Source organism: Aptenodytes patagonicus, chromosome 5 (assembly GCF_965638725.1).
Source record: "Aptenodytes patagonicus chromosome 5, bAptPat1.pri.cur, whole genome shotgun sequence".
In the NCBI taxonomy this organism is placed as follows: Eukaryota; Metazoa; Chordata; class Aves; order Sphenisciformes; family Spheniscidae; genus Aptenodytes; species Aptenodytes patagonicus.
Genome location: NC_134953.1, coordinates 36,582,962 through 37,615,292, shown reverse-complemented (window position 1 = coordinate 37,615,292; position 1,032,331 = coordinate 36,582,962). Strand labels below are relative to the sequence as shown.

Genomic DNA, 1,032,331 nt, shown 5'->3' with positions numbered 1-1,032,331 from the left:
TGACTAAGAAGTTTACATGCTCAGGTTCTATTTTTTGTAAAGATGATAACATATGTACAATACAAAATATCCTTTACTTGACAGATCTGTTTTAGTTTCTTTATACTACCTCATACTCTAGACTATTACTGAGAAGTTTCTTTCCAAGACCGCTGGTGGAAACATCAAATTTTTTTGATTCTTCAAAATCATTAGTATTTGTTTTCTCTTGGATCAATGTCAAGTAGTTGTGTGCGTATAGTTGCAGACAAACTTCTAGATGTTAATTGTGGGCATTTTTACTCTTTTTTTTTAAACTGCTCCCTAACTTTTGTGATGTTTGAAATAATAAAAATTTGATGTTGGTTTTGTTATAGTTGTTTATACTTTTTTAATACTTTATATAATACAAATATTTTGAACAGTACAAAAATAATTTGAATAGTTGACAGGATACCCTCTTTTTCAGGTGAAAATACACACTTCATCAACTGTGTACGTGCTCTGGGTCTTTCAAAAGATAAAAATATGGTGAAACATACTCTTACTACAGTAGTGATTTCAGAATAACATATCCTTGTATAGAAAAGTTTTTTTCTTTCTGTGTTTAGGATCTATGTGTACAAAAGTCTTAAGATTTAGCTTATCTGTTTTCTTACACCAAATTGTGCTTATCCAGGAAATGATCTGCATGCTATTAAAAAGTTAATAAATAAATAAATTAGAAGTATTGCCATCCCTCCACAAAGTTGCATGAGAAACAGGCACAAGAGCAATCCCCTATTACCTTTTCTACTTCTCAAATGCGCCCTTTCTTCTTGTTGCATGGTAAAAACTGGATTGAGCAGAGACCTATGGATTAAACAATGTTTTGATCTGGTAGTCTCAAACAAAATTGAGATGTGATTCTCTAAAACAGTCTTGCATTCTAATGAATATATATATATCTCGAAAGAATATCTTGTAAAAGTAAAAAGAATCACTTTAAACCAGCTTTCTAGTGTAGAAATAGTCATTGATACTGCTGGAAAACATACAGACACAGGTTGAGCACTGCCTTAGTGCATTATGTGTTGCTGGGATTCTTAAAAAAACAAACAAAAACAAAACCAAAAAGGAAGTTGTTTTATGCCAGACTAGTAGGATCAGAGCCTGACTATTAGGACTGTTCAATGTTTAAAAGTATAGGTTCCTTTTTTCTTTTAAGAGGTGGGAATCACGGATGTAAGAAGCGGTCCTCTCACCATGGGCTGTGTTCTGTCCCTGTGCTGCCCCTGTCCTTTGGTCCTCCCTCCTTGCAGGCCCAGGCAGTGATACCCTTTTTCTCCATGTTGTTTTGTGTGTAGTCTCTGAAACTGGTGAAGCACATGTTTTTGTTCTACAGCTTGCTCATTAGCCTTTCTTAAGAAGGGAAGGGGAAGGAGGATGGTTTGGAATAATGACTAAAGCAAAGCACATTGTAGCACTTAAGGTGCAGTAAGCATAAACTGAGATCCTATCTCTGTATGACAAAAATGCTTGGTATTAAACACCTCAGACTTCTCGGGCTACAGTGGTTTCTGGTTTTCTGGTGAGATTCAAAATTTTTTTTTTAAATTAAAAATCAAAAACTTGTAAGTAATTGACATATCTGTGTCTTTTGAAAATGCGAACTTTTATTCCTAGCACACTGTTTCTTAAGGTACTGAATTCAGAGCTTTTTCTAGGTGTTTGAATTTAAGAATAATAGTTTTTGTTCTGATACAGGTTATCCAGCTTCAGAGACTTATGATTTGGAATAAAAGTCGGGGGTTGAAGCTTTTAATCACAAGACAGAAGGAGAGAAGTCTCAAGTTTATGCTGCTTGCTTGTGCTTATATTAAAGGCTTCACGTGCCTATGACAGCAGAACTGTTACAACTGCCCTGACACTCTTGGCCATCTCTTTTTGGCAATACGGCTACCATCTTTGCTACCCCCCTCCGAGGCGGGAAGCTTGATGCCCTCTGTGCTCAGGGCAAGGGATATATGAACAGTGCAATAGTAGCAGCCCTGTAGGTAAACCCCGGCTGTCGGGCTGTAGGTTATCGCGACAGGAAGGAAACCGCGGCGCTGCCACCGCCCGCCCTGGAGGGGCCGCAGCCGCCGGGCCGGGGGCGGGTCCTCCCGCCGCCGGGGGCGCCGTTGGGTGCAGGCGAAGGGGCCGGGCCCACGCAGCGGCGGGACGGGAGGAGCTGCAGGGCCCGCAGGGAGCGGCTGAGACCGCGGCTCCTCCTCTCCGGCCATGGGTGAGCGGCGGCTGCGGCGCCCGGGGAGCGGGACCGGGCTGGACGGGGGGCGCCGGGTCCAGGGCGGGGAGAAGGGGGCCTGCGGCGGCCGCCGCCCCCAGCTGCCGGCGGTACGGCTGCGAGCTGCGTTGCGGCGGCGCCCGCACAGGCAGAAAATGTCCGCTGCGGCGGGAGCGGGGCTGAGTATGGCCCGCGGCCTCGTCGGGCGGTGGCGGTGCCGGCCTGGCGTCGGGGGCGGCCTCCGGCCCCGCGGTCTGTCAGCCAGTGCGGGAGCCCGGGCGCTGTCAGGTCTCCCTCCTCCCCAGTCGCTGGGAGGCGGCCGGCGCTCATCGAAACGGCTGGTGCGTCGGGGGACCGTGCTTTGGGAAGGCGGAGGGGTTCGTGCCGCCGAGCACGCTTTAGCGGAGAAAAATACTTGTTTCCTGCTAGCTGTCGGGTGGCGCAAGGAGACCTTATTCAGCCTGTAGCCGTAGCGACTACACGCTTGGGGGTGTTTTTGCAGTTTGCAGTAAGGGTTTGCCTGCTTATCCAAGCTGGGAGAGGAATATTGTCTGTTAGGCCAAGCCTTGCTAGTCAGACTCTGGTGAAGCTGGCGACATCAGTGCCACCTGCAAATAGTCCCTTCTGGGGCTGCTGCTTTGGGGTGAGAAGAACACTTCAGGGCCCTTCACAGCTCATTTTGCACCATGTATGTACAGTCTACCCCATACAATCCCTGACCAGCAGTTACTAGAAAACATTCTGTATGAAATTCTAAATCTTGATCTTTTTTTAAGAAGTAGGTGAAGAAAAAAAGCTATATGCAGGAGGACCATGCTTTAAAACAGACCTAAATTTGTTTCTGCCTCAGAAAGACCAGGCAAGAGGGCTGACAGTTAAAAAGACAGTAGACGTGGAAGTCTGTCTGTGGGGAGGATCAGCTCCAAAAGTCAAAATGAGGTCACCTGAAGGAATTTGTAAGATGCCTTTGGGGAAATAGACTTGAATATGTAGTGAGGGAGAGCTATCCACCTGAAGTTTGAATCGAACAAGGCTTTTTCTATGATAACATTCAGATTTAGTACTGTTGATAGCAAACCTAATAAAAAAGCAGGAAGTCTGACATGAGCTTTACCAACAGAAACGCTCCTATTGTTGCATGCCTCTATCTGTTCCAGACAGGGGTATTGATGCTGCTTTTGGTAGGGTTGGTTCAGTCCCCGGCAGGAAGTCAAGAGACAAACTAGGGAGCCATGACTGCTAACTGGGTAAATTTTTGCCAGGGCACTGTTGCTGATTGTCTGCTGTGTCTTCTAACATCTTTTAGTGTTTTCTGTTGAAGTACTGGTAAATTGAGAGACTCTAGAAGTAGTTTTTAAGGTTATCTCAGGTACATCATCTCAGTGGTTTCTTTTTCCTAGAAAACTGAGATAGATTAGGTTGTATGGTAATATGGTAATTTGATATTTGACAGGCAGTTAGGAATACGGAAAATTAGAAAGTAATTTTCTAAGTTTCTAATATATAACACCTAAATAACTAAAGCTGTGGTATGTAAGAAATGAGACAAGGCATTTCATTGCTGTTTGAGGAACCGAGAAAGTATCCATTTGTTTCAATGATTTTTTTTTTTTGGTTTTGGCTTTGATGTATACAGTTCTTTATGCTTTCTGATGTGCAAAGACATAAGGTCATATACCAATACGCAAATTTACAGTGGAAGAGGCTCGCATTTTTTCTTAGACACAAATCTGTATAGATACTTTGGCATCTGTGTCTCAGTGTCTTAAAAAAAGATGATCTGTGTTCTTCATTTGTTTTTTACTCCATTTGTTAGATTTAATTGCAGAAAACAGTAAATCATCAACTTTTTTTGCTTCTTTCCAAGTTACTTTGATCATGGTAATAAACAGAGGGCTGTTTTGTCTCTGTTTCAGTTTGGCAAAATAGAGGGTGGCCTGAATGTTTGAACTGCTTCATTACAAATGAAAATAAACTAAGAATCTCCTGAACACTGGTGTCAGTAGCAGGAACTCTAAGAAGGGGAACCTTGTCCATTCTGTCAGATTAAGATGATTTTAAAAAGCTATGGGGTTTTTACTGACTAGATTTAATCCCCAAATGTATTTTTGTGTTGTACATTTTGTAAAGTTTACCAAAAATACTTTTAAGTTAAAGCAAAACCTTTCGTTCTTAAACTTCCCTGTGTAGAAAATATTTTTTAGCTTTAGCTATATGAGAAGCTGAAATTTCAGTATATAATATGTAATATTTTCCTGAAACTGCTCCAGGTTTACTGGCTGAGACTATGTACAGCCTAAGAAGAAAAGCATGTGTTTATGTCACTGTGAAATTAAGACTACAGTGGAAAGTGATTATATATAAGAAGTATGATGTCTGTTTCTGTAGGTGGACTATAATACACCAAATAGATACTTACATTAATAGGAATGCTGCTTTGATATCATGTTAAGGGCACTGATTGCTGTTATGCAGCAGAACTTTTGAGTACACACATTGATGCCTGTGTTAATTTGCAGTTACTGACTGCGTCCGAGATGTACTGAGACAACACAGTACCTGAGAACTGACATTTCCGGCCTTGTTTTTTCATTCACCTATTAAAACAATGTAAGGTCTGTAAGGGTGTTTGTAGGAGTGGATGCTTTTCTATAACATGGTGGTTTATAGCACTTACTAAATTATTCCTTAGAGTTTATCTAGGTTAAGGTAAGTTTTTCTTTGAACAAGGTGGCCATGAAGCATTTTATTATTTTGCATCTCTTCTAAAACTTGAACCATAACTTTTTTCTCTCTTTATTGTCTTAGCTGTAAAGGACCCTACAGCCGTAGAAAGAGCAAATTTACTCAATATGGCTAAATTGAGTATCAAAGGACTCATTGAATCAGCTTTGAGCTTTGGCCGCACTCTGGATTCTGACTATCCACCTTTGCAGCAGTTCTTTGTAGTCATGGAGCACTGCCTGAAGCATGGCCTTAAAGGTGTGGTAATTGCTCTAGCTGCATATTTCTCATCCCAAACATGCCATTTTTCTTCCTTTCTTTCTTGAATGAGATAAAATCAGAGTGTGTTATGTTGCTTTAAGAAGTGAAGAAAATACATAAATTGTCACCTTTTGTGATTAACAGTGTCATTATTAATACTTCACAACATATATTTCCACATTTACCAACTTTTTCTTTTGTATACCATTTGTTGTAAATGGTCCAGGGATTACCACAACTGCATGTATGTATGTAGCTTATATTTTTAGCCAGTCATCCTTTTCATATTATTTTGTTCTAGCACAGCAATTTTATGTTCACAGCAAAGTAATTTGGAAGATGGCTTTGGATACTGGTGGCCTAACCAGTGTTGCAGTTATCTGTTATCTGGAAGTCTAGGCTCAGCAGTTAACCCTTTCACCACACCAGCTATTTGAAGGAAGCTACTCCAGTCATTTAAATTAATTCAGTTACTTAATTTTTCTTTCCCTAGTAAGAAAATCCTTTCTAAGTTACAATAAAACCATCTGGGGTCCTCTGGAACTTGTGGAGAAATTATATCCAGAAGCTGAGGAAATAGCAGCAAGTGTCAGAGATTTGCCTGGTCTTAAGTAAGTAGTATTGGTAAAATACAGCAAGAAAATAAAGGACCTGGTCGAGAATCTACAGATGTCTCATGATTTCATTTGGCATTAATCAAGCCTTTGAACAGCTAGCACATTATACTGGGGGAGAGCACAGGTGAATGAATCCTGCTAGCTTTTCATGTTCTGCACAAAACAGCTAAAAAAGTAGTATTTTTATGTTCTTTTCTGATGTTTCTGGGAGAAAAGGTTTCTGAATGGTGGACAAAAATGGTGCAAAAAGGAACAGGTTGTGTATCAAAAAGTCTGCAGTCTAGAACTGCAGCAAACGCATGAGGTCTAGTCAGCAAAGGCTGTATAAAAACAAAAGGTAACATACTGAAGAGGAAAGTATTAGGCAGCTTTTCAGATTCTTGTGTGTAGGATCCTTCTCAAATGTAAATTTATGCTGTGAACTACAATCTCCTCCCATTCCTCTGCACTCTGCTTTGGTATTTAGCTTCATAATTGGCCATACATTAAATTCCAAAAGGGTTTGGTTACACTGTGATTGGTATATGGCAGCATAAGGATTATAATTTATAGCTTTAGACCTTATTTAAAGCACATAGGTATATAAATTGTTATTTACTCTCGTATCAGGCCAGATGAAATAATACCCTTTGCCAAATGTGTTACATTCTTCCTGTCCTGATACAGCATGCAGGTTTTTTGGGGTTTTTTTTTGCATTTACGTGCTTACTGCTTCTAAGTGTGCAAGCACTAGAAGAGGAGGATCCAAAGGTTTAGGTTTAATTTGATGGTTATTAATGTTTGCTAGTTGCATACATTTTCTTCTTTTTTGAATTGTCTTTCTAAGATACCCCTGAGTTTGTAAACAAGTATGAGTTAAAGCTAGAATTCAGTACGTGTTGTGTAGACCCAGAGAATAGGATTGGGAAGGCAAGCTTGTGTGATGAGTTGTAATGGACATTCAGTTACTTTTCTCACAATTCCTCTGAAGACTTTATAAGCAAGTTGCAGAAAGGAGTCTGAATTGTGGCAGACGTTTTGCTTCAGCTAGAAACAGGACTTTCAAGATTATCTTTACAGGCGCTGTCAGGTTAAGAGGAAGGTACTTACAGGAAAACAGCACCACTCTTAAAAATTCTTTCCATACTGCTAGCCCTGTACTGTGTGAGAACAAAGCACATTGAAATACAACAGTGTGTAGAAAGTTGCATGTTTTCACTCTCTGAACAAAACAGTTAATTTTACTGTCAGGCTCTTGTGCCTTCTCTATTCCTGTTCTTTCCAGGGTCTGCTCCCAAGCCCAGCTGAGTTGATGAAAATTTTTCTGATACTATCCCAAAGCTTGGAGTCAAAGCCTAGACATTATGGCTTCCCAGACTGCATTGCTCAACTAGTAGTTTAAAATACCTTTTCAGAAATACCAATTGCTGTACCAATAGACTGATAAGATATTTAAGACAGTGAATTAATTGATATATTGTTGATTTCAGACTGTTTGTCTTCATGCCCTTTTTTTCAGAACACCACTGGGCCGTGCTCGGGCCTGGTTACGGTTAGCACTAATGCAGAAGAAAATGGCTGACTATCTTCGCTGTTTAATCATTCAGAGAGATCTTCTCAGGTAAACAATTAAGTAGATTTTGTTTATAGTCTATTTTTAGAGGTTTAGTATCCTGAAAAAAAAAAATATTATTTTCTGTTTGCTACTTTTTAATGTGCCCTTAGTGTAGCAAGGTGTAGCTACTCGCTTGTGGGCTGATTTTTTCCAGTCCTCAGGGTAGAGGGACCAAACACCGCTGCCTCATCAAGACTGAGGGCCAGCAGACAGGTGAAGAGATTTTTCCTCCCCATCATGTAGGGGGGCCTTCTGCAACGTGCCTGACTATTCTTTCATACATGAGGGTGATGGGGAAGGGCTCCCGCTGCATTCCTCCACCGTGCAGAGTATGGACTAGAAGCCTCTGGAGAGGAAATGAATTCACCCCTACCATATGCATGGTTTCCTACTGAGCTACCATTGCATGGAGGACGATTGCCTTCAACTTTCCTTTCACAGTTCTAAAACTGGCATTGCTCTCTTCTAGTGTAACTTCTCCTTTCTGATGGGGTAGTTGAAGCACAAAGGGAAAAAAAAACTTGTCATCTTAATTTCAGTTCTATAACCTATACGTATTTTTAAGACTTTTCTTGTATGCCTAGATAATACTGGTATGTCAGGATGACATTGGTGTTCAACAGCTATGGACTTTTCCATTGAAAGCACAGTTTATTTCATGGAGTCTAAAAGTTTATTTAAAAAATGCAAGGAGGAGGAAGTCAATGTTGGTATTCTGTTGTTTAGTGGGGTGTTTTTCTTTTAAAAGCCATTTCAGCCCTTTCCGTTTCTCTTCTCTTACCCATTTAATCTCTTACTTGGCTTCTTTAATTTCGAGCATGTGTTCATTGAAGTCAAGACCTTTTTTCACACAAGGTAAATTTTTTACCATTCTTCTTTTGCGTTCTCTAGTGTTTTTTAGCAACATAGGAATTGTCTGACTCAACATGGCCAAACATCCATCTGTTGCAGTATTCTATTCAAAAGTGGCTAATAGCAAGCGAAGAGCCTTTTTTTTTTTCCTTCTCAAAAGGCAAAATAAGTCTTGCCCTGCAGATTTCCCAGCCCTCCAGCAGCTTGTGGCTCAGATTTCTGGAGCCAAAGGTAGTATCTCTAATAGCCTCTGAGACAAACCATGCACTTTCAATTTTTAAATATTTGTGAGGTGAAAGTATGGGCAGACCCAGTTCATCTTTAAGGATGTTGGAGTAAGGCTAAAATAAGAGAAACAATTCGGATTTAGATGTCACTTATTATTAATTTATTGCGTGTAAATATACTGAATAGACCAATAAGATGCAATTTTCTTCTTTAACAGTGAATTTTATGAGTATCATGCACTAATGATGGAGGAAGAAGGAGCAGTTATTGTTGGGCTATTAGTTGGGTTAAATGTGATAGATGCTAACCTGTGTGTGAAGGGAGAAGACCTAGATTCACAAGTAAGTCAATACAGGTAAAGTAATGTACATGCAATCCGTAAGATTTTTATGTACAGTGAATTTTGTTACTATGGAGTTGTGACTTATCAGAAATCTTACTAGAGACTGTTCAGGGCGTGATCCCGCTCCTGGATCAGTGGGGGCTGTTGCATCAGCCTCAGTATCAGTTGGGTCAGACCTTTAGATGGTGATAATTGTCAGAGTGCAAGGATAAAGTTTTATGCTTTGTCATCAAATGGATGCAATAGTAGCAATGCAGAGTTCTTTCCATCTTAATTGCATAACATCCTTTTCCTTTGCGGGAGAGGTATAGGTCCGTGATCAGTTTATCCCATTCATTCATAATAAGAATGTTTCAAGAACCTGAAACAACAACTCACTTCGCATAGTGTAATAAAAGACCTTATAAGAGGGTGACTGCTTTCAGTCTGCAAAACAAGACTTAGAATTCTTCCTCCTTTGCAAAGTGCTTTGACTTTGGACTCTGATCTTTTCCGAGAAAATCTTGACAGATTATTTTTAAAGGCAGATGCACAAGTATTTATAAATAAATGTAGGCTGTGTTCAGTCCTGATTGTTTTTGTCCAGCTTCTTTGTGGAAAAAAATCATAATGGTTTAAGTGATTATTTACTGTATTTCAGCATATATTTGATGAAAAAGCAATTTCTATGGCAAAGAATGTGAATCATAGGGTTAACTTGTCTTAGATTGTTCATTCTAGTTACTATCTAATGTTCTAGGCACTGATCTTGCGTACCAGAAGACATAATATTGAAAAGCTTGTAATTATATAAAACTTACCGATGTGGTCTTGAGAATTATATGTGTGTATTATAAATCACAAAATCTGTTGCTAGCTACACATTTGTTATCTAGGTCACTTGGTGGCTTTGCTATATGATGGGACATAAAACTTGATTTGAGAAGGTAGTAGTGGCTGTCCAGATGAGATTTTAGAGCAATTCTTTTTGTGAAGAGTGTAAATAAGGCACCTTCTCAGAAAAGCCAGAAGAAGCAAGTTGTACTGAGCAGAAAGAGAAACTTCTGAAGGATGATGGAAGTTGCATCTGGGAGCATAGTTTTGGTATGTTAGAAAAATGCCATTCAATGGTGAAATGTGTCTCTGCACCCAGGGAGAATTAAAACAAAGTAACCTCTATAGAGATAACATTTTACTTTTTTAGAGAGAGTATTTTGCTTTAATAGGCAAAATATGTTTTTTAAAAAGCTTTTGGGGGAGAGACTTTTTAGAAAAGATATGGAAAGAACAAGTAGAAGACCATCATAGGAAACTTGACAGGAGAGCATTGTACAAACCAAGGAAATGTTAGACTTAAGCAAGTTACTTGTATTCAAAAGCTAAAGGGAGCTCAGGAAGGAAGCAGTAGATCAGAGAAATTGAAATACTTTTGTAAAGAGGCTGCTAGAGACCAAAAAGGAAGGGTTTTGGTAAAGCAAATGTGGTTAAATACTTTTGTTAGAGGTTCATGAATAGAGTTGGAAGCAGAACTCATGGTAATGTTATTTATAGTATATATGATTAAATTACAATTGAATAGAAAATAAATTAATTAGATTCAGATTTAGAAGGTTTAAAAAAATGAATGCAGTTGAGCTGGCACACCTGGGAATCAGCAGCTGTGGAGAGGTAGCATTATTTGGCAAAGAGTATTGAAAAGCTAAACATGGGGGAAACATCAGTTTGGGAGATGTGCTGTGATAGGAAATCATGTGAAACACTATAGACAAATTATCACAAGTCTGCTCAATCAGTGATAGGGTCGAGTAGTATCTGATAATTCCCCAAATGAAAGTCTTCCAGTAAGTTCTTGGCTAAGCTTAGTCAGAGGTAAGAAGTCATCTTTTCTTTTGGATTTGGTACCTGGCACATTGTTAATTTTGGTCAAAGGTAACATAATTCTTGACAAATACGTGAGACTACGCTTTAAAAAAAAAAAAAAATCTTGTTTAAAATGTTACGGTTCAGTTTTTTGAGCTTCTGGCTGAAACTGGACCAATCTTAAAAAAGCTGATGTAACTGAGGTTTTAGTAATTATGTAGATACAAGACCATGAATATCAACAGCAGTTACTTGTATGATATGAAACTCTGTACATTTGCTTTCCCCTAGGTTGGGGTGATCGATTTCTCTATGTATTTAAAGAGTGATGATGACGTTGGGGGTAAGGAAAGGTATGTCCCCACCAAATACCTCAGATTTTGCATCTTAACAAATGATTTCTTGACTGGTGTCCTGTTCTTTGTAGAAATAAGTCAGGTTCCCTAAAGATGAAGTTTTCTGATCTCGCAGTGTTGAGAAAAATTGTACGCTACATTGTTCTGTATTACTAGTTTGCTGGACCAATAGTTGCACTCTGAAGCAAGCCTCAGCAACGTTACCTACTTCCTTTACCTGATGGACAGTATTGGAGGATTGCAAGGCGGCAGTGAAAAAGAACCTGCTAACCTTTAAGCCCTCACCTTGGGATTTAGTCAGTATATCAAAGAACCAGAGTTACAGCAGAGTAAATAAACATTCTTTTTCTTTTGAGACTGTATATGTTCTTATGTTTGAAGTAGAGAAATTGTTTGCAATTAAAGCATTGGGTTTTTTTGTCTCTCACTGATGTAACAACATGTAAGTTATTGACTTCATGACTGTGAGATGAAGTTCTTCCTTTCTTTTTAAAAAGCACAATTAAGATGGACATTTACATATGATAGAGATGTATGTTTTCAGTACATAGTTCACTACATCATTTTCTTAAAGCTAATTTTATTATGTGCTTGCTTTAGAAATGTACAGATCGCTGCAATTTTGGACCAAAAGAATTATGTTGAAGAACTAAACAGACAACTGAAGTAAGTATTACTTTGAAGTATGCATGTCAGTCCAGGCTTACAGGTAAAACACCTCTAATTCCTTTTGTACCACAGCTTTGTGAGAGAGAACTTCAGAGAAAGGGATGCAAATTCTTCATGTTTAGACTGAGGACGTAATGAAGTTAGAAAGGATATGCTCTTCTGGAGAGACTCAGGAAGTCTCAGTTTTCATGCTTTTTTTTTTGACAGTCAGAACCTTTATTCTTCAAAGAAATGAAAAACAGCAGGCCAAAACTGATCAAGGTCCTCACGATGCATAACTTCACAGGAATGCAAAGCTTGATCTGGATTTTAACTGCATTCTCTTTAACGGTTTTCAAAAAGTATTATTGAGTGTTCTGGGTGAATCCACATGTTTTTGTTTCTTTGTCTTTCATAATATTTAGTTTGTAGCTTTAATGCCTAGGACCAAAACTGAATAGGTTCATTGCTTGCTGGAAACTACTTATACATTGTAGGTTGTGGTTCCTGTAAAAACAGTTTTCAGGAAAGCAGCCTTTCCCCGTTACTTGGCTGGATGGAGCAAACCTAGTCCACCACTGTGTTTGTTACTGTACAAATAGAGGAACAGTGATTGTAATTCTCTGAGGAGTATTGTACAAAATTAAACAGTGCGAGGAGCTAAAAAAGAGAAAAAAAACCACCCCCAAAACCAAACAACAAACCCACAAAGAACTTCTGTAGAATCTGTAGTATAGCTGATCTTCTTGATCCCTTTTTGAAATGTAATTGTATTTTTTCATTTTTAATGCTGGTAATCTTGATCGTTAGTTACTATATGGCTACAGTTGGGGTAAAGGTATGCTGATCTGAAATTGTGTCAGTCACTGAGCAGAAACCTTCAACAGGACAGAATAACTGAGTGCGTCAAGTATGAGCAGAATGAAAGTTAAGCAGGAGAAAGGAACTATCACAATTAAGAATAGTGGTGTTTCTGTGATGGTAGCTGTCATTATTCAGGTGAGCCTCTGTGCATTGAGTATGTTCTTGTACACTGGTTTATGCATAGAATTACTTGCAAACCAGTGGTTCACCAACTCTCCTGTTTTATTTCAGGTCAGCTGTTCCTTTCCAGACATCCTAAAATGCATTAATCTCCTCTACCTTGCCATTCTTAAAGAACTGGTAACTTCTGAGTAACACCACAATAGAAATACGTGGAAAAGTAAACGGTGTTACAGAATAGGGTTTTTTTTTCTGCGTGTGAAGTGCAGCCTAAAAAAGTGTGCTTACAGCAGAAATAGGAGAAGGCCTGTATGTAGTTTGATACGATAAAAAACCACAGAGTAATAAAAGTCTGATGAGACTTCTAAATGAAGTCAAGAAGCATCAAGAAAGAGATAGCCTGAGGATAAATCTCAAAAAATGTGGAGAAGCAAATAATTTTGTAAAAGAAATGGGTTTTGGAGGAAGAGAACCTGGAGAATGGTTTCGTTATACGGGGGGAAAAACCCAAGAAGATTGTAAACTGTCTTTTAAGGGAACTCATTAAACGTTTGGATACAATATAGTTGTGAGGATAAAGGAAGGGGAGAATACATGTATACTCACACGCAACCAGGAGTTTAAGTGACAGGGATGACATTGGGAGTTGGAAAGAAGTATATAAATGTTCAACAAGGGAGACTAATTTTCTTATATTTAGGAAAACCTCAAATAATGGGAGCAGACCTTTTAGCACTTAGCCATTAATCACTGTACCTCGCATTAAAGCCTTTGAGCTTGGTTGAATGAGTTTTGATGTAATTTTGAATAAGTTTTTTCTTTTTCTCTTTCAGTAGCACAGTTAGCAGTCTACATGCAAGAGTTGATTCACTAGAGAAATCAAACACTAAACTGATCGAAGAGGTATTATTTTCTTTTAGTAATGTGTAATAGATATTATTTACTCTCAAACACTATTTTTCTAAATATACTTAAATTATTTTAATCTATGTAAGTTCTGTATAATATGTTCAAATACCTTTATTTTGGCTTGAGGAAAAGGTGCAGTAGATGCAGGCATTTGAAGTCAGCTTGCCTAGGTAGCCTGCAGCATCAGTAAATTAATTCTGTAGAACATCTCAATTTCCCGCTTTGGACAAAACCAGAAGAGAAGCCTTTCTTAATGCCAGCTGTCAGTCTGATTTTGTGCAGATGACTAGTCCATAATGGATGACACCAGTTGCTACAAAGAGACAGAAAGTAGTTCACCAAGCAATTTCTGTTACTGTTCTCAGCTTTAGCCAAAGGATTGTTTCTTGCTTATTTACCATATGCTTATATACAGTTTTTAGACTTGTCTAGCTCTGGTTTTGTATTTATATCCTATATTTCGGGTTATCTTTGCTGCTTGACTAGATTCCAATATTTTTAGCTTTATAAGAGAAAGTACAGGTTTTTTTAATGCGAGCTGCTTGAGAAATAGTTAATGAAGTGGAAAATTGGAATGTCTAAATTCAGCTGTTGAAGGGATAGCTAGCTCACTCTGGGTATTAATGTATCCAGATAGAGGGAAAACATTTTTTCTGAGTGTTAATTCTCAGAGTATTCTGGTTCCTTTACAAGCCTTCAGCTCAATTGTCTACCTATTTTGATCAGCTGGTTTATAATTCTGACATTAAGGTATATACTGTAGGGCCCCGTTATAATGTTTCCTTTTTTGTAAATATGTTTTCTTTTCATCAGGGAGAGGTTTTCTTAGGTAAATTGCTCCATATGATATATTAAGATGTCCAAAAAAGAACAAAACTGGATATATTTGAATCCAAATAGAAAGAAAAAAATTAGGATGAGGAAAGGGAATTGAGGGTCTTTAAGTCATAATGAAGCAATGAAAAGAAAGCATATTCTTTACCAGACATGAAATAATGAAGTATCTTTAATACGCATGCTGTTGTGTAATGAAAGTGACTCGTTACTAAAACCAGGAGCTTTATGTTTTCTTTAAAAACAATTAAACCTCTGTTTGGTAGACTATGAGAATAGAGCAGAGAATGTCTTGGTCTTGCATTCATCAGAACATTTTTTTCTTTATTTCCACTCACAAAAGAGATCACGCTGCTTTTCCTTCCCCCCCCCCCCCCTTTTTTTTTTTCTTTTCAGTTAGCTATAGCCAAAAATAATATAATTAAACTTCAGGAAGAAAACCATCAATTAAGGAGTGAAAATACTCTTATTTTAATGAAAACACAGCATCATCTAGAGGTATGTCAGTTTTACCACATTTAACGTAGTAACATCATGTGGTTCATTGTCATTCAAATGTTCTTACATTGCAACTTGAAGTAATCAGTAGCTGGGCCAAATCTAAAACAACTTTTATTAGGGAAAGGACCTATTAAATCTGTGAAGCTTTATAATGGCATAAATATATCAAAATTATAGGACACTAGATTGTTTTATAACCATGTGCAAATTTTGTAGCATTTTTCCTTGTATTCTTTCTGTTTTTCTTCCCTTCTTCCTGTTTTCTGTAGACTGTAAGCTATATCTAAGAGCATTTAAGGCAATATTATCTGAAAATCTTGTCAAAATAGTGTGTGTTTTAGTTGGCAAACTGTCTATTCTGACCTGTCTCATTATATAGAATGTCATTTGGAGTAATCGTGTATCCAATTGCTGAACTTTTTTTTTAAGCTGTGATTTGTAGCTCCATATGTAACTTCTTGTATGTGTTTTACAGGATAATTGGTAAAAGCACAGGTTAAGCAGGTGTTTGGATTGCTCAGTACTGAAACAGTTGTGTATTAGAGTGACTTACTGAAGGACTGTACTGCAGTACAGATGTTTGTTTTGCTAGATTTACTCAATTCTCATTATAAAACTGATGACCGCATAGCAGAAACAGCTCTTTCCATGTTTGTACTGTGCTTAGAGAATGTATTTTTAAGCTTTTTTCTTTTCCCACAAGTGATAGATTTATGCTATTAATTGCTAAACTTGTGGTGAAGAAAGATAGATTCTCTCTATCTTTGTAGGCAACTAAGGTGGATGTTGAAGCAGAACTTCAAACATACAAACACTCCAGGCAGGGTTTAGATGAAATGTACAATGAAGCACGTCGACAGCTTCGAGAAGAATCACAACTTCGACAAGTAAGTGTTCTTTTCTAGGATTACACAGCACTTCTAGAAAATATTATGCTTGAGAAGAGTCAGTATATAAATATTTCTATTTTGCTTTTGCTGAGCTTAGATGCTGCCTTTAATCAACTTTAATGACCTTTTCTCTGACTGTAATAAAAAGGTTTTTTTAACGAAGCAATCAATACATCAATATTTCTGTAACAATGTTGCTAAAGCATAGTAAAGAAAATACATTTTCTTTGAGAAATTTTTAGGCAAATTGTTAGCAATACTGTATGCTCTGTATGTATGCTAAATCTTGTGAAAATAGAAATCCTTTAGTTCTATTTTTGTAATTAATACTTAGGCAACTCTATGCAACACTGGCAGACTAATTTCTTATTATGTGAGTTGTCTTCTCCTAGAGTTAAAAAAACAACATCGGTCACTAAGTACATGAGAGCGTAATGTTTGTGTAGTGGATAATTTGCAAAGTTAAAGAGGGGCAGAATTTCTGAAGTGGTGAAATAGGTGGTGCTGCAGCTCTGTTAGAATTAACTTTTGTCTTTTTCAAAACAGTGATAAAATGTTGCATAATTATTTAAATATTCTCTGTTGCATTGTGTTTGTGTTTTATAGGATATGGAGAATGAGTTAGTGGTTCAAGTTAGTATGAAACATGAGATAGAACTTGCAATGAAGTTGCTGGAGAAGGACATCCACGAGAAGCAGGATACCCTCATAGGCCTTCGACAGCAGCTTGATGAAGTTAAAGCAATTAACATGGAAATGTACCAAAAGCTGCAGGTAAAGGAACAATCTGCTGTTAAACTGATGAAACGACTTTGACTGGAGTGAGAGAGATGCATTACCATTTTGTTTAGTTAACTACTGCTGTTTCCGTAATTTTTGGTTTCCTTCCGCTTCTTAGGTCAGCTTGTCATTTTGGAACATTACTGATGCAAGCATGATTTCACACAAAGCAGTTCTTAAGGCAGTCACTTAATGTTAGTGGGTTTATAGAAGAAAAGAGCATGAGAATAAGATCATGGCCTAATAACGTGCTGTGTGGAATAGAGAGAGTAATAGTATATCTAGTGATAATGACACTTTTTGGCCTGCGTTGTATAAAAAAAACGAGAATGTAGGCACGTGGTGAGGAGTTAAAGAGGAGATCTGAACTTTCAAAGTAAGGAAAGGCATTTGGAAAACAAGGTTGTGTTAAATGGAAAAAGCTAATTACAGGTTGGTTTTTTTTTAATCTGTTAACAAATTAAGAAAATCTGTAACAATGCAATGCTTCTTTGGGAGAATATGGATCTCAGAGACCCAACATGCAGTTAACAAGTGACCAAACACCAGGGAAGTTTAGCAGTGAATTATTTATGCAGAACATAAATTTGATTTATGGAATAAATTATCAAAAACAGCACAAGAAACCAGTCAAATCTGGCAGAATGAGAGGAAAAAAATTAAGATGTTGCAGAGACGTAATTGAGATGGTGGACAAAGCATGCTACTTTTCCACCTGCAACTGTGAGGAAACTGGACTAGAGGAAGAGAAATAAAAATAGAGCTGGAAAGAAAAATAAGAAGAGAATGTCCTTCAGTATGTTAGGATCTGTAGGGGTTTGTTTTTCTTTTAAAGCTGTACTTCTGGGGACTGTGGGTAACACTGATTTCGCTTAATGACATTCAGATACTCTTCCTGGGCAGAGTAAAACGGTTTAGTCATGCCCAACCTCTGCTGTTTAGGGACCAGTTGATAGTGTTGATCTGTATAGCAAGGATAATGCTCTACCTTTTATTTAGATCTTCAAGCTGTGGTTGTAACAGCTCTGCAAGCAATCAAAATTGTGAAATGTGTTAGTAAAATTCTTAAAAGATTTTTAGGTGCATATGGTAGTTTGATAAGAGTTGGAGAACCTTAGGATTTCCAGGACTAAGCATCTTAGCTTGTTATTGGTACGGTTCTGATGAGCTACTTAAAACGATGATCAGTGAATTTAAGTTGACTTGCAAAATGATTAACTAAGAAAGGAAACCAAAATGAAAAATGTATACTTATTAAATAGCATCTACACTTGCAAAGTACAAAACTACAAATTTGCTAGGCATAAAATTTTAAATACTGTCAGCTACATTTTTTAGATTGGAATGGTTAAAAAGAATCAAAACCTGAAGCCATTTTAATATTTTTCCCTTTAGATATTGAAGAAAAAAAAACCCATGAAGTAACAGTGTAATGTATACCTACTTCAGTTTTAACCTTTTTTGTAACACAGGTTTCTGAAGATGCTATGAAAGAAAAGAATGAAATAATTGGTCGATTAGAGGATAAGACCAATCAAATTAATGCAACTATGAAACAACTAGAACAAAGGTACAGGTCCATCTTTGTTTTTCTTCATTCATTTCTCCATCCCCTTACATTTTACTTCATTCCTACACAGTTGCCACTGAAATGTAACTTTCAACTAGAAAATTTAAAAACAACCTTTCTGAAACTTTAACTAGTGCTTTACTGTTTGGTTTTTTTTTTTCTTTTTAACAAATACACTTATTTTAAATACAAACTTAATCTTTCATTTTTCTTCCTCCACCATTTTTCTTCCAGTCCTAGGTTTTTGTGCTGATATCAAAAGTTGTTCTTTCAGCTGCTTCAAAATTCTGATTCATTATTACCTCTTTTTTTTTTCCCCCCACCTGAATGAAATGCAATAGAAACCAAAGCATTAATCTTGCTTATACTTAAGCATGTGCTTAATATAAACATTTAATGCCTTAATGGATCATTGCTGTATTTGCTGAAGCTCTTGAAATTGTTGTCCGTTGCTTTGGAAGTACCATTATTTTCAATGACGTAATGAGTTTTTACACTGAAAGGTTGAAAAGTGAAAGACTAAAATTCCGGTACATGAATTTACATTATGGTTAGACTGCATGTATTACATAATATTAAAATGTGATTCATATGTTTTAATTTAGTGGCCTATATGCAACATTGATCTTTTTAATTGTAAAATATAACATATCCATAAGCCCTGTCATGTTGGTGTTTGACATGTCTTTTTTTTTCATTTAAATCTGATTATGAAAAACATGGTTATGTATTTAAAAAAAAAAAGTGACATGAATATTCTTTTATTGACATCCTTTTTTCCTCTTTTTTCTTTTTCTTTTTACCCCAATTTTTGTTTTTACTATTTTGCTGCCTTCATCTGTCTTTGATTTTTGTCCACTGCATTCATGAAGTGACAAAGATCTGTTAACTCAAACTAGGACTATTGCAATGTCATTCGTCAAATGTGCCAGCAATGAAGCTCAGCACCAGTATAAACTTGTCAAAGATATATCATTCTGAAAGCTCCTCCAGATCTGTTGTGTTTAAATAATTACTGATAAAATACACCTTAAGAATTCTAAAATTACAATTTTAAATATAAAGTGGTATTAGAAATCCTGCACTGTAACTGATCGTAGCTGGGTTCTATTTTGTTTTCTGAAAGAACATCATCTCCGATCTCATTTTACCCCTCCTAAAAAAAAAAAAAAAAAAAAAAAGATTGCACTATTATTAAGCAAATCTAAGCTAGTTTTATAATGCTATTTAATCACTTCTTAATTGCCAGACAAAGTTTATTTTAAAAGGTTAGCTATCTTTACTTTGACTGTACATTTTTATGACATTTGTTTCTAATCTAGTGATTTTTTCCTATTCTTTACGGTACTAATAGATTTTAAAAGTAGCCCTTCTGACTAGTATTTCCCTTCTCCCCTGCTTATTTCTTTCACTTTTAGGCTGTATTTATCCCAAAAGCATGCTCTCTGTTGGGTTTTTTGGTTGTAACTAGCACTGTTTTCTTAAACAGCGTGACGGAGTTTGGGGGAAGGGGGTTTGAGTGCTATATCAGAACAATATATTTAAAAAAAGAGGGTGGTGTCAACATATATGTTCAGTATGTACAGTGGAAGAATTACAGGGTTTGGGGATAAAACAGCTAAAGCACAATTCCATTTTGCTGACGTGATGTGGGGTAAAATATTTTCACAGAGTTAAAATGTGTTTGGAGCCTGGACTTGGATGGGGCTCCAGACAGGGAGGGCAGCGTGCTCTAGCAAATTTTGTAGCTGTGACTCCTGCCTAGAACAGCTGCACCATGATAGCTGCAGTGGAAGCTGTAGTAATAAATAGGGTTTACATTCAGGGCCCAGATCCTGAACTTGTCGAACTTGTTTGTCAGCTAAGGATCTTGCCTGTCTGTGCTTTGTCTACACTGTAATCATAACCTGTGGTTTTGCCCAACCCCTTTTCCGTCCCTCCACCCATCATTAGGCATATTTCTGCTTTGAGTTGCTGCTTGCCTGCACTGCAGAAATAAGAGTTTTAGCTGCTGACTGCCCTTGATGCGCTTCCCGCTGTTTGCTCTGAAGTGTCGAGGGGAAGTTGACTGGGAAAGGAATCTTAGGGTCTTTCAGCAGAAGGGGATGTGTTTGCAAAAGTGGGGGCAGGATGCAATAATACAGAATGGGTTTCTACTCCATGATTGTATATTACCTTATTCCTTGGTTTGGAATCAGAAAGAGCCTTTAACATGGGTTGGCTGCTAAAAAAGAAGAATAAATATCTCCCATCCTCAAAGAAAACCCAAACCAGAAACACTGAATAAAACAAGTAGACCATAGCGGAAATGGGAGCGTTAACCATCTCACGGTCATCTATGCAAACAAGTATCTGCCTCAGTGTCATCTGAATCGCAGATCCTGCTGCGAACTCAGTCCAGCTCAGCATTTGTCTGAATTACAGTGGTGCAGTTAGCCTTGGTGCTAGTCTAGAGGATGGTGCTGTAGCCTGGGTTGGCTAGTGTGTTTCTTGGGTAGCAAGCTCCCTTTCTACCTTGGTTGTGGAAACTACACTGCAGTTTAATTTGTGATTCAGGGAGAGTTTTAACTTGCTTTTGGTGTTACTGTCTTGTGTAGCTTCATTCAGCTTCTTTTGCCCAGTGAATTGACCCTGCTTTTTCCCAGTATTCTCCTTTCTGTATGTGTTTTGGCCCTCTGTGCACTACCATTGCAAATGTGACTGGGAACATTCTTAAAACAACTGGTTTAGTTGAATGAGATAGTACACACTTTATAAGGTAGTTTAATTCCAGTCTTTTTTCATTTGTTTACTGGCAGCTTTTGGAAACTCCTGCTGGTGCAACTTCATCAGTAGAAGCACAAATGTAGACATATTGCTGACTTACATTTCTTTGTAACTGACATTGGGAGTTGTGAGTTACTCTGCATTCAGCTAGCTGCTGGGAAGTGAAAAATCAAGCACGAGAGTATCACAGATTTCTCCCATCACTTACCGGGGAGGCCCTTGAAACAGTTTTGTTACACAAGGCACAGCAGGTGGGGACATTCAGTGGTATTTTACAGGCTCTTTTACTCTCCTGCTTTTTCATCAAGACAGGTGTAGCCACGTCCAGCAAAAGTTCCATTTTAGTACCTTTACTTTTGTTATGTTACATCCATCTTTTTTTGGACTGAAGAGGTGACCAAGCAGAGAGGAACCACAGTGAACTAATGGATTCCGAGGGGAGTGCTAACTGAAGCAGAAACAAACCCCTGGAATTCGGAAAGGAAAGATTAAATAAACAAAAAAAATCTCTCACTTCTTGATTAATTAGTTTAATTTATTTTGTCTATAGTATGGAGCTATTTTAACCAGTGTAAGAATGCATTATTTTTAATACAGATCATTTAAATTAATTTCATGATATGATGTAGTTGAGGTAGTTCTATAAATGTAGTGGGACCTGTCAGGGTGTGTCTTGTTGTATTAGGCTAGTTAAGTTTTTTTGCTGTCTTGATTGCAGTGCTCTGTATTCAGCCTTATGCCTGAATTGTTTTGAGCTGCTTTTGCACAACACATGCTCTGCCCTGTCTTAATGGGTGATTAGTACAAGCCAAGTACTTTTACAGGATTTATTTAAAAAAAAAAAAGCTTCCAAAAATAACACATGAACATATGCTAAAGGAAAAAAAAAAGCATTAAGGTATATGCTTCAATTCTAAAATATGTATCATCATGCTTTGGCATCTGTTATTCATGAGCATAAAATAAAACAGTGATTACTTACAGTGATTACTCTCTTACTGTATGGAAAAATAGGAGCTAGTTCTCTAGGCATTGTATGGATTTCTCGTTTGAGTTTGTGAGTTTCCCCCAAACTTTGTTTTTATTTAGAAATGTTTCTATTTCCCCATTTTTCTTTTATTTGTCTTCTTCACCCTCTACACCCTAGTTCTAGCTTCAGTTTTACCCAAAGTTGATTTGAATTACACCAGATTGCAGCAAGCAGAGAAGGCTCAAATGGAGGCTGAGGCCGAGGATGAGAAACTTAAACAGGAATATGTGACTAAATCTGAAAGTCTGCAGAAAGAGTTTTCCCAGAAGGAGAAACAGCTGTAAGTATATCTTTCCTGCTTGGAAAAATACACAGCAGTAAACATTCTACATTGCAATATGTCCCGTGTCTTAATACAGGCTGGTTGTTGATAAATGGTTTTGAACAGAATGTAAATACTAAAGATCTTCATGTTAGGTACTGGCAAGGTGAAAGAAAATATGCCGTTCCAAGAAAGTCAAGCTACCTTTGGGCGCCTCTAAAATGGTGTGCAGCTTGAAAGGAGGGGGAAGAACAGCATTATTTTTTGTCTAAAAATGCCACCTTAATTCACAAGGAAATTATCACAAGTGGGGGAAAATACGTAGTGTAGTAGTAGTAATACACACTTAACAAAACCCACAAGTATGTAGTAGTATAAACTTAAACAGAAATGGCATAAGAATAGTTTAATTGATCAGGCTTATGGATAAGGTAGAAGTGGTTTAACTTATCACTGTGCAGGAAATAAAAAATAAAAATCCACTGGAATCATAAGTATTAAAAAGTAATATAAAAGCCAACCCTCTACCCTTTCTCCTGTTAAATCCTTCAGTACTGATTTAAATAAATATGTAATGTAGAAAGCTCCCCGTAAGGGCAGGTGTTTTCCCTGTTTGGAAAGATAACAAGTAAATTATTTAAGGCAGTGCAAATCTGTGGCACAACAAGGATTGGGACTTAAAAATTAGTGATTTCCAATCCAATTATTAGCCCACCCTGCCTCTCTTACAACTCTGCATGTTAATAAACTTGTTTAACTGTCATGACAAATGTTCACTTTACTACCACAGTCATCTTTGCAGATTTTGGCAAAAGAACAGTTCAGACCCCAGCCTTAGAATTCTGCAATTCTGAAACCTCAAGGTCATGTTCACTTCTGATCTTTTCCAGCCAGATGCAGAGGTAGTGTCCCAAAATGTAAGTCTTTCCTTTAAAAATGGTTTTGGTTTTAAAACAGGAAAATTAATGTGGATACAGGTTTTACATCAAAAAACCTTGCATGACTACTCTCAGATTTTTTCCTCTTTTATTGTGTTGGCACAATTTAGATCTAGAAAGTTGAGCAGTGTGCTTCCATCCTTTGGTTTCTCCGTAACATTCTAAACACCAACTCTTCCATGAAACTGATAGTGAAATTCCAGCTAGAGTGGCTCTTCCATCAGAGTAGCCCTAATTCCTTTAACTGGACTCCAGTTAAACTAATAGAATTTAGATCCTTCTTTATGTTGAACCTCAGTTATGTAGGAAGCTCAATAAAAATAGTAATTTAAAGTCCTTCCTCCTTTATTTTCAATTCTGTTCAAAATGCCATAAGCCTTAGTCTAAAATAAAAGATTCACATCTAAGGGTGTAATATTAAATAACTTTTATGAGCACCAGAGATACATACAGTCGTCGTCTGCATCACCAATGGCAGTGTGGTTGGTTGGTTTGTTTTATTTTAGAAACAAGCTATGTAAGGTTAAGGGGGCTTTCCCTTATGCATGTTTTAAAAATACTTTAGAATTTTGTGGTTAATCTTCTCTTGCTCATTTATTACAAAGGTCAGCTCTTCAAAATGATGCCATATTCTTGGTCCTTCAAATACATTTCTTTTTAAAAGCATTTTCTAAGTGACAGTGTTTTGTTTTATTTATTTATTACACTGATGTCTAAAATATTATGATATTGATAAGTTATTTCTGTTTTAGAAAAGGTGTAAGTTGATCATTTGTTTATTATGATAATAGTATATTGCACCCAGAAATAAACTCGGTTTTATTTTTTAAAAACGATACTGTTGTGCACAGTGATAGGTTTTTTTGTTTTGCATATTCTAGGCTTCAGCTGGAAACAGATTTGAAGATAGAAAAAGAGTGGCGGCAAACCTTAGAGGGTGATCTTCAAAAGGAGAAGGAAACTGTATCTCATCTGAGAATAGAGACCCAAGAAATAATTAACCTTAAAAAAGTAAATTCTGCAATAAAACTTGACTAGTAATTTAGAAATTGACTGCAAAGTTAATTATGGACTTAGATATGGTATTTTTAAGAATTTCTGCAAGTAGATAAGAAAGATTAGATTAACGTAGTCTTACAAATAGATTAAGAAAAAAAAAGTTTTTTTTTTACTCCCCATTTAGTCCTCAGATCAGCCTTCAGTGCTTTGAATAAGAAATGAAATCCTCATTTTCCTTTCTCAGTTGTACTGAAAACTCTGTCTTCTCATCGTAGGCCAGAAAGTGCTTCAACTTCTCTCTGGCTTGGTATATACGGCTATATAGTGTGGTTGATCTCTGCAATCAATTGTTTTTATTTTCTTCGTGGAGAGGACCGCAGAAGCAAAAATGCTTCATCTCTTGGGGTCTAAGAGTGTTTAATCCCAAGTTGTTGCTGTTCGAGTTGGATTTGGGAATCTTAATAGTGTGATGGATCATTCATTCACTTGGCTTTCTCAGTAAGATCAGCTTTGGGTAGTAGCAATATTCTAGGCAGTAGACAAATACAATTTTGAGAATAATTGGGGTTTTTTTGTTGTTTGTTTGTTTTGTTTTTTGTTTTAAGGAGTTCCTTAAACTTCAGGAAAAGAACAAGCAACTGAAAAGGATATGTCAAGACCAAGAAGCTGCTCTCCAAGAACTGGCATCCAAGCTGAGCGAGTAATTTTGTTATTCATGATAATGATTATTTTTGTCATATGAACTTGAGTTAAGAAAAATAATAGGATGGTGATCATGTGAATTGGACTGTATACAACAATATTACCTAGCCAATTATCAAAAAGAAATATGTCTAGTTAGGTCAGGGCTGTTATTTTTATTTTTGGCTGGTGGGCTAGCTGTGAACTCATGGGTAATTATAGTGCTCTGAACAGAAAATCCTAGTTTAAAAGGGCTTGGGGGCATTAGGAGTTGTTTTGCATTGAAAACGGTTGGCTAGTTTGCATGTTGTGGCGTTCCCAAAGAAGAACCCAAGTAGAAGATAACAGCTTTGGCTCCAGCAGGACAGTGCTTATTGTTTTGTGAGGATGCATGCTCATGGATTCCTTTTGTTGAAGAGATGAAGATTCTCTGTATGACAATCATAGGGCATTGTTGCTAAGTCTAGAGGATGTAAGGCATTACCTTATCAAAACCCCTTCAGACTACAGTGAGCAATAAGCTCTGAGCACAGCTCTCGTTATTGTTACGTGTCGTTGAAGTTTCATTTAATGGTCTGGTACGGTCTTCTGATTACTGCCCGCTGCTGGTTATGGACAGGCTGGCAGTGATGAGGTTGCAGAGAGAAGTCCTGCAGTGATCAAAAGGGACTTCAGGGCACTGGGGCGACTGGTTGAAAGATTGGGAGCACAGGTAGTGTTTTCCTCTATCCCTACAGTGGCAGGGAAGGATACCGAAAGGAGCAGGAAAACACACCTGATCAACACGTGGCTCAGGGGCTGGTGCCATCGCAGGAATTTTGGCTTTTTTGATCACGGGGAGGTTTACACGGCACCGGGCCTGCTGGCGGCAGATGGAGTCCAGCTGTCTCACAGGGGGAAAAGGATCATGGCTCATGAATTGGCGGGGCTCACTGAGAGGGCTTTAAACTAGGTTCGAAGGGGGAAGGGGATAAAACCAGGCTCACTAGAGATGAGCCTAGGGGTGGCGTGCCGATGCCGGGGGTGAAATCGATAGCCCAGCTCAAGTGCATCTACACCAATGCACGCAGCATGGGCGGCAAACAGGAGGAGCTGGAAGCCATTGTGCAGCGGGAGAGATATGACTTAGTCGCCATCACAGAAACATGGTGGGGCGACTCTCATGATTGGAGTGCTGCAATGGATGGCTATAGACTCTTCAGAAGGGACAGGCGAGGAAGGAGAGGTGGTGGGGTGGCTCTGTATGTTAGGGAGTGTTTCGATTGTCTAGAGCTCAACGATTGTGATGATGATAAGGTCGAGTGTTTATGGGTAAGGATGAGGGGGAAGGCCACCGAGGCAGATATCCTGCTGGGAGTCTGTTATAGACCACCCAGCCAGGATGAAGGGGCAGATGAAGCGTTCTACAAGCGGCTGGCAGAAGTCTCTCAATCGCTAGCCCTTGTTCTCGTGGGGGACTTCAACTTTCCGGATGTCTGCTGGAAATACAACACGGCAGAGAGGAAGCAGTCTAGGAGGTTCCTGGAGTGTGTGGAAGACAACTTCCTGACAAAGCTGGTAAGCGAGCCTACCAGGGGAGGTGCCTCGCTTGACCTGCTATTTACAAACAGAGAAGGACTGGTGGAGATGTGGTGGTCGGAGGCCATCTTGGGCTTAGCGACCATGAAATGGTAGAATTCTCGATTCTTGGTGAAGTAAGGAGGGGGGCCAGCAAAACCGCAACCATGGACTTCCGGAGGGCGGACTTTGGCCTGTTCAGGACGCTGGTTGAGAGAGTCCCTTGGGAGACGGTCCTGAAGGGCAAAGGGGTCCAGGAAGGCTGGACGATCTTCAAGAAGGAAGTCTTAAAGGTGCAGGAGCAGGCTGTCCCTGTACGCCGTAAGAAGAACGGGCGGGGAAGATGACCGGCCTGGCTGAACGGGGAGCTCTTGCTTGGGACTCAGGAAAAAAAGGAGAGTTTACCACTTGTGGAAGAAGGGGCAGGTGACTCAAGAAGAGTACAGGGATCTCGTTAGGTCATGCAGAGAGGAAATGAGAAAGGCAAAAGCCCAGCTAGAACGCAGTCTGGCCGCTGTCGTTAGAGACAACAAAAAATGTTTTTACGAATATATTAATGACAAGAAGAGAGCCAAGGAGAATCTCCATCCCTTATTGGATGTGGGGGGGAAACATTGTCACCGAGGATGAGGAAAAGGCGGAGGTACTCAATGCCTTCTTTGCCTTAGTCTTTAACAGGCAGACCAGTTATCCTTAGGATACTCGGCCCCCCGAGGTGGAAGACAGGGATGACGAGCAGGATGAACCCCCCGTAATCCAAGAGGAAGCAGTCAATGACCTGCTACGCCACCTGGACGCTCACAAGTCTATGGGGCCGGAGGGGATCCACCCGAGAGTGCTGAGGGAGCTGGCGGGGGTGCTCGCCAAGCCACTCTCCATCATTTATCAGCAGTCCTGGTTAACGGGGGAGGTCCCGGACGACTGGAGGCTTGCCAATGTGACACCCATCCACAAGAAGGGCCGGAAGGAGGATCCGGGGAACTACAGGCCTGTCAGCCTGACCTCGGTGCCGGGGAAGATTATGGAGCGGTTCACCTTGAGGGCGCTCACAAGGCATGTGCGGGACAACCAGGGGATCTGGCCCAGCCAGCACGGATTCATGAAAGGCAGGTCCTGCTTGACCAACCTGATCTCCTTCTATGACCAGGTGACCCGCCTAGTGGATGAGGGAAAGGCTGTGGATGTGGTCTACCTGGACTTCAGGAAGGCCTTTGACACCGTCTCCCACAGCATGCTCCTAGAGAAGCTGGCGGCTCCCGGCTTAGACAGGTGTACTCTGCGCTGGGTCAAAAACTGGCTGGACGGCCGGGCCCAGAGAGTTGTGGTGAATGGAGTTCAATCCAGTTGGCGGCCGGTCACGAGCGGTGTTCCCCAGGGCTCAGTTTTGGGGCCGGTCTTGTTCAATATCAATGATCTGGATGAGGGGATCGAGTGCTCCGTCAGTAAGTTTGGAGATGACACCAAGTTGGGTGGGAGTGTTGATCTGCTCGAGGGTAGGAAGGCTCTGCAGAGGGACCTGGACAGGCTGGATCGATGGGCCGAGGCCAACTGTATGAGGTTCAACAAGGCCAAGTGCTGGGTCCTGCACTTTGGCCACAACAAGCCCATGCAGCGCTACAGGCTTGGGGAAGAGTGGCTGGAACGGTGCCTGTCAGAAAAGGACCTGGGGGTGTTGGTCGACAGCCGGCTGAACATGAGCCGGCAGTGTGCCCAGGCGGCCAAGAAGGCCAATGGCATCCTGGCCTGTACCAGAAATAGTGTGGCCAGCAGGAGTAGGGAAGTGATCGTGCCCCTGTACTCGGCCCTGGTGAGGCCGCACCTCGAATACTGTGTTCAGTTTTGGGCCCCTCACTACAAGAAGGACGTTGAGGTGCTGGAGCGTGTCCAGAGCAGGGCAACGAGGCTGGTGAGGGGTCTGGAGAACAAGTCTTATGAGGAGTGGCTGAGGGATCTGGGGTTGTTTAGCCTGGAGAAAAGGAGGCTGAGGGGAGACCTCATCGCTCTCTACACCTACCTGAAAGGAGGTTGTAGCGAGGTGGGTGTTGGTCTCTTCTCCCAAGGAACTAGCGATAGGACGAGAGGAAATGGCCTCAAGTTGCACCAGGGGAGGTTTAGATTGGATGTGAGGAAAAATTTCTTTCCTGAAAGAGTGGTTAAACATTGGAAGAGGCTGCCCAGGGAAGTGGTGGAGTCCCCATCCCTGGAGGTATTTAAAAGACGAGTAGATGAGGCACTTAGGGACATGGTTTAGTGGGTGGTGGTGTTGGGTTGACGGTTGGACTCGATGATCTTAGAGGTCTTTTCCAACCTCAATGATTCTATGATTCTATGATCTCTGTCTTCTAAGTACTTTTGCAGTGACTCGTGTGGACTTTCATGCTCTATAGAGTAACTTAGTATATATTCTGTGACTCAGTCTTCTGAGTGGGTTGGCACTGGATGGCTGTGGGGAGGCTGGTTTCTCCATAATGACATGATGTGGTCTTGTACAAGACCAGAAGTTTAAATTCTGGTTTTGTACCGAGGCTGTGTGCTAGCTTTAGGTATTTGCACAGAGCTATGCTGGTACAAATTTCTCTTATCCACATAACCCCAAGCAAATTTACAGCCATTCAAAGGATTCTGAGCTCTTTGGAGAGAGCTTGTCTTTGTGTAGTGCTTAGTACAGCAGGGCGTGATACTGATTGCATCTCCTGGATGCTGCCGTAATATAAAATACTAACTAAAAGTTCAGAGTACTTTGCTTATAAGTTTTTAAGTACCTACAACTTTTAAAGTTGTTAGACCGTAACTGACAATATAGAAGTTTGAAATAGCTTTATCTTATTCTTTAGATCAAAGCTGAAAATAGAAGATATAAAAGAAGCGAACAAAGCGTTGCAGGTTAGTAGTATTTGGAGGAGAGAGGAACTTTTTTTTTGACTGTTCCCTTTGAAATATTTTGTAAGCATGAGAAGACTTCTCTCCAACAGCAACTGTTCAGAAGATACTCATTGTATGACTTCCTCCAGTGGGAGAGAACCACAGACTCCCTGTGACCTCACAGGGAAAAAAGATACTCAGTTGCTTTTGATTTTTCTTGTTTGATGTGCAACTATGCATTTTGACACTTTTCTTGCTATGGTACACCCTTCTATATTTTACAAAGTGTATCTGGGACAGAATATGTAGCCAACTGAGCTTAAATTATGTACTACTTCTCAGTGATCAATAAATATTTGATCGTTCTAGGAATTAAGTAAACTTGTAGCACCAAGGCTGATAAAATATGATCTGTAATGTCAAGAGGTTTGGAACTTTCTTAAAGATATGCAGGGAGCACTTGAGAGCAGAGATTTTGTCTGCACATGTTTGATCACGTGGTATGTCACCTTGTGTATTATTTCAGTCCAAGTAAAGGTGTCTGAAATGGTTTTATTGAGCAGATTCCTGGTTTTATTAATTAGTTTAGACAGAAGGGAATTAACAGTTCTTGACGCTGTCCTGTTTGTTTTGCTTCCCTGCATCTTGGGGACTGTTCCTATGTGATGGGTGGGGAAATGGGCTTCAGCTCCGAGACTTGGATACCTTTCTGCTTTTCTGAGCTCAGCCATTGACCAGCTTTACTACCTCGAGCACGTTCTCTTTGCACCTATTCCTGCTTTGTCTTGTCTCATAAGGTTTTGCAGGGTTTTGGAGCAGTCTTGTACTGCTTTAGAGTGTCTTTGTGACATTATACTGGTCTCGGGGCATTAAGGAATTCAGGCAGTAAATGTACTGCTATTGATTTGTCTTGTCCCCTGGAACCCAAAGTTTAACTTTATCAGATACATACAGTTATGATCATTTTTTCTCCAGGGCCAGGTTTGGTTGAAGGACAAAGAGGCTACTCATTGCAAGTTATGTGAAAAGGAATTTTCTCTTTCCAAAAGGAAGGTAAAACTTTAACGAAATTTCTTCCAACTTGTTTACATGTATGATGAGAAAAACATTAATTATCTTAGAGGTGTGGCATGAAATGTCAACACTCAGATGAATGCATAGTTATTTTTGAGATCTTTCTAGTTCTTTGATATGTACAATGCAGCTGAGCCCTAATTTCAAAAGAAACACTGCCTTTTGGTGAACTGCCACAAAGGAACATACTTAAAAATTATTCAACCTACTTTGTGGAATCATCGTCTCAAACGCTTGTCAGCTCTGGCACCGTTAGAATTTGACACGTGTGGAAGTCTTTTTATGGCATTTTTTTATACAATAGACTAAGAAATTATGAGTTTATTGTCATTTTAGAGTAAAATGTGATGTTAATTTCCATGCTTTATTAATGTGTGCAGGAATTTTTATTATACCTTTTTATGTTAAATCTCAGTTAGCTACCTGACAGAATCATTCACTGTCTTGAATATCATTGCTGATATTATATTTTTATATAGCATGAGTATGTTCTTAATCCAGGGATTGAACGAAATCTGCAAAGCATATATATAAATAAATAAAAAAATATATAAGAAAATAAAAATATATACGGTCCTAGACAGTCCATCTGTCTGTCTATCTATCTATCTACCTACCTACCTACCGTGGTCTGTCTAGGATTGCATCATAGATTGGGATTTAGATGAATTATCTTTTGAAAACTGATTCCATGCTTGGACCAAAGAAGTGGAAGGAATCACATTTCGGATTGCTCTGTGCATATTGTTTATTGGTATCCAATTACCAAGTATATTTCCATTGTAAATTTTAATTTTTAATCTTCTCCCCATTATTTAGCATCATTGTAGAAACTGTGGTGAGATCTTCTGTAATGCCTGTTCTGATAATGAACTGCCTCTGCCTTCTTCACCAAAGCCTGTTCGGGTCTGCGATTCCTGCCATGCAATGCTTATACAGAGGTGCTCTTCTAATGTGCCATAAGATTATTTTACAAGATATTTATTACCTTTTGGTATTTAGCTAATCCTGTAAAAACAAAACAAAACAAACCCCAACCCAACTAAAGAATGTACAGCAGTATTTCCAGAATTTCAGGTAAGCAGTTTAGAGTTGCATTTTCAAGGTATCATGGAGGAGTTACTTGTCTGCTTCCTGTTGAAACAAATAGAGAAAATGGCACCCAAGTGTAGAAAATGCACGTGTTACATTGTCATCTGTATTTTTTAGTCTTAACAAATAGCTCAGAAGCTCTTTTGGAGGAAGCAGGGCAGTTTATAGAGGAGACTCAGTGTTAACATGTATTTGATGAGTATCTTAGTCGTTATGATGATCTTGAAAAAGGTGATACACTTACCTGCTTTTACAGGCTAGTCTGCAACAAGTCCAACCTAATTCTGCTGCCGAATGGGCCTGTGATATGCTGTTGTGAAGCAAAACTGCAGTAGCTAGTTTTAAATTGTATTTAAAAAAAGTAATGCAATTAATGCAGTGGTCCGGTAAGTTATTGCCAAATACCGTATTTGTTTATTTCCCCTCAATTATCAAGATTTGATACATCCAAGAATATTGCACTGACAACTCTGTAGTCACAGGTATAAGGGGAGATTTTGTCAGACAGGTAACAAACAGTGCCTCTAGGCACTTGATGAAGGAAGGTGCATTTTGCTGAATTATTTTTTAAAATTAACTATTAATTTGACCTATCCGTGTTTCCATTAAAAGAGAGATGTCCATCACAAAATTTTGCCTGACATTTTCTGTAACCTTGAACAAATACCTTTGCATTATTTTCATATAAGTCATGCTTTCAAGCTTGTACATGGAGTCACTGTATAGCTCTAGAAGCAGAGTGAATCTGCCACCAAGAAAGACGAGGATTAAATACTGGGGACTGCGTCCTTTCTGCGTTGGACAGGAAGGTTCTTCCTTATTTTGTCATCATCTTTCTCAAACTCTGAGAGTTTGCTCCTGAACTTCATTTTTTTCCAGAGTACTTTTGAGTATGTCTAGGTCTGACCACTCTTGACACTGATAGTAACTTCTGCTGGAATGTAAATCCGTATTCTTCCCGTAGGCAAATACAAATACATCCTTCGATAAACTGTCCTCACTTCCACGTCACTGCACTAGAACCAATCTACCCTCTTCCCTTTAGCCACTTATGCGATGGGGCCCAGCCGTGGAATCTCCACGCTTTGGTCAGCACTGACGAGCCATCAGCAGAGTTGCCAGCCCACTAGTTCCTTCAGCTATGGGCTTGGAATATTCTTACTGACAGGAAAAGGGAGGCTTTGAAACAGGTCTTTTAATTGTTCTTGCACTTCGTTTAGCTTAGCTTTGTCTTTTGAGGATAGGTATTTACTTAGTATTCTAAAAGCTAATGCAGCTGTTCTTTTTAACACCTCAGTGTAGTTGCTTATGTAGCTTTTGTAAAGAAAAATGTTTTTAAAATTACCTGATGTAACTTTTTGTAAAATACAAAACAAACACTTGTAAATCTGTAAATAGCTTTTGGAAAAAAATAAATTTAGTTGATCTGCAACTTAACTATGGGAACAATGTCACTTTATTTAAATTTGTCATTCAGAGTATTTTTGAGTATTTTATTATGACTTGTTCAGGTTGCTTAGAAAGTCTTTGCATACGTTGGGGAGTGGGGACCTACCCTGCTAATGATGTAACAAACCAAGCGCTTGCTCACGTGCCTCCTGAAAGTATTCCGAGAGTGTTTTCCGGTGGGCTTTATGTGGGGCAGGCACGGAGGCAGCAGGGTTTGGATTTAGGATATAGATGATGCTAATCTGTACTGCTTTAATAAGTAACTTTTCAAAAAGTATGCAACTAAACAAAATTAATTTTAAAACAGGCAATCTTTTAAAATAAGAATATAGTGCATTTCCGTAACATGCAATAAATTAAATTTCTATTACTTAACGGCAATCTTTTCCTCTCCTCTGTGCTGCCCTATTTGCATGGGAAAATGTCACTGAGGTAGTGTATAATTATTCAGATTGCCTTTACTTACTTTAAAACTTCTGCCTTGAGCAAAATGGTGAATACTGTATGTCCTATGTTTTATTTCCCTTAGCATCAAACTACGTACCTGGCCTGCTTTTAGCAGTTTTTTGGACCACACTATTAATCCTGTGTCTTTGTCTTTCTAGAAAACCCTGTTCTTTGACAGATTGTGATTCTAAATCCTCCTCACACTGAGCAGGAGATCTGTCGGGTACCTACTCCAGTCATCAAAAGAAACTGTAACTGTTCACACAGTATCTGAGCAGCCTAGTTTGTATTCTTCTTGGGAAATTACTTCTGACTTAATGAACTGGGGGCATTAGCAAGTAAAAAGAGAAAAACACGATGCTCCTCCTCTTCCTGGCCAGGCAGGGATCGTGAGAGCTGTGCCCACCTTCTCGCAAAGGTGGTTCACTTACCGTATTTGCACCTGCTTCCCTGAAAGCAAGGGGAAAACTCGGCTGATTCCTAGCATTCATCACACAACCGCTTGCATCAGCGGGTCTCAGTAGGCACTTCAACTCCTTGTCCTCTTCACAGCAAGGGCTAAAATATAACTTTGTATACAGCAATTAAATCCTCCTCACTGACTGAGCAGTCCGTGTTCATAGGTTTTCTTCTCAAAAACCAATTCCTCTGCAATTTAAACGCTGCTTAAGTGACTTGCAAGGTTCAACGCTTAATGCTGCTCTTGTTACAGGGTGAAGTGTCACTATGGAAGGGACAGGACAGGCTGAAGGGATTCGCTGTCCAGTACAGTGGGATTTCATTCGTCAAGACTCAAGTTCAGTGTACTTTTTGCAGATTGCTTGGTTATACAAAATAGCTCGAAGCATAACTCCCAACCTGCTCTCAAAAGGTAAGTCTTAAGCAGGTGTTAGCATTCCTTCTCCTAAAATGGAACGCAAAGTATACCTGAGTGACGAAATGGTACAGAGCCGACGACAGTATTTTACAGGTATCTGCTATGCTGACAGAAAAAAACATGCTTGCACTAAGTGCAGATGTCCTCTACCTTACTGCAACATATTTTTTTCCTGCAACTGGATTAACTCTTGTCCTGACCTTTGCCATCTTAGTTTTATGAAACACACAAGCTTTTGTTCAGTGACAAGACCAAGAACCCACTAGTTTTTAAGAGCATCGCATTAAAACAAAGCTCTGTAAGATCACTGGTGTCAAGATCTCATCTTCCCTCCCCTTCCTATCCAAAAATACTCCAGTACTTGGAAAGCCTCCTATGCCAATTACCCTTTCAGCTATGATTTCCAGTCACTTTGACACAAGAACACACTCTCTAGCGAAATAAACTCCATTCTCCTCTCTCCCACAATAAGACATTTATTACATAGGTAACACAGTACTAGCAAAACAGGTGACAGACTTTTAATACCCAAGATCACATTTGACATTTTAAGGGAGGCATTGAGGACAAAGCAGTTAAATTTGGGAGATCACACTGGCTCAAAAGAATAAATATCTTTTTTCATTACACATCAGGTATGTTAAGTGTCTTCAAACAATAGTTTCTTACATATCTTACATGTCACAAATGCACAAAAAGTTTTATCAACGTGTTTGGGTTGTGTGTTATTTAACAAGTACTGGGCTTATAGTTATTTTAGAGATACTTTGCTTCTAACGAGCTCATCCATAGAATGGCTTGTCAAGTTTTGAACAAATACAGACAAATCAGCTCTGTGCAGCAAAAAAAGACCGAATCATGTTTCAATACAATTTCATGAAGGAAAAAAGTCTAACTTGCTTCCAGATCCCCCGCTCTTCCCAAAAGCAGCATTTGTGAAAAAAAAAATACTACATAGATCACTTCAAATTAACTAGTATTTGACCCATTTCATGTTAGCTTAAAGCTGTGCTAGTGTTTTAGTTTGCTTTGCAAGTTACACGTGTGAAATGCAGTAGTATCTAGGGTGCTACAGCAAAGCATGGAAATAAACATCGTTGCTTGGTTTTGGGGAGGCACAAACCTTGGGCACTACTCGTTTATGCAGTTGTGCATTTGAAGATGATGGCAGATTCTGGTAGTACAAGGAAGAAAGCCAGAACGATGACTTAGCCTCCACAGCTTTACGCTGTGTTGAGATTATTACATACAACTTATCAAAAGGGTTTAGGAAAGACTGTTACCAAATAAACCAATCTATTCATCTACCCTTTCCCCCTTAAACAAGTGAATTTTCCAAACTCATTCACTACACCAAGATTACATAGAACTGAATCAGTGTTCATAGGAGTTACAGTACAACCACCTTTATTGAACCATAGTACAACATCTTAAACCGACTGTAGTCTTGAATATGTAATACATCCTTAGGAGTAACTAGTATAAAAAGTATCAACATCAGTGGTTTGAATATAAAAATTTATTTAAAGTCAGAGTATGCAACAAATAAAACCTACAGAAAACAGATTTTCCCATCACAATCTGTTGCTTACCAAATAATATTGTGAAAACACATTCCTTCAGTCATTATAAAGTTCTTAAAATACAAAAGAAATTAAATTTTGTAAGAAAGTCTAGTAGACCAGAGACTGTTTCTTCCAGGATGTTTTGTAGAAGCAAGGCTACCCTTCAATACATTCCACGCCATCCTCCTCCACCCATACTGCCTTGCCCATAGTATCCTCCACTATTTCCACTGCCACGACCTGCAAACAATTGACACAAGGTCACGCATACATACCTTAAAAAAAGAAAAAACGTGATGGGTAATACGGAATAGTTGGTTGAAGATGACTTAACTTCTACTAAAATAACAATACTTCAGCAGTATTTTTCTAAGCAAGCATTTGCTGCAGTAGCAAAATGCATGAAAAACCCAAGTGATTTACAGTTTAAATTAAGCCGCCACCCTCCTTCCCTTTCTCCCAGCACAAATACTCCACAGCACACAAAGCCCACCACCACCCTTCCCGATCATCCATCAGAAGACAGATGTAGCAACACTTTCACAAAATGCATTTAAAACAGAACTTTTACTTACTATATCCGCCCAAGCCATCAGGAGTTCCATATCCGCCACTGTAATTGCTACCCATTCCCATTCTACCAACAGAGCCATAACCTTGATCTGAAACGCAGAAAGTGCATCGTTACAGGCTTGGAACTGATTAGACTGTGCAAAATGTCAGCTAAATCTGGGATTGATGCGTACCCATTCCATCTCTGCCATAGCCTCCCATTCCAGAACCACCTCCAGCAGTTGAATTCAGGAATAGTTCAATATATCGATGCTCTGTAGGAAACAAAAAAGCCTTACTTCGTATTTTTTTCAGAAACCAGAAGCACAGAGATACAAAGCAAAAAACCCCCCTCACCTTACAAGTAACAGTTAGAAGCCAACAGAAAGTGAGTTTGAAGTGTGATAAATGGTAAAAAGGCTTATGATTTGTCTATTTACTGCACAGCAGCTTAAGTTAAATGCAGTTTAAACCCTTATATACCCCGCTAAAGCCTGGTCAATGAAAGCTTCAGGTGAACGCAACACTCACGCATATGATTTTTATCCTTGGACATGGCAGCTACTGCATCCTCATGTGTTACAAATTCCACATCTGCCTCTCCTGTGGCTCTTCCATCTGCCCCAATATCAATGTGAACTCTTATAGGATTCAATGGTGAGAAAAACTAAGAATAAAAACAAACACACACACACACACACACAAAAAAAAAAAAAAAAAAAAAATCACACTGATGCAGAAGTCAAGCCAGGTACTTTTTTTTTTCATCCCACAGTGGTTAGTGGAGCACTGCATTAATTTAATCTCATCCTATCACATAAATTTAACTGCTAATTTCCAAAGTATTACTTAGTGATAGTTGACCTTCAACATCAGGTCAATCTACACTTACAATTTATTATTATTACACAACTTGAAGAGCTCCAGCTACAGAGCTTGAGAAGCTTTCTTTAAAAGTAAAGATACAAACAAAAATTCCTGCTCCCACACATTGCTTTAAGCAACAAGTTTAATATGGTGCCATCCTGGAAAAGGAAAATGAATACTTCGTTTCTGAAGAAGCAGAGCCAGATACATTTCTCAAAGCAAGGACATATTTATGGAATTCAAAAAAAGCTGACTGTCAATCAGACCGCTCTTCCTTGCTACAGACCTCAAAGAAATACAGTGGTATTTCTGACTAACAGCCTTTTTACCAAACAGTATGTGCAAACGAACCTTTGGTATACTACTGAAGTACTACTCATCAACTTGCAGTAACATGCTCTGAATCAAAGCCTGAAGTTTGGCCCTCGTTCTCCGAGAGTCTTTAGACTAAAGAGAACAATCAAACTGATAGAAGAAAATCTAGCTCAATTAAAAAAACCCCAAACAAACAACACCCTCCCCCCCCCCCCAAGAAAACAAGCACAAGCTTAAGAATGGAGTTCTGCCTATATAATATAATATACAGACGCAACTAATAAGGATGGAGCCCCCCTGTACAGGCTATATTTAAACCAGGCCTTATATCCCAGGAAAACTTTTTCCCCTACAAACAACACATCTATACTGACACAAGAACGTACTCCCAAAATCTTGCAGACATGCTTTTATCTGCCACCCTGATCTCTTACGAGTAACGGGATACTGTCCCCTCCAGCTGGACACAGCTCCCTACAGTCTTCCCACCCTGTCCCTCCTAAAGTAAGTCTCAGGTCAACAAACAAATATACAAACTACAATCAAAGTTTCATATCTGCTATCGCTCTTTTACAAAATTATAAATCTTCAGTTAAGCTTAAACAAACTTCTGAAAGCCTTAAAATGAGGGTGCTGATTGCAACAACTGTTCTCTCTCCGATACACTTTTTATGGAAATGAAAGAGCAGAGTAGAGAGACTAATATTAAATATAGTTTGGCTGACTTCTTCAGTAATCTTACCTCAGACATTACCTTTATAAAAGCTCATTTACTACTAAGCTTTGTAAAACTCACATAAAGGGCTGTGACTTTAGTTAGCAGCTGTATTAGAGCTATCAATCACTTGCTTGAGAACTTTAACTGAGTTTGGAATAGGGAAGACAAGAACATGCAAACTCTTGGCATTAGAAAGCCCTTTTTCCCCACTGTACTTACATTAGCAATATCATTTTCTGTTGCTCGAAAAGGCAGTCCTCTCATGTGAACAAAATGACCGCCACCATGGAAACCTGACCCTGCATCTCCAGCTCCACCATAGCCATGTCCTCCCATGCCTATTAAAAAACCCAAACCAAACAAAACCACACACCTGTAAGATCATCATGAAAAGCCAGAAAAGTCATTACTACTGTTTTTCTGAAAGCACTCACTTTATGCCACTGAATGTAAGATGTTTACACTTCCTGTCTATCAACCCAAACACTTAACCAGAAGATATCCTAAGCAATATATTTACATTTTCCCCGAGATTCCCCAATTCCCCCCCTTTTTTTAAACAACCTCCTTTCTTTACAAAATAATCTAGTGAAGAAAGTGATTATTTCTGTCTTCGAAATACTAAGTCTTACAACTCAAGTAATATAAAAATCTTTCTAAACAAACAAAATTTTTTTTTTTTTACCTCTCCCATCTCTCATTCTGTCATCATAGCCATCATTTCCATAGCCGTAGTTGTTATAACCACCATAATCATCAAAGCCACCATATCCTGTGCAATGGAGAGAAAGAAAGGAATGATTACGTTATTACTGAAAGTTCACCAAGCGATGCACAAGAGCCAATTTTCCAATCTTTGGGCACCCAGAAGTTTGCTAACAGCCTCTACAGTCTGTTAAGCCTGGATTTCTGAACAGAGTGCAAATGTAAAATTCCTTTGATATAGTAAAAAGACTGAAACATGCAAGTGAGAGATCAAATTCTGCTGAAAATACAGTTTCCTTATTACTTCCCTTTATCTTAAACACTAAGCCACATTTTTTGATACATTACAAGTAAAAATTTTTTGAGAGAAGTGTGTCAAACCTAATGGGTACTGCAGCTACTGCCATTTCTTTATTTCTTGACAAAGATGTCAGAAACATGAAACTGACAACAGAACCTCCATTCATTAGATAAACATACCACCGTCATATCCACCACCTCCTCGACGCATTCTGTCATACATACTTCCACGCCCAGCTCCATAATAACCCCCTCTTCCTCCTAATGGTCTATCATATGGTCCAGGTCGTTGTTGTCCCATCATCCGTCTTGGCATGTCACAGAATCCTCTGATTTCGCTCTTACTACTTTTGAAGATTTCAATGTATCTAATAAAAGAGGATTTTCAAGGTACCAATAAGAATACACGCATGAGCTGTCTGAATAGTATAAAAGGCCATACTACGTTTTCTAGAACTAAACGTACAATCCAATAGAAGTGACTAGAGATACCATACAACTTAAGTTTCTCCTCAAAACCGTAAGAATCTTAAGTGTATAAAACCAAAACAAAACACTTTACAGTGGCAAAAATTACTATGTGAAAATTCTAGCTGTACAAATTAAGCATAAAACATGTCTTTCCAGTATGAAAAACATACTGTTGAAAAACAATGTCTAGCTATAGTAGCATTTATCACAAATTACCCTATGCAAGAACGATTGAAACAATTTTCTGAGTTTAGCAAACTACCCAGAGCAATACTGTCTCCCCCACCCCCCAAATCTACTGTAGTTCCCAAGTTAACTTAGGATCAGTTATATAAAAATTCTTAAAAACAGCCAGTTCCATAAAATGGTCCCCAACCCCCCCAAAAGCATTACTGACCCACAACCCCCAAAAATAAAGATTTAACACCATCCCAAACTCTCCATCCCCACCTGTGCCCTATTCTTTCCTTGTGTTTCCCCAGAGCATTTTCTGCTATCTCCTTTGAAGCAAACTGCACGAAGGCCTCCCCTGTGCTTCTCCCCTGGTAGTCCAGCGTCAATGTTATCCCATTTGGCACGATTTCCAACCCTTTAACCCAAGGACAAATAACCCCATCAAGGGGAACAGTGTTAAAGGCTGAAACATTCCCATCTGTAGCAAATACTTAAAGCATATCTAAACAACAACAACGAAAAAGAAAACCACCTTGTTTCCCCCATCACCCAACAATACAAGCCAATGATCTTTCATTAAACATTTATGGATTTAGCCATACTTCTTTTCTGTTTAAACTATGCAAAAATACAACCACCTAAGTTACATGAAGAAAATATAGCTACCAATCAAGCAATTTAACCGATCCAAATGCTAACATTGAGGTTATCCCAATATGCATAATATGTTTACCACCTCAACAAAATTAGATACATACTGTGTTTTACTACATCTATGGTTATTTGTACTTCATTTACAGGGCACAATTCTTACTTAAGATAAACTAATTTAACACAATCCCTCCCATCCACCCCATTAACAGCTATTACAAATTAAAATGTGCAAAACATTGCATAAAAGATACAAGAAAACTCAGTCACTATACTTTGACTACACTAGAGGTACCTTGGAAAAACTGAACAATCTCTTCTTTGCTGCAACCAAATGGCAGGCCTCGAAGTCGTACCACTGTTCCATCATTAGTTGTATCGTTTGGCCCATTATGTTTTCCACTCCAGTCCATCTTTTACTTAAACCAAACCCCTACAAAAAAAAAAAAAAAAAAAAGGAAAATTTTTGAGATTCCCTATATGCCTAAGTCCCTCCCCTCAAAAGAAATCTGGTAGTTTTTCTTCAGATAACTAGTATTATGGATAACGAGCTTTATTTCTGTTACGTATTTAAAATTGTACTTTATCACAGCTACAGCACACACACACCTAAAACGACCCCAAACTCTGCCAGGGAACACATCGTGTAGGGAAGGCAGCACGTGGGTAGGCACCGCACATAAAGCTCATTATTTGCTCAGAGTACATTGAACATCCATCCTGTAAGGTTTTTTAGGAGTTTTTTTTGTTATTTTTTTTTTCTTTTTTTTTTTTTTTTTTTTTTTTTTTTTTAAGCATGACAGTTGAAGAAGGGGTAGGAACCACGCAACGGTTCCTGCATGGAAACACAAGGCCTTCCTTTGTCTGCAAACAAAGCGCCACGGGCCACGCTCCCAGTTGTTTTTTGTTTTTTTTTTTTTTCCGGAAGCACCGGCGATGCGTTACCTCGAATTACAAGGGCCGGGGACAAGACAGGGAACCGCAGGATCACCTTGAGGGGCAGCGGCGGCGGGGTCGGTGCCGCCCGGGCAGCAAGGAGGGCGCCGCGCACCGAGACCCCAGCGGGGAAGGGGAAGTCGGACCCGCGCGGCGGGGACGGCTCCCGCGCGGCGGCAGGTGCGCGCGCGCGCCGCCCTCAGCCGGGATGTGTGTGTGTGTGTGTGTGTGTGTGCGCGCGCGCGCGCGCGGGGGGGGGGGGTGGGGTGGGGTGGGGTACCGTGAACGCCCCACAATGGGCCGCGCGGCTGCCGAACCGCAACAGCGAGGGAACCGCGACCACCGCCCTCATCAGGCGCGGAGCGACCCCCCCGCCGCCGTCCTTCGACCCGCGACGCCGACTACCGCCGAAATCGCGGCCCTGACCCACCGCCCGCTTCCCGGCGCCATTTACGGCGCCTCCTTAGGGCCGCCCCCCTCCCGCCTCCCCCGCTCCCGCTCAGCTGCCCGCCGTGCCCCGCTGCCACCTCTCCGCCTCGGAAGAGCTGCCCGGCCTCCGCCCGCGCAACCTCAGCTCCCCGGGAGCCTCTCGCCGCCGCACGCAGCTCTCCTGGGGCCGTCGCCGCCCTCAGCTCCACCACTCAAAATGGCGGCCGCGCTCGGGAACGAGGCTCCGCGGAAAGGCGCCGCACCGCCCCCTCCCCGGCGCCCTCCTCCGGGAGCGCCGCTGCCCACGGCTCCCCCAGGCGGGCGCCGGCTCCGACACCGCGCCGAGGGGCGGAAAGGCCCGCCCGCCTCAGGGCCCGAGCTCCCACCGCTATCGCCACCCTGCCTGCAGGCACCCCGGGCGGGCCTAGCCAGGGATCGCTCAGCCCGCTCTTCCTCTCCACTCACCAGGAGACCCTCGCACACCCCTCGACGTGCCCCGGCAGGAGCTTCTGCCAAGAAGGAAGCTCCTCCTCACTTCCAACCGGCCGGCGGGCTCGAAACCTACGCAACGAAGATGGGCAGGATGGCGTCCCGACCGCGCAAGTATCGCGATAGCCACGCCGCGCTCCTCAGCCCCGGCTGGGCGGCACCGGCACATGCGCGCCTCCGGGGAGAAGCAGTGACGGCGCATGCGCGGCGGATGGGGAGTTCCCGCCTATTCCTCTCCTAACTCCGCTTGAGAGGCGTCGGGGCGCATGCGCCCTAGGCCTGCGGTCACGCGGACCCTGTGTTCGCATGGCGCCAAGCGGGCTCTGAGCTGGGAGCTCTTTGGCGGGCGCTGGCCGCGGCGCGTGCCCGTAGCGGCTGCGCGGGGATCGCCTCACGCAGGTGTCGGCGGCCGGTCGTGCCCTCGAGTGTCTGTCGCTCGGGGTGTCCGGCTCCCTCAGCGTAGGCTTGGGAGGGAGGATGGGGAAGGTGGTCCGGCATGGGCGCACGCGATGGCTGCCCGCGTCTCCTCGGCTTTGCAGCTGCGGTAAACCCGGACCCAAGGGGAACCTGGCACAGCTCCTGCCTTCGTAAATGCCTTACCGCGGGACAGGCTGGGTCGGGCGCTGTGGTGGAAGGTCCCGTTAAAGCGTTCTGGAGCTGGTAGCAGGCGATGCAAGAGGGAGGTTAAAATCTGTTTTAAAGAATTGAAAACAATCGGTGCTGAGCGCTGGGGGTATGGAAGGAGGCTTGAGTCCATGTGCGTGCTCGGAAGTGACGGGGTGGGGGGCCTCTGGCTCCTCCTGCCATTAGGGAAATATTAACTTAGAGTTCTGCTACCATTTGGGGGTAAAACAGGTTAGAAAGTACCTTGCAGAAAACAGCTTAAGACTGAATAGGCACAAACGACAATGCAAATTCCTATTTTTACGGTTGATGCATTTACAAACCGGCCATTTGCTGGAAATCCTGCGGCAGTTTGTCTGCTTGAAAATGTAAGTTAAAAAAAATAACTTTTATGAGGCACTGCAGTGGCATTTAACACTCTACTTGACCTGAGCACTCAGCACTGCATTAGACTTTGCTTCCTTTACTCAGGAGTTATGCTTGCAAGCATTGTTTGCTGTTGCTCCAGAATACAGATAAATTAGCACAAGGGTACTCTTTTTCCATCAGAACGATTTCATACAAGACATACTTTGTATTTTTTGTGGATTTTTAATTTTATTTTTTTAAGGAATATACTGGTTTTATTCTTACTGAGTTAAGTCAAAAAGAAATGGCTTAATCTATTAAGCCAATGGATTCAGAATGAAATCTCTGAAAGGAAATGCAGTAACAGAATCAGTACTCTAGTTTTTGAATGAAGTGTTAAAGGGTGGGTTTTCATTTTGGTGTGGTTTTTTTGGGGTTTTTTTCCCCTTTTTAATTTTTTTTCGTTCAATTTTTTCTCTTTCTATGGAAGGAAAGAGGGGGAGTATAGACCTGGATCTGAGTCTTTCACCAGTAGCGTGTCAGGTTCAGCTTTAGCCAAGTTTAAGCAGCCAGTTTTTATTGCTTTGAAGTTGCATGGTAGTTTTAGTGCAATTGACAGTAGTCATCCTCCTCATCAAGGTGTTCTGAACAGTTGGTACTAATTGATACACTGTTGACAATTTCTACTAAAAACTAATTATTAAACTGGGTTAGAAATCTATAGGCCTTATATTATTTGTGTAGTAACAACTGATGAAAATTGTAAGTATGAAAATATATGTAGAGCAGTCAATGGCAATAGCTTGTACTGATAATATGAGTCCTTTCTAGATGTTCCTAAGCCTATCTAGATCTCATACAATATAGTCTACTTACCAGACCAGCTGAAGTTATGGTATAGCCTGCTTACCAAACCAGCTGAGAACGTCTTACTTCAGAGGTATTTTTGCCCCCTTAAAATCTAAATAATCCCTCTCAGAATGAACTTACTTTAAAACTATAAGCTTCTAATTGCATTTTTATATTAATTTTACTTCATTACATTAGTATACTGTGAGGGCAACTTATTTGCATGTTGCCTTTGGAATGTAGAGACTTTAAAGTTTTTTCTACAGTACCTGGGGCTAGAGGATTTAGTGTCAAAGTTAAAGCTGAGATTCAGTTAAAGCTGAGATTCTAATTCATAATTTTATCCTAAGCTCCAAGAAAGTATGGTGCAGCTAGCAGCAATATTTCTGTTCTCTGTTCCCTTCAGAGTCTCAGCAGATGCTTTATGAAAACCGTTGGGAGTAATGCAAGAATGGCAAAACAAGCCCTTTCTGTGTTTCAGAAGTGCCACAGGATGGCAGTGTTTCAATAAAGTTATATTATTTTTAATAACGCTTTGGTTGGTCTTTGTTCTGGTTTAGTGTCTTTAGAGTAATTGACAGTCAGAACTATTTTCCTGGAATAAAGGAGAGGCAGTTGTTGCCGTAAAAAGTTAGAATGTTGTTTCATTGTATAGAATTCACTCTGCGAATAGAGGTCTATGATACACATCAGAGATTGTTTCATATCTGTAGTATGGGATCATTGGCTGAAAAGGATTAAAGTTATTAAGGGAAATAAGTAAAGTTTGCAGAGCAAATTTTTATCTGTCAGAGGTTGAACCTGACCAGGTCCACTCTGTTTCATTTGTATTTTAAAGACCAGATTCTCAAACCTGGCCAGTCAGCATAATTGTGAGGAAAGAGCAATGGAACAAGGGTGAAGTAGAATTTCATAAAATCACTACAGCTCAGGTATCCTGGGATCAATGTTCACTGGTTTAAATCTGCAGGCAGTTAGAGCAGAATGTAGTGAGAGCTCCAGCATTTTTGTTTTTCGGTTTATCTCCTCTCAGCTTCTACTGACTTAGCATATTGTTCCTGTTGTTCAAAGAGTAGTATCGAGGGTACAGCTGTAAGTGCTGATCAGCCATCTTGGCCATTGCCCTAGCCTTTACTAGATACCTCTTACTGGCATGGATTTTTCAGAGTTATAAAAAGAGAGTTGTAGTTATTTTTAGATTATGTTAATAATGACTTCTCAGTGTGACTTTAATCACGACTTTAAAAAAATATTTGTGTTCATGGAAAGATTGAGTTTAGTTTTTTTGGTAATTTTATTTTCCATGTATTCCAAGAATTTGTAAACTAATAGGACAGATATTAGAAATACCCCATGTATCACAATGATTGAACTAGTCATCCCATTTTATGCTTAAAGTTTGTTTTTAGTCCCAGAAACTATTTTGAAATAAAAATGAATCTATGTTTTATTATAAATACAGTCATTTAATTTTCTTTTATTTGACAGAAAGTTTGATTCTGCATTTTTTTTGGCCTGCTTTTAATTAGATTTGTTGTTTCATCATTAGGACTTGGATGAAGATTTGCACCAAAAAATTGCAACAGAAATGAACCTTTCAGAAACTGCTTTCATCAGAAAACTGCACCCTGGAGATGACTTTACCAAAAGTGAGTGGTTCTGTTTACCCACCAAAATCTCTTACAAGGGAATAGGAAGACACTGTGGGTATATTTATAAGGAATGGTGCTAATTTGTAAGGCAGCCAAAGCCAAATCTTGGAATTGTGATGTATCTTACTTAATAATAATAAGCCTTTTGCACATGATTCTTTAAAGTATTTGTGCTGCATATCAAATTCATTTTGCAATATAGAAACATTTATTATTCATAAATTAGACCATTTGTTTTAGTGTCTTGTACTAAATAAGCAAGTTGTATATAGAAAATCTCCTAAAAATGCTATGCAAAGATCCTTCAGTTAATACTTCCATTACTACTAATAATATCCTGAGATAATTTCTTATTATACAAGCAGAAGAATACAGACAGGACGTGCTTATTCCATATGCACAAGACTGCAAAATGAGTAGACTCTGGCTTGGCTGTTCAGGAAATCATCAATAGGGTAACTGTAAGCTATTATTTGAGTTTGTCATAAAATCTCATAAGCTGTCTGTGGAGCCAATACTGGAAAATTCAGGTTTCCAACAAAACTGGGAAATCTGAAGTTGCCCAAATCAAACACATTAGGCTGCTCATTTGATTGGTTTGAGTGGAGGGACTTCACTGGTGTTCTTTGGTAGGGCATGTATATATGACGGGAGAGGAAATGGAGGGACACTAGACAAGGTAGAAAATATCAGACAAATACAAAGTCCAGTCAAAATCGCTTTGTGGATTAGTTTTCAGCTGAATCAGTTTGCTGAATCTGCTCTCTTTGCAGTTGTGTGGTGGCATGAGCCAAGGGGCTGGAACCCCCCTAGCCCAGAGTTAGATTCCAGGTTAAGGTATCATGTTGGCATGCCCTTGCTTTGATACGACATAGTGGCAGAGAGAGATAAACAGCTTCGGGGTTATCGTCTGTCTGAAAGAGGCCCTAGAACAGTATGCAAAGAAACTGTTCTTTGTCATTTGATTGGTTGTTCAGGGAATGGGATTTTGTACAGTCTCTGTAATGAAAGAGGATTTTCTTAAAGTAATAACTATCGTCACTTACTCCTATTGTTAATAAATTGGAATTTGTTTTAGGGTTAGACTAATTGCTTGAATCAAGAAGTGATAATACTTTTCATTTTTCATGTTAATGTTTTTCATGTTAACACCTTGCCAATACGTTTAATACATTTATTTATTTTCAAGTCATCCATATCCAACAGCATGTAAAATGCCAGCTTCTTTCTCATTAAAGTGCTTTTGATATTAATGGGAGTAGAGTTTGTGACATCAGACCCACACAGCTGCTGAAGAGGTGCACAGTTTTTTCTGAAGGAATTTAGTCACTGAGCTGCACCTGAGAATGTGTGTATTGGGGGGTGGTGGGAGCGAGATGAGACCAGGAACATTAGAATGTCATTTATGAGACTATCATCTGCTTCTGGAACATTAATTGGTGTAGTAAGGGCTCCTGGACAAAGAGAATTTTTTTGCAGGAGTATGAGTTTGTGATCAGTGCATTTAATTTAATTTTAATTTTAAAAAATCTACCTTATTTTAGGGATACATTAATTTTTGAGAGTACAAAATGTCTTCTCAGTCTGAGTACAGCTGTATGTCTCAAGCATCCAGGCAGGTGTTCTGGGTCACAGAGCTGGTCTGTCTCTGGTCAGTCCTGGCTGACTCCATTTCCTCCTGCTTTCAGCCACAATTGCCACTTGGGGGAGTGCATTAACACTACAGGGCAGGCTCATAGCTGGGTTCTGCGTCTGCCCTGTCTCGGAGCACTTCTCTGCCATGTCCATTAGTTTCATCCACTAGGTTTTGTTGGGATTTTATTTGTTTTCATTAGATAGGGAACTGACTTTAATGCACTAATTTTTCACAGGGGCAATGACAAGACTTGTTTGTTGTTTTTTTTAAAATATTGTTTGTTTCTTTTGCACATTTTAGTTGTGTTTGTATGGTAATTATTCACTTGAAATATATTTTCATAAGCATTATCTTAAATGCCATGGTGCAAGAACTCTGCAAAAGCTACAGGAAACCAAGTATGGTGCACTTGGGTTCCAATTTTTTCAAACAACAAATAGAAATATGATTCTAGTGAAATGAGGGGTTAGTATACATTAGAGGCTTTTACCAGACTTGACTGGTGGTTTAAGCAAAATAATTCATAACTGACCTAGCTCCGATACAGGTTCCATTATACCAACAAAACTATCTTTAACCCCTAAAGGGTAACCCAGCCTGCAGGTGAATAGAGATCGCGACTGTGACTTCGTAGAATTCCATAATACACAAGGACATGGAGGTTTCATCTTCTAAATTCTCTACTTTATTACAGATTACCACAAAAATCACCACTAGCAAGTATACCTATGATTAATAAAGTGAAAAAAAAAATATGTATCAAGCTATTACAAATTATTATCAGTGATCAATAGTATAGCAGGAATCAGTAATAGCAGCAAGAAGTATATATATAATATTACAGGTTACTACAAACTTACTGCTAGTCAATAATATGACAGTAGAGATGATAGATTACTTATGTGTGTATATATATGGTACCAAACACATTAAATAGATTCCAGAGGGGAGGACAAACGGATTCCAGAGGGGGACGCAGCCATCCCAGAAGTGGGAAGACAAACAAAACTGAGCCCAGAAGTGGGCCCAGAGGGGGACCAGTAAAATAACAGTCTTACTTCAAAGGTGATCTGTGTCATGGAGTTTGGAGTCAGCCATGTGTCCCCAGCAAGGGTCCATGATCTTGTAGAAAGTTTGTGCAGACCTGTTTAGGAAAGGGAAAAATATATGCAGCACAGAAAGTTCTCGGAGAGAGAAGCTCCATTTTGGGTAAAAATTAAGTAATTTTTATATCATAGAGACATAAGAGAACATACGACACCACCACTTCAAGAGGCCAGTAGATGCTGTTAATTTATATTTTTCATCTGGAACAGCCAATAGATGATGATGTTTTCTATTCTCTCAGAGCAGTTTTTGTTTTTGCAGACTGTTTTCCTGTTCTTTCAGTTAGAACAGCCAGTGGCAGTTACTGATTCTTGCTTTCTCAGGATGTTTTCCCCTTTTTCCAGACTATTTTTCACCTTTTCAAGGTGATAAGTTGCTGTTACAGTTTGTTGGTTTTATGCTTAGCAATTAAATCTCAGCATGTCTCCACTTTCTAGCTACCCAGCAGCACTTCAAAGGTGCCAACTGCACTTCTCAAGGATGCTTCTGGTTCCCAGGCCTAGTTCCCAGGCCGGCTGGCATTTTTATTCTGCAGCTTCTTTGCTCTTCTAACAAAGTAGCTTTCCTCCATTAGTAGTAGACTCCTTTTGTTGACCTGACTCAAAAGCAATAGCTATTCCAAAAATCAGTACAAAATAGGTTCCTAAAAGTGTGTTTAAGACCAAGACTGATTATAACATGCATTTTGATTAACTGAAATGTCATCGCTCTGTGTAAAGTTTTGAGATAAATGGAAGAAATAGACTTCTTCTACTTAATAACGCTAAATAAACTTATATTTTCAAGGTTCCTGCTTTGGACTCAGATGGTTCACCCCAGCCAATGAAGTTCCTCTCTGTGGTCATGGTACACTTGCAGCAGCTGCTGTGTTGTTTCACATACAAAGTATGTTTACAAGCTATTTATTACTATAACTACTTAGAAAATTTACTTCTAATTAAGAAGATCTCTATTTTCTACAACAGAGGCAATTAAATATTCAGAACATTTAGAGAACACATATGGAGATACCTTAGGTATTGTCTTCTACAACTGTAATTATAAGGTTGTAGTCTGATGCCCACACTTGGATTCCGATGCCCTACTATTACTCCTGTTTAAGAAAAGTGCTAAACATGCAAATGTTATCTGGGAGAGATACAGTAGAATTTGATGAATAGGGAATATTGCTCTTTCTGTTAAAAGGAAATTCCCATTCATTCTAGGAATGTGCAGGAAAGATTCACTGGCAATTGCTGTTTATTAGCCTCAGCAGTTTATCGAGTTAGTTGGGAATTTTTTCTCAGAATACAGGTTTACTGTAGTTATTATATTGTAGCTGCATAACTAACTTTTTCTGAATATACTGAACTACTCTAAGAGCTATAATAATTTAGATTCAAATTCTTATGTTTAATAATGTTGCAGTGTTCTCTCTCTAGAAAACACAAATTCAGTTCTCACATTTGTGACGCTGAGTGGGGAATTAAAAGCCAGACAAGTGGAAGATCATATTGTCCTGGACTTACCACTTTACTTAACCTACCCACAGGTCAGTCAAAATTTTATTCATTAAAGGCTTTCAAGGAAAGTATGTGTTTATGTTTGTATGTGTATGTAAGTATATCTGTCTGTCTGTAATTGGATGGATACATACATATATATGTTCTATTTTTTACAGTGTGGGTTTTTTTTTTTTTTTGCTTCAGGTACTTCAGGAAGTACAAGAGTTAATAAAGGTAAAAAAAGAATCTATATGTGGTCTTAGAAGCACATTTATAATAGCTATACTTATTTTTGTATATTAAAATGGCTGAAAAGTGGCAACAGGGCATTGCTTGATGTACTCCTGAACTTGAAACAGTAAACTTTAAAGATCTGAGTCATGCAGCTCAGGAAATGGAATTCTCCAAAAGGCTGCAGTTGAACTTTTGTCTCCCGCTACCATTGACTGGAGTGTCAGTATTTATTTCAGTGGCATTTTCAGCCTATTGTATGCACGTGAGGGCAATCTAGTGTCCTTGCCCTCTTCTAGGTCCGTGAATTTCTTTCCAAGCTGACATATACAGAGCTCTTAGCACCTACCCCTAACCATTCATGCACTTAGTGCATTTACGTTTCTTGCTTGCGTGTACTTGAGGGCTGCATGAAACACTTTGCATAAGCCCTGTTCCAGCAGGGAATTTCTTCTATGAAAATGTTAAGGAAATAATATTTCATATTCAAATGACGACATTTTTCTTTGTCTCCTTTGACTTTTCCACCAGGCAGCCGTTGGTGACATGATTGTTCAAGATCTCCGTTATTCTCCTGACACAAAGAAACTCTTAGTCCGCCTCAGTGATGCTTATGAAAGGTGTCTTATACTTTTTTTTTTTAAATCAAGTGTGCAGAAATTGAGTCTGCTTGTTTAACCTCTATTCCTTGTATACTAGGCTCTTTTGTCTAGTTTTAAAACAGGTGGAGATTAAAAACTCTAATTTAAACTCCTGTGTTAAATAGTTATTTTATCTTCTAATGTGAGCTTGTTGAGCCTGCAAAGCTGAATAAGATCAATCTGAAATCTGTCTCCAAGAAAAGGAGGTGTAGGAAACAGTTTTAATGATGGTGTATTTCCCCCATCCATCTGAATAAAAAAAATGATCCAGTAACCTAGCAGGAAATTAGGAGTCTTGCTTCTCAAATGAAGAAGTAATAGTTGCATAGCTATAGAGGTCCGCTTAGTGAGACAGCGCACGTTGACAGAATGCCATGGATTCTTATTCCCATTTGACTGTAATCTGCTTACGCATACTTAACAACATCATAAGTAGCTTTATAGAGGAAATTCCAATTCAAATTATTCCAAAGCATATGTTGATCTCAGAGAGCTGAATTTCATTGTTAAGTCAAGTATAATTTGGATATATATTGCCGAAACACAACTTCTTTAATCAGGCCAAATTACTATTATTTTCACTTGAAATTTGGCCTAACTAATGTTTAAAGATTGGGCTAGTGGGGAGATAGAAATATCCTCAGCTGAGTATTTATTATTTTTACTGTTTCAGACTGTATTTTGTAGGGAGGTATCTGCAACTTCACAGACCTGAGACTGTTGTAGAATCCCATGAAGATCTGAATGGTGTTAGTTATTTGCTTGCTCTGAAGGGAGGTGGAGTGCTTACTCTTTGCCTTCTGTAGTGATGAAATATTTCTTTCAATGATTAAAATGTTGAAACAAAAGTGTGCTCTTTTGTAGCTAATATCCCAGGATGCTCTGTTTTCAGAAATAAATAGGAAATGCGTGGCTTGAACTTTTTTCTCTGCTCACTCGGAGTGTATTATATTCAGGGTAGTCTTCTGTCAAATGACATTGGGAGGACAATGCTAGGAATCTTGTCTCCTCTAACATTTTACTGTGGCTGTTTTGGGATCGTAGAGAAGATGATTTTGTAGTTTTATGTTTCTTTTCAATACTTAAATTCATGTAAAATGAAGAATATGGGCTATTAAAATTCTATAATTATATTCAAGGTCTGTGTTGGAAGAACTGCAAGTGAGCGCACAACGCTTTTTGTCAGCTGAAAAGACAGGAAAGGTGAAAGGACTCATACTCACTCTTAAGGGAAATTCCAGTGGAAAACATAAAGGCCATGATTTTTACTCCAGGTATTTTGCACCTTGGTATGGACTTCTGGAAGATCCTGTTACAGGTATGCGTTTGTGTGATAAACAACTACTACTTTTGTTTCAGTTCAATTAAAAGGTTCTTACTAAACTTCATGAATCTGGTTTTGTACTTGGGAGTTTCTCTTATAAATTACTGTTTTATGTGGATAGCAGGAGTGTGCTCATTAAACTGAAAACTTCATGGCTGATGCCAACTCATTCAGAAAAAATCAGCTTCTTGCTGTCATCAGGCCAGATATTGCTGTGTCTTTTTCAGATCTTTTCCCTGAAGTATTCCAATTAGTGAAAAGCAAGAGACTAGTTTGGTATTGAATGAGTATTGCAGTAGAAGTTCATATCCACTTCTGTTGGTGTTCTGCAATTTTTTTTTTTTTTTTGCACTTCAACTGAGATCTCCTCTGGTTTCATGATACTTATTGTGGATATTCTCAGGCCTATGAATAATATGAACTCAGCTAATTGTATATTTAGGGGCAGGAAGACTAGTTCTCTGCCTGTTCCTTTGATGTTCCACTCAGTAGGTGTGATGTTGATTGCTGCAGAATGATGTTATTTGCTTAGGTACCAGTTAATCACAGGTTAGTTATTAGTCAGCTGAGAACTTGGTCAAAAATGCTCATTAAATGTTTTGCTAAATAAAGATAAAACTTTCTTTGTTGGAATAATGCTAGTATTCAACACAGAAAGAAAGGTTTACAAAGAAATATAAGCTATGTATTTCAGTTATTTCTTAAGCTTTCAGTCCTGCGTTCTTGATAAAGCCAGGGTCAGAGTCTAGAAGGTTCCTGAATATCTGAGATTTTTCTAGGCTTGTCATAGAGCACTGTTGCTTGTCTTCCATCTTTAAGTGTCCTTTCTTTTATAGAAACAAATCTTTTTATTATATTGCTGAAGTATACTTTTAACAGTGTTATGGCTTTGTATTATATTTCTTTTCTAATGATTTCTTAATAATGCTACATGTCCTGGTGTCCTTGAGCCCTGATAATTATAGTTACTTCACAGTAGGGTTTCCAGTGGATTGTCTTTGCCCCTAGCTGCTTATGTAGACTGAAGCAGCATTTCTAGCTATGAACCTGAGAAGTCATCCTAAGTTTTTAAGCCATCTGCTGGTCAGGAAACAAGAAATTGGTCTTTTTGTTTTCAGAAGCTGTGGTGAGACCTTAAAGATCTCATTGAGTAACATCCTGATACTTACCAGCATTCAAAACTGAAAAAAAAACCTGAGGTTTTTTTGTGAAAACTGTTAGGAGAGGAAATACTTTTGTTTTACACAGTGACTTCTATCCACCTGTTCCTATTCTTAAAAAATACTCAAAAGCCTATTCAGATTTTTGATGGGTAGCTGTTCATGTTTCATTGAATAACCTCATGTTTAGATGAATATTATTTTGTTATTAATATTTTGAGATTTTGTTATTAGGAAACTTCACTTTTGGTAAACAAATGAGTACTTTTGCTCAAGTATTGTAATCAGTACTATGTGTTATTCCTACCAATTGTGGCTAATCATGAAGCCCTCATCTAGGCAAAATTTCCATTGAAGCCAGAGGATGAGGAAGTAATACTGCTTTATCATAAATAAATGAAATGATAAAGCCTTAAGTTCTGTCTGCTGTGCAAACTCTTAGGTGTTTTTGCTGTAAACACACATATGGCACTTGATTTGTTCATGACATTTACATTTTGAATGTGCTTGCTCTATAAAGTAGTGATTCTAATTTAATTATGTACTTTGTTTTCCAATTTCTTTTAAGGATCTGCCCATGCTGTTTTAAGCAGCTACTGGTCAGAGCAGCTGGGGAAGAAAGAAATGCTTGGTAAGAGAAACTGTTTTCTTGCAAAGCTGCCTGTTTATGTAAAAGCTACTCACTAGAAAAGAAAAAGTTATGTTATTACTACAATCTAAACTGTAGCAATAACTCCCTATCCATTTTCTCAATATGAATAGAATATTATGTAGTATTTTGTGTGTGAGGTAGCTTTAAGAAATTGCTTTCTTTTCTACCCACCAGCAAGACACATCATGCCCACAGGGAGTTCGAAGTGTCAGTTTCTGGATCATAATTCTCTGCAGTTAGTTTTTGATTTTAGCTTTTGGATTTTAGTTCTCATAAACTTTCATCATAACTGAAGCTTGGTGAACTTCAGATGATGTTGTTTATGTGTTTTGATTGAATTTTACTTTACTACTTGGTCTTTATGGCTTGCATTTCGGGTATTGGGAACATGTATTGGTATTTTCATTAACGATGTGTACTTTTCAGTACAATTTGGACAGTGTTTCCCTTTCCCTTCATGTATATTAAGATGAGACTGAAAAAAGTCATATGGTTTCTGCCTGATTTTGGAATTTTCTTGAGAATTACTCCAGATTAATCCCTTCAGTGACTTCTTTAGGAAACTTCGGGTTTAGAATAGCTAGTGTTATTATGGCTAGATAAGAAGAGATGATGTATTTTTAACATTCAGATTCTACTTACAGAATGTGCTTTATGGTACAGGATTTTTTCTAGTTTCTGATACATCTGTGCATTTAGGTATGAAGATCAGTTTTCCTCAGGATGATGATCTTTTACATGGTAGCAAGGAAGGATATAAGAAAGAATAGTCACTTATGTTACAAGAACAGAAAGAACGTGACTGACCTTAAATGTGTAAGAATGGGGACAAGATAAATGGGCATTGGCAAATTTTATTTGTTTGTGATTTTATTTGCAGTCTTACTTTTAAATGATTAAGCCTTAAAGGAATCTGAGATGACTAGACCTCTGAAGTCACAGAAGAGATTTATTGGTATTCTTTCAATCAATGAGATATGCTTATTAGATCACGTATTTGTTGTTAAGCAAGAAACTGAAGAACTAGGTGGAAAAAAAACAGAGAAACTATTAATACATGAAAACACTAGATAAAGAGGCATTGAGTGTCTTTGCTTCTCATGTTTCTAGTGCTTTGCCAGAGAATGGGAGAACAGAAGCAATACAAAATACCCTAGTCCCTATCTGGTTCCCTAAGAGCGGGCAGGGGATTACAATTCTTTCGTGCACCTGACAACAATTAAGTCTTTGGTAACATTTAGTTTAGAACAGAGATTGGATCCATGAACTGATAAGGTTCCTTGTCCATAAAAGTGAACGCTTAGCCAAACAGCTACCTTAAACATAAGCCTTCCTATATTTGGTCAAATGAATCTCAAAATGGATTTTCTTGAGAATAAGGTCTTTAAAGGATCTGTTTGCGCTCCATAGCTCAGTATGGTAATCCACAATGACTGAGACCTTCTCCATTGTGGATTGAAGGAAAGGTTTAACATTCTGTTCTGAAGATCTCGTATTTGCATTGACATCACCCAAATCTGTGATAGTTTCCATAATATTGGGGGGAAAAATCCCAACATATTTTCTGAAGAGGAGAAACGGTCTTTGGTAATGCATCCTTATGGACTGGCTGTTTCTCAGAAGATTTTGACATTTTTGGATGTTAATGTGGAATTTGAAACTCTTATGTGCCATCTATAGACACTGCTTCTTTAAGTAATGAAATAGACAGGAATTCTGTCTGTATTTTTAAATGATACTTTCTACCTGTTTTGCTTTTTTATGTATTTTGTATGTACTGTGCCATTTCCTCTTTTAGAGAAACTATATCAAGCAGCAAAGGCAGTTGATACTGTAATCAGCTTCTCTAATGTGTTTAGCACAAAAAAAAGTCCTATCTTCCCACCAGATAGATTTTTTTTTTTTTTTTCTTTTTTTCATATTTCATGCATATGTGTCCTCAAACTTCTTTTGGGGTAGAAATCATACAAAACGGATTTAAAGAGAACAAGTTAATTTGAGGTCTGATCAACGTGTGGTCTCTACATGTGTTTACGAGAAGTAACTTTTCCTTACATGCACGTGACTGAAGGGTATCAGGTAGTACTGGGGTGAATTCTATTACTAATGAGATTATTTGCAAAAGATGGCTGGCAATCAAGAAGATTCCATATCACCGAAGATTAATAAATAAGAGCATCTTTTGACTTTTTAGAAACCTTTGTGGTAGCTTCTGTAATATCTGTAATATCCAATAGCTTCCTTTTATTGCAAGAATAAAGGAAGATTTTCTTCCATAAAATGAAAGATCTGTTAGTTCCAAAGTAGATCACATATGAAATAATGTAAAAATGAGGAACATTAAATCTATTGTCAGATCTCTCTGGGTTTTGTGACCTCAGAGGAGGTCAGCTGCATCTCTGCTGAAGTATCAGACATAATTTCCTGTGTTTGGGTTCCCTTCCTACTTTATTAGACCAAATTGTCAAACAACAAACACCCCCATCAACTACAAAGAGAATTTTCCAGTCTTTTTACAAGGTGAAATCCTTTATGATCTTTCTTGAAACTATGTACATGTCCTTGAATTTAAGCTGAGTATTAAATCAGAGTTCAGTATCAGTCTTTGCCTTTTTTTCATTTGAAGTCTCTGCAATATTTCAAAAATTATAATCTCTCATATCAGATGTATAGTTTCATAATTGCTAATGAACGCAACATGTAGCAACTGTCTCTGTATCCAGCCTTTCACATAGTTTTCACATTTCTAAGATAACATTTATAAACATGCATAAGGAATTCGATATAACCAGATTACAGAAGACTTTCCAAATTATTGTGAAGAAAAAGGGCTTTATCCAGGACAGATTTTAATCTCAGGTGAAGCTAGAGGAATCTTTCTGTACCTGTTTACTTCAGACAACTGTATTAATTTGTGGGGAAATTTTGGTTCTTGTTACTGCCTTTAAGTTCTCTGATTCCTTCCCAGTACAGAACAGGTTTATAGCTTTTTTTTGGGAAAAACAAAACAAAACAAAACCCAAAAACCAAACCTTACTTTGATAACTATAAGATCATACTTTCACAAATTTTGCCAGGATTTCTTTCAACACAAAGTCTGTCCCATCTTCTAACTTTTCAGTATCCTCACTTTTTTTTTTTGTGAAGAAGTTGCTTTATTAAGGTAGAATAAATCTACCTGTATTTAAGTTTTTGCTAATTTGAATTCTCAAGAAGTGAAGAGTTTTGCAGAGTTAATTCCAGCTTCCATCTTTCTCAGGTAATCTCAACATATAGATTGACCACATCAGATTTATACACAAGTGTAACATTTCTGCTAAAGGAGAGGTGTTTCCCTCCATCTATCACCAGATTTATCTACCTTCTTTCTTAGAATAAAAAAAAAAAGTCTTGGAGTTCTTAACATCACTTAAGTTAAAGGGACAAGTGCTTCTTTCATCAGTCCTTTTATAGGGTTTAGAAATTCAACCAAAATAATGGTGATTTCTAAAAATAGATATTTTTACAAGAGTGGCACTTGTTCCTGAGTTGATGTCATTGTGATGATGTCATGAAGAAAATCCATTACTTCTCAAATTCTGAAATAGTCATTTAGATACATCTAGGCTGATAAGCTCCTCAAAACAACAGGATAATATTAGTACAAGGCCACTGGCTGCCTTGTGAATGCAGTGGTGCATGATTCTATCTATGTTTCTGTGATATCAGCATGCTCAATCTCACAGTCCTTGTACCTACTCTTAAACTTTCCTCTGTCTCAGCTTGATCACAGAGGAATTCAGGGCACTGTGAATTCAGCTGTTATGTATTATTTCTACAGATCAGAATGTACATACTTGTTTTCATACAAAACGTATAAAATGTATATGTAGTATGAGATATTCCTAGTCAGTATAGACATGGGTGGACGTGCAACAACTTTGTGATCCAAAAGGCAAGTGCACATCAGAGATGCTTGAATGTCTCTGGAGACACTGCTATTAAATGAAATCCTCTAGTTACTGAAATGTTCCATGCAGGTCTGTTTACTTTCAGACATAGTGTGAAATATCAATGCTTCTGTGTGAGAGAAAGAAAAGATCAAGTATTATTTTCATATAAGCTTGGGTGAAGTTTTCTTTTGTGTTTTTTTTTTTTTCTTCTACTTTGAAGGTTTCTTTAAAAAAAAAAAAAGAAATGGACCAGTATCAAAACAGTCTCAGTAATCCTGCCATGAAACAGACAGCACTGGTTCCACATTTAAAGAAAGAAAAAAACCCCACCCAACCAACCTCTGAAGATTTAAAATAATTAATCTCTCTTATTTAAATCTGCTATCATGAGGGAGTGGGAGAGTTTAGCTGCGTATCGCCACTTGGCAATAATAATTGATCTAATTTAGCATGGTCTGGATCTCTAAGTGTGCAAAATATTCCAATTGAAGTCATTGCTCCATACGTAGATGTTGTTCTGACAAGTTAAAAACATTAACCGGTAGTTCTGTAAATGGAAAAGAACAGAAAGTATCAATCTTTCTATAGCTTCTGTTTCCACTGTTTTGGAGTGTTTGCTTTGTCTGAGAATCTAATATCCTGTTATAAGGAAGAGCTGTCTTGTCAGCTGTGGCTGAGAAATTGTTTTAAAGCGTACAGTATATATGCTATCTGTTGAAGATCCTATGCTCTGTTGGGATCTGAATACAATCTCTACCCAATTGACAAATTGTGCGTTTGTGAGGAAAAACATGCCCTTTGGCTTTGAACAACTTTTGTAGTAGTTGGAAATTCATTGAGTAAGGAGACTGTGAAGATTAATGACTCATCATCCATTTACAGCCTTTTACAAAAACACCACTGTATGAAACTCAAACCTTTGTTAAATGCCATCTGAACCAGACTGTTTTCTGATCAAGTAATTGTGCAGCTAAAATTGGACTACTGAACAAGTCTACAGACTCAACGTGCTGAGTGAGCGTTATTGTCCCACCTGTGTATGACTAAACAGTTTAGGCAAAAGTTCGGTTTTGTAATTACTTACAAGTGGAAGGCTATTTCTATTTAAACTTTATCCAGATGTATTAAATGATATATTCAGGATTATATAAATCAATATCTGTTCCTGTCTATGTAGGAATTCGATCTCAGTTTGTGGCAGCTGAAACAGCATCTATGTTTCTTTGTAGACTTTTTCCACTGGCTGGTTGAGTTTTATTTACCCATTAGCTAAACACGTTCTTTGAACCTAGTATCTACTTCATATGTTCAATACTGGTGAAGTGGTTCTTCATTCTTGTGCAGATAATACTTGGTGTTCTTCCTTCTTACCTACAGAAACTGTCTATCTCATGAATGGGAGAATTCAAGACTTCTTTAGATATACAAAGGAAACTTGGTTGGCTACGTCACAGCAAACTATCATTCACTACTTGTATTAACTGGCATCTGTCAGACTCAGTAGACCAGTTCTAGTCTGAGATACACCCTCAGCTAATCTTCATCCGTAAAGACAATTCATCCAGGGTGTCCCTGGTGCAGTGCTTGCCCTGGTGCTGCTTTCTTTCTGGAGACAGAGGCCTCATTTCCCTGAGTTTTCATGGATTTTTGAATAATTTGTTATAGATACTAGTTTTTTAACTGTGGATTCTTGTTTCTGTTTAGCTTTTCAATGTTCCCGCCGTGGAGGAGAGTTGAAGATCTCACTGCGTAATGATGGAAGAGTTGACATTGCGGGGCAAATTGCTGTTGTATTAAAAGGAAACCTGACTTTCTGAAGATATTGACACTAACAATTTCATCTCCCGCACTTTCACATTATTCATATTATGCTGATTATATCTTAGCTCTAGGCAGTGAATCACCACTGTGCTCAAAAGTCTTTGATTACTTATTGTCCATCTTTAAAAATTGCTTGAAAATGCTCACTTCTAATCTTCAAGATCCTTGGTATTGTTTTCTTCACTTTCATCTTGCCACTTCATATGTACACTGATCTCGGAAAATGTCCAAGGACAGCTACCTTGTTTTTCTGCTTTTAAATGATTCTTTTCTTTATTTCCAATTTTCACGTTAAAGGCCATTCCTGCTTCCTGTATTGAATTGTAAACTTTTCTGATTGATAAAATAATCAAACTTTTTCCATATTCAGTCATTCTCCATGAAATCTGACTACAGTCCTTTAAAAAAAAAAAAAAATCTCTCTGCCATATATTGAAATGATGCTCATATGTTCATTAATTTACTTGAATTAAAATATGAAAAAAAATGGTTTAGAAATGTGCTTTATGGTTCCCTTTTTATGAACAGTATTTTTCAAAGATGAATGGTATTGCAGTGGCTTGTAGTACTGCTGCTTAGTCAATATTTTAATTAAAGTTTTAGCAGAAAGATTTAAGAGATTGACATAGTGATGCACATAAAACTGGTTAAAATCTGAAAGAAAACCTTACTGGTTACAGCAGTATCATTTACCTTTCAAAGACTGAAGATTTGCTCCTAAATTAACAGTTTCTTCTGTAATTTTCTTCATGAAATGTACTGCTTCAGATTTTGTCGCTTTCTCCTTTAGTGTTCTTGTCTTTCTCTGAATTTATTAGGAATATCGAACTGTTTCAGTTACTCTAGCTAAAACTCTGTTTTCCCTTTCAAATCACTTTTGTCCTAAGCTTTGCTTTAGTTCTTTTCCTTTGCAATATTTCAGGCTGAAGTATTTTGAACTCAAAGGCATTTTCATACTTTGGGAATAGCTGCATGTCAGCCCTTTATAAATGATGAGGAACTTAGTTGTGCCAAGTTGCCCTATTTCCAGTTATTTTGAATTTTATCATAACTTGTAACTTACATCTTACTTAAGCCTGAGTAGCTGGAGGCAAGTAGCAGTGTGAGAATCCAAGGATATTTGGATTGTTTTGCTGCATTTGCTACTTCCTGCTGGCTTATGCAAAGAGTGAATCTGGCCCATAATCCGAGACGCTTTGGAAAAAAAAAAAAAGCCCTCCTTTAAGAATATAAATGAACTAAAGAAGCAATTATTGTTCTCCCGTCCACATTTAACAAATAGTACAATTATTTTTTTTACTCAAGGGGACTAATAATGAACAAAGCCCAGTAAATTTTAAATATACTTGCTATCTAAATTTCCTGACCAAACCAATATCTTTGCTGCTTAATGCATTTTTTTTTTTTAATAGTTTACTACTACTTTGCTTCTATTTCTGTTCAGGATACAAAAATCACCAGAGCTCAGGTGGGAGACCATGCAGTAATGTGTTTGTAATCAACAGCTTAGTTAATCAGCCATGATTTATTAATGATGAATTAATTATACCTGATTGTGCAGTTCTGCTGCCTAAATGGAGCTTTAAAGGAGTTATTTTATTAATCATCACTGTGCTAATTGCAGACACTTACAGAAGGATTGCTAATTAAACATGCAACCATATGCAAAACAAGCAAGGCTGCTGAGAGTGGCAAGAAAAAGAGCACTCATTTTCTGAGTAGCAACTTTATTTTCATGAAATATTGCGTAGTTCACCTGGTGATTCTAATTACTCACTAAGACTTATTTTAATACATTGCATATTTTCAGTCAACAGTAAAGGAAATTACTTGTTGTGACAAATTCTGTCCATCTTTCCTAGTGCAAAAAATAGGTTGTGTGAACTTCAAATAAAATTATTTAGAATTTGTGTGGCCTTGTTTCACGTTTTCATGTGAAGGATTTACCTGTTGGTTTTATTAGCTGTATATAGTTAATCTACCTTAACTGTCTTAACTTTGAGCAAGATCCTGAATGCTAAGTTACCTTAGCATCAAATGAAACGTCTGATTATACTTGAAATGAGAATTCAGACTCAAAATCGCATGAGTTTCACATCAAGAAGAGGAACACAGTGGTGTTTAACTATGTTAATTTCCAAAAGCCAAAGTCAGCACGGAAAATGAAGAAAGGAAACAGTACTTAGAGGTAGATTTCTGTGAAGAGGCTACTATAATTTAAACAAACATTAGTGCCATGTGATCTTCAACCTATGCAGCACAAATGTTAGGTCCTTATAATGCTAAATACAATCTCTTTAATAGAGCTATAGAATTTAATTCAGACTTTATCATCATGGACTTTCCATGAACTCTCTTTTTAATGCAAGTTGCTAGGCCTTCCTCATTAATTAAATAAAACTTTGTTTAAGAGAGAATTTTCTGGAACTGCCTGTATAATATTACAATTATTAACATAGAAGTTTGGAATTTAACGTTTCTCTAAGAAAATAGTTAACTTGCATTGTTTTGATTAAGGTGTCAAATCAAAAGTTAAATTAAGTGAAGATACTAAGTGGAAGGTTGGAAAAATGCAATGTCTCTTTGTTTAGTGTTTCTGGTGCAGAGGATTTGCAGAACTGTTTTGTGCTGCACTCTTAATTAAGACTGTAACATAGGGATGTGTTGAACCAAGAGCAAATTATGTGAAGGGAAAATACAATTCCAAAAATTCCTGTGCGCTTGAGTGTTTATCATGAGTGTCCAACAGAAGGTCATTAAGTTACAGGCCACCATCAGTTTTGAGTAAATCCCTGGCTAGATCCATCACCCAAAACATGAACATTTAAATGCATGTTTGCTCATTGTACTTCTTTGGTGTGTGCCTCTGCAGAGGCATAGCTCATGTAGGGGCCAGGAAGAAAGCACGTAACCACGAGGAAGGAAGCAATACAAGAAAAAAAAATACTGAGCAACAGAAACCATATAAGTTTGTTGCTATGGAAATGAACGTACAGCTAAAAGGGATTAAAAGAAAATGGGAAGCCTTTTTTTTATTCAATAAGCCATTTAACGGGTTTGCTTAAAGGATTCATGAAAATACTTTGCATTTCTTTTGTGTTATCTAGATGAGGATAGACAGAAAACATATATTGAAAAGTTGTTACCAAAACTGGAAAATTTTGCAAAAGGTGGGAATAAAAGATCTCACAAATGCGTACACAGCAAGAGGTCATAGAAGGGAGCCATGTGTTCCATCAGGGATAGGAAGGGAAATTAGCAACAGATGAGGCAGTTATTTCTGGGAAAGGAAAGATTTCTTTGTCTCAGTATTCATCAGAGTGACAGGGAAACATGCCAGGAACAGAGGGAACCTTCCCAGAAGTAAAAAAAGGAAACTAAATGAAAATTAAGGGTGATGCCAGATCAGGTAAAAATTAAATTAGTTCAATTAAAAACTGAAAAATCTGCCAATTAAGCAGTTTGATTCCGACTTCTAATTTTTTTTTTCCCCAAGAGGAGTAGATCTGTCTTTAAAGTAATTACCAGACTTAAACAAAAAGACAGAACAAGGGATTTTTCTCAATTGCTGAGTCACTGTCCTTTTATTTCCTAAAATTTACTACAAAAATTAAACATTTTCAAAAGAATGGGAAAGTAGAATAACAAAACCCAATATTACCAGATAGTCGAAAAGTGTGAAAATTTTTTTACTACAGGTCAGTTTTAGACTAAGACTTTTAGTTTAGACTTAACGTCTAAAGCAGAATTTGAAAAAATAAACCTTTCTAACTGTTGGTTTCTTTAGTGAGAGGTTCCCTTTGACTTGTGTTTTTGCCTCACTGATTGGCAAAGGAGGACATTCCCTGGTTTTTAATGTCATGAATCATATAAGCCTAAGTTTATCCACTTACCAGTGTTCCGTGACTTTTTTTGGTGATACACCCAAACCAAGAAACCACTTTCCCACATGTAATTTTTGCCCTGTTAATAATTACAGGGTAGATAAAATACATTAAGCAAACTCAAGAAAAATTCTCAAGAATGTTTCTAGAATTGTGAAGAGGAAGGAGTTTGAAGGAGAGGAAGTAGGTTTGTGAGGAGAAGGAGGTGTAATGCCTGTGTAGAGACTGTAATATGTGATCATAATTAAAACACTTAAGGGCATGCCCTCAGTTTTTGCCACTAGTTGAAGTTAATGATGCAAAGACAGTTTGTATGATCTGGGAGTCGGGCTGAGAGATGGTAGGCTAGAGAAGAGATTATGTAGAGTATAGTAGAGCTGGAGCAGAGTATGAGGTGCAGCAAAGCCAGGAACCTGAATTTGAATTCAAAGGTATTCCCTACTGATCGTTTGCTATGCTTTGGACCCAAACCAAAGGGGTCTTACCAGGGTGCCCATCCCACCAAGCTCAATTCAGGTGGGAAATGACAGCTGGAATTCTTGAGTTTTTCTTTTGTTTCAGAAAGCCTCCTTTCTCCATAAATGTTTACAGTTGTAAACAGAAATAAATTATAATCTTAATGACTATGATAATTTCAGTCCCCCATATTCAGAAAGAAATGGCTCCTTTCTGAACAAAATCTGTTCTAAAAACAGCCTTTTGGACTTCAATATGTTTATGCGTAGCAGCTTTCTGAAGATGTGTCTGATTGACTTACATATTTAACATGGCAGCCTGTGTTTTTAAGGAGTATGGTTACTGCAACTTTCAGAAACCTTTTGGCAGTTAATAGGAACAATAAACAAAGTACCCTCTTAATAGCAAACTGCAGGCACTTTCTCAATAAAGTTACAGTTTCAGCAGAAAAAAAATGTAGATTAAAAGGAAACACCTGCTCCTGTAAATTACTATGCTGCAGGTAGCAACCCAGGAGACTCTGCAGATGGTTCTGTATTTGCAAACCTGACCTCACCACCCCTTCATCAATCTCTGACTGATTGATTCTCTCCAAAGTAGAACCCACCATATCCCAAGGTACTAGAAGACACCTTTGAATTAGTCCCAGTCAGAATACCAATTAAGTGCTACTTTTGTTTCAGTTTGGAAGTTCTTAAAGGATTCAATTGTCTCATCGAGCACTAGCACTGACTAAAAGGTGGTACAGTCAGACAGTTCCAGGAAGAGCTCCAGAGGGAATTGTACTTCAAGAGGTGTAATCTCTGCTAGATTTCCCTGCTGACTGGGAGTGTGGATTAAGTTGTGCTATGCCCTAGGATTTTGCGACGGACAAAAAGAAGGTGGAATCTTGATCCTTAAAATGGTACAATATGAATTCATCACTTCAGTTAGCCTTCCCTGCCAGCCAAGAAAAAGTAGAAGAGAGATCATAAGTTCTGTATGTTGATTTTCCCTCCTCAACTGTTTTCAGGCATCTTACTTCTGTTATTGAGATCTGAGACTGATTATGCTGCTCTTTTCTTAACTAGGACAAATTTTCTCACGTGCTTCTTCCAATGTGTACCTATGCAAAGGCCTTGTACAATGTATTGAGACCAGTCTAATCAATACATCCTTTTTCTTTGTGGAAGAATACATTAACACCCTTGCTAGAAAACAACCCTTCTGAAAACAAGCTTGTGTTCCTTGTCCAGTCTTACATTTTCCTATTTTGTCACCCATACTGCTCAAAATTCAGAGGAAGACAGAGTGATATGGTGATACTTTCTGGGCTTCAGTGATACCAGTAAAATATTTGGGTTTGTTTCCTCTTCATTGAGCACTTTGAATTTTACAGCTTCTTTATTCTCTGAATGCCTGAGATACATTAAATGGCTTCCACTCACGTTAAAGAAGATACATGCTTTCCCTAAAGAAAAAGATTTAGAGAGTAAGGGAAATTAATCTGACTGCAGTTTGCCAGAATTTTTTGTAGTTTCAGACTCTTACTGCATCGCTGTCTTGGATTATTAGGTAACTTTGGTAGTCTTTTCTGCATTTCATAGATGCATATATATAAGGCCATCATCTAATCTGATGACCTGAACCCGTATCGCAGACAGTAATAGTCCACAAAGCAATCTGTGCACTGAAGCCAATGCTTTGTGATGAGGTATAGTAGAAAGACATCCAAATTTAACGTAAAAATGTAAGCTTATAAAGAATCTGTCATATTCCTTGGTAAAATATCTAGGAATTTTCTGCTGAAAAGATATTCTGTTTCCAGTTCATGGTTTTCAAACTTTGTCCTCCAGCTATTGGATCTTTTTATGGGTTTGTCTGTTAGATTAAATAGCCCTTGCTGTAAAGCTTGCGTTCTTGACTTTTTGATGCTGTAGAACTTGGGCGGGAAATTTTCCTGGTGTTTGACTCTAAAAGCATCCATAATTCTTTAAACTGATAGCACTTTTATTCAATGCACATTTTTCAGCCAGTCTGAATTACAAAAATATAGTTATTACTATGCTGAGACACTTTTTTTGAAGCTGTAAGGAAAAACAAATACATACCTTTTTGCTTCTCAATTGTATATGAAGAAGACCAGCTGCAACAGAAATATAGCTGCCTTACTGCATATTTTGCATTAGGAATTAAGGTCCGTGAGTAGTTGATGACGTAAACCACAAAGTATGCAATTAAGTAAGCAAGATTGTGTCATTTATTTTGTGTATCTAAAAGGAAACCTGTTTAACAGAAGTGGCTGAATATATTGCTGTAAAAAGCTTTTAATTTGAAATTTCCACTGTGATATTAATTAAGTCTGAGAAAACTTCCCCATCCTCGAGTTTGGATAATTCAAGAGAAAACTCCACTAAAATCTGATAGAATGCTGTCATTTGAGATTCTTGAAATCTCTGAAATAATAAGGAATGAAAAGAAACAACTAGCTTCATGGGAGAAAAACAACAAGCTTTTTATACCAAATATTCAGTCTTTTTTCTATATACATTGGATGAAGTGAGTTTTTTGCTCTTCTAGTCATGGTTTATCACTTTTTATTCTCATGTACCTAATGGGAAACATTGTCCTTTGTGCATTCTAAATCCAGCATTATTTATTAGCAATCACTACATTAAGTGTTTCTTTACTTACAACCAGCTTTACTAGTAGCTTTTAGAATATACCCATCACATCTAATTCATTATAGTTTGGAAATGTGGCACTTGGGAGATTTGAAAATCTGAAACATCAAATGTTACCATGTGCCTAACTAGAACATCTTAATCTTTTAGAATTGCATTTCTTTTGATGGAAAAAACTGTGGCGTCCTGCTGTCCATTTGGACAAAAGAGCAGATGTGTTATATGCATGTGTGCATGTGCGCTCATCTGTCTATGGCAGGATGCAAACCAATATAGCTACAAAAGTTCCTAGTTAATTTGGAAAGCATTAAATACAACATCAGCCCTTAGAGTTAGTAGTGTAAACTTTTACTTAAACTGAGTGTGGATTACTTAGTTTGCATAACAGTTTAATTATAAAGTAAAAATCTAATGCTAAAGTACTATAAAAAATGAAGCGAGATGTATATATATTTTTTGTATATGTATGTATATATATGTATCTATCAATTTGTTTTAAGGTTTCCTTTTCTTTTACCCATATATTTGATCCTTGCTATTTTTCAGTAAGTTTCAAATTTCAGCACGTAAAGATAACCTTATTGTAAAGGTTTTTTTAAAAAGTAAGTAAAAATGTGTGTATGGAAAACAGAGAAACAAAGTGGAAAACAGAGAAAAAAAAAATCTTAAAAAAGATTTAGCACATGCCCTCCCAGAAAAGGTGAATGCTATGCTTTCATTAAGCAAGTCACTTTCTAGTTCACACTAACAGCATTATGAACTGAGGTCCTGGATGACCAAAACTTACAGCTATTTTTAGCTTTGGACACTTGATTAGTCCCGTTAACTGCAGTAGGATTACATAAACATGTGAAGTTAAGCATGTATGTAAAATTGGTATATAGAACATCTAATTAGAATTCTCATTTTCTTTACTAACAGGATTTTTGTGGGACTTTTCTTCACTTAACATTCTAAAACTTATTCATGGCATATTTACATGATAACTATTATACATTACTAAAAGAAAAGAAGTTAAGTCTGCAGTAGTGTATTTTAAAATATAGTATACCCTTGTGGACATACAATTTTTAAAATGCAATGAGAGAGGATTTTTAATTTACAAAACTGACTACATTAAATCTGAATGATAGATATCAAAAGCATTTGATTCATTGTTTAAATAATTTAGCTGATTTCTTTAAATATATATTATTCTGTATTTAAATAATTTAACTGATTTCTTTATATTTATTCTTCTATATCTATTCTATATATATTTCTTTAAATAGAAGTGCCTTGAAAAAGGCACTTAGATAACAATTTAAAAAAAAATTTTACTAAATATGTTATTAAATAAGAGAATTCTTCTATCTCATTTTTCTGAAGCACCATTTGACAATTCAGATCCTTGAAAATGTTACTGAAAATACTGTCACTTCTTATTTATACATATTTCTTTGGGTGGTCATATTTATTTTCTGTATTTTTTCAGTGCAAAAGTGAAAGTTAAGAATGCTTCCAAATAAATACCTGGACTGCATGGCTCTTACCCCAGAAATGCTGTTGCGAAATACTCTGAAAACTGATAGTAAGTACATTTATGTAACAGTTTTGCAAGTATATAAAGTGAAGGATAATCAACAAAAGTCTCATTTGTATAACAGCTTTGACCCATTAGGGGCTTTTAAATCATGCATCACTGACTTCAGGGTTGCCGTTGTCAAGCTACTTACAGATCCTAGTTCAATCAGGCATTTCATATTTTTGCCCTCATTCGCTTTTGTTTACCAGCGGGAGACAAAGCATTTAATTAGTTTTGGGGCATTTATAATCTCCTCTGGGCCAGCTCCAGCCACAATGCTGGACGCCACTTCTGAGTTAATTCCAGTCAGGCTGGCCCCTCCAGTACAACATATGGGTAACCTATAAGCCTTTAGCAAAAGTTGCAACTGAACTATTAGAGGAGTGGGACCTCCCTGCTGGGAAAATACTGCGCAACAAAGCAAAAAGGGGCCAGCGTCACCAGTGGAGGTCAAGGCAACACTTAGACCAAACAGCATCTGGCAAACTGTGCCAAGTAGAAATCAATGAGAGGCAGGGCAGTGGGTAGTAATTTTATGCCTGTTTGCACAAGAAAATAACTCCTTCTGAACTGAAAAATTATTTTATAAAAAGCTTACAGCATCCTTTGGCATCTCCCTCTCCATTGTTGCTTCATATATTTTTATTTCAGTAAATAAACTATATGGCACAGCCTATACACGATTTTGTTTTGGGCAAGCAATATTAATTGTAGCATTATTTATGTTTCAGGAGATGAGGAGTTTTGAGAGTATTCTTTCTAATTGGTTAGGAACCAGATGTATAACTGTAATTCATTTCCAAAGTGCATTACATTCTCTTCTTCATGTTACAACGAGTTAAAGGGTTTGAGAAGGAAAAAAAAAAAGACAGTTCGTAATATTGTAGACTCTAGGCTCCAGACACTGTAAACTGTTGCAGCTCAGCCCACTTGAAACCTTCCCTTGTTTTTCATCTTCCTTCTATTCTCACTTTCTGTTCCTGCCTGTATCTCTGCTTATCTCTCATCTTGTAGCCCTTGTTTTTCCCCATTGTCTTTCTTTGCTTTTTCTCTTTTCCCTGAAATTCCAAGTGCTGGTGTTTATCTTAAATATTGTAAGCAGGCTGCCATTGAATTCAGTGGGATTACTCAGGGCTTAATATTAAACACACTCAAGTCTTTAGAGGTTCATGGCATTAGACACCATATTTTATCCCTTACAGAGCTGCTTTCTTGTGCACTTTTCTGCTTCTCAAAACAGGGGCTATTCTCTATGGCTTTTGGGTTTTGTCTGCTTGTCAAGAAGTATTTCTATTTCCAACAATTTCAACACTCATTTTCATACTGAAACTACCTTGTGTTTTCCTGCACATTAATTCTTTTTGTACTTTGAGTGAAGCAGGTTGCAGGCTGCAGATTGAAAAGGCTTTATGGTATAGAAATTATACACGAGTAATAATGTTTCATAAATAGATTGACTATCTTGAAGCACCCGCTTACATGTTTCCTTAGTTTTCTGTGGTGCTGGGAAGATGTCAGCTTCAGCCTGACAGTCTTCCTGCCTCTTGATAGAGAAAAGAATAGACTATAGACAGTGACTTTTCACTGCAGGAAAAAATGGAGAAAATGAATGTTCCAGCACTTTGGTGGAAGGAGTAGAAACCTGAATGTTCGTAGAGTCCATTATTGGTCCTGTCCCATGGAAAGTTACCATATGAGGAAAAAGAACTCAGTAGAAGTGAAGTGGACTAGCTATTGGTATCTGGGGAGAGAAACAGTGCTTCTACTCAGAGAGTGCAATTTTTTGACAGTTATAATTATACAGAAAAGTTTTAATACAATAGGTAAAATGCTGCAATTTTTTTTTTGTTCTGCTTTTGAAGTTTGTCAAGCTACTTGCTTGACCAAAATCTGCAAGTGCAAGCAGATTGTTTGTTTGTTTGTTTGTTCATTTTTAAATAAGATTTTTTCTGCTGATGTATCTGGGAAACTCAGTGAGAGCACATTCTTACATTCATCTCCTTTGATACCATGAAGCACCTTTTATATCTCCCTTTCCCTACTCCTCTTTCTCCCCTCAATAGTAAACAGAAAACTCCACTAGTGTAACAGCTGTCTCTTCCTTAGGCTGTGATAAAATAAGTTCATTGCCAATACAAAGAGTCTCTACTACTGTATGAACAGCTTTAGTTTTCTCCCGTGTATCAGCAAGACAATCCCCACATATTAAGAGAAAAAGGTTTATGAGAAGATAAAAAGGAGTTGTCTTTTCACACATTGATAATTAATGATTTTCAACAGCTAGCTGGGGAGAGCCCTAACACCCCACAGCTGTAAGAACCTGCTACGAGGTCTGCAACATATAGTTAGCATTGTTGCCCATGGTCTTGTGAAAGCTGGAAACCACTGTTCTCAACAAAGCCCAAGTAAAATACATAGTTACTGTTTAGCAAGTAGGTTGGATACAGGCATAATTGAATTGGAAATTATAGTATTTGCCATTTGAGGTATAGGATTAGATATATTCATAGGAGGAATTTTGGTAAATGTAGTACTTGCGCTGGGAAAAAAGGTATAGATACTTCTAGGGAAGTAATTTCATTCCAGGACGACATTCTGAACTATCACCATAGTTACCTGTTCAGTTTCTATGTTTAGGAATTTTTGTGGGTTTTGTTCTGAATTCCAAAGAAAAAATCAATTTTAAAGGCTAACTTGTGAATGATCTTGGTATTTTTGTCTAATTAAAAAAAAAAAGTTTTTTTGAATGTAGGACAACTAAAATTATGGGTTTTCTTTAAACAGTGATTATTTGCAATAGCATTAATGTGTTTCTTATGCTTCAGATGGCATAACAAATAGGTAATTTAAGAGTTACTTACTACAATATAAGAAAGAATGTTTTTTCACAAAGTCAGCTTGGGGAACTGACTCACCCTATGGCTGCATTATTGCCTACCTTGCCAGTGTTTGGGAAGAAGCAAGCACCTAGGGATGGGAAAGGAGTCAGACCACCTGTTTCAGCAAAAGCCTGAAGTTTCAGCCGATAAGATGTAATAACAAATCACACCCTCTGCTAAGATGAGATGACATCCTAAACTGCATTACCTTTGTTGCTTGAGATTGTCTGACCGTATCTTTTGATTAAGGAGGAACACTGTGCTGATCTTCCTGTTAAGAAGTTTTAGTTCATCCATTCTTTGTAACAAGCTTAGGATGTTTTTGTTTGGTTTTGTTTGTAGCACTGGTGTTGCTTCAGTGTCAGGGATCTCATTAAATTTACTTATATTTATAAACTTCTAAAAATAAGCGCGGGAATCCTAGTTCACATATGCTGGTTCACAAATTGTTGGGCTTTGGCTGTTACCATCTCTGCAGAATCCATTTGGAACAAACATCTCTGGTATGAGGTTAAAAGGACGATCTCATTGTATTTGGAGGGCAGTGGGCACAGGAGGTGAACCATGGGAGTTTATCTCCCTGTAATCTCAAAGATCCCCTTATATTTACAGAGGTGATTGTGATGCACAGGAGTGAGGAATGGGCAGGATGACAACTGGATGAGAGACATCTGAAAAAGTTAGAGAGAGTGTAGGGGCCACAACTGAGGGAAGACAGAACCAAGAGATAAATAACCCCCGGAGTACTGCTCCCTCCTGAATCTGGAGTTCAACCCAAGAGTCCTGAGTTTATACTTCCTTCTGCTGTGAGGAAATGTGGTCAAATCAGCTGACGAAATATGTCCCAACCACCTACTTCATCTTTCTAATCCTGAGGTACCTGGTATATTAAAAGATAATAATTTATTACTTGTGCTGCTAGTTACCCTGTTAGAGGTTTTTCAGAACAGGTTAGAAAAACATCTATCAGAGATCATAAAAACAGTAAGTCCTGTCTGGAGGGTAAACTAGATCCCTTCCCTCATCTGTTTCTCGGTGCATAGCATAGATAGTACTTTTAGTAAGTCTCAAGCTATATAGTAAAGGAAGGTCTCTGGAAGACTCTTGCCTCATTGAAATTGGGTATATAGGAAAATAAAAGATGGTTAATGAAACTGAATTACGTCTTAAATAGATGGATTCTGCTCTTGCCTGTGCCAGAATGCCTACGTAATGGCTAACAAGTAATTTTAATTTTTTTGAAGTGGTTGCTGTAGGCATATTTGTACTGCCCAGTGCTACTGAAGCTAGTGCCAAACAAGTTAATTCATGTTTGAAAGAAGAACAGAGGATCAGTGTTTTGCCCAGGCTAGTTAGTTCAGCTGTAGAGCAAAACTTATGCAGCTGTACTACTTCAGTATCCAAGCTTCCTTGCACAATGCTAGTTGAACGGTGAACAGTGAACATTGTGCCAGGTAACTGTGTGTCCCCTATTGTGTGTTGCCTATAGGTCCCTTTGTGAAAAACTTCAGGCCAGCTTTTGCAGATCGCTGAGCATGCACAGGTGGAATTGACCTTGATAGATAACTATATTTTTAAGCACATGAGAACCTATATGATGTCAAGTACTCAGAAAATTTGCTAGCTTTGTAATGATACGTCAAAGCTTTTTTTGCTGCTTTAGTGGTGCAATGGGTTGCAGTATCATTCTAAGTGGAAACTTCTTTCTTTTCATGAGCTGTCTTGTGTATATGTATGTGTGTGTACATACGAATGTAATAGTAATCATATTCAATACGTAATTGGGAAGACGACCAGCCTGGCTGAAAGGGGAGCTTTTGCTGGGACTCAGGAGAAAAAGGAGAGTTTACCACTTGTGGAAGAAGGGGCAGGCGACTCAAGAAGAGTACAGGGATCTCATTAGGTCATGCAGAGAGGAAATGAGAAAGGCAAAAGCCCAGCTAGAACGCAGTCTGGCCGCTGTCGTTAAAGACAACAAAAAATGTTTTTACGAATATATTAATGACAAGAAGAGAGCCAAGGAGAATCTCCATCCTTTATTGGATGTGGGGGGGGAACATTGTCACCAAGGATGAGGAAAAGGCGGAGGTACTCAATGCCTTCTTTGCCTCAGTCTTTAACAGGCAGACCAGTTATCCTCAGGGTACTTGGCCCCCCGAGCTGGAAGACAGGGACGGCGAGCAGGATTAACCCCCCATAATCCAAGAGGAAGCAGTCAATGACCTGCTACGCCACCTGGATGCTCACAAGTGTATGGGGCCGGATGGGATCCATCCAAGAGTGCTGAGGGAGCTGGCGGAGGAGCTCACCAAGCCGCTCTCCATCATCTATCAGCAGTCCTGGTTAACGGGGGAGGTCCCGGATGACTGGAGGCTTGCCAGTGTGATGCCCATCCACAAGAAGGGCCGGAAGGAGGATCTGGGGAACTACAGGCCTGTCAGCCTGACCTCGGTGCCGGGGAAGATGATGGAGCGGTTCACCTTGAGGGCGCTCACAAGGCATGTGCGGGACAACCAGGGGATCCGGCCCAGCCAGCACGGATTCATGAGAGGCAGGTCCTGCTTGACCAACCTGATCTCCTTCTATGACCAGGTGACCCGCCTAGTGGATGAGGGAAAGGCTGTGGATGTGGTCTACCTGGACTTCAGGAAGGCCTTTGACACCGTCTCCCACAGCATTCTCCTAGAGAAGCTGGCGGCTCCCGGCTTAGCCAGGTGTACTCTTTGCTGGGTCAAAAACTGGCTGGACGGCCGGGCCCAGAGAGTTGTGGTGAATGGAGTTAAATCCAGTTGGCGGCCGGTCACAAGCGGTGTTCCCCAGGGCTCAGTTTTGGGGCCGGTCTTGTTCAATATCAATGATCTGGATGAGGGGATCGAGTGCTCCGTCAGTAAGTTTGGAGATGACACCAAGTTGGGCGGGAGCGTTGATCTGCTCGAGGGTAGGAAGGCTCTGCAGAGGGACCTGGACAGGCTGGATCGATGGGCCGAGGCCAACTGTATGAGGTTCAACAAGGCCAAGTGCTGGGTCCTGCACTTTGGCCACAACAAGCCCATGCAGCGCTACAGGCTTGGGGAAGAGTGGCTGGAACGGTGCCTGTCAGAAAAGGACCTGGGGGTGTTGGTCGACAGCCGGCTGAATATGAGCTGGCAGTGTGCCCAGGCGGCCAAGGCGGCCAATGGCATCCTGGCCTGTATCAGAAATAGTGTGGCCAGCAGGAGTGGTGTTGTGGTTTAACCTCAGCCGGTAACTAAGCACCACACAGCCACTCACTTACTCCCCCCCACTGGGATGGGGAAGAGAATCAGAAGAGTAAAAGTGAGAAAACTCTTGGGTTGAGATAAATACAGTTTAATAGGTAAAGCAAAAGCTGCACACGCAAGGAAAGCAAAACAAGGAATTCATTCACTCCTTCCCATCGGCAGGCAGGTGTTCAGCCATCTCCAGGAAAGCAGGGCTCCATCACATGTAACGGTTACTTGGGAAGACAAATGCCATCACTCCAAACGTCCCCCCCTTCCTTCTTCTTCCTCCAGCTTTATATGCTGAGCATGACGTCACATGGTATGGAATGTCCCTTTGGCCAGTTTGGGTCAGCTGTCCTGGCTGTGCCCCCTCCCAGCTTCTTGTGCACCTCCAGCCTTCTCAGTCGGTAGAGCATGGGAAGCTGAAAAGTCCTTGACTAGTATAAACACTACCTAGCAACAACTAAAACATGGGTGTGTTATCAACATTGTTCTCACCCTAAATCCAAAACACAGCACTGTACCAGCTACTAGGAAGGAAATTAACCCTGTCCCTGCTGAAACCAGGACAAGTGGGGAAGGGATCGTGCCCCTGTACTCGGCACTGGTGAGGCCGCACCTTGAATACTGTGTTCAGTTTTGGGCCCCTCACTACAGGAAGGACGTTGAGGTGTTGGAGCGCATCCAGAGAAGGGCAACAAAGCTGGTGAAGGGTCTGGAGAACAAGTCTTATGAGGAGCGGCTGAGGGAACTGGGGTTGTTTAGCCTGCAGAAAAGGAGGCTGAGGGGAGACCTCATTACTCTCTACAACTACCTGAAAGGAGGTTGTAGCGAGGTGGGTGTCGGTCTCTTCTCCCAAGTAACAAGCGATAGGACGAGAGGAAATGGCCTCAAGTTGCACCAGGGGAGGTTTAGATTGGACGTGAGGAAAAATTTATTTCCTGAAAGAGTGGTTAAACATTGGAAGAGGCTGCCCAGGGAAGTGGTTGAGTCCCCATCCCTGGAGGTATTTAAAAGACGTGTAGATGAGGCGCTTAGGGACATGGTTTAGTGGGCATGGTGGTGTTGGGTTGACGGTTGGACTCGATGATCTTAGAGGTCTTTTCCAACCTTAGTGATTCTATGATTCTATGATAATATAGGTGAGAAACATTTTAGACAGTTAAAGGTTCAAAACATGTTCCTCTAGTACCATGATAAAATGAACCCTTTCTCATTTTTTTTTTTTTAGGAGATTTTAGACCTCCTGTTGTAGAAGCATGCTTTAAAACAAAGTTACTTTGAAAGGATGTTCTGTGCAGGATCACTGGGGGAAGCTATGCTTTTTGAGCCTCATCTGAGGGAAAGCTACTTAAGAAAGATAACGTGGAACAGAAAAGGATGACTGGCAAGGAGAAGTGGGTAAACTGAGAAGAAGGGATAGCTGGAGGGTAGTATGGCAAGTAGAGCCTTAAGTGTGGCTGGGAGACTTACTTGTTGAACTATTAGAAAGAAAAGCTCACCCCAGAGAGACTTAAGAGGAAAATGAAATGTTCTAAGCACTCTGTAGAAAAGGGTGTCCAGTATGAGGTTGGGAAGTCCTAGGTGAAATGACTGTAAATTCATCTTACTGCTGTAGATTGCTATTCAACTTCCCAGTATGAGTCAGTGTCTAAATTCCCCTTCAGTTCAGGATACAACATCCACTTGTGAATTATTCTGTTTTCTGATTGTCCTATAGCCGTGATAGAGAAAACAATGTAATTAACCAAGGAAGGAAACTACATTATTCTGCACACCATGGATTTCTAGCCTGTCTTGTGAGTCAAATATTACTGGAAATTGCGCCCTTAAGGATGGTCATATTTTGGTAGTTACCCACCTGCTCTTAATTAGGCAGCATACGGCATGCCAGTCTTTCAGCTTTGCTCAGTATAAACTACAGTGGTAAGAAGTCTTGATGAGGCTTTTAGAAAGGATCTACCTGAGATGAAATAGAGAGTTCTGGCTAGAAGGAAGAGGTAAGATTCTTACTGTGATATATTGCTTGTATATGTTATTTTTAGTACGACTAGAGAAGAGAAGGTATTGAGGAGTTAGACTTCAACCAGAAATGTTACTTTCACTGCCTTTTAAAATTAGTGTTTGGCCACAGTCATTCCACAACAAAAGTAATTAGATTGTGTTTTCCATAGTAGTACAGGTGGAAGATATCCAGCTCTTCTTAGTGGGCGCTGTGATAATCGCATCTGAGTTATTAACTTGGATATCTAGCAGACAATTTTTAATGTATTTCTGTATGTAGTCATAAATCCTGAAATTAGTTAATTTCTTTAACTGACTGAAACAACCCCTTGTTTTCCTAATATCACTGGTGACTTAAAGATGCTAAAATAATTTGGTTTATGACTGAAATAGCATTCTTACCTGTCTCTCTTGTTTTTCTCTGGGAAAAACATAATATTTTGATTAAAGACACTGTTTTAGAATTAAAATGTGAATCAAGAATAATGCTGCTAGGGTCATGGAGTAGGACTAAATTTGTACCTGCATAGTTAGAGATTCAAAGATTGAAATCTGAGTAATTGGGTAGACACAGAACTTCTTTCTGGTGATTCTAATGTTCTTCGGGCTCGAGATTATGTTATGACAATAAAATAAGAAAAAGGCAAATTCTTGAGAAATGATTGATATACAATAAAGATGGGACTAATGTAAGTTGGTATCTAGAAAAGTTTTTAGCATCACAGCAGTATCTCACATCAGAATATATTAGTAGCTTTTTGAAAACTTGTATCATAAAAATCTTGAGAATAATTTGAAAAATTATTTCAAAGAATAAGATCTCTGAGAAATGATTAAAAATAAATGGAGGAGGGAATAGAATTACATAAGCAATAACTGAGACAAGCTGAAATACAGAGGAAGTCAAACCAGGTGAAGGAAACCTGGGAAAATTTCACTGATACCCTTTCTATTATTGACTGAATAGGCTGAATAAAGCAGTTTATTTTCTAGCTTGAGATAACGTATTTTCACATGGCTGGTGGGCTATGCAGATGAACTAAATTAATTGGTGTGGATAAGACCTTAATACTTACTGTTCTCATTTCTCTTTCATAAAGCAGAAACTTAAAATAATTGTAAGTAATCAAAAGCAGGCATTTTGATCTGCCACGGAACAATTTTTACCCTTGCCTATAAACTATAAAATCCTGTTAGGGGTTCGTTATTAATCCAGATGGATTTGGGCCCTTGTCCAGTGATTTCATAATAAATCATTTAAGGTAAAGTTACAATTTGTTCAGTAAGAGAGATAAATCACAGCTTCTCTCTTGAGATTATATCAGTGTGTTAGTCAAAGCATGATAATGGTGGTGAATCAATTAGGAAGGGGAAAATTAACAGCACTGTCATGTGCTATGTTACTATGCATTAGTGGAGTAAAATACCAAGTTTTTAAAAACTGTGATTTTCATTATATTTGAAGTCTTCATTGTAATTCATATTGGCAGGACATACTAAGTTAAAAATAGGAAAACTGCTGACAAATGAAAAAATACGGTATACCATATGATATTTTAAAGGAGTGCTTTTCATATTTCTGGTATGAAGTTAACAGCACTCTTAACACTAAGAGTGATTAATTATCTGAATTGAGTAATAGCTATCTCATGAGAATGCACAATATTTATTAACTTACAAAACACCTTAATTTTATTGTGTTCTTTTACATTAAAAATCCCTTGAGATTTGTTTTAAGAGACAAAGGATTTAACTAACAAATTATTTGGGCATAGAAGGCTGTAGCACTAAAATATGCTCTAGCAATAGCATGGAGATCAGAGGTGTATTTTTTTTTCTACTGCACATGCAATACTTCCCATGAAGCGTCTTCAGAAAAAGAAATATCTCACAAATTCTAATTGCTGATCCTTCTGTGAAAGACATATGGTTATGTGGTTTTTCTGAAAGGTGCTGTTCTCAACTCTCTCTCACACACAAATAATCAGAAGTTGTCATTCAGAAAGTAGCATTTTAATGTGTGGTAGTAGTTCTTTATGTTTGGGAGAATAGGTCAATGCACACAGATAGGAATTTTGAACATTTATAATGAAACGTGATTCAGTTGTACTTCTTTAAAAATTGAAGATGTGGCATACATTTTGATAATGGAATAATGGAGGCTCCCTACCCCAACTATCATGTCTGTTCAAGACCATTAGGATTCAGAATATTAAGAGCAGAGCAACTGGGCATAACAGCCTACGTTCAACATCTGTCGTGCTGGGGTCCATTAGTGTTCAATTGCATCCTATTGTTTTTGGATTATTCAACCTCATTTCATTGTCATTGCTTCTGCTAGGGATTAATCAGCTGTTTACAAGTGCACCAAGTTTTGGAGTCATAATGCAAACAATTGAGCTATAGTTCTAAATACATTTACAGTATTCAGACTCTAATGAAAAAAGTTACTAATTTATGAATGCTGGTAGCAATTTAATTAAGTTTGAAATCAATACAGATAATAAATCATTGTGTTGCAGGTTTTTTTTTTTTACCTTTTGTGTATATCATAAAATGATTGTATGATATTTCCTTGTAAGTTTATGTAGATAATGGTTTTAATAATACAAGTACAGTAAAACAAAGATGTTTTGATTATGGGATGTGGGTGTGTGTATGGTGGCTTCTCTATCATTACAATTGGTAGCAGAAATGATCCCTTACTGCCAGCAAGCAGATATCTTTTTTTCACATCCTGTTTTATTCTCTTTACCTATTTAGGGATATTACTAAAAAGACACTTTTTTTTTTAAATTCACATAAAATACACGTATATACTTTAATATGGTGTATTAAAAAGGGCAGTTTTCAGACTATTTGTATACTTACATGTTTTTATGTAACATTTTTATGTAAAAAAAAATTTTTACAATCTTTATTAGATAAATCCATAGCTACATTTTAACTGTTTAAATATATTTTAAATTATTTTAATGACATTGGGTTTGCTGACATGCGAATACATAATCCCCATTTTTCTCAAGGTACTTAGTCTCTCTGCAATGTTGTGTACTTTACAATATTAAAATTGTGAGTCCTGAAGGATTTCTAATAATTTGAGTCTACTTATTTTGGTACTGTATAGTGCAAAACAGTAGTATTCTCGGCTATATACCATCAAGCTAATTCTTCTCTGTTTCATTAGAACAGTTATTTCTTCTACCCTTAATACTATCTAACCAGAATTTTCACATGTTTTAATGCACAAATACTACAATGCACAGAGATTTTTTTTTCCCTGAGTTGCAACAGATTATCCATTGAAAGGATCTTTTGCTTAACTGCCCAGAGTCTTGTGGGGCCAGCCAGACACTACTCCAGATGGCAAGTTGTTAGGGCTGGACAGAATGGCTTTGGAAGACTTCTCAACAGATGAAGGCTGTAATGTTCGTATTTTAATGTTTTGGGTTTTTTTCCCCCTGTAGTTCCCAGGGTGGGAAGGTACTGGGATGGAAGCAGAGTGCCGCCCGCCCACCTGCTACCACCTGTTTAGCTTTTGCAGTTTCTATAAAGCCTCATCTTGTCTGTAAGACACAATCACTGCTTGCCGGCTAGAGTCAAGAAAGGAGAGATTTCTGTTATGAAGTTATGTCTTCAGATTGCAACAGTTCATCATTTCAAAATACGCTCCTAAACTGAATCAGAACTTCTTTCATCTGAAATGGTCATTTGGAATTGATGTGGTTTTAATCCATTAAGATCCTTTCTGGATTAAATGGACCATTTTCTTCAGTAACACGTTTTGAGAATGGAGATTTCATTGTTTTCTATCTCTTTGAGTTTAAAGAAGTTAAAAGAATGAAAGCATAAGACATTAAAACCTCTTCATTGCTTCTTATTGTTTAAAGAAAGAATTTTCAGACATTTCCAGAAGAACCAGAAGACCTTTTATTTTATTATTGTATTTGTTTTAGATGCTAAGATAAATAACCCATCGATATCTGGAAACAGATTCAAGAGGCACACAGGCACCCACACATGGGTGCTTTCCCTGCCACTTTTTAGATACCTGATTTTTAAAAAGTAATCTTTGTGTGTGTGAAACTGAACCTACATTGAATATGAAAACCTGTAAATCCAGTCATTTGGATTCAGGTGTAGAATCAGACATCCAGTGCAGAAGTGGACCAGGCTGTGTTGTGAAGTGCAGTTCGGAAAGGATGGAGAATGCTGCAAAGAGAAGACTTGCTGCCAATGCCAGGGAGAGAAGACGGATGCAAGGACTGAACACAGCCTTTGATCGTTTGAGAAAGGTGGTTCCACAGTGGGGTCAAGATAAGAAGCTGTCCAAGTATGAGACCCTTCAGATGGCTTTGAGTTATATCATGGCTCTCACTAGAATACTTGCCGAAGCAGAAAGATACAGTACTGAAAGAGAATGGATTAGCCTTCACTGTGAACACTTTCATCCGGAGAACTACTACCATTACACGGGACAAAAAATGGCAACGGACAGTGATCCGTACGCACAGCGAATACTCAGCTATCACCCTGAACACTTTCAAATAACTAATTAGAACTTTTTACGAACTAAGAATATGCAGCAGGCCAGTTGTGTAATTTAATAATTAGCAAGAGTTAATCTGCTTGAATAAGGTAATATTGGCATTATAATAATTCATTCTTGTTTGCATCTTATACTAATTTGACAAAATAAATTTGCTTTGAGAACTTTAAATCAATATGCATTTAAGAAGATTGAATTTATTTAACGCTGGTGGAAAGCATACTTTTAATTTGAAATCTTTCTGACAGTTGCTTCCTAGTTCATCTAGTTCATTTGATTCTTTTATTAAATAAGTTTTTGGTGTTTTTTTTTACTGTGATGAATCATGACAGTATTTTCTACAGATCACGGGGAAAATTGACCCATGGTGTAACTGAATGGAATAACACCAGAAATGAACTTCACTCCATGTTTTTATTTTTATGTCAGCTTTCAAGTTATTCTTTGGTTTGTTTTCACATAAATGGCTCCCATGAAAAAAGTTTTATAATGTATTGGAGTTCTAGTCCTCAGAGAACTAACTTTCTTAAACTTTGTAAGTTTGACGTATGGGTTCCAAGGTTGTGTAGGTTTGCTTTAATCCAATTTATGGTGTCTCTTGTATGCTCGAAAAAGAGCTAGTTTCAAGTCATGGAAGGAATGTTTTTATTTTCAATGGCTGTAAAAGCACATGTGATTATATACCGTAAATGAGAATGCTCACATGAAAATAATCTAAACTTCTAGATTTTTGTAGACTTTAAATGTTTGGACTTTATTTTTTAATTTTAGGTTATCTGGAAATAATAACAGATTTTGTAAATCATAAATAAAGTGTTTTCTATGATATGTCCTCACCAACTACCTGAAATTCCTACTCTAGGAACTACTTACTAGTAGCTTTCCCGCCCCAAATGTTACACTACTTCCATCACAGTCCTGGCAGTTTAATGTGCAGAAGAATTAACTAGCAAATGATGCTTGCTTCCCAGTTAGAGTAAGAAGTGTGTTTTATGTACTCTCTGAAAAACCGCCTTTAAAGATAAGAGTTTGGTAAAACGTTATAGAGCATTCTTGCAAAGCAGTTGAATTCATTTCAGCCCTGGTGATGCCCTGAATTGCCTTTTGTTTGTTCGCTTCTTTCGCTTGTGGAGGATAGAGGGATCTGGGTAGAAAAGGCAGAAGAGGAAAGGAGGTTGGGAAGGTCGAAAAGTGAGTAAGAGCAGGACAGCTGGAGAAGCAGATGTTTTTGTAGCAGGATGTAGGGTCCGCAAAAGTTTGACTGCCGATGTCTGTTGTGATGGCAGCAGACTATGAAGCTGAAGGGTACTTCTGCTGATGCTTGTTTCCAGAAACAAGCCCTTGCTAGTGTTAGCCATGAGGGAGAAGGAGAAAAGGAGCTGCTGTCCCAGAACAGCTGTTGGTGGGTTTCCAGCAGGGAAGGCTGACGTGTTCCCTGCTGGCTGCTGCCATATCTTATGTTTTAGAATTCTTTCAAATGACAAATGAATAGCTTTGATAGGAGTTATTTTCAACAATTAAGCAGCTTTCAGTGAAAAGCAAAAGCATCAATAGGAACTAAGCCCTGTTTTGGAGGAGAGGGACTCTGCTGCAGGAACAGTTACATACAAAGAACTGACCTTACTGTCTGTCTTCTCTCAGAACCCTCATTGATGTTTTGCCCTGCACCGTCATGCAGGCTAGTACATTTCCTGAGGTGGGAGTTGGACTGTTCCTGGAGTGAAAGCTGCTGGGACAGACTTTCAGGCTAGGTTAAACACATATAGAAGAGGCACTGTATATTCTGAGCAACTCTCTCCTTTAAATGCTAGCATTCAAGAATGGTTTTTAATGTATATTTTAGCCTCTCTAAAGGTAATGAATAGTGTTAATTATTAAAATGTGGGCTTTTGCTTCTTATGAATTACATTAGATCTTTATCGGCAAACAGAAAGTGGATTCAGCCTTCTGGGAATATGAAGTCATGTTATTCACTAATTTCTTTGCAGAAGTTTATATAGAGAGAATAGGATTAATTGTTGTCCATCATATAGCCAAGCTAATACTGTTTCAATATTACTCATTATTAAGTGACAAGATTATGTATGTAATAACAATCAATACAATACTTAAATAATTAAATGATGTGCCATCTTACACTAATTTATTAGCTGTAAACTTTGGGCAGACATTGTCTCACCTGCACTGCTAGCACAGTAGTGAGTTTTCCATCCTGAAATGGGAATATGATGCAAATAAATTGTGCAATTATATGACATTAAAAACTTGGCTTAGTGAAAGATAGCCTTCTAAACCTTAGGTGGGAAGGGTAATACAATACAAAAGTATAAATACCAGAGTAGTGTACAAGAACAGTACTGATGTGTTTCTGCATTACTGGCATGTAATTTGGTTTTGTGGGACATGACATTGCAGTTTATATGTAATTTATGTAAAAGTACTTAACATCCATTTCTCTTCTGATTTTGTTTCTTCCATGCAGTGTTGTAATTTATCGTCTACTGCATATGATGATAGATATAGTTATAAAAATAATGGATTAGTATGCAGTGAATGATTAAATGATAGTAAGCTCACATAAAGAGGAACAAACAACACAAAACATAAAATATCTGTGATCATGTTACCAAAATTATTAAGAATTGAAACTGAAGTCCTAAAAAGCACTTTAATGCAGTAGATAGCTTGTGAACACTTTGTAAATCAGATCATTGCATCAATCTCTGCTGTTGAACAGTATGGTAAGATTATAATCCCCATTCTCTTAGAATTGGTTTTGCTAGTGGGAGGTGAATGTTTTATTGATGTCTTTATCTATTGATAATAATTAGTAATATTAATAGTGGAAACATTGTGATTTTATATAATACTGTAGTATTTTTGTTTCTTCGGAGGGTGCCGTGTTGATCTGGAAGCTGGGATTTCCAATTTACTATAGCACTGAAGGCAGCAGAGTAAGTTCTTTGTAGTGTATAGACAGATGTCTGTCTATTGATGATCTGTCAAAGCTTTTTGGGGAGTAAATTGGTGCGAGGGGGAAGTTTAATCATTAAAAATTCTTTCTGAAGGCAGTCTGAAAAGCAGATATTATCCATGCTGGTTTGGACTTAAACTCAGCAACTATTCAGGAATTCATTGATTTCTTTTCATAGCTTTCCTTTACAAATACTTTAGTGACACTTTGTGAAATGTAAACTTGACTGTTTAACTTGGGTTTGATTATTGCTCCCAGATATTTGTTCCCCACTGGCTGTTTGATGCTTGTCAGATAATGGCTGTGACCCTTCTTCTGTACCGGACTTTACTGGTATGGGCATTTGAAGCCCTCTCCCCTTAAATAATTATTGTTTCCAGTGGGCCTCCAAATGAAGCAAAAGCTTAGATGCTCAGAGCTTGGTGTGTTCTTAGTGACTGAGTTTTGTCTGCTCATAAATTTTTGTCCCACGGAACAGCAGTTCAAACCTGAAATACTTCTATTTGTAGTATCAGTACATTGTAATTCTAGAACCACATTATCGTGAAAACATTGGGGATGAGAAATGCTTGCTTCATTAAATATTTGTCACATGCTACACACACACTATTGAAATTCGGTGTGAAATTCTAATGAATTAGTTGTGGGAAATTAACCTTTATTCTTCTAAAAGGTTCAGACTGCAGGGTTTTCTATTTGAAGTAGCTATAGATACTCTGCTTCTATGATTCTTTGCATCATATCACCCTGTTTTGACAAGGTGAACAGAATTATTTTTGAACTTGGAACTGTAGTGCCATTTTTAACTGCGGTGACTTTTCAGTGGCTGAAAGCTGAACTAGAGTAGCAAGTTCCCAAAATGTATGTTAGTAATGAAAAGTCAGTGCTTTCTTCCTGTCTAAGTATTGAGGTCATCAGTGGATATGTATTAGCATGTCTTACAACTTTAATTCATTCCAATTTTTTAGGCTTCTATTTTCCATCTCACCATTTATAAGATATTTAGGGCACAGTCCATCTTGTACTATACACACATACAGGGCAAAGCTCAGTTCTTGACTGGAATTCCTAAATGGTGCTGTAGGACAAATTCTGAAAAGTAGAAGTGTTGCTAACCTTAGTTATAGTCTTGTAAAGTCAATAACATTACAACTTCTTCACGTGAGGAAGCATGAGTATCATTAGATTTTTTTAGTATTTAGCTAAGTTTCCTATACCTTGTTAAGTAGAACTTCCCTGGTGAAATCTTTGTGGAAGCCCCTATTGTGATGTGATTCACTAGGCACAAATTTAAAAAAATACGATTTCCAGTAAAATTTTTGATTTTCCAAAATAAGCTTTTGCCTTAAGATGGGTACCCTTACACTTAGGTTTCCAGATATTTGAGCTAAGCAATATGGATGCAGTTTTCTGTAATTTAGGAGTGAAATTTACCTAGATTTTTAAAATTGAATAAGAATTTACAAAACGGCTTCTTTTTGCTCTAAATATGTTCAGCTGTTCTATCTCTACAAAATATCCAGGAAAAAAAACAAATGCACTGGGAATAAAGACATGTTTATTCATTGAAGAAGCAGTCCAGTGTTTCCTCTACACAGATACCTTGTAACAAACATTGATTTCACCTGGTACTTGGGCGCTTTTTAAAAAATGCTTTATGTTTTTAACTTTAATTACATTTCAAGAAAATGTGGCTTTAAAAAACCCAAAGCAACCCCATGTATAATATTTAAATATATTTTCTACCAAAGAGTACATTTTAATATTGTCCACTGATTTTTTTTTCTAATTTGTAATTCAGTTTTCATTTGTACAGAAATTAGCATGCAAAATACATCTTACACAGAATTTCCTTAAAATGTCTGCATATGTACCTCCAAGGAAAAAGAAGTTCATTTTTGAATGGCTTCCTGCAGCCTGGGGTGCATAGTCATTTTTTTTCCAACATTTCAGAATGTCTTCAGTATTTTTCCATTTCTTTACAAAACTGTGTTGCCTGCTCCTAACGGATTGTATGATCCTAAATGATGGTCAGTTTCTCAACAGAATTTCCCACCGATATAAATGGAGAACTCCACTTACATTCACAGCACGTATGGCCCAAGATTTCTTTGTATTGTGCAATAAATGGTTCTTTATATCTATAATGGACTTGAAATACGAAGGCATTAATAAAAGCAGCTTGTGTTGCTCAGAGGAAATCATAAAATGTGTAGGAGCTGCTTTGGCTCATGGAACTGTAGCTGAGCTAAAATGGTCTTAAGAACATTGTCTCTGACCTAGCAGGCACAGAAGTATATAAAAATCAAGACAGGTAGAAATGGAGAAACATGGTTATGGTTACACAGGAAAGCAAAATCGGTACCAGCAAATGTAATGGGGCGCATCCTTTTTTTGCCCTGTTCTCTTCTGTATCTGAGCTCTAAGATCCACCTTCCTTCAAGTGTTGGTTTTGCATCTGCTGCTCATTTAAAATCCCTTCCAAAGTCTACTAATGGACCCTTATACAAAGAATATGCTAAATCATTCGAGTTGAAGACCTGTATAGGGAAGAGTGAAATTCAGTGTGGTTTGTGTGTTTGATTGGCCCTCATTCAATTTTCACTTGTTCAAGTGCTGGATACGCAGCTACGGGTTGAAAAAATAAGTCCTCTGTAACCGGTCTCCAGTGCCCTACTGCACAGAGAGACTTCTAGGAGCATTGGTCTAGACCCAGTAAACAGGTATTTCAGGGGGAGTGTGTGGGCTAGGCAACCAATGTAGTAGACAGATTCTGCCTGAATTTTTGAGACATGATGGAGTTCTGCTATGACAGTCTGTAGGTAGAAGTATATGCTCAAGCATAGGCTTTGGAGACTAAGTCTCCAAGATGCTGAGGATTTGGCAGTCTATGGAACTTTAAAACATGCAAATTGCCCTAAAGACTCCTTGGCTTCTGCTCTGGTACCCCTGAGAAAACTTGTTCTTTCATGATGAAGGGGCTGAGGTTATCAGAAGAAGAAGAAAGCATAATTTAAAACCAAAGCAAATTGATATTAAGAATTGTGTAAAAAAGCAACAACTATATTTCACAACTAACTGCTAGAAGCATGGCTAGTACATAACTTGACAGTATTTTATGATTTTCTTCTAAATAATGTAAGGTCTGATTCCATTAATCAGCTGTCACAGCAAAGTTCTGAGGAAACCTCTGGTCTTGCTGCACACTTTCACAATTATTTGAACACGTGAAGGACACACTCTTGTATGCAACTCTGAAGCATTTATTTAAGTTTAGGTGAGGCGAAGGGAAATACATTATTGAACAGGCAGGTGTTTGGTTTTTCTTTTCATATGCACTTAAAATATACTTTAAAACTGACATTAACATTTTTCTTCCCAGTGAGAATGACTTTGGATCAAAAAATAAAAAATATCAACTTTAATCAAGAAAAAATTATAAAATAGAATTTTAAGGCTCAAAGTGAACATCTTTGTATTGGAGATAGTAAGGCAATTAACAATGAATCACAGTTAAAATATTTCATGAGGTCTTGCTAATCATTTTGTATGAAGACATTTTCCAGAAACTAATGCTTTTGAACCTGGTAACATTAACAGTTCTTAAAGGAATTCTTATTCCACATTTGTTGCTTTGAAGTACCTATGATTACTGTAAACAGTTGGAATTGGCGATTGTTTACATATTAAGATAAAGACTGCAGACTTGGCTTTTCATATTTTGAAGTGTGTGCTCTCATCTTCTCATGTTAGCAGACACGAGGCATTCAGAAGGTATGCTCCACCTTTGATATGGAAGCAAAGGAACTCAATCCAGCTGTTTTAAGGCAAGAAGTCCAACAGTATCAATGCAAACTGCTATGTGATGCTGCTGAGGACTGGGTTTGCACCAAGCTGGACCAAAATTTTAAAGCAAAGATAATACTTTTGCTTCCTAGAATTGCAATACAAAAGTTGTTATTTCTGCTCTTCTTTGAAATATACTGTGCCTCTGATTGTATACAAAACCAGGACTAGAAGGAAACAGGAAACTAAATAAACCTACAAGATCTGAATCAGAAAACATTGAGAGGTTACGAAACTGAGCATTTCTGTATCTCACTGATACAATGTTATGCTCCACATTGTGGTGTTTTAATGGACTTTTGGAAGATAATAGCTAACACTGACTTCAGTGGAAGTTCTAACATTGATTTTTATTGTTGCAGTAGCCTGCCCTGAATAAGAGAATGAAATACCATGTTAGTGTGAAGTCAAATTGGTTATTCAATTAAACAAAAACAATGAACAGCCAAGCTGTTCAGGAAGGGAGCACAGTTGCATAGTCTCTAGTGCATCTTGACACAGTATGATTAGATAGTGCCATTCTTCACAGGACATGAACTCAAATAACATCGCATGTTTTGTGACAACTCAGTGTTGTCTCTGCTGCTTACACAAGCCTTTTTCCCTTGGCTTTTCCATCAGTTAACAACACAAACATAATTTTTGTGTCTTCTTCTAGCAAGTCTTCTTTGTGATGAGCAGGTCAATACTACTAATTAACAGCATTTACATCCATTCACATAAGCTTCCTTTACATACTCATTTTACAGGCTCAGTATATGCAGAGGAGAAATGTTCTGTAGCAGTTAACAAGCAAAATTTAATGACTACAGACCATTTGGGATCAGATTCTGATTTTGTTTCTATCAGATGCACTGAAAGTAATTGAAATTCCTGTCTTCCGCGGTATGTAGGGAGATGTGATGGGTAAAGTTTTGATCCTTTTGCTAGTGAATACTGTCAAGGAGAGAATGTTATAGTTCAGCTGACAGATTTTGGTGATCCACTCTCTGTAGCCTACCTCTCAGTGAGACTTCTGGGACCTCTTCTTGAATGACTAAGGATTAATCCTTCTTACACAGATTTTTGGGATAAATCTTTCAGCAGTAGCTTCTTGTCTTCCCACTTCCAAAGAATTGAATATACGTTTTAAAAAACATTGTATCACTTAACCCTCAGCTTGTCAGTTCAGGTTATAATGGTGTTAGTTTGGAGACATTCCACTGAAATCCCTGAGAAAAGGTTGAAGAGATATGGTTAACATATTTTCTCTGTGCACTTTGTCTTTTAATTTGTACTGAGTTTTTGGGTGTGTTGTCTGATGTTGTAAAATGTGAAAACCACTACTACTGTCAGTAATATTAACTAAGTATGATTCCAGCACTGGTAACCAGATATTTGCTAATAGTAAGTACTAGTATTCTTTTCTTCTAAACTATGTAAAGAACTGTGATCAAAGTGATCAGTCTTGTAGTTAGAATTGCCTAATAGGATATATCCCAGTCAAAAAGGAAAAGTTTGTGCTTGCTTGAATTCTTAGTTTCTACTCAGTCAATAAGTAACTTAATCCACATAGGGTATTCAGACAGGCAGTGGAAAGTAAAATAATTTAGGAAGTATAGAGTGATTTAGGTCTGAAGGAACCTCAGGAGGTCATCTGATCCAACCCCTCACTCAAAGGCAGGGAAGGGGGCCACAGGGGAGTTCTAAGCAGACAATTGCTTGACTAAGCCTATGCTAGGTATAAAGCCTGATGGCCGATATACAACTTGGAATACTTTGGATCAAAATCCACTCTTCATTTCTGGCATGAAATAATGGGAAGACCAGGGCTGTAGAAGGGTGTAGAATTTCATCTTTTGTGTCTTAATTTCCTTTCTTCCCACTTCCCAACAGCACTGGATTAAATAAGCAAAATCCAGTAACTTTCCTTGGATTATTTTCCCAAGAGTAGTAACTAATATGGGAAACTTTAAATTTTGGGTTGCCCAACTCTGAGTCAGTCTAGGTTTAGTTTTGGAATCCCTAAGCCATCCTAAAAACAAGTGAAGATAAGAGGAGCAGTAGGTTCTCTATCCTGGAAAATCAGACCCACAATGTGTCTTAAGTTGGGCACCCCATAACTGAAGTCACTTGAATCAATGCATCACTTTTAATAGCTATTAGTTTTATTTTGTTTGCCAGGGAGGAGGGCAACAACGGCTACTTCTGCTTTCCCACTGAAATACCTGCACCTTCTTTTGTCTCTCAGGATAAAAATGTGTTTTAGCTTCCTGGTCTGGGGTGAATCGCCTGAGATTTCTAACAAAAGCATGAAAGTTATAATGATGGTTTTGTTTTGTGGTCTTCACTCAGGTGGGAAGTGGAATAATACAATTCACTTCCTCTAAACCCTTAGGGAACCAACAGTTAGAGACAACATAAGCTGTATTTGTAGGAAACTCAATGAAAGGCTATCTCTTTCTCAGTGTCTGGCTATATCCAGTATCCTTTTGCTCTTAAGATAACTCCTCATTGTTTTCTTTGCATATGTAATTTTTTTAAGTTACATTTTTAACTTTGAAAAAATCCAAATAAGGTCTAAAATGAAAGTATCTGTTAATTTTTCTTTTCATCTCTGTGACTTTGATCAGCACTTTGTTGCATTCTCCAGCCATGTTGAAAGCAGTAAGAAAGAACTGCTTGAAAACAATGTCCAAAGAAGAGGGATAGCAATAATTTAAAGATGCAGGAAAACATCTTAGATAGCCACAGATTCTAAGTGCTGGGAGGTATTAATACAACTGTATAGATGCTAAATATATTTAAATCAATCCTTAAATGTCACTTAACACCTTCTGTTGCACTTTCATTAAATTGCCTTATTTATTTCTACTATTAGTTATAGTAGGTTTTTTAGCTCTTTGCACCTAACTGTTGCTTAACTTCATAACTTTTGTATATTAACAGAATTTTCTCTGTCTTTATAGTAGACACCACACTTGTGATTATTTCCTAAATGATGGTGAAAATTTAAATTCCACCAAATCATAATTCCTTTTCAGTTAGTTAAAAAATGAGCTAGATGGTAGATGCACTTTTCTTTTAGTCACGTTAAAAATTAGGAAAAAGAGACTGATACTTAAAAATGGTGAAGTTACAAGCTTGATATCATCCGTGCTTAAAGGCAGAGAATCACTATCATTGTAAAGAAAAAAATAGGAAGCACATCCGGAAAATAGTTTCAGCTATGGGCTCTAGAGAACATGCTTCAGACAACGGGAATTTTGGTTTCCTATGTTAGCGTCCTATGCACGTGCCCTGTACCTTACTTTATGAATCCTTACACCATGAGTGCACAGCTCATGGAGTACACACACACACAAATATAAATATATAGGGTGTACAGCTGTGCCTACATGAAACGCTATATTTATCTAGTTTTGAGTTCAAAAATTCTAAGATTATCTGGCATAATAATATATAAAAATGAGTTACATCTCTTCCCTTTAACTTGTGCTTTGTGATTATCTGGCATGTTTTTTTAGAATTACATTCAAAGTCATGTTGTTTACCCTCATTCAGGATTGTTGTTATTGTAATGTCAATGTTTTCTCTGGCAGTATTCCAGCTAAACATCATCAATCCTTAACATGGCTTGCTACAGTACAGTAGCTTTAATTCAAGCAGTAAAAGTGGTATTGGCTTTTAAGTGCTGAAAACTATGTTTACTATGTAATTATTAGCAAACTACACAGTACTGAATTTATTGCACAACACTCCATACCACAATTATTCTGCAGTAAAATAATATGCAAAAGTCTTGTATGATATGTTACTTGCAACATTTGCAGCAGCAGTACACTTAATTACAAACAAGTTGCTTGTAAACCTTGAGCATCTTGACTTGTACCTCTTTTTCCCCCCCCCCCCCCCCACAGTTCTAGTATCTCTGCAGGTGTAACTGGAACAATTGTTTGTTTGTTTTTCAAAGTTCTTCACTCTCCACCACCTTTTGGGTTGGGGATGAAAACAGCATAGGGCTTTCAGTAGTTGGGAAGGCAGAAAAAATGTCGAGTCCTTGACCGGTAAGGTTTGCATACCGGCTGCCACCAGGTCGAAGCTTGATTGGTTGTGGAATTTGACGGTGCCACTGAGCTGAAGCAACAGAAACAGAATAGGCTGTATAAACCTCTAATTTCAAATATTATCATTTATGTAGTTTATATGTTGAGTATCTTTACTGAAGCTTACAGATGGAATTCCATCCCTGTTCAATTCAATGGCAACGCTTACATGGATTTCACAAGTCCAAAATTTAATAATTTAATCTTTGGAGCCTTCTCCAAAGCTCTTGCAATCAAAACTAAAAACATACCATAGCATGAACAGAGATAAGCAAACTGGACATGGCTCTGCTTTTGTACTACTCCATCCTCTGAGGGACTTTTCTTCCTGATATTTTTTTTTGGTGGTATTTAATTTCAAAGTAGTAATACAGGGAATTTTTTTAAAGAAGTGATCACAATTTTTATTTCCTTCTACTACTTACAACTAGTAACACATGTTTCCTTGATTTTTTTAAAGACACTGAAAGAAGTGTAATCCAAAGACACATATTCAGGAATTTAAAAGTAACATTCAATGTGTTCCCATATGAACAAATACTGTTACAGTTTTGTAAGAATATTTAGCTATTATATAATACTTAACAGCTGTCATTCTTAAAACACTTCAGAAAGGGGAAATTGATATTATCTTTGCTGGTATTTATCTATACAAAACTTCCAGGTCTGCACCCAAACTGGACAAACATATCTGTCAGCAATTAAAATGAAAGGGTAGAAGTTCAGCCTACAATACTCTGAGAATAGCTTAGTGTGGGAGACCTACAATCTACATGTTAAGCATTGATAGGAAATGTTCATTATCTTTCCATGCTGAATTTTGACCCTGTCTATCTGGAAGTATTTGAAAAAGAGCCTCCTTTTTTTGTGCAGCCCCCAATTTGTTTCAATTTGAACAATACACTAATTATTTACTGTACTTCTTTCTTTGCACATGGAATTGCAAATATCAGACCACACTTCCAATCCTCCAATCCCATCCATTCAAAATAGCACAAAGAAAAATGATTTCTGACACTCCCTTTGGTAAGACTTGTAGAGTCTTTAGAAAACATGGTTGGAATCAGGAGGCATTTCTTACTTTCCATCTTTTTCCTGTTTATACCTTGAATCCTTTATATGAAAATTTAATTTATGTCTTGCAACATTTAGATACCTAAGGAATTATTTTTTATTTTATGTGACCTTTTTTGAATCAGACTCTCACCAGCCCTCTCTTGAACATTACATTACTATTGCCCATGTCACCACAAGGTGGCGGAAAACTGACAGAGACGCACTGGTGACTTGTGGTTATCCCTGATAATTAAGTGAGTTTTTTTAAAAAATGAGAAATACAAGGTTGAAAACGTGTTTATTTTCCCTTCGAGGGTACGGCTATAATCCAGTAGTTTGTGGAATGTGTTTTCTGTTTTATTATGCTGCTTAAGTGATCGAAGTACTCTCTTGCTCTAGATAAATTGTCTTAACTATTACATCTTGCATAGATACAGAGTAATTAAATGATGTGCTGTAGTTCTTGAACTGGACTGAGACCTTCCAAGTCCTAGGCAAACAGATGCAAACTAGCCTCCATTAATTAGGCATAGTTTGCATCATACGTGCTCCACAGAAGAAGGGGTCTGCTTTCTCGTGTGCAATTTATTGTTCCATCTCAGGTCAGGGCTGTAGCACAGGCATGTGTCAGAGGGAACAGAGTTAAGGTTCAACTTGAATACATGTTTATTATATGCTTATGTGTTTAGGGAATTTGGAAGGTGGAAAATGGGAGTAGAGAATACTGTGCAAAACTACTCCTCTGTTTTTTCTCTTTACCTGCCTTTAAACTGATGCAGGAGAGCTAATTTGGCCATTTAGCTGTATCATTATACCTCCTCCTGGTGGCCATATTAAGCTGTGGCCATGCTGTGACACTGATTTCTAGTCCACGTCAAAACCAGCAATTTATGGACTAAGAACTAGGTGAGGGCTGGGACCAGTCAAAGAAAATAAATTCTGATTTGTTTTATTTACTAGCCAATACCTACCGTATATGTCAAGTCTAGCAGTACAAGAGACAATACCAACTTCGTTTTTTGCAGACAAGGTATACCAGCCAGCATCTGCTTTCTTGGCAGGTTGAATCAGGAGGCAGACGTACCCTGTTGTATCTTGATGCATGCTGGGAAAACAAGTGTTTTGGAATTAGTATTTCTCAAAAGCATATCAACTTTGAGATTTTACAGTATGTACATTAAATATTAAATAGATACGTTGTAACTTCTATTCTCAAAGAGGTAGCAGTCCAAGACATTTATAGTCAATAGATTTGCTTTCAGTATGGCCTCAACCAATAATCAGAATAGCTGAAATCTGTTCTTGCTCCTCTCAGCTGTGCAAAGCCATGGTGTGACTGTGAGCTGAATAGTATTGTGTTAGTATTGGAATTGTTTATTGAATTCCAATGAACTAAACCCATGCAAAGCTGCTGCACGGTCATATTGTGTTTTTTTCCTAGTTCAGAAGCTGGAAGAATAACATAACAAAATACCAAGAACTTTTGTACAAAGTTGTGATATTTTTCACAACAGTAACCAGACCGAGTCAGAAACTTTCTTATGGCACCCTTTTCCATGAGAAAATGCCTGAGTAGCAAAATCTTAACAATTCGTTTGGTCAATGCTCTAAAAGAAACCTGCTTCATTATTCCCTCCTCTTCCTTTGCTCTTCAGTGATCCAAGACTTTCTGGCTGCAACTTCTGGGAAAAACTGTTCAATAGTGTATAAGAGAACTGAGGCTCCTCTGCTCTCTAGGCTGTGGTTGGTCCTTTCTATCAACCCAACTGTTTCCTGCATTATAAAGGAAGAGGTGGGAGACGAGCACATCAGAATACTTGAAGTTGCAGGAAGTTCTGAAATTTGAGATTTTGTTTCCTTATGAACTGGAAGGAAACATCAAACCACAGAATTTCAGGTCAAGAGGACATTTTGTGCTTCTGACAGCTCTAATAAAAAAGGGAACATTCACCCTTTGCTCCCTGCACTACATAATTTGCCTTATGCTGGGGGTGCAGTAGTATAGAAGCTCATGCATGTCCATATCATGATATGAAAAAGGTCTTGGCTTCAGGCAGGAAGATAATAGTGAGGCAAGATAGGGACAAACAAGGACAATGCTGCCCATCGCTCACGTGGATCTGTGCAGAACCACTTGAAGCCTTGGGGGCAGACAGTCTGGTCATGACTGGCTGAAATAGCAGAGGTGTTACAAGCCTGACGTTAGCTCCTGGCATTGTGAAGCGTGGGAGGTTTCCCTTAGTCATTCCTCTGCTGAGCTGAAGCAAAAACTTGTTTTCTAAGCTTCTGTGAAACGACTGGAAATGAGGCATTTTAGGACAGTTGTTCATTTTACATTAATTACAGTGTTTGCATGTATATAACCATAATTCCTGTGAAAGTACCAGTACTTGAAATAAATCCTTGAATAATCTGCCTAGAGGCAGAGGAATAAAGACTACAGGCTATAGAAGATCAGAGTCAGGTGGGCTTTTTGGAGAGGGACAGCAGTCTCTCAGTGGGGACAGGGAGACCACTGAAGGATTTTTTCCAAGTAAGCTTTCCCTCATGATAGGTGTGCATTCATAACAAGTGCTGCTGCAGAGCGCGGGGTATGCATGTGAAAATGTAGTACTTCTTGAAGTTGATCTCAGAGATCCAACGACTGCATCAGATCATTAGTTGGAGCCAAGTGAAATAAAATATTAAAAATCAGGTTTATGCTGAAGTAGAAATCTTTACAAAATAAATGAAAGCAATTAATTTCTCATTAATTACAGCCAGGCACATTATTTCATCAGCTTTTCTTTTGCAAAACCTAAAAAATAGTGATGCATTTGAATGCAAGAGCTGAACCCGAACATTGTTGTATTTTGTAAGCATGGATCAAAGTCTTTGCCTATGTTTGTGACCAAACTTTGTTATCAGCCTCTGTATCTGATATGCTAAACTCTCTATTATCCCATACTCTGGGGCATTCAAAACCATGTTCTAACTGTTCTGAGTTTGAATTCATCCATAGTTAGAACTAAACTGAGGAAAAAACGGTTTAGAGAGAGAATAAGGTGCTAAAATGCATTAAAATACCATATCATAGTATCTTTGATAAGAAGATGCATATGCTGTATCAGGCCTATGACCCGAAAGGTCTATCTATCACTATTCTCTGAAGCAGTGGCATATTATGCTCCATGCCTTTATTCTGAACCAAGGAAACAGCTATTGTTCACCTCACAGTGAAGCCAGCTTTTTAAAACTTTATGTGGGTGAAAGAAGTTGTTGTAAGAAGAACGCCACCTGTACTTATCACACAGGTTGTCATGGAAACAGTTGGTCCAGCCACAAGAAACTCCAAGCATGGGTACGATGGTACAGTACCTCATCCTCTCTCTGTTTGATGGGATGGTCTCATTATCCTTCTTCCAGTAAAATATGGGGGGTGGCATTCCCACAACTCTGCACTCTAATCTGACGGGGTACCCTTCAGGAACACCACAGTTCTGAAGCTTCTCCAAAAACATGGGGGCTTTTTTTACTTCCTTTGCTGGAAAAAGAAAAAGATTTATTGGACAACAGATATTTTATTCTTTGTTTCACTTTGAACAGTATGGAAGAACACAACCAAAATTATTCTTGTCATATTAAAATAGGTTGTGAATTTTTAATGGGATATTGGAAGGAAAGTGAAATGCCATGACATAGCCTCTGTAAGGGAACATAAAGAAAATAATAGGCAGAACTGATGTTCATAAAAGAATGTATGCATATCTAATGGTCTAAACATACTATCATTGCAGGAAATTAATGCCAGATCTATGAATTTCAATATCTCACATCTTTTAAGGCATTATAAAGAACAGTATTCAGATTTGTATTTTTCTATTTAAAAACATTTTTAAACTAATAAAATTGGGACTGAAATCTGGGAGACCTTAACATATACTATGAAGTCAAACCTGAAGCATTTTCTGGGGAGAAAATTAAGAATGTCATTTTGCCAAGACAAGAGAGGTAAAGTGATGATGAGACAGAATTCTTACAGCCCTCTGTTAATAACAGGAGCGTACCTATCGACTGAGCACGAGGTTCATTTCCCTCCATCAGATGAGTTCTATAGCTGTTGAACTCTCCTACTATGAACGGATTAACTATTTATTTATACTTGTCTATAGGGAAACTAAGTAAGGTAAGTTTGAAGAAGTGCGTACAAGTAACTTCATCATTGTGACTAGTTTTTCAGTGATTCTTACCTACAACAGTGAGCTCCAGACTAAATGAGTTTTGTCCTGTTTTATTAGTGGCAAGGCAAGTATAAGTTCCAGCATCGTTTTGTGAGAGAGGATCAATAAGGAGAGAGTGAACTCCAGTCTCTCTGACCAGCATCTTGTGGGTGCCATCTGGTAGGACGGGTTTGCCGTTCAGAAGCCATGTCAGGTCTGGAGTTGGTAACCCACTCACCTAACAGACAGTGAAACAGCTAGAGACAAATGTCAAACTGACAAATAGATTTTAGTAAATTCATAGATAAGCCTTTTTTTCAGATACCATCTGAATGATGTCAGAATCTAGAACAGAAAGATGTTTTTTTTATTTCTCAGCTTCTGTTTTTCTGCTGATTCGTTCCAAAAGGGAGAAAAATAGAAAACAAACAAGCAACAACATCCCAAGAGAAGCAAATGCATGAAATACCTACATTTTTCTTAGTCAGAAAGGAAGAAACTTGGTTATATATCAGATTCACAAAAGACTCCTAGTAATCTGCTAGTTTTCTTTGTTTTAAATGCTGAGTATAAATCAAAACCCTGGATCTAAACCACTACAGAGTTTAACAGAGATGAAAAAGAGTTCTATACAAATGACTTTGTATTTCGTAAATTTTGATGAAGAATGATACAGTTCTTTGTAGCTGTTAAACTTACATACTTTAGAGCACTATAGATTATTTTTAGAAAGATTTTTAGACTGTGTTATAGTCTTAAAGAACTTTCCAATAGATAGAAGTACTTACTCATGTCTAAAATATTGCTTTCCAAACAATATTCTACAAACCAGAGAAAGAGGGAAGTGGGACTTGCCTGAACGAGGACTGCTGTCTTCCAGGTTTGTGCAATACCAGACATGCTTTAAGGCTTCACAAGCTCTGCCAGGATAGCGAGCTAAGAATAACCAAATTCTTTGGCATGCTCCCTAGTAAACTTTACATCGTAAATTAAGTAGTAATGAATCTTGTTCATCTTCAGGGCATTAACTTCTGCTTCAGAGCTTCTACCCTCTTTAGGGTAGGAGACATTCTGGAGCGTGGAAGAGGTCGGTGTCAGCACTACCACCTTTGCTGTGCTACTGGGACATAGAGGGACTACCAAAATATGTTGGAGCAGATGAGTTTTTCTTAAAGCTGTTCAATAGCAGGATGTTCACTCCGTGTACTCTAATCTCTGACAACTCTCTCATGTGGGGATTTGAATCTGTAAATGGGGATGTTTCTGCATCTGTGCATGCTGGAGAAGCGTAAAATGAACTGGGCTCTGTTCCCTCTTTTCAGGGAGTATTAATCTTCAGTAATTCAGTCAATACAATGGGAACATTTGTTTGAACAGAATACAACATGCTGAATCCTCTCTTTCTTACGGTTTTGTGCTATTCTGGATTATGTTCAAGAATCTGATAATGGAGCAGAAGGACCTGTCATTCCCAGATGAACTTCTGGAGTTCGGACTGGTAAAGGACATGGTGAACATATCTAGTAATTTGAACAACCTTGTAAGTAAAGCCTTCTATTTCTGGGGTTGTGTTTTCTGTGTTTTTCATTCCATATAGTGTGTGTTGAAAAGAAATCCCCTGAATCAGCTCAGAGGCAATGGCAATAAGAAATAATTTTTTAAAATGAAGCATTAAAACTTTAACAGAAAGTGTTCATACATGCAATAAGGAACACGAAAACACCTAGCAATACATGTACAGAGGTAGGGAAAGTGAGAATGAACAGAGCAAACAGTTAATACCTTACAATCCAACCTACAAAGTCGCCCTTCGTGTGCTACCATGTCACCTGGAGCCTGTAGAAAGTATGGCCTGAAAAAGCGTTCTTGAACTGCCTCTTTGTCTCCTTCTGGTACCCGGGCTCGTGTTCTGCAACACAAAAATTGCATGTATGGTTGGAAGTCAAACTTTTTTTCCCTAATGCTTAAAAAAAGGAAGAAATTGTGGAAAAGAATGAACAGATAGCTTGAGTTAAATAAAAGGGCAGAAAGAAATGGACTGATTGTAATTTAATACTTGCATATTTTCCATTTAGAAAGATTATCAAATTAACTATATGGTGTAGTATTGTAGGATTCCCAGGCTGTCCTTTACTTCTTTTTGCTTTTTTGGCTGAATTTCATCTTGCTAATCCATCCCTTGCCTTTAACTCCACTGCAACAGGTAAATGAAATAATGCTCTACACTTAAACTTCCCTGTATTTGAAGATGACCTTCAAAAATGTTACATTCTAGAAGTGACCTGCTGGGAGGGAACTGCTGCTGTTATTTCCATTTTATGGTTGAGAACTGAAGTACAGAGTGCATTGAAGTACAGTAGCTAGTTACTTTGAATGCCTTCAGTAAGAAGCATAAAGAGGGTCTGAAGGACTTGTCTTTCCTTTTACCTGTGAGGCTGAATTGCTGGTATTCGGCCCCGAACAGGGATACTCTGAACCATCAGGTGGCCTGAACAACTGATTCTCCCCTGCAAATCACAATGGAAACAGAATTAATAGTTGGTTAATAGCTCATTTCATTTTAAAGTACAAATATTTAACATTTACAATGCATTAGGATTTATTTTTATAAAGTAACTGAACTATAGTGTAAATATTACTTTTTCAAAGCAAATGCTATTAGCATGCAGTGGAGTGCAGTTGAGGCAGGGTTTTCTTTGTGTCTAGAGCAGTGTGTTTCTCAGACTCTTCAAGGCTGTGGCAATGCATTTAGCATTGGTGCTATGTAAACCAGTCTATCCCTGCTTGTTAATTCCTGCCACTGTGTCTCCACAGGTACTGTCTGCTAGTATCTTTGTACTAGCATACTTGTTTATGCAGCCACACAGAAACTGAAAAGTAGTTGGGCTGAAATATAATTCTGAAAAAAGGAAAAATTTAAACTGGAAAAAGTTGCCTGATACACTTGAGTGTACTGCTAAATAAACAGCTAAGCTAGCACATAGGGTGAAGGAGAATGGTATTAGGGGATGAGACTATTTGCAGATCCACATCTTTGCATCCTAAATAAAGAATAATTGTGTTTGGTAACACTTCCAAATTTGGTGTAAATTTTTTTTCCCCTTGCTCTATTCTTTCTGCCTGAAATACCATGTCTGTCTTACCACCTCATCTCAAAAGGTATCTATCAGCATTGGGGCGGGGTGTCAGAAGATGGAGCAGGAGTTATTAAGGTAAAAAAATGTCTTTAGTGATTGTGACTGGGATGCGTAAGAGTAGGGGAATAGTTTCGTCATTCTTCATTACATGGTTTCCTCTCCTATCCTCTGAAGCATCTGAAATTTGATACAGTCACCACTCGATGTCAGACTAGGTGGCCCAATCTGTGTTCCTATTAACATATATTAGGAAAAGATGAAAGAAGCATTTTTGTAGAGGAAAATAAAACACCTTACTTGTGGGTTTGCAGCCATAATCGTATAGTTGCCATCATCATCATTAGTAGAAGCTTCAATATGTAAAGAACATGTTCCATCTTCTTCTCTGTTCATTTTGAAATGCGTATTTTTCTTCGAAATCTGCTTGCCATCCTTGAACCAGTATACCTGTAGTGATCAGACCCCCCCAGTGACTTAACACTTGCTCTGTAGTGGAATAGCAACTAGAAAAAATGTAGATAAGAACATGACATAAGTTGACCGATTGCTAGTAAAAATTTTAGAATATTATAAAATTTGCAGATCAGTTACAATGTGAAATAGAATGATTCCAGGTTGAACTCAGAAAGCTGCGTATCTCCTTCACATAGCTGGGCCTGTCAGGTTCTCTTTTCTTGGCTATAGACACATTACTGGTTATCTCAGATCAGTTCTCATCTTTCTAAGAAGTTAATTTTTGGGGGTTTATGAAGTTCTGTTTCTCTTGGAGTCAGGTGGTTGTGAGGCAGTGCATACAGTACATCAAAGCCTGATACATGCTCAGGAGCAGATATTGTTATTTTAGAAAGCTGGGGGGGAATAATTTGTTTTAGAGCTCTCTCCACAGAGCCATGTTCTTAGGAGTGAGACTTTCCAGAGGGATGTATAGAAAATAGCGTGTAGTTGATTTTTATTCCTTTACCGCTAACAGTGAGAATGACCTACCTTGGGAACAGGTATTCCAACTATTTTGCAAGTGAATGTAATAGGAGATCCTTCCATTACCCGAAAATGCTTGAGTCTCTTATCAAAGATTGGTGCTATGTATTTGCCTGTAGGGATTTCCTCGTGTTGGACTTCATCGTCTGATTCATCCACTGGGGTACGTTCAAGGCGAAATTCTATTTCATTCATCAGCCTCTGCTCAAAGCTTGATATCCTGTATTCCTGCAGAGTGAGAGAGGCATGGTTCTGAACAAGACGAGTCGTGTTCTGTGGTATTTGCAGTCGTTTGCATCTAGTCGTTAGACTAATTCTAAAATGAGTGAAAATAAAAAAACCTACGTAGACTAGGACATATTGAAACAGTCTGAATTTAGTCTGCAGACACAGATTCTCACTGCATCTTAAGTTTGCAGAATGTAACTAATGAAACTGAGGTTTTTCAAAGGCAGCTAAACAATCAAACATGTAATTCTGCTAAGTCCCTATGAAAAAACTATACTCTTGCACACTGTTCATCAAAAAAGATCATTAAAATATACCACATTTTTGAGGATTTTGTGTTCAAATATTACTCACCTGCTAATTATAGAAATGAATACTGCTATATATTTCAATTCAGAATTAAATAAGGAAAACTATACCTACTAAAAGAGAAAGCTAGGAAGAAAGTGAAATATTTTCAGAGTAATTTACCTTCAGGTTAAAACTTGACCAGATTTCTAGCTGGTGTAACTGAGAAAGCAAAACATATCACATTTAAATCTTTAGAAGATTAAACAGATGATGCAAGAAAAACAGTATATTCCTACATAAATGACCATTTCCAGATAGTTTGATGTGATTATGAGCCTCCTCCTAATCCACTGAATTCAATTAGAAACCTCTCATTACTACTCTGTTTTGCATGAGGATGTCTCTTGTCTAGACCGAGAGGCATTTGACCAAATGTCTCTTGCTGTGACATGTGAAGCTTCAGACCAACAGCCAGCTTCAGTTTTTGAGACCAAACCAATGTTTATCCTGGGCATGGTGACCACTACAGTTACACCTGAATGGATTTTTCTGGTAGCAGACGCTGCCTAGCTACACTAACATAGACAGCTGCAAGAATATCTTGCTTAAGTCATTATAAACTGTCTTGTGGGGAAATTTGTATTACCATATATAGGCCTGTAGCAGTAACGAAATGAGTTTGCTCAGACCTGGATTTATGCAGTTTGTAAGTCCAGAGCTTGCATTCCTGCTTCTATTGAAGGGCACTGACATCTCTGAGAACAGGCTTATGTTTTATTCTACTTCTGTGGCAAGCTTGGATCTTCAGAATCCCACTTTAATCTGTCAGATAGTGCTATTACGATGGGTTTTGTTGCTTTGTTATAGGAAGGAAATGGTCTGTGGTTTGGAAGAGAAATACTTGAGCAATTCCAAAAGTGCAATTCTTATTTTTTAAATAGAATTTCAGAAACTGGTGAATAGTAAATAAGGACATAGCCTATCCTTAGATATATTCCATTTGCTGAAGAAACAAGGTTCAGAAAATGTGTCGTCTGAAATCTTATAGAAAGTTAATTAAAGAACCAGCAAAGATCCCAAATCACGGGGACTTGCATCCCTGATCATTTAGCCATTCCATCATACTGCTGATTATGCTCTTGACCAGTAGTTCCCAAATAGTAAGGAGCAAAGATGGAGAGGCAGCACAGAATTTTAGCTGCAAAGTCTTCTGATTTCTTCAGGAGACCAAGGAGGTGGAACTGGCCAAAGTTTGAGAGGTTACAGGGGAGTTTTGAGGAAACAGGGGTCTGTAAGACTTGGGGGTGAGAGGAGGAAAACATGGCAGCCATGAAGTAAAAAAAGTTGGAAATTGCCATGGTGGAATAAACACCCTGGTAATACCTGATTTTGTTACTGTAATGGTAGATGTTGTGTATCAGTCTCTTAATCTAAAATCTTTTTTTTGGGGGGTTGCTGTACAGTCAGGTCTAGTAAAGATTAGCTATGGTAGGAAAAGGCGGAGAGCTCAGAGTAGGGAGGAAAGGACTTTGATGAATGAACTCTCTTTACTGGAAACTGAGTCCTCCTTCCACTCCTTCCTTCTTCTCTGATGCTGCAGGGCTGTTCCTTCCACACAGCTTTGGAGCCGTGCCGATAATTACAAGGTAACAAGAGCGTTCACAGGGAGCTTAGATTGCTGGGTCCCCTCTTCAAGATACCTGCCTTACCTTTAACACTTTCCCTCCACTCTGACAGGGACAGTCTGCTCTGATACTTTCTTCAAATGTACCACTAGGAGTACAGCTTTGCCAAGCGGGAGTTTTTGAGGTTGCAGGTCTGTAGAAGTGTGCGAGACATGCGCCAAAGGGTGGGAGCCAGCCACTAGATGGTATCATCCACTTTCTTAGCTGGCTTTGTTTCCTCTGTGGGCTGGCCAACAGCTGGTGATCAGCAAACAGCCTTATAAAGTTTCATCTTGTTGAGCTTTTTTTCTTTCACACAGCATGTCTCAACAAATCACTTCAATAGATCAAATTCTAATTTCAGTTAAGCCAGTGTAAAACCGGAGATTCTCCGATTTCTGACCAACCAAAGCGATCATTTTTCCCTTTAGGTGGTGAGAGCTGATTATAGTGTTCTAAGGGAAAGTTAAGCCATCAGTCTTTTACCCTTGATACTGACAAAAAGCCTGTGTGTTTTTAGGAATGAAGAAGCAAGTAAAAATCAGGGAGTGACTACTATGTTTTAAGCAGCAGCCATGTCACCAAAATGGACTGCAGTCATATTTTGGTTCTAGAGTCTCCCGTAAATTAAGGAATTCAGACCTAAATACTTCATTGCCAGCAATGTACTGAAGAACATATTTGAAGTTTTGTTTTCCTTCCATTTCTTTGAGAGATTTGATAATTTCCTTCATGTTGTTTAGGTAGTTCTTGACAGGAGAGAGCAAAATCTGTGGCAAAAAAATTGTACCTACTGAGAAAGGATTACCTTGAGTCTCTGAATTTTCCAGTAGGACCTGAAGATACTATATGTAATTCTTCTAAGAATGAAATTGTTTTCAGGGATTTCACATGCTGTGTGGCCTTTGGAAATGTGGAGGCTAATTAAGGATTAATTAAGCTAGGGGTAATCTCTTTCCCTCCTTCCCTTTCCATCATCTAATTATTTGTCACATGAATAAAGGCCAGGGCAATATAACAAGTATCATAAAGAGAGTCTAATTTCTGCCTGTTTAAACATGTTACTGTTTATTGTGTGATGACCCTCTCAAAAATTATGTAATTATTTCTGGATATTGCTTATATGACAGCATAATTATAAAGCTAAATACACCGTTTTGCATACATGTTTCTCATTTACCATATTTGAGCACTTTTGAGCACTGTTACTCCCTTTGTAAAGATAAGCCATTTTTCAAGTGTTATGTATGTTTAGAGGGCAACAGGGCTGATGGACAGAGTAGGTGAAGTGACTCACAAATTGGTTATCTCAGAAGCTAGACACAGTAAGTTCGTGAAGAATTTTTACTCTGAGAGGGCAACTCTGAGCTCAGATTAGAATAAAATGAGCGGGGATGAAAAGTGTTAAGACTTCTCAGAGTCAGATAGCAACTGAAAGCAGTAGTCTAGAAGACTAAAAATTGGAAGAGGGCTTTTGGAAGAGCCAACACCTTTTATTTGTTAAGTGCAACATAATAAAGAACAAGGGAAGAAAGTAAGGGGCCTGCATCTGCTCCCACATACAAAACTGTTCAATCTCCATAATCTGGAAGTCAGCAGACAAGTTATTTACTGCCCTGTGAAGCTTACCAACACATTCTTTTATGACAGTACATAAATCTGCCACTGGACTATGTTAGTTGTACAGAGTCTTCAACTTTATTGAGCTACATGCATGTTTCATTAGACCTACAAAGCGTGAACGTGATGACTTTTTTCAGAATGATGTAACTAATCTCTAGATCAAATTTTTCTTTAGTTCAGTTTTCTGGTGGCTGTGTCAAAAGCAGGTTTTGGAAATGAAAATTGCTAATGACAAGAATACTGTTTCAAATTAAAAAGGCAGTATTGTACTTTTATACTTTTAATACATCCTCAACTGTATCGTTAAAGATTGGGGAATCATTGCTTGGTCCCTGAAGTGAGTTTTTCATCATATGGTGCTCTCTGGCAGAGGGAAGTAATGGGGCTAGGAAGGCATTACCATTACACTTTCAAGGCATGACATTAATGAGTAAGGTATTGACTCCAGAACAAAATGATACAGAGTGGAGTTAAGAGGCAATGAAATACTGCAAGCTAATGGAAGAGTCCAGTATTGTTTATAGATAGTTGAGTTTAGTCAGCAATTTTTGATACTGATTTTTTTTTTCAGATTCATTGCTGTCCAAAAGAATCATAGAATCATAGAATCATAGAAGTTGTGGTATGTAATAAGAAATTAATAGTATAGGGTTGCTGTAGCCATGATGGCCTACAGATGAAACCAAACAATGCTGATAGAGATAGTTAACATCTTTTATTAACTCTACTCCAAGGTACAGGTTTGTCTTAAGTTGTCTAACCAACTAACATAAATTAAACTTAGAGCAATTATTTTCAAACTGTAATTAACCTAATGTTTCTTGCTTCTGTTTTAGATCTGAAAAAGTTTTCTGTGATCACAGTGTATAATTTTTTTCCTGACTGATGTGCTGAAGATACTAACTTCTTACAAACTTTACTTCATTAAGAAATATGAGCAGTTCTTCCTTTTCATACATCTGCTTGCAGTAGAAAATATGATAGAGGAAGGAATGTATTTCATGGGGCTACTTTTAAGTTAATCACGGACAGGTTTTCTTTGACATTTCTTGAGTGCATGTAACTCTGGATGTATGTGCACACACAGAAAAAGGTATAAAATAAAAGTAGCAGTTTGTCAGAACAAATGCATATAGCTGCACTATCAACACTGGGCTGTCATTACTGATGGCTGCTTCTTTGTCCACGGAAGCCACAAGAGTCATTAGTGTTTCCATGCTAACGCAACAGTCTCTGGCTAGGAACTGTGCAGGCTGACTGCATGCGTTTGGACTGGTCATTTTAAGGAGTTATATTCAAAAATACATTTTAAATTAGAAAATACGGAAGTTAGGGTTCCCACAGCCCCAAAGTGTTTTCTGTGTGTTGTGCTCATACTTCAGTCTTTGTCTTTCTAAATGTGTTGTTTAGTGTGCATATATATGCTTATATAAATTTACACACAAACCAACAAGACTAAGTTAACATTGCTGTGAAAATTTTAACACCATCATACATAGACTGAAGGTGTTATACCAAACTTCTTAGAAAGAACAGGAATCTCTGACATAAGTGGAAATACACAGTTGTATAGAGAATATAATCTTGGAGTTTTTTGCTTGTTTGGTAGATTTTCTTCTAGGATTAGCAAGAACAGAAAATAGTTATTAATATAGCTTTCTGAAGAGCTGTTTTTATCACATAAGCCATAAAGCTATTTCTGAATGTGGTTACATAAGTGGAGTAGGGCAAAGTGTGGTTCAGACAAGTATTTCGTAAAGCATCACACAAAGAACAAGTCCATGTGATCACTGGGTACAATGTTAAAACTAGGCTGCAGTTCAGCATACTGGGGAGACTTAAGAGAAAGAGTACAAAAGTTCAAGCTCTGTTTTGGGGTCAAAAATGTAGGGTTTCAGCTGCTTTTTGGCAACTTTCCTGGAATATGAAATTTTACAGACAGGAATTCAGACACTTGTTTAATATAGTAGCCAGATGTTTAAAATTGTGCTATCTCCCAGTTAGAAAACTAAAATTCAAGCTCCTATCTAGAGGTGTAAATATTCTGTACAAATTAGAATATATATAATACATATAATTGTATAAAATTATCTATATATGCTGAGTAGACTGTAACTTTTGAAACCTGGATATTTCACTTACATGCATTAGCAACAGGGGAGTAGGCAGTGATGGCGGCATTGATATTGGCAGGTTATAAGTAGAAGGGTAAAAGACTGTTAAAACCAGCCAGAGCAAAGCCAGGAAATGCACTGGTGAATATGTGTCTTAAGCAGATCTGTACCATTTTTCTCTAGTCATTAGTAGCACCTTGTAAGTGAGCTGTGCAGCATTATTGACACAGAGATGTATAGCGTATTCAGTATATGATTTGACAATGTAGCTGAACCAGTTTAGTTGCCAGCTTGTGCTAGCAGCAGCATTCCCTTGCTTCCCTCCCTGCTCATATTCATATGCTCCCACATGTCCCTCCCGCCATCACTGGCGGTCATCCGATCCCACAGTGACCTGTTCTGCAGGAGTGAGCTAGAAGAAAGTTAACTCAAAAGGAAGAAAAAGAAAAAAAGAGAAGTGCTAGTGGGAATTTGGGGCAGGTGGAGAAGTGAAATGCAGATTTTCTTCTGGGGAGCCGCTAGCCTTTGCACTGCCTTGGCAATATTGTTGTAGGGTGCTGCTGGATGGTTGTAATTTGACCAGTATGGCAAACAAAACCTTCTCTCAATGCAAGTCTCGTTGAAGGTACAGATTCACCTCATTTTGTCTCCGTGATTGATCTATTTGGCCCCATCACCATAATTTTAGGAGCACCTGACAGCAAGGCACCCTTCAGGGCAGGGCTGTTACCTGCATTTTACATATGAGAAATTGAGGCCTAAAGAAGCTAAGTGACCTGTTAAGATAACATAGAAAGTCTGTGACAGAGCAGGTAGTTGGATCATGTTCTCCTAGATCTTGAGTCAAGTAATCTAGCTCCTGGATCCTTCTGCTACCTGTGAACCTTTTTGGCAAAAAGGGGAATTGCACAGACTGTAGTAATTCCTGTAAGTTTTTAAGCACCTTTGTGTGTGAATACAAGTTCTAAAATCCTGGATCTGTTGAAGTTAAAACCCATCTTGCTGTTGACTTTAGCAGGATTCAGATCTTAGTGAAAATACATGCTTACAGTTAGTAGAAGCTTGTAGCATCAAAATATTCTGACATTAGCATAGTAACCCATGGAAATTACCACAAATAGAAAGGCTAGAAGAACTTTATTTGAATGTTGATTCTCATATACTGTATAAAAACATAATTCTGTTTGCCACTCATTGCCAACTCCACACAAATTTCCCAATTTAATCCCAGTTTTGTAACTTTTATTAGATTGGCTTTTTGGCAGAGTTACTCTAAATCCAGTTAGCAGTTTATCTAAGAAACTGGCATATATTGCATCTCAGTGTCTGTTTCCAAGCTATAACACTCCTTGGCTTCAACGTCTAATGTAGGCTACTCTGACTGAAATCTTCTGTTTATTTTGGATTCTCACTCTCCCCCCCTCCCTCTCTCTTTCAGCAGTGAGAATCAAAAACCAACAGATCTAATATGCATGCTTTTCTTCACTTATCATGTCCCATGGAGAGGTATCACTGAAGCGACTTATTTCTTGCAGTTGGGCCCTCTTACATGGCACAAGGCATGAATATCATGCTATCCAAATGTAAGCACAAACCTTTGAAGAGTCTGGCAAGTCATCTGTGGTACACAGCTAGACAATATTCAAAATACAGTTCAGCTCAAAGTGATAGAGCAAGAGGAAAACAGAAGAGAAAGCAAATGAGGTTTGCATCTCCAACTCCCACAGACTTATCAGCTGGAGCGAGCAGCTTAGGTGTGTGTGTGAAAACATGAGGAGCTCAGGTTCCCTTTCCTAGGTGATGGGTTCCCTTTCCTAGGTGATGAGTTCTGCAAGCCAGGATCCCTACCAGGAAAACCCGTCTGTACTTTGTTGCTGATTAGATCTAGTTCTTGAGAAGACAGCTACAAGTGGTTGTTCAACTATTCATTCCCACGATTATTGGGAGTTTATACCTATTAATGTCAAGATCTGGTAATTTGTCTTGGACAGGTTCTTAAATCTCTTCTCATTTCTAGTACAGAGCAAACAAGCTTCTGTGAGGACTCCTTGGGGTTTAATTCCCATCCTTAGTCCAAAATTGCCTACGTTTGCTGACCTTTGGGAGATAATGTGAAGCTTGTTTTTGAGCAAGATTTTTGGAGTGATTGAATTAAGTGTAATTCTTGTGCTCTGGGGAACAGAGCTCTTGGTGATTCTTGCGACCCTTCTGAGGCTGACTGCTTAGTATGCGAACTGCAAGGAGATGATTCTGTTTGATCAGTGTTGAGGTGTTAGTGGTGATGTGGCCTGTGTGATGAGTTGTGTTCTGCATATGGCTTTACAGGCCGTGGTTTTTAATGATCTAAAAGCTTTTGGACAAACCCTGCATCTCTTCTGCTCTGAAATCTGTTATAAAGCATTCCCTAGCAAAAGTAAAGAATATTCATGTGAGGGCTGTGCATAATTGTCTAAACAGCTGTAGCTTTACTCTTTGTCCTAAAAATAAGGCAGTGACCACGCTGTTATCTGGGTCTTACATAAGACGCAACCAACCAGCATTGCCACATGATATTCTTCATAGTAAATGACAGAGATATGTGAGCACAGTTTGTAGTTCTTATAACCAAAAGGTATAAACCAGGCCCAGGTACTTAACTCTCCTTTATTATTGCACAGTTAATTCCTTTATTTTTATTAGTGTCTAGGATTTTGAGGTTTAATTACCTCATTTTTCTATTTTATATTATTTGTACAGTAAAGTTTTGAGGAGATAATATCATTAATTTCTAAGTTTTGCCTGTAAAGCTGAATTTCCTCTATGTATAGTCCCATTGGTGAAGTCTGTAAATGTTTTCAAATACCAGGGTAAAAGAATCAGTTTGCATTACACATTTATATTTTTTTCCATTTACCAAAATCCCCGCAAATTCTCTGCTTGCCCTTTTCTCCCCACACACCTTTTTATTTCTACATGATGTATTCTAACTGAACATTACCAAGATATTTTACTTGTAAGGAAGATAAAAGGCCCAATGGACTAGACTGACAGATTTTGGGAAGTGGAGATAACACTGGCAGTGCTCTCCTTTCATCAAATGGTGCAGTAGCCCAGACAGTCACTGAGGTTATGAGACTTGGATGCTTTGTCTCAGAGGATTTCAACCTCAGTCTCCAAGAGGAAGCTCTGAGCTCCATGCTAAGAAAACATTATGGGGGCAGAGACGAGTGGACAGGGAAGTTCTTTGTCCTTCTTGTCCTCTTTGACTTTGCAGAAATACTGAAACATCCATTACAGCAAGGACAAGAATCCAGGTGTTTATCCTCGTTCCTAGGCAGGAGAGTGAGTCTCTTTTTCTTTCTCTCTCTCTCTCTCTCTCTCAGTCTGTCTCTGTTTCTTTTCTCCACACAACTGGAAGAAAGGATTCTAGCAGCTTCCTCAAACAACCCTAACCATTAAGCTGAAATGCTCTCTGAAATGTCCTGCTAAAGGAGGTCCTGTTCCACACTGCCTGGAAGTCTTAAGTTTTATTCATTGAGCTGGAGAAGGTGAGAGAAAGGCTCAGGTCTCCTGTTAAGGGAGCTATTCTGAAAGGTGGAATTTCCAGATTTTTATCCTGCTGATAAAGAATGCTTAATTATTTGTGCAACCTGGGACAGCACCAACAGTACACATACCCACTGGCAAGGAGTTAGGCTGTCCTTACGGGAGTTAAGAGTTATGAATTCAACTGGCCAAGGAAGAAACTGAGTTAAGTCTCCTATATCCTGGGATTTGTCCTAACCTCTTCCTGCAATTGCCTAAAGCTAATCCTCATTTAGTCTTTCTTCTGTTTGAAAGAACTGAGCAAATCTGACTGAAGACGTTTGGTATAACTGAACCTCTTTTTTTCAACGCTCCTAATTGTGATGAAATTTCACCTGGCAATATAGCATACTACCATCTGCATAAATGACAGGTATGGTGTTTTTTTCTGGTAAAAATGACAGCTTGTTAGTGCATGTACTTGATCAAAGTTGCAGCTAGAATCTTAGCAAAATCATATTTGTATTTCTGTCAGCACTGCATGATTATCATAGCTGTAGAAGACCAGAGACTAATCTGTTCTGTCTCATGCAACATCAGCAAAACTACCAACTATGTTCTGATTCTGGATTTTTTTATGGTTGGTGATGAATGATGTACTGGATGAAACAGAAGGAGTACATCTGGATTATAAGATATCATGCTGAGTGCATAATGCTGACACTTTAGGAAAATCTTGACTTGTAAGCTAAACACTTTTCATATGGAAGTCAATGATAGATAATAAATAGAGCACCAGGATGTAAATCACTCATGTCATTGTTGCACTTTATGTAGTAATATAAGACAATACCAGTATTTTAAGACACAGACTTGTCATCTGCAGCTTTCATTCTAGATGATCCCTACGTGCTCTGTAGATACTGTAAATGGGACCAAATGCTGCTATTGAAATACGGGGTTACAATACAATTCTCTAAATAAAAATATGCTATAGGACACATTTTATGAGAAGGAATTCTTAAAATACCATGTAGAAAATACAAAGAAGCCAACACTTTGAGATTCTTATTGGATGCTGTACTCCATTCAGTATGCAGTGATCTCTCATACAGAGGAGAGTTACATTTGTATTTATGAGAAAGTGAGTAAGAAGCCCTTCCCTACCATTATAATAATCAATTTAATGCAGATATGCTATATATAGGATGAAAATGTCTCCTTTTAAATTCTGTGGTAACTACAAGAGGAAAAAACAGGACAAAATCTATGGGTGTGAATCCAGTACTCCAACATATTATTCACACGATGTTGATTGTTCTATAAATGGCAAAGTGATAGGAATTTTGGAAAATACTATGCATCCTTTCATCTCTTTAAATAATCACTGCTTTCACTGAGGAGAAAACTCAGACTTGAATTTGCTGGGGTCAGTCTGAGCAGTGGTTTTCCTGGATGTGGAAGAATAAAATCAGAAGTGATTAAAGATGGGAACTGAGGGGAAAATGAGGGAACTTATATTGAGCAATCCTAAAATTGTTTTCTAGTTCATTACCATTGGCATTCTAACTACCATAACAATTAGAAAAGTGCCAGCTTTGAAGTTTTTCAGTGTTTGGGGGATTTGGGAATCAAGATTTTGGTTTAGTCTCATGCAGAATAGCAAATAAGTGTATAAATAACTTCTGCTGTCAGCAGATAACTTTGACACTAGTAGGATCATTGTTTCTAAAGGGGTTATCATGCAGTTAACTCGAAAGACTGATTGGTATTTCACAGTAGCTCTCTAAATAATTTGTCTTACTACCATAGCAAGTACAAATTGTAACACTTGTGATTCATCTGTGAAACATACTGCTTGCCAGTTGTTTTACTCAAAGTGCTTTGGCAGCATGATCTGTCAGAAAGAAAGGTCAACAGCAAAATTAAAAAAACAGGGATTACACTGCAGTTGTCCACAGAGGGTAATTTACTCCAGAGACTCCATGGCTTTTTGCTTATCTTTGCATGTTCTCTGTCAGAAGGGCTAATAGACCTTGTGAAAAGTTCCCTTGTTGATGACAGATCAGGGTAAACCATTATTTGCTGCGTTAAGCCTGAGCTGGTGGGACAGCTGTGCGGGGCTCCATGGCCAAGGTGAGAGTAGCATAACCACCTACAGACAGAAAGCTATCTAGCAGTCCTTAGTGTGTCCTACTGTTATTTGAGGGTGGTTGAACCTGATTTACAGTGATTTCAACCTCAAAATATTATTTCATTTTTTATTTCTTCTTTAATTTCATAGACACTGCCCAGATCCGGTGAATTGATTGATTCCAGTTAAGAATGAACTGATACTTAGTTCCTTGAACTGTGTAAAAGGCTTGTTATTTTGCTAAACTCTAGTAATGCTAGGCCTAAAGTTCGGTGTATGCCAGTAACAGCTACCAAAAACTTTATTAAGTTCCTACCAAGTCCCTGTCAATTCATATAAGTTGGGAGATTTGGAAAAATAGGTTTAATGCTAAAAATTGAATACTGCATTTTAGTTCAACCAAAGCAAAACCAGAAACCATTTCTTAAACAGTTTGATTACTTTACTCCTTAATTTGTCTTAAAAATATACAGTGTATGAATGTGTATCTGTGCAATGAGTTGAGCAACTTGTAAAGTGAAAAAATGAGATCCAATGTGTAGAAGCTTCCATGAAAAGAAAAAAGTTTTACATTCCCACCGGTCTCTAATAGAGATGATCAGAAATTAAAAATGCTACTCAGTCACAAAGTAAACCCTCTACAACTGCATCCCCTCATACTTCCTATTTAAAGCTCCAGTTAGCTATTCCAAACCAGTACTTACCACAAAACTTTACTCTGCAAAGTAGTGTCGCAGCTCAACCACACAAACACCTTTTGTTTCACAAGTCATAATACATATCTTGTTCATGAGTGAAATTTATTCTAATAACACTCGATTTTCTTACCTGCTGACTACTTTGTTGATTAACATCCTCTCTGAAATGCAGTTTTCTTTCTAGGTCCTTTACAAGTGCAGCTTTATTTTCCCGAATAGAATCATCTGTTGCTAATGGCAGAGGCTTCAGATTTTTCTTTGTTAATCCCTGGGTTGGGCTATTAAAAGAAAATTCTGATACTAATATGCAGCAACCAGTATATATATTTTTTTTTCACCTGTGTGATATGATATGTTACGCTTCAGTTGTCTGGAGGAACCTATTATTTATTTATGTAGAAGCCAAAGCACAATATGGGATTTGATTTTTTTTGGTACTGTTTTAATGGTGCGTCCTATTCCCATGCCAGTAGGAATTAAGGACACACGTCTTAAAGAGAATAAGCATTATAATACTATAATAAGCAGCTAAGTTCCATTTATATTTATCCTGGAATAATGATGTCACAATGAATGCTAAAGAAATGTGTATAGGTGTTACCATAGGTATACAATTTGTACATTTTACTGTATCAGGCAATAATTTAAAAGTTAATACAATTTCTCATTGATCTTTATCTCACATCTTCATTGATCATTTACTCTTTCCATGAACTTTTACTGCTTTCATTTCTCTCACCCTTTTATGACACCTAACATCAACAGTTGTTTTTTTTTTTTTTTTTTTAAATTTTATTTTATAGATGTCTGCTTTATTTTAGTAAGGTTTGAAAATAGTTAAATTCTTAAATAAGACTGTTGGGAGACTGTGAGAGTGCACTGCTGAAGCACAGCAGCCACACACTACTAGAGAGGGTGCAATGTTCCAGTAGTTTACCAGGAGTTGGCATCTTAATAACAAGGGGTCTAGGTAAAAGGCATAACTAATGATTGCTGTGCAAGATATCTTCCTTTTGTTGTTCTGCAGACATAGTGATCTCTCACTGCTTTTGTAACCAGAATTATTATAATTGATAATGCCAAAAAAGGAAGCTGAAACTTCAGTAGATATTCACAGATTAGCACAGACATTGTTCAGGTTCCTTCCTGATTTTTTGTGCCCTCACTTTGACTGTCTCCCATGTGGAGATCTAGATTTGAATCTTAGCACAATGAGCTCTAGTTATGGGGGAATTCAGCTCTGGGCTGGGACCCAGGAAAGGTGAAATGAAGAAAACAATATTTAACTACTCTACCTGGTAGGCATATTGTAAGGATTTATTTGGTAATGCGTGTACAACAGTTAGAAAAAGTAAAGCACTTTGCAAGGGTTAAGTGTCATTAATGCAGAGAGAATAGTGCTTGAGCACTTGTGCACCAGCTCGGAAGGGGAGGGAGTGGATGAGTAGCTGCAGTTGATTTTTGCTTGCTGTTGCAGTGTTGTGAAAGCAGGCCGAAGGCTTGAGTGGGGTATAGTTAAAACCTTCACTGTGAACGTTATAACTTTATTATGTATGCCTGCCTGTGATGCCAGGGCCGTGAAGGACTCCAGGCATGTGCCACAGGGTGATGGCGATTATGTGGCTGTGCTGGGGAACTAGGAAGTCTGGGAGTAGGAGTGCAATAATGGTTTGAAGGCAGGATTTCTTGGCACACAGAATGGTGAATGTTATGCATACAGGGACACTTTTTTCCTGTTATAATTACAGATTGGTTGATGTAGTATCAGCAAAATAGTTAGGAGATTGTGACTTACTGATGGCTATCACTACCTTGAAGCGTACCATTGGTAAAAGGGGGAAATATTCCTTACTTTGTGCGGGATTTGGAATTCTGTGGATGAAAAGTTGTATCAATCTACTGGTGCTAGCCGTGCTAACATGGGGTTCATGCAGTACACAAAAGGGATATTAATTTCAACTCTACTAGGAAGGAAGGAACTCTTAAGGCCACAACCTTTCCAGTACATCATCATCCTTATTTGCTTGTATGGTGGTAGCCATTTTGTCACAGAAATCATGCTGGCTTTCAATTAAAATATTTATGTGCAAAACATTAACTCTCCTGAGATTTTTCTGGGGGACTTTAAATATAGAAAGTATTGCAACCAGAAAAAAAAAAACCTTTACATAAGTTATTTCTTAGATTTACCTGGACTAAGAAATAACTTACATTATGAGGTACCTTTTAAAACTTTAGTCGTTGCTTACAATAGGTAAGAATGTTTTTATAGCTCATATAGACACATGATCTTGGAGTGACTTATCCTGCAAGCTCATGAAATCTCCTATCTCACACTAGTACAGTGTTATGAATCTGTGAGCCCCCAAATTCTTGTATATATCTGTTCATAAACTCCCATTTCTCTATCTTGAATTTATCTTACCTTTGATGCATCTTACTATAGAAGCTACTATCTCTTCCTTTCTTAACTGAATGTAAAGGTTAGATGAAATGACCAGAATATATGAATAACTCGCTTTTCTATTTTACGAATGACTTGCATTTCAACAAGCTCCCCACTGAACCCTTGAGCAGAAATACATCTTAGTTTCCTTTATGAGTATTTCTTGCCCCTGCTTCTGCACATACTGTTTATGCTACTTACGTGGCTGGTGTACTTCTGGGCAGTCCCATAGCATTGGTTGATGGCACAGTAGGAAGTGAAGGAAGAACAGCACTAAGGAAAGCTACTGGATTCTGAATCCGGCCAGTTGGGGAGAGAGGAGCAGGAGTCACACTCTGCGGCTGAAACTGTTTTACACTAGATGTAGAAAGTGTTAATGGAGGCACCATAGATTCTTTAGGGCTTGGTAGAGACTGTTCACTTTTGCTTGTAAACCCTCCTGAAGACCTTGATTGGGCAGGTGAAGGATTTCCTGTGAAATTTTCCTTGTTATTTGTTCTTTGAGTTCCTTGAGGGACATTGCTGAATGTTGTAACTGAGGAGCTAGAAGAGGAGCTGGTGGGCGGTGTGGTTTGTGATGGTAGGAACTGCTTAGGTCGGGTATAGCTGAAAGCTTGTGAAGCAGAGGCTTTGCTTTGTTTGTACATAGTTGAGGTGGACTGTTGATGGAGTGAAGTAGCAGAATTCAGTAAAGCTGTATTGAATGACAACTCTCTTGTAGATGTCTGATGCACCTGCTGTTGTTCAAGCAAGACCTGGTTGTGGAGCTGTTTTAACTGGGTCTGATCACTGCATGTAAAACAAAGATGAACAAAATTGGTCATGAGCCCTGAACATGCTGGCTGACTACAATTCCATATGTGAATTGCGAGAAAAAAATTCTATGTCCTGTGATACAGTAAGAGGTAGGGGAAACTGCTGACATATACATGACATATTCTTTAACAGTATGAGAAGAGCATAATGTTAGTTTGCTACTAAAATAAACTTTTCCTTCCTCTCCCCTTCTTTGCCAGGGGCACAAAAGCTTTTTGTCTGAAAATTGTTTGACTGAAGATGATTCTTACATTTTAACACATGAAATATAAATATAAACTTTACTTGATGAAAGATATTTAATGGAAAGCATTGTCAAATTCTGCTGTATGTCACCTTTGTACCTCTCTGCTTGTGTAACTAAGAGTAGGATTTGGTTTATCGGATTTTAAATGAGCGTTTGTAAGCCAGGTTGCAGTTATTTAGCTCCTGTTAAAGTGGGTTCTGAAACCAACATTTTGGCTAATAAAGCTTTGTAATAATCCACCAAAAGAGATACTACCAATGTAGTTTAGGTGGTGTTGACATTCAGTGACAGGCAGCAGTGCATCATTCAGAGAGGACTTGCATTTCATGCAATTGTTGTTTCCTAGATGCTCTCTACTCTGTATGTCTTCAGGGCTTTTTTACTTCGCAATTAAGGAAAATTATTTTGCCTTGTCAAGCGGTTTATTTAGTTATTATGTATATGGAAATACAGCATATGGAAAACTGGCTAACTTTTCCCCTTCCAAAACCAAAAAGGACATAGAGGATATGGAAAATGATCATGTAATAAATTACCGAGTATTAAATAACTATGTTAAAAAGTGAAAAATGTAGAAGTAGAGACCAACCACAACTAGTACTGACAAACCAAATACATGAAGTCAACAGCACTTCTTTTTATTTAAAAGAATTATTGTTTCTATAATGTACTAAACAAAAATCACATTAAAGGTAGATAACAATAGCAATTTCAGGCTATCAAAAAGTAGAATGTTAGAGAGTGAGAAGTTGTGCAATCCTGATTTTGTGTCCTTCATATATATATCTGCATAATAATGCACTCCTTTTTTACAGGTTTTTTTTGGGGAAGGAGGTTGAGAGAAATTCTGCTTTATCCAAGCATTGGGCAACTTAAATACTGCTTCTGCTCCCCCCTTAAACACACTATAGCTGTGAAAGTAAATAGGACTGTGAATATAGGCTTAACAAATTAAAAAAGCCCGACTGCTCCAAGTTCTTTCTCTGCTACATGGTATGTAAGTTCTGTCTTCTCACTTGTAATGTTTATGCTATGAAATTACATCCCTGCTTAAGAGTACCAATTAATTACTTTATAAAAAGTCCTTCCTGAACCTTTAGTTCAAGCTTCTGCCTATTTAAGAAATGAAATGAAGGACTCTGCATGCTTTTTGTTAAACTAGCTTTGGGAGGTTTCAAAAATGCTGAAAAGGTATTTCTTATGAATGCAGTATGAATTCTATAAATTGTCCTCTAAGAAAACTACACTACTTCTTAAAATTTCCCCTTGAGCTCACAGTGCACTAATCATGCAGGTGCTTTTTAGTTCAAGTGGTTTCACATTATCAAACACTTCAAAGTATTTTATCTGTTTTAGGAGGAGATGACGTTTGTGAGACATGAAAGTCATGAGGCATGGCCTTTGAGACTACAGTTGCTAGCTGGTTGCTAGCCCATACTATGTATAAGACTGAATATGTCTGGTTTTGGCAAAATTGCATACTCAGAATTGAGTAAGATATATTTGAAGAACCTGCTTTTATTTTGCCTGTGTAAAAGCAGTGTTGTTCATCTTTTGTTTGCAGCAGAAAACATTGTGGGATTAAATAAAATTTCAAAGGGAAAACATTTTCCTTTTAAATTTGGAGAATACTTTTCCCAAGAGGGACGTACAGAAAAAAATATCTAGCTCTGTAGAATATGTTTTCTAAGAGTATGGTTAATTAGGCCAGCACCATGTGATACTGACTGTCTTTTTGTTGTGAGTTTTTTGCTCTAGTGCAATAGTGTCCTGGTCTATGAATACTAAATAATATCAGTGATGCTCCTGAGACTTAGGATCCCTTTTACTTACAGCTTTGGTTTAGCCAGTACTGGGGGGGGTTCCTTGGATGGCGATGTTGGCTCTGGTATTTTCATTGGCTGTCCATTCATTCTCTCTTGGAAATAGTTGGGTCTGATTTGGTTTGTAGCGCCAGGTCCATCCTCTGATGATGATTCATTTCCTTTATCATCTTCAGGCAGCTTGAAGTGCACACGGAGACCTATCTTGGAACTTGATCTGGGTTCATTGTGGTTCACAAGAACACCTTCAAGTTTAGGTTTGGGTGTTTGATTTACTACACGATGGGAAGGAGTATGTGGGGGAGGTTGATGTTCAGCAGCAATTAAGTTGATTGAGCTCATTGTGTGAAGGGTAGCAGCATTACTACTGTCTTCAGATGCTGAAATAGCAAATATCAAACTTTTGGTGATACGCAAATACCATAAATTATAGTGAAATGAAATCACAAAAGTTACAGTTGGAAAAACTCACTCTGATGTCCTTCCAGCTGTTGGACCGAGTTGTTTGACATCATTTGTTTAAAAACAAATTCCCTTAACAAAGGAATATTGTAAAGGCAGGGGAAAAAGTGACACAGTTCTAGTTTGGAAGATCCAGCAGTGGTCTTCAGCCACGTACGTCCCCTGTGAATTCCACCAGCATCTTTGAAATACAAACTTTCTTTTCAGAGAATTCTCTAACTTTTTAGTTATGAAGAACGCTGCCAGAACTTGAGCTGAATTGAAGTCAACAGTGCACTATACTTTTATGTACTGTACTTTGCTCACCTAACTGCTTAGTGCCTTGGCAGCATAAATCATGTAGGCAATATGAAAGAATCTGTTTTGAGGTTTCCTCCTTTGGGCTCTGCACCAAAGGGTTATTGAAACAGCAAACTAGACAGTCCATAGAGATTCCAAAAATGGCTGTTGCCCAAATCTTGAGGTCAGTAAGAGTTGTGTTTTTGGAAGGACTGTGTGGGATTCATTCCCTAATGTTCCTTGTCCCTTCACATTTCTAATTGGGGAAGGACACTTTGAAAAGACATAGCAATCTGTATGTTCGATAAGCAGCTTGGACTGTACAGTGCAACAGCCTGCTCTGCTTGTATTTACTAGCAAGCAAAGAACTAAAACAAACTCTTACCTTTGACAGTTAAATGAGCTATACTAGATACTGTGCCATATTTATTGCTTGCAGTACAGGTGAAACTGCCCGAATCTTCTGAAAATACTTCAGCAATAACGAGAGTACAAATTTCCTCTGCAAAGCATCAGAGCAGTATTATTACTTGAAGTGAACATGCATTGAACAAACACACAAAGCTTTGACTACCCTCAGGGACATTTCCTTAAGGTTTTCTACCTTGCTCCGTTTGATTTTAGTTTCATCAGTATTATCAATTTTGGCAGCCTTTGTGTGCAGCAGCTGTTATCAGCATTGTCTGCAGCAACTGGTACCTTCTGTGCTCCAGCATGCCCAACGAAAGTGAAGAACAGGTGTCAGCAGTGTTTGGAAAACATTACAAAATGTTTTCCTAATCACATGAAGTACAGACTTTCTCTCTGAAGAACTTAAAATTTAATTTGGAGAAATATAGTGTACTCTATACTCACAACTCACTAAAATATATGTATTTTTATCTCCTTACAGATTGAAAGATTAGTTATAATTAACTGGGAACAATTCAAGTGGAGTCACTCTGTAAGGTGAAGAAATACAAAACACATACATATAGGCTGGTATTTTCCAAAAGTACCAGTGCAGATTTGCAGATAGAGGGGATTGTGCTAATTGTGCTTATAGAAAGTTGTCTTTTCACTTCTTTGTGAAGAAGACTAATGGGCACCAAACGTGCTAGAAAAATTGTACTAGCAAAAATTAAATTCCATCTTGAAAAGTCAGTCTGGGGTTATGACATTCCTGTCTGACCACTATCTGACATGTCCAGGCAGCAGTACCAGCTAATAAATACCTATTGTGATGGGATTTTAAATCTTTCATTTGACCGGGGAGCTGGGATGGGGAGGGAAAGTAACATCTAAAGTGTATTGAAATGTGGGCTGATAGCATTTCTTCAACTAGTCAGTGACTATTTTGCTACCATTTTGCAAGAAACTTTCCTGAATCCCTACAGGATTAGTATTTTACGAGTATTTCTGTAGAAGACCATACCACACTTGAACTTGATTGTTTCATGTCATCACTGAGGAAAATCTAGTAGCAACAAAGAGATTATTTGCTAACAACTATAGGAGAATAATAGTTTATTATAGTACTAGGATTATAGAACTAGTTTAAGGCATTATAGTATCTAGTTTATAGTACTTGGATTTGCCAACCACTGCATGCATGGAAATCCAGATTCCTTCTGAATGAGCAGCAGGTGATGAGGCAGTGACAACTGCACCCAACTGATTACCCTCTAAAAACTGCTTCACATTACTCAGCAGTGATGCCACTGGACAGTAAAGGAACAGCATCGGTGGGTTCTGGTAGAAACTCCATTTATTCATTCCTAAGTCTCAGCGAGAGACATTGCAGAGAGAGGGAGTTTCTTTCAAGATATTTTTTGGGGTAAAAAACTTTTAATAGGGCAAGGAGAAGAATTACAGAAGCTTATATTCCATAAGAATTAATACTCCTTTGGTAATTTTCTGTCTTAAGAGGGGCAGTTTTATATTTTTAATAGTGAAAAGCATAACAGGGAGAGTGATCGTGTTATGGAGAAGTAACCAAAATCTATAAGGCTCCTTTGCTCAAATCATGCAGAGTAGCCTACGTTCTGCTCTGACCCTTGAAATTAGCAAATCCAGCCGCTTTATAGGATTTGCTGGTATCAGGGGTGGAACACCTGATGTGATACTCTCATATTACGCTGGTAGGGAGCAAAGGGAATGGCTGACATGGCTAAACATCTGATGCAATGTTCCTTAACTGGTAAACTAGATAAAAATAGCTCAGTCCTACATCATCTGGTGTACTTCTGAACCTCAGATATACAGGGGACCCTCATACATTAATTTTGTTAATCTTTAGCTCCTAAGGTGGTAACATTTAGGTCCTAAGTTAGAACTGGGTCAAAGCAGAATGGAAACATTATTTTCTTCAAAAGCAATGGAATTAATTAAATTCTATGTTTATGGAACAGTCTACAGTGAAATGCATCTCACTAGTAGCTATAGAACATGGGGAAAAGAAGAAATTATGTTAATTAAATTATGAAGTTTAAATAATTAATATTTTGTGAGGTTAAATCACCACATTTGTATAATTAAAAAAAAAAAGAGCATTTTGATGATCCTCACCTGGTTCAGCCATAGATCGTGGTTCTAAAGGGAAAAAGAGCAGAATTAGTAGATTGAATATACTTACTTTTGCCAATTTTTTTTTTTTTTCTTAAGCACTAACTATGAAGCTTGATCTTCTCTATATGACAGAATACTCCTTTTGATCCAATTTTCTATTTAAGGGGTGGTGGAGACAGCCAGGCCTTGTATTCAATGGTATGTCAAATCCTCTGAACAATAGGAACACTTACAAATACTTCTGAGAACTTATGAATAGGAAATAAATTCTGCAAGAAGTATTTTTTTGCAATCTTAGTACTACTTTAGTGTGTCTTGAAGACAATTTCTGAAACTATTACACACGTGAAATCAAGTTATGATAAAACATTGTTTCATTTAGGTTTGGCTTAGCGTGGTGTTTAAGGAATTTCTATTGAGTTTTAGCAATTTTAGGATTCCAGTGACTTATGTGAAAACTGCAGATGTTTTGACTACATTTGAAAATTAAAGTGGAAGTATATATTTACAACCTATCATGTATCATGTGCACACACATGTATGTGTGAGCATGCTAACATGTACATCAGGGTACTTTTGTGAATAAATAAGCAATCCACTGCCCATAAGCACTATTGTAATAGCACTTAACTAAAAGATGAGGGACTTTACGGGCAATGGAACTCTACATAAATGGTGCAAACCCAAAAACAAACAGCAAAAGTAAGGCTGAATTAGAAAAGGACATTGAAGTGGCAAAGGGATCAAAGCAGAAGGCAAAACAATTCAATAGTTTGGGGAATCTCAGACAAATACTACCTGTGAGTATGCTGTTCAATTCATCCACAGTTTTGGCTTCTGGAACCCGGATTTATTGCCATAAATACAGCTTATATAGTTCTTAGCATTGTAATAAGAAATTCAAAGTGTTGCTATGTTAGCAATTTTGTTGCTTGCCTATATTTTATTAGACACAATATTTCTACAGAAGAAACATACTTTTCTGTAGTATCCTAAAATCTGGAGAATCTTCTATCAATGTTCCTTCTCTATACCATTCAACCTTTGGGGAAGGAGCTCCTTTCACCCGACATTCAAAGACAACAAGCTGCCCCTCAGAAGCTGAAATATCCTGTAACATCTAATAGAGAAAATGAATAGACAGTCAGTAAATGTCTTATTGGTCTGGAAGTAATACTGATTTCAGTAAGATTTCATAAAGCCACTTAAATCCTTGAATGGCTTAATAAATGCATAATTCCTTTTTTTATCTTTGATAGCTAAAAAATTTAATTCTCTCTCCATACAATTAATTGACCTCTTTAGTTTCAAACATGTCACAGAACGAATTACCTTTGTAAATACAGGAGCAGCAATTATAGGTCTTCCATCCAGTCCTTGCAAATAGTTAGTGGGGCTTTGAGCCTGTAGAGAGCAAAACATCACATGATGATGTTTAGGTGTACAGAGGATATTTTTCCATATACAGGAGAAACATGCTCTTGGAGTGACACAAAAGAGGTTTTGGTAGGTGAAGTCCAAAGCAAAATATTTAACGCAGTGAATAAAAGTTGCTCTGTTGTAGACAACTGGTAGTGATCTTCCTGAATGGGTTACCGCCTGAGTAACAAAAATGCTGTTACTGCCTTATTGCCTTATTGAGTTAATCATGGCAAGGAAAACTTCACTGCGGTGTATTATAACATCTGTCATTAATACTTCACTAAGGCAAATCTACGTAGGCTGCTTGGTGGTAGTGTCCTTTTAAAAATTCTTAGGTACAAAGTATTTATGGATGTTAATAAGGAAAAGTTAAGTCAAGTCATGTGTGTGACTGCTACCGTAATTCTCCTCTTTTGCCAAAACCGAAAAATTTACAGAGGTGGAATATCACCCTATTGATCCTACTGAGTGAAATCAGAATGAAATTATTCTTCTCCTGGAAAACTTCCTTATATAACTTGATTAATAGAGCTTTTCATTTTAGTGAAATAGAAGCTGCCCCAGAACAGCAGAATTAGTGATTCGGTATCTCAGGAAACAGCCAAATTTTATAGATGGTGTCTTATATGCCAACAAGATTAAAAGTGGTAATTTTTGAGATAACTATCACTCTTGACTTAGGCAACCTCTGTCAAAATGGCAAAATGTCGCAAAGGCTTAGTTCCGTTCTCATTGTAGTCAAAAGTAAATATGCATTATTTCACCTATTCAGTATCTGTTTGTTGGTTACCACCTAATTCTAGGCTGTAAACATTGAAAAGGCAGTGTAAAGCGAATTTCTCATTAACTTTTCAGTTTTATTTTTAAGTAAATACGGCTCTTCTTTCCTATTAGGTAAGAATTCACAGTTACGAATATTCTGATAGTTTGCAACAAAAAGGACTCGAAATGCATGCTAACTTTAATTAGAAACTCTTTGATATGAATATTAAAATGTTATGTGGTAAATAAGCATATCTAGGTACAAAGTAAACATAGTAGTGAAATGATTTAGCTTAAAATAAGTTTCACTGAAAGAAAATGATTTCAGGTGAGTTCTGTAGAAAGGGAGAGGAAAAAGTTACAGGCTGCCGCTATTGAAAGTGAATGAGTCAGTCTGCAATGTGAAGAGGCCAGTGAGTTGACTTACACATCCAAGTGCCCTTCATGGCATGCAGTCTCTGACCTGCTGGAGCGCAGACAGATTCCTGCCGCTGGTTGAGCTAGCAGCAGCTGCTCCTTCTGCTCAGTGCCGCAGAGATGCCTGTAACCTGGGGATGAAAGGTTCCCTTCCCTTTGCCAGGTGCTAAAGGTTAGCTAGTAGGCAGGACATCCCTTCTGTGTATGCAACTACTGTATGGCTGTAAGGTTCAAAGCTGGAGTTCAACAGCAAAGCAAAAACTAGAAAATTTGGGGGTTCTGAGTCACAAACTGTAGAAGAAACACGTTTTTAAGAGCTTGCTTTTGGTCCTTGAAATTCACCATATCATCTCCCCTACCTGATTAACTGGTGTTGACACAGGCTGGACAGGTACAGACACAGGCTGAACCATGGCAGATGGTGCCTTGGAGGTTTCTTGATGCTTGGTTGCAGTTCTGACAGCAGGAGATGCTGCATTCAAGGAGGTGTCAGCTGGCTTTGGTTTGCTGTGAAATATTAACCAAAAACAAGTTCTCTAATTGGAAGCTAGAGCTATGTGTGTGTGCCTTAGTTATGTCTGTCCCAGTTACATGTCAACCCCAGTCTCACTTCTGGGATTGAATTCCAATTGATCTAAACTGATACATACTCCTAGGTAAACTGCATTTTATAAGAATCAGGCTGCATATCTTGCCACTCTAATCTCTCATACTTAGTTCAGTTACATCAAATGTAATAAATGGCCTGCATTAACCCAACTGTGGCTTGAAAGCTGCTGTTACCAGCTCTGAGCAGCATGAGAGAGCAATGCTAGTTTCCAGAGGACAATGCTAGTTTCTCTTGCACTGCTCCCTGAGCTTGTATGAAGATTTGGGCCTATAAGATCATGAAAATACCATGGTCTGCTTGGATACAGATTCAATAATTTACTGCTGAAAAATAAAAAAAGAGGTATGCTTTCTGACCAACATATCATGCAATTTTGGTAGTGTACAGGTTGGCATCTCTTCACTTCTTCTAGGTTGTTTCTATATGGAAGTAAAAAAGTTGACCCTGTTTATTTTTATTGCTAAGTAAAATAATGCAGACAATGAAGAGGTGGTCTTTTTATTCAGTTTGAGGCATGCACTGGCTGCTCAGGAATGTACCACAAGTCCCCCCAGGAAAGCCAGCCTTTAGACCAGAGGAAGCCTTACTTAGAATGAACGTGCAGTTGTTGTGATCACTGATTTCTCTTTTGAAATTGTGAACTTTTTTTTGCACCTTTTCTCACATTAATTCCCTTTAATTACAGGTGTTCAGACTCATGTGATGACAGCTGGAAGCTAAGCAAAAATAAAGACACTCTGATTATACCCAAACCTGATTTTTCATAATTCTGTCATTTGAGGACATCCCGCTACGATGTCAGAGCAGCATTCTTTTTTTCCTAAGAAATACAGAATGCAATACATTACTTCACAATTTAATGAGGTAAGCAATTTAGAGATGCCAACAAGTGATCAGGATCGTGGTCAACCCTACGTTAACACCTAATGAGATGAATAAGAAAAAATGTTATCCCTGAGACATTTGGAAAAATCTGAGCTACAACTATGAAAAACTTAGCAATTCGTCCCCAAACCTTTGAGATCTTCTTGATCTTAAGTTTTATATTAAATCCTTACATTTATCAAAGTCCATAAACCAGTCCAATCTGGAGTATTTTATGACTTTGAAGTAAAAATCACCTAAGACAGGATTTGCTGTCAGCCTGAGGTCTTCAGTCAAACACACTGCAGTGTTTCGTATTTGCATTTCAAAGAAAATGACATTTGTAATGAGTATAACCCTCCTTGATAAATAATGGAAAAAACCCAAGGTGCGTAAGTCTATCTGATTAAAATTTCCTCTTTATAAAGCACTGGTTCCTTTTGGGGTTGAATTAATTTTGAACAAAGGAGTTCAAAATAAAAGACTGATTATTTTAGTTTTCAACCAGTCTGACTCCCTTTCCAGTTAACAGAAGGACTTTGATTCTGAAAGACTATAGATTTTAACAGCATTGGATCAGGTTCTAAATGCACAGGGAATGGGTTTCATTTAGGAAAAATAAAATTATTTCCCAGGTTTTAGATTACATCTGACACCTTTTCTTTCTTTTTATAATTAAGTAGTCTTTTATACCCATCATTACAGTTTACTCTAGTTGTTATTTATTAATTTCCTTCTTATATATATATAATCCACGTATAGCCATCTTCTGCCAAAAACTTCATGACATACCATATTTTCATGTGAGAAATTTTACTACACTGTTTTTCCAAGTCAGATGCTTAAACCAGCATTTAAATTTGGTCTAGTCAAATGGCATCTGTTTTAGTAAATTAATTTTAGTAGTTTAATCTTTAAGGTAACATATTTCTTCTTATGTTTATATTTAATATTAAAGTTTCAATTCTTAAGCTAAAGTTGAAGACACACAAGCAAAGGTGTATTTGTTCCATACTATTTGTAAAGCAAACAAACAAACACGCAAACAACACCCAAACAATCCAAACAAATCCCAAACAAAAGCCTAATGTATTGGAAGTTGCAAAATATTAATGGAAACCGAAATGTCTACACTTGGGGTTTTTTTTAACTGTAAGAAATATGGAAGGTGAAATTGATTTTAAACTTACTGATCCATTTCGTCTTTGACGATTTCACCTTCAGAGTCAGAAGAAGAGACTCCTATGAAAAAGAAAAAAACCAATCACTTAGCGAGGGGTTTTTGGAGAAGTTTATCTATGAATGATACAACCCTTTATTCAGATTTCCTCTTGAGCATTCTAAGGATATATATTATAAAGCTATGCCAAAACAAAAGATCACATTGCAGTGGAAATGAACCAACGTTGCATACTGTGTAAGATGCGGAACTGCTATTGACATAAGGCAGATTTGGGATGAGGTGCAACTGAAATGAGGAGAACAGGATCCAAGAGTGACTGTATACCTGGGTCTTCCTCAGGTTCTCTTTAAAATGCCACTAAGATGATTTAGTGTGTAATTGCTGTTGTGAATTAAGTAAGAGCTTTTTTTCCTCAGACATCTGATACTACCAGTTAAAAAAAAAAAAAAAGGGAAAAAAAAGAGAGAGACCTGGAATCATAGCTATTATTCTTAAACTGGTGCCTTGTAGCACAGTTTGGCGAAGACTCTAGCTCAGTTTACTAACAGCTGTCTTACTGAGACATTTTACACTTCTGATTCAGCCTTCACTGCATTTGGAATTTGCATTTTCTCTTCAGTTCCTGCCAGCGAGCATCTCCATCAGCCATGGCTTCCATCCAACATCCACTGAGTTAGGTAAAAGCAGGCCTTGGCCCCAGTCTTGAGAACTAGTAAATCCCTGCCAAGCACAGACATCTCCCATTAATGTCAGGGGCAGTGCAGATACTAAAAAAGGATTTGTCCTTTCACTGTCAGATTAGAGATGTGAAAGAAGAATAACAGTAGAGCAAAATTAACTTTGTATTAAATAGGGTAGGTGCTTTGATTTGTGAATGGTCCCACTGTTGTCAGTGATGGTACTCACAGTATATTTCTCTGCCTGAGAAATGGAAAAAATACAAAAGGAAAAAAAAGGAATCTGTGTGTTTATTTTAAATTTGTAATCCTGCTAGCACAATGATGGATGCAATCTAAAACCTTACACAAAAAAGTGTTAAAAAGAAATATAATAAATAGACCTCTCTTAAGCCAAGTAGGATATATTAAAAAGCATAAGGAGAAAGAAGAGACACCTAAATCTACAGATATATATTCTGTTTTATTTACAGCATCTATTGTGCAAGTAAAATATCAAATTGCTGGCATATTTATTTTGGTTATAAGGTCCCAATAACGGGTTAGGATGAAGCTATCCTATATTCAATTTGTAATAATGACTGTAGGGAAGAGGGATTAATAATAATTAAACACAAAGTTTAGGTTCTTATATTTCTGTAGAGTAACCACAGACAAAAAATACAAGGTGGCATCAGAATCTGAATATTTCTAGACTTCTATCTTGCAGTGAGATATATAAAATCTCTGGGAAGCAACACAATAAAATTATATGTAAAGGGCAGTCACTTGTCTGAAGGGTATTTTACAGAGAGATAATAAATATGTTAATAATGACGACAAGTGTTGACTCCCTGCTATGTATTTTTTGTGACAAATCTATTACACAGTTAACATACAAAATACATAATTGTATCTTAATGCTGTATGACCAATTTCAATAACCAATTTCTGCAACAGTTCTAACATTACCTTCTATGTAAATCTCTGCAGAAGTGGAGTCTGTTCCATAGATGTTTGAAGCAAAGCACGAGTAACGTCCTGTATCCTCCTCAAAAGCTTCAACAATAACCAATGAGTGTTGATCACCTGTCTGGATAATTTGAATGTCTGGTGAGTTTTCAAGCTCCTTCCCTTCACAGTACCACCTGCAAGGCAAAAAATATTCTTTATCAATGCAAACAACTTGACAACTAGAATGACAATGTTGGAAGTCTTTCTGCTGATAAAATGGGTGGGTTTTAGCCTGAAGATTCTGACAGAGTACTGCAGACAAGTGTTGAATCAACAGTCATAGGAATAAAATATTTATGATTTTCATAATATTCAATTACAGCAAATAATAGAGCTCCTTTCTTTGCAGTGTTTAAACTTACTAACAAACTAGTTTATGTAAGTGACTCTAGCACATATTTGTCTTGATATACAGATTTCAACAGTAGAGTAGAAGAGCTCTGAATTTGGAATGCTATCAATCCAGCTCTGAATTTCTCTTGAGGTACATTCAGGTCGGTGTTGTGGCTTAAACTGTAGCAAAAAAACCCCAAACCCTAAGTAAACAAATTTCCCTCAAACTTGTGATTCCAAAGTTCATGTTGATTCAGAATGTGACTGAAATTTACTATAATGTTACTCTTTGTTTTGTCACATATTTAAGACAATCTGCTTTTTATAAAAGATGGCAGAAGTGTACCACAAGGAAAGAGAAGTGACCTATTACAATATAGAGGCACTTCCTTACAGGGACATGGCCAGTGAGACAGCTGGACCTTGAATTCTTTTCCGCATCATATTGCTGGGTTTCTCTTTTAAACCCAGCTACACATCCAAGAATATATTGGGCCCTTTAAAGACTTCACATTCTCATCTAAGGCATTCCTAAGTCCCTCAGTGTTCAGAAGGGTTGTTGCAGTAGAAAATGCAGGAATCCACATTAATGGCAGTAACCATCAGCTTAACCTGAGAGCTAGTAGGAGGGGAGAGCAGGCCTGATTGCTATTGCTTGTTAATTGGGAAAAGACAGAACAGAAAGAAAAAGCAGGTGTGTTTGCAGAGCCAGATTCAAATTTAATAAGACAACCTAGGTTTTACAGAGAAGGTGTAGTACTATATATAGGATCCAGAGTTAAATGTTTGGGATAATACTCAGAAATACCTGTATTTTTAGATAACTAGCTAAATTTGAAAAGCCAAACTAAGGTGTATTCATCTTCACTGCAACTTTTCTCATAAATATAGATAGATATAAAACTCCACAGAAATATTTGTATTTTCTGTTTACTGGTGCTTTCTTAACTAGGTATGGTTGATTAATGTGTCTTGTGCATGTGTGGGTGGGGGCTGTCATATTGATAACATTTTTTATTCAATTGATTTTTTTTAAATGAATAATTGTTTCATCCATCTTTATATGGTAACTTGGTAAAAGTACCTGCTAACTTCATACATACATATGCTATGTATACATACATATATGTATGTATACAAATGCTATGAAAGCAATGGCAAATGTATTTACTATTATATATTACAGCATAAGATTAGTTGTGGGAAAGATAAGGATAGGTTTTTGAGTAATTGTAATAATTCATATTTCCTGGCTCATACTATAAGGTACTTTGAGACATTTCCATCTCAGATAATTTAGAAAAACATTAATCAATAAATTTGTTTACCCATTCCATTGTATTCACCTCTTGGAAGCACAACTTTTTACAAGTTTGTGCTACAAATTGAGCATAAAGAAAACCCCAAATTAATACCTTGAAAAAAACCCAAAACCTATAAGACAGTCCATACTGTACATGGAAAACCAGAATTTAATAGAAGTATAATGTAGAATTGAAAAAGGAGCCTCAAAGGGACTATGAGGTATGAAGGAGGACAGATCTGGAACTTAAATGCTGATTACATAGCTAAGAAGTAAACCATGCACTATTTGTGCACCATCAGTCCTAGCCATCCAACATGGCTTTCTTAAAGTAGACAGGGTATTCCCCAGTCCACTTCGAGCTGCACATTAGTGTAATCTGTAGCTGTACAGTTAACTGACTTGAATGTACAGCTTGGAAAGCGTACAGGTCTGCCTTTTATGGAGGGAAGCTCCTTCACTGTGGAATGAATCATACCGCTTAACACAATTTCCCCTTTTGGAAAGGCAAACCTTTGTAGCTAGGGAGCTAGAACTTAAAAGTCTTGGTTCGTGTCTACATCTGCTTGCTTGTCCTCTTTTACAAGCCCCCATTCTAACAAGAATTGAAAATGGGTCTAAGAAAATTAGTTATGAATTTAACATTTCCAATTGCAATGGACAGTCATGTAGTAAATATCATCATGTTAAAAGAGGATGCCAGTAGAGTGTAAAATGTCCCAGCTCTCTTCCTTGACATTTCACAGCTGAAGTACAGCTTTGCTTCACTAAAGTACATCCACATCCTTCGTGCAGGGTTTTACCAAGGAGAAATTGGCACTGCTTTATGCAGAGAACTTTAACCAAGTTACTCATTTCTCTTACATTTGAGCCTTAGGGCTCTGCTAGACAAACTCCTGCAGATCTGGCAGCAGTACTTTAAGATGTTAGAATCCTGATGCAGACTTCTTTGCTGGAGGTTTCTCGCTCTGAAGCAAGGGTGGCAGGTTCAAATGTGTTCCCAGGCCCAGATGCCCCAGTTCTGGTCTAATGAAAATGGGTTTGTGCCAGGACACTACACATGTGAATCTAGGATAACTGAACCATACAAATTCTCCTATATATCACTTTTGGTAAATGTTAATAACCATAAAAGAAGGGACTGGGCTGTCAGGAGGCTACAGCTGTATCTTAAATTGCCACAGGTGTTTGCTTGAACTCAATGTAAGCCACAATGTTAAGGGAGTATTCCTCTGTCCCTCTGAAGTTCGACATAGTTCATTTGCTAGGTTTTCTACCGATCTGGTGGGCAAAATGAGATGCTCCAAGGTACTTCCTGTCAGTGGACAATCTGCCTAGGACACCACTTTACCCCAGGATAGCTTTCAGCAGCCATTCATGCTACTTCTCAAACCTCAGTGGAACTTGTTTAAGGTGCTTCACAATACAGTGTAAACAGTGTTGTGGATATTAACCAAACCCATACAATGTGGAGCACCTTTGAAAATTTAAGAGACAGCTGTCATCATACAAAAGGGAGTAATAACATCAGCACATATCCTAGGTTGCCAGGTAAAAAGATAAATAACTTATTGGGTGTTCTGGCTCAGACTACAAGTCCACCTAACCCAGCATGCTGTCTTGACAGTGGCCAAAAGCAGACACTTACGAAGAGTATAAGAACAGAGCGAGTATATACATATATATGTATGTATGTTCATATATTTCTCCAGAGTATCTAACCATTCTCTTTATCTTTTTTATCTTTTTATCTTTATCTTTTATCTTTATCGTTTATCTACCATTCTCTTCATCTTTTTTAGAAGGCGTGAAACAGCACTTAAAAATAGTTTTAAAAAGGCAAAATCACTGGTCTTAAAATGATTATTTACAAACTACCTCTCTTAAAGGATTTCACTATCACAGTACCATTATCATTATTTTTTAGTAGTTAGATTGCATGGTTCTTTACTAACATTTAGTTTGCAAATCCTGCTTTTTATTTGTGTCATCTTTATTTTGAGAGAATTGGTTTACACTTCCATTCAAAATACATTTCCTTTAAAAATAATGATATTTCTAGCTTCTTCTGATTGAGCTGTAGTGTTCACATTCCACCATAGTCCTTCAGATCCTCTATTACAAACCTCTTCAAACAGAAGGAAAAACTACATCTATTTTAGACTTTGCCCATAACGACTTGCCCAAATCTGGTATTTTCCCCAGTAATAATTACATACAGTGGGGTTTTTTTGACTGGCTCCCCAGAAGTGCATGTTACATTTGCTTTTCTGTTCAGTGATGTCCTTATAAACATGTAGATACAGACACCGTAGCTAGTAGTGGGGTCCTTGGTATCCAGAACACAAACATCTAGTGCCTGGGATAAAGGAACAACTCTACCACGAGTAAGTAGAGGAAACATTTAGCAGTCCCAAGGGAAAAAAGTATGGTAATGTGCATTACAGGGTTGATTGAAAAGGTTCTTTGAAATTGATTAGTGCTGTTTTTAAGTTCCAGACCAGGAAATTATACAGGATTCCTCTGATCCTGAATGGGGAATTTTTTTTATTCTCTCTACAATATGGTTTATTCCTCTGTTGTTTTCAAGATTTGCAATTGGTGATAATTGACAATGGTCACATTTTCAGGAGAGAAGACCTAAGGTTCATGCACAGTTGTATGACTACAAGCACAAATTGGGTATATGAATGCGTAAGTTGCCTTTTAGGTGTGTAATTCATGTAGGCAACTGTGTACTTTGGGAGCTGACTCATGGCACTTACTCATGTCTTTTTATATACCTACCTCATGCCTCTTCCTTATAATGTAGTCTTGTTTTAGCATGTTAGCTTTAGCAGATATGAAAAACTATTAAAGAGAATACCCATGTTCTAGAATTTGATTTCATTTTCAGCAGCATCTTTTCAGAACATTAAAATAATTTATGTAGTACAGTGATACTATATTTTTGTGCCCACTCAAATGTGGCTCCTCACTGCTTTATGTGACACATAAAGCAAAACACATTACACAGAATGCTGCGATATAATCACCCGTAAGATATAAGAACTCTTTGTGTTCCTACTGATCAGCTTTTCCAATTAACCTGTTGTGTTTCTGTAGAGATAAGTCTGTATTGCATGCCTTTGTGAGGCACAATTCTAATTGCCTATAAGCAAAATTAAATACACCATGTAAGCTATTTCTTCCGGTTATTGTAGTAGTATGTGAGTAGTATATTCCTTTAGTAAACTCAAGCAGACAATGGAGCAGGATTGAGTTAATTTTTTCTTTGCAGTTATTTTTCCTTTGACTAGTCCAAAATTTGCAGCATAAGTGATTTAAAACTTCAGGAATAAACTTCTGTTTCAAACCTGTGTTTAGTTCTCCTATGTGGTGTGTTCTTTAGTCACTATTTCCACCATAATGTTAAAGTATTTTGAGATTAATCCAAGAAAAAGAGCGTGCTACATATATGTTATCTCTTCGCAGTGCTTATAAATGAAAAACAATTCTCTCTTGTGAAATTAAGCTTTACGTAAATCTTTGGTATGGCCATATCTACTCCTTGCTTATTAACATTTTATTTTATTCTTACCACCAAAATGTTGTACGTGGTAGCAATGAAATGTCAGTTCCAAGGGGAGTTCTGACATTGAGATACGTGGCATGACTGAAGTGGCAATACCCTCTGTCACTGACATTTCATTCCTGCCATGAATTGTAATGATAGCTTCATCATACAAGGCAGGTTCACATTAAGCACAAGCAGTGTTATCCGCTGTGCCAAACTCATCCTAGGTCTTAATCCATTGACTTGATTGGAGTTGCATGTAAGAGAAGTTTGGCTCTCTGGGCTTTGAGCACCAAAACAGATAAATGTTTTCATTTGGCAGCCAGGAAAAAAAAATCTTAATCAATCTTAAGTGACTTCAGTCTCTAAAAATCTGTGATTAGTTGCAGATCTAGTCTCCTTAAATGAAGCAGCACTAAAATGTACTTTTTAAGCTTTGTATGCCTATGTTAAAGAATGTTTTCACGGAAACCTAATGACATACAGCCTGTTTTTAGAACATCAAATCCTCATGACAGTTCCAGGATAGCTGTGTATGCCAAACCATGCAATGTGATTCATAAGTAAAATTAACCTAGGAGTGATGTGCCAAACAGTTTGGAAAAATGTAGGCACCTCTGAACTTGAGGGAGTAAGGAGTGCTCTCCTCACGGAGAGGAGTGAATGTCACACCTATCATTACTCATACAGAAACAGAGCTGTAGAAGGAAGCATGAGAAGGAGGTCATCAAAACCTTTAACGCTTTGCAAATACACTACACAATTCTCTTAAATGCTTATTTCTGACCTGCAGTATAGTCAGAGTAAAGTAATCAATCAATAATTGTAGTAGTGCTCTTTAATTGTGAACTAATGTTTGAGCTAGCTAGAGGCCCATATACTATAGTATCAATCTTTGTTCGTCTCTTCTATGTCACTGCATTCAGCTGATGATACTGAAAAATGGGTAACGTTTCACTGAAACTTCTTTCTAGATAGGTAGGCTTAACGAGCTTCCTCTAACATGTGGGCTTGTTACATTAAGGCTGAGTTATCTTAAAAAGCGGTTGGACAGGTCTATCTGTATTCAGCCAAGCAGGATTTAGCTTTCCATATACTGATACTTCAAACCAGTTCCCAGTTTCTTCTCTTGCTCCACCATCCAATTTTCTGTCCCTCAGTGAGCCCTCATATACACCAGATAGTTACCTACCAAGCCTGCAAATTATACTGCTTTATCACTGCCAATGATATTTTGACCCTGATCCATCATGAATGTCATTTACACCATTTTTCACATCATCAGTTTTGTTTTGTACTGTCTTGCTTTCAAACGTGGTATCTGTCCATCATATTTTCCAGTCCTTTCCATTCCTGTGATCAGCTTCTTTCTAAATCTCCTGTCTCTAATTTCTCTCTTATAATCCCCATTACATCAGTTTAACCATCTGATTGCTCCTAGTGTTGACTGAGAAACTACATTACAGAGCTTGTTGAATCTTGTTCTTGTTTCACAATGCTCTGGGTTCCCACAGTACCACTTCTACATTGTAAGTGTATATATTATAAGCATTATAAGTAACTTGGGATTCCTTTCTGTGGTTAGGAAGTGCATTTTAAGTCAAAGGACACAGGCAAGCATGCATTAGCACACGTGTGTCTAAAGGATGCTTGTTTACTGAGCGTGGTCATTCAGCTAAGTTGAAGGAAGAAGAAATCATGCCTTAAAGTGAGTCAGCATTAAGCTTTCTTTCATCAGTCGCTACCTTGCCAGTTAGTCCTTTCCTGGGACTACTGATTTTGTATCTCTCTTGCTTATCTATTAGAATTCTTCTCTCCTTGCCCAGCTCCACAGATACTGAACTAACTCACCACAAACCGCGGAAAACTGTTACCCTCAAAGCAAGACAGTTGCCAGTTCTAAGCCCAGTTCTGGACACAGTTCCACAACTATGGCCGACAAGATGCTTCCTTCACTATTTTGGAAGCTTTGCACAGCAGATCAAAGACAAACACTATTTTTAGTGAAAAAACCTGCATTCTCATGGTCCCCATGGTTAATGGAACACGTACCCCAAAGTACATTATGTTTTCTGTTTTCCTTTTGCTGTAGCAGTGACTAAAAAGGCCATGATTACTGGAAGCATATGAATATTTATCACTCAGGCAAGTGAATTTTTTTATACCCTTTCTTAGTGTTACTCCTACACATTGGTGGAGTTGAAAGAATCTTGGATGAACAGGACAAAATGTTTGTTAACAAACAATTATGATCAGGAAACTCTGTTCAAGCAGCTAACATTCCCAGGTTTCTCCTTAATACAGCACGTACATACACACACACACACACACAAAAACACAGGGGGAGAGAGAGTTAAAACTTACCCCTTGTGATTTATCTTTCATTAGCTTAAATTGTGAAACTGAAAGCTGAGCCTGATCTTTTTCTTGAGCTTGACTGCTTGGGACTGATTTTCCCTGTGGGACTTCTTTCTCCCTGTCCCTACTTCCCTTGGCCTTGGGGCATTGGCGTGTGAGTTTTGGACTTCTGTGTTAGCTCCTCTAAGACTCTGATCTGGCTACAAGCATGAGTCAGTAAACCAAGTGTGCATTTCTGTTTGGAGCAGTGTATTACCATTGGAAAAGTCTGATGGATGCTTATTCTCTAACACTGTAATAGCTCCTCTATTGACTGTCATTCATATAAGTAACTTATTTTATTATTTACAGTAAACAAAATCAAATGTTGAGACAGAAATTTCAATGGAAAAGCTTCAGTTTTGTTGGGACAAAAATAGACCCAACTTACAAAGATACCCATCATCCAGTTCTGTGGAATTAAGCAGTCCCTGAATTGGGTGCATAGGCATCCTGGCCATCCCTGGATACTCCATGGGATGAGTCATTGTTCCTGGGTACTCCGATCTGCCCTTGCGAGGCTTCAGTGACTTTATAGTGTCAGCTTCTAATTCAGATAGTTATTAAACGCCTAAACTTAGATGGCATGAATACCTTGTCAGTTTTATGTATGTGTCAATGGCATGGGCATGATGTGCTGTTATAAGGACGGTGGTGTGGCCTTCTGGAGAAATACATAAAATTAACATTGTGCGCCGGAGTATATGTCTATAAACAAGCAATTCAGTGTTCACCTTTTCGAATACAAAGAAAGACAGATTGAGTTTGTGTACAGGTCTATATACATAAGAGAAGACTATTTCAGTTTTCTTTGTGTTATAAATTATGAATGATGAGAGAAGAAAAAAATTACTTCTCATGTCCAGGGATCCTACTGACATTTTTAATATCAAAAAGGATTATCAAGGCAAGTGCCTGGAGAAATAAGTCTCAAAGTCTTTATAAGCAGGAGAAGTCTTCAGAGAGTGGTGCTAATATCTAGGGGATGATGATATTTCCTGTCTGTTTTCTTTCAAAAAGCCCAAATTTCTGGCACTGTTTTCTCTTTTGATCGGACTCCTCTATGAATTTAAGGGCTGAACACAATACAATATTTATAATGGCATAATCTCCATCAAGGGAATGCCTCAAAATTGTTAAAGCAGTGAGTTTAGACATGAAGCATAGTAGAAAGCATATACTTCCCAAACAAGGTATTTCCCCCAGCTTTAGAGCAGATTCCTCTTCTATAAACAAACCATTTAGTCCTTTGGCAGTTCACATTCCTGTCATGGACAAGAGACCCTGCATGGCACCATGGATCAAGGTCTTGTTAGGGACTGAGAACCTACGTGTTACTACCAAAGGCATTAGTGGGGCAAAATGGTCTGGCAGTCACAGTTCAGGGATCCTACGAACTGGGTAACTTCTTGTCTTCCTGACAAGGCTGTCCATAACTGCAGACAGGCCAAAACAAGAGGATTCATTTGTAGATCCTTGTTCCTATGTACTTCATATTGTGTTGTAAAAGCTTCTTCCTTCTGAAAAATTAGCAGCTGGTGTGCCAGAAATCCAAGGGAGTGGAAGACAAAGATTCTTTACCATAAAAATCTTTGGAGCTTCTGTCTTTGGATGTTGAGAAGTTTTCATTTGATGATAGTGCCTGTTAGTTCAGTGAGAAAGATGATAAAAGGTATTGACTGCAGTAGAAGTTGTAGTAGTGCTGTACCCAGCATTGTCTAAGTATATAAGGAAGACAATGAGCTGACAATTGGAAAAAGTGGACCACCTGTGAAGCTCGGAGTCCTTTAATTAGATGCTGAGGATGCAAACAGTTCTTTTCATTATTTGGAAAAGCAACACAGATTTCTAAAATGCCTATAAAAGGATGGGCAACCATCTAGACTAAGGGTATCTCTTTATGATACTGCAGATATTAGTATGCAAATATGTACAGTACATCTCTAAAAGATGGATAGAATTTTCCTTTCTATTGGATTGGTACAGTCCCAGCAAAGGAAATATAATTCCACCACTGTAATTGAGAAGTAAATTGGGCTAATGAGCTCTTTATGAACAAATTTAGATTTAGAAGTGCTGATGAGATCTAAGAATTTTCAAGATAAATTTAAGTTACAATAATCTGTTTCTCATTCCACTGATGTTGACCAATAAAGTGTAGCTTTTTCACATTTCCTTTCATCTCCAGTGATCTTTGCAAATGTTACTTATTTAAGTTTCAAAATCCTCATAGATATCCATAGGTGAAGACTGAAGCATCAGAATTAGCTTGCTAGTCACACAACATGAATAAGTATCAATTAATAAGGGTGTCTTATACTGATAAAATGGAAGTGTTTTTTCTAAGGTCACAGCAGAATTGTTGTCAGAATCTGAATTAGAACTGAGCTGCTCCTGGTTATTTGTATAATAACTTAAATGCACTCCTTTCCTCTCTGTTCGTGTATGGATGTTTTTGTTTTATAGGAACCTATGTTTACTCATCTCAAATACCTTCAGACATCAACCTGAGGTCTCACGGCTATTGGTGTTCATGTATAGATGGTTTTGGTTTATAGCAACCTATATGTTCACTCATCTCAAATACCTTCAGACATCAGCCTGAGATCTCACAGCCATTGGTGTTTTTAGCCAGTTTACACAATCAGTCTTGATTTCCATAAAGATAACTAACATTTCTCGCTAAGGAATTAGCACTTTCTTTTAATTATGTAATTTCAGTATTTAAAAACAGTTCTCTAAAATTCAAAGAAAATAATGTGTTCCAAAATATGTTGTGTTAAAATATGAGCAACCTTTTGTATGACTTAAAGAAAGCAATTTTTTTTTCTTAATAAGTTTTAATAACCAAGATTAAGGGACTTCTGCTACAGATTACTGAAACATACGCATCAAAGTATCTGGAAAGAGTAAGGCATACACCTACTGTTACAGAAATACAAAATGGCAAGTGCAGAATATGTTTACCTGACTTCAGGTGCTGGGATTCCTACCACAATGCAGTCCAATTGCACTTTAGTTCCTTCAGGAACTTCCCTGCTCTTCAGTTTTTGAGTAAAGCGTGGTGGTTGTCCAATAGGCTCATCAGAATATACAGATGCAGATTCTGACTCTGTTTTTAGCTCTGCACTTGTTAATTGATTGATAGATTCCAAGTTTGCCGCCTGTTGATCATCTGTTTGTTCAAATGTTTTCTCTGCTTTGTTTTCCAAGTCTTGAGGTACTGGAATGGAAAGCCTTTCTCTGCTTTCCGACGTGCTAGATAGGCTAGAGCTACCTTTTTGAGCAGACTTATTCTTAGAATCCATTTTGCTCCTGTAGTTTTTGCATGTTCGGGGTCTTATTCTTTCAGAATTGTGAGCTTTGAAAAGTGATGAGAGCTCCTCAATAAAATCTGCTGCCTTGTTTAGGAACTCCTTTTTTGATTCTGATTCAGAAGGAAGGTGTTGGTTTTTTAGGTCTTGAGAGCTCCCTTTGGAGCCCTTTGTATTTCTGACATGGTCCTGACAAAAGTTTGAGTGCAGGTCATTGTCTGATGTTTTCAAAGCTGTAGACTGGGCCATTTGTTTGTGTTTTTCTGTGTTTTTCAGCTGGTCTGGGGGATGCTGTGAATGTGCCTGAAGCTCATCCTCTTTAATTTCCAGTGGATTCTGATCAATAGCTTGTCTTGCCAGGTTTACACTTTCATCTAACTCTTCTTGGCTCAAAAAGGCAGAGAGATCTGGAAGGTCATCTTGGGCAGCTACCTCATCTGAATCACCAGAAGCGTTGCCATAATGGAAATTATGAGAAGCTGGTTCTGATCTGCTTCTTTCACTCTTCCCTTGATGTTTAGTTTCAGCTAAATAACTTTCTCTCAGAAGTTGAGATATTGAAGTTGAGGATTCTAAACTGTCGTCTTGCATGCTGCCAACAAAAAGGACAAATAGGACCACACCTTATCAATAGCAAATTTTTTGATTGCACACAATTACAGGCTTCTGAAAAGCAGAACACAACATTTTCAAAGTACATCTGTGTGCTGAATATTAACTTTTAAGTATAGCCTTGTTTTAAAGGCCTGCTTCTGTACATACTGCCAAATACTATTGCCTTTACCCAGTAAAATCCAACTTCTATCACTTTCTACCGTTGGTAGCCTTACATAGCTAAAGCAACTGCAGGTGTGGTAATTTATACTTTGTTCCAGGCAAAACTTCAACTACAGAGCTATTAACTGAGTTTCAATGTCAAATTTTTATCATTGCTGATGTGTGTTTTTTAGCTAAGAAACAACCTCATCAGATAGATTAAATGCTGGATATTTCAAGGACTGAAAGTTGTGAGAGAATAACAGTACTTTTAAATGAAGTAAATTTAGCTTGAAAGACACTGAAGTAGTAAGTAGATGAACCCTCAAAAAGCATTTGAGGGATGAGAGGAGGAAGGAGAAGGGGAGAGAAGAACAAAAATATTCTATAATGACAATTTTTCATTTAAAATTCTTAAAGATACTTCATTATAGGAAACAATAATGGTGCTAAATGTACTATACCTTCTTAAATTAAGCATTATTTCTAATAAACTATTTAAAGTAAGTAGAGAATTATGTCATTATTTGATACGAACATCATTTGTACTACAGGCCTTTCAAAATCATTATCTTAGGTCATCCTGATTCTGAAAAAACGTACCACAGATTAGGAGACAGTATCAGAAAGCCCATATTTAACCTGCATGCCTGATAAGCAAAGCTAAAGTATCCTTTTTGATACTTAAGTAAGTACTTCTGCATAATATTCTCAGTTTTCTTTACACAAGAGCCATTATGAATGTAGAGGGATTCAGACATCCTATTAACACACTCATCTTAAGGTGGCTTAAATATGAAGACAAATAAGACAAATACTCTTCACAACCTTTCAGAGAGCTGGTACCTCACAGATACTGAAACAGGTGCATGCCTATTTACTGGATCTGTCTCTCAGAATATGCAGTGCACAGTACCTCCCTCCTACTTTGTTTATGGCCTGGCAAGTCTTGCTGTGTTGGTTGCAAATATTCCTATCCCAAGGTGTCTGATTTGTCGCACTGCAGAAGGTTCTGTTCCTGTCGTGGCATCAAGAGAAGGGAACATGCATGCCCTTGCCTCAGTTTTTTCCATTCATAGCCTTATGTAACACCTTAAGTTGCCAGAGAAAGAGAAGTAAAAAAGGTATCTCTGCTGTGAAAGGCTTTCTGCTCTGCTAGTGGGACAGTTGTCCCTTGAAAAGGGCTGGTAAAAAGCAAATGAGGTGGTAATATCTTGTACTGCTGCAGTATTTCTTCCTGGAATGTGAGTGACAGCCCTTCTTTCTTACTTACAAAAAGGAAAGCTTCAAACTGTTTATATTCTTCTTCAATGAATGAACATAAAGCTATCATATTCTGATGTGCATTTTGAGACCTTAATCCCTCTGCCTGAGGCACAATTTGTTACATTGACGTTCTTTTTCTCACATAAATATTTGGCATTGTAGATTTGTTGATTTTGTTGTTTTATTTTGGTAATATGAAACAAGCAAAATCAGTAAGACAACAAAGGCACCCAACCAAAATATTGGTAAGTTTATGCCTGTACGAAAAATAACAAATAAAATACCATATAAGTTATATGCTTCTAAGCACCCAATCTAGTCCCTGCAACTGAGCCAGGGTCTGCAATACTAATTGAACACTTGGCATTAAATTATCTGGCACAGTGTTTCAGTGAAGCTGTAGCACATAAGAGAACATTGATTTGGGAAGCCCACGAGATAATGTTGTAAGCTGTTTCATGACTGGACAGAGTATGTAATTTAACCTCTTAAGAGAACAAAGAGGTCTCCGTGAGGCTTAAAGTTCCCGCTCTATGGGTACTACTTTTGCTTGCTCAGCTTTTACTTCTTAAACAGCTGTGCAACCTTACTGAAGCTGAACGTGTTTAAGGGGTTATATTATCTTGTTTATGTGCTGATAGCATACTATGGGCTGTAAAGGTCACAGCTAAAGCTACAGTTTCAACTCTGCAGAGTTTAAGTACATTCTAACATAAGGAGTTTACAGCCTGGAAGAGAAACCTCGCACGTGAATGAACTGCAGACCTAGAATATAGCTGTAACATAAGGGCAAGTTTGCTTTAGACCTCCTCCCCATGTGCCACCTTGTATCTACTTAATAACAGAAGGGAAGAAGCAGAGCCATAGCCAGCTCTTTTTTCTGCACCGTGCAGCTGGCTTAGCCTGCAAAAAGCGAGCAGTGTGTGCTTTTAGTGGGATGTCATAGAAGGTACAGTCTCTCAGAATATCTCTGGAGGGATGCAGCTCCACGCTAACCTCTCTGCATGTGGCTATGGCTAAATTATAACATCCAGCTGTATGTATCTTTGTGTAGCTTTAGATGCTACAGCAGAAGGCTGTATTTTACATGGTTGGAGAGATACGTATTTTACATGGTTGCAAAATTTAGCTTGCTACTTTTCTTGGCCACTCTTTCTGAAACATTTCAGAATGGTGCATCTTCATTTCATCTCAATGTCTGTAAATGTCATCAGAGCTTAAAAAAGACGATGCAGTTCTTTAGAGAACACTGGAGACTCTAAGGAGGAAATGCAAGTAGGGAAATAATACTGTGTGATCAAAACCTGCCGAAGTCAAACGATGTTAAAGAACTCCTGCAATAATTTTGTTGAGAGGGTATATGAAAATCATCTGCCTGTGACTATTCAGGGTTTCATTTTCCTCTGTTGTATACCTATTGCTTGATTTTCTCATTTAAGTGCTATGCCTATTTCAACAGAGGTTGTTAATCACGGTGCAGCTTTCCTGCAGATAACCATAGTAAAGCAACTGTTTGTTCAGTATGGTTATTTGAGACTTTGTTCTGGGTCTTGCATATCTTCTGTTCATCTTTTGAAAAATGCATTGAAACATGAAAGAAATAATTTCTGCTAATGTGAGAAATAAGTTCTGCTAATTTCCGTAAGGAGTGTTACTGCAATATGAGGAGATGCTCTCAAAGAAGATGTGTTTAGATTGGCAAAACAGTTTTATAATTCAGTTTGCAAAAAAGTATAATGAAGAAGCCACTGTCTGATAGCAAGAGGAGGAAAATTACATGCAAATTACTGCAAAATAACAAAACCAGGGGTTCCTATACCTGGTGAAAATGTAAAATGATAGAGGAAATTAAAGTAGTCAAATCAAAACTTCCTTGTACTGATGGTTCATTTTGGCTAGCTGTATTGCAGTTGTAGAAAGCATCTTCCATTTGGATGACCAGGCTAGACAGCACAGCCATACATGGAAGAGCAAATCCCACTTGTCTGTCACAGTCCTGAGTGAACATGTAGGAAGCAAATGGACAAATCACTGGTTCACCCCTGTCTCTGCCCCTCTGAGGGCAGTTGAGCAGGTGTGAATGAGAGAAAACAAACAGTTCCCCAGCAAAGGAGCTGGAACAACTTCCTTCCTTCCTTCTGCCCATTTGGAGCAGAAGGGGTAGAAGGGAGCAGAGTACTTCTTCTGGTGTTGGAAAGCAAGATATTGATGAGAAAGAATCTGATGCCAAATTCTTAATCCTTAGAGAGCCGTCACTTTTTTTTAGAGCTTACCCAGGGTCAGAATATTATATCTAACTCTTCTCTATTTTCAGCTTGTGCAGAAGATAGATAACTTTTTATTCTATTTTTAGTAAGGAAGAAGTTGGGTACTAGTCAAATGTAGCACTTTGAGGCAGTGCTTGGCTACTGAAGTTTTAAGATATTTTGAATTATGTGATATTTCTAATTAAATGGAAAATGCTGAGCTTCAGCAAATGTTGCTGGGAGGCTACCAGACAATCCAGTTACAATTATTAATTATGCCTTGCTTATGCCTTGAGAGTTGTCCAGTTTCTTTTTTTTTTTCCCTACAAGGAGTTATACTCTCCAAGGACTACAGAGGGCTGATGATTGAGGGAAGCACTGGGTAGTAGGCTGAGCCATTCAGATTTCACAGACAGGGGAGAACAGCTTTGGTTCAAATGAGACCAAGCATACAGCCTGACAAGGTCTCTGGGCTAGACAGCAATAAGGCTGAATTCAATATATTTTCTAAAATATCTATTAAACCATCTTTCTAGTGAGCAAAAAGATAACACCAGAGGAACAACTGTGCTATTACAGGTTTGATTAATGATAATTAATAGTTTAGCCTTTCTATAGCCAAAATTGGAATCTAAGCTCCAAAATTAAGATCTGGTCTTGAATTCAGTCTTTCTCTTTGTCTGACTTTCTGGATTGTTTAGACTGAGATGTGGAATTGGCCTTGATATGCCTTGAGCCTTCCCTTTAATTTTTCTTGATTGGGACTTTGGAACAAAAGTGTCTTTGTGGCTGCACAGAAACCATCCCACAGTCCCCCAGTGTGCAGCGGCACAGAACGCTGGCACTGAGTGACAGTGCATGGCACACCGCTGCCATATCATGGGGCTAGCAAAATGTATACAGTAATTGCAGATATCTCTGTTGAACAGATAACTGCAGATAGCTTTGCAGATAACTCTGTTAAGTAAGCAGTAAGAAGGACAAACTCTAGTAAAAACACAGTAGACAGCAATCTGTGGTGTCAATGAAAGCATCAATAATTTTGCAGACTCTAAAAATCTGTCTTATAATGAACCAGTACCAAGTGGAGGAATTGCAATGCTAGTTACAAATAATAGCTCTAAACTGGTGTTATTTAGGATTGAAAATGGGATGCCTGACTCTAGCAGTCAGCAGTTCTCTACTCTTGACTGATTCATTACCAAACAAGTGCATTGAGGGCAACATTTTTTGCTTTCCTGGGACACTAACAGCAGTGACCTTGGGCACCTATTATCTTGAGAGGCATCAGAGGATGTCATGAACAAAACCGACTGCATTAACTTCTTCAGTCTACTAATTCAGTTTCCACTAGCCAACTAATTGCACAAGCTTTCTGAGTTTCCAAGAACATGCCATATTTATGGCAATGTTCTCTTATTAACCAAGTAATCTGTAGGATAAAATATTCACAAAGCTAGAATTAGTTTCCATAGTTTGTTCTGGCAGTGACTTGACCTGAAAATCCTTACATGGAAGGCAGGAAAATTGCACCACAGGAAGCTTGCGCAGTGTGACACCAAACCCTTTCATTTCCTCTTGTTTGAGGCTTGTTAGACTCATTGCTGAGTCATCACTGAAAGAATCTGAGCTCTTCCTAAGAAAACAGTAGTGAAATCTCAGCGAAACTGAAGGGAACCCCAGATATATCTGAGCGCAGATCCTCTGTTTTATTTGGTGAGAGACAGCTTTGAATGCTTGATGCCCTAAAGAAGTTTTTTTTCAAATACTCCTTCTCTTTATCATAATAAAGAGGTTATCTGCAAATAGCAGATTTAATGCAAAAAGCATTTGAACATCTTCTTTGGCCTTCAGCTATAGTTAAAAATGAGTAATTTTAGTCAGTACGTGTTGTTCCTGGCTGGCTTTTCAAGCTACTATTACTTTGATTGAGACTGCTGTTGTATGAAACCTCAGTATCAGGACAGCTAGCAAACTGCTGCTTCTTTCTCTGCATGGTGGCACCTTTGTGGCCTTTACACAGCAAGGCTTTGGACCTGTATGCCCAGCACCTCTGTTTGGAAACTGGAAAGTTTAGCAGATATTAGAGGCTATATCCTTTTCCATTTAATTTAATTGCACATAAATTGCATTTACCCGTACACTGTTGAACACTAACAGTTATATGGGTGTTTCAAGTGTATGATTACAGCTATGAAAAACAAGCTAAGAGAGATGACACAAGTGATCTGTCTTGCAGATATTTAACGATCACAATCACATTCTTATGTCCTTGCAGGAATTCTCACTTAGCAGTTGCCATTGTCACCGTTTCCGTTGCTGCCTGTTGAGAAGCTGTAGCTGCTGCAAGACAGACTTTGAGACTCCAGGCATAGGAAAGGTTGGGCTGGAGCAGAGGACCAAGGCTAGCGGTCTTGTGTGTGTTTGGGGGTGTGAATGTAAGATATTTTTAATAATTGTATTTAGAAAGCTATGTACAAGAAGGTGGATTACTTCTCCGTTTTAGACACAGTAGTAGCTTTGAATTCTATTCCTTGTAATGAATCAAGAAATTCAGATAACTAAAGTCCCATTTCCAAGTAATGTAATTAAATAATGGAAAATAAGGAGAGAGCCTCCAAGCCCAGGAGCATAACAGCTTCTGATGGAAACAAAATCCCTCTAAGAACAAGTAGGCTAAAGGTTATGTCCATGTTTAGGAAACATCCTAGTTCTTTATGTATATTTTTCAATATAATCTTTTTAATCTTCTAAGCATATTTTGCATTTTCTTCTGTCTCTAATCCATTTTATAAATTCTAGACCTTAAAACTCTCATTTGATTGCAAGTCTAAAAGAGGCTGGTAGGTGTTTCTTACTTGCTGTTACATAATTTTGTAAATAGTGAAAAGACTGATGGTGTTGGTGTTTTAAGTATCTTCACATAACTGCTGCTCTTTGCTTTAATGTAAATGTCTGCCGTTCAAGGGATTTTTTTAATTGCTGCTACAACTGATGTATGGCTACTACTGCTTCTGTTCAGAAAAATAAGTAGAATCAGGCCCTCTTCTGTAAATAAAACCTCTAATAGTCCAGCTTCTGCCCTTAGGTACATTGCAGTATAGATCTGGAGCAACTTCACTTAAACTGCCCAGAATTTACTTGAAGTAGCTGTGAACAGAATTACTAACTCCCACCTCACAGCCCATCTATTTGTAAGTGCCACCCAGTTACATTTTTTAAGTAGTTTTCAGGTAAAATGCAAAGTTTTTCTCTACAAACTTGAATCTTAAACCTTGAAAAGTGTTACCTGTGTACAATTTTCTAAAAGGAAGGGAAAAGAGAGAAAGGAAGAGAAGAAAGGGAAGGAAAAGGGAAGAAAGAAGGAAAAAAAGGTAAATATAGAACATCCAATATTTAGAATTTCGGGGAAATTTCATTATTTTTAATATATCTTTAATGGCTTGGGAGTTGAACAAAGCCTCATCTTTTGAATACTTGTGATAGTGGATTGGGGCCTTAACTGGTAAAACTAATTCTTAACTCCTTTTAAACTGAAATTGCTATCTGGATTTTCATTAGAAAGGGAATATAGAATTGAATTATCTATATATAGTTATATATAATCTATATTTAGTTAAAAATATTATGCTGCAGTAATAAATAATTTGAATTTACAGAGATATAATTTAACATGTGAATATTTTATGAACCTTAGGTAAATAATATCAAACCACAAGCAAGTGATTTGAAGCTGGGAATATTTAAGAGTATAGATTTCTGTAGCAGAGGATCTGCTTAGACTGCTTTTCGTAGTGACATTGTTCTCCTCTAACACAGCTCTTTTCCTCTTGTCTGGAGGTGTTCACCATTTCACCCACAGGCATTTGAATGCAACTCAAACTGTACAAATGTTAAAGCTTTAAAAGCACCTATTTGCTTTAAGAAACTTTTAACGAGCCTTAAGAGCACCTATTTTGCAAGCAAATAATGGTATTTGTCCTTCTGGTGCTAGAAATGTGAGAGGTGAAATGTGTTCTTCATTACCACTGTATTTTGTCCCTAATGCCTCTTCCCTTTCCTGCTGACAGCATAATCACACTCACACAGCCCCCAAAAGAAAAAAAGAAGTTGGAATTCATCATCTCAGGAATGGGATGGGGTAAATCCTCTCTCCAAGTCATTCTGCAGAAGACACTCAAGAGGCCTATGTGCACTTGGAGTCATGCCCTGGCCTGTGACCTCAGTGTTACAAGGAAAAAGCACATTCAGAGCTCTTTAACTTTGTCAACATTTCCTTCATACTATCATATAATAAAAAGATCTTTTTTTTACTCTGATCACAAAAAGTCTTCATTTTTTCATAATTAATATTGTCCCTTAGTAGTTCTTAAAATGAGAACTGAGACTCTTTCTTATCCGTGTCTCAAGTTCTCTTTGCTTCCCCCGTGAATCTCCTTGAACTGCAAGGTAAACAATATCTTGAAGAAACTCCATATTAAGTCAAATTGAAACTGAAATAAATTTAATCTGATGTTTAAATTAGAAGGTCAAAAAGGAAAACAGGTGACGGCTGTCTTTGAGGCCTGCCTGGGATGCTTCTCCATCCTCCTCTCCCATTGACCTGTGAAGGCTGGGCCTCAGATGTCAGGGCAAGTTCTGAGTGTAGTACTTCATGTGCTCGTAATCTACATAGGACAAGTTTTTATTGACTCAAGTAATGTATGCAGTCCAGTTTCCTTCAAGGATTGCCCACATGAGAAAGAGTTTATAGGAGAGGTCCAAAAAGATACAGCAGAGATCCACAATTTGGTACTGAATGTACATACAAAAGTCCTCAGTGGAAAAAATAACTAACAGGCAACAATATTCATTTATCCTGGTCCAAACACAGGCACACCACTCTGCAAGCCTTTCATGGCTAAAACTGCAAATCCACTTTCATGGACTGTGACCCAAATGATTTAAACTAAGTAATTTCTATTATTGCTGCTAACAGTATGCATGAGCAGTGTAGAAATCCACAAATGCATACGGTTGAGGACTACTGTAAAGTTTTAGTTCGGGACTGAAGCTACAGCTTAGCTCTCAGTGTTAAAAAGTGATTTATGTATTGCATGGGCTCAGTCTAGACTGACAAATTACAGCACTGTATAAGGTACTGTAATGAGAATTTGCACAACTTAAAATGCTGAGCAAATGTCTCTATTCTACCCGTGTATGTAAGTGGCACTGATGTCAAGGGAATTGTGCACGTGTATCTGAAGACCGGACAACCGACTGCTTGTGTAGCCAGACTGAACAAGCACAAACTGGACAAAGAAAAGCCCTGCAAAGCAGGGGTATGCAAACTAGATGGCATTTGCACATCTTTTTGCCTGGTAATTTCAAATCTATGGGCTGTTTTGTTTGTAAAATGCGATTCAGTTTTCATACAAATACTGGTTCCTAGAGAAAAAGGAAACTCAAGCCCTAAATTAGACACAAAAGAAATCTGGCTTGCATTTTTTCCCCCAAGGTTTTTCCAATTGTGCCGTTCTTTTTTCACACTCTCACTGTATTTGTTTATTTTTGTCTGCTGTTCTTTTTTATGCTTTTTCATCAGTCTTCCCTAAGAACATTGTAACATAAAAACCTTCACATTTGAATCACATTTTCAAACTATGATGTTTAAATGAGATTTATATTAGGTGGAATTAATTTGCCTGTCCCTGTAGACTATTACTGTTTATGAAAACAAGTACTAAACCAGTTAAGTTTTATACAGAAAAGTAAATGTTGTTTTATTTTTTTGCCAGTGATTTAGATTACCATTTAGATTGCATTGTCCAATTGCTGTTATGGTATTGTGGAAATTTTTAACAAACCGTCTTAATGTTGTGTTTATGTGCAAATACACCTAGACTGCTAATTCTTAGCAGCTGTTGTTAAGAAACATTCCTTCAGTACCACAGCAAGACCTGCTGTAAAATCTCTAAAGAATGCACAGGAATAGCAAACCAGCACAGAGCACACAGTTCTCCTTTGTCTTTGATAGTCTATCACATACAAAACCTAGCTCACTCCTGAATGGACTATAAATGATTTCTGATATGTAAATATTCTGCTCAGCTACAGGAACTAACACGCTTCCTATTGTTGTTTAGTTTTGTTAGCCCTTTCTGAAAAAAAAAGACAGACAGACAGACAGAAAGAGATATCCTGACCTTAGGAACCTTCAGGAGGTGTAGGAGAGAGAGAAGAGCAGTGTTGAAGTTTATGAAATTGTTCCATTAACATTTGCTGATTTTGTTTCCACTCTTAAACTCTAGAGCATCTTCACAAATGTAAACCTCATGACCAAAACAAAACTACTGATAAAGCAATCTGTGTCTTTAGCATGATTAGTATAATGTTCTATTGACGTAAACTCAAGAGCTACTCTGTTCTCTTGTCAATTGTTGACATATTATTTTGTAAAACTTAAGACGGGCTTCTGATTACTGCTTAATGTTGCAATATATTGGGCCAAACATTTGCTACTGACAGTCAAATACTTTTCTGAGAGAGAGAAAGAGAGCAAGGGAGATACTGAGAGCTCAAGGGGGAGAGCTATGCCCTTCTAGCAGGACTGTTTCTGCAGCTGTTGTGTACATTAATCCAGAGAGCAGATCTCCCAGCACTAAATATAGCCAGTGGGGTCATTTTACATGACTAAATAAATAAATAAATAAATAGAAAGTATTTAACTATGGGATCACGTTAAATTAGGTTTGATTTTGCTTAAGAAGGAAATCCAAATTATGGCATCTTGGTTTAAGGGCGAATACCAGAATGTATATTTCAGAACATGGAGGGAAAATAAGCGGGAAGAAGAGTACAGTCCCAGCAAGGAACTTTTCAGGTCATTACAATCTTCTGTTGACTCTTTGGAGGAGTCAGACTGGCTCCGAGGGATTTTGAGAAGCCCACCAATGCTATTCAAGCCCTTTATAATGCTGCAGAACATTGTTTCTCTTTCACTGCAATACACGTGCCTCAGCATAATTTAAGTGAGTCAGTTTAAAAATTATTTGTTCCCTGTATATGTCTTATCAGGAATAATTAGCATTCAAATACACATGCTCATCAAACCCTTCTGCACCTATGCTGCAAAATCAAAATGTAGACTGATCTAAAGTTGAGGGATTACCTTTTTAAATTCCTCCAGATGTTGCTGCCCAACCCTGGCAGTTAGTAGCGATGACAATTATCCAGAAGTGTGAGATTAAAGTTAAGGAAGCGAGGGAATTCTTCGAGTCCTCAGGAACAGCAACAGCTAGGAGTCCACACAGTGAAGGAAGTTAACCTTCGTTATTATGAGGATGGCTGTAAGAAGCTGGACAACCTGTCACCACCGGAGCAATAGCATTTGTCAGTTTGCAGGTCCCAAGTTATTTTGAGCAGCGTAAACCATGTGCCCGCGGAGCATTCCACCTCATTGGACAGGGAATCCACTGCTCTGACAGCACCTATGGGCACCGAGTGCCTTCTCCTCACTCATGAAATGTCCCCTATAGATGCTTATGCGGGTTTTGCTGATTCATCCAAGAGGCACTGTAGTGGGATTGTATTACTCTTGTCAGACGGTTTAGACTTCAGCCTTTTAAAATTGCTAGTTATTGCTCGTCTTTATGTTTTGATCAGAACTCGATGATTACAGTCACTGGGAAACCCATCAGCCGGTAACAATGTAAAAGTTTTGCAACTCCAAAGGCAAACTCGGCAAACGTGTGTGATTTAATAGTAAAATATTCCTGACTTCTTTGAAGTGTTTGATTTAATAAACACAGTGCAACAATGCAGAAATCCTTAAGGATGGCCTGTAACTACAAATCCTCAAAAAGCTAGAACTTCTAAACATGTTATTGAATGCACAGAAATAAACTGTTGGGGGAAAAGTAATTAAAAGAGGCAAGTGAAACTTAGCTGTAAATAAAACTGAGATATAAACATAGGTGGAATAATTTCAAAATATTTTAAGCAGTACACAGAGAAACGCTGTTACTATGTAGAATTTCATTTTATAAAACTGAGCTACTGGTTAAAACCTTGAGTGACTAAAACCTACCACATCACTTGGAAAATGCAGAGACTAGATTTTCTTTTCTACTCATACTAGACACCAGCAACAGAAAAAAATCTGTAATTCTAAACAGTTCAGCTTACCAAAAATGCTGCTTGATTATTGATATTTTATTAAAAATGCTTATCACAATTCCATTTTTAAAAGATTATTAAAATGTTACGCATTTATTACAAGGAATTGATATATAGCCCTTTCTACAGATAATGATGTAATTAGCTGGCCTTTTGACCTTCTCCCAGTTCTCTCAAAATGTTATTAAGTGAGCGCCTTTGCTAGAAAAGAGGTTGTACTGTGGGATGTAGTTCTTCAGACAGATGTTTTGTGAGGCATAACAGTATGAAAAATCAGAGGTAAAGGCAATTCTTTTATGAAAAATTTCCTGATGTATTGGAGGTAATTTTCTTTTGTTTCTCTCTCTTTTTGTAAAATATCATTGTCAGAATAAGCTTGTGAATCAGCCTGTCCTATGTTTCAGATAAGCATCTATCATCTGAAAGGGTCTGGATATATTTGGGTATCTTTGCCTACAAGAGTAGTTTGCGATACTTCCTCACATGGCAGCGGCTCTGGTAATGAAAGCTCATTCTAATGTCCTCTTGCCTTTGTTCTGTCATTATTTCAGAAGAACATAACAGTGCTCAGTGTGTTTATTCCGGGATGTTAGAAAGTGCCACCAGTGTCTACAGGAGAAAGACTTTTCTGTTTTACAGCTGATCAATCTCTTGGCTTAATTTTTAAACCAATAGAAGGAGTTTGCAGTATGATTAAAGATATGGGCAATGATGTGCATGTTGCAGGTTGTGATTCTGTACTAAAAGTGTTGGCTGATGGGCAAATACAGATTGCTGTTGCCATGTCTGCTTCTGCAAGGGACAGGCAAGAGTGCTGAGGCAGATCCAGAGCGAGTTGATATATTCTATATATCACATTGGCAAAAAAATAACAAACAAAAAAAGAAAATGATGGTCCAGCACTGCTTCTATATTGCAAAAAGCAAGTAGACTGTCATTCACGCAATAGCGGGCAATTTCCTTGCTCTAAAAGGACACCGAGGTACAACTAGACTATATATTATTGTGAAGAAGATCTGCATATTCTGAGAATTACAGTTGGGAATGTACAAATGAAGATCCTCCAGGAGCTTTGTGTGGAGACCAGGAACTGATACACAAATGGTAAAAATGACAAATCAGTGTTTGGATTCCCAGCAAACTCATGTCCCACTGTCCCTCTGAGGCTGACAAAGGGGTTCACATCCAAAGGGCTCCAACTGATAGCAAGAAAAGCTGGTGTCAGGTATGTTGTAATAACTTCTTACCATGCTGTCACAAATGGGTTCGCGAAAGCATATGGAATCCTTGTCATTAAGCCAATGAAGGTACTGTACAACGCGATAGAAATTTGCTCTTGATTTAGAGTAACACAGTACATGCTTTTGAAAATCAAATACTTACTGCCTATAAGATACAATTACAGGTTTCATATGGACTTTATTAAAGCCCAGTCTACAAAAGAAAAGACATTCAAAAGAAACAGTGATATCATACTAATAATTACACTTGTGTCTTCAATTTTCATATATAAGAAAAAGTTTCGAGAAAAGACACAAAAACCACCTTTTGCATACCAGTTTTATTGCATTTTTTCTGAGTGATGATTGGGAAACACCCAATATACAATACAACAGCAGACTCTGTTACTGCCCATAAATATGCACAATAGCAGCAATAATCATTGTGTTCCTGTGACTACCACATGTGACCTTCAGTTATACAGAGCAGGAGGATGGTGTTTATACAGCTGTCTCACAAACAGAAAATGTGGAGAGATGGGGAAAACTGGAAAAGGAGGAAAAAATCTCACCATGTCTAAGCAAGATTTTCTACAAGACCAGGTTTTTGCCCGTGATTGTAACCCGATTCCAAATTACTGTCAAAAATATTAATATTGTCTTTGTAATTGGTCCTAGATTTCTGATAGGGTTTTAGGTTGTGTTTTTTTAAAATTCCCATTGGAGATTCTGGAACCAAAATACTAAATGTTCCATTTCTTTGAAAGCTTCCTTAAAGTTCTTTGCAGTCAAGTTCTAGTGAGGTAATGATTTTGCAGATCTCTCCGGAGCCCTGTGGAGCACAGGGTTACTACCCACTTTTAGTTTGCATCCCACCAACCACTGGTCTGGCTCATACTAAGGCTGAACTCATTTCTTTCTAACGTGGAGTATGAAATAGACAGTGAGTTAGACAAGTTTGCTCTAATGGGCTGAAGGAGTAACTTCAGAAGAGAGGCTTAGCAGCCCTGTAACCGTGTTGCTGGTCGAATATGAATGTTTACTCATAGGGTAACCACTTTGTCTTTCATTATACTAGCCTAGTTATACTAACTTATGCCAAGGGCAGTGAATTGCTCCCTACCTGTGCAGCTTTGGACAATAGCAATGATGTCTTTTCTTGAAGCATCAGTAACTAGTTGCTGCTTGTGGTATTACATTTAAAGGTCCAGTAATTTGAACAGCAGTGGCAAACCCTATTTCTCTTTTAGATTATAGACTTTAATGAATTATCTTAAGGCCATAATTCCTTTGGTAAGAAAAGTGTTAATAGCAATTTTCTGGATGTTTCTGGTAAAGCTAGTTCAATAGTGATTTGCAAACCTTGTGTAAGATAATATGAGTTGGGTATTTTCTGTTCGTATCATTATGCAGTGCATCTCTTAGCATGAGCCTGCCAGGTATTGTGTGATTCTAACTCAGATTCTAATTTTAGAAGTGGAGACATATCAGAAGGATGAAAGAAATGGTAGCTCTTTTCTGTAGAAGGCACAAATAATAATGCTGAAACATTCCTTCAGTGCCTATTTCTTTTTCACCCAGCCCAAAACAGGCTTTATCATTTAGCAGGGCAGCACGCATGTGAGTATTGCCTGAGTGTTACTACAGGATTTTTCAGTCTCCTTAATTACTTAGATGAAATGTACTAGTAATTTATGGGGCCTGATGCTATTTCCAATTAAATCAGTGATTGTTCCATCACTAGCATCAATAGGAGAGTAGTCAGACGTTTCCAAAAAGTTAGTTATAACCACAGTAATGAAAGCAGTCTTTCAGTCATCCACACAGAGCCACAATCTCTTGTACTATCCTCATCCAGTTTCATCCAATGTTCCATCTATTTGCTTTTCAAAATGAATCAATAGGTAAAAATATACCATTATTTTGCTTTGTTGCAGTAGAAATGGTACAGCTGAAAAATGTTATAAAGATTTCTATAAAACACAGAGATAATCCCCAGAACATGAAATAATTGATGTTATGGGTGGCAATTGTAAAAGGGGATTTGTAAAATCCCTTTTTTGTAAAAAACTTTTGCTCAACTGTAGAAGTGTCAGGTTCTTTAAGGTGGATTCCCTGCCTAAAAAACATAGAGGACACTGTGTCCTTATTTTAAATTATGATTTTTTTTTTCTTGTGCAGTATTATCCATTGTACAATACTATCTTGTATAATATTAGCCTTTCAAAGAACTTGGTCAACTTGCAAAGATGCCTGTCATACAAAAGAGTTAGCAAAAAGTGTCTGTTCACAACCATTTTACTGTTCCCTGTATAGTTAATATTTTATTAGGTTCTCCTACATTCTTCCTTTTATAAGGGAAATTATTTTTTTAAGTTGGGATATCTAAACAACATTCTACAAGCAGCTAGGTTGTTTAATTTGCTAGCATTCAAATTTTAAGGTGGATAGTTTCCCTTTATGGTTCAAATATAAAGTGCATGAGCTCTACCTGGAAGTGCTTACATGGCTGAGTAGGATCTCCTTGAAGTTACTACCATCTCTGGGTGCAGAGTTTGGCTCACATCAGCCTTCTTTCTGGGGTCAGCGCTACCAGACTTCAATGATTTGTAGAGCACACAGCAAATACTGACATATAGAGACTGACAGTTGCCCAAAGCAGCAAAAGTTTGATGCAACTTGTTATATAAGATTGTTTTCAAAAATCATTAAAAAAATCAAATACAGAACAAGTTGAGATAATACTAACGAGGACTCCTATCTATAAAATCCAATGACTTGGTGGAGACTATGTCTGGTAATCAACAGAAACACAAGATCAGAAATCAATGGATTAAAATTAATAACCCAGAAACTGGGTTTGATTGATGAACAAAATATCAAGGGGATGTGCTGTTCAATTAATGATTTTCTTTGGGCAAGTGAAGCAGGAGGAAGCTTGAATTGACATTGATCCAAAAAACCAGCTTGACTGAAACGTGTGAGATTTACAGTCAGGGTTACTACTCATCAGCATCATCAGAGACTACAGGATCTATTCTGATACTATAGGATTTCACTGTCCTGATTGCGAGGCATGACTAGTCCAAAACCGACCATAAAAGGGGATCTGATAATGCCAGTTCTACTGTCTTCACCTAATTTGGGACACTCTGCGATATGTGAGATTTGCATTCCTACTATGACCCTCTCCTTCCCTGTATTCTTTTATTTCCTCACTTTATTTCTTGTCTTTCATGTCTTTCCTTCTCTTGTTTTTAACAAGAACCTGCCTTAGCAGACAAGACTAATTTTGCTATGTTGTTTCAAGTCTCCAACTAAGAGAGCACCAGTTGGCACCGATTCAGTCTGATACTGGTACAGGTTTGCCAGATCTTGCTGTAGCTGATACAACGATGGACTTGTTTTCCTCAGATTATATGTAAGAGAGGGCACTAAGCCAAACACTGTGTTTGTACTTTTGCTGTTCTTTTCTGGGTTTTGCTCTCCCCTTTTTCGTGGCTTGTCTAATTTGTTCTTCAGATAAAACAGGGTTAGACCCTAGCAGCTACAGATCTATCCATTTCAATTGGCTTCTTCACCTTTCTTCAGAACATATATCTCCAAAACATCTAAAAAGGATGTTTATGGCCACGATTAATACCAACTGAACAGATTGTCAGAGGGACTGGTACAAAGAGTGGAGATAGATACCTTGTTACCTAAATCTAAAGGAAAAGGAAATACAGGAACGTTACTAAAGTGAAAGCCATATTACATACTTTATATTTTGATTATTTGAATTTTTTCTCCTTTTATTTGTATTGTAATAAAAGTTTAATTTGTTTTTCTCATGGTAGCTATTTCTATGGTTGATATTAAGCAGACCTGACATCTACGCTGCCTGCCTTTGTTAACCGCTTACTGTTGTCCAGAGACAGGGTCATATACATGAATGCTTTTGACTTGGGGTTGAGATTAACACAACAACACATTATGGATTGTACTTTTAAAAGTGGATTAAGAGTCAGTCTAGGGAGGCGTATTTTGTAACCACACAGTCTCTATTTCCAATTACACATTCATCAAACAGAGATTTACAGTGCAGTCCTTATTCTTATCACTTAAATGGCACTACACATCTAGAACAGAGAGCAGAATTTCATCCAGGCTACTTACAAATAAATTCCAAAATCCTTAAAGAACTGAGAGACTTCACTGAGAGTCCATCTCTAAGTGCTTTTAACATAAAAGAACAAAATAAGTGTGGCTATTATTTGTGGAAACCTGATTAATGTGAGTTGCACAGTAATGAGGAAAATATACTCAGAGGTTCTTGCCTTCTGTCTGAACTAAGAACATATATACCATTTATATAAAATATAGGTATCTTCAGTATCTTTTTTCTAATTAGGTAGAGCGGCTTTCCAGTGTATTTCTTTGTTTTATATTAGAGGCCCTGAGGCCTACAGCAAATTAAACACAAAGGACTAGGCAGCTTGCAGGAGCCTGAGGCAACTCAGCCTCAGGTAGTGTAGATCAGGACCTTTAGGATTTTAGAGTAACCAGAACCAGAATGAATGGCTGGTGTTTTGAGCATCAGAGGCTTTAGCGCCTGTTATAGACAACTAGACCTGTAGGGAAAATCAGCTCTAGTCAGATGTTTAATAGGACAAAACATTCAATAACTTAGTTGCCAAAATTATACTTCATGAGATACTCCCCTAATTAGAATGTCTTAAAGGATTGTTGCTGGAAGAGAATAAGGAGAGGGCATTCATGGATAGTCTACATTTTTAAAATAATATCTTGAGACCTCTTGCTTTCCAAGCACACTCAGATAAGAGTTTCAGTGGTTTATCAGCAATGTGCATGGCAGTCAGCTCATCTCAGAACTTGGATTGGATCACCTCAGCTAGGTAGGCCTGGGATAAACAGTTTGGAGGACAGCAACATTATTGCTCAGTGAGGTGACTAGAGGAACTAACTAAAGACGAGAGCCTGACATGCATAGATTAGGTAGCAGGAGAGCATAGTTTGGTAACAGTTTGCTAAAATATGACAGAAGCAACCTCCATGGAAAGGAGAGACTGTATATAGTGTATTACAATGGCGCAACAGGATGAACTGAAGGGCCGGTTTGAAGGGCCACAGCTGGGGAAGAGAGATTATATCCATACTTACATGAAACCTCTGATCTCGACACATGGTGGCAGCAGAAAAGCATGGCAGCCTTTGTGCCAACAAATAAAATGCAGTAATGGCGTGTGGGGTTAGGGGGATCGTGTTGTCTGGTTATAGCTAGGAGAATGAGTGCTAGCTGCTATTATTTGTTCCCTTGTGCATAGCATTCAGAAAGCATTGACTCTGCCCAGCTCTCTGATTGTACAGACAAGGGAAAAAAACAACTTCTGCGGAAGTTCTACGGCTTTTAAAATTTTCCTCCTTTGTATTAAAACAGTGCCATTTTGTAATGAAAACATAACTAGGATATCATTCCCAAACTCTGAATCTCATAAAATGACTGATTTGAGAAATAGTTACTGTTTTACCAGCACTTTAGTGTGACACCTTATTATGCACACTTGAGATCAGTTTACCAGCCCCTCCCTATGATTCTGGCACTCTTTCCCTTATGCTGCCTCATCTGTCTGGAACGCCTTCCCTCAGGCCACTGAGTCACCTTCCCACTTTAAATGTTGCTTTTTTCATTGTAATTTTAAACTGACTTGCATTATAACATAGTTTGTAAAAATTTATATGAAGATGCACTGCAAAAATTGTATCTATAGATACTGATGAAGCTTCAAAAAACCTGGGTTTTTTTAGGATACAACTTTACTGACAGAATTAATTTTAAAATAAGGGTCTTTTTTGTCAAAACACAAGCAAACTTCCAGAAGGGACAGAGATGAGAATGAGAGTAATTTGATAGTGCCAGCTTATTAAACACCAGAAGTGTCAGAATCACTCTGTCTTGCTAAAGAACAAGTGATATTCAGGTGATGTAAGCTCGCTTACCAAAGTAAGGATCATGACCCAGAAAATTACCTCAGAGCAACAATAGCAGGAGGTACTGGCCATTCTGACTAGCTATGCAAATTGTTAACTATGCCAAACGTGACTTTTTCATAAGTATATAAGACAGAGAGAGAGAGAGAGAGAGAGAGAGAAAGAGAGGAGGATATACCATTTCTAATAGGAAATTAAATAAGACTAAATAAGATGTCTAATTCATTTCAAATAAATTACCTAGTAATCAAAAATGTTTATGACTACTTTCCCAGACCACATTTAAGCCAGTCATTCTGCTTATGCAGTTGTCAGTCTCCAGAACCATCTAATTTGCAAGCAGTCAAAATACCAATTTACTCAATGGAAGGAGTCAAAAGATATATCACAGGATTTAAAAATATATTCTGATCTGATAAACCACACATATTAAAAGCCAAGTTTAGACCAACTGGTACATCGGTGACATATAGTAATGCCATGTGCTATCACACAAGTTATAAAAAGGAATTTTCTTTCTGCCTAGGGTGCCTTTGAAAATGCTTTTTTAAATGTCTCACTTCTTTTTGCTTTAGAAAAGGAAGAATATTCAAGACTCCATACTGTGACACTTAGAAAGAAAATGCAAATATGGTAAGTATTTTTCACTTAATCTAATCAGTAAAGGCCTCTTAAAGCACAACAAAATCTTTTTGGCATGCTTAATTGGTGGTGTGCGGCTGTGGAAACTCGATATTTGAACTAAATTTTAGACATAATGCAATGTAAAAAGCTAAAGTATATGCTTAATGTTAAATCAGGACAACATAGTAATCAAGAAAACATCTATTTTATAAAGAAATATTTACTAGTTTGGAAATTCAAAGACAGGGTATAAAGACCAAGCCTATGTTTTCATTAAATAGTTAAAAAGATATACTTTCAATTTTCTTACATATTTATTGAAAAGCTAAGGGATTACCTGTGTAGATCCAGTTGTATATTCTCATTTGGGGTGTTTATGTAACTTCATATTGACCAAGATTTTGCCATTTGAGTGACTAGAGGCAGTCACCTAAATCTTTACTCACCATTTTTTGAAAATCAAAATACATATTTTGAAAAGACATACTTTAGAATGTCTCAACCATAGTGTTTATAAACCATGGGTATCGTGTATGAAAACTATTCCAACTGTATAGAGCAGATTTGTTTTGTTGTGTATTGAGCTGTTGAATAGGATTTAAGGTGTTTGAGTGAATAGAGAAGTTTAAGTGGGGGCTGGAGCAGTAAGAGGAGCCAGAACTGCTGGTATCATGCTGTGATGGATAGAGTTTACGTGAAATGCATTTCAGTTTGCTGACTGCACTGCATGAAAGGAGTATAAACATGTATTTTTTCATACTTGACATACTCAGTTGTGGGTTTTTGAGCTGTGATATAAACCCAAGACTCAGCTAGTTTAAATTGGCATTAGTTCCATTGACTTGCATTGAGAAACAATTTACCCATCTGAGCGTTTGACCTAGAGGAAAGGGAAGCAGGGAAAACGACGGCTTTGACTTATTGGCCAGGGAGGGCCAAGAGAAAGAACTCAGTGGGAAGAACTTCCAGCGTTTTCCCAGCTTTAGTCAAGATAATAAAGTTTAAAACCCAAGAACCAATGAATAATTTGATTCCCAAGAATGAGGCCTTTTATAACAGTCTCCACCTTGCAGATATAGCTACTTTCTGTGCCCTCCCATGGGCTCCTTTTGATTGTGTTACTGAAACTCTTAAGGCGGGATAACAGTGCTCCGAGCAGTATTGTTTCCTTTCCTGGTTTTGAAAAACTTAGGAATGAAACTTTTTACATACTGTATGCTTCCTAATCCTGAAACACTTGCTCTCTATTTATGTGGAGCAAGAGAAAACCTTTGGTTTTTTTGCAGAGATGTGAAGATCTCTCTGGTCTAGATACTGAGATGCAGGATTTGATGCAGCCAAATGTTTACATCAGAAAATATGTGACGATGAATATATTATTAGTTTCCGGTTTTATTCTTTTTATGTTGATCACTATATGTCCAAAGAAATTATGGCAGAGGCAAGGATGGTATTTGAATCTTTAATTTCTCAAATATTTTAAAAAATATAACTTTCCTGAAATACAGCTATAAATTTATTTGGTAATTCTTGAGCTTTTTAATCTCACTTCAAAATATGTAAATTTAAATTATATTTTAAAGAACATTTTAATTCTACTTGTCCAATGGTATTTCTTTTAACTTCCTGTGGTAATAACACTATCTGTTTTGTTGTTACTTGTGCAAATAGTGAGTTCTGTATCCAGTCAAAATTAGCTGTAAAACTAATGGTGTAGGAACTTTTAAAGTGAAGACTTCAAAATTTTATGCATTGCCATTAACTATTCTAAACTAAATCTTAGCCAAAAGATAACAATTTTCATAAATTTGACTTGAAAATGTGCAGACACTGTAATCCCAAATACTAGATTCTTAAGAGATCATTGCTGATATAACTCGCTGGAAATTACAACTATTTGTAATGGTTATAAACAAAAAGCTTCTAGGTTCATGTCTATTATAATTCTGCAGGGAAGCCAGTAGGGATTATTATAGTTATAAACAGACTATTTTAATGCTTATGGTTATTCTAAACTCAGAAGATAACCCAAACAGGTTTATAATGGTGATGAGCTATTTAGAGGCTCAAACTTGTACAAGAGGTCAGGAGAAATTATAAAGATCACTTGTCATTTGCCTCTCAGGAAAAGTGATTTTTAATCCTAATGCTGCTTATTACAAAGCAAACACTTGGCCATAAAGCCAAATAAGCATTATTTTCATTCATTTTATTAAAAAAAAAAAAAAAGTTGTACTCAAAAGAATTTAAATTGTAATTTTTATATTGTCTATTAAAGAGCCAGTTTGCCTTGGCTGGGTTTGTTGCAAGTTTAGAAGCATACAATATTGTTTGTATTGGATTGTTTGTATTTGCAAAAGTTTTATCATATTGGGCACAATATTTTTGTCTATTGGCTAAAAAATGTTGTGGAAGTGTTTTCTGATGAAATTGGAGTTTCAAGCTGACTTTCCTGCTAGTAATGTGTCTGGTTTTGGATGTCTCCACTGGCTCATGGGGTGAACAGAAGCTGCTATGTCTCAGCTGGATACTGTGGAAATGCTGTGTCTTTTCCTGAGACAGTCTTGGGAACGATCTCTCTTGAATCTCCAGGGATCCAAGCCCTAGGACTACTCTCAAATTTATGTCTATGTATGTTTAAGAGTAATTTTGCTGCTCTAGAACCCTGCCCAGAAGCTGGAAATAGCCCTTTATTGTTCTTTTATGAAAGTAAATATATGTGTGTTGTGGGGACTATCCAGTGCCCCTCAAATGATCATTTCTGATTGGGACCAGTGATCATATTTAGTGGCGTCCTAGTGGCTTGCTGACATTAATGACAAGAAAGCTTTCATCAGTCAGGCATGGGAGATGAATCACTGCTACCTCCCTCCCTATCCAAGAAAAAAAAGCCTGCTAAATGCAATGGAGGTTTGGCACAGGTGCCTGTTCTACTGTTTCTGCTTCCAAATTATATATAGTTGCTTTGGCCTCCCCTTTACAAGCTTGAAGTTTTAAATTGAAACAGGTTTTTTGTATGCTGATAGACTAAATAAACAAAGAAACATTATCCCAAAAACATTGTCCCAAGATTTTCTGGAGAGAAATAAGAGCCTCTAAATCACTCATTAAAAAATCAACAAGATTGTCAGCATTTTGCACAACTCCAGTGTCAGTAAACAGAAACGAAAGATTACTAGTTTGTGGTAGTTTTTCTTTCCTAAATGGGAGCTTAGTAAGTATTGGCATAGGAGATCTCTGGGAACATGAGGAGTCAATAGGTTTCTCTACATACTAATTGTGCAGTGGGTAGCAGCAGTGACTCAATTTTTCACACAGTTATGAGGATTTGATTGCTCATCTCATACAGCTTACGTTCCCCTTCTGTCTCCAGAATCAAATAAAATTTTTTTGAAATCTTTTATTCTAATGCTAAGGTTGAGACTTATATCATAGGAAATTCAGAGTTACAGTGCTCCAAGGACTCCATGCTCTGACTGCTCACATATAATTTCTGTGGAGCCCCTTAACAACCTCTACAAGAGAAATCTAATTTTCCATCTGTCCAAGAGTCTTCATCCACTGTGAATATTTAATCCACTTTTTGAACAGAGATGTCCTGTACTGTAGTTGATACAAATGGCACAGATTCATTACCACTTTGACACCACATTTCAGTCCATGCTATACCAAATATCTATCAGTTGCTAACTGCACTAAAATAGATCTCACAGTATCATGCCCCTCTGGGTTTCAGTAATACATGTGAAATCATGAGTCTTTTCCTGAATTAAAACACAAAAGCTGCAGAGTACTGTCCAACCATCTTTACTAAACAAAAATATCTTTGTTGCGAAATAGTCCCATATTTCTGAGCGATAACTAATAGCAGAAACAGCTGGATGTAGCTTGAACATACTGGTCACAGTTTATGCCTCAGAGTTATTATTTTCTTCCCAGCTATTCTTCGCACATTCCTACCATAGGAATAGAGAAAACAGCATGTCCTGACAATTGTTTAGGCACAGGGCCACAGGCTATTACACCTAGCTGATGGCGGAGTCCTCTGCTTCCTAGAGATGCATGCCGTGTCATCTTCTCTCCTAGCAATCAGTCCTAACATCCATTTCATGTCATGCCTATTGTGCCCTCTGATATTCAAATCTTTCCTCACAGTTTCCTTTTTCTCCTCATCTGCAAGTGTTATTCTGGTCTAGGACCTTTTCCCTTCTGTTCCCTTACCCAAACACATCCATGCCTATCTTCCTACTGCCTGGAAGTTTTTTTCTCTCAAACCTTACTCCTCGTAAAGCCAAGGACTTTATCATCCAACAAATGGGGCAGAGCGCGAGCTGCATATCAGGAAAAATTCAGTCTGGCTCAACAGAGAGGGGGCTTTGTCATGCTATTTCTGGTTGCCATACCAGCACTATTTTTTCTTCCATTCCCAGTTCTGTTTCATTAACAACAAACTTAATTCTGTGAATTAAATGCCAGCTCCCACCACACCTCTAAGAAAAGAGACGGTCTGTGTCATTTTCACAGTTAGTTTTCCCCTGTGCTGCCTCCCAAACCCCGTGAGAGAACAGATGCCTCCACCCCACCTCTGTTCACACGAGCACCTTTCTTCTTTCACAGTCAGGTCACTCTGTGCTTGGGATAAGAAATGACACTAAACAATCCAACATGGAAATTTGCAAAGAAGCCAAGAGTGCTTACCATGAAGTGTTGTGACCAGCCTGTGTGTGAGCCTCAGTTCTGGTCCTCTCCTGTGCCTCTTTGTTCTCCTCAGTGCAGTCAGCTACCTTTCTGCCTGCTCTTTACGAAATAGTAAGGTGGCTAATTTTAGGGTGCTTCATCATCCTGCCATGCAAAGACACAGTGTCATGTCAGAATCAGCAGCATGTGGCACCACTTGGAGCTGCTATTTTATAAGCTGAGGTTCAGCGTGTTCTCAAATTGGTCTCTGCAGGGCAGAACTGGCTCAATTATTGATCTTGCATTCCTGTAGGATTGCACCTTAAAAATCAAAGATCAGTTTTGGCCTGACCAAAAGCCCAGTTCAATGACACGGGGACTGGTGTCTCAGCATCCAACACTTAAGCCAAAAAACCAAAAAGATTACATGGGGATTTCCTGGTGTTCAGTTAGCACCGGGCCTGCTGATCTATTTATAACAGAAAAATTCATGTAATAATAGTGCAAAACATCATTGCAACAGGAAGAGAACGTGCCACATGTGGGAAGGGGCTGAACTCCCAGCCCTGTGTGTGGGATGCTCGAAAATGTTCAGCATCTTCAGCCCCAACCTGAAGGTGCCTGGGCACTTAATGTGGCTTCTGCCATACTGCCAGGGTATAGGGTAGTTGCTCCGAGTGACAGCTGCAATTTGCGTGGGCTTAGGGATATTGGATCCACACAGGAGTTTGTGAGGACAAGAGCTCCATACCTAATGCAAAGATCAGCTTGTTTCCTTCATTGTAGTCTTCCTGTCCAGGATTCATCATTGTCCTTTGTTGCTTTTCCATTTTCTTTAAAGCTGTCATCCTATGAATTGCATTCTTTTGGCTATTTCAGCTATATTTTGTGTCCTGAGAGGATGAGGGGAATGGGGTGCTGCAGGGTTTTGTTCTTGCTTATCTTATTTGAAGGTATGACTCCTCATCTTATCCTTAAACAGCTCCCTTAATTAGGTGCCTCGAGTTAGGCACAGAACTTGCCTTCTAGATTTAGTATTTAAACAGTGATTTACCTGCACAAACAGGTCAAAAACTGTTCATTTTTTTTTACCATGTCACCATCAGTTAATTGGTCTTACTGGTAAGCACGTTTGCATTTGAGCTAACCAGAATCATTACAGCGAGCAGGGTGGGCAGACAGAGAGCTAAAACATGCTCAGCTATGAAGTAGCAGAGCATATGAAACGTATTCTGTGTGTATGTGCAAGTTATGTCTGTCTGTCTACATAGGCACTTTCATTAATTACTTACATCCAAATATTGATACTGTGAAGAATATAAGGATAAAATGTAAAACTGAAATGGCATAAAAGGGTCTGACCGTACCTTGTTTGTAAGGCTATTTGCATTCTAAAGCCTTTCCTTTGTCTTAATCAAGAATATTCTACACAAAGGCTTCACACAAAGGTTAGTAATTTCTCACAGCAAAATGCTGACATCTCTAATTTCATGTTATCAGCTGTTCTGGACACCCATTTCTATTTTCCGTAGTCTGTGACACATCAAAGTATAAAACAAAGGGGTTTGAAATGAGGAATTAATGTTTATAAAGTATGTACTGACTGTTGCCAGGAGAAAATGGAGGCAGAGAGCAGAGTCCATCCCTGTTATTAGCTATACAGAAAGTTTTGTGCCATAACACTGTAGCCTTCAAAAACATGTATATTAACTGAAAAATGTTTTCCAGTAATAAAGCATAAAGTATATGTTAGTTAACACTATATATGATTTTTTCAGTTTTGTATTATCTGAATGGGTGATTAACTGGGATACAATTTAAAAACCACAATTGTGCTGACAGCAATCACCAGGCAGTAGCCAAGCATTGCTATTTTAATAATGGCAGAGCAACTGAAAATAGTTTTCTGCTTGTTGTGACCATCAATAAGAAGGCTGTGCAATTGTAATAGGAAACCCTCTGTGCTAAGGCACTTAGAAGGAATAAATCCCTCCCTGAAGTTAACCACATTTACATTTCTTGTTTTCACTGGATTTTGCATCACTGCAAAATACTGGGTTTTTTTGCAAGCACTAGGATGGACACTGGGAATTTTGAGGTGCAAGCATGCTCACCTGTGGTTCTCTTGACCACTGCAACTACAGAACCACATTTTGGCAGACTTGATGACAGTGGATGCAGAATTGGTTGTACCGAGTGGCCGGGAGTCCAAGCAGTGGTGTGGCATCAGAGTAGGTACTCCCTTTCCGCCACTGCCTGTGTATCTTTAGCCCCGTGAAGGAAGGAGCTTTCTCAAGGCATTAAGACAGGCAGGATATGGCTTCTTTGGCACAGAAAATTTGCTAAGATAGGTAGTAAGTGGAATAAAAATATGGGTTATACTTTATTTGAAGACACATTTGAATTATTTAACTTACTGTAATCTGATTTTAGGACTAAATTATTTTAAATAAAATAGCTCTGTCTATTACACAAGGAAGTTGAGATCTGTGCAACATTGTATGTTGTTTCATGCTTTATATATTTCTTGTTTAATGCGTTAGGCCAGTTATACCAAAATACTTTCCTATGTAAAAATTGTACTGGGCATATAATGTTCTCTTCCAGTACATGGACATATCCCCACATGCTGGTCAGAGGACACATTGCACAATGAATGACGGTATTTAAAATCTACTTCACACTGTATTTATTCGCAGTTACTACTCTGGTGGTCTCATAAATAAAAGAAAGTTTAGAAGCTAATGAATGAAATGTTTTCCTCCATTTGCTACGTGTACCAGCTACTGCTAACCTTCCATTCTTACATGCCGAATGGAAAAAGGCAAATCACTCGCATCTCTCCTTTAAGTAACAAACCTGTGTATTAGCTACCCTGAAAAGTGCTGCATCATTTAGCCCTTGTCAGCTATGCAGCTGTCTCATTTTCTCTGTGTATGAATTTAGTATTTCTGGTTTGGATCTTTACTGATAAATTTACAACCGCAAATCCTGAGAAATCCTGTAGGATCTTACCTATTTAGATACACAAAGGAGTGTTCAGTGGCTGGACCAAGACATCCCATTTGTTGGGTTTTTTTAAAATGCCTTCCATTACAGGGCAAAATGAAACCAAACACAGAACCTTTCTTACCCATAGTTTGCAAAATCACTTGCTGTGAAGTATACCTGGTCCTGGCCTTTTTTACTTCCCGACCTCCATAAAGGTGGATCGCAGAACGACTATAGAGAGGCTGCTAAATAAGGAAACCGTGTTTGGATTCCCATCCCAGTCCACTTAAATAAATTGCAATGGATTTTCCTCCCAGTACTAAGCAAAAGCCTAAAAAAAAAAGCTAAAAACCGTGTCTAGCATGTAAACTTATCTTTAGTTGCCCCACTAGTGAAAAAAACGTTTTAACGTGCCCACCTTGTGTATGATCTGGCACTGAGAAAAGCTCGTAACCGGAATGCAGAACTCGGAAAACTGCGTTCATTTCTGCCGGAGGAGTCCAGCGAACACCCTCAACCCACCCCTCTCCCTGAACCAGGAGGGCCGGCGGCAGGCCTGGCGTTTACACTGCTGCCTCACGCTGCACCACCACCACCTGGATCACCCTCGGGGAAGAAGTCCGTTGTGTCAGAAGTTAATGACAGGTAATTGGAGTATGAAGAACAGTTTGTTCCTGCTTCTCCCTGGCAGATCCAGCTCCCTCCCGCTCACTGATCTCATTCTTTTCCTGCCCTCAGAGATCAAGCAGAGGCTTCTGCAGATCTCTGTAGATCACGGATAAGGGATAGCAACACACAGCCAAGTCTCTTAACCACTCTGCAAGGAAGGAGAAATATGCCATCACGAAGACCTCTTCTCAGCAGACGTTGAGGGAGTTATTTGCCCCAGAACATACTCCTTTTTTTTTATTCTTGATTTTAAAACAGTGTTCTAAAGCTGCTGTATTTTTTTGCGCTCACTTGTTCCCAAGCCAAGAATACGTACAGCTGCAGTCACTACCCCGGAGCGAGCACCTGAGCTAACGGCACCCTCCCGCACCCAGCTCTGCTCTTCTCCAGTGCCGTCCTCCAGGCGCCCTGGGAGGACGAAGGCATCACTCCAGCATTTGTCATTTCAGGGTCATTCTCCTAAATTTCTTTTTTGTTGTCAACTTCTCGCTCAGCCTCTTCACAGCCCAACAGCGGGAACCGAAGCCACGCGGTGACTCCGACCGTAACCTCCCTCCGAGCCTTGCTCGGGGGCCGGCTAGCACCCCCGCCGCGGAGCCCCCCCGACCGCCGCACCCGCCCCGGCACGGCTCCAACTCGGCGCCCGACGGCACAGCCTCCGCGCCGCCAGCACCGCCCCGGGGCACACACCGCCACCACGGGCCTGTCGCCCCGCCGGGCGGGCGGTGCCTCCCGCTGCCGCGCCCCGTCGAGGTCCGGGCTGACGTCACACCTCGCCGCCGCTGCGTCACCGCCCCTGACCACGAGGCCGGGGAGGGAGGCAGGCGCTGAAGCGGGAGCGTTGCGGCCCCGCCCGCTGAGCTCGCGCCTGCGCAGCAGCGGCGGCCGGGCCCTGTCACCGCTCCGTGTTGGGGCCGCGCACGCCCTCGCGGTGGCCGGTGGGTGCCTGCGGCGGGCGGGCCGGGCTTGGGCGCGGCCTCGCGGCGCCGGGGCGTGCGGAGCGGACCGGAGCGCCTCGCCGCCGCCGGTGAGTTCCGCCGGGCCGTGACGCGCCGCTGGACCTCTGCGGAGCCGGGCGCTGCCGCCTTTCGGCCCCGCGGGGCGGACGGGAAAGTGGACGGGGCCGCGCTCGGCCCGCGGGGCCGGTGGGACGGCGGCTGTGGGACCAGAGCGGGGCGGGACGAGCGGCAGTGCCCGCGGCGCGGGGCGGCCGGTGGGCCGGGGCGGTTAGGACCGTTAGGGGCGACGCCGCTTAGCAGCTCCGGGGCGCGCTGAGGGGACCTCGGCGCTTGGCGCCGCCCCCTCGGAACGGGCGGAGGCCCCGCTCCGGCCGCCGACCTGCGCTCCTCCGCCGGTGCCGCCCCGGCCCCGCCCGCGGCGCGGTCGCTCTGTCCGGACCCCCGCGCGGCGGCGGCGCCCGGCGGAACTGTGCCCCGGGGAGGGGAACCGTTAAGCCCGTGCCGCAGGCTGACTGCATTTGGCAGTGTGTCGGCGAACGCGGGCGGTGTCCCGCTTCAGGGGGCAGCCGGAGCGGACAGGAGCGTGTGGTACAGCCCTTGGGATCGCCGGGCGCGCAGCCCGCGGCTGGGGCGCTTTAAGAGCGCGTCAGTGCCCGTGCACAGTGAGATTACACAGCCCGCTCCTGCCTGCGGGAAACATCCAGACTCTTCCTGTAGCACCGCTACTCTGCTAGTAGAAAACGAGTTGGGTGGTTTCCTTCGCGTTCTGTATGTGGTGTCGGCATTGGACTGCTTTTGACGTCACGCACGGTAGTATCCAGCAGCTGACAACGTGAGTTGGCTTTCATGACTACATACAGGGATAAAGTAGTGCCGTGATTTGAGATCAAAGTACAAAACGTCTTTGGCTACTGACTCTTAAAAGAAAAAAACTAAACAAACCCCCCCACCTTCTGTGGAAATACATATCTGTTTTAATAGAAAGGAGAACTTGCTTTCTTTTTGCCCCACTGGAGATGGAGATAAATCTTGACTACAGAAATCTTGAAGCACTATAATCATACATGTTTTCTAACTTCTTGTGTTGCAGGTTGAAGCTTGTGTTGCAGTCACTGCTACAGATGTGTGAAATTTGCTATGGCATAGCTATGTCTTAACTGAAGACGTCCTCAATTTGATGTCCCCTTCTGAATGTGGTAGGATATAGCTAGTGATAGCTAGGGAAATATTTGATCATGCGTCATCTCCTGAGATAGGTAAACAGAATGCAATATATTTTAAGCTGTTTGGCTGTTTTGGGCTTTTTCTGGTTTGGTTTGGTTTTGGTGTTTGCTTTTTTTTTTTTTTAATGAGATCACAAAAATAAGCATCTTGTTTACTGCATTTTGACTTTTGCAGAGAAAAATAGTTCATCCTGTTGTGCTGGCAAGAATTCTGCCCTTTGGTTTATGTAATGCTTAGGTGCTAGCTGATGGCTTGCTTCTCTGAGCAGTTTTATATTTAGGCGGTTTATATGTGTTATGACCCTGCAGAATGTAAGACTGAATGCATTTGTAGTGCATTGTATTCCACATTCCATAATTCATGCCGTCTTCCAAATAATGGTCACAGATGAAAATTTATAGCAATTTTACACTGTATTCCATTGATTTTTAAATTGCTCTGAAAATATGGGGAAACTAACTGTCATGGAAGTGTAATGTAAGTAATAGCGAAAACATTGTCATAAATTCTTCATCATCTGCAATACTGAAAATGAAAGAGAAGTGTAGCTTTGTATCCTTTCCAAATAGGTACAGAGTCTGTCAGCAGGTATGCTGGTAATTGCAGTTAGGCATTAGGGATGGGGGTTTGCATGGGGGAGTTTGTATGTGTGGTCTCCTGTTAACTGCAGAGTAACTGTGAAGCTGTAGCCTTTGTTGATTGCAGTGCAAGACTGGGGACTTGAGTTTCAGCTATTTATTTTCTTCTAAATTTTAAGTTCAGTTGACTCATAGTTGTTTAAATATAATGATTGACACATCATATTATTCTTTGTGTTGCATAACTGGATTGATCAGAGCTGACCAATTTTTTCCAAGCTATGAGTCAAGTGTTGTCTTTGGGGATGATCTTGAGGCAGCACACAGGAGTCATGCAGCTTCTTGGGTAAAGAAACTAGCTGGTACTGTCTCCTTACAAGATGTTTGAGGTCATTTGCACTGGCTAGAATTGGTTGTGACTGCCATTTGTATAGTTCTGGATTAGGGATTAGAGAAGTTTTACAAAGAATGATATTTTAAGTTTTTGAAACAAAGTTTTATAAAACCGAGGACCTGCACATCTTAAAAGTTGTATCTGAAATGGCAAGGAAAGCATTTTACTGCAGAGTTAATGTAAATACTGTCCCAAGAAAGTAAATCACACTCTTAAAAACTGTTCAATGTTTCAATATATTGGTATATAGAAAGTGAACTTGTGGATTACGTGTTATATAGAAGATAACATAAATGTTAGAAGATAACATAAACGTTAGGGACGATACTGAAAAACTGTACTTTTTTTTTAACAGCTACGCAGAAGGGATATTCTAGAAAAGTGAAGTTGGAAGATCTCTGTGATCAAGAGAAGGAGAAACATGTTGTGCTGGGGAAACGCATCTTTTGGACAGCTTGGATTGGGTGGAATTGATGAAGAGATTGTTTTAGAACCCAGAAAAAGTGACTTTTTCTTAAATAAAAGGGTCAGAGATGTAGGATGTGGACTGAGACATACTGTTTTTGTCCTGGATGATGGGACTGTTTATACATGTGGATGCAATGATCTAGGACAACTAGGGCATGAAAAAGCCAGGAAAAGACCCGGTAAGTTTAGAAGTAATGAATTGTGGAGAGTATGTGTGGTTGTGCATGTATGTTTTGTTTCATTATGCTACGTCAAAGCCAAGACTGCCAGTGTCTGTGCATGTGCTGAATTGTATGCACAGTAGTTCTTCCAAGAATGGGCATAGTTTTAACTTGAAAAGCATTCCTTTGCTTGGATTGCATCTTGTGACAGTTGGAAACAACCAACTGTGAAACATGGCTGTCCCCCCGTATTTTTGCCCGCCGTGCAGCTGGACAGTGCTACTATTTTTTATTTCCAGCGTGGAATCAGTTTACCTAAGGCCATGGGAGACTCAGTGGCTCTTTTTAATCTCAGGGGAGGTGACCTGCTTCAATACATGGATTAGCATTGTTGGCTACTGGAATATGGCAGAAATGAATATTTAGCATACCATAGTTGAGAAACATGCTGTGTGTGTTCAGTCATCTAATATGTGATGTAGAGCAGGTCTGATTAGAGCAATGTTCTTAATTTTCTTTTTTTTTAAGAACTAAAAATAAAACTTTTGATAAAAGACTTTTCAGCATATGCAGCGCTACAGGAAGAGGATTTGCAAAAGCCTAAAGGATGCAATGTAAAACTTCTTTGGGCTTTTTTCTTCCTGTCCATGTTATATGCGTGTTTCTGCTTCCTGCTAGTGCAGTTCTATAGCAGAAGTGGGTAAACATCTTGCAGGGACTGCAGAGGAGTGTGCACATGGGCTTCCTTCAGAGCTGTGCGTGAGTCATATCTGTGTGCTTCTGAGAGATATGGAACAGTGCTTCTGACAGTACTTACAGCATAACGTAAGCAAACTGAAAAGGCTTAGTAAGAGCTTATTCTAGTCACTGCTACAGCAGTTTTACAAGTTACTTGGCACAATAATTGATACAAATATTTCAAATGGAAATAAGGCATTATGCAGTATTTTAGTAGTTCTCCTTTATTCAGAGTTTCGGATTTGGTGCCAGGTAAAGATTTTTTTTGTGTAGTTGATATGTAACTTTTAAAACCAATTTGGACTTCTATTGGGAAACAGTAAATGGATATTAAAACTGGTGATCTTGAATCCTGTGCAAACATCTGCTTCATGAACATGGGTAGAAACTCAGCTTGCCAAACTTACTTTGAATACTTGTTACCCACTTTGAAAATGATGCTGAATTGTCTTTTAAATCTAAAAGTTACAATAAAAATATCTGACTTGAAATTTTTTTTTTTTAAACAGCCTTGTATGACCTTTCATATGTAATGGACAAACACCTACTATAAATCTTTTTTTTTTAACATGCTCAGACAGAGCAGTCATGAAGATTGTAACGTCCTCTTCCCTAAGTTTTCAAGGCTCAGTATCTTTACAAATGGGTGGATGTGCTCTTTTGAATGTGTTTCTGCTAACTGAAGATAATTTTGTCGCTGACTGCATGTCTTTGCCACCTCAGTGTCACCAGTGGCATTATTTAGCTGTGCCTTCCCTCTTTCCTCCCCACAAAGCTCTGCTTGCCATAGGGATTGTGTGAATGTTCCTTAATCCATATTAGGCAAAGTCAGCCTGCCTAGTTTAGCAGCTGGTGAAAATAGTCTGAGCTAATCTGCATGCTGTTGCCTGAACTGCAGAGCGCTTACATGACCTCTTCCACTGGCAGAGCTGTGGAGGCCGTAATGGGCTGAATTGGGGTGGTAACCTCTTTAATCAGACCAGCTGTTTAAAAAAATGAACTTATGTCTGCTGCCTGCGTTACTTTATTTTGGAAACTGAGTGCCTGTCATGTTGCAAATACTGTTGGCTACTGTTCTGAAATTGACTTAGGCTATGCTAGGCTGTGTTTACAGTGCATGTTACATTGATGATACACAGGCTTCTTCAGTGGTCTGCCGTTCTTAGGCAGGAATAGAATTTATGTGTTTGAAAACTGGGCGTAAAATGCCCAAGCAGGCTCTTATTTAAGGGGACTGTTGAAAATTCCAGCCTTAATGACAGGCCCTGATGATATTTCTGCACTTTACTGTTGCTGAAATGAAAATGTTAGACTTCTGATCACAAATCATAAGCACAAAAACAAACTCTGAGTTTTTCCAAATGTATTTAAAGGTATTGATGCAGGCTACTGGAAAAAAAATCAGATATTTTAGTGTTTGCTTTTCAGAGGCGTGCACTGTATATCTAGAAAAATTACTCTTCAGGATCTGTTTCTACAGTATTTTGCATTATAAAGAGGACATTGTGTAGCTCAATGCAAAATCAGTAGCTTCAGTCTTTAATTTGCCCTGCCTTGTTTTGCAGGCTTTTTTGTTAATAATGAATAGGTGAATTTAATTTGCTGTGGTGGAATGTTTTCCTCTTACATAATGTCTACACGTGTAGTCATTTGACAATAATCTATTTGACCTTAATGTTAATTGAGTTTCTGCGCTCATTTTCAGATGGCAAGATTAGAAGTAACCATTATGATCAAGCTGCAGTTTTTGTGCGCTTCTGCATATTGCTCCAGATACAGTTGTTGTTTGATTACTTTGGGGTGTCAAATTTAACTTACTTCTCCAAGAATTGCATGCTTATAATTTTAAATAAAGGATGTTTTGACAGACTTCTGGGCTTACTTCTGTGTCATTTCAATTGATACCTTAGTACTGAGTATAACTGTCTTGAACAACACTAGCTTGTTAGTAGCTTTTTTTTAAACAACTAACTTTTTTTTTTTTTTTTTTTTAGAGCATGTTGGTGCACTGGATGCCCAAAATATTGTAGCTGTATCATGTGGAGAAGCCCACACTCTTGCATTAAATGACAAGGGTCAGGTATATGCTTGGGGTCTGGCTACTGATGGACAGCTTGGCTTGCCAGGAACAGAGGAATGCATCAGAGTGCCCAGGTTAAAAATAATTAATATATAATGAGGGGTTTTTTTTTGAAAAAATGTGCTTAAATCACATTGGTTAAGCTATTTTGCTGTTATAATTAAAAACACATATTAGAAAGTGTATTTTAGCTATGGCACTTGCATACTGTAGACGATTTCCTTTGTCAAAAAGTCACCTTATGTGAGAAGTGTGTTACAGGTTTGCTTGGTTTGGTTTGTTGTTGGTTTTGTGGTTTGTTTTTTTTTTTTTTTGTTCATAGTCATCTACTAAGAATGAGAGTTATGTTGGAAAAGTAGGATGGGTATTTTAAGAATGTAAATGGGGATTAATAACTGCCATTTAAGAGAAGTTAAAGAGAGTAGAATGTTAAACTTTCAAAACCAGTTGTGGGAGTACATTTGAAGAAGGTACCTTTGCTATTTGATCTTCGTACTTCAGTTTTTACCCCAAGGTTTTTTAGCTGTGATCAAATAATACACCTTCTAGTTACAAAAATGAATGCTAGCCAGATTCACTTGCTTGTTTTCAGAATGCTGTAAGCATTCCAGCTAACTGAAGTCCACATTTTTACTGTGATGAATAGGTTCACTGAAATCGGTAGAACTGTCTGTAGCAGTAAGTTTGTATGTTTGCAAGCTGGACGTTTTCTTTTCTAATTTTCTTTAATACATAGTATTAAAGAAAAAGTAACAATTCCTTGGAACATTAGTAATTTATAATTTTATCTTTCATATTATACATGTCACATATAGCCATGATATAAATAACTAATATAAAGGTTACTTATTTCTGTATCAAATTTAAAAGCCCACAGGCCTTCTAGAAACTCCTGTTTTTCTCATCAAAAGTTGAAAGCATACTAGATTTAATGCACATTCGTATGTATTTGCAACTTCTGTATAATATTGTGCAATACTTAATAGCTCTGTAAACTGAAGTTTTGATTGAAGTTAATGTTGGTAGAGATGAAAAATTGAGTGTTCAGATTTTAACAGAAAGTAATTAAATCTTTAATATTGATATGAAGAAGATTGTAAAACCTTTTTTCTTTTGGAAACTAGAAAGTAAGAATCATTTTCTTCTTGCATCTGGTATTAATTTCCTCCATTCAGCTGTGTGACATCTCCTTCCTAGCATGTGAATCTCCCTAATTCTTCATTATGGTCTTTTACTGACTTCATTAATTTGAAAATAAGACAGAACCTGTCCTCGAAGGTGTTAGAAAAGAAGCAGTTTTGACTTTAAGATTTTACTAAATAGCTTCTAATTAAAGTTAGGATATTTAAATTAGTTTCATATATACTTCAGTGAAAAGGATTCACTTTTTGTATATTACCCTTTGGAGTGACTTTATATTTCATACCATGACCTAGTAGCTTAGTTCTTTCTCTGTTTTCTTACCCCAATAGAAATATTAAAAGCTTATCAGAGATCCAAATTGTTCAAGTTGCTTGTGGTTATTATCACTCGTTAGCACTCTCAAAAGGTAAGCCAAATTCTTCTGAAGTTTTGTGTAATTCCTTACCAGGTAATTCTAAAGGTTTCAACATTTATTTTGTCTTTTTTAAAAAGGAAATGTGTTTTTTAAACATATTACCACTTAACGCAGATGGGATTTCAGATTGGTAGAAGTGTAATTTAATGATGGAAGCTTGAATTTAAAAAATAAATGTACAAGCAAATGTGTTGTTCTGCTCTTTTTCTTATGCTTTTTTGCTTTTTATCATCTAGCTTTTATGTAATTTCCTTTTTTAATTCATTTTTATTTCTCTCCTTTTTTTGGTCCCATTTCTTTTTCATCATTAGCATGCTGCTTTTTCACTAGTCTATTTTAACCTGTAACTTCAAGTTACTGAGGCTTGCAGGCAACGACTTCCTTGTCTGCTTTTCTATTGCAAAGCCTCTGTTTCGTTGGTGCTTCCATAGTTAAAACGTAATGTCATATTATAACACACCTTTTGAAAGGTTTAAACATCTGTCTTCAAAATTTTGCTTGGGCTAGTTAGTATAGCTATCCAGAAATGAATATGAATTTAAATTTGCTGCTTGTTTGTTTCACTGTGACAAAGGAGAGTTGTGGCCAAAACTTCCATTTGGAAGAAGTGGCTGCTGGGCGGGGTTAATGGAAACTTAGAAACTCAAAACAAAAATTCCAGTAAGATTGTAAAGTTTGACAGTGTTTCTGAACAATGTGTGGTTAAAATACAAACAAAAAAGTTGTGGGGAGGGAGGTGTTAATTGTATGCTGAATGTTTTTTTTTTTCCTTCTTCCTTTAAATATAATAGTTTATACTGACTATATGTGCCTTGATTCTGTACGTGACTTTTCATGGGCTCATATTGAGTGTTTTCTCTGCCATTATGTATTCCCGGGTGTCTTTACCACTATAACCTAGTGAGATTTCTTTGTTTTCAGGACAGGTAGACGGAGATTTACCAATAACCATTTGCCTGGATTAAGATCAGCAGTAGAATGTGAGGAGTATCAGAATTGCGCTATTAAGCATTCTATTGGTCAAAGATGCAAGAATATAATTAGGAGTTTGTAATTTAAAATTCACTCAGTGTTTTAAATAGATACAAGCTTCAATTACAGCATCGCTGTCCTATTGCCAATTCATGGATTTGCAGCTCTATGTTTCTGTTCTTCACATGCATTGTAGGGTGGTTTTTTTGTTTTCTTTTTTCTTTTCCTGGTTGTAAGAGAACTTGCAGAAATACCTGCAATGTAGCAAGGTTATGGCCTTAAAAATAGACCCACACAGGGAGGAAAATGGGATGAAGTTACTTGAATCAGGCATTTTGAGAGGAGACTTCATAGTATTTTTAGATTTATATATGGGATATTGATCAGGTGGATTAGTTTATGTGACTATGAATGATTGGCATAGGATTTCTTTGGTGTTAGGAAGATTGTTTTGTATAAAAGTGGTAGTTTGGTGTGGGTTTTTTTTTTTGTCTGGTTGGTTTTGGTTTGGTTTTTTGGTGGTTGTTGTTTAAATAAATAAATAAAGTCTTGAGAGACCTGTACCCCACGGGATGGGTTTCATTGTTTTCCATCTTGATAAAACTGTTATTGGAAAGGTGGAGCTAGGAGAGACGTAGGAAACATGACTGTTTGAAGGTAACATTACTGTTCGAAATGTATTGCACCAGCAAAAGCAAAGTATCTTTGTGATTAGGTGTTGATCTTCAGGATAGTAAATACTTTGGCAAAAAATTGGTTGTTCAGTAGAACATTTTCTTTTGGAGGCAATCAACATAAATAGCTCTGATTTGTGATTCTTCAAAGTGTTGTTTTCTTCATAAGGCATCAAATAACATTATAAACTTTGTGCTTCATTAGTCATATCATTGATACAATATTTTAAAATTTTAAATATATGTCACTTAAAATGTATGTAAAAATTAAGTATGTTACCGTATAAAAGCTTAAATGAGGCTTGTGATTGGAAATTGGAAATTTTTGCATGTCCAGTATGCAACCTCAGCAAGATCTCTGCATAAAAATATATACAGTAGTGGAACTCCCAATGGAGCAGCATCTTGCTTAGTAATAACCAAACTCAACTTATCTAACACTGTTGAAACAGGAGCGTTAAGAGCAGTTTTGAGGGTTTTAAGTGTGAGTTAAATACTTTCAGTCTGATTAAATATTTGAGTTGAATGTCTGCAAATTACATGAGAAATGCTTAGCTTCAAAAGTCACTGATTTGTATGCATTTTCAAACTCAAAAATATTTGAAGAGTAACTGTCTAACTTTTAGCTTTTCTTACAGTAAATAAACTTTATATAATTAAACTATATTGATTGTATTGTTTATTTTTTTTTCCTTTAAACAGGAAGTGAAGTGTTTTCCTGGGGACAAAATAAATACGGCCAGCTGGGCTTAGGTTACGAGTATAAAAAACAAAACTCACCACATGTGATTAAATCTCTGCTGGGAATCCCTTTTGCACAGATTGCAGCAGGAGGAGCTCATAGTTTTGTACTAACTCTTTCTGGAGCCATTTTTGGATGGGGACGCAACAAATTTGGGCAGCTGGGTCTTAATGATGATAATGGTAAGTAAACATTACTTGGGTAAAATTTCATGCTGAAGGTCTTGGTTTGTGACTCTAAAGACAGCGGTATTCCTAGAAAAGGAGCAGACAGAACAAACCTTTGTTGAATATTGTTGGAGAGTGCTGATGTTGTGTGGGATTGCATAAGGAAGACATAAGAGTTTTTTTCCTCAGCTGTTTTGTAGTGAAAATTCTGACAGCGTTATGTTGAAATTCTAGCCTGCTTGACTTGTTTTCTTTCCCTGTTCTAGATTTTTCTGTGACTTAAACTTTCTAAATGGGATTGAATTAAGATACTCTGTGGTAGTTACAGTTTGAACTGAATTTTAGGTAGATGAAATTGCTTGACAAAACCAGTAATCTGTCAAAACTATTTGGTTGTCCTTAGTAAACACATTTAAGGCATCTTCATTGTTTTACTGCCATGTGGGTATCTGCCTTTCTCGGGCCACTTTTGATAATCATTCACGATTTTCAGCTAACCATTTCCAAAATTTCCTCTACTAGGGTGTTGGTACTCATTAATGATTTTAAGCAAGTAGTTAGGTTAGACAAAAAATTGTTTCTTTGTTAGTTGTATTTCGTTACATGCACACGATCCACGCTCAGGGCTCCAAGATGGGAGTATATGCTATCAGGTTCCTGTAATACACAGTTTAGTGTAGAATAATCTATAGCTAGTTTCATGAATTCAAATTTTCTCACTGCTTCATTGTTCTCAACACCATTTAAAATAAGAAAAATGTGTTGTAGTTAAAATGTGTATCTGAATTAATGCTTCAAATCTGGTCACACTCAGGTAATAAGAAAATCGCACGTACTTTTCAGAAATCAAATTTTCATGGGAGACTTCAGTTGCTTCTACATATTCTTTGGAATATGAATGACCCCAGTTTCTTATATAGCATCACTTCTCAGTAAAATCCCTTTTTTATGTCTTGATAGGGCTTCTTCCAGGCATCTTAGCGTATCTGACAAATTTTAAGACTTTAGCATTAACATTTTAAAAAATTGCCTGTGTGCAACTGGATGACAAAGTTGATTTGTTCTGGTGGTGATGGAGGGAAGTTAGTTGTGCTTCCTAATTATTCAGCATTCCATTCTATTACACATTTAGTAATATTGAACTATGACCAACTGATACCAACTTACAGGAACACTTCAAAAACACGAAGCACATAAACAACTCAAAACAACTGTCATTTGTTTTCTTTTCTCATGGCCAATGGCAGGTCTAACGTACTGTTCCATATTTCATGATTTATGTATTGACATATGAACCTATGCTATTGAAAATGAGACTATTTGCTAGAAAGTATTTCAGTATAGTAGTCTCTCTTTTTCTGTAGTAACACTTCTGTCTCAGATACATAAACTCAGTCACAGTCATTGCATTATGCTAACAAATTTAAAGTGCTTGTTTGACTGGAACCAAATTAGAATAAATGAGCAAAACTATTTGTTTTCTGATTTTATTTTCAAAATAAGCGATCTGCTGCTGTATTAAACCTTTCAGACAGGTATGTTCCTACGCTGCTAAAGTCACTGAGAACTCAGAAGGTTGTTCATATATGTTGTGGAGAAGATCATACTGCTGCCCTTACAAAGGTACAATATTTAAAGATATGTTTAGGCTTTGATTTTTGGATGTTTTCAGGAGAAGACGCTACCTGAATAGGAAATAATAAACAAAATTCCACATGAAATTTCTTCAAAGTTTATTGGATGAAGTTGAGGAAATACTGGAAGAACGGTTAAATATTTGAAAAAACTTACCAAATACAAGAAATCTTTCTGTAGTTTTAAATTTTTGTCAGGTTTGGTAAAATTGAGCATACAAAATAGAGTATTTTTGATATGACAGTGCATGTTGTATTATTGAAATTGTGCAGATATTGAAATTTACATTAGTGTATCCTAAAGAGATTACCTGTTTTCTGACTGTAATGCCTCTGGTATTGCTGTTGTCACTGATCAGACCAAGTTAATTTTAAATGTAAATTAAATGCTGGGGGGGTTGGTGTGTGTGATTGTTTAAAGTTTTCTTAGGGAATTCTGTTTGCTATTGTGGTGGGTTGACCCTGGCTGGATGCCAGGTGCCCACCAAAGCCACTCTATCACTCCCCCTCCTCAACTGGACAGGGGAGAGAAAATACGACAAAAGGCTCGTGGGTCGAGATAAGGACAGGGAGAGATCACTCACCAATTACCGTCACGGGCAACAGAGACTCGACTTGGGGAAATTGGCAATAAATTACTTAATCGAATCAGAGTAGGGTAATGAGATATAAAACCAAATCTTAAAAACACCTTCCCCCCACCCCTCCCTTCTTCCCGGGCTCAACTTCCCTTGTGGCTTCTCTACCTCCTCCCCCCCAGCAGTGCAGGGCGACGGGGAATGGGGGCTGCAGTCAGTTCATCACATGTTGTCTCTGCTGCTCCTTCCTCCTCACGCTCTTCCCCTGCTCCAGCGTGGGTCCCTTCTACGGGGTGCAGTCCTTCAGGAATGGACTGCTCCAGCGTGGGTCCCCCATGGGGTCACAAGTCCTGCCAGAAAACCTGCTCCAGCATGGACTCTCCACGGGGTCACAGCCTCCTTCAGGCGCATCCACCTGCTCCAGCGTGGGGTCCTCCATGGGCTGCAGGTGGATATCTGCTCCACTGTGGTCTCTCCATGGGCTGCAGGGGGACAGCCTGCCTCACCATCGTCTTCAGCACGGGCTGCTGGGGAATCTCTGCTCCGGTACCTGGAGCACCTCCTCCCCCTCCTTCTTCACTGACCTTGGTGTCTGCAGAGTTGTTTCTCTCACATGTTTTCACTCCTCTCTTCTGGCTGCTGTTGTGCAGCAGCTATTTACATACTATTGGCAAACCAATAGAAGAAATTGAAAATTTACATAATCCACTATTAAGTATTATAGTGTGAGGTTCTCTGAAAAGTAGATCATTTCTTTCAAGGCCGATTTGGGAAAAAAGCATGTATTCTGTGTCAGTGTGGCATGTTTGTACAGAGATGTAGGAATTGATTAAAATAGAGAGCTGAAATGTGTCAAATTGCCTTATATGTAACTGTTGGCTAATTGCATCATTTTGAGTCTTTATTTTTAAACTTTTAGGAGCAACATAGAATGTATAATGCTAGTGCTCTTTCTTACACTACTTGTCACTAAAACGAGTGTATTTCAAACATCAAGTGATGATAAGTACCTTTATTTTGTGGTAGGTAAAACAATACATGCATGTCTTACTTTAAATGATTGACTCCTGTACTTTTCTTTCTATGTTTTGATAGTTGGATTAGACTTCAACATTTAGGTATAAATCAGTATGTATTAACATTTTGACGTTTCCTGTTGTTCATTACTCTCAATAAAATATATCAATTTGTAAAAAGAAAATTTTGAGCTTACTACTGATAGCAGTAGAAAACAATTCTAGCCGATCAAGATTTGGGCAAGTGACTAAATATCCTTTTCATGTCTGAATCTGTTGAATTCAGAATATTGTTGTAGAAGGCATTAGAATTTTGAAAGTAACTATTTTTAATGTTTTATTTCTGAAGGAAAAAAGATCTGTGTTTACTTTTGGAAAATGTATGGGGTTTTTTTAATGTGTTCGTTTGAACTTTTACACTGCAACAAGTGAAAAGTTGTTTTGAAGAATAGGATCTGCCTAAATATGGCCATACTTCTGTTGTTTATACACACTTAATTTTCTACAGTGAAAGGAAAAGACTGTTCACAAACAATTGCTTTTTGTTCTAAAATATTCTTTTGATTTGACTGAAAAAGATATGACAACTTTGCAATCCTGAAATTGATATTGGTGTATTGTGTGAAGTTAGGGAAATACAGAATGTAAAGAAAACAGCAATTTGTAACTTGGATTCTAGATGTTTTTCCCTTTTTGATGTATAGAAGTTAACTTCAAACTTGCTTTAAAGCTGATGGACTCAGTTAAGATACTGAATCTACTGTAAATGTTTCTTGTCACCCATTTGTATAGCTACATTTTTCCTTGTATGATAGGCCTTGCAGAACGAGTGGTCTTGATGTATATCTTTTGTAGAGAGTACTACGCATATGTGCGAGCATTCTTCAAATCCTTCTGAAATTCAGAAAAACCTGTCACTGTTTGTTATCCTGATTCAGTGAATGAGGCTGTTGGTTTTTCTCAGCGGACGCTGCCATTTTAATGATGCTTTCCAGCAGAGGTCCAGTCTGATGCAGAGTAGAATTGAAAAAAAACAGCTTTACAATTTCAAAGCATTTGAAAATGAAAAGTTTCAAAGTTGTTGTAAGGTAAGTTGTATAATTTCTGAAAATGTTTCTGATTTAACATTCTTTCGTTAAAGTTTTTGGTTAATTTCTTGATTAAATTAGTCAAAAACACTTTTCAAAAATTACTTGCCTTACAACAATGTTGAAATTTTCTGGTTTCTTACGCTTTCAAATAATGGAGCTGACTATTTCAGTCATACTCTGCATCATCTGCCTGAGGAGGGTAGCTTCCTATTTGCTAATTGCTTTAAAATGTATATTCAGAATTTAAAAGCCAAAGTATACTTTTTTAAATCGTGTGAGTTTATATACTGTTGTAGTTCATCAAGAAAACTGGAAAAGAGGAAAAATGAGGATTAGTATCTATTAATGACATAAGTTAATGGCAGGACTATTGTATAATAATATGGAAATTACAAGAATGCGATTTAACACGAATAAGGTAATACTTGATAGCTTTTCCACATTTTCATAAGCACAATTAACTTGTGACCCTTCTGTGTCTCAGGGCCCTATTGTACATGTATATTTTTCTCTCCCTTCCCCATGATTCCAAAATCATCAGACAAGGAGATGTATTAAACCCCTATTTCTGTTAAGTTTCTTGTTCTGAGATATACTATCATTTTAATGCAAATAATTTATTTGTTTAGGAAGGTGGGGTTTTTACATTTGGAGCTGGAGGCTATGGTCAGTTGGGTCATAACTCTACCAGCCACGAGATAAACCCAAGGAAAGTTTTTGAACTTATGGGAAGCGTTGTGACGCAAATCACTTGTGGCAGGTAAGGCCTATTCTTTGCTAGCACTATGAATCTTATAACTAACTTGTTTTGTGTAAAACTTCATATATATTGCAATATGAAGTGGTTTTTTTCTTACCCTTTGTGGTTAAAGAAGACAAGATGGTCTCTAACAAAAGATATTTAGAGAACTTACTGGGATTTTAAAAACACTCAATAGAAGAACTAAAGGAAGCTATACTATTTGAGAGGCTCTGATTTTCTAAACTGAAAGTGTGAATAATCAGTGTGAAGGTGTTATATATTGCTGCCCCTTTATCATTTCCTATTAAAGAACAAGTGTGTTTGGGGAGGTACATGAGCATCACTGAGGATAAGTGTAAAATTTGGAAACATAACTTGTTTTGTGAAATACCCGTAATGCTGTACGGCACTTCAGTTCCTAATGGATTTTTATTGTGTATATTATAATAGCACCCAAGAAATTGGAAAAATTCCCAGCACACGTGAAAATGCTCTTATCCAAAGAATTGCATTCTAAGAAGATAAAATGAGGGAGGCAACACAATTTTTTAAGAGATGGGCACGCTTTGTTTTTTGGGTTAAAGAATATGTAAATGTAAACCTATCTTTCTAACAGTTTGGTTGACACTGAGTGGACCCATTCCTTTTTAACAGTTTACAGAAATTCAGTACTGATTCTTCCCAGGCTCATGATAGGAGAGAGGGCATCTAGAGTTGAGGGGATGGGAGAGGAAAGGAGATGCAGCCAATCTGGTAGAAACTTCAAATTTCTGAACGTCTAGAGATATGCTCCAAAGGTCAGACTGTGGCTAAGCAGGAGTTCAAGGCAGAACCTGGCATCTCTGTTCCGTGAACTTCTCCATGAAAATTGAATATTCCCTATTGGAGTATAAATGGAGTATTGCCAGTGGCAGTGCTTTGCCAATAGAGAAGTGGAGTGTTTGATACTACGGGACATTTAACATACTGTTTAACACAATTCTTAGGCTGGCCTGCACAGAGCATGTTATAATGCTTAGGTTTTTGTTACTGAATTTTGTTTGCCCTAGGCAGCACACTACTGCGTTTGTTCCTTCATCTGGAAGAATTTATTCTTTTGGACTCGGAGGTAATGGGCAATTAGGTACAGGAACAACCAGTAATAGGAAAAGTCCCTTCACAGTAAAAGGAAACTGGCTTCCTTATAGTACTCAATGCCCAATAATCACAGGTAAGCAACATCTGGCATATTTACTTCTTGGATTCCTGTTCTTTATAGTGTTTTACAAATCTTGAGATTTAAAGTCAATACGGACTATAATCACTTTCTTCCAAACAGTTCATTTTCACTGTGCTCTGTTTCCTAAAGTCCCTTTCTGCTGTAGGAAATACATGCTTACTTGTGCTGTTGGGATAGGTCCTTTGTTAGCACTAGAGCTAAAACTTAGAGCTGTTAGTGTTTACCTCAGTTAAAGGTAGTCTTAACTATTGTATTGCAAAGACCTGCTTCAGCGAGGTTACGTAACAGAGGAACCTTTATCTAATTGAATGTTGATTGCCGTGTCTCAAACATTTCTCAAATTCACATTTTCAGTTGCCTGTTTTTTATTCCTATTGCAGACAGTGAGGAGTGTTATTGTGTAAAGAGAATTTTCTCTGGTGGGGACCAAAGTTTTGCACACTACTTTTATCCACAGGTAACATTAAATGTACTTTGGTTCCAAAGTTTGTCAAAGTTAAATTTTGGTTTTTCTGATGCATTTTAAAAGATTTTCATATTGAAGGTGTATGACTACAGTGTAAAGTTCATTAGAGCAGTGTGGAAGCACAAGACACTAAGTCAATTTAGCAATTGCAGGACTTGGATCCAGTTATTGAGTGTTAGCTGTCAGTAAGCTCTTGAGGCTTTTTGGCATAAGCTTTTTCCTGAGCGATGGATTCATGCACTTCTTTTCCCTTCATAAAGGAAAAGGTGATTGAATATTTGAGCTCTTTACCCCTGCCCAGCCCTCCTCAGTAACTCCTGACTGCAGCTTTGCTGTCTTCTGCTCTGTAGCCATTTTGGCATACCACAATGATGAGGAAACAAATGGAGCTTTTTGCTAAAAATGATAGGTGGTGACATTGTTATGTGATAGAGTTTTATGCTAGTCTTAAAACTTAAGTTTTAAAAGGACAAGAATTGATCTGTTTAAATTCTAGTATGGAAAAAAAAAAAGTCCAGAAGGACTTTACGGTAAAAATGGCAATGTGGGAGTATGATGGAAAGGAAATGCTATTAGAGGACAAATTGGGAGGGAAAACCAAGATGAAGATACATGACGGGATTTGTATAGGGACTACTTCCAATATAGCCCAGCAGGTATTACACCATAGGGATTGATGAAGCATCAAGAGTTGAGTATGTGGGCTGAAAACTAATTTGGACAAGAAGAAAAACAGATTTTAGCGGGAAACGTGTTTGTTGTCAAGAAAAACTGAGTACAGGTCAGGCTTGCAGCAACCCCTTGCTCCCACAGCCTGTTCTGGTTCTACAGAATCAACAATTTTTCTAGGGTTTTTCTTTCTTAATTCTGATTGAGTTGTGGTAACTATTGCTGTATTTGAGAGAAGCTTGTTTAGCGGGTGTAGACTAGAAAAATTACTGATAATGTAGGTTCAAAACTTCTCTATTAAAATTCCCTTCTTAAAAGCTTTCTTGTGCAATTTTCTAATCACTGAAGTAGATTCTGACTGACTAATTGAGGTAAACTGGAGACTGCATGAATGCAGTTATTGTGACTTGTTCTGTACAAAAAGTATTAGCAATAGATGAACTGTGATGCTGCAAAAGTATCCCTTTTGGTACTCCTTAGTTTGGTAATTTGTATTGAATTCTTTCAAAGTTATGTGAGTATTGTATTCCTGGGACTTGTGTGTCCTTGCCAGTTAAGGGGTCTCAGCCAAAATCTGTTTTCTCAAGTTTAGTTTTTGGGCAGCTCAGTTCCCTAAGTTGTTTCATTGTGGGTTTAAATGACACTTCCGCTGGACACCAGGGAGACGGCAAGAGGGCTTCCTCATCCTGATTTTTGGCAACAGCTCGTCGTCATTATGCGGAGTCAGCTATGTTGTCAGACTGCACGCTCGGGAGAGATAATGTTTCCTTTTACTATTTTAACCTTATTTTTGGTGCTATTTGCCATTTCTTTTTGAACCAGTGCTGCTACTCAAAACAGTGGTCTTGGTTCTGCTCCTCTTTACTATTAGAAATCTTACTGGAATTCATTCGGTATAAGCAGCACATCAAAATGCAGCTCATCTGATGATGCAGTAAATGTTCAGAGAAACATGATTCATTCTCAGAGGAGTCTGATGGAAGTGGGGTGGGAGAGTAGCTGTCCAAAAAATTGAATGGCTCTTTTTCAAGAGCCTGGCAGTGAGCTAACTGGCTCATAGTGACTAGGGAGAAGAGAAGCTTGTTACTCTTGTGTAAAGCTTGTTTAGTGTTCATCTTCTAGAAAAGTACTTGTATGTTTAGGGAGTTTACCATGAAGTAAGCTGTGGTGTGAGTTAACACGCTAACCTAGATGTTTTTAGTGCATGCTCTGCTTTCATAATGAATGCAGAACTGCTAGAATATAGTAAATTTATCCTTGGGCTTATTTCACAGTAATAGTCTGGGTAGGCAAATTGTCAGTCAATGAAGAGATAAAGAACTCAACCACAGGATTGATTTTTCTGGAAAACAATTTTGTGTGCCTGATTCTTTATGCTTTCTTTAAAATACAGAACATGGTGCCACCAGATGATTTTAGGTATCCTGACTTTTTGAAGCAGATCTGGACTGTGAATGAAACGTTTATTCAAAGATTGCTGACTTTCCCATCTGGAAGACTTCCCGTGGAGATCGCTAAGTAAGTGATGTTGAGGAAAGAAGTTGTCTTTTATGATTTTACTTATGAATTGGGCATTAATGGGGTTTTGTACATACATAGCAAAGCTATTTTTAATTACTGATTTTATTATGCGCAGAGCTTTTGCTGTGCGTTCATTGTCATGCTTGTCAAGTAGTTTAGATCCTTTAGTCTGTGTCATCTCTGTCACAGTTTAGATGACTATACAAGATTAAATTAAGCATCTAGTTGCACATTGAAAAATAACAGTACATGTAAAGGAATGTGAGAACAACTCAAAGATTATTGCTTCTACTTTAATAAAGGAGGATGTAAAGAAATCAAAAACAAATGGCAAGACTTGCTTTGAATTGAGCTGTCTTAAGCATTGAGTCTTGAATGGAGGCTTTATCAAGTGTTGTTTAGTCATATTAAAGTCAGAGTTCCATCCTTTTTACAATGTAATTTATTAGGGATTAAATACAGGTTTTTTTATTGCAAATGCTAATTAGTAAAAAGAAAACAAAATAAATGTAACTTATTTCATATGAACAATTTCAGTGAAATTGATGGAACATTCTCCTCAGCTGGGTGCCTGAATGGGAGCTTTTTGGCTTTGAGGTAAGTGGTCAGGCTTTTAAACAAGTATTGTGAACAGAATTAATGGTGGCTGCCTTTCTAGTGTCTCATTTCAACTGTAATGCCTTCCCAGTATTTCCTTACCTTACTGTTACTTCGATAGCCGCAGTTTAAACTTCTAGCTCCTTTACTGCCATATGGTTTGTCAGCTGGCCGAAATGCAGCATGTCTTCTGCCAGTCTTTGGAAGTGTGTGCCACCTGGCTGCTACCATATAAGCCAGCAAATCTCATTACTTCTCAGCCACAGTTTATATATAATTGACAAGGGGAATATATCGCATAGGCTGGTTTAGATCCTAGTGTTTTTACACGATTGTCTTGCAGTTAGAGAAGATGGTTTTTTTCAGTTGCTTCAAAGGTCGTGTAAGAAATGGAGGTCTGATACTGTGATCTCTCATGTTTTAATTCCTTAGTAAGTAGGGCTAAAAATTCAAGGTGGAAGAAATTCTTGAGTTGCTGAGAATACAGGATTCAGTCTTTTTCTCTGTATTTTTTTTTTTTTTGCTGCAGCAATGATGATCACTACAAAACCAGCACTAGATTCTCAGGGGTTGATATGAATGCTGCTAGACTACTTTTTCACAAACTTATACAGCCTGACCACGCTCATATATCACAACAGGTTTGTGCTGCATATTTTCCTTATGTTTAGGATTATCTTTCTGTGTTACACCTATCCAGAAATACTATTGTTATGCTTGCTATGACCCTTATAATAACTTTCATTTACTCAATAATATACTAACTGCAAATATGTAAAATTGTGTTGTGCCAATTAGGTAACACATCAACATATTGTATGTGTCTGTATTTTAATATTTAATATACTGTCTTTTTTTCTAAATGTGTAACAGTCTAGTTTAAACTCTTGATGATTGTTTTCTAGATTATTTTTTATCTAGATGGGTATTTGTTTGAATTCACAATTGCATTAGAATAAACTGAATTTTATGATGTGCTGTAGGTGGCAGCTAGTTTGGAAAAGAACCTTATTCCCAAATTGACCAGCTCCTTACCAGATGTTGAAGCTTTGAGGCTGTATCTCACTCTACCAGAATGCCCACTGATGAGTGATGCAAACAATTTCACAACATTAGCTATTCCTTTTGGAACAGCTATTCTGAACCTAGAAAAAGCTCCTCTGAAAGTTCTTGGTAAGAAACTGAATTCTTTACTATTAAAACTAAGGATCTCCAGATGAAAATGTATAGAAATTCCATCAGTGAGGACACGGTCTCAGCAACACCTGCTGTGTATTTACAGTGCTGTAGAATTCCCCGCTGAGAAAGTTAAGGGTTAACATTGCTTGATGCATAAGAAAAGACCTATTCTGTTGCTTCTGGATGAGTTAACTGGCCATCCACATGAATTCATCTGGTATTGTAATTTTTGGACTGATTCCATTTGGGAGGAATTAAACTGTGTAGTTCAGCGTATTTGATATGTGTCTTCGCACTTTAAAGTGAAAATTATGTGGTCAGACAGCTAACAAGCTCTAAGCAATTTACAGAAGTGTTGCAGAGCAGATGTTAAATCGTCTTTATTTTGACTACAGCACCTGTTTTGTTTCTTCTGAGAGGTTCATGTTTTCTTACTGATCCTAAGTTGTGGTCTTCAAATATGCAGCTGAGAATAGCTCTATTTTTTAAATTCTGCTTCCTTACACCTTCTTACTGTGACTCCTGTCACCTGAAATTCAGCATAAAGAGTTCAGGTTTCAGAATATTTCCTTTTTAACTGGTATCTTTTTGAGAGGGTGCTTCATTCTTCCCCCAGTTATTTTTTGCCTTGTAAACCATCTCTTGTGTTTTTCAGTAGGTTTTGATGAGAGTAGAGAGCTTGTAAAGGCAAACTGATTATTTCTTTGAACTGTAGATCCTTTTTGTGTTGCTTCACTTTCCATTGCTCTCAGGATTGTTTGCTTAAGCCAGCGTGTCAGGATTTGAGCCATCTGTTTTTATGTCAAAAGTTACTTCGTGATACTGTTGTGTACTCTGGATGAACAGACTTAATTTAAAGAGTTGCTGTGTAACAATAGAGCATTTGAATAGAGGTTTCATTATTTATTTAGAGAGTAGTGTGTTGTTTAAAATTCTGCACCACTCTTGCTGTGTTAAACTTTTTTTTTTGAGAGTCTTTGGTAACTGACAAGTATACTTTCTAGTAAAACATGTTTTTTAGTTAAAAGGATAGTGTAACATAATGTTGTAGTGGCAAGTACTAAGTTTGTGTGTTTACCATTTGTTGACAGAAAATTGGTGGTCTGTACTTGAACCTCCATTGTTCCTCAAGATAGTGGAACTCTACAAGGATGTTGTAGTCCACCTCTTGAAGTTGTGCAAGATTGGCATTCCGGCTTCTGAAAGAAGAATACTTACCAATTTTCTACACACGGCTTTCAGAGTTCTGGAAATATTGCATAGAGTATGTTTACGTCAATTTTAACCAATTACTTAGCTGTTTGTTTTTGTCAGCATCTGTGTGCTGTGTAGTTGTTAAAAGAAGTTAAGTTACTAAAGAGTTTTAAATACTTAGACTTGCATCTGCAGAGATGTCTGTAGTTGTTCCATCTGGACCTGTGAACCATTGGAATTCTGCATTCCAATCTGACATGGTGATGGAATTACCTATTTTCTTGGGAACGCAGACTGACCCTGTCAATTGCATCTGTGAGGGTATGTTGGAAAGAATTGCCTCTTAAGCTTGAAATGATAGCAAGTAAGACCACAAATGGAAGATAAGAGCAAGCTGTATTTTGAACAAGAAAGATCTGCGCAGTGTTACCAAGACAAACATACATTTTCTGATTTGTTTATTCTATTTGTTAGTATTGTAACTTAATTCATGAAAACTTACGAATTTATGAACTTTGAACAAAAATAGCCTAAATCATTTGGAGTAACCAGACTGTGCACATCACAGTGTATTATCTAATTGCTGCTGAGATTTCCCCTCCCACCCCCTGTTTTTTTCCCTCTGTAGTTTATTCTGGTCCTATGGCATTTTGTGTTTATAAAAGAGCATTTTAGGCACTCCTTAAGGTGCTGGTCAAGTACTGTATTTGTACAATCTAGCAAAATGGGCATAGGTGCCTAAATTGGACCTTTGTGTGCTATACGTATCAGCCCTCCTCCCCAAGCTGTCAGAAAGAATGGAAGAGATTTCTGCCTTGGAAGTTGGAATTTGTATGCTATGGTTTGCTCAGCTTTTCTTTATTCTTTATGGAGACCATCAAATTAAGGCTGAGAGTAAGACTGATCAGTAACTGTCTTGTGTTAGAAGTGCAGGACGTCATTACAGATTCCCCTATGGAAAGCTGTTGGTGTATAATAAATGATTATTTTGCTGCCTTTAGAATTTCTGCCACTGCTCAGGCTTGCAGTAGCTGTAAATCTTAACAGCTGAAGTTGATCTTAAAATCTTAAAGCCTCGTGGGTAATTGTAGAATTGTAATGTGGCTCTCCTAAGTTCCTTTTTTTTTTTTTTTTTAAACCCAGCTTTGACTGATACGTAACTACATTGTAGAAATAGTTAAATTTGTACCTACCCTGCCGCCCGGCTATTTATATTGGTACAGTCTTAATAATTAGCTGGTATGGACTAAAGTAAGAGGAAAAAATGGGGCAACATATTTGGGGTATTTAAGTTTTAGTATCTAGTGGTTTGAGGGGGGTGGGGATGGTGGGGGAGATGGTTAAGAAAAGTAGGCTTAGATTATCTGGTTATAAAGACAGAATTGGGGATCTTGCTGTTTTGGCAGTTAATGATGCTTAACAGTCCTTGGGAAAAGAAGTGTGTGTTAGGAAAGTGTGGATGCTTCTGGATTAAAATTATACTGTAGAGACAAGCCTTTATATAAAGTTATTTTTCCATGTCTCTTTCTTTTTCTAAGCTTAATGTTTTTAAATAGAAACTGTTCCTCTGGTCATGGGTAATAGAGATAGTACTCATACTGTAAGTAAGAATAGAGTTCTTGAATCATAGTTCTTAAACTTGTGCAAATACAGGAACAAGTATTTATTCCATTGTATACATGAATATGTATATTCATCACTGTTCCTGTGAGATCATGTGATGTTTCAATGGACTCGATGATCTTATAGGTCTTTTCCAACCTCAATGATTCTATGATTCTATGATAATGTGGCAGCACTGTATTGTGCGATACTGTATGCTCAGTTAATCTTATTTTTCTTTGCGTCTTTGATGGGATTCTGAATAATCCATGTATCCATGTCTTTAACATTGTATTTTGCATTCTTGTAGGCACTGTTGTTTTTCTAGAATTTTTTTTTAGTAGCTGGGTATCTGTGGCTGACATCAAATGCTTGAAAAACATGAAAAATGTCCTTTTGAAAACTGTTACACAAAGTGCTAATAAATAAATTGCACTTCTTTAGGTAAATGAAAGAGGGCAAGTTGTACAGTATGACAGATTTTACATTCATGAGATACAAGATTTGATAGATATCAGAAATGACTATGTCAACTGGGTCCAGCAGCAGGTATTTGGGATGGTAAGTTGTGTTGGTTTTTATTTGGTTTTTTTGTGCTTTTTTTTTTTCCGCCCCCCATGTTTTGGTTTTGTCCCTGTAGAAGCCTGTAGATTCTCTAAATATGGGCACTTTCTTTTCATAAAAATATCTTCACAGGTCACTGATGCTGAACAGACTCCTCTTATGTCAGGTACTAGCTGAGGAAAACTTGTTAAGTAGGTGTACTTCTTGTAGGGTATCGTTCTTAGGACTGGCACTATTCAACACTTTAATCCATCAATTAAAAATTGGTTTAGAATGCTGTCACTTGAGACTTACCATGTCAAAAAAGTTAGGAAACTGATAACTCATGATAGGAAAACATCCAGAATAACCTGAATTGCTATATAAGATAGTCAATGAGAAAGCCGAAACTGTCTTGGAAAACTAAGTCTAAAAGCATAATAGGGAGTTACAGGGGACAGATAACTAACATAGTTTTCTACTTTGAGTATCGCAACAAGAACTGAGATAATTAATTCCTGGATCTGTAAACAGAAGAGTGGTAAGTGGGAGTAAATTAATGACTGTGCAGAGAATTAGTGGGTTGATAGGATTTTGCTGCACAGTTCTTTGACTTATGCTTTGAAAGAATATTGAGTTAAGTTAATATGCTTTCTCTAGCCACCTAAATTTAATTTTTTTGCAGCGGTACCTGGAAGGTCCTGAATGTGGGAGACCTACTTTTGCTGTATTTTAGGAATACAAAGCAAGTGATGCTGTCTACCAAAGAATTAAAATTGCAATGTAAAATAACAACAGCAGGGAGACTGGGGAGCGAGCGTAAAGAAATAATGAGTCAGTATTGGCAGTCACGACAGACATTTGTTTCAGCCAAGCTTGTCTGAAAAAATAATCAGTGTGTGATGTAGGCTGGTGTTGGTAGCTAAGAGGGGTGGTATACTAAATGAGATGTAAAAGCTAGGGATAAGCATTGCAGGGCCTTGGAATTAGAGACAGGTTGTGTATTTGGAACAGAGAAGGGTATGCCAGCGAAGGGTACAGAAGTGATGGAATTTAAAAGATTGACCTTTGCAACTTTGCTGTAAGTGGATGTAAACAAACCCAAATTACCTATGTCGTGATCAGAGAAGAAAATGCTGAACATGGGAAAATGAGAGCTGGAAAATTGCTTTGTAATGAAAGTCTTAAGCTCCATTTGTTAATTAATTTGGAAGATTGAGCAGTAGTTTGACATTACTGTGAAAATACTAGATACCGAGTTTCCCTTTAGTCATCATTATTTTGTCATGCATTTGTGCAGTTTCAAGTTCAGCAGAAAAAGTTATTTTGATTTATTATAGGACTGAAAGAAATTCCATGGCCTTAGTCAGATCTCCTTCATAAATGGTTTTGATGGCCTTTTCCTGTCTTCATGTCCACTAGTTTCTTGTGTTCTTGCTTTTAAAATAAGAAGCCCTACTTGCCTATTGAACCAGTAATAATAAATCAAAATTTCTTTTGCTAGTGTAATTTTTATTGTCAGAACTTGAGGCAAAACTGTTTGCTCAGTTCCTTAATTAAAACATGGAGGGGAAAATACAGAAGAAAAGAGAATCTCAGAAGTATACAGAGTATTCTCAGAGAGAAACTCAGAAGAAAAAACTTCTATTGTTTCAACAACAGAAAAATGAGTGGGGAAAAACTGAAGGTACTAAATAACCAACTATTGATTTGAAGAGGTGTTCTTGAGAATACAGCTTAAAGGAGTTGAGAAAAACCCTTTGAATTAGGAATTAATAATGATAGATACAGTAGGAGTACAAAATTGCATAAATCTGTCTGTGACCAATGGGGTACTCAAATCTGATGTTTCCTGTAGGAATTAGGGGTGGAGATAGAAAGCGAAGTATTCTGGCCATCACTTTGTGAGCCATGGATGTCTACATATTTGACTTCTGAGTCTCATATATATTCAAATTTAAAATTTGTTAGTTTGTCATTACCTTTTATTCATTTTCTGTTTTCTGCCTACTGGGTGGAAATGAACTTAGCTTTCAGTGCAGGATAAGGAGGGTAACATGGCACCAGATGGGTAACTTGGTTTCTTAGCACAGTTGATCGAGCTTGTGGAAGTCTCCACGCAGTCCCAGCCGTATGTATTGGTCTGTCTCAAATTTCAGGAGTCAATTGCTTTTCTCATATCTTAACTTATCATAGACCCAAATGATTTGTGAGACTTTATGATAAAGTGGTGGGGTTCTTTTGTATTTTTAATTTTTTACTCATTAAAAATGTTTTGCATTTAATTTGACATGCTACAGTCATTTGAGACTGAAAATACATAAGTAAAAGCAAATGTCATATATTAGTGTATGGAAATAAACATTTTAAATGTTTAATTTTTGCATCCAAGAAAACGTGATACTTTAATGGTCCTTTTTTTAAAGACTGATATATAGGGTGTTGAAAGGCATGGTTGTGTTTGGCAGATTAATTAGAATGTTTATGGTTGATACTTATTTCTCAGTAAACGTTCTCTTGGGGGGCGAAGCTGTAGATAAATATTTTTAATTCTACATCAGAGATAAGTAATTAATGCAGACACTAATGCTGCTTTTTCATCTTAATTATTGCTGCCTTTGTGCAAATGCTGTCATAGGATGTCAACCATGGATTAACTGAGGTAAGATTAGTTGCAGTCTGATTTCTTTTGCAGAATGTAAGGAAATCAGAAATATGAATGTCAAGGATTGTCTGATGTGTTCTATTGAGCATAAAGCTTAAAGTTCATATGGCTGTAATCTGAAAAGGTTTTTGTGGGGCAAAAATACATAATTCTTTGTAGTGCAAATTCAGAGCAGCATCTGAAAACAAGGACTACTTTGATGATATCTACTAGCCGTAATAAAAGTTCTGAAATTAAAATGTACAAAGTGAGAGTGGTGTTTGTGTGTGTTTTGGGTTTGTGTGGGGTTTTTTGTTTGTTTTTTTCTGAAGTACTAAACAATTGAAAATCTACTTAATTTTCCTAAGATGCTTTGGTCCTGCATTGACAATGAGTGAAGAATTCTTTCTCTTTTCAGTAAAATAGATGTATTAAATGAGTACTATTGCAATGGCTTCTTTAACCATGATTATGGTTTTTAAATAAGCAGAGATATGACATGGTTCTTTTCATTCTAGCTAACAGATATTCCTGTTACAATTTGCACATATCCATTTGTATTTGATGCCCAGGCAAAGACAACTCTCCTACAAACAGATGCAGTCATACAGATGCAGGTAAGAGTCTCATTTTTTTAATATTACGAATTTTCTTTTTTTCTTTAGTTGGGGGTCTTGGGGGGTTGCTGTTGGCATCTATCTTGTTAGAGGCAGCAGCCAGTTACTTTTAATTTCTTATTTTGATGGGACTTAGGAGCTGGTGCTGTTCTTAAGATTGGTAGTATCAGAGAGGCAACATGTTGGCACCACGTGAATATCTAGTGTACACCTAATTTCTCATTTCATCTGTTTTGCCACCTTCAAAATACTGCTAAACTCTGAAGTCTGATGGGTGTCTGCAAGGCAGTAGAAAAGAAGCTTATCTTGAAAATCTAGCATCTACTTGGGATAGTGGGAGTAGGTTTCCTGATCTTGCAGTTTGCAGAAGTTTTTGGCTCTCTTCCTGTTAAATGCAATTATATGTTACTCCTAATTTGTTCACTTACGTTTTAACTAGAGACTTTCCTAGAAATTAGATACTTGATACAAACAATTCTATATCTTGACCCATATCTCTTGTCTAGAGATAGGTACAGTAGACAACCCTAAAGTAAATGAGAGGATCTTACGTGTTTTCATGATTCTCTAGGTAGAACTGAAACCAGTGTGATGTGGTGAGCTATACTTTTGTTTAATGTCTGGATTTTTTTTTTTTTCATAAATATAATCTATACCTGTTCAGTTGCTGTAAGGGTATAATAAATCATATTCTTAAAAAAGTGAAGGAAGAATGGACACTACAGCAAAAGTAACAGCAGTAAGAGTACCAGCCCTCCCCCAAGTTTATAATGTTTAACATAATAAAAGTTACTGTTCCGAGTCTGAAATTAAACGGAAATGATAAGTCATGCTCAAGTAATGGGCTCATGTAGAAAAATACTAGCTTGCTTTTGTAGTTTGTAAGAAACAGTTTCTTACGCCTTTAAAAATGTATATACTCAGGCAATACCAACATTTGATATAAACTCAGGGAAATGTTCACATTGAATGTTTCTATTAACAATATTAAATAGTATTAAAACACTCAAACTTTCAAGAGTTCTATGCCATATTCAGAACACTTGCAACAGTATTTTGTTGTTGAACAACTGTAATACAAAAATTACAATACAAATGAAATAGATTAACAAATCACTTTTCATTCTGTGAATTAGTTTTTAATGGATGTTTTCATGCCAGATTTATATTAAATAGCTTGCTCTTCATTAGATAAAGTGCAGTATTTTTTTGCTTCCTTTTGTTATCCGAAGTATTTTGACTGGAATGTCAAAAACTCTTATTCTAAGACTTCCCTGAACATTAGCATTGATGAGGCTAATGGGTAAAGGAAAAATATTTCCTGAGATTAAATATTTCCTGAGATAAAAGGAATATGAAGAAAATTTGGGCAAATTCAGTAGCTCTCATAATAGCTATTCCCACTTATGTCTTCTGCGCTTTTTAAGACTGATGGACATTTAATGTTGACAGGAATCTTATGTTACCTACTGACACTTTCACTTTGTTTTTTTTTTTCCAGATGGCTGTTGATCAGGCTCACAGGCAGAATTTGTCTTCTCTCTTTCTGCCAGTATTTGAATCTGTCAACCCATGCCTGATATTAATGGTACGGAGAGACAATATTGTAGGAGATGCTGTGGAAGTCCTAAGGAAAACAAAGAATGTAGACTACAAGAAGCCACTCAAGGTATTATCAGTGCATATTGCTCAAAGTGTCTTTCACTGACGTGCAAGTAATTGAGAATATTTTTGGACAAATCTTGTTTCACAATCCGTTTTTAATTCAGTGCTAACTGAATTGTGTGTTTCAGGTTATTTTTGTAGGGGAAGAAGCTGTTGATGCTGGAGGTGTTCGCAAAGAATTTTTTTTGCTCATCATGAGGGAGTTGTTAGATCCCAAATATGGAATGTTCAGGTATTATGAAGAGTCCAGGCTGATCTGGTTCTCTGATAAGGTAGGGTGCGAACTATAGTAATTAATTTTCTTTTAACTTGCAATATTTATATTAATAATGTATGAACATAGTCGTTTGTAGTAGTTTTATTTCAAGAGGAGAAGCTGAAATAAGTATTCTCAAAAAATGTTTATTTTTGTCATTGTTAGATCAAAACTTTCCCCTTCTGTTTTTGCCCATTCCTTACTTACTCCTTACCTGTTGTCCCCAACCCAGACAAGTTTAGCAGGAAGAAGTGCCAGCCAGAGTAAACTGATTGCAAGAGCAGAATTGGTAAATCAATGTCGTAGAGAAAAATTCTTGAAGTGGCATGTTGAACAGGTCTTCCTGTGTTCAGTCACATTTATGGGTCTGTTTCGTTAGGTATTCATCTGGTCATACTTTCTCGAAAGTTTTGATCGCTGACTTTTTAGTCCTCTTTCAGAGAAAACACTGACTAGAGTGGCTATATCACAAATACCTGAATGTTAACATTCCCACAGTTGTGTTTTAAGCCTTGGCTATTAACTCCAAGGGAGTCAGTAGTGACCTCCTCCCTCATTCTCCCAAAAATACTATTTAAAAAAATTGACATATATTTAAGCACTCGATAGTGCAATAGTAAGTCACTGATAAAGACAGAATCTTATTGCAGTACTTTCAGCAGTATGCATCACTTGTAACACAAAATATGTTGTATCAACTTTTTTTTTAAAGTAGAAAGAGTTCTGTTTCCTTGGATTTCAGTCTGTCAGCTGGTTAAAATTTTATCCTGTTTTCCTCAGTACTTATAGATACATACATATTTAAAGAAAATATAAATGAAACTCAGATTATACTGCACTGTACGCTTTTTTCTGGACTCTGCAAGATTAAAATAACTTATTTATTTTAAACCATGTTGTCTGTTTTCTGTTCTTAGACCTTTGAAGACAGTGACTTGTTTCATTTGATTGGTGTTGTCTGTGGGCTAGCAATATATAATTTTACTATTGTAGACCTTCATTTCCCTTTGGCTTTGTACAAAAAGCTATTGAATAAGAAACCATCCCTGGATGACTTAAAAGAGTTGATGCCAGATGTTGGCAGGTAAGCAAGAAAGAAAAGTGAGCGTTACTAGGAATTAATTTTTAATTCCACATTTTCCTTTAAGAAAAAGAAAATGTGTTATTTTCACACTAACAGGATAAACAGCTCAGAGTAACTTGCAGCCATCATGTAATTTGAGAAAGGATATATGCTGTTGTTAAACACCTGCTTCTAAATGCTTGGGTTTAGTACTTGTCTTCTGTTTTATTACCCTACAAGAATTTTAGGGGAAAATAACATGTGAAACTCAAAACCTTTGAGTTTTAGCCATTAATTTTATAAGTCTAAGTGTGAACATAAGCTGTTCAGAACTAAAATTATTTAGTCCATCAAGGAAATGTTTTTGCTTATTTCAGACATAAGTACATGCTAAATATCTGCCCTTGAGTAGGGATGTGAATAGCACTAACACATAGGAGGTTCAAACGAGTGGAAGTGGATGTTTGATTGCCTCAGTGTTGGGAATGCTAAAGTTTTCATAGATTCAAGGAGAGATCAAAAAAGTTAATGGAAGAGCCCATCAATGGTTATGAAGTACTTACTGCCTCTGGTTTGGGAATCCCTTAGCTGAAGACTAGGATATGAATCTTCTGTCTTCACACCTGGAGATAATCAAAAGGAAATAACAGTACAAGTAATAGCAAAATGATTGCTTGAGATTTTCCAACACTGCACAAAGTGCAAGTCAATGAACTAATAAATGAAATAACAGTAGAAAGACTTTTTTGTTTAAACTGGAATTACCAAAGCATAAAGAATACTTCAGGAAAGTAAGTTCATCTTTCTTTCCACTGGTACAAGTACTTTGTAACTTATTTTGCAGGGGAATGCAACAGTTACTGGACTATCCAGAGGATGACATAGAAGCAGCATTTTGTCTTAATTTTACTGTAAGTTTTATATAGTGTTTATGTAAGTGTATATACTGTAAGTGTTTATATAGTATTTCTTATCAAGCTTATACCATCTGTTAGAACTGCCTCTGATGGAGTGCTTGAGCAAAAGCATCAACTGATGATTCCCATGAATTTTAGCATCTGTGTCTGCTGTTCATGTTGCTGTTAGCTAAGTGGTGGGAAGAAGTACTCTACGCAGTAAATAAGATTTATACTATTTCTGTTTGTTTTAAATAGATCACTGTGGAAAACTTTGGTACAACAGAAATTAAAGAGCTTGTTCCTAATGGTGCTGACATTCCTGTAGTGAAACAAAATAGGTGAGTTTTATGGGTCACAGGGTAGTTCAGTGTTGCTGTCTGCCTTGGGAATGTAACTGAGCTGCTACAAATATCCTTTGCCAAGCTGTTACACTAATGTTGGAGGCAAAACTACTTTGCTTGTTTTTCCAAGCTGTTCTTGTGTATTGTTAAAATAGCTATTGTATTTAAGGATTTGCCAGCTGTGGAGAAGCTATCTAATTTTACTCGGAATGTGTAATATTTCTTTTTCACTTTGAACTTAGAAGTATTTTGAAGCTCTTAGGGCCCATTTTGACTACATGGTCTTCATTTTAAAAGATTAAAAATGGTTGTGGTTCTGCAGGAAGTTATATATAATTGGAGTTTAGTGAGTAATGATGAAAACTTCAACCTAGATGCCATTATATGGCAACTGTTCATATATGAAATACTATTTCAGAGAAGTCTTCTCTTTGTAGAGTAGATAAATTAATCTAATGTTACCTAGTGTTACTGTCAGAAGAGTGTGTGAGGGGTGGGTTTTTTTTTCCTTGGTCAAGGATTCTGTTACTTTGATTTATAAAAGCAGCCTCTCCCAGCCTTTGTTACCTTTCTGCTCCTGTGGGATAGGCAGAATATATCTGGTGGTGCTTTTGTTCCTTTTTGCAGAATACTACCGTTTTCCTGTCTCTCTCTGTCCATTCCTCTCATGTATTCCTGTCTGTTCTTTAATCTTCGTGATTTCTCTGTGCTTTTACTTCTCCCAGAGTAACGGGAGAATCAAATGGAAAGAACATACTCTATGAGAACAGAATGCATCTAGGCCGTGCATGGTAGGAATGAGGGAGAAAATGCACCTCTAGGCGTCTTCCTAGAGGGCACATGTTTTGGGCAACATTTTCTGTAACTACCTAGGTCTGTTGTAGAGGAAAGAGTGATGATAGAAGATTCTGAGGGTATCATAAGCCTGCACATAACCATGTGCAGTGACGGTACCTCCCACAGTTGAGTGATTTTTTTTTTTTTTTTTTAAATCCTCCTGACTTATCCTACCATTAAGAACTGCAATCACTACCTATACCTGTCGCACTTTTTTTTTTTTTTTTTTTTTAAATCCTTGGCTTGTAGCTGAGGATTTGTGATACTTTATCTTAAACACGACAGCTTTGAAGTTCTGTGCTGGTGGTTTGGTGTTCTGTCACAAAGTGGAAGTAAAATTGGAGTTGTATTACAAGAAGAGTTTCAAGGTGCCTGTGGAATGTATGCTGCACTGTTGTCACCCGTTGTCTTGCAAAAATGAAGAATTCCTGTTTCTCAAGATCCAAATATTTCATGATGCTTTAATTCAGTTTTAAAAATATTAACATAGAGTACAACAATGCTAATTAATTACTATGAATTTTTTCTGGAGCAGCCTTTCCTTCCACTGTTAGTATTACACAAGTTACTTGCCTCTCTGGTAATTACATAGTGTGCATAAAATGGATATCTCATTGAGTGCTGGAAGAGGAGGAGCGTGATTCACCACTCTGCTCATCTCCAGTATTTTCAGTTCAACAACTTTAATAAATGTATCATCAAAATGTGTTTAGATAATTCTTTAAATTATTGGTGATGTTATTCAAATACTGTGGAAGTTGTTCAAATACTGTAGGTTTTCACAGAGAATGTATGTTGGTAGGATAACTGTAATCCATAACTGAAGTCACTCTGCCAGTGTAGAAATGATCTGTGTTAACTAGGATTGATTATGATTTTCTTTTTAGTTACCATTTTAATCATAAATACTGTATCACATCAAGGAATTTTGGTTCTCTCCCTGAATGCTGTGGAAGAAGCTATTTCCAACAAAATACGAGAACTGCTTGTACCAAAGCACAGATGACAGGCAGTCTGTTTTTCAGTATCCTAGCTCCTTTGCACTGATCTTTCTACTGTATAGGACTCAAATGTCCGTTTGAAGTTGATTTGCATTTTCAGTGCAGATATGGTAATCTTTTTAATTAAAAAAAAAATACAACAGTGAGTTTAACTATTCAGTTTCAGGACACCGCATGTAACTCAAGCCTTTAAGCTTGTTGCCATTCAGTCCAATTCACTGCAATGCATACAAATAAGAGCATTATTTATTTCAGGCACTATAAATGTTTCTAAATGTTACTGGTTTTCTGTTGCACGTTACAGACTGTCTTGGGGGGCATGGAGGGGAAATACGTTTATGTTCCATTTTCGTTGAGGTTATCTTCACTATGGTTGTAACACAAAGCAGAGAATATAATACATTAGGATCCTTTTTGCTTAACTTTCAATGCTGTGTTCTATACAGAAATGGCTACTGGTTTATTGCTAGATTGACATACTCCCCCCCCCTTCTTTTTTTCTTCTTTGTGCAGGCAAGATTTTGTAGATGCATATGTGGATTACATCTTCAATAAATCTGTGGCTTCCTTATTCAGTGCATTCCATGCAGGCTTCCACAAAGTATGTGGAGGTAAAGTTCTTCAGCTCTTCCAGCCCAGCGAGTTGCAGGCAATGGTGATTGGGAACACAAATTATGATTGGAAAGAACTGGAGAAGGTAAGAACCATAGTTAGCTATTTGTTTCATATATTCTTAATTTCAAGATGCAAAAGCAAGATCTTGAAGTGTCCTTTTGAGCTCTGTTTTAATTAATGTGACTTCTGTCCTTGATTGGATTGACCGCATGAGTGAGGAACTTTTTTTAAAATATCAGTGAATGAAGACACTAAAATATTATTTACCTTCCTGCTTAAAGATTTTCCATCTAATTTCTGAAGGAAATCAGACTTAGAAGGAGAGGAAGAAAAATCCAAAGAACCAAAAGGCAGCTGTATACAATGTACTATGTTAGAAGGGGAAAGTGAACAAAACGCACACAGTTAATAAAAGTAAATATTCTTGATTGCCAAAACTCGCTGTGAGACTTTGTCACTACTTTATCGGGATTGAAAATGCTTTGGAATGCATACATGTGTCCACATAGTTGAAGTCAGACTGAACAGCTGAAGAAAATTGACCAAGGAAAACAGTAATATGTCACTTGCAGTATCCCTTTACACAAACCGCATTCATTCTACTTCAATGTCAGATTATCCTACTAGTTCTGTGTGCAAACAATAACCTCATTTCCTGCTCATTTTAGAATACAGAATACAAAGGAGAATACTGGGCAGACCATCCTACAATTAAAATATTCTGGGAGGTTTTTCATGAGTTGTCTTTGGAGAAGAAAAAACAGTTTTTGCGTAAGTATTTGAAACTACTTTGCAGAAGTTGCTGACTGAACAGGATGACTGTGATTTCAGGCTCTTGCTATAAGAGAGCAGACGTAAGTATTTGTCTATAATGATGTGATTAACTTTATTTGGAAGAAAAAAAAATCATAGTAGAAGAAATTGATTATGAGCTTGTCTCTGATTTTGCTGGGATTGTCCTGAATAATTGTGGGTGGTGTGCAGTTACAAGATCACAGTAGACCAGAGCAGCATTAAAAAATAAAACAGGAAAAAAACAAACCCCCCAAAACCCCAACAACTTATACTGCTAGTGTCATTTATCTGATGACTAGGAATTTTTTTCTGTGTTTTGACATAAGGTTAACATCCTCCAGTTTTATTCATTGCACATAGGTGGAATTTTGGAGTTATAACTGATTGTAAATACCTCAAGGTACTGATATGAGTGGAAATGTACAGGAAAAAACCGAAGTCATGGAAGCTTCCTGTGAACAAGCTTTTTTTGAGAATAGATCATAGATTAGTTTCCAATTCTGATAAATTTCTTACTGAACAAATTCTCTGTATTTACAAGATGCTTGCAAATGCTCAGTAAAGGTATAGCCAATGGATTTTAAATAACAAATTCTGATACATTAAGAACATCCTACTCTTTTTTTTTTTTTTTTTTTTTTAGGACTGTTTGGTTTCATATGCTAAAATGAAATGTTTTCCTTTATATATCACTTGTTTTGTTACAGTTAAGAGTTCATATGTGGAAGCTGGAGATTGGGTTAAGTCATTATTCCCTGTTTTTTCAAACTTATCAGAACAACTTCAGTGTGAAAAGCTAACTACTGCTGGAATAATTAAAAAATGCAAATAACGATTAGAACTGCATATATGACATAGACAATGTTAGTCTTAAACTACTTTCAAGACTTTGTTTGTTTGTTTTTTCTTGGCAGTGTTTCTGACAGGCAGTGATCGTATTCCAATTCTTGGAATGAAGTGTCTTAAACTAGTCATCCAACCAACAGGAGGTGGAGAAGGTTATCTTCCAGTAGCTCACACTTGCTTTAATCTTCTTGATCTTCCAAAATACACAGATAAAGAAACCCTAAAATCTAAGTTGATCCAGGCTATAGATCACTACGAAGGTTTCAGTTTAGTATAACTCCAGAAATGAGAGTTCTGTGTAATGTGGGATCATTAAACTAACTTCTTGTGTCTTTCTTGTGGTGGTAAATTCAGTGGATTAAATGATGGAGTTGATAATATAACTGATTATTTGCAAAAACGTTCAGTGGTACGGATATTCATGGGAGCCAAAAAACATTTACAAAAATGAGGAACTGTCTTAAATACATACCTTCTTGTACAGAACCATGTGGATTTTGCCATCTTACAATAAAAATGAGAGTATTGTGAGTGGGAGTCAAGTTTCACTAACATGAATTAACATTTCGCCTTATGCAAACAATTTGGCGTGTGAGTGCATGAGACTTGCTTAAGTTTTTCAAATGACTTAGTAAGAACATTTAACTTTTTCCCTGATAAATTCACTTGGTAACTTTTCATTTTGTAAATAATAAATTTTTGTGATAAAATAATTATGTTCCAATAGCAGTATGGTTTCTATTGCTTGTAATTGAATATGAGCTTATTTTCTGGCTTTTAACAAAAAAGGGACTACTCTGATTTCTGAAGATATATTTTTCTGGTTTGTTTTAAGAACCTTAATAATGAAAGTGATTGTTTAAGAGATGTTAATCTTCACAGTGTACAATCCATGAAGCAGTCACTTAGTGCCGATACGAAACTGCATACGATGGCATTTTTAATATGTGGATGGACAAACTGACTTAATACACTGTTTTATTTTTAAGGACTGATTCTGTAATTAAGTGGACACAAGTATTAAAGAGGTTAACTTATCATTTGAAACCTCTGCAGCTGTGTGTCAAAAATACAGCTTAAAGAAAAAGATGCACCAGACAATTGTTGCTGTCAAGAGGTTAAACGTTTATTTTTAAATGCTGAAAGCATAGTTTATTGTTTCCAATAGAATTTTCACTTTTTCCAGATAAATGCATTTGAAATAACTCTTTAACACCCCTCTCCCCTTTTCTTAAGATTTTATTTTTAGTATAATTGCCCTGAGACAATTGTGCTTAGCTGGACACTTTTGGATTTGACTTTCCTTCTCTGGTTAAATTCCAGATTTTGTGGTGTTAATGCATATGTGACTTGCAGCTGTGAAACAAATATTTATTTTTTTTAGATTTTTAAATGCAGTGAAAAAATTCAAGCTATAATAAAAGACTTGAATGAAAACCTTTGTTGGTTGATGTGTATGGATGCTTGCATCATGCATATTTCTTCAGTTGGAGGGCAACTTTTGCGTGCATTAAATCAAAAGTACAGCTAGGATACTAGCTAGCTACTAGTACAGCTAGATTCAAGATCTCATTTGAAAAGCAGGGAAATTAATTCATTGTAATAAATTGTATAACATGCAGTTTCTGTGCTGGCAGTAGATGTGGATATAATACAAGCAGTCAGTACAGTTAAAATCATTCTTTTTTTCCTTAACACTGTGTTTTTACAGCTTTCTCATGCAGTGTAACCTCTAGTAATTTCTTTGTATGCAGCCCATATTCCATCTTTTCCAACATTTGTTACCTGGCTGGGAAATTCTCCCTCTTGTGAAAAACAAGAAACCAACAAATACTAAAGCAGCTTAATCTTACTGTACATGGAAGAAAGAAAAGGAGAAAAGAAAAAAAAAAAAAGTATTATGCCTTCATTTTACCAGGTAATAATAAACCACTGTTTTTAAATTATGAAACACCAAGATTGCAAAGGCAAATATTCAAAAATTAGGAAGTGGCTAATGTAAAGCTGTCTTCTTCCTTTTTCCCTTGTGTATTACTACATGATCAAGTGTTGGCTTCTTTTTCTATGGGACTCTTGCTTCATTCAGTGTTGATGGTGTTCACCGAAAAATAGGGGGTTTTTATGTTCAGTTGTGCAGGTCCAAATCTGATTTAGTGTGTTATCATCTAAACCCAGCACTATATATATGCATTTAATTTCTCTGTGGGACTTTCTCTGATTTTTGCTGTATTGCATTTTTCATCAATACCAATCTGAAAGATGAGTAATAGCCTTACTCTGTAGATGAGGGGGTCTGAGACAGAATCCGAGCCATAGTTACTGAACACTTGCCAATTTTTGGTGCCCAATTTAGGATGTGCTAGAGAACTTAGATGTCCTTTATCTTTGAAGTGCAGTTATTGTTGACTAAAACTGCTGTGGCGATTACTTCATGTTGCTGCAAAAGTTTCTTCAGCATCAGCAAGACATATTTCTTACTCTCTTGGAACATTAGTGGACATTAGTAAGCGTTGGGAGGGTGGGACGTGTGGGACGTGTTTGAATGGTTAAATGTCACATTAAGAACCCACTCGCAGAGCATGGCTAAAGTCACTTACCTCAGGACAGCATTCACCTGAGACTTCTTTTTGCAGTTCGGGCCTTGGTTTTATCCACCTCTGCAAGAAGTGGAGTTGGGTCCTGCAGAGCATGATTGTATGTACTAAATGCTCCTGATTATCTTACAGGTGTTAGCTCAGTCTGTGCAGTGAGACAGGTGCCCTGTTGCAAAACAGACATTATCTACATAAGAAGGTAAAAGACTTTTATGTAGTACTAGAACAATTAATAGTCATTATATTACTTCTGTCAAGCAGTTTAATACTTTCTGCAATACCGTGTTGCCATTAGTTCTGTTAACAATCATAACAGCCCTGTGAAGGATCTCCACAAAAGTTGTACACTGAAGTGTTCCCTCTGGCTGGAAAAAGGTGGGCAGCAGGAAGTGCTTTCTCTTTCTCAGATCAAGTATCATTTTGCATACAGTATTTGATGCTGTGCATCACATGAGAAAGGAGGAAAAAAAAAAATCCCGTGCTTTCTATGCTTAGCTAAAATAGCCATGGTGGTAATGAAGAAAGCCTAGAGCCTTCCTCCTTGTCAAATCTCCAATTAATCAGGAAAGCTTGCATACCACTTTTTTAAAAGGCTAATGCAAGCAACTGGGGGATAGTAGTAGTAGTTTGGGCTGCAGTGGGAGCAATTTACAATGATTAAAAATCTTTAAAGAAAATATTTTTGATAATTAGATTAGCATTTTGATAAAGATTCAGAATTACCACTGAAGAATGCTAGTTGCATGTCAAACTTGTATCCATCTCCATCATGGTTACTAAAGGAGGACTTGTCATAGCAGTGCAGTCGTGTACTAGATGTATTGCACCTGTCACGTGAGTACAAGGCTGAAGATTGAATTTGCATGACAGAACTACGCAGGCTATTTCAGCTACATGTATAGCAGAAGTTTGTCCCTCATTTTCCAGGGAAAACCTAAGAACGCTGTTGCCCTGCGCCAGTGTAGAACTATTAAAGCAGTGAGCCCTGCTTAAGCATAATGACTTGTCTCCTTTGGCACTTTATGGGAGTTATTACTACTAAGGTTATTAATGTAGAGCATCAAGCCGTGGTACCTTCAAGAAGGTTTATATGCTAGTTTAAAAAGGATTTTGATTCATTGCACTGCTCTGCTGCAATAAACTTGATTTATCAGGAATAAATGAAGTTTAACGTAATCAAATATAAACCACTATAAAAGAGGGCTCTTTAAATAAATGCATGTGAGGTTCTGCAGTTAAGATAAATACGGAATAAAAGCTTTCTTTTAATAATAGTTTTCAGCATGATAAACTGGTATATAGTGAGCACCATAAAAATGGCTGTTTTCTCCATTGTGTAACCAGAACTATGTACTTGTATGTACTATGTACAACTGTCTTACTCAGTTGTTGAGGGGGGGAAAAAAAGGAAGAACAAAGTTTGTTTCTCCTGATAAGTGACAGTTCCCATTGCTTACCAACTGGGTATTTCTTAATTGGTAGGTCAGTGTGGGGTTTGGGTGAACTAATCATCAAGCTACTATTTTTTTCTTTCAAGGTACTGTTCAGGTTTGTGTTGATCAGGTTTGGAGCAGTAACTTTAAAAACCTTACCTAGACCTCGAAAGGCTTAGAGCATCCTCTGTCACCTGCCATAGCCAGATTTAATACTACACCTTAGAGCCCCAAGAAATCCCCTTGACTGTTTTCCTGGAATATGTACACACTTAATAAAATAACACCACCAGCCATAGTTTTTATGTGCTTGAGTTCCCTAACCATTTGACTTGAGTCCTCAATTTTTTTGAGGAAAGGAGCCTGTTCATGCCTATACGTATTACTTAACTCTGTGCTACCTGTTACACTGACTTCCTTTCTGCAAGCAGAGTATGATAAAACTTAACTGCAAAACTTTGCCTCTCCATTTCTGCACTGATGCAGATCTGTTGAATGAAAAAGATGTCTTTTATCTTCTAACCATAAGACAACTGGGGGGGGGAATCACCTAAAATGAACTGTGGCAATACTATAGGTGCACTAGAACTGTGTAAAAGTGTCATATGTACAGGCCTACTGGCCTCTTATTACCAGTAGACTGAACAATCTGAGTTCCAGCATATCTCTTGGGTTTGAACATACTGTATTGATCTTTTACAAAACAACAAATAATGTGTTGCTGATGCCAGGAGCGTGAGCAAAGAACTTGCGTGGGCTAGGGTAGCAGTCAGCATTATTTTTTTTTTTTCTCCAGCCAAAGGCACATGCATCAGTCTCAGATTATTAGAAAGGAAAATGAGGTTTATGAATCTTGTTCCACATAGGAACTACAGAGCTATTATGTTCAGCATAGTTTGTGTGGTGCTGATGGGGATCTTTATCTCACCAAGGCTCCCGGCTAGTCTTATCAACGGGTCATTCCCAGAGCACATGAATCCTACACTGTGCCATGCCTGGGGGGCTGTGAATGTCTACAGGTATTCACTGCTTCCCCCCGCATGCCTGATTACTTGAGGAATTTCAGTGAGGAAACAAAAGATTGTTATATGAAGACTTAAGTTTGAGTAGAGTGCAAAACTTGTTTCCTTCCCTTTTTTGAGCAGATACACCAGCTTTTCCATTAGAAGGAACAGAGGTGGCAGACTGTAGCTAAAAACCAACTTCCTATAGAAATTGTATTTGCCATGTCTCTGAAAAATTTTAAAGGTGAAACTAATTTAATTATTTGTGGCTTAATTCTGCACAGAGGCTATGTGGGTGCACCTGCTAGCAGCAGTGCTTGAGTACTCTGGGAGCTACGTACAGCATCTCAACAAGCCTGAGGCTATCTACTGGCAAGGTATGAATGTCGTAATGCACTCTGAGGTGCCAAGACTAAATTGGCAATAAACAAAGGAGGAGGGTAACTGAGGAGATAAGGGAGATCAATACTATCTCTACATGAGGGAGTAGTTGGAATAGACCTACAGCAGTTCGGAGGAGTTCTCTGCTGCCCACACACTGGCCATGTTTTGGCTGCATCTGGCTGCATGGATCCAGATGCTCTGGAGCAGAGTCTGTTAATGCAGAGGTGAGCGTAGTCCAGTGCCATGTAGGGTATTAGAGATTCCTGTAGCCTCCTCTCTGTTGGTGTGGATGCCTAGAGAAGTTTTAAAGGTTGGGGTAAGAAGGTAGTGATACCCCACTGTAAGGACTAAGAGTAATCCTCTTTAGCGTACAGTGTTTCAGGGCTAGTTGCTGCATGGAGCCCAGCGCAGGGATGCGTAGCGGCTTCTGTAGAACAGCTGCAGAGCAAGAAGGGGCTGAGTTGGCATCAGTGCCTCTAAGGGCTGCTTTGCGTGGTGCTACTGGAGCCCCGAGCAGCAGGGGAGGGAGCTGAGCTGGGCTCCCGGCAGCTGCAGCTCACCTGTGTGCAGGTTAGCTTTTATTGCAATGTCCCATCTTAAAACTGACTGATCCTTGCAGCCGGCAGGAACCAGGGCCGTGCAGTCATTGCATGCTCACCCGAAGGGTGCAGTGCAGCCTTAAACCACTTCCCCTTGCTGGCGAAAGGCCTCTCCCTAAGTTCCCTCAATTCCCCGAGTTAATGGTCAGGAGAGCGCATTTAGAACCGGGCGAGGAGCTGGCCGCCGCACCAGCTGGCTAGTTTCGGGAGGGGCCGCCCAGCCCCTCCCCTGAAGCGCCCGCTCGTTCCCCGCGGGGGGGAGCGCCGGACCCCGGCCTGGACGGGCGCGGCGCGGGGCGCTCCCGGCCGGCGGCACCGCGGCGGGTGGCCTGGCCCGGCCCGGCCCGGCCCGGGGCGGGGGGTCCCGGCGCCGCGCAGGCCGTCCTCTCCCGCTGGTTCCTGACGCCGAGGCGGTCAGTGGGGCTGCCGGTGCGGTCGTCTGTCACGGTGTATGAGTGCTGGGCTCCAGCTCGGCGGCGCTGCAAGAGTGATCCAGTTTCCGAGACTCCCGGGGCTCCGCGTAAGCAGTCCACGTGCTGTTGGAAAGAGGTTTTCCTTCAGCTGAGGCTTGTGCTTGGAAGCAGCGCTTTGCTGTTTGACAGTATTAAGAATACTAGTTGTACAGAGTGAAAAAAAACACAACCAAATAACAAAACCCCACTGAAATGTGTGTGTATGTTGGTTTTAAGGACTTTGGAATTGTGTTTCTTTGTGACTTTCAAAAACTCACTTACTAGGAATATATAAAGCCTATAACTTAACTTGCTTGTAGTTGCTTTGTCAGCAGCTCCTTCACCGGTGATACTGGTGCAGGGGCTGTTCTGGGAGGGGCTGGGCTGTGGGGAAGTGGGGTTTGCAGGGATGGCAGTCTCTCTTGCTCTGTGAGAGTCACAACAACAGTCCCGTAGTCACAAAGCACTCGGGTTTGTGTCTCTTAAGAAACTTAGTCCTTTAAAGACCTGTGGTCATATATCTGCTTCCACCATCTCCAAGGCAGGATGAATATATACTTAGGGTGTGCCTTACAAGTGTTTGCTTGGTCTGTTGTTTAAAAGGTCCAGTATAAATAGTTGTAGCACAGCTCTTGGAGGCTCTCTGTTTCTGTATTTCACTTGAGAACTGCTGTACTGGGTTAATCTGAGGTACAAACTGTCTCCATCTGTAGCTAGTCCAGGTGCTTACAGGGGAGTGTAGGGAGAGGAAAATACTCTTTTCCTTGGAATCCTTCTCAAGGAGCTTTGGTAGTCCAGTCCCACCTGAATTTGCCCAATTCCTTTCTGAGGCCACTTTGAGCTCCCACAGCGTCCTACGCCAGCGAGTTCCACAGTTCGTGTGCGATGGTGTACTTCATTGCCTCTGCTTTTCTGCATCTGGAACTGAATGGTCCTTGGGCCTCAGGTTGGGAGAATAAATAGCAACTCTTTTCCCTTCATGCACCATTATTAATATTATTATTACTTTTCTTACTAAGTCCTGGTAGCCTGTGTGTCTTCTCAAAACTGCTGAGCAAAGAGTGACTATACTGAGGGTACTGTTAGGACTCCATGACTTTTCTTGATTAGTTATACCTAGTTTAGAACCCATAGTTACATAGACATGGCCAGTTGTTTTAGCCTGAAATTCTGCATTTTCAACTGGATTTTATTTTCCAGTCACTCTGTAGGTAAGTATATTATGCAAATAATTGCAACTGCCTTTAGATTTGACCATTCTGATTTGGTATTTAAGCATAGATACTGAACTTGAGGTACTGAACTGTGTCTTCATTTTTCTCAAACCTTTTTCAATTTTTCAGATTGATTCTGAATGCTGGTTTCATTCAAATTTTGTACTCTTATAGCCCCTCCCAGTTTGATGTTGTTCGACACTTTGCTGTCATGCATTTAAAAATATCATGTATTTTCCATAATCAAAAACACTAGTTAAAAATGTACTGGATTCAAGATAGACCCATAGAGAATACATGGCCATTAAGAAAAAATTATTACAAGATTTTTAAATCTGGACTTCTTTCACGTCACTTGAAATACTTTTGCAAGGTCATTATTCTGTCTAATGCATCAAAATAGGCTGAAAGGGGGCTGGGGAATGGCACCATCTTATTGAACAAATGCTTGTACTTTGCTTTTTTCAGTGCGTCTATTTAATATAAATACTAAGAGGGTTAAGAGGCTTTCATAGGGTAGTAATGCAAATTATGAGAAAAGTATGTAATCTCCCTTTTTGAGATTGTACAAATTACAGCTGGAACTGAACACGCTCTTCCAGACAAATTTCATGTAAGATGCTGAATACTTAGGGATAACAAAAAGCTGTGATAGCAAATGTTTCCTCATCCCCATCATTTGCCTTATGACTGTTTTAAGCAATATTTAAAAGACGACATGTTCACTACAGGGAAAGGATAGTGTGTGAAATGGAGGAATGAGGCGGCACGTTATAGTTTGGGGTTTTTCTTCTGTCCAAATAATATTGGCAAAGGTACAAGAAAGAACAAAAAGCAGAACTTCTTCATCTAGATGTAGAAAAAGGTGCAGCTGTCTTATTCTAGAGGAAAAATGTTTTCAAGTCCTTTCAGAGTAATAAGCAATTGATAGGGAAACATTATCTGTGTAAAAAATTCTTAGTATTTTTAATACTTCATTTCATGTCTCAAGTGTGTGAGTTTTATAAACAATTTTTTTTTGCCTAATACAAATGTAATTTATATTTGAGGGATGGTGGTTCAGAAGTACAGCGGAATCATCAAAACAGTAAGGTGTTACATAGTGGAAAACCAGTTTAAACAGGGCCCTGGCCCTTGAGGGCCAACAGGAGTGGATCTTTGCAGTGTGTGGGGGGTCAGTACAGCTGCAGCCCCCAGGGAGCCACAGGACAAACCAAGGACCAACCCACGCAGGGCTCTCTGCAGTTGGGCTTCATCTGCGGCTGTGCCGGGCGACTGAGACCACCACCCCAAGGGAAACAGAGGCTTTGCCTGTCTGCATTACCTGTGCGAAGACAAAACACAAGTGAAATACTTGCGTATGTGATGCCAAAACATGCCCCAAACTCCTGTGTGGTGCAGGTTCCTTACAAGGAAGCTTCTGGATGTGGCTGTCTAGGGTTGGGGTGGAAGCAGCAAGTGCCAAAGGTCAAAGGAGCTTTGGGCTGGGTAGAGAAAGGGTGGCAGAGCTGCGAGGTACTGAAACACCACCAGAAATAAACACTCTTGTTCAGCAAATACATCTAAAGTTAATGTAGGATTTGGAAGGAGAAGAGTAGTTTTCTGAAGGACAACATTGCATGGTGGTTCAGGAGGTCGTTTTACCAAAGGCAGTGCAGAGTAGCTTCATTCAGGCTTTATTTTTCCAAGGGAGCAGATGGAAAAAAGCAATTATTTACTATATAATGCTTTATATTAGCTGGGGTATACCTTGACTTTATAGGGCATCTTTTGTTAAGTTTTTAAGATCTAACTAGAAATTAACAGAAACCAGAAATCAAATGACAATTTTAATAGACTTTAGAACAGAGTGTACAAGTATAAAACACTGGTTTTGTATTTCAAAAGTTGCCGGAAGATAGCCAGTCATTTTAAACAGTCTTCTACAAAACATATGCCAGTAGATTACATAAAAGACACTATATACAATATAAAAGAGCAGAAAACAACCCTCACTGTAAAAATAATTTAAAACAAAGTATTTCAATTCAAAATATCTCCTATAGCACAAACTAATACATTGTGACATGCAAGTGAAAACTAAACATATTGCATTCTTTAGAGTAGCCAAATAAGAGCTGTATTAAATTTGGACAATGAGACAACATGCCAACATTTTCTGATGAATACAGGAGGCTGTTCTGAAATATTTATTAACTGATGTATCATGTTCAAAGAACAGCTACTATACATCTTCCAAAATGTAATAAATATTAAAGCAAAGTGTATGAATAATCTACATCGTAGAGTTCATTTGGGCCAATGCTGAAAAAGTGGTTTATAGAAAAATGCCGTTTCACTTACTACTGCACTGTGCAATTTTACAAAATAGTTCTAAAGGCTTGGAAACGATCCACACTTGAAGATTTGCAACATCCAGTTTTAAGGCAGCCTAGCACTTGAATATACAATGTCATAATTTGAGTAGCTGCTTTGCTTTTAATATGCAAGGTGGAGCTAGCAGGTGGACAGTTATTTTCCCAACCTGAGACATGGCCTCAAAACAGCGTGCTTCCAGGTTGGGTTACTAATCTGCCTTTTATCCACTCAGCAGTGCAAGCAGAGGCTCTCGGTATTTGAGTTAGTTTCCCCTGGTTTTGTTACCAATAAGGATAAAGGAAGAGCTTATCTTTTCGCGCCCTCTCACATGCTGGTAGAAACACTATTCTGAACTCAGCCTAGCTTCCGCATTAGAGCCTTGGCAATTTATCAAATGCTATTTTTAATGCGAGCTGCGCTATATTTGACTTTTGTATACAACGTGAAAAACTTCTACTGTGGGGGATCCATTTTGTTTAAAATGCCAGTATTGTAATTGCAAAGGAGCCAATGTCAACATCGCTTCATGTCCACAGGAAGTATTAAAACTCGGTAACCTAAGCATTTTCACAGCACTTCTTGATCAGTCTAAACCCCATAGGATTTCTCAAGTGCTCGCTGTCTTCTTTCCATTTAACTATCTACTCACATTTAAGTATGTCTCAAACATACAAAGTAACTGTTCAAGCAAAAAATTAGCTGCCACAGTAGGTCTTAGAAAATGCCAGTGTTTAATGACAGACTAGGCGAGAATAAAAGGTTTAGCAGAAGCATAAGAAGGTTTTAAATAAACCAAACTGTTACAAAGCAAGAGGTGTGAAAATACCATTCTTTGGTCTAAATTAGCTGTTCCCTTTATATTAGTTTAACATTCCGATGGCTTTTTCAAAACTGTTTAAAAATAACATAAGCTGAAATTTATTAAGCAAAAATATGTATTATATACATGGATGCCTGATCAGACAGATGAACTTAAAAGTGAACATCGTGACAATTGTTTAGATATTCCTAGTACCTTAAAAAAAAAAAAAAGATGAGTTAGTGTTGAGTGCACAGTAATAGAACTTTATTGAAAAAGGTAAAAAACTAAGCATGAAAATCTGTTTTAGTTGTTTATAAAGACTACATCCTTATGGTTTTGTTGCTCTAAATTCAGACGTAAACATTCATTCTGACATGCCAAAGCTCCTAATGCTGGTGGAAAGTTCCTGAAACCAGTCTGTGATCGCTTTACAACTTGTTGCTTGGATGATCAGTCCCTGCAGCTTCATTTGCATAAGCTGATTCATCAGCTGCCGATTCATCTTGTTCAACTCCATCTTCCCCGAATCCAGGTTCCTCTTCCCTTTCAGGAGCATCCTCATCCTCTATGCCATTGTAAAATTCTTCAATCTCACTCTCATCCTCCACATCTAAGCTCTGACTACGACATGAACCACTTTCACTACTACTCCCACAAGAGCTGGAAGATATGATATCGTCTTCAGAATCTGAGTAAACCTCAGCACCATGGAAAATATAGCGATTTGGTGGCAAAAATAGATACTGAGTACCTGAAACAGAATTTTTAAAGTCAATAAAAGGCTAAAATAAATTATTTCTACAAGGTCTTGCAGACTTCTGGTTAAAAGGTACCTACCTGCATATATGTATTTTCAACAGTGAAACTTACCTGACAAATCAGATTACATTAGAAACACATTTATTTCAATGTATGCGTGTTTATTATTAAGCATGTAACAAATGCTTCACTGGAAAGCTCAGCATTCCTTTCCCCCCTCCCTTTGACACAAAAGAGCATTTAAACTTTAATGTTTAGCAGCTTTTTTTCATTGGTATATGTATTCACAGGTAGATTTCTGTTACAAATAACAGAACCGGAGCCCACTGCAGAGAGTATTTGACAAAGTTTAAAACCAGCCTTTGCTTTGGAAAGCTGCAATTCAATCAATCAGCTTCATCCATGCTGATTTTCTAGTGTGATAACTCCTTACATCAGTTAAGAGACCGCATACTGGAAGGCTTCCTTGGGAAGCCTAAAGTTTCCTTCCAAACGTGCCTGGCTCCAGCTGTGAGATTTGCTTTTCAAGTCCTATCATGACTTCATCTTTCAGTTCCACTGCCATACCAAATTATGCCCTAGTGTGACCAGCTTCTGAACACCTGAGGATCAAACTAATTTTTCTGAAAATGCATTTGAAAATGTTAGAAACTGATTTATTTTTTGATACTTACCTTCAACCTCCTAAACTTTGATCTTTTTAGGGAGTATGTAATCACTGATTATAAAACCTATTATGAATTTAAAAAAAAGTCTTATTGGCTTCTCCAAAAGAAATAAATGATAGAATGATGAGTTATGTAGACACTTGTCTGAACAAAAATAACCACCAAACCCCACTGATTCCCCCAAGGGTAACTTATTTATTGCTTTAAAGTAAGTCTAGAATAAACATCTCGGCCAAAAAACGCAAGATACTGAAATGAGTTAACACTTACCATCCAGCCTTTTGCTAATCTGTTCTTTTGCAGATCTGTTTACCCAGCACTTCTTCAGTATTTCATTTTTTTCTTTATTTTCTCCGTTGTTAGATCCATTTTCCTTCATTGTTTCAGAGTTCATTAATTCATTAGTAGGATTTTCAGGGTTTTCTGACGATGTCTGTGTGTCCTGAAGCTTTTCCTCTGTGCAGGTCCCTTTAGTTTCTGAGGCAGGATCACAGTTTTCTAACTTATATTCAGCTGGGTGTTCTGAAGACACCACTGAAGTATCTGGTGGAGTCATCCTTTCTGGTGAACTAGAGTCTTCTGAAATGTTTAAAGGGGTAGGCGGTAGCTCGGCTGAGTGTATTTCAAGCTCCTTGTGCGTTCGTGGAGGCTTTTCTGTTATTTCTGAAAGTTTTACTGAGTTGTAGCAAAGTTTTGTATATTCACTACCTAGCCTTTGACATAATTCATTAATAATAACATCACAGTCTCCAAGAAGCTCCACGTCAAAGTGTAGATGAGGCAAAGGTTCCCTATTAATTAAGATCTGAGGCACTTCATGGGGGATGGAACCTATATATAGAGAAGAGGATTTAAAGGTAGTCACTTCAGTTTCACTTTCAGCAGAGATCTACTTAGAAAGTTTGATTCCTCAGACTTCTCTTCATACATTCACTTGCAACAAGACCAAAACAGATCAGGAAGAAGACAAGCAAACCTCAAATTTAACAACAGCAGTTTGAGGTGCTATACCTACTGTAGCTTGTCTAGATTCCCCCCCCGCCCTTTTTTCCAGTAGAAAGTGTTCCTCTATCACCTAGAAACACGTGCACAGAAATACTGACTACAGCAATATTTGGTCAACTGTTAAAAAGATTATTAAAATTAATACTATAATCTCTTAGAACTGTGTTGATTTTGCGCATTCATTGTATGTCCTTAAGTGCACATGAAGAATACACTGCTGGTAAATGACATCCCATTAATTAGGTCAAAATATTTCCAGGTACAGTCTACGCTGTACAGGGTTGCTCAACCCATTTCTGACATTTAGGCTTCCAAAACCCACCAGTTTGGTAACCTAGCATTGATTCCTCAGATAACCAGCTCATGAAATCCAGTTCTAGGACACAGAAAGAGCAGTGGTTTCTGTAGTGGATCCTAACTTTCCAGTCCTCATGCATTTCCCATCAGCCTAAACACTAGGCTCTGCCTCTTGTACAGCAAAGAGGATGTTATTACAAAGGCCATGGGTCTTGTATGTTTCCAGTTAATAGCAGATGTCCTTCTCAGGCTTACACGCCAAGAGAATTTCTTTAGTACCAGTAAGTCTTGCACTCAGTAGGCAAATAAATCACCTGTCGTGGTATTTTCTCAGCCTTCCTGAAGGGCATTTTTCTATAACGTATATTAACAGAGATGTTTTTCCTTATCGCTTTTAAAAGATAAGGATCCAAATGGTGACACACTATATAATGCCCACTGTGTATCATTTAGAATTAAGTACTGACTTTAAGATAAGCTACAGCTCAGACACCTGATATACTTGATCTGTTTTTTTGACACTACATTTATCTTTCTAAAGATGCTTCCTTTCTAAATCTTCCAAGTAACTCTCAAAGCATATCACAAGCAGGGAGAGAAATTAATTGAATCTCAGAACAAAGTCAAGTTTTCAGAGAGTAGTTTTTCAGATTATCATTTCACTACCTTGAGATCTGCCTGGAGTGTAGAAAAAGCACTTAGAATTTGTTACTTTCTCCATTTTGCATTTCAGCTTTACATAGGCAATCAGTTTTCATCTTAGAAAACTAGATGCTTAATCTAGTTTCTTCACTGAATCAAGCCAAAAGCATTTCTTAGAGCTCTTAACTGAGAATTGCACTTTTGATCCAAATTTTTGGAAGAAAATATTACCAGAGATAGTCACTTACTTGGAATCAATGCTACTGGTCTTACTTTCAGTGAAGACCCAATAACAATAAGGAGATCAACTTCATTTTTGTCGTACTTCATGGCGCGATGGAACTGCTCAGGTAAGTTCTCTCCAAAAAACACTATGTCTGGCTTCATGATAGCGAGCGGTTCATCAGGTGGACATCTGGGACATCTAGGTACAACCTGCATTAGAACAGCTTCTATTACTACAATTCAAGGCTGCGCCCTTGAAAACCTCACATTTTACCAATTCACAGTGACTTATTTCGGCAAAAGACAAGGAAGTTTCAGTGGTATTTTCTCATTTCATTTTTCTGTGGAGGTACAGACAAGTACATTTCTTACTCTGGGCTGCAGCAACTACACACAGAAATAAAACTGCAGCAGGAATAAAGGGGGAGTCCTCTTAAGTCAAAAGGGAGAAACCACGCAGATCTACACCACAGTTCTTATCCGACAACTAAGCCAAAGTCCAGAAGTCATGCTCAGCACCAATAAGTAATTACCTCCTATTTGATAGGAATGTATTTTTCTTGGTTTAATCAGAGCAAAAACTTAGATTTCGCTGTGAGTTTCCATTATAGGATCTGATATCAAACCCTTCCTAGTCAAAGAGTATACTGTAGAGCTTTACCTCTCTACTTTCTCCTCTCCTCCAAAAGGGTATGTGTGTTATACACATAAAGCACCATGACACTGTAGCAGGTGGGCTAGCAAAAAGCATATAGGACAAGAACGTAGGAAAGAACTTTTCGTTTGGTTTCCCTTTTAAAGTTTTCTAATTCCTCCAAAAATAGAGCAGAATCCTTGTTCACTAAAAAAAGTGAACAAGAGTTATGTTTGTGGAGAAGTAGGTTCCCTTTCCTCCTGAAACCAGAGGATTTTCTGATCTCTCAAATCCTTCCTGTCTTAAGACTTCTTCAGAGAAAGGAAAAACAAGAAGATGAGCAATGTGAGTACGTACAGACAATACTTCAATTACTACTGAGCAATGTTTCTTTCAAATAGTTCAAGTCTTCTCAGCTGTACTGTTAAAATACGATACCCCAGAATAAATCTAAGGAGCTAAATGTAGCTGCAATCTTATAGCAGTCATCACAAGCAAATTAGTGTTATGTAAAGGTGTAAAGAGATGTATATTGCCTATTGTAATAGGAAAACATATGAAAACTGACATGTAAATGCATAACAACTCCCTTTTGTACACAGAAGATATGCAGAAAAAATAATACAGAACTTAGAAAGTTTAAATCAAAGAACTAGATTATGGATGTCTGCAGTAGAACAAAAGACCATGCTTTCCATGTGAGAAAACATCACAAGTAAAAGGCCTTCCTCTAGTGTCAAAAGGACCTTTCCCAAAAATTTAAGTCTTCGAACAAAGAATCCAATCCTCCTTTGAAGAAGACCTTGTAGGAGGGATGCGTGAAGAGCAGTATGGCACAAGAACTAGGAACTGGTGTGGAGGAAACCTTCACCACATACATACCCAAGCTAAAGAGTCTAGTAACCCCACGCTAAAGGGAAACCAACTAAAGAGCAACCAGCCAAAAACAAGCAGATGGGTAGAATGGATCTTGAACTTTTTCCTTGGATCTTTACATACTAGAAAGAGAGCTCATGACATACAAACAGCTTAAACTTTTCTGAAGCTTTTTACCCTGCTGTCTCTTCTGCTGATGTTAGTGATGCCTTTGCACTTTCAGTTGGAAGCTTAAGGAGGGAAAATAATTTGCTCTGTATTAGGAGGAGGATGAAATGAAGACCTCTAACTTTTGATTTAAAGAGACCTAGTAATGTTAACTCTGTTGCCATCATTTCTCACAGAAGTCCAATTACTTGTGACTTATGGATCTCTGTGGAGCAACTGATGTCCCTATCCAAATCATCTGAGTAACTGTAATGGGCCCTTAAATGCGTTCCAGCACTACGCTACTCACCAGCTTCTCTGCTAATCCTCAGAAAGGTCGTCAATAAGGGGGAAGATCTATTTCAAGAGCTGAAATTGATACCAAGAAGTTAAAGCTAGATAATTGGCCACTCGATTGCCTAGGGTCCTTTTTCCCTCCAGAAGTAGCACTCCCCCAAAACCCCACGGCCTCTGCTGATGTATTTCTCTAATGAAAGAGAAGTGGAACTTCTCATTGACTACTGATGTTATCCATCTATCAAAAACAAGATTAGTAAAGACTACGTTGGTTTAAGAATATCCAAGAACTGGTGCACGTTTTCCATTTCTTGGGCCTTTTCTTCCTAAATCTGAGACCCTTTCACTATTTCTTGAAGCTGCCTAAAATAGTCAAAGCAAAGTAAAAGTGGTATTTTTGGAAGTGACTAAAAATTGTTTTACTCAGAAGTTCTATCTGTGTGATTTATAACTGCTGCTGCTTCTCATCCAGAAGGATGGTTGTGTACAGCAACCAGGAGAAAGAAACATGCTACAGGGAACTAGCACTTTATCTTGGAAGTGGCAAAAGAATGAAGAGCAGCAACAAGAAATGTGGTAGCTTTCTAAACAGACGATCTCAAACAATTCTCATTCTATGTTGAACGGAAATCCTGGCAGATTCCCAGGATGCTGGAAGCACTTACGACCATCAGAGGATGGACCAGAGCAAAGGAAAGGTAGTATTTTTAGGGAAAACTAAGGACCTGGGTCGATGTATAACTGAACTTTCACATAATGGAGGACAGCAGAGACTAGAAACTGCCTGTCTATTGGGACCCAGGTGCCAAAACCATTTTTGTGAAGGGGGACTTGCTAGAGAACAAAGCTGTTGAAATGGACAGTGTTTTATTTTCTAAGTACAGAAAAGGTTTCTTTTGATATCTAAGGAACCAAATTCTTATTCTAGAGAGGCAACAGAAAAAGAAACTGCATATTGCTGGTTTGGGAAATGCAGGCTACGGAATATAGATAATGATGGCAAACAGAACAATTTTTTTTCACGCATAAAGGAGGAAGAGTATGTTTTCTTTCAATAGCGCTATTTCTTGTTGTGTGAAATTATATTTGGCAAGAACCATATTTATTTTGCATTATGAAAATAATTCAGTATTACAGCTAGGGCCTGCCCTGGAAAGATATACCTGGCAACAGTACTGTAAGATTAGGGCTGAGAGATTGAGTGTAAAGAGCTCCTTCAGTCTCATCTTGGGAGTAAGACCCTCTTTGTTCTCATTATGCAGAAGTATTGCTACAGGCTGCTTCTCTCCACTTCCCCACGCTTCCATTACTAACCACCAGCAGGGATGGGCCATCAGGGCAGAAGTTTGGTTCAGCATATAAACGTACAATGATTAAAGCGTTGTTAGGAAAAGGAGTCCTGACCCCTAACAATCAGAACAGAAAATGACAGAATACTTAGGAATGGTTGTTAGAAGAAAAAAACCCCTAAACTCCAACCAGCTGGCTTTGAAGGTAAAGGAGCAGCAAACATCTGTAAGATAAAAAAGTTCTCAAAAATAATGTTCTTAATAGCAAAGTAAACCAGATTTCACATTCAATATTTCAGTGTTACAAAGCTTCAGGCTTATGACGTTCGCGTTTCTTAAAGCTTTAATTTGAACATCTCTTCTGAAAGGCTTTCATCGAGTCTCATTTCAAATGTAATACTTCAAAGATTTACATCCCTTCCATGTTTCTCATCTAAGGTTGCAACTGTGAACTCGTAAGCATTTATCAAAAACACATGAGCCTGCAGAGGAAGAGTCCCTTTCCATTTGTATAAACAATATCTTTTTGATCCGAGAATCATCATCTCTGTTCCTTCAAAAGAAGGGGAAGAATAGCAAAGAGGGTCTCGCCAAGCCAAAGGTTCACCTGCTCTGACGGAGCAGAACTAACTCCTGCCTTGGCCCTGGGGCACTTCAGACCCAGATGTGGGGAGTTCAGAATATGGAATAGTTCAGAAGTCCGAGTAAGCACATGTCAGACATCTCATCTCATCTGATCCTCTTCCTTGCTCAGAGGCTGCTCTGTAGTTAGCAGTTTGTCCACGCATCATCTGCTGTTTAAACGTATTTTTAACGTAGGTAAATGCTCAAATTGCAACTGATGTTATAAATAGCTAAGACTGCTTTCTCAGTGTGACTGAGTTCAGATTAAATTCAAACAGGTATAAACCCAACTTTCTACTTAGCATTTTAACCTCTGCTTTTCTTGGCAGTGCCATTAAAAATGGACTCTTACAGTTTTGTTCTGCTTTTTCCCATTACCTAATTTTTGCAGTATAGTATTTGAGTGTACTTTTAAATACTAGAGGAAATGCTCAAATACAGATAGGCACTTTTATGAAATACATGCAAAGATATGTAGCCTTTTAAAAGCAGATCTTTTAAGCAATCCAAGGGTGGTGTTTTGGGGGTTTTTTGAGAGTTACTTATTAGAAAGCTGCAGTGAGTTAAAGTAAATTTTTACCTGATTGAAAATATCTCCTCGAACAACTTCACAATCAACTTTGTATTTACAGATCAGGCAGGAAGCTGTTGCAAAGGAACCTGAGGGGAAAAACCCATACAGTAGAAATAAGGATCTTCAGTCATTCAGATTTGGTCTTTTTGCCCAAGCTGTTTTGACACAAAGGCTGTTATGTTGCAGTGCTATAAAATCAGTCATTAAAAAGTCATTTACAATTAAGATAAGATACTTGTAATACTAAAAGTAGTTCTTCTAGATGTTAGCAGAAATCGTGTTTTAGAAGCAGGATATACATACCGTATATGTGCCAACAAAAATTATATTGTATCCTCTTATTCCCCCAACCTGTGCAAGCATATACAAGGAGGGGAGAACAGAACCTTCCCTTTCCCTCTTTACACAATTAGCAGTAGTGCCGACAGCTCTGCAAACAGCAGCAGCAGGACATGAACCCACATGAACTGAAGAAACTCGTTATCAAAGGGCAAAATAACTAAGAAAATGCATTAGTACAGACTTCACTGTAGGCAACTAAATAGCAGTATTGTTCCTTTCAGCAGAAGTGAGAGGTTACAGCTGTATTATTCAAATTGAAATACTGCTCTGAACTTGGTATCCAGCTTAGCTACCACGTTTATTATTTGGCAAGACCGTGTTAAGTTGGTTGCTCCATCCAGCCACTTGGTAGCTCTAACTGGCCTGTTTCTGAAGCAGCTGAAGGTGATCCTGAGTATCTGGTAGAGCATTCGTGTCTCCATCTGTCTAAAGGGAAAGCTTATCAGGTGGCTGACAACACACATGAAAATACACAGTGTCAAGTCATTGTGGCAAACTAGAGTGGCTTTTTGGTACGCACATGTGCAGGAGACAGAGGCTTACAAGGCCTTTTATCTGCGGAAGGAATAACGCTGGAAGTCGACAGAATGCTGAAGAATGAAGTGAAAAATTGACAGGTTTTCTCCTAATCATGAAACAAGGCTTAAAAAAAAAAAAAAAAAATTGGAGATCTTTTTGACCCTGCACTGGAATGTGCCAGTCATACAGGAAAAGTCTGGAGCTCTCTAATCTCTAATGGTGATGCAAGGGCAGTAAGAAAGCCCTGCGACTGAGCAATGTACGGGGCGGTACAAAAGTCTCTCTTCAAAAGGAAACTTTTTGCAAGGTAACCATTAAGATGTTGAAAGCTTTGCAGAAGCAAGGAACAGCTAAAAACGTCTGGTACCAAAACTTTATCTGGAGTATTATTTTAAGCCACTCAAACCAAAGATATTTTCTGCTCATAACCTACGTACAGCAGCCAACCAACACACTGCTAAATGAAGGGATTCTGGGACTAAGTACAATATCAAAATATGCTTTGCTGATATTGTATCTGGGTAAAACAGAGTGAAAGCACAGAAAAACTTGGAGCAGATCGTTTATGAACAACTGGTGGTTCAGGTCTGCTAATCACTGCTGGCGTGGAAAGTGCACAGCTTCTGAAATGCTTGCTCAGCACTGCAACTCCAGAACTTGAGGGATTCCAAAGACTACAGGAAGTATGACAGTTATTATTCGCTCATTATAATTTGTTTATAGTAATAATTTAGTCCTTTATACAGTGTGTTAGGGACATGTCTGTCAGGCTAGGAGACCTAACCCTGTCTGAGGCATCTGTTGCTACCTACTTGCAACTCTTATTACATGAGTTATTTTTCACCGTCAAAAGGACTCGATCAAGAAGTTATGCTGCCCCATGCGCGAGTCGTGTAGCCAGCAGGCCGCTGCCTTTGATCACTCAGTTACAGCAATGGCAAGGAATACGATCTAATTCCAGACATGTTGGTTGAATGCAAAAGCCATTTTAAATTCAGAAAATGCCTCCAAGATACAGTAGTTTTCATAGTAGCAACTTTACTGTAGGTCTGCAGTGTGAAATGGGTTCAGAGGTTCATATATGAACTCCCCAAATCATTACAAGGTTCCTGGTCATTTGGCACACTCATGATTAGCTTGCCATTGCCACAGCTTGACAAAAAAGAGAGAATAAATATAGCAGTATGAACCCTTACATAACAGAGTTTCAGTTTCTCTTCAGCCACTACCAGTGTCAACTAGCATTTGTTAAGGAGCAGCATAACTATATGTCAGATAAAGCTCGATATGCTCAAAACAACCTTTGCTAATTTCCAAAGGCCTCAAAATCTCAAAGCCCATAGCATGTTTTTAAAGAATCTTTTTAATTTAAAACCAACTTACACAGGACATACATACACTACAGATGGTCTGAAATCTAATTACTGTAGTGTGCAGCTGAAAAAATGGGAAGCTTGAGTGTGGCAGTGATGTGCAAAACCACAACCATGTAAGAAGTTAATGATAAATACCTCATACGGAATGACAACCAAAAGAAAATGCATGACACACCAAGCACAAATGGAAACTAGCGCTAGATTCGGGTTATTCGACAGGTAGGATTCTACTGTGTGCTGTTTGGTCACCATGACAGAGTACCATGTTTGCTCTGTCTGAAAAAAGAAAATTGACGGATCTGGCACTGAGCTAAGCTTTGTAGATAAGGGAACCAAGTGAGTTTGGTCCCTGGAAAAGGTGGAATTAGACAGACAGGTCTTACAAATGCGCCAACACTGCTTTTAAACAATTTATTTGCCAGAAGTCTACTAAATGATTCAAACGTGCACTTTAAGAACTAATTTTCTGCATCCTTAAAAAGGAATCCTTGGACTTTTAGCTTGACATTTCCAAGTCCTTGGAAATGGAAAGCATATCAAGCAACTAATTAAGAGATTCCACTTAATTTGGTATCATAATTACAGAATGTGTATGACACTGAAAGTGTAACAAGATGATCTTCGGTTCAACTGAACTGAACTGGTGATTAATCCACAATATTTTATACATGAGGTAAAGTCACTGATGTGGCGGGATGTTTTAAGATTTCAATGGAATATAACCTAAATAAAGAATCAGATAACAGCCAAACTCCATTTCATTGATAGGCAGTGAGAGGGACCTATGACAAGACTGATTTCCACACTATGTTCTCATATATGAATATAAAGAAGCACCAAATACATTTTAAAAGTTAAGGTCTAAGCTTCTGCAAACAGGGTGTGGATCTTCAGTGATACACAAAGACCACCATTTATCGAGCATAATTTCTGAAAGAAGTATTTCCAGTTGAAACACTTCTGATTTAAATACTTAAGCTATGTAAAAAAAAAAATCAACATTTTAAAAGCAGAATATTTGCTGCCAATAGATACCAATTCAAGACGAAAAAAAATTAATTCCAATAGCGATTACCTTGTCACATGTACCAGTAAAAATCATTCCTACACATAAGAAAAGTGAAACTAAAACCACTAACCATGACACTGTATTATCCTTTGGATTCCTGCAACCTGTTCCAATGTATCTATGTTCTGAGTATAGTTGCGAAGTAGTTTTCCTTCTTTATCCATCAGAGCTATGAACTTGTGACAGAGAGATGGCTGGAATTGTCCTGGATAGATTTCCTAGGGAATTCAGAAGTAGGTTAGAAAGCATAAATGGATAGACAGTGTCTTTATTCCAACTGCAGCAATTCACACAGAGCTAAATATTATCAATAATAATTATGTCAGCAGTTAATGTTGTCACTCCCTTTGCATTTTGCCATTTCTCTCAGATCCAACTCTTCTTTCAACAGCTGAGCTTCTGATCACGTCAGGATGAATTGTGCCATGCAAGTTGGTATTTTGTTCTTCACACAGCCTAAAAGCAAGGTTTAGATCTTTTTTGGTTTTGAGAATTATGAAATAGGAAAGCTTTTTTCCTTTGTAAGTGTCAAGTAACCTCAATATTTGTTATTAGAAACATAGATGCTTTAACTGCAGTCTGACAAAAATTTCATGAGGAATTTGGATTCTGGTCTTTTGGTTTGGGATAAGCAGTTTTTACTCCTCAGCATTATCAGCAGCCGTTCCTAGAAGATGGAAGCCCAGAAAGCAGAATAGCATTGGATATAAAAAGGGAAGACAAGTGGTACTCAGACCAGCTTTGCCAATTTAGCCAGTTACAGTAGTCATCAAGTTAAAACCACATGGCTTAGCAGAGCAATTCCACTGTGCCTGACAGATGCTTAGCCCTTCCATTAAATCAAGGTAGAGGAGGTAGGTATATCTAAAGAGCATATGAAAAAAAATGTAGGCACTTTTGTAGAATGATCTGATGTTTGCTCACAGTGAACAAGGAGCCCGCCAAAAGGAAAAATTAAATGTGGGCACCCAGCTGAAAGCTTCACACTAGGAACCTCCGTCTAGAGTTGACCACCCCGGGTGGTACCTCTGGTTGCTGTGCGACAAGGAGGACATCGGCAGCACCACCACCACTGTGTTGCTCAGGAGCACTTATTTAGGGAGGAACTTGCATTCCAGACCCTCTGCCCTCCAGTCACTCTCTCTCTCACCACTGAACAGCAACTGGGCTGGAGTCTTACCTGGGAAAGTGAGGCCTTTTTACAGAGAAAACACAAGAGTCACTGGCCAAAAGAAAGTTAGCAAGAAGGAGGCTGCTGCCTGCCTTTACCAGTAGATACTTCAAGCTGAACCAAAAGTTCTAGCACAACAGCAAACTGTTAAATTTATCTTTGTGACAGCTTTGCCTTCAGCTACCATACAGCCTAACTATTAACAAACAAAAAAGACTTTTTGAAGGCATTTGTTTTTCCCCACAATATTTCAAGTTACTCATAATTCTGAAGCTACGTGGGTCTTTGGAGTTGAACTGCAGCAATGATCAATGATTGCTCATAGTGCTATTACCTAGATTATGACTAGGCTATTACACAATTATAATCAGATAATCATGTGGTCCTAACAGCTTTTATATCTTAGTCTGAAGAAGCAAGACGTGTTCTGCCACTGAGCTCTGCAAATTTATTTGGCTGTTCTTTGTCCCTAGAATTAAAGGTACTTAAGATTTCATGGAATAAGAAATTAATATTCTGACTGAGCTGATGGAGAGAAAAGGAGAAGGAGGAGAAATTATTTTAGTAAAAAAGTATCAGCCAAATTGGATTTGGACTATTCTTGTAAAACCTGTGTATAGGCAGGCTTCAGGTAAGTTGTTTTTTTTGTTTGCTGTGGGTTTTTTTGGGGGGGAGGGTTGTTGGGTTTTTTTAATTAAAAACCCAAGGAACTGAATATACTAATGAGCATCAAAATACGTATCTGGATAGGAGGCTTTCAGAGAAAGCCAAGCAGCTGAAGAATGCATTGATTTTTCTTTTCCAAGCTTTATAACGTAACAGAGCAGTAGTATAAATTGTGGGTAAAGGAAGGGAAGAAAGAGTGAGCACAACTAATAGTGATTGATTTTCACAAGTCCTTACTGGTTCTGTAGTAATTCTTAGAATATTTTGGTTTTGATTTTTTTGTCCTGAGGAAATTCCAGGCTAAATGCCTTTTTTTTTTGTTTGTTTCTACGTATGTCTACAGTTTCTACAATTCCTTCTTGTCTTGGAGATGTCCTCCCTGCTTTTTAAACTGTTTACTATCACTAATGTCTTTCCAAAAACTGCTGCATTCTCCCTTTTAAGCAAACACAGTCCCTGCAAAAAGGTTTTAATTCTCTAAGATGTACAGATCCTTGTGACAGCTATATCAAAACCTGAAACAAGAACAAACTTATTAGCGCATAAAACTGCTTTAGTCCTCTTTACTGTAAATACAGTGATAAAATGTGAATGTATTGTATGACATTGCTAAGCATGCCACAGCATATCAAATTCAAATGTAGCTTTCCACATTACTCATGTGCTGGCCAAAAGTTTCTCATATTCTTTCATTTTTCAGAGAAAGTAACAGCAGCTAAAATTACTGAGGTTTGATCAAATAACTACAAGTTTTAATTTATCCTCCCTGAGATTAGAGACACCGCCTAGAATGGTTGTATATATAATGAACTTGTAACAGGAACAGTAAAAATAAGCTTAAAAAAAAAGAATGTTGCTAAATATTTCTAATAAGGCTAATACAATGACTGAAGTAACACTGAGGATATAAAATCGATAAATTGCAAAGACCTGCCCAAGGAGAGAGTTATGCCACTGAATGAGGTCTCTCATTAAAGCAAATTCAATATATTAACATATTTTTCTATCTTGTTTATAAAAAAAGACAAAGATACCATTTTGTTAACAGAATAGTTTTATATCTGATTTGTGCATTTTAATATTGTTATCTGTCTTTACTGACCAAGATAAGAACTGTTGGAAAGCATACCTTTGCAAACTTAAAAAATGGCCTGGGATCCTTTCTGAAGTATTCTATATCAAACATTGCTTGAGGATCTGGAAGGTCTGGGAAGTCTACGGCAAGGCGTGCATAGATGCCATCTCTTGATCTAAAGTCAGGTATTCCACAAGACACGGACACCTGAAATATATTTTTGCAATCTGAAATAAGCAAAACTACATATTCGGCTATAAAGAGTTGCTATGGTACAAACTATTTGGGAAACCACGTTTCTGTATGCTCATGGTGCTCAGAGACATTAAGAACAAAACCAGTCTGGGTTCTCTGTATTTATTTTTCTTTTCTTTTTTTTTTCCTTTTTTTGGACCAATATAACAATTCCCAAATCACAAGCAGGAGAAACAGCGCAGAAACAAAGTTTGACAACCGGACAATAAAAACCCTTTAGTACAATCTGTACAGGCAGTAATAGGACATCAGAACTTACTTTTACTACTGGAAGTTTTGTAAGAAGCAAACAAAAATTTAAAATACCGTTGCATTAAGTTTGATTAGTAAGTGTTCATTGATCTGCCAACTTAGGCTTGGACACGGTGGTTGATTTTTTTTTTTTTAACATGCTAACACAGCAACAGAATAGATTCTTACTTTTGATGAATAAACCCCTTTTGATAAACAAACATTCTTTATCAAAGCATCGTAGTAGTCAATAAAGACTAAAATTTATTGTCTCCGACTACCCCAAAATACTGCGGGAAGAGGAGGAGAAGCAGGTGTACGATAGCAATTCTAGAAAGAACAAGATTGGGTAATAGAAGTAGCAGTGCTTTTCTAACAACCTGATTTGAATTACTCATCTCTTCTGAATGGTGTCACACCCTCTGTGTATGAACAACAGAAGCAAAAAATGATCGACTTTTATATCATGATCTGGTACATAGGTATAAAGCTGCAAAGGTACAACAGTTTAAAAATGTTCTTTAGTAAAACAGTGAGTAATCTTATTACCGTCATAGAGAGGCACATGGTAAAAGTAAAATTCAGCCTACTGAAATCTAATCAAACTCTCCTTATGATCCTCCCCCCCAACTCTTTTCTTTTTCGAGTCCTATTCGTCTAGTCCCTCTAGCTCCATCAGGTATTTTAAGAGACCCACTGACATTTTGTTTAAAAAAATCATTACCTTTGTTTCAAATGAAAAAATGACTAGGATAGAAAATGTTCTGGAACAGGTAGATGTGATCTTATTCCATAACTATTTCGCATGGAAGCAACTGTTTAAGAGTTTAAACGTTTAAGAATATTTTCTTATAAGAAGAGAGATCTTGTAACTTCCAACTTAAGCTCCAGTCTTGCAGTGTGCATCGTTCTAGTGGACAGCTGTGCCTCCTCTTCCCATCTAGCTCAATTATTTGATTATGAACGTTGCGAGGGTCACATCACCTGCATGCTGTAAAGCACTGGATAAGTATTTAACCAACTGTCTATATATTCTCTCACTGTCATTGCAGCAATACGTACCCCAGCTCCAGTCAAGACCATTATTTTTTTGCATTCCTGTAAAAGTTTCACAGCATCATCAATAGTATTAATATCTTTTCGTTTTTTTCTTTTTGGTGGTTCTGAAAGAATATTTATGACAATTTGCCACAGTGTCATATCATCCAGTTCAGGTGGAGGAATTGTTTCTGGTAGCAGGTCTTTCAGAATTGTCCGTGGGTCTGTACCTAACATGAGATGCTGCTGAACGAAAGTGTAGGGACCTAAGAAAATTAAAAAAATGTAAGTATTTAAAATCAAGTCAAGTACTTCAGATGATTATGATCATCGTCCCATTTATTAATGCTTGCCACTACGATTTTATTAGTCCAATTTAATGCTTTGTTCATCAAAACGCCTGTATGTTTTGGTCTAAATTCTGAAGTGATAGTATAGCTAGGGTTCTTACTTTATTTTATGTTAACCCATGAAGGATTTCATAGAACGTTACTTAAGGTAGAAATCCCAGTTCATAGCAAACTTGGTGGCTCTCAGAGGTGCACTTATTTAGCAATAAGATTTTCACGATGTATCTCCATTTTATGGCTTCATTTGTATTTTTCCAACATTTTGTAAGGTATTTACAGTAGTAAGTTGAAGAGACAACAAATATACATATACTTTCTAGTCATATTATAAAACATCACTCTAAAGAGACAAATAGGACCCATCAATCCATGGATTTTTGTTCTTGTAGTCATCTAACACTAATGACTTCAGACATGACCTCTTAAAGCCATCAAATCAATCTTTCCAGAAACACTTCAGATTAGAGCGGTAGAAGAAAAATAGGTAAATCTTAAGAAGCTGAACTAAGAGGACCCAAATAGCTATCACTAAGGCTAGTTACAATACATATAAGGAAAACAATTGTTATACATATTTACCCAAAAGGTAGCAACAGTGATCCTGTAACAAGGGATCAGCAAAGACAACATATGGGCAGATTTTAAGTGGAATATTGTGTTATCATAATGTGTTTTCTTGCCGCTATTCTTATCAATACTGGCAAAATGAATGCTGTGGTATTATCACGCCTGCGTAAGACAAAGACCTTAAGTCCCAACCCCACTGCACCCTGGAAGCCACTGTCCCACACAAATCACCAGTGACCTTAGCAGTTACCTTGCCTCTGTGCGAGACGAGAACTTTCTACCGAGTTCCTAACTGCCATGCTTAACTTATCTGTTGCTAATATGCAATATAGATGCAGACTAATAATTCCCAAACTGATGTAACACTTAGGACAGTGAGCCCTACAGATTGGCTAAAATTATACAAAAATCATCTTGTTTCTTAAAGAATTAATACTAAGTAAATAGGCTAGAAATATGCCATAAATCTGCTCAGTTTAGTGAGTCTGTGTGTATGCTTTTAACATGGATCACGGCAGGATTTCTACACAAAAAAGACATTGACAATTTTAATCATAATACAGCAAGTTTAAAGAGGTTCATTTTTAAACTCCTTAAATAACATACAGAATACAGTCAGCAACTCTAAGCTGCTCAAAAGCAGTAATTGCCAATTTTTTTGCAACAGAAGAAATAATTTGAAGGCTGGGAAGAATTAAGTAACTGTTCAAAGGCAAACAGCATCTAAGAACATTATATAGGCTTCTACCTATACGTGGTCTTGGAGTCCAGTCACTAGAACTTGCATGTGAGGCTCTGTCATCTTCATCACTATCACAGGAGTGAAAACCATTGGCTATGATTTCATCACTAAAAAGGAAGTTATCTGCAAGACAGCACAACAGTGATGGGTTACACTTGAGCCAAATGGCACAGATATATATTTAAATATATCACAAAACCTAAAATTGTATGCTTTTAAATTTGATTGCAATGAATTACAAATAGGAGTTTTGTCACACACAGAAAATTTCTACTTTTTTTGAGCTTACAGATACGCTTTCAAGCCTTCAGTAGATAGACTGCAGGATTTGCTATCTTAATACTGGGCTGGATGTTGACCTTAGTGAAATTTTCATTTTATAAAGTGTTGGGCATTAAGGATCTTAAATTTTAAAAAAACATCCAAATGTTTTAAAAGTACAATTAAAAATTGCTTTTTCTTACAATTCTCACTTCATTCAACTCGCTGAGAAATTGGATAAAATGAAAACATGTCACCATTTATAGACCAATCTTTGACTAGGTTTGAAGAGCACAGCGTTTTGAAGAAACCCACAAATACACATTTGGATACAACTAAGTTACAGAATTTTGTTAGGCTGTTATCTTGCAGCTGAGCTGCAATAAGTGACCACATACATACTTTCAGTGTGATATTTCAGTTATGACAGAAAATGTGCTACCTTGAACCACCTTCGCTAAGTTTATCTCATCCATTTTACCCCGCAGCTGGGTTTGGCTTAGAGTACCACACAGTTACTTCAGCTCAGCTCGCGGCCTTAAGCCAGAGAAACTCACTCTAACTTCATTGTGTATCTAGATGGAGGAGTCCAAAGAAGAATGAGATACTTGTCTTACAGCGTGCATTACTAAGCTAACATTTAAGGGGAAATCTAAATTTTAACCTGAGCAGCTTATTAGAATTTAGACTACTAAACTTTTTTTATTGGCTTTATTAGAAATAGCCATAGTAACTGTAGCTTAATTTGTTGAAAATCTAAGACTATGAACAAAGGAGAACAAGTTTCAGTCATGCTCTCTAAAGTAAAGAATCACTATAACAGTTTTCAATCTATGAATAAACCCCTTCAATGTTTTAGCTAGGTTACTTCACTTTACTCTTAAATAAAGACCACCACAAAACACCATCATTTTTTATTCAGAGGCTGTGTTGTCCTGTTCTTTCCCTTGTTGGCATAAATACTTTATTCTGATTAGAATGGAAAGAGGTAGAGGACAGAAACTTGCTTTTTGTACTTGCTGTCTTGTTCTTCTGAGACCACAGGTGCTCATTGACATTACTATTTCTTATTATTAATCCATATATTTACAGCATTTCACTTCCATCTCTTTATGCATGAAGTCAGTGAACATATTATCCAAAAAGCATTATGAAGAAGTAAAAAGTTGATTAGTACACATCAGTAAGTGCGAAGTGCGAGTTTTACTAAAACAACCTTTGTCTACTGTATAAAGAATCAACCCTTACGTTGTTGACAACTCATCAGATACAGGTCACACTGCCTTGTATTTAAGAAACACTGTGACAGATACAAGCAGGCTGAAGTAACAGTTTAAATTGTAATACTCCCTCTGTATTCATTTGATTCCCCCAAGGACTAAAGGGAATGCCTGCCAGAACTAAGTAATCCACAGCAAAACATGCCTGAGGATCTGAGTAACTTGAGCAAAAAGGCTTCGTATAAGGCACTGATAAGAGATCGTTAGCTTTACTCTTGTGCTGTTCCAATGACGTTTTTAAATGCCGAGGCTGTTCCAAGCTTATCATACAGCTCTGTTCCCTTTTGGATTGCTTTCGCACAGGCAGAAAATTTCTGTAGTTTTGCTATGGAGTTAAAGGTAAAATATCTTTGACCGCATACCAGGATAAAATGTGAAGATTTTACTGGCAGAATGCAGTATCGTATACCTTTTAAGAAGTCTTTCCAAAGCATTACCTTAAGAAACAAAACGAACAAAACCACCCTCAAAACCTGTTTCAATAATGCAATGCAAGGTACTTTCATACTGATACTGCCCAAACAGTATGCTTCAAACATGATCTGCAAAGAAACTTTTTAGAAGGTTATAGTTTAGTGTGTGCTGCAGTCACTGAAATCTTAACCAAGACTGTAACTTGAAGTTATTTAAAAAATTGTTCAAGACTGCTGCTCCTGTGCTTTCTGTGCAAGTTTCCAAGAAACAGAAATAAAATAATTATCACGGCAGAAACTGTGAAAAAGAAGCAGGGCTTATGATTTTTCATTTTTAATAACTTGTTGCCAGCAACACAGCAAAATAAATGCTTTCAGAAATGAGAGCCGAGTCAATCTTCTTCTACGAAGCCCAGCACAAGAAACAACAGGCTTATGCCAAGGACTGATTAGAATCAGAATTGATTAGGTTTAGAAAAACGGATGCAGCAGCTCGCTCGAGTTTGCATTCCACTATGGTTAAGGAGATGAAAGGCGCACAGCCTGTGTTCGGAGATCACCCCCGCGCGGAGCACCCGCTAGTTGCGGCGCGCTCTCTCCCCAGGACCGGCGCTGCCCCGGGCTGCGGCCGGCGAACACCGAGCCTCCCCGTGAGCGGCACGGCCCGCGGGGCTATCGCTAGGCGGGAGAGCCCGGGCGGCTGCCGCGGCGAGGCGCCCGCGGGGAGAGCCGGCGCGGAGCCGGAGCCTTCCCCCAGCGCCCTCGCAGGGGGGAGGGAGCCCGCCGCGGCCGCCGCCTCTCCCGACGCGGGCTGTGCGGCCGGGCCGCCCCCTCCCGGCTGCGAGGGGACGGCCCGCGGCCTGTCCCGCCGGGCCGAGCGGAGGAGGGGAGGGATGGGGTCCTCACCGGGATGCAGGGCCGGCGCCTCGGCCGCCCCGTTTGAACACTGCGCCCGCCTGCAGCCAATGGCCGCCTCCGCCGCGTCTTCGCCGGGCGCCGCCTCCGCCCCCTCCCCCCGGCCCCGCTGCCGCGGCTGCGGAGGCGGCTCCGCCCGGGGCAGGCCCCGCAGCCCGGCCCTATTGTACGCGCCGCTCCAGACCGCCGCCGCCGCCGCCTCTTCGTCCTCCTCCTCCTCCTCCGCACGGCCGCCGCCATCGGCGGTCACGGCCGCCGCCTCGCCCGGCAGCTCCGCCGCCACAGCGGCGGCGGGCGGCGGCCCCGCGACCCGGTCCGGGCGTTGAGCGGGCGCCGCGCCTCGCCCGCAGCCGCCGTCCTCCGAGTCCAGGCGCTGGCGCTTCAGAGCGGGCTCGGCGCTCTCGGCCGCGCCGCCGGGGCCGCCGTCGCGCGGGCGGAGGAGCGGAGCCTCCTCGTCCGCCATCTTGGAGTAGCAACCGCCGCCCCCCTCCCGCCCGGCGCAGCGCGCAGCAGCGCCGCCGCCACAGCCCCCTCCCCCACCCCCAGGGAGCGATTTAAACCCGGCACGTGACCGCGCCGCCGCCCACGCGGACACCCGCCCCGCGGAGGCCGCAACAACAACAAACCGGGTCACGTGAGGGGGGAGGCGGAGGGGGCGGGGGCGCTGCCGCCGTCACGTGACGCTCGTGCCGGCTCAACCCTCGCGCGGCGGGGCGGTTTTCCTCCCTGCCCCTCTCTCTCTACGCGCACGCCCCTCGCGCCATGGCGGTTTCTCGTCACGTGGCCGCATGTCTCCGCGCGAGCCTCGCCCAGGAGGGGGCAGGGAGCCGGGCGGCCGCTGAGGGGAGCGTTAAGGGCTGGGCCCGGCTACCCCCGCACGCCGCCGCGGCCTTTGCCTCATTGCGGTGTGTTCACAGAAGGGGCGGTTGCCGCCTGCCGCGGAGGGGTCACCGCCCACGGCGGGAAGGGGCAACCCCGTCCCTGTGGAGCTTGTCCGCCCGCTCCCTCCTCCTCCCTAGGCTCACCCCGCAGCGCGCTCCTCCGCCGGGACGCTCCTGGCAAATGGCGGCTCTGGTGTGGCTTCGCGGGTCTCGGTATTCCTCTCGTCACAAGCCGTTTGAGAAACCCTCGGGCTTCTCCGTAGCGGTATTCAGAATATCAGATAGAGAATGCATCTTTCCGAGGAACAAACGGCGTTTCCTGGCACAGGCTTCACGTTGCAAACGCACCTTGTTGGGCTGCCATGTAGCTGTACAGCACCTGGTGAGGCGAAACCCGCCAGAGAAAACTCGTACAAGTCTCCCTGTGAGCTCGTTTGCCAGTCAGGCAGCGTTACTGAGAGGTTCGTAGCGGCTCTCCGTTTTCTGTAAACACAGAACAGAGCTGAGGGTAAGAAGAGAAATATTTACAGGATTACAGCTTCTGCCAGGGACGTTGGCGTGCCTGCTGACTGCCTGGGAAATTTGTTTTGCACCTGCAGGTTGAGCTTTTGGTAGGGATGCTTAAATGTATTACCATGGTACTTGAACTCCTGAGCTACGGGAAGCTGTTTTTTTTTGGGGGGGTGGGTGTTCAGCACCCATCTGAACAACAGCTGTTTTAAGAATGGAGCCTGCGTAGTGTACAAGAAACCTGATGGTAAAGTGCAAGAGTTGGGATTTGCTCTAATGACATTCATGAATTCATTCTTTTTCACATCAGTGTTCGCTGGTGGGATGTGCACAGCTAGTAGCTGTGGTGACCTGTGGTTTTCCAGGGATCTCTTCCGTTACGTAAATTGTAGAGACAATCCTTAGTGGCCAACCTCGATGCTGAATTGTGGACCATCACTGTATACTAAATACGGAGGTAACCACGCATGGGCTTTCTTAGATGTAGTGTCTCTTTCTACCTGGAAGTCTTGTCTGCACAGAACTCGGCCACTTTCCCGGGACGTCTACCAACATAGAATTTTGATCTAAACTTCATGGATATAAATTTAAATACTGTTTTGTTTAATGTTACTGCTTAACATCATCACAAGGTATTTGCAGAATGGTTTTGGTGAATTTAATACAATTGAATCCCTAAGTTTAGTGGTAAGACCAAGACTAGACAGGTAGAATTTCTCTGTTGCAGGCCTTGTTAACCACAGTTTTTTAAAAAGTTCAAGTTAAAATTGTTGATGTGTGGTTTTTAGCTTAAAAGGGATTATTTTCTAGATAACTGACTTTATAGGTGGTATATGTAGCTGTAGAGGGGGAATTGGGTTTTTTTTTCTGGTTCTTTCGGGTATTAACAACCCCAAAAAAGATGTACATGCCATTTCTCACACTACCTATTTTTCAAAAACAAGCTACGAAGTAACCAGATGTGAATCAGAATGTTTTTATTATTCTGTACGAATTTGTATGCAAGCATTCTTTTTCCTTATTGCAGGTGAGGCAAGATTCAGATTTCTTAAAAAGCACGTGCAAGATGCTTTTGTCAGCATACAAAGGACGTGTGACTATTGTTGTTTTGGTGCTTATTTATGTGAAGACTGCGTTCAAGGAAGAAAATGTGTACGTGATATAGGTGTATGTTCTAAAGCTTTCTGCAAAGGTATTGGTGAGGAAATGATTCGAGGATCCTAAAACTGACTCTAATATTGCAAGCATTTATACATATTAATGATGTTGTTGCAGTAGTTACCCCTAAATCGGGAAGGAGTTTGGGAGTGCTTAGGTCCTCTTCTGTTTCTGCAACTCTGAGCATGTGTGGGGACAAGGATGGAGCATGAAAAGCAAAACTCATTCTAGTTATGTTGTGCCTTGAACTTCTTGAAAATGTGTACTCTGCCCTCAGGAAGCAAACCAACTGAAGTCAGTTGAGAAGAACTGGTACCGGAAGATTTGATGTATTTTATGGGAATAAATTCAAATAGAGATTTCCAGATCTTGCTTTATTTAAAGGGCCATTTATGACTTTTACAAGTTGATGGTAAACCTCCTGTTATACTGAACCAGAATTTAGTTTCACTCTTGGCTCTAAACAAGCAAAACTGGTGATAATGTGTTGGGAATGAATAGAAACGTTTTGTTCGTGGCTGGGTACAGAGAACATATAGGAGATTTCCTCACTTCAGTACTGTTTTTACGTTCTGAGCAACACTAACCAAAACATGTAGACACATAAGCTGCGCCATCTCCTGTGCTGTGATCCTCTTTCAAATAAAGTTTATGTCCTGAACGCAATCTTTATTTTTTTTTCTGCTTATTATATACAGGTTCTCTTGCTCTCCTTTTCTGATGATGCTTTGCTCTGTGAGTTGTCCCACTGAAGTCAGTAGAAGAGGTAAAAGACTGAGTTATTATTCAGTACCAGTATTTTGTGTCCTCCACACGCAAACCTTCAGACTGTGCTATGGGACTCTTTGTGCCCCAAGCACTGGAAATCTTGGGGGGGGGAGGGGGCACAAGTATGGTCGCTGCTGTGGTTTGGATCAAAGCCCCCGTTTGGTCTGAACAGACGAGTATAGACGGGACCAAGGCTTCAGCAAGCAAATTCCCTGTGAACAGGCAGCTTGCAAGTCGCAGGGTTTTGTTATCTGAATCCAGCTCTTGGACCTGCAGTTCACCGTGCAGCACAGAAATAGCCACTGAAAGCTGGAGGGAAAAAGGGTTAAAGAGCCTTCCCTTTCACCTTACGCAAATATGCAAGAAATAACTTGGACAAGAACAGTAAGTCAGGAGTGCTGTTGGGAAGAGGGACAGCTGTTTGTTTTTTGTCCTCCCCCAAAGTACAATCTATTTAAATATTTACATGATCTCTTGCTAAAAGGCTTTATTTTCTTTCCTATGCTTTTCTGGTTTATTATTAAGTTATAAATGAGGGAGAGGGAGAGATTTGTAACTGCTAATTCTTCCACTTTATTGAAAAAGTGTATCGGTTTATTTACTCAGAGAAATATGGTAGTAGTGTTTTCTAACAGATTTAAATGGTTTCACTGAGGCTTGTGCTTTGCTGTTTAATATTATCGCTTCTTTTCATGTATTCTATATATTTTATAATCTGAATAGGCTATCTGAACATACAGTAAAAATAGGAAATTTCAGACAATACAACCTTGAAGAGAAAGCAGTGGAAGACTAATATTATATGTAGATAATTTCAGAAGATTAATAATATAGATAATAAAATAAAGCACTTGTAAATGCGGGAATTATATATTCAGTATTTTATAAACAGTTCGGAATGGCCACTAGGTCCTTCACTGATGAACACACACCTCTTCTAGCTTTGGTCATACCCTGTGTATCTGTTCTGTGTAGACTCTCCTAGGTCACTGCATCTAAAATGGCATAACTATTCAAGGCATCTATTTGTAAGTGTTAGTTTAAAGAACCAGCAATATTTAAAGACATGAAACAGCTTGGATTACAAAGCTCTTGCAGGGATAGAAAAAGTAAAAATAGAGCTCCTTAGGCTCCAGAGGAAAGACTTCAGCAAGTGGTTAGTGTTACACCTAGGAAGTAATCTTTTTAAATCAATAGATCATAGGAGACACTACAGTTAAACGTGTCTGTAGTCTTTGTTGGACTGAGGCCTTGATCATTAACCACAGTTCAAAATTAAAGGTATTTCACTTCAATATAAAATGAGTTTTACAGGGAGCACGTTTTGCACACAATACAGACCTTCAAGACACAATTTGAAAGTAATTTAGCATGAGAAAGAGTCTCTATTTAATTTGAGACTAAGTATTTCATGTTGTCTTTTCATAGTCTTAATTTTGTCAGACATGCAACTGATGTACGAGAGGTGTTTGTTTTTGAACAGCAGTATGTATAGGTAGCCTTCAAAGAGTAAAGATTCACCCCTTTCTGTTGAAGTGACTGACAGAACTCTGAGAGGCTTTGGCAGGGTTGGTACTTCATTCTCGAAAGTTTGCAGCCCTGTAATCGTTATTTTGGAAGTAATCCTTACTCTCTTCTATAATTACCCATGTAACCCCCTTGCAAAGACTGTGGCAAAAGTTGCAATTAAAAATTAAGCAGAAAATATATTTTAGTATATGTAGGCTCAGATGCAGGAAAGCCTTTAAATACGTGCCTGATTTTAAGTGGCTTATACATGTGATGGCGTGATCTAAATCTCAAATTCAGCTAGATTTCAGTTAGTATCCAGAACTCTTTCCAGTCTGGATGAGACCCACAGTTTAATGTTGAAGTGACTTTGGCAACTACAAATCCCAGGGAGCATTGCCATTAGCAGGGTTGTTTAACCGGATTGGCATCCTGCAGGGACCAATGGCAGGCAGAGAGTTCAAGAAAATTCATGTGTGTCAGCTGCCAGTATTAAAAAGCACTGGAGAGAGCTGTAGACCGGAGTGGAAATTGCCTGTTTCCCTGGGCTACTTTTAAACCCTTGTGTGAGCTTTGCATTGATACTGTATTTTACATCCTCTGTGCCTTGGCTTGAAAAAGCCTGCTGGACTAGTCCAGATGGACGCAATTCTGAGCTGCAGACCGGATGACTTGGAAGATTACTACAAGTTGCTAGGATGCGATGAACTCTCTACGGTAAGAGCCTTCCCCACCTCCCCTCCAGGTTGATAACATTTTGAGTGTGCTTGTCTGTCTACAGGGGGGATTTGAAGTTGTTTACAGGCAGGACTATTTGAAATGCATTGTGAACCTTCTTTCTTGCCACTTTTATCTTTTAGTATCTCCCTTCGTAAAGCTCAGTTTTCTGATCTGTATACCAATGTTAAGATCCTAGAATAAGGCTTAGATTAAAAGTGTCTTATAAAACAGGATTATATTATAGATACAGCTGAAATAATGGTTTATTCATTGGTTTAGTTCAACATGATATGGTTATGAATCATGAGCCAACTGTATAAATTTGACAACATCCAAGTAATATTTTGGAATATATTTTCGGTTTTAAAAGATGAAAAAAGCTATTTATATGCAACTAATACAATGAATGTTCATAGCTGTAGGTCACTGATAATGCTATTGAGTTTCTCAGGTTTCATACATACTTTTAAAATTTTTCAAAAATTGTATTCATTGGTTGGGAGGAAAAACAAAAATCTCTTATTAATTCATCTTATTAATGAATTTTAAATACTAATTTTAATGACACTCAAATACTAGTTTTACTAATTTGTTTTGGTAGCAGGTACATACTTTTCAATGAGATCTAGCTAAGCAATTGTTGAACGATTTGTAGCTAAAACAAATGTTCTTCTTCCTAAAGGTGTCCATGTAACATTTTTTTTGATAGTCTGAGTTAGTGGTATGCCAATATTTTTTAATCTAGTTGTTATATTCACTGGAATTGTGTTTCGATTTTGGAAAAGGAGTTTTGATTACTCTGCTGTATTCAGTGAGGATAAAAGCTGTATTTTGCTCAGTAAATTTAATCAGATCATAATTTAATCTGTCCTAGTGGTCAATTACTGGGAAAACACCTCTGTCTTTTCTGTCACTGAAAGCATACTAGTAAGCATCTTCGATCTGTTACAGAAGGCAATTTCAAGCTTTTCCTGAGATAACTCCTAAAAAGTCATCCCAGCAGAGGGCGGTGTTAAAGTTTCTATCTAGGCTTGTTTCGCAGATGCTATTTCTCATTTTCTACCTCACACTAATTCCTTAAGGGCTTAGCAATTAATGAATAGTTCAAGTGCATATGATAATGATTTTTCAAATTGCTTAAAAATGAAATTAAAAAGATGGAATAAATGCTAATGGGTCCTGAAAAAAAATCTGTCAAGTATTATTTGTTGAGAGAAGCAGCAGATGTTACTGGATTATTTTTGACATGGGAGTAGGAACTGAGATCACAAGTTGACTGGGTACCATGATTGCCTTCCCTCCGGATGGTGCACGCTACTTCTAACATTTAACAGAAATTTGAAGCATTACAGGTGTTTTGCAATCACAGTACTTTGTATATGCAGTCAAGTATCCGTAGCAGCACAGTCTTCTTTACGCACATACAGCACGTTCCCAGCTGCAGTACTTTCATCTAAGCTGCTGAATATTCTGGTCTTGACCTGAACTGGTTAAATTTAAGCCCAAATAGTCTCAATTTCTACAGATTTTCCCTGTATTCAAGTAAACACCCATGTTCATTCTTGGCTTCTTGTAGAATTGAGCTCGTGGACACCTAGTTCATCTTCAGACTTGGGAGGAAGAGGGGAGATTTAATCTACTTCCTTCTTCCAAGAACAGTGTTATTCATATATAGTGGGTATTGGATACCTTTCTTGGTAAAACATCTCACTGAATATTTTATATAAATTTCATATATTTTGTATAAAATTCCTATAAACTTTTACTGATTTTTTTTAAACTGAAGATTTTCATGCTACCCCTCTGCTACTGCACATTTTTTAACTCTGAAGTTCCCCTTTATATAACTAAGTTTTAGAGATGGTAGCTAGCTATATAGTAACCGGTTTCAACAAGTTCTCTGTACAATGTATGTATTTTTAAGTGTCTTACTGACTGGAAATATACCGCCTTATATCTCCCTCTGGAAGAAGTTACTGAGAAGAGCAAAAAGTGTATAATTCTTGAAATACCACTGTAGACCACATTTTTCCCAGCATATGACAACAAAATTTGGCCAGCCAGTTGAGTGAACTGCAATTTTATTCTAAAGAAAAAATGTTATGAGCCTTAATTTTGAAATAAATCATTTAAATTGTAGATGGATATCAGGGTTTAAAGGATGAGGAATTTATATAAACAGCCTTTCTAGCATGGGAAAGAATAGTAGCTAATTGATACCTTAGGGCAAATTGTTGTGAAAGCTTAAGCTGTACTGGAATGATATAAAGAAGTTTTGGCTTCTGAATTATAATAAGAAGCAAGATACTTCGAAACATCTGAAAATTTGAAAATCTAAGCTGATGCCCCCTCCAGTGGTTTCCTGTATTTTTTAACTGTTAATACGTCTTTGTTTTTCCAGTGGTTGTAATACTTCATGGTACTGTAAACTGTGTGGGAACTTGTAATTAACTAATAAATGAATACATGCCAATATTCTAATATTGATAATGAATTTATTCTATTCCAAGCCAACCTTTTTGCACAGAAAATTAACTTGACAGGAAGAATGTGAACTGCTAGTTATCTAGCTTTGGGGTATCCCAAATGGAAAAGTCATGTGATACTGGCTGAATTTCCTGTGAAGAGAATATGGAGAAAGCCACCCAATCCCACAAATTGATCTTCAGCAATCAATACAGAAGGTCTTTGCTTCCTGCAATGAGGCTTTGTTAAAAGTTAGAGTTGATTAAACAAAGTGAAGAGCAACTGAAGTGATATATTTTGCCTACGTGGTCAAATGTGAGGAAGGGGTTTTGCACATATGATCTTTACACATTTTTCTTAAAGCCAACTTGCCATATTGGATGACTGAGCTTCACAAAAACAAGAATAAGGATGAGTGCATGGAAAATGAATTAAATAAGCAGTGTCACTGACAGATGGGTGTTGTTACCTATTTTGCTTGTAGTAAAGCTTGTAAAAACAAATAGGAAAAAATCTTTCAGATGTCTTTGTTGTTCCTCCCAACCCCTTTCAAAAAGCAAATTTGAAAATCTTTTCTGTGTGTATGTATTTACTCACTTTAAGTCTCGACATTCTGTTTAGGTTGAACAAATTCTTGCAGAATTTAAGATTAAAGCACTTGAATGTCATCCTGACAAACATCCTGGAAACCCCAAAGCAGGTATGTGTTCTTCCCTGTTTAAAAACAATCTATTTTTTTCTTATATTAACATGACTAAGATATTAAATTCAGCCTTAAAACTTCATATTTTCCCCCAATATATTTTAATTGTCATGTGTATTGAGCATATTGTCTTTAAATAGCAAGCTTTAATACTCTTTTCTAACACTTGCACACTCCTGGGTGATAGAGCGGGAAGACACTTTTTGGATTTTTTTTTTTTCCTAGGACTTTCAATTTTTTTTTCTTTCTGTGGTAGAACATCTTTTAATCCAGAAATTATTTATGGAGTGTATCCCTTTCTAGACCTATGAAGTTGGCTTGCTTCCATGGTCAGTGGCATTCAAGTGCCATACTCGCATTGACTAGTTAATTTGCTTCCACGAACAAGCCCATCAGGAACACATTAAATGTACTTTACTTTCTTTTAATGTAATTTAATGACTGGAAATAAAGAGAAGCCAGCACCACATGACTAGCCATCTGTTTGCAGAACAGCAGCTGACGTTTGCATTTATGAAAGCGTGCAGCTCATCATACCTGTGACAGCTAAGCAGCACCTGAGTTATCTGGAGACAATCTTAGCCATTCATAACCACAGGATAGCTCTAATCAGTGCTCACTGATGTCTGAATAGTTTATATTCTTACAATAAAGGTTGTTCTGATCATAATTATGGTCCCCACCAAAAATTTGTTCTAGAATAATTAAATATGCTTCTCATTTTGATTAATGCACAAAACTTTCCCTTTGGATTCTTCCTATTAGTTTAACTATTAAACTGAACAACATAAGCATAAACTGAACACCATAGCCTACCTACTTGTGTGAGTTTGACCCCATCCACACCCTCCCCTGAGATAGCAGAGCTGGGAGTACAGCAGATGTTAAATGAGACCACTGCCTGGAGCAGAGGTCTCAGCAGGGCTCGGCTTTCCTTACTGATGTGCCATCCTAGCCCAGAATCAGAGTTGACAAGGGAGGTGGTTAAAAGGGGAAATAGATGGGATTTTTCACTTTGAGATTCCCTAACAAGGAACCCCCTGAGATTTGGTGTTTGAGAGACAATCTACCACCTATCAACAATAACCTGATCACTAATACTTAATTTATTCTAAATGATAGCACAAGTACCAGTGAAACCAATGGAATCAACTTTGTCTGCAGAAAATTCTGGCTATTGCAGCAGGGAAGTGAGACTATTCCAGTGCATGGTCCTGTTCTGTCTGTACCACCCCCCAGTCCCCTGCCCTGTGTCGTCCCGTCCCCCCTTCCCCCCCAATTAATTGAAACTAAGTAACTCGAAAAGGGAGGCCAAGTGCCAAATGTTGGAGCAGCTTTGTTTGTCAAGAAGAAATATTTTATGCTCTATTTACCTGAACATGCTGTATTTACTTTGAATACCTTTTTACAGTACTGGTGAAAGTTTACTTTATATTTTTTATTTCATCATCTTAAAGCTCAATAAAGAATAATTAAAGTAGAGCTTTTATTTGTTGAAAACTAGTAACACTAGAAAAAGGAAACCTAATAGAACTGTCCCCTCAACCTGTTGTCTGTTGTTTGATTTATAGTTATCAATTTTGATCAGTGTTTGGTCTTAGGGTATTTAAAAATAAATCTCTCTAATTTGTAAACTGGAATAAATGAATAATAATAATAATAGATCACTGTAACATAGGTGACTCACAGATAAAATCTAAATCTTTATAACCCTTCTACAAGTAGTAACATGCAGGTGCATCCTTAGTAACCATTTAATGAAAAATTACTCTGTAGGGAAAAATAAGAGCTTTCATTCTGCAGTCTCGTATTCAAGGTAACATTTTAGCATATGTAGAAAACATACCTAATAAAATGCACAAGTTACTTAATTTGGACTATGTTTAGATTCCTCTTGCTTGTCAATTTTTGCGTGTCATTTCCCCCCCCCCCCCCCCCCCCCCGCTCATGTTTTCTTGGTCCTGTGCTTTGCTCTGACTTCCTTGCTGCTGTGGATGTTAAGTGTGTTCCTTCTAAGCATTATTACTCTAGTTTAATTTCCCTTTTTAAGGTTGTGTACAGGGGGCGACGTGTGCCTTTTGCCTGCCGTACTCTGTAAGTTTCTCTGAACTTAAATTTAGGAGATGTTGAAGCCGGTAGACAAATGAGCATTTTAGTCCTCATTTGAAAAGGATATCAGTTATCCACCAAAGGTGCTATGATCCTAAAGCCAGCTAAAACTTTGCAAAGCTGTAAGCAGAACAACCACATACCTTTGTCACACAGCTCTCCTTCTGTCTCCTCTACCCTGTTTGCTGTAAGCCATTGTTGGCAGCTCCCCTTTCACATCTGAATTAATTTCTTTGAAAACAAATACTGGCTTTAGTATCTTTTTGGTTTGTGTTCTAGTGGAGAATTTCCAGAAGCTGCAGCAAGCTAAGGAGATTCTTACTAATGAAGAGAGTCGAGCGCGTTATGATTACTGGCGACGAAGCAAAATTACCATTCCGTTCCAGCAGTGGGAGGCCCTGAGCAATTCTGTGAAAACGGTTGGTGTAGTCAAAGTTTGGGCCTTCAGGAGGAGGGGGAGGTAGGGCTGGTCCGGAGAAAATGTTGCAGTGAGTGTGGGGATAAGTTACAACACTTCTGCTGCAGTGGTGGGTTTTGGGGATGGGAATAGTGCAGAGTGATTCTTGCACTAAGGAAGTTAAGGAAATTCAGGAAAAATTGGAAGGCTATAGAAGCCCATTCACAGAAGGGTTTTAGGCTAGTAGTTTTAGAGTGAATTTATCAAGTTGCTGCTTTTATGTGTATTATATGAAGTTTAAGTAACTTAAGGGCTATTTTCAAATGCTTCAGCACACTTTGCTTTTGTAGGAACCTTTTATTTATTTTCAAAGCTAGGACCTTTGTATACTACATTCTCCTTTTGGTATATTGCTTATCAGATGGGTTTTCATGCTATCTGATTAAATGAAGAGCTAACTGAAAAATCTAGAAGGTAGGTTCCTTGGAACCCTGGGCTTTACACAGGTCTTTGGAGGGGCCCTGCTAGGCTAGTGGGGTGGTTTGTGACGGAGACAGATGTTCTGAAAGTTGTTTTCCCTCCTAATTTTGCTAGTGAGGTAATTTGATAGTGTGTTGCTAGTAGATCCTAATTCCATAATGTTTGATTTTTTTTTTCTGCTTTATTAGGGTGAATGATAGTTAAAAGTCTACATGGTCAGATTTTAAGGCAGGTAAATAAATGTTTCCCTTGCCAATTCTGCCTGCCTCAATTCTGCTTAGGAGAGAAGTCTGAGAGCCTCTTCAACTAAAGCGTTACGCCTGATCTTAAATGTTTGCTGGAAGTATCCCATCAAGCTTAGTTCAGTTCCAAACAGAAGTCATTCTACAGACTGTAATAGTAAAGCTTTCCAAATTATCTTGTTTTCAGAGGCACCTTGAAGTCAAAGACAGCTTTGAAAATGGACATTTTCTAAGTCACTCAAGCCCTTTTAAAAAAGTGTCAGAAGTCATGACGGAAGAAACTGGACAAAAGAGCCTTAGAATTATTTGATGCATTTGTACATTTTGTTCTCCATCCCCACTTGACATAAACTATCTTCTCAAATGCTATTTGCAATAAGTAACCCCTATCCTATTGACCTGCAAGCTCCTCTCTAATATATGCTTTGTTTACCATTTATTACAACAATATAAGAAAGAAAAGAGAAGTTCATTAAAAATCTTTTAAGGCATAGGAATTAGTTCTTTATTTGTTATTTTTGCATTTCTTTAGTCCATGCACTGGGCTGTCCAAAGCAAGAAGGACCAAATGCTGGAAGCTCCTGACTTGAATAACAGCAACAACATAACTAATGAGATTTGGACCCAACAGACTGAAAACAGTGAAGACGGATTGTCAGATGGGAACAGGGAGCAAGAAGATGTTGCAATTCCTGATGTGAAACCACAGTCTTCAAAGAATCCAGACTCCCCAAGTAAGTGAAACCAGCAGTTACAGAAAATTGCAGTATCCAAGGATTGGCCTGAAATGGAGGCTTTTAGTCATGAGAAATTCTTCTCCAGTATAATATGTTTAGCTGGTAGCTTTTTTAATGTGGTTTTAGGTTGGGGTTTTGTTTTGGGTTTTATGTTGTTTATTATTTATTTAATTTTGAAGCTTTCAGACCTTTCTTCCTTCCTACCCCATGTTTGCTTGCTTGTTTGCTAGTAAAACCAAAAACTGGAGAAGAAGAAAAAAAAGTTCTTCTAAAACCAAAATGGTTTGCTGCTATATCAAAATTTAAAAAAAAGGCAATTACTTTCAGTTATTTTTTTAAAAATAACTTTAAAAAATGTTAAATAAAACGTTTAGGTATTATATTTTTTCTTCTTATGCAGCATTCAGTCCTTATGCACAGTTTGCATCTGATGAGTTAATGAGGACTAAAAATTGAGACTTGAAGGATTCTTTTGTATTTGAACAGGTTTTTTAAAAAACAGAGCATGCACCAGAATAAATGTGTATTTCACAAGCTGTCATCGGGCCAGTTAGTATTTCCTGTCTGTTGTTTAGGTTAGTACACCTGAATCAAAGTTTACTTACCACAATGGCCACCCTCTGTTCTGCTTGATCCTTCAGGAGTTTCATAATCTTAGGCTTATGTTATCACAGAACTATTATTAAACCAAGTCCTGTCATTTCTTCCCAGCTTGATCAAACAGGAAATTAAGTTGAACTGTGAGGGTAGCAAAACCTAATTTAATCTCAAACATTTGTGGAATGTGGAAAATAGATAAGAAAATTCTACAAACAAATGATTGTGAGGCATAACTGAAAATTTTATATTTAAAAATTATGCTTTATAAAATTATACTATTTGCTATTTTTTGGTAATTAAATCATCACTGTATCCTTTGTAAAACAGTAAAATTTCACAGTAAAGAAAACATCATCTTGTTCCTTGTAATCACAGAATCATAGAATGGTTTGGGTTGGAAGGGACCTCTAAAGGCCATCTAGTCCAAGCCCCCTGCTGTGGGCAGGGACATCTTCAACTCGATCAGGTTGCTCGGAGCCCCGGCCAACCTGACCTTGAATGTTTCCAGGGATGGGGCATCCACCACCTCTCTGGGCAACCTGTGCCAGTGTTTCACCACCCTCAGTGTAAAAAATTTCTTCCTTATATCTAGTCTAAGGTCTAATGGTGAGCTTTCTTTGCAGGCATTTTCTTTCTCATATTTTTTTTAAGTTTTAATTTAATTTCCATAGATTTGAATGGAAAAAATATCAAACCCATCAGATGCCTACCTAATTTATCCAGTGGGAATATATTTATATTAATAAATGTTAATATTAGAATATATTTATTTGACAGGGCTGTATGCACTTCAGTGTTCATACTTGATGTTAGGATGTTGATAATGCTTTTGTTTTGGTCCAGGAAAATATATTATATTGGATTCCACTTTTAAACTGGGATATTTTGAGTTCCTGTCTGCTGGTCTGTAAGAATTATGGACTACAACTCCACATAGCTATTTCGGCCTGAATAAGAGTTTTTAACACTAAGTCTGGTAATAGGTTTCAGCTTCCTGATATAGGAAGATCACATTTTAGTGTTAACAGCCCATAGATCATAGAAACATAGAGCAGGGTCTGAAAAACTCCTTTACTCCCTTGTGTGTGGAAAGGGCCACCTGTACCTTCCCTCCACGCTACTGCCTTTCATGTACTTGAGTTTTATCATGTCACCTCCTATCTCTTCTTCTTTAGATTAAGCAAATGCAATTTCTTCAGTTTTTCTTTCTAAGTCCTCTTTTCTGGACTGCTGTCGTTCTTGCTGTTCTCCTTTGGACTCTTCCCAGCTGATATATATGTTGAAGTTTTTGGTGTTTGCTTGAGGTCTTGTTCAAACAGTGCCAAGAATACAGAGGTTGTCCTGGCTAGCAAGAGCACTGGAAGTGACCAATTTTTCACTTACTTTTTTGGGGGAAGATTATCAAGTATAATTTCAGACAACTTAGTTTTATACATGTTTATAATAATTTACTTGCCTCTCCTTTTTTTTCCCTCAGGATTTTCAGAGGCAAATTACTGGCACTTACGTTTCCGCTGGTCAGGGGATGCTCCATCAGAGCTTCTGAGGAAATTCAGAAACTATGAGATCTAAAATGCAAAATACACAGGAGCATGAGATCATCTGTTCAACAATTCAGTATTTTTTTTGTAAGCAGTTATAAGTTATTTGTATTTTGTATTCATTCATTGTGACGTGAACATCGTTCGAATAAATGTCTTAATACTGATTTGTTAACACACATGCTATGAGCATTACAGATGGAGGTCTTTTTGTTTAATAAGCAAACTTTAATAGGCAAAGCCCTTTTCAGTATTAACATAAAGTGATTTTGTGAAGTTATCTAACATCTTATATATTGTTTCTTGTATTCTTAAATATTGTGTAATATTGAATAATATTTTTCTCAATACTGTGATGTTATAAAGAATGTACTCTTGGTAGAACCAAAAGTCAATGTTAGACTCCAGCATATCATCCTATTCAGTGATGGTCTTCCAAAAGCTATATGACAATGAACTTTAAACAAACTGTGCTTATTTGTAATCTGTGTACTCCGGTTCACTTCTCCATTGCATTGTACTTACCGTAGTGATTTATAATGCATGCATGCACAATACTATTGCAAACTTAACTTGTTGGAGAATTGTGATCTTAGGATATAGATGAAATAAGAACCTTCTTATTATCCAAGAAGGTCACTGTGGTAGATCAAGCACTCTTAAAAGTCACTTGCTTTCTGTCTTAACAAGTACACTTTTTGCACCAGCTATTTATTTTGGAAGGCAGTTCCAGAACTTCACTTCTCCAGTTAGCAACTTTCTTCTTAAGATTTATTGGTGGACAGCTGATACCCCTTGTATGTGTGCCAGCATTGTCCTGTGGCTTAATAGTAATTTCCCTCCCTGCTCTGGCCTGGTAGACAGGGTCTTACCAGGGTTTTGTATGGTGAGGAATGAAGAATCAGGCCAGTCAGCATTAATGTGTACAAAATCTCACATGAAAGGTATTTGATATTTTGGGCAACTTTTCAAGTTCTACATTGTGTTTATTTATTTTGTATTAGCTTTCTTCTTTGTAAACCTGGCTAATGTGTCAGGTGTTGACATTGTGTTTTTGTGCAGGCAAGTAATTCCATCAGCAACAAATAAAACTGCATGTATACAGAAAGGGGTTGTTTTCATTTTTTTAATTGAAATCCTCTACCCACCACAGAGATCCCTTTTGAATTTCTTATTGTTTGTCCCTTCAGTGGGTAAAAGCTTAAGGGAGTCCAGTTATGAATCTTGGGCATCTCCATGGAAAGTCTAATCTGAAAACTACAGTCTTCTCCCAACATGAAAACAATATTATGATGTCTGTCTCTCCCTGGAGTGACATGTTTGGCTCCACCGTGCAAGGGTATGATGTGCTCACTGACCTACTATGCTTCTCCTGTTTGGTGCGTATTTGCTATAAATTGTAACGCAAGTGCCTGCCAATGGAATCCTGATAACATGTATATCCTATTAACCTCATTAGTATATTGAGCTGGTTGTGTTTGTCCCCGTTTATAAAACCTCAAAGTACTGGTGTTCTGCTGATGCAGCTACATTGATCCTAGATTTGATGGCATCAGTAGCAATAGCTATTTTTACAGCACATCATCCTGCTTATCCAAAAATCTTTTTTTTTTATTCTATGTGCTTTTCCCTTGCGTATTTTGCAGCTGAAAACATCATAGAGATGAGATTAATAATTCTCTGTGATATCTGCTAAATGTGATTATAAATTTTCTTCTGGTGCATATACTGCTTTCCTTTATATAAAGGTATTTGCTCAAGAAAGGCTTTCAATCCATTTTATAGGGAGGGACTGTAAAGAATGTCAAACAGTAGTAACAGAAGAAACTCTAGTTCATGCAAAGGATACAAAGTAATAGGGTACAATTTTTCTCTCTTTAACAAAAAGATGGAAATGCAACCAGCTGGAGTACTTTGAATCAGATGACAGCTCAGATTCTCCTCTCCCTATTTCACATGCTCATAAAGGTAAAAGGGGGGGTAGTTGGATGGATGAGTTGGCACCTAACCAGCTGGTTTCCCTTGAGAAGTGAGTATACAATAGACCTTTGAACAGCAAACTCATTTTTCATTTCATTAAAACTGGTGTCATTATTAGCCAATTATTACATGGTTTGTTTTGGGAAAGCACCTTCAGATACTTGTTCTGGATGAATAATTGCAGGTATTTGGAAGACTCTTAGCCCAGCAAAAGCTCATGGCAAAACTTGCATTTTGCAACATAGCTGCTAGAGATCAGTACTCTAATTTCTGTTTGCCCTAATGAAGGGGGTAGATTATTAACTGGCGCTCTAGTACACTGATACAGACTTTTTTTCTATTTATGTATATATTTAACTTGAAATTATCCAATTTTCTGTATTTCCAAAATGGAGTTGAATTAACCTATTCCTAGCAGAGCAAACCCAGAGGTACTGGAAAGCAAAAGGAAGCTGTGCAGCCTGTTTTGCTTTTGGGACAACATTGGTGGGACCTGACCTGTTGGCCAGTAAGAACAGTTAACTGGAATGAGTGGGCAGCCCAGTTCTCCCTCGTGTTAGAAAGAAAGAAGCACTTGACAAATTACTCAGTGTTAGATCATTAAGGGCCCACCCCCCAAGCATAAACCGATTATCTTTTTTTAAGAATATATATTATTTTTAGAAGTTTTTTTGCTAGTAGCATGAAAAGATCCAGCAAATATCCCACATGACATTATCCACAATAATGTGCTGCCTTGGCCTCTGCACTGGTAAGCACATAACATACTTATGTTTAAATATTAATTGGAGCAGGGGTTGTAAGGTGGATCTCTCAAGCTCTGCGAAGATGTGATTAAGAGGCAATAGAGTCAAGTATACACAGTTTTTCAGGGGCCAACAGAGAACTTTCTTTGCAAAATGGAAACAGCTGCAAAAGGACAGTTGTGGGGGTGCGGAACAGCAGCAACAAACCCAGATGCTATATATTAGAATTAGGGTCTGTGAATCTCAAGTTGGGGGAGAGGGCAGCTACCTGCAAGGGGTGGTGAAGTCCCATTTTCTTCTTCAGTATTTCTTGTGAGTTGTTTAGATAGGCAACAAAGGGTCCTGAACCTTCTGGGTACCTGAGGGGTCTGACTCGGTGTTGACTTCCACCACGCAGCGATTGAGCATTACCATGCTTGAGTGCTTTGTTAGCTATAGCTCTAAATGACTTAGCTTACCTTGGTATGAAAATAGACAGACCTGTGAAGTGAGCCTAGATCCTTTGGAGTCTAGTCAAAAGTATTGATTAAACTTGGCCATTACTGGACTTTTGAGGGCTGATGAAATTTCAGCTGGAAGTTACGAGATAGCGGATGGGGGTGGCAGGTGGTTGATTATGATAATAAAATACAGAGAATAGGGCATGTTGTTTAATACTGTGTTTCTAGGTCTCAAACTGTATCAAACAGTTTTGTAGTATCAGAAATTAAGCAACTATTTAGCCATCTGTTTACAATGAAACTGAACAGCTCTGGGGGGTTCTTGAATTATATAAAATTAATATATCTTTAATTACTGCTGTCATGCCTGTTCTTGTGCAAATGCTGAATATATAAGATTGAGAGTTTTCTAGTTCTTCACAAGCTTTTTGCTTTGCCAGTATTTGCCAAGTTGTTTTGCCAACATTTCCCAAGTGGCAACGTAAGAGTTAAAGTTTTGATGATGAATACAGATAGTATATGACTTAAAATCTCAGGCTGTGTAAAGCTGAATGATAGGTAAGGTTGTTTCCTGAATGCTTGTTTTCCTCTTTGAATGAGAGAGGAAAAAAAAAAACAACCCAGAAAGGCAGTTTATATGTTCTATAATATAAAGCAAGTATCCTGATGATTAAAACAGATACTGGGTAGCTTTAATTTCCTGAGCATGAACATTGCTATCTTACACTTTCATATCCTGAAATGAGCGACAAGACAGCTGGTAAGGTAAGCAGTGAAGCTGTTGTAAAGCTGATGAAATTACACAGCAAAAGATAAAGCAGCTCAGTAAGTTGTCGGCCTCTGTAACTGTCAGATGGGGTGATATTTATCAGTTAGTTTATGCTGGATATTTTTATTGCAGCCCAGTGTACATGCTCATCCTGCTGTTACAAGAGTTGCCAAGCCTCCCCGCAATGCTAGGCACTGCGTACGTTTGTTCTTTCACCTTCGCTATATTAGTCTCTTCTCCCTCCCATGTTAATGAAGGTGAGACTCTTCACGCGCTCTGTTTGTCCCAGCTTTGAAAGACTCATGTCTGAGTCATCACAGTGGTGCACAATATAGACTGGGAACTTTTACATGTTTTAGGTCTCTGATGGATATCTTAACCTGTCACAGGTGATGGATGCTGGAGAAAATGAATTTTCTTTCCTCTCTATTCCATCTTCACAGTGGTTTGCTCTTGCTCCCTTCTTCTGGTGGGGCAGTAAGGGAGAGGGGTTACTTCTAGAAAATGAAACTTGCTGCCAATGTTCGAAGGTTTCCAGTCTTGATGTGCGATGTGGTTCTCAGTGCTTTGGACAAAATTATTTGCTTGCTGCTTTGTCAAAACTGCTTCTCTGAAAATATTGAAGGACTCCTGGCACCAAAAGCAGACAGCTTTTCTAAGGAGATGCAGTTTGACTCTCAGGCATCAATCCTTACGGAAACTACATTTACTTTGTCAGGATTGTCAGAGCTGGTCCTTTACTAGCAGTTAATTTCCATGGAGCCCCCAAATTTATGCTGGGTAGAGGACTGTCAGCTCCTCCTCTTTCTAATAAACAACTTTGTGTCAATGATATCGATGGGATGGGGGAGGAAGGGCAGGAGAATGAGCAGAAAGGTCCAGAGGATTAAGACACTGTGCCAGCTGGTTGGGCCTGGGTGCCTTTGATGCTTTTTGCTACTTGCGGTCCTTGCTTTCAAAGGATCTGAGTCTTCCTCAGGATTCCCATGTCCATCCTTGGCCTGCCACTGCCAAAGGACTAGGCTGCTTGCTTCAGTGTGGATAGCTGATGATAAAAAGGAGCCTGGACATCTTAAGCATCTCTTTGCTTAGCTGGCTGGAGGCACCTTGATCCCTGAAGGTACTGTGCAGTGGGCCTGAGCCAGGTTTGGGGAGGAAAATTGCACCAAGTGGCAGAGATAGGGAGCAGTACTCTGTTGAGCCCATATGTACCTTTTGGGGTCTGGACTCCAGCACCAGATTCATTACTGCCTTGCTCTTTCTCACTCTTATAGCTGAGGTTTAAAAAGGGAAGCAGATCAGAACAGTAGCACTTTAACTGCTACAAAATGGAGATGAAAAGTGACAAGAGTCAAGAGAGCACTGAACCTGGAACACTAGTGCTGCTGATGTGTATGTAGCTTTAGTAGGCTGTTTGGCAGTCCTTACTTACTTTCTTCTGTAATTACCAAAAAAAAAGAAATTACAACCCCCCCCCCCCGCAATTAAAACCATATGGTTCTTCCCCTTTAGTGCCTTGGTGGGAACATTTTCATAAATCTTGCTGAAGGGTGAGGGTGGGAAATATCTTGGGTGTTCGCTGCTGCTCTTTTATTTTTCAACTGCAAATTTTAGGGAAAATTAGTTTCAAGAAGAAAAGGTTCACCAAATGCAAATACTTCCTTAGACAGAGGAGATTTTTGTTGCTTTTCTGACAGACTGGCCTCTTATTTTTCAATATAAAATTTAAAATAACCACATCTTTTGGTGTCGGTCATTTGATGTTTCCATCCCCAGCAAGGTCCCAGTGAAAAGGACATCTTGAAGTTGCAAACTTCCTAATAAATATTTATTGCATTGGTGCTTTGTCTTCAGATCTCTTAAAGCAATGAAACATGTCTTTTAGAAATAAGACACTTAGTGGTCAGTAAAAAAACCTGGCAACTTCTTCAGTGATGCAGTGGAAAAGAAGGACTTAGTGCAAAGCTTGCCCACTGTGTTTAGTATTTTGACTCTCTCAATACTGCCTTTTTATTAGTTTGGAATGCTGCCCAAAACTGCATTACACAAAATAGGGTTTCTCTCATCTGTTCCAGATTACAGGGGTGGGTGGGATCTTCAAGTTATAAAAAAACAAAAAAGAGTTTAAATTCCTGCCTGATTAAAAAATATCAAGCGTTATATGTCAAAAAGAAGTTATATATTTTTTTAATTTGTTATTGGAAATGTGCACACTCACTAAAAGTTGTGATATTTTGCAGAGTGACTAATGTTGTACTGCTCTACCCACACAATTTTAAGCTGCTGTTAGAATACAAACATCCTAAGGTGAAAGTAGCACAGGTACTGCACCTTAGCAAAGGATGCTTAAGTCGGTACTCTTGAATTTAAAAACTGCCTCTTCTGCAACATCTGAGATAAGATGTCTGATTCCAGTATGCCTTGGCACGTACCTTCACACGTGAGAACTTAAGGGAAATGCCTAATGTTATGGTCACGTATTACATGGTACCATTGTCAGTTATTTACTAGTTTAAGATTCCCTCTAAAGTGTAACCTCTAACACTTGCATATGCCCTACAGAAACAAACACCCAAACCTGAAATCCCTGGAAGCCTTGTTAGGGACCACTTTGAAATGTTCATTTTGTTGCCAGCTTGAACAATTGTTTGCAATTTCTTTTATTTTGTTCTGAGCAGGGATCTTTCAATGTTTCCTCTTCTTCCCCTCCCTCCATTTTCTGATTAAATTAAGTTGCACTAACAAAACGATGCTAGAAAGAATGGTTTTGCATGTGTGTTTGTGTTGGGTTTTTGCCTTGTCTTTAAAACAGATAGGAGTGAAAAGTGGTTGTTCCTACTCTAGCCTATTTTGGCCTCTGTGGAAATGGCCTTTTTCTTATTTCCAGCCTTCTCTAACCTGACTTCGCAAATTTTTCAGCTCTTTGCTAATGCTGGGGTCACACACAGGAGGAGATTTGACACATTTGAGTGGTGAAAAGGTCAGTTTAAGCCAGTCAGGAAGGGGGGGGGGAGGCGGGGAGGGGCGTGTGTGTGTGTGTGTAGGGGGAAGTGCCTTGTTCTTATGTTTTTCCTGGTTATTAGTTGCATAATAACTTATGTGTTTTTTTTTTTTTCCCCCTCACTGCCAGACTCTGTGTGTGTGTGCTTCATGCCTGTGCAGAAGACCAGAAAGGACAGGAAAAGATGATCTAGGACCCCCTCACTGGAGGTCTAGGAGTAATCACACCAGCTTCCTTCATGAAAGGGAAGGTTTGACAGAGCAAATGCATTCAATTTAGAGTAGTCTGCCGCTGACTTTTTTTTTTTTTTGTATCAGCTGTAGGACATGGGGGCAGGACAATAGCCCTTTGGGCAAGTAGAGACATTGTCTGTGTAACGCATTGGATTAACCCTGAGCTTTGCACTTGGGCAGTGCCTGCCCTGTCTACAGAGGACTTAGGTGGTGAGCTGTGGAAAGAACGCTGATCCCAACGTGCCCTTGTCCCACCTCCACTGAGCGCTGTTTATCACAAGTATTTTAGATGCAACGATGGAAACTTGCCCTGGCAGCTATTGCTGCTTTGGTACTGCTTTTATTTCTTGACAGAAGCAGCGGAGAAGTGTGTAGGCATGGCCTAACAAGTTGCAATAGGATAAATACTAGATAGTCCCTCTTGTTACTGCAGAGGCACACTTAACAGCGAGAGCAGACACAAGCACTAAAACCTTCACCTTATAAGCAGTAAGGGAGGACAGAAGGAAAAAGTAACCCCCCACGGGCCGCAGCGAGCAGGGTTCGAACCTGCGCGGGGAGACCCCATTGGATTTCAAGTCCAACGCCTTAACCACTCGGCCATCGCTGCTGCTGGTGACAATCTTGCCGGCCTGAAATCCTTATCGAGCGCTCCGGCGGCGGAAGTTCACGCCCTCAACCGTGCGAGGAGCCAATGGGCGCCGTCGCGTCTCACCGCCGCACACCGTCCTGCAGCCGGGCCGGGGAGAGACGCTGCGGCGCCCGTTGCTCGGCCCGCCGTAATGGCCGCCCCGCCGAGCGCGGCAGCCCGCCGCACCTCGGTCCTCCCCAGCACGCAGCACCGCCCTGCCCTGCCCTGCCCTGCCCTGCCCTGCCCTGCCCTGCCCTGCCCTGCCCTGCCCTGTCCGGCCCGGCCCGGCCGGAGGGAGGGTACCGCAGAATTGGGTGCTGGTGGATTTCTTTTTTAAAAATAATATTTGTGCGTGGGGAAGCAGACGTGCTCGTTACCACTATCACCTTTTTTATTTCCTTTTTTTCTTTCTCCCCAGTTAAAAGAATTCCGCTTTGCTCAGTAGGTCGAGTCAATGCAAAGGTGCTGAGTAGCGTGAGGCTTTCGGCAGTTGAAATAAGTGCCACCTTTCATACAGTGATTTTTTCGCTGCTATAAACATCCGTTCTCGCTGTTGAGAAGACAGCCGGTGCAGGTCACCCGACTTTCTAATGTAGGTAATAAGTTGAATAAATTTCCCGTGCAGCTATTCAGCTCAGGAAAAACAAATGTCAATTTATATGCATCTGGGTTTTTCAACCTGAAACATAAAGGCTGTCTACTCCTGTAAATTAAATGTGCCTGGGAGCGTTTGCAGGCACGCTTGAATTTGCTAGTGAAGATGCAGCCAGTAACTACTGCAAAATACACTAACTATTAGCCATTGCATTAATTTTTACAGTGGTGTTATCTTAATTTTTTTTCCTGTTTTTACTAGTTCTGTTCTCTCAACTATTACAAAAGTTCTGTACCATATGACTTTTATACGCAATTTCATTCACTGTAGTTTTTTTTTTTTTTTACCCTAGCAATAATTAATTGTGTCAGCAGTAGTAGAATGGAAATTAAATCTAACTTGACTTTATACGTATGCTGTAATGGATAAAAATAATAATTTTCCTTTTCATCCTTTTTGCAGGGTATGTTTATGCTAGGAATTTTACCCTATTTTCCCTCCTATAGTCACAGCTTTTGTTAACACTTTTTTTTTTTTTTTAAATAGCTGGAGTGATGTTGATGATTGTATTCCCCCCCCCGGTTTTTTTTGCATGAGTTACTGAACAAGAAGCACTCTTAACAATTCTTTAACTTTCCTCAGTGCCTAAAATACTGCTGGATTAATAAAGATCTTAAAATAGGCTTATGAAATTAGTCTTTTAGGACTTTTCTCTGGAACCTGACCTGGGGAATGTAGAGGACAGACAGACATTAGAAATCACAAGGTGTTTCTATAATTTTAAAATAACTCAGTTATTTTGTTGTACTTCAATGTTTATTAAACTCTCTTTACTGTTTAAGTTAATACAGCTTTTAAAAAGGTTTTGAATCCTTATCTTTAATTGCTCATTAGCATTTGGGAGTTAGGTTAGTTTGTGGTCGTTGTCAGACAGCTGTGACTCCTCAGTTCTGTGTTATGAAAACCAACAGAGAATTTATCAGTAGTTTCAATGGGAAACGATAAGGACAACAGTGTTTATGGACCACTTGTAGAAACAGGGGTGGTCCCTTAGCTGCATGCAGGCCTGTTGTGGTTAACAGACCTTTAATCATCCCTCTAAAGTAGACAGGAAAAGGCTGGATTGATAGAGAAAATTTGATACTATTAGTGATTGATTACTTTTTTTTCTTGCACTTAACTGCGTAGGGTTCAGTGCTACTGTTGCTGTTATCTATATATTTCTTGTTTCTCTCCTGTATGTCTTTTTGTGTTATTGTGGATATAAAAGCAAAAAAATAATATCAAACTTCATTTAGAGTTTATGCTTGTGCTGTTTGCTCTGTTTTAGATAATGAGGAACACTTTAAAAACATTAACAAGGTCCTTATTATCCTACTTCGTATCCCCCTATCCCACTCAGTAGTTTAGCATCATAATAATCTTTGTTTCAATTGTTGGTTGTTTAATGTGCTTATATCCAAAGTGATTTGGACTGTTTTTCTGATGTCCGTGTAGTTTTGTGTGTTTGGGTAAGGCTCTCATGAGCTGCATTATGCCTGATAAGATGCTGTCTTTATCCCATAGTGTACCTGGTTTCATGTACATGAAGACAAAAAGCATGAATATACCACATTTTTATGATTATGTAAATAGCAAATATGTGAAGAGCAGGGTGAGGAACAGTAGTGCCTTCAGTATACCACATTATAGCCAAGGGGAACTTCTTAAAAAAGAGACATAGAAGTGGAGACGGTCAGAGATCATGTTTGCTGGTGGAGAAACAAATATTTCTCAGGTGTAAATGCCAAAAAAGACTTGTTGGGGCTTTTAGTACAAAGTGCTTTTTTTTTTTTTTTTAAACTTGATTCGAGGACAAGGAGCAGAGCTGTTTACTTTTACGCTAATGGATCTGCTGCAGATTTATTTTCTTTATGGAAAACAGACTACTTGAAATCCATACAAGTAAATTGTTTTAGGAAGATCTTATGAAATGCAAGAACACTTTTATTATTCAAAGCCAAAGGAAACCAAGTTATAACAACACATCAAAGTTCAGATTTGGTAACACCCATTCAAGTAAGGGTATTTGTTCTAACTGTTCCTGAAGGGATTGAACCACAGCTGTTGGGTTTTTTTGGTTGTTTTTCCCCCACCTTGGACAGAAATAGATGCATATGTGCTATATATTGGTCTTCATGTGCTTCTTACACGTATTTGCCTCACAGCACATGCATGATGGATAGGACTGAGATTTCCAGTTATCCAGCAGGCAATTTGAAGCTTTGCGTGAACTGTTGGAGATTTATAAATCCTGGATGATTACACAAACTCTTCACCTTCTGAACAGATGACATTTCCAGGATGAGTAAAGGGCAGTAACTTAGACATACATCCTGGTCATGAATGAAGGCCTTTTGCCACTTAAGGTTGTTTAAAGACCTAGAGATCCATGCAATAAATGGCATGTTACCACCCGAGTCTTTTATGTTTGCACAAAGTTATTTTACTCAGAAAACATTAACAGAAAACTTTTAAATGCTCTACATTTTGAATTTTGCCCACTTATTAAGGACAGTTTGTAAGAGGGAAAAATTCCCCTTATCTATATGAAATATAAAATATGCCTTCCCTGCTTTTCCAGATGCCTTGTTCTGTTATTCTCACTGAAGAAATGTGAAAACAAAATTCCATTACATTACTGGGAGTCATACATATAAAATGTTCTTAAAGTCTAAATCAAAATGGTCTTGTTTTAGACTACAGAAACAGTTCTTGCGTTTAATTCTACCGAAGTAATACTTAGTACAGGGGTTTCTGAGAACTCTAGACAACTTTTTCCTGTACTGTATTGAAGAAGGGTCTTTTTTAAATATTCCTTTTCTTGACTGAAATGTTAAATACAATTCTTTAGTTAAGAATTTTTGATAGGTGATTTTTTTATTAGGATAATTCTTCTGTAAGCTGAGAAAATACGGAAATTGTTACTTATCTACAGAGAGGTTTTGAGCTGCATAAGGAAAATGTTCAAGAGAAAATGAAGAATTGGTATGTTTGTTACTATTTTACATGGGTTTGTTAGCAAGCAAAATCAATGTGAATGGTATCATTAATGTCTGTACTATGCAAATATTCACACCACCGGAGGTCTCATGCTATTTGACCTCTGTTCTAATAGCTGCCCCAAACCATAATAGCACAATTCCTGTGTCTCAGGAATGAAGTTAGTTGGCATCAATATTAAATTATGGAATTATGTTTTGGAGTTTGTATTTGATCTCCTTGTCAAGACATGTGTTTTAAATCTACTAAAAATTATACTGGAAAGACAATTACATTCTGAAACCATGCAAAATGCAGAAAACTCAAACAAGACACAGCAAAAATAAATTACAGTGTGGTCTCAGTAACAAAAGAACTTATTTACTTGAAAGAAAGAGAGGGGTGGTTATAGACATTTACTGAATACAGAGCTCAGACTATACCCAGCCTTTGTATTCAAATAGAAATGCCCCCACTACCTATTAGCAAATCCAAGCTGCTTCTTTAAACCCAACTTATTTGATGCCAAAAACAAGGTTACCAGTCTGGGCTCATGAATGGTAAGACCATGTCCTTTGGAGCACAGTATACTAGAGCAGAGTTTTGTGCGGTGACACAAAGATACATGGACTGCTTATGAATTGTCCACCTGGAAACCCTTGGGTGGCTGACAGCTATGTAGGAATAGCCAATGCATTTCTAAGACCACTGAGGTCTGAGGGTTTGGATCTGGAGCTTGAGGGAACACTTGAGTTCAGTTGTTCTCCATCAGCCCTTCCTTGGAAGGTGAAACCCTGTAGCCTAACCATTCTGGGCCTATAAGCTTTTGCCAGGTTGCAATGAACACAGATGTGTAAAGAGACATCTAAAACATGGCTCTAATTAATAGATACTGCATCTAATACATGCAGAATCCTGAGCCATTGAAACCTGGAAATAGACTCAGTGTTCCTTTTGTCTCACAATTGGCAATGTCTAACTTTTATATTTTGAATTTAGGAGCCTTTATTTCCTAGCAGGACTAAGAAGAAACTTATTTTTTACTTTAAATGATAGTTGCCTTTATTTTGTGTTCACATGAATCTAGGACTTGAGTTAAATGTGCAATTTCAGTAAAACATAATATATCATGAGAGTTGGCTGACGTGTAAATGACAGACAAAGTGTTACATTTAACCAACTACATTCTATTGAATCTTGAAAAACTCGGTGTCTGTCTCTCTTTAGAGAAAATTGTTGCTTGAGCAATGCTAGAGTGACCTCCAGTGTTCTTTGTGCAAGCTGCAAGTAAAAGAGCAGATAGGATGTGTTGCAGGTACCACATGCAGAAGGAGCAGGTTTAAGCACTTTCATATAATAATCTTTGAAGATGAGCAGTGATCAAAAAGGGGTTAGGGAAGAATGGTATCATTTGCAGAGTGCTATTTGAATTCTAGCACTTCACTATGAAGTTATTGTGTTCCCAAGACAGAAGAAGGTCTTATTACAACACAAATCACTAAATATATTCTGAAGAAAACCTCAACTAAACTAGCATTGCAGTGTTAAGTCCTAGATACTGATAGGGAACTCAACAATATCTGAAGTCATTAAAACCTTGAGACACAAGCCTGAAGTAAAACTCTGAATTTCCTGCACTGTAATAAGGTCTGTTGCCAAGTGCTGGAGAGCCTCTGCACGTAGAGGTGTTTAATTAATAAAGCATGCTACCTACTGTACATAATCTTGTTTTAAAGACCTTAAAGTCCGAGATATTTGGCTACCTTTAAGAGGCTGAGGCAATGTAAGGGGAGAGAGGTCAAGTGAAAACTGGTCTCGGGCAGTTTGCGTCGGATAGAGCTTCCCCAGCATTCAAGTAGGATCTTGGCTTTTAGATGCCTCAGCCAGCTGCTCAGGTCATCTTTTACAGACATCAAAGAGGGAGATCCTCGTCCCTGGTGGGCAAGTAAGCTTACCTATTTCAGAATGGTATGAGCAGTTCTTCAGAAATACTTTCCAGTAGCCACTGAGCAGCCCTGAAGATGACTAGATACGAGACTAAAAGCCTAACTAAAGCATTTGGTATGTCATAGGCTAAAGTTAGCAATGTTTATGCATATATATGGTTAATTTGCATAGAATGATATTGTCAAAGAATTAGTTCATTATCAGAATTCATGCATATAACATTGCTTTATGAATGTATTGTTCTATAATTTTAGAATTTTTGAACCTATGGCACCTGTTTTTAAATGGGAATAAAAATTACAGCTGACAGCCTTCTGGAAGGATTGTGGTATTTAGAAAGTTTTCATAAACTGAAAATGCAATTATAATATACTTGCTTTGGAAATGCAAACTGAATGAAAACCATCAGTGCTTAGAATTTTTCTTCACGGCGGTACTAAATGTGAAGTAAACACTAAAAAAACTTTAGTATACCTCATAGGCTTTTAATGAAGATTTAACTGGTCAAAAATGAACATAGGGTAACAGATAAAATTTCCCAATGGATAAGTGTAGTTTGGAAAGTAAATTTATCTCCCAAAGGAATCTTAAAAGTTTTATTTCTTAGTCATTTAAAACTAGCAAGAGCTGGACACTGGAATAGATAACGGAGAGAGACAAATCTGGTTTAGGACTGTTATATAAAATAATGGTACTAGGATAGGTTTACCCATATTTTTTTAATATGTCTTTAACTTCTGTAAGTAAAGAGAACAGATACTGCAAAATCTTTAATAGGAATATGGACATTTTAACCAATGAGTAGAAAAAATGCGCAAGTGATAATCAGCATGCAAATGTATTCTTCAGCATTAAATAATCTCTGTATTATCACTGTCGTCTTTAGAAATATAGGACTGAGCCCCAAGCACTTCAACGCTTCAGTTTTCTTGCTGCCTTTGACCTCAGGTGCAATGTTCATTTGGTAATGCCTATTCCATCCCTTCTCATGCATTTGCTCGGTGGCCTTTTACTTAATCGATCTCTATCAGCTTTACAAATGCAATAGTTCCAACATTTATTCCTGTTAGAAATCTATTAGTATGTTATGCCTGTGATGCTTGCAACAGAAAAATTAGGTTAGATTCTGCCTAAGTTAACAAGAAACTTTTACAGCAATATCAATGGAACAGTAACTTTGTGCTTATGTGTAACTTAGAATATTCAAGAGTAAATTTTACATCTCCCTTGAAAAATGTGAATGAATTAATGAACCCAACACAAATTGTATATTACAACAGATAATGCTAGCACCAGACTACATCATTTCATGTTTTCTTACTGAAGAAACTAATGAATAACAATAGCAAAATAATGCTGCATACTGAAGTATATTTCTTCCGCATTTCTCTCATTCTATCTATTAGCTTTGTAGATCATTTAACAAAGCTGAATGCCTAAATCATACAATCAATAAAAATAAGAATTTACTTCTGAAAACCCTATATGGCTAAAATTTTCCATTCTGTCTGCCTAAGAATGGATTTGGGCACCGGTTTCAGGTACAGAATCAAAAGTGGCTTCATTTTGGAGCTGCTATATAATCATGTTATAGCCTGCCCCTGTAGCCTATTGTTTCATAAACTCTCCCACATAGTAGTTTGTTCATGCTGTGCTGTACACCCTTACTCTCAGTCCACTTATTCAAATTCTTAAATATAGAATTAGTTTTTAACATTATTCCTCTGTATTAAAACATTCCGTATTTTATTTATCCTAAATTTTGGGAGTTCTTACGACATCCCTGATATCACTGAAAAGCCCTTTAGGGATCTTTTGCTGTTTCCATCTATCTTTCTTACGCATAATAGATATATTCATGGTGTAAGACTGGTGTTAAATGCATGTTATTTCTGGTCTGCTTTTTTTTTTTTTAATACAATATCCTTACAATAATTTGGGGAAGAGTGATTTATTTAGCTTTTCTCCAAGTTTTTGTTGCTAGTTCCATTAAGACATTTGGAGACTATTAGATATGAATGCTAAATAAAATGAAAAGCTATTATTCATCACTTACAATTCTAACCACTACAGCAAATCAACTTTCCTGTGAAACAGATACTAATTTAGTATGATTTTTTTTTTTTGCATGCTCTATGAGAATTCTCCCTAATTAAGTAGTCATTAGAGTTGTCAAGTTTCAAGGAGTTTCCATTTCATCATACTATGCTTTCTGGCACAATTTATTTAAAAAAGAACCTAGGTAATTCTTTCATGACATGGGTATGTTTCCTACTTCCTTTCCTAGTTCAGAACCCTGCACTGTGCTCCTCTTCACTGTTTGTTACCAAACATGGTCACTCCCTTCCCTTGACTTAGTCTTGTGCTTCCTTGTTTTGTGGCTCCTGTCTCTGTGTTGCAGCTAGTACAATGGGGCTCCACTTTCCTTCTGTTTGGTTGAAAACATTCTGACAGAAGTATACTAAAATTCTGTATTAAGGGATTGCTAGCTTGTGAAGTATTTTACCTGCTTCGCTTTATTTGCTTGACTCCACATTTACAGCACCAGGATCTATTGCTGACGACTGAAATGCTATTTCTGGTATGATAAAATGCAAGAGAACTTTCAGTGCTTAAGACTTGACACAATCATCTGATCTAGTAATCATGCATTAACATTAGAAATATTGAATGGAATCCTGCTATCTTAAACCAAAAGGCTATTTAATGGATATTGCAGATATTTATCTGGATAATGGAAAAGATTAAAGCCCTTCCCTTTATTGAGATTAAGACATTAATTACTGTTTGGGGGATGGTAACATTTTTAGAAACTTTTAGCACCTTTGTTACTTAAAGTCAGAGCTCTGCTCTGGCTTCCCCTCTTCTGATCTCCTTCAGATACGAACAGTGAGTACCAATATGGTCTCCGAGACACAACTCTAATAAAACCTTCTCTGTCCTGAAACAGAGAAAGGTTCTCATGGAATATATGTTATTTTGCCATTTTCTTTTTCTGCTGTGGATAGCTGTAATTTTTGTGAATATGGAATTTATTCTGGGACTGAATTGTAACTAGAGGATGCCAAGAACTGGAGGACGCAGATTGCTCAGGTCCCTGGTTATGACATGTGGAACTTTTCCTTGTTTGTCAATTTGTCAATGGTGACAAAACTTGTTGCAATATAATAGCTGCTGGGCAGCGTTCATGGAATTTAATAGCTATCACAAGGTGGTTTTTTATAGACATTATCTAGAAAAGCAACAAAAAAATCCTGATAGTTACGTAAACCAAACTGTTCTTCTACTGCTGGTCCTTTCTGGTCAAGGACTTAAGGCTGTTGGCAGGGTAGTGTTGAAAAAGTGCTGATGCTTTTGACTGACATGTTCACTGTATGCAAACATAGCTGCAGTTTCCTGTGCATCTGTCTGGCTCTGCTCACAGATGCTTAATCAACTTAGTTAAAGCAACACTTTAAAAGAAGGAAGTATGACATCTGTCAACACAAGTATGTGAATAAACGTGTACTGTTTGCTAATCCTGCTTATGCAGCTAAATATTAATTTAGGTGTCTAAACATCCATGCAGACGCAAAAAGAGGCACACAATTTTATGTTGAAGCTTTCATCTAACTCTTGAAAATGTCACTCAAAGTTAACAGACTGTATAGAGTCTGCTTTTCCCTTTAGTCTTCTCCTATGTTCAGTAATGGATCCTTTGTAGAAAGATGTTATTAGTTCTACTTAAATTTTAATGAAATTATAGGTTCAGTGTTACAAGATTATCAAATTATATCACTGAACATCGTTGTAGGTGTCAATGCAGCCAAATGTTTAGTTGCATTCTTATTTTTAAGTAAATAATCCTAGTAAATTTAGGCATGTGTGCAGTGCACTACTAGATCGGAGCCTTTTTCCTTAATGCATTTTTACCAGACTTACTGGGTTTTATACAAAAAGCATATTCCATGTTTCTACCTGCAACTGTTTTATACACACATTTACCACATTTTTATGAAAACAGAAACAAGGTAAGTTGGTAGGCAAGTACCTCTAATGTTGCAGATAAGTGGATATGCTTTCAAAATCTGAGTATGCTAAATATCATATGAAAATGCTACTCTATGTGCCAAAAATACCCTCATGGCAGGATTATTAATTAGACCTGTCTTTCACAGTGCATCGGCAACGCCGTAAATAAAGAGTAACATATTTACCACCTGTATGAAAATAAAATATGCTTCTGGCTCCCATTCTGTATTGCTTGACTTTTGTCCTCGTTCTGAGCACAAATCCCTATGTAGGTATGGAGACCCTGATTTACTTCAAAGAGTTGTTCCCTTTTGTATGATTCCTATCTTAAAATACAAGACTTTTTTTGCATTTTTCATTTCATCATATTTTTCCAGTTTGATAGCTTTTTCCCCCCATAAAAATAATGTATACAGAGTCTATTTAATAGTTGTAATTAAAAACTGTGATTTTGCTGAGTTTTACTGGCTATTTTTCTCATTGTCATTACACAGAGGAATGATGATATTAGGTAAAACCAGTAGATGCATCTAGTGTTAGTACTTCCGTATTAGCAGATGCTTTAGAGGAAAATTTAAATAAGATAGTGGGCAATTATGAAAAAATCCCTTCATCAGAGAATCTCCCTGTTGATCAGTGGTTGACTTAACCCTGAAACGCACATTTGTGCCTAAACATAAAATCTATTTGTAGTATTGACAGGTTGCAATTATCCTGGGTAAATGACCACTCTAATTCCTATTAAGCCTCAGTGATAGATTGTAGCAATAAACCTTTGCAATTCCTTGTACATGTAAAATCAAATGCTTTGTATATTTTGAATTGTAAGATCTTATAATAGAATAGATGCAACTTTAATTATCCCTTAAAGTCAATTTACCATGGGTCTTTCAGATAAATGTCCTCTTTGTTTCAAACTAAGCTTCTACATATACATTTTTACACAATATTAGAAGATATACTAATTATACATCTACTGTTAGCATTTTGCTTGTGCAGAAATCTATGGTATACAATATTAGCACTCATGGTTAAAAGTTTGAGTTTTATAGGTTGACAATTTCTGTCGCTGGTGGGCTGCATGTGGAGAAACACAGTGTTAAGGTGCTTTTGTTGAATTGTCTGAGAATCTTGTGATCGTCATGAATATTCTAATCTTTTTTGATCTTTGGTTATTCTCACCTTTATAGCTTACATTTCCCACTTAAGAAAAATATTCTTGGTGAAAATTCCAAAAGATAGTTTGAAGAAATAAACCTCAAGCAATGGCAGTCTTGAGATTTGTGTCTTCTCTTTGTTTGGATCCCGAGAAGACCTAAACATGGGTTCAGGAACAGCAGGCACTGCTGTTTCATTTCTGATGCTCATGGTGATATGATTAATTTTGCAATTTAAGCTTCCATACTGCTAATTTCATACTGCATGGCTTCTCAGTAGTAGTGGGAAGCAGTGCCTTGTAAGCAGGCTGTTTTTAAAGAGTTCTCTCTTTAAATAACATTATCTATTGTTTGTATAAAATTATAGCTTATGGATTCAATTACAGTTCTGACACGTTTGATTAAGTAATAATGTACAAATGTGAAATATATTAACTCTGCTCAGTACTTCCATTAGAAGTAAATAAACTAGTAAAGCAACTGAAAATAGAAAGAAATTACTAATTACTGAATTTACTTACAGATAATAGTTGAAGGCAAATAGTCAGAATATTGGAATGTGCTGTCTGTAAGCAAACAAACAAAAAATCTTTTATTTCCGAAGTGATTCAAGTGACAGCTAACATGAGAAGTTATTGCAGCAGTGTGAAATTTTGTTGAAGACTTTGATTTTAAAATTTCCTTTGGCCTAGCATAGCCTAAATTATTTAAGCAAACATGATAACACCTATACTGGTGTCAGGTCTAAGGTCCTGGGTCCGGTCATGCATTCTGTCAATGCCCTGATGCCATGTTCGGGTTAGATTCAGCCACTCACGAGTTACGAATTTTTGACTTGCCTTTGTGGGAATGAAATACAGGTTCATGAGATGCATGAATCCCTGATGTTAATCAGCCAGGTTCCTTCCCTGGATGATCACAGACCAAGACTGGGATGCACTACAGATTGTGTCTACCCAATGCAGATATAGATACCTTGTTTGATTTGAAATTTGATTTGTTAAAGTTCCAACATGCTTTGCCAGAAGTGCTGGGTCTGACTAGGTCTAGCTCTCATTCAAAGCTGTGAAATTCTATCCAGAGTCCTATAGCAGAACATAAAAAAGCAGAACCTTGCCTTGTGAACCAAAGGAAAAAATATCATGACAGACAGGAAAGCCTACTACCTGAAAAAATAGCATATGTCAGAAGGAGTGATACATGAACACTGACATAAAATGTTCTAACTTAAAAAAAACCCCAAACAACCCAAATAGGCTTAGTGCACATTTGTATGTTCAATTCTCACAACTACGACTAGGAAGTGGATCTGACAGGAACATTTGCCAATAGTGGGATCTGTTCGTCGAAATTTCATTTTCCACTCCCTGGGAGCCGAAGTGGCATTGTGGTGGCAGGCCTTCTCACAAGTTTGTTTAGGAAACAGCTTTCTTGGTAGGCACTGTTTGCAAACAAACTGCAGAAGAAGAACTGTTCGTCGCACAGTGTAAAAGAAGAAACTTTGTTGATAAAACAGCGTTTTGGCGGGCAGTGGGTGAATTAAAAGCGTGAGATTCCATCTATGAATTACCTGTCATAGCACAAACGGAGAGTGAAGAGAAGCATCTCCTCGGCATGCTACATGCCTGTCAGGGTGTCAGGGGCACGCAGGAAGGTGGCCATTGGGGTGGGGCCCCGGCCACTGGGGCTGCGGCACGCGCAGAGCCGTTGGGGTGGGGCCAGGGCCATTGGCTTGCGCAGAGCCGTTGAGCATCGTGCCAGGGTGAGGTGGCAGTGTAATCTCTCCACCTCTCCTGTCAGCAGTTAATACGGGCCGTGTTGTCGTTCTGCTCCCATTTGGGTGCGAGTCAGGGCCAGAGCAGGGTGAGGAGCAGAGGGCAGCAGGCAGTGGGCTCCCCCCACCTCAGATCCTCCCTCAGTCCAGGTGGGTTTTCCGTGCCTGCCTCAAGTAATGGGGCAAGAGCACCTGTGTCCTCCTGTGGAGGAGGAGAAGGGGCAGAGAGCGGGAGGGGAGAGAGGTGGAAACAGGGAGCTGGGCATGTTAGAATGCAGGTTGTAACAGGAGCATGTGTCTTCAACAGGCTGTTGAGACAGACGGCCCCCTTGACGTAGAAACTTGGAAGACTCTCAGGGGCAAAGAAGAGGTATATGAATGTCCCCTCTTACTGAAGAGAGAATGTGGTTCAGAGGGGCTTTTCTAGATACAGTGGTAATACTCTGGTGTATCATGGACCTGGTTGCTTTTTGTTCAGAGCTGTTTTGGGATTTTAAACTGACTTCTGTGACATGAATGGTATGAGCATGTAAATAGGCAAAAATATATTCAGTATAGGGGTTTTGACAGATGTCTTTTAGTATAGCGTCTTCTGCTTTCATCCATCTTGCCAGCCCACTTGCCGGGGAAATGCATGCACTCACCTCTGCCCTGTTTCTGGCATATTAGTGCAAACACTCCTCTCAACCTTTACCAGCAACTGCCTCCGGAAAATTTAAAAGTGCTTTCAAGGCCTTTTGTAACAAGGTGCTTATTTTTATTGCTTTGGGATGGCAAGACCCTTGTTCAAAACCTGCCAATTCTGACTGCAGCCCTGAAGTTACCAGAGCTTTTGAAGTAATCCCTCTGAACAAGCACCATGAATTGGAGAGAGAAATGGAGGGAAAGAAGTGTTGGGAGTAGGGTTTTGTGTCTTTTTGCTGTTGGCTTCTTTTTCTCTGTTGGGTTAAACCTTTTGATATTACTTAGTGGATATGCTGCTTGGTTGGTTCATTTTGTTTTAAAAACTGAAGAATAAACTCCCTTGGTATGAGAGAATGAAATGGCTCCAGCATATAGAGTTCTTGTAATTTGTCAGAGGAATTGCCAAACTGCTGGACTATAAGAAGCTAATGAATTCTGTAAGTACCTGAAGGAGTGATCACCTATTTTGTGAATTTATTAAATGTAACAGAAAATGACAGAGATCTTTGAACAAAGGAATAACTTAATCTATCTAAAAACACGCCTTTTTTTTTAATAAATATAGATATAGAACAAGGGAATTGAGGAAAAACTCCAACAAGTTTTATTTTGTGATTACTTTAATGTAGTTTTCACAGCAAAATGACTGGTATTTCTGTGGTGAGAACTCATTTTTCTGTGTGGATGCCATCGGGTTGGATTGACTAGCAAAACACTGCACAACAACCGATTAAAACTGCTCAGTGAAGTTAGTGAAAGATGGGTTAGGTATAGAAGTCAGAGGCTTAAATTTAGCAAGATGTAAAGTTATGAGATAAGGAGTTAATAAAGACCAAATGTTAAAGAGGCTTGGACAAGGTTACAAGAAGGCTGTTAAGGAAATCTGGAAGACAGCCAAGGTGGAAAAGTATAGTATATAGTAGTTTGCAGTAATCCATACCATTAACATTTTTAGATATTGTGTGTGGAACATTTTAACGGTACTTAAGAATTGGTGCTGCAGTGGCATTTGCAGTGGGTACTGCGTAACTTCAAAATTTGCAATGCTTACTTGTAATGACGTGGTTATCACTTGCTTTCACAGGTGACCTATCAAACCCAAGTTCAAGTGGAAAAGCTTTATAGCAACAAATTAATAGGAGGATTTGTTAAGATAAAGACAACTCGTGAATGATTCAGGTGCCTGAGCATAGCTGTCTAGAGCCATTTTAGACAATTTTGGCCTCATAAAGCATCCCCATATCCAGCCCTGGCATATGTGGTTGAAGTCTATGGGAGACCTGCAGTAGCCTAGAGGCTTTTATGATGGATACCCTACAGTATTTAAAATGGCACTAGCTGCTTAGCTTAAGCAACTGAATCCCATTCCTCATTTGATAACGCAGATGACAGGACAAAGAACTTTAAATAAAACTAGCATTTTCCACACCTCACCTTAGTGTACATATTAAAATAAGCAGGATCTCTGTTCTCCACTGTAGTAATTTGCTTCATAAATGAAGCACTGATGTAGTTACAAAGACCTAATGATTAAAAAAAGTGTAATAGGGATCATCTACATAACTCCACTTGTCTATACTGAATCTTGCAGTTAAGTGAATTGCATTTTTGTTTGTACTTAATTTTCAAATAACATTCATGAAGTAAATAAGAGAGCTAAGAAATACTGAGAAATACTAACTGCAGTTAGTAAGATTTAGACTTGGATTGCATCACATAGTTTTAATATAGTGCTCAGAAAGTTAAATATTTCTTAGTCCAGAAGCTTTCTTCTCTGACTATTGTCGTTCATGCCTTCTAAATTTATGAGTTGAAGGTGAGCAAAGAAAGGATTATCTTTCAAGGTTGAACCTTGAAAAAATTCTGAGAGGAATGAATTATGAATAAAATTGTAAGTTTAACATGGCAATACCATATACATTTCCCCATAATAAATTATTATATCATCTAGGAAAGTCTGCTTAGTTTCTATGAATAATGTTTGATGCTTTTGCAGGGGAACAAAATCTTCTGTAAGATGTTCTGTATAGACCTTTTATCTGACTTTCAAATCTTTTCTTTCTATGCAGCTTTAAGTGCAGAAGATGCTACTGAAATCAGTTGGCCATTGCACAACAGGGCCCAAATGTGATTCCCCCCCCCATTTCAGTACTGTCTCTTATGTCTGTCCAAGTCTTGGTTTTTTTTCCTCACCTGTGAGTAGTCACAATATGTAATCATTCCTCAGGTCTCTTTTTTTTTTTCTTCTAGTTGAGCCTCTCCAATGCTGTTAGCTGGTGTCAGATTACCTCAACCTTCAGGCCGTCAGTGCCCTTTTTACCTCTAAATCAACTAAAAATAGCCAAACTGCTGTGGTTGAAATTTTCCAAAAAGAAAATTCAGCCTGACACATGGACCTCATACAAATTTTCAGACTGAATCATTTAAGACCATTAAGATCTTATGCAGCAGAATAGAGTCTCTAGCTGAATAGATACAAGTATTGAGCAGCCTCTGCCTTTTTGGAGTTTCCAGAGTTTTTTTACATGAGCGCTACTGCATACTACACTTCAGGGTACTCAAATTTGCTATAATAGCAAATTAGCAAAACTTCACTCATGTCCATTTCTTAAATGGCTGCCTGGGTGGAAAAATCTTATAAATGTGAGATTATCAATCTGGAAATATGTTTTGAGTATTTTGTGAAGGTAAATGAAGAAGATTGTCATGTACAGCATGGTTTGTATGAACTTTTATGATATGTACATTGCAACTATATTTGACCTGGGTTTTACAATAATGGCCTTTGCTTTCCTTCTTCCTCTTTCCCCTCTCATGTTCAACCTAAACCTCACTGATTTCTGAGGGGGCTTTGCCATTGACTTCAATGGTGTCTGATTTACGGTCTGAAAGCTCAGTGCCAAACTATGTTTGCAAGACTAGGAATGAGCTTGGGGTTTCTTTAAGCGGTATTTTCAGTAGCAAGTTGTCAGTGGAAGTCAGGAACTAACAGTTTAGGAGGAGGTCCCAAATGGGTACTGCCCTCCCCATTTTGACTCTCTTCCCCTCCTATTTTGTTTCTCATAGACTAGGAATGACAGGTAACCATTTGCTGTCTCACTGTCAGTGCCCCTGGAGTCAAGCTGCATCAAGAGGAGTTCTTCACAGAGCTGTTTCTAGGTTCTCTTGTTAGAATCTTGATTCAAAAGGTAAGATTGAAGAGGAATGAAGGGAATTTTCCACTTAGTGAAAGTACATGAAGCTGTGAATGGAACTATAGTTGCTTAATCAAATAATTGCCTCAAAAGTTTGAGTTAAAAAGCTGGTTTTCTTAGCCAACTTGCTAGAAAAAGAACTTTTAAACATGATTTTTTAAATGTTCTGAGTATTTTTGAATCATCATGGTCTTGTCACTTGAAGCCAGTAGCCAAAGTTGTGCAATGTGTTTGTGTATTTTCCAAATATGAAAAAACATATTGGAGTATTGGAAAAGGAAGGATAAAATGTTGCATGGATGCTGTTATTTTAAAAAGTTTAACTCACCTCCTGGTACTTTGCTGGATTTTGCATCTAATGCAAGGAAGGTTTATGTAAATCTACATTTATCACCTCAGTGTTGAAAATATTGAATTACTGTACAAGGCAATTTTATACAATTATTTTTTATTTTAAACTATAAAAGGCACTTGTTTATAAGTGAGGGGTAATGGAGGGCTGTTGCATTCAATATAACACTCAGCATATTTCAAAAACTTTTTATGTACATTAAGACAATTTTCCATTACGTAAAATCCATTTGGATTCCTCTTATTAAAGATAAAAGCTATGTTCAGAGCTAGTGAAGCCCAAAAGACATCCAACAGCAAAGAATTAGGCTTGGTGACAGGCATTTAGAAAAAATGCATAATGAATTGTTGCTGTTCTCTCCTATTCCTAATCAGTTGGTTGATGTCAGGAAACTAATCCACCTTGGAACAAAGTTTGGTTGGTTTTGGTTTTGTTTTTTTTATGGTTGCTCTTTAGCGAAATCCTTTTGAGTTGGAATAAGAGTGGAGGTCAAAATGGCCAGGAATGTCTTTAGTCTTTTTTTCTGAAGCTGTTTCACCAGAAATGATGTATCAACTAAGTAGGGTTTTTCTTCTGAGCCACATTTTGATTTGAAACTGGTTGTCTGAGTTGATAGAGGAAATAAGGTGCTGTGCAGCACTAGGAAGCCCATTGGAAGAATTAACCTGCATGTCAGAGGTCTGTCCATGTATACAGGCATGGCGTGGTGGGATTATGGTTTTGCTTAAATACTGTTTTTCTGTCCTTTGTTTTTTAGATCATGCTTTTGTAGGTGATAGCTAACTAGCTGCTTGCCAGCATCCAAAATGATGCAATTTCTGAGAACCATCTCTCTTTTATTTTCATGCATATCTCAAAATTAATATATACTTAAGAAGTGTCAATCACATATGCTACCCTTAATTTTGGGGTTGTTTTGTGCATGTCTGTAGACAACAGGGAATTATACTATTTGGGTCACTGGACAAAAGAAATAATGCAAAACTTTGTATGAATTTGAAAATAATTGCATAAAATGGTACATGATGGTGAAGCATCCTGGGGCAATGCATGGGTATGAAACAACAAAATCAGTTGGCAAGAGTAGCAGCTCTACACAGAGAAGGGAAAACAATGTTTTTTCACCTCATTGCAACTGAGTAAGAGATAGACCTTTGTTAAGCCAAACAGTATAGTATAATGTTGCAGTAGATAACCCTCAGCAAATAAGAAAAAGGGGGAATGAGGGGATTGCATTTAACAAAAATAAAATTTAAAAACCTTTTAGTAGCACATGGAATTTTTTTGTTGTCTATTTTTTTTTCATGAGTTGAACAATATCCTATTTTTAGTGGAAGGTCAACTTGAACTTTATTTAAACAGAGTCTCTGGTTCTGAATAGAGATAGGAACACTTTAAAAGTGATAACAAAAGGGAGGGCTTGGAGCCAGACCTTCTTAACCTATCGTTACCAGCACAGGATAGCCATGCGTGTAGGAACTGTATGCCACTTAAATAGAGAGGGATCCTTGTTCCATGCTCAAAGTGCATGCAGTGAAAATAGCACAGAGACTCATGTGAAAGGATTTTTTTTTTTCTTTAAAAATTTGAAATGAGTCCAAAGAGTATTAATGAAAACCTGTTCTTTTTGACTGAAATGCTGCCATCTGATGTCACATCACCTTCTTTTTTTGTCTTTTTAAAGTAAATGCTTTTTCAATATCTTAAATATTACAACTGCAGTTCTGAGACCAAAATCTCCAATACCTGCAAAAATGTACCTGGAAGAAGTGTTATGAAGATAAGATTGGTAAAGCATTTCTAAACCAAGCAGGATTGTTTTGATTCTGCTGTCACCCATAATGGCGTACATCCACTAGAATTTCATTGATATCAGTGGAATTACTTAGTTTACTGCTAATATAGTGAGAGCATTGTCAGGTTCACAAGTGTCCATGTTTACACTTCAGTGGAGATTTTCCTTGCTGTGGCTGTAGGCTCGGGACCTTAACACACATTTTTGGATAGCTGTTGGTTGAAAAGTAGTGTCTGGCATGCTAGTGCAAAGCCAAAAGTTCTGTAGCTGGTCAGGCCGTAGGATGATTCACACCTCTGCTGGAACGTCTCCTAGAATTCATCAGTGTGTCACAACTGGCTGGAAGTGCTTGCATTCAACCAAGGCAGTAATTTTGATGATATGTTTAAGGAAGAACAACGTATTAGCTGACCTTACTAAGAATACTAGTATCTGGGTAACTTTGACATGAGTATGGAAGATGAGATTATATTCTTTAGATTTATAGTGCAAATGGTATTTGGAAACGTGTTACTCTTCTTAGCCTGTTTATTGGCCTCAGTTAAAGAAAGTGTGAGTGACTAGATGGTTGTATGCCAGCACTCCATCTCTGATTCTGCCACTGGCATTCTATGTGATCTTGAGTAAATAATTTTGAAATTTTTTGAAAAAGTGCTTTGGTGGAATGCACTGTAGAAAAAGTAGGCATGACTATTAAACAAGGAAAAGGGAGCATGTTTTAAATGTTATAACCCTGGGAAAAATCTTCATTTGTTATCTCACTAGACATCAGGAAATCTGCATGAGACAAGTTCATTGAGGTGTAATGCTTCCCCCCCATCTCAAACGTTTTTTTCCATGAACCTTAATAAAAGCTTTTCATGCTGTTAGGTCAGTCATAACCTGTTCCTTGCCATGTGGATTCTCTGGTATCCAGCAAGAACTAGGCTCATGCTGTGTTCTTTTCCTTGGTAGATTCATTATAAGGGATGATGTATGACACTGTTTATGCTGAGAACTATGTTGAAGAACTTGGTGGAAATCTTGTGTCCTTGGGAATTTCAACTGTTTTTCAGATGTGGTTGAAGTTGGCCAATGGATTAAAAAATTGCTCTAGGGAGAAAGTAGACACAGAGGGAAGTGAAAAGGAATGTAAAAAAAAGTGTTTTGTTTTGTTTTTTTCCATCTTCTCTCAGCATTAAAAATTATCTTCCAGTTATTTCACTGCAAATCTACACCTAAATGTAAAGCCTGTTTAAATAAAGTAGCCTTCAGTGAATACATGTTATTAACATCTGAATCTTGCCACCTTCTTCAATTCCCCAGCTCTTCTTTTCTTTGTGGTGTCTTTGCATTAACAGACATGTTTCCTGTTACTAGTGATAAGAAGTGATAAAATCTGAGGTGGTTAGAGTGTAACCTGACAGCTTTGCATGGAAGTTAAAATAATTTGGCAGGTGCATAATAGGTTTACCCTGGTGTTAAATGGGCCAGATCCTTCCCAGGTGTCAGAGGTATTGCTCCATTCCAGGGCATGGTCCGGCCCACGAAGTAGAGCAGATCTTCAAGCAAAGAAAGTCCATGCTGTTGTATTGCAAACAGAACTAGTACTTTTTAGCATTCTGAATATCTTATTTCATGTATCAGCTAGAGGATTAAAGAAAAACGCAGCGACTGTTTTTGTGGCTTCTGTAAAACCTGATTTGCACTTGCTGTACTGACTCTGTAGCAAAAGGACTAACAAATTTTATTCCCAGAGTGGTGTTGGCACCAGTTGATGAAGCTGTATAATAAATACTGAAACTAAGAACAAATAATAAAACATATTCAATTACATATCCTCAGCAATGTTTCACGTCTTGGAAGTCCTCAGCTGTCCTGTCCATGTGTATCTTGTTTAAAAATACGAATCCAGACTACTTTGCTTTAATATTTTCTTCTGGTCTTCCCTGTTTTTCAGAAGGCAATAGGCCTGTGCATTTTATGAAATGGATAGAATAATATATTGTATGTCAGTGTAGAGTAACATACAACAGAAAAAAAAACCCCAAACCAAAGAAAACAAATTTGGTGCCAAGTTACTGGGTGAGAGCCTTATGAATCCTTTTGCTGTCCAGCTCAAAAGTCTGAGACTGAGTCATTGCCTCGAGACAGAAGTTGGCATACAATCAGAATGTATGGGAAAACAGTAGCTGTGCTGAAAATTACGAGAATAAGCACCAGAAGTATCAGTAATGACATGTTTCATGTAATCTAATTGTTCAACAGCTTTTTAACTTCAAATTTTTTTGACATATTTGTGCTCTAGTATATAGCTTTAAGGATGCCCATCCCCCTGCCACCCCTCCAGCAGCCACTGTGTCCTGTCAGTCATCCTGAAATACACTGGAGAGCTTGTCAGGCAGTCCCTTGCAGATGCCTTAGAAGCCAAATAGTGAGCCATAGCAGTTGCACTGAAGTTCCTAACACAAGGAAATTACATAGACAGTTGCTTTAGTGCTGAATATGGACCATATATATTCTAGGATAGGTGAGTGATGTGCTATTGGCTTTCTAACGATCTAGCAGGAAATGGATCCTAAAGTTAACATTTTCTAATTTGTGCAGAATATCTTTGGCTCTGCTTTCTGACACTAATTAGTTTATCTATGTCTGTATACAGTGTACTTATAGATTGTTTAAAAGCTGCAGGTATTATGTTCACATTGTGTTGCAGATGGATACAGACTTTGTTTTTCCGGTGTCTTTTTTTTTCTTACACCAAAGGACTCAGCAGTTTCAGTTTGGACATGTCTGCTGAAAAGACAAAATTCTCATTATCTTAAAGTTTGGAGCACTTGGTAGGAGTGTGCAGGTGGTTGCTTTTCTGACTGTTCTGAGACACAACTGTGTCTTGTGACACATGCTTAACATACTTAAGTGTTGTAAGAGCTGCTGGTCTGCAGTGCTGAAATTGCCTACTGTAAAGGTTAATATAACCGAGTGTGAGGTTATAGCAGCCTTTTACCAAAATATCTCGCAATCAAGATCCCTACTGTAATTAGAGGGCATATTATACTGGAGTAGACATACGCATTTTAAAAAAATAGAAGATGGACTGTGATTCTCATTTTTTCCTGAGCCAACCACCAAAATTTGTCGTCCTAATGAATGTGATCTGGAAGGACAGAAGTTCACTTTCTAAGTGGAAATATTAGAGAAAACCCCAGAATGATCTTTACTGGCTGCATATTTTTCTTTCTATCACCTACTGCCCTTGCCTTGATTAAAAAAAAAAAAAAATTCTAATTAAATACTGATTAGCTAATATGGTAAATAAGAGTAAAGAGAGCCTGGTAAGTGAAAAATAAGTAGTCACGGTATCAAAATAATTTAAGATTTTGTAGTTTTCACTGCATTGGCTTGCAAGCTTGTTTTCATATTTGGGCTGCTTTAAGGAAGTTTCAGGAAGCATTAGAATTTTACTTTAAAAAAAAAAAAAAAAGACTAGAATCAGCAAGTGAGCCCTTAAGTAGGTTATTTATACCTTAGAATATAATTGAAATTTTCAGAAACAATAACTTTTGCAACTGACTTTCAGTTAATGATAAGTTAAGGGCCTGACCCAAGACTAAAAAGCTGTTGTGGAGTTCAAAAGCCAGTTGAGCCAGGGCTCAAGCAGAGAATAAAAATGCTTATGTTAGACAATATGCTAAGGTTAAAAAACCAAAAAAATGCCAAAACAACTAAAAAACCCAGAAAAGGGAAAGTCACAGCACATGGATTCACATTTTTCTGATCTGCAAAAATGGAATTGTATTTGTAACACTTCCCAAGTTTGAGACTGCTCAGTGGTAGGATTCTGGAGCACAGTGATCTCTAGTAAGAGGAAGTGACTATAATTACAACTACGTTTTTATCTGCCAAATTTTAGAAAAGATTTGATCATTGTACACGACCTGTAGTATAGGAGGTTGTGCTGCAGGAATGGAGAGCAGCTCTTGCTGCAAGCAGCAAAGGTTTTTTTTCTGAATTTTGAGTAAAGCAGTTGCTAACACCCTTCTATCAAGGAATTGAGGGGAAGCCACTGCGAAGTTAAAGCGTGAGTGTATCTGCAGAAAAAATAACCTGAAAATCATCTAGTGATTTCTTCAAATCTCAGTAGAAGTATGAAGTGCTATCTCCATCCAGTTCTTACCTGTTCCCTTGCAACTGATGTATGTCTTGACCAGAAAAAAATTCACAGCACAATCGATAACATCTATTTGCAACTGTTGTGATGGATTTCAAGAAGTACCTGTATACTGGGAGGCTTATGAAAATGTCAAAGATAAGGGTTGTGAACCAGCAATATCATAAAGATATATATATTTTTTTAATGTGAATAAAAGGCAGATTCATTGAAGTGTTGGCCAAAGATTTAGAGAACCAGTGAATTGCAGATGGTAAAAAAAAGTTTGTCTTTTCAAGAGTGTGAAATGATGTGGTTTGATACAATCCCAGTGAAGCTGGAGGAGAGTATCTTGTTGAATTAAAAGGCTTTTTGATTCAGGGGTGGACACAGCAGAAACAGCTTTTCAGCAGCGTGGATGCTTCTCTGCTGTATGTTCATGGGCTGCACCAACATGCTGACAGGTAGGCACAGACATGACAGACTATTTGCCAACACTGCAGAGTCAACCAAAGGTGCATGCACTACTGTTTTGTTATGGGAGAGGCAGTTTAAGAAGCTATTAAATTGCAATGCAGTTCGGAATTGAAGCTAACTGAGAAGAGCAGGGATGTGAATGACAGACATTTGTGGCTTTCAGAGCAAGTTATTAGAACTGTAGGAAAGCTTACTTTAACGGGTTAAAAAGGATCTCCCATTAGCATTTGATATCTTTAATTCAAGAGATTGTGTGGAGGTCTTAACATCGGTGGGAACCTGGCTTCCAGGTTACTGATAGCTCCCTCGCTAGTGTAGCAAATGTTGCTGGAAATAACTGTATAGCTGTAGCTATAAGAAAGCTTGAATTTTAATCTACTTCGCAGACACAGAACCTTTCTAAATATTCATTGTTCAATAAAATGATGCAGTTAATAGGTGTTGGCCCTTTGAGATTGCATTTTGTACTAGACCTCTCACTCTTGAGGCTTACAGACTTTACTTACATCATTATATATTTAGCGTATTTCCAAATAATTATATGGTTGAGAAATTGCTTTCACTTTTGTTTTTATTTTCCATACATAAAGAACCAATGGGTATTAACAGTAAGAATTGCTATAGATAAAATAAAAAGTAAAAAAAAGTGCTGCTTGTGTGAGTACAGAGTGGGCATGCTTTTGGCCTGAGCTGTAAGAATAAGCTTGTGTTGCAGAGCTCAGCTTACCAACGATGTTATGTGCACAATATAAAGAAACTAGGAGGTGTTGCACCTTCATGATGACCTAAGTTGTAGTTGTATGAAGCCCTCTGGGTGACTGTGAATTTGTCTCTTGGTGATTCCTCCACTAAACAGCAGATGGAAAGAGCCTGCCTTATTTCTTGCTTTGTTGCATATACAGCGTATTATCAAGAATTGATAACCTGACCACAACAAACATACTGGACTGTTGATCTGATTCAGTAGGACATTTATTATGTTGAACATGCTTGTAGATATTTTGAGTTTGTTGACTTTTGATGTCTTCTGTCTCTTGTGGTTCTCCTTGGTCTGAAATTCTGAAAACATTAGTTAAGCAACGTTTGGAAACAAAGTATTTTGCTTTCTGGGAGCATGCCCTAACCACCAGCCTCTACAGCTATGCTCTGTTTTCAGCCTGTTTTGTTCTGAGCTCAGTGAGTAAATAAGTATTTTACATTGAGTAGAACAGAACCAGCAGAAGATACTGAGTCATCCATCTCAAAGCACTTTGTAACAGCTGCAATGAGGCTTTGTGAGTAAGAGGTGTGGTCCGTACACTTGCATAGCTACAACTTCACATGAGGGAGGATACATAACAATTTAAGCTAGCAGAAGGGCTGCAGTGCTTTTTCTGACTAGGAGCCACCACTTGTTTCTGAAGCAGTGAACGATGAGGGGGTTCAGTTCCTTCAAACAGAGGGATAAATTAAACTGGAGTATTTCAAAACTGTGGGAGTATCCTACCTACAGATTCATTGGACAGAAGGAGAATCACTGACACTGGCGATTTTGGGAGTCTCAAATTTTATTTCCTTGGGGTTTGTTACAAGTATCTAAAAGTTAAATGTGTAAAATATGGCCAAATAGTTTGCATTGACATTTCTAGGGTTCTCTTTCTATTATTAATTTCCATGGAAGGAAAAGTGTAATTCTGGTCAGTCTGATCTCAGGTTTTTGTTCTCTTTATCTTTTTGACTGGGAATTAAAACTGAAAAATCTGTTCTTTACATATGCTATCACCTGACTGTATGCAGCTGAATCTGTGGGAACTTAGGGCTGCAACTAGTATAGCTTGTAATAAAAGAATAAACTTGGCACTTGTATAACCTTTACTAAGAATGGCAAAACCCTAAATTACCTTTAACCTTAATTCTTTAATTATCATTCATATTATCTTTGCTTGCAAGTGAAATGTGGATAACTATTCTGTGATAAACAATTTGGATCCATTGTTACACAACTTGCTATAGAAACCCTAAACCTACTGTGTTATATTAAATCAATGCTAGGTTCACCGGAAGGTGACAATATATCTCTTTAGTCTGCACAATTGTAGTACCTTATTACTTTATTATACAGCAGCAATGGTTTTAATAAGTCCTGCTTAAAAAGGACAGATATCCGTTATTTGTGTGTTTGAAGTCTGTACTGGCTAAAAAGGCTTTGCTGAGCTATGTTTTATGGGAAGCTAAGTTACTGGAAAATTTAAAATGTCTTTTATTTTGGGACAATAATCAGTTGCATTCCTACTAAAACACAGTTATAATTCTTTGTTGGCACACACACATTTCACTGCAGCTAAAGGCCTGAACCACGGCCCAGTGAACTCAGTGAAAACCCTTAAATTAACATCAGTGGACTTTGGATCAAGCTCCTAATGAATGATTTATTCACTTTAAAGACCTTGCTTAGCTTTACTTCCATCTTATTGACTTCAGTAATAGGCTTTCTTGACTTAATCTGTCTTGACACTTAGAAAATATTTGTTATTACAGGGTGTAAAATAACTAAATGTTTCACTTTCTCCTGCTATTAATTGCCAGGACTTTTAAGGGCTGCTGTATATATTTTTGTTCTTAAAATGTTTATTATTTGGCACATGGAATAAGATACAGGAATTGTGCACATAGCATTAATGTTTTTGTTTTGTGATAAATTCAATAATGTAATGTATAATTTTTGCTTTAAAGCTCCTTTTTATTGACTACTAGAGAACTTATATTCAAAGGTCTTCTAATGCAATTATCCTTGTGTATTTTTTAATATATGGTCAATTTAGAAATCTGGAAGAGAAGACAAGGAATTATATGTACTTTAAATCTATTATTTTACAGTTTATGCAAGTATCTGCATATTTTTTTCACAATTTAGAAACGAGGAATCAGAAAAATTAATTTTATCTCTTGAAATCCTAAGCCTGTTATGGAACCAAGTCTGTACTCCCATAGGCAGTCTCTGGTCTCTGACAGAGGGCAATGAGACTTGTGGTTGTGGCTAATAATTGCTTATTGTAATTTTTTTTGCTTTGTACCTAGGTGAAATGTCAACAAAAGCGCCAAGCATTAAACTGAAAATTGATCCTCGAGATCTGCAGATCCAGACGTTTACAGTGGAGAAATTATTGGAACCATTGATAATTCAGGTATTTTAGTATTGCAGAAAAAAAATTGGACAACCATAGAGGGAAGGGAATAAGGCTGAAGAACTTTGGCTAAGGACATTATTATGAAAGGCATACCCACAGCTCTTCTGTAGTTGTAGTTTACTCTGGCTCAGAAACTATCCAGGGGGATCTGTCTTATTCCAGATTTGGTTGTTCGTTTAGTCACTTCCATTTTCGCAAATGCCACACAGTATATCATAGCAAATGTTGCATGTTCTAGCTAGTCTCTTGTACTAGTGGATGTTTAAATGTAGAATACACTGCAAATGGATTTCCAACGCATGAAAAGTTTCATATTGTAAGTAGTGGACAGAGTGGAAAAGAAAAGCCTTGAAATCTGTAGGTGAGTTTCTTTATCTGAATTTTGAAAATAATTGCATTCTGTTGCATTTTAGAAGACATGCCCTAAGAACAGTGCAATTGTTGCATATTGTATAAACCTATTTTAGTAGTTTTCCTTCCAACTAAAGAAAACTTGGACTGAGGGATTTACAAAAATGCTTTTCAGGTTTGTTGATAAAACTTTCTTTTTAGGAGGAGCAATTTTACTATGTATTCCAGTTCTATTTCAAGTATTCACTGGTTAATTATGCAGTGCTTAGTGTGTTAAAGATTCTCTCATTATCTCTATATTTAGCATGGATTAGAAATGTCTTTTTTAATACGATGGAAAGGACCTACTTGAAGACCTGACCTCATTTTGCAAATAATTTGTATAACTAAGAACGTGTTAAAAGACCTCTGTAGCAATATGTTACAGGGTAAAGAACAGAAAGGACATCTTCTATTTTGAAACTCAAGCTATTTTGATTTTTCTCTTTATCGTACTTAGAACAAAGATGTTGGGGTGCCTGCATTTAATTAGTCAATTACACATAGCACAAGGATGCCAGCTTATCACTGTCCTTCAGCCTTGCCAAGATGATGTAGATCAAACTACTTGTCACAGCTGTACACTGCTTATTTAGTATTCTTTTCCTGGTGCCTGAAGGTATGTTTACATGGCAGTCACTGCTCTGGCTGTAGTTTGTGTAGGTACAGAAGGGTGTGACTTCATTCAGAATTTTCTTTCCCTTGCTAATGTACAAAGAATACTTTGCTGTTTTTCAGGTTGTGAAGATGGTCAGGTATAATGGCTATGAAGTAGTTTCAGTGGTTGGTTGATTAAGATCTTTCCAAGCTCTTTGAGTAATGCCTCTTACGAGACAATAACTTTTTGTTAAATAGGTTATGTTAACAATCAACAAGCAAAACTGATACTGGAAGGATGACCGTTGGTAAATAGAGCAAAGCCAGGTTAAATACTGTACTCTGGCTGTTATTCTGTTTATATACATGTAAGAATTGGGGGTGTACAGCTTATGTCCTTACCTTTTTTTAATATCTATCAAGTTTTCTATTATTTCCATTTTTTCAATTTGCAACTTTTCTGTTTTTAAAAAAGAGATAAATAAAATTGTTTTAATTAAGACTGAAACAATTATTATTGTTTTTGGACAGATATTAAAGGAAAAAATATTTTTTCTCGTATGACTCACGGGCTTCTTTTGACTGCACTCAGCCACTTAGGTACATGGTAAATTTTGTTATTCCAGGAATGCACTTCTTTTCACACACACTGCTCTGATGACATCTTTCCTTCTTTGTCCTGGGAGCCAGTCCTTTGCATGCTGTTTCCCTGGGCTTGCCAAAGGGTCGTGACCAGATACAGGGGAACAGTCAGATTATAATTAAAGAGGCAGCACATAATGATTGGAGGGAAGAAGAATACAGAGGTGAAAGATGAGGACAATAAAATGATGAGTATGTTTGGTATGATGGTTCTTATGTTTTTTTGGACTTTCACGTTGGAAAAGTCCTTTATTTATTCCAGAAGTGCTGTATGTGCTCTAAAAGCTAAGAAAAGCAAAGAGGTGCTGATCATGTTTTATAACAGTTCTAGGAAAAGTTGCTTTTAAAAATCAGTTAATTCATTGAAATAAGTTTCTCGTTAACAAATAAAGTTGTATTTTCCCCATTTGAAACTTTTGCCTCTCCCTAACTCATCCAGTTTCTTTTATTCATTTTTCATTATCATCTTTGAAATTTCTTCTCTTATTTTTGACTTGATCTTCTTTTCCTCCTTTACTCATTTGTCCCTTCTGGAAGATTCTTTTCTTCAGAACATAACCTTTTCTTTTTATCATTACTTCATTTCCAGCTGTTATTAACCGAGCTGCCTCTTACTCATTTTGTCTTCCTTTATTTATTTATTGTTGCCTGGGTGTGATTGATGGTATATAAAACCTCAGTTAACAGTTCAGTGGTTTGTGGGAAGTCATTAAGCTGGAGCATCATATGTGGATGGATTATAAAATTAGTTTCAGAGTAGTAGGAATAGATGTCTTGATAGACTGCATTTTAAAACCTTCTCTCGTATACCGGTAGGTCAGACTGTGCTCAGGCAGCTACAACGCTGTGGGTATTTTTAGAGGAGATGAAGAAATGTAAATTTTGGCCTGAGTTTTGTAGGATCAAAGAAACCTGACAAAACAAAGAAATACGGTTCCAGAACAACACAAAGAAACCATCTAATTATTATTATTATTATTTTTTTAAAGCTCTTCTCAAGCATCTTTAAAAAACTTGAGTCTGTTAAAAATGGAAATGCTTTAGTTCAAAGAGAATATGATTTTGGCTGTCTTTTCCCCCTCTCAATCTTAATGCTTTGTTTCATAACAGAACTGTGGAAGGGAAACTTGTATTTTGAGTGGGAAGGAGACAGAAAAAATGTTGAAAATGCAAAAGCAGGGATTAAAACTAATACTCAATGAAGGATGATTGAGATACTGGAAAGGCAATAAAGGAAAACTGATCTATGATTAGAAAGAGAATCAGACCAGTCACAGATAAAAATGAATAATATTATGCTCTGGCCTGATTCACTTAGCAGCTGCTGCTTTGAACACAGTTTAACTTTATTTTGGGATTTACTTATTTACTTATCTAATAAGTAGAATGTACTTATTTAATAGTCTTGTAATGCTCTGGTAGGAAAGAGGCAGTGGAAGTGTTTGAGCTTCTCTGAATTCTGTCCTAGCCAGTTATGCTAAGTGTTAGAGCAATCATTAGGTTAACAGCATCAATATGGGAGAAAATGAAGGCAAAACCAGCTGATGTGGAAGTAACTTTGCAAATTACTTTGCTAGATTTGCTCTCTTCCCTGCAATCTGCAATTGGCAGTGGTGATCACTTTGAAACTGTGAAAACAGTATGATACGTTATTTTGTATAAAACCCTCTCTGACTTGGCAACTTCTCCATCCTTGGAATAAAACAATGCCCCTAAATTACAATGTTTGGGGGATTGCAGGGGCAGCAGTCTCACTGCATTTCCCTCTTGGCATCCCAAACAGTGGCCTGACCCAGGGTGGTAAGTTCAAATAGCGCTGTGCAGGGCTCTGCAGAGATAGAAACTCATATGTTGGAAGTGGCATAACTGCATTAGTGTAATTCTGTGTCCAACATTATAAACTGTACTCTCATGGGGATGTACCACTAGCTGCACTCTGTTTTCTATGTATTGCAAAAAGTTTCTTTAATCCTGTCCAATTGCCCCCTCACCAGAAGGGATTCTCTCTGTCTGTGGCCTTTATTTTATTTTATTCCAGGTGCTTTGAGGACATTAGTTTTGAAAGGAAGGCTTTTAGGTAAAATTCTCTATCAATGCATCTGGCACTTTAAAAATGATAGTTGTCAAAATTGACATCATTCAGCTGACAGCTGCCTTGATGTAAATTGGGTACATGTTCAGATAAACAATCTTCCCTTAATTCTGGGCTTTTATTAGAGATGCTCTCTGTCATGGAGCAATTAGCGTGAAGCAATCAGTAGATCATAAAGCATTTTCATTTGCATAGCTGATGTCTAATATTTGTTATGCTTGTGCTAGATCTACTCACAAAATATAACAATTAATGTAATGGAAAATATCCTCTTGTTTTATCTCATCCTCAGAGACTGAAGTCTGTTTAATCTCTTTGCTATACTGTGTAATGATTGCAGTTATGGCTAGGTATAAATTTGCTTCTGTAGCAAACTATTATAAGACTTTTTTCCTTTTGAATTTACGTACAAGTAAAAGTTTTGAAAGATATGACTTGATGAAATTCATATAGCTTCATTAATTCATGCAGGAAACACTTCATAACTGCCTTTGGTCTGCAGTCTTTGCAAGTCTTATAAGCTGTAAATTTGGCAGTTATTTGGATGTTGTATCTAAAGCTCTCTCTATATATTTGTGTATACACACACACTTAATATATATGTGTGTGTAAGTATACATAACAAATATTTGTAAGAGCTTTTCCTTGCCAAACCTCATCTTCCATCTATTTATATTTTATACATACATACGAGCTAAGGAAAGTTTATGGCTGCAAGAGATAGGTAAGTTTTACAGAATACGTAGAAACATCCATGTATTTTTGAGTCCCTTGCATCACTGATGAAAAATAGGCAAGTTGAAAGGCATTTATTCTCACCTGTCGTCCACACCGACAAAAGATTGCTCACACAGAAAACATACACCGTTGGTTTTAGTTCTATGTATGGTGAGTTTACTTTATGCACACTGAAAGTGATTAACCAGTATTTATTTGTATGGGCAATACTTTGTTATCCTCAAACATCTGACTCGGATTTGAAACAGTGAGCAGAGGTTCTGCTGTTGTCATTAGATCACTGATTTAATGTCTTGTTTTTTCAAATGTCTAGGGATTGCAGTTATACTGAACTACATTTTAGACAAAAAAGAATGTTTTATGATTGATGCTTTAAAATACTTTTATATTAATATAAAAGGTGAACCAAATCTTCTGATACTCAAGGTACCGAGACATTGTTTCCTTAACTACTGCCATATTAAAAGATTGTCTGTAAAGGCTGGCAGGAACTGAATACAGCATTGGAAGAACTGCTGCACAGTTCCTTAGGAATTCAGTATTTGGGATAACTGTGGCAAAAAATCCCACCCTTCAGCCTAATAAATAATGGCAATAACAGACAACAACAACGTGATTCAGCTTTGCAGCTGTGATGACATATGGGCTTGAAAATCTCACTTAAAAAACCCTTGTGCCTCTAGCACAACCCTGTTGCTCCTCCCAGAGATACAAAATAACCTCTTGACAATGATTTCCATTGAATGCTGGGAGATATGCTGTATATCGGAATAAAAAGGTGTTAATAACTGGGAAAGGCAACCAGGCATGAGCAGGATTAATGGGGATATATTTTTCTTTTTTTCTTATAATGATATTATTTTGACTGTGTATTCTGCCACTACAGTACAAGCTGTGTTGACAATGGGTCAAAAGGGCACGCTGTATTAGCTACTGTGTAGTTCAATTATTTCTGTGCAGGATCTGCATAAACTTTTTGCATTCAGCATTGGGATTCTGTGTTAGAGACTTCAGAGTAGTTTTTCTGTATTCCTTAATCTCCATGAGCCAAGAACTACCTATCAACTTTTAACTTGTATTTGAGATCAGAAGCTGCCTCTGATATTTCCCGACAGTGATGCTGAAGATGAAGGGTCCTACATTCAAGAGTTTTCACTTGGAGGAATGATTATTTTTTCATATTTTTCCATTTGTTTTGTTTCCTTTCCTCCTCCTCCAAAACATGAATGAACAGTACGTAGAATAGTATTTTACATAAAAAGGAGACTACAGTAAAAGTCTGAGAAATAGACTATATTATTTTCTGGGAATGGTGATTAAATAGTTAAGACATATAAAAATATCTTTTACTTGATAGGTTTTTGGGGCAGCTTCTAATTTTTTTACAATGTTTTATGCCTTTCTTGTTGGAAGTATCAGCCTATAATCTCGTTAACTCGTTCTTAAAAATATGATCATTGAAACTGCATTAAATGCTCTAGAAATAATGTTATAAGGTTTGTAAAAATAAAATATATTAAGATCCTTATTCCCAGTGCATTCTCTATCAATGTGCATTCTTTATCAATGATCTGGATGAGGGGATTGAGTGCACCCTCAGCAAGTTTGCAGACGACACCAAGTTGGGCGGGAGTGTTGATCTGCTTGAGGGTAGGAAGGCTCTGCAGAGGGACCTGGACAGGCTGGATCGATGGGCCAAGGCCAACTGTATGAGGTTCAACAAGGCCAAGTGCCGGGTCCTGCACTTTGGCCACAACAACCCCATGCAGCGCTACAGGCTTGGGGAAGAGTGGCTGGAAAGCTGCCTGGTGGAAAAGGACCTGGGGGTGTTGGTCGACAGCTGGCTGAACATGAGCCGGCAGTGTGCCCAGGTGGCCAAGAAGGCCAATGGCATCCTGGCCTGTATCAGAAATAGTGTGGCCAGCAGGAGTAGGGAAGTGATCGTGCCCCTGTACTTGGCACTGGTGAGGCCGCACCTCGAATACTGTGTTCATTTTTGGGCCCCTCACTACAAGAAGGACATTGAGGTGCTGGAGCGTGTCCAGAGAAGGGCAACAAAGCTGGTGAAAGGTCTGGAGAACAAGTCTTATGAGGAGTGGCTGAGGGATCTGGGGTTGTTTAGCCTGGAGAAAAGGAGGCTGAGGGGAGACCTCATCGCTCTCTACACCTACCTGAAAGGAGGTTGTAGCGAGGTGGGTGTCGGTCTCTTTTCCCAAGCAACTAGTGCTGGGACGAGAGGAAATGGCCTCAAGTTGCACCAGGGGAGGTTTAGATTGGAAATGAGGAAAAATTTCTTTCCTGAAAGAGTGGTTAAACATTGGAAGAGGCTGCCCAGGGAAGTGGTTGAGTCCCCATCCCTGGAGGTATTTAAAAGACGTGTAGATGAGTTGCTTAGGGACATGGTTTAGTGGGCATGGTGGTGTTGGGTCGATGGTTGGACTCGATGATCTTAGAGGTCTTTTCCAACCTTAATGATTCTATGATTCTATGATTCTACCAGCTGGCTGGTTTATGTGCAATGGATAATTTCATTTACTTTCTTTGAGCCACAGTCAGAAAGATACCCCAGCCCTCTTTAATGATCTGAGCCAGAGTTATTTATGTTGCCGTCTCCCTTGTGACATGCCCAAGCAGTTGATGTCAAGTGGCTGGTCTTCCTTTTTCCCCCAAAATTCCACATGAATGATGTAGGGGTCAGGGCTTTTTTCTTTCAAAGATGTTTTTATAGAAATGCTTCCCAGGGGATGTTTCATGAAAAGCATGAAAGTGCATGAATTCATGAACAAGATCTAAATGTGAGCTAGGGCACAGCTAGCACACTTCTCGTTATATACATGTGAATGGAGCCCTTTTCCACAGACCAGATCAAACCACAAGCTGTGCCGCAGCCATTAGCTAAGTTTGCCTGCTGGACTGAGAAATTCATACACAGCTTTTGCTTTGCTTATACAATATTGTTGATGATTGGAATACCATTTAATAAAATGAAGCAATTATATACATATAAAATGTGTTCATTGAGCCCCAAGACTAGATCTGTACTTAATATTATATTGTCCGTGTTCTGGCACAGAGAACAGAATAGGAAGAGGATTAAAAAACATCAGTGAACTTAATGAAAATAAAGTATGTTTTAAAATATCTATATAACACTTTTCTTTTTTAAAATCTTTTAGGAGTCTTGCCTTAGTGTGACAGCTCAAGCAATGCCTTAGAGAATAGTCTCTTAGAAACATTCTGCTGGAGTGTGGAGGCTGTGCTCAGATGATGAGGAATGTGGAGTGGGATGCTATATAAATATAAGTTCTTTATGGATGTTGAAGTGCATTGTTAAAAAACGTAATTTGGACAAAGCTGCAGTAAACCTACCAGATAGCTTGGGAGATTTAAGCTGGAAGTATGGGAAGATTCAGCACTGATTATAATTCCTGCCTTGGCTGAAGCCTCCTTACATAGCATTAGTAATTTTTTTTTTATCATGAGGAAATTTTAAAATAAATAAGGCGTGTCAGGAGTTTGCATCAGGGTTAATATGACAGTGAGATTTCTATTGACTTTGCTTTGATCATACAGAAAGAAGAATGCAAAGATGAGGCAAATTAAGTAAAATTACCTGTCAAATTTGATTCAATAGTTTTGTCCTTTCTCAGTATGTACGCTGAGGTTGCCTGTTTCTCTCTAAAGCAGAGGGAATCTCATTGCTTATTCTCAACTATATTATTATTATTATTATTTTTTTTTTTTTTTTAATTTGAGAACAATATAAATTCACTTATTATAGAACTTACACCACTATTGTCTTTTTTGTTTCTTTTAAATGTAGGTTACAACACTAGTGAACTGTCCACAGAATCCTTCTAGTAAGAAAAAGGGCCGTTCCAAAAGAGCTCGTGTCTTGCTAGCTTCTGTGGAAGAAGCCACTTGGAATCTGTTGGACAAGGGGGAAAAAATTGCCAAGGAAGCAATTGTGTTTGAAGAGGAATTTCATGCAGCACTTGCTGATGTCCGGAAAGAGAGTAAGTGTATGACAAATAATTTAGGCACCACAAGGAATTAGTTTAACCATGTAACACTGGTATTAAAATGAAGCTAGGATATCCATGAGAAATATGTTTTGATGTGAAAATATCTGAACTTTGAGTTGTCCAATTGTATGTTCTCAGATACCACTTATAAGGAGATAAAGTGTGCAAGCTGGGCCCCATTGTGGAAAAACACTTGTGTCAGTGGAAGTTTTGGTGGATTATTTTTTTTCAATGAAGACAGGATGCCCCTTGTTAATTTTAGTGGCTGTTAAGCACAAGTTTAAGTTAATGCATGCTTTAATGCTCTTCTTGAAAAGAACTATTTACCTGAATCTGGGATTAAGGCATTTTAGTTAAAAATTTAAAACAGAAATCTTCCCTTTTTTGTGCAGTAGTAAGGACTTAATTTGGGAAGGTATAATAGTCCCGTTTGGAGGTATGTTTTGAGATTTCAGCAGGAGGCAAATGGATTCTTTAACCTACTGTAAGAGTCACCCCCTCATGATAGAGCAGCTCATCTTTGGTGAGTTTTGCCATATTCTATTTCTGCATGACCTATCTCCTTATTTCCAACCAGACTCCCAGAATAGGACTAGGTTTTATGGTCTGCTGAGAACACTGTATTAGCCACTTTTTTCAGGTGAGATTCAACAAGGCCAAGTGCCGGGTCCTGCACTTCGGCCTCAACAACCCCATGCAACGCTACAGGCTTGGGGAAGAGTGGCTGGAAAGCTGCCTGTTTGTTGCTTTGTTGATTTTTACTCTGCCCATGGGTAATTGGGGCCTATTGGGTGAATATGAAGGCCAGGCTCAAATAGTAGTAAGCCGGATGACAGACATCCAAAATGTGTTCCTGCAGAAATCATCCTTGAAAATTGATTCAGGAGAAGGTTTCAGAGGAAAAAGGGGACAGAAGAGTAATGCTTTTAGTGCTTAGCCATTTGAGAATTATGTCCTTTCATCCATGCTCGTGAATTTTGTAAACAAATGGTTCCCAAGGGTTGCCTGGAATCAGATTAAGAGAGGCTGATGAAAGCCTTCCCAAACAAGTGGGAGCAGACAAGCAAATAACAACGGTCTCTACCATAAAGTTATTGTCAGGCCATGTTATCGAATGAGCTAGCAACCAGGCTTGGTTTTATCAAGGGGCAAAGTGGGCTTCAGTTGCCTTTTCACTGCTGAGCAGTGTGCTGTATGTTCTTACGCCATGTGACAACTTGTGCCTGAAGGACTGTGTGTTAGCCATTTACATCAGGTCTTTATATCACCCTGCTCTTACTAAAGCTGCAACTTAATCAGGATTTTTTTGTTGTTTTTTTTCAATTTTGTTTTCCTCCATGTGCAGCTGGGACAGTTTCTGAGTCTCTGCTGTTGTTCAGGGTAGTGATTACTAGCTATTGGCTTCCTCTGGATCCAGAGATGGCTGCGTTTTAGAGTTTGATATATGCATATGGTGTCTGAGATACCTTAAGGTCCTTTGTGATTAAAAGCATTATGACCAGCAAATATCATTGTTATCTGTCACACTGATCGGCTGAGGCTTTAAAAAAAATCATTCATTTTGGAGTACTCTTAAAAATGTTAGCCCATCCATTCCAGGCCGATAACACAAGACAAGAATAAATTATATAGTTCTATATTGATTTTTATACATAGAGAATATAAAAATAATTCACATTTTCAATTTATTTATTGATTCTCAGCCAAGACCAGAGATAACTACAAAAATAAATAATACATAAAGTAGATTATATACACCTCATACATTTTAAAAGAAAGGTAAGTCCATGTTATCACCTATTGTTATGCAATGACAAATTGAGTGTTCACAGCCGATCTTCCTCCAAGGATTTGCCAAACTGCACAAGTTAATTTTAAGAAGTTGGTGAACAATTGTAAAATAAATAGCAGTTTGTTAATTTTGCAGATATTTTTAGTCCTTGAAGCTATGTATTATTTTTAATTTGCAGTATGCCACATCATATGTAACTTTATTGCCTGTTATTCAAGTCACATTCTGCTGCTGTTAAATGTCTCATTTATTTACTTCAAGTTCTTTGAAAGGATGTGGGCCATAAATTCTGGTAAACTGTGCTTGCATGCCATGCATGTCATAGCATATAGTATTTAATTTTCTGTGGGCATATTTTTCTGTGGTGACTGGCAGGTATTTTTATTAGTATGCTCTTAAATAAATTACGAATTTTTGCATGTGGCTGCAGCTTGTATTTACTGTATAGTGGAATTTTGAAACAATGCTCTAGATGATTTCACTCAGATGAGAACCAAACTGTCAGTCCCAGAGTTGCACACCAGCATCTGGAAAGAATAAATACTCTCTCACCTCTTCTCTCATTTTAGCTTATGTCACTCACTGAGCTTGTTGAGTTGAAGACCGTGACATGAGAATTAAACACTTATTTCTTTTGAATGTCAGTTGCCACTGTGAAAATGCTGCTTTGTTACTTTTGGATCTCATTAATAGGGGTTCCTTGTAGAGGAGTGATAGACTTTTTTCAAGCTGCTGCTGATAATCATGTTCATCATAATGTTTTGGGGAACATAGGGGTAAATTTGTAGGGTAAAAGGGAACAGTGGAGATAAGATAAATAGAAGATGTGTTGTATTTAATTCATGTGATGCATTAGTGACTCATCTAATGTCTTCAGGAATGGGGGCATGGGTATGGCTTCGCTGACTACAGTTCGGTCTTGACAAACACTGTCAGTAGATGAGATTTTGGTTTCTCAAATTCAGTTGAGTTCTGTTAGTGACATTTGAAAGAAAGTGTTGCTATAATGGATGGCAGGCACATTCCCTGGATAAATCTAGTTTCTGTATCCTTTAACATCTGTGAAGTTTTACTGAAGGTTTATAGTCTTGGAGCTGATCATTTTAATACAGAGGTCCTCTGCATTTTTCTTTTGAGTTTTCTCTCAAGAAAGTACTTTTTAAGGCCTATCGCTGTCCACATCTTGATTCACCTTCTTCTGGAACTCTACTAAATGAGTGACCAGGCAGGCCTGTGGGTGGTGGACTATATGCATCACTCAGAAATCCACTAGCCTAGTAATTGAAGAACTGCCGTGTTTTCCTGTTGATCTGGTTTGGTGAAGCTTTGTTAAAGGGCATTCATGTACACCTTTTTATTCTAAAATAGTGTAATAAACCCAAATAGAAGTATTTTGAAAAATTCTCACTGCCAGATTTCATGTATACAGCATTTAAAAAAATTGCCTTCTGACTCATAACATGCTGTGAATTAATGGTGAAATAACTGACCCGTATACAAAGGAATAAGAAGCAGTGTTCAACCATGAACACTTCTGACACTAAACATCAAACTATAATTAATGTCCTGATTCAGATCTTTAATCAATTTTAAGACAAGTGATGTATAATAATTTTAAAACAGTGACGTAGTTTATGTGGGGAAACATTACCTTAGGAATTTGCATTAAAGTCTACTGTTATACTTAGGATAATGACTTTTCGCATTTACGTCAAGGTATGATTGCGTATAGTTTTCAAACAGTTGTACAGGCATAGCTAAAATGTCAGTAAGCAATAGCTATAAATACCAAACTATATATGGTCAGAAACACAACAGTTGTTGTCTGTGTTGTTTCTATCTATTGCAGTGTCAGTGTTTCATGTGTTTAGCTGTTATCATGCTCAAGTGTGTTCCTAGATAAGCCTTTCATCACACATAATAGTGAATTGAAAGCAAGTTACTTACTGAAGATACATTTTGAGCCTTCAGTTACTCTTTAAAAGGAAATAAAAAAAAAATTGATATTCTGAATGTCCATATTTAATGTCTTTTGACATTAAACAGGGGAGGCAAGACTTTGATGGCATGGGTGAAACTACCATTCACTGGCAAGAAATGGGGAGTGTACTGTAAGGGTATTTACTAAGGGAAGGGGATAGTGATCTCTTGTATTATACTATGTTCTTATTTGTCCCCCCCCCCAAATCTTAAAAATGAGCTTAGCTTTCTCATTCTGCATTAAGGGGTACATGTGTATGCTCTGCGTCTAAAGGACTTTTATTCTGGGAGACAGAATTTAGATATCCAAGTGGCTTAAAATAATCTGTGCTGTACACCCTTTTCATCAAACCAAGAACAGATCCCTTGTAGAAAAGCTTCTGACATCACCGTCACTGGATCAGGTGTCCCTGAGTGGGAAAGGGGGAATGAAGAGATGGGTGTAAGGCACAAAGCGGGTGTGTGGTGGCTCTGATTACACATTAGGAAGAACTGTAAGAGATGTGGAAGTGGAACTTCCTGGTAGGCAGCAGTGAAATAATTGCAATGCAACAGAATACAGTGGTATCTGAGTGGGGTAAGAGACTGTGTGGCAGGAGAAAAATGTCCTGTAACATCTACAGAAAGCTATTGTGAGAATCTGAGTTATCATGGTGTTGAATATGAGGAACATGCAGGAGGTATCAATCTGCTTTGCCCTGACAGTGATAAGGTGTCACTTCCAGCTGGCTGGCTGAAGCAGAATCCTTTATTTGCTGTAGCAGATGGAGATGGTATTAGTGGGAGCAGAACAGGTGATTATCCTAGTGACTAGTGTTGTTTAATCTCTTGTTTTTAGAAAGGGTAGGTTGTTTTGTGCTCTGATGTGACATTGACTCCCAAACTTCTCTGGTACTGATTCTGCTTATGTGTTCATGCCTGCAGAACTTAAGGTTGCAAATACTAGTGTAAATCAGAGTTTATAAGTTTTCTATTATTGGTATAAACCGTTGATTTTTTTCTCTCAAGTTTGAGACTAGGACAATGGAAATCCTCTCTTTTTATTGACTCTGGTACCTCCCTCCCTCCCTTAGTCAATGGGCTCCCTTTGACAACTGTGTTTCTCTGGAACTGTAAATCCACCAGCCTCTAAGGGTGCAGTTCACAGGAGTGGGTGACAGGACTTTCTTGGCAACAATATCTCCTTATGGGAGGACACAACAATGGCATAAAATTCACTGCATTCCATGTGGATTTCACACTGCTGCAGTTAAAAATAAAAAACAAGCAGAGAAAGCCAGATGTAAAAACAAATAGAAGAGAGAGAAATGTGATGCTTAGATAGGATTTAGTAGGAGAAAGAAAATCTATTCAAAGAAATAAGAAAGCTTAATTCTGATGGTCTTGCCTAAAACAATAGAGAACATTTAGCTGTTGCCTGACTGTGATCTTGAACACTGTCTCTGAGGGGTGCTCGCTGACTGCAGTTAGTGGTATTACTGCAAGTATCTGTACAGACAGATTGCCTGCCATCGGCTAGCAGCCCAGCCGAAGTGTGTAACTTTTGTCAGCTATTTGCGAACAGCAAATTTGCCAACAGGCTTACAGTTGACTTGTTTTTAAAGTAATTTTCATGTAAGTTTTTGGATATTTTTGGTGCTGGATGAAGTACATGGATCCTCTAACTTTTTTAAAAATTACCTGTGGCTGAACTGTTTTTACCTTTCCTTGTGCCTGAGCATAGATTTTTGTAAGCACATGCATAAGTAGCAGTCATTTGACAGTAGCAGTCAGTAGCTGATCAGCTAATGGTAGTAACACCATTTACTTTGGGAGTCATCTATCTGTGTGTGCTGAATAGAGTCTTGGAAGTATCTGCCTTCCAATAATTATGTTGTTATGATATATCCTGACTTTGGTTCTTTGAATTGCTTCTCATTTGAATGTCTAAAATAATTGAAATACTATGAATACTCCCATCTTTCTGCTTCCCTATTTGTGCCACCAAAAGGGCAGTCTTTCATGTTTCATTGTTTGTAACAAATGTAATTATAGAAGAATATCCACTTGATGGGAATTACAATAAAATGGATGAAATTGCATTGAACTCTCATTCCGTCTACTGCATTTTAAGAAAGTTCTAACATCATGTTGTTGCTGGAGCTGTCATTTTCTGCTGCTTGTACTCATAGCTCCTATCTGCCTAGGCTGCATCTCATAGCTTTATTTTAGGGTCATGATTTTATACTTGTTCATCTGTCCATCCCAGCTTATGTCCAACTCATTTCTAAGGGGTTGGTCATATTTCAGACCCTTCTGGCTTGTCTTTGCTCACACACTCACTCACAGAATCACAGAATGGTTGAGATTGGAAGGGACCTCTGGAGGTCATCTGGTCCAATCCCCCAGCTCAGGCAGGTCCACCAGTCTGCCCAGGACCATGTCCAGTCAGTTTTTGAGTATTTCCAAGGATGGAGACTCCACAACCTTCTTGGTCAGCCTGTGCCACTGCTAAGTCACTCACAGTGAGAAAAAATGTTTTCTGATGTTTAGACTGAACGTCCTGTGTGTCAGTTTGTGCCCGTTGCCTCTGGGCCTGTCACTGGGCACCACTAAAAAGAGTCTGGCTCCGTCTTCTTTGCACCCTCCCATCAGGTGTTTATAAATACTGATAAGATCCCTCTGAGCTTTCTCTTTTCTAGCCTGAACAGTCCCAGCTCTCTTGGCCTTTCCTCATATGAGAGGTGCTGTAGTCCCTTACTCATCTTTGTGGCTCAAGTACCCAGAAGATATTAGTGTTGAAATGGTACTATTTTCAGATTTTAGGATTATTTGAGGTTTTGAAGTGTCTGAGGTGCTTGAAGGACACCCAAATCCATATGGCCATTCTCTTCTGGAAAACACAATAGCAGAGACCTGGGCAAATAATCACATGTGGGGCCTGTGAACATACAGTTCAGCCTTGTGTTTATGGATGGGGGAAGCATTACATTAGAGGTTTCTGAGGAGCCACTGTGCTGTCAGAAGATTATCTTTTTTGTTCCCAACTTTTATTAAATATTCCTGGTAATAGCACTGTCTCCTATCCTCAGCTAAGCTATATCTCTTCTCCCCTGATCCATTCAGTTACTAACTCATAGGCTCACCATTCACTCCTGTCTGGGCTTCTCACAACTGAGTACTTTCACTCTTTCCTAACCAACCAGTTCCTTTCTAATCTGTAGCTCTGCTTTCCTGGTCAGTTTTGTTTGGACAACTTTTGCTGTGCACAAAGAGACTCTACTAGCAGGATACACAGAACTTAAAAAATAAAAAGTAGTTGGTTAGTGGTTAACACATACAATAGATAGCTAAGGCTAATGACTGACTGAACAAAGTGTTAATGTATTTATTACCCTCAGTAATGCTGTCCAGACAGTTTGCCAGACAGGTGTCAGTCATGTGGGAAAATGTTGGCTTCTGTTGCTCCTTTGGAACTGTGGCTCAGTTTTGCAGTTGTTATCTTGGAAGTTCCTGGGTCTTTTTGCTTAAGGTTTATAACTTTTCATGTCAGTATTTTTTCCTCTTTGATTGCTAATTACTACTATCTCTACAACTCCACTTCTGTCTGTGTTTTTACTTATCTTGTGTGATGTTAGCTAACATACTTTCTTGCACCTTACCAAAAATTTTCTCAGCTAAGGTCACAGAGTTGTACTACACCAAACTAGGCCTTGGATCACAGAGAGGTGAACCACAGGACTGAGGATTCCACATAGTCTTCCTCTGGTTGGTTGATTCTCTGTGTCATGTCTGTCCCCCCCCCCCCTCAATTTTCCTCTCAAAGTAACCAGTTCTGTTTTCTTTTCTTATTGCCTTCCCTTCATTAATTCTCTTCTCAGCTTCTCCAGACTTAACTAGTTTTCAACAGAAGTTCTTCTGAACTGCAGCTGATTCTGTGCCTAAGAAGTTTTAAGTTCCCCAAAGGTCACCATGTTGACTTGCTACTTCTTTTATCCTGGGAAGCATGTGAAGTTGACAGACCACATTTATCTTGGACTACAAACCTATTTGCAAATCTGGCTTAAAGTGCTGAGTTAAAATAAGTTAATAGCTGCTTTGCCTTTGCTTGGGTGGCACAAGACACTGCAAAAATAGTAGTGAATCTGGTCTGTTTGCTTATCTTGTAAGTAAATGCTAATAAATAACAGGTAGTAGAACACTGCGTGCTGTTTTCTTTCCCTCCTTATAAACACTTCACATGTTCTGTATGTCTAAAAAAAAATGAGTCAGTCCATAAATAGTGGAACAAAGAGAGCCTGTCTTCCTTCAAATTTGCATCTCAACACTTCTGTAGATTTTTTGAAGCTTAGTGGTAGCTGAACTTTCACTGCCAGCCCCAGCTTGCCATCAGTGAGAACTTTAACTTGGTCTCTTTCTTCATTTCCTATTTTCATGGAAAAGTAGTTAGCTAACTTTGAATATCTTCCCCTGTGTAAAAATTTTATTGAATTTGGTCAGAAAGTTCAAAAGTTACCAGGTGGCCAGTCAAACAGTGATTAGATGTTAACTTTATTGTCTTGGGAAACAGCGTCTCCCTGATGCTTTAGTCAGTATTTGTTAAAATGAATCCTGAGGGACCAAGGTGGACAGCTCTACTCTCATACATCTTAGTTGCAGAAAAGATTTCCATTGTTTCATGCTTTCTTGTCTTATTAAGACATTGTATGTGTCAGCTTCCTGGTTTTGTGCAAATGTTCGTAAGAATCTGACAGTTATGATGGTCTGAATTAATACTACAGTGTACACATTCCAAATACATAAAAAACATGTGATGTTAACTTGTACTTATACAGCCTGAAAGGTAACTCGTCAAATTTAAGATACTCAAAACCAATAATTGGCAGGACAGACAGATGGTAATTAAATACTATGAAAATAAAATGGAGACAGTTTATCAGGTTATTCATTGACATTGCTTGTTCTCAGAAATTTGGAAAGTTTTCTATATATTTGAAGTCATAAGAGAAATGAAAGGGCAAGGATTTTAGTTTTATGATAGTGTGTATGCACTGTATTTCCCATGTCCTTATTAAGACACAATGAATTTCCAGAGTTAGTATCTTAAATTCCTATTAAAACTTCCCAGATTGCTATTAATTTATTAATGTTTGTAGTAGTCACCTTCAAAAATACATCTAAAGATATGTATGCATGTAAGTAGGATTTTCTCTCTCCATTTACTCCCTGTCCCGCCATCCAGGATTACTGGGCTCAAATCAGTGCTTTGAAACTTCTTCCAGTACTGAAAACAGTACTCAACTGGAGAGGTGTTTCTGTCCATTGCAGATGGGGAAATAAAAAACACCTTAAAAATCAGTGGTTCTGATTAATATTTGATTTTTATTTCCTATAGTTTTATTTGTTGTGATGTGCTCAGCTATGGTGCATTATCCCACCAACTACTAGAGAAACGTTCTATTTTGCTGTCCCGAGCACAAGAAACTGATATTTTTTTACTTTCACTGTTTTGTGATGTAGCAGGTGCTAGAAACAGATCTCAAATTAGTGTGATTTTTATTTATTTATGGAGTTTGCTAAGCATGTACTTAAGATACATGATTTGCACAAAGACTTTAACAAATCCAAGAGAAAACCAGAGAGCACTATTCAAGATGGGTGTTCCTGGAAAACTGATGAGTTTCAGCATGTTGGAAGTATTCAGTGTTCTGAGAATCAGGCCAGTACTACCTCAGGGGCTGATATGGGGGCTCTGTACTAATTGGTAGGTTTATTTCTGTAACCTTTGCTCAATATTTTTTCAAATGCAGTTTCTAGTAAGAGCAGTAAAACTTGTTTTTTCTCTGAATCTTGATAAATGAAGTCACGTATAGAACCACTCTGGCAAACTCTAGTGCATTTGAATAGTTCTCACTCAGTTTTGATTGAGGGAGCACATAAAAGTCTGTATCTATGTAATTACAGGAAATCCCTTATGTTTGTATGTATTTCTATGAATATGCATTAATTACTGATTGTATGTATTTTGTACAAATCTTGTTGCCTATTTTTTGATTTGAGGACTCTAAAGCTTATAAAAACACATACTTGGTTCAGGTAGCAAAACTCTTTGCATGACTTTTAGCTTTGACTTTACTACCAGATACTCTGAAGTAGACACGCCAATAGAGTTCCTGCATAAAGCCTGTCCAGACTTCTTGCCTTTGAGTGAAGCTATACAGTGCTAAGGGTACTGTGAATTTTATTTCAGAAGGCAACATTTTCTCCTTACTTTTGGTCAGAATTTGTAGAACAAAATTAAACAAAAATTACATGTTCCTGCACTCTCTATGTAGAAAACATCTGTGATACAAATGACTGCTTGGAGAAATGTACCCCATTCTTATACCAAGACTTAGGTAATTTAGATATAAGTAGAAAGAATATTGCATACTAAAAGATTATAACTCTGGAGCAATATCAAAATTTTCGAATGCCGTTTTTTTCTTTACTGTTACATCCAAAATCCAGGACATGCTTAAGGCAGTTGTCAACAACTACATGAATATTTAGTCTTTTAATAGCTACACTTACTAATGATGTTTCCTAGTTTTAGAACAGCCAAAACTATTCATTTTTGTGACTTTTGATCCATCTTTGGTTTCTGAGCTGATATAGAGAGTTTAATGGGTCAAATGTTTATTTTAGCAGTTTGTGCTTGTGTGACAAGAGTTTTCCAGTGCTGATCTGTGTAGAGTGAGTTCTCTCAAGGTTGTGCCATCACTAGCAAAGCTCCTCAGATAGACTTTGAAATGCTTTTAGAAATGAGTTTAATGGCATTTTTTTTCTCGGAGTAAGTCTAGGTAACAGACTGCTGAAAGTAAACTTGTGTGTTTGACATTGTTGCTCTTATTGTTAAATTTCATTTGCAAAACTTCATGTTGGAGAGCAGTATATTGTTGTCTACTGGCACAGTTACTAGCTCCATCGCATAGATTTCACATATTTTATGTCAGTCAGATGTTCGAGTGTATGAGATTTTCATTCCATGAACTTACATTTATAATGAGAAGAACAGTATTTGATTCCCTTCTGTGACCAGGAATTATTTAATAGCAAGGACAGCAAAGCAGACAGTAATATAAAAAGCAATGACTAGAAAAGTTTAACATAGAGCCCCTGGCCTCGTTGTGTACAGCTAAGAGTAATGGTGTGATTGCCAAGGGAATTATTTCAGAATTAAATGATTCAGAAGAACAGAAAGGGAACATCTTTCAAAATCTGGAACATCCTGCATGATCTGTAATAGTTGACCTTCATATCAAGGCATTTGGGCAACAAAGAGGTGCCAAATTTATTGGCAATACTTGTGACTTGCCAAATAACTGCTCGAGTTTTAACTTTTTTTTTTCCTGGGTGTTGCAATATAGCCTAAGGGAATTTATGTCTTCATTTTGCAGGTCAAGCCTTAAAGGTATCAGCAGAGGCATTTACCAGTGATCCCTGCTATCTACCTAAGAGGCAGGCTGTTGTCCAAGCAGCACGATCTCTGCTTACATCTGTCACAAGGCTTCTAATTCTGGCGGACATGGTTGATGTGGCATACTTACTGGAACATTTAACTGTGGTGAGTAGAATTTGACTTAACTAAGACTCCCTTTAGCCAGAGAAGTGTCTGCTGATGGTTCTTTCTGCCTTGAAAATTCTTTTTGTACTTGGAAATTGCAGATCTCATGCACAAAACACCTTGGCAATTGGTAAAAGTGTAGATTCTAGATGAGATTTGTAGAATGTACCAAAAAAAAGTCTTCTACTTCTAACTCAACATATTTGATCTGGGGAAGAAGATGGTTACCCGTACAATTATATTTTAACTTCCTTTTTATTTCTTATTTCCTATTTTCTTACTTGAATTGTATAGCTTTTTATGCATGAAACCTTCTTGATATTTGTGGCAGTAGTAGGAAATAATTTATTTGTAGAGAATCTTAAAGGTGGAATTTTATGTGGATATTTACAGAGGGAAAGAACAGAGTAGGTAAGAGTCTATCTCTGTATTCAAGTTGGTCTGTGAGAGAGATCAGCTAAACAGAGAGGGAGGAGATGTGTGAGAGAGGCCTCTGGCAATTCCCCAGCTTCAGCTATATATTCGTACACTGCAGACAGAAGACTAGAAAGTCCTAATGTTTGCAAAGCTTTAAAAATTGTGCAGTAGAAAATATTCTCTGAAAGCCACTTCATGTTTTCATTCAAGGGAATAATGTGTTTCGGAAGTGCGTATCACAATAGTGCTATGTTTTGGGTCATCTTTCTTTCCACTTGGCTGTCTTTATACAGAAGGGACAGCCTCATTCTTCTCTTCCCATATAAAACTAACCAGTGGTTGTGCCACTATTGCTGAATTAGGCAAAATGTCCACACTTCTGTTGCTCAACATCAAAATGCTTTCCTGTCTACATAAACTGGAGTTCCTTTAATGTCAACCATAGTGTCCCATGTGAGCAGGCTTCCTTCCTTTTTTGAACAGTGTGATTTTAATCTTCCCAGCATCATGTGTCTGACCACAAAAATGTGTTTACTGAGTTTCTTCTTTGGCTACTTACTCCATTCAATCTGGTGTGTGTCTTCGCTGGAAAGAGCAAGGAATTGTTCAATTTTTGTTTCCTTTTTTCACCTAATAACTTCAGTAATGTGTGACAGACTGGTAAAAATTCAAAGTTCTATTGACTTCTTAATGTTTCAGGGCAGGGGTGAATAATCAGTGCCACCTCTAATAATGCCTCATGCCACAAGAGGACCCACTGACTTAAAGGGGACCATTGTGAAGCAAGTTCAGTTTGGTGAGGACAGGGAAATGAAAATGTAGCTCCCAGTCGAAGTAGGAACAGTATTTCATAATAAAACAATGTTGTATGGGTTTCAATACTGTGTTTGAAACATCCAGCATTGACAATTGTTGAAGATGCAGTGCAGGCTAAATGAACATTGACTTGCAGAAGCTTCTATGTTGTTATACATGTATGAAATTTGTCAGCTGTAAGAGGAGTGGCCTATGTCTTTTTGTACTGTTTGTGGAAAATACTCTTAAATGATGAGAATTTTCATTGGTAGCCTATGACATTTTTACATATATATTTTCATAATCCTAGATGCAGCCTTCTAAAATGTTTTCAGTATGTTTTACATAAGAGAACTAAAACTGGGTAGTTTTCTTTCCTCCATTTTCAGTATTTCTAAACAACTGTATAATTCACTTCATGATTTCCATTTGAAAATGAAAACAAACAATAACGGAAAATCATAAAAGAATGTGAAGAATCATTCAGGAAAAACTCCGACACTGCAAAGAGTGCAATTCAGTTTTCTTCTTCTTCCATACTTTAATTTAGTTCACCTAATAGGAGTGAGAACTGAATTCTTCAATTAACTCTTAGAATAAATTAGCGTGGCATAACACTCTCCAAAATGCCTATGTAAAAAGACCCACCCTAGTTCTTAGAGGAAGGTGGTACATTTTCCATATTTATTTAGTTTTTGCCCTGGCTGTTGAACTTGCCAACAGTGGTATTAGCTGTAATGGTGTCTTTTTATATTGACATCCAATTAGGAAATCGACTTGGAAGATAGAGTAATTTCAGCATATGCTACTGAACAACCTTCAGATTGTAACAACTTCTGGTCATGACTAACTGACCCAGATTTAAATGCAATTAAATACTTTAATGAGTCTCAACTTTGCTCTTTTAAAAGTCTTTAACTTTTTATTATAATTTAAAACTCCCTTAGGAATTCAGTTTTTCTTCAATGTGGACTTGCTTCAACAAAAAGACATTGTATTCACACAGGGGCTGCAGCGTAGAAAGTAGACCATGTCTTTGCTGTATCAACTTTAATATTCTTGATGTTTGCATGTTCATATGACTTGAAAATCAACTCTCTTTAAAAGTCATTAGCAGTTTTTCTTTGAACTTGTTCTAAAATTTTAGTACTTCTACCATTTTATCCTCTTGTTCACAAAAACATGGATGTTACAGCTGTTATTAATCATTTAAGAGATGAGAAATTTCATTGCCCTTTATTTCCATAACTCTGAGCTCTAGAATTGTCATAGACTAAAATGAAGAAATTTAAAGGACTGAGTGAGCCAAAATTAATTTTAAAAATGACACCCCCCCCCCAAGTAATAGTAGAATAAATGAAATGAAAATTCTAACCAAGGAGGTTTCTTTTGTTTGTATGTATAAAATGAAAGTAAGTGGTCTAGCATCATCAAAGAGCTCAGTAGAGTATTAATCAGATCTTATTGAATATGGAAGTATTTAATGGGGAATTATCTATTTATGCATCTAATATTTTTCAAACCCATTTATCAAAGAGTGCTGAAAGTTTTTAGTCTTGCTCACTCAGTAAAGCTGGTTAATTCCAACACTGACATTCAAAACTTTTGAAACCATACTTCTACTGACAGAACGCAGTCTAGATCATTAAACTTTAATTTCCTCTGTAATCTGTGAATAAAAATAGAAAGGAAACAATGACAATGTGACTAGCTGTCATACAGAGCCTCGTCTAGTGTTACCTGTCACATCTGCCGTTCTAAGTATATCTAGCTACCTCCTTCCAGTTTATGTAGTCTATAAGAGTATTATTTTCTGTACATTTTACTTAGACTTCAGTCAGTTTTTGACTTCTATGTAATAAAATCTTTATATAAAATAGAGTATAATGCTGAAAATACCAAATATTTTTGTCATAAAAATATTGAAATGCAACATTTAAACTAGAAATAACAGGTCAGTCTATTTGGAAGAATTTGATAAACCTGGCAGGAATTTCACTCCAAATGTCCAAAAATATACCTTTGTGAACATGAGATTAGCTTTTCTGAAAATTCACTAATGAAGTGGAGGGAATTTTGGTTGTTTTATGGATTCTATAGAATCTTCACCCAGCAAAGTGTGTATCAAGTAATGCATATTAGAAGCCAGGACAAATTCTCAGTGACTGATCATATTCTGGCACAGTAACCTTCTAGCCATTTGTGGAATTTACAGCCTTATAAGAGTATGATGGTGCGGTGCAAATGGCAAGCTCATTTTAAAGGTGACTGAGAAAATAAAAGTACCTCACACTGGTAAGAAAGGTTTTGCTTCTTTAAACAACTTAAAATTTTTTAAACAGGGAAGGGTTTAAATAAATAGCTGTCCATATCTGAGTTTCTATACTTCTTTTAGAGTTTGAAGTCTCTAATCAAAAAACTGAGTTGTGAAAAGTGTAGTCAGATGAAGAGCTATATTTGCACTCTTTGTATTGCACTCTTGATTCAGAGCTGTATTACCAGCCTCATTCATTATGGTTAGTAATGCTCGATATTATTTAATTAAGTGAATTAACAGACTAATGGAATTGCTTGAATTTATTGATCAGAGGAGAACAGCAAGAAGGTAACAAGTTCTGAGAATTTCATTCAAAGCACATTGGCAGTCTGTCTTTCTCTAATCTATTTCAGATCATGCTGAGCCAACATGTTTTATCTGCCTTTTTTCCCTTCTTGTCATGCTTGTAGATTTACTGTTTAAGTCTTCGTATTTTTCATGAACGCCTCAGACAGCATGATCTTTATAAAATGCTTGCTTAGAGTTATTTAAAACTCTTGCCAGGAAAAAAAAAATGAGAATGGCTACAGATAAGAAGCAACTTGTGAACTTGGGCCCTGTGGGCATAGTGCTGTCTGTTCCTCCCTTCCCTGCAGAGTATTCATCAGCATTAAAAATGTTTTGAGCAGGAGAAAAACAGTGTGGTTACATAAAAGAAGAGAGGTAAGTCATCTCAGGCTTACCTATGCTTCAGATTTAGGTATTTGGTTTGACTTGTGTAACTCTGCTTAAACTAGAATTTGACTTGCTCCCTGCATTACCTTCTGACTGTTTTGGTATTGTGGTATCATTCAGTAAAACATTAAAAAATGGACAGAGGGCAAAAAAGAATGTAGGCTACCCTGGGGGGTACAGGGCCAGGTTGTGAAACTGAAAACAATCAGAATCTTCCCACCTTCCCTTTGGTGGGCATGGGTCACTCCCACGGCAAGAGAAATCTCTGAAAATAAGGGGTGTTAAGAAGATGACAGGAGTCTTTGGGAGAGGATTTGGCTTCCCCTTTGGTTCATACTCATATTTATTTTCTCATCAACCAGCAGAAATGGATTCTTGTTACCAATCTGAGGACAGTATATGCCACGTGGGATGCAGTTGTTTGTAATCAGGGCTACAGTGTTTATCATTGCACTCTGAAAATTCTGTGGCAGTCTGTAACATGCAATAAAATGACAAAGGAAAAGCAGCTCCTAAAGAATTACTTTTAAGAGTTGGGCTTTTCAAAGTGAACATCTTTTTGAGTGCAACAGGAACCTAGATCCACTTCTGTTCTTGGTATAGTGGCCTCTTGACTGCCACTTTGTAACTCCCTAATGACTTGTGGCTTTGTAACCCCCAGGGCTTCCCTTGAAACAGCCATATTCTTAATGACTTTCTTCTAACAAACCGTTGCTAAGGAACAGACTCCCCAGTCACTGCAGTGCTGTTTACAATAATACCTGTTTTTGGTCTTAGCATGGGAATCACTGAAAAAAAAAAAAGCATTATCCTTTTCTTGCCAGTCAGAAACATGGCTTTGAAGTGACCCTAACTGTCCAGCTTCAGGTGCTACTGGTCCAGAATTTCTTTGAAGCGAGCAAGCCCGAAGGCTCCTGAACCTGTTTTACCAGAGCACAAGAAAATGTAATGGAATATAGCGGCTGTATTTCCAAGAGAATACCACAATTGCTGGGTTAAAAACACACTTAAATGAAAAGGTTTGAAAACAAATCCAATCCTTGCTTCTTTGCAGTGTAGAGCCTTCCCTTCAGTCTTATTTCTAGTTCAGTACCTCTCAGCAGATTCGTGTCTGCAATAGACTCTTCAGTGTCATCTTTGTGTATTGAAAACTTTTCTTTGCTGTCACATCAAAGACTTAGGTGTGGGTCAGCTCCCTCAGGAATTTCTACTTCTCAGGAATTTCCTAGTTTTGCTTCTGCTGCAGGCACCCTGTCTGCTGTCTTCCACTGTTTCCTGTCCTACCTAGTATCCTAGAAGGGTCTCCATGGGCAAAGCATGCGTGGTAGATTTGAGAGAGGATCATTTCCATTTCTTCCAGGGTGTCTGCATGATTTAGAGTACAGTAGGAGCAGACCCTCACCCTTAGTGGTGGCAGAGCAGATAAATACACAGCCTTCCTCCCTACTGCTAAGCCACTGCCTTTTTAAGAGAGTCATGGGTCACAATAGCAGAGGAAAATCATGCCTATCTACTGCCTTCTAGCAAAAAAAAAAAAAAAAAAAAAAGCGAGAGAAAGCAACAGGAAGGAATAGGTTGCCCTCTTAAAACTCCTCCCTGTGAGGGAGCGAGTTTTGACATCTCTTGAAAACTGTGCATGTAGGGGTGGGTAGACAGACCTGGGAAGGGAGGATATAAACTTTTTTTATTATGAGTTAAGAAAAATAGTTAAGGAAAAGATTCCTAAAGCTGGGAAAAGCTGCCTTGGACAACGGTGGTACCTGTTTGTATCCCTGAGATGATGAGAGAGAATATAAGCAGCAACCTGTCAGTTACACAAACCAGGACAAAATAGTGAGGAAAGCAAATTTACCTGGACTCACTTGGTCCTAAGCTTTATACAAACTGTTCGCACAACCCAGGTATAAGGGGAGGGGGAGTGAAAGAAGTAGGGCTTATTTTGAATGGATAAGGCTTTCTTTAAGTAAGATGGAATTTTTCTGGTTTGGTTTAACATACATAGTATGAAAGATGTTTATATACTAATTTTTCATAAAAATAAATAATTGTAGTGTTGTGAGATAATTTCCAAATGAAGTAAGTTGTAAGCATAAAGCTTGGGGAGACTGATGATACAAAGCTGATTTGTAGCATAGATTAACATGGAATGCATGAAGTTGCCAGAAGTACAATTGAGTTTGAGAAATCTGTATTAAGTCTGGTATTGAAGTTTGAAAATTATTTTGGGAAAGTTGGAAGGTGGGATATTAGAAAAGCAGACACCTATTTTAAATTATTATTTGGACTATGTAAATGCCTGCATGCTCCAATCAGTGACTAGGACTCCATTGCAGTTGACTCTCTTTGAATCTATCAGGAAAAAAAGAGCATTGCTAAATTTTTTCCTTCTGAGTAGTTATTACTGTGTTTTGCTTCTACAGCAACACTTACTTAACACTGAAGTGCAGTGCTTATAAGAGAGTAATATGGAAGTGACACTCTGAAATTTCCTCCTATGAGTGCTAATCTTGGAAGGCAAATTCTAGGTTGGTAAAATAACCTTGCAAAATCAGGTTTTTTTGGCAGATTATTTATTGGTATAATAGTAATGAAGTCAGTGTAATGTAGAGTGGCTTGCCTGATCAACAATTATTTGTATATCTCAAGCATGCACAGATCATTCTGATCTAGAGAAATTTATTTTATAACTTGCTCTTGCTTTGGGAGGCAAAAATGAGGCAATGCATGCAAAACAAACAGTATCTACTTTATCATCAAAATGCATGTCTTCAGACCTTCTCAAAATGAGAGCAAAATCATCTGATATTTTCTGAACGGAAAAAGCTGGGTGACCTACTCTGCATAAACCTCTCCAAAGAGGCACGTTGCCCATTCCATTATAGCAAAATACCGGGAGAGCAACTATTTTCTCATAAGTATGTGTGTTCAGTAATTGGAATTTAAGAGAGGTTTTGAATTCCCCCCCGCCCCCCCCCCCATATGTCCTGGTGATTTAAAACAGTACATTTAGTATACTTCAGTCTTTTAAAGAAGCAGTATGTTATTAAAACAGGAAGGTATTTTTTAATGAATGGCTTCCTAATATCAGAATGGAAATAAAATTTGCTTCTCGTCCTTAATTCAGCTCCTACTAATCAATATGAAATTAAAGAGAAATATTTCACAAATAGATAAAATAGTTCAGTGCTATTTTGCTGCCCTGCACAGTGGAAAATGATAATACAGATATTCTGAAAGACAAATACTCTTTCACCTCTGCAGCTCTAGACAAACCAGAAAAGAGCCATTTCTCCTTATTTTTGAATAACAGACTGGCTTTTTGCAGCATTGGCCCTAAATCTGAACCAAGTACATAGAAGGAGACCGAGTAAAGGATGGGCAGCAGGCCATTTGATTACATCACCCTTATAACTTAGGTAGACTCCCAGGCAAATGACATTAAAGGTATGTGGTTTGTCAAATAGCATCATTCACAAACTGAAGAAGCAGTATCTGCTGCCTCCCATACCTCTTTCTGTTTATATGGAGATTGTAAGGTTATTATCAGGAATAAGACTTTGTACTCTATATTTAATGATGTCTCCTCCCACATCTCTGAATTGTAAGCAATGAAGTACTTTGCACTGCATGTTTATAATCTCATATTTTTGCGGCCTGGCCTCCTGTTTAGCTGACAAGCCATTAATTTTCATGGCCCATATTGAGGTTCCCAGACTTGTCAAGGGAATGCCATTAAACTTGGAGAGAATTTTGTCCATCTCAGACCAAACAAGCTCAAACTTGTCTAATGCAGAAGCTATTTCCTTGGGATTCCATAAAGGATGCTATGAAGTGCAGCTGCAAAGTTACGTTATCAAAATGTAATAATTAAACTAGACTTTAAAAATCAGACAGCAACTGCCTTTAATATCATTACTTATTCCACAAATACTTGTATTATGAATCAGTTTGCTTGCAACAGGTAAACATGGTAGCAACAGTGAACAGTGATCTTAACCTTTTACAGAAAGATGCAGAGCTAAGCTACACCATGAAGAGACTTTTAAGTCTTTATTAAATTGGATAAATTAATTTGAATGATCAAACATAGTAAATTTTAGCTTAAGTAGTATCAAAATTTTAGTATGATTTCCTGTTGAAACATTATGAAACCACTCTGTTTATGCCTCAGCCTCTTCCCTTTGAACTCACTGCATTTCCATTACATATGACAGAAGAGCAGAAGTTCCAAGGCTCCTGAAAATAGGTAGATGGATAGTGGGGAAAAAAAACAAAAGGGCTCCATCAAGAGCTTACAAAGACACCAGAGGATTCTCAGCCCTTATAAACAGCTTTACTGGAGGAGAAACTTCAGTCAGAGTTTGCATGTCTTCTTTGACATTACAGTGAATAAGCTGTGAGACTAGGAAATTTAGTCCTGATGCTTACAGTTATACTTACTAATTAGATAGAACCATGATCATTGTTGGCACCATCGGCAGTGGAGTGCTCTAGCGAGGTGCACAGAGGGGTTTCCCGAACTGGGGGAACCTCTGGGGGAGCCGAGAGCTGCCAGGAGCCTGCAGGTTGCACCACAGCGGCTGACAAGATCTGGGCAGGGCCAGAAGCAATGGTGGCCAAGCCCCCCTCCACATATAAAAGAAGCCCTTAGGGAGCACTAGTGACCAGGAGTACCGCCAACAGTGTGGGCAAACAGGTGTGGCAGTTTGTGCGGAAGAGCGTGCAGGAAGGGCGCTGAAGCTCTGCTGGCTTGACCAGGGAGCAATGGTATCCACCCGGCAGAAAGCCATGGCTAAGCTCTGCACCCACCATGACTGACGCAGCTTCCCAGACGGAGCTCCGGTGGGAACACGCTGCCACCCAGGTGTCAGGCTGCAGGGTGTGCCCTACACATGCCAGTACCAGACAGCAGCAGTGAGCACACCTGTGGGAAGTGTGCCCAGGTAGAGGAACTCCTCCGCTTAGTGACAGAGCTCCGGGAGGAGGTGAGTAGGTTGAGGAGTGTCAGGGAGAGCAAGAGAGAGAGACTACTGGAATTGCACCCTACCTTCCTTGAGACAGACCCCACAGGCAGACAGGACACATGATACGGAGGGTTCCCTATCCTCTCTCCGCCTGGCTGAACACAGTGACTTAAGGGATAGGGGGCAATGGCGACAAGTTCCTGCCTGGCACAGCAGGCACATCTCTTCTGTGACTACCCCACCTTCCCAGGTGCCCTTGCATAACAGGTGTGAAGCTCTGCAAGTGGAACTGAACAATAACGAGGACGATGGTTCATCTGGCTTGGAGGTGTCACCGAGGTTAAGTCAGCCTATGCTCTGCATCAAAACTGCTTCCATAAAGAAAAAAAGACGGGTCATTGTCATAGGAGACTCCCTTCTGAAGGGAAGAGAAGGCCCGATATGGAGACCAGACCCACTTCTTAGGGAAGTCTGCTGCCTCCCTGGGGCCTAGGTTAAAGATGTGAAGAGAAAGCTTCCTACCCTGGTGCGGCCCTCATATTACTATCCATTATTGATTTTTCAGGTAGGCAGCGATGAAGTTGCAACAAGAAGTCCGAGGGCAATCAAGAGAGACTTCAGGGCCTTGGGACGACTGGTTAAGGGATCAGGAGCACAAGTAATGTTCTCCACTATCCTTCCAGTTGCAGGGAATGATGAGGGAAGAAACAGGAAGATCCAGCAGATCAATATCTGGCCCTGAGCCGGTGTCAGTGGCAGAATTTTGGGTTTTTTGATCATGGGTCGGTCTACACGACACCAGGCCTGCTGGTGACAGATGGGGTACACCTGTCTCGAAGGGGGAAAAGGATCTTTGCACAGGAGTTAGCAGGGCTCACTGAAAGAGCTTTAAACTAGATTTGAAGGGGGAAAGGGATAAAACCAGGCTCGCTAAAGATAAGCCTGGGGGCAGCATGCCAATGTTTGAGGGACTGTGTGCTAGCGAGGTCCTTCGGTCTGCTGTCTCAGTGGAGGTATGGGATGGAGATCCATATGGTAGCAAAGACACAAGGGTTATGGATGTGTTAGAAACCACAGAAGCACCTGAGAATGGTCACATAGGAATTAGGGCTTCTCCCCCCAAAAAGGTGGAGGGACCAATAGCCCAACTGAAGTGCATCTACACCAGTGCACGCAGCATGGGCAACAAACAGGAGGAGCTGGAAGCCATTGTGCAGGAGGAAAACTATGATCTAGTTGCCATCATGGAAACATGGTGGGGTGACTCGCTCAACTGGAGTGCTGCAATGGATGGCTATAAACTCTTCAGAAAGGATAGGCAAGGAAGGAGAGGTGGTGGGGTAGCCCTGTATGTTAGGGAGTGTTTTGATTGTCTAGAGCTTAATGATGGTGACGATAGGGTTGAGTGTTTATGGGTAAGAATCAGGGGGAAGGCCAGTAAGGCAGATATCATGGTGGGAGTCTGTTATAGACCACCCAACCAGGATGAAGAGGCAGACAAAATATTCTATAAGCAGCTGGGAGAAGTCTCACAGTTGCAAGCCCTTGTTCTTGTGGGGGACTTAAACTTACCAGATGTCTGCTGGAAATACGATACAGCAGAGAGGAAACAGTCTGGAAGGTTCCTGGAGTGTGTGGAAGACAACTTCCTGACACAGCTGGTGAGTGACCAACTAGGGAAGGCTCCCTGCTGGACCTGTTGTTTGTGAACAGAAGGACTTGTGAGTGATGTGACGGTTGGAGGCTGTCTTGGGCATAGCGATCACGAAATGATAAGAGTTTTCGATTCTTGGAGTAGTAAGGAGGGAGGTCAGCAGAACTGCTACCTTGGACTTCCGGAGGGCAGACTTTGGCCTGTGTAGGAGACCGGTTGACAGAGTCCCTCCCAAGAGGCAGTCCTGAAGGGCAGAGGAGTCCAGGAAGGCTGGACATTCTTCAAGAAGGAAATCATAAAGGCGCAGAAGCAGGCTGTCCCCATGTGCTGAAAGATGAGCCGGCGGGGAAGGAGACTGGCCTGGCTGAGCAGAGAGCTTTGGCTGGAACTCAGGGAAAAAAGGAGAGTTTATGACCTTTGGAAGAAGGGGCAGGCAACTCAGGAGGACTACAAGGATGTCGTGAGATTATGCAGGGAGAAAATTAGAAGGGCCAAAGCCCAACTAGAAGTTAATCTGGCTACTGCTGTAAAAGACAATAAAAAATGTTTCTATAAATACATTAGCAACAAGAGGAGGGCTAAGGAGAATCTCCATCCTTTACTGGATGCGGGGGGAAACATAGTGACAAAGGATGAGGAAAAGGCTGATGTACTTAATACCTTCTTTGCCTCAGTCTTTAATAGTAAGACCAGTTGCTCTCTGGGTACCCAGCCCCCTGAGCTGGAAGACAGGGATGGGGAGCAGAATGAAGCCCCCTTAATCCAAGGGGAAATGGTTAGTGACCTGCTACACCACTTAGACACACAGAAGTCTATGGGGCCAGATGGCATCCACCCAAGGGTACTGAGGGAGCTGGTGGAAGTGCTCACCAAGCCACTTTCAATTCTTTATCAGCTGTCCTGGCTAACCAGGGAGGTGCCAGTTGACTGGAGGTTAGCAAATGTGACACACGTCTATAAGAAGGTTTGGAAAGAGGATCCGGGGAACTACAGGCCTGTCAGCCTGACCTCGGTGCCGGGGAAAGTTATGGAGCAGGTCATCTTGAGTGCCATCACATGGCACATACAGGACAACCAGGTGATCAGGCCCAGTCACCATGGGTTTATGAAAGGCAGGTCCTGCTTTACTAACCTGATCTCCTTCTATGACAAGGTGACCCGCTTAGTGGATGAGGGAAAGGCTGTGGATGTTGTCTACCTAGACTTCAGTAAAGCCTTTGACACCATTTCCCGCAGCATTCTCCTGGAGAAACTGGCTGCTTATGGCTTGGATGGGTATGCTCTTTGCTGGGTAAAAAAGTGGCTGGATGGCCGGGCCCAAAGAGTTGTGGTGAATGGAGTTAAATCCAATTGGCAGCCAGTCACAAGTGGTGTTCCCCGGGGCTCACTGTTGGCACCAGTTCTGTTTCATATCTTTATCAATGATCTGGATGAGGGGGGTGAGTGACCAACTAGGGAAGGCTCCCTGCTGGACCTGTTGTTTGTGAACAGAAGGACTTGTGAGTGATGTGACGGTTGGAGGCTGTCTTGGGCATAGCGATCACGAAATGATAAGAGTTTTCGATTCTTGGAGTAGTAAGGAGGGAGGTCAGCAGAACTGCTACCTTGGACTTCCGGAGGGCAGACTTTGGCCTGTGTAGGAGACCGGTTGACAGAGTCCCTCCCAAGAGGCAGTCCTGAAGGGCAGAGGAGTCCAGGAAGGCTGGACATTCTTCAAGAAGGAAATCATAAAGGCGCAGAAGCAGGCTGTCCCCATGTGCACCCTCAGCAAGTTTGTGGACGACACCAAGTTGGGCGGGAGCGTTGATCTGCTCGAGGGTAGGCAGGCTCTGCAGAGGGACCTGGACAGGCTGGATCAATGGACCGAGGCCAACTGGATGAGGTTCAACAAGGCCAAGTGCCGGGTCCTGTACTTCATCCACAACAACCCCATGCAGCACTACAGGCTTGGGGAAGAGTGGCTGGAAAGCTGCCTGGCGGAAAAGGACCTGAGGGTGTTGGTCGACAGCTGTCTGAATATGAGCTGACAGTGTGGCCAAGAAGGCCAATGGCATCCTGGCTTGTATCAGAAATAACATGGCCAGCAGGACTAGGGAAGTGATTGTGCCCCTGTACTCGGCACTGGTGAGGCCGCACCTCAAACATGAGGTTTTGGGCCCCTCACTACAAGAAGGATGTTGAGGTGCTGGAGCGTGTCCAGAGAAGGGCAATGAAGCCGGTGAAGGGTCTGGAGAACAAGTCTTATGAGGAGTGGCTGAGGGATCTGGGGTTGTTTAGCCTGGAGAAAAGGAGGCTCACGGGAGACCTTATTGCACTCTACACCTACCTGAAAGGAGGTTGTAGTGAGGTGGGTGTTGGTCTCTTCTCCGAAGTAACAAGCGATAGGATGAGAGGAAACAGCCTCAAGTTGTGCCAGGGGAGGTTTAGATTGGATATTAGGAAAAATTTCTTCACTGAAAGGGTTGTCAAGCATTGGAACAGGCTGCCCAGGGAAGTGTTTGAGTCCCCATCCCTGGAAGTATTTAAAAGACGTGTAGATGTGGTGCTTAGGGACGTGGTTTAGTGGTGGACTTGGCAGTGTTAGGTTAACAGTTGGACTTGATCTTAAAGGTCTTTTCCAACCTAAATAATTCTATGATTCTATTCTATGATTTCTTCTCTACTTGTGGTCCAGCTTTCCTCAAAGGAAAAATCAGTCCAGGTAGTTACCCAGTAATGCCACAGAGAGCAAAAGTAGTAAAGTAACGCTACTTCTCAATTTCCAGAAAGTATGTTCGAAGTACGTTGAAAAAGTGACAGGCAAAAAAGAGCTTCTGTGGATCTTTTATGATTATTTACATTTGGTTATTGGTGAGAGAGAGAAAAAAAAGTTCTGGAGTACTAGTATTTCTTTTCACCTCTAGGCAGTAAAAGTGTCAGTGAAAGAGGTTTTCTTGCCATTCACCCAAAAATGGTGGTTCACACTGATGACAGAATGAGACAGAAAGATCCAGATGTGGTTTTAAGTTCAAAACATGTTCTGATAACCTTCTGATAAAACATGACAGATAACAAATCTGTCCAGGGCAGATTTTTCTGATTTCCTGTTGATGGCACTGAAAAGAGCATATGTATGTTTTCTTGAAATTGCTTGTTTGTTTTTTATTTACTTTTGAGTTAAATTTTAAAAAAGTGTTTTTCCCTTGCATCTAAAGACAGACTTCTTCTAAGCAGATGTCCTGGCCATTACCCATCTATTTTATTGAAGTATTTTACCCTTATAGTTACACATTTGGTTTGTATTTACTCATCCTCACATGCTGGTTCTTACATCTCTTTCCAGAGAGCCAAAGGCATTATTAAAGTTTGGGTTGCTTCAGGACATAAGGAAGTGAGTGAGCTTGCTAGCAGAGTTCCTGCCAAAGGAAGAATTGAAGCTATGGGATTAAGTACATCCTTAAGAGGATGATGATTCCACAACTGTACAACTGTATTGTAGTCTAACATGCTGATAAAAACCAAAAAATGCTCAAAACCAGACTGTACCTTATGTCCACTTAGTGAGTTTGGAAATCATTAGAGACCTTTTCCCTGTATTACTCAACCCCATAACAGGGTGGAGCAGCTTTGGGGTAATTTCTGGAGAAGTGTGTCATGGTTTGGAGCTGAGGGTGTATGATGAACTTGTACAGATATATTATGAGCAGTTTCTTACACACTTATAAAGAGGGAGCATTATGGATAGCTTTTGGTCAGCTTAAACTGTACTCAGGTCTTGCTTGCAGATGTAATTAAATTGCTTCCACCTAACTTGGAGTGGGAATTGGTGAAAGCAAGCATTGCAAATTCAAGGCTTTCAGAGCAATTCTGGAGCAGAGATAAAATCTGAAAACAACAGATCCTACAAAAGGTGAAAGGTAATGAAGTCAAACAGAAAAGAATAGAGAGTCTTGCGGTTTTGTCTTAGCATTTATGTTCTGTCACCCATGTTGTTACAGAATTCAGTGAAGTATACTTTGGGTGAGAAAGCTTTCTTTTATTTTTTTGGTAGCAAATATTTCAAATGCAACTAGAAAGTCTCCAGTTAACCTCTAGTGGTGCTGAATGAGGTATAGTAAGATAAATTACAAATAGATATAAATCTACCTTAACTTGCTTCTTCATTATGAGAGCAGTGAGACTGAAATAAAGGCTGCAATGTGGGAAACAAGAAGTGTTAACTTGCCTGAAGATTCCAGGATCTATCTGTCTGTTGTAAATCATCAGCTGAAATCCACTGCAGCTGCTTACTATCCCCAAAGAGGAATTACCTGGTGGCCGTTCAACAGTGTATACAACTTGGGCTTGATCTCAGCCAAATGCCCACAGAAAGAGTCACACTGTGGAGCAGTCTATATCCATGGTCAGCACTAGCTGTCAATTCTGTTGTGAGCTTTTTAAAGAGGGACTGCAGATGAATGGAGGTTTTTTTTTCTTCTACTCCTATGGTTCATTTTTCCAATTCAATGACTGTAGTTTTAGCAAAGGTATAGAGAAATGTGCGCTGTAGTTACTACTGAAGTGCTTGGTTTTCCAGAAGTGACTGGAAAGCGGTCCATTTCTTTTGGTCTTTTGCTTCATTCCCTGGAGTACCACATTAGCACCACATGCAAGCTTACAACAGGTACTTCACCTACAGGGCCTGTAACTGTAGTAAGCTAAGTCAATATTTTGGATGGATTTAGAAGACATGTAGTTCTTCCTGATAATATCAGTGTAAATAAATGTTTATAGACTTGCTTCTGGTGGTAATCACTGTGATAACAAAATATTTCTAAACTACTTACAGCTTAACAGCTGTCACATGCTTGTGAGGTAAAGAACAAGATTTACAGATGGGGAAACAGAGAAAGTCAGAGGAGAAGGTTCATGATTTCCTGAAGGTAGCAAGGAAGCTGTAGCTCCCATTCTCCTTTTGCACAAATCTTAGCCTTTCTGTTACAGTCCCCTACAGCTGGGTTGGTATTGTTCATCTCTTTGAAAAATACCAGTACTATTTTTAATAATATTGTGTGCATGAAAGAAGTTTTAAATTTAAAAGTAAGATCTGTAACAAAGTATAATTAACATTGTCACAGCTTTCGTACAGAATGTGAGCACATTGCTCAAGGTGAGTATCCGGTCTTGCAAATTACTCTTAAGTACATAAACTTGATAAGGAGTACCCTGTTATATATAAGATTTACTGTTATGCTTGATAGAATGAGGAGTTCATGGCCTGTATAAAGTTGCATATGCTTATATTAGTTGAAAAAAACCCCCACAACCTATATGAATATATTCCACCCTGTAACATGGCATAGAAAAAGAACTAACCTTTAGAGATTGTATTGATTGCTAGCATTTTGTCTTATGCAAATCTGACCTATGAAGTTAGAGGATTTAATTTAATTAAACAGGGCATATGTACTATGCTTTGAACTCTGGGATTGATTTCAAAACAAAATTGTAGGAATATCTAGACGGTGGTATACTCAAGAGATGACACAGCTCCATAACATTAGTATTTAGTAGAATAAAATCCTAATACAGAGAAAAATACAGCAACTGTGTGAATGATGGTATTTGTTTTTTTTACCATCACAGTTTCAAAGAACATTTGAATCTTTAAGAAATGTATCCAGTAAATCTGATCTACTGAAAACCTACCAGAAGTTTCGAAAAGATCTGGAAAATCTTGATTATTTGGCATACAAACGTCAGCAGGTAAGAACATGGAAGCTCGGTAGGAAGACATAGAATACTGGGCATAAACATGGTGGGTGGTAAAACTGATGTGTTTGATAGAGTTACTGTTCTATCAGTATCTTTATGCTTTGTGTAATGTCATCATGTAAGCCATTAGGAGGGGTGACAATTCTATTTAATGCATATGATGTTGGACTGCATGGTTTTTGATTTCTCAACAGAGAGAAAGATAGGTAAAGCAAGTAAGTGAGACTTAGCAGACTATTAAACTTTGCATTAACGCATAATTTTTTTTTTTTTAAATTAAAGGGCATAAAAGTACTGTTTGGATTTTTTACTTGAAAAATGAAGTAAATCCACATAAGTTAATGGAATCAAATATTGACTGTGCATGCAAACCACTAATTTTTTCTTCTTTAGAGTTGAATTTACAAGGCTAGATTGCATAAAACTGAAGTGTACGCGGTTGTTGACTCGTGCTTGCAAGATTAAGGTTAAACCAAATTGTTAACATGTATTTAACATTGGACATACTTTCTGTCACTTATGCATGGCTTCTGTGAAAATGTCAGCTCTCATAATAGGTTTTCACTTCTTTTTTGTGTTCTTGGTAAAATAAGACTTTGCCTCTTTCAGAGCATACTGATGAAATGCTCTACCATTTCTATGTGGGGGTTGTTTTGGTTGATATTTTTCAGAATTCTGTCACTTGGTGTCAGTATTGTCAAACACTTCATTTGCTTGGGGGCAGATCACTTACAGTTGTTTATATCAGGTAATTGATTAGATGATAGTTAAAAATTAGGAAAGGGCTCAGGGACAGATAGTATCTGAACACGTGAATATTTGATTCTTGAGATAGGGAGGTCAGGGAGCAATCGGCTTGGGTGAGTTTCAGTGTGGTGGGAGCTGTTATTCTGGTAGCACTATAGCATAGTTATTTGTGCCCTTTGACATGGGCTGCCAGCAACCAAAAGACAATGTTTTAACTGGCAACTAATGTGGGTTTATGTTATCTGATCTCATAATTATGTCAAACATAATAAATGTCACATCTGCAAGAGCTTGGAGAGCATTTCTGAGCCAGGGAAGCATAAACTCTATAATTACTTCTCAGGCTATCATCACACTTTTATTGGGAGTAGCTTTCTCTAGTCTGAATTTTCACTCTCAACTTTGCAAAATTCCTTGTTGTTTCAAGTGATATATGTCTGGTTCTCTAGCAGACTCTGAATATGCTTCAATAACATACTTCATTTCATCTTGAGCAGGGCATCTTTCCTCCTGTTTTCAGATCTTCACTACCTTTCCCATCTCAATACTTTGCACTTTCAAGTCATTTGGAGAATCTCAGCATCCTTGTTTAATATCAGGCATGCATATATCTCCCCATGCTGTTTCTGCTCTGTATTTAACTGTGTTGGCAGAAGCTTTTGCATTTGGAGGTACACAAGCATACAGCTGTTCAGGTCTCTGGCTGCAGGGAGTGCCTGAGCCTGTCACTTGTACCAGAGGGCAGCAGAGACAACACCTGTGTGCAGTGTGACCAGGTGGATGATCTGCTCAGCCTGGTGGCAGAGCTGAAAGAGGAAGTGGAAAGGTTAAGGAGTACCAGGGGGTGTGAGAGGGAGATAGATTGGTGGAGCCACACCCTACCGTCCCTGAGGCAAAGGCAGCAGATGGAGGCTTCACAAGAAGCAGAGGATCCCCTGCCCTCTTGCCACCAGGCAGAAGGAGGGGACCTAAGTGACGGGGGGGGGGGGGGGAGGGGGGGGGGAGGGGAATGGAAACAGGTCCCTGCTCGGTGTGCGGGGTGAACCCCCGCCCGGCCTCCCTCACCTTCCCAGTTGCCTTTACACAACAGATATGGGGCCCTGGAACTTGAGGGCCAGGCAAATGAGGATATAGACGAAGGTCCATCCAGGGGGTTGCCTAGGGTGAGGCAGTCAGCCCCACGCATTATGACTGCCTCTGCTAAGAAAAAAAGGAGGGTAATTGTCATAGGCGATTCCCTTCTGAGGGGAACAGAGGGCTCAATACGCCGACCGGACCCATCCCGCAGGGAAGTCTGCTGCCTCCCTGAAGCCTGAGTCAGAGACATTACTAGGAAACTCCCTGGTCTGGTACAGCCTTCCGACTACTACCCGCTATTGGTTATACAGGCTGGCAGTGATGAGGTTGCAGAGAGAAGTCCAGAACTGATCAAAAGGGACTTCAGGGCACTGGGGCAATTGGTTGAAGGATCAGGAGCACAGGTAGTGTTTTCCTCAATTTGTACAGTAGCAGGGAAGAATACTGAAAGGAACAGGAAAACACATCTGATCAACACGTGGCTCAGGGGCTGGTGCCATCAGCGGAATTTTGGCTTTTTTGATCATGGGGAGGTTTACACGGCACCAGGCCTGCTGGCGACAGATGGAGTTCAGCTGTCTCACAGGGGGAAAAGGATTCTTGCTCATGAATTGGCGGGGCTCATCGAGAGGGCTTTAAACTAGGTTTGAAGGGGGAAGGGGATAAAACCAGGCTCACTAGAGATGAGCCTAGGGGTGGCATGCCAATGCTGGGGGTAAAATCGATAGCCCAGCTCAAGTGCATCTACACCAATGCACGCAGCATGGGCGGCAAACAGGAGGAGCTGGAAGCCATTGTGCAGCAGGATAGCTATGACTTAGTCGCCATCACAGAAACACAGTGGGGTGACTCTCATGATTGGAGTGCTGCAATGGATGGCTATAAACTCTTCAGAAGGGACAGGCGAGGAGGGAGAGGTGGTGGGGTGGCTCTGTATGTTAGGGAGTGTTTCGATTGTCTAGAGCTCAACGATTGTGATGATGGTACAGTTGAGTGTCTATGGGTAAGGATGAGGGGGAAGGCCAACGAGGCAGATATCCTGCTGGGAGTCTGTTATAGACCACCCAACCAGGATGAAGAGGCAGATGAAGCGTTCTACAAGCGGCTGGCAGAAGTCTCATAATCGCTAGCCGTTGTTCTCGTGGGGGACTTCAACTTCCCGGATGTCTGCTGGAAATACAACACGGCAGAGAGGAAGCAGTCTAGGAGGTTCCTGGAGTGTGTGGAAGACAACTTCCTGACACAGCTGGTAAGTGAGCCTACCAGGGGAGGTGCCTCTCTTGACCTGCTATTTACAAACAGAGAAGGACTGGTGGAGATGTGGTGGTCGGAGGCCGTCTCGGGCTTAGCGACCATGAAATGGTAGAATTCTCGATTCTTGGTGAAGTAAGGAGGGGGGCCAGCAAAACCGCAACCATGGACTTCCGGAGGGCGGACTTTGGCCTGTTCAGGACGGTGGTTGAGAGAGTCCCTTGGGAGACGGTCCTGAAGGGTAAAGGGGTCCAGGAAGGCTGGACGATCTTCAAGAAGGAAGTCTTAAAGGTGCAGGAGCAGGCTGTCCCTGTACGCCGTAAGAAGAACGGGCGGGGAAGGTGACCGGCTTGGCTGAATGGGGAGCTCTTGCTTGGGACTCAGGAAAAAAAGGAGACTTTACCGCTTGTGGAAGAAGGGGCAGGCAACTCAAGAAGAGTACAGGGATCTCGTTAGGTCATGCAGAGAGGAAATGAGAAAGGCAAAAGCCCAGCTAGAACGCAATCTGGCCGCTGTCGTTAAAGACAACAAAAAAAGTTTTTACGAATATATTAATGACAAAAAGAGGGCCAAGGAGAATCTCCATCCTTTATTGGATGCAGGGGGGAACATTGTCACTAAGGATGAGGAAAAGGCTGAGGTACTTAATGCCTTCTTTGCCTCAGTCTTTAATAGTCAGACCAGTTATCCTCAGGGTATTCAGCCCTCTGAGCTGGAAGACAGGGACGGCGAGCAGGATGAACCCCCCATAATCCAAGAGGAAGCAGTCAATGACCTGCTACGCCACCTGGATGCTCACAAGTCTATGGGGCCGGATGGGATCCACCCAAGAGTGCTGCGGGAGCTGGCGGAGGAGCTCGTCAAGCCACTCTCCATCGTTTATCAGCAGTCCTGGTTAATGGGGGAGGTCCCGGGCGACTGCAGGCTTGCCAATGTGACACCCATCTACAAGAAGGGCCGGAAGGAGGATCCGGGGAACTACAGGCCTGTCAGCCTGACCTCGGTGCCGGGGAAGATTATGGAGCAGTTCACCTTGAGGGCGCTCACAAGGCATGAGCGGGACAACCAGGGGATCTGGCCCAGCCTGCACGGGTTCATGAGAGGCAGGTCCTGCTTGACCAACCTGATCTCCTTCTATGACCAGGTGACCCGCCTAGTGGATGAGGGAAAGGCTGTGGATGTGGTCTACCTGGACTTCAGTAAGGCCTTTGACACCGTCTCCCACAGCATTCTCCTAGAGAAGCTGGCGGCTCCCGGCTTAGACAGGTGTACTCTTCGCTGGGTAAAAAACTGGCTGGACGGCCGGGCCCAGAGAGTTGTGGTGAATGGAGTTCAATCCAGTTGGCGGCCGGTCACGAGCGGTGTTCCCCAGGGCTCAGTTTTGGGGCCAGTCTTGTTTACATTAGCTACCATGTAGTTCAATTATTTCTGTGCAGGATCTGCATAAACTTTTTGCATTCAGCATTGGGATTCTGTGTTAGAGACTTCAGAGTAGTTTTTCTGTATTCCTTAATCTCCATGAGCCAAGAACTACCTATCAACTTTTAACTTGTATTTGAGATCAGAAGCTGCCTCTGATATTTCCCGACAGTGATGCTGAAGATGAAGGGTCCTACATTCAAGAGTTTTCACTTGGAGGAATGATTATTTTTTCATATTTTTCCATTTGTTTTGTTTCCTTTCCTCCTCCTCCAAAACATGAATGAACAGTACGTAGAATAGTATTTTACATAAAAAGGAGACTACAGTAAAAGTCTGAGAAATAGACTATATTATTTTCTGGGAATGGTGATTAAATAGTTAAGACATATAAAAATATCTTTTACTTGATAGGTTTTTGGGGCAGCTTCTAATTTTTTTACAATGTTTTATGCCTTTCTTGTTGGAAGTATCAGCCTATAATCTCGTTAACTCGTTCTTAAAAATATGATCATTGAAACTGCATTAAATGCTCTAGAAATAATGTTATAAGGTTTGTAAAAATAAAATATATTAAGATCCTTATTCCCAGTGCATTCTCTATCAATGTGCATTCTTTATCAATGATCTGGATGAGGGGATTGAGTGCACCCTCAGCAAGTTTGCAGACGACACCAAGTTGGGCGGGAGTGTTGATCTGCTTGAGGGTAGGAAGGCTCTGCAGAGGGACCTGGACAGGCTGGATCGATGGGCCCAGGCCAACTGTATGAGATTCAACAAGGCCAAGTGCCGGGTCCTGCACTTCGGCCACAACAACCCCATGCAGCGCTACAGGCTTGGGGAAGAGTGGCTGGAAAGCTGCCTGGTGGAAAAGGACCTGGGGGTGTTGGTCGACAGCTGGCTGAACATGAGCCGGCAGTGTGCCCAGGTGGCCAAGAAGGCCAATGGCATCCTGGCTTGTATCAGAAATAACATGGCCAGCAGGACTAGGGAAGTGATTGTGCCCCTGTACTCGGCACTGGTGAGGCCGCACCTCGAATACTGTGTTCAGTTTTGGGCCCCTCACTACAAGAAGGACATTGAGGTGCTGGAGCGTGTCCAGAGAAGGGCAACGAGGCTGGTGAGGGGTCTGGAGAACAAGTCTTATGAGGAGTGGCTGAGGGAACTGGGGTTGTTTAGCCTGGAGAAAAGGAGGCTGAGGGGAGACCTCATCGCTCTCTACACCTACCTGAAAGGAGGTTGTAGCGAGGTGGGTGTCGGTCTCTTTTCCCAAGTAACTAGTGCTAGGACGAGAGGAAAGGGCCTCAAGTTGCGCCAGGGGAGGTTTAGATTGGACGTGAGGAAAAATTTCTTTCCTGAAAGAGTGGTTAAACATTGGAAGAGGCTGCCCAGGGAAGTGGTTGAGTCCCCATCCCTGGAGGTATTTAAAAGACGTGTAGATGAGTTGCTTAGGGACATGGTTTAGTGGGCATGGTGGTGTTGGGTCGATGGTTGGACTCGATGATCTTAGAGGTCTTGTCCAACCTTAATGATTCTATGATTCTATAAAAGTGTATTAGGTGTAAAATCACTTCCTGCTTTCAGTCACAGAACAGAAGAAGATAAGTTGTTCTGTCTTCTGTTCTGTGATTGAATCTTTCTAAAATGTTATACAATCCTATTAAAATAAACTAGGCAAAGGCTGAAATTGTTAAAAAACCTCAAACAACCCCAAAACCAAAAACAAATGAGGTAGAATAGAAATGTTCTCTGTGTCTTAGTTAATTTGCATTGTATACCTGATCAGTAGTTTTATGGTTTTCTTGAGTAGTATTTACCTGGTTTTGATATTGAGATTTTCATCTCAATAGAACTTGCTGGAGAATCTGCAGTGAGGGATTTGAAAGGCTGCTGTATCTATTTATTATAGAAGATGCTTTGAATTGTGTCCTGCTTTGGAAAGAAAGTGATCTCTCTGTGAAAAGATTAAGAGTTGGTTTGATTACTGTGCAAAAAGCACAGACCTGGATTGGGACCGAAGCTATTCTGAGTTTGTGACATTTGTATCTGTGTTTGGGGAGTGCACGCATTTAATTGATAATGACTTATATGCTCTCTTCTTAGATTAAGGGTATATTCATAGCCCCACTGGCAAAATGTTGAGTCACTACCATCTGTTTGGAGACAAATAATCGTATACAATATGAATATGAATCCATTCATGGTAAAGTGAATTTTTTATGTAGTCGAAGTAATGAATATTGCTTTTGAATGAAATACGGTTATCTGCTTCTGTCCTTATTTTTTAGATATGAGACATAAAGTGCAATATAGCAGTGTATTCTTCAGTGTTGAAGTTTACAGGACAGATGGGAAATTAAAACTGTGCTTTTTAAAGGATGTTTAAAATGACCCACATTGACTCTGATTTATAAATATAGACCAAACTTCTATGAGTGGTAGAAGTATACAAGAGGCAAACATGTTTGGGATGGTGGTTTATATTAAGTTGTTTTTAACCGGCAATTTTCAGAATGGGGTAGAAGGTCTTCAGTTTTCAGATAGCCAGGATATTGCTGACAGAAATGCCTCTTTAAAATGGGCAGTGAGGTCAAGAATGCAGTTCTGGCTTTCTTTATACAAAACCCCCAAAGTTGTTAGCATATGTTGGTCAAACTTCTCAGAGCTTTCAGATTCTAATTTTGCAGATAGGCTGAGTATATGTATGAGCTGGCATGGAACCGGTCAGGGTGGCTAAATTCTTTGGTGATTACGGAGGAGGAAGATGGGAAGTTCTTGGAGTTGGAGGCTTTAATGTTGCAAAGCTGAACTGTGTGGATGACATCTAGTATTGTGGTCAAGAAGCCTGAATGATGCTCTTCACCATTCTTCTGTGTTCCAAACACAGTATGAAGTATTGAATCGCATCTATATGCTAAGTCTAGTTACTTTTGCTGTACTGTTGCTGTCTGTGATGAACTCCCACCGTATTCAAGTCTACTCCCAAATATATTGCTGCATGTCAGAGCTTTCCTTCTTACTGTTGGTTAGTGGAACACACATCTCCATCTCTACAGACTTGCCATACTTTTCTGAGAGAGATGGCTTATTAACCAAGTTAGTTGGAAATATATTTAACTCAGGCCAGATGAAGATAAAATACAAACAAAACACTTATACTCAACAGTGGAATGTAGGCAATGAGCCCCTTGCAAATGTCAATAAATGATGCAGGTGAAGAAATGCACAGGATCTGCTCACACTCAGGTTGTGTTTGCTTGGCTGTCCAAGTTAAGTGCTGGCTACTGCAGACCCACCCACATGGGCAAGGGCTTCATGTTCCCGTGCCTGCCTTTCTTCCCATTCTGGCATTTGTGTGACGCTACATAGAGATGCTTCAGTGTGCTAAACTGACTTAAAACTACTTGGGTTTTGGTGATCTCATCATTTTGTTACTCAGTTGCTCACTTAGTACTCTCTCTCCCCCATCCAGATGGATGTCCCTTCATCTGTCTAACTTGTGGTGACCTAATCTTTCCGCATGCTTCTCGGGCTGGGTTGCATCCACTAGAGAAATTTGTTTGGGTTGAGAATATCAGTTTATAGCCAGTCTGCCATTTTGAAGCCTTCCAGGAGATACCAGTGTCCAAGAAATGTAGTTTTTCTTTCTTGTCCAGGAGATAGTCTGGCAATTCCTTTGAATTAAAACAAGCTTTTAATTTCCTTGATACTGACTGTCATCTCTGAAATTTCACTAAAAAATAATAGCTCCATGCCACAATGAGTAGTAAAACTATTCTTTTGCTCTGTGACTTATTGGAATGTTTTCAATAAGAGTTAAGTAAGCTTTACATTGAGCATTGTTTTATATCAACCTAAATAGTAATATATCTGCAATATGAATATTTACAGGGGAAATGACATAGGACAAAATGGTAAAGCACTTTGGGATAAGACGGGACTTAGTGATAGATCCCAACACTTTTCTTGGGATACTGTAGTAGGTGCACGCTTCCTTTTTTCTTATATGGGACCTTGTTCCTATTGAAGGAAAGTTGTCCATGTATTGTTCAGCTGGAACAGTACTGCTTTAAGGCCATTCATTGTAATGATCTTACTATAAGGTCATTTCAGGAGTGTTGGGCAATAGCTACAATAAAAATGGAATTATAATCAAATTCAGCACCTGGTATTTAGCACCTGTCAAACTGAAAAATTATCGCTGCTGCTGTCCTTAGTGTTAACAGTGCCTTTAGGACGCCTGTAGCAGTGCTGGCTGTAATTCAAAGACACTTAGTTTTTGCCTAGAAGTCTCCAGCAATGTGGTAATCTGTTGACAACAGAACTTTAGTATGTGAACACACACAAGCGCAGTATCCTATTGTAAAGTTATACTAATTTAAGGTTTACTTACTTGATTTTGATTGTATGTCCTCAGGGTAATTGTGTGTTAAAGGACTGAATCTATGTGAAACCATTTTAATTATTCCATTTTAAAATCTTTTTAGGATTGGTTCCTGATGATTGTTGTATTTAGAAATGTTTTAAGAAGTTGCATTAGAAACTGAAGGAGTTAAGGGCTGTATCAGAGACATTTACACAATAGTTTACTTTGCTTATGGGAAATAATGCTTCCAGGAGATGGAGCAGAGCCCTTAACCTGTTTTACTTCAGAGCAGTCCATCGTTATCAGTCCTACAGTTGTCTTCATGATCATACAGGTCAAATTTACATTTTAAAATTCTTAATTTTGGAATGAAGACTTGTTCCTACAGTCAAATGGTATTTCTCTTTGTTAAAATGGAGTAAGTGCCCTTTTATTCTCTGTCTTTGATTGTTCACTTTGTTTTTTAAGATGGCATTGTGTTGAGCATGAGATTTATTCACCAAAGTGCTCTACCTCAGAAACTGGAGCCAAGTTTTCAAAAGAGATTATCACCTAACAACTGGCAGTTTTATTGTGTGACAAGCACTTTAAAAAGTATGCTGAAAATTGGAGGGAGTTCAGGGTAGATGTGAATTATTTGTTGTCAAGAAAACAAGCATTATGATGAAAAACTTAAGGAGCTCAGTCATTGTAGCTTATCTGGAAAAGGTTATGGCTTAGAAATATCACAAATAGAGGTACTTAACTAAATCTTTATTCTCGTACATAGAAGCATGACAAGATACAATGGATGGAAGTCAGAAAAGTTCAAACCAGAAAGCAAATGAATGTTTTTGACAATTAATTACTGAGATGGCTTAGTTAAGAGGTGCAGTACATTAATCACTGCTTGTAGCCTTTATATCCATAATCCATGCCTTTCTAAAAGATGTGCAGTAACTGAGATGCAACTCAAAGGGCAGGAATTATTATGGAAATTTTTAAGGCTTGTGCTGTTCAATGAATTTGAATGAGAATTCATAATTTTTTTTCCCAAGACTTAAGAATGACAGTACATTTGGTTGTGTATTTGAGGGTAAAGGCAGAATTATGTCTTTTGAATTGCCATCCTGGATTAACAAACGGGTGAGTTTGTTTACTTTTATATTTTACCACTTTGCCACTATCTATTCTTCTGCAGGGTTGGATGTGTTAAATGTTCTTGTTTAGGAATTTTCAAACAAGCCTAGCACTTCACTTTAGAGTAATTTTAAGGACATGTAGGCATTTGATTTCCATAGGCTTTTCTGAAAATGCCTTCTTTCCTTTCCTTCTTTAATATTTAGTCACACAATATAAATTATAAAATGGGAGTATAGGCTGTATTTCCAGTATTCTAGCTTATCTCCCCTTGACATAAGAACAACTATCTGTCATGCTGTTGTGTAATTAAAATAATTGATTTATGCATTTATTTAAAAAAAGCAAACAACAAATCAGTCTCAGTAGCTAAGAGAGTGTAAAATTATGACAATTCTGTTTTCAGCCACCTGACATTTCTTGGTTGTTCCATGATTATAGCTCTGTCATTTAACCATTGCTTCTGTCTGTCCTGTGTGTCTATATGGTTTGCTTAATGGGTGAGGAGGTTTTCCTTTCCCCTGCCCACCCAAAAGTGCTGGTATTCCCCTGTTTACAACTTTTTATTATGTATTCAGGGTGGTGGGGTGGAAGAGTTTTGTATCCCCCATCAACTTTGCCACTGCATGCACCATAGTTTTACAGCTCAGTTCTTCAATTGGATTTGTCTGTCTGTAGTGCTACTTTTGCATGATTTTAAGCTGCAAGCAGTTCGTATCTGTGTGTGTGCAATTTTTTCATCTGTGCATGGAAGCTAGACCTCTGAGAAAAAGTCATGCCTTTTCCATTTGAAGGAAGGAGGAATCAAATGACAAGGAAAAAAAAAAAAAGAGACATGGTAGAGAATTTCTTTTAAAAAGCCCTACTGTTTGGCAGCTTCTGGGGTTTTTTTTGTGTGTGGCTCATGATATGGAGATCTGGTGTGCTCACTGTGCAGCTGCACAAGGAGCAGGAGGAAGGTTTTGCTGGTCTTCTCATAGATACAGTTTTTACTTGTAGAAATCTGAGCGTCAAAATTAGGTAAAACAGACAAGAAACCTTAGGGGGGAAACCAGGAAGTATAGTTGCATAGTTGGTCACATTTGCGTCTAAGTGCCTGATACTTTTTCTGTGGTTAATGCCAAAGCTGCCTGATGCTGATGGCTTCAGAATCCAGCCTGATGTTAGTCAATGTGATGAGGGAATAACAAGAAGCTGATTTTCCATAAGTAATTAAAAGTTTCATTATAAAGGGGTACTCTAATTTTAAAAAGGTATTGAAATTTCTGCTGAAAGTATGAACACTGCCAAACTGAAGAGTGGGTGGGATTCCTCTTTTGGACCAATAAAGGTGTATCCAAAACTCAAAGAGGAACCATTTGCACTTAACTGCTTTTTCCACAGCTATGATAAGTGGATGAAATTTAAAGAAACAGGGAGGTATGTTTTTGTCTTCCAAATGTAAAAGGAGGGAAGTAGTCACTCAAATCCTGCTGAAAATCCAGTCATGAAGGTATAAGCATAACTGGCTGGCATGTCTTTGAAATATTCTCATGTGAGTTTGTGTGTTTTGGAATTTGGGGGAAATGGACAGAATTCTGGTTTATCTTGCATCCAGAATGAGAATTATGAGAAATAATCTTTCACCCTTTCATATAGTCTGTGGACGATATAAGTAATTAGTATGTAAAGCCTTCAGCCTCCAAGATATGAAGAGTCGAACTATTATCTGAGGTGCCCATGGCAAAAAGCCCTTTAAAACTTTGATATTAGAAGGGAAATAAAAAAAAAAAAAGGGATGTTCTGAAACAGTTATATATTTTTCAGGAATAAAAACAGTGGTGCTGTAAAGAGGTTGAGATAGATGTTTGGGGTTTATTTAAACCTGCTTCTCACTTTCTTGAGAAAACAGAAGGGGACCTGTAGGGAGCCTGGGACCTGAGCAGAGGGCTTCCCCCCCCTCCCCAGGTCTTTCCAAAGCTCAGTCTGTTGCTGTTTCTATGAAACTGAGTTACTGTTTACCTGCGCCCAAAATGTCCTCAGTTTGGGTAAAAGACTCCAGTCTAGTCTTGTCTCTGATAAATGTATCTAAAATGTCTTGGGAGCCAAGGATGGATGATGCTTGGAGTGCCCAAGCAAACAAACCATACAAAATTGAGTGTAACAGTGGGAAGGAAATGAGATCTTCAGCTAGGAATTAAATTACAGTAACAACTAAGTAAGTAGCACTAAAAGGGTTAAAAAGCTTTATCAACTTAAAAAGTTGATAAAGCGTTTTGAGTGCATGCCATGGGCGACTTGCAAACACCACTGATTTTGTGCCTGAACATTTGGTATGGTACCATATACCTGTCCTATATGAATTTTGATGTTTGGGTATTTTATTTCAGTGGTATCTTGTGGCTCAGATTAGAACCCTATTCTTTCAGTAGACTAGAAACTGATTTTTGTTTTTTCCCCAAATGAGATACACTGATACTTCAGATGATATGTTTATTCTAATGCAGGACAAAACCAGAATTTGTGGAATGTAAATGGGGTCAGAGTCTAAAGAGAATGGTACTTACTTATGCAACAATAACTGATAATATGAAAATTACTGTATTCTGTTAGGTAGCAATGTCCTCTTAAGGAGCTAACAAAACTGTGTTTTTATACAGCAGGAGTGAGGTGAGCCTTAAAAGGAATAAATCATTTGGGGTTAATAGTTTTTGATTTCTCAGGAGAGTTTATTAAAAAAAAAAAAAAGAGTGCAAAGTATTTGTCAAATGTATTTTAACAGTTGACATCACTGGTAAAGCAGAGTAAAGTAGTATAACTGTTTTGTGTTGATGCTAGATGAAGCTGTGCTACATGCTGAGCTCCCCCAGCCACTTTTAAAAAACAGTGACTGACTACCCTGACCTGATTTAATCAGCTGCTAATCACCCATGTCATCCTAATAAATTCCTGTCCCACAATCCCTCAATGCTATGGTTAGTGGAGACACTAGTCTCTCCTTGCTGCTTCCCATTTGCTTGCAAATGTTGACCAAAAGGATTGGCTATTCCCTAGCCAGGACTTTGTAGAGTGCAGTTTTAAGAGCGCAGTTCTACTGCTCTAATTGCAACCAAGGGAGTAAGGTGGAAGGAAGAAGTATGGTGAAAAAGGGAGAGGCAGATTGTCAGTGGTGAACCAGGCAAGGTTCCAGGTGATAGGTTAAAGTGGACACCTTTAATTTCACTCTTCTGCTCCTGCTCTCCAGCAACACTTCACTGGGCGGATAAGTACAAGTAGTGAAAAATGTCATTTTGCAGATAGTGTACTATCTTTTGAAGTAATAGTAGCTTTTGATTGGTCTTCAGGTATAATCCATAGCAGTGTACGTTTTAATTATTTAGCCCTAATCAAAGATGTGGGAAAGCAGAAGATCATTTCTTTCAGATACAATCTGCTCTACAAACAGGGGGGTTCCTTGCTAAACCTCTTTACTACTGCTTAATTTGTACCCACCAGTGGTTCAGGGTGTGGCTGTTGTAACTGCCTGCAATGTCAGTAAGCACATTGTGGATTAGGCAATGTGATGAATAAAGCAGGATGTTGTGTAGCAGAGTAGAATTTTAATGATGGAAAAATGGTCAGATGAGAGACTACTGGAGAACCACTCCCATACAGACTAGTATTTGGACTTACTTCTGTTTCATTTATATCAAGAAATACAGTGCAAATTTAGGATGATGCAGAGATTCAAAGTGGAAACATTCAGTGCTCGAAAGAGAAGCAAAGCGATTTAGAATTAATTTGATTAAGTCTGTGAGCCTTATTCCTTCAGCCTTTCCTAAGGCAAACCTATTGCTAACTTTAAAGTGGTATTGGATTTTCTTGAGCAGAGACTGTAAGATCAGGCTCTCTATCCTAATGATTAGGACTTTTAAAGTAAAAGGTATTCTCTGAGCTGCTGAAGATGCAGCGACATTAACTAGACTGAGTGGTTTGACAAAATGACTACTTGCTCTTGTTTCAATGATAATTTTTCTGGCCTAAATAATTAAAGTTCCTCACACTTCCAAGACAGACAGAAATAAAGAGCATCTGATATGGAGGAGTAACTGGGAGTGGGACAGATACAGCGCTCTAACATAGATGATATTATTTAGCCGAGAGTAAAGGTGAAATAATGAATCTGTGTATTAAAATGCACAAAGGAATAATTCTGTGCTACAGAGCCTAGACTCTCTGAAATGGCAGTCATTAGCCGTGACATTTCTGGTACAGATAGCTGCTGGAGTTGGTTGGATTTTTTTATTAAAAAGTTATGTTTGGGTATATTTTTTTTTAAGAGCATGAGATGGACAGACTGACTGACTTCTACCCAAAATAATATTTGCTCCAAATTCAGATTAAACCAACACGGTCTAGTGAGTTTGATATTTGTAATTCCGGGTAATGTGTCTTTTCTTTTGACAAAGGTTTTTCCAGAGTGCTTCATTTTCTGGTCCACAGCAAAATGGGAAAAATCTTGAAATCTCTGGGATGATTTTAGAATTACAAGTGGTCACCAGCACTTCTGATGAACAAATGCAGGAGAAATCGATGTGTTGCTGCATTAACATTACATCCAAAATATGTTAATTAGTTTAAATGGATGATTTTTTAAAATTGGATTGAAAACAACTAAAGACAAGGTCCTTGGTACACTGGCCTGTAAGTTGTAATACCTAAAATCCTAACAGCACTGAAGTAATCACCTTGGTAGAATTCAGCCAGCCACTGAGAGAAATTCTGTTCTTTGACCTTAAAGTTATAAAAGGCATACTTTCATTCTTCCAAATGCTGATATCAAACAGGCATCTTTTGCTATGGACTTTGAAAATCAACACATTTAAACTGTTTCAGCATGCTCTAATATTTTATAAGACCACAAAGAATTGCAAACCACTCCACTATCTTTTCTGAAAGTTGTCTGGATTTGCTTTCTTCTGATAATAGTCATGGCAGTCTGAGTTCACCTGCAAGTTCCTGGGCAGTCAGTGAGGGTCTGCATTTTGGGATATCGCATGGGGTTCCTAGGGAGTTTCTGTAGCTGAAGAGACACCACCTTTCCTGGAGAAAGATGACACAACACAGTGCAGTGGCTGCAGGCTCCTGCTTCGTTCAGAACACAGGGGTAATTGAAGTATTGTCTCCTTACAGATACAAAATTGTGCTGATCTTGTTGCAGTGAGAGGCAGCTTGCTTCTCTGGGCTTACAGTGCGTCAGATGGTTGATGGTGGTTTGCCTCTGGGCTGATTTGCTGGGCTCCTCTGAGCCCCTTATGCACGTCCAGGATACACACAGAATGAAACACAGAAGCTGTGTTTCTGTGTGTCTTGTCTTGTCCACTTTATAATCCACATCTGAACTGTAATCAATGCAAATTTTGTCATCATATTCATTTTGTACATGATCAGTTTCTTATTCATGAACTCTCTCCATAACAGAGAACAAGTCATAAATTTTAAGAAAAAAGCCTAGATGAGTTTACGGTGCCTAATAAAATAATCTCCATGTTAGCCAAATGGCTTTGAGGTATACAAAATTTTTGGGAATAATTGGAAATGGTAAGAGAGCAGTGGTTTGAGAAACTTATCTGAGCTGGGCATACCTCAAGTTTATATGACACATTTTCTGATTAATGGAAGCCTCTCTGAATAGAGGATTACTTTTTAGCAAACTTCTGTATTGAGGAAATAATCAAGGATCATAAATGATCCACTTTGCAGGGGACTTTTTTTATACTGTCCTGCCTGCTTCCAATTAATACTTTGTTTTGTCCAATGTCTCTGTTACAATCAGCATCAATAGATCTATATAACCCAGGTGGTCTATGGAGACTGTTTTGAAAATTACCATCTTGGGTCTTCTGCCTTCCATTTTATTTTATTGACTTCAATACTTAGTTTCTATATTCTGAGCTGACTTTATTTATACTGGTTTAAATCTGAAGTAGTTTCAGGAAGTCAATAGTGTTATAAACTTACACCAATATAGCTAAGGTCAGAATCTGTTCTAATTGGACAAGAGCAATTTCAGTAAATTAAATGTTTTAAAACTAAATTGCTTGCCTCTTACTTTGAGGCCTGGCTTTGTTCGCTACCAGCACACAATTCATGTGAATTGTACTCAGAATGATCATTAAGAAGACACAGCAATATTACTATTACTGTAAAATTAACTTTGAGATAATGGAAAAACTTTTAAAAATTGTCTTACTTTGGTGGCATGGGTAGACTTCTTCCACAGATATTTTCTATGCAGAGGGTACCAAGATGGGGTGTGTGTGTGTTTTGGTTTTTTTCAGAGCATCTGTAGTTGTAATTTTATTTCCTTCCTGAATAGTTTTGTGTTCAGGAGAGACACAGAGCATTCTACCTTTTAGAAGAGTCCAAAGAATAGTAGAATCAAGAGGGCTCTGTAACAATTCCCCGTGTTTCAACACTCCCAGTTAAAATAAAAATTCTTTGAAGTGTTCCAGGAGATATCAAGCAAACTTTTTTTTTCTTGTTTATTTTGTTTAGTTTTCCTTGTTCAGAAATAATGTTCCTCCTCACAATCCCTTGTGATGATTTCCATTAGTTATACTTAGTCCTATTGCTGGAGAAGAATTTATCAGCAGTAAGCTTTGCATGGACTAATGTAAATTCAATCAATACACAGCTGTGAGCACCACACATCTCTCTCCTTTGCAAATCAGTATGAACTTCATGAATTATATCCTGGACTTTTGGAACAGATAATAACGTAGTAGAGAAGTGAATAAAATACTCTGTGTTCAGGAGTGATTAAGAGTGGGCTTAGCAGCTGGGGAAAAAAATGGACTTGACAGGTGTCTTAGTTGTTGTGTTTGTTCTGTTGGTCTTTTCCTGTTTCCATAGACAGGCAAAGTAAATTTTTTGAAACCTGCAAGAATTTTACAACAGAAAGGCACTGATACAGATGTTAAAAGAAAAAAAAAATCTCTATATGGTCATAGAGGAAGAAATGTAGTACTTTGAATTGCTGTGAACTGCTCATAGATATAAGGGAACTGAATACTACCATCAGTGAATCCAAGAGATGTGGGAACAGAGAGTAAACAGAATTGAAAGTACAAAGAGAAGACAAAGCACAGCCTCAAACTTGATCACAATCCTTTTTCATGATTGTTTCTCCTTCTAATTATTCTGGCCAAGAAATTTGATCTAATCTTTAACAGGATCAGATAATACTTGTTTCATGTATGTGTGAAGCTACATGAAAATTAATGGGATTGCTTGTTGGAGACATTTGGATATATATCTTTCCTGTTTCGCAAAACTCCTGTTAGGATGGAGAACATTAGAAAGGGAAAAGAAGCAGCAGTAATATGGGGAGGGAAGATGGATGAGAGAGAATGAGAGGAATTCTCTCTTCTTCCTTTTAAGTGCTATTTTGGGGCAACTCAAAGTGTGCCTGTGGATATGGACGTTTGTATGGGTTTTCTTCGGTTGTCAGTAAGAGCCATTTGCATTAGAAAAGTCTAAAACATTAGAAAAGTCAAAAGATAAGTGTAAATGTCACCAGAGAACCTGTGAGCTTTCAAGCCTAGTGCTCAGTGAGGGACATCTTCTTGGAAACTAAGGCTGTGCCTGATGCCCTTGTGCCTCAGAACCATGTAAAGTGTGCGGTTATGGGCTATGCAGGTCTTAAGACCTCCTTCTGCTGTGCATAGGAAGGTCGGGAATATTTTCTTCTCCCTCTCATTTTCTTGAATGCCTTTCCCACTTCTATAAAAGAGTAAATTATACAGTGTTCATTATCTGTTAGAGTTTTTCCCTTTTTGCTAAACTGTGGCATTCTACCTGGAAAGCAAAATATATTCTCTTGGCTATCTTATTGGAGCAATAGAACTTCTAGTTGTGAATTGAGTGCTGTATAACTTGTCTCAGAACCAGGCACAGAAGGTCAAACCCTTCCACGTTCAAAAAGCCATCAGTCAGATTAAGAAAAATTAGGTTTCCTGTGGTTCAAACCACATCTCGGGAAGTTATCATTAACGTATCTTAGAATGGAGAGGGAAGTAGCTGAGAGGTATTTGAAGGAATCGTAGAATAATTTAGGTTGGAAAAGACACTTAAGATCATCGAGTCCAACTGTTAACCTAACACTACCAAGTCCACCACTAAACCATGTCCCTAAGTGCCGTGTCAAGGAGTGTGTCTTGGGGAGCATGTTCATCTTTCATGGCTCTGATTTTTGCCTGATAAAAAATATTTTATCAATGGAGATTTTACATGATATATATGAGAACCAACGTGTAGTCTGTTTTAAGCAGTCACCACACTTTGGAAGGAATGTCTTATTGTTCATGTCAAGATATAGCTAAACTATCCCAGGGCAATCTTAAAAATTAAATTAGGTTGAAAATAACAGGGTTAATTATTTGATAATGGAAGTTTCTGTGATTGTGGCAATCTATTCTGTGTACAGAAACAAAACCTGTTCTTTCCAGTTCTGATAAGTCTATTTTAAAAGAAAAAAAGAACAAGAGAAAGTACTAAAAAAAATTAAAGACATTAAGTATAGTTGAAGAATACATGATTAAATTAACAGAGAAACTACATGCAAAACTTTTGCAGGAAAGATGAGTGTTTTGACAGGTGTGGTACATTTATCACAACAGCAGTCTCTATCATTCAAATAGTATTTTTCTTTTCTGCTTTTGTTTGCTTTCTTTATTGTATCTGCTATTTTAGTTTTTAGAAAACAATGGTGTTGCATGCATCAATGGGATTGTGGTCTTCCTGACTTCCATTCTAGTCTGCCCCCCCAGCTGAAATGCTGTAGTGTTTGCAAGATTCTGAATACTGGAAATGGATCATGAACTCATCAGGAATCACTTCCAGCAAATAAAAGTGCTAAGCTCTTCTCCACAGACCCAGTCCTACTGTATTTATGCCAGACAATTTTGAACCTGGAGCTCTGCCAGTAGACAAGGTCCCTGCAGTCAGAAGCTTTCTGCCTTCTCTTTGGAAACTATATCCTCTTTTATCATATGTTTAGATAAGAACCTTGGGGTAAAGATCCTGACATACCATATGCATTGCACAATGCCAAAAACATCCAGTGCTTAAAATAATCTAAGTCTTCAAAAACTTCATCATAATGCTCTGGACTGTGAATGTCAAGAGGCTGTGGACCTGCCAATTGTCTGGGTTTTCCTGGGCTTGCCCTGGCCTTGGAGAATGGTTTTTCACACAGTGCTCTTTTTTTAAGGGAGAAAAGTCTTAGCTATCTTGATTTTGGGGTACTTCCTTCTGTTTCCCATTAAAAAGCAGATGATGATTATTTTTTCTTGAGGCACCCTTTTTCCCCCCCCCATGTTATCATCCTCCCAATTCTCCCTTACATCTTTATATTCCTAAGTGTTTGGTGTATAAGGAAGGAGAATATGAAAACAAAAATTATGTAAAAAAGAGTGTAGCTAAGCCACCACACATGGAGAACTCTGCTAACATGCTGCTAAACTTAGTTGCTGAGATCATAGATGGACATGAAGAGCAGCAGGATGTGTTACAGAATGTGGCTTGCTCAGGGACAGTATACACTGACTCCAAGCAAAGCACCAGTACTTTACCTTGCTTTGAATAGATTTTATTCAATTCTATCCTTAAATGTGCAGTTATAGCCCCTGGTATCTCCACTATTAGTTGACTAGGTTTTCAGAGCCAAGCTTACGCATAGGTCACCATAAGCAATTGCTGAGATTGGCTGAATGAAAGGTTGTAGTATTTGCATCCTGTCTGCCTGTGCTTCAGCTTGCATCAGGCGTAAGAGCAGAGCGCCTCTTGCATTCCCTGTGAGGCTGGGTTATTTCCATGTACCAGACTGCTTTTATTGAATCCCCCAAGACCCTGTGGAATGCTGCAGCATGCACTTGTGTCTTGGCCTTTCGCCTCCCTTTTCTCTCTGTTCTCACACAGCTCACCAAAAAGGGCTGCCACTGTACTTTTTTCTGCATCCTGATGCTGGGCCACTGTGCCGATCTGAGTGGATCTGTTTAATGTGGGGAAGTTCAGTGATGCTAAAGATGTATTGTGCACTCTAGTATTTTATGTAGCTGGGTATGAGGAATAGGGGTGGGGTAGCAGATATGCTCTATAACTTTCTGAGAGCTGTTGGAAGGGGGGTCCTTCAATGTTTTTTGTGACACAGAATGTGTCTACCTGCCCCTGGCCTCCCTGTCCTTGTACTGTTCTTAGGCCTTGGACAACACATCCAATACAGCCCTGTGAAATCTGAAAGAGGCAAGTGATAACTCTCTTTTGAGAATGGATTAAATATGCTTTGGGGAAACTTTTGCTCACAGGACCCCAATAATTGACTGATTACTTCCAGTGCCTTCATCCATTCACAACTGCCTGAAATGCTACGGCTCCCTGCCAGCTTAATTTCCTTAGGACCCACTGTGCTGAAGACCTGATCTTGGCTCTCCAACGAGAAGGACAATATAGGCTTACCAAAATTATTTGTCTGCACTGCTGAGAGCATTTAGGACTAATGATTTTCACCTGAAATGGGCCTATTAGGGGTTTTTTGTGTGTGACAGTTCTAGAGAGAAATGCAGAAGTCTGGCAGGAGAAAACTATGTGTTTGTAGGCTACAGAACACAAAATTTACTCATATAAAACAACAATGATCTCATGTGCTAGACAGCTGGTTGATAATTTTCTGTTAAATTCTAATTAATTGTCACCAAGAAAAAAGTAGTATTTCTAGTTTTCAAACTTGTTTCTTTTTCATGTCTTTTACTCCCTGTAGCAATGGTGGGAGTAAAATCCAAAATGCTACTTTTTGGCTGTTAGCAGTCAAGGGGGGTGAAGATAAATACATGAACAGAGTTAATTGAAAACTGCCTGAGAACAGGAGATCAGCAGCAACAAAGCACTGAAACAACAAACTTCATCAGTTACAAGACTTAAAAATCTTTGAAATCTGGCAGGTCAGTTCATAGCTTCAAAGTGATTTCCTGTTACTGGCACACACTGTATGTACTTGCAATGAAAATGGAGCACAAGGATGACTAACAAAGAACACTAGTTATTTTCTATAAGGTTTGTATATCATATGTGAAGTTTGTTACCATGACTTTTCCTCTGATTTTCACCACTTAAAAAATAATTTCCAGATTCTATCTGTGAACACAGTTTTGATGAATGCAACTTAGAGCTCAAGCACAGACAGACTGTTGGTGATACCATTTTTTTTTAAAACTTTTTCCTTCCATTTACCAGTCTGTTGCTGGGCAAGCTGCTTAGCCTTGCCAGTAACGTGTCAAAGCAAATCTGATTTTTGTTGCTGTTGAACTACCCATAACATACACGTCCAGGTGAGGGAGAGGAAAATATACAAACGAAAAAAGATACCAAACAGCATGAGTCTTCCTGCTGCCACTGTGAGAATCAGCTATTACATGTTACTCTCTCCTCTCAGTAAATCACCACAGTGAAGGCTGGAAGAAAATGAAATACATCAAGGTTCCATCTTATTTCTTGTGTGAATGTGGCTGTGCTAAAATGAATGTTCCTACTGCTGAATGAGAAAAACAATCACAAGCCTAGATGTCTCTGAAGATAAAATAGAAATACACTACATTGTGGAATGTACAACTGAAAAATCTGCCGTCTTCTGAGAATTAATACATGAACATACAAACTCCCTGGTGATCTAATAACCCCAAAATAAGCCAGCACTTTTTCCACTAATGAACTGAAAACACATTTTTCTTGTATCTATGCATTATTAGTTAGAGAGTTGGCCAGGTATTTCACATTGGAGTAGTCTGATAGGAGAAAAATGTTCCATGCTTAAATTAAGAGGTTCTTTTTCTTGCGGAATTGCATTTCAAGGGCATTGGATTGACTAAATTCAAGCTACTAAGATGCAGATACTTTATGTCTTAAACTGTGGCGTTCAGCTGAATTCAGTGCAGCTAAAGATGTAATATGAAAAGGGGAAAAAAGGAGTAGGCTATTCAGAACATGCAGAAAGTCAGAAATCGCGGGGCAATGAAGCATTTACTAAATCTTGCATTAGGCAAGTTAGATTTATATAAAATGTTAGGCTTTTCTTACTGATATCAACTAGTCTAAAGAAAGTAGTGGGCCCTGATAGCTTCTTAAATTCATAAGAACATTCAGTTTATAGTAGTACTACTGGAAAAATATTCATGACATGTACTGTTCCTTAGACTCCATCTCATTCCTACAGATGGCGAAGATCTGGTCCTTTGGAGTTCATGCAGATATATTGTCTTAAGGCAGGTTGCTCAATGCTCTAAATGTAGCTAAGTGCATTTGTTTGTGAGGAACTGCATTTTACCTTTATGTTGCATGCAGGTGTCATTCATGACTGAGTGTTGGTACATTAATATTAGACTACCGTTTTGCTTTAATGCAGATGAAGTGTATTTAATATCTTCTAGTTGGCGTCTTCCTCTCTGGAAGTGCTCCGAATACTTTGTAAGACTGTATATGAGACTTCTGTAAATGAACAGGCAAAGGAGTCAAAATATATATTATTCCCATAAATTCGTGTTGAGGAATGAGTGTTGTTTCAAGAAGAGGTGAATGCAAAATAAAAACAGGGAGGTTTTTTGTTTGTTTTTCCACATTATGGAGCATACAGTAATTAACACACTGAGTAGGGCAACAATCCACGTTACAATTAGACAAAAGAGAGAGGAAAGCAACAGTCTTAAGTTAGAAGACTAGAACAGCTAAAGAGAAAAAATCTAGAAGCGTATTGCGGATAGGAACATAATATATTTTGGATGAAGATTTTACTGTCACTGTCAAATTCCCCCCAGCTAACCCAGTTTAGACCAGTGCATTTACAGCATGAATTACAGACAGAGCTTGTAATGTACAAACTTGAAACTACTTCTTCAAATAAATGTTACAACAGAGTACTGAGATCCAAATGTTTTGCAGCATTTAGGATATAGTTGTTTGTTCACAACAATGCACTCTCTAAGTGTTTAATGACATTTATATAGCCTTTGGTTTGTAACCCTATGTTGTGGTTTAACCCGGCAGGCAGCTAAACACCACACAGCTGTTCGCTCACTCCCCCCGCCTCCCCAGTGGGATGGGGGAGAGAATCGGGAAAAAAAAAAGAAAGTAAAATTCGCAGGTTGAGATAAAGACAGTTTAATAGGACAGAAAAGGAAGGGAAAAATAATAATAATAATAATGATAAAAGAATATACAAAATAAGTGATGCACAATGCAATAGCTCACCACCCACTGACTGATGCCCAGCCAGTTCCCAAGCAGCGGTCACCCCTCCCCCGGCTAACTCCCCCCAGTTTATATACTGAGCATGATGTCACGTGGTATGGAATATCCCTTTGGCTGGTTTGGGTCAGCTGTCCTGGCTGTGCCCCCTCCCAGCTTCTCACTGGCAGGGCATGAGGAGCTGAAAAGTCCTTGACTAGTGTAAGCACTACTTAGCAACAGCTAAAACATTGGTGTGTTATCAACATTATCCTCATACTAAATCCAAAACACAGCACTGTACCAGCTACTAGGAAGAAAATTAACTCTATGCCAGCCGAAACCAGGACACCCTAATATATGTACAGGGGTAAAAAGAGGTGATAGCCTACTAGTATAGCAAACCAGAGATGTTTGCGCTCTGGAAACGCTTCCAGCTCCCTCTCTGGTTCCAGTTATTTCTTCTATAGTTTACCAACCTCAGCTTCACCCCTTAACAAGTATCTGACAGCCATTTGCACCACCCACTCCACTAGTGTGTGTTTGTTTTCCTGTGCTGGCATGTGGTAGTGCCATTCTGCCAGAAGGGTTGGGGAGTGCTTGTCCTGGTAATAGGATCAGTGCATTTGTGGTTTGTTTTTTTTATGGGACAAAGTAATTATTTTTGTACAGGCCTCTGACGTTTTCAGAATATGAATGCTACACAGCAGATCATTGTGATAAAGTAGTATGCGTGCTTGTTATGGTTTCTTCTATATGGATGTTGTGGGATCCTTTTTTAGGAGAATATAGAGAAAACCACCTTTCTTTTTCTATGCAACTTGCGTATTGTATTTAGTTATGTCCTGGTTTTGGCTGGGATAGAGTTACTTTTCTTCCTAGTAGTTGGTATAGTGCTGTGTTTTGGATTTAGGATGAAAATAACATTGATAACACACTGATGTTTTAGTTGTTGTTGAGCAGTGCTTACGCTAAGTCAAGGACTTTTCAGTTTCTCATACTGCCCTGCCAGCGAGGAGTCTGGAGGTGCACAAGATGCTGGGAGGGGACACAGCCAGGACAACTGACCCAAACTGGCCAAAGGGATATTCCATACCGTATGACGTCATACTGAACAAAAAACTGGGGAGGATGGCTGGGGCAGCGGGGGGGGGCACTGCTCGGGAACTGGCTGGGCATCAGTCGGCACATGGTGAGCAATTGCATTGTGCATCACTTGTTTTGTATATTCTTTTATCATTATTATTTTCCCTTCCTTTTCTGCCCTGTTAAATTGTTTTTATCTCAACCCATGAGTTTTACATTTTTTCCGATTCTTTCCCTCATCCCACTGAGGGGGGAGTGAGCAAATGGCTGCGTGGTGTTTAGCTGCCTGCCGGGTTAAACCACAACAAGTTATAAGGTTTTCGTTTGGTTTTCTCTCTGTGTTCCTGTCAAGTTAAAATGATTAAAAACATTCTTGGGTTTGCTTTCCCACTCTGTGATCTGCAGAAGTCTGTGTCCATGTAGACTTACTTCATAGCTAGCTGCAGTGAAACTTAAATTTATTGAATGAAGTTTTCTGGTTGCCCTTGATATAATGTAGAAAGTACTCTTGGATTTTTCCAAATTAATATTGCTATTTAAATGTGAGTGGTTTGTAACTGGGGGCAAAAGAAAGAGTTTATGCTTGTATGTTTTTAGACTGCATCGTTCATGCAGTGCAGATAGCAAAACAAGTAGATTTGTATGAATATAAAGTATCATCATAAGCAAGTGAGGTGTTTCGTGAGTGAAAGATTAATCTTTTACTAGAGTCATCTACTTGCTTGTAAGAAAGTGATTGTGTCTTCATTTTTATGAGAACTATGAGAAATTTGAAAGTTGTAGTGGTTCTGCTTCTTGATACTAAATTTGGTTGTCAGATGTTAAACCATTTGTGACTTTTATTTTTCCATATTTACCTCAAAGTTTGTTGAGACTGGAGTATGCCTATGTCCTGGAACTGAATGACTGAATATTTTCAGAAGTAATCTGCGTGTTCAGGTGTGGTATATTTGATTTCCTTACTCTGTGATTTGTGTATATGCATTTCTTTTTGTATTTGGCAATCATGAAATGTGTATATGGGGTTTTTATGAACATGGAGAAGATTGCAGCTATCCCTACTGAGGACAACCTAACTCTGTTATGTTTTTATATGTTGCAGTTATGTGCAAGCCCTGTGAGGCTTAAGAAAGCAGTAAGTTTATTGACTGATGGTCCTTGTTACCCTATCAATTAACCCAGCAGGATGTCTGCAAGCAACTTAGATTCCAGTGGGAGAGCCAGTGCTCAGAGATTAAACTAGCGTTTTGGGTTTGTTTGGGTTTTTTTTGAAAAAATAAAAAACAAAAAGAAAGGATTTTTGCAAGACTGGTTTGTCAATCTTCTGTTTAGTCTTGGTAAAGGAATATCTAGTTTGTTTTTGTTTTTGTTTTTTTTTTTTTAAAAGGTTTCTGCTCTTTCTAGACAGTGAATAAAAAATAACCCTTTTTTTTATGTGCCAGGGTAACAAGCATGTGGTTTCTCCCAAAAGTCAGTAATCTTTTTTCAGTCAGCTTTCAAGGGCTGAGGTAGCAGGGTTGACACTCAAGCGGTTGCTTTTTGAGTAAATTTTCCTTGTTTCTGCTATCTAGACTGTCTCACATGGAAGCATCTTCTCGTTTGCCAGGAAATAATAAATTTCATTCCAGGTAGATCTTCCCACAGCATAGCTAATCTCTCTGACAAGAAATAAGCTCATGCGTTAGATGGAATCATAGTGGGATAATGGCTCTATAAAGCTGTGATATATACAGAGTTGAAGTTTTATTGGTAACATCTTTAGCACAAAAACGTTGAGTCATGTTTCAGTTGCTCTGTGAAATTCAGAATTTTGAGAACTTGGGTTCGTTTTCTTACAATAAAAGGTTGCAACATGCAAGACAGTGAAAAGGCTGATGGTACATAATTTGCTTCATAAAATACTCTGAATTTCATGGAAAAAAGTATGGTGGTGTCTGAATTTGACTGCAGAATCTCCATATCACTGGGGACAGACCACTCCAAATTTTTCTTTCCCTCTCCTATTAAGAGCATTTAAAAAAAAAAAAAAAAATCATAATTTTCTAAACATAACCACACAAGCGAAGTTATCTAGGTACAGTTTATACTAAGAAGGATAGTTTATTTGGTGATATAAATGATACCTTTTCTGGACAGAGTTTTGTTGGTATGGATATATTGATAAAGCCTTTGTGTTGTGATAGTCTTTGGGAGTTACTACAAGCATGGAAAAAATCTAAAGAAAAAATACACTCAAATTGATTTGTGGTTTTGTTTTTTGGTTCTGTTTTTTTTTTTTTTAACATAAACTAAAAGGTACATCAAGAGAACATTATTCTAGTTTTCCACTAAGCGATATCAATAATGTCAGACTATGACCTACTCTGACAGTTGTCTTTATGTAAAATTTTGTTAAAACCTCCAGTGACAGATTCCACAACATCCCTTGGCTGTCCTTATGTTTCACTGAAAGTTCCTTTTCCTAATGTCTAATCTGAATCCTCCTTAATACATTTAAGATCATTGCATCTTGTACTTTCTACTATGGACATAAGAAGCAGATTATTCCTTTTCACTTTGCTGCGGTCTTGTGTACATTTTCATGCCTTCTCTCAGGCTTCTCTGCTTTAAAACAACTAGCCACAAATCATTTGGTCTTTCTTCCTAGGTCATGCTTTTGACACCTTCTGATATATCCTGGGACTCAAATAGTTCTACCCCTTTAATAAAGGATGCTGTTGATAAGTAGAACGGAAGGATTTCTTCTGGTGTCTTCTATTTACACATATGTGATTTGACTTTTGTAAGCACAATCATCTTTACGATCCTTGAACAATTTCCTGTGAAGTGTTGCCTAATCAGTTGTTTCTAATTGTACATTGTGCAGCTGACTATTCCTGCTTACATCTGATGACTTGTACTCATCCTTACTGAACTGTATCCTATCTGAGAGCATCACACCTATTTATAAACTTTTCTTTGAGTTCAAATCCTGCCCTCCAGTGCACTAAGGGTCCCTTGTCCTCCCCCCAACAAATCCCTTTCTGTTTTCTTATCCAAGTTATGTTGCATAGTGAGGCACCCAAAACAGATGCCTGCAGGAAATCATGTAATGTATTCTTCTTCAGTGGCAGTGAATCATTGGTAACTGCTCTTAAGAAATCTCCATTGATTCCAGAGTAATTTAATCTATTATTTTTTCCCATTTATTTATAAGAAAGTGACATGAGACTGTAGAAAATCTAGTCATATTATGAGACATTTACTACTAATCCTATGACTACAAGAACAGAGGAAGAAGGAAATTAGACTGATTTGGCAAGACTTGCTCTGGACAAACCTGTGGTGGCTATTACTCATTCCTGTGTTTATATCTAGATAACTAGTGTACTTCATTATTTGTTATAAATTTTTTCCCCAGGAATTTAAGTGTAACTGACTGGTCTAATTCCTTGGTTTCTTTCTTTGAAAAAGGACTAGTCAAGTTTGCTCCCTTTCAGTCTTCCATTGTCATGCAGGTCTCCATGCTCTCTCACAGGGGAATATTGGTAGCAAGGAGCATTGATAGCTTTGTCATCAATTGGTGAGTTCTCTGTTGTCATAGGATGACTTTCATTCAACCAAACTGCCTTAATGAAACACATTGCTGTTTATTTTGCAGGTTTTCATCATGCCTTTCCAAAAGTAAAGAGTGCCACCATTAAATTAAAGTAGCTTTCAGAACTTTGCATAGTTTCTCCACATTGGTTAAAATAAAATCTAAAAGACTTTCCTTCTCACCACTTGCTCCACCTTCCTTACCAAACACTAATGCATTTCAAGATCTTGCTGAACATTTTCTATGCTACTATATTCCCCTCCCTACTGGGTAGTTCAAAGCCTGTGTTGTAAATCCTGCACTTTGGATGCTTCTACCAGCTGTATACAGAAAAATTTCCCTTATGTTATGTTCTCAGTATGGTTTGCTGTACAGATCTTCCTCTCCCCTGCTGGTTCACTCTTGAGAACTCCTGTTTGCAGCAGCTTGCTTGCAGGTCTTGCTGGGACACGGGACTGCTGGGTTTTAATGTCCTCATTCACACACCTGTCAAGATTCCTGTATTATATAAGCCTTGTGTAAAAGCTTATGCAACATTATGTTCTGTAAAGTGTTGAACTTTGACAAAGTTTTTTATCAAAAATATTGTAAAACATAACACTTTCATATTTGTGCATAAGAGTCATTATTTATATTTGGACTAGGTCTAAGTGCTGACTTTATATCTCTGGAAATATTAAAAATTTGGCTTGAAAGCCGAAATGCTTAAGGGATGTTATTTTCAAAGACTGTGCCAAGTTCTTTGTCCCTGTCTTACAGATCTACCACTCAGTACGTTTTTATTGGTTGAAATCATCCTAGTAAAGTGATGCATGATTCTTAGTCATAATTGAAGGAGAAAATACATTTCCTAGTTTTCTGGGAAGTAACACATCTGAATATTCTACAGAAGAAGCAAGAATTATAGAGGATGCTTCATTTGTTGAACACTATCAAAGGTGATGTATGTGCTGTTTTGATTTGACCTTCTTTTCTTTTTTTAAGTAAACCAGTCTGGAGCAGTAGGAAGTGGTGGTTAGAATAAGATTTTCCTTACTGAAAAGTGAGGAAAAAGAAAGAGAAGAGGGAGATATGTATATAGATGTCTTGTAAACATTTTCAAATTTTCTTTCTCACAGCTTTCTTGTGTGACCTTGAGCAAGCCTTTTAGTACCAGACCTACTGGAGGACATCACTAAATGCCTCCATCCAAGAGTTAAAAATCTATAGGTGCATAAGGCCTTGCCAGTAAAATTCTGTGGATATTTGAAGTTCCTTTTGTCAGACTATGATAGATTTATGTCAGACTAGGTAAGTCCTGACAGCATAGGATGAGAAGACAGGAGGTTGGCCCCTGTACTAGGCCAGTCTGGCATGGGATCTTCACATTAAGAATTTGCTCTCACTTGTCTCACCTGAGTGAAGCGGTTCAGTGAAGTTTAGTCTGAGCTCAACTGACACACCTTTACAGGGTCAGGGGCAGAATGAAACATATGGTCTGAGCCACTATTTTTGTGGTGTGGTGTTTTTTTTTTTTTTTAAATATGAGAAAAACGTGTTGTTCAGATGCTGAAATAATGCAAGTTAGAAGTGGAATAATAGTTTGGAATGTAGAGCCCTGAGTAGGAAAGACTGTCTAATGAATGATGTTATGTCATGGTGAAAATGACAGTAAGAGCAGTTGGTAAAAGAGTATCTGAAGGGAATATTATATTGTATTGATCCAAGCCTGACAGACTTATACTAGTTTCTCACAGAAAAATAAATTCTCTTATAAAATGTTTCTCTACCTTGGCACTTCATAAAAGTCAGGTTAGATGAAATTCAAAGCTTTGCAACATGACTGAGCTGTGAGTGGAAAAATGGTTTGAGAACATAATGCTTGGGAACAATGGAGAAATCCTGCAGGAACACTGTTCCTGAAGTGCTTGCTCCAGGAACCCAACAACAAAAGCAGACTCTGCCAGGAGCAGCTGTGTCTCCTGGCTGTATTTTTCTAAGGCTGAGCTTGTGTTGCAGTTACTATGCCCATACTACTTGCCCATACTTCAGTGCTTTGGTAGATAGAACATTCACATAGGAAATAGCAAATTTGGATTTAGTGCACTCCTTGCACCTGAGAGAGTTAATGCAGGATGTAGATTTTTTTTTTTTTTTTTTCCTCATGTGGATACCCCTAACTGCCTGGCCACAGGTAGAGGTAGGGATCTCTGTGTCTCCTATGAAGTCTCAAGTGTCTCAAGTTCTGTAACCAGTTAGGATTATGTAACAGGTGAGCTTCATAGCTCACCCCTGGCTAACAACTTTGTTTTGAGGGAAGAACTCATAAGCCCTATTCATGAGGTTTCTGTCACCTGAATAGTAGGTACCCATACAGCCTTTGGATGCCAGCTGTTTGAGGATACTGCCAAGCTGGAAACAATGCTACACGGGGCTGAAACAAACCCCTAAAGATAGAAATCAATGTTGCATACACTAACAAATTACTTGTTAGTCTTGTCTTGAATCCAAGACAATATTCTTACTTTGTAGTTTGTGACCTTATCGAGTTGGGCTCTTAGTCCTTCTTTTTGTATTGTCTCCCCAACACACCCACCCACCCCTTCCCCAGTACATATTCTGCATTAAGTTGCATTCTATATTTTGCATTTGCATAATGTTATCCATGTGCAGTTTCCCTTTAAAACTCACTCTAGTCATTCAGCACTTAAATTTCTTACCCAGTCATTCTGCATCAATTTTTGTTCAATCTGTCACCTTCCTCCTCCAAGTCTTTCTGTCATCTGTCATCCATACCTAATTTCTATTTGTTCATTCTAAAGGTGTTTACTCATTCATTTTACTCACAGAAAGATGTTTATCGTATTAGATTCAAGCAAACATAGCAATTCTACCCACACATATACCATTTTCCTTTATTCTCTTCTGTCCATGCACAAAAGATACAGTACTGTTGGGTGTGTATGTTTTTACGTAGGGTCTGAAAGATTACCGTTAAGAGTTGGAGCATGTGTATGTGTGGACTGACAGGTCACAGTGATTTTATGCATGGAGGAAGGAGGGCAAAGGATGGGTGATGACAGAGGTCACTGTCCCAACCTAGTTTTGACCTTCATGATCTGAATTCATCCTTCCTGTCCCTCTAGAACTCCAGATCTTTGTCCCAACCCAGCCGAAATGCACCTGATTGTCTGCGATATATAGGCCTGTCATCACTGACTCTTTTTTTCTCTTCAAGGACTTGGGAAAGCACAGTTAGACCTTCCCCTTGCTTGATGTGGCTCACCAGGCTCTAATATTTTCCTTTATTTGTTATCTAGCTTTTGTTAAAACATGAGTCTGTATTGTATCATGGTTTAAGAGTGCTACAGCTGGTTCCTTTTCAGTATAGACCTTATTACTCAGTTGATCTACCTTGAAGTCTGCCTTCATGTCAGGTAGCGAAATTGTGGCTTTATAGATGGTCATTATGGAACATTTGTAGAAGTACAAATTATACTGCAGGGCAATTTTACGTTGTTCTTTATTTTAGCTAGATCACAGAGGGTTGCCAAAAAAAGAGGCACATTTTATTGTATAAACTTACCAAGTTATGTTATCTGCACTCAAGAAATTCAGCACTGGATTCACTAACGTGTAAAAGAGATTAACAGACCACATGGTCAGAGAGTACAGTTAAATATCCTTCGGGGAAAGGAGAACTGGAGGCTAAGATCTCCTAATGATGATTCCCTTTTTCATTTTTGGGACCTGGGAACGATGCCTCTGAGCAGTTCCTGCAGATGGTATGTCTGAAGTGCAGAGTTACTGTACTAAAGAGATACATTTAATTTGCACTTGGAACATGGCCCAGAAATGGAGAACGAGACCTAGAAGAATTGCTGTTATGGATTCAAAAGTTCTGATTAGCAGACCACTGGCGGTCTTACATGATCTTGACATGGTCTAGTAACGTGCAGTGATTATAGACTGAATATATAAAAAGTTACAATTCAAACATATTATCAGGAAAGTACTTCAGATTGCACTATAGTACAATCAGAAAGTACTTCAGATTGTACTATAGTACAATCAATACTAAATCTAGGTTGGAACAGTCAGTTTAGGCACAGTCAGTTCATAAAAGATTTGAGAATAAAGAAGCTATTGCAAGTGCTGGTTGAATGCGAGCTAAGAGCATGGAGAAATCAGGTCTTTGAGGCATATTCATGATTCAGTTTTAGTATATGATTTCTAATCAGGGACTGAAAAACCTTTAAAAAGCTAGGAGAAGGCAGAGCCTTGTTACTATCTTCCAGATCTTTCTGTATGCTGCTGTATTGAGGAAATGCTAACCATGAAAATATAGTGCTGAGAAAGAGAAAGCGATTCTATTTACACAACAGCCATTTTGCTGCCAGACTCCGTCCACAGTATATTCTCTGTACATGTATTTTAGTGATATTACAGCTGTATGGCATGGCTTAAATTAACTTTTATGATCATTAGAGATATAAATGAGTGTCATAGCTATGTTTGTTGGTGGATATCACTGATATTCTCCAGTCTCTTCTGTAACTAAGCAAGCCTGCTGCTGAATTTCTTGTATGCAGAAACCTAGTTGTGCTTCAGCCCAGTACCTAGTTGTACTCAGAAATACTAGTTGCGTTCTCTGAACTGTTCACATACTCACAAACCATTGCAGGAAGTGGCAAAGGAAAAGTATGAGGCAGAAGTCCTTGGAGCTGATGGTGTCAATAACTTTGATATACATTTCGAGTAATAGCTTGCTGTTTTGATTAGTTATTGATTCTCTTTACTGACTGATACAGATATTATACTATGCTTCTAGCAAGGACAGACACTAGACAGAAGTATTATATGTTTCTTCATACATTCAGATGAGTAAGCTAATGTTAAGTTAGTCTTTGCTTGAGCGTCTTGAGAAAATACTGCAGTATTTCTCCTCTTCTGCTAAGATAGCAGAGGCCAATAAATTGTTTCAGGATCTGAACAGAGTGTGCAGCATTACATTTAACTTCCTTACTGATTATTAGTTTATAGACAAATAACAGATGTACCAGAAATGAGCTGCTCACTGTATGTCTCTGGCTAAGATTCCTGGCAAAGGTTGTGTTTTCACTAATACTAATAGCCAGCATTCTTAGAGCAGTACTTTGTATGTCAAGGACCTGAACCTAAATGGAGGGGCTAAAGTCCATGGAACTAAAATTTGGTTGCAGACCAAAACTTTGGAGATGCTGAATGTATTTTATTGTTAAATTGATAGATAGAGAGGAGAGTATAGGTACAGAGACAATATAAGGAGTAATTTTATATCTTTATTTTCTTCTCTTTTTTTTCTTTTTTTTTTTCCCTTCTCATTTTACAGGTGGGTTATAATTTTTAAACACAAGTAAAATGGTAGCAAAGTGTCCGACACATTTGAGCCTATCATCTCCTCTGAACTCAATATGAAATGTCTGTTAGAGAAGTGGACTGCATTTTATCACAGGAAGGGTGGATAGATTCATTACTATGGTATGTATAGAATTGAACCTAGGAGGTCAGGGAAAAGAGTTAGTGAGAGAGATAATTGAAAGCTTGCTAAAGAATTCTTGATCCTGGCCTTGGCCACTTTCTTGGCTTATTGGAAATGAAATGGGAAGGTTTTTATGTTGCCCTGGAAAATGATTCATTAGTATTGCAAAGAGCTAGCTGAGAAGCTCTTAAGAATCTTGAAAAGGTTAGAACAAATGAAGATTAATTTAAAGAAGTGTGTGTATCTCTGCCTGCACACTGCATGAATCTTGCCTAATCTTTTTCCACCACTATTGTCAGCAGTAAGGATAGTCCAGAAAGGCAAGGTACTCCCTTTCCAAGTGACTTTAATAGTTTAGGGAAGAAATGACAGATGCTTCTGATGTAGTTGCAAAATCAAAATAGTTGTCAGGGGAGGGAGCAAATAAGGCAATTCTGAAAACAAAATATGAACAGAAATAATGTAAAAAGATTTGAGCACTATTGTAGTCCTCAAAAGAAGATGCAGAAGAGAAATATTTTAAGAAGATTCAAAATAATTTCAACACATTCTCTATCCTTTCTTCACTGCTTTTAGTAGCTCCTTTCTTCGCTGCTTTTAGTAGTCTCAGTAAGACAACTGTTAAAATCTTTGTCTTTCTCTGTAAGTAGAGATAAACCTTAACCCATCTTACAGGAGTCTTGCAAGGAGTGTTACTAGGAATGAGATTTTTAAAAATGTTATTAGAGATGGCACCTTCAAGTATTTATGCAGTCACCTATCCACTGAGTGCTGGTACCCTTCCCTCTAGGAACCAGTATCCATGGAGGAAGCAGAACTGAGGATACCGACCACCCACATATCTTAGCAGTTTGTGGGTTGCTGGTAAGTGAGTCTGCCATAGGTGCAATTGTACCAGTGACCTGCAAGGCTATTGTTCATACATCTGTTTCTGCTAGTCTATATTACTCTTATTCTCATGGTCCCACAGTTTATGGATCTTTGTCCAGGGCGAACTCCCCAGTGTGGGACGAGGGCTGTCAGTAGTATTCATGCTCGTCTGAGTGGCATGGGAACTAGACAAGAAAAAAGAAGTAGTGTTCATTTAGTCTCCAGCTAGTCAGCTGACTAGTATAGAGATCAACCTACCTATCTATTAAAAAAAAAAAAAGCTAGAAAGCAGTATTTTTTAGTTGGGCAACAACATAGTTGACAGCCAGGAAAGGAAAATGTGTTTAATTGGGTTAAGTACTTGTACTCTTTCCTGCCATTCATTTACAATCACCATTGTTCATGTGATTTGTGACAAAGGGCTCTTTGTGGTGCTCATTCCTAAACCAAATCAGAAGTTTATGAAGCTATGTGTGAGGCATGCTGTGAGCTGCACACACCAATATTTCTAATTTTCCAAGTTCTACTATAGCAAATACCCTAAAACCCCAACTAGAGAAGTCAGACAGTCTTTGAGGCAGCTGTGATTGACCTAGTCCTATTCAGATGTCAGAGACAGGGTGCTTGACTAAACATGCATTTAGTCTGATCCACGTAGGTTATTCTTTTTTTCCTTTATGGCTATTGCCTTGTGCATATGTCCTCTGAAAGTGAAGTGTTCTGCTGAGATCTTGTTTTTGCCAGCCTTCTCTGATACAGAGTTTGACAGATGTAGGAAATATATGTACAAACATGACTGCGTGCTCTTGAAAAGCTGCTTTGGGGATGGAACTGAACCATGTTTTGTGTAGTCAGGTATAGAAATATTAAGGCACATCTCACACTGTTTAAAAAAAAAAAATACCGCAACAAAACACCCCGCTTCTGGTGGGTTCGGGTAAATTGATGTTAGCCATAATGTAAACAAGGTTCCAGCTTATTGCAACATATTTGCTGTTCTGGTGGTTAATTTGGAAAGATAGACTTAGGGGACAAAATGAAAAAAGTGGTCCTAGTCAAAGAATCTATTTTGAATTAGAGCTTTGGTATTGTTAATGTGAGATCAGTAGAGGCAGCACTAGCACTGGTGGGAATTGTTCTGTAAAATTTTCTGGCACAGACAAGATTTATTTAGTTAGAAAATCAAAGTTAAAAGCTGAGGCATGTCCATTACTTAAATATTAAAACGCATACTTAATGCTCTTTTTTGGAAGGAAGTAATGCTAATAAAATGTAACTAGTTAAATCTTATAAAAGTTTTAAATTAGACATTTTACCATGCATATAAATTTTACTGTGTTCATATATACTGTGAGAATGGTTTGTGAACTTTTGTATAAAGACTTTATACTCTTGTATAATAATTTTTCTGCAATATTATTTTATATGTCACAAAAATGTCACAATGATTTATTTATGACTACCAGCTCCTCTAGTTTCTTCTTATAATTATAGAATCACAGAATAATTCAGAATGGAAGAGACCTCATGAGGGTCCTAGTACAACCTCCTGCTCAAAGCAGGGTCAGCTTGAGGGTCAGATGAGGTTGCTCAGGGCTTTATCCAGTTGCATCCTTGAAATCTCCGAGGACAGAGTCTGCACAACCTCTCTGGGCAACCTGCTCCACTGTTGGGGTGCCCTCCTGGGGAAAAAGATTTTGCTTAAATCTAGTCTGGACCTTTCTTTTTTCAACTTATGCCTGTTGTTTCTCATCCTTCTACCATGCCCCGCTGTGCATACCTTGAATCTGTCTTATTGATGACCTCCTTGTAGGTACTGGAGGGGCTGCTGTTAGGTGCACCCAAAGCTGTATCTTCCCTAGGCTGAGCAAGCCCCGTTCTCTCAGCCACTCCTTACAGGCAAGTGCTCCAGCCCCCTGGCAATTTGATGGCCCTCCACTTACATCACTGCAGCTTACCAATGTCTTTCCTCTATCAGAGGGCCCAAAACTAGACACAGTTTTCTAGATGTGGTCTAACAAGCCCCAAGTAAAGGGGAATACTTGCTTCCCTTGACCTCCTGGCTATGATTCTGTTCATACAGCCCAGGATACTTTTGATCCCTCAATTCCTTAAGCATCTTCCCAGAGAATCACTTTGGGACTATACCTGTAAGCTCATATCTTTGTTGGCATGAGTAGTGTCAGTGAAGTATGCGTTTGAAAGGTCGTGGCCTTATAACCATATTGTGTGTGTAAATTATACAGCAAATCCCTTTTCTGTGGAAGATGCATTTAAATAGAATATAATGCATAGACTTTATAAATTCTATTCTATAAATAGAATGGTGTATCTGTTTATGGTTCAGGTGTTGCTAAAGGCAGTATCATAATGCTGTTTTCTGTATTCCTTTACACATGAAGAAACTTTTTCCTACAACCTTGTACACTGCTTCCTTTTGTAACTTGCAGTAGTGGCAGACCAAATGACTTAAAATTCAGTAGGTTGGTAGAATCAGTGGTCAGTCCAATATATGGTTGTCTTGAGTGGGAGAGGCTTTAATCTTATTTAACAATTGTTTTGCAGTTGTCTTAGAAGATGAATTATCTTCCAATATGTCTAATCCATAGTTTTTTTGAGCATAGGAGAGTTGTCTCAAAACCAAAGGCAGCAAATACTTGCTTGGCTGGAAAGAAATGCCATCTCCTGGCTTATGTTTTGTAACTCATGAGAAGAATTCTAAATAAATAAATCAGTAGTGCTTGCTCTTCATTGCAATGGGACTGGAAACTGCTAGATAGGAATGCATGATACTGTTTCACAGTGGATGACTCCTCTATATTTGTTACTTCCATAACTCATTGTGATATCGTGACAAGTAGTGATTGTAATCAGGGTGGCACGAGAAGGGGGAAAGGCAGTCTACCTGATTATAGACTTGTTTTCATGTGTTGGTGCCCTCATCTTTCTGGAAACAGTTTGTTTCCCTGACAACATCTGATTCTTTGGGAACCTTTGAGGACTCCTGAGTACTACTGAGGGGCCATCTATTTTTATGCCCTTATATGAAAATTTAGTTTTAATACTTTCTCCTCACTCCTGTTCTTATTTTCATGGTAGCTCCTTGGAAGCATTATGCCTGCATCTCAGCAGAGGGGCAACCTAGGGACAGTTTGCACTTTCTATGGGTTCTGATAGGCATTCAAACATTGTGTCAGCCCCTTTATCCAGAAGAATTACTGCTAGTAAAATTTTTAGCAGGTGTCCTAGTTTGATACCTGTACTCCTTTGCTGCAAAAATTATCTGTGTAGATGTTTGCTTGGAAGAACTGTAGAACTCATAGCTAGGTGGTTGTAGACCTATTCATAGTGTACTAATAAATACCTTGTGAAAATAATGGAGTTTTCATAAGACAGAATTTCTGCCACCTCCACTGTTAAATCTTTCCATAGATATGGGGAGAGACTTGGAGAAGTTTGTGAATTGACAGGTTTTACCTGTACATTGTAATTCATTACGACATTGATGAGAATTTCTATGTGGCACAGAGGAAAAGTTATTTTCATAATAGAAAATATGAAATTGTATTTTCACATCATGTCCATGCAGTGTAATCCTGTCATGACAGGAGGAGACAAATGCGGCTACTGCACTAGTAACTGAAGAATGAATGGCATCTCTCTGCTACAGAGAATCATTTACTCTTCCTTTTTTCAATACCATTTTTAAAGAGGAACAAATCAGAAATTTTAGGTATAAATACTTTATGAACAGGACTTTGGGACAGCTCTAGTAGTCATCACACCTGTTTCCCATAAGCTTTTTACTCCATGAGCAGGACAGTGGCTTATTAAAATGATACTGTTGAGTACATTTTTATAATTATATCTTTCTGGGAATATATATAGCAGAGACAGACAGATGGTGTGTATATGCACATGCTATCAATTCTAAATTTAAACACAGAGACAATGCAAAGAGATGTGTACCTTTTCTGTTTAATGTCTGACACTACCTGTCATGTATATTATCTATTAGATTTATTTCTGTAGTATTAATTAATTCTGATCACGTAGTAAGGTCCCTTCCAACCCAAACTATTAAAAAAAAAAAAAAGACATATAACTGGACCAAATGAAGACTTTTGTCTTTAATTGTCTGTCATTTCTCTTTTATATGCTCTTAAAAGCAGTCTTTCAAATATTTTACTTAAGAAATTATTTTACTTTAGCCCATTAATCTTTGGCTGTGATTATAATTTAGGTTCTCCAGTCAAAACTAATAATTTTAGAGCAGATAATGTCTTACTAAACAGAATGTTCTTTCACAGATATATGTTTGTGTTTCCCTCATTGGACCTTTTATCTTCGCCTTCCCAATCATCTAGTTAAGTTGGCATTTCCTGAACATAAGCAATAATTTTCTATAATACCTAGATATAGATATATACATTAATATATATTAACTTCAGTTTGTTTTTGTACCTGTTAACTTCTCTTAACAGATGAAGTACTGAATACAAGGTGTATTCCTTGAAATGTTCTGGCATGTAAATCGGAATATGAGATTTATTTATTTATTTTTTAATGTTAGCTTCTGAAACTTGTAAGGTCTTCCTGCCTATTTGTCTTTTATAAAGGATTCTTCCAAAATACCAATTTGTGTGCCCAGGAGAACTTTTACCGTAAGCACTCTTGTTCTTTGGGTAAGTTAAACCTACATGAAGTACAAAACTTTGCAGCACAAAGTTATGTCCTAGCATGAAGGTTTAAAGCCAGTGATTGTGTTGTAGCTGTAGCAGTTTGAAGATAGAAACTGGTCCAGGTCGTAGGAGAGCTAATGCTTTTATTAGGCTAATAGACAATGCTTTTGAACAAAAGCATGCCTACTTTTTTTCTCCAGATCCATGAATTGTTGTAGTAAAATACATTATTGGCCCATAAAGAATCCCATGATTTATATGACTGCTTTTTTCTTTTCTTTTGCCGTCTGAGAAAAATCTAAAATAAATGTTTTCTCTAGTCCAAAGATGCTATTTTTTAAACAGAAACACAAATCTTATTTTTAAAAAATTCTAGTTTCTTTCTCATCTTCCTACCCTACTCTTTTCTTATTTTAAATTGGTACTTAAACATTCATGGGTCAGAATCGGATTGAGATCTAAGGATTCCAGTCTAGCATTGGCTTGCTTCTATGAGCAAAATACAAAAAACTGCTTCATACTTTCAATCAGACAGCTTATGGAAGTAATTACCTATCTTTGACAGTCCTCATTATTATGAAACTGTCATTTTTGTATTTGCTTCTCACATGTCTGATTCTGTTGATATGAATAGTCTTAATGATGAGGTGGGGGCTATACATGTATGTCCTGGTTTCGGTTGGGAAGTGAAGTCTTATGGTTTGATCTGAGTGGTAGTTTGTATGTGTAAATACTGATACGTCGTAGAATGACCTGTAGGCTCGCTTTTCCGAATAACTAGGGAAGCCTGCTAGACCAAGCTAGGAGCACTACCATTTTGCCATCACATGTGTTGATTTAGGAAACTTTCCTTGCTGTTGAATTTTAGTAGCCTCAGTCTGCTGTTAGCAATGTTACTGACATGCGTAAGGTCTGGATGTGCATTAGGGAACAGTGAGCCATTTTAAATTTCCTGGATAGCCTTGTCTTTGAAAGCTTGTATGATATATTGGGTGTCTCTGTTGAAAACCAACACCCACCTCCCCCCGCCCCCCAACCCTACAAAAACATTGTATGATGTTAACTTATTGTCAAATACTGCGCGACTTCAGTATTGGATTTAATTATATTGCATAAATGCTAAACAAATATACACCATTTCTTGATTTTTTCATATTATATTTGATCTATTGCATACAACTTTTTACCTTTATGGCTGTAGGGCTTTTTCCTTAAGATTACAGTATTTCTCCATTGTGAATGGTTAGAAAATACTTTATTTTCATAGCAAACCACTAAACCAGATGTTAGCTTTATCCTGTGATTGAAGATAGCATGCAGTTATAGAAGCATTTCTATCTGGGAAAACCATATTTTTTCATCTGGAATAATTTGAATAGGATAACCTTTGTTGAAGCGACCTTTTTATGAGTTGTATTTTTTTTGCAATACTGGTAAAAGTCAACAGAATTTAGTGCGAATATTTAGCACATTATAAATATCTTGTATTCCTACTTCTAATGGCTTATACATTCTTGGGAGTTTAACTATATGGATGGTGCTATTGTAAGAAATTCAGGAAGGAATTAAAAGACAGTGACAGAATAAAGCTTATATGACAAGCATCAGTATTTTCAGGTTATGTACTCTCTTCATCTGGGAAATAAGTTGTTTCAGTGGCCCCTAATTGCCTTAAGCACAGTATTAATAAACAAAAACCAGTGTTTCAAGGGGATGAAGTGGAGCAGTTTTTGAGGTACTACAAAATCTGCCACTGAAAAAAATGGAAAGTCACTTTGCTAGGCTTACAATTTCTCACCATTTGACACTACAAAGATTTTATTAAGGAGTTGTAGGGGAAATCAAAATGTGAAGAAGCAGTACATTTTGAAGGTAAAATATGAACAGATGCACTGGACAATAGGAGGGCTGCATAAGGTAATCTGCAGGTGTACAGAGCAGCAGGAGGTTTACACAAGTCAACATTCATCTTCATTCTGAAAAACTCTGTAATAAAAACTGAAAGAACTACATTAACATCTTTATAATAGGGATGTCATTAATTACCACTGAGATACAGTACATTGGGGAAGACTGGTATGGAAGTAAACTGTGGGGTTTTCTAATAAAGTTGAATATTTGTGGGGATATAAATGATATACACTTATTTATGACAGAAATAAGACCAACCATTTAGAAATATGGACTGTGATTTATTTTTCTCTATATCTGTGGAAGTCTGCAGGTTGTTAATGGTTTGTTCATTAAAGCATTACTCGCATGAGTAATTTTATTGGAGTCCTGTATTAGCCAACTTAGCATAATCGAACAGCTGACCTCTAAACTGGTTACTTTAAAAGATGAAATTCTTTTCATGTGTCTGTCTAAATTTTTTGGTGCGGAGGTAAAGAAAACAAAACAAACCAGCAAAAGTGCATTATATATTTGCATTGTAAATGTTTTAACAGTCACTGACCGAAGTCCAATGCTTTACTTCAAAAACATTTGTGAAAGAACAGGCTTTGTGATATTAAAGAGTCAGCTGTAGCTTTTGGGCACAAATATTTCCTTAGGGTACTGCATATTCCATGACTATGTTAATTCACCCTTAGGAGAGTAAAAAGTCAATATTCATATGATACTATAATCCAAGCCAAAAGGCCATATGGCATTGGTTCTGCCATTTTTTAGCGGATAAAAATCCTGTTGAGTTGAATGAGACTTCTGCGTACAGAGACTTAAAGCATCAGTCTTCATGGCCATAATCCAATAAAGCTGTTTAAATGTGTAAGTAGATTCACATGCATGGAGTGGTGGCATAAACATAAGCAAGAATACATTTATATATTGCAAAATTGCTTCCAGGAACCAGTCAGCTCTCTAAAAGTTTACAACTTGTGTTTACCTTGAAAAAATTGGAAAATAATTTTGTTTTTGAAAGTGCGTTTCCATTGAAACTAGCTTACACAAAATTATTTTAATGTTGTCAACATTTCATTTCTGAGAAACTTTTTTTAAAAGGAAAAAAAAGGAGGGGGCAGGGGGAAGAGTTTTGACCAGATAGAATTGCTGCATTTTGACATTTGTTGTCAAGGTAATGTTAATGAACTACAGCAAGTTTGGAAGTTCAGTTCAGCACAGCTCAGTCACTTACTGAACAAGACCACAGTCAACCGTTCAAAAAAATACATGGTACTAAGTCCTTCCTAGCATTCAAAGGGGTGCTGTAGTCTTAAAAAGATCAGCTTTCTATTTTTCATTCATGCTCTAAATTTTTCATTATGTCATGCATTGAACAGCAGATATGACCTTATGTGGACTTATGGATTATTTAGATCACTTCATGATCTTTCTTGATACATCTGCTTTTAAACAAAGGGTAACAGAAAGAATGTGGATTGCAGTACTTAAATATATGATAAATAATAAATTCACAGTAATAAAAAGCAAATGCTAACAAACATGTTGACTGATCAAAAATATTATTAGCCTGTCGATTAAAACAAGTCTAGCTAATTCTTCCATAGTTAGCAACATTTTATAGAAGTGAGGTTCAAAATGTAGCTTGAGATTGTAGACCTAATCCGTTAGAATATGGATTAAAGTCCATGTCAAAGCATTTTGGAAAGTAATATTTTGATCTTTCATTTTCAACAGAGTTTTTTTGTTTAAAGCTTCTTAATTCTTTATATAGACATTAACAATAGAAGAAAACAGAAGATTTTCAAAACTATTTCTACAGGGAAAGACAGGAAAGAGTTTCTTGAAATGCATCACAAAATGACATTTCATCGCCCATAGTACTTCTGCCAACAAGTAACAGTGACACGTAAGATATCCTTGCATGTCCTGGCTTGTATGTGCCACACTAAAAGTATTTTCCTCCTCTATTGGTGTCCGGCAAGTGAAAAAAACCCAACAAAATACTCTGCCTCTTATATGTTCCTGTATACCTATCGCCTTGATACTTGAACCTTGCTGCACAGTCTTTCCAGTGACCCTACCTCTAAAGACCTGTCGAAATATCTCGATTATATTGTCTTAAAGAACTTCTGTAAGATTAGTGAGGAGTTAAGTAGGAAATCAGTAATGTCAGTACACATGCAAGCAAAGAGTGACGACTCTGAGAAAATTCTTTGTTAACTAATAATCTTTAAACCGTAATTATTAGGAAACAGGGAAATATGCTATTCTGTATTTATTCAAACAAACAAAACCTTGGGTTGATAGTTGGTTAGATTGAGTAGATAGAGGTTATGACAGTCGTTAGATTTACTAGACTTGCTTCTAACAAGTGAAAGGATATAAGATCGTAAATGATAGAAATTCAGTGGTATTGTTAGCATTTTTTTATTGCTAAAATTAAAGCAATTTATTGTAGCACTGGTTTGTAGTGTGTAGTGCTTGTAGTTTTTAAAAAAAAAGAGTTCGTAAACTGTGACAAGTACCTGCTGTTGTTCTTTAGCATGTTTGTGGGGGTTTATCACAGGATGCTAGCTTCTTTGTTCTGAGCTGTAAAGCTACATTGGAAAGGAGCTAAATCATAGACTGTGTTTCTTCTGAAAAGCGATTTACTAACAATGGAACAGTACAGCTATACATTTGTCTCTGACTTCTGTATTGAATATCCTTACCACAAAAGTAGAAAATTGACCAAAATAATCTCCCCTCTTAAAACTGGCATTTGGTTGGAACTTGGTCCTTTAGATGTTACTACAGTAATAAAAATGCACCACAGTGCAACAGACGAGTTCTAATCTGCATGAATTATATATAATTATAAATACAATTAATAATGAGTGAATAAGTAAAAGAAACCCTACAAACTTGTATCCCAAAAATCAGATTGGTTTTGATTTGGTACCTGCAGCTAATCCCATTAGTATGCTATCCAAGTAGAACAACTTGCACAGAGTTGTGGTTCTTTGGCTTTTGTTTCCCACTCCCCTGCAAAGGGCTCTGAAAAGCCTTTTGGGACAGTGTTCATTGGGTTCAAAGTAATTCTGGAAGGCATAATTCTGGTGATTGGCAACAACTCCAGCTCTGTGAAATCCAGGACTGTCTCTGACAGAATGGCTTGCAAGAAGAGCAATCGGGGAAAGGTATTTTTTAGAAATACGGATGTTCCCCTCCAGCCAGGGCATGGTGGCTGCAACAAAGGCTGTGTTCAGCTCTATAGTGTGGTTTTCTTCTACTAAAAGAACTGGCAGGGCCTCAAGACTCGACCAAGGACACTGGGTGCACATTGTCAACAGCAGCTGCACCTTCCCTGTTCCTTGCTTTTAAACATGTTAACCATAATGCTGTATCCCATTATGCTACTGCCTTCAGCAGTGCTGGAGTTGGGTCTTTTTATTACGGTTTTTGAACTGATTACAACTCTGAATGTAATGCAGAGGCACCTTGTGCCCTCTCTTGCCAGGTAACAAACTGAAGCTTCACTAACTAACCTTCCTCCCTTTTAAATTCGAGAGTTTTAAACTTCAGCAATTGACAGTGAGATTTCTATACAAGGGGTTTGTATAGAAGGTTACTGTTTGAAGGGTTTGAAGGGTTACTGTACTGTGTGTAGACAGCAAAACACATTTTTAAGCTCAGACCACCAGTGTATCTCCCTTATCTGTCTCAGCAGTTACATCTTCAAAGAACTCCAGCAGATTCTTTTTCTCACACTCATCTTAGACTTACAGGTCTGTAATTTCCTTGTGCATCGAGTGCTTCCTTAAACAGTGTTGATGCTTAGTGTTCGTCTCTCATCCATGGTCAGTCTTCAGAGTATTTTATGTACGAATAAAAGAGATGGTTTATACAAAACCTAATCTCCCCAGTCTTGTTAAAACCAACCACAAATAAACAAACCAGCCAAATAAAAAAAAAAATTGCATGCAGAGGAGCTCTGGATTCCTTTTGAACATTCAGTAGCTCGGTATGGTTCTGGTTCTTTAGGCCCTTGATGGCAGGAACCATAAACAGCATAGTTTGTCCAGCAAGAGAGAACTGTTATAATTTTATTTTGGTTATTTTCTTACTGCAATAGCAGTGACTTTGGTTAGGTGAATCTCAAGGTTTTCAGTACTGTGCAGTTCACAGTTCTATTCTATGTCAGATTTATGGTGCTTCGTTTTTGTAAAACAGGGTCTTAACTTCATGCAGTGTAAACTGCAATTCTGCAGTTTTTCTCAAAGTCAGTTTATATTACAAGGCTTTATGGTGAAAAGAGTCTCTTCTTGCATGTGAAGTAGAGGGACTTCAGTAAATGGAGTACTTAATAAACCAGAGTACAGCCTGTATAGGTATGAATAAGCTAAGAATAATTGAGGTTACTGTGAAAGCATATTTACGGTTGTTCTTGTTGTTTTAGACATATATTTGACCTATATAATATACATGATACACTGTGACATATGAAATACAAAGACACTTTAGAAACTTCATTTCTAGATAGCTGTGTTGCAAGGCTGGAAAGGAAATTGAATTTCATGTGTATGCACACTCATTATAACTGTTAGTATGATCAGATCTATTTTTACCTGTTTTATTGGATATCTGAGTAGTTTGTTAACCATCTCCACAATGTCTACTGTTTTGGACACAAGCATCTATATTCTTTCCTTCCGTGAATTTCCATCAAAGCACTTTAATTGATCCACATCTCTTCATGGACTTCCATTAACACCATGCATGCAGCATATCGGAAGCAGGGTTAACTGATTTCTAAGTGATCAGAGACCACCTTCATTTACATGTTTGGTGAAGCCAGACCCCCAGGGCCTGTCATGTTGGGATGGCCCTGTAGCCGATCTAAAATTCTCTGATAGACTAAACTGCTTTTGCTTCTCTGTTCCTGCTATGATGACACGCACAGAACTGTGACCTTAGTAATAATATGCAGTATACGTGGAGACAAGAAAGATGTGTAGACCAAATATAGTCTCTGCCCTGCCAGTTTGCTATCCCTCTTCTAAAAAGCAATGTTGTAGCACTTTCAGTGCACAAACACACCACCCAGAAAAGGTGAAATCTAGACTCCCCAGTGGCAGGATCCTCTTGATTTCAGTGGAGTAAGGATTTCATGCCTGATCACAGCCTGTTGGCAGGCAGAAACAGTCCTAAACTTGAGGCATCTCTACTTTTGGGTCTCTTCAGCAGTCCTGTTTTGAGTAAAGTTTACCTTGATTTCACTGGGAATTATACTTGAGGAAGAAGAGCTGAGCAGCGGCTTCAATGCAGAGTATTGTATTGCACTACTTGTCTGTGCAGGAAAAGGTTTCTGTAAACTTGGAGAGTATTGTACTCAAGGTAGATTGATAGTAAAGCAATCTCATTTTGGTTGATCTCTTAATATGGAGCATGTTCAAATATTTCTAGTGGGGTCTTATGTGCTATACAAATAGCTAATTTTTTTTTACAGCGTGTGGAAATGCTTGGTTGAAAGACAGTGGACCTAAAAAATTTCCCACAGTGAAAGATAATTTGCTTTTCTAGCAAAATACATAACTGAGCTTTGGAAGATTAAATTGTAACATTTCACGATAGTCATAGGATCTTATAAGTCTGAAGGACTGCTATTAACAAGATGGGATCGTATTATTCCTGTGTTTACAATTTAGCAGTGGCTTATATGAAAAGATAATAACCCATCTTTCCTCCCATTGCTGTGCCTAGAAGGCCAAGAATTGTGGAATGTTGTGAATCCAAGAGATGTTTTTCAAGATCTGCTGTGAATGAATTGCATGGGCTAATGTCAGGTGTGGTCTTTCCCATTTTGCTACAATTTGCAGCTGAATTTTTGCAGTCTAAAGAATGTGCTAAGGATCTCAGTTTTTGCCTACTTCTTGAACCAGTATGAGGTAGCCAGTAGAACTTCTGTGTGTGTTCAAGTCTGTTAAAAATGCTGTCACCACAAAGCAGGGAGGAAACTCTCCTGGAGAGAGGAGGCAGCTCGTTCTTCTCAGAGGGCACAGACCATGCTGGGCTCTGCACATGACTTCTAGGGTTCAGGGTACAGCAGGACAGACAATGGCATACAGCAGGTGTGGCCTCAGTGTGGACTGAGTGGTACCTGAAAAGAACAGAGGTGAGGCGATGAGGGTACTTTCCTGAGGGACCAGTAATGATGGGAGGCAGGAAGCAATGACCTGAGCCTCAGGGACAGTGTGGCCAGAGAGCTGTCAGGTTCTCAGATCTCATATAGGAGTTCTCTCCTAGCACAGCTCTGGGTTTTGTTTGTTTTTTTCTTTTTCTTTTCCACCTCTTTTTGAAGATGTCTCCTTGTTCTAAGCTGCTGTTTTGCACAGTGTTAAATCACAGCTTTACCAAAGGGCTGCCACTCTCTCATCTTTTTGTATGCTCACCTGATGGAAAAGGTGCAAAACTCCTGTTATCTATCAGTGGCAAATATAATCGCCCATCTTCAACAAACACAGCAGATTAATTATTTAATTTGACCATTAATGGTTATGATTCTTTTGGTGGGAGTGGCTGCCTGCATGTTTCAGATGAATATCATCAAGCTGATCCAATGTGTATTTGTGGTAATCTCTTTGTTGGTGTCGTGGTTTAATCTCAGTCGGCAACTAAGCACCACGCAGCCGCTCGCTCACTCCCCCCCACCCGGTGGGATGGGGGAGAGAATTGGAAGAGCACAAGTGAGAAAAAGTCGTGGGTTGAGATAAACACAGTTTAATAATTGAAATAAAATGATAATAATAATATGATAATAATAATAATACACAAAGCAAGTGATGCACAGTACAATTGCTTACCACCCGCCGACCGATGCCCAGCCAGTCCCCGAGCAGCGGCCCCTCCCTGCCAGCTTTCCCCAGTTTATGTACTGAGCCTGACGTCACATGGTATGGAATGTCCCTTTGGCCAGTTTGGCTGTGCCCCCTCCCAGCTTCTTGTGCACCGCCAGCCTTCTCAGTCAGTAGAGCATGGGAAACTAAAAAGTCCTTGGCTAGTGTAAGCCTTACCTAGCAACAACTAAAACATCGGTGCGTTACCAACTTTGTTCTCATCCTAAATCCAAAACACTGTACCAGCTACTAGGAAGGAAATTAACTCTATCCCTGCCGAAACCAGGACAATATCCACCCCTTATTCTATACCATCTGCGTCATGCTCAAGTCTCATATTTTCCAGTACATTTTCATTAATCACCACCCCCCCCTTTTTTTTTTTAATATATATACACACACACACACACACACACACAGAGATATCATTCCCTTCGTCTGTGGGCCATCCCTCTAAAACGTTCGGTGAGTTCATTTAGTCCATGACTTCGGGCTCCATCTGTCATAATAATCTTCCAGGGCAGGAAAAATGGAGATGGTATGTGGTGTTGGATTGTTTCATGTTGAAGTCAGTTCTGGTACCATCATCACTGTGCTTTGCTTGGTGTCACTGAAGTTATTCTTCATTAGTCTGGGTGATTCTTATTGTAATAACATTAGTATGGCATATAATATTATTAGTATGATTAGTATATCTGTGTATTATTAGTATAACTATTATAACTATAATTAGTACTTAACATCACATAATTCAGATCATTGGCTATTCTCACCCAGAATCAAATCCCCTTGAGGTACACATCGGACTTCCCCATCCTTCCGCATTATCCACCAAGTGCACCCAGGTCCTTGAGCAAAAGCAATCCCACGGATGGGTTTGCCTCTGCCCGAGGCAGGAATAACCCAAACTGTCTTCCCCGGCATATTTTTTATGTGCACTACAGGGACTTTATCCCCTTCTACAGTACGTAAAAATTCTGACTGGGCAGGGCCAGCTCGATTGGCAGATCCCCTCGTGTTGACTAACGAGGTGGCCTTTGCTAAATGCGTATCCCAATGTTTGAATGTCCCGCCACCCATTGCTCTCAGTGTAGTCTTTAACAGTCCATTGTATCGTTCAATTTTCCCAGAGGCTGGTGCATGATAGGAGATGTGATACACCCACTCAATGCCGTGCTCTTTGGCCCAGGTGTCTATGAGGTTGTTTTGGAAATGAGTCCCGTTGTCTGACTCAATTCTTTCTGGGGTGCCGTGTCGCCATAGGACTTGCTTTTCAAGGCCCAGGATAGTGTTCCGGGCAGTGGCATGGGGCACGGGATATGTTTCCAGCCATCCGGTGGTTGCCTCCACCATTGTAAGCACGTGGCACTTGCCTTGGCGGGTTTGTGGGAGTGTGATATAATCGATCTGCCAGGCCTCCCCATATTTATATTTCAGCCATCGTCCTCCATACCAGAGAGGCTTTAACCGCTTGGCTTGCTTGATTGCAGCGCATGTTTCGCATTCATGGGTAACCTGCGCAATAGTGTCCATGGTTAAGTCCACCCCTCGATCACGAGCCCATCTGTATGTTGCATCTCTTCCTTGGTGACCTGAGGTGTCACGGGCCCACCGAGCTAGAAATAACTCGCCCTTATGTTGCCAGTCCAGATCCACCTGAGCCACTTCAATCTTTGCAGCCTGATCCACCTGCTGGTTGTTTTGATGTTCTTCAGTGGCCCGACTCTTGGGTATGTGAGCATCTACGTGACGGACTTTTACAACCAGGTTCTCCACCCGGGCAGCAATATCTTGCCACAATGCGGCAGCCCAGATGGGTTTGCCTCTGCGCTGCCAGTTGCTCTGCTTCCATTGCTGCAACCACCCCCACAGGGCATTTGCCACCATCCGTGAGTCAGTATAGAGATAGAGCACTGGCCACTTTTCTCGGTCAGCAATGTCCAAAGCCAGCTGGATGGCCTTTACTTCTGCAAATTGGCTCGATTCACCTTCTCCTTCAGCAGTTTCTACAACTTGTCGCATAGGACTCCGTACAGCAGCTTTCCACCTCTGATGCTTTCCCACAAGACGACAGGACCCATCAGTGAACAGGGCATATTGCTTCTCATTTTCTGGTAGTTCATTATACATTGGGGCCTCTTCAGCACGCGTTACCTCCTCCTCTGGCAATATTCCAAAATCTTTGCCCTCTGGTCAATCCATGATCACTTCCAGGATTCCTGGGTGACTGGGGTTTCCTATTCGAGCCCGTTGTGTGATCAGTGTGACCCACTTACTCCATGTAGCATCAGTTGCATGATGTGTACAGGGGACCCTCCCTCTGAACATCCAGCCTAGCACCGGCAGTCGGGGTGCCAGGAGGAGCTGTGCTTCAGTGCCGATCACTTCTGAAGCAGCTCGAACCCCTTCATATGCTGCTAATATCTCTTTTTCAGTTGGAGTATAGCGGGCCTCGGATCCTCTGTATCCCCGACTCCAAAACCCTAGGGGTCGACCTCGAGTCTCCCCTCCTGCTTTCTGCCAGAGGCTCCAGGTAGGGCCGTTCTCCCCGGCTGCGGTGTAGAGCACATTTTTTACATCTTGTCCTGCCTGGACTGGCCCCAGGGCTACTGCGTGAACTATCTCCTCTTTAATTTGTTCAAAAGCTTGTCGTTGCTCAGGGCCCCATTTGAAATTGTTCTTCTTTCGGGTCACTTGATAGAGAGGGTTTACAATCAGACTGTAATTTGGAATATGCATTCTCCAAAAACCCACGACGCCTAAGAAAGCTTGTTTTTCCTTTTTGCTAGTTGGTGGAGACATGGCTGTTATTTTGTTGATCACATCCATTGGGATCTGACAACGTCCATCTTGCCATTTTATTCCTAAAAACTGGATCTCCTGTGCAGGTCCCTTGACCTTACTTTGTTTTATGGCAAAACTGGCCTTCAGCAGGATTTGGACTATTTCCTTCCCTTTTTCAAAAACTTCTCCTGCTGTGTTGCCCCACACGATGATATCATCAATGTATTGCAGGTGTTCTGGAGCTCCACCCTGTTCTAGTGCAGTCTGGATCCGTCCATGGCAAATGGTGGGGCTGTGTTTCCACCCCTGGGGCAGTCGGTTCCAGGTGTACTGGATGCCCCTCCAAGTGAAAGCAAACTGTGGCCTGCACTCCGCTGCCAAAGGGATTGAGAAAAACGCATTAGCAATATCAACTGTGGCATACCACTTGGCTGCCTTTGACTCCAATTCGTACTGAAGTTCTAGCATGTCTGGCACAGCAGCACTCAGCGGTGGCGTGACTTCATTTAGGCCACGATAGTCTACTGTCAGTCTCCACTCTCCATTAGACTTCCGCACTGGCCATATGGGATGTTAAAGGGTGAGCGAGTCTTGCTGATCACTCCTTGGCTCTCCAGTCGACGAATCAGCTCATGAATGGGAATCAAGGAGTCTCGGTTGGTGCGATATTGCCGCCGGTGCACCGTGGTGGTAGCGATTGGCACTTGTTGGTCTTCGACCTTCAGCAACCCCACAACAGAGGGGTCCTCCTAGAGACCAGGCAAGGTGGACAGCTGTTTAATTTCCTCCATCTCCAAGGCAGCTATACCAAAAGCCCACCGGTACCCTTTTGGGTCCTTGAAATACCCTCTCCTGAGGTAGTCTATGCCAAGGATGCACGGAGCATCTGGGCCAGTCACAATGGGGTGCTTCTGCCACTCATTCCCAGTTAGACTCACTTCGGCTTCCAATACAGTTAGCTGTTGGGATCCCCCCCGTCACCCCAGAAATACAGATGGGTTCTGCCCCTATATAGCTTGATGGCATTAGGGTACACTGTGCACCGGTGTCTACTAGAGCCTTATACTTCTGTGGGTCTGATGTGCCAGGCCACCGAATCCACACAGTCCAGTAAACCCGGTTGTCCCTTTCCTCCCCCTGGCTGGAGGCAGGGCCCATCTAATCCTCATCACAGTACTCATTTCTCATTTCTTGTACGTACGAGTCAGAAGTTTCTTCATTAAGATCAAGAGTAAGATCAGCCCTTCTACTCTCTCTGGGGAACTGCCCGCTGGAAACTTCCGCCACATGGGTTGTGTGCACTTGACTTCATCTGGATCTTTGGATAGTTGTTCATTGTTCAGGTCATCATAAATCACCTCCAGCACAGCTAATTCTCTCAGAAACTGGATACCCTTCTCCATGGTGGTCCACTTGCTTGGGCGACATATGACATCTTCCTTAAAGGGATACCTTTCCTTCATGCTTGACAAGAGTCGCCTCCAAAGGCTGAGGATACGTGTCCCTTTTCCAATTGCTTTGTCAATGCCCCCTTCCCTAGAAAGGGATCCCAGCTGCTTGGCTTCCCTACCCTCTAATTCCAGGCTACTGGCTCCATTATCCCAGCATTGGAGCAGCCAGGTGACAATATGCTCACCTGGACGGCGGCTGAAATCTTTTCGTATATCTCGCAGCTCACTCAGGGATAGAGATCGGGTGGTCACTGCCTCGTTTATGAGTTCTTCCTCTTCCTCCTCCCCAGTCAGCGGCCGGCTCTCCTCCTCCCGTTCTCGTGATGGCCCTTCTCTTGGGTCATCTGTCTCGTACACTTCTTCCTCCAGCCCCCTTTTAGAAGAAGCTTCTTCCTCCCTTACTAAACGAGCCGACTTCCGCTTCCAAGATTTCTTCTTGTGTACAGGGGCAACTGATACCGGCACAGGCTGGTTCTTTGGTTCAGCCACAGGGCCTGTTGCCGGGGTCTGAGTGGCCGCAGTGCATGTCGCCGGGGTCGGAGTGGCTGCAGAGCATGTCGCTGGCGGCTGAGTGGCCGCAGGACCTGTCGCCGGGGTTGGAGTGGCCGCAGTGCATGTTGCTGGGGTCTGAGTGGCCGCAGTGCCTGTCACCGGGGTTGGAGTGGCCGCAGTGCGTGTTGCCCGGGTCTGAGTGGCTGCAGGGCCTGTTGCCGTTGTCTGAGTAGCTGCAGTGCATGTTGCTGGGGTCGGAGTGGCTGCAGGGCCTGTCGCCGGGGTCGGAGTGGCTGCAGTGCATGTTGCTGGGGTCGGAGTGGCCGCAGGACCTGTCGCCGGGGTTGGAGTGGCCGCAGAGCCTGTTGCCGGGGTCTGAGTAGCTGCAGTGCATGGTGCTGGGGTCGGAGTGGCTGCAGGGCGCGTTGCCCGGGTCTGAGTGGCCGCAGTGCATGTCATTTTACTGTCAGAGCCAGAGACCTTCTCTTCCCTTTGAGGGTACTGAATGGTGTTGAACAGGGCTCGGTAGGCATGGGCCAGGCCCCAGCACGTTGCAATGATCTGCATCTCTCTGGAGTTGCCAGGTGACAGCATACTTTTTCCAAATATTCTACTAACTCTTCAGGATTCCGCACTTGCTCAGGGGTGAAGTTCCAAAACACTGGGGGTGCCCATTGGCCTAGGTCTTGCCCATCTTGTCCCACACACCCTGCCACTCTATTCAGCCTTGGGGCAGATCTCTGGATGATATTCTTAAATTGCTTACCAACTTTAGACAAAACTGAAACAATATTCCCAAGAAGTATTAATAGAAGTATCTTAACTACCCAAGGCTGTTCAAAATACTGAAAAGTTACTGTAACGAAGGAGGAAACATCATAGAAGAAGGTAGTGACGCTGCCATTCTGTATTTCCTCCGTAAAAAAACTCTCAGAAAAGTTACTGCAATTGCTAGTTGTCTCCACGAAATGATCTCCGCGGTACAGTAACGGCTTCATTGCGAAGTTTACATACCACACTAACGTCAAGGTCAATGTTCTAAAAACAAACCTCACAAGCGAGACATTACTATTCACTGCAGACCACAGCAAACTGCAAAACCCAACACCAATCTTTAACATGTACAGCAGGAAAAAGAGCGCGATGCAGATTATACAAATCAATATCGAGAACAGAGAAACCAACATTGTGACCCACAACTATTAACAGATATAAGTTCCTTAATACACTCCGGTTAATCTGTTATTATCTCAAACCCTTCGAGCCCCACGTTGGGCGCCAAAAAGGACTGTCGTGGTTTAACCTCAGTCAGCAACTAAGCACCATGCAGCCGTTCGCTCACTCCCCCCCACCTGGTGGGATGGGGGAGAGAATTGGAAGAGCACAAGTGAGAAAAAGTCGTGGGTTGAGATAAACACAGTTTAATAATTGAAATAAAATGATAATAATAATAGTAATATGATAATAATAGTAATACACAAAGCAAGTGATGCACAGTACAATTGCTCACCACCCGCCGACTGATGCCCAGCCAGTCCCCGAGCAGCGGCCCCTCCCTGCCAGCTTTCCCCAGTTTATGTACTGAGCATGATGTCACATGGTATGGAATGTCCCTTTGGTCAGTTTGGCTGTGCCCCCTCCCAGCTTCTTGTGCACCGCCAGCCTTCTCAGTCAGTAGAGCATGGGAAACTAAAAAGTCCTTGGCTAGTGTAAGCATTACCTAGCAACAACTAAAACATCGGTGCGTTATCAACTTTGTTCTCATCCTAAATCCAAAACACTGTACCAGCTACTAGAAAGGAAATTAACTCTATCCCTGCCGAAACCAGGACAGTTGGCCAGTATTAGGGACTGAATCAGGGACTTCCAGCTTCAGGACCAAGTATATGAATTTATGCAACTTCACCAGAAGAAGCAGAATCTGTAGTTCAGAATGCTGCTTGTGAGGATCTCCTTTGGAGGAGCAGGTGTAATGTAGTGGCATTGCTGGCTTACACGTGTGTCCTGTCTTCTTCTATGCAACAAATGTTAATATTGCATATGAAAGCAACGTTAGCCTTGACTGCTGATAAATTTGGCCTTTGTGTATTTGGAGTGGTTTTCCTGTTCCTAATCAAAACGTGTGAATGTGAAACACTTTGGAGACAGTTTATCAAGGTGTATTCAAAATTAATTTGAGCCCCAGACACTTTTGAAGTCACCTTCTTTTTGTCATTCCTGCTTTTTTCTTTACTGTTGGTGGATTAAGAAAAAAAAAGATGCTGCTTCTCACAGTTCTTTTAACTTGCAGTTATTTATAGTCTTTCCAATAGACATTTACAATGTATAGTTTTATTTTGCTCTCCATTATAGTCCTGACTGAATCTTTAAATCTAAATGTTAGCAGAGCTGTATTTTAGAGTCTTCTGTGGTTTGGGTTGCCCAAAAGTCACTGAAATCACAAAGTCATGTCAAACATGGCCGAAATGTGAGATAGATAGGGGCTCATGTAAGTGTCTGAAACAATTCTTGAAGGTATAATATACAGTAAAGATCCATGTTTGGTAAACTGTATGCAGTGCATTTAATTATGTATAAATTTTCATGATAACAAAATGAGTTAGTACTTCTCAGTGCAAATAATGGAGCAAATGGATTATTTAAAGTGCACATTGAAATGGAAAATATTTGACCTTTTTTTGACCTGCTCTTCCTTCTACAGATTATCCCTGAAAATGCCTGGGCAGAAAGAGTTTTCAACCATGTTTCTGTTTTTAATGTATACAATGTACTTGTGGTTTATTTACCACCAGTAGTGAAATTGAAAATATATTTTATATATAATGAAAATACAGGAAAATGTACATACATATCTGTGTGTACTTACTGTTTAGTTGAGAAACTACAGCTTTAATTAGTCTAGGTTTGGAAGATTTTGTTTCATTTAATTGCAGCATTGGAAAGGGAGATAGTAAACCTGAAATGGTAAAAAAGGGTTTTAAGTAAATAGATAAATAAATAAAATCATACTCTATACAGGTTTTCCAGTATACTTTTTCATACAGAGTGAACTTTCAGCCTATAATCTTTGGAATGGAATAACTGAGAGAGAGACTTCCTGGTCTCTAGTGTGTGTTATTAAAAGAAACTGCAAAATAGACAAGGATGTAACTCATTAGAATTCTCGGGGGGGGGGGGGGGGGGGAAGTCTACCTACAGGCTATTAATATTAGTTCTAGAAATAAATCCAATCAGGTTGTTACCCACTATTGTAGTTTGTGCCTTATATTTGTGCATGAATTCCTTATTCTTATCAGTATTATAAATATAATTAAAAATGTGCTCTCCCATAACTTTGGATACGTTTTTCTGTTACATACAGTTTATCTCGAAGAAGAGAGTTAATATGTCTTCGATAAATTTATTTAAATAAAAAAAATTCATTTTCCAAAATGAGTGACTTCTCAAGGAAAATAAATTCCTTTGGTCACTATTTTTGGTGAGGAAATAAAAATTTGCAGTAGCAGTAGAATATATTTCTCCTTCAAAATTTGGTGGTTCAAAACACCAGTTTGTGGTTTGAGTTGCAATAATATTTTTATTTTGGCATTCTGTTTTATATGCTCAGAGCTTTCCAAATATTCATACTTAAGGCTGAAATTTTTCATGGATGACCTTTTCTCAGAGGTGAACTTATTTCTGAATACAGGCGAAAACACTATCTAGTCCCTTTACTCATAAAGTTATGGAGAAGACACAGAAATTTAATCTACTCTGGAAGGTTCTTAAAAGTTAGCTTTATGTTTAGTATGTCTCATGCTCAGTATAGAGTCATGATACGTACTTTGATGCTTTTAAGATTAAAATTTCCTTTTAAAATGGCAGACAATACATACCTTGAGATTCTGTATTAGTGTTTCTGATACAATTCTAAACAATCCCTGAATTCTTAAGGAACCACAACATCTACATTTGGACATAATTTTAAGATAACTTCTAAAGAATTGGCTGTTCCAGTTTTCCCTCCTGACTGACGCATGTTATACTAATGTTTTAATCACAACCGCTTCTGCAGGCAGGAAAATCTGGGTTCTCTTTTACATAAATTCCCCTAAAGCCAAAAAAGAAGTCATTATTTATCTATACACCCTGGAAAATGTGGAGACTGTTGTTAAGGTTTGTTTGTTCTTTGAAACTACTGGAGTCCTGAATCAGCCAAGCATCTGAGTACCTTTTTAACCACAAACAGGCAAGTATTCCAACTGATTCCTAAATCATGTCCTTCAAAGCTTTGCTGTTGTAGACCAATATTTGCAACATGTCTGTGCAAATCTAAGGAACAGAAGGCATAAAATGCAGAGAGAACATCAAACATTCTCTTTTTCCTTTTCTTTTTTCTTTTGTCTTTTTCTTTTTTCTCTTTTTTTCTCCTTTTTCTCTCCCCCCCCTTTCTCCTCCCCTCCCCCCCCCCTTTTTTTTTCCTTTCCACAGATCTGAAAGTGTGGGAAATGGTGATGAAGTAATGAGCAAAAAATAGTGGTAAAAGGAGAGCATTTGGTAGAAACATATTTGAGACTGAAATTTCCACAAGTAGAATGTGGTGCTTGGGTTATGCTGGCAAAACTTCATGCCCTAAATATTTTTTTCTCTGGAACGGTTAACTACCTATCTAAAGACAGCCGGAGCTGGCCTTCCACCTAGGTAATGAATTCCAGGAGGTATGTCGTGTGCATTTGAAGATGGGACTTTAGAACCTTTGTAGTAAGTTTCCTGGGGAGAAGAAACTCGGCATATTCTCAAAGCAGGTTGTTTTTTCTTGGTTCTCTTCTACAGATTTTTTTTCTTCTCTCTACCCCAACCTAGAAAATCTTCCTTTTCACTCGCTTTCTAACTTCTCTCTGCAAATATCTTCATACTGCACTTGATAAACTTGCTGAACAATTCAAGTTGCCTAGGTCTTGATGTGGGATTATGCATTTTCAGTTATGGTCCTTGTATCATGCAGACAGATCAGTGTTTTCAAATGCAGTAGCCTGCTAGCTACGCCTTTTTTCTCACTGAATGGTTGGTGTTACATGCCTAATGCTTCTTAAAAATATATCTCACTGACTTAAGACCTCAATGGCTAACTGGCTGACCACACTTGAAAAAAATAATGCCTGTTGAGAACATTGGCAGCATAAGAGTTCATAAAGTTGCTGCAAAAAACACTATGTATTTGTATGTTCAGGCAGCAGGTGCTGAAAATTCCAAACCAGCCATGTTACAGGAAGATGGGATTTTTTTTTAAAGTGGTTTTTAGTGGATTTTAAAAAGCAGTGGTGAGTGACATCTGCGTGGAGATAACTCTGTATTACAAGGAGTTTGTCTATACTGTGGTGCTAATGTTATAACGAGTTTGTCTATACCGTGGTGCTAATTGTAATGCTTTGCTGCACAAGTTTGCAATGATAAGATGATTTTTCTTACTCGTGGACCTGTTGTGCAACCCTTTCTTATGCTGAGCAGTAGTGCTGTATACTGACATGTACATGTCGTGTATATGGTCAGCATATCGGCTTTTGATGTGCTGGTCTATTTGCAATTATTAAAAAATTATGGCAAGACATCTGAAAGTTCCAATGTAGATGTAAATTTAAAACAGCCTGCAGCATAGCTTTGATTTTACATGGTTCTTTAGTTTCTGGCTTGTTAGTGAAATCAGCAGAAATTTTATTAGCAATGTTAAGCTGCAACAAAATGCAGTGTGTTTTGACTGATGGTGATATTTGTGAACTGAATTTGTATTTTGGATATAAGGCGTCATTTCCTGCTATAGAATAAAATCAAAGCATTGACCAAGACCTTTCTGGTTTAGGTAAAAGAGCATGATTCAAATTTTAACTTTAGCACCATGTGGCACTGAAAAGATAGTATTCTACAAGTCTATTGCCATGTAGCTTTGCCAAGTTGGGACTAGCAATGTGGAGAAGCAGTAAGTTGAGATACTTCCCCCCCTGCCCAGGTCCTACTTCTTCAGTTACCTGGGTATTTCCTGCCATCTGAGACTGCAGATATTGTAGCAATTCTTTTTAACACTGCATCATACACTATGCTGATGACTGTTGCTTAATTTTGACCTGTTACTCAAAGATCTGTTAATGCTTCTCACACGAAAATCACTTTTTGACTATGATCACGGAAGGGAAGACATTACTGAGTAGTTGTGCTATTGTCCATCTGCCAAAATTTGAAAGCAGCCACTTCTAAATCTGCACCGAAGGATCAAACATGAGCTTTTTCTTGTCACTGTTGCTTCTGGCTTGCACTGCTTCAGACCTTTCAGACATTGTGCTTTTCTCACAGGAGTGGTGTGGAGACAAAATGAGTGCTTGAATACAAATTAAAAGGAATTTTTGAATAATGTTCTGCAGAAGATCGTATACTATCTATATAGAGTCGCTTTGTGTCTGAAAATAGGTAACAAAAGACATGGTAGAGCAGGCAAACTGCTGCAGATTCAACATAATCACTCTCAATTAAAGAATAAACAATCAAGCAAAATTAATACTACTCTGTCTGTAAGTACTCACCTAGTACATTGCATCAACAAAATCAAACACAAGAATTCTTTCAGGTATTGTAACCCAAAGCTTTTGAAACAGCACATGGAATATAAGAAATCATCCAGAGATGTTATCTATAGGTGTATTTGAAACATATGCATAAATATTTTGTTTACTTTTTCAGTTTTACTTAGGTAAAAGTGAATGTGTTTGGTAACTTCTGTAATTATAATTCATTTATGATTCCTTGCCTAAATGGTCATTGTCTCTTATCACACACATATAAGCTGTCCTGCTTCTCTATGGATAGTTTCCTCAAACAGTAGCCAGAAAAGAATATATATGAAATTCACTGTGGTTTTTGTTAGTAGCCCTCCAGGGCTGTGATAAGTAATACTGGAACAAATTTTAGAGCTACTGCTTATGTGTGACCTTGAGACATCCAGGTCTTGTGCTTCCCTGCAGCAATTCTGGCTTTCTGGGTCCGTGTTTAAGGCAGAGATATTTTAGCCAACCCAGTAACTGTATTAAGTGTTTGCCTAATCTCTCACTGTTTTAAGAATTGGCATAGGGTTTTGCTCCAGCTCCACTGTGTTCTCAGTGCAGTGTATGTGCCTCTCACTGAAGCCTTAATTTTCGTCTTAGGTCAGTGATCTTGGTTGAAGGCATGAGGGCAGAAAGCTTTGGCTGGGTTTCCTCTAGATAAAATAGACAGGGGAGTTTAGGTAATAATACTTTCACTTTACTTTTGCACTCAAAGTATTTTGTTTAGGAAAGTAGTTTAGACCAAGAATCAGAACAACATTACTTTTTAGGAATATTTGATGTAAATATATGTCTAAATCTTCATAAATTCTATTCCTTGTTTTTGCAAAATTTCCCCAGGGATAGGTCCTCAGCTAATAATCCTTGGTACAAAGAAGTGATTGCTGGTGGGAAATATAATCTTTTGTGTATGTTTTCATCTTCATCTTGCATTTTTAATAAGCAAAAGAACTGGTAAGTGAAATACTATATCCATTTTGTAACAGTAATAAGAATATCAAGAAATGCAGTGTACCACAGGTGGTCAAAGTTCCTGGCCTTCTGACTGCATACCCTAATCTTTGTATGTCCAATAGCCACGAGAGACATAGCATAAAACCTTGGAAAGCCTAAGGGAGGGAGAGCTGACTTTAAGTTCACAAGCAGGGGTCCCTGTGATCACTCAGGATACAGCTGAACACTGGGGTGATTCGGTGATGGTGGTCTACTTCCTTGAAGAGCCAGGGCTTTTGATTATCTGATATCCTCCCTTGCATTCCTGCTCCCCTAGTTGGAGATTACTCATGTGATCAGCAACATGGGAGGAACATCTAAACTGCTTTTAAGTCATGTGTAGTTCAAGGGGCACAGACACCCCATTTGCATGTAGGGAGACACATCTGCATTTAAAATAGATGTGACAGCTGGGGTGAGACAGAAGTAAGATCCTAGGTATAGGAACACAAATTCTGTTTAGTATTAACACTGACTGTTTTGTTTGTTTGTGAGATGTGCTGGCTTGTCAGGAAATACTTGACAACAACTTTGAAAAAGAAATTGGAAACATTCTTTGTAATGAAAATATTTCAGACCTTCACAGGAGTTTACTCAGGAACTGCAATAGTGCCTAGAACCCATTAAAAAAGCTAAACCTATGTGGAATAACAGAGTATAGAAGAAATGCGGAAAAGAGCAGGCATCTGTGATGAAAAATTATAACCACACTTACTCTTTTTAAGAACTGCTTTTAAAGCCTATGGTACTCATGTGATAATGAAAAATGGAGGCAATGGCATGCAGCTTATCCTGGCAAGAATTTGGTAATCAGTGAAGACAGAGGTCAGTATGATACCAAATTACATTGTTTCTCTTCTACAAAGAGAAAAGATTTTGGAGATTTGTAAATATTAGAACCTTCGACCTTCTCTGAGAAACCTATTTACTGTTAAGTGACTGCAACATTAAGTGCTTGAAAAATATAAAAATAGGGACAGCTATATAACCATTGGACTAATGTAGAATCTGTTGTTATCAGAGAAGAGTCTGTCTGTTGGGCTTTGGATCAAACTGGATTTAACAGGAAGTTGCCAGCATTCCTGGCAGTACTGGCCTAAATCCTCATGGACAGCATTTCAGAAACTTGTGAAAAGAAGAGTTGGAACATAACCCATTCTTTCTAAAACATTCTCAAAAAATAAATGAGAGCCATTCAGTCAAATACATGATGTGCAGTGGGTATAAATCTTTCAGGGCTGCAGATGAAATCCAGTGTGAAAAAATCTTAGAGTTGAACCGCACAGTATCTGGTTCTACAGGAAGAGAACTCTAACTGTGTACTATGAAATATGGCTATCTTCCATTTTGTTAAGAGAAATTATTTTGGCTTCCACAGTCTTTAATTTTTTAATGAATAAATTTTATCAAAATGAAACTGCTTCAGTATTACTACAGTAATACAGAATTCAGTAGATTTCTGTTCATCCTAGAGTGTCAGAGAAAGTGTGAGGAGATTAACATTACAGAGCTCCCTGGTACATGAGAGGTGTTCGTTTCCCTTCTAGCTCATGACCTATTTAAAACTGAGCAGTGTGATGTGCTTTACATATACCTTCTAGTACAACCTGAATTAATCTTATTTTTTTCCAATTTCAACATTTCCTGCAATAATTTTCATGGTTGATCACAGCAACCATTAGGGACTTAAGGTTACAGGATTTTGGAACAAAAAGCTAGTGAGACAACATTATACCAAGTTGTTTTCAATGACAAACTGAAAATAAAAAGTATGATGAGCAGTGATATTCTGACTGTTAGCATCTTTGACCTGCAGGATCAAGAAAAATATAAATGTTGGAAGAAAAGAACATGATTAAAATTTTTGTTCTAACTTTATTATGTAACTTCGCATTTGTAGTGTTTAAGTATATTTATAGATCTCTTTTTGGGTCACATATTTTTGCAGTCTCAAAAGTATTTTCAATATCATAGATAGTTTTATGGGTCTAAGGGAAATGTATTTAAATTCTTGTGAATAACCTCTCAGGTTTTTCCTTGGCTTTGTGAAATAACTGAAGCTCTTTCTAATGTTTTGCTATATATGCTTCCAGTTTTCTTGTTAAATCGTTATGACCATAAAAGATGATACACATCATTGATAAAATCTTTTTTGTCCTTTTTGTATGCATAGCTTATTCAGAAAAAATGACGTAACTGTGCTTTTCCCTGAGCTTGTTTTATATAAATACATTTTAGTGTCTGAATCTTAAATATCTAATTATTTCTTCCAATTGGACAAGAGCCCTGGCTGTTTACACAGCTGCTCATACAGGCGTCCTCCCTGTTGTTTTGTCTTTTGGGTGGCGCAGTGATCTTAGGGGGTGTTACGTGGCCACAGAGTGCTGAAGCCACTGCCTCCTGCTGCTTTGCAGTCCCTTCATGGTGGTGTGCAGTATGCAGGCTGGGGAGTTGACTTCCTCCCTCCAGCAGAACAAGAGGAGATATGGAAAAACTTTTCTTCTTCCTATAGAAGTCTAAATAAGATAGAAATGGAAGATGGTTTGTCTCCCCTGTAACCCCCACCGCTTCTTTAATCCTTAGTGCAGTAGCTAGGAAATATTATAGGATACCCTTGGCAACCGTAGGGAAATAAAGCTCAGTTATCATTAATGTGTGGTTGCTAAGGAAACCCTGATAGTTTCCTAGCTGTCATGATTGGGACTACAGGGATTTTTCTTTGTCCCTGCAAGTGAATTTCCCCATCTGCTACTCAAAAAGAGAGCTACCTCCCTTTTCTTTTTTTCCCTCAGAGTTGCTGAATGGTCTGTTGATGTAGAGGAGCAGAGAATAGGGCTAGAAGAGAGATACCATGAAGAAACTGCTAGGTATGATAAGGACTGGCTTTCAGATCTGTGGGAGAATGGATTCCATGGAGAATTTTTACGTGGCTGAATTAAGGTGTTTGTAAATTGCAGAGTTTCAGTCTGTACTCCTTGTTCAACCTTTCAACAATTTATTAATGTATGTACATATTATACATTGACAGGGTGTGTTTCTGACATAGTACTTTAGGAAGAATGCCCTTATACAATGTTTATTACCTATCACTCATTGGATTTCATAAATATTTGGTTGTTTGCATATTCAATAATACATATTTTCAACACTAATAGTTTTAAAATGGTCAAAAATTGCTTAGCTTTACAGCTTGTCAAAGAACGTGCACTGATTAAATAGGCATTTTTGGTTACCTTACTGAATGTACATTTTTATCATATTTACCCTGTTTCCAAACAATCTGACATTCAGTAAACTAATCAGTAGAGATATTTTCCATTATTTACTGAAAAATTTCCAAAGAAATGTCAAAATTTTTCCATGTGTTTTCCTAAATCTTGATCCTTTTTAGTACTTGTGAAGGAATGTAACATTTAATTGATTCTGCTGCTGCTACATACTATTTTTAGCTTGAGCCAGTGGTACCTAAACTTTATTACCAAAGTAAGGCTTTCTGCGGGATTTAAAAACATGTGGTGTCAGTTTTTAAGGGTTGGACTGAAGTTGTGTGTGGGTTAATTGATCTATTAGAATCATTCTCTATTTTCTAGAGATTGAAATGCCTGCTCAATAGTGCTGCAGATATTACTGCTTTCTGTTTAAATGGACAGGCTGCTCAAATGTTAGAATTTCTTTTTTATGATCAGGTAGAACAAAGTAATCTTGGCCTTTTTCTTTTCTTGTGTAAAACGTCCTTGAGACCAGCAAGTATTTTGCTTTATAAATTACTTAAGACACTTAAAATATATTTTTCTTCCTTTTTTCTTTTTCTTTCCTTATTTTTTTTTCTTCTTTCTTTAGTAAAGTCAGTGCTAAAGGTCTGATGAGGCCAGGATGCCAGCCCAATATTTTAAAGGTGTTCCTTTAAAGATGTTCCTTAGCTCTGTGCCGAAGTGTTTGGGAAATTCATTGAGTGCAAAATGACCGACAGACTGCTGAGCAGTGACTGTTGTTTATGAAATGTATAGAGATGTGTCAAGGTAGCTTGTTCTTTCTAAGCTTGTGAGTTGTATCAGAATTTCCAGAGTTACAAAAGTAACTTCATTGAAGCTTTAATTTTAGGATTTTCAGTTCTCAATCTTGAGGTCACTAAGGACAGTGAATACAAAACACAAATGTAGGTGAAAATGTTTTTAACATTGCAGCCAGTCTCTGCCTTTTCAGAAAAGTTCTTTCCTACTTCTGGTAGGCTGTGACTTTCGTGTCAGAGTAAGGATAACTTCAGGGGGATTATGTGAACAGTAATTTCTGTGTGAAAGGCAGGGCTGGGGTATTGAAGATGTGTGTTCATCAAGGCTGGATTTGATGCTTTAATCTACACAACTGTCTCACCATATTTTGTAAGTGCTGAAGTGAAGCATATAAATTTGAACACTTGCAATGAAACATGACCAGTGTCTCACTAAGGTCAGCCACTGTTCACGTGTCATATATGAGCACATTATATATCTGTTGTGCTGGACTGGAAATAAACTGAGAAGACAGTCTTCAGATGAATAGATAGAGGCTATGTCATGAAAATCTGAGGTTAGAGAGTTGACTCCCAAACTGTGAAAAACTATTTGAAAATTAGTTCAGTTCAGGAATGTCTATGTTCAAATGAAAAAGATAGGTTTTCACATTTAGCATAGGATTCACAAAATCAATTGATATGCAACCAAATTAAGAGAAAAAGAGTATAACAACTGGTCAGATCTTAGTGCAAAAAAAAATGTCAAAAACTTCATGAATTTACTAATCTACCCAGAGTTTCCAAGAAATGAAAATGAAAGATGACTCATTCACTGTAAACATGGAATTGAAAACAATATGTATTAAATGCTATGAATCTTAGCCCTCTATCCATCCATATATACTTTTGAAAAAGCAATCATTTTTATATTATCATGCTGATTTATTCAAACACATAGTGAAGAAACATGTTAATTGATTTAACTTTCCTACCCTTTGTCTTCTTTCAAAATGTTGCAGTGGTGTAAAATGTGAGATAGGTGGCTTAATACAGCTTTATGGTGGATATGAAATTTGGAGAGCAGGAAGATACTTGAAAAATGTTCTTTCTGAGTGTTATAAAGTTTCATGAATTATGACTAGGGATACACAAAAAATGTTTTAAAATAGAGCTGGTGTAGACTAAGTTAAGTTGTTTTGTAAAACAAAGCATGATTCTCAATTGTCCTTGTGTGCTGGACTGTGAATAGAAAGCTGATCCAGTGCACTGCTTTTAGGGGAAGGAAGTTATAGGAAGCTCTTTCTGTTCCTTAGCCATGAGTACTTACTGCTGGACTTCTTTGTGGATGACTCCATCAAAGCCTATGACTGGCCTGAAAGGACAGACCTTCTGAGATCGCGTGCTTTTTCAAGGCAGGTCCTGGTCATCACTACTGATTACCAACTAGCTGATTTTTGAAGGCTCATCAGTTTCAGTAAAACAGTTCCTGACCCTACAACCCTATTGTATGACATTGCTTGTAAGAGAGTAATTGTGAGAGATCCCGCAATGACTAAATGCAAAACTGTCATGAGTATGATCTAAATGCACTGTGAGAGGAGATATTTCAGGATGATTACTGGTTTGGTGTAGTTAAAAAAGACCCAGGGTGGTCTAAACCAATAATAACAGACGTTTGTAAACATTATTTGTCACATGCTTGTGTGGAGAGAATAACAAGACTTTGAAACCTCCATTGCCCTTAGGACAGATTAATGCAGTGTCTATAATTTGCCTGCCTCACTCACAAGGCAATAAAGTGAGTAAACAAAGGACTCTTAGATGAGGAGATTGAAGAGGAGGGGAAGAACGTGGTGGCAGAGGCACATCAGAGGAACATAATTTTAATCATTGAGGGGGAAAAAACCACCACTTGACGGGATGCCTGTTAAATTCTACAAAACGTTTAACATTTATTAAATAAGTTCTCTGCTTATGTTTAGTCAGCGCTCTATGCTACTTTTCAGTCTACATAGCACTAATTACAGCACTCTTGTAATGTACAAAGATCCTCTAGATTAGTGGTCTGCAAAGCTGTGGTCTGCCAGGGTATGCAGCTGATTCATGGAACTGTTGTAAGCAGTGTTTTCCAAGAGATTTTTTCAGTTAAAAGTTTGAGATGTGTGCAAGAGTCTGTGAGAAGTTTTTAGGCCTGATCGTGTGTTTGGAGCTAAGCTTGAGAATTGTTGCAATAATACGGATTCCAGAATATAAGTAATAGCTTTCTAAAAAACTATGTGAAAGGTTGGAAGATACATCACTAAATTATTACTATTAATCGTTAAATGAGTATTACTATGATTCATGAATTATTTTCCACAGGTTCTATGAAAAAATTATATCTTTGAACAAACACTGCTGTATGTATGTTTGGTAAAATTTCTGAGGTTCATATAGCAGAGACACAAAGTGTATGGAATGGATTTCACGTGTAGCAAGGAAACAGAAGCAAAGGAATATGGTAGGCACACACACCTGAATGAGTGCTGATTCAAACTGTCATGTGTGTGTACAACTGTACAGAGATGGTCAAGAATCCCAAAGTTGTCCAGCTGCATCAGCACAACTTTGCACAAGGCTAATAAACTTGGATTTCCTTTCACCATGCCACACTGATCATTGTAAGACAGCCCCAAATATTAATCCTCTGTATCTGGAGGGGTTATTCTGGGACAGTAAAATTATGCTGTGGCATTGGCACAGCACAGCACTGTACTAACATATTGAAGTTTCTTCTGGATTGAGGCTGTTATTTCTCTGTGTCTCTGTGCTGTGGAGATGTATTACCCTGGGTCAGTGCTACTGCGCGGATCTCTGCACCATGCTTTGCTGCACAGGATTAGTGTACAGGCTTTTAAGTAACACTTTCAGGTGCAGTCTGATGCTCTCTGGCATAATTTCAAACCTACTTGATAAATAAATTTGAGATGCCAACACTACTGAGCTGATAATACTTAAAACCTGGGACCAAAACACAAGCATTACATTCCATGTTTGGTCTTTCTGTAATTTGCAAACTTGTTCAGACATAGTGAATGAGAAGAACTTATATGTGTAGTAAGTAGTTGTTTTTAATGTCTTCTGTTTAGATTTCTGTACTTCACACGCAGCTTACTCATTAGACCATAGTTATAATTGCTGTGTGTTTTGTAGCATTTAATTTAGTGGCTGTGCAAGCTGCTGCATTGAGCAAAATTCACATGCACGGGTCTGTTTAGCCACAAGGCCAGTAAAGCAGAAGCACGGACCTTGTGTATTTCTGGCTTGCTCTGACAACATGCCTGATATTTTTACATGAGTCTGTACAAGACAGTTATTTTGGTCATGACCAGAGAAACAGATCCAGTTTACTGAGCCATAATGAAAACCTCTTTATGCCTTTGTAAGTCTCTTCTGTTAGTCAGCCACATGTCCTTCTGTATTGGATGTGAAATCTCTCTTTGCATAGTCTGGTGGAGAGTTGTGATATTTGTTATCTGTTTGAAAATGTGCGTTCATAGAATCAGAAAAGTAGGCCTGAAACGAACGCAGGAAATCATCCAGTATCCATGCATCCCAAACCACAATTAAATTAAGTGAGCAATTCCAACAGATTTTTTTTCTTTAAAATATCTATCCCTCTCTGTGCTACAACCTCTCTGTACAATCTATACCAGTATTTCACTATCCTTACTGTTAAAATGTTTCCCCTTTTTTTAAGTTGTTTTCCTCGCTGTCATTTAAATGTTTTTTTTTTTTCCTTATCTATCGACCACAGTGATCATGGAGAACAGATGATTCATTTCCTTTTTATATATTTGAAAAAGATCCATAATTCCTGTAACTTTTTTCTTTGCAGCCTCAGTCTCCTCAGTTATTACTCTAAATTAAAGTGGTTTTTTTTAGGACTCTTGTGCATGCTCTGTGGTATCTTTTGCTTTAAAGAGAGGTTTTTGGAGGAGGGGCAGGGATTATAATGCCCACAACTATTAACAGCACTTCAGCTCTGGGTTTATCATTGTTAAAGATGCTGAAAGGTAACCAGATGTTTTTACAGGCTACGATCTATTAATTCACTTCACTTTGATATTTGCTGTTTTGGGCAGGACTGGAGAGGGATTTACAACAGGGCAGCATATTTCCCTTGCACTAAGCTTGTGAATTCACTATTGTGATTCTTTTTTGTAGGACTGTAATATAGCCAGCAGTTTATTTTTTCCAGTTTGAGTACAGACATTCGTGCATGTTGAAATGTGTGCTTTTAAAATTGTTTTTAGGTTTAGGTCTGTTTCTGCAAATTATCAAGACTATTTCTGTTTTAATCTTGCCCTTTGTCATCTTTGTGTTCTCTTTCAGCTTTCTCTCTTTTTTATAACCTTGGTTGAGAATATTTAGTTTTTCCAGATGCAGAAAAAATTTCTGAAGAGCCTTATTTGATACATATGTCCATTTGATAGCGGTCCATTGTTACCTATTCCAAGATGCTTCCACTGCCGATGTTTTTGTACAGTCCTTGCACTAGTTTCATTTAGAGCATGTTTTCTGAACCTGCTTTGAAGAACCTCGTTTGTGATGGGGTTAAAAACCATGCCAGAGAAATGGCATATGTTATTGTCTAATTCTTTAAGTCACACACCCATGGCCCTGTTATAGAAAGAAATGAGATTGTTTGATCCAACCCAAATTAGCTTAACTCACTTGTCACTTTTCTTTTTTGTGCTTACAAATAATCTGTGGGTTTTTTTGTTTGGTTTTTTTTTTTCAGAATTACAGTTAAATTTCTATTACTTACTTTCCCTTGTTTTCCTCTTTTTATAGAATCCCTGCTTTCAAGGATATTTTTTTTCCTAGTTCTCTAATTACCTCATCAGTACTCCAACAGGGTCTCAGTTTAATCACTTATGACTCTCAGGCTTGATCAGGGTATGATGGGATGAAACTAAACAGATTTAGGCAATTTGAGTACTGCCAGGTTATCCTAAGTATTCTTAATGTGTTCTTTTCCAATATTAATCTGAAATCTTACTTTTTTTTCCTGATTTTAATTAATGATTGCAACTGATCTTTCAAGTCAAGTCTGAAGAAAAAAAAAAAAGGAGTGAACATTTTGTCTTTCACAGTATAATCTGTCTCTGGAGATTTCCCTCTAGTGCTCCAGCACTTACTTCATCATCCTCCTACTACTTCAACATTTCCAGAACCTTTTCTTGCTGTGTTTGGTGTCCCTGGCTAATTCAAGCTCATTTTATGTCTTGCCAGTATTGATTTTTGTCCTTTATGTGTTTGTGTTATTCTTTTAAATTTGATTGTAGTAATCTGACCTAGTTTCTATTTTGGATAGGCTGCCTTCATCCTTCTCAGAAGGTAGAGAAATATTTGAGGATTAACCCATTTGGTCTTTTTCTCTCCATTTCCCACATTGTGACTGTTTGTCATAGGTCACTGTGTGTTTGTCAAAGGCATCTTTCTTGAAGTCCTTTCTTTTTATTTTGCGAAAGGAAAAAAGTAACCAAAACTATATCATGACAGAGTAAAATGCACGAGTCAAATGGCATCCTGCATGCATATGATGGTGTAACCTAGATGCAGAAACAGCAACAGGCTGCAACCTGTGGGCTTTTTGCTCTGTTGTGGCAATTACTAGAGTAGAATTAGGTTGCAGAAGAATCAGTGGCCATTAGTATGAGAAGGAAAGCTTGTAATCCTTGGGAATGCAGAGACTAGACCTATGACTTGCCTTGATCTGTTGGAGAAAGATGAGCGGTGCAGGAATAGGTTAAGAACTGTACTTGAATTCATTTGGAAAAAACATAAGGAAATCTGACCTATAAAACTTGTGCTGAAGTGCACTAGCCCTGAAGCATGTCTAGCAGGATTGGTTCGTGGAGATAAAATGACTCCAAGATGCAACACACTCAGCTCTTTCTTTGTCTAAATGGTAACAGGTGGCATGCATCCACTAGAGATTTATTTCATTGAGAACTCCAGCTCCTTGTTAGCAACTGTGGAAGAACGCCACAGATTACGCTGAAACAAACAGGACTTCGGTGCTTTTTTTGAAGGTTGGGTAGTGAGTGGTGCAGGTGTGGTATCTGTGCTCTAGCTGTGCTGCTCACCAAACAACTTCTGTTTTACCATGTAATCCCAATCATTGTACAGCAACAGCAGTATGGAAGAGTTGTATGTCTTTTTATAACCAAGTGTTGGTGTCTCCCGGATGTAGTAACTTCTGTATTTGAGCTTAGTAGCCTTATTTCTAATGGAACTCTTCCTCTGTGGACTTACTTGTTTAGTTGTTCATATACGTTTTTGCTTGGTACTGAAGCTGCTGCAACAAATGAAGTATTTTTGCTGACTGTCCTGAGAAAATACTTTTGATAATTAATCTGAGAAAACTTAACTGTTCAGAAATTTTCTGAATTAAAATGAAGTTAAAATGAGTTACTGGGATCTGTTTTTTCAAGTTGTTATCCATTGAAGTACTTCTGAGTATGGTATGTTTTTTTTTTTTCCTTTAATGATTTTAGGATTGTGAGTAGTGCATTGCAACATGACTGTGCATAAGGCTTCCTAATGAAGCAGTAGCATAAAGTAATTTAGTTGCTGTAGCTTATCCATTTGATCTTTAGTGTGATAGTAAACTGCAAATGCAAAAGTATAATCTTCAAAGCAAATCCACATGATTTAGAGAATTGCAGATGACGTATAAATAGAGAAGTAGTTGTCTGCAGCTATTGTTCTAATCACTTTTATCCTCCCTCAACTGAAAGTTTCACCAAGGAACTGCAAGCAAAGAGGTTTCAAAAAAGTTTGCAGCATTTAAGAGTGGAGTATTGAGTCCTACAGAAGTTAATCTATTTGTGCTAGTATATAGAACCATAATCCTGACAAGAAAGGTATCTATATCTGTAAAAAGTGGAGATCCTGTGCACTAATGTGGAAAGTGGAGAATATGGGAATTTTATGTTGAATATTTCTGGATTTTGATATACAAGACAGGCTGCCTTGATCTCTTGGCTATGTCAACTACACCATGTTGTGAGCATATGCTCTTGGCTTTCTCATAACTATCATCATGAATTGTCTATTCATGAAAAGCTGAATGCCTTCTATTGATTTCAGAGTGAAAATATCTGTTTTTCTTTCTTGACTGAACAACTGAAAGGTGATGAACTCATTACCTGTAGTTTTTCTAATGGGCAGTCTTGCTTTGTGGTTTGTACAAACTATCAATTTGAAACCTTAGATTCCTTTAAAAATCGAAATCTATAATATTTTCTAAAATAAAAGAATCTGGCAAATTCTGAGAAATGTATTCCATCTAAGTGACAGAATGATTTTTCTTTTAGGATTCATTACTGACTAGGAAGACTTGATTAGGGTCTTTGATTTTTGACATACAGTATTTGTTGAACTGTTTGGTCCAAGGATTTGATACCAGTATATGGGGCCTTCATTTGAAGACCAGAGGTTCAAATCTGAAAATTTTTCTGATCATTAGAGATGACATATAACAGCTGTTCTCTGTCTTACTGGCAATCATCTCTGTCCACTTATTAGTCTACCAATGCCCGCATCATAATTATTTTACATTAAGCAGAAAGTATGTCTCTAGTCCCATGGAGGTTGGTGATGTCACTCATGTTTTCAGTTAGTAGTTTTCATGTAGTCTTTTGCTGAATCAGAACCTGAGTAAGAGAATGAATTCAGTAGAGAGTAGGTGCTAAGTCTGTCATGAATCAGGTCCCTTTGTTACCTTAAAGTTATTTCTAAAAAATGTTCCTTGCAGAAAAAGAATGAGTTCTAATGACTTTGGAATGGTTTTTCCTGGTGTTAATGGATAGACAGATAGTCTGTTGGAAAATTCTGTCCCTTTCCCTGGAGAGAAACTGCAGAATAAATTATTACTTAACCTAACAATAAAGTTTGGGTCAATTCTTTGAAAATAAATTAGTCCTTATTTGAAGGTCATGCTGTGACTGGAACTGTTTCCAGCTCAATGATTAAAAGCTTAGTCATCCTCTTCAATTTCTCCTGGCTTGGTGCCCTGTGTGTAGGAACTGAGTCTGAGCTTGACAGGGACCAATAGGCCAGTACGTTAGTCTGTGTATTGATAAGGAGCCTTTTTAAAGAGGAAGATATTAGTAACATTCGTTTTTTGGTTTTGTTTTCTTTAAAAAGCAAACTGCTACATTTTTGAAGCAATTTTTCTTGCACATCAAAAGTAGCTAAAACTTGTTTGACTGATTTATCCTCTGAAGGTCTCCCCCCTCTCTCCCCTCTCTCTTTTTTTTTTTCTTTCTGTTTTATAACAGGAAAGAACAGACCTGTTTTCATTGGGAAGTGAAAGCTTAGGGAAACATGGAATCAGGTAGTCATTGTTTCTGTCTGGGTTTCTGGATGCACAGAAGGGTTCTGTATGGTTCCTTCACTCTAGACCCCTGTTCTAATCAGAGAAGAAATGTGTTCAGTTGTTGGAGGTCACAGCTTTCGCTGGTTCTCCAGCATTCTCTGTTAATCTCATCCATGTCCGACTCAGAGCAAGCTGGAGCTCAGTGAGGTTCCATTCCACATGTGATTTTTCATCAGAGGGGAGACAACAGAAAGGAGCACTTTGGACAGAATGTAAGGCTGCTTTGAGCTGCACCTTTGCAAAGCTTTCCAAAAGCTACTAATTAGTCCTGCAGGTTTCACTTAAGTGCTGATTAGTAATGTTAACAAGGTTTTGTACACTGCGGTACTCTTCAGGTACAAGGTCTCAAGGAAGGAGGAGGAAATCTACCATTTCTGTTGGAGGAGTTAAGCAGCCTCATTTGGAAGCAATGATAATTATCCCGTTATTTCCAGAGGGGAGTAGGGAGTGTTGCATTTCTTCCAAGTTGACAGCAAGCCTCAGATCCTAACCTCTCTTGTACAACCAGTTTGACCCAGAATTTTCACTTGTGGGGGTATCCTTTTATTCAGGCAGTCTGTGAAGCACCATACTCCTGCAGCAGTACTGGCCATGCAGCAACCAGTGGGGGAAAAGGTGCCTAGATACTTTAATTGCACAGATAATGAACTTTTGCTCCCCTTATCTTATAATATATGCTAGTTGGCTATGAGGTTTTCTCATGCTGATTGCTTTTTTTCTGGCATGTATATCCATTTATACCACTATTTTTGCCATTTACTGAAACTGCAAGTTTAGCCAGGTCAGATAAGATGTGTTTTTTGGTTTTGCTAGTTACTCTCTAAGTACTGTAAACTGTCATGATTATCATCACTGGAATTCTCAGTACGTAGTCTATGTACTTATCGGCAGTCAGCTACACATCTCATTCTCTTTTGAAGGATTCTCACTAATCGACATACAAACGTAAGTGTAAGTCCACAAGCAGTGCCTTGAAAGGAGAGTTGCCAGAATGTACCAAGTTGTCTGGTAACATATGTGGCACTGGTCCAGAGCCATCAGAAAGTTTCCTTGCAATGTAGCAGCTGTTGAATGCAACATACAAATGCTATGGAAAAATTTTGTTGTGATAGAAAAAAAAATACTCTTATAGAGATATTACTTTTTTTATTATCTGAAAAGACTGTAATTATCAAAATTGTTTTCCAGTGGGAATTGTTATTATGTGGTTGGAATTTTGGCAGCTTCCTATTCTTTCTGTGGCATTAACAGGCTGAATCAGCAGCGGACTTGAACATATTTCACTGACTTTCACAAACCCGAGTTTTTAATACAGTGCTCAAAAGAACTTCAAATATTTTGCATTTGGGACATTTTTCTGTGCTGAAGTGGTTGATGAGACTGATTTTAAATATGTAGATTTAAATCTTTAGAAATTGGTATTCTGTGACTGCTTAACAAGGACAAATTATTTTTGTCTAAGTTAGAAGAAGAGTGTCTAAAAAGCGGGAAAAATAGGTAATAACAGACATTCCACAGCTGCTGTGTGGGTGTTGTAAGTTGAGTAAGTATACAGAATGCAGGTGTAAGCATTTGTTAAATATCTTTTTCGGGTGGTTTTTTTTTTGTTGTTGTTGTTAGCGTATGAGTAGCACTTTAAAGGAAGAATATTTTCCATGCTACGATTTCCTAATACAGTTTCCAGTTTGGTCACAATTCTGTAGAGAAAATGTGGGATGAAGAACATTGACATTATGTTGGAGACTTGGGCAATTTTTAAACAGATTTCTTTGGTTTCAGTGGATAGTTCCTAAAAAAATAAACAAAAACACCCGAAAAGCAAAACAACAAAAAACCCCAAACAAAACAAAAACCCCACCAAAAATCCCACCCCAACACAAAGAGAACCCCTCAAATTGGGAAATATATGGCTTCTTGGACTGAGATAGGAGTAGTTTTTACTGATATTTGATTAGCATGAATAATGCTTGAAGTGGAGGATTATTTAGCCATGGAAGAATGTGGTTGCCAAGGTGCTGTGGACTCCATGTGCAGAACCTTCTTCTTTGCTTCATATCACAAGCTGTGGAGTGAGCACACAGTACAGCTGGCCTGTTCAGAGCCTCAAAACGGTCTGTAGTCTGGATGGATTTTGTTCCTTTTTGGGACCACTATTCTTTTGTTCTCCGTTAGATGACTCCTGTGTCAGGTGCTATTCTTTCCATTTCTGTAATCTTTAAAAGGACTGAGATTTCTTTTTTACTATTACTATTATTGAGATACTGAGAATGTCGCATACATTTAACAGGCTTTCCTAAGATTGCTACGGTCCCATATAATTACGAACGCTTCCTGCCTCCTCCTATTCCATTCCTTTCTCCCCCTTGCCTGATTGTGCTTAAGAGAACAAAAAGCAGAACGTGTGGCTAAAATGATGTATCCCTCTGCTCACATGTTTATTTTCTCCTTTCCGTGTAGTTTCCCTAATCTATTTATAGCATGACCTGTTTCTGTTATTTTGTGTCAGGAGCAGTCCCCTTCACGTTAGGTTTATGCAGTGTCTGTACGCTGAGGCTCTGATCCCAGCTGCTACTATGCAATCCTACAGCAAATTGTGCCAGTAGAGGAATGGAGCTCTTAGAGCTAATATTGCAGAATCAGAATATGGTTCACAAATTTAAAATCTATTGCGGGGGGGGGGGAGGGAACCTATGAAACTCACTTTTGAAATACACAAATACACAACTGCATCTCACATTTGTGCTGAAAGAAGTTTATATTAGAAATGTTGGAGCTTTTTTCATAAGCAAGAATAACTTTTCCAATATTGTGTAAAAATTGACTATTATAATAAAATACAAAAGATTTGTTCCCTTTCACAAGGCAGTTATGCTTCTGTCCTGGTTTCGGCAGGGATAGAGTTAATTTCCTTCCTAGTAGCTGGTACAGTGTTTTGGATTTAGGATGAGAACAAAGTTGATAACGCACCGATGTTTTAGTTGTTGCTAGGTAATGCTTACACTAGCCAAGGACTTTTTAGTTTCCCATGCTCTACTGACTGAGAAGGCTGGAGGTGCACAAGAAGCTGGGAGGGGGCACAGCCAAACTGGCCAAAGGGACATTCCATACCATGTGACGTCAGGCTCAGTACATAAACTGGGGAAAGCTGGCCGGGGGGGGCCGCTGCTCGGGGACTGGCTGGGCATCGGTCGGCGGGTGGTGAGCAATTGTACTGTGCATCACTTGCTTTGTGTATTATTATTATTATTATCATCTTATTATTATTATTATCATTTTATTTCAATTATTAAACTGTTTTTTATCTCAACCCACGAGTTTTTTCCTACTTGTGCTCTTCCAATTCTCTCCCCCATCCCACCGGGTGGGGGGGAGTGAGCGAGCGGCTGCGTGGTGCTTAGTTGCCGGCTGAGATTAAACCACGACAGCTTCTTAGTTTTGAAGATGATGTCTCTGAAGGATAATACTTTTTAAAATTCTGTTCACTTTTCAGAAATGATGTTATAATAATAATCTAAAAAGTAAATTGATTAGTTAGTCATTGAGTGTGATTTATCATTTTAACAGTGAGGTATTGTCTTATGAAAGAAGTTTTAATGCTGCATTAATATATCACAAGAATAATCTAGAAGAAAGGAAACATTTCAGAAAGGTTATTTTCATGTTAAATAAACTTTCCAAGAAAAAAGAACTCTACTGCAGTTTTTATATAAATGCAATTCTCAGTGCTGAACCTGTAAGATATTATGTTGATTGTAGTGTGGCTTGGGGTGGATACAGAGAAAATATAATTTACTGCATTCTAGTCTCAGCAACCCAGGAAGTTACACCACTCATCCAGAATTATAAGTGAAAAGCACTCTGGATACTTGTAAATCTTAGAATTTGTGAGTGTGCTGGAAATAAAAGACTTATACTGTAATGAGGTGAAAGTAATTAAATTTAAATTAATTGGGCAGAACTTAGCTAGTCAATGAAAGAAATGCCTAAGTCAACTTTTTAAAAACCAGATTATCCAGAAATATAAAAGACGACTGTTGTTGTTTACGTTATGGTATTTTATTCACAATGTTTTGCAAAGACTTACATAGCAGCTTCCCCTTGGCTTGAGGGGATTTTGGATCAAATCTGTGTTTAGTCAAACTGTAATTAATAATGGAAAATTATAGGCTCATTAGTAACATGGTATTCATCTCAGAGTGACTGCTAGCAAGAAGTATACAGTGGGACAAAGTCTTAATGCTTAAGTATTCAGCACTTGCTGAGCACACAAAACTACATTTCTGCATGAAATGTGGGAAAAATAAGTTTTTAAATGCTACATGTGTTGAGATTATTTCTGTTTGATAAATTATTTGGTCATGTGAAGTACAGTGCTACTTAGACTGCCTTAACTGGCCTCATTTTATTAATAAGGCCTTACAAAATGAAATCTAAAACACAAGGTTATGTCTATGGTAGTAGCTTCAATGATGGTTGCTGAGCCTCTATTCCCATCGACCATATATTATTTCTTTCCTTGACACACAGCTAGAGAGAAAAAAAGGAGTCTGTTGCAGAGGAAACCAGGGGACAGAGAAACTGAGTTAAAAAGTATTTTCAGTGTGACAAAACAAATAAGGAAAAGATAGAGATACTGTCTGTCTGCTCCTTTACCTTGTCTACCCTGGCACACTTTCACAATGTGGCTTCTTTGTCAGAGCAGTCTCCCAGAAAGATGGATTCTGAGTTTTCTTCTCTCTGAAAAGTGCCCTAACCATTATGCTGTAGAGTATTTTGTACTTGATCTTTATTGTTGCAACTGCAACTTTACATGATATTAAGGGAAGCAAATTTTAAGCCAGTTCTTCAGAAAATGGAAATACTGTATTTTCTCAAGAAAATACTGCTCAGACTATATTAACGTGGGGAGAATGCTTTCCTTAGCCTTTAAGCTGGAAGTGCCTGAACCCATCTTTTATGTAAACAAACAAAGCATCAAATGAAAAACAAACAACCCCTTCCAGATATCCGATGTGATCAGTTTTAGCCTAACCTATTCATTCGTCAAAATTATGAACAGCTGAAAGCAAGTTTTTTTGATAATGGAAAATGTTACACAAACCAATGCAAAGTAAGCCATTTTTTTTTCACACTTTATATCTCACCTGCAATTTGTGGTTTATTTTTTCTTCATTAAGTTTCTTCAAACTTAACTGGAATTTGAAGTTTTACATGGCGGGGAGAGAAATCTACTAAAATATTTCCTCCTCCCAGTGTATCAGATCTGTGGAGTATGGGGTAGTTAGCCTTTCACCATGACAAGTTTTGCATATCCTGAACAGTAGGAGCTTTCTGCATCAAAGATGCAGAACCAGGGCCTTGGAGTACTTTAAGGTTAAGTGATCTACATGTATGTGTTTTTGAATCTTCCATAACAATAAATCGCTTATCCTTTACCCTGATGGGGACCATTCAAGCAGGACTTGGTTATTATATAATTCCCTGAAAAGGAATATTCCTGACATTCCATATTCACTTTCAGCCCTTGAATAATGAAAGTTAGTATCATGTTTTAGCTGAAAGGGACCTCCGGAGATCTAGGCCAATGTTTTGCTCAAAGCAGGGCTAAGTTCTAAGTTAGATCAGGTTACTCAGGTCCTGTCTGGTCGACTTCTGAATATCTTTAAGAGTGGAAATTTCATAGCCTCTCTAGGTCCCTGCTGCAGTGCACTTGTGGTGAACTTTTTTCCTCCCTGTAAGTCTTGATGGCAATTTGCTTTCCTCTCATTCTTTAGCTGTCAATCTCTGAGAAGAGTCTGGCTCCATCTTCTCTACAACAGCCCCTTTTGTAACGAAAGTCTATAAATGGGATCCCTCACTTTGTGCAAGCTTCTCTTTTCAAACCTGAGTAAACTTAGTTCCTGCAGCCTCATGCTGTGTGCTCCAGCACAGCTAACAATCCTAGCTGCCTTCCACTGAACTCTAGAAAACTTGACAAACCTGAAAGTTTGTGATTTATTTTTAAGGAAGCATAAAATATACTGCCTTTCTAAAATTTTCTAAACTATCTGCACAGAATCATGTCATAACTTCTGGTTTTGCTCCTTTATTATGATCAAGGGAAGCAGAGAAAGATTGATGTTATTTTTAACCTCTTCAATTTTCTTTCTTAAATAAAAGAATTTGTTTTTTTCTATATTTTTACCATGAGTGCTTGAAGTATTTACTGAAGATTGTATCATTTATTTTACAATTTATAAGGTTCTGGGATTTAACTAATACTAATGAGGTGTATTTTGATTCAACAGGGGATAGAATGGCTTATTTAGAAACACTTAAGTCTGAGTATTGTAAATATTTCTCAACCAAGAAGGCTGTCCTAGACTCCCTAAATTGCCTGAGGTCCTTACAGTACTGTAGTTTCTAACCAGAAATGCTACTGATGAGGACATTTTCTTTGACAGTGACCTTTCCTCAATGGAAAAACTGACCTCATTATAATTTGTGCAAAACTGCTAGTCATAGAAATGAGTGTGTTCTATTAAGGCTTATGCTGAGGGGTTTATAAGAAAAATAATAAGTTGCTCCAAAGCAAGAATTTGATACTACAGAGAATAACTGTACTTAACAAAACCCTTGAACTCAAAAATTTCTCAAGCAGTTTAATTAGATGAATCTCTGGATGTTATAATTCCTCAGTGTTCTTCCACAGAGTTGATACTATCATTAAAAAAAAGAAGAAGAAAAAACCCCCAAAACAAAAAGGAAAACCAAACCCAACTAATCCTGATATAAATTTTTAGCCATTTACAGAAATTTTCCACTTTTAATGAAAAGATTGAATTAATAAGGAAAACTATGAATATAAGGAAAGGTACCTATAGGTTTCTACCTCTTAGATGAGTCAAAAAAATAGGGAAGTCAGCATATGAACAGGTGGAGGACATTTTGGCAAAATTCTGCCACTGCTGCGTGAAGCTGGAAGTTCTTACCGTTTCCTCTCTTCCAGGGAAAGACCACTATAGGTGTTGTGGTTTAACCTCAACCGGCAACTGAGCACCACACAGCCGCTCGCTCACTCTCTGCCCCCCCCCCCGCAGTGGGATGGGAAGAGTAAAAGTGAGAAAACTCGTGGGTTGAGATAAAGACAATTTAATAATTGAAATAAAATAATAATAATAATAATAGAATATACAAAGCAAGTGATGCACAATGCAATTGCTCACCACCTGCTGACCAATGCCCAGCCAGTCCCCGAGCAGCGGCCCCCCCGGCCAGCTTTCCCCAGTTTATATACTGAGCCTGGCGTCACATGGTATGGAATGTCCCTTTGGCCAGTTTGGGTCAGCTGTCCTGGCTGTGCCCCCTCCCAGCTTCCTGTGCACCTGCAGCCTTCTCAGTTGGTAGAGCATGGGAAGCTGAAAAGTCCTTGGCTAGTGTAAACGCTGCTTAGCAACAACTAAAACATCAGTGTGTTATCAACATTATTCTCATCCTAAATCCAAAACACAGCACTGTACCAGCTACTAGGAAGAAAATTAACTCTATCCAGCTGAAACCAGAATAACAGGCTATTTTGATCTCTCCTGAGGTAGGGAGATGATGATAAAAAGGTGAAGCAGATTTCTTTGTTTCTGATGATGACTGTGATCAGCTGTGGATTCATATTTTATTCTTTAGGAGATACAGTGGAACTCTGTAATTAGTATATTAAAGGACGATTTGGTGAAGCTAAAAATTTCACTGTTTCACAGTGTCCATAGGGTCCTCATCAAATTTTCCCTATTGAACTTTAAACCGTGACTGCTTTCCACTGCTTTTTCTTGTATTAATGAGGATCATTATATTTTGGATGATGTTGCTACTGAACACAGCTGTCTTGGAGCATGTTGCCTGTGGTACCCCTTGTATTAAGGTTAAGAATTGTGTTGAACTCACTGAATCATAACAGCTAGTGCCATATGAGATAATTCTTACAAACAGGCCTGCTGTTTTGTTTTGTAGTATTATGTGTCTGATACAGGGATAAAGCTGAATTCTGACCAGTTTGAAGGGCTTTCATATGACTGAACTTATAGAGCATTCAGTTTAGAAAAATGGAAATTATGTATTGGAACTTTTCTGATTTTCTGCAACAAAAATCATAATGAAATGTCTCATTTCAGATCAGCTTACCTCAGTTGGATTTTTTCACGAGACTTGAACACCTTATTTCTTATATATTTAGAGATCAAGAAAACTGCATTTACCAACCTTATTACTATATAAGAAATGCACTACGGGGTTAGCTGTCACTTGCTATGGACCAGGAAGACATTGTCTCCTACTGAGTCATTTCAACTATAAAAGTTGGGTCGTTTCAACTATAAAAGTTGGAAGCTGACATATAAATTAAAATGGGCGTTTAAACTACTGTTAACGGACAGTAGTCTCTTAAGGTAATAGACATACGAGGCAATGCAGTTCCACGTGGATCTCATTCTTGAAGGAATTATTTGTAATGCCTTCAACAAAACAAAAAAACTTTGGTTCCACAGATTTTGAAATTACTTCTGTTAATAAAGATGTTATTACAGAATGTTTTTTACAAATACAACTGTTAAAATGTCTGTTGTCTGAAAAAAAAAAAGTTCAGAAGTTTTTCTCGTGTTCTGAATCAAAACCACAGGCTGATAAGTCATACTTCCTTGTTAGTGAAAAATTCAGATCTTGTTCATCCCTTAAAAATCTGTTGCTTGGTGTTCACAAATAAGCAATCATGTATAACTGTTGAATGGTCATGTGACTTTGGGACCCAAAACTTTGGATTTTTTCCATAAAATTAATGAAATTCTGCAGTTTTTAGATATTGGTTACAGTATATAGCATTGTTATAGCTACTGTGTTATACTACATATTTTTATAGTATATTGGGTCATACTCTTGGGCTGATCACACTATACTGTGAAGGTGATGCAAAATTCTCTCAAGCATAAAGAAGAATAGGAGTGTGTGATGTGGTGGCTGTCAGTACTGTTGGTAAGGATACATCCTGAGAAAAATCCAACTGCTTAAACCTTTGCCCCTGACATTTGCTTCTTGTGGATTTGTATAGCATACGTCTGTTGTATAGTATAAATCATCTGATCAGAGTACTATACTTTTCTGATTTTCTCAAAGCATATTCCATGCAAAACATATCATGCTAATTGTTAGCTTTTTACACATTTCTTACATTTATTTTATAAAACTCTTTTGGTGTTATGCTTTTTGAATTTCGTTTAACACTGGTAAGAATTAAATGGCATTCTGCACTGAAGTACTATCAGGGAATATGAATAAAATTACTAATCTAAATAGAATCTATGTATGGGTAATTTCTAATTTTTATAGGAATGTTAAAGAAATCAAGTTCTGTATTTGCAGCATTTCTTGACAGATACTGATGCTATAAATTATACAGCTGTTTTTCCTCTGTATGGATTTTGTAGTACTCACAGCGATTTATAGGTCCAGAGTGCAGCTGCTGGAAGTCATTTATTCTCAGTTCTGTATTAAATCTATCACATACAAAGGCATTAACATTCAGTACAGAGCTCAAGGGCTTATGGCTTTTTCTTTCTTGCTCTGAGTTGCTGTCCTGTAAAGTATGCAGAAAACAACATTAAAAAACTTAAACTGATATACAAGGAAAAAAAGGGAAACAGTATTGTCCATGATAAATGCTTGAAACCAGCTCATTTTGCAGTTTAAGCTGAACAGCAAAACCAAAACCAACTGTTAACATTTCTGAAATTGGTAATGCTAATAAGCTTGTTTTGATGGATTAGCACTTCAGTCCCATTTGCTTGAGTGCCACTCTTCACGCCTGTCAATTGTACGTGTCTTCATGTTACAGAAACTTAATATTCCCTGCAGTGTTTGAATTGTGTGCATCTTAAGAGAGTGTGTGAGGCCATGCTATTGATTTACTTGATTCAGCTTGTTTTAGTTTTGGATTTTTTTAATTAGAGAAACAGGAAACTAGCTTATTTTAAATATTTGGGAAGTATTTGTGTCATGGTTTAACCTCAGCTGGCAACTAAGCACCACACAGCTGCTCGCTCCCCCCCCCCGCCCTGCGGTGGGATGGGGGGGGGAACCGGAAGGGTAAAAGGGAGAAAACTCATGGGTTGAGATAAAGACAGTTTAATAGGTAAAGCAAAAGCCGCGCATGCAAGCAAAGCCAAACCCGGAATTCATTCACTCCTTCCCATCGGCAGGCAGGTGTTCAGCCATCTCCAGGAAAGCAGGGCTCCATCATGCGTAATGGTTACTTGGGAAGACAAACGCCATCACTCTGAACGTCCCCCCTTTCCTTCTTCTTCCCCCAGCTTTATATACTGAGCATGACGTCACATGGTACGGCATATCCCTTCGCCAGTTTTGGTCAGCTGTCCTGGCTGTGCCCCCTCCCAGCTTCTTGTGCACCTCCAGCCTTCTCAGTCGGTAGAGCATGGGAAGCTGAAAAGTCCTTGACTAGTGTAAGCATTACCTAGCAACAACTAAAACATCGGTGTGTTACCAACTTAGTTCTTGTCCTAAATCCAAAACACAGCACTGTACCAGCTACTAGGAAGGAAATTAACTCTATCCCTGCTGAAACCAGGACAATTTGTAATGAATATTTAAAAATAGTTAAACTGTATGTCGTGGTTTAACCTCAGTCGGCAACTGAGCACCACACAGCCACTCGCTCACTCCCCCCACCCGGTGGGATGGGGGAGAGAATTGGAAGAGCACAAGTGAGAAAAAGTCGTGGGTTGAGATAAACACAGTTTAATAATTGAAATAAAATGATAATAATAGTAATATGATAATAATAGTAATACACAAAGCAAGTGATGCACAGTACAATTGCTCACCACCCGCCGACCGATGCCCAGCCAGTGCCCGAGCAGTGGCCCCCCCGGCCAGCTTTCCCCAGTTTATGTACTGAGCCTGACGTCACATGGTATGGAATGTCCCTTTGGCCAGTTTGGCTGTGCCCCCTCCCAGCTTCTTGTGCACCTCCAGCCTTCTCAGTCAGTAGAGCATGGGAAACTAAAAAGTCCTTGGCTAGTGTAAGCATTACCTAGCAACAACTAAAACATCGGTGCGTTATCAACTTTGTTCTCATCCTAAATCCAAAACACTGTACCAGCTACTAGGAAGGAAATTAACTCTATCCCTGCCGAAACCAGGACAATATCCACCCCTTATTCTATACCATCTGCGTCATGCTCAAGTCTCATATTTTCCAGTACATTTTCATTAATCACCACCCCCTTTTTTTATATATATATATATATATACACAGAGAGAGAGAGAGAGAGATCATTCCCTTCGTCTGTGGGCCATCCCTCTAAAACATTTGGTGAGTTCATTTAGTCCATGACTTCGGGCTCCATCTGTCATAATAATCTTCCAGGGCAGGAAAAATGGAGATGGTATGTGGTGTTGGATTGTTTCATGTTGAAGTCAGTTCTGGTACCATCATCACTGTGCTTTGCTTGGTGTCACTGAAGTTATTCTTCATTAGTCTGGGTGATTCTTATTGTAATAACATTAGTATGGCATATAATATTATTAGTATGATTAGTATATCTGTGTATTATTAGTATAACTATTATAACTATAATTAGTACTTAACATCACATAATTCAGATCATTGGCTATTCTCACCCAGAATCAAATCCCCTTGAGGTACACATCGGACTTCCCCATCCTTCCGCATTATCCACCAAGTGCACCCAGGTCCTTGAGCAAAAGCAATCCCACGGATGGGTCTGCCTCTGCCCGAGGCAGGAATAACCCAAACTGTCTTCCCCGGCATATTTTTTATGTGCACTACAGGGACTTTATCCCCTTCTACAGTACGTAAAAATTCTGACTGGGCAGGGCCAGCTCGATTGGCAGATCCCCTCGTGTTGACTAACGAGGTGGCCTTTGCTAAATGCGTATCCCAATGTTTGAATGTCCCGCCACCCATTGCTCTCAGTGTAGTCTTTAACAGTCCATTGTATCGTTCAATTTTTCCGGAGGCTGGTGCATGATAGGAGATGTGATACAGCCACTCAATGCCGTGCTCTTTGGCCCAGGTGTCTATGAGGTTGTTTTGGAAATGAGTCCCGTTGTCTGACTCAATTCTTTCTGGGGTGCCGTGTTGCCATAGGACTTGCTTTTCAAGGCCCAGGATAGTGTTCCGGGCAGTGGCATGGGGCACGGGATATGTTTCCAGCCATCCGGTGGTTGCCTCCACCATTGTAAGCACGTGGCACTTGCCTTGGCGGGTTTGTGGGAGTGTGATATAATCGATCTGCCAGGCCTCCCCATATTTATATTTCAGCCATCGTCCTCCATACCAGAGAGGCTTTAACCGCTTGGCTTGCTTGATTGCAGCGCATGTTTCGCATTCATGGGTAACCTGCGCAATAGTGTCCATGGTTAAGTCCACCCCTCGATCACGAGCCCATCTGTATGTTGCATCTCTTCCTTGGTGACCTGAGGTGTCACGGGCCCACCGAGCTAGAAATAACTCGCCCTTATGTTGCCAGTCCAGATCCACCTGAGCCACTTCAATCTTTGCAGCCTGATCCACCTGCTGGTTGTTTTGATGTTCTTCAGTGGCCCGACTCTTGGGTACGTGAGCATCTACGTGACGGACTTTTACAACCAGGTTCTCCACCCGGGCAGCAATATCTTGCCACAATGCGGCAGCCCAGATGGGTTTGCCTCTGCGCTGCCAGTTGCTCTGCTTCCATTGCTGCAACCACCCCCACAGGGCATTTGCCACCATCCATGAGTCAGTATAGAGATAGAGCACTGGCCACTTTTCTCGGTCAGCAATGTCCAAAGCCAGCTGGATGGCCTTTACTTCTGCAAATTGGCTCGATTCACCTTCTCCTTCAGCAGTTTCTACAACTTGTTGCATAGGACTCCGTACAGCAGCTTTCCACCTCCGATGCTTTCCCACAAGACGACAGGACCCATCAGCGAACAGGGCATATTGCTTCTCATTTTCTGGTAGTTCATTATACATTGGGGCCTCTTCAGCACGCGTTACCTCCTCCTCTGGCAATATTCCAAAATCTTTGCCCTCTGGTCAATCCATGATCACTTCCAGGATTCCTGGGTGACTGGGGTTTCCTATTCGAGCCCATTGTGTGATCAGTGTGACCCACTTACTCCATGTAGCATCAGTTGCATGATGTGTACAGGGGACCCTCCCTCTGAACATCCAGCCTAGCACCGGCAGTCGGGGTGCCAGGAGGAGCTGTGCTTCAGTGCCGATCACTTCTGAAGCAGCTCGAACCCCTTCATATGCTGCTAATATCTCTTTTTCAGTTGGAGTATAGCGGGCCTCGGATCCTCTGTATCCCCGACTCCAAAACCCTAGGGGTCGACCTCGAGTCTCCCCTCCTGCTTTCTGCCAGAGGCTCCAGGTAGGGCCGTTCTCCCCGGCTGCGGTGTAGAGCACATTTTTTACATCTTGTCCTGCCTGGACTGGCCCCAGGGCTACTGCGTGAACTATCTCCTCTTTAATTTGTTCAAAAGCTTGTCGTTGCTCAGGGCCCCATTTGAAATTGTTCTTCTTTCGGGTCACTTGATAGAGAGGGTTTACAATCAGACTGTAATTTGGAATATGCATTCTCCAAAAACCCACGACGCCTAAGAAAGCTTGTTTTTCCTTTTTGCTAGTTGGTGGAGACATGGCTGTTATTTTGTTGATCACATCCATTGGGATCTGACGACGTCCATCTTGCCATTTTATTCCTAAAAACTGGATCTCCTGTGCAGGTCCCTTGACCTTACTTTGTTTTATGGCAAACCCGGCCTTCAGCAGGATTTGGACTATTTCCTTCCCTTTTTCAAAAACTTCTCCTGCTGTGTTGCCCCACACGATGATATCATCAATGTATTGCAGGTGTTCTGGAGCTCCACCCTGTTCTAGTGCAGTCTGGATCCGTCCATGGCAAATGGTGGGGCTGTGTTTCCACCCCTGGGGCAGTCGGTTCCAGGTGTACTGGATGCCCCTCCAAGTGAAAGCAAACTGTGGCCTGCACTCCGCTGCCAAAGGGATTGAGAAAAACGCATTAGCAATATCAACTGTGGCATACCACTTGGCTGCCTTTGACTCCAATTCGTACTGAAGTTCTAGCATGTCTGGCACAGCAGCACTCAGCGGTGGCGTGACTTCATTTAGGCCACGATAGTCTACTGTCAGTCTCCACTCTCCATTAGACTTCCGCACTGGCCATATGGGACTGTTAAAGGGTGAGCGAGTCTTGCTGATCACTCCTTGGCTCTCCAGTCGACGAATCAGCTCATGAATGGGAATCAAGGAGTCTCGGTTGGTGCGATATTGCCGCCGGTGCACTGTGGTGGTAGCGATTGGCACTTGTTGGTCTTCGACCTTCAGCAACCCCACAACAGAGGGGTCCTCCTAGAGACCAGGCAAGGTGGACAGCTGTTTAATTTCCTCCATCTCCAAGGCAGCTATACCAAAAGCCCACCGGTACCCTTTTGGGTCCTTGAAATACCCTCTCCTGAGGTAGTCTATGCCAAGGATGCACGGAGCATCTGGGCCAGTCACAATGGGGTGCTTCTGCCACTCATTCCCAGTTAGACCCACTTCGGCTTCCAATACAGTTAGCTGTTGGGATCCCCCCCGTCACCCCAGAAATACAGATGGGTTTTGTCCCTATATAGCTTGATGGCATTAGGGTACACTGTGCACCGGTGTCTACCAGAGCCTTATACTTCTGTGGGTCTGATGTGCCAGGCCACCGAATCCACACAGTCCAGTAAACCTGGCTGTCCCTTTCCTCCCCCTGGCTGGAGGCAGGGCCCCTCTAATCCTCATCACAGTACTCATTTCTCACTTCTTGTACCTATGAATCAGAAGTTTCTTCATTGACATCAGGAGTAAGATCAGCCTTTCTACTCTGGGGAACTGCCCGCTGGAAACTGGAGCAGCAATTTTCCTGGAAGAACCTCTTTCTGTGATTGTTTTCCCTTGCAGTTCACGTACCCGTGCCCCTAGGGCTGCAGTAGGTTTCCCATCCCACTTCCTCATGTCCTCTCCGTGGTCACGCAGATAAAACCATAGGGTGCCCCATGATGTGTACCCTTTATATTCTCTCTCTCGAGCAAAAGAACGCTTACTTCTAATAGCCGAGATACTGGTCCGTACAGGTGAGGAGTAGGACCTATCCTCTCTGAGTTGCTGGATCTCCCGGGACAGTTTTTCGTACAGTTTCTCCACAGCCGAGATGAGGGAGGAAGAGAGACTTTCCTCATATTGCCGGAGTTGACTAGCCAATTCATCCACTGTTCCTCTCCATCTTTCCAGGTTATCACTGCCAATGAATTGGTGTATGACGATGGTGAGCTCCTTATAAACTTCCGCCACATGGGTCGTGTGCACTTGACTTCATCTGGATCTTTGGATAGTTGTTCATTGTTCAGGTCATCATAAATCACCTCCAGCACAGCTAATTCTCTCAGAAACTGGATACCCTTCTCCATGGTGGTCCACTTGCTTGGGCGACATATGACATATTCCTTAAAGGGATACCTTTCCTTCACGCTTGACAAGAGTTGCCTCCAAAGGCTGAGGATATGTGTCCCTTTTCCAATTGCTTTGTCAATGCCCCCTTCCCTAGAAAGGGATCCCAGCTGCTTGGCTTCCCTACCCTCTAATTCCAGGCTACTGGCCCCATTATCCCAGCATTGGAGCAGCCAGGTGACAATATGCTCACCTGGACGGCGGCTGAAATCTTTTCGTATATCTCGCAGCTCACTCAGGGATAGAGATCGGGTGGTCACTGCCTCGTTTATGAGTTCTTCCTCTTCCTCCTCCCCGGTCAGCAGCCGTCTCCTCCTTCCGTTCTCGTGATGGCCCTTCTCCAGGGCAGTCGTACAGTTCTTCCTCCATTTCCCTTTCAGAAGAAGCTTCTTCCTCCCTTACTAAACGAGCTGACTTTCGCTTCCAAGATTTCTTCTTGTGTATAGGGGCGACTGATACCGGCACAGGCTGGTTCTTTGGTTCAGCCATAGGGCCTGTTGCCCGGGTCTGAGTGGCTGCAGGGCCTGTCGTTTTACTGTCAGAGCCAGAGACCTTCTCTTCCCTTTGAGGGTACTGAATGGTGTTGAACAGGGCTCGGTAGGCATGGGCCAGGCCCCAGCACGTTGCAATGATCTGCATCTCTCTGGAGTTGCCAGGTGACAGCATACTTTTTCCAAATATTCTACTAACTCTTCAGGATTCCGCACTTGCTCAGGGGTGAAGTTCCAAAACACTAGGGGTGCCCATTGGCCTAGGTCTTGCCCATCTTGTCCCACACACCCTGCCACTCTATTCGGCTTTGGGGCAGATCTCTGGATGATATTCTTAAATTGCTTACCAACTTTAGACAAAACTGAAACAATATTCCCAAGAAGTATTAATAGAAGTATCTTAACTACCCAAGGCTGTTCAAAATACTGAAAAGTTACTGTAGCGAAGGAGGAAACATCATAGAAGAAGGTAGTGACGCTGCCATTCTGTATTTCCTCCGTAAAAAAACTCTCAGAAAAGTTACTGCAATTGCTAGTTGTCTCCACGAAATGGTCTCCGTGGTACAGTAACGGCTTCATTGCAAAGTTTACATACCACACTAACGTCAAGGTCAATGTTCTAAAAACAAACCTCACAAGCGAGACATTACTATTCACTGCAGACCACAGCAAACTGCAAAACCCAACACCAATCTTTAACATGTACAGCAGGAAAAAGAGTGCGATGCAGATTATACAAATCAATATCAAGAACAGAGGAACCAACATTGTGACCCACAACTATTAACAGATATAAGTTCCTTAATACACTCCGGTTAATCTGTTATTATCTCAAACCCTTCGAGCCCCACGTTGGGCGCCAAAAAGGACTGTCGTGGTTTAACCTCAGTCGGCAACTGAGCACCACGCAGCCGCTCGCTCACTCCCCCCCACCCGGTGGGATGGGGGAGAGAATTGGAAGAGCACTAGTGAGAAAAAGTCGTGGGTTGAGATAAACACAGTTTAATAATTGAAATAATATGATAATAATAGTAATATGATAATAATAGTAATACACAAAGCAAGTGATGCACAGTACAATTGTTCACCACCCGCCGACCGATGCCCAGCCAGTCCCCGAGCAGCGGCCCCCCCCGGCCAGCTTTCCCCAGTTTATGTACTGAGCCTGACGTCACATGGTATGGAATGTCCCTTTGGCCAGTTTGGCTGTGCCCCCTCCCAGCTTCTTGTGCACCGCCAGCCTTCTCAGTCAGTAGAGCATGGGAAACTAAAAAGTCCTTGGCTAGTGTAAGCATTACCTAGCAACAACTAAAACATCAGTGCATTATCATAGAATCATAGAATCATAGAATCATTGAGGTTGGAAAAGACCTCTAAGATCATCGAGTCCAACTGTCGACCCAACACCACCACCCACTAAACCATGTCCCTAAGTGCCTCATCTACTCATCTTTTAAATACCTCCAGGGATGGGGACTCAACCACTTCCCTGGGCAGCCTGTTCCAATGTTTAACCACTCTTTCAGTAAAGAAATTTTTCCTTACATCCAACTTTGTTCTCATCCTAAATCCAAAACAGCACTGTACCAGCTACTAGGAAGGAAATTAACTCTATCCCTGCCGAAACCAGGACACTGTAACTGGAGTTTGACAGAAGAATAGGGGCAAGGGCCATGCATATTTGTTGAGTATATTATCTGTGAGAAAATAGCAGTTGGAACAGGCTGCCTGATGTGTCGTGTACCTGTTTATTGTTGATGATTTCACATCTTTCATATTGAGATATTAAATCTAGGAAAATTGAACTGTGCTCTGTTCAAGATCAGGAGAAACTTGTACCTAGGGGAACTTGAGCTGATTTGTTGGCGAAAGAGATCCTGAACTCTTGTAGCAGATGGAATACATTTTGACATGATTATGTGTATAAAAAGAAGGCTAAACCAGAACAGGCTGAATGTGAAAGGTCTATTTGGTACCTGTTAAACTGTGTATCAGTGAAAATGCTAGTGGACCATGTATAACATGAGCTTCCACTACTAACAGTTTTACTTAAGTTGTTTCTAAGTAGCCTAGTACCACCAGGGCAGAGAATGAAACAAGTTTTCAATCTAGTAAATATCCCCAAATCCCTTCTAACTTTAAAATCTCAAAAAAGCAGCAAGTAAAAAATAATCACATATGGTATCATGAGAATTTAATAAAATTGCAGAAATAAGTGATTGTGGATAAATGTCCTTCTGCCACATTTTTCAATAAGTCATCTTCCATTGAAAAAATTCCAGGCTAAAATATTTCCTGAAAGCTTTGACAGCTGTATTCTGTGCACTGTACTGTATATGAATGTTTATATTTTCCATACCTTTGAAATAACTACAGTATGAAAGATCTTGTATTGAGTCTTGCTCAATGTGTTTTACTTTGATTTTTTTTTGTATGAATGTTTACAGAATAGTTTTAATCTGTCATTTCTCACAAATGCCAGTTTTTAGGTGTCTTTACTCCTATGAAAGAAGTTAGGTCTGGCTTTGGCATATCTTCTGAACTTCCTACTTCTGCAAGCTCCATGTTCTGCATTGTTTGCCTTGTATTACTTTACTTAGATGTGTATGCACAAATTCCTTGTCTATTGAAAACTGTGATAGGTTGCTTTAATACTAAGCTTTACATTATATTATAAATTATCTTGACTGCCAGAAATATGTGTCAATCTCTGAACTCTTTTCTCTCAAGGGTGGATGTTAACCAGCAGATTATTTAGCTGAAAGTGTAAGATGGAATTTTAAACAACATAGGTCAAACTAACACTAACTGATACAACACACTTCTGAAACAAGTGGTTACACCTACCAGCTCTTTAGTTTTCTGGAAAAAGATCTCCAAGTCACGTTAAGAACTAAGCACTGAAAACAAAGCAAGTTTAGATAGGAAAAGAAAATTATGCCATTAAAACACTGGACTTCTGAAAATTTTAAACTGTATTTGACAGCAGCATAAAGAGAAGATATTCCTTAGATAGAAATATTAACAAAGAAAAAATTTGCTGCTTTACTCATTTTTTTCTTTACAAAGAAAAGGTTACTGCTTTACTCATTAAATTACATAAGAGGAGTGTAGGCTGCTGCTGCCCTACTTTTGGGTGCTTCTACACTGGCTGTCCTATTTTCAGGTGCTTAGAATCAAGTGAGATTGGTATATCACTGACTCCTTCCCATCCATTATTTCTTCATCTTAATCTTCCTTATACTTTTTCACTCTCACTCTTTTGTGTTGTATCTCCCCCGTTTCCTGTTTTCCTCTCTTTAAATTAATCTATATTTCTGTTGTATTTCTTCCCTCTCTTTTTCCTTGCTTACTGTCCTTCACATCTTTGTTAGCCATCTCCTTCTCTTCAAGATGTGATAAGACCTTCCAGAGGTTCCGGACTTCAGAGCCCTCTCCCTGATGAATGTTTCCTGCTCTAGTTCTAGGCAGGCTCATTGATGACAAATGTGACCATAACTGGACTAGGAGAAAACCTTTGTGAGCTAATATATTAAGTGGTATATGTTTGCAGAAAAAGGATTGCTGGACTTAAAGAAAAATTTTGACATTAATTCTTACAGGGAAAAATTGCTTTGCTACCTTTCAAAATCAGCTACTTCATGTAGGAGACTGATAGTTAAAAGAGCAGGGTATTAGAAATGTGGGGATCAGATCCTGAAATAATAGATAGAGAAGTGACAGCAAGGTGTTGCTGTATCATCTGTAACTGGGCTAGAAGTTGCTGAAGCATATGAGACAGAATATTGTGCAGTAGTTGCAATTTGATGCAACAAAGTCAACAAAAGAAACTGTATCTTCCCTAGCTGAACAGCAAATTCCTGAAAAACATTAGTAAATTAAAAGAGCTGGGATATTAACCAGTTAAGGGCAGTTTTTGATACTTTATATAAGATAGCTTTGCTTTTCTGTGGTATTATATATCAGTTTGAGTATGATTAATAGTAAATAGGTATAGATACAGAGAGAAAGTTGCAAGGCTTCACTTCTAGTGGGAACCTCAGTCCTGTAAATTTGTTTCCTGCTTGCTCTAAGTTGACTGAAAGTTACGGTTTTTTGAAGACAGTGCAGTCATCTTAGAGCCAGAGGGTATTACTTAAGGCTTAGTCCTATGATGACATTGACATGGCTTTGTACTGTAACACTTCACATTTTGTATATTCATGTATAAGGCTGATGCAAACACACTCTGCCTACAGTTTATAGCCATACAGAGTATGTATATTTTGTGTGTGTATATATATATATGGTGTATATATACTCTGTATACACACTGTACTATGGTTTAGCACGAGACACTAAGAACTACTGATGACTTCTGAGGTCAGGAAAAGTAAATCTAGAGGCCGGTTAAGACTGTTTTAGTAGAAAGTTAGCTTGGAATTCCTGACAATCAAATACACACTGTGTTGCTGCTTTGTAAAGATAGGTTCCTATTTTTTTCTCCAGATCTAGTCAATCTAAAAGATACATCTTTTAAAATGGCTTACTTTTGTGGTGCCTGCAAACACGGTTGTTTTGGGGATTGTCAGTGTTTCAGCATTGTCTATCTATCAGAGAAGAGAAATGAGAAAGGAAAAATTTTTACGTTTCTGGAGTGTAACAGTGTTAATTTATTTCATCTACCTGTTTGGACTGGAGTAATCTCTGGAAACCTATGTATTTAAAAAAAAAAAAAAGTAAAATGTGAACAAACTGGCTTTGGGAATACATGCTTTCTCTATGAAGGAGCAGATGAGATATTTTTAAGAAGAGTTTCCAGTGAGTTTCCATCTCTATGACACTGGAAGATTTAATCATTTGCTTTCTAGAGTACTTAAATCTAACAGGGACTGGTGAAGGTAATGGCAGGATTTTGATTCAGTCAATAAAAAAATGCACAAAGGTGTATTTAAACAAATTCCTTTGATTCAGTGCTGTTCTGAATTTACTGGCATACCTTCTCAGTGGTGTTTAACTTGCTGTGAATGCATGTAAGGTGATCTTTTATGGTCAGTGTAGTACAGCTCTATGATCTAGTGATGTTTTGTTTGTGCTAACAAAGCCATTATCCTAAGTCAGGTGTTTTTCCCAATGTGTGTGTCTGTCTTTTGTACAGTTACAGTCATTTGTGTAGGTAGTCAGCTCAGAGGTATAGTTAAAAGCCTGATGTGGAGGAAAGGGGCCATTAGGTCATGCTGTTCAATTTCTGTAAACTTAGCATTTTGTAGAGTAGGCAGGGTCAGCTATATGATAGAGTTTATAACAGGTGATCCCTGCATTTATGGTAAATGCTTATCTGTTTAGGAAAAGGTATTATGGGGGTGCAGCGAGGGCTGGCTGCTCCCTGAGGCAGGGGCCTCACCAGCCAGGGCCCTGTCCCTCTGCCCTGCATCAAGGTGATCTGGGCATGCCAGGTGATGGTAACCATGTTCAACCAAGAGTCCAGACCATCAGGAAAGTTTGTGGTGATGAGGCAGGTCAGAGGACAACCTGGGAAGTCAGGCCATGGATCAGGTTGAGGGTCAGGCCTGGTGAGGGTGACCAGGTGAGAGACAGCCCAGTGATTGCTCAGAAGCACCATGGTGACAGGGCAAGACTGAGCTCAGGAGGTCTGTCTGTGGACTGAGGTTTGGATCGGGGGGCCCGTGGCCTGGTAGGGGGGCAGCTGTGGCTGAGCTGGAGACTGGCACTTCTACAGCATAGCTCAGATAGGGACTGAAGGTCCCAGAGTGAGCTGAACTGGAGCTCCAGGGCCCAAGCGTGAGGGGTGGATGGAGGCCTCAGCTGCGGCTGGGCAGGGCCTTTGAGGCCCAGTAGTGCTCTCAGGGCCCTGACAGGTATAAGCCTTTAAAACCTGTGTGAAAGTAGTATTATCATGGAAGAACTGACACAGCTGAAGAGCAGTGTGGCAGTCAGTATCAATGCCAGATCTTTTTCACTTTCTTGTCTGTGAGATATTTTCCTTCCACTGAATAAGACTACACAGAACTTATGAAGTATGTAAACTGGAGCCTTACCCAGATAAACAGTGCACGAGTCCCCTCGGAAGAGTTTGAGCTTTGTTATTGTCTTTGATTCACCAAATACACGCAATTTGGCAGTCACTTTTGAATGAAAGCTGAACACTAAAGCCCAAGTTTAAGCTGTGATAAAAAGCAATGCTTTTGTCCTCCAGCCCTATAGTAGGAGGAAGTTGTGGGGGTTTGTATGTCTGTGTTTTTCTTGGATATAGAACTCAGTTCAATGACATCTGTCTCTGCAAAGAGTGAGCTAGGGGACTGCAGCGCACTTTATTTGAAGCTGCCTTTGTGAACCTTGACTGCACACGGTGCAAAATACGGCAGTGTCGTTTATACCCACAGTGATGCCTGGATCCCATGAGTTGTGCTGATACAAATACTCAGTGAACAAAAGCTGGCTTCCTGGTGTGTTGTGCTGTCAAACCTTAAATGTATTAAGTGTGATAAAGGACAGGTGGTTTTTTTGGGTTTTTTTGGTTTGTTTTTTTCTGCTTATTGAAGTAGTGCAAACGAAGCTTAACTGTGAAGCTAGTTTTCAAGTTTTCCATTCAAAGTCTTCTTGTCCATTGACCATGTTTGGCTGGAGCAATCCACAGCTGGGAATCTGTGACTATCCATTCATTTTCCATTCTTATCAGGGACAACCAGGTATGAGGAAGACATAATAGTATGTCCTAGGGGGGCTGGGACAGCAGCCTGGGGAAGTATACTATACTGGGCCTATTAGATTGGCAGTGGCTGGAGACAGGATTATCTTTGATATAAACTGGTCTCATATAACATATCTAGAGCTCAGTTGTTGACTTAGTATGGAAGAACACATCCCAGACCAGTGGAAATAGTCCACTAGTCTAAAAAGAAGTTGAAATAAGAGGGAAGTGGTAAGCTGTGAAGAAAAAGAAAAATAGTATAAAGCTCAGTAATGTAGCTGGATGAACTGCAAATGTTCAGATATTATGGTATGAAGAGAGTAGTAGTAAGAACTGATTTGGAAAATTTCTTCTCTGTAGTTCTATTTGTCTTCTGCCTCTGTGCAGGTGGAAGATGATCCATCCATACTTACAACAATCTCTCTAACAAAAAATATGGCCGTATTATGTGTTCTCCTGTTCCTTTTGTTCTGGTGCCATGTTTTACAGATATTTCAATCCTATATGTACATACTTTTCCCTGTATGATTCTTTTGCACGCTTGAGTAACATGTTGTCTTGTTGCATTCTGTGCCAAAGTTAGTGTAGTATATTTAGGCAAGGGTCAGTACATACAGAGTACCTACTTGAGTCCAACTTTCAGTGCAGCCAGATTTGACACACTGAATGCTCAGACCTTTATAAGTCTATGGTCTCAGTTTGGAAACTTGTCAAAAAGTGGGCAAATCATTCAAATTTAGCACAGTGCCTATCAACTTGTTTTGAACTGTGATGGTTTGATAGTTCATAGGAGAATGTTAACACTCTGCTTGTAGTTCTGAAGTGATATGTTCTATCAAAGGATAAATTAAAAGAAACTATATACTTTCTCAGTGTTGCTTTCTCGTGTTTCCTAGTGGTATATTCTCTTTGGCAAGTAAAAAAGGAATCGGACAGTTTCTGTATTTTTCTCTCCAGTGGAAAAAGTTTACAGACTATGGGTTAACAAGCTGTTTGTAGAGACTAACTTCCCTCTCCAGAGAACTAGTTACATTGTTCTGATAATCCACACATGCAAAGATTGGATGGAGAAATCACTCAATTGCAGGGTTTTTTGGCCTGTTTGTGCGGAAGATCAAACTAAGATTATCAACTGTCTCTTCCTGTTCACATGAAAAATCTTGAGGAATTAATTCTTCATCAACGTGGAAAAGAACAATGGCCCTACAGCTTCTTTTGGGGCTGTCCAAGGCTCACAACTGAACAACAAAGTAGAGATGAATTTCATGGGTCTAAGCATTATTTTTTTAAAAAAAAATGTTATTGAATAAAACTGAGGCTCTTTATACGTGAATTTACCAATACCATGATTCTGAAACTGTATACAATATTGTGTGAAATGAAACATTGTGTTTTAAAAACATTAACACATTGAATTTTTTTGACTGTTTCTGGACATGTTTTCAGTTGCTGTGTTACTGACTTGCTGTTACTGGCTTTGTGCTACTGGCTTGCCAGTTTTGGATTTCTTATGAACCCCTCACTCCTGGTTAGACAGTACTGTTTTAGAGGGAAAAAGTAATTTGGAAGGACTTTTGAGTTTGATTGTTTGCACATGATGCAGCACAGTAAGACATGGTTAAGAATAGACGCTAGCTAGACTGAAGTATTGTATCGACTTACCATTGTAACTCTAGGTCTGTCGCTTCCTTGCAGCACAGGAGAAAAGAGGGCATTCTGTTGCCTTTTCATTTATTTGTAGGAAATGTAGATTCACTAATTAAAACAAGAGTCTGTGTTTAAAAATAAATAACACGTTTTTGCTGAGAGTGCGCTGGATAAATTGCAGATGCTTCACCAAGGTTGGAGGTGCAGTAGTATTTGGATTTGAGCAACTGGGCAATGAATTCATTCCTGCACAGTGTTGATTCATTTATATATTGGTTTATGGAAAATGTAAAAATATGTTAAATATTAATATGCTCAAGAAAATAACTCAGTTTTCTAATTCAGAGGATCAGCTGGTGAAACAACTCTCTGCTTCTGTTTAAGACTCTACCTCTCTCTCCCCCTCTCTCCCCGCCCCACGGTTTGTTTTGTTTTGTTTTGTTTTGTTTTTTACTGTATCCCTGAGATTTCCAAGTTAGCCTGAGGAAGTAAGATGCAATCCTATGTCCAATGCATATCTTGCAACATGTGAGATTTTAAAAGCATAGGACTGGTTCATTAATAATGAATGTTCTTTTCTTCAGCCATAAACTTATAAACTTTATGCAGTGAGAAGTGGATACTGTGATGCTTTTGTAAATAATCCATATAGAGTCTGATGCAATGCAAAGGAAAATAATTAGAAAGACTTCAGTTTGCTTTAGAGCAGGTTGTGAGCATCTTTGTATGCATTTTGTTGTTCATTCTTCATTGTGCCTCTTCTCATCATTTGAAACTGGTGCCACAGGCTTTTATTGTTCTGATGTACTATTTTCCCTTCCTTTTTTATTTTTCCCCTGAATTTAACTGTCTCCTTCACCCAAATGATTTTGCAAATATCTGCTAGGTTTTTTTCAAAGGGAGAAGATGCAGAAGGAGAGTGGGGAGAATGTCTAGAGTAAAATAGAATGAGACAGGAGGTTCCTTACAATCCTGATGTTGACTGTATGATTGCACCAAAGTCCATAACTTTCAGCTGTCCAAATAACAGCTCCTGTGCTTGATTCCTAGAAACAGTTAAATCTGACTTGGCAGCTCTGTCACGCTGTGTGTCCCTTGTTGTCTGGGCTGGCAGGAGGCAGTAGGGTTTCAGGAAGATCTGGGTGGAGAAGGGAGGAACAAGATGAGCGTCTTAAGATCCCTGAGCACTTTAGATGTGTACATAGCAGGGAGAGAGGAGAAACAGGCAGTGGAACCTCACAGAGATGGCTTCTCACAAGCACCTTTTTCATTTCCAAACCTTCCATGCTTCCCATTTCCCAGGAGTACAGGATTCTCATCCCTGACCTGCTGTTCCTTTCTGCAGTGTGCTCCGGACATATGCTGGTGGGGCAGGGAAGCGAACACAGGAAATTTGTTTAGATGCAACAATCACAGAATTCCGTGCTTAATCCTGTCTGCACCTCTGTCCTTCTCTATTGCTTATGAAGACAGACATGTCTGGGAGGAAAGACAGCTAATTTCCAGGCCAGTTTTCTCATAGGAAAACTGTGCTTAAAAACAAGCAAAATGTGGACAGTTCATGGTGCTGGTTATAAGACACAATAAAAATTGGGGTTGTTTTACACAGACTTTGTTCATTTCTCCTGAGATAAAGATGATTCAATTGTAAGTACTGTTGTAGTCTATTTTCACAATCTTTGATGAATTTAACTCAGTTTCCTTAAACAGAATAGAGATAGAAAAAAAGTTGTTTATACATTACTTGTCAGTTTTGAAGTTTTGAAGTGCTTTTGGAAATAAACAGCATGTTCTTTTGCTGACAGGATTTGAAATCTAGCAATCAGCGAGATGAAATTGCTGCAGCACGTGCGTCCCTGAAGGAAAATTCCTCTCTCCTACATTCAATATGTTCAGCTTGTTTGGAACATTCAGATGTTGCGTCCCTTACAGCCAGCAAGGATTCAATTTGCAATGAAATACAGAATGCTCTCAGTGTAATTTCTAATGCTTCCCAAGGAGTTGGAAATAAAATAGGACAACCTACATCTCACACAGCTACTCTTGGAAGTGCACTTGATGAGCTTGAGGTACGTAAACCTGTAAACCTGTGAGACTGCAACATTTTTTGAAAAATGGTTTATTTCATTTTTAAAAAAAAATTAACTATTGCTATCATAAGTGATGGACCTAAAGGCATTAGAAACCAATGCTCTGCTTAGTCCTAGTCTAAATAGTACCGATCTAAATTATTTCATTCAGAGGGATCACTTCCTTCAAAAGAGTTTGGAATTAAGTCTTCGTGTATGTTCAGTATTTGACTTCCTTTGAACAGCAGGCAAGAATTAGTTCCAAGTGTGTCACTAATGATGGAGACAGACACATCCTTGAGTAAGTGGGCAGAATCCATGACTTTAGTTTACAAATAACAGTGATTATCAGATGATGGTGATCACTGCTACCTTGACTGCATTTGAACTAGTACAACGCAAGCTGAAGTCCTTTACTCCAAAACTTGTCATTGGGATCATGATGTAATTTATATGATTGAAGGATTTAGAAACCTAATTATGTTTTCTGCTTATCATTAAATAAAGTGACATAACCAATATGTTTTCACAAATTGCGCATTTCTACTTCCATTATTTAACCAAATACTTGGAGAAAGTCAGTTTTTCTCTACTCCTGACCTGATCGTAAGCTTTTGTATGGAGCTTTCCCTTTTTTGCATGGCTGCTCTGGCTTTTACCAGTGTTATTTTCCATTGTCCTGCCAAAAATGGTAAAAGACCTCCTGTAGGTGAGATTACAGACCATGCTCCTCATCTGGTGTAACTGATGTAGGCCCAGATCTACAAAAGGAATGAGAGTTTCTAAACACATTTGCAAATATGTGTCTTTTTGTTTGTAAATTCTCAGACATCATTCAGCCTTGGAACTCTGATATTGTTGATACATTTTCAGGAGAATTGATGTTATGACTGATGGTAATAGATTTTGTCTAAAATTTTCCGTGAAAGGTTAGAGAAATACATTGAAATCCATATATGACACAAATCTTGTAGTGGCAGTTTATTGATCAAAACAGACCTCTCGGTCATGCTCAAAGTTGAGTCTGAGAGTTTTTTTCCCCTCAAAGGAACAGGCTACAATTGCACATTACATGTCATCTTCCTTGCTTCTTGCACTGGGTTTTAAAATTATAGTTTCTAATCTATTTTCTTAATAAATGGAAGAAAAAAGAAACATTTAAGAGTAATATATGATTTGTTACAATGAAACTCTGAATGACAAATGATATACTTTAAATGAGAGCTATTATTTACCCGTTTTACTTACAAATTTTTTAAACAAAATTTGGCAAAAGGATTGCATCTTCTGACTGTAGATGAATTAATCTTGACTGTATGTGAGCAGTACCATTTTAATGATTTATTTTTTAAAATGTAATTAAATTTGTTATTGTTTTAAAATTTAAGAATTGTGATAATCACAAAATGGAAAAAATTCTCTTTTGGATTGAATTTGTTTTTATTTGGAAACATAAGAACATAGAAGTCTGACTGTTGTAAAAAGCCATTTGTTTATGGAGTTTTAAATATAGTTTTACCTAGGTAACACAAATGGGAATTGAAGCTGTGTGAGTTAGATAAAGCACAATTTATAGAGCATTTAACTTCTTAAAATGATTTTATGAATTAGGTGGTTGCACTTTTCTTTCTTTACAGAAAGTTCTATTGGCTAAGGACCTGAAATAACCTTTGCTCTATCTTCGTGTTGCAAATACAGTGCCATGACATAGATTGATGTAGTAAATAGTCTATTGGGAACAAATCTTATTAAATGTTTCTAGTGTGGAAATGTATGACGGAGCTTACCCAACAATCTAGTATCTAGATGTTTTGCAACGTCTTTCTTCCTTTGCCAGTGCTGGCAGCGTGAAAGTTATTACAGATTTATAGGTGAGGAAACCACCAGTAAAATTAGAGCAGCTAACTCTTAAATCAGTAGATTCTCAAGAATTCCTCTTAAAGGCTCCATATAACTACCATGTCATTCATAAATAAATACAAAATTGTAATGTTACAAATTTAATCGCATATTAAGATCTATGTTAAAAGAGCATGTAGGTGCAGGTTGTCTAATGCCTTTCACTGGTCTTACATCTTCTGAATGTAAAGAGATTTCTCACAAAATGATACAGGTCTTGCATGCCTGACTCTCTGTCAGCATATTCATCTGACATGGTCTTTAATGACCATGGTTATCTAGCAGAGCAAGTACATATGAGATGTCAAAACACTGTAAATCAGTCCAAAATGTCAGGAAATATAACCAGATTTCTGGATACCCGTGATTCCTCTTTTTCACAGATCAGAAGACCAATGAGGGAGAAAATAATGATTTAATAATTCTGTTTTAAATGCTTGCTTATGTTTAAGAACTCAGGTAGCTAACCACAGCTCAGCCCTGTTAAAGAAAAACGGTGAAACTGCTTGTTGCATATCTGGTGTCTTCTGATTGGTTGGAAATTGGATCATCTTTTCTGCATAGATGTACTGATCATAAATATTTGATGAAGTTGCTTGAAGAATTTAATCTGTGGGCAGAATCTTAAGTCATATTTTCCTGATTATTATTGCCTAGAATTTCTTTTTTATTTAGAGCTGAACTGTAGTAGCTTTTTTGCCAGTGCTATTTGTCCATCTTTGCATGAACTTTCTACATACTGTCTCCTAAAGGAAGACATTGATACTCCTGTTTCATCTGAGATTTGAAGACAGTCATTTTGCTAGCAAAATGGCTAATTGGCTGTAGCCTTCAGGTGTGTCCTAGTCTTCCATAATCAATGAAGCTGTTTCTGTAGTAACACTTAAATATTCTACTTGGGAGGTGTGTTTTACATTATGATGGACATTGTATGTATAGCCTAGTGTTGAGGGTGCTTATTTGAGATATAGGAGCGCAACAGTGAAATTGCTGCTCCAGTGAATAGTGACCAAGTGGCACAACTCCAGCAGAGGTGAGGTACCACAGAACACTTTGGTGTTAAGGACTGTAATGTGAAGGAGGGAGACAGAGTTTCCAATCTCTTAACACAAATAAACCTGTCTTCCACATCAGAAATGAATGTCCTGACCTCTGGATACTGGCTATCTTAGAATGCCTTCCCTTGTCATTCTTAGAAAGTCATAGTGGACGAGTCTTTCATGTATAAGACTAGTTTGAAATTATCTATTGGGTGTAAGTTAATTATATATTTTTTAAAGGTAAATATTTAAACATTAATGAGTAGTTTTATGCAGTTTTCCAAATCTGTATTAATACGCTAGTTATTAAAATCAAAGCTTTTTCATTTTTAATTTTGCTGTATCTTTGGATATACCCAAAGTAATGAAGACCTAGTCATGAAACACTTGTTATGCAGGAAAACACAGTTCCTACTGCTGAGAACTGTTTTGGTTCTGCTTTTAAAGTTATGCTTTCTTACTTAGAGAGGTGACAGCTGAAAAGGGTTAATTTCCCCTACATTTCAGAGTCCTTAATGGCACTTCTTAACACTTACTTACAATTTCCTGTACTGCATTTCCCTAATTTCCTGCAGTGCATATTGTGTTTGAGACATGTAGTAGCTTAGCTTGCCTCTAGGTAAATTGGTGCAGTTTTCCTTTGCATTCAGCCATAATCTCACTATTGTAAGGAAACTCAGCAAAGAGAACAAATGAGGAAAAAATGGATGCCCTATATTAATACTCTTAATGTGTCTCTAAGTTATGCTTGTGAACAAGTGGTTTCTTACTGCCTTCACCCTTCCAGAAAAGTGTCTTCAGGTACATTTCCTTCCTTCTGTGGAAATAGCTATTATAGAAAAGGACACAGGAGTCTTAATGTTTTAATTGCAGTAGGAAGGCTCCTGATCATAAAATTAAGAGCTGGATTACTGCTCCTATCAGGCCTGGCTCTAGGCATTGGCAATTAAGAAGTTGCTTGCAAAAGCAAAATGACTTCCTATGCCCTCTTTCTTTTCTTTGGATTTTAGCCTTCATGGCAGGGTCTGCCAGGCCGTGGCAAAATTTCAGCTTTTCTTCTCTCTTTCTTGGAGAGGGCAAAAGTCGGAATTTTTCTAACTACCAAGTAGTCCTTAAGTGGCTCCAACTTCTCAACTTCTGCAAAAGAGGATGAAAGCAGTGGTCTGCCTGTTTCTTTTGCTCTGTCTTTGCTAGTGGGCAAATTATGGTTCCATCCCAGTTTGGCTTTGGTTCCAAAGTTTCATGTGAGATTAATGTTTCCATGATGAACCTATTTTTTACATCTTTCAATTAGGAAATAATTAAGAGATACAGATAGGGTTAATATGTTGCTTTTATGGATATACAGATAGCTATGTTTTTCATCTTCAAAATATTTAAGCTCTTTCCCTCCTGCTTGCACATAAACTCCTTTTCAGTATATTATGTGTATGGTAGGTGCATGTGTAGGTGAACATCGGTTTGAGAAAATCCAGGAGCTGGGAAATACATAGTTAATACTTTAACTTAATCTAAGGTTGCATCTGCTGGATGCACATAAACACCTGACATAGACTCATAAACCGTTTTAATGGTCTATCCTGTCATTTGCTGAAACGAGTCCATAAACTTAGTTTTAGACTTTTTATAGTCTCTCAGAATAGACGACTGCAAATTGCACTAGCAGTAGCACTGGCCTGATTTTTTGTGATACTCTGCAGTGGTATGAAAATCCCAAAATTCAACACAGAAAATGTGGAGACAGACAGAAATTCACTAGTACCTTTTCTTTCTAGTCATTGCCTGTGGAAATTTGAGGACTACAGTTCATGTAGTCCCAGCTTCTGGTACAAAGCATAACATAATCCTAGAACTTTAGGCCCCAGAAGGTCTTACAGAGGTTGTTTAAGAAGGTACACTGTCCACTGATTTTATGTATGTTAATAGGTAGTAAGCATGGGGCTGAAGTAAGGGTATTTACATAACTAGAATGCTTTTAAATGAGATGGAGGACTTCAGGGCAATGGAACAGTAGTGGAGGTGGAATGCTTAGAAACCTACACTGATTCTGCAAATTGGGAAATACAAGCTTCCATTTGAACGACACAGTAATGCAGAAAGATCCTGCACTGGTTTCCTTTGGAACTATTCAGATTATGAAGTCTGATTTTTTTCTAGTTTTGCTGGAGAATCTCCCAGCTGTCTCAAAACAATTCTTGTATATTTCAGAAAAGATGGGAGGATTGAACATGTAACAAAGTCTTCCTGTCCCTAAATCATACCTAACGTGTAAGAGAATGTTAATAATAACCAACAAGAAAATTTCAAGGTGACTGAAGTCCCCTTTCCTAGCTGTTTAAGCTTTTATCTTATGATGTTCTAAGAACACTTTCACTACTCTTAGAATTGCCTTAGCTAGACAGTACCTGAAATTGTGATATTAAATCTGAATTGAAAAATAATTAAAATTCTCCAGCTTAAAAGTAGTCCAGCACATACTGGATAAGCACAAATAAGTTATGATTTACCTGATCTAAATTCCACTTAAGGGTATATGGCATAGTTTTCTTGTTTAATATTTCTTCTGAAAGCTTGGAACCACATATGGATGTAACAGGTGAATGGATTTATGTGGAATATAGGCTTGGTGATCTGGACCATAATGACACCGTTTCAGGTGTTCAGTTAGATTAAAAATTACTAGTTTGTATTTCTTTAAATGCTGAAGCTCGAATATACTTACTTTCACACTTCATGAAAATATCACCTCTCCTTTTCTTTCTCTTTAGAATATTTGCTTGACACACAAATGTAATTAATTTTATTGTGCCAAAACGGTTGTCTGCTTTTGTTTACCCTAGCTAGTGAAAAGCAAGAGGACACTTATATTTATGTCATTTGAAAAAATTGTTGAACAAAAGCTACTGTTTTGATCTTTGCCTATATTCAGCCTGTTAAAGGTAGCAGCAGTGACTTTCTGCCACAGTGTGGGATTGCATTAGACTAAAAATCAGCAGAACTAGACTGCTCATGTAATCTGATTTAGCATTCACAGCTGTGAGCTAGCACTGCTGTTCTTGTGTTAAATCCTGAGGTACTCCTGATCTTTTAAAGTCTAAATTTCGGAGGTGTTGAACTCCTTTTTCAAACAAAGCTGAGACACTAGTCTGAGATACTTAGATAAAACATGGAATATTACTGAGTAGTAAACTCGTACACAGTGTCATAATTGTACATAGACATTACAAGCTTAGTATAAGATACATATCTTCTTTTTAAGAATTTACAAGGTAAATATACAAGACAGGCCCACTGTATGGGAGGATAAGGAAGACAGATGACCCTCAAGAAGTGTAGACACAGGAAAGAGTTTGAAAGAAGAAGTACTTTTTTTACAACTGCAGTGCTAAAACTCGAAGAGGAGAAACAGTGCTGGATGAGAACTTGGGAAGATGGCACGCAGTTGCCTGTTTTAAGACATACCTTCTGTATGGCTGTGAACCTCGCAGTCTGGGCCTCAGTTCTTTGCTTATAAAATGGGGTTAATAGCTTTTTGTTGTAGAGTAGGATATTGTGAAGACTGATAGACCAAATAGATACTGCAGTGATAAGAATGCATGCATAGTTATAAAGGTAGACAAATAACATTTCTGTTTCCAGAAGTGAAATGCCTTGTAGAAGAAAAAATGCCAGATACAGGTGTAGGAGAGACTGAAGCAGAGGATGAAATTCTTGAATCTCATGCAGCAAAAGTAGGAAACAGAGGAAGGACTCAGAAACAAGGCAGTTGTAGTCAGAAGATGTCAACATGGCCTGCAGGTAGATGTGATCTTGTTCTATGTGTTCTGTGAGCTGCTTAGAGGTGAACCAGCTCTGGCTGGAAAGCTCTGTTGCAGTCTTAGCACTGGGTCCAGGCCAGTAGGATTTGATAACATGGATATTGGCTTAGAACTAGTGAGATCTGAATGGCAGAGAGAACCTGGCTTTGTCTGCAAATAACCTATATGCATAGCCCCGGTAGGGAAAACAGAATCTGCCATGGTCAAAAGTATTTTGGGTACTTCAATGGGAAAGGGCTAGTTGCGAGTCTAGGAAGCATAATGTCACTGTAGTTCATGCAAGCAAAAAATAAAGCAGCAACTTAATTGGCCTGACTTTTCTTACTTGTACTCCTAATGTTTTCCAGAATTTAATCATCCTGGATCCTCTTGTAGTGAATGAAGAGAAAATAAGGCCATCACTAGAGAAACGTCTGGAAGCTATTATCAGTGGAGCGGCTTTGCTAGCTGATTCTTCTTGCACGCGTGATTTTCATCGAGAACGCATCATTGCTGAATGCAATGCTATCCGCCAAGCTCTCCAAGATCTGCTCTCTGAATACATAAACAATGTAGGTAACCAGACTTTTTTCCTTTTTTTTTATGTCTGTCTCAAGGCCTATTTTAGTATATATTAGAATTTAACCTATAATCAGTGTAAATTAGAGTTTAACCTATATTTCTCAACATGCTCTTTAAAAGGCTGAAAGGAACATTTTTCTACATAAATCTAAGCAAAAGCTAAATATGGATCTCCAGAAAGAGTAAGAATCATATTATATCATACAGTCTGTGGAAAATGCTATATTACAGCTACAATGTACATGTTTAGGTTATTTTATGCTTATTGTGAACTGTCACTAGTACAGAACAGACATAATTCTTTGTATGCTAGCAACAAGAGTTTCTTCGTAATTTCACTTCCTAGACTGGAGTTTTAAAATGTAATCTCTGTTCCTGTAGAATGTAACAATTTAAATAATAATTTGTTAAAATGTAAGTAATCTGTTAGTATCATTTTAAAGTAGAGTGCTCACACCACTACGTTTGATCTGTGTAAGAGCACCAAGTTAAAAGTGTACAAATGACTTAATCGCTAAATTAGAAAGCTAGGACTGTTCGGTAAATCCAGAAATCTGGTTGTCTGGCATGCTCATAGACTAATTCATCTGTGAATTTTTGAAAAGGAATACAGTTTGATTGTGTTTTGAAAATAACTATCAGATTTAAAGAATGGATTTGGCACGTCCTATGTCTGGCAGTTAAATGATAAAACAGTGGAGACATACTATTAATATGGGTACAGTGTTAATATTATGCTTTTCCTCTGGAAACATTTTCTGTAGGCATACTGTTCTTATCTAAAGATACTTCAAGATGATTCATCAAGCACACTGAGAGGATAATTGTATGATACAGCTATTTGGTTCTTTTTTTGGAAGCTGAAATTCCTTTCTATTCTGTAAGTCATACTAGTTAACTCAGTCCAAAGCTGTTCTAATGAGACTGTTTTCTTTGTCTTATCCTATTGTCATTAGGATAGTGAAGTGTAGGGACTAAGGTAATCTATGCATATCAGATGGTTTTTCATTTCACAGATATTATACTTGTTGATGTTTTCTTTTTATTTATGGGAGGGGGAGGGGCTGGTGGGATTTACAGCTGATTTATTTCATTTTCTGTGAATTCAAGTTGCTCTTTCAGTCCCTATACCAGACAAAGATGCTTTCATATTTTTTTTCAAAATTAGTTGCAGTTTCTGTTGAATGCAACGTAATTCTTGAACCTCTCTGGTGGTGCTTTACACGTGGGTTAGCTATGTGAGATTTCTTCAGCTCTGGTTAGCTTGGAATGTTAGTCTTTGATACTTTCTTGTCACAGATGTCTGTTGCAATATCTGTTCTAGGGTGGATCAGGTTTGCTGTTAAATGGCTGAAAGTTTAATAATGAAAGGCATCAACTTGTAGTAGCCAGAGCACGTGGGAGGATGCAGATGTGGTGTATAGCAACTCATACTAGTCCAAAAGATCACTGTGAGTTTGTCGCAAGAAAGTTTTAGGGGAATTCTATGTCTTGCAGGAGTAAAACTACATGATTGCAAGTCAAATGGTCTTAAATTCTTGGACTCTTGAAACAAAATTGTGATTATCTTTTCTGTTTCAGAAATAATCATAGTTTTAGGGTTACATAATGCAGACTAAGGGGAAAAGAAGAACACACAACCCACTCCACTGACTTGAGAAAGTCAGGAAGCTGCTATTTAAATATGGCAAAAAGGGAAAGTGTCATAAAGTGTCATATAATTTGCTGCAGAACACAGTGTCTGCACAAGGTGGCAAAGATGAGGAGGGAAGCAGAAAGGAAGAAATACAAAAGATTTAAAGGTATGAGGTGTTACACTAGGGTTAAATGACAGGAATGAATTTAAAGTTTTTAGTTTCTTTTAGTGCTCTCGATCTGCTTATACAATTAATATTGGTATCAATGGAAAAACTCTCACCGAGAATAGTCTATGGCTATTACTGAGACTGGATTAAATAAGTTTTTCAATGAGAAGCTTATCAGTTGTCAGTTACTTTATTTCACAACTCTAACTCACTGAAGAATAGATGATAGATCCAGGAGACAGCGCTGATTTATCACTGTCTTCTGGGCTCTTCTATTAATAATTTCAATAAGCTAGGACTGTAAATTGCATGAACTATAAAAATTTTGCCAGCCATTTGTTAACACAGTACAATTTAAGGACAAGGTTGTGATTCCCTTCCTTTCCTTGGGAACACTGTTGTACTCCACAAGCAATCGCACTGTCTACGTAATACTTCATGTGAGTCTATGGGTATGTTCTCATGGTGTATTTGTGCCTTGTGCCCAGAGTGAGGCACAGAGGCTCTGTACCACAGCTTGTATGTGAGAGTGGAAAGTCTTCCTTGCCCACTATCCACAAAGAGCATGCTTTTGCACCTGTCTTCGTCCTGATGGTGTACGGTTCACAAAACATAGCCTATTCACTGTCATTTCAGTTCTTTTCAATCACTCTCATGAGATGCAGTAGTGAGATGCTTGGAAGATTTTTTTTCTGGATAAGTGTCTGTCATTTCTTGGTAGTATGTTGGTTTGATTACTTTTCTTAAGGCTTCTTTCTGTCTGAGTGTTGTAAGTGGGAGCTGCATTGCTTCAGAGACACCACACGCAGTTAGTGCTACCTTTGCAAATCCTTCTCTAGCAGCTGGTTTGCCAGAAAGCTGTATGAGCTGCACTGACACTGGTAATATCCTGTGTATCTCTGTAAGCCCCTGGGTCTGGTGCTGATGGTGGATGTGGCCTGCCTGGTAAGTGTTAAGCTTTAACAGGATCATTGCCAAGAACCTGAGCGCCTAAATTCTAAGTTCTGCATCATCTGTTTTTTTGAAACTAGCCCTCAGTGCCTAAACAAATGTACAGGAACTTATGATTTAGCCCTAACTATTTGAAACAGTATAAGGAATATAGCTTTTGTGGTTCCTAAATTTGTTTGGTTGGGTTTTTTTTCCTCAATTATTCCAAGTCTCTAATAAGCCTTAAGGACATCAAGTGAAATCAAGGGCCTGTTGGTGCCAGTGATAAAATGTAGAGTTTTTACTGCAAGCTGGGAGAAACATCTTTTCAGCAGATACTGCCTTTTACATAAGTGGCTGTTTTTCACAGAGGCTGTATCACAGTGAGGCGATGCAATGTAAAGTTAAGCAAAATGTTCTCTACACTAATAAAGATCCACTCTGTCTCCAAGAAGCTTTTAAGTTTTTCTGTTCACAAAGTAATTCAGACATACAGTAAATTACAAATATATTTATAATTCTTCTGAAAGGCAACAATTTTTCTTCTGGTATTTTGGAATTATTTGTGTACTATTGTTATCCTCTTTGAATTTTACTCATAGACATATATTGTTAAGGGATATATTTGCATTTCAGGATATCAAACAGGAATTACTACTGTGAATTTGGATAGCTTATCAACGGCAGAATCCTACTATTGTGTGTGGATAATAATGTATCCATAGGAGCAATCATTTTGTTCTCCTAATAAGCACTTGCATTTTCCTAATGACATTTTCCTAAAGCTCTTGTCTTGTCTCTGCTCATCCTTTAAAATGAAAAGTTATTGAATACATTGGAGTGCAGCAATACTAACTCCATGTGTCTTTAACTCTCTGTCTGCTTTTACTCCCAGTCACAATAGGGATATGCACTTATCTGAGTGATCAAAAGGGATAGTAGAGTTGTGATTGAGTATGGGTTAAAGTGGCTGTTGTGAGCAGCAATTAGGATGATTGCAGGCACTGCTTTCTCTGCCTTCATGAATAGGGAGGGTGTGTCTGAATAATTATTCTGCACCCATGTGTGGGTTTGAATCAAGATCACTGGCTAGATTGTTCAGACAAGGCTGAAAAAAGGTTGGTAAAGAAAGGTCAGGTATACTGATGGTATGATAGTTGCTTTCTTGAATTAAAGTTTCCTTGCTTTTGGAATGTTGTTTCATGATATTTGAGCTTTAATAGTTTCTCAGATTATTCTGGATATTGGTTGGATGTGTATATATATACACACATGCTGTTATGCATGCTGGGCCAGTATACTTCATGCCTTTTCTGTTAGGTTGTGATTTCATTCTTTCTTGTTGTGTATTTAAAAAACTTCTGTTTCTTAACTGGGTTTTTATGTTAAAATTACCTAAGTTTTTGGTTCAAATAATATCAGTAAAATAGTTTGCATTTTCATTGTAATTTTCAAAGTTTTTGCATGTTTTCAAGACTTCTATCTTTAAAAATAGTTTCAAGGGAAGTCTGAAACATTGAGATCTGAAAATATATTTATAAAAACAATATTATTTTGTTCTTTTTAAATACATTAGCCAACTTCATGCAGATTTGAAAAATGCGTCACTGCCACAGAATAATTTCTCTTGTTAAAAATATTTCACGGAATATGTCACACACAATTCACAGAAATGTGTGACTGTGCAAACTAGCAGGAACTCAGTAGTTTAGTCTGCAGTTCTGGATGTCCCTGTGCTTCTTGTGCCACAGGTGGTGGTGGCTGCTGCTGCTTGCCTTACCACAGCTATACCATGTGTGTGGTGCTGCTGTACTGAGTGTGGCATGGAGCAGAGCCAAGCCATCCCTTCTCACACCAGCAGTGGTTTCAGTCTCTTAATGAGACATTTAAGAAAATGTGAAGAGACTAATGATATGTTTTTCCTTGAGACCAGATCAGGAAGTGGACTGAAGTTGACTACATTGTACATATTTATATTACGTATCTAGGGTACTGATAATCAAGCCCTGACCATCCATGTAGCCTAAGGGCAGGCCAAGCTGAGGCTGACTATAAATCTCATCTGCTTTGTGGCAGACAGCATCGGACCGCTCCAGGAATGATGCTGCAAGGTAGATGAAGTAGTTGGTGGCAGATAGTGAAGCACCTGTGTCGCTTGTAGGGCATACCTGAATCTCACTGAGAATGCAGCTGCTGGAGCTTTATCTCCTTGGGTTCACTGAAGGTTCTCTGAAGTCTGTTGCTTCACCACAGGTTTGTGTCCACAACTTCTGGATATGAGACACGTTTGGATTTGAGGCATATTTGGATCTGAGTGCATAAACTGAAATGCTGTGAGGATGGACTAGGAGCTAGGATCCCTGAAAGTAGGGGGACACCTGAGACAGGGAGTGAGCTGGACTTTCCCTCTGAGGAAAAGGTATACAGTACAGAACCCTCCGTAGCCATGTGGAAGGTCCAACTGCAGGGAAGATGATACAGTGGATGGTTCGGACTTGTGCAGTTGTGTCTGTCTAGATTTCAAATTGTAATTGTTGTTCACTTACTGGAACCTGAGCATTGGAAATTCAAAACCAGAAAATGGATGGAAAACCAGGAGTCTTTATTCATTGATAGCATGGTTCTGGGCCTCACCCTTTGTCTGAACTCATAAATTTCAGTGCTGTGGAGTGCTCATGCCTTGCCTTACCCCTGTAGTGAGTACTCTTCAACAACAGCTTAAGGTTTCACCCACTGTTTCTATGTAGAGACTACCTGTGATTGATAACGTTTTGTGTAGTATTTTATTGCCATTCTTACTCTTTTAGAGTGGAAGGACATATAGATACCTCAAGCATACAGATACCTCAAACTTCATGTTACTTGTTCCTTATGGTTTCCTGATGAAGACTTAATGTTTCCCTGGATAGAGGGAAGACAAGACACTTTGGTTTATCATCACAGTGGTGCAGTGTATCTTGCATTTAAGCTACTTAATCTTGCTCTGAGCAGTGGATTTTTCATTTCAGTGCTCAGGGGAAACATTTTTGGTAGTTCTGGAAATTGCAAGAATTCCTCCAAAAGAGTTATTTCAGATTGAAGAAAACATTTTGTTCAGCTTAAAAAGGGAATGTTTCATATTTTTAATTTAAAGAATTGCCTGGTCATCTTTGTTAGATATTTGCATCTCTTGGAGCTATTTTCCCTTAATTATCCATGTGCTATAGCTGCAGAAAAGTGGATTACTGATGGTTAATAATATGTATATGAAAAGACTGGTACTCCATAAATAAGAAATTAGGGCACAAAATGGTATCTCTTGCCAGAGAAAATTCACATTGCATGAATCAAATAACCGAACTTGTGAAAAAGCTCCAGACGCTTTTCATATCTGCTACAGCTCTTTATGGTAAAGCTTATGTGCTCCATTACGTAAGGGTTCACCTAATCTGTTTCTGTCAGACGGGCTTCAGAGAACACAGCCTATTTCAGAAAACATAGTGTTTACCACTTTTTAAGTTTCATTAATTTGGGGCTAATTTGCATTTATGTTTTGGAGTGGGGGTATAGTGAGCAGTCTAATATGAATATTTTTAATAGTATGCTGAAAATGTATTTGGAATGTATAATTTCCTTCATGAATACATTTTTCATGACTTAAGTTAAGCCTTCCCATCTCAGTACCTGCCAGCTACTGTTTGCTCTTCTATAGAAAACTGCTATGGTGATGTGTGTCAAAATTTTGTCATAAGATAACTTCTTGCCAGATATCAAAAATATTACAGCCAGTCCACAGATAGTATGTTGATACATGTCTAAATATGTGTATTTTACCATTTTCTCATTGTTCATTCTTTTTTGTTGTTGTTGTTGATGATGAAACTGCTGGAAGAACATTACCAGTTGTGCTAAGGCATGTACATCCTTTTACAGAGCTCCAAAACGTGGTTTGATTGTAGCTTCCAGTGAAATTGTCTGTGTGGCTACATGATATTGTGAATCTGTAAAATTGATAATTCAGCTCATTAATTAAAGAATCTAAGAGCTATGACTGAAGAAATGCATTTTCATATACAGCTTTGTACCTTTATGTATTTAGCTTGATGTTTCTCTTTCTCCACATAATGAAAATGATTCCAAACAATCATATATGACACAGCTGAAGATTACAGCAACTGTTTAGAGTTATGTTAAATATGTTATTTGTTCAATAATATACTTTAGCATAGGATGGTCCAAATTGTTGCCAGTGATGTCTAGGGAGCTAAGAATAGGGGGCTGTTTGACTTGTCCTTCTTGGTTCCACTTTCTTTCGCTAATATGCATCTTGAAAAGTTCTGTGTAATTGCGCTCTGGTTGAAGAACTGAGCCGAAACTTGGCAGACTAGACTAACCAGGGAGTTCGAAGAAATTCCTTGTTAAAGTCCTCAAGAACAGAATAGCTGTTGGTTATTCATGCAAGTGTTGAACTAACTGACTTCCTGAAATCCTTTTTTCTGTATTTCTATATAGGAACATGAACAAACAGAGCTTGTATTCATGTCTTTTTGTAAAAATAATGGATTCAAATGTTCTTACTTTAATGTCCTCTTCATAGTCAAACATTTTAAAAAACTGCTGTTCCAGAGAAGTTTGGAAGTCAGGTAAAATGTAAACTATAAAAATTTCAATGTGTGAGTGGGAAGTGTCACTCAGATTGTTCTTACTCAGGTTTTTTTTTTTTAATGACTTTATTGAGTATTATGTTTTCAGAAAACAGATTTATTCCAGTAAAATATGCCCATATGGCGTATTATGCTGGCATTTATGCAGGAAAACATGTAGTTTTCATAATTCTGTTGTTGACATTCGCCGAATACTTAGTTCAGTTGACTTTGAACGCTCCTACAGTGGGTTTTCTTACATTTTATATGCAGTATGTGTAATTGAAAATTATTTTTCTGAATGTTAACTTTTGTCAAACATTTAGTTTTATAGGGAAATCAGATATGAACTGTTCAGGAAGAAGATTTTTAGTGTGCTTAAAAGACAAAAGTAGTCTAGTGAATTCCCCAAGTAGATTTACAGTTGAAAAATAAGCTGCAGTTAAATTTACCTGATTATAGATGGTCTTACAGAATTTGCAATAAACTGGGATCTATGCACATGACCTAGAGAAAGATAATGAAAGGTTTTCTATTCTTAAGCCCTGTTTTTCATTTAACGGTTCTGAGCCAAGCTATTTCAGGATTAATCGGATCTTAACTTAAGGCTTGCATTGAAGTAATGTAGCATGATGAGCGACTCATGGCTCTGCAGAGGATGATTCAGAACAATAGTCAGTAATTGTATTTGGTATACCTGACAGGACTGGAAATATATTGGGTTGCTGAAGACTAATTTTTTTTCAGGGAACCTTCAATAAAGTAGCATTTTCTCTCTCCGAGATGAAATAAATCCTTGATTATTGTAATAAACAAGCATTACAAGTAAATGTTAAAGTATTTGTTAACTCAACATCTACCTAGCTGTTTAATTTACAAGATTTTTTTTTTTTTTACGGTTTATGGAAAATGGTTGTCATTATGTGAGGTTTTTCTTAACCAGTTTCCTATTTTCTGGAGGATGCTAAAGATTGATCATTTTTCTAAATGTTAGTATGCCATTTCTAGGAACACAACTGAAGTCTGGTCTTTCAGAATGCATTTATCTTGTTTTTTTTATCCTCTGTATAGGACAGCTGATTTTTGTTGTCCAAATACATTTCTAAATTGTATTCTGTTTCAGATTAAAAGGTATTTACTTGTTTATGTAACAATTCTTATTAAAAAGATCAGTCATTGATAGTTTAGGGAACTCTTAATAGAATATTGATATTGCAGACAAATGAAGACCAAATCCAACTTTTTAATGAATTATTTTTTCTAAACAAATCCAAAATGCCTTAAATTCTCTTAAAAAAACCCTTAATTGCTAAGTATGTAACCTACACTACCCCAAATATCTCTGTGCAATCTTCAAACACGTGTTCAGTGTGATAGCATGGTGGATGTTGTTTAACTTGACTTTAATCAGACTTCTGACAGTGTCTCCCATAACACAAACTGATGAAGTATGGACTAGATAAGTTAACAGTGAGGTGGGCTGAAAACTGGCTGAAGTGCTGTGCTCAAAGGGTTGGGATCAGCAGCACAGAGTCCAGGTGAAGGCCAGTAGCTAGTGGCATACCCCTGGGGTCAATACTGGGTCCAATGCTGTTTAACCCATTAATGCCCTGGATGATGGGAGAGTGCACTGTTGGCAAACTTGCAGATAATACAGAACTGGAGGAATGGCTGATGCACCAGCTGGTTGTGCTGCTCTTTAGAGGGACCTCAACAGGCAGGAGGAAAGGGCTGACAAGGAACCCCATGAAGTTCAACAAAGGGAAAGGCCAAGCCCTACACCAAGTTGGCCATGAGCCAGCAATGTGCACTTGCAGCAAAGGCCAACAGCCTCCTGGGCTCCGTTAGGAAGAGCATAGCCAGCAGGTCAAGGGGGTGATCCTTCGCCTTTACTGAGCTCTGGTGAGACACATCTGGAGTGTTGTGTCCAGTGCTGGGCTCTCCAGTACAAAGGAGACATGGCTATACTGGATAGAGTCCAGTGGAGAGCTGTGAAGCTGGTTAAGGATTTGGAGCGTTGACCATACAAGGAGAGGCTGCGAGAGCTGGGATTGTTCAGCCTGGAGAAGAGAAGGCTCTAGGGGGATCTTATCAGTGTGTACAAATATTTGATGGGAGGTAGCAAAGAACACGAAGCTAGGCACGTCTGAGGGGATCCTAGTGACAGGACAAGAGGCAATGGGCACAAACTGAAATACAGGAAATTGCATTTAAACAAGAAGAAACTTTTTTTTTTCTGTGAGAGTGGTTGGACACTGGAACAGGTTTCCCAGAGAGGTTGTAGAGTTCCCATCCAACACCCAAATGAACATGGCTGTAGTTGACCATGCTTTGAGCAGTGGGTTGGACTGGATGATCTCCAGACGTCCCTGCTGACTTCAATATGTGGAGTCTGTGATTGTAAACATTTGAATAAATTCCAAAATCTGTGCCACTTCCTGGATGTCCCTGCCAGCTTCTTTTAATATAAAGTAAATCCCATTATTTACTAATGGAAGATAAAAAGATACTCTGGTAATGAGGGTAGGAGAAGAAAATACAGAAAGTTAAGTAGTAAAAAGAAAGTTTATTTAATTTGAATTAACTGGCAATCCTGAGGTGGTGAAAGGGAGCATAGTTACTAAGTTAGGTTCTGTGCTAGTTAATCCTCTATATAAAACAAAGATTAGAATGACACCTTGAATTTCTTGTAGAAATCATTTGGGAAGTGGTTGATTAAAGGCTCTGCCTATGAATTTCATCAGCCAGAGTGTTGAGGTCTACTGCGTGGTTAAAAGCAAATGCTTTTTCTTGTAGTTACTCAGATTTAAGATATTTGTACGCCAGCAACCTATGAGATGCTGCAGTTCTTAATTTATAGAACCAGAGGTGACTTCTCTTTGATAGAAATGGAGATACCTGCGTAGTTCTCAACTGGCTTTTCAACTTAATTTCTTGCCTAACTTCTATTGATCTTTTTTCTGAGGAATGAACAATGGAGTTTTATGTGAAATAGCTTATGATCACTTTTGATTAAATCAGTACTGTATCATAAAACTATTGCATAAAAAATTCTAATGCTTTGTCTTTACTGTTCAGCCAGATCTTAATACAGTGATTTAAAAGAGATTGGGGACCTGAGGTTCTAAATCCAAATTCCACGTTTCCATTTTCTTTCTGAACAGAAAATCAAAACGTGGCTTAAAGAACAAAACCAGATCTTTGTCTGTGGTCATAAACAGCATTTATTGGCACTTCCTTTTTTTTCTGACTTTCATTTCAGTGGATTGATTTCCAGTTGTTTCTCTGTCTGATGTGCTACTCTTCTTTTTCTTAATTAACTAAAAATAAAAAGGAAGAATATTCTTTTGTATAATTGCATTTGTGACTGTCGTGGTTTAATCTCAGTCGGCAACTAAGCACCACGCAGCCGCTCGCTCACTCCTCCCACCTGGTGGGATGGGGGAGAGAATTGGAAGAGCACAAGTGAGAAAAACTTGTGGGTTGAGATAAAAACAGTTTAATAATTGAAATAATATGATAATAATAATAATAATAACAATAATAATAATAATACACAAAGCAAGTGATGCACAGTACAATTGCTCACCACCCGCCGACCGATGCCCAGCCAGTCCCCGAGCAGCGGCCCCCCCCGGCCAGCTTTCCCCAGTTTATGTACTGAGCCTGACGTCACATGGTATGGAATGTCCCTTTGGCCAGTTTGGCTGTGCCCCCTCCCAGCTTCTTGTGCACCTCCAGCCTTCTCAGTCAGTAGAGCATGGGAAACTAAAAAGTCCTTGGCTAGTGTAAGCATTACCTAGCAACAACTAAAACATCGGTGCGTTATCAACTTTGTTCTCATCCTAAATCCAAAACACTGTACCAGCTACTAGGAAGGAAATTAACTCTATCCCTGCCGAAACCAGGACAGTGACCAATATGTATGATCAGAAGGCTGGAAAAGTAAACAAACCAACACCCACCATTGTATTAATTTAAAAAAAAAAAAAAGTCCTTTCAAGATCAGCTTTCCTCAAGAACTGCTTCTTGAGGTTGTTTTCTAAGCCTGTGTTGCCAGTTGTCATGTTTTCTTTCTGTTTGTGTATGTGAAGAAAATAAATGTCTCAATTCAGACAGCTGCAATGCTTAGTAGAATGCATTAAATAAATTATTCTAATTAATTACTCTGTTTACTGGAAAATCCTTGCTATCTTAGGCTATTCTAATTATTTTTAACCATTGTTTCATTATCAGTAACAAAAATTAAAGAAAACTTATACGAAGACGGAAAGAAAGGATGAGCCAGCTACTTAACTAGGGGCTGTACTCAGGAATAATCTAGGATTATCTTTTCTATCAAGTAGTGATGTTTCTAATTTTTTCAAAACCTTAATATTGCGTAGGAGGAATTATCAATCTGTAAAAGGAGATAACTGGTAAAGGAATCCCTCCCTCCATTCTCTTACTGAACATATTTAGCTCTTTGCAGGAGAAATGAAGAATAATAATCAATTTGAATTCCACATAAATAGGAGAAAATAAGAAACACAATAATTACATACACCCTGGAAGCAGTTAATGCAAAACAAAACTGGAGCCCAAGGTAAATGTCTTCTCTGGAAACTTGATTTGTACTTTTTTTTCTTAATACAGCAAAAAAGCACTGTATTATTAACATGTCTTTACTAACTGTGCACATGCGCAAATGGACAATGTATACGTGAGAGAGCATAAGCACACAAGCAGGAACCTTTTTGGTTTGGTAATGATGTTTCCAGTCTACTGTTTGGAATAATAAGGAAGAGAAATAGATGAAAACTTTGCAAAGTTCCAGTGGAAAGTGTGCACTAAATGAAACCCAACAATGGCTAGGTAAAGGAATCATGAAATGCTATAGGACAACTTGTAGTCATTTTTTAAGGAGGCAAGTTCATAATGACATTTTTGATCCTTGCTACAATTGGCTAGGAAACAGAGTTTTTATTTGTTGGCTTTCAAGTTATTGGAAAACTTCTTGGTTCTAATTTGAAAAAAAGAGGCCAAATAATCTTCTGGATTCTGCCAGCCACCTCCTGTGTCCAACTGTGCGTACATTAAAGCAAGATTTCGAGATGAAATACACTGGGATGTCTTAGGTGATGCTGACTGATACTGCCAAGATTATTATTAGTTTTATACCTGTCCACTCCTGAACAGCTGTAGACCAATTGACCAGATTGTTGAGTTGAGAGATGAAGTATTATTCTAGATCCCAATGGGAAACCAGAGTGCTGTTGCATGTGAGTGAACATGCAAAATCTGAATAAACCCCAGGTAAGGCTGCCAGGTTCTTAGGCTGTTTGGCTCCTTAGTTGTTGTGATCCTCAGAACACCTGCCTCTCTGAGCTGTAAGAACAGAATTTTTGTAGAGCAAGACTACTCAGGGACTGGTACCTCCAAGTTCTTCCTAGAACAGACTGGGAGCAACAGATCTGAAACTTTCAGATTTTGGTTCCAAGGCCATCTTGCAGAGCTGGCAGGGCATATGCCTCTGTTTTGTCACAAGATCTGTTGTGCTTGCTCTATTTCCATGGAATATTCTGTTTTTGATAAACCGGCAAAATTCAATAGAAGAAAGATTCCTCTGGAGATTTTCCAGTTAGCTGTATTTCTGATGCTGTGCTTCGATTCTTGCTATGTTTGTTTTCTAGTTAGTCTGTAGCATTGTCAATGCCATTTTAAATGTTTGATAGAATTGTAAGCAAGTAGTAAGCCCTCTGACTACTTAATCTTGTCTCTGTAGCTTTCATCAATATCAACTTAATCATTGAAACTATTAGTTAAACTACAATCATATAATATTTTAGGTTATCGGAGACATCTGACATCTGGTGATACTCCCTGCTCAAAGAACAGCCCACTACCAAGTTAGATAAGGTTGCTCAGGGCCATGTTCGGTCAGGTCAGATTTCTAAGGATGCGCTCTCTGGGTGCCTATTCCAGTGTTCTATCATCCTCATTATGAAGCAGTTTTTTCCCCTCTATCTCATCAGAGTTTCCCTTTTCCCTTTCATTCTTAATGCATGTCTTAAGCCTCAGGTTGCACCCATAGAGATGTTCTCATCAGAGAACTTCCTTCCTAACACCTGTTAGTTCTTGCAGCTAATTTCTCGTTAGAAAGCTTAGAGGAGTTTTTCCTCCCTGAATTTTTTCTAGTTTTCACTTCCATAAAGAAATAATGCTTATTTTAATGAAGAAACATGAGCCTGTTTCACTTTCTTGCATATATCAACACCTCTTTTTAGATTAACAGCTCTTTCTCTCAGAAACAGCAGAGGCCTCCTGCCTCCTTTCACCTGTTTTTGTGCCTCACTGATTTGTTTCAGTATGAAATGTGTTTTATGCTAGTCTATATGTTCTGCATGTATCTGTAGATTGTAATTGGCTCTTGGTTGAGACAAAAAATAAAAATGCAATTAGCCAGGCTGGGGAAACTGGGTTTTCCAGAAACACACCGTAACTGAATGGCATGTGGGTTGTGTATGAGATACATGATGGCAGTTTCCAAGGATGAGGTTAAATAAGTAGGCAGATGACATTCCCTTGAACATACATTTAAAAAAAAGAAGAAAATAAAACGAAAGGTAAATTTTATTAGTAGGAATATAATTTGCAACATGGGGAGGAGGTGACCCTACTCTTAACACTGGTGAGAACAGAGGTGAATTGGGTGATGTAATTCAGGCTTCTGTATATTCATAGACATTGCCAAAGAGTTTGGCTCTTCCATGTCTGGAGCACAAGTGATGTTTGGCAAAGGTCAGATATTCAAGTTATTTGCCTGGCATTTATTTAGATACAGCTCTGGTGGAATATGACTACAAACCCAAATAGTTATTGCAACTTAAATAAGATAGGGAGGTTGAAAAAATAACCAGGAGGAGCATTTCTAGATTTTTGTTTTGACCACTAATTCAGGGTGGAAGTTTCAATTTTTTTATTCTCTAGTTTATTATTGTAGTGAAGAGTCTGTTTATATCTATGATATAGATTTATAGGCCAGCCTGTAAATCTGGAATAATGTATTGCTTGCAAACAGCCAGAATATGATCCTGTCCTTGGTATTCCCTCTGGCTGGTGGCAAGAGTGAATCTTCAGTGACAGGAGGAAGTAGATGAGGAGGAGTTTGGAAATAGTGTCATGGGATTGCTGTGAGATCTAGCTCCGTGCTTAGGACAACCTTATAACATAGTGCTCCTGTGGGAGTACTGGAAAACCATTTCCGCCATCTGTCTATGAAGGTCCTACCTTCCCCTCAGTTCTGTAAGGCCTGGCTGTTGGCTAGATGAAGATTTTTGTATGTGGTTTCTAGGTCAGAATGGCTGTTTGCTCCTTTGTCCAAATAACAAACATTCTATTGCAAAAATAATACAGCAAGGCACACTCCAACAAGTTTTTGTATAGAATCAAAGACTTTTTTTCTGTTAAAAGAAATAAGTAACTAATGAATTTTAATAGTGAAGAAGAGGGTGGGAATCTGAACATTGGAAGTAATTTAGTCAAAAATACTATGAGAAAATAAGAAACATGCTTCTAAAGATTACAAGTGAAACAGCAAAATCATTCATTAAAAAAGATTGCAATAAAGACAAGGGATTCAAAAGAAGGTAGAGGGTAGAAGCTATTTTAAAACGCAAGAGCAAACTTCCGGAAAAGTGGAAAGTGTAGAAAGAGACCAACTTGCCTGCATCAGGAGCTTCTTAGTGACTGGAAAATAAAATAGAGATGCAGTGTAAATAAAAAGACAAGCATTGATTGTGGACACAGCCAAAAAAGCTGTGGCACAGAATGTGTTAAAACCAGTAGAAGTTGCATAGGCAAGAAGAAAAGTTTCTACTAATCCACTATTAATAAGAGGAACTAAGAAGGAAAGTAAAGACCTTTCTAAATGGGGAACAGTAACTCAAAAATATTATGATTTTTCTGCCTGCTTCAGGCTTCATGTAAATAGTTAGCTGGGAATAAGTGCTTAATGCAGTTAACAAGACGAAGTGATATACGTGCCAGAAAGAGTTTAAAGAATATTTAAGAAAGGAGTTTCTGAACCATTGCCCTTGATTGTAAAAAACAGTGAGGAATGAGTATTTGCAAGTAATAGAAAAGCAAAACTTATCTTAAAACTAGGGAATTTATAGAACAGTCCCTGTAACTTGGATAACCAGGAAGAAGCTGCAGGAACTCCTTAAATGTTCATTTCCTAAAAATCTTCAGGATAAGAAGGTGGTGATAAACAACGAGCGTGAATTTTCAAAATACGTTTTGGCAAATGCATCTAGTTCTTTAACAGAAGAGCTGGCTAATTGTTAAAAGGAAAGTAGTAAACGTGATGTAACTTTGCACACGGCGTTTCACACTGAGAGGAGGACACTTTCATAAGCAAACTTGAGAAGCATAGTTAACTTAGTATTAAGGGAAAATACAGCTCACTGAAAAATAATGTTCCTAGTGAATTGTTATTTATACTATTGCAGGTCAACTTGGGATAGTTTAAAAAAGTTGATCCTGCAAGGACTGGCCTGGGTCCACATATATTACATGTTTTCATTAATAAGGTGGCTGAGGGAATGAAGAGTGGACTTATTGAGGGTTTGAATGATGCTACCCTGGTAAGAGTTCTAAGTATTTTATAGGACAGTAAAAGTATTCCCCCCCCCCCCTTTTTTTTTTTTAAATTTGGAGAAATGGCCTAAAATCTGCAAGTTGAAATGACAAGTGCAAATGATTACCCTTGGAAAGAAGTCAGCTGTATAAATAAAAATGCAGGATTGCTGGCTTTGCAGTGGTACTGTTCATAAGGCATTGGGAGCTGTAGAGAATTAGAGATGAAATAAACTGCCAGTAGGGCTCAGCTCAGTATGTACTTTTGGGCATCACAGTTTAAGAATAGCACGGACTGATAGGAACGAAATGAAGCAAGGATTTTAGAACATATAAGAAGTAAGAAGAAGCTGACTTAACTGAGTTGTGTAACTTAGAAAGGAAAAGATGGAGGAGAAGAGGAACACAACAGTGTTGTCAAATATGGAAGAGGTTTTCATAAGGTGTATGTCGTTAAGTTATTCTCCATATCTGTTAAAAGACAGACAAATGTAATTGGCAAAAGGCAAAATGTGTGCAATGTTAGGTTTAAACAATCAACCATATAGATGAGTAAACACTGGAACAGGTTACCTTGGGGGGCTGTAGAGATTCGCTTATGGACACAGTTAAAGACTGGTTAGACAAACATCTGTTTGGGCAGCTCTAGGAACATCTGTGCTGTTTCAGAGTGGTCAGAGTGGAAAAAGTGACCGTGAGGTTCCTTCTAGCCCCACTGATTATTGGCTTACATTTTTATTAAAGTAATATTCCCAGTCTTCACTGTGCATTTTCTTAGTACAAATTGTTTTTTTCCCAGATTAGTGTAGAATTGTAGTGGTGAATGCTTTTCATATGCAGTGATCAAAACTGGACTGAGATTTGGTGGGGCTTTTATACTTCTGGGTTATCTACAGATAATAATCTGTCCCTTCTACAATTTTGTCTTCAGTATCTGGGGAAGGCTGGATATACAAATGAAGCTATTAATAGTTGTATGCATACTAAGAGTCTTATTTCCTCATGAGCTGTTTGCATGAAAGTAGTACATTTAACAGTGATTCAGCTATCATATCAGCAGGATTTTTTTTTTTCCCCTGCCAAATTTATAGCTACATTAGAAAGATTTATCGAAATTTAGTATTTTAGAATCTACCTAACAATTTTACATCCTATAATCTGTTCATGAACTGGAACTCAAATACAAAAAATAGAAGATTGGAATTTTGCTGTACAATATTAAAACTTTAGTGACCAAATTGCATTTGTGTAATGTAATATGTGAGCTGTTCTCTCATATTAACTTTTTTCTCTGAAGAAAGTTGATATGCACTGTAAAAAAACAACCAAGCAAGCAAGCAAGCAACCAACCAAATCTTTCTAGAATTTGGTTGTATGGCAGAAATCCACAATAATTTCCCAGTGTTAATTTAAAATTTAATAAATAATATTTAATATTTAACATTACTCTTTGTACTTACTGTTACTTTTAATATTAATTATTTTAATAACTATTTAATAATTTAGGAAATGTCAATATCATTGTTCTTAGTGCTTTTATGTAAGAGGGAATATCACTTTGCTTTCTTTTGACTCTGGTTGGAGGAGTGATTTACCTAACATTTTGTTGGGCAGATGAAACTTTGCCTAACCTGTTAGCAGGGAAACCGCCAGCTTGACAGGCCAGGCATGATTGTGTTGTTAAATGTTTATGCTCTCAGTGTATTCTGTGTGCACTTCATACCGTGCTATTTTAAAAAACAGGATGCATTGACCTACCTGTTCTGGTTGCTGCACTTTGGATTCGAGGGAGCTCTGCAAGGTCCTGGAGGCTACTCCTGCCTTTGGAGTGTGCACAGGTGAGGAAACTTCCTGGAGCACGGAGTGGGCTGGGGTACACCTGGGAGGCAGGAGGCTGCCCCAGGCCTGCATGTCCACAGGGAGTGGACCTCCAGCCAAGCCTCACCTGAAATTTGGAGGGAGGAAATTTTCCCAAGGTCCTAGAGGAGGCTTTCTAAGATTGCTGCAAGCCAGGAAGCTGCTGCAAGGTGTTGGACGAGGAAGCAAGAAAGGAGTAAGCTACCCACTGTGTCAGGATACAGATGAGGGGGAGGTAACCATTTTCATATGTTTTGGGTCACTTGGCCATCTGAGCTTTCTTTCTCAGATAGTTACTGTCTTCAACTTTATAATCTTTCTGTTCTAATAAACAGAAAGCTATAGTAAACATAGCTTTAGAGATTGAGTGTGCTTCTGTTACAATCACGTGAAAGAAAAAGCTGGTCCTGTTCCACCCCAGGACCCTGTCACACTGTACCTTTTTCTGAAATCTGGTATGCCAAATGAGCAGAAAATTTGTGAGGGTGATGATGTGATTTTGTGTGACTAATTGCAGTGCTACCCTCTTCATGAACTTTTGACAAATGTCAGGTAGATTTCTTGTAGAAAAGCTGTTCGTGAAAGCATGTCTGCAAAAACAGCACCATGAAAACTGGAGCATGGCACTGTGTTGGGTATGTTGAAGATGTGACTTCTGTTGTCTGCTGAAAGGTCCTTTTATAGTAACTAGTTGATATTTCACTGACTGGAATATAAGAACAACCCAGAATATGTATTTGCTTTTTGTTGGGCAGAAATCATGTAAATATAAGACATGAGAGAGCTTTGCAATTTTTCCAGAATTTTTACTGGAGCTATAGGTACAAACTGATGGATTTATTCTGGAATAGATTGTAGTTTGTTCATCTGCTCTAGTTGAAGCAGCTTTTTTTTTTCTGTAATTGGGTTTGGTGGTTATAAAGGAAGAATGACTTATCTGGTGAACTGACTTTTTTACAATAAGCTTGAGAATCTAAAAACATACTATCAAATGTCACTATTTTATGTGATATGTTTCACAGTTTAAAACACAAATTTTTTCCAGAGTTGAAATTAGAATTGCTGACAGTAAGGAAGTAAAAATGATTGATGGACTGTTTACACTTGACCAGCTCCTAATGAATTCTCACTCAATATCTTGTTAGCTTGTGCTGAAGTAATATGTATGGCAACCTAGAAAATAGCCTGAAGTTCCTAAAACTACAAAGAAGAAAAATTTAAGTTATTCTGACACTTTTGATCTATGAGCTGTGATATAAGTTGTGACTTTTGATGTTCTGAGATAATGTGATTGATAAGTATAACATTTGTTATTCGATTGTTTGCTCTTTACTGAATGTTACTGTATGTTATATTTTGGCTCAGAGGGAGGGAGAAAGGTCGCGTATTTTCCTTGTTGGCCCCTGTAGCCTTTGTTCTGGTGGAGCTTTCCAGAAGGGAGGGAGAATGCACTTCCTTTGAGAACAGCTGAGTGTGCTCAGCTGAGAGAAATTTCTGGAGCTTCCTAAGCTAGGGACTGGTATCTCTTAGAGGAGACTTTAGAGAAAGAAGGTAATATTTCTGTGGATCCTAAGGGAGTTTTGTAAAGTTATTGCATCTCAAACCCCCCCCCACCGAGAATGCTTAGCCTGAGAACAAGCTTGTAGGAAAGGAAGGGTACATGATGAGCAAGGGAGGGATTGGCTGACTAAAACTTCGATTTTTAGTTTCTTTTATCCAGCAGGACAGCTTTTTCGCTCTTTCGGAATTGTGTTGCAGTAAAGCATAGCTTTGATTCAGTGTCTTTTTGATTCTCTTAAAGAGAAGGTGGAGGAGGTTCTGGTCAAGAGGGGGGCAGTCTCTGGGAGGTTCCTAATAGCCACTTCTCAGTGACACATAAAATTTAAATTCTTAAGTCACTATATGGATGTGTTGGTTTTTTCAGTGTGAGAAGGATGGAGTTACCCTCTCATCAAATATTCTTTCAAGTATAGGAAATATCTCAGGAGGTTGCAGGTGAGTATTTAATTATGAGATTAGCTAGTGTGTTGTGGCTATTGCCTATGTCAAACTGTGCTACATAAAACACTCATTCTTATCTCCATTGCTGACTCCTGACTGTCATCTGTAGAAGTGCAAAAATCCCACTACTTTAAAAGGTCAAATCCTCTAAAACCAATGGTGGAACTTCAACTGACTTTAATGGAGCAAGAATATCATCTTGTTTCAAGGAGTTAAGCTCAGCTCTGTGGATATAAAGGAAAACTGTGTAGCATCTGGTAAAAATAAGAGGGTGTGAGGGGGAGAAGGGGGTCTTATTAATTTTTAAAAAAGTGTTGTCTGTGTTGAATGTTTCATGCTGTGCTTTGTGTTGTTGCCTATATTGCCAGACACCCATGTTTATTGTAGTGTCTTACAACCATTCCTTGAAAAATATACTTAGTATTTTTGTTAAAATACAGTCCTGGTTATATCTCTTTTTTTATTGGAATTGTGCTGTGTTTTTGATGTTTTGACTTTCTGTCTATTGCAGTTTGGCTATTACTTTCTTTTTTTATTGACGTTCATGGTGCAAGATAGAAGAATTTCTGCAAAGCAGAAGAAAGAAATTGCAGTTTGACCTACTCTTTAAGCTAAGCAAATTAGTAAAAGAAAAAATGTTGAAAAATAGTGTGAATTCATCCTGTTTTCCTCACGCATCTTTTATCGGTATTTTGTGGCAGCCGAAATTTCTGACCAGGACTAGATTCTGTATGTCTCTTTTGGCCTCAGACTGCATGTTATTATTCAGAGTATGCCATTCCTCCTTGTAGGAAGCCTTATTACCCACAGGCAAATGTAATCTATCATCTTTTCCTTCAACAATTCCCCTTTTCCCTCTACCCCAAAAGAAATCAGAAAAGATTTATAAGGTTCTGCAGCCCACAAAGCTAATAATAAAAAATAAATAAAAAATTATCCTTAAATCAAGTTTATTTGATTGCAAAGCTCTTATTTTTATAAGAATTATGGGAGCAGAGTATTTTACGGTTTTTGGTGTGCTTTTACTAAAGGTGAAAAATGCATTTTTTTAAAACTAATTCTTTTGAGATTTATTGCTGCAAAGTAAAAGCCCTTTTTGTCAGAAGAAAAATAATGGATCTACCTTGAGATGTCCAAACAGAATGAAGTATTCAAGCTGAAAATATAACATCAGTTCAGATAGTATTGTCTTAATATAGATATTGTGTTACTATCCTATCCTTCTGACGTAACATAACATCTTATTCACCTATTTTTACTGCCATGGCAGGTGAGGTAGACAGCTTGTTGAATCTAGGTGTCGTCATGTTCACTCCCCTTCCCCAGAGGATTAAATCTGATTTGGGACCAGCTTGATTTGTGCCTTCCCATTTTCATTACTTCCTGTTTACTTGCTTATCTTAATCTGTTACTGTAATGACCAGTTACACAGTTTTGTCAAGTCCTTCATAGTTGAACCGTTTTAGTCTTCCTGTTACGTCTGCTTCTCTTACTGTTTTCTCTCCTTTCTTTCTCCATTTTACACATCTACCCCTTTTTCTGTATAGACAGAATTAATTTTTTTCCTAGTAGGATGTATTTCCTGAAGTTTGTCGTATAGGAGAAGATGTTTTTCATTGAAATGCTGATTAATTTTTGGACAACTTTAATGGAGATACTGGCTTTGTGTGAGAAATAACTGTAAGGATCTCAAGAGCTGTTATTGGTAGTTAGCACATTCCACCCTCATTCTTAATTGCTGGTTTGCTTATTTATCTCTTCAGCCAGACAGTAAACTTATAAAGCAACTCATACTATTTCAGCTTAGTTGACCTGTTGATACTACAATAGATATGTTAAAGATTTTCCTTTTACAATGCTTGCTTAGTTTTTTTAATTATTTTCCAATGTTACCTTTATAACTGAGAGTCTTGAAAACTGTGGTGTTAATGGAAAAATATAAAGCATAGCAGACCTCTGCTTTTGATATGCAGCATCATGTCCTCATTGCCCCATGTAATTGAATTAATTTTCATATAAGCAATATTTTGGTGTCCTTACGTATATTATTATTTGTTTATATATTTTTAAATTATTCTGTCTTTGATTTACTTTTCCACTTCCCTTGGTTTCCCTAAAGTCCTCTTAGGTGAAACAGGTCGTTAGCAGTAAGTTATTTTTAACATAAAAGCACTTGATTGAGGCTCTAATGTAGAGTTATTTATTTGCCTCCCAGAGCAGTTAGAGAATAGAGATTTAAATGTTTGCATATGTGGGCCTTGTCTTCTTTTTCTCTGTGGTCAGTTACTCCTTTTAGTTCATGCATATAAGGCCAGCTTTTTTATCCCTCTTAATGATTTACATTTGGATACTGTCTTACTGATTACTCATATATACAGAAGATATTTAGTGCTAGAGAAAATGGAAATAAAACATTTTTCATCTGGGAGGAAGCCAGAAGCCTTTTTTGTTATCGGTGTGTATTCAGTCCAGACAAATTTAATCCTTCTCATCTCCTATTTTATTTAGTGCCTTATTAGCTTGTACCTCCTTTTAAAAACCAGCCTTAAATATCTTCTATTCTAGCTCCATATAATTTTTAAGAATACATTTTTTTGTTCCTGCAGCATAACTGAGTTGCATCTGTGATGTTTATATCCCCTTTCTTTACCTCGTCTGAGGAGTAACACTGAATTATCTCTGTATTTAAATTACTTCAAGTTTTAGCTAGCAATGTGAGTGTTTTATTTCAGTATCTATTGTATTTTTGTGGTATTAGCAATGCCCCTGCATAAATTTCCCCCCCTCTGAATTTTGTAAAAGAAAAACTTAAACACAAAGTCTTACAATAAGCCATTAACACTTATTTCTGGAAGCACAAATTACTTCATTCTTTTTCTAAGAATAATTTTGGGTTTTAGTAAGATACTTGCATATTAAATGAAGGAATCTTAGAATATAATTTAGCAGTATAAATGATCTGAAATCAGTTCTTAATTTCAGTGGGTTTCTTAATTTCTTTGCTAAAGAAAAGGTGGAACTTCAAAAATCCTGAGGCAAAATGCATGCAGGTAGGGAAGAAAAGAATGAGCAAGTGCCAAAGCTTGTGAATATGGGAGAAGAGACTGGCAGTGATTTACATTTGAGTTGTCATTTTAAATTTAAACCATGTGACTGATCCTGTAGTGCGGAACAGAGGCAGATCTTTATGCCTGTTTGGGATCCAGGTATCCTAAGTGAGATTCTTTGTAGATTCAAGGAGTTATTCAAAGAAATAAATGGAAGAAAGCTTCAGGGGAAAAGTAGCATAGAAATAGCTATATTTAAGCCAGACAGTAGACAGGATTATGAATCCCATTTTACCAATCTTACAAATCATAACGTCTTAAAAATGGAAATAGAAATTTAATCAATAATGCTTATTCCGAATCAGGTTCACTAACTCCATTCCTATTTAAGTATTTAATTTTAAAAGATTTAAAAAAAAAAAAAAATGTACCGGTCATCTTCACAAGCAGTGCATCTGTCTTTCTGAAAGCTCACATTTTGGAAAATATCTTACTTTCTTCTCTTAAAACATCATGAGACTTCCAGTCAGTAGTAACCTGTATGGCATTTTTCAAGGTGGCTGTGGCATGTATTGGTGTAGACCTCCAACAGCTACAAGTAGCAATTAGGTTAGGCATAAGGAAAAATATTCTAATAGCAAGAGTAGTTAAGCATGGATACTGATTGATGTAGATACTGTGTTCCCCAGAGACTGAAGGTTTTTTAAGAAGTTAGAGAAGCATCTATCATAGTAAAGTTGATTTTGCTTTTAGATGGGGAGGACATCATGTTCACCCCTTCCAGTTCCACTTTTAAAGTTTGTGTTGTAATCACTTGATGAAAGTGGAATTAGGACAACTTATACCAACCTCTATTAATCATACGTATTCAAGGCTTTAGGGTGCAAAGAGACAAAAAAAACCCCAAAACAAAGACCAGCAACACCTTGTGTAGTGGTAGAACGAAAAAAAAGGTTGATTTTTATTAGCATGTTATAGCATTAGCATATTTATATTTGCAAGATCTAGTGGTGAAGTAAAAGGCACTTGAGTCAGACAAGCTTTAGCGTGTGCTCAGTAGGCAGCAAACCTGTTCAGCTCTGGAGATGGATACCTGAAAGGCATTTAACACTGTTTTTTTTTCCCTCCAGTAGCGCAGCCTGAATATTTTTTTTTTTTTTGCTTCTGGCATTCTCAATTGTGACAGTTAGAACTTGGAGAAAGGCAAGTTGCAGAAGTATAAGGAAAAGAAATATGAACTCTCTAGATAATGCTAAAACAGAAGACAAGAAAAAAAAAATCTTCTTCACGAATCTTATTTGCATATTCAGGTATACCATTGATAGGTGTATTTTTTCCTTTCCTGAAAATGAGAATAAGGCTTTTGGATAGTGAAGTCTAGCCTAATTGTGTGAGTTTACAAGTTATTTAAAAATAAAGTTACCAACAGCAAGACGTAGAAGGGAGGTGCATCATCATTACTAGAAAAATAAATCAGTTTCATTATTTCTTTTGAAAGAATAAATGACAACAAAATGTATTCAATATGAATGGTTCAGTTAATGGCTTTCCATGCCTCATTTATGACACACTCTTGTATAAAACTACTGAAATTATTGAAGAGCAGAGTGCTGGAGGGACACATTGTTTTCTTTTAATGAGTATTCTCATCCCTAGTTGATGAGTTTTTGTTCTCTAAGCAGCACAAAATTAGTATATACGATGTTTAAATTATTTGGCTTTGAATTATGTTTCATTGGTGCAATCACTTTATGATTAGATTGTAGATAGAACTATTGCTGAATTGCATCCACCTTAAAAGCCTATTTCTTATGGAATACAAAGTGGAAGGTACTCCCTATGACAGTTGGAAAAAACCATATTCTTATATAACTGAACACTTTTAATTCCTTTAGTGTTTATTACAATAACATCCATCCTGTTTATGTCAGTTGACCTAAGGCAATTAATAAGGCAATCATCAAACATTAATGTTAATCCAAAGAAATTCCATACTAATGCAACATTAATTAATGCTCGCTTGTTACATGTGTCATGTCTATAGTGGTGACACTATTATGAATGTATTACAGCTTTAATGTAACAGGACTGGGTGTAATGAATTCCATGTTGCAGGCTCATTTGCTATTACATAGCAGGTGCTCCTTTGTAGTTAACCATCTAAAGAGACAGTTTTAAGAATGAGTTATTTACATGCAAAATTGATCTTGATAAAGTAGAATATAAGCTCCATGCCATGGGGGATTTTCACAGTTGTACACGCTGCACTTCAGCTTACATAAAAATTCTTGGCAAGGTTCTAGTGGCAAAATGTTAATTCCTTAGGTGTTCATTAAAGTAACGTTAATCATGAACTCTGATGATGTTCACGTTGATTTATTCTGAAACTTTATAATTAAAATTAATCAGATTCTATAATTAGGTAGAGCAGGAAAATGGCATTTGGCCTTGTTACTTTATAATAGAACTATTAATTCACTTAAATGTTAGAATTTTTTGAGGAATTTAATGAACATCTGCTTTTAAATATGGATCATACAGTGAAACTTGTATCTAATAAGAGGGTCGTGTGTGTCTTTCTGTGTTGAAAAGTGTTTTGCAATACTTTGTGAGAAACAGGCTTATTTTTTGTTTACCACTGTGGTGGACTTGAGAAAGCTGAAAAGACATTCTGCTTTCTGGTGAGCTGAATCTTGATTTTAAGAACCCCCCCAAGGGAAATCTGATAATTAAATCTACAGGGTTTCAGATAATATCTGTACTTTAGATGACTGGATGGATGTTATTCAAGCTACCTGGAAGTCATCAGTCTGTCATTATTAATTACGTGATAATCATATTTCTGTGTCAAAAATGGAAGTGAAAAGTGTTATTATTATACTACTCCATCATTCATTTCTACTAGAACAAAGAAAAGAGGCAGCTTTTCTTGTCAAATTAAATTTACTTTCTGCAGGACTTGTGAGTGTTACAAATTTATATGGCTTCAAAGAAGCCGTGTACACATTCAAAGAGGGACTATTAAGATACCACATTTTGCTCAGTAAGTCCCTGACCTACAAATTGTTGGGGACTGTAGGGGCATTCTGGGGAAATACTGCTGTGTGCTTGCCCCATTCTTCAGTTCTTCTTTGGGTTTCATCTTTCAGCTGCTGTTCGAGACAGGTTATCAAGCCTAGATGTACCTTTGGTCTGACCAAGTAAAACCATTATTATATTAATTTATAGATATTTATCCCTTTACTGGTAAGATTTGCTTTCAGGAAGCCCAAGCCCCTGAAACCCATGCAAAATTCTGGAGCAGAAAGATCTTTCCCTCAAGAGAGGACGATCAGGCTAGAGAATGTGAGTTGAACTGTTCTTTCCCACCTGTTCAACAGACTATTTCTGCTAGACCAGTTGGGAACTAAATACAGCTGCTTGTATTTGACACTATGCATGATCATGTAATTTGTTTACATTAACCATCTTTGAGTACCTACGTTGCTAATAAAGCAATTACCAGAATTTATTACAGTTCCATTGAGACTGGAATCCTGGCTTTATTTTTCTAGTCAGTGGTGTTGCCCTTGCAGTTTTGTTTTGTTTTGGTTTTTTTACCGTTCATGTTATGGTTTTTGCACAATTTCTGTTCTCTTGTCCAATCTGAGGATTGGAAATAACAATGAGAGATAAAAAATGCCTTGAGAGAGAAGGGGAGAAATTTGGTGGTCGTCAGTAAAGCAAGCTAGTACACAACTTCTGAGGCTGGTACGTTTTCTGTTTGTTGTATGTTGCCAAAAGAAGTCTGATATTTGCGATGTATCTCTGAAAACTGTGTATATATTTTTTTTTTTTTTGTTAGTGATAGCTCTCAGATCCCTTGCGAAAAGTTTGTACAATGCCTTATACTGCAAATTTTGATCACTTTTTAATTGAGTCATTTGCTTTCTTGTATAGATGTTATTTTGATGTTTGTTATTTTTTAATATGCTGTCTTGAGACATATGCAGTAATTTGTCAGATTAATCATTAATCTTCCTATATACCACCTTCTTTAGATAGGACCTCCATTCAGATACTTGTGCTCAATTTCCTAATGGGTGTTTTAACCCTGTAAATTGCTGTACAATCATGATCCAATGATGGATGGTGTGAATTGTTGCTTGTAGCTAGATTTTTTTTTTAAGTTGTCTGGGTTTTTTTATTGATAGAGGTTATACTCTCTATTAGTTTGTATTTTGCAAGCATAATGAATTCGCTCAGCTTTTTCTTGATAAAATCATCTACTAGGGTATGGTGGTGTCACTTAACTGTAAGACTGAGATTGGTGCTGTTGGCTACCTCTATTTCTGGTTTATGGATCTTATTGCAAAGGGAAATGATATATGAAAGTGACACTCTGTAAATAAATATTTGAACCCGTAGGCTCAGCCTACCTTCTTGCTAACTTGTAGCTTAGAAGACTGGGGCTTTATTAAGTGATACTGTTTTGTTTTGTCCACATAACTAGAGCATTTACTATTTCTGTGCACTCCAAGTCAGTATAGAGCTGGCAATAATCTGTTGGAAAGCAGGAGTACACACACTAACATAGGACCTTAGGAGTGAGTCCTTCTTTGGGTTAGCTTAACCTAGATTTTTTTCATGATACAGATTTTTTAGGGAAGGTACCTACCTGCCATCTAGTTTTCTTGAAGACATCTATCTTGTTGAGAATAGCAGATTTTGGGTTGATGTAGTCCATTAAAAAAGTGGTATCCAGTTATATGTATGGAAACCTATGTTTTAACACTCTAGATTTGGGGTGGGCATGTATTCCACTGCTGCTTTGGGCCCTGGGATGTTGTATCTGTCTTGCAGAGCACTGGAATGGCCCATTGGGGTTACAGAGAGCCTGGCACTACAAATGCCCAGGAAGTTGATTGTGATAGTATAGCAGACCTGTGAGGTGCAGAATCGCGGCTACTTCTGTGACCATGCTATTCTACCATTTGTCTCTTGATACATTGGTCTGAAACTACAAGTCTTTCAGGAGAGGTCCAAGACAAACCAGATTCGTTAATGTATGCTTCATTATTGAGGAAAAGAAACAAAAGGAGAAACGTTTGTGTGTACGTGAATATATACCTAGTTGTGCTTGTTGAACCAGATATGTCAAAAAGATTGTGTGTCTCTTGGCATAAGAAACTATTTTATCATGTTCCTTAGCCTAAGTTCATTAGAGTGTCTAACATTGAAAATATTCATGTTATACAGTTCTCCATAAATTAGAAGTACATGGAGCCTTTGAACATTTGTGCATTTTGAGTAACTGTATCAGTGCTAGGACCACGTTCACACACCATAAATATTTGAGGGCAGTGGGTCCAGGTAAAGAATAGGAAGGACAGAGTAAGAATAACAAATAATCTTTTGGGAGGATGGTATTTGATCCTAACAGCTCAGGCCTTCTATTATGACCAGAATGCCTAAACATTAAACCTTAAGAACAACTTTGAAATGAAGCAGTTAACTTCTTCCTGCAGTACAAAAGTCACTCGACTCCAGAATGACACCTGCATTTTTTGTTTCATTTTATAATTAGCAAAATGTATTTTCAAACTGTGCATAGTAAAATTCCAGCACTGCAGAAGATGACCAGAAATTCAAGAACCCATGTAGTAAATAAGAAACTGAAGTGTGGAGGTTTAAGATGAGTCTTAAAAAGACGAGTAATGTTTTGAATAGCAAATAATTTATGCAAAACATGTTACAAAATCTAGGATGCTAAATAAATAACCAGTACAATGTATTCTGTTTTGACACTTTGTTTCCACTTAAAAGATAGTGAATGCAGATTCATTTGTTAACAATATTTTGAAGCTATTTTTCATTATATTTGTTTTATATTTTGTACAAACAGTTGAACTGTAATTTTAAATTTCAGTCTTCTGCTTTGAAGCTACATGAAAATATGGTGGGATAAACATTCAGAAAAATAGATTTGTGGTTATATAATTTCTCTTTATTATAAAAAAGTTGCTTCACCATATGAAACTTTTTTCTCCTATATTTTGGAAGGCTCGTGTTCCCTTTTTATATTTCACCGAGTTGGCATGATATAATATATTTCTAATTTCTGTAATCTTTTATGATTACAACATGAGGGTAGTATTATAAAAGTTATTCTCATACAGTCTTGAGAAGTCTTAGAGATTTAAAACCGAACGATGGGATATAAGAATGCTTCAATCCAGATATTAAATGGTAGACAAATAAACAATGTAGTAATTGTTAAAGACTTAATACTACATTTTTTTTGTATTTAAAGGTTTTGTTTTTTTTTCTTAGCTTGATGTATCATAATGTTAAAGGACTATTAACCTTTACCATTTGGTCTGAATTACTATATTTTTCAGCAAAGTAGAGGTTTCTTACTTTTGAGTAACATCTTACATTCTAGGAGCAGTAGTATAACTCTAAGGGCTTGTTTCTGTTGCCACTTGTGTCAGCAAGGTATCTTTGACAGAAGTAGGTTTTGGGCCCATTTGTCTTTAAGTAGAAATACAAATGCCTGATTTGGCAGGCTATACTTTCACAGCAGAGTTTGTAAAGACAGCTGCCTATTGAAGTCTCCTGTCCGTATTGTCTTGCAGAACAGTGAGACTTTACAAAACATCATCAGCATCGGCTAACAGTTGCATACATAAACTTTGTTGTTAAAATATATCTGTTTATCATTACATTTTTCTGGTTTAGAAATCAGGCTGTATTTCAAGGCAACAGGTAAGTTTGAGGAGAATTGTTAATTTTTTTTTGATTTTCATTTATAAGAAAACTTGGCTGTGTATTTCAAGAATTTCTTAGAAGTCTGAACAGTTAAACCCTCCTTTTGGTTAATGCATTACTTCTGGAACAAGTAGATAAAATTCTACACATTAAACACGGTAAAAACGGTGCATATTCTGCAAAGGACAGAATTGTAGATTAAAGTTTTCTGGGCACAAAAGCAGTAACAAAATGATCCCTACGAAACAGAGTAACTTAATAACACGAGAAATAACTTTTGTTAATTTGAAACTTTAGAAACTGAAACTTGTAAATTAAGATGTAATTAAATTACGGTACTGTACATACCAGCTGTTCTTGGTAATTGAAACTTTACAATATGAAAAATACATTACATCTGTACAGTTTATACAGGTAGGTAGGATGAGTTTTGAAAAAGATTCACTTTAAGGGTCATACTCTGAAGTCAAAAAATACTGCACAACTTAACTAATTACAAATTGTAGACTTGAAACAATTAATATCTGTGTGATTCATTTTTAATTTGAACAGGGATCTTAGAATCCATAATATTATGTCTTCTCATTTCTGTCTATAACATTACATAGAATTTGGTTGCAGCCTCTGCTACAGGAAAAAAAAAGACAGCAAAAAAAAATCCCAGTTAAGCCAGCTGCTGACTGTGTTCCTTGATTCGTGCTGTTGTTGTTATTGTGCTCAGATCCAGATCAGTTTCTAAGTGTGTTTCCACTGTTTCTTCCTGGTTATTCGAGTCATAGGGCTTGTGAGCAAGCAGTTCATGATGTACTCCACAGTAACTTATTGTGGGCTGATCGTAGGCAAGAAATGTTGACACGTTCATAGACAATGGTATCTAGGGGAAAAACAAAGGTGAAAACCAGCCAGTTACCAAAAGACATAATCAAATTGTACTTGCCTGAATTTGATGTTGAAGAAACAGACTGTCTAAAAACATTGGCTAATGCCAAATACAGTGCTGCATGTAAAAAAATCTCTTCCTTCTCTCTATCCCTCTACCCCCTCCACTCCACCCAAACCCTCTTCTTTATTAAGGTGTTTTAAGCCTAACCACTACCACCTTTGATCTTGTGGCCCAGGGCTAGGTGTGTGCTTGAATGTGTTTGTGAGGATTAAGATGTTATTGAACTCAAATCATCTTTAGAATGTAATTAGCCTCTGCTAAAATCAATCTATCAGGGAGGAGAAAGAGGGGTGACTCAATTGGGGATATATGGAATATTTAAAATGAAATTTAAATGGCTTTTCAAGTTTAAGAGTGGTTAATGGATCTTGCTTGAATATATCAGTGGGTGTGATACCTTTGGTATGCTGTGAAATACTCACAGATGACACGTTTCCTATTGTTTATAGCATAAGCATCAATTTGAATCTAGCAGCTTTTAGTAAATATTGGACCGTGGTAGATGATAGCTTCATCCACTGTTATGCTATGGTAGCTCTGGAAGCTTCACTATTGCAGGTTTAATTCAAATACTTTAGGCTGAAAAGTTGTTAAATTTTTTACGGTTTTCTTGGGGATTTTGAACACGCTTCAGCATAGAATTATTTATAATACACTGTAGAATCAGAGGTGAAATTAATACAGATTTTTGAATGGTATGTATTTGTACTATTAGATTTATTTTTATATATATTAAGAGAATCGAAGGATGAAAAGGGTGACTGTATTGTAATGGCTGTGTGAGTCATGCGTTAAAGTATTTAAAAATCAGATTTCCAGTCCACTGTAAAACTAAAGAGAACAACTTTTATTCATGACTTTTATTGTTCTCTTGCTGTTATTTTGAAGACTGACTGAAATGTAATAAAACTAAATATGAAGACAGGTAATATTTAACAGCATTTTAATTTGAAATATGAAATAATACAAAACAAAACTGTTTCTCATTAGCACAACTGGTTGATGCATTTGGATGTCCCACCTGTACCTCTATATGCTCATGACAGCATGTTAGAAGTCCCATTATAAACACTGCTCATATGCTATGCAAAACATGGAGATAGACTGAAAAAGATAAGGAAATGGATGACTTTTCTACCTACATATGAGATATTGATAGCTCATAAAGAGCTAAATAACATTCAGCTTAGAAGATGGACGTAGGTAGCATATCATGTGATCACACTGTCTGAATCGGAAAAATGTCAGTTAAACCTGTGACAAAACTGTATCTTCATAGGATAGAATCAGAAAACCAGTGGAATGTATCTTTTTCTATCCTGACTCTTGTGTTTGAAAGATTTAAGGTTAAAGACACCATACTGTATTATAGGTGTCTGGTGATCTGTATCTTTTCACTCACAAAAATTCATGAGCTCTCTTTGCATTTCATGTAGCCACCTTGGGTGGTTTTTTGGGGGGCTTTTTTTGTTGTTTTTTTTTGTTTTGTTTTGTTTTGGGTTTTTTTTGTCCTCATGGATGAACACCTCAGGTTTTCTTAAAATAATGAAAAGACCTTACCTGAGGAAGAACTCTGGGATTTTAAATACATGCAATAAGAAGAAATGCTCCACATTTTTCCCCCTTTGTAAACACTAACAGTATCTTTTCTTAAACTATTGAACATTTCCTTTTACAGCTCAAAATGTATTTCCTAACCTAATTTCGTGAATGTGGCACAATATTGGATGGTGTCACTGTGGGCATGGATTACTTTTGGAGGCTGCAATGCAATGAACGTATACTGTCTCCTGCAGCTTTGCTCTCATGATAGAGGAAAGGCTACAGTGCTATGCTATGTCCTCATCATTACTGTGATCACATGCAGAACTCTGGCCCCTAAGTGATCTCCTCAAGTAGCAATTTCAATACAACCAACACAGTTCTTAAGCCCTACTGTAAGCAGGACTGATCCCCTCCCTCCCAGGTTGATTGTGCCTTCAGTTCCCATGGTACTGTAGGATAAAAACACCTCGGTCCTCTTTGTACTTAACCTAAAGACTGCCATAAATTCTAGTGATGGAATGTAAGCAAAGCCACTTCCACCTCCATTCATGTTCTGTTGACCAGACATATGTGCCTGAGAGATATACAGAATTTCTTGCTGAATGAACCACTTTAGTAAACACTGAGGCTAGAAGGTGTGAGGTGTCCTAAAGAGTGTACAAAAAGGAAAAGTGGCATAAAGGCTCTGGCTGTATGGGGAATCATGTAGATGTGCTGGTACTTATTTTTTCTCTGCCCACTCAGCTAATTTGGTCATATTTGCATTGTCCTTTCTTTAAAGGAGCAAAAGGTGGTGAATGGCCTTGAATCACTAATGCCTATCCACACTTCCAAGGAAATCAGACAACCAGACAAAATTTTGTACAGTCTGGCTTCAAATGTGCTGTTGCCCACATTTTGGTTGGAATAGTCAAGGAAGAGATATTTAGTGCTATATCTGTCAAAATAGAAGAACGGGTTGACATGCTTCCTAAAAATTAAAATCTGTGTCTGTGTTTGGAATAAGAGCTGAGGCTTGCATATATTTTTGAAAAATGTTTGTTGTATGTATGTTGGACTGGAAAAAGTGTGTGTGTGTGTGTGTGTTATGATCTTAATACCTGGTCATATTCTCAGTAGAGAATTTTTTCATGTAATGTATCTAAATTGCTGACATTTGATCATATTCTGTTTTCAGCAATGTCAGAATAGAAAGAAAGCAGAAGGGAGGAAAGGAGCACTTTAACTGCTTCAGACCTATAGTCAGAAACAAGCTGATTATGGTTATGGGCTTGTTCTAATTTCTTTCCGATGCTGACATGATGGCCTTGCAGTCGAGCAACTCTACAGGAAGTTGGTCAGCAGTGTAAGGTGGGCTAAGCAAAATACATGTGCAAGTGCCATGAAATGTAGACAATTGCATACATGCATTCTTTCATGCATACACATACAGGCCTGAGTGGGAAGCCACATAGGAGATCTGAGGCCTAGCTGAGATGAGAGAAACAGAACAACTTTTGGATTAATGACATTTTCCTTAGTCTGGTAAAGTTTCCATTCTGAAAAAAATCAGCTTGTGCAGTTCTCCGTTGCTGTTTTCTGAAGTGATGTATGAAATTGTGTTGGCAGTTCTACCTTATTCTGGGCAAATATGAACCAGGAATGATGGCACTCTTCAGAAGAATCTGCACTGGTTCTCTTGTAACCAGGTCATTCCTGTAGAATGCAAAATCTGCATTTTAGAAAATTAGCGATATTCAGACCTGTTATAAAATCTCTCAGATGGTTTCTTCTGACCTACCCCTTTTCTCTTGTTGCATCTTTTTTCCCTCCTTAAGTGTGTCCCCTTCTGTCTCTATTTCCTAGAATGGTCAGGGTCTGACCACCTGCCATGTTTCTTTTTAGTCTAATTATTTGGGGAAGGAGACTTCTTGGTCACTCCAGTTCATACCGCAGCTCATTTGTAACCATCAGGTGAAGCTGCTACTGACTGCTGCTTTATTGCTGTCTAGGTGTGCTGGATCACTTTGGGCTTCTCAGGTTATAGTCCTGGAACAGAGATGTCAACCCTCATGGCATGGTAATTAAACAAGGAACATCCCTGTTTGTATTTCCTCCTTTGCATTTTTCATTCCTGTTTTCCTTCTGATAGTGGTATGTGTCTCAATAAAAGTTCTATCTTTATAAACCTCCTGTTCTTTGAACTTTTTTTAAAATTCAAATAGGTAATACCACAGCATTTGTAATGATAGCTCTTGTCTCTTTGATAGCAATTCTGGAGTAAAAGCACTGCATTGTTTAATTACTAGTGATGTGTGAACTTCATATTGTTTGGAGCTCGGGTTCAGATGAGCATCCAAAAAGCCTCGGCTTATCTCAGATTTACAGTTCAGAAGCCTTAAAATTGCAATTACTATTCAAGGAAGCATCTGTCCTGCAAGCTGAATTTCATTGCATAGTATTAAATTTCTGTACAGTGCATGCGTGGGGAAAGTTCCAGCAACCCTGTATCTTTTCAGTAAGGAAGTCTAAAACTCTAGACTTGTTTTACATAGAAAATGTAGCTAAAAGGTTGCATTTACAAAACTGTATAGGAAACCAGAGTTTTTTAAAAAATAATTCTGTTCAGTCCTGACAAGAATTTAATCCAGTGTTTGGGATGTTGATGTTTTCGCATTTCTCTTTTGATCCTCACCGGCAGTTGAAAAGTTACCACAGATTAAAAAGAAAGTTTTTTTTTTTTTTTTAAAAAAAAAGAGACTGAGAATTTGGTTCTGGCTTCTCTCTAGCAATTACAGAGATCTGCAGGAAATAGGTTATTTTGTCCAGACTGCAGAAGTATATTCAGTACTAAACAGCTGCGAATTGGTTGGGGAGGGGAATGCTTCTAGCTACAGATGAATATCTTGGCAGTCAGCAAAGATGGGAAAGGTTCTAGCAAAGGCATACAGCATTTATTAAGCTTCTGGTGTTGTGGCTGTGTTCTTATCTGATTACTTGACCTTGGCTTGGCTTTCATGTGAAACAGAATTACATTTTTTTCCTGAATTTATTGTATTTAGAATTAGAGGCAGTATTTTCAGTCTAAGGATTTTGGTATTTTGTTAAATTTAATGGACATGGGATGTTCAGACCTCCTGGGGAGATTTCAAGACTCAGCCACGGAATCCTGGAAATGAAAGCTTGGAAACTAAAGCCATAAGGGCATAGCCATAGACCTGGAGTGGCTTAAGAATGTAGGCATGGGAAAATATGATAGGGCAAAGGAATATTATCCATGGAGATGGCAGAGATAAGGACCTGAAAAACAGAAGATCATGAACAGGAGGGATGAAAATAAGTAAACCAGGTTGTACACTGAAATAGGAGAATAAAATGAGCTGAAGGATGGAAGCAATAGAAGTGATGGAGTTGTGATATATCATTCTGAAAATGTACAGAATATAGGAATGTCATTACAACATAGACACGGGAATATAACGTATCAGCATATGGTCAACATACGAGAATTGAATCTATTTCATATAGAAGTCAGTGGAATTTTGCTATTGGCTTCATTAAAAAAAAAAGGAACAAGCCCTTGTAATATATACTAGGGAACCATAAAGATTTTATTGGAATGAATCAAAATTAAATGCTTTATTCATGACCACTGCAAAGAATCCTGTTATTTCAAATGAACCTCAAAACAAATCTGATACTTTACCATCCATTAGTTTGTCTTTGTGATGTATTTGCCATATTATTTAAATTTATTGGAGGTTAAATTTTGAATAGTACTATTTTTGAATCCTTATGCATGTAAAACAGAAAAAGGCTTGGAAGGAATAAAATACCTTGGGTTTATTAGATAGAGAATACATTAGAATAAATTATAATTAATGTATTTAAGAAATCTTATCTAAATTGGCTCTTTCATGAATCTTAATAACCTGATTTCAGACTTTGCATTACAACTGAGGGCAGTTTCTGTCTTCATTTGAACCCCCTGAATTCCTAGTTTCTCTCCTGTTTTCTATGCCTGTGAACCTCACTATTGAATGCTGTTCTCAGCAAAGCATCACTGAACCCATTTTATTAATATTTACTAGCCAATAGTTCTGGGATGTCTTTGATTCTTCTCTAAATACCCCTGTTTCCCATAAGCTTTTTTTATTTGCAAATCACTTGTCAAATTGTGCTTTGTTTTTGCTACCTCTGTTTTCTCAGCCGCCTCTCAACTTCCCAGCTTGCATACTCCAAATTTCATTATGCTGTTCTCTTTAGCATGGTCAGACACATTTACCTGTTTTCCTCTGTCACCTTCTGTCCTATTTTCCCATATTTCTCATCTGCATGTTTCCTATCTTGTCCCCTGCTTTTCCCTTCCATTTCTCCTAAGTCTTCACTTCACACAATGCCTGGTGACTTCTGCATCTGCCTTTCGCTCTCCAGTGACTCCATCCCTCTGCCAACCCACTGGTTCTGTCCTCTGGCCTACCCCAAGCTCATTCCACTGAAATGCATCTTATCCTACCCTCTCTGAGAGCTGCCTCTTGTAGCCAGAACGACCTTGCATAATGGAGGCTATAGGTACAGTTTCTCAGTTTTTCCTGTCTGCCTCTTTTCCATGCAGTCCTCCATAGGTGCCCTTTTGTTTTCACATGCAACATTGTGGGGTGTTGTAATGCCTATCCCAGATTTTACCGCAAACCTTTCAGAACATTTTACCCTGTTTTCTATGTCCTGGTTTTCTCTCAAGAGGAACTGGTTTTCCCCAAATCCTTTTCCGTTGCTCTCTAACACTGTTATTTCCCTAAGATGGCTATATTAACTTGGTTGTTTCTGTTTCTTTTGTTGCTATAAGATGCAGAGAAAATGCTATGTAAGAGTGTAATCCAAAAAGTCTTGTTCCAGTGCTGCTGGACTATAGCAGTTCTGTGAATTTTTGGACTTGTGTTAGAAACTACTTCTCATTCTGAATGGAGAAAACCAGTTGAATATATACCCCAGGCACAGTGTAGTAGCCTTGCAGATACTCTGCTCCTTAGTGGTTACTGTTTTCTTGCAGTAACCTAGGTAGGTCTTGGAATATTTGAAGTACTTCGCAGGGTTCTGGTTTACTGGTAAAGTTGCACAAGAATTACCTGAACACTCATTCAAGCTTCTTAACTGGCTTCTTCTTGAAGCTGAGTCGCTGTTCTTATGGAGTCTTAGGACAGGACTGCAGCAAGAGTGTTCTGTACCTTCACCCATCACTCCTGCTCCTGCACCCCTGCATTTAAATCCTCTCTGTGATTTAGGCAGGTCTTGCATGTAACAAGTCCCTTATTTTCTTTCTTAAGTAGCATGTCCAATGGCTTTCTGCGAAAGCCCTAGAGCTGTCTGGTAGGTATAGTTATGAAAAGAAAGTACCTATCTGATTATGATCTCGTGCCATTTCTTTCATTATCTGCTTCTTCAAGCATGTATTTACATAAAAGTGCTGTGCTGTGAAACAAGGGAGACAAACTCAAGCTTCTGTTAAAGGAATAGATAAACCTGTTATAGCCAATTTGTGACAGTCATGGATTTACAGTTCAGATCCTCCTAGCTCCTCTACCAAAATGTAACTCAGCCATGGCGGTAAGGTTACCAGAAGTTACTTGGTGGTTGTGGTGGTATTTGCATACACTGTGAGGAGGCCTTACTGTAAGGCAATAAGTAACTCGGATTAAATTGTCGTCCCTTTAAAGTGCTGAAAATGGACGGCTGCAAAAATTGCTAGTCACTTTTAAAGATCTTAGTTTTCCTTTAAACTTCTAAATTCTTAGGTGGTTGTTCTTTAAACCTTGTGTCTGCATATTTCAACCTTTCAAAGTCCGAATTCTAAAGGCTTGGGAAAGGGCAATATGTTGTTAGATCAGCTAGTGAGAACTTTGGCATGAAATGTCGTAAGGCATTGGTATTAATTCACCCAGCTGTACTTGTGAATGGCAGGGAGGAGTTGTGTGAGTGAAGGAATGCAAAGGGAAGGATGTTTTCAAGCTTTTTCTGCTTCTCTCAAAATTCATTTCTACTCAGTTCAGGCTGTGATTAAAAACCTACCAAAAGTTTTGGTAGTTTTTTTTGGCAGTAACAATAGCTTTTGTTGAATAGCAAAATTTTTCTTCACACAAACATTAAGTTAAGGCCCTCTTGGTGAGCGAGAATTGGGTTTTCTATTCAAAGGCCACATCTGTCCAGATGTTGTACGTGATTTCAACATGAAAATTTCTCTTCTGTTGCTCAAGAACACCTGTTTTTCTTCTGCTATGATTTTCCTTCTCTGCAGTAAATCTGGGCAATGAAGTACAGTAGTGATATGTTTCATGTGCTCTGCTTGAGTTTGGTAATTTTTCTGTTCCAACGTGTTCATCTCTGGTTACCTAAATTGGGGTCCCACATTGTGAGAAATAAATGCAACCAAAACAAAACATGTATTACTATGCATCTGGTTTGTGCCCAATCTTCACTGCCATGTTAGACTAAACATGTGTCATAACTACATTCCTATCAGAGAAAGGCAAGAGTGAGGAAGTGAAGGATGGATGAGAGGTCTGCATCACATCTGTATTTAAAGCTTTTTAAACCATCTGTTCAGTCACACTGAACGTGAGGACCAGATGTCTCCATGGCAATATAAGAAACATACTATTTCAAAGCTCCTGTTGAAGTAGCTGCTGCTTCTAGACTTTACTTGTTCTAGTGGCTGAATGCCCTGTGTTTATATTGATACCAAAAAAGAAAAAGCTTTAGTAAGTGCATGACTAGTATTATAGTCCATCAGTAATAGTATTCTTATCTGCTCAATGTTTAACATGAATTTTAAGTAGTTTATGATGCAGCATGTTCCCTGGGAGAGGAGGGTGGTATTAAAAAGTAAAAATTGCCTTTAAAAACAAAGGCCAGTACTTTTGAACCTTTGTGTTGAATGTTGGACATGTAAATAGTAAGCTGATTTTTTCTGAGGGATGGGGGAGGGTACAGACAGCATTCAACCACTGTTGGGTTCCATGAGAAAACCATGCAAATTTTTTTTAGTTATGTCAATGTAGATTTGGTATCTTAATTTTAAAGTAGAAGGAATTGGCAAAATTTTTTCAGCAAGTTGAATATACTATTTTTGACAATGGCCTTTACCAGTTTTTGAAATGCCAAAGTGAACAGCTGCTGACAGCTGCTACAGAATATCACCCCTTTCTTTTTATTTTTAAGAAGTAGAAGACAAGGAAGAGGAGGAAGCAGAACTAAAAAGGTTTTATTTTTCATTCTGATTCAGTTCATTGGGGTTCAGACTAAGAAATAGTGAGCTGTGGTTTCCTAGTTGCTGGACATTTTGTCTTGCATGTTATTAGTTTTCTCAAAATTTGAACAGGGTGACATTTGCTTAACATCTTTCCTTCCTGCAAAGAATGAGATATTTGTGGGATGAGAACAATTTGTGACTTGATTAGCTTTAATTGCTTGCTTGGCTTTGAAAGCAGTATGTATTATATTTTATTTTAGTTAGACATTCATGTTAGCTATTAATGTTAAAAAATGAACAAGTTATAAATACTGTTCTGCCTGACAAGGTAAATATCTACTCTGCCTTTTTGATTTGTTTTTTAATTTGTTTGTGTGTGTGGGTTCGTTTGGTTTGGTTTGGGCTGTTTTTTTTGTGTTTGTTTTTTTTTTTTCCTTTAACAGCCTGCAGTTTTGGATTTTTTTTTTTTTTTTAAATAAGTCCTTCAAGTTCTAATGTAGGAAATTGAATTAGGGAAGTAGGTATGACAGTGTATGATTATGAGTAAAAATTCATCCTTTCAGTTAATGCATTCTTTGAAATATGCTTCATAATATTTAATAATAAGGTGTATATTGCCCTAAAGTATTTCTAAAAAAGTTATTACAATTAGATCCATATCTCTTGAGCACTAACCTTTATAGTTTTCTGATTTGTTTTTCATTTGTATACAAAACTTGGTGTTTATTGATAGGTTCTGAAGGCATAATTACTGAAGTATCATTTAAAAAAGACAGCTCTGAAATTTGTGGGACTAAAAGTAAATCAACACAGATAAAGCTTTTAATTTAGAAGCTGGATAAATGATGGATTCAGTTCAAAGTATTAGATAGCAAGCAGTTGTGACATATAGAAAAAGCTAGCTATTTTTGTCTTAGTAAAGTTTGTTGCAGCTTGGAGAACCTGACCATCATACTGTATCTTAGTTCTAATTCATTATTTAGCAATCAATAGATAATCTTAAAATATGAAGAATTTGCATGAATAAAAAGCACATGAAAAAAGACACCTTTGAAAAGTAAATACTGTATTTGTAGAGATGTGTCAAAGACAGTATGTTTGTAAGCCACACATATGTGGGTAGATGTGTATATATTGTATGCATACACTTTTAAGTTATGTGGACGAGCCCTAAAAGAGGTCAGTACAGCTCCTTCCCTTCTCCTCTGCAAGTCTTAGAATACTAAAAAGAAAACTAGACTTTATCGATATTTAGAAGGAAAAGGAGCTGAATGAAAGGAACCCATGAGATTAGTTTTATTTATGTTATGGATTTTTTTCATATTTAGGGGAGGTCTGTCTCCCTTAAAAAAACCCCTATTGTATCATAAAGTTGAAGAAACAATGTATTACAGTTAAGTTTAGAAAAACTTGTCCAAGCCAGGCTTAGTTAAACATTAGAGTGCCTTGTTTAGTTAAATACCCTAGGGCCTGGTCATGCAGAATGTCTTGCAGAAACCGAAGGGAAGACTTTTTGTTTAGAAGAGCTCTGTGCAGAGTAAGGTCTGTGCATGGTATTCTGTGGTATTCCTCTTAATGAACAAAAATCGCTGAAGAGTGGCTGTATCTAATATCTAATCAGTTACAGCACAGACTGCAGTTATTTTTACAGATTTTAATTAAGTGTGATTGTTTTGGTTGATAGTTGAACTTTTTGGCCCATCATAGGGCTGTAAGTAGGTTTTTTTGAGGACTCTATTCCTCAAAGGTTAGATTCTGATATATTGGATAGGCTTGTGTAGAGTGTGATTAATATGATCTTATTTTCTTTATCCTTCTCTAATTATTTTAATGTAACAAGCAATTTTAATATCCCCTAAGTGCTATAACAGGCAATCTCATTACGTTTCATCAGGCTTTTTTACAGAGACATAAAACAGCAGCAAAATAAATAACACTGAATAAACCAGAAGTTACCTACTCTGAGTATTCAGATCCACTAGTCAGACTCCGAAGAAGTCATGAGCCTAACCTTAAGGAAAGGAGGGTATTTTTGTTGATGTGATCTTTAGCTTCTTGTTTACTTTTTGGTGTGTGAGCAGTAGGGGAATATTATACACCTTTTCTATCTAACTATGAAGACTAGGTTCTAACTTTAGTGAAAGCTGAAGTTCTTAAAGTTCCAATAGTAGGGGCTTTAGGAAATATCAGGAAACAATAATACTGGTGATATAGAAGTCTTCCTTCTTCCGTTTTGCCCTTTCTCTCTCTGTTATCTCCCAACTGTTAACCTCTTCTTTCTTACTTCTCTTGTTTTATTGTTTTCCCTCTATATCTGACTTTAAGAGGAAGCATCCTTCTTATTATGAACCGTATTAATCATTTGTGTAACCTCTCCATCTTCCAGTTATATTATTGTTGTCTGCCATTAGTCTATTATCTCATTCACCTTTGCTTTTCTTTGTATTCTACTGTATCTCTTTGGCTACTTTTCAGTAAGGTGCCCTAATGCTCTCTTTCCTTAAGTGTCATATTCGAAAATATGCTTTCTTGATTCCAGGAAAGGAGACAGGAAAGCCTGGCTGTGCTGAGACAAATGCACAGTGAAACCATCCACTGCAGTTTTAAATTTTGAGCATTAGCTTTCAGCCCTTGATATTTAAACAGTCCTCCTGACTGTGATTGTGTGTTTCATAATGTCCAAAGTCTGATACTGCCAACTGTTGCATGCAGTTGTGACTAGACTACTAGAATGATCTGATGAGACATCCACGTAATTAATCCAGTGTTTGTATAAATTGGAGTTGTATGGGCCAAGAGATACCGGGCCAAAAGATTTACAGATCTGAAGGGAAAAGAACTTGCGCTCTCTCTGAGACCAAGGAGGAGGCCTTATTTACTCTGCTAGTTTGAATTTTTCTCTCTCAAAATTTTGTGTGTAAAAAACTGAGTTGAAGACAAACTTGATGTATTTTGTTTGAATTCTACGTTACTGATAGCTTGAGATTAAATTGGGGTACCAATTTAAAAACCAACAACAGAAACCTGATGCTTTCAATCCTCTTCTGACATTTCTGGAGAAGAGGTTTTCCAGTCACATCTATAGCCGACAGAAACCTGCCCACGGTGGTCTTGTAACTGAAAAGTCATCACACACTCTCAGCAACACAGGTGTGCTGGGAAAACCTTTCATGCAGATGCAGCCATGCTTAATTTTATTAGCTTAGCTTGTATTGGTCAAGATGTTCTTCAGCTGGTGCAGGAGGTCTGCTGTTAGATTGTTCTGATGAGTGTGATTGCTATTACAGCTCTCTCAGCTGACTTTCAGTAATATTGAGGCATCTGATGGTCAGTGATATGTTATCAGGAATATTCCTATGTAATGAAATCTCAAGTCCCAGGAGCCTTAGGAAGTGTGTAAGAAAGGTTAAAAAAACCCCAATAAAACCCCCAACTCAGCCTTACCTTACCCTTCTCTGATACCTCCTTGTACTGCTGCATTATTTTGTGAGGCAATGCTGATCAGTGCTTGAGGTTGGCCAAAGCATACCTAAATATATATGGCATGTGTGGATTCATTTAAAAAGCATATCATGAAAATGTCTCTTTGGATGTAGGAAACTACTTATGAAGAATGAGAATGTTAAGTGTGTTTTTTATTTCATTCTCAAGTGTGTTGCAATATAAATTCCTCTTTTTACATTTTAAACAACCGGTTTCCATGGAGTGGTGTCCTCTTGTGCACAGTGTTCTCAAACAAATTAATAAATAAAATTAAAAAATCTAACTTACATTCATAGCTTGCATCAGCTTATGATATGAGTAATATAATTTCAATGACTAATCCAGACATACCTGTCAGAGATGGAAAACCTATGCTGAGACTGCTTTAATCCATTTGCTGATTTTTGTGGTCCCAAAGTCCCTTGAAGTACCTGACTGAAATCCAAGTGTGTTCTACATGCTGAGTTTTGCATGTAGATCTTTAAATTAGTTGGAAGACATAGACAGATTCCCTTGGGATTGAATGATTTGTTGAAGGTTAAATGGTTTGTTTATTGTGGGAAGTATTTAATTTTTAAAATCTATTTTGCACTGTAAAATGCATCTGTTCTCATTGAAAAACTTAGTACTTGCTGCACAGAATTCCAGGTATTCTTCTCCCATCCTTCCTTTCTTGTTCCCTCTCCCCACCAAGCTGATAAAAGGCTAGTTTTTTTGTTTCTATTGTTGTTGCTCTGAAGTACACTTAGCTTTGCTGAGGAAGCAAGAGCTGGGAGCTCCTGGCTCAGCTAGAGGCAGGTTAGTGCTATCAGTGGTAATTTGCAACTGTGTCTTACAGTGAGTGTTACGCTGAAACTCAGGCAATGCCAGGACATGACAGAATGGAGCGTGGAGGCAGACAGGTTGAGGGGGGGTTAACTTGGGTGTACACAGTCACAAAACAACAGTTAGGGAGTAGGAGTCCTTGTTCTGTGAGGTGGTTTGTGTTGCTCAAAGAGTACAAGTGAGGAGTGGAAAGAATTGGATCATCATCTGTCTATTCAAAGAATAACTAAAATATAGGCAAAATATCAATTCTCCATATAGTTACCTTTACACTTTAGTTAAATAACTAGTGTATTGCTCTTTTCTAATTGTTTGAACAAGGGCATTTTCATGTATCTTAAAAAACCTTTTGAATGATGCCAAAATGCTAGTGCAGTTTTGGCAGAGGCTCTCCTGGAATGAAGTCCTCTTTCTTTGTTAGTGGTAGGAGAATTGACATGTTCACCCTGAGAGAAGAGACTTCCTGAAGGATATTGGGAGAAACAACTCAAAACACAGAAGAATTTAAACCAAAAGTCAAATTTCTAACTGGAAGCTTATAAAATTAATGGAGACTAATACATCTAAAAGAAAAAAAAGGGAAATTTACATTTAATGTTCAAATAAAATACTGCTTTAACAGACTCAGTTCTTGGAATTTACCATGCAATGAGCAGTGTTTTGTTTATTTCTAGAAAATAGTGTAATTTCATAAAACTCATCTGAGTGAAGTATTTCCGATTACATTAGTGAATAAGCTCTGCATAATTATTTAAGTAAATTAAAGAAAGATCTTTGTTAAAAAACGAATGATATTATTACAGAAGGCTAATACCAGATGCAGCTTGAAAAGCAAGAGCAGGGGTTAATATAATTTATATATCTCATGGATGGGGAGCATGGGATATATGGTTCTTTCAGTTCTCAGGAAAGGTTCTTAATAAGTTCACTGTGTTTACCTGACAAATATAAAATTGTTGTTTTGTGATGTGACAGTAGTAATGATATAGCATTTCTTTTCCTGAACCAAGACATCCTTTATATATTTTGTTTAATATTTATGCTAATGAAATAATTTTCTTGTTTTAAACTTCTTTCCCTCTGTGAGTGTGTGTAGGTGGCCTTCATATTATGTTTTATCACTGTATAATTCTAGAGAGAAAAAGCTCTGTTACGTTCCGAAGTAGTATATGCTAGATTATTTCTATTGACAAGAAGTATTAATATTTGCACTTGCTAAAATATTTATATCATGTGCATCAGTTGCACTGCTCTTAAGATATTTGTGTGGCACTCAGGCTGGATGTTTGTATATCTGCCCATAATTAAACAATTCTTCAATGTAGGACTACAAATTTTGCAGGGCAGGGGAAAGCATTATTTGGCCAATTTACTATTAATTCTTTTAAAATCCAGGCCAAACATTCAAAGCATAAAGTGGCAGTTTATTGATAGCCAGGCTGTTCATCATCCTTTTCACTCTTAAATGCTGCACTAGTTAGTTACTGTGGCAGATTTTCAGGAAAATTACAGTAAGCAAGGGACCATAGACAATACACTGTGACAGAGTTAGAGGTGTGCAGGCATAGGACTAAAGCAGACTAGAGCAGTTTAAAAAAAAAATCCTGGAAAAGTTGTCGTAGACCTTTTTGGTTCATTAAAGATGACCTTAATTGCTGGTTTGCATGGTTCATAGAATTGGGAGTGGAATTTAGAGTTTTAGATATCCAGGTGACTCATCTTCTCAGCCCAGTGTGGTAGTTACCAAAAGCCATTAGGAGGCTGCTCTGTTATCTCTGTACAGCTGACTCCTTTATAGCCCTCGTGATACAGGAACTTGAATAGGACTAATATAAAAAAGAACCTCTCTCAGTCTGTATCTGGGTTGTTATTCCCCTTCGTGGCTTTTTTGACAAGTGGACCTTAAAACCCCATCCTCCTGTTGATACCAGTGATATTCCTTTCAGATTTGTGCAGGTAAAGTGCATTTCCCCTTTAAAGAAATCCTCAAGTAGTGAGGAAAATGAAAACTGTTTAGGATATTTATTTAGAGCCAGCCAGTTAAACCCAGTCACTTTGATCTTTTCTAGTATCCAGTCATGCAAATACGTTTACTTTCTTATATTAACTGTGGAAAGAGACATGAATACATACTTACTGCATAGCTATTTTGGTTAGCTCGCATGTTTTCTTTAGATCAAAATGGAGTCATGTTGCTGTGATAAAAGCAGCAGCTTGTACTATTTTTGGTATTGTGGGTAGGCAGAGGATGGTTCTCTTCAGGACATGCAACCTGAGATGTTAAACAGTATTAAAAACCCCACATACATAGCAGAAGGCCAACATCAGTTTAAAGGAACACACAAAGTGGGTGATGAGCAGCACTGCCAGCACTTCTAACAGGTCTGGCCTGGAGGAAAAGAATGGAGCCTGAATATTTTTGAAACAAGTGAAAATATTACAGAAAATGTAATAAATATATTCCATTTATGTAATTCTATATGGAAACTTCCACAGAATTTACAAGAGAAGATGTGTTTCTGTTCATATAGCTTATTTGCTGTTAGAACAAGTGAGAAAACTCTGTGGAAAACAAGACAAACTCAGAGGGCTCAAGAGCTAGGCGTAGTAAACCAGCCCAGCTGTGTGCAAGGAAAAATTAAATACAGGTATACTACATGTTCATCAGTCTGCTTGGCCTAGTGTCAGTATTTACTGCCTGCAGGTGGGAGCGATAGCAGGGATAAGAGTGGGAAGATTGTGCTGGTAATAAAGGAAATTACCTGTTGTATTTGAGAAATATGAAGATGACGTGTGAGCCATCCATATTAATGGGTGTGTGCATGTTAAAGATAATAAAATAGTGCTGCTTTTCAAAATGTTGAGAAATGTACATTCTGAAGCCTGCATGCTCTACCTGCACTAGCTCTAGGCAGCTCCTGATGATAGAATATGAACTTCCACATAGGCGGAAATTAAAAAAACTGAGAGATTTTGGGTACACAGTGAATTAGAATGAAAAATAATTTAGGACTTCTGAAGTTTTTCACAGCACTCAAGCATTTTCATTTTGAATTAGAATATTTTGTTCTAACTGTTTTTGTTGCACGCTGTATTAATAATTAAAGTTGCAACAATACGAATTATCAAAATTGATTTTTGAGAAGTTAATTAGAGTTTAAAAATGGCAACAGCATATCAAAATCATAATTGAGAACATTTTGGTCTAATCCAAATGTTCCAGAATTTTTAGTGAAATATTGTGGATAGATTTTCCTTTTTTTTTTTTTTTTTTTTAAAAAAAAAAACATTTCATTAATTGGAGTTTTCTGATGGGAAAATCCATCCATGTGTTTTTGACCAGTTCTGAGTACCTTGAGAATAATTCCAAGGACTGGTTCCTTTGCTGAGGCCAGATTATGCCATTAGCATGATGGTGTTCGCAAAGTACTGTCACATCGCGTCTGAGACATCAGATTCAGACACAAAAGGCAATCTAGCAACAATGGATTGAGTTACTAATAGTAGTAATGCCATGCTTAGTGGCTGTTACTAATTAAAGGACTTAATTAAGTTGTCATGAAAGAATATAGATAATCACTATGTCAGTTCTTCTTTATCATCTGGCTGCTTCAGCAAACCATTGTCTGGTATATGGTATGCGTGGATCTCCTTTTTCTTCCTTTCAATTTCCTCAGGCATTTCTGGCTTCTCTCTTTTGAAGTATAGTGATAAAAAGTAGGTACAGACTTTGACTTGTCTTGTATGAAGGGCTCTGATGCCACCTATTCTATATAGTATTAGGAGTTTTAAGGCAAAAGATGTTATGAGTAATGTGGCTTTATGTAATCATAAATTTCTGTTTTAATATTTATTAGCCATAAAGAAACAAAAAGGTCAATGAGTATGTGTCACTTCATTGGAGTGCTGTTCTCTTGTATGGGATTGCTGACAATAGAATGGTAACAGCTTACTTGCATTTGCTTGACTTTGATTCACAGCTCAAGTAGTGTTTTGTCAGTGAAGGAAGAATACGATTTTCCTCCATTTGTTTAGTCACCATGGAGTGCTCTTGTGGTTCTACAATCCTAGGCAATACGAGATCACTTCTGAAAAACTGCTTTTGAATTAGAGGATGCTGGCATGCATTGGACTCTTCCCTGTGAAAGTACTGCATGTTCAAAGTAATGTTTACGGGTCTGATTTTAGAAGTCACACAGCAGATTCAAGGCCTCATTGGCTGAAGGATGTATGAGCTTAAATGGCACTAACATGGATGCTAATGCACCTGAACCAGAGATGGCAACTCTAAGTCGTCTTCCTTAGTTTTTTCACCTGTAAGTTCCTGGGGTGCTGCAGTTCAGTGTTATTTGTGGACTCAGAACCATCCTAATTTGACCATCAGGGAATCCATCAGCTGTGCTAAGTGGTGTTTGGACCTGGAAGCTGGATTAAGTGGTGCTGAACACTGCAGGAATGGAAGATAGATGTTTGCTTACAACACTGGTTACATGTACTGACAGCACTACATTTCATCCAAAGAATCTGAATAGACCTGAAGAAGGGCCAGTATAGGTGCTTGATGAGCCTATATCTTTTGAGAGACTACTGTGTGATTCCACAGAGAATTGTTTTGGCTAACTTTATCTCTTATAAACCCCCTCTCTAAATCCATCTTCTTTGAAAACCTTTGTGTAAAACTTTCATAACAAGAATTTGCATGAGAATGACCAAAACATAATTAATTTCTAGTACAACTTTTTCAAAATCTGGATTTGCATGCTTTAATATGCACACCAGATGGGCTGAAAATCTGACCAAATTTCACAATCTGATGTCACAGGTAACATCTAATTAAACGTACAAAACAATTTTTTAAATATTTGGGCAGAATTTCTTTAGGGTGATTTTAGAATAAAGAGAAATATTTTATATAACTTCATATGACAGATATTTTCTGCCTTTTTAAAGAATAGTTTGCTATTTATCATTTTGTTCCTTTTGGTAATGTGCTTCGCACATTAAAAATAGATGAACAGAGAACTATTCAGCTGAGCTAACCAAAGACACAGATGGCTAGTACAGAAATCTGCCAGTCTCTCAAATCTATATTGGCAAATTCTTTATGAAAGACTTCTTACCTTGAAGCTAGTGGAGTTAACTGGAATGGATCGCATGTTTGTTTTCTAGCAATGGATTTTACAGTTGTACAGACAAAACTTCTCTAATCTCATGAACGTTGACAACACATTTTATAAATCACATGAGGATTCAAAAGTAGTAGTATTGTTCAAGGAAAGGATTTGGTTACAGGGAAGCTAATGTAGATTTCGGTGCTGTTGAGATAGTTCATTCCTTTATGCACTGAATGTGTGGCACCTGCTCCTAAATCAGGCAGCTGACTTTGGTCACCTAGAAGTCTATTAAGAAGATTTTGTGCCTCCACGGTGGCTTTGTGTCCCAGCCACACAGGCAGGTCCTCACTTGTAATTTGCCTTACACAGAGCCATCTGGGCAGCCACAATCTTTGACTTTATCTGACTCTGGATCTGGCACTGATAGGAAATGGATCTGGAGAAGGCAAAGTGCTGCCCAGAAAAGGTTACTTTTTCCTAGGACTGTTTCAGGACTTGGTGGAAACTCTTAGTTTGGCACTCTGTTGGAAGAGAAAGGTGATAAAATTATTATTTGAATCGTCATGATTTTTGAAAGATACAGCCAAATTATTGATTGTTGAAGGCAAATGCACTAATTTCACATGTATGAATTTCTGTAGTAAGTGAAGGCTGGCTTGAGAAGGCAGTTACTTTAGAGCAAACTGGTGTGTAGATTGGTTTATGCTGCAGTGATTGCCCAAGAAAATGCTCCTGCTTTATTGTCAACACAAGGTAATCCTTGGTAGTTTTCCTTCCAGTTAAAATAATATCTTGCATTTTCTCTATCAGTGTTTTCCCTGAGGTATCAAAGACATCTCATATCTGAAGATGGTGTCCTTGGCAGTACAGTGAAATGCACTGATTAGACTTCTGGATATCTGAAAATACTGAGCAAAGGTACTCTACTCAAGGAAGTAAATCTCTCAGCCTACAGTGCAATGAAAATGCTGTTAAGGGAGCTTCCACATTACACACTGTGGTACAGAGCTGCCAACTCAAATCCCAGAAACAATATAAGTCACATTAGGTCCGTGTGTCTTAGTAACACTGCCAGCCCCATTGCCTTTTGTTTATAAGCAAGCTCAAACAGGGTTGGATTACTTTCTTTCTCCATTGCTCTGTGTTATTCAGTGCAGATTTACGTGCAATGTCTTTTAAGTCTTGTAACAGTGATAGCTTAAAATTGGCTTATATAGAAATAATAACTTGTGGTTTGAAAGTAAGAAAGCAACATGATAAAACCCACTGTATTCAGTGTTACTGTTGTCTGGATGTTACTGAGAGAAGGGATGGAAAAATTCTGTTGCAACCTACTCTGGAGATAAGGCGGCAACTTGGCAAGAGTGCAACAAGGAAAGGAGGAACAATTAATTTTAAACTCAGGTTGTATCTGTAAGATACACCACTCAGCGTCATAGATATCCAGCTTTTTCAGTACATGCTATCATTCAGTTTATTGAGTAAATGTAAAAATTGCAGTACAGCTTTCAAAACACTCTTATGAATTAATTTTCTGAAAAATAGTTATGCACTTTGAATAAATGACACACTATCTTTTTTGATTAGAAAGAAAAGCTTTAACAAGCAAAAAATGAGAAGGGTAAAAATTGTTATTTTGCCATTCAGAGAAGTTATTGTATTGCTGGGCTGATGATTTGCATTAAATTGTTGATATGTTCATTTGTTCTTCATGACATGGTCTGTTTTAATCCATAAGAACAATACCCACAGCCTAATGGGTTTTTCAGTTTCTGAGATTCTTTATGTTCTGTTTTTATTCGATTAGTATGTGGTGCTTTCACGCATGTTGTTTGACTAAAAGAAGATGAGGAGACATAAACAAAAAAGTATCCTTAAAGCATTCTAGTCTCTATCCTTAATCTACCTGTCCTTTCTATTCCTTTCTGCACCTGGAGATGTTTGAGCAACATGTGCTACTGCTTTATATCACCTCTTTGCTTCCCTGCAGCAAACACATAGTCTCTAGACTGTAGTGTTTTTACTGCATGTGAGAAACCAGATTGTTCGTGATGCATTTACTGTACTTCTTTCACTGATACTGCTCTGCTGCCCCCAAGGTCTGAAGGACATTCATCTGATGCTCACAGCCTAGAAATAAAGCCAGAGTGAGCTGTGCAGAAATCTCATGGCTAGTGCAAGGAAATCATTAACGCTTACAGCTCGTTTGGATAAGTAAAGGAAGGTAAAGAAATTGCAACTTAGCCAAAATACGAGAAGTATGATGATATTCCTGGGACAGGATCTCCACTGAAAAGCAACACAAATGTGCATGTCATAAGAAGAAGGTTTTAAAAAGCTAAGCATGTCTAGCTGTCCGATTGGGAAAAACTACTGCAGTGAGAGCAGTAGTATTTGAGAGCGTTAATGCTAGCTTTTCAGACTTATGGGAATCTTTGCCATTGTCAAGCGAGTATCTGTTAATTTCCTTGTTGAAAACACCCTTTTGGAGAAAAACTCTCCATCAGTGAAACAGTTTTCCTGAGAAGTATTGTGTTTTTATTTTTTTTTTTAAAAGCTTAGTGTAATTTATTGAGATATCTCTCCAGTGTTGTTCTCCTTAGTCAGGGGTCCTTTTCAATCTCCCTGTTGTGCTGTGATCGTAATATATTGAGTTCTGTGCAACATCATGGTAGCTATTCAGACAGATGCTTTTTCATTTCCTTTTCTCCTTTACCTGAGGTAACATAGTACTACTTCCTATGTAGTTTTGCTTGTTAGTGGCTCTCTCACTGGGCATCCCTTTGTACTTGTGTGGCACAGCACCTCACTTGCTTGTAAGAGCTCCATTATATGGACGTGGTAACATAAGGATTGGCAGAACTTTTTATCTGTCTTCATTTTATTTTGTAATCGGGAATATGCCTGTTCGGTAGATTGTTCTAACATATAAAATATATACAAAAAATGTGGGGTTTACTGAATTTTGTGGAATCTTCTGCTTCGATGGGTGGAACTGTATGTCCCTTATTTGTTTTTTTCAGTGTTGGAGGATTATTAATACTTCTCAGCTACCTCTCTACATTTTTTTCTTCAATCAGGGCCAACTCCAACTTGATGGAACAGGTGGTTGCTTAACCAGCAAATTGTTTAACATAAAGACCCAGCCAGGATGTGGCTTCTTATAATTAAAAGACTCATACTGCTCCTGCCAGCCATCTTTTCCCTTGCTCAGCATTGCACCACCATTTCAAACAGAATGTGCAACGATAAAATAAAGAACGTCTCCAGTGTTAACCCTGTCTCATCCAAATTACCCAAACATTTCTTGTATGTATTGTGATATTAAAGTGCTATAAAACTGGATGGGAGTTGCTTTCCATGTCTCGGGAGACAGTATTTCTTTTTATTTCTACATTTCTTTTGAAGATAGCAATCTCTTCTTGTCATTTTAGGGGGAAAAACTCCAACCCAAGCATATGGTTCCACCTTTACATTGCAAAATGCCATCACTCAGGGACTCCAGAGCTGGGGCATGAAGTGAATGTTTGGATTGCGTGTTACTGAAACAGTAAGCAAATGCCACTGACACTGGCGCAGAGAGAGAGAGGCTCTTTATGTTCTCCTCCTTACCTAATAATGTCCTGACTGCCTCAAAGACTGGCCCTCCTTATTCTTGCTCGGATGCTGTGGCTGGCAGGGAAGGGAAATGGTTATCTGTGTGGGCAAGAGGTCAAGTGCCCATATAATGTCCATTTTTTTCCTCAGTAATTTGAGGACATATTCAAAACCTCTAGGATACTTACTTTTGTTGAGTAATTGCCAAAACAAACCAGCCAACCTGGTAGCTAATTTTTAGGATGTTTTTAACCTTTAAGCCATTATTAACTTCCTGGATGATAGAGTCAGCATTACTTTCCAGTCAAACAAATGGACTCCTCCATCATCTAAGCAGGCAGACTGCTCCATTGCCTGTATTATAATACTGTATACTAGCATGATTGTTAATCATATAAACATCGTAACTGTAGGGCATTACAGGGTCTTTAAATCAATTAGTCTGTATTCTGTGTTGAAATCTGTAGTTTTGTCTCCTTTATTTATTTGTAGAAGTATTTGCTATAAATATAAGGTGGATGGTTGTACCAAGATGCATAATTAGCAAAGTGAGGTTGTTACCAGCTGCAATCCTAATTTTCAGATTTGACAACTGTAATATAATTCCAAGTATTTATGCTGACCTACCTAGAAAAGATGCAGTACTACAATTACCATACTATTCATGTAGCCATGCCAAATATAAAAGTAGTCTGATACTGTTACATTATAAAATATTATCCCTCTGTTTTTTTGGGTAAAGTGCTTTTCTCATGTACCAGTTAATAGTGTATGCACAGAGTTTTTTACCAGATGTCTGAAAAAGGATCCAAAAATGCTTTGTTCATAACAAATCTAATGTTGATTGCCACCAAAAGGGGAATTGGAGCCTCCAGTATAGTTCAGCCTTTGTAGTCTGAACTAAGGAACTGGCAGCTTGTTTACACATAAATCTGCACTGAAATAACAGAAATTCCATTTAATTTACATCCTTTTCTTTTTTTTTTTTTTTTTTTTTGAGTGAAAGTCTTTGTGCAGAAAGATTTTAGCATAAAACTTTCCTACTTGGTTTTTCCCTTTTTTTTTTTTTTTTTGGCTGACGTTTAAACAGTTGCTTGTGGTGTCTGTAGAATGCGCAAGAAGTTAAAGCTCTATACTTCAGATTGAAAAGGCTGTTTAGACTAGTTTTGTTTAAGCATCAAGAGAACTATATGCATATTTATTCCTAATGTTACTGGGTGCTTATTGCCAAATTATCTTACTTGAAGTATAGAATGGGGATCTTTAAACTAGTCACCATTAAATATTCCTTTTCTCTTTTAATTGTCAGTGTCTTACCAATTCCATAGCTATTTCACATTTTTGTTGCATCTACTTACATCAGATATAGTAGTATATCTCTGTGTTCAAATAAATTATAAGAATTGAAGATTGATGTATCATCTTGGTATTGTATCTGATCTGTTACTATCCTTTAAAGCATTATGGATGCTTTGAACGAATAATATTTTCAACTGACTACTGAATTAACAGTGAGAGACAGATATATTCATTCTCATTGACAAGTATATTATTAGTCCTTAAATAATCCCACAAATCCAGGCTTTGTATCACAGTCTGGCCTCTTATATATACAGGTTGAAATCATTAATTTATTAGAAATCAGAATGAGAGAATTTACTAAATCAAGATTTCAGAATATTGAAAGAGTATTCAGTATCATTTGGTGTCCTTTCAGAAATCTCCTAGTTAATTGTGACATCAGGGCTTAATACATGATAGTGGGTTATCATGTACAAAATCTCAATTTTATACACGGCACTGAGCATCTGTTTATTGTAAGTGAATTTTTAAATGCTGTAGTCAGATTGTAAACTGGCTTTATTTCTAACATCCCATCTTAAACTCTCTCCTGTGTCCACCCTGCATAGTTGTATTTGTCTACTAGTTGCAAGTTACACCTTTTCAAAATGAGTATGTTGGATAACACTAGTTGTTGTAGGTGTGTATAATAGCCTGGCTTTGAAGTATTTGTTAATTGGTTATGATAATGTCTGTTAGGTATGTAAAAGTGTTACAAAGAACATCTGCTCCTGTCATAATTGATGCCACTTTTCATCAAGATCAGCACTTTAAGATGAATAGGGCATTAATTAATATCAGAACTGGTCCAATTGTGAAGAATTTTTTCCTCTGTGTACAACCGTGGTCGATTTGGCTAGCATAACAGTACTAATCCTGATTTCAAACCTGTCAGATGAAAGGTCCTCATACTTTTTCAATTTTTCAAGATAATCCTTTGTGTTCCTGGATCCAGCTCTCAGTTCTCTTGGGGTATGCTGCATTTCCAGGAGGGAAGTGAAACAGAAATCTGATGAATCCTGCCCTTGAAGAAATACTGTGCTGTAGTATTGTACTGTGTACAATATTACAAATATACTATTTCATGGCAGTTCTTATAATTCTCTCCATTTGTGCATATGTGTACTTTCATTTTTCACTTCAATACAGACATAAAATATGACAGAGTTCCAGTTGCTTTGGGAACTTTAATTTCCAATTTTCTTATCTTTACTTTTAAAATCAAAGTGTTTGTTTAATGCCTACTTCTTCCACTAAGCTTTAGAAAGAATGTATTTCATTCTCAGCCTACAGCTACGACTGGTTAAAGCAATTTTCATGGTAGCTATAGAAAAATGCATGGTAAGTGAATTAGCTTTTATTATACTGACAGTTGCTTCTCTTTTCCATTTGATTTCTGCATGTTCTTATGTGAATTCTCAAATTTATGTATATTAAAATTGAAGAGAGATGATTTCAAAGCTGTATGCCATGAATATTTCCTAAGAGGTCACTCTGCTCCTGAGCTGCACACATGAACAGCAGAGCTGGCATACCTCCATTTATTGAATGTGTGCAATTGATCTGCATGGCACATTTGGCTCAGCAGGTCCAGGATGTATTGAACAGAGGAGGTAGACATGCCTGACTCAGGAAATCTTCTTAGGGCATGTGCCATAATACCCAAATATCCTATGTGTTTCAGACTCTTCGCTGGGTAAAAAACTGGCTGGGTGGCCAGGCCCAAAGAGTTGTGGTGAATGGAGTTAAATCCAGTTGGCGGACGGTCACAAGTGGTGTTCCCCAGGGCTCAGTATTGGGGCCAGTTCTGTTTAATACCTTTATCAATGATCTGGGATCATTGATCTGGGATCAAGTGCACCCTCAGTAAGTTTGCAGACGACACCAAGTTGGGCGGGAGTGTTGATCTGCTCGAGGGTAGGAAGGCTCTGCAGAGGGATCTGCACAGGCTGGATCAATGGGCCGAGGCCAACTGTATGAGGTTCAACAAGGCCAAGTGCCAGGTCCTGCACTTCGGCCACAACAACCCCATGCAACGCTACAGGCTTGGGGAAGAGTGGCTGGAACGGTGCCTGGCGGAAAAGGACCTGGGGGTGTTGGTCGACAGCCGGCTGAACATGAGCCGGCAGTGTGCCCAGGCAGCCAAGAAGGCCAATGGCATCCTGGCCTGTATCAGAAATAGCGTGGCCAGCAGGACTAGGGGAGCGATCGTGCCCCTGTACTCAGCACTGGTGAGGCCGCACCTCGAATACTGTGTTCAGTTTTGGGCCCCTCACTACAAGAAGGACGTTGAGGTGCTGGAGCGTGTCCAGAGAAGGGCAACGAGGCTGGTGAAGGGTCTGGAGAACAAGTCTTATGAGGAGCGGCTGAGGGAACTGGGACTGTTTAGCCTAGAGAAAAGGAGGCTGAGGGGAGACCTCATTGCTCTCTACAACTACCTGAAAGGAGGTTGTAGCGAGGTGGGTGTCGGTCTCTTCTCCCAAGTAACAACCAACAGGACAAGAGGAAAAGGCCTCAAGTTGTGCCAGGGGAGGTTTAGATTGGATATTAGGAAAAATTTCTTCACCGAAAGGGTTGTCAAGCATTGGAACAGGCTGCCCAGGGAAGTGGTTGAGTCACCATCCCTGGACGTATTTAAAAGATGTGTAGATGTGGCGCTTAGGGACGTGGTTTAGTGGTGGACTTGGCAGTGTTAGGTTAACGGTTGGACTTGATGATCTTAAAGGTCTTTTCCAACCTAAATGATTCTATGACTTCTTGTGGCACTTGTGGTACACAGTGTCATAATCACTGTTTTCTACCTGGTAGCCATACAAACTACAAACACTATAGTGTAGTCACTATAGAAGAAATCTGAATGTCTGTTTTACATATTATATATGGTTTAATAGTGTGTTTAGAAAGTAGATTTTTTATGTATTTGTAGCATAGACTGTCTTTCTAGTTATTTACGCATAGCATGAATGTTATTAAATTGAAAAAACCGTGATAAAATGGATACTTTAAATAGATCTGTTAGTGTATGTTAATTTGACTATGATGTGTCTGTGCATGGTACAGGGCATGTCAGTCAGCATTATCATGCTATTATGAAAAAGGCATGGCATATGAAGTAGTTCATTGCCAAGACGTGTAATAATTCTTTTACTCTGTCCAGCACTGATGAGGCATTGGCTGGAGAGGAATATTGTCCAGTATTGAGCAGTGTGGTTAAAGAAAGATACAAAATAATCAGAGACTGTCTGAAGGACAACATCAGGAGAAATCAGAATCTAGAAATGATGACTTAGGGGAATGATTTGGAGTCTTTAGTTAAGAGAAGATGAAGTAAGATGTGATAAAACCCTTCAGATATATAAAATGCTGCTGCAAACGAGGGAAGATCTGTTCTCCATTGTAGTGGTGGGTAAAACAAGAAGGAGGTCTTAAATAGGATTAAATTGGATTAAACTTCTCATGTTAGGAATAATTAAGCACTGTAATAGGTTGCCGGAGGAGATAGTGAAGCGTACTTCACAGGAAGTGAGTTAGAAATAGATTAGCTAGACTTCTGTCAAGGATGACAGCATCATGGCCATTCCTGCTGGGGCAAGTGATGGACAAGGTGATCTCCCCAAGTCCTTCCAGCCTTATTCTAAAATGCAAGTTTTCAAAGATACTTTGAACAAAAAAAATCCCCTTATTATGTTTCCAAAGGCTGGTTTGATGTAAACATTTTCTCAGTAAGCTTCTAGATAGAAGACTTTTTGTTGTTGTAGTTGGAATTGGCATCCCCCCCGAAAAGAAAACAAACCCCTTTTTAGCCTTGAAAAGTTCCTAGATAAGTAAAAGCTGTTGATTGCTTCCAGAATTAGAAGGTATACATCAAAAAAATACACTTTTGAGTGAGCATAGTCCTTGTTAGGCAGAGAAATAGAGCCAACAAGTAGGTTAAAAGAGAATTTGGAGAGATCTGTGTTTTGTGTGGGATCAGAGACGTTCTTGCCAAAGTCCCATCTGTTCAGCTTTTATTCAGCTCTGTTTTCCTTTCACCTCTCTGTTGTGCTAGCACTCCAAATGGAGACATAACTGACTGACTGAAGTTAAGTCCTGAAGTCGCGCTGGTTGTCTCTCCAAATGCAGATATCACAAATAGTGACTGAGTTTTCATGGAGAGGTTTCACCGGTAGTAGTCACCTGATAAAGGAGTGGTCTGATCCAGGAAATCTTACGAAGCTGTCTTTAACAAATGGGGAGCAAGTAAAGGAATGATTATGCTATTCTGGACATAGATGGCAGCCCCACTCCCCAAGATTTCTGCGACTGACTGAGACTGTATTCAGGACTCTTTGAAAAGTCTGTCTATGTTAGTGTATGTGTTAATCACACCTATGATGTTCCTCTTTAAGAGTTAAACTGTGAAACAGGAAAATCACACCTTAATTGAAATTATGGGAAAAGATGTGCCTAAAAACTGAGGACTGAATCCTCTGTCATAAGCATGTAGCTTATAGCATATGGCATAGCTCTGTCGTAAGGAAATCCTGGGTAGCCTGGGAATGTATTTAGAGGCTGAGTGATTGAAGGGTAGCACCTACAACAGGCTTAAAACACTTGAAATTCTGCATTTGCATCTTATCGCAGCACCCTTGTGGGTGGCCCGTAGGTCTGAGGAATATTTCTTTGTGTTGATTGTTGGTGGCTCATTGGAGACACAAGAGAATATTTCCTCTTGAGAGAGGCACTCCTACGAGAAGAGATTATTTCTATTTTATCTTGAACTGGTTTTGCTGAGGTAATATTTTGCTCAAAATAGATGGCTGCCATTTTTGTCTGTTCTCTATAGAAGTTCTAACGGAGTTTCTCTCTTCCCCTATCCTGAAGAAACAGACCTTGGTGAAAGTGGTAGCAGTAATTGGGAGAGACAGCCCTGTAGGATGGACTTTCATGTTTGAATTGCAAAAGATTTGGGCTAGATGGAATATTTTTCCCCCCATCAAGTCACTTAGAATGGTATATATCATAGTTTATTTCTGGGAGAGTGGGATAATGGATTTAGTCTCCCACTTAAAGCATCATAAATCAGGACTGATTTGACTGGGTTTATGCTAATAATACAGTAGATGTAAAAGGAAAATGGGGTTAATCTGCTGACGTATTTCATTGGGGCTTAATAAATTCACCACACTTGTCAAAATAACGCTTGGGTAATTTGCAAAATTAAATGTATATATTCTATGCTACTCAGTTTTTGTTTGGAAGCTAGGCATCTTGTTGCTAGTGCTTCTTTCAGAAACCTTAACTCTGACAATGCAGCCTGGCCCTGTTTTTGTATTGCACGTGGCAATGAGCTGAATGTGCTGCAGTACTATAGCAGAATGAGTGTCGAAGCAGTGTAGAGTTAAGAACAAATTCAAAGAAGATTAAAAAGTTCTCACTGTCAGATCTATTTGTAAAGAAAATCATTCAATTGCTAGAATGCTATCTGTAATTGCATGTAAAGCAGTGGGGGGTATCTGTAATTGCTGTCTATTCCATATACTTTTTTCTGAGAGCACAGGTCCATACAATTGCAGAAAATCAGCTTGAAGTTTGGGAGTTGTTAATTGGCCTCAAGATTTGTCTTCATCTTTCTACAACAGTTTTGCCCAAGCTTTTAGAGTGCTAAGTTATGGGCAAAGATAGTGAAGTTTTATTGGAAAAGATGTATTGGTGTTTTGTAATTCAGATAATTAAAGCAGATTCACAGTTTTGGCCTCACCAGTGTCGCTAAATAGCATAATGTGGTGTGCGAGAGAATCAATGTGTAGGTAGAGCCTGTGTGCAGTACAGTTAGCTTGAGTTGCCTCTCCAAGCACAAGGATATGTGAAGTTTCCATCTCTATTTCTGTATCGGCAACTTTATTAACTGAACTGATAGTAATGGGATAGCAATCCTGGTGGATACCACACAGGGGGCTTAAAAGCTGCTTTGGGGAAAGGGGCTTGCTCTCCTGTACTGAGATTGATAGGACAAGAAGTAACAGGCTTCATTTGTTTTAATACTAATGATAGCAAAACATTGGAGCAGTTTGTGTACAGAAAGTGTGGATTCTCTGTCATGGGGACATCTTCTAGATATCTGTCAGAATGATCTAGGAAAAGTTGATTGTGTCCTGGGGCTGAGGGTGCACTAGGTGATGTCCTGACAACAGAGCAGTGTGCAAGAGTAAAAGGGGATTTTTGCCATCTTGGCCTACAGTAGAAACAAACTGTTTTTTATATTAGAGTTACAGATATGTCAGAAGACAACTCAGTAAGTACTTTGTTTGATATAATATCACATTGGAACAGCAGTTTCCCACTGTGCTTGAGTTCTGTGTGCTACGATATCCTTGCAGCATTGGTATCTACGGAGTTTGCTTTGCAATTCTTTCCTGTGTTGTACTCGGGTATTCACTGCAGGTACTACATCTGCTTTTAGACATAGCTAAATGACAGCAGTCTGGTTTTTGCCGCAAGCAGTTTCCTCCCAAGATTGGCTGCCCCACACATCTCTAGCATGTAACAGGTTATAATAAGCCATTTTATTTCTAAAGCAGGTGACTTTCATACGAGATCTCAGTGAGAACTAAACTGATTGTAGTACAAAACTTATGAGGTACTTTCTGGTTTTTCATATATAACAATAATGGAATTATTTAAAATGTTGAAATCATCTTTACTGGGGCATAGACTACAGAAAGCTTTGTGAATAAATACTTTGCTAGCTCTAGTCTATAACTTTCCTAGGGAAGCTGATCACATTTGACAAGGGAAATAGAATTCCACGGGAGGTTATATGAAATTATGAGATGATGCAAATGGAAATATATTTTCTTGGGGGGAGGAGAGAGAACAACTTCTCCATAATTGAGTTACAATGAAATTTAATTTAAAGGGTCCTGCAAGCTTGTTTGAAGTTCAAAGAAGCTTGTGCATAAATTTGGCCCGCCTGGAGTTATTGCATCTTAACACATAGAGCTTGATCAAAAGAAAAGTAGAAATGGAGTAGTTCCAGAAATCCAGACTGATTAAATAAATCTTTCTTGCCCAGTGATGGAATTCAGAAAAATATCATTTGGTCTTCTCTAAATATTATCCTCCTGGATCAAAGGATTTCTCTTCCAGCCTTTCTATACTAATCACACAGTTACAAAAATGAACTTCTATAGCAAAAAGATGATGTTCTTTGTGATCTATTCAAGTTAGCAGTTCATGGGGGCTGCTGTCCTGAAATATGAGCTACAGAAATGCTAAGTCAGTGAAAATAATACTTGCCCCTTTCATAGCTTGAATTCACCTTTATGACAAACTTGGAGAATGAAATAGTAAAATGCAAACTGATCTGTAAAAGTGTAGTTATTTTGTGTTGTGATTTATTATTTTGTTTCTGTGAAATGGGGGGCCTATTACTTGAAGAACCTCTGGATGATTCTGCTAGCAGTGCTCTACATCAGGAAGAGGTCAGTAGCAATACAGAATGTGGTGGGATAAGATCTAAGTATCCAAGAATACACAGAATATGGGTTCTTCGGGAGATATGCATTTCAATTAGCAGGAATAGATGCTTTTTAATTAGCTAGACTGAAAAATATGGGTAGAGACAAATGCCCTGGTACCATTTTTAGCATCTCTAGTTTCTGGAAGCCTTAATTTAAGGAAGCAGGACTTGAAAGTATAATTTATGCCCTAAGATGGGACAGGGTTGAACAAATGTTGATGAGGACAGAGAAAATCCATGGGACTGTAACCTTTCACATAGCAAACACTGTTCTGTGATACTGACAATTTTCCAGTCTTCTAAAGTCTAATAAAAGCCAACTTAGGGGAAATAAGTGTAAAAGTTTTCCATGTATATATTTCCATATATTCCGTGTATAGTGGAAATACAAACAAGGAAATTATAAAATGTCCTATTTAATGAATTTTGATCTGCTAAGACACAAGGCCATTTGGAGCTCATCTGACTGAAAGTGGTCTCTTTGCAGGCCTGCTAATCTACCAGTGTGAAGCTAATTGCAGTATTAGAACTTACCATATTTTATACACATTGTAGTTTTACTTTCTACTGTGATGGTATTCTATCATTTCAGTGCCTCATAAATACCCTTTGACAGTATTTAAAGTAGGTCAAAGAAAATATAGTTAGGTGAGGTAGTTTTAGTATAACGAGCAATTTCTCCTCCTTTCCCAGCAAGTTTTTGTGCAATTCTAAAGGCCTGTAAGAACCACTGAGGAAGCTGACTTTCATGGAATGTGGGAAGCGTCGTAGTTCAATTTAAGTGTGTGTCTAATATTCCTACGTGCCTAGTAACTTAAAATCTGGCCTCTATTCGCGATGGCACAACTCTTTAATTCTATTAGGCTGTTAAAAATAATATAAATCTGTTCAGTCACTGACAGCAGGTTTTTTAATTGTGTGGTGATTTGGGATTATGAGAGTTATGGGGGAAGGTGACCTTGATGCAGGTTTAAGTGCAGCACTTCCTGACACAGTGCAGTAGAGAACAGCACTGCTGTTAACTTAATTATATTGTTAAATGCACTAGGGGTGAATTACTTGAAACAAATTAAACAAGTGACGTTCTTATTTCACAAACTGCATTTAATCTCATGCACGGCTGCGTTTATGATGAGTTACAGCAATACAGTAAATTAAATGTGAATAGAAGGCTCGCCAATATCTTCATAAGCAGATGTTTTATATTTGAACTAAAATAGAAATAGGATATACCTTTAGTCATTCAGGACAAGAAGGTTGAAGTGTCATGTATTTACCAAAAAAGATACATTTGCAATTTTGAATAGTTAATATTTGGTCTGAAACATCCAGAAAGAAATTAGGCTGGTTATTACATCATGGAGTAAAACTACACTAAACAGAACTTTGCAATGGAATTTTGGAAAGAAATAAGCACAGGTGATAGTATAATCAACTTCAAGGCTGCTGATACTTATTTAGTATGGGTCTTGACATTTTTTGCCTTTTGTAGGAGTTTTTCATTGATGTTAATTAGAAAAACTGTATAACGTATGAAAAAGTTGCAAATGTATTAAAAAAAATTACCACCTGTCAGTATATTTTTTTTACTGTATTTACTGAAATTTCACCACAACTTTTTCTCAACAATTCTAGCTAGCTATGGGAAAAGTTGAAAAACCTAAATAAAGGAAAAAAGGTTTGAGTTACATTAGTATCCTTGATATTCCTCTTTGTGCGTGTGTGTGTGTGTTTTGGCCAAAATAATTTGGTACATTTGACCCACATTTGTCAAATAGTTTTAGGAAATCATTGTTGCCTTTTGTGGTGAATAAACTGTTTGGAAGGAAAATTAAGGCAGCTCTGCTCCTTAGTAATCCTGGTGCAGAAATGTCCTCTTCTAATATTGTGAAACCCCTGTGTACCCATTCACATGTGGGTGGAATTCGTAATTCAGTAGTTTATCTAATGATTACATTCCATTTTACAGTGACAGTTTTCATTAAGACTACGTATATTCAGAGAAAACCTAACCTAATAAGAGTGCCTCAAGTTAAGGGATTTATTGTTGTCCTTTTTTAATATTTTACTTATTCTGAAATTGGCCTAACAAAGTTTGTTTTTTTTTTTTTAAAAATTGTGCAGCATTTTTTTCCGGTTGTTTAATGTGTATTATTTGGACAATGTGCAGTACGTATTTGAAAAATCACATTTTTTTCAGATACTGAGGCAGGATTGAAATGACTGTAAAAAAAAAAAGAAGAGTTGATAAAGTGTTTGGTCAAAGCTATAGCCACAGATTTAATTTGAAAGTCATAGGGACCTCCATAATTTTACCTTCTGCATGGTATTTTTACAATTTTATTTGGGTTTGTTTCAGCGTTAAAATCAAGGTTTACATGAGGTGGGGAGTGGGGCTTTTCAGGTCGTTAGCTTAAACACACTGTAGAAAATATTTGCTTTTATTATAAAGGTTAGTATTTAGCTTAACTTTTACATTGTATGTCCCACCCAACACAGTATATGTTCACTAAACCTGTGACTATTTTTTTGTACCTGCAGATTTTGAGTTAAAATCTCATCAGTGGACTAGCACCCATATAAAAGAAGTGGTGGTGTTTGGAGTTTGATGTTAAAAGTGGGGACATCTGAATTATGGGAGTGACAGGCCCAGCAAATCTTAATTTTACTGCAGTTTTTATTGCAGCAAAATTGAGATAATTGAATTCATTCACATAGTTTGGAAATAGTTCTCTCTTTTTTTCAAGAGGCTTTCAGTTCTGCAGGGTGTCTATGTGGAGATTGCTTGTCCTTCTCCTGGGAGACGGACAGCGTTGTGGGGCATCTGTGCTGTGTGAGGGAGAGTTGGAGTTTCTTTCCCCTGCTTGTGTTTTGGCGTGCTGGTTGCTCAGAGAAAGGTTTTGCCCCATCTTCTCTGATTTAAATTATCATACCCACCAAAGGAACCTCTCTTTACCCATTTTAGCCTCTTAAGTGTTACGGGCCAAATGCAATGGTCTCAAACCTGACCCCTCATCTGTATTTGCAAATAGACTCGTGAGGCAGAAGCAGTTTTAAGTAAAGAACAGTTAGAGACAAACATACCTGCCATGGATGTATATGTATATACATAGTATAATTGTTCCTTATGTTGTAAGAATAGTCATTATGATTCTGAGGTCTTCTTTTTTTATGCCTAAAAATTTTTTTTCCCTCTCATCTAATAAAGCCATCATTTTTGTCACACATATTTCATAAAACTAGAGCTGTAAAGTCATTGCTGTAAATTTATGTTATGAGTATGTGCACATATAAGCACAGAGCATTATGGTTTTTGCATTTCTCTGTTTTAAAGGAGGCAAGAATCAAGCCTGTAAAGTCTAACACAAAAATAAAGCAATGACAAAGTCTGGAAAAAATAATTTCAAATAATTACCAAATGAGCTTTTAGGAGGGAAACAGGATATGCCTTTTGAGGAGAAAGTGAGTTTGAAAAGCGCCAGCAATACGATTTGTCACACATTCCTGGTTAATACGTCACACCAAAATCCTATTTATCTAGTCCATTGCTGTTGGCAATTAATCTCAAACAAGGACACGAAGCATAGTGAGAAAGATGAAATGACAAAGCAGAAAGGTATCCATACCTGCTATAGGATCTTCTGTAATAGCTTTATAGTATCAACCAGACAGAGATCAGGAGGAGATTTCTCCTCTGCCCACTTTCTGTGTTTATGTAATCCTGTTTGGCACTTAATGAACATCTTGGTGGTGTAGTGTTTTTCTTGATTTCACAACTGTACCAAATTTTACTTCATATTACTATCACCAGAAGGGTTGGAAAACAAAATTTGTTTATTGTGTAGATAAGGACAAGGTAAATCCTGGCTTGAAGAGCTTTGTATTAGTTAATAACATTATAGTAGGTAAATATGGTTGCTACTTGATTGAGTAACCTCCTCTTTTTTTTTTTTTTTTTCTTTCGTACTTCCCCTGTCCCCCATAAAACAGGTACTTGGAAATTGTGGTTTCATGACATTTGATTGAAGATTTATTTAAGATTAGTAGAAATAGACTTGCAAAATTTACATCCAGATCTTAATATCTTATGTCTCAGAGTTCTGGGAGACATTATTTGTATTGTAACATTTTAGAAACAGTGCTTGGGATCTACAAATGAGCTCCAAATTCAAATGCCAGCAAAGTAAACGCATTTTTGGGTTGTGCCTATTTGTAATTACGATGGATGCAGAATTTGTTAGGGAGGTCTCTCACAGCAGTTGCATACAAAATAATTTGCTTGTTACCTCTCCATTCTTCTCATACCTCATCTCCTTTGAAAGTCACTATTTATCATTTTATGGCACTGGTGAGTAAGTGCTGCTGAATCAATGCTTGATTAGTTTCCAGCTGGTCGTGTGTGAGTAATTTATTTAGATGCCAGACAATCAAATTAAATTTTCCAGAGTATTATGGCTTTACTAGAACTGCAATGTGGTGGTGTCGTCATGGTGCCATCCCCAAAGACTCTCATGGCCAGTGACTACTCTGAAGTCATTTCCTCAGACTGGCAGTGACATCATTCTGTCATAGTACAGCAGTCCCTCTGGATTTTAATTACCTTTTACAAGTGTGATGTTGTAACAGTACCACCAATGGCTTCCATTAATACCAGCCTGAAACTATTTTGATGAGAAACATTGCAGAGGGATTTTTGCCAAGAACATAGGAAAAGTTTTCTTTTACTGCAGAGGCAATGTTTTGCAAAGAAAATTACCGGTAAAATAATTCTTGTAAGATTTTTTTAAAATGCTAGTAGATTTTCTATGCATCTATATTATCTAACCATGCATATTGATGCATATTTGATTTTGTTATTAAAAAAGTCTGAAATTGATGTGACATGAAACAGAAAGCATTCCTTAATTTGCCAAATGAAAGTTTTAGAAATTGTGATTAGGTGATATTTATGTACCTTTGCTGATGTTAAGACTCAATCATTTGATTCAAATGTCAAATTTTACTTGAAATATTAATGTGGCCTGATTTCATAGCTTCTCATACTTTGTACTCATCACACCTGCTGTGGAACAGGGAAAAGAATTGAAAATATGCATGTTGCTTATATAAAATAGCCTAGCATGCACAAGATAGTTTGAAAGTTTAGACCTGTTTCATGGGGAGAGTGGCTTCTGCATATGAGGATGGGTACCTCTGGGAGAAGGCAACCTCATTTTTCTTTCTACTCTTTAATCTTGTTCTAGGGACTCCTCTGCTTTACAGAAGCTTTGTGATACGGTACCAGATTATTATTATTACTATTATTATTATTATTATTATTATTATTATTAAATTATTATTACTTTTATATTTCATTAGGCAAAAAAAAAAAAAAGATATGGCTAATTATTAACTTCACTCAGCTTCCACTGTTCCAAGAACTGTCACAGCTAATGGGCAAAGTTCCAGGCCAGTATTACTTTTGTTAGAGGAGCTTCTAGAGAAACTACTGGCTACATCTAGATTAGTGAGTGCAATAGAGGCAGATGTGTAGAGCGAAACAGTTGGTGAGGAGGACCCAGAGTCTGCACTGTGTATATTTTCTTTCAGACCATGTCTGATCTTGTGGAGGGAGCACTCACAGGCAGTTGAAACATTCCTGGAGCACATCCTCTGATTTAGTTTCATGCAAAAGGAGTGCAATTTGTTTGCTTTGAGACCACTACTCAATGCCAGCCAAAACGTGATAAGCTCCTGAAGTGCTTGTCTAAACGCACCAAGAGATGTGTATGTTCAAACGGGTAAGGTGGAAATTCCCCACTGTTTAAACTGTGGATTTTGTCAGACGTACTAGAATTATTTTTCCTCAACCAGTACAGCAGTCCACAGCTATAGTTAAATGGAGATAGGGATGGCAACCTCTCAATAGGTGTAGGGTCAGCACAGATAAAAGGTGGTAGGAACTACAAATAATACAAAATAGCTATATTGCTTGTAATGGATAAGCTTCATGACTCCCATGCCTCCTGGATTGTCATTGCTCTTTTCAAATGGGAGTACCTTAAGTGTCTTAAGTATTTACTATGATCTGTCTGAAAGCTACAACACCTTCTTTAAACAAGAGAGTTTAAAACTCACTGAATTCAGAGAAGTCATCAGTTCCCCTGCTTTCAGGCTTCTATATAATCCTAAAGTTCTCTGGAGAAGTGTTACAACATTACAGGGTGTGATACTTGGCATCTGCATTGCTTCAGGAATATTTTCATGATTAAGGCTTGTCATTCATCTCCTAAAATCCCTGAGAATAAAAATACATTTTATACTAACATAATTTCTGAAACAACACAGTCAAGAAAGCAGCTGGGGCACATTTCACCTTTATTAAGGAGTTTTGTAAATCAATAGACTAGTGCCAGAAAAATCTATTCTGACTCCTCTCAGAATTGAGGATTCACTGTAGAAACCATAACCATGACCTTAAGCGTTCTGTGTCCAAAAGGGAATGTATAACAAATGTGTGTCAAAAGGTAGTGTCTCACTGGAGGAGTATAACAAGATTGCTAGGTTCTCTAGTTAGCTCTGCTTCTTTTATTAGTAATATTTTTTTCATGTTAGAAGGGGATCTTTTAGGGGCAAGAAAAAGGTCTGTGTATCTACCTGTTGGTAATAGTTTGATTAAATCTTGTGATGGCCAAAGAACTCTGCTTCCAAAATCTTAGGACAGATGCCTTAAAAATAGCTCAGTAAGCATTTCTTGTATTTGTCAAAACTGAATTTGGTACAGCATCTGTCAGAGGTTTGAAGTTTCACACAACTCAGAGCATATAACCAGAGATGCTGTGTTTTATGTACATGAGTTAGTCAAGCAAATCTAGGGAAGTAGGTTAGTCTAAAATCCGATGCGATTAATCCAATTGCAAGATACTATCAAATGTAACCTGGGGAAAAAGATACCTTATCTAAGGGTAGAGGCTCGTGGAATGTCACTTTGCTGAATCCAGCTTTTGATTCCCATACAAAGGGCTCTAGAACTACTTCCTAGCAACTCAGGAACCTACACCGATAATTTTTAAAGAGGTTACTTCAAAATAGCAGTGTGTTGGAATGAATTAGGTATTTCTGAGATGTCTTCCTCATTCATTTCCTGATATTCCTTCATTCCCTGTACGCTCAAACGTGTAGAAGTTGCTAACAGAAGACAGTCTGCATTGTTGTCATAAACCCCCAGGCCTCTGTGCAATCCCATCAAGGCTGTGTTGATACAGAGCAACAAGAGACAAGTCTCAGGAAGGGTTCTTGTACAACACGATGGTTTGGGATAAATAGAACATAAATCTGGAGGTTCCTTTTTTGCTGCTTAAGCTCATCATTGAAACCCAGGTTTCTTCCTTTCCCTTTTCTTTTACTAATTTTGCTCTAGGACCTCATTTTCCTGATGTTAGAAATTCTTTAATTTCTGATTACAATGTTATAGGGTCAATATAAACATGTTTTACTGCCTTTCAGTTTAAATTAATCTTCTTTTTCTCTGGGGTTTATTTACTGATATATACCTAATTTTCTCCTTGGTCCTTAATTTTTGTATACTAAAAATCTAAGCTGTTAATTTCCTTTCATCCATCCTAGTGATTGTCGTACAGGTGGTTCTCTGCATCAGAGATTCACTTTGAATCTTTTTCTCAAATATAGCTGAACAGTATTATGTGTTATCCAAGAGAAACTCTTACTTGTACCTTTTTTAATAATGTTAACACCTCCCTTTGTTTACTGAAAATGACTCAGTTGACATGTTTAGGATCAGCTTTACCTTTTTCACAGCCATATTGTGTTACTCCTTCATAAAGGTTGGAATTGATTAACACATTAAAATCTTTTCTCCTGCTGTTTATTTCCAGTGGATAAACCCATTGTTTACAGAAAAAAATAATTCATCTCTTAATGCATGACTTTGTACTATTTCCCATAAATTTTAATCTTTTTCCTACTACTGCAGTCTTCTCTGACATCTCTCGGTGTAAAACTCCAATCCCCCTCTATTGATGATTCTTCGTAAATTTGTGTATCAGCAAATTTTGTTAGCATAATTTTACTTTTTTTGTGCTAAGATCATTAATGAAAATATTGAGATAACCTGTTTATAATCTCTCACCAGTCCTTTATGCTCTCTTCAAACACTGAATTTTTGTTTCTCTTTTAACTAGCTCCTTATCCACTGCAGAATTCTCATTGCTAATCTTCCTCTCTTCATCAAAACTAATAGTTTTTCCAGGCAATATATCAGATGTTTTATCAAAGTCCAAATGGGACCTGTGGCACAGAGAAGTAGTATCTTTGAGGGGAAGAAGTTTCAGTGCTGAAATGTAGAATTGGCGAGTAAAAGCCTTACACAGGAATGAGGGTGAAAAAATAAGATGTTCATTCTGGAACATGGCAAGGCAAAGGTGTCATTAGAGTCAAAGACAGTTGATAACATGGTCAGTTTGATAGACTCAGGTAACATTTGAGATGAAATTATAGACACATATGTTGTGTTTGGGGCGAGAGGAGTAATACAGTCCCTTGAAAAGTAGATCAGCAAACTTCAATAGTTTGATCAGGAGGCTGACACACAGTGAAAGTATTTTTCACATGAAAATGATTTCTGTTTTCTTTGATTCAGGAGCCAGCATTGCATCTTTAGACTAGCTGATAAAGTTTGGTTATGACTACTCCTTTTGCAATTTGTACTTTGTTAAATCCTTTACCCTTAACTGATATCTCATGTTGTAGGAAATTGGATTGAAACTAAACTGTTTGTCCGGGAGTGACAGAATTCAGGAATCAGAATCTGCCTCTTTTCTTGAAAAATGCAACAAATTCATTGCTAATGACCGATTTACTTATTTCTCTTGTTTTTGATGTTGTGTTGTTTAAGCAGGTCTCAATGCTATAACTATATACAGTGTGAAAATGTTGACTCTTATTCTCTGAGTTTATAATCTACTTAAGTAATTAGAAGTAGTTGGATTATCAGTCAATTAAGGGAAGCACAAGATCATGGTCACATTATAATGTGTATATCGGCATCCTGACAGAGATAAATGTCAGGGGTTAATCTGGGGAAAGCAAGCTGTCAGAAGGCTGTCCGAATTTATGAAACTGTATATCTTAGAAAGCTTGTAAAATCCAACTGCATAGGAACGTGTTTTACATCCCATGGGTGAGATTCTGATTGTTAGAGGCCATGTCTAAGCAATCTAACGTCAGGCACCTGTTTCGAAAATATTTTGTTTGGTTGGTGTTTTTTTCCCCAAAGAAGTGTGACTGCATTAGTTCAAAAGGTTTCTCCACCCCCAACAAATGTCACAGCTGTTAGGGGCTCCCATAGCTTCCAGAGCCGCTTTGCAGTTTTAAGAGCTACTCTTGCTTGCAGTGAATCGTAAATAGCACCTAAAAATATACTTCCAGCTGGAAGCCTTCATGCAGTCCCCCTTCTCACTCTTTTAAAATCACCCCGGTGGGCACCATTGTGCCAATTTCATCAGAGTCTAACAACTTAATGGGCATGAGTTTCTTTCACCAATCTGGAGGTGGTCTCTGCAGAGCAAGAGAGAGTAGCAGTAAAGAATCATTTTCAGCAGGCGTCTCCTGAGACAAGGAAACTAGTGGACATTTGATGAATATGAATGCACAGAATCTTAACCAAAAGAATTGTGGTGGGCTTTGTGTTTGAAGTGCTGCTATTATGTCACCTTTCTGAGGAAGTAATCCTTCTTAAACACAGAAACCTTTCAAGAACTCTTACAAAGGAACTTTGTATTTATATTTGCATGCATGTAGAATACAGGAGGCTGGACTTATTTGAGAAGCATGACTAAAATATGGAATTAGCATGCTGTTTTGTGGCTTCTCCCATTAATTTCAGAAGTTGGTATTATAAACTAAAAATCAGATGGTAATTTTACAATGAGTCATAACTTTCAGGTTTGGTCCAGGTGAGCATTTACATGTTTAGATATTAGTGTCTAAATTTATGATCCTCCCTTGCTTGTCCCATCTTCATGATATATCTGATGTAACAGACTAAACATTAGGCCACTGGGCTGTTTTATCCAACTATTAAGATAGCATCAAGAAATGATGCAACTTTTTATTCCTGAAGTTGGCTCAGTCTGGTAGCTCATTGCAGTCCTCAATCAGATTACACCAAATGGGCATGAACTATACTTTCTTCTTTTTGACTTCTGCTCCTCCTATTACTTATACAGTTGGTAAGAAACTTCCATATTGGAAGTTTGAGCTTATTTTATAACATTCATTATAAAAATGAGTGGAAGAAGCTGTAAATCTGATTACATTTATTAAATAGAGACAATGCATTCAGATGTGAATAGAATAGTAAGAATTTGAAAGAAAATTAGAAATATTATAATTTATCCTAATAGAAGTTCACTTTAAGTGAACTTCAGTGGGAACACAAGCAACCTGTGTACCATTTTGACACATCAAAACTATCCTTCCTGTATAAAAATACTTAACCATTGAAACATTAGAGAGAAATGTGACATAAGGCTGAGCTTTTAACACATAGTCATGTCCTAAATGCATCCTATTGTTGCTGGCTTTAGCCATTCCCTTGTTCCCCTGGTTTCTGTGTCTCCCACAAAAAGCATGACTTCTAACAGCTGTAGGAGAAGGTAGCATACTAAGAGTGCATGGAAGGGATTAGTAAAGTTAATTTTCAAATACTCCAGATGAGTTTCTTGGCTGTCAGCTACTTCAATTAGGCAGAAACCTGATGAGTTCCAATTTGTGCCTCCACAAAAATGCTGAAATGTGTCTGCTGATACATTATTAAATGTGTAGGGCCAAATTTTCTGCCAGTGTAAAAATTCCACTGATGACATTTACAGCATCCAAAGATTTGGCCCGTTATTAGCTAGTTCCTTAGGATTTAATTTCTTGTATTGGCACTATAATTTATTTGGGAGACTGTGACACCCAATTACAGCTTTTTATTGTAAGAAGATACTCAAAGATACCTACTTAACCTCAGAATTATTTTAAAGTCAGTGAAAACTAGTGATTGCTACTGTGAGAGATGCCTGTATTGGGTAAGATGACAGAGACGTGACTAGTAAAATCCAGTCAGTAATCTGAAATAGGTAGTACTCAACAAAGCTTTCAATGTCTTTTAATGCTGTTATCAGACGATGAAGAAGAAAGACCAGTGGTAGCATAAAGTACTAATGGACTGCTGCCCTAATTAAGATAGTTTCCTAAAGATCTGAAATAGAGCGGTGCTAAAAATTGTGGCACAGTTGATCAAACTGATTACTTTTGAAAATGTTACTAATTCTGCGTACAGGCTAGAAAGTAATGTGTTTTACCTAGTATTTTCGTTAGGCAGCAAAGATTTTGTCCTGAACTTCCAGCATTTCTGCCTCACATTTTCATCTCAATTTCATTGGTTAGTCTTGAATACGTCCATTGCATTCAGTGGAGTTACACTGGGCTCGCTTTGCAGAGGTTGAGAAAAGAATAAGGCTAAATGCTGCTAACTGTTTTTGGAAGAAACAAAAGGCATTACGGAAGCTGTATTTTATTTTATGATCACTGTTAATTTTAGAGTTTGCTGCAATGACTTGCTTGGCACTGGTCATAAATTGTTTACTAGGGAGCTGGATTATAGAATTATCTGATTGATATAGACGACGACACCTTTTTATCTGTGTCTTCTTTTGCTGAATTCATAAGTCTAACACCTTTTAAAACTGTGATTATCAGCAAGGCAATGGTTGCTTTTACTGCAAACAAAGGCACAGTGGATTCTTCCCTTTAGTGAGTCTGCTAGTGTAAAGGAAAATACTCATGTTCAGGGGCTGTTTTCGAGGGAGAAAAAGCAGCACTGCCAGGTCGTACTTTCTTGCCTAAATGGACAGGGAGGATTTAATCAGAGTTAATGCTGCTTATAGGAGACTCGCCCATCCTCCTGCTGGCCCTTTTATGAACATAAAGGCAGTTAACAAAAGTCTGGCAACACTACAGGTTCTGAAATTATATTTCCTGTAGTTTTTTTCCATCTTAACTTTTCTCGATCAACAGCAGTCTTAAGAAATGTCATGAATAGTAATAATTTTTTTACTTTTTTATTCATGAGGAGTGAAACATTTAAGACCCCACTGAAGATGCAGTCTTGGAAAAGGCACGCCACAACATCAAAGGTTAGGACTCATGAGTATTCACAGAGGTCTATGGAAATGTATGAACAAGACCTTCCTGGCCTTCTTCATTAGTATCAATGCTTCAGTTTCATAAAGACTACGTTTTATATCCACATTTACTATGCACCAAAGCTGTGCTTCTACTAGCAATATGCTTCTAGTACTGAGTCTTTCGAACTCTCACTTTAAAGGTGAAATTATTGCAAATCAGCTGGTTTTGTGTTTAATGGTTGATACAATATAGTATGCTATGTCCATATAATCCTGAAACTTTAGCTATAAAATCTTGGCTAATCAAAGAAAGAGAAAGTTCAGATGACTCTCTATATTAGTTACATTATCCTGAACAGTTAAACAATTCGTTTATGTGAACTGACATGTTTCCTTTTTAACACCATTGCCTGGGTTTACAAAGGGTCAGTAAACTGTGGTGGGATTTCTGAGTTGTGTCAGTCCAGTGCAGAGGGTATGAAGTGCAGGAAACCTGGCTTCTGTCACCTGCCTCTGCCAATGGCCTGGTCATCTTTGGGACTTCCCTTTCTGAAACTCAGTTCCCTCGTCTCTCAATTATAGATTTTAACACTAACCTTTTCGATTTACTGATGAACTGGGTGTTGTTATTAGTCATTACCTATTCATGCCTATCCACATATTTATAAAACTGTTTTGGAGATAAGTAGTAACTGCAAATTTTGGGCTGATGTATTATGGCATGAGAAATCATGCACCGAAGTACCAGACCCGAGTGTTGGTGTCTACAGCACAACACGAAGAGCCATGAATGAAATGGGAATGTTCTTGAGAAAGCAGCACTACAGAAATGCAGGACATGCTGTGGTGGTTGTCCTGCTCCAACAAAATAAAGAGGCAGCTGGCATCAGAACAATTAGGAGTTAGAAAAAAATACTGCAAGTGGAAGTACAGGTATCTCTAATGTGATATAGAAGAGTGATGCTCTGAATCACACTATCAGTGGCCTAGGTTAATGCCTTGAGTATTTGAGTTATGCTGTTTATTTTGCGACACAGAGAACACACTGACATGTCAGGTTATTCAGAACTCCAACATCAGAGTTATGTTAGTCTTCATATGAAAAATAAAAAAGTCTCTCTCATAGCAAAACAAGCATCGGCTGCAGGGGAAGAAGTGCCCGACAACTTAAGACTCCCTTTAAAGGGTTTTGAGGGCTTGCATTGGATACACTTGTGAAAATAAAAGGTGTATGGGTACTTTACAGTTCCTTCAACAATGTTTTGCTTTTTTTTCTCCTGATAGAAATTAAATTTATGCTTGTCTGTGATAGCTTGAGAATTAAGTGGTTCTTCACCTTTTTTGCAGTCTTTTTATGCTGGGTTGTCTGTTTGCTTAAAATATATTTGATTTTTATCACCCATGGAAACAAGCATAACTGAAGAAAAAAGCTTGCTAGGAATAAGTTTGCACCTCTTTTTATACAGTGTTAAAGAAGATGAATAGAAAGGTTTTCTTAAGTTCATGCTCTTCAGAAGTGTTTTGAGCCTTTAACTTCTACTGGCATGATTCCATGTGTCTTCTACTTTCTTACATTACTTTTCTCATCTCACCCCTAAAATTATCAAGTCAAAATCAATGTTAAATTGAAGAATTGTATCTACTGAAGACAAAACTTCCCATGTCTTTTGTGCACAATGAAAATACATGTGGAAATTGCTTTCTCTGACCTTAAGCCATTTTTCATTCTTAGAGATCATGTGAAAGAACTTAATCCAAATGAGATATTCAGCTTCAGTTTTTCCAGAGTATTCTTCCCAACGTCAGTCATGATGTATAAGGCTGAAAAACTGGTCTAGAACACTTTTTAATGAACTGTGTGTGACAGTGTGCATTTTCCTTTGGAAACAGTAAATGCAAAGTGATGTTAAGAATCAAATTATAAAATTCATAGTATGGACTGAATTACTTATGATTTCCATTACTCTAGTGCTGAGAGAACACCAGGTCAGTAGATGTCTTGTTATCCTAAATGTAGTAGAGAGAAGAATTTTCAGGGGTGCCTTTTGCTTTTTTTCTTATATGAAGCACTGGCAATTTTTCAAAAGTGGGAAGTGTTCAAAAGTCATCGACTGGACTGTCCAAAATCACCATATAAGGTTTGGAAAAAGGAGATGAGGCATGAATGCATTTAAAAGTTATTTTTATTTTTCACCTCAATTTTGGAATCTTTACTGTCAACTTTATTTCATATTTTCAGTGTTTTCCTCACAGCCAAGACAGCAAGACTTGAATTTTTTTTTTTTTTTTTTTAGTTACATGTAATTCACTTTTCTCACCATTGTATGCTGGGAAAATACGCACACAGCAAAATCTCAAGAGGTGGGAGACTCAGTTATATTTTTACAAAGATAACAGGTATTGCTGAAACTTTTTCAGTGCTCATGCTTAAGAAAAGTGCAGTTTGCATACTACTTAGTTATGAAAAGGAAGTATGTTGTGTTGGGTTTGGGCATCACTCTTAGGAGGTAGACAAGCTGGAGAAATAGGAATGATAAGAGGCTTAGAAAATAATACCTTTGAGGAAAGATTGAAAGAGCTGGGCTTGCTAAGTCTAGAAACAAGAAGCTGAAAAGTGACGAAACAGTTTTTCAATACATAAAATACTGTTGAACTTGTTCAATGAAGATATGTTCTAGCAGTTTAAATTTAACCCTTGAAGTCAAAGTGCCAGACTTCAAGGCTAAAACTAAGATATGAGGCACTTTGCAGAGTTATGCAGGTGAGATAGGAAAAAAATTTACGGTTTTGATTGTTTCCATTTTAGTATTCTCTTTCTGAGATACATAAGACCACATTTTGAGGTTGTGAATGATAAATATTTTTAACTAAAGGTCCTTGGTCTTTGGGTGAACCATTGATTGTCTCATGTTGGATTCCAAAATAATGCCTGAGAGTTTGGGCAGACAGGGTGGGTGTCAAGATAGCCTGAGAACTCTGATTTAGTTTTCTAAACTTTCTTCAGTGCATATGATGTCATTGCCACATAGAATATCACTTAATATTATTTCATTTACACAAGATCAAACCCAAACAGCTCATGTCCTTATACTATGGCTGTCATAGAATTAACAGAATGAAGTTGCTTCCTGCAAAGACTAACGGATGCAGACCGTCAGAAGATGAAGCTATAAAGAATGAAATTTCAATGGAGATTGATCTTCAAATACCTCAAGTGGTGCTTTAGTTATTTCTTAGAATTTAAATAACCTATCTTCATCCCCTGTTAAGCAGCAGAGCTCTACTAATATCAAGGAAACTTACTTTAAACTTGCTGAGGATATGGCTGTGAATCGTTTGAAAAAGCCAGAAATAGTTCTTGTTCTAAATTTGCTTTTGATTAAAATCTCTTTTGTCAGTGCAGTTCCTTATCTGATGTGTTGGGGTACCTTGAACAGAAGTTGTATTTCTTGGCTTTTTTTCTTTTTTACAAGGGCAGGCACTGGTAATGATGTGTGTGGGGAAAAAAAGTAGTGGAGAGATGTATGCAGCATAATGTAACAGGGCTGAATTTAGGTCTGGATCCAGCTTCGCTGGTGGTGGTGGTGTTATACATCAGCACAGCTTCTTTCTGACATGATCTGAAATACATATTTTGGGATGGGGATACTGAAATACAGCCAACATCTCTTCCATCATTGGGAAGTTTGCCCTACCTGCTTTATGTACCAGCTACAGGTAGTCTTCAGTAACAATTCCCCTCTTACAAACATCTCCAGAATACGTTTCTGACAATATATGCTAGAGTCAATACAGTCCCACTGAGTAAAGAACTATAATACTTTAAAGTGAGTCATACACAGTAATTTAGAGGGTGGCTGCCTACAATTTCCAGGTGCCATCAATCTCCTTGGTAAGATAATTTCCTGCCTTCATATATAGGGAGGAGGAAAGGATACACCATGAATTTCGGATGATGGGGATGATACTTAGCCTTCATATAGAGTTTTTTGCCTTCAAGGCAGTTTACAAGCATGACTTAATGTTCATCATATTCTTCAAAGTTGTTAAGTGTTAATAATGCCATTTTATAGAGGGGGATATTGAAGGAAAGAAGTTAGATAACTTTCCCAAGACTCTGGAAGGAGTCATGGGAGTAATTTTCAATCCTCTGCCTCGACTATGTATCCCTTCTTTTCCTCAGATGCTTCTGTGTTTATCCCACTGTCTCCTAGTGTAAAGGACTGTACCAGTATTGGACACTCTGCAGTGTCAGAGGGTGTGCTGACAATTAGAATAAGTAAATAATTGCTCTTGGACATTTTTTAGAAATTTGTAAGCTAAGAATTCGAAAACTTTTGAAAAATGTTCCCAAATGGTATTTAACGTAAGCATGAGAGATTTAAATCAGGTGGTTAGCTCACTGGGAGACATGAAAAAGTCTTCAAAAACCCTTCAGCCACAAGAATGAAGCAATTTAAATGCTTGGTTGAAATCCTACTCAATTCAGTGTTGTTAGGTTTTTTCCATTAACTTCAGTGAACTTAAATGGAAATCTTGGAGGTAGCACTTGCAGAAATTTTTTTTTCTATATGTATATTTATTTTATTTTTGTCTGTGTCTGCCGTTGCTTTTAACTTTTCTATAGCCTGAAACAAAAATACAAGTGAAGGCTGCAGATACAGAAGGTTTCTTTTGAAGCAATGGGGAGTCTGTCAGGGAGACAAAAGTGGAAAACATTGATATTTGCTTACAAAACCCTGGTGTCTATCAGAAACGTTTTATTAATATAAGACAACTCATAAAAGGTCAAAAAATAAGAGAAAGCTTATTTACTCCATTCTCTTAAGCAGAATGTTTGCACAGTTGAATAGAAGTGCCAATAGATCTAGTCAAACTATTTTTTAATATATGCAGATCTAAAAGCTATATTTTATACTGTGGGTTCTATACGATGATCATTATGGTACAGAAATGCATGTAGTGTTGAAGGGTCTGTTCTGGAATTTACAAAATGTAAAAGATCATGGTTTCTGATGTGTAGATAACAGCAATTAAATGTTCTTTGGCAAGAACTACATTTTCCTACTTGATTTCACTCCTGTCTGGAACTTTTATGCATTTGAATCCATTCACTTGCCAAACCAAATGCACATGCATTTCGGTATGAAGGGTATGATTTCTTATACTTCTGATGAAAAGATTACATTTAAAGTGAAAACGTTAGCAAACTAAACATATTTTATTTGTATGAATTCAGTGGTTGTGAAAACCAGAATCAGTATGCAGTCAGCTATCAGCTCCTTTCCTAAGCTAGCTTTACTAATGGGTTATGACTCCCCAGTTTCAAACGTTATTTCACAGACCTGGATCCCTGAAATGAAAAGAGATTAATCTATGCTGAATTAATTCAACTAGTCTTGGTTAGGTGAATATTTTTTAAAATGAGTTTTGTAGACTGGCATTCCTTTGTAATGCCCTCAGTGTAGTGGCAGTTAATGCAAAAGTTCTGCATATGATTCATGAGATGATAGGAGGCCAAAGCATTTAGGTTGTGTTCGGTGTGCTAGCACAGATAGAGAGAAGGGCTGTAAAGCATATATAAAACCTTGACTGTCCACAAATAAGAGAGAAAGGAAAAAAACCATAGGCAGGAAAGAGAATAGAAAACAAATTCAAAAGGCTTTTTGATTCAAACCTGAAAGGATTAGAATGGTTTCTTAATGATTTCTTGATTCTGAGTATTTTTAGAACTAAATTTGTGATTTCTGACTGAGGTTTCATGTTTAGAAAAATAAGTATTTAGCGAAACTAATTGTGTGCTTGTGGTGATAGCCATATTTGTGCATCTGTTTCTAGAATTTAAAAGTAATAACCTTGCTTAACGCTTTCTTCTTTCACTTTAATGCTAGTGTGGTGAGCATAGACTCAAAATACCTGAATGTTTATTCTTTCCCTCTGTTCTTGTTGTCATTAGGAGCATTTGAGTCCTCCTGTCTTTGTGCAAGTTTTTTTTTTTGCTGGTTTTTTTTGGGAGGGGGGTTGTTTGTTTGTTTTGTCTTTTAAGAATGGATCTAGTAACTTCTAATTCATTGTCACATCATGGTGGAAGGTTGGCTATTTTGGAGTTAAATGTCAATTTTTTTATTCTGGTAAAACAAGATAATGATCATTTGGGTTTGAAACAGCTTTTTGTACTGATGTGAAAGCCAATGTTTGATTTTTAGTCAGCATATTTTTAAAAAAGTTTTTCATTAGTTAATACCTTTGTTCAATGCAAAAAAAAATAATAATAAGAATTTTTTTTAAATTTGAAAATATTGAAACATTTTAAAATTTTTCACTCTCAGCCTACTTTTATTCAGTTTCTGAAATTTTCAGGGATTTAAAAAATAGCAACAATATTTTCACAGCTCAATTTTTTTAGCAATTTAGTTTCATTTAATTTCTAAGTGCTTTAATGGCAAGCATTGTAAAAATTCAAAGTTTTTAAGCTTTGCATTCATTTGACTCTCCTGTAGAACTGATGTTTCTAATGACACAAATTGTTGTACCGTCTTCTATCTTTCCAAAATAAAAATCACTTGTGTCTTAAAAAAGAAAGAAGTCAAACTGGGACGGAAAAGGCTAGCTGGTTAAAAACTGACAGAAAAGGAGACAAATGGACACATACTGATATGGAACCATATCTCCTCACCCAGACACATTTAGAGCAAAATTTTCTCTGGCTTAATTCTGTTTCTTCCTCCACTTTATGGAAAAATACTGTAGTTATTTTTGGTGGACTATACTGTAGATGGACTATCAGTTCTCAGATCCATATACATCAACAAGTTTAAAACTCAAAAATCTGCAATATTTGTTTAGCTTGAGAAGTAAATGAGTGTACATTCACTTTTCATTTTACAGTCCCAAATCTGCATGTGAGCTCTGTTGAATAAAAACAGTATGTAATTTTTTGCTTTAGAAAATGATTGTCATTTATCATTAACAGTGCATTTCACTAACAAATGATTTGCAAGGTGAATATATTTATTGACATTCCCTGTGCTTTTTAAACGTGATTGGTACAGTCCAGCAAACTGAGGCATAACACGCCAAAGTGAGGTGCAGAAAGCTTCTCTTCCCCAGCTGAGAGTGCTTCTTTATTCAGTACCAGGAAAACACTTTCCTACCTTTCTGAAGAGTGATGAGCGTCCTTTCAAGACAATTAACAGACATTCTTTTTGCAAACTTAGCAACTACTACTGAAGTATGTGTGCAAAACAGCATTACCAGATGTTCAGTGTTGATGGAAGCTTTTACTGCCTTGGAGGGAAAAGTTACTTCTTTTCAATTCTGTTGCATCTAACGAGCTGAATAGTCCACTGCATCTTTCCTTCAATGGGAATATTCATACGGTCTCTCTCTTATATTCTGCTCCCAATATTCACAGAATTTGTAAGAACTTTATGTTTTTAAGAGCTCTGTCCTCTACTAAATTAGGCCAAAATAGGCTAGTTCGCTAAAAACTAACAAGAAAGGAGACAAATTAGCACTTGCACATATACAGGCACGGAAAAACATTATGATTTCCTAAGGAAATCAGGCTTAAGAGATAGGCTAAAAGTAGCAGAAACCACGCCCCAAACACAGCTCTGCCCCTCTAAACGTTCTCCCCTTCTTTTTGAGAGCATTACGGGAGATGTGATAAGTAAAGACAAGTTTCACATAGCTGTTTACTAAAGCTCTCGGGGAAAGTCTAGCAAAATACGCTTTCATAAATGAAAGAGTTAATTAAGAACCACTTGAAAAGCTAGCACAGGGGAAAGTTGGGAGAAAATTACCATGTAATGTGTATGTGGTTAGCAGAAGTATAATTCTAGCTGAAATGAGGCTGATAACCTTACTGGGAGCTGGATTCATCCATTCTTTCTCATGTTGGGTATGATCTTCTTAAACAAGTGATACCATTAAATTTGATTGAACTACTTGGCAGTAATAATGGCAGCAGAATAAGGCCTTCCCTAAGTAACTTGCAGCTAAAAATGCGATAAGTGTCTGATAAAGTTACAGGGAAGGGTACTGTGTAATTATAAGAAAAGATAATTTTAATGCATGTGTTTATTTTCAAGTCAAAAGCAATGAGTTATATAAGAAACACCAAGGGGATAGTTGTTACCTATAAATATAGTAGGGAAATGTAGTACATTTCCTAAATTGGTTTTATGTGGCATAGTTAGAAAAGGAAAGCAAACCTGGTCCTTGAGAATAGGGTGTCTTGAAAGTTAGTAACTAGATGTGTAGTCTGTGCCAATGGACATTTAAATGAAGGTGTGAACTATTAATGCTGTTACCATCTGCTGTGTGATTGCCTCTGATAAGGCAGTTTGGTTTGAATCCATTTCCTAGTGGTCAGATATGCGAGCGGCATAACTCTTACAAAGGTATTTGAGAACTGGTCTCATTTGTCTGAATGTGGCGCAGTGGAAAGTGATGCTATTAAGTCTCTGGATAAATATGCCTGACACAAGAATGAGGTAGTTTTGCTGTATTTTAAAATTGCATTAGGGAAAAAAAGAACACCTTTGGGGGCTTTAGAGAAGCTTTCTTTTGGGCTTTCAGTGGTTGAAGGTACTAGGACATGTCAAACATAGAGGAGACGTTCTCGGGAGATTGTGCCTTTTAATGTTCTCTGGCCTCGTGATTGGTTTCTGCATATATTTCATGCACATGGAACACACCTGACTGATATTGCCTGTTTTTATTAGCACTAAATTTTGGCATGCAAAATCTGTACCATCATTTTTTAGTTCAGATCTGCTCACAAACTGGCTAATATTGTCTCAGTGCTGCAAGACAGATTATGTAAAGACTCGTATCTATCTATCTCACCTGTTGGGAAAAGACCACAAGACCACACATTTGGAAACAAATGTGAAGAGAAAAGCTGCAGATACTTTGTCTCTTGCAGAAAATCTTTGTACTTGCTCTGTTGTGTAAATACCTAATTTGTTAGTCCCGTTTGGCATACTGGCACATACTTATTTCATCCAGTTGTGCTAACAAAATCAGTCATGATGAGGATGGCTTCACCTTCAAATGGGGATAAGTTACTTTTTCTCAGCTTACATCCTAGCAGGCTTCTAAGTAGAGAGTGGTCACAAAGTTTGTAGACATATTTCTTAGGAGGACTGCTTGCTGTCCAGTGTTGGGACTTCCCAAAGTTTGCGATGCCGATCAGGTCTAGGATTTTGATTCAAGAGCATCTCTGACTTGTATTTAGGTTTTCTGCTGCTGCTTTTTTCTGAAATGTTTTATTCAGGCATAGCATTAAACAAGTCTAGCTGCCGTATTGACTTTTGTTCTTGGTAGGAAGCCTACACAGACACAATACTGCACTGCAGGAGGTGTACTTTCGAGTGACAGTTTCTCCTGTAGCATTTGGCAGAGCCTCAGTAGTCTCTGAGCTGGGATTAGCCAAGCCTACCCTTTTCTTCTGGTTTAGGTACAGGGGAGACACCCATAGGACTGATGAAGGCCAATTTTCTACTGAAATGCATTTTCTTCTGTATTACATAAAGCAGAGTTTGGTTATAGCATGACCTGTGGCTGCTGGCTTGTGAAGTAAGAATTTTAGGTAAGGATCAAAAAGAGAAACTATTCAAACATTGAAAAACAAGACAGTTGTAGCAGTTCTAGCTGCAGTATATGATATAAGGAAGTGGAGAGCTGGAGTTTTCTCTTGATACAGAAAAAAATTACTAGCCCTATTTGCTTTATTATCCAGGCAAAGGACATCTATTAGGCGTTGCAGAATTTACATACATGCATGACAACAAAAACTATTCTTCTCAGAGGATTTCTAAGACTTTTGGACTGTGGAAGAGCAGCATGGAACACTATGTAAGATGTAAGAACCATCATGCTCTCCTGTATGAGGTGGGCTGTTCTGTCAGTGTGCTACTGAGCCGTCCATTTAATTCCGACAAATACTGTCTATTCACATTTCATTTAATGAAATATACTTGTTAAAATCCCGTGTTTTGAAAAATCCATCTATATTTGCTTTCACAGTTTTGGTATTTCTAATCATATTTTATATTCATGTTCTGCAGATTTTCAACTCCAAAGTATCGGCAAGTTTCATGATTTCACCAAGACTCCTAGGTGGCATTTCAAATCAGCTGTTAAGAGGATAGTATACAGCACAAGCGAGGAAAACTAAACTGATATAATTGGTTGCCTTTACACAATCTGCTTGCTGAATTAATTTCACTGACTGGCAGCAGGTGAAAGGAAGGTGTGAACATCAGAAAGGTTTGGTTAAATGGCAAGCCTTAACTTTATTTTTCAATGTAATGGTCAGGTTTAAAATCTGCCCATTATGTCTGGAGCCTGTGCTGTATACTGGGGAGATGGGAGGCAAGTCTGATTCCATTTGCTTTAGGGATTTGGGGGGGGACATGGAAAAAAAGGTAGGATTACTATAAGTTTTAGTCCCTTCATGCAAAGTTTTAGTTGCACCTCGGAACTCCCTGATGTGTTAACCAGTTTTTTATGTTTGCCTTTTTTTTTTTTCTCCGAGAACTGTTTGTAACATATGGGCTATCAAACTGGACTCCACAACTAAGTGCCATACACATCACTTGTCCTTTTGTATCTGCCAGAAGCTAATACCTTCCAGCCATGTGTATTTACACATGATAAAAGGTCATAGTCATCTCTGAACAACTTTGCATGCTTAAAATACTTGCTACTGTGTTCACTCATATTGCTGCCAAATTCCACGCCATATTAGCAGCCTCCTAACTGAGCTGCCTTGAAATATGCTACTGAATATTGCCATTTCTATAGAGAAGCGTGTGCCTCAAAAAATTGAGTTTATACCCAATTTCAGGGAGATGCAAGGAAGTAAGAATCTATGTTATCCCTTCATCATGTTTCTTCATCTTGCAGTTAGCGCATAGACTTGATTTATCCTGAAAGGTGGAATGAGCTTGGCCTGTTATAATTAGCTTTAGGTAGATTTTAAATGAGCTTGATGACATCATATCTGGCTACTTCTGCTTTTCCTATATTTCTGAGGCATCTTTATTACTCATTGTGCTGAATATGTGATTTGTAGTTTATTGGCGCAGTTTCTATATTTAGTGGTTTAGAGTCTCTCTTTGCTGGCATACAGGCTGATTTTACTCTTTGATCCAGGGGAGAGAAACTTTTAGGACATCTTGTCATTATTTGGTCCTGGAACCTCATTGTTCACCTCTTTTGCTAGCCTATTGACAATCACCCATCTTTCTCTGTATCGTTAATATATCTAGCTGTTTATATTTTGTCATGTGCAAATCTGTGGGTTTTTTCAAAGCTTAGTTTTCTACTTACACTGACAAATTTGTAATCCATTATATTGCTTTAACCTAAGACCACTTCATATTTTTGATAGCCTAATATAGGAAGTATTAAAGTTGCGTAGAACCTCACATAAATTGTGGGTTTTATTTGTGGCTTGTAAGAAGCTTATGTATTCTTTGCCAGCATCTGGCAACTCAGAAGCATGGATGAAACCGAATGAAAGTTGCTCTTAGCTACGAATTGTGTTTGCTTCAGTGCCTAACAGTGTGCTTTTACACAGTGGTCTTTCTACAGATCAGGCTTTCTTCCCTGGGTAGGATAGAGGCAGTAAATACTATTGCTGTGAGAGAAGGATGAAGAGAAAACTGCAAATGGAGTTTGAAGAAGTGCTTTCTGTTACCCAGCCTAAATCTTTATTACAAAGTACTGGATTTTTTTCTTGGGTTTTTTCCCCATTTGTTATTGATAATGTTGATTATTACTCCTTTTGCCACAAATTTTTATCAAGTGGGGCATTGTTCTCTTGTTTCCCTCAATCTTTTCCAAACTGAACCAATTCAACACATCATAGGTAATTTTAACAATGTTTCTTCTAATTTTCTTTTCTCTTCTCTAGATTATTTTACCTTTTTCTTTATTTTCCTCAAAGTGCAGTGTCTGCAACTGGATACAGTGTATCAGCTCGGGTCAATTGGAGTGAAATAATTCTGTTAGACTTCCTATGTTTTATATAAAATATCCTGGAGCCAACATTAATTGCTTATCTTATTTGAAGGTAACTCTGGCATCTGTTCTTTCCTCCCTCCAATTCTGTTTTTTATATAATCGTTCTTCTTGAGTACTATCTCATCCAGATTTCCCATCAGCGCTATTTTCAGCTTGAAAATCGTTTTTCTCCTAAATTTAAGTGTGCTAGGCTATTTAGAACTGTGGGGCAGAATTTTAAAAAAGATGCTCCCATTCATCCGCGGTTCTCCTGAAATGTAATTAAGTAACAAACGTTAGAGTGCCTTATGCATAAAAAATTTTAGTGGCCCATATCCACAGTAATTATGCACCATGGATTAGGTAGTTTTGATGTCACTAACCCTTATTCTGACCTGTATTTCAGATGTTTTAAAATTCTTCTGGGTGAATTATTAGTGGGAATCATAGAATTTCAGAAATATTTGTTATGGGAATCAGCTTTTCAGATAGTTTTCTTTGGCTAATCAGAATTAGTATCTCTTCCTTTCCCTAACGGCCTTTTCCTGGTCCATTAGAAATCACAAAGAGAGAGGACTAATGGTCTTTGACACTGAAACAAAGCTAAGGCACCATCCAATTCCCATGATAAAACACTAGCAAATCTTTCATTAACTTTCATGAAAGTTATTTCAGAGTGAGACCAGTTTTCTCCGTTAAATAGCAGTAGGATTATTTCTCTCGACTTGCAGCTTGAACTATATTTGGGTCTGACCCTGTATTTGTTTTTATCCAAGATTCCCACTGAAGTCAATTATGTTTATTGTTAGTATATTATGGGCTTGGGGATTTTTTCTGTTTGACATTTTTTTCTGTTTGACAGTTAATTGGTGTGTTATCAGTAAATACCTCTTAACGCTATGCTGTTTTGTACTACTTAAAATTAGTAATATTTTTAAATTCAACAGTTGTACTTCTTTTTGTATGAACAAAAGGCTTGCTTGCATCATAAATTCAAAACACTTTTCAAACATGTTTGAGGTTCATTTTGCTTGTCTTTCTCTTGTGGCAGTATAAGAATTATGTGTGTGTGAACTTTGGGCAGCAGAACGAGTGTGTCCCTGACTTCCAATACAAATAGATACCTTTCCTTTTCTTTCATCTTTAAATGGGAAAGATTACACTGTGAGCTCATTTACTTACTAATTGAGCAAATATGACAATGTAGAGTTTTAAAGCATGATAAATGAAACTGTGACCATGTCTGCTCCTTTGTTTGTTTATTCAGCCACTGGCAGCAGCATAATCAATTACAGCCTCCCCAGGGATGCATTTAGCCTGCTAAGAGCTCCACTGGGGAATATATTGTTTCACAAGCAGTCTAGGGTTTCTCATCCAGCCTTATTAGAAGCTCTGGTTTTCTGTGAAGCTGAAGCTTTGTAAGGATCCTACCTAAGCTGCTTTTTGGCAGAGGTCAATGGAATTAACAGTTTTGCATTATTTTTGTAAATTAGGCCTCTACACCTGTTTATGTGGAAAGCTGTTCCTCAGAAAGCTGTTTCCCCACTTTCCTCTTCATTTTCCATTGAAGAAAAAATGTCTTTGTCTTCAGAGAGAAGGAACAAATGAATTTTTCACTCATCCTATTTCAATTATCTCTTTCAACTCAGTGACATTTAAAAAGTTGTATTTTCTATAAACATACTACTAGGATATTTCACACTGCATGTTAACCTGGGTAATGAAATGTTGCAGTAAATATCTCTTAACTATGGTTGCATTACATAAAAAAACAGAAAGAAATGATCTTGTCATTTGTCATCAAGCGTGAAAGAGACACTATGACAAATGGAGATTCACATTGAAAAGGCAGAGGGTTCTTATTTTAATTCATGGTTATGTAATCATGTTAAATGAGGATCAGTCAGCTCTTCAGTGCTAGCTAGTTTTGAACAGAACTTGTTTGTTGTAAATCACTTCTGCCTATACTGTCTGGCAGATATTTAAGACTTCACAAGGTGCACAGAGCACTAGAAAATTCTACAGTAGTTTACAAAACTTTTCCACTTACTTCTTCATGTTTCAAGGATTCAGTGGTACCAGCCATCATTTCAGACCTATGGAGGTCAATATTTACAGCATTAGTTTTCTTTGAATCACTATCTTAACCTTTATTTTAATATGAAACGAAAAGGGGAAGAATAATTCCTGGTGGTTAAGAAATGTGGGAAAATATTACTTTCTCTTCTGTTCTTATAAGAGTAATCTGATTCCACTTTCCAGTAAAGCAGCTATGTTAGGGACTGTATTTTGTAAACTGTCAAAAAAATTTTCATTAAATGATTTTTCATAACTTTCTCATTTGTTCTCCATGAAGCCCAAGAAGCTGGTTTTAATGAGATGTGCTATAAGTACTTTTATTATTCACCGTGCTACACCAAATTCTACTTTCATAAAGTGAAAAATCATCTTTCATATAGGTTTTGTATATAAAGTGTTCTATGCCTACAGCGTAAAGTACTTTCTCTTGCTATCAAATACACTGTGAGAGTACTGAAGAACCTAAACTAGGTTTGAGTGAACCTGAATGGTATGGCATATTTATGGCAACAATGATCCAAGAAAATGCTGAAATATTTTCAGTTATTTCTGTGTTCTTGAGAAATACCAGTAAGGTAATATTTTTCATAGACCTAGAAAATTTCATAGGCTTAAAAAATTAATAGATAATCTGTGCAAAATTGGTCTTAAGTGAGTTCCTAAACCCTTCTCTGCAAGGATGAGCTCTCAGTATTCATCTGCACATCCACAGCAATTTTAGCGTATGTAGGGATTGGCAGTGAACATGCTATATTTCATTATTAAGTTCAACCAAGAGTTTTCTAAAAACTGTTAATGTGAAAGTAAAGGCAGATACAAGAGTTTTAAGGATAGACCTATCAAAGATGGTATTTATCAGTTGCTATATGCTCACTCCCGACTTACATGGGTCTTGCTTTGTCTGTTTCAGTAGTCCTGTTGCCCTTAGATTTCATTAATATTTCTGATGCACCGTAATGGAAGAATTTTACCGTTAGACCCATATGCTAAGTGCTAGCTTCCCTAAAGAACATTTCATGCTATTTTTTTGGCAGTAGTGACTTTGTTTCTGGATTTGTCTTTGACTTGTAATTACTTCTGCAGTCTCAGTTCCAAGAGCCATTGATATAATCTCTCTGCTTCCTTTCTGCCCTACTCCTCTCTCCGTGTTCCAGATGAATTGAACTGTGATGCACTTCCTAAAAGGTCCTACAGCTGAATTGTGTGTGTCTGAAGCCAGGTTGTTTCAGCAGGACCCCTAAATTATTGTCTTGGTACCTCTGTGCTTTTACAGTTTAGAATGAGAGAGACTGGGGGGGATGGAATAAAACCTATCAAAAAAACTTTGTCAGGTATGGAGCTAAAGATGAGCCAGAAGGCGCGACTGCTAAGCAGCTAAACAAGGACAAGGGCCTAGAGAATTGCTGAAAGGCAATTCTTGCATCTATTAGTGTCATTGAGAAACATCAAAGAGCTTCAAAATGGTTTGTCTGAGCGGGTTCTGAAAAGAAATAAGTTGCTTATTTAAAGACAAATATAAATGGCAATTCTGCTTATAAAGATATTATTTCATTTTTTAATTATTACTTGATTAATTTTTAATTGCTTGATTTGCAGAAATAAGAATCTCTTTATAAGCCATTGATCCCTCTCTTAGTTTATCACATGAGTTAATTTCTGTCCATTTGTTATCTGTGGAGCTGGGGCCTTCAGTTGTGGTTTCATGCCCCATTTAATCTAAGTGTGCCCTTGAGGTGCTTGGGCTGAGCCAAAGGAGGGAGCTGATCCAGCCTAGAAGTAACTTGATAAGGATTTAAAAACAGCAGAAAAAATAGTTTTCAGTTGAATCAGTGCCCTGTGTGAAACCCCAAATTCTGCTCAATGTGTGCAATATCAGGTCTAGTGCCAGCACAAGAGAGGGAGGGAAAATCCTGACTGTCTTTCCCACCCTCTTTCGGAACAGTCTCTAATTAGGTCAGTTTAAAGTAACTGTGAAGCTGCAGCCTGGGGTGGAAAAGATCAGCAAATTCTCCTCCTTGGTAAGGGTTTCTCTCTCATTATCTAGTCTGCTAACTTTCCTGAAGGCCTTGCAGACAATACATAGACTTTTGATTGTCTTGTGTCAGCAGCAGAGTCTAGCTTGTGCAGTGAAAGTATGCTGAAGGCTCAGTCCTCTTTTCCCCATCCTTGCCTGCCTGCAGCACCCTGGAACTTCCCTCCAACTTCCCACTTGCCTGCAGCACCCTCCAACTTCCCTCCACAAGCTCCAAGCTCCTGGTACTGCTCATTAGCACCTTTCTCCTCACTTCTTGACTCCTATCAGCTACCCTATTGCTCCTTAGGATTTATTCCTGCATCTCACTGCTTCTATAGAATCATAGAATTGTTTAGGTTGGAAAAGACCTTTCAGATCATTGACTCCAACCGCAAACCTAACACTGCCAAGTCCACCATGTTTGCAGCTAAAACCGTTACTGTTGTCAGGGAGCTTGGAGAGTAGGTTTGCATCTGCAGTTGCTTTTGGAAGCTGAGGTAGTTAAGAACAAACAAGCAAACTAAACCAAAATCACAGAGAAATGTGTTTATTTTTTGTCGTGCTGAAGTTGAAACATTTCATCAGCTGGATGAATCGAATCAAACAAATGATTTAAAAAAGAGAGCGGGTAACTGGGTAGTTCAGACACTGATTTGGGACAGTGGTGATAAACTTTATATCCCAGCTCTGCCTGATTTGAAAATAACAGATTTAATAAAAGAAACAACAACCAAAGCCACTCAACAGTCTGTCTCTCTCTAGTTATCTATCTCAGGCAGAGCTCAGGACTTAAGAGTTGATTTTTCTAAGAGATGTTTAGAACAGTGTCCCAGGCACAGGGAAAATATCTAAATGGTCTGTCTTCATCCTTCCCTAGAACAAAAATGGCATCAAAGCCTCACCAGTGTTTTGTCAGATCTAAATACAAATTCCCTCTGGAGAAGGGAATCATTAGCAGTACTCACTGATAAGTGATAGACCTCACAGTGATTACCTAAGGGAACCATTTTAAAGCGCCAAGTCACTGTAAATCTTTTGGGGGTTTCTATTGTTTCAGCACTGTAGCCTGCTGGCTAATGAGTGTTGGTTCTCTTGCATGAAATACTGTTTGTTATCCTGTGTTCTCTGGGCAGGAGGAGGAGTCTTGAATTTGCGGGAGCTTTGCTTATCTTAAAGATTTTTTTTTTTTCCTATTATATTCCCAGTCTTCTGTGTTTTGAGACCTAGAGAGTGATGTCCTTAGCTCCTGTGGAGACAAGTTACTCATACAAGTTTATGGAAATACCATTGATTAACATTAGCCAACATAAGTAAGGGGATCACAATCTGGCCCTCAAGCTTTGTTTTTTCTTCTTTATAACAACTTATAACACATTTAAAGGAGACATTAGCCCTGGCTAATTCTAGACCTGGGCAAATACTTCGCAACAAATCATTTGCTCTAGACTTTATTTTTGCTCTTGGAATGTTGGGGTGTGGATCCTAATGCCATATTAATAAAGTTTTAATTTATATTATTTTTTCAGTATTGTTGATCAGTAATGTAATTTTTCTTTCTTGATGTTTGATTATGAAAAAAAAAAAGAGGGATGTTGTTTTATTAGTATTAGATGGATGAGTCATGGGAGAACTTGAGTTTCCCGACTGCTGAAGTAAGTAGCCATTTTTGGCTTGCATACAGATATAAAATGTTTTCAAAGAATAAGTTTGTGACTCAGGCCAGGAAACCATAATCACTCATAAATGTATAGGAAGTAGACAGAAGAAGGGTTGTTAGATTGGTAATAAGGAACCAATTTTAAAAAACTGTTCTGGAAAATCTGCACAATTTGGGCAGTCCTAGTTATTACAATGAAATGCAGATTGCATCTATGTGCAGATATTCCATACAGCAGATTTGTTCAAGGATCACTGCAAGCAGGATGAATTCCTATTGCACCATTGATAGGGCACACAGACTTTGCGCTGATCTTTAAATTATGCACCTCCTTGAAATTATGTTAGTATAATGATGCAATATAAACCTCAAGAGAATATCTTTCTGAGCAAAATTCTGTCAGATATTTTTACTTAAATGTTTGGCTTGCTCACAGACCCCGAACATGGGGCCCCTTTATGTAGTTGGCTGATAGGAACTGTCATGCTGCCTTTCTGCTTTAAAGGGAACACTGCATCATTCCTTTTTGTATTTTTAAACTGCAAATAATTTTTAAAGCATGAAAACCAGATAAATTAGAGTCATCCCTGTATTTTGAAAGACTCTTGTTTTGACGTAAGAACTGCTTAATTTACTACCCTTGCTTCTCTGAACAGTAATGTCCAGTCACTGAAGGCTGTATGTTATTTGAAAGACCATATGCTTCTGATTAACATGAAGTGTAATGTATTAGAGCTTTTCAGAAGATGCAGTTTGGAGCTACTTCTGTTTTATTTCATTGAAGCTGACTGGAGAATCTAGTCAAACCAAGGAAATTTTTTTCCCAGGCACCAGCTGATCTGGCAACTATAGCTGCATTAGAGCGCTTACTAAATGAAAGCACTGGTGTGTTACGGGCTATGCATTAATGCAGATATATTAAAAGTCTTCTGAAGATGTTGGCAGAATTCTCATACTGCTAAATGAAATACAAATTAAGGTTAAATTGCTAAATCCAAATCTCTTCTGTATTATAAAGCTTTTCCTTTTCTCTTACTGTTGTAAGAGAAGTACTAGCACAGCATATTAAATTAATGTTTCTTCTAGAAGTCACAATGGTACTATGTAAGTAGAGCTGCTCAAAAAGTATCTTGTAGAAGTTAATAGAAAAATATTTCAAATCTTTGCAGCAGAAGGTTTAATTATGAGCTGCCTAACATGCCTGGGCAGGAAATGAATGCCCTTCAGTTCCTTCAATGTCCTGAACAGCCTCACAACAGGGGGAGATTATCTCTCCCAGTATTATGTTTAAGGCTGAAGAGTGGGCAGGCATGACAAGGAAGAGGATTGAAGGTCTCCAACTCATCGACCCCTCAGACCGTGGGCAGCACAGTTGAGCCAGCTTGCCAGGCAAAATGGTCTACACTAAATACTAGCAGGAAGAGATGCAGACTGCAGCAGAAAGTGCACAGGCTGAGAGAGAGGACTCGGGTCGTTGGTACCCACGGACATGTAGAATTTCTCCAAATCTGAGCATGCTGTACAACTTTTAGATATTTAGGGTATAGCTTTAAAACTAGCCTAAATCAGTTTTTTTCATTCCCCTAAGGCTCTGTTCAAGGAAGTGGTGATTAAAGTGAAGATGGTGGCTGTGAAGGACTGGTTTTCGAAAGAATGAGTGTATCCCTTGTTTTCTTCACTTCCTGTTTTTTAGAACAGATTTAAAGATCCATTTGTTGGTTTTTTTTTTCTTTGAAGTGTACGCGTGACACACTAGGCACAACTTTTGTTTAGCTTTATAAAACTGCAGTACTTCAGTGAATCTCTAAGGCTTTTGTGCCTGATCTTGGTTAACGCGGTGCCCTTCCAAAGAAGAAACTGCTACGAGGTAGAAGCAGAAAACAGCCACCATACCTGCGTTTCAGTGCAATATTTAACACTGCTATATTAAACTGCAGAGCTATAGTAATCTTTTTTTTTTTATTTTATTTTAATCCCTTTGTGTCTCCAGAAGAGCTTGGATTCTCCTCTTCATTATCCTACTTTCCCTCTTACTTCCCCCCTCTCCCCACTCTCTTAACTTTACTCTTTCTTTCACTTCTACTTTAAAAGCTCATCAATAGGGGTGTGCTGTACAACACCAGAAGCTTGCTTTGAGGTCATGGACCTTGGGCCCCATGTGTGAGTTGACAAGGAAGCTTGAAGGGGAAAAGGAAAAGAGCTGCCTTCTGAATCAGGCACAGGCAGCTTGGCTTTTGGGGGAGAGGGGCAGTAACAAATAGAAGCAGAGCTTTCTGGAGGGACTTTTTAACAGGGTGTCCCCCTGCCTGCCTCCTTCTTCCTTTGGTGAGCTCTTACTTCAGTCTTTCTTGGGGGCATCCACTTACATACAGCCTTCCCTTTGCTTAGGAGAAGGGTGAGTTCATAGATCTTCACTGCCTGGAAACTGGCTGTCTTTCTCGTCAAAAACTTTAAAAGTATGTTTGTGTTAGGTGTCTGCCATGTTGTCAGCTATCAAATACCTATTGGAGTGTGATGAATAAGGGCTGGGAGAATTTTGGAGGTAGGGGAACAGTGATGGTGAAAGAAAAACAATATGCCTATTTTAAACTAGCAACTTGGGATTTGTATAATTATGGTGTTCAAGCAGCAAAATAACACCACTCCAGGAATTAATTTTACCTTGAAATAACAGAAGTGAGTTGGAGGAAGTTGTTAGTGGAATGGATGGAGCTAACTTTGTCACAGAACCACATAAAAAAATGTTAAATTCCAGTATTTAAAGAAGTACCCATTGGTGCCCAATTCTGTTAACCCTTGAAAATCCCAGCTGAGAGAGATGGAATTGAGAGTCTAGAAAGCTGGATTTTATTCTGTGTGTGTGACAATTTTGATTTTACCTTTTACAAGTCAATCTCGCAACAATGGACATAATTTTAAGAGCTTTCTAGATTTTTAATTAAGAACTGGTTGTAAAGCTTTCCCAGCTGTTATTGGAGTCCTACATAGAGTTTCAATAGCTTTGTGAGGTGTGACTTTGCATTACAAGAGTCTCCTTAACCCTTTGTCAAGACTCTGTAATTGTCCATTTGCCTATTACTTTGATTCTTTATTATTGCTCCTACCATTTCACGTTAGATGGACATTGTGTGTACTGGTCCCCAGTTCCTTGTGTTCAAGGCTTCTTAATAAGAACCTGTGTCACACATGCTGCCTTCTGACCTTCTGATACAGGTGCGGCTTCAAAGCATTAGATGGCATGCCACAGTGATTAATTTACTTATTTTATCCTTGAATTTCATTTGAATTTGGGGGTGAATTCTGGCTGGTGCTGATGAGTTCTTACAGTTTACTTTTTCAATTTATTCTGCAATGGAATGTCAATTCTTTTTGGTCAGATTTTCAGCTGCATCGTCCTTTGGGAAGGGTTCATTTATGGAAACCTCCCAAAGATTTTCTGCACTAAATGTGCAAAAAGACTCATGTAGTTTTTCTGCAATCACTGTGTCTTCTGTGGATAGTCCACCTTAATGATCCCACAGACTTTGACAGCCTTCCTGCTCTTGATGAAAGGGTAAAGAAGATGTGTTATAGCTTACTGTACTGTTGCAGCTTGCTCCTTAAACTCTTTTGTGGTCTGTCATACTGTGTTTTTTACAACTAAGCTGCCATGATTTATACTCCTTTCTGTTATACCGATATGAATATGCCATGATCTTTTTTGACACTGTTGTTTCTTACACCCTCTCTTAACCTGCTGTTTAAACACAATGGCTTTTTTGCTGTTAGTCTTTCAGCAGTTTTTTTTGAGGTGGGTGGTATATGCTTGCTCTCACCTTCTACTATGCTATGCTTACATAACCTTCATGCTACTTGCCAGTACTTACCTTTTGATTTGTTTTCTTTTTAATGAGCTTTCTTTTTTATTTAGCTCACCTTTTTAAAATCAAGTTATTTTAAAAGCCAAGATTTTTTTTGACTTTTGTCTGCTGTAGAGATGTTGAATCGAAATATATCAGGGTCCCTCTTACAGACTGTCTTCTTGGTAGTAATATTCTCGATGAGGTCCTTGACGTTGCTGACGACTGTGTCACAAGTTGGTTTTCTTTTAGTGGGTTCCCTAATATTCGGTCGACCGAATAATTTCCTAAATAATTTTAAAATCATTTGCAATAACATATCCCAGAGAGAATAATGCAAGACAATCTTTAGTCTTATTTTTGCAGTGAGATGCATAAAGCTATATAATGAAATAGGATTTTGAACCACAGCAAATTTTGGACTCATACGGCAATCGTGTTCCCTCCTTTCTCTTACCACCAGGTGCTGTTTTACAAGTAAGTAATATTTTACATGCAAGCAGAGAACAGCTGATTTATTACAGAAGTGAGAGAATATTTAACCTTCTAGGGGGCTGTAAGGACAACATCAGCATAAATACATCTAATCTTGATCTGATAATAGCAGGCAGATGAACTAACAATATTCTGTATTACATGGAAATTCCTGTAAGCTAGTTGCAAATGGTTTTTCATTTAAATTTTGTTTGCTTAAATTGATTACAAAAAGAAAAAATAAACCCTGCTCTGTTGGCACCTGCAAGATAGATATTTCTCTTTTTTTTTTTTGTAAATAAAGGTCTGCATTTTATTGACTATGAAGATTGCAGTATTTCTGCTTTTGCACAAGACAGCTAGTTTTCTGAAGCTTCTTTCTCAACAGCTGTGTTAAATGGCTTCGTATTTTGAAAAGGTATGCCTTTTCTAAATACATATCTACAAATATTTGAAGTACATTAAGAATGAACACTATACAGAACTGTGAAGGGAAAATGTATACGAACAATGTTCAAACCAGAGCTAAACTTTTAAAACCCTGTTTTAGCCACCTAAAGAGAAATTGCCTATGGAGACCTGAATCTTAAAAAACCCCCACTATTAAAGTAGTCATCCAAATGTTATTTTAAGAACATCCATCACCTCATTCAATTTGATGGAATTAAGCAGGACTATACATACCACTAAGATTTTTACTGTGTCTAATTTAGATGGATGGATGATGGGAGACTTCATTCATAACTTGGGGATCGAGTTTGCTCCTGTGAGGTTAGGTGTGGTTGCCTGGTCTTTCCTCTCCCACATGCCTCATGCCAGTAATATACCTATGGAATAGAAGTTAAGGTGCTTGTGTTTGGATTTGGTAGCCTAGCTATGAGAACACAGGCTTGTATCTTTTTATGTGGATTAGCTTTCAAAAGAAGAAGTTCTGTTTGGATTATAGTGCCATGAAACTATCTGGAGATATCATTTAATGGTATTTAATTATTGTCATTAATAAGCAGTGGCTCCTGTTTTTATATATGTAAGATGTATAAAAATATGTTTACTTAGAATGTGTTAATCTATGGTGTCTCCATTTGTGGCATAAAGAGGGCAAATTATCTTTTTAGTGAAAAATAGCTCAGAACAGACAGTATTAGTTTTTATAAGATGGTATTTTAATAGGATAGCCAAAAATGTGACTGATCTCATATGTGTGTGTTATAAACAAATAATTTACATAATGTTATTTTTCTTCTCTCTTCAGTATGGAGGCATTCATGCATGGATTGTTAGAATAACAGACGTTACTTGAAGTAAATATGCCTTTATCTAAATATTATCTATGCTTGTAAACTTACATGCTGTATGTGTCTAGTATTACATATACTTCTATTTGCCAACCGTAAAATAAACAGATTTTTATTTTTGGCATTTACATGATTTTGCATTGTACGTCAATAAGACTCTAATCAAATTTAATTCTACACCCATTACTGAATGGTAGTTTTTAACATAATAAGTCTTGATTTTCATATTCATCTCACTGATTTCCAAAGGGAAAGTGAAAGAATTGAATTCTCCCTACAGAATGATAGCTTTGTAATAAACTTTTCTAGATTTAATCCAGTGCATATGAATGAAGATAACAGCTGTATCTTTACACTCTGTTAAGCCTTAGTGTTTTGTAGTATGTCTAGCCTAATATAAGCACATCCTCTTGGAAACTAGCATTAAGCATAATTAAATCAGAAAACAAATAGTAAGGATAACATTATGGGATTGACCTGAACTCACCAGAGAGAAAAGTTCAGAACCACTGCTGGTAGATACTTGAAATATTGCACACAGCTGCTTTTTATCAGTCTCCTAGACGTCATGTCAAGTAGATGTGGTAAACGGGGGCTAACTACTACTGTCTTAGGTGCTTAAAAGCAGCACCAACCCAGAAAATAATGTGGTTTTTTTTCTAGAACAGCTTTACCACAATAGCTAATCAGTACTGTCTGACAGGGTAAAGAAGAGCACATTGACAGAATTTATTTGGACTCTCAGAAAGCCTTTGCTAGGGTTCCTCATAAGAGGCTATACAGGAAACTAAATAGTCCTGAGGTGAAAGGGGAACTACTCTTCTGGGATAGGGACTGGCAGGAGACAGAAAACAAAGAGAAGGAATGAAGTCTCAGTTTTCCACATGGCAAAAGGTTAACAGCAGGAAGCCCTCAGGTATTCAGGTTAGATTCATGCGGTACAATTTGAAGTCTCTGTGAAAGGGAAAATGGCAAAATGTGCAGATAATATACATTTGTTTAGGTCTGTCAAACCTAGGAAGTGCAAGCAGGACCTTCCAGAACTCAGCAAAGCTAGGTGAATAAGCAGCACCATACCAAGCAAAATTAATTGACAAATGTAAAGTAATGCCTGTTGGCAATGGTAGGAATAATTTGAACTAGAAACATCTGCTGCTAGTATTTAAGCAAAGTGTTAGCAGTGAAAAAAGTGTGTGGTGTCCTTCTGGACATTGTGTTCAAAAGGCTTCTTCAGTGTACAGTGATGACATAAATGGGCTTATATGTGCTAGACTAGAAAATACACTGTAAATTAATAAATGCCTCTGTGTAAATATTTCACCTTTTCTCTTGAGTCTATGGTCAATTCTAATTATGTAATATCAAGGAAGCTGAGCAAAATGTTTAGAAGCATTTGATTCAAGGGATGGAAAATTGATTTTAAAATGGCCTATTAAAATCTTTGTATTCACAGTCCATAATTCATCTGTAGAACTTGCTGCCAGAACTTGGTGATGTTAAGGTTTCAGTAGAATTTCTGTATAAAAAGATTTCATTTCTAAATATATAATGAGAACACTTAGAAGTATGTTATTTAAAATTAAAAGTATGATACGTGATCCACATGCCTGAAGGGATAATATGTTAAGGGCTAAGACAGTAGCATCTTTTTCTCTAACTATTGTAGCCTGTCTTTTATTAATTTTTTCAAATATGTACTTCTACCTGTTGTTAGACACCGGTTACTCACAATTAGAAAGCCAGCTAGGCAGGTCCAGTATGACATTTCCTAGTGTGATTGTGATATCCTTAGCTCAGGAGAAAGCACAAATAGTTAAATGTCCTGTATGTATGTATATTCCTTCAATTTATGAGGTATTACAACTGTCTGTGCTTCTGCAAATGCATCCCTGAATTTAAGGTAGATTATTGTATCATGTTTCATAATGATCTGAGCTTTCTAAACAGAGTCGCAATGGAATTAAAGAAAACAATTTTCATGTTGGTATTTGTTTCCGTTTGATTCTGAGTTTCTCTAGAGCCATAATCTCATTAGTATTCCAACACCTTTGTAATGCTAATGTGGTCAACGGAAGTTGGAACAGAATTTTCAACTTGTTAAACACTACTTACACCCCCTCCTCACCTGCCATCGTGTTTTGCAGGGAGAGAGGGAGAAAAGCAGCATTTGGCAGTTTGTAGCTGGTCCTCATTTAGGAATGTAGGAGAACTCTCCTGAGCTACTTCTACTGTATAGGATGTGGTTTCTTCATGCAGAGGGTAGGATAGCATGTTCCCTGGTGTCCAGTTCCTTCTTGATAATGCCCTGTTCCTTCTGCATGGGCAAGCCTAAAATAATTGACTATTTCTTTCAAGTTGTCTGGTTTTTGGATGACACGTCTTTCATTTCTGTATGTAGTGTTAGTGGTGAAGCATAATACTGACGTGTGGTCATTGCCAGGATAGATCACTGCTTGTCTTTATTTAAGCTGGATTTCATTAGTTTATCATAGGCAGGTGTGTTTCAATGCTACTTGTTGGTACTAATATAAACACTAGGATCAAAATGGGTTGCTTTTGAACAGTAAACTTGGATCTTTTGGAAATGATAACCACAACATCAGCATGCTCTTGCTAAGTCATGTTGGGTAGGACAAATAGTAGAAACCAATATACAGGGATTAGCAATGAAACTGAATTTTGTCTGGCACTATAAAGACAAAGTTATTATTTCAGCTGTTATTAATAAAAAAAGTTTATTAATACTAGATTATTAGATGCTAAATACAAAATCTGATTTTAGTCTTTTTCTCAATTTATAGAAAGTATTCATCTGAATAGACATTCGCAGTAATAATTTTACAATAACCTGACTGTACATGAATCTCTAAGCAATCATGTATTCACATCAGATCATGAGCCACTTTAGAAAGAATAACCATAATTCACAGAGTGGAATGAGTCTTTTAAAACTAAAAAACTCAAACTCTGGGTTTATTATGGTGGTCATAATTGCTGGAATGGATATTGTGAGAGTTTTAGTTTGTTTATTTTATTGAAAGATATACAATACTTTTCAATGCACTGTTGTTCTACTGTCAAGCATTATGTTTCCCTAAAGTTCTGGAGGCCACTGTCATCTGTTTTATATTTGTCAACGTATGAGGAAAGCCTGCCAAACCACAACAGGCCTACGTGATTTCTGTGGTGATTATAAGCTCTGAGTAATTTTAATTTATGGTTTGACAGGCTATAGATCTTCAAGCAACACTTCTGAAAGTATAGAATCATAGAATCATAGAATCATTGAGGTTGGAAAAGACCTCTAAGATCATCGAGTCCAACCGTCAACCCAACACCACCATGCCCACTAAACCATGTCCCTAAGCGCCTCATCTACACGTCTTTTAAAAACCTCCAGGGATGGGGACTCCACCACTTCCCTGGGCAGCCTGTTCCAATGTTTCACCACTCTTTCAGTAAAGAAATTTTTCCTTACATCCAATCTAAACCTCCCCTGCCGCAACTTGAGGCCATTTCCTCTCGTCCTATTGCTAGTTACTTGGGAGAAGAGACCAGAAAGTACACTATTATGGGATTAAGGTTATATCTTAATTTAAAAAATTCTGTACCTTTCTAAATTCAGATGATAGTGTCTGGGGTTGCTCCCTTGCTGCTGCATAATCCTTCGCTCTCACTTCATCTGACTCATGTCTCCTACCCAATTTCCACTTTCTTTGTGAATAAGAAGAAACAATAAAATAATATTAATGAATGAACTTTAAAAAATTGAGTAAGGCTATAGAAGGAATAATATATAATTTTCACTGTGTAAAATGAGTTTATGTTAATCTGACAAGCACAAATGTGATCAGCACTGCTGCTGAAGTAGGGGCTAGACAGTAGCTAAGATGAAGACGTAATTTTTACCATATATGTTGGGGTGAAGGCAATTCCCATTAGGGTTTCCTGAACTGCAGCTAAGAGCTACACAATTTAGGAGAGCCAGACTCCCTTGCACATTTAAAGCTGTTTGGCACATCTGAGAGTTACAGCATACCTGCCTTTGGGAAAAACCTATGAAGTTTCTCTGATGGTTGCGAGGCACCCATCGCTGTGTGTGATGGGTGTTCTTCCCACCCATCTCACAAAGAGGTCACAGTTTGAAAAAGTTCTTAAAATGCAGTGAGGAGTAGCCCTTTTCCCAAGTACTGATAATGTACAACATTTATTTGAATACCAGTTTTAAGGTATAAACAGAAATGGAAATCCACTCTGGCTCGATTAAACAAAGTTGCTCTGAGTTGCGTGGAATAGGCAGTCACACAGATCTAATGGCCAGAGCTGGGGACTGGCGGTGGGAGGTCGAGCATCTGCTCCCAATGCTGCCATAGTCTGTAAGGAAACCAGATCGGGTGTCTTTTCTGTATAAATGGCATTAATAATGTCTTGTAAAGTGTTTCAAGACTCTCTAATGAAAGGTGCTTCAATATTTTTGTTGTTAAGGTTACTTTAAGGAGTGACATTTATTTCTAATTACAACTAATTAATTCTATTATGAAGCAGTTGGGGAGGAATGTTATAATCTCTAATTTATTAATTAATAGATACCTGACTTGATGAGCTGTTTATTTTCAGTTAGAAATTCCTGGAAAATTAAGTGGTTTTTTTTTTATATTTGATACTAAAACTCCGAGTAAGAATAATAATTACTTGCCAGATTGATGAGTTTTATTTCTGCGTACAACAAGCAAACAAACAAAACAAAAGAGATGTAGTTCTGTTTTACTTTGTTCTTGTTAAGGGTATAATTTAGAGGAAATCTTTGTCTTTATGCCCTTATCTACTGCCTTCCCAAAACATAAACAAATGTGAAGGTGAGCAGACAAAGATCACAACAGATATTTGGCTCACTGGGGGACTGACTTGACTTGGAAAAGTGAAAATAATTTGGTGTTTTGTGGCCTCCTTTGGTTGGGAGGAATTGGGGGCTGGTGGGCAGTAGCCTGACTCCTCTGCAGCAGCATGCTGCAGCGTGTCAGAACATTGCCTGCATCTGTTGCCAGACCTTCCCACCTGGAGTATTAAACACAGGAAATACAGTGATATAAAAGATTTACAGAATCCATTACTGAAAGCCATCAGCCTGTAAAACTCAGAAACAAAAACACAACCCTTTTTACAGTGTGTGGTGGCTCCAGGTTCTTCTCCCTGAGGAGGATCTGGGACATGACGTAAAGGGTATTATCAGCTGTTTTTCACCTATAGGTCAAGATGGCCTGAACCCCCTGAACCTGATTTTTAGGAGGCATGAAGAATCAATGGTGCCATCTTCCTTTCCACTGAACAGATTGGCCTGCTTGCCCTCTTCTACAGCTTTTGTGTGTAATAGGAGCCAATGAATATTATTTAATCAATCAAGCCTTTGAAAAATATAATGCAAAAAGGGCTGTTTATGATTAAGTCATCCTTCCCCTGTTAGTGCTGACTTCCCTCGCACCTTGTATAGTCAGCATGAATTTTCTAACTCTTAGACCAAATGATTCTGTACATTTAATAAGGGACTGTAATTTCAACAGGAATAACATTGCATGTTGCATTAACGTAACGCATGTCTGTGAAAATTATGTAAAGCGTAGGCCATTCGTGATTTCTGGGTCTATCCCTCAACAACAGTAGCATAATGTTTCAGCTTCTCCAGCCTGGTCCTCATGCTGTACAAAAGTGTGTGGATGCTATGGAAAGGGCACACTTCAACTGCTACACATTGTGCTGAGAAGGGAAAGGGGCATGTTAGGTTTCTTTTCCCTGTCTCCTTCCCTCTCTCAATGGCTGTGCTGAAAAGCTGATACTGAGAAGAGTGGATTTGTCACAGCCATCACAAGACATACTTATTTCGTGAGGAAATTGTTAAATGTGAAGGCCTTTTGTTAGCATGATACCACTGTCCTACTTTCATACCACTGATTTACAAACTGCAGCATATGACAGTCTTCTGTAAAATTCAGCTAAACTTTTGCAATGCTTTGATGTATGAATTAGTTATGAAGGTTAAACTTTCTGAAACACCCTTGTGGCTTTATGGTAACCATACCCACAAAGTCCTTGCGCCAGTGCATTCTTAATAAGCTCTGTCTTCCTTTGAGTTTTGTGGGACACTTATCCTTTGGAAAGCTCTTGTCTTGAGTTCCAGTGGACCAATCTGAGTTGAACAAAAGGAGAGAATGAGGGTACAAGAGTGATTTCCTGCTTTTTAATAGAGCTTTCTGCTGGATTCATATGGATGGCAAAAATGAAGAGTATGCTGTCCTAGCCATCCCTCCAGCCCTGATTCATCCAGTCTACTGACAAGAAATTCAGGGTTTGAAAGATAGTCAGGTGTTGCCTACTCAACATGACTTCTCAGGGAAGTCTGGGGACTTACTGACCTGGCCACTATCAAACCAGGAGGCATTTCTTTGTTACGAAAGTAGATAGCATCTGTGGTGCAAAGTTAGTGGAAATTTCACAGGATTCTTAGTGAAGATTTGAAAATACCTCTCCCTTATCTATTTGAAATCAAAACTCTGCCACATTACTCCAAGTCGGGAAAAATATGTTAAATGCCTTGAAATAAATTTTGCATTAGGGCTGGGGGAGGTGACCAGGGGTCTCAAGAAAAGAGCTTTTTTAACTTGTGCCCCACATTTGCTTCTTTGCTGTATTTTACTTCAGTTTCAACTCTGCAGCCTGAAGGCTGCAAGCCCGAAATTAAACTCCTAAAATTATAAAAGCTTAAAATAAAGTGAAGGTTAATGGTCACTGGCTTCTTTCCCACAGGCTCTGCAAGCTTTGATTTCTGGAACGTTAATAGAATAGGAAAGCATAAGGCTATTGCTGTTATATATCGTTCTTCTTATAGCCAGTGTTACTACTGTCAAGCAAAACAGCACTTCCTAAAAAATAACACACCTGACCTGACAGTTAACCTGAGAAAGCCAATGCTACTGTTGAAGACCCTGGAAAGTGTACTGTTTTGCCCATTTAAAAAAACCCTCTTAAACAGAATGAAACCAGCGGAAGAGGTATGTGCAGTGATTCTTCACTGATCTATGTTGCTTCAGTGGCATAAAAAGAATGTAAAGGCAATTGGACCGCCCTGAATGCCCATTCAGTATGGTTTTGCCAATAAGGGGCCCTTTTGCAGGCTGCACCCTGGAGGGCTACTTGAGTTTCCCCATTAGAAAGGAAAATATGGCTTAGAGAACAGCTTCTTTTCAGTCATTTTTGGTAGGCTCTTTGGACAGCTGAATGTAAAGCAGATGAGACCTAATATATAATCTTTCTTTGAAGGATGCAGATGTTCATCAGCTTACTGAAGATTTCCAATACTCCTTGGAAAAGATACATAGGCCAACCCAATCAAGGTATTTGACTACAGGTCTTGAGTTAGAGGTTTGAATTAGAGGATCATTTTAGAATACTGTCACAAATGATCCACATCAGCTCTGGGTGAATGACTAACTGGTCCAACACATGAAGGAACTGAGTCAGATACTGTCAGAACTGAAATTGAACCGAAGACGTTTCATTTTCAGGTATTCACATGTTTTATGATTATTGACTAAATGAGCCTTGTAATAATCACAGTGATTGTTACAATGTATAAACAGAAATAGGGAGGGGCTGTGTTTTCAAGTGTCTGGTAGTTTTGAGTGGTTGACTTTGAGGCATTCTTTTATTCCAGGCTGTTTTCCAAACGGTTTAATGCCTGTACATCTTCAAAGTTAATACTCCTTTGCAAATCCCCTTCTTTCTCTTACTTACATTAGCATGCAGCACCACTGCAGTATGTTAGCAAATGCTACATAGCAGGTGGATTTCCACTTTCAATCCTGCTCCATCCTCTGCCTGGCACAGGTTTTCTATCAGCTTTTGCAGTTCTCTCAGTTACCCTCCCCCTTCAAAGCTGTTAATACGTTCTCCTGAATTCATTCAACAAAATTGGACTTAGAGATTTATGCTGGAAAGAACATGCGATAGTGGTGTTTGTTTTTTCTTTGTGTTGGGGATGCAGAGAAGTGGAAGAGGAAGTATTAAATTGTATAAAACAAGCATTATATTGAATGAAGGTGCAGGTAAAGGGGCACAGGCTACAGATATTCAGAAGGGATCTCTATGAAAATGAATGTTTTATTTGAAATCTTTTAAAAAGGGAAAAACTCCTTGTTCCAGAGTGTCGATTGGAAATCTTTGATTAAATCCTGAAACAGCCCTATTAAATAGGCGCAAAGTGTTCTGTGGTACTGAGAAAAAAGGGATCATGGGTTATTCAGCTGCAGTTCTAAGAGAGCCTGTTATAACCATGCATTTTAATTAACCAGATCAGCTGAAGAAATGTTGTCTATATACTGCAGCATAGCTGTCCGCCTTGAAAACTACCCTATCGATAAACAGAAAACCTCTATTTGCAAAGGCCTTTTTAAGTACATTAAAAAATGCATTTGGGAGAGATTAATTAATAATTAAGCTAGTGTGGAATTAACCTTAGGCAAATCTGCTTCCTTTTTGCAGTGTAGGGACATATCCTGTCTGTCATATCCATATAGTGCCCCAGTAAAGCATTGATACAAAAAATGCAATTCTTTGTAACTATTCATGCTGTTATGGCAAGGCCTATAATTTGAGATAACTTTTGTTTTCTCATGCATAACAATTTTTGAATATTACATTAATTTTCACTTAAAATTGATAGGATAGGGTTCCTGCTGAAGGTACAGGTAGTCAAAACTAATTTTTTTTCTTAGTATTTGAGCACAAATCACTTCACTGTATCTCATTTTACTTGTTATTTAATCAATGTGTCTTCTCTACTGGGGGAAGTAATTTAAAACTATTGTGAAAATGTCTCTAATGTTTCTTTGTTACTGAAAGCTTGCTTGCTGTTGGAGCTGAGGTTGTTTGTAAACAAGGCTTTGCAAGGGCAGAACTTGGTAGACTTGGTAGAAATTCAAGGGCATCTGGCATACTTATATGTAGCCCTTGGATTCTCTTTTCATTTCTGAGAAATAGATAATCAAAAAAGAAGAGGAGCCCAGACTGGAGGAAAGAAAGGGTGTGGAGTGGGAGAGAGAAATCTGAAAAAGAAATCAAAATAATGATACTTTTCCTTTCTATGAGAAGTAAGCCTGATCTAGGGGTATCTTGCAATTGGGAAATCGCATAATAACCTTCCTTAAGATTATAAGCACATACAGAAAATCCTGCAATCTACAACAAGGATGAAAATTCGTGAATCCTAATGTTGCTAAATTGAAATGAAATTTGCAAGTTTTGGAGAATAGGGATATGTTCCTCTGAATCTCATGTCTCCCCCCATCCTGCTGTAGTAGTTCACCTGTAGTTCTGTAAACCTCTTCCCACTGTTCTTCTGAATTAATTCAAATAGAAGGTCTATCCAAAATCATTATAAAAACTTATAAGCCCAGGCATGCTGTGCAGTCTGCCATTAGTGTTCATATTACTTATTTGAAAAATTAAAATGCTGGGCAGATAGCCTAAAATACCATTTTGACAGTTTCCTCTCCCCTACTTAAGGTCTTAGCACCCATACAGCTTAAAAGACACTCTTCTATTTTGATTCTGAGGCAGAATTTTGGTACCTGCCAGGTGAACTTTGTTACCAGTTTTGGATAGCCATGCTGCTGGATGGCTGAGGAAAGGTTTGGGAATATGGAATACTTTTTCAAATGAGCTGCTGGAACTGTGCAAAAAAGTTATCAAATAGCTATAGCAAGCTCTGCGCAGAAGGGGTCTTGAAGTTTGAATCAACAGCAGATCACAGCTGGTTAGTGTGTCATACTGGCTGTTCTGGGAGCCTTCTAGGTTAGGGAAGAAGGTAATCTCTCTTGGAAATGACTGTTAAGCCCCAAATATGTATGCATGCACATTCACAAACAAACAAGATTATTTTAGTATCTTTTTCTGTTGATACTGGAGTGTTGACATAAATATGGGACACTTTCTTAAGTACATGAACTAGGTGGAAATAATGAGTACTTGTAATAAATTCTCACTACAGAGTCTGTATGTAGGAGCATTTTCTTTTCAACATCTCATTAATGAGTTTGAGCCGTTAACAGCTTAGAGTGCTGAATAAGGATTTACTTTTAATTGAAGTCCTCTGTTCTTAGCTGACAAAATGTATTTTACACACTTGATGGATGTAATTAGTATGATGAGGCTTTAAAAGAAATTGGCTTTGTTAAATTTAGAATTTGCCATGTCAGTTTATACATGAAGCCAAAGCGCACATATTGGTAGTTCTGTGGCTTTGGGAAAAATGCATTTTATTACTATTACTGATATATAGGCATTTTTAATTTAGGATACTGTTACAGTCCAAATACAGCATGCTTTCAGATTTGAGAATGCAATCTATTATGTTATGATTTCAAATTATTTTATACTGCTACAAGATATTTCTTACATGTCAGAACTTAACATTATATGCTATGGCTACAGACAAACCTGTATCCTTTGGATAGCAAGGAATTGTGCATAATTGTTTAAGTTACTGTGCTTTATTAAGCTTTCATAAAAACAAACCTCCATGAATACTGCTGGACTTCAGTACATGCAAACTAAGGGCTACTGCATACCACTCACAGTCACTTTTTCCCCCTACAATGTTATTGCCTTCTGCTCAGCCTGATAGGCAATAACTTCTCACTTTAAAATATTTCAAGGTTTGTCCTAAGAAAGGTCATATGCAAAAATTAATAAAAAAAGTGAGAGAATGTTGAGATGCCATAGCTGTGTACTGTAGGCTTCCTTAAGCTGTAAAATAAACACTGGATATAAGTTCAAACTCTCAGTGAAAAGAATTTGGTTACTGGCAATTATGTGCAGACTGCTTCACAAAGTTTATTGCTTCCCCTGTGGCAAACAGTTTAATTTTGGCATACGTATTTTAAAAATTGGAAGCCACTTACGCAAAATGTCGGAGGTATAAAGATTCGCATGACATGTGCTCACATCCTACAGCTCTCTTCTCCAACATAATGGAAGACTGGTGATCAGTGGTCAAAATGCCATTTGCCACAAAGCATACGGTTGGGCTCGATGATCTTAAAGGTCTTTTCCAACCTAAATGATTCTATGATTCAATATACAGGATTCTGATTTAGAATGTTAGAAATTTTCCCCCCATATTCCCTGTGATTGTGACTTATTCACTAAGAAAAATGAAAAATTATTTTTGTGTTGCCAGCATCACTAGGGATGAATAGAAATATGCTGTCCAGCATCATGTATGTTTGAAGTAAATCTGTTCTTTAATGCAGGGCAAGTTACTGGCTAGTAATTGGAGATTCTGAGCTCATATAATAATACTGCTAGTTTTTGCTGCAGGCCCACATTTTGTATCGGTAGTGTAGCCTGGAAACTGTTGTTAAGGATAAATGAAAGTAGGGAAAACTAGACATTTAGTCCCCAAAGTACAGAGACTGTTCACGATAGGTACAATTAACCTTAGGAGGAGTTCCCACTGAAGGGTTTCTATCCCCGTCTGTTGTGATCCTTTCCTGGAAGGTGGATAGTAAGTATATTACACTGTGAGTCACAGGTGTAACATCACATGAAATTCATGTTTGAATTGGAAATTGCTATTATATGCAATGCGTGTGTATTCTGGATAGTACAGTGTGATTCAGGGGAAGCTGGCTGGTATGAAGCAATGTAGAACGAAGCCTGCACTGTTCTGAGGATATGACTCATATTACAGATGACTGGAAGGATAATACTGTGATATGAAAGTGTTATATTACAAGTCATAGTGCACTGCTAACAAAACTCTGATGTGCTGGAGTGATTATTTGATGTTATTCTTTTTTGAAGAGGAAAAGATGATCCTTTTCTCAAACTTTGGCTAAATATTTTTGCATAAGATTACTATGATTGTTATTAGTGAGGAACGTGGGGAATAAACTCATCTGGTTAAAAAACAGACTCTGGAATCTGTAGCTGTTTTTTAAATAGGTAATTATTTTTCTGAGGTCAGTTAATTTTAACTGTGTGCCAGGAATTAGTGGCAGTCCCTTTTGTAGTAGGTCAGAAGGCCATTTCACAGTATACACCCTTTTTCAATATGCACATCATTGAGGTACAACTGCTTCCTTTCACTTGCAAGAAAACTTGCCAAAGTCTCCGGGAAGGTAATTTTTTTGACTAGCTTCATGAAGCTGGTTAGAGCACTTCATAGACCTTACAAACAGAATGTTCAAATTTCATTCTGGGGAGAAGGGGAGAGGAGATCATGTTCTGTCACAAAGGTTAAGAGCTCAACTAAGAAGTGGGTGGGATCCGGGTGTTTAAATTCCCATTTGCAACTTTGAAAATCTTTCCTATAGTCTGTTTTGAAACAAACAGGATAATCTTTAGGAAAATGAAAAATTAGTAACAAAACACTAATTAAGATGAAGTCTAGAGTGTTTTTCTGTTTGACTCCAGTTTGCATTCTGTAAACCGTATTCCCTTTTTTATACTTTTACCATCTGTGGCTTTTGTACAACTTACCACAAGCCAAATAGATGCTTCTGCATAGCGTATGTTAAAAAAAAAAAAAAAGAAAAAGAAAAGCAAACAAGAAACAATGTGTATGCTAGAATATACATTATAAAGTCTGTATTTTGGAATAAGGAATCCGTTTATGACGGTTGTATTTTCAGTGGCTCAGAGATTGTATGACTAATGTATTATTATTGCTTATTATCTACACTCTAGCAAAACACATGTTCAGTCTTCATGTTTCCTTCATCTACAGCTACTTTTAATCTTGAGGGCAACGAAGGGAAGAATTACAGAGGCAGTTAGGATGCCCAGCTTCCACTGGAGATCTTGTTTTGTACCTTTGAACATTTTGTGCACGTTTTCTGCTCTGAGTTACAGCTGAACCAGGAAGGGGATAGTAATCTCCTTACATTATTTTGAAGTTGAGTTGTGAGGTTTTTTTAGTCTTTAAGGAAGTGGAAAATATAAGTGCCTGATTTAAAATCAGAACCATGAGTTCTACAGCACCAATTATTATAGACAGTTGTTAAAGAACTGGTATTCAAACATTCAATAAGTTGTTCCTGACCATAAACGGCACATGTAAGACCCAACAACAAAACCCATGATTTGACATGAAGTGCAAAATAAATGCCAGGAGAATGTACACAGCTAGAGTAATGTACATGTTACCAGTTAGCAGTATCATATCGTTCCTACAGATGTTGAAAATAATCATACAAGAAACAACAAAATAGTAAGATGAAATATATTTTGATTATTCCCATATCAGCTCAGTCCCACAGCTTCATAAAAAGGTGTCTTACATTATGAGAAGATATTTTCTCCCTCTCATTAAGTTAGGTGTGAAATAAAAGTTAGAGAAGTTTTTTGTTTGATGTTTAAAGATGCCCAGAACCAGACAGTAGCAATTTTTAGAAAATAGATGCTTAAAATACTTCCAAGAAATGCACAAACATTTATTTAACATTCCAGTTTTGCTTCAGAATGTGATTTTATCTCTTTTAAAACCAGTTGTTTAACTTCTGGAAAAGCTGAGTGATCTTCCCTAACTTTTTACTAGCACTGTAAGCCATATGCAGTCCTTTTCCTGAGTCTTTTCTGTTTTCCATCTCTCCGTATAATTATGCACATGAACAGAAGTGCCCATAAAAATGCAAAGTTTTCATATAGTTAATACATCACACTATGGGATATAGTGCAGGTATAATACATGACAAGTATAGGAGGTACTGCTGGATTTCAAGCGAGAATAACTACTAAAGGCTGAGTTCATGATGACAACTTCTGCAGGCTGCTGCCAATATCAACGTGTTTAGTTTTTTTTTCTTTTAGTATTAAGCAATTAGGTTCCTGAGAGACCTAGCTAGTTAAATGTTTTTTTAGTTTGAAGAAGAAAAGGTTTTGCACACAGAACTGGGCAGATGATTTTCTCAATGGTGTAGTCAAGGAATAAACCTTGTAATGCATTTATGTCCTTGTTTGGAGTGTAAGTAGATGAGTAATTAGGATGTTTTATTTTCATATGTCCTTATGATGTATTAATATAGTCTGGCTGTGCTTCCACAAAACACTTCGAGAATTTGCAAGGTTGAACTGTAATTATGAAGTCCTACATGATCTCAATGCTACTGCTAATGTTGAAGTAATAGAAGTTTAACATTCAGTCAAGAGTGTAAGCTGTGACACATAGTCAATGTATTGGTTGCACAGGAACATAGGAAGGGAATGGTTTTAGTGGTTAAGAAGATACGTTTGAGGGCTTTTTGGAGAACTCTTTCAAGATTATATCTCCAGTCATTCAGTTTCTTCTTGGCAAGCGAGAGTTTGTGAGAAACAGTAAGAAACTGTAAGTAAAGAATGAAATATTTTGTTTTGTTAAAGAGTTTGATTGATTTCAGTAATGAATAATCTTAAACTTGTGATTTTTTTCATATGAATATAAAATATTTCCCGTAATAACTTCAGTAAGTTTCATTAAGCTGTTTAGAAAGAAAAAGTTAATAAATAGGGATTAACTGCCCTTTTGTCCCTTCTCAGTAAACAATACTCATTCTTACATTAGAATGCTAATGCTGTGGTCATGATAGTCTAACAATACGAGCAAGACAAGAATTGTAGGGAGATATGATTTCTATGATGCGTTGGTCAAATAAAAGATACTGCCTACTACTTGCAAATTTTTTTTCATTATTGCTTTTACGATGTTTGTACTCATTCTAAATGAGATTTGCAGTTTCTCTGGTAGGTAAAACATTGGCCATCAACTCACAGCTAGCCACCCCAGAGTGTCTTGAATAAACTTTTTATTACTTTACAGTCTCCTTGGTAATCTGTTCATAGCTGTTGAACACAGTCACTTTTTACTAATTTTGCGCCCTACTGTGTTCCATTCACCATTATGCCAAGAAATAGTTTGGCTATAATCCTGGGGATCACATCAAAATCCTATACTGTACCACTGTGATAATACCCATTCTAGAAAGCCTAGCTAGGAATAAAAATCAAGGCTATATGTCATGAACTGATAGGTGACCTCCAAACACACCTAAGTACATAAAAAGTTAGAAATACAACTGTATTTCATTCAATGTGGAGTGAAATGAGTTCTTGTGCACCTTCTTAAGGGAAATGAAATCTGTCTGTTATCAACAGAGCTATAACCCTGATTTCATTGGCTTATGTCATTCACTGTTGTTTAAAATTACTGCCAGTAACACTGGCATAGAGTTATTCTGAGGCCTAAAGTAGTTGCGGCAAAACATACCAGAGGTTTGCTGCAAGCAACCTCTGCCCAAGCAAATATGCTGCATATTCATGTCACTGGTGAGTTTCCCATTGTTTGGCTTTATTATTGCTTGTGAATTTCATCTTTCATCATTCGCTTCTGTCCCTTTTGTACATTGTGTGTTTTCGAGATGAAGCTGTTACTTTGACTTGTTCCCAGGTGGTGAGTGCCCTTCTTTTTTAAGTTTAATAGTATCTTTCTCTCATTATTGTAAAAATAAACTAAAAAAAAAATTTTTTTTTTTTTTTTAAATCTTCTGCTGTTAGGAAGTTGAATGAGTTGTTTGTTGTCTGAGTTTATTTTAAGTCACTTAGTGGTGTTTTATAAGTAATGAGTTCTAAATCAATGGCCACAAATTTGTTACAGCTCCTGTCCTTGCTTGCTTCTTGCCTTTTACTGACAGTAGTGACTTACACACTGGATAGACCATTTCTTGCTAGCATTCATCTACTCTTATTTTCTCCACTCATTCACTGCATTCAGGTTATGACTCCTATACACAGAGTTGAAGTTAAAATACAGTTGAATACTTAGTATGCTGAAAGGATTTGATGCTACCATCGTGTGATACAGAAGAATACAAAGTAAAAAGGCAAATACATCTGTATGTGAATTGATATAGACAATAGATACCTGTGATTAAGCTAACTACCCGCTGGATGTCACTATTGCTCCACAGAAATTCATTTAAGAGAATATTTATCTAGAGTGGCTGACAGCAAAGACCATTAGCTTGCAGCAAAATGAAAATTTCGAATTGTGTTTGCAAGAATATTGTACATTTATGTTCATCTTGCAATTGCATTTTATATCAAGGTTCACTATTTCATAATAATAAAAAAAAGAGCATTGCCAAACCTTAAGCTGTGATGACTGTGTAAGTGCAGATAGCAAGTAATGAAAACCTACCAGCCAGCAGAGAAGCTTGCATTCATTATACTCAAGCCACTTGTTCTCATTATTATTCTCTTACTCTGCAATTGCTGGAGGTAATCTCAACACAGTGAATGAACATTACCAGTCTCCTTAAATTTGCTTAGTACATTAGTTATTTTCTTTTTCCGAAGATGTGCATTCTGTGTGGCTTATTATTCTGAAATACCACCTGAATATTCCAGGAGCTAGGTCATTTGGTTAAGAGGCCAAGTAGTCCACTGGCTAGGAGGATGTCTTGGTGTGAGGAGACTGGATTATATTCCCAGTACTCAACTGGTGTGTGATCTCGAGCAAATTATCTCAAATCTGTCATGTTTATTTGCCATCTTCTGTCTGTCTTCTCAACCTCCCTTGTAAACATTTAACGTAAGAGATTGTTGGAAGGTGTTTGTACAGTGGCTAGCAGAGGAAGTCCTGACTTCTTTTAAGATTTTTGGGGTGCTACAATAAAATGAAACAGTCTTGTTTGGTGATTCCACGTAACATTTGTCTCAACATTGTTTAAATGAATGTAGACTGCAAAACCAATGAAAATGAAAACGGGCATGTAAGAGTACTGCACTTTGTGGCTTGAAAAGCCCTGGTCTTCGAGTGGTAGCTCCAGAACACCATATATGACTCAGGAAAAGGAATAGAAGTTGATTAAAAAAACCCCAAAACCACAACAAAACAAAACCCAGACACCTTCAAAATGCATTGTTGCTCTCCTAAACTTGGAATATGTAGGCAGCATGAGATCCATTAAGGGACAGCCAGCTCACTAGAGGCACTCAATCACATCTCCTTCCTCAAGTTGGTGCCTAAAATACTTGTATGAAGGCTTAGGGATTTGTAAGAGCCGTCATAGCTGTTGCACGTCCTCTGAAGATTCCTCAGCATCACCCCAGCAAGGTTTTAACAGTTTTGTGAGAGACTGGCACCAAAATATCCAAAACCCAAGACAAAGTGGGATCAGAATTCTAGATATCTGCTGCCCAAACTGGAGAGAAGCAAAGGAGAAATTTCTTCTCTGGAATCTTTGAGGCTTGAAACACTTTATTTGTATTCAGGAAAGGGGCAGCCTTTCAGAGGGACGGAAAGTTGCTCAGCTAAGACCAGGTTGTTTCCTATGAGATTATTAGAATTTGTGACTCTGGTGGCCTAGCCACCCAAAACAAGTCACTTCTATAGTGTTTTATTTGACAGTGGTGAGACTAAGTTTAGTTTAGTTCATATAGTCTTTGCACAGATGAAATAATGGGTTTTGTAATGTGTTTTAATATGCTGTGAAGCTGGTTTAAAATGTTTTCTAAGCCATAGCCAATAGAGAGGGATTTAACAACTCAGCTTGCAGGCCTCAGGCTGTGCAAGAAGGTTCAAAGAGTTAAACTGGGCATCTTATTTTGTGTAATCAGACAGTGATTTCATTATCAATGACTATAGCAGCAATTGTACATTCATTTGTGTTTGGTATGTGTTTGGAAATTAATGAAAAGTGAATCTGTATTTTTTCAGGAAATAAATGAATTAGTTGATCTGAGCATGTCTGTGCTTAAATATGGACATGCTGGATTTTCATTATTTTTGTTATCCATCTATGATTAATGGCACACTGGCCTTATTTTCTTTTTCATGCCCATAATTAAATATTTTTCAAAGGGAGCTAGTGATAATTTTACAGGTATTGCTTTCTGTAGGAGGTTATGGATTGGTTCTTTCTGAGTATTGTTGTGGTTAGAACAAGGCATTAAAGAAACAAAAGGAAGCATATAAATTCAAACTCAGTTATATAAAACTCATTGACAATCACAGTCCATTAAGAAGTTTTAGAAGATGTATTGAATATTTTCAAATAGCAAAAATTCTAAATTAATAGTATGAAATTTTCTGATTGCAGTTAGCACTCCCAAAACTGAATAGCAAAATTTTCTTTTATTTTTATATGTATACATGAATGTACATATGTTTTGGGCCAAATCTTTCTTGTGGCTGTGCCTAATATTAGTCACCACTGCAGACGCTAAAGCCTGTAGAAGTACAGAGATGATTCTTAACATGAAGTTTACAGCAAACTCTCATCCTTCAGTACAGAGATAACCAAGACCTGCTGGTAGAAAACTGAATCCCATAATAGCTAAGATAATTCAATGTGTATTGACTTTTTAATGGCAACTTTCAAGGTACAACTCAGGTTAAAAATCACAGTCTGCTCAGTGCTGCTAAAGGATCGCAAGCACTTGCATTATTAATTGTGTGGGACCCTCTTTGTACTCAGTAAAACGGGGTCTCAGTGTTGCAGGGTTCAGTATAGTCTCAAGCTTCTACTCAGCTATTTCCTCACTACGGTCCTTGAAAATGAGAATGGTTTCATTATATGAAAAAAACAAACCAAAACAAAAACGCTTCAAGTGCATTAGTTCTTTTTAAGAGATGCTTTCTAGCTTTGTTTGCATTGTATCTAGCATATTTCAAGGTGTTTGACTGTGATAAGGTTTTTTCCAGTAAAAATTCGGAGAACATTCTGCTAAGGTTTTGCTTTTTCTAATCTGCTGCAGTGAAACTGCTTTGTAGAAACATTCCCTCCCAAGTGATTGAAGATGTGCAGTTTACTAAGCCAAATCAAGTTACAAGATAGAGATGATTAAATTACTTACTTGCTTCTATATACATGTCGCTGTATTATTTCAAGAATGAACACCCCCCCCTCCCCCGCTTCCTGATAATCAGAATAGGAGGTATGATTTATTTGAAAATATGGGGGATGTTAATATTCTTCTGCAACCAACAAAAATACATGACTTTGGGAGAGGGAGGGCAGGGAGTAGCCGGGTTACAAATCTGTATTTTGTCCAGAACTACTGATGAATGTCTACACATTACAAGAATTCACAGATATTAATTTTTAATGTCATTAGGGTTCTGCTAAGAGAGAAAAATAATTTGTCACTGATTTCCTTAAGGATTTTTGGATGCACTCTTCTCAGATCAGTGAGTAACCAGTTTTCTCTGAAAGCTCTTCGCAGTTGTAGTATTTCTAAAATATACACTGTTTGGCTTTGTAAGTAGTGAAGCTTTATTTAGCTATTAGAGGGACAGTGTGCAAAACACATCACAAAACCCTAAGAAGCCCAGCCCAGCCCAGCAAATAAAAAGAAATAGAAGAAAATGACAGATTTAATGGTTTCCTCAGTTACATTAATGTCTTTGACAGTCTTGAAAAGAGAATTTCTAATGAGCACTGAAACAAATGTGTGCAGGAAGTGGTCTTGCTTTTGCTGCTGCACATTTGAGTTCCTCTAATTGCATCAATAAGGAATTTCTGCTCCTCATTTAATGAATGCCTTTTGACTACTTTCTGAAAGGCAACTGGATGTAGGGGATAAACACTGGCACCTTTTGTATGAAGTCACACAAACAGGTTTCAATTAATAGTTATCAGCCCTAGAAACAGTGTATTATAATGCAGGAAAGTAAATCCCATTGTACATTTTTATTTTAAAATTTTTATTAAGCCTAGATTTTCCTCTGCTTTGCTTTTGGTGTGATACCTCATGTCCTAAGACAGTGCTTTAACTCCCCACTGGCTTTTTATTATATCTTGTGTTGGGGAGAAATCAGGCATTCTTTCACAGCTGTTCCTGCACCATCTCTCTCCTCAGACAACTCAGAATTCCTATGATGCTACAGTACCCAGGTCTTTAGTTTGTTCTTGGTTCAAAAAGTGAGTTTCAGAGCAAGGGCTGGGGTTGGGGGCGGGGGGGGGGGGGGAAGCTGAGTTTGTTTTTGGTTGGTTTTTTTTTTTTCATTGTTGTCATTTTTCTCCCTAAACAGAGGCACAGTCGCTGCAGGTGCAGTGGATTACTTATGAAAGAAGTTTTCTATTTAAAAACAAGAGAGACTTTAATGAAATCAGTAGAGGGTTTGTACAATAGGTATTGTATTAAACCAGAGCTCAGGCTTCACATTGATTGTGGTATTTAAATTTCAATGAGTTGATTATGTATGAGAGTAAAATGACCAGTATTATGAATGTACAAAAAAGTGACATGGAAGAGCTGTGCCAGAAAAGTGAGAAAAACGTTCCCTTTATAGTCCCTAGAGTTCAATAAAGCACCACTATTTCCCAGCTTTTAAAAGCTCTTTTATCACAATGGTTCATACCTCACATTCCCTGGAGCCTGATTTGTTATACGTGCAGGGTCCTGTTCCATTCAGCAGCATCTCACTGGTTTCAGTGTTGGTAGGTTTGTAATCTACATAAAATTCCTGTGTGCTTGGAGTCATTTGCTTCAGTGACTGTCTTTTCTTTTTCCTGTGCCTTCGCATGAGAGAGCGCTGCTGCAGCTGCTTCATACTGGCTGGGTAACGCTTCCATGACACATAGATTACCAGCAGGATCACAAGCACAGACAAGAAAAGGGCCACGCTGCCTGCTATGATTTTATGGAAGGAGATGTGTTCTGTGTCGTGCTCAGGTTCAGAGCTTGATTCAGTGGCTCCAATAGTTGGGGGCAGAGGGGGCTTGCTGTCGTGTTTAGGCCTGGTGAGTTTTGGTTTAGACGTTGGCTTTGGGAGAGCTCGTGCTAATTCAAACCTTTCCGTGGTACTTTTGCTACAGATGCTGTAGTTTTTCACTGCATCAATAACATTCACCCCTTGCAGCTCTTTGGGGCTGGCACAAATAATTGTATTTTCCCTCAGCCCTTTAAAACTTTTAAGCCAGTTTACCAGAGAGCAAATGTTTCTGCTGCATTCCCATATATTCCCGGCAAGGCTGATGTCATTGAGGGATATCCAAGAATCCAAAATTTCTTGACCAATAAATGTGAGCTTGTTTGAATCCAGGTTGAGGCGCTGTAAATTGGGCACACACTGAAAAACACTAGGTCCACTGAAAGCTTCTATTTCATTGCCAGATAAATCAAGTCTTTGTAATGAGCTCCAGGTCCAGGACATAGTTTGTCCTATCACACTGATTTTATTCCACTGTAAATAAAGGTTTTGAAGGCTGACTAGCCTTGGAAAAAGTGCCAGGTTGAGCTTAGAAAATTGATTGTGCTCCAGATGAAGCTCTTTCAGTCTGATCATGCCTGCAAAGACATTCCTTGCTAAACTTCGGATGCGATTATAACCCAGGTCCAACAGTTCAAGGTTCCTACAATCTTGAAATATTCGAACAGGGATGGTTCTTAGGGAATTGGACCGCAAATGTAAACTCAGCAGCTTCCTTAAGCCCCTGAACTGTTCAGATCCCAGAGACTGCAGCTGATTGTATGACAGATCCAAATTCCGGAGATTTGTCACAGGTCTGAAGGTATTATTAAGAAAATAGGAGATTCTGTTGGAACTCAAGATCAACTCTTTTAGTCTGCGTATTCCATTGAAAGCATTTTCGTCAATATTGCTGATGTGGTTATGGTCTAAATAGAGCCAGGTGAGTTGATTAAGACCTTTAAATTGATTGTATTTTAGTTTTTGGAGGCTGTTATATCGAAGGGACAAACCTAAACAACCAGCTGATATACTTGAGGGAATCTCCTGCAATTTCTGAGATTCACAATATACCATTTTGCCTTCACACCTACAGCCCTTAGGGCATCCTCGTTCAGCAGAAGAAAGCATTGTCAGTAATACAGTAGGGGCTATTACCAGAGCTACAGCTGATCCGCTCAGTAGCCTAATTACATTGAAACCTGGAAATAAAAACAACTTAGAAAAGTTATCCCCCCACACATCAGTCATTTCTTTCAATCATACTAAAATCTTCTATTTCAACAATCATTTAAAAATCCCTAGCTTGACTCAACTACTTTCACATTGTTTTCTTTACTCAGATTTTTTTAAAGAATGCTTTTATATAAATACTGAAAAACAGTTGGGTAAAAGGTGTAATCCCTAAGCAATTTAACTGTAATAACAAATCACATCAAGGTAAGTCTACGGAGTAATTAAAGCACAGGCTATGCAGTGGCTATGAACTATACATTAAAAGAATAACATGAAAAACATACCCATCCTTTGTGTTGTTCAAAGGTCGTCCTTAGGTCTTTTGTTTTTTGCTTAGTGTGCCACAAGCATGGCAGCCCCTGTCAGCTGCACTGTAGTGAGTCAGGGCTCGCTGACACCCAGGAAGAAAAATTGGACCCCTTGGGAGATGGACCGATTTTGGAACATTATTCTTTGCCAGCCATGCAGAACACTCCAAGAATAAATCAATCCCAACACAGCATTCGCAGCAAAATGTCAAATTCTTCCTAGGTAATAGGATCTTCATGGATATTACGGTTTTGCATCTTTATAGTTAGGAACCTGGCTTTTAAAATTTCTCTTTATAGGAAAGCATGTTAGATTCCTCCAAGCACCATTTAGCTATCTGAATTCACACATCTGTATTCCATAGCACAGCAGTTCCCTTACTTAGTACCCGATCCGGCTAGGAAGCTGCTTTGTGGCATAGAAGGTAGAATAAGCCCGTACAATGAACAAGCTCTGCTCACTTCTGCATACTGTCATTCTGAAAGCTCCGTCCGACTGTTGCTTTGGTTTCGGTGAATGCAGTCTTATGTAAAGCTGCCCCCAGTGGTGAAGAATATTATGGGCATGTGCAGAAATGTCTTCCTTTTATCTTGCAAATGAATAAGCTCTGCTGGGAAAAGAGTGATCGTTCTGAGTGACTAATAGGAGCAAAATGGTCAGCTTCGATGTAAACTAGTGAGGTGTGCTGAAATAGCCAAATCCTCTTAGTCTCTTTTGCTGTTTGTGAAAGCTGTTTTGCATCCTTGAACTTAATAGCTCAGCATGTGCTGCTGAGACTTTTGTCTGAAGGGCTAACATGACATTTGTAGGACATAGATACAAATTTTCGGTCCTAAGGTTTTTTGGTTTTTTTTTCCTTACTGCATTAGACATGTGTTCACATGACCTTTTTGCAATAACTCACTATTTTTTAGTGAAGTACCAGCCCCCTCAGTGTGTCTCTTATCAAGCGTTTCAGTGGGGACACTATATTTTACAACATGAAAAATGTTTTGGAGCTGACATTTTGCCTTTTTGCTTTTTTCTTCTCTGTTAAAAGGCACAGTGCCAGGAGGTTAGAAGAGAGTATTGTGCTCATTTATTTCCCAACTTGCTGTCGCTTCGTTCCACAACACTAACGCTTCAAACACAGGCTTCCGTAACCTTTACAAGATAGGGACTAAGCAGCTTGGTGTAGTACCTTAATCAGGTGAATTGTTTTTACTGTAACTTATGACATGGGCAGGATTTTATGTGAAGGTACAATATGCAGAGGTTTTTTAGATGTGTGACTCTGGGCAGTCCTTATATATCACATAAAGAGCCTTTTTCTCTTTCCTTACTCTTCTCTTCTTTCCTGCGTGCTGTAGAGAAAGGACACATCCTCTTATCTGGGCAAGAGCAAAGGTAAGATGGCATTACAGCAAATGCACCACACTGGCAGTCTTCCTTCACCAAGAAATATGTGATCAGAGATGATGGTGGGGAAGTGTAAAATCATGGCTTTTTGTCGTGCAAGAATAGGCTAGAGGCTGAAGAGAAGTGTGCTGCTCGTTAAAAGAGGAGTACAGATTACAGTCCCTCGAATGCAACCAGACAGCTCTGAGAACTGCTTTTTCTTTCTGAGGCAGAATCCTTATCCCTGGGAATAATGTGCTTTGACTTTTCCCTTATTCACTGCTGTGAGCATAGAAGAACTTAAAATGAGGTGAAACCTGAAATTTTCCACGCACTCAAATGCCAACATTGCCTAGTACTTTGTGAATGACTTCAGGCTTAGAGTAACCCCACTGGTATTAATGCACCTATCTATAGTGCCTAAATTAGGAGCACAGTCGCCCCTGGCTAACAATTATGAACATCTTTCATGTCAGGAGTCCGAAATACATACCTGCATCAAGGCACATCCTGTGAAAATTCTCCCCTTTGGGGCACATTTATGGAGAAGGGAAGGGTTAATTTCTCCATTAATCTCTGTCACCATCACCATCTCCCATTCTCTACTACAGCTTGTTTCTGCCTCTTAAATCTGATCTGTAGGGTTGAGGAGCCAGCGACAAACTGCAGACTGCACTGGGAACCATGATAGTCTGGGGATCTGTTCTGCTGACAGGAGTGTCACGTGCCAGTCCTGGTGTGCCTGTTGCAGGTTTTCCATCACTGCCTTGGGGGCTCTCTGTACTCGATGGAGCAGGATTGGCAGCTTCAGAAGACAATTCAGACTTTCGGTAAGCCAATTTGCCTCTTGGAACTGCCACTCTTCCTCTGTTGACAGTAGAAGATGCCTGTGACAAGTAAACTCTTTATTGAAATGCTCAGTTAGGTTCCTGATCTTAGATGGTATGAAGTTAGGTGTAAATCTTCACCTGGTTCAAACACAGCGTGTAAAGCTTCAGATAACATACAAACCCTTTCTCCTGAAGAGTTGGTGCTACTTAGTATACCGGCTCAGTCTGAGCCTTCTCCCCAAACTTTGCCTGTTCTCTGCCTTTTCCTCTTTTGTCTTCTCTCCCTGCTCCATCTTCATTGTGGAGTTAACAAGTAACTTCTCTGCCACCATGAGTCAGCAGAGCTTCAGTAGCTTTTCCAGGGTTTTAATAATTGCCAATATACTGGACAAATAAGAGGGAACAGCCACTCTTTTACCATGAGTTATCTTCATTTTTCTGAAAGGGGTGAGACATCAAGAGATGAACAGAGAGAGCATCAAATCTATGTTAATGGATTGCCAAATTCAATTTTCTTTACTGAGATCCTTTTTGAATTACACAAGCAGGAAAAGTGCCAGTGTCTGATAAACAGTTTTTTTAAATTACATTTCTGTATCTTCATACAGCTGAATTGGTTCTTTTCAAATTGTGGAAATAAAGCTGCTCCCAATATGAAACATTTCATACAAAATTTCAGACCAGTCTGGCCGTATTATAAACTATCAAAAATAGAGAATTAAGTTAAAGCTGCATTTTAGATAAGAAGATACCTTTTGTAAGTGGTTTAACCTTTGCCTTGTATCAACTATACACCTTATATATCTGTGCGACCCCGTCGCATTACCATTTAACTCATGTAACCAGGAAAAAAGAACTCAAGGCCAAACAGGTTAACTTCTCTATGGATAAGCTAGTTTTCATTAGAACTAATACCGCAACTCCTGAGTGCCTAAAATCCAGGAGTTTGTTGAAGGCTTGGTGTGAATTTAACTTATACTCCATGTGAGTTTGTGTGTATTCATTCTGCAGGATAGTTGCTGTAGTCACAGGGCATTTTAAGTTCTCTTCTGCACCATTGTTAGGCAACCCTGCCTCTTGTCCTGGAACAGCAGTTCCCAGTCAGGAACAGGAGGTAAAAACTGCAAGTAACAGAAGTCTCAATGACTTCATGCTGACTGAATATTAGTGCTCAGAAACAATGTTATTCCTTCTCTTCTGCCTATGAAGACAGCATTTTATGCAATTCTGCAAAGACAGATACTCTTAAGAGAAATATTTCATTTATTTGTGTACTCTCGCACACAGTCTGTGTTTTGGGATTTCAGCCTTAGACATAAATTGAGATGCCACAGAACCTGGGAAGATTATTAGTTTTGAATGGTATGCCTCCATCATCACTCCGATTTGTTTTTCTGGGCTTTTTCTGAGGGTGAAAATAACATACATCAGGAAATACATTGACAAATGTGTTGCTAAATATGTCTTAACATTCATACAGATGAAAAGCGATGTGTTGGGCGGAGCCTGTGATGAACACATTGTTTTCTTCATCAACACAACAGATAAATTAAATTCAAAGTTGTTTGGAAATGATGCACTATCCCAAGGTAGTGATGACCCAGATTTTTCTCTTGGTACTAAACTTTCAATAGGTTTTCTGCCTGGAAATTGTTCTAGATAGATTTCACTACTATTTGATTTTGCAGTAATTTGCTTTAATTTAATTTCATGTTTGGTTTTGGTTTTGCTTATGTAGTTAGATTCTAGTATATTTTCTTTTTCCATTCATTCTGGCTGTGGTCTCTGTAACTAGCTGCAACTTCCCTATGGAAAGCTTAACATGAACTGCAGCCAGAATAGTAAAGGGTGAATCAAAAGATGACATTCACTGTGAAAGCCTGCTCAACAGAGCTGGTTTGGAATTGAAACATTTTGCAGAGGAAAGGGGAAACGGCAAATCTTGCATTTTTCAGGGTTATGAGAAGGCATCTGTAATGACCAGATACATCTGTTTGTCAAGTACATTTGAAAAGGAGGGATGGCAGAATTATCAGGCTCCAGTAGAATGGGGATGAGGGATGCAGGGAAGAGATGTATACTTCCCAAAGCATAAGGAACCAGCAGTTACCAGGTGCTAGTGGGATTCCATGTAAATCAGCAGTCAAAAGCCTTCCCCTGTTCTGCCACTTGCATCCCATCAGCCTTCCTCAGGACATTTCATGCTTACTCTTTAAAATGCAATTGTTTAATGACGTTGTTACAAAAAAAGAAATAATTTTTAAAAAAGTTTCCATTTCTGTTACTCTCATAAGAAATCAATTCAGAAAAGCATGATCCTTTCTAGCCACAGTGTATTATGTTCTTACTGTGCAAACTTCAGAATTTAGACTTCTGGATACAGCATTTTTCTGCTCACAGATAGAGCTCCTGGGTCTAGGAGTGCCTTTATGTGTGTAATCACATGTCCCTGTGGGGAACCGTAGTTAACAAGTGCAGCACTGTGTTCTTTTTGGGTTTATGAAGTGACAATGTATGTCTTTCCCTTGACTTTATTTCACTATAAAGAAACTAGGAGTCAGCTGGGTTAGCAATAGCAGCTTGTTCTAAATGGTACTGTAGTGTGCTATCACTGTATCATTGAGTAGATAAGTCTAATAAAATGTGTTCACAATTTTTGAGCCAGTGATTAAATGAACCTGCTGTTCCATGAGGATCAGATTAAAGCTGGGGGAGTTAAACTCCCAATGTAAATATCAGAGCGTGGGAAGACAGAGGGAAACTCAGGATGCAGGATTTGCCAAAGGCGGACATAAGGAAAGGGAAGTGTGGGAAAGCCAGGTTCAAGGAACATGCAGGCAAGGGAAATCGAGGCAACAGAAAATGCTCTGAAGAAACAGGGAAAGAGGACTGAGAGTAGGGAGATTCTTATCTCAGCAGTTTGTCAGTACTGACCTAAAAGGACTATGGTGGTAAGTAGTAGATGGGGGAGGTGGATAAATGAAAATATCCCCTTGCTCTCCTGCTAAGAACAATTAGCTTTGCAAGGCCTCCCCTGGCCTCTGTGAGGGTGAAAGGATCCCATGTTATAAATTCTGTGATAAGCTGAAGGAACATCTGAAGCTGAATAGGAGCCATGCCCCCTTTCTAGGAGTCAGTAACCTCCGTAACATCTGATTGCTTGTAGAGGACATCAGGGACACATCTGTCAGTTTGTGTATACCCGGAGGATCTCCTCAGTGCCGTGGTTCACAGGGCAACACAGGCTATCACTTTCCTCATGCACAGTTATACACTGTTGAATAATGAAGCTTTTCCAGCTGTACAGTTTTGTTTAAATCTGTGCATTGCGGATAGGTCACAGGGGCCTCTAAGCTGTCCCAGGGTAGATAATGCTGCATACAAGCCTACAACCTTTGTTCATGGCATCCAGTGGCTAGATTTTCTGGATCCTATCAAAGTCCTGTATCCTTAATGAGGCATTGGACACTCAGCTGTTCCCTGATTGACTTTTTGTCCTATGGTTTTGAAGCTGTTTGAAGGCAAGCAGCCTGTGCTTCAGTCTCGTCCTCTGGAGACATGACTACATGAGATGCAAATCTATCATTTTACTTACTCTCTGAAATTGGTAGGTGCCGCTTCAGTTCCAGTGGATTTAGTATTGACTCATTCAGGCTTGTCCTCCAGCATATTGGTGAAAGGGGAATATGAGTAGAAGCAGCAGAAAGCAGATGATCATCACTGAAGGAAAAGACATTAATTATATCTTACACATAGTGCTAGCTTCAATCTGCAGAGCATGAATGATATGCACCATAAGTGCCCTGGAGATGTGTAGGTGCAAAATGAAAGGCAGTCTTAGTGGCTTCTGCTTGTGATTCCGCCTGTAGCCTCTGTGAAGATGCCAGCGAGGTGAGGTTAGGGTAGGGTAGGTTAGGTTAGAATAAACCCAGGCTTGTTGCAAATGCTTCCCACTCTTTTATGGGCCAGGATGCCATTGCTGGAAGAGTGCCTACTGCCTTATTGACCAGGCAGCATGTATGGGGTTTATGTAGCCTAAAGTATTCAGAAACCCTTAGGTGTCATCATGAAATATGCTTGCCTATGAAGTATGATTTGTTCTCCTAGGGGTATCTGACTTCTACCTTGCTATAACAATTCTGCATCAGTGGCAGACTGATAGGTGGCAAAGGTAATGAACTTACTTCCTGGGGAGCCAGATTAACATGGAGATCTTCTAGAAAGTTTTGTTCGTGGAGAACTCTATAATGGCTGGGACATCAGGCTGGAGGCATTGCGTAACTGAATTCAAGCAGAGTTGCAGCCTGGTCCCAGCAATGTGACATCCCTGGAGCAGGTCTGTGCTGCCATGTGAAGAATCAGAGAGGATGGGGTGCAGCTGGTTTTAGAACACGTACCTGTGTGGCCCTTGAGGCTCTGTTTGATATCACAGGCTGCTCCAAGCTCTCATCGGCTGAAGAGTACATGACTTGCCAATGATGGTCATGGTTGATGAGTAGCAAAAGGAAGGAGTGTAGGTCTTTGGTGTCTCGATAACACTGAGGAGAAAACCATGGGGCCATTCAGGATATTGGAATGTCTGGCTCTATCTGATAGTGTACCTAGAACTAGTGTGGTGAGCAATTTAATTATGGGTTGGTGGAGCATATGCATGCACATAAATACTTTTTCTTCTTTGGAGAATGAATTGGAAAGCTGGAGGCATCCTCTGATGAAGTTTTCCTTGAAATGGATATGCTTCAATAGAAGACTTATACAAATAAATGTTTTCTGACAGAAAGACACTTTGTTGGGGGAAAAAAAAATAATCCTGACAGTGTCCAGTTCTGGCCGGAGGGAAGGGAGGGAGCTCTGAGCGTGTCCTATCTTATTGGTAAGAACAGGAATGGTAACATTTGACTAAGGACTAATGAGGTGGTGGTAGTGTCAGTAATATGGCCATTTTGACAGTGTTTTATTTTCCACTAAACCCTAGACCTTTTCAGTCTTCCATGTTGATGTGTAGTTAAAAACCTCAGGGCTAGCCTTTCCTCCTCAGCTCTTCCCTCTATCTTCATGCCTTTGCCTATAGCTTCTCCTTCTTAACTCCTACCCTATGTATACTTCTCTGAGGAATGAATACTTGTCAGTTGCTCAGCACAGAGCATATATACACAATGCATGTTCACACATGTTCTTAGGAATTTCAAACATGTTACCTATTACGCATTTAACTAGTTGCTCCTTGGCTCTCCAAATGAAACTGCCTTGCTATCTCACTATATGCTGAAGCTGTAGCGTTAGTTACTCTGTCAGGTCAGCGTGGGACTATCTGTTGGCTGCTGTGGCTCCTTGACTGCTGGAGGGAGGCAACTGGCAAGAACTTTTGTTATAGGAAAACCATGACGTCCACATCATATCAAAAGCCATTAAAAAAATCTTATAACTTGCTTTCCAAACTTCAGCTTTTACCCTAATTTTCTTTGGGTCTCAGTATCTCCATTTATAAGAGAGGGATAGTGACATTTAATTATCCTATAAGTTGATCAGCATAATAGGTGACTTGCTTCACTTTTTGTCTGACGCTAGTTGTTTTCAAACATGTTTTGTCCATCAGTTAAGCCATCTATTCCTTTTTGGACTTCCAACACAAGTTATTCCATATCTGTTGTCATTTTTATTACTTGCTATGGGTATCATTTATTTTGATGCATTTTTTTGAGCTAGAATGACCAAATAGCAAAATTCCATGTGATGACAACATAGTCATCAAATATAGGAAAATAGGCTTTTTTTTAAAATGCAAAATTATCTCAAACATTTGCTTAATAAGCTTGTCAACTTCTGTTCACTGTAGGACCTTTTTTGATGTTACAAGAGTACCATTTTGAAAACTATTTAAAAATCTGGTGAATATTACCTTTAATTTTCCATATAGAAATTGTGATGGGTGGCTAACATTTTTCAGCTAGTTGAAACAAAAGATATGTATACATAACATTTCTTAGGATCAGACCTAGATTAGTAGAAAAGACTATTCTTGTAGGTGGTGCTACTTCCCAGTCTTACTGCTTTTCAGTGTAAACAGACATACAGGTGTAAGCAATTAAAGAGTGCAGAATACCTTGATTTCATTTGGACCTGTTGAAATATTAAAAAATAATTTCCAGTTTCTCCTTTCACTTGCTTATGCACGAAAAACTCTACAGAGAAAAAAGCATTCTAGTTTACCTCTATTAGGATTCATGCTTGGGCTCAAGTGTGGTATTCTGAGATTGTGGTTTCAAATCCAGAGCCAGTCATGGTGATGTGTTACTATACAGCATTAGTAACATTTTGAAGAGAAAACTAAACGTGACAGTTGAGCAGATTTGCAACTGAAAGAGAAAAACATGAACAAAGTTAAGAAGCATATAATTATGTTCATTCACACTGTTACTAGCATAAAAATTATTTATTCCAAATGGTTACAGTTGCTTGTTGAGTCACTTCCTTCCCTGGCTTCAGCCTAATACTGTTCTCTGGCATTTGCCTGCAAAAAATGTTTGTTCTCTTTTTTCATCAAAAGTTTCAGATTTTTGTAGCTTTTAATAATTCAATCAAGTCTTTTTCAATTAAGCAAGCCACAGTAGTTTTTAGATATTCCAGCTTTGGTAGCTGGTGTTCCTGAGAAAGCTCAGAATCTTAATTATACTGACAGTATTGGTTAGTTAACGAGCCTGTAATCTGCTTCTACTTAGTCACAGAGGTCACTCGTCTGTGCCCAGTAATGATGGACTAGAACTTTCTAGTTTAAAGAAAATAATACAAAAGGTGAATTGTTGCAGGTATGTTTTGACTATTCTATTCTGTATTTGCCATCCTTCTTGTTCTTTTCGCATTGGTGGGTCTGGGAAACAGAGCTCTGAAGAAACTATATATGATTTACATGACTTATTAGCTCATCTTTTCAGGCCATGTCTGCCCAAGAAAATTGCCTTAAATTAAATGTTATTAAATAAAAAACTAAACGTATGTTTACCCCAGCATATTTAAGTGATTTACAGAAGTGCAACAGACTCCCATATAATTCATTTAAAAAAAAAAATCTTGGTTACTGATTTATTTTGGTTTCTGTGACAGTATACTCTACTGTTTATTAAAACTAAGTGCCTTTTATCCAGTAGACAGGACAGCAAACAAATGAAAAAAAAACCTCAAAGGGACTCAAATATTACACATGGTGTTTGCCTGCTGTGTCACAGTGTAAAACAATAAATATTTGCAAAAATGTTAATTTCTGATTGACCAAAATGTTGAATAGTGCTGCAGGCACAGGGAGGAAGAGAGGAAGCTGACATGAAGAGAAGAATTAGAGTTTTCACCCTTTCTTCTCTTTCTTACAATAATAGTGGGATAGACATGTTGTAGTTTTTGCATTTTGTAAATCCTTCTATCCAGTATTCTGTATCTCCTAAGTAGGTAAGAAGCTTAAAAACACCTTTCTCTCTTACAGCTTAGTTGCATACAGAAAAAGTTAGAAAGCAAGAAATGCTGCCAGTTGACAACCAAGTAGAGACTCTGGTCAGCCCACATAGTGGAGACACAGGAGGGCTCAATTTCTGTGTCCCTAAATGGTAACAGGAATTGGGAGAAAATAGTAAGGACTTATAAACATGAACTCAGCTTCAAACCCGAACATTTTGCCTCCAGACACACAGGAAGCAGGCTCATATCCATCCACTTGTTCTTACAAGGTACCTCTTTTGTCATAGATATATGACAGAAAAATCTTCTGTCTATGTAATAGGGAAATCATGTTGCTTGCTGATTTGATCTTGCAGCATATGTTTGTGTCATCATTTATTTGTCATTTGGACAAACTGACCGGATTGAAATCCAGAGCATGAATAGACGCTTACCAATATAATAACATAACAAAAATACTTCCTGTGGGGGTTTCTACTGCTGTGTGTTGAGCAGTTTCCCGTATTCCTTTGTAAGACTGTAAGCTCCTAGGAAAGGCATGTACTTTATTCTATCAATGTAAGACTAAAAAGATAACTTAAGATAACTTAACTATGTACAAATCTAATACACAGAACAATCATAAATAGAATGATGTCAAAAAGTTGATTAGTTTGAAATTCGTAGAAGTAGAAAAGAAGGACTTTTCAGGGGAAGCTAAATATACCTTTGATTTTTTTTTACTTCCTCAATATACATCATTTCAGCTGTATAGTTTAGTTTATACTATGATAATTGAACCCCACAATGCAATCTCTGTGGGTTTCCTTCTAAGGTGACGTGCCTTGGTGCTGTTTGCATGCATAAAGAATTCACATAGGGTAGTAAAAGCTAGGACATAAAATTCTTATGTTTCAATGTAAAAGCCAGAAAGTAACTAATGGGTGTTAGGAAAAGAAAAAAAAAAAAGGTACCGTATGGCCATATTACTGAATAAGAGCTGTCTCCTATGAAGTTCTTTGCAGTTTTTCTTTAAAATACCTAGTACTTGCCACTCTGAGACAGAAAGCTGGAAGAGATCCAGTGCTCTTATCTGACATAGCAATTCCAACGTTCTTCTCTCTCTGTGTGATTTAAAGTCAAGTAGAAATATGCTGTTAGAATAGAGATATCTATAAATGGATAAAAGTCTTGGAGTTGTATCAGAACACCACTGTATGAGAGAATCTCTGAAAAGAAAACTATAAATGTCCTTGAATATATTTGCTCCTTACATAAATACCATGGTATTTGGAATTCTGTATCAGATACTTGCTGATCAAAAGATTAACATTTTAAAGAAGTTGATAATTCATATGTTCACGTAAAGACTAGGGTTTAACATTCCACCCTTTCATACACACAGAAGCATGAAAGGAACACAGGAGTGAATATGCCAGGCTCTGTAACAATTGAACTGCAAGACTGGATTTTGCAAAGCTCCTTAATTTTCATAGAACAAAGTTTTATCCAAAGCCAGATTTAGAAAAGGTTTCCAGTAACAGTTACTAGTCTGGTTATTTGTGTCTGTGCACAAAGTCCAAATCCACTTGTGATGGTTATAGCACCTTTAGTGAGAACTGTGGAAGCCTACTTCTGTCATTATCCATTGGTGACGTGGTGGGAATTAGCATAGTACTGATAAACTTCCAACTTGGATCTTCTACTTAAAAAGGTTTTTATAAATTAGACCAGGGACACCAAGAAAGAGAGAATTCCTACTCTTCGTAGCACAGTTTTTTACAGTCAAATGTCTTAACTGATGACAGTATTAATTATCACATACTGAATGTGGTTCATTTGCAGAATTTCACAGTGGGAGAGGATTCTCCATTGATATATTTTTCTCTTTCTCTCTCTTTTTGAATATTTGATCCTATAACATATCATGAACTAATACAACTTGCATCCAAAAGATTAAGGAGGGGAGTTGCTGATCCTTTTATGTCTGGGAAAATTAGCCTCTTAAATGTTCAGCATATAATTTAATAGATATGCTAGTGACCTTTCTTCTGTTGCTGTTCTTTTTCACAGCTACTGGAAGTACTTGATGGCTATTTTATGTCCTTTTATTTTAAATTGTTTATCTAGTCCATTTGTATTCTTTGCTTACATTGCCACTTACCTGGTATTTTTTACTTTAGGCCACTTGCAGCAAAAATATATTAAATCCTGTATGTCCCCCTGTGCCTAGAATGTATTTCAAAAAGAGTAAATGCTTTCAGTGCTTTACAAGTTTGCAGCCTCTGCCACCCTTTGCTAGTATTTGTCTTTTGTTTTCTGCACAATTTGCTTAGTACCATATGCTACTTCCTTGTCAGAGGCTGGCTGGATGTGTCATATGTGTCAGTAGCAGCTTATTTTCCTTGCCACAGTTTAATGCAAAAGCAGTCAGCAGCAGAAAAGGAATCTGCTTTGTTTCAGTTCCCATTCTTTCCATTCAAGAAAAGTAGAAACCACGTATGAAACCATTTATGAAATCATTAGGGAGTTTCTCATGTTCTCAAACAAAAAAGAATTAAAAATTGTGGAGGGTTTTACTCATCATTATATGGAGTGATATACTATTTAAACACTTTCCAGGAGTGCTAGTGAATAGGCATATCAGTGAGTGAGATATGAATGTGTATGTCAGAACAACAGTAAACTTCAGCACATATTTTTGATATGTCTGTCAGAGGTCATCATTAGGAATTCAGTGATGAGTTTCATGATTTAACATAACAATTACTGGGAGTATGTTTTGATGATTTCTGTTCCCTATGGAATTAATGGCTGTATATGATATTTTATGTAGAGTCACTGTTTGGATAGTTTTACTCCTGATATTCAAGGTTATTAATCTATCATATTTTATACTAAGATTCCATTTATGCATTTTTAATTTAAGCATTAATAACTCTTATAGAATTTGTGAGTATGTTAGACATGCTTGTGTGTGCTGTAGGTAATGTTTTTAGAAGATTGCTAAAATCCAAAATGGAAATATTCTGTTGTCTTGAAGTCTAAGACAATATATAGGAGTTGTTGCTGGGTTTGAAACAAAATGAATGAATGGGAACTCACTATAAAGTGCTGCTGCCTTTCCTGAATTTTGCCATTACCTTTATTTAATGGAATAGGTTTTGGCATTCATCGGTCAGCTGTACTGGCCTCCCATTGTCTTTACTTCCCCAAGAAAGGGAATTATTTCATGTGAAGAAAACGCAGTGTGAATCTGTCTGTTAAATGGAGACTGCCTTCATAAGGCAAGAGCCATGTAAACACCATAGAGTTAAAATTTGCTTGGCTCTGGTTACCACAAGAAGTATGTACCATTTAGTCTAAACATACTGGTGTGAAAAATGTTCTTCTAAGTAGCTGTCCCTCGTACTATTAAATGTCTTCATTTAGGGTTAGGGAGCTATGCTGTAACATTGTGTCTTCAATTTGCATCTTAATTAACTTTGAACCGAAGCAGATAACTTATTTGACATTCTAAAGGGGAGCTTTTGTGTCCAGTTATTCAGGATTAGTATTCCACGGGGAAAGAGGCTGAGGTAATGAGATTCTCACCGCCTTGTGAAAAGTCCCTCAGGTACTGGTTAAAAGTCTTGTTTGCAAGGTTCACTTCTGCTAAGTAGTATGAGAATATAGGATGTCATGTTTCACCGTTCTCAGCTCCTTCTTAGATCTACAATTAAAGGTCAGTTTAAGTCATGCATATTCATCCACATTGCGCTGAAGTGAGTAGTTTCTGTGAGTCTGTGTGTGTATCCAAGTGCACTGGTACCAGTTTGTAAGGTATCAGCCTTCAGGTTCATCACAGCTTGGTGACAGCGGTGGTGTTCTGTGATTTGAGGTGTTTTCTTTCTGCCTGCTACTCCCTTTAATCAATATATAAATCTAAGTTGAATCACTTTCTAATGCACAAAGAAGTAAATAAACATCTGTTTGATATTTATATATAGGAATTTCGCTATAGCAGACAAGGGATGTGTTTTGATTTTCCTGAAGACTGTTGCAAAATGTTATTGCTCTGGAAAAAGATTACAAGGGAAATGCGATAATCCTTTTATCAAGATACTTGTCATTCCCATTTGATCATAGCTGAAACAATAATGAATGCTTCTGAAGACAGTCAGTCTATCTGTGCTCACAGCATTTCTTCAATTGGTTCAAACACTGTATAGATAAACAGTTTTGTGCGACTTTCAAGCAAATTTCACTGCTATTCCTGAGCTGCTCAAAAGTGCAGAGCTCCTATGCACACAGATGGAAAGGAACTGAAGTTATTGTAGAAACATGCATCATGGTTCAAAAAATTAACATAAAGAGTTTTTCAAGATAATATAACATTCATGAAAATTCAGTGCACTTTTCTCTGTAATGCATTTCCTGTGACTCAAACCTCTTGTTTCAGTTGAGCCAAATAGCGATTATTACGTAAAACAAAGCAAAGCATTATATTTACTGCCATATTTAATGCTTTATCTCAGTCTATGGTATATAATTATTCTTGCCAGTTCAATAGAATACTTAATAAGAAATTCAGAAGAGGTTGTTACGGAAATGTCTCTTTTTAATGTCTAATTTTTAACCTGTTGTGTTTAACAGGTCAGATTAAAAAAAAAGAAGTATTATCACCAATTCCAGATTGCTAGAAAAGTTGTTCTTAGGCATTCTCGCACTGTCTTCGGGATCCATTGCTTGTTCAGGAAATGCAAATGAAAATAAAAATTTACTTGAACCTCAGCAAGTAAATACAGCAGCTAGATAAAAAAGTATCAATTTTATTGATTCAAAGCTTTTCTAACCTTGAGGAACTTTGCTATTCTCATTTCATCCATTAAAAACAAACAAAACCATCTGATTTTCTAGCTGGTTGCTGACCATGCAGGTTTCCATCTCATGAGGTGAAGGTATGTTTTCAACTTTCTTTCCATAAGACACTATCTTATTTTGCTGTCCAGATGGTCACTGCTGTATGTCAACCTACCTTACTGTTACCGCCTTTAAACTGGAAACAGCTTCTCTAGATCTATAATATAGCTTTTTTTTTTTCTCCTTTGGACAGGCAATACATTTTACTAATTTAAAATTATTAGAATTTCTCTGCATATGTAATTCTCTTTCTCAAAATCCTGAAATCTCTCCTCTCTAAAGTTTTGAAAATCCTTATTATAAATAAGGGTAACATAATAAGTAACTATAACCCTGTGTTTCCAGTCCTTACATTTTTAGCCTTGTAAAGGTTTGGGAGTTTTCCTCCTTCTGCTACAGACTTTTGATATTTGAAGACAATAGTCAGTCATGTAGCAGTTCTTCAGTGCTTTCTTTAGTGGCTGAAGAAAAGAGGGAGTCACTGAATAAAGATGTGCACACGCCTGCAGGGCTACGACCTTATTGGCATCATGGAGACGTGGTGGGATGGCTCCTATGACTGGAGTGTTGGGATGGAGGGATACAGGCTCTTTAGGAAGGACAGGCAGGGGAGATGAGGAGGGGGTGTCGCCCTCTATGTCAATGACCATCTGGAGTGCGTGGAGCTCTGCCTGGGGATGGATGAGGAGCCGACCGAGAGCTTATGCGTCAGGATTAAAGGGAGGGCAGGGACAGGTGACATTACAGTGGGGGTCTGCTACAGGCCACCTGACCAGGAAGACTGAGTGGATGAGGCCCTCTATAGACAGACAGGAGCAGCCTCATGTTCACGAGCCCTGGTCCTCATGGGGGACTTCAACCACCCCGACATCTGTTGGAGGGACAACATGGCAAGGCATAAGCAATCCGAGAGGTTCCTGGAATGCATTGATAAATTCCTTCTCCAAGTGGTAGAGGAGCCAAGGAGGAGAGGTGCTATGCTGGACCTTGTTCTTACCCACAAGGAGGGGCTGGTGGGGAATGTGAAGCTCAAGGGCAGCCTGGGCTGCAGTGACCACAAAATGGTGGAGTTCAAGATCCTTAGGGCACCGAGGAGGGCGCACAGCAAGCTCACTACCCTGGACTTCAGGAGAGTGGACTTTGGCCTCTTCAGGGATCTGCTTGGTAGAATACCATGGGACAAAGCCCTGGAGGGAAGAGGGGCCCAGGAAACCTGGGTAATAGTCAAGGATCACCTCCTTCAAACTCAGGAGCGATGCATCCCAACAAAGAGGAAGTCAGGCAAAAATGCCAGGAGGCCTGCATGGATGAACAAGGAGCTCCTGGACAAACTCAAACACAGAAAGGAAGCCTACAGAGGGTGGAAGCAAGGAGAGGTAGCCCGGGAGGAATACAGAGAAATTGTCCGAGCAGCCAGGGATCAGGTTAGGAAAGCTAAAGCCCTGATAGAATTAAATCTGGCCAGGATGTCAAGGGCAACAGGAAAAAATTCTATAGGTACGTCGGGGATAAAAGGAAGACTAGGGAAAATGTGGGCCCTCTCCGGAACAAAACGGGAGACCTGATTACCCAGGTACATGGAGAAGGCAGAGGTACTCCATGACTTTTTTGCCTTGATCTTCACTGGCAAGTGCTCGAGCCTCACCGCCCAAGCCGCAGAAGGCAAAGGTGGGGACTGGGAGAATGAAGACCCACCCACTGTGGGAGAAGATCAGGTTCGAGACCATCTAAGGCACCTGAAGGTGCACAAGTCCACGGGACCTGATGAGATCCATCCGTGGGTCCTGAAGGAACTGGTGGAGGAAGTTGCTAAGCCACTCTCCATCGTATTTGAGAAGTTGTGGCAGTCCGGTGAAGTTCCCACTGACTGGAAAAGGGGAAACATAACCCCCATTTTTAAAAAGGGAAAAAAGGAAGACCCGGGGAACTACAGGCCAGTCAGTCTCACCTCTGTGCCTGGGAAGATCATGGAACAGATCCTCCTGGAAGCTATGCTAAGGCACACGGAGGACAGGGAGGTGATTCGAGACAGCCAGCATGGCTTCACCAAGGGCAAGTCCTGCCTGACTAACCTAGTGGCCTTCTATGATAGAATGACTACATCAGTGGACAGGGGAAGGGCTACAGATGTCATCTATCTGTACCTCTGTAAGGCCTTTGACAGGGTCCCCCACAACATCCTTCCCTCTAAACTGGAGAGGTATGGATTTGATGGGTGGACTGTCTGGTGGGTGAGGAATTGGTTAGATGGTTGCATCCAGAGGGTAGTGGTCAACGGCTCAATGTCCAGATGGAGGTTGGTGATGAGTGGCATCCCACAGGGGTCCGTATTGGGACCAGTACTGTTTAATATCTTCATCAATGACATAGTGGGACCGAGTGCACCCTCAGCAAGTTTGCAGATGACACCAAGCTGAGTGGTGCGGTCAACATGCCAGAGGGACCTGGACAAGCTCAAGAAGTGGGCCTGTGTGAACCTCATGAGGTTTAACAAGGCCAAGTGCAAGGTCCTGCACCTGGGTCGGGGCAACCCCCAGTATCAATCCAGGCTGGGGGATGAAGGGATTGAGAGCAGCCCTGCCGAGAAGGACTTGGGGGTACTGGTGGATGAAAAGCTGGACAGGAGCCAGCAATGTGCGCTTGCAGCCCAGAAGGCCAACCGTATCCTGGGCTGCATCAGAAGAAGCGTGGCCAACAGGTCGAGGAAGGTGATTCTGCCCCTCTACTCTGCTCTGGTGAGACCCCACCTGGAGTACTGCATCCAGCTCTGGAGCCCTCAGCATAAGAAAGACACCGACCTGTTGGAGCAGGTCCAGAAGAGGGCCATGAAAATGATCAGGGGGATGGAACACCTCTCCTATGAAGAAAGGCTGAGAGAGTTGGGGTTGTTCAGCCTAGAGAAGAGAAGGCTTTTGGGGAGACCTTATTGCAGCCTATCAGTACTTAAAGGGGGCTTCTAAAAAAGATGGGGGCAAACTTTTTAGCAGGGCCTGTTGCGACAGGACAAGGGGGAATGGCTTTAAACTAAAGGGGGGTAGATTGAGACTAGATCTAAGGAAGAAATTTTTTACGCTGAGGGTGGTGAGACACTGGCACAGGTTGCCCAGAGAGGTGGTGGATGCCCCATCCGTGGAAACATTCAAGGTCAGGTTGGCCGGGGCTCTGAGCAAGCTGATCTAGTTGAGGATGTCCCTGCCCATGGCAGGGGGGTTGGACTAGATGACCTTTAGAGGTCCCTTCCAACCCAAACTATTCTATGATTCTATAATTCTAATTTTGAAATTGAGATTTTTATTTTTTTTCTGACATCAGGACTTCTTGCTGTCCCAGGGGTCTGTTACAGTGTCTCTGCATTGTCTCCTCTCTCTGAGGCTGAGGTGTTATCTTACCCATCATCATGGACTTGTGCAAATGAGCCATAGAGTCTCAACACTAACATTTGTTACTGTCGAAGAAGGAAATCAACAAGAATACATGTGAAATGAGTGGGTTATCACCAAGAAACACTTCTCTCTGAAGAATTCCATTTCTTACATTTATTTATGTCTTCTTCCCTATCTGGCCTTTTTATTTTGATCTTTTCACCCAGAGGAGCACCAGCTGTGACCCTCTTTACATGCTTTTGGACTGCCTGGATGGTATTGTGCGTTCATATAGAAATTAAAGATTTTTTTCTAGGAGCTGCTGTTTTAGTAAATTGACATCAGATTTTATGTTGTATATATTAGAAATTGTCAGGGAATGTTACCCCTACCCTTTACCAGTTTTCAAGGGTTTGATTTTTTTTTTTTAAAAAGTCACAAGTTGTGTTGAAAATCAAGGTTTCACAGTTTATTTAATGAGGTGATGATTTTCAAAATGAGTACAAAATTGTTTCAGCTTATTTAAAGTACTTTTTGGTGATAATTTAGAAATGTTTCATTTAAATGTATATGAATGTAGAGAAACAGGAATTTTATTAACAATGTGCTTAAAATATTAGAATTAGTTGTTGAATTTCTTTGAATTTGAAATGGTTTTCATTTTCACCCACTGGCCTGATTTGGTTTTGGATTTTTGTAAAAAGAGTCAAAACTTCCAAAACATTTTATCAATGAAAAATACAGACTGATGTTTTCCCACAAGTCATTTCAGATTAAGTTAATCAGCATTTTAATACAAGTATGATTCATTAAAAAGTTAAACTACTAATTTAATGATATTGCGCATATATATGTAGAACTATGAGTTTTTAGATACATAAAACTGATCCAGAAAAAGGTCGGTAAATACGAGGCCAATATAAAAACTAGTTTTCATAGATAACTTTGCAGTCTGTGCAAATTTTGTAGGTGGGCTGTTTGCTTTGGCAATTTGAATAGATTAATGTCTTTAGAGATTGACTTCTAGAAATTGTTTAGGGGTGTGTCTCATTTATTGTAATTTATTGTAATTCATTGTTTATCTTGGGCCAGAAAGTTGGAGAGTTGACTTTTTTAGTTTTTTTTAACAGGTCATTTTTCAAATTAGCTGTTCCCTTTATACATAATAAAAATTTACAAGACATATTTTTGAAACTGTAGGGACTGGGAAGTAAAGTTTAGAATCTGTTTCGTCAGAGAAGAGTCACGGCTCTGGGTGTGTTTGGGCATATGTCTGTATTGGTATCCCTTTTGATGTGAGGGATTACTTGAAATGTAACAAATGTTACAGTTCTGCCAATAGCTTTGTTTAGGAGGAAGGGTAAATGTTGGAGGCAAAGATTATCTTCTTTGTTAACTCCAGTTCCCCTGTACACAGCAAGAATCAAACAGCAGTTGAGTTAACCCTCGTCAGTACTGTTTCGAATCTCTTTCAGCTGGGCCACAGCCCAAAAAAACATACTCTGTTAGTTTTTTCTGGGTACTGCAGTCACAGGATCTGATGAGTCTAGATCTTTTAAATTATTTTGTGGTTCATTTTCTGTGATGTTTCTCCCTGCTTTTCCCTACTGTACATATACAAGCCTCCACAAAGCAACAACCATTACCATTTTAACAATATGGTCTAATTTCTGACCAGTTTTGCATGTCTTGTTTTTTTTTGTGTGACACTGACATATGCTTGTCTTTTACCCAGATAAAGGCTTCTGCGGCCATTATTTGACTGGTTCTGTGGAAGCATAAGGACACCTTGCAGTTATTGTCAATAAAATATTTTTTAGAGTTATAGTTGAGGTTGGTATTTTCTCAGGCTGTCATGCTTGGGCCCAGACTGGATATGCTAAATGTAGGGTTGTGCTGAGGATTAAAGTACAGATTCTTGTGTTAAGAAAAGTGCTCAGAACCAGAGTTGTAGTAGAGTTGGGGCAAGGAAGATCACTGCTCATCACTGAGGAGGCAAGTCGTCATTTATGGACATTCCATTATTTACTGAAGCTATATGGAAGTAGATGGGGTTAGGGAAAGATTGGAGCTTTCCACTTTGGGGTTGATCTAAACAGTACTGACAGAGTGAGGATAGGGCAAGTGGTATTCGTTGTTTGGGAAAAATTTTGAGTAATTCCCCTGGTCCAGTCCAAAGAAGGGTTTGTCTTATCTATGCTAATATCGTGTCCTCTTCAGATTAAATCTGAGTGTCTATGGCCAAAGAATTTTTGTTTAATTGCCATAACTTTATTAAAAAACACAATAGCAGGTTAAACTGAGAAGTAGTACATGTTATTATATGCTTCTTTTCATATCTAGGATCTTCCAGAGCTTTATAATCAAACATGTTTTGAATGAAAAAAACAAAACAAAAACTTGCTTTGATTTAAGGCACAGAATGGTTAATATTCCTTCCCTTATTTCTTCTCTGCCAGATAAAACTCCCATCACTTCAGTGTTGTCATGCAATAAATTTTGTTTTGTTGGTTTTTTTCCTCCTTTTACTGGTGATTCATTGAGATTAAGCATTTGTCAAACTGCACTTTTTAAATTTCTCTTTATTATTTTCCTATGGTTGGTATTCTGAAAGCGGCTTGAAAAATCCACAGATTTTTTCACCAAGCTAACCCTAACTCAGATTTTCTAGGATTAATTTTATTTAAAGAAATACAAGTTTAAAAAAGTCTTGCAAAGTGACTTTTTTTTTTGTAGAGAACAGACAAACGGATGTATTTGCTATTGAGCTTGGGTGAATACTGGGGAAAATTACCATGCAATGTTCCTCTCCTTCACTCAGTTCCAAAGCATTTTCTTGTCCCTATGCTGTCATCAAGAAAGACTTTTTTTGATAATTGCTGTCTGGGGTAGAGTTTTTTAAAGTTGCTTTTTTATTCCCCGTCTTCCCCATGCCTGCACCCAAACAACCCCACCCTACAAACCTTAATTTGCTTAACTGAGGTAAAGAACAGGCATATGGTAGACTCAAATGGCTGTACTGAAAAAGGGATCAAAGGAGGGTGGCTAGCATAAATGGAGTGCTGGATTATAGTCTTTATGGGATTAGGGTAGATAAACACAAACCCAGACAGTATGTGGGCAGGAAGGTTTGAGATGACAGCATGGTGTGGCAGGAGGATAGGAGAAAGGAAAGAGAAAGGAGACCACTGGATCTAGAGGGAATTTTGGGAAGCAAGGAAGAGCAGGACCTCTCATAGTAAGAAGACAAATGTAAATATATAATCCTCTCCTTTAGCACAAAGAGGTCATGATTGCTTTAATTGTAATCAGCTTTAATGAAAAAGCCCAGTTCTTGTAAATGAGAAGCTGAGATAGTTTAGGGCAGAAGGGATAGAAGGGACTCTGACAGACAGGATTTGGGGTAGGAGGGGGAAGTTCTTGCAAGGATTAGAATTGTGATAACTCTGGAATAGGCACCAGGCAGGAGGGGTTGAGAGCTGTGGAGAAGGTTGTGGTATTGAATAGGGTTGGAGACTTCTTGGATATTAGAACAGGAAGGCAAGATTTTGTAGAAAAAAGTGGGTTTGGGATGATGGACAGATCGCAGAAAATATAGTCTGGTCATCTTTAACTAAGACCCTGTTTTCAGATGGTGACACTAACACAAGGCTGCTTGCACACTTCCTTAAAGGCTCAAGGGACTCCCTAATTTTCTTTTTGTTTTACATATGCCCACAGGATCTCTGATATTTTAATAGGAGGACTTTCCATTTATTAGATCATTGCCAGGGTCCAGGTAGTACTAACCTAGTAGCATGCAGGATCCTGCACTTGGGTCACAACAACCCCGTGCAATGCTACAGGCTTGGGGAAGAGTGGCTGGAAAGCTGCCTGTCGGAAAAGGACCTGGGGGTGTTGATCAACAGCCAGCTGAATATGAGCCAGCAGTGTGCCCAGGTGGCCAAGAAGGCCAGTGGCATCCTGGCTTGTATCAGAAATAGTGTGGCCAGCAGGAGTAGGGAAGTGATTGTCCCCCTGTACTCGGCACTGGTGAGGCCGCACCTCAAATACTGTGTTCAGTTTTGGGCCCCTCACTACAAGAAGGACGTCGAGGTGCTGGAGCATGTCCAAAGAAGGGCAACGAAGCTGGTGAGGGGTCTAGAGCACAAGTCTTATGAGGAGCGACTGAGGGAACTGGGACTGTTTAGCCTGCAGAAAAGGAGGCTGAGGGGAGACCTATCCGCTCTCTACAACTACCTGAAAGGAGGTTGTAGCGAGGTGGGTGTCGGTCTCTTCTCCCAAGTAACAAGCGACAGGACTAAGAGGAAAAGACCTCAAGTTGTGCTTGGAGGTTTAGATTGGATATTAGGAAAAATTTCTTCACTGAAGGGGTTGTCAAGCATTGGAACAGGCTGCCTAGGGAAATGGTTGAGTCCCCATCCCTGGAGGTATTTAAAAGACATGCAGATGTAACACTTAGGGACATGGCTTAGTGGTGGACTTGGCAGTGTTAGGTTAATGGTTGGACTTGATGATCTTAAAGGTCTTTTCCAACCTAAATTATTCTATGATTCTGTGATAAAGCTCATTCTCTCTGTTGGCTACCCTTGACATCACCTTTATCCTTTGGACCTCACCACCTCTACTGGAGTAAAGCATTTACAAGCTGATTGGGACTAATAGTCACAGTAATATGGTTACCTCATTTATTCTAGGTTAAAAGTGCAGTTGGGGGAAGTTGTCAGCTGGTAGGGAGTAACTTGTTGGTGTATCAGTCCTTGAATGCATTTGGATTAGGAAACTTTCTGACATACTTGCTACAATGAACTGGTAATGGCTGAAGTTGTACTTTCATGCAGTCCAAATCCAGCTGTGTGTTCTAGTGCCAGACATTTAACCAAGTCCAAAAATTTGATAATCTATTATTCTGTACATAATTTCTTCTGAACACCACTGCTAGTATGATTGTTGTATAATAACTGAGGGGGATGTGTTTGACATTCTCGGATACTCACTGGTTGCTGATTGGGGCTTTTATATAACACAGACTACAGAATAGATTCTTATGGCCTTTCCTTGTTGGGAGGTCATGTAATCTTTCAGTTTAATGAAACCATTTGGGAATACTGAATAAGAGAAAAATCAATTTCTGAGGTATTGATTGGAACAAAATTCAAAAGATCAGGTATAATGGTTGATCTTGAAGTCTCTGGTTTAATCCTCTGTTTAGCTAGGTATTAAGTATTAGGCTTGGCTGCTCATCATGGATCAGGATCATGAAATAAAGAATGAAATGCTGTTTTAGGCAAGAGTAGCTGGCTCTGTGCATTTAGGACCACTGGATGGGGAGTGTTCAGCAATGAAATTGTTCTAAGTTTATCAATCTTCAACACTTGCTAACATAATTTTAAATTAAAATACAAATTTTGTGTAGGTCTTTAATGCATAAATTATTGGCTGGAGCAGCAACAGTGGACAGTATACAGAAAGGGCTAATCCCAGCCCTAGGAGTTTATAGTCTCATTGAGAAAAAGACATGACAAGTGTTTTCAAAAGACTGGAAGAGTGGAAGATATGATAGTTCTTTTCAGAACTGTGCATAGACCAACTTTCTGTACAGCTTGATGGTTTGACATCCTTGACCCATATTGACTTCACTGGAAAGTTGAGAGTAATTGCTGCCATTATTTAATTGGTGCTATGAAGCTATCACAACAGACAAAAAGTACATACAGTAGCTTCGCTGCTGTTAGAATCATAGTGCTTCAGTTTCATAGCATTTTATACACTGATAAATCAGGGTAATCTACAAGCTTTACCTCAAGGGTGAACCTTAGCACAGATAGAAAGAGCATATTTGACAACAGACAGATAGACAATTAGAGAAAGAGGAAAACCTGACTGTAGTTTGGATTTCAGTCCTAGTGTATTTACATCTTTAACACAAACTATTGTTGTTCACATTCTGTGATGAAAGATTTTTGAGAGATTTCTTTGGATTTGCTAAGTATTTAGTAGTGTTGTTATTACTGCTTCTCTTTTCAGAGTTATAACTGTGTTTATGGAATGAAATGCACATTTCTCTCGCCATCCTCACTGTTGTACTTAATGGTAGTATGTAAGGATGTTAACCTATTTCTTCTGTTGGGTATGGAATGCACATCTCTAGAAGGTCTCCCATAGTTGTCCTGCTCAACATCACATTTGTTTTCTTCCCCACTAGTTAGGCTTATGTGAAAAGACAACCTGGGAGACGGAAAGGCATGGTGAATGTTTCTGCATAGAGCAATTAGACATAGCAAAAAGAGAGGAGGAAGGGAGTAAACAGACTCTAGCAAGATACATTGGATGGAGTGTAACGTAGTCAGGCTGAAGGTATTGGACACTGCATGAAATGAGTTAAACTTCAGTCCTGAATCTTTAAAATTCTGTTTATCCTGCAGCAAGAAAAGGTCTCTCTCTTTAAGGGAAGTTAAAATTATTCAATGGGAATAAAACTTTTATGGCAAAAATTGTTCCCTGAGGAAGAATGGAATTATAGGAACATTGAGACTTGCCTGCCAGCCTGGTCTCAGTGGGAATGACACCTTGTAGAAACAGCATTTGTTAATTTCTGAGTGTGTATTAAAGTGATTTCTTTGGATGCTTGTGGTGATGCAACTCTCAGACTGCAGCCAAATTGTGTCCCACAGTGGAAGCTATATGAATTGAAATAATTAGAAAAGTTCTGTTAGAAACATGTTACTCAGAGTTTCGCTATTGCAGCAAAAGGCAATTCATTCCTCAGGACTATAGAAAGGTATTTACTTTAAAATCAGTTGGCAAACTGGATTTAACTAACACCTAATAAACATGGAATTAATAAAGCTAATGCATGTACAGAATAGGCTTTATTTATTATACTCATTGCATTAGCACTTTTAAATGACATTGAATTTTAGAATGTATAATGTTTGAATGCATACATTCCCTGAGATTGCAAGCAGCCTAACATTATTGCAAAATATGACGGGCTGATAACAATAAAAGAAATCAGCAGTTTTATTGTTTTGTTTAGGTTCTGAAAATCAGAGATGAGGAACAAGATAACCATGTTCATAGATTTTATTGGTAAACTCCTTATCTGCATAAATGTGACTCAGTTAATGACAGCCAAATGGTTCGATGCTGAAGTGAGGGTGCTTTAGAAAAGGCTCTTTACTGAGAGGTTTCTTCTTCTTTCAAGGAAGATGGTATAAATATAAAACATATTAACCTACTGATGATAAAAAAAATATAGCTTTAAATGCCACCAGTGCTAACAAAATTTTTAAGGTTGGTTGACCTGAATATAACTGGCAGTCATCACCTCTGGCATGCTTGTGGCTGCTGCTGAGGTGACATACTGAAATCAGTGATGAGGTACAATTTTTAATCCACAGTGTGCCTATGGGGCTGGACAAATACTCTTTCCCTGAAGGTACACTGCATTTTCAGAGTATTTAAAAAGCTAATTAGGGGAAGGAGGTATGCTGAGCTTCATGTTGCCACTGTTTTAAAATCCCAGCTCCTCCTACAACTGGTAAATATCAGTGTAGGCAGAACTATATGGTTTGTGTTGAGTAGACTTCTCTGCTAAATTAATACTGGGTATATGCCTTTGTCTTTAGATAGGCTGTAAATAAAATTAAAATATTTATGTTTTTTCTGCTTTGATAGAAATGCATTTTGGTTTACTGGTTCGTCAAATTACCATTGATTAAATAACTAACCCATATGATTTCCACTGAAAGCCAGAGAAATAGAACTTTGTATTTTATATCTTCCATATAAGCTCAGATGATCTGAGAAATCTGTGTCACTTCAGTGAGCTGCTTTCCTTAAATCCTCTGTGGGCTAGAGGGCATTAATTGTGATCCTTTGGTTAGCCGTCCCACAGCAGCTCTCAAATGCTTATTCCACACTCAGGGCCAAATTCAATTTTTAGTAGAAATAGTTGCAGTTCTGTGCACTGTAGAAGAGTTTAATCAGGTTTAGGACGCCAGATTTAAAGTTTCTATTCCTCAGTCATTTTTGTAGATGTTTTAACTGTATCCAACTCTATCACTGTGTTGTCTGGAAACTGTTTTAAAGTAGCAATAATTTTTTTGAATGCCTGATTCTTACCGTAGGGGCTGGAAATGAAATGATAGGAAAAAACCAGGGTTTATGAGACATCTCCAGCAACTGAACTATATTTTATAGAAATAAACTTGTAATTGCAGTGTGTAAAGTATGAAAATATTAGTTTCTGTGTTTAGTATTAGGTTTGATGGGCAAATAAACATACAAATGTTGCAACTCTGCAGTATTGTCATCCCAGAGTCAAAACTTGAAATGTAAGTTGCAGGAATGTTACTAGTAGTTTGAGCTGAGATGCTGAACTTCAGAAATAGGCTGTAAAAGTATAAAATGTTCTTTTGTAAGGATGCTTAGGTTTCTGCATTTCAAAAATAATTATACTTAGCAATTATTTGATTTTAATTTTTTGGATAATCAGACATAAGTGTGAGACTATGTATGCATGTGATGACTAAAATTATTTTTATAGAAATGAACACATTTTCAAGTGAAGTCAGATCCTTGGAATACCAGTTACGAGAGGTAGCAACAAAAGCAAAAGCATTTATACATCTAGATGCCCCTAGTAGGCATGCGACACTGTCTCAAAATTGAGAGTGAAGTGTTTTGGAGTGAAAAGACAGCATCTGGGCTTGTGGATTTGTGAGCTGGGAACCACAGAGGGGTGAAAGCACAAACATGAGGGAACCAAACTCTGAGGGAGGACAACTGAGAAGTGAAGGCTGTAGGGCAGGACAGACTGGGAGACAGAGTGGGAAATACAAGGATTACTTCGGGGCAATTTTTACTTGGCGTTTGGAAAGGCGGACACTTGAAGATGACTGCCCAATACCCCATAGGACAGCTGGGTGTCTATCCTTCCTCCTCTGTTCTCTGCAGCACAAGACTGCTAGGTATGTCCTTCACTTGCTGTTCCTAGTCCTCCCAGGGCTGTTTTTCACCCTCACGATTCCCAGATCTCAATTTTGATTGTAGTGTAAATATCTGTTAAGGCAAATATTAGCTACGTTAAGGACTTCGCATTATCAGGGAATGCATTAAGCAGGGATGTAAAACTACATGCATATCTGTTCATATGCATGTAACCCACGTTTGTGCTTTCAAAAACATTTAGATTCATAGTTAAGTATTTGGGCTATTTACTCATGAAAAAAATCACATTTTTGAGGTGCGTTTCACACACATTTTGTATTTGCACTGAACAGAAGGCCAAGGAAAATGTCGTTTTCAGAGTGCATGGCATAATATGATTGATCTGATGACAAAATCATTAGCACTGGTATATGTTGTCTTCATTGCCATTCAAAACAGTGAGGAATTCTGATGTGTGAGAGAATATGTTTGTCACTGGACTAAGACATGCTTCATTTTAAGTGGTATCTAGAAACACATGCTTTCTGCTGACACTCATATTTTTTATGAATTCATGTGGCAAAGATTGAAAATGGTAGTGGTATGTACAGTGAATACTATCATAATGGCATACACATTTTATGAACTGTGAACCAAAGAGGATAACCTACTAAATTTATTTTGGTGAACAAGATTCAGAAGAATAAGAATATATGTATAATTTCTTTAGTAACTGGCAGTCCTGATGGAAATATTCTGTTTCTCTGGCTTTGTTTACTATGGGCTATTTTTTTTATGTATATTTTAGTTAGTATACTATATTATTATTTAGTCCTTCATAATAGAGGAGAAGACTTGTAGGCATCTTCAATATTTCAATATGAAATTTTCAAAGCAGTGCAGGTGATTTAGAAACACAACTTATGGAATGTGATGACAAGTCTAGTAGCTAAGGCTTGTTATCATTATTGCGTTTATTTGGTTAACTTGACTAGTATGGGATCAGTCCCCCCTCCTCTTGTATTTTAATCATCTAATAATGTACGTGTACCTCAAACAAACAAAACCAACAAAAAGGAGTTTTTAGCTTGCAGTATTCTAAGTCCAGTCTTACTTGGACTTGGTATCCCCTTTCTAGAAGTGGACATGCTTTGATTTTATTTTGGACTTGTACAAACAGGGAAGGAAATAGAACCCTACCAAGTAACAACAAAATTAAATAATCTGTCAGTATTAATGGAAGAAGCAGGGGTTTTGGTTTTTGTGATCGGTGTAAAACAGAACTGAGATCCCAAATGAATGCTGCAGTGATGTGAATACTAACAAAGAGAACTTTGGGGACAGAGTCCATGCTTCTCCTGCTAACATCTAAAAACCAAAAGACAAAAAAAAAAATACAGTCTGTGTGATCTAGTGAAAATAAAATCTAGTAGTTTAGAAATTGAATGCAAAATCTGAAACTAAGCCAAGAGTTGTTTTGGGTTTTGTTTCCCCCCCGCTCCCCACCTCGCCAGACTGGACCCTCACAAAACAGCAGTGTTCCAGGAGGAGCTGGAAGCCACACCAGTGCTTAATAATGGAAAGTTCTCTTCTGGAACAGCTGTACACTGTACTCTGCACCACACAGAGGAGTGACTGCAGGAGTGTGAATCTGTGGGCACTCACTTAGGAAAGAGACATCTGAGTTCTGGTTCCGTCTTAATGAATTTTTTGGCTTTTCACCTCAAGTCTGATGAAACAGTCCTGTGAGCAGGGACCAGGGCGGTCTACCCTGAAGTCTGTCATTAGCATGCTCTGGCCCTGTGGGACCTGCATTGTCACCCTCCTTCAGTGTGAGGGATGAAACACTGCCCTACCTAACCTATTCTGTAGTCTGGTAGCCAGGCCTGGAAGTGAGAGATATGGGCTGAAACTATGTCAGGCTGATTTATTTGATATCCTGAGACGTGTATGTAATCTCTGGAGTGAGGGGGGGAATTGGATGCACTCTATGTTTGTTACTTTCTACTAGCTACCTCTTGGTAGCTGTTCTTTTTGTTCAGAAAACCATGATACCATGTTTCTGAATTGCCCTCTGGGAACTAGCTGTCTCTCCCTGTTGATTATATAGGTAATGTGGAGTGCTATCGCTAGATGGCATCTAATTTTGTACATTGAAGTTACTTGGAGAAATTCACATGGGTATCTGGATCCAGCCTGAAATTTCCAGTCTGCAGTACAGAAGGGGGTACTGCATTTAAGGATGAATTCAGTTGTGCCTCCACTCAGTAAAAATTCTTTGTTTAAACCCTCTAGTTGTTTTGAAAACTAGTTTAAAAATGCTGAAAATTGAAGGGGATTAACAAGATATACATGGAATTTGGGACAAACATTTAGAAAGGGCTTCCACTGTTTGGTACATAGTGAACATCAGTGTCAGCAGTAGGTAGCGTGTTTTTCAACAGACAGTTTCTAGTAGTCCTCTTTTCTCTCAGATAGTAGCATTGAGATGTGGTTAGAAACTCCAGGAGATATACATGTCATTGTCTTGTCTTTTTGCTTCTCACGTTAGGTAGCATCTTGAACTGAAGGGAAGGGAAAGAGGAGAAGAGAAGCATCTTTGAAATAGTACAGTATATAGAAAACATTAGCTGTGGAGCTGTGGTCCTGGCTGATTTCTGTTTGCCTCAGGCTGGGGGAAGTAAAGGAGTCAGAATAATGAAATAGACTTCAGGCAATTTAGTAGTCCCCATCCATCAATCATTGGCATTCTCCCCGCTGGGACCTGGAGGGGTAAAGAGAAGGGAAGACCAGCAAAAATTAGCAGTTCTCTGCTAATGGGAGCATGGGAGTTGGCCGAACTCTTTGTCACAACAGAATTATCTGGCTAAAGTAGCATTTGTTTTGTCTGTGAATTGTTCATGAACAGGCATTCCTCTTCGCTTATATATTATTCACAAATGTTGAAATATTTTGTGAACAGATGTTAGCCCATGGGCACAAACTGTTTGCTTGAGTTATTCGCAATTTATTGTTCATGGTGTGCAGTTGGTCACCTAGGTCACAGAGTATTGTTTCTAGTTTTAGATTCAGTAACTAAAGAGTAGTGAATTATGTGTAGCTAGCAGTAAGACACATTTTTATTCACTGCAGCTGTCGATTTGTACTAAGAGGTGGATACCACCTCTGGCTCAGGAAGTGCCAAGCTCAAGAAGTTATGCTGCATATTGCCAATAGGTGGGAGCACATAATTTAGAAAGTATCAGTGTGTATTTTTTCTGTCCTATGTACTTTTTCTAACCGTTCCTGGCTAATCACTGTCAGAGATAGGATACTGAGCAGTGGGGGACCTGTGGTCTGATCTCTTACACATGTTCTTGTATTTATATGAAATCCCCAACCCTTGTGTATGTACCTTTTTGATGTGGTTGGGTTTAACGTAACACTAAATTAACTGGGACTAATCTTTTAGGGACCATCTGAAAAAGCTTTGCACATGAGTACAAACATTATACATGGGGTCGTTTTTACAGGTTGCTTTTGTATTAGGAGGATCGTTCTGCTGAACTACACTAAAGATTATTTTTGCCCACTTTACCATTGTAAACTAAGTGAATGGTTTTTATTGGACCTGTACTGTACTCTTAAAGAGAGGGAAAGTCATATGAAAGTTCAGTGAATTGGAAGTCTGGGAAACAGGGAGTAATAAAAATATTTTGTATTTTTTAATGATTTTTCAGTATAGTTTGGAGTAGCTGAATGGGGTGAGAGAAACTTAGTAACAACAACATACTAAAGATTTGACACCTGTTCATTTGAATCTTTCCTTTCATATTTATTCTTTAAGAGCATTCCTTCTTCTTAAAAGCTTCCTCACACCAGTCTATTCCTGCACTCCATTATAAATGCAGTATATGTCCTATACAGAAATGGTAAACTTCTTTGCATGGCATTAGATTTTCTGCTGTTTAAAATTGAGAGGAAAAAGGGGGCGAAAGATAGTAAAAATACAGTTTCATTTTAGTGGTACATTAGAATTGTTTATCTATTCATCTGTATTATAAATAATTGGTTACTGCATAAAGTAAGTATTTTTTATATGCTACTATTTACATTTTATAGTATACTCTTGCAGGCAATGTCATTAACACAACTCTAGCTACTATTATTGAGCAATGTTAAGCCATATTTTACTGGTTATATCATCAGTAAGAAATCTCTTTCAAAAACAATTTTTCCCCATCTTGAAATTCTGTTTGAGCTTCAGGTTAAAAATATATGTATATAGATTAGAGTGAATGCTAAAACAATACTGTACACATTATTTTGATTATAGAGAATCTATATGCAAAAATAAAAACAAGGAAAACCTAAAAACAAGGAGAAAAGTCTTATTTGCCTCATAAGAGCAGGAACTGACATGAGCTCATTAGTCTCTACTTAAATTAAGCCTGTCCCATTGGTTTCCAGTGCTGGTTTCACTTGCTGGTGGGAGAAGGTGAGACCAGTATGAGGGCACTCTTATTTGTTGGTGTGCAAAGTTTTACTGCACTCAAAAACCCTCTGCTATGCTACTGCTGATTTGATTGGACTTCTTCATACTTAAAACTGGAAACTTATTTAATGTGTTTTCCTGGCTTGGGGCTTTTATAAAATAATCACTGTTTAGCTTGGTTTCTTAGGAAAATGAGGTTTAAGTGATTACATTGCTGACTGTGAGTCCCCCCTTGATAGTTTTTGAACGTTTGGCTGATTTCAGCCAAACCTGTCTGAGTGTTGAAGTCACTATGATAAAGATTAAAAAAGAAAAAAAAAAAAAAAATCAATTGTTGGTTGGAGAAGAGAGGTCCACATTAAAGCTTCTGTGGAGCATAAAGCAGTTGTAACTACACATTAGCCATAGAGGGGGAGTCATTGGCCTGTTGGCCAGTCAGCATAGTTGGGTGGGTGAATCGGCACGTACCTTACACCAGGCTTCCCATGCTGTGTGCTGCCATGTGGCCTGTTAAATTAACAGGGCGTGTGGGAGGGGGAGCCGACAGAATGGGACAGGCTGTTAGGCATATAGTACAAATCCACTGGAAATCACACTGCATGGATGTTCTGCTCATTTTTCAAAAGCCTGTATAGTCTTATATGTCCTTCTAAGAAGAGCCAAGATGATGTGTCCTAAATATGAGTTGGTTTTACTCTCAATAGGTTTTGAATTTCACATCGCATTACGTTGCCTCCTGTGGGCTTATTCATGTCTTACTCTGTAATGTGTTGAATATATGCTATAAGTAAAAAAAAATCTGAAAATAATTTGTGAGAAACTTTAGCGTAATTCTCAATATACTAATGGGTATTAGTGGACGATTAATAGATGAGTCTTGAGGACATTCTAGAAACTTCACAAAATCCATTTACTCTTCAAGGTATTCAGCATTGCTATTGTTATGATGAATTGGTTTGTCTTCAGTAAACAAGAAATCCTTGTACATTAACTGTAGCAATGTCAATATGTTCTTAGTACACCAGTCAGCTATGTAATAATCTCAAAGGTAAGAATATTGATTTGAGAGCGCACTTAACTTGGAGGAGTGTGCTTCTTTCCTTCTTTCACATACTATGAATCTTCTCATATCACCTTAAATAAAGAAAGTGAGTAAACAACAGACACCCTCCCACCCCTCCTCCACCTGAGCAACATGAGCAGAGTTCATCAGATGCCCTCAAGAAGCATTTTGGGTGACAGGAAACTTCTGCTGCGTTCTCCTTGAAGTCACCCAACAGGATCAGGATCACCAAATGTGGAGGGCTCAGTTGGCTTCTTCGCAGAGGATGTGTAGGGGCTGGGGCTACTGTCATGGTCATTGCATGTCCCCCAGATAAGTGGTGAAGGCAGGACAGTAAACTTCGATTGTCTTTATTCACATGTGACTATCTTAAGTCAGTGGAATGGCTCCAAACTAGGTGCAGTGAGATTTTTTGCAGTCTCTGTGATGAACGGATGCAGGTTCACTTCTCGAGGGGAAAACCCTACATAAAAAACCTTCAGTGTGGGCTCTGGCTCTTAAAAGATATACAAAGACTGTGAACAGGGAATTAGTAATTGGAGGAAATCAGGGACAAAGAAAGCTTGGGGAGGAAATGAAAACAGAGAATTATGATTTCATAGCAGATGAAATGAAGGTAGCAAAAGAGAGGCCATGCTAAATGTAATCAGGCATTGATTCCCTGTGGGGGATGACAGAATAGTCAACACTGCTGGGACTGTGTGCCAGTTACTTTTGTAGCCAAAGTATGCATACAGCTGTTGTTTTGAGATAGCATTTCTCTGTAATGTGCCATTTTGTTTTATTCTTGTGAGTGGTGAAGCGATAGCTAGTTTATTTGACATCCATCAATGTAAAATGTATGGCAAACAAAGGCTGCACATGCTATCATGTTATACTTCTCCCTATTTTTATAGTCTTTCTGCATAAATATGTACACCCTCCTTCAGATTGTTCAGTTGAGGGGCTGTAAATGAGTGACTTGTGGAGTACATCAGGCTCTTGCTTTGAATAATAAGCAAAATTAACTTAATTGTGTAGAAAACCATGTTATTTATGCTGGTTTAGAATGAACTAGCTCAGGTCTTAAGGGAAACGTACTGTTGTATCTTGTTGGATACAAACTGAAATGTATGTACTGATGATTGGCTAGTGCAGTTTTCTGCCACTCCCTGAGCACTGAGCTGTCTGTCTTCAAGCACCCTCAGTTCAGCTCTGAGGAAATGGCTTTTGCCCACCCGTATTCTTGCAGCTATTGTTGGAGATGCAATTGGAGGTGTTCTCTGTGAGAAGATTAGTCCATCACTAGGACAGTCAGGACCTTCTGCTGTCTCAAAGACTTCATATCTGAAACAGCCGAAGAGCCAAACTTAGGACAGGCAAAGAAAAATTTTAAACCAGAAATTTCATCTTTAAAAATCAGAATATGGTAATAGGCTGATTCTGAGGAGTAGGGTAAATAATTTGCCAGAATTTTATCATATATTTTCATTCCACATTTTTAATTGTAATTAAAGCCCAAGCTCTTTAGCGTATTCTGCTGGGAAAAAATAACAAAAGGAGCAATGAAAACCAAGGAGATGAAAATATCAATGTATTTGCATACACAGTGACACAGTTTCTCTCTTTCATCCTTTGGATCAGTTAAATCTAACCATCTAGGCCAGCTGCTCTACATTAAGCTACACTAATCAGGGTAGTATCTATAGGAAATACTGTAAGAAATATTATAGAGAATTTAGCTATAACAACAAAAAGAGAATGAGCATTAAAATAGTTCTTTGAATTAAGTTATATCAAACCTCCCGCAGTTTTTTGCAAGTATAACAGCGAAATATTAAAATTCACACATCTAATTGATATCTGTATATTGCTAAAATTTCTAGTTTAGACTTGGTCTAGTGCATAACACAGGCTTTTCTCTGGCTAAAAAAATGCTTATTTCTCTAAACTAATGACAGGCAGTAAGGGAGATTTAAAGTGAATGGATTTATGATAGAAAATAAAATCAGAATTAGCTTTGTGAGCAGAATTTAAGAGCTATACAAAGCATCAACCCCTGTCCTGTTTATTCATCTTTGGCTTTTTATCAGGTAAACATTTTTCGCTGCTTTCACTGAGTTAATGTCTGCTTTCCATTGCCATATTCTTTCTTGGCTCGTGGTACAGATTGTACCTGTAGTTTAATTATATTAAATTATCTCTAGTTTCATAATATGCTGTATCTGTCAATGAATATACAGCCACAAGGGAAAGTTTTATCTGTAAATCTGAGAAAGGTTTTTTGTGCAGAAATCTGTCTTGGAAACCAATGTTAAAAAACCCAAAAGTCTCTGCCCCGGTTGCTGGAGCACCACCACCTCCCCCCACTCCCCCAGGAGCTCGCTGGTCTGTTCCTCACACTGTTTTTCCTTATTCCTTTTCTTTCTGGTGTTTTTGCCCTTTATGAAACCCGTTTCCCCAAGGTGCCACTAGTGTGGCTGAGGGGCTCAGCTGTGTCTGGCTGCAGTGCTCCAGAACCTTCCAGAACCTGCTGGAACCAGCTGCATCCAGCACAGGGCAGCCCCAGCCTCATCTCACAGAGACCTCTCAGCCCTGCTCCCAGCGCCTGGGCACAGACCCCCGATACACTTTTAAATGGCATTCCCAGTAGTAATGTTTATTTGCCCATAGAACATAACAAACAAAACATTTTGGTTTGAAATTGCAATTTCAATCTTCTGAAAAACTCCAACTTTAAATCATTTTTCTTTCTCTGAAAAGGGACTTCGAGGTACGAAAACGTTGACTGAGACTATAGAAACATGGACATTTTATTGTAACATTTCTGATTGAAATAGAAAGCTTTTTACCTTTAGAAATTAAAAGAGTGCATTTCACTTTACGTAACTGACCTGATAGAGAGCCAGGCTGAGGCGAATGTGTGGAAGGAGGGAGGCATCAGCTTCTTTGGCTCAACAGTCACCTCCTGTTACATATCTGTAGATAGCCAGCTCTCTCCATGCAGTGTCCAGGTTTTCTCATGTGGTTTTATTATTGTGAGGGAGATGCATAGGTCTTCTATGGAATCCCAGCTATAGTTCCAGTTATTAAATGCACTGGAAAGAAATAAAATGTTATGCTTTTTTGTGTGATAACTTCAAACAAAACTCTCTGTATCATTGTAGTACAATGAAATCTTCCCATTTGGCTTGAACTGCTGAAAGAGAATGTGTTGATATGATTTGCACGTAGGGAAAATCTGGATTTTTCAGTAACATTTCTCTAAGACTGCCCTTTTCTTTTGAAAATCATTCAAGCAGGAAATCCCAGTTTTCATTTCGTTTTTACTTTAGAAGTACTTTGGAGTTTTTGAAACGAAAAAAACTCAGGAAAAAAAGTAATCTAAATTGAATGTATATTTCTAAAAAAAAATATATATTTTGAAAATACATGTTTTAATTTCAAAATAGTTCAAAACATTCTTGTGAAAAAAAGTTCATATTCAGTTCTGCTTCCATTTAAACAAGTGGTAGTGTTTCTGCTGCCTTCAGTGGATGCAGCATTATGTCTTCTACTATTTTCTATGAAAACTTTGAAATAATTTTTGTATGTTCTATACATTTTCATCCAGGTTTGCTGGTAGCTAAACAATTTTAGGTGTTTTAATTTAGTGCCTAGGGAACTTGTAAAAAGTTTGCTTGACTCAGGGGATGTGCCTTTTATATTTCTTTGCAAAAAGGAAATACAGAAAATACTGAAGACTTTAATTTACAATTATGCAGTGAAAGAAATGTTTGTAATGACATCATCAAAAACCATCTAAAAATAAAGGGACCTCTGCTTTTTGGACATTGAGAGTGGAACTCATGTTGCTTAATTTTTCAGTATCTCCAGTGTAGTGTAGTGATCTACACCTAACCTAGCTGTCTAGGTTCCCATCACAGTGCTGGGAGGCTGAGTCAGTACACTCAGTGGAGCCTGACTAAATATAAATGCCAAATTTAAGCTGGATTTAATTCCATTGTTTGTGTTGATTCTATCTCCACTGGCACAGTAAGAGTTCAAAACAACTCATTCAGTTGTAGATATCAATACTGTAGATACCAAAAGTCAGATGATTTGAACTGAGTAAGAAAGATGATTTTTCTGTGTTGCAATGTGTGACTTTTCTCATTGTTGCGTTGTCAAGCGTTCACAAATCAATAGACCCAGAGATTAAAAACAGATTACTTGAAATTTAAAGTAGCAAACATTTGATACACTAGGGTCTTTCAAATATTGACTAACAATAACTAGATCAGTACTTTTAATTTAATCTGTTAATTTATACTGTTAAAGATCAATGAGCTTCATCAAAATATAAGAGGTTGGAATAGAATTCAGAACATAACTAACCTTTAAGATCAGAAGCATAAATTCCTATATATATACTTCCTCCCTCCACCCCACCAGCTGTCAAACGCTATGTTGTCAACATAATGCAAACAGTAAATTCTGAGATCTCATAAACTAGCTGGAAGGTAGGTGTGAGTTGTTTGAGCCTAACCTAAACAAGATAGGTTGTTTTAGAAAGATGAAATTGCAGTTCTGAATGTGATGCTAGATGTCCAGCCAGCATTTATTCCACTTCTATTTTACATTCTATGCAGCTTTTAAGCCATTCAAAGGGAATTGATATTTCTAAGATCTAAGTCAGCTAGGCCCATTTGGGTGTAAATCCCAAACACTACAAAAATAATTTTAAAGTAAAAAGAAAACAAATAAATTTAAGTTTCGTAGTGGTCAAGGGCAAAATTGTGAAAGCTTGTTTTTTTTTCCTTCATCCAAATTGGAATGACTATAAACCTAAACAAAATACTCTGTGGAGGAAAATGAATACCAGGTTAGAAACAGGACAAATAAAAGGAATAAATAACCACCATGTAGCACTATAAGATTTGTGGCCTACAGGCTGAGAAAATTAAAGGGAATTTGGCTGTAATAAAGGTACTGTATCATAGTGAAGTGTAACGCAATTGTAATGTTAAGTTCATTCTGTAGGAACAATAAAAAAGACCTTAAAAAGGATATTTAAAAAAAACCTATCCCATGTGACATTGCAAGTAAACCATACAAATATTTCTCATTCTTAATAATGACTTACTTTAAGCAAATCTACTTGACGCACACCAGTAAATTCCCATTAGGCATATATCAATACTAAATTAGGCCCTGTATTTCCTGGCAATCTGAACAGCTTGAAGGTGCTTGATTTTATATTTTATCTGTATAGCTATTGCTTCTGAAGTAATTGATTCTAGGTGTCTGAGAATCTTTTTTTTTTTTTCATGCTGAAGCCAGTCAAAATCTTGTCCAGAGATATTTCTCTGTACTTAGCTAATAATTATGTTCCTGTAATGGCAATAAACAGTATTTCATGTGCATGTCTCATAAAAAGAAGCAAAGTATGAATAGCATCAGGACTGTGCCTTTCACATTATATGAGACGCTACATTATATGATTGTCCTGCTGAGTTATTAACAAAGGCTTGGCTGGTCATAAACATTTCACAACTGCAAAGTACACTTTGCAAACTGGATAATACTAACCGCCTTTTAGTCCAGAGTATTTATCCTGACTAAATGCATTAAAAGTTGGCTTATTATCTCTATGATTGCACTCCTATGTGGCAAAGCTACTCTGTGGAATAGCGAAGCCAGAGAGGCATGCAGGAGGAAAGGCATCCCTGTTTTCAGGCCTGTAAAGCAGCTGTGGACGTTTCTTCTACAGTCTTGATGTGACAACAGGTTATACAGCCTCAATATTCAGCTTCTTCACTGGAAAATGAAGACATGACAGTTTTGGCTCCATTTCTGGATCCACATGGCCCCTTATGACTTCTGACATTTAGTAAGCCACAATACGGTGGAGTTGCAAACCCCAGTTTTGGTCTCGGCATAATGGATTTGCACTTTTTTTTCTGCCAGGTGATCTGTAATGGGAGAGGAGATGTCATTGTACTGAATATCCCACCTGATGAAATGTTTTCAGTTAGGGGAGGTATTGACTTGACTACAGTTATTAGATTTTTTTTTTTTATTTTTATTTTTTTTTTTACTGCTCAGCTTTTTTGTAGATGTAGCTTGAATCCTCAAGTTATTGGTGACCAAAAAACGCCTACTCTGTGAAGGCTCAACATTGGTCCACAAACAGTAATGATCATAGTTTGAACTATTCAAAAGATTGATTCATAAATCTTATCAAAATCTGGATGGAGTAGCTGTTGTGGTAGCTAATAGATATGCACGAGTGGCTGCCACCTCAGTCACAGGCTGGATGTTTCTGGCTTTTCCATTCTGTCATCTTTTGGACTTCATATGATTTTATACTGAACACATCCTGTGTTAACACTTCTTATCAGTCGCTCTAAGATACAACGTACTTCACTATTCTCTTTCTGTCCTCAGACAGCTTTTGTATTGATGGTATATTTCAGGGGTACCATTGATTCCTAAACCCTCAGCTGAAGAGCTTTAAAGCTTCATGACATTGTTGTCTTTTTCCCCAACAGACTAATGGGAGACCTCTGCACTCTGCCCTCCAACCGTATGTTTGTTACCTGTGAGTGCTATGTGCAGTGGTCCTGCTTGTTCCCTGCAGGCTGGAGGGTGGTGCTAGGGCAGCCTTCTGGGTACAGGCCCATGGGGAATTGCCCCATAATGGCTAATAAACCTCCTCCATGCCATTGCCACTGTGTAGGGAGAGGTTGCAAGGACAGCGAGACATTTTGTCCTTTGCTGTGCTCTGGGAAGCATGTGCATCCTTTCTCTTTTTGGAGAGACAGATCTCAGCATACACACACATTGTCACAATGGAGATTCACCGCTGCTCTGTAGAAGCGCTGGAATGGCAGCACCTGAGAATGTAAGTGGTAAGGAAAAGAGCTTCTGGGGTTAAGTTTTATGTCCTTAGAAAATAGGAGGAGAACTTAAACTTCAAAACACGTGGCTGTGTTTGGTCTGCTGAAAAAAGTGTGTATCGGCTGCAGTCAGAAGGGTAGTGATTACTTTTATTTACTGGCATCCTTGTTTATTATCTTAACCCCAAAGCTAAGGACTATGTGGATGTGTAAAATGAATTGATTTCATTCTGAGAGTTATTTCCTAATGTAAGAGAAGAAGAAATCATGAATGATGGCTTGCTGTGCTCTGACCTGCCTTTTGACTGTAGTTTCATATCTAAGCAAAGAACTGTTCATCCAAAACACTATGAACTGTCACTTTAGAGAACTTAAATAAGATTTATCCATCCCCAAATCCATGGAACAAAACAATAACAGAAAGTGATTTTCACTACTGCTTGTTTAATGATGACCAAGACAGACAGGGATGGCACTGCTCGTAAGGTTATGTGATGTACACCATTCCAAAGACATTGAAACAACTTGCAGACACTCATTCATCTTGGAAGTGATAAATTTAAACTTTTGCTGTAATCTTTAATTTGTGTCTCAGTTTGTAATGTGCAGCAGTACTCTAGCTAACTCAGATTCTTTCTATAGCCCCAACTCTATAATATTTGGGGAATACGTTTCTGGAATTTATAGGGGTTAGTTCAGGAAAATATATCTAATTTGTGGGTCCTTGTTAGGATGAGTAATGAAACAATTATTTCTTTCTTCTAATGCCACACAGAGTAAGATCTAGGTTAAGCAGAATAAATGCATTTTAATTTTCCTAGTTTGCATGACCTGCAAATTATTTTGTTCTTCAACAGTGAGTTCATTCCTACCACAGTTATCCTGCTCTTACTTTCCAGTTGCCTGATATCCATAAGCTATAAAAAGAGATCTCTACAACTCTTTTATTATGTTTCTTTGAAACTTTTTATTGCTCCCAGGAAATAAGAAAGATTTGTACTGCTTATTGCCCTAGATGGATTTTTGACTGAAAAAACCCAAGGAGGTTGGGATTGCCTTCTTGTTAACCTTGTCTTGAGCTGATGGAAGGTACTTTTCCATTACTCAGCAAGTCAGACTGGCAAAAGTAGAAGCTGGACTCTTCTGCTTTTATGAAGAGGGGAAAATGATTATAAGATTAAGACATAACTTTGTAAGCACAAAAGCAGGGAGACTGAAAGGCGAAATGATTCAGCTTTTGGTAAATTGAGGCTGTCTATTCAGTTTCCCATGTATGCCTCTTCAGTTTAAGATTGTTAGCTTGATAAGGGCAGACTTTTATTTGATATTGTATTTCATTTTCTTCACAGCAATAAGTTACAGTAACAACGGGTGTCAGTGGATACTGAGTTTGTATGGTAAAAGCCTGACCTGCATTGGGAGTCTTGTGTCAGGAAACAAAGATTATCCCATTGCCTGCACTTGTTGGTTATCCCATATATGTATTCAGTTGTGCTTTCAAGTGTGACCCCTTTGAGTTAAAGATTGGGTTTTTTTAAGTTCTATTCTCTATCCCTGGCTTTGCTATTGGCCTGAAGGTGGCAATGGCCAATAACTTCACCGTTCCATGCCTCAATTTTCTCATGGGAAAATAAGGGAAGAGTACTTGCTTTCTTTACAAAACACTTTGAGAAAAGCTCAGTGTAAGAGTTAATTGCTGCTATTATATTTTACAGTTCTGCAGTGGTACTCATTACAATATGAATTATATATTACATTAGACTGATTGTATTGACATAATAATGGAGTATAAATGCTGATGAGTCAACGTGTGTCCCTCAAGTCACAGAAGACCGTTTGGCTATAGATCTGATTCTTTTGCAGGAAGAGTAAAATAAAGCAATAAAGTCATGTACCAGTGGCTGAGCTCAAAGCGTCTCTCAGGAGTGTCTCTGTAAGCATTTTGTAAACTGTGGGCTGGTAGCTTTCTATTCCGGGTTCACTGAGAAGTCCAGGGGCACTGCTTATTAGGTCTGTCAGATGATAAGTTCTTAAAATTGTCTCATTTCTGTGCTTAAAAGCATCAGAAGATACAGTTGGAGAAAAGCTACCATTGATCTCATGCTGCTGAGTGTCTAGTTACTGTGATTATGCTCAAGTTGATTATTTGCTTTGGAGGTTATAAGAGAAGTAGGAGCAAGACAGATAATAAGATTTTAATCTTTTCTGTGTTTACATAGGCCTTAACTAGAATGGGTTTTAACAGCAATGTTAAAATTGTATGTGCATCTCCCTCCTGTATTACTGAGATGGCTTGCTATACAACTGAGCTTACTCTTTTGATTGTAAACTTCATAGCTAAAGTGGTCTGCCTTTATATTAGACTAAGCAGCCTTGAATTTTCAGTTTTCATGCCTATTACAGCTGGGTCAGTTATGTAGCAGGTGGTATCTGTATTTTTTGTTATCTCTGAACAAGCTTATGTTGTGTGGATTTGTACCTCAAAGAGGGGTTTCTCTTTGAGTAATAACATGCCACTTACATCCTTAAATTGTTTTCTCATTGTAAAGAATGGCCTAGTCAGAATCAGGCAGTTCATAGAATTGCCTCTGAATATCAAAGTACCCAGGTTTTTGGCTTTTTGCCTTTTAAAATATCTTTCTTTTAAACTAATGATACAGAATTGTCTATAACAGAAATACACTTGAAAAAGCATTGACATCTTTAAAATGGGATTAGCAATTGCTTTAGAAAATGCAAGTAATTCACATAGAAATTCAGCTATGAATTCACTTCCTGTGGATTTTAGGTGATTTGGGGTGTTTTTTCCAGCAAACTAATGATTTTTTTTAAACATTAAATATATATTAAGGAAAGCATTTTATAGGGGAGATTCCATTATTCATACACACGTGCTCACCTACATGGATGTATAAAGAGGTAAACTTTACTGAAAGTAAAAAGCATCTGAGTAAGGAATCATAATGGCATTAATTCTGATTCAGCAGCGCCTTATATGTACGTGCTTAACATGGGCAATCTCACCCCTTTTCACTGGGCTTTTTTAGTTCTTTTCTGCTATCTGTCCATTGAAGTCCATGAAAATGGATCCTATTGACTTTGTTTCAGGCTCTTAAAGCATATGCTCATTTTAAAGTGAAAAAGATGAAATTATTCATATGATAAAACCTCTCTACAGAATAAAGTTCATAATTAGAGCTATAGTGAAAAATAGTTCCAGTCTGGCCAAGTTCTTGTTTCATATTGTCTGGGTAGATTTATGTTTTAGTTAGATACCCAGAAGACTGTTTTTTAAAAAATTTCATAAGTCCTTCAAGGTTAGATGTCATTGTATTCTGAAGTTTTAGCTAGGATAAAAAGCACTATGATACAGCATCATTCTTTTGGCATCATTATCTACCTGTTTTAATTCTCATTAAAAAATCAAGGTTCAGTCACGGTATATAAAACAATGAAGCAAAGGCAGAAGTGGGAGTAGTACCTCTTAAATGAATTCACATCAGCTGAGAAGAAATACACTAGGCAGGAACAACAAGAACCACAGATTTCATATATAAAATGTAGCTATCATAACACACACAGTTTTTGCCCTTATATGATCATGCTGCCCATGTCAAAATTGGAGTGCTCTGTGTGTGTGTGTATGTATTTTTTTTTTCTTGTTAAGCAAATATTTAATGATCAGAAATCAGCAACAGTGCCCATGTTAGAAAACTTTTAAATCACACACAGATTGACAGTTTCAACAAACAAGCCAAATGACAAATGAGTATGAGCAGAAATTGAATTACTCCTTCACCAGCAACTTTCATTGGCTTCATTTAACATACAGTTCTTTAACAAACCATGCAAATTTGGCAGGTCTTTGATGTAGAAGCACTACAATATGACTGAGTGCTGGGAATACTTATTTAAAAAAAAAAAAAAAAAAAAAAAAGAAGGGAAGAGAACACAGCCAATTTCAACTTCAGCATGCACAGTAAGCATGACAGTTTTCATAACCACTGCAAAAATATAATACCAAAAGTGGACAGCACTTCAGAGTAAGATATAGATACAATGCTATCTGTTGTCTGAAATGACATTTGTTGTTGTTGTTCTTATAACTTCCTTCTTTTAGTTTAGGCTAAAAATGGAATGCAGAGACGTTGCCATCCAGGCAGGTTTCTATACTATTCCACTTTCTCTTGAGAAGCCATAAATGAACCCATGTTCGCTTATAAAGAGGTTTCTTATGTGAACATAGAGTCTCCCAATTACATATGTCTGATGCAGCAAATCATGCTTATGCGGAAGACTGCAGCATAACTCAGTCCTGAGGATATATCACAAATTCCTCCCTCCCTTATACCTGTTTTTCCTTTATGGAGTACAAGAACTGGCTGGTGTATTTCCTGAATTGCAGTCTGCATCTCTTTGACTGTTCAGCTACTTTGTTGCTTGCCCTTCTCCCAGTTATTTTTTACATGTAAAATAATAAGAAAGTCCTCCCTTATTCCTGAATGACACATTGAACTTAGTTCAAAATGTTCCTTTTTAAGAGCTACTTTGTAATGCATGTAGTTTTAACATCTTTGCAGAAGCTGCAAAAGTAAAAACATATGATACGCTAGTGCTTGATTTGGAACACAGGAATTAAAGCGAACAAGAGAAAGAGAGTAAAAAGATCAGTTAGGAGTGAACTCTTTCAAAATTATGTGGAGACGGTTTGAATATACCATATTAGAGGCCCAGAGTAAATACATAGCACCTACCAGAGAAGACTTTGAAACAGCCACAGAAAGCTAAAATGGCTGAACAATAATGTGAATGTAAATACAAACAAAATAAAGTGAAATCACAGTGACTTTAAACTAAGAGCATGCAGAAAAGCTTGCAAGAATTGCATGACGATAACCCTGTTTCATATAGATTAGGTCCAGCAAGTCTTAAGAGAGTCTGTAAGATGAGGCAGAAATGACTGAAATATTTTCAAGAGTGCTCAGTCAGTTCAAATGCATCCATGTTCATTATGAAAATGGTTGGTAGGATTCTTATTCCTACCTTTACAGTGGACATCAGAGGTCTTCCTCATGAAGCACTGGTAAAAGAAATCACAGAAAAACTGACAAAATGAATAGCAATAAATCTTCAAAAAGCTGTATTCTTCCTTCGACTGAAGGTGATTGCAAAACTACTGGCTGTGGTGTGTAACCACACTAAAAAGTGCCCCTGTGCTAGAGTACTGCTACTGCTGTCTCTGTTTCTACAACATCTTTCATGTAAACTTCTAGTGCACGTGATAAACAGCATCAGGGCAGTAGAGATGTTTATCTGAAGAGTTTTAGTGAGAATCTTGTTTGCTGGTAAACATGAATGTAAGGCACTAAACAGGTAAGCTAAATCTACTGCATGATGTTTTGTATGACTAGACAGTTTGACTTTTTTCATGTGGTGTGGTTTTGAATCAAATCCCTATTTGCTCTTGCCCTCAGAGACTCCTGTATTACCAAAATGTTGAGACCAAATCTATTAATGCATTTATAGTTGTATCATAACCTTATCTGCTGTCATAGGAAGCTATTATTATTATTGTGTAGGCTATTTTTATGATTGTCACATTTTCTTCCTGGGTTCAACAGTCTGGCCCACTGGGTTTCGGCAGCCTGTCTGCTGAAGTCCGATATTACCCAGCCAAGTTTTAAAGGACGTAAAAGAGCCTGTTAAATACAGCTTGAATATATAAATGTTCTTACCATTTAACATAAAGACACTTGTAGTGTAGCCTGTGAAACCATTTTAATGTGCATTTATGAAGAAATACCTAACTGTGTTGTTGAAGCATAAATATTTCAAAGTAAACCTAGTACTTAGGGTACAGTCTTATTCATTATATTATTATAATATAGTTGGTATATCAGTTAAGAAATGCTTTTCAAAGATATTGCAAGTTGTAGATGTACTGTTTTCTTGCCTAGTCTTCATTGTTTCCAGATCTGTATTATAACTCATATTTTACAGTAGACTAAAGATGAACATGTCATGAAAATCTCACAGCGTTAACTACTGTGCAATAAAAGCTGATTAGAACAGTTTTATACCAGTACTCCATTACTGTTAATTATTATTACCTTCATTGCACACACTTGTTTCAAGCAGGGCCCTCATTGTATTTGATTGTGTCTAAACAAATGAGAAGGATTTTCAGAGTTTATAATATATACAGATGAATGTTAGAAAAACAGGATAATAGCATCATTAATATGACAGCTGATCCTGTCTTAATAATACACTATTGGCTCTTTGTTACATAAACTGCAACTACGCTTCGTCCATCAGGCTTGGTAATACTCATCAGTCAAATTTTCTTGCCACAGTAGCACTGAATCATCGGAAAGGACTGTGGTTCTGCAGGCCAAAGCAGGATGATAATTCCACTTGTATATGAGGTGGCCCTTTCAGAGGCCAGATGTGCACACACCTCAGTGGTGTGCCCTGTAATAACACATTAATTAGAATGGCTAGTACTGTCCACCCTTTGGCAGTTTGCTGTTGTCTTCCAGCTTGTCTGTTCCGTGTTTACCTGTGCCAGCTTCCAAATTACCTCCAGTGTTACATTTGAATTGGTTTTTTTTTGAGATTGTATCTGTGGCTTGACCTTGCTTTTATTTCCTGGCAGACTCATTTCCCTGGCACTAGAAGTAATATTCCTTGATTTCAGCTGTTTCCCACCCAAAGTGAATTTGTGAGAGTCTGGTTCCATCCATATATTGTCTTTTTCATGTTAAGATATGCCCAGTTAACACTTGGCGGTGAACAGGTATCACAGACCATGCTTGAAATTTATTTCTTATTTTCTGTCGAGTGATAAAGATTAAAATATGCCTCCCTGTTTTCTAACAGGCTAACGCACTTTATTTATCTCTTTTCCCTTTCAGAATGGAAATCGTGTTTTAATCGAATAGAAAATAATATGCAAAACCAGTTATTTTAAAAGGGACAGGCGTTTCATAAATTTTTCAGTGATTTCTCAGTTTAGTCATAGAATCACAGAATCATAGTCCATGCTTAACACCATAAGATAACTCCCTGTCACTCACAGGCAGGTTGTCCAGGCTGCAGATTAATTGTGCGTCAGGTGTGGAGGCCTCTTAGTGGTTCCGTGCACCGAGCTTTGTGCTGTCAAAATACCACCGCCCCACTAGAGCCGGCTCCATGCTGCTTCTAGCACTTCGGGAGCAGTTATCCTCCTTCTGGCTTTCCTCTGTGGAGATCTAAATGGAGAATTGTTGTGGTTATCTGGATGCGACACTTAGTTCAGTGGAAGACACATATTCTAAAGTTACATAATGACCTTTGCGTCCCCGTCCCCCCCCCCTTATTTTTTACTTCTCTTATAATTTAAATATGGTCTGTATAATTGACTTTTTTTTCTCTACTTGGGCTCTCAAACATCTTTCTCCCTTATTTCAGATAAAGTGAGAGTTGATGGTATCATATAACAGAAATGTTAATGAGAGAAGTATTTTTTGCTAATTCTGGATTAGACTATTTTAAACCATTATGCTATGTTATTAATTTCTGCTATTTTCAGAGGAGAGTTTTCATTCTGAAATGAGCACCTGTGGAAAAACATGCATCCGTAGTGTAACTTGCTCTTTTTGTCTTGGCTTATTTCACTGTGGGGCATAAAGAAAGCGTATAAAGTGAAAACAATTTTTTTAAAAAAGGTGAGAGTTAATTAAAACAAAATGCTTGCACACACACATATTCTCTCTCATTCTCTCCTTTCACTCAGCTTCTCTCTTGGTGTCCTAGTTTCAGCTGGGATAGAGTTATTTTTTTCCTAGTAGCTGGTATAGTGCTGTTACATAGAAAGTTATGCTACAAGTTATGTGCAGGAGAAGGCATGATTTTAATAATCTCTTCAAAGATCCTGCACAGAATCTACCACATGAAAGTTCTGTAAATCCCTGAATGATGAATCCAAAGGTAGGCAAGTAGTCATAACCAGAGACTATCAGTCTGAGAAAAGCTGGATATGGAGGAGGCTGGTATAGTATCTTTGGTTATTATGAGAAAAAAGAGGACTGCAGTCAGTGTGTGTATAGAGAGAAGCTTTAAGGAAGATGCTCAAGCAGGGCTGTCCTGAAGCAAATACAATTCAGAAAAGGATTTGATGTATGTATAGAAGATGAGTGAAGCTTATACCAAATTGCACTGTTCCAAGCAAGGACTGTAGTTATTTTGCCTTCTGCTTTATGGAAAATAATGGTGTTTCTAATTTGTCTCTGTTTTTTTTCCCTTCACTGAGATTTTGATTTCTTTCTCACTCTTATCTCTTCTTGCTGTTGCAGCTTGTGTGCTTTAAATTTCCTGCCACATGAATATTCTTTATGCTAATTTTTCTTTGCTTCCTTGTAAAAATTGTTTTCCTAGCCCTGTATCCATCTTTTGAGTCTATAAAGAGTATATTTTGCATATTTTAAAGTAACTATAATATTTATGAACACAGACAGAACTCCCACTTGCGTAATACAATTGTGTAACTTAAGTAAAGAGCCCATACAGTGCTCAGAAAGCTCCAGATAATAACATCTCCAAATAGACTGCGTTGCTTGTACTAAATTATCCATCAGGAGTGCGTTCTCATGGACACTCTTTAGCCCGTTTGATTGCACATTGTGTATTCACTCACGGAAGAAAAATCAGGAAGATTGCTACTTGCTATGGACTCTCGTAATTTTCTGATTAATAACATTCTTGCACTAAAGAACATTCATGTTAAGTTTTTTCTGTTTATATTTTTCCTGTGGTTGTATCTGGATTTTCTTGTTGTGAACTGGGACTCTGCTAGGCACAGTATAAACACATGGATGTCCTCTCCCTTACACCATTTGGCTTGGGGTATTCCTGTTACCGGCCTGAGGACTTCTGCACCCAGGTGCTACATTCTTACCTTTTGCTCTCCATCTGCCACTGGTACCACTCCCATGTGTGATTCTCCACATAAGGGATCTTTCCTTAGTGATCAGGGCACTTAAAAAAGACTGATTATAAGTTAGCCCGCAAGTGCATCCATATTGCGTAGAGACCCAGAGAAGGATCTGTTTGCTATTCTGTGTTTCAGGGGGTCAGACCAGGCAAATTTAAATTGGGCTTTAACTCTTTAGATGGAGGTACATTAGTGTTTGAAGCTGGAGTTCTGACCGGGGTGTAACAATGTGACACAAACCTATTCAGAAAGCTGTTTCTGGTAAAATTATCTGCAGTGATTTTGCCAAATATGTGTATACACATTGAGGTATTGTCTTTGTTCAGTGTTTGTTCTGTGTCTGGCTACAAGCTTGTTGAGAAAAATGAGAAATGACTGTAAACAAAGATAGACTTTGAACTTCATCTCCCATTTCTCTGATCACTAGGGGTAGCTGTTCTTCGTCATTCTCTTTATTGAGAAAGTTACCTTAATCTCTGTGTGGATCTGGCAAGAAATTATTAGCTAACATGACACAGATAACAAGCATCACTGTACTTCTAGGGCCATGTCGTATGAGATATATATTAGAGAGTCTGAGTAATTATTTAATGACAAGGCGTAGTTTTCAAAAGCTTTTCACCTACCCAAGTTTTATTTAAGGTATAAAGAATAAGCGGGACAGAATCTAAACAGACTCTTGTAGCGGAATCTGAAAATGTTTACAGCTTTTATATTGTTAAACTACAAGTGGGGCTTAGATATTTCAAAGGTTAAAAAAAGAGAACTTTATATTTTTTTAGTATAGCATTTTGCAGTCTGCAGACAGGAAATCCATTTTACAAAACTTACTGATCTTGATTTGCAATTGAATCAAGTTGTCATCATTGAGCGTTAGGTGAATGAGTTTCTGCAGTTAGCAAAACTGAGTAAGAAAGGCTTTAATTTTGTTCTGGCACATGTCCAAAAACTGAAGAGATTTTTGGAGTGTGTTGTTAGAACCGTGCTGAATGGTCTGAAAACTTGTGGAGGTTAAATTCTTCATGAGGTCAGAGATGGTACCTAGCATCCTTTGTATGAACCACCAGTTTTTAGAGTTTCAGTCTGAGTCTTCTGTGCTGGCTTTCATCACTTTGCAATACATGTGCTAATGAATGGAATTAATTTAAAGGCATTTTTCAGTTTAGCAACTTTTTATATTCATTTAAACATAAATTCCAAGAGTGGTACCAGTGTTGTCTGTGCTCTAAATGTCTGTGCATATTGTGCACACGTAAAATTTATGGTATTTGCTGGCTTATTAATCAGTGTGTTGAATCAGACTTTTGTCTCATTTAGATCTGGATTAAAGATTGGATCAGTCTTTTCTTATAACAATTTAACTGTTTTAACAGAGCATATCATTATGCAGCAAGGAGTATGACCCATATTTTGAGAAAGGTGTGTTGTAGTTGGTGAGAGTTAGAGGATGCTAATTGAACTGCTTCTGTAATAGTAGAGACATATTTGGACCAAAGATTTTGTTTCTTGAACTTCAGTTTCGCTTTCAAAAGATTGGAAAACATTGCTTGATAAAGCCCTGCTTTGCAATTTCACATTGCTGCCTAATAAGTCAACAGTAAACCTGTTGAAAATTACAGATATTATTTTCAGACCTCCTTGTGTTAGCCTTCCCAAGATGCCATTCTGTCATCTGGCTTGTTCATGCTCAACTTTCCATTTTCCATTAGTAAACTTACTCCCTAAGTGGGAAGCTGTTCATTTTCTGCCTCAGGCCCCAGCGTCGGTCAATGCCTTCATCTTATGGCAATGTCTCTTCATATTACGCTTGAAGTGGATGAGGAACTAGCTTCTAAGTGATGATGTGTTTTTTAATTCTAATTAGTACTTTATAAATTCAGGGGTGGCAGTGTTGCATGAAACGACCTCAGAAACTTAGTTAGCAAGAACTGCCAGTTTCTGTCATTCTCTGCCCTATGTTGAATGTTTTGTAGGATTGATGCTGGATTCCAGTTGCTTGATGTTTGTTTCTTCACTGATTTCCGTCATATATCATTTAGAGCCTCTGAATATACTGCTCTTTGGTATTTCAATTATATATGAAAATGAAAGCAAAGTGGTGTTTGGGCTTCTTAGCAGCTTGTTCTTATTTTCTTTTTTAGCTTTATCAACAAAGTTGCCTACAGTGTATTTAGGTTTACCAGCTCTTTCAACTAATGCATTGAATCGTTCCGTTTTGTTGTCTTGTTCTTATTTAGGCTCAGGTTGCAGGTAAAATTTAAATGAATTTATCTTTCAAAATTATATTGGATGCCATAGGCAGTATCATTTTTTAGTGGATGAAAATTGTTAAAAGCATAGCACTTATTTGTATGTTGCACATTTCACAATATTGTGATTGCTAACAAACTAATGTTAAAACAGTTAATAATGTTAAATTTAAGTGCAACATTTTCAGTAAATGCCATAACTAATATATAGAGTGATAAGTGGTTAAATATGTTTTGCATATCATGGGATCTTTATCTCTTTATTGTATGAGAAATAAGTGGATATTATTCAGTGTATTTCATTTAGCCTGTTTGATCTACTTTATGCACGTAATTTCTGCTCTCACTTGAGTAGGGACAGCTGCTTACTGCAAAAACAGTGGCAAACCTAACATGGCTATAAGCATTTTTCGAGCTTTTGTAGAGTACGTATGTACTTATGTATTCTAAATGAAACCTGCACTTAATGTTTTTGCAAGTACTACAACCTCCTTCCCTCTCAAAACTTTTTGAAACATGGTGTCGTGGTTTAATCTCAGTCGGCAACTAAGCACCACGCAGCCGCTCGCTCACTCCCCCCACCCGGTGGGATGGGGGAGAGAATTGGAAGAGCACAAGTGAGAAAAAGTCGTGGGTTGAGATAAACACAGTTTAATAATTGAAATAAAATGATAATAATAATATGATAATAATAATAATAATACACAAAACAAGTGATGCACAGTACAATTGCTCACCACCCGCCGACCGATGCCCAGCCAGTCCCCGAGCAGCGGCCCCCCCGGCCAGCTTTCCCCAGTTTATGTACTGAGCATGACGTCACATGGTATGGAATGTCCCTTTGGCCAGTTTGGCTGTGCCCCCTCCCAGCTTCTTGTGCACCTCCAGCCTTCTCAGTCAGTAGAGCATGGGAAACTAAAAAGTCCTTGGCTAGTGTAAGCATTACCTAGCAACAACTAAAACATCGGTGTGTTATCAACTTTGTTCTCATCCTAAATCCAAAACAGCACTGTACCAGCTACTAGAAAGGAAATTAACTCTATCCCTGCTGAAACCAGGACACATGGATAAAAATACCCAGAGGCTCCAAGTACACATTGTCCATATATTGTTAGGGACTTTTCAGAGCACACTGCTGTTGTGCTGCTTATGGTGGATTTAACTGACATGTTTTAAAAGCTCTGTTTTGTCCCAGTCTCTATAGCCTTTATCTACCTGTTTTTCTTCAAATGTCACTAATTTAAGAAAGAGAATGCTGTTTTTTAGATGCTTGAAAGTGCCATTGGATTACCACTGACAAATAATGATTTAATGAAATCACTGTTATGTTGGACATCTCTCAGCTTTTGGGTTTGGACTTGGTCAGTATGGAATATGTGAAGTGATCCTATTTGGCTCTGTAATTTACAACACAGTTACTTTTTCCTTTTTCTTAGAACGGGTTTGGATTGTCTGCTCTGGGTAGTGTAAATAAGACATAGCTTCTGTGCCCTGTAGCTCTGTCTTCCGTTCTCCTCTCTTGATCACTCAGTGGGCACAAGCAGTTGCCCTGAGAAGGTTCATGGGATTCCCCCGAAGCAGGAGAATCTTTTAGTTGGCACCTGCTCTGCTTACATAGGCTTAATGTCTTTGGGCAAGGAGAAGTAGTGTGCAGGGATCATGGCATGTCATTTATTGCCATCTTCTGACTTCAGGCACTGGCATGGTTCTCTGTGGCTCTCTTTCACTGCCATAGTTGCATTAGATGGTGCATGAGGATCCAGGTCTTTCTGAACCTGGGTTAGCAGAAAGATAATCTGGAAGTGTTTTGGCTCTTCTCACCCAAGTTCTGCGCTCAGCATAGCTTAACAAAGCACCAAGGTTGAAGTCTTTCATAAGAAGAACCTTCAACTTTGTCACTTCCATGTTTGAGTGTTTTGTTTGTTTGTTTCATCTCAGTACCCTTGAGTTTAAGATATGTCAGTGTATGTCTGTAGTAGCAGTTACGTGTTAGCTCCCATTTGAGGTTTCCTGAGGGTAGCAAAAATGTCCTGTATATTTAATTTGCTGCTGTTATGGATGAGCATAAAAGAAGTGTATCAGTAATCTTAAAAAATCATGAGCCTGAGTTTGATAGTCTTAAACAAGCGAAACCAAGCCCCAGTTCTGCAAACTCATTTCAGTTCCAAGTACCCTTCTCACTTGTGCCTTGTGAGTAGGAAACTCCTCCTCCATAATTTATCATTTAATTTCTCTTTCGTAATTACAGAACAAACCTTGCCTGGAATATTTACTTTGCCTTTTCTGCTTAGCTTTCCCATTTTCTTTTTTATATTTTGATTTTGTTCTTATTAACATTCTTCATAGACACTGTCACATGAGATTTGCTCTTTATGTAATATGGTTTACTACAGCATCCATTTTCTCTTCTGCTGTCAGCACAGTCTGACATAAAGCCTTTTCATGTAAATTGCTCTATTTTCTCGGACCCCATTAATGTGATTTTGTTCAATTATTATTTTAGTTGTTTTTGATATATAATACTGTCATTTGATTGTAGAGGTATTTTGTCTACATTGGAACACATACTCTGGTTAAAAATGAACATATGCACCCTTTAATATCCCTGAAAGACAGACATTTAAATGTGTACCTTCATTGTGATAAATTTAAGTAGTTTGGTAAGGGAGATATCCACAAATGTTTGTTTTTAGGCAGTGCTTCTTGTGGCAGTTTGGAAACATAGCACACTGAAGTGTATTTGATTTAACAAGGGTATTTTAAAATACATTTATTTGCATACAAAAGATGATGCCAAACTGAAGTTATACTTTCAGCACTGAGTTTTTTAATATGTTTTATACTTTCATAAACAGTTGATATTTGAACAGATTCCACTCTTTTTTCCCCACAAAAAGGCATATAATTTTCCTTGTGATTTTAGAATAGGGATGTAGGGATATCTTTTGGTGCAACAAGAGTGGAGTGGGAGGGATTACAGAAGAAAGCTTACTTTCTGCCATACTGTTCATAGTATGATAGCCAGTATTTTATTCATGAAAGCCTGAAGTAAGATAAATATATCTACTAAGTATCAACATTATCTTCATTCTCAGAATCACATTCTCAATTTTACTATATGCTAAACTCTCTTTCCATGGCATTTATTAACAGTATTTTCCATGGTAACTGTGAGTACTTATGTTTCAACTTAATAGAAAATTTGGTCTTCTTTGATTTGCAATACTTGAACAGGTGGCTCTCAAATATGGTAAGTTGTCAGGTTAGTCAGTTTTCATAGAATCATAGAATCATAGAATCATTGAGGTTGGAAAAGACCTCTAAGATCATCGAGTCCAACCGTCGACCCAACACCACCACCCACTAAACCATGTCCCTAAGCGCCTCATCTACTCGTCTTTTAAATACCTCCAGGGATGGGGACTCAACCACCCCCCTGGGCAGCCTGTTCCAATGTTTAACCACTCTTTCAGGAAAGAAATTTTTCCTTACATCCAATCTAAACCTTCCCTGGCGCAACTTGAGGCCGTTTCCTCTCGTCCTATCACTAGTTACTTGGGAGAAGAGACCGACCCCCACCTCGCTACAACCTCCTTTCAGGTAGGTGTAGAGAGCGATGAGGTCTCCCCTCAGCCTCCTTTTCTCCAGGCTAAACAAGCCCAGTTCCCTCAGCCGCTCCTCGTAAGACTTGTTCTCCAGACCCCTCACCAGCCTCGTTGCCCTTCTCTGAACACGCTCCAGCACCTCAATGTCCTTCTTGTAGTGAGGGGCCCAAAACTGAACACAGTATTCGAGGTGCGGCCTCACCAGTGCCGAGTACAGGGGCACGATCACTTCCCTACTCCTGCTGGCCACACTATTTCTGATACAGGCCAGGATGCCATTGGCCTTCTTGGCCGCCTGGGCACACTGCCGGCTCATGTTCAGCCGGCTGTCGACCAACACCCCCAGGTCCTTTTCCGACAGGCAGCTTTCCAGCCACTCTTCCCCAAGCCTGTAGCGCTGCATGGGGTTGTTGTGGCCGAAGTGCAGGACCCAGCACTTGGCCTTGTTGAACCTCATACAGTTGGCCTGGGCCCATCGATCCAGCCTGTCCAGGTCCCTCTGCAGAGCCTTCCTACCCTCGAGCAGATCAACACTCCCGCCCAACTTGGTAGAAATAAATGCTGAAAAAAATGTAGAGAATTTCTGCATAGAACTGCAGAGGAATATGCCCTGAATAGCAGACTTTCTTGATCTCATGCAGGATTCTGCAAATCCCTGGCCTGTAGGAGACTGTAATTTTCAGTTGTCCTCCCTGCATGCCATCACATACAGCCTCCCTTGCTCCGTTTGTTAGCTGCTACATTTAACAAATTGCTTTTTTCTCTCTCTTGTAGCACAGAAACACAGGATCTTCAAACTTGTACTGAGAGTATAATCCAACAGCCACAGTAATGCTTCGGTTTCTCACTGTCCAAATCAATCTGCTAAATAAATGGCTATGCAATGGCCTCTTTCTTGGCAGTCATCAGTGTAAAAGGATCATTCAAGTGCTCTTTTATCAGTCTCTTTCATGTTCTTTCTCCCATGAGTGCTAACAGCAGAAACTATCTGAAGTAGAATAGATTTTCTCTAGTTAACAATAGTGTTTTTTTTAAATAACATTTGAGTATTGAAAACATTTAGTCACGAACTTCTGGGAATAACTTGGAGTCATTTCATTGCGTTGCTATAAATAATAGTATGTTTTATTCAGGAGTGACTGAGAGTACTGAATTCACCTGGTGAAGTGATTGCACCAACTATTATTTGCTCTAACAATCCTCAAAACATCTTATGTTGCTATCTCTTATCTTGTAGTCCTCTGTATAGACAAGACATGTATAAAGGAATTCATACAATCTGGATTCATTATATGTACAGGACACTGATGAATGTTTAGCTGAAGTATTTGTAGAATTGTAAACCACTTGCCTTAGTCCTCTCCCTAAAAGCTGGATTTTCATTCACTGCACATTCTTAAGTGACTTGCACCCTCCTAGATTCACATATTACATCACAGTATGGTGTTAAATTAAAGTAATTGCTCTGGATTAGAAAGGGATTAACAATACATTTGATACATAATTACATGGAATTACAGTTTTTGTCTGTTTGGGGTTTCAGCCTTTAAGTTTTATTTAAAAGTATGGTTATAAACAAAACCAAATCCATAACATGCATGTTAGCTAAAATCACCAAACTTTGCCTGGTTTAGAGCTGAAGTCTTTGACAAGTAGCTATTTTCATAAGGTTTCTGTCTATGGACCAAGTTCTGTCATGGTTCCGCCCATGTTTGTCTCAAACAGCTTCCTTCAAATCGTTCCACAGAAATGTTATAGAGTATGAATTATGTGTCAGTGAAATTAAATGGTTTTTTTTTTTAGAATAATTACAAGTGGAATTTCCTTTGTTTATGGACATGTGCATAGCTGAAATCTCAGATCAAGGGAATCAGGGAAATCAATCTTCATTACCCATCCATGGTGATACAAGAATATGCTGGTTTCCTATTAAAAGAAATATCATGGCATGTCTGTTCTATAAGTGATCATGAATAGGATCATAGAGTTTATCTCAGAATAATAAATATGTTAACATAGCAAACGTCATAAAGGGAAAAAAAAAATTACCTTCTTAGTTTTACTGTTCTACCTTCCTTATCTGTTCATGTTACTCTGATATAATGGGAATATAAGGAGAAAGTGTGGTTATTGGGTGGTATGGAGTGGCTATGAGGACTTGAAAGGGATCTTTTTTTCAGAAATATATTTGTAATCACTATATATATATTTAAAATGTGTGTGTGTATAATGCTGATTGATTTGAATGCTGTTACACTCCTCTTAAGTCTATTGGAATCTATTTATGCAGTACATAGTGCATTAAAATACCACGTCTAAAACCACAGTAAGATTGTTTTTGTTGTCTTGAAAAATCCAGGATGTGCCTTTGCTTTGCTGCAGAAATACCACTTTGGAACTTGTATTGCCTCAGTCTATCCCTAGGTATGGAAGAATTCAAGTAGCTTAGCGCTGGACATTTTTCCCTGTTTATGACTCCTGTTTAAGACCATAACTTTTTGATTTAGAGTACAGCTAAGACCTTTAAACAGTCTGGATAAGAAGGACTGTCTCTGCAACTCTACTATATTTTATTTTGAATTTTCTTCCCCCTCTATCCCCTTCCTCCCTCTCATAACAGCATATAATCTCCAAGCAATTTATATGATAGTTCATCATAGGAAAGTCTTATGCTGCTGCTGTAGGATGAGCTTTTCTCCAACTAATTTTCTATTTTCCTGCTGTAAAACTGCTGGAACACTTTGGTGAATGGTAGATGGTTATTCAATTAAAAACTTCTGTACTAGGAACTTAGAAAAGTGCTTCTTAATAAAAAGCAGATTAACCTTAAGTATGCTTCTTGTCATCAGTTCAATAGTATGGATATTGCTCTATTTCTAGTTATGTTTGCCTTTCCTTCCTGCATCATCAGTGAATGACAGTAACATCTGATTAAAAGAAATTTAACTTCTTTTTTACTCCCTGCCGATTCCTCCAATAGTTTTAAAGTTGAGATACAAACCAAAATAAAGTACCATTGGCCTTTATGATTTCTCTATCGTGTGAAGACTGTCATATTTCAAATATGAAATACCTGTGGCCTTTGATTTTACATTAGAAATAGTAAGTGATCATTATATTTGCTTTGCAAGAGACCTGTTATGATGCATTTGCTTCCTGTGACTCTTTTCCCCAAATAAGTAGTAGAAAAACATGGGGTATTTTTAGGATCACCTTGGAATCATGCTGAATTTTTCTAATATTGCCAATGTGAAAAAGTAAGAGAAAAACTGTATGAGATATTTGCCTTTTATATCAGAAAGAAACAATAAAAATTGAAAACAGCATAGGTTCTTCCTTCCCACCTTTGGCTTGCTCACAGTCACTTTCAAGAGAATTTAAGATCCTTATTCTCTTACCAGAAACCAGGGATCTAGCTCTGTCCTTTGAGACACCCTGGCTACCCTCCCCAACTTCAGTTGCCTGACACTGGTGTTTCAGAGAGTGGATTAGAACATGCGATATTATGCGTATTCCAGCAACATTTTTTTTTCTGAGAATTTAGGCTTAATTAGGATCTGAAAATTTCTGCCTTTTTTTTTTAATTAAAGGGTTATACATTCTAAATATTTTTTTCTGTTTTTTTTTTTTTTTAGCCTGTTTTATGCATGCTCATTTAGAATTATATTTGTTTTGCAGTATTAGGAACTAGATATAACTGAATGCTAGAAAGAGTTATACTGAGAGGCTTTAAATTCAAGACTTTTCCTGCATATTGATTGAGAAAGGGTAATTCACACAGTGAGGAGAGCCCTCGGTGCTCCAATTGATATCAATAGAGGTTGAGGTAATTCATTTCTTATGAGGTACTTCACACCTCACAGTATTAGATCCATAGGGAGCTGTCCATGATGGCTTGAAGAGGAAAAAAATGACAATCTCATATTGAAGCTGTTGAGGAGAAAAAAAAAAATCTATAATGAGAAACAGTTCCACATGAAAGATTCCATATTTGCTCAGTTGCGTATGATTTTCTATGCCCTTGTTGTTTGGCTTTTTCTTGGCTTCCCCCCCCCCCCCCCTTTAAAATATACTTACTTGTTTTTCACAGAAATAGGTTTTTTTGAGTCAGGTGTCTTTAAAAAAAGTGCACTAGGCTTGGTTTATTAGAGTAGGGAATCTGTGTTACCGAGTAAATATAGTGATTTTCAACTTAAAATACTCGTGGGTTATTCATTCTTTGTGTTTCCTATATCAACAAAGAAAGGTAATGAATATATTTGTAAATGAATTTCCTTTTGCAGGCTTTTGATGTTCAGTAAAAATATCCTTTGAAATGCTGTATGAAAAGGCCTGGGAGCTTTTGCCTTTTCAAAGGAATTTTTGTTCTTTAAAATGTCAGAAATGTCAAGTTCTGCCTTTATGTCTTGTCAGAGGATTCCTTGAATAACTTCTAAAATGTTCATTTAAGAGATTTCTCAGGCAGCAGTTAATAAGGTGGCACTGCTGTGAATCCTTAAAGATTTTGGAAAAAAAAAAAAATAGAAAAACATGCATATAATTGTTCATGCATCTAAATAGTCCCATTGTTTCAATGAGGTTATTTGCAATCAAAAAGTTATTCCTATCCGCTTCCAGGATGGGGAACAAAGAGGTCTTTTTAAAAGTTTATTTAAAAGCATGAGACATGCTTGAAAACTAGAATTGTAAACAACTGGCTTCCTTTTGTGCTTGAATCTGACACGAACTTGCCCATTGAGATCTATAGCTTTGGAGAAGATCATAGTTTTGGTTTAACCAACTAGACATATGACCTTCAACAGGGGATCTTGTTTTTTACTTGGAAGTTGTACTTTGAGAAGCAAATTGAAAATCTGAAGGGTAAAATATTGTTTCCATTAATTCTGCATGTAAGGGGCAAATATTCCTAGGGCCTAGTGATATACAAATTGGTACAAGGAAGTACAAAGAGGTTCTTAACAGCATTTAAAGAGGCAAAATAGATTTTGCCTATTGGTTACAAGAGTTTTTGTTCCTACTGTGCTGGGAACTGTAGGATTGGGACTGAACAGTGGTGGGACTGAAGGATTTATCAGTCTAAAATGAAACAAGAAGGCAGTAAGAAAGAAAACTTACTTGAGACGTCTCTTCTTTACATTAGATTGAACTAGGAAGCCAGATGCATTTGAGTACGAAGAGCTGTTTGATGAGAAGACAGCTGAGGCTTGATTTTCATGTTCTGGTAATCGTATACTTAGGTGCCCCAAGAAAACAGGGACTCCAGGGGGCCTAATGCCAGAGAAGTTTCAGTTGCTATGCAGTGCAGATTGTGCAGCTAGCACGGGCACTGCAGGGAGCAAGGGGCAGGGCGGAGGCTCACACCGCAGCCTGGTGGCAAGCAGATTGACTAGAGTAAGGCCCACTGGCGGGAGAAGGGTTTAGATTATATGGTTCTAGTTACTCGTTCCTCAAGAGGAGGTGTCAGAGGGAGGGAGGCTATGCATATGGAAATAGCTGCCCCGAGGCCTCACTTTGGCAAGAACTGTGTAAAAGACAGGTGTTATTCAAACACTGCTGATTTGGACCTTCCATGCTGTATTACGTTGTTCCCATCATCAGGATGTTTCTGGGGCCCTGTTATCATTCTTGTGGTTGGCTGCCCCAGACTTGGCACTTCTCACAGGTGTTTCATAGCCAAGCAGTCATCTTGGATTTCTTCAGTCTTCATGTGACCTTCAAGGTGACAAGTCCTTTGTCTTCTCCCAGCAAAGAATATAGGCAGTGAAATTAGTTTTATTTACTTATTGATGGCTGAAGCACTGTGTTAACTAATTTTGGCAGAAGCAAACCCACTGTAATCAAGTTGACAAACCTCTTGGCCCTTCTCTTTTAGTTCATATGTTTTCATATAAATGAAGACTGCAACAGGATTGAACTGGATCTTCCCTTATAAAGGCTTATGGGTTTGGGGTTTTTTTTGAGACAGATGCTTGCAGTTGTCTTTACTTTGTTGAATTGCACAACACGATTTGAAAAATCAGTTTCTATGAGCTGGGTATGAAAAAAAAAAATCTTATTTTTGTCTTTGCATAACAAATCCATGTGTGGAATTTTCCCAAGTAATGGCAACGTTGTTTCAACACACACAAAAAATTGTGAAACTGCTTTTTATACAACTTCTTTTTCATCACTGTTACGGTTTTGTCTAGAATTCAAAATGACTTTGTAATTCAAAAGAGGAAACATTTATAAGCACCATATACCAAAAAATGTTAAATTGTAACAACAGACATAAAATGCCTGGTATTTCTATAGGTACTGTGACTTTGATTTAATATCTTATTTAGGTTGGGTGAGGGTTTGATTTTTTTTTTTTTTTATTAAGGTACAATGTACAGGACCCTATAATTATTGCGTATAGGATTATTGTCAGTCAACACATAGCCTGAAATGATCAGTCATTTAATTAGAGCTCTGACATTTATTAACTTATCATAGTATTGATTGATATTTACCTTTTAGCTTGACTTTTTTTTTAATATTTCCATAGAGAATGGATTTCAATAAATGTGCTAGTCTTTTTAAAAATAAAATTGTCCTTGGATACATTGAACTAAATCAAAAGATGTTTATCACAGACTCATGGTACAGCTGCTGGAGATACGCAGTGAAAATCATGCTAGTGAGTTGTATTTTTTTTTCTATTCAGTCCTCCCAAAATTGTACAACGAGTGTTTGGGAACAGACACATCCCAGGAAACAAAACGTGTGCTCAGTTTCTGGCCACAGGCCTTTAAGTATGGAAATCTATTTTCAGGAGAGCCTTCGAGTACAGTATGGATTAAGGTTATAAAGTTATTTTTAATCATGTATGTAATTTTAAACATTCCAGTAAAGTATCATTGCTTTCTTTTAAATTCTGTTATTTTAAACCAATATGTAAGCCCAGAAATGCAAGATGAACTTGCATCTGAATATCCCCAAACATCAGGAATGCCCTGAATCTCTAGCCTGTTTTATGTGTTTAGAAATAACTCTTTATAGTGGTGTTTAAGGAAAGAAAGTCAGGATGCCTATCAAGATAAATTACTTACTGCTTTGTAGTTTCTGTGGCACATACAGACATGTATGATATAACTAGGCTTATATTGATGTATTCTGTTTATAACCTTATACTGCCCAGTACCTGCATATATTTATTCCTTTACAGACAACTTAGCTGAGGAGGACAGCTCTTAAAAATTCAGAGTGAGGCTCAAGCTCCAGGTTTTGCATTCACTACTCCAGCATCACCTTTCCTGTATAGGGGACCCAGATAGATCCTGACCGCTTCTGCTGTTTGCAGTCTAGATCCCAATTCAGCTGTTGTATCTTGAGGCCCTGCATAATGGCATGGATAGAATCTCCTGACTGTGTTGTTGCCATATAAATACTTGAAGGAATCCTTTAGGACTAAAGTAAAATAGTTTTTAAGTTTATAGCTAAGACTCCAGCTGTTCTGGAATATGGAATTCAGAAGACATCTGAACTCACCATGGATGTGATAAATTAATATTGCTCCCTTTTACTCTACAACATTGAAAAGCTAGAGTCTACAGATGTGTTTTTGAACATGTATGGCTACTTTTGACAAACAATGACTATATTTGAAATCTTGATACCTATTTCAGGTGGATATGTCCAAAATATCCAGGGTGCTTCTTGAAGGCCTATTACAATTTACTTTTAAAAGTTTGTGGGTTTTTTTTAACATAAAATAAGTGTTTTGGGGGACTATTCACAAGACAAAACTTCAACCTACTGAACTAGGTCTCTCTCACCACCCTAAATAGCGAGAGAGGCTCAGGACATTCAGAGGTGATGCAAAAGTGATTACTTTCTCTGATGACTATAAGGGGACCTCAAGGAGTGCAGCCTTGTAAGATTTAAGTAAATCCTTGTGAGTACTTTATCACCAATACATACCCATATAAACTGGCTCCATTTCACCTGGCCACATCTTGTTTATTTTATTTCTGTTAATGAGAGTACTTCAGTTCTGAGTTGTAACTGAATTCGTTATTATGGCTAATGGGGTGTGTGTTCTTTGATTCACATAATGAATACTAATAGTTTTTACTGGTTTAATACCTATGGCTGATTGTATCCTTTTATATATCCTTTTTTATATCATTTTTTATCAATTTAGCCCATACCTATTAGTGTCAGTACTTGAAGAGATTAGATGATCACTTAAATAGTTCTGCCCAAATCTTCTTTATAATCTACTGATCAGTTTTCAGATGGGAGACACACTGCAAATATTAGGTAAACATTTGTAGCACTTCAGAAGTATAAAGAAAGTGGAATTAAAAACCTTATCAGAATAACTGTATTCCTTTGTTTAAGCTCTCTCTTCAACTCAACGAAGTAGGAAGGTTGTAGAATTACTGCTGTCTTTGTTAATACTGTTAACTGTTGGCATGTACCCACCAAACACTCCAATGGAGACATGTTCTTGAGGCCTTCAAAGTTGTCTAGCTAATGCAAACATATTATTTTGTATCTGTATACCTTGGAGTGCAGAAGGTCCCATGTAATGCCCGTGAAGGTCATGATCCCCTGCTGATGTAAATGAACTCCATTAAAAACAGGGGACATATGGTGATTTGTTTCAACGGAGAATCTGCCCTTAGATATGTACTGTTTTAAATGAAAATCCGACAGGAAAGGTTTTCTGCACGTGTGGTTTTTGAGTCATTCAACTAATGTTGTTTGCCAGTGTGTGAAATAGATAGGCCTGCATCTGACAGTGTATTTAGTTCTCGGGGAAAACATGAGGTGAAGAATAACATCAATTATAGTTAGGTTTGCTTTCTAGACATTGACTCTTGACAATTATGTTAAAAATTTGCAAATAAAGTATTTTTTTCCTTGTTCACTGTTCAATATTTTTATGCCACTCACTGAGTGAGGTCATTTCATATTAGCTGCCTCAAAGATTCAGGTTTCCTTAGAGCCAGTTGTATCATTAGTTGCCACTTCGAAGTTACAGCTTACTAGAGAACTTTAAAAAAAATCCCAATATTTTACATTGATTCTGTCTTCTTAGAAAAATAGGCTCTAAATATAAAGCTTTTAAAGGATGTGCTAATGTGGAACTGCATCTTTGTCATCTAAAAATGCATAGGCGCAAGCTGAGTTGATTCCACAATGCTATTACTGCTCCTGTTTACCTAGTAGTTCAGAAGGGATCAATTTTGTTGTCAAGGCTAACAATAGCTTGCAAAACATAGTAGAAGAGTCATTATTTACTTTGGTTCCTATGCAAGCATTGATATGAGAAGTGGTCACATTACTATGAAATAGAAAGTCAGTATCTACCTTTAGGGATTCCTTGAAGGTTTCAAGGTAAAGTTCAGACCTCTCTCCGAGACCTGTGTTTGATCATCTGTTCCCTGCGAAGAGTGTAAGCAATTTCAGAAACGGAAAGTAGTAGGAAAATTTCTAAGTCACCCTGAATATATAAGCTCAATTTTTTAAAGTAGTTGTTCCTTTCAGTTGATAGAGAATGTACTAATCATTTCAAGACATTTATTACATTACACATTCACTTTTAATGTAAAAGTTCTTTCCTGATCATCTCTAGTCTTTGCTTTAATATTAAGCATATTGCTCTGTTCACAGATTATTATTTTTTTTTTTAGCAAGGAAATAACTCTGACTGAAGTATGATATATTGTATATAACAAGGTTATAGACCTAGGTGCCCAACAAGATATTACTACTTTTGTTTTCACTAGTATTTATTTTACTATGATTTACAAAATGAGACACTTATGTTCATAATATAGACTTCCTAGTGTACTATAACTGAAGCCCAAATATTATGGTCAGTATACATAGCTATTTCTTTAACATTTATGAGAATCTGGTCCTTTCCCTGGAAATGTAATGTGTACTGACTTAAGACTTTGTGTAAAGACACTTTCACTGTGTGTGGTTTCTTTCCCTTGGCACCAGTGCAGTCCAAGGTAGTAATGAATGATTGCTTTAGACAAACAAAGTTCATCAGACATTTTGGATTTTCATATAGTTTCTGTACTAACATGAAAAAAAGATTATTCAAAACAGCTAGTAGACACAGAACTACTATGGTAATATTGTACTGGAAAAATGCTGGGCAGTACAATAAAAGCGTTACCTACACTTTTCAAATAGCTAAGAATGATATGAGCACTTTGCTTATAGATAGAAATAAAAAGTTAAGATTGTTTGGAAAATATACAACTGATTCTCTTAAGACTTCTCAAATATCTCAAGACCTCAATCTTCTATTGATGCTGAGAATGAATGTGCTGTTAAATGAAGAGATTGTCCATTCTCATTGACAATATTTGCATTGCAACATCTTGGACATTTTGAAACTCACCCATTCTGTTTTACAGGAGTAAAATAATGAATGCTGCAGACTAAAGCACTACCAACTGCATTGTGGGCATCTGAATTTATAAATTGCTTGTAGAGAGATAACACGATTTTTCATATGAATATGGTGATAATGGATTGGCATCAATAATAATAATTATATTAATGTTGTTCCATAAGTAACCCTGGACTATAAAAAGAGTATTACAGCAATTCAGAAGATAAAAAGTGTTCAATTTCATTCCTATATACTGCTAGTAAAGCACATGTTTTGATTCAGCGGATTATGCTTAACATCACAAATTGGCATTCTGTGAATATTGTGGTACTGGCTCCTGAAATGTATTAAAATTCAAAAAAATCCTTAAGCATGTATGATTTACCAGATGCTTTGATGAACTGAGGCCCCAAAGAACATGCTTGCTAAGAGATCACAAATAACCATTGTTGTGTTTTCTATCATATTTATTACAGACTGACAAGAAAGAGAGAAGTAATGCCTTGAATGTTGCAATAGATAGTATGTGCAAGAAGACAAGAGACCTCCGCAGACAGGTAAGCAACCTGGGGAACTGAAAAGGTAGAAAAGGACACTTGAAGGGTGCTTTTCCACATTGCTATTTTCAGTTTTTGCAGCACTGCATTTTGAAAAAAAATGATTTCTTCTGTATTAAAAAAATACTGAAGATAGTTACACTATTCCACAGAATATATGCATACAAATTTTCAAAACTCTGGGGAAAAACCCTACCAAATGATACTAGCTGAATATATGTATGTACATAGGCAAAACTCTGCATGTCTACATGTCTAAATATGTATTTGCTATGGAAATATATCAGTAATGTACTTTGGACATCAAGATTTGTTTTATTTTAAATAAGTTTGAATTATTATTGGTTGTTGGAACAGATACCTTGAAGGGACCAGTGGGCCACTATGTCTAATTCTTTACAGTCTGTTCATACAACAGAAAAGGATCCTTGGAATATCTGGTCCACAGTCCACCCACCCATTTTGCATCCTGGTATCCTAAAATTAATGTAAGACATGGACCAAAATCCACAATTTCAGTGTACTGCAGAAGGTGAGCAGTAGACATCAGCTGTGTTTCCATCCTTTCTCTGCAAGGAACATCTTTGAGAAAAATTGCAAATTATGTTGAAAGTATATAACGTGCCAGTTTAGAAAAGAGAGAGCTAGAAAGCCAGTAGTTCTTTCAGCCAGGCTGCCCCAACCAACTATATGAATATTTATGGCTACACAGAACATGAGCACACGCTGCTTTCATCCTGTCTCTAGCTGTAGCTATCAACTCTCTGGTGGAAGAATATTCCTCCCAACTTTGTGTACAGTCTTACAAGCCAGCCTATGTTTCAGGATGATGAATAAATTCCTTCCTGTCTCCCATAATCAGCCAGGGGAAGCCTTGAAAGATGAGATGAATATAATATAAATATAGTGTTTACAACTAACTAGGTATCCAATTTCTGCTCACATTCCATCAAAAATATGTTCAGCTCAGACACCTGGTGACTTGCATCACAAGCTCAGTGTGTCTAGGAACTCTCCCATACTGTCCTACAGTCTCTTCCATGAGTTAATTAAACTGCTTATAACAGTTTACTGACTCTGTTACAGTGTTCAAAATCTGTTAACTAATTCAATTTGTGTGTTTCTATAAACCTTTGTAAAATGTTCAGGCTGAATGTAATCATGCCCAATTTATAGTCAATCTAGAACCAGTAGTTTTCTCTAACCAGAGTAGCTCTATGGCTTCTTGACATTTTCCACTGGAAGGTATTTATGAGAAATATTTCATGGACTTCTTCCAATTTTGTGTTCATACATGTGAATTGCATAAAAATTGTTGTAGGAAGAGTGCCTACTGCATGTCTAATTCCTGATCTGGGAAACACGAAATTGTGAGTTCTGTGACTGCAGATATTGCAGTAGAGTCTTATTTGCTTTCACTTATGAACACTCATTATTCTGTCTCCCAGCACTTTTACTAGAAACATGAAAATTGTTATTTGGTCTACTCTTACAGCTTTTATAATACTTAAAATTTTTTTGAATGATACTGTGTACCATAGCTGGTATTACATTAGGCACTCATAGTGGATTCAGGGCTATGGTGTGCACAATGTACTCTGCTTTCAGTCAATTACTGGGATTGCCTCTGCAAAATTGGGGTTGACAATGAAACCTTATGAAGCTGTATTTTTGAAATCTCTTCAGTGTAGTGCACAATAAACAAAACCATCATATAAGTGCTGGCCCAGTCGCCACCTGATTGTGGGTTATGCCATGGGCCCCTATGGAACATCTTGTAGACCACAGGAAGTAAAATGAAGGAAGGCTTGTATCTGGCAAGATTTGAAGGTGAAAGTAGCTATCTCAAGAACAGTGTATTCCAGAAGTTGTAAAAATCTCTGGCTTTTTGAATGAAATTATTTGTATTCATTTCAGGAACTTGGCCAGTACTTGTGGGGATTTTAAACTATTCTGTTTTGATTTTTACTTGTATTGTGCCAGAGACGTGCATGTCATTTCTGTGTGTGCAGTTTTACCTAGATCACTGCTTCCCTGCCTAGTATAGCTGTATGAATATTTAGGAAGGAATTGCCTATTCATTCCAAATTCTAATTCTGAGAAATTACCATACTCGGTTCTTACCTCCCAGTTGTTTCCCAGCGTACCGTGAATGAACTGCACAGATGTTTCCCCTATGGTCGTTCCACAGTTTTGGTTGGTTTTTTTTTTTTTTTTTTTAAATATTATTCCTGATGATATTCTTCTATTTCTATGTTGCTGCTTCATAGAATCATAGAATCATAGAGGTTGGAAAAGACCTCTAAGATCATCGAGTCCAACCGTCAACCCAACACCACCATGCCCACTAAACCATGTCCCTAAGCGCCTCATCTACACGTCTTTTAAATACCTCCAGGGATGGGGACTCCACCACTTCCCTGGGCAGCCTGTTCCAATGTTTCACCACTCTTTCAGTAAAGAAATTTTTCCTTACATCCAATCTAAACCTCCCCTGCCGCAACTTGAGGCCATCATCATGGATAGCTTTTTCTGAACACAAAGGAGATTGCCTTCCTGGCATCCCTTTGAAACAGGAGAGAGAGACTCTTCAATAATAACTAATCTTTAGTTCTTCCAGGACTTTTGCCAGCATAGTCTTGTGAGGCAATAGGCAAATAGAGGCAAACACAGTTTTCTATACTCATCAGGATATTGATGTTTAATAGCGTTGCAAACAGCTGCCGGGATTTTCTTCTCTATCCTCCACTGTTTGTTTTCGACAACCTTATGCCCCATGTTTTATAAACAACATGTTTCTATGTTATTTTTTAGTGCACTTTGATATCAAAACAAAAACTCTCCATGCTTCCACTTCCATAACAGTCTGCTCAAAGGGTAAGAATAAGACCTTGCACCTTAAAAATAAAACAATTTGTCAGACATCATCCTCCCTCTGCTTTCCCGCTTCTGATGGTGTCTCTTTCACTTAAAAATATGAGAAAAATTTTAATTACAGAACAATAACTTCCCTAGTATTGCCTGCTAGCACTACTGGTGCTGTTCTTTGTCTGTTTATATGTCTCCCTATATGGCTACTTAGCTTTTAGCATTTTGCTCTAGAGGTGGCCAGAGTCAGAAACAGACTTACTGAGTCGTGGAAAAAATGATTGTGATGATTAGGATGAAGAGAAATAAATACTGCTTCAGATATTCCTTTTTTCTTTTGTCTTTTTCCTTTCTGTGTTCCACATTGTATTTCTTCATTCTTTAATGCTACACAAGCCATCTTTTGAAAATCTCAGCTTCGTGTATTCCTTTGCATAGCTGAAACAGGAACGTAATTTCAAACTTGTTTGTATTCAGCAAAGACACAGCATTATCTTTTTTTTTTTTTGAAGAAGATGCGTTTCACTGTTTAATTGCAGGATAGAGGATTTCTTAGAACAAAATAATAATGATAATTTATATGTGAAAGGTTAATTAAACCAAGCAAACCAATAAAAAGCTACAGCAAAGAATTATGTGATGAGAGATAAAATTAGGCTGCTGGTTTGAAAATTGGATACCTCAACCTCACCACAAATGTGACTAAGGTCACTGCAGTCACTGGTCCTCAAATAATATATTAAGGCTGTGAAAGTCCTACAATCTGGGCTATGCAGAACCCAAAAATATTTCTCTGGGAGATAATGAATCATGAGCCATGGATATGGTTCCACAGCTTTTTGTTCCTGATTATTGTAAATTGAAATCTTAATGTTGAAACTGTGATTCCTCAAGGTCACATTCATGTACTTAATTTTAAGCAGGTGAGTATGTCTGTTTTCTTCAGTTGGACTTTTCCAACACAGAAATTTTAACACGTAAATTTGGCAGGACTGGAGGTTCAATGTATTTTGTTCCTGGTAGTGAAGCTTTATGATCTCTTTCTTTTTATTTTATTTTATTTTTTTTTTTAATTCCAGCCTGAATAAAGCTGAGAATGTGAACATGACAGTAAAAATCCAATTTTGTATTGGAATCCCATAGCCTTTGTCTTTGTAAATTACTTTTGAGAACATACAATATATCCAGATAGTATATCCTAATGTGATAAGCTACAGTAATTTAGAAGACAAAAAAACATTCCAAACATAAACTTACCTGTATTTTTTTGGAAGATTTATCTGTCAGCATGTAAGAGCTTAAAAGCCTGTTGTGTTCTTTTCTATTCCAATCAATATCTTTTATGTATATTGTAAAAATAATTTTTTTGCAGCAGGAAATTCAGTGAACTTGATAATTTAGTTGCATTGCATGTATTGTTATAATTGGTATGTTTCTTGTAGTGTTCTATGATTAAAATGAATAATTGCGATGTGTAGGTTTATAACATGGAGAAGAACCTCTTGAGTGAAGTAATGTCCCAATGATCAGTTATAAGCTTACCTGAAACCTAATTTAAATGAAGTAATTTGTAGCAGAATGTTACACTTCTTTAATAATTTAAGTACAAAGTTCAAGAACAATTAATTTAAATAAGAAAAACTGAACTTCAGACTGATTTATAGTTCTTCTTGCTCTATTGATCTATTATCAGGTGGCATAATCAGTAGTCTCATTGATATAATTACCATGAAGGCTACCATTTTGCTAATCAAACTGTATTGTTGGGTTTTCCAACAAGATAGAAAATATTTGGGTAATTTTGCAATTATGAAAACATGTGATGTAGACTATTTTGTGAGTACAAACATAATTAAATTAATATTTTCTTTGTAAAATGAAATAGCCTTCTCCCTTGGTGTCTGAACTTCAAGAGAGAATACCCAGGAGACACTAGGTTTGGTCTAACAGTAATTTTTTATGTGTGGAATCATTTAAATAGTCTATTCTATTCATCAAAGAACATGAATATTTGTTTGGCTCCCTTGATTTCAACAGAACTAGTACATGTCTTAAGTGTTTTATATATCTGTACTCACACACACATACACTCACACATACAAACATGCATATTTAGGTAGTGGTATATTAAAATTGTCCCTAAAATTAAATAGAGTTTTCTGTGAAATAGATAAATTGTAGCTGCAGTAGGTTTCAGACACATAATCCTGCAAATAATGCAGGAATACAGTGTGTACATGTTTATGTTATAAAATACTAATGGACAATAATCACAGTAGATTTTAATAAATAGTCTAATTAGCAGATACTAATGTAATGTTTTCTTTTGCAGCTTCGTAAAGCCATTATAGATCACATCTCAGACTCCTTCTTAGATACCACTGTTCCACTTTTAGTTCTCATTGAAGCTGCTAAAAATGGAAGAGATAAAGAAATAAAGGAATATGCTGCTATATTTCGAGAACATACCAGCAGGCTTGTGGAGGTATGTTTGATCGAGTTGCACTTTTTTTGAATATATGGTATAAGTGACTTGCCACTGCACATTTCCTTTGCTGGCAGATATCATAAAACAATTAAGCCTGGCATTTCAGGAAAGAATACATAAATGGCCTAGGGTAATAGTAAACAAACTCAATTTTTTATATAATGGTATGCAGTAAGATAGTGGGTTTTGTGGTATCAGCATTTATTAGTATTTCATTGCATAGAAATTAGGTGGTGGTGAATTCTAATTTGAGAAATTAGTGTAAGCCTTTCCACAAAGATATTCAGTGGGAACTTGATCAGATGTGTGATTCTAAGGAGTATTAGCTCAAAGTGTTCAGAATACTACTACTCAAACTACATGAGACACCGTATTAGTGTTCGTTGTTTGCCAGCTTTCTCACTTTGAAGGTTTATAGCCTGTGTAATGATATGCTGAAGAGGAAATGGTGTTCTGACACACAGTTTAGAGCCATGAACCCTCTAGCAGACTGAAAGCATGTTGGTGTATATGCTGAATAAATTAACTCGCATACATTGTATACTCAGTATTCATTTCTAAAGGATATACTTCTTTATTACTTATAAATGATACTTCTTCATCACTTAGAAATTTGCAAGTAGAACTGGGGGGAGATTTTAGTTTGCTGGACAATCAGTCCTGCAAATGTGACTAAATATTCACTGATTTAAACTCATTCGAACTGGAGCTTGAAACACTGCTGGAATACTGAAGTCGTGGATTTTGCAGGAATATTATTTCAAGTGTCTGTAAGGAATGCATTGCTAATTTTTGTGGGTTTTTTTAAGCTTTTAGTGCTTTTGTGTGCAGTAATGCAAAAATGGGAAAAATCAATTAATTCTCTCTGTGGCTGAAAATTTACATAGGAAAATTTGGCTCAGAATGAATTAATTAATCTTAGGTGATCTACAGATAATGAAAGACAAATAGGTAAACAGCTGAAGTAAAAGTAGGGTATTGCATTTATGTTTCTTTTCATGGTCATGTAGTTACAGAATAAGACTAGTTATTATTCTCTGATTTACAAGAGTGTCTTATTTTCACCATGCTACAAAATCAAATGGAAGCTAAAACACAAACCCAAAGTTTAAAAAAATTTTCAGATTTTTAATACTGAAGCTAAACCAGCCTGAATTTTAAACCAGCTTGATTTTTGGAAAGGACGGGTGATCTCTGAAGATCAGATAATTTTACTGAATTTGGAAGTGAGTCCAGGTCAGCTGAAATACCCAAATCATTATTCAATTTAGAAGATGTGAACCTAAAAATCCAATATTCATTTCCTTTCGTGGGTTTGAACTTGTTTCCCAAATGCAAGGAATAGCTGGGCATCAGAGTAGGTTTGTGATCAAAGGGGCTGATGGCTGCACAGATACACTGCCTAAAAAATCTGCAAGGACATGTAGCAGCTGCCTGTGAACATAAGACTGCCCAGAAGACAGCTATCCTTGGTGATGTAGGAAAAACTATAGCTAAGTTTTGCAATTCCAGCATAGTTACTACCTAGAAAGGAGAAAAAAAAAAAGTCAAATGTCCTTTTTCAGCATAGACATTACTAGTCCATTTCGCAGAGTCCCTTCTGCAAAGTGATAACCAGACTAGACAGTGATGCCTCAAAAACTTAGAAATTGCCTTTGTTCACCTCACTGAATGATTAACTTCAGAACCCTGTGTTTTTACTTAAAGTTATTACTTAACTGCTATTAAGCAGAGCAGTCTAAGAGGGCAACTACGTGTATAGTTCATGAATGTAAATACTAGTGGAGACTAATTTATCCAGATTACTCTGAGGACATCAGACATATTTATTTTACAAGAAAATTAGTAAATCATAAACAAATCATGTGAGGGGATAAAAGCGTCTCATGCCTGTTGTATAAAAGTGGTTACATTACATGGTAGACTGATCTTACCGTATGTGTAAATATACAGTGTGTGTGTGTACATATTTATCTTTATGCTGTGACTTAATAAGCTACCTACAGTGAAGAAAACACACTTTTAAAAATGTTTTAAGTAACTGGCTTTCAGAGAGACTGTACACAGTGCCACCTCCTATTACTGAATTAGTTTTTCCCAATTGTCGCTTTACTGGTGCTTATATCATATGCTGCTATTGAAAATTAACGTAAAATAAAATTGAAGTTATCTTCTGGATATTTACTAGAACTGAAGTATCTTATTTAAAAGTTGGTTATATTGGTTTAATGCACTTAACAGTATCTCTAAGTGAGAGCTTGATTGATGGCTTTTTGAGAAACTGTACTGCTAAACTCTCCAGCAAATTAATCAGATAGTAGTTGTACTGCATCCGTCAACTGCTAGCCTATCAGACGTAAAACAAAACAAAAATGAAAAAATATTAACAGCTAAGCAACTGGCCACAAAGGGCCTTTGTACATATAAACAGATCTATCTGATTTTTAAGAAAAATTCAGTCATTTCCAACAGCATCATCAAAGAAAAATAATTATGGCAGCTGTTGTGTGGAAAGTGTAAAACCAATTCAAAAGGAATAGCATTTAAATACATTAAAGCTGTAAATTGGAAGCATATTTTGGTTTTTAGTGTCCTAAAACCTGTTAAGCTGAGAATATATGTATATATTTAAATTGACAGTAGTAGAGCACTGCACTGTTGCTTTAATTTATCAAGGAATATAGCAGATAGGTAGGCTTAGATGTTACTAATGTTAGTTTTCACAAGTGTACCTACTTCAGAAACACACACATCAGAAACTGAGAAGTTTTGGCAAATATGTATGGAGCTTGGTTTCCAGCTGAACATGGTGCCATGGCTAATGGATATTCCATAGAAATAGGGTATAGTTAAAAGTGCTACCAAAATCAGGGAGCCTGATTCTGCAAGAAGGACAGGACAGATAGAGAGGAGATGAGTTGGCTTTGAATCCTTGCTACTTTATTATCCATTTATTTATCACAGAATTCACTTCTTCTTGGTGAAACTTCTAATGTATAAACATCACCTGTCCCCTTTGGGACAGCTGCTCAGCCTTTTGCCAGGGATATGTTTCATAACATAGTATTGTCTGCCATCTCTAAGATTTTAAGTTGGATGACAGGTTAATTCAAGATCCAACCCTGTACAACATTTCCAGAGTTTATGAGGAAGTTGTCAAGCATCTTTGAATTTTATTAGAAAGCTCTTAAATGCCAGTTATGATTTGCATGTTTGCAGGAGAGTCCTCACATTCATTCCTTTGTTATTTATTTCCTTCACTGTTATAAAAGCCAACAAACAAATCCCCTTAAAACTTTCAGGTTATGAAATATAAATCTGGAAAGCTAGTCATGTATGCTACTGCAGAATTGGGCTTGATCTCTGCAACTGAGAATAATCTAAGTCAAGTATTGACGTGCAAGATCATGGGTGGCATATACCTGGCTATGGAATACTAACAGACAAAATAGTTGAAGGTAAAATACTTTAAAAGCTAAACAACTAAGAAAAAATTGTTGCAAAAAATGGCATTTGACAGTAACTATACTAGAGAAGGCTGGTAGGTGAGGTAGATGAGACATCAGACCATTGTAATATAACTATGAAGGCAGTTTTACCATCTACATGTAGTTGTGACATCCAAGGAGTTGGACGGATTATGGGCACCAAATGATAAAGCAAAGGCCAGCGATGCAAAAGCAAGACTGCCCATATTGTTAAATACAAAATACCTTATTTATTAGAAGAAAAAAGTTTTTTTCTTTTGTCAGCTGCAAATAGTCTTTATGGAACATAGGACATAGTGAAGCTGCTTGCAAGCATTGAGATGTGAAAACCAGCTCAGATGCTGGCAATCCCTAGTTTTTGTCTTGGAGAACAAAAGCTAAGAAAAAAACCACTTACATTCTCACTGTCCTTTTTTTCTGAATGTAAAACACCCTAGGTGTGGATCTGAGCCCATTGTAAACCTTTGACATCCATAACATCCCGTGGTAAAGAACTTCACAGCTTGACTATGTGTTGTGTAGAGAAGTACCCGTGAAACCCCCACATGATCATTTCATTTGCTGTCCCTGAATTCTTGTATCAGAAGAGAAAATAAGCACCAGTCCCTATTTTCCTTCTTCATGCCACTTACAGACCTCTGTCATATCCTCCTTCCATTGGTTTTTTTTCCAAGCTGAGTATTTATGGTCTTTTTAAATTTTCCTTGTTTGGAAGCCATAAAAGGATCACCTTGCTACCTTCCCTGTACCTTTTCCAGCACCTTCCAGCTCATGAGGTGGTAGGTCAGAACTGTGCACACTATTCAAGATTTTCAAGATATTTCATGGTGTTCTCTTTCCACATCTATTTAATTCCTAACAGTGTTTCTTCTCAGATGACTGCTGAACACTAAACCAACTTTCACAGAAAGTTTATATGATAATCCCAAAATCTTATTCCTGATTAGTACTAGTCTGCTGAGGTCCATCATATATATGTAATATCAGATTTTTTTTTTCCCCCAAATGACTCACTTTGCATCTCTCTAGACTGAATTTCATCTTCTGAGTTATCATCTAGTTATCTAGTACCATGAGGTCCTTTTGCAAATCTGCATTAGTTCTTTTATTTACTACTCCGAATAACTTGGTAAAAGATGCATAAAAAAAATAATAAAAAGTTAATGCAGACACTGTGACCACAAGGAAATTTCTGGCTTGTGGCTTTCTCCCAATTTCCTGCTGATTTGTTCCTGGGGCTGAAAAAAGTGATGCTAATCTATCTGTATCAGCTGAGAATTACTGGTTACTCAGCCACCCTGATTCTTGGAGGAGTTGTAGGATCTACATGCCTGGATCTCAGTGCTGCATACACAGTACAATTCATAATCTAGCTCTTTCTTAGCAACCTCGGGGAGGGCATTCTTCCATTGCCTCCATGTACGGAAAGAGGTCTGTCCATTTCTGCTTGATTTTAACATTGCTCTTTTAAAAGATATTTATGGCATAAGAAAGCTTTATGACTATTTCCTTCTCATCATACAAAGGTAACCTTTTGCACTTGAAGATATGTGCTGTGAAATCAGCTGTATGTACTGTCTGCTGAAGTTTAATTCTCTCCAAACTAAGGAAACAGTATTTTTAAAAAATGGAGCTTTTCCTGAATATAGTCATGAGTTCAACCTCAGTAAGTCTCCTCTTTAAAAAGCAGTGTCTCAGCTCTATCCTGCCAAACACAGTTCCAGCTGAACATGTTCCACACACCTATGAGACTTCAGAGCAACATCGTTGAGCTGGGGTGATGATGTTAGTGTTGCACCAATGATGAATTTGATAATATCAATTTAAAAATGGAGACAGGACAACATATTATAATAAAAACATGATATTGCATTCTCAAAATAATTAGTGAGGCATAATTTGAATCAGCATAGTTTTATTACCTACTCTAATATGTCCTTTGTAAATGTTAATATACACTGTTATTCTATGGCTCTGTCAGTTGTAAATGATACTGTTGTTGCCATATTGATAAAACCATCAGTGTTTAATTTTCCTTCCATGATATTTCACTTGATTGCAGAAATTTGCAAAATAAATTTCTGAATCTGGTCCACAAAGACCTATGTATTTGTGTAGTCAGATCTCCAGTCACATAAAAATCGATTTTAGTATTGCAGCCAATAGGTCCAACGGTGATAGATAATGCAATATTTTGATGTTACAGGATTAGGATGTAAGTCCATTTTTAAGTAAAACAAACCATTGATATTTGTGTTATTTCCAGTTTAAGCATTTACTTGTCCGCTCAAATTAAAACATGTACTAACAATACTGCCCCCCACCACCCCCCATACCCACCAGTATCACATCACTTGTCGTGATGCTTGTTTTGTCTTTCTTTGAAGTTGAGAAAGTCAGGCAGGTATTCTGAGATTTGGTTGTGTTGTCTTTTTTCAATTTAAAACTTTATTTACCCCATTTACTCTTAACCCAAGATAAAGATTTCCAAAGAAGATTTCGCTTGCTTATATTAAGTGCCTGTCTCTCCTTTGACTAAATGACTAGTTTAGTCTGGATGTCTAATTTCTAGATAGCTGAAGCGAGGTGAGATGAATTGTACCTTGAGAGATGAGTGTTGGTCTATTTTGAGACATACGTTATGTTGCATTTTCTTATGCTCCATATAGCAGTTTTTAATCAGGTGTATCCTGTTTTTCAGGGCATTTTTTTATCTGTTTTTGAAAGCTTGAGGATGTTTGAATAGAAGATTCTGATATTTTTTTGTATGTAAATAGAAGAGACTGAGTTGGGCATTATAAAAACAAAAGTTCATCTTCTCACAAAGGTTTCTCCAACAATGAATTTGAAATGGAAATTAGAAGTACTACTTGAAATATCAAGAGAGATTTTCTGTGGTTTCTATTTTAATCTGAAAATGAAAACTTCTCAAATAGAAACAATAGGTCTTGAGAAAGAACTTTGAATATGAAATGTTAATTGAGCTAAGCTAAATTGCCTGCTACACTGACTCACTGCTCATATTGTAATTTAAGAAACAAACAGTATCCTCATAGGCCAGTGACCTTTGTAAATCAGCTTGAGGATTAATATCTCTTACAAATATCTCTCTTCTGAATTAGCATTTGGAAGTTACAGTCTTTCCTTTAAAAATTGATTTAAGACATAACAATATAATATACTTTGAAAGTATGTATATAAATTCAGTGAAGTACAAAACGTCAGTGAAATGGAAAGACTGAACACCACACCAGATCTGGGGCGATGATGTTTCCAAAGGTAGTAGCAACTACGGGTAATATCTTCTTCCTTGTTTTCTTATGTTTTCTCTCTCCTGAGTTTATTAACTACTCTGTGCTCTTACCCTAGAGGTTCTAGCTTCTGTTAAAAAATGCATACACTTGGGATGTTAGCCACGCTTACCAGGAATATTAGCTGGTGCTTTGTGGACAGCGCTAGTATTCGAAAAGCTCAAACAGTGGCAAAGTATTTGAGATGCCTTGGTTAACATCTTTGCACTATTATGGCAGCACAATAATTACACAAAACAGAATCCCTTAGTTGTAAATGTGAATGGTATCTTCAGATATATGGAGCAAGTGAAATAGTCCTTGTTACAGAGTAAAAACAAAAAAACATTAAAATGCCCACTTTGGCTATTATATTGAACACTTCGCACAGATGAAATGGACACTCAGCAGCTGAAGTATTTTCATGAGTACCAAAGGTCCCATTAAACATTCTTCAGATGGAGGTTATTCTAGGCTACAGTGCCTTATATTGCTCACATACTCTAACAAATATTCGTAAGACTGAATATTGATTTTGTGACATTGAAAAACTAGGATATATCGTAGAATGAAAAAAGCAACCAGATTTGGGTTAAGATTCTGTTTGTACTGTCTTTGTCTGTGAGCCTTGGCTAAAATAAATTCCAGAGAGATATGTTTCTGTTAGAAAATGCTTGTTATTAATTTGAATTCCTTATTATAATGCAGCAGTTTTGATAAAAATATTTCAAAAAATGAAGATTAACTGCATTGAGATTTCACACATTTACGTTTTGCTTTGAAATGCCTTTTCATTTAAAATGTTACAATTAAATTTACAAATCTAATCAAAATATTTGATTATATGGAAACATTTTTGAGCAGTCTTGTCTTCTAGGAAAGTTCAAAATTAGCTCTGAATATAAACACTTAAAATTATGAAAATTATGACAAAATAATAATGAAAAGACTTAGGGGACTTGGTTGTACTTTATAGTCCCTTGTAAGACATGCCTGGTTTTAGTGAATATAGTGTTCTGGCCTGTGGTTCACTTCTACCAAAGACCAAAACAAATTCTGATATTGAGAGAACAAGTACGTAAAAGTGAACAAAAGAAAGGTAAAAAGGAAGACTGAAATGTCATATCTACACAAGGGAAAAAGCAGGTCCTCTGTAACTAGAAATTTCTTGTTCGGGAAAGCTGGCAGGCTGTTCTCCAGAGCTGATCCATCAAAGAGATGTAATGCTTTCTGAGAGGAGGAGTGATAGGCTGGGTGAACTTGAGATTAAAAAAGGAATTTGATGGGAGCAGGAAAGAATCCTCTGATTATCTTTTCTTTTGGCACAGATGCAAATCTCCCACTGCAGTGTTTAAAGGTCAGCTGTACCAAGCAGAGGCTGAGAGATTCAAGAAGAGAAGTGGAGACGATGATGAAGTGAACTTTGTGTTCTTCATCCCTTCTCTCAGTACACGCATATGTCATATTCTCTGTAGTTTGATCTAATAACACTGACTTCAGACCTACTACTCTGGTACATAAACTTGAGGGTTTAGCCTATTGCCTAATTCTTGCCCTTGTGTTTTTCAGTTTTGACTGTATTCCAATATGACAATGCTGGCTTCTAGGAATTAGGATTTCTAAGGTTGAATCTGTTACGAACAATGGACAGTAACAGACAGCACATATATTTAAGTGCATCAGTGTTGTAACGTGTTGATATAGAACAGCAAAGGCATGCAGGACATACAGACTGGTGTTAAAAAACAAGTTTGCCAGTTAATATAAAGATTTCCAGTGGAGGAAATCTAGCACATCTATGTTCATCTAGGTTCAACAAGGACAAGTGCCGGGTCCTGCACTTCGGCCACAACAACCCCATGCAGCGCTACAGGCTTGGGGAAGAGTGGCTGGAAAGCTGCCCAGCAGAGAAGGACCTGGGGGTGTTGGTCGACAGCCGGCTGAACATGAGCCGGCAGTGTGCCCAGGTGGCCAAGAAGGCCAATGGCATCCTGGCCTGTATCAGAAATAGTGTGGCCAGTAGGAGTAGGGAAGTGATCGTGCCCCTGTACTCGGCACTGGTGAGGCCGCACCTCGAATACTGTGTTCAGTTTTGGGCCCCTCACTACAAGAAGGACGTTGAGGTGCTGGAGCGTGTCCAGAGAAGGGCAACGAGGCTGGTGAGGGGTCTGGAGAACAAGTCTTATGAGGAGCGGCTGAGGGAACTGGGACTGTTCAGCCTGGAGAAAAGGAGGCTGAGGGGAGACCTCATCGCTCTCTACAACTACCTGAAAGGAGGTTGTAGCGAGGTGGGTGTTGGTCTTTTCTCCGAAGTAACAAGCGATAGGACGAGAGGAAATGGCCTCAAGTTGCGGCAGGGGAGGTTTAGATTGGATGTGAGGAAAAATTTCTTTACTGAAAGAGTGGTGAAACATTGGAACAGGCTGCCCAGGGAAGTGGTGGAGTCCCCATCCCTGGAGGTATTTAAAAGACGTGTAGATGAGGCGCTTAGGGACATGGTTTAGTGGGCATGGTGGTGTTGGGTCGACGGTTGGACTCGATGATCTTAGAGGTCTTTTCCAACCTCAATGATTCTATGATTCTATGATTCTATGATTCTATTGAAGGTGAATTCTCCTTAAGAAATCATTCTTTTTAAATGAAGTTAAAAGATGTAAAGGAGAAAAAAGCTTGAGTTATAAAAAGATAGAGAGAGAAATAAATTTTTTTGTCACTTTCTAGTTGAACAAGATACAAGATGCATAGGAACAAACTATACAAATACTGACAGAATCTTAATTTACTTTATGAAAAAAAAATTATTAAGATCTTGAATAAAATAACTTGCTGGTTCTTGTTACTTCAGCTACTTCTAAAACTAGCTTTTAAAAAGATGAGACTGATGTCCTGAATGTGTTGGGAGAACTTTGCTTCACAGCTTATAATTTGGGTCCAGGCAGTCTTTGCTTAATGTAGGGCTCCTGGCCCCTTACCTGGGAAGGTTATCTCTCTCTCTGGATAGCAGAACACAACAATAAAGATAAGGGAAATTCATTTAAACCGCCTTTGCTGGAGAGTTCATAGCTTTTTGCCACTTTAACATGATCAGACTACTGTGTGTGGAATGACTGCAGTCTGGGATTTGCAACCTTTATTTTTTTAAATGTAAGTATAAAGATTTTTTTGGTTTGTTGGTTTAGAGCCTTTCCTATTTACGTAAGAGCTGGACCCAGAAAATGTGTTTGAACTAATGTGAGCCAAACTCATGGAATTGCTCATTCGTCACGGAAATTAAATTCTTCAAAGGTAGCATTTATTTCATTTGTGTTTCAGTAGCACTCTGGAGACTCCAAGAAATATCTGGGTCCCTAGATTTGGGAAAACAGATGAGACAGATAAACTGTAGAAGGAGACAGAAAGGGAAAATGAATCTGTCATGTGGATCAATGACAGAGCCTGGAATAAAACAGAGATAAGTGAATTTAGCTAACTCAAAATCAGCCACCATTAAACTTAGTTAAGAATGTCCATGTAAGGGTTTATCTGAATTAACTCCTTCTATTTAGAAAACCATTAATTGGTGCAATTTCTATAAAGAAATTGAGGTTTGAGATATACATAGATATAAAAATTATTTTTCATTCAATGCTATTACAATTACAATGCCATTTCAGCAAACAAGATGGAAGAACTTACATATGGTACAAATGAAATGTTTTCAGGGTTAAACATATTAATCAAAATGTTTGCAAAACCCAGCACAGTGGAAACAATAGTAACTATTTGGTAATCAAAATGAAGCTATATTGACAATAACTTAAGAAGCATGCTACAAGAAAACTCTTCCTTTCTCTCAAGCGAAACACAGGGCCACTGGCTCTTGAACTAAAGCTTTCTACATCTGCCTCTTATGGAAGACAGCTCTGCCAAAAGTCAGTTTCAACACAGAATCTGCAACTTAATAGTGATAAGTTGCTTTTCATTTTCTATACAAACAGTAAATATTTCTCTTCAAGTACAATGGGAAAATTCTCACTAATTCAATCTGGTTTATTGACATATATATAAACAATGATAGCTCTTATTTGCCACTTTGTCTGATTTTGTATGTATTTTGCTACATCTTTCTACGTCAAATTTTAAATATCCTGACCCAGAAAATTGGGTTCTGAGAGCAACTCACCATAGCTCTGAAAGATGTAGGCAAAAAAACCCTAAAAAAAATCATCTCGCTCTTGTGCTTTCCTGAGTCTAGTCTACAACAACCAACCTTCAAGCAGCCTGTGACAGCTATTATTTTAACCTCTGAACATCCAGCAAGAGGACTACATTCCTTCACGTTTCTTTTCTTTTACTCGGAGCTAAGGATCATGGGAAGAAAACTACCTGAATTCTGAAAACCAACAAAAACCCCCAGATTTCCCATCCAAAGTAACACTTACATAGTTTCCTGGCAGATAGCAACTTAATCTAAAATAGAATTTAACAGTCCATTAATGAATTTTGCTTTACGTATTAAAGTACGGCACATACAAAGTAGTGTCAACTGGAAGATTCTGATTTCTTTCTACCACCTTCAAAAACAATAGGGAATTGAGTATTCTCAGCACTGCATCCATTTCTATGGGTTTTCATCCCAGACTGGTAAACACTAAATAAAAATAACATGTTAATGCTTCATTTTACTAGTTCTTCAGTCTTGATTTTACTGAGCTAATGAAAAACAAAACTACTTCTGACAATGCAAAACTCCACAACAACTGCATGTGTAGACATCAAACTGACAGATTACTGGAACGTCTTTATTAACTTTCAGGATATCAGAAGAGAGCAGAATCTTTTATCATTCTTCTTAGGAGCATAATCAGAAGACAAGAAACATGAATCCTGTTATGGAGAAGTTTTTAGTTTCAGACAGTTCAATGCTAAGGAATTTCATCCCGAGACATAAGATCCAAGTCTAGGGCTTGTCATTTTTTTGCTGGCACTTTTGTTGTTACTATTCTTCTTTAAGCCATAATATACTTTCAGTGGTATCATCATATAATCATATCTGTGTCAAAATAGCCATTAAAGACCCTAAGTTGAAGAGTATATCATCATCCCTATTTTTGCATTACAGTTTTACTTCTATTAGTCATGTACATAAACATACACAGCAGTTGTTACTAGGATGCAGGATCCTGTTGTACGATACGATCTGTGGACACAGAACTTCAGTGTGGTTTTCAGCTTGAAAGAGCATATATCTAAGCATGAAGCAGTTAGCATATAGAGATATGCATGCAGAATATTGGTCAGCATTTTGGGAATAAAATGTACCTGTCAGCAGACTAGGAGGACATTGCTTGTAAATAAGATGAGCCCTTTAAACATGATCAATATTTACGAATGGGAAGTGGATTTTCATTACATTGCCATACTAATTTCTAGAATCAGTCTATCCTTGGCAAATTAACTCCCCTCTCGTATCACACATTTTTATTTTTTTTCCTCTTATTTAGCTAGTTAACACAATGCTTTGTTTTTGAGAGGAAAACCACCTTCAGTTTGCTAATTTCTATGCATGCTCAGTTTGTGTGATTCAGAATTCCCGTTCAGCACTCCCCTGTTTTTGTCTGACTTTTTCACTTTCAAGAGAGACCAGTGTGCAGCCTGCCTATTCAGGCAGGGCTTAGTTAATGGCACATCCATGAGATCTGGGCAGCGAAGGTTTCTTTCTTGTAGGTTCTTCATTGCTGCAGTTCAGCTAAATCCAAAGATCTTAGTGGATCCATTTTAGCAATCCAACCGCTGACTTCACTAATTTTAGCAAATCTGTGATTAGATAGGTCTATAGCAAGCAATACCAATCTAACTACAAAACCAAAAAATACAATTCCTCATTTTACTTACAGATAATTTTTTTCTGCAACTTTTTAAAAAATCAAACCTTTAATGTCTGAAACACAAATTTAATGCCAGTAAGCCCAAGAGTTAGGTCTAAACCCCTGCTTTCCCATTTCAGCGAGAATTCATTTCTGTGCTGAAGGCTCCGAGAGTCCTTCAGCAAACTGACCTGCTTGTCAAGATGATGTGACAGTTGTCAATAAACTGCATAGACAGCCTTACTAGGTACAGCCTACAAACCCCCTGTTGTCAGGTGTTGCTCTGGTTGGTTGGTTGGTTGCAGATAGCATGAAAAAAGGGAAGCCTAAAGATAGTATTGGTATTTGTGGGGGGTGTGTGGAATTATTTCTAAAATGAAAGGCAGCACAGGAAAAATGCAGAAATGCTTTAAATGCAAAAATGCTTTAAATTCTAATAGAAGAAGCCTGGCAACAGTAATTGAGAGGTGGCAGGCAGATGGAAGGGGGCCTTTAAAGACAGATAACTTCTTCTTGATGTATTGGAGCTGGTAGATGGATGCTTAATGGAGAGCTAATATGGTCAAAATAGTGAATTAAGAAAATTAATTCAATAAAATTAGCTTAAAGTCAAGCATGTACTTCCAAGTGTATGTAAACTTTAAGACTTTTAGAACGTTGCTACTGTGGGCCTCACAGAGTTCCAGCATCTTGCAGCAAGTCCTGAATTCATAATGTGAGAATTTTTGCACCTTTATGTAATTAATCAAACAAGGCCCAACTTTCCTATTACTGATTGAGCTTCAGGTGATAAATGGTGACTTTTGCATTAATCCTCTTAATCACAGCCTTTACTGCATAAGTGTGAAGCAAGGGAACAAAAGATAAACAACCCAAAGATTTATCAGACTTTCTGAGGGGCATATTTCATCAGCTAGAAATGTCAGCCACCTAGTATGGTGAGGCAGGGGATACTGTAAGTTATGTGAGCTCCAAAAGGGAAATTGTCTTGGTTCAACATAGACTCCTCATCATAATACACCTGGTTAACATTTTTGCTGATAGGGTAAAGACAAGTGCAGTGGCAGTGACTTTTTTTTTATATTATTGCAGAAACCAGATTTAGAAGTTTCTCAGAATATTAGAAATTGTGATAATTGTGATTCCATCTTATGTCCCATAGTCTCATAGTTTTGATAGTACTGATCTGTAATGAGCCACCTATTACAGAATAATTCTGAAGGTGCTAAAAAAGGCACACGTCATCAAAATGTTAATATCAGTTTACTAAGCTTGTGCTTATAAAATACCAAATATCTCTGTGAGTGTGTGTACTTGTTAGGGTTTGTTGGTTTGTTGTTTTTTTTTTTTTTTCCCTTGGAACATGGATGCTGTGATATCTGGTGAAGAAGGAGGTTTATTCCTGTCGGTGGAGGTGCTGAATATTCTTTATTCTACATGAACTTCTATGCAAATTGTCAGAAGTGCATCTATTAGAGGCTGTTATCCTTCTGTCAAATGATCTGGCCTCTATTGGGTCAAATTGGCCAATGGGATCTCAAGTTCTTGAGGACAGAGAAACATATCTATATGTATAACGTGTGTGTGTGTATATATGCATGTATGCATAGAGAATAGGTGTGCATTAATTTAACCTCTTTTGGAAATTCTAGCCTAAAACACGAGGTTTTGTTGTAAGTTGTTATTCCACAGGCTAAGAGAACTCAAGAGGTATATGCATGACAGGGAGGTCATTGGAGACAGCCAACATGGCTTCACAAAGGGCACAGCATGCCTGACTAATCTGGTGGCCTTCTACGATGGAGTGACTGTGTTGGTGAATAAGGGAAGAGCAACAGATGTCATCTGTCTTGACTTCTGTAAGGCGTTTGACACTGTCCCATACAATATCGTTGTTGCTAAATTGGAGACATAAGAGTTTGATGGAGGGACTATTTGATGGATAGGAATTGGCTGGATGGCTGCATCCAAAGAGTTGCAGTCAACAGCTTAGTGTCCAAATGGAGATCAGTAACGAGGTGTCCTTCAGGGGTCTGTATTGGGACCAGTACTGTTCAGAATCTTTATTAATGACATTGACAGTGGGATTGAGTGCACCCTCAGCAAGTCTGTGGAGGACACCAAGCTGATGCAGTTGATATGCTTGAGGGAGGGGATGTCACCCAGATGGACCTTGACAGGCTTGAGGAGTGGGCCCATGTGAACTTCATGAAGTTCAACAAGGCCAAGGGCAAGGTCCTGCACCTGGGTTGGGACAATCACCAGTACCAGTACAGACTGGAGGATGAATTGATTGAGAGCAGCCCTATGGAAAAGGACTTGGAAAAATTAGATATGAGCCTGCAATGTGCACTTGCAGCCCAGAAGGCCAATTTTATCTTGGGTTGCATAAAAAGAAGCGTGGCCAGCAGGTCGAGGGAGGTGATTCTCCCCCTCTACTCAGGGGTTTCCTGAGCCAGGGAACCCACAGGGGAGTGCAGAGACCCGCCAGGAGCTGGCAGCTCTCACGAGGGCAGGTGACGAGGCATGGGTGGGGCCAGGAGTAACGGCAGCAGATTTAAATGCGGTGTAACCGCCACCAACTGTCACTCGCAGAGGCGATCAGCTCCGGTGCAGGCGCGTCCCGCAGCGGAGCGGTGGATGGTGGTGTACAGGGGGGTTTCCTGCACCGGGGGACCCACAGGGGAGTGCAGAGACCCGCCGGGAGCCGGCAGCTCTCACGAGGGCAGGTGACGAGGCATGGGCGGGGACAGGAGTAGTGGCTGCCACCCCCCACTCCCACTAAAGGCAGCCCCAGGGAGCGCTGCCACCAGGAGCGCTGCCAACAGGATGGGCAAACGGCATGGTGTGGCAGCAAGGGTGTGGTGCAGCAGTTTGCGTGGCAGTTTGCGAGGGAGGGCACCTCTTGGAAGGAGAGGCATTCCACGGGCTGAGTAGGGGACTTGGCGTACACATAACCCAGCAGCTGTGCACAGGTCAAGGGCACTCATCCCACCCGACCCTCAAAGCAGAATGGTGGGCACTCCTCTGCGGGTAAAGGCCGCGGCTCCAGCTGGGGGGTCTGCACCATCTACCCCAGAGGCAGCCCATGCCTCCATGCAGACGGAACTGCTGAAGGGAGAGGCTGCAGTGCAGACCTCAGGCTGCAGGGAGTGCCTAGACCTCTCTCCTGGGGCAGGGACAGGTGGCAGATCTGCCTGCAAAAGGCGTGCCCAGGTCAAGGATGTCCTGCAGCAGGGGGCTGAGCTGCGGGAGGCGGTGAGAAGGCTGCGTAACATCAGGGAGGCAGAGAAGGAGCTAGATAGCTGGTTCCAAGTGCAGTCTGCAGCGGACCTGCAGCCCACGGCCAAACAGCCAGAAACTCCCCCACCGGCACATGCAGAAGGGAGTGGGGGGGCCAATAATGAATAATGAAGAATGGACGGTTGCAAAGGCAAGGACCAGCAGGAGGAAGAGACCTCTCCTGAAGCCTGAGGTGCCCTTGTAGAACCGCTTCACTGCTCTGCAGGCTGAAGAGGAAAGTCCTGTCACACCAGGAGAAGCGCTGGAGCTGAGTAATGCAGCCCGATCTGCCCCCGTATAACAACCAGCACAACTAAGAAAAGGTAGTAGGCGACTCTCTTCTGAGGGGTATGGAGGCACCCATTTGCCGACCAGACGCACTCTCTAGAGAAGGTGTGCTGCTTACCAGGGGCTCGCATCAGGGATGCCACCGAGAGGCTGCCAAGCCTCGTACCATCCACTGACTATTATCCGCTGCTGCTGTTTCACGTGGGCACCAGTGACACAGCCAGGAGCAGTCTGAGGACTATCAAGAAGGACTACAGGGCCCTGGGAGTGGCGGTAAGGGACTCAGGAGCGCAGGTAGTTTTTTCATCAATCCTGCCGGTCAAAGGGAAGGGGTTTGAAAGGGCCAATCGAATCTGGCAAGTCAACAAATGGTTACGGGACTGGTGCCACAGCCAGGGGTTCGGCTACTTAGACCATGGGACTTGCTTTGAGAAACCTGGTCTACTGGGGGCTGACGGGGTCCATCTGTCAGAGAAGGGGAAGAGCATCTTCAGTCATAGGTTTGCCAAGCTGGTGAAGAGGGCTTTAAACTAGAGATGCTGAGGGAGGGGAACCTCAATCCATCCCAATCCTACCAGTTTGATGCAAAGACCAGCAATAGATGCCCAGAGCCTGGAGAAGGAACACAGGTCAGCAGGAGAGCGCCTGAAGAGCAGCACAAAGGAAATCCAGCCAGTAAGACAGTTTCATCGGGGGCCCAACTTAAATGCCTCTATGCAAATGCACGTAGCATGGCCACAAAAATGATTGGGGGGATGGAACACCTGTCCCATGAGGAAAGACTGAGAAAGTTGGGGTTGTTCAGCCTGCAGAAGAGAAGGCTCTGGGGAGGCCTTATTGCAGCCTTTCAGTACTTAAAGGCGGCTTATAAGAAAGACGGAGGTGTGTTTTTTTTTTTTACTGGGGCCTGTAGTGATAGGACAAGGGGTAACAGTTTTAAACTGAAAGAGCGTAGATTGAGGTTAGATACAAGGAAGAAATTTTTTACAATGAGGGTGGTGAGGCAATGGAAGAGGTTTCCCAGAGAAGTTGTGGATGTCCCATTCTTGGAAGTGTTCGAGGCCAGGTTGGATGGGGCTTTGAGCAACCTGATCTAGTGGAAGATGCCCCTGCCTTTCCAACCCAAAGCATTCTATGATTTTAAGAGTATTTTCTAGAGGATCAGGCAACGTGTTTGTTTGCTCAATTTAATCACTTCTCTAGGAATCTTTCTGGGTATTTTACCACTGTGTTGTGGCTTAATCTCAGTCGGCAACTGAGCACCACACAGCTGCTCGCTCACTCCCCCTCTCCCCAGTAGGATGGGGGAGAGAATCGGAAGAGTAAAAGTGAGAAAACTTGTGTGTTGAGATAAAAACAGTTTAATAATTAAAATAAAATCAAATCATCATAATAATAATAGTAATAATAATAATAAGAATATATAAAGCAAGTGATGCACAATGCAATTGCTCACCACCTGCCGACCGATGCCCAGCCAGTCCCTGAGCAGCGGCCCCCCCGGCCAGCTTTCCCCAGTTTATATACTGAGCATGACATTACATGGTATGGAATATCCCTTTGGCCAGTTTGGGTCAGCTGTCCTGGCTGTGCCCCCTCCCAGCTTCTTGTGCACCTCCAGCCTTCTCAGTCGGTAGAGCATGGGAAGCTGAAAAGTCCTTGACTAGTGTAAGCACCACTTAGCAACAACTAAAACATCGGTGTGTTATCAACATTATTCTCATCCTAAATCCAAAACACAGCACTGTACCAGCTACTAGGAAGAAAATTAACTCTATCCCAGCTGAAACCAGGACACACTGCCAAATGGCTTTTGTACTAGCATTTTTTCCCCCACTGCCAGGGTGATGCTTTTTACAAGCCCATACTTAATAACATGAGTTCTTGAATACATTGAAATAACTGAGAAGCGTTCTTGTTCTGAAATGCAGTTTGTGCACAATACTTAGAGAAGCTATCTAATATCTTGTATTTGAGGCAAGAAAACAAAAAGTAGGACAAATCCTTTCATAATACAGACTTAATATCATAAATAGAATTAAAAGAATAGTGGCTGAACTCTCCTAAAAAAAAAAAAAGGCAAGGAACTAATCAAGAAAACATAGTATGGGAAGTCATGGACTAGAATTTCTGATCACAAGGGGAAGGCAAGTGATCTTTGTTTAACAGGGAAGTTGGATGTTTTTGTTTTTGACAACTTGGTTGAGACAAAAGGCACATACTGTTAGGTATTTCCCTTTGGTGTAATTCATTCTCTGCAGAAGCTCTTTAAAAGAAACTGAACAACAAACTCAAGCAATATGCAATAATGTCAACATAGTTACTTTCAAGGAGATCACATTTCTCACATTTTAACATCATTTTATTAAACTGCTTTTTAATAACTATTAGCCTAATATTCAAAATACTGAATTCATGACAAATTTCTAAAACTTTCTTCTTCTGAAAAACATGGGCTGGTCTTGCCGGACACAAGGAACCTCCTTGCTATACTAAGTAGGATGGAATTAAAGTATCAAGGCGTGTTTTCTCTTAATGAACTGTCCTCAGTCACAACGCTGTCAGCTCTCTTTTACTCAACTGGCCCAGTGAAGTAGTAGCCATATCCCATGTACTTTTGTGATGGGAAGTTCAGATCATCATTCTGAGTTTTAGCTTAATTAACATGTACCCTGTCAGCCCTTTATTAGGAATCATTTATATGTTATAATTCTAGACTTCCTTGCACAGAGATTTGTTTCCTTTGAAACATATTAGTAACCCCCACATCTCTTACTCTGTTGTTGTTGGACAGATGTCTACTGTGCGTTAGGATTGTTTCTCATCTGTGCATCGCTTTACAGTGATTAACAGTAAATTCATTTACCCTTTTTCAAGGACCGGGTACTGTAAACAAGATACAGTCTCCATAGGAGCTTTGTCAGTGAATTTAGTAGGATCACAATCCTACACTTTGAATTCTATCCACATGCTTAAGGGTGAGCCCACACGATGCCTCAGACTGCATCGCAATCTGCAGGTTGGAAATCTGGATGGTTTTATATGTAAGTTTTGGTTGCAAAGCTTATAAACTGTTTTAAATGTTTTCCTTTGTTATCAGTTTTACCTTTCCTAGACCAGAGATCACATTGCAAAAATGAGTCAAGGATTTCTTCTAAAATGTTTTATGATCCTTTAAACTCAATTAACATGAAATAAAGACTACCACTGACACAGAAACATTTTGTTAGTACATTTATTCCATATAAACTACAGTAGCTAGGAGACTATCTCCAGCTCCGCTGCAATTGGAATTCGCTGTCTATAGATGGCTTTCACAGTAGCTGCAGGAATACAGCTCATGACGCCATTCACAAAGAGAAGAAAAACTAATAAACCTGAGAAAAATTACTTAGATATTCATTTAAGGGATAAAGGAAGGGTAAAAATGAATGAGAGGATTAATTATATTTTTACAAGATATTTGAAATGTAGCCTACAGTGAATGCATAAGAATATATTGTAATGCAGTAATGACATAATGTAATACATAAGAATATACTATGTGCCTGTGGCACAGATTAGATTTTTACCACTGGAGCGGTACAACATTTATTTTGCTTTACAGACAACTTAAGTTATCTAGTATACATACACGTATGTACTTCATTATGAGTGATTTATGGATTGTTTTATAGCCACTGCAAATACAATTGGCTTGAGCATTTCATAAAAAGCTTCCTCAGCATGTTTACAGCTTTACATTTCAATTTAAAGTTTCAATTCATTTCAGTATGGAGACTTTTTTGAATAGCGTTAGCACATACCCAGTCCTCATGCCTGTCCTGGTTAGTTAATATTCAGTGAGAAGAAAAAAAAAAACCATTGGCACTAGGAAATCACGGTGTTTAAAGTGTCTTTTCACGAAGCTACTCTTTCAATAAAAAGGCTCTTTTAAGCTTTCCAGGCATGGGCTCTTCTGCCCCGGCTGTCGGTGTCGCAAGAGCCCAATCGGGCCGGGCCGGGCGCTGCCGCGCTCTGTACTGCGACCCCTCGTTTCCCGGCGGGGGAGCAACACCTCCGCCCTCAGCCACACACTGGGCCGCCCACCCGCCCTTTCCCGCCACCACGGCTTGGGTGGGGGACGGCTGGCTGCTGAGGCCCGGCCGCCCATCCCTTAGACTCGGTCCAATTTCAGCGCTGCTGACCGAGGACACGCTTAGGATGCAGTCACCAGATCACCCTGGCACAGAACAAGCTGGGGAGCAACTGTGTGTAATAGGGCGGAGGGTGCGCCGCTCCCCTCCCGCCAGGCCGGCCAGGGCCTTCGCAGCTGCCAGCTCGCCCCTCTGCTCGCCGGCAGCGCCCCACCCCCATCCTTCTGGAAGGTTCTGCGGTCACCCTGTGGTTGTCGTGTGGCAGAGCCCTCAGCGGTGGCTGGGTGAGTTGTGGTGGGTCCTGCCCAGCGGGAGCGGTGGGTTTCGTTGCACATTTCTCTGTCGAGCTTTTAACGTAGATTACCAAGCGCACGTTTTCGTCTTCTGGAAAGAGAATTCCGCCGTTCCTGGACGAGGCTTTTCTAAGTGCCAAGCTGCCTGGTGCTGAGGAGAAAACTGTGCGGGCAGGCAGTGCCCGGCCCAGAGCATGCAGGGCAATTCAGGCCGCTAAAAACTAGTAATATCTGTGTTTTTTCTTCCTTACCAAGTCATCGGTGTTAAGAAGTGGTGCTTCCATTTTGCAAGAAGTAAGCTCAATGGCCTTGTCATTTTAAGGCCTAATTTTGTGCGGCATAAAATCTAAAATACTAATCCGTGAGGCAACAATAGGAAACAATGTTAGGAAGTACCTTTTTTTCTGGGTTGCCAAATTTTCAGTTCTTTGAGTCAGAATGTTTGGCTTTTTTTGAGATGAAGGAGTGCATTTAAGCAATAATGAGCTTTTGGGAGCACTTGTGTGAGCAGCTGCTCACCAGTGGAACTGAGGGATATACAGTCCAGCTTAGAGTAGTATTTTGATCAGTATTTGTACTCAATTATTATGTGTTATGCTTAAAGCTCTTTGGTGATAGAGTGGTAAAGTAGTCCTCCTCTGGATACTATTTTTTCAAGTCCTGTTCAGTGGAAGCAGGACAAGAAAAGACTAAAGGTCTTTATAATAACACTGGAAACATTAAGGTATAGTGTATCCTGTGTAACTCTGTGAAATGAATGCATTTTTAGTTTATGGTAGATAGAAATTTATGCATCTGTGTTCTGTGATTGTTTCCTGTCTTGAATGAGGCTATATGAAAGGCTGTACCTTGCTTTCTGGTAACCGTTACGGTAGTCTTCTCTGAGTTACTCTCCTTTATTTTAATTCCAGGAAACAGCAGTTGTCAACATTTCAACTGTTGGAAAGCTTGGGGCGGGGGGGAAGGGTCATCCAATTAATTGTAAAGTGTAAAACCAAAAATTTTTCTGAAAATACTTTTTTTTTCCTATGTGCAAACATGCTGTGAGGGTTGCACACCATTTAGTGCTGAATTGGTCCTATCCTGTTCCAAAGGTTGGAGAAGGATTCCAAGAATACTGAAAGAGAGACTTAATTCATGACAAGTTCTGGAATGGGACTTTTTTTCTTTCTGAAAAAACAATATTTGAAAAGCATTCTTTAAACACATCTGATGTGTTTATTTGTGTGAGGTAGGAGGAGCTGGTGGTTGTGCATCACATAAGGTGCCTTAGACACTGACCTGCTTGCTTCAGTGAATTTCATCCTCTTTTAAACTGGGAGGTGGACCTTGTACTTGCTCAGGGAAGGCTTTCAAAGTGCTAGAATTCAGATATTGCCACAAGCTGAATCTTGAAAAAGCTGGATGACACTTTTTTCTTTTTTTTTTTTCCTTTTTTTTCTTCCTTTTTTTTTTTTCTTTGTTTTGGGAGGGAAGGAGGACCTCCGACTACACTTTGCATGGATATCAGGAAATTACTTCTATGATAAAGCATTTTTTTCGCTTTTGAAGAGAAGTCTTCTCAGGATTGACAATAAGAATGCCTAAAGTTTCAGGTTAATCCTTCCTGTCATGCAGTATGTAAAGATACCTAGCTTTACACTATTTCCCATTTTTGTTATATATTCATTCTATCTATGCTTTAATTTGGATTTTCATTATAGTACTAACCAATTTGTACCATTAATAATAAGTTAGCAAATACTGCCTTCATTGATACTCTGTTGTCCCTGTTTACTAACCATGTATGCTGGTATACATGGTTGAATGTTTATGTGTATTTATTTTGCAGTACTGATTTGGTTCAATTAAATATCTAGGGAGGAAAACTGTGTTTCTGGAAAGCCAGTGACACCTTTTGGTGCAAACCTTAACCAAAGTCAGTGATAGTATTTGGGATTTTCACAAGTGAAGTGAAATTAGAATCTTGTCCTATGCATTGGTATGTTTTAGTACTCCTTTGGTTATTGCTAGTATCATTGAACTTCTGTTCAGTAGTTTGCAGGGAAATACAAAGTTGCTGCACTGATTTCAGGATTAAGGATGTAAGGTAGTCTTTTTGCTCTTAGCTCTGTGAACAAAAGGACAACCCATCACCATGAAATTTTGGTGGTTGTCTCAAGAAGAGATTACTCCTCTCAAGAAGAGATTTACTTTTCTAAGAGAAATTGGACATGCTGAATTCTATAGTAATTCTTAGAGGATAAACAGTTTCACTGTTTTTGAATTTGTCACATGCAATTTGCAATACAGTACTGTGTCCTGCAGAAAATAAAGTATTAATGGTGGATGTGTGAAAATTAATATCAAAATTTCTGTGGCTGATGTGAGCTACTTTATTTCTGGTAATACGACAAATTGTATTATTGAGTAAGCGTATGCTTGTATCTCCCTGTCTTGTTTCCTTTCAACTATGCAGAAGAAAGTGTTCTTTTATTGCTGAAGAGTTCATTTATGCTTCTAGCTAATGTGCATTAACATTCTGCATGTCAAACTTTATTCAGCTGTAGCTGACCCTCAATGTGTTATTGTTGACTCTTCTATTATTCTCATCCTAGATTTGATTGTAAGTGCTCAAGCACCACACAAATCTATAATTCTGTAGCACAAGTTGATAATAATGGTAGTTGGGAATGAACTAGAATGTAGATTAACTGCTTCTTAGTGCAAAAAATACGTGTTCCAGAAACCTGTACTCCTATACACTTTCTATATTGCCAAAGCAAGTGGTCAATATTAATGTTAGATATAAAATGAATTGCGATACTTTCTGTGGAGGCAAAAGTTCTGTGAAGGGCTGATCCTGAGATGAATTAAATTCTGAAGGTATGTTTTGTTGCACTGATCTTTCATTTTCGTTGATTATCTGTGGATTTGTTGGTGGGTTCCCCTTGCCTCTTATGTCATGATTTTTTGGTAACTATTTGTGATACAGTATTTATTACATTTCTGAGTGGTGGTTTTTCGTAACTTTTCAGAGGTGAATTCTGTTTTTCATGTATTGTCAAATTAATTAATTTATGCTTAGTATGATTGACCTTTTATTTATAAAAATCTAAATCTGCAGCATGTATAACCAATCCAGGTGTTGCATCAGAACAATGTGCTTAAAGCATAGCCGGTTTTGTAAATGGATAAATACCTAATTTTTGTAGGGGACTGCTTCTATTTTGAACTCTTTTAAGAACTGTTACAGGAATTGTGGTTTTGTTTTTCATTCAAAAACAATAATTTAATGTTTTATTTGTCAGGTGTCCTACTTCTTCAAGGAATTGAAAACACTTACATTGAAATGAAAGAATTTCTGGCATTGTAACTAAGTGATTACACTGCTGGAAAGAAGTCTGTTTCCTCTCCAGCTCCGCTAATATTTATTAAGTGCTATGTGAGAGCTGTGTGGTTTCATTTAGTTAGCATACTGAGTCTCCTTAGCTGACGCTGATTTAAATAATAGAGGGTGTATACATCTTGGAGGAAATACACTGCATCTCCTGGGATTGATTTCCATCTCAGTTAACCAGTCAGAGGCAAAGAGGTGAAGATTTTTATTCTGACAACAGGAAGAGTCTAAGATTTTGTGGCTAGGGAAAACAAGGGTAACCCGAGTATGCTTGGGTATTTGTATGACAGAACCATATGTTATTTAACAGAAAAATCCTTAAAACAAGAGTAATGGATATTGTTTTGTAGAATATTTGAATAATGAGTAATAAGAAAATAAATGAGTATATATTCATGCATATGTTTGGATCTTTCCTTTGTTTTATAGAGGAAAAGGGCCTGAAATCTTGAGTATTCTAGTGGTAGTTTATTATATGTGTTGTATTTGCCTCTTTATTATTTAGGTGCGGGGAATAGAGGGTTTCGTGCAGGGAGGAAAGGAAAAAAGAAATGTTCATGCAGAAGGAAAGAGGTATTTGGAAAGTTTACACTGAAACACCTAAGAGGATACAAAAAGATCAGTTGATGGGGGGGAACAGGCAAAATATTGCCTCTCGTAAGATGGTATTTTATTTAAAAACTGGAAAATATATGGGATATTTGGAATTTGAGATGTTGTATTTGTTTTGAGAACTGGTTGATCCACCTTGATCCTTACTGGCTTTTGCTGGTGACAATCTGTTCAAAAGCACTTCATTGTGTGTGGTGCCCAGTTCCCTCAAGGACTGTATATTCTGGCAGTGAGTTTTGATCACTCCTCCTCTTAGATATTTTAAGGAATTGGCTAATTCTGTGCATGACTGATGGCCTCTTTCTTTTGCTCCATGGTTAACTGCTATCTTATTTGCCATGTTTGTTGTCCGGCTGAGATAAGGAAAATCAGAAGGTTGGTTATTGGTTACATGATTATAGAATTGGATAGTCACTTTCTCCTTTTGAAAACCATGCTTTCTTCTGGTTTAATGTAACATACAGCAGCTCTGTCTACTGCTAAATAAATTTTTGTCTTCATACTGGCATTTTTTTCTGTCTGCATGAAGAAAGAGGTAGGGACAAAGCAGTAAAACAATTGGGTTTTAGTCATTTCTTCGCTTGTCCTATTCTCCTTTTCAGGTAGTTTTCTTTATATTTCTGTACTCGTGTCATACTGCTGGAAAGCCCCCTGTTGCTAACATTTCAGCAAACGGTGCTAAGGGAGAGGTTTCATAAAGTAGTTTACAGTTAGATCTTTCACCTGCTGTTATGTTTGGGCTCATGGAAGGACCTTTCTTCAGATATCAAAGGCGACTTTGTGGTTATTCCAGTAGATTAAGTCTGGTGCTGGTGTGGATGGCACATTTTTTGAGAAACTGTCAGTGAGACACAGGTCACGCCTATAGACAGTTTGTATTTAGTGGACTCTTCAGCTAACTTGGATTGCCAGAGCACAAATGTAATCCAAATACAATCTCTTTTCTTTGGTTGTAACCAGGGCTCTGCACACTGAGGTCTAGAGAGGAAATCCTTAACTTAGTTCTTCAGCTGTCTTTACTGTGACCCAAAGCAGTGAGAGAAGGCTTAATGGGGCTCTGCATCAAGCCTGACACCTTTATTGAAAAGGAAATTATTTCTGAAATGTTACTGTGCAGAATTCTCCCTTACATATGTGCAGTCTTTGCCTCAGAGTATTGTGTTTAATTTATTTTCTATTTTTATTTTGGTTGAGGCCCAGTTTATCAAAACAATCTCCTAAATTAACTTGTTTGAGATAAGACTTTTCTGAGCACATGGAACTTGAAATAAACCGGTTGCAGTGGGTTGTTCCAGATTTATGTTGGTTAAAAAAACCCAAAACAGTCTAGTCCATTGGTATTAAAATACCCTTTATTAATTAATTACAGAAGTAAAATCTTTAGCATGCTTAACAAATAACATTACAGGAGACATTTAAAGTTACGTAATACTCCGAGGAGTTTCTTCATGTTAACAAGGTAGTTGGTTACAGTTGAACAGGAGCAGTGATAAGCCTCTGGTGTACAACGTAGAGCTAATTTTGTCGAATCAGTAGTGATTATGGCATTAATGGAGTACTATGTAATTCAGTTCTGCAGAAAATGGAAGAGATAAGAGACATACAAAATTAAGAGAAGTGCAAAAGGAACGCAAAGATGAGTGAAGAGGCTTGCGGATATGTAGTGCTCCACAGTAGTTAAATTAGCAGATTCAAGAATCTTTCTGGAAGAGTAGAAGGTGAAAAGCTAAAAGAGACAGGGAAAGCAACATAGTATATGTTAAATGTATTTTTGAGTATAGTTTCTAACTTTAGTCCCACAAAAGTAAAAACTAATAAAAATTAAAGTAATAGTGTAACTTCTGACCTGAAGTATCCTAAAGCATGTTATAAACAATGCAAAAATAACATATAAACTCTGTCAGCAGCTTATAAATAGCTCAGTATTACTGTTTGACTTGATCCGGAAAGAAATTAAGTTTCACGGTAGAAAATGGGTTGGAAAACAAGCAACATTGTGATATTACTTTATTGCACGCTGGAGGTAAGTTTTCAGTCCACGGGAATATGTTTTTTCACTCTAAACAAATACTCTAGTCAATGTAAGTTTTATTAAGCTCATAAAAATGCACATAATAATCATAAATGCATATAAAAATGCAGCAACGACTAGAAGATGTACATACATCAATGTAGCCTTTTCCTTAAAAAAGTATAGAGTCATTATTTGTTGTTGACCTTTCTAGTTTTTCCATGGTATTTCTTTGTATGAACAGTCATTTTCTTCAAAAGCGTTTTTAAGGCTTCATGAATAAAGCTAGCTAAGAACACGTAATAAACTTGTAGAAGATAGTTAAGTATACCACAAAATTAGAAGCAAAGAATATCTAAGTACCTTTTTTCATTTATAGTTGGAGGAGAGCAGACTAACAGTTAAAATCAATTAATGCACATGTTTTCAGATAAAAGCTTTTCCAGTTGTGCTCTCTCCTAGATATACATGCATGCTCCGTGTAATGTGTAAGTCAGTGAGAGGAATATGATTAGTTGATTTTTTTTTTTTTTAAACTGATTGCATAGCATACACAGGTCTTACTCTTCACAATTTCTAGCCTGAAAAGTTGGTGGCTCACCAAATTCTAAAAAGAGGAACCCCCTTTCCCCAATAAAGAAAGGCAAACCCTCAGTCAATAGTAAAAATAAAAACACAAGTTAAAGTGCCTGTAAGAAGCTTGTTTAATAACTTCAGGTATATAAAAGAAATGTGCATTGGCATGTTTTGTGTACAGATGATGGGCATCAAATAATCCAGTCTTTGGTGCCTTCATAATCTAAAAATCCAACAGGCTAATGGAGTATTTTATCTATTGTCAGTGCTGCACTTATCTGCTTAGTTTAAAGTCTTCCTCTTCCCGCTGCACCTTAATTAGTGTATTAATTATGTTGCTAAAACTCATCATGGATGGTTTGTTCACTGTTCTTCATGTTTTCAAGGAAGAGCTGTGTAACTGCTTCGTAGTATCTTGGAAATGTTTGGAGAGAATGATTACAAATAGACGCGTTGCATTGAGTAGTACAAGCTGAACAAAAAATGCTTTTTCACATGGTAAAAAAAAAAAAAAGTTGAAAAATTTCTGATGGCTTTTTCTTTTAAAGTTCTGTTGGAGCTGATTTCAATCAGACCAAAGCTTTGTCTTTGTCCTGACAAACTTTGCTCTTCAGAAAGAGAATGATTTGCTGACTGAGAGGAATCATTGGCTCTTCATTTTGCAATTTTATTTATTTTTGATGTTGCAGTGTACTTGGGCTTGAAGTCCCTTTAAGGGAAGCTAGTGACTCTCGAAGAATACAAAAGAAATGTGATGTATTTGTGTAGCTTATATAGCTTAGGCGAGAGACTGTAGCATGATAAAGGATTTTTGCTCTTTGAGAAACCTTCCAAGATGTGCATGATACTTTCAGGAAGGTAAGGTGATAGGTCTTCTCTGAGCTAGGGCTTGATTTTCTTATGGGTTATAGGCATTTGTGTTGATGAAACAGCTTGTCATCCTTATTAGCAACATTACAGCTTCAAAAGAGACTTCAGGTTCTCAAATGCTCTGCCCTATGCTTGGAAAAATTACACACAAACACACACCCCCACACCCCATTTGACTCTTTCCATTTGATTTATGTGGATTATTGTGTTTTGGATTTGTGTTAAGGAGATCTCTTCAGGAGCTGGTGAGGAAAATACTAACAGGGAGTGCACTGATGGTTCATACCATGCTAATGACTTACTGGAATCTGGATTGTCTTTTGGGTGGAATAGCTACTAGTCTAATCACCTACTGAGATTGACAGAGAACCCTTGTACTTATGCATAAGCTACATGTAGAAAAGTGGTGCCACTTAAATGCCAGGAGAAGAAAATTCTACCCATTTTCTAATGGAAACAAAAGATTTGCTAATGTCAATCAAAATGAAAGGCAAAGGACTAAATTCATTGTTGGTGTAGCACTGTAGTATGAATTCCAAATACCCAGCAGAAATGTGACACAATAAATGTATTTATTCTAAAGTAGCCAAATACTACTTTCTTTAACTTTATTGATTTTTAAAAGACATCTAATGTCAATAATAGACCTCTGTTTGTTTGTCATCGTAAAGTGGCTTAACATAATTTCCTAGTGCTTATATCCTTAGTTTTCTGCTCGTGCTTTGAGAATACTATTATGAATTGGGCCATCACCAAGGAATACTTAGAGCTGAAGAATTGGGAGGGGAAGCATAAGATCAGAAACAGTTTTTCCTCTCTCTATATATATTAAAAAACCCATGGCTGTTGACTTCAAATAAAAGAGAATACTTATGGATTAAGAGATCCTTCCCAACCTGAGCATGTTTTGTCAGAGAAGAGCCATGCTTTTTGATCCTTCTAATCTTCAACGTGATCTGGTAACATATGCATCATATGTCCCCAGCTGCTGATAAGCTACATAGAGCTATTGGCACAGATTGGTTTAGAGTTCATTCTCGTATTTTGAGCAGGGGGTTGGACTAGATGACCTCTGGAAAGCTTTTCCAACCTAAATTATTATTCTGTGATTCTGTGACACAATTTATGTCAAGGACTGGATTTGTAGTGAGATGTTTCAGCCAGTGCAACTGTGAAACAGGATAAAAAATTGTTTTAAGCTGTCTCTGTATCTGCCTTGCACATCAAGGCAGGGACAAAACATTTATTGCTTACAGCAGAGAACTCAATCTTAAAACTGTTAGTACTGATAAACAGGAGCTACGTATTGCATGTTTGCAGTGGATCCCAAGAAATTAAAAGTAAAGTTTTTCTGGGAATGCTGAAGTTAAATTGGAAAACCTGAGGAATCTTACAGCAAAGAGAAAAAGCTGCTGAGAGTTTATTTCGTCCTGGTGGAATGGCTTGTATTGCCTTTTTTTTTAACCTTTGAAATGTTACTGCTTTAGGCATTGAGGAGCTCTTTAAGAAATAGATCAATAATATTTGCACTGAGCCCTGTAAAGTGCTGCTTTTTATATATGATGGTATATTAATGCAGTGTGAATGAATGCAGCGTTACATTTGCGATACACAAGAAGCCCAGTAACTGGGGCAAAGAAATTAAAATATTCAAACCAACGTGAATTTGTTGTTGCAACTGATACTGAAAAACCCTGATCTTCAATCCAAAGAAAAATAACTGGGTTTTTTGGAGGGGAGGGAATAGTGTCTTTTAGAGTTGTATTATGATGGTACCAAAACATCTGTAGGTAACTTACAGCTGAAGAGTCAGGAGGGGAAGCGTAGGATCAAAAACAATTTTTCTCAAATATTACGTTAAAAAACCCATGACAGTTTACTTCAAATAAAAGAGAATACAGCTTGAGTGCATCTATGAAAATTGGATTTCTTCAGTCTTAACCTTTATTTTTTATGTGGACAAGATAACACATCACACAGGTGGGGAACCAGTGAGTTGTATTGGAATACCGGAGATAGGTTCATAAAATATTTCTATGTAGGCACAGGCGTACATAGAAGGCCATGCATTCTAGCCCTTATCTTCTTCGGAAAGTGTCTTTATTAGTCTCTTCTGAATTTTGGATAGGAAAAGTAATTAATTTGGCTATGCACTGACTAATTCCTTGTAATTGTTTACATCAATTAAGAATAATAAACGCTGTTGGTAATAGATCATCATTGAACTATTGTTCTTTCTTAAAAATAGCGTCCTAATATGTTGATAAATGAAGATTTGCTTTTATTTTGCAGCAGCTGGACTGTAGAACTTGTTGCATGAGTTTTGAATAATTACAAATTAACTATGCATATCTATGTTTATATCTATGTTGGTATTTGCAGCACTACAGAGGTCTATTTCTCAGGCAGTTCTTGATCTACATTAACATTGTAGTGATATATATGTAGTACAGCTACTTCAGTGAAGGCTATGAAGACTAACAAATCTGTAGGAGTTTACGTAAGGACGTTATATGACTTCCGTAGGATGGAAAGATCTACTGGGTCCCAGTATCCCAACCCCTCTTGTGCCTTTGTCAAGCCTGTCTGTAACAGCCTGTTGATGTTGAATTGCAGTGAGCTGAAGTGAGTGCTCTTTTTCCTTCATCTCTTCAAACTTGTTGAACTGTGGAGCATCATGGAAGAGCTTTTTTCCTTTAAAGGAAGCTGTATCTCCATGGTGTATAGTAAAATAAAACAGAAGATAGACTTGTTCTTTCACAGATTTGAAGTTTCCTTATACGTTTTCAGTGTAAGTTGCACTAATATGACTATTTCAGTAGAAAATTGTACCACTAATTAAGTAATGATCTGTGGATAGCTCAGGGCATAAATCATTCTGTATTTCATTACAACAAATCAAGGCAGATGTTATTTGATCTTTAAGGTTTGAAGGGCTCTGAAAAATTAACAGGCATGATCACAAGCAGTCCAGCTGAAGCCTTAGGATCTTACTTTGAAATTTCCTGATGTTATCTAAACACCACTCTGCAGCTATTATGTGCTGGGGAGAGGTCATGAGATTTCTCGTTACTGTAACCTCTTTCCACAGCTCCTTTTTTTTTCCCCCCCTGTGTTTCCTTGCTCAAATATGTTCTTTGACAAATCAATTTCCCCAAATAATGAAGGCTTTCTAGCAGAGATGTTTTTTGGCAAGTTTGAGAGTCTGGGGATGAATACTTGCTTACAAAACTGTTTGTTTGTTTGTTTAAGGTTGCTAATCTTGCTTGTTCATTGTCAACAAATGAAGATGGAATGAAAATTGTCCAAATGGCAGCTAATCACATAGAGACTTTGTGCCCACAGGTATGACTTTTTCAATTAATTCCCATTACAGCGCACTGAGCATACACTGTATTTTTGTCACACAACATAGATGTTTAGTCATGCTCCTTCAGTCTAAATTCACATTCCAGTTGCACAGCTTAGTGTAGTAAATGGAGACCAAATGATAAATCAAGGACAAATACTCAGTTAATTTGTTTATTTTTTCCTAGTGGTTAACATAGGGATTGTTAATAGTCTGTATTGATTGGGAGTTTTAAAAAGCTATAAAAATTGCAATTGAAGAAACATGCTGCTCTGTTTCTAAAATTAAACCTGATTGAATGAACAGTGTAACATGATAGGCAAATTGGGAGTATTTTTACTCTTAGAAAGCAATACATATTTTGACCTTTAACTTGAAATAATATTACCACTTGATTTGGTTTTTGTGTATGTAAATGTTAAAGTATGAATTCTTCTGATTATCACCAATGCAAAAGCTTGAGCTTTTGTCTTAAGCAAATGAATAAAAAACAGCACAGCTACAGATAAATTTTTGGTACTTACTGTCTTATAAAAAGTGTATTCACTCTGTATTTGTCACGTTCAGAATTACAGAGATACAAAAACTTCTGCAGCTATATCTGTTTAAAGCAAAGATTTTACTCACGTGAATCTGATCTGAGTGTTTCAGCCTTGAGGCTGCTTAATTTCAAGATCACTAGTTCTTTGAAGAACACTATAGTTTATGCAGTGGCCTAAATATTCTTAATGTTTTGTGTGTTTGAGTGCTAAATGTAGTTGAAATAGAAGGTGAAGAGCAAATAATAGTAATAGGTTCAGTTACAAGCTTGAGAAGTCCATTTTATGCCTGTTGAGTAAATGCAAGTACTTGGGGAAAAAAGAAACTTCTATCAAGGAAATGTGATATTCCGAAAATATCACAGATCGGTGTTTTCTCTTCACTTTCAATGTCTATTTTTATAACTTTTACAGTTCTGTGTTTCACATCCCACTCTATTTGATTTAATGTGTTACTGGTTTTGTAAGAAGATTGCTGGCTTGTAAGAAGAGTTCATGAATAGCTTCTTCCAGCTTCTTTGTTTCTCCAGTGTACCTTTATAATACATTAATATGCATCCAGATGTAGCTTTTTAATTGAAAACCTTCACTTTCAGTATTACATCTGATACCAGAAACTCCTAAAATCTAATTTTGACTAAAATACTGATTTTCTCCACAGCCATTTAAGTTATAAGGGTTTTAATTTCCTATAGTAAAATGGAAGTTTCTTGTTTGTTTTTTCTTCCCTTTTTTTTAAGCTCGAGGTAGACCGGGGTGAATTAGTTGATGATTATAGATCTGTCTAAACAGAGAATGTGGTATGCACATGATAAGATTATATTACTATTAATGGTGTGTTCATTGTGCAGGATTTGCTACTTTCTCAGATAAGGACCATTCCCTGCGAAAGCAGTTGGCATTTTACCTAAGTAAGAAATAGCAGAATAAGGCTCCTGCATTTTTCAGTAAATCAGATTATGCCATATCATTTAAAAATCCTCCACAGAGAAAATAATTATCTCTTAGATCCCTGCAGGGCATATCAATTAGAGTTTGGAATGGGGAAATTTGCATGTAGAACTCCCCAGCGTTCTTAAATCTTTAAAGTAAAACCTGGGATTTTTACATGCTCTGAAAAATACATTTCTCGAAGGGAACCACGTGGTTTGGATTGAAATCTGAAATGGTTGATTTAAAACAGACACCACCCCCCCCCCAAACCCACACCCCAAGCCCCCCAAACATATGAACCAAAAAACCAGCAACGAAAACAACACCTACAGAAAACACCTCGGAGTCTTGGGAGTTCTGCAGATTTGACCAGCAAAACTTCCCATGTAGCACTGGGGAAAAGGCAGATACAGAATTGGCAAACTCTGGAGGAAAGCCTTTTAATTTTTAGAATTCATAGACATGCTTATGTTATATTAATTATACTGTACAGTAGTTAAAATGTAGAGGGTTGATTCTGAACTCTGACCATATTTTTTTCTCAAGTGAAATTATTAGCAAATATTTTGACTGTTAAATAAATGAAATAAGCTAGGCATGTAGGTTAGAGCTGATCTGAAACACATGCCTGTTGTTCCTGAAATTTCATGAATACTTCATGAGAAATGAATTTTAAGATTATTTAATGTTAAATGAATAATAATTAATAGAATAAAGAAATAAAGAGCTGCTAGCATATGTTTTGTTGAAGGAGGAATTATTTCTGTTCATGTTACTAGCTTTTGGTTGGGAGAATTTTCTTGAGTGTTGTCAGGTAGGTAAAATCTACAGTGTCACTTGTTCTGTGTAGGAGTCCATGTTACTTTCCTGGTGTGCAAACAAAATCATGATCTCATCAAATGCATGAGAAAGAAAGAAGAGGAAAAGAACCTGCAAAAGCAAACAAACTTCTGTTTTTGAACAGCAAGGATATAAATCTGTAGAGCTGTTTTGCTAATACAGATCTTGGGTTTGTTCCCCTTATGCTTCAGTTTAGTGGCTTGTTTGAAGAAGTCTCTGGTTCTTCTAATAGTTAGTCCTCTGGAATAAGCAAAGATACCTGATAGAGGGTAAACATGTCAATATAGAGATGGAAAAAATATCCTAAATGTAGGAAACCAGAGATTAGCAGACAAGGATCTGGCTTCTCTGTCTAAATTCTTGATCAGTTCTTACATTTTTACGGGCTAATCGGCTTTCAGGTGGTTCAGCAAGTACATCCGGCACACCAGCCCAACAAGAGGAACAACAAGGGAGAAAAGACCCAGAAAAACCCGTGTGTTTGTGTAGAAGGAAGATCTAGCCTGTTATTTGACCTGGCTTCTGTGTTAATACTGGGTCCTCTTTCCTTACCTCCCTTCAGGTAGGCCTCTGGTTTTGCTGGGTTGGCGAGCTCTGCTGAGGGATAAGCTTGAGGAATAAGGATGTCTTCTGCAACAGGCTCTGAAGGAGGGAGGAGGTGAGAAGGAAGCCATTGATCAGATCTTGGATGGAGTTGAAGGCCTTAGATATGTGACTTAACCTGGGATAAGGATAGGGTGTTGGGGGAGAGCAGGGAAGCAAGATTGAACAGTAGCCGAGGTAGGCGAAGGTGTGCTTGTTCTCTCTGAAACTCATGTTTTTCAGAAGCACGCAGTGGAGGTGCTGTGGTGCACGTAATGAGAGAGAATGACATTTTCCTCCCTGAGTGAATGGAAGCTGGGGAGTGCCAAGAGCAATAATGCAAACAGATCCTGAGCTGATATTTTTGAGGAAAAGAATGACCTTGAGCCTAAAGCTGGAACAGATGTTTCAAAGTGGAGATCAGAAGTGGCTAGTCTCAAGGCAGCAGCTGGGAAGAGCTTCGGCATGTCAAAGGGCTCTGGCTAGAGCCTTCTTATTAGCATAATGATCCCTGGAGAGTTTTCATAGAATCATAGAATCATAGAATCATAGAATCATTGAGGTTGGAAAAGACCTCTAAGATCATCGAGTCCAACCGTCAACCCAACACCACCATGCCCACTAAACCATGTCCCTAAGCGACTCATCTACACGTCTTTTAAATACCTCCAGGGATGGGGACTCAACCACTTCCCTGGGCAGCCTCTTCCAATGTTTAACCACTCTTTCAGGAAAGAAATTTTTCCTTACATCGAATCTAAACCTCCCCTGCCGCAACTTGAGGCCATTTCCTCTCGTCCTATCGCTTGTTACTTCGGAGAAAAGACCAACACCCACCTCGCTACAACCTCCTTTCAGGTAGTTGTAGAGAGCGATGAGGTCTCCCCTCAGCCTCCTTTTCTCCAGGCTGAACAACCCCAGTTCCCTCAGCCGCTCCTCATAAGACTTGTTCTCCAGACCCCTCACCAGCCTCGTTGCCCTTCTCTGGACACGCTCCAGCACCTCAACGTCCTTCTTGTAGTGAGGGGCCCAAAACTGAACACAGTATTCGAGGTGCGGCCTCACCAGGGCCGAGTACAGGGGCATGATCACTTCCCTACTCCTGCTGGCCACACTATTTCTGATACAGGCCAGGATGCTGTTGGCCTTCTTGGCCGCCTGGGCACACTGCCGGCTCATGTTCAGCCGGCTGTCGACCAGCACCCCCAGGTCCTTTTCCGCCAGGCAGCTTTCCAGCCACTCTTCCCCAAGCCTGTAGCGCTGCATGGGGTTGTTGTGGCCGAAGTGCAGGACCCGGCACTTGTCCTTGTTGAACCTCATACAATTGGCCTGGGCCCATCGATCCAGCCTGTCCAGGTCCCTCTGCAGAGCCTTCCTACCCTCGAGCAGATCAACACTCCCGCCCAACTTGGTGTCATCTCCAAACTTACTGAGGGTGCACTCAATCCCCTCATCCAGATCATTGATGAAGGTATTGAACAAGACCGGCCCCAAAACTGAGCCCTGGGGAACACCGCTCGTGACCGGCCGCCAACTGGATGTAACTCCATTCACCACAACTCTCTGGGCCCGGCCATCCAGCCAGTTTTTGACCCAGCGCAGAGTCCACCTGTCTAAGCCGTGAGCCGCCAGCTTCTCGAGGAGAATGCTGTGGGAGACAGTGTCAAAGGCCTTGCTGAAGTCGAGGTAGACCACATCCACAGCCTTTCCCTCATCCACTAGGCGGGTCACCTGGTCATAGAAGGAGATCAGGTTGGTCAAGCAGGACCTGCCTTTCATGAATCTGTGCTGGCTAGGCCGGATCCCCTGGTTGTCCCACTCATGCCTTGTGAGCGCCCTCAAGATGAGCCGCTCCATAATCTTCCCCGGCACCGAGGTCAGGCTGACAGGCCTGTAGTTCCCCGGATCCTCCTTCCGGCCCTTCTTGTGGATGGGCGTCACATTGGCAAGCCTCCAGTCTTCCGGGACCTCCCCCGTTAACCAGGACTGCTGATAAATGATGGAGAGCGGCTTGGCGAGCACCTCCGCCAGCTCCCTCAGCACTCTCGGGTGGATCCCATCCGGCCCCATAGACTTGTGAGCGTCCAGGTGGCATAGCAGGTCATTGACTGCTTCCTCCTGGATTACGGGGGGTTCATCCTGCTCGCCGTCCCCGTCTTCCAGCTCGGGGGGCCGAGTACCCTGAGGATAACTGGTCTGCCTGTTAAAGACTGAGGCAAAGAAGGCATTGAGTACCTCAGCCTTTTCCTCATCCTCAGTGACAATGTTCCCCCCCGCATCCAATAAAAGATGGAGATTCTCCTTGGCTCTCTTCTTGTCATTAATATATTTGTAAAAACTTTTTTTGTTGTCTTTAACGACAGCGGCCAGATTGCGTTCTAGCTGGGCTTTTGCCTTTCTCATTTCTTCTCTGCACGACCTAACAAGATCCCTGTACTCTTCTTTAGTCGCCTGCCCCTTCTTCCACAAGCGGTAAACTCTCCTTTTTTTCCTGAGTCCTAAGGAGCAGGAGACTTGGGCTTGTTTTGGAAGAACCATACCTGAAAAAGCGAAGTTTAGACTCACTTCCTTTGAAGATGAGATCTTGCTAGAGCTTGCTACAAGTTACCAAAATGGCACAGGGTGATTAGTTCTGCAGTGAGCCACATCTGTTCTGGTACGTCATGCAAGGAAGTCAAATGCAGGAAAAACACATGAATGTTCATGGTTTAGCTTAATCTTTATTTGGTGATAAATAAATTTTTAAAAATCATTCAATCCCATGCAATATTTTTTATCAGATATTTTAAAAAAGATAAGGTATGCACTGGTATAACCAGAACCTCAGATTGTAGTATTTTTAGTGAGTTCTGTTTTTCTCTTAAGTATTGAGAGATAGATAGAAACCATCTAGTTATAAAGCTATTAGGTGAGAAGGAAATCTATGTAACAGGAAATCCATTAGACGTTGAGTTGCTCTTTGTGTTTAAAAACTAAAAATAAAAATGGAGATGAGGGAAAATAGCTTTAAAAAAAAAAAGAGAGAATGTGCATCTTGAGCTATTTTAAATGTATATGAAGCTGTCACCTCATTTCTCTTCTTAACTTGCACCTAACCAGGAATATATCAGAACGTAAAGCAGATATTACAACACATTTCAGAACTAGTTTCTAAGCCGCTGGAGGAAGTTTGCAAAGACATAAATGTCCTTCTTTATAGCTAGCTACTGTCAATGCAAAATGTATTATGTGGAAGACAGTAATTCAATGGATATGAAATGCATGCTGAGCCAGTTAAATTCACGGTCACTTCTGATGTTTAGCGTACTTGCTCAGATAGTGATACTGGCTCTGAGAATGCTGTCTGCCTGAGTCTTATCTTTGTATTCAAGCTATTGGAGCTGTTAGGTAAAAAGTAGTGCTCATTACACATCATTTACTGAGTACAGATGTTGAAGAGTGAGCACCTTGTGGTAGGCCAAAAACTTTGTCACAAGCAAGACAGAGTTACAACCCATGGTAGATCTGGATACTAGGGTTTATTTAAGAACCAGGGAGATCAGTTTTTACCCTGCTTGATGATACCACCATGCTCACTCATTTGTTTTCCCCACAGTGTTATTTTCACTAGGTCTTGACTTTCCTTCCCGGCGGGGAGATTGCTGCTAGTCCAGGAAGGTTGGGCAGAAAGTTATGATGATTTTGTCCTGTACATCTGCTTGCAGTCACCTGTCTTGGGGCTTACTGTCTGAAGTCCCTGGGTGTCTCCCAGTATTTGTATGCACACATTTTCCTGACCTCCGGGATCTTTTCTCACTTCCAGGACTGTTTCTCCAGCCAGGATCTTCATCAGCCTCTTTTTGGGCCCCTAAACCCTTGATTTCTTCCCAATCTAAGTGTGTGTCCAGAAGCATGAAGTCTGATCCGCCTCCTAATTGGTGGCTCTGTTTTGTGTCTCTTTATTAATTGGATGACTTAGGATGTGTCAGCTTTGTTTAGCTGAGACATTAACAGAATTTAAAACCAGTACATACCAGTTGCAGCTAGCTAGTACCAGGCTTGAGCTCGAGAGTTCAGACATTCCTCTTCCCCTGCCCCAGTTATCTGCTGCCTATAAGTGCACAATTTAAACTGTTTTTTGCCTACCACAGTCCTACACCATTCTGAAGGAACCATTTGGAAATAGGGGAGGTGAGTAAGTGGACCTTTAATGACAGAGCATCAGCTACACAGCCAGTCTAAGACCTCATGGGTCTCAGGCATCCGAGTGGATTGGTGTGGTTGACTTCTCTGGCAGGCTATGATGCCAAGGGCACCTTACAGCTTGCTTTGAAAAAGAGCAACTTGCAGTACAGAGTAGTCTGTCCAGTAAAACTACGCATCATGCTTCACCCATTATATGAGGAGGCTGAGAACCAAGACTTGTATCCTAATATGGCAGAATTTGTCTAGTGAAATATTTATTGTTGCTTAGATGGAAGCTGGCTTCCTCTTAGTCCTTGGCACTCTACCTAAGGGCATGTTTCTCCTGAGAACCATGGAACATTTGGTTCATTCTCTCACATGCTAGTGTAACATCAGTAGAGGCTAGTGTTTTGCTTTGATGACTAATTATTGAGGAAAAGTATGAATGGGAAGATGCTATTTTAAAACAAATGCTTCTAACGTCTTGACTTTCAGTTTCACCACTGGTGTATGTGGAGTGTCTCAGTTTGGAAACAAATATTTAAGATTTGATACGGTTTTGATTTATTTGTTTTGTAGTTGTATTTGATGTGTTAGTTCTCTTGATGTCTATAGTACCTTGATGCCTCTAATCTTAAAATTGTTCTACAGTGGAGTGCCCAATTGTAGGCGGGGTTTGGTACCTGTGGTAGCATTTCTGCCCTGCACTGCTTGTTCAGAACTTTTTACTGACAAAGAATAAAATGTTTATTGTCAGTAAGCTTCGTGTCACAGGCTTTACTCTTTCCTGTTCATACTGGTTTACTGAGTTTGTAATACTCAGCAAATGGATATCTAAGTGTGTTTGGTTTCTCCCTTATCCTATTTCTCCTTCAGTAGAAATGTCTTCTGTGGTTCATTTAGTGCCCACACTTCCCTTCCCCTCCCACCCTCGTTTCCTTTGCACATCTGCACCTACAGTTCCTCTGATGCCTTAGCAGAATATTATGCAGGAAGTTAAGTTGGCATACTTGGAAACAGAGGCCTAAGTTTGTTAGTCCCGTTCCTACAACACTTCTAGTTCAGCTGTGAGGAAAAAGCTGTAACAAACACCAAAAAGCTAATTAGGATCTAACTAAATTAATAATTCTGAAGGTATATGAAAAGGAGTGAGGAATGCAGAACGGTTGAGGTTAGACTCTAGCAACTTGTAGTGATGACTCATGACAGCAGACAGTTTTGAGTTCTTGTAAAAACCTTCTGAGAATACTTCACACCAGATTTCTGACAACTTTTAAAATGGGAGAATTATATTATTACAAAATAACCATACTGAAAGATCGGATTTAAAAAAAAAGAGTGTCTCTGTTAGATTCCATGCTTATGAGACTAAACTGCCTCTTAGAGAAAACCCTTTGCTGTTTCACTTCAACTTCAGTTAGTAGGGACACATGGGCTGACTTCATTGGGCCCAATAATTTGCTCTTCTTCATCCAAATACCGTTAGAAGAGTCCATCTTCTATTTAGACTCCTGAATTCACTGATCAAAATGTAAGAAAGTGCTTAATACTTATGTTGTTCTCAATGCTATTTACAGGGGAGCTCAAATCATGTGATTTCATTCACAAACTCCTGCACAACTTCATGGGGGATTTGGGAGAGACCCCTATCAGTCTTTGTGATAGGTTAGAAAGGACACAAGGTGTTTTGGTGTGTTCCCACTCTTGAAGGATGTCTCAGAAATTTCCAGCACTTCTGTTTAAATTTCAGAACATACAAAAATATATGTATAGTCTCATCTTCCCTCACTCTAAAAGCTCTCAGGGACAGAAGATGAATGTTCTGGTCATATTTCTTTTTGCTTCTTTCCTGAAAACAGCATTGTTATTATCTGCTCTAAATCAGGCTGATTATTATTTTGGTTTGCAGTGTGTTAGGACCTGTTTTGGGTGCCTGGCTTTGCTTGGTTCATTTTGCTAAGATGTAATTTTTCTTTCAATATAGAATTCAATGCAGAAATTAAATAAAACGCAGAATTACTACTTTTTAAATGGGAGCTCTCACCTTTCCCACAGAAAGAACTCTTTGACTAAGAATGTTCAATGTATGCAAAAGCATCTGGTAAGCATCCTATCTCAGTGCAGTTTTCAGCGCTTTCACAATCCAAATCAAAGTGTTTTAAGCAGGTGTATCTGTCATCTTTTAAGTAATTGTTTGGATTATGTTATTTAACACATTCAGTAAAATCACACTGCAAAATCTACTGTTAGTAAATTCTTAATAAAATGGCTGACTCCCAAAATGGAGTTTTAGACATGGCCAACAGTCAAAAGTCCTGCTGATAGCTGTCTCTGAAAAGAGTTACTGCTGTTCTACAACTCTGCTGGTCATAGACTGGAACAGACAACGTTTGCTATGTATTGACCTGTGTTACCTGAGCACTGACCTCTAACATACTTAGTGTGTGGTATATTGGGTTCATTGTTGCAGTTAATTTTTGTTTTTGTATTTGCTGTTCTTTCCTCTCCTACACCACTTTTTAAAAAAATGATACTAATGAAAAGAGCATAAGACTTGGCACATTTGTGGAAAATATAGCTCTAATTCTCAGTGCCATCTTTTCTTGCTGCTGGGAACTTAATATGCTGATAGTTATTTTTAGTATTGCTTGGTATGTGGTATACCACTAAAGATAGAAGCTGAATTTTTGGCTGTGTGAGTTTGTAAATAAATCAGAGTGGTAGTTCAAGTAACATGGAAAGGTATTAGAGTAAGCAAGATGCTGAGCTGATCAGTGAGAATATATACACGTCGTATTTCCAGGCTATTCAAATACTGATCTGACAGCTGTCTTTAACATTTTGTATTTGGCTTGTCCAGCATAATTCATCTGTTTTTTCAATGCCAACATGACTGTCTGGACCTGACTGCTGTATTTGGTATTACAGATCTGCTTGTCTACTGACATGTGTACCTGCAGTGAGGAGAATGGCAAAAACTGCCAAGACTCCCTGCAAGAAACCAGCTCCTGCAGCCTTCCTTTCTTTGAATTTTAGTAATTTCAGCACTGTTGTAGTGATGCTTTCTTTCCTATCTCTCTAGCAGACAGTATTAAACCTCTTGCATGTTTTTTAGGGTCATGTGAAATGGTCTTTGTTTATCAGTAAATTCAGAAATACCGTGGAACCAAGAGTTGAGGAACTGAGGTGTTTTTTGGAGAGTGTGTGTGTATGTTTGTCTGTAGAAGAGATCCAGACAAAGCACCTCCAATCCAGTCCACAAGCCACTTGTATTCTGTCCTCTTCCAAAGTACACTGATTACACCTACAATTTGGTGCAAAGTAGCATGGAAGCCTTCAGCAGCCTAACAGTGACAGCAGTATGCCTGACCCATACAAATATTCAACTGAGGAGCTCTAATTTCCGAGCAGGGTTTGCATGTTCTCTGCGTTCTTTCTTAAAGCTATGATCATAACTTTGTTATGCTTCCTGTATGTTTTGTTCAAGCTTTAAATGTGAATGTCCTATAAATTTTTTTTTCTCAAAATTAAACATTTTATCAGTGTGTTTTTGCTTTATAAAAATGACATGGGGAATTTAGGCTTTCCTTTGAGCTATGGTTCGATTTACACTTAAATTGTTTAGCCCTTTCGGGCTAATACAGATAAATGGATATTATTTGCTTCTGTGTTATTTTCTAGAAAGTAGGTACTGTATTGAACAAACCTGAAAATTCTCATTCACAAAAATGAGACTTGATAGCTAATAAGAGGGCAGCATCTTTCGATGTGTGACATTTTTCAGATATTGGAGTTTAATTATATATTTTATGATGCTGTGGATTTTTGAAGCTAGCAATTTACATTTCCTATATATTTACTTTTTCATCAGAGAAAATCAATCATCTATTTTGTTATTTGCTCTGGTACATTAAATGGTGGGGGACACTGAAGAAGTTTTTTATTAGCCTTATAAAAACCTTCACCAATATCACTTTAATAACCACAATTGTTTCATCTTCTTGGTTGAACCCTCTGTGTGGCATCTCCTTTTATCTGTCTTAATACTATTTTCTTCAAATACAGTAGTCTTCTGCAAGGGCAGAAGTAATGGGGGAGAACATGGTAAATCAGTGAGTTCTCTACCATCTGATTTGGAAGAGATAAAACAGATGTTAGTATTTCTAACAGTATCAGACATCTTCTTAAGTACCATCTCAAGCCTCTCAATTGAGAGATTAATTAAAAGTGCATATCATGCCTTAATAATAATATTTTTAAAACTAAAGGAATGATATTTTGGTGAAGTGATACATTTTTCATGTAGGTTTTACCATGTTAGAACTAAGTCCACACACAATGCTGCTGAAGTTAATGCAGAAATTGTCATTAACCTTGATAGCTATGGTAGTCTGCTTGAACATTCCTATGTTTAATTCCTTCTCTTACACCTTTGTTACACAACCAGTTTAATCTGGCATACATCGTCAGTGCTGCCAGAGACTTGATCTCCCTCCCTACTCTCAAGCTGTTATTTCTGCCTCTTTCCCTTGTGACTAACAATAGCAATCATACAGCTGTTCAGCGATCTGGATCAGGACACTGATGCACCTGAGAATTAACCTGGGAAGCAAGAAAGAAGGTTAGTTTTCATCCAAGTCTGTTGCCCGATGTAGTTTGCTGTATGGATATATGAACACTGCTCGCTGGCTCAAGGGAAGGAATGAAGAAAAAGGAGTCTAAAGGAGGAGCAGGCCACTGCTTTTGGTGGCAGTGCAGACTAATGCCAGGTTGAGCTGACAGTGGCACAGCTTTGGTGTTACAAGTTAATGTTTGTTTTCAGTATTAGCATGTAACTGTTGTTACCAGCTACGAGGAGACGTTGCATGGAAAAAGTTGTTAGTCTAGTCCTCAAATATAATAATAATATACGATCCTATTTGGATAGATGATCCTTTGTACCATCAGAACATTGCAGTCTTAATGTGACGGGCAATTTGCAGAAAAGGGACATGTACAAAACCAGCCATGCTCCAGTTTCCAGTCTGGCTGGCTGACAAGGACTGAAAATGATACAAAGAAGAAAACCTTTCTCATATCCTCTAGGATCATTTACTGACATTAGTAGTTGTAGGATGTTACCTTTTTCTGTTTGTGAAAATTGAGGTTGGTTGTTTTAAAAAGGTGATAAAGCATGTGGTATTTTTAGCTAGTTGGGGTACTATGGAATCCTAAAGCTGTGGGCCACCAAAATGTATTAGAAGGCCTAATGCTTTGTGCTCTTATACAAATAGACTTAGCTGGATGTTTGCTTTGACTTGAACTTTTCCAATAAACAGAGTTTGAATGGGAAAAAAACCCCCACTATGACTCCTAGATTCCCCTGAATGTCTCATGTTGGCTGTGACTGCTTGGCTGTTTTGTAATAGTATTTGGAGAGAGAATAATTAACTACAAAATTCCTTGGGTGAGGAATTGGTTAGATGGTCGCATCCAGAGGATAGTGGTCAACGGCTCAGTGTCCAGATGGAGATTGGTGAGGAGTGGCATCCTGCAGGGGTCTGTATTGGGACCTATACTGTTTAATATCTTCATCAATGACATAAACAGCGGGATCGAGTGCACCCTCAGCAAGTTTGCAGATGACACCAAGCTGAGTGGTGCGGTTGACATGCCAGAGGGATGGGATGCCATCCAGAGGGACCTGGACAAGCTCGGGGAGTGGGCCCGTGTGAACCTCATGAGGTTCAACAAGGCCAAGTGCAAGGTCCTGCACCTGGGTCGGGGCAACCCCCAGTATCAATACAGGCTGGGGGATGAAGGGATTGAGAGCAGCCCTGCCGAGAAGGACTTGGGGGTACTGGTGGATGAAAAGCTGGACAGGAGCCAGCAATGTGCGCTCACAGCCCAGAAGGCCAATCGTATTCTGGGCTGCATCAAAAGAAGCGTGGCCAGCAGGTCGAGGGAGGTGATTCTGCCCCTCTACTCTGCTCTGGTGAGACCCCACCTGGAGTACTGCGTCCAGCTCTGGAGCCCTCAGCATAAGAAAGACACCGACCTGTTGGAGTGGGTCCAGAAGAGAGCCACGAAAACGATCAGGGGGATGGAACACCTCTCCTATGAAGAAAGGCTGAGAGAGTTGGGGTTGTTCAGCCTAGAGAAGAGAAGGCTTCAGGGAGACCTTATTGCAGCCTATCAGTACTTAAAGGGGGCTTCTAAAAAAGATGGGGGCAAACTTTTTAGCAGGGCCTGTTGTGACAGGACAAGGGGGAATGGCTTTAAACTGAAGGGGGGTAGATTTAGACTAGATCTAAGGACGAAATTTTTTACGCTGAGGGTGGTGAAACACTGGCACAGGTTGCCCAGAGAGGTGGTGGATGCTCCATCCCTGGAAACATTCAAGGTCAGGTTGGCCGGGGCTCTGAGCAAGCTGATCTAGTTGAGGATGTCCCTGCTTATTGCAGGGGGTTTGGACTAGTTGACCTTTAAAGGTCCCTTCCAACCTAAACTATTCTATGATTCTATGAAAATGCCTTGAGGTTTTCAGTCTTAACTTTCATCTTCCAGCATCTGTTGTGTTAGAATTGAATCCTTAACAAATTCTGTTTGTAATATTAAATAAAAATACCAACCCTGAGTGGCCTCAATTTCTGTAGCAATACAGAAGCTTTTCTGTTTTATCCTCTTCTGCTTGCCCCACCTGCAGTAAGTAGACATAAGGCATGAGGATGATAGAGTTTCTTAAAGTTGCTGGAGGGCATTTGCTGTAGATTCATACTGCACAAAGTGCTATAAATGTTTTATAAACAATTTATTTTTCTCTGTGCCTTTAAAACTTGAAAGTATTCTTCCTGGAAATGTATTTCTTTTTTATCTCTTCACTTTCATCCTTTTTTCTGAATTTATAAGTTTTCCTGAGATGCCACATTTTGTTGGTGACAGTCCTGCAGCAGAATGCCAGGGAAGGAAAGAAAGGCAATAAAACATCATTATTAGAGACTTGCTGTGATAAAAAACCTGCTGAGTCTGGGGAGGAGGGTGGTCATACAGTAGGAAAGCTTAGAGTAGTACAAGAGAGCAAAATAATACCACTGTTAAGAGGTGTATTTTTGCATGGTTTTTGGAAGAGAGGGGTGGACAGCGGTAAAGAGCAGAGACTATAAATAGCTATAGCATGCAGTAATAGGTGTAAATAGCATAGGTTGACAAGGGAACATGTTCCTCTTGTTGAAGCAAGAAGCTAAAATCACACTATTGATACATGGTTCCATCTGACATAACTTTGTTCTGTGGCATTGGGCATATCACTGTTAACAGCTTTTTACCTAATTTTGAGATGCTTTTCAATTGGAATATTGGAAGTGTGATGGGGATCCTCATGGGTGCTTTAGTACCCTGGAAGCAGCTGGTGATGTAGATGGTGGGGAATAGACGCAAGCACTTAGTCTGGCAAGCACCAAAGGAAGTGAATGAGGTAGACATGAGTTCGATGTAGTTGCAGTATCGACAGGGTGGGGCTGTATGGTCCACATTCTTGTATGTGCATGTATGTCCTATGAGCTGCAGCTAAGGAACAAGTTTTTTGGCAATTTCTAGTGTCTTCTGCACAAGCTTGCAAAGCAAAGGCACAAGATTTTTTTTTTTTTTTCTTTTTTTCCCTGCACACCCACCTTCTCTCTCTGTCACTGATACAGGGTCAGACTTCAGTGAGTTGGGGAAATCCTAGCATGTCTCTTAGGGAAGTGTCTGACCTGGAGAAGTGTGAAGAGGTGAACCTTAGAAATTTTGGCTGAATCATGTCTTTGAGCTTCCAGGTTTTTAAATTGAGCTTTTAAATGGTTTCCATAGAAGTAGCATCAAATTCAAGGCAGCAGATGACTACTCTTCTTGTGTTCTCATGATTCCTTCCTGGAAATTAAAATGTTAAAATGTCATTAAAGAAGGCAGAGAGAGGTAAAATGATCTGCAAATTGATTTTCTGTGTTATATTTGTGGAATGATAAATGCAAAGTATATCTGGCAATTTGACTATCTGCTTTACTAAATTCCAAATTAAAAGTCATTAGGAAATATATCAGTAAAAGCAGCATTGGAAGTAATAGTAAAAGTAGCAAGTACAGCACCAGTTTATTTGATTCCTGTACCTCTTAGATGATTGTGCATTACTGTTGAAATTGATGCAGAGTCTGGGCTAATTTGCTATTCTGAGTTAGAAAAAGCTTCATTTACCATTCTAAAGCTGTCACTACTATTTTAAACAGAATAATTTCGAGTGAAGTTTTCCACTTTCTTTGGAACTTGCTGTGTCATGTGACATGCTAGCTAAATGTGAACTCATGTTTACGTTTATGCATAAAATAGGGATAAGGTATGTGTGTTTCTCATTATACCACTTCTTTTGTCTCCTTTCCACTTTTTCTGGGAAAATGCAAAATGAATTTTAAATTAATAACTGCAGTCACACTAACTGTGTTCCACTATAGCATCACTGAAATTCTTGAAGAATGCAGACACTGTTGCTATTTATACTTGATCCGTATCTCCAAGGCAGAATTATTACCCATATGTGCATAGTTTTCTGAGAAAGATTTTTTTCATAAGGAATTTTTTTCTGGTTAGCACACTGCATCCTTCTGACATTTGTTTTACCCATACCTAAATCATGGCGTGTATAAATAACTAGTGACACTTCAAAAATCACCCCATTTCTCATTTCCTTAGCGGTATGTCTTTCTATTGGAGGCAATAGCTTTCCTCTTTCTTGATCCTATTTTAAGTCAATATTCTGCTGGGGTTTCTGCATGTGGAAAATAGACTAAAGGACTCAAGACATTAGAAAAATAGTATCAATAACAGGGGAAAAAAAGTAGTCATTTGATGGTGGGTGACATACAATTTAGGTAGTGTTGGGTTCCTCTTCTACAGGATGATAATGTGAATGATGTGTAGGGACCTAATTCATGATTATGAGTCTGCACTTGGGCTTCAGAAATGATTCTTAATAATTACAGAGGAATAAAGATCGCTTCCTAAGGGGAGGGGGAGCAGGGGGAGGAAAGATTTTCTTTATTTGAATTTCTCACTACCTGCCCTGAACTGTCCTCACTGTCTGGAACGTAACAAAGGTTTTGTGTTGTTTTTTGCACTTCTTTCAGCTCATAGGGTATACAGACTGTGTATGTGAAATACAGGACAGAAAATGAAAACTAGGAGGAAATGTGGAAACACTTAGCTTACCTTAAAGTTGTGCATACCTGCTAAGATACTGACAATATATTGTTTCCACTTTGCACCATTTTCTTAATTCTTTTTGGTTTTGTTTTTTTTTGTTTGTTTGGCTGCAGAGGATTTTGCTGTGTTGCCCCACACAATGATGTCATCAATGTATTGCAGGTGATCTGGAGCTCCACCTATTTCAGTGCAGCCTGGATCAATCCATGGAAAATGGTGGGGCTGTGTTTCCACCCCTGGGGCAGTCGGTTCCAGGTGTACTGGATGCCCCTCCAAGTGAAAGCAAACTGTGGCCTGCACTCTGCTGCCAAAGGGATTGAGAAAAACGCATTAGCAATATCAATGGTGCCATACCACTTGGCTGCCTTTGACTCCAGTTTGTATTGAAGTTCTAGCATGTCTGGCACAGCAGCACCCAGTGGCAGCGTGACTTCGTTCTGGCTACGATAGTCTACTGTTAGTCTCCACTCTCCATTAGACTTTTGCACTGGCCATATGGGACTGTTAAAGGGTGAGCGAGTCTTGCTGATCACTCCTTGGCTCTCCAGTCGATGAATCAGCTCATGGATGGGAATCAGGGAGTCTCGGCTGGTGCGATATTGCCACCAGTGCACCATTGTGGTAGTGATTGGCACCTGTTGGTCTTCAACCTTCAGCAACCCCACAACAGAGGGGTCCTCTGAGAGACCAGGCAAGGTGGACAGCTGTTTAATTTCCTCTGTCTCCAAGGCAGCTGTACCAAAAGCCCACCGGTACCCTTTTGGGTCCTTGAAATACCCTCTCCTGAGGTAGCCTATGCCAAGGATGCACGGAGCATCTGGGCCAGTCACAAGCCAGGGGTGCTTCTGCCACTCATTCCCAGTTAGACCCACTTCGGCTTCCAATACAGTTAGCTGTTGGGATCCCCCTCGTCACCCCAGAAATACAGATGGGTTCTGCCCCTTTATAGCTTGATGGCATTAGGGTACACTGTGCACTGGTGTCTACTAGAGCCTTATACTCCTGTGGGTCCGATGTGCCAGGCCACCGAATCCACACAGTCCAGTAAGCCCGGTTGTCCCTTTCCTCCAGCTGGCTGGAGGCAGGGCCCCTCTAGTCCTGGTCATAGTATTCATAATATCCATATAGGGTTCATGAAAGGCAGGTCCTGCTTGACCAACCTGATCTCCTTCTATGACCAGGTGACCTGCCTAGTGGATGAGGGAAAGGCTGTGGATGTGGTCTACCTGGACTTCAGGAAGGCCTTTGACACCGTCTCCCACAGCATTCTCCTAGAGAAGCTGGCGGCTCCCGGCTTAGACAGGTGTACTCTTTGCTGGGTAAAAAACTGGCTGGGCGACCGGGCCCAGAGAGTTGTGGTGAATGGAGTTCAATCCAGTTGGCGGCCAGTCACAAGCGGTGTTCCCCAGGGCTCAGTACTGGGGCCAGTCTTGTTCAATATCTTTATCAATGATCTGGATGAGGGGATCGAGTGCTCCGTCAGTAAGTTTGGAGATGACACCAAGTTGGGCGGGAGTGTTGATCTGCTCGAGGGTAGGAAGGCTCTGCAGAGGGACCTGGACAGGCTGGATCGATGGGCCCAGGCCAGCTGTATGAGATTCAACAAGGCCAAGTGCCGGGTCCTGCACTTCGGCCACAACAACCCCATGCAGCGCTACAGGCTTGGGGAAGAGTGGCTGGAGAGCTGCCTGGCGGAAAAGGACCTGGGGGTGCTGGTCGACAGCCGGCTGAACATGAGCTGGCAGTGTGCCCAGGTGGCCAAGAAGGCCAATGGCATCCTGGCCTGTATCAGAAATAGTGTGGCCAGCAGGAGTAGGGAAGTGATCGTGCCCCTGTACTCGGCACTGGTGAGGCCGTGCATCGAATACTGTGTTCAGTTTTGGGCCCCTCACTACAAGAAGGACGTTGAGGTGCTGGAGCGTGTTCAGAGAAGGGCAACGAGGCTGGTGAGGGGTCTGGAGAACAAGTCTTATGAGGAGCGGCTGAGGGAACTGGGGTTGTTTAGCCTGGAGAAAAGGAGGCTGAGGGGAGACCTCATCGCTCTCTACAACTACCTGAAAGGAGGTTGTAGCGAGGTGGGTGTTGGTCTCTTCTCCCAAGCAACTAGCGATAGGACGAGAGGAAACGGCCTCAAGTTGTTCCAGGGGAGGTTTAGATTAGACATGAGGAAAAATTTCTTTCCTGAAAGAGTGGTTAAACATTGGAAGAGGCTGCCCAGGGAAGTGGTTGAGTCCCCATCCCTGGAGGTATTTAAAAGACGTGTAGATGAGTCGCTTAGGGACATGGTTTAGTGGGTGGTGGTGTTGGGTTGACGGTTGGACTCGATGATCTTAGAGGTCTTTTCCAACCTTAATGATTCTATGATTCTATGATTCTATGATTCGTTTCTCATTTCCTATAAATACGAGTCAGAAGTCTGTTCATTAAGATTTAGAAGTAAGATCGGCCCTTCTACCCTGTCTGGGGAACTGCCCGCTGGAAACTGGAGCAGCAATTTTCCTGGAAGAACCCCCTTTTGTCATTGTTTTTCCTTGCAACTCATGTACCCGTGCCTCTAGGGCTGAGGTAGGTTTTCCATCCCACTTCCTCATGTCCTCTCCGTGGTCACTCAGGTAAAACCACAGGGTGCCCCTTGGTGTGTACCCTTTATGTCCTCTCTCTTGAGCAAAAGAACGCTGACTCCTAATGGCTGAGTTACTGGTTTGTACAGGTGAGGAGTAGGACCTATCCTCTTTGAGTTTCTGGACCTTCCGGGACAGTTTTTCCACAGCCGAGATGAGGGAGGAAGAAAGACTTTCCTCATATTGCCGGAGCTGGCCAGCCAATTCATGCACTGTTTGTCCCTCTCCATCTTTCCAGGTCATTACTGCCAATGAGTTGGCATATGATGATGGTGCACTCTGTACAAACTTCCACCACATGGGTCATGTGCACTTGACTTCATCTGGATCTTTGGATAACTGCTCGTTGTTCAGGTCACCATAAATCACCGCCAGCACGGCTAATTCCCTCAGGTACTGGATACCTCTCTCCATGGTGGTCCACTTGCCTGGGTGACATATAACATCTTCCTTGAAGGGATACCTTTCCTTCACGCTTGACAGGAGTTGCCTCCAAAGGCTGAGGGCTTGTGCCCCTTTTCCAATTTCTTTGTCAATGTCCCCTTCCCTAGAAAGGGATCCCAGCTGCCTGGCTTCTTTACTCTCTAATTCCAGGTTACTGGCCCTGTTATCCCAGCATTGGAGCAGCCAGGTGACAATATGCTCTCCTGGATGATGGCTGAAATCTTTTCGTATACCTCGCAGCTCACTCAGGGATAGAGACCGGGTGGTTACTGCCTCGTTTATGAGTTCTTCCTCTTCTTCCTTCTCAAGCAGCGGCCGGCTCTCCTCCTTCTGTTCTCGTGATAGCCCTACTCCAGGGTAGTCTGCCTTGTACACTTCTTCCTCTGGCTCCCTTTTAGAAGAAGCTTCTTCCTCCATTACTAAACGAGCCAACTTCCACTTCCAAGATTTCTTCTTGTGATTAGGGGTGCCTGATACTGGCACAGGTTGGTTCTTTGGTTCAGCCACGGTGCCTGTCACTGGGGTTGGAGTGGCCACAGGGCCTGTTGCGGGGGTTGGAGTAGCCGCAGGGCCTGTCACAGGAGTTGGAGTAGCCACAGGGCCTGTCATTTTATTGTCAGATCCAGAGACGTTCTTTTCCCCTTGAGGGTACTGAATAGTGTTGAACAGGGCTCGGGAGGCATGGGCCAGGCCCCAGCACGTTGCAGTGATCTGTGTCTCTCTGGAGTTGCCAGGGTGACAGCATACTTTTTCCAAATATTCTACTAATTTCTCAGGATTCTGCACTTGTTCAGGGGTGAAGTTCCAAAACACTGGGGGTGCCCACTGTCCTAGATACTATGCCCATGCTATCCCACACACCCTGCCACTCATAACTATCCAGCCTTGGGGCAGATCTCTGGATGATATTCTTAAATTGCTTATTAACCTTAGACAAAACCAAAACAATATTCCCCAGAGATATCAATAGAAGTATCTTAACTACCCAAGGATGTTCAAGATACTGAAAAGTTACTGTAATGAAGGGGGAAACATCATAGAAGAAGGTAGTGATGCTGCCATTCTGTATTTCCTCCATAAAAAACGTCTCAGAGGAAGGACTATAATTGCTAATTGTCTCCACAAAGTGGTACCCAAAGTACAGTAATGGCTTCAGTACAAAGCTCAAATACCAGATTAAGCTCAAGGCCAGTGTTTTAATAACAAATCTCCCAGCCAAAACATCACCAATCACTGCAGACCACAGCAAACTGCAAAACCCAACACTAATCTCTAACATGTACAGCAAAAAAAAAGAGCATGATGCAGATCAGATAGACTAATATCGAGAACAGATGAATCAATACTGTGACCCACAACTGTTAACAGGTATAAATTCCTTAATGCACTCTGGTTAATCTGTTATTATCTTAAAGTCTTTGAGCCCCACGTTGGGTGCCAAAAAAGACTGTCGTGGTTTAATCTCAGCCAGCAATTGAGCACCACATAGCTGCTCGCTCACTCTCCCCTGGCCCTGGTGGGATGGGGAGAGAATTGGAGGAGTAAAAGTGAGAAAACTCGTGGGTTGAGATAAGAACAGTTTAATAATTGAAATAAAATAAAATCATCATCATAATAATAGTAGTAATAATAATAATATACAAAGCAAGTGATGCGTGATGCAATTGCTTACCACCCGCCGACCGATGCCCAGCCAGTCCCCGAGCAGCGGCCCCCCCGGCCAGCTTTCCCCAGTTTATGTACTGAGCATGATGTCACATGGTATGGAATGTCCTTTTGGCCAGTTGGGGGTCAGCTGTCCTGGCTGTGCCCCCTCCCAGCTTCTTGTGCACCTTCAGCCTTCTCAGTCGGTAGAGCATGGGAAGCTGAAAAGTCCTTGACTAGTGTAAGCACTACTTAGCAACAACTAAAACATCGGTGTGTTATCAATATTATTCTCAACCTAAATCCAAAACACAACACTGTACCAGCTACTAGGAAGAAAATTAACTCTATCCCTGCTAAAACCAGGACAGGGACAAAAACCCCTGTTTTGTTACATCGGCTTCACTTTGCAGCTACTTCAGTGTAACACATCTGGTGGTGTGACATAACATTTGTTTTGGAGGAACTTGTAAAATCTTCAAGGTGTTAGTGATAGTTTTATGCTCTTATATATGGAAATGTATGTCCCTGACCAAATGGTTATTCTCTTTAAGGTACAGTATTCCACTTTATGTATAGGAATGTAACGGAAATCTTACTACATTTATGTGACGAAATCACATAATGCTGATTCTTATGGGCTAATTCCATTCATATAAAATATATTACTGGAAATAATTCTCTTATTTTAGAGTCCTCCCTTGTTCCTGAATATATAGAATATATCTGATTTGTCATGATGCATTTGCATAATGCTCATGATGCTGTCTTAGTCTATTAGCTCCCAGATCTTACTGTATCTTTCAGCTGTTCTCACTGTTTTCATTTCTCAAGCCTATTTTTCCTCCTGTATACCTTTACAGGATGAACTGATGAGAATTAAATTTCAGTTTTTCAGATGAGGTGATGCCATTATGTACATTGTGGGATTGTAGTGCTTTCAGGACTACTGTTAAAGTTTGCTAGGCTACACAGGCAACTTGATGTGTACTTGCAGAAAATTTTGGATTTGTTAAGAGCTCTATGAAAATGTTAACATTGCTGGCTTTCACTTTTTTTCCCAAAGATATTGTCCACATCTCTTCCTGCTAGGATATTAAATAGACATCAGTCTTAAATTACCTTATTCACTCTGAATTTTAACTGTCCCTTTCAGTTAACTTCCTCAAATATTGAACTGTTAACCCACATAACTTCTGATACCCAGTAATTCAAATTAGGCCTGGATAACAGGATGGTAGTGGTTGTCCTAGTCAAGGATGTTTACCCTAATTAACCTCTAACAGTAAGAGGATGTACTATAGAGAATGTTCTAACCACATGACTAAAATAAGAACATCAGTACAAAAACGTGACGTCATTCATGTGTAAAACCAACTGTAGCTGAAGCTTTAGTGATACAGTTTCAATGAATTAATAGGCTATTAGAATTTAAGTATTTCTTACAAGTATTGAGTCTTCTTAACTGCAAGCAGCCTCCCTCCATTGCTGGTCCTACTATTTTGAAGACAAGTGCCTCATCTGAAGTGTTGTTCTGGAAGCAATCCTGCTAGAAAAAGAAAGAAAATAGTAGGTGTGGGCTTTTTGGCTTTTTCTTCTGTTCACAGTTGTGTTGTTTTAGGTCCCTTAAAAATTAACTGGGTGAGAGGATCAGGAAAAGAAGATTTGAGTGTTTGTATGTTGCCGCAGAGAGAGAAAGCCTAGCACGGTCCTTGGAGCCTGCACTGAGGGGCCAGTAGCATGCAGTGAGGCCTCGGGAGGACAGAAAAAACTTCCAGGGACCAGAAGGGGCACGGTAGTTCTTACTGCAAATGAGATCTTTGACTGTGGCAGCAACAGGTGAAAAGTTGAAGCCGGGCTCTTCTGTCTGCATGAGTGACATGGAATATATTTGAGGATGTCTGTCAGTCCCACTTGTTCACCAGACTGTTTCTACCTGTTCTTTCCAGAGGCACTTCAGGGATTTTTGACCTCCATGTCCCCATCTCTGTGTAACTCTCCTAAAGCTTTCTGCTTGTCTGTGTATTCAGTAACTCATTTTTGTGTCCAGGTGAAAGCTCGCTGTTGTCTTCAGCTCTTGATTTCTTTTGCTCAGACCATACCATAGTTCATAGATGTTATAGGAAATGTAGGGCAATGGCATTTAGACAAATGACTACTGAAGAAGGTTGTCTGTAATGGTGACAGTTTTCTTAGAAATCCCAAGAGGGAATGAGGAACTAATTGGGTGGATTTAATACATTTTTAGTAGGTTGGGTTTTTTTGTTGTTGCTGTTTTGGTTGTTTTTTTTGCATAATATACTTCAAAATGTACATGAAGCAACAGTTATGGCATACGTGTTGAGCTTTACTGATGTCTTTTTTTTTTTAAACTCAGTATATAAACTTAATCCGTAAGTCTGTTCATCCTGCCAAATATTCAAAGACTGTAATTGTAGTGTAGTTACACTGCAATTGTTCCTAGTTCCATTGCAGTTGCTACATGAATGAATAGTCCATAAGGACCTCTCTATTTTATATGCAGTACACTATAAATTGGACTAAAGATTTACTTGGATATGAAATCCAATAAACAGAAGGTTAATTACATAAGCTTCATTTTTATATTGTCATTTCAGTATGCAACTACCTTAATTGATAATTATGGGTGTTGTATTCAGACACAGGGGTTTTTAATGCTGAAGGCCTTTCAAGATCAAGTCCCAAAACTGTAAACTCCCATGGAGAGTTTCCTTTACGCCTGTGTACTCTGGAAGGCTTTACTGTAGCTATAGGAGTATAACTTGTGCTGTTGACAGTATGGCTTATCCCAGCTTGATCAGCAAACTCCAGCTATCACCAGTGCTGATAATTTTTATACCAGTACAGTTGGTATACTGTGATAGAGCATTTACACAGCCTAAGAAAATGCGGAAAAAGCTTACATCTCTAAAAAGCAATGCTATATCCAGAGGCTTTGTTCTCAATTTAATATGTTTATACTGAACTGCAGATAGTGGAGCTCCAGTTCTGGATGGAGCACTGTTGAAGATACGACTTCCACTATGGTTTTGAGTGTAAAATAACAAATGAAACATTATAAACAGAATTGTGTTTTGAATATTTTTTTATTTCCTCTTTCATAGATCAGTAAGTCTTGAGTATTATTTGAGCCTTCCATTTCAAGAATTTGCTTCTCTTGAAATTAAAATTTGCATTTGAGAATGCATTGCTCAAGGCTTAATAAAATTTTGTGAAGTGTTCGGTGCTTTCTGAGCAGAATCTAGTTATCCCCCACATACACAAACCATGGACACAAAAAAGTCATTGTTTAGTTAGAAAATTGAAACTGTAGCTAAAATTGTTTAAAGTAATTGACCAGTGGTATGATTTGCTTGATCCTAAGTGAGATGCTGGATAGTGGGTGTATATCTAATACAAAAAATACAGTTTGAGGAACAGTGGTTTTTGGTTGAGTGGAAAAATGCACTTTTGATTCTTTAAATAAACTAGGGGGTTTGTGCGATCCACCCCCCATACCTTTAAGTATCATATCCAAAACATTACCTGGGTCATTTACAGACACTGTATTCAATAAGGCAGAAACATAAATGTTTGTTTATTCTGGTTATTTCAGTTTCAGTATTGCAAAATAGAGAAAGTGAAAGTACATAACAACTGAAATTACTAATTTCATTCAAATCAGGCATCTGCAATCTGACCTGCAAAAAAACCCCACTGTATTTTGTGATCTGCTGTCTGCTTCACTTGTCAGGTCAAGTGAATTAGTTCTGGAAGGGAGGTGCTGTCGAATGGATTTAAAAATCAGCCTTTAAGTGTTAATTCTATTTTGTCCTGTCTCCAAAAATCAAACTATCCACCCAAATGTGAATACTGAATACCTCACTATATTTTCAGTTCTTTTGCATTTTTGTAACATTTTGAACTAAAATAATGGGAATGTCTTTTTTTAAGCTTTATTTTTATTTTCTTGTCTCAGAATATTTTATTAGGGTCTCTGCTCAGTCCCTGAAGTGTTAAAGATAACTTTGTGTGCCTTTCCCGTAGAAGGTTTCCAAATGCGTTCAGAAACATGCATGTAGTCCCTATATAAAACCAAGACATAATTGTGTACAGCGGTGGCGGGGAGCTTTAGAGGACTGTATTTGGTGTGTGTGCTTTTGGTTTGGTAGGGGGTTTTTTTGTTTGGCTGGGTTGGTTGGTTGGTTTATGTTTGGTTTTGTTTTTGTTTTCTTCCTCATGAGTGCACCGTGCCTCTCAGCAGTGGTAGGCTATGTTGGGAGGTATGCTTTTCATAGAATCATAGAATCAAAGAATCATTGAGGTTGGAAAAGACCTCTAAGATCATCAAGTCCAACCGTCGACCCAACACCACCACCCACTAAACCATGTCCCTAAGTGCCTCATCTACTCATCTTTTAAATACCTCCAGGGATGGGGACTCAACCACTTCCCTGGGCAGCCTCTTCCAATGTTTAACCACTCTTTCAGGAAAGAAATTTTTCCTCATGTCTAATCTAAACCTCCCCTGGCACAACTTGAGGCCATTTCCTCTCATCCTAGCGCTAGTTACTTGAGAGAAGAGACCAACACCCACCTCGCTACAACCTCCTTTCAGGTAGTTGTAGAGAGCGATGAGGTCTCCCCTCAGCCTCCTTTTCTCCAGGCTAAACAACCCCAGTTCCCTCAGCCGCTCCTCATAAGACTTGTTCTCCAGACCCCTCACCAGCCTCGTTGCCCTTCTCTGGACACACTCCAGCACCTTGACGTCCTTCTTGTAGTGAGGGGCCCAAAACTGAACACAGTATTCGAGGTGCGGCCTCACCAGTGCCGAGTACAGGGGCACGATCACTTCCCTACTCCTGCTGGCCACACTATTTCTGATACAGGCCAGGATGCCATTGGCCTTCTTGGCTGCCTGGGCACACTGCCAGCTCATGTTCAGCCGGCTGTCGACCAGCACCCCCAGGTCCTTTTCTGCCAGGCAGCTTTCCAGCCACTCTTCCCCAAGCCTGTAGCGCTGCATGGGGTTGTTGTGGCCAAAGTGCAGGACCTGGCACTTGGCCTTGTTGAACCTCATACAATTGGCCTGGGCCCATCGATCCAGCCTGTCCAGGTCCCTCTGCAGAGCCTTCCTACCCTCGAGCAGATCAACACTCCCGCCCAACTTGGTGTCATCTGCAAACTTACTGAGGGTGAATGATGAAGTTACACAAATTGTTTTACTAAATTACAAAAACTTTATCCCAATGTAATAAAAACATATTTCTGTGTATCTCTAGCAACTACTGCCCAGACACCAGGAGATAAAGCTATGCAGAATTGTATTTAATTTCTAGCCTGGAGTATCAGATCAATAATGTTAATAGTACTGTTGGCTTACCCCCTACCCCACAATTCTGTTTGTTCTTGAGGGGTTGCTTTACCTGTGTGCTCGTAATTTATTCACAAGATTCTTGGCCAATAGCTTGTAATAACAATGTCGAAATTAAGTCTGCCCTTAATGGTTGGTATCAAGAAAGCCTTTGCTAGATTTGAACGGTGTGTTAATATATACCAACTTTGTTCAATGGCCTTTTCTCAAAGCTTAGTTAAAGTTACCTAATAATCTCAGAATAAGTAAATTCGTATTTAACTTGTAAAACTTATTACCAAACATAGTCAACTATGTCACAAGCAAACCAAATGACTCCAGTGCAATCCCTTCTTCCTGCTTTAAATGATTGGAAAGGAGGAAGAAACAGAATCATACAGTACGTTATTTAAATGCTAGTTCTGCCAAAACAGAGATTGCAAATGGGACTTTGAAATTTTATGTCGGATCATAATTTGTCCTAAGTATTTTAACCACTGCATTTAGTATTTTAGGGACTGCTGTGTTCTTATTATTGCATCTTTATTTCTTGCTGGAATTCTTGAGTCTCTGTCTAAAGCAATAGGTGTCTTAATCTTTTCTGAATATATTGTAAAAACTTATGGTCATGTGTTTATGCTATCATACCACCTGTACACCTAACTCCTCATAACTATCAATACTTGATAATGCTGCTGAGATAGAAGTTTTTCAGGATATTGTGAGAGAGAGCAGTATGCTGTGGATGGAACTTTTCCTGTTCGCAGAAGAGGAGAAAAGTTTCTTGTGGAAGTACAATCTTGCTTTGTCAGTGATGTGTCACTTTTGATACAATGATTAAACAATTTTGCCTAACTTTGCATCTCCTTTTAGCTATTTTCAGTGAGGGTAGATTTCACCTTTTAAATTCACTGAACAATTAAAGTTGATTTTATTAATAAATATAGCAAGTAATTTATCTACTCTTGGAACGCACTTATCCCTTGGGTAGAATTTGTTTATTGTCTAGAGCTGCATTATCAACATGATCTCAGTTTTATTTAATTATATTGACTGAAATACATTTTATGATTAAATATTTTGTATACAAGATACTCAGCTTTCAAAGCTTTTAGATTGTTAGGGTTTTTTCATATCTTTATTATTTTAATGGCTTTTTATGGCAGATGCCAAAGCAACAGCGTCATACATCCCTGAGCCTTTTTATTATTATAGTGGGGTTTTTTTGCTTGCAAGTTTGTTTTTTGGGTTAGTAGTAAATACGGATGCCTTCTTACAGAGCTTGGGGAAGTCTTGACTTAAGCTTAAGCTTCCCCCACTGCGTTGTTTGAGACAAATACAAGGCACAGCTTGACAGAAATAAAGTTCTGCACAATTTTCTGTTAAAAGAACAAAAATAGCAGACTGCCAACATGTTTCTGTGGTTTCTTTAGTAGTAACCCTTGTGTTAGGAAATAGAATTTCATGATGTTGCTGCATTACCTATTGATAATTATCTGTTTAAATTTCTATTACCTGTCTTAGAGTATCCCTGAGAAGTGAGTCGCTCTTGCCCCAGAAGGAGTCAATGTTAGTAACTAAGTATGTATCATATAATTATTCTGTAACTGTGCATTACGGAACAGAATTATAGAATAATTCAGGTTGGAAGGGACCTTAGGATGTCTATAGCCCAGCCTTCTGCTCAAAGCAAGTTCAGTGCTGAATTTCAAACTGGCTTTCTCTAAACTTTGGTCAGGTCTTGAAAATCTCCAAGGACAGAGACTGCACAAACTCTTTGGGCAACCTGTTCCACTGCTTGACTGACCTTGGTGTGAAAAGCGCTCTTGTGCACATCTGTGCTCACTCTCGTCAGAACCTCTCTCAATTTCTGACCACTGTCAGAATCTCCTCCCACCATGCGTGGCTGTGAAGAGCCTGTCTCTGTCATCTGTGTAATCTCCTCATATGTGTTGAGGGGCTGCTGTTAGGTGCCTCTGAAGCCACTTTTTTCACAGGCTGAACAAGCTCAGTTCTCTCTCCCTCCTTGCAGGGTAAGAGTTCTAGCCCCTAATCATCTTGGTGGCCTTCTGCTGAATTTGCTCTACTTTATTGATGTCTGTCTTGTATCAGAGGGCCCAAAACTGGACACCTGGACACAGTTTTCTGGATGTGATCTAGTAAGTGTCACCTTTCTCATTCTACTAGCTATGCTCCTGCCCTTTCAGCCCACTGTGCTGTTAGCTTTCATTGTTGCTGGGGCATGCTGCTGACATGCATTCTAAAGTGTTGTCCAGCAGGATGTCAGCTCCTTTTCCAGCAGAGCTGCTCCCCAGCCAGTCGGTTCCCAGACTGTAGCATGACAAGTAGTTACTCCATCCCAGCTGCAAGACTTTTTTAGACATTCAGTTCATCATTTTTGAAAGGAGGAAGAAAAACCTTAGGTTCTCTTAGATCAAAAATAGTTGGACATGAGTTTTATTCCTTACTGATACTGTCCCAAGCAGTGCAATTCCTTTTGTGAAGTAGAATGAGATGATTAGTTCAGTAGTAGCTTGGAAAAAATCCACCTTCTAAAAGCTCAAAAAATAGTTTTCTGTGTTATTTTGGTGTGTTATTCATGCACATACCTTGATGAATCTTGTGAGGTATGCTTAGAAACTGTTCACATTACATAAATGAATTGGGATTAATATAAGATGCACAAAATAGTTTTGATTTTAAACAAAGACATGCATTCTGATGTCTAGAAGTGACAGAATCAAATGACACATTTGGTGTACTGTTCACCTTGAATATGACCATCCCATTATACTTTCTTTAGCTATAAAAATACGGAACTACAAAGTTCCATCTTCCAGTAACAAAACTCTATGGTCAAATCAGATGCTTTGAATTCAGTTTCTGTTTATTTACATGAATGTAGAGCACGCTATCCTATACGCAGGAAGAACTGATTTGAGACCATTTCTTTACTTTTGGCTCCAAAGGAATTCTAGCATACATTCAGCTCAAAACTTTTTACCCCAGCCAGAACATGAAATTCTGGGAGCTTTTGCTCTGGAGCAGGTATGGACCTATTACTGTATTTCAGGGAGCAGGATGGCAGTTAAACCTACCAGTTTTCAACTACATTTAATTATCCTATAACATTAAGGCACAAAATAATTCTTTCTCATAAGATATTATATTCATGTATATACAATAGATGCACAGTTTTACTACTAAGAAACATGAGTTAGTTTAATGTTTGGGGCCAGGGTTCTCAATCATGTATCAGATTTTGAAGAAATTAGCTCTGCATGCAAATTGAGAGAACTTTGTGGCCTTGTACATCTTCCATGAACATGAGAAGTTCTTCAGAAACACCAACTTTACAGACTTGTGCTTGCCAGTTTGGTGAGACTAGAGAAGGCAACAAGCAGAGTCCCCATCTGGACTTTGCCTTGTGAGTATGTTTTTTACATTTCTGCAATAGAGATTGGTACTAAATCTTTGTAATCTAATCACCTGAAATCATACATCAAGTGCTACGCTTTTGGTATGTATGTCTAAAAGTCCCTTTTGGCTGAGTCCATGAGAGCTGTGCTGAACTAGGTTTGAGTGCAATCCATTTTCCATATGCATACTATTGTATAGATAAATCTTATTTTTCTGTGTAGTTATCCATGCCTTTCCCTTAGAGATGAACACCCCAGCCATGCGCAGCAAATGAAGCATGTCATCATTCTAAAGGCTAGAATGAAGTAGTCAATCACTCGACAGTAAAGTCTGAAGAGCAAAGTTGCCCATGCTTTGGTTAGTTTGTGTTTTTCATGCTAATCTGTTTTAAATATTAGTCTCTGTGAACACTGTAGCTTTGTTTACTGCTCAGTGTGGGTAAAGGTGGCATAGAATGGCCAGTGGAGAAAAGAAAATGAGGTACAGAATGCGAAACAACCAGGAACGTAAATTCAGTGTCAGAAGCCTCTTTTTATGGGGACTCCAGTCTTAAGATCTTGTTTTGAAAAGCATGAATTGAGTTCTACATAGAAAAGACTCATTTCAGAAACACGTTTCTGTAGTTCTTGTTTTTGATGTGGTAGCTGCTTTTGAGATGTTGTCGCATGTAATTGGAGAAGATACTGCATACAGAAAACAGTGAATTAATTCTGGTAGGATAATTCTTAAGGGCAGTACGATAATGACTACCAACTTTTGTTTGTTAGTACATCAGATGAACTGTGACACATTAACCTTTGTAGCAACCTCCTATAGAGGCAGGATTATAAAAATATAAATGGTGTAGAAATGAGTAGGTGATTGAAAGGCTGTTTATAGATGTTGACAAAAGTGAGATAAATGAAATGGATGCCTGAGAATTCAGTTATAAATGAGAGGGCTTAAATACACTCTCCTCCATCACCTGAAATCATACACAGTTACCCTTAGACCGTAGTTACATGGAGACTTTTAAGGTGTTACTAATCTTCCAGATGAATAAAATGGTTTGGGAATATTTATTCTCAAAGCTATACGTGTTCCTGTTTTGATTAGATTGGCTAAACCGTGTTATCCTGGGGTGAGCTCTTTCAACTTCAGCTCCTTCAACTTCTCTGTAGTAGCTTACACTAGGGCAGAATTGACCCTTCTTTTCTTGGAGGTAAATTCCTCTAGGATATTTGAGAAATATTTGACTGAATTTGACTCTGCTGTTACTGTGTCAAGTTGATGGATCTGCCCACTTAATTTTCTTGGAAATTCATCTGCTGGAGGTGCAGATGAATGTAAAGCTGGGCAGCCAGCTCCTATTCAGCTGGAAAAAAAGATAATTGCCAAACAAAACCCAATCAATTAAGACTTTTTCTTGATTTGGTTAGAGAGACTAACAGTTTTCAGTATTCCCCATATCCTTATATTTTATTTCTAAGAAATTTCTAGTTTTCTTCTGCTGTAGTCACTGCCATATCAGACCTTTGCCCTTGCTTCTTTCCTTGTTATATTTAATTAAAACACTGACAAAAGTATTCTCTTGTAATGTTACTCCAACCCTGCTATACACTTCCTACTCTTCTGTCGTCTCCTTTTGCCTGACCTTAAGCTGGATGACTCATCCTTGCCTTAAGGCACCATCTCACTGAACATTGCATCCCGCCCTTGTGTGACAGGATAGATGTCTGTTGGCCTCCAATTTGTTATTTCTAAAATAAAAGTGTTACTGTCCCATAGTCTAAGGCTACCCCATGAATGCTGTCCAGGTGTGTTGTTTTTTCTTTTTCATTTTAACCCATTATGCACAGGAGTAGCTCCCTGAAAGCTACATCTACTGTGTACGCCTCAAAGCTCATTTTAGCTTATCTGTATTTTTATGTAGTCATCCGCTGTTCAGAAGCTAGTTAGTAGAAGGCACGTAGGATTACCTTATTATTGTCATCATTTCTCTCTGTTCTCAAGCTTCCCTCAACTTGTGTAATCTTCTGTTACTGTTCTGTTAACTTCTTGAGTCTGGCTTTCATTTACTGGAGTGTGTAGAGTATCGTTTATCCTGTACTTGATGAGGACATATGTATGTTACTGCAATACCAATAGTAATAATAAATGCTGTCCTCAGCTAACTTGTGCTCAGAAGTGCAAGGAGATACTTGAAAACTATTAATTTAGCCCCTGCGATATGCCCAAACAGTAGAGCAGGAGCAATAACAACTTTCTGGTAATGTTTACCTGCACTGTGAGATTTGTAGTGCAGAAATACAATATTGGGGGAAAAAGTAATGATAGGTAATGTTGGAATTGGAACGGCCTAAATATGCTGTAATAAGATAGAGTAAGGCTATATTTAATTGGCCAGCAACAAATGATAACCCTGCTTTAGATCAGGAAGCAGTGATGAAACAGTGACTTCAGATTAGATTAGTTTTGTTCTCATTGTTTCTTGAGGTAAATTCAGATAATGATAAATTTATGCCATAAATGAAAATTGGAGTGAGGTAGAAAGGCTAAGCTCCATGAAGACTAAGAAATTGGCTAAAACTTTTTCAGCTTGGTCTCTTGTTGATAAGAATGTGAGCGCCCTGGTGTGAAGTATGTGTTTTTTCTTTTTTGATTTTTCTTCTTTTTACAGGAAAAGAGGGTTTAAAACTCCATTTTACTTGTGTGATAATGTGTGTCTTCAAGTTTCTTAGACCATATTGAGAATAGCCCAGTCTAAATCATACATGTTGTGGATTTTGGGGTTTTTTTGTATGTGAGTGCCACTGATGACTTCACATTTTTTTGAATTTCTAGTTATATTTTGTTCTGAACATCAAAATATTAGTAAGGTTCAAGAATTTATAAAGGATTTTAAACACATATATAATATCATTTCTTAATAAAAAGCAGATAAAGCTTCTTCCCAAGTTCAATTTTTCTAAAATCAAGTAAAACAAATAAACCAGATAATATGATTAAAAAAAAGAACGAGACTGATCTTAATGAACAGCATTGTATTGCACTGTTTGGATGAGCAAAAGTGGCAGTTGCCTCTTGCTTGCTGTTTTTGTTCCTATTGGATCTGAGGTGGATAGGCTTCTACAACACGAGAACACCAGAGGTGAATGCCTCCTTTTTCAGTCATACTGGAAATGTCCAACAAAGACTCTAATAACTACAGGTTTGGAAACTACTTATAAGTCTATACAAAGGAGCTTTTCATGGTTGCTGCTCCTAATTTAATGAATCTTGGCTATCAGGGCAGTTCCAGATAGAACAAAGCTAATGGTATACCTGTGCTTAGCCAAGCTTTAGCAACCTTGCGTAACCCTTGGGTCTGTCACCTTGACGTGGTTCCCAGGCAAAACAAAGGCACGTGGTCTATACCCTGGTCTGCAACTTAGCTGTGACAGGATTTTAATTTCATTAATATCAATCTGAATTGTTTTATGGAAGATAGGTATTGTCACACTTGTGGAAGCCACGTTTGGTCAAAGTGGAATTAAGTCTTTTCTTAATAGGATATTGAGCATTAGAACAATTTACCTTGGGAACCATAAGGAACATTGTCACCTGAAATATTTAATTCAGGATTAACTGCCTTTATGTAGAATGTAACTGATTTAACCTCTAGCTGTTAACTTCCTGAGGGAAGTCTTAGGTAAGTTCTATGGTTTGTGTTATTTCGGTGGTCAGACTAGATGATTTGCAGGTCTTGTGTAGCTGTAGAGTCCATTAGTCTGTGTGTCAGTGCAGTCTCTGTACTGTTGGATGAGGATGCCTGCCTGCCTCAGGCATTTAGTAGTTTTTGCATTTAGTGAAGGTTTTGGGACTTTATTTCCAGAGATATTTGGAGTTGTCTGGATTTCTAAATTCACCCATTTAATAAAGTTGACTACATTCTGTAACAGTTTTGGTGATCTTCCCAAGCAGTTTATCTCTGTAGTGCATTTGGCAAGATAAAAATTTTATGGTTCTGTTCATACTGAAATGGCTTTTTACATAGTCTCATTGTTACTTTTGGCAGAGCCAATCCCCTGGTAAATCTACCAAAACAAAGAAGAAAATACAGGAAGAAAAAGACGTTATTGTATTCAACCAGAAATAGGGTTTGACTTTCAGATAATATCTTATTGGAGGCTTGAACAGAAAAGTTAGAAATTACTTGTGTAGTATTTCAGTCTTGATGGACACATTTTAAATCCTAAACTGTTTAGTTAGTGTGGTGAATGGAAACAGGATCAATGTGACCTAAGAATTACTGAGGTGAAATTTTTAGCCCCTAGCTCAGAAAACTGATCCTGTGAAATTGGATCAAGCGTGATAGGAATGAAAATGGTGAAGTTTCAACTCCTGCAAATTTCTTACCTTCAAGAGAGTGTTGGGGGAGCTGCTGTAGAGCCAAACAGAAATGGGCTTTTATGTATTACGCTGTATGTGGAAAGTTCTTGTATCTTTCGTATTGATGTTGAAATAAAGAAACCAGAGATTATTTCTCATATGGAACTGTGGAATATCCAAATGTGATCAGGTGTACAGATCCTGTTTTGGTTTAACAAGCTCAGAGGGTATTTAACTGGGTGCTGGTACTTGGCCACAATTTCCTCCCTCTTTGTAGCTCATCTCCTGGACCCTTTCAGCAGCAGACACTGATATGGTTGTATAGCCACTGCTCTCAATGCTTTATTTCTAGCTCATGTTGTAGACTGCTAGGTGTACGGAGGATGGGACCTAATACTTGCAAATTGTGCAGAAGTCTGTGTGCTGCAAAGCCTAGCTCCATGAGGACTCCTGTGCATGTTTCTCACCGGCAGTGTGAGAGAAAGCACCCCAATTACACTCTTTCTGAAAGCTGTTCGCAAGTTTGCCCATCTCACAGTATGGTTTAGGAAGCAGTTCTGAGATCAGAGCAACAAAGGCAGAATAGATCTGCTGCTTCAGTGTCAGCTGAGTAGTATTTCTTCCTGCCTGCTGCAGATCTATGCAGTCAACATCCTAGAAACAAAATTTGGGCTGGTTTTCCATCTGGCAGGAGCTCAAGATCTTTATTGTAAAATCCCTGGCCTGTACAGGGATTGGCAGTGAATTGTTTTTTGGGTGTGTTATGCATCTTAACAAAACGTCATGAATTGTATAGAAATATGTGCTGGTTGCTTGAAACATGCTTTCTGAAAAGTACTCAATTTTGAGGCTTAACTAGTAATGGCAACTATTTATTTACTTGCCATAACATTTTCAAATGTTTATGGTTAGTATTGAAAAAAGTATTATTTACAAATTAATCATCCCAACTCTTTTAAAAATGTCCCACAGTATGTAGATGATGCCTGTTTGATGCCAGCCTTGATGCCTTTTCTTCCTGGCGGTGTTAGAACTTCTATTCTTCTCTTGTACTGTAACAAATGTTTGTTATCAAGTCAGGAAACCATTTCATTTTAGCTTTATTATGATGTCAGATTGATGTCATGTGTAGTCCACTTTCCCTCTCCTCTTTCTTCCACCAATACAGGATCAACTCTTCCATGGTTTAGAGATGTAAAATATTCCTGGCAGATGTGCTAACTACCCTGCTCTTAAGTACCTCCAGTGATGGAGAGTTTAGAGTCTCTCCAGGCAGTTTGTTTTTGTGCATGTTAACTATATAATTTCAGTTAGGCATTATATTTAAGAAAAAAAAACAAACAATAAAAAAAACAATACAAAAAACTAAACAACCTTCTCTCTTGCTACAGTCCTGTCTAGTACTTCCTGACCTATTCCTGGTGGCAGAGATTGCAGTTTTCTTTCTCCTACTTAGCAGCTACCTTTTATGAATTTGAAAATTGTCATATATCCCCTCACTTGTATACTGCAGTTTATAGCTACCAGTACTACTAGTCCTTTCTATCACAGTCTTTCCTATGACAAATTTGCGACATAAAGGATTGCTAGTAATAGGCTGACCAAAATGGGGAAGGCTGCATTCTCATTGCTAATGTACCAGCATACACTTGTCTATTAAGGTATCTCGCGAAGTCTTTTTATGGCTTTTTCCGGGACCAGTGTGCAATTTGAACTGTTTGTTCCTTTTTACAAAGAGGAAAATAACTTGGAATATATTTTATTTGGGATGTTGGTTTTATTCTTCTCTTCTGCTTCTCCTCCTCTGCTTTTTAATTCTCTCCCATTTATTTGTGTACATGGACATTGTCCTGTTGTTGTTACGTTGTACGTTTTCTGGGTATGATTTTGGAATAGTTACAAGTACCCAACATAAATAATGTTGCTTGCTTTATAAATTCTTGTTCTGTGTGTTTATTGAAATTTTTCTTGTTTTTCTCGTGACGTAATGTGTTCTGGCTGATGAAAACAAAGCTTAAGATAGAGTAGGATGAATTATGTAAGTGTAAATGCTTATCACTATGGCTTGTACCTTTGAAAAAACAAACAATGACTCTTGTCTCAAAGACAAAGGGAACGTTTTTCTATTAATTCCTAAAATTACTAATTCCTAAAATGGTTAAACTGCTAATACTATTTTAAAAAAATATATGGAGGTACACTGTTACTACACTGAATTTTCTATTTGTGTATTCTACGGTTCATATAGAAAGAGCATCACAGGCAGCATTGTCTCTCAACCAAAGAGGTTTAGGCACTGAGCTGAAGCTTGGTACGGTTGCTTTTGTTCCCCAGAAGTTTCTGTGAGGAGCTGAAGGATGTGATATGTGCTGTCACCAGAAGTGGTACTCCTGAAGTACCAAATGCAGAATTGTTTTAAAAACATGGTCTGTGTGCACATCTTGAGTCACCATGTTTTCTTCCTCATTTTCCATGTCTGGGAGTTCAAAATTAGGCATTAATGAGAAGGCCTTGTGCCTCTAGTCTACACCTGGGAGAATAGTGTTCAGAAACTGAAAGCTCAGTCTGTTTTAACGGGGATAAAGGAAAGGGTATTAGTGCAGGCCCTTTCCTACTTTAGTTTGTCTGTTCATTTGTGCACATGTGGGATTTTTTTTTTTAGTTTTACCAAGTCACTTGGAATACCCACAGTCTGCAGTTCCTTACAGATTAGAAATAAAGTTGCCTTAGCAAATAAAAACGTCCGTTTTATCCTATTGCTGAAGCACCCTCAATCCAATAGAAACCTTAAGCAATGGACTCCATCACCACAGATCCTGAGAAACGTGGTAACAAAATTGAAAAGGTGGTCTGAAGCCTAGTTCATAAACTGCTTACAGTTGCATCTTTTGAATTTTAAGCATTTGTTTTAATAAACAAAGGAAGTAGTTTGTATTACTGGTGAAATTGGAAGTCAGTTGAGACTGGCTTTAACATAGTGTTATTGCCTACTTTGAAGTATTTATTCAAAGTGTGTGTTTAGTGCCAAAGTTAGTACTATAACAGAGGAAAATGCTGAACACTTATCTTCAGAAAAATGAACCGTAATAAGCTCTTTATATCCTGCTTTAATTCTTGTGGGGGGAAATCTGTACTTGCAGAGCCTTCAGTAGAAGCAGTGTACATAAATGGAAATGTAAACCTTCAGCAGCTCGAGTGGTCTGTTGACTTATTTGAGAAGCCAGAAGCAATTGGCTATCCAAGCATAAATAAATGTCTGTAGGAAGAGACCTTACGTTTCCAAAGTGGTGCTGCAAATGAATAGTGCATGTGGGAATGTAGGCAGAGGGTTTATTACGGTAGTTTGCTTATGCCTAGGAGATAGGCACCTTTGTTGGTGTCTTTGAACAGGGCTTCAAAGTCCCTGGTGACTAATTTTTAATGTCTACGTTTTGATGAGGTATAAATGATCAACCTTTTAATCTATGTCAGCATTGCTGTGCTATTACTATTTTTCAGATGTTAGAAACGATGAGTGATTTCAGCAGTGCCCCAAGTAGCACTCAACATTAATTTGGGAGAGCTTCTCTTCTAATCTCCCTGGAAGTTACTATGATTCTCTCCTGCATTTTATTGGAGGAGAGAATGTTATTTACAAACTAAGATATAAGGCACCTTCTGTACATACAGTATTTTAACTATATATGTTTCCTGGCAATTGCATTAAAAAAAAAAAAAAAAGAAATGAGAGTAGGGAATTGGGATCGTGTTTTTCACATGAGAGACATAAATGGTGTGCCTGCTTTTAGGGGTAGGATCATATACCATCAAGACAGGTCTGCCAGATGATACAGCTGATAAATGCTTTTGCTGCAGATTTTGTAGATCTGGAGTATGGATAAAATAAAATTGTATAACACATAACTAAGGGGCTATATTGAAAGGATGTCTGAAAACTATGGGGAAAACTCTGTGTTTAGCACAAACCAAATTATAATCAGAAAAGGAAAAAGAGTAGTCAGTTCTAAGTCCTTACTGGGCCTGACTAGAGCAGTGTTCTGTCACCTGCTTGTAACATCTACTATTTTAAAAGTCAGTGGCTTTGTTTTAAGGATACTGCATGAAATCAGACTTCTTTTAAGTGAGCCTTTAGACTTCATTATGTGTGTGCTGTATGGCTTGTGAGCTGGACTTCTTTAAGAAATTGTTTCATAGGCAAACTGCTGAAACCATGGCTGGTGGTGGTGGATTTTGGGTGCTTTTGATTTTATTTTTTTTAAATTATTTTAAAGAGTATTCCATATTATCTGAGGTGCAGATCAAGTGATTTTGTTGTTGTTGTTGTTATAATCATATATTTTTAAAACAGCAAGCTGTGCAGCTTTAAAAAAAGACTGATCAGACTCAGGACTTTCAAACTGTAATTGCTCAACTGTTCAGCACTTTTTTCCTATAGCATGCACTTCTTGCCTTTAATCAGAATTAACTTGATTCTTTACTTTGGTTCTTTACTAAAATTTTACATTCTTTTCCAAATATGGGTACTTTGATAGTAGGTTCTTTAAGGAGCTGCATGGTGCTGTACTGTATATATGAAGGCAGAATTCATTGTCAAAAAGCTGAAAGTCTAATGAATTAAATAATTCGGGTATTAGTAATCTGGAAAATGGGGAGAATGACAACTTCAGCTTTATTCAGTGTATTTTGTGGTTTTCTGCATAACTTTGCAGATGTTTTGTCAAAATAGGAAGGTTCTGCAGTGTAGATTGCCACTAATTCAATAATAATTCTGAGGCAGCGAGGCTCCTGATTGGTTACATTTAGACAACAATTAAACGATGTTTAAATATATTTATTATGTCGTTATTTAAAATTAAGTAACACCTTTATGATAATTCCATTCCTGTTTTACGAAAATATGTAGTCAATAATTCTGGTATGTTGGTGTAATATTGCATGTTGGTGCTACTTTATGCAACAGATGATATGTTAATAATGTAGTCTTCCTCAGTTTAGCAATTAGTCTGCTTGATATTTTAACCTTAAGCAAATTACTGGTTTTGTGTGTTAGCGAATTTAAGGTAAATGGAGAGCATTTTGCCTGCAAAAAGTTGAGTTAGTGTTTATTTGGTTGATTTGGGTTTTTTTTGTTGTGTTCTTTTTTGAATTTTTCCCTTCCTGCAATTTAAAGATTCTTCTTTTCTTTTCATGATGCACAGAGAGTAGTTTATTGATTTCATCTCTGCAGCTACTCTCTGTTTCTCTTCAGGCTCTCTCCTTCTCTAGACTGACTTAGGTTTTTTTTTGGTCTTTTCTCACAGTTTTATGTTTTTTAGATCTATGATGATGATATTGATGCTGTTCTGTCTTCAGTGAGAGAGAAGCTTTGGGACACCATACCTCTAGAAAGACACAAAATGGACAGGGTATTTAAAAAAATATAATAGTGCAAAAGTAGAGCAAAACGCTTGCCTCATTTTTTTTTTCAGGTATTTCTTCTGTGTTTACTTCTCAGACTGTTGGTTTCTCTGACAGTACCTTATTTTTTCCAACCACTTGGCATGGTGGACTTGCATTTATTGACTGATGCACTGTAAATGCAGATGCATTTTTGCTGCTACCTGTCCACTTGGTTTGAATTCTAAATTTGTTTTGCCTCTTGGGATTTTTTTTTTCCCTTGCTGGAGAATAGGATGCTTTTATATTTGTACTTATGGGACAGAATTCTATTTTTTTAGATCACTTGTGTAGTTGGTGAAGAAATCTTATCCTTTTCTTCATTGTAGTTGCATAGTCTCCTGGTAAAGTAATAAGCACGTGGTCTATTCTTCCTTATCAAAATCATTAGTAAAAAGACTCAATCCCAGCAGTATTCTTGTGAAAGCCTAATTGTGTATGTTACTTCATTATGAGAGCACAAATATTACTAAGTTTGTCATTATTTAGATTTCACCAGCTGTGTAAGTTCATGCGATATGTAAAAATACCAACCAAACAAAATGGATTACAAATTTAGCTTATGATCCAGAACAGGGTCAAGAGGATTGACACTATTGTAAAGACATGTCAGATGGGCTTAGGATGAGGAATTTCCTGGTTCTTATTCTTTGGTGCAATGACTTGATTACAGTGGCATGATATACAAGAATGTTTCATGAATGTATGCTGTCAGCACTGGGGATTAGTGTGGTATATTGTTTTTATTCTTCCCATTTTTTGCTTTACATAGTGTTTTGTCTTCTTAAAACCATTCTCCCCTTGATAAATAAGCAATATTGTGAAAGGGAAAAAAAGTTAGTGTAAGGTTAACGTTCAGCTTCTACCTGGGATATGTATTAATTTAATTTAAATAATGTTAACAACATCAACAAAAAGCCATATTAGGAAAAAAAACCCTCTAGCTAATTAACTGATTGAAGAGGTATCTGTAGATGTAACCACTTTAGGATCCAATACTTCCATCTTCAATTAGTCTTTCCTGGGAGATATGGAATCTACCCTCTTCATGTGAGCATAGTTACTATTTTTAGGCCTAACTGATTTAGAAATATCATTCTGCTGCTTTTATATAGATGTAGTATGTGTTATGTCCCATGCCACTGATCCTAAAAGAGATTATCTGTTGTCCTGGTAAAACCTTTCACTTTTACATGACAGAGGCTGATAATATCTCTTTGAGTGAAGATACTCCATGATAAGCTCTGTGATAAGTTGTTAAAGAGTTTAAACTCAAAACTGATGTATGCCGTACTGATACATGAGCCTTAAGTGTGTGTAAGTAAAAACTTCCTTGTATTAATATCTTGCAAACTGGAATAGTATGAATTCTTCAACTAAAAATAAAATGCTGGGATTTTTACTATCCTATTCCATTAGCTTCTTAATTTATGAAGCTAAAATGGAAGTTAGCCAAAGCAACATCTGACCGATATTCCTGCTGAGAACAGAAACAAAAGCTGAGCAATGCGTTTGCTTAGAGAACAGAAATGCTGGTCTGCAATTTTAAGTAAAACATAAAATTTTATTTCTGAAGACATAATTATTTAGATGTTGTGTTTTGTGTTTTGTTTATTTGTTTGTTTTTGTACAGGTTATTAATGCTGCTTTAGCTCTTGCTGCCAGACCAAAAAGTCAAGTTGTGAAAAACAACATGGAGATGTATAGGAGTACATGGGAGAATCACATCCATGTTCTTACTGAAGCTGTGGATGATATAACAAGTATTGATGATTTTCTTGCTGTATCAGGTATGATAATTTTCAGAATCTGATTATTCTTTTATATGCTTTGAAAACTTTTCATAACATTTCAACAGGTAACCAATGGAAGATTAGATTGTGTAAGGTTTTGTGAAGCTGTTGCTTCTGTTTAAAATGTCCCTGTACAGTAGATATTTCTACTCTACACAATGTAGAGCTGGGTAGAAGTTACTTAAGCAAACTAGGTGCATGAAGCAGAATGGGTATGTTACAGTGGGTACATTTATCCATCCTCACAGGTTCATTTAGCTCTAAGTTTCAAAATCCTCTCTGCAGCTGTGAGAAGTTTCCTTCTAGAAAAGGAAGTGCATATCAGTGTGCATATACGTAAAACACGAGATTCTCACGATATCCTTTGTTCCAATGCACTGTAGCGTTTCCAGAGTTACAAATATTTGTCAAACAAAATGTACTTATAAATCTCTTCACTGAAGAGACCTTTGATAGCAGTAAACTGTATTTACTGAAGCAGTGAACATTTAAACAGAAGATAGACAACAGTTTTACTTGTTGCAGTTTAAAGTTCCCAACTCTTTTCAGTTAGTGTAATATGGACAGGAAGGAAAAACTTGTCTCATCTTCATTAAATGTGGTTAACTTTTGTGTTTCCTTATGGCCAGTGGGCCCCTGCGCTTGCCCATTTTTCTCTGGGTATGTCCATTGGGCTTAATTCCATTTGGTAGGATTATTTGGTTTATGCAGCAATATAGAACATGAACAGTTCTGCAGATTTCAGTAGTTTGAAACCATTGTAAGTGAAGTCAGGACTAAGTGCATTTTCCCAAATTACTCTTTGCTCATTAAACATGAGGGTGGACTCTTGTCTAGAAGGGGACTTAGCTTGGATATTCATTGCTCTAAAGCTTACTTGTATATCTCAAAAAGTATCACCTTTACTGTGGTAACTGGAAGCTGCTGGACTGGAGTCCCCATAACTGAGTGGTGGTTTTTTCTTGTGATTGGGGTGTGGATATTGCAGTGCAAAAACTGTAAGCAGAGATGGCTGTTCAGGCCCTTTCTGGGTCTGCTGATGCTGGATACAGGCTTTTCCTCAGAGCATGAAAGTTCTCCTTGCTTTACAGTGGTCAGTTGGTATACCTAGCAAGTGATTTAGGTCTGAAGGTAGAGGAACTTACTACAAATAGTGTGAGTTGGTTATTCATTGAGCTACTCTCCTACATGTATCTCAGCATCTTAGTACAGAAAAACATAACCAGAGGATTATTTTTTCCCTTGTGTAAGTTAGCTTTTAATGGAAGCCAATTATGAACCTTCCTATTGCTTATAGGGTCAGGGAGGTTGCAAATCTTCCCTGTTGGACTGAAACTGAAATTTCTGCAGGTATTGCTAGAGCTGTTAATAAAGGGAAGAAACAAGGCAAAAATTGCTTGTTTCAGACATTTTTTCAAAATATTTGAAATATTTTTTCAAGATTTTTTTTCAAAATTTCCTTGTCTTGAAGAATAGAGTTAGACATTCCAATAATAACTGGGGGTGGAAATCTGTCACTGGGCAGCTACTCTTTTCAGAGTAGACTCCTGGCTTTTTGATGTATTTTCTAATCTTTGGTTGAGCACAGCTGAATGATTGACAATATTTCACAGTAAGTAAAAGCAGAAACTGTAACTTAAGTAACAGTGATGTGTAGGCCTACATATAATGAGGTCCAAAAAAGTAAACATTCATATATTTGCTCTAAACCATGTGTAGAGCATCTTCTGTAAGCTTTGGTAGAACCTTTTGGCACATGTTAATTTAATTTGTTTAACTTCAGGTGTCATGCTTGTTCTTAAGTGATCTGAGTAGATGTTTCCCTATGGCAGTGTCACCTACTTGCTTTGGGAAGATTTTTTTTTTTTTTTAATTAGCTCATGTACAAAGAAGTAATTATTAAGACTAATTATAAGGAATGGTGCAAGCCACTCTCGGTCTACTCCTCAGTGTATTAGCACTATTACCGTGTTCTGAGGGAGTAAAACATTCATATATTGCTCTGTCTAAATAGAAAAGTTAAATGTGTAATAGAAGATGGTATCTAACTTTTTCAGAAATTATTTGGTAATTGGGAAAGATAATGCACGTTGTCTCATGTTTGAGATGAAAAGAATAAGAGAATAGATTTATAATGGATCTGTGTTTTCTACAGAAAATAGTATTCTATAGCACATGCCAACATGGGCATATTGGGAAAAATGTTTTTAAAATAACATACCTAATTCAAAATTGATACTGTGCTGTCTTAGAGTGTCAGATATTCATGTTTGAGTTGAATGGCTGAGTTTGCATCCCTAACTGCATCTTCCAGGTTGACGAGGGAAGTGATTAGTCCTGTAGTGTTAGAATCATATTCAAAAATATAATACACTTTTTTTGGAAGTACAGTAAACACACCTTCCCTAGTGATTCTGGTGATTCAGAATTCTAAATCATACAACAAAATTGCCTACTTAATTTATTTTAGATTGCATCTCTGATTGATTGATAGGTCAGATTTTTCTACCAGATACAAAATGTACTTCCCAAACCTGTTAAGAGTTGGGAATATCTATTTTGTGGTTTATATTATGTATCTCCTTTTCACACAGTGTTACATGAGCAAGTTATTCTATAAAATGATGTTATTAATGTGAGTTATGCTGGGTTACTGATGATTTGGAGGGCAAATTCAGTACTTTTAGCTGCATTTCTGCTATGGACATTTTTAAGGTACAATGTAACTCCCATTAATGTCACCGCAAAAACTGTGCGCAGAGCTCAGTAGCAAGTGGATTAGTCCCTGTGTTTCTTGAATCCAGGATGTTATGTTTCTGTCCTTAAAATAAGCTGAATAAGGGAGCTATAGCTGAGAGGATGGGAAGGAACTAAGCTCCCTGTGGAAACATCTCCTTGTGACTCTTTGCACGCCACTTGTGGGGTTGCTGAAACAAAACGTATGTGTACAGGAAAATTGTCTCTCCTGTTGTGGTACATGTACTTCTCTGATGTAGCACTGGGGGAAAGAGAATTCTGTGGCAGATCAAAAAGGGCATTTCTGAGCCCTTTTGTGAGCATTTGAAAGGTTGGGGTTTTTTTTGTGGTTGGTTGGTTGTTTTTTAAGTGCTAATATGACATTTATTGTATGTGCTTATAATGCTATTCTTATTTTTTGAAGTGTATTGGTCTCTCCTTTTCAGATTCACTTATCCTCATGAAATTGGATTTTTTTTTTGTTTCAGTTGTGTTTTATTCTTTCTATTTATGTGTATGTGATACTGTGTTCAAAGGAGAACTAGCAGTACAGAAGACAAAAAAGAGATGAAATCAGGTCTTTACAAGTGAAAAAGAGGTCTGATTGCAAATAGCCAGTTTAAATGATGGTCTGTTCCTTATAAAGGAAAGCAAGAGTTAATGATTGTATAAAAAATGTCATTGCAATTATGGAACATTATAAATGATGATACCATTGTTCATAGATTTGTTATACCTCCTAAGAACAGAGAATCAGTTTCAGTCTATCGGTTTTGGATAGTTAATTTATGCAAGGAAGAATGTGGGTATTGATCTTTATAACCCACTGATACTAAGTTTAAAAAATACTGTCATCCATTTAGCATGATGATGTGTAGTTTTTAGATTCATAAAAGTAAATTGAAATGTGCTGTTGCATTTGATGCATGAATTTCCAGGACACTAGTTTTGATATGCTTGTAATTTTGTTTATGTTGGTAAATCTTAAGTTTTATCCTCAGCTCTGCTCTTGTAAACTGACTCTTCAGTGTCTCTTTCCTGATACAATTAGGCTGAAATCATAGTTCGTGATGTTCATTTTCTAATGTTGATTCTTCTGTGTTATTTTAATACCCGTTATTCAAAATTACACAAATAAAGCGTTTGGATATAGATGGAAAATCTGTAATGTCAGTGTTTCCTTCCTTTGTATGTACGTTTTCCTCTCTTGATGATGGTGTGTAATTGCAATGACATGTTAATTGCAATTGTTAAGTATTTTTACATTATTACGTGTTAGAAAACCAGTAAGAGAAGAGTTAGATCTTTTAGTCCAAGAGTTAACTGAACTTCTACAAGGACTGTATAGGTAAGAAAAGCATCAAAAGTGTGTTTATGTATATAAAATTCTCAGGACCTGTGATGTTTCCTTTCTGTTGTCTTCCTGAAGAGCTTGAATGGCAGACCCCTGTGCTGCTTTTCTGTCCTCTTCTCAATGTCCTTGCCCAAACTATGATTATTTCACCTAATGAACCTTCTCTCCAGCCTTCCATACTGTCTGAGTTTTGGTCTGTCATATTTATAATATCGCTATGGTTAAATCCTTATAATATTAGCTCCTCTTTTGCCAAAATTGAAGTTTCGTGTTTTCATAAAAACATTACTTTGTTCATCTCTTTTCTCATCCCTCCTCATGTATGAATAAATCCTCTTCTTCATGTACTGTATGCAAATAGCACAGACACTTTCCTGTTGTGTTCTCAGTGTAATGATGTCTCCGCTCTCTGCCCTTCCAAATACCTCCTTAAAATACAGTTTGTCTGAAGTGCATTTTGACTCTTGTAATCTCATCAACACTTTGAATTGAATTAATTTTTTTAAAGGTAAATACATTACGAATAATGGGTAAGAAGTCATTAGACTTTGAGATGGTTTTGTCTGATGTCCAGTTTGTTGTTTCTCTACCAGAAATTCTGTTACTTGCCATTTACCTGATGGAGTGATAGTGAGTGGAATGACTTAAATGTTTGCCTCAGGTAAGGTTTTGTGTAACTCCCCTGTGCAGTTTCCACTGCTAAATTGATAGTGGTAAATGTGGGCATCTGCAGATCAATCTGCAGTAGAATCTGGAGAAGATGCCATTTTTAGTATTGTGAACAGAAAAATATGCTATAATGTATACGGAGGTGCCCCACAATTCAACTCCTTACAGAAATTGGACTGAAGTGTCTTGAATAGATAAAGACTTCAGAGTCTGCTCAGGAAGTTCTGTGATAGGACTAAAGATCATTCAAGCTGACTTGAGTAGGCAAAAGGGAATAATGTTTTAACTGAAGAATTGGCACAAATCAGTTACTGCTGGCAAGAGGGAGAAGAGTCATAGTTCACCTTCCTATTAAACTCGTGTTCTAGTGTCACATACAGACTTTCAGAGGAGATTCAGGGAAATGTTGCATGGCTCTCTCTCTGAATGGAGTTGAGAAGAGCACACTCCAAATGTGGAGTGTGCAAGGAATTCTCTAAAAAACTGAAATCGTGCAGGCTAGAAATTTGTTTCCAGTCTCTTAATCCTTCCCTTGGAATCTAAGAATATGCTAAGTCTTTCCAAGCACAATGGGAAACAGTGAGATACTACACTGTTAGAACAGAAGCTGCCTTTTAATGTAAACCTGTGCCATCAGAAACTACTTTTAATTCATGGAAAGCAGCAAAAGATAGGATGTTACTGTAAAGCTGTTGGAGGAAGCAGTTTTTGTGGGTGCAAATGGTCTTATGGCCCCAACAAAAACAAGAGCTAAGGGACCACGTTTTTTGCTGCTTTTGTTTGTAGCTTTTATTTGATTTCAGTGAAGCTTCCTCAGTTTAACACTAGCAAAAATAAACAGGAAAAAAGAAACTTACCTTATGTCTTTTTTCCAAAGGCCCAGTTCTAAGTAATTTACTGATAACACAGAGGGAGCAAATATGCAGCTTCACTTCTTTCCTAATGTTATAGCTTCAGATCTGAAGCCCCTGCTGCTACTGCAGTTTCTACAGTTGGAAGAGATCTTTAATAGTTGATTAGGAAACAGGGTGTCAGATGAACTTTATTAACACGTAGTGTAGCATGTACAAAATGGTAAAACAGGAGAATAGAATTAAAGAATAAAAGACATTAGAAGAGAACTCTGGAGATTATCTACTAAAGCATCCTGTGCAGAGCAGGACAAACTTTGTTTCCTACAGCAATTTCATTTGAAACTTCTTCGGTTATACGTGATCCAAATCTTGTTTTTTCTTTGGTCTTAACGATTAATGTACAGCAAAGCTTAAGCGATGCAGCACTTAAGTCTTATTCTTCTACTGCAATAATATATAAAAAAAAGTCTGCTTGATGAATCCCTTCTCTCAGTTGCACCACTGAAAGAAAAATGCAATTGATTTGAGTCAGAGCAACTAAGAGTAGATTCATGTAAATGTATTTTCGTAAGTTTTTAGGATTATATAAAGGATGACAAAGTTCAAAATAATACTAAAGTATGGTATCTGTACCTTGAAAAGAGATTTATTTTATTTACAGATAATTTCATAGATATGGAAAAATACCGATAATACGCCGCTTATAAAAACTGAAAGCAATTACTAAATTGCATAGGTCTTTAAAAAATATTTGTTGATGTTTAATTTTTCAGTTGTATACACATTCTTTGAGAAGTAGAAAGGGGAGCTCTGTGCCTTTTTAAAATCTAAAATGCCACAGTACTAAAATGAATCAGAAAAAGTATACGTATGTGTACAACTGTGTACATTCATATGTATGTTCCTGTGTGTATACACACACACACACACACACATAACTGTGTATATTTGAGCTCTGTGAATTATTGTGTGGCTTTTCTAAGCTGATACTGACTGGAGTTAGGGCTTCCTGGGTAGATGCCCTGTGGTAATGCAGTAGTTGCATTGTGGTGAAGACTATAATTTATATAAGTCAGAAGGCATACCTTTTCTTATAATAGAAAAGGCTTTACATTTGTAATTGTTTGCATAAAATTATTTACTAAACTGAGCAACTGAAAGTTACAGGAGCACACCATTATTTGATACAAAAATAACTGCAGTTAGCATTATTGTAAAGCTCTTTTTGTTTTCAAGTATTTCAGTACATTAAATAAACATTGAAGTAGATAGAAAGCAAAAACTTTGTTATTTATGTAACAACATATTTCAAAATATTTTGACGATATATTGATGTTTGAGAATTTGCTTCAGAAAAAAAAGTAGGCCACCTTCTTACTTAAGAATGTAGTCACCTGTTTTTACTGAAATGCATGTAATTTTGGAAGGTCTGAAGTGCCCATGTAATTATCCTTCCCCTCCTTGGGTTTCAGACTGGTATCGCTGAAGCACTGGGGGGTGGAAACAGTGCTTTATTATTTCTGCGTAGTACTAAAACAAAGTTGTTGAAAACTTTTAGAAGAGGTCCCTGGCAGAAACCTCTTGGATTGTTAGACTCATTGTTGACTGAATTTCACAGCAGCTCAATTTCTGTTTGGTAATTCTCTTCTCTAAGCTGTTTTGGTTTGTAAGTGCTATTTTTGGTTTTTTACATCCTTTGGAAGAGCTGCGTGAGATGGACTTTTGTGTCTCAACTCTGTCTCTGCCTGCATTGTTTGTGTTCCTTGTAGGCTTTCTGTTAATTTCTGTTGTATAATTGGTTGCAGAAGTTTGTTGATTTAAGTTTGGTACAGTTCTTTCCTCTCTTATTCCCCTAGACCTGTGAGTACAATTGATTTCACTAAGCATTTCTGTTAATCTTACCGCAGTTTACCCTTAAGAGAACTTAAGTTATGGAGTCATAGTCTTTCCATATAGTTCTCTCTGAATTAAAATCAAGCCAGTGTTTGTTACGATTCATAACCTCTGTTCTTAACAAAAGCAGTTCTTAAATAGGTGAATTTTTGGACAAAATCTGATGAGCATTTATTCTTCAATCTCCAGCTGAATGCATTTCCTAAGCTTAGTTTAATCTCCCTTTTTTTTCTTCTGTACTCAGTGAACAGAGATATGATCATTTAGAGATATTTGGGAGAGTGTCACTTGTTCTTCTGGATGATTCAGTCTTTCTCTCCCGAATACAGAAAAAGGTTGTTGAGATCAGACTAACATAAAATTTTATGAATTCTCCCCTGGATCTTCCAGTCTGATGTATTTCCAGGTGGTAGCTAGGTTTCTAATAACTTTTGAAGTTTGTTTTTTCAGATCTGTAGCAGATCCCTAGCATTATCCAATCTCATACAATAAAAGCAGATCTTTCCTATACTTGTCCAAAATGACTTTGAATCAGTCATATTTTTTTAAAAAAAACATGCTATCCTTTTAGTTCCTCTGACTTTTCACATCCCTAACATACAATTACATGCAACTACATTTCCAATTTTTTAAATATTTTCTGAATATCACATTCTTCATTATCTCTGCCCTATAGTAGTTACTCTGCTGTTGAACCATTGTTCTTCATTATCCAGTGTCACATTCTGTATAAAAGTATCTTAAGAAATAACTTTCTTTATGCTGCCTGTCTTTTTAATCTCATCCTATTCATTTATCCAGGATTGTGTCAGGTCTACCCAGTGCTGCTTTTTTCTTTTTTTCTGACACCTCCAATAATCTGAAACAGTAATTTATACTTGCCATTACAGTCTTAAGGATGGAAACAGGCCAAGATGTGAAGGGGGTGTTAATATCTTTCTGTTACGTTTGAAGGGAAGAGAAAGCTTTGGTTTTTTAGTATAAACCCCTTTTTTCTTGTTTGAAACAGAAGCAGCAAACTTCAAGGTAAAAATAGCTTAGGATTTAACCTACGCTAATTGATGACATTTCGAGAGAGAAGGATGCTGAGCACCAGAGGTAATAAACATAATTCATCCTGTCCTGCTCTGTGCATTCTGTCTGCTAACCAGAGGTCGTGGTTCTTTTAGGATCTGTGCGATGACTCACACTGATTGTCACAGATCAGCATTGAAATTGGCATCCAAACTAAAATTGCAGTCACTGTTCCAGCTCAGGCACTCTTCTGCTGATGGATGAGGGGTGAGAGGGAAGGAGGTGTTAAAACATAGATTATTCTTTGTGTTGAGGTTCTGTTGTGCTGGAATTGCATTGAATGATTTCTTCATTTTTGGATATATATCAGTTATTTCATAGTTGCTGGAATTGTTAAATTATGGAGTTCCATAAGTAAGTTGGTCATGTGGTAGAGAAACATTGTATTGTAAGCAAGTTAGTTAATAGAAAGGAAAACAACTTACCTGTTCACAATGTTCATTTCTGATGGGCATTCTTTTGCAAGTTCTTAAAGTGTCTTGTGCTTACTTCTTTTATCTGGAGTCACTGAGGCATGTTGATTTTCTTTTATGTAATAACTGATGTTATTTTCCCCAGGTTAATTGCCAGAAGGTTTGGATGGTAAAAAGAACTGTTTGCTGCCCCATTGGTTTGAATTGAGTGACAAATTCTGGATAGGAGACAACTGGAAGTGGGAGAGAGAAATGGAAGTGGAAGAGAGTGGAGATTAGATATGATAGATTTTCAGCTCTTAGTATATCATGCCTTCCTGCCAAAATACAGGTTCTAATTGTTATGGCATGATCTGTCCTTCACTGCACTAAATCAGGGTCTGGAAACAGACTGTATTTTTGTGCTCTTTGCGCCATTACTAGAGAATGCATCATACGTGTTAGACCTAGTATTTTTATCCTCTGCAAAGTCTTAACTTGTAGAACTAGTTATTGCAATATACTGATGACATCGGTGTTGTTGAATTTTGATACTAACCTTGCCAAAAATTTTGGAAATCAGTGATCTATTTATTGAATTCTTCCTTCTGATCTCTGCTTTGATGGTCATCTGGGATTTTTACATGTAAAAAATTGCTACAGGTATGAGCCTAGACATGGCAAGAGCTCTTTGTAGAGGTGCCATTTATAATTATGGTCATGGTAAATATGTAGATAGAGGCAAATGCTAGAATGTTCAGAAGTGCTGAAACTGTTTTGAAAGTTTAGTAGAAGGGAATCCCTACATTGTCTAGGTGCCTTTTGAAAAATACTACTCCAACTCTGTAAAATCCTGTTCATCCTTACTAGTTCTTTGCATATTCCACTGGAAATTTTAGATACGCTGGGAAATTTATTTAATGCCAACTACTGAAACTCAGTTAAAAATTCTGAAAGGTTATATCCAATGTTGTAGCATTTCAAAGTTTAGAAACCATTTTATATGTGATTTCTTCTCATTTTATTCCTGAATCTCCTCAGTTCTCTAGTATTGTGCATTTCCACTGAAAATTGCCCATTTCCTTCCCCTCCCACCCCAAAATCTTCTAATTTCTTTCCTTTGAAGTTTATCTTCTTAAACTTCTAGAATCTTCTTCCTCCCCACACTCCCATTGTCATTTAAAAAAGCAAACTTCTGCAATGTTCTAGTACATTGCGGATAAGGCTGTAAAACTTTAATGCTTTGTCTGCTAACTTAGTGGAACCACTTGCAAACAGAAGCAGTGTATGACATACCTGCATTTTTTTCAGATGCACTTTATTCTGTTGTGGTTTTATTCAGTGATTTAGGAATGTATGTTAGCTTTCATCTTTCTGAACACCTACACTAAGCTTGCATTAAGGAAGGTGCTAGTCTGAGGTTATTGCAGTTCAGGTACTTCTCCAGGCAGAACTTTTTATGCTTTACTAGTCACTTGTTCTTTGCCAAAATACACAGTTGTGCTTAAGCCACACACAAAGTGTCGGATGTAATTTGGGCTAATCAGATTAGTATGTTATTTCATTGTCTTGGAGGTTTTGCCTTTTGCCTCTGGAGTTATGTCTTTCTCTTAGGCTTTTCTTTTTTCTTTGCATTGTAAAAATTTGTCTGTGAGTAACAACTGTTGTGTCTTACAGGAGCAAGTCTAATGAGTGAAATCTTTCTTTCATTGCAGAATAGCTTGCATAGAGACCACCCAATAGATTTTAAGGAGCATCTCTGAAGAAGTTACTTATTTCCTACCTATCTCTGCTAGCAAATAGTTAGGTATATTGTAGGGAGAGCGAGCACTGTTGAAACATCTCAAACTTTGTGTCATGGTTTAACCTCAGTCGGCAACTGAGCACCACGCAGCCGCTCGCTCACTCCCTGCCACCCCCAGTGGGATGGGGGAGAGAATTGGAAGAGCACAAGTGAGAAAAACTCGTGGGTTGAGATAAAAACAGTTTAATAATTGAAATAAAATGATAATATAATAATAATAATAATAATAAATAGTAATAATAATAATACACAAAGCAAGTGATGCACAGTACAATTGCTCACCACCTGCCGACTGATGCCCAGCCAGTCCCCGAGCAGCGGCCCCCCCGGCCAGCTTTCCCCCTTTTATGTACTGAGCATGACGTCACATGGTATGGAATGTTTCTTTGGCCAGTTTGGCTGTGCCCCCTCCCAGCTTCTTGTGCACCTCCAGCCTTCTCAGTCAGTAGAGCATGGGAAACTAAAAAGTCCTTGGCTAGTGTAAGCATTACCTAGCAACAACTAAAACATGAGTGCGTTATCAACTTTGTTCTCATCCTAAATCCAAAACACAGCACTGTACCAGCTACTAGGAAGGAAATTAACTCTATCCCTGCTGAAACCAGGACACTTTGCTACTTCAGATATTTTCAGTAACTTTGCTATTGTAGTACTGTAACAAAGTACTATGAACTCACCAAAGCGATGAATAATACCGTTAAGGCTGTTCATTTCAAGTCATGCATCACTGCAATTATAGTTCTGATTGCATGTTTGTGCATTTGTATGTGTGTGGTTGAACTACTCTGGGTAAAGCTCTCTCATCTCTAATTTTAATTACTCTCAATTTATGGTAAGTTGGACTTTACCTATGACTGTTGTAATTGAGCAGATGGGTATTATATTAACCCAGGACTCAGCTTTGGTGAGATTGTTTTTATTAACTACGGTTGCTTTTTTATTAACACCTAAAGGAAGACAAAACTAGGCTGTTTATAGAATACCAGTTTTTAAAAAAACAGATCATAAAAAGCATAAAATAAGTTCATGCCGTATCAAATGTAATAAGTAAATATGTTTGTCTTTAGCTTAAAGTACTCTGCTATGTGGCATAGTAGAATGAAGTCCATCTATGGAGATGGTTTGTCACCATCAGAGGTCTCTACCATTATGGCTAGATTTAGCGGTCATCTAAAATTTCTTTCCTTTGCCAAAGCCAGTAGAGGCCATTGCACTGTTGGAACATGTGTGTACTTCCCTTAAATTCCACATGCAGGTTTTATTTAAGAATCTTGTGCAACTTGTAGCTATATTTATATGCCACTTACCTGCACAAAGACATCCTGCTTCGTTTTCGTAAGTGCACACGTAAGCATGAGTCACAAAATCTTGGGCCTTTTGATTCTTTTGCCATTGAAAATCCACCTTGTTCCTTGTCCCTGATGGTTTCTGCTGCTGGGCAATGTGGGAGGCCTTTAAGCATGTGCAGAAGGGCCTCTTCCTGGATGCGTCCTAAGTGTCAGTGGTGCCTCATAGCTCCTGGTTTTAGTGCCTGTTTCATGGGTAAGCAGTGGAATTTGTTGTCCTGTGCCTCCTGTGTGTTCCTTTGTGAATGTGATTTGGATCATAGTGGATAGATTTGTTTTTTTTCTGGAGGAAGGGGAAGCCCTTGTTCTGGTTCCTGTTGAATTGTTCTGTAAACTGCAATCACACTAGAACATTTTTCATGTTCTAGAATCCAAAAGAGTCTGAAATTTCTCATGAAATGCTTTTAGTTTAAAAAACACAAACAAAAGAAACTCCCCAAACCCCAACAACCAAACATGTTATTTATGGGTGGGGGAATGTTCTTTTTACTGCTTACAAAGAAAAACATTATAATGCCCATTTACCAATACCATCCGTTTCTTCTTTATGGATACTGAAAAGCTCTTACTCAGTCGGGACTCTGGGATTAAGAGATCTAAGATGCTCTGTGGTGCTTGTTTGGAAAGCTGAGATCACCCTTCTTTTAACCTTGTAACATTGCTACATTTTCTATTATGTTAAAAAAAACACACTTAATGAATAGCACTCAGATACAGTGAATCATAAGGCCAGGTCTCAGTCTGTAAGTATTTATAGCATTAAATTTTAGATTTTGATCAGGCTCATGTTTCAAATTACTTCAGACAGTTACAATCATTAAGATGGCAATCTGGACAGTTGAAGTCACTCAAAGTAAACCACAAAATATACTGTAAATACTTGGGCAAGGAGTAAGAGTATGATTCACATTTCTGGCTTGCTTAGCTCTCTTGGTATAATTAGTTTTTCATCAATGGTTCAAAGTTCTGTTTCAGTTTATTACTGTTTTTCCAGTCTATGTAGCATGTTTACAGATCAATGCATTGCAAAAATTGCCAATTATAGATTCATTCTTAGCATAGCTATGGAGATAGGGAAAAAAACAAGATGCTATTCAGAGACTTAAGATTATATTTAATGTTTTCATACTGCCTTTTTGGCGCCTGGAATAGCAAAATACCATGCCATGCTTTTTGAAAGAGAATAAACATAAGAATCTAAGTAGAGATGTATGCACTTATTTATGGTGAAACGGTATGCAAACAGGAAGGTAAGTGACACAGTGAGTTTTTCAATACCGTTTCTCTCAAGTTTGTCTGGCCCAACTATAATGTGCTTCAGGATAAATATGAATTCATTAAGCTAAAACAGTCAAGCTCCTTCTTCATGGTTCTCACCTGGAGTGTAAGAAAATGGCTTTGAATTTTTCCCTTTTTGATCAAGGCTAAAGGCTTGATGTATGTGTCACTGAGCATGCAAAGTTTGCTTCTGCTGGTATAGCTTTCATCAGTTTAATGACCCACTTGAAAGTTCTGTCAAAGCCATCATACAACTTTGCCCTTGCTGGGCATATCCTCTACTGTCTCCTACTCTTTCTTAACCTGTTTGTCTTCCCTAACATTATATAACTGTTACTTCAACAATTTAGAGATGTATTTTGTGAAGAAGTAGGGTTTTTTGGTTTTAGTCCTGCTGCTTACTGAAATAGATGTTTTTAGATGGAAATAGGGACAAGAACTATTTACAGCATTTCAGATGCAGGCATATCATGGATTATGCTGGCATAGTAAAACCCTTTTTCCTATACTGTCAAGCCTTCCCTGGGAAATCCTAGCATTGTTTACCTTTTAATTATCATTGAGCTAGTGTGCTTCTAGAATTTTCTTAATTGACTTCAGAATTTTCTGTGCTTAATAGTAGTAACTAATTTATAACTCAGTATTTTGTATAGACTTGGGGCTGTTTTTTCACTATACACGTTAATTTGAGTTTATTGACATTGACTGTGGTGTGTTTTATTAACTGATCACTTGGTACTGTGATAGTCATCTGCAGTTCTTTGTTATCAACTTTGACTATCCTAAATGAGAAAAGACTCAGAATTGTCCAGGAATAATAGTTGTAAGACCATTTTGAAAGCCTTTTGGAAATCCGGTCTATAGTTACCAAATGAATCACTTATCGCACTGTTCGCTGGTGCCTTTAAATATCTCTAGTTTGGTATACATGGCTTTCTACTCTACAAAGCTATTTTGACTCTTCTAATTACCTCATATTCAGATCTCTCTCTATTTTATATAGAAGTTCCTACCAGTTTGCCCAACAGAAATATTTTATATAGATTTCTGTTTCCCCTGATTCCTACCAAATGCCTTAAAAGTTATCACCATAGTAATTAATTTTTCTTTCTCTGTTATCAAGGTTAATAGAACTTGATATGTTACATGTCACAACTAGTAGTTCAACAATTTGTTTTCAGTTTCCTTTAGAGGAATGTCTTGTTCCTGGAAATTTGTTGATGCTCACTGTATCCATTTTGTTTTAACTGAAAATCTAGTGTTGCCTCCTACCTCCCTTTGATATCCATATCCTTGCCCCAAAAGTTGCAGACAGTCCCTGATACACCGATCTAAATGCAAATTACTCTTGTAATACTGATTGCTTAGACTCAAGGGCAAACATTATAATTGTGTTATACTTCTTAGATAATTGATGCATTCTTAGGGACTGCTTGTTCAGGTATGCCATATCCTAGCTACCAAATTGGACCATATATCACACACTGATTTTGGGAAACCGTTTTGGCAAGTGTTGTCCCATAAAAACCTGCTATTTCAAATTAGCATTTTCTAATTCAAGATTTTCTGTACCTGTTGCTAAGGTTATGGGAACATTTTAGTGGTGAACTTCTTGCAGAGCTGTAGAGGATAAGAGAAATCAGATGTGTGAAGTCATTCAGTAAGTAGGAAGGACTAAGAAGCTAGGTGGTGCAGTTCAGCAGTGGACTTAGTAATTTGGATTATTCAAAGTTTCCATCCACAAACTGAAATTTCATATTGAATTCCTGCTCACTTTTTACTGCATTTCAGTAATTTGTTGCTGATATCTAGTTATCTGTAAGATTTGTTTCTCATCACAAGCTTTGCGAATTTACTAGCATCCTCTTCCAGAGTTTTGAAGGCTGATGCATTTGGAATTCACTTTGTATTTGATCTGGCTGAGTTCAGATTTGGCAGTCTTTGGAGCATGGTCTAAGATGCATGGGTTTGATGCAGATTGGGATTAATTTTTTGTGTGTTTGTTTTCTAACAGCTTGGTTGCTAATAGCTTTCCAGCTGCAGCTGTAGCAGTAGCTTTTAATGTTCTTGTGCAGCTTTGCAGGAATTGATTTGCTTGCTTTTTGTAATGAGGCCTACTGGAAACATACACAAGTGTTCTAAAAATTGGTATCTAAATAAGTGCAACCAAATGATAAGGGAAGATTTTTTTAACACTGGCAGTAGAGTTTAAAGTGATGATGCTACTATGGTGCAGAATGCCAGACTTTCTGTTTCTAGGATATCGCACAAAATCTTTATCTGGGAGAGCAGGTTCCAGTTGTGTTGTAGTTCTGAAACTTCTGGTGTGTACTTTTATGACTGAAAGTTAGCCAGCCAGGCTAGTGTGCAGCATTTCAAACCCATATTTTCTTTAAAAATGAAACTTGAGAAAACAGACATACATACATGCACAAGATGAGCAAAAGCTGATTGTTCAATGTGATGTGTTCCCTTAAGGTCCCCTCTTGTGAACTTGATAACAAGCGGTAGGATACTAATGAGGTTTTCTTGACGATCAGAAGGCAGCCTACCCTTTGGAAGCTCCAGCAGCTGGATAGGACATGTGCTTGTTTGCTACAAAGCTGGGAATCCTTAGCACATGGAGGGGGGGGAAGCACAAAATCAAGGAACATGCCTAATTGAATTCGTGGGTTGCACAAAGTCTGACTTATGTGCCCAAACTTGTGTTGCCAATAAGTTTAGCAGATACTTCAAATTTGGTCTCAGAGATGTGGTGCATGGTAAAACAAACATAAGTTTAAAAACTTTAACAAACAAAACCCCAAACCTTAACCAAAACCCAAAAAACACCCCAAACAAAACAACAACCCCCCCAACAACAACAACAAAAATGATACCAGCTTACACTTCAGTGGAAAAACTGATCTAATGAAAAGGCAGCTTTTCTTTCTGCAAGTTTGAGACTTTGAGAGGTTGCTATTTTCAACAGTAAACAATGCAATTTGCAGATGAGTATAATGCTTCCACAAGGAAAATTGACAAATTTATCACAGCTTAGAATTTATCATTTTTGTAGGGAGACTTTGGTGTTTCCTACCGCAAATTATTTCTTGTCAATTAAATGTGTTCCATCTGTTAACATTTGCCCTATCTGTGGATTGGTTATTTTGTCAGAATTAGTAGGTGTTCATCAGATGTTCAGTATAGCAGATATAAAGCTGTTAGAAGAAAGTGTTATCAAAAAGTCAGTGTTTTCACCTGAACAATTATCTAAGAGTGACAGATGGCTATTATCTTTTGACAATATTTTATAGACATAAACAAAATAGCTACCATTTAACATAATATGGTCTGCATTGTTGTACACGTTGTAAAACAGGTAACGCAAAAGGTCCCTGATTATACACCACTTATCTAGCAGAAGGAAATAGATGATAAATTTTCATGTTTGTTAATCCCCCCCCCTCCAGGAAATTAAAACTTTTGAAGGTGGTAAATTGACCAAATCCTCCAGCTGATCCAAAGACAGATATTGAGTATTCCCTAGTAATTGCAAATTTCTTTTATGCTGTTTGGTCCAAACTAGGAAGATTGCCAGCTCTTCATTCTATAGCATGTGCCCTGAAATTATTAACTGGGATATCAGCTATGCATTGATTTTTAAGATACGTGCTGTGAACTATTTCCCTGTAATCTGGCTAGTTATTTCATTGTTCAAAAGACTTTCATTTCCAATGAGATAAGACTGGAGCTCAGTGAAAAACTCTGTGTAATTCCTGGCATAAACTAATTCCTTTAGATAATCCGTTATTCAGAAAACATTGCTTTTGCCATTTTAGACTTAAGGATTTATGATTTATCAAGGCCTTTCTGAGTTTTTAAGAGGTATTTTCATGAAGCTAGATAGTATTTTAGCTAGATTTGGATTTTGAATGCAGAATTTAGAAAGAAACAATAAATTTTCCATTTCCCAGCCATAGAAGAGCAGAAAACAGATTTATTTATGACCTGTTTAGGGCCAACTCATATTTCACCTAAGGCAATAAAACTGCAGACTTCAGCTCTTCTCTTTTGGCAGAGCAAATGATATGGAAAATTGAATGTCTACTTTCATAGCACTGAGGATACAACTCTTTTTTTGGGGGGGGCCGCAGGGTTTGGTAGCCTCTGTCTGCTTTAATTCATCAACTGTGTAAGCAACTCTGCCTTCAAAATGGTCAAGTGGGGCACAAAAGACCAAACAAAGGCTTGTGGAGCATTTTGTGTATGACACACAGTCTTCTGCTCATATGCTGAAAGGAGAATCCTCTCTTGTAGTTAAGAATTTTCCCCCAGACAGTTCTAGTAGACTGCTGAAAAGCTGATGGCAATGAAGAAACAAATGAAAAGAAAAAGTTCCAAAGAAAAATCTCTCCTCTTTTCTAGTTCATCTACTGGAAAAAAAAGCCTCTGAGAATTTTTACCTGAGGTTTATAAAGGTGACAGAAAGAGAAACTGTCTCCCCTATTTTTTGAGAGGGAATATTCTGAGGAGAGTAATAAATGCTTTGGTTGTGCATTGCTGTGTAAATGAAGGGAACAGGCCCAGACTGAGTATAAAGAAAATGGCTTTCCTGTGTATTTTATGAACTGGATGCTACGTACTAAGGAAAATATGACATGATTTTGCAAACAATTCTCCATTATCCAGTAGCTAAAGGGAAGAGTGAAAAGTGATTATTACGTCTAAGATAACAAACTGAGAAAGAAAGTCTAAGTTAAAGCTGACAGTTGGTGGCAAATGTTCTGAAGAATTTTATGACCAAATCTGTAAAAGGACTTGCTGAGGCAGAGAAGGCGTGTTTCAGGCTCATTTGTGGAGCCTGTATATGTCAGCCTTATCCCATGCTCTTTTTGGCTGGCAGTTGTTACCATTTTTTCCCCTCTATATCAGAGAGTCATAAAATCATTCTGGTTGGAAGGGACCTCAAGGTCTAGTCCATCCTACTGCTCACAGCAGTATTCTGAATTCACACTGAATTCAGACTAAGAGATTTTACAGCCTCTCTGAGCAACTGTTCATTATTCTGGTGAACCTTGTTATCCTTGCAGTGATTTCCCCCTGCTCCCTCCACCCCCACCCCCTTCAGATCCTTGCCTGTTTCATTTTGACTGTTGCCTCTCATTCACCAGCCTCACACCTCAGTGAAGAAGTGAAAGACCTGAGTCAATTAACCTATTAATGCAGAGTTAAGGTTACTTGGCAATGTTCTTCCAGCATGCTGTGTTCACTAAAACTTAAATTTCTAAAAAGTGGCTGATTAACTCATGTCTTCTTGGATCTGTCTGGAAGCACTTACTGTATTAGGTGTAAATGTATTTAAATGGTGGAGGCACTTTTTGGAGCAGTTTAGGAAAGCTGGGTGTATAATGCAGGTCCATTGAAGTGCTAGTTGCTATGGAAGAGGAAGGGGGGGGCCAGTCCCCACGTTTGTGATCAGATGTAAGAGATGCACATGTACTGTTAGAATTCTAATAAAAAGAACATAATGTTGAAGTATCAGTCTGTCTGCAGTAGTTGAGGAAAAAAAAAAGGTCTTCTAGTCCAGTGCTGCCTAGTCTCCTAGTCTAGGCCAAATGGCCTTCTAGTCAGTGTTATCAGGAGTTAGCATGGTCAAATTAAAGATGAAGGGGTTTATTCCATTGTACTTCAAGAAGCTGAAGTGTTGAATCTGTTTTTTAGGAAGGGTAAATTACACTCTTTGAAAAATTTTACTGTATGTCAGTTATAGCTACTTTGGTGAAGAGAATGCTCTTTTAGGAGAGAGTAATTATAGTTACCTAGGTTCATAGCTGAGACATGGCTAGTCTGATTAAAATTTGCTATGTGCATTCAGGAAGTCAATAGCAGTTGGGAAGGGGAGGGGGCATATTGCAGACATGATTTGTGGTTATGGTGATTTCCAAGGATTAAACAAGAATGCTCTATTTCTTCTTCTTCTCTCTCATTGTCTCCTGTTTAATGTCCTGCTAACCATTTCCAATTCATTGTTTTTCCTTTCTTGTCCTACAAAGTCAGCATCATATTACAGAGTATTAATACATAAAAAATTCTTTGTTGCCCTGTACATTATCATGGATAATGGGAGTATGATCCATCTCCTGTAATTTTTAGAATAAAAACTGAGCTAAGCATTTTCAGCTTTTTATACCCAGAGGAGAGAAATGGGCACTTCTGAGGCCTAAGTCAGTTGAACACATTTACATGTGTATGTAAAGGATGAGGTGGATTGTCCCTAAAACATGTAATTTCTCTCAGTTGACATAAGAAGGGTGTGTTTAAGATGACTAGGCCAAATGAAGAGGCTAGGGGCAAGTTGTATGAGTGCATGTGACCCCTGCGTGTTTCTGGAGGAAAGTTTCCTTGGTCTTGTATCCCAGGAGAGAATTGGAGTATGCAGATAGAGAAGTGACCGCTACCCAGCTGAGTATCCTTACACTTCTGCTTTTTCTGGCTTCTCTATCTCTTGCCCATCCAGGTGTCCATGCTTCTGCTCTGCTTTTTCTCTGCCTTTCCTCTCTCCAGATCCTTATCTAGACATCAAGATGGCCTGTATGCTTTTACAGTGTACTTCTTCATTTTCAGAGATCTCGGAGCCTGGCTCATGTAAAGCTCTAGGAAGGAAGAGAGACTTAAGCATGCTGAGAATTTAAGACTGTGCTTCCTTCATTTCCCCAAGATCCTGGAATACGTCTGGATGCTGAATGGGGAAGCTGACAATCTAGGGACCTGTCTGTAGGCTGAATTTTGTGCCTGAGAAATTGAGGGCAAGGATTGAAGCACAAGCAGTTAGCATTTCAAACCAACCAAATCTTATTGTAATCATGTTAAAATGAGTGAGGGAAAGAAATAAAACTCTGGAAAGGATTAATATTACTATAAGGTCTCACTCATGCAGGGAGAGAAATTTTGTGTAATCTGAAACCTTCATTAGCCAATTAAACTTATCATTTTGGGCTGCCAACTCTGTAATTAATAGGCATTCACTTTAAGAAACATTCTTATTTTCAGAGATTTCTTTTTTGGTGGTGATATGGTGGGGGATTTTTTTGTTTGTTTGTTCATTTTTTTCTTCTTAGCTTTCTTGAGTTTAAATGCTAACATCTTGGAATCATTCGTGCATATATGAATGAAAATGAACCTTAAAGAGAGGCTGCCAACTCAATCAATACTTGTTCACCCTAAGGTAAAATCCCAAAGAAATACACACTTCAGTTAGTATTTTCTGTGAACAGAACTGAAATTGATGTTTCAGACTACAGGTTGAAGTTTCTAAAAAACATAAACAAGAAATTTATTACACAATTTAAAGTGTTGCTTCCCTTTTCCTTCAAAAGTCATCTATAGGGACTTGCACAGATAGTGATAGATCCTGAAGAACTTTCAGTACCTTGCCTAGGGGGTGCCTTTATGCCATCCCCTCTTTTCTCTGCCCACATTCATCTTCATTTTCCATCCCTATTCTTCTGTTGTCTTGCAGCTTTCCAGCTCAATGTTTGAGATAGCCACTGTATTTTTGTGCTTATGTCCCATGATACTGGACACTCTTAGATTTTACCTTTCTCCAGGTTAGCTCACTCTTTCCTGGAACTCTCTGGCACACTTCCTAGGCATGTTCTTTTTTCAGGAAAATTTGTCCTTGCAGCCTAGTACCCATTAACGGGAGGCATACCTATTAAATCAAGAGGCTTTTAATGTATGCGCTTTTCCAAGTTTGATCTTTTTTGGCATCACAATTCGCCTTTCAGGAAGAGATTGTAGTTGTGGCAGACTTCCTCAGTGTTGTTTAAAACTAATAATAATTTATTTTATCGAGCACCTGAAAACAAAAGCATTTGCACCCGTTTCTCTGCATCAGCTCATTTCTGGTCTCCATAGGCAATTTGTTCAAGTGTTTCACCATGCTCATAATGGAGAAATTCCACCCCCCACCCCATACATCAAGTCCTAAGTTTCCTTTGCTTCAACTTCTGACCAATTGCCTGTTGGCGCATTTGTCCAGCTTGTCAGGGTTGCTCTGAACAGCAGCCCTGTCCTCTAGAGTACCAGCCAGCCAGTCTGCCAAGTCGATGTCGCCTCCAGACTTGCCGAGGATGCATTCTGTGTCGTTGCCCAAGGTGTCAATTAAGAAGTTAAATGGTATCAGCCTTAGCATCGACTCTTCCTGAAGAGCAGCTGTACTAACTAGCCTCCGGTTTGACTTTGAACTACTGAACACTCCTCTGTGAGCCTGATGGTCTGACTGCTGCTTCATCCACCTTGTTGTTCACCCATCCAGATGCTATCACTCTAGTTTTTCTGTAAGGAGGCTGTGGGAGACTGTGTCAAAAATATTCTTGAAGTAAGCAATAACCGATGCACTCCCTTCATCCACAGAGCCAGTCCTTTATCACTGAAGGCAATCAGTTTGGCCATGCTTGATTTGCCCTTGGTAAATCATTGCTGTTTGTTCCTAATCATCTTCCTGTCCTTCACGTGCCTGGAAATGGCTTCCGTGAGGTCTTGTTCCATAATTTTTCCAGGTGAGGTGAAGCCTTAGCCCATAGCTTTCTGGATCCTCCTCCTTGCCTTTTTTAAGACGGACGTAACAATAGATATTTACATGCATTTTATATTATAGCTGTGTGTGTCTAAAAACTGAGCATTTTGGAAGCACCATGCATGTGTTTGAGTAAATGTCAGACCATCGTGAACCCTGCCTCTCAATACCATTCTTGGTCTGGGACAGAATGACAGAGTTGTCAGCTGTATTAGCAACAAATAATAGAAGAAATTATCATCTAGTTTCTAAGTTTTGGCAGTTAAATATATTTAGTTAAAATATATTTAGTTAGTACAATCAGAGAAGAAACGGTATTTATTTTCCTTGTTCTGAGTAATTCTTTTTCTCCACTTCTTTATTCATTTAAAAATCCTTCTATTGAAGTTGCCAGGGACTTTGAACATTAAGTGATTAGCAGTGATTTCTTTTTTGAATAGTGACTAAGACACTGTCTTGCTTGTAGAATGTAGATTTTTTATTAAAAGAGTCCCAAGTGCCAAGAAAATCTATTTCATAAGATTGCTTATGGAGATTCAGCCTTGACTATTCTCTGAACTTCAGTATGTAGGAAAAAGGTGGGAATTAAATGCAACTTCTTTTTTTGTCTGAATACAGGAGGAGTGATAGCAGGGAATTGTATACTGGGACTTGCACCTTCCACTTGTTCTCTTAACTTTGGCACCAGAAATTGCTAAATCTAAGTATGGATATTATTAATAATTATTTGCTTTCAAATATCTTTTTGGGGTTCACCAAAGCATTTTGAGTCTGCGGGAACACGTCTTTTGCCATACTAGGTAGTGCCATTATTGGAAAACTTGGAATCCTTTTCTGAGTAGCACTATAAGGTGCCACGTCCAGGCAATAGGAGTGGTCTGAAAGGAAGTTTACTTTTTGTACAAAGTTTCTTTTTGTACAAAGTTTCTTTGCTTCCCATTTTATCATGCCAACAGATGGTAAAGATAGAAATAATTTTGGTTAGGCTAAACTATCACTGCATACATTTCTACATCTAATTTTATGCTTTAGAGCTTGCAGGAAAGTATGTTTTATTTTCCATCTTGTCTTCAGGAGACCAAACAAATTGAGTTTTCTAATGCTTCTTCATATATTCTATTTCTTAAATCTCTAATAATTCTTTTTCTTTTTTTCTGTAATGTCTCCATTTGGTCCACAATTTTCTTGAACTGAGCAGAGAAACTTTAATAAAAAGTGCTTCAACTGAGGCCTTATCAGTGCCAAGTGGCATGGAAGGGCATCACCTGTCTTTTTCTTCAGATGACATGCAAAGGAAGAGCTATTGATTTTGTCCCAGAGACAGTCTGAGTCATGGCTTTGTCAAAGACAGCTTTATTATCCAGTGGTTAGCTCAGCTGAGATATGATTTTTGGCCAGTACGACTAACACCAAGATCCCAAAGGAAAATAAGAAGGTACAGTGCACCACTTGTGATAATTGCTGTGGTGACGGTAGCAATCTGACAGTTTCTTTAAACATCTATCAATCCACTGTTAGAATTAACTCTTATACTAGACACTCTGACTCATGACAAAGAGATGGTACATCATCCTAATCTTCCTTTTCTGCTTTGGAAAGTAGGATACTTGGATGAAAATCAAAAATTGATCTAATGCATTTTGTATAGGAGGAGGAAGCCTGTGTGAGAAAGATACAGGTTAAAACAATCTCAGCTGGACTGTGATCAGTGCTGATTTCTTTCCTCTTCCATTAGATGTGCTAAGGCAAATGTAGAAGCTTGTTTGTGCCTTGGGAAAATTCAGTTAAGCAATGTTTTATTGATTGTGAAGTACCTCATCTGGGAAGAGCTTCAGAACATAGTGAGAGACTGAGTGTTGGCTGTGGATAGAAAGGCTGTGGATAGAAAGGCTACCACTGTATAGTACCAGTGTGGGGACAAGGTCATTTATGCTCATTGAGTGCACATATTGTCTATGCATTCTGTCACGCTGGTAAGAGCTTGTGAGTTTTTGACATAAGTATGGCATTTGTCAGTTCTCAACTGACCCCTTACATGTGACAGTGTATGGATGTAGCAAGAAAAGGTGTTGCATACTTTCCTTAGTACAAGGTGGATGGACAATATACAGTTAATAAAATCTGCATCCGTCTTTATCTTCTTTGAAACACAGTATCTGTAAGGATATATCACATTCTAATTTATATTCCCTGGTATTATTATGGGCTTTCATAGTTAGATTCTAAAATGACTTAAAAGTAGTCTTACCAATTTGGAAGGAAGCAGCTAATTGGAATCTCAGGCCACAACATTCAGGTCTGATTGCATTTCCATTGAGCATCTGGCCTCAGGTTTGCTTTTTCTTTCTCCATGAAGGTGTCAGTTTTTGCATCTCTTAGAAGGGTTTGGAAACTGTGAGCTTTCCATCATGTGTTCCATTCATACAGTATTTGCATTAGGCCACATGCAATATTTTTTTTTAAATTTACTTGAGATTCATATCACACAAGATAACCAGTTAACTATGTTTTTCCATTATGGAGATTTCACTTGGTAGATATCAGAAGAGCCCTACCTTTCTATTTACATAGGACTAAGCCCTTTAGTTGTTGTCTTTGCTGAACAGTTAAAAGTCAGTGTATTCTTCACACGAAGGCCTTTAAAGTGGAGGTTGCGCTATCCACTTCTGTAATTATGTCTCTTAATATTTGGACAATATTAAACCTAAAGCAATGGTGACCTACACTACTTCATTTTAGACATAACTATGGCAGCAGAAGTGGGGTTTTGTTAGTCCTTTCTCCTGCATTCTGTGCACATCAGCCCTCTCTTTCCTTCAGTGCTTCAGCCTTTTTCAACCTTGTGCACGTTCACAAACTGGTTTGTTTGGAAGCCTCCCACTGTGGAAAGCACACAGGGAGAGATGCCTGAAAAAAGAAAGAGGAGATATTAACCTGTTACAGCACATGGGTAGTCCCTGAAACATCTTTGTGCATCTTGTCATTTGCCCCTTTCTTTCATAGTTTCATGTGTTCGGCATAGGTGGAACTGAAATAGTTGCCAGTCCTCTCATTGCCCTACTTCCGTGTAGATAGTAGTCCATGGGTGTAGTTACAGAATATGCACAGACTGAACAAACAGTGCTAACAAAGTCACCACTATTAAACTTTTCTTTTTTCTGCTGACCTTGGAGATTGGTGACATGTACCTGAAAGGATATGGACATTCCATATTCACAGAGGCATTCTGTGATGTAGCAGTTTCATAAACTGACCCAGAACTCATAATTTTTGCATAGGTAGAATCCCAAGATACTCATGCCAGATGCAGTTAGTAGTTCAGGATTACCTAATGGTGTTATTTTTTCTGTCCGAGTTACCATGGTTGTCCAATTTATTGTATAACATAAAATGTAATTTAATACTGACATACTGAATAGCCTTCATGTCAGTTAACAAGAAACATGTAAGCTCTGAATTATTTCATGGCTTAGTGCAAGAGAAGTTTCACAATGGTACTTCTGAAGATAGAGCAAATCTGTTACCTTCACATCTTGCATTTCTAATGTTCTTGTATTACATTCTCTGAGAGTGGATTTTAGGTCTGTGTAGGAAAGGAAATTCAATGACAAAACTAATACGGAAGCTTTTAAGACATGTTTAAGCTTTAAAGCCATAAACATATTCTCTTTTAAATTATATTTTATGGTAATACCCTCTATACCATAAGTTAAATTTTATAGTTACATTACTTTGCTGGAAAAAATGGAATACGCCCTTCAATATTGGTGCTACAGATGGGAATCCTAGCATACCACATACCTGTTCTCTCTAAATCTTGACATTACTGATATTGTCTTCTAGCTTGATCTGAATTCTTACTCAGATCTATTACCCTTTGGTTTTATGACCAGTCTTACTTACTTTAGAACCAGTATTTTCTCCTTTGTCTCCATTCTCCTTCCCGCTGATGTTCTTTTTTCCATTACTATATATTTGAGTATCAAAAAATAGTTTGTTAAGCACAAATACAGCTTTACTATTACCATTTGAAAAATGTTGAGAAAATGGATGTTCAGAAAGACAGAAGGGTAATAATTTATAAGAAAAATTGTGTAATTCTTTGCTTGGCACCCTTCTGCATTTGTCTACATTTTCATTTCTGACCGTGTCAACCCAACAGTTGCTTCCATCAGTCTTTAAGCAACCATTTTCTCCTTGTGCTTTCCTCTAGCCAAATCTTTTGTTCTTTTTTAACTGTTGACGTTATGCATGGGTGACTTGGAAATGCTAATATGCCATGCTCATGTTGTATTTATATGTGTTATAATAATTTCTCTTTTCTGGCTGTCTTAGACACAAATTGACATCAAACTCCCTTCAGTCAGGTCATTAAATCACATAGAGCTGAGCGAAATAGCAAGGAAAGGTTAAGATGAGTGTTTCTTTTGTGCTGAGTGTTTGGTGCCTTTTAGTGTGGAAGTGTGTCAAGCAGCTGAATTTGTCTCTGCATAGGGCAACTGCCTCCCTTAAAAAAAAAAAAAAGTCAAAGAGAAAACAGCAAAAGCAACTTTGCAGTTCTACCTGCATTGGAGGTGACTGCCAGATATAAACATATTTCATCTGTAAGGAAGAGAGTGTCAGCTTATTTCAACTCCCATGCTTAGCAAAGACACCACTGGGTACCTCTTTGGTTAACCGTGTAACATACACTTCTTCAGCTCCCAGGTGTTTCTTTATCTTACTTTATCAGATATTGAAGAAGCCCTGTGAATGTTAAATACTGTCTATATTCAGACAATTACTGTGGTATATACTGTTGTGTTTTTTCTTTTTTTTTAAAAATGGAAGAAGAGTCCTGTTTTATTGCATCTTTCAGCTCTTTAGTAATGGGATGATTTGTGCGTTTTTTTTTTTTTTCTTAAAGCTTTTTACTAGGAGGATCATCTTTAACCCGTTTAATCTCTCATCCAAGAACTGGTGTCTAACAGACTTTTTGACTTTCAGAGGTTCTGTGTCATTACGTGTTTCACATAAATTAACAACATTTCCCTGCCTATTCCCAAACTTCGTGTTCTTTTTTGTGCCAGAAATGTAAAATTTTGAGTGTATGTGTATTTGGATAGGCAGAAGGTGACTGTAATGTGTATATGTTTTAAATACTAACGTAAAAATGGGTAGGCTTTGCATATGTTGCGGCAAATAATTTAACTAGCATTGACAATAAACCAGTTGCCATACTGTAGAAAAGATGAAGAAAACTAGAATTTCTTCATTTCCTCAATATGGCTTTGAATTTGTGAGGCGATAATGAATTCTAAAGAGGGAAATTCTAATAAGGAAAAAAGTATTGTAGGAATGAAAACACAATGATAGAAAAGACATAACCTATCATTAGGAGATGATGGAGATAGCTGAAGGGGGCAAGTATTCTGTGGCAAGAAGGCACAATGAAAGTAGCTGTGGCAGGAAAGCCAGTGCTGCATAATTGTTTTATATATTGATAAGTGATACCGTATGTATGTGTATATAGATACATATTTGCACATATTTATTTAAACGTCACCAATAGTATATAAACCAATAATATACGTAGTAATACAGTAAATATATTACTATAAGAAGAAATGTAAATTGTATGAAAAATGCGTAATCACTATACATTTTGTAATAATGACACATATTGCAATAATTTAATAAGTAATAGTGTAATTTTAGTACCGGGCAAAAATACTGCTCTTCCTATTCACAGAAGAATTTGATTTAGCATGAACATCCTAACACATTGACGTAAAAGTAGTTAGTTTAGTTGTCGGGGCAATTGTTTGTCAACAGAGATTCATCTCATTATGGAACCTTTTGTCACAGTGGCTTAAGAAGGTTTCTACAATAAGTAACAACTTTAATCCCTTTAAATTTTCCTTCATTCTGCAAATATTCACTACGTATATAAGATTTTGTGTTTTTCATATTTTTCTAACATTTTCTGACTATTTTATTGTTGCTATTGCTTATAGGAGAGTATTACTGTACCTTTGAATTCTAGGAATCAATAAATTATTTTAAGGATTGCAAGGACAGTTCAGTGTAGATTTCATGTGTAATTTTTTTATCCAAGTCTGTGACGGATGATGCATTTCAACAAGGGAAGAAAAAAATGCAATCAACTCCGTGTCTAAAATATGTCTGATTGTTTAAGAGGTGCCATCTTAAAAGAAATGTTGTTTTATTTGCAGAAAGCCATATTCTTGAGGATGTAAACAAGTGTATCATTGCACTGAGAGAGCAAAATGCGGACAATTTAGACCGTGCAGCAGGTGCAATCCGAGGGCGTGCTTCAAGAGTAGCTCATATTGTTTCGGGTGAGATGGACAATTACGAGCCAGGGGCTTACACTGAAGGAGTGATGACGAATGTTCAATATTTGACCAAGAATGGTAAGTCTTGATTTCTAAGCTATGTTCTCAGTTTCTTTAGTGGTATAAACTTTCCTTTATATGCCACAGTTAAAGTGAATCCTGTGATTCTCTGATATAATTCATTAATTACGCACTAATGATTCACTATATGGTCTCTTATCTCCTTTCAGCATGCTATCCGATTATGATGATACCATGCAGTTCAAAACTAATTTTTAAAATTTTATTTGAATTACATGATTTATATAAGGTTTTTTAAGTTATGGAAGACTTTTACCTGAGTTTTAAAATAAATGCAGGTTTTGAGGACTTATACCTGATGAGGCAGCAGCTTTCCACTTTGTTGTACTGGCCTCACCACATCTATTCTAAGCGATGAAAGGCAAACTCAGGGAAAGAGAAGCATGTTCATGATTTGTGTGTACTTACCGCTTTAAGGACTGTTGAGCAGGGGTTAAATATCCCCAAATATCTGCAGTTTTGCTATGCAAATTTGGAACTTCCTAAAATGGTTAGTAGTGTCCATTTCCTTTTTCATGATACTGAAAAAGAGGGTATGCTATAATGGAATATCGCTGTACTGGCAGCAGGGGTGTAACTGCACTATTTTATAAATGGTTTCTGTTGTTTATGTAAACAGTTGTTGTTCATGTAAATGAATCTCTGGCCTTTCACAGTGTATACTTAATAAAAAAAAATTATCTTTGGAGCTTCAAGGACTTCCATGTTTTCAGTGGTTACAAGTCTTAATAGTTGGGCAGTTAAAAAATTGCCATTAAGAAGTTTTCTGGCAAGTCTGTACATTTCTGGAATATAGGATTTAGCTTCATGAACTCAGAGTTATAAATCATAGCTCTGTCAGTCTAAACAAATTTCTAGTATCTTACATTTGACTGACATTTACCTTATTTTATCGCAAGAAAAGCCAGGAATTTTGAGCTCTTTCTTAATCAGTTCAAATAGGTCCAGGACAGAACTGTCTTCATGTGAAACAAGAGTGAACTGACATCGCAATGAAGTGGCAAAAGGGACAAAATAGTGAGAAGAGTTTGAAATAGACTGGCGTTTTTTTGTCTCCTTTTTTGACATTTTGATGAGAAAATCTGAGAACTTTCAACATGGCATTCTTTTTTCATAACTTCTGAAAGTACTATGACAAATACCAAGGGAAGCAGCAATTATGGGAAAGAATAGTTTTGATTCCCATGTAAAAGCTGAGCCCTTCTTTCTTGAAACTGGTAGTGTTTAAACACATTAGGAGTTGACGCTGATTTCTGTTCTGTTGCCTTGCTTTGACAGTAATATATAATGTACCTAAATCCGTGCATCTACAAAAGACAGGAAGACATAAAACTCATTTTGGTTGGAATGTTTGCCTGTGTCAAGGGACATCAAGCATGGTGTAATCTGCTCAGATGTCTTTGCAGTACTTCAAACCTAAGAATCCACTATCTTTACATTAGTAAATAGGAGTGGAAAAAAGAAACGCGTACTTTTCATTCTTACCTGTATTTATATGATCTACGATGAACAGACATCAAATCATGCAAGGCATTTTGGTTGCTTGATGATTTTCTTTTGTTTTGTTTGTTTGTTTTAACTGTTTCAGCTTACAGGGAAAATGCAGGTAGGCTGCAGGCCTTGATACCAGCAGAGTTTAAACATAACCTTATGTAAATATGCTCTAATTGTTGTAGTTTTAGCTATCGCGCAGAGCATTCACGAGGTCAAGGATGGAATTCTGTAACAGGAACTTAACTTAGAATAACAACCACAAGGACTTGAGCAATTAAGGATGTATAGAATGCTTACAAAGCCTTCAGAAAAATAACATCTGTAGTGGCATCCTGAAGTTCACTATGCCTCGGAATGAGTAGGGGGCACCTACCCAAATGACCACCGAAGACCACTTGGGACCCCCGCGCATGCTTAGAATAGTTTTGCAACGTTAGCAATATGTAAATGTAGTAGATAAGAAGGGTCAATGTGACGTATATGCCATACTAATGAATTATACAAACTTGAGTGTATAAATATGCTAAGTTTTCTGTTTAACCTTACACTCAGTTTGGGGAACTTCCCCCGAGTGTCCGATTCTGCGCACTATCGAATAAAGCAATGTCTCCTTCCTAAATGTAGTCTTTTCTCTGCGTTTCGGGAGTTAGAGTAAAACAATAACACCCTCAGGTGTAACCCAAAACATTCTATCACTGCTAGGTCTTTCTGGAGCCAGCTGATAGCAAGGTGACACTTCACTAGGAGAGAACTGTGTATTTATGCTGCAATTAGCTCCTAAGTTAACTTACATGAGTAACCTAGGGCAGTGACATGCATCCTTTATGCCCAGTGAAAAGGTAATGTGTTACTGAAGAGAAATTATTGCAGGTGCAGTATATAGTTAGTGAAAATAGAATTATAGAATAATAGCTTACACAGAAATTGCAGAGAAATAAAAACACAAATGAAAGAGAGAACAGGAGCCAGAAATGGGAAGGATGCAAATTGGAGGTAACAGGATGGAGAAATTGTGCATAAAGAGGAACAGATACATTTACTGTTTGTTAAAACAAAGACTGAGGTTAAATTGTAGCATAGACGTTGAGGTAATTTATAAGAAAAAAAGAGGTTAAATTCTCTGCATTACAGTCCATTCAAGAAGAGAGCATAAGGTTGCTGAATCTGTCTCCAGCTGGAAGACATCAGACATATTTGAGATGGTAAAGGGAGCTATTCAACAATAATACTGTAATAACTGCCCTACAATGAGTATTAAAAACTGGTGCTTAATTTCTTAGCTCAGGTTGTGTAGTCATGTTTAGATACAAGTTGTTGACAGCCGAATGGATCTCTACAGCACCATACAATGGAGTGTCTGCTTTCTCAGGCTTATGTTATGCCGTTCCTCCATTTTGCCCCTTCCCTTTCCCCCAACAAGGCGAAAACTCCCAAGAAAACTAACAACAAGGCCCTGTAAGAGCACCATTTACATTGTGGAGTCGAGCTCTTAGCAGTTAGGTAATACCAGAATTAAAGTTGTCTTTGCAGCCTTGTTTTGCACTCTGTGTGTGTATGCATTATGACATTGTGATTGTGTGATCATACACAGTTATGTTACAAAACAGCTGCTTAATTCAGGTCACTGGATGGACCTGCTTTAGACATGCCAGGGTCACATATTAGAGGAGGCTGCTGTCCATAGGGTCAATTTGGAAAGTAATGAAGCAGAAGACTGCAGGAAGAGAATATATGATCTGATAGTGAGGATAGTTCATTTGGACTGCCACTGTCTGTAGAGAGTTCCTGTGTGATATTGTGTAAATTCATGAGGCTACAGCTAATTGTGGCATGCAGGAATGCTTCCCAGCTCCTGGTCTGAGTGAGACTGCTCCTTGTTCTACGTCATAATGAGATAGGGACATACACTGTCCCCTCTTGTTCTCCGGTTTCAGTGGGAAGGGCATGTAGGTATGTGGGTAGGAAAGAGCTGCAAAGCATTCCAGCCAACTCCCTACTCTAGATGGTTAGAAGTCAGCATTGAGAATCATGCCCTGGAAATGCATGCCCCAGGGTCTGTGTGAAACCTTTATGGACTACTGGAGAAAAGAGTTTTCAATCGTGTGGTCTGTATACTCCGTGCAGGCAATTGTTTAAACCAGCATTTCCTATCTTGATTTTACAAGTACAAAGGTGGTAGAGGTTCAGGCTGTATTCTGGTATGGTTAAGACTGTGAAAATGTTAGTACTGGTACCTCTCTGTCATTCCTAATGTCTGGCACTGTGGATTAGACATTCCTGTTGTCTGGCACTGTTGATTAGATTGAAATATGCAGATCCTTGCATTTTGATAGGGTTTGTGTACTGTTGCATGAAAGCAAAATGAAACCTTTAGAAACACTGTTTATAAAAACCTAAGGTATTTCCACTTCAGAACTGGAAGAGTAACCTTGTACTGTATTTTTAAATATCAAAGTCTACTCTATTATTTTACTGCCTGCCAGAATCTGCAGCAGTTAAATTCAAGCAAACAATTTATATGGTGGCATATATCTGTTGATATAGTAAAAAGCTTGTATGTATTGTAAATTTTGTCTACCGTTTTGCTTTCATGTCAAAGTATAATGATATACTATATACATATATGTACGTATACACATATATAAATCCTCTAGTTATTTAGTTCTAAGGATCTTGTAAAAAAGCAAGGAAAAGCGTGGAGACAAAGATGATAAGTGTTTTAACTGTCTTAAGGAACTCGTGGAGGTATCTTTCTCTGAATCACTGGAGTTTTGAGTCCACATTTTTTTATTCCAGTAGTGCTGATGGAATTACAGCAAACAATTGTCCACAGCTTCTTACAACCAGAGTTATGAAATACCTTGTAATTCACATAAGGATAGGGCTTAACTTTAAGTTTAGGAATAGTAATGAAGTTGTATTTGGAATGAAAAACAAATTTAACTGTCCTCAAATTAAAGGTTAGCTGGAGGCATTGTTCTGAGATAGATGCTGGTATCACACACAATACTGTTCTCACTTCCTTTTGAAGTATGGATTAAGACAGAGTTTAATCTCTCAGATAGAATGGTGATATCAAATGTAAAGTTGAACATGGATTTGAAAATTTCTTCCTGCCTCAAAAAATGTTTATAAACATGTGTCCATAACTGTGAATTCCAAATACTTTCTCAGTATGAGGCATGTAAATCAGATTTTTTACAAATACCCATATGCCTAAATTGTGTAAGTCTCGTTAAAAGTCATTAAAACTGTTATTTATGTGACATTTGCGCCCATAAACTATGAAGTAGTAATTGAATTGACTGGCATCTAACAGTTTTAGAGATTACTGCTCTTCTGATGTGATACCAGTAATGCTACTTTTAATTGGGGATCGAAGGGCAAAATACATAAGAGGTGTTTTTTATTAAGTGAGTCATCATTTGGGTAAATACAAGTTTTTAGACATTTCAGACTGAAGAAAAACTTCATATCCAAACAGTCCCCATGACTTACTCATGGGGCTCAAGGAGCTTTATGTTGTGTATTACATAATCATAATTCTTTGATAAAGCAGGGGGATACCAAGGGCAATTTGTGGCCCCATTATCTCCTTGAGAGCTGTGTAAGCCTATTACTTCTAATTAAAGATTTTCCTCAAATTTCTAGCATTTATGCATGGCCAGTTCGTACATTTTGTTCTTGTGTGAAGAATGTGAACAATTCTTCTGCCTCCACCTGGATTAGAAACACTTGGCCCCAGTGGGCCAAACACATTAAACTTTTAGACCTGTTCTGGAGAGATTGGGTTTGTGTTCAGTGATTTTCTTTAAAACCTTCACAAGCTTCAGTTATCTTTTTTTGAAGGCCTTTCCTATGATTTTTGTCCTAAAAGTCATTCTGTTCTTCATGACCCAGCTGTCTTATGTATTGGCAGCATGTTTTAACATCATGCTGTTTGCCAATGTCACTAATGAATGGATTTATTTGTTTATTTCTTGGTCCCAAGATTGTTGTTTTGGCCACCTTCCAGAGTCTCCTCTCACTTCATAGCCCTTTCAGTGTGATCAGTTGTATAGCCTCCATACTAATACTGATCTACTCCACCTGAAACAGAGCTTTCCTGTACGGTACTTTATTAAATGATTCTGCAGGGTGGATTAAATCTACTGCATTGCTTTTCTCTGGGAAAAGGTAATAAAAGATGATAGTGTTATGTGATATGAGCTTCCTTCCATCTTCTGCTTTTTATTTAGCTTTTCCATTTACCTTCATGTCTTGCATGCTTATGTGCACAAGCTAATGACTTTGTAGTTTCCTAGATGCTTCACTTGCCTTTTTCAAGTACAATTTGCAGGCTTGTCACAATAGCTTATGCGAAATGACTGACAGTTTCCTTTGTCCACTGTCTCTGAGTCTTTCGCAGTAGGGTTTGTCTGTTTTCTCCAGTTCAAGAACGTTACACTCTCTCTCACCCAAAAGACACCTGCCAAGGAGGAAACACAAGATTTACGGTCTGTTTTCTCCTGCCCACTCTGACATTTGGTACTTTTTCATCCTCTTTTGGCATGCCATCTAAGCCAAAATGGTGAGAGGGAAGGACCTCCAGAGACTTCATTGACTCTTCCTAAGATACATCTTCAGATTAGGCAGGATGAATCAGCTGTTGAAGCTCCTTACCTCTTCTTGTAGTATACAAGATACCAATATGATCAACTTTATTCTAGGTGATATATTTGGGGGTAGCTAAAATGATGTGAATGAATCTCACTCATTCTGTGGTGCATGCAAAATCAAAAGTTTTCATTACTTTAAAAAGACAAGTATTTTTAATGAAAAATATTTTCTACTGCTCATTCGTCACCCTCAGAATGAGATTTAAAAATAATATTTGGTATTCGAGTCTGTTTAGTACTCAGAGGTTTTTATACTTGCTTGTGAAGCCCAAAGACTGCTAAAGAGGACTGAGTCTTTTCACTGTGAAATACTAAAAAAATCCCCAAAACATTTGATAGAAAAACTGGAGTGAGGCTTGAGTATGCAAGCTTATGGAATTGGTGAACTTGTGAAATTGGTGTACAACTCAGACAAGGAACAGCTTGTAAGAAACTATTCAACAGAGAATTATTTTAAGAGCTAAGAGGGAAAAAAGCATTAACTAATAAAAATGCTGAGGATGTTTGCATGACTTAGCCTAAAATATTTTCTGTTTATAATTACATGATGATTGTAAGACTATAACTTAAGCAATAACCCTTCGTTCTTGTGATTGTTACTCTATTGCAAAGTCAGTAACCTCCATTCGCTTAAGTCTTCAGCTAGCTATTTTTTTTCTGTAAGGCTCTGTTCTAATCCTTCAGTGAAACTATGTTAAAAATGTTGGCTTTAAAACCTGTGAGATTTGATTCAGATGTGAAGAATGTTCTGAAAAATAGGAAGAAATGTCATAGAAATTTTTTTTGTGGTCCAGATAATAAAAAAATGACCCTGAACATAATGCCATTTCTTCTTGCCAATCTTTTTTTCATTTCCTGTAGCTCAAAAATAGCTTTTCTTCACTCTTAGTAACAGTAATGTCCATGTTGATTATAAACACTGTGTGGGCATTAAGATGCCTTTAACTACACATTTGCTTGCTTTAAAATGCTGTTGCACTTAGTGATCATCCAAAGCACCAGGAAACTCCTCTTCAGTGCACTGTTCCAACAGGCTTTGTTCAGTAAAAGCTTCAGTGTGCCCAATGCAGACTAGTCCTTAAACACACAGTCTCCAGAAACTTTCCTCCTTCTCAAGATAAAAGTTAGTAAGAATAGCATTTAAAACACAGCATTAATATAAAATAAATTTATGTTTATGAATAAGCTAATAACTTTTACTGTTTTCAATTTAGTTTTGATACTTTTGTGGTTGTTAGATCACTTCCCTGAATTAGGATAGTAAATACATTTCTATTACCAGCACGGATTTGACATACATGGTCTTGCTCCAGCTAGTTACATAGGGAGAGGGGAGGGAGGCGAGGGAAGGCTGTCTCCGGTTTAAGCAGCATTTGTGGAAGAAACTGGAAAAGGGAGGATTTCTTGTGAATTCTAAATTTTGCTCCCATGATAATGAATTTGCCATGTACCCCCGTGAAGCCAGGTTTACTTGCAGTCTGATTCTGGAGCAGAGGACACTTGCGTAAGCCTTCCTTAAAGTCGGAACACCACTGTTGTCTTTTTGTTTCTTTAATTTCCACAAGCCCTTAGTAAAATCAGTTTGTTTTATTCCTGTAGGGGAAGTGAGGATGATAGTATAATAACGTACAGTAAGTACATTTTTTTCCCAGTCATTTTAATAAATCTACATCTGCGTGTGTTCCAGGAGACAATTTTTGTTGGGTGGGTTTCTTTTTTTTTTTTTTCCCCAGTAGAATTGCCCTTCTGTGTTCATCATATGTGACACCTTGTGATAAATCTTCACGGCTTCTCTTCACTTGAGGCTACTCTAAGAAATGACTCATGACTTTCCAATGTGTATATAACCTTTATCTATCCCTTTTAATATATTTTCTCTTTTAGATCTTAAGAATCACTGTCCTGGTCCCATTCAGTAGAGTCCATTCGTAATGACAGCTGTTCCTTAAGCTGATAACAAGATCAGGGAGCTACTACTGCTCTTTGCCCTAGGTATTTTTAACTGAAGCAGACTCTCTAACCTGTGCAGTTTTTATCTGTGGGCCCATATCAAAACCATTTCCTTCATTTCAGCTGTGACTTTCTTGCACAGGGTCTTAAGTGCCTTAACCTCTGTAATGTTAAGGACCTTTCATTTGCAATTCTGTAGTCTGCCTTTCACTTCCAGCTCTGTAACCTTTTGGGTGGTTATTTTAAATGTATTTTCCAGAGCCTCTGCGGCAATGTTTTTCCATTACTGTTGTCATAATGTTTTTCTCATGGTCTTGCACCTACAAACCCTGATACTATTGTTATTTTGCATTCTTTTAGGAATGACAATAAGCATGCTGTGCCTGTTGCATTTGTCCACGATTAACTTTATGTCTCAGACACCAGTTTAACAATTATTTCCTTTGCCATTCAACATTCAAAGAATCTTTTTGTGCTGTTGTTTTTTAGAACAGCATAGTGCATTGGAGATGACATCTGCCTTACGCAGTCTAATTTTTTGTCTATTTTATAAATTCTTCGTAATAGGAACATTTTAGTTCTTAACATAGCAGCTTTGGCTTTTTCTGATGCTTCCTGGAGCCAGTTGGTCAGACATACCTACTGTTTTTTTTCCTACAGACCAAAATGTGTTGAATTCTTTGGGATTTACTGCTCTTCTAACCATTTAGATTTGTAACATTTATGTGTCGGAGCATGATCTGCCTCCTAAACAGAACTGTGGACTGAGTAACTTTATTTCACAAATCATTAGTGCTTAAGAGTTAATTCTGTATTCCATAGACTAGGAGGACTTTTTTGTTTTAGGTCTTCAACATGAATCCAGTCTCATTAAGGATTTCCATAGACCTGAAAAATTGCAGTAACTTCTTTTTCTTCAGTTTTAGATCACTCTCAGTTCTTCATAGCTATTGTTTGTTGTTGTTTTCTAACCTGAATTTACAAGAAGCATCTTCCACAGTTTTCATTTTTGCATGGAATACTTTTTTAAATGTTTTATAATAAAATTCATAATTGTCATAACATGCTATATCATAATCATAAAATTGTATGGTCTTTCCCCTTCCCCCCAGTAATATTTCCAACTATATACAGCTAATCAAAGTCTGCTCTGCTTAAGATTTTCATAGTCTCTCACCCAGATTCCTTTCTGGCAAACATGCCCTCAGCTCTTCCTGGTTCCCTCCTTAGTAACTACGAACTGTTAGATTTGGAAATGGTGCAACAGATCTTGATGGGATGCGTATACATAATTCAGTAGGATTTATGTATGCATGTGTATTTATGTATGGATTATAAATCTGTTAACATAGTAAAATTGAGTCTTGCTGAATTCATAAATGATATGCTTGTGGTCATTTTGTTTACTTTAGATCTCAATAAGTCTCTCAGCACTGCCATTCATGGCAGTATTTGGAGAAGTGGCATTGAATGCATTATATGCTGAATAAATATTTCTGTAAATAGGGCTTCTCATTACTTTCTGGGGACCAGATTCTGTTTTCTAGCAGAACCCTAGCACTGTCAGCACTGTACAAGGTCATCTCTGAAGGCAGTTTTGTCTGCTGTGGGCTCTGTTTTGATTCGCAGTTGATGAGAACACCAGACCATGTCCTCAGTTTACCCAGTGCTATTAAACAACTGCAGATAGAGTAGTTTTGTAGTAATTCAGTAGATAGCAGACAAAGTGTAAGTAATACATCCATCAATTTTAGAGCATTCATCATGTAATTTCATGCAGGAATATACAACTGTCCCTCACTCATGCTCCTTTATGATTGCTGTCAAGAATTAAAAATTAAAAGGTAGACAGCTTCAGTCAGCAAGATTAGAAGGTGTGTGCCTTAGGCCTTGTACAAAAAATTCATTACAGAAACCTTCACCCTTCCAAAGCGATATAAAGCAGCAGCCATGCTTCTGTCATGGAATACTCAGAGCTTGGCAGCTAGGTTAGGGAGTAAACAGTTTGATGCCCCTCCTAAATCAACAAAAACATTTGGGAGAAGCCATAGATGTTTCAACAGCTTGTTTTTTGGGTTTTTTTTTGTGGTTTTTTTTGTGTTTGTTTTGTTTTGTTTTAAGCTGAAGTAATTTCATAACTTATTTCCTGAACTGAAGCTGCAAGTTAGCATTTCTTGTATCAGACTATTAGCGTTTTCCCAGTAACTTTATTCTTGGTGTTGAGTGAGGCTTAAAATAATTTCCTGAAACTGATTCCTAGGTTTGAAGTCAGAAGCATTTAGTGATCTATTCTAGAAGATGGCTACAAGTGATAGACCTATTTTTATTTTTCTTAGATTTCCTGGAGCCCTTTTTTTGATATGCTTGTTTTTTTAGGAAGGGGAGGCTAGATTTCAGGAAATGCTGTGAAGCAGATCTCTGAGGAAGCATTCATGGTAAAATAAATAATACTCAATGGTAGTACACCAGACATTAAAGAAAGATGATGTATTGATTGTAACAAGAATGCCAAAAAGAAGGTGGGGAAAAATCTGAGAATGTGTCTTTTGGAAACAGGAAGGTACTCACTGTACACTTTCCAAAATAGGCCTTGCTAAATTCAGAAATGCTGGGGAAAAGATTCTGGAAAACAGGGGGCTTTCAGGGTGGCCAGGGGCCTAGAGTGGGTGACCTATGAGGGTTTGTTTAACCTGGGGAGGTGGAGGCCAAGGGTCAATCGAATAGAACCTACAGCTTCTTGAGAGATAGTTACAGAGGTAATGGTGCCAGACTCTTCTTGGTAGAAACAGTTAGCACAACAAAAGGCAATAGCCACAAGTTGCAGCAGAAGTTCAGGTAGGACATGGGGGGGGGGGATTTATTAAAAGTGTAGTGCAACACTAGAACAGAGATGCAATGAAATTTCTGTCCTTGGAGGTTTTCAAGACTTAGCTAGACAAAACTATGACTGACCTGATGTAGTGTTGGTCTTATTTTTAAGGAGGAGACTGATACAAATGATATGCAAAAGTCCTTTTCAAACAATGTGTTTATGGTTTTTTTCCTCATGTTAGACACCAGCTGCATTCATATAAGAGTCATCTTTTCTGGGTAATTAAATGTTTTAACGTGTGCATTCATACTCTGCAGTAACAATCTCAAATTTCCAGAGAAGAGTTCCCTCTCTTCCTTAGTGGCTTGCTTGCTGTTAAAAATATGTAGTGTTAGTATTTGAGAAGGATTTTTAGTGTAAAAGGGTTGCAGATACCTCATTCTGAATCTACGAATTTCTCCAGAATGCTAATGCAGGTTTCTTGCATGAAGTATCATGCATTAAATGGAGGTGAAGCATAGCAACATTGCAAATGGATGCAATCAATCTACATGATTTAATCTGATACATTTCCAGATAGGCAGATAAACATTTAAAGCCCATTTTTCAAAGTGTGTGTTTGCTCTGTAGTGTGCTCTTTTAAAACTGTGTTGACTTTTTTTTCCCCCTGAGAGCTAATAGGAAGATTTTCAGGAGTGTTCCAGATTTCTTCGAAATAACAACATAGTCATCTTGTATTTACTCAATTTCTTTGCTTGTCTTGCTTATATATTATTCTGTGAGACAAATAAGGCAAATAAGTACCTGTACCTAAGAACACCTTCAGAGATCATATCATAATAGTGTTAGAAGCAATGTTAGTTTTATTCATATTGTTTTATTCAGTTTCTAACCATTGTTCGTGAGTTGATGTACTTAAGAGTTGGTAACTGATGTTCTTGAATCTTTATTAAAGCCTGCTATTCTGAGTCTTGGAGAAAAGTTACTCTATTCTGCATTGCAGGTTAGGAGGAAGTATTCTTGTAGTCAGCCTTTGTAAACTCTAAACCACAAGTAAAGAACAAAAAAATGTTCTGGAGCTCTTTCAGCCTTTCCATACTCTCTACATAGAATTGAAAGTAGCAGGAAATCTAATTGACAATCACTTTCTTGTCTGTCAGCAGTCCGTTGCAGTTGGAGTTCACCCTGACTGTATGTGCAGAACAGTCAGTACCCATTATAATTAATCATTCTCACTGTTTCTGTAGATTCTTGTACAGAACTTTCTTAACCTAAGGAACTTCTTCCTGCTGATAATACTAGCATTAGCACTAATATCCATAAATGTTGCTAATTTAATTAGTCACTAGTTGATTAAGAAGTTTCAGGTAAATACTGAAGAATGTTCTTTTTAATGTTATTGGTAGCTGGTTGGTTAAGGCAAGGTTTCTGTTATAGGGCAAAATATGTACCGCAAGATGCAATTACCATCAGTATACTGAGTGCAAACAGCCCATTCAGTTTGTTGCTTTGAATGGTTTTTTACCTCTGGTATAAGAATCAAGGGAGGGAGCAAGTTGAATAGTACAATTGGAATTAGTTCGATATTCTACCTTTTTTTTTCCCCCTTTATTTTGTATGGTAGCCCATCCTGCTGTTTTCAATAGAGAACTCATACATAAGAGCATCATATTCTCTGTCTCTTAATCTTTTAGTATAAAAGAAAGATACATGCAATTTTGTTAAGTTGTGTGAATAGTTTCATTCTTCATGTTAATCCTGTCTGATTTGGGGGCCATTGTGTATCTCATCATCTGCTCACTCTGTTGTGTCTATGTTTGATTTTTTGGGCTTCCAATTATCTTCAAATTCCACTTGAAACCATTTTCAGAATCACTTTCCCATTTGGTTTTAGGTTTTAATTAGATATACAAAAAATGTTCTAAAATATTTGTGGTCCTTGTGGTAGATACAGTTAAATTACTTTTGATAACATAAAAAGATACACAGGTTCTATCCAAATGTACGTGACCGCTTTTGAAAGGTTGCCCAGAGAGGTTCTGTTCAAAGCTGGATTGCACAAAGTCTGGCACAACTCGTACCGCTTTGAGCAGATGGCGAACTAGATGACTTCTCGAGTTCTTGCGTTGGGTTGGTTTATTTTTCCCTGGAATACTGTCTGTATGTAGGAATTTTTGCAGAGCACCTGGAGATGCCCCTTCTTTGATGCATACTTTGGTTATTATGCTTTTGCAGTTATTTGCTTAGAGGAAATTAACTTTTTGCCTCCTGACACTTGTTTCAGTGGGCTGAAACTGCCCTCTCTTGACTGGTTTTATTCATTTTGTATTTCTGAGTGGTTTAGGGCAGATTTGGGGAAGGCTGAGATTTGAGCCTTCTCAAACCCAGAGCAAGCAGGAGCCAGTAGAAGTGGGTTCCTTAATTTCCACATCCAGACCTAAGCTTTTTTTGTGAAAGAAGGTGCTCAAGCACAGCAGCATTGTTCTTTACAAGAGAAAGGTGTTCTGTGTTTTCTTCTAACTCTCTAATTGCCATTATTTTCTTTAGCGGAGTGTGGGCAGAATGGTTTGAGTGTCCCAAGACTGGAAACTTCTCTTCTGATACATCTTCACCTTCAGGGAAGCCAGGTGTCCAGAGGGCTACTCTGCTGCTTGCAGCAAGAGTAATAGTTATGATGATTTGATATATATGTGATATGATATGATATCATAATATATATCATATATTATTCATTATTATATTATATCATAACATGACATATTATGATAATTTGATAGAGAGAGATATATAGTAGTAATATGATAATTTCCATCTTTCATTATACCCAGAATTCTAGCAATTTCCACCCTGGATTCCTTTGTTATAAAGTCTTCTTCCTTGGCCTCCTTTTTCAGCTCGGTCAGATGGTGAGCTCATGCTTCAACACTTTTGACAGGAAATCTTTAAAAGCTTAGCTGTAACCAGACTCGCAGATCTCTGTGTTTTTGAGATTGGATTGCTAATTTGGGTTTACAGTTGTATTTATGACATAGCTAGATGCTTGATTATGTGATAAATGTGCTTAGTGTGTTTGTATGTACAAACAGTTTGATTTGCTTAAAGATCTCCTAATTGCAGTTATTTTGCTCCCTAATCTGAAAATTATTCTCCACTACTAATAGGACCACCAAGATAAAACACTGTGGGTATGGTTTACTCATGCTCTTATAGTTGATCTTAACAGGTAGCAACCTTACATATTAAAATGCAATGTTCTAAGTGTCTGTAAGTTTGAGAATGATGTATACTTTCAGAGCATTCAGGAATGTAATAGGAGAATCCCAAAGGTGTCCAAATTGGGGACCCTCCTACAGGTTGTGTCAATATGGTAGCAGCTACTCCAGGCTCTATCTCAAGCTGGGAACTTCCAGCTCATCTTTGTCTTCCTGCATGGACGTGAATGTGTTTTGGCCTCAAAGCTCTGTAGTAGGCACAGGTGTGGGAAGAATGTTACTAGGCCAGCATTTGCTGCCTGAACAGTCATTTCTTACCTTCCTGGAGTAGAAATGGTTGCCCAGAAGGCGGCATTGTGAAGGCTGGCTGTGAGTCTTAGTTGCAATGTGGTGACAGGGTATTCTAGAAGAAATTTCCATTTTTTAAATGAAAAGGCAATTACAAAATAATTCAGAAAGGCAAAAAGCCCGTGAATAACACAACAAAAGGGCCACACGTGGTAATAAAATTTAGCTCAAAGTCTAGAGAAAACCTTGAGTTTTTGTCACCTTGGCCACAAACAAGCTACCTGATGGTATTTCACTTTCTGTAACTAGCAGGCTTATTGGTTTCAAATGATTACATGTTATAATTGAACATACTTCTTAAATATACCAACATTCCTTTATCATTTTTCATTTAAAACAATTTCAGTGATACCATGTTCTAGTAATGAAAGTTTCTCTGTGGTCGCTTACACCATGGGCTTCAGCATTTAGGACCTAATTTCAAATCCACTGAAACAGCTGGAATGATTGCCACTAACTCCGCTGATTATATCTCAAACCCCATATGTCCCAGTTCTTATTTACTGAGTTTTACCATTGTTCATTATCATCTTGAACAGTAAAGAACAGGTGGGGTACCAGTGCGCAGTACACTAAGGTGTTACAGCAAAGACAGGAAGTAGATACACAAAGTTTGTCTTTGTCACGAGGCAGTGTTTTCTGAATCATTTGAGGCTAGCTGTTAAATTTAGAGTCAGTATTTTTCTGGCACCGTTCAGAAAAATATCTTTTCTGCAGTTGACAGTGTTTAGTGGTATTTCACCTTAATTAAGAACTGGAGAATTTGGGATACCAAGCTGTATTTTTCTTGTGCTTGCTTTTTAAATGTCAGCAATCTTCCATGAAATATAATTCTTCTTGATTAAATTATTTAATTCCAAGTTACTATTGTAGTAGACATAATACTAAAAAGTAGTGTGACCCTTTTCCCAAGTACGTTTTGCCAAAGGCAATTTTGTCTTTTATGTTTTTGTTGTTTGCTAACATATGTGTCAAAAACAAAGTATCTGATTCTGCCTAAAAAACCCAGTGTTCATTTCTGATCTTCCCCAGCGGGATATGTAATTTTTTTTGTCTTTGGGCCAAAGAGAGCTGGGCATCTTGTGCAGGATTATCCCCTTCTGGATAACTCAATTACTTTCAGGTTTTGTAAGTTGATACTACACCCACTGGGAACCAGATTTCTAAAAAGACAGTATTACTAGTAATCTACCAAAGTAAATGGCTGCATTTCAAAAGGAAATGTTTAGATTGTTGTCTACTGCTAATGACCAACTTATTGTCAGCATGGTTATAGCATTGGGAAAATTTGTCCCAGTTACATATTCCGAGCTTCTGAAACTATACTGGTGCCTCCTGACATAAGATCACCATGAAAACTTCCCTCTACCAAGTGTGTAATAACCACTTCAACACCAGTCTTCTGCCTTCCCCCATCACTGAAGGACTCGCTGGGGATAATAACAGAAGTTTGGATGTTAGTAACTGCTGGGCTCAGGGTTGTTTTTTCCTGCTTCTCTACCTTATAGGATGTCTGGAGTTAACTCAGATTAAGGCATTCCGTTTTCCTGATACTTCACTAAATCTGTTGCTCATCAGCCTCATGGAAGTTTTATTCTTGTTTTGTTTGTAGCCTAAGTTTTGTTGAGATAGGACTTTGAAGTTTTATGTCACTTGGAATTTAAACATTACAGAAGTTCTCCCTATAGCTCTGTAATTCTTGGCCTCGAGGTTTTGGTGGTTTTTTTTTTCTTGTTGATTGTTTTCCAGTGAGTGATCTGGTTTGGATGAGATCTGTATTAAGATTACCAATTAATTAGGCGAGAGAACTGAATTGTATCTAACCTTTCAGTATCATGCTTAAAATATTATGGACTAATGTTCTTTTGTCTTAATATTAGGAACAGCACCTAAATAAATGCATTCTAGGTCAATATTAGTGCAGCAGGAATAAGTACTTCATGAGCAGCAGATTGGTAATGTGTGCACAAATCTCTGGAGGTATCTGAATGGAACTATTTCCTCAAGATGTTTCAGATCTGTAAACTTTTTAAATAACAAAATACAAGCTTTGCAAATTGAACTTTGTGTGTAATTTGGAGCTTCTAATGAGACCAAAGTTCCTCAGCTGTGCAAACAGAGTGTTTGCATGTGCACTGTACAATGCTTTTTGATGATACAGTGAAACAGCCATTTCTCAAGATACACCTCACCACTGTTGGACCCCACATCCTCAGAAGCATGTTCTCAAGTAGTGTTGAAGCATGTTCGAGTCCAAAAACTTAGGTATAGTCATTTAATACCCTGCAGGTTGTCTGCAAGACGGCAAGATGCAAAGAGGAGACAGAGCATCTCTTGTGACTTCTTCGAAGGCTCTCTTTCAGAACACTACAGTCATAGCCATTAATTTTCATTTCTAGTGCACCATTTGTTTTCTCTAGTTAGGGTGGTAAATAGAGGGAGAAATTCGAAGAATGTTGTTGCTGCAATTCTTTCTCTATACCTGCAGATTCAGTCCACCTTTGCTTGTGAGCATTCCCCTGTTTTCATGGGAAACCCTTTCTCACCACTTGGAAACCAATTCTTTCTGTCCCTATAGGATGATTGCTTCATTTAATACCAGTTTAAATAGCTATGCCTTGTGGCCGACTGTAACAATGATGACATTCAGATTTGTTTTGATTCTTTAAGTTTACCTTACAGGTATGAAATAATCTAAGCTGCAGTTGGGAAATAAATCATTCATATGTCAAAAGATGCAGCTGACTTTATAGGGATATATTTTTACTGCCAAATGCAACAAATGTAGCAGTCTTGTTTTCTGGTTTCTGGCAGTGATGAGCAGAAGTGTCTGCAGTGTTCCTGTTCCTGTTCACACACACCTGCCCATGTGCCTTCCTAACTGTCCTGGTTTCGGCAGGGATAGAGTTAATTTCCTTCCTAGTAGCTGATACAGTGCTGTGTTTTGGATTTAGTGTGAGAACAATGTTGATAACACACTGATGTTTTAGTTGTTGCTAAGTAGTGCTTACACTAGTCAAGGACTTCTCAGCTTCTCATGCCCTGCCAGTGAGAAGCTGGGAGGGGACACAGCCAGGACAGCTGACCCAAACTGGCCAAAGGGACATTCCATACCATGTGACGTCATGCTCAGTACATAAATTGGGGGAAAGCTGGCCAGGGGGGCCGCTGCTCGGGGACTGGCTGGGCATCGGTCGGCAGGTGGTGAGCAATTGCATTGTGCATCACTTGCTTTGTATATTATTGTTATTATTATTATTACATTATTATTTTATTTCAATTATTAAACTGTTTTTATCTCAACCCACGAGTTTTTCTCACTTTTACTCTTCCAATTCTCTCCCCCATCCCACTGGGGGCGGGGGGGAGTGAGCGAGCGGCTCTGTGGTGCTCAGCTGCCAACTGAGGTTAAACCATGACACTAACTTTTATATTTCTAGCAAGAGATGGGCAGAAAGACTGTAGTTATTGCTCACATGTTCTGCCTGGTCTGGCCCTTTTTTCAGTAACTGAGAGTGGTGGATGTAGTCTGGTCTTCTGTTACAGGTATATATTTGGCTCAAGAGCCCGTTATATTTGGTACTCAAGACAGTGTACACCCACTGCTTAATGATTCTGTGCAGACACATTCATTCTTGCCCTGTTTGGTAAAACACAGTCTCTACTCTGAAACATTATTTAGGAAACTGACATTTTACTATTTTTGCCATTACAAAAGAGATATTCTGTGCGGTGTCTCAAAATGAATAGTCAAAAAAAAAAGAAATAAAAATAGCTCTTTTTTTGGTAAAGGGTCTTGCTTTTACATTCCTGTGTTTTGTCTTTTATGAATTGCGTGAAGTGTAGTGTGGCATGCAAAGGAAAAACAAAAGCATGTTTTATTTTTGTCCTTTAGATGTAAAATAAGAACAGAAGAATTCCCAAACTGTTGTAAAAACTGCAAAGAAAAGTGGCTAGATAATGAGAAATATTAAGAAGGATCATACAAACAGAACATATGTTAGGGTACAAAGGAGATTTGTAGATTGCAGATTTGTGACCTAGACTTGTTCTCCTTAAAATAAATGGATTTTCTGCTTTTTCTCTATAGAAAGCATATAGTACTGAAGGATTGCATTGGCAGTTTGACATTGCAAGTCAAACTAAAATAAGATGTGACAGGTAATGGCGTGAACCACTAGTCAAAGTACTGTATATTTACTTCTAGTGTTTTACTGAAAACATGCATGCCAGTCTGTGTGTATTACAAACTTAAGTAACACTCATTTTAGACAGAGAGGGTCCCTTTTGGAGTAGTGAGGCAGGGTTAGATAATTTCTTCCTATTTTGTTTATTCTTATTTCTGGGTTTGGTGAGGTTTTTCTAAATTGAGGTGTCCCTTGCCCTGCTAGAAAAGTAGGGCCTGAAAAATGTCTGTAGTTACATCCCTGTAGTGGTTTAAATAGAATACAATAGAGTGGAGAAAATGAGATAACATTGTATCAGTCAATATTGCTTGTTTGTTTGGAATAGAATTTAAACATTTTTCAGTTAAAAAATTATTTGGAGAAATTTGATTTCTCAGTTTGTCATTGAATTGGATCATTCTTTGTCCCTCAAAGTCTGTTTAGTGGAAACATTACTTTTGTAAAGGGGAAGAAATGTCTCAGTCAGAGTTTTTGACCTTGTTTAGTTGAATGATTTTTAAATTTTTTAGATCATTTTATAATTGAAACTGATTCAAGAAATCCTTGAAAATATAATTTTAAAACCACTCCTGTATAGCAAAAAAAATATGCTTAGAGTCAAGCATTCACTTGGTGTTCCTTCTGGTGAGTAAAGTGGTGTGCAGTAATTGGGACCAGAATGCAGAAGTATTCAACCTTGCAGCTTATGAAAGTAGTGCGCTCCTTCAATGCAGCAATTGACACAACCAACCTGAGATAAAGGGGTCTATAACAAAATCATTGCGCTATTGAGTTCATTAGAAGTTATGTGGCAATCAGTAAGCAAAGCCTAGAGAAGGCTGATGCAAGCATCAGAGACTTGTTTCTTTCCAAAATGATGCAATTTGTTTTTATGCTGTGTCTACGATTTATGGCAAAATGTAGAAACAAGCATTCTTTGCCATTGTGTAAGTGACAAAAGCTTCCCCGTTGTGAAGATGGTGACTCATTTCTGTTACTAGGACTCCCATGCAATAAGCACTGCTCAATACAAAAAGAAAAGTCCCACACCAGGTACCTTAGAGTAGATCCTCTTCTGCTTTGCAAGCGCTTGGTCCTGTTCAAGTCATTGTTATTTGCAGTCATTAAGAGCCTTTTAGGGGCCATTTTCAAGCTGTGCCCTATTACCTGCTTTCCATAAAACGTAGAACTAAAGGTAACTGTTTCAGAAGATGTACTGTCAGTGATTATTACATTTACATATTACATTACATATTACGTTACATCTTAACGTCCCTCCAGATTATCCTCCATTCTTGTGGACTGCTAATTCTCTTCCCACTGATTTAGAACAGGTTTCATTTTTCTTTTTTCCAGCTGCAAGTGATAAAGACAAAGCGATAAAGACAAAGAGATTGTAATATCTCTGAAATAATTTTTTTTGTCTTGTCTTCAATAGATACGAGGGTGTGTATGTGTGTACATACAGCGTTTATACAGTTGAATAGAAAGTTACAGAGACGGAGTTTAAAACGGTAGAGAAAGTGTTACAGTCATACTCAAGAAAATAAGTGAAGCCAGTCTTCTAAGACTCAAAAATTGTAATCTATCAGACAACAGGCGAAAAAATAATTTTGCAATATTTTTTTTCCTTTTAAAAAAATCATTGTATTTACAGACACAATGGTTATATGGAATGTGTCTGGTATGTTACAATATTTGCAAACAAATCCACCTTACCCAGCAGCAGACTGTTTTGTGGAATTCCTTTTTTATTGGATGAAGCCTGAATGCTTTGGGGATCTTCTGAAGATGCTTTGATTGCCTGCAAGGAAAGGAGAAGGTGCACTGGGAGTTACAAGCTCAGGGCATAGGCCAGGGTAATACTAACCAGTAATTTCTGGGATGTAACAGTAGACATGTGGAATAAGCAGACTGCCAGTCTGCAGGTAGTCTCAGTATTCATAAGTGAGTATGTGAGGAAACGCACACTTTAGTCATGGCAATGTTAATGTATAAAACCTTAGCCAAAACTGGGGTTGTATTGCACATGGAGTAACAATATATTCCATGTTCCAGGGTGTCTGTCTCCTAAATAGGTAGACGCTAATACAATGGTGAATTTATTGCATGAAGTGAATTCTGTCATCTTTTCAGTACATCTTTCCAGATCAGCCTTAATAAGATCTCTATTTTAGTTCAAAAGAGGTAATTCTTTTGAATGCTCTTAAATGACTTTAAATATCTTCTTTTATCTAAAGGTCTGTCCTTTTAAAGACTAAAATAGTCTTACCCCAAAATATCCCTTTATATATTTTGTTAAACATATTCTTGTTACTTCAAATTTCATAGGAATTATTGTACTAAACATAAAATTAACAGAAAACAGCATGTAATAATACTCACAGAAGTCTGACTCGTTTAGGTTTTTTGCTAATTAACACCATTCTCTAGCTTAAGCAGTATATGGCATAATGCTTATTCACTAGAAACAACCACGTTTCACAAAGATTTTTTTTTTAAGGTTTTGGGGTTTTGTTTTTTTTTTTAGTTCAACTCTCAGGGTTTCTGTTCCCCACGTAAATTATTGACAAGCTGTTCTCTGTTCAGATAGTCTCTCTTACATATAATGAAGGGACTCCCCTGTAGGAAGACCTCCATTTCCTCTTAATGGTTTGTACGGCATTTCCTGTGTCCTATTCAGTACATTTGAACAATCCCAATTTGGGAGTATTTGTTCAGCAGCCTTTAGAAATTGGCTGATGTGTTAGTTGGCTCCCTGCTCTTGCTGGCAGAACTTTGGCCTTGGATATAACAAAGCCAGTGCGGAAAAACTACATTAGAAATCTGCGGTAACAAATTCTAGTCATAGAAATGGGGGCTGCAATTCACAGTCATTTTAAACAGCTCTAAATGCAGCTTTTATTGACAGCAACAGTGCATGCCTGCCCCATCTGCCTTTTCCTACCGCCTTCCTTGTACCAGTACTAGCATGTCAACTATCTGGCCTGGTAGCAAGTTGGACTAGAATACTGAACCACCTCAAAACTAGCTTGGCAACCAAAAACCGAAGTCTTCAACTGCTTCAGTTCATTGAACTTTGTCATCATGCTGCTGCTGTATGATCACTAGTTTTGAAGTGAGGACATACATGTGGAGGTTTGATGGTAATCCGCAGTTGGACTGAAGGTAAACTGAAGCCTCTGTGTGCCCCATGAAATTCACTTATGAAAAGTAATCATGCTTTTTTTTTTTTTAGATACAGACTTAGGGTATTTACTAGTCTTAGCTTATGTGTATCACAAGACATTCTGTTTGGTGCAGATGCCTCTAAATTAAGCCCAGTGACTTCAGTTAGATTAAAGAAGGTTGTCCTGTTCTGTACTGTGAACTGGGTTCAGGAGGAGTGAGTGTTTCCACAGGACATAAAGGCCCTGCAATAGCAGAGAAGACAGGCCCACATGGTCCACACAGTCTGCTAAGAAATGCAAAAAAATTTCTGGAATTCTTCGCCAGTATGACCTAGGGGGAAAGGTCTTTCTCATCTGAGATCTCGTGGTCAGTCTGTCCTTGAGCATGGCAGCAAAATGCAGTAGGTAGACAGCTTTAAAAAAGGTGGATAATTTATATGATCTCAAAGTATCTTTCTGCTCTTTCGGATGCCATGACCTGCCTCTAATACTTCATACAGGGAGATCCATCTACCCCCTCAAAACCACCTCTCTCTGTGTTTTTTCTGGACATTTGTACAGGGAGGGGAAAAAGGTCCCTTTAAGTCACCACTGAAGTCTTGAACCGTGACGTTTAATTGCAGGCACTGCCTTTATTCCCAGCTGCAGTGTTACGTGCATTTGCCAGACTGTGCAAGGACGGTGGAGAGAGAGCTTGAGTAGGGGAAAGTCCAGAGGCTCACAGATTCCAAAGTCACAGGCAAATACCCATACCCGTACCTGTCCAGTCTGCTGTCTTACAGAGTAACAGTGACTTTGTATATATCTAAATTGTCTTGGTGCAAATGAAAATATGTTTTCCAGGTAGGAAGTTGAATCACTGTCATGGGTGTGTTTAAAAGAGGGATAAATTAGGGCCTTTTCAAACTTAAACGCAGCGATTTAGTGGATTGCCATTCATTAATAATACACACTGCCAATAATTAGGTCTCACTCATTATCAATCATTTATCATATTCAGGACGGTTAACTCTTAAAAATCTTACCCTTATTAGCTGTAAAGATATACCACAAAACTGCTGTCGTATATTCAACATAGCTTACATATAAATTCATATGTAAACATATACCTATATATATTTATTCTATACATTTATATATAAATATATAACTTTCTAAATTTTTATTTTTTATATATTTGTATATATACTTAGCTGTGTTACTAAATGCTTGTTGGTTATGCCAGTAGTCTTACAACCTTGCAAGTGCATACAGTGTTGCAAAATGCTTATCACAGTTTCTGTTTTCATTATTCTAGTATGCAAATGTTTGGGTTAAAGAGAAGCAAATACTAATTATATCTTCCTTTTAGTATGCAACTCCTTTTTACGTGCAACAGGCCTCTGCCTTGGCTACTTCATGTTGTATTACACTTTCAGTATGCAAAAACTTTAGCATGAAATACTAAATCCCACAAAGATAATTTATAGTTCTTTATGATCTAAATAGTCAAGGCAGTGGGGGTGGGCACAATGGGCGATTCAGAGATCTCTTCTCTCATATATTGGCCTAGGATTGAGATTGGCAGAGGAACATGAGCTAAGTAAGTGTTTTCATTTGTTTTAAGTTCCAAAAATGTTAATCCCTTTTCCTGCATACAACCTATAAGCTTGTTACCAAAAAAGGTGATTAAATATGAATGGTAATATTTGAAGAAGTAGCAGGGATATATCAAACACACACAGTCAGAAAGCTCTTTCACTCTTTTTGTATATGTATATGTATGTCTATGTATGTCTAGGCAAGTCATCTGATACAGTGTTATAATTAAATGTCACCAATTTAACATTGTATCACAAAAATACAGGTTTGACGTTAAGTGTCTGTACCATAGTGAAATCAAATTTAGAAACAGCGTGATCTTCATATTAGCATTGTATTATGTGGATTTGTAACAGAGTCATAAATGATTGGAGTTTCAAAAAACTGTTTATGTTATTCAGTTCAACCTTTTGCAGTGAGTGCAGAATCATCTTTCTTTGCAGTAATTCCATTATTATTTAAATATATTTTTGAACACATCTAATAACGATGTCTCTATCAGTCCTTAAACAGTTTATTCCATTCTAAGTAGCATGCCTTGGGTGGTGTAACTTAAGCTTCTGCCAGAAGGAGCCCTTGTATTTCAGATCGTATGCCTTGGCCAGCACAGTTGCCTTAGCTTAGACGGTTTTTATTTGATTTATTTATTACTTTGTATACCATTTTGGATTGAAATGACATTAAGAGTAGACATAATACTTAGCAGTCAAATTGGGTTACTGGAATATACAATGTTCTTACTACCTGAAATTCTTAGATACCACTCCGGAAGAAATTTGCAAATGATTATTTTTAAATCACAAGAAGTGCAAACTATTCTTTGGTCTCAAAGAGTAAAATGAAATAAAGAAGTACTGAATAAAGACTGTGCAGTTATTAACTAGATTTCTTATTTACTCTAGTATTACCCTGCATTTAAATGGTAGCTGTGTTTTTAATCTTTTCAACCATACTTTGCTTATGCTTCACTTTAGCTGAATTCCTGCAACTGGAAAACTATTTAAATCTTCTGAAAGCAAACTATCTATACCCATCACACTGACTTTCATGCTAGGTGATCAGATTATGGGGGATAATAAAATACTTGAGATACACACCATTTGCCACAACTGTCTGCTTATGCTGCCACAGGAGGACTCATCTGAACTTCTTGCTGAAAGATGAAGGACATCCTTAAAGCAAACCTTTCATTCCCATGAATAATCTCTAGATTAGTTCAATCTGACATAGTGCACAATTCCAGGATATAGTATTGAAAAGCATCCTCAGGAGGGTAGAGTTCAAGCATTTATTCCTTTTACTATGTGGCTTTCTCAGTGCTAAACAAAATTAGACGAATGCAATAAAAATTAAACTCAAGCTATGCTGATGAGCATAGAGGAAAATGAAAAGGCATACAGAGAAGAAATAGTGAATTACCTCATGACAAGAAAAAAATATTTATTTTTTCCTGACAGAAGAGTAAGTGTTGCTTTGCTGCTTTACTACTTTTTTTTTTTCCTTCTTCATTTTTATTTTACTTTTGTGTCTACTTTTCTTTCACTTTTGTCTTGGTTTTCTTTTTTTCTTTACCATTGTTGCTTTTTTGAAATGTTAACCTGAGGGATGGAAGGTACGCCTGTACCCTTGCTGCTTGCCTGTAGCATTTCCCTCGTGTCAGGATTTAAGTGTACATGGCAATTCTTTTCTTTATAAGGATTGTATAAGCTTCTTCCTTTAAATAGGGAAGTCAGGAGAGTGTTAAAAAATTATCATCTATTAGCTGTCTGTTACAAGGATAGATTTCTTTTTCCTAATCAACAGCTCCTGATACTTTTTACCTACAGAACTTAAAAGCATCAATAGTATATTTCTCTAAAATGGAAATGTTAAATTTTTACTCTTAGAAAAGGGGGGAATTTCAGATTTGATGGACAATATAGTTCCTGTATTTAGGAAAGTGTGTGAGTTAACATATTGCAACATATGGGGTCTAATTAAAGGCCAGTATCCATCCCAGTGTGATCCCCGACATACTGAGGTCAAAGCAAGAGCCCCCTGTGGTATGGGTAGATTTTAGTTCAGGTTCTCAAAGTTCAGTAGGTGCTTTGTAAGATAGAGTAGTGAAAAACTGAGTTCAGTTTTTCAGGGTATTTTATAAAGGGATACAACAATTTTTTTGAAGTTGTCTGTCTTCCATTGTTCAGAATGCCTTGCGTTTTCCTCATAATGATAAAAACACCTATGCTGTGAAAGGAGTTGATGAGCCAAGAACATGATTAAATGTTAGGAGGATACTAGGTATTTGGCTCTGCGGTAACTGATTTCATATAAAACCAATGTATTCCATATCATTAGGTGTGGTGTTTAGAAAATATGATATAGAAGGCATATTTTAAAAATGGGATCAGAGTCAATGATCAGTGGATTTATTGTATGAGCTATGAAAAGATATTCTAATGTGGTCCAGCAATTGAGTAAAATTTAGTGCTCTTTTGGGAAAAACTTGCTTTAGTTTAGAGAACATTTTGGATAGAAATATAAATTATTCAGTTGAAGAGAACTTAAATGGTAAATAACAAAATAAAGAACATGGTACAAGTTTTAAATAGAAATGTGAGATTGTGTTTTTGAACAGTTTTTAATATTACTCTTTTTATTGTTTTTTGTCAACAATGTTCTTTTCCCCAAATGCTTTTTCATGTTTTTGTTTCACAACTGTTCTTTGACTTACACACACCGTGCTTTCATATTCTTTCACTGTGGCACTTTGATGTGTGAATAATGGCCTCCACTCTAAAGAGGTGTTTTTATATGTACAATTAAGCATGACACATAAGATGTACATTTAAATATTCTTTAATATTTAAACAGTAGTGGCCAGAGTACATAAACACTCTATTTTTGGAGGTGAATGTGGCAGAGACATTTAAAAAATAAGTTACGTGCATGATTATTAATAGGAGAAAGCAGATGGCACTAATTCCTATGATTCTTTGGGTTCTGATTCATTTTGTATGTGTGCGGTGTCTGAGTGCAGTGTTCTGAATGTCATCTAGTATTCGCATGGGTCATGTCCTTTTTGTGTTATCTGTGTTCTAGTAAAATACATGTGTTACACAGCAATGCAAATTTAGTTGTGCAGTAGCACAGAAAGTAATACTGGTCAGGAGATTTAAAGCCCACCAAAAATGTTAACAGAATTATTTTTCCTCCTTTAAATTTGAGTCAGTCAGTTTTAATAGACATATCTTGTAAGGTGGGTTTGGCTTCATATTCTCTCTCTCTCTCTCCCCCCCACCTCCCCCTCCCCCCTTAGGAAAACCCTAGCTATGACAAATTAACCTGTTGTTATGGATTGCCCTGAAGGCTGTTAAGGCAGACAGCCTTTAGTGCTCTTTTAGTTCTGCTATGTCACAGACTTCTCATGTTACAAGCAACTCAATCTCCATCTAATTTTATGATTAAATAACGAAGTCCTTCATCTATGTACTCTTCATCTTTAGAACGCTTAGAGTCATCTTGTTCAGGGGGTTTGTTCTTGCAAGCAGTGAAAGCCTTATAACCTTTCACGTTGCTTATGATTACAGCTCCCTCTTAGAGCTTTGGCAGATAAATTTACCTTTAAATGTTATTCTAGAGTAACTCTGGAAGTTTCTTTGGTTTAAAATTGCCCTGGAAGCACTAACAGTGTAGGATTCTGGGTTTTGTTTCCTCTGCAGCACTGAAGTTTTTCATAAAAATACTGCTCTAATGATTGCTTAGGCTTGAGGCTAGCATTTTCTCCCTCTGGATTGAGAGCTTTGGATTCACATATTACTGGGTTAGCTCCGAGGAGCCCTTCTGGTCTTGTAGGCAATCTAAGTTCCTTCAGGCTGATGTACAGAAATGGCGAGATACACAATGATGTTCTGAAGACTGTTTTGCAGGATTTGTGGGTGCCCTGAGATCAATTTCTTAACTTTGAGTATCAACAAATGACAGCTTTTTTTCTCTTCCAAGGATTGTTGTCAGGTGCATTCTTAGTCCTGTGGTTAGGAAAGGTAATATATTAATGACCTTCAAGTTTTTCTCTGTCAAGAGTTAATCTTCGGGATGACAGAAGACTGTGCATTTTTGGTACCTTGAGCTACAACATTACCCAGACAGTTTTGGTTTAAGGACTTGCTGTGTCTGTTGGTTTGGAGACCTGTAGTTCTTCCTGTGATTTCAGATCTTCTTGCAACAAACTGAGGTCATTATCAAGACCTGAGCCTCTGTTTTCTGCTATCTTACTGCCTAAATGGTGGATGGTTTTCAAGATCTTAGTGGGGCTGTTCTTTCCTGCTTAGAGGCTAATTGATAGAAAGACATGGTGTGCTGAAAGAAGGTATTAGGCTTAGTGGTTGTAACATGTGGCTTGGCATAAGGTCTAGGTTGCACTCATCTCTTTTAACTTGCCTGCCTGCAAATCTGGTTTAGTTCTGTGATCATACTAGTTTCCTATTAGGTTCATTCAGCATCTTTTTAGGCCTTACATGACCATGCGTTTGGCTTTTGCGTACTTTTTTAGAATCTGTCTTCTGGTGGGCTTTTGGAAGTTCTCATGGGGCTTTTTCCTCCTGTTAGAATACTAACTCATCAATAGTAACTGACCCTGATTTTATTATCTTCAGGAGGAAAACCATTTTTTCACTCAGTCTTGCCCATATTTAAAAAAAAAAAAAAAGGTCTTTTTGGTAGCAATTACTTCAGCTAACTGTGGAAGATGGAGATTCCCATCCTTATAGCAAATCCTCCTTATGCCAGTCTCGTTAATTTATCTTGCAGTCTTTACTCACTTTGATATTAAAGGTTCAGTTTAGGTACTAACCTTCATGTGATTTTTTTATTCTGAGTGCTTCATTAGTTGAAACTTTTTATTCACTCTGGGTATTCTGTATTTTTGTATATTGACAAGACAGACTTTTTCAGAAGGCTGCTCATGTTTTCATATCTCCTACCAGACAGTCCTGTGGCTCTTTTATTTGAGCATAGAGGTGTCTCACCGGATGGCTGACTGCCCAACAAAGAGTCTTCTCCTTTGTTGAAAGGTCATTGAACTTAAGTTCAAGCAATAGCTGTGGCAGTCTTGCAGAGTCTATCTGTAGCTGGGATCCATAGGTCTGCCACAGAGAGCTTCATTCATTCATCTGGGCACTGTGTTTTCATTTCCATTTCAAAGCTGCCTTTGAAAGAGTAGTTTTTCAGTCTTCATTCTAGTGGGAGCTCTTGAACCTTTTTCCAGTCTATTTCCACCATACAGTAAGTTGCTCACAGTGTTTATACATATAGATAGATATTGAAGGTGAAAGTTTGGTTATTTACCACAAATTCTTTTTCTTGAGATAAATTATGTATATGTGCATTCAGTAATCCACCACATCTGCTCTCCATTGACATCCTTTGAGAAACTGTGGCATTCTAAGTTGAGAGGAACTGAGAGGGAGAACCGTACCCTGCCTATATCATTCCAATGTAAGCACAAGGGATGGACCTGGGGGTTGTCCTGAAGAGATGGCAGAGTACCAAATAGCCTTATTTTCAGTACTTGAGTATAAGAATGATGAAAAATAGGTAATCCGTGTTTCATTTTTAATGAAGATGCTTCTTGGTTTTTTTTCCCCCCTTTTGTCAAGTAAATGAAACAGGGTTTTTGTTGTTTTTTTTTCCTTTCTTTTTTTTTGCCAATTAAAAAACAGAAACATTTTGCATGTAAAAAAAAATAAAAAATAAAAAGTCATTTTTTGATCAGTTCTGGGAGATCATGTCTGTTATATTCATTTTGTTAAGGCATTCTTTAGGTGAGTGTTGCATACGTGTGGATATTTTAGCTGTGGAGACTTGCTTTTTCCATATCAAGCTGTCTTGATTGCTGATGAAGTGATGTTAATCACTTAACACAACTTCATTAAAAGATGCAAGTAGAATGGCTCATGTTTTCACCTGTTGTCACTGGCCTTCTGCAAAGTTGAAAACCTGTTGTCCTGATGATTTTGTTATTAAAGATAACAGGCACAGAGTTGCTAATTGGAATAAAGTGATTAGCAACGTCTACTTTTCTGTATTACCTAATGTGATTGTGACATATAGGTGTGGTAGCCTCTGAATTAAGAGCTGGGCTGTGACAGCTGTTAAACTACAAACAGGATTCATTAGTTGGTTTTGGTTGAAGGTGACAAAATCAAGCAAAACTTATTAGAGGACTAAGAAGACATGGCCTACAAGGAAAGACAAACAGTATTGTTTATTTAAAATGAGAGGAATTGGGGAAGACATGATGAATTTTAAAATAAATAAGCTTAATTTCAAGAAGAGTGCAGAACGTGTTTTTGGTGGCTTAAAATCTGTAAATTAGTTTGGGGACTTTCAACATTACGATTATGAGCAGTATTGGCATTTTCCAAAACATCCTCCTCCTTTCCACACCTCCCACCTCAGGAAAGGGAGGATTACAGATGTTCATGTTGAAATTTGCTCATAATTTTCATTGAGAAAAAACAAATAGTAAAAATTCAAATAAGAATTGTAAGTTTTCTTCAAAAATGTTTTAATATTAAAATCACAAAAATCTAACAATACTTCTCAATTGTATAACACTTGAATTTTTTCATTTTACTTACAACTTGTTTAATTTTTCTTTGCTTTTGAAAGATTGAAAAAATTAATCTTGTCCAACCTGTTTTTACCTGCATCCACTTCTCCTCTATATTTAGGCTGCCTAGAAAAATAAAGCAGAGTACAGCGAAGATGCACATTATTAATGTAATTCTAGTCCACTTAATGCAGTGTTTCAGAGCGATGCCTGAACCATTTGAGGGTGTATGAAGTAAAGTATTTTTGATGCCAGTGATCCATGGATAAGAACTCATATATCCACCAAAACCTCTTTTTAAGTAGTCATTTGGTTGGAAACTCAAAAATTAAATAAATCATGTACAGTCAAGAAAGGAGTCTTGGATTTGAGGGAATTATCCAATCAGATACAGGGTAAATGACCAAATAATAGGAACTATATAATAGCCCAAGTATATATTTATACTTCATTAGCAGATTGTTGTGTACATATTTTAGAATTACAGTTTAGTCTTGTGTTTTAATTGTCTGTGTGTAAAAATGATATTGATGAAAAGCAGCCATCTTAAAAATGTTATCAAAGGGAAGCCACTGAGATCATATTTCTATAATCAAGTGCAGCCTGTGGTTTAGCACTGACTCCACCAGTAGCATAACGAGCTATAGAATACATATTTGCATAAAATCCTTTTTCGTAAGTGATGTATTTATTCAGACAAATACACTGTGATAGTGAGTTTGGCCTCAGAAGGAGCTGTGAAAAGGCCATTAAAAAGCATATGGAATAAGGATGGAGTGCAGGATGGGTCCTGAATAGATAATGGTGAGAAGAAATAACCTGTCCTGTAGAAGAAGAGGGCTACAGGCAGTTAGCAGCCACTGAAAATGCTGCTGGTAGGCAGGGAGTCTGTGCTTTACAGTGCTGCAAGTGAAAGTATACGAAGTACAATGAACTGAGAAGTAAGGATGTAGGAGGCTCTGGAAAACACTGTGGTTTTGACTATACCAATGCAAATCTTGAATTCCTGGGAACTTCTTGTATTCTCCTTTGCAGCATTTTTACAATGGATGTGAAGAGCTGAATGTTTAATTTTATATAAATGTATGAGGTGACTGTGTAGTTCAAAATTGCCACATTTGCAATTATTTTGATAGTCTAGGGGCCAAGATCTTTGTTTAACAGAAAAAAAAGATTTCATGTTCTGAAATAGTATATTTGTGTTTCTTAAAAAAAAAAAAAAAATTCAAAAAGCACTAAATAAATAGGCACTTGCTCTCCCTAATTATTCCATTTGGTTGCTAATGAAAAATGTACCTTGTCTTTTTTCCATACCATTTAAGAAATCTCTTCTTCCCACTGACCTTTTCAGAAGGGAAGGTGTAATTCAAGTGATAATCTGCAGAGGGAAGAAAGGATTTTAAATATCCTATTTTTCAAATTAAATGGCATCTACTTGTCTCACACTTGTGGAGTCCCATTTTACAGAAGAAAATGAACTTTCCCACTACCACTGAATTAACTGAAGTTTGTTATTTCTGAGAACTGACACATGAAGTAACTGTTCTACGCTCTAGAGAGAAACAGCTGAGCTCAAAGACAGTGAAGTTACTGTAATTTAAGAGTGAATTTAAATGTCTCCAAGGGTTATGTGGGTTCCTCCATGTAAAGTTAGGAGTTAAAGCATTATTGTGGCATCTTTCCTAGTATTTAAAGTATATGTTGCCAGGTTTTCTAATTCAGAAGTCCTGTTGACTTCAGCTGAAGCTTTGTCTGCATAAAAAATTATTATATAATTCAAAATTTGCCTGAAATAATTTATACTTAAGGTATTGGTAGTGTTGCTTTCATGTGATAGCAATTTCATGAATTATGCAGTGCGTAATTGTGGAGGAAGGGATGGAACGCATATTATAATTGTATTTGAAACCAACACATTGCCTGAAAAAAGCTTCTGTTCCACAAGGTATATGTTATTCATATTGAATGTTACAGAAGTTGAGTTCTGTCCCTTTACTTTCCATTTTTTCTGTGTCTTCCATCTCCAAGTGATAGGAAATGAGTTGTTGCAAAGGACTTTGATCTGTACTTGTTTGAGGTCCTTCTGTGCATGATAGATTTTCTGGCTGCATTCTCTGTGTTCTGTGTGTTGGGTTTCCTTTGCTTTGAATTGGTGTGAAGGATCAATGGAGACATAATGGTACCAGGTCACCATGCAAAATAAGTCATGGAGCACCAGAAGAAAATTCCCAGGACGTTCTGGGTAAAGCGCAGGTTAATATCAAACTAACTCAGAATTTACGATTTGTTTGATTCAATCAAACAGGGTAAACTGCCTTGGTAAGTCCAGGTTACAATTGTGGGACTTTTTAATGTGGAGAATAAGCATCAATCTTTTGGTAGGTTTGTCTCCATTCAGATTGAAAGCAGATTCTGAAAGAGTAGGAGTCTGTTGAAGAGTTGTTCCAACTTTGAGCCAGATTATTCATCCTGATTCTTTGGATAAAATTACTATTGAAATCATTGGCAAGTTTTTACAACTGCTTCCCCAACTCCCCTTTTAAAACTTTCTTCTTCTTTGTTTTACTGTATAACAGTACACCTGTAACTGTATAACCAAGCATCAGCTTACGTGCCCACCAAGTTTTTATCACTGTGATAAAAATTACAAATGTGTTCCCTCATAAAACTAATCATGTTATTACTATAATGCTTTTTTTAAATAAAGTTTTAATCAATGCGAGGCAATTTGCCAGAAAGAAAAATTACATGTTTTATCCTTTTTATGCTCAATGAGTTTTGTTTGTGTTTTCTTTTTTAAATAGTGATCCCAGAGTTTATTAGTCAAGTAAATACTGCGTTGGAGAGCTTAAGCAAGAACACAGTGCACCCGTTTGATGATAACCAGTTTGTGGACATTTCTAAGAAGGTGTATGATACAATTCATAACATCAGATGCTCAGTCATGATGATTCGGGTAAGTTTTTTATTTGTTCATTTAATACTCATTTCTAAGATAGTTCAGGGCATCAGGGCATTTTCAGGAGAATTTAGAACTGTGTATGTGAACAATGCCCCTAAGCTCATATCCAGATTGAACTGATCTGGGAAATTTGGATTACAAGGAAACACACATGCTTATAACTCAAGAAGGCTAGAATTGTGTTGAGTAGCAGATCAGAATGTTGCATAAAAATGGGTTTTGTTTAAAAATATTTATTTATGTTTGTTTGATAAAGATCTTCATTCACTTCATTAATTATCAACTTGTGGCTACAAACCCAAATCTGCTTGTAGCTCTTCAACCTTAACCTTATTTAGTGGAATGTAGGAATGGAGAGTATATTCAGGTGATCTTGATAATCTCTTGTTGAAGTTTTGTCAGCTTCACATCGGAAGACTTAACAGCCTGATTTCTGTCAATCTTACACAATCACAATCAATGTATTTATCCTAGTGTTTTTCCTGAAGTTCAAGAAAATGCTTCAGAACAGCTTATTTTTAAAATTTGAAACAGAATTTTGTCAGATGCAGAATTTCCCCCAAATATCTTCAGTCCACAAATCCCATTTCAAATTATATGAGACTAAGCTGCAATATCTGTATGTTCAGCAATTTTGTTTTTAAATATAATTAAACATTAATAAAAATGTAGATACATTTTCAAAGGAAGTTTGTCTTCTGCATTGTCTTTTCAGTTGAGAAGAAAGTAAGAAACAGATTCCTTTTTTCTTCTAACTATAAAAACGTATTACAGGCTAGCGTGGCCAGCAGGTCGAGGGAGGAGATTCTGCCCCTCTACTCTGCTCTGGTGAGACCCCACCTGGAGTACTGCGTCCAGCTCTGGAGCCCTCAGCACAGGAAAGACATGGACGTGTTGGAGCAGGTCCAGAGGAGGGCCACAGAAATGATCAGGGGGATGGAACACCTCTCCTATGAGGAAAGGCTGAGAGAGTTGGGGTTGTTAAGCCTGGAGAAGAGAAGGCTTCAGGGAGACCTTATTGCAGCCGTTCAATACTTAAAGGGGGCTTATAGGAAAGATGGGGACAAACTTTTTAGCAGGGCCTGTTGTGATAGGACAAAGGGTAATGGTTTTAAACTAAAAGAGGGTAAGATTCAGACTAGATCTAAGGAAGAAATTTTTTACGCTGAGGGTAGTGAAACACTGGCACAGGTGACCCAGAGAGGTGGTGGATGCCCCATCCGTGGAAACATTCAAGGTCAGGTTGGCCGGGGCTCTGAGCAACCTGACCTAGTTGAAGATGTCCCTGCTCATTGCAGGGGGGTTGGACTAGATGACCTTTAAAGGTCCCTTCCAACCCAAACTATTCTATGATTCTAATATGGAAAATACTAGTGACTCTTAACATATTGCAGTGTGTAAGTTAAACAGTTTCAGTAGGATTTCAAATGTGCACAATCTTTAAAATGTCTCATCCTTATTGCAATTGTCAGTTATGGAATTGTTTATATACTGAAGAGATCCTTAAACATACAACATCTTGCCCATAGCAGGAGGAGTTTATGTGAATTGGATTTATCTGGCAAAACAAAGCAGATTGAGACTGATTCTCTGTTAGATCTTCTGATCAGTTCCTTTTTCAGTGAACATAGGCTTTGGTTAGGACATCTAATTTTTTTTCTAGATCAGTTAAGCTTCATTTAATGCCTGAATTGCTCATCCCGCCTTCCCTTAGTGAGTCAGGGACTCTTGTTTTTTTAAGATTACAAAGTTGTTTCTATCTGTTCCTCAGTGAGATCTGAGTCTTCTGTATGTCCAGTCTTCTTGGGCTTGAACTCCAGATGATCATGACTGACTATTCCTTTATGGAGTTTTTCATTTTTGGGAAATGCACTGAGGAGTGTAACAAAGCTTCAGTCTGTTTCTATGAAGATGCGGACACTGCTCTGCAGGACACTCTGAGTGTATATTCTTACAGTCCTCTGGGACGCGTGTATGTATGTGGACAGTCACTTAAAAAAGAAAAGGATAATATATCCCCTGTACTTCTTTCTGAAGCACGAGGGGAAAATACTTTCATCTGAAGAGACTGTACATATGCATAACACATAGTAAGTGCACAGTGTACATGTACTATGTAAGTGCATAGTGCATCTGTAAAATTGTAAGTCATAGCACACCACCTAAATGGACAGTATTAATATGAAGATTTCTATCGGTGCCATTTTCCACTTCTGCTTTGCAAGTGCAATTTGACAAGGCAAGAAAAAACGAAGTATCAGAAATTACCTTGTTGGCTGTACCTGAAGCTGTGGGTAGCAAAGAGCAGATACTCCTCCTCCTCCTCCTCATCTGAATTGAAGAAGTTATGACCAATGGGATAAGAGGCTGCCTCCACCTGCACTGAACCTCCCATTATCCTAAACAATGTATGTGTTCGCCTTAGAAGTGAATGTGGCTTGAAGTGTATTCAACAGCCCAGCAATTGCAGAGTCCTGACAAAAGCTCAGGAGATAAAAAAAGAAAAAAAAAATTAATTCATTAAAAAGGACATGTGCAGCTTTCTACTTAATGAATACCATTATTCAGACACTGTCATGAGAGGTTTTTTTTGAGGTTTGGTGAAATGATAGTCAGCTACTCCACCATCCCTTAGAGATACTGACTGCCAGCACAGAGAGAGTGCTGAGGAAACCCTGGCATTCATTTTCTGAGTAAGGATGTATTTGCACTCCTAATTAGATATATTCCAGACAATGCCAGTTTCATTTCAGTCTGCCTGTAAGAAGCTTTAGTAAATCTGATGGTTGTTCAGACATATGCTGTTACCACAGCAGCCAAGGTGAGGAAATAGAAGTGTTCTGTGGCCGGCTTATAGGGGCTTACTGATACAGTGCCAAAGAACAATGTGTCGCTGATTACAGGGGACTGCAAGGCTGAATCAGGGAAAGAAATTGTTGATGAAAATGTAATTGAGAAGTGTAAATGAACAAGGACGCTGATTCACCGGGAGCAATTTTTCAACATCAAAGTAAAAGCAGAAACTCTCCAGATCAGTTCCTCAGGAAGCATTTCAAGCATGTAATTACACAGAGAGAATGTTTTTAAAAATAGAGTTCCTAACTGTAAAATGCTTTTCAATGTCCAAGCTTAACCATAGATACATAAAACATTCATTCCAGTCCTGCAGGTATAATGTGAATAACACTTGAGAGCAACTAAGTAGTGGAAGGTGTGCTGCACTGATGAGCTATAATAGAAATGCCTCTGGAACTGCAGGGTGCTTGCCTTAAGATGTTTTTCATTGTTTCACTCACAAGGATTAATTCATCCAGTGGTAGCTGTTGATTTGCAATCATCAGATATTTGATCCAGGGCGTATAGCTGCATGTGCTTATTAGCGTCCACATTCCTCAGTCCTTTTTTGACTCTTGAAGCATCTGATTTTTGTTAAACTGTAGAGGCTTTGGGAGCTTGATTTTGCACAGGAACATTTGGGCATTATCGGGATAGTGTTTTAATCAGAATATTGCTGTTATGGAAATAGATTAGGGTAGATAGTGGAATTAAAGACAAGAATTCTACCGTGTGAAATACATGGAAAAGTCAAAGGAAACAGGTTGACAGTTTTTGAGACAATACGTGTTAAATGTTGCATAACGTTAAGACCGATGATAGAACTTCTTTAAGGAAAAAAAAGGAGCTTCTATATGGAAGTGTAGTTTGTTGAAGAATATGAGACAGCTGGATTGAAGTAACAGCTAATAATATCCCATTAGGATATTAAACACAGTGGAAAGTGGTAACGACTTCAAATGAATAATAACTACTGATAGCTGAAGCAGTAATAAAGTCATTCTAACAGAAATACACCAAGAACAGTGGAAAAGAATTCACCAAGTCAAAGTTTCATGGAATTCTTTGTTTTTATTGAAGGATAAACAAGTGAACTGCTATCAGTTTTCCAGAGAGGAAGAAGAGGGCAAAATGTTCATATACTATAGTCAAAATGCTTTTACTACTCTTAGGTTCATTGAAGCAATGAATGAGGGACCTGTGTTCCCTAATTTTATGAGAGCTGGAAAATGTATATTGAGATTGTAGTTCTTATCTGATACAATGCATCATTTTGATGCATTTCTTAAAAATCCTTTCTGCTGGATGTATATTCCATGTGCTGTTTCTTTCAGAATTCTGGCATGGAGACTATAGGTTCCCTCAGAGTTTATAGTGTTAGGCTTTCTGAGTGTTTCTTTTGCAGATAGTGCCTTTATTACCGTTGAGCAGCCATTCCCTGCACCATGTAGTACATGATCTCTACCCCCGGTCCCTGCAAAAACTGAAGCGACGCATTCATTTTGGTTTTCTGTCATACCTAGATACTTTCAGCTAGATCCTCACTACATCCCCATTCCATTCCTTATCTTCCTATTTCTTTAGCTAATAGTCTTTTACTGTGGGTTTTAATTTCCTTTGCAAAAGCAAACTCAGTTTAGCTACACATTCAGGTGTCTACAGCATGACCCTTTTTAAAATGTGTTGGGTACCTCAGAATACCCTTGGGATGGGTTCCTTTTTTCTCCTTTTGTCGGTTGCAAATTCTGGGTAGTTTTTCATTCTGTTTTAAAGAAATGTAAGAGTTCATCCATAACAGAGCTTGTGAGCTCTTCAATACACTTGATTTCTCTCAGTAAGAGACATCACAGCAGACTTCGATCTCTTGTATCCAGCAGAGTTACAGGGATTTTCAGAACATGGACTTCTCGGAAAGGAAGGTAGCAAGTGGTGAAAACCTTCCTATCATCCTGTTTCTCTTTCAGCCAGTTAATAAGTGTCTAGTTTAAAATCTGCCTTTGCTTTTATTAATGACAGAATTATCCTACACATGCAGGGTTTTCTATCTGTTTTTACTTCTGTAGTAGGAATGAGTTAGATCCTGTCAGATGTAGGCAGTAGCACACATGAATTGAACCTCTATTTAAAAGCTAGAGAAAACAAAGCAAAGCAGGGAAGCTTTTGAGAAAAAAGACATTTACTGCACTCTTAGAATTGTTCATTATTCCAAGTGTGCTGGTTTTGGCTGGGGTAGAGTTAGTTTTCTTCATGGTAGCTAGCATGGGGCTATGTTTTGGATTTGTGCTGGAAACAGTGTTGATAACACAGGGATGTTTTTGTTACTGCTGAGCAGTGCTGACACAGAGTCAGGGCCTTTTCTGCTTCTCACACCACCCCACCAGGGAGTAGGCTGGGGGTGCACAAGAAGTTGGGAGGGGACACAGCTGGGACAGCTGACCCCAACTGACCAAAGGGATATGCCATACCATATGACGTCATGCTCAGCATATAAAGCTGGGGGAAGAAGAAGGAAGGGGGGGACATTCGGAGTGATGGTATTTGTCTTCCCAAGTAACCACTACACGTGATGGAGCCCTGCTTTCCTGGAGATGGCTGAACACCTGCCTGCCGATGGGAAGGAGTGAATGAATTCCTTGTTTTGCTTTGCTTGTGCCTGTGGCTTTTGCTTTGCCTGTTAAACTGTCTTTATCTCAACCCATGAGTTTTCTCACTTTTACTTTTCTGATTCTTTCTCCCATCCCACTGAGGGCGGAGTGAGCGAGTGGATGTGTGGTGCTTAGTTGCCAGCTGGGGTTAAACCATGACACCAAGAGAGCCCTGAGACCTCATGGGGAGGAAAGATAAAGAACAAGTCATATAGTCTTGGTAAACTTCATTGTTGGTCTGAAATTTATAAATGATGCTAACTTGTTACAAATATGTATTGGGAAGTTTGTTACATAGCTTTTTCTTCATTTTTCTATCCTACACAAATTGCACAAGAGGAAGAACTTCTGCAGCAGTAGTTAGCAAGCCAGTTGGACCTGTACCTCTCATCACTTTCTTGCCGTTTCTGACCTAAGTAGGTCAGAGCTGACCTTTCCTTCCCTCAACTCCTTGTCAACTTCCCTGGCAGAAAGCAGGAACTTTCTTGTGTATTTTCACTTGTGCTCCTTTATGGCACTAGGCTTCTGGTATAAACAGAGTTAGTACTTGTTATGTTGTCATCTTTTTTTTAACCATGAGAGGATTTTCTTTCCTTGTTATTTAGGAAAAAATATACTCTATACTGGTTGTTACCAAGCAGGTGCTTCCATGCCCTACCTTCTTCAAATGGTGCTTTCATTGCTTATTCTACCAGTCCTGTCATCCAAAGGTTGATATATCTAGATGCAGTGTCACTGAAAAAGGATATAATATCTGATGTCCTCTAAAAAAGAGCCTAGAAGAGCCTGTTGTCTGTTAAGGATAGTTGGACATCTGTTCCTTTTTCAGGTTTTTATCCTGAGTCACAGAAAAGGTGTTGCTGGGGAATGTTATATTTGTGCTCAGAAACCAAATAAGAGGTGAGTTAAAACTGCTCAGTGCCGTGATCAAATATGTATACTTGCAAGTAAAAGCTTCTGGCAGCTCTTTGTCCCTGCCATATTACTTGGCTTTTTAATATCTCGAGTCAGGATCACCAAACTTGGGGTACCATTATGGGGAAAACTTAACTCAAAGCACTATCTCACATAGGTTCCACTTGATATCTTAATTCATCTACATACATATTTTCCAAAAATGTCTATGTTCTTTATCCCACAGTATACCTGGGAAGTCATGTTGTAGAAATACTTACTTGTTTATATTTACATCTGTATTAGCATCATAAACTCAGTCATTATTATTATGACTCTACTTTGCAGATGTCTTATCAAAATGCTCTGTACTGCAACAGTTTTGGGACACAGTCTGCATACATTTCAATTCAACATGCTGACATTTTTTTAAATGCTAATCTCCATTTAGTACCAGGTCAGTTTGTGTTCCCAAATAAATAAAGCCAATTTCTGTTTTTCTGGCAAACAACCACACATATAATTTTGCTTGTATTTAAAACTCTCAAAGGTCTGATTTTCTGCCCATTTAATTAGTTTAAGGCCTTTAATATCTTGAACAAAACAGATGACCATTCTGGTTCTCTGTGTAATAGTGTTGCTGGTTTTGTTGCTTTATAGAGCAAAAAGCTGCTCAGCAGCTTTTATTTATCTGTAAATAAAACTCACCCTCTTGTTTTCCTTGAAAGTTGCATCCTGTTTTCTTGAACATGTGGGGGTTGTTACCCTAAGAAATATCTTTAGAGTTTGGAGTTGCCACAATTGCCATAACAAGTATCTGTTCTTAAGAGCTGAGGTGTTTCCATAAAAAAAATTAAAACTTTGTTAGTAGAAAAACAGATTAATTTATTGATTTTAAAAAGAGATGGTACGTTCACATCTCAGGTAGAGGGAGGGAGACAGAAGAGGAAAAAGCAGATGCTCACCCTTTTAATCTCAGACATGGGAGTGGAAGCCAGAGCACAGATACATTATTATTTCAGCCAAGGAGGGATGGCCCTTCTCCTCCCACATCTTAAGGTCCCCTTTGCTTAAACCATTGAATTAGAGTTAGCAGGGTAGTTGGGGAATGATAGATGATTTTTTTTTTTTTTTTTTTTTTTTTTTTAACAAAAGATAGAGAAACTACCTGGCTTTTGTGCTTCTACATTCTTGCACTTTCAGACAACAAGTTTTAACTTTTCGGTTCATTGTACATCCTTCTGATTGCTGCCCTTGCTCCCATGCTCCAGCCATTCGCCCAGTTTTTACAGGGAAATTTCTGATTCTAGATTCTGGGTTCTTTTTACATATAAAATAAACAGTGGGTAGGAAAATACATGCCCCCTTCATCCACATATGTGCAATTCCAAAATTGTCCTTTTACATACATGTACTGTATTATTTCTATACAGAGAAATCATCCTGTAGTATAGGAGTGTCAGAAGCAGATGCCCCCTTCTGAGTGAGAATATGTAGAATTTTCCTATTGTTTTATGTATATGTTGGAGGAGTAGACTCTTTCTCTGATTGTGTGTATAAGCATATGAGGAAGCACTTGATGTTGTCAGGCTACATCTTGCGTACAGGTCTGACAGTGAAGATTCTCTTTCCCCTCCAAAGCAGCAGCTCACATGTGCCATCCAGGTGACTCTAGATATGACTAAATGGAAGTAAGTACTTAAAAGGAGTGTCAGGAACTCACCATTTGGATAGCACCACATTCAAGCCTGTAGTTACTGTATGTTAACATTTATTACTTTTTTTCATTATTTGAAATTCTATAATACTATTCAGTATTACTCTTTTTGTCCAAAATATTATGGTTAACTGAGCCTTCTTTCTAAACCAAAAATACTGCAATATCTTTTGAACCAAACCTTACTTTTCACTGTCACACATTTTACTTGTCTCACACTCTTGTCAGTGAGGGGAAAGAGAGAAGAGAAACATACATAGAGGATCACAGAAGGAAGGGACCTCAAGATATCATCTGGTCCAACCTCCTGTTGAAAGCAGTGTTATCCAGGGCCCTGTCAAGCCAAGTCTGACTTTACTGTCTGTTTTTTTCTTTTATATATTAGTGTTAAGACAGAAATGGAGAATTGATGGGGCAAACAAAGCAATAGTGTGTGCTAAATCTTATTTGTAAAAGCAAGCTGCTTGCTACATTGCGTCCAACTACTAGACTATAATACTTTCACTATTGTTTGCTGTGTTTATGCCTGCTTGCTTACATTTAGCACATGACTGTATGACCCACCTTCTCTTTTTGTATTCTTTTTCCAGTTAAAAATGTAATTTTCTTAAATCTGCCTTAGGTTTCCAGGTTGTAAAGCGTCAGCTAATGGGAAAGATGTTGTGTTGTGTTGTGTTGGTTTTTAAAAAAGAAAGAAAGAAAAAAGGCTTTATGGGTGTATATGTAGACAAAAATAGTGAATGATTTGAGAAACACTGATACAGGGACCAGTGGTGAAAGTGTCAGCTGCATACTGTATCCATTACAATAGAAATGTGCAATTATCCATCCTGGCAAATCTGCATTGTCTTCTGCCCAAGCTATACAGCCTTAGGCATTGTGCAAGGCTGTGAATTAAGAACTTCTCAGCAGCAAATTGCTACATGGCTTACCATCAAAGTCTCTTAGTGCTGGGGTTACTGGTTCAGACAGAGAAGCCAATATGCTTTGTACATAAATGGATGGCATGAACAGTTTTAACTTACATACTACTTTAAATTTCAGTTCTTCCCAGTTTAGGGATTAAATTATATTGCAGCTATGTCACATATGTTTATGTTTTTAATTGTTCACAAAATTATCCCTCTCTTTCAGGAAAAGAGAACTTTCCAGAATTATTTGGTAGCTCTAGTTTAGTGGCTTATTGGAAACTTAAGCACAAGGCAGTATTTTTCCTGGAACATTAAAATCTTTATTGAGGGTTTTTTCCTTATAGCAAGGAAAAGTGATGTGTATTCCTTCCTTGCCATTTGGTGCTTACTGTCTAATATAAATTATATTCCCAGAGAAATGGAATGAATATTACTCTGTTAAAAGGGAAGGACTGAATTTCTGGAACTAAAACTGGGAGGCACAGCAAAAGTGTTACAAATCACAGATACTCTATTAAAATATGCATCCTGCCACATGGTTCACTGGAGTATGAGAAATGCAAGCCTGGAAATGGAGACTGCAGTCTCTCAATAGTGTTAATAGCTCAGGCTACGGTTCTGATTCTGAAATCAGCCCTGTCCAATGCTAGTGCCAGTTCTGGCTCAGAGATCGTCATTGCTCAGTGTAAATCTGGCCATAGATCCCTTTTACTGATCATAATCATCTGTACAGTCCATGGCCTAGTTGAAATTTCTCAATTGCCATTATTTTCACTGTGGAATCATTTAACTGATAGGATGGACTCTTTTTAGCATGATGCAGAAAAGCAATGAGGTATATTACAAATGTATTCAATATGTAATCGGACTTCAAAAACGTAATAATCATAATTTGTGTGCTAGATTGTGATCTCAGTTTTGCTGGCACAAGAATGGAGTACCAGTGCTGTGGTCTGTGTCATTCTGTGCTTTGACATTGGTGTAACAGTGTAAGATCTGGTCCTGTTGTCATGCATGTCCTTGCTGATGCAGCAGTGTGACAGTGAAAAAAGTTTGGGAGGAATCTATTTATTTATTTAACCCTGAATAGTTCTTTTGGTTTACGTTTTTATAATTCCTCAGTATTCCTAGGTATATTTGAGTTCAGGTTTTGCTGTTAATGATACCTTCCTGGTTTGGTTTTTTTTAAATGTTGCTTGCGAACTTGAGTCACACCAGATTATTTTCTTGAAAATGTGCTCATAGAGTTGGAATGCAGAGTTCATGAAGGCAGGTGGGCATCCCAAGTAAGGAGGCATAGTAATAACAGGGAAACTCACTCAGAAAAACGAGAAACCTTGAAAGAAAAGTCTTTGGAGAATTTAAAAAAAATCCTCCACTGAGCTACTGAGCTTGATAAATGGAAGACAGTATTTTTAAGTACTGCTTACCTGAAAAGATTCTGTAGAGGTTGACAAACCAGATACTACCTAATTACCTGAGAACCTCTGGGACTTACAGCCTGTTCTTAAAAAGAGAGAAAAGAGACCCTTCATTATATTCGGTATCAACAAAGTCAGTGTATATTGATACTGAAGTGAAGTGTGTTGCAGCAAGGGAGTACTGTGCATCATCTAGTGCATGGATTGTGGTGAAATTGCAGTTTTAGAGCACCATTCTTTCAATGTAACTTAGCTATTAGCTTTTGAGGCCCCCTTGCTGTTCACTATACTAAGTACTTTAGTTATTAGGAAATAGAGCAGTAACATTAATATAAGATTAGTTTGTAACTCCAAGTGCCTTGTTATCCTTGTCTCCATGAAGTAGTCTGCATAAAATGATTATAGAAAAGATAGTTATTCAGCAAGTTGGACAGAATTCTTTCTGAAAATAGAAGCCTTCCTTTTTTCTAGACATGGTCCAGCATGAAATAGTGCATGAGAAATGATCATATGTGGTAATTCGATTAGCCTTTGAAATATCCTGAAATTTGTTACAGTGTTAAATTCACCTACAAAAATAGTAACAACTTTCATGTTACGATACAGCAAAGCATATCCATGTAAAGTACCAAGAATAAAGAGCTGCCAGTAACTATCTAGAGTGAGGTGGTGGCAGTTTGGGGATGCACACAGGTGCAGTTACGTGTCCCTGAGAATGGCTTTGTCAATGGATGACTGCCTTAGTTAGCCCCCTTGCACCCAGAGCAGCTTCATGGCCCCCATTCCAGCAACGGCTCGTCCCCTTACTACAGTGTAATCAGTTTTTTTCCATTGGGATCATGGCCAGCACAGGTAGGGGGATATCATCATTCTTTCAGGGGCACTGAAATTCACTGGCTAACTGTGTGTGGTCTTGCAGTGAGGGCCACATGCTTGACCGCAGTAATTGGTGTCAGAGCCAGCTGGATAACTGACATCCATTGTTCTTCCACCTATATTTATTCTATTAATCATAGCACTGCCTGCCTTTTACCTTCATAATCAGTGTGTAATTTGCTCATTGAGGAAATCAGATAAGCAGATGTCAGAAAACTCCACATTCTTTGTATTTGTTGCTGATATGCTATCAGAATGGGAATTGGCCCCTTTTGCCTTAGTGAGAAACCAGTTTGTCATCCCACCTGAACATGGCGTGCCATGCTATGTCTGTGAGTTTTGCTGACCCCACAGGGTTGTTCTGTCAAATACACTCTGAAAATGTTTGTGGGTTTGTGAAAGCTGGATTCCAAATGTGTAAAAAAGCAAGTATGAGGCTTAATTACTATTCAGCAAATGAAGAACAGAGCTGAATAATTGTTTGCTGTTTCAGTGAGGAAGAGCTAACCACAACAAGAAAAGGTAAGCCCCTTGTAGCACACAGTTACATGCTTGAACTGATGGGAGATCTCACCAGTGCCCTGGACCTGTACAAGTATGAAGCTCAGTCTGACTGGTCAGAGGCCAACAAATAAAACAAGCTTGTCACCTCGGTAAGCAAAGCCAGAAGTAGAACTTACTCAGATTTTAAGCAGAGCAGCACCAGTGCAAATTGTGGATTCATTTGGCAATCACAGAATCATAGAATCATAGAATCATTGAGGTTGGAAAAGACCTCTAAGATCATCGAGTCCAACCGTCAACCCAACACCACCATGCCCACTAAACCATGTCCCTAAGTGCCTCATCTACTCGTCTTTTAAATACTTCCAGGGATGGTGACTCAATCACCTCCCTGGGCAGCCTGTTCCAATGTTTAACCACTCTTTCAGGAAAGAAATTTTTCCTCACATCCAATCTAAACCTCCCCTGGCGCAACTTGAGGCCATTTCCTCTCGTCCTATCGCTAGTTACTTGGGAGAAGAGACCGACACCCACCTTGCTACAACCTCCTTTCAGGTAGTTGTAGAGAGCGATGAGGTCTCCCCTCAGCCTCCTTTTCTCCAGGCTAAACAACCCCAGATCCCTCAGCCGCTCCTCATAAGACTTGTTCTCCAGACCCCTCACCAGCCTCGTTGCCCTTCTCTGGACACGCTCCAGCACCTTGACGTCCTTCTTGTAGTGAGGGGCCCCAAACTGAACACAGTATTTGAGGTGCGGCCTCACCAGGGCCGAGTACAGGGGCACGATCACTTCCCTACTCCTGCTGGCCACACTATTTCTGATACAGGCCAGGGTGCCATTGGCCTTCTTGGCCGCCTGGGCACACTGCCAGCTCATGTTCAGCCGGCTGTCGACCAGCACCCCCAGATCCTTTTCCAACAGGCAGCTCTCCAGCCACTCTTCCCCAAGCCTGTAGCGCTGCATGGGGTTGTTGTGGCCGAAGTGCAGGACCCGGCACTTGGCCTTGTTGAACCTCATACAGTTGGCCTCGGCCCATCGATCCAGCCTGTCCAGGTCCCTCTGCAGAGCCTTCCTACCCTCGAGCAGATCAACACTCCCGCCCAACTTGGTGTCATCTGCAAACTGACTGAGGGTCACTCGATCCCCTCATCCAGATCATTGATAAAGATATTGAACAAGACTGGCCCCAAAACTGAGCCCTGGGGAACACCGCTCGTGACCGGCCGCCAACTGGATTGAACTCCATTCACCACAACTCTCTGGGCCCGGCCGTCCAGCCAGTTTTTGACCCAGTGCAGAGTACACCTGTCTAAGCCGGGAGCCGCCAGCTTCTCTAGGAGAATGCTGTGGGAGACGGTGTCAAAGGCCTTCCTGAAGTCCAGGTAGACCACATCCACAGCCTTTCCCTCATCCACTAGGCGGGTCACCTGGTCATAGAAGGAGATCAGGTTGGTCAAGCAGGATGAACCTGTGATGGCAGGCAGGATGATCAAGAAGGATGAACCTCTCATGAACCTGTGCTGGCTGGGCCTGATGCCCTGGTCGTCCCGCTCATGCTTTGTGAGCGCCCTCAAGATGAACCGCTCCATAATCTTCCCCGGCACCGAGGTCAGGCTGACAGGCCTGTAGTTCCCCGGATCCTCCTTCCAGCCCTTCTTGTAGATGGGCGTCACATTGGCAAGCCTCCAGTCGTCTGGGACCTCCCCCGTTAACCATGGGGGGCAATGTTGGGGTTTGCAGACTAATCACTTATTTCTGAAACGGAGCCAGTCCCCAGCAGAGATGAAACCTGAAGTTTTGTCTACCTAAAGTTTTGTCTGCCTAAACTTAGGCTTCCCTTTCCACTCCGCTGTTCCATTCCATTAATACAGCCTTAAGCCTTCCATCTTACAGCTTCCACCATGTCAGGCTTGACTGCTTGATTTGCTCTTGCTGTTTATAGGAAACTCACAGATCAGAAAGCAAATGACTCACCCTAGTTGCCTTTTAACTGCAGAAGGGATCTGCATGAAGTGAGTTATTTTTTCCTGAATGAAAAGATCATCCTATCTGATAGTGTTGCTGCTGAATTGTTGGTTTTGTCTGGGTGTTTGGGTTTTTTTGGTATATGAAATTTCACCATGCATTTGTAGAACGTACTAGCTTTATGATTCATAGGACTGTTTTCTCCCTATAAAATTATCACATGTTTCTTAGCTGGTAGAGTTAAATGCAGGTGGAATTTTAGACTGTGTTTAGTTCATCAATAAAAAACTTTCTTTTTTCCTGATATTTTCTATGCCAGAAAACTCAATAGCAAGTATTACCTGCAGCCTGGATATTGAGAGATGGAATGATTCAGTCTTACACAGTCTGTAGGATTGCCAGGTAGCTCAGAGGTTTGGCAGGTAGCTTTTACCTGACATAATTGGGTTTTAGGCTGTGATACATCTCTGCTCCTTTTTTGTTTATTCTTGGGTATGTTGATGAGCTCAGAGATTTATCTACTGCCTAGGCAAAAAAAGTTAGGAGCATTATTATTTGCCAAAAAATACCATCCTCCACAAAGAGAAAGTAAAAGAACAATTGAAATTCATGTCAGGGACCATTCAACAACCAACATGAATAGCTTACCATGAAAACATGGGATAGTATTCTTTGAAGAATCGTGGTGCTGCATCACAGGCGTAGCTATGCATTGTCCCACCTCACGTAGTATTGTTTATTTGTATCCCTTTTTTTCTTCCCCTCCTTTTTTTCATTTCTTTTTCATTTTCTCTCCTGTTACCTTACAGTGTGTCTCACGTTGTTTATATGCAGATTTAGTTCTCATGCCTGATACTAAGGTAGTATAAGAATTGTCTTTTGTAAAGCATGAAAACTGGAATTCCCACAGGGTGCCAGTCTCTTTGGAAAAGGGTAGCTAGTGCATGAATTCTGATTTTTATCTTGGCTAAAATAAATACTGTAATCAAGTATGAAATTTAAAGATACTAAACTATTTATAGAAATTGTATAATACAGTAATCCGATTCAAAAGTCTTGTTAGAAGTTGGGACATACACAGTAAAAGCTACCTTAGCATATGGATGTAGATTAGAAGACGGATGTTTAAATACAGAGTTTAAGGCCCAGAGACCCATGTTCACATGCCCTGAAGTCTACCTCAGTCTATATACTTAGTAGTTTCTACACACCAGGGAAGTCATTTGAGCTAGACAAAACTAAAACAAGTGGCACCATGACTTTAGTCCACCATACTCTCATCTGCAGAGTTAAATTCACCACTCTGCCATGCCTTTCCATACAAGATAAGGGAAGTGCTGGACAAACCAGGATAGGATCCACAACAGCCATAGTACTGACTGGGAATGCAGTTTAAAACAGTTGGCATTTTAGTGAAAATAATGTCATCCTCGTGATTAGTAGTTTCCATTCTCTCCTGGGACAGGTGACCTTGCTAAAGGCTTCAAAGATTAAAGGCAGTTCTGTAGCCTGGGACTTTCTTATGGAAAAGGAACATTTAGTCTTGTCTTTCAAAAACTGAACCATGATTGCTTTTTCTAGAAACCAACCAAAAAAACCCAACCCAAAACCACAAACCCAACCAAAACCAACAAACCCACTGCAAGTAAAATGGTTGACAGAAAAGAAATCACCATTTTGTTGTAAAAGATACCTGGAACACCCATGGTGGTGTGAGTTTTCTCAGTTTATTTGCCTGATTGACAGTGTTGATCATGGGATGGTCTGTGCGACACCGGGCCTAGTGGGATTCACCTTTCTCAGTGGGGGAAAATTGTCTATGACCTTTTTCTGAGCCTACACCTCCTGTGCTTATCATGAAATTATGAAGGGTCAAAGCAAGCTTACTTCAAAGCATGTTAAACATTTAATAATACTGATAGACCTTGGGCTGTGTGGTCCTCTGAGTTGGAGAACCACGAGTGTGGAAACAGTGACTTTCCATTTGTGAACACTGAAATTGTAAGGGACCAGCTGTATCAGCTGAATGTTCACAAGTCCATGGGGCCTGATGGGATTCATCCCAGAGTATTGAAGAAGCTAGCAGATGTTATGGCAGGACCCCTCTCGATCATCTACCAAAGGTCTTGGGAGTCTGGGGAGGTCCCTGCTAACTGGAAGCTTGCCACTGTTATTCCTATCTACAAAAAGGGTGTGAGGGAAGACCCAGGGAACTACAGACCTGTTGGTCTACCCTCAGTTCCTGGAAAAATTACGCAGAAGATTATACTGTACTATTGAAAGGCATTTAAAGAATAATGCAATCATCAGTCAGCATGGGTTCACAAAGGGAAAGTCCTGTTCCATGATAAGGTCACCCACCTAGTGGATGAAGGGAAGGTGGTGGGTGTAGTTTTTCTGGATTTTAGTAAGGCTTTTGGTACTGTCCCTCACAGCATTCTTCTGGACAAGTTGTCCAACTGTGGGATGAGCGGGTTCACAGTGTGCTGGGTGAAGAACTGGCTGAATGGCAGTGCTCAAAGAGTTGCAGTGAATGGGGCTATATCTGGCTGGTGACCGGTCACCAGCAGTGTTCCTCAGGACTGAATTCTAGGGCCAGTTCTGTTCAATAGATTTATCAATGATCTGGATGCAGGAGTTGAATGCACCATTAGCAAGTTTGCTGATGATACCAAACTGGGAGGTGCTGTTGGCTCTCTTGAGGGACAAGAGGCCTTGCAGAGGGATCTAGATAGATTGGAGCATTGGGCTATGATTAATGGGATGAAATTTAACAAGTCCAAATGCCGGATTCTGCACCTAACACGAAGTAACACCAGGCACAAGTATAAACTGGGAGACGAGTGGCTGGAGAGCAGCCCTGCAGAAAGGGATCTGGGGTGCTGGTTGACAGTAGGCTCAATATGAGTCAGCAGTGTGCCCTGGCAGCCAAGAGAGCAAACCGCATCCTGGGTGCATCAAACACAGCATAACCAGCCGGTCAAAAGAGGTGATTATCCCACTGAATTCAGCGTTGGTGCAACCTCACCTTGAGTACTGTGTGCAGTTCTGGGCCCCACAATCTAAGAAGGATGTGAAGGTCCTCGAATGTGTCCAGAGGAGGGCAACAAAGCTGGTGACAGGGCTGGAAGGAATGTCCTATGAGGAGTGGCTAAGGACTTTCAGCTTGTCTAGTTTGGAGAAAAGGAGGCTGAGGGGCAACGTCATTGCTCTCTCCAGCTTCCTGAGGAAGGGGAGAGGGAGGTGCCGAGCTCTCCTCCCTGCTATCCAGTGATAGGATGTGTGGGAATGGTTCAAAGCCGCGCCAGGGGAGATTTAGACTGGACGTTAGGAAGCATTTCTTTACCGATGGGTGGTCAAACACTGGAACAGGCTTCCTAGAGAGGTGGTTGATGCCCCAAGCCTGTCAGTGTTTAAGAGGCATTCGGACAATGCCCTTAATAACACACTTTAACTTTTGGTCAGCCTTGAAGTGCTCAGGCAGTTGGACTAGATGATTGTTGTAGGTCCCTTCCAACTGAAAATATTTTGTTCTGTTCTATTATGTTACATATGCTCCAAAAAATCTGAGCAAAATATATACCAAGGAAGCCATTAGGTGTTTTTTTTTTACTGTACTATTACATAGAATAATTACCAACTAATTAGTTGGAAAAAAATGTATTTTACCAAAAATACCATGAAAGCAAATTGAAATCTCAAGGGAATTTAATGTATTTTTAACCTCAGGTGGAGCACACCACTGAACAGTGGGCCATTGCGAACTGATACATGTAGATGTTATGGGCCACATCTGCTAATAGAAATTTAGCAGCTATGTTAAAATCAGTAAACTGTGGCAATTACTCTGCTTGGAGGTCTGACTGTTATTACTTTGTATGACAGAGAAATAGGAGTTTGTCAATAAAATATTAAAAAGGGGAAATAGATAATGGCCATTCCACCATTTTAAGCAGCAGACCTCATTTACCCATCTCAGCCCGTATCCAGTCTTCATGTGGTCCTGTGGTATGGCACAGTTCATTGAGCATTCATGACTAGTTATTTTCTGTCTTTTAACTTTTTGAAGTCATCTTTTACCCTTTCCCCCCCCATTTGGAATTGGATTTCTTATTTGTGAAAGTAAGCTTCCTCCCTTTTCTCTTTTAAACCTTAAATTTTACAGTCTCTCAGATTCATCTGGATGTTTGCACCCGATTTCATTCCCTTCTCTGTTTCTTATGTTGCCTCTACCTGTATTAAAATACTACACTGAAAAACTGTGAATGTTTTAGAAACAAGCTCTTAAAAGTTAGTAAATAGCACTGTTGAGGTTCTCTGCAAACTTCATGCACTGTATCTAAGTAATGTGTCATTATATGATCCTTAGTGTATATTTATCAAGCAGGGGTGTTTCTTCATGATATCTCAGTAATTAACAATAGTAAATCTTCTTGCACTGCATTAAATAAATACACCTTAATATGCATACTGCCTGCATATATATGCATACTAATATGTTAGTATTTCCTTAAAAGAAAACAAAAGTTTAAACCAAATCAATGAGTAGATTATGGTTTTTATTTAGGGTAAGAGAAAATTTTAGAGTTTGGATGATTAAAATGGTTCTGAATAGTTTACTGGGTGTCAGATCAACATATAAATTAAGGCAAATAAACTTATATAAATGAATTAGAGTATCATTTATGTGATCACTGTTTTCAAAAGTGATTTTTCTATATGAATCGAGGATCTATGACCAATTATGTGCAAAATCTATTCAATTGTGTAAGTCTGTTTTTTACATTACGTTACGTATTGCAAGTCCCGTTCTAAACTTTCAAGCGGTAATAACTCCTACAACAAATTAACAGTAATGTGCTGCATTAATGAAGAAATACGTGCAATGACTGTTGGATGTTTTTTCATCTATTTCTCAGGATTTACACTATCTACTTAGAATTAAAGTGTCATTTCTGTATATATCAATTTGTATTTAAATTTATCATTCTTGTAAGGACCTTACTTGTTACTCGTAGCAGCAGGTATTCCATAGTGTAATCTGTGCATAACAAGATATCTTTGCTTTTAAAAAAAGTTGTTTGGTAGCAGTGTTTACAAACTTGAATCTTGTATAATACTTGCTTCTATTTCCTTCATGTCCAGTAACAGTTCAGTAGTTCAAGCACAGTGGTACTCTATCAGTACTATTTCCTGTGCAGACCAGGATTAACTTCAAATAATTCCCATTGCTCATTGGTCTGACCTGTTCTTAGAAACATCCACAGCTGGAAACTCCCTGGTGTCTTCAAGCAATCTTTTCCACTCCTTCATTACTTTTAGAAAATTCTTCCTAAAATCTACCCCACGTGTCTCTTTATGGCAGCTTAAAGCACTTCGTCTGGTCCATCAAGGATGTGGAGAACAGGCTATCTCCTCCTCCTTGTTTCTTGTATACTTGAAGAGTGTTTCTTTTCATATCATGCTCATGTTTGTTGTGATCCTTTTCTTCAGCTGGTTTACCTCCTTTTGGAATTGCAGTGCCCAACACTAGATACAGTACTTCCAGTGGAGGCCTCAGCTCCAAGTTGAGTAGAAGGCTTATTTCATACGGCTTGCTGACTGTGCTCCTGCAGATACTTACAACAATCTGGTTGCCTTTATTTTCAAGAATGTGACATTGCTGCTTCCTGTTTAGCCTGTGATCCACTGTAATTCTTAATGCTTTTCTGTAGAGCTCCTGCTTAGCCACTTACTTCCCATCTCTTACTTGTACAGTTGATTTTTCCTGCCTAAATTCAGTACTTTGCATTTGTTCCTACTGTGCTATCTTCCTTTCTTTCTCAGTCTGTTTGTCATGATTATGTTACATTTTAACACTGGCTTTATAATTGCAGTGTCTCTCAAGAATTAGGTATTACCTATAGATTTAATAAGCCCACTCTCTTCCATTTTACAAAGTTTTTATGAAAATATTGGGCTTAGTGCAGATGCCTGTTGAATTCTACTTGATAAATCCTGTTGTTTTGACAGACAAATTTTGGTAAATATTTTGGAGTATATTTTTTTTAACCAATTATGTACAAACATTATCATAGGTTCATCTAGAACCTATTTCTCTAGCTTACTTAAAAGGAGATCATGTGAAAGCATACAAAAACTTCTGCTTCTTTATCCACAAAGAAGTGTTATCCCATCAAAGAAGTAAGTTTGATTGTTTTGCTATGACTTATTCTTGATAAATCCATGTTTGCTGTTACTCAGCTAGTTTTCTTTCAAGTTTTCCTCTTTTAGCAGCAAGTGTCATTAAAGCACATTGTGTATTCTCTCTGTATAAAGATGAGCACTGATGAAGAGGCTGCTCTATATGGCTTTTGCCATTTCATAGAAGCATAAGCTCTGCTTCATGTTTTATACTGTTCAATTTAAAATACAGGTTCACCCAGTTCACAGGACAGACCTCTGTCTGAGGTCTGTCTGTCAAGACAGGTTGTTCCCCTGCCTTACATTTTGTGAGTTGCAGATTAATGTAAAGGAACAAACTACTATTCATGTCAGAGACTTAGACTTTGAAGTGCTTAGTTTATTCATGAAAGCAGTATAGCTTCATCCTTGCTGTCCCACAGCCCTGGTTTGTGGAGACAAGAGAACATACTCACCAGGGCCCTATTCTCACCACAGCTTTTGGGGAACAGTAATTTAGAATGAAAGACCTCAGTGAAGTTGGTGCAGTTATGCACATGCGTGCAGGTTGGAATTCGTGTGCCTTACAAACCCTTCCTCTATTGAGATACCTTGGCCATCACATCAACTACATTTTGTAATTCCCAAAGCTGCGTTAGTTTATCAGAGAAGTTTGTTCTCATTGCCAAAATTAAACTTTTTCAGGAGATTTGAAACCAGATCTAGTTCTAATACTTAACTGAATGTGAAAGGGTATTACTGAAATTATTCGTGTACCTGAGCAGTTTCCACAAAAACGTAAAATTATGGGTAGGCAGCACCAATGACAAACCAAATGAATTTCATTAATACTTTTCTAACAAGTATTTATCAAAGGCATTTTTTTCTTTTCATGAAAAAAAGTCTGTATTCTGTTCTGTTCTAGTAAGAAAGACTTTTTTTTAAATTCATTGCCATGGGATAAAAATATTGCTGATCAGCTCCAGTTACTGATTGAATTTAGGCTGTTTATGGTTAATTCCTATTAAGATTCATTAGTTCTCACTGTTCACTTACTGTTCAAGTCAGATAATACTGGAGATCTCTGAAAGACCAATTTCACCCCATGCAACCAAGCAAGATTTTATTGAGTTACAATCTGCTTTTTATGTACCTTAGTTAAAAATAAGGGAAGTGGGGTTTTATGGTCCCAAGATGAGCAGTGAGCACCTGCAAAATTCCCTAGTTGTTTAAGCAAATGCACTCTGATTTATTGCAGCTAGAATAATCAGAGTATTAGAAAATGTGACCTATGAGAAAATACTGAATGGGTTAGTCTTAATTAGCCTAGTGAATATAGCAACAGAAGGGGAGAGAGAAGGGAAAGATATGATAGCCATTTTCAAGTATATAAAATGTTGCACAAGAAAGGAGAAAATCTGTGTTACATGTTCATAATGGATACAAATTGAATAAGCTCTGACTACATAGCGGAAGATTCAGTTTAGACATTAGGAAAAACAAATTTCATAAGTAAATTTTTGTTAAATTTTCATAGGTATTAAGGATCTTGTGTCTGTCTTTGTGTCATTTTTATCTATGGCAGTCTGTGTTTGTAAATGACAGAGTTAATGTTGAATATCTCCCCTTCCATTTCACTGGCCAGCAGAGGCTGTCAGATGCATATTGTGAAAAAATATGTAAAGGGAAAATATTGATCTGAATAAATTTCTCATTTGATGTGTTAGAGGGGAATATTCCTTGCTGCCTTGTTTCACGTAACTTTGTCATGAAACCTTCCCAAATTAAAGAAATCATTTCACATACAAAACCAAGAATTTTCCATGGACTGTTAAATGCATTAGTAATAACAGACAGTGTACATATAACTAAAAAGCTGTTGTTGTATGATTCTCTTTGGCAACTATAAAAATTATAACAAAATCATGTAATAAATAATTTGTTCGGAAACAAGACCTGAAATAGTGTTTTTTGAGGGGTGGTTGGAGGGTGTGTGTGTTTAATTCCACTTCACTTGGGGAGCCTACTTAGTAATAAAGGCTATCAGCCTCTTAAAGCAGAATCAAATTACTGATTTGTGACATGAGGGCTGGTTTGCACAATGATGTGCTTAATGGGTTATTTAGTTCCACATCAACTGGCACTGATCACTCAGTTGAACAGTTATTGGTTATTGAATGACTAAATGTGGGTGGATGCATGTTCTGGGCATCAGAAGCCTCTTGATAATTAAAAGCAGGAATGAAAGTAATGGATATAGGATTCACGGCTAGGGTGGTTTTATTTTAACTGTCTTACTGTCTGGGAGGAACATCTGCTAAAACTGAGAAGTTTACATTTCAACAATAAGTCATAGGTGGGAGTGTGTGGGAAGGAGGACGGTAGTACCTGTGCAGTGGTACCTGTGCATTCAGAAGTGGGCTATGCATTAGATTCTGTATTTTTACAATTATGCACAATTTTTTGATTGACAGGCTTATTCTGTGTACCTTTTTTTAAGATGATATATTTTACTTGCAGGTCAGATAGTAGAGAGGGTAGGTTGAGACTGAAGAGACTTGAGCAAATTTGAGATTGTAGATAATAATTTCATCTACTCCAGTTTGAGAAATGTACTTCTCATTGGCAGTCTTTTGCTAAGGGATATATTCATCTATCCAAGGGAATTTTTTTTTAGTGTGATCATTTAGCATCATTTAGCATAATTCATTTAACAGAAACAGATGGATTTGGCATGTTAGAGAAAAATCTTTGATGCAGGGGCTGCCATTGCTCAGGCTTTATTCATCTGATAAACCTACATTTCTTATGGAATTCTGAATTGTCTGTTTTGTCTCTTGTTTATTCTCCTTTCTGAGCACTGAAATGTCTTTTTAAGACAATCAAATTTTGAGGTAATCACTGCACCTTTTTTATCTTTAACATACTGATGTTTTCCAAAAGCAGTTTCCGTTTTATCTGCATTTCATAGGACAGTCTGCCTTGAAACAATTTTTTTATTTTGGCTTTGGGAATGAGGCTTTGGGATATACTCTCCTTCTCCACAAAAAAATTGAATCTTCTAGGGAGGAAAGGGAGTTTCTGCGGGAAGGCAGGCTGTATCATGTGTTTTCAAAGCATAATTTCAAATCTCTTGTTCACAGAAGTGGATTTATCTTACCACACCTCACTACTCCCTATCACAAGGAAGAATCATTGTGGAAAGTTCACCATTAGGTGAGATTAAAATACAAACTAAATGTTAAAAAAACACCACAAAAAAGCAAACAAGCATGAAAGATGAGGAAGGAAACAAAGGCTTTTGTTGAAAGTACCTGGAACCTGTGACTGGATCTAGTTAAGTGGATCTTCATTGTAATCATCCCCTCTGCTTTGGAGGTTTCCCTGCCTTCCTTGGGACTCCTCAGTCCCATGCACAGGAGGTTAATCAGCTGTGTCTTGGAAACCTCTCAGGATGGAGACTACTCAACCTCTCTGCGCAGCCTTCTTCACTGTTGGGCTGTCCTCATGGGGAAAAAGGTTTTCCTTATGGCTAGGCTGAACCTCTCTTGTTCCAACTTTTACCTATTGCCTTTCATCCTCCCACCATGCACCGCTTTGTGGAATCTAGCTCCATCTTCTTGATGATCTCCTCATAGGTTTTGGCGGGCTGCTGTTAGATGCCCTGAAGCCACCTCCTCTCTAGGCAGAACAAGCTCAGTTCCCTCAGCCTCTCTTTGTAAGACAAGTGTCTTACATCCAGCCACCAACTATCTTGATGGTCCTCTGCTGACCTTGCTGCAGTTAATCAAGTGTCTTTTGTGTATTGGCTGGGGGCCAAAACTGGATGCAGCATTCTGGGTGCTGTCTAATAAGAGTCAAGTAAAGACGGATAGTTACTTCCCTCAATTTGCTCACTCTGCTGTGGTTCATGCAGCCCAGGATGCTGTTGGCGTTCCTTGCTGCCAGGGCACACTGCTGTCTCATGCCCAGCTTGCTGTGTGCCAAGACCCCCAGGTCCTTTTCAGCTGATCAGCTCCCCAGCCAGGCAGCCCCAGCTTGTTTTGTTTGTAGCAAGGGGTTCTCACTTCACAGCTGCCAGACTTTGCATTTATACTTGGTGATTTTTATAAGATTCCTGTCAGCCCATTCCTACAGCATGCATAAATCTCTCTGGATGGCAGCCCTGCCCTTAAGTGTGACGACCAGTCCCCCGATCCGGTGTCATCTCTAAACTTGCTGAGTGTGCACTCCATCACCTCCTCCAGACCCTTGGTAAAGATGTCATACAGAACTGGTCTCAGAATAGACTTCTGTGGTACTCCTCTTGTTCCCAGCCACCAGGTAGGGTACAAACCATGAACCATTGCCCTCTGAGTCTGATCATCTGACCAGTTTTTATCCATCTAGTTGTTCAACCATCCAAAGTCTAATATCCCAACTTGGTCACAGAAACTGGGAGATGGTGTGAAGAGCCTTTCTAAATGTTAGCCACCGTTCTTCCCTCATCCAGAAATGTGGGAGAAGGTAGTCAGGTTGATGAGGCATGATTTACCCTTGGGAGATCCATGCTGACTATTCATAGTCACCACTGTCCTTTATGTGCCTGGAAGTGTGTTCCAAGAGGAGTCAGTCCATGATCTTCCCAGGGACTGAAGAGAGGCTGAGCAACCTGTACTTTCCCAGTTTGTTCATCTGTCCTTTTTTGAAAATGGGAACCATTATGAATTTTTGAAGAGTCAAAATGCAAAGCATCTGGTTGCTTTTGGAGCTAGCCAGTCCTACAGTAATGACATTTGAGACTACTTTTAATATATACAGATGTGATTGATAGAGAAAACAAATTCTATTCTCTTTTAATTTTCAAATGTTGGTGTAATGTTTAGAAATAAAGTCTTCTGTTTCACACACAACTATAAAATTGGTAGGCCATATATAATTTACTTTATAAAGATTACTGGCAAAAGTGAGAACAACAGCTCAACTGGCTTTTCACTAGCTTTTTCAAACAACTTAAGTAGTATTTCCATTATAAACGAAATGTCTTAATTAGCTTCCCACTAGATGGAGCAAGTGTATGTCAACCCAGCAGAGGAAACAGAATACGTTTTAGATCAGCAGAACAACAAATCACTTGTATTAAAAACCACTATTCTGTTCCTGTTAATTATTAATTTTCTGAGTTTAAAATGGAAGCTTCTAAGCCATGTGGTGAAGTTTCCTACTTAATAAGCATAAGCAAAGGATACACTTTGCGTGGAGCTGTGTGTCAGTTGTCATGGTTTTCATGGAGTGAAGACAAGGACTTTGGTTACAACAGAGGTGTGTGATTGTAATAGTTATGTTTGTTCATATTTTCTGTTGTTGTTATTTGGGATTTTAAATTCTTTTTTAAAATGTCATACCAAAAAAGTGCTTCCGTGAAATGAAATAACTGGAAAAAAGTAAACAAGTTTTCAGGTTCCCAAGTGAGTCCTCAGGTACCTGATGAAGAATTTGTACTTCTGAAATCTTAGCTTCTTTTCTTATCACGCTGTTTCCTTTTATAAAAACTTCTACCTCATCTATAAATCTTATCTTCCTTGTATCTTTTGACCCTTTTGGTTACAATACCATTACTAGTTGTGATTATCAAGCAACTTTCAAGTTTCCCCCAACTTTTTAGATTTAAAAAGTGTTCAGTGCTTTTACAACAGCATAACTAGGTCAGTATTTTCAGGAGTAAAACTCTCTTCGAATTGTTGTAGGCATTATGCAAGAGTGGCATACCTACAAAGTACCATTAGTGCTTCAAGAGGTACAACCAAGCTTCAAGGAAGGAAGGAATGAAAACAGGGCTGAAACACAGGTTTCCAGCAAAAGAGGTGTAACTTAGCATAGAAAATAGGTGCTAAAACTCTCTGTGCCAACATACTCAGCTGTGACAACTTAGCTTTTACTTTAAAAGGATTTTCAGAAGGCAGTTCTCAAAAATTTCACTTTAAACTTTTCAATTACACTCCTCTGCTCACATCCTTCCTATCTCCTGGGCCGTTTATTGAGAAGACTGTTATCCTAATATATGCTCAGTCAGAACTGAAAACACAGGAATTGTCACATGGAGTCAGGCTATTGATCTGTCTAGCTGTTTCCAATGGTGATTAATCTTAACTTTTTTGTCTTAATCTCCTGGAGCAGAATGTTGTAAGTTGGCTTATTGTTAAACAAGCAAACAAAACCTCCTAGCATCCAGTAGTAATAAGGTAACTTTTGCCCCATACTATGAGTTCATGGCATTTATTATTTTTAAAACCTCAACTCTTTACCATATAACATAATCTCTTTTTTATTGAAAATACTTGAATCTTTCAGTTTTGAAGGTCATAATTTATTCTCATTGTTAATTAAACTGTTTGGTCTTCACCAAAGCTTATGTTCTCACCACTAATCTTACCTGAAATTACAGCTTAAATATATAAAAAAAATCTTTTGCACAATTTTCTCTGTTAATAACAAGAACTGTTTATCATCTACATTTGAAAATGAACTATCTGTAATGTGTACAGGCTATGGCAGGATAATGATTTTACCATTACTTGATGACAAATTCCTTGCCAGCAGTTGGTGACAATACTGCTATCGAAGACAGAGTTCTGATCTCTGGTTTAATTAATCATTTGTTAGCTTTTTATTCACAATATCCCAAATAATGTGGTATGCAAAAGATGTCATTTTAAGGGAAGTGCCAAGAATAGATTTCAAGAATAGACGTATGATCATTTTTAATGATAAATGGGGGGATTATATTTGCCATAGCATGGAGATGTCACAATACTGACATATTAAGAACATAGGATTTTAATTTGCCCTTTATAATGTAGGTTTTTATTGTTTTCAAAATAACACTCAAAATAATTGCTTTTAGCAAAAACCTAAAAAGTGCTTTTAGTGAATAGATAGCAACAATTATATGAGGTTCTTACTAAATTAGTCAGGAAAAATAAATAATGCTTGTAATTTCTTGTTCTCCCTCTAGTGCATCAAAACTCTTTCTCTGGCAGCCTGTCATCTGGCAGAATTAAGTGTGGGATAACGGTGGTATTGTGACTAATACACAAAAATATCAGACACTAGCTAAATATTTGCAGAGGGCCCATTTGTGACACATTTACCGTAGTTTGTTACACTGAATGACATGCTGCTTGACATGATGAAATTTTTGAAATACAGGCATTAGTCAGATGTCCAGAGTAGAACAAATAATCTCTTTAAACCCATTCTGTTCTCAGTGAAGAACATAATAGACAAATTCTGATCCTCCTAGAGTGCTTACAAGCTTTTCTGTTGCTGCTGTGGTATTTACATACCACAAATAACTCTGTATTTGCAGTGGTATAATAAAGACATCACTCATCAACTTAGCTCCTGTTAAGGTGTTAGTCTGCACTGCATTTTAGTATTCATTTGAGAAAAAGAATGACTGATAGGGGGTGTTGAAACCAAGGTAAGATAACTCGTAAGAGTATATAATGACAGTTTAAAGGTCAGCATTTAATTGAATGTTAGATAAAGGAGATAGCTTCCTTCCTTCACATCATGGTGCCTCTTTGTCCATTTACATTGTATATCTTGAGATTTTAGAGTTGGCTCTGCATTATTTTTTAACAGCTGAGACCCTTTATTTGCAGGATTGGTGATTTCATGGGTGCATGTGACCTTTAAAAATGAATGATCTAGATAAAGTTGTTTAGATAACCACTTTTGAGGAGAGTTTGCATAAAAAACTTTGTGTTGGAGAAAATGCTGTGAAACCTAGTCAAACACATTGTTCTACAAAGCTTGGATTAAAAAGCAAATAAGCCAAAGAGCACATTTGCACCCAGTTTGGAAAGACTGGCAGAGATCTAAAGACTAAGGCCAGGCCTTGGTTTTATTAATTATTCTTTTTGAAATCCTAGTAGAAAAGCAAATTAAAAGGTTTGTCATCAGAGAGTTTTTTTCATTTCGTAGATGAAAAGATAATTCATAGTCTGAAGTCACCCGTGTGCAATAGTAATGACTTGCTATTGCGGCTTGAAGTTGAATACCAGGAAGGTGTAAAATTCATCAATACTAGACTTGGCTATACATATGATTTCGAGTCCTCAGCCTGAGTCTTCAGTAGCAAAACCATCGAGAATGCAGATCCATTACAAGTATTGAAATATGGAAAGGGATACACACTACTTGTGTAACTTGTCAGCAGTAGTAACGTAACTATAGTCTTAAATGTGTAGGGACATACTTGAATGCATTTTTGTTGGGGTCAACAAAGGCTTTTCACAAATGACCAAAATCTCTCCTAGAATCCTGGGCCAGGAGGCTGGTGCAGGCGTCCTGTCCTTTCTCTCACCTCTGCTCTTTCAGCCAGCTGTTACATAACCTTGTTTGTAGACTGCTCAGGCTTCAACTTATAATTGATTTCTCCCCTACCCCAGCACCCCTAGGGGAGACCATTCAAGAGTTCTGCTCCTATGACTGCTGGAAACCTTTTTCTACATTTTCCTGTTTAAATTTATTTCCAAGCTCTTTTTACCACTGTGCTTCACGCATGAGTTTGTAGGTTGTTGCTGGCCAGAGCCTTGCACAGGACTTCAGTTTACTTCAACATTCTTCCTTACATTTACTGGAAATTCCATACTTTGTACGTCTTAATAGTGAATTTGCCATTTATGTCTAGTTTTCATCCTGTCGCTGACTATGTATACCCAACCCTTTTCCTCTTCTGTCACTTGCAGTTGCTGAGACTCCAGTTTATGTCAGAGGTTATGTACTTTTTATGTCAGAGCCCTAAATACTCAAGCTTAAACAATACTTTCAAGTTCCTTCCATTCTTCTTATTCCAGTCCTCAAGCTCTGCTGTTCTGCCTGTGCAAAATTTCTGTTTATGGATGATAGCACCCTTTTGTGTTACAAGCCCTGGTAGTCCATACTAGTTCAAACATGCAATAACGTTTTCTTACTGTAGCATTCAAAGTGAGTGTAGAATTCAAAACTAGCAGAAAGTTGCATTATGTTCAGTTTTCCCAGTATGGAATATACATGTATTCACACATGGAATATTCATATAAGCAGATACATGTGCGTCTCAGGTATTTAATAAATAGTGGATCATGAAAGCAATATGAAAAATCACAAATCTTACATTGAATTACATAAAACAGCTTCCAAGGAGAGAAAACAATTGAGTAACTACTCTATCGTTCTCATTATTATGGTGTTGGTTTTTTTTTCAAGTTTTGATGCTTTGTGTCTGAAAATGACTATGGTTTATGGTTCATGATTTAAGATTTGATAAATCAAGAGCTTCTTTCTGCTTGAAACTTTGTCCTTAGTCTTTAATAACTGGATAGGTTTTTTTTCTGAATTCTGTAGTACCAATAGTTCAAAACCTGGCAGATCTGGACTTTGGAGAAAATTACTTAGGAAGAACTCAATGGGAGTGCACTCTTCTGGCTAGGAAAATGGGCTTTCCAGAAGAAACTCATCCAGGCCACAAATAAATTTTACTAACCCGAAAAGGGCATATGCATTATTAAAAAAAAAAAAAAAAGTTTTCTGACAACATTTGGGCCAAGAGGGGCTCAGAGATGAGCCCGCTTGCACTTAGACTCTGACCCAATGTTCTGCATATGAGTAAAGAATTGGAGAGTGAATCCCTGTGCCAGTGCAGCTGGAAAGCGATCTCTGTTCTACAACTTGCGGTTTTGAAAGTGCCAAATCAGATTAATAGATTGATGTTTTTGTCTATGGAAAAGCTTACCTGAGACTGTCATTTAGAGATGTCTTACACTAGTGTCATTTTCCTGTCCTCTTTGCTCTCTAACGTTTCTGCATTTAGGCTGGTAATATTTATGTAGCTCGACTTTACAGAAAAATAGTATCAATACAATTGTACAAAATTCTCTCAATGCCTCCTAAAATAATCTTTTTGTAAATACATGCAATTTGTTTTGGGGTGGTGATGGTATAAAGCTCTTACTGACATGACCTAAAATTCACTTATGAATAATGTGACTGTCTCAAAATTATTAACCATTCTGCCCTGTCACAACATCTTGTATTCTGTGTTTTATAGAAGAAAAAAAACTATATTGGAAATGTGGGATTGTCAAACATTCCCAAGTATGTGTTCACCCAGGAAGGAATGGTGCCCTGCTAGTGTGAATCCAACTTTATGATCATTGGGGGAAAAAAAGTGTAACTAATGTTTAGAAAAACCTAAGAATCACAATATATTTCTGTGTGTAGTAACCAGGTATCTTGTAGCTTTAGAAAGAAAGTGTTTGCTTTTTTCTATAAACCTCTCACTCAATCAAGGCTATTACCTGCCTGGGGACCCTGGTCAGTGTAATCCTGAGAAGCTAAAGTTACTCCGTTCTAATACGCTTTCTGCCATTGGTCCACTAATAAGACTGTCTGTAAGTGTTTCAATTAAAGTGAGTTTGTGATAGTTTTTTTATTTCATGGCTATCCGCCCACAACAAAATCTGACTTTCCTTCCACACTGCAGGTTTTCAAACAACTTTTGCATGGTAACAGCTTTTGGCTACTGTGGAATTCTTACTACGTCTAATTCCAGGACTAAAGCTGAGAGACTTCATCACACTGTTAGTCTTTGCCTGAAAGTAAAATGTTCCTTTTCACTGCTTTACCAGTGTAGCATTATGCTCATCTTTGCCCCAAAAATTGATTGCCTGTCTGTTTTCTTGAGGAAGTCTAGGTGTATTTTTCACCACCAGCATTATATTTCTGCCAGCTTGTGCACCAGCTTTGAGTTCTTTTATTTCTTACATTGTTATCTCATAGAAATTATTGTTATTTTGTTCAGTGAGTGATATTTACTTGTGTGCTCTTGAAGTAATGGAGTGCTGTTTAAACCTTGTTGCAAGACTGATGTTGAAGTCTAGTGGTTTATATACCACCCTCTGGCCACAGAGGCACTTTCCCAAATGATACGAATATACGCAGGTGGATTTATTCAGTTTAATATAGTGCCATTACCATGCTATGGACCCAGAAATAAAATAACAGAACCCTACAGTGTTCCTCTCAACAGATCTTATTTATATATAACTTGACAGTAAAAATAAGAAGGTGAGAACATACAACAATTATTTTTAAAAATTACATTTGATATGATTGAAAATTGGGTAAAAGTAATGACCAGGTTTTTTTCTGCCTGTCTTTGTAGGGGTATCTGATAGTCCTTCTGTTGTCATGTTTCTCCTGGCACGTCAGGCTTTTGAGATACTAAGAACGTCAGGATTTCCCTCTAATTGGAACTCTAGATGTCAAGCTGGTATTGGATCATTCAGTAGTAGATCTGTCGCCAGTTATGTATTGAGTCTGGTTCTATATATTTTTTGGTTCTTTAAAATGTGAATCTACTTGATAAAGGAAAATTTTTTGAGTGCCCTATTGCATTGGCAGAACTAATACTATTTTTTAAATAGTTCATAATCCCAAAAGTTTTGTGTGCTTCATTGTGCAGTTTTTTGTTAATATGAGTAAACTTGCTTTTAATGTTTTATTTAGTGTCCTTTATATAGCCATGTTCATTATGCTTTTTTTACTAAGTTATTTATGATAAAATTCAGAACTCCTCCATGAAGACTGTTTTATTTTTATGATATGTTGGTACATGGGAAGGAGGAAATAAATGTGAAGACCTGGATCGTATAGAAAATTGCTCTTGTCATAAGTTAAACAATGTTTTTTGATGGAGTTGCACATGTATGGTTGAAGAAATTAGTACCCAAAACCTATGTTAGCAAAACAGATTCTTTCAGCTGTGGGTACATTACAGTACATACAGTATACACACTAAAAGTCATTGACTGGCCCAAATCACTCATGTTTTGGAGTTTATAGAAAAAAAAGTAAAAAAAAATCAATGGAGAGGAAGAGAGAAGAGAATTCGGAAAGCATTATTAAGAGAGGAGGCTAAAAATAGAATTTACGTTTTTTCCCAAGATATATAATGTTTGAAGGATAATAGTGTAAGGGTTGTGAAAGGCTTATGTGCTGAATAAAGTGTAACTGCAGTTACCTAATGCTATTGGGATTAACTTTGCTTTGTTGTGAAGATGGCTTGATACCATTAATTGAGATCTGTAAGAACTACGTCTTCCTATCCACCTACAGGCAAAAACCAGACAGCCCTAAGAACATCACGACAGTAGAAAAGGATAGCAAATTATCATAATGCAAATGTGTATTTTCATGTAATAAACTGGTGTTGCTTAAATGGCAGTTGAGGTGACTAGAAGGAACGCAGTGGCATATGAAATAATGCCATGTATACAAATAGCAAATTAGGGCCACTTAATTTTTCCTGTAGTGCAGGAACTTGTGCTGCTTGATAGAACTGATATGTGACACATTCAAAACTGGGGAAGAGGTGTTCTTTCTCTCCCAGAGTGCATAGCTGACTTGGAGCACTCTTTGATGTCAGTGTAGCAACAAAAATCAGCAGGATTCTGAAGCCTCTTACTCCCACTGACAAAATATTAGACCCTTTCGAGGACCTACTAGATCTACTGTGTCTAACATGGAGATGGGAGAGTGGTCATATGAGTATTTCTGGACCATGAAGAGAAGTAGTAGAAAAACTTGCAAAAAAAGTAGAAAAATCTTTTGGTTCTAAAAACGTAGGCATCCATTCTGGTCATGTAAAGGTTTCTTGTAAGACACCTTTGCTAGCAGCAATAAACACCATATTTAAATACAAAATAACTTCCTTGAGTACCAACTTTAAAAGTCAGTGCTTTAGTTAAAGCATGGCTATTCTGAACTAGTTCAGAGCTGTCTGACACAATTTCATTTTAGTTAGCATTTAGTAACCAGTGCATTGCTAGAACAGGATTCGTTTTTGTTTGTCAGACATTATCTTGGACCAAATTATAATATATGTTTGACATTAATACCAAAGTTACTAACCATAAAAGAGAATAACCTATTTCTGCATTTTTTTCCCAGACACCTGAGGAGCTAGAAGATGTATCTGACCTTGAAGAAGACCATGATGCACGTAGTCGTACAAGTATTCAGACTGAAGGGAAAACTGACAGGGTATGTATTACACCAGTTTATTTAAAAAGCAGTTTGATGAGAGGGAAAAATGCTACTATATTATGGTTCCTATGAAGCCACTTAAAGTCATGGATGAATCATTAAAATCTTGTTCAACTCTTAATAGATTTCTGAAAATGTGCAGAAGGTATAAAACGATGTGTATGACTCGAGACAGAAAAAGACAGTGTAATTAAGTTGTAAATACTTGGTGACGATGTAGAATCATAGAATCATAGAATATATCAAGTTGGAAGGGACCCATAAGGATCATCAAGTCCAACTCTCTGCTCCTTGCAGGACTACCTAAATCTAAACCATATGACTAAGAGCGCCATCCAGGCGCTCTTTGAACTCTGACAGGCTTGGTGCCATGACCACTTCCCTGGGGAGCCTGTTCCAGTGATTGATGTAAATTAGAAAAATTCTTATATTTACTGAATGAAGTTCTAGCAGGTTACAGTTTCATAAACATGACTTGGTCTAATAGAAGCTGGGTTAATAAGGAATTTTTTATATCTGGGTCTTACTGAAGCCTGTGTTGTGCATTAACCAAAAATAACCTTTACATACGAGAAAGTTGACATGCACAGAAGAGAAAGGGGTGTGTCTGGAATCTTAGCCACTGCAGTGTGTGAGTTACAGGCTTTTCCTGCTGTGTTCATGTGTGAACCTATTCTACAGTTTATTGCTTAACTAGTGAATTCACGGGGAAGTATGAAAAACTTAATAGAGTACTTGACAATTTCTGTATTTCTGGAAGTTCTGAATCTGGTTTTGCTGTTGTGTCATCGTTTAACCTGAGGACTTCACTACATTACTGGTTATTGTTTATTGTTTACATGCGAACACTTTCAAGAGCCTGAAAACATTTTTGAGATAGCAAAAGGTTTCTTGGTACAAAATTGATGTATTTAGCAAACATTGTCTTCTCTGTGTTTCTATTTTAAATAAAGTTTCAGCAAAACTGTACTCTATTCACAACTTTCTGAAGTGGAAAGATCCATGGGGCCAGAAATGCCTATTTCATTACTTGTTTGCTCAATACCTAGAGCAGTAACAGATCTCTCGCACTTGATTGATTCTAGTATTATTCCCATAATGGAAATTATGAATGATAGAACTAGTTGGGAAAAAGCAAAACTTTCTAGTATAAAATGAATTATGTCAAGAAAATGGCATTTTAATTCACATTTGTTTTTCGGCAAGCACTTTTTTTTTATTCACCAAACACCAATATTTTCTTTATTAAGACCCTAAATACTAATGCGAAACTATTAACCAAAATGAACACTGTTCACTTGTGCTGCATATGTGTATATCAATTACATGTTAATTAACTGTCATTTGACTCTTAAAACATTGTGAGAAATGTAACAACTATGCGAAAGATCACCTCATACAATCTTATTACTTAGTAAACGTAATTGGCAATTAAAATATACTAACTGCCCTTTTCAATTAAAATTACTCTTTGTAAATGTTAGCACATTTTCTCCACGTTACAGGCTAAAATTTCTATTGTAGTTAAGAAAGGCAAGGTTTTCCTTCAAAACATTATCCATATAAGATGCTATGAATTTGTTTTGAACAGGTACAGATGGTGTGCTTGCATATTTTCATAAATGTCCCATAATGAATGCACTTGAAGGTTTTCTCTCACTGGGAAAACATTAGTAGTAGTTTGTAGATGTTTACTATCCTAATGTAGTAACAAAAGATCCACTAAAGCTTTAAAAGATCACATTTTCACACATCGTCTTCCACTTCTCAGATAAACCAGAATACTTCTTTAAAGGGAGCGTTCTTTGAAAAAAAAACCATAAGTAACACATACTTCCAGATGTCTACACAAAGCAAGAAGTAAATGCTGAGGACTGTTGGTGGTAGGGAGCTGGCTATCAAGAATCAGAGGCATAGGTTATTGCTGTGGAGAGATAACTCTGGGATATGCTTTTCCTTGTACTACACACAATATATTATAATCTGCACTGTCAGTGAATTTGGTGGAGAGGTGGAAGGGATAGTTATTTATAGATAAACTATGGTTAATACAGCTGAAAAAACAATGTTTTAACAGTATAGGATGTACATTTCTATTTTTTCTTCCATTTCTCCCCAAAATAATGCAATTACTGTAAATGTTCCTTTTTGGGGGATCTAGATAGCAGTCATTACTTAAAGCTTGATTCTATATCTTTACTTGGGAACAGTTTTCTGATTATGGTATCAGGGCCATAAATGGCACATTACCCAAAAAATTAATAGAAAATTATAGCTTTGACTAAATTACATACCCTCTTAACCTAAATCAACATGTTGACAGAAAACTTCACGTACTTTTTTTTTTTTAAAACAAATGTTTGAACAAATCTATTTGCTGCTGCAGCAAACGTGAACAATGATTTAAGGCCTCTTTGTCTGGACTGCTATTTGATACTGATATTTGAAGATTTATACCTAGAACCTATTTAGCAGTACGAAGAATCTGTATAGGGAAGATGATAGATTTTAAGGTTTAGACAAGGATTGTCTTTTGTTTTGTCCTCTGCAGCAGATTTCCTGTGCTATTGTGAGGCTTTTGCGTGCAGTGGTAACACCAAGAATGACTGTGTTCCAGAAGTGGTATGGCAAGATTGCAGAGTAACTTTTTCTCCTCCTTGAGTTCTTTCTCTTGGGCATTTCCACTACAGTAATTCAATTTTATTTTTACATACCTGTCTTGATACTAGTTCTGCATAACAGCACTCTTGATTCCTCTTGCTTTGTCAAGAGTGTTGTATTTTCTCCTACGTCACATCTCTCACTGCTCCAACAGTGAATTAGTGCCTGTGAAAGCACCTTTTTTGTTTCTCTTTTTATCACAACATAAAAAACATATCACAGCATGCAAAACGAGATGCAATATGCCACTTATAACAAAGGCTACATCTTAACTAGCAAATTTCATTTTTCTTATGTAGGAAAAAATCATATATTATTAATTAGAACTTCTTCAGAATCTATCTCTATATATAGAGAGAGTATAGGTTAGTGGTGAGATGACAAGATGAGATTTGATCTTGTCTTTATGTTCTGACTCTGCAAGTATATAGGTAATCTTGGAAATGTTACTTCATTGATCTTTCCCTCAGATATATTAATCTTAAAGATATGGAATTAATAGTGCTTATGGCACGGTCCCACACCATGGGATGCAGGTTAACTTGGGCAATGTGCTGTGAGATCTCTCAGTGATTAAACTGGATAGCAATACTGATTATTATTTGTAAGGCAGTTTTATACCCCTGAAGAAGATCCTTAGGACCAAATCGTTAGCTACCATAAAAACAGGTACTGCTGGTGGATCCAAGGACTAATGCAGTTTTCTCAGCTGAAAGTTAGATCTTCCTCTGGTTGTTGTGTCTTAATTTGTGTAGTTACTCTGCAAGCTTATCGCACAATAGTTTTGCCTGAGGAAATTTATGGCATCGTGATCGGTGTAATTCCACTGAGGTAGTTAGTGGCTTATTATCATATGATTTTGTGTTGAGGAGAAGCTCAAGTAAGTATTTGCCCAGTTAATTTTAGACTTAGAAGACAATGTACGTTCTGATGATAGGAGAAAATTTAAGTGTTTAAAGTTACTAGATTAGTGAAGAGAACAGCTTAGCTTAATTTTAAAGTTATTGCTAAAGGTTAGCTGTTCATATTGAAGAAGAGGTGAAATGTTTTAGCTCATACATTATCCACTTACAGATGACAAGAGCAGAAATGCTTTCAGGCAACCACCCATCCACATTTTTTCTCAGAGTTCTGCAGACTGTTTTGTGAATAGATAGACAAAAACGTCTGAGAATAAGATCTTCTTTTATACAGATTTGTTGCATGCTATGTTTGCACAACAATTCAGGACTGATGAAGAGTTGACTCAGTGTGTATTACATTGTGAATGAGAAAATCCAGGCTGAATTACTTTATTGTTTTATTTGTATTACATCTTAAATACAGCAATCATTAATATATGTCTAAAAATATATTTAGCCTTGAAAAGATGGCCATATAAAAGTCTTATGAAACTAAGAATAGAGAGAATAGATATAAAAGCAAACACCAAGAACACCTATTGATACTTGCATGAAACAATACTTAGAAGGGAAGTTAATTTGCCATCAAATGAATCAGCTATTCTTACTCAAGTAACAAGTACCTTACATCTAAGTTCCTACGTTCATATAAATGCTGGCATACATTAACAGGAAGCATGTGCTATTTTGTTAATAAAAAGCCAAGTTTAAAATATTTTGTAGATTTAATTTTTATCAAAGCCACACAGAAGCTTGAAATCCTGATGATAAGAATTCAAGCATAATGCAAATAACTACTGTAATTTTGAGTAGGTTCTACTAATAATAATTTTGACACTTAATAAATGGCAAAGGATTCCCTGTCAGGAGTCATGATCTATAAAAAGTATTTAATTTCCTTGCTAGTTCTAAAGTTACCCCAATTTCAGTAAGGGGAAGAGATGAAATTAATGGAGGACTCAAGGTTGTAGCAGTATAATATTATATATTATTACAAGTAGGACTGGAAAGAACCCCAAGAAGTAGGCTAATCCAGCCATTTGTCCCAAGGTAGAATAATAAATACTTCTTCCTGACATGTACATGTATAAGAGCAATCACATTGCTGTCTCTATTTAGCTCACTACTGGAATTGATTGTTTATTGGAAAGTTTTTTCTTTATACCTCATATGTTGCAATTAAGCATGTTAGTCTTATCTGCAATGGACACAGAGGATCTGAGCTTTCCTTTTTGTATATATAATTTTTTTTTGTACTTGTAGATCCTTATTCCATGTCCTCTCTGTTTTCTAAACTCCAGATAAAGTAACTCCAGTACCCTTTATTTATCCTTTAAGATAGTGCTTTCAGTATGTCTTTTTGCTCTGTTTTTCTCTCCTCTGGATGCTCTTCAGCTGGTTAATAACTTCTTGGGTTCATGAAAGGCAGGTCCTGCTTGACCAACCTGATCTCCTTCTATGACCAGGTGACCCGCCTAGTGGATGAGGGAAAGGCTGTGGATGTGGTCTACCTGGACTTCAGCAAGGCCTTTGACACCGTCTCCCACAGCATTCTCCTAGAGAAGCTGGCGGCTCCCGGCTTAGACAGGTGGACTCTGCGCTGGGTCAAAAACTGGCTGGACGGCCGGGCCCAAAGAGTTGTGGTGAATGGAGTTCAATCCAGTTGGCGGCCGGTCACGAGCGGTGTTCCCCAGGGCTCAGTTTTGGGGCCGGTCTTGTTCAAGATCTTTATCAATGATCTGGATGAGGGGATCGAGTGCACCCTCAGTCAGTTTGCAGATGACACCAAGTTGGGTGGGAGTGTTGATCTGCTCAAGGGCAGGCAGGCTCTGCAGAGGGACCTGGACAGGCTGGATCGATGGGCCGAGGCCAACTGTATGAGGTTCAACAAGGCCAAGTGCCGGGTCCTGCACTTCGGCCACGACAACCCCATGCAGCGCTACAGGCTTGGGGAAGAGTGGCTGGAGAGCTGCCTGTCGGAAAAGGACCTGGGGGTGCTGGTCGACAGCCGGCTGAACATGAGCTGGCAGTGTGCCCAGGCGGCCAAGAAGGCCAATGGCATCCTGGCCTGTATCAGAAATAGTGTGGCCAGCAGGAGTAGGGAAGTGATCGTGCCCCTGTACTCGGCCCTGGTGAGGCCGCACCTCAAATACTGTGTTCAGTTTGGGGCCCCTCACTACAAGAAGGACGTCAAGGTGCTGGAGCGTGTTCAGAGAAGGGCAACGAGGCTGGTGAGGGGTCTGGAGAACAAGTCTTATGAGGAGCAGCTGAGGGAACTGGGGTTGTTTAACCTGGAGAAAAGGAGGCTCAGGGGAGACCTTATTGCACTCTACAACTCCCTGAAAGGAGGTTGTAGCGAGGTGGGTGTTGGTCTCTTCTCCCAAGTAACAAGCGATAGGACGAGAGGAAATGGCCTCAAGTTGCGCCAGGGGAGGTTTAGATTGGATGTGAGGAAAAATTTCTTTCCTGAAAGAGTGGTTAAACATTGGAAGAGGCTGCCCAGGGAGGTGATTGAGTCACCATCCCTGGAAGTATTTAAAAGACGAGTAGATGAGGCACTTAGGGACATGGTTTAGTGGGCATGGTGGTGTTGGGTTGACGGTTGGACTTGATGATCTTAGAGGTCTTTTCCAACCTTATGATTCTATGTTTCTTGAATTTTGTGTCCAGACTATTCGTATTGTTAAATGCATTATGCCAGCTGTGGTCTCAACAACAAGCACTAGTGTAAGGTTTACACTATTTTCTTCTGTATGCATAGTTTAGAACGAGTTTTGTATGAGGTTTGCCCTTTTGCCAAGAGTACAACATTTTGATCAACTACAAATCCTCACCCACAGAACTGCTGATAGCCAGTTGTGTCTCAGTTCTGTGTGCGTATTGGTGATTTTTCTTTGGTGTAAAACCTTTTACATGTCTCAGCCGAAATACATCCTGTTATTTTTTCAGATCAGTTCTCAAGTTTCTCAAGATCGCGTTGAATCATAAACCAGGACTCTTACATGTCAAACCAGGTCTCTTACACTGCAAATGTGTGATGTGTACTCTTGGTTCTGTCATCCATGCCATTAGTGAAAATACTGAATAATGCCAGATTCAGGGCAGGTCCCTACAGAATTTCGCCTGATAGATCCCTCCAGTTTGGCATGCGTTCTTGATAAGTATTCTGTGAGTATCACATCCACCCAATGGCAATTATATCTAGATCATATTTCCCTAGATTCTTTATGAGGATGACATGAGAACCAGTGACAAAACCCTAGTGAAGCCCAGATTCATGACGTGTTTCTTCTTCATCTATAGGCCTGTTACCCTGGGACAAAGGGAAATTAGATTTAATATGACCCAATCACCTCATCTAAGTCAACCTTTTTAGCGAAGGCTGATTAAACAGTTTGTTCTTTTGTTATTCTCTTCCGATAGCTTTACCTGTTTATCCAATTATATTGTATCTAAAAATATACAGGAACTGACATGGCAGCCCAAATGAGGCACTCTCTGAACTTGTTCAAAGGATGCTGGACTTCAACAGGCGTGCTACAGTTCTTAAAATTGGAAGAAGACAACTGGTGACAGCAGATACTAAACTTGACAAAAGAAATTCAGCTTCTCCAACTGTCAGTATCAGACACCCACACAGTTCATCTTTAGGGAACATCCTGTGTATTCACTTTGCCATGAATTGCTGAATATCCACCATTCCCTCTTTCGCCTCTTTATCCAAACTTGAACAATTATTCACTCAGTAGAAAAAGTAGGACATTTTGTAAAAGGTGGTGGACACATTTTACTCATTTTAACAGAATCACTCTTAACTGTGCCGCATTCAAGAAAAGTACTTCAATATTGGCATTCAAACCACATCTGTATAATAGTCTTTACAAGTGCCTGTCTTATGCTGACCTTCATGATAAAATAGGCTCAGCTGATGTGCACATAGTATATGACAGTGATCTACAAAGTTTGTTCAAGAAAAAACAATTAAACATCACAATTGGAACTGTTTTAAAACAGTCTGATTGAAATATATTCCTGTCCTTTGGGTGATTTGGAGAGATCTTGTTCACTTCTGCCAAATGTTCAGCTGACTGCAGCAGGGGAACAAGAACATAGGTGAGATGGCTTCTTTCCCCTGCTGAGTCTGTGGTGGAATGAAGAGCTTAGCTCTCAACTAAGGCAAAGCAGGGACATGAATTGGGTCTTTTTGAATCTATGCCATTATCTTAAAACTACAGTATGTGAAGAGCATGTTATTTTGTATTCTTGTTTGTAAAGGCTCTGAAAAGTTTTTCATGTGCTCCATCGGGAGAGTGGGGTTTGTTTTCTTTGTAACCTACAAAATTGTAGAAAAAGAGAGTTTTTCTCTCTTTCTTCTCTATACTTACGTGACACACTGCAGCCTACAAAGCAGGAAGTTTTAAATAATTTTCAAAGGGAGATTCTTCCCTTTGAAAAGGATATCTGGCTCACCTCTGTCTCAGACGGAAGGAGTTTTCGATAACACAAATAATTGCTTGAATGCATTGTGCTTCTCGTGGCTTTTCTTTCCTTCCTTCCTTCCTTCCTCCCTGTAAGTGGTAAGAATTTTGGTGGTGTGGATCTGGCCAGTCATTTGTTTTAGGGGATCAGGAAAGAAAAAAATGCGTGTCGGTCTAGGACTTGCAGAGAATAATCATAGGTTTACATGAAAGTCAATTCCTTAGAGTGTAGCCAGGGACAAAGGTGGGCAAAAGGCCAGTTCTTTGGGCTGGGATCTCATTGACGATGAATACACCAGTGAGAGAGTCAAAATCTTCACCAAGTAGTTACTCCCTATATGTCCTCTATTTTTACCATTATGTGGACAATTTGTTCTGACCTTAAAGTTTTAGTATCTGTGATAGTGAATTGACTGAAACTTGGAAGGGGCTGAAATGAAAAGAAACGTCAATCTTACCTAGTAAGTCAAGTTGGAAATGGGAAAATGCAAATAACCCCAGTGTTGGAGACTCCCAGCTACCAGGGATAAATAGCCTTCTGAATAGTTAATTCAAGGAAATTAAAGAAAAAAAATACATACTGTTTTTTGGAATAGAAGAAAGAAAAATATAAAAAATATAACTTTTTCTCTCACCTGGTCTTAACTGTTATCTGCTACTGCAATAAAAAGCATTTTGTCTTAAAAGTAATGAAAAAATTATTTTCTCCTGGTGGACAAAATAAACGTGCACTCATCTAACAGCAGTCATTCAATTTAGATCTTTATTTCACATTTACCATTATGTTGTCTATTTTGATACAAAATCATATCTGTGCTTGAAAGGCTGTGCATACAATTGTTTTATTTTGTTGCTGTACACGGTTTTAAAGCAATATGAAGAAAATGAAAGAAAAATCAAGGTCGGAATTGTAGTTTCCTTTGCCCAGTGGATAATATGTCTCATTCCACCTGAAACTCATTATTGTTGGCACATAGCAGGATACTGTATGTCACAGTTCCTTCACTAAAATGCCTGCATTCTTGAACTCAAAACAGTATTGAAGCTGAGGGCTAGGAAATATCATAAGTGTCCACCAATCAGCAAATATGTATTAGATTATAAAACGAGGTACTTTGATTCTCTAGACTCTGTAGCCCAACTCTTACTTTTGTGGGTTTCATGCCTTTCCCAGCAAGCTTATCCTACAACCATGAGGAAAATGTGTCTTGGTCTTCTCTGGATTGTTTTAGTTTTGTTTTTTTTTAAACAAAACAGGAAAAGTATTCCTTAAAATAGTTACACTTTTTAATTCTGTGACTGCAATTATAACATAGTTATACTTTGGGGGACCTGTAATTTCCAGTAATTCATATAAGTGGGAAAATTAACCTTATGACAGAGTAATTCAAGCATAAGTAAAACCTCTGAAATGGCACGGCTTGAAAAACATAGGCATTACATATTAAACTGCTTGCCCGTTATTATAAGTAATGCAGCCACTGCCTTAACTTTCCATTTTATGGATGGCAGATGTTTTATAAACAAGAATAAGTCACAAAATACTTATTCTTTAATTGCAGCACAATTACAGTGTATTAATAGTTGCTATATGTAACTGTGTGTTTCTGATGGCCTGCAGTGCAAGAGGTGGACCACTTCACAGAGAAGGTGATAGATAAAAACCACTATGGCAGTAGAGCCATCAAGACCAACAGGCCAAAAGGTCTACTCCCTTCCTGTGGCAGAAGGTATTATGAAGGGCCAGGAGTGCTATATGGCCTCATAATATCTTAGCCCGTGTCTGCTACCTGGCCTGTTTCTGACACAGGAAGGATATCTGACCCTTGTCTGGAGCAGACTGATAATCTTGCTCATGAAGAATAATATTAAGTAAAATATTTCTCTCACCATGCTGCATTTTCAGAAGTTGTTTCACTCTTTATATATTAAATACTTCACCAAGGCTTAAATGTAGGAAGAATACATGCATTCAGTATAGATTGAATGTTCTGATTCCATAGTATGAACTTGCACAAAACACACCACTTTTCTAGCTATACTAAACCTTTATTTGAAACAGTTTTAGCTGGTGGACTGTTTGCAAACAGTCCAATCTGGAGCCGTAGCCAAGTATAGGGCTGTGTCCTACCTGAGCCCAGTTTGGCTGTGGCTTGATTTGAATATCGGATGTTTTCCTATTGGCATTCAAGATACTTTTTGGTAACCTTATTCACATACTGATTTCTGACCTGTTCGCCTATTTATTTATCTTCTTCAAAAACAGAGGATGCATATTTGAACAATGAAGTCTTTCTCAGTTCTTAAAATGATATTGTAGAACCTTCTCAGGAGAGAGGGTGAGCATACCTGAAAGTTTTAGGGCAATTAAACCTTTCCCTTTATTCTTTCCTACCTGAAAGAATATTGCATTTTGTAACTTGCATACTTAAAAACACTTAGGCTCCTTCATCCCTAAGAAAAAGGAAAATCTATCAGTTATATTTCATAAAGGTTCCTTGGAAAAATTTAGTCTTCCTTCTCTCATTATGTTAATATTAATAGTTTCATGGACACCACTGTCCCCATTACACTGAGGTAATTTATTTGGCCCAACCCAATGATAGCATGCAGATTTTGAAATTCAGAAGTGCTCAGGCTGGAACAGGTGGCTCAGGCCACAGTGTATTTAAACTGTATATTTAATAATATCGTATTTAAACTGTATATTTAATAATATCCAGTGATTTTGTTTAAAAAAAAGAAAACCACTCTGACATAGACGTTTTGCAAATCAAATTATTTTGTGTTTCAGGCCAAGATGACTCAACTACCAGAGGCTGAAAAGGAAAAGATAGCTGAGCAAGTGGCTGACTTCAAAAAAGTCAAGAGTAAGCTTGATGCAGAGATTGAAATATGGGACGATACCAGCAATGACATCATTGTTTTGGCCAAGAGGATGTGTGTGATTATGATGGAGATGACTGACTTCACAAGGTAATTATGCAAAAAGTGGGTCTTCAATATTTATAAATGTTGGAGGCCATTGTCATATTGGCATGGCAGGAAATACTGAGTTTTTAATGTCAGGTGGCAGCGTCTTTACAAAATTGAGTGGCTGAGCTGTAGTTAGCTTTACCACACTAGCTAGTAGTAATGAAATGTTGGAAGGAAGGTTTGAAGTTTTAAACTATGCTTGTCCTTATTTTATTTTTTTTCCTTGTCCTCTTTTATTCATTTGGTTGGTTGGAGTTTTTGCAGATTTTTAGTGCTTTATTTTTGCTCTTAATGAAAGGGAAAAAGTAACAAAATAATCTTGATTTTAAGCTGTAGCTCTGTCTCATCTGTTGTTCTTCCTACTTGTACCATACCATGCTGTCCAGCATAAAACATACCGTACAGAGCATATGTCTGGCGGTACACTTTCAGACTCATGCATATTTTATATCACATTACTTGCAGTTGCTTTCATCAGAACTGTATCATGCTGCTATATGTAGTTCTAAAGAATGAAGTGTCCTATAGCACATAGCTTTCGAAGCTGGTATTTCTCTCTGCTGCCAGTATATGTTCTATGATACTTGTATACAGGAAACAGTCTTAAGTTCAGGAGCTTTTTCTGCCATGCACTGAATAAATGTTCAGTAAATTTCATCAAATTAATTGTACCAAAGGGAGGTGCTGGTGTTTGGGGTTTTTTCCATCTGGTTACTAATAAAATAGTTGCTGATAGGTAAGTGAAGCCTTAAAACACAACCACTCTTGCAAGACACTTCATGTCTCATAAAATAAGTCCTTTCATGCAAGATACGAAGAAAAATCCAAACCTCTTGGACAACTTCTTCAGGTGTGTGAATTAAACAGAGTTGCATAGAGCTGAACCAGCTAATAAAGCTGGGGTCTGGCTTACACCTGTTCTGGGGAAGACAGTTGTTGCATTTTATCATGCTAGCACTTTCCAAATTCACCTTCATGCGAGAGAGATTTAAAGAAAGACCTGCATGTTGAACTCTGCAATCCTTTTATTCTTTTTAAGAGTATATGATTTGTACTGGGATCTTTAAAAAAGAACATATTGTGCCATAAAGTCAGTCTTCACAATTAAAGTCACCTCTCATCAAAATTCTTTAAATTATTAGCTTTAGATTAATCAAGATTATCAAGGCCAGTTCATAGTCTTTAGTTTTGCATCTGTGGCTCTCAGTTGAACACAGCATAATCTGCAGTTTCGAAGAGCAGCTCTTGTCCAGTGTTGCTGATATCCAAAGAGCCCACGGAGAACTCTGAAATTACTCCAGTAAAATCATAGAATCATAGAATACCAGGTTGGAAGGGACCTCAAGGATCATCTGGTCTAAACTTTCTCCACAAAAGCATGGTCTAGACAAGATGGCCCAGCACCCTGTCCAGCTGAATCTTAAAAGTGTCCAATGTTGAGGAATCCACCGCTTCCCTGGGGAGATTATTCTGATGGCTGATTGTTCTCATTGTGAAAAATTTTCCTCTTTTGTCCAATCGGAATCTCCCTAGGAGTAACTTGTACCCATTACCCCATGTCTTTTCCATGTGAATCTTTGTAAAAAGGGAATCTCCATCTTCTTTGTAGCCACCCTTTAAATACTGGAACATGGTGATAAGGTCTCCCCTAAGCCTTCTTTTCTCAAGGCTGAACAAACCCAGTTCTCTCAGCCTTTCTTTATATGGCAGGCTTCCCAGTCCTTTGATCATCTTCTCTGGATGCTCTCCAGCCTGTCCACATCTTTTTTGCATACCAGACACAGTATTCCAGGTGTGGCCTGACAAGCACTGAGTAGAGTGGGATAATGTCTTTATCTCTGCTGGCAATGCCCTTGTTGATGCAGCCCAGCATCCTGTTGGCTTTCTTTGCCGCAGCAGCACACTGTTCACTCATATTGAGCTTGTTGCCCACCCACCGCATAGACCACTTGCCTAGACTGTAACACATCAGTTTCTCTCTAGGAGGAGGCTGTGGGAAACCATATCGAAAGCCTTGGAGAAATCCAGGTAGACAATGTCCACTGCTCGTCCCACATCAACCAAGTAGGTTCTTTGTTGTAGAAGGCTATCAGGTTTGTCAAGCACGATTTGCCCTCGGTGAATCCGTGCTGGCTTTTCCCAATCACACGCTTCATTTGACTTGTGATGGCCCCCAGGAGGATTCATTCCATAACTTTCCCAAGGACTGAAGTAAGACTGATGGGCCTTTAATTTCCTGGATCCTCCTTTAAGCTCTTCTTGTAGATGGGGGTGACATTAGCCTTCTTCCAGTCTCCTGGGACGTCCCCCGATCTCCATGACTTCTCAAAGATTATGGAGAGCGGCCTCGCAACGACATCAGCCAGCTCTCTTAACACCCTCGGGTGGATAATGTCAGGGCCCATCGATCTGTAGGGGTCAAGCTCCTGTAATAGTTCACATACCAACTCTTCCTTCACTGACGGTGGGTCTGTGTTTGCATCGACCTGGATTTTTGTTCCCAAGACCTGGGGCCCAACAGTGCTGGAAAAGACAGAGCTGAAGAAAGTGTTGAGAACCTCTGCCTTTTCAGCATTGTTGGTGATTAATCCACCTCTCCTGTTTCACAGTGGGCCAATATTTTCCTTCTAATGACTTACTTGAAGGTAAAATTAAAATCTATTGGGAAGAGAGAGCGGAAATCCTAGTCTTTACTTCAGAGTATGGTAGGGAGCCACATTATTGGAAGATGGATTTTGATTATTCTCTTTGAAATTTTAGGAAATGTATTAATCTTTTTTCTTCATAGATATTTAGACTGTAATTTGAGATATGCAAGTATACCTCTGTATTATGTGTTTGATGCTTAAGTTGTAATTTCTTGGGGGTAGGACTATCCTACCAAGTCTTTTGTTCAGTTTCTAGGACTGTTAGTAACGGAAACCAAGGTCACCCTATAATACTGTATATACAATAATAGTCTTACAAAATACTTTTGTATCTTGCATAACTTTACCTCACATCTTTAGAAAGCTGGTTTTGAGTAAGCCCATCAGTAATATGTTTTCAAGTTTTGTTTCTTCTTTAATGATGCCAGACAAAGTCTTGTAAACTGAAGGTTTGTGTCTCTCTAAACCATAGGTGAACTCTTGTGCATCTTCCCCTTCCTCTTAATTGTTGCTGTATCAAAGGTGGCAGTTAAGTGCTGAGGAACACAGCTGTCTTTCTCACTTCCTTCTCCATGAAAATCTGGGGATGAATAGTGCAGAGGCCACAGCAAGTACCAGCTCACCTTAGTGTCTGATCTCTCCAGTCTGTAATTCCAAGTTCTTGGACATGGAAGAAATAAAAGATTCTGACATTTTGTATTTGTTACATCAGAAGCCACTCAGGCAAATAGTAAATTTCTGTATTTGAATCACTTGTTACCTAAGCTGATTTCTGTTTTCCTTCAAATGTATTATCTTGCATTCATTTTTATTTAATCTCAATGAGTGCTTTCCAAAGCTTTAGTTTTTCAAGGTCATCTTGGCATCTTAGTGTGTTTGCATGTGTGTATTATCCTGAACATCTATGCAACAGTTAAAACCAAGTTAATGTTGGTATCAAAGGAACTCATTATTCAGACAGAAGGTAATGGGAATGGTGATGGCATAAAGTATCAATGTGTATGCCCCAGATCATTTAACAAAAATGCTTCAGGATGACTTCAGTGAAGGCCACTGATAATCAGTGATTGCTCAGTGGAAGTTAGGAGTGGTATAAAGAGTAACCATCTGAAGTAAGTAGCTTATTATGGCTTAGCTTCCTTATTTGATTATAGAGGCAGATGCCTCTGCTTTTTTTTGAGTCTTGGCAGAAGGGATCTGCAGAACCTCATTCGAATGAACATCCATGAGCATGTCCTGCAGATAGACGCTAGGCCAGGCTACTGTAATTTTATGTAACACGTATTTTTCCAGCTTTCTTTAAACTTTGTGTGTGCTACATGACATAAGCTTACTAAAACTTGATGATGAACCTTGCTGCGGTGAGCCATCCTATAAATCATTGTCATAGAAAACTTACACTTGACAGATGGAAAAGTAATTGAGCAAGAGCAGAAATCTATTATTGGAAGTTTGTAGCAGTTGGCAGCAGCTGCTAATCGGTGGTATGAACATGATAATCAGGCCTGTTTATGCAAAACCTGGTTATATTGGGTACTGGAATCTATTAAAAATTCTGTAAAAATACCATCATATTTGCAGTGGTAAGCTTTGGCCCTGACAGGCAGAGGTGGAGACAGTGGATAACAGGCATTTGCTCTGCTGAAAGTGCGGTCCCTTATTTCTGTTTGGACTCCACCAGACTTGTTGGGGGATAACATGAAGTTCCTGCCAATTTTATTCTGTCCACTAAAGGTTGTTGCTGCTAGAAATGAAAGAGTTTGGTAGAGGTTTCTTTCCTGAATTTTACTTTGCTGAAAATGAACTGGATTGTAGTTTTAGTTTCTTTAGGGGAGTTAGAGTGAATAAGGCAAAAAGAACAGGGAGTGTGAAATTGTCCCTATATTGTCATGGCTTCAACAGCAAAGGCATTCAGCGAAGCTGAGAAACAAACGAGGTATCAGTGAGTCTGCTGATGTTTTCTATCTGTCTTCAGCCTGTAGCTGCAGCTGCATTTCTGTCTTTCTCATGAAATACCATCTTGGCTTGGCTCTGCTAGCTTTCCCAGTGGTTGACCAGAAACCTGTACTTCTCTCTCTGGCCTTATGCAGAAATGAGCAAAGCCTGGGAGACGGTTCCCTTGTGCCTGTCACTTGTCATCCTCCTCTGAATATGCAGGAGAGGTGCTTTGTCAGTTGTCTGTTCAAAGGGGCTAGGTGTTCTCAGAGCATCTTATGGGGTCAGGATCTATCCAAAGTGCATATCTGTATCTCCTTTGAATGCCTGCTGTGCAGAACTGTACAGAATAGGGTTTCTTTAGTTTTCTGATACCTTAGGGATTCACTCAAGATAGCAGGACATTTGGTTTCTTTGGCTAGAGGGGGTTTAAACTTACTTTTCATCTTCCAGAGTATTAGGCTATAAATTATTGTGAATTGTGGGAGATACTTTAACACCATCCCATGGATACTTCCCTGTGCAGAAGAAGAGTTTGCTTGGCTAGTGTTTAGGGATTCCAGTTGCTGTTCCAAAAGCTGTATATGTATTTGTCTGTTAAATATTCATTGGATAGTTTGGGGACAGGAAGATGAATATTAGGTTCCTCCTTTCCACAAAGCCATTATTTCTGTAGTCCTCATACATGGTGTACCCTGTAGCCTAGCAATTATGACATTTCTTAGTGAGATGTAGCAATAGACATGGGTTTATATTTCTGTGCACTGAAGTGAGACTTGGCCCAAATTCTGCCACTGTGGTGAGTGTTGATCGGTAATGTTATGGAGAAGGAAAAGCAGGTTCTCAGTTCTTGGTTCAGCTTTTGAAAGGTTTCTGTTTCCTGGGCGAGGATGAGATATAAGGATTCCTTTGTCCATAGTTTTTCCTATTGGCCATCTTAGATGACTTCATGATGAGCATTTTGTTTTGCGTAGATCCCATTTTGAATTATTTAACTCTCATTTACAGGCTGTCCCACTGTCTAACAGTGCAGTGTATGTGATGTGATGATTGCTGAAGGTGTATTTAAGTAAGTGCTGTGATGTTCACTTAGTTGCACCTAAGTCCCTTTGTAGTCTTAGGTGTCTGACGTCTGAAATGCCATAGCTGTACAAGGACCATTACTGACTTGAAAACTCAGTCCAAAGCTTATGCCTACTGGTTTCAAAACAGAAGTAGTTTGTTCTGGTTTTGAGCTTCCACTTCTCCAGCAGCAGCGACAGATCTGTCCTGCTGTGTGCGAATATACTAATTTAAAGGAATAGCTTCTGTCTCGGCAATGAATGAGTTTTCTTCCTTTAAATTGAGCTTTTAAGTGAATATAATTCCTGGAAAGAATCTATATAAACATAGAGCAGTCAATCAATTTAGCTTGCTGCTTAGACTTCAGTATATGTGACATTGTTTCATTGTGTTGATGGGTGGTATCTAAATGAAAGATTAGAACAGAACTGGCATCTGAACAGGCAGACTTCTAGGGGAGTAAGAGGAGGCTAGTTTGGATTTGGAACATAGGATCTATCTGGGAAGCAGATACTGTGTACTGTATTTTAGTTTTAAATCTTGGCCTGTGAACCAGTTGGTTCACCCCAAACAAAAGAGAACTTACAAAGATTTGACATTAAAGAAAACACAGTTTCATGGAACAAGGAACTCTGAAGCACTTACAAACAACTACATTAGGGTACAACCAGCACATATGACTCAGAGTTGGAAGGGTGAAAGAATAAGGATTTTGGTATGTATAAACATACATGTGCGCTTATATAATATGATTTTTTTTTTCTTCCTTGTGTCCTGTCACATTACATTTTCCCGGTGCAAAAGCATGAATATTCACTGATGGAAAATGTCTAAGTTTAAAAGAAGTTAGAGCTTTTAATTTTATGGGAAAAATGTATTTAATCACATGGGTCAGTCACATGTCAATGTTCTGTCCTTTTGCTGTATCTTCTGTAGAGGTAAATAGCAAGAAATTGCCTCATCTGCTATAATAGTTTTAATATTACTCTGGTGAAAATATTCTAATATCTCTGTTGATTGGCTAAAAATATACAAGAAAAGTCCTGAGCTTGTGGGGGAAGGTTTCCTAAACTTTATGTGTAAATGGAACAGGATTTTTTTTTCCATTGCCACAGCAGATTTATAATTAAGAGGGTATTTACCAATAAACACACACAAATCCCCTTTTGCTCATATAGAGGAATGTGTATCTAATTCAAACAGTGCTTAGGATCAGACCACTGCAATTTTTAATTCATGTTGAGAAAGTAGCAAGAAAGGGTCAATGATTTAAGCAGAAAGGGAAGTCTCTCATGAACTTGTTGAGAGTAGTTTTAGTGGACAGCCTTACTGTTTGAGTCTTGCTCACCAAGGGAAGTTCCTTCATAATAACAGAGAACTGCAGGATGTCTTCACTGCAAGTTTTTCACAGCACTTTGCTGACAGGAAAGATATTACCAGGCCCTCAGATGAGATTCGGACATACAAGGCAGAGCTTGCTGCCATGTTTGAGGTGATTTTAAAGATATGCCAGGGAGAGACCAGCTCTGATAACTGACTCCTGCTAGGCTGTTTCATGTAGCATGCAGTCTGTGGATTCAGGATTCACAGTGCCTGGTTGAAGCCTCTATGACAATCCCTTTCAGTTTTCTGTGGTATAAACAGTAAATAATCACTGGGCTTTTACCCCTACCTGTTTTGTAGGTTTGTTGAGATTCCAAATAGGGCCATATGAACACTTTATTTTTAAAAAAAAGTGCAGCTCTTGGCAAACTGTTCAGAAAATGTCTCATATTTGCTCTTGATACTTGACATTTGTTTCTAAAATGGCATCAATATCAGCGTTAATGTTAGAAAAATAGTAAAAATAGCAAAACAAATTGACGTGACTTGGAAAAATAAATCTAGCAAAGTCACCCCCAAAAGCTGTCCCCCTTTATCATTATAGTAAGCCTAAATATAATTCTGCTTATACCTCTGGTACTTCCAAGGACTGCAGCTTAGCCTAAAATTTTCTCTCTGTAGTACTCTTTGTTAAGACCAAGTGCAGCTGCCCAATCTAGCAAGTCTCCTCACCTGATAACAGCCACAATCTTCAGCCTTAGTTCATCTGCTCTCCCTGGTCTTCTAGTCTGCTTGGGAAAGCAAGAGGGGGGATCTAAAAAGAAGATGGGAAGTCAAGATGGCAGTTCTGTAGTTATTGGGATTTGAAGAGACCATGTGACAAAAAGATGATGATGGAAGAGGAGAGAAGAGGGATTCTGTTCCTATTCACATTTATCCATGAAACTCCTCACCATAACCCACTATTTGACTTACCTTTCCTGGTGTCCCTTTCCACTTCAGAGTTATCCATGATCCTGCTAGTTTCCCTTCAGCAGCCAGATGTTTCTGAAATACTATGGAGCTTTTCCATTGCACCCTAAAATCCACTGACTTCCTTGCCTCTTTCTGGCCCCTCCTAGCCCTCAGATTTCTATCAGTTCCATCCAGCTCCTCACCCATCTGGAAATCACTCACATGTCCCAGCTCTCCTACTCAGTCTTCTCCGTGGTCACCAACCCAGTCTGTCACTGCCACAAAAGATAATGGTACCTTTATTACTAAAAACCCTGAACTGAGTGCCATTACGCCTACAGTTCAACTTCAGATACATATAAAAAATTCCCCTTTCCCTCCCCTCATTGCTCATATCAGAGAATTAATAGGTCAGCATTATTTAATTCAGCAGTCTGGGATGCTTTTGAGAGTCGATAGCTACTCAACATTTGCATCATAAGATGCATATGAGAACAAACAACTTTCACTTCAAAATTAAGTATTTCATCAAAAGTCACCCGAAGATTGAAGGTTGTAAAAGTTTTGTCAACAGTGATGTCCAGCTGAGTCATCAGAAAGGACAGTTAGTTTGGACAAAATTACTTTGGGCAAAGTAGGTGAACCCTCCTTAGGGTTGTATCATAAGAGCAACTTCTACTAGAGTTAATTATATAAAGATGTTCTTTAAGATAAATTTAAAGCAAGTACAATTTAATTGTGCGTGCGTATTTGTATGTGGTTTTATCATACATGCTTTGATAAACAGAACCACCAGGATTTACTTGTTACAACATAGTAGATTAAGCAGATAAATTTTACTGTTAAAATGAGCAGCAGAATTGCATTAACTAGAGTAGTGTAAATGTTATTTAAGATTTCAGTACTTGCAGGATACTGACTGTCCTGCCAGAACTACATGTAGTAGCCTCAGGCAGTTGTTACCCTCAAGTAGAAACATGGTCTCTCAAATTTGTGATGAATTGTTGAGATGTATCAAGTTAAATCGAATCATATAACACAGAATCAGCTGATATTGCTCATTCTTTCTGAATGTCACAGAGCTTCTAAAATGTATACAAATTCAACTTTCACAAATAAGTGAGGATTTTAAAGGCAAAAATCCTGTATCTGTCCTCCTGCCCATCTCAAAAGATTTTGACCGAGTCTGAATTTCATGCATGATACTACCATGTCTTTATTCATGATAATTATATAGAATATGATACTCATGTGGATGCTCTTTTACCACTTTTATAATAAAAATAGTTTCAGCTGATTCCTAAAGACATATACCAGCAAATAGTTAATCAGAAATGGCAATCACTACTCTGGTGGCCTCAATATAATTCTAAAAGATAAGTACTAAATATTCATCCTCTGATAGTAAAATTTCTAAAAATAATAAAGACGTCCAAATATATTAGTTATTTTATACAACCATATATTTCAAAGTGATAATCACCTTGTGGAATGAAGTCTTAGAACAAAAAGAGAAATGTTTTAAGCAAAAAAACCCCAAACAAATTAAAGTTTGACTATTACTCAGGGTATTACTCAAAGTATTTAAATATCCAATTTGTCTGCAAGTTGAGTGGATTTTTTTTCCTGTAGTATGCATAATTAACATCAATACTACTATTATTAAACAAACATGGTGCTTCATGGATGCATAGTCTGTTTTAGATATTTTTGTTAGGAATTACAAAGTCAGAATTTACTTTTAGACTTTGACACAAACAGGTTCTAAGTGGATAAACAGTATGCAGCTAAAGAGGAGGATAGGTGAGAAGAGTAACAAATACCATGTTAAGATGCTTGCTGTTTTGCAGATTAACAAAGCACGTTAAATACTTGTAAACCAATACAGTGAACAGCTAATGACCAAAATAATGAGCATAACATTGCTTTCTTTCCTTTGCAACATTACTGTGACAAAATACAGCTAAACCATATATAACTACCTTCAGTGTACAATTTTTTGCTGTTGCTCACAACTGGACTAGAGATACTAAAGGGAATGAATAAACTAAAGCTCCATGTCAGCATCAAAGTAGGAAGAGGGTAGGTATATATGCACGCCCATATGCATTGGCTTTGTTTTGAATCTGCATTTTTGCAGCCTCCTGTTTCTTTTGCGTCACCTCTGTTGTTCCTTGTACTGGTTTTGGCTGGGACAGAGTTAATTTTCTTCCTAGTAGCTGGTATAGTGCTGTGTTTTGGATTTAGCATGAGAATAATGTTGATAACACACTGATGTTTTAGTTGTTGCTAAGCAGTGTTTATACTAAGTGAAGGACTTTTCAGCTTCCCATACTCTGCCAGTGTGGAGGTGCACAAGAAGCTGGCAGGGAGTATAGCCAGGACAGCCGACCCAAATTGGCCAAAGGGATATTCCATACCATATGATGTCATGTTCAGTATATAAGCTGGGGGAAGTTGGTCGGGGTGGGGAGGTCAGTGATCACTGCTCAGGGACTGACTGGTCAGCAGGCAGTGAGTGGTTGCATCACCTCTTGGTTTTTGTTTTTGGTCCCATGCCTCCAGGTCTCATTCCTCTCTTGTTGTTTTACTTTCCATTACAATTCATTATTGTTGTTATATTTATTTTATTATTTCAAGCATTAAACTGTTCTTATCTCAACGCATGGGTTTTCTTACTTTTGCTCTTCTGATTCTCTCCCCCATCCCATGGGATGTGTGGTGCTTCATTGCTGACTGGAGTTAAACAATGCCATTCCTTTAACCGCAACCTTTTTACACACTTCTATTCTCACCTCTGCTGCATCAAACAAACCACCTGCCTTCACTGTCAAAACCCTTAAGCACACCTCTCTTCTTTCATTACTGCTTGTCTCCAGTCAGCTCGTAGCATTCATAATACCACCCTATTCCTTTAACACCTACAAGATTTCTTTTTTAAAGAGGTCCTTTCAGTGCTGTACTGTGGAAGCTCGTTATTCTTTTACATCACAGAAACACTCCAGGTTGAGAAATGGACACTGGCAGGCATGTTAGTTTGCCAGGGTCACTTGCTATCCAGCAGTCCAGTCTCATCTCATTGCTTGTCAGTTTGTTCCTACCAACTCATAGAAAAAATGAGGTCAGAAGGGACCTTTGAAGGTCATCTAGTCCAGCTTCTTCAAAACAGACTAATTTTTACATTAGATGAATTTGCTCAGGGGCTTGTTCAGTAAAGCTTTGAAAATTCCTAAGATTAGAGATTCCAGCATGTCCAACCTCTCTCTCTGCACAACCTGTAAGTATTTTACCACCCACAGTGAAGAATTTTTTCATCTTCATCTAACAGGAATTTTTTACCTGCAGTTTGAGTCCCATGCACCTTATTTTTTTTACTGTGCATCTTTGAGGAAAAGTCAGTGTCCTGTATATCCTTCCCTTCAGGTAGTGGAAGAATGCAGATTAAACCCCTCCTTTGCCGCCTTTTCTTGAGGCTGAAGCTTTGTTCCCTCAGCCTATGCTCCAGCCCCAAATCTCTGTACTCTCTTCAGTTTGTCAGTGTCTCTCTGGTACTGAGGGCCCAGTGTTAGACAGAGCACTCAAGATGCAGCCTTGCAAGGGTCATGTACAGGGCCATCACTTCTCTCAGCCTCTTGGCTATGCTTTTAGTAATGCAGCCCATGATGTGGTTTGCCTTCACTGTGCAAGGGCACACTGCTAACTCATGTTAGGTTGTTTTATGCAAAGTTATTACCTAACCAGTTAGTTCTGCCTCTGCACCGATACATGGAATTGTTCCATTCCAGGTACAGAAACATGTTTTATTTTGTTGAACTTCAGAAAGTTTGTCAGCTCATTCTTCCAGCTTGCTGAGGTCCTTCTGAATGGCAGCCCAACCATTCAAGTATCAACCACTACCTCCAGTTGGTATCATCTGCAGACTTCTGAGGGTGTGTTCTGTCCCATCATCCAAGTCATTGATGAAGGTGTTGAACAGCATCGGCCCTACTGTCAACTACTGAGAACCACAGCTTCTAACAATTCATCAGTTAACTTTGAACCACTGACCATTATGCTGCGAGATCAGCAATCCAGCCAGCTTTTCACCCACTTTGTAGTCTACCTATCTAGCCATGTCTCTTCAGTTTGTCTGCAAAGATACTGTAGGGGACTCAAAAGCTTTGTTAAGGTGATCAACATCCACAGAACTAGCCATTTCATCACAGAAGGCAATTGGTTTGTCAGACACACAATTTGTCTCTTGCCCTTCCTAGTCATATTCCTGTCCTCAAAATGCCTTCCATTAGGACTTGCTCCATAATTTTCCCCAGGACTGAGGTGAGGCCTTAGCCTGTAGGTCTGCAGATCCTCCTTAACTTTTTGAAGATGAACTTGAATACTAGCTTGGAGCTGTCTGTTGTTTCTTCTTCTATGTTAGCTTGCAAGTTCTTTAGCAGCAGGGGCCTAGCATGTACTCCAGTGGGTCCAGGACAGTGTCAGGACAGGTAGTAATTATTGTGATATTTGATGAGTAGCTTCTGCTTTTTTGAACATATAATGACACATTATTGTCACTGTTCCTTCCCAGTCTCTCAAGTTAATTGTAAAGTTACAAATGTGTTACTCAAAACAAAGCTTCTAGAATACAGCAAGTACTTAAGTTCCCCCCCTCCCCCCCCGAATTCTATTAACTTTCAAATAATTCAGCTAACATGATATAATTTACCCAGTAACTCTTGGTTATTAAACTGCTGCATAGGTAGTTGCTTATGTCTTCTCTGAATCTTGATCGTCTCTTCAAGGTATTATGCTTCCAGTTCTGGAAAGAAAGAAAAATGCTGATCTGTGCGTTACAATTTCAGAGTAAAGGCTTTGATGGAAAGGATTGGTTTTGTGAAATTAGCTTACCCAAGATTTGCAGGAATTGTTTACTACTGAATCACTGTTGGATCTGTGTGAGCTGATGTTTTCTCCTCGATATGGGGAGAAGGATAGACTTCTAAGTCCCTGAAATTGTTCACTGAGAGAGCAGTCATACTGGGAAAACACAAGCTCTTCAGCAAAAGATCAAGACAGAAGGATGTTCTGTTACTATTTTTTCCTTCTCTGTGACATAACTACATTGTTAGTATCTTTCTACACTATAAGCACATGTAATTATTTCACTATTTTTCTAATTGCCTCTTTCCTTGGAAGGGTGAAGCATTCACAATTTGGTCTTTTTATTTTTTTTAAAAGACACTTTCTTTGTGCAACTTTCATTTCTTTGGATCAAAACTGAAAGTGAACACGATGCTTTTATTATTGAGCTTAATAGTTAGACTTTTGATAGAAAAGTAGCAAAAAATTATTTTAGCTTGGCACTTGACCTTCCTAATTTCAACTTTTATATTGCCAAAGTTTGCAAACCATTTTTTAATTCTTATTTTTCTGCAAGAAAACCAGGTATTGGTACAAGTAGCAGGGCTCAGAAATGGAGCCTTTTTCATGTAGACGTGAAGTTCTTTTAAAAGCATGTTTTAATTGCTTGGAAATAAACAGTCACTTGCCAGCTGGAATAGAAAATAATTCTTAAATTTCACATATACAGGCAGAAATTCAGATACATTCTCTCACAAAGAGAATTCTATTAGTCATCTTGTTAAAAGTCTATGTAAAACTCCTTAACTTAAAATTCTGGTGATAGTTTGCTTTTGTGATGTTTTTAGTTGACTTACTGCTGGACTGTACAAAGCCATTTCTGAACCATTTCTTTCATGCTGTAGGATGCTTTGTAGTCATGGAAGCTGTGAAGATTAATTCCTCTGATTAGAGCAATTACATGCTCCACATCCTAAAAGAATTTTATAAATTTAAGACCAAGAAAATGTGTTCCATTTTTAACAGTGAGCCTCTTAATTCTACTGTTTCTGTATAAATCCTTTGTTTGTGCTGACATGTTAATTATAGTCCTATACATAAGACAAAACAATATACTAATAGGAATACAAAAATATTTTTAGACCTTGCTGTCTCAATATCTTTTAAGTGTAATTAGCATTTCCTTGAAAACAATGGGTCCTTGAGAAATCAGATAAGTAACAGTTGTTGCTACTTCACTATTTTTTCTCTACTCCTCTGCAAGGTGTCAATGAATTCCTTGTATTTTTACCAATCTTAAAAATACTCTTAACATTTATTTCAGGGTACCTAGTACTTCTTGATACCAGTACTACAACCTTTAGTGTAAAAGTTGAGGCAAAAATAAAGGGATAAAGAGATGTTTGTTGGTTGGGCAAGGAGGTTAATGGGGAACTAATGTCCATGCCTTATGTACATAGCCAAAGACAACCTAATAAAATGGGGACATACTAGAATACAGCAAAATCGTGAATAAGGCAGATAAACTGATCTATATACCCATCAGTATAAATCCATCCAGGTCTAGAAGCAAATCAACTACTAAGTCACAGCATACATTACAGCAAATACAACTTGTCATTAAAATAGAATTGTATCTCTTGTGCCAGAAAGAGCCATCTTTTGGGACTACTATACTCAGAGGACAAAGTGAGTTCAGGACTCTCAAGTATTAGCTCCTACCAACAGAGACATAAGGAGTGTAAAGCAAGAGGGGTTCAGGCAGTAGTTTAACAGCTTCCAGGCCGGTTTTCTTAAGCAGCTGAGAAGCCTGTGGCAGGGCAGTCTCCTTTGGGTGTGACAGACCAAGGGAAAACTGTACCTGTATGAACAGCATTAGGCCCAGCATAAAGCCAGATGCAGCGTCACCTCACAGCAGTTCAGGTTGCGCTCTGTAGACAATCACCATTTAGTAGGGATGGGCAGAGGTGGTGTCAGCTCCCTAGCAAGGGGAAGCTGAGCACCCCAGAGGTGGTAGCTACCCACTCAGTTCCGGGCTTCTATAGGGTCAGCCAGCACCACCACTCTGACTGGGGCTCCTCAGTTTCCATCCACAGTCATCTTCCTCCTTGTCCTTGAGGCAGCAGGAATGAGATCCTGAGGTTGTGAGGATATAGGCCAGTGTGAGGGAGCAGCAACGGCCAGCTGCTCCCTAAGGGAGGCAAGCCAGGATCCAAGGGTAATCCCAGTGCAGACAGAGCTTGCACTGAGCACAGCTCAGTCCAGCAGCATCTGAATGTAGCAAGGAGCACAGGGTGCTGATAACAAGATCCATCAGCAGTCCCAGACAAGGTAGGCAGTGAAGCAGCTGTATGGTCCATCCGGGAGCAAAAGGAAAAGGGGCCAAAGCCAAACTCCAGCATGAGCATAACAGGTCCATCCAGGAGACAAGCTACTAGCAAGGTAGGTCCGAAGTCCATCCAGGGGGTAGGGCTAGAAACAGGGTTGGAGACAGGTATACCTGCAATTCAGGTCAAGGCTGGGGAGGGGTTGTGCAGGCCAGAGCTTAAATGGAGCTCTTGGGCCAATGGGCAGAGGCTGTGGGAGAAGGCCTCAGGTGAGACTGGTCAGGACCATTAAGGTCTTTTGGTGCACTCAGGCCCATGGCAGCTGGAGCAGAGGAGAGCTGTTTCTCCTATATCCCTTTTCTTGGTCCATTCTGATGGCTCAGGCCCACCCAAAAGGGGAAGCCAAGAAGACAATGTCCAAACTGGATATGAGGTCATGATCAGTGACATATTACAATTTGTTGTTCTTATGATAATGTTCAGGGAAGAGACAGTTTTTGTAGCATTCTCCAATTGGCACATCATTGAGCCTGCCTTTTGAACTTTAATGGCTTGATGCAAGACTTGTTTTTCTGTTTATTTTGCTCAAACTGTTGTTGGGTAAGAACGCCCAGCAATGTCTTCTAGAGAAATAAAGTAGTCATTAAAAAGGCAAAGCACCTCTCCCAGCTTTTTTCCCCTTTAAAATGTAGGCCTATTTTTATGGAATTTATTTGCTATATTTTGTACACGCTATATATTTTTTGCTATAACACCATATGTTCATGTTCCTCCTGAATTAATTAGCAGAAATAAGAAGCTTAAACCTTTGGAGGGTTTCCAAGAAATAAAGACTGGAAACTTTTGCAGTTACCAGCCCGTTCATTGGAAGTGAAGGCACATCAGTGAATTAATTATGCCCAGAAATTTGACATAAAATATTAGTTACTTTTTTTTCCGTGACTTTAATGCTGATTCAAATGAAAGTTTTGCTTACTTCTACAAGAGATCAGTCACATTCAGAGTATGATGCACACCTGCGTTTCTCTTGACTATTTATTGTCCAAGGCTGAAAAAAATGGATTTATAGCAGTTACTGCACTGTTGACCTGGCTGGTGTTTGTGAAATAGAAGACTGGAGTTTAATTGTCAAGGCAGAGTTTGTGAACTTAATAATACAGCTAGTACCCAATAAGGGTACATAAGAATGAGTAAAAACTGTTAAAAGAAAGAAGGCAAATAGTAATTGCAGATAGTGAAATAGAAAGGAAACAGATCGGTGGGATGTTATATTATAAAGCAAAAGGGAGTGCTTTTGATGCTGTGTAGGCTTTGCAGTGCTGGTCACCACAATTTGCAGATACTCTTCCAAGGCTTGCTCATGATTACCAGGATGAGATGAAGGGGTGTCGTTTTCTGGGCTGCTGCTCTGATCTTAGTGGGGTGGCAAGTGGGCAGTCTGGAGAAAGGGGAATGAGGAAGGCTTGTAGTCAGGGACTTCTCTGCCATCTTCTTCCCTCTTCTTTACCCTTAGAAGCAACGCTATCCAACTTTGTATTTCGAGGCTTCTCTATCAGAATGTAAGACATGAAAAAATTTTGAGTCTGTAAGTCATATTTTCCAAAGCAAAGAAATTTTGTGGTATTGTTGTAAGAATCAGTTACTTGAAGCAAATTACCTTCTTTTACATTGACATGTACAGTAAGTCATAAGCATTGGAGAAAAATTAGGCTTTGACCCTTCATGTTCTGGACCTATCCCATATCCTTTAACGTGTAGATGAGGTGAAGGCACAGCACACCCTAAAAAGCAGGTTTTATGGGGGTACCCAGCCATATCCAAATCCAGAGCTAGTGGCTCTCCAAATTGCGTGCCTGGCTTTGGTCATTTGGTATATCAGAAGTACATTATAGGATGGGGAGAGGAAGTATGGTTAGAATTTTCTTTTCAGTATATGACTTCAGTCTTTCCTAAAGGATTATTTTACTATTATTTTCCCCTCTTCCCTAAACTGGGTTACAGACCAGTTGTTTGACAGCACCGTAGCACTTGCTATAGTCACCCTCCTCTGCGCAGATGAAGCCATGGTTATTTCCGAGAGATAAGACCTTCATGAAATCAATTCACCTGTACTGTTTCTCCTCCCCCTGCTCACCCTACCAAATGTCTGACTTTCTTCTGTCTGAGTGATCAATCCACAGGAAATAATTTCTGTTGAACCTTTGGTTTCTTTATGGCCAAGAGTCAAGCTAGGATGGAGTTGCCATCTAATAAAATATAATTGTTCCCAGAAGCTGCAGGGCTACAAGCAGCCTTACTGTATTTTCTATATGATTCATTTTATTTAGCATCCTTTTAGTTTAGTTTCCTTTTTTGAATATGCGTACTTCTGAGAAAAACTATTCACAAATGCTCACCTTGGGAGGATGGTGAACAACAGAAAGAGTGCTGAATTGCTGTGTTTTCTGCTAAAAATATGACTGGAGTCTGTTCCAACCTTTTTTAATTAAACCAGGACCTTTCAGGGTTCACACAGCCTGCCAGTGGTTTTCACACTTTTTTATTCAACACTATACAGCATTTTTTAACACATATTTTTTATTCAGTGCCTTTGGTGGCTGCTGTTTTGGTACCCTTGGGGATTAAAACTCTGTCTTTCTCCTTAAAATGGAACTGGTAGTGGCATTCAGCTTCTCTTAGTATGCCTCAGATCTGATGTAGTACTACTGTTCATAAAGGTTAGCAAATAGTTTTGCCTCTCCATCCTACTATATTCTTGGCACCTTTGAGGCATAAGACTGTAGGGCAGAAGGAGGTATGCCCATACCGAGCCTCTGGCCCAAACTCCTGACTGCCATGACACCAGCTGAGAGCAGATTTCAGCTTTCTTAGTATAAAGATGGCTTTTCCCTTATCTGTGTTCTGTGTATGTGTTCTGTGCAGACACATACCTCTGGTTGGCTGGAAAGAAGGTCAAATGAGAAATGATGGACAAAGCTCGTGTTTGGATGGACTGGCTTGTAGTGCTAGATTTTCTGTAAGCCAGATGGCCACTAGTCACCATTATTGCAGTGAGGCATGTTCACACAAATACCTGCTCAGAGCCCGGTGCTGCCTCCCTGCACCAGATCTTGTTTTCATCAGCCAAGTTGAAGTACAAGCAGAGTAGGTGCCCTTCTGTCTGCCACAGACCATGTGGTCAGGGGACTTACTGCTGCTTCAAGGCTGATTTGTAGAATGACCACAGCTAGTTGACCACTTGGAGGTCAGTATCTGGGGATATGGAGGGTCTGTGGCCTTAATGTGAGTAAACATGATATGGGTATTTGGCAATATCCACGTCACGCAAATGTAGTCTTAATGCAGCATAGGCCCAACAGCAGTAATACCATGATTTCTTTATTGAAAGATTGCTTCACGGCTGTTACCTGAGCTGGTAGAAGATGGCAAAAGGTAGAAATGTAGAGGGATCTGTATCACAGATTGCAAACATGAGGTTTTCTTTCACAATATTTTCCCATACCTGTCTCAATACTGAACTGTTAAGATCATCTGAGAGCTATCCTTATTGTCAGCAAGTAGTGGATCAAACAATTCCACTAGTTCTGTGTGCTCTGTGATGGCAGAGGGAAGGAGTGACACTGTTCAGTATACCCTGGGTGGGTGAGAGTTAATGGAAGGAGTCTCAGAGTTCAGCAGGGTATCTTCATTCCATGGTAAACTTACTGAAAAGCTATTGTTCAAAGATATCTGCTGTAGTCATACTTGTTTCACAGATCATGGAGATCATCCCTACATACATACCTCTATTATTCCCTTAAAAGAAGCAGCTGACATTGTCATTGACATCATCTTTAGATTTATGGAAAGGCCATGTGTCATCAACATACTGAGATGCAAAATAAATAAAATACAACCAGAGCTGTAAAGAAGGAGTGGAGGGGGGTTGTGGGCACACTTGGTCCCATATGGCTACCCCCAGGGATGCATGGTATTCTGGAGATAGTGTGCTTCTGATCAGTATTGTGTCAGAGAAGGAGGAAGCAGAGGAATGTAGTTTCTGCTTTTCACCATTCAGGTCAGCTTCCCAATTCCACCGGGATGACTCGACCACTAGTTCTCTTGCTATCCTGAGGTGGGTCTATCTGTCTTCCCTAGAGCTGAACATGAACTGTATAAGCTAGGACTAAAATTAAGAAAATACTTGGCCATTTACAATAACACCTTTGATTTATATTTAGCATTAGGCAGTGATTTATTTTCAGAGTTTCGTTCATTGGTTTAAACATCATCTTTTTCCTGTTGGTTAAATCATCTATGCAGAGCACCATATTCTTCAGTGAGTAATGGCTGAGAAGCCTCTTCTGTATGTATGGGCCTGTGGTAATCGCTAGACGTATTGTAATGCTCTGCTCTTAAATAACATTTTTTTGGCTAAATAGTTACAAACAAAGCATAGTTCCCAGTTAATTTAGCACTTCAAGGTTTCTATACTGGAATATACGTGATTCTATTTCTCTCTTCATTAATGCTGTCTGGTCTCTGTCTATATTGCTTTTCAAGTGGGCCAGTCAGAGGTGGCAGATGAGAATATCATGAATATTCTAAAAGTGATTTCCTTAAAGAGTTCTCAGTGCTTATACAGGAAGGCATGAGCTGCAGGCAACAGATGCTGGACATCTGTTACTAGCAAGTGTAAGAGCTTGCTGCTATGTTATACCAAGGGTTTTGCTGTCATGGTGTGGGTAACACAGGGTATGGCAGGAAAAAGTTGCTGCCAAAGAAGTTACTGCTGTTGGAAGGGGTATTGCAAGTGTTCACTCAGTATTTCCTTTAATTTTCCTTTTATGCCTAAAATGTGTTGTTTGCATTTATAAATATTCAGTGGCTATAAATGTGTAGGTCATATCCAGATTAGTCATTGCAGCTTATCTGTGTCAAGAGTGTTCTGTTTTTCACGTGTGGTTTTTTTGCAGCTTTCCTTTACACAAGTAATTTTGCTTTTGGCACTTGCAGTTCAACCTAGATTAATAAGAGAGTCAATGAGTTACTTGGAGAATCTTATCTTTCTTTTCTTATACCTTTTTTAACTGACTGTGGGATTTGTTTGGGTTTTTTCCTCAAAGAACACTTTCAGAGTAGTCCACCAAATTCTCTCCAAGAGCAATTCTTGTCTACAATATGGCAGGCCCTGAGGCCCCACCGTAATCATGAAGCTCTCTCAGTGGACCTAATGTGACGTCTGGCTGGTGTTTAAAGAACAGCCGGTTGTTGGGATGGGGAATGCACATCATCTCCTTGCTCTCCCATGTTCCCAAGTGAGAACCACTCAGATAAGGTCTCACCTTGGCTTCTGACAATAGGCAAAGCAAACAGAATGTGGGTGGAAGGAAGAATTATTATGGAAGTATTGTAGAGGGAAGTCCCCACTAAGTTTCTCAGTCACAGTGCCATTCTTCCATCACACATTCTGCCATCTTGTGTTTCTTTTTCAGAGTCAGGTTGTGCAGTGTTTGACTGAGTGAATGTTACTAGTACTTTAACAAAATTTGGAAGAGTTGTCTTTCCAACCAATGCTAAGACAAGCCATGCTAAAAAACTATATGGCCCCATAATTCTGCTCATGCAGTGAGAGGACCATTATAAATGTAAATATAAATATATAAGTAAACATGGCTGTTTAATGGGTTGCTTAACTGTGATAAAAGCAGCTTTTCTCATCAATAAAGAAGGGCTATTAATACAGGGAGAGAACTTCTCCTTCTTATGGCCTGGGACAGAGTACAAGCCTCAGAGCAGAAACCCTCAGGATTTTGTCAGGATTTCAGTGAACAAGCAGCTGTCTGTACTGCATTGCCTGCCAAGGCAGTAACTTATTCCAGAAGTTCTCTTCAAATTTAAGTCCTGTAGGCTGAGGAAACAAGCTGCAGCTATAGTTTTAGGCCTTAGAATAAAATATGGTTTAATTCTGATGAAAAAATAGTCAAAGTGGTGTTTCTATTCAGGCCTATCGTTACTTTTTGGGCATGTTGTATTCAACTGAAATACTCTCAGAGGATAATTCCCCCTTTCAGTCCTACGAAATTTCAGCTACTATGATACAATTTAAAAGTCTCATTCACCAGAGAGCCTGTGCCAATGCTTTCATCTTGACATAGCAAAGTGACAGTGACAGTGATGGCAAGTAACTTGCCCTATTGAATTGTGTTAATTGTGTTGAATATAATTTTCTGCAGAAACTGTGTGTCCATTAAGAAAAGTTTCTAGCCTTCTTGGTTGTTAAGAAAACCTTTGAAGAACATAATATAACCAGGAATGGCCTGTCTTGCTGAGGTTGCACCAGGCAGTTCAAAACAGTAAGGAATGATCTATGTAAGACCCAAATTCTGGCTCTAGTTTGCAGTCTCTGGAGCCAAGGATTTCAGCAGGTGAGTTCTTGCATCACTGCGGGGAAGGAAATCCCTTCCTCACCCCCAGCATTCTGCAGCAGGAATGATGAATGCTCTCTATTGCCAGTCAGCAGCAAATTCCTTATTCTTAAGGGGGGGGGGGGAAGTAAAGTGAGCTAAGCAGCTTTGTACAACACTATAAGCAGACTTTCCACCAGAGGGTATACATTCTAACAGACAGCACCCATGTTAATAATTTTTCCCACATCTTTGCTTTTTGTTTGTTTGTTTGTTTGTTTGTTTGTTTGTTTTTTGGGGTTTTTTTTGCATCAGTGATGAGTTCTAGCCAGTGACCACATCCTCCTCTCATACTACCACTTATCTCTCACCACCGTATGGCTGCAGGAGAGCTTTCTTACTGATGTTTGATGAGCAGAACAGGAATTAAGACCTTCCATGTTTTAACTGCTCTTTTCTTAGACTCATATAGTCAGTGTTGACAACTCACAACATTATTAGAAATCTTTCTATGTATATTACTTCATGTCTTAGCTCTTGAGATATGTTATTGTAGGTGAAACTTACCTCCAGCATTTTTTAAGTAAGTTTCATGGCTGTTGAGCAGATCCTGAAGATGTGACCCCTGAAGGCTTGGAAAACAGAAAGTAAATACAAAGAACCTCAGATTTATTATTTCAAGTCTCATGGTATTTATTCCAGTTCTGTGATATTTTCAAGCCTGACTCATGATATTTGAATGCGTGAGGCTGACAATACAAAGATTTCATTCACACACTCTCTGTGTTACACTGTGTTTACGTAAGTAAAGAGCGATGAGGAGAGCCCACCATGAAAAATGTGGGCGATTTGGGAGGATGGGAACATCATGAGACTTTTTCTTTGGTGCTGTAGAGCTGTTCCTAACTTTGTGAGTCATCAACAGTATAAATGAGAATTTGTTTACTTACTTTTTTTCCAAAGCATGAACAAGGCAAGTATCAAATTGATAAAGAACAAAGAAAATGCAATACAATGCAATGTCTCTAAAACTGTTCTTTTTCATTATGCAAAATATATCTTTTTATTCTAAAAATCTGAAATTAGTTTCCTCTTTGCATAGTGTTTTAAAGCCAGGTACTTTTTCAGTAAGAGTCAAGTAAGTAGTGCAGTCATGAAGACTACCTAGGACTGAAAGTGCTTCTTCTGGCCATGCCCGTTAGGCAATTGTAAAATGGAGGAAGTAAAAGTAAAAAATGTATTTACTGTTTTTACTCAAAAAACCCAAAACACAAACAAACCCATAACCCCTAACCCTTGAAATGCAACAAATAGGATGACACTAGGTGGTGGTTTAGCTCTGAAGAGTTCTATCTGAAGGATTCTGATCATATCTGGTGTCCAAGGCAACACTTTCAAGAGCTTCTGTTGCCTTTTAGTCTGATTCTGTGGCAGTGCCACATGAAACAGCAACTTGTCAGTGAGCTAGACAATGTCTAGTAGAAAACAAATGGGGCTAAAGTAGTATCAGAAAAATCAAGGGAATTCAAAAATTCAAGCCCAACAAGTCCAGATTGTTCCTTTTCTGTGAACTTCCTTGTAATAAAGTAAGCTTTATCTATACCTTCATAAGGGCTTAGAAATTAAGAGAAGAGTTGGTAAGAGAATATGTCCACACACAGTAAAGGTGAGTAAAAATGTATAGTGGACATCAGTAGTTAATGGCTGCGATATTAGGAAAGGATACTATGGTCTTTAATTTAATAAACCATTATTATTTCCACAGTTTGAGGAATCTTAAAACACTGATGTTCAGCTGTAACCAAATATTTCAATAATTAACTGAATTGTCTAATTGTCTAACTAACTAACTCTCTAACTAAATGCCAGCATTTCAAATAAGTGCATGATCTGTAGTACTCTGGCAGGAAGACATGAGGTTTTCTACTTGGAGATTTTGAAGTTGAACAAGAAAAAGAAATTTGAAAATCAGTATCCTATTTTGATGTGGGGAAGTTTACTCCTTTCCTCTGGACATAAGAACCAAACTGAGAGGAAAAAACAGGTTGCATGTTGCAAGGCATAAAATTTTTAGGGTGGACTAATGCATGAGGAAGTAGTATTTAGGATCTATACATTCCCGAAGATAACTGAAAGGAGTAGTGTCCAGCTGAGTCACCTGTTTCATGATCACCAGCCTTACCACAGAACATATTCTTTTAAGAAATCTCTCATATCAAAACACATTTCTATTAATTTTATCTGATTTTCATACTAGTTTTCATATTAAAGGAAATGTCTTTAAAATAAGTCTCTCATACAACATACATATTATAAACACGTTGTAAGTATCGCTATGATAGAATTGTACATTGTTGTTGAAACAGAAGTGCAAGTTAATGGTGCTTTTCAGAGACCATAGAGGTAAAGAAGTAATTCTTTGGAAATCTTTTGATAATTGGTTCAACATATAATCAGAAACTCGTGTGATATTTAGAAGATGGATTACTGAGCCATTAGCAATCTAGCAATATTATTAGATATCCATATTAATAAACATCTGTCACAATGGCATAGCAGATGTGCTAGGTGCATATATAACATAAAATGTAAATTTTTGATGAGTACATTCTTATTTTTTATTACAAAATGTTTTAATTACATTATATATCATGCCATTTGTTTCATTTTGCAACATTGAAAGTGCTTTTTTTTTAAAACAAATCTATGAGGACAGTTTTCTGGTAAATTCTAAAATATGATTCTGCTAATTGAATGAACTAATTATGAAAGGTGACTTTTATTGTCTTCCATTACCGACCTACAGCCTATCATTACAGGTTTGCTGCAGCATTTTGGTTCTGGTAATCCTGATTTTGGTACCTCTCTAGGCTCAAGAGCATCTTTAATTCCAATTGCTGTTGAATTTATAATGCATGGCATGGAGAGTGTACAACTTCATAACTCCCCTTTCTAAATGTCAGATGTCACAATCAGGCAAAAATTGCCATTGTTTCTGAAGATGAAACTTAAAAATTTGATGAATACAATTATAAGGTATAGTAGTTTAACTACCAGAAAACTGACTCCCTAACTCCAAATATTTCTTTCATTCCCATGTTCTGTGTCCTAAACTTCATTCAACTTAAAATCCATGTATCATATTTGCAAAATCTTTGATCATTGTGAGTTTTTTCTTTGCAAAACACTAGATGAGCACTCTGAAAGACAATTTTGCAGTATTTTTATATACCATTAGTCAAAGACATCTTTTTGAGAAAAAATGTTAGCAGGTTACTGATAACTCAGGTGAGTTTTTGAATCAAACTTTGGTATTAGTTTGTATTTTTCTGGAGATTTTTCAGAAGACTGATTCCTTTGTTGTGACATACTGGGTAGTTAAAATTATAATTGTACCACTGAGAGGTCTTGTTCTTTCAAGTAGCTTTAAAAGCTATTAATGATAGCTTGTGGGTAGAAGTGTTGAAAAATATGATTATTAATAGCACATGTTAACACCAGAAGTAGGATAGCACATGTAAACTCTGAAAATGGCATGACTGGTGATTAGCAAGATGATGTTACATGTAGTAAAGGCATTCTGAAAGATTCATTTTGGAATCAACATTTCAGTGGAATGATAAACCCTTCAGTAAAGAATATTACAGTAGGAAGTAAGGGCAAGAAAGAGGTAAAATGGTTGTGCTGTGAATCAACTCAAGTAATTCAAAAAACGTTAGAGGGAAGGTGAAAAAGAGATTTGCAGAGGCTAACTGCGTAGAGTAAAATAATGCCATAAGACAGACCTGATTGTAGCATGGCCTCCTTTCTAGCCCATGATTTTACTACTGTTAATCAGTTTTGCCAGTTCTCCCAATTTTCTTCTGCATCTAGCAATACGAGTTTCTTTTTTTTTTTTTTTTCCCCCTAAAGTATCTGCTTCTGAAGATCTGTGGGTAGATGAGCTTCTCAGGGCTCTGCTTCACATGTGAAGATATTTTTTGTTCTTCCAGCCATCATCTCTCCCCTCTGTTCTTGCAGAGGTGTCCACAGTGACTACAGTCATGGCACCAAGCTGCAGTGCATCAAGGTCTCCTGTTGCTACTGCCTGGCAGGGTAGGGACGGCCTGGTAAAGAGTGGCCACTCACCATAGCTGTCCATGCTAAGGAAGACCTTGTTTTGAGTTGGGCAGAGCCTTAAACCTTATTTAAAGGTAGAATGGTTTGGGCTTTCATGATTAGAGATTAAAAGCTTGAAGACATGACCAGTGTTCAGCCTTGAGCTTTAGAAATAAAACAAGCTCAAAATAATCTGAGCGGCATACTTTTTGGGCAGTCTTGTGATTTTTGAGATCTGGATGAGGTTTTTTAATTACTATGATTGAAGATATAGTCAAGGGGAATGAGAAAATTTGAGATAAGAAGAGTTCAGAATTAAAACTGTGTGGTGTTGATACAGCTCTTAGCTTAATTGTGTTAAAAGACCTCTCAGCAGCTGTGTTCACACCTGTACAGACTGCACAGGTTCTGGCTTTCTTTTCTATCTTTAGGTAGTCTCTGACATACCCTCAGCAGGAGACATGTATCTTATGAGTCTCATGACCTTGTAAGTACGGAAACCTAAATTTGTAAAAGTGCTTAATCATCTCCATCATCCACTGAGGAGTCACGTTTTCTAAATACCCGAAAGCCCCAAAGTGGAATTCTTTGTGTAAATGGCAGTAGACCATAATGCCTGTGGTGTATTCAAGGCATATCTATTGTGCGTAGGCAGTCCTTGTGTCAGGATGGCTGCATGCAGCAATAGATGCAGTCAATAAAACACCCAGACAATTAGCATGTCTAGGGAAGCGCTGAAGTTGCCAGGTGAGCTGGTGGCAGGTTAATAGTGCTTTGCTTGCTAGAATACAGAGAATTGCGTGGAGAATGTTCTCCAGCCCTCATTGCTTGTCCTCAGCCCTGTTTCGTAGCTGGAGTTTATGGCAGAGTGGGACTACCATGGTTTGTCTTGACCAGCTGCATAAAATACCTACGTTTGATCCATTGGCCATAGATATTTCCAAGGAAGCCAGGTGGCGGATAGTGGAGAAGGATCCCGCATTTCATACATTTATGTACTATGTGCTGTGTTAATCTGGGAGGTGTAATGAAAGCTAGAAACTTGTTAAGAAAGCAGGTCACCCTGTGTGTGTGTGTGCATGCGTGCGCGTGCGTGTGGGTGGGTGCGGGTGTGTGTGAGACAGGTTTCCCGGATTTTCCAGTTTGTTTCGCTGGTATTGAAATATAGATACGCTGTCTTTACTTGCAAGGTAGTCTCCATGTAGAGGCAGCTACTCCAAAAGGTATCTAATTATCTCGCCACAAAATATATGTGATGTTTAATGTTGTGAACTACTGACATATGTGAGAGCAAACTGAAATAATTAATCTACCTTCCTTTGCAATTTCTACTGTCATCTGATTAGTGGGATTGCGGTCAATTGGATTAGGGAAAAAAACATGAAAAGTGTAAGCTCAAGAATGACAGATTGGTCATATAGTACATATAAATGCACAATTACAGCTATTTGGGTATATAATACAGCTGGCACTATTATCCCATATTACTGAATCAGAGGTCTCATTCTGTGACTCTAGTTCATGACAGTCTTTTTGTCTTACTATAATTCATAAAAAAGAGCTCTCTGAACTCAAAGTTTGAGTTTTTCAATGTTTATTTTTGGATAATGAATTTACTCTCTCTTTTGTTTGCTTTCATGTTTGAAAACCTAAAAATCCATTAGAAGACAGTTCTTTACAGTGTCTACATCTTCTTTTGCTACCATCCATTTCCCCCCCCCCCCCAGGAGCAAGTAAATTGTACCATATTTTTTACTCTGGGTTTGTGATGATGTAATTAAAAGCTTCTCCATAACTCCATGTCCAGAGGGTAGCTGGCACCCTCAACCTTTAGCTCGGCCCTTCTGAATTTAAGTGTTTAGTTATGCATCTGCCAGAGTTACTAATGGTTTTCTTCAAGTAGTTTGTGTTTTTAAATTGCATTGATTTATTCTGTATTAGCTTATTTTCTACATCCAGAAATGATCATACCTGCTTGAGGCCAGAGGGGGAGGTACTTTCTGCTCGTTCATATATGCCGTTCGTTTTACTAAGTGTGAAAACATGTAGGGTCAGATCCTACCATGCACTCCATCCCTGCTTTGTTCTAAAAACATGGAAAAGATTTCAAAAGTTAGAAAAATATGACAATTTCATGTTTCACGGAATGTGCTAGTGAATTCATTTAATTGCGTGTGTGGTCCAGGCACTCCCCGTGTAGTCATTTGCATCCACGAGACAATGGAAGGATTTGGAACAGTGGACTGAATGCGGACAAGGTGATTGACTGAACTTCTAGCCACCTTCACCAAGAAGGATGTAACCAGGTGGTACAGGAGCTCTCCAGATGGGAGTTCTAGAGTGTCTTTAAGGTTTTCTCAGGCAGCTCCTGCTGTGTTGATAAACAGCCGAGGTGGAGAATCTGGCCCGTCCAGACTCCCCAGGCAGTTTCTGCTGCAAAATTGGTGAAACTGTACACAGAAGATACTTGTAAGTAGCCAGTAGAAACTGTTGCTGCAGATGTAGAAATGGTGACTTAGGACAATCCTTTGTACCTCACTAAAGTCGTGAGGATGCATGTAGTTTGGTTAATGAATAGCAATGGATTGATTATGCACAGGCTGGAGTGGTCATGTAGGACCACAGGCCAGCTGAATGATAAAAACTCAGCAGAAGAATGGTTTGGGAAGTCTCACAATCCAGCTGAAGATGCAGTGGTGAGGACACTTATAATAGAGAGTCCAGAGAGAGATCAACTGTCCTGTTTTAGAGAGATGATGTCCTACAAGAGCATTATCCTGTGCCAAGTTCCCAGTAACTCAGTTTTAACACTCTGTTCATGAGTGTCTGTGCATTGCTGTAAAATTTCAAAAGGTAAGGTCTGCATTAAGTTAATTTTTTTTAATGACGCAATTGAACAAGAAATAAATCCCCTCAAAAAATTATAGCATAGTGGTCATAAAGCACCAAATTCAAATTTACTGTTTGAGTTTTAACCTCTACCTTTTGGGATTCACTGAGTTTTAATTGCTGTAACAGGTCTTGCTACAAGGCATGTTCTGAAACAGTAAGGAAATAGTCTGGATATATATGTGGCTGGATTCTTTTAAAGAAAAAAAGTTAATAGAAAACAGATGCAATAAATGATTTTCGGAACAATTAATTTGCTTTCTCTCATTGGAGAACTGAAAAGATACACTTTGAAGAACAAAGGGAATTTTTTTTCATTTTTTAAAGGTTACAGCATAGCAAGAGGATTTTATAAGACAATATTGACTTAAGTGGCATTGCTATATGTTTGCACTGTACTGCCTACGTTCATATTTTGTTTCATTAGTAACCCTCCAGTGGCTTTTTTCTGCTTCCAGGCTGTTAAGACTTGCTTTTTCTAGACCACGTTACAACTCCTGTTGAAAATTTAACACATTGTCCATAAGAGTGGGAAGCAGATGGGCCACTCTGCAGTGGGAGACCTTAGAGATAATGCTGACTTTCTGACTCAGCTGTAATTCACCTCTGTGCTTTGAGAAAGTGCAGATATGGAGCTGCAGTGCTGTTACATTTGAAACATATTCCACATAGCCAAATACCTCCCTGTTTGCTCTTTCAGCCCTCACAGGACACAACCCTAAGTACCTCCGCAGACAGGCTGTCAGTGCCTACAGAAGTATCGTGGACATTGTGTCTGGCCTGTTTGTAAAGGAGAAGATTTGACATCCCCTTTTGCATTGTCCACTTCGTTGCATAATCCAGGTCAGACTGCAAGGAAGCTGTGCATTTATTAACATGTATGCATACAATTTTAACGTTATTTGTTCATAACCAAATAGTTGCTACTTACGGAAAGGCTTGGATTTTAAAAATTACTGAAACATACAGTCTGTGAGGCTATTGGATGGTTTCTTCTATTAGAGATGTTAAAAGTCTCTGGATAATTTCTGTTCATGACAGGGAAAATAGGAGAAGGGAGATTGATGAGGCAAATAGCAGAGTCTTCTCCTGTAATCAGCAAAGCAGTAACTGTAGATATGTAACATAGCGATTAAAAATTATAGACATCCAACTTAAAGCCCATGACTGGTAAGATCTGCTGACCTTCTTAGCAACTAAAAAATCAAAGTGTCCTTTGAAAAGCTGGATTTGGAAGCAGAAAGAGATGGAGAAACATCCGAGAGATAATGAGAGGAAAAAGAGGTGAGAAACAAATAATTGGTGCCTGGTTTAGATACCAGAACTCACTTACTTGTGACGTTGTATTCTCTTACATTGTACCAATACTGTTTGTGTATGGATGTGATAAACAGATCAGAGGGAGATTTGGGGAGAGATTTCTGGTGGCACAGGAAAAAGTGGCTATGAAATAGCTAACTGGGGGAACCAGTTTCTACATCTGTAAATTGTTTCCTCTGTAACTAAACAAAACACAAATCATTGAGCTTCATGGATGGCATCTGCTCAGTGATGGCATCATCAAATTTACTCAGTTGTGCTATATTGTACAAACCACTGCTTTTGTTACAATTTCATCTCTATTTTTAATAAACTACTACGAAACACAGAAGTGTTTCTATGTTTACATGCACTTACAGAGCTGAAAAACTAAGAATTGCAAGCTCTTTCCATACTTACACTTACGCACACAGACGGACACCCTCGGACATTTGGACTTCTCTTGCAGTCTTTGATGAAATGCATCATCAAAGTGTCCAGTTTATACCCAGTTGAGACCTGCTGCAGGAGGGCAGCTTCCTGTCTTTCCACTATTTTTATCAGTACAGGCTTTGGCATTCTTTTCTTTTTTTCTTTTTTACTTTTTTTTTTTTTGAGTCCAGTGTAAAATCCACTGAGAAAATAATTTAGTAACAACAACTAGCTTTGTGAAGCACTATGAAGTGCTTTTCATCTTCAGATCACAATGATAATTTTATATTGTTATTATTTTACAGATAATAAAAAAATATATATTTAATTATATGGTGTTCTGTTTGTTTGTTTGTTTTTAGTACATACACCTCCTGCAGCTGGTCTCAACTGGGTAGAAATTGGACATTTTCATTAACGCATTTCATCAGGGTTGGCAAGAGAAGTCCAAACATCTTTGGATGTCCTAGGTGAAGGGAAAGGGTGTCTGTCTGTGTGCACAAGTCTAAGTATGGGAAGATCTCACAATTCTTAGATTTTCACCTCTGTAAGTGTATGTAAACATACAGACAGTTCTGTGTTTGGTTGTTGCACATACAAATATTCAATGCATATACAGACACATCAGTCTCAGACATGTACAAACATATCCCTTTGATGCTTTGCTTCCCACATATCTGATATGCTGTGATTAGTTTTGTCAGACTTCTGATTTAAGACTTTGTAGTAAGGGTTTCAGCTGCTCTTCCACCTCCCAGGCTACACGTACAGCTCCTCTCCTGACATACCTTCTTTTCTGTTCCCACTTGACTTCTGCCTCGCGTCTTGTCTTGTCTTGTCTTTTCTCCTCTCCTCTCCTCTCCTCTCCTCTCCTCTCCTCTCCTCTCCTCTCCTCTCCTCTCCTCTCCTCTCCTCTCCTCTCCTCTCCTCTCCTCTCCTCTCCTCTCCTCTCCTCTCCTCTCCTCTCCTCTCCTCTTCCATACTATTTTAAGATGTAGTTCCAAGTTACGAAGCATCTTTGACAGGTAACATAATGTTCAGTAATTATTCAAGTAATACCAGCATTTTTTCCCTACTAACTATTTCAGGATTTCTCAGTTTCAAAAGTGTCATGATTAGGATCATGGAGCAGCACTCTGCTATATAGGACTACATTCTGAAGCAAGAATTCCTCGGTGTTAAGTCATATGCTTTTTAAAATTGGAGACCAGAAATAGCACTTCTAGTGACAGTTATTTTGCAATACTGTCATGTTCACCTTTGACCCTGCAGCCAAGTTTTTAGTGCCTGGATTTTTCTAACGGAAGTTTATACAGCTGACAAAATAGGATATGTGAGCTTAGGAACAAGAGTGTTTTGTCCTTTTCATGTTTAAATAGCTGTATTCCTACTTCATTAATCAAAGCAGAGAGAGGAAGAAAAAAGAGTGGATCATTAAGAAAAGGTCTCTTCTGTGTTTTAATATTATCAAATTGTTTGTCCAAACAGTAATACAAATGAAGGGCATTTTGTTTGTTGTTATGTAGTCACATTGTATTTTACAGGGTCAGAAATGGCCTGCTTTGGGAAAAGTATGACGAGGTCAGGAACAGACACTATCGAGGATGGACCTAAGGGCTTCTGCAGACTGATAGCCAGGGACCATGCTGTTCTGTGTCGCAGTGCCTGAGGGGCAGTGGTGGCCCCCGAATGAGAATCACTGTTGCACAGGCATGGCACCGAAGGTGAACTACAAATATACCATAGGGTTTTCATGATGTTTTGTGAAATTACCAGAAGACTCATATTTTCTTCAGAGACCACACAAGCGGTCATGATTTTAGTGAAATTCAGAGAATTTTGGACATCGCTATCAGAATTGAAATTGGTAGACACTAAAGGCCTTTGAAAAATCTGCCTCTGTATTGTCTACTAAGTGCTGAGAAAATTTTTGATTGCTCTATTTTGGCCTTGGGTGGCAAAATACAGGAAGTAAGAGGAACAAAAAGAAATAAATGACTGGGTTCCTCTTAGAGCAAAGCCTTCTGAAAAATAGCTTTATTAATTTTGTAAAGCTGGTGAAAGCACAAGGGATTTGGGGAGAGAAGGATGACCTAGATAAGAAAATGTCCAACATGGGATCAACAATGAAGTATCTAGATTGTAGAATCTGCCCCAGAGCAGAAAAAGAAAGAAATCATAGGACTGATACAAACTTGTATTGATGTAAAAAAGCCTGCTGTAAATAACAGTACTTTCCAGTTCCCATTTAACTACCACAGTGGTGCAAAAGATTTAACTGCTCCTGTGGATTTTTACACTGGCCTTCATTTTCGATATTTCTTTAGCCATAGTTGCATTATCATTCTGCAAAGGTCTGGGAGAAGAAGGAAGTATAGTTGGCCTCCTGCCAATTTAACTCAAAGGAAAAGTCTGGACTTTTGGAGTGTTTCTGTTTAGTATTTTTCCCACTTCTTTGGTTTCTTCAAAGCTAGCACTGTAGAATTCATTGGGCTAATTATTACAGGCTCATCCAGAAATTCTGTGTCACTTCCTACTGTTCCCTCGAACAGAAGGTGGCCGCTTTGACAGAATAGATGCCTTCAAGATAACACATGCATGATGTTAGGTAAGATGTCATTGTTGATAGACCATGTAACCATATAACTGTGTAAGTGCCATATAATCCTCTTGTGCCACATAACCTAGTGACTGCAGTTGAAGAGGAATTCCCATGTCAAGATTTTTCACAGATTCTTACTGCTTATTCCACCATAATAAGCTGAAGCTTTAGGAAGCAAACCCAAACCTAATCCATTCTCTTGGCACTCGGTCTTCTCTTTTATAAATTAAGTCTTATGTCTTTCCAGGAATTCTTCTACAGAGACCTCATTTCTGTAAAAAAGAGCAGAAGTGTTACTTCTCCTCTGTGTTTACCATTTTCCCGTTGCCTTTTCTTCTGCAGCATGCTGGTATTTATTCCTGATAGATTTGTGATCCACTGAAATTCCAAATTGCTTCTTACTGTCCTGTTGTGTAGGGACTGATTCTCCACTTTTATCTGTGCATTTGATTTACCTACCTGAGTGCACATACCCTTTTTTAATTGCATCTACTTTTTCTTCCATACTTTTCTCAAGATAATTCTTAATTCCAAGTCTGGCCTCCCAGCCTATTTCCTTCCCCTTCCACATCAGTATCAAGTTTAAGTTCATTAAGCATTCTCTTTTTTCCTTCATTCAAGTCACAAAGAAAGAACTGAGCAGCGCAGAAACCAAGGCAGATCCCAGCAAAACCAGGTTCCTTCTTCTATTTTTCCCTCCATTGTGACAGTGGCCCTTTGATAACCAGTCTGTCTTGGAGTATGCTTTTCCAGCAGTTTTGCATCTCCCTTGCAATTATTTTGTCTAGACCACATATTCTTTAGGTAATTTATGAAAATACAACAGGAGACAATTTCAGAAGCAGATCTGAAGATACATGGTATTTACAGCTTCTAATCTTTCCAGAAGCCATAAAAGCTTATTTTACATTGGTCTGACAATATTTATCCTTGAAAAATCATGTTGGCTGTTACTCATCTCTTTGTTATATTCTGCATGCTTCCAACTTGTTTGTTTGATTATGAATTGACAGTATTTATTGGCTCTCAGCAGACACCATTTGGAACTGATAGACAAAATGAGGTCGATTGCTCTGCCAACATTTCTACCAAGAGAGTTTGAAGGGCAGCGTTCAGAACTCCAGTAGGGTCTGTGGCTGACTTCTGCACACTCAAAGGTACCAATCCAATAAAAACCAGTCTTAGCCAGATCAGCCCATGTAATACAAAGTATATTTGTTTCATATATATCACCCCACTCTTGCTGTAAAAAAGCCTTTATTTTTGGACCTCCTCTGCCTTATTCCTCTTTGAGGGCGGTGCAGACCTGATATATTGCCAGTGCAGGAAGGCAAAAAAGAAGAGGGAAGAGAAACTTCTGTCTTAAACTCATTTTCATTTCCAGAATTATAGAATAGTTAGTAATATATGTGCTGCGTTCACATTGCCTGGACCTTCACTGACCCATTTCTGGGTCCATGTAGTCCAGGTATTTTTGTAAGTCTTAAATTCCTTTACTCACAAAAGGTATTTATAGCTACAAAATACTATTTAATACAGAGAGCTTACGGTCATTCACCTCATACCTTTTAGTGTTTCTTCACACTGTCCTTTTCTCATCTGGCTACACTGTTATTTATATTACATTTATTTTGTTAATGAGTGGAACTGCTTCAGCCATTGCATCTGTAAATGTTGAGTGTGGTTTTGGCCTTTAGTCAGTTACACTAACAGTTTTGCTAGCATTAAGAATTTTTTTCTCCTAATTTCCAAATGTGTAAACTCAGACTGGGATAGAAAGTGAGTGAAACTAGAATCTTTCTTGCTCCTGTGTCCACAGGCAAAGGTCAGCTCTGGGATCCACCTGTACAATCTACAATTACGTTCTCCCTAACTGAATTTCCTGAGGAACTCTGCTGCCTCCTGTTTGTCTAAGTGTAACTGATAGAGACATGCAGCCAGGTGTAATAAAAGTTTTTTTTGTTTATAGCCTTGATTCTAAAAACCATCATTTTTCATCCTTGAACACCAAGCACTTCACAAATTTCATCTAAAACCGTGCACATTGAGCTGGGAGGGGCAGACAAAATCTACAGGAATGATAAATATGAAGTTACATCCCTCATTCTGTGGGGTTTAGGCTCCCCTTTTCAATTGGGATCTGTAAGTATAATTCCAGTCCTTCCTTACAATTAAAAAAAAAGGCGAAATTGAGATAAAAGATTCGTTTAAAAATATTGCTAGGAGAGTAGTATATTCTAGTGACAGAGAGATAGGTGATAGATTAGATATTTACCCAGGAACCGGGAGTTTCACTTCCTTTCAGCCTGGAGGGTTAAATCCACATTAGCCATGAGCCTTATACCTGTAAATTCTGATTGCATGCCCACTTTGTTTTTCTGAAGAAAAGCTACTGCAGGAATTGATTGCAGAACTGCAAAATTGATTCTCCTAGAAAAAAGAGAAAAAAGTGATTCACTCAGTAAGTTAATAGAGCATTTGTAGTGAGTGAGGTGTGAATCCTTGTCATGGTCTAACCCCAGCTGGCAACAAAGCACCACACAGCTGCTCGTTCACCCACCCCCCCCCCCAGTGGGATGGGGGAGAGAATTGGAAGAGTAAAAGTGAGAAAACTTGTGGGTTGAGATAAAGACAGTTTAATAGGTAAAGAAAAAGCCACACGCGCAAGCAAAGCAAAACAAGGAATTCATTCACTCCTTCCCATCAGCAGGCAGGTGTTCAGCCATCTCCAGGAAAGCAGGGCTCCATCACGTGTAGTGGTTACTTGGGAAGACGAACACCATCACTCCAAATGACACCCCCCCCCCCCTTCCTTCTTCTTCCCCCAGCTTTATATGCTGAGCATGATGTCACATGGTATGGAATGTCCCTTTGGCCAGTTGGGGTCAGCTGTCCCAGTTGTGTCCCCTCCCAACTTCTTGTGCACGCCCAGCTCGTGGGGTGGTGTGAGAAGCAGAAAAGGCCTTGACTCTGTGTAAGCACTGCTCAGCAGTGACAAAAACATCCCTGTGTTATCAACACTGTTTCCAGCACAAATCCAAAACAAAGCCCCATACTAGCTACTATGAACAAAATTAACTCTACCCCAGCCAAAACCAGCACAATCCTGCTTCCTTATCCCTGCTCCCAGGACTTCTCACAATCACTAGGTTGAAAAAAGAAAAAGAAAAAACAAAATTAAGAAACAGCTCATGGAGTAGAGACCAGAATGTGTGATGGGAATCCAGATTTCTTAACTGCCAGTATTAGAAGCATTTTGCAAAGCAGCAGTGAGAAGGTAGAAGAAATTAGAAACACACTGTATTTGGTTGGGGAAGAACTGCAGAAGGCACAAGTGGAACCATGGAATGTAGTGACAACTGAATTAACTAAATACTGTAGTGTATATAAAATGTAATGAATTTGTTTAGGAATATCTTTCTGTCTCTGTGGATAACAGATGTATCTTATAAAACTAAATAAACTGATAGCAATATAATTAATGCACTTTCCCCAAGAGCATGTACCTTAAATAACATGATAGTCACCTGGATGAGTGCTCTGACCTTCTTCACAAAGTCAAGAAGTGTTCCAGTTGATTCCCATCAACCAGGAGCCCTAGCCAACAGTCGGCCTCATCCAGGCCAAGCCTGAACCGTAACTGATGATACAAGTTGGGGCTGCTCAGAGGGACATTGGTCTGGGGTTGGCCGGGATTGCAAGGCTGGATCCAGTGCTGAGCTTTGATTGGAACAGCAAGGACCAAAGAGATAGATGTATTGCTGGGTCTGTACTTGTTTGGAGTTAGTGCTGCTTTCTGCAGTGTCCCCACAAACCTAGAATTACAGTGGGAGGTGTCAGAATTTGCTGAGCTAGAAATTAGGACTGATAATGTAGTGGTCAGTGTCTGAAGCTCAAGAATTTCACATGACAAAGACCGCTCAGGTTGTGGTTTGGAGATGACAGTAGTTGCGAAGCTTAAGTTCATGCCTTGAAATGCTTGCAGTGCTATGAAATGCTTATGTTTGATGGTAGCTTATGGTGTTAGACGTATGTTAGGTAGTTTATTTTTTGAGACTGACTAGTTGGTAGAGCTCCATATTGTTTATGATGCAGGGAAAGTACAAAACATTTGCTAAGGTGAGTACAGTGAGTAGGAGTAAGCCACTCAGCTTTGCTCAGAGACAGAAGACTCTCTATTCCTGGAAAATGTGATGGCAAAGGCCTTTTGGATTTGAGGTAAGAGTACAAGTTTCTGTTAATGTAAGAATGAAGAGAATATTTTCCATTTTTACTTTTCAGAGTGAAATTCCAGTGTGAAGGAAAAAAGAAAATAATGCGCAATACTGATGCCTGCTAATCGTTGTTACGTTTAGGCAGACAGGGATGGAGTTACTCTGCAGATACATTGTTTGTCATGGCTTGGAGCAAGGATGATTAGATTGAGAGGCTTAGATCTCTCTTTCACAATTTTCCAAACCCCTTGGTGTCGTACTAATTAACACGTGTTCCAGCTTTTTTCTTCTTCTGATTGTACCTTCCAAGAAACATTTCTGTGAAGCTTTCTTTTCTCCTACAACTTTGTTGAGGTATTCTAAACTGATTTTGTTGTACACAATCTAATTACATTCCTTCTAGTTAGATTTAGCTGGACGTCTCTCTGAAATTATTTATGATCTATTCCTGGTTTCCTCATTGGATAGAGCAGGTGGCATAAAATTGCTCTTAAATATAGTACTTTCTGTCTCATCTTTGTTTTCATAGCCTTGAATGTTTTATCAACTTACTTAGCTAGTAAGGCTTTATGCTTGGAAATCGTGAAGTGTGAGGAAAATAGTTATATTAGATCTTCCATGCAATGAATCAAAACCAGGCATTCAGAGTCTACTGTAGGCTGTGAACCCAATGAAATAATTGGGAAAGAATTTCAGTAAATGCAGTAACTGAGTGTGTGAGATGAAGTTTGGCTTTGAGAATTACAGAGACTCGAAGCAGGGGAAAAAATAGTAAGATAAGGCTGACTTAAAAAAAAAAAAGTACATGGACACCATAGCAAAGAAAGTAGAATTTCTCTCATAGAAGAGGGAAAAAGATGGAAAACTCCGCAAAGGAAAAATTTTGTGATGCTGTTGACCAGCAGATGGTACATGGTGGGAAGGATTTTTTTTTTTAATCTGTCTTTAAGCATCTGCTATAGGTGCATTAGCTAAGCTCATCTTCTTAAGCTTCTGCATGGAGATCTATATTATAGTAATTTGGTTATTCTTAACAACTGGACCAGTACCACAATAGTCACAGATTAGGCAGGGATGCTTCAGCACCTGGTGGAGGAGAATCATGGACTACATTTGTAGAACGAAAGGGATGTTGGTACAATGATATGGAGAGAGAACTAAGTGAGATATCTGAAAAAAATTCCAGACAGTGAGATGGATAGCTCAGGGAAACAGCCTCCCAAGCAAAGTGTTTTTTCGTACTTCAAACTTGCCAGAAAAAAAGGCAAGTAAATATAAAACTGGTAAGAAGCAGTCTATTGGCTGGGGAAAACAACCTAGATGATTTAATAGACTTTCTGTGACTCTAACATCTGGATTCAGGGAGTTAATCTGAGCTAGTGGCATTCTGAATCTGCTGATCTGGTGCTAAATCAGGAAAACTGGGAATTCACAAAATGCACAGCTGAACTGATAACATTAGAAGGCACCACACATTGAAACTGGTGGTCACTCACCAAACAATATGAAACCTCTTTGTTAAATTTAAAATAATAAAATCAGACTGGAAGAGACCTCAGAAGGGGACTTAAGTCATCCCATCATTCATAACAGGTGTCTGTCTAGTCTCATCCAGTGGTGGAGATGCCACAACCTCCTGGCTGCTCTGTTCCAGTTCTTCATGATCTCAGCACCTCACTGGAAACTTCTTTCCTAGAATGTAAGCTCAATACTACCTCCCCTGTCCGCTACAGCCATGAAGCCCATTTGAAGACTTACCATGTGTATCCTACAGCCTCTCTTGCTTACGATTCCTCCTTTGCCCCACTCCTAACTTTGAAATTTCTATATCAAAGAAGGGTTTAAACCCTCTAATCTTCCCTTATTGGTCATGTTTCCAACATTTCTAATCATCCTATTTGCATGGTCTCCAGTTGTGTCAAAACTTTCTTCATGGAAACCCACACAGAACTGCAGCTGCAGTGTTACCAAAACTGAGAAAGCAAAAGGAAAAATTTGTTTTGAATATCTACTTATTTGTGTACCTTGGTATGGCATCTGCTATTTTCATAACAGCACTACCTCATGTACTCTTGTTCAGACTGACCCACTGTAATAACCCCTATATATTTTTTAAAACCTGCTATATAGGCTATATCTCTCTTTTTCTTTGCAGTTGATTATTTATGTCCAAATTTAGAGTTTGCAGTTGTCCCCATAGAAATTTCATCCTGTTTTTTCTGTCTCTTCCATTTGGCTGGTGATTCAGCGGATTTGGTGTACTCTCCCAAGTATTTTTTTAAAAGTATTTAGTGGATAGAATTGCCAAACGTCATAAATTGGGACTAATGGCTCATTATGCCATACCCCAAGGCAATTAAACCTGTACTTTATTTAAAAGGGTCTGGATTTTATGTGAAGGTAAAAAAAGGAGCACAGATAGTTCTTCTTGGTTGCGTAGAAAAGGAGCCCTCTTTGTATGTGTAACTTAACATGCTGTTTTTTTCAACACTTTAATATAAGCCTGAGACATTCTTAAATACTATTTCTAAGCATTTATTTCAAGACTTAGCTGTGGTTATAGCTCATAAGCATCCTGCCCCACATTTCTTAGACAATGTGGTAGAGAGGAGCTTGAACCATTGGTGCAATTAGGTGGCAAGTGGAGCAGAAGTCTTGTCAGTCCTCGTTGCTGAGTGTTCCTCTAATGGCTCTCATGGTGGCTGTATTTGTGGTGGAAATTTTCATTTGTTTGAAATACTTTTCTTGGGTACAACTGTTTCATTCTTGTTAGCCAGATCCTCTGAGGGGCTTGCACAGGTACAAGAAAATTGCTAGTTTAATTGAATAGCTTCACCTTCAAAATACTCGGCCAGCGTATCTTCAGATGTCAAAAAACCTGCTGGCTGATACTCATAAGAATTACCTAAGCAGAAATTACTTCCACTGTTATGCCATCTCTCCTTTCCCCGCCTCTTTAATTCTGGGTTATGTTCACCTTTTCTGTTTGACTAGTAGACTGGGTTGTAACTTTCCAGGCGGGTACTGGAGTGCTTATAGTTTGTACAGCACCTGAGGGACTTGCTATAATTTGCCACAATGCAAATAGCAATGAAAAACTAATCGTTGGACTGAAATGGTGGGAAGGTTCAGTATGCAGTCCTAAGAATTCAGTTGTGCAACGAAAGGTTAGAAGGGAAAATACCAAGAAAGGCAAATGAAGGGTATGGTGAAGTTTGAAGTACTTAATCCTGGACGCATGGGATTGCATTTGCAAATTCATTTCTCACGCACATTATTATTCTTCTGTAAACTCTGATCAATTTGCTAAATAGGTTTTCCATAACAAGATGATACCTTTCTGTAGAAAAATAACATGTAAAATACCCAATTCTAGGTTGTTCCAAATGTGGTCTTCAAAAGTTGAGAATAAGGCACTGTAATTTGTAAAGTATGCTTTTACCCCAAGGATCAACAAGTAGTTCTTTGCTAAGCAATATAATTAATCAAGAAAAGAAGAGATTAAACATTGCCTGCCATGTTGTGTTGTCATCACTGCCTTTTAACTGAATGAAAAGTTTGTATAACTACATATGATAATATTTTTAGGCTAAAGGAATTTTTTTACTGGAATGGTTTGCTGACTTTATACATGAAACCATATTGACTTCAAGGAAAAGAGTCTTCTCATTTGAACAAAGAAATATAGTAATTTTTTCCCATGTTTTCTACTTCCTTTGTCCATTGCAGAACTTATAAATTGATATGAGACCTTCAGGAATTAAATGTTTATATAATAAAACTAAAAGTATTCTCGTCAAAGATGTTAAATGCAAAGTTCAATTTAGCAGGGTTGCTCACTTTATACATGTGTGAAGTATAATTAAGTGTTGATTTTAGTTTAGCTGAAGTATTTCACCATTGAAGAAGCTGAAGCACAAGAGAATGTGAAGATAAAGGTTGTCGATATTACCTACCTTAAGTATCACATTTTACTTCTTAGGTTCTAAAAACATTCTCATGTAATTAAAGAAGTTTTTTTGGTTTGGGGGGGGGGGCGTTTGTACAAAAAAAGAGGTTGGCTTCTTGACAAATGGTTCACAAGAACTTTACAGTTCTCCTAGACGGAAAATTGTTCTTTGAATAATTTATGAAATTATTTGGAAAGTACTTTGAGATATGGCATATCTGTATTTTGAGTGGCATTTGTTAGTTTTAATTGCAGCCCTGTTCATATATTTCCATTCATGCTTGTGTACACCAATTAAATAAAAAAAAAAGTAGTTTTTCTGACCAGATCTCCATAATGAGTCTCAGAATACATCACTGTGCTGAACTTTCTTTGAACATACTTACTAGAAAATTCCTGGAAGGGAAAGGAACATAAACTTCATATAACCACGGGAAAAGCAAATGGCACAAGTACTCTCTTAAAAATCTGTATCCTCAGGATTTGGTATGGGTTGTGCTTCCAGTATGAAAAACTGTGTGACATCTTTCTCGTACTTCTGCATCCAGTTGATGCCAAACAATACAAATTTGTGGGACATGAAAACAAAACAGTGGGAGGGGCGGGGTTTTAATTAATGTTGCTTCTGTATGGATTAGTTGTTTTATTCAGTTGAATTCTGTGCCTAATTTGCATGGATATGATTTATTCTCAGTTTTTAAATAATGTAATAGGGTTCTTTCTTTCATTTGAAGGGGTAGAGGACCACTGAAGAACACATCTGATGTAATTAATGCAGCAAAAATGATTTCAGAGTCAGGATCAAGGATGGATGTCCTAGCACGGCTGATTGCCAATCAGGTAGGTTATTTATGCAGCAATGCATTCAACTTTGTCACAGATTATTCAGTCCACAGAACCTCCAACACCTAAGAAGGTCACTTACAAAAGCACTTGCGACATTTTTAGGTCTACCTGTCTGATTTTCCTTTTCTTCTCAATTTCTGAAGCAGTGGATACATAGATCCTGTCCTAATTGTATGTGTGGATTCTCTTCTTCATACATACCAATGTGTCTGTTTATATACACTTACAAGCACACATAAATGTATGTGTACTTATATCACAGATGTATATGTACATATATTTATGTACATATGTATTGGTACATATGTGTATATTTGTGAGCTCCTTTAAGCAATGAATGCAACATTTTAGAGATACAGTATATATGAATATGTATGTATGTATATATAAATATATATATTCATTGCTCCTTTAAGCTATGAATGGAACATTTTAGATGTATAATATACTCCATTCTTGACTTCCTTGGGTAAACTACCCAGAAACAACTTGCACTGTTTCAGGTGAGTCAGCTTAGATGTGGGAACACAGGATTGTTGCATTGGCATAGTGTTCTGCTGAGCAGGCTTACTGTTTTGGACAGGTGCTAGGTCTCAGCACCATGCTTAATAAGGTTACTGACTTTTCTTCTCTGTCTTTGAAATTATTTGTTTTCCACCCTAACCTCTCTATATGTTACAGAATCTGTGCTTTTGCTGTATCTAGGTTCTCTCTCCTATCTCTCTCCCCCAACACTGGCTGTTTCTTGGGAGCATTGATGTCAAATGGTTTTCCATGTAAATACCCTTCTGGATAGTCAAGAGTTTTGGCCTCTGCATACCTGCAGTCTCGACGTGATTTTTTTTTTTAGCGTTTAAAAGAAATATGTATCATCATCAAATGCAAAGGGTTAAAGCTGTAAGGTCTACTTTATTTCCGTTGGATTTTGAAAGCATCAGATAGCTCTAAAACCCACCAAAAAACTCAAACCAGGATCTACGTAAATCGATAAGCATGCTCATTTTCCTGGCTAGGACAACTGCATAGTAGCTCAGCAAATGAATACACCCAACAGCTCGTCACATGCAGCCCTCTTGGTTGTTTTAGGGCCAGACAGTGCCAATAGAACAGTGTAGTGAAATGTCAGTGTGCAAGTATCAAATCTAAAGCATTTATGTTCCTAGTCTTTGTGACTGCCTTTTAGGCACAGGGTAGCATGGTATAGTCACTGTCTTCCGCACCCTCACAATACTGTCTTTCTTCCCCTCACTTTTGATTTTCATATACAATGCTTGCTTTTCTAATATCTACAAAGCAGCAACAATCTGTTAGTGTTTTCAGTCATATGTCTCTCTGAATTCCAGATAACGAGACAAAGAATTTCTATTCTCGGTCTATACAGTTGTGGATTTGTGGAAAAACTAGGTAAAATGTCTTGAGTCCCTGTTTCTGATCTTGACAGTCTTCCAGCACATACCTCTTTTCAAGAGCATTGGAGAATGGCTCCTTTCAAGATTTTATCAATTACAAATTAAAAGTCAAAACCGTCACTTGTCACTGATCTATTGCAGAAAAGGATGTGGTATCAAAGCCAAAGATGAGTAAGGGTCATAATCTCTTGCTCTTTTTAGAATAGGGAATCCAGTCTCGCTGAAATATTTCTTTCCTAAAATTTTCCTTTTTCTGTATTATTACAGTGACTCCAGACTAGAAACATGAACAAATAGTGTGAGGAAAAAATAGCCATGAATCATTAGTGCTGATAATTACCCTCGTAGCTACTGGGAAATGTGACATCATTCAAGTTATTTTTAACCTTTTTACTGGATTCACTCAAATTATGTCCATTTGTCCTAGCTCAGAGCTTGCACACAGTTGATACCCTTGAGCCACCTGACCCCTGCTATTTATTCCCCGTGGCATCTTGTATGCATCTGAAATACACTAGTCAGTTATAGGTGTATTTTAGGTGTAATTTCACATTATAAGCACTAGAAGCAAATGAGTATATACAATTAAAAAAAAAAAAAAAATTAACCAAAGCAGCCCTTCCAGTACCTCTGTGGTGAACACAACCACAATCATTTCTAGACACATGTCAAGCTTAGTAAAAAAGAGAATCTCGCCTTTATTCCTCCTATTACAAAGATGCTTAATATGATCCTCTCACTCCTCAGATGGTTAGAAATATTTTAACTTCTATAACCTTTTTTCCCCATGCCAAATCATCCTTTAACTTTCAGAGCTCTTTTCTTACTGTGTTTTTTTTAATCTCCAAGGTATTTGTAAAGACCAATAATTCCTTTTCTCAGCTGTTATTTTGTCAAATTTCCTATGCCTTGCTCTCTTGGGGTCCTAAAGTAAAAGAAACTGTACATTCCTCTGGGCTACCTAAAAGCTGTTCTCTGAAGTTGGTCCAAACTGAAGGAAACCTTCGAGAATTTGGTGCCTAGACTGGAACATGAATTCTAATGAGGTTTTATGAGTGCCTTTCTCAGCAGCATTAATACTTTTTAGTGGAATATTTCACCTGTTGCCTTTCAGTAACATCTAAATTACGTGGAATTTTTATTCCATGTAAAAATGGATTAGTATGATTTGCTTCAAAAGTGAAAATAGCTAGCTCTACATTGTACCAATTTTCAAGTAACTGTTATGGGTCCTTGCATTCTTCCTGCGCATACTTTCCTTGATGCTTTTTCACCACTTGCTATTGAGCTTAGGCTACCCTGTAAGTATTTGTTACCACTTCTGATAACTGTCGTTTAATTAGGCCACATCACTTTACTGTCCACAGTTGTCCCATGACTCAACTATTGCCCTGCCTTTGCAGTTAACAGGACCACAGTAATGTATGACAGCATTTTCAGTATTCAAAGCTACATGCAAGGAAGAAAAGCAAAAACCTCACTCTATTTCCTCCATCTAGCTTCAGACCTGGGCAAGAACCTAAAATAAGCAATCACTGCATAATGAAGAATCATTGTTGCTTCTCTTTGACGTTTTCCTGTTCATAAAATATTTTCAAATGAATTATTTTGGTTCACACTCCATGTAATTTGAGAGATTCAAAATTGAGAACTGTAGAACTACATCGTTCATACAGGTTTTCTGTTAGGAGGAGGAAAAAAAAAACCAAACCCACCCTGAAGCTGTATTTGCAGTATTCTATAACTCATCAGCCACAACAGCACCTCTCTGATAACACTGTTCTTCATTTCAGATTTTTATAAATCCCTCTTCCTGTGCTTGAAGGAAAGGGACACAGTGTGGTACAATTAACAGGATTCAGTTATATTTCAGTCCATACTCACAGCACTTTAAGATGGCTCAGAGTTAACAACTGTGAAAATAATCACAGTACAGCATCAGCATAAACCTAGGCAAATTAATCACAAGTACATTGGTAATAAATATAGTTTAAAATAAGATTGTTCCAAATTCATTGTCAAATTTGTGACCTGAAAGTCCTGAGATAATTAAGGTAGTTAGTACATCCTGGTTTTAATGGAATGTGTTGTAGATTAAGATCTTTATTAAAAGCCTCCTCAGTATTCCATTTGTTTTGCACCAGGAGGTGCTGGTCCATTATGATCCCAGTAAGAAAGGCACTCAGACTCTGTGAGGTGTCATTTAAAATGCTGTTTGTCAGAGCTAACACTGTAAGGAAAGAGTAATGTAGATAATCTTACATCCCTTTCAGTGGGGGCAACCCCAGGTGGTGTAGCATCAAACGGGCCTCCGATCCACGCACAGCATGCTGGGCAGACCCTGTTCAGAGAAGAGATTCCCCCATTTTGGACATTTGAGCTATTACAGGATTTTCTTACAAGGAAGCAACTCTATTAATCATTTCCACTGTCAAACAGGATGTTCACATGAGAACTTCTTTCTGCAGTCCTAGATAAAGGCAAGGATACGCAGGTGGCCTTATCACCAGTACCAAGTGGGAGCTGCCCAGAAGCTCCTCTGCTGCCATACGTTAGCTAGGTGTATGCTGCAGCCAAGGGATTTGTGCACCACAGCATGGCCTGAAGGCCAAGTGGTATGTGCAGCATAGCGCAGCGCAGCACAGGCCTGGCCCCACTCAGGGCAACTGCTGTGTGAGTCAGTAACTCCTCGATATACAGTGGTCTCTTGGTCAGGATCAACATCAATGCAATAAAATGTTAACTACTTTTAAACTCTGGAAGCATAGGGATCAATATGAAACATCTCTTTATATAGAACCAGGTAGTCTCCTGACTTAGAAGCTGATTTCAAGTACCTTAGAAAAGTTTTCCTGAAAGAAAAATTAAAAGGGCATCCTTCAAAATGGTTAGCTGATAAATATGATCCAAGCAGATGTGCCAAAAAGATCTTCTGATTACAGGATCACCTTACCTAAAGGCTTACAATCAACAAATAGTTGCAATAAATTATACATTTATATTTATAGTAGTGGGTCTGTGTGTGATTATACCCAGTATTAACCACCATGAAGACAGATTCAGATTCTAGAGAAATGCTACTGACTTCGTTAGCAAAGGAATGAAGTCAAAGCAGGAACAATACTGTTTACAGTCAAAATTTCCTGCAGAATTGCTTGTCTTGAGCTTTTGTGCCACTGCTGTGCCAGTGGCTTTTCACTTGGATTGTGAATGTTGGTTTCACTGTGTTTTTAATCACTGTATAATTTATCAAGTCACTTTGAGGTTTCTGTGGATATTATTTCTATTAGGTAAAACACCACTGCATCGTTTGGCTGCAAGTCAGTTCTGATGCTATTCTTACGGAAAGCTCTACCTTCAATATGTATGGGAAAGAACCTCTCATAATTTGCCAGGTTCTCTAGCTAAGAATGTGAGGCATTACACTGGTAACCATCAATTGCCTGTGGGATGATTAAACTCAGAATTTATAATTGTCCTTCTGTTGCAGCCTAGTGTTTGGTTTCACTAGTAAGCAAGTGTTGCTTGTACCAGATGTTTCTGAGCAATATGTAGAGGATTCCTTATGGAATATCCTCTCTACAGAGTACATTTCTTTCTAACATCTGTTTACCGTTGATTCAGATATGCTGTAAGGCATGAGGCTTTAATTTTTTTGTAGTACTTTATCCTGCTTAAAGTAGTGTGGAATGTTATCTTTACCCCTGTAAATGCCACTTCTTTGTGTTGTGTTGGTCCCTGCCTTGGTCGTATCATCTTGTAAAGTTTTATGGGTAAAGTACATAAAAATGAGCACACTTGGTCAGACTGTAGGTTCACTTAGGCCAATATCCTGTTGCTGACAATAGTTGATAGTGAACATATACAGAACTTGGTGAGATAATGGCATGGGTTTCATGATACTTCCACAATATGGTCTCCCAACCTCCAGCAGCCATTCAGGAATTTACTTAACCAAACATATTTTTGATACACTTGATACATTAAATAGTCCTTGATAGTTTTTTCATTAATTTGTCCAGCAATTTTTTTAACCCATGTAAGCTTTTAGTATAACCATTCTGCAACAAAGATTTCTGCAACTTAACAACACAGCATTAAGAACCATGTCCTTTTGTTTCGAACTCGTGCTAGTTACTTGTAATGACCTCTTTGTTTTGTATTGGAGGAAAGAATACCTGTCTTCATGAAAATCTTTGTTGTCCTTTTCCTATTTTCTTATGTGCCTCGTAATGGGTGAGAGAGGGGAAAGATGCACCATACCTACACAGGGTAGTAAAGCTGTGGGTATACCACAGAGTTGTACAGTTGCACAATTACATTTCAGAAGTCTTTGCCTAATAATGCCTAGCATTTGCTCCTTTTTAATACTACTGAGCACTGAACCAGTGTTTTCACTGAACTATTTTAATCTCAAGGTCTTGTTCTTGAGTGGCAGTTTCCCAGTCTTTGATGCATATCATCTTTAGCATTCCTAAAATGTTACACATTTCTTCTCTAATGGTATATAAGGAAGATATAGTAAATGTGACTGGCCTGCCACTATCATTATATAAAAGAGTACTACATAATAAGGTTAAAATATTCTTGTCTCTGAATGTCTATAATTTACATTGTCACTATTTGAAGTGGATGAGACACTGTATCGGCACCCTATCTGCCCATCTCTTGAGTTTTTTCAGTGGGAAAAAAAAAATCACAGTGTATTTAAGAAGAGGAAAAGAAAAAATTGAGGAGCAATCATCTCGTTCCAGGAAATACACCCTGTCTTGATATAATTAGTTCTGATGCTTAAAGGGATTACAGTTGCATTTGACTGGAAAGACAGATTTTTATTAATTAAAATTAAGTAAACAATGAGTATTCCAGTTTTCTAAACAGTCACTGAGATACATTTAAATACTGATTTGTGTAGTTCTTAAAGCAGTGTTGAGTAAGGAAGAAACAAAGACGTATTTTAGTATAGTTTTCTGTAATACACTAACACTTTGAAAACGTCACACATAAGAAAGAGAGGATGTCAAGAAACTCTTCTATTTGTATTCTAAACTATGCCAAAGTACAGAAAACATTTTAGTAATGGATCTAGCAGAACACGAGGTAAGGACTGACATTTAATTCGTATTAATTAATTTAAAATTGGTCACTTTAGTTTCTTCATTATTCCTTGCTATCTTTTCCCAAGTCTAAAACATGAACTTGCTTGCTTAACCAAACATTTCTATTCTGTTGCATAGTCACGAAGACTAGAATCATCACACCCACATTTTAAACAAGTATCTTTAGCAAAACCAGTAGTTTAGGTAAAGTATTTCATAAATTAAGTCGAACTGGTGCTTTTTCTGACTTCTGGCAGGTTTGGGATTTAAATCACTAAAGCATTGACCACAATTCCGTAAGACCAAAGGTTTAATAACGGTACAAAACCATAGGTAGTTGTTGCCACTGCAGTTGGTGGGAACGTATTTCTTTTTTAATACACAAAGCTGAACACAATTTCCTGTCAAAAGAAAGTGACCATATTTATAATGTAAGTACAGCACACAGGCTAAAAACATGTCTCTGAAAAACTGTAGGGATCTATTTCTTATTTCTCATGCTCACTTTTCAGAGCTGTGGTAGCATGATAGGGACTCACCATTCACCTTAAGATCCCTTTAGTCTGCCAGAGCAATGAAAAGCAGCTTTAGAACAAATGCATACCAGGCCTTAGGTGTCTAGCCTGGTACTCACAGAGCAGTGTTTCCCCTCCAAGTATTCCAAGTATTTTGGAAGTTCACAGAAGTGAGGGTAGAAAGATGCTATTTTTGTAAAAAATACTGTGTTGTTGAAAGTACTGAAACCAGTGAGTTTTCTGTAAGACATTCTTGATCTGCAGATCAAGTTGAATAAACTCTGGATGGAACACACACAAAAAAAAGATAGTATTATAAGATAAAGCATAATTTCATACAAATGTTAACATTGCTCTGCATTTAAGCTTACACTTGCCCACGTAAGTATTACTGTTAATGTAAGTATCTTCTTAAAAAGAAATCATAACCTCTTAGGAATTGAAGGGAAAGTAACTATTCTATACATTAAAGAATTTCTTTAGAAATATTGCTAAGGCAAGGCAGGCAGTGTTACAAAAAGTGAACATGGGGAAGTTTAGGATTATTCTGAGCTTCTCCAATTACTTTATTAAAAAGCTTCACAGGAGGAATGAACTACACAACCTGATAACAGCTGCTGTGAAAAGCGAGGCTACACTCGCGTACAATTTGAATACTCCTCAGTGAAGTATTAACCTGATGTCTGAGACAAGTTGCTGAAGTGCTTTCTTAATTGTTCTTTTCTTACTCTTCAGTGTCCAGACCAATCATGCAAACAGGATTTGTTGGCTTACCTAGAACAGATCAAGCTGTACTCCCATCAGCTCAAAATCTGCAGTCAAGTTAAAGCAGAAATCCAGAACCTAGGTGGAGAGCTCATCATGTCTGCTGTAAGTAGAAGAATGGTATCAATTACTCTATTAATCAAAATAAATCTTAAATTTTAGCTGTGCTTTCCTATGCTTGTGAGATGTTCCAGTGTAGTCCTGAATCTTGTTTTATTCCCCACTGTTTTTTACACTTACTTAACACAGAGAATCTAAGACAGTGAAGCATAAGACTGGTGGCTTAAAAGGAATAGCATTTTTTTTTTCTTTTTCTTTTAAATTCTCAAAACATATTATTCTTCACTGTTATTCTGGAGTAATTTGGTTTTAGGAACTGTAACCCATTTTAAGATAGTGGTTCATTTACTTACATATATGGAATATGCACGTATATGTGTCTATACACAAAAAGAAATCCCCAGAGATGTACTTCCAGTTCAGAAGGAAAAGATGAAGGACATTCTACATCCCTACAGAAACAAAGAAAACTAAGAGCAAGGTGACTTGATTCGTGAGTAGATTTCTTGATTTTGCATTAATTTAAGAGTCATTAGCTCCATTACAGCCAAGTATCATTAGCCATGGAAAAGATACTGTTTGTGATTCTGTGGAACTTTTATGTACTTGTCCTCAGCACAGATCTGATCACAGGCATTCATATAATGCCTTCACCTTCACATATTCTTTGATTATTAGTGTTATTACCTGTAGCATATAGGATTATGATTTCAAGACATAAAATCTGCTACATGGTACAAAAACCAGGTAACAAAAGCTTCCCACCCTACATTCTTACCATTTAAATACTTTCCTCTTTATGATAACTTCACATTCACATAGTCTGGAATATATATTTATCAGTAAAACTATTAGTACATTTTATATGGTTTATAAACTAATCAGAAATGAACCCTCTTACTGATGTGAGATTTGAAACACTGATTTTTGTAGGATAGTTTTGTTGGCTATTCAAGTGATAATTCAGAGACCGTATTTAAACCTCTGGAACCTACAGATAAGTAATTTTGAATTGAATGTATACTTTCTGAAGCAAATACTTGTTTTCATTTGGGTTGTAAATTAATCAGGTTTATCTTCGTTAGCCAGTTCTTCTTTCTTTTTAAAGCAGTTTCATGAGCAGCGTGGGTTAATAAAGCCAGATTTCATTGTTTCATGCCTTCTGTGCACGTGTCCTCTGCTATCAATGCTCTCAGCTTCCCTATGTTGTCTGTAACGTACCTCCATGGTCCCACACGACAGAAATCCATGTATCCCTGTGTGCTTAGAGGCCTTGTTTCAGTACTTCATTCTCCTGCTCACCTGCACATAAACTGTTCACATCTTCTTTGAGTACTAGTGCTTTTTACCCCAACTTCTGTGCTTCTAACATGCTCCCCCGATCATGATAGAGTGAGTGAGCGAGTGAGCGGGTGAGCGAGCCTTGAATCTGCCGTAAGCCTCCCCCAAAGTCAACTACAGCTGTGCAACAAGCAGCAGTGGTGCAGATACTGACTGCGCAGTGCGTGCTGACGGGCTGCTGGCCACCCGCTTTGGAGCCAACAAGAATTGGGCTGTCTCTGTCTTTTCTTCTCTGGGACCTCTCATATGGGACTCTTTTTCTCTATACAGTCTCTGATTTTGTGATCTGGTAGAGATCTATTCTTGTGTCTCTGTGAAATTTGGAAATCGGAGAGTAGCTAACTAGTAAGTTAAAAAGTTACTGGAGGACTGACAAATGAACAAATGCACAACACAAATAAATAAACATTATTTGCTTACAAAACTAGTTAAAAGATACAGCTTCTTGCACATCACAATGTTTACGTGATTTGAATTGTCCACTACTTTGGCAAATGTGGATTCACATGCATCCTTGACCTACAAAATCTGCATACCACCTGATGCATACAATCTGTAATTTTCCTGGTCCTGTTTTCATTACTGAGTGCAGTTGATTGGTGGACTCACTGCAAGAAATTTTGGAAGTCTAGTTTAGTTCTTGCTCTTTTTTTTCTCCCACTGTAATGATACTCACATTGTTTTCTTTACCATTTTATTGTGTCACCCATAAGTCAACAGTGGGATGTACATAATCCTGGTGCAAAAATTTTAATTCTAAAAATGAAAACCCAAACTTAACTTCATTCATAATCCCAGAGGGATGACTATAGATCTTAATCCTGTTTCAAGGAAGGAGGATGAGGACATACATTGTGTGCATCCGGAAGTTCCAGTTCAGGAAAGCAATTACTTGTTCAAATAAATGCTTAACTCAGTCCCAGTCCAATAAACATACTTGAACAGGTGCTTAGCTTGGAGTCAGTGGAAATTGAGTTTTGTGGAGTCGAGGTGAGATGCTGTAAATTCTGGTTGTTATTCTGTTAAGTTTGGAAAATGCTCCAACAGTGATTGTATTTTTTTTTTTAAATACGGGGGATACGGTTAGGCATATAAAAGAGAGAAAATCTGCCAGCCAATGCTCCAAGAGATCTGCGCTTTTAACCAAAGCCTTTTAAAGTCAGTGGAGACATACCTGGTTGGTATCAGTAGTTATTAAAAAAATTTATAAAATTAAAAAAAAAAAGTCTCACTGGTCTAAATGTCTGTTATTGGGAAGGGGAGGGCATTCGTGATTGACTGTGCTCAACTGTCCCTTTTCAATTAAAATTGTGGTTATGTGAAAATGCAACCAAACCAAACTGTGATGGCTTTCCTATAAGGCTTGTCCTAATCTATATGTAAATGAACTATTTCTGTTTGACTTGCTTCAACTTTAGGAGAACACGGGAATTAAAAATGTGTTGTATGGATAAAGTGATAAGGAGAGAGGGAGAGAAATTCACTACTGATGCAAAATGGCTGATCATTGGGTTGCTTTTTTTAAAAGCTGGAGCAAAATCTGGCTATGAAAGTCCATGTGGAGGCTTTAGATTTTGATCATGTAGGTTACCTGGCCTTGGAAAAAGTGACAAAACAAAGTTCTGCATAAGAAAGCACAGAGGTTCTGTCTCTCTTCCTCCCCGCTCTCTCACACACATGCACACACACAGAAGATCTGGGAGCACAGTAAGGAAAAAACTCTATAGAAAATATGCGGACAGAACATCTGTGCCCTGATTATCTGTCAAGTATTTGCTCAGGCAGCTAAATTTCACTCTTGTAGCCAAAAGGGTTTTTTTACAGTTTATGCAACACTACTAAGTCTTCAGATTTTGCTCACATAAAATCAATAGCAGAGTTCTTTTTTCAAGGAGTCAGAACTGTAGCTGGAATAGGATTATATTCTCCCCAGTCCTGATCTTCTCTCATTTATCTGTTTATGCTAGTAAAGAATGAGACTCAGAAAAAGAGACATCAGGCATGATTAAGAAAAAAAAAAGAGGGCATGCCTTTGCAGATAGTAAAGTTTTCATTATGTATTAAGTAAAAAAATCATGAGTCTCAAAATATCTGAAACTGTATCCTTCCTCTGTATAGTGAAGATCTCCTACAGGAAACAGTGTATTAGAAGGGGCATTAGGAAATAAACATACAGGTTGCTCCATTTTTTGCTTTCACTGTTGCCCTGCAATTTCTCTCTTCTGTACCCATATACCTGTATGCTCAAGATTGAACTACCTGATTCTTGGTCATCCCTCAGCTGTCTGTTGTGGCTCCTTGCAGTTCCCTTCCGTTATCTCCTGTCTCCCTCACGAGCTGTGATAGGTGTATGCAAACAGAAGAGCTGAGGAGGAAAGCTCCTCTCCTGTGAGAAATTACAGATTTCCACATTCAGATGGTTAATATCAACGTCCACACTGGCAAGTCAACTTTGCTGCGCCAAGTGAGAATGGTGAAGCAAAAGCTGGTGACAGACCACAAATCCACACATAAAAGCACTGTTGTACAGATGTAAGATGGCACTTGCATCCACCCCACACTTCCCTTCCTCTGACAAGAAGAACTCTGCACAAGGGTATCGGATTTAAATTGGCCTCAAGGAATTTTAAAGTTTTTTTCTCACAAGAAGAGTAGCGCTTCATTAAAAAAAATCCTCTATTGAAGCCTAAGGACCAAGTCAGAGGAAGGAATAGAGGGATGAAGAGCAGAGGATGTAGTCTCATTCTATTACATATTTGTAGATCTGTAAAAGAAAGAACTGTCTTCTTGAAATAGAGCTAAGTCACAACATCTGTCTTACCAGTATCTTCTTCTGGATGAAGCTATGGAGGAGAAAGTAAAGTAGACATAAAATGGCATTACAGATTAACCTTATATACTACTGTGTAACAGTGGTCAGCAATGCCATGGTATAAAGGCACCTGTATCTCTGTCAACAGGAAAATGGATTCTCATCTATAGAAGCACTGTACCTAAGGAGGTACTGGTGACTGCCAGCATAGTTCAGTTCAGGACTTATTCCCATGGCAACAAAGAGCCTTATGCATACGAAAAAGTATGTTGTAATCAACAAACACAGCTCATAGTCATTCATTCTCTATATCACATTATCTTCTTTAGTTGTTTTTCATCTGTCCCCCCTGTGCCCTTGTCCTTGTCTTCCCTGTAACACTCCTCTGACAACCTCCCCTGGAATGTTTCTTACTTAAAATTAATACCCCTGCCATATCATTAGTGTAGGTTAAATAGGCCGATTTGCCTGGGGCAGTTGGAACGCTTCAGGGAGTAGCCAGCTGACGGACCTGCTAACTGCTCTCCTCAATTAGTGGCTTTTTGACTTCAGGCCATACAATCTTGTAGTCTCCCACTACAGTTATGTGGACACCTACCTTTCTCACTGCCCTTCCCTGAATTCCAGTACTTCCTTCTAGTCAGTGGCACAGTAATGCTCAGAGCCCCAGATATGTTGGTTATAAAAGGGTCATGTACAGAAAAAGAGAGGAAGAGATGTGCTGCTAATTCATTCACTGTGGTTTTGGTTTTTTCATTCATTAAAAACTTCTTGATCTGTATTTAGTCTTTCATGCTCCCATAAAATACTTAAATTTTTAAATAAAGAAGCTAGCATTGCCAATTTGTAAGCTGCACAAGTAAAATTGGTGAGGATTCAGTAAGTCTTCATTAGGTGTGATTAAACAGGAAACAGACAATTCCTTCTATTAATTAGAATTAATTTGTGCCTCTTCAGGCACAAAATAATGGGGTAACATTTGCAGTATGCAGATTAACAGTAATTGCATTCATTTATGTAGATAATCTGATAATTCATTTACAAGTACTGCACAATGATAGGCTTGCACGTTGACAGCTTGCTTTTTTTCCAACAGTGGCTTTAAATAAAGAGAATTGTATCCCAGGGCAGAAAATTAACTATCTTATATGTGAGCATTGCGCCCTCTGACTTCTGCCAGGCAATTCTGGTTTGTGCTATTTATCGTCGTTATCTTCTTGTATTTCATTTTATATTGTATTTGGCAAGGGAGACAAAGCTTTTTGGCCTTAAAAAGGAAACAGAAGTCTGGAAGAGAGAGTGCTCAGAGTTACAGTATCACAGAATTTGATAAATGGCATAGAAAAGCTCTCTCAGGTTAGCCAGCCTTACCTGTGCACTGAAGGCTGTTTCACTCTCTTTTTCCTGCAAATGTCTCATTTATCTTTGACTCTTCCAGTTGGTATCTCAAGAACCAGACTTAAATGGTGACATAAGTCCACTTTTGTGCCAAATGTAGGTGTTTTAATACTTCTAACTTCATGCTTCAAGGCTGGATTTAAATGTCTATTTCACTTACCGAGTTACCACTGAGTTCCCATGCCAGTTAAATCAAAAGTTGCCTGCACGATACTGCTGTGAACATGTTTCAGCTTTGAAGGCTATATCGCAGGTAAAAACACATGGAGTCAAAGCTGTAAGCTAGCATGTAGAAAAATACAAGGTAGGGTATCTGTAGCTGCCACCAGGCCTTTGGCTGACACAGTCCCAATCCCCAGGAAATCATGTCTCAGCCAACATGTGAGGACTGTGGCAGCTGGCAAGCCGCTCAACGTCTTCGTTACAGTTGGAGGTTTTCAGTTACTGCTAGAGAGGAACCACACAGCAAGAGCTGGTGTTTTGCTGAACTCTTCAAGAGCTGCTCCTTTGGCAGGGGAGGGGATGGAGAGCAGTGCATTTCAGTTCCTTTTAGGGTTTCTGTTTGGGTTTGCTTTTCCCTCCTGAAAGAGAAGTCAAGCTGGGCAGAATGGCTTCCAAGCTGCAGCTCCTGTAGGACTGAAGAATGGGAACAGAGGGCTAAGCAACAAGCTGGTAATCATATTGAAATATTGGCCACTGTAACAGCCCACTTGATTTATTATAGGTAGACAGTTCCGCTGACTTCAGTACCGCTGTTCTGCTTTTACTGCTGTGCGACCTTCAGTGAAAAAATGTCTCTTTTGCCTTGCTTTAAGTCCATAGTTGCTGTAATCCAAAGCTGATGCCTGCGTATGCCAGAGGCACAGCTACTGCTCCTTGTTCAGCCAGTCTGTTTCTCCTTGCTGGTATTTCTCCATGTCATTGGGAACTTGTAGTTCAGTTTGTTTAAACTAATGGTCGAAGGCTACTTGTAGGGCCTTAAACTATTCATAAAATTACTTCTTAGATCAGTATTTGATTCTGAAAATAATAAAAAGCTGATTTTCTAAAAGTTGATGCTAACCCCTAAGAGTTGTTATATTATTTTAATTTTTTTTTATTGAGAGTTGACAGAAATGTTTCACTGTTTGTTTTTTTTTAATGTACTAACACTGTATCTTTCACTGCTTTTGCATAGTGTATTCCCGTAGGTGCGTGCATAGAAAAGTCCTGGCCATTGGAAGCAAAGCAAGGGATATGCTTTTTCCTGTTTCTTACTTACAGACAGCTCAGTTGCTATTGCTTTCTAAACTGCATCTACCGAGAAAAACTAATTTAAAGCAGCAAGAAGTATTACTAGTAATGTGCACTACAAGACAGTTAACTTTTCCTAATAATAATTGTTTTGCTAATTAACAAAATCACGATGTATTTTACAGTTCTTAGCCTCAGTGCATGTAAAAGATCATTGCAACAAGCACTCCGTTTCTTCACAAACCAAAGCAACAGATGAAAACAGCAAGGAAAGGATTTATATTAAACCATTATCCTCTTTTTCTCAAGGACCTGTTTTTTAAAAAAGAGTTTCTTTTTTTAAAACCTTCTGCAAGTGAAAGCAGCAGTACTTGGGAGAGACTGAGCTAACCGCCTGTCTAAGCATATGTTCCATTATGGTGTTTCAGGGAAACAGTTTTACAGTACTTATGTAAGTTGTTTATCATTTATCTTGGACACAGGGCCTGGTCTAATTATAGGACTCAATTTCAGTTCTTTGAATCTTACATAGTCTGAAGCAGATTCTGGTAACGGTTAGTTATTTAGTTCATTAGATTCAATTTCCACACCTGAAAAACGGGTAAAATGCAGAAACCCCAAATACCCTTAAGGTGTGTAATGTAATTACTGGATAGACAGGCAGAGACACAGATAACCAACGGAATAGCCATGTTTTTAGGAAAACTCAGCCCATTGAAAATAAACACCCCCAGATTACCCACCCAAACGGTGAGGCAGATTTCCCGAGGCCAGTTCCACAGATCAGGATGAATTCTCTCTGATATCCCAAAGGGAGGGCATGGCAAAACAGAGGTGGGCAAAAAGCGGAGGGAACAGTTTCCAGTAATGGGAAAACAGAATTGCAATGGCAAGTCTCCCTTTGGCTTATTTTATATATAACCTGTACTAGGATTGAATCCATGATAGGTTTTATGTATCATCTGGCAGTTATATGAAGAAACATGGTAGTTAATGAAGTGCTTCCAACTCTTGAACTTTTTCCTGTGCTTTCTTGACCACACATCTTCTGGTGTCACTGTTACACGAAGATCTCCATTTTCATGAAAATGAAATTATCGCTATTGTGGGTGGAGAAAAAACTGTGGAAATGTAAACATCCTCACCTCAGAAAACAAGGCAGATAAACTAGTATTAAAATCCTGGCCCAGGCCAAGGAAAACTCCCATGTCTTCGTCAGGATTTCACTCTTAATCCAAACTTACCTGTTTGGATTGTTCTGCTACTTTTAATCCTAAGGGATTAAATCACTATTTTATATTGCAACCTTAGTGAAAGAACCATAAAATAATTCACAACAGCAAATTGTTACACTTAGTAAAAAAGTGGGAAGAAAATGAAAAGCACAATGTTAATAAGTACTCCTTACCTTAAATGCAGCACTACTCAGAAGCTCACTACTCTTCACAGAAATGTAGAATTCATGTTATTTTCAGAAGCAGTTGTCAAAGAAATAAAAATTCAGTCTTAGTCTCTCAGTATAGCTTAACAAAGAAAATTTGCTTCTAGGAATGTATTTCAACCTAGCAGTTCAATTAAGATAAATTTTTAATAATTGACCTTGTTTCCAAAAGAATTTTAAGTTCAGACTTCAAACATTGATTAAAGGACTGTGTATTTGATATGAAAGTCTTAGTTTTCACCTGTATGAAAAATGAAAGTCTGGTTGAACTGTAAATAGGACTTGGGAGATTGTAAACAGCCAATTGATAAATCTGTGCTCAAATAGGAAAACTTCAGTTCCCTGCAAAACAAATTAATGCTCACAGCAGACCAATCCAGAGTATCACAACTGGGGTTCTAGCAGACTTGCACGTAATATATCAAGAAATGTTTTGTGAGTATTGTTTTGCATAGACTCTTACAGCTTTATTCCAGAAGGCAATTGTCTGCCATTTCTTTATGTCAGACAGACAGCATCTGCAAAACTACGCAAAGAATGTGAGTGGGAGACTGACGTATTTACATGCTTTGAGAATAAGGAAATTCTGTATTTATTTGTTTAACTGCTACAGAAACAACTCCTACTGACACGTGACAAGGCGAGCATTTCTTCTTAGTACGCTGAACAGAAGCCATGATTCTCTTAATCATTTGGAATATTAAATAAAAAGAACTGACCATATGAGTTATTATATTGTTGAACTTCTTATAGTAATGGATTGCTACTACTGCCAAGACAGGAAGTTATTTTACAAAAATGGGACAAATACAATGCGTGTAATCAAATTGCAAATAAAGTTTCAAAATTCATTTTTTTCTGAACTCCCTTTTCTTCAGCTTTGTTATTCAATGGAGAGTTTGCTTACTCGCACACAGGACTCATTACAGAACAGGAATGCAAATGCTGGAGACGAGAGAGAGTCAACTTCAGCATGAGCGCTGCCAGTCTGATTTTTGTTGGTGGCAGGGTTTGGGTGGTTGGTTGTTTTTTTAAAATTACTATCTCCAGGTCTGTATCTTCTGTGTTGCACCACAATATGAAGTTACAGTGGTTATAGAATCGTTCTGTATTCCTTTTGCAATGGAAACAAAGTCCTAAGGCTCACAGGACAGATGCCATATTTAAATGAGGAAAGATACGGTAAGGGATGCTTTTCCTAAATCCTTTAAAGAATTACTGTCTTGACTGACACAGTCAGACCTGTGAAATGTGGAGGCTGGAACATTGTGTCTCCATGGAAAGTGCCAAAAGAGCAAAAGTGGGAGTCATGCAAAAATAAAAACAGCTTTTCATTTGGGGTTGGTTGGTTGGTTTGTTTCGCTAGTGAATCTTTATATACCACTTGCTACACATTGAAGAGTTTGCAGCTACATCTCTCTAAATGAAATGAACTTAGACGCTCAATGAATATTTTATCAATCTTTCATTTATGCCAAGTTTCATTTCATCAGTTTTCCTAGATATGAGACCTTGAAGAGCCTGCTGAATATCTGAGATAAAAGCATCCAAGTGAAGACAGTCCTTGAATACGTTAGATTTATTGAAGAACAGTAGATTTACACCAAATTCTATAATGTTACTGGCATCGAAGTATAAAAACAGCTGTCCCTAGTGACAAAAAAACCCAATAAAATGCATGGCCTGATTCTTATCATCTGTAGTGCATGTCCAAGAACATCTTCTAAGAGCTTCTCCAAAATTTTGAATGCAGTTAAGAAATACCTTCCCCCCCGCCAATATCCACATTTTCTGTATAGAAGTAAGACTAGTGTGAGATAGTGCCAGAAAACTGAGGGAGGGACGTGGACACTAAGACACTGCAAATAACATGGATAGCCTAAAGGGCAGCATTAAGTCTCCCTGTATGTCATTGCCTATGCAGAGATGCCAAGGGCAAAGTAAAATTAATGGTGATTGCTGCCTGTCCTGACATACACCACCTACCCCTCCCCCCCCCCCCCAGTAGCTGCAACAAAATGCCTAATTGAAACAGCCTTAGTGGTAGATAGTTTGTCTGCTTTTCAGCAGGGAGGCACACAGCAGCTCTTTTCTATATTTTTGGTTTAGGTATCTGTTTCTGCAAGCCCGTTTGTATCTCTGGGCATCTTTTGTAGAGCTTAAGTAATATGGCAGAGGTTCAGTTCCTCTGGCATGGCCAGGGGGCAGTGGAATTCAGCCACTCCAGTTTGGTACAGCTGTACAATTGGGTTTATAATTCAATCTTTGGATTTTTAGCATTTAAAATGCCAGAGTTGATAGGTGTCCACTCCCCAGAGTTTGTGTCAAACTATGAGGCTAACATGCCACGTACTGGTTTGTAATTACAACCTCATCAATTTTTACTTACTATTTGTTTATAGTAGATATATATGATTATAGTTTAAGAAATAAAAATACAGTTTTCTTGATCACAGTGGTGTGGTGAAGGAGCTGTGGACTGTTCTACAGCCACAGCCATTTTGTGAAAGCTACAGGTGCCAGAATGAGGTGATAACTAACTGTCCAGTTTCCACAGGAGAGGAAAGGCAAGTAAGTTCTAATGGTCTCCTGAAAGGATGCCACTTCATGTTATCCATATTTCACAGTATAAACTAGAGCCACAATAAAAACTGGATGAAGTTTTGGGACAACCTTCTATCCTGCCTGGATGCTGCTACCAATTTCTTCTAGAAGCTTTTTCCCTTCCATGCAAACAGATTTATTTTCTCCCCACTCCCAGAGGAGCAGTCACTAGACCTGCCACTGACACCCCAGCCCAGCTTGCTGCCCAGCCTGCCATCCTCCTAGCGTGGCTGTAACGCCAGGCAACTTTAAAAAAGTGGAAGGATTACAGACTGAAGTCACTGAGGAGAAACTTCAGGGAAAAAAAAAAAAACAACTGCCCCTTAAGCCCATACACGTCCTGCCATGGAAACAAAAACTATCATCTTTTCTTTTGCCCCCCCTTAGGTGCACAGCAGCTTCATAGTGGCGTTACTACACAGCCAGTGCTAGAAAAGTGAGTGCGTATGATGCCACCAATATTGACCATTGTGGGGGGAGGGAAGAAGATCATTCATAGCTCTTAAGAAGCTGTCAGGCTCATGGCGTTGTCAGCTGTTCTAGAAAACAACAGATAATTAAAATTGTCTGTGTGTGCACATACATGTGTCTGTGTATAATGAACCCTCCAGTTAGCATGAAAGAAAAAAGTTCATATGAAACTTCGTCTCTCTCTCCTTCTTATTACTTCTAACCAAATAATCTATATTGTGACAATGAGTATTCAGCAGTTTGAAATTTAGACAAGACATCACTTCATCTCCCAGTGAGCAAATGCTACAACACTAGTCAGCCTCCCTAGAAAAAGGGCTACGCTGGGAACTGACGATGTATCAGGAGTGTAAAGACAAGGCCTCTGAGCAGAAGACCTTAGTGACAGCCTGGAAGTTTATAAAATGTTTGGATTAAAAGCAGCATTTGAAATAAGTTTTAGGCTTGGAGGTCACCGTGTGCTTTGAACTTCACTTGAACTCATATCACAAAAACTATGTTGTACTGCTAAACCTAGCAGAGTAGCTAGGAAGCCTTCTTCCCTAAAGTTAAGTTCATAAATCACAGGCCCCAAAAATACCTACCATCTTATGTTAAAATACTGCCATGCAAAGATTACATGACTACTATAAACTGGAAATCCTTTCTAAAAAGTTTACATGCTGCAGCAAGGAATGAACTTTAGAGGCCATCTGGTAAATTTTACACCGTTTCTTGGCATATAGAGGTAATTTCAGTTTGCCATCTCACATGTGCATGCGTTCAACCAGTCCTCTAAGTATTTTAACTTTTGGTGTGGGGGGAGTTGTTCAGGGGTTTTTTGGCACTTCAGAGAGAAGCAGTAAACGTGATATTAACTGGAGGGGTTTTCGCCAGTTCAGAGGTATTTCCAAAAATGCAACTAAATCCAGCCCCGTGGCTGCAATTTTTTATTATTGCCTTTTTTCCATTTGTGTGTATATGTATAAAGTGTTACACAAGCAACATGAATACAGACAACAACACACTCCTCTCACCTGATCAGTTCACTTGATCAATTCATTTGACGTGGCAAAGGGGAGAAGACCTTGGCCCTTTCTTAACAACTCCCGTTTGCAAATCTGCAACTGAAGACACTGTTTAGGCTGGATGACAAAGCTGAAGATCATTCTCCCACTAAAACCGATGGCCCTTTTAGAGACCTGACTTCCTTGCTTTTACAGAAGACAAGTGTTTCAACAAAGAGGATGTTTAGAAGTTGAAATGTAGGCTCTCCAGTTACACAGAGTAATCCTACTATTTTTACATCCAAACCATAGTGGGCTTCCTCAGTGTTAGCATATATGGAAGTGAGTAATATTCCTGAACAGTGTGCTTTGAGTATGTAAGCGTGTCTGCGCACACTCTTTCATTCTATGTGTGTGTGCATACACACACCCCCCCCCCCCACTCTCTAGACAGTAGACCATTTCACATTTGACATTTATGTATGGTCCTAAAACCAATACTGTTCTCATCCTGGCACACTGATATAAATTCGACTTTATCACTCCTCTTCCCTGTTTTGGGGAGGATGTCATAAAATGGCAGGCGGCTCAGGTAGAATTTATTTATTTAAATAATACTTAAAATAACAAGTGTTTCTAAATAAATAATAACTCTAAGTATTAAATACTTCATAATACTAAAATAAATAAAAAAACATGTAAAACAGGGCTTTCTTAAAGGTGTTCAGACTGGAGATTCCAAATTGAAATTGTCAGTCTTGTAATTAAATAGGAGTGTGGTGTCCTCTTTGAAGATAAAAAGCTACTCATTTAGGTCACTGAGATGATTTATGCACTATAGTTGTCCCTAGCAGTTCTTCAGTGCACTATGACAACAGCAAAGGTACCTTAAGTTGAAGGGGGAAGACAGCCTTTATTTCAAGCAAATAAATCCAAAAGAAATTAAATGGTACAAAAAGCACTGTGCTCAAAATGAAATACGGCATCATTCAGCTGTTAGCTGACCCTGTCAAAAAAAAGTTTTCCATATGACCAAAAATAAAATCATAAACTTTTCACCTAAAATGGTATATTTTTTTTCCTGTTTGAGTGCACCGGATGTGTGGCGATGCCTTCTCACGTGCCCAGGGTGGCATACAATGCCTAACATTAGACACAGCTGTAGCAAACATACACAGAGCAATTCTTTGCTCTTGGATTTTAAGACCACAAGACGTGGAAGGACACCCCCATACACTCCACACACACGCCCAGTTCCTCTCCTTCTGTGTTTGTTGTCCCTATTACTTCTGAAGGGATGAGCCTGAGCCTTATCAGTCTGTTTTGAGACCATGAGAAATGAGAAGAAGGCTTTTTCTCATTTCCAAGGGCTGAAGTAATACTGATGGCCAATTACAGGCATCAGTACTTTTGTCAGTGTTGGCCTTTTGTCAAATACTTGAGCTTGTTCTTGGTTTTGTCAAGCCAGAGCCCCTGAGATAGGCACTCCCCATCAGAGTAGTAACGCTGTTCTGCATACAGCCTGCCTGAAATCTCTTTCTGGAGCATGTTGGACCAGATTTGTGCCTAGAGCTTGAGCTTGAGATTCACTGGGGGTTAACACAGAATAAAACACTTCTACTCCACACATGCCATAGGATCGTATTTGCCATTTGCACAGTGCAACTGTGCGACATTGGTAACTCAGCCAGCCTCTGGCTGGGCTGCCAAAGTTATTGGGGCTGAGGAGGTGACCAAGACAGTGAACTGTCCCCAGCACTCTCTGCTTTCAGCCCATAGACACCGTACAGCCTGCAGACCTCAAATGTATGAAGGGAGCAGTGCAATCAGTGAGTTTGCTTGTATTATACTACAGAGCGGTATGGGAGAGCCAACTCGCTTGTTAAAGCTGATGGTTTTGTTCCAGTTAGCAGATTTTCAGTTCAAATTAAATGCACTATTTCCGATTTCCATGAGTACTGATTGAAAATGCTTTTGCTTTAATGCTTGTACGCTGTTGAAGATGGTAGTAGGTGATAGGGATTAGTTTGTTATGCATTCTGCTTCTTAGGTTGGCACTCCTTAAACAGTTTGAAAGGCCACACAGTCACTGCGATTTCTGTGTGCTATCACGCTCTTAATTATCCTTAAAAATCTTGGCCGCTGAGACTGGGTTCAGCAGCTCTGACAAAGCCAGCCACTTCACAGTATCCCAGCATTGCTCAGGAGCATGTTTGGGAGCCTGGAGCGTGACAGGAGCAGCTGGAGACTTCGCCTAGTGCAGATACAAAGGAAGTAACAGGTCACATTTTCCTAGCTCTTCTCTGAGGTAGTTTCATTACCTGTCAGTAGTAAGTGCAATGAGACCCTGCAGACAAGCATCGTGAATTCACCTTAAAAAAAAAAAACAACAAACATTATCTACATAAGCATTTATATTCCACCAGCACAAATTTCTGTATATCACTTTAAGTCTGAGCAGTGGAATATGAATATTATGATCAGACACACCAAGGGAAGACAAAGAAATTAGGGCTTGGTATGTTATGTTACTCTTACTTTTTAACTGATGTTTATTCTTCAGCATATTATGATTAAAAGCAGACTGGCTTCCTAGGCTAATGTTTCTGTTTCTTATTACAGTTGGATAGCGTCACTTCACTAATTCAGGCTGCCAAAAATCTAATGAATGCTGTGGTGCAGACAGTGAAGATGTCCTATATTGCATCCACAAAGATTATCAAGATTCAGAGTCCTACTGGCCCACGACATCCTGTTGTGATGTGGAGAATGAAGGCTCCAGAGAAGAAGCCCCTAATTAAAAGAGAGAAGCCAGAAGAAATCTATGCAGCTGTCAGAAAAGGTTCTGCAAAGAAGAGAATCCATCCTGTTCAAGTCATGAGTGAATTTAGAGGCAGAGAAATAGTCTAATATTCTGCCACTTTTTGTGTTCCTATCTTGAATTTCTGATGATTTTTCATCTTTTCCCCCACTTATTTAATAATTATATATGTTTATGTTTTGCTTTTCTCTAAATCTGTAAGATAGCACTTGCTTAAATTATTTGAAAATGCTGTTGGATTAATTAGCGGCACACAGTTGAAAAAAAATACCCATTCTCTTGCAGTGACAAACTATCATGTCTTTATACTGGCATGTTTTCAGCAGAGCACTTTGAGTGATACGTGATGGGACTGTGCTGTAGCTGGAAAGGATACAACGTGCCAACCTGCCCAAAGTCGTCACCAGGGGTGAATGTGGCCAATACTAAACTGCACGTATTTTATGACATACAGCTTTTTAAACATTGTGCTATTGGGCCAGATCCTTTGTCAGAATCATTACGCTGTGATCAAATCAGCTGGACTGCCTGATTCTAGCTGAGAGTCTGGGCCCTCACCTTGTATCTAGATTGAAAGATCTGAAGATCTCCCCTCGTCCAAGGCCCAGCCTTGGAAATGTAAGTTTGAAAATGTTTGATGAAACACAAAAAGTGTTATAACAACATGGTTATAATAATGTAATAAAAAAAGCACGGACTGCAACATAGCAGTAATAATAGCTCTTTAAAGGCCTTTTGAAACGTTAACATTAATCTGTATTCTGCTTCCTACTCTATTCTGTGAGCCCTAATAAATCTGCTGACTGTTACATTTGGAAGTTCAGATAAATCAGATATTAACAATAAAAAACTTTTCTAATCACTGCACAAAAGAACAAATATGAAATACATCGTTCTGAGATCAGTGTGTGAAATACACATATTTTCAATCTTAGATACGATGAGATTTTTGCAAGGTAACTGTAGTGATTTAAATTACTTTTCTTATGACAGTAGAGTCCTAAATGCAGGACTGTGCCAGTAAGCGACTTGCTAAATGGCTGCACTATATCTCAAAGTATGTAATGAAGATAAGTGCTGTTAGTCTGTGATCACCACTAGGCCTCTCTAAGACCGTTAGCAAAAGAGATTTTTTTCTAAATCTGTTTGAATCCGAAATCCACTTGGACTGATTTTTTTTAAAGAATCTAACTTGTCTTCCCTGCCATGTCACTAAGTTTTCCCAGACTCCACTTGTTACTCAAGATGTCTTTGCTTGGCAATTAAGTAGAGCCTTTGGTATGGTTTTTGTATTTGCTAAGGTGAAAGGGCTCCCTCAAATGCCAGAACTTCATGATGCGTCGTCGACTGCCATTATGAGGCAGCTCCAGAATATGGGCTGCTGCTCCATGTCATTTATTAGCACGTTTTGCACAGCAGTGCACCTACCTAGCACAATGTGGGCAGCAAAAATAACCATAAACTGTGTTTTTCCTTTTGGGGCCACTCTCTGTTTCTATGCTCTGGACAGTGGAACAGTATAATTTCAAGGCTGTTGGTTAAGAAACCCATGAGACCCTATAGTGATCACGAATTAAAAATTTTACAGATCGCTATTCCACCTTCCATAACTTTACTATCTGTTAAATGAAACAAAAGGAGAAGTTTGGAAGAAAAATTACTTTGTTCCAACTCAAATTCCCTCCAGCATATTTGCATCAAGATCTTAGTAACATGTATAGGTCTTTGCTAGCCCTCTTAGGGCTACAGAGTGGGAAGCAGCTAACAGTCAAGTGGAGTGGGCAGAGGTAATATAGAGCAGGTCATATAACCTACTTTCAGTAGGTCTGCTGGCAGACTAAGCAGAGCTGAGAGGAAGATTCCATGTGGTATAGACATCAGGAGAGTATACATTATTGTCACACCTTAAAGCCAAAATCTCCATGTAGTATTTCAGGTTCTGGCCCACCCCTTAGACTTCGTACTCCCCTAGCAAGGTTCAGGTCCAGAAGCCAGCAGGTGAGTTGACATAACCTTGGTTTGGGTGGGTGTTACTCTTTTAATAAATCCTCATGTCTCTGGGTTACGCCTTTTATATAGGTCACCTTGACATCAAATGTTTGTAACTAATATCTTGTTATCACATTATTAATAAAAAGCATGTATACCACTGAGAAGATGTCTTTTAGTGTTGTGGGATTTTTTTTTTTTTTAATGTGTCTTCTTACTGGTCTCCAACATTAGTGAATACCCAGTTCAAAAGCCTACCAGGTTTGCTTATAGGAGTGCCAGCCTTCTGGCACACTAAGTGTACTCTATTAGTCTGGTTTAAGTGAGAGTTTTTCTAGCATTAGTATCACTAAAGCACAGTTCATTGCTTAATTTAATGCTCCTTCCTGCAATGCTAGTCACTACTCTCTTATCCTGGCCATACTCGATAGCCAGTTTGATCTCAACTTCCAATACTATTCCTACATAGGAATTTATTAGGCAAAAAACAACCCTCTAAATGAACAAGAAAATCAAAACCCACTGCTGTTTTTTGAGAAGAGCCAAAAGAATGATGAGTTAATTATATCTGGACTTCTTTTTCTTGGCTGAAGTTCAAACCCAAGCGAAAACATAACAAGGTAAAGTTTATTCCTGGCTAAGGAGGCAGAGGGATAACAAACAAGTCCTGGAGATGTAAAAAGCCAAGTGTATTAACTCATTACCCCCCTCAGCAGGTCTAGGAAGCAGGGAACCACCACTTCTATGCCACTATTAATAATGCTGAAGGAGGACGTGCTGCTCAGTAAGTTTTATTCAAAAGCAGCTACTCGATTCATCCTGCAATCTACTCATTCCTTCCTAGCCCCAGTTTTGAGAGTATAGTTTTTCACTCCATTGTTGCTTGCCTGTGTTTGCATGATGTCCATTGCGTATCAGCATGGCCCTTGAAAACTATGCTCTTAGCTGCGGCTTTGCAAGCCTTTCTCACCTCAGCAGCTCAAATTATTTCATTAGCTTGCCTTGTCCTCTCCCCACTACCACAATACGGAGCAAAGTATGATGGACAATTGAAGGCAATTTTATTTAAAAAATTCAGTGGAGCACTAAAAATTAGATAGATTGTATTTTTCATCGTTGAAGCACATTAGGACAAGAGGACACATTCAAGCCATTTCCATGAATCCCAAAGCTGTGGATTTTTACTTTTTTTTTAATAAGCAACTTGGCTGTGTCACTCTGCTCTCACTGCTGATGTTGTTTCCTTTAGTATTTAGCGATTCTAATTTGTAAACAGCAGTTTCTGTCACTGCAGATTGTGCTGAGCATAGTTTGCAGTTTGTCCCAATTACTTCATTATTACCTTGACTTAATGAGCCATTCCTGGTAAGTAAAGTCCTCTCATCTCTTGGGCCCTCAGAAAAATGTAAAACCACACGTCCCTCTACCTCTGCCCACCCCTGGAGCCCTCCTCTTGTGCACAGTAAAAACTGTTCTGACATAACTAACTGGCTTTTTTTTTGGAGGGGAGTAGGAGAGGGGAAGGTGGGGAACGGATGCGGTAACCCTCTCTGCACTTACACCAATGTACTTTTTCCCCCAACTTAACCTGCTATCACTTGGGAAGCTCTATAGCTGTATCTCTACTGAAGGTGACTAAGCAGCTGGACGTCACGCAGGTCTGATGTTTCAGATGGTTTTAAAAGGTCTTCAGCTCTTTTGAAAAGGCATTTGGTGTTATTTTCTGTGGATCCACAATTGAAGCATTTAAGAAAAATGTGTTTATACAGCAAGTTCTTTAATGAGCTTTTCGAAATTTTATTTTTGAAGAAAATATTTGTAAGTCTTTACCAGCAGTAGACAGTAAAATTCTATGTGGTCATATCCACTATTTTTGCTTCCAGGTACTACTAATCCCCTGTGTACTGCTCTTGGTTAAACTTCGGGGACCTGCCTGTATATTTGGCTCAGGAAATAAGGAGATAAATAAAACTCTATTCCCTCAGGTTGGATATTTAAAAACAAAACAGAACAAAACAAATGCCCTGCATTGGAAGGGACAAACAGAGACTGGTATGTGTGTGTGTGCAGGAGAGGAAAGAAGTCTTGGGCCCTGGAATGAGGGGAGAAGTGAGGGTGGTAAGCAGGGGTGGTACTTTTGGCAGAGAACATGGAAGTTGTTGAAACTCCAGAGATAGAAGGGCTTGATAAGATAGTGCTGGACACCTTGATCTTGTACGCGAGACCAGCACTTTGGATTCAGCAAGTGAATGGTGCCTGTTCTCCGCCTCACAGCCTTGCAACCCCCTGAATCCCAGCAGCCTTGAAAAGCACCACTCACCTCCCTCATCCTCCCGGTCCTTGCCAGCAGCTCTTGGTGGTCACTTGAAGCACAAGTGACTCTCTCCAGCCCTCCTCTGGGCTCCCGCCTCCATTCTTATTCTACAGAGTCTCCTCTGCATCCCATTGAATTTTGCCTGTAACACTGAGGTAGCTCTGGTTACACACAACTGCTAACAACCCACTAAAACCACTGGGGTGCTGGGAAGAAGTTGTTCACTTAATAAAAGCAGTCATCTGAAATTGTCCAATGGAGTGCAATTTAAGAGCATATTAGAGTAATTAAATAATAATTAAAGATCAAGCAGATGACACTATACACTTCATTTTTGTTTTCCCTGGGAGATCATTAGAACTGGCTTACTCTTTCTCCTAAGATGGTTAGTGGGCTTGGTTTTTTTGCAGAACTACTTCTTAAAGTGAAGAAAATGCACTAGCACTGTTGATGAAAAAATCTTACGGATTTTGTGTTGTACACTGAAAGTGGTATTGCTGCAATGAAAAATATCACCTTTCAATTAATAAACCACAACTCTGTGGAAACTTTCTTGGGATAAAGAGAAACAAAATATATCCAAAGCAGAAATGGCTTAAGAGTTATGTAAAAACAAACCAGAAAAATGCTTCAAAGCCCCTGTTGTCTACAGTCAACAGGAGAAACTTGCTGCTACGGTCAAAGGAATTGAAAGCCGAGGGGCTGATTTTTGATTCCAGCATACAAGAAATAGTTAAGATGAAAGCTTGCAGTGCAAGACATGGATCTAGTGATTTTATTTTTAAGGAGCTTTTTACAGGATAGGAAATATTCGTTTTCTACTTCCTGATGGTGAAAATGACTGCATTTAAGCAGGCTAGAGACTACAGAGATGCCTTGTCATGCAGGATGGTGTTTCCTCTGGACTCTCAGTCTTCTATCAGCCTGGCCATTTTAAAGGCATTGACTTTTCTGCTGTAGTTCTCAATTATTTTTACAGAAGACAGCAAATGATTTAACAGCAGCTGAAAATAGTCATGTAGCTCATTATCTTTGGTGAGACTGTGCCTTTTTGAACTGCTCTTTCATGGAGGCATGGGGGGCAGGATGTTAAGGGAGCTGGTGCTAACTGCTCCAGCAAGACTGCTGGTAGGTATTTTCTCTGCTTAGTTCCAGAGCTCCCTTTACCATCCCTTATTAGATGGAAACACGAGAGGAAATTGCTCCCACGCTTTCAAAATACAGAACAGAGCACCATGCTCTGTTTGCCCAACTAGTCAGCATGGCTGAGGGGATGGGAGAAAGGAAGAAAAGTAACTTTTTTGTGTTTTTTCAGCTTCTCTGGTGGAAAAAGACCATCATTCAAAGGAATGATTTCTCCAGGAAAGCAGAATTTCCCTGGAGTCAAGGCTTTACAAAGATCAAGGAAAAAACAGCAAGAGGCTCTTTTATGCCTTCCACTCCTTCTATGAACCCAATCTAGTCCTCTGTTTTCTCTGTCCTAAATTGCTCCGAATTGCAGATTATCTAAGTATAAATTTTGCATTATTCACCCAGCTGTTATTTTACAGTAACTGATGCACATACTGGAAGCCTTCCTAAGACTAGGTTGCACTGATTATTGTTTCATATTATTTCTTATTTTTATTTGAGGTACTAAGGACCTCACCCAGCAAGCCGCAAAGCTCAAACCCTCAGTGATGGCTCTCAGAGCTTGGATAGGCAGCAAACTGTTCCTACTGCTACCTGTGTAAATATTTTGTGAACAAAAATGTTGTGTGGTTTGTACCATATTCCTCTGCTCAGTAGTGACTGATACACAGTCATAACTAAGCCCTCTTCTAGAGGAAAGGGAATAGCACTATAGATGTAATGTATGTAGATGGTACCTAGTCACACATTAAGATTCAAGCTGTCATGGTAGGCTACCTACTTAAGCACCAGCAGCTGAGGTCCTGCACGTTTGGGATGTGGCTGCTTTCTCAGCTTTCTGTATTTTGCCCTTTATTGTCAGGTGTGGGAATGGGCTTGCTTGGGCTAATGCCTTTTATTGTTGTCTATCATCTGACACACCGTAACCACACTGTGTCCTTCAGAGGAGCCACAGCTCATATGATGTTCAGGAATTTAATTGGGAGTGGGTCCTCAATGGGTCCACAGAGGTGGTTGGCTTGCTTGTCTGCAAAGTTAGCCAAGAAAGGAGGAGAGGAACCACTCCCTTCCCCGCAACTTCCTAGCATTATTTCTATGCAGTGACCAAGTAACCCACCTGTCCTATTCCCTTCTGATCCACCTTTTAATTGCCATCTATCCTATTTTCATATCATTTTGATATCTATGCTCTCCCTCAGCATTAGCTTCCTGTCTTCTGTCTGGACACTGAGACTTCTTTAGACAAAAGGACAGAACACAGGTTTTCAGCACCTCCACCCCCATTTCGCGAGATCTTGTTTCACTTCATCTTATTCTCAAAACACTACAACAACAGAACAGGGAGAAATGGTGTGGGGCCAGCTCAGCAGCCAGGCTAAATCAGCACAGCTATTTTGAGTTCAGTGGTAAAATATCCCCTTGACAGTAGTTACTGTAGTCCTTCCTCTGTAGCAGCTCTCTAAAAATGTTATCCCTCATTCAGGCTGACTAAGACCGATCAGTCACCTTGAAGTTTGCTTTTGAACAGGTAGAAAGCACACCACCAGTAAAGAGGTACGCTCCCCAAAAGAAAATATGTCTTCCTTGCCCTTTCCTCTTGCTGCATTTCAAATAACTTGTCTTTATTTAGGCATGTCAGGGCCAACTTTAAAATACCAAAATAGAAAATATGAAGGTTATTAATACAGCAAGCCAAAGGGCAAAGAGCTTATTGGTAGTATGAGCTATTGAGTCATGTCGGTGGTGATGGCACATCCTCAAGCACTCTATTATCACAATGCCTGGGCTGAAGACTCCATTAATTTTCTGCATCACCAACAGCTGAGGACCAAAGCTGACAGCCAATAATACATGAGTCCAGTGTAAGTAAAATACACAGTCAAACAGACCTTCCCATCACCTCATAAAATATTAACAGCAGAATATAACAGATCAGAAAATAGGTGGCAAAAGAAGGAATACAAAGCAAATTGTTCCTAAGTGTAAGAGCCCTTACAATATTGTTTTTCAGAAACATTATATTTCAGGTCCCAAGCAGTCGTGCATTTATCTTTTTCACTATTAAGTGAATTCTGAGGGTCTGAACGTGCTAAAATAAATTCATGTACTTTGATTTTTCAAGGTATCAAAGGAGAGAAAGTGAGCAGCTCTTCCTGTGTTTTTGCTTAAGGTATATATTATATGGAATGCATCTCCCACCAGTGACTTATGCATTAAGAGATGTGTGTCATTCTAGGAAGGGATTTCTGTGAATTATGTTTGGTTGGCTACTCATTAGATAAAACAGTGTGTCTTTTTTGTTAACAAAAGCATGTTCAGCTGTATTTTAAATGGAACAATTTGCAAGAGATTTTTTAAAAAGCCCCTTTTCTGGCCAATCTTAATTCCTCATCCAGGAACTTTGCACCCTGATACTGCAGTCTCCTTTTCCTTAAACAAGGCATCATCTAAAGAAGAATGGTTATCCAACTACATCTAGCTATGAGACCCACACTTTGGAACAGAATTTGCCACCAAGTATTTGAAGGTTCCAAAATTTATTTCCAATGCAGAAGGACTGGAAGACTACACTTTAGTATTTCTTTTGAAAAGTAATTAAATCTTATTATCATTTGTATTTTACTTTATATGAACAGACTTAACAAAAACTTGGAAGAAACATACAATATGCTACCTAGACAATGGATACAGACTTATTTAGACCAGGCATCATGCCAAGTTATTAGATAGCATATGGTAGACTTCTCAATTCTTTGTTGGTTTGATATTTTTTGACAGATTCATGTCACCTTGAAGTTTGCTTTTGAACAGGTAGAACAGGTAGTTTGTTGTAATGAAAAATGGAATTACTCATTTCAGATGTAGTATTCCCTGTAACATGCAAATGTTGGGTAAAACATTGAGTGTGTGTGGGGAAACCTTGGCTGAAATACCTTTTCTTTTTTTTTTTAAAAACAGTACTGCAGCCTTTGGTATGGCCGCTGAATTGACAGCTACTAGTGTTTGGTCACGCTAATGGTAACATGCTTTACCTTCCAACACATACTGATATAACATACCTCATCACATTTTATCACAGTGAACATAAGCAATGTTTCCCACTGAAAAGAACTCTCACGGATTTGCCAGTATTGCAAACAATATAATTAAGACTGTGCTTAAATGATCTGTTCAGCAGGCCTGGTCTTAGGATTGTAGGTAAGTGCTTTGCTGAATCAAAGCCATGCTGCTGGCACATTTAGGTAACAATCTACCTCAGGAATCAGCAAGGTATGGTTACTAAAAGAAACATTTATTACCCAAAAGTTATATGGATTACTACAGAAAGTGTAAATGTGAAAATACAGTGGTAGCTTACGACTGAGATTTCACTCCTGGTGAGCAGCTCCAGTGGCACATTTCACCTTACAGGGAAGCTCCGCTACTTTACATATGGACTATACACATGCCACAAATTCCATACAGAAATAAAGTAAACACAAATAGAGGAAGATCACATGCACACACTGCAAACCATTTGCCCCTAATCTGATTGCCTTAATGCTTAGCTGATCTTTGCCCTGACCTAACAGAAAAATAACTCACTCTCTCTCATTTACCTATTTATATAATAATATAATTTACTTATTTATTATACATTTTATGTATAGTACAATACATATTACTAATGATTACTATAATACATTAATAAAATATTTGTAACATACAATAAATGTAATTATTTTACATATTATTATATATGTAGATATATTTATAATTACATAATATTTAGCTATTGATAAACTAAAGTTGTTAGAATTCATAGCCAGTACTATCGGAAGTACGGGAATGTTTAACCTTAGTGAGGTACAGCATTTCAATATTCAGGCTTGATTTTCTGCTTTTGAAATAATCTGACAAACAAAAAAAATATCAGCTGCAGCTTATGGCAGAAGTATAGCAACTGCATCTAGTCAGTCAGAAAGTAAACTGGAATCTAAAACCCCAGCAATTAAAAATAGAGCACGGAATAAATATGTCTATAAAACTCTGAAGAGTTTGAATAGGATATTCATATTTGGTAAAAATATTTTAAAAAAAGTGAAACAAGACAACTTTTTGGCTAACAATGAGCTCTGTTTTCACTGAAATCATCTTTGTCTAGCTGCAAACATTACACAAGCCAATATAATTTCAAGTCAAATAGGTGTTATGTTAACAAGAACGACTAAGACGCTCTACTTCCCCCAGCGTCCTCGTCTCTAACTAGTCCTCCTTATTTTCCTCCCAGAAGAACCTCTTGTTCTCAGGGCTCTGGAAGGGATGTAGTATGTACAAATGTACTAACATTTCAGCCAGTGTATCCACCTGAGAGATCTCATCTGAAACAGTTATTGTGAATTAAACCCATAATCTCAGCTAAAAATAAATAAGGTGTAGGCAACCCTGTTACTGGAATGAAATTCAAGACTCAAAACTGCCAAACTATTCTGTGTTCATTCCTCTTGTCCCAGGCTCTTCTCAATTCTATTTTGCTTTTTTAGCTTGTAAGACACTGCCTGTCACTGGATATTACTAGATATAGACTTCACAATATAACGTGTTCAGTTTGTGATGGAAACAAAAGTTTGATTTTTTTGAAATCTGGTCACAAACCAGACTCTGTTATAATACCTTGGAGCCTGGTCTAACGAATGCAAAGCTTTAAGGCGACAGTCTCATCTCCCCCTCATTCAAGCACCTCTAATAATTCCAGCTGCTGTGCCACCTGGTCTCACCTTCACCCTCCCGCTACTTTGCTCACAGCTGTCTCCTTGAGCTTTCACTGCTGGCCATGCTCCCTCTTCCGAGCCACTTAGCTCTTCAGCAGCCTTAACTCTAAGTGTGGGGCCTATGGTCCAGGACAATACTTACGGAAGTTCATACATGCCCCAGCAGCCATGTGTGGGTGCCAATAGCGATCCCTAGTCTTCTCTGTGCTGCTGCTGGGTACTGCTGAGAATATTTTTGCATGAGAGAACACATTACCTGTTTCTGAGCTGAGGGGAAAAAAAGGAGAGAAGGAGGGAAAGTGACACTTACATAACATGGAAAACTTCTGGTTTATAATTCCGTTGTAAAGTCAGCATTTCCTGAGGGGGCAGAAAAAAGTGCTACTTTTCTCCAGAAAGGCCTCTGGAGTTTCTTTGTATGGAGTTCCTACACATGCCCACCTTGTACTCAGGACTTTGCAGCTACCAATTATCAGTACACAGTAAGGATTTTGAAAGTAACCACCAAACGCCTTCCTAAGTTCACTTTTCTTTTCATTTTTATTGAATTGCTCTCTAAAGGTGGGATTTGGGGGACACGCTGCTTGTTCACTGAGGAAAAAGGCAGCATTAGGACTCTTTGACACATCCGTAAGTACTGCGTAACAAATACCCTAACGGGCCAACCTGCCAGAAGCAGATGAGCTGGGACAGCAGTCAGATCACTTTGCAGTGGTTTTAATACTGGTATTATTTATACAAGTCCAATATTTACCTGAACCCTATCCCTGCCTCTGGAGTGAAAGGTCTTTCTCCCTCCTGTCAAATCCATATGATCCTGCCCTGCTCATGCCCTCCCGCTTTTCTAACCTGGCAGAAACAGATAGATATAAACTCCCCGTATTTTTTCAACACATCTTTTTTCCCTTACAGATAGATCTCCATAAATAAATAAAAGATCCGTTGACCAGCTTCTACCGCAGCCTCAGCCTAATTATAATCATTCACAACACTTCCTCCCTGGCAATAAGACTCCACCTTTCTTTTTTTTACTGAAGTGGCAAGCTGTTTTAGCAAGCTGTGTTAATTGCCCACTGTAATACCCAAAGATTCTGATATCCAAAGGGAGGATAAAAGAGGGACTAGTAGCAAAATACTAAAGAATTAATGCAGCACACACAAAAGAGCTTACAAAAAACTCAAAACCTTAGACTGCAAACAGAGCAGGCTACGCTTGCAAAGTCAACAAACTAATTGCTGTGGCCAAAGGCTTCTCCCTCTGATTTTGCAAAACACAACGTGATTCATCAACAGCAACAGTATTTAATATCCTATTATATTATAGTATAATACCTTATTTTTTTAAAACTCCCATCCTTAAATTGTGTGCTCTGGGAACAGATGGCAAACCACACGTCATAAAACAAGACAAGAAATTTAGACAGAAGAGGGATGAAAAACAAGTTTTCTCCTTTAAAACCAGGAATTCTTCATTGGACTCCTGAAGCCACTGCATTGCAATCCCTTGTTACATAAGCTAGTCCAACAGGGTCTCAAATAAATCAGCTATCTCCTGAGAATTACATTAAAAAAGGGGATAATATGAAGTATCAAAAAGACCGCAGCCACCTCTCTGTCACTGCTTACTTCTATAGCTGTCTCTGAGTTTTAGGGACACTGCTTTCAATATTCTGTGATCACTGAAGTCTGGCTCTTCCCAGAAGCACAGTGACCATCAGATTTTTATTTTTTAAAATTCTTTCTGCATCTCAGAGGGAGCCATTTTATTTTTCTCTTAGCCACGTAGGTAAGGAATGTAACTGATATGCAACACTGCAGGGCAATTCCAAGAGACATCTGGCAGGGAAAAAAGGGCCATTGCCTATTGCTCTCCATCAAAATGGTGATAGGTTGTAGGTAATCTTCCCAAGATCTCTTGTGCCAAGCAACCTACTGTGAGCAGACCCAGTTTATCTTATGAGAGGAAAGCCATTCCTCTAGCAGACCCAGATGCATTATAATCTTATCATGTTTCTCTAACGCATGTTTAGGAAGATTATATCATCTGAAAGGAGCTTTCAAAATGTTACTGACTGCCTGAAATGAGCAGGAGAAGGAAGACAGATAACTGAATGTCAGAGATGCAGAACTTACACAGGGGAGCTTCCCTCCAGCCTCCCACATCTGCACAACTGACCCCAGGCCGGTCTGATTTCCAGGAGCAGGAAGGCACTGAATGGGCCAGCAAGGGGCTGTCCCCCCAGCTTTCAGGGCAGCACGCACTCCAAAATCACCCTGTATCATCTCCCAGGAATAGAATAATTGAATGTGAATGGGACGACTGCGGACATTTCATTGCAGTAGAGTAAAATATAGACCATAACAAGGATTCATATTAAATGCATGGCAACAAAACAAAGCCAGTATTTATGTACTCTATTTCAAAATCAAGACAATTTTACTTCATACTTTGTTGGCCCACCTAAGCAGCAGGCCATGTCTTGCTTCCTGAGTAGTGATGACTTTCTGTAGCGTAGCATGCGTTATTCAAACAGAGGAACTCATTAGGAACAGCTAGACTGTAAGTATAACTGTATAAACTCCTGCAAACGTTTAAATTGCTTGGTTTGGTGGTGATGAATTAGTTTAGCACGAATTTATACAAAGTACAGACAAGAATGAATTATTTGGATAAATCTTTCGTGTACAAGAATTTGTCTGGACTGGTAGTGTCTTCCATAATTTTGTTATATTTTATTGAAGAAAATGGAAACATTTGAAGACTCAGATAAATGAATTATTAAAACCAGTCAAACTTTCTTCTTCTAATTATTTGCCATATTGAGAGAGTGGATTTTTATAATAGAATTGGATGTAATTAAATTTGTAAAATGAGAAATTGAAATGAATTAAAAACATTGATTTTTCTTCTAAAGATGCATTTTCTCGTGTCGCCTCTGTCACTTTTTTCACTCTCTTTAGTGGGATCGCTAAGTACCATATTCAGAAGGCACCTGGCATCTCCAAAGCAAAAGAAATTTATTTTTGTACTAGCATGGCAGTACAGTAGCAAAACTGCAATTTTTATTCACCCTATTCTGTTTAATACTGTTGGAGGAAGGAGACATTTGAATGAATGTGTCTTTGTGTATGTGTGTGTGTTCTGTCCACATCCGCATATTTTCAAGTTAATAACGCTGTACAAAGAATAACTGGACCTATGGTAGATCTTATGGACAATTTTTAATATGCACACATTTTAGATACGTTTTATTCTTTAGCAAGGTTTTGCACTGAAGCTCCTTATTTTTTTTCCAGAATACAATATATAATTTGAGACTCTTGTCTCAGTTTCTTACCTATGATGTTCCGAAAGTCACTTGGCCTTTCTGAGAATTATTATAAAGTAACGCAAGTGATGCAATTATAAAATGTATGTAATTAACTCTGTAAAGCAATTCAAATCAAATGTAAAGGTTAAAGCAGAATAGTAATTGATTTTGACATTGCAACCAGTTTTTACCAGGTGTTTTTACCGCATATGTCAACACCTTAAAAAGCAAATTTAATTTTTTCTGCCTGTATGTAGGAAACTCTTTTGTTCTCTATAGTTCTCCATGGAAGTTAGTATTCACCCCACCATTGCTGGGATGCCTTAGCTGTTGACTACTGTAACTAAGCACTATGAAATGAAATTATCACCAGGCTCATTTTTCCAGCTGTCCCCATAATTCAATTAACTTTATTAAATGCAGTGTGCTTCACACACAAACAGAAGAGAAGAAAGCCACGTAGAACTTATTTCAGCTTAAAAACAGCAACATACAAAACAAAACCTTTAGATGAAAGTACCTCATAAGATGACAGAAAGTAAGATGCAAACAATGATTGACAAGCTTAATGTGATGTGAAAGGCCTGTGTATTCTGATGATTCACTGATCACTGGAGAACAAGTGAAATGCTCTTAGAAGTGAAGAGTAAATTCTGAGCAATACAGAAGAATAGACTGCAATAGAAAAATGAAACTCTGGCCTGTTTTGAGGAGGGAGGAGAAGCAGAGGGAGATGGCTGGAATTCCAAGTAATTAGTGTTTAGTAATTTCCATACTGAGGAAATGCCCTATTTATTAAAGATTCCATACCTTCATCACTATAGTTAGCTAACAAAATACTCAGCAACACCAAAGCTAAAATGGAAAAGGTACTGCAACATAGAAAAAAGTGAACTAAGATTAGAAAAAGCAGGTTTCTTATTATCATAAAGAAATTAATAGTAATTTAAAAAAAAGGACTTGGCAAGTCACACAGAGGTAAATGCACGTAAGAAACTTCCCTAGGAAGTTGCAAACTTAAATGTCTTTGGGCCACTGGTGATTTGCTTCATTCAAGCTAAGTTCCTAGTGAAAGCACCTGGAGTTTTGCTGCAGTATGAAGTGCAGGAATAGTACATGATTTATCTATGGTAATTAAAACATGCATAAGATGATTTATAATGGAACAGCTGGATTCTCTACAGTGAGAAGAAAGGTAAAATACACAAGATGGTATGTGAAGGCTGTTAAGTGAACCCAGTAAAGATAAGAACAGTTATCTTAGATGCTAGGGACATCTAAGATCTTGTTTACATGCCAGTAGTGTAACATTTGGTATTTTTGTGAATGAAGTAGATGTACTGCATGACAATCAGAAAACACACCAGAAAAATTCAAAGTTACCTTGAAAAAATAATTGTGCCAATGCTTTCAATGCTATTGTGCCCCAGGAAAAAACATTGCTGATTGTGAGCTTGTCCAACTACTTGGAAGGACTTGTTAAGGAAGTCCCGTGTCTTTGATCTTGAAGAGACCAAACAATGAGTGACACTGGAGCAGGTCTTCTAGTTAAAGCCTGGCTCCTCCTTCCAGATCCTTCATATTCTCATTCATAAAACTTGGTAAAAAAATATAGAAAAAGTAAAAAAGTAACAAGGACTTTAGTGTTAATCCTAAAGCAACTCTGTTTTACTTTGACTTCATATCTTGATGGCAGCTGTACAGAACAATATCAACAAATATATTTTTTGCTTATTTATTTATATGATAAAACAGTAGAGAGCCTGCCTGGAACCTCCTGGGAGACCATGAACTGGAGCAGCAGGTAGAATGCTTGAACAAGAAGAAACTGGGCAAATCGCTTAACAATTAACACTGATCTGCTTCTGAAGAACAAAGGAGAATTTCTGAGAAGTTTGGATAAACTGTATTGTGGTCAAAGCTTTCTGGGATTAAGAAAGTTTTCAACTCATATAAAAATTAATTAGTCAATAGAACCTTTAAGATAAAACTCCAAGTTTCATGCCCTTGTAGCCCCTTTGCTGTAGGATACATGACACACTGCTGTAGGAGGACAATGTGTAGCCTGGAAGACTTCCATTTTAGGCAGAGTGCTGAGCGTAACATACTGCCCTGTCACCATAGGCGCTGTAGGCCAACGGATGCGACAGCTTACAGAATCCAGCAGTCACCAAGATAACATCTGTGAATGATCCCTCAAGAGTCAGTGAGTCTTGGAGAACACATGGAAACTTTGGAAGTATTCACACTGTTCCAACTTGAGGCACCTAAATTAGCTAACTATGCAAACTAACTAAATCTCCACTTGTGATTTAAACTCCTGTGGGCAATTCAGAGCACCTGCAACAGCAGCATGCTTTGAATTACCCTGTGGCAGCACTCTCATCTCTTTTCACTGACCATAGAGGTGGGCCTAGGGAGATTAACCATGTAGCCAGCCTAGCTAGCTGAGGTCCCAAACTTGGGAGGGGCTCATCTCCCTGCATTCAATGCACACACGTTGCTGGGAAGGGAGCTGCTGGTGACTGCAGCAGAGCTCGACTCTGGCTGTCCGTCTTGCCCTAATGCTGCCCTTGGCTTCTGGTAACCTGCCTGCAGCAGAGTATGGCTGGGCAAACAGTGCAGGAGGGGACCATGCCATGCTCACTAGTGCTATGTATGCAACAACGATGCCAGCACAAGGGAATTTATCTGCTGGGAATCACTAGCTGGTCCAAAGCCACTTCATGCTGAGCGTGAACCAAAAACTGATCACAGCACACTGAAATTCCATTAATATAATCAGTGCATCTTAAATATCTGAAAGAATGCCCCTGACATCTCAAACCCATTAATTTACTTGAATTCTAAAGAGAAAGAAATCACTGCTAAATATGATTAAAGCTTACTGCCAAGAAAGGGAAGTTATTTTCTGAAAGTTAGGGAAGAAAAAAATAAGTCCCTTGTTTTTCCTAGCAGCTATAAGAATCCAAAAATGATGCTTGCACTGAAAATAAGCAAAAATTTGCTGAAAGGACTCAGGAGGGTGCTCTGCTATTCAGTTATGGACAGAAATAAAGAAATCATCTTTCATTTAAGCACTGAAACAGAAATCCAGGAGGTGAGAGCAGCAGTCAGACCTATATTTATCTAAGAAGGAAGCAAGTGAAGGGAATCGTCCAGTTTCTGGGTCTTCCTTCCTTTGACTGGTCTTTGCTTGCTTAAAGAGCTGTTTTCTCTTTATGACTGTCAGATTAGTAAAAAGTTGTATCACCTACACAGTCCTGTAGCTGAAAGCTACTGTATGGACTGTGCAAGGTATCTAATGCTTGATCTGCAGGGACAGTACTTGTCACTGGGCTTTGTCTCTGTATCGTACTGCTACTTTTCTAATTAAGTGTGACAGACTAATTTTCTTCTCTCAGTCACTACCCAAACTGCAATGAGCTACTGCCTGAACTGTCTCCATTTGTACAGCTATGATGCCATACTGTCTGTAATGCTCTCTTGTCCGTTTTAATACATTAAGCCATCTGCCAACAACAGAGCATGAATAACAAGATTCAATCCATCTCTAATATGAGTGTATTGCTCTTCTGTGCCATTTCCACTCATTTGATTAGCTTTCCTTCCATTTCTGTTCAGGATGGGAAAAAGATAATATTTTCATTTTCCTATTTTCTGCAAGTACAAACATATATATTATTTCAAAATTCAGCCTAATGTAAGCATAATCTCTTTTATTTACTTCAGCTAAGTAAGACACAAGAAAGGCTGTGCCACCTACTGAGAAGCAAACTGGGACACAGTGCATTTGAATAAATTTTACAGGTAACCCTATGTCTTTCACTCGAGACACAAGGCTGGTGTACTACCCGTGCTGGCAAGCCCATATTCCAGGGCCCAATACACTATTCTCTGCCTGTTATTCCAACCTAAATTACAGGAGGAGCTGAATAACGTTCAGCAGGAGAAATAAATTACATTATTGGGCAGGTTTACAGTACAGCTAGAGGAAGGACCCCAGGAAAGACTATTCTACACAAACATCACTGTGGGCTGATCCAGTATTTTACCCTATTTTAATAATATTTTAATAAATGATCCTGAATCTGCCCATACAGATTCAGGATCTAGAGAAGCACTAACAGTAGCATGAAGACAAAATGTCAGGCTGATCATCCAGAGCAGCATAATCTGAGAAAAACAATTGTCAGGATTCTGAAGATGAAGCATTTCCTCTGAATGGGAATCCCAGTGCAAAGGGCTGGGTGCTTCTGCCAGGATGCCTGTGTAAGCTGCTGTCTTGGTGAACATCTGAAATCCATGCAAGTGAAGACATCTGTTTACCAACTTCAGTGATCATACACAACCTGACATTTTAGGACAAATTTTGTCACTGCCTCCCTTTTCAGCTTTTCCTAAAGCATCTGTGCATATAATATCCAGGATCAGCATCTGATTTTGTTTTAATTTTCTTACCTGAAGTATCTTAGACATTTCTTTGTTCTTACTTGAAAATTCAGATGCCTTGCTGAAGTCTGGATACCATATTGTTGTGGGAGAATAGATAAGGAATCTGATTCTTATTTACACTATGGTCTCTTGGCAGTGCAGAGTATAAATTACACCTTGATCCATGGGAAAGCTCTTTGCACCCCCGGAGCAATTTAAAGGTATCTTAGTATGAATAAGAATCAGAACCTGTGAGACATTGCTGATATAGATTTTGCTGGAAAACTGCGTTCTGCTGTCCTAACTGCTTGGACACACTATTTTCACATTTTCTGCTCCTTGTATGTCAGGACAGTCTAGCATGAATATAAGACACACATTGGCTTCTTCACAGTAAAGAAAACTTAATTTTCTGCTTCAGAAAACAGAATTGGTGGTTCAGAAGGTCATCAAATACCAGTCTCCTCTATGGAGAGAAAACACTGAAAGGGAGTCTTGTAAAGGAAAACTCTCATATGCCATCAGATCCTAACAAGCTGACTTTTGGTGGTGCGTATGAGAGAAGATAGAGAAAGTACAGAAGGCACATTTATAACTCTGCAAAAAGACTAGTGTTACTTTTTTGCAGAAATATTTATGTATTTATTTATTCTGTTCTGCACTGATATAATAGTTGCAGCTGAGAACCCTTCTTCAAAACTTTAAGACTGACTATAAGAAATATTTAATAAGGCAATTTGTATGTTGAAGCTATGATTAAAGAAAACAGACTATTGCAACTTTGTATGCAAGTTTTGAACTATTATGAAACAGAAAAGAGAATTTTTTCTTACACTATTTCAGACATTGAAGAGCGCAAGACAACTAACTCCAAACTGTCTTTATAAGCATAGAATTTTAATGAGCAATCTAATGTAAAACAATAATCTAAACAAGTATAGAAATCAACAGTGCAAATTCTGTTCATATTGGTCTTACAAAAAAGAATACTCTGTTCTCTTTATGTGAATTGTAAGAGATGAGTATGAATCACACCAGGCTGAACTTTTCCAGAATTTATCTAGTTCCCTATTTCCAGCAAAGACTTGCCCAGGGGTAACACTGTAATACAAGGAGTCTTCACAGCATCTAACTAAAATCATCTATCTCAGGGGCTGTGAACCATCCTTTGGAAGTGCGTATCTCTCTCCTTGACCATGCAAAATCTTAAGCTCTTACAGACATATAAATTTCCTAAAAGCCTCATTTTCCACCCGTAGGGGTTCCCTAGATGACTAAATAAGTGCTCTGAGGAATATGTTGTCACCTATGACATGACTGCATTAAGTATAAGATACTTCAGCCTTAAGAAGATTCAAAACTCTCTTTTTTTTTTTGGTTTGTTGTTGTAGTAGTGGGGCTTGTCTGTTTTTTTCCTTCAGCTTCAAGACTTGTTTTGGTGGGCAGAGGAAAAAGACAATGCCACACAGTGAGCTAAGCAGCTCAACCAATTCAAACACTGCTCCAAAATACAGGACACAGCTCGCTCTTCTGCTTGATTTGGACTGATGGCCACACTACTCTGTTTTCTCAAAGCTGTTCCATACTATGTTAAAATAAACAAACAAAACTGAACACTGTAACGGGGGCATGATTTTGATTCTTTAGATCTCTGGGGTGTGCTCTTATTCAAATTCTTTTCCCCTGTGAGCCAGTGAATAGGTACATTTTACTCTGGAAAGTGGAACAGCTTCAACAGATAGGCATAACAGATGGAAAGTTCAGACAACGAAAGCATAAGTTGCATGGATTAAAAAGTAGTGATTTTTGCAATGCTTTATAAATGGACTGCACTTAGGTGATTTTCAAAGGAGAAAGTTATTACTATTCTATAACTACCCTTCTGCTAAAAAGCATGGCCTACTCAAAACTTTTTTTATACTATTTATTGAATTGAAATAAAGACCGAACATAGAAAATAGCAGCACATGTGGAGTCTGCCGAAATAAAAGGAGATCAATATAAGAAGGTAACTTCTGATTTGGGGGAAAAAAAGGCCTAACCCTCAAGCATCCTGGCACCCAGTGGAAAACATAACCCTGACCTAGCCCTGCATGTTCCCTGTGGATGAGTATTTAAGATGGCTTGCTGAGTTGACTTCTAACTCATCAGCATCTCTTCAGAAATAGCCCAAATAAAACCAGATCCTGATGAATTACCCTTTAAATTTAATGGAAAGAAATTCAGCAGGTCAAATGCCAAGTTTCAATCTCACCTCTTTGACTGAGTTATTGTTAAAGAATGGAAATTGAACTGAAGTAATTTGCTTCTGGTTATATACTTCCATGAATATAGATCCTTATGAATACTACTTATTTACTTAACAATGCAAGTCTTAGCAGAGCAACTTCTTCACCAGTACTCACAGTGGAATATTTCAGCACTGTTGATGTTCTACCATGACCCTATGTAATTATAAATTGGAACGGCCAGCTAATCAACGACATCAAAACGAGAAAGATTTCTAGGTTCTCCATAATACATAAAAGCAGGTACCCAAGATTTTGCTGAATTTTTAGTATTATCTGTAGTAAAGAATAAAATTTCATAACCGTAGGTGTAACTTAAATTTCTTTTAAGGCAGTAAAGCAGTATATAAATCAGAGCCTCTTATTGTATATTCAGAACAGCTCAATTGGGAAAACTTCCTTTTTTAAATGTTTAAACTTAAAGAAATCTAAAAGCCAAATTACCTCGGAAAGCTTGTAGTGCTTGTAGAAGAACAGATTAATATATCTCAGAATGAATACATTAGCAATGAAGTCACAGAATGCTTGCATCAGGTTTTCCTGCAACATTTCATGGTATATTAAATAATTGGTTCCACAGAGCAAAGCAGAAATGTATTTCCAGAAAGCCAGAAATAATGCACATAAGTCTGTATTACATGTGCACTGCTGTGCATTTTAAAAGTTCAATGGATTCTGGAAGCACCACCCACTAAACATAGTACATTCACTGTACCTCAAATACTCAAGCTGGAAATAAAAATCAAAATCAAAGGTATGACGTGAAAAACACAACTTGCAAAACCCCAAGACCAACTTATGCGTTAAGAGTCCTCACAAAACTTACTACATTTGACCACGGAATCCAGCATGGGTTTCTGGGTGCACAGGACATTGACTGAAGCATCTGTGAAGCACAGTGGGCATGAAAATGGCAGTGGAAAATGTACAAAGGGAATTCTATCCCAGGACAACTTAGGCACACAGAAAGGCTGCATGTGTTTCATTCACTTCTAATAACCTAAGTAACTATTGGTTAATTACTTCACTGGCTAGTTACTGCTCCGATACATTTACTGAATCCCAATGAAGTCTGCCAGCACACAACTGTGAAAGTTTGTCTCCCTACTGTCAAGAGAAGCAAATACACCTCAAACAGCAATCTTTTCTCTTACCATTAAAAGAGGGACAAGGAAGGACCTGTACTGTTCCTCCTAAGTGTAGGTGCTAGCTAGCACTACCTCAAAACAGGTAACATTGTATCTGACTAAATCTACTGCATGTTTGGTCATTTCTAGAGATAAACTGTATATTGAAACATATATTGATTCTGGACATACATTGATTAACTTGATTAACATACTGTTGAGACTTGGTTATAAAAAGGAAATAAAACAAACAAAAAACCAAACAAAAAACCCCCAAACCCAACAAACTCAAGACCTAAACTACACATAATGAAGTGTAAGGAAGCTCTGGAGGGAATAGCTGGGCAGCTGCCAAGGAAGGCATGCAGAAGTACACTAAGTCATGAAGCTGCAGTGAGAGAACAGTGGAAAGGAAGTAGAGGAAAAAGATTAGGCATTCACTTAAGAAAGAAAAAAAGTCAGACAGACCGGCTTCTGGGCCATTGATTAAAGACCTAAGAAGGAAAGTGAGTAACTGAGGAGGAACATTAAGAAGACGATTCAGGAAAGGAATTCCATTTCTTCTCATTCCATTTAGTGAAAGTAGCACTTTAAAAGAAGAAGAATATAAGGAATTGAAAAGGTAAAATAAAATACTAGTATCTGGAACAAGAATGAACAATTAGTCAAGTGTTTACCCCGAGGAGATTGCCAATTTAAATTTCCAGTTTGTAGGCTCTTGATATACATAAAAAATACCTCTGTAATGGAACTACATCTCTCTCTAGTGCCTGACTGCTTCTCTTTCTCCTGCCCCCCCTGTCCTCACTCCAACTAATAAAATCCAACGTCTATTTAAATCCACATTAGTACATTGGATCCAAGACTGAATATCTGTAAATGGCAAGTACTGATATGCATCTTTGGATACTGTTCCTTCCTCTACCTCCTTTGATGGAAGCTTTCTCTTCTCTTTCTGCAGCTCACAGAAAAAGTGATGGTCCTTTCCTGCTGTCTCAGGACACAGAGTTGTATTAGCAACAATGCAACGGAGCAGAGGATTTCAGCTGAAAAGCAGCATCCTGAAGAACATATGCAATAACAGATAGTGGCAGATGTAATTTTTCAGAAATGATCTTTGTACCATGCTCATCTTTCAGCTATAATATAGATCTCACCCATAGCCATCTTTGCTTTAAATGCTTCTGTGTTTTACCATTTCCGCCTCCTTTTCTTTTCCCTTGCTTTACTTTCCCTTTCTAACAATTCCCCCCCCCCCCCGGTTAGCAACATGTTATATGTTTCCTGTATTTCTTTTTCTCAGATGTTACTCATTTTCCCTTCCCAGATGAATTTTCCCAGACTGTTTTGATTCTCTCTTGCTCCTCATCCAGTGAGACAACGCTGGAGGCTAACATTTTCAAATGTTACCCCCACTACATACTCTACTTCAGCTTCAAATTCAGTGCTGGCAAGCTTCAAATCCAGCATATTTTAGTAAATTCCAGGGTCAATAGCTGGTCAATCTCTCTCTTTTTCCTTTATACTTAGGACAGTGACAATCATTCACCATAGATAAAACAAGGCCTGTGACAAATAGTTTCTGAGCATACTTGACTTGATTTTGTAACCACATTTAGATCAGATGGACTACTGCCTTCAAAGGAGACTAATTATGTATGTCAGTGTTATTTAACACAAAAAAGGCTGCCGATTTGGAGTCGCAGGGTTTCAAGGGAACAATAATTTTACAATTCAACTTCATGGTGAATTCAATGTTCCTTAAAAAAGGTTGGAGTCTGCTTGATCACAAACAATAGGAACAAAAGCATCCGTGTTCCTCCTCTCCAGTGTGCTTCTGCTCTGCCTCCAAGCATCGCTGCTGGATGAGGGAACTGTTCATTCACCTTCACATCCGGTAAGGTTCTGGGGCTTTCTCCCTAGTGATCACCATCACTATTGCTTTTAGCACTGACTACGATGACGTCTTTCACCCAAAGGTGAAAGGCACTGTATTTCATTATCAATTGCCTGAGCTACTTAAAGTCAAGCCTGAGAATTTAATAAAACTACAGTATTTCATCTGAATTTTACACACAAACACACACACAGTGTCAACCATTATTTTGGCTTCCTGACAAAAGATCCCAATTAATCTTTTTGCCAGTATGAAATGTGTTGCTTAACTGCTCAGAAATCAAGTTTCATTAACGCTAGCATTAGCTATTGAAAATTGGCAGAAATACCATTAACGGATGAAGCATCATCTAAATTAAATGCTTAATTTGGGTTTTTTTCCCTATCAAAATTAATGCATAGGAAATGGGCATACCCAACTTCACAAATAATATTTCTTTTTAGTGAGGAAGAAAGTGAAAATGAATTTTCCACTGAATAAAACTCAGTTATATTTGTTTTGTAATTTTAGAAATAGAAATGAACACTTGACCTACCACTTTTCAAAATAAATGTAGGCACTTCTGAAAGAAATTATAAGGCGATCTGTAAGTGGTTTCAAAAATGAATTTAGATATCTAACTTTGGACATCTCTATTTGAGAATCTCTACTTGCATTTTCTATTATAGCATAGATTATAAATTATACAATATTTATAAAAATATTTTATTATAACCTTGCCAAGTAACAGGTTCAAAACAAGCAAAAGGAAGGGGTTTTTATTCAGCATATAATCTTAGAATTTAATGCCACAAAATGTTGTGGAAACTGAAAATATAAGTGGGTTAAAAAGGAGAAATATTAACGGAGAATGGATTGCCTCACAGATGTTAACATAATGTGTGGGCAAATCACTGGTTCAGAATTAAGTTCTTTCAGGGATACCTTCCCACATTCCAGCAAAGAATCCCATTGTGCATGTCCTGCTCCCACACAAATTCCCTTTGAATTTGCTACTGCACAGTTCAACAAGCTATGAGCCAGATGACCCTCTGTATCTGACTAAATATGGAAGTTTTTATGATTAAGCAGGAACGTCCAGCACGTACAGTAAGGCTAAGCTGTCCTTGCAGAAGGCATAGATACAAAGAATTGCAACAGCTAAAAAAGTTCTGAGTAACATTTCTGAGTAATGTTTCATTTTCTTAAAGTAACATAGCTATTCATATTTACCTGTGCTTTGCACTCAGTGACATGGAGGAGTTACCTTCATATTGAACCTATACAAAGCAGAAACTGGTAATTTGTTTCAGAGGCATTGCATAACACTGTCTGGCTCAAGGATTTCAGTAAGGGCTAATGCTAGCTGTCAAAACCCCCAGCTATGAGATTACATTCAATAATTAGTCAAGTAATAGGCGTTTTTCTTTGCAGTTATACAGATTCCTTTGTCTTTTTTTTCCTAGGGGAGGAGAAAGGGAGGGATCTATTGTAATACACAGTACCTACCATAGTTATTCTTCAGCAAATGCACATGAAAGCAATTACATGCAACATATGTAAATGTTAATTATAGTGAGTTTTTAAAAATCTTAATAAATTACCTCCTCAGAGAAAATTCTTAAGTTTATTCTTAAAAATCATTGCTCATGAGACTTTTTCCTGCATGGAGAAAGTTAGTAACACTTTTTCCTCCTCAGCTCTCTCTTCCTAGTTTATAAAATGTTGAGTTGTCCTGTGCAAGAGCCAAAGGCTAATCATCAGGAGGCAGGTATGTTTCTAACCAGGTTTTCAAAAGGTCTGCACACACTGAGCTTTATAAAAGAAAGCATCAGGTTGGTGGGTTTGGTTTTTGTTTTTTTAAATTTAAACAAAAAATTGAACAAATGAAAATATATCACCCAAACAGAGTCACTTGAGTAATACTAACACACTGTAATGAAGAATAACACAATTTAACATTTAAATCAAAATCAAATAAAGGTCAAATTAATACATCAATAGGTTAGCCTCAATGTTGGCTGAATTAAATTAAATAAATTAGATCAAAAGATTAATACTATGACTAATCAATCTTTATAAACACTAAAGGTGACAATAAGCTAACCTAGTTTGTTGGTTATAAACTCAGCTAAAGAATTGCATTTATGTTAGTCATAACTCAGCTTAGGAACTTATTAAATATCTCAAAACTAAAACCAAAGTCTAAGTCAAAATGTCAAAAGCAGCTCCTCTCATTTAACTAAGTCTTTTCTCTCTGGCCCCACATTCTTCCTCCTGCAACAGGAGCAAAAAATATATTAAAAGGAGTCACTAAAAAGCAAAAATGTTATAACCTTTGTGACTTTTAATGGTAGGTGTCCTGGTTTCGGCAGGGATAGAGTTAATTTCTTTTCTAGTAGCTGGTACAGTGTTTTGGATTTAGGATGAGAACAAAGTTGATAACGCACCGATGTTTTAGTTGTTGCTAGGTAATGCTTACACTAGCCAAGGACTTTTCAGCTTCCCATGTTCTACCGACTGAGAAGGCTGAAGGTGCACAAGAAGCTGGGAGGGGGCACAGCCAAACTGGCCAAAGGGACATTCCATACCATGTGACGTCATGCTCAGTACATAAACTGGGGAAAGCTGGCCGGGGGGGCCGCTGCTCGGGGACTGGCTGGGCATCGGTCGGCGGGTGGTAAGCAATTGTACTGTGCATCACTTGCTTTGTGTATTATTATTATTATTATCATATTATTATTATTATCATTTTATTTCAATTATTAAACTGTTTTTATCTCAACCCATGAGTTTTTCTAACTTGTGCTCTTCCAATTCTCTCCCCCATCCCACCGGGTGGGGGGGAGTGAGCGAGCGGCTGCGTGGTGCTTAGTTGCCGACTGAAGTTAAACCACGACAGTAGGACATACCCTAATGAGAACTTTTATGATGAATACTCAATGGGAACTTTTTCCTATTTTCCCTGTATTCAAGTACTAGTGTTCATATGCACATGGCTATGGATTCATACAGTAAAGCTGAAGACTAGAAAAAGGCTGGACTCTCTCTTACTGCTTATATTTTTAAAGACGTTAAATAAAATAGCTATGAAATGGAAACAGTATGAAACTTCTTCCTTAACCACTGACCTCTCACAGGCTTCTTGCCTGGGAGCACAAACTACAGCTACAAAACATATTCTCCTGGCACAGAGCTTTCCGATCAAAGGTTTTTCCAGAAGCAGGGGCACAGGTCAAATACTCACACAGAAAATTTCTTAGTGTCACAACTACTTCCACCTAAGGCAGCTGTGTTTTGAGAGATTATGAAGTTTACCAGTTTCCCTTAAGATTTTTCACTACTCCAGAAGGCAACAAGGGAATTTTTCTGCTGTCAAAGTTTAACTTGCTCTCCATGATGCCAAAGGCTTCAGGGAAATCTGATAAAATGCTACTCTGGAGCCATGGAACTTGGTAAAATCAAGTCTTATATAGGAAATATTTCTTAGTGTACGGATTGGCTGCTGTACTTCTGAGCTGTCTTCAGACAACATAGATTGATTAGTGCCTCTTTCTTTCTTACAGTTATATCTTTGGCAGTCACACATAGGAGGGTGGATAGTTCATATGCTTGTTCAACTACTTGTTGAAAAAACTATCAAAATGAAAAGAACATGGAAAATACAGACCAAATGACTTAATTTTTTCTTTCACTGCTAAGTCCTGATAGTAGATTTCTATTTTCCTAAAACTGTATGTGTTTGATTGGTGACACAAAAATAATAATCAAACTAGAAAAAAAAAGTAACATGATATTTTAATGGGTCAAATTATGGAAACTCAGGTGCAAGTTCCATCTTAGAACCTCTAGCCACTAGACACATCCATAAGAATTACTTATTTCGGTCACTGCCATTTTAAATCAAAATAATAATAAAAAAAAATCCTTTTCAATTAGCTTACTAAAAGCTCTGTTCAGTCCAAACTATAAGGATTAGACCTTGTGTCAGTACTTCAAAGCCAAATATTTAACACTAATATTACATTATACTTGAGACATTCATAAGAATAATCTCGTGGCAGTGGTCTATGTCATAATAGTGCTGCTACAGTTTGGAGTTATGTTTCCAGTGGTTTACACTCTGGTAGAAAAATTCACAGCAGTAAGAAAATCCACAGACTAAGATAAGTCCACCTAGGCCATAAATACTTTCATTGTAGGCCATCATTGTTAGAAAAAAATAATTTCATTTTATAGTGTATCACTCATCTGCAGACTACATAGTCAAGACTTTTTGGATTAAAGAGTCGTCAATGAGATTATGAAAGGATTGACTTACTGCTTTGAAGGCATAACTGCATTCAGTTGTAGCAAAATATGCTTATGTATGGTACATAATGAGCCTTTTAAAAATCCCCTAACCATGCATTTATCTAATTGGAGCTATTTTGCTTTATGTCACATCAAGTGAAGAATACCAAATAATTAAAGCAGTACTCACTAGTTATATGAAGTTGGCAGCTGTGTGAATAGAAAAAAACCCATTAGTTTCTTTTCTGTAGCACTAAAATGATTTGCAGTGTCTTGCCTATCTGTAGGTTTCATGTAAACAAAAACACCAACACTGAACTAATATTTGAATAATTATCTGCCTTCCCACCTACCCAGAGAGGAAGTGGGAACATCAGCATTAACTTTATAGAAGTGCACACTATTCACTGAGGCTCAGCCAAGCCAAAAGTGTGATCCTGTGGCTTTGTCTGTCTTTATAAAAATATATCAGAGATACCAGAGAGAAGGCAAAAAAAAAAAATTAGCAATACTAGAATTAACACCCAATAGTAAGTACAGGCCATGAAACAACTCTGTTTCATAGAGTCATAGAATAGTTTGGGTTGGAAGGGACCTCTAAAGGTCATCTAGTCCAACCCCCCTGCCGTGGGCAGGGACATCCTCAACTAGATCAGCTTGCTCAGAGCCCCGGCCAACCTGATCTTGAATGTTTCCTGGGATGGGGCATCCACCACCTCTCTGGGCAACCTGTGCCAGTGTTTCACCACCCTCAGCGTAAAAAATTTCGTCCTTATATCTAGTCTCAATCTACCCCCCCTTAGTTTAAAGCCATTCCCCCTTGTCCTGTCGCAACAGGCCCTGCTAAAAAGTTTGCCCCCATCTTTTTTAGAAGCCCCCTTTAAGTACTGATCGGCTGCAGTAAGGTCTCCCCAAAAGCCTTCTCTTCTCCAGGCTGAACAACCCCAACTCTCTCAGCCTTTCTTCATAGGAGAGGTGTTCCGTCCCCCGATCATTTTTGTGGCCCTCCTCTGGACCCTCTCCAACAGGTCCGTGTCTTTCTTATGCTGAGGGCTCCAGAGCTGGACGCAGTACTCCAGGTGGGGTCTCACCACAGCGGAGTAGAGGGGCAGAATCCCCTCCCTCGACCTGCTGGCCTCGCTTCTTTTGATGCAGCCCAGAATACGATTGGTCGTCTGGGCTGCGAATGCACATTGCTGGCTCCTGTCCAGCTTTTCATCCACCAGTACCCCCAAGTCCTTCTTGGCAGGGCTGCTCTCAATCCCTTCATCCCCCAGCCTGTATTGATACTGGGGGTTGCCCCGACCCAGGTGCAGGACCTTGCACTTGGCCTTGTTGAACCTCATGAAGTTCGCACAGGCCCACTTCTCGAGCTTGTCCAGGTCCCTCTGGATGGCATCCCGTCCCTCTGGCGTGTCGACCGCACCACTCAGCTTGGTGTCATCTGCAAACTTGCTGAGGGTGCACTCGATCCCGCTATGTCGTTGATGAAGATATTAAACAGTACCTAATACAGAACCACATGTGGAAGTGACAATACTAAGTAAAACTGTAGATAGATACAAGATAGTGAGGAGTGAAATATGAGTGACTGGTCAAGCAGATCAAGGAGGCCAGATTTTTGGGGGGCTTAGGTCAGTTCAAAAATATGTGAACATAAAACCAATGCAACTATAAACACATACGCTCTTCTTTCTAGCAGTTCTATACAGAAAGGCCCCTTGGAGCTATCCATATTTCACTGACTGCTTTATCAAAGCAATGTTACGTATTTATAAAATAGGAAAGCATTTATTTGAAATCTTTGTTTTATTAGTTTGATGATGTGATCTGGATTTGAACTTTCCACAAAACACACCAAAGGACATTCAGACCATATGGTAACCTTCCAACAAGCTGGTTTTGTACATCTGCTGGCTTCTGCATGTCAAGTGCTCCAAATAATTTTACTTGGGTCGCTTCATCACACACAAAATTAATGTAAGGAAACAATTCAATGGGTATGTGTAACAACACCTGTTATATATCCAATGTTGCCAAATAGAGAGCTAGTACATTGCTTTTATTTTTTATTAAGTACATCTTCACTGCAAGGATTGGTTTACGTATTATTTTCTAAATAACTATGCAGTGCCTAATTCCATATAATCTTGCAGGCAGTTTTAAATTTTCTAGGTATGATACTGTTGAGGGATATAGCCAAAAATGTCCTTAAGTAAGTTAACATATAGATTTTAGGATAGTATGTAAGAACATGCTGATGTTTCTAAAAAAGCGTGTATTGCAACTCCTGAGTCCCTAGGGAAGTGATAGTGTAAGATTCAATGGAAGGGAGACTAGAGCGAGGGAAGGGAAACCATATCAGAGATGTTCTTTTCTGGAGTTTCATGGAAGAAGAGCAGATTAGATGGGAAGGTTGGAGAGGTAGAGGAACCACTGGGTTAACTTCCACAAATCAAGACAAGAGACGACATAACTACTTCAAAGATCAGGACTCTGGCGGTAAGGCACTTAGCACCCACAGGCTGAGATGGGTCTCCAGCAGAGGATTAGTCTAGCTCTCAATTTTCTGAAGCAAGCCTCTTTCCCACCCACCAGGAGAACTGGCCATGGGATCAGGACTGCACTTGGGCTGGGCTTATGCCAATGAGTAATTGCATATCTTTGGACAGCAACATTATCTGTAAGTAGTTAAATTTATGCTATCACTGCTGTTTCTGACTAGCCTTTGCATTCCTTCTGATGTCTTAGTCTGAGCTGCTATTGTGTAACCGAGTCTTGAGTTCAAGGCAGCCTTTGCAGGAGGCTAATATTTGACAGTTTAGGCTACACTGGTCAGTACGGAGTAGTAAAACCAGGGCTCTGGGATTCATATGTAGCCAAAGGTAAATGACTTGCTAGGATAGGAAGTTGCAGAAGACACAGGGCAAACCAATTAGATTTTTAAAACTACATAACAAAAGAAACCAAGAAGCAAATCACTAAAAACAAACAGATTTTTCATACATGTGGTTTAGCACCCAAAACGGAACAAAAATCCATACTTCATGAGAAATTTTCCCCTTCATAAAAAGGCAGCACACCAGTTACCAGCCGTAACTCATGAATGTCACTTACTCTCTCAACAATTACATCAATTGTACCAGCCAATACAACAGGCTGTGCAACAACCTTAATGTGGTCTTGTGGGAATAAGGAGTTAGGAATTATAGGAATTCTTATCTTATAGGAGCTGGTTATGTACATAAGGAAAAGTCTAAGCCCTGTCATTTTAGGCATATAAGAACTAGAGCTAGTTGAAGTAACAGACAGACCAAAAGGCAGGGCCCTGAATTAGTAACGATCCTGATTTATCTAGAAATAATGATTTTTCTGATATAAAGAGATGATCAAGGTGCAGTTGTAAACATCCTACAGGCTTGAGAGAGACAAACCAATCTCCCTTTTGAAAAAAGAGATTGTGGACAAAAGCTGCTACCCCAAACTTCCATTTTCACATAAAAATGACTTAAATGTTTTTCAGTCAGAATTGCTGTCCATCCTCTGCTCTTGCTAGAATGCAGAAAACCTCTAAAAGCCCCTTCTGTGTTTTAGGACTTTAATGTTTTAGCACACAGCCTCCTATAGGAGACTCTCACAAGAGCATTCCCTAAAAGGGAGAAGGGAAGGCTCAGAGGCAGTTGAAAGGAGGGCTGGGAGCAGTGTATTTTTAATAATAGAAGAAGTATAAAGAGTTATGGGATAAGTGTGCAAAATCCATTTTTTTTTTTTAAACTGTAGGCTGCCAAATCCAATTAAAAAAAATTAGCAGCCCATTCCTGAAAATATCTCTGTTTGTAAACAGTGACAAATAGAAATAAGAATTAGAAGGGTTTTTTTTTTTAGCTCTGCAATTTCTCTCCAAATTTTGTCATGGTGCTGAGGTACCCTAGGTTTGAAGGCTAAAAAGATAAATCACATAGCTACAATGTTTCCCTCTAGAGACCACAGGCAGGACGTATGCCCATCAGATACTTTCAAGACACAGATCTTGGAACTAGTGGGAGAGGTTACCATCATACATGAGAGCATACATGCCAAAAGAAACCAAGGCCTAGGTCCCATAACGGAATGAAGCCCACTAATACAGGCTCTTGAAGGCACTGAAAGACTTAAAACCAATAAAAGTTGAAAGCCAAATTCAGCAATTAGACTCGACTGCAATGAGCCAAAAAAAAAAAAGAACCTCTAGCTCAGTCAGCAGCTGAAATAAAAGTATGTGATCTTTTTCTGCCTATTTAATGACCGAATGCTGCACATGGGAAGAGGCTCAGAAAGCAGTGCTGTGCATCCAGGTGAAGTAAAAAATTCTGCAATGAACAGTTCTTGCATAGATGTTCCCAAAGTGTGATGTACGTACAAACAAGAACTTGAAAGAGAATTTATGAAAACAATCACAGCGATGGTGGGATACCTCCAGGTTTAGCCCGAGGCTGACTGAAGGAGAATACATGCCTTTCCCTCTAGACTGCAATGCTGCTACAGAATTGCCATTATGATCCCTCTACTGCTGAAATTAATTTAATCTGGTGTGAATCCTGTACCAATTTGATTCCTGTAAGAAAAGCAGAACCGTGGGGTAGATAAAAAGCATCAGTTAGTGATACTTAAATATTCAATGCATAAATATTTAACTAGCATTTCTTCATCCTTCTAATTGAATATGGACTCAAGCTGACTTAGGAAGTCAGAAGTTGGATTCAGGTTCAAATTTCAAAACCCTCCAAGTTAAATTCTATCTGGAGCCAGTGATCTAGTCTGCAGATCTCAGAGTCTGTGGCCCTTCTTTTGAAGGAAGTCTTCCTTCTTTCAGATAGCTGCTGCCACCAGCCTTTTTAGCATAAAGCTCTCAGTGTAAGAGAGAGCAGATACAGTGTGGTATGTATACTTGGGAGAGAAGAAGGTATCAAGCTAGATAGCATTATTTTTCAAAGCCTGTGTTATCCATTTATAGATCATAATTAACACTAGTCCTGCTCCTACAAGTAAGCAGGGAAAAAAATTAGTATAAGCCACACTTCAAATCAGTGTAGTGGCATTTTCTGCTGTAGGCAGAGTACATTCTGATGGGCAATGAATTCAGCATGATCATGTGGTTTTTCTGGAGACTTCCTACCCCACCAGGAAAAAAATATTTCTTGGTGACTTTGAGTAATACCAATTTTGGTCTTTAGATCCTGGTCACATTAAGTATTATATTAATATCAAAGGTTCAGTGAACATTTACATTGTAAATACTCCTTAAAATTAAAGCACACTGTTGGAATAAGTGGTTTAGTAACTATTGCTTTTTCAGTTCTATAGAAAGACTGCTGCATTTAAAAAAAATTATAGCATTCAAGAGCTTTTATCCAAACACTTTGCACATATAGTAAAAAGGCATAAACATTTTTGCCTTTAGTTGACATTTCAAGGATATTCCCAACATTTGTAATAACTGTAAACCAGGTGGAACAAATCTCTGAAGAGTACAAAACAGAATATCCAATCTTTTCTAATTACTTTCCAAAATCTTTATGTCTACTTCACATCTGCCTCCTCCATACAGGCTGCATTTCCCCCAAGTAAACCTTGAAACAGTTGTTGCATTCTCAGGCTAAAAAGAAATGTGACATCTGGATCCAAAGTCAGCCAGATGGCAGTTATTCATTGAGGACATGCAATTTCACTTTTCATTTGACCTGCTGTAATCCATGATGCTAACCCCAGTGATATGGGATGCTCTGCTCTTCTGTGCTCTTTCAGTTCTCCTCATTTGTGTCCCTTATGTGCCTGGAGAAAGCCGAATCATGTTGGTTCTCTGCTTCACCCACTAGTCTGTTGCTCAGAAGGCTGGATAAATTCTAATGTGGAGGAGTGGTAATTCAGAAATATAAAACCTATGAAAATAAGACCGGATTTCTGGTACTTAAAACCTTTCATCCCTCACATTCAGAGGATAAATAAATATGTTTCAAGAGAAAATAATTATATTCATTGAATAATATTTTCTTTGAGAAAAACAGGACTACCCATGACTGTAAGACTGCAGAATGATGTCTAGAAAAGATTTTTCTTTAAAAAAAAGTCAATGTCCATATACACCTATTTGTACACATATACTAATTCCAGCAAAGCTATCAATACGACTATGAAACATTTTCCATCTTCTCTTTTGCATCAAGATGGTCTGAAAATATTTTCTTTAGAACTTAATCTTTCCTATACACAGCCCCAAACCAAAATTTTTCTTCTCAGACTGTTTGAGGTTTCATTCAGCTGGTTTTTAGACATCTGAGATGTTTAGAACGTATTTTCCATTTTCATATACTCAGGGCATAATTTTATTGTCATTGCTGCTATTAAAAAGCTACTATTTAAAACTTCAATTTGTAACCTACATGTGGAGTTTCCTGGCTTTAAATTGAGAAAATAAGAGCTAGAAGATATTGAAAGTACCATCATGCTGAACACATGCAATAAGTTTTGCTGAGACTGTTAGCCTAATAGCTTGACTTATGATATGATGGATAGAATCACACATTTTAAGTATTTACAACACTGCTGTAAAAACATCCCTGTTCTGGAGTACAACAGTGCTGGGTACACCCTCTTAATGGAGGAGAAATCCTGTTTAGATGTGTATGAAATACATGCTGTAAATCAAACAGACCTATGAATAGGAGAAATAATTTCTGATTTCACAACAGAAGCAGAAGCGTGTTCTTGGCCTTTTCCAAGAAGCTTATCAATGCAAAGGAAATTAATTTCCTGTTGGGGCAGACTGAACTACTTTACCTGATAGACTCAAATCAGAGCAGAAATCACTGAGATTCACCTCAATCCTCTCCTTCTCATTAAAGTATGAAATCAGCAGGTTGGTGACAGAAGAGAAGGGTTAGGCTTTGAGAAAGCACTTTTATGATGTAACTTGGCCAAATCCATCTGTTGTGGCTGTTGAGTGCAAAAATCAAAATCAACCAAATTTAAGAAAAGAAATTAATGGGTGGAACTTCTAAACATCTTGCACTGCAGTAATTGCATTAATTGTAAAAGAATTGCAATTACAGACAGCAGATATGCTGGGAATTGTGGCCATGAGTTAGGTCAAAATAATTTAAACACATCAGTAAAGAACACAGTGGTGTTTTATACCACTGGGGGAAATCATAACCTACATGGCTACTTCTGCATTATGAATAAATGCAAGAGCTAAACAGTTATATTGTCAAAGGGAGAGGTACTTATATTTTATCGTGATGAATACCTATGTTGGGAAAAAACAAAGAAAAAAAAATAGGCAAGAATAAAAGAAAAGAAAAGTAAAAGGAAGGGCTAGCAGCTAGTGGAATTCTGTATTGAAAGTCTATCCAAGCAAAACGTGTACACCCTGACATTGCCAAACCTACAGTCAGGAAATCAGAAGGACACCTGCACACAGTGAGTCAGATGGTGACCACTACAGCACGAAAGGAGAATTTATCCTGGGACAGTTTGTGATTCATTAGCTGTACTTGAGAGTTAGAAGGTAAAAGGAAGAGAAGGCCTTGATTTGTTGAGTTTCAACTTTGTGTGTGTAACAGAACACATACTGAAGATACTAAAACCTGGTTTTAAGCACTGTTGAAACTGAAAGAAGAGCAAGATTCAAACAAAGTAACAGACCAAATTTTAGTAAAGCAAATATTACTAATGTTCTTGAAATATGTGAGAATAGAATATTACTAAGAAAGAGGGTTCCTATATAAGCAACTAAGGGTTATTTAGGATAGGAAAAAAATAATATAAGCAGAGAATAATTTATACAAATTCAATAATAATTTTAAAAAACTGCAATGAGGACATCAAAAGATGTACCAAAGAATCAGAAGATGGCATAGCAGTTGACTCAAATAAGATATCTGTAGCACTGTCACTATGGTGTTGCTTAAAAGCTCTCATCACAGCTACTCAGTCAAAGGTGACAATCCGGGTAGAAGAAAAGCAAGTAATCGCAGATGGAAGTAATACTGTTGGAAACTATGTAAGGATAAGGAAGAGATGAATGATATCGATTGAGCAGGTAAAACAGAACGAGTACCATTATAGTCTAAAGCAGCACATGCTGCTAAAAGAATGAAGAATGGAAAAGTTCAAAGACAGGATGATGCACCAATAAAGCTTCTTGAACAGCGGCAGTAGAAAAGTTGCTTTCTATATTCATGAAGCTATGGGAAACTGGAGGCAGCCAGATTCTTGGAAAAGATCAATGTACATTCCAGGACCTAAGAAAGAGTACTGGAAGAAACATACAACTACAAATCAATCTCATTGATACTGCATGGAAGCAAGGTCATTATTCTCGAAAGGATTCAAAGATTAGAAAAACAACTCAGAATATCAGTGTGAATTGGTATGACATACACTTGCAAGAGGCACAAAGGACAAATCTCAAGACCATAATCAGTCATGTTTAAATATTTTAGTAATCATCTCTCTTGTTTGTTGACGTCACTAAAGCATTTGACTCAGTGGGAAATGATCGGTTATGGCTGATGATGCTTGAAATGGGTTTTCTATCACACTTAGATGAGCTACTGTGTAAAACTTACCACAATCATAAATTTGCTGTACGAGAAGTGAGAATAATGTAAGAGTGGCCCTCAAACAATAAAGGTGCACAGGAAAAGGTGAGTTGTATCATCCTATCCAGCATTCTAGCAGAGATGGCACAGAGGAAAGCATTAAAATATTTGAGAGGAGGTCTGAGATTTTACGTATGCGGTCTGTATAACATTGATTATCAGCTGGTCCAAGGATCCACAGAACATATCAACGTTATATATACTAGGAGTGTAGATTCTCAGTTAATCTCTTTAAGCAAAGAAGAGATCATTCTATGGTTCTAATGGAGGAGAAAGAACATCAGTGGGTTGAAGGTTTTTTATATCTAGGCTCAAGTACTGACCAAAATAATTCCCACGAAAATAATACTTGAAGGAAATTAAGTACTTGAAGGAAATTAAGTACTACAGGATCAAAAAAGACAAATGTATCAACAACCTGGAAGAAAATAGGGGTCAGCATGAAAAATAGAAATCCATGCTTTTTGAAGACAACAGCTTGCTGAAAAGCAACATATACCTATGAGAGCTGGAGGTTGAGAAAAAAGGGTGTTTCGGAGATTGCATTTTGAATGTTGCTTGTTTTACAGAAAAATAGCAGAAAGACAGATATGGGGGGGGGGGGGAGGTAGTAATGTTACTTAGATCGAATACAACACCCCAGATTTCAGAGCTGCTGTAACTATGGTTTCAGCAACAAACTTATAACTGGATGTTAAAAAAGAGTGGTATGACAAAAGACCCTGTCAATATCATTAACAGAGGAAATTAAAAAATATGGTCATGTGATCAGGAGGGGAAAAAAGCAACAGCCCAAAGAAGATAACCATTCAAGAATGTATTGAAAGGAGGAGGAAGAGAGGTAGACCAAGAAGAGGACAGATAAAAGATATAGACTGCTGGATTTAACTGCAAATCAAGCAAGCAATAAGGCTGGCAAGCAGAAACAAGTGTGAAAACAACTGGTTTATCATGACATAAAGCTAAGGAGAATTCATATGAATAAGGAAATTCCTCAAATAGAAGTGCACATAAAAGCCTCACAAAATTCTAAGGTCTTAAATAAGAAGTATCTTTTCTTCTTTAATCTTCTTTAGATCAGATATAAGGAAGAAATTCTTCACTGAGGGTGGTAAGGCACTGGAACAGGTTGCCCAGAGAGGTGGTGGATGCCCCATCCCTGGAAGTGTTCAAGGCCAGGTTGGATGGGGCTTTGAGCAACCTGGTCTAGTAGAAGGTGTCCCTGCCCACGGTAGGGGGGTTGGAACTAGGTGATCTTTAAGGACCCTTCGAACCCAAATCATTCCATGATTCTATGATTCTTTAATCTTCTTAATCAGATATACAAACCAACATAACCTGGTCATCCAGTTGACCTGATTACATGGCTTCAATGCCATGCAGAGAGATCTGTGCTATCATGGTCACTCCCAGCAGGAAAGCAATGCCAGCATGGAGGCCTATTTGGGTTAATGCAGTTTGCTTCCTGGCAGACCCAGTAAGCCAGTGCAGACAGGAAAATTCTCTGCCAGTTTTCTGTTGATGTGCTCTTTCACAGGCACTGCTTTTGGCTTTGTCTTTTAGCTAGCTTTTCCCTGTTGGTTCTTCATCATATTGGTAAACTTTACATCAACAAATATCAGTTTTAAAATACAGAAAATAGTATATGCAATGAAACAGTGTAATGATATTGGGAGTTTTCTGAAAGTAGTTAAATCTTAAAGCCTGCCACTCAGCTTCAACTAATCTCACTCTTACAGCTAGGACTGAATATCGTTTGACATTTTAGATTTCAACATTTTATGATCCCTGAAATTTTTAAGTATCCCACAAGTTGTTGAAGAATGATTAGTTGAACACTTATTTCATTGGAAAGATGAATTTTATGATGTTTCACATACTATACTTCGCCTTTAACTGTAAAGCTCAGTTAAATACTGAGTTTCATTCATTCTTTACTTAAAGTTTCATTCTTTCCAGTGACAGCACTAGACAGCCATTCTGTCTCACACTTAAATTTGAACATATCAATGTAACAAAATAAGCACTTTCCACATGAATATAAATATAGAAGACAACAAAATTAAAGAGGCTTGTGTGTTTAACCATGTCAGAGTGCAAGTCTTTGTAAAAGAAACCAAACAATTGCAATGCACAGGTTTTCTTTCAAACCCACAGAACAGAGTAGTTTTCTCTTTGACTATGGATATATCCCATATAAAAATATTCATTAATGCATGTATAATTTCTATATGCATCCATATATATTTAAAATTTATACATATAACATAAACATAAATTTATGACTGCATTATAGGAAATCCATTTCCACAACTTAGACTTACCCACCAGTCTTAAATAACATTTAATTCAATAAAATCAATAGTGTTTTATAGTTATCATAAGTGCATCCAAAGAAGTTCATATTTCCTCTATTACAAGTGGTACTTCCAAGGTTGTTTTTCCTTCATTACGTTCAGCTGTATCAGAATTGTGTCAGGTATTTGGAGCAAGCACAGTCCCAACTGTACTATGGACATATTGAAAGAATTCTTGTTAATGTTTATGGACAACTTTCTATTAGAGTACTAATTTGGCTGACTTTTAGCCATTTTTCGCACATAGCATGGCTATTCAATTTATTTATAACTGGGCAAATAAGTTCTAACCTCATTTCCATCAGTACCTGGAACAGCTCCAGTGAAGCAAAATTAGTTACCCTTTTTTATATACCAGTGTAACAAAGTAGAATGTATGCCAGGAATTTGCCCATATACTATGCCAAAGTTAGTGACCTCCCTTAGCATCACAGTTTCTTATGAATTATAGTATGTATATCACAAAAACATTTTTCAGCATACCTTCAATATCATGTTTGAATGGAATCATATGAAAAGAGCACATATAGAAAGGGTCCCGAGCTAAGCTGTAAGGAATTAATAACACATGCTATCACGATCACAGAAGAAGATCGTGATCAAGGTCAGAAGAAAAAAACCAGGTTAATTGCTTCTTAGTGATCTATTAATATAGTTCTTTTCATTTGTTAGTTCTGCATTCAGGAATGTATTTAAGCAATTACTCAGATTCAAGTTTGTTAATAGCCTCATTAAAATCTGTGGGCCTCCTCTCATACTAGTCATTTTAAACATATTCTTGATTTGGGACCAGAGACAAGTAGATAAGTGAAGAAATCAGCACAGAGAGGGTTATGAAATTGCAATGCTTTTTAAGAATGCTTTTACTATCTGTTGAATGCAAGACATTCAACAATGCGAGCGAATCATGGATAGGGAGTGGAGCTCTAGTGGATCCTGATTACATTCTAGGAAGTACAGCTGTATCAAAGTAATAACACAGAAAATATCTAAAACAAGAAGTATACAGGCAAAGAGATTTTACAATACAAGCAATTTATGTGCAATATGCGTGTGCAACTTACTTTCTCCCTCAACCAGGAATTGATGCAATCTGCCAGTTATTTCAGATGAAAGCCACATTCCTTAACTATCCTGCAGCAGCAATCTAAGAAGCTAATCTGGTAAGAAAGCAGACAATAAAAAGAGTTTCTTCATCCCCTAAAATTAAATGAGCAAATGTGACAAGGCAGGTGTGAGACAAAAGAGCAAACATCAGGAGGATAAAAAAAAAAGTTTTATAAATGAAGAAGCAACAAAACTGAGTAAAGAGGGATGCATGATTTTATTACATTTTTAGAATGAATGAGGGAAAAATGTGTGATAGTAACAAACTGTATGAACTGTTTATATTTTTTTTACCTATTCTTCTAAAATAAATTTGCCTTCATCTCCTTTACTGAAACATCCCTGCTTCTGATAATTCAGAAATTTTATACATTTAAAGAAAAATTATTCCAATGAGATCAATGACCCTTATCTTCATATTTATATATTTCCATCTAACAGTCACCCAAGGATACAGTAGACATGATATGTCTTCTAAGTGGCAGTTGCTAGAATGAAAATAAAAATGCCAACTAAGATTTTTATAGCAATCAAAAATATCAAGAAATTCTTTGAGATGCATAGTTTGTCAATACATTCATGCCATAGGTGGGCACAAGCAAAACAAGCTAGAGACATTTTAGCCCTAGCAGCGTTTGAACAGTGTGTGTATCTTATTATCACAAGTGCACTGTCGTATGAGTGGAGCTCAATCCCAGACCCTGGATTATATCCTGGTAGAACTCCAAGGCAAAACAAAAAGACACCAGGACAAAAAAAAAAATGCATGTAGGGATAGGAATTCTCAAAAAATGTCAGGGTAAGTCAAAGCAACCTATCTCTTTTTTCACAGTGATTGTTCACATGCACATCTGGGTGACTGTTACCAATATAAACCTAACCTGCACAGATTACAAACATGAAGATTTCCTAAAAAGAATAGTAACTGGAAAGTCACCTTTCGGAGAGCTGTATCAGGCCTGGTAGTTTCCACAAAGCATACTACTTAGCAAAGTGTAGTGTACAAAACTTCAGACAAGTCTTGGGAACGAAGACATTCATCAGAGATGCTCTGAGGTTGCCTGTATTCTCCTGAAGAATGTCAGGTCATGGATGCAGCTTGACCTTTCCAGAAAAGGCTTAATATAGTCCTCCTATTCAGTGCAACAGCCTCTGGGTCTAGTTAACTTAATGGCCTTTTTGCCATGGAAACAAAGAGGTTAAGCCTCTCCCAAAATGGCTTTATCCTATAGAGATAGAAATGGAAAGCACCACCAAACATACGATATGAATTGATGTTTTTGAAACTCAGACAGCGTAATGTTTAGGGATACAGTGAGCTGAAGAGGTTTTTGACTTAAATTCAATTGAGTGATAGTTTGAGAAATGAACTGGGGATACTAGAAAAAGAACAGGTAAAGAAGGTGAGTTGTTACGACTTGAATCTAGCTCATAGAATCATAGAATCATTAAGGTTGGAAAAGACCTCTAAGATCATCAAGTCCAACCGTCAGCCCAACACCACCATGCCCACTAAACCATGTCCCTAAGTGCCTCACCTACACGTCTCTTAAATACCTCCAGGGATGGGGACTCAACCACTTCCCTGGGCAGCCTGTTCCAATGTTTAACCACACTTTCAGGAAAGAAATTTTTCCTCATGTCCAATCTAAACCTCCCCTGGCGCAACTTGAGGCCATTTCCTCTTGTCCCATCTAGCAGAGTCAACAGCCACCAAAGCAGCCGCCTTCATCTCACCATAGAGGAAGAGGAAGGGGACCATGAGACTCAGAGTTTCTCATGAGAGATTTCAGCACCAAGCTGCAATTCCATTAGGGCTGGAATGCTTCACTGAACTCTGAAAGAGCTGTAGCTGTTAAGAAAACAGCAAAGAAAACCAGCAAGCATGTCTTCCCATGACACAAGCAGAAGTTGCATCTCCTCTCTTATTGACTTATCAGACATCAGCAAAAATCCAAGTCTTACCTACAAAAATGTTCATATTTCTCACTTCCGCCTGGGGCAGTTCAGTATTTCTGATGGATTGGGCTTTCAATTTACTCTCAGCAGTTGTTTAAAACATCTCCACAAAATCATCTATTCTGTGGTTGCATTTGGATTGAGTCAAGTTCTTAAAATATTTTTCTTTGCTATTCCTCAGTGTTAGGGTAGCCTTAGTCGTATCACATATATTGTCCATCTGGTAGAGAATTTTGGCATGGAAATATGGCTTAATTACTACTTAGGTGCTTAAATCCAAAATGTAAATCCCTAGAACGCTTGCTCAGCTATCACTTACGGTGTTGCTACCTAAAGTCCTTAAAAGTTTGCATTGGTACAGGTTGTCCAGGTACCAGAATCCCACATTCTAGAACAGTGGGCCTGGAATGAGCCAACACACTCTTTTTTCTTTTTCCCAATCTTAGTTTTTTCAGCTGATCATATTTTGCAAAATCAGAATGAATTCCCATGCAAATCCATCTCTACACACACAGGCATTTTTTGGCAGTGTAAATAACAGTAACAAAATGACCAAAGCTTGATTCCCAAAAGCTGGACCTCTCTTACTCAGATGATTTTTTAGTTACTAAGAAAAGTTACAAACATCCAATCTTTTGCCCAGGGGATTATGATTTCGAACATCTAGGGATAGCAGACAGATATTATTCCTGTGCTCTGGATCCTGTGGCTCTTTGAGTCTGAATGTAGGGTATGCATAAGATGAATCCATATGTTTCTGCTGGTTTCCACAGGAACTAAAAGCAGGAGAACATTTCTTCCTCAGTGAGCAAAATAACCTATGCCCATCCACTTATCCATGCACCCACATACATGCATAAGCATACACAATGTATATTTACCGATTGCAGTCATTATGGAAAAGCACAGATCTCCCATTCTTTCTCTTCCGATGTCTAGATATCCAGACATTACCATAAACCTTGGACTCATTCAACCAGATGTCCAGAGTTGCCTGTAAGAGGCATGGAGCTTATGTAAATAATCTACCTGTCACAGTTTGTTCCCAAAGTTAAATTTGCTTCTTCAAATAAAAGCAAAATCTAAGCCCTAGCTTCTCAGGATTGTTAGGCTGATGAACAAATAAATTTTATAGGACTTCAAGCCCTTCAGTGCCCCGTATCTACAATGTTCAATGATAGTAAACTAGAGTGGATGGAAAACATCATGTTTTCTCCTTCATAGCATTAATTTTAAAATAAAAATAGGTACACAAAAAAATCTTTTTTTTATTCTGGAGCTTAAGAAACCTTATCCCTATAGGCTCATTTGGAGTATTTAACTGGGAAATCTACTATTTTTAATCAAAACGGTTTTAGGTAGGTATTAACTGCATTCACTAACATTTATGTACCAGCTGCTCAGCACTGAAAGTAATGCTTTGTAGTTATCTTGGGAGCCAAAACCTCCTAGATCTGCCACAGAATTAATGTGCGACTTTGTGCGAGCTGTTTAACCTACGTGTCCTCTGGTTCAGAACTTTAAAATAGGGCTAATGTCAACTTTCAGATGTGTTGGGAGAAGGACTTCATTAACCTTTACATAAAGCACTCCAACATCCTGTATAGAGAACAAGCTATATTCTTGAATATTTATACAACCCCCCAATGTAAAAGCATGAAATGCTCTGTGTAGGCACGTAAGACAAAGCCCCTGACCTGAATGCTTACCCTCTAAATTAAATATGCACCAGGAAAATGAGCATGCTTACACCACCCAAAGCCTTCCAACTTTCAAGTTGGAAGTTTTTATTAAGACACAAACCAGTACAAGGTGACTCTTGAAGCAAAGAAAACTCAGATCTGTTGGGTATCACAGCACCTACGAATAACTTGCTGGTCTCATGAATTGATTATTTTACTCTCTTAAAAAAAGGGGAGGGGGAGGAAATAAAGCAATGAAAGCAACACCTAAGCAAAGCTGCAAAACCAGATTCTAATTTCCACCTCACTGTGTAAAGATGCTGTAAATTCTAGAACTGCTGACAAAATATTCCAAGTTCATACAGTTTGACAGAAATTCAGTATGTATTTTAGCAGGTCGGTTGAGATGCCAACAAATCATGGTTAGAAAATAAGCTAATCAGAACACATCTGTTTAAAACAACATCATAGTGAGTTCCCTCCTTCTTCTTGGGCAGGTAAGTATTTCAAGCCCTGGGGCCCATAAGGGACTTGCTTTTATAATAAATCTTACATAAGCTGGGCTACAGAAGTGACCCAAACTCCTCTGACAGTACAAGCTGCAAACTGAAAATTTTAACATCAGAAAGGCAGTACTATATCAGACAAAAGTCATGAAAGCTAACACCCTACCCCCAAGAGTGGCAAGGAGAGCACTTTTAAGGTAAAACTCTTCTAACTCATTTAGCTTTTTAAGTAGAACTCTTCTAACTGTCAACTATTTTTGGCCTAGGGATGGTTGGATGATGTTTCTATAAATTCAGCATCCCTTCACAGACATCTCTTCCATTAACTCATTTCTTTAATTCATCCAAACTTCCAGCATTCACAACTTCTTTGCTGGGGGGTTCCACAGCTCAATTACTTGTTGCATAGGGAACCCTGCCCTCCTCTTTGTTTTGAAACTGGCTCTTACCACCTTCACTTGATCCACCTCATTCTTGTACTGAAATAAGAGTGTGGACAACTGATCCCAGTTTACTCTTTCCATTTGGTTTCATGCATCTCCATCAAATCACCATTGAGTTATCTTAGTATGTGGCCCTTGACTATGTAACTCAGGAAGCCAAAGAAAAGAATATACAATTCACTTTCTAGTACTTCAAGGAAATCAGCCACCACTCTGACAGTGATTTAAATTACCCCACAGTCCCCAGTGCCAGCACAGACCACCACTGGTCACATGCCATAATCCTAGCACAGTAATTGCTTTCACAGACCTTTGGAGTCACCCTTCCTTCATTAGAAGTCCTGATTATTTGATGCATTTATAACTAACTTTTGACCCTTTACTCTGGTGATTGTATTTTTCAGATTGCTTTCTGACAGATGAAATTCACCCATTTTTCTAATTATAAGACAGTTGTTAATGATTTGATCTAGCTGCCTATTTGCATTCCTTATTGTATTTGGGAGCTTTGATCTAAAGAGGGATTCAGACTAAACACAGGATGCAAGTCCTTCAGTGTTTCTTTTATCATTTAGTGGGAAAACTTTGAGCCACCTCCATGCAAAATAACAAACTGCATTGCATTTTTTGTGCAATTTTATAAAACACAAAACAGACAACAGCATACTAGCCAGTTCCTCAACTTCAAAAGAGAAAACTGTGCTTTTTAGGCTGTTTAAGGCAAAGCTCTCATCTATGTCAGTAGCTGTCTGTAATATGGAGTGTTACAGAGACTGTGCTGATGATGTGGAAAAAGCTTTTCTTGAAGGGCAACTTTCTTGAATTCATAATGTCAGAGATATGCCTGTGTAATGAGCAGTTCTTTAACAATGCACATCAGTAGAAGATATTGTTCCTAGCCAAGTTTAAAATAACTGTTAAGCTTCAACAATAGTGAATTTGCCAGTTTTACAAAGTAATGTATCCCTTAACCGAAAATGGAGATTTACAAAAAACATTTCAAAAGGCCTCAATAAAGATTGGCATTGTATTTCCATTTGAAATGTTCTCCTATTTAATTAATTCTCCAATAAACAATTGATGAATTCAGAAGAGACTGGTCTGAAAATAAGGTTTACATGCTAACTAACAACCTTGCAAATACATACATAAGCTATTTCCTCTTACTCATCTATACCATACAAATGGTTTCAAATCACTTAACTGCTTAGTCAGAAAAAAACCCCTACCATCGGCTTTTGCAAGCCAAATAAATTTCATAATAAAAGAATGTAATTTTAATAATTTGGTATTAATGGGGGGCCAAAAAAAATCTTCCCTGAAGTACGCTGAGTATCCACAGAAATAATCTACATGTTGTTACATCCACCCCCACCTAAAGTGTCTCTATGTATCTCTTGCTGAAGCTAATATGCCTTCTACTTCCATGTTTTCCAAAACCCATAAAAAATACAATTTTCAAAATCAAAATTAAACAGGAAGAGAAATTTGAAGACACAGAAAAAGACACTATTCCTAAAATTGTATCAGTAACTGCACTGACTTTAGTGTGACATGTAAAAGAATCAGGTAAAAGTGTAGTTGCCCACATAATAAGATATCCCCAGAGCCCTCTCCTCTCCAGGCTGAACAACCCCAACTCTCTCAGCCTTTCTTCATAAGAGAGGTGTCCCATCCCCCTGATCATTTTTGTGGCCCTCTTCTGGACCCGCTCCAACAGGTCAGGTCCCTGTCTTTCCTGTACTAAAGACTCCAGAGCTGGACGCAGTACTGCAGATGGGGTCTCACCACAGCGGAGTAGAGGGGCAGAATCCCCTCCCTCAACCTGCTGGCCTCGCTTCTTTTGATGCAGCCCAGGATACGATTGGCCTTCTGGGCTGTGAGCTCACATTGCTGACTCATGTCCAGCTTTTCATCCACCAGTACCCCCAAGTCCTTCTTGGCAGGGCTGCTCTCAATCCCTTCATCCCCCAGCCTGTATTGATACCTGAAACACTAGAACAGGTTGCCCAGAGAGGTGGTGGATGCCCTGTCCCTGGAAACATCCAAGGTCAGGTTGGACGGGGCTCTGAGCAACCTGATCTAGTTGAAGATGTTCCTGCTTATTGCAGGGAGTTTGGACTAGATGATCTTTAAGGTCCCTTCCAACCCAAACCATTCTATGATTAACAGCTAGCCTTATACTTTTCAAGGGGAGACTATTCATTGTCTTCCATTTGTAACTTCAGTGGCTTGTTTGCTGTTTAGCACTTTAGCAATAAAATATACAGTCAAGAGTGACTATAACCTTTGTTTGAGGAGGAAACATGACCACAGCAGACACAATTATTTTTATCTATAAACAAGAGAGAAGTACTGATGTGTAAAAAAATGAATGTTTCATAAACGATTCATTCCAAGGTTGCCTGCTTTTCTCAACTGTCTCTGCTCATCACTGCAGCTACTACAATTCTTGAGTTTTCCGTCTGCCTTTTTGGCAGGAACCATAGTGACAGGCCAGTACCTTCAAATTTCTCTCATTCAGGAACCATGAGGAAGTTCCTGAATCTGACAGATTAAAAATATCTGAAACAACACTGATAACATTTGCTCCCTCAAATTATAATTTGCTTGTCTTCAATACTATAAGCTGAAATTAAAATTTCCATGTGGCTAAAGTTACGGAATAAACCAAATATACCATGAATACTTTCAAGCTTTCAAAGTTCAGCTTTAACCAACCAGATTTTAGGAATACATAAGAAAACGGATGAGAGCAGGAAAGACTGAGATTAAAACTTAATGACAAATGACTGAGTGGTAGGTACAGTAAATGCTTTTTAAATACACTGGGTATTTTCTTTGTTAGATTCTATTAATGCCTTCTAAATTACATCTATCTGATTCTGGACTGCAATTTTGTATTAATTATGGGTGTGGTGGGGATTTAATTAGTAATTTGGTAGAAGTGTGAAGGTTGGTACTATTCATCAGCTGAATACTTTTGCCTATTAGGAAAAAAGTATTTAGCTGGAATGTTGACTCCCCTTCCCTGGCTACTGCTAATATTATTTGCAGGGTCCAGTCTTAGCATCTACTGCTTCTCATCCCATCCCAACAGAGTTCAAAGGCAAGGTAACTTTGATATAATAATTTAGAGAGATTTCGCCGCCTTTTCCCCCTCTTTCCAACTCATTATTGACTCCTAAGTTGGGCTGACCAAGCTGAAGGAGTTCTTTCTATGAACCAGCAACCAACTGGAGTACTTTAGCACTGACAGAAATGCTACAAAAGAAAAGTGTATCTTCCAGCTCCTCTTCTACTTCTGAAAAACAAAGACAAGCAAAAATCTGAAAAATCAGAGAAGCTTCTATTCTGCTTTGGTATTATACATCCTTGCTTATTACCCTGATGTGAAATTCGCCCCTCACTCTGTAATTTGGTTTCTTCTTGGATTTAATTGTGGTATAGAATCATAGAATCATTAAGGTTGGAAAAGACCTCTAAGATCATCGAGTCCAACCATTAACCTAACACCACCATGCCCACTAAACCATGTCCCTAAGTGCCGCATCTACTCGTCTTTTAAATACCTCCAGGGATGGGGACTCAACCACTTCCCTGGGCAGCCTCTTCCAATGTTTCACTACTCTTTCAGGAAAGAAATTTTTCCTTACATCCAATCTAAACCTCCCCCTGGCGCAACTTGAGGCCATTTCCTCTTACTTGGGAGAAGAGACCGACACCCACCTCGCTACAACCTCCTTTCAGGTAGTTGTAGAGAGCGATGAGGTCTCCCCTCAGCCTCCTTTTCTCCAGGCTAAACAACCCCAGTTCCCTCAGCCGCTCCTCATAAGACTTGTTCTCCAGACCCCTCACCAGCTTCGTTGCCCTTCTCTGGACACGCTCCAGCACCTCAACGTCCTTCTTGTAGTGAGGGGCCCAAAACTGAACACAGTATTCGAGGTGCGGCCTCACCAGGGCCGAGTACAGGGGCACGATCACTTCCCTACTCCTGCTGGCCACACTATTTCTGATACAGGCCAGGATGCGAAGGAGTAAAGGGAATAAAATGCTCTGTTTTTGCTATATAGCCTATGTTTGATCACAGGCATCTTTTTCTCTACAGTAAAATAGTTTGAAAAGAAATGTAACCTTCCCCCAGTATATGGATATTTCTAGATAGGGACTAACACTCTTTTTTGTATATTGGTAATCTACTGTCGTGGTTTAACCTCAGTCGGCAACTGAGCACCACACAGCCACTTCCTCACTCTCCCCCCCACCCCCGCAGTGGGATGTGGGAGAGAATCGGAAGAGTAAAAGTGAGAAAACTCGTGGGTTGAGATGAGAACAGTTTAATAATTGAAATAAAATAAAATAGTAATAACAATAGCAATAATAATAAAAGAATATACAAAGCCAGTGACGCACAATGCAATTGCTCACCAGTCTCCGAGCAGCAGCCCTCCCAGCCAGCTTTCCCCCAGTTTATATACTGAGCATGACGTCACATGGTATGGAATATCCCTTTGGCCAGTTTTGGTCAGCTGTCCTGGCTGTGCCCCCTCCCAGCTTCCTGTACACCTCCAGCCTTCTCAGTCGGTAGAGCATGGGAAGCTGAAAAGTCCTTGACTTAGTATAAACACTGCTTAGCAACAACTAAAACATCAGTGTGCTATCACATTATTCTCATGCTAAATCCAAAACACAGCATTATACCATGCTACTAGGAAGAAAATTAACTCTATCCCAGCCAAAACCAGGACATCTAGTGATGAAAGACAGTAAAGGACACTTTCTTGTAGTCCTGCCTAGTTCAAAAGAAAGTAAGAAAGAACTGTGATATGGCACAGTGACAAATAGTATCCTGTTAATATTTCAGATGATTGCTCTGTTTCATCCTAACTATTGAAGTAGACAACTTTTCTCTTGAAGAATAAGAAATATCTGAAAAGCTAGCATACTTGTACTAGTAACCAGTATTTTAGAAATTCTACCTTAAAATAGAACTTAACTTTCTCAACACTGTTCTAGAAAGTTGGACGGAATACAATGTCTATGAAGGCAGACTGTTAATGAAACAAATGTTTCTTCTAAAAAAAATTCTAAGCCAATAATCCTTTTCTTTACAATAAGAGACTCCTCACACATACATTATTACAAAGTTACAAAATGATGATGTCCCTTCATCTCTTAAATTTAGACAAACCAGTAAAACCTTTCATGTATCTTTTACAGATGGTGACAAAGAGGCTGAGGGTATCATAAATAAAATTATAAAATACTTTCTTTGTGGCAAGAAGTCTTGATTTAATCCCATAATACTAACTGAGGCTATGAAAAGAAGTTTGTATAAAATATTAACTTATTGATTCTAAGCTGGTATGACTTTTACCCCCACTCCCCCCGCCCCAGTCATTCCTGGGACAAGTCTTTTTCTTAGCTCTAATGGGTCAATTCTCAGCTGTCATCTTCTAGTTTTATTTTTATTGAGAAAAATACAGAAATGTCTCCATGCTACCTCATTTTTTTTTAATGACTCTTCCTCAAGTAGCCTTTCTCGTTACCAATCTTAGTTGGTTTCAATATTGTAAAATGCTACCTCTCCCGATCACTTCTCTCCCTCTTTCTCAGTGCCAGCATTATTAATTATGAGCCTGGGAAATTTTAGTAGTTGTCGTATGCAACAAAGCCATATAAACTATGATAAATTCCTGTCTCCAAAAGTGCTTGCTTTACCTTATCTGGCTGATATAACTAAATCCTGACAGACATAAGGAGTTATTGTGGAACGTGTATTTCTTTTTAAAGTGTAAGAGTTATTTTTATTGAGCTAACCTACATGAAAATTACTTCAAAGTGTATTGTGCCCATAATATAGTCTAAGATAATTCTGGTTAGCCTTTGAGCTCTAAAAGTGGCAGTTTTAGAAACATAAAAATTTCAAACTACCTATACCTAAAACACCAAAAAGACAAAGAAAATACTAGAAAATTTGAAGTTTGACAAGACACAGCAGTAGTTTTTACAGCAGAAAATTATTTGAAAGTAAAGACATGCTTCTGATTGTAGTATTACTTAAATACAACTCTGTGACTTGCTATTTCAGTCCACACACCTTGCAAAGTCTAATTACTAATCCATGAATCTGTTTTCATAGTTTTACCCATTATTCTGAGTCTCAGATGTCCATCTGCAAGCCTAGGCCTTGCATGTGTGAAAGGAAAAGCAGGCGGTACGTGTTGGACTTATAGACATAAGCACACAGTAAAACATGAGGTAATATTTAGTATTGCTGTATGTTACATAACTTTCTGGCTCCATCCCCCGCTTCTCTCATACAGACTTGCATTTTGGTGCAGTGCCAAAAGTCTGTAACAAAGGTGCACTTTATGCCAGCAAAAACCCTTGATAGAGACATAGTTTTAGTGATCAAAGCTGTATTCAAAAAAGTCCCAATCTTTCTCTGACAGAAGTTGGCTTTCAGGGAGCAAATGCAAGACAATTTAAGGGGGATATTTTCTGCAGACTGAGCTGTACAGAAGTGACTGGTGCTGCACTAACATTAGGAGCTCTTGTAGGGCAGGCTCTTTCAAGAGGTGAATAAGATGGACAGCACTAGCTGCAGGGGATGAAAGAAACCACACACAGGTAACTATGGCCATATTAATTTGGTTCAAAATACAAATGTCCTGTGTAGACACACAACATCCCAAACTCCCTGTTGTAGGGTATTTCTTTTCAGTGCAGCAGAAACACGGGGTTTCCACATTCTGATTCACAATGAGCTTATGCTAGAAGATGGCAGGGTTGTTTGCCATCCTTTGCCAGGTGGCAACAGTTACTGAAGCAATATTCTAAGTTTTTGCTAGCCCTGCTAGGTCAGGTGTGTAATGAGGCATGATATGTGCCTGCCATAGCAGTACCAGCAAAAATCCTTACTGTATATAGTTGTGGCAACAAAACTTTCTACTGCTCTGACTTGTTTCTCTCTGATCAGGAATAATCCTACACCTGTAAAGGAGCATCTCCCATGTATCTCTCTGGAACTTTCAAACATGTCCTCACAAATGTTAAAAAAAATTTGGGCTACTCCATGTTCTTGTGCCCCATGTTTATATCATTTTATTTCTGGTTATCTCACCTTGTTTTCCATAGGCTTACACATGCTCTTCCAGGTCCCAGTCCAGAATACCTGTATTTGCAACAGGGGTTGCTCCTTCCTTTTCCTTACCGTGAGTGACTTCCACTACAGGCAGTCCAAGCAGCAGTTCGAAGCACTGTGCTCACAGCTCTCCATCCCGCTGTATACCAGCCTTTCAAAGGCAGAGCCTACTTCAGTGCTTTCCCTGGTCTTCTTCCTGCTCTCTGTGCCAAGCGTGCTTTGTTAGTTCTTTGTTTCTATCACAATTTCTCTAAAAGTTTTCCAGGAGAGCTTCTCACCTGCTGCTGGGTGGGCTGTGCATGTTACACAGCTGGTTCCTGTTTGCTACTCAGGCACAGGTGGAAGAAGTGATGAGGCCGCATCAGGCTTTGGGGGGAGGGAGGCTGCCTGTCCTTTCACAGGGATCTCAGTTTTGGCTGCCACACATGGTGGCACCTCAGGTGCTGCAGGTTTTGCAATATGCAGAAAAATAATTGATATCTCAAATACTGCTATGTACCCATTTGCTTTCACAAAGTCAGTACTACAATAAATAAAAATGTTGGCTTGTTTTTGTTTTGTTTCAATATTATTTTCAAACATTCAGAAACAACTGAGAAGGCACTTATTTGTGTCTGTAGATGAAGTGGAGGAACCTTTGTTTACTGCAGGTGGGCTAGCATCAGGTCTGGAAAGAGTAACTTCCCTTGCCTTGCAGCCACGTGAGACTCAGGAGACAGTCGGGTGCTGAGGTAAACTGGAGCAACTTCAGTGGGGCCAGACTATTTTTACAGGTAGAGGACATGGCTCACAGGATTCTCTTTAACTGTCTGTTCAGAGTTTGTTTATTAATAACTCTTTGACGGAACACATTTTCATGTACTACAAACTCTCATATTGTTGAGTTATGGAAGAATATTGAAAAATGTCAGCAACTCACTGAGAAATTTCAATCCAACAACTTTTCCTAGAAAAAAAAAAAGAAAAATTCATCAGCTAGGATCTAAAGAACTCTAAGTGAAGTGTTCTTACTAGGAGAGTTGCTTTTACTGGCTATGCTATCATATCACGTAGTCCTCAGTTATGACAAGACTGCAGAATTGTAGGTATAGCAGTTTGCTAAGCATCACATGATTTACTCTGACTATAGCAAATGAGTAATAACCATCTCAATTTCACAGCAGTTTATATGATGTGTATCTATTAAAACAGCTTGGCTTTTTATTGTTGTTTCTAATAACTCAATAAAAACTCCACAGTATTTATGATTAAGAAGCTATATTACAGTGATCAAGCTCTACAATTCTCAGTCCCATGCCAGACTGTACTGCTATGGCTTCTGCAACACAGTTTATAACCACATTCTACTTAGCTTACTGAAATTTCACTGGATATGATCCAGTCTGTAACCAAACCTTAACAGCTATGAATAGTTTCACACAGGACACTTGAATGCCAAAAACGGATGGCTAGATATTTAGCCTGACCTTCTTCACAAGTCATCCACAGAATTTCACTCAATATTCCTGCATCAAAACTGAAACTGCTGGTTGAGCTAATTCATAAGACGCATCCTCTGTGCCCTTTGGTGAGGAAGTCATTTGGAGGGGCTGAAAGGATCTCTGGAGAAAACTGTCTCAATCACCAAAGACTAAAGATTCTTGCTAATTCCTGTCCCGCCCACATATTTCTAACCTTTGAAATACAACTTGCTTGTATTGTTAGTACTTCTTTCAGACTGCTACACCCATCACCTTTTCTGCCAAACTTTTATTACATAGAGCAGGCATTTACACTACTACAATTATAAGTATTATCTGGACACATTTCTTATATAATAGCTGCTCATAATCTCTCTGGTTCCAGTTTTGTTAGTTCACCTGCATGTTTGTACAGAGCACTTCAGATGTGAAATATTTCTGTGATACATCTTGATACAGGACCATCAATGATACTAGACTGAATGGGAGTGTTAAATAAATTAGCTCTCTTCCACCTAACCTTGCCTCACAGTCAGGATTTGTCTGACCTGGGTCAGTGGTAAGGCTATTGTGAGGCCTCTATTGTTCCAGAATCAAGTATCATGCAAGCATGTGATTCTTTCATACATTATTTTCTTTTGTAAGGAATCATACTATATTGTACTGACTTTGTCACTGGAGCTGAGCTAGCACCACTCTGAAATGAAAAGGACAAGCAGGTCACAGCTCTTCAAGCTGTTATTCCAGATTTAGATGTGTCTGTCTCAGTCACAATTTCTTGAAGTCTCTTTGTAACCCAAAGCCACTAGGAATTCACTTTGAAAAAGCAAATCAAAACTGAGTGTATGTATGTCTGTAGTGCACATGGTAGTGCAGAGAGGTCAAGCTAGTGCTGACTGGGACATCTGCACAGAACAGCGTTAACATGTTAGTGATGTGCTATGTCTATGCTCACAACTCCTGCCTCTCATGAGGGCTTATTAGCTGTAGTGCAATGCCAGCTTGACAGAGTCAGCTCCAACTTATCTGCAGCATGTACCACAGTGATCCTGAATGCCAGCATGATCAAATCAAATCCCTGTTTGTCTCAAACAACCAAATTCAAATTTGCATGTTCCCTAGCATCACCTTTACTAAAATTGCTCTTTATGAGGGTGAAGCTACTACATGAAATCTGCTTGCTTCACTGGAAATATTAACGCATTAGGACAGCGTCACAATCCATACTAAAAGAAAACAGACTTGAAATTCAAGATAGTTTTTTAAAGTAAAATATGCATGATCTTGAAAAATGCTGACCAACACCAGAAAAGAATGAGCATTCCCAATAAGTAAAAATTCTTATTGTTATTAAATATTTGACATTGAAGATTTTTTTTTTTTTAATAATCCTTGCTTACTCGTTATCCTCCTTTTTTTACAATAACTGACCATTTTACTTTGATGCTTGAGAGATCTAGGAATTATCTACTAGAATGGAAAGAAAAAAACTCTTTTAGATAAACTTCTTTCTACATTTAGATAATATTAATAGCTTGGACAGAATGCACATAAGGAAAGAGTAAAAGATTCCTAAAGTATTCAGATATGTTATGTTATCTATCTTTAACTGCTGAATGTTCAGATCTAACAAAGTTTGGATGAATTGCCATGACTGCAAAAAATTGGATATGCTGAGTTACTGCATTCTGGATGAAGGAAAGGTTAATGTATTGCTGCAATAAATTCACATGCTATGGAAAGCTTACAAGAAGGCAAAAACTTATTTTTGTCATCCTTTGCTTTAATTCTAAGTCTGATTCAAGAAAAAAAGGAAGCTTTACTTAGAGCCACTAGCCAGATGACGAAATGCATCCTTCCGTAAAAGTCATTATTAAAGAGATAATAAGATTAGAAAAATTAAGTAGTTACCTTTTTATATGGTCAGAAAATTATTTTCAGTTGGTTTGGAATTAAAGATTATTAAGCTTATTGATAACACATTGCAAAAAGTGGCAAGAAATATGTCCTATTTATCAAATTAATTACCAATATAACCTTCAACATGTAGCATTAATAATGATTTACTCAATCTTCCTAATCAAAGTATAGTTCTTTATTGGTAATTGACACTGGAGGCAAACTCAAATTTTACATACGTCTTATTTGTGCATTTTCTAGTAATAGTTTCCTCACAGCATGTTTTTTTCATGTCTGACCAAAAAAATGCAGTTTTAGGTATTTAAGTAACGAATATGCTCTGGAATGGTTTTAGACCAAATTTTCTATGTGTTGTCTGACAGTATCTGTGGCTAAATCAGGGTAATTTACCTTCAGTGACACTTAACACATGTCTAAGCCAAAATGCTCCTATTTACAATAGAAAGCTTTTAAGGACTTTTACCTCCGCTCCTGAGACTTAACAGCACCTGATACAACCTAGACTCACACAAAAAGTGAGAACTCAACGATTGTGATGATGGTATGGTTGAGTGTCTATGGGTAAGGATGAGGGGGAAGGCCAACGAGGCAGATATCCTGCTGGGAGTCTGTTATAGACCACCCAACCAGGATGAAGGGGCGGATGAAGCGTTCTATAAGCGGCTGGCAGAAGTCTCTCAATCGCTAGCCCTTGTTCTCGTGGGGGACTTCAACTTCCCGGACATCTGCTGGAAATACAACACGGCAGAGAGGAAGCAGACTAGGAGGTTCCTGGAGTGTGTGGAAGACAACTTCCTGACACAGCTGGTAAGTGAGCCTACTTACCAGGGCTCACTCAGGGGAGGTGCCTCGCTCGACCTGCTGTTTACAAACAGAGAAGGACTGGTGGGAGATGTGGTGGTCGGAGGCCGTCTTGGGCTTAGCGACCATGAAATGATAGAATTCTCGCTTCTTGGTGAAGTAAGGAGGGGGGGCAGCAAAACCACAACCATGGACTTCCGGAGGGCGGACTTTGGCCTGTTCAGGACGTTGGTTGAGAGAGTCCCATGGGAGACGGTCCTGAAGGGCAAACGGGTCCAGGAAGGCTGGATGATCTTCAAGAAGGAAGTCTTAAAGGCGCAGGAGCAGGCTGTCCCTGTACGCCGTAAGAAGAACGGGCAGGGAAGACGACTGGCCTGGCTGAACGGGGAGCTCTTGCTGGGACTCAGGAAAAAAAGGAGAGTTTACCGCTTGTGGAAGAAGGGGCAGGCAACTCAAGAAGAGTACAGGGATCTCATTAGGTCGTGGAGAGAGGAAATGAGAAAGGCAAAAGCCCAGCTAGAATGCAATCTGGCCGCTGTCGTTAAAGACAACAAAAAAAGTTTTTACAAATATATTAATGACAAGAAGAGAGCCAAGGAGAATCTCCATCCTTTATTGGATGCAAGGGGGAACATTGTCACTGAGGATGAGGAAAAGGCTGAGGTACTCAATGCCTTCTTTGCCTCAGTCTTTAACAGGCAGACCAGTTATCCTCAGGGTACTCGGCCCCCCGAGCTGGAAGACGGGGACGGCGAGCAGGATGAACCCCCCGTAATCCAAGAGGAAGCAGTCAATGACCTGCTATGCCACCTGGACACTCACAAGTCTATGGGGCCGGATGGGATCCACCCGAGAGTGCTGAGGGAGCTGGCGGAGGTGCTCGCCAAGCCGCTCTCCATCATTTATCAGCAGTCCTGCTTAACGGGGGAGGTCCCGGAAGACTGGAGGCTTGCCAATGTGACGCCTATCCACAAGAAGGGCCGGAAACAGGATCTGGGGAACTACAGGCCTGTCAGCCTGACCTCGGTGCCGGGGAAGATTATGGAGCGGTTCATCTTGAGGGCGCTCACAAGGCATGAGCGGGACAACCAGGGGATCCGGCCTAGCCAGCACGGATTCATGAAAGGCAGGTCCTGCTTGACCAACCTGATCTCCTTCTATGACCAGGTGACCCGCCTAGTGGATGAGGGAAAGGCTGTGGATGTGGTCTACCTGGACTTCAGCAAGGCCTTTGACACTGTCTCCCACAGCATTCTCCTAGAGAAGCTGGCGGCTCCCGGCTTAGACAGGTGGACTCTGCGCTGGGTCAAAAACTGGCTGGACGGCCGGGCCCAAAGAGTTGTGGTGAATGGAGTTCAATCCAGTTGGCGGCCGGTCACGAGCGGTGTTCCCCAGGGCTCAGTTTTGGGGCCGGTCTTGTTTAATACCTTCATCAATGATCTGGATGAGGGGATCGAGTGCACCCTCAGTCAGTTTGCAGACGACACCAAGTTGGGCGGGAGTGTTGATCTGCTCGAGGGTAGGAAGGCTCTGCAGAGGGACCTGGACAGGCTGGATCGATGGGCCGAGGCCAATTGTATGAGGTTCAACAAGGCCAAGTGCTGGGTCCTGCACTTCGGCCACGACAACCCCATGCAGCGCTACAGGCTTGGGGAAGAGTGGCTGGAAAGCTGCCCAGCAGAGAAGGACCTGGGGGTGTTGGTCGACAGCCGGCTGAACATGAGCCGGCAGTGTGCCCAGGCAGCCAAGAAGGCCAATGGCATCCTGGCCTGTATCAGAAATAGTGTGGCCAGCAGGAGTAGGGAAGTGATCGTGCCCCTGTACTCGGCCCTGGTGAGGCCGCACCTCGAATACTGTGTTCAGTTTTGGGCCCCTCACTACAAGAAGGACGTTGAGGTGCTGGAGCGTGTCCAGAGAAGGGCAACGAGGCTGGTGAGGGGTCTGGAGAATAAGTCTTATGAGGAGTGGCTGAGGGAACTGGGGTTGTTTAGCCTGGAGAAAAGGAGGCTGAGGGGAGACCTCATTGCTCTCTACAACTCCCTGAAAGGAGGTTGTAGCGAGGTGGGTGTTGGTCTTTTCTCCGAAGTAACAAGCGATAGGACGAGAGGAAATGGCCTCAAATTGCGGCAGGGGAGGTTTAGATTGGATGTAAGGAAAAATTTCTTTCCTGAAAGAGTGGTTAAACATTGGAAGAGGCTGCCCAGGGAAGTGGTGGAGTCCCCATCCCTGGATGTATTTAAAAGACGAGTAGATGAGTCACTTAGGGACATGGTTTAGTGGGCCTGGTGGTGTTGGGTTGACGGTTGGACTCGATGATCTTAGAGGTCTTTTCCAACCTCAATGATTCTATGATTCTATGATTCTATGATTCTATGATAACTGACCCACAGTTACCTAGAGAAGAAATGTGATTGGTGCCTGGCTTCCTCAGCGGCCAAAGGGTTCTCTATGCTGTTTCCAAATTCTTACATGTAGCCAATTCTACATAAAACTTGCTTTCTATTAGGATGTTAGCACTGACACCATACCACATCATACCAGTCATAGTTTGAGTACCATCTCCTGCAAATAGCAGTCACATCTTTCCCCCTTGCCTTTATTGTCTTTAACCACCACAGATGATAGGATTAGACAATCCTTAGGCAAAACACTATGAATACTCATCTAGACACTTGAATTCGGGTTATTCCTGCAGCCCTCAAACTCCTCTGCACTCAAAGGGTAGCTCTTAAATACATTTGTTTGTCTCTCATGAAGCGCATATCCCTCTCTGTATCCTCTACTTTGCTACCTCCATTTACCAGCCACACCCCCTCACATACTAAATCCTCGAAGACTGCTGAAGAAGAAATGGAAACTGGAATACTGAGTGACAGATGGGAATGTGTGTGTTTAGTACATAATCTGTGTGGGAGAACATCCCCATATCCCTCACCAGCATCCAATTCAGCTTTGGCAGGGACAGGTATCTTATCACAAGTACCTAAAATATTCCACTTGAAACGCCTAATACAATGCTTAACAAATATCCACACACAGGCATGACAGAACGCCTGGTTTAGTTGCACCAGTTTACCAGGACTGCTCATGAGGAAGCAGCCAAGGCCCAGTTGGCCTGATGGATCACATCAGTTCACTGGAAAGGTACTCAGAGGTGTAGGATCTTCCACCCTCCACCTTAGGAGAGTCCTGAAAGACTTTTAAAGTTTCTGCTTTGGGGAACCATACAAACTATGGTTCTACTAGTCTTACCTGTGGTACAGTTCTGCATAAGTTTGTGTTACACAGAAAGGGAGAGAGCATACTGGAAGTGTGGCATCTCCACCATTCCTATAAAGGTAACACTATGAACACGTATTTTCCGCTTCCCTCTCATGCTGCTTTTTTTCTTCCTGCACAAAGAAAACTCTATTAAATATCATATTAAAAATAATAATATAAAGTAACTGACTTAAAATCCAGATTACTTTAAAAAAACCTTAAAATACCTTTATCTATCTGTTAAAACCATTCTGTATTCTTCCTAACCTGTAGTAGTGTAAACCTTCCTCAAGTATCTTTTCCAGTGACAAGCTGCTCAGTCTTTTAGTCAATGTTAAGATAATTTCGTAAATAATTTTCGACTTCTGTGTCTGTTCTCAAGTAACCTCACAAGGTTACTTGTGTTTGACCAGAGGAGTTCCGAGTGACTTCATTTCATGTCTTTTTTTTCCCCCTATAGAAACAGCATCAGATGATCTTCTGTTTTATACTATAGGCTCAGAACACTCAGTCTCCAGAGGAATGGGTGTTCTGAATTGCTAGTTTTCTGCAATGCTACTGAGCGTAATGTGTGTTTCTTCAAAAATTTACGAATACAGTTTTTAACAGTATTTTGGTCACCACTTAAAAATGAAGAAGAATACTGTCTTTTTTCTTGTTAACAGTATTAGATAACGTTAACAACAGTATCTCAGAGCTAAAGAAAATGCAATTGCTGACAGCATTTCTAAAAATTACAAGCAAAAATGGAGTCGCTTCTTTGCAATGGAAAGTTATAATCCTCCAAGTCAATGTGAGGAAATAATCCTAAATGTTGTACAGCAGTGTTTGTCTGGCAGGTATGAGTATGCGTTCTGAAAGTATTTCAAAAAACAGTTAGCAGTTAAATAGAAATACTGACAAAGAAACAGTAATTCTAACCTTTTTCATACGCAAGTATCTCACAAAACATGATTCCATACTGATTCCAAGTCATTAAGTTTAAAAGTTTAATCAAATTATCTTTGTATTTGCTTCATTTGGTGAAGAGATGTGACAATCCTATGTGTTTGCTTAGACACTTGCTTAAAGCTCAGCCTTCGCTTGGGTTAGGGTTATGATTGAGAGAAAGTGAAAGCCTATTTCTCCCCCCCCCCCTTTTTTTTTTCATTTTTGTAATGAAATTCATCAGGACTAATGTAATCTCACACTTTCTCTTGGTCATTTTACATTTTAAATGTTATTAACATGCCAGTGTTTAGCAGAATTAGATGTGGTTGAACAAGATTAAATGCTGAAACTAGCAATTGAATGGTAAACTGGCAATGCTGCTAGACAAGAAAATGTTTGGGAAGGAAAAGTAATTTAAATGAAGAAAAAATAAACTTCTAATTTAATAAAATGCAAATTCCATGCTCTCTTATTTAATTACTTTCCTCTCTCATTTATTTTTAGAATAATTTTTATTTTGCTTCCTTTTATTTTATTTTACAACTATATATTTAAGGGTAGCAAGGTGGGACAACAGAATAACAGTATTTAGATTTTATACTGGAATACTCCTGAGGTGTGTCTTAGTTCTTCAGAACTCACTAAATAAAGGTCAATTTTTTTCACTGTATAGAAATTATAGGAGGCTCATACATTTGTAGTAAACAGTGCAATAGGCTGAGAGGAACCTTACACAATTCAGGAAGGACATATGCAAAGTCCTTCAGCTGGGAAGGAAGAACGTCCAGGAGACTGTAATTATCCCCCTTTATTTGGCACCTATTAGACCACATCTAGATACTTTGTCCAGTTGTGGGCTCCACAGTAAATGAAAGACTAGATCAGCTGGGTGAGTTCAGTGGATGCCCACCAAGATGGTCAGTGGCTGGAGTATTTGCCCTGTGAGAAAAGGCTGAGGGAAGCAGGCTTGTTCTGCCTGGAGAAAAGGTGGCTGCAGAGGCACCTAACAGCAGCCCCTCCAAAACCTATGAGGAGGTCTTCAAGAAGATGCAGCTGGGCTGTGCACAAGGTATTCTAGTCTACACACAATGTCTTCTATCCTACAAACAATATTTCCGAGATTTCAGTTTGGATAGAAGAAGAAAAGAAAAGACATCCTTTGTAGACAATGTCTGGAATTTTCCACCATTGAAGGCGTAATGCGGGACACATGCCTGAAATATGAGTATGAATATTCTGCCAGCAGATCAATTGGGGATGCTAGTAAGCAACTCCTCCAGCATCTAGTATGTGTGTTGAATGCTACTTCCCAGTAAATCCAGAAGTTTTAATTTATGCTTGGTGGTAAAATTACCTGATGAGTTTTGGGAAGGACTGGAAATGACACTGAGAGGTGAATACTCCTATAAATTACAGATGCTAAAGTAAGAGTAAGTATAATTTTAGCATATTTATGCAGAGGCCCAATGATCTTATTTCACCTAACATTATACTGAATTCATCACTAATGCAGAAACAATGCTTTGTTATAAAGCGATTGTCCGCATAAAGAAGGTCCTATGCAACCTGATATCCAAAGTGTGTGTCAACAGGAAGCAAAATCTTTATAAATGGGCTACAGGAAAAATGAAAAGCAGGGCTTTGAACTGATTGATACAGATTCTTACCTGCTGAGAACTAATGCAATGATCTGATGCAGATATAGATGTATATGTCCTACAGTCTGAGAAATGAAAATTATTTCCTTCTTCAACAGAATCACTGCCCACAGCGGCACCATTCCAAATCAGAAGTTTTTGATCAAAAAATTCAGAACATTTTCTAGCCTTCATTCTTTTAACTGGGGAGAAGTCTCTGAAAAACTCATTTGCATCAAAATGTATAGGGGATCAATTTTATAGCACCTGGATAAAATGATGACAGGATTTCAAGATCCTGTGATGGTGTCTTAGACAAGGGATGGGGAAGGAGGAGTCGATTGAAGTATTCTCAAGAATTAAAAAGTATAGCCATAGACTAGGATATTAAAAGCCTGTCTTGCAGAATTTATAGACTGCCATTAGGATTTAAATCTGTCAGTCTATCCTTGAAAAGACATTTGACTGGAACTATGGGTGGTGGATCTGTGTGTAGGATTAACAGCTTTCAGCTCTCTGGCAAAGCTGTCTCACTGCTAAGGTAGTTGATGCTGAGGACTGATGACAGCAGACCATTATTTACTCCTGGAAAATTTCTGGAGCATATGCTAAGAAGGGGCTAAGGCAGAGAAACAGAACAGTTCGCAAGAAGGCAAGGCTGTAGGGAGGATTCTTCCCTGGGCATGTCTTGGAATATTCCTAATTGTCTTAACACTGGTACAGGATGCTCTGCAGAGTGCAGTGCCTCAAATGCTTGGGAATAAAATAGGTTCTTCCCCTCAATGGCGGCAGTACTCCACCTGAAATGAGGCCTGCAATTTGAAGGTAAAAGTATCCTCTCAAAGCAGGAGCTGTGGATCTTGCTGTAATTTCAGAGCCATGGCTACTTTGAAGAGTAACCATGAAGTCTGTATGTGGAGTTGTCTGATGCTGGGGGCTTTTCTTATTCCTGCTGGAATGAGGCTTGAAGGGGTCCCTAGTAGTTAAAAAAAATGGTGGCCAACATGAACATTATTGATGAAGAAGTCAGAAGTGGTAGGAGACAGTAGAGACTTTTAGTCAGTAGATGAGAATAGAAGGTCTACACTGCTTGGCTTCTTTCTGTGACAAAAGCTGACACTAATAAAGAAGTTAGGATAGCTGAAGAAAAAACCTGTATACCCTCAGAGGCAATAATTCCTATCAAAATTTTAACAGACGGAGCCTCAAGATGCCATGTTTTATTGGAACATGCAAGCAGGCACAGGCTGGTAATACGTAATGTTAATTAAAAAATGAAATTATTTCAGAGGACATCCTCTGATGTTGCTAGTCTTTCTGATAATTACAGGAAGAATTTTCTGATAACACCCTCCTGCAGCCAAGACAGCACGTGGTGTGTCAGTACTAAACCAATACAGTCTAAAGGAATGCCATTTTAACAAAGAGGAGTCATGGATTTATGAGGAGAAAGAAGATATAGGAAAAGATGAGAATGGCTTGAAACCACAAGTAATCTCAGATAGATTTGTCTTCTGCGCTGATTTGGGAGCTGCACGTACAGAATGTATGGTACTGCTATTTTCAACAAGCAGATCCAAAGAGAAACTCATGGATTTGGTAAGTAAAACTTCCTGTTGCATGTTTCCTCTGAATAGATAACTCAGACTGGCTCTTGTTCCTTCTTTCCTGGTGTACTGGTTTTGGCTCAGATAGAGTTAATTTTCTTCTTAGGAGCTTGTATGGTGCTATGTTTTGGGTCTGTGATGAAAACAGTGTTAGTATGTTTTAAAACATACTAACATGTTTTAAAACAACCATGTTTTAGTTATTGCTGAGCAGTGCTTACACACAGTCAAGGCCTTTTCTGCTTCTCAGACCACCCCACCAGCGAGTGGGCTGGGGGTGCACAAGAAGTTGGGAGGAGACACAGCTGGGACAGCTGACCCCAACTGACCAAAGGGATATTCCATACCATATGACATCATGATCAGCATATAAAGCTGGGGGAAGAGGAAGGAAGGGGGGGACGTTTGGAGTGATGGTTACTTGGGAAGACAAACGCCATTACGAGTGATGAAGCCCTGCTTTCCTGGAGATGGCTGAACATCTGCCTACCGATGGGAAGTAGCAAATGAATTCATTGTTTTGCTTTGTTTGCATGTGCAGCTTTTGCTTTGCCTATTAAACTGTCTTTATCTCAACCCACACATTTTTTTCACCTTTACCTTTCCAAATCTCTCCCCCTTCCCACTGCGAGTGAGGGAGGGAGTGGCTGTGTGGGGTTTAGCTTCCTACAGGGGTTAGCCCATGACACTTGGAAAGCTTCAATCTTCAAGCTCTAAACCTCCTGACAAAGGAGCTTTGTACCAGCTTTTTGGCCATAATGCATTTGTGCATCTTACACTACTGAATGGAAACCTGCAGTGTTGCTATTAGTAGTTCAATATTTAGCTCTTAAAAGCTGCAACTGACTTGGCAGCTCAAAAACTTACTCTTTGTCACTACTGGTATCACATACAGAGTTACACAGGGTGGTACGGCAGAGGTCTCACTAGCACTGCCATTTTTTTTCTCCTCATATTCCAGATGTTACTGTCAGCTCTGTGTTGATTTGAAAGCAGCTCCAGGGGCCATGACTGAATCTGCCACAGTTAATCATGAAGAGGAAGAGAAGACATGGCTGATTTCAAGGAAATCCATTATGTTGGAAATGAGCAGAAAGAAAAGGAAAAAATACCCAAGTAGTTTCCAAAATCTGAGGGGATAGGTCACAAGGAAGACAAACGTTTTAATTTTCAGATATGCAACCAATAATCCCTATTTCTCTTTTTCATTGACCCCTGTTGCCTGTTGTCCCAATTTCTAGGAAACTGACCTAGTTTTCAGGAATAATCAGTGATGTCATTCGGACTTTGGAGATCCCATATGTATCACCGTTAGCTTCCCAGAATGACAACTCTCTAATATCTAACTTCTGCAAACAGGCTTCCAGCAGACAGAGTTAAGATTCTGATATACAGCTAGGTCACATTCCACAGCTGCAAAAGCAAACAAAGTCTTCCCTAGAAACATGAAGATTCACAAGTGTCTTGCTATAAGCATAAAATGCAGAGCAAAGGCAGATTCAAATAAAAGCAGCCTGATGAAAGGCACTAGAAGTAAAAGTGAACCAATTGCCTTCCTCCCCAAGACACCATGAATGCATGTGTCTAGATGTAACTTAAACATCACAATAAAAATGAAATCAATATTAACAAAAAGTATAAACATTACCAATCATAGAAAGCATAGAAAGGACATGCATCCATAAGCCCCAAATCCAAAGAAATGATCTGGCATGGAGGGCAAGAAGGCCCAACTGCAGAAGGGGTTGAACTGGCTGGAAGCAGGAATGCCAGCAACAGACTCCCTGTAAGGGAGTGAAGTTTCCCTTGCTGATGAGATAAGAAATAGCCACAACATTGTCTTGTAAAAATCCTGGAATGCCAGTGCTTAGGGGCCACCTTTGGGCAGCAGAGCTGGCACTGGGGGATGGACCCAATGCTGGGCTGAGGCACCCCATGCCAACGCTTATGGGATTGGTGCCCATGCAAGTGTATACAAGGAATCAGGTCATGATGCATCTTTGTAGACTCCTTGTAGAACCACTTATGGTGGTTGGACTCTGTCCAATGCATTGTTCATTAATTTTTTTTTTTTTTCAATATTTAAGCACAAATGTATGTTTAATTTGCCTCAAGGAGTACAATAAAATTCCCCAACATATTACTGAAATTAGGTTCCTACTGTGAGAGATTATTTTCAGATTGTAAATCTATTTGAAGTTAGTTTGCTCTAACAAAATATCTTAAGTTACACAAAATATTTTTTAAAACTCAAATTACTCTCCCTTTCTCCACACCAACAAACTCACTCTCAGCCATAGCTGAATTGCTGCATACATAAACTGACAGCAAAATGGTAGCCAGATTCCTGTGATACAAAACATTTATCCTCTATTAAGCCTCTGGATTAAATTCTGATGGGCAGTTTTCAGTTATTTTTATCTTCTTTTAAATTATGTTCTAACACCACGTGCCATATTTCCTGGATGTGTGACAAATGCTGTTTCCGTGTGATTTGTTTACACCATTGGAAGCTTGCCATCAATACGCTCCATTCCCCCAGGAAGAGTTAAAGTTGAAATGAGTGCTGTGTAGGGAGTATACTGGGTAAACTACTGCTTTGACTGTGCAAACCTGCAGTAAAATGAAATTAATATTAAATAAACATTGGTCTTTATCTATATTATCGTCCTAAAAATGTCACCCGTTGGTCTTCTCCATTCTATTAAAATTGGGCTATCACTTCTATTCATATTACCCTAAAGGAACTTGCAGAGCTAAAAGCTGGATGAATGAATTCTCTCTGCTATACTAGAACAGCTAGGCATGTTTCTCAAGGTCTATTAGGTGTAGGAGCAGGCATTCACCTACCATCCCCTTCTCCTTTTCCCCAATTGTGTTTATATTGAGTGTCCTAGGATACTGTAAACTTGGGATCCTTTTCCCCCCAGAATGCCAGTGATTTGTTTTCAAACAGTCCTTTCTTTTCCCTAAAGTTCTAGCTCTCCTGTGTTTTACTGTCGTGAGAGTCTCACTGGTAAGAGTACTGTAAGAGAGCTCTATGATGTTTTCTTCCTTTATTTTACTACGACTGCCAAGTGATAAGATTCTGATCTTGAGGGGAATAAAAATAATTCCCTTTGTCTCCCCTTCTCACACACCACTTCTGGAGAGTACCAGTTCCCCTTGGCTGATCATGAATTTCAGTGCTCCTTAAAAAGAGAGATTCAGACTGAAAAAAACCAAAAAAGTTGGGTGTTTTTAACAGCTTGTTGGCAACAGCTTTATTTAAACTCACCCCGCCATCACCTGTTACCATTTCCAATATCCCAGGTCAAATAGGAAAGATTCATTCAATCTGAGGCTGGGAGGAACTACTGTGACAGTCTGCTCTGACCTCCTGCATAACACAGGTCACAGAACCTTGCATAACAATTTCTGCATCACACCTGTAAGCTTCTACGTAAGCCATAGCATATCTTTAATAAAGGGATACAACCTTGACTCAAACATTGCAAATGCAGGAGGATTTGTCTCTTTTCTGGCTGGTAATTCTAATGGTTTAACCATCCTTGGTACTGAAAGACAAGAGTGGACAATGACTGTGTATCTGAGGGTTCTGTAACTGCCTTTTCACATGGTCAAATAGGTCGTTTCCAAAGTTTGTGAACATTATTTGTTTAATTCTATATGCATAAATGATAACTCATATACAGAAAAAAGTGTGGCAGTGTAAGTCACCTACAAATAGGAAGTGTTTACTAGCAGCCCCATGTAGTTCTCATTAAGAATGATAATGCAGGCAACACCAGTGAAAGAGTATACGAACTGATTTTCTACAAGCCAAACTCTCTAGTTAATTCTGTATTGTGTCTATTGACATTATTTTATCCATGTCAATGCAGATTTTATGTCTGCTGATGGTCATTTAGCAAACACAGAATGTTCTGAAAAGGTGGGAGGCCACCAGCATACAAATTGCTTGAATTAAAAAAATAAAATAAAAATATTCCTGATAACAAATAAAATTTGAAACTCTCAAAAGCAAAGAATATTTAATTAATTAGAAGTGGAAGAGAAGTCTCCTTCCTGGAAAATTACTGTAGGAGAGAAAAAAAAGAATGTATATGGAATAATGCCGAATATAGGGAATTTCATGTTAATATAGGCATGAAAATGAATATAACAGAATCTGTCTGTCTGTTCATCAATTATATAAAGGTCATATATACTATACAGCCAGCACGGCGTTTCCACAATTCAAGATATATTTACTTTTAGGAAGTGCAGGGAGATACAAGGAAATAATGCACATAGTGAGTCAGCTTCATCTGTTTCCTTAGACGATAGTGACAAGTTAACAAGTAACATCACCATATGTGGCTGCTGTAATATATGTGTTGTTAGTATGTACATTTGGCCTACTCTGGCCGTAGCCAGAGTAAGACAAATTATTCTTGCTAAACCAAAGTTGGGTCGGCCATCTTAGGAGATTTTATGAGCCAGAACTTCTTTTCCAAGGATTCATAGTACAAAAATGGCATATTATTTGTCATAACAAGCCTCAACAGGGGCAGGCATTGTTTAAAGCCTTTGGCAGATTTTTGAATAGTTTACTTTAATAGTCAGTCTTTCTGCTTCGTATCATTAGATTATGGTCAAAACCAGCCATTTTAATTAATTCAACATTCCTTATTTTTTTCATCTTTCTTCAAACCAGAATACGTAAGCATAAATCTAATGACCAAAATACTATTCGACAGGTCACCAGATCATGAGAAAATTGTAACATTCTTTTGACAGACTGAAGTCCTGCTCTATAAGCAGAATTACTCTTTTGGGACAGAGCAAGATATGTCAATATACTATGTCTTTGTGGCATCTGACAGCAATACTTACTCACCTAGATGGCCTACTGGCTTGATAATGAAAAGGACTCAATAGTACTGCTGGGCTCTGCTAGTGACCTGTTCTGTGATGCTGAACAGGTCCAAGTTACCTCTTTATGCCTTATTTTCCTTACCTGCAGAAGGACAAAAAACCCCCATACTTTCCATTAGGACTCTCTGAAATCTACAAGTAAAAAAAATGTTGTGATTTTATTTATTAATAAACATTTATTATACTTACTAACAGAACAAACAGAAGCTCTGTGAGTACTGTGTAAGCTCACAATACCAAAAGACAGTTTTATGCCATAGACGGTAAGTTTGAACAAGTATATACGAACAAATTAGTAAGACAACTGTGAGCATTCACAGTATGTGAATTAAAATCTCTTAATCACTCGGTCGCTAAAGCAATTTTTTTAAGTAATACATAACTCAGAGCATTGATAACAGATACCAATAGTTACATACAAATAACAAATAGAGAAGCTTCCTTAATAATTATTTTGCCTAGTTTTTAGAGTCAAAGAATTGATGTTGTAATATGTAGCAAGACACCTCTGACAACTCATGCACCATTTGAGCAATTTTACAGGAATTGTCCCCCTGTTGTTTCTGTGAGCTTTCAGTCTTACCAAGAGCTGGTAATTGTATAATCCTGTCATCCTCCACACTAACAGGTGTTGGCTGATATAGTGAAGGAACTAATTCCAAAAAGTGGGCTCCTTACTGCTTTACTTCTGCATTTCCTGTGTACAGGGTTCATTCTTCCTGCCATTAATTTCTCAAGTGCCAAACAACTGAGACACACTAAAAAAAAGAGACATAAGCATGTCATTTACTTACTGACTTTTCCAAAAACTCTAAAAAAATACTGTGATTTGTTACTAAATTCTTCTGAATATATGAAAATTTGGATAAATACAGTTAACTTTTCTGAATATTAAATGAATTATCAAGAGACACTGTAAATCATAAAGGGTTTCAAGTGCAGGGTTTCACTGACCCTGAAGTAATGCACTCTCTCTCTCAGTTCCCAAGCACAGAGTCTATCATGCTGTTATTACACTACTTTGAACAGTGCAGCTTGTCACAAACAATTTTATAGTTAATTCAGTTGGCCTGATTGAGTGATAACAGAGCAAGAGACATCTTCATCCTCATCAGGTTAAACTGAGTTTTACAGTACAGCAGTAGATACCAGGAAATCATTCACAATTTCAAAGCCTGAAATTTTGCCATGTCTTTGAAGGCATTAAAGTAGGGGAAAGCTCTTTTTGTCTTATCCTCCCGTGAGCAGCTTCTTACAATGAACGAACATAGAGGAAACCTCTGTTTTCTGCTAGCACCACTTTTTCCATTAGTATCAAAACATGAAACCCAAAGGTCCCACTAGATAAAATAGTGACAAATGACACTGCTTTTGGAGCCATGCATCTGAAAAAGTGATCAAATAAGTCACTTAAGTATAAGATTATAGATAAAGAGAAAATCAGAACCTTACGGAGAACTTCTAAAGAGATTGGTACGTGTCATTATGAGAGCAGATTCTCATTCTCTGGTGTCCCATTATAGTCCCTTCTCTCCTTTTGAGCTCTTAAACTCACAACGAGAAGTGCACTGGCCATCTAACTTTCTGCTTTCTATTTTGTTCAACATTTACAATGTTCTTCAACACATTTGCCTATGCTCAGTGAAAAGAAGCTAATCAACCAAACCAACACTGGGAAATAAGTTCTTCACCTGATCAAGATGTAGAAGATGAGGGGACTCTCATTCAGGATTCTTCTTACATACACAACTACTCATACGTTAGACAGACTTACCCTTACCAGAAATTAAACAGTAGGGGTCCTACATTTCACACTAATGAAAGCAAGGTTTCTACTCCTTTTCCTCTTAAAAATGAATTCAAGTTAATAAACACTGGCATCCTCATAATGCAACTATAAAAGTGAGAGTTCTATAAGAAAGCTTGATCACATTTTAATTATATTTAATAGATGTTTAACATAATAAGTTTAAAAAGAGAAAGAAAATAACATCCTGCCATATTTGCCAAATTCATTGCCTAAAAGGGATATGTTACTACTTAAAAAATACACTTTTTTTCCCTCTACATAGTGAGCTTTTTTGATTGGCTACTTATTTTTAAACAGCTATAATTGAATAGCAAACATCTTTAGTTAAATTATTTTCTAAAGAATGTTTATAACATTTTCCTCCTCTGAAGATTCTGAATTATGTTTTCTTCGTAGAAATAAGAGATACACAAAAACAAGTCAACCCTGCAAAACTTTCTTTACCTGCATACTCACCTTTGAAACAAATCACTTGAGTAAAGATGAATGATATGAATCAGACTGCATTTGGAATAAATTCACTTCAGTTACACATGCTTGGAAGACCCCAGAACGTATTAATATATTGATCACAACTGTTTGAGATAATGGCCTAGAAACTCTCTTGGCACCCATGGCACTTGCAAGATCTTTAGAAAACTGTTCACTGCTTAATAAGACTTTACAACCCAAAGCAAAAAGAGAGAGAGAGAAAGAGAAGAGGAGAGAGATAAAGAAAATATTTGCATTAATACCAATGAAAGGAAATTAAAATTCTTGAGGCATTTCCTCCCACTAAGAAACATCTCCACAAACATAAAGACTCAGAAGGCACTTGTGCCTTGCAAAATTCAAAGCTCATTTTTCGGGACATTTGGAAATTCCTGGTTTATTTATTTACTGTTAATGACTGAAATTATCCGGAGTACCACGACCTGCCTTTCTCCAAACTAACCAAAACCCAAGCATGGGAAATGTTTCCTCTTTCACCAACAGCATTTTGAATATAAGAAACTGTAACAAGTCAGCACTTTTTGTCTGACCACAGACAGTTAAATACCAACTAAGAACAAAATGCTGAAAGATGCACTGACTCCAGGTGCTGCCATTTTTATGACATATTATTTCTATGGCCAGGTTTTCAAGAATTCTCTCCCATTTAGGCATCTATAGTGAGGGAAAGATTTTTCAAAACAGATTTTCCCCCACCAGAACAAGAGCTAGCACGTCTTAGTGTCTTCTGAACAGATAGCGCTTTCCCAGCAACAAGTATTTGTAGAGAAAGCACTTAATTCTGTCTGGTCCTGTATGATGATCATCATTTTAATAAGAATTAATACAAACATGACAGAAAAGATGCAATTATTCATCAGATGATATATATGACAGTAGATGCACACAGATAACAGTTAACAAAACCCAATTTTGCACCAACAGTGGCTCTAAGCTAGATATTTTAACTTTGAAGCTCATCTAAATAGGTAGTTAGGCACTTTGTTGCTGTTCTTTAAAGCCTTCCTAGTCTCATTCCTTAATATTAGAAAAACGACTCTCAAATCCTCTGCATTGATGCAGATAACTTCTGAGATATGCCTGATCCATGGGATGTTATACCTTAATCAGTGTACAAATATCACGTCAGTTAACTTCCATTAAATACACTTCCATCACTTCTAGGTTGTTTTTTCATATCTTATTCTAACTTTTTTCCTTGGTTCACATTTTTTTATGTTACCTTTAATATACGAACTTCCCAGTAATAGTAAATGTTTAAGCTACACTTTTTTAAAACCTGAAGAAAAAGAGATCAAAGCTTATTTTCCTTCTCTGGAACTCTTCTTCTTCCTGTCATGAATCTTTTTTGCCTATTTTTCTTTCATTATTTTCTTCTCATTTCTCCCTGATCAACACCTGCATCCTCAGAAAGACCTCAGGCTCTTAGGTTACAATTATAAGCAGAATTTTCCTAATGTACTGGCATAACTACAGTACATGCCACTGTGAGTTCTGCTATCGCTTAACAATGGTACTGCTTAGCAGAGGTTTACTGCTAAGTATCGTAAGCAAGTACCTATCATTAAGCAGGTGTGAAGGCAGAATTGAACTTGGTGGGATCAACTGCTGGATAAATACTTAGCCAATATAAATAAATCCATAAGAAATTGATCTTCAGTACCTTACGTGAATTACATCAATAAACCACAAGCATGTTCTGCTAACTCACAAGTCATATACAATCCTGAGTTATCTACATTTCATTGATTTGTGTCCATAGATCACACTAAAGGCAAAAAAATTATAAAAGCATAAAAATGCAGTACAAAATGAAAAACCTAAACTTCTAAGAAAGCAACTGTGCAGTCACTTTACTGTGTAATATAGACAAATATACAATGCTTGAGGTAGGAATGAAAGGTAAGGGAATGTTATTGAGTTACTATAGGCAAGCAGCTTGAGCTGTGCAACTTAGAATCCAAACAGACAGCATTCCCCTGCTTGCAAGAACTCAGTAAGGTCTGGAAGGCATTCCTTTAAAGGACAGAAATCCTCAGATTCTTGTCAATCCATGTATCGTTCTGGTTTTGCAAAATTTCACTGAGGATTTCTAATAGTCAGCTTTCTTTAACACAAGAAAGATATCTAGTACAGCTTGAGAAAATTCATCCATCTCCTGGTTTCTAATGCCCTTTCTGCAACAAGTCCTTACAACTCTTACTCTACAGATAACAAAACAAACAAGACCTGTGCAGGTTTCATATGCAGACAGGCTGAGAACATGTTCTTAACCTAGTTAAACCAATTCAAAACATAAACAAAAAGGGAAAATGTCTTCCAAATACTAGACTCCAACACCCTTATAACCCTCTATGTGGACTCACCTCCAGCAACCTGTATGACCCCTTCATCTTCTATCCGCACCCTTTCCTACAAGTAGCAGTCTCTATTCTCCCAGATGCTTTTCTAAAATTTTTATGATACTGGATAGAGCGGAATGGCTATAAAGAAGTAGTAAACCATCTTACGACCAACTGTTCCATGAGAATTGTTACTGTTGGGTCTAAAAAAGTCAAGGAGAAGGACAAAAAACTGGTTTAAATACCCCAGCAGGTACCAACTGAGCCGGCAACATTGATTTAGGCACGTCTGTTTCTGACAGTGATCAGGTATCAAACCATCCAGGGAGCTTCTAGAGAGAAAGTTAGAGACTTCCTAGGTTATGCATCACCAAAATGTAGTGTTTGGAGGTCTCAGTGATAGGCTTATGCACTTAATGACTTTGGCAGGACTGACTCTTCACTTAGTTCAAGTTAAACTAATGACAGAATATCAAATAAGTAAGTTCAGGCTTAGTTTTCAGATATTTGCACAAGGAAATCTTCTAGGGGATATCATCAGCAACAACTGTGCGACTTCTGCCTCATGCTGATCATCAGTCTCACAAGGCATCCTTTGAAGTCAGTAAAAAACTCTCTATCTTTGAAGGATCATGACTTTTGGTTACTTATGGCTGCCTGAGTTTTCTACTTGATTTTTCATTTCCTTCCTCTAGCTGTGAGCAACACAGAAGAAAGAAAAAAAAGACATTTTCTGCCATGTGGGTCCAGTTCTCAGACCTGGGACTTACGCAGGAGATGATGATTAGGAATCTAAACGCAAATGTATAATTAAGTAAACATCCAAAATGCATATGTTATGAGAAGAGGGGATCTCTTCCCTTGATTGATAATGCCATTTAATGTAGCTTAAATTAATAGCCTGTTATTTATGTAATTTATAGCTACAGTTGACCCATTTTGTTTATCTTTCTCCAATGGTTTAAAATACTGAAAAAAAAGCTATTCCACAGCTTGTGAAGTTACAGAGAGAAGATGTATCTATTATCACAGGGAAGCAGACAGGGTGATTTTCATAACATTCAGCTGTTTCAGTACAATAACAGTGAATTTCACTTAAAACATCTTTCTTTCTCATCTTTTTGCTTCCACTGTACTCCTATCCTTACAGCACTAGAAATGAGAACAGTGAATGCAAAGTGCTTTATGCCCTAGCAACACTCTCTGGCTGACCTCAAAAGATTAATTATGAGAAGCAGTAAACATCAGGTCAACCTGAGAGAAGATGCCATCATATTTACTAATGAGAAACCAGAGGTATTTGCTAATATGGTAAAGAAAACAATTTTATGTTCTTAAATAAACAGCAAAGTTGAACTCAACAGGTTTGGTATGTGCTTCAGCATTATACTTCACTACAGTCCACAACTGCAAACATCTGATAAACTGAACCAAGTTCAGCAGAGGGCCATCAAGATGATCAGGGGCTGGAGCACTTGCCCTGTGAGAGGAGGCTGAGGGAACTGGGCTTGTTCTGCCTGGAGAAGACATGGCTTCGGCCTAATAGCGGCTAACAGCATCCCCTCCAATTTGGAGGGATGGTGTAACACATGGTAGAAATAAGGGTAGGAAGGGGGGTGAAAAGGTGTTTGGCTGAAGCTGAGCCTGGGGAAGGGGGAGGAAGGGTATTGCTCTAAGGGTTTAATTGTTTGTATTTTCTTTTTTTCTCAATATATGAATCGGTAATTAAGTTTGTGTTAATTGCCAATAAATTAAGTAAAATTCCCTGAGTCAAGCCAGCTTTGCCCATGACAAATACGCTATGATTTGATGAACTATATGCTTATCCTTAAATTAAATTCAGATTAATTTTAGAAGCCTACTACTGCATAAAAATACTTTCTCTCAACACCAAGATGCATGCATGTTTCACTACAGAAGTAAAATTAGCCCATGCCAACACTGTACAGGACTATACAAACCGATAATGACTTTCCAAATCTTAAAATCAGTGTGCTTGACTGCATATGCATTAACTCGACAGTACTAATATTGTCATTAGTAGTATTATTTCCTCTGAAGTACCAAAGGTAAATATTTTCTTGAAGTGTATGGTTAACATGCTTAGAAGCTGCCTCCACTAATAAAGGATTATTAACAGAAAAAATCACATACTACTAAAAACTTCACAATAAAGTTAGCTCTAAGGTGGACACAAGAAAATTAAAATAAAGTCAAATTTGATAGTGAAAATCTGCTTTTCAGTGGAGAAAGAAAACAAATGACATATGGTGCAAAATCTTTGTAGTTAAGGTTATTTTAATTATGTGTTACTGAAAGTTTGTTTACCAAAATTGCAAACCATTTCCTCCCTAGCCAAAAAAAAAAAAGGGTACTAGCCATATCAGAAACCACAGCTGTGAGGTCTGAAAGTACTAACAAATTCTCTTGTGACAGTAAAATGACAAGAACTGATTCTTATGAACTATTAATAAACCCATACTTATAAGCATTTAAACAATGCTCTACTCAGAGCTGTCAGACATAAGGTGACAGACAGAAAAAAAGGATTTTAATGATTCAGCGCTACATACTGCTCACTTTGGATATCAGCCAAGACGTGTCTCATGTTTGGTCTATTCTGATGGTTTCTGAAAATTCTAGATACTGCAGGTTTTAATAATGAAATTTGCTTTTCAAGCAGGCTCCAACCTGCCTTATGTGATATTGCTGATCTTTTTTGTCCTCAGTGCTGTCAGGGTCCAAAAACTTGGCAGTCCTCTGAGTACTATTACATGATCTGTTAGACATGACCAGAACAGGCCTAACAACTCAAACACAGTCGCTGAAGTAGTAGCATCACCATCTTCTAGTAAGTTAAGCTGATTAGAAGCGTGGAATAAACATAGGTTCTATTCCATCTGTTATCTGAGAATATTCATGTTATAGACAATTCTCAGGTGGATGGAAACTCAGCAATGAAACTTGTTCATTTTGCATGGACTTATCAAGATTTAGTAAAGCCAGGAAGAGAACAAAGGAATAAACCTGACTAATCTCATAGTTCAGCATGGGGAAGTGATGGAGACCTGGCTTCCTAACCATGCCCTCAAGAAATCTTTTAGGTAATTTATCCCACGTATCCCATATTACTAAAACCTTGTCAGTCTTCAGAATTCCCTTGGAAGAGTTGGATTTCAATCTTTGCTGTCAGTGCTCCTTGTCCTAACTGCTCAGCATTTCAAGAACCAATTGACAAAACACTCAGACACCCTTGCATTTAGTGTCATGGGGCAAGAGCTGGGCAGGAACTTCCTATTTATCTACTACAGCTATGTCAAGACAGCCTCAGGAGGGCTCCAGTCCAACATCCTACTCAGAGCAGGGTCAGCTGTGGGGTCAGACCAGGCCAATGCTTTCTCCATGGGGAGTGATTCCACAGCCTTTCTGGGAACCTGTCCTAAAGGTTGTTTGACAAAACTAGCATATTTAGCTGTACTTGCATGAGGCTAGTTATCAGGACAGCTATGACAGAACTTTTTTTTCACAACACCGAATGGCCATACCTGTTTAGGATACATTTATAATGCAGATCTCCCACTTGAGCCACTTCTGAAAAATATGACATCTTTTAAGTTACCCATGCCTCAGAGACCATCATTTGGCTTCCGCACATAGTTCTTTGTTAATATACTGGCTTCTCTAAAGCTAGAGAGCACCTCTGAGCACCACATAGTGCAGAAAGCACAGCAATCTGCCCTAGAATATAGAGGGTCTGTTTCACCAGGATGACAGCGTCACATCAGTTAATCATGAAAACCATCCAATGTCTCCAGTTTGCTTGCAAGCATAGTTTTAAAGGTGGCAAAGGAAAAAAACAAGTTAGAAAACTGCTACCACTGGATCTTTTCAAAATATGACATAAAGCTTTAACATTTACCTCTAAAATTTAAACCAGACTGAAAACAAATAGTAAATAAATCCTACTCTGTATCACATTTAGATACATTCCTTAGCATGTCTCCTACTCTGTATCACATTTAGATACATTCCTTAGCATGTCATCTAGATTTCAGAGTTCTTTTCTACAGTTCAATTAAAAGTTTCAAAAGAAATAAATATTTACTTTGCTTTTTTATTATACCTTTCTAGAAAAGGGATAATAGTAAACTTGGAATTAAGTTTAGTAGCGTGGTGGTCTTCTACATCACCATTTAGCTTCCAGTTACGGCTGTCAGTGTAAACAGCTCTTAATATGCATGCAAATTATCAAAAATGACAAATCAGTGACATCTACCTGCAAAACAATTAGCTTTACAATTTAGATCAAGTAAATATGATATAGCTATTCTATACAATATGTACCTGGGTCAATAGGTACATGCACATCTATGAATGTCAGAATTAAAGGGAAGGCAGGGACAGGTGACATTATGGTGGGGGTCTGCTACAGGCCACCTGACCAGGAAGACTGAGTGGATGAGGCCCTCTATAGACAGACAGGAGCAGCCTCACGCTCACAAGCCCTGGTCCTCATGGGGGACTTCAACCACCCTGACATCTGTTGGAGGGACAAAACAGCAGGGCATAAGCAATCCGAGAGGTTCCTGGAATGCGTCGATGATAACTTTCTTCTCCAAGTGGTAGAGGAGCCAACGAGGAGAGGTGCTACGCTGGACCTTGTTCTCACCAACAAGGAGGGGCTGGTGGGGAATGTGAAGCTCAAGGGCAGCCTGGGCTGCAGTGACCACGAAATGGTGGAGTTCATGAACCTTAGGGCACCGAGGAGGGCGCACAGCAAGCTCACTACCCTGGAATTCAGGAGAGCGGACTTTGGCCTCTTCAGGGATCTGTTTGGTAGAGTGCCATGGGAGAAAGCCCTGGAGGGAAGAGGGGCCCAGGAAAGCTGGTTAATAGTCAAGGATCACCTCCTTCAAACTCAGGAGCGACACATCCCAACAAAGAGGAAGTCGGGCAAAACCGCCAGGAGGCCTGCATGGATGAACAAGGAGCTCCTGGACAAACTCAAACACAAAAAGGAAGCCTACAGAGGGTGGAAGCAAGGAGAGGTAGCCTGGGAGGAATACAGAGAAATTGTCTGAGCAGCCAGGATCATGTTAGGAAAGCTAAAGCCCTGATAGAATTAAATCTGGCTAGGGATGTCAAGGGCAACAAGAAAAGATTCTATAGGTACGTCGGGGATAAAAGGAAGACTAGGGAAAATGTGGGTCCTCTCCGGAATGAAACAGGAGACCTGGTCGCCCGGGACACGGAGAAGGCAGAGGTACTCAATGACTTTTTTGCCTCAGTCTTCACTGGCAAGTGCTCGAGTCTCACCGTCCAAGCCGCAGAAGGCAAAGATGGGGACTGGGAGAATGAAGACCCACCCACTGTGGGAGAAGATCAGGTTCGAGACCATCTAAGGCACCTGAAGGTGTACAAGTCCACAGGACCTGATGAGATCCATCCGTGGGTCCTGAAGGAACTGGCGGATGAAGTTGCTAAGCCACTCTCCATCGTATTTGAGAAATCGTGGCAGTCCGGAGAAGTTCCCACTGACTGGAAAAGGGGAAACATAACCCCCATTTTTAAAAAGGGAAAAAAGGAAGACCCGGGGAACTACAGGCCAGTCAGTCTCACCTCTGTGCCTGGGAAGATCATGGAACAGATCCTCCTGGAAGCTATGCTAAGGCACATGGAGGACAGGGAGGTGATTCGAGACAGCCAGCATGGCTTCACTAAGGGCAAGGCCTGCCTGACCAACCTAGTGGCCTTCTATGATGGAGTGACTACATGAGTGGACACGGGAAGGGCTACAGATGTCATCTATCTGGACCCCTGTAAGGCCTCTGACAGGGTCCCCCACAACATCCTTCCCTCTAAACTGGAGAGGTATGGATTTGATGGGTGGACTGTCCAGTGGGTGAGGAATTGGTTAGATGGTCACATCCAGAGGGTAGTGGTCAATGGCTCAATGTCCAGATGGAGGTTGGTGACGAGTGGCGTCCTGCAGGGGACCATACTGGGACCGGTACTGTTTAATATCTTCATCAATGACATAGACAGTGGGATCGAGTGCACCCTCAGCAAGTTTGCAGATGACACCAAGCTGAGTGGTGCGGTTGACACGCCAGAGGGACGGGATGCCATCCAGAGGGACCTGGACAAGCTCGAGAAGTGGGCCTGTGTGAACCTCATGAGGTTCAACAAGGCCAAGTGCAAGGTCCTGCACCTGGGTCGGGGCAACCCCCAGTATCAATACAGGCTGGGGGATGAAGGGATTGAGAGCAGCCCTGCCAAGAAGGACTTGGGGGTACTGGTGGATGAAAAGCTGGACAGGAGCCAGCAATGTGCGCTCACAGCCCAGAAGGCCAACCGTATCCTGGGCTGCATCAAAAGAAGCGTGGCCAGCAGGTCGAGGGAGGGGATTCTGCCCCTCTACTCCGCTGTGGTGAGACCCCACCTGGAGTACTGCATCCAGCTCTGGAGCCCTCAGCATAAGAAAGACACGGACCTGTTGGAGCGGGTCCAGAAGAGGGCCACGAAAATGATCGGGGGACGGAACACCTCTCCTATGAAGAAAGGCTGAGAGAGTTGGGGTTATTCAGCCTAGAGAAGAGAAGGCTTCAGGGAGACCTTATTGCAGCCTATCAGTACTTAAAGGGGGCTTATAAAAAAAGATGGCGGCAAACTTTTTAGCAGGGCCTGTTGTGACAGGACAAGGGGGAATGGCTTTAAACTAAAGGGGGGTAGATTGAGACTAGATATAAGGAAGAAATTTTTTACGCTGAGGGTGGTGAAACACTGGCACAGGTTGCCCAGAGAGGTGGTGGATGCTCCATCCCAGGAAACATTCAAGATCAGGTTGGCCGGGGCTCTGAGCAAGCTGATCTAGTTGAGGATGTCCCTGCCCACGGCAGGGGGGTTGGACTAGATGACCTTTAGAGGTCCCTTCCAACCCAAACTATTCTATGATTCTATGAATACAAAGAGAGGGAAAGGGAGTAACCACACACACTGTGTCATTCTGACACTATGCAACCAAAAATGCATTAAAGGGAGTCATGCACATTTATTAGCTATTCTGCAATTTACATTTATTGACACATTCTTCCTCTATAAGTAAACTATGTCTCTTAGAGCTTCTGAATTCAATGTAAAAAAAAAAAAAAGAAGAAATATTTTCTAGAGAACTATCAGACATATTCTTTACCAGACATTCTTTATTTCATGTCTTTGTTTAAGAACAGTACTATAAATTTATTATTAACACAAGTACTGGTGATCTACATTCCATTAGTCCATAAAACTTGATAAACTATCAATAGTTCAACTGTCATCAGCACTTTTTTGACTGCTTTATGATACAGATAGATTGAGTAGGCTAAGCTTTAATTCCGGTTTTGTAATAATGCCCCTGGTAAACGTGACCTGGCTTTCAAATCACTGCAGCAATGCAGCTGAAAAAATTAAAACATATTTTACTGTGAAGGAGCATAAACAAATCATTTTCACTTCACACTACTAGCATTCATTTTATTTTTTATGCAGGTACTCTTTCTGTATCTTTAAATATTTTACGATTATTTACCTGCTGGAAATCAGGAATGAGTAGGAAGTTAGGTCAGAAATTACTGTCTATGTCTGAACTTTCATAATTGTCAGTCTAAGGACTGCATGCATGCTGATGACAAACCCATCTTTGTATTTTCTTTATGATGGGAGCTCTAAGCATCTTTTGTTTCTATGGTTCTGAAAATTAACACCATTAAATATTCCCCTTAGAAAGTGTCATACATTTGCCAGTGCAGAAGCACATTATTCTTTCTATTTTGGGGGAGGGAAAAGGGCTAGAATAATTCAGGAGAAAATAAACCTAGGTGAGTAATGGCAGGTTGATTTACATAAGAAATTGCTAAGTCTTGTCAGCTAATGTAAGCTTTAACTCAAATAAAAGCCCAAAGTAGTAGGTATAGGAAACAGATTTTCAGAATAAGCAGAATAGTAATGAAAAAACGTCTATGGGGTTTTATTAAAAATGCATTGAAGAGGATCACAGTCTTAACATTGAACCGAAAACCTGATAGCTGATGAAGTAACAGCTATTATTTGTTATTATGATCAGTATAACAGTAGTACTCAAGGATTCCACCCTGCTCATCAAGCATACACAGTGGACAGAGTCCCAGACCCCCAAATTTAAGCTATATATCAAAAAGAAACAAAAGGGCAAAAGGAAGGAGATATTACCCTTATTTTAAGGATGGAGAACTGAGGCATGGAACGTCAGTGCAGACCAGAGTTAATGCTTACAGGTCACATAATGTATCTCTAAGCCATTAGAAATAAGTACTTCAAGACATTCCAGCGAATAACTCTACATGATGAAGACAAATGTACTCATCATTTGCATTTTCAGATGGCTTAAATTTCACCGGTGTTCCTGTGTCCAATGTTTCCTATTTGCTGTAGCTAATGTTTTATTAAAACATCTAAAAAATAACCAAAACAATAAACAAAAAAAAGCACATTCTTCTTTCTTGTATTTTAATTAAGACATTGCAGAGAAAATCTCCCTTCAAAAATACCGCTGGAACTGGTAAGTGGGTGGTGACAGAAGGCTAATTTAAGGAAAAAACAATAACGTGAGACAACTATGTAAATGTAGTGCTCATAAAATGCCTCTTCTCTATTTTATCGTTTAATTAAGAACTGAATCTTACCAAAAAATTGTTTTTCTGTGCAGAAAAAAGTTTTATTAGAAGATCAGAAGCATATGCATTTTTCTTTTCATCACTACTTTTCAGCATGGTATAATTAAATACTTCATAAATTCGGATTAGAAATTTAGCAGTTAATTGGAGACACTTAAGTCCAATTATTAATAATAATCTAAACCACTCAAATATCACTGACATTAAAACTTAAGAGGTAATTACAAAGTACACCACCAAGTTGCAGTGAAAGAAATCAGGATACTACCACTTTCTTTACTGCACTTTATATTTTAATCATTACCATTCACATGCAAAATCTTCTTCATATTCACACAGTCCCAATAATAGGGACTTCCTAAAGACCCTATACCTGTGGAGAAAAGAAGAGAGTCCTGCAGGGTGTGAAGTACAGAGTCTGTCTTCAGATACAGGGTGTTACGATGGACTTGACACAACTTTGTAAAGGAAGTTTAGGAGAGTGTGGAGAAACTCTTCAGACGGTTTGGGGACCAGTCTTATGAGCTGAAAACTCTCCCATCTCTTTATCTAAGGTCATAGTGATCATCTTTACAAAGAATAAAAAGGGAATAAGAAGCGCAAAGGTTGGTCCTAGAGAACTTAAAGAGTGCAAGGTTCAAATATTGTGGGGAAGTAGATAATAAGGAGAAGAGTATGTTTTGAAAGCATAGGGTTTGTAAATATGGAGATTCCACTCATCTCAAGACCATGGCAGAGAAGGCCACTAGGTGAACCTTTACTGAGTTGATAGAGTCCTCGTTCCTTCAGCTCCAGGAGCTATCAAAGATGATTAAGACTGAAGAAACTTTTTCTAACTTCTGCTGTTCAACAGAGCAGACTAGAAATATAAATCATCATTCCAGTCCTCCAGAAAGCCTTTTATTCCAAGCATTTTATATGTTAATACATGACCAAATGAAGTGAATAAAAAGCCTGTCTTCTGTATCATTGGGAAGGGAAAAATACAGGGGAGAACTCAGATCTCTGTTAGTATTAGTTTTGAATCATGTCGCTCCATTGAAAACAATGGAATCATGGCACTGTAAAACCCGAGTTATGCAGCAGGCAGTTATTCAGGCTCAATAACATTGAAGTCTGTTAGCACAATGATCAAAGAAGATAAATACCTTAACAAAACACTCAGCTCGTGAGGAATGATGCTGATTTACTTGAGCTCTGAAGGACAGTTTTCTGTTTTCGACTGGAGGCAAAGTCCTGTTCCACACCAGATACAACAGTAAATGTTTTACTTTCTACTATAGAAGCACCTTCTTTCTGGTTTACATTACTCATTGCTTGTAAAACTCACCATATCCCAAGGTACTTTCCAACTTTGGGACCTGCAGTCTGCTAAAGAAAGTTTTACTTTTCCCTTAAAAAAAACCCCAAAAAACAACCAAACAAAACTTATGATTTTTTTTTTTTAAGAAATTTAACAATGAAAGCACTCAGAGTTCCAAACCGTGAATAAAATATTCTACTACCTTGGCAGATTCTACATCACGTTTTAATCAGTGCATCTCACTTCCAGCATGTCTTAAGCTCTGTTGACTTGCATGGCCCACTGTTCCTGTACTTGGCTCTGGACTCACATGCTATGTAGGAATACAGTGAACAATTTAGAAAGGCAATTGTTTTTGTAGGCTGATTGTAAGTCAATATAAATAAAAAAAATATTTTTTATAGGAAACCTGAAAGACTATTTCCCTAACAGATCCCAGCATCACATCAGTGATGTCTTGTGGACTTCCTCTCTTACCAAAGTTCAACTGTTTAGGCCAATTCCGTTTTCCTCTGGCAATCTTATAGGTGTCTACTTCATTTTGTATCTGCCTTTCTTTACAAAGGCTGTGAAAAGGCAGTTTCCATCACAAAGTTTTATGGAAGTATTGACTAAAACTCCTTTGTCAGTACATACAATACCAGTTGGCTTCAGGAGGTTATTTCTCATAGCATGTTTATGGAAAGGAATTTTAAAAAATCTGTAACTTTTTATAGTGAAGATCACAGTTTGCTTCTCAATCTCTCAAAAGTACTAAAAATAAAACCGTGTTTTGTAAGACAGCAGTGTCACATCAATGCTACAAAATTACTTTCACCATGGGAAAAAAGGAGCGATTTCAGCAAGCTTCTGGACTGAGTGTTTTTCTACTACATAATTGCAAGCCTGTAGCTTCCATCTCCGTCTATTATAATTTTCCACAACTAGCTGTATATACATGAACCTCTTCTGGCAAATCTTTCACCAACAACCACAGTACTGTCTGCAGGTGCAAAAACTTTTAACACCCTAGAAATCTAGACAATAAATTTGAATAAGCTGTTATTGACATTTGGGGGGAAAAAAGGGTGTATATTCAACCAGTGTTTCTCCCTCTTCCTCCCTCCCACTCTCCTGGCAGCCCTTCATTTTCAGGGTGGAACATAGATTAGTTGCAAGCAATTTGTTTTGCCTTTTCTTCATGAAATTATCTAACCACAATGGCTACTGTTAATAATTAATTAAAACTTAAATTGTATACTCTAAGGACACAGTCACATTAAAATGGAATAGAAAATAATGTCTGGCTGCAAATCCTTTGTTTACAGTGAAGCTAATCATCCCACAGAGCTGGGATAAGAAGGGTCTGCATAGTCCCCTGGTGTGAGAAAATTAGTCGAAGAGCAAATGTGGCTGAGTCCTGTGAGTTCTTGCTGACATGGAAGAAGTCTCAATCCAATAGTATTTTGGCCAGAGGGCAATGGAATCAACTTTGAAGAATACTACCGCATCATGTGCAACACTGTAAAATTGCAGACAGATGCGAGACAACTTGTAAATTACCTTGAACCTAAGATAAGAAGAGGCCTGATTGTGAGCCTGATGTAAATCTTCCTAGGCATAAAAGACTTGGTACTTTTTGTTGCTGTCTGAGCCAGAGATCCATTTCTGGATCACCCTGATCTTGAGAAGATGTCTTGAAGGATGGGTTTAAGATCCATCATTACAATCCTAGAAGTCAAATTTCCTGAGGCTTTCTTTTCATGTGCATTCTGTGGGCCTGGATGCTTAAATGACTGGCAGATGCTCCATGTAAAAATTACCCCTTTTCATGTGGGAGGAAGAATTCCACATCTGCCGATGTCCTGGTTTCGGCTGGGATAGAGTTAATTTTCTTCTTAGTACAGTGCTGTGTTTTGGATTTAGTACGAGGATAATGTTGATAACACACCGATGTTTTAGATGTTGCTAAGTAGTGCTTACACTAGCCAAGGACTTTTCAGCTTCTCGTGCCCTGCCAGTGAGAAGCTGGGAGGGGGCACAGCCAGGACAGCTGACCCAAACTGGCCAAAGGGATATTCCATACCATGTGATGTCATGCTCAGTATATAAACTGGGGGGAGATAGCCAGGGGAGGGGTGAGCGCTGCTCGGGAACTGGCTGGGCATCAGTCGGCAGGTGGTGAGCAATTGCATTGTGCATCACTTATTTTGTATATTCTTTTATCATTATTATTATTATTTCCTTCCTTTTCTGTCCTATTAAACTGTCTTTATCTCAACCCATGAATTTTACAGGTTTTTTTTTTCCCCGATTCTCTCCCCCATCCCACTGGGGAAGGGGGGAGTGAGTGAACGGCTGTGTGGTGTTTAGCTGCCTGCCGGGTTAAACCACAACAGCTGATTAAAAATATTTCATAAGAATACAAGAAAGTCATTTTACAGGATCAAGGGTCTATTTAGTCTAATTTGCTTTCTCGTAGGACCAGATGCTATGGGTGCAAAAATAATCTTAGTTCTGGCATTTGGTATCTCTGCAAACATAATCCATTTCCTTGTGTGTGAGTCGCAATTATATTTCATTATATGATCACAACTGTTTTTCCCAAAGAACTCCAGCCTCAGTTATTGCTCAGAGTGAATGCTGGTCAATTAAGCACCCAGCAGGTATTATTTTGTTTAATCCTTATTGTTCCTTATAAGGCGCATTAACATGTCAGAATATTTATTGCGTGCTATTCAACCCTTAAAGTCAGCTTAAAGACAGAATAATTAATACTGGATGAACTTTTCCATGTATCTCATCCTTGTATTATTTCAGCACTTTGCAAAAAAGTAATGGATTAATCTGCAATGTACTCCTATAAGATGATACTGAATTATTATCCCTAATTTACAGAAGAATTAAAAGACAGAAAATCATCTTAGCACTGAAAGGTAAGTAACCTCATTTGGATGGAACTTCTGAAAATCAGATCTCAAGTTTGGTGAACAAAACTGAAGTACACACCATTAGTAACCCCTCCTGTTGTCTAGTCCAAGTGACTTACTTTGCAGAATGCAGATGCTCCTTTGAATGGACAAAAATGAAAACCATTTGAGTAGGGCAACCTCTCAAATCGACCTCCGAGATCATCCTCCTTCTTTTCTCTCCTCTTTCATCTACTATAAAACTTACAATATCTGCAACAAATAGAGCTTGGACTATATCAAACACCTTCTAGTACACAACCCTGATTCATCCATTTAAGCAGGTCCACCATTTTCAATGAAAAAGCATAAAACCCATGGAAAAATAGTATGCAAATGTGCCGTATAATAATATACCATCTTGCATACACTCAGAAGAGGAAATTTAATAAATGCGTATCAAAGTATACTGTGATCAACAAACACAAATTAAATACTCTTGTCAACAATACACAAGCACACGATCCTGTACAGTAAAAGTCAATGTATAATTTGATACTGAATTCTACAGGAGCAGAACTAAACCCCCCATACCTGTTCAATGGAGATGGGCTGCTAAACCAAAGGTTTAATTCCAGCATTCTTCTAAATTTGATGGGCAAATAAAGTATTAGTATCTATCTATGCATGTTTACAGACATACTTTCTCATACTTACATTGTAATTCTTTCTAGAAACATAAACAATTATTTAACTTGTAGTTTAAAAAAGATTCTGTGACTACCTTCTTCACTGAGGTAACTCGAGTTGAACTTAAATAAAACAGTGACTGAGAACCATGGAGAACCAAATTTGTAATGTTAATAGAGAAGTCTTGCTCAGGAGCTGGCTTGCTGGTGAGAACAAAGATCACAATTTTTTATTTAAAAAAACATTAAAAAGAAAGTTTTGGCATAGATGTCATGTTAGGACAAACATAGATCTTCCTTGATGACAGCTAGTTTTCTCTGCTTCTGTGAAATTTCATGCAATTAACTGGTACCATGGACAGAGTGAATAAACCCCATTATTTCCATAGGCAACAATGTAAATCCTGAGTGACAGATTATGCTGCTTCTTTAGCATATAACAATGTAATCTAATACAGATTAAAAACATGTTATAAATTTAGATGCCTCTAGATTATGCCAGTGAAATGTGTAAAAACATAGCTTTAAGGTCTAAATATAAATATATTTTAAACTTTCTGTAACACTTTCCCTAGGGAGTTCTATTAATACACTCAGTGTTTTGTAAGACATGAAAATGAATTTATTACATTTAAAAAACCACAGTCCTTCTGAATCTAGCATATTTGGTTTTTATTTAAGTCTGTTGATTGGCTATGGTTATCCAGATGGTTTTGTATTTAATTATAAAGATTAAAAAAGGAAATATCTAGATATGTATGGCTTTTCTTATTTTTTTCCCCTTGTTGTTCCCCACAGCCTTTTTTCTCCCACTGAAAGGCTATTTAAAACAAGAGTCATGCTTTTCCAAATATGAAGTTCTTAAGCACAAAATGGACATACCTGACACATTCTCCTGCCATGTTTTCAGATTTTGAACTACTGTAGTAGAAATTGATCTTTTGACAAGTGGGTCTCCCACCTCTGCTCTCTCATATACATTTTCTATTAGATAGCTAATGTATAGTTAAAAAAACCCCTCAATATAACTGATCGCCCAGCTGCCACTGTCTTTGTCCATTATTTCAGGAATGGATCAATGGCATTTCATATTTCAAAACATGAGATAAACTTCCTGACAACCCTTGGATTTTGAAAGCATCTTATCTATTATTAGAATACAACTTCTGTTCTCCAAGACAAATTCTAGCAAATAAACGTCTGCCAGTGATGGCAAAACAGCAGTCTCACAGAACATTTAATCTTATAACAGATGTCCAGTTAGACTCTGAATAATGATATTTGATTTCTATGACTCAGCATTCAGATTTAAAAGCTTCTGAGTTTTCTTTGGTTTTGCAAATGAAGGTTTCTTTTTATGGAAGAAGAGCCCCTTTATGTTCCAAACAACGCTACTTCTATCCCCTATTCCAGTGCTATTACATGAAAGAAAAAGATGCTCGAGTGTCATTTGGCCTACAATTAAAAATTCATTTCAAGCCATATACAGTTTCTCATCTACTGTCCTTATACCCTTCTCATGTTCATTACTTTCCAAGGAGATAATACTAAATCCAGTAAAACTTCTTTTCCACATCAACTTAGCTTTCTCTCAAGAAAGTCCATGTTATAGCCCCTATCCCAAATCAGTGAAATAAATTACAGCATGCAAAACAGTTCATTACTTGCATAAAATTGGCACTTTTAAATTGGAAACATGATTTAAAAAATACAGTTTTCAAAACAAATATATGTTACTGGCTCATGCATTTTTATTAAAGAGAAATCTCTGATTTGGAGAAAAAATAGATATTTAACTAAAAAAAAAATCATACTTTTTAAAATGAACTAAATACTTGTAGAAAATATTTTCAGTGGAATAATTAGAGCACAAATATATAACAATTCATGCTAACTAGCACTTACTCCAATAGTTACTGTGAAATACTCCACTTTACACTAGAAATTTAGTATTCTATAATTTTATTATACAGTTTAGAGTAAATACTACTCAGTTGGAATAATGATTGAAAAGCTTGTACTTTTTTATTAAATTTTGCAGTATGAGTGAATTAATGCAATTTCACAAACTGAAACAATACACCAGAGGTTTCTGAAAAATTCTTGGGAAAACAGTTACGTATTTGTTAAGCTTGTACCTGGTTTTACGAGTTTAATGTTTCAAGTAAACCACACCTGTTCACCACATGTATAGATGTTGTTGATCCAAGAAGCAAACAGCTCTATGTCAGGTTGGCTTCAACCCTCAAAACTGCATCAGAACTTTATTCCTGAGACAGGCCAGCCACTGTGACCAAACCATTTGGTTATCTTAACATTATAATTTTATTAAGGAGAAAAGAAGGTTGATACTGCTAGATACAATGCTAAAATTAAGCCTCCTTCCACTAGCAGTGGTTTTAAATAAGCAAGGAAAGATTGTATCAATAAAAAATAAGTCTCAGCACTGGATAGGCAAATATGTGAGAGAAACAGAAGGCTACCTTTTCAAGGACTGATTAGCATAGCTGCAGTTAACTGAGTAAATTAATGTGAAGTTTTTATATGCATGCCAAATAAAGGCTATTATCACAGGCACTTGAAATATCCAGAATTCACTGGAATATCAACTTTAAGGTAATGCGTGCAGCAAACAGGTAGGTTTTGTTTATGAACAAAACATACTGTTCTTTGACTCTTGTCCTTGACAGATACACTTTGGGCATAAGCTTCTGAATGACTTTGAGCTTAGTGTCTGTTGGGCAAGTGGTCACAACCCACATACAACCTGACAGCTTCCAGCTGCAGCAAAAAAAATCATACAGCAGAAGGCAGCTCAAGTGGCAGATGAAGGCTATTCAGCTCCTCATCAGAGTCATTATTCCTAGTGAAATTGCTTTGTTATGGGTATGATACACTCCAGTGACATTTCCTACCTAACTTGAAATGTATCTGTGGGAAGAAAGGACCTATTCTATTCTTCAGATGCCACAAGTCAGGAAGTAGAAAAACTAAAGCTTTCTTGCAACATGAACCTTTTAAGACCTCCACTTAGATGGACTAGCCAAAATTTCAAAACAGAAGCAATGAATGTCATCATCCCTAATGAAGAGACTATTATGTTAGTCACTCATATTTATCTAAGGGAAAAATATTGCCAACTCTAGGTGGTGGTCAGGAAGATCAAAGAAAGTTCTTCCTTCCTGAAGGTATCAAGTTTATGCAAGGATTATTCAGTGATTGGACAAAGAACAGTAAGGAACCTTATGAAATTAAAAAAAAAGACAAATGCAAAGTCTGGCAGCTGGGAAGGGATAACCCCTTGCAACAAACAACACAGGCTGGGGGCTGCCTGGCTGGGGAGCAGCTTTGCTGAAAAGAACCTGGGGGTCTTGGCAGACAGGAAGCTGGGTGTGAGTCTGCAGTGTGCCCTGACAGCAAAGGTGGCCAAGAGTATCCTGGGCCATATGAACCATGGCAGAGCCAGCAGACTGAGGGAAGTGATTATCCCCTGGGCTTGGCTCTCATTAGACCACATCTAGACAATGCATCCAGTTTTGAGCCCCCCCAATACAGGAAAGGCTTGATCAACTGAAGTTCAGCAGAGGGACATCAAGTCATGGAGCACTTGCCCTGTGAGGAGAGGCTGAGGGAAGAGAACTTGTTCTGCATGGAGAAGAGGTGGCTTCAGGGGCACCTAACTGCAGCCCCTCCAATACAAGGTCATCAAGAAGATGGTGCCAGGCTCTGCACAGTGGCACATAGTGGGAGGGTGAGAGACAAGAGTAAGCTGGAACGAGAGAGGTTCAGCCTGGCTATAAGGAAAACATTTATCCCCAGGAGGACAGCCCAGCAGTGGATCAGGTTGCCCAGAGATGCTGTGCAGTTTCCCTTCTGGAAGGTTTCCAAGACATGACTGGATATTGCCCTGAGCAACCTGGTCCGCCCCCACAGCTGACCCTGCTTTGAGCAGGAGGTTGGACTGGAGCCCTCCTGAGGTCCTTTCCAGTCTGAGGTATCCTATGATCCTATATATACACTTAGACTTGCCAGCATGCAGTTCCAGAATACAAACTATAGACTCAAGACATGATAACCAACTGGAGTGAGCAGAAGTCAGATACAAACATAACTAGAAAGCAAGTAAGAAAGGGAACCTATGTCAAAACTGCTTATTACACTATTCAGTTCAGTCAAAAGCATTCAGCTGCCCATTGGAGTCTGTCTCTAGTGCTGTCCCCAACACATTTGTATTGCAAGGTTGTGTGTATTTGTTTTAACAAAAGTCTAAATCCAATAACGGTTTTGGAACTGATCACCCAACATAGTTTGCAAAAAAAGTTCCAGCATGCATGCGTCACTCGGAAGCACCTTGATATATAGGTGTTTCATAATCTCTCTTCTGATATTTGACATAAATTATGAGTAAAACTTCAAAAGTCTTACAGTCTCAGTCTCTAAGATAGCTAGAACCACTATCCTAGTTGCATATCAAGCTCAATGCTGAGGACATACATAAGCTCTCAATTATAAGCCATGCCGATAGTTCCATGGAAATCACCAGGATACTCACAGAGCTTACATTTCAGTACATGTCAGTATCTTCACAGGATGAATGGAAATTGTGTCTGACCTTTGCCACAGGAAAGCATTTGGTCATAGCTCTCCCCCTCCTTTCATATGACTTTAAAAGGACTAGCCATAATCTAATAAGCTCAAGCAAGAAGCATATTAAAAAGATGGTAAATGTGTCCTAGATAAGGAGGACGTAAATTCCAACTTCAATTTGCAGGTCAGTTGCTCAGTTACGCAATTTGTTCTAAAGCTTTATTTCTGCAGTAAGTCAGACTGATGGCTGTATTTGTCCAGTGCTAAACCAGTATCTTCACAGAGGCAGAATGGGGCTTCTCTGCATCCCCTGTTCACTTCAGCTTTTTTGGTGCATTTGACGCCCTCACAGCATCTGCACTGCTCAGTTGTCTCACACTCCTGTTTGAGTCACAGCACTGCACACCACCAGCAGTAAGAACACTGCAGTTATATTGTATTGTAGTTATTTGTTGCAGTTCCAATATCATAGTTAGCATGTGGCTCCAACGACTGCACTTTCCCCAAAACATTTTAAAATATCAAAGTTTTTAACAGCATCTTTTACTAACAGCTCCATGACTGAGTTATACAACAAAAAAAAAGCACGCATTAATCATTGTTAATGAAAACAAGACACTGCTTCTATTCTCTGATTTAAACACTCAAAGAGTGTGCATGTGTTATCACATCAATGTTAATGACAAGGTATTGCATCTCTGTAGATGACAGCTAATTGCTTTTGATGGAATAAACTATGCTGATTATTCAGTATCTTGGCAACTTAAAAAAATACAACCATATTTGATATCACACTCATTAATGCATGCAGGTTATAATACATGATCTCTAAGAGAAAAGGTGCTTATGTCATTATTTATGTCATTATGTCATTTATGTCATAAGTTGTGTCATTAACAAATATTAAGAAAAAACTATTTGTCAGAATAGTTCAATAGACTATTTTGCTCAAATCTGAAAATCCCTGTGATACTTATATATTAAAACCTGTTTCAGCAGTGTAAGAAAAAAACGCACAACATACCCTGAAGAACAGTCTGCTTCTATGATTTGCCTCAAACTGCATTGCTTTGACAAGAACTTTGTAACCAACTCCTAAAATGCAAATTTTCAGGGGCTCGATCTCCTGAAAGAAAGTATACAGTGTATTATGTAACAATAAAGGCCTACATTTGAGGGACAGTAACAAAGAGTTTACCTAACAAGCATGCTTTGATAAACCTATGTGCCAGAGCACATAAACTATATTATTTTATATGGTCTGTTTTTTTAAAATCTATTAAGAGATACCAACATATTGCTACTTTATTTAGTAACCTAAATAGAACAAGGATAATGATACACAAGTTTTTAGTATACTTAGTCTTATGTCATGTCCAAATCTTGTCCATAAACAGACCCACATTTACAAGTGTTTGTTAATTTACTGCACTGATATGTAAAGTTTCCAGTGAACTTATACCAGTCTACAGGTTGCTCATGAATTTAGCTGCTAGCAAAAGCACTGGAAAATTTTGACACTGAAATGAGAATGTGGTATTATTTCTTCTAGTTGCTATTAAGTATATATCTGATATATAAATTTAAAAACTCATTATTTGGATATGTCTATTTAACTGTTGCAACTCTGCAGAGTGGTATGAGCTACTGAGGCCCTGGTTATGTCAGGAAAATGAAGTCAAAATAATAAATTATCCATGTGGGATGTTTCTGGAAATCTGGAAGATTTTCTTTTATTCTTTTGCTAAATTTTACTTTGTTCCTTCCCAGGTGATGGAGAGAAAGACTGATCTCTGGTGGTAAAGCTTCTGGTCTGCTTACAATGGTCTTAACACCTATTGTTTTCTGTTCACACACAGTGTGTTTCAACACATGCAGTCCTGTCTTGCTTTGAACCTGATCATGTCTTTATCAATCCAACTGCTAAATGATACACCTCTGGCCAGACTGTTGCAACAGTAACTCAGTGTTGTGATAATGAATTTAAAATGCTTTGTGTGTGTAAACATACATGCATTCTACATGGAGACCAGATGGTGATTAGTAGAAAACACTAGGCAACAAGGATGTATCATATACACTAGTTCTGTTCCAGAAAAAACATCATCTCATTCAGTGCACAGGTGAAAATATAACTTCAAACCCTCCTCCTTCTCCCAACCACCTCACTGATGATCAAACTCAAGATATACAGCTCAAACACCACTGAGTTTAGCCCTAACAAATAAAACCTGCTGTTGGTGAGCATTCATAGAAATGAAGACTGAAAGGAGAACTTGAAATTCAATAAATTTCCCAACAAAAAATCTGTTTCACCACATTTGCAGGTTCTGAAATAAATGCAATATTCCCATAAAACATAGTTGACACCTTGCCCAGGCCTAGTTTTGGGTCCCTGCAATGATGCATTTGGATATAGGAAAGGATTGTTCAAAAGAGAATTCAGTAGGAGAGTGTCACAGTGCTGCTTTCTCCCCTGGCAATCTCCATCTCCATTATTCTGTCAAGTGTTGTGTCTTGCAGGCATATGCAACTACTGCATCATCTCTGCACTTGATGTGAAAGCAGCTCCTTGTAAGAAGACTATAACGTTTTACAAGCAAACACCAGAACGCATTAAGCAGCAAAGCAAGCTACTAATTTAATTCCCATTCCCCTTCTCCATTTCACAAGACTAAGATTCATTCAGCACTCCTCCCTGACGTGATCTCCACAAGCTCAATGTAGGAAAATCACAATTCTTCCAGGATCTAAGAATTTTGTGGCAACTAGAGCTGTTACGCTGTACTTTATTAACTTTCTGTGGTTTTCTTAGCAGAAAGGAGATTGCCCTTTTTCTGTCATTTTCTAGCTATAAATAAATGATTCATGAGATTTATGGTAATACTTTTTATAAAAAATACAAATTGCATAGTATTTGTAATTACAGAAGGCTTTACCTTACAAAAGTTATAGTATTTTGCTAGTCACCCATGGTATGTTAAGCATGTAAACAGCCCACAAAAGGATATTTCTGTGCATTTAACTTGAAAAGGCATTCTTCTTCAATATGAAGTATCCTTCATCTACTAGCATTATATCCTATACCTCCCTTCATTTTGCTTTGCTCCTCCCTTAAAAAAGAATAGATAAATTAAGAGACATTTGCTGTTCACATGAAGATGGATTCCTGCTTAAATTTGGTATTTGGTTCATGGCTCTGAGATAGCTGAGCTCTTTATTTTGCAAGTCTTATGCCTTCTTTGAGATATTTTGCTCAAATTTAAAACAAGCAAAGAAACAGGGAATCAATTTCAGATGGATTCCAGTAGGGCAAGTGAGACTATTTTATCATTTTGGAGTACAAATCATAATCATGTTCATAGTTAAGACTCATCCATGAGACCTCCATGAAGGGACAAAAGAAAGAAAATTTACCCATATCAAAATACTGATGCCCTTAATACCACCTTCTCTTACAGGTTCTGGTGGAAGTTATGCTGCACATACACAGGCTGCAGATTATGAGGATGATTAATTTCTGGTAACTAATGTAGATGCCTAGTTGTTAGCAAGTAGACACAGTGTGCTAGGGTCCCTCTACAGTCAACAATCACAGACACCTGCAGGGAGATTCATCTCTCCTGCTTGAACTATCTGTATGCATTTGAAGATGTACTGAATTATCCAACAGAAATGTCCGTTTCCCTTGCTAACTGTAAGGAAATCCTAATCAACTACCTGAAACTTAGACTGTAACTTTCACAGGGTTAATGTTAAGCTATTATGCCACAGGTAAGACCACCATGAGGCAGTAAACGAAAAAGGGCTTTGCTTTTTGTTGTGTTCCCCCTGACAGTAATAAGCCTAGAAACAGAGAAAACACATGGCACAAAAAGAGGAAGAGGAGACAGCTGAGAAGGAAGCTTTCCAGATTGGTTTGGACCATGCTATTTTCAAAAATACCATAACACACAATTCAATTTCAAAAATATTAAACCTGTGGCATAGAAGAAAAATAAATGGCTGGAAAGGTAACAGGCAATACCTGTAAAAAAGCAAAAAAAGAAGAGGGTGTCAAAGTCAGGAAATCTGTTGTGCAGAGCAGGAAGGAAAATTGCCTTTAGGGCAGTTTGTTTAGACCAGAGAGAAAAAAACAAGCCCAGAAGAGATCAAAGAGAAAAAAATTAATCTTGGTGAGAGAAAACACAAAGATCTAGATGAGAAAAGGTAGAGTAGAGTCAGGCAGCTATTCCATGAGATCTTAACACTTTATATGGATCAAAGGATGGACTTCAGAAGAGAGTGCTTCTGAGCAAGAAGGCAGATTACAGAGCAGATCAGCATAAATGATAGAGAATGGAGAATACAGTTACACAGGATAGAAAGTGAAAAGGAATAGCTCAAAATGATGGCTCAAACAAGCAGAGGCAATTCTTCTGGATGCAGCAGGAGGACAGTGCAAGGAGTTGGAAAGCTCTTGCTAGTGTCAATCTTGCTAGGTGGTGTCAATTTAATCTTAAGAAAACATGAGATGATTGTGAGCTCTTTGGGCAAGCATTTTTAATATGTGTGTTCTCATTAAGAAGCAAGACAGTTCCTACACTCAAAGAACTGTTTCACTATACTTATCAAAATGTGAACTAGGATAACAATGTCTTAAACATAAACATACAGGTTCTCCAGATTCAAAGAAGACCTTGCATTCCTGAAAGCATGCCTCATTTTTCTCAGCTGTATTTGCTGGTCTAATACAAGATACTACCTCCTCACACAAATTTAAATTTTAAGGATAACTTGCAAATTTTAAACTTTAAAAAATGCAAATCAACACCACAAAACCATACTCCAAAATGCATTTTCAGTTAGAATAATGTCATCAAAGGGCTAGCAGATAAATTCAATTTTTTAAGTTACTTCCTACTACAACTGAGTATTTGTTGCTAAGAGCTGGACTATGCTAGTACAATGGTAACTTGCAAAGTAATGTTCCACATGTAATTCCTCATTACCTCTTGCCATATTTTAATTTTCAAATTATCGTTGAAACCTTGACATTTTTTATAGTTCTGATTTGTGGCCTAAATCTTAGATTCTTTCTACTAGCTTATGTTCAAAAACACTACTACACCAAATCAACCCTCTTCAAATTTGGTCCAGCTCTTACTTTTTAGAGTGATTACTTGTTATGAGATTATTTATTATCATGGAGTATTTATTAAAATCATGTTCCATCAGCTACCACTGTTATCTTCCCATTAGCCTTTTTTGGGCAATGCTTAAACGAGCACTGATGCTTCCTTCTTCAGGTTTCAGTTTTAATGAAGACTCCTGCCTAATATTATTTTAAAATAACATGGTATAGCAATTTACAAGATTACAGAACAGAATGATTACATATTATGTACATTTTTCTTCTCTCCAAGACTTTTGCAGCCTTCTGCATTAGAATAGATTAAAAAAATAATAAACCTACAAAAGAAGACAACCGTCTGCAAGATATACATACATTTTTGCATTAGTTATTGAATAAATGATTTTTAAGTACAATCCAGTAAAGAATATTATAGGTGGAATTTAGGCTGTAAATAACTTAATAGCTATCATGATCTTCTTCCATTGCTTTTTCTAGACAAATTGATTTTTTTCTAAGATATACAAGTACAGAAACTACAAATCATTAAATCCAGTTAATTTAGGAATTTTTATAAAATATCCTTGGAAGTGAGGTATTCCTCTGCTCTTCAACTGCTGAGAGCAAGAGGCAACCATGATTCACTATAGGAGGGCACCGATACCACTGGTTTCTATCCAGTGTACCTGCATTCAGTAACAATGTGAGTTGGTACCTTGTGGTCTTATATATGATTAAAGCTCCATTTTAAAGATCCTGTGGGTACACATAGTAGGAGACAGCCCTGTCCCAAGCACTTTACAGCCTAAACCTGAAATGAAGGTTAAAAAAAAGTACATGAAGTAAATTCTCCAATGTCATAGACCAGATCAATGCCAAAACAAAGCATAAACAAGGCCCTTTTTAATATTTTATTACCATTACTGTAACATCTATTCATAGTGCTTCACTAAAGAAGCGCAGATTTTACTTCCCCTGAAGTCACTGGCAAGTCCACCACTGTATGCAATGTATTTCATGCCTAAGTGTCTTTATCATTTTGTCTTGTGTGATCTCTGTGTGATTACAGACTTTTCCCCATTGAGTCATCATTAAATGAAAAGATCAAAATATCCCTGTTGTTATAAACTAAGGTAATTCCTCTATTGTAAATGTGATTATTTTTTTCTTCCAAATCATATCTTTCTTGATCTTTTTTTTATTTTTTGGTGATTCCATGTTAAAACTACCTGAATTACGGTTTAATGGAAGAGGCAGCTCTACCCATAACTTATATGGCCAAGGCCATAAGGAAAGGGTCCCTTTGTCCATTACAACCTCTTACAGCTAAGTTTCCACATAGCAAGCATCACTATACAACAAAATTAATTGTTCTCATAACGCACCTCATCTACATGATTTGCAAAAACCAGTGAGATAAGTTCCTTGTACCTTTGTTACAGAAAAAAATTAAATTTTTACATGAGCAGAAGTCTTGTCCCATCCCTTTGGCAAACCTATCAATGTCTGTCTGTCATCCATTTTCCTTTGCTCAACTCAAGAACTAGATGCACCACAGCAGGAAATTTACTTGCACAATTCCTGGAAAATATATTTGATCTGAATTGTGATCTGCCAGGAGTGCTGCTGTCTTTGTCCGCTGTTCAAGAACTATCTGTTGTTACTGTGAGACTCCTTGATCCTCTTGTCTCCAAGTCCAGCATTCCAAAAAAGCTTTCTTAATTTCCATTACCAACAGCTATTATCAGTAAGGGCAGTTACTTCTGATTTATCTGTCCTTTTTTCCTCAGCAGTTATATCTAATATCAGCTGTTATCCCAGGAGCTTACATAGGTCTGAGGGATTTGAAGACAAAAAACAACCCTACCTATTTTTCATTACTTCAGAAGAACTGAGAACTTTCAACTTTTTCAGATAACTAAATAAATCTTGCCTTACTACAGCCTAGACAACATTAAAGTAAAATTGCATATGGCATTGCATACAGCTGTCATTTTAAAAATAATTAGAAAGGCCCCGACAGTAAAAGAATAATTTTGTTTCTTTTGAACAATAACAACATCAGTCTATCATAAAAGTCATATGTCACCTGTATTAAGAGTTGTAAGAAGAGTGTTCAGTGAAATACATAGTATTCAGTCTGGAAGCACGAGAAGGTATGCTATCATTCAGACGACTTTACAGGAAGAACAGCCACTACTTCAAATAGAGCAATTGTTTATGTGTGTGAAGATTTTTATGCTTCTAGTTAATAACACTGAAGCTAAAATTACCTATGTCTTTGCAGTATTAGACCAAAAAGGAGTAATATGAAAGTGCAATCCAGAATATGGAATACCAGAGCAAATGTACAACATGAAACTAACAGCCATAGCTTGCAGCAAGTTAAAAACAGAAGCATCTGTCAAAAGCCATATAAAGTAAGGTTCAGATGGCAACAGAAGAAATAAATCAACAGAATGCTAAAAAGGAAATTAAGCAAAGAAGCCACTGAAAGATCTCTACAAGAGACCATTTAGAAAGCATGAGTCAGATGGAAGTTGTTGGAAGTAGAAATCACTGTAATAGAAGCAGAAACTTCTTTCTCCTTTGAATTCCACTTTACACAGCTCTCCATAACTGGCCTTATTTTAACTTAATTGTAATTGAAAAGTTGATGATTAGCCTAAGAAGAGCACAAAAACCTTTGTCTTAAAAAAAGTTCTCATCTTTATTCCTTGTAGCATATTTAGTCCTCAGCAGCAGAGACTATGCGCAAAAGGTCATATGAAGATGGTAGCAGCACAGGGAAAAACTGGAAAAACAGCTGTCCGAAGAAATACTTGTTCTTGGATGCTCTTAAAGAGGAGGAGGTTGAAAACTCAATGAAGAGATACAATGATAAACAGGTTACACAGAACAAACACCACTAGCAATTTTCATTGTTAGGTTGCAGAAGAGGAGTAGTGTTGTAAAAATAGTAGTTGCAAATGTTCTGCAAGCAGGACAAAAACAGAAACAAAGGCTATAAGGGACAAGTTCTCTAATGCCAAGCATAGGGAAGTATCATAATGAGGCTAGTATTTTGGCTAAAAATTCGGAGTGGTGATTACAAATGCAATCCTTTTCAAAAGTCAGTTCTGAAGAGAGGAGGAGTGAGTGCTACTAAGGTTATTTAATGAACCTGGTTAGGGTCAGTTTGACACGGTGACCCAGCACAACAGTTTCCGTAACAATTCTGGTGATACTGCTTCAGTCAGAGAATGTTCTCTAAGAAAACTATCATTCATTCTCAGTCCAAAGAAAGAGAAAATAAAAGCCCCCTTTCTGTTATATCTTCATATTTGCATTTTTGTAGTAGCACCACACTGCATGCTTATGTTCAATTTAGCACTCCCAAGATCCTGCTTCTCTAATACTGTTTCTTAGTCAGCATTCCCACATTTTATGTTTTCCATTGTTGGTTTTTACACTGAGTGAGAACCTCTTTGTATTCATCTCGACTACATTTTACTCTGCTAACATCTGGCTCTCCGTTAACTGCTCTACTTCGTACAGCCTTTTACATCCAACTTCAAAAACGTTAGCAAGTCCTCCTAGATTAATTTTTGTCAGCAAATATGATTGGTGCAATCTTCGTTCTTTCCTTCATTTGCTTTATTTTCTCATGGCAATCTTCTTGCCAAATTTTTTAACTAATGCACACATTGCTTCCGTACCTCATGAAAGTCAAGTAACTCGTTAAATCTGTATGTGTCAGATTTCCTATTTTCACTGAATTTGTTACATGAAAACATTCAAATAAGTGGGGGTGCACAAAAGCAGACTTAATCGAGTGAGTTATATCACAATTAGTTTATACTCAGACACTGAGGGATGTAAATGCTGCATTGCACTTCCTCAAATATATTTTTATTTTCAGTTCATCAGTAATTTATGAGATCTCTCTTTTTTTCCCCACCTTATTTTATGATCTGTACACAGTTGTGACTGCAGTTCTGCATATATGCAACAGAGCATCAAATTGGCTGGATGTGTGCCTTCTTCCATTCTTCTTTACCTCCTGATGTTCTTAACAAGTCCCCCCAAAAGATGACTGCCAACAATTCTGAAACCTCTTTTGCCAGTTCTTTATGAATTTTGCTATCTGGTACTGCTGCCTTTACACACTGAAATTACAAAAGGCAGTGAAGCAACAAAGTCATACCTGCCAAATGCAAGTCACTGACTACCAGGCTCACTCCCCCATTCCTGCACATTTCCGAATGCAGTCAAAGGGAAGGACAGAGATTAGTGAGTAAAGGGGCCTTCTGTTAGAGATAGGAAAAAATGAAGCAGGTTTTGCCTTTAATGAAACTTCAGAACTTTTACTTCTGGAGGTTTAGCCAATGTTTTGGAAAAGGTACTTACCTAAGGGAAGAAGTCTCTTTTTCAAACTCTCTCCAAATATTGTCTTCATGCAGACAATTTTTTAAAAAAGGTTTTAAAAAGCAAGAGATACTACAAAGATATCCACACCAGTCTGTAGGCTTCTTGAGGAAAGAAAAGTAGGAAAGTGAAGTTTCATATAGGAAAGTGAATTATCGGAACTCAGGAAAGAAAGGAATAACTTCTTAGTCTTACTATGCTACCCTTTAGTATGCTAAAAAATTACTACATACAAAAGAAACAAAAGTTATAGTAAAAGGAAGCTATTGATTTTAAGGATTGAATTTAAGCTTCAGAAATTTTTATTGCCTTCTATTTCCTTAATGAACTGTATTTTCCTCTTTTACCAAAGTGAAGCATAAAAAGTGCATATTTAACAGCTAGCTGTTGGTTTCAGGACAAGAATCTACAAAGCTGCAGCCTGGGCTATATAAAGCAGTTGGACTGAAAATATCTCAATTCACTGTAGTAAGTAGTACAGTATAGCAATATTCTCTTAGAGCCATATTCTGTTCTCTGGTGAATTAATACACATATAGATCAAAAGTTAAGAGGCTGCTCTTTACTCCTACTGCAAATTGCCTGAGAGAATTTATTCCTGGTATTCAAGAATGTTAAGCAGCCTCCCCAACCAATCAAACCAAAAATATGGGCTAAAATGTGAAGATTCATTGTCTTCACTTTTACTTCCTTGCTGAGTATATACTTAAACAACACAATTTGCACTATTTCATGACAATCATAATTTGTGTTCTTTTTCACAAATCAGTTCTTCCTAAATGGAGCAGCAATTTTTAAATGTTAGGAAAACTTTGAAAGTGCAAATTTAGATCTCCCACTTCCGGAAGCTTTTGCTTTCTTTCCTCAAGTTCTTTTCATTTGTCTAGTAGTTAGCTTTCCAAAGATGTGAATCTGACTAGGACACAGCATTCTATTTTAAATACAGTTTAAAAATCTCAATGCCTTTTGTACCAAAGAAGCTTTGTACCCCTTCACAAACTAGTTTAACATTAGAGATGTGGAGCCCAAGTGTTGATGTTCATATATTGTTCAAAAATTTAATGTTTACCACATGTTTTGAATGTTGAGTTTGGGAACAAACTCAACAAATCAGTGCTCGTAGAATGAAATTCCCAAAATTGTTCTTATTCAAATTAGATTATATGTAAGGTTGGGCAATTTTACAGCATTTCTAGCACTTTAAGAGTTGATAATCTTGTCATACTAACTAACTGTTCTCATAATATCTCATCCATCTAGATCAGAAGAAAACAGTCTTTTCACCTTTGGAATGTTACATAACAATGTTTGGTTCTAACCCAACTATAAATACATTTTAGTGAAGCTGTTTCTCAAGATCTTTTCATGGTTAATGCCCTTGGAGAGAGGATGCTGGGCTAGCCAGACTTGGTGTAATCCTTTTGGTTGAATCTTAACACTCCACTGGTAACTGATCACCTGTGTCCCACTCAGTACAGCAATGTGAGACCTCGGCAGCCATCTTGTTTTCATGAAAAAATTGGAAGATGTTTTAGCTAAGCTGTAGAGAAAAGGTAGGCTTCTACAGGAACATCCTGATGGTAGGAGAGAACCTAATTTATGTGTCATTCTCAGGCCAATGATCTGCAGAATATAATCCTACAAGGAGTGATTAGCTTCTGAAGTTGCCAGGCCAGAGGGAAAAGGGTAAATGAGTCTGCTGAATTGAAAAGGGTAAATTAGTAGACATCAAATTAGTCTGAAAAGAAGCAGCAAACAAAGAGTAACCTAGTAAACCAGAAAAGAAGAGGACAAAAAACCTTTGACAAATGACACATTAGTTCATATTAGGAAAGGCTACCAGTCATTATAGTCTCTTCTACACAAATACATGGATTTTCTCTTGCAAAAGGTTCCCAAACACCCACTAATGTCAGGAAAATCTGTTGCATTGCTCTCCCTATGGCAGAACATCAAATATTCTTGCTTAACAACCAAATCTAACAAACCTTATTCACATCCTTTTTCCCATTGTCTCTGATAAGAATAGTTACAAGTGCAAGGACTACTTTTAGGAGGAAAAATTGTGGGATAATGCTTACAGGCTGAAGAAATAATATATTACATTTCAGGAACAGGAGGCGGTCACATAACTACCTGCCTGTTTATAATGTATATGAGTAAGAGCATATATGCTTACATAGAGCATATATGAGGTTGTGCATTCAGCCTCAACTTTCAGATTTCCCTACTTAAGTTACTGCAATGTACAAAAGTAATGTTGAATTAATGTGGTGGGCTTTTTCCCCACTTAATTTAAATATCATTCCTCATGAAATTTCAGGTCCAGAAAAAAAGTTGAGGTAGACTTATGTAGAAAGGCTTGGGGCAGGTAGAAAAAAATTGTGGTTTTTTTCCATGTACAAAAATGAGTTCAGTTAGAGTGCGATACTGGGCTAACTCTTGTTTTACTCAGATGATATTCTTCTATTTCTTACTATTCTCAGCTGTTGTTAAGCCCTTTAAAATTCACAGTGACCCTGAAGTTTCCTTGCCTTTCATTTGCTGATTAAGAAGTTCTCTTATGCCCCGAAGTAGTAAATATTAAATGCTGCAGAAAATCATTTTAGTAAAAGAGCTGTGTTTAATTTGAATACATTAGCATTACTTAAGTGTTCATGACACCCACAATCAAATGCATTGTGTGAAGGCACTGAGCCAGTGGCTTTTGGAGATTTCTCATCTTATCCTAGACCAAGACAGTACTGAAAAATTATACTGATGTAACTGATCAGAAAGTGAAACTCTGCAGCATTCATGGAGATAAGAAACACAGTTTAAAATCAAAACTAATGAAGGCCATACCAAAGACAGACTTGGGGAGAATGGCTACTCTCATGCCACAGACACTATTCATTTGCTACATAAACAAGTCAGAGCCTCAAGTAGGCTCCCTGGACTTCAGAGTGCTCTTCCACATTTGTACAAGCTTTGTATGGGCTTCTAACATGAACATTATGAACAAGTCATTGATGCAATTTTAAGAGCCAGAGCTCACAAATATGTATTAATTATCAAATCCAGTGTCTTCCACTGCAGAATAATTCTCTTTGACGTATTTTTGATTACAACAGAGATTTAAAGAGATTCAGCCATTTTTTCTGGGAGACTGCTCTGAAGTGTTCCAAACCTATCACTATTGGACAGACTTTCCTGCTACTTAGCCAGAATTTCCTCTTTCTCAGCTGCATCTCATTAATAGTTACAGTTATGGCTACACATATGCTGAAAAACTGCGTCGTCTCCTGCAGGTAATAACTGACTTGAGTTTTTAATTAACCTAAGTTGTAATCAGAAAAAGCAACCTTCAGGTTATCAATTAATAATATTTTGTTCACACATTTGAGCGCTGTAGTGATGTATACAAAATCCTTCATATAAAATTGTGAGATTACGTTACCAATTAGATTGAGCTGCTTTGTCATTTACAAAGGCTGCCTCTGGACAAACTCATTTCCCCTATTATTTTATACTTCACAATCTAGTTAAAACTAATAGTTTCAGAGAGTAAATCACTTTATAAATGGAACTAGTGCAAGGTGGAAAACCAAAGCATGACTCAATAATTATCCAATTATTTTGAAAAAGAAAGAAAAGTCAAATTATGCAAGTTTGTGAAGCCTCATGAAGATGCAGAAGAATACATACAGTCTTTGAGGGCCGTCAAATGCTATACAAAGGCCTTATGCATCGTACTTTGTAATCTTTCTTAGCATCTACCTCCTATCATCTTGTTTATAGAATTCCTTAACATGTGAAAAAATCTCTCACTGTTGAAGAAGCACTGGCCACCTCTTTTGAGATGGTAAATGTCTCAGGACAGACAGCTGTACCTGTGGGCCTAGGAAGCAGTTTGCCCACAATGAGGCCACTGCGAACAAAAGAATACTAGTGCCTGTGATCCAAACAGCCACTACCAAGAACTATGAGCGGTGCAGTGGATAGATGTTGGATGAATTAGCATGTAAGCCCACACAGATAACGAGGAGCTGGCTTTTAGGGCCCAAGGCACTTGTTCCACATTTGTACAAACTCTCACTACATCAGAGGAATGGCTTCAGGCAACTCAAGCATAGCAAAATTTAACATCTTTTCTGGAGTCCTACAGCTGTGTCTGAACATTGATCTATCAAGTTCCCATCTAGTTCATCCTTTCTTTTCCATGAATTGTGACAGACAAAATTTTTATTTTATACAAGTACCTCCTCACAGAAGCCAATAAAATAGAAACTCAAAAAGTTAGCAACATGCTACAGTTGCTATGGTCTTGAGATTCCTATTAACACAAGTGGTACTTGTGTGTGAATCATCACATCTGAAAGTATTGTAATTTAATTTACAAACCTAAATACAAATGTTCCAACGCACTTAATGCTTCCAGTTCTAGCCACTGCTTTTTGACTATTTTGCTATTAAAGTCTCCTGGTATAGTTAAGAACACTAGAAAGCAGTGGCTCAGTCAGACCTGGAAAGAAAAATCTTTAGCCACTCATATTGTTATTTGAATGCTCATAATTTTCCTTTTTTTTTTTCTTTTCAGACAAGAATGCAAAATGAAGAATATTAACTAGGACGAAACGGATAATTTGATTAGCCATTAACAAGCGTATAAGAAATGTATCCTTGAAAGCATACACTTTCATGATTGGGCTAGTGCATTTACCAAATTAAAAAGTATTTAAAGTACAATGAAATTTCAAAGCAGACGAGGTATATAGCTTTTACAGAGTATCTGACTTAAATTTCATTTAATTTGTGCCATGATTTTCCCATGGATAGGTTATACATTTTAGCACAAACATAGAACTGATTTATCTTGCTTTGGCTAAAGTTTTTATCCATTCACTGATAAATTAAATTTCACACAAGTTTACAGTAGATAAACACAAAATCGTAACAACTGAAACAAGCCTTCAGATTTCCTCAAACTGTTATAACAACTTGAAGTGCCAGTGCCCTACAAAGAAATGCTTACTCCAACAGCTAATGAAGGACTGAAATCAGTATTTAGGTTAATTTTTTCTTTATAAATCAGTGAAAGCCTGCAACATCAATTACTTCTCCCTGGCATAAGCTTTCAGCGGGAATTGTACCAGGTCACACCAAGACTGATTTCAGCCCTACACAGGTGTGTGAGGCGAAAAGAGAAAAGAAGCAGAAAAGAACTTGTGCTCCCACACCACAGTTGACAGATAAGCAGTACCAGCAGGCAATCTGAAATAAAGTTAATGCCAACAGTCTGCTTTACTGGAATTATCCTAACACTCTGTTCAGACAGATTTATAACAGAATTCTCTCTATCCTTAGCTTTCATAGAATTAAGTTGGATATTCCATATCCCATGCATCCCCTTCCTCCAGAGCCAAGCTCCTCTCCTGCTTTCCTCTGCAGTATTTCTCCTTTCCTGAGACCTTCTTGTCTCATTCACTGTAATTCTTTCTCTGCATTCCTTCTGAAGAGGTCTGCAAAATTCTGTTCTTGCTCAACTTTGAGTCCTGAAAATTAATCCCAGGAAAACCCAGAATAGTAAGACCAAAAGGAACTAAGAATGTACAGTGAGCTAAGAGGTTCACATGCAGGTTAGTCTGTCCCAAACAGAGTTACATGAAAGGCCATCAGGGATTCTTGGTTTGATGTTGGCCATTCTTCTAGGCAACCACTTTGGAATGAATTACAATATAGTCCAAAATACTACAAGAGTTTAATGCATTAAAAACCAAACAGGGGAGATTTCAGTGAGGAACTTCCTAGGGCACTAGGAAAGTGAGAATAATAATTGTCAGTCTTGGCCAGAAAAGGAAACTTTTTTGCTTTCCAGGGACTTCTGCTTTGCTAGGATGTATGACTACATTGAGATAAATTGCTTGAAGCATATGCCTGGGGCAAAGAAAGACGTGTCTGTGGTAGAAGAAAGGAACAAATACAACTGGGGAGGGAAGAAAGAAAGAACTCTGCAGAAGGGCGCACATCGTGCACTCCAACACTAATGATCAGTCCTGGTTTTCTAAATCAGATAATCTAAGAGAATGACAGTACTGTTTGTAATACATGGGTAATACCTTAGTAATTATTAACATTTAATATTTAAACTAAAGCACTTGCCTAATAAACTTTAATTGAAATGTAACAATATAGAAGAGCAAAAGGCAAGCACGCTCGTGGGATTTTGTTTCATGCTCTGATAATGTAAAATATTACCTGTAATTCAAAAGCAGTTACAGTCAAACTTGGGGTAAATATTTTTTACTCTTGTTTTTAACAAACTTTGAATAACCAAATGTCTCCATGACAGAAAGTTAATTAGAAGAAAACAGTGCTAATGGGTGCTCTAATTAAAAAAAAAAAAAAAAAAAGGTGAAAAAAATTCTTCCAGCAGTAGGCAATTCTCCCCCATATTTTAAGCCAGTTTTTTTACTAATTTATGACTGCATAAAGCTTTTGGTGATCACTGAATTCTCTGTTAGGTGCCATGGAATCACTTCAGATTTAGGGAAGTGGCATTTATCTTTTGATGGTCTTCCCTCTATGGATAACACGTATCTGACCTATCTTTGCCTATACATATTAAAAGCTATATACCTACCGTATGGTTTTATCCCTAGACTTTGGCCTGCTGAGCTCTTTGACCCATTGTCACTGTGTCCACTGCTCTCAGCTCAGAGATCACTATTCCTCAGCTGGGACCATAGCTGGGCTGAGGAGATCCTCCCTCTTCTTTGGAAATAAGCTGTAGCTGACTGCTGCCAGCTACTGGCACCTCCCTTCACCAGACCAGAGTGCCCGCCTCTAGCAACAACAAACAGTTTGTTAGGGGCATCACTTCCCAGCAGCAATGCACTTCCTGTTCAAACTGCAGGACGGACTCACCTCTAACCTGAGGACCTGAAAGGATCTCAAAATTAGGGATCGCTATAGCCGAGGGTAAGGATTTAGCAGTGTTAATAAGGGAGAACTTATAACCCAAACCCAGATTATGATCCAGGCTTAAAATGCTATGAAACCATACTCCTCACACAGTACTCATTTCCTCGTTTGCTTTATATCCTTTTCCTTCTCTCTCTGTTCCTATGTAATTCAATGCCAGAAAGACACAACACTTCTTTTTTTTTTCCAAATGCTGAATAAAGTAGAGGTTACGTTAAATGAGAAAGTTAAGATGCAAAAGTTACCTCAGCATTCAACTGTTTGCAGCTCCTTAAAAAAGCTTTATCAATTTTGAATATTGATGAGGACTGCCATCTGGCTGACAGCAAGAGTGACTATCATATGTATAATGCACTGCATAATTAAGAAGACAATGATAAACTGGTCCCTGACCATGCAGAGCAAAATTTGGTGAGGCCATGAAGTTACTGTGCCTATATGAGCATCTATTTGCATTATAAGATTGCCTTAGCTGTACTGTGTATCAAGGGCCATTCACTGCTGGCATAAAGTGTTCTCAGCCCCTTATGCTCATTACTGCCAATTCCTAAGTGCTGACCAAGGACTGATCAGGCTAAAACAAATGTATATTAAATATGATATAATTACTTATATATCTTTAACTTCTCTGACACATATAACCTGTACAGGTCCCACAAGCAGATTTTTTCAGCACAGTCAGGAGTGGCACTGCAAAGCAAGTGGAGCAGGAATTTCTTAGAGCAGGCAGGACACCTGGCCTGAAGCAGTTGCAAGGTATTATAGAGACAGTACCTGAGAGAGCATAGGAAGAGGCCATCCTCGGTCTTTCAACTCATGATTTTCTGGTGCTTTCTCTTGGAGAGCTCTTTCTTTCTCTTCTGGTTATTGACTGTGCAAATTACATGATTCTATCTGCACTATGTTTTAATGTAATCCTTAAACTTGGCTCTTGAGAATAGGGGGGAAAAATGCTAACTGCCAAGAAGTAACACATAGGAATTCCATAGCCAAATAATTTATTGGCAGAACAGGGATTTAAATTTGGCTCTCCCACAATGTTAATAAATGCCACCACACAACCAGCCTATGAATTAGTTTGAGATAGGCTTATCCCAATTTTTCCTGTTGGAGCTGTTCCACTATGTTAAGCTGAATATTAATTAGAGCAAGAATTTGAACAATGGATTGCAGGCAGGCGAGCACCAAAAACATCTTGAGTCCATCTCACTCCTCTACAGCTGAGAAACCTTTCATCTATAATAGCTGTACTCTTACACAATGCTTAAGGTTTAATGAATCAGAATTTCTGATAAAGCCAGTTAAACCAGAATGCCTGATCAGATCTGACACACAACCTACATTTCTTTAGGGACCTGAAATATCCAGTAGCACTTTTTTGTAATGCTTAATGCAATTTCAAAGAGTCTGATTAAATGAGGTAGAAACATGACTAGATACATGACTCTGATACAGAGTTTACAGACTACATTTCAGCGAGATCTCATACAATTCTATTTTAACAAGATAATTAATTTCCACCAAATAAATTATTGTAAAAATACAGGGTTCTGAGGAGGAACTGTGAGAGAGCTTTTTTTTAATAGGGAAATGTATATATTATTTAGTAAAGGAACAAACTTGCTATAACAGACAACTTAGGGAACGCATCATCATGTAAGGCGAAGTTAAAAATGGCTTAAAACTTGTTCTCTACTGAAGAATTATGACGAGCTTTTAGTAGAAATCGCTATATGAAAATGAAGAATGTACAGATTGAAAACCACTGTTGCTAGGGTCAATGCAAATGGACTTTGTTTTCCCTTCGCACAGATTCTAACTTCCAACTATCTCTCTGGATGTTTAGAGATGTTTATCAGATCTAAACCATCTAATTTTATAATATTATGATAATATTTTATTAATGTGTAATATCACATTGGTGGTAATTACTTACTATATATTGTATATAAGTTTATGAGATCTAAACATCTCTGTACGTTTAGAGTTGTTAATTAGAGCTAATTAAACACCCTGGACAATGGCTCTAAGTATTCACAGATAAGACCAAATCCTGCTTGATGAAAAAAGAAATTGTGATAAAATGCTAAGTCTATGTCTTTCCTAAAGACCAAATAATGAAAATAAAAAGACTGAAAACAAAACACACCCATAAAGTCCTCTAGAGGAGAGAACAGAAGGCAGAAAAAGCCTCATACCCCCCAATTCCCTTTCTCTGTTCATCTTGCTCACTCTTTGCTCTATCTTTTGTTTCTTTCTTTGAAGTTCGCTCTGGCATCTCTCTCTGATGGGAAAAAATCATTACCACATCTACAACAGTTTTTATGAGCAATTCTGCTTATTTAATCTTAACAGGCTTGCAGGGCTCCATAAAGTCTTTCAGCTGTGGTAAGGTTCTTCAAAGGTAAAAAAGCATTTAGAAATTGAAACATCATTTGCATATACATCCTACATTGTAATTAAAGATTTTCTGAACTTAGAAAAGCAGCTAGGAGTCTGTGATCACAGCTATCTTAGAAAGCCTATGAAACATCACTGCTTGAAAAGTTCTTGGATCTTGCATCTCTGAATGCTTTTTTGGCAAGTTGGATAGAAAAACTTCTGGGATGAGTCCATGTGTCCAGGAACACATCTAATTCTTCTTCTGAATTTCCTGCACTAGCTCCAGCTCTTGTCTGACCCTAACCCTATCAGTGACCTGACTATAAACAAGTCTAAATCCTCAAAAGACAATTAGTTCAGTGCTCAGCCCACTTTCTTCAGTTTGTCCAAAACAGCAAAAAAGAAAATGAACCAATCCAAAACTACAGCTCCTGTAAATCTGGCAGAACTTCCCTAAAAAACCTCTATAAATTTCAACATTTCCTTCTGGATGGGTTCACCAAATTATCTTTATAATACAGTCAAATGAAAGATAACACTGCCTGATAAAAATTGCCAGTGCTACAGAATTTTCAGCAAGAAGACATTGCCAAAGCCGAAATGGGACACTGAATTTTAAGGACACTTTATATGTTTCATGAAACTATCCATCTTAGATGGACTAAGAATAAAGCTGAGTTATAAGCATACCCTAATCATGTTGTTTGTTTTTGAGAACACGATCTGAATCTTTGGATTGTTCCTCCTAGACATTCCACCTTTTTTTCCCCCCTTGATGTTTATGTGTGCAGAAAAAATGAGAGAAACTTCCTAAATTTTAGGAAGCTAAATGATAAGACACAATTAATTTCCATTAAATGTCTTGTTTTAGTCTTCAGCTTTCAAAAAAAAGCCCCAAAATCACCACCCCTCCAGAAACCTCTCCTTGACCTGAGATTTGAACCTGACCTATGGCTTAATCACAAGACAGCCAAGAAACTTATTAGGAAGACCAGCACAAGTAACAGAGACATGATGGTAAACACTTTCTCTCAGAGTGATTGTACTGGAAGTATCTTCTGATGAGCAGGAGGATTTTTGTGAAGAATGGTTTACCATGGATATTGTAGTGGGTTTTATTCTATATTCACAAAGCTGTCTTTATTATGTCTGGTGGTTTGTTTTTTGTGTGGAAATTTTTGTGTGTCTGTGTGTTCCGTTCCCCCCACCCCCACCCCCCTCCCCAGATATCACCTAGTATTTTCCTCCATATATTTTATATAAATTCTAATAGACTGTTCTTCCTGTAAATCATTCCTGAAAAGAATCTTTTCATTCTTACATCATGTCTTGGAAGACAAATATCATTATTATCTTTTGTCTGATAGTCGGCATTTTGTCATTCAGTCTTAAATGAAGACTCTGGGCTAAGTCAGTTCATCAGTTTCCATACTTCTGACATTGTTAGATTAGATTGTAAATAGTAGGTACAAAATAATTCACTGACATGTTTCTCTTACTTGTCTAAGTCAAACGATGTCAGTTGAAAAGCTACACTGCAGCGTGGCTTGACATACTTAGCCTGTTTTTCCTTAATAGTATCAAGCTGTTTCATCTGAGCCACAATAAAGCTTCCAGTAAAGATAAAATCCATTACTCTCTGTTGTATTGCACAGACCTTGCTTCTTTTCTCTTTGCTGATCTAAACTGAAACCACTGAAATTGGCTCTTTTGGCATGGCAATCCCTCAACGGTGATGGAAGTTGAATTCTGAGGTGCACTGTATTTGGAAAAATGCCGAGAAGTGGTTCTCACTGTATATTTCCTCCCTTTTTCTGTTTGTGTTCGTTTGGCTGTAGTATAATTGTGTGACCCATAAAGTGAGAAAACTGTTGCTATCAGTGTAAGCTTACCTTTGTATATTTAGGTCTTCTTATCAGCTGATGCTCTATTGCAGCTTTTTGTGGATCCTCCGTGGTTTTAGATGTCCTATCTGCTTGTTTTGCTTTTATTTGATGCAATTTTAAGGTTAGTTGTCTTAATCTCTCCTTTTGCCACAGTATTTTTTGATTTGGTAGCTCTTGATCTAATGTCTGACAAATTATGAATAAATGCTAGACAACCCTTGTTTTCAGTTTTTACCAGCTGTAAACTCTGTTGCTTTACTTCCTTGCCATATTTTCCCTAAAAAGAACCTTAGTTGTAACTGCTTACAACCAGCACATCATCACCTGTCATGACAGTTTAAGTTATAGGGAAATTAATGTCTGGTATAGTAGTATACAGAGCACAACATTTTTTTTGGCCTTTAATATTAAAAGGGTTATGACTATGATTAAATGGCTAATCTTATGACTTGCATTAATGTCTTACTAAGCAAATGATTGGTTGCATTGCTGCGCTTAGTCCCTTCAAGATGCAAAAAAACCCCAATGTCCCTGAACAGGAAACAGATTACTGTCAGGTCTATTTTCAAGAAGCAAATTTGTGCTTATTGGTTCTATTTGTCTAGGGTTTTTTTAATTCTCTATTAATCACAGCAAACAAAATATAGGCAATGAGGAGGATGACTGTCACTTCCTCATTGCCAAGAGATCCAGTATTTCCACAGAGTCAATGGCTAAATTCCTCACTAACATATGACACCTCGTAGGTGCTGTCCTAAAGCACTTATAAGCTGAACAAAATTGATTCATTTGACCCACTGCTTGGGACCTGAGGGACAATGCAATTTACTGCACTTAGAGGAGCTAAGATACATAAAATGTGATGACAACTTATTTTAGGTATCTTGCTGAACCAATACAAATTCCTCTACTCAGGCCAGTCACCAAATGACAATACAACCATGTCTTTTGGCACTCTGGTGCCAAAGTAATGTCCCCTGTAATCCTGACATCGTAAGATCTGCACTAGCATAGTGTAGAGATTTTTAAAGTAATAAATATATAAGAAGAAGAAGTAGTGATAAACAGCAGTTAATATTCATATTTGTGAATGGTTGTTATTCACATTGAAACTAGACTCTCCCACAGGTCTTTGGACCTATTTAGCTGCGTACACATAAGAAGCCCACTTAGTCTATGATTCTCTAACCACAGAATTTGCCACATAAGTATTGAGTTCAATATGAATGTCCATGTGTGAGTGCCCTTATGTTTTGTTTGCATGTATGTATATTTATAAACACGCATGAAATCTGAAATCCACACAAAATTTGGAGAGATTTATGTCTTCCAATTAAGTGAAATGTTTGAAAACATTCTGATAGATACAGTACATGTAAATTATTGTTACATCATCTTCCAGAACATGAATAAAGTACTGTACAGCAACTTACATCCATATGGAGAGCTTCTCCTTTCTTGTCATCTAAACTCGGACACATGACAGTTTTAATATTTAACCTTTAGCAGCATCTTCTAACAATCCCAAGTGCTCTCAGAGCTGGGCTGCTGAATCTCAAAACTATTCTTTCACCAAATTCCCAAACCTCAGATCTCACTAGATAGTCTCTATGTGAAAGGAATAGCTGTCAGCTAAAAACTCTGAATCATAAACTAAACTGAATGTTGTAATGAAACAAGTTATGTAAAGATTATATTCTGTTTGTATCTTCATTTTCATAATTTAGGTCAATAAAAAAAATCTTTCTGTTTTCATTTTTACATTAATTTGCTGCACTATCTCTTTTCCCTGCATTTGCATTGCCATAGAAGTCAGTCAGTCTTAAATCTACTGACTACAAAGAATGCAGGTCCTGCAAATAAGCAGTTTCTGGTAAGAGTTTTAACCTCTTGCATATAGAAACCCATGATTAAGGAGCATAGTTCTGAGTTTTAATTTAGAACAGAAAATACAAAGAAAAAAAGCCCACTTATAAAAAAGAATTATGTGGATTATATATGGCCAAGGCAAGGAAGAAGAGCTGAAAGTCAAGTTTACCATCCTGGAAGAATACTCAATGGGTTAAAAATACCATGTGCTAAAAACTGGGACAAAAATCCCCAAACAATTTTGAAATATTCTGTGAGTCGATAAACTGAACTTAAACAACATTTCTAACCAAAATGCTTTCTTAAAATTTTACCAAGCTCCTATAAGCTTAGCATGTGTGGCTGTCATTAAGAAGAGGAAGAAAAGGACACAACGTAATCAATGACTTCTCTCCAGAGACTACCATTTCTGTCAGACATTTCACCAATGGATGCTAATAAAAAAATATGTAGTCAGTTGTCGGCTCCTTGAGCTATTATGGGCCTTACAGAAGCTCTGCTGCATTCTATTGATTTACATGGATCAAATTTGGGCACACATTTAGATGACACTTTGAGCAGATGCTAGTTCTTTAAGCAAGAGGCTTTTTCCTAGGCTTAGATTAAAACCAGGGTGATATCCAATCTTTATTTCCATATATGTAACACACCTACATAAGTAATATTATCTGCTTTACCTGAGAAAGAATAGACATGCACTGATAATAGTCCAAAACAGCCTCTTTTCTGACTTTTTTTATTTTTTAATGTCAGTTCTCTCAGACGTTAGTTTTTCTTAGATCTTCTGTGCAGAAATCTAAGATAAATTTTAGTTCCACCTGTGCAGAAAGATTCTGGGCTGACATGAAGTCCTCTTACTAGTATCACTCACAGCTATTTAAGTGTGTCTTTAGACAGGGCTCAAGTATTGCTCAGCACAGTCGTCCTGCTTCCCTATGGAGGATCTTACAGTCAGCCTCTCTCATGTATAGAACTTATGTACCTTAAAGTTTCAAAGCATCTTATCAGATTTTTGGAACAGAAAAAGCTTGAGTACATGAAACCTGATGGGTTCAAGTAATCATATTTTTCCATTCTAGAAAAAATAATCATTTCCTATAGTTGTTCCTATTATAATATTAATTGAAACTGTGTCTATTTGTTTGAATATTCTTTGTACGACAAGAGAGGGCCAAGCAATACTGATTTAGGAGTACACTCCATACTTAAAAGATGCATGATTAAAATTTTGGTAAGATTCTTTGCAACAGACTTCCCTTAACATCCTTTTCCACAAAGGCTGATTTCTATTCGTATGGAAGAGAATGGATTTTTGTGAGTGACTTCATTTGGGAAAGAACAGCTCATATGTTATGTGGCAGACTTGTAAACTCATGTCCTGTTCTGCTGTTCCTCTTCCTCTTTTTTCCCAATTACAAAGAAATAAATACAAAGTGGGTGTCAGACGACGTATGTCATGTTGTGTTTTGAAATCAATAAGCATTACACTTTAAACATTCACGCTGCTTAGGCTCATCCTGTAAGACTGGTTTCATAAAGAAATTGTGGATTTCATCAGTGCAGAAATTGTAATGCTTCCAAAACCTTTAATAGTCTCAAACTCCCATTTCACTTCAATGATAGGCATAATTCAATCTTTTCTCTGCCTCCTAGAAGATACCCTAGGCATATTCAAAACCAAAATAGAGCTATAGCAAGAAATCGTACTCACCAACATGTTGCCTACTTGAAATGCTGAGTCGGTCTAATCATCAACCCCTCTACAATTACTTTTCCAAGAGCCAGGCAGTGACTGGAGATGAGATTTTCTAGTTTGCAAGCAGGTGATTTAGTATATTAACAAACAATATAACACAGACAGCTTGGAAAAAACCCTACACGAACCCTGGCAGGCCACCCCCATGGCTGGCTATGTGAATACTTGAAGAAGGGTGGCAAAAAGCTGAGGGGGTCTCAGGGAACGTAAGTCAGTAGGGAAGTAGAAAGATTGCAAATCTGGGTATGCAAAAAAGAAACAGAAAAGAATTGAACTCGGGAGGTAAAAGGGCAAAGATTATACATGTATTATCTGAAGACTCTAAGTCTGCTCCAAACCTAAAATGTAAAACAGAGTTCCTGGCATGTGGACACAGCAGTTGGCTATTATTTCTTGAAAATGAATGCTTATATCTGACAGAGCATAAGCCCCACATACACATGAAAGCTGCTAACACCACCATCAGGCTGGTTTTAATAACAGTTTTTAGAGTGAAGAGTTGCAAACAGACATAGCTTTCAAAATATATATGAAACAAAGTTCTATAGAACCCTTAGCATGCAAGGTCTCAGAGATTCCATCCCAGAGAAAGTAAAGATTTTAGTGCTTCCTTTTTTTTTCCAACACTATGCTACATATAATCATTTCCAGAAAAAACAGTCCTTAAGCATGTGATGAAAGTGATGAAAACCCTCAACAGAAAAGCTGAACATATAAACATATGGAAAACACAATTAGTAAACAATCCACAAGATGAAGTTTGTCCTCATTAAGCATTTGCTGAATAACTCAGGAGAAAAAACTGTAAAATTCAAAGTCTGTTGTAAAACAGTTTGCAAACAAAATAAAAGCCTAAACCAGTGTAGCAAATAGTTTGTAATGAACTGTTTGCCTCCATAATACATCTTGGGAAACCAACTTCCCGCTTTACCCTTTTTGAAAGTTATTTCAGAACAGTATTTGAAAGTAACAATTTTGTTCTTTCTGCCTGTCAGAACTTGCTTTGTAAACACCTTCCTTTCTATGCTTCTTATTAAGTGCACGTTTACCCTTCATCAGTGGCATAATATCTACACTTCCGATTTTGTAAAGCAGTTCCCACAGAGGAAACAAAGCAAACACATGCTTAACTAACTCCACTGAAATCAACCTAAGAATTTAAAATTAAGCATTTGCGCAAACATTATCTTAAATAAAAACTGACATAATCCTGTATATCCATGTTATCAAGAACTGTGATCTAAAGGCTTCTCATTACATAAACGCAATCTTCAAATTCACTAACTCTTATCAGTAAAGGCATTTTATGAAAAGAAGCAAGCAGCGAAAATTTTTCTACACAGGTTAACTTGGGGACTGTCTTTGCTTTTTCAAACATTTTATATGTGGAAGAAGAGGCTAGGCAACGCGGGCTTGTTTTGTTTTGGTTTTAACAGAACCTAAAATGGCTTCCTGAAAAGTATTCCCTTGATATTTTGCACAAGGTGATCCTCAGATGGTCATTTATCTCTTTTGCTGGAAATACTCTATTTGCTACACTTTCTGTGGGAATGAATAAGTATATTCTTTCCAGAGTCAGAAGTTTTTTAATTCTGAGAGAAATCAACTTATTTCCAGGTGGATAATACACAGAGGTTCATGAGAGCTTTTTCTGTGAGAAGGCAGCCTGTCTGCACAAGTAACGGACTAAGCTACTGTACTGCAGTGCAGTCTCCTGACCTGACATCCCTATAAAGTCTGCTCTCACAGCTAATGAGATGGGATTATGCAGCTCTGCATTTATTAACAGCATACAATTGCATTTCATATGCTGAATTTCATCCCTAAATTTGATATCCAAGTGTTCCATAACAAATTGACAGCATCTAACTTACGCAGTATCAACAAGTATCTTTTGTTACAACTTGTATTTGTGTAAAACAGTTTATTCAATTTGTTGCCCTGACAGTAAAAGCACATATTCCCTATTAGAAGAACAGGATCTAGTGTATTGACAGTATCCTTGACATTTTTTGTCCTATTCCTATAACACATCATCGTTGCTGTGGCTTTTTGATTAATTTACATTACATGCTGTTGAAAAGTAGGTTCTTGGACCACGTTGTGTGGAAATCTATGCAAAAAGTATATTTGATAGGCAATATTTGTGCTCATTACTCAAATGGGGGCTTTTAAACAGAAAAGGTTATGGATGTATACAAACGGATGGGCATTTATACTTTTAAGATGCCTACCTAAACATAGCTAGGATCTGTTACAGAAGTAGGAGTGGGATGTGTAACAAAAATAAGCATGGAGCATTGACTGTAACAGAATAATGATTTATTGGTTTTATTACTACACGACCATCTGTCTGTTCCTAGGTTCACAGTTTGAAAGGATACAGAGAAAATCCCATTCAGGTGAAAGTACAGGACAAAGCACTGTCCTGAAAAATTTCCCAGGACACTGAGATCAACCCATGATTCACAGGGATAACATCCAAGCTTCATTAGAAAGACAAGTCACCCTAACTTATGCATTTGTTGGTCTGAAATATTTACATGATCTAGTATCTAGTGGTTCTAAAAGATACTCATGAAGACAGGATGAGTATTTTAGATAAATTGCAAAGTTAATGTTTGGAAAAACAGTAATTATTTTGACATTAAAATTATATGGGTCATACAGCAGGAAGGAATCCTATTAGCTAGGCCATCTCCTGAACTCAAGGCAGGTTTAGCAGTTCCCGGTCATTATTGACAGACATTGTCTTCACTGTTTAAACTCTCCTATTATGGATACTCTATTGTCTCCCCCAGTGAATCCATTCAAGGACTTCTGTACCCTCTCATGATAAAAGTTTTAATCTGCGTCTACCCTGAATATTTACTCCTCAGGTTTAAGTTCATGCTTCTTGCACGTAAGCACTACAGTTATGTGGGAACAGGTAGTGCCTTTTCAGCTAGAAACAGTCTTTTACATACTTGAAGATACTTAAGTTCTCCTCCTACGCTTTCCTCCACCTTCTCACATCTTTCTTCTTTAGGCTAAAGAAACTCCATTAACTGTCTTTAAAGAATTACAGAAAATGCAGTGAAAGAGAACTATCCTTATGCTCTCCTCTGGACCCTCTCCCAGTGGTTTGCATCCATCCTGATTTTTTTTCCTCAAACTGGGAATATGACTCCATCTAAGCTGAGTTGCAAGGATTATTTTATTGTATATATCTTATGTCTTACAAATGCTACCACTATGTATATAATGCAGTACTGCATTTGCTTTTTTTTCACAACAGCACAGTATTTTTGACTCCTCTTCAGCTTGGGAGCCTCAACTATCAGATGCTTTAAAAAAAAAAAAAAATTTGTTTTGTGTGCTTGATAAATTCCAACTGCAAAGTACACTTCTGACTGAACCACAGATTTGATTTTTAGACCATTTCATCAGTCTGTCATGACTTCTTTTCAGTTACAAACCTGCCTTCCAACCTGTGCTGTTCTTTCCAGCTGCATGCTACTGTCAAGTATAATAAGCATATTTTCTACTCCATTATTTGAACCACTAATGAAGATACAAAGCTGTACAAAACTCTGGACAGTCCCCCTGGAAAACCTGACTGATTCCAATTCAGTAGCAGATCATTGAGAACTACTGTCTGTGAACCGAGTATCCAGCCAGGTTTGCATAAATTCTGCAATAGTTTTTCAAGACCGTTATGAGAAAGAAAAATCAGATTACATCAAAGACTTACTAAGTTCAAAACAATATAAAGGGAGGGAGGCAAGTACAAGTGCAATATGAATAAAATAAGATATTCCACATATATCGTTGTGTACCTGGCAGATGTGTAAAGCTTATAAATGTGTATGTCAGTTGGGCAATCTTAAGACAGAAGAGGTCATATCTGAGGGGGTATTTGTTTAAGAGAAAAGGCTGCTTGTACAGCTTTAGACCTTATGATGTCATTTGTCTTATTCTTGCTAAGAAAAAGTAGTAGACAGTAAAAAAACTATTAGACTTTTGCTTTGTCCATACTTAATTTATTAGTTATAAAGATGGTCATATCTACACCTTATGATTTCTACTGCGCAAACAGCATACGCATTTTCTGGGAAAACTTCAACAGCTTACATGGGACTACATAATAAGAGAAAATTATTTAAAGAATGTACATTTAACTGGTCTACCTTTGTCTAAAGAGCACTTTCTTTCAGTTGTGGAAAACTGCATTTGGCACACACAACCACCTATACATCAGCAACCAAACAAGATCAAAGCAAGATCTTATCTTCTGAGTGACCTGTGTTACCTTTTAAAGCTTGATATCCATTTAGTTTTGAATGGAGCTGAAAAACAATAAGCTTTACTAAAATTCCCAAATGTATCAAAACAAAGCCTCCATACTGCAAACACTTATATGTGTGTAAACTCAAGATGTAAACAAGCTCATCACTTTTAATAGGATTATAAATATACCTAAAGTAAAGCATACAAAACATTATTTGAAGGCTTAAGTAACTCAGATGGTTGATTCATGATATTGTTAAACCAACATAAATTTGGTCTGCTACCCCATGAGGCAGTCCTATTCTCAGCTTCCCATTCTGATGGTACTCTAAAGGTTTGGTTGGATCTGTGGTGCATGATGATTAAAAGCCAAATCAGTCCCCTGAACTGTCTGAATGCACAACCACAAAAGTGTCAGCATGAGAGGGGCAGCAAAAAGGCTGGGACAGTCTTGTTTGGCAGCAACCCCGCTGTATATTTACTTCAAGTCATCATGGCACTGCAACCAGACCAAAACATAAGACACCTTATTTGACTTTGGCTCAGCAATTTTTTTCAAAAATGTCAGTAAGAAGGTACTGTAAAATATTACTCAAAAGGAAGTGCCATGTCATAGAAAAAAATGTTTGTTCCCCTTTCTTTAACTTCCAAGTTATTAATAAAAAAAAAAGCATTTTCAAGTGATTTACGTTGCATTACCTAATCTAAAAACGTTATTGGAGAGCTCATAAGTGAAAAGATGAGAAACACACTCTCAAGAGATAAGTGATGAAGAGAAAAAGTACTGTATATTAAAAAAAATTAATACAAACCTGAATCAAGAAAAAATTCACTGAAGTAAAACACAACCTGTACTGTGATAGAATATATTGTTCAAGTAATTGCAAAATGCCCAAGTATTCTACTTTCGCCTGGTAACAGTATCTATGGAATGGTTTAAATCCTATCAGTATTAGTGAGTAATCCTCATAATATCAATCTAAGATAAAGAAGTGATTTCACATTATTAAGAAAACAAAGAAGGCAGCACATGTGTAAAAGACTGAAATCCTAGGTGACTTGACTCTTTATTCTTACTGTAACTCTCCTTTACCTTTCTCTCCAGGGAATTCCAGTGAGATCTGCAAGATCAGTCTAGGATTATAGTACTTTTAAGCTGAACTGAAGATAAAAGAAAGTTTTAACAGCTGCTCAAAGCCAGTCATTGAACCAATAATTTAATAATTATCTCAAGGACCTCATGTGTCACTAAGCCCTGTTCAGCACAATAATCAGTAATGTGTATATTAAAATTATCAAACACCTTAAGTATACCTTCTCTCTCATTCTGTCCCCATTGTGACTATTTTAAATGAAACTGAAATACATTTGTACCTTCACAGAAGTACAAATATTCTTTCTTTCTCTTACCCATAACTTTGGATTTATCAACTTTATTCCTCCTTTCTAGACCATTCCCTTATTTCTCAATGGACAATGTAATAAAAGTCTGGGGGCAGTCTTCTCAGCACTTTACTAACTGTCCTCCTGATCTGTGCAACACTTCATGCGCTCTAATTTAACTTAATCCTGCATGCTTTAATTTAGGATTAGATTAGCCACCATAATCCAGCCTTGGAGCAGAGTGGTGCAGTTGTGAATACTTACAAAGCAATAATAAAAGATAATTATTCTCTGCCAGACTCATTACTTTCCATTTCAAACACCAAAGCCGTAAAAATTACTTGCCCAGCCTCTGGACGGCGCTGGGCCCTGTTTCGCCTCCTGTTTTCGTTATGTGCCAATCTAAACAATTTGCTCTTTTTTCATTCTTATATGTTCTTAACATAAGATCACGTCAGCACTGATCTTTGATAAACCCCACATAGTGTCAGAAACCAGACTGAAGGGTAAACCTTCAACACCTCTGTAAGAGGGGAAGAGAAAGGGTAGAAAAAACAAACACAGCAAACTTAATTTTAAGAATAGACTTAATGCATGGACCTAGCAAAATTAAGAGAGGCGTCCAGGATCCGCTAATAAACTGAATTCGGGTTGCAACTTGACCTGAAGTTAGACAGCTATTAAATCCCAAGTCCTCACAAAGCACACGAGGTGAAAAAACCCCCAAAACTATAGAGGGGGGAAGGAAATAGGGGAAAAGGAGAAGCAGAAAGAGAAATTCCTGACTCCTTCTAAGGTGCTGAGCAGGAACTCCACTTGCCTCCAGACACAGAAAGCCACTGCTTTTCTTGCTAATGGCCTGTTTTCTGTATTGTCTGATTTATCAGCTTCTGAGTCTGAATCAGTGCAAGAAGTGTCTTAATATAAATTACAGCAGAGAAGGGGCACTCAGCATGCAAAGGCCCACCACTCCTTTCACATAATACAGAACAAAACTGTTTTCACTTAGTTTAGTCAGGCATTTGGCCCCAATTTCATCCTTTCAGGTTTTGCTGATGATCAAGCTTTTCCTTTACTACCTCCTTTCCATTCCCTCTTTCATAACCCTGCATCATCTCTTCTTATTTCATGATTTTTGCTGTCCTCACTGTCTCCCTTGAAGTGTAACTTCCTCAAGTTACTTGCCTGCTACTCTAGCTGCTACCCTGCTCTTTCTTCCTTCCTTATTTACTTCCTCACCTTTCACATCACTGCTTCTCCTTTCAGAATCTTACCCTTTTTTCCCAAGTTACTGACCATAGCCTGTTTTCACTGAATAATACAGGCAGCATACATAATATCATACATTTTCACAGAGGTGCATGTTTAAATGCTTTACTGAATGCTTTTACTGATTACTAAATGCTATACTAAATTCTAAAATCAAGACTCTAACAGTTAAATGCTGACACCTCACTGGCCTCTAGCAGGCAGAGGAAAATAAAGCTGCTGTTCTTTTCATAAGTGAAAGCAGTTAACCGTTTCCTAGGTGGGTTTAAGTCACTATATATAATGTGTGCATTCATCAACAATCGATGCTGACTCCAGACTTGTACAACTACCAAGTAAAAACATGAACATCACCTTTGATTTAGATCTAGTAGAGCCATTAAATTACTTTGAAACTGATGACAGTGAGCTGTTTCAGAATGAGAAACTGAATCAAGTCATTACAAAAATAGCTTACCAAAGCATAACTCAGTGCTGTCCTCTCTTCTCTTCCTCCTTAGTCTACACAGATATATAGACTATCAGAACAGAATACCAAAAGGCAATGAGAAAAAAACTGAAAGTATATTTCATAGCAAAACACTTGCTATGCAAGTGTAATAATGTGTTTCATTGCAAAACACATTATTACATGAGGCATCAACTTCCAGACAGGTATGATTCTGAACCCTCAAAAAGATGAAACGCTCTTTCAAGAACATGTAACATGTTTTCCTTTAAAGTGATATTTAAAACAGGGAAATTAGATTTTATGGGAGAAGTTCTTATTTCAGTCGAGAGAGATACGTGTATACAGACCAGTTAACCCACTTTCTAAAGCCACAATTTCTCATACTTTACAAAACACCCAAGCTCTAGTTCACTTGAAATTTAAGATTTGGAACTTCATCTCCAGCCTCTTCAGAACATTGGCCACAGCACACTATGAGATGTGGAAGACCAGAAGATCTACAGATGGAATTCTCAACAAGAACATCCCTTAATCAAATTGTCTGCATGGGCAAGTCATGTCAAAAAGCCGAACACATGAACACAAGATACACCATCAACATCCTTAACTACTTTGCCTAACTTTGTAAGACTGAAGCTCCCTATGCTGGCTTCTTACAACATGCTACAGCACCAGCATGCTCTGTCTCATCAGTGGCCTCCAAAAAACAAAATGTTCTAATAATCCCAAATTAAAACAAATTAAGATAACAACATAAATTCAGATAACAACATAAATTAAAATAATAATTGTGCAACAATAAGCAAGCAGGAAAGATGCATCCTAGAATTGTTTAGTCAAAAGTTTTCAGGACTATTAACTTGAAGTGGTCAAGACAACCTAGTAGAGCATGACTGCTGAAAAAATGTCTGCTCCTTGGTGGAAACAACATTGATTGGCTGGGCTTAAACAGCACTATGCACATAGGTGAAACCCTACATTTATTTAAAAATCAAAAAAATGTGTTGTGTGCATAGCTTAATGAGTACGGTCTGAATGCAAACTTATTTTGCATAAAGAAATGAGCTTGAGATCTGACTGCCATGGCTATATAGACTTGTTTCTACTTTCAAAGACTTTGAAACCTCATTCAGTAAGTAAATGTCTATTATCTCTTAACAGACATCTTGTCAAACTAAGTCAAAAAGTATAAACCAACTAAGGTTGACTAAGATTTTTAAGAACTTTCTAATTTCACGATAGTATTCCCCAGTGACTGCTTCTAAAACAGACAGTGGTTAGATGCATGTTAGTGCCAAATAAAGAAAGGCAGCTAAGTAACAGTTTTAAAAAGGTTGACTGATGGGAAGCTTAAATGATGACATCTGCTCATGTACGTTTGTCAAAGAAGAAATTTATGGAGAGCAAAGAGGTTTATTTCACAGTGTTTTAACAAAAAGGACAAAGTAAAACAAAATACGTCATGGTATTGTACACAAGGGGAAAGTCTTAAAAGTTATACAAGTTCTAGAAATTTGGTTAGACAATTAAATTTGCCAACATCTTCCAATGGAATGGGCACAGCAATTGACATTTTATCAATCAAGACAAAAATAAACCTTTCCATTTCTCTATTTCATTGATACTTTATGCAAAGGGGAAATCTTCCAAAATACTGTCTGTATCAAGGGCATGTGTGTAAGCATGTATGCTCGAGGGCAGTGCAGGAGCTCAGGGACAGCACCAGGAACAGCTAAGTCAGCTAAGTAGGCCAAGTGACCAAGGTAGCTGTGAATAAAGCCTGGGTGCACAAAGCAGATATGGTCATTGCAATTGTGCCTGGGTGGTCTTGTGGTGGTTTCTTAGCTGGAGGTCACCCCTCAACAGAAGAAGAGAAGTTTTCAACTACCAACATAAATGACAAGGAAGGACTGGTGAAAATAGCTTAAATAAAAAAGGTATCAATAAGGCAATATATTACATGAGTTGGTCCTAATCCAGCAAAATAACAAAACATAGAATCATAGAATCATAGAATCATAGAATCATTAAGGTTGGAAAAGACCTCTAAGATCACAGGGTCCAACCGTCAACCCAACACCACCATGTCCACTAAACCATGTCCCTAAGCACCTCATCTACACGTCTTTTAAATACCTCCAGGGATGGGGACTCAACCACCTCCCTGGGCAGCCTCTTCCAATGTTTAACCACTCTTCCAGTAAAGAAATTTTTCCTCATGTCCAATCTAAACCTCCCCTGGTACAACTTGAGGCCATTTCCTCTCGTCCTATCGCTAGTTACTTGGGAGAAGAGACTGACACCCACCTCGCTACAACCTCCTTTCAGGTAGTTGTAGAGAGCGATGAGGTCTCCCCTCAGCCTCCTTTTCTCCAGGCTAAACAAGCCCAGTTCCCTCAGCCGCTCCTCATAAGACTTGTTCTCCAGACCCTTCACCAGCTTTGTTGCCCTTCTCTGGACATGCTCCAGAGATATATAATGCATGATAATATTGTCTGAAATTTCTCAAATCACAAGCTATACAACTTTCCATTCAACATTATAAATTTATCTGACCATCTAATTGCCAAATTCTTCCTCAAGAATGAAGGTGTGAAAGAATTAATCTTACAAGCATGGTTCCTGTACAAAACGTTAACATAAAAATTGCAACTGAATTAAGAAGTAGCTACTGAAACGTTCAAGGTATGTGCACATATAAGGATATCACAGAAAATTATCTTCAGCATTGTCAGGTCACTGCTGACCCATACTATAACTTGAGAGGGACAGTTTTGTGGAAAATAGACAAGAATTAAATCGCATGCAATTTTGAAAGCCTTATAACTCAGCAGGTCTACCAAGCTATGTGGCAAAACTTTTCCCAACCTCTGATCTATAGTTTTCTCTACAGAGAACAAAAGCCCTTTTGTATTAATTTTAACTGGATTCTCTCAACAATGTTTAAAACTTAGTTTTCTCAATGTAAATTCAGAGTGTGATATAGAACAGCCATATCTATAATAGGAGCAGTATTTGCAAAGCTTTTATTGGTGAGGAAATCACAACAGAGTTCAGGTGGTGCTACTTTCTCTTGGTGTACTTCAGTCCAAATTCAGCATTATAAAAATTGCTTTGTTTTTGACCAGTTTTGCTCAAAATTTATGTGTCTTCATGAGGCATGAAATTCTAATTTCATTGCCCTGCTATTCACTGAAAAAACTTATAAGGGGAAAATACGGTTTTGATAACTGCATTTGTGTACAATTTACTGCATGGTTACAGTATATTGTTTACCATCCACTTTATTTCCAGATGATCCATGTAGAATAACTGCTGTTGCTACCAGCTGAAGGTATTTAGATACCTAAATATATAGCCAGGTGCCTTACTAGGATTTCTAATGCACTTGGTTACAACTTTAGATAAATAATTACCCTTAAAAATTGTGATACGTTACTATAAGGGATGGTGTCCTCTGTGTGTGTGCATTCACATCATTAGCTCAGTTTCTGTTAATGGGAATCTGCTCTTTGGTTGTTAAAAGGGAGAGATGTTTTATTTTGACAGATAGATGGAGATAAATAAAAAAAGAAAATGGTGATTTTTAAATTAAATACTCTTTCATCTAGTGAACATCTTAGAATGCTGAAGATACGCTTCTGAATATTGCTTAAGCACATGCTGTATGTAGCATGCTGGGTTTTACCCCTGTTATCTTTTGTTAGTTCCTCTGTGTTTTTTCTCCTAACATAAAGAAAGATGTCAAGTTCTAAGGGAAAGACAATGGGAATAATCGTTCTGTGGCAACTTTCAATAAAAACCTCTAACACTGAGTTATGAAAAGACAGGCCTCTATCTTCAGTTCTTTCTCACTATCACCAAATGCCACGACAGACTGAGAGTTACCACACCTCTAATGGTGTACAGAGTCTGTACACACCCATGTTATAAATCTCAGCTAGCAGACGTTTGTTTGAAATCCATGAGAGTTGTTTTTTCCAATAATGTCTTGTATCCATCAGTGTTTGTATTTCATGATAGGTTTATAGCATTTACTAGCGATACTGTGCAGGTAGATCTCTCTTGAAAACAATGACTTCTAAATTAACTGATAATCATTAAGTAATAATTATTCAGTTAACAAAAATCAGAAATAATGTGAAAAAATAATATTGCTTTTGCCACTTTACAGAAATAGGAATGGATAAAGTAATAAAGTGGCCATATGAAGTCATCTTGCTGGAAGTATTGGGCCCGTGTATTTGAAATCTATATTCCACCAGAGCAATGAAATGCTGGAGCAGCAACCTGGCAATTTGGCATTCACCTGCACACTCATGAATCATTAATCGGAACTTCTGAAACGTCCTCTATTACAAATGCCTGTCCCTTGGAACCATTTATGGATTCAGAGAAAATGAGTTATGATTATGACTAACAGAGTGAAGAAAGACTGGAAGAACATAGTAAGTCGAAACAAAGGAATGAGTCAACACTGGGGAAAAAAAAGACTAATATTGGAACTAAGAACTCAAACAAGAAATACTAAATAGGACAAAACTCGTAAGCATGTCAAGAACAGAAGAAACTAATGCTAGTATCAATTAACAGAGCTGTCCCAACAGTTATTAACACTGATTCTATGGAAACATTGCTGTAGAATGAGGAACCCTTCTGGATACTGAACTAATCAAAGGGCAAAATTAAAAGCACTGTATTAGCCTCAGCCAGGCTATGCCTGAACCTTTAACTCCATGACTAATGTTAATGCAGCTTTGAAATATAAAATCTATCCTAACAAAAAAGATATACTGAAGCTGCATGCACACATGCTACACAATGTAGCACATGGCTCACACCTCAAGAACTCTTTAATTCCATTCAATTACCTCTTAGTTGTTGTTCTTAAGGAGAAGCGTTTTCCATTTCAGCTATATGTCTTTACCACTCTTTCCAGTAGCAGAAGTCCCTTAAATTAATGAAAAACATCAGAGAACTGTAGAAAGAGAAAATAACTTGCCAAAGAAATCTTGCAAACATTTTACTGTTGCCTGTTTTAATCTCTTGTTAGCATTCTTTATGTAGGGTTTCTGTAACATGCTGCATTTGACTAGAGGCCTTGTCAGATCATGAACATTTTATCAGGTTAAAGGAATTCTCTCCTTTCTGCTAATTTGACTTGTGTATCTTACACTACTAAATTTAGATTATACTGGAGCAAGACTGAAGTATGTTAAAATTGCAATTTCAAATTACAGTAACTAACCACTGATGGTCTGCTTTATTCACTTATTGTGGCACACCATTTCCTAACCAAATTCAACTTAGATAAAAGTGAGAACATTTACATAAACTTACACCAGATAAAAGCTCTGTGGCAATCTCTGACTGCACTGGATTTAAGCCTTTTCACGCCTGTTAGTAACTGTTATATTTCTATTTTGCCAAGACACAATTTTCTCAGATTCTTGAAATTCTGAACGTTGCATTGAAACATGGAATGGTAGGTACCAAGCCTTGTACAGATCCTCCTTTAATTACATGTGGTACAACGCAGAGAATACAAGATCTCTTTCTCTCCCCAATATAGGTTATAAGTGAACCCTTGAATTAAACCTAAACAAATGAAAGCAAGAGATAATTCCAATTAATGATTTGCATTATAAAATGTGTTATGTTCCAACTACCCATTTGAGAATTCAAATTATGTACCTAGCACAGGTTCTGCTAAGTACAGATACACTGTTGCCATCAAAGTTCGTATTTCTAGGTATGTGTAGACTGTGAAATAGAGCGCCCCACCCAAAAAAGGAGTTTTAAAGGCTGAAGTGTAACATACTTTTAATAGAAATATAACATTATCAAAAGAAGTATTTTTAGGACTTCAAAGAAAAATTTTATTTTCTACCATTGTATTGGCTCTAGTTTTTGTTCCTCTCTGTCAAAAGCCATCCCCTGCCTCCATTCTAAGAACATTCCTTTTCCTAGATTTTTGCCCCTTCTCTATGATTATCAGCTTCCCTGCTCTCTCTATGTATTTCTTCACTGTACATTATATGATCCTGCAAGGATCAGAATATCTGTAAGGTTTTTAATTCCTACTCCATTTTCCTGTCCCTTCATGTTTCTAGGCTTGTATCTACCATCTAATATACTTGCTCTCTGGTGATTATAGAACAATGTAATTCTACATTAACCTTCCTTACAAACTAAATAAGTACTTTTAAGATTCATTTTCCTCATGAAAAATTTTGATAACCTTAATATGTAAAAATGTTACACTTTGGTAATGAGATTCAAATGTTTCTAAAAACACTTTCTATTCATGTGGGTTTTACACTGCAATCCAAATTCACAAACTAGCAAATATTCGTTTCATTTTCTACAGCCAGATGGAGTCATTTCCCATGTGCTTATTTAATGAATTTCACCATTAATTAGAATAGTCTGCCAGTGGTGATCAATAAACATTTTCGATATTTACAGAGTAAGCATTCTGAAGAACAGCCACAGACTAAAAGGACAGAGGGAGGGAAGAGACTGTAAGATTTCATTAGCTTAATTAGCAACAGTTTCATAACCTTCACAGAACACGAGTGTTTCTAGTACATAGTGATTTACTTTCCCCCCACCCCTCCTGGTAACTATCCCACCCTTGTAAGCAAAGATCACTTCAATTAAAATCACAATTAAAGCAATTTTTTTAAATTTTAGAACAGAGACGTATAAGGACTTGTGGATTGGGAGGTTCAGAATCCAAATCAAAGTCAGAAACAAGTTCAATCTCTACATTTACAGTAGGAAAAATTCTAAATACAAAAAGCCCCAGATGTAGCATGCTGTCAAAAATTTGACCGGGACCCAGATTTCACATTTTGTACTATTTCTTTTTAACAGAACAATCAAAACTCAGGAAGAACTTTCAGACAGTGAGTGCAATAGGTGCCTGGACATGCTGCATGGAAAGTGCAAGTGATATAGGATCCTTGATGTGCTCGGATTATGAATTTGCTGGGTACACACAAATCAAGTGTACTATACTGGCTCAGCAGGACTGTGGTACACACATTAAATCCTATGCATCTGAACCTGTTACTTTTAATAGATCTGTGATTTTCTCAGCTTGACCATCTTCACATATTCTGACCAAACTGAAGTAGGCTGGCCATGACAGCAAACGTTAAACTCGTAAGCGGGATGAGGGCACGAGAAGATCTTATTGCAGATGACTAAGTGGTTTAGGTGGATTCAAAACTACTGGTGTCACTAAGTGGTCAGATACCTAATTACTGTTTGCTTAGATGCATGATATAAATAGTTTTATAAAAAATGTTTGACCTAATGACTGGACAAATGGCACACCTCTGACTGTGACAGAAAACTGCAGGATTTTACACCACAAATAAGCATAATACCTACAAACATTCTGAACTGAGAATTTTCTGCAAAGGGCGGGGCTCAAGGCACAGGGCATATAACAAGCAGATCTGATTATATCTGTTTTCATCCTTGCAGACAGGAAAGATGCAGAAACACTAAAAAATTCGGAGGAAAGTAAATTACACAATAGGACATATTTTTTTCTTCTGGGAAACAATATGCTAGTTCAAAGAGCAAACAATATTTTATTTTATCCAGCCACTCAAAATAGTACATGTGGAAGTTTCTTCTCATAAGCAGTTCAGGGAGACTGAGTTAGTCACAATAAGGGGAATCAGTACTCTTTAAGTTATCACCCACACTTCAGAATCATGTCTTTATGCTCAATTAGCAATCTGCAATTCTTAAATAAAGATAAGAAATTTAATCCTGTATGATGTTCCCAGATTTTCATATCCATTCTGATTGTTACTTCCTGTAAATACTCTGTTCACAATTTCTACACTGCACCCACTTTGACCTGGTTGCTTATATGGTATTTCATATGAAAATAAAGCACCTGCATAATTAGCCATCTACTATCACTACTGCGTTAGAAACACAAAAGAAACAGGTGACTTTAGGAAAGCAGGAGGAAAAAACCCACTTCCACACTTTCTCCCTCTTCTCAACATTAACATGAAACTGCACTTTGAGAATGAGCCGCCACTTACTGACAGGAAACTTGTGAATTCGTAAGTGTAGCATAATTGTTCATTCCCTCAATGTGGTAGGTTGCCTTAAGCCTATTTCTCTGCAAAAAATGCAAGAACAAGAATCACATATTAATTCCAAGAAATCAGCAATTAGACACAGCTGTATTTTTGCACATGAATTTCAGTCAACTCCAACAAGATGAAAGAATTAGATCTTTACGTAAAAGGGATTAAGAGAATAACTTATAAATAACCAATTATATAATTAAGACCTAATGCAAACTGCTTAAATATAATTCTATAGCTTAAATTTTTTATTCTCAAACCTTTTATTTGGCTTCACTTAATTCACATCAAGCTCAGATTCCACTCCAAGTTGCATACTGCAGTTTTCATACTGAGTATAAAGTGCAAGCCTGCAAAGCAGTCCTCAAGGCATGAGCCTTTCAGTTACTGCAGCTGATTTAATTGGCACATAAGCTGTGCTGGACACCTTTTAGCTCACAATCAAGGAGGAGCGAAATAAAGTTTAAACCAGCTTTAGCCCTGTTTCCTCAAGGAACAGAGATTTGATTTCCAAAGCACTGTTTCTACCAAGTAGAATCATAGAATCATAGAATCATTGAAGTTGGAAAAGACCTCTAAGATCATCGAGTCCAACCATTGCTGTTGGAATGCAATGGAATCCCTATTGCTGCAATATCTCAAAACCCCTATATTAAAATTATAACAGTTCCATGCTGATTTACAAGTTAACTTCTTAAAACTGGGATTTTGCCTTGCCAAATCCCCAGATAAGCTCTGTAATACCAAACAAGTATCAGATACCAAGCATTGTAAGTTTTCAGGATAACTGCAATAATGTCTTTCCTACCTTCCAAATATAATTCACTTTCTCCAAGCAGTCATTACCAAACAAATAACTTTTTAAAGGTCTATGACTTTTTTTGCTTTATCCCAAAACACCCTAAGATTCATGTACTACATGATTGTGGATTGCCTAAGACCTTTCTGGGCAGTATCTCATCCTCGGAACAACTTTCCCTTCTTCCTATGGTTTGGAATAAATGTTACTTATTCTTCTCTATGTCATGTTAGGAATGCATAACTCAAGCATAACTTCTCAGAATACCACTGTGGTTTACAGTCGCTAACTGCCACTGGGAAAGCAGTAAATCATTTTCTTGTCAATTCCTCGGACATCATATTGATTTGTTTTCTTGATCTTATTTACATATTTATATTTCTAACAACTGTGGGTTCCTCTGATAACGTCAGCCACTGCCATGGTAGGTACTCCGGTTCCCTTTTGATTTCTTCTTTAAAAATGATGGCCTCTGACCTGTGCTAATTACTTTTTGTCTGATTCCATGGAATTTTTAGAAAGCATATTGAGAGATCCCATTTTCAGACCTCCCTGCCTCATAGTTCACAAATACTGACTTGACATACATGACTGCTGCTTAATGGAAGCATTTTCCAGTAAAGATCTCATAAAATCTCATAAAAGTCAGATTAATATTCCAAAACAACTACATTATTTGAAAATGATGGTCCTGTTTTGCTTTGCTAAGGTAATTTTTCCTTGACCAAATTTTACCTCTATGACCAAAGTAAGCTTTTAAATTATTTTTTCCTACATTTCTTCACATATCTTACAGTAATCCTAAAGACATTTATTCAAATAACTTTTTATGTGTGACCAGTGTAAAACAACTGCAACTCTCTACATTTTTACCAGGCCTAAATAGGCTCCTTTTTTTTTTTTAACACCAATTTAATGAGCCATATTGTTCTAACATTTTCACTCACTTTCTGAAGACTCTCTGTCTCAACCATAAGCTTGGGCATTGTTGTATGTATTCAGTCTGAGGAGAGAGAGGTATTTAAAACAATTCAAATCAGAAGACGATGTATAGCCCTGGACTTGTCTCTATGGTGCCATTTAAACAACTGGGCTAAAAAGTGTGACTTCAAGCAATGCATTTCTCACCTGTATTTAGTCACAATCTTGATTATACTATTGCATGAGGACTGTACCAATATCCTCTTTGAAAATATGTTTTGTGTCTTGTTATTTCATCTCATTTCACAGTACTTTAGTTGTAGAGCATCGCTAAACTAACCTCCTCAGTTTTCCTATTGGTAATGTTCTATTCAATACTCACCACAGTACTATGAACTTCACTGAGTTTCAGCAAAGGTTTGTTCATTCCAGGCTTTCATATTATTGCCTCCGATAATGTATTTTTAAAGTATAGCACCCTACACTTGTCAGCCTCTTCTGTACTGCAGCTAAAGAGCCACAATAAGAAGAGTTATCTTTTCCACTAGTATGTAAAATTATACAGTATTCTTCCTAAATTTATTAGAGAAATATAACCTGCAAGCCTTGCTGCATAGGTTGAGGGTTTTTTCTGGAGTGCATAAATCTGCATAATTTCAGTCATGCATCCTCCTGGAGCTCAATTTCTAACTACATCATGGCACTCCATAAGCAGCTAAGGCAACACCAATTTGAGCGTCTCCTTTAAATGCACCATTCATGGTATCTTTAATGAGGCTATGACAATCTGATCTATACGAAAGCTTGTAAAGCTTTCATAGAATCATAGAATCATTGAGGTTGGAAAAGACCTCTAAGATCATCGAGTCCAACCGTCAACCCAACACCACCATGCCCACTAAACCATGTCCCTAAGTGCCTCATCTACTTGTCTTTTAAATACCTCCAGGGATGGGGACTCAACCACTTCCCTGGGCAGCCTGTTCCAATGTTTAACCACTCTTTCAGGAAAGAAATTTTTCCTTACGTCCAATCTAAACCTCCCATGGCACAACTTGAGGCCATCTCCTCTTGTCCTATCGCTTGTTACTTGGGAAAAGAGACCAACACCCACCTCGCTACAACCTCCTTTCAGGTAGTTGTAGAGAGCAGTAAGGTCTCCCCTCAGCCTCCTTTTCTCCAGGCTAAACAACCCCAGTTCCCTCAGCTGCTCCTCATAAGACTTGTTCTCCAGACCCCTCACCAGCCTCGTTGCCCTTCTCTGGACACGCTCCAGTACCTCAACGTCCTTCTTGTAGTGAGGGGCCCAAAACTGAACACAGTATTCGAGGTGCGGCCTCACCAGGGCCGAGTACAGGGGCACGATCACTTCCCTACTCCTGCTGGCCACGCTGTTTCTGATACAGGCCAGGATGCCATTGGCCTTCTTGGCTGCCTGGGCACACTGCCGGCTCATGTTCAGCCGGCTGTCAACCAGCACCCCCAGGTCCTTTTCTGCTGGGCAGCTTTCCAGCCACTCTTCCCCAAGCCTGTAGCGCTGCATGGGGTTGTGGCCGAAGTGCAGGACCCGGCACTTGGCCTTGTTGAACCTCATACAGTTGGCCTCGGCCCATCGATCCAGCCTGTCCAGGTCCCTCTGCAGAGCCTTCCTACCCTCGAGCAGATCAACGCTCCCACCCAACTTGGTGTCGTCTGCAAACTTACTGAGGGTGCACTCCATCCCCTCATCCAGATCATCGATAAAGATCTTGAACAAGACCGGCCCCAAAACTGAGCCCTGGGGAACACCGCTCATGACCGGCCGCCAACTGGATGTAACTCCATTCACCACAACTCTCTGGGCCCGGCCGTCCAGCCAGTTTTTGACCCAGCGCAGAGTCCACCTGTCTAAGCCGGGAGCCGCCAGCTTCTCCAGGAGAATGCTGTGGGAGACGGTGTCAAAGGCCTTGCTGAAGTCCAGGTAGACCACATCCACAGCCTTTCCCTCATCCACTAGGCGGGTCACCTGGTCATAGAAGGAGATCAGGTTGGTCAAGCAGGACCTGCCTCTCATGAACCCGTGCTGGCTGGGCCTGATCCCCTGGTTGTCCTGCACATACCTTGTGAGTGCCCTCAAGATGAACTGCTCCATAATCTTCCCCGGCACCAAGGTCAGGCTGACAGGCCTGTAGTTCCCCGGATCCTCCTTCCGGCCCTTCTTGTGGATGGGCGTCACATTGGCAAGCCTCCAGTTGTCCGGGACCTCCCCCGTTAAGCAGGACTGCTGATAAATGATGGAGAGCGGCTTGGCGAGCACCTCCACCAGCTCCCTCAGCACTCTCGGGTGGATCCCATCCGGCCCCATAGACTTGTGAGTGTCCAGGTGGCGTAGCAGGTCATTGACTGCTTCCTCTTGGATTATGGGGGGTTCATCCTGCTCGCCGTCCCTGTCTTCCAGCTCAGGGGGCTGAATACCCTGAGGATACCTGGTCTGCCTGTTAAAGACTGAGGCAAAGAAGGCATTAAGTACCTCAGCCTTTTCCTCATCCTCAGTGACAATGTTCCCCCCCGCATCCAATAAGGGATGGAGATTCTCCTTGGCTCTCTTCTTGTCATTAATATATTTGTAAAAGCTTTTTTTGTTGTCTTTAATGACAGCGGCCAGATTGCGTTCTAGCTGGGCTTTTGCCTTTCTCATTTCCTCTCTGCACGACCTAACGAGATCCCTGTACTCTTCTTGAGTCGCCTGCCCCTTCTTCCACAAGCGGTAAACTCTCCTTTTTTTCCTGAGTCCCAGCAAGAGCTCCCCGTTCAGCCAGGCCGGTCGTCTTCCCCGCCCGTTCTTACGGCGTACAGGGACAGCCTGCTCCTGCGCCTTTAAGACTTCCTTCTTGAAGATCGTCCAGCCTTCCTGGACCCCTTTGCCCTTCAGGACCATCTCCCAAGGGACTCTCTCAACCAACGTCCTGAACAGGCCAAAGTCTGCCCTCCGGAAGTCCATGGTTGCGGTTTTGCTGGCCCCCCTCCTTACTTCACCAAGAATGGAGAATTCTACCATTTCATGGTCGCTAAGCCCAAGTCGGCCTCCGACCACCACATCTGCCACCAGTCCTTCTCTGTTAGTAAACAGCAGGTCGAGCGAGGCACCTCCCCTGGTAGGCTCCCTTACCAGCTGTGTCAGGAAGTTGTCTTCCACACACTCCAGGAACCTCCTAGACTGCTTCCTCTCTGCCGTGTTGTATTTCCAGCAGATGTCCGGGAAGTTGAAGTCCCCCACGAGAACAACGGCTAGCGATTGAGAGACTTCTGCCAGCCGCTTGTAGAATGCTTCATCTGCCTCTTCATCCCAGTTGGGTGGTCTATAACAGACTCCCAGCAGGATATTTGCCTCGTTGGCCTTCCCCCTCATCCTTACCCATAAACACTCAACCGTATCATCATCACAATCGTTGAGCTCTAGACAATCGAAACACTCCCTAACATACAGAGCCACCCCATCACCTCTCCTTCCTCACCTGTCCCTTCTGAAGAGTCTATAGCCATCCATTGCAGCACTCCAATCATGAGAGTCACCCCACCATGTTTCTGTGATGGCGACTAAGTCGTATCTCTCCCGCTGCACAATGGCTTCCAGCTCCTCCTGTTTGCCGCCCATGCTGCGTGCATTGCTGTATATGCACTTGAGCTGGGCTATCGATTTCGCCCCCGGCATCGGCACGCCACCCCTCGGCTCATCTCTAGCGAGCCTGGTTTTATCCCCTTCCCCCTTCGAACCTAGTTTAAAGCCCTCTCAATGAGCCCTGCCAATTCATAAGCCATGATCCTTTTTCCCCTGTGAGACAGATGGACTCCGTCTGTCACCAGCAGGCCCGGTGCCATGTAAACCTCCCCATGATCAAAAAACCCAAAATTCCTCCGATGGCACCAGCCCCTGAGCCACGCGTTGATCAGGTGTGTTTTCCTGTTCCTTTCAGTATTCTTCCCTGCCACTGTAGGGATAGAGGAAAACACTACCTGTGCTCCCGATCCTTGAACCAGTCGCCCCAGTGCCCTGAAGTCCCTTTTGATCGCTGCAGGACTTCTCTCTGCAACCTCATCACTGCCAGCCTGTATAACCAGCAGCGGGTAGTAATCGGAAGACCGTACCAGCCCAGGGAGCTTCCTAGTGATGTCTCTGACCCGGGCCCCAGGGAGGCAGCAGACTTCCCTGTGGGACGGGTCGGTCGGCAATTTATATTTCCTATATAAAGATCTGACAGTAGATAATGAAAAATCCTCACTCAGTTTCTGGGTGGTTTGGTTGTTATGTTTTGGGTTGTTTGGGGTGGGGTTTTTTGTTTGTTTGTTTAATTTTAGAGTTTTATGCCTTTTCTTTGAATTCATTATTTTAAACACAGTGACGGACTGTGAATTTTTTAAACTGGCTGCCAGACTGCCCTTTGCACTGGGTTTACATATACTCTGATCATAGCAGGTCCTCATTTCACATGTGTTCACATTTTCACATTCGTAACAGTTACATAACAGGGCCCTGCCAAAGAACTTTATTTCATTCCATTATTTTACATATTTCCTAAGAAATGATGATAACATTTCAGAACACAATACAAGTCTATTTTCCTTAAGAGACAATGCTTGTTATTCAAAAATCCTGCCAAGATCACCACATGTTTGAGAACTCCAGAATGACAGTGCAAAAGGCAAAATAATACACTTCTAACTCAAACATAGGAAATAAGGTAAAAAATGAAAGTAAATATGCTATGATCCATCAGAGTTTACTGTAGCGATTACTTGGAAATTAAACAAATACTAAGTAATTAAAAGCTGCATTTTTCTCCTTCACAAAGCACACTATCTTACATATTAAAAATAAATGGCAATATTGTAAATTTAAAAGTCTAATTTATTTAAAGTGACAGAGACAAGAAACTAGTCCTTATAAAAGGAAATTACCACAAAACTCACGGGGAAGCTTTGACCATTTTAAAAATGGTACCTGGGCCAAAGGAGAAAGAAAACCAGTGAGTCTTAGAAGATGAATGTGCAAAGAAAGAGAATCTTAATTAGGTATCTAAACTATTCTTTCTGCATTTATGATTTTATACAGCACTGTGAGAGATGGAATTCAGAAAGAGAGAGAGCAAGAGAGTGTGCGTGACAGCACAAGTGAGTAAGCATAGCATTGGAAAAATAGGGGGGAAGTTTCTTAAACACTGACTAAAACAAGTTTCAACCTACAAATGGGATACTAAGGTAGGTTGAGTGGTGGAGGGAGCGATCACAGTGACAAAAGGATTTTCTTGTTTAGCACTACTTTACATTTTGGTAGCTGATCAGTTAAAGCAGCTGGAACAAAAAGAAGCCACAATTTATGAACCTGGTCAAAAAAACAGTAAGAGCTGGACCCTACATCACTTTACAAGGGACTCCATTACAGGACCATGTAAAAACATGACAGATTAGGCAAGAGCGAGCTGGCCTTCAAGGAGAAAAGGTATACAGTTTCTGGAATTTTGGGTTGGGGTGGTTTTTCTTCCCCCGTTAGTAAAAAAATCTTCTTAGACCCTATTAAATATAAAATTCCATGAAATAGACTAAAAAAACTAGCTACCAGCCATCTTGCTAACTGAAGAAAAGTTCTAATTCACTGTTTCAGTTCAGAAGTGGCATAAACTGTTAGAGCACAGCTTAAATAGAGCACAAGAGCTCTCGATCCCCAGGTGTAAGAAATCAGGAAAGGAAGGTAAGAGACTGGCATGGCTGAGTCAAGACCTGCTGGTCAAACTAAAGGGCAAGAAGGAAATGCACAGGCAGTGGAAGCAAGGACAGGTATCCTGGGAAGAGTATAGGGATGCGGCCCAGTTATGTAGGGATGGGGTCAGGAAGGCCAAGGCGTGGCTGGAGCTGAACTTGGCAAGGGATGCAAAGAATAATAAGAAGGGCTTCTACAGGTATGTCAGCCAAAAAAGGGAGGTCAAAGAAAGCATACCCCCCCCCCCGCCCCGATGAGCAAGACTGGCAAACTAGTAACAATGGACAAGGAGAAGGCTGAGGTACTCAACAACTTGTTCACAACAGTCTTCACCGGCAACCTCTCTTCCCACACCTCTCGAGTGGATGGACCGCAAGATGGGGACTGGGGGAGCGAAGTCCCTCCCACTGTAAGAGAAGATCAGGTTTGTGACCAGTTGAGGAACCTGAACATACACAAGTCCACGGGACCTGATGAGATGCATCCCAGAGTCCTGAAAGAATTGGCTGATGTAGTTGCGAAGCCACTCTCCATGATATTTGAAACGTCATGGCAGTCAGTTGAAGTCCCTGATGACTGGAAAAGGGGAAACATAACCCCCATTTTTAAAAAGGGTAGAAAGTAAGACCCAGGGAACTACAAGCCTGTCAGGCTCACCTCTGTGCCTGGGAAGATCATGGAACAGATCCTCCTGGAAGCTATGCTAAGGCACACGGAGGACAGGGAGGTGATTCAAGACAGCCAGCATGGCTTCACTAAGGGCAAGGCCTGCCTGACCAACCTAGTAGCCTTCTATGATGGAGTGACTGCATCAGTGGACAAGGGAAGAGCTACAGATGTCATCTATCTGGACCTCTGTAAGGCCTTTGACACGGTCCCCCACAACATCCTTCTCTCTAAACTGGAGAGGTATGGATTTGATGGGTGGACTGTCCGGTGGGTGAGGAATTGGTTAGATGGTCACATCCAGAGGGTAGTGGTCAACAGCTCAATGTCCAGATGGAGGTCATTGACAAGTGGTGTCCCCCAGGGGTCTGTATTGGGACTGGTACTGTTTAATATCTTCATCAATGACATAGATAGCGGGATCGAGTGCACCCTCAGCAAGTTTGCAGATGACACCAAGCTGAGTGGTGCGGTTGACACGCCAGAGGGACGGGATGCCATCCAGAGGGACCTGGACAAGCTCGAGAAGTGGGCCCGTGTGAACCTCATGAGGTTCAACAAGGCCAAGTGCAAGGTCCTGCACCTGGGTTGGGGCAACCCCCAGTATCAGTACAGGCTGGGGGAGGAAGGGATTGAGAGCAGCCCTGCCAAGAAGGACTTGGGGGTACTGATGGATGAAAAGCTGGACATGAGCCAGCAATGTGCATTCGCAGCCCAGAAGGCCAACCGTATCCTGGGCTGCATCAAAAGAAGCGTGGCCAGCAGGTCGAGGGAGGGGATTCTGCTCCTCTACTCTACTCTGGTGAGACCCCACCTGGAGTACTGCGTCTAGCTCTGGAGCTCTCAGCATAAGAAAGACACCGACCTGTTGGAGCAGGTCCAGAAGAGGGCCACAAAAATGATCAGGGGGATGGAACACCTCTCCTATGAAGAAAGGCTGAGAGAGTTGGGGTTGGTCAGCCTGGAGAGGAGAAGGCTGCAGGGAGACCTTATTACGGCCTTTCATTACTTAAAGGGGGCTTATAGGAAAGATGAGGACAGGCTTTTTAGCAGGGCCTGTGGCAACAGGACAAGGGGGAATGGTTTTAAACTAAAAGAGGGTAGGTTCAGACTAGACGTAAAGAAATTTTTTTACGCTGAGGGTGGTGAAACACTGGAACAGGTTGTCCAGAGAGGTGGTGGATGCCTCATCCCTGGAAACATTCAAGGTCAGGTTGGCCGGGGCTCTGAGCAAGCTGATCTAGTTGAAGATGTCCCTGCTCATTCCAGGGGGCTTGGACTAGATGACCTTTAAGGTCCCTTCCATTCCCAAACTATTCTATGATTAGTGATAAATGGTTTATGAACAACAGCAGAGTTCAGAGTGAATTATAGTTATCTATTATTAAAGCTCTAAAAACCTCAGGATATATCAGAACTAACAGCTGCCTAACACTCCTCTTAAGACTTCTCTCTGTAGCACAATGCTAGAAGCTTGGGATGTAGAAGTGAATGACCCTTCAGAAGAGTTCATTGTTGGCCTGCTCCTGTTCCCATGAACTTAGATAGCATTAGCGTTGAGCTGAGGTCAAGCGCTTTCAAAAATCCAGCTTTAAGGGGTACTTTTGGCACATTTTCAAAAGGGCAGCTTCTGCTTTGACATACATCTTAGAGACAAAACACTGCGCTTTGTACTTCACGCTGGCTCTCTGCTGGTACAGAGTAGAATCTAGACAATTGTTTCCAACACAGTATCAGTCTACTTATACTTTGATAATTCCTCTTCAGAGATTTTTCTTTTACAAACCATGTTATATAAACATATACAGCCAGTACACATTTCTCAAGCTGAATAACTGAGAGCTGAAGCATAAGGTAAATTCCCAAACAGAATGCCATTACAAGTTACTATGTTGTAGCTGCTTTATTTCTTGAGAGCTGTGCTTGACTGAAACAAAATAGAACGCAATCATGGATCCATATATTATAGTACAGTCTGAATGCCTCTTTGGGTCACATGAGAACTTAAAGAAATCTTAGGCTGCTTGGACCTACGTTTTGATTCAAGGGGCTCCAAGCAGTAATCAGGAAGCAGGAAATTCGGAGGGAATGCAGCATGCTTAAAGTAGTCCTTCCTTCAGCATTCCACTACTGTGCAGGCTTTCACACTTTTCACACAGTCAAGACTACTTACTTATGCAATAAATACTTTCCAGTTGAAGTCTTACCTATACCAAACAGTCTTGTACCTGTGATGGTATTGCTTCCTTGTGCCTAGAAGGATTTACCCTGTAGCTAGCCAGTTCACTACTCACCTTCCTTTTTTTAAAAGGATGTTTCAAATTAGACCAAAATACCTGTTTTCTATGTTTGCACATTTATTCTGTCATAATTAGCTCTACTTTCTTTTGTATTTTACTGAAATGAATAAATTATGGAAAATAAACAAAACTCAGCCAGGCAGATTCAACCATGCTTTTGTCCATTTGAAGTCCACAGTGATCAAGGATGCAGAGCTAGAGCCTCAGGATGTGAGGGCAAGTGACTGGTATCTCAGCATGAACTCCTCCACTCAGAAGTGGAAATGAAATTATCCAAAGACTTTGATATTTGGCTAAAATATGTTTTTTGTGCATAATGATCGGATGAGGTCCTCAGGACTTAACCTAAAGTTCTTCTGAGATAGGAAATTTCATAACCCCATTATTACAGTTCCCATCAAGATTCTTAACTGATCTCGTCCATTATTGCTCTGAAGTCTCCCTGCATGCGTCCCCCCCCTCCCCCCCCATCTGACTGCTCTACTATTTTGAAGAACATATTGCTTTCCTGGATAGATGACTCTTTCTTGTTCAATTTTAAAATTTGGCTATTGTCCACCTACTACTCGTTAGCTATCTTACAGTTTTTATTTGCCTGCATTAGTGCTATGTACCTCTATGAACACACATTAGGTAGCAACTGCACTGCAGCATGTTGGCATATGTTTTCCTCTCCATTTGCTGTTGTTTCTTTTGAAATGAATAGCACTGGTTACCACAGGCCAATATATCAAATAATAAACCATTTTTCAGGGTTATGAAAAAATGGTTTGGTAAGGTACCGTACAACAAAAATAGGATGACCATATTAACTTCTGGATTTACTTACTTATTCTAAAATTGTCTATGATACTTGAACTGCTAAATGCAGCACATGCTCCCACTCTCTAGTAATAAAGTATGCAGCATGCCTATAAAGGAAATTCTATTAAATAATAAGCATGCATTGGAATCAAATGAAAAATAGAGAGATCAATTTGCATTTACCAACTTTTAACACTTGAGAATTTCAAGTAAAAGCAAGTAAAACCAATTTCTCTCCCTTGTTAGAATGATTTGTATATGCGTTATTTTCTGAAAGTCACACTTATACAATTAAATTCCCATAACATTATACCAGTTATCCAAGGGATAACTGGTATAACGTTCATAGAGCACAAATGTATCCTCTGCTGTGGGGCTCCAAATCATTGTCTTTTCTTGATCAGTGCAACCCAGTAGGAAAGGTTGTTGTCAAATGCACACAGTCATATCACAGCTAGATGCTGATGGATTGACATGCATCACATATAATGCCTCCTTAATTTTTACTACCTCCATAAAATGTTGCAGACTCCTGTGTTCATTTTAGGAACACTATCCAAAATGATTTATACCTCATCCTCCTGCATGGAAGGAGAAAGCCATGTTTATGATTTCATTCATTAACAAAGGTGGAAGTTGCATTCAGTTTTCACCACTAATAAAATAGTGTTTTCCTTGACTTTCCAGGTCAGTACCTGTATACCAATATTTGCTTCTGAATTCAAGTTGTCTCAAAAATTTTCTTTTCTACAATTCTGTTAATTCCAGGCTTATCTGGAGAGGTTAAACACTAGCAAAGGAGTGGTCACTAGCATCTAAGCAGAGTGCATACTACTTACTTTGAAATAACTTTTGGCAGTGCTACACAGGCCTCTACACTGGCAATCAATAGAATAAATAGTCCTTGCAGCTATACCAAAGCTGACAGTGTACCTACACAACATAAGTAGCATATTTTTCAGGTAACTAGAGCATGCACCCTCACTTGTATGTACACACATGCACACATTTTTCCCTATTATAGCTCCCTTTTTGCCATGACAATCCTTGATTCTAATTGCTTTCACAGGCTTTAGCTACTTTATAGTAATCACCACTGATAAATTTCTACAGATCTATTACACATTGGGCTGCTGAATGACAGAATACAAAAATTTATGACATCTAAAAGGCTGTACACCTTTCCCTCTATTTAAGCCTGAGCCAGCTCTCCACAGCTGAGCAATAGCTTCTTCTCTCGTTGCCATTAGAATGACCACGATGACCTAGAGTTCCCAGGCTTCTTTTAAGAATGACAGAACTACCGGTTTTGTCTTCTGCAAATACTGACGATGTGAGCCAGCAATGGCAATCCTCAAAACAGAAAACTATGCTGGTATAAGCAACAAAAAAATTTACCTTAATTTCCATTCTCTGTTAAAAGGGTATCAGAGTCTGTTTTGCAAAGTTTCAACTCTTCCCGTTTATTAGGATATTGATAGCCATGTAAGTTGGATCATTAGAGCTGTTTGTAAAATACATGAACAGGAAAAAAGGGAAACACTGAATAATTTTCTCCCTCTCCAAGTGTACAAAATGTACAGCCTGTCCTCAAACAGCGCTCATAAGGACCCTGCTGAGCTTTCTGAGCTTACAGGGCAATTTCACATAATTAATGTATTTGAGTAATATCACATGACTTTACCCATAAGCCACAAAAATAATGTCTGTTAAAAAAAAAAATCTCAGTATTCAGTTGTGTTATCAGAGTGGTCTCAAATTTACCATTAGTAAGCCAGTTATTGCAATGAGTCAGTATTCCACCCCACAAGAACAGTAGAAATTTTCACACGCTAAGCACTCCTGCTATTTCTGTGAAACTAATTTTGAGCCAGCTCAGCGATCTATACCCCTTTGATCATAACAAAGTACATAGTCTATTATTATTCCAGCAGCATAAGTTACAACAAATTAGGAACTTGTTGAATTGGACTGTGGCTATGACAGATAGTTTTGCTATTAAGACTAGGCATGACCCTTCAAGTGTGCTAGAAAGAGGATACAGGTAACAGAGTTAGTTATGCTGCTAAAGTACCTCAGATGCACTGTAGAAATTTTCAGCTGATCACTTAATTTCCACTTTCTTTTCTTGAACAGAAGAAAAAAAAACATCCTGGCCATAATATTCAGAAGCTCAAATGCAGATTAAGATAAATCGGATTTCATTTCAACGTTCAAATAACCTTACCTATGCTTAACATAAATAAGGCTCTCTGCTTGCTAGTGACTGGCAAAGAATACAGCTTCTGTTTTTAATAAAGAAAAAAAAAAACCAAAACCCAACCACCCAACAAGAAGAGTGCAAGAATGAACAATAGAGAAAGTATTAAGCTTCTCTCCAATCCTTTGGAACAAACCTGAAAGGCAAAAATGAAGACAAGCCTGTTGGCAAATAATTTTGGGCTTGGAATGACTTTTCTACACTGAGAGAATAAAGACATTTGCAAGTTTTTATTCAGATCCTCATATCCAGAAAACCATTGCTTCAATGGTAGTAGCTCTGATCAACTGCCCTGACCTTTTGGGTCATGGGTCATCACCTGTCATGGGAGAAAGGTCAGAAGGTTATCTTTCTATTCACTACTAAAACAGTATTTTTTGCATGTAACCAGCACGTGTTAGGAATATCACTGCAAAGCACAGAAGCCAGGTCCCCCACGGTACTAAGGGATGCTATGTAAACACAAAGCAAAAAAAAAAAAAAAATTTTCCTTACTTCAAGGCACTTAAAATCCTAAAGACTTCATGCACTCAAGTTTAATCCCTAACAGTGATTGTAGCATAGCTAAAGCAATGGCCCTTCTGCTGGAGATGCCACATACATAACAGCTTTTCTGTGGTATAGCTAGCAGAAGGTCATAAATTCCCAGCTACCATAAGCTAAGCCAGCAAAGGCACTAGTCAGCACAGCAGCATCTAAACTAGGAATCTGCTGATGGCATGCAGTTTGTTCACAATTCCTCAGTGATGTTACTATGGGAACTTTTGTAGTGGGAGTTCCTTATATCTGATCCAAGTTTCAGAAAGACAGAAGTAGGAACAAAGGAAAGAAACTGAGGAGAACGATAGGAAACTGTATCAGCACACTGTGTCCCATTTACTGTCCTACTGGAGAATCCCAATGGAGATGAGGCACTTCTTATAGGCAGTAACCAGACAACGTTAACATCACATCACTGATTTATGACACAGTTCATGTTCTTAACTATTTAACTACTAACTACTGAACATTTTTTTACATTAAAAAAAAACAGCCAAGGGCCTTACCCAAATACAGTGCTAAAAGACAAACTTCTGCTTGTCAAAACATTTGCAAATACTTTTGAAATGCAACTTAAATACACATCTTGGTACAGCTCTAAATTCAGAGTTAAAAACTAAACAACAACAAAGTATACATTTGGCACAACAGCTCACTGCCCTACTCCCAACAAACAAGAACTGTGGGCTTGCTACCAGAGAGAGCAAATAGCACAGAAGTAGCAACAGTGACACAGATCTGCTTACCCCACAAATAGAGCCAGAAAATTGAATGGAGAAATTTGTGTAATGCTTTATATGTATACTGATTGCTCCTGCTTTCATGTGCACCACAAACCCTGTGCAGGTTGTAGCATAGGCACCAAGTTTTCACACAAATTTTGTAGTATAATGGTAGCTAGGAAAAGTGACTCAGTTATGGAGTCTTCCTTGCCTGAAGCATAGCAATATTACTGGAATCACCATTTGTCTCAGGGAAGTCAAATGGTACTGGGAGGAACCTACTGAGCAACGGAACATGCTTAGCATATGAGAAGTTGTAGTCAATATTAAATTCTGTTTTATTTTCTCATTATTAATGCTGGCAAAGAACACTGCTCAGCCTCTCTTCCTCTCCAGTGTATTTCTGTTTCAATATACACATCAATATTAATTTCCCCTGCAGAGTGACTGTCATATCTAATGAGCAAACACATGCTATGTGACATGTCTTTTTATGCCCTTGATTTTTACATTACCTCTAATTAATTCAGATCACTAATAATATATTTTTAAAGTGATCACAGTTAAAAAGTCATATGCTGTAAGCCTGCACAAAGTTAATATAATGCACAAACCCATGTACCACGTATCTGTTCCTGTTCCCTGTCACAAGAGCTGTCCAATTTTCCTTTCAAATTTTCATTTATAAAATCCCCCAAAAACTAAATAACGAAGCTTCACAAGATATGATTACAGTATTAGAAAGAATGCAAATACAGCCTAGCTACCTAACTCTAAGCAGAGCATTTAATTTATGGTGATAGGTTGTTTCTGCAGACATGCATCCTGAAAACGTCATCTTCTCTAAGACATTTATGTTTTAAACCAGTCAAGCACATTGACAGTACTTGGTAATAACTACTCCACACAAGAGCTCTCTAAATTATAATCCACAGTATTTTTAAACTCAGAAGATGATTACAGTCTCAAATTAATTTCAGATATTTTTTCCTTCTCATAATTTCAATTTCATAATAAATCTCAACTGAATTGCTCCCCATTTCTGTAAGCCATCACAACAGTCAACATTTTTTAAGGAAGCTATTAAAGCACCAAAGAGCACAGTGACTTTCAAAACAAAGAATACATAAACCAATCCTGGATTCACTGGTCAAGTCTATATCTGCAAATAATGTGGCCTAGTAGGAGAAGACTTACAAAATGAAACAGTGGTGCATAGAACTTCCTCTCCACATTACATCCATTTGACAGCATTTTTATTTCAGATTAGCCCTTCTCTCATCCCATGATCGGAATGTTCGTTTGAGATTGAAGTGCATTAGGTGTACTTCTGGAATGCGCCCTTAAGTTCAGTCTAATTCAAAATGAACTCAGCTTGTATCTCTATGATCACTTCATGATGTGAACCAAAGCACAGTAAGTGGTGATGATCAAATTTGCTTCAAAAGCACACTCCTGATTCAAAGTAAAGCACAAAAGGAGATGCGCCCATTGAAGTCAATGGGAGCTTTGTCATTCAGTGAGATAAAACTTACTTGATCCCTCCCTTTTTTTTTTTTTTCCCTCTGATCTTTCAGCTTAGGTATAGTGAGACATGAAAAGCAAAAAAAGAATTGATAAATACAGTGGAAGAATAGTGTGTTAAATACAGGGAAACTTTGCTGGTGTAGTTGTTTAGATTGAGAAAAGCCAGAGTAAATCAAAGCATTCTCACAATCATCACTTAGAACCAAAGCAATGGGATAAAGACGGTGGTATTTCCATGCCTGTGCTCAAAAGTTCACTTTAGGGTCATATTGCTGTGCCCAAGCTGATTAGTCCTGAAGGCAATGGGGTTCTTCAGAGGCTGAACAGTCTGCTCACTTCAGCTAGTTGTACTTCAGAGCTTTAAAGAACATGTCTATAACGGCAAAGGTAACATACATAAATCTGTCAGCTCTTTAGGATCCTTTTGTCCCAAGTACTTTCCTCAAAAATGCCTCCCCTCACTCTTGCTGATATAGAGGGGAAAGAAACGTGAGTGCAGGTAAGGTACCAGCACACTACAGGGCCCTGACTGAACATGAAAATCTAGTTATTGTAGAAGGGGCTGTTTAAAAACCTCATACCCAGAAATGATAAAACTTTTCATTTTGTATTATGCCTCTCCATAATCTCCTATAGAAGAACCACCTCATTTATAAATTACATATTTTTCATTTTCTTTCAAACTGTTAAAACCATTCATCTTGTGATTTACCATTTACATAAAAATGATTAGGTGGTTACGCATACTTATTGTGTAGTGCAGAGATAACATGAAATCCAGGCATATAAAGATGGTGTGTATGACATTAAATGAAGACACTTAATAAGCACTTAATATAGCTATAAAGCAAGTGCTGAGCAGACTATAAACATAAACCAAATCTTTTAGCACAGTAGTTCCTTACACATCTTTTCTATGAGTCAGATACCATCCCTCTCATGTTCTTTGCTGAAGTCATAGGGAATAATTGGTAGCAGTTCAAGTTGGAGGATGAATCCAGCACATCTATTCCTTTCAGAAAGTATACTCGGTACAAACTGCATTCCCAGCCACCAGCAGGTTTGGGAGAAAAATTAAAGGGAACAGTCTTCTTTTTTGCCCCACTCTTTAATAAAAGTGTCACGACTTTACGATGTTATAGTCTGCATAGCTTTGCTGTCAATCTTGCTCCCTATGATATTGCACCTGCAGCCTCAGAAATTAGCAAGATCTTGTTTTGAATAAATAACAGATTTGTTTTTCAAGAAAGAGGAACCTTTAACAGTGTAAAGGCCATGCCTAACAAAGCTTTCCAAAAGAGTAAATTTTATAGGGAAACAGAGACTGTAGGAAGTATGTATCAAATGCTTCCTGTTTGCTGGGGTAAGTAAACAAAGTTTGCAAAATCACAAGTTTAGTAGCTTCTCCTCAGCTCTCCTCCAAGATGCCGAGATCTGAGTAGCTGGTCAGACTAACTGCCTATTTAGTTCAGTAACCTTCCCCTACAACTGTCCAAATAGAAACGTTTGTCAAAGTTTCATTGGCTGACCCACCTTCTCAGAATCACTTACCCGTATAAAGTTCTTCTTGGTGCACTCTATTTACATCACTGAGAAAGGGTAAGACATCAAGCACAACAGAATCCTTCGTACAAGAACTGCTAGACCTGGTGTAGATGTCACTTGGTCACCTGTCTTCCCATCCAGACGGGGTGGACCTGAAAGCAGAGGGGGGAAAAAAAGTGGTGTTTAAAATCATAATCCAAAGACCAGAGGGGTCATATGCACTGCATAGTGTCTCTTTGCAATGTTAGACACAGGATTCCTTGGACCCTCAGCTCTGCAGCTTTCACTTCCCCTTCCGTATGAGAGAGAAGAAATGAACCTTTAATTCTGGACTCTCCTCTCTGTCCTTGTTCAATAACCAAGGACCATTTTTTCTTTCCTATGCCATTTGCCCATGCTGTTCCTACCCATTGCTCCATGGCTGTTTTTCCTCTAGATATTTCCTCTTTTTGAAGCTTCTCTCACCTGTATCACACAACTACTCCATGGGCTGCCCACACTGTCTCTCAAAGCAGCTGTTTCTAACTAGCTGCTTGGTCACAGCTGGAGGACATAATTAGGTTTCACATTAAGCCTCTTCAGCTGCTGCTGAGTGGAAAGCATGCACTTTATCACATTCATCCTGCAAGAATTACTGGCGGATCCTGTGCAAAGTGCATGTAAGGTTTGTGAACTACCTAGCCAAATTTTTGCTAAGATATTCTACAATTTCTTATTAGGGCAAAATCAGATTAGATTTTCACCTCACCCCTATGGCAGGCTGGAATTAGACTGCATTTTCCCTTTTCAATCCTTGTACACACTACTCATACAAACCACTTCTTTAGGTGCACCTGGGTGTCCAGAACCTTGCCTGCAACAATAGGTGCATATATAGTTTCTCTGATGCACCTCAAACAGCCTTCTCACAATGATAAACAAAACCCCAATTGTATGAAGCATCTCTTCTCTGGTTCTCGTTTAATAAATATGTGCACACGTGCCAAGGCTTTCCTGGGCAAAAATTAAAACAGCCGAATACCCATGGCAGACGATTGTGCTCTGTGTTAAGTATTTCAGCAAATTTGTACCATTTAACCACAGCATTACCGTGAGAACTTATTTTAAGAAAACAACTTAGGAATGTTAAAAGGTCTCTTTACAGTTTAAGGCAGATTTTTAGGACAGCTTACAAGTTGCATTCATTCTATTTCCTTAAAATTCATAGTATGAACTTGCACTCTTCTAGTGCTTGACAGAAAAGTTTCATTGAGGCTGCTGAGTTGTAAGGATGCAAATCATGTATTGCAATATTTTTTGCTGAGCTCTTCCTATTCATAATTGGGATAAACATCTTCTTAAAATTATTCTAATATAGGCATGTACTTTATTACAGATGGTTCCTTTTGAAAACGTTATTGAGACACCATAGCTAGTTTTAGGTTTTCTAAAAGTGTCAGAACTCTGTAATACTCGTCCAGCCAAGACTGATCACTGAGAATAGGCTAATGATGTTTACAAGACGATTTTAACAACTCTAATCCAGATTACACACCTGCTTTCAGCCAGCATGTGTTTCTGCCAGCCTCTTTGAGAGCTCCTGTGGCAGCTGGGATTTTTTGTGTGTACAAAGAGTGGGGAAGAGTTAGCGGCACTTTTAAGACTATCAACGACCCTCACATCTCAAGACTTTTTAAGACACTCATGTTTTCAAGAGTCCTCTGGAAGGAGAGAGTTAAATAGTCACAAGGTCTTCAGTTCCTTCGCTATTTCCAGCAATGCTGATTTAGAAATGGTCACAGGACCTAGCACTTGCAGAATATATCCATGCTACCAGAACTGCTCGAGCAGTCTAAGGGTTCCCTGCAGAAGATACAATGCATGGCAACCTACGCAATACTGTGCAACACCAACATTTCAATCCAGGTGGGACACTCATAGGGCACACAGATGAAGTATAAGACATCTTGAGTCACGTCTTCCTCTGATTTATGTAATGGTGTAATTCGTTATATAGTGGGCACAAAAGAGGACTTTCCTTCTGCTCTGTTGATTAGGTTGTAGAGCACAATTCAAAACAGTCTTGAGGCCAGAGTACATACAACCCGTCTGCCTAAGGATAAGGACAAGCGAGAGATATACAAATCACATAAAGCCACATAAGCATTCCTACTCAGTTTTTGTTGGAAATTACAGTGGATGACACAAGAATCTTATTTGCAAGTATTAAAGCTGTACATATTTGCAAAACTGCAGGAGAGCATCAATAAACAGACCCTCTGAAAAGCAAGAAGGAAAATGCAATAGGCAATAGATTTCCTTTTTAAGAGAAAGAAAGTGTCATCCTACAAAGAATGGCCTTCAAAACAAAAGAAAAAAATGGTAGTACCTATGAACTTCTGACACATGAAAATTATCTGAAAATGTAATGCTTCTAAACTGTGTTGTATTCATTACAGAATTTACTTACATTTTCTTCTCTTTCAGAAAATTGAGCAAACCATGATCACCATTTTGCACATAGCAATATATATATTCAACAGAATCTGAATCCAAAGAATTTTAAATAATTAACACAAATGATCTGATATAGAAGATATCCGAACACTCTTTAAAGCCACTGTTAGAAAACTTCCAGACAAAACTACCCTTTTGGAGCACTAAGAATTCTAGTGAGAGAAAAATAATCATTAAATTATTATTTTGGGTGTTGTCACACACTAGTTGTAGTGAATGAAGTGCTTTAAGAAACATCTAAGAGAAGCTGAGGATAGCAGAGTAACATTCTATAAAATCAAAACAAAAAGCATGGCTATTAAAACCTTCTTCCTGACTTGTTTTATGCAGAACTTTTTGAATCGTGCTAACCAAAGGTGTAATACTTTTGGAGTACGCAGAGGCAGTGGAAGCACCTCTTTCATAAATGGCATTTGGTATGGAATGCTGTGCAAAAAAACCCCAAACAAACAAAAAAAAGCACTTCCTGGGAATGCTTGTGCTGCTATGATTTATTTCCACTATCAGAATAACATCAATGAACTAATAACAGCAGCCTAAAGAATCATAGCACCTTGAACCAACAGGAGGAAACTGCAGAAAAAATTATTCTATAACATGATACATTTTGAAGATTACAATTTCTCCAAGATGGTTTGAGCCTTACACTTACTGGGAAACCTGTCTTGGTAAAACACTGAATTCTTCATCAAGTGCTTTCCAGTAGTGGATCACAATCTACAGGAAAAGGTATCAGAGGTACTCAAATATGTTCTAATACATGAGTAACTACTTTCATCAGCCATTTCGAGTCCTTTAAAAATAAAGGCAATCTCCTGGACAACTTCAGATAATTTCATACTAATTTCATACTAACTTCAGTGACAGAACTCATGAAGAAGCTAGAATATGTAAAACCACCATCATTAAAAAGGCAGTTGTTACATATAGTCAATGAACTTGGAACTATTACTTAATTTTAATTTAATTTTTTCTCCAGGTGTGATACAAAATTATCCCACATCATATCAAACCAGTTGTATCAATCATTCCAAGCATTAACTATTTTTTTTTTAAATTCAGACACAGAAATAATTCAGCTGACTTCTATTTCAGATGAGAGAAAAATGAAAGCTTAAATGTTTTAGGACAGAGAAAAAGAAAAGTAAGCAGAAATAATGAAATCTTTTCTCGTTAATAAATTTAAATATTTCCCTTGTTCTAAAATAAAAGTTTTCTGGAAAAGAAATAGTTCAAAATCATAAGAATGATACATTAATCTATCAGGATAAAATAACATACTAAAGAGAAATCAAAATTTCAGAGTATATTAAGAAACCAATCCCTGATGTATTGTTCCTATTGTACTTGTCAAATAGGTACCATTGTTGTTAAAGATAGTATAAATCATCTTTATTAAAGTCCTGGATTCTGCAGATATAGCAGTGATGTTATGCTTTTTCTGAATATAATACAAAATAGCACAACAGAGAGCCTATCGCTATACTTACTGAGTAGTAAGCACATAGTAAGTTTAAGTAAAGGAAAGAAATGTAATTGGTAGCATACCACTTTCTTTAAAACAACAAGAGATTTCAGTGGTATAGGCATCCTGTAGTTAATCAGAAATTCTAAGCATGGAACTTATTTTTTTTTTCCTCAGCTCCTTCGTCCTGTTTCAAAGGTTGAAGGCATTTATATAGATTTTAAGAATGACTGCAGGTACTGAGACAGTGATGAACCCCTACACAGAAAAAGAAGGCCTGAGAGGATGATTCTTCTAATATTGCAATAAAAAAAATACAGGAAGTATAGCAGAGAATACAACCAGACTAATCAGTATTACCTCTTAAGTATTCCAATAGCAGTTCCATTAAGTAAACCTTGAACAGGACTGCTAAAGCAGTAAAACAGTACCGGAGCTATTGATGCAATAAGCTGTTTTATCTCCCAGTCTTGAAGTGTTTTTCTGTTTGAGAATATATTCTTATCACCATAAAAACACACAATGTTAAGGACACATAATCCGAACTACAGCAATCACTGCTTATCATTCTAATTATCCCAAGATCATTGTCTATTACTTGGGAGAAATGCAGTTTTGAAAAACCCTTGCATTTTGAAAAACATTGAAAAAGTCTTTTTCCTTACATATACCCTTAGTTTCTGATACTGGGCAACAGTGGAAGAGCATTACCTAAACATGACTGGTGAGAGAACAGCAATGAAGGGAAGAATTTTTATACCCTAGGGTCATTAACAGCAAGAATCATGCACCTGGTGTGAAAACTAACAGACAACCACATCAAGTGTTAGACATACAAATGGAACCTGATTATGAAACCCTTACATTCTCTAATTCAAAAATGTCTCAAAACCACACAAAAACATTTCTGCATAACAGTTGAAAAATGAGTAAGTTTCCCCAAAACAGACTTTCTCCTCACATTTACAATTCAAAATACCCTAATACAATGATTGTATAATGTATCAGCTCATTTAAGAAATCCAATCCTACTTGTTTTATAACAACAGCTTACATCCCCTGAAACAGGGAAGCCTTTCCAGAAGTTTTTCAATATTATATTCAGCTGATAACACAGCCAGCTTTTAAGGTGGAGAAAACAAGAGAACTACCTGAAATGCTTAAACAGTACACAAAAATGGAAAGGTATCATTCAAATTAAACCACAAAGTCTAATTTCTGTTCAGGAATACCATATGACACAACCCATGTAAAGCACAATTTTTCTTATTTTAGAATTACAATACACAGTATCTTCTTTTTTGAAGTCTAAATTATAAGGAATTTCACAGAGTTCTATTATTTGGCAAACTATGTACCTGTAGCACTACTATGTAATACCAAAGGATAAGAAACATTTTTCTGCAAGAAAAGGTTAACAATCATTGAAAATGTTATTAAAATTTTAAATGCTTTATTCCTTGTCATTAATAATGTCCTTGTAGAAATATGAAGTTAAATATTTTTCTATGTATTGATTCAATCCCTTTCCATTTATTTCCATTGCCTTCAAATATTTAAAAAATATTTCCCCCAGCGCCCCCCCCCCCCCCCCCCCCCCTTGAAGTAGAGCTCCTAAGGAGCAGGATTGCTCCCTGTAACAACTATGCTACCTTAGACATCACCTTATCCTTCTGAAACACTTCTGAAACACTGTTTACGCACTGAGCTACATCAAGTAATATTAGCCCTGATTTGGAAATGGTAACAACTGTGATAAACAGTATCCTGGTTTCCGCAGGGATAGAGTTAATTTTCTTCCTAGTAGCTGGTACAGTGCTGTGTTTTGGATTTAGGATGAGAACAATGTTGATAACACACTGATGTTTTAGTTGTTGCTAAGTGGTGCTTACACTAGTCAAGGACTTTTCAGCTTCCCATGCTCTACCGACTGAGAAGGCTGGAGGTGCACAAGAAGCTGGGAGGGGGCACAGCTGACCCAAACTGGCCAAAGGGATATTCTGTACCATATGATGTCATGCTCAGTATATAAAGCTGGGGGAAAGCTGGCCGGGGGGGCCGCTGCTCGGGGACTGGCTGGGCATCGGTCGGCGGGTGGTGAGCAATTGCATTGTGCATCACTTATTTTGTATATTATTATTATTTTAATTATTAAACTGTTTTTATCTCAACCCATGAGTTTTCTCACTTCTACTCTTCCAATTCTCTCCCCCATCCCACTGGGGGCGGGGGGGAGTGAGCAAGTGGCTGTGTGGTGCTCAGTTGCCAACTGAGGTTAAACCACGACAAACAGATAAACAATAAGGAATGTTACCCCCTCTGCAATACCAATGGTGTTTAGTCTCAGGTATTTTCCAAAAGGTTAGAACAAAAAGGAAAACAGAAAGATAGCTATCCTTTAAATGAGACATTTCTTCCTTTAGCCACTATATCCCAAGAGTATACAGATTCATATTCTATTCAGTTAAAAACCAAAGATAATAAAGAAAAGGTCTCTCCTCCTCACTTTTCAACAACAAGAGCTCACCAGGAGCTACAGGGAGGCATTGGTATTTCCTCGCTGCTTCGGGGGAGCTGAGAGCCTTCCCGTTCCCTGTGGAGAAGCCCCCTCCAGCAGCACGTGCAACACAGCCGTTAACGCCCGCTTCAGAAAAACCTGCCGTTGGCCGCCAGCGCTGTGGCGGGCTGGTCTCGCGACAGGACGGTGCGGGCGGGGGGAAGGGGGAGCAGAGGAGGCGAGGTAGGTGGGTCACGTGCCCGTCCAGGCCCTCGGGGCACGTGGGAAGTGCCCCCCTGCACCCCGTGCTACCCTTTGTCATCCCCCTGTCTACACTGGAGTTGGATGGAAGCTGGTGTTCTTGTGGTCTGACCACAGCCTGCTACAGCCGCGACAGGGTTACGCCTCACACCCTCTGCTGATAGAGGGGACTGTCCGTGGGAAGCTAAGGAGGGAGGGGAAATCAGTTTATTCACATTTACTATCGGCTTTATAAGGGAAAATGTTTCTGCTCAGGCGTGCTGACAGTACCAGCGCCAGCAGAACCCTGCATGGGTAATTGGGAAAACTACATACTGAAAACAGAGGTGGCATCTGTGTGCTTGAAGCCATCACAGATACTCTGGAACACAGCCATTACCGGTGTTTTTCATGTCCTTTGTAGCTTCAAAGGCTGGGCCGATAACAAGCCAGTGGAGAAACAACAATAGTCGTTGTTCAGTTTTTTTTTAATACGTGATGGGAATGATATAACCACTCAGCTCTTCGCTTGTGTTTCTGATTGCATCTAATACAGCGCTTCCTACATGTAGACTGCTAAAACACAACTAAAATGTAGACTAAAATTAATATGCAGTTAAGCCATTCTTTTAAGACCATTGTATGGGTTAAATACATTAACTGGCCTTACAGATTCAAAATATGTGGAGTTTGCAAGACCTAGAATACTATTTTAAAAGAATTCACATATACATATACCTGTAGTTATTTATATTCTTGAAGTGTTGGTATAAAACTGGCCAGCTATTCGAATGCTACCTGTAGCAGCTGTAGGTTTTTTTCTAACCTATCCCTTTCCCATTTGAAGTTTTAACCTATCCCATTTGAAATTTTAGCCTAAAAAATCCCAAAGAATTTGGGATTTAAATAGCTTATGATCTCTTCAGTGCTTCTCACCCTTTCTGTATTTCCCAAACCCTCAGGCTCCTGCCAGAGCTATAGGGTATTATATGTAGCTATACATAATGTACAGAACGCATGGCCGGTCTAGCTATACAGCTCACAACAAGGGCTCTCTCCGCACCTTAGGAGAACCAAGCAGAAAAATTCCAGCATCTATCTTATTATGTAGAACATCTAATTACACTGAGATGGTAAACTAAGATATTTGGTTTGACCAAATACTGGATGATATAATCAGAAACAAAATGTGCAATTTTTAGTCGCTGATAATTTGTGAGTACAAATATCTGTGGAACAGTGAAAGAAAAAGACTGAAAAAGATGACTGAAATTTAATTCTTCCAGCTGGGAAAAAAGAAAATCCCTAAATCCCTGAATGAACAGGATAGTGGGGTCAAAGAATGTAAGACCTAAATTAGCCTGCCAACCTAGATATGCAATGAGATTCTGGCCTCACTGAAACTTAATGGCCAAGTATCTGCTGACTTGCAACAGGACACAGTTTCCCCTGTGAAGTACTGGCAGCTCTCTCATCCTGTTTGCAATTAGGAATACTAATGTACAGTGAGGAATACCACTCATGCATTTTTACATGATGGGGCTTTAGTTGGGTGACTACCTCTGGAAATGCACCTGTAAATATCTGTGGTGATGATGTATGGATGCCCCAGACACTTGTTTCACGTTACATGGTAGCTAGATAGCCACTGATTGCATCGTCCCTGTGCCTGAATTCCTCTCCCAGCAGCTCATTCATCTCACTCACACTCTGCTCAACAGGGAGCACAGATAATTACAGCACAACTGGAATCATAATGAAGACTGTAATGCTATTTATAGGCTCTTTATGACATCATCACAGCCAATTTCCTTCTAATATTTCATGGCCACCAAGCACATAATAAAACTAAAAGAGAATGGGTCAGATCCCTACAAGGATTTAAGGGCTACAAAGGTTCTTCTGATCAAAAGGGGAAATCATTAACTGCCTCTTCCCCTGCCCCTCCCCTCGAATCCAAATGAGCAGTATCATGACTTCAGGATGTCTAAGTTCAAATGTTGCTGTCTTACTTTAAGAGCTTTGCACATGCATTAAAAGCTCCCTGGACAGTTCTGCTCCCACCCATGCTCAGAAGTTTTGACATCTTGAGAGCTGAGCAGTCCACTGTTGATTTTATGGATGGCTAATAGAGGTCAGAGGGTTTATACCTTAGCAGTCCCTGTAGCAAGGAACTGACCCCCGTTCTTTTTCTTCTCTAACGACCTGAGAGGAATCCTGCATCGTCTCAGGCTTCTACCCTAGCCAAACACAACTTAAACAAACAGATACTTTCTTTGGATCCAGCAAGGTGTGTAGAGGCTTTTTCTTAACCCAAACCAGTTTCCATCTCAATGGTTCGGGCTTCCCCCAGCAGGTGGCTTGATATACTGTCCCACAGAGAAAGGAAATGCAAATCTGTTCTCAGCCTTGCTAAACGATTTACTACTTACATAGCTATATAAAAGGAAGTGCAATAACCACTAATTCTTCATCATTTGCATTGTTCTGCTCTTTAAAAAGTGTGGGAAAGGGCATTTTGTTCGCACATATTCTTTGTGCTAGAAGATTCACAGCCACATCTATTTTTGTGGGCTGAACTATGGCACTTAACAGGGAGCCTCAGCTACTTGCATTTTGGCTAGGCCCAAGCAGCTCCATATTAAGCCCACTCACCCTATGCAGCTTTCCGTGCAGCTCCTGAGTCATTCTAGATTGTACCCCTCTTCACAGGAAATCTAAATGCATGGTATGGATCCTGCGTTTTAAATTCCAAGGACAAGGAGCCTAAAATTTAAACACCGCAGTACCCCAGTTTGATTTTAGGGTGCAGTTCCTTTTTCCATTTCCTTTAATTTCTGATGAAGTATTGTCTTGTGGAAATGTACTGTCTAAACAACTGAAGGGGAAAATGTCTCATGTCTTTTCCTTGTCAATTCAGACCATTACTTACTAGTAACTTTATTATTCTCTGTATTGGTTAATTAAGCCTAATCTCCTATCCGCCCTATCTTCCTATGCAAAACTCTTGTATTAAAGCAGGCAAATGTCTTTTTCAGAGGCTTTATCATTTCAGGAAAAAATACTGTCTACTCCACACATCACAGAATTTCCTTTCTAACCACAAGTGAAAAAACATGGAAAAATTCCTTAAGACCAGAAAGTAATGCAAGCACAAATGAATGTTACTTTGGAAGACTCAGACTAAATGATTTTATGTATGTTCAACTCTTGGCCTCTGAACACTCATTTATAGTGCTCTTTAGAACAAACTCAAGCACGTAACCAGAATAATACAATTTTATGCCTGTAAGGAAAATCAATCCAAAAGACAAGTAAATCTTATTTCCATTGCAATTTCTTGCTTATTGTTTCTATTACAGAACCATTGTGAGGTAATTAAGAACAAAATCCACCTGTCTTGAAATTTTATATCAAAATAAACTGTTAGATATTATTAAAAATTTATAAAATACCCAACTGCTAAGGATCACTTTGGAATGCTTTTACACATGCCAAGTACTGTTCTCTTTCTCTCATTAGAGAAACAACCTCTGCTGTTCACAAAGTTTAGATGTTTGGGTGGTTTACAGGGAGATGGAAGAGGATATCATTTCCAGGTAGCCTCTACAGAAAGAAAAATATTTTTGTAATACTAAGTAAATAACCAAGCCATATATTAATAATGTGCTTAAGTGCCAAAAACTGTTTGCCAGTGTGCTATCCCTCAGTAGAACTGAGCAATGACAGTTTCCTGAATGCCTGGGATACTTTCTAAAGGATGTGAGAATGAATATTTTAAAAGTGCTCAGTGAAACATCATCTCTGATTACATGAGATCAATTACAAGATACATCTAAACAGACTGCATTACAATTTAGAACTTATGCAAACTTTTTGTGATGTAAATTTTCAACACACTGAAAAGAAAACATTGAAAACAAGCAGTTCTGCAAAATCCCCACATACAGGGAGTCTGTTTTGTTGCTGTGCAAAGTAGCCTGCTTATCCTTCAGTACCAGCCCCAGGAACATCACCCCAATGCAGAGAACAGAAATGAGAAAGGCAGGCTTTTTAGCCTAGCCTGGCTGCAGTGTCTGTGTGCTCTCCTCCTGGTTAACAATGTGAGGAGGCAGACCCTGAACCTGCAACATGCTGAAGCATTTACACAAGTATAACTTGCACAAATACAATTTAGAAAACCCTTCATATCCATGGATTATCTTATTAGTCATTTCTCACTCATCCTTTACTATTGCTTTATAGTTCTGAATCTCTCCTAGAAATCTAAACCAGATTTTTACACCCTTGAAATGAAATGGACACCGATGTCAGGAAACAGCTCCAGAGACAGGGTTAGCTCCTGGAATAAATTAATGTGTCTTTTAACTTTAACAAAACTATATATACATTTACACCTGTTGAGACGCTATTGTAGAACTCTTTCCTCAGCCTTTTCCAGTATTTTCCTTTTTTAAAATACTAAATGTTCCTTTTTTGAAAATGTATACAAACTAACTCTGTGTCGTGCCTACCTTCCTGTCCTGGTTTCGGCAGGGATAGAGTTAATTTCCTTCCTAGTAGCTGGTACAGTGCTGTGTTTTGGATTTAGGATGAGAACAAAGTTGATAACGCACCCATGTTTTAGTTGTTGCTAGGTAATGCTTACACTAGCCAAGGACTTTTTAGTTTTCCATGCTCTACTGACTGAGAAGGCTGGAGGTGCACAAGAAGCTGGGAGGGGGCACAGCCAAACTGGCCAAAGGGACATTCCATACCATGTGACGTCATGCTCAGTACATAAACTGGGGAAAGCTGGCCGGGGGGGCCGCTGCTCAGGGACTGGCTGGGCATCGGTCGGCGGGTGGTGAGCAATTGTACTGTGCATCACTTGCTTTGTGTATTATTATTATCATCATATTATAATTATTATCATATTATTATTATTATAATTTATTTCAATTATTAAACTGCTTTTATCTCAACCCATGACTTTTTCTAACTTGTGCTCTTCCAATTCTCTCCCCCATCCCACCGGGTGGGGGGAGTGAGCGAGTGGCTGCGTGGTGCTCAGTTGCCGACCAAGGTTAAACCACAACACTTCCCACCAAGCTGGCAGTTAACACCTTTTCTTTTGCAGCCAGAAACCATACCTCATTAATATTTTCGCACCAACTCTTGCTGTTTTATCCAGGCTAACTGACAGCAGAATTACCAGCTTGAGTGAACAACTGGGTAAGCTGGCAGTAGAGGGTGCGAGATTTGGGTCTTGCAAGAAACAGTGAGGTGACAGGGCTGTGGAATACAGGTGGAAGATGTGATGTATAAAAGTTCTGACATGAACTCTATAGGAACCTTTATCCCATGTTTTTTTCTTTTCTGCTTTGGACTTTGCTTAAAGGAATTTAAATGTTCACTATGACCATGAAGTAAGTGTGCTAACCACCAGGCTGAAAAACCTATTGCTTTGTCCCAGTCCCAATGCAAGTGACTCTCCCCCCTTCAAAAGTCTACTATATTTCGGTTAACTTCTTCCCATTACTATTACTTATACCTCCTTAAATCACTTTCTGTAATTTCTCCTGTCAGCTTAATGCTGATGTTTTTAAAATATCTGTAGACACTGCATTGGTGTGCCATATAACAGACCTCCTACCCAAAACATCTCCATTTAGATTTGTCATTTCTCCAAAACACAGGATAGGAATATGTTTGCAAAGCTTCATCACTTCTGGCTACATGCTGAGGTGCTGGTGCTCAGGAACAGTTTCCTCTGAAGCCTAACAGGAGTTTTTCCTGTGTAAGAAATTCTTAACCAGGCCATTTGTGAATTAAAATGGCCAGTAGTACACCTTTTAAATTCCCACTTATTATAATTGCTTGTTGCTACTAGCCCAGTTGAAATCAATATAACAGCAACTAATTTAATTTGTATTGAAGTAAAAACTGCCTTTCATTCGTCTGTAATAACAATACAGGCGATGGAAAAAACAGTCCTCTGGATAGACCACATTTCTTTCCATCAAATTGTTCCACATCTGAATTCTGACCGCCAGCTATGTGATCACGTAATGAAAGCCACTGCATATTGCAGGCTCATTTAGCCTTGCTTAATAGTCACATCATTACTGTTGCCTTTGCAATAGACACAAATTTTGCCTAATGCACAAAGAAAATGGTGTCTTAAAGTTAACATGAATCTACAGGCCAAAACTGCCACAGAACCACACTCTTAAGTAGGTGACATTGCCTCCAGAGGTCCTTCAGGGACATTACGCAAAAGAGAGGTACAGAGCAGGAAAGGAAAGTTCCTTTCCAGGTAAAGAAGGTCCCTGAAATTCTCAGGAGCTTAATGGTCCTGACAAACATTTTCATGAACAAACAATACTTTCACTAATATCATAAAGGGCTTTGCCAAACTTAAGAATAAAAAGCTGTGGATGAGGCTGTATTGTCTAAGGATTTATCTTCAAAGAGCTGAAATGCTGATGATAATCTCAGCAGAACATCAAAATAGAAACCTCTGAGGTTGCTGCAGCCAGTGAAAATGTAATTAGCAGTCTCCAAGCACCATATATTTCAGTTATATAGTAGTTTCTATACTACGTTACTTAGTATGGAAAATGTTCCAGTTCTGAGAGGGGAAAAATTAACTACCAGATCATTTCCAGTTGGTAGCAGCTTGTTTTCAAGAAACCCATACCAGAAGCCCCATATTAATTGGTTTGAGGCATAAGCATCGATAAATGGTAATATTTCTATTTCAAATAATATGCATTAGATATTCTACTTTTTCTAGGTTGACACCAGCAGCACTTTGTCTTTAAAACTGAAATAACATTCTTAGAGTTATTTAAAGCACACATTTTGGGGACAAAACCACAAACAGTTCCTAGGGAGACAGTAAGGTAAGAAAATGGATTGCTATCATGAGGCTAGTAAGTCATATTCACATTTATTTCATGGCCCTTTCATTTCTGTCCCTAAGGGAAAAATGTATTCTGATATAGAGTTATGAACATGTGCTTTTAATAAACTTTAATTTCTCTGAACTGCTGGGATGGAGCTTTACGTTTTAAGGCATTATGAGGCATTGTCAGAGAGAAGGTGGTGAGGAGAAGGTTTGACTGAGGGCAGCTTGTGAATCTGAACTACACTGTGACCCTGTCCAGCAAAGAAAATTACAGTTTAAGCTGCTTGTGGAATATTTAAACTTACACCAACTGTACGAGAATAGGACACGTTCCTTTTCCACTCCACTACTAAGCAGTCCTAAACCTCTGGGGTATATCTGCCAAAAGACATTAGGCACTCGCATCTATAGACAGTATTTGAACAGGAAATGGATGCCTATGTCCCTTAAGGCACTTTCACAATTCTCAATTGTAAAAAGTTATGTCTTTAATCATTCTCAGCTTGTTTCTATCTTTCCCCAGTTTTCAAACTTCTGCAGTCAAGGACTGTGATTTCAGTAGATGATAGATGCTTATAGGATAGGTACCACAAAGATGGTATCTAACCAGAGTGTAAGTCCACCAGTCACCCTAACTCCTCCTTAACAAATTAATTACCCTTAGAAGTGGAGAATAGTAGAAAAGAAAACCCATTCTGTAATATTTTTTTCTTTCCCTGTAGTCAGACAGGTTACATAACTTTTTCACAGTTATGGAACAGTACCAGGAACTGAGATTTTCAATGGAGTTTAGCACAGTTAAGTGAGTAAAAAGTGGATTTTGATGTTGAAAAGAAAAAGCCCACATTTCATTAACAATTTTTCCATTTATCTTGATTCTTATTCATTACTGAGCCCCCCCCAATTAAACTGTAAACTTGTAGTATTATTGAGGAATCAGCTCAGTAAAAATCTCCTTGGAACTGCACGGAAATTCCCAATCATCTGTTGTGTAAATCTTTGCCTGTATTTCTGTACTGAAACTAAAAATATTACATATAATTTCATTTTACTTCTTCAGTGCCTTCATAGTTTCCAGTCACAAAAAACAGGGGTTATTTATTCTATCCCCTTGCCAGCTGCCTAAATTTATGTAAGTCATTCTGACACATCTGTGTCTAATGTATTCTTAAATATCTCCAATATTAGAGATTGTACAGCTTTTCCAGGCAACTTATTTTCATGCTTTCTGCTACAAATAGTTTCTAATAAATAACTTGAAATGTTTGGGTTTTTTCTGAAATTCAAGCTCATTGCTTCTTATTCAGTTAATCATGGACAAAGAAAATAGATTAAATTATATGAAATGTCACAGGTTATTTATCCCAGACCTTCTCTGGTGCATTTCTCTTTGTCATGACTTTTTGTCCTGTAGTTGTGAATGCTAAACACTTTTTTTTTCTTTACATTGCAGATTTTAACATGATAATGTACAGCTTCGGATTTGAAAATTCTGCCTAAGCACTGAGGAAAAAAATTTCTTTTTGCACTGTATAAGGATATATGTATTTAAGTAAAATAACATTAGACTAAAGCCAAAAATGTTATTAGTTATTAAACTCTCTATGTAAGAACTGAAAGCATACCTAAAGAAGCTTGTAAGACATTCTTTCAGAATAACGGTACTATAATGTAATGATGTCCCTTCAAGTAAATGAAATACTAGCAATTATAATATACCTATAAAGCTTCATTTTCTGTAAATACTCATAGCTCAGATTTTTTTTTGCTAGGAATACTTCTTTTGTTATTATTTTAACTACAAATCATCTGTTTTTTTACCTGGATTCATGACATAACCACAGTGATTGACAAGCTAGTTATATGTGGCCAGATGGGAACCAGGGTAACGTCTCACCACTAGCGAGTTTGCTTCCTAACAGACTGTGCACGGCAGCATGTGTCCCAGCTTTGGCATAGTGCTGTGGCTCTTTCCCATCATGTGCCTTGATACATCATATATACCTCCCAGCATGTGACAGACCATGATTGTGTCACACACTGGAAATGAAGATATACCTGAGGGCTGCCGTAGTGTAGTATATTTAATCTGGGCAGGGGCTGTCGACAGAACTGCACATCACAAGAAATTCCATAATATCACAGAAACAAGTTTTATGTTAACGCTATTGTATAATTAGTGTTAATTTTAGCATAACAAATACTACACACATTAAATGACATATATTATAAAAGGCAACGACCGTGTAAACAAGTTGCCATCAAACTGAATTCCAGCTCTTACAAAAGCATTGTAAGCAAAGGCAGGTAACGGCATCCTCTAATGCTAAAATTCTTCAATTTTTATATTATTTAGAGTCCATTTATAACTATTCAACTTTTCTCAAAAATGTAAGGATTTTGCATAAAGCCTTCCTAAGTAATAAATCTGTCCCAGACTGACTTTTTAAAAACCCAGGCAAAATTACTCAGGCATTTATAACATAGCTGAGGAAAATAATGGTTGCCTGCACCGCCACATCCCAAAGATAAAAAAAATGCTGACTTTTTATGAAATGTCTTCTTATTCTTACCTTTTTGAACAAAGATGTGAAAGAACCTTGTCATTTCTGTCACAGCCATCTTTTTTCCATCTCCTTGAATAGGACAGTGTCAACATATCTCTGTTAGGACAGAACAAAGAGCAAATATACAGACTGGACAAAAAGCTCAGAAGACTATCTGAAGGCTACAGTTTAAAAGGCAGGAAGAGTAGAAGTGTCATTAAAAATCCTTAGCAGGGCTGCTGGCATACCCCTCATGAGGAAAAAGTGACTAGTATGAGGAGTCTGCCAAAAAGGATTCATTGTGAGGCAGGATGGAAAGATGGTGCAGAAGGAATCTAAAGCTTGAAGGACACAGGCAGAGCATTCTCTATTCATTGGACAAAATCTCTTCACAGCTTGTAATTTAACCCAACTTCCACCCTCTGCACCAGCAATTATCCGTGAAACCTAAGAGTAAAGTGTCCTCCTCCTGGAATTGCTGCAGGTACAGAGTAATCCCCAACAGCAACATCTCAGCAAAGCAGATAGCACAGGCCTGTAAGGGAGAGTCAAAGGTTCTCACTGTGTGCAGTGCTGGGACCCTGAGGGTCTGAAAGTTTGATTCTGGTGTGGTGTTATTTTTCCAGTTTGTTTTTGAAAAAGTTGTAAGAAACCCATCAAATATGTTAAAAAAGTTATTAAAGTTACAACATAAAACTCTAAACCAGTAGGAACTGTTAAGACTAAGGCTGCCTTTAAAATCTGTATCTTATATATTACAATAGCATAGTCAATGTAAAATTACACACTTATTGGGGATTACATATCACTAAATCTCTGCAATACGTTCTGTCATAAAACATGGCTAACAGCACTGATCTCCTTGAGCAATGAATGAGGCACATGCCTTGTGCAAAAATAATGTATGATTATGAGGTTGAGTGTAGTATCAGACTGCAAATAGAGAAGGGGCTAAATTGTGTTATCATAATTAGGGAAGTTTCTAGCTTTTGAGTATTTGATTTGCAGTCTAAATAACATTGGTTTTCTGTATTTGTGTGTAAAGTAGTAAGCAAACACTAAGCAAGTGTTTTGTTCAGCTGTGTTTGCCAGTCTTACTAATCAGTTATGAATAATTGCAGAAAAGCGTTTCTGTTTGTATCATGTAAAAAATTTGGGTAAGACATAGCAAAGCTTTTTAACATCTTAGTGACTTAAATGACTTCTCTTAAACAAGGCATAAGATGCATATTATACAGTGTACTTCAACCTCAGTTTTGGTTGTGCAAACTATCTGGCAAATATTTGTTAATAGCTGATACTTTGTAGCATTCAGAATCTGTTTACAAACAATTGACATACAGGGAAAAGGACTACCTTTGGAGATTCACTTGCAAGGAGTATTTTGGGAAGATCTAGCCAGTACAGCCATAGTTGTAACAGTCATTTAAGAAGTCCCACAAATGGAGACACTTGACAGAAGCAGTGTACGAAGCAGAGAAAAGTAACTGGGAGGAAAGAGAAAAAAAAGTGCAAGTCAGCAAAAGCCCGATGTGTTCCAAGAGACTTCTTTATGGCTATCAGTTCTAATATCAGTGATCAAACAGCTGCAACAGAAGGTTGATTTGACTAATGTTTACTTCAATAGGATATTGTTTTAGCTATATTTCACACCAAAATGTTTTACATTCATTTCTGTGAAGATTCTAATAAACTGATTTAAAGGACTCTCTGTGGTGTCTTCATGCTACAAGCTTATCTCTTTTGATTCTCAGAATATTAACTAGCAGCTGCATATAGTAGTATTACTGAAATCAATTTTGGAACTGCTAGACAGCATGAATAACTGTTTTGAATTATTTGCTTGGGCTTTACAGATCAGTTTTTATTCACTGCAATCAATTGCCCAGCCAATGTGATCCATGTCCACTGTACAGTATCCTGGTTTTGGAACTTCACCCCTGAACAAGTGCAGAATCCTGAAAAACTAGTAAAGTATTTGGAAAAAGTATGCTGTCATCCTGGCAACTCCAGAGAGACACAAATCACTGCAACGTGCTGGGGCCTGGCCTATGCCTACCAAGCCCTGTCCAACACTATTCAGTACCCTCAAGGGGAAGAGAAGGTCTCTGGATCTGATGACAAAACAACAGGCACTGCGGCCACTCCAACCCCAGCGACAGGCCCTGCGACTACTTCTGATCTTAATGAAAAGACTTCTGACTTGTATTTAAAAGTGTGTAATGAATACTGTGACAAGGACTAGAGGGGCCCTGCCTCCAGCCAGGGGGAGGAAAGGGACAACCGGGTTTACTGGACTGTGTGGATTCGGTGGCCTGGCACGTCGGACCCACAGAAGTATAAGGCTCTAGTGGACACTGGTGCACAATGTACCCTAATGCCATCAAGCTATATAGGGGCAGAACCCATCTGTATTTCTGGAGTGATGGGGGGATCCCAACAGCTAACTCTATTGGAAGCCGAAGTAAGTCTAACTGGGAATGAGTGGCAGAAGCACCCCATTGTGACTGGCCCAGATGCTCCGTGCATCCTTGGCATAGACTACCTCAGGAGAGGGTATTTCAAGGACCCAAAAGGGTACCGGTGGGCTTTTGGTATAGCTGCCTTGGAAATGGAGGAAATTAAACAGCTGTCCACCCTGCCTGGCCTCTTGGAGGACCCTTCTGTTGTGGGGTTGCTGAAGGTCAAAGACCAACAGGTGCCAATTGCTACCACCATGGTGCACCGGCGGCAATATCGCACCAACTGAGACTCCTTGATTCCCATCCATAAGCTGAGAGCCAAGGAGTGATCAGCAAGACTCGCTCACCCTTTAACAGTCCCATATGGCCAGTGCGGAAGTCTAATGGAGAGCAGAGACTGACAGTAGACTATTGTGGCCTGAATGAAGTCACACCGCTGATGAGTGCTGCCGTGCCGGACATGCTAGAACTTCAATATGAACTGGAGTCAAAGGCAGCCAAGTGGTATGACACCATTGATATCGCTAATGTGTTTTTCTCAATCCCTTTGGCAGCAGAGTGCAGGCCAGTTTGCTTTCACTTGGAGGGGCATCCAGTACACCTGGAACCGACTGCCCCAGGGGTGGAAACACAGCCCCACCATTTGCCATGGACTGATCCAGACTGCACTGGAACAGGGTGAGGCTCTGGAACACCTGCAATACATTGATGATATCATCGTGTGGGGCAACACAGCAGGAGAAGTTTTTGAAAAAGGGAAGGAAATAGTCCAAATCCTGCTGAAGGCTGGTTTTGCCATAAAACAAAGGTCAAGGGACCTGCACAGGAGATCCAGTTTTTAGGAATAAAATGGCAAGATGGACATCGTCAGATCCCAATAGATGTGATCAACAAAATAACAGCCATGTCTCCATCAACTAGCAAAAAGGAAACACAAGCTTTCTTAGGCGTCGTGGGTTTTTGGAGAATGCATATTCCAAATTACAGTCTGATTGTAAACCTTCTCTATCAAGTGACCCGAAAGAAGAACGATTTCAAGTGGGGCCCTGAGCAACGACAAGCTTTTCAACAAATTAAAGAGGAGATAGTTCATGCAATAGCCCTGGGGCCAGTCCGGGCAGGGCAAGATGTAAAAAATATGTTCTACACCACAGCCGGGGAGAATGGCCCTACCTGGAGCCTTTGGCAGAAAGCACCAGGGGAGACTCGAGGTCGACCCCTAGGGTTTTGGAGTCGGGGATACAGAGGATCCGAGGCCTGCTATACTCCAACTGAAAAAGAGATATTGGCAGCATATGAAGGGGTTCGAGCTGCTTCAGAAGTCATTGGTACTGAAGCACAGCTCCTCCTGGCACCCCGACTGCCGGTGCTAGGCTGGATGTTCAGAGGGAGGGTCCCCTCTACACATCATGCAACTGATGCTACGTGGAGTAAGTGGGTTGCACTGATCACACAGCGGGCTCAAATAGGAAACCCAGTCACCCAGGAATCCTGGAAGTGATCATGGATTGGCCAGAGGGCAAAGATTTTGGAATATTGCCAGAGGAGGAGGTAACGCGTGCTGAAGAGGCCCCAATATATAATGAACTACCAGAAAATGAGAAGCAATATGCCCTGTTCACTGATGGGTCCTGTCGTCTTGTGGGAAAGCATCGGAGGTGGAAAGCTGCTGTATGGAGTCCTATGCGACAAGTTATAGAAACTGCTGAAGGAGAAGGTGAATCAAGCCAATTCGCAGAAGTAAAGGCCATCCAGCTGGCTTTGGACATTGCTGACCGAGAAAAGTGGCCAGTGCTCTATCTCTATACTGACTCATGGATGGTGGCAAATGCCCTGTGGGGGTGGTTGCAGCAATGGAAGCAGAGCAACTGGCAGCGCAGAGGCAAACCCATCTGGGCTGCTGCATTGTGGCAAGATATTGCTGCCCGGGTGGAGAACCTGGTTGTAAAAGTATGTCACATAGATGCTCACATACCCAAGAGTGGGGCCACTGAAGAACATCAAAACAACCAGCAGGTGGATCAGGCTGCTAAGATTGAAGTGGCTCAGGTGGATCTGGACTGGCAACATAAGGGGGAGTTATTTATTCTCGGTGGGCCCATGACACCTCAGGCCACCAAGGAAGAGATGCAACATACAGATGGGCTCGTCATCAAGGGGTGGACTTGACCATGGACACTATAGCCCAGGTTATCCATGAATGCGAAACATGCGCTGCAATCAAGCAAGCCAAGCGGTTGAAGCCTCTCTGGTATGGAGGACGATGGTTGAAATATAAATATGGGGAGGCCTGGCAGATCGATTATATCACACTCCCACAAACCCGCCAAGGCAAGCGCCACGTGCTTACAATGGTGGAGGCAACCACCGGATGGCTGGAAACATATCCCGTGCCCCATGCCACCACCTGGAACACTATCCTGGGCCTTGAAAAGCAAGTCCTATGGCGACACGGCACCCCAGAAAGAATTGAGTCAGACAACGGGACTCATTTCCGAAACAACCTCATAGACATCTGGGCCAAAGAGTACAGTGTTGAGTGGGTGTATCACATCCCCTATCATGCACCAGCCTCCGGAAAAATTGAACGATACAATGGACTGTTAAAGACTACACTGAGAGCAATGGGTGGCGGGACGTTCAAACATTGGGATACGCATTTGGCAAAGGCCACCTGGTTAGTCAACACTCGGGGATCTGCCAATCGAGCTGGCCCTGCCCAGTCAGAACTTTTACGTACTGTAGATAGGGATAAAGTCCCTGTAGCGTACATAAAAAATATGCTGGGGAAGACTGTCTGGGTTATTCCTGCCTCGGGCAAAGGCAAACCCGTCCATGGGATTGCTTTTGCTCAAGGACCTGGGTGCACTTGGTGGATAATGCGGAAGGATGGGGAAGTCCGATGTATACCTCAAGGGGATTTGATTTTGGGTGAGAATAGCCAATGATTTGAACTGTATGATGTTAATTGCTATACAATACTGTATATCATCACTTCTATGGTGGCTATATGCCATATTAACAGTATTACAGTAAGCATCACCTAGATTAATGAAAACTGAAGTTTGATGACACTGAGCAAAGTGCAGCAATGATAGAACCGGACAAGTGCAGCGGTGATGGGACCAAAACTGGCTTCAGCATGCAACAATCCAACACCGCACACCATCTCTCCTGCCCTAAAAGACTATTATGACAGATGGAACCCAAGTTCATGCACTAAATGAACCCAACAGACATTTTATAGGGATGGCCCATAGACTAAGGGAATTATATCTGTGTGTATATATTAAAAGACAAGAAAAGCGGTGGTGATTAAGTAAAATATATTGGAAAGAATGGAACCTGGACATGACATAGATGATATAGAATAAGGGGTGGATACTGTCCTGGTTTTGGCTGGGATAGAGTTAATTTTCTTCCTAGTAGCATGGTATAATGCTGTGTTTTGGATTTAGCATGAGAATAATGTGATAGCACACTGATGCTTTAGTTGTTGTTAAGTAGTGTTTACACTAGTCAAGGACTTTTCAGCTTCCCATGCTCTACCGACTGAGAAGGCTGGAGGTGCACAAGAATCTGGGAGGGGGCACAGCCAGGACAGCTGACCCAAACTGGCCAAAGGGACATTCCATACCATGGGACGTCATGCTCAGCATATAAACAGGGGAAAGCTGGCCGGGGGGCAGGGGCTGTTGCTCAGGGACTGGCTGGGCATCGGTTGGCGGGTGGTGAGCGGTTACATCACCTCTTGGTTTTTTTTTTCCTTCCTGGGTTTTATTCCTCTCTCTCTCTCGTTGTTTTACTTTCCATTACGATTTATTATTGTTGTTGTTGTTATTATTTTATTTTATTATTTCAAGTATTAAACTGTTCTTATCTAAACCCACGTGTTTTCTTACTTTTGGTCTTCCGATTCTCTCCCCCATCCCACCAGGGTGTGGGGGGGAAGGTGAGCAAGTGGCTGTGTGGTGCTTAGTTGCCAACTGGGGTTAAACCACAACATACAGAAAGGGGAAAGTATGAAGCGTTTTTACTGCAATACACTTTATTGCTCCTATATTTGAATTTTATGGGAGGCTCAGCAGGAAGAGTTGGAAGCAAAGCATTCTGCAGTCAAAACGCATTCCTCTAAATGCTAGTGATCCTTTAAACCATACATGTCCAATTTTCCAAAGCCAAGTAATCACTTAATCCCCTCCTCTGTACTAGTTTACCACATGCTGTCTGATAGTGTCCTGTTTGCAAAAATTAATATGAACACTAGCTGTATCCATTACAACTTTTGGGTTGTAAAGATTTATACACAAGCAACACCAGTGAGAAATTCTATTATTCCGCAAAGTTGAAACTGAAATAAATCATAAGCTTCAACATAAGGAAGCAAAAATAATTCAGCTTACTAGTTGTGTTATAAGAATAAAGTCTTAGAATTAGGTTATAATCCACAAAAGATTTGTTCTACCCTGATTCACAGGAGAATGCTATACAATGTATTTATGCTCTATCCTAAGAGATTCGTATCAAGCCAGTAAGTCTCTGTTCCATTTTGGTTTTAGCATCACCAAAAATAAAGGCTTTGAAATCACACCTTAGAGGACATTAGTTTATCAAAACTAATAAGATTTTTAAGATTAGTCCTTGTCTGTGCAGTCAATAGCTTTTTTTTTTTTTTTTAAGAAATGCCTAAATCTAATCCATTCCCATAAATACTTGTCCAACAGTTGCACCTACATAGGTGACCATTAATTTGGAGAATAGGTGGTGTCTATGCTTAAAGAACCACAATATCCCAATGGTCTGCCAAAACAGTCATTAGTTATCTGATGACCATAAACCAGAGACTACTGAGAAACTGATACCCAAGTACTTTGCAGCATACAGAAGTATTTGAAACACAAAGGAAAGAAAACAGAACTATACACAACTCAAGTCTTGCAAGTCTAAGAAAAATTTCAAAGAATGTGGAAATTCCCACTAAGAAAATCAGAAAGTACATAATCAAAACACTGAAAATCAGCTCCATGAAAAAGGAGGAAAAAGGGAAGGGTATTTTTTGGGGAAGGAGAGGAGTAGTAAAAAAAAATATGACGAGGAACTGTGGCAACCATCTGATACTGAAAATAGATCCCCTATCTTTGTGACTTTTTTAATACTACGTTACATTACATTGCAGCTTTGGCTGGAACGTGGGAATAAAAGGAGAGTTTATGACCTTTGGAAGAAGGGGCAGGCAACTCAGGAGGACTACAAAGATGTCATGAGATTATGCAGGGAGAAAATTAGAAGGGCCAAAGCCCAACTAGAACTTAATCTGGCTACTGCTGTAAAAGACAATAAAAATGTTTCTATAAATACATTAGCAACAAGAGGAGGGCTAAGGAGAATCTCCATCCTTTATTGGATGCGGGGTGTAACATAGTGACAAAGGATGACAAAAAGGCTGAGGTACTTAATGCCTTCTTTGCCT

The 1,032,331-nt window shown here is 38.4% G+C and overlaps 10 protein-coding genes, 1 long non-coding RNA gene and 1 other non-coding gene across 34 annotated transcripts; 7 read left to right on the top strand and 5 right to left on the bottom strand.

Moving 5' to 3' along the window:
- The first annotated feature begins 2,185 nt into the window (after window positions 1-2,185).
- Window positions 2,186-32,867, top strand: RUFY2 (RUN and FYVE domain containing 2). Of its 3 annotated transcripts, none has more exons than XM_076339388.1 (18): window positions 2,186-2,245; window positions 5,054-5,227; window positions 5,724-5,841; window positions 7,346-7,447; window positions 8,739-8,862; window positions 10,995-11,056; window positions 11,660-11,725; window positions 13,528-13,594; window positions 14,831-14,932; window positions 15,706-15,822; window positions 16,432-16,599; window positions 18,078-18,175; window positions 22,132-22,251; window positions 24,053-24,182; window positions 24,776-24,870; window positions 29,243-29,291; window positions 30,246-30,323; window positions 31,164-32,867. In XM_076339388.1, exons 1-18 carry the CDS (start codon window positions 2,242-2,244, stop codon window positions 31,305-31,307), a joined length of 1,818 nt encoding a protein of 605 aa, XP_076195503.1. In that variant the 5' UTR covers window positions 2,186-2,241; the 3' UTR covers window positions 31,308-32,867. The 3 variants fall into 3 exon arrangements, with proteins under 3 accessions (XP_076195503.1, XP_076195502.1, XP_076195504.1); XM_076339387.1 differs by having other exon boundaries at window positions 13,525-13,594; XM_076339389.1 differs by lacking the exons at window positions 22,132-22,251; window positions 24,053-24,182; window positions 24,776-24,870; ... (1 more) ...; window positions 30,246-30,323; window positions 31,164-32,867 and adding an exon at window positions 19,048-21,928 and having other exon boundaries at window positions 13,525-13,594.
- A 1,792-nt stretch (window positions 32,868-34,659) lies between these two features.
- Window positions 34,660-42,444, bottom strand: HNRNPH3 (heterogeneous nuclear ribonucleoprotein H3). 4 transcript variants are annotated; one of them, XM_076339381.1, is made up of 10 exons: window positions 42,358-42,444; window positions 40,823-40,960; window positions 40,153-40,291; window positions 39,412-39,599; window positions 38,912-38,998; window positions 38,446-38,564; window positions 36,858-36,993; window positions 36,521-36,601; window positions 36,350-36,436; window positions 34,660-36,014 (listed from the first exon to the last, which is right to left on the bottom strand). In XM_076339381.1, the coding sequence occupies exons 2-10, from the start codon at window positions 40,938-40,940 to the stop codon at window positions 35,938-35,940; spliced, it is 1,032 nt and encodes a 343-aa protein (XP_076195496.1). In that variant the 5' UTR covers window positions 40,941-40,960; window positions 42,358-42,444; the 3' UTR covers window positions 34,660-35,937. The 4 variants fall into 4 exon arrangements, with proteins under 4 accessions (XP_076195496.1, XP_076195498.1, XP_076195497.1 ...); XM_076339383.1 differs by having other exon boundaries at window positions 39,457-39,599; XM_076339382.1 differs by lacking the exon at window positions 42,358-42,444 and adding an exon at window positions 41,991-42,103.
- Window positions 42,431-61,752, top strand: PBLD (phenazine biosynthesis like protein domain containing). Of its 2 annotated transcripts, none has more exons than XM_076339386.1 (9): window positions 42,431-42,491; window positions 45,752-45,851; window positions 49,384-49,482; window positions 50,019-50,128; window positions 50,286-50,315; window positions 50,844-50,932; window positions 52,093-52,271; window positions 54,006-54,068; window positions 59,726-61,752. In XM_076339386.1, the coding sequence occupies exons 2-9, from the start codon at window positions 45,791-45,793 to the stop codon at window positions 59,836-59,838; spliced, it is 744 nt and encodes a 247-aa protein (XP_076195501.1). In that variant the 5' UTR covers window positions 42,431-42,491; window positions 45,752-45,790; the 3' UTR covers window positions 59,839-61,752. The 2 variants fall into 2 exon arrangements, with proteins under 2 accessions (XP_076195501.1, XP_076195500.1); XM_076339385.1 differs by lacking the exon at window positions 42,431-42,491 and adding an exon at window positions 42,706-43,373.
- Window positions 61,753-80,736: 18,984 nt separating this feature from the next.
- ATOH7 (atonal bHLH transcription factor 7) lies at window positions 80,737-81,093 on the top strand. The gene has a single exon (XM_076338021.1). The coding sequence runs from the start codon at window positions 80,737-80,739 to the stop codon at window positions 81,091-81,093; it is 357 nt and encodes a 118-aa protein (XP_076194136.1).
- Window positions 81,094-87,299: 6,206 nt separating this feature from the next.
- Window positions 87,300-165,113, bottom strand: MYPN (myopalladin). 3 transcript variants are annotated; one of them, XM_076339379.1, is made up of 20 exons: window positions 165,024-165,113; window positions 139,719-140,657; window positions 129,121-129,296; window positions 127,500-127,551; window positions 125,195-125,342; window positions 123,567-123,638; window positions 123,213-123,354; window positions 122,235-122,258; window positions 120,073-120,189; window positions 118,957-119,326; window positions 116,262-116,849; window positions 113,745-113,892; window positions 101,365-101,586; window positions 100,678-100,827; window positions 99,671-99,750; window positions 99,026-99,152; window positions 97,274-97,481; window positions 96,402-96,567; window positions 94,016-94,149; window positions 87,300-92,019 (listed from the first exon to the last, which is right to left on the bottom strand). In XM_076339379.1, the coding sequence occupies exons 2-20, from the start codon at window positions 140,654-140,656 to the stop codon at window positions 91,850-91,852; spliced, it is 4,032 nt and encodes a 1,343-aa protein (XP_076195494.1). In that variant the 5' UTR covers window position 140,657; window positions 165,024-165,113; the 3' UTR covers window positions 87,300-91,849. The 3 variants fall into 3 exon arrangements, with proteins under 3 accessions (XP_076195494.1, XP_076195492.1, XP_076195493.1); XM_076339377.1 differs by lacking the exon at window positions 165,024-165,113 and adding an exon at window positions 151,484-151,763; XM_076339378.1 differs by lacking the exon at window positions 165,024-165,113 and adding an exon at window positions 150,519-150,712.
- A 4,468-nt stretch (window positions 165,114-169,581) lies between these two features.
- On the top strand, window positions 169,582-205,720 carry HERC4 (HECT and RLD domain containing E3 ubiquitin protein ligase 4). Of its 5 annotated transcripts, none has more exons than XM_076339374.1 (26): window positions 169,582-169,600; window positions 170,712-170,877; window positions 172,173-172,464; window positions 175,179-175,338; window positions 176,737-176,813; window positions 179,171-179,392; window positions 180,909-181,000; window positions 184,326-184,456; window positions 185,488-185,648; window positions 186,038-186,114; window positions 188,186-188,310; window positions 188,851-188,910; window positions 189,440-189,551; window positions 189,894-190,083; window positions 191,181-191,353; window positions 193,330-193,446; window positions 196,067-196,090; window positions 196,591-196,689; window positions 198,191-198,358; window positions 198,483-198,626; window positions 199,528-199,694; window positions 200,518-200,584; window positions 200,828-200,910; window positions 203,265-203,448; window positions 204,035-204,137; window positions 205,076-205,720. In XM_076339374.1, the coding sequence occupies exons 3-26, from the start codon at window positions 172,239-172,241 to the stop codon at window positions 205,282-205,284; spliced, it is 3,171 nt and encodes a 1,056-aa protein (XP_076195489.1). In that variant the 5' UTR covers window positions 169,582-169,600; window positions 170,712-170,877; window positions 172,173-172,238; the 3' UTR covers window positions 205,285-205,720. The 5 variants fall into 5 exon arrangements, with proteins under 5 accessions (XP_076195489.1, XP_076195490.1, XP_076195487.1 ...); XM_076339375.1 differs by lacking the exon at window positions 169,582-169,600 and adding an exon at window positions 169,625-169,689 and having other exon boundaries at window positions 170,712-170,817; XM_076339372.1 differs by lacking the exon at window positions 169,582-169,600 and adding an exon at window positions 169,625-169,689.
- Window positions 205,721-214,503: 8,783 nt separating this feature from the next.
- On the bottom strand, window positions 214,504-236,804 carry SIRT1 (sirtuin 1). 2 transcript variants are annotated; one of them, XM_076339370.1, is made up of 9 exons: window positions 236,781-236,804; window positions 233,292-233,408; window positions 231,651-231,892; window positions 230,157-230,309; window positions 227,261-227,408; window positions 223,891-223,970; window positions 219,467-219,653; window positions 217,545-218,105; window positions 214,504-216,598 (listed from the first exon to the last, which is right to left on the bottom strand). In XM_076339370.1, the coding sequence occupies exons 3-9, from the start codon at window positions 231,861-231,863 to the stop codon at window positions 216,276-216,278; spliced, it is 1,665 nt and encodes a 554-aa protein (XP_076195485.1). In that variant the 5' UTR covers window positions 231,864-231,892; window positions 233,292-233,408; window positions 236,781-236,804; the 3' UTR covers window positions 214,504-216,275. The 2 variants fall into 2 exon arrangements, with proteins under 2 accessions (XP_076195485.1, XP_076195484.1); XM_076339369.1 differs by lacking the exon at window positions 236,781-236,804 and adding an exon at window positions 236,146-236,623.
- Window positions 236,805-236,951: 147 nt separating this feature from the next.
- Window positions 236,952-239,369, top strand: LOC143160950 (uncharacterized). Its single transcript, XR_012995457.1, has 2 exons — window positions 236,952-238,177; window positions 238,573-239,369. It is a non-coding gene; the product is annotated as an uncharacterized LOC143160950 (long non-coding RNA).
- Window positions 239,370-241,450: 2,081 nt separating this feature from the next.
- DNAJC12 (DnaJ heat shock protein family (Hsp40) member C12) lies at window positions 241,451-252,083 on the top strand. Its single transcript, XM_076339368.1, has 5 exons — window positions 241,451-241,697; window positions 244,788-244,866; window positions 247,258-247,397; window positions 248,630-248,831; window positions 250,912-252,083. Exons 1-5 carry the CDS (start codon window positions 241,620-241,622, stop codon window positions 251,004-251,006), a joined length of 594 nt encoding a protein of 197 aa, XP_076195483.1. The 5' UTR covers window positions 241,451-241,619; the 3' UTR covers window positions 251,007-252,083.
- Window positions 252,084-258,672: 6,589 nt separating this feature from the next.
- Window positions 258,673-258,754, bottom strand: TRNAS-UGA (transfer RNA serine (anticodon UGA)). The gene has a single exon. It is a non-coding gene; the product is annotated as a tRNA-Ser (tRNA).
- Window positions 258,755-279,714: 20,960 nt separating this feature from the next.
- Window positions 279,715-862,033, top strand: CTNNA3 (catenin alpha 3). Of its 8 annotated transcripts, XM_076339356.1 has the most exons (18): window positions 279,715-279,814; window positions 284,969-285,075; window positions 293,361-293,553; window positions 304,753-304,919; window positions 321,346-321,465; window positions 420,071-420,334; window positions 427,439-427,642; window positions 611,589-611,669; window positions 616,870-617,022; window positions 648,349-648,441; window positions 689,615-689,771; window positions 717,950-718,150; window positions 750,941-751,092; window positions 784,007-784,099; window positions 794,938-795,119; window positions 836,811-836,916; window positions 844,681-844,815; window positions 859,679-862,033. In XM_076339356.1, exons 1-18 carry the CDS (start codon window positions 279,790-279,792, stop codon window positions 859,964-859,966), a joined length of 2,721 nt encoding a protein of 906 aa, XP_076195471.1. In that variant the 5' UTR covers window positions 279,715-279,789; the 3' UTR covers window positions 859,967-862,033. The 8 variants fall into 8 exon arrangements, with proteins under 8 accessions (XP_076195471.1, XP_076195472.1, XP_076195478.1 ...); XM_076339357.1 differs by lacking the exons at window positions 836,811-836,916; window positions 844,681-844,815; window positions 859,679-862,033 and adding an exon at window positions 824,281-824,313; XM_076339358.1 differs by lacking the exons at window positions 279,715-279,814; window positions 284,969-285,075; window positions 293,361-293,553; ... (2 more) ...; window positions 420,071-420,334; window positions 427,439-427,642 and adding exons at window positions 468,510-468,538; window positions 479,853-479,968.
- On the bottom strand, window positions 456,436-547,151 carry LRRTM3 (leucine rich repeat transmembrane neuronal 3). Of its 3 annotated transcripts, none has more exons than XM_076339366.1 (3): window positions 546,649-547,151; window positions 544,799-546,330; window positions 456,436-458,157 (listed from the first exon to the last, which is right to left on the bottom strand). In XM_076339366.1, the coding sequence occupies exons 1-3, from the start codon at window positions 546,650-546,652 to the stop codon at window positions 457,948-457,950; spliced, it is 1,746 nt and encodes a 581-aa protein (XP_076195481.1). In that variant the 5' UTR covers window positions 546,653-547,151; the 3' UTR covers window positions 456,436-457,947. The 3 variants fall into 3 exon arrangements, with proteins under 3 accessions (XP_076195481.1, XP_076195480.1, XP_076195482.1); XM_076339367.1 differs by lacking the exon at window positions 456,436-458,157 and adding an exon at window positions 515,123-515,144; XM_076339365.1 differs by lacking the exon at window positions 546,649-547,151 and having other exon boundaries at window positions 544,799-546,379.
- Window positions 862,034-1,032,331: the final 170,298 nt, after the last annotated feature.

Excerpts from the sequence above, each read along its gene's own strand:
- MYPN (XM_076339379.1), bottom strand. The coding sequence starts at position 140,656 with ATGCAAGACGACAGTTTAGAATCCTCAACTTCAATATCTCAACTTCTG. Across the intron at positions 123,355-123,566 it reads CTGCTCCTGTATTTACAAAG|ATGTTACAGGATATTTCAGC; the intron begins GTAATTCGTTCT and ends TTTCTCTATTAG. Across the intron at positions 100,828-101,364 it reads TTGGAATACCTGTTCCCAAG|GTATACTGGTTCAAGGATGG; the intron begins GTAGGTCATTCT and ends TGATCACTACAG.
- ATOH7 (XM_076338021.1), top strand. The coding sequence starts at position 80,737 with ATGGAGAATGCTGCAAAGAGAAGACTTGCTGCCAATGCCAGGGAGAGA.
- HNRNPH3 (XM_076339381.1), bottom strand. The coding sequence starts at position 40,940 with ATGGACTGGAGTGGAAAACATAATGGGCCAAACGATACAACTAATGAT. Across the intron at positions 40,292-40,822 it reads GATTGTTCAGTTTTTCCAAG|GGTTGGAAATCGTGCCAAAT; the intron begins GTACCTCTAGTG and ends CTTGGGTTAAAG. Across the intron at positions 38,565-38,911 it reads CAGAATGAGAGATGGGAGAG|GCATGGGAGGACATGGCTAT; the intron begins GTAAAAAAAAAA and ends GTTTTTTAATAG.
- SIRT1 (XM_076339369.1), bottom strand. The coding sequence starts at position 236,617 with ATGGCGGACGAGGAGGCTCCGCTCCTCCGCCCGCGCGACGGCGGCCCC. Across the intron at positions 233,409-236,145 it reads GGCGCCGGCCCTGCATCCCG|ATAACTTCCTTTTTAGTGAT; the intron begins GTGAGGACCCCA and ends GCTGTCTTGCAG. Across the intron at positions 219,654-223,890 it reads GAGGAGATATTTTCAATCAG|GTTGTACCTAGATGTCCCAG; the intron begins GTAAAAATTTAC and ends GTTCTAATGCAG.
- CTNNA3 (XM_076339356.1), top strand. The coding sequence starts at position 279,790 with ATGGACCATATATATTCTAGGATAG. Across the intron at positions 427,643-611,588 it reads TCTCTGAATACATAAACAAT|ACTGACAAGAAAGAGAGAAG; the intron begins GTAGGTAACCAG and ends TATTTATTACAG. Across the intron at positions 844,816-859,678 it reads GAGAGCTCATCATGTCTGCT|TTGGATAGCGTCACTTCACT; the intron begins GTAAGTAGAAGA and ends TTCTTATTACAG.
- HERC4 (XM_076339374.1), top strand. The coding sequence starts at position 172,239 with ATGTTGTGCTGGGGAAACGCATCTTTTGGACAGCTTGGATTGGGTGGA. Across the intron at positions 181,001-184,325 it reads ATACTGCTGCCCTTACAAAG|GAAGGTGGGGTTTTTACATT; the intron begins GTACAATATTTA and ends TTATTTGTTTAG. Across the intron at positions 199,695-200,517 it reads TTGATGCCAGATGTTGGCAG|GGGAATGCAACAGTTACTGG; the intron begins GTAAGCAAGAAA and ends CTTATTTTGCAG.
- LRRTM3 (XM_076339365.1), bottom strand. The coding sequence starts at position 546,379 with ATGACTGATGTGTGGGGGGATAACTTTTCTAAGTTGTTTTTATTTCCA. Across the intron at positions 458,158-544,798 it reads CAGGCTCCAGGGAATGTGAG|ATACCATTGTCTATGAACGT; the intron begins GTATGAACCATT and ends TTTTTCCCCTAG.
- DNAJC12 (XM_076339368.1), top strand. The coding sequence starts at position 241,620 with ATGGACGCAATTCTGAGCTGCAGACCGGATGACTTGGAAGATTACTAC. Across the intron at positions 244,867-247,257 it reads TCCTGGAAACCCCAAAGCAG|TGGAGAATTTCCAGAAGCTG; the intron begins GTATGTGTTCTT and ends TTTGTGTTCTAG. Across the intron at positions 248,832-250,911 it reads AAAGAATCCAGACTCCCCAA|GATTTTCAGAGGCAAATTAC; the intron begins GTAAGTGAAACC and ends TTTTTCCCTCAG.
- RUFY2 (XM_076339387.1), top strand. Across the intron at positions 11,057-11,659 it reads GACGTTGGGGGTAAGGAAAG|AAATGTACAGATCGCTGCAA; the intron begins GTATGTCCCCAC and ends TGCTTGCTTTAG. Across the intron at positions 24,183-24,775 it reads AAATAATTAACCTTAAAAAA|GAGTTCCTTAAACTTCAGGA; the intron begins GTAAATTCTGCA and ends TTTTGTTTTAAG.
- PBLD (XM_076339385.1), top strand. The coding sequence starts at position 43,290 with ATGCAAATTCCTATTTTTACGGTTGATGCATTTACAAACCGGCCATTT. Across the intron at positions 49,483-50,018 it reads TGTGTTGTTTCACATACAAA|AAAACACAAATTCAGTTCTC; the intron begins GTATGTTTACAA and ends TTCTCTCTCTAG. Across the intron at positions 50,316-50,843 it reads AAGTACAAGAGTTAATAAAG|GCAGCCGTTGGTGACATGAT; the intron begins GTAAAAAAAGAA and ends CTTTTCCACCAG.